This window comes from Paralichthys olivaceus, chromosome 13 (genome assembly GCF_024713975.1).
Source record: "Paralichthys olivaceus isolate ysfri-2021 chromosome 13, ASM2471397v2, whole genome shotgun sequence".
NCBI lineage: Eukaryota > Metazoa > Chordata > Actinopteri > Pleuronectiformes > Paralichthyidae > Paralichthys > Paralichthys olivaceus.
Window position 1 is genome coordinate 6,745,758 of NC_091105.1, and position 1,074,681 is coordinate 7,820,438.

At 42.2% G+C, this 1,074,681-nt stretch overlaps 60 protein-coding genes and 2 long non-coding RNA genes across 135 annotated transcripts; 29 read left to right on the forward strand and 33 right to left on the reverse strand.

Annotated features, from left to right (window-relative positions):
* The first annotated feature begins 17,449 nt into the window (after nt 1–17,449).
* On the forward strand, nt 17,450–18,332 carry LOC138413573 (uncharacterized). Its single transcript, XR_011245947.1, has 2 exons — nt 17,450–17,820; nt 18,174–18,332. It is a non-coding gene; the product is annotated as an uncharacterized lncRNA (long non-coding RNA).
* A 45,858-nt stretch (nt 18,333–64,190) lies between these two features.
* On the forward strand, nt 64,191–78,773 carry LOC109633511 (Scm polycomb group protein homolog 1). 6 transcript variants are annotated; one of them, XM_020093436.2, is made up of 17 exons: nt 64,191–64,328; nt 64,832–65,004; nt 66,446–66,517; nt 66,799–66,876; nt 67,071–67,141; nt 67,275–67,509; nt 67,990–68,078; nt 68,321–68,567; nt 72,724–72,968; nt 73,364–73,567; nt 73,967–74,093; nt 74,453–74,653; nt 75,256–75,426; nt 75,895–76,011; nt 76,657–76,788; nt 77,627–77,754; nt 77,894–78,773. In XM_020093436.2, exons 3-17 carry the CDS (start codon nt 66,493–66,495, stop codon nt 78,011–78,013), a joined length of 2,190 nt encoding a protein of 729 aa, XP_019948995.1. In that variant the 5' UTR covers nt 64,191–64,328; nt 64,832–65,004; nt 66,446–66,492; the 3' UTR covers nt 78,014–78,773. The 6 variants fall into 6 exon arrangements, with proteins under 6 accessions (XP_019948995.1, XP_069393302.1, XP_019948993.1 ...); XM_069537201.1 differs by having other exon boundaries at nt 72,727–72,968; XM_020093434.2 differs by having other exon boundaries at nt 64,209–64,419.
* A 7,148-nt stretch (nt 78,774–85,921) lies between these two features.
* Nucleotides 85,922–88,797, reverse strand: cited4b (Cbp/p300-interacting transactivator, with Glu/Asp-rich carboxy-terminal domain, 4b). The gene is made up of 2 exons (XM_020093447.2): nt 88,505–88,797; nt 85,922–87,641 (listed from the first exon to the last, which is right to left on the reverse strand). Exon 2 carries the CDS (start codon nt 87,630–87,632, stop codon nt 86,781–86,783), a length of 852 nt encoding a protein of 283 aa, XP_019949006.1. The 5' UTR covers nt 87,633–87,641; nt 88,505–88,797; the 3' UTR covers nt 85,922–86,780.
* A 42,920-nt stretch (nt 88,798–131,717) lies between these two features.
* Nucleotides 131,718–141,131, forward strand: LOC109633495 (CTP synthase 1-like). The gene is made up of 18 exons (XM_020093411.2): nt 131,718–131,959; nt 132,763–132,943; nt 133,337–133,507; nt 133,706–133,806; nt 134,455–134,571; nt 134,788–134,871; nt 135,075–135,155; nt 135,381–135,535; nt 135,859–135,991; nt 136,176–136,264; nt 137,300–137,394; nt 138,363–138,425; nt 138,555–138,598; nt 138,687–138,783; nt 138,869–138,924; nt 139,145–139,241; nt 139,418–139,562; nt 139,765–141,131. Exons 2-18 carry the CDS (start codon nt 132,778–132,780, stop codon nt 139,838–139,840), a joined length of 1,770 nt encoding a protein of 589 aa, XP_019948970.1. The 5' UTR covers nt 131,718–131,959; nt 132,763–132,777; the 3' UTR covers nt 139,841–141,131.
* A 738-nt stretch (nt 141,132–141,869) lies between these two features.
* rab42b (RAB42, member RAS oncogene family) lies at nt 141,870–145,328 on the forward strand. The gene is made up of 2 exons (XM_020093354.2): nt 141,870–142,553; nt 143,625–145,328. Exons 1-2 carry the CDS (start codon nt 142,336–142,338, stop codon nt 144,073–144,075), a joined length of 669 nt encoding a protein of 222 aa, XP_019948913.1. The 5' UTR covers nt 141,870–142,335; the 3' UTR covers nt 144,076–145,328.
* Nucleotides 145,329–145,981: 653 nt separating this feature from the next.
* taf12 (TAF12 RNA polymerase II, TATA box binding protein (TBP)-associated factor) lies at nt 145,982–149,076 on the reverse strand. The gene is made up of 6 exons (XM_020093355.2): nt 148,838–149,076; nt 147,983–148,211; nt 147,374–147,451; nt 146,943–147,057; nt 146,480–146,568; nt 145,982–146,317 (listed from the first exon to the last, which is right to left on the reverse strand). The coding sequence occupies exons 2-6, from the start codon at nt 148,061–148,063 to the stop codon at nt 146,282–146,284; spliced, it is 399 nt and encodes a 132-aa protein (XP_019948914.1). The 5' UTR covers nt 148,064–148,211; nt 148,838–149,076; the 3' UTR covers nt 145,982–146,281.
* Nucleotides 149,077–150,264: 1,188 nt separating this feature from the next.
* On the forward strand, nt 150,265–159,541 carry LOC109633471 (carcinoembryonic antigen-related cell adhesion molecule 20). Its single transcript, XM_020093353.2, has 7 exons — nt 150,265–150,661; nt 151,371–151,492; nt 152,270–152,468; nt 153,553–153,698; nt 155,668–155,812; nt 157,603–157,747; nt 158,773–159,541. The coding sequence occupies exons 1-7, from the start codon at nt 150,610–150,612 to the stop codon at nt 158,858–158,860; spliced, it is 897 nt and encodes a 298-aa protein (XP_019948912.1). The 5' UTR covers nt 150,265–150,609; the 3' UTR covers nt 158,861–159,541.
* Nucleotides 159,542–162,480: 2,939 nt separating this feature from the next.
* cadm4 (cell adhesion molecule 4) lies at nt 162,481–302,597 on the forward strand. 6 transcript variants are annotated; one of them, XM_020093466.2, is made up of 10 exons: nt 266,385–266,609; nt 273,797–273,943; nt 280,015–280,302; nt 283,301–283,462; nt 285,168–285,258; nt 289,778–289,950; nt 296,229–296,294; nt 299,308–299,436; nt 300,404–300,482; nt 300,671–302,597. In XM_020093466.2, the coding sequence occupies exons 1-9, from the start codon at nt 266,522–266,524 to the stop codon at nt 300,442–300,444; spliced, it is 1,185 nt and encodes a 394-aa protein (XP_019949025.1). In that variant the 5' UTR covers nt 266,385–266,521; the 3' UTR covers nt 300,445–300,482; nt 300,671–302,597. The 6 variants fall into 6 exon arrangements, with proteins under 6 accessions (XP_019949023.1, XP_069392786.1, XP_019949025.1 ...); XM_020093464.2 differs by lacking the exons at nt 266,385–266,609; nt 300,404–300,482 and adding an exon at nt 162,481–162,900; XM_020093463.2 differs by lacking the exon at nt 300,404–300,482.
* Nucleotides 302,598–304,911: 2,314 nt separating this feature from the next.
* LOC109633188 (adenosine receptor A1-like) lies at nt 304,912–307,663 on the reverse strand. The gene is made up of 2 exons (XM_020092830.2): nt 307,252–307,663; nt 304,912–305,905 (listed from the first exon to the last, which is right to left on the reverse strand). The coding sequence occupies exons 1-2, from the start codon at nt 307,617–307,619 to the stop codon at nt 305,047–305,049; spliced, it is 1,227 nt and encodes a 408-aa protein (XP_019948389.2). The 5' UTR covers nt 307,620–307,663; the 3' UTR covers nt 304,912–305,046.
* Nucleotides 307,664–310,341: 2,678 nt separating this feature from the next.
* Nucleotides 310,342–314,849, forward strand: rps19 (ribosomal protein S19). Of its 2 annotated transcripts, none has more exons than XM_020093529.2 (6): nt 310,342–310,429; nt 311,226–311,296; nt 311,479–311,579; nt 312,293–312,476; nt 313,036–313,090; nt 314,795–314,849. In XM_020093529.2, the coding sequence occupies exons 2-6, from the start codon at nt 311,226–311,228 to the stop codon at nt 314,822–314,824; spliced, it is 441 nt and encodes a 146-aa protein (XP_019949088.1). In that variant the 5' UTR covers nt 310,342–310,429; the 3' UTR covers nt 314,825–314,849. The 2 variants fall into 2 exon arrangements, with proteins under 2 accessions (XP_019949088.1, XP_069393152.1); XM_069537051.1 differs by having other exon boundaries at nt 310,403–311,044.
* Nucleotides 314,850–334,986: 20,137 nt separating this feature from the next.
* Nucleotides 334,987–383,946, forward strand: bcam (basal cell adhesion molecule (Lutheran blood group)). 3 transcript variants are annotated; one of them, XM_020093312.2, is made up of 17 exons: nt 335,017–335,288; nt 368,243–368,370; nt 368,573–368,789; nt 370,565–370,638; nt 370,755–370,851; nt 371,094–371,276; nt 371,791–371,912; nt 372,236–372,377; nt 372,917–373,032; nt 374,264–374,405; nt 375,053–375,177; nt 375,929–376,070; nt 376,910–376,933; nt 377,583–377,615; nt 379,512–379,653; nt 380,790–380,889; nt 382,026–383,946. In XM_020093312.2, the coding sequence occupies exons 1-17, from the start codon at nt 335,228–335,230 to the stop codon at nt 382,029–382,031; spliced, it is 1,854 nt and encodes a 617-aa protein (XP_019948871.1). In that variant the 5' UTR covers nt 335,017–335,227; the 3' UTR covers nt 382,032–383,946. The 3 variants fall into 3 exon arrangements, with proteins under 3 accessions (XP_019948872.1, XP_069393153.1, XP_019948871.1); XM_020093313.2 differs by lacking the exon at nt 377,583–377,615 and having other exon boundaries at nt 334,987–335,288; XM_069537052.1 differs by lacking the exons at nt 376,910–376,933; nt 377,583–377,615 and having other exon boundaries at nt 334,987–335,288.
* A 13,435-nt stretch (nt 383,947–397,381) lies between these two features.
* On the reverse strand, nt 397,382–401,215 carry LOC109633174 (trypsinogen-like protein 3). Its single transcript, XM_020092814.2, has 5 exons — nt 401,036–401,215; nt 400,803–400,944; nt 399,844–400,097; nt 398,568–398,704; nt 397,382–398,417 (listed from the first exon to the last, which is right to left on the reverse strand). Exons 1-5 carry the CDS (start codon nt 401,070–401,072, stop codon nt 398,226–398,228), a joined length of 762 nt encoding a protein of 253 aa, XP_019948373.2. The 5' UTR covers nt 401,073–401,215; the 3' UTR covers nt 397,382–398,225.
* Nucleotides 401,216–402,268: 1,053 nt separating this feature from the next.
* Nucleotides 402,269–403,522, reverse strand: apoc2 (apolipoprotein C-II). Its single transcript, XM_069537130.1, has 4 exons — nt 403,428–403,522; nt 403,096–403,155; nt 402,840–402,996; nt 402,269–402,738 (listed from the first exon to the last, which is right to left on the reverse strand). The coding sequence occupies exons 2-4, from the start codon at nt 403,142–403,144 to the stop codon at nt 402,648–402,650; spliced, it is 297 nt and encodes a 98-aa protein (XP_069393231.1). The 5' UTR covers nt 403,145–403,155; nt 403,428–403,522; the 3' UTR covers nt 402,269–402,647.
* A 2,325-nt stretch (nt 403,523–405,847) lies between these two features.
* Nucleotides 405,848–407,627, reverse strand: apoa2 (apolipoprotein A-II). The gene is made up of 4 exons (XM_020092535.2): nt 407,414–407,627; nt 407,157–407,201; nt 406,531–406,762; nt 405,848–406,283 (listed from the first exon to the last, which is right to left on the reverse strand). The coding sequence occupies exons 2-4, from the start codon at nt 407,197–407,199 to the stop codon at nt 406,127–406,129; spliced, it is 432 nt and encodes a 143-aa protein (XP_019948094.1). The 5' UTR covers nt 407,200–407,201; nt 407,414–407,627; the 3' UTR covers nt 405,848–406,126.
* Nucleotides 407,628–408,505: 878 nt separating this feature from the next.
* Nucleotides 408,506–409,743, reverse strand: apoc4 (apolipoprotein C-IV). Its single transcript, XM_069537129.1, has 4 exons — nt 409,273–409,743; nt 409,057–409,102; nt 408,891–408,975; nt 408,506–408,731 (listed from the first exon to the last, which is right to left on the reverse strand). Exons 2-4 carry the CDS (start codon nt 409,100–409,102, stop codon nt 408,530–408,532), a joined length of 333 nt encoding a protein of 110 aa, XP_069393230.1. The 5' UTR covers nt 409,273–409,743; the 3' UTR covers nt 408,506–408,529.
* Nucleotides 409,744–412,261: 2,518 nt separating this feature from the next.
* apoc1 (apolipoprotein C-I) lies at nt 412,262–413,681 on the reverse strand. The gene is made up of 4 exons (XM_020092792.2): nt 413,420–413,681; nt 413,002–413,071; nt 412,780–412,915; nt 412,262–412,683 (listed from the first exon to the last, which is right to left on the reverse strand). Exons 2-4 carry the CDS (start codon nt 413,054–413,056, stop codon nt 412,635–412,637), a joined length of 240 nt encoding a protein of 79 aa, XP_019948351.2. The 5' UTR covers nt 413,057–413,071; nt 413,420–413,681; the 3' UTR covers nt 412,262–412,634.
* A 3,754-nt stretch (nt 413,682–417,435) lies between these two features.
* On the reverse strand, nt 417,436–419,536 carry apoeb (apolipoprotein Eb). The gene is made up of 4 exons (XM_069537116.1): nt 419,278–419,536; nt 419,033–419,186; nt 418,628–418,915; nt 417,436–418,537 (listed from the first exon to the last, which is right to left on the reverse strand). The coding sequence occupies exons 1-4, from the start codon at nt 419,318–419,320 to the stop codon at nt 418,192–418,194; spliced, it is 831 nt and encodes a 276-aa protein (XP_069393217.1). The 5' UTR covers nt 419,321–419,536; the 3' UTR covers nt 417,436–418,191.
* A 5,704-nt stretch (nt 419,537–425,240) lies between these two features.
* On the reverse strand, nt 425,241–426,686 carry LOC109633073 (apolipoprotein A-I). Its single transcript, XM_020092664.2, has 4 exons — nt 426,580–426,686; nt 426,447–426,497; nt 426,121–426,271; nt 425,241–426,016 (listed from the first exon to the last, which is right to left on the reverse strand). The coding sequence occupies exons 2-4, from the start codon at nt 426,484–426,486 to the stop codon at nt 425,440–425,442; spliced, it is 768 nt and encodes a 255-aa protein (XP_019948223.2). The 5' UTR covers nt 426,487–426,497; nt 426,580–426,686; the 3' UTR covers nt 425,241–425,439.
* Nucleotides 426,687–429,230: 2,544 nt separating this feature from the next.
* On the forward strand, nt 429,231–430,770 carry LOC109633366 (apolipoprotein A-I-like). Its single transcript, XM_020093170.2, has 4 exons — nt 429,231–429,423; nt 429,526–429,577; nt 429,710–429,860; nt 429,958–430,770. The coding sequence occupies exons 2-4, from the start codon at nt 429,538–429,540 to the stop codon at nt 430,532–430,534; spliced, it is 768 nt and encodes a 255-aa protein (XP_019948729.1). The 5' UTR covers nt 429,231–429,423; nt 429,526–429,537; the 3' UTR covers nt 430,535–430,770.
* A 4,670-nt stretch (nt 430,771–435,440) lies between these two features.
* LOC109633167 (meprin A subunit beta-like) lies at nt 435,441–441,351 on the forward strand. 7 transcript variants are annotated; one of them, XM_020092808.2, is made up of 17 exons: nt 435,441–435,568; nt 435,873–435,932; nt 436,019–436,046; nt 436,269–436,316; nt 436,544–436,581; nt 436,681–436,759; nt 436,871–436,988; nt 437,672–437,850; nt 437,945–438,163; nt 438,242–438,394; nt 438,553–438,603; nt 438,745–438,957; nt 439,389–439,841; nt 439,945–440,130; nt 440,443–440,557; nt 440,690–440,746; nt 441,098–441,351. In XM_020092808.2, exons 1-17 carry the CDS (start codon nt 435,449–435,451, stop codon nt 441,165–441,167), a joined length of 2,187 nt encoding a protein of 728 aa, XP_019948367.2. In that variant the 5' UTR covers nt 435,441–435,448; the 3' UTR covers nt 441,168–441,351. The 7 variants fall into 7 exon arrangements, with proteins under 7 accessions (XP_019948367.2, XP_069393156.1, XP_069393157.1 ...); XM_069537055.1 differs by having other exon boundaries at nt 438,317–438,394; XM_069537056.1 differs by having other exon boundaries at nt 435,458–435,568; nt 436,019–436,129.
* A 2,631-nt stretch (nt 441,352–443,982) lies between these two features.
* On the forward strand, nt 443,983–450,908 carry LOC109633072 (meprin A subunit beta-like). The gene is made up of 17 exons (XM_069537060.1): nt 443,983–444,133; nt 444,223–444,363; nt 444,509–444,585; nt 444,796–444,823; nt 444,947–444,985; nt 445,091–445,119; nt 445,204–445,288; nt 445,658–445,775; nt 446,770–446,945; nt 447,186–447,404; nt 447,936–448,103; nt 448,266–448,496; nt 448,591–449,040; nt 449,169–449,342; nt 449,471–449,576; nt 449,681–449,770; nt 450,415–450,908. Exons 1-17 carry the CDS (start codon nt 443,998–444,000, stop codon nt 450,491–450,493), a joined length of 2,346 nt encoding a protein of 781 aa, XP_069393161.1. The 5' UTR covers nt 443,983–443,997; the 3' UTR covers nt 450,494–450,908.
* A 2,341-nt stretch (nt 450,909–453,249) lies between these two features.
* Nucleotides 453,250–459,791, forward strand: LOC138413493 (meprin A subunit beta-like). The gene is made up of 15 exons (XM_069537061.1): nt 453,250–453,323; nt 453,469–453,545; nt 453,756–453,783; nt 453,903–453,941; nt 454,047–454,075; nt 454,160–454,244; nt 454,614–454,731; nt 456,265–456,440; nt 456,681–456,899; nt 457,431–457,598; nt 457,761–457,991; nt 458,086–458,535; nt 458,663–458,836; nt 458,965–459,070; nt 459,213–459,791. Exons 1-15 carry the CDS (start codon nt 453,275–453,277, stop codon nt 459,289–459,291), a joined length of 2,028 nt encoding a protein of 675 aa, XP_069393162.1. The 5' UTR covers nt 453,250–453,274; the 3' UTR covers nt 459,292–459,791.
* A 503-nt stretch (nt 459,792–460,294) lies between these two features.
* Nucleotides 460,295–464,811, reverse strand: tomm40 (translocase of outer mitochondrial membrane 40 homolog (yeast)). Its single transcript, XM_020092551.2, has 9 exons — nt 464,629–464,811; nt 463,337–463,578; nt 462,988–463,148; nt 462,563–462,664; nt 462,333–462,438; nt 461,780–461,902; nt 461,468–461,544; nt 460,885–460,987; nt 460,295–460,799 (listed from the first exon to the last, which is right to left on the reverse strand). The coding sequence occupies exons 2-9, from the start codon at nt 463,557–463,559 to the stop codon at nt 460,660–460,662; spliced, it is 1,035 nt and encodes a 344-aa protein (XP_019948110.1). The 5' UTR covers nt 463,560–463,578; nt 464,629–464,811; the 3' UTR covers nt 460,295–460,659.
* Nucleotides 464,812–466,270: 1,459 nt separating this feature from the next.
* On the reverse strand, nt 466,271–474,371 carry LOC109633415 (probable ATP-dependent RNA helicase DDX6). 2 transcript variants are annotated; one of them, XM_020093259.2, is made up of 13 exons: nt 474,107–474,371; nt 472,449–473,305; nt 472,137–472,200; nt 471,870–471,974; nt 471,304–471,433; nt 470,816–470,962; nt 470,585–470,679; nt 470,346–470,468; nt 470,130–470,258; nt 469,602–469,782; nt 469,234–469,335; nt 468,897–469,112; nt 466,271–468,273 (listed from the first exon to the last, which is right to left on the reverse strand). In XM_020093259.2, exons 2-12 carry the CDS (start codon nt 472,625–472,627, stop codon nt 468,904–468,906), a joined length of 1,464 nt encoding a protein of 487 aa, XP_019948818.1. In that variant the 5' UTR covers nt 472,628–473,305; nt 474,107–474,371; the 3' UTR covers nt 466,271–468,273; nt 468,897–468,903. The 2 variants fall into 2 exon arrangements, with proteins under 2 accessions (XP_019948818.1, XP_019948819.1); XM_020093260.2 differs by having other exon boundaries at nt 473,408–474,285.
* A 959-nt stretch (nt 474,372–475,330) lies between these two features.
* Nucleotides 475,331–492,566, reverse strand: bcl3 (BCL3 transcription coactivator). 3 transcript variants are annotated; one of them, XM_020092539.2, is made up of 9 exons: nt 491,739–492,566; nt 490,881–491,001; nt 483,521–483,629; nt 478,505–478,706; nt 477,317–477,405; nt 477,136–477,213; nt 476,617–476,784; nt 476,056–476,149; nt 475,331–475,963 (listed from the first exon to the last, which is right to left on the reverse strand). In XM_020092539.2, exons 1-9 carry the CDS (start codon nt 492,214–492,216, stop codon nt 475,845–475,847), a joined length of 1,458 nt encoding a protein of 485 aa, XP_019948098.1. In that variant the 5' UTR covers nt 492,217–492,566; the 3' UTR covers nt 475,331–475,844. The 3 variants fall into 3 exon arrangements, with proteins under 3 accessions (XP_019948098.1, XP_069393163.1, XP_069393164.1); XM_069537062.1 differs by having other exon boundaries at nt 476,607–476,784; nt 491,739–492,551; XM_069537063.1 differs by lacking the exon at nt 477,136–477,213 and having other exon boundaries at nt 491,739–492,551.
* Nucleotides 492,567–495,506: 2,940 nt separating this feature from the next.
* On the forward strand, nt 495,507–506,112 carry cblc (Cbl proto-oncogene C, E3 ubiquitin protein ligase). Of its 2 annotated transcripts, none has more exons than XM_020092537.2 (14): nt 495,507–495,739; nt 495,885–496,559; nt 499,316–499,462; nt 499,564–499,720; nt 500,357–500,478; nt 500,870–501,007; nt 501,099–501,186; nt 501,336–501,467; nt 503,343–503,534; nt 503,728–503,850; nt 503,950–504,002; nt 504,548–504,631; nt 504,778–504,830; nt 505,576–506,112. In XM_020092537.2, exons 2-14 carry the CDS (start codon nt 496,207–496,209, stop codon nt 505,686–505,688), a joined length of 1,755 nt encoding a protein of 584 aa, XP_019948096.2. In that variant the 5' UTR covers nt 495,507–495,739; nt 495,885–496,206; the 3' UTR covers nt 505,689–506,112. The 2 variants fall into 2 exon arrangements, with proteins under 2 accessions (XP_019948096.2, XP_019948097.2); XM_020092538.2 differs by having other exon boundaries at nt 495,574–495,739; nt 499,349–499,462.
* A 79-nt stretch (nt 506,113–506,191) lies between these two features.
* Nucleotides 506,192–508,121, reverse strand: LOC109633207 (trypsin-like). The gene is made up of 6 exons (XM_020092857.2): nt 507,982–508,121; nt 507,604–507,760; nt 507,224–507,322; nt 506,973–507,136; nt 506,600–506,739; nt 506,192–506,516 (listed from the first exon to the last, which is right to left on the reverse strand). The coding sequence occupies exons 1-6, from the start codon at nt 508,019–508,021 to the stop codon at nt 506,364–506,366; spliced, it is 753 nt and encodes a 250-aa protein (XP_019948416.1). The 5' UTR covers nt 508,022–508,121; the 3' UTR covers nt 506,192–506,363.
* A 1,040-nt stretch (nt 508,122–509,161) lies between these two features.
* On the forward strand, nt 509,162–510,856 carry LOC109633206 (serine protease 1). The gene is made up of 5 exons (XM_020092855.2): nt 509,162–509,310; nt 509,396–509,549; nt 509,632–509,891; nt 510,258–510,394; nt 510,512–510,856. The coding sequence occupies exons 1-5, from the start codon at nt 509,223–509,225 to the stop codon at nt 510,662–510,664; spliced, it is 792 nt and encodes a 263-aa protein (XP_019948414.1). The 5' UTR covers nt 509,162–509,222; the 3' UTR covers nt 510,665–510,856.
* A 1,563-nt stretch (nt 510,857–512,419) lies between these two features.
* On the reverse strand, nt 512,420–513,857 carry LOC109633071 (trypsin-1). Its single transcript, XM_020092661.2, has 6 exons — nt 513,709–513,857; nt 513,447–513,597; nt 513,086–513,336; nt 512,876–513,012; nt 512,683–512,784; nt 512,420–512,569 (listed from the first exon to the last, which is right to left on the reverse strand). Exons 1-6 carry the CDS (start codon nt 513,842–513,844, stop codon nt 512,522–512,524), a joined length of 825 nt encoding a protein of 274 aa, XP_019948220.2. The 5' UTR covers nt 513,845–513,857; the 3' UTR covers nt 512,420–512,521.
* A 2,594-nt stretch (nt 513,858–516,451) lies between these two features.
* On the reverse strand, nt 516,452–517,976 carry LOC138413494 (trypsin-1-like). Its single transcript, XM_069537064.1, has 6 exons — nt 517,821–517,976; nt 517,472–517,622; nt 517,112–517,362; nt 516,892–517,025; nt 516,686–516,787; nt 516,452–516,602 (listed from the first exon to the last, which is right to left on the reverse strand). The coding sequence occupies exons 1-6, from the start codon at nt 517,954–517,956 to the stop codon at nt 516,555–516,557; spliced, it is 822 nt and encodes a 273-aa protein (XP_069393165.1). The 5' UTR covers nt 517,957–517,976; the 3' UTR covers nt 516,452–516,554.
* Nucleotides 517,977–519,445: 1,469 nt separating this feature from the next.
* On the forward strand, nt 519,446–520,865 carry LOC109633208 (trypsin-1). Its single transcript, XM_069537065.1, has 6 exons — nt 519,446–519,569; nt 519,659–519,809; nt 519,919–520,169; nt 520,256–520,389; nt 520,481–520,582; nt 520,687–520,865. The coding sequence occupies exons 1-6, from the start codon at nt 519,530–519,532 to the stop codon at nt 520,732–520,734; spliced, it is 726 nt and encodes a 241-aa protein (XP_069393166.1). The 5' UTR covers nt 519,446–519,529; the 3' UTR covers nt 520,735–520,865.
* Nucleotides 520,866–522,391: 1,526 nt separating this feature from the next.
* LOC138413496 (trypsin-1-like) lies at nt 522,392–523,846 on the forward strand. The gene is made up of 6 exons (XM_069537067.1): nt 522,392–522,548; nt 522,638–522,788; nt 522,899–523,149; nt 523,236–523,369; nt 523,461–523,562; nt 523,667–523,846. The coding sequence occupies exons 1-6, from the start codon at nt 522,509–522,511 to the stop codon at nt 523,712–523,714; spliced, it is 726 nt and encodes a 241-aa protein (XP_069393168.1). The 5' UTR covers nt 522,392–522,508; the 3' UTR covers nt 523,715–523,846.
* Nucleotides 523,847–525,417: 1,571 nt separating this feature from the next.
* On the forward strand, nt 525,418–526,827 carry LOC138413497 (trypsin-1). The gene is made up of 6 exons (XM_069537068.1): nt 525,418–525,530; nt 525,620–525,770; nt 525,881–526,131; nt 526,218–526,351; nt 526,443–526,544; nt 526,649–526,827. The coding sequence occupies exons 1-6, from the start codon at nt 525,491–525,493 to the stop codon at nt 526,694–526,696; spliced, it is 726 nt and encodes a 241-aa protein (XP_069393169.1). The 5' UTR covers nt 525,418–525,490; the 3' UTR covers nt 526,697–526,827.
* Nucleotides 526,828–528,220: 1,393 nt separating this feature from the next.
* LOC138413498 (trypsin-1-like) lies at nt 528,221–529,676 on the forward strand. Its single transcript, XM_069537069.1, has 6 exons — nt 528,221–528,380; nt 528,470–528,620; nt 528,730–528,980; nt 529,067–529,200; nt 529,292–529,393; nt 529,498–529,676. Exons 1-6 carry the CDS (start codon nt 528,341–528,343, stop codon nt 529,543–529,545), a joined length of 726 nt encoding a protein of 241 aa, XP_069393170.1. The 5' UTR covers nt 528,221–528,340; the 3' UTR covers nt 529,546–529,676.
* Nucleotides 529,677–532,009: 2,333 nt separating this feature from the next.
* On the forward strand, nt 532,010–533,465 carry LOC138413495 (trypsin-1-like). The gene is made up of 6 exons (XM_069537066.1): nt 532,010–532,169; nt 532,259–532,409; nt 532,519–532,769; nt 532,856–532,989; nt 533,081–533,182; nt 533,287–533,465. Exons 1-6 carry the CDS (start codon nt 532,130–532,132, stop codon nt 533,332–533,334), a joined length of 726 nt encoding a protein of 241 aa, XP_069393167.1. The 5' UTR covers nt 532,010–532,129; the 3' UTR covers nt 533,335–533,465.
* Nucleotides 533,466–534,988: 1,523 nt separating this feature from the next.
* On the forward strand, nt 534,989–536,294 carry LOC138413567 (trypsin-1-like). The gene is made up of 6 exons (XM_069537750.1): nt 534,989–535,031; nt 535,121–535,271; nt 535,382–535,632; nt 535,719–535,852; nt 535,944–536,045; nt 536,150–536,294. Exons 1-6 carry the CDS (start codon nt 534,992–534,994, stop codon nt 536,195–536,197), a joined length of 726 nt encoding a protein of 241 aa, XP_069393851.1. The 5' UTR covers nt 534,989–534,991; the 3' UTR covers nt 536,198–536,294.
* Nucleotides 536,295–537,316: 1,022 nt separating this feature from the next.
* mrpl17 (mitochondrial ribosomal protein L17) lies at nt 537,317–538,989 on the forward strand. The gene is made up of 3 exons (XM_020092860.2): nt 537,317–537,715; nt 538,396–538,464; nt 538,562–538,989. Exons 1-3 carry the CDS (start codon nt 537,542–537,544, stop codon nt 538,814–538,816), a joined length of 498 nt encoding a protein of 165 aa, XP_019948419.1. The 5' UTR covers nt 537,317–537,541; the 3' UTR covers nt 538,817–538,989.
* Nucleotides 538,990–540,910: 1,921 nt separating this feature from the next.
* Nucleotides 540,911–574,494, reverse strand: tmem145 (transmembrane protein 145). 2 transcript variants are annotated; one of them, XM_020093520.2, is made up of 15 exons: nt 574,198–574,494; nt 562,961–563,035; nt 562,419–562,496; nt 560,715–560,801; nt 559,637–559,738; nt 553,638–553,722; nt 553,129–553,200; nt 551,285–551,353; nt 550,577–550,657; nt 549,902–549,980; nt 548,334–548,427; nt 547,119–547,291; nt 546,391–546,511; nt 545,853–546,041; nt 540,911–543,377 (listed from the first exon to the last, which is right to left on the reverse strand). In XM_020093520.2, the coding sequence occupies exons 1-15, from the start codon at nt 574,303–574,305 to the stop codon at nt 543,150–543,152; spliced, it is 1,641 nt and encodes a 546-aa protein (XP_019949079.1). In that variant the 5' UTR covers nt 574,306–574,494; the 3' UTR covers nt 540,911–543,149. The 2 variants fall into 2 exon arrangements, with proteins under 2 accessions (XP_019949079.1, XP_019949078.1); XM_020093519.2 differs by having other exon boundaries at nt 560,715–560,804.
* A 1,040-nt stretch (nt 574,495–575,534) lies between these two features.
* On the reverse strand, nt 575,535–602,661 carry lipeb (lipase, hormone-sensitive b). 9 transcript variants are annotated; one of them, XM_069537742.1, is made up of 16 exons: nt 602,490–602,618; nt 601,978–602,008; nt 598,058–598,098; nt 592,950–593,191; nt 591,828–592,112; nt 591,058–591,148; nt 590,650–590,676; nt 589,760–589,905; nt 589,193–589,378; nt 588,155–588,307; nt 585,205–585,349; nt 583,781–584,008; nt 582,616–582,801; nt 581,075–581,256; nt 580,109–580,375; nt 575,535–579,534 (listed from the first exon to the last, which is right to left on the reverse strand). In XM_069537742.1, the coding sequence occupies exons 1-16, from the start codon at nt 602,575–602,577 to the stop codon at nt 579,130–579,132; spliced, it is 2,703 nt and encodes a 900-aa protein (XP_069393843.1). In that variant the 5' UTR covers nt 602,578–602,618; the 3' UTR covers nt 575,535–579,129. The 9 variants fall into 9 exon arrangements, with proteins under 9 accessions (XP_069393843.1, XP_069393844.1, XP_069393850.1 ...); XM_069537743.1 differs by lacking the exon at nt 590,650–590,676 and having other exon boundaries at nt 602,490–602,617; XM_069537749.1 differs by lacking the exon at nt 601,978–602,008 and having other exon boundaries at nt 602,490–602,593.
* Nucleotides 602,662–606,910: 4,249 nt separating this feature from the next.
* arhgef1 (Rho guanine nucleotide exchange factor (GEF) 1) lies at nt 606,911–645,422 on the reverse strand. 20 transcript variants are annotated; one of them, XM_069537728.1, is made up of 33 exons: nt 645,156–645,239; nt 633,122–633,186; nt 629,031–629,114; nt 628,788–628,901; nt 627,378–627,476; nt 626,234–626,276; nt 625,989–626,094; nt 625,372–625,512; nt 623,106–623,135; nt 622,117–622,228; nt 621,854–621,929; nt 621,616–621,645; nt 621,007–621,207; nt 620,292–620,442; nt 619,279–619,290; nt 618,268–618,429; nt 616,789–616,979; nt 616,556–616,702; nt 616,125–616,207; nt 615,684–615,809; nt 615,433–615,547; nt 614,658–614,758; nt 614,409–614,483; nt 614,251–614,326; nt 613,458–613,625; nt 613,287–613,374; nt 613,112–613,195; nt 612,897–612,949; nt 612,646–612,786; nt 612,407–612,526; nt 611,612–611,790; nt 611,083–611,187; nt 606,911–610,135 (listed from the first exon to the last, which is right to left on the reverse strand). In XM_069537728.1, the coding sequence occupies exons 2-32, from the start codon at nt 633,146–633,148 to the stop codon at nt 611,116–611,118; spliced, it is 3,207 nt and encodes a 1,068-aa protein (XP_069393829.1). In that variant the 5' UTR covers nt 633,149–633,186; nt 645,156–645,239; the 3' UTR covers nt 606,911–610,135; nt 611,083–611,115. The 20 variants fall into 20 exon arrangements, with proteins under 20 accessions (XP_069393829.1, XP_069393828.1, XP_019948785.2 ...); XM_069537727.1 differs by having other exon boundaries at nt 611,612–611,793; nt 645,156–645,238; XM_020093226.2 differs by lacking the exon at nt 633,122–633,186 and having other exon boundaries at nt 611,612–611,793; nt 645,156–645,404.
* Nucleotides 645,423–648,042: 2,620 nt separating this feature from the next.
* Nucleotides 648,043–732,516, reverse strand: erfl1 (Ets2 repressor factor like 1). Of its 2 annotated transcripts, XM_020092602.2 has the most exons (9): nt 732,234–732,516; nt 730,545–730,659; nt 730,209–730,300; nt 682,427–682,599; nt 657,079–657,152; nt 656,131–656,365; nt 654,031–654,217; nt 652,361–652,490; nt 648,043–650,606 (listed from the first exon to the last, which is right to left on the reverse strand). In XM_020092602.2, exons 5-9 carry the CDS (start codon nt 657,137–657,139, stop codon nt 649,789–649,791), a joined length of 1,431 nt encoding a protein of 476 aa, XP_019948161.1. In that variant the 5' UTR covers nt 657,140–657,152; nt 682,427–682,599; nt 730,209–730,300; nt 730,545–730,659; nt 732,234–732,516; the 3' UTR covers nt 648,043–649,788. The 2 variants fall into 2 exon arrangements, with proteins under 2 accessions (XP_019948161.1, XP_019948163.1); XM_020092604.2 differs by having other exon boundaries at nt 654,040–654,217; nt 730,209–730,659; nt 732,234–732,514.
* A 529-nt stretch (nt 732,517–733,045) lies between these two features.
* LOC109633262 (zinc finger protein 436) lies at nt 733,046–736,174 on the reverse strand. The gene is made up of 3 exons (XM_020092995.2): nt 736,035–736,174; nt 735,302–735,790; nt 733,046–734,840 (listed from the first exon to the last, which is right to left on the reverse strand). Exons 2-3 carry the CDS (start codon nt 735,747–735,749, stop codon nt 733,456–733,458), a joined length of 1,833 nt encoding a protein of 610 aa, XP_019948554.2. The 5' UTR covers nt 735,750–735,790; nt 736,035–736,174; the 3' UTR covers nt 733,046–733,455.
* A 324-nt stretch (nt 736,175–736,498) lies between these two features.
* Nucleotides 736,499–755,006, reverse strand: megf8 (multiple EGF-like-domains 8). The gene is made up of 44 exons (XM_020092876.2): nt 754,604–755,006; nt 753,724–753,913; nt 753,131–753,294; nt 752,826–753,035; nt 752,512–752,692; nt 752,136–752,224; nt 751,407–751,620; nt 751,128–751,311; nt 750,767–750,912; nt 750,570–750,680; nt 750,298–750,449; nt 750,099–750,200; nt 749,735–749,882; nt 749,193–749,356; nt 748,604–748,807; nt 748,199–748,396; nt 747,750–748,007; nt 747,507–747,625; nt 747,275–747,406; nt 746,898–747,011; nt 746,630–746,713; nt 746,253–746,492; nt 745,970–746,154; nt 745,602–745,815; nt 745,247–745,487; nt 744,997–745,129; nt 744,593–744,843; nt 744,295–744,405; nt 744,094–744,212; nt 743,773–744,010; nt 743,497–743,668; nt 743,187–743,350; nt 742,919–743,054; nt 742,601–742,832; nt 742,374–742,500; nt 742,076–742,286; nt 741,644–741,858; nt 741,363–741,558; nt 741,060–741,228; nt 740,750–740,942; nt 740,484–740,654; nt 740,235–740,365; nt 739,845–739,977; nt 736,499–739,707 (listed from the first exon to the last, which is right to left on the reverse strand). Exons 1-44 carry the CDS (start codon nt 754,625–754,627, stop codon nt 738,208–738,210), a joined length of 8,670 nt encoding a protein of 2,889 aa, XP_019948435.2. The 5' UTR covers nt 754,628–755,006; the 3' UTR covers nt 736,499–738,207.
* A 125-nt stretch (nt 755,007–755,131) lies between these two features.
* Nucleotides 755,132–759,807, reverse strand: trim35-28 (tripartite motif containing 35-28). Of its 2 annotated transcripts, XM_020093037.2 has the most exons (6): nt 759,152–759,807; nt 758,658–758,753; nt 757,731–757,961; nt 757,596–757,618; nt 757,364–757,482; nt 755,132–757,061 (listed from the first exon to the last, which is right to left on the reverse strand). In XM_020093037.2, exons 1-6 carry the CDS (start codon nt 759,560–759,562, stop codon nt 756,526–756,528), a joined length of 1,416 nt encoding a protein of 471 aa, XP_019948596.2. In that variant the 5' UTR covers nt 759,563–759,807; the 3' UTR covers nt 755,132–756,525. The 2 variants fall into 2 exon arrangements, with proteins under 2 accessions (XP_019948596.2, XP_069393428.1); XM_069537327.1 differs by lacking the exon at nt 758,658–758,753 and having other exon boundaries at nt 759,152–759,795.
* Nucleotides 759,808–763,554: 3,747 nt separating this feature from the next.
* Nucleotides 763,555–766,324, forward strand: cxcr3.1 (chemokine (C-X-C motif) receptor 3, tandem duplicate 1). The gene is made up of 3 exons (XM_020093065.2): nt 763,555–763,673; nt 764,693–765,091; nt 765,182–766,324. Exons 1-3 carry the CDS (start codon nt 763,641–763,643, stop codon nt 765,914–765,916), a joined length of 1,167 nt encoding a protein of 388 aa, XP_019948624.2. The 5' UTR covers nt 763,555–763,640; the 3' UTR covers nt 765,917–766,324.
* A 1,277-nt stretch (nt 766,325–767,601) lies between these two features.
* LOC109633303 (C-X-C chemokine receptor type 3-like) lies at nt 767,602–771,375 on the reverse strand. 7 transcript variants are annotated; one of them, XM_020093076.2, is made up of 4 exons: nt 770,766–771,375; nt 770,459–770,573; nt 769,541–769,894; nt 767,602–769,333 (listed from the first exon to the last, which is right to left on the reverse strand). In XM_020093076.2, the coding sequence occupies exons 3-4, from the start codon at nt 769,886–769,888 to the stop codon at nt 768,578–768,580; spliced, it is 1,104 nt and encodes a 367-aa protein (XP_019948635.1). In that variant the 5' UTR covers nt 769,889–769,894; nt 770,459–770,573; nt 770,766–771,375; the 3' UTR covers nt 767,602–768,577. The 7 variants fall into 7 exon arrangements, with proteins under 7 accessions (XP_019948635.1, XP_019948637.1, XP_069393430.1 ...); XM_020093078.2 differs by having other exon boundaries at nt 770,805–771,028; XM_069537329.1 differs by having other exon boundaries at nt 769,541–769,891; nt 770,805–771,027.
* Nucleotides 771,376–772,409: 1,034 nt separating this feature from the next.
* cxcr3.2 (chemokine (C-X-C motif) receptor 3, tandem duplicate 2) lies at nt 772,410–774,639 on the reverse strand. The gene is made up of 2 exons (XM_020093069.2): nt 774,505–774,639; nt 772,410–774,168 (listed from the first exon to the last, which is right to left on the reverse strand). Exons 1-2 carry the CDS (start codon nt 774,538–774,540, stop codon nt 773,068–773,070), a joined length of 1,137 nt encoding a protein of 378 aa, XP_019948628.1. The 5' UTR covers nt 774,541–774,639; the 3' UTR covers nt 772,410–773,067.
* On the forward strand, nt 774,558–778,742 carry cnfn (cornifelin). Its single transcript, XM_020093142.2, has 5 exons — nt 774,558–775,781; nt 777,197–777,381; nt 777,650–777,775; nt 777,853–777,989; nt 778,077–778,742. The coding sequence occupies exons 3-5, from the start codon at nt 777,652–777,654 to the stop codon at nt 778,164–778,166; spliced, it is 351 nt and encodes a 116-aa protein (XP_019948701.1). The 5' UTR covers nt 774,558–775,781; nt 777,197–777,381; nt 777,650–777,651; the 3' UTR covers nt 778,167–778,742.
* A 45-nt stretch (nt 778,743–778,787) lies between these two features.
* tlr21 (toll-like receptor 21) lies at nt 778,788–783,486 on the forward strand. Its single transcript, XM_020092932.2, has 3 exons — nt 778,788–778,876; nt 779,451–779,572; nt 779,988–783,486. Exon 3 carries the CDS (start codon nt 780,107–780,109, stop codon nt 783,026–783,028), a length of 2,922 nt encoding a protein of 973 aa, XP_019948491.2. The 5' UTR covers nt 778,788–778,876; nt 779,451–779,572; nt 779,988–780,106; the 3' UTR covers nt 783,029–783,486.
* prr19 (proline rich 19) lies at nt 783,483–787,587 on the reverse strand. 2 transcript variants are annotated; one of them, XM_020092973.2, is made up of 4 exons: nt 787,506–787,587; nt 785,154–786,393; nt 784,342–784,466; nt 783,483–784,221 (listed from the first exon to the last, which is right to left on the reverse strand). In XM_020092973.2, the coding sequence occupies exons 1-4, from the start codon at nt 787,518–787,520 to the stop codon at nt 783,601–783,603; spliced, it is 2,001 nt and encodes a 666-aa protein (XP_019948532.2). In that variant the 5' UTR covers nt 787,521–787,587; the 3' UTR covers nt 783,483–783,600. The 2 variants fall into 2 exon arrangements, with proteins under 2 accessions (XP_019948532.2, XP_019948534.2); XM_020092975.2 differs by lacking the exon at nt 787,506–787,587 and adding an exon at nt 787,234–787,375.
* A 647-nt stretch (nt 787,588–788,234) lies between these two features.
* Nucleotides 788,235–792,624, forward strand: pafah1b3 (platelet-activating factor acetylhydrolase, isoform Ib, gamma subunit). Of its 4 annotated transcripts, none has more exons than XM_020093118.2 (6): nt 788,236–788,398; nt 788,556–788,678; nt 790,099–790,188; nt 790,304–790,420; nt 790,587–790,709; nt 791,270–792,624. In XM_020093118.2, the coding sequence occupies exons 2-6, from the start codon at nt 788,598–788,600 to the stop codon at nt 791,528–791,530; spliced, it is 672 nt and encodes a 223-aa protein (XP_019948677.1). In that variant the 5' UTR covers nt 788,236–788,398; nt 788,556–788,597; the 3' UTR covers nt 791,531–792,624. The 4 variants fall into 4 exon arrangements, with proteins under 4 accessions (XP_069393434.1, XP_019948677.1, XP_069393433.1 ...); XM_020093119.2 differs by having other exon boundaries at nt 788,244–788,398; nt 788,553–788,678; XM_069537333.1 differs by lacking the exon at nt 788,556–788,678 and having other exon boundaries at nt 788,235–788,398.
* Nucleotides 792,625–793,310: 686 nt separating this feature from the next.
* On the reverse strand, nt 793,311–806,887 carry ceacam1 (CEA cell adhesion molecule 1). The gene is made up of 16 exons (XM_069537621.1): nt 806,811–806,887; nt 803,610–803,918; nt 802,315–802,596; nt 801,944–802,198; nt 801,369–801,449; nt 799,602–799,763; nt 799,098–799,391; nt 797,939–798,217; nt 797,558–797,827; nt 796,677–796,952; nt 796,233–796,484; nt 795,887–796,144; nt 795,505–795,756; nt 794,681–794,950; nt 794,345–794,599; nt 793,311–793,809 (listed from the first exon to the last, which is right to left on the reverse strand). The coding sequence occupies exons 2-16, from the start codon at nt 803,821–803,823 to the stop codon at nt 793,721–793,723; spliced, it is 3,489 nt and encodes a 1,162-aa protein (XP_069393722.1). The 5' UTR covers nt 803,824–803,918; nt 806,811–806,887; the 3' UTR covers nt 793,311–793,720.
* A 1,470-nt stretch (nt 806,888–808,357) lies between these two features.
* LOC109633359 (uncharacterized) lies at nt 808,358–822,437 on the reverse strand. Of its 2 annotated transcripts, none has more exons than XR_011245873.1 (5): nt 822,285–822,437; nt 813,526–813,597; nt 813,230–813,360; nt 809,204–809,344; nt 808,358–808,842 (listed from the first exon to the last, which is right to left on the reverse strand). It is a non-coding gene; the product is annotated as an uncharacterized lncRNA (long non-coding RNA). The 2 variants fall into 2 exon arrangements; XR_002202989.2 differs by having other exon boundaries at nt 808,358–808,964.
* Nucleotides 808,410–810,185, forward strand: LOC138413515 (carcinoembryonic antigen-related cell adhesion molecule 1-like). The gene is made up of 5 exons (XM_069537331.1): nt 808,410–808,528; nt 808,619–808,942; nt 809,131–809,403; nt 809,502–809,747; nt 809,850–810,185. Exons 1-5 carry the CDS (start codon nt 808,480–808,482, stop codon nt 809,927–809,929), a joined length of 972 nt encoding a protein of 323 aa, XP_069393432.1. The 5' UTR covers nt 808,410–808,479; the 3' UTR covers nt 809,930–810,185.
* Nucleotides 812,612–819,744, forward strand: LOC109633356 (carcinoembryonic antigen-related cell adhesion molecule 5-like). Of its 2 annotated transcripts, none has more exons than XR_011245872.1 (14): nt 812,612–812,777; nt 813,249–813,581; nt 814,065–814,346; nt 814,507–814,773; nt 815,008–815,286; nt 815,497–815,766; nt 816,190–816,468; nt 816,814–817,080; nt 817,588–817,872; nt 818,468–818,722; nt 818,804–818,924; nt 819,113–819,142; nt 819,248–819,331; nt 819,419–819,738. XR_011245872.1 is itself a non-coding variant. In XM_069537326.1 (14 exons), exons 1-13 carry the CDS (start codon nt 812,732–812,734, stop codon nt 819,319–819,321), a joined length of 2,781 nt encoding a protein of 926 aa, XP_069393427.1. In that variant the 5' UTR covers nt 812,612–812,731; the 3' UTR covers nt 819,322–819,331; nt 819,419–819,744. The 2 variants fall into 2 exon arrangements, 1 of the variants encoding a protein (XP_069393427.1); XM_069537326.1 differs by having other exon boundaries at nt 819,120–819,142; nt 819,419–819,744.
* A 1,592-nt stretch (nt 822,438–824,029) lies between the features above and the next one.
* Nucleotides 824,030–832,387, forward strand: LOC109633069 (carcinoembryonic antigen-related cell adhesion molecule 1-like). Its single transcript, XM_069537622.1, has 12 exons — nt 824,030–824,158; nt 824,296–824,628; nt 825,345–825,620; nt 825,829–826,077; nt 827,987–828,039; nt 828,241–828,313; nt 829,104–829,442; nt 829,776–829,878; nt 830,175–830,209; nt 830,298–830,353; nt 830,475–830,559; nt 832,109–832,387. Exons 1-12 carry the CDS (start codon nt 824,113–824,115, stop codon nt 832,234–832,236), a joined length of 1,776 nt encoding a protein of 591 aa, XP_069393723.1. The 5' UTR covers nt 824,030–824,112; the 3' UTR covers nt 832,237–832,387.
* An 8,705-nt stretch (nt 832,388–841,092) lies between these two features.
* On the reverse strand, nt 841,093–920,057 carry grik5 (glutamate receptor, ionotropic, kainate 5). Of its 4 annotated transcripts, none has more exons than XM_069537322.1 (22): nt 919,703–920,057; nt 919,260–919,416; nt 914,189–916,155; nt 871,138–871,299; nt 870,116–870,280; nt 867,718–867,815; nt 867,188–867,353; nt 863,229–863,407; nt 862,461–862,514; nt 861,548–861,706; nt 860,993–861,145; nt 859,479–859,583; nt 856,777–856,884; nt 854,494–854,697; nt 853,329–853,442; nt 852,625–852,734; nt 852,214–852,387; nt 850,377–850,542; nt 849,020–849,245; nt 844,983–845,111; nt 843,627–843,793; nt 841,093–842,372 (listed from the first exon to the last, which is right to left on the reverse strand). In XM_069537322.1, the coding sequence occupies exons 4-22, from the start codon at nt 871,247–871,249 to the stop codon at nt 841,737–841,739; spliced, it is 3,225 nt and encodes a 1,074-aa protein (XP_069393423.1). In that variant the 5' UTR covers nt 871,250–871,299; nt 914,189–916,155; nt 919,260–919,416; nt 919,703–920,057; the 3' UTR covers nt 841,093–841,736. The 4 variants fall into 4 exon arrangements, with proteins under 4 accessions (XP_069393423.1, XP_069393424.1, XP_019948469.1 ...); XM_069537325.1 differs by having other exon boundaries at nt 841,566–842,372; nt 843,672–843,793; XM_069537323.1 differs by lacking the exon at nt 919,703–920,057 and having other exon boundaries at nt 914,189–914,682.
* Nucleotides 920,058–929,438: 9,381 nt separating this feature from the next.
* znf574 (zinc finger protein 574) lies at nt 929,439–946,796 on the reverse strand. 2 transcript variants are annotated; one of them, XM_020092915.2, is made up of 10 exons: nt 946,641–946,796; nt 943,427–943,587; nt 937,375–938,545; nt 937,073–937,287; nt 936,577–936,756; nt 936,243–936,337; nt 934,440–934,534; nt 932,338–932,486; nt 931,682–931,969; nt 929,439–930,416 (listed from the first exon to the last, which is right to left on the reverse strand). In XM_020092915.2, the coding sequence occupies exons 1-10, from the start codon at nt 946,765–946,767 to the stop codon at nt 929,820–929,822; spliced, it is 3,078 nt and encodes a 1,025-aa protein (XP_019948474.2). In that variant the 5' UTR covers nt 946,768–946,796; the 3' UTR covers nt 929,439–929,819. The 2 variants fall into 2 exon arrangements, with proteins under 2 accessions (XP_019948474.2, XP_019948476.2); XM_020092917.2 differs by having other exon boundaries at nt 943,427–943,584; nt 946,641–946,793.
* Nucleotides 946,797–951,392: 4,596 nt separating this feature from the next.
* gsk3ab (glycogen synthase kinase 3 alpha b) lies at nt 951,393–965,944 on the reverse strand. Of its 2 annotated transcripts, XM_020093055.2 has the most exons (11): nt 965,875–965,944; nt 965,584–965,769; nt 959,540–959,727; nt 959,279–959,362; nt 958,319–958,429; nt 956,125–956,255; nt 955,626–955,830; nt 955,215–955,310; nt 954,738–954,924; nt 954,528–954,605; nt 951,393–954,183 (listed from the first exon to the last, which is right to left on the reverse strand). In XM_020093055.2, the coding sequence occupies exons 2-11, from the start codon at nt 965,756–965,758 to the stop codon at nt 954,116–954,118; spliced, it is 1,323 nt and encodes a 440-aa protein (XP_019948614.1). In that variant the 5' UTR covers nt 965,759–965,769; nt 965,875–965,944; the 3' UTR covers nt 951,393–954,115. The 2 variants fall into 2 exon arrangements, with proteins under 2 accessions (XP_019948614.1, XP_069393881.1); XM_069537780.1 differs by having other exon boundaries at nt 965,584–965,944.
* Nucleotides 965,945–966,919: 975 nt separating this feature from the next.
* znf526 (zinc finger protein 526) lies at nt 966,920–973,312 on the forward strand. Of its 2 annotated transcripts, none has more exons than XM_020110904.2 (8): nt 966,920–967,121; nt 967,534–967,971; nt 968,434–968,603; nt 969,213–969,308; nt 969,400–970,172; nt 970,266–970,401; nt 970,922–972,523; nt 972,734–973,312. In XM_020110904.2, exons 2-8 carry the CDS (start codon nt 967,695–967,697, stop codon nt 972,905–972,907), a joined length of 3,228 nt encoding a protein of 1,075 aa, XP_019966463.2. In that variant the 5' UTR covers nt 966,920–967,121; nt 967,534–967,694; the 3' UTR covers nt 972,908–973,312. The 2 variants fall into 2 exon arrangements, with proteins under 2 accessions (XP_019966463.2, XP_019966462.2); XM_020110903.2 differs by having other exon boundaries at nt 966,929–967,121; nt 967,534–967,986.
* A 161-nt stretch (nt 973,313–973,473) lies between these two features.
* cicb (capicua transcriptional repressor b) lies at nt 973,474–1,008,419 on the reverse strand. Of its 2 annotated transcripts, none has more exons than XM_069537782.1 (21): nt 1,008,189–1,008,419; nt 998,078–1,002,050; nt 985,948–986,097; nt 985,622–985,796; nt 984,963–985,074; nt 984,677–984,859; nt 984,447–984,579; nt 984,164–984,336; nt 983,626–983,764; nt 983,403–983,500; nt 982,289–983,309; nt 982,023–982,162; nt 981,754–981,914; nt 979,333–979,523; nt 977,889–978,353; nt 977,449–977,795; nt 977,201–977,358; nt 976,943–977,094; nt 976,283–976,417; nt 975,689–975,820; nt 973,474–975,586 (listed from the first exon to the last, which is right to left on the reverse strand). In XM_069537782.1, exons 2-21 carry the CDS (start codon nt 1,001,925–1,001,927, stop codon nt 975,297–975,299), a joined length of 8,205 nt encoding a protein of 2,734 aa, XP_069393883.1. In that variant the 5' UTR covers nt 1,001,928–1,002,050; nt 1,008,189–1,008,419; the 3' UTR covers nt 973,474–975,296. The 2 variants fall into 2 exon arrangements, with proteins under 2 accessions (XP_069393883.1, XP_069393882.1); XM_069537781.1 differs by having other exon boundaries at nt 975,689–975,865.
* Nucleotides 1,008,420–1,014,982: 6,563 nt separating this feature from the next.
* erfl3 (Ets2 repressor factor like 3) lies at nt 1,014,983–1,060,467 on the reverse strand. Of its 2 annotated transcripts, none has more exons than XM_020092965.2 (5): nt 1,059,726–1,060,467; nt 1,030,210–1,030,429; nt 1,020,523–1,020,638; nt 1,019,251–1,020,398; nt 1,014,983–1,019,018 (listed from the first exon to the last, which is right to left on the reverse strand). In XM_020092965.2, the coding sequence occupies exons 1-5, from the start codon at nt 1,059,745–1,059,747 to the stop codon at nt 1,018,356–1,018,358; spliced, it is 2,169 nt and encodes a 722-aa protein (XP_019948524.2). In that variant the 5' UTR covers nt 1,059,748–1,060,467; the 3' UTR covers nt 1,014,983–1,018,355. The 2 variants fall into 2 exon arrangements, with proteins under 2 accessions (XP_019948524.2, XP_019948523.2); XM_020092964.2 differs by having other exon boundaries at nt 1,030,210–1,030,444.
* Between the last annotated feature and the right edge of the window lie 14,214 nt (nt 1,060,468–1,074,681).

Here is a 1,074,681-nt window from a genome sequence, read left to right on the forward strand (position 1 = left end):
AACAAGGGGGCAGCCAGACAGAGTCGGCAGGATTGGAGTAATAGGTGTGTGTGTGTGTGTGTGTGTGTGTGTGTCACAAGGCTTGTTATGGCCCATGAAGCGGTATAGGTTGGCCACAGCTGTCCCGGTCCCATTGGAGGCGTTTTCGCAGGAGGAGTGTGCAACGCTCGGCGCCATACTGCCAAGCCCCAGGGGAGCCCCGCCTCTACACTCGCTCAGACGTTTACACACACATACACAGACTCACACCACACATGCACATTCACACACATACATTTGAAAATACCACAAATTCACACGTTTTGCACAAAAGAAGCACACAGCGCGGTTATGAAACCATGTGCACTGACGCGCACGCTGAAACAGACATTTCTCACTTAGATGTACAGTTTTAATTGACTCCACTTGACAAAGCCTCTCTGCAGGGAAACAAGTGAGAAGTAGAGGGAAAGAGAGAGATATAGGTGTTGGAGGGTGGAAGCCAGGCGGTCTATATTCAAAGCTAAAGATGCTTGACACAAAAGCAAAGGATTAAGAGCTGTTTTTTGTGAACATTTGAGGGGTCTGGCGAGCCAAAACACGGCTCCGTAACTTACAAGATGTTTCATGATTTCACAATCAGACCGAACTGAGTGAGTGGAACTGAGACGGAGAGGCTGGCGTACGGCCAAAGTCTTACTCCTCATCGCCCATCTCCTGAGAGAGATGGAGGTTGAGGTAGACAGGAAGGCAGTCCAGTCCAGGTGCTGTGCCTCGGGGAGGGTCTGCTCTTCTGTTACTCATTATCAGAGAGAGGGAGAGAGAAGCTGTGTTACAGTGTCATTATTCATCCGCTCAAGCATCTGGGAGGAAGTCTTTCCTTACTTGGCCCAGTGATATCGTTGTAGAGACCGCCCTTGGAGCTAAAGGCTGGCTGGGGACACTGCTAACTGCTAACAGACAGACCCACCCAGGCAAGGCTCCAGGGTACAGATGTCCTTGAGTGCTTATGAGGATTCAGCACTTCTCGCTTTCCAGCCGAGCTGCAAAGAGAAAAACTGCTATACCTCCAAAAACTCCATTGTTCATAGAAATGATTAATACTCCAATATGGAAGGGTGGAGTTTGTTGTAAAGCCTCCAGAACAAGTGTCAAGACTTATTCTTACCCACAACAGCCACTGTAGAAATCAATTTTAATAATCACCTCCATGACATGATTTTAAAGATGTCTGAGGGAATAAGAAAAAAGCAAAGACAAAGAATTTATTATAATCATTATAACTGAATTTTGAGATGTAAAAGACTAAAATTAAACTAGTTGCAGAGATTTTAATAATATAATTTTGATTTTTCGATTTAAAGTAATCTAAAAACAGAGAGAGTAAAATATGGATAGTGTTCTGCATAACAGAGGATAAAAAAAGTTTTATTGCAGAAAAAAATCACATCTCTTGGCAGAGAAAAGTCCAACTGTGTAATTATTTCACTGTAACATGTGGTGTTGCCCTGCCAATGCCAAATGATCCTAAAGATTTTCCTTTCAATTGCCTCCATATGGGTAAAGGGCTGAGAGAGGACACCGAGAGACCACCAGGAGAGAGGTTCTGCTGGCTGAGCTGCTGAATTTTTGATTTTTGTTGTATTTTTCAAGCCAAAGCCGATAAGTTGCGCTCCGCCCTGAACTTAACTGAATAATCACGATGATTTATCGCCAAGGCAGCAGAATTTCAAATATTCAAAAAAGAGCATGATTCTTGTATCTAACTAATTTGTGTTCTGTGTTTCTATACGATTATTTTTAAAGTTATACTTTGCTCTTTCAGGAGTGTAAAATCCCTCAGGCACAGTTCACTGGATCAAAGGTTTGAGACTTGTTTCAGTTACAACTCAAAAGATGAGATTTCAAGACAAATGGCAGCATCAGTCATTTCGGTAGATTTTCAAAAAGGACATATCAGAGCTCCTCATCTAGAGAATTCTTCTCAGGGTTTTAAGACATTTATGATGTAAAATGAATTTTTCTGACCATCAGTTTTGGTATGTCTTTCATTTTTTTGCTCTCAAAGCAGCAACAGCATCAAGAATATAGTCAAAGAAGAGGTGTTAAAAATGGCAAACAACCTGCTTGGGGTTGAGCCGACACTTGAGGGTATAGTGTTAGAAGGGGTTGTCAGAAAGGCCTTTGAGAATTTTTGAATGAAAGCAGAGTTAAAAGCTGCAGGTCTGGTGCAAAGACACCAGGACGATGATGAGACAGCGGCTTGTTCAAACCTGACCTCATAGACATATAGAGGACATCTCTGTCAAAGCAAGTTGGTCACTGTGCACTGAATTTAAATATTTTATGTAATTTAACAGTATGAAAATGATGTTTAAATGTAGTTTGTTCAGCTCGATTCAGCTTTAAAGCTTTATATCTTATCACCACAGAGAGATGTTTGCATCGCTACCCGATGCCTTGAATTTCCCTCACATTGGTGTAAACAAACTTTAACAGCATCGGCAAACATTAATAACCTGGATCCAGTTTTCGTTCACTGTTTGTCTCTGTATTAAAACACCCGTCAATCAGTTTGGGTGTGGCAGTTTTTAATCTTGTGTTTTTGGTTGTGAAGATACTCTTTTCTTTATTACTGCACCTTAATCACAAAAAGTGAATTAGCATAGAGCTTGTGAACTTATTTCTTTTAAATGAGCCTCTTTAGTGCTTCTCATAATAGATGCTTTGGGATATCAGTGGATCAACCATGCAATCAACTATTTCTTGTCAGCTCTGGTTAAAAAATAGATTGAATATCTTACTAAGATAAATAGAGGACAATTATCTTTAAACAAGTCGAATAATCTGGTGCATATGGTGCTTGATAACGGTATTTATCTTAAATCAGCAAAAACAGAACTTTGTCTTGATCCTAAATTTGTATTCAAAAGTGCAGCAAACTCTTTAGAGGCATTCATTGTCGATGTTTCAAGGAAAAGAAGAAAGTCAATCTTAGATTCAACCAAACTATATAGCATACAGTCAGGGACTTCTGGTGAAGGTGTAACCTGTAACCTATGGAGAACTGGCAAACTGCAAAAAAAACTCTATCTGTCCCCATTTCCATGAACAAGACAACAAACCCTGAAGACAACAAACCTCAAGGATCCCTGCATCTAACCCCTGCAGTGATGGTGTGGGCGATTGATGGGCTCTATGTTCAGTGATCGATTAAGGATACACTGACATCAGTTACAAGAGATGCAGACGGTCGCTTTCTGCCCGAGATATACTGTAAAGCAATATAACCTAATGAGATCTGACCCAGGATTGGGTTGTATCAGCTATTTGTAAATCCATCACTAACTTTATCTGTAGGTTCCCTCTCAGTAATTACTTGCTACTGTAAAAAAAATAAAAATAAATAGTGATTTGCTAAATCCGGTTCCACCATTAAAACCTAAATATCGCAGCAAAGAAAGACACATGAGAAAAATCTGTTGCTATGACACATCTGCAGAATCCTTGGCTCAAAATAAATCATTTATAGTTTAAAGAGAAAATCACTGTACAACCACGAACATACAATTTAAAGAGCCAAGGAAATAACATTGATTCGGAGTAAGTGGTGTTGTTTTTTGATTTACAGGACGTGTAATCAATGTTAATGTAAGTGGAGGTATATTTAGTACTAAAAAATGTGTATTTCATATCTTAAAGTTGCTATTATGTGATGGTGTCAGATATCACATTACTTAGCCTCAGTCTGACATTAGATGTGTTGTTTAAGTTAGCTACACAGCAGATACACACGGAATATACTGGATGTAAATGTTTAGAAACAGCTAATCTCTAACAACAGTAGTTTCTGTGGATGGATTTAATAATGCTTAAACCTCAAATCTATTAATTCACCAGCCGTCAGTGACATGATATCATTCTGTTGCCTTATAGTCCCATAACGTTTTTTTGCTACATCCACCATTTTGTTCTGATCCGTAATCAAGCAAATATTCCCACGAATCAATGATTCATTGTCTTTAGTCTTTAATTAAAATGCTACATAGCCTACGAGAGGGGACACAACTTTAGAACTGGTGATTTGCTACATTTGAATTTAAGAACAGTGCATGGAACTAAAACTGAGGACAGCTGTAAACTTTGACTCAAAGCTCTAAAGCTCATGTTGTTGGTGATTTCTAAAAACATATTCCTCATAAAATCCTCTCATCTCTCTGAGCTTGTGGAAATAAAACAGATTACATAATCAACTCAAACATCCTTTGGGTGTCCGAGGCTACCGCGTTTTCCTGATTAAAAGAAAATGACCTACCAGGAAAATCCTCCTATATTGCTCTCCTTCGCACATTATTAAACCAATCACTGTCCTTAATGACTCCGAACCCCAACCCTTCCGCCTCTCCCCTCTTGTCCCTGTTTCACCTTCTTCCAGACAGACAAGACAGATGTAATCAGATCTTTTCTCTTCTCCTTCGCCACTGATCCACTCATCAGGAGTTCGAGACAAGGAGAGGTGTGTGTGTGTGTGTGTGTGGGGGGGGGGGGTGACCTAAAGTGATGATGACACAATTAATGTCAAATTAATGCTCCTCCTGAGCGCCGACATCCCCTCACCTCCCCTCGTGTATATCTCCCCGCCCTCACCTTCCCACCTCTGTCTTGCCTCCTTCTCTCTTCTTCCGAAGCACTTCTACCTCACCCATCCCTCCCTCGGCCCTCCCCTCCTCCTATCTAACCACACACAGCCTAATCTCACACATGGGGGAGCTCATCTCTGTGCTGCAACTAGCTTAGCTCGCTTGCACACACAGCGTATACGGTGTGGAGTGCTAATAGGGGCTGGGGGTTGGGTGGAGAGGGGAAACAGAGCGGGAGCCTGATTGGTGTCTCTAATTATGGCTTGATACTAAAGAGTAATTAATGAGTTTGTGGCTGATGGCAGCAGCTTTGGAGCGTCAGACTCGATCGCAGGAGATAAGAGCTGTTTGTGCCGAGGCCATGCGAGATCCCCTGGGACAGATGTATGAGGAGACACACATAAATACACTAAATGTGCTTACTGTTATGAACAGTTTCATGAAGTACTCTGCCGAGGTGAATTCAGGTGAAATTATCTCATGGTTTTCTTTATTAAAACAAAGTGCGCCTTGCAAAGGAGGACAGGAAGATAGTTTGTTTCCATGATGTCTTGTCTGATGGCCCTGGATTCTGCTGCCTTGCAAACTCCCTAGGCTGGCTCTGGAGTCTTTATGTTTTTTTACACTGGTAATATGTAAAATATGAGACCTTTACAGGCACTCTCGCAAAAAAAAATCAGAAATTGGGCCAAAATTTGAACACTATTGCAATATGTTCATGTAAACCTGGGAATAATACAAAAATGTGATGATTCAGAAACGCTTTCAAACTTTCAGAACTAAAACGTAAGCCCCCACAGTAGTTTTAGGACATCAGTCATATTTGGGGAGTTGACCTAACTTAACTCCTGTCCATTGCAGCATGTGGATGTGATGGACTCATCAGATGATCACTCAACTAACTCAACTTACAGTCTTTACCCGTTCTAAATAAATTGGGGCCTCAAGTTTCTAACAAATCTCCCATTGAACTGTAAATCAGAACCAGACCTAATTGAAAGTGTCAGAATCAGATCGTTATTATCAGAAATCAAGGCTGGACAAAGGTTCCTGAGAAGACAGGACTCTGCATTGAACCCTAAAAACCCTTTGCCGTGACTGGATCAGTTGTATCCACAGCACAGTCAGGTGGAACAAAAGTGACCACACCATCAGAAGATGAAAACATCAAGCTTACTTCCATGAGAGATAGAAAGCAACTTCATCACAGATACAGAATTTGCTAAATAAAGAAACTCAGATCAGGAAAAGTATTGTCAAACAAAAACATCTTGCAGTGGTCTCAGAGGACGACCAGCCATTTCTAAACCACTTCTCAGGAGGGGAAACAAGGACTAGCTCGCAGGGTTGGCAAATAATACCAGAATTTCACAGTGGGTGGCTGAAAAAGTCCTATTTATTGATGAATCCAAGATTGAGATTCAGTCAGGGTGTATCTCAGGAGATGAACAGGAAGGAGAATGATACCTCAGAGTTTGGTGAAGTGTGGTGTGGTGAAGAAGAAGAAGAACCATTTTTCAGAGACATGCTACATCCTCTGGTTTGTGTCTGTGTGGGGACGGAATCTTACTGCAGCAGGTTCATGACCTAAATGTCATCTCAAGGCCTTTGCAAAAATGACTTGAAGACCAAAGAAAACCAAGAAGTCTAGACTTTCATCCACTTTCCTCCATGGTCACCTCACCTCAACCTTATAGAACATTTATGTCACATTCTGTGACATCATATAAAGCTGCAGCGTCATCGGGTTTGCATAAACATACGCAGTCCTTTCCACCTCGTGTGCATGATGTCAGTAAAGTAAAGGGGTTATATTAAGATAAACTGAGGTTCATGTAGATTTTTTAAAGCTTTACATTTTTGATTTATTATATTATAGCTAATTTCTTAAAACTCGTTTTATTAGATATTTGATGATCCAAGGAGCTGAAGATATATAAAATAAACTGTGCTGAAGAGTGTCCATGTACTGCAGGAAACAGACTGTGATGATGGTGAGAAAAATCTAAGAATCTCAATCCATCCATTATCCATCTATCTGTAATCACAGGGGGGCTGGAGCCAATCCCAGCTGACACTGCATCAGAGGAGGGATACATCCTGGACAGGCTGCCAGAGCATCAGTATGAGACAAAAAACTATTGACAAGAAACCTAATGCAGAAAACACATGCAAGTCCACACAGACAGACTCCTGCTGAACCAAGATCTGAACCAGGAACTGAACCAGGAACTGAACCAGGAACCTTCTTGCAGTAATGTGAAAATCTTTACAACTGCGTCTATCTGAGATCTAAAACATCTACAAATAAAACAAAAAAGGAACTAAAAAAACCTTAAAACTCCAAAAATCTATGCCAGTAAAACATTTTTGACGCTTGTGATTACGGCCTCCAGCCCATATGGGACACATACAAAGAGAAATAATGATGCTACAACAGAGACGGAGAAGTGGACAGAGAGAAGCCCAAAGCTTGAAGGACAATATGTGTGTGCTTGTGACTGTGTGGCTGTGTGAGACAGAGAGAGAGGAAGCTTGAGAGAGACAGCGTGCTGAGGAGTGTCTCTAAAAGGGGCAGCTGTAGTGTAGTTAATGAGGCCTGCAGTCCAAAGCCCAGTGTGTGAGCACATTGTGTGTGTGTGTGTGTGTGTGTGTGTGTGTGTGTGTGTGTGTGTGTGTGTATTAGCCAGAGATAGGGATACACAGACTGTAAATGTGTGTGTTTTCATGTGGCTGAGGTGAGTTACCCAGTGTGCAGTCTTGCTTGACCCTCAGTAATCCTGTCACCTGGAACCAATGGACCTCAGAGAGGAGAGAGCAGGAGGGAGGGCGTGGGGATGAAACAGAGACAGTGAGGAAGAGTTTTTTTTTAAAAAGGTGCCGCCTCTTACTCAACCGAATAACTGGAGCAGACTTTCAGCATGGCTGCTAACAAGCGCTCTGTCTCTTCCACTCTCTCTCTCTCCCTCTCTCTCTCTTTCTCTCTCTCTCTCTGCTTCCTTTCATTTGTCTCTCTCTCGTTACCCCTCCATTTCTTTGCCCTCTCCAGAGTGGCACTTTAATGAGCAGAATGTGTGCGTGCGGTGGCCAGGTTACCATAAGAGATGCTTCACAAGGGCTTCTGATTATAAAAACCCATGTAAAGAGACAAAGGGAGAGAAAGAAAGAGGCCCCTGGTGAGACAAGCTCCAGCTTTTCACAGCTCACCCCCACAGGGAACTGAGCTGACAGCTGATATGAAGTCCACTACTTTTATGGGAGCATGCGAGGCTGGCCAGAAGAACCACTGTCCCCACAGTAGCTGCATAGAGATGGTCGCTATAATAATAAAGATGCATTGAAAGATACCTTGGCTGAAATTGTGCACTTTAAACTTTTTTTAAATTTCTTAAGAAATTGTCACTCATTAAGTGAAAAAACTTTCAAAATAGCCTGGGTTTCCACTCACATTTTTAATTAGCAAATTTTTTTTATTTTAAAATATCGTAAAAGAAAGTTGGTTGAGGTGAACAAAGGCAAACTTTGGTGCGATAATAAAACTGTGTTCAGATCCTAAAGGTCAAAGCTGGAGTCGATAGCTTAGCATCAATCTTCCCATCTATCAATATCTATATATATAATATTTGTGTCCTTTACACACAATTCAATATATAGTTTTTCCTGTTTTCAAACAATTGAGGATAATATATATACTTCCATAACTTCATTATAGCTTTTATATTCACAACTTCACTATTTTAAATTAAGGCCTCTCTCTGGAAACTCCCTAAAAAAATAATATTGAGTGCTGGATCTGTACGCAACACACATCTTTACTCTGGCACCTAACATGATACATATTCCAGTGAGAGTGAATGTTAGCATTAAAAAAACTAACATTAGCATGCTGCCTGCCTGCTGCATGAGTTAAGAGCACAGATTCACTCACTTGTGTTATATGTGTAACAGTAGCTCTGTCACATGATGTTAACCGATCAGCCACAAACCAAGAAATAACTTAAACAAGAAAATACATTTTACATCACATAAATGATGGTTCAGTTTTTTGAAAACATGCAATATGGAAGTTTACACTGTTCATAACATCCGCAACATTAAAACCACGATTTGATATTGAGGCGGAGGATATGTCACATTAACATGAACTCTCATATTAGAGCTAACTGCAGTTAAAAGAGGCAGAACTCCACTTCTGTCAAACTCTGTCAGTCCATGAGTTAATCAGCATTATTGATCAGCCACAGTGGATCATTAATAGAGACTCTGCGTGCCGATTTATTTTTTCCCCCTGGAGAATTAAAAGCACAACAACATGACACGTTTTTCATCCTAAGCCATTTATCTGCAGCTCTCTCAGGAGTCACTGAGACTATCACCGAAAATCTAAACACGAGTCGAACATGGACCCTGACGAGCGTTTGTTCATTTAACAGCCACCAGTGCACGATAACAGTGTGAGCTGTCTGACCTTAATACGGATATTTATCCCCACAGTCTCAGTGCAAAACCATCCAGTGCCTTCATAAAATCCATGACTCTGACCAGATTGCTGGAGCTAATAGCTCATTCTGCACCGTGAGGTTACAGGGAGGTATCTCCTAAAGAGTGAGACAATATTTTCCCTTTGCAATACGTTTCCAATGAAGTTTCACTTTCAGTCATTTTGAGTAATACAGAGAACTTGATGAAAACGATCAGGGATAACAATACAGACTGATATCTGACTATGTGCTGGGACAGCTTGGTTGAATTTAAGGCTGTTGGGCCTCAGTGGTGGTTTGTGGTCTTCTTAGTGAGTCCATTCCAGTTAATACTTTTTATCTTAATATACAAAAATGGTTTTGCATATTTTCAGTAATTAAGTATCAATTGACTCCATCCTAGTACAGTGACTTGCTTCATTGTTCAAAAATACCGAAAGTGATTCATAGAAAATATTTTTTGTTAAAGAAAATAAGATTTTTGACTCTGTTACGTAGAAATTGATTTGATGAGATGAAGAACATTGATGTACGGAAGGCATCTGTCTCTCTTCTTCTGTGTCTTTGGTTGCAGTATGTTTTTTTATTTGTGAAATATTGAAACAGCCTAGTGGGCAAACAAAGACAAAAGTGGAGATGGATGCTGGGAAACATGTGTAACCGAGTACTTGTGGTGACTTTGCCAGTGGAGAGGTCTCTTCAGAACAACATAGGTCCCCCTGGTGTGGGCAGAGGTCCCCGTGGTAGAGCTCTGCTATGGGCCTGCCTGTCAGGAAATAAAAGGGGGCGTCTGCCAGCTAGAGTGTGTATGATGGTGGGATTTTTTTTTTTTTTGGTCAGTGTGAGTAGAGGCCTAACAGGCAATCACAGTGGAGGAGGGTGTGTGTGAGGGCATCCATCATAATATTGTCTGCCCAAGGGCTCGTTTCTCACACACTCGAATTATAGAGATAGCACTGACAGTAGCACACACTGTCACTCAGAAGTGTCTGTGTGCGATATACACAAACAAACACACACATACACACACAGATATAAACAACACACACAAATATGGCTCGGCCAGTGTACCCCTCAGACACACACACACACACACACACGGCCATGCCGATGCCTTCACATAATGCCTCTACACACACCCTTCAGTCACATGTTCCACACACACACACACACACACACACACACACACACACACACACACACACACACACACACACACACACACACACACACACACACACACACACACACACCTTGCAGCAGCAGTCACAGCAGGCAGGCAGGGTACAGTGTGTGGTGCAGTGTGGTAGTGGTGCTGATTCTTCACTGAGAGGAGCGGTCCAGTCTAGACGGAGGCGATAGACATCTCATTAGGCTCTCACTCGCTCTCCCTCCTCTGCTGCACCCGCCGGCTAGCAGCCTGTCCTTACTCTGAGGGCCGGAGTGGAGCGGAAAAGGGGGGAGATCGAGCGAGATGATGGAGGAAAGGAGAGCTGGAGAGACTGAAATGAGGACAACAAGAAAAACGTGAGAGGGAAAGAAGAGAAAATGAAATGAGAGAGATGGGGGGAGGGAGAGAAAAAGGGAAAATTAGACAATGATAATAGCAATAATAGTCTTGATCCTCCAGGAGGCCCACTCCCACAGGCCCCTTCTCTCTCTCTCTCTCTCAGGCTCCTTCTCTCTGTCAGTCCCTCCACTGCCCTCCCTCCTATCTTCCCTCCTGCTGCTGTTTCACTCTTAATTAATTTCTCACTACTCACCAGAGCCCAGAGCTGCAGCTCTCCTCAGCCGGCCTCCGAGACCATGCTCAGATCAGCGCTCCCGTTGCCTCACAGCTACAGCGGCTTCGCCTCTGCCTGCGCCACATTTGGCTTCAAATCAGCACCGAAGGTAGGCCTGCACCATGACATTGCCACGGGGCACGGATCTACACTTAGATCAGTTTCACTTGCATAAGTCACAGTTAGGCGATCCTCCGCTCTGTCAGTCCATTAGGTTTTATGGGGTCAGCTGATTTGCACCTCGGCGTGCGGCAAAGTCAAGCGGCCTGCACTCAGATCAGATTGTTTTCACAGTGTGACTTTCATAAACTACCCTCGTCATCTGACATCCTCACTGGGTGCTCGTGTAAAATGCAAACAAATCAGACCTAAAAGACAACTTTTGAGATTGAAAATTATCAAAAATAGTAGAAGATATTAAAGAAAAATCTGGTTTATAGAAAGTTCAGACATTTTAAAGAAAATTCCATCCAGACTGGGATTCAAACAGGGAACCTTCTCCTACTCCACCGTGCCGCCCTCCTTGTAGCATATGACTTAAAATGGATAAAGTCTGAGAAAAGCAGCAGCAAAGCTAAATGAGGCATGAAAAGAGGGCTCATACAATCACATATGTTAAGCAAACAGTAAAATAAAAAAAACAGTAGAGTTTCTCTTATCAGTGGAATCCGTAATCACAAAGTATTTCCTTATCACGGACAAAAGATGTTTTATACATGATATCTGGGCTCTGAAGCAGTATCCCACATTTCAAAATAAAATAAAATACTGGATGATGCTGAAGAAGGGTCGAGCACCACAGACCGAGCAAACCCTGAATTGTTTCATATGGCAACAAGTATGAATGAAACAAATTGTGCACCCCTTTGTCCGAGAGGTACATTTTCATTATCATCCCCTTTTATCCTTGATCCCAAACGTCCAGATTAGGAACCTGTACCTGATGTAAGTTTCCATCACAGACCGATGCCGAGTCAACTGTGACGACTGCATTTGCTGTAATTGTGCGCACATCGTTTTCCTGTGCAATTAGGGATGTCTAGTGAAATTCATGGTGCATTTACTTTTAGTTTCACCTACTGTTTTGTTAATCTGGTTTAAGTGTCGGGGCTTCACAACCCGTTTGATCATCTGACTGTTTATTTCCCAGATCCCGGCAGTTACTTGACAAGTACAGAGATGCACTAAACTGAACAGTCCTCTGAGTGATTGCTGGGTAAGTCCAATATTTAAGATCTCATACAGTCTGTGGTTACATAAGCTGCACCTAAACACACAGACACACACACACACACACACACACAAATACACAAATTACACCCAACCCTACGATGACCTTTGCCTCACTCCCTAATTCTCAGCTCCTAGTAATCGTAGCCCAGGGCGTAGCTAAAGTGCTCAGTGAAGCTCTTTCTGCTGGCTACCTCACACATCAAGACAAGAAGACGGGGCCCTGACCTCCAGGTTTACCAATACCCCCATCTCCCTACACACACACACACACACACACACACACACACACACATACTCACACACTGAGAGATGCGCTCACATAGTCTCGTAAACCCCAGAGCACTGGTTCTCCTCCCTTAGCAGAAATTGAGATTCCTTTATTTCTGAAATTGCTATTGCGGTAATTGTTCAGTGAGTTAGAGAAAGGATGGCAGGACAAAAAGAAAAAAAAAGAGAAAACTGCAAGAAATTCAGCAGACGTTCTCAAGGTTGCTGTGCAGTTTGTGTAAAAAAAGAGCCAGAGAAAGGGAGGGAGAGAAAGCAAATGCATAGAGGAGCCCAAGGCCAGATGTGTGCTGTGACCTTCCTCAAGGGAACCAATCACTGTTGGCCTTTAGGTTTGACCTTTAACCCATGTGGCTGCCAAGTGGGCCACAGAGTAATATATAACACTGTATACTTCGCATTGTATTCTCACAGCTCAACTACTCACGATGTTTGTTTCTCTCTGTGGAGACCATTTGGTGTCTCTCGCGCAGTCTGTGCACCTCAGTCACCCGCTACAGCTCGCTACAGTCACCTGACTTTCTCCAACGCCACGTTACAAGAAACCTGGTTATCAAAGTTGAGGTAAAGGATGTAGACAAAGATGGTTAACACTGTGAGATAAATCAGGTTTCTACACCATGAATCCACATATAAATGGATTTTTACAGTTGCTTCATTGTGTGCGTGTGTATGACAAAGTCCTCAGACTGGGAGAATATCCCTGTGCAGCAGGACGGTGGGTTGAAGGGAAATGTTATTACTCACAGTGATGTGTCCTTGGATGCAAAGCAATTTATTGTCTAAACCTGAAAAGTTTAAATATGTTTGTCTCCAATGCTGAAAATTAAACTGTAACACACCAGATTTCACCCAATCAGGTTGCTTTTGTGCACAGAGACGTTGTCATTCAAACCTTTCTCACACTTCTCTGCAAAGACATATCCCACATCCTCTCCTCAACCTCTCCTGTCCTCTCCTGCCCTCTCCTCTCCTCTTCTCTCATCCTCTCCTCTCCTCTCCTCTTCTATCATCCTCTCCTCTCCTCTTCTCTCATCCTCTCCTCATCCTTTCCTCTGTCTGCCTCCTTTCCTCGTTAAATGAGCCACAGGGGAGCATCAGACAAACCATAACCTAGCAGCTGGAGCTTCCAGCTGGGTTAAGAAGGAGAATGTGAGGAAAGAGGAAAAAAAGAGAAACAGTAGCATCTCCTCATGGAGACGGCAAAAAAAACAGAGCTTACAGGGAGAGAGTCTGATGCTTCAAGTCAAATGTGTATTTGCACTTGTGTGAGAACACATTTTACAGTGCATCTCCATAACACAGTTTTATGGGGATTTACACTCACTTCAATCCTTGTTGAGATCCGATTATTAAAGTAAACTGTTTCTGTGCTTGTGGTTTTCATGTTGAGTGAATGTGGTGGAAAATAAGAGAACTGATATGTTGAAGTAACTTTTTCCTTGACAGAAATCTGGGTTATAATAAGCTTTTTACTACTACAGAAAATGTCCGGACAATAGAATCTACACATTATCTGGACTTTCACAAATGAACAACTTTGCAGGAGACATGTTCATAACAGCAGGAAAAGGTCGACTGAATGTTGTTGTCTTTCGGAGTTGACATCTCCTTCAGCGTCTTCTACGTGTACGACACCTGTTTTCATCCTGAGGTGTTAGTATTCTTTTTTTTTCAGTTTCGTGTCTTTCGTGTGTTTGAAATGACGTCAACATGCTCACTGTGAATTCTCCAGACTTGGAGAGAAATAACCCATCAGATCATTTCAGGACAATATCCAGGGTTTGTCTGAAAGCAGCGATATAGTCAGGGGAAACATAACTCTTTGTCTTTCTGTTGATTCATTAGTTTGAGTTCCTGCACCATTCTCTCAATCTTCTCCCATCACTTCTTGTATCTTTGCAAAGTAACTTATCTTTGTTTGCAGTCATTCGTCCTGCCTGGTCACAGTATTAAACCCCTCCTCTCAAAGCAGTCACTTGAGGTGCTGAAATGCTAGAAAAGAGAAATACCCAAACCAGTTGGGGAGTAGAGACCACTGGGACAAATCTGATGATCCTCACTCGAACCTTGGAGCCGTTTCTCCACATTCACGATATGCAAACCGTGATTTACAACGCGGTATAATTTCCCCATTTGCTCACTTTGACACATTTCAATAATCAGAACAAATACCCTCCTTGCCACCAATTCACAAACATAAGACTTGCCAATTTAACTGCAGCGCTTGTGAAAGGGCCTCTGAACCTCACAAACTGCACTGAACTGAAACTTCCTCAACAAAACGTTGAAACTCGACCATTTTCAAGAAAATCTAAGGTAGAATCCAACTACAGCTTCCGGCTCTTCTTCATTCTCACTTTGGTTTTTCTTAACCCAATGGAATCAACTTCTCAGGTCAAGTCACTGTAGTAACCACCTGGGATTAGTAACATGCAATGAAAGTAGCTTCCCATTACCTCTTTAATGTGAAATTTATATATTATATTATAATGTGTCATATTATGTCTGTAATACATATAGAATCAGCATTGCACAAGAATAAGAAGTCACTTTTTGAGTAAACTCCTGGAATGGGTAAAATGTAGCTTTTTATTTGATTAATAAAAAATAACCAACAGATTATTCGACTATTAATTATAATTATTATTCGCATCCCTAGCTGGGATGTCTTAATATATATGTGGCATCGACACTGGATGGATGGATGCGTTTGGAATCACAATATAATAACTGCAGCATGTTTTTTTCCCTTGCACCTGCAGCCAAAGCTAAAGCTTATAATGTATAATTGTAAAAGTCTGTCAGTATAAATAAACAAATATATGTTATTCATGAGTTCTAATAGGATAAAGAAGGATTGAACAAGTCACTGTGAGTGAAATTATGTAAGTATCCTCAGAGTCCTGTATGTGGGCTGGTGACACAGGAGATATACTTAGAAAGGAAGTGGTGGGAGTTGCTAATCCAGATAATTTGGACTATTCTACATCATCCGAAAAATGCAAAGCTTCTCTGAACCCGAACTGTAAATTTACACATTGCTTAAGCCTCAAGATAATGAGATTTGAAATGAATAATGAGATTTGAAAACATACAGAGGTGCTAATCTGGGATCGTTATTTTTGATGCACTTTTTTACACATTTTTTTTGCTACCATTTAATGTTTTATGACAAGTCTACCTTGCCATCTGTGCCTCATGAAAACCATGATAAATGTAGATGTCTGACTTGAACGACGCTCCCTGTGGGATTTTTATTTATCCTGCGTGTTCACACATTTTGAGTAACACCATTCAGGAGATGACTTCAGATGAAACTGCCGTCAGGAATCTCCGACAGCATCTCGTTCATTATGATTTTCAAATCCCCGTAGTGAACCTAAATCTGACCTCTCATGGCGTATGGAGGGAAAAGGTAAGGGGTGTGCTGGTACAGGCCAAGCAAGGGTTGACGAGCAGGCCAAGTAGACAGGGACCGCTCCCCAACCTCCCACCCATGAACTGACACTAATTGAGAGGTCTATGAAATATAGATGATGTCTGTGGTGCCCCCCTCCCGCAATCTCCCCCTGCTCTCTGCTGCTCCTCACGTCCTCTGTCTGTCTGCTTGAGTGACTTGAGATCAAGATTGTATACAGACGCAGAGTTGGCACGAGCATTCCCAGCTGCACGTTAGGTATATCAGGGATGGTCGGGTAGACACGATCGGTCATCCCAGTCGATCAGCGTGTGCTTGTGTGTGTGAGAGGGAGAAAGAGAAAGCACAGAGAGGCAGGAAGTAAGAATGTGAAAATTGGAAAATATAACTATAGCCACTTCAGTCTGCATGCCTGCTTTTTTTACTTTACACTGATGAACAATCAAACACACACACTTCATGTTGTGGCGGGTCAGTGTGTGTATGTGTTTGGCATCACAAAATATCAAGACAGCAACAACAAGAAAAAACGTGGGAAAAACCTTTAAAATCAAAATTCCCCCGAACCTCCCCTAAAGGACTATTTTAGTGATAAGTTGAGGTTATTTTTTTCAGTTTCCTTGTTTAACATTGTCCACATCAGAAGGGCCGTCTGGGTGGTGTGGAGTTATGGTGGGCAAGGATGTGGTGGAAGAAGACGTCGTAAACTGGAAAGATTCTCTCAGAATTCTCCCAATATTGTTTACGGGTTTAGGTGATTCTGTCATGGGTGGTAAACGACCACTTCCGTCTGCAAATGCACCACATTGTTTCGGTTGAAAATCTGCCACTGTGCCCATGCATACCTCCCCAGTGGTAGAAGAGATGTGCAAGTTTTAGCATTGATACAGGAAGTAATGTGTCTGGTATGTGGAGAGAAAAGTTGTGAAGGTCAGGCTGGTGGCTGACAGGCAGCATGTCTGACTTCTGTGGCTTAGATCAGAGTTAGTCTCAAACCTCCACTCTTTTCTCTTAACCTTGTTAATATATTAACTGGGTTGTATTTGCTGTAGATAGATAATGTATGAAGACATGATTCTTAAATCTGTAGTAAATGTTCAAAAGTGTCTTGAACGCTGTTTTTCTAGAATTGTCCAATATCAGTGTTCTCCTTTTTGATAGTAATTGCGTCTGGTGATTAGCCAGCAAGGTTACCACCAACTGCACAGCAGTAATTCTGTTTTTTAGATGATTCAGCTTGAAATGTTTAAAAGTTACTTACAAAAGTTTCCAACCAACTCATGAAAAAAGTATTGGCTTAATTAGCCAACACATTTAATTTCAGGAGACAAAATTGTCAGTAACTGGCCAGAAATGAGAAGCTTCACTGTCTCTCATCAGGATCCACTTTCACTGATGATTTTTAAATGATAAATCTGCCCAATTTATCAATCCACATTGAGAAAACTTTGGGATCTTCTTACGTGTTTGGATCATTTTCTTGACTCTTTGAGGATCTTTTGTAGGACTAATAGGATTTATCAACTTTGACTTAGTTGTTTTATTAGTGTTTGGTTTTTTGGATTTGTATCTCAGAGTTCATTATTTCCTGTTTTATTTTGAAACTTCTTTCCTGTGTGTCTCTCTTCCATCACTTCCTGTCTTTGTCTGATTTCCCTCCTTTAGTGATTACCTGCCTCACCTCAATCACTTCCACATGTGCCAGTTTAACTTTGTGTTTTACTCTGTGTTTCTCTTTGTTCAGATCCAGTTTGTCCTCATGTGTTTTTACAAACTTAAAGTTTTGTGACCTTGACTTTAGTCTTTTTGAGTTTTTGGATTCGACTGCCTCCTTCTCGTGAAACACTACACCATCGTGGCTCCAGACCACGATCTTTACTGTGCAGACTTTAAAAGACATCGGCTCAAGATGGCAGCCTTAGGATCCGGGATATTTTAGCTTCATTTCTGGAAAATGGGAGGAGGTGGAGACATGTCGTCCATCTTCACAGTCTATGGTAAGAACTAACAGCTTTAAATTTGTTGCAACAGCATCAAGGCTTGGTGAACAGTATTGGATATCATTGCATTACTATAGTGCCAGGGCCACAATGAATGACCCATGAAAGATATCAAGTATATTTGACAAAATTAAGATTTTCCAGTCAGCGTCAGCAGCATATGGAGACACAGTGACCCCCTCTCACATGAAGGTGGGCTGCAAAGCTCCGTAATGACTCGGTGTGAAAAATGGTTTGGTGTCAGTCGTCTAGTGCAGTGGGTGGAGGTCAGGGTCAGAGGTCAGTCTGTGAAGGTCTTCACATGTGTAATTATACAAACATGTTGTTCACGTGTGTGTGTTTGTCTTTAGAGGAAGCAGGAGGATGAAGAGGTCACTGACTCGCCCCCGCAGCTGCAGGGGAGATGTTTAAAAGGCCAAAGGTAGAGGATGCATGGAGGTCCGTCGCCACTGTGGTTATATTTAGGTGACAAGACCACATTCACTTGGGAATTACAGTATAACCTCATATCTAAAGGTGTCCTTGCTCAATTCTTCAGTCTCTCATTTCTGTCTTTGCTTTCTACTAAGTTTTGCTCTTTCCCTCGTCTCATTTGCATTATATTTTTATGCCTAATCCCCTTCAGTTAAATTCAGTTAATTTCAAATACAGTTTGCTCAGTTTATTTTATATGAAAATTATAAAATAGCGATGCCAATAAATGTATCTCAAAAAATCACTATTAAAATTACAATAATGAGGCTCTGCCAGAGACTCTGGGACACCACACACACACACACACACACCTACACACACACACACACCCTTGTCCTTTCAATAACTCCAAGAAAATGTTGCTTACCCTCAGCACATTGCTTTGGCTGTCAGTCGTCTTCCTGCTTTCTCCAATGGCTGGCTCTCACACAAGTGGGAAATGGTGCTTCTGTGTGAGTGTGTGCGAGCGCATGTTTCGTGTGTGTGTGTGTGTGTGTGTGTGTGTGTGTGTGTGTGTGTGTGTGTGTGTGTGTGTGTGTGCTCATGTGCAGATGCACTTGACTGTTAGAGTACGCGTGTTTGTGCATGATCAGCTGAAATGCAGAGCATCATTCTGGAACTGTTCAGTGGAACAATGTCGGGTGCAGCTCAGGAGAAAGACCTCATTCTGCCCTGGAGTAAGAGATCTCAGTTTCGATGGAATACCCGCGCTCAGTTTCTGCTTTTTTTCAGATATTAAGTGACATCAGCGACACCGAGGTCAGCCATGCAGTCAGTTGTGGAGCCGTTCTGTCCCACTTCAGCAACGTTAAACCCCTTTAAATCTCATTATTTGTCTCATTGGCCTCTGCAGCACATTTTCCACCAAACCTCAACGTATAATTTGTGCCAATCCAATGCTCCATATTTCTCTCTCCAGGTAAATGGAAGAAAATTAGACTCTCGTGTAAAAATGGGTCTCCAGGTCATTTGTGGAAGCAGCATTTTAGAAACATTTTATTCTTTGGCGACCTTGAGTGGCTGTGGAATGATGATGGGAGCGAAGGAGGAGGTCAGGTGAAGTAGTATGAAGAGCAACAAAGGCCATGTAGACAGGAGAAATATTGCTTTGGATGGATGGGTCGCAAAAACACGACACTTTGGCAACATTCACACTTCTCTGTTTTCCTTTCAGTCTAAAACAGCCTCCGTCCACATGAGCACTTTGGGTCCGTATCATTTGTTTAATCCCACTCAAATGCACTTTTCATGTGACCACGCACGTACACATGGGCATGCATGTGGTTGTTAGTTAGTACTAGAAGCAGCAATGATGAAAAGTAAAATGCAGCTGTTGGCAAAGACAGCAGGGTCAACAACACTTGTAAGTGATGATCCATTACAGCCGGGGTTCATGCCGGTTGTTTACTTCCTGAAGGAGGTCTTGTGTGACGAGCCTGATGAGTCAGAGAAGGTTACGTCTTAACTGAAACGACGTCTGTGCCTACATCATGGTATCCAAAAATGTAGTGTGGATGTAGCCTCTGACACAGGAGACTGAATTTAATTCCACATGTAAAACTCATAGTCTCTGTTGTGTTTTAATATTTGTGCCGGTGACAACAGATGTCCTCCACCCTGAAGGAAGTGTACATTTTCATCCAAACCATGATCTGCTTCTAAACATTGTTGTGCTTAAACGAAACAAAAGCCCAGTACGATTCATTCCGCTACCTTAGCTGCAGAGTTATCATTGTTGCCATGACGATGAGGGCCTGGTTTGCTCCTGGAGCCGAGGTGAGGGACAAATGACCTGTATGGTTGTTCAGGTTTGGAAGGAGCTTGTTGGAGAAAATCAGTGAAGTGAGCAGCAGCAGGGCACAGGAGAGATAGACTGAAAGCAGCACAAGGACAAAGGAGACTTGCTGTGAATGTGCTGTGTCCATTAACCATTATTTCCTCTCCTTTGTCTCCAGGTAGTTTTCTGGTCCTTTTTACTCTTATTATTTCTATTCACGTCCCCACAGCTTCAACAGTAGACATCTATATGTTTATTCTCATATATTTTCTATTTTCTCTGTTCGCTATTACTTTGTTCCCCATTTTCTTATTCCTTCATTGTGGTAATATGCTGTACTAGTTGCATTAAGGTAAATGCATTTTGGCCATTTATTTAGAGCTGGAACAGGCTCATGCTGGAGATCACACTTTTCCAGTTTCCCTGGCTTATCACACTTCTTCTCATTAGGGTGAGAATTACTTTATCATTGTTATTGATTCAATTAGCAGATTAGTTTGGACTGTATCTTTTAAGATGTCACACTTAGCTAGTTTAGTACGTCTTCAACACCTTGGCTAAATTCCAGTTGTTTCATAACCTTTAAGCATTAACTTAACGTTCCCCTCGAGACCTCGAGATCTGTTTGCTTCTGGTGCAGGAGCGTTAGAGTTTGAGTTTGCACGTCGATATTGTTGTTTGTTTTAATTCAAAAGAGCTCTGCTGCTTTCAATCGGATCACAAGTGCGGAATATTGACTAAAGCCTGGACACAAACCAACCAAATGTACTTTCTTTGTATTTCCCCATGTTTTCTTTGGAATTTGGATTCATCAACAGACCCTTATTTGCCATTGATGACTAAACAGGAGAACCGGTTTATTATTGCTCTGTTCAATTTTGGTGTTTGAGTAAAAGCCCTGAGGCCATGCCTCACTAATGCAGCCTTCACACAGGCTCGTCTTTACACGGTTCATGAAAAGAGTCCATTTTGAGGTTTCCCTCTCAAGGTATTCCTCAGTCCTGGAGATTTTCTAAAAAAGCTCAGAGTTCACAGGTTGTGATGTGTTTGCTGTTATTTTCAGAAGCATGTGAGGCCACAGAAGTTTGGGTTGGATGATAAATTAATTTATTGTAATTTCAATCTTAGTTATGTCTTTGTAATTCTATAATTCGTCAGAGTAAAATGTTTAAATTCCCAATGACTTCCTTTTTTGTATTTCCTACGATAGGCTAAGTATTTTCCAAGTTCTCTACCTTCTAGCAGGTCTTTTGTTTTTCTACACTGTGGCTTTTCTGTTGGTTCAGACATTTCTACACACGAGATCTCTCTTCCCCTGCCGGTCAGCAGCTCAGGTGTTACATGCACAGAGGCTCACACCCTCCCCACACATTAACACCATTTCTCTGGCATTTCCACTGTAAACACACGGAACCTCCGAGACATGAACTGTACAAAGCTCCTGGAAAGTGAACCTGGGTCTCTGCTGTGTTGGGTGAGTTCACTACACTGTGAGGTGACACTTCTTGATCCACCAGGACTGACATGCACATACAGAAATGAGTCATATACTACTGCATGTGGTAGTGTCGTATAATTAAAGAAAAATCAAGCCAGTGAATAATATAACAAGAATAATGAATTGGTGAAATAATAAAGGTAAATGTCATTTCTAGTGTTAACATATTTACATCCTTACCGGTGCATAGCTGCAGCCATTTTTTCCCATCACTGAACAATACTTTCAAAAGCATCTCCTCTCCACTTTCCTCCATTTTTCCAACTTCTCCCCTCAACCCCAGATGTCTTTCTTCACCCTTCACCTCCCTCGTGTCTTTTTTCAAATGAGCCACAGTCTCTCCCTCCATCTCTCAAATCATCTATTTCTTTTCTTCAGTCGTCCTCCCTTCTCTCGCCCTCCCCTCTGTGTCCTCCGATTCCCTTCTCCCTGCTCACCCAGGTTTTTGTCGTCTGCCACTGTGGCATGCTAACACTCCGACAACGCAGGGCGCTGAATAATTGATGTGTGGATGTGAAAGTTTGATGCCTGACTCGCGGGCAGATTGAACCTGCAGGCAGCATGCCTTTGCCCATCAGCCGACTCCCTGCTCCCTGCGCCACTCAACTCTCTCTCTCTCTCTCTTTTACCCACACACAAACACACACATTCACACAACTTAGCATACAGTACACATATCTCCCCGTGGACTCCTCCACTTCTCCTCTCAAACTCATTGTAAAACCTCTCAGATATTTGCTGCAAGATTCTGTAACTGTTACACAGAGAAACTGACCTAGAATGTGTTGCACCTTCACCAGAACATGGCCTCTAACCTTCCTGATACTGATGGAATAAACACACACATTTTCTTTGAGAGTAAAGAACATAAGAGGCGGGACACAGGGTAAAAAAAATACATGTGTGACAAACTAAAATCAAATCTAAGAATCACAAAATACCAAAGTGACAGAAAAGTAAAGTCCGAAACACACATGATGCTCATATTTGACCTCTGTCACACACTGGATACACAAACACGTTGGAAACAAAAACAGGACCTAACATCATTTAACACAATGATAAGGAGTGTTGCAGTGGAAGTATCATTATTTGATTAACTACCTGAAAAGCTTCTCTTTTTATTGCTTTTAAAACACGATGACTGTGGTTAGAAGAGCTGTAGATATTCTTAAACCCCATAATACATTTCTATTGACAGCTGCCCCAACCAAACAGATGACGTGCTGTTGGTGCATGGGTCTTTTCTGTCTCAGAGTACGGCTTCTTCCGACAGACATGCACATTAGGGTTTGGGTAATTAGAGAGTAAAGCTGCTGTCAGACGTGCACTGAACTCCGAAGATCCTCCGTATTTTCCCTGGAGGAGGCGCATGTGTGAACGTAAAAGTCAGCATGAGAGGCTCCGCAGTTTCTGTGGACTTTCTCCGCCTGGCCTCCTGGTATAAAGTCCATAAAAATTCAGGAGAAGTCGATGTGTGAACACAGCAGAGGATCCTCTGCTGGATTCATTCTAATGTGTGACAGATGCAAAAATGAAAACCAAAACAAATATCTCCCGGTGAAGAGCGGTGTCTCACACGTAGAAGACACAGACGAAGATGTCAAGAGAGTTTGTGGTGATAAGAGCCGGCACCGGTGTCTGCCTCTGTCTGCTGCACCCGGCTGCTCCACCTCTCGCCTGAATAATTCGGAGGATTAAACTCCGAAGCCAATTCTCCGGATTTTACCTGCAGGTCATGACTGAAATCGGCTTAAACGCACTGTGTGAGGTTGTATGGTCTGTGTGGTGGCCCTATGCTGGGCTGGTGACCTGTCCAGGGTGTACCCCACTTCTCGCCCATTGTCAGCTGGGATTGGCTCCATCTATTAGTACAGAAGCTTTATGTGTGTGGCACTTGAATGCTTCACAAAAGGGTTGGACAAGAATAACACAATTTTAAATGTTATAGTCAGTAGTGGGTCAAGTAATTGTACAGAACAGCTGGTTAAAATTTGCTGTAACCACCTCTTAGGAATACGTATTCTAAGTACTTCTGTCGAAACTGGTTTTGTTAAGACATTAAAATAGAATTTTAGAAAATGCTGAAAAATGCTCTCATTATCCACAGAGCCAACTACAGCAAAACACTGGGTAATAGGCCATATCGTAAACATGAGTGTTGAACTGCATTAAATAAATCTCCAAACCTTTCAGCTGTAATGAGTGAGGACTGCACGTCTGTCTGCATCCCTCATATTCAGCACCTGCAGATATTAAAGATGAAATCAGAACTATATTTAGGAACATGTCATGTTGTCTTTTGCAGCTAAAAATAACTTGCCCACCATTATTTTTTTAATGAAAGTATACTTTAATATTTACATGAATATGCTCACATTCTTAATTTTCTGCAAGTCTCTTGGAAGCTTAATAACCGCAAGTGACCTCAGCACAAATACACATCAAACAATGAAGTCCATTAAATCAAAAATAGAGAAATTATCACCTAAAACCTGAATGTGGTCTCATAAGCTAATATCAGCATGATACCGTGCATGCTTATTTTTTTTAAAGTATTGGGTATGTTTACACGGGGGATGAAATTTATGAGGCCTTGAGTCCTACACAGGTTCGATTCTGACCTCGTCATTTGTTTTGTGTTACCCGTTCTCTGAAATGAAACAATTGATTAGTTTATTTATTACGAGAAATTCCATAAATTAATATTTCAATAATCATTTAATTGTTTATCAAGCAATTTTTCAAAACCTCTCCAGTTAGTGCTTCTCAATTGTGATAATTTGCAGATTTATTTATTTTTTAGACTTTTGACTGAAAGTCTTTGGGTCTTAGACTCTTATTCAGACAAAACAAATCAAATACTTTACTTTAATTATTCGAGAAACTCATTTTCAGATGAACCAACATTGAAAGTAATTGTTAGTCACAACCTCAGTTGTCAGTCTGTGTGTATTTAGTGTGGGACACAGCCGTCGTGATGGCATCTTTGTCCCTGTCCTCTCCTTCTTTTCACTGTCTACTGTATGTGAATGTGTCATGGAGGAGACGTTGGGGCCCTGCCTGCTGATTTATTCATGATATGACTTTTAATATCATTTACTGGGACATGGGAGTCTGCATCTCAAATAGGCCTGCGGGCACCTTTGTGTGCCTGTGTGCTCTTGCATGTGTGGCAGAGAGTGAGAGAAAGAAACAGAATGCACTTGAATATGCACGGGTGTGTGTTTTCGTACGTGTTTGTATTGGTGTGTACATGTAGGTGTGTGTGTGTGTGTGAATTGGCACACGCACCGGCAATTACATTTGTGTGCAAGGGCTTATTTTTGCAGGAGGGATGAAATCGTGACAAATTGTGTTTGTGACGACGTGTGTTGGGGCCAGTGAAGAGGTGGACCTCATGATGAATGCCCATAATAGGGTTGTGATTGACTTATTGGACAACAGTAGGAAGTCATTGTGTAATTGGCAATAGCGAGCAATGGGGGCCGATACCAATCTGTTTCGCAGCATAGGGTGTGGAGAGGAATGTAGAAGGAGGTGTCTGGTTTCTGTGGTGGGTGAGTGTTCTGTTAGCCAACGTGCACGCTGACGTGAGTGTGTGTGTGTGTGTTTTCATCTGATTTATTACTATATATATGTCGGGACATGTTTGACAGTTACAGTAGCAAAACCACGGAACATTACCAAGACAGGCGCGAACCTGCGGCAAATGTAAAATTCGTTTTGCCCACTGTACGCTGAAATCCACTTTCCACGTTTTAGTCTCACTGATGGATGTGTTCAATTAAACGGCCACAAAGACGACACTATATTTTTTGTCAATTAGCTCCATCCGTGTGCAGATATATATTTTTTTGTCTAACCATACCTATTAGCGGCTATAATTAAATGATGGGGAATAGGTGGGTGGATGGAACAGGAGGTAGACAGAGAAGGGGGCGGCTGGAAAGCGTGATTTAATTTGGTTATGATCTAATTTGCTTTGATTAAAAATGTATGCAAATCCCTCTCAGCATAAGGGATCAGTGAGGAGAGGCGACACCTCTCCTGCTCTCTTTCTCTCTCTCTCTTCCTCCCACTGTCAACCCCTCCTCCTCTGCTTTCAGTCCTCCTCCTCCTCCCTCTGTCTTTGGCCACTAAAGTGAGATGTGTGAATTGGAGAGCGCAGTGTGCACACGTGTGTTGCTGGAGCCGTGGCGTGTTCTTTTTTAAAGCGGCGAGAGGAACCCACTCACATCGGGTGTTATTGCACCTCATGTCTATTGGCTGAGTGTCTGAGCGCCGGGTGTGAGGTGGTTCTGTGAGAGGTGTGTGTGTGTGTGTGTGTGTGTGTGTGTGTGTGTGTGTGTGTGTGTGTGTGTGTGTGTGTGTGTGTGTGTGTGTGATCTGAACCCATCGGAGTTCGAGAGCTGTGTAGGAGTGACTTTGCTGAGCTGCCCATGTCTCCCAGAAGTTGATCCTACCCACAGCCCAACACTGAAGGTCACACTGCTGAACACAATCTCCTCTGTTCACTTTCCGCCACCATTCTTCACTTCTTTTTGCTCTTTCCCTCTCTTTTCCTTTCTTTCTCCACTACACAATCAGTCATCACACGTCCATTTACACACACACACACACGTTGCAGTAGTCCAGTCCAGTCTGCCCTCTGTGCTCCCGGCCACTGACAACCTTCAACCCAAGAAACAAGCCACACACACACACACAGAGCAGTGTGTGTGTGCACCTGCGCTCTGTGTGTTTTTGTGTGTTCATCTAGGTCATAAAGATAACTGCATCTATTTGCATGGGGACTCTGAGTATTCATGTCACTCTCAATTTCTCCCCGTCGCCGCGCTCTCCCTCGGCCTGTCACCACTGCCTCTCCAAGTTTACAGTAATGAACTCTGCTTTGCCTCTGTGCTTCTCCCTCTCGTTCCTGTCTCCCTCCCTCTCGTCAGCCTGACTCCAGCCGACCAGGCAGCCCTCATACCTGTCAGTCATCTCGCTCCAGCCAGCTCGCCAGATAGCGAAAGGATGAACTAGTTAGTTGGTCATCTAGTTGAGTCACGTGTCTTGCATTTAGACATTATTACAAGTTATAGGTCCAAGTTAAACCCAGATGTGTCAGTCGTGGTCAGTTGATGGTGACCATAGGGAGATGAATTACAACGTGTGGTTTTTAAAGAATTGTTTCTCATTAAAAGCGCTCGTTAAGTTTATTTTAAACATGTTGAATTTGGAAAACTGGGAAACTGGGACATCACAACAGCGGAAAAAATTATGAAGGAAAACTGTAAAATCATGTCTTTTATGAGGGGCAGGCTTTATTTTAAAATCTGGAGTCACAGCCCGTGTTACCTGCTCTCTGTCCAACTCCCTGCAGATTTAAACTATTTTATCGTTTCTTTGTCGTTCCAGCATAACTTGTTTTTCTAATCAAACAACTCTTTGTTGGTGCCTGTATATGTTGTTGGAACAAGAACATGTGCAAATTAAGTCCCAGAGGTTTTATGGGATTTTCTAGCCATGCAACTCTTTTTTTAACATCATGTTTGCCATTTTATTTAATCGTTAAAGGTCCAATGTGTAAGATTTACAGTTGGTCAGTCAGTCAGTACCTCAGCCATTCATTCATTCATTCAGCCAGTCAGTCAGTCAGTTAACTCAGTCAGCCTGTGTCTGCTCTCTCTTACATAAGCAGGGCGACAGATGCTGAATCATCAGCTGCCCGTTGGAATGCTCTCTCTACCCAGAGGGTGCCAGGAGGGAAGACACACTCTCACACACACTCTCACACACACACACACACACAAACACACACACTCAACTATATGCATTCATGCAAACACTGTGCACCTACACGGCGTGTGCGCGCAGACACACACATACACGCGTTGCATGACACGCACTACTTCACATGAGACTCACTCCTCATGCTTGAACTCCAGAGGGGAGATAGTGGGAGAGCAAGAGGAGAAGAATAAGACAGGGGTGAGAGAGAGACAGACAGACAGAGAGAGAGAGAGACAGAGAGAGAGAGCAAGGTTGATTGTGAGACAAAAAGAGAGAGACAGAGAGAGAGTTCAAGAGGAGAGAAGAAAGAGAAGCGAGATCTTCCCTCAGCTCTCTGCCAAGGTTTTAGTGCTTTAAAAGGTTTTTCATGTTATGCAACTTTGAAGGCAAGCGTTTGATGTTTAGTTTGCTAGTTTGTTAGCTAGTGGATTAATCTCTCTCAACCGTCTACCTCCGTTTCCCTGCAATTTATCTGATTAGCGCTGGGAGCCCGTGTCACTCTCTCCTTGCCTTTGTCTTGAGCGACACTCAGATGGGTGTTTTTCAGCGTCTCTTCAGAAACTTGGCACCTATCATCTATTTATGGTGGAAGCAATTGAAGCTGGAATAACAGTCCTATTTGCCTTCCTGTCTCGCCTTTCAAAAAACACGACTCAAATGCTGATGGAACAATGACAACTATTTCCCCCCCTCCTCCCATCTCACCGTTTCTCTCACTACCTCTTCCAATCTCGCCCCTCCACGTCCCCTCAGCATGGGTGATTCATTTGTCTCCAGCACAATATAGCACAACATGGGCTCGCCACCGTCCATATTGCCACGGTGCTTATTTGTCGAACGCCGGGGATTTCATAAATGTATTTCCACACTCTCCCCCTTTCCTTCCAGCGATTTCCTTCGTCTTTTCCCCTCTTTCACTCATTCCCTTTCCTCTCCAGCAGCAAACGCACTCATTCCCAGTTTCTCCCCCGTCTGTCTCTCTCCCTCTCTCGTTTCCATCCCTCTCCCTTTTCCTCTCTCATCAGACGAATGTAAGAATAGAACAGGGGAAGCCCTCTCACCTCTCCCTGCATGCCGGCTAATTAGCATATTCATGAGAGGTACCATAAATTATACATGAGATCCGGAGGGGAAACAGAGGCAGAAGAATGAGACACACACACACTCTGTCTCACACACACACAAACACATGCATTCATGAACACACTCCCATATGCAGGTACACACACACACAAATAAACGTACACATAGGCAGGTCCACACTTTCTCTTCCCCTCACATCTTCCCTCAATCACACAACACAGACGGAGAGATACAGACAGGTAATTGGTGAGAAAGAGTGTGTGCTGCAGTACAGTGTGCAGAGGAGACGGCGTATTCATAGTATTGAAAGAGAGAAGTTGAAGTCACTCTCAGTCAAACAGAAAATGCAACGCGCACAGTGCACAGCCCGGCTATGTTTTTTCTCCACACTGGAAGGTAAGAGGGTTTAGGCACTAAGTAAGGTTAATGCAGCGAGGGTTAATGCAGGGAGGAAAGTGTACAGAGGAGAGTGTCAGATTAACTGTGTGACATTATCACACAAACTCAAAGGCGAGAAGGTCACTGAGATTATTCCAGAGATGTTCTAGGAATAATCTCAGAAATTAAAACATCAGGAGTTCAGCTCGTCGACGTCTTTACCTTGAGCGAGAGCCCACAACTTAAGTCCCATCCCTCAAACTACACCATATTTGTTTTAAATCCAATTAATGTGTTTTTCTCTCTTACGTGATGGATATCCCAATTTGGAGCCAGCCTCTGACTCAGCGTACCAACGGATGACTCAACATCTTTATCCACATATATCATATTTACATATGGCCCAAAATAAATGCGACGGGATGAAGGCTGACTGGAGACTGGAACCCCCCCAAGATTTGTGCTCTTTAAGAGGATTGTGCTCATTCTGTAGCTTTGACAATAAAAAATGCATCTATGGCACTTTATGGCGGCATCATTTAAAATGGCTTTATATGCCTGAAATGTTTAAGTAAATACGCAAAATACTTGTTATGATATCATGAATATGAATTTGGCAAACAAGGTAATTGTAATCTGACTAATTAAGGTGGATTTTGGTGTTCAACAAAATCTGCTTAAAAATCTAATAACATCTCTATAATTCCTAAACCAAAAAATAAAAATCATAAGATAATCAAGTTTACTTTCATAACAAGAAAGAGAAAATGATCTCATTCCAGAAAACTAGAACACACCTCCGTTTGCCTTTGGGAACCGACTGAAACCAAATAACTAAAGTAGTTTCTTATTATTTTCCTCTCAGTTGACTGACTGATAATACTGAGGAATGATTATCTGTACTTCACAAATTCTTTGTCCATTTTGTATTTGAATTTGGCAGAACAGTCATTAAGAAGAAGCAAAAAATGCTCAAATCTCTGTCAGTGAAAGAGATAATTCTCACACTAAAAAGTTATATTAAAAAAATGCTAATTTCACACCAATGTCAAGACATTATTCCTACAAGAGGAAGTAAAAGAAAAATTCTAGAAAATGTTTGGAGCAACTGACTGACTTTTACATTCGAACTTACTGTCCCTCTGGAAAATTACAGGGAAATGCCTGGAAAATTCACAGCGAGTGAGTGGACGTGTCGATGACGTTTCGTACATGTGATGAATAAAACATGTCAGATAGGAAAAAGAGTCACACTGCTAAATATATCATCTAAATATGGAATTCAAGGGTTTTGGCGACCAAGGGCGACGCCGGTGTCGATGTGCTGGAAACAAAAACTGTGATTTCCACAGTGGAGTTTTTACATCATGCATGTTCTGCCAAGGTGCCCCCCCCCCCCCCCTCCTGCTTGGACATTCCGAACATGTTCGTGTTGTATACTGTATCTCCACATGCACGGTAAGAATAATTGATTTGAAAATGACTGAGATAAAGATGAATAAATTACAGCAGACATAAATTATTTTAAAGTGAGAAATTTTAATTCAAATACACACAAAATAAACAAGAAAACAGAAATCAAGCACAAAATGGCAAGTTGTTCCTCACTCATTAAAAAAAAAGAGGCTGTTACTTGTTTACTATCTGCATTTAAAGACTTAGTGGACTTTTTTCTCAAAACCTTTAACCAAGAAAAACAGATTTAATCTCTGCTGAATCATAATTAAATTGTTTATTTGTCACCTCATTTGCACGCATATGAAAAGCTACAAACAGGTGACGGCGTGTTAAAATAAACACATTGCACATACCTACACACTAAGGTGACAGCCATAATTCCACCTCATTTGAATTAAGAAAAAATGTGCTTTTAATGCTCAGGGAACTGAGCAGATCAGATTAGAGCAAGATGTGCTCTTATTAGATGATGCCGTGCAGTGCGGATCCGTATGGCGCCCTCAACCAGACTGCCAGTCACGACTAGATGATAAAAGTTCCATTGAAAGGATGTGGAGAAGAGTAACCACAGCCTGCAGAGGAAGGGATTTTAGAGAGCTGCTGCCATACATGACAGTATGTTGAAGTATGTGATGTTACAGCTAAAAGGTTCCCCCTCTGGCTTGCATAATGCTCTGTTACGCTCATCGCTGAAACCCGCGTTCTAGCCCGCGGACAGGCAGTAGGTATCCTGCCATACATGCTTAAGTGCTCACTACAATTAGCTGGTTCTGGGTGGTGTGGGTCTAATTGAAACACAAGGGACTGAGAGCGATTGAGAGGTTCGCCTCTCCAGCGTTGATGGAATATTCATGAACATGTTGTGGGGACTTATCGTGTTCAGCCAAGTCCTTCGGTGTTCGCCCCAGAGAATCTGCTTTCCTGCATCCATCAGTTTCCTGGATCCATTAACGTCTCGATGTAGAAACAGAGGCTGAGGATGGGTTTCCTCATCTGTATGTCACAGCAGTGGGTTTGGGAACCAACACGTTACTGTGCATGTTATCCTCCTCATGAATGTGTGGTACGCTGCATGGGTTTGAAGAAATTAAAGAATTCATCAATGTCTGTGTTTGCAGGAGTGTGTGTGTGTGTATGTGTGAATCTGTCTTACTGTGTGCATGTGGTCATGACTTTTGCATATCAAACCAAGTCTCATCTCATACACACCTGTGCATAGAGAAAAAAGCAATCATGTTTGGCAAAATATGATTTTGTTCATGGACCTTCATCCGGCATCATATACACAAAACATCTTTGTGCTGTAACAAGCAACTCAAAAGCAAATCAAAATCTGAAACGACAATTAGCACATCAGTAAGCCCTCAAATATTCCTAATTGTTTGCTTGAATTGCACAAAAATATCAATTAAAATATGTACAATATCATTTTTTCCCTCTTTTTTTACATGTTGGATTCTGATTGGTTGTCACAGCCTGTGGCTATAGAATAAAAATGTGTTGTTCCACTGTATGAATTTTATGGTCAAACAAGGCTCAAGGCTTCTTGACTATTTTATATTCTCAGCAAAACTATTATTAGTATTATTATTATAAAAGCAAAAAGCTATTGGTTGTTGTTAACTGTGCATAATATCACATCAGTGTTTATATCAACTGAGAACAACAAAAGACAATGAAGACAGAAAACTACTTGAAATACTACGATACATAATGGTTTAAGTATTATTGTTAATATACATACGTATACGTTTTACTGTGAAACAATGATAACCTGATAGTTTTGATTTTTTTCGTGTATGTCTTTTGATATATCTGTTTTGTTTGAAGAATATTTCCTATGTCCTCAGTGTCATCACAGTTTTCACCCAAAAGCAGCTCTGCTCTTTTTCATGAATATGAGTATCTAATTTCAAGTGTGTGTGTGTGTGTGTGTGTGTGTGTTCGCTTAGTGCGGGTGGCAGTAGCTAATATCAGATTACGGATGTAAATTGGCAGAGTGGCTCTCTCTCATTATCACTAATAAGACTATGGCCTCGCTCCCTGTGCCCTTTCTCTCTCTCCCTCTCTCTCTCTTTCTCTGGTCGGTTAGATGAGAAAGAGATGAGCTGATAGAGAGAGAGAGAGAGAGAGTCCTGCTACTGAAAGCAAATCGTCTTTGTGTACATGTGATGACACACACTGATATAACACACACACACACACAGAGCATAAAACTCACATCAGAGAAAAGACGACTGAAGGTTGAAGCCTGGAGATCTGTAAATTATTCTATTCTGTATGGGAACTCTTTTTTTCCTGCACATTGAAGCCTCTTTCTTTCCTTCTTTCTTTTCCCCTTCTCTCTCTGTTTAACAATGTGAAGTGTAACATGTGCACACCCACACACTGTCACTGTTTCCTCCGCCGTCTCGTACGCTGTTCCACATGCGTGCACTCCGCCATTCTTTAGATATCCACTCTGCGGACTTTATGCCAAATGAGACAAAGATTTATTTTTAGTTGCAAGAAAAGTTCAAGGGCCGAACAAACGCTTGACATCCAAAGGAATGCTCATTCTTTTTGTCACAGATGCACTGTAATTCATGAGTACTAAATCTGTAGTCTACCAGAGATATTAAATGTGATATCTAGTGTTGAAGTTGCATGTTGCAGCTGAACACCCCTCACCTCACCCTTTCCTTCCAAACATGAAAGAGAACCTGTGGTAGCCTTTAATTGTCATAAAAACTCAAAATGTGTTTCGTCGGTCCAGTCTGGACTAACGTAAAAAACATGGCGGCCTCCGTAGAGAGGGTCCCCTCGATGTAAATATAAAGTATTTAAATATAAAGGGCCTTTTCTGGGGTAAAGAAAACTACAATTCATACAATTTAGATGAAATGAACTAGTGGAAACATCATGAGGATTATTCTACATTAAATTTCTGCCAATAGATCCCTTTCACCTCAATTTTACATACTGGACCTTTAACATTAACAATGCCAGAAAGACATTTTGCCATTGTAAGTCAATCATGTAGCTGATTGGACACAAGGAGTTGAGAGATATTCCTATAATTAATTTGAACGTATGTGTGAATGGTTGTAATTATTCTAGAGAACATGCAAAAAAAAGTGTTTTATCATGTTTCAATAACGTGCGATGAATGGGCTCATTCAGACATTATCCAAGGTCTTTTTTATTGTCTGGCAGTGGAAACTCAGGAGAATGTCCACAGCAACGGACTTGGACATTCTCACATACACCTCCTTAAAAAGTTCAGGAGATTATCCGGAGTTCAGTGCATGTCTGAAAGCAGCTTTAGAAACGTCATCAACATGACCAACCACTCACTGTGAATTTTCCCACTGTATTCTCACATAGACTCCCTCGGGCATTTCCCTGACTTTTTATTTGGGGGCTTGTGGGAAAGTATCCTGAAAATGGGCCGAGCAACTGACTGCATTCTCACTCCTCCGGATGATTTCAGGAAAATGACAGACACAGCAGCAAAATACACAGTGAATGCAATCATATTAGTTCTTTCAGCATCTCTCTCTCTCTCTTTCTGTCTCGCTCTGTCTCTCTCTGGTTTCCTGTACGTCTTACTCTTCTCTTCGCGGACCACATTTGTTCAGTAATTACATTGCAGCCATTATTCCCCGCTGACATTTCTATACAGTGAAACATGCCCATTTTGCCGTCATGAGCAGGTCCAAAGTGTGTGTGAATGAGAACCATGTGTGTGTGTGTCTGTGTGAGAGAGAGACTAAAAGGATGAAATTACATGTGACACATGCTCACCTGCCGTGATGTCTGCGGTGAGCACTCTCTGGATGTGTTTGCATTAGCTGTACTTTTACGAGTTGTGTGATATGTGTTTATCTATGTTGAGTGTAATTAATCTGTGTGTTGCTGCACATGTACACGTGTTTGTTCCGACAGTGTGTCATTGCTCAATGTATACGACCAAGGTAATGATGTGCAAAATGATGAAGTGTAGCCACCTACTCTCATCAGGAAGGTCACAACCCTTGGCCTTGGATGCTCCCTTGCATACGCTCGTCTGTGTGTGTGTCTCTGTGTATGTGTGAGAGAGTGTGTGCTTAAAGCCAATCTGGCTGGCGTCTGCTCACTCCTCGATCCACTGCAGGCCGTCTGCTGTCTTTTATTTCTGCTTTAATGACCTATAAAGGGACTGTTACTTTTTAAATAAACCATAAAGCAAGGGTCATAAAAGGGGAGTGCAATCCTGGGCACAGGCCAAGCTCTGAGAGAAATGCGCGTCTTGTTGTGTATGTCTGCTCAGTTGTGTGGGTTCGTGAGCACATTGTTGAAGCGTGCCACAGCACACAGAGCCGAACCTGCAGCGGAGCAGATATCACAGTCCGAGAGAACTCCGAATCAGCTGTATGTCAAATGTCTGCAAAGCAATAAGCCTACATTAGTGGTGACCTTGCTTCACATGGCGATGAGTGGGTGGGTGAGGAGCAGGTCCAAGGCTAGAGTTTCTTTTTGTTGTTTCCCAAGCCACTGTCTTGGAGCTGCTGTGGTGGGTGTAGAGAGAAGCGAGCCCGCGGCAGCTTCAGTAGCTCTTCGCACAATGAATAAACCCCTTCACAGCAACTTGTATTACGGAGGACTCTTTTATATTCCCACGACCGACATAGGAAGCTTATGAAAGTGCTAAGAGATGCTGAGAAGTGGTTGAGGCAGGTTCAACCAAGCACTACTGACAGTAATATATGGGTCTTAATAGGTGCATGCTGGTGATATCTGCAGGAGGTGTAATTTCAGTAATGCTTGTGACATAAAAAGAGACAAAAAAAGTTTAGGAAACAGTAAAGTGCCTGTCTCGGAAGAAAGGTCTTTGCACCATGCATATTTACGTCTTAGTTAGAGGATTGTGTGGGTGCAAGTCATCCCTCCCCGTCGCTCTCCTCTACCACCTCCTTATGCGCCGCGATTCCAAAGCCGAACATAAAAAACTGGGGGAAAAAAATAATTGCCCGTTTTAGCAGAGTGTAACGCTGAAAATGTGTGTCGCTCATGCAGAGCTTCAAACGGGCTCGGCGAGGAAGAGAGAGCAAATCTTAGCACGCCGCGTTTAGGACATCAAACGGGCCGCAATCAACCGCTTCGCAGAGAGAGGGAGGGGTGACAGGAGGGGCTCTGAGGTGGCGGCGGCAGTGGGAGGCTCATTTCCTTTGACATTCATGCACTTCTTCTTCTCCCATAAGAAGACGTTTAGCGACTTCAAGCATCTACGGAGAGAAACGGAGAAAAAGAGAGAGGCAGTGAATGAGAGACAAGGTGTCGGGTCATACAGACATGGAGGGGGAGCAAAAGGTGCGAGAGGTTATGCAGAAGGTTATGTGGGTTATACCGACGCATTCCGTGCAGGGACAGACAGACGGATGGACAGTGCAGCGTGGCAAACTTTTTAAAAATATTTCCCCAAGATGTCATCATCTGTTTGGAGTCCTCAACGTAATTAAGAGGCAATCTTATTTTCCATGCAACTGACAAAATCGACTGATCTAGGTTTTTTTATGAAGCTGTGCTCCTTCACTGTTGCTCAAGAGGAGCTGTGAAAACTTCTCCTGTTAAATCGAAATTTTGTTCAGACATTCATGGTACCCAGAGGATATATTGTGTAGACTTTGGTGACCTCTTGACATTTAACCTAGCGCCACCAGCTGGTCAAATATTTCACTTATGAAATGTTTCAATAACTAAGTGGCACAAAATTTGGTACCAAAATGTTTGGTTCAGTTGTCCAATAATTTGATTTATGGCCAAATATTAAACCTTCTCAATCCACTATTCTGAAGTGTATTTTGTGTTGAGTACAAATTAACATAGCTTGCTAACACATTGCACTGAACACTTTTCCACATTAAAAGCAACGTGAATAAATGGAAAAAAATTGAAAATCATTTGGAGGAAGATTATTTTCATTAAGTGCAACACGATTTAGCAAATAGATTAGTGAGATAACAAATTGACGACATTAGATCGACATTGTGAACAACACATATTCTGATTGGTTAGATTTGTTAATGTCCAAAGCGAAACCTTGGTAAAATCTCCATCTGAAGACTCTGTTCATGGGCTGTGAGAGCACGCTCAGGGTGCACGGAGACAGACAGGTCAGTTAATGACAGACAGGTACGCCAGCAAATCATTTCATCCCATCTGAATAAAATGATTCATTGGTCGGCAGTTCTTCAGGGAACTTTATTTATTGATGGCTGTCGGGACGTGAAGAGGATTTCAACAAATTAAATAAAACCAACCCGACCTTTAAATAATGAATTGGAACTGTGGAAATGTCTCCTTATTCGACAATGTTTATGTAATTACTGCCACTGCCAGAAGGGGGAGATAAGAGTTCCACACTAGATTAATATACTTTAAGTTACAAATTTAAAATGTAAATGGGGGCATCTTCATCATTATTTGACATTGACATTAGAAATGGCCATTTTTTTTGCCAGCACCTGTCACAGTGTGGAAAAATGTTTCTGCATTTGTCCTTCACAGTCCTGAAAACACACGGGCAGAGCAGGACTTGTTGTGAGGAATGTTAACAACCTGAGCCCTATTTACAGAAACTGCACAACGGAAGGTTTTTTTTTTCCTTCAATGTGACAAATATCTGCTGACAAAAATAACCAAATATATTCAAAATGTCAAGGTATGCCTTTAATTCCTTTGAAATGTACCTTTCTCAAATGCTACAAATTTGCCCTTTTATGGGCACTGCCACGGTGACAAGCTGTTTGTTGCAAGCTGTTCTTTAAAATGCAGACAAAACATGCAGGGAGAAACCTTTCCTCTGGATGCTTACTTCAGGGTAACAGTCTTTTATTTCATAAACCTGCAGTAGATTGACGGGCTGACAAGCTGCAAAGAAGTGCTCTTTGATCCCTTGCGCGCTCGGCTCATTCTCGTCTTCAACTTAACATGTAACTTTTACATTACAAAGATCCTTCCCTTCAATCACCTCTTCAAACACCACCAGTCGCATTGTATTTCTCCTCTCCTTGACTCACCTCTTTCTTTATTTATTCCTCTCTTCCCTTCCTTCTGCCAAGTCGCTTTGTGCGTCTCGTTCTTAATATTAATTCACCTGTGATCTTTCACTGCTCTCTCTCTCTCTTTTCTCCCCCCTTCTTTCCTTGCATCGCTCCTTCACTTCTTTTGTCCTTGATTACCTAGTAGTGAGCTCCTGGCTCTGTCTCCCTGCCACTGGGTAATGGACTATTTGCATGCAAATGGCAGTGCCTGGAAAGATTAGACAGGGTGGAGTGGATGGTGGAGGAAGCAACGGAGGAGGAGGAGGAGGAGAATGAGGAAGGCGAGGAGACAGACAGACTTTATTGAAGGAGGGAAAGGAGGTGGAAAAGAAGCTCAGAACCAGATGAAAGGCAGGGATGAGTGCGTTCTGCTTTTTATCGTTTTGGCTGTCTGGAGGTGTAGATGATTGTCTTCGTTAAGACGCTATTATTGACAGTCACTGCTTTGTGTGTGTGTGTGTGTGTGTATGCATCTCAGTGCTGCTGTGTGTTTGTGTCTGTTAGTGTACGTGATGCTCAAAGACTGAGAGAGAGAAAAAGTTTGAACTCCTGTGCCTCAGTATTTGCATGTTTATGTGTGCCTAACTAGCTTAGCTCCAAACTTGGGGAAGATAGGGCACTGCGGCATCTCTGTTTCTGAAAAATTAAAGCTGGAGACCAAAGGTTTTTTGTCTGGAGAGAGAAGCCCAGGCCTTGCTGCCTCCTCCCCCCGCCGTCGACTCCTCCAAATAAATAAGAATTTTTGATTACAGTAATCAGGGCCATTAATAATGCAGACGCTGTGATGATGCAGAGGAGATGAAAGATGGCTCTGCTCAACCTTTCTGTGTTAGGAGCGAGGGGAGATAGCTGCTAGCTAGCCACACACACACACACACACATATACACACTCACCCACAAATATTCAGCATCAGTGGGGACTTGAGACCCAAAACACAACCTAAAAGAGATACAAAGTTTTAGGGCTATTTTCATCCCACTCCCAATTATATTTGGTACAACAGTCCCGGGTAGTTTTACTGCTCAGAACAAGGCTTTCGTTTAGATCATTTCGAGAGTCGTTGATAGACTTTATAGATGTGAGACACGGCAGTAAGTAGCTCTTTATTTCACACAGACAACTGGAGACTTGTGAATTGGATTTGCAGCATTTGATTTTTCTCTTTAGCGCCTTGTGAATGCTCCCGCTCACACCTAGCTCGCTCACTCTCACACACAAAATCAGAGCATATTACAGAGCTCACCTTCTCTCTCTCTCTCTCCCTCTCTCACACACACACACACTTGTACATCTATCTTAGTGAGGACACTCATTGGCATAGTGCATTCCCTAGCTGTTGCTGTAACCTTGAAGGGATAGTTCAGCCAAAAATGAAAATTCACTCATTATCTACTCACCACTATGCCGATGGAGGGGTGGGTGAAGTGTTTGAGTCCACAAAAAACTTTTGCCTCCATACTGCTCCTGTAGTGTCATCCATAATGAGTGAATTTTTATTTTGGGGTGAACTATCCCTTTAACCCTAAAACCAAGTCTTGACACTGAAACAGCCTCAGTGGGTCAGGAAGTGAGGACCAGCAAAAATGTCCTCACTTTCCCAAAATGTCCTCACAAAGACATCTGTACAAGTACTCACACACACACACACTGTGTATACCTCTCCCTCCCTGAGGGTGAGATGGCAGCGGTCCAGCAGAGGGGAGAGAATGCATAAAGAGTTATTGTGGCTGTTGTCGTTAATCAGGCCCGTATGCTTTCTGACAGCAGCATGCGAGGAAGGATGACTGTCTCCTTTGGCCTCTCCATACACTTGCTCCTCTCCATTAACTGACACCAGCCAGACAGACAGGCTCCTGTTACAAAATGCTGCAGCGTAATGGCACACAATATCGAAAGAGAAAAGGGAGGCAGAGGGAGGGCAAGACACGGGGGAAGAGGTGTGTAGCACCCGGGTGGCAAAATCTGAACGCCCCGGTGCCACGCAAGCATCTGGAGATTCTCAAACTGTGGGTGAACGGTGATGAATGGCGTGTTGAACTGGAGCTGTGTGTGTGTGTGTGAGTCTACATGTTGAAGTGTCTGCTGGCACATCTGCTGGTATATCTGTGAGTATGCACTTCTGCCGGGAACATGGACCAATGTACTCTAGGTCTACGAACATGTGTAGAACATGTGTGTGTGTGTGTGTGTGTGTGTGTTCATCCCAGACCCAAAACACCATGTCAAAGTCTATGTCTCCTACAGGTGTAAGCCCCGAACATCTGGCTGGCACATTTCAAACGCTCAGTAAGACACGAAGGGTGGGGCAAAGCCACAGTGGAGGGCTGCACCACAGTCATTAAACAGCGGAGGGTTGGTGGTGGTGGCGGATAGGGACCAAGGCCACACCACTTCAGCATACACCTGCTCCTTGCATGAAGGTCTCCCCCCAAAAACCAGTATTCTTCCGCTGTGCATTCATGCGGGACAGTGGCCAACCATAGACTCCGAGGCCAAAAAAAGCAGTACATCTGGAGCCAATCGAGACCACAGTGGTTCATCAGCAGTGAAAGGGGAATAACACTTTATGGGTTCAGATGCATTATTTTTATGGCATGGGCCCAATAAGTGGTGATGACACAACTATTTTTAAAGCTGGAAATCAGAAAATCGTCGTGTTGCGACAGCATTGATTCACTCACCCCCGATAAAAAAGTTCAGTACATCATCACCTGATGTGAACTGAACTCATCGGATGATATATCTCTTAAAACATAGATGCTATTTATATGCCTAGTCTGACAAGTCTTTGCATGTAGTTAATTTGACACCCTTAAGGTCTTAACACAGTGGGGGCGTTTTTTTTTTCATGCCATCACTTTGCACCTCGTATATATTTTTCTAGTTCTCATTTTATTACATTGCAAGGAGGTCACATTTCCTGGGTGGAAAATTAATGCAATCAACCAATATTTCTACACTACAGTTATTATAAACAACAACTTACCTCAGACACACAACAGGACTCCAGTAAAGTCCTGACATGTGTGTTTAAACATAGACTATAACAAGATGGACAAGGCATCTCCACTTCTTCCCACTATTCAGAAATGAAGCCAAAATATCCCAAATATGAACGCTGCCATCCTGCACCGATGACACTTGAACATACATCAGTGTGATAAGAATGAATGACAGAAACCATCTTTGAGAATAACAATATTTGACATGTACTGCACCAATAGGACGATGCTAGCTGTCAATCACATATGCCCAATGCAAACCCTGCTTTATCGTCTGTATGAAACTAGCGATTTAGACCATAAACTCTGTATAAAAATCTTTATTGATGTTATAAATCAAGAGAGAAGTAAGGATATCTTCTCAGACTTCTATAGACGCTGACTTGTTTTGGATACCAGTGGAGTCACCCTCTGCTGGTCATTCAAGAGAATACAGGTTTCATGCACAATCTCATTGGCTTCACTTTCCTGACCTGGAGTTTACGTCAATTTGTATTCACAGACTATGGTCACACCCCTGCAGTGTAAAGACCTTTAAAGTTGTTCAAACTGTCTAAAGACAAAGATCTTTTTTAGCTGGTTGGATAATGGTCTCTCTCTTGCTCAGTTTTTGTGACTTTTTAAAGATTTGACAGACACCTCCATTTTCTAGAGCGTTCGCCCAGGTGTGAAAATAGGCAGAAATTCAAGCTCACTCAATGTGCTGGCAGCACAGGAGGCATTTGCACGTCCAGAAAAATGAGAAAGAAAGTGACTGAATACTTAAGTTCTGAGAAATACACACGATTTGATGTCATGTGATCCAGTAACACCCTTAACCTTAAATTGAGTTCTCGTATTTTGTGTTAAAAGATGCAGCTACCTTTTACCTATGAATGTAATATTTCACTTTCTGATTTTTTAAATCTCCGTTTGTCACCAATTTTGTTTTATGTTTAACCTGAAACTCTTATGACCAACTTCATGCTTCACCTTCAAATCACCTCTTTGACACCACTTTTTGAGGATGAGTCATTTTTTCATTTCAATTGCTCTGAATGATGAATGAATGCTCTGATCTTCAACTGTGAAGCTGTACCTTCTCTGTATTTAGGCCCCACAAAGATTGGAGGATGTAACACTAGATGATCTTATAATGGTTTTCATATGAGGCCAATATGAATGGATATATTGTAACAATCTTATTTGTGTAACTGTATCTTAATCCGTGTGTGTGTAATCAGATTTGTGATCAAGAATCTGCAAATGGGTCCAGGAATCTGTATTCAGAATGTGTTGAGTCAGATTTTTGATGTGTGTCATGCGATTTGCAAGTATATTTACATTTTTACATGTTTGGACAAATCTGTAAATATGTACATAGATCTGAGATATATCTTTAAATGCGTACATAGATATTAATGGCTGACCATGTTTAGCTTTTTTCTCCAAGAGCTGGAAATACAGAGAAGTCATCAGCTTCAACTCTTGTGAACAAGATATCTCCAGAACACCTTTAGGGCATATATTTAAATTTGTTACAAACTTTCACTTGGACTTGAGGATGAACTGATTAGATTTTGATGGTAAAAGAACATCAAGGTCATGGTGACCTCACAAAGCCAATTTTTTGCCTTGTGTACTCTGAGGTGTGCTGGGCCAGGTGGCCATTTTTCCTCCCTTTTCGTATGTTTTGTTTAAAAAGAAAATGTTACTCACCCATAGATTGAGTGTCACTGACAGCAGCCATCATGCCCAGGTTTGGTCAGACAGTTTCGGTGCCACCTTTCTTGCCAAATACCTACATACATTTCTTTATTTCTACCATATAGTGCTACAGTGTCTTGGTGTACTCAGTAAGCCCAAGGCGTTTTACAGTGTGTTGATCATTTGAAGACATTATACAGACTCTGTGAAGGTGATGTAACTAACGCATTCATTACATTATGTGGAGGCCAGTGGTTAGCTACAGACAACACTTGACCTCCGTTGAATCCCAGTTACATCATCTGCAGCAGGGATTAATGCACTGTACACACACTCAGCATGGAGTTTACACATGAATGATAGAGGCACAGTGCCGGATTTAACATTCATACTATGGGCACTTACATGTCAGCACACATCAGCTGGAGTCAACTGTGCTCATGGTTTACGTGATTCACATGACAGAGTGGAGAATTAGGCTCAGAGCTAAGATTCTCAATGGTCCGCAGCGTCACTCACGTCAGCTTCGATCGGATCCGGGTGAGTCAGGCTGAGAGAGCGATGCGCGGCCGAACCCTCAATAATTGCTCAGTTCGATCTAGCAACGAGGCCGCGCGGGCTTTGATTCAAAGTCGTTCCCAATTCAGCCCGGCGCCCGCTTGGATTTGGCTCATAGTTGCTTCAGTTGTGATTCAGACTGATTCAGACTGGACGTCCACTCTGTTTATCGTCTGTTCTCATTTGACGGAGAGTCATTTCATCCGACAGCGGAGTGTCTCCAGCACGGCTCAACATGAACACGAGGTCCAGTCTACTTCAGTCACAGCCTGTGAGTCGTGTATCATGTCATCTGATGCATGCTGCTCTTGCAGATGCCAGGGCGGCTCCCTCTGTTGTAGGACAGGGCACAGGTCACCGCCCCTCTGCCGCTTCCCCTCTTTTTTCTCTCTCCTTCAAACTTTCTACCCTCCGTCTCTCCCTCTCTTTCTCCCTCCTCTTCTTTCACTCCTCTGCACTGACACGTTACTCAAATCTGCCCATTATACGCTTCGTTGGCCATGCATGGCTTTTTATATCAGGCATAAAGCAGTCACTGACACTGAAAAGAGAGCGCACGTGAAAAGGAAGGAAAAAAATGCAGTGAAAGGAGCCTCATGGCTTGGTGGCCTTTAATGGGAGCGTCTAAGAGCAGCCGTCACTCACCAGTGTCACTGTTTGTTTTTCTGAATGCAGCCTTTTCATTGGTGTATACACGGTAAGACAGAAGGCGAGTTACAATAATTATACACTCGACAAGTATGGTCTATCATTTGGCACAAAGGACAGGAGCATGTGTCTCAACACAAGCAGCCTGAGCTGTTTTCCATAGAAAGCTGTTGGGGTTGATGATTTTTGTAATCGTGCTCCAGCTATATCAATATATACGCCAACCATATGTACAATATTTACACTTCAATCAATCATTTTCTGGTGGAAGTAGTGATGATATTTTTGAATTTTTTTCTTTTATGTCCCCCACACTGTCGATCACCGACACCTCTCACTTGTCAGACCTCACTCAGGTGAATTAATACATTTATACCATACTATGAAATATATAAGATTTCCCACCAATGCTTTTTTTTTTTCATTTAACAGACTAGTGCAGTGTTTAATCTAAACCTGCCTGTTTGGATTGGACTGTTTGCTTGGCCTGTGGTGATGCTGGTTGCAGCATCATGTGTCCAAATTGCACTAAATTCCTCAGGTCCTTAATGCACACAATGCGCACACATGCAGACCGACAAAGATTTCTGGAATTAGTAGATAGAAGAAGCCAAAATTCTCAATTGTTAAATTTCGTCTAACCACAGACTAAATTAAATACTGTCAAATGTTAAATCTGGATCAGTCAACAAGATTATTAATCCCACTCTATGCTGTGACACATTTGCGTCAGTGCAAAAAAAAGAAAAGGTTCGGGTTCAGCCTTATGTGATTGACATTTTAGACCCTATTGTGAAAAGCATCTCTTTAGAAATTGGTTGTAATTAAATTAGGGATTGAATGATTTATTCTGTGATGCTGCATCCTGTGCACAGCCCTGTCATTACACCCATTTAATCCCTATAGATCCCAATAGGTCTTAATGCTCTGTTTTCATGCCAGGCAGTTTGACGGAGTGGCTTCTAAATCTGGTTCCAGGAAGCCAACGGCCGAACTGGTGGAGGCATAAAAGGAATTCGGGATCGTGCACAGTGTTTCAACTTTTTGAAATATAGGGCTTTGGCTGTGGCTATAGTTGCCTGTGATGGGAGTGAGCTGTGAAGACTATAATCAGTGTCAGCTCACACAGCCAGACCTGACACCACACACTGAGAGACACAATATCTTTCCCCTCTCACACAAACACACATATGCACATCATGCACGCACACTCACTTTTCAATCCGTCTTTCTCTCGCTCTCCATTTCAGTCTCACACCCACATCCTTATTTCGCTTTTTCTCTTTCTCTCTCACACACACACACACACAGGTGAATGCTGAGTACTATTACAGTGAGTGACCAAGCACACAAGCATCAGGGGCAGAATGGACAAAGAGATTGTCACTCTACATTCAGTGTGTGGAGTGTGTGTACCTCTCACCGACACAGGAATGGCAGAACTTGTGTGACAGTGAATGTGATACCGAATGAAGTGTGTGTGTGTGTGTGTGTGTGTGTGTGTGTGTGTGTGTGTGTGTGTGTGTGTGCAAGCGAGCAAGCAAGTGTGTGTGTGCGAGTGTGTGTAGTTGCGAGCCTTCCTTGCTTTTTATCTGGGTATAGCCTCAGAGCAATTCACAGCTTGTCACTCACTCTCTAGGACTGGCAGTAAGAGCGAGAGGGGGAGAGGAGGACGGCGGGGGGAGGAAGAAAGTCGAGAAAGAAGAGACGTAGCAGCAGGAGAGAGAGAGATTAAGAACATTTGGGAGATGGAGAAGGGCAGTGAGAGGCTGAGAGGGAGGACACGAGAAAGAAAGGGAGAGATGGCGATAGAGGGAGCAGGAGCAGTGGAGGCTGTGTGCTCCCCTGAGTGCACGGGTTAGGGCAGCCCGCGGGCGCAGTTGGCATGCAGCTGGGCACGCTGTCGCTCAGTCCCCACGGCGAGCTGTGTGCTCACACTGCCTTCCCTCAGAGAGCAGAGGTCGAAGGCAAAGAGGAGTGTGTGTGTGTGTGTGTGTGTGCGTTTGTGTGTGTGTGGGAGGGGGTGCCTGCTGCCTCATCAAAAATGCCAACACTGCGACACATATCTGTTTATGGGCTCATTGCTCAGTCCTGTTGTTGCTCAGGGGGACCATTTGCAGTTACACTTGCATAATGATAATAATAGGGTGACTTGGAGTGGTTGTGTTATGTTTGTGTGCACTTGTGTGTGTATGGATGCATGTGTTTATGTGCATATAGCAGCACCAGTGTCCAACCTTGCATCTTCAGCCCTCTCACCCACTCTCACACTTACAGTTTAACTCAATCAACCCCCGACCCCCTGTCAGGGGGGCCATCTCCATTCTGTCCCTGCGACCGTCCTGCGCCGCCATAGACCGAGCACCCACACACGTGCCCTGGCATGACCCCAGCCGGCGCACTGCAAACTACCGAGGCACAGCCTTAAACCAAACTCTGGACTAAAGGTGATGATTACATCACATGCATCGCCGGTCGGCCTTGTTCCTTCACTGAAAACCAACACCTCGCCAACCCGTCATTAGTTCCCGAGCCACACTGGGTACCCTCATTTTACTTCCTCCCCCTTTTCTAATTTTACAGGGCTGGGTTCATTTTACACCCAGTGTGCTTTCCCTTTTTTTTTTTTAACCGCAGGGTGGTTTGGGCCGGCAATGTATTTTTCAGAGGGAGAGAAAAGGCAGAAAAAGAGAGAGGGACCTCCTTGTGTAAGTACTCTAATTACTTATAGATTATATATAAAAATTACTTCATGTATAAAATAAAATAAAAAAATAGGAAAAAACCGGCTGCTAACACTAAGATGTCTTTTCTGTGTGTCTTCACACAAGAGGGTGAGTTCAGCTTATCTTATTATACCAGCTGGATGTCTACTCAATCTACAGCAGCTGCCCATAAAATTAGATAAGCACCCTCTCCAGTATTTATTAATTAGGTACTTATTCGCTTATACTCAGAATTACATTTTTGTACATGAAAACACACAGGAAATCAAACTGTAAAACCACCAAAAGACATCATCTAAAGGGTTTTTATAATATGTGAGTGGAAATGAACAGAAAGTTTCGTTTTATGTTTAATTATATGATGGAGAAGAACCAATCCTTTAATTCACATACATGCACATAAGCCTTCGTAAGTTAACTTAACGATTGGAATTGTTTGTCATTAATTACCTCCGCCTAAGATTTTATATTTTCATTGGCGTTTGTTTGTTTTGTTTGAAACTTGGTGGAAGGATGTGGTGTGGATCTCTTTCTTTAACATTACAAGAGAATTGCCTCCGCCAAGGTGGTTATGTTTTCATTGCTGTTAGTCAGTTTTACTGTTTTTACGCAAAACATAATGAACCAATGTTTTGAAACTTTATAAGCGTGCAGGGTATGGGCCAAGAAAACCAATGAAGTTTTGGTGTGGATCCAGAGAAAAGGGGCTGATCCAGGAATTGTTGTTCACTTTCCTTAACGTTGCAATGCAGTCAGGTTTTTTTTTCACATTTTCACCAGGATGAAGGATCAGTTTATTAGACATATTGGTGCAGTTGGTTTGATTGATATTAAAGGTAGGGTTGGTGATAACTTTGGAACACTTTTTATAGTATTTGATGGAATCCTCTGCACATCCCGATCAAAGTGTAGCCTGCTCTTTTCGGCTGTTCCACGATTACCAACCCCAGCTTTAAATGGGCTGTTGGGCCTTGGCAGAGGTAAGAGCTCTTCTGAGTGCCATTCCGTTAATCATTAATTCATTGTTCTGCTCTAGAGTAACCCATAAATGTTTGCAATGTGGCGTAAACTTGGCTGTACACGTGCTGCACAGGTATCGTTTATTCTTGCAAGGGCTGAATTCCTCTGTGGAGAAGTATCCACTTAGTCTCAAGGCCATGTGACCAAATGTCTGCCAGCCTAACAAACACAGTGCTGCTCATCCTGCTCATTCAGACCCTGCTCTTGAACAGACAAAGACAAGAATGTTTAAAAGCACTGTGCGTTTAATCACAACAAACCCCAGCGCAGGAGAGCAGCAACCAATCAGACCACGCACAACTTCTCTCATTACGTTTTTTCTGAAGCGGTGGTTATGGTATGGACGTGCTACCTGTTTCATTTCAGCATCTGTGACCACATACATTCCCGAAAGCCGGAAAAAAATTGAAAAATATCTGCCATGCCACATTCATACCTTCTTACTAACCACATTCCTGCCATAGCCTGGCAATTAAAAGCCTTTACCTCCGAATCCCCATCACACAACAGGCCAGCAGTGAACTGAGAGCACAGAAAGCCCATTAAAATGGGAAGTGCACGCCAGCTTCTTAATCGAAACACATGTAAGCCATTAAGAGTACACTTTGAATTCTTCTCTCTGGGCTGAAGGGGGAAGCGAGACACAGAGGGAGAAACAGCCAGAGACAGACGTCAACTCCCGGTGAAAATTTGGGATTCTCATCTCACTTTAAGCAACTTCAAAGTCGGCAGCAGACGGAAAGAAATGGAGATAATAGAAAAAGAAACACACACAGGGAAAGTAAAGAGAAACTGTGGGAACTTTGATGAGTGGACGGGGGGATAGCAGTCGCAGTTTTTTAGGCAGTGAATCCACACTCTCGCTGGGTCTTCATGTATTCTAACACCCCCCTCCACATCCTTCAGATGGTTTGGCCAGGGTTTCTTTGAATTGGGTCCCTATGGCGACAGCCCGGCTGGCGGCCACAGCAACTCTCTTTCCTGATGCTGTTTGGAAGTGGCAGGGATCAGAGAAGGCCACTTCTGAGCAGAGACGCTCTGAGAGGGCTTTCCTGTCTGTCTGTCTCACTGTCTGTCTCACTGTCTGACTCACTGTTTCTCACTGTCTGTCCTTCTGCCCTTTCATCTGTCTGTCCCACTGTCCTGTCTGCCTCACTGTCTGTTCTTCTGTCCATTCATCTTTCTGTCCTACTCTCCTGTCTCACTGTCTGACTCCCTGTTTCTCACTGTCTGTCCTTCTGTCCATTCATCTGTCTGTCCTAATGTCATGTCTGTCTGATCCAGGAATACCTTATCACTTTCGTAGATAGATTGTGGAGATAGAGTGGCCTTCTGGTGTCTTGTGTATTGTATTGTGAGTTATCAGGATTAAATCTTCATTATCTTTATGGTTAATAAGTATTTTTATTAGGCAACTTAAAAAGAGTAATTAAAAGTTTTCTCTAATTTATGATGTCTCCGTGTATCATGTCCTGTCTGTGGTTCCCTTCTGTCTGTCACCGTCTGTCTTTTATTGTTCCACTCCTCCTTGAATCATCATCCCTAATTCAACCTCTGAGTATCTGTCTTGTGGTCGTGAACCCATCATCACACACATGCAGACTCCAGTACACACAACATCCATTCGTAGAGCACGCCCTCTCTTCTTAGAGACAACAACATGTTATGTATGAAGCTTCTGACATTTTCCTGCGCTAATAATTACTATCTTAAGATACGACCATTTAAATGCAATAACAAATGACAAAGATTTTGAAATAGTAGTTAGACTCTCATTCAGATAAGAACAAGATAATAAAATAAATGCCTTACTACAGAATGGCTGGATGACAGAAATACACTGTCCCCATATCAAGTCTAGGGTGTATTTATGTCGTGAAATCCAATAAAACGCTGAACACATTTAATGACTGCTAAGGGATTTCCATTGAAAGTCAATAAAATATTGATTAACTTTATGTGTATCAATCTGTAATCAAATGTTTTACTATGCTGCGTCTCCTAAAAGAACATGTTTAGCTGAGGTGGTATAAGCCTTAATTAACCTGATGTCATAATCAATACAGTTAATAGATACGACCCCAAACAATAGCTGCGCTCATTAAATATGTTTCCTATATATGAAATGATGCGTCTGCGATTTTTCTCAGAATATCTGAGATGTCTTCCCGTTTTATAAAAGTTATATATTATTTAGTTTGGCCAAAACCTGAATGGCATCACTGTATAAAAAAGAATCAACTTATAATTAAAAAACATATTCTGAGTGTGTGTGTGTGTTTGTGTGTGTGTGTGTGTCTTTTATGAGTGTACTGGTCAAAGAGGGAGGATCACAAGTGGCAGCTGGCTACTAAGAGGGAGTCTCTGTCACACACACACACACACACACACACTTTTTTCTGGGTGATTTCCAAAGTTTTCTTCATCCTCTCTGCTCTGCTCTGCTTTCTCCTCAGTTGTCCCTCTGTCTCTTTTCTTCCTTTTGTTGTTTTGATGCCACTGATGTTTTTATATTCCCTCTTTTTTTCCCTCCTCCATCTTTCTTATTGTCAAATCCCTCATGCGCTCTCTTTGAACGTGTGGACGCACACTCACATTCACAAGCACACATCACGAACACTCATAGAAACACTCCTGTGTCCCCTCCTTTTCCTCCGTGCTTTTTCTCTCCTCTCATCAGGTCTTCTTCTTCTCTTCTGCCCTCCCTCACAACTTGTGTCTCCACTGCTGATAAAAGAAAGAACCCTCAGATGCCCCCCGTTCCTCCCTGCACCAGTTTTTGCCTCCTTTCCCCTCCGTGCGTCCTTCTTCTTTATCCTCCCTCATGTCTTTGCCCCCTGCCGTGCTGACTCCTCCCTCGCTGTCTCTGATGGCGTCGGCCTGGCAGACTGCTGTGGGCTTTTTGACTGGGGTCACAGAGGAATCCCCACTCAGCCCCCCCTCAGTGCAACATGCACACATCTAGAACATGGCCTCAGTCACACCAACCCTGACATACAGGCCTGACTCCCGCTCGCTCTGCAGTCTGTGACCTTCTTACACAGAAATGACAAGATCAAGGAAGTACAAGGATGTCTTTCTGTACTGCATACATATACGTATATACAGTTTCTCTTTGTGTATACGCTGTGTGTATGTATGTGGCACTGTGAGTATGTGCAAGTAAACATGCACTTTAAAGGCTTGTGGACCTAATACGAAACCCTCAACCACCAAAGTATTTTGTTGAACAGATTAATTCACCTCTTTCTTTTTATTTGGTTAAATAAAACTAACCAGTTTAAGGACAATGATATTGCATTATCCTCAAGAGGAGTGAGGCCTCCCCGATTTATTTTATCACGACACATCTCGTATGTATGGACCATTTACCACTGATAATACAAATGAGGAACCATGGAACCAAAGATACAGTTCTATTCTCCAGGCAAAAAAATCAAAACAATACATTTTGTATTTCATATTAAAAAATCTAAAGAAAAGGCCAAGAAACAGAAATCCCCTAATCATTACAAATTTAGAATTACTCATCTATTCAAAATCCACAACTACATTTGCTAATGTGAATGAACATTGCAATTTTATTTTAAACCATCATTCTGTATTTTCTTTTCAGGAACAAATGATTACTGTTACTTAATAAACCAAAAGATAGATAGATTTGAAAAACATATTTGCAACTAAAAAACCTGGATGTCAGAAAACTCTGATAAAAGGATAAAAGATGGAAAATATGATTTATACAATATTCTCATCAAGACTACGAAGAGAGCAATGAAGAATTGTTACAAAACATAAAGAACATAATGAACTCTTTGACATTCAATTCGAAAGTATTGTTGACATCACCCAGATCTAATGTTCATGTTTGAACAGTTGCTGTTCTCCCTGAACAATCCTTGTAGAATCTTTGAGAGCTCCCACAAGGATGAAGCCTTTTTTCCGCCACATCAACTATGTAACCGTTTACTATAAAAAGTCAGTTCTCTGACTGAACCGTTTACCACTTTTCCCACTGTTTTGTCTTGCTGCAATGTCCAATCACATCACAGGCTGCAAGAAAGCAGCTTTGTTTTTTAAAATGTAAGTTAAATTTGTTGTTCTGTGTGTTTCAGCCGCTGACGTGTGGTCAGGTGGACGGTGGAGATAATAAACAGTCTGAGAAGAACAGAAGGAAAGAGGTGGAAAAGAGGAAAAGACAAAAGGGGGAGCAGATGTTAACTGCCCAATGACATAGCAGGAGGGTAATTGTACAGTGACTGGATTCCTCTGTAGTGAGTGGTTCTATATGTGCACACGTAACACACAGTATGTGTACAGTATATGTGTACATGTGTGCGTGTGTGCATGTGTGTACAATGCAGCCACAGGCAGACACATGGGAGCCTGAGGAGCAGTGAATATTACAGAGGAGTGGACCACAGAGGGACCAGGCCCATCGCCAACAGACAGGCCCCACTCATAAATCCTCTCCACACTGACGCCTTTCCCCTCTGTCTCCCTCTTTCTCTGTCAATTTCTCTCTTTTCTTCTTCTTCCACTTTACGTTTTTTGTCTCGCTCACTCACTTTGCGTGTCTGTTTCTCCTTAGCTGGGAACGGGGAGATTTCAGACAGCTCACGTTGAACCGTTTATTGCAGTAGTAGAACATAGTTTGTGTTTGGCGTCTAGGCTCCGACTCAATCACTCCCCCGATATGATTACACAGATATGATGGGAGTGACGAGCAAATACTTGTAACCCCCCCCGGAGCTTACAGGTGGATGCTGGGGTGGTGGAGGGTCTGAAGCAACCGGTAGCGATATTGCAGCAGCAGTGCGAGCAAAGGGGTTGATGGGAAATTACTCTCTGCTTAAAAAGGCTGCCCAATAAGGTGGGTGTGCATGGTAGATGGTTGTGGAGAATGAGGTATGTCACATGTTGTGTGTCACATGATTGGAGCAGCGCAGCTCGAGTTGGCTGCCTGAACTAGCTCGCAGGGTTCGCTCCATTTATCATGAGTCTGTCATACAGACAAATTGTGAGTCTCTGACCAGGGTCTCTGGGGACGACGTCAGGGAGGCGGGGTGAAGAAATTTGCACAACAACACTGTGATGCATGAAAAGTATTATTATGTTTTAACCTCTTTGTGCAGCTTTTACTACAAAATGCCTGCATGTACAGAAGTGATGAGACACAGTACATTTACTTTGTTAAAATACTTAAGTACATATCTGTTCTTTCTTAGATTTATTTTCAGGTTCTCCACCAAATATATCAGCAAATATCTTTACTTTCAACTCCACTACATTTTCATAAAGAATTGTGTTGCATGTTCGCATAGTTTTTGTTGTTGTATTTTTAAGAGCAATCGATAATGAGAGGAGAATGTGTCCACTCATCCAATCGGAGTGACAGGTAACATGAGACCCCACCTCCTCCAATAAGAGCAAAGCATCACTCGCCTAAAGTGGATTCAGAAGAAGCCATTGCAGAGACAAGATGATGACGCAGTTGACTGTTGCTTAAGGGAATAGGATACACTCTGTAAGTACTTCTACATTTAATATTTAAGTATATTTATAAGCAAGTCATTTATTGCTTTTACTCGAGCAGAAACGTAGTAGTACTTTTTAATTTTACTCAAGTACCTTTTTGTATATTTATTTGCAATTTAACTTAAGTTCAATCTTTAAATCAAATAAAATACTTTCTCCACCACTGAAGTACAGGAAATTCTGACATATTCGCTGAAATGTTTCTGTCGTCCTTTCACCTGCAAATCATCAAACTACATCAAAATACACTTTGCTGTTGACAGCGTCAACAAGCTACAACTTTGTGGAAACCAATCGTAAAATCAAAACAAGCTTCTGCTCCATTAAATCTTCATAGGTTTTATGTCGAATCATGAAATTCTCTAAACAACATTAATTCCTTACCCCAAAGAAGATTTCGGAGAATGTCTGCCAAAATGATCACATTAATATTTCTCTTAAATGTTACGTCCCAACCACTTTTGGACTAATGTTTTATGACTGCACCAGACTACCTGTTTAATTTCTAGTAGAGATTTGACTCCATGTGCAGAACTCACCCGACAAACAGTTTAAGTGACACGATGATAGTGCATTGATGGCCACCGCGGTTCATCTTAATTCCTGCCCATCTGTCCACCTCGACTTCCTCCCTCTTGCTCTCACCAGCCGAGGTGTCGGAGCGGCAGAGATCTTTTCAGCAGGCAAAATGTGTCGTGAGTGGCAGAAATGAGATTGATTTTAATCAGAGAGGCTGTAATTACATTGCTGCTGTTGTTGTGATGCTGACAACAGCCAGCCCTCCTATCTGCCTGTCCTTCACTATGACTATATCTCTTTGTCTCGCTGCCCAGAGCCTGTCTCACTGTCAGTCTAGCCGTGTCTCACCCTGCCTCCCCGTGCTCCTCTCTGTGAACCTGCTTCCTGTCTGTCTGTAAGTCTGACTGCGTTTCCTGCCCTGAAGTTTGTTCTTTGGTCTGTTCCTTTAATATTTACTTGTTTATTTACATATCGCTCTAACAGACACATACAAGAAGGGGGCTTTTTTTCTCCAGAAGGGACACACAGCACGTTTCCTTGGGATGGGAGCTCAGAATAATTGACCTTGGTGCGACTGACAACCTTCTATTGGAGTCTGTTTGTCCTCTTTGCCTTCACTCGTTCTGTTTGTGTCCCCGTTTTACCTCGTGTGAATGAATGCACTGTCTGTTGAACGTGCGGCCTTGTGCACCACACGTCTTAATTCTTTTCCAACACCTGTTTGTGAGTCGGATTTTTCACAGTTACATTTGAGAGAAGGCACACACGTCCATTTGGACTTGTTCACCTAAAGTGAGTAGTTACATGCATTTTAGTTTTTTTTTACAAATGTAAGCATGAGATGTCAATCACGGATAAAATGAAAAATTTAGAGAAATTAAATGACACATCAAAAGTGAGAACAATATCTTTTCCTGTTGATTACATCATGGAGAAAATAAAGAGCAAGAAGCTTTTTGAATATTTCATAATTCAAACACAAAAGAAACACAAACACACAAAATTAAATCACACTAATGTTGAACATGATGATTTAAGTTTGCATCATACGCGTCGTCTTATTTATCTGTATTTACATGTTAGTATTGCATGACAAAATTTGGTTGATAGAAGTGTTATGAGTTGGCGGGAGTCACAGCTCAACAGCTGGCAAATCACAGCCGCTGCTGCTGCTGAGCCGGAGAGTTCAAAATAAACCATTAATGTAGATAATGATAAATTAGATGAATGAATACATACAAAATATTCCATTTAAACTGAATGGATAGTTTGGGAAGATTTTTCTCACATTTCGAACTGATAATAATATATTCATGATGCAATTATTTATTTTGTGATATCTTATTTATTTAATACTTTATACTGACATGCTCCCTATTTAACTGGATGACAAAAGTAAAATTTAAACACTTCAATTCGATTTTTTAATTCGATTTTTATTTAACAGTTAACAGTTAAAGACAGAATTAAGAAACTAAACAGATTAATTATACTAATTAAATTTTTAAACAGAAATTTAGTTAATTGATTTATAATTGCTTTTCAGAATTTGTCCACTACAGACTGCCTCACTAATTATATTGAATAAAGGTTGACATTCTAGCTCTTGATATATATAAAATTTTAATTCTCTCTGATTTTTATGAAGATTTCTTAAACTTTTTGTACTTAGTATTTGTAGTTGTTATAATTGTGCAGCAGATGCAAAGAAATGGATTTTGGTCACTTTAAAAAAGTCAGTAAGGTGCAAAACTTTAAATTGAAGTAAAATGACAGCACATCTTGTACCAGGAGTAAGGTCCCGTGTCCCTTCTTGATCAGGACACGTCTCTCCTGCTGTTGGTCCACTCTCATGTCTGACATGGCAGAGAGCAGCGTGGTGAACTCTGCTGCCCGTCGCACAGGCCTCGTGACACGGCTTATCCCCCTCACAGTGAGACGCTGTCGCTGCCAGCATGACAGAGCGGCATAGGTCAACTCCTCTCTTCTCCCTCCGTCACCCTGAGCGCCAGTGGACAGAGCGGACTCCCAATTAAACGACTGTGATTCCCTCATAAACAAGGTCAAAGAGAGAGCTATGAGGTGGGAGGGTCTGAGTGTGGGTTGGCACCAAAGGAGCAAAGAGAGAGAGGACAAGCTGAGGAGATGTAGCAGCAGGGAAAAGGGAGAGATGGAGGCCGGGTGAGTCTGGGTGGAGGGAGGGAGTAACTGGGAGGAAAAAGGAGAAAAAGAAAGAAGGGAAAAGAGAGGGAGATTTGAGAGACAGAAGGAAAAGGCAGTATTAATATTCACAGACTCCCAGCGCTTCCTAAATATTTTATTACTTCCAGCTGTTTGATGTTAAGGAGACTCACCAGAGAGCCCCCCACTCACACACACACACACACACACACAGAGACTAATAAAAATGGATACATGCACACACACCATCACAAAGCCACATTCATGAACCCGCATGCGGGTAAACACAAACACACACACACACACAAACTCACAGTCACATGAACACACACACAAACACATACATGCACACAGCAAAAACTTACTTCCAACACACACTCATGGACTTCTGCAGACGACTATAAACTACACACAGAGCAAGAAACATACAATAAAGACATGCATGTTTACAGCCCCAAACGAGCACACAATGAATCACATGCAGCAGGGTTACACACACGTATAAAACCATAACACACTAAAGTATAAGTGCATTCAGAAAAACGTCCAAGCACAGATGCACGCTGCCTGTGCATCGATCATAATCTGTTTTTCAGGAGTTCCATCACATGTATTCACTTATTTATTTATTGGCTTATTTATTTATTGGCTTATTTATTTATTTGCGTATTCATTATTCCTTGGACTGACTCTCTTTTTATTTGCGAGCGTGGTTCTGAGGGGAGAGCGGGAGAACATTCATCTTCTGATGAGAGCGGTCATTAATTCAGAACAGGCCCATCCCTCGCTCTCTTCTTCTGTCAGTCCATCTCTTTCTCTCTGTCCATCAGACGGGCTCCCTCGCTCTCTGTCTCTGCCCATCAGCCCGACTTTCTGCCACTGCCTCTCCCTCTGTGTCAGCCTGTCTCTCCGTCTCTGTTTTCCAGTCTCCCCCAGTCACAGTCAGTGTCTCTCTCTCTCTCTCTATCCCTGCTTTTTCCAGTTAGACATTCTCCTTCTGAATCGAGGTCCGGAGCAGACTATGAAAATATTGTTTATGTCTGAGATCTGTGTCGAATGCCTCACATCTCCACATTATAGCACAGACACAACAGGAAAATGGCAACAGATCTTCTCCACCTCAGCTGACGTGTGGTGCAGACACAGTGTGGTTGTTCTGCACCTGGATTTATCGTCTCCCACTGATCACCTCCATCAGGTGTTTATACAACCAAACTTGTCTTCTTCAGCAAACTGCCATACAGACCCCAACCAGACTTGTATCACTTCCTTTTTTTTCTGTCCCAATCAAAATGCGAGGCCAGAACTTTTAGGTTCTGGGTCTGAAAAACGTTTATTTCTGCACAAACATTGTCCAGAATTTAACCAGGATTTGATGACTCTAGACGGTAATCCTAAAAATACCATTCAACAAAATAATCTCCCAGGACAGTGTGCTGGGAGTCTAAAGTTTACACACACATAAGTGGATCTAATGGCTCAAAAATATACATAAAGCACAACAAGAATAACAATCACTTCTTTTATTTATTTGGCTGCACATGTCTTTTAGCCTTTTCCCCTCTAATTCAGTTACTTTTGAGATTTACCTGTCCTCTGGAAAGGTATCACATTCTTGTATCCTCAACCCGATAAATGCTTAACATTAGAATGTTCACATTGTAAAGTAATCTAGCAGGAGTTAGGGCTGGGCATTCAAACAATGTATGAAACCACTTAGTTCAGATTTTGATTTGGATCGGCTCCAAATTCAATATCAGTCGTCTAAATATGCTTCTTTTTTCCTTCAAGATCCATGAATTATTCTCTGGGATTTGGTCCAAAAAAAATCATCCGCCCCTTGATCCACATCCACAAACTTATTGAGTTCTCCCCCGACGCATCCTTCAACCAAGTTTCATGGTAATTCATCCTGTAGTTTTTGCATAATCCTGCTAACTAACAGACAAACAAACAAAGGCAGACAACCTTGGCGAAGGTAATTATTGCAATATAATGTCCATCAATAGCAATATAACAAAAGTCCAATATATGTGAATAGAATGCTTATGCATTGTGCAGCAAATATTATTTAAACTGAAATAATAATGTCACATTTATCCTGATAATTATTGATATGAACTGAACATTTTTATCTCAATATATTTTTTAGTGCCCAGCCCTGCCAGCAGTGTGAGCTCATATGTACTGATTTGTTATTATTGTGTTGCTGGGTGACATGTCGCCCACAACCCTCTCTTCACTGTAGCATCACTGCTGTGCCAACCCCCCACTGGTCTCATTGAAATGAATGAGGGGAGCTACATTTTGTCACACACTGGTATGTTGGTCCGGACATAGTGTTACTGACTCTAACTTGCATCTCCCCTCATTCTTTCTCTCTGTCTCTCTCCTCTCTCTATCTCTCCGCCTCTGATCCGTCTACCCCCTGTGTTCCCGAGCCTGTTAATCAGCAGATTGTTAATGAAGGCCCAAGTTCAAAGAGAGACGGGGGGGGGGGGGGGGGGGGGGGGGGGGGGGATAGAGATTGAAGGAGAGGAAGCACAGAGCAGCGAGATACAAGGAGGAGTTTTTGGACCAACTGTCTGTTTGTCAAAACATGTCCACCCGTCTGTCTCTTTGCCGGTTTTCTCCTCTGATGTGAGTCCCTCATTGAGCTCCCCGCGAGGACCACAACACAGGATTTGCTCTTTGGGTTTCTCTTTCATGTTCCATTAAATGTGAGCGAGACGGAGACAGAGAGACAGCTAGAGAGGGTGAGAGAGAGATTAATTACATGTCTCAATAATGGAGATTAATTAGTATTATTTAAACATTGACAGTATCAACTAGTTGTCAAGCGTTTTGTGAGGCGCACACTGCAGTTACAACTTTAATGGGTGAATTCATGTCTCTTCGTGGCAGCCTAAAAGTCATCTCCTCTCATCTTCTCCCTCCTTCCACCACTACTTCAATACTGTACATCAACACACTGGCATCTGAAATTGTTGTTTTCGTGCATATCATTTCATGTTTATTCCTACCTATATTAAGCCTCCCAAGCTTGAAACAATCCTCCTGACATTTATCTGTTTTTTTTCTCTACTTAGACAACCCACAGCTTTTATGGGAGAGAGCGGCATAGAGAGAACTCTCAAAGTGGAAAATGGTCATGTTAGAAGCACTGACGAATCAAAACGCCTCCCACGTGTCCTGGTGGATGTCTGCACAAAAGTGAAAGTATAAAAAGGGGATAATCAGATATGGTGGCCATGAAGAATAACAATGAAAAAAAATACGTCACCGGCCGTGGGCCCCTGTTTGAGCGGGTGACAGGAAACAGTGAGGGGGAGAGGGAGAGAATGCGGAGCTGAGCGTGAGCACTCAAACCACATCCCAACACCACAGGCCGACTTCACCCTTTTTAACAGTGCCATATTCCCCCCCGAAATGTATCAGACGTGGCAAGTGATGCCCAAATGGCGCTGAAATCTCTGATAAATCCAGGGACTGGTTTCACTCAGGGCGGAAAGTGCTGTCTGCTAAAATCATTTATACGAGGGAGTGATGGGAAGATCTATAACTGTGCAAATAACTATAATAAGTATAAATAACTCAAGCGCCCATGGCCTTCGTATCTACTCAACCACATACACAAACATACACATATGGGAAAAATATGGACAAGAAAAGGTGAAATCAGCTGCGATTCCCAACCTTCCGGTCTACACAGCTTATTCTTTGAGGGTCACGGGGGGTAGCTGGAGCCAATCGCAGCTGACATTGGGGGAAAGATGCCAGTGTATCACAGGGCCAACATACAGTTAGATCTTCTCACTGTGAGGTCACAGTGCAAACCAGTGCACCACCATGCCATGATGGGTTAAATGATTATTAACTGATCAAGAAAGAAGGATGCTGGTTGATATCCAAAGGCCCCAAGAGCCAGAAAAGTTGGGAACCAATCAACTAGGCTGCCTGTATCAAGTATGAGATGATTGGGCCCCCGAGAACAAACACTTAAGGAGCAGCGCCACACTCAAGATCATTTTGTGTCTTTCTGAGTGATATTTTCAGCTGGTCTAACAAACTGAAGTGTTGCTAAACAATCTAGACATTCTTACTTTTGGCTGAACTTTTTGACCATCCAGCAAGAAGTCGAGGCCAATGACCCTTGTGCTTCTGGCCCTATGCCTTCTAGAACGCTTTAGGTTTTCATCCAAGAGCAACAATTCACTGTTTTCACTTTAAACTAATAGAAATACTGAACTGAATACGTACACAATTCTCAGTGCAGTGCAATACTTCTGCTGATGTGTGTGGCCTGTGATTGACAGACGTACCGGTCTTCAAATTATCCATTGACTTGTTTTTTTCCATCTGCTGGTCCATGGAGGGCGCTGTATGTTATTTTGAATTAACCCTCTTCATAATTATGGTTTTACATGCCCTCACAAATGTGTAACACTATCGAGCAGTTCTGACACTGAGGAGCAAAAAGAGGCTTTATCCGTCTATGGCGGTGTACGCTAAGGTTGGTGTGAGGGTATGAGATATATACTGAGGTAACAAGATCTCTAGTTGAACTCTCACAAGAAGGGAAGATGAGGGAAGTGAAGAAAAACCAAACAGCGGGCATCCGCCTCATGCACGCTCTGCAGGGTGCATTTGTGTGTGTGCGTGCATGTGCATATGTTTGTGTGTGTGCGTGTGGGTGTTTGTGTATCTTTTCTCCAGCAGGACCCCCAGATCAAAACCGCAACCCACTCTCCCTCCCCATGTCTCTCTCCCTCTCTCTCTTTCTCCATCTCTCCACCCCCTCTCTCATTAAAAACTGCAGGCCCTGGCTTCTAATTAAATCCCACTTGAAAAGTCTTAAAGTCAGCCTCAGATTGATTCAATTTGCATTTCTGAACAGAGAACATTGCCTAAAAGGATTAATAAATTGGACGAAAAAATGCCTTCTTTCTGCGCCACGCCGTCAGAGCTTGTAAGACAACATCCAAAGAGAAATATCCCCCCTCACCAAACGTCTATCCAACATATGCTCTTGCTTTCTCTCTTGCAAGTCCCTCCCAGGATGCCAGCAGAGATGGGAAGTGTGTAACAGGACTCGATGAGTGTGTGAGTGCACGGATGTCCTCGTCTGTGGAACAAGCGCAGAGTCCTCTGAGGCTCTGTTGGGAGGGAACACACGCAACCTGACTCTCGCTGCATGTACATGTGCAAGAATGTGTGTGTATATTTACGACTCTGTGTGTGGGTATTTGTGTATGTGTGAGTAGGGCGACTTTGTTGGAGCGTGCCAGAGTGCTGAAAGTGACAAGGAGGCACAGTGGGAAAAGATCCTTGCTGTACTGTCAGGAACAGACCACGGCGGTGGAGTCATGCCATTGGCTAGTGGACACCTACAGCAACATGTTTGGAAATCCAAAAACACATTGCCAGTGACGAGAGCCAGATTCAATTAGTGTGATAAAAAGAAAAGAGCAAAGCAAGACATTCCAAACAGACCAAAAACTGACGCTGCTGCCAAAAGAAAAGAGAAAACACTAATGTGAGAATTTGCATTTGCATTGACACAATAGGTCTGCCTGAAAAAATATGTTTGTACTATATGTGTTACATGTAACTGTGGAAATTACCTCAATAATTTCTCCTGATTACAGCTAGCGTCAAAAGGAGCAGGTTGTATAAATAATTTGCACGAGCTTTGAATATGTAGAATAGGTGTCTTTCAACCCACTAAGTATTATAAAAACGATTATTCTGATTATCTTCCTTTTGTGGTCTGCGTTGTTATTGAAAACTGGTCTTTATCATGAAGCTAAAACTGTATACGTCTCCTATATTTCTTTAATCTCTGCCATTTTGAAGAGCCTTTCTCTATGATCGTCTTGCAGAACTCACAGAATAGACTAATGGAGCTGTTCTGTATATGTGCAATTGGTTGAACCTTGTGAAAAATGTGATTTATACCAGAGCAGACTTTTTAAATGGGCCACATTGTGCACATTACATTTTTTTGTGCCAGTCAAACTGGCTTGTATAATGGCTGACGGACTTTCATAAGACTACTGGTAGCTCAGTTGTTGAATCCATATAAATAAAATCTAGAAACACATGGTTGTCGTGGTTTCACTAAATGCCACTTGGATTTCATGAAATCACAGCAGAACAGGCAGCTGACGTCAAACATGATCCATTCTTAAACGCCTCTGTTAGAGAACTTCAGGATATAGAAACAAAAAAAACAAAAGTGTATTCTTTGAAAAGTGAAAAAGCCATAATCGGTACGATAATAAAAGTTTGAAGGTTTTAAAAGGACAGCGATTGGTGATGATGGTGATGATGCTCACATACATAATGATAAGGGGACTTTAGGTGGCAGGTTTTAATGGCCCTGCTTTGTATAAAGCAACACTGACCCCTAGTGATATTAGCCAGAATCGTCCAGGAAGCTATTTGCATAATGCTTGTATGCATAGTGTGTCAACACATGATTGCATGAGGACAATGAAGACTTGAGTGTGGTACAATACTTCTTATGATTGTGGTTCTGTAGATATATGTTGTTTTTTTTTGTCTGGGTTTTTTTTGTGTGTGCGTTCAGAGGTGAAGTGTATGTGTGTTTGCTCCTCCACATACATGCAGCCATGAGAGCATTAAGTCGAGCCTGTGTACAGTGCGTGTCCATGAGGTGTGTTTGTGTGTGTGTGTGCTAATAATGGTCCCTGGTGGACTGGGGCTTCCTTTGATGCGATGAAGGCCGACAGGCGTGAAACAGGTCCAATCAGGCGCGTGGGTGCTGCCAATTAACCCTTTTCACCGTGTGAAACCAAACATAATTGCCTGGGGTGCAGGGGGCCACTGGGCCATGGCCTGCCCAGCGTAGGCTGAAATGGGCATTAGCAGTGCTGCCAGGTGACCATTACACACAATTGAACTGCTGTGTGTTTCTTCAAATCACATAGTTACAGTTGCTACACAGACCTAATTGGCATGGCATTACCAAATGGCATCTATTTCTAATTTTCACACCTACACATCTTATCTGGAATATCTTTTGATATATGTGTAGACGTGTGCCATGTTTATTACTCTACTTCAGGCAGGGACTGTCTCACAGTGCATTCTGCTCTGATTTCACTCTGGGAGCATGAATAATGTTTGGTTTTGTTTGAAATATATTTCTGTATTTATTGTGATGTTCAGACTGTTACAGAATCGTAACAAGAACAAATAGTGGTTAATAAGTTAAGCTCTGTGTGCACTGATAATCACATTTTATTCATGTTATGCTCAAGGCAAATACCCCACATTTTTAGTCAAACATCCAAAACTAGAGCACAGTTTAAATGAAAGCAGTGCTCTGTGCAGCAGAAATGCTGCAATAACATTTCTAAAATTTCATTCGTATTTGTCTTCATATTCTTGTGATACATTATTGATCATGCTTATTAACACTGGTTGATAAAAACGACTGTTTATTATTAATAGGAGCCTTTATTTCAAATATAAGAGTTACATAAGAACGGCAAATCTGTTTCTGCAACAAATGGCAATTCGGTAATCCCAGCAGTGTGTGTTCAACTAGAAACAGAGAGAAACAGGATAGAAAAGAACAAAACTACAGTTTGTCATTAGCTTTTTTTCTGATTTATTTTATGTAATAAAGTCAGTTATAGCATAAACTAATCAAATTTATTTATTTATATTTTTACATCTAATTAAGCAGTTGAAAAAGCCACATATGCAACAATACAAAATGTAAAACTCAACAAGTAGATTGTTCACGGTGTGTCTGAGTCTATTTCAGATTCAGATCAGATCCTATTTCTTTTTTATATGAGTGTAAAATATGACCTATGTAAGAAGAGAACACAACAGGGATGTAGCAGAAGAATGAATAGTCGAGGGGGAGAGGAGACATATTTCTAATCTTGTATCGATGATCTAGTACAGAAAAAGAGCAGGACAAGACATGCATGTTGCTTCTTCATGCTTGTTTGCGGACAGAAAATTAAATGTTAATGTATGTTCACTAATGTTTCTGAACATTTATGTTTTTTTCTACGACTTGTATTGTAAGATTAAATATCTATTTCATGTGGGGTTTTTTTCAACAATTATAATTTGTTTTATCAAATCCAAAATAGACAGGCCACACTCTTAAGTGTGTACACTGGCTGCCAGTGAGCCACAGGATTGATTTTAAAGTTTTACTGCTCATTTTAAATCTCTCTTAATGGAGCTGCTCCCAAATAACTACGAGTTAGACCAATATAACCCTGTGAGACCTCTGAGATCACTGGGGAGTGGTCTGCTAGTGGTGGTAAACATGGAGAAGCAGCTTTTCATCACTATGTAGCACAGCACTGCTGCCTGCTGCTCCTCAAAATACTGCAATTTTAAAACCAGGTTGAAATCTTTTTCATTCAGGATCCTGTACTAAGCTATGTTATAAGGGAAAAGCAATTGAAGTTATAAAGAATCATAGACAGAGGTACAATCAAGGTGCTGTACAGTAACATTAAAGAAAAGCAACACAGAGACAATTTAAAATCTGAAAGCACAACAACAATTTAAGTGAGATAGAAAAACATCAAATTTGCACTGTGACAAAAAGCTGCTTCACCACGTTCAGATATTTGTTCAGTTCATACCATCATTGGATTTTATTCTATTCTTTTACCTCTTATACACAACAAAAAGAAAGTGCACAAGGACATATCGTGTAAGACACAGAATAATAATGCAGAATAAAAGTGAGCTGAATAGTGCACCTGCCCTAAACACACTTATTAAGATACTACACTAAAAGGATACAACACATACAGAATTAAAACTTAGCAGCAGTTGTATGATCCTTCAAATGATAAATGGAATAAAAGATATATTTTAGTTTTTTTAATCTTAAAACTGAAAAAGAAATCAAGGATGAAGATTCATCTCTTCTCCGGTATTCGAAGTACCGCGGCTTGTCCTCTAGGGGTCGTCCCCACCCGGGTCTCCCTGTCTGACTGCCCAACAAAAACAATGTTGGCCAAACACCCCCTCCTCGTCGCGTTGGGGGGAAAAATGGCGGACAAGCGCTAAATCCACATCAGAAACAAACACACACGTTGCAAAGCGAGGTAAACAGACACCGGAGCGGCGTCTCCTCTCTGCCCGGGGGGGCTTCAGCGCGGAGCCCGGGTTAGCCCACCGGCTAGCCTCGGTGCGTTGGTACGCTCACGTCTTGCTAATGTTCATATTTACAATGGGGGTCGGCGGGCTAGCTAGCCGCCGAGCATGCTAAGCTAGCAGCATCCCGGGCAGTGGGCATGTGTGTGTGTGTGTGTGTAGCCTAGCCTAGCATGCTGGCTGAGGTGTCTGGGCTGATCTTTTATTCTTCTTCTCGTGTTGTTTACGTCCCCGCTGCTCGTGCTTTAGCTTTAACCCCTGAATCACACACACACACATGTGCATGGCCGCTGTCATGTGTGTAAGCATGTAGCCCGGGGGGGGGGCTCCCATGTGTTGGCTTTGTGTTTTGAATGGAGCTCAGAGGTTTGAGGGCAAATGTGAGGTTCTGGTTTTTGAGACCCGCTGATCTCTGCTAATGCCCCCCCCCCCTTCTCTGTCACCACCTCCACAGACCGAGCAGGAGGAAGGGGAACAGGGAGCGGGTCGCTTTAATTCGGACGCCATCCCCCCCCACCCCTCACCCCCTCGGCGGTGGAAAAAAGGCGCACTTCTATAGAAAAGAGAGAAATCACCCGGAGAGGAAGAAGAAGAAGAAGCGCAGAGAAACGGTGATGAAGGTTTGAGGTAAGACTTGTTGTGGTGGTTTACATGACGAGCATCATGTCAGAGTCTCTGTCTGTGTGAGTGTGTCTGGTTTCTAACTTATTCATGCACTTTACAAAAACAAAACCCCCTTTACATCTGCTGCAGCAGCATTTCACAGACTGTCTCATGCACAGATTTGTACAGCTTCAGTTATTCATCTTTACATGTGTATTTATACTTGGTTACTTGTGTATTTTGTGTCCAGGAGCACATACTTCTTTACAGTGACAGCTTTGTAGTAGCTCTGGTGGCGAGACTTTCATCTCACTGGTGAATTTTGACCTTTGATTTTTCTTATGCTCTTGTGTTTGAATGTTTTGTGTGATACTGGATGGCTGAATTTCCCTCGGCATCAATCAAGTGTATATCTTTCAATCAATCAATTAGTCAAGTCCTGTTCACGATCTAATATTTGGCAGATGGTTAACAAGTGTGTGTCTTGTTGTTTTTCACATTGTTGTTTTTCTATGTGTAGATAAAAGCGTTGTCTGTTTTTCATATTATCTTTATCCAGGGTCAGTTAGTTCACATTGGGACACACACTTGTTTACATCACTCTGACCTGTTGACCTTTGTGTTGTGTCTGAGTTTGTGATGTTGGTGAACCAAACGTCTGGGCTACAGGGGTCACACAAAACATGACACCCTCCTCCAAACCCTACACTCATTGATATCGAGAAAGAAAACAGATGTATTCAGCACATTTATCTCTGATTTATTGCTCAGCCCTGGTTGCCTGTTAGATATAAATGCAGACTATTTCAAAAAACTGTTAAAGTTGTATTTGAGGCTTTTGTTGGAGACGCAGTTGAATTGTTTAGCTTTTTCGTTAAGAAGTGTTGTTAATATCAATTACTGTCACTTGTACAGTCAGACAGAAATTACTTTGATCTTGAAATGAATGTTTTAAGCGTGAAAAAGCACATTAAATCCATATGAAGTGCTTTGTTAGCATGATCTCGGGCCTCTTTGTTGAAAAATGCTCTTGCGTGCCTCCCGTGACGACCCCCTGCCTGTTGTGAGGAAAGAAATCCAGTGAACTACAATAGATAACAGGGGAAGCTCTCTAAGACACATGTAAAATTTACATGTGAATTTTTATCATCAGGTATTGGAGACACGCATGAGTCCACCTAACCCTTTTATGTAAAGGTTTTCTCCTTTCATCCCATTAATTGTTCTAAGATCTGTTTCGGTTTGCTCCAGCTCATTATTTCAAATGAAATGATATTCGTACTGTGTAAAATAATTCATACCTTTATTATTTTTGAATGTCTGCTTTATTCCATCTAAAGGAAACGCCTTATGTCTTTTTACAATAATTTGCAAACTTGTCACAGCAACAAAGAGGAGTCATCAAGTTCTCTGATTTTTCCACTCCACTGTTTCATGCAGCTTCTTTGTGTGTATTTGTTTACAGAGTGGAGGCCACTGTTGCATCGTGAGCTTGGTCAGTATTGTTGGAGCATGAGGAAACCCGTACCACAGAAAGGTACGAATTTATTCTACATCCATGCTATAATGATAAGAAAGTGATTTTTCCGACAAACAAGTATTCACAGTAGCTTCCAGATAAAGTTGGACGTACGACACAAGTATGACTCAGTTTAACTTCACCCATCCAGCCCCCTTTGTTGTTCCTGTGTTGGCAGATTCGTACATTTGCTTGTGATAATCCTGGAATTCCCGACTGTGGCAGGTATTGCAAAGTATTGACTGATGAGAAAATCACCCATAGTTGAGAGCTTATTCTGTCTGTGTTGGCTCCTCCAGCTATAGAGTGGAAAGATGCCAGAAGGATCAAGCATGCCCGGAGTGGGCGGCCCTCCCGGGTGCCTTCACAGTACCAAGGTGAATAACTCACAGCAGCCATTGATTGATGAAGTAACTGTGGGCAACACCATGGATTTGATCAGTGTTTTATTTAACATCCAGCCATATTTGCTATAAATATTAAAGATAGATATAAAGCCTCTCTTCAACCAACTATTGCTCAAACAAGTATGTAATATGAAGTTTTTCAGCCTGTAATTGTTCTTCTACAGGTCATTTCAGCTGGGAGAAATACTTGAAAGAGACCGGCGCTGCTGCTGCACCTGCTTCATGCTTCAAACAGGTGATCCGACTGATATGTCCTCACCAGAATGTCTCCTCTCAACTGTTTAACTGATTTATACAAATGTCTTCCCCCATTGCCGTTAATTTGCTGCCACTTTCCAAACTAACAGTAGTCTATCATCGCTATCTAGAGTCCCACGCCTCCAGTTAACGAGTTCAAAGCCGGGATGAAGCTGGAGGCCCAGGACCCGCGAAACACCACGTCCACCTGCATCGCCACAGTGGTGGGCCTGACGGGCTCGCGGCTGCGGCTGCGTTTGGACGGCTCTGACAACAAGAACGACTTCTGGCGCTTGGTGGACTCTTCAGAGATCCAGCCTATTGGCAGCTGTGAGAAGAATGGAGGCATGCTGCAGCCACCACTTGGTGAGGACATGTGCACAAAATATAGTTTCACACACAGTCATGGAAAACTAGCTCTACTGATTTGACTTCTTTTTTTTCTTATCTTCCATTGTCCACTAGATGTCAGTGAGTGACAGCACAGATTATGAGTGTTTGATGTTAAGGCCTATAAATAACTTCCTCCTGACACAGATTATCAAGCCACCTAGCCAGGACGTCTCTGTACTGAAGAGACAGAAGAGCACTCAGTCTATTATGGTGGTGATAATCTTTAGGGCTGTAAACTTACCATGTTTTTCATTATTGAATCATCAGATAATTATCTTCTTGATTAACCTGTTCAGTCTATAAAATGTAAGATATTTACTTTTCTTGAGAAATGACTGAAACAATGAATCAGATCATCACAGATAATTTGATGATCTGATTCATCATTCATCATTACACAACCCTTGGATGGAAAGCTTGTTCACTTATGACAACTGCTGTCGTCTTCCGCAGGTTTCCGTCTCAACGCTTCCTCCTGGCCCATGTTCCTTCTGAAGACACTAAATGGAGCTGAGATGGCACCTTCTCGCATTTTTCACAAGGTACCTAATCACACTGAAAGACTAGTGTCTGTCATTTTTCCCAAAGAAAACATGCATGTTTATTTTGTGGTCATAGCGACTCATTTGTTGCCTCTTAACCGGGAACTTTTGTGGCTTAATAGTGGATCTTAGAAGATGAACATTGCCTCATAATGTCTGGTAGATGACCAATAGCAAAAGCTGGTACAATTGAAGGCTCACATGCTAACTTCCCTTTCTCGCTCTCTCTCTGTGTTCCCCAGCAGGAGCCCCCTGCCCCGGAGCAAAACTCCTTTCAGGTGGGCATGAAGCTGGAGGCGGTGGACCGGAAGAATCCCCACTTCATCTGTCCAGCCACCGTAGGTGCGCTGCGTGGTGTTGAGGTGCTGGTCACCTTTGATGGCTGGAGGGGAGCCTTTGACTACTACTGCCGTTACGACTCGCGCGACATCTTCCCTGTTGGCTGGTGCGCACTCACCGGAGACAACCTTCAGCCGCCTGGTACCAAAGGTATGAACCAAAACAGTGGGCCAGAGGTTTTATTGAACATGGTGTTATTGTGTCTGTTCAATTAAATTGCGGGGGCCAGTATTCACCCATTCTGTGTCTGAACATTTGTGTAACTTTCCAAGGGTAACAATCTGACATTCACACCCATTTCGTGATCAGCTCAGCAAAGGTGAGAGAGGAGCCAGAGATCCAGCTCTCTCTCAGACTCTTTCTTTCTTTGCATTATTCATTTTTCATGTGATCAATGATGCAACATGATCTGAAGAAACTGTTTGAAAGTTTCCTCAGTATTTAAATATTTCATCTCTCCTTCTCTGTGTCTGGCTTTTCACCACGTCGTGGATTGTGGTCCCTCAGAACGGCTATGAACACTTTTAGTTCCCAATGTGGTTAAACAGCACATCATACAAACTTGTTCTGTTTGAATATAACACAACCCATAGCTGTATCTTGTAAAACCTGTGGCTTCATTTGCCGATGTTTTGTGCTATGGGTCTCTGAGGTCTTGGCCTCCACTGTCATGGAGGTATTTATTTTTGTGGTGGTCACAGCCATGAGAAATGACAATTTACAAGAAATCAACTGCTTAGGTTATGTGGGTTCACACACTGGTTTGCCGAGTATGAAAATGATGCAACCACTATGCTGCGGCCTTCCCAGATCCCAACCTAACATATGATGTGTGTAACTCTGGTGCCATTGTGTTGTTTTAATTCCTTCTATTCCTTTAATATTACTTTTATAGCAACTACATGTTGTGTAGTTTCTTAAATGGAGAGGTTTTGACTCTGCTGCCTGTGAAAGTAGGTGTTAAGTTTAAAAAGGCCTAGTGCGTAATGATCCACATGGCTGTCATAGCACTGCCATACAAGCCAGCAGCCAGTCAGATTTACCTTTAGCCGCTTTTAATGTTATTGCATTAAAAGGCTGAAATGCCCGATGATGCCAAGGTACAACTGAAGATAATTATTTTCACTTACAACTAGTCTGACAGAGCTTAAATAAGATGTTACACAACAGTTCCTGATCTCTCTCTGTGGGACATTTTTGATTTGTGCGTTATACTGCGCTCCCCATCACCTTCACTAATACACCAAATGAGGGAATATCTTTTTAAGAATGCTGTTTCATTCCTCCGGCAGAGCTGTACAGACTTGTAGAATCAATGTCAAGGCCCATTGAAGCTGCTCTGGTGTCGCCTTACAAAGATGGTACATGTTCCATGACTTTGTCTCAGCAGACACTAAACTTAATTACCAGCCAACCTTGACTGTGTATAATTTTTTTATACTACACTGAAATATTTTCTTTTTATGTTTGTCTACACACTTTATTTTCACATTTGTGCAGAATCCAAGAATTTGCTGTGGGTAGATAAAAGTTTTCTGCTTGGACACCCAGCACTTCAGTGATAAACAGAGCAAACACAGAGGGGTATATTCTCTGTGAGCAGATTGCATCAACTTATTCTACTGGAATTAACTACAACTTTTCATGGTATATGTGGGGTTGGTTTGTGCATCATGGTTAACAGTGTGATATGAGTACACGACAGCCTGAAGGCATCATGTGGAACAGTTGATCAAGACATGAGTTAACTATTTACATGTGTCTTTGGTGTGTTGAATCTCTTTCCAAACATCATGTTTTTCTGATTTGTTGAAAGAAAAATTGAAGTATCAAGTACTTTGTCATATGTCGCTGTCAGCAGGCCTGTGGTTTAGTTTGCCTTCGTGCTGTAATCTGACAGAAAAATATACATCAACCACACACTGCGTCTCTGTTTTTTACATTTTGCAAAGAATGTGGTTTTCCTGTCGGTATGTTTTGGTGCAAGACCGAGAGCTCAAACCCGAGCTGTGAACTAAAGGAAGCAATTTGTTGAAAACAGGGACATAAAAGGGAGAAGTAGATACAAGGGTTATCGGGCGCAAGGTCAACGCTACTCATCTGTTACAGTCCACATTGTGTGAGGGAGTGGAAAAAGAAGGAGAGAACCAGGGAGGCAGGACTCTTTTATGAAGGCCTGGCACTCGCCCAGTTGGCAGAGTCGGGCCATGACGTGGTTGAAATGAGCCTCGGTGCCCCCTCAGCAGGCCTCCCACTGGCTCCCTGACTAACAAGGTCTGATTAAACACCTCAGGAGAGAATGGAGCTGTGAGAGAGGATAGAAACAAAGAGAAAAGACAGACATATTGTTGACAGTGAAAGGTGGAGTGTTTACATTGTCAACAGATGGTGGGAGGAGAGAGAGGGAATAGGCAGAAAGGAGGAGCGAATGCAGAGGAAGAGTGGGAGAGGAGGAGAGGGTGAATCTGAGGACAGCTGCGCAGGCAAACCACACACTTTAAACTTTTCTTTGAGCGCAGAGAGGTGAGTAAAGATGAATGAAATAACTAAAACGCAGTCACAGTGATCGGATATAAGCTCTTGAGAAGATACAGTATCTCGCAACGTGAAGCTGACGGTGGTGGCTTTGTGAACTCAGTGAACTCGGTGCACTCAGAGGAGAGGGAGAAAAACAAGGGTTGGCTTGTTAAGTGTTTGTTTGGATGTATTTACAAGTGCCGCCTCTGATCAATGAACGTGTAACCTCGAGCTCTGCAAACCTTTTAAACATATTATCCAGGATTCGTCCAATCTGTGGGAGATCAATCAGACGTCTTGTTTTTTTCCTTGAGCTTCATAGTGGCTCCCTTATGAAAAGTAGCAGCAGCCGGCAGTCTGAGCTTTGCATTGATTACTATGACTGTGTAAAAGTGTTTAATAAATACACCCCCACAGGCCTGGACCTGTGTTAATGAATGTTGCTGCTCGTCAGTTTGTTGCTGGGATGAATCTGTGCACTTAAATTCATACAATGCGTGTTTGTGTGTGAGTGCGTGCGTGCACGCTTGCAGGTGTATGTGAATCCATTTATCCTGGCTTTCTTTTTCCCTGTGCCATTGTTATTGCATTCAAACATTCTTGAATATTTGCCAGCTGCCATGGCTTAAATCAAGCACAAAGCTCGTTTGCTTGTTTTTATGTACGGCGGCCCCGTCTTAATGTTCGCCTGTGGTTTATGTGATTTTTCAAACGCTTCCCATCGAAATAAAAGGAAGAGTGTGTGTTGATGGGTGAGACTTTGAGAGATTAATTTTAAGATCTTCTCACAGCTGTCAGCAGCATGCTTCTTTATTAGGGTTTATTCCTCAAGCTTTTAAGTTTTCTCCTTTTTATTCAAGCCATAAGGGACTTGAGAGCAGGCCAAAAGAAAATCATCTTTGATTGCCTCTGTACCTTCCTCTAAAACGGCTCATTTTTATCCTTCACATCTTGTCTAATATGGTCCCGTCCTTGTTCTTTCTCTGCTTCATCATCCTTTGTTGGTTGCTATGGATTTCAACCCATTCAATGCCTTTTTGTGTGAGTTCACATCACAACACTCCAGCGATATATTCCACCCACAGTAATGAATTTCTCCATTTACATTCAGTGTTATCAGAATGAGTTTAGCCCCAGAGCTCCAGTAATTACCTCCACCAGGGAGGTTATGTTTCCCCTCTGTCTGTTTGTTGATTTTTGTTTTTGTTTGTTTGTAAACAAGACTGCACAAAAACAACTGGACAGATTACAATGGAACTTGGTGGAGGGATGCATTGTGGGTCAGGGAGGAACCTGTTACATTTTGGTGCAGATCCAGATCAGAGGGTGGATCCAGGATTTGTTTGAATTCTTTAACATTGCAAGATAAAGCATTTTGTTGTTATTCTCTCAGTTTTCCCAGGGAAGAATTTGTGGATCTTGATAAATCGGACACCTTCAGTGAACTGATGTCAGTGTGTGACATTTGGTGCAGGACTTGTGGCCCTGGTGGAGGAATGTGCTCGACTGAGAGCCATTCTAGTTTGGAAGTTAAAAGTAAAAAATCTTGGGATGAACATCAGCAGTGTATTGATCGATAGATGGATCATGATTATTACCTCATGTGCTTTTTGTACTTAATCCATGTAGAAAAATCTTATTTCCTTGTAAATGCATAAAAAATTATCACTGGAGGTTAAAATGTTTAAAATGGTCTTATGAAGCAGATGCAATTTAAAAATGTTTCCCTTTATGCCACAGCTTTTATAATCACCCCCCTTTTTCTTGTGCCTCTCTCTTTTCCGTGCAGTAGTGTTGCCTAAGAGTCTTGGGGCGTTAACAGATGGGAGTGTAGAGACTCCAGCCATGCATCCCACCCCAACAGTGGGCAGACCTCCGGGTCAGAGAGGACGTAAGCCAGGCCGGAGGAAAACCAAGGTCACAGGGCCCTGGGGTCAGAAGGCTTCAGTGTTGGGACCCCAGAGCATCCAGCCGAGCAAAGACCTTGAGCCCATCAAGATCCCCAAAAAACGAGGGCCCAAGCCTGGCAATAAGGTAGGCATGAAGTGGTTTGAAGATGCCATCAGGGACAGACCGTTTGCTTAAGTTGTGGGGTGAGTTCACCCAAATTCTAAAGAACACATTTTCTCATCTGATGTTGTTGATCATTGGAGTTTTGTTTAGTAATGAGACATCACATATTTCTGCCTCTTCACACATAGATAAAAAATGAGGCACATTCTGTCCACACTCAGGTTTGAGGATTATCCAGAGTGACTGGGACGTTGTTTCTGTAAAGACATGTTTCTTTTGACTTTTTCCTGTGTGAGCACCACAGTCAAAATACCTCCATTGTATTAGGATGGGAGAAACGTCAGAGGCGAATATCTGAAAATTATCACAGCATTAAGAGTTTGCCCCTCTTGTCTCCTTTGCTCTTTTGTCTGTAGCTGAGCTGGGCAAAGAGAGCTGGCTGGCTGGAAGATGCCATGGCTGGCCCGGGACGGCCGGGGACAGGCCCCGGGCGAACCAGGGGCAGACTGCCGGCCAACTGGACACAGACGATGGCTCTGCAGCAGGCCCAGACTCAGGCCCAGACTCAGGCACAACCCATCAAGATCCCAAAGAAAAGAGGGCCCAAGCCTGGCAGCAAGGTAGATGTGCAGTATATAGAAACACAGGCATCACTGAGCCACTGAGTATTACATTACATTACATCACTGGCAACACAATAAGCAAATTGAAAAATAAATCTGTCAACATGTTGATTTTCTCTTTGATAAGAATATATAAAAGAAAACGCATTCAGATGTTGGCAGCATCTAGAGCTGCAGTCGTCATGTCCCAATGCACTGAAGAGAGATTAATGGAAATACTTGGCAGATATTCATTTTCTGTAAATGTATATTTTATATTAAACCTTGTTACATTTACAGGGTGGTTTATGAGTTCAAATATGAAAATAATAGAGTCAGGGTTGGATGCTTTCTTCCTCTATTAAAATCTCCTCACAAACATCTGTAAAATGTCTGAATGTGTGTGTCTGTATCCAGAGAAAACCACGCGTGGTACCTAATCCAGTCCCCACGTCTCCCACCAGCAGCACCCCAGAGCCCGACACCAGCACTGTGCCTCTGGACAATGCCACCATCCCCAACTCTGCACTACAGGCTCCCACAGGTATGTGATTGTCCACAGACCGGGACATGATTGTTGATGGGTTTTCCTGTCTGGGACGTACAATACGTGTTTGTGACTATGACGCATGCTGTCATGCTCACACACACACACACACATCACTGGCTTTGTGCTGTTTTGGCAGCAGAACAGAAAGATCTTAGAGATATACAGCAGCTTGATTTCACCTGAAACTGGTGGGATAGTAGAGTACATTTATTACCTGTCTGTTGTAGCTGCCAGGGTCTGTGTAGTTGAGAAACTTGGCAAGTACTGAGTGATAAATAGTTGCATAGAAAGTGTCTGCACATACCGGTAATACTTGGAAACAAAGTTTCTCACCTTATTGTTCTGTCCTGTAGTTTGTGTTTACCTAAACAAGTACGGCAAAGTGGGACCCCATTTGGACCAGCGGCGTATCCAGCAGCTCCCAGACCATTTTGGGCCAGGCCGAGCGTCCTCGGTGCTTCAGCAGTGTGTCCAGGCTTGTGTGGACTCTGCTCACAACCAGGGCACCGTCTTCTCTTGCCTTAAATCAGGCCACGGTGGTGAAGTTATTTCAGGTAAAGATCACATGCTCATTTTGTGCTTTCTCGCCTCGCTTCATCTCCTCAACTTGCTCCCCGCAGGTATTTTTACATTAGGAGCAATGAGTCTGGATCTTCAGGATGGACGACTAAAGAGTTGTAATTTAAGATACATTTATTTAACAAAACTGAAAAGGAAATTTAAGTATAGATAAACAAAATACAACACTCTGGAAGCCAGAGGAGAGAAGGAGAGACTGTCTCATTTTTCCTGACCAAGTCCTCCCATCGGGCTCCTTCAGAGAAAAGCCTGTTCAGAGAATCATCATGTTTATAATTACCACGACCGTCACTTACCATTGTATCTCTCTTTTTCTCTTTTCCTTTTTCATTGTTGTGACATCTTTGTTTAATTATATTCCATGAGAGCAGAATGTGTTGTTGTTTGTCAAGGAACTAAAAACCCTTTTATTTCTGGATCCCAAACAAATTCCTTAACAATAATGATCTTGTTGTCATGTGAGAAAGCGTAGAATACGCCAGAAAGCATATTAATAAATAATTCCCACTTTCACATAAATGAACATGTCCTTTTATTCATATTCATATTTGCCTCTGCCTCTCTTTGCCCGATGTAGCGTACTTTGACGAGCAGCAGCACACCCTGACCCTGCCCACAGTCAGCAGTGTCACCTACGTCCTCCGTTTCCTGGAAAAACTTTGCCACAACCTTCACTGCGATGCGCTGTTTGGCAGCCAGCCTGTTGCCAGAGGAGGCCTGCACTGCAACAGTCACACGTACACGACAGGTCAGCGTTGTTTGGTGAATACAAATGCTGACAGCAACGTTTTTAACTGATCCTCATTATGAGAGTGAAATATGATAGCTGGGGGTGTGCCTGTTTCGAAGCATGTTTTCGAAAACCAGCAGGTGATCGTGCAGTTTACAGCTTCCAGATCGCATATGCACATTTGAAAATGAGAAATAAATCAGGCTCACGTGTATTTACGTCTTCATGTCATGATAAACGTTTCTCAAACTTTTTCTGACAAAGTTTACAACCCTGCGCCTCACAATTGTTATCAGTCATTAACAAAAGGGATCCAAATTAAATGCAGTAAATGAAAAGTCAAATACACAAACACCTCTATTCCCTCTGTAGAGCATGAAACCCCCAACTGCATCAGCAGAGTTCTAGATGGTTCACTTTTCTGTGCCTTCACAGCCTCTTATCTGTATCAGTGTTTGTTGTTCCCTCCATGTACGCTGGTTTTAGAGCGGAGGAGTTTTGGTGACAGCCTGGCGACGGGCCCGGGCAACAAGAGGTTCCTCCAGAACTACAACAGTCCGTTACCACAGAAACTCGCCAAAATCTCGCGACACTCCACTGATGGTATGATGGTTCATTTCTAATGAATAAATGAGTTTTGGATGTTTGTTTGTTTGTTTTTTATTAGTGAGTAAAGTATTAATTAGAAAAACACATAAAAACCAAACAATTTCACTGATTAAACAGAACTCCCACGTATGGTGTTTATTTATATAGTCAGAGGCTCTTAACTCTATAGCTGCATCAAATTTTATGCAGGGCATTTTATTCTAATTATCAAGTCCTCTGAGTTGTCCAGTAAAGCTTAATATAATCATATGAAATGTGCTGGTGGAACAGAAGCAGCTCTTGGCTCAGGAGCGACTGTTATTAAGTTGTGGGGCAGGAGGTTAATAATTTAATCATCTTTCAATTTCCTTAGATTTTAATTAAGTTAATGGGATATTTGAAGAGATTTATGTTAAAGGGTAATATCCCCTCCACTCTTTACAGAAGGCCAGAAGACTTAAATCACTGCAGCTTTCTGTGAGAGTTTCAGACTGTGAATTATATCTTAGGATGAAGTCAGTTCGCAGTCAGTATTTTAATCATCCTGTATTTACTGTGTTTGATTTATTGGCTGCTGTTCTCTGTTGTTATATGGAATTGTTTTAGTGTCAGAGTGTGGATTTATCTCACTGAAGAGTTGTGTGTCTGCATTGTTCCCAGGTGAGTCCTTCATGGAGAACAGCGTCGCCACATCAGAGCACTTAAAGAAAAGCCCTCTCTCTCCGAACTCGACGGCTTTGACACCAGGTCTCAGGTCTCCCACCAAACTGCTGCATCACAACAACTTCACAGGTCGGAAGAGACACTGACACAAGAAACACGGTCACATTTCAGTGCTTCAGAATAATAATACTTTGATACAGGATTTTTGCAAAGTCATCACAACCAAAGACTCACAAGATTAACATCAGAAATAGGATCTACTGAGAGTGTTTGATTTAATATATGTGATCGTGTGATGACTGCATGTGTTTTTGCTGGAGCTGTGTGCAGTGATGATAGAGAGCAACGTTCAAATAAATGAGGCTGCTGAATTGTTCCCTCTGAATACTGCAGACTGTCTGAATACCCCTGATACATTAGAAATGACAGTTTTTGAAAGTGATAATGATGCATTTGAGCACTTGTCATTTCTTACAAAGAAATTCTGTTTGTTGCACAAGTTCAATATTTGCAAAATGGATAAAGTTTGCAGATGCGATCGGTTGGAATTTGGGTGAATGGGCGGAAATAGACAAAGATAACGGTTCAGTTTTATTACATTCGGTGTCTGCACATGTAAATGTGTTCCAGTTTTTTATGTATGTATTTTTGCATGTCTGGTCTGTGCAGTTGTAATCTTTAGATAAGAAGATTTAAGTTACGCTTGTTTTGTCAGAATGGATTAAGCAGATTTTACAACTCCATTGTATTAGCTAGCACAGGATGCGTTGACTTTATTTAACAGGCTAATGATGAGCCCATGCACAAGGATGACTCGATCATTATGTAATGGTTTTCTGATATATTGACATTGGATGCTTAAGTGTGTTCGTGCTTGCTCAGTTTGTGTATCCTAATGTAACACTGGATAAAACCAGATGATATAACCAACGGTTATGAATTTGACTTTGTGTTTCCTCGTGTTCAGGCAGTTTACGGGAGAGCCCGAGACCCAGTGGTCAGGACCCCAACCTGTGGACAGTGGAGGACGTTATGAAGTACATCAGAGATATCGACCCTGTTCTGGCTCCACATGCTGACCTTTTTAGAAAACATGTACTTTTTCCCCCTGAAACTTCAAATCAATTTTTTATACCACACAATAAATGAGTTTTTAATGAAAAACTTCTGCTCAATTTAACGCCTGTGCTTAATAACATAACCTTTCTTTGATCCCTCCCTCCCTCTCCTGCAGGAGATTGACGGCAAAGCACTCCTGTTGCTGCGTAGCGACATGATGATGAAATATATGGGCTTGAAGCTCGGTCCCGCCCTCAAACTCACCTTCCACATCGACAAGCTCAAGCGGCCGTGAGGGGGTCGGCGGACCTGCAGCAGCCTTCCAAAGGACTACGCTCCCACCCCACCTCCCCGATCTAAGATCAGTATATTATGCACTACACTTTGGACATATACTGACCATTTACATGTAGCAACGTCCATCAGACCACCATATCTGGTATTACACACCCCTGTCCTGACCTAATCCTATGAGGAATGTTTTATTTTGTGTAGCACAATCCAGCCCTAAGGCAGCATGGGATACGTAGGATCACCCACTTGTCCATCATCTGTTTTGCATTTCAGTATAACTTGAAGAGTCAAAGTGGCCATTTTAACTGTTAAAGGCTTTTTCTGGGCCTGCTTTTATTATGTTACATGTAGTCTGTACAAAGGTCATATTTTGTATTTCATGAATATATGGATGTATTTTTGCCTTGTTGTGTTGGATATGCTCAAAGAAAGAAAACCCTAAAGGAAGAAAAGAAATCACTTCATTCATCCCAATAGTTGGGAACGCTTCTGATTAATGTCTCAGTTTGAGGCACAACTTTGCAACTACATCAATATTAATTATGGGGAGAAAAAAATGGTTTTATGAAAAGAAACTTTTATTCTGAAAATACTGCCATGAGGAAATCTGTTTCTTTTGTCTAATTCTGGATGTTGTTTACAATGCCTTGTCTTGTTTTTGTTATTTGTACTTTTTTAATTTTTTATACTATATTATTAGAGTTCCTACGTGGAGAACCCTATCATAATTAACATTGTTCAATAAATATATAATAATTCAACTGTTCTTCTCGTCCGTGTGTTTAAAGCCACAACTTGTGATTACATCCTGTTGACACATTTAATGTCCCTGACTTTTTCTAATACAATTAGACTAAGAGACTATAAATGTCACATACAAATGACAAATTCTTCTATTTTTTTAAGTTAAAGTCAGCAGGTCGGTTTAAAATTGGACATTCTTGTAAACTAATACACTGTTTATCCATTTATGTTTTCATTTTGGAGCCTTGAGTGAGTCTTGAATTTACAGACGTTGAACAACAGAGGGCAGCACAGCCCTGTTTAGCTTTTCAGACCTGTCTCCTTGCCGTTTCTCCTTGGGACAGTGTCATGTTCTGCCATAGGTGTTCACAGCTCCATCTGCTATCCTCAGCATGATAATATCTGTGATATTTTTAAACCATTCAAAGGTGATTTCTCATGGTTGTTATTCATCGTCAGTATTTCTCCCACATATTGTGTTTTTTCTTATTCTTCAGTATCTAAAGACCCTCTCTCTCTCTCTCTCTCTCTCTCTCTCTCTCTCTCTCTCTCTGTTATTATGTGTCTGTTGTTTTTGGTTCATCTTGCTGTCATTCTTTCTGCTGGTACATGTGTGGGCTATCAGCTTTGTGGGCGAAGAAATAACTTGTGTCTCACTGAAACACAAGGCAGAAAAAAACCCACATCCTCCAAGTCAAAACAGGAAATCACAACATATACAGGCTTGAAAACAAGTGAGCGAACCCCCCCGATTGTAACCGCTGAGGATGCATGTCTGTGTGTGAGCGTGTGACACATATACACTATGGGTGCTGTGCTTTGTGTGTTCTGCTCAGACACATGTGATAAGCTCAGGGCTCATGGCTGATGCCTGTGCTTCTTGATGTGTAATAGTAGCCAAAGTGTTGTGCATGAAGCCGGAGCTATTTATAGAAGTAACAGCTCCTTGTGCCGCATATTGTGTTTGCGAAGGTTGTGAAGCCAGTTTTCACTTCGGCTCCAAACACTGCGGTGGGATTTTGATCAGGTGTCGTTCTTGTTTTGCTGATGGTGCAGCAGGCAGAAAGTATCAAGGTGAATTTACAACAGAACAGTTTTGGCCCATTTGAAAACATCCAGGTAGATTATCTTCACTGCTGTGTCAGTGTGCAGTGGTACTTTGGAAATCCTACCCTTGATATTTTTCAACATATCTCAATGCATAGCCCCTGAGTCATCTGCAGTGTGTGCCCCAACTGTAACAAACAAACACACACACACACACACACACACACACACACTATATAGAGCAGTGAGACAGTTTCAGTGTGCATGAGAGGAAGCTCTGGATCAGTCAGAGCTGTCTCAAGTCTTTGCCTCAGGTGTCATGCTGTAGCACAAACATGCCATTACTGTTTGCAGAAACACCACGTGGACAAAAATAAGGTGCTCGCTCCACCACCTTCTCTCCAGCTGAATTCCCAGCATGCCCTTTGGCAGTCATTACAGGGAAGTTGATTCTGGGAATTCGGTTACAAATTAATTCAGTTGGATTTCTTTGTCAGGTTGATGTTTAGATGTTTAGATGTGCAAAGTCCTGGTTTGCAACGCATGAGCTGAGTTCTCTGGTTATTTCTCTAATTGCTGAAGGAACAGTTCCGCCGTGGAGGTTTTTGTTTGAGTTTGTTGGTAGCAGGATCATGCAAACACTACTGGACGGTTTTCCACAAAACTTAGTGGAAGGATGCAATTTGAGTCAGGGAAGAACCCATTCAATTATGGTGCGGATCCAGATCAGGGTATGGGGGGTAACATTACAAAATTTTGCACCTTTTTCTCAGAAAAATCAGGCATGTTCAGGAGGATGATATTTATGACGAACATCGATCCAGATCGAGTGAATTTAAATGTTGTCTCATAGGGGACTGTTTGGCCTTGGCTGAGGTATGCACCCTTCTAGCTGAATATGTTAACCCTGAAGGATTCAGAGGTAATTATTTTGGAGATATGAAGAGAAAAAGGAATCGCATCCAAGAAGAACTGTGACATCTCTGGGAACAACTGGGCCCCGAAGTGTCCTTTTGTTTCTTTACTTGGAAACGATGTTTATAACACATGACACCTACGGCTATGGATTTGTCTCAAATCAAATTAGATTTCATAACTTTCCATAAACGAGGCCGCAGACCTGCTTCGCTCGCTGGTCTCCAGTGACTCTCAGTTGGGAGATCATATCTGCTGAGAACTCTGTCTCAACCCCCCCCTCACCCCAACACCCTCGGACCCCACGAGCTACAGATGGTGCGAGCCAACTCGTGTCAGGATTGTCTTGCAAGGAATATTGGTCACATGGCAGCGTAGCAGGGTATAATCTAACAATGAAGAGGAAAAGAAATCTCACATCAATGCAAAAACAATTTAGAAAAGCGTGCACATGACTTTTCTTGGCATAAACACGCTGCTTCTTCAGTATATTTAGATTCCACCAACAGGATAACGCTTGTAAAGCCCGACAAGAACTGCTCTCTTGTATGAATTCCACCCGCCTGTTACTCTGTCTTTGGTAGCATGTGCTTGCCACTGTCACCAGATTAGCACTCAGGCTTAAAGCCCTGCACACAAAGACACTGTGTACAGAACATAGCTTGTACTAATTCGGTTTCCCTCTTTTCTGACCTACGAACCTGTAATTCTCCTGCGCTGAGCCGAACTGTTTCCCTGCTCATGGTAACTGTGACTTATCATGTTTGTTGACGCCGTCACATACAAGTCTACATTATGTTGAACAGTGAGGTGCAATAACAGGAACACTGTGGTTGATTTAACACCCTTCCTGACACAGTTTCAGCACAAAGAAAATCACATTTAGAGCTTTAAAAGTACAATATCAGCTTCACAGTTTCTTATTAGATTATTTGACATTGCATCACAGTGTTGCTGTTCCTGTGTCTGCCCCTTGATAAATGTTAGCATTTCTTTATAATCTGCTCAGCAGGGTTTTGACACATTGGAATGCCAAACACTAAAGTCGGTCTGAGATTATATTTGGTGTGAATTACACGATAAAAATCAATTAAATTTGAAAAAACATATCGAATAACGTTTTTATCAACATGCCTGGAGGTCTCTCGATGCTTTGAGCTAACACCAGGGTTTAGTTTCTGCCACTGCTGTGAAAAAACCTCATCCCCGCTCAGTTTGGCTCAACCGTGTAAATCACACAACCCTTAAATATTTACCACCTTTAGACATTGTTGGAACACCTCGATGTGCTTGAGCTGCCTCGACGGAGACGTGTCAGCTGTGCGCTGCAAAATAAATTATTTACAACCCCCCCTACGTTTTTACTTCAAAGAGCTGGCAAACCATTCAACCCCAGATTTGGGGGGTGGCGGCGGTCAGAGGAGGAGCTGCTAGTCACTAAGCAACCTCTGTGTCACCTGCCCTGACATGCCAGGACCAGCCGCTTTCCTCTGGAGGCCGCAGGTATATAACTGCATTTAAAAGCCTCTTCAGCTGGATTCATATGGAAAACAAAACAATTACAGCTAAACTATGCAGCTCCAGGAAAGAAAGTGTTATGTGGTTATATTACTTTTTCCCTCGTGTGGGGAGGAGGAGGGTTTTTTCCTTTTTTGTTGTCGCTTACAAGCTAAGTCGCTGAGCTTTACTTCTACTAAAAAAAGCCCAGAAGCAGAATCTGACAGAATCCAGAGGAGGCCTGTTGCATTGAAACATCTTGTGATGTGTGAGCTGGGGGAAACTTAAAGGAGTGGAGGGCGAGAGCAGCGTCCAATAACATCACAAGTCAAGTGGAGAAGGCCGACTGTTCAGCTAGAAAATCAGGAAGTTCGGCTTGAGCAACATGTCCACTGGATGAACCCTGCCCCCGAGGGATCTGCTGTTTATTTACCCCCTGCCAGCGCACGCACACACATGCACGGCGCCACACACAACATCACCACGAAAACGTGACAAAAACCTCCCAACGCTCTTGTTAAAGCAGACGAGTTCAAACACGCTTTCCTCTCCTCACACAATATTCACAGACAGACAGAAACGTGCCCTTTGTTGTCGATAATAACTCATCCTCTCAACTGGGAAACTCAAGTGCAATTCTCACTTTCACTGTGTATTTCACTCTTTTGCTTTACAGTCATTGGGGAGATTCTTGAAGTGACAATTTCTCAAAATTAAATGAGAGGTAACACCCACATTTAGTCTTTTTGACAAAATCTCCAGGATATAAATTGCATTTTCTTCCAGATCTGTCACTTAAGTCTGCAAACGCACTGTAGGTGCTGGTGTAAGGATCACAGCCACCACAGTTGAGACATAAACCCTTTATCTTCGCCTGGCTCCACACTGATACTGAGGCATCCCTGTCTGCCTGTTTGATCAGCTTGTGTGCTGATGCTGTGCGTGTGCATGTGAAGACCTGGCCATGCGTGACAACAGCAAATGACCACCTATCTGTCGCCGGCACTAGTGGCTGAGATTACCTCGGGCTCAGGCTTGGCACCAGCTGTACCAGAGCCTGGAAAGAGCAGACTATAAAGTAGTAAGTGCACAGAGTAGTACAGCTCATTTACAGATATTGAGCAGAAGAGAGGTATGTGCATAATGTTTATTGAAGGGTTTTCGATGGAGTCATAAAAGCATTATGGGAAAACCCAGCTGAGAAATCCCCGAAGAGTAGAACAAAAAAAAAAACCCTCCACCTAATTTCTAAATGTAACCTGGAGAAATCCTTACATTTCTTATCTTTGGTCTCTTTCACGTTGCCTCTCAGAATGTGGCTTTCGGTCCGTGAGTTATATCGAGAAAAGCTGCCACAGGAAGACGCAGCCTTGTGTTCTAGCAGTTCCTGTGGGTGGGCTGAGAAACGAGAGAAAAAAAAACAGAAGTAACTGTAAATGTCTCGGAGTGTCCCACCCTGCTTAGCCTGCGTCTAGACCGGCCTCAGAGCGACAGTCATAACAAGGGATTGGGAGAGCAAACAGGGGCTGTTTGGCGTGTTTATCCATTCGCCCTATGGAGTCACCATCAGGCAACGAAACCTCTGCATTTAATTGGGGCTAAACAAGGAGCTTGTGGTGTAGCATGCAATTATGAGATATACGAGGAGACAGAGTTCTGACCGTGTGCCAGTGTGCCCCATGTGCCACGCACCAGAAGACCATCTCACCAGATTGGCACCGGGCAAGGGACCCGCAACCGTTACCGAGCGCCGTGCCAAGGCTGTTGGCCTACTTATGAGCCATTCTCTAGATAGTGTCAAGCCAAGAAAATACACACAGGCATTCTTTATATAATTGTGAGGACGCTCTGCAACATAACGCATCGCTAAACCCCAAATGTAACCATCACAACCATTTGCCAAACCCTAACCCCAACCCTTATTCTACAGCCTGAACCCAATTCTCACCCAATAAACCAAGTCTTAACCCTCAAAACGCCTTTTGGAGGACACAGCAAAATGTCCTCGCACCCTTAGAAGGACATGTACACGCACACACCCTTTTTACTATTTGAATCAAGCACATATTTAGGTCATCTTATTTCAGATCAGATCCTCCCTGTTACCTTTTTTAAATTGGCCTTTAACACAATTGGACAATTGAAAAATAGTTTCAGCCGCTATAAGAGCAGAGCTGATTCAGGAATTGTGCAAACGCCATTTCTGGTTTGGAATGACACGCTCTCTTTTCTCCCCCTTGTTACTCATGATGCTGCTGAAGATGCCTTTGTTGACAATGTGAAAAGCTAAATGTGGCGGTGACATTCCCAACATGACCTTAATCAGGCGTTTTCATGGCCCGCAGGCAAAAAACAAACCCTACAAACTCACCCACCGCAGAGAATCTCTTTACCCTCAATTCATAATGAATGCAATTAGATGGGGAAAATTGTTTTGCTCCTGCAACTGCTGTGGTGTGAGGGGGGGTTGTTGTGGATTGGTCATTTGTTCCATGATTTTGTTATTGTTTAATGGCAAAAGCCTTGTTTTATCTGGCCATCTGTTGGGTGACCTGGGAAAAAAGCTGCACGAATCCTCTTTTCTACAGATTCCACTACATCCCAGTAAGAAAGACAACACTTGAAGCTTCCTGTTTGTTTACACTGACACAAACAAGCCACCATATTGCCTCCCCAGTGTGATTTTACATAGCATGCTGGCGTGATGAGCAAAACAACAGCGTCTGTCCCACTTACACAGACATTGATTAGTCTCTGACTACCTCCGCTGTCGGCATTAAGGTGGAACAACTATACCCCTCCACTGTCCCTGTTCCTACTTTTGTATCACAGAGAACGGCGGGACGGAATAATGGCAGAACTTTGCCGCCTTGAGCTGGTCGTAAAAGAGGCTTCTGTCTTTGAGCCAGGGCTTACAAGCTTTAAGTCACTTAACCCCCATCAAGGTACGCATTGTTTGGTCACCCCCCCCCCCCCCCTTTACACACAGCGTAGAAACAATGTTCAGGGCGCCGCAGAGAAACGAGTGTCTTTCAAATTAAACACTGCTTCTGTGAAACCAACAACCTTTACAGGAATGTTTACCACCTTTAATGTCAGTGCACGGCGTCCGCACCCGAAATAAGTCCCATTTGAATATCACCCCGGATGTCATATCAGATGTACACTGACTTAATACGCCTGCTGTTTTTATGTTCTTATCACCACGTGTCAAACACGCTCCTGTAAGCGACACTGTGCCTTTTTAGCGATAGAGATGGAAAATTGAGTAAACAGCACCCGTCAAGCTGAGCATGACCTTTTCATGATATCACCAAATGGTTGGTTACCAGAGAAACACCATGTGTAGCTTAATAGCTGAGGAAGGAGGAATCTATGTCATTTTTTGGTCCAAACACTTGGATGAATGAAACTCTGCATCCAATGACCAAGCTTGTTCGTTAGAGCGGTTTTGGAGAAAATCAAACACAGACAGAGATTCCTCCATTTAAAGACAGGAGATGGGCTAATGAAAACCTGGGAGATTTAGAGCCCAGCAGATATCCCTCCTTCGAAAAGCATTAATATTACATCTGCTTTAACATTTCCATCCCAGACCTGAAAGAAACGGAGGTTTCCCTTCACCCACAGGTTGACCTAAGCACTTAGCTGGCCCTCCACTGCCCAGGGGGAAGAGCTGTGCAATGAATGGAAAAGCAGGCCACACTTCTAACCAGGCCATCTTTATTGATCCTCAAAACCCCTTTCACAAAGACCATCCCCCCATCTTGACCACAAAAAAAGGGGACAATATAAACAACCAATAAATAAGAATCTGCGTGATTAAGGCGGTTCTACAGCTCCAATAGAACACAACAGTGTGGACATGTTGGAGTTTTACAGCTTCATACAGTACAAGCAGTAGATTTTCAAGAACATCACATCTAAAAAGGCAGCACTTTACCGAAAGTGAACCATTTTAAAATCTGAATGAGACTCCCATTCAAATGACATAACATGTACTTGTGTTGTCTGTCTTTACTGAGAGAGGCTTCTTTTAGATTACCATTTCATTTTTAATATTAGGCCAAACAGAATGGGAAATTAAATTAATTTCCTCCCCCATTCACTCTCAGGAAATAAAAATAAAAATCATTAAAGCCACTGGGTTCCCATAATGGAGACCGTGGTTGTTCTTTATATCAGTTTTCTCAGTCAGGAATAAATAAATACGCCTTTTTACTGGTAAACTGTCGTGGAGTCTTGGAAGCTACACAGTGTCAAAGCATTGTTCAAAGTGGCTTTTTAAGAGAATTTCAGCATTTAGTACATTCATGTCCAGGAAATGGGAGAAGTGGAACAACAGGCCTTGACGCCAGCCACCTCCTGGCCACAAGCACGTGTGAGACTGTGCATTCACCACGGATATCCAAAGTTCTCTTCTGTGCATCCTGCGCCTCAACTCACTTTAGCTGTAAAGGGAGGAGCCTCCAAAATTAAAATTGAAGAGACGAGCACCCGTTATCCATCCTGGACGATTCTCACTCTCCTGTGTCCGTTTGTGCCTCTTTGCAAATCAGGTCCTCTCAGCAACTAACGGTGCTGGGCTGCTGTTTGCTGACAAAGTCTGAAATGAAGTCAAACTCATTCTGGCCCAGGAAGAGTTCTGGCAGCTCCTGGACCCGGTCCAGGCCCAGCTCCATGACCAGCGAGGTCAGGACCTCCTCGTCAATCATATCCGCATCCATGCCGTTCAGTGCCAGGGCCGGCCCAGCCATGTGCTGCATGTTAGCCAGCTGAGCAGGGTTCACACGATACTGTGTGGTGGGCCCCATGTGGTTACCACCCATAGGCCCCAATGGGTGTCCGTGGTACTGGGTGTTGAGTTTCTGCAGCTGCATGCTGGCCATGAGCTGTTGGGACGTTAACCCTCCATTCATGAACTGTTGCTGCTGCTGCTGGGGGTGCTGCTGCTGTGGATGCTGCTGCTGTGGATGCTGCTGCTGCGGATGCTGCTGCTGCTGCGGATGCTGCTGCTGCGGATGTGGATGCTGCTGCTGCGGATGCTGGGCTTGTTGCTGGTGCTGCTGTGGGTGCATATGATGCTGCTGCTGCTGGGGATGATGCTGCTGCTGTTGGGGCTGGCCGTTGTACATCATGTTACCAGAGGTCATCTGGTGGTGACCCATCTGGGCCCCGTTCAGCTGTCCGTTCATGGGTCCGCCCACCATGCCCTGGCGCTGCCTCATGGCGGTCTCCATGTTGGCCTGGGCGCCACCGTAGTGCATCATCTGGCCGTTGGGCAGCGCCCGCATGCCCTGCTGGTTGGCATGCTGCTGGTGACCCGCCTGCAGGCCGCCGTTCATGCCCATCCTGTAACCGTGGAGACTGGCGCCCGCTGAGCTGTGATTCATGGGCATCATCAGATGGTCTGCCATGCCTCCTGTCTGAGAGCGGAGGAGACACAGTTATGAGATCAGTAAAAAAACATTGGTTACGGCTGACATGACTACACATATTTACACGTCCATGTGATTCAGTATCAAACTGGTTACAGATCCACAACAATGAGGTTAATGTTGTCACGTGTGTCTGTGCTTCAAACCAGTTCCTTTTCCAGACAAGTGACCTTTTCTGTGGTGACCACAAGCTTCACCTGTAACAAAGGCACATTTTCCCTGTAACGTCACACTCCCACCTCAAGTTAAACCATTTAAAACGCTCCCGGAAAATCAAATATCTGCAGCATTGTTTCGTGCACTGAACCCCCTTTTCCTAAAACAACCTCCTCTCTTTGTGACTGTGGGTTATGGACGCCCCAGGTTTTGACATCACAGGTCCACATACATTGTTTGGGTGCGTGTTAACAGCTGGGATCATTCGTGCACGAACGGGATCGACAAAACAGGAGACAAAAAAACCGCGTGCATGTCGTAATGCTTTAAATCCCAATCTTCTGTGTTGCACGCCAGTTGAGGCAGTGAGGAAATCGGTTATATTTAACGCACGTAAGGTTGCAACAAAGAACACTGACATCATGCAACATCTCCACACAACAGCTGAATCACCACATTTCTAACAAGGCAGAAAATTCAACAAAGGGCTCCAGCTCTCCTGCGATCGCGCACTAACCCCGACTGCTTTAATGGTTTCCCCCGAAAAGCTGCGGACTAACAAGATCCGTTTGTCGAGTTTGAACCAGGGGGGAAATGCAAACAATGGAGCAGCAGCAGCCCCTGAGACCACCGCGGACCAGAAAAAAGAAAAGCCAAATGTCTCCGTTACAAATACACAGAATCCAAACACTCACCCTTTTCCTCTACGTTTCCACAAAGTTGCGCGACTTGGCGTCAGCTCCTGTGCGTAAAAAGGCAGTGTTCCTCTGCAGGGCGAAGCTCCTCTCCGGATTACACTGGGTTATTCCACTGGGTTACGCTTCATGCTCAGGCGGGGACGGTGTGCACAAAGACTGCCGCATCAGATCTTGAAACGACTGCCTATTTTCTGGGTCAACTCAGGGATTATGTACATGTAAAAAGCTCAGAGGAAAGCAGCCGGGGAGAGGTGGAGCCTCGGTCCTGCCTCTCCTTTGTTCCTATTGGCCCTACTTAATATAATTGTGCATGGGCGTAGAAAATAGAGAAAGAGAGCGAGAGGGAGAGAGAGAAGGGGGCTGTTGGAGGGCTGTGACACAGTAGCCAATTTAAATATCCTCCTCCCCTCCGTCTCTTTTTGAAAGAATATTTGGACATCTTGTTTGTCTTCATGAGTAACTGTCGCTGTCTTCACTTCATGCAATACAAGATTTTCCATTCAGACATAGATAGATAGATAGATAGATAGATAGATAGATAGATAGATAGATAGATAGATAGATGTTTGATAGTGTTTGTTTCTATCTCTAGTATACATGTATGTGTGAGTCAGCATACATTTGTGTCTGATAGTAAGAGCCAAACATTCATAACATTAGACTAGAAATTCATGTTCCCAGTTTGACTGCACCAGCTTGTTTGTGTGTGTTACACTGGAGTGTGCCCGTACACTTCATCTCCAGGATGACTGAGATCACTGTTGGTCCATGTGACCCACCAGTCTGCTGTGTTCGCCTCAGCTAGGCAGCAGAGGGAGGGCAGAGGAATGTAGCCTGTGTGCTATTCTAGGCCACACTGGCTGCAGCAGCAGCAGTGTAACTACTGCTGTGCATGTAAGTGTGTGTTTGTACCTCCACTCTGCAGACGCACACGTCTCTTGATTGCCCACTTCAGGACAATGACCTCTTGCCTGCAATTGCAAATGAATGGAACCTCTTTGGGAGAGCGAGCCAATCTATTGTCGGGAGAATTTGTCTATAAATGGGCAACCACTGGCAGGCGCTTGTCATTGTTTGACATTGTCCTGCCACTTTAAGCCAGTGTTAATAAGCCACTCCCAGGTGTTGGGTGCTCTCTGAGAAACTCACCCAGCCAGTCAGTCTTAACAAAACACAGAATCAACATAAGTTTTTGTTTTGCTGTGATGAACTCAACTCACATAGTGGAGCATTTGTGTTGGATAAGATTACTGCAGTCTGTGACCATATGAAAAACTATAGAGTTAAAAGGTCCATCAGAAACATCTTTATTTTATAACCCAGGGCCAAAGCTTCTAATTGTGTCATTTTGCATTACAGAACAAGTAATGGGCCCAAATCTTCTGGAGCTCACCGCTCACATGAATGTGTCTCTTTAAAACTGAGATATTCGAATGGAATTCGTAACAGCCTGTGGTGAAAGTTATGTGATCTGTAATTATATATCCATTGTGTTGTTGTGATTAGATGGTGGATACACTGCAGTCATGCCACCTAAAGGATATTTTTCTAAATATTGTGTACGTTTCATAGATTTATCCACACTGTAATCTATGGTTTAAAGGATGAGCATCCACAAAACTGATGTAAGCCGTCTATTGATTTCTATACTTGGTGTGCATGTGTGCTTGAATTTCAAGGAGAAAGTGCAAGAAACAGAGATCCTGCTACGTTGCCGTTTAGTCATGATGCTGGTTTTACTTGTTTACACGACACCAAGCAAAGTTGTCATGTTGCTGCCACAGTGATTTTAAATAGCATGATGGTAATTTTGGAATCAGAGGCGTGACGTGTAACACAACAACATTGGCATCCTGTCCCACCAGACTGGCTCTCTCCTTAACATACACATCAACTGTGACAACTTCTGCTGGAAAGGTGGAACTTCAATTACCCCCATTCTGTATCCACGCCTTTCATAGAAAACAACAATGCATGATAAAGGCCTAAGATTCCTTCCTTTAACAGGCTTCAGCTACAAACAAACTACTTTAGAGTTTTGAAATGTTTCTCTCTCTCTACATTTGCTTTTGAGCAGAGAGAACAGAGAACGCTGGTGGCACTGTTAAAGTTTGACATCTCCAGGGCTGCGTTGTGGTGTGAAATGGCAGAAACATTTTGAAATGATAGTTTAGTCTCCCTTATTCCTGATCGGTCCCAATCAGTCACAACTCGACTTGCTAGCACTGTGGGTAACAGTTCCATCTCAGGTCCACTGAAAGAAACCTCTTCATAGTATTATCTATAACCAACTGTAGACAATCTGCTTCCTGTTTACACTCGGCATGCACATACCTGCTTCGTGTCACATATTTGTTTTCATGCATCTTCAGCAAATCACTGTGAGCTTGTTCAACTGTGGTGGGTAAAAAGCAGGAGTTGACCAACTTACCGGGTACATACGTCTTCAATACTTTCATTTATTTTCAGCTTTTACCCAGGTCGTTCATGTCAGACTTCAAGAAAGCAGACAAACTCTGTAGAGGCTGATGTTCATTGCCCTTCAACAGTGTCTGGGAAGGTTTGAAGATGCAGTTTAGAGGAAAACTGTTGATACAGAGGGGGGAAGCACCTGCAAGATGACACGTGACAACAAACCACACCCCGGGGTCTGCTAGTTAGTAGAGGAGAGGTTCAAAGAAATGTAACACCAACATCCAAAGAACAAGGAAGTGGAACCAGATATTCCCTTTGGCCACCAAACAAGCCAACTCTGTTTGGTTTTTCCCTCTTGTACATACCAAACACACGTAATGACAGACAAGACATCAGCTGTGGATGAGCATTGTCCGTGTTGTACACAAGATGAGGCGTTGCTTCTGCATCTGGGTCATATCCCTGCAACAGTCATTACCTCTGTCCTGAATCTTTGATTAGGGTTAAGTAACACTCTAGCAAATTATGTTGGTTGCTGGTTTGTATATTTTTATTTCTGTAAGCAAGCTAACACCGAAACTACTGGATGGATTACCATGGAACTTAGGGGAAGGATGCAGAAGGGGTCAGGCAAGAACCCACTTATTTTGGTTCAGATCTGTGTCAGGGGGTGGATCCATTTTCTTTCACTGTCTCTAACATTGCCAGATATGACATTTTCCTTGATTTCTCACATAATAATTCATGGAAATTCGGTACAGATCCAAATAAAAACCGAGAGCAAATCAATGAGAATGTGGTTTCATAAGGAGAAAGTTGGGTCTAGGTCAAAGTATGCACTCTAATGAGGGCAATTCTAGTTTAATTAGTGTTTATTGTGTATTGTTGTGCTTATTAGACACAAATGGAGGCTGAGTAAAGGCTAAGACACACATACCTGTGAAATATAAGCACTGCATGGCATCCTTTATTGTATTTTAACCAGAAACTTTATTGAAGTTGTCCTCATAATATAATTTATATACTTTAATTATAATACAAGCAATCCCTTTAATGCTTTATAGTAAACTCTGTTCAAGCATCATAGTATTTACCCTGTGCTGTCTGAGATTAGTGACAAATGTGAAATCAGATGGACAAAGTTATGGGAAGCTCTTCATACTATGAGCTACAGTAATAATCAACCATAAGATACAGGCCTGATTGCTTGCAAGTCATCTTCAATCTGTGTCACCAACAACTAATAGCCACTGATTTCAGACCAGCTGACTCAATCCTACCCACCTGACTAATCCTGCCAGCACTGTCTCGGCCAGCGATGACTGGCAGTGTCAGCCCTGCATCGAACCTCATGGCTGCTGCAGACGAGTGGCTTTGTAGAGGGTGGAGCCATATGATTGAGAACTGTGAGAAAATGCGGCCACATCCTTGGAATTGGTTTCGATTGTATCAGATTATTGCATGGCATTAATAACCCTTCCTGGAACCCAATATGTTACTTCTCTGATAAAACAAAGCTGCATGTGGTTTAATATCGGGAAATTATTTGGGCTCAAGCAGGCAATAGACTTATTTCTGCTGCTTCTAATTCTGGTGATCTATGAATTCAATACTTTTTACTTGTTGCGTTCACTGGAGTCAACTGGCTCGACATAAAATGCTTATAGCAAGACTTGAATATAAATCGGCAACTTTAAGCAAATCCCATAAATTTGCTCTGGAGATGTTAATTCAACACATGAATGAACAGATTTAAGCCTGTTTTCTTTTATTATTGCCACACGGCATCAACATGAATGGAAAAGCCACATTCCCCCCCTAAGATGTGAAACCAGAAGTCAGTTTGCCTGACTCTCTCTCTCTTTTGGTGTGGGGGAGGGTTGTTATTGTTCTGGTAAATGAGAGACTCTCTATAAATACTCCCAAGGCTTCCTTCTCCATCTCAACCACCAATCAACAGTCACCATTCGGCCGAGCAGCTGAGAGAGAGGGCAACAAGCCTGAGTCAAGGCTAACGGGGAGGGAGGGAAGGAAGGGTGTGGGGGGAGGGTCTGACTCAAACATACCATGGGGGAGAGAGGGGGTGAGGGATGTTGGAAGAAACTGCCACTCATCACAGACTTGAGGCCACAAAGTTGTGGGGGTGAGGCCTGAGAGAAAGTAGTGATTTGATGGGGCGGGGGTGGTCACGACATACCACATGAAAGGAGCTTTCCAACAACTTTTGTGAGTGATGAGCACTTTTCCTCCATAACAGCAGCCATGACTTCTGTCTATCAAGCGATACGCTTAACTGGTTTGTTTTTACATACAATACGTTTGTGCCGCTTGAAAAGTTTCTGTCGGATTTAACTATATTCAACTTTTAACAAGATTCAAATAAAGATGAGTGTAGTTAATAGGAATGGTTTGTCTGTAAGGAGAAAACTAGGTCAGTCACGTTTGGCCGTACAATCTAATTAAAGTCAGTATCGCTATAGTGTAAGAATAAAGCCAATGTACGCAAATTATGACAAAAAAATCAAATCTGCTATTTTTTTGTTTGTTTTGAAACCTGTACTGTAAAGTGTTGTGAGTAGGCATCAAGACTAGAAAAGCTCTATATCAATACAGACCATTTACCTTTTACAATAAAAGAAAGTATAATTTGTACTGGGTTGGAGAAAAATGTTGGTTATTTCTGAAATGCCACATTCGACAGGCGACGTGAAAATCTAGTTGTCGTACAGAGAGGTGAGACAGAGAACAGGTTAATCACAAACATGCTCCTTATACTGACGCCTACAGTGAGCTTCCAAAAACACACATGTCAAATTGCATATATTCAGCACCTGACAGTGTAATAATAGAATTGTTAACACGGGGCCTGTATGGTTGAGCAGAGAGTCTAATTGAGTACTGTCATGATAAATGTTATTATTTTATCAACTTCCAAATTAGGTAATTTGTTACATTTAATTACATTTATTTAAATTGGGAAATACAGTTGAAAGTCTTCAGTTTAACTAGAGTTAATATAGTAATAATTGCATACGGAACCCATAAAGCCACTTTTCCACAGGTCACAAACACCAATACTCAATAAGATCTGGCTTTTGTCTGCAATGGGAGTGAAAACAATTGGAATTCACTCCCAGGTCAAATGACTCTGCAGTAGACACAAGTTATTATTGGCTCTGGCTCTGTTTGGCAGTGATTGGAACATGGCAGCCTGGTGTATGTGTTAATTTCTTCTTCATCTCCATTACTTTGGCAGGGAACAACGAGCAACAGCAATTTTTTGTGGCCCCTCAGAACAGGTACAAACACATGACATCAGACATGGTCGGATCACACGTCATATGACATTGATAACGCTCAAATTGAGTGGTGGAAGCAAACCCGTTGTCATGGTGTCCAAAAGAATGCTAAATACCAGTTAGCCAAGAAACCTGAGACCGTGCAGGGATGTCTGAGGCAGCAGATAACCACTGAAACAACTTTATCATGATAGCAAAGACATGATAAGAGCATTGTGCCTGCAGGGGTTCACTGTCTCCAGTGATGACTTGATGCAAACTATACAAACATGACTGGAACCCTCCTTGGTTTCATGTATCAAGGCTTGGCTCATTACCAAGCAACGTCAATCATTTACAGTCAGCACCACAAGCCCAGTGCCTGCATTTCCAAGCAACACCATTCTTCAGCATTTACTAGCCTGAGGGATCATTGTCGACACAAACACTAATCATGTCCCCTTCACTGCACTTCCTGCCTCACAGCCACTCACCATGTTTCCAGTTACCTCTAGGAACATGCATGCTCCGAGCCAGAGGAGTGGGGGGATGCACACGGCTAAATGGACAACAGGAACTCGCACAACCTGTCAAACAAGTCGCTTTTATGGGAGGAGGGAGCAAGAGAACCCAGTGACGATGGGAAGAATGACCTATTAATCATTCATTATCTCCCCGCACTGTTAATGAGGTGACGACTCTTAAATAATTAGCAATGTGACTGAAGCATATTTCCATAGCGATAGCCTCAGGACATGGAGGGCACTGGGGACGAATGGGGAAGGGAATATGGGATGTACCAGGCACACACAAAAAAAAGAACAGTCCCCTACACCAGCTTAGCAAACAATAACCGTCCTGATGTGGGACTCTGGGAGGCTTGGACACGGAGATAGAGATGGACATTAGAGAAGAGACATAATGAGGCTGTACGCAATATCGGGACAAGAATGAGCCAAGGAGGAAATAACACATTGAAATAGTTATGTCTACAGTATATGTAGTGGGCGTTTAAGTTGTTCACCCAGCAGCATTCATTATCCGTCTGTCTCATTTCAAGAGGGGCCGGCCGAGGCCTTCAGGCTTTTCTGACACACAAATCAATGGGGAGCTGCGGCCGACTAGCACCCCAGCCTACCATGGGCCTATTCATCTTGCACAAAATACACAAAAGAGCAGACCATGAGCCACATTCTTGACATCCAACCTCATCACCCCCACTACCCTCCCACCCCCTGGCCCTGACTCGCGCCCCTCCCCCAACGCCTCACACCAGCCAGCCAGGACAGACAGGAGCTGCTATGCTACACCACCTCACTGGCTGCCTGGCTGGCTGGAGTTGTTTGGTGGAGGAAGGGATGCATGGAGGGAAGGGAGGGTGTGGGAAAGAGGGGGCAGGGATGTTTTCTCTCCAGTCAGCTAATTGACTCACAGATGTCAGGAGGAGTCGGGTTTGTGGCGGGGCTAAAGCACCCTGTGACACGCTTCCCCTCCACAAACAAACACACCCATGCGCACGTATGCAGTCCAAGACCATGCTCACACCCACACACATACATGCACTTCTACCTATGGCCTTCCCCCGTCTGCTTCTCCCACACTCACCTCTTCAGTAAACAGATACGCTTCCGCGTCGGCAGGTTGGACTTCTTTTTCTCTCAACTCGTAAATTTGACAGTGGCAGCTCTGACTCTGTGTTACAAAAACACCAGGAACTGACAGCCTTTTGTGCAACAGTAAGAATCTGGATTGTCCTGGGCATAATTTCATTTTTCTGTTCCCCATCTGCGGAGCCGCTCTGGCTGTCAAGCTAAAGCAGGTCTCATCTACTGATACATTGGTGCAATAACACTTGAGGCAGTTCAAACGCTGCACAACCTATGAAATGACCTATTTTCAAGCTAGGGTTTTGTGTCTCTCCATGTTTGCACACTGTAGTTTCATCCCCTACTTGTGTGCAGTGCAGAATCCAAATGTATTCTCTGAAAGCATTGACAGCTGTGTGTGTGTGTGTGTGTGTATGTGTGTGTGTGTGTTTGTGTGTGCGTGCGTCTGTCAGCGCGTTCACATGTTTGTGTGTTCCAGCTAGACTGTTAAACAGCTGAGTCCAAATTGAAAGTCAGCGCTGTCACTCTCTATATTTACCAAATGACTCACTCGCAGCAGAAATCTGTTTGGACACACAGTTAGTATTCAAGCAGTTGGTTACGGCATCTTTGACAGAGGCAAAACAATTAAGGTGGGTGCAGTGTGAGAGAACGATGAGGAATAACAGTGGTGGTCTGCTCATATGCTAAACAACAGGGTAGAATGGTCAACGTTTGGTCTCCGGGGTGCTGATAAAAGTACAACCACGCTCTAAAAGGAACTATATGTTTGAGGGATCTGTACATTTTCAGAAATATCCATCCTCCAGAGAGACATTCTGGAAAGCAATCATGTTGTACCACCAAGAAAACATAAAATAATGCATTATTGAGTTTCTTCCAAAAGCTTTGTGTCTGGATGAAGTTCCCCTTATGGTCTTAGTCATTTAGACCTCCCATCATGAGCTGTTATTGGTTCATACTGTGAGGTTGGAGTATTTTTTCCACTCTACACATGTTGGATGCAGACTGATGCAGACAGTATTTGTTGTTGCACAGCTCTCAGACCCTGATCGCAGGATAATTATTAATAGATCTTCTTTTTCTTAAGACCGATATTTATGTATTTCAGTTCCCATTTGGTGCAGATCCAAATAAAAATTCAGATCTTGTAAATTTAAATGTGGTTTCATTAGGGGACTGAGGTATGCGCTCTGCTGAGGGCCATTCTAATTTGAGTAGGTGGTCCTTCAGTGTGGCCCAGGAGGCATTTACGTACACACTACTAAAAGAATGTGGCCATGTGCAACCCAGACCACCTCAGAATGTGGTCTGAGTGATCTTGATGCATTCACACCTGCACTTAGAGCTGGCTACTTCTGATCAGATCACCAAAGACCAGTGTGAATAGACGACTGCCTAGTGCCCAAACTCCCAAGCATCCTCTTTGGCATGTGCAGGAAGTGACAAGAGCAACGATTGGTTAAGCAGGAGCAGGTGGGAGACAATACAATCTTTTGTCAGTGTTGTACTTCGAGTACAAGTTCACAGCTACTTCATTGAAGCAGTGTGTACCAGTAAAACTAGCAGAGATAACAATAGACAAGCTTATTTTGTAGTTTCAGTCCAGCTCTATTAATGATATGAAGCTATATCCCACTCCTACACATGTCCCCAACCCATCAGCTATTTTTATCTGTCATTACCATCCCATCTAAATGTCCTGGTGAGCACATGTCACGAGCAGGATTGCACATATGGTGTATTGTATATACGCATGCACAGGCTTCAGCACACAAACACACACTGCCCACTAGAGCTGCCTATGGTCTGCCTGTCCTCCTCCTGTTTTTCCACTCACCCACACTGTTGTCACTATGGCCAGGAAGCTGTGGGAGAGATACGCATGACAAAGTCTTTCTTTATTAAATTGGCAAAGAGTGTGTGCAGTGCTTTTAGAGTCTCTGTATATGTGTGTGTGTGAGTGTCTCTTTGAGAGAGAGAAAAAAACATAGAGTGACTGAGAGAAAGAGAAGAACAAGGAGTGGAGAGGTGGGGGTGGGGACCTAAGCTTAAAGGCTACAGGCTTATCCAAGATCCACTCGAGGCTCATCCCTGGATATTGCTGTTAGAAACCATGAATCAAGAACAGACGATACAGAATGAAAAGCAAAAGGCGGCTGTCGTATATATCCATAACAATATCCACCCATTGCCAGATTTTCAATAACTTGTGTAATAAATACCTGCACTACATGTTTGCAATGTTAATCTGAATATTATCCGGTCAGTATACTGTGGGATACAGTGAAGTTATTATACGTACAGACTCTGGCAGAGAGAAGCACAACAACAAACTGCACAATTTATTGCAGTGGAGTTTCTGTGAGGAGTTGATCTGCAGAGGAAAAGCAAAAGTGAATCGATGCTGAGCTTTTGCAAGTTCAACCTTAGTCTATTTGCACCAATAGACGGTGGTGTTGTGGTTATCACTGTCGCCTCACAGCAACGAGGTTTGCAAGTTCTCCCTGTGCTGACGAAGGTTTTCTCTGTGGACTCCTGCTTCCTCTGGCTTCCTCCCACAGTCTGGAGACATGCAGAATGGTTGTTGGTCCTGCGATACACTGGCGACCTGTCGCGGGTGTACTTTCTGAATCTTGCCCTGGATGTCGAGTCATATCGGTTACATCCACACTATGTTCTACATCACTGTTGCTATGTTTACACCTGCCATCCACAGATTTGCATACGCTGCTGGCTTTAGTTGTAGATGTTTGGAAACATTGATTGACCCACGTTTGCTTCCTGATTGCTTGTTTTTAGTCTCATCTTGACACTTTGCAGTAACAGTTACACCGCATCATTGGTCCAAGAAAATGAATCCCTCATCTACTTTCTCCATTGTTGTTTCTTTTATGCAACTAAGCAACCGGCTGCAGAGAAGACAATCTACTCCCTGTTTACACCAGCATGCACATTCAAAGTGATGTGATATTTTCAGGGGTGTGAGTATGGATGGGGATTATTACGCATAAGAGCTCAAACCCTCATGTAGTCGGACATAGTTGAAAACACTATTTTATTATAATAATTTAAAACGTAGTAGCCACCAACTATTACACGGCACAGTAGAGCTTTCAGGTTTGGATTTCCTCACATGCCCAGTGTGCACATGGGCTCTAACATGTGTGATACTTTATATCTAAAAGTTTGAAGGGTTAAAATATTTACCAATAAAAAAACAAAAACACAAAAATAGAAATGTTATAGACTAATTAAACTGTTTTCCATTTTCTAACTTTGCAAATGGCTTGCTTTTTAGCACAGCATAATTTCCAGTGTGGTAATGGGAAGTACATCAGCTAACTGTAATATCATGGCTTGAAGTTTTAAGTGCCTATAGTGAATGCTCATGCAATGATGTAGAATCTGATTCATTTGTATTAAACAGTGAAGTCTTATTTCAGTTTCAGACAACAGCTGTGTGCAGTCCCTGCATCCATGTGCAGGAGATAACAACAGGGAGGACAAGATAAGACATTGTGCTCTGCGGTCAGGGAGTACGCCCTCCTCTCCCTCGTCTCCTCTGTCCCTCTTATCTGCTGCCTCTGTCTTGACCTCCACCCTGCTCCATGGTGTTTAGTCAGGGGAGAAAATACCCCGGGACTGCAACGAGTACAAGTGAACATTAGTAAATACGTTCCTCTGAGCACTAGTCCTCTCATAGAAAAATAATGTGTGTGATGCTTTTGTTTGGCATTTGTTCAAAAAGAGATGCTAAACTGTTGCATGACAACCTTCTCTCAGCTAAGCCTACAATGCATTGAGAGTAGACGTAAAGCTAAAAGACACAGAAAGACATTGTGTGGACATGCATTGCAAAACCCTCAAAGTATGGTGCCTGTTAGCAAAGGTTTGGCCGTTAATCTTTCATTGTGGCAGTGTTACTGCTGCAATACCCTCCTGAATAAATTTGAGCTGACATGTTTGTACAGGAAGAATGGCTGGTTTATAACCAAAATAACATCTTACTGCACATTTGGGGATTGGGCTCATTTTTTTATTACAGCATTTCTACACTCACTATAATGCATAATTCTCTAATTCAATACCAGACTGGTAATCAGTTGATTGTAGGAGCCTAATTAACATGTTGAGTCACTGCTTTGAAATTACAATTAAGGTATTGTCACAACGATGAAGGCTGACAGGCTGAAAACGTATATAGTGTGTGCTTTGGTAAAGATAATGTGTTGGATGAGTCATTCGGGGTTTTATATCCATAATGTTATTTATCAGTACCTGTATATAAGTGATGGCTTTTTCTTCTCTCCCCAGCTCCTTTACAAAGTCATCGAAATACAAGCTCCTTTATAGCGAGACAAATCATTCAATAGTTAAAACGTGAATCACTTGATAGTGACATAAACATTATTCCCTTACAAGCTGAGGACAAGATTTTGTCCTGAAGGGGCTGATAAAGCAAATGTCAAACTCTGCTGCTCTGAGGCATTTTCTGGAAGTTTTTCTTGCCAGATCCCAAGTACAATGTCTGAAAAATGTCCAACTGAACCCATATGAGCAGGAAAATGTCCAGAAAACCCACAATGAGCAAGTGGGCATGACGTGATGGATGTGAAACAAATGTAGAATATAACTATCGAAGATGTCAACTTGGAAAAAAGAGATTTGAGAGCTTTTGGCGATCAGGCTTTGGTGTACTGGAAAGGAAAACACTGTGCTTTAAGCTGCAGGATTTCTACATTATGTCCTGCCTCCTGCTTCTCTAACACCCCTCACCGGAATGTTGTTATGAACACATCTGACCCGACCAATCCCATTCAGAGCTCACGTCTGAAAACCGCTCTATGCAAAGATCCCACCATATTGCTTCTAAGAAGACCCCTGCGAAAATCTTTGCTTGGTTACACTGAATGGAACATTCGACGTATTGCCGCCCCAGTGTTTGATTTTACAACCAATGCCAACGTTCTAGAAGCGGGACATATAACACAGCTGTGCGGGCAGCCAGTCCCGCCTTGCTGCTTCTCCTTTTTACACAGTCAACAATTCGGTTCCATAACAATCTCCTCTGTCGACAAAGAGTCAGAAGAAGATGGCCCTCCCAAACTGTGTTTTCATACAGACCAGAGAGGCTGAATAAAGATGCTGCCTCCAGTGGGTTTTGTCCAGATGTGACCTTGTGATGCTGACTGACAAAACTGATTTCCAGATATTTTCTAGAGCTAAAATATGTTGATATCTCAACCATGCCTGCAGTGAAGATTTGATGGAAACGGTTATGATTATTAAAATTATATTCTTCATCATCCTAAATAAAATTTTCAGGGGATTGTTAAAAAATTCCTCTCACAGCCGAAAAGTGAATGTTTCTCTCAGTCACTGACGGGCAAAGACTTGACAACTATCTGGTTTTAGTTTGGGTTCCAGCTGGCTCATCAAATACTTAAAGTCAGAGCTGAAATGACTTCACACCTCCTGCTGCATTTCGGGAGGTGTGACGTTTATTCAAACATGGTGACACAAGGTCAGTTTGTCATTTCTGCCAAAGGAGAAGAAAACAAGGAGAAGAAACTCCCAAGTCAGCTTTAGTAACTAAAAGCTGTGATCATTCTGTTGCGATGTGGTGTTTTGCCATGAGGAACTGAAACACCTACACACACCACACAGCACTGCTGATGGGTTGGAGCGATTTCAAACACTTCTGAAAGGTTTCGCAGTGAAGAGAGAAAAAAACACATCTACAATGCTGCTGTTCTCTTCGGGTGTTTCGTAAACACGCTGCCATGACAGATGATAGAAGATGAAAATCAACAATATCTTGGGTGATCCGGGGACAAAGACATCCTTATTTGACTATGACAGCAAGTCACCCATAAGACCAGAGCATAGCTCATTTCCATCCCTTACCGAGGGGACAATGATGGCATTATCACTGAAATGGGATGAGGTTCCACAAGCTGCCTCCTGTGGGGATTTCCTGGCAATGTGGCGATCAGGACACACACTTCCTGACACACACACACGTACAACCACCACCCTGCCTACTCGATGGGCTTTGATGGGCTTATATTCTCGTCAAGCCAGGCTGACAAACACGTCTCCCCCACCACCGTTTATCCAGGCGCGAGCACATGACTGTTTGACTTGTGATGCATGTGAGTCATGAACGTCACAGGACGACAAAGGCAACACAAAGTCAGTCATAATTGTCTCGACTTACTGGGTTCCCACAAGTTATTCTCTTGTTCAGGCATCAGGCTTTATCTGAATGATAAAGTGACAGTTTCTATACTCGGGTGGAGGATGGCAGGAAGGCGGCATTATGCAGAAAACAAAATTAAGCCTGCAACTGCAAAACACTTCTCCTTTATCTAGTTGCCACATTTCTTCTATATGACAAAGAGGAGCGTCTTTCACAATAAGTTTTGTCTCTGAAAACAGCTCAACGACTCGGGTGTTATAAAACATTTTAGTAAGGAGGCAGTGGAGCAGCTACAGTTTAGAGCAGCTTCAGTTCAGTTGAAAACAAATCATCACAGCGTTAGGTGTCTTTGTCAGTTTCTCCTCCTGACTCACCTCTTTTGTCCACTGTCATAATTCAGCCGTACCTGGAGCCATCAAGGCTTTTCATAACCCTCCCCAGCATGTAGCTGCAAAAAATCAATAAGCATCAGGCGCTAAATTGTTTGTTAGCCATCGACTGTGCAGAATCTACATCTCTGTAATTCAATCCCACTAATAACAACCAATTACAGTTTCCCCTGCTTCAAATCCCAGAGTTCACCCCCACCCCCCCTTTTCACCTTGATTTGATTCCAAAGAGACAAATCTATACATCGATGCCTCTTGTTTTTTCTTAGCTGACCTTTACCGGTGTGAGGTTGAATACATAACTCGCTGTGGATCTGTCTGAGTGTTTGTTGTCAGAGACACCTACATGTGAACCACCATCACTGGGCCGTCACAGCCGTGTCTCTGGCTGCCGGCAGTTATAACTGACGGCAGATCTACACCAAGTCAAGTTGAATCAGCGTCCTGGACCAGTGGATGCACTTCATTCTGCCTGGCATGACACGACCTTTAGATACTGTTAATGCATTTATACATGATAAAAACCACTGGGCCATGACTGCTGAAATGCAGCTGGTCATTGAGGACAGATTTTTAGAGCTGTTGTTCCCTTCAGCTGGGAGAGACTAATTGAGAAAAGCTTTGACAGTTATTGATGAGATTTATGAATTCTACACTTCACAATGTAGTAACAGAAGAGAAAATATATTTGTCTTTAGTGATGAGAGCCCCTCACCTCCCCTCATGCAGTGATATAAGCCCATTTAGCCACATTCGAATATTCCCCAATGGGAGAGCAAACAATGCTAGTGCAAGGACAATTAAACATTTGGGAAATGTTCTTATTCGCTCTGTTGCTGAACGTTAGTTGACAAAGATAAAGTACTCTCATGTCTGTAAACTAAACGTGAACAGAGGGGGGGATGATTTTATCTCCCCAGCATAGAGACAGAAGACAGCCCCCAATTTATTAGTTTAATCCACACAAAAATAAAAACAAATGTGCTGAACCATAGACCCACATGTCTTCCTACTGTACAAAAACGAAGCCAAAATATCTCAGATACGAGGGCCGCCATTGTGCTTTTGATGACATTAAGAGCCAGAGTCTGTGCCGTAGTGGTCGTGTTGTTATGCCGTAGTATCGTGGTCCCGCCGATACAGCCAATCACAGTCTCCACTGTCAGTTATGACATAACTAATTAAAAGAACATTAGCTCGTTAAATGAACACTTGGAAATACATCATTGTGATAACTAACTAAAATGATCTCATGTCTCATTTACTAACATGGAGGAGGTGAGGTTTACTGCCCATACTGCAGCCAGCCACTGGGGGCGATCGAGATTATTATAAGAAGCGAAAAATATTATGTTTATTATTGAAATTTAAAGGTGCTGGTGCATTTTGAGATCCAGGTTCGCTGTCTTACCCTGATTTCGTTCCTTGTGCTATGCCAAGCTAATCAGCTACTGGCTCTATTGCTATCTAGCCTGAGGTGAGACTCCTGAGAAGGTCGTTGGATTGGACGTGGCTTAAACTCTATAAAACATTAAAAAAAACAGCAGCGTAAAGGGGTTAACACGTGAAAAAGGGAGGGCATCATGAAAACTTGTTTCCCTGTCTAAGCCTTCACTGAGCTTCATTGATTCATCCACTCTCTGTGACACGGAGGAAACCACCCTGTTTATTTGGGAACACGACCACACATCTTTAGTGGCGTGATGCAACAACTTCACACAGGAGGAAACAAATGATCCATCCAAGGCGTCTTTGTACTTGACAACAAGTATTACAGGAAGAGGTGCAATCCCCTGTGCAACCGGAGCTCGACAATAAGGTGGAGGAAATGTGCCCCCTGCGTGCTGGGGAGAGGTTGATTGCCTTATCAATATTTGAGGGGCGAGGTGAGTAATTTATGGGTTCACTGTGTAGCCAAGTGGTGCCTCACTGCCGTGGTCTCTCCAGACTTCAGGGGCTTCAAGTGGGAATGCTCGTAAATAATAGTGCAGTGTGCATGTGTGTTTTGGGGGAGGGTCAGGGGGCTTGAGGCATTGATCAGCAATTGTGTGCATACTGTGAGACTTTGCATAATACATGCGTGTGTGTGTGATTGTGAACACATGGTATATTGCATTACAGGCCATAGCTTCCAATCTTCTTCCCCTCTCCTCCTCCATCCGGTGAGATCCCCACGCTGTTCTCTCCACCAGGCTTATCTCTCGCCCCGGCCGTTCATTCTTGTGAGGAGCAGCATTTGGCAGAAAGAGACATCTGCTCAGTGAGAGAATGCCCTAATTATTCATGATCATTTAACCATTCAGGATTTGGTCTGCGGGCATATGTGGTGTTTCTCATAAGTGCGCGTCGGCCACACTTGTTAATGGCAGTTTCATTGCTGTTTTGCATTGTGTATCTCCAAATTATCACAACCCAGCACAAGATAATTCTGTTCCCTCGACCTGTTGTTGGTTATTATTCAAGGAAAGAATGGGCCACGTTTGTGTTTGGAGAAAATGCACATTTGTGGAGAAAAATACAAATTGGATGATTTTTGCTTTCCTTTCTCGTGTTTTTTCTTTGTTGTGTTCTTGTAGTTTGGATGACTCTTCCCAAACCAGTGTGACATCACACTGATATCTCTATTGTGAGGCACTGTGTTTTTTCTCCGGTGTGTTCACTGCTCCCTGGAGAGGATTTCAGACGCACACAAACAAATGCTCTTCAAATTTGTGTTTTTTTTCTTTTCATCTGACTTGACTTGTCTTGCTCTCTCTGTCTGCCTTTCTCCTCTCCCTCCCCCCTTCCCTCCCTCCCTCATCTGTTTGTCCTATCACAACAAAACCCTGTCCCCACGGTAGCCGTGGCCACGTAAATCAGCTCGGCCAGCATCATCTGTTCCCAGCTGTTTACCTCCAGCCAAACAAAGGAGGCTGCCTTTTTGTTGTCGCTGGGGTGGAGTGCTGCGTCGGCTGAGGGCTGTTATTCAACAGCGCATGCTGCTATCAGCCCCCCTCTCTGAAAAGGCCAACACAACACAGGGAATCAATGGAATAAGAGAGGAGACAAGGAGGGAGGATGTCAATGTGGGGGTTGTCGGACACTTAGAAACTATAAGCAATCCTTCCCCAAAGGAGCCAAGACAGACGAGGGCACAAAGGAGGCACGTCACAAGCAAACGTGAAAAGCAAATAAATTGTTGCGCATCCCCTCTCTCCTCAGCTCAGGTGTATGCAGGAGCTGTTCTCCGGGGAGGAGGGGATGCAGTTTATATTTCCAGAGGAGGCTTAGCGAGCGTCGGTAGGAGCTGCAAGGTCTCGTTTGCATCTGCAAATGAGACAGAACCAGGCTGGCCTGTGTCACCTTGGCAACAGGCCATCAGCACCTCCCTCTCTGCTATATTAGCATCCATGGTTGTCTGTCTGCTTGTCAGTCTGCACCCTGCCTCCCTCCATCCCTCCATTGCGGGTGTCATCACCAGGACAGTAGCAGTGACAGCAGCCGCCTACCTGACTAGACCCGAAGGATTAAGCGTCTCCCTAAATCTTTCACTGAGAGCATCAAGACAAAAACAGCATTATAAAAGATGAATGCTCACGGCTTTGGTGGGTGTCCCAGTGAATCCGACTCAAAGCGGAGAATTGGCAGCGGCAACATGCTGTGGTCATGAAATTTACATGGTGTGCCTGTGCCAAGTGATGAGAGGCAGGCAGCCCAGGTTCCTTAAAGGTTCTTTGCATAATGTGAGCTGCCGATCGATTACACCCAAGTCAACAAGTTGCACACAGACACCAGGCAGCTCTGAGAAACTTAAGCACTGATAGAAGAAGTAGACAAGACTTTAGTGAACTTGTTTCTTCTGATTATCTTCCCCGGCCACAAACAGTTTTGTTTTCTGTCAGTCACCTTTTCCACCTCAAAACTAATTTTTTCCACTATATTGAATTATTTCTTTCTTTCTGTCTTTATCTCTCTCACCTTCCCTCCCTCCCTCCTTCTGCCTTTCTTCCTTCCTTCCTTTCTCTCTCTCTCTCTCCCTGCCCCCCTTTCTTTCTCTCTCTCTCTCTCTCCTTACAAGCCACGTGCTTCCTGTTTACTCTTGACACAACTGGAAGAGAAGAAGAGGAGACTATTTGATTTGGGCTCGGCCTCTTAAAACCCCCTCGAGCATCAAGCGTAATAAAAATGACGTCTCATCAATTCCACTCCAGTCTTACCACAGTGCTCGATCGCTGGTAAGTCGGGGTCACTTTACCAATTAAGCTGCTATATTCCATTAGATGTGAAGATTTGAGTCAAACGCGGCTCCCAGCTTTGCACACACAGTGTCAGACGGTGCCAGCCCTCCCATTCAAATGATGCAAATCTGATTTCAGTGGATTGGCTCCAAACAGTTCATGCTGAAAGCAATTACACTCAACTGATGCAGCTCTGCTCGACTGGATTCCAGCACATGCTTACATCATCAAATCCAAAGTGACTCTACCCATTAAAGAACAAATGACAGTATGTGAATAGAAAAACACATTGTGTAGAGAAAACTCAGCTCATTAGGATTTTATTCAGCGTCATGTGATCAGATAAAAGACAGTTTTGTTTGTAAGACAGGAGAAGAGAGGACGTTTCCCTTCCAGGGGAAATTATTCCATGTGATATATTTTCTGTAAGTGCTATTAGACGAGAAGTAATGGATTGCTTGGAAACTCAGAGCTAATACATTTTTCACAGCTTGTGGGTTGAAGAACTTTTATGTCACAGTTAATAGTGTGCCATTACAGTGCTCTGTCATTTACTGGGTTCACCTTTTCACACAGACGTGGTCATGACACTTAAATGGTAATTCATCCTTGGTGTATTACAGAGATGTTAATACCCCCTTTCACGCAGAGATCTCACTATATTGCTGTTGATATGACCTTTATTCTGCCTTTGCTTGTCGACACTGAACGCAACAAGCTGGCGCACTGCCACCTCAGGGAGAGATTTGTGATTTGCATGCCAGCGCATCAGAATTAAAGGCATGGTGAAAACAGAATTATCCCACCTGTTGACTCGGGTCCGTCACTACCTCCGCAACATTCCTGCCTTGAACATGTCGTATAAAAGGGGCTAAATTGCTTAGTAAGGGAGTTCAGGTTAAAACAGAGCCCAGCGTCTTATGACCTTTGAGCCCGTGAGTGCAGCTTTCTTATGTTTGCTTTGGCGACCAGTGTAACGCTAACCCCAGCGCTGCGGCCACAGGTTGTGTAACTCAATCACGTCCGGTGTGATTTCCAACACTGATGAATGTCCACTTTGTTCGCACAGCCCCCCGACCCGCCCCCACCCAGCCACCTAAATCTAATTAAACAAGGCCCCCAATGCTCCCTTCCCCCCATTCTCCATCCTATCAGCTGAGAGAGAAAGAGTCGTGGTCCCTGTGTGCGCTGTGGCAAGTATGAATCCTTTTGTTTCCTGTAACTCACACACAAGGATCCGTCCTCCCACACGTGTGCGTGACCCATTTTTCAGACATCCGGCACAGGCTATGAGCCACACCTCCGACTGCCTCGTCTGATTTTTCATCACAGGTCACAGCACTTTTTTTCTTTTTTAATGGCTCCGTGGAGTGAAGCCATTCCAGTGCTCATTGACTCTTTGTCATTGTGGTAAGATCATCTTTATCCATGAAGGTAGATTGGAAAATGGATCAATGCAGAGTGAAGCACTGACGGGGGAAAAAGAAAATGGTCTAGTGTCCTTTTTCTTTGCAATAAAACGTCCTTCGGTCTCTGGAGGCCTTTGTCGGAACCGATCTTTCAGTGCTGCACACGTATCCTGGATTGTGAGACATAATAAAGAATAAATTTGTCATCAGTGTGACATATGAGAAATCCATGGAATGAGGACACAAACACTTGCAAATATGGAAAATATAACTGTGGTGTCCTGATTCTACTACATTAGTAATCATGCAAACAAAATCAATCAAGTCATGAAGCCTGAATAATGCAAACGTTTGGTGACAACAGGGTACATGAAAGCACAGGATAGGTGTTGCACAAGTGGTTTTGATGTCGTAGCATGTGGTTAAGTGATAGTACACATCTGAATACACAGTTACACAGGGGTTAGTTGGTTTACACATAACACCCCATTAAATCAATGTACTGCATGATGGATGGTCAACATGTGCACTGTGGTGTGTGCCACCATTTATTTAACTGTAACCTTTTGAAAACAACTCTCCGACATTCATACCGAGAGAGGAGCGAGGCCTTGTACGCTCTTTTTTTCATTTGTTACACAACAATTTGTGCCACACTGTGAATGTCTTCCTGGGAGACTACCTGACAATTATTTAAAAAAAAATACTACATCTCGTTCCAAAACAGTCAGTCAGAATTTTTTAAGAACTACTTCTCAGAGCTGATAACTGATTGGCTCCAAGGGCTCCTCATTAAAGCTTCAACTTTCTCTGTCAACCGCCCAGCAAAGAGGATGTCAGAGTTTGCCCATGTGTGAATTCAGCTGAAAAATGTCTGGAAAATTCACTGCAAGTGAGTAACCGTGTTGATGACGTGGCAGACGCAAAAGGGGAAGAATCAAAATATCCCCAGATGAAATAGAGCCATACACGTAGAAGGAGCAGATGACAACATGGAAAGACAATGAGTTTCAAGAGCTTCTGCCATTAAGGGTAGATGCAGTGTGCTCTAAATAAAAACATACATCACATCCTGCCTATTGTATGATCTAGCCAGGCTCTTCCCTTGCCTGAATGTTCTGGACATTTTCCTGTTGTTGTGAACGCATCTTTCCTGAATATTCCCCTGCTGCGTCCTTGATACATGAAATGTCCGTACTCAATTTTCTGGAGTTCATGTCCGAAAACAGCTTAAAACTGTGACTTCCTTGTTTCACAAAAAAAGACAGTCGCTTCTCCTAAGAGCAGGTCAGTACATGTTTCTACGTGTTGCTGTGTATACGTGGAGCATACCGGAGATGTATACGGACAGTGGAGTGGTGGTGGCCACCTCTGCACTCTGCTGAGCTGAGGAGACTCCTCTATACAATGGAGCCAGAGGAGGCACATTTAGCAGCGACACAAGCTGGTGAATTGCTCTTGTAGCTCACCCACTTGACCTACATGGCAGTTGGGATTGCTTCACTGTGAGAGCTGAGTGTCTCCACACTCCACTCCAGTGTGGTAGTGAAACGGTCCTGTAAGAAATACTCTGGAGCTGTGAAATCTGCTGTCGTCTCCTTTCTTGTAATGTCACTTAAATCTTGTGCTCTGCTTAATGTCACTGGAGTGGGGTTTTTTTGGGTTTTTTTCTTTAGCACAAGTCTGCTTTAGGTACTTTCCTCACCATACCTCACCGCCTGCCCGCCACACAAACAAACACACGGTAGGGGCATCTGTGCTCTAACCCCCGTGACTTCTGTTAGTTAACGATACTCAACTCCTGTTGCAGCATCCTAGGTGTCAGCAACTACTAACCCTTCTTTTAACTGATTAATCGGTCTCCCTCTCTTTTTGTTTGTTTTTTGTCTGTTCTGTTTGTTTATTTATTTTCTTATTTTCTGTTTTCTTTTCTTTTGATTCTGCTCATTTAATTTCTTTGACATTATTGACTAAGTTAGTTAGTCAGGCATTGACTTCCTATATGCGTACATTTGCACTACGGTTTGAATTGCTATAATGATTGTGCCTTCTGCGATGACTCGCTTTGGGTCATCTCTTACCTCACATTGTACATTTCTGTCGTATTGTCTATCTGGTTACCTTAGGTCCATGGGGGGTGCTGGGGGGTTGGACGGGGGAGATGGGATGGGACTTTGATGGAAGAGACTTGTTCGGGAACTCAGTTCACTACGAAAATGGAAGGTGGAGATATTTATTGTGTTGTATTCTAATACTGCACTGACCATTCTCTTCAATACATTTTATTTATTTTTTTTAATGATTGTGCTCTGCTGCTGAGGTGCAGGCTTGTTTTAAATTTGACATCATCAAGTGGGATTGTGACAGAAGTGCAGTCACAGGAAATTACATCATGTGATGATGGTTTATCTTCAGTGGTGACAAGAACATTCACATCTTTTACTGTAATGGGTAATTTTACGTAATCAAAGGATATTAATACTTGTTTCACCACTGTATAACATTATATGTGACATCATTGCATGATTAATATGTATTAATATATAATTAGAACTGAAGCATGTGTGTGTATGCATGTTGTTGTTGTTGTATAGTAGCTTGTGGTGGAGCCTGTTTGAATTAAAGTACCTCCAAATTGTATTCAAATAAAGTAATTCAAAATGTAACTGGTAGTAAAGTACTTGAGTAAATATACCTACTTACTTTCCACCACTGCATATCTGCATATCATCATCTTCTGTGGTCCTGAGCATCGAACAGGTTGATGTGATAAGTCAACAGCGTGGACTTTGTTTGTGGAGCTAATTATGCAGGAAAAACTTTAGAATAATTCATGATTTCAACCCAAACTGTCCTTAGAAAACCGCATTGAGTCTGGATGACAATAACAGAGTAATGTGATAAGGAGGAGGGAAGAAGTGAAAGCCTGAAGGTCGGTGCTGGTTGTGCTGGTAGTTCCCAGAGCGCCAAGCATTGTGCTGACATCGGCCATCTTTGTTCTGCGTAATTGGCTAAAAGACTGAGCAACTATATTTACACATCCCCTGAAGAACATTAATTACAGACTGAGAGAGGGGAAGAAGAAGCTGCACACATGAATAGTGTTTAAGGAGAGTGGATAAAATACTGAACATTTAAGATCATATATAGGCTTAGATGAGCCAAATTAATATTAATATTCACTGATGCTTATGTGATTGAGAATGATTATTAATTAATTCTGACATAGTGTAAGATCATAGACGACAGCTGATGTCTTCTTTACGTAACGTATCAACCACTTTGACAAATGTGGCTTTAGTCTTCTTGGTCCTATTCCACTGCAGCTGAGGATTGCCTTATTTTCCTGGTTTGCGTCTCTTCCATCTTTTATAAAGAAAAGCTGTGGATTACAGGGATGAAATACAACAGTAGGAGAGAAAAAACCTAGTCAAGCTCCCACTCTAAGACAACACGTCCTCTAGTCACATTGCATCATGGTCGACTGGCGCTATTGCTGTTGGTATCTCTGCCTCCTCGAGAATGGATTATTTCCTCGTGCAACACTATCTCCTCGAAAGTATAAAACTCATTTGCAACAGCAAACACTCTCAGGGGAAAAGCTAAATACTGCCTGAATTACTTTTTTTAATCAACATAATTGGGAAACATTTTTAATAACTGTCTCTGCCAAAAAGTTTGCATTCCCACAATCAACCACCTCCTTATGATTTGGATGCAGTCCATCCACACTGCACTGTACTTGGCACAAAAGCATTTTTTTGTATAAAGGTAATTTATAGGAGACGGTGAAAAGTCACTCTCGCCGAATGGCTCTGGGATGGTAATATCTGTCAATCCAAAACTTTAGTCCAGACTGAAGTATCTCAATAACTATTGGCTGCGTTGCCATAAAAGTTTGTGATGACATTTATGGTTTCCAGAGGATTGATGGCACTAATCTTGATGATCTCCTGTAGTTCTTCACCAGTTTGCCTCATCCTGTGAGAGCTCTGAAAAAGATGCAGAAAAAGGAAATGTGTACCAAAAACAGCCACACTGGGCCACGAGCATGACTGTACACTCATCGGGGGCTTTCACACCCAACTTGTTTGGACCACTGTCCAGACCAACGGGCCGAAATTTGGGCCCCCTAAAAGAGCCGTAGTTCAGATCAAAATCAACATTACGACTTTCAGATCAACTGCAGGAAGTTGATAAAGTATTAAACACAGAAGAAGAAAAAGAAGAGGAAGTGACTCACAGGGATGTTCTTTTTTCTGGTAATAAAACCATAATGATATTAAAGGGAATCAGTTCGTCATAATTCTCCATTAAATGGAAAGGTGACTTTTTTCTTGCACTTTATTCTGAAAGTTAGTGAATACAGGAGCCAAGCTGACAACATGCAGATGTCACTCTGTCGTCAACGTTTCAATCAATGTGAATCAATATCATACAAAACTCTATAGTGCTCTTTCTAAATTACAATGTGAACCCAAAACTAACTGGATCAAATGTGATCAGTGTGACATGAACCATGGTCAGGACGTTCAGGTTTAAAACTCCAAAATCAACCCACTGACATTAAGTACAAATCATTTGAGTAAACAATTAATGTTACACTAACCAACTCAAAAGGCTGTAGACGTCCTCAAAATATTTTTTTAAACAGAATGTGTTGTTTATTTGCAGGAAATGAATCCAGAGAGTCGGGCACAGAATATAAATAAGATCTGCTTCAGTGTGCATTGTTATTGTATGTATTTAAATGTGTGTTCAGCAAATCCCCCATGAACCAATAAGAAGTATTGAGACTTTTACTTTTTTGGGGGGGAGCAGAGAAGGAGAGAGGAAACAGGGTGAGAGAGAGAAGGGGAAAGACACATAGTAAACATGGCGTCCAGTATATCTGATTGTGTTGTATGTGCTCTCACCATTCGGCCCCTTATTCATGACAGAAACTTAAACCGACGGACTCCTTGATATGTGTTTGTACATTAGTCCATCACATGGTTGATTTCGCCAAATCGAGACCCCACCCTTTCCTGCAGCTCTGTGTCCTGTGTTTCTGTGAACAAAACAAATGTGGTAGGTGTGTCCGAACAGTTGTGACTCTCAGTTCCAAACAGTCATGTTGTTGTGGAAGGAATTGCATACATTTCCACTACTGGGGGAGGCCTGTCAGGAACCTTGTTAAGGACTTCCTGTTATTGTCTGTTGCAGGAAGTGGATTTGGCCACTACATTGCAGAACTTCTATGGCAGACTTTCAATTTTCCTGTGTATGTGTGTGTGTGTTCATGTTTTGTAACTGATAGGCGCCGATTACCCAACACGCTCAGGAAACAGGAAATACAAACATAAATGACCAGAAACCAGTCAAGCAAAATGTAACCACTGTCATTGTAAACAGTGTCTGTTTGCAGTCAGTTTGCAGAAACAGTGCTCTCTGTAAAGCATGAGACAAATCATTTGATCATCAAAAGCAGTGCAAAGGGATAATACACTTCACAGCACAGCCCCCTGTAGCTTTAATCATTATCACAGTAATTTTTCTATCACACATTAAGAGAAAGATCCTTCAGAGGTTACTCTGAAAAGGCTGTTCATTAAGTGTGGGTGATACAATGGGAGCACTTGACCGGAGAGCAAGGAGAGAAGTAAAAGGCTACATCCACATCCTTACACTTTCTGTTAAATGCAAATCAACCTTGCCAGGATGGGCCTGTGCAAACAGTCTGTATTTCACAATGATAAAACAATACAACTGCTTACATACGTGGGATACAGGCTATTATTTGAGCATCAATTCCTACACGCTTTCCAAATGTATGTGATCAGGTGATCTGCATTTTAAGGCATGTCAGTATGGACAGGGATTCAAATGAATAAAGGTCCAAAATGCTCATGTGCACAGAGGTCATTGTGGTTTGAAAATGCTGTTTTCAAAGGAAAATGTAGTCGCATGTACGTAGCCTAAAGCAACTGTGAAAAAAGGCAGCAGATAATAATCTAGATCATTGAAAGATACTAAGAAAGACACATAAGATTTAGCAGTGGAGCCGTTTGGGTGATGTGAAGATGCGGTTTGCAGCAGCAAGACATCTGTGACTTATAAACATGACGGAAAAAAGACAATGCTCGAGTAAAACCTTCGCTTCTACGGGAGTTAAGAATGCGATCGGTGAAGGTGATTTATGACGCTCTGAGACCCTAATCCTTCACTTTCATGCCGCAGAGAAAGATACAGCTCAGCAGCTAAAGAATACTGGGGATATTTTGCCGTGGTGTCAGGAATTATTTCTGAAGCTGAGAAAAAGCTTGTGTAATTACAGCAGCATATAACCTCGGACATAAGAGAACAAATGCATAAATCATATTTCATGGGCATTGTTGCATCGCACCTGATGTTTGTCAAATTACATCACGCTCTGCAAATCTTTGCGTTTGTAATTTGTGAGCAGCACGGCTTATTATTTGGAGGAACTGAGAGTGGTGATGCAATTGAATGCAACTGCCCAATCATCTCCCATAGAGCATGTTCACCTACTCCTCTTTTATTGGTCTTGAATTTTTGGTTTTGGTTGTAAACCATCAAACTAACTCTCCTATTGCCACAGGTGCCAATCACAGTGTTCATAGTTATTTTTAGTCCAGATTCGTCTGAATGTGGAGCGTGGGATTACATAAACACAAGGTGGAGGGAGCCGGGAAAAAAAAAAACCTGACAGGCTACAAGCGAAAGGGAAGAAGAAAAACAGTTCTTGCTGAGGAGGATGGGGAGTTGGCTGATGTAATTGAGATAGAATGAGATGGTATCAGCGCTGGGGTTGCCATGAATAAATAGAGGGAGGGCACCGAGGACAGTGTGTGTGAAGGAGAAACAAGCCAATCCTGCGTGTGTGTGTGGAAGCATTCTCCTATATGCCTTTGAGCATATGTTTAGCTTGCATGCATGTCCATGTACATGTGTGTGTGTGTGTGTGAGAGAGGATCAGAGTTGTGATGGGGGGAGGGGAAGCTTTTGCTTTAAGCCCTGGAACTGACTGACTGGTGCTTTCCCCCGTGGAGTGCTGGCTGTGTTTGTGCAGTATGGAATAAAGACCTCTCTCTCAGGGAATACCCAGGGGAGCAGCACCTACACAAAACTGCATCACAACGTCACCCCGCCTTTGTCTCGCCCCCGCACGTCCATCTCCCAAATGCATTTGCTCAAACTCCATGCACTCATGCAAACACTTATCACTGACACATCATCCACATCAACAATCAGCCACAGCGCACCATGTAAAGTGAACGCCATAGGAAGTGATCATGAGATATTTACTTGATACTGAAGAGCAGATGCTCATCATTTGCAAACAGCATTCTCCACAACATGTTTGGAGCAGCAGCTGGGTTTGGTTTACACATATTCTCAATATAAACAGTGTCAGGTAGCTTATCACTGATACGTGCTGTTGACGTTGACATATTTCTTTGCAGCTCAAAGATCACAATGCTCATTAAACAGGTGCATGTGTGACTGTAGAGAAAGGAACATGGAGACATATGGCTTCATCAAACCTGGGATTTCTGGGTCTGGATGGGTGCCAGACACTGACAGTGCAGTTTTAGTTACTTTTTCCTTCCCTCCATAGCTTAAGTTAGAAAAGCAGTCGTTAGCGATCAGATTGTATAACACACTGGAGACCACACAGATGGTATCTAAACAAGCTTTTGCTCAGAATATCTAAAACAACCTCAAGTAATTCCTGTTTAATCATAAAACAAGATATGAGGATACATGCACAGCAGGTTTCTTCTTTGTTTTTAATGGCGGTTGACAACTAGTGTAATAGGCACATTACTTTCACCACTTGTACACATGTCCTCTGATACATTGTAGATGATATGAAAGAATGTTTTTTGTCATAGAAAATTGTCAAAGTATAATTTATTTGGAATTTATTGTAACCCATAAACAGATTTATTGTGTACATTTTAGTTTGGTTAATGCCCCATCAACTAACATGCAGGATTCATGATACACAAACTAACTACTTTTGGGAAGCAGTTATGTCGCCCATCTTTATATTAAATCCATGGGCTTTGGAGTATCAGGCTAGTACCCTAGAAAGTGCACCACAAAACGGATCCAGAAACTAGTTACGTACACCAATACATTTTTAAATGTAAATCGTATATCTGCTGTGCAGAATAATATGCACATATACACTTGATCATGCTTACAGACGTTCACAAACACATTAACAGACACAAACACGCCTGCCTTGAATCATAGCGTGCTCTGGCTCTGGCTAGTTTCCCTGGAAGCAGCATTTGGAGAGCCTGGGGACTGAAAGAGGCCTTTTGAGTCGTGGCTGGTGAGGGGCAGGTCCATTGTTAGGGACAGCTGGGCCTCTTGTCTCTCGCTCTCCCTCTGGGGGCAATGGGCACCCAATACGAGGAGATTGAGTTTCTACCACCCACTCCCTCCCAGCCCCCACACATCTGCAGCAGCATTGACTGTGACGGTCTAACCGTCTGTCTGAGGCCAGTCCTGGACATCACAAAACAACTCCTTGCAATTCACTTAAGCATTAAAACCTGCTTAGTATCGGACAGTAATAAAGAATACACTGTGCAAATTATGTCAAAGTTTAAAAATGCATATGCAACAGCAATATCCCTATTAAATTAAAGCAGGTAATGATTAGGCTAGTCAGCTGTTTCTTGGTATCATTTCTTTGTAGCTTTTCAAACAACAAGCACAGCTCCGAGCTAATTCTTGTGGCCTCATCTTGTCTTTCTGTGTCCATCCCCCATCTCTCCATCCCTCTCCTTTTTCCCACACTCTCCTCCTTCCTTCCCCGCCCGAGGGAGCGCTGTGATTGGGTGAGCAGAGCTGCTCTCTGTGGAGTGTTCTCTCCGTCTGTCACTATCCTTGTGGCAGGAGATTGGAAAGGAATAAAGCTCCAAAACTGGGCTATTAAGGCTATTTTCATCTCTGCACGTCTGTTTCTGTGGGCTCACGCTCCAAATATAGATCTGGAACCAGTGACACTCATGAAACACGTCCCCCTTTTTTGCTGGTTTAAATTTACTTATGTAATCTCTCCCTCGCATCAACAGGAGCCGGCCATACCTTACCATCTGGGCCTCATCCTGAAGTTATCTCCCCCTGTCATTACTCTTTACAAACCCAGGCCTGCAGTGTATCTGCTCATGCGGTACTTGGAGGTCAGGTGCGTGAGGTGGAAAATGGGAGCACGGGGTGAAGGAGCAGTGTGTTTTTCATTTGGATGTGCATCAGAAATCCAAGAAAAACACATTGGGTGTGACCTACAAGTTTCAGCTAGTATCCTGTCATTCCAGTGCACAATACAGGGAGGGAGGTGACAAATCCCTAAGCCACTTTGGGTCAGACGCAGACACAAATAGAGCCGTGCTCCGTGTGACAGATGCTGCACACACGCTGCCACGTCTAAAATCAATATGTGTTTGTTTCACCTGGCATTCCTCACTTTATTTATCCATCGACAAATAAAGTGGTTGAAACAAATTCAAACAGCAATGTTACAAACACACCCTCTGAGGGATTTGTTTGTGTGACCTGATTTTGCAGTTAAATCACTGTGATGAAAAAAGGGATTCAGGAAAAACAAGCTGATTTTATGACGTGTAAGAAAAACTCAGGCTGTAAATGCAAAGAAAATTCCATTACTGTCTAAACGGGGGAGAGACACACAATGCAATAAGGTGAGGGCTTTATATGCCTTAACAGTGGAGCAGTAGTTAATAGTAATGAATGGCTGATGTAAATAGAGTATCATTCTCAGTTTCTCCAAAGCTACACGTGAGTGTGCATGGCAGCATTCTTCTCCCTCTCCTCCCTCTGTCTGCTGAACAGAGGTACTGTGGGTCAGTGGAGCAGCTGGTGACTGGGAGGAAGAACTTAACCAGGCCTCCTTTGTGGATCAGCTGTCTCTGACCGAGCTTTGTCATTCCAAATTGGGTCCCTTACATCCAGAGCCTGGGGAGGTTTTGACATGTAAATGGGAGACTGAGCGCTCCAAAAGCCCGGCGATTACTCACCAAAATGCTACAGGGGCGAAAAATGGTTCCCTGAGTTGCACCGCTGGGGGAGGAGAGGGTGAGACTAACCACAGAGTGAAGTGTGCCTCATAGTCTGGAATTATGTTAATGATTGAGCTTCCGTCTGGACACTGAACAGTTTCCACTATAATAGAATTATTTACGGATGATGTCACATGAAACACGTAAACTCTGTAAGTCCCATTGGGTTTGTGATGCAGGCTCCACTATAAATAGTCTTGGGTCTAATATTGTATTTTATTTATTGGGGCAATACAGACAAAAGTAAAGTAAATTCAACAGATACTGCAGTTCTTCTCTGTGCCAGTTTGCAGCTTGTGTTTATTGCTTCTTGAAATTGGTTTTAGTTGTTTCTCTGATGCTGTTTTCAGACATGAACTCCAGAAAATGTCCATATAATTTGGTCTGAGTCAGAACATGAGTCGAGGGGTGGCGCCTGGGTAGTTGTTGCAGGAAGCAGGTCATGTGGTATAAATTCCACTGTGGGAAGCACAGTGTTTTTGTTTACAGTCGCTTGCGGTCCCTGCAACTTGTTTGAGAATAATTCCTCATCGACACATGCTCTCCAATCTCGTTATATTTCCAAGCTGACCTATATATTGTGGTCTTCTGCGTGTACGGCTCCTCTTTATCATCCTGGGATATTTGTATTCTTCCAGTTTTGTGTCAGTCGCCTGGTGTATCCTTTCATGGGCCCACTACAACAGGAGCCGGCAGGAAAACGTTAAGGGACAGTGAATAATTTACATGATCAAACTGAGTGTTATATGATGGTGATATTTTAAATTTAAAATTAAATGGCTTTTTTGTCTCCAAAAGTATGAGTGACTAGATAGATAGACCTTTAATGTCACTGCATCAAGTACAGGAGAGCTGTGAGCCGCTGCGTCTATGCACGCCGCCATATTGACTGACTGACAATGATTAACAAGTAGGTAGGCTGAAATAAGTGGAAAATGACCCACATGGAAAACCGTCTTACACAAGCCTAACCTTTGATCATTTCAGTAGCTCTATAAAACAAAGCTTAGGGCCAGACAGCAACACCCTAGTGAGCTGCTGTTCACCACGTCTGTGTGCCACATGTGCGCATGGCTGTAAAACTACCAACCAGAACTTCTGTCTCACCCACACGTAGGAGAAGCTGCTCGTATGTAGTTTAATACTTAACGACGCTGCTTTAACCAAGAGAGCAAACAAACAAGAATAACTTGGCACATTTGAAGCGGTGCCAGGGAGCTGCAAACATCACTGCACCAGCGCCAACACAATACTCCACGGCCTCAATAATGCACAGCATCGCACATCTGGATTGGTGCCTGTCTCACATTTCTGTAAGAGAGGAGAAAACCAACAGCGGAGAGCTGCCGAGGAGCAGGAGCAGTAGGCGCACACAGGAAGTGAAATTTGCTCAATATACTGTAGCCCGAGGCGGTTTGAGGGATAATTGCTGACACTCCTATAGCTTTACGAGATAGCCATTCCACGCTGCAGTGTAAGGGAAACCCTCTGTTACTGACAGCTGTCTGAAGCCCGGGACACAGAAAGGACATGACACAAAGCATGTAAACATGGACTTACCCATGTCCTCCATACTGCCCACACAGCTTATTATAGAAGGACTCTGGCAGCGTAATAAACCAGGAATTGCTGCCTGCTGTGGCAGAGTGCCTCTTTCCAGGCTGCCCTACTTTCTGCCTGTAGTTGTTGACTTGGTTTATTTGTTCTGAATGGCCATTTATCGCTGTGTTTCCCCCCTTTATTTCTGCTGTTTATGGGGAAATGGAGTGGCTCTACAAATGGGGGCAGAGAACACTTAGGTCTGCTGCTGTGCCTCTGTAAATACTTTCCAGCTCTGATATCAGGGCTGCGGAGCTGGGATTCTGTAAACAAGGAAACATTTATCACATCAACAGAGCGGACTGTGATAATGAGTTTTAATTGACAGCAGAACAAACAGTTTAAGTTACCTAATGTGTTTGCATGATGTAAAGCTCTTAGATTGTATTTACATTTAATGCCAGTCACACAGTTGGTCGAGCTGATATGTCTTTGCAGTGTGCTGACGCATTAAGGGAGAGGGAGAGAGAGGGCATGGGGGAGTGGGGGGGTAAGGAGATGAACAGCGTAGCAGATAATGACCTCAGCTTCCATCTGCTTGGCACCGTGGGGCGGAGACACCTTCAACCTGCCACCGGTCGGTCGCCACAGCAATCTGCCGCTCCCCGTCGTCCTGGTGACATCTGCTTTTGGTTGACTGAAAGATGAATGCAGCACCAGCCACACGGGCACAGAACAGACGTCACGCAGGCCACTAAACACACACACTAACACTGCGGCACAGATGGCTGCAGACACACCACTATGGAAATTACAATCCAGGCATTCTCCTCTGCCTCTAGCCCCTCAGTAAAGTGGATGTAATATAATCACAGATTTGTAGCTGTGACTATGTTTTGAGTCTCCTCCTAAAGACCTGGCATCAGCTGCCACAGGCTGGCACTCCACAATCCCTTTGCCAAAGTGCATTAATTGAGACCATAATAATCCAGCAACTCACGGCCTTCACCTGTCTGATGTATCAGGCTCATGGCAATGTCCGTTTGAAATCATAATACCAATTAGTCTGGGTTTTTTTGGAGCATGGCGACTGTTGTTGTTTACTTATACTCTGCAATATTGTTTTGCTTGACTAGAGTCCTCGGCTACAGCTGTCACAGTTATTTAGTGCCTCTGCGGTAACCTTGGAAACACCCGCCCAGCATCCCAGTGTTTTTCACAAAGTGAAATCCTGATAAATAGCTGAGGAGCCGCGAATATGGTGATTAGATGTGAGGTGGCTTGAAAAGGTAGCAAAACACCACCTCGAGTTTTGGGTTCAGTTTGAGGAGAAGAGCGGCTGGACAGAAAGAGAGAGAGAGAGAGAGAGAGGAAATGAAGGGGTGGGGTGGCCATGACAGAGGAACTGTGAAGCAGAGGAAAAAGAGGCGGAATTCAGGCCAGTGCTGTGTGGATTAGGCACGCTGGCCCGGGGCAGTTAGAGCCACCTCTGGTTTGGAGAGAGAAGGAAACACTGGGTGAGGGAGGGGAATGGAGAGATAGATAGTTAAAAAGAGCAATGGAGAGAACGGGAGAGGAGCGACAGAGTGAGAGCATGATCAATTGAAATTGACTTTTATTTCTCAGGGACCAGGGGCTGAAACTTGTCACAATCATCTCACGAGACAGCCGGTCAGATTTAAAGAGGGCACTGACCGGTCATGCTGGGTTTGAAGAGGGACGTTCAGTTGGATGAATGTTTATCAAAAGAAGTTTTTTAAATAATGAAAGTAAAAGTTAGAAACTTACATTTGCAAACTAGTACAGAAGGAGAGGAGCACTATTTGTCGGCTAAAACAGACCAAAACTTGACGGGTTGATTTTAGAAAATACCAGGGAAGCTTAGTTTATATAACTCAAATTCCAGGAATGACTCCATGCTTCCTGAACCTCGGCTAAGCAGCATGGTTTAGAGTCCGCAGTAGCCCTTTTATGGGCGATAGAAAAACAGAATATCTCTCATACTAGTGTCAGACTTGTCAAGGTACAAAAGTGTGTCAAACCTCAACGTTTACAGGGTCAAAACTATTTGGGTCAGACTGGGTATACAGATTTTTTATGTTCACCGCAGAAACATTCGTGGAAAAATCGTGAGCACGCTTAAACAATTCACACATGAGAAACCCCACCAGCTGGAATTTAAAGGGCCACCTCATAATTTTTCAGTGCAGCTCTTCTCCTGCAAATGTGGGTGGATATGTGAAAATCCATTATTAACATTCCAATGGAGCTTTGTGCTTTTACATTGTGCCCCCTCATCTTGATGGGATTTGTCTTAGTAAAGAGAGACTGGACTCCAATTGCAGAACACAGAATTCAGAGGCAGGCAAAGGTTCATTTTAAAATATTGATGGCATTTTGGATTAAGTTTGGGACAGGACAGGCAGACGGGGACCAGACTAAATCCGGAGGGGTGCAGGTTAACCAGATGTTTGAGCAGGCAGAAGTTAGAGCAGGTTGTGCAGAAAAGTCCCAAAATGTACATGTAAATGAAGATGAAGTTGGACATGGCAGTGGAGAGGAAATACTACATATCGCAATAATATGATCCCCCCTTTGAGCCGTGACAGACTGGACTTCAAGAGGTGACCCTGAGCTGCAGTTGACATAGTAGTTCTGGATGGGGGTCCTCGAGCTCACTGGGTGTAGGACAGAGTGTTGCAAGTTAACAGCTATGAGTACATTAAGTCACACTTGTCTCCTCAAGCATCTCCAGTGACCACTTGGGATCAGAGCTCACTTCCCTGCTCAATATGCAAATACTCATGTATGTTATTTCTGTTTGGAACGACCAACTGATGTTTGAATCAAGTCTGACTATGACAGATAACTTGTGAATGTGTGTGTGTTAGAGAGAGAGCAGGACCAAGAGGGGCTGAGCAGTGAAATAAGCAAATCAATGTATGGGAAACAGTGAGAAGAGTAAAAATATATTTGGAATTCTTCCGGTTGAGGAATGTTGACAGGTTCATTCCACAAAAATCAGAGAGTGAGATCAGAAATTGGAGATTTAAGTTTTGTGAGCACACACAAGCCCCCTTAGCATGAGTAGAAAGACTCAAACTGAAGTGTGGGACATTTGTGTGGGAACCGTGTATCTGAGTGCAGACAAACAGTTTTGAGCTGGAGCTGAGTAAATTTGCAGATGAGCATATTTGAGAAAGAGAGCAGGGCTTTGTGGGAAGGCATTACAAATCTGAACATGACATGGAAAAATAATGCTCTCAAAATGAAAGACTGCTCTGAATGAAGATTTGAATGAAACTCTATAACACCAGACAGAGAAAATGGAAACCTGAGTTGCATGAATCCAAAGTGACTGAAGTTAGATCTACTGGTTGTATCGCATTTGGAAACAACTGTAAACGTATGCCATAGCAAGGTAAAGCAATATTAACAATGATTATAAATCCAATAAACATTGTTAATAACTTATGAAGCTGCATTAATTTACTGTCTATCTCTGTTTCATCTTGATCAATTATTGTGAAATATATTCATAACTGTAATGGCAATCATCAGAGTGCAAAGACCCAACAGTGTTTTTATTTTCTGAGCAATGTTAAAAACACCTTATCTCGCAATGTTAAAGGAAGTGAAAATACAAATACAGAGATACAGATCTGCACCAGAACTCATTGGGATATTTTCCTGAGCCATACCACATCCTTCTACTGAGTTCCGTTGTAATCCATTTAGTCGTTTTTTTACCTGATCTGGCAAACAAACATACCAACCAACCAACAAACAAACACTCATGGGAAAACACAACCTGCTTGGCAGAGATAATAAAGTAAAACACACATCAGACTGGTTGTAGATCCACATTACGTGTCACACAGACGCATTTTTCAGACATGACCTCCGGGTAAAATGTCTTTTTTTCTTTTTTCGTTTTTTGTGTCTGTTGTGTGTTAGAAGCATCACCCACCCCCCCACTCGCTCTCAGTGAATCCAGCAGAGGATCCCCTGCCGTGTTCACACATCAACTTCTCCTGGATTTCTACAGACTTTATACTAAGAGGCCAGGAGGATAAAGTCCGTAGAAACTGTGAAGCGTTTCATCTGGACATTTTTCGCACATGCACCTCCTGCAGAGAAAATGCAGAGGAACTGCGGAGTCCAGTGCATATCTGAAAGGAGAGATAAAGTAAATAACCTACAGAATGTGACAAGTTTACTACTTTCTGAAGAGTTGAAAAGTGTCAGTTTTGGAAATTGGACTTACTATTTTCAAAAAAAAAATCATTGGTGTTTATGTTCATTAACAATATTTGAGTGTTTTGATCTGCTTAAGACGCCACTAGTGTTTGTAACCTTTACATGGGACTTAAAACTAAAACATGACTTAGAGGAGGCTAAAACAGCCATGCTTCTCATTTTACGTCATTTTAATCTGTTGTAAAAGGCAGTAAAAAGCAAATACTATTCCATTCTGGTGAAGCTATTCACATCCCCACATGGATTGTTTTTGTTCATAGCAACAAAAACATCGTTGTACAGCAACATGAGTTGTGGAAGAATCACCAGCCTGCTTCTGGCTCCACAGACTCTGCAAATTTAACATCACACTCTGAAGATTGCTACCCCCAGCCAAGTGAGGAGGCCCACTACACACACACACACACACACACACATGCACCCACAAAATCACATGTTCCAAAATGCACACACAGGCACATACTCACACATGCATCCATGCTGCTTTTTGTGTGCACACATTTAACACACACAAATCCCCACTGCGTCTGTAAAATCAGCATAGCTCTCAGAAATTCCACTAACACCTCCCACCCCATGTGGACACACACATACAAACGCACACTCCTGTGAACCCACACAATTAATGTGAAATCACATCCATCTTCCACCCCTCTGCCCCACCCCTGTTCTCCATTACAAATAGCTGAGGATTGCTTTTTCTCCCTCTGGCCTCGCCTGATGTTGTTTTTACATGTCTTGTTGTGTGCAATAGTCTCCCTTATGTAAGACAAAATTACCCAACATGAGTGTTATTCTCAGTGGGGGTGATTGCACCGGTGCATTCCAAACTCAATGAGAGATGGAGGGAGATGGAGAGAGGGGTGAGAGGGAGATAATCTCCCCTTAATGGTTATTTTTATGGCAGCCATGCTTCACTAGAAGGACTACAACGAAGATAGAAAGCAAACAAGGGAGAGCGAGGTATGCTGCAAAAGTCATGAGTCAGATTCAAACTCCAGAGTACCTGCTGAGCAACCACGACGCCTCAGAGTCAACAATCCTAAATGGATTATTTCTTTGCAGATTTAACCCCCACCTCGGCATGAGTACTGAGGATTCCTTTATAAACACTGACCAAGAGATAAGGAGGCAGCGCATGCAGTTAAGATCCTGTTTACCCTGTACACAGTCTCACGAGACTGGAATCTAGGACAAATAGGTTGAAAGAGAGTAAAATACAGTGAACGCATATTCTGTGTGAAGGGCTCGCTTCATTTAGGACATAATGTGTTGGGGATGAGGCACAGAGAAACAAGAGAAGGGCAGAAAAACATGTGTTGGCCAATAGGTTTCTTGTCTCTGGTGCTTCATGCGTTATCGACAACAACTGATACATTCAGTGATTTGCCTGGGATGACCCACGCACGTCTTTGAAGCACAGTCTCATGGTGCTTCTCAACAAACCTTTGGTCTCCGCAGCGAGTCAGCATTACATGGCCACACTTGTTACCAAACAGTTTACAATCCATAAGGGTCAAACCAAATTGGTTCTGGCTGGGTCATGTTCCTGCATTCTTCCATACATGTGATCCAAAGTGATACGTCCTCCAATCAAGTCGCCCATTGTCCTTGCGCTCCTTCATGCAGACTTTGCGCAGACGACGCAGGGGGCCGAGATACTGACAGAGACAGATCCTCTATTGATAAGATGACCGAAATAGAACTCTTCATTGTATAACACTGTAGTCCCTTTGTGGGTTTAATGCACTGGCAAGCGCACATGAGATATGGGACATGAATGGAGACAGCCATTTGACTGCTGATGCTGGCAAAACAAATATGTGTTTGGAATTGGGAACAGTACATGCTTATGGAACAGGGTAAGCCAGCTATAAAGAAGTGCTGGTGCTTGAATAAAAGTATTCTGACATTTATACATTTTACACAAATACCTTAAGTTAAATTAAATCTGCTATTAAGGTTCAGTGTATAAGATTTAGGTGAGAGGGATCTATTGACAGATATTTAATTTTAAAAATAATCCTAGTGATGTTTTCACTGGTGTGTTTCATCTAAATTGTTGTTTTCTTTATCCTACATGGGCCCTTTTTATTTAAATACTTTATTTTAGCATCGGGATGGGTCCTCTCTCGGGGCCACCATGTTTTTTACAGTAGCCTAGACTGGACAAACTCAAAACCTTTTGAGTTTTTATGACAACAGGTTCTCTTTCATGTGTGAATGGGGTGGGGTATTCAGCTGCAACATGCAAATTCTACACACTGAACCTTAAATCAATATTTGAATGTAAACAATTGGTCAAATGACAAATACTATGACTGTAGTGAGGAGACAGCAGATAACTATTTGTACTAAAAGTCCCCTGAGCTTTTCAGCACTGACAAAACAGTGAAAAAGATTAAACTAATCCACTGTGTGGAACCTGCCCTGCACCGAACAGCAGGCAGACGAAATTAGCAACTATCTAAATAAGCACAAAGGAGCATTTATTATCTACAGAGTCAGATATTTCCTTCAGGAGTTGGTGGAGAACCAAAAATAGAGAGTGAATATTGCACTTACATTCTTCAGTTCATGAGAAACACTGTTGTAAATGAACGTTAACGTTGTTGTATCTTTGTTGGAAATGGAACTGGGCAACGCTAAACGCTAAAACATGCTCCACAATGAGTTCAGGTGAGGGAAACGCCACCAGACTTTATGGTCATGGAATTTATGGCATCTGCTGTTTGCATCTGAAGCATCAGCAGCCAGTCACACCTCTCCTGTCTGTAAAGGAAGCTGCCACAGCTAAGTGGTGTAAGAAAGCTGAACATTCTGCGATGCATGAAGAGGCTGAAATAATTGAATAACTGAGTTAGTGATAAAAGGAAGGCTTGTTCACTCCGGCCTAGCATCTGACTTGAGAATGACATGTGGTCTGGTAGTGCTCATGCACGTGGTCACAAGGCATCAGGGTGTATCTGTCCCTTATCTTTGGTCTGATCTGATATCAGAACGCCCGGTGTCCAGTTGTTTTGTGAATTCCACTTCGGTTATTTTGGGGAGCGACACTGCTGTTTCTAATCTAAGATGGAAAAGGGAGAAAAAAAATATTGTTGTGTTTTGATTTGAAAAAAAATGTTACAAAACACAACTGAATGGCATCATCTTGTTTTTTTATACAATAAACTAAATTCATTCAAGAGCACATTAGTGTGTCTGTGTGACACGAATGCTGAAATGTTCAATCTGCTTTTAAAGCAACAGAAGACAGAGCTGTGTTTTCATTATAAGGACAACAAAAGAATCGCTGTCCATTTGGCCGAGCTTTAACGTATCAATCTCGTTACCGTTCCATCATCAAAACGTCTTCACAGAACTCACAATAGCAGTCCTGGTAAAAGGCCACAACTCAGGACTTGTTTGCACATCGCACACATTATTTATAATGGAATACATGGCTTGATGAATGAGCTCCCATGGTCCTCCTCTCGATCTCTCTATTGAGCAGACGTGTCCTCTTGAAGGGGGGGCTCAGTGGAGAAAAAAGAGGAGAGCATGCGTTTTAAATTAATCAATCCTTCTCATTTCCCCCTCTCCTCCCAGGCAGACAGACCTCTCCTAGAGGGGGGTCTGCGGCAGAGGGGGGAGAAAAAAACAAAACCAAAACACTGTCGTCTGTTTTCCTGGAGGTGGCAGAGGCCCAGCGTCTAGCTGCGCTTTGGCGAGGAAAAAGAAGAGAGGGGTAGAGAGAGGGAGAGATGAGGGTGAGGAGGAGAAGGTTATGGGAATAGCGGAAGATGGAGGTGCAGGATGAGGGAGGTGGAGGGGAGTGGGAGATCGGCAGGGGGCCACACGCTAGGAGTTTGGTCACGATGATGTCCGAGGGTCACGAGATACACCGACCTCCATGCGTGTAGAAAAGCAGTTCACAGATGACAGTGGTATAGCAGGCACTGATCCAGAGTCTGCTGCCTCATGGGAAGACTCTCTCTTTCACTCTATTGGAGTCTCTCTGTCTCCCTCACACACAAAATCACTCAGTTTCTATTTCTCTCCGTTTTACTCCCTCTCATCTCTGCATTGTCATCGCTGGACCTGTGTTTTACAATAAACTCTCTCCCTCAATGCTTTTCCTTCAATAATGCTCGTAATCAAATTAGATTTGCTCCGAGTAGCAATAGGAAAGTCAGACACTAAACAGACAACGCCCTTCAACTGACATTTGTTTTCTCAATAGCTTAGCTTGGGCAATAAGAGGAGAATGGTAGATGTCACACTCCCACACGAACACGCAAACACACGTGCGCATGTAGCATAAACAGAGTATTAGCAAGGTTTAAGACGATGACAACAGACTCAGAGTGAGGGTTTCCCCCAGACGTCCATGAGCTGAATATCTCAGAGACGCTATTGTTCGCCTTTAGGCTCCTGTTTACAACCGCACCTGACCTTGTTGCCACATGTGTGTCGTCGAGTGTCAGGGTATTTCTGTGTGTGTGTGTGTTTAACTTAAGAACTTTTACATTTCAGTAATGTCTGATATAATATATTGGCAAAAAACGTTTAGAATTTATTTATAGCGTAACAACAGATAAAAGTTGAGTACTTCCATGGCATGTGCTTCAAACCACAAAGTGCTGAAATTATGTGTGAATTAATTCATTCGATGCTTGACAGAGAATTAGTATACAACAATTTTAATAAGCATTTAATTATTAAAGTCATTTAGTGCTTGATAGTGCATCAAAGCCTATTTACTGGCTCTATGTGAAATGTGAGGATACTTTGTTTTCTCTCATTACCTCCAATAAGAAGGTTCTGTTTGTTTGTCAGCAAGTTAATGCAAAAGGTTCTGCATGGATTACTAAGAAACTTGGTGGAAGTATAAGATATGGCTGAGGGAAGGAGCTTTTCAATTTTGGTGCATTTTTTTTACAACTTCAGTTGGGTTTTTCTAATTTTCGCTGATTTCCCATGGATTCATTCCTGGGAAAAATCTGGCATATTTAGAAAATTTATATCAGTGAATTTGGGAAATTTGGTGCAGCTTGATTGAATTTAAGGAAACTGTGGGGCCTTCAACCAATCAATCACATTTTATTTGTATAGCCCATAGTCACAAATTACTATTTGTCTCATAGGGCTTAGCAAGGTGCGACATCCTCTGTTCTTGACCTTTAACAAGAAAAAGGAAATCTACCAAAAGAAAACAGATTAACAAGGGGAAAAATGTAAAAAACCTCAGAGAGAGCCAGGTGTGAGGGATCCACCTCCCAGCACGGAGAGAAGTGCAATAGATGTCGCATGTAGCTGAACACATGAGCACATGAGCAGCCATAATGACACTAATTGCCCAAGAGCTCACTTTTCCTCTGAGTGGTTGTGTGCTGCATTGGGCCTTGAGAGCCATCTGTGTTCCCATCTTAAATAGATCTGTCGTGCACATTGCAAAACTACAAGAGGACGGAGAGAGGCACCACTCCCATTCATAAATAATGGGTATGGGGTGCGGGGGATGTGGGCTACTGTTGCTTTGTGTGCTGGGAGTTGAAGCTCCTTGGCCCAGTGGAGATCTGGGTGAGAGGAGATAAAAACAAACAAAAAAAAGTCAATACAGTCATTGGCTTTATGCCTTTTTTCCTTGACTCTCTAAATTAAATGTTGTAGTTCTACACATAGTTAAACTATTTAACAGCTTGTATTAAACAAATGTTAACAGAATAGTTAAACCTCCCGGGAAATAATCTCATGTGCTCTCACATATAGATTTAGATTAAAAGGTCGATATCTCTCTAATGGAGCTGGATCCAGGAGGCGAGTAGCTTAGTTTAGCATATAGACATGTAGGCAGGGGGCAGCAGATTATTTCGCTCTCTCATAAACTGACTCATATGAACACTGCAACTCATTTCTTTCCACATGAAAAATATAAATGACAAGTTTCTGTTTTCAGGAAGTTATGAGCTGTGACTTTCTGGCAAAACCATTGAGCATATGAATGTATTTCCCACAATATCGTATTTTCATAGCAGCCACCGATACGACAGTCGGTGTTACATGCCTGCAGTGTCATACAGTACAAGATGTTATGTCCTAGTAAAGTCAATCAATTTTGTATGAGCTCCATTATGATTTAGGTGGATAAATCAGGTCTGGTTCATTTCCCTCCTCAAAAAAGACGCATAGCCTGGAGTTATTTTGAGTTAAGTTTCATTCAGTATTCAGATCTCTGCAGACTCACCGGTTTCTCACAGTTTTTGTGGAAGGTAAAAAATAAGAATGTGCTGTCATAGTCAGTCATACACAAATCAGCCACAGCATACAAACCAGTTACCGGTTTTAGTGTTGTGGTGGTGAATGACCAAACACACATTACAAAACATGCATGACACTAACCTGTCATCTGTACCAAAAACCTGCATGTGTCAGTGAGTAATGTCAAAAACTGAGAGAGGTGGAATTACCTTTGTCCTCTCTGTTACTGGACGACGTGCAGAGATGTGGAGGGAAGCAGCACAGCGCCGCTTCATGCTGGAGGTTAATGTGTGTCTGTGTTCACTTGTCAGATGTAATTGAAAGGAACAGCTTATGAAAATGAGGTGGCAGGGATGAGCTCTTTAATTAGATCAAGATCATGGACAGAAATGAATTAGAATCACTACTCCCATTACCCGCAGCAAAAGTGGAGCAGCACGACAGTGACTAGATGGAAACTTTAACATCCCACAGACAGTGTTACTGTATAAATAGAGTTTTTAGGCACTGCTGCTCTATTTTATTGTTCCTCACCTGACTAGGCCCAGAAATACCAGAGTGCCTGTTCACTATTAATCTCCACGTTGTTATAACTGAAGCCTAGTGCCGTAAATTCACTGAGTTCATTATTTGTGAATAATCCTCTGCATGTCAATGCTCAATTTAGCCTAGATTTACAGTGAATGGTGCTTCATGGCACACATACGCCACCTGGTGCTGAGATTAAGCTTCAGATGTTTAATTATGTTACGTTTGTATGTTTGTATCTTCAGTCTTTCTTTAAAAGACCAAATAAAGTCTGAGTATCTTGAAACTATATTATTCGGATTATTATTATTATTATTATCATTATTATTATGTACATTAACTCAGGTCTCACTCTCTGAACAGTGCAATATTCATTTTACATTGGTTCATGTGCAATCTATTTCACCTGACGTGTTCTCACACTGTACATATTATGTTTACACTGTATATATTAGTTTCTATTTCATGTATTATTTCTATATAATCTATATTTCCTTACACATAACACGTATTCTTTTACTACACTTGCTGCTGTAAAATTGCAAATGTGTATCTAAATTATTATTGTTAAAACTATTTTTTTTGTTGTGTAGTAAAATGTATGTCTATACAGTAACAGATGAGACACACATTTTATTTGATTACATAACTAATAATATCTCGACATTCTTATACATATATCTTATATCTAATTCTGCAACCTGCTTTTCTTCTTCCCTCATATTATTGTAACTGTATAGATCAATGTGATGATATTGATTATTGACCTGATCAGAATCATGGCAGAGATACAGAGAGACATGAACTCAACGACAGAGAGAAGTGGTTTTGTTTCGATGAGCGTGAACATTGCTCGTGTTATATTTTGCGTGATTTTCCACATGGACATTCACTGACCTTGAAACACTTGGATCACGCCAGTGTTTGTGACGTCATACGGCGACAACCTTCCTGGAATTGATTATATTTCCCCCCCAGAGTTTGACTTCAAAGGCAAACCTCCCGGCAACCTAACACTGAGTCCATCCACCTGATTGGTCGAGCCGGTGGTGGCGGCGGACCATTGGCTGCCTGACAGGAGAGGAACAGGGAAGAGCTTCTCCAGCGTGGAACGGAAGGAACCAGAGTGTGTTGAGGAGGAGCACACGAGGTGTCAGCGTCCTACACGTGTCCGATGCTTTGTAAAGAGAATAACAACTCGTTCAAGTTACTCACACGAACATCGGCTCACACTCTGACTTCAGCTTGTCTGCGGCCGCTCGGTGAGTTTGTGTTCCTGTTGTAGGATTAAAGTCGTGTTCGTGTTGCTCAGTGCTGCGATGACTGTTCACGGAGACAGATGCTGCAGAGATAGTGGGCTGAGGAAAGATGCTCGTTAACTCAGAACCAGCTACAACACACAAGTCTCGACACAACAACACAATGTTACCGCTCCGGTTGGGAGGACGGGTGATTTGCGGGGCTAACTAAGCTAACTAAGCTAGGCTACACTCTCCAGTGTGGCAGCTTGTTAAACTTGTGTGTTCAGTGTTGAGATAAAGTCAACAAACTCTGGGGTTCAAATGCAAAACGTCGGTGTTTGATAAAAGCTCCGGAGGTTAACACGAGTCGCTTCCTGTTTATTTTCGCGCCCGCTCTCTTTCCCGCCTTTTAGTTTGTGTGACATGAAAACAAAACTACGCAACATTCCTTCGTCATCACTTTACTTCGGATGTGATCGGATTCACTGGGTTCAATGTCATCGTGTTGCATGAGTCGACATCTACTCCACATGTAAACAAACCTGGACCTGCCAGTTTGAAAGCAGAATGTTTATATCTGTCAGATTGACTTAGTTATACATTTAAACACTTTATACTATAGTAATTAAGTGAGAAACACCGGTATGTACATGATATAGTGGTAGTAGTAGTAGTAGTAGTAGGAGTAGTAGTAGTACAGCACCCTGCTCATTGTCTGTATTGCATCACTTCTACCTCTCACATGTGGTTTTGCAGGTTTTGTGGGAAACATGGAGGAGAAGTGCATTTTTAAAAGTATTTTTTTTGTGTGTGTCTGTGTTTAGTCATCACAAACCATCATGAAGTACATCCTTGTTACGGGAGGCGTCATATCTGGTATCGGTAAGGGAATCATTGCCAGCAGCGTGGGAACAATCCTCAAGTCCTGCGGCCTTCATGTGACGGCCATCAAAATCGACCCCTACATCAACATTGATGCCGGCACCTTTTCACCATATGAACACGGTAAGTACCGCAGCGTATTTTACAAGGTTCAATTTTGGTGTAGTTGCTGTCATCTGCAGTTTTTTTTTTATCCTGCGTGTGGTGGCAATTTCTGTTGAATAAAGAGGAAGTCTTCTGCAGATTTAATTTGACGCCTCACAACATCCCGCACATGAGATAATGAGGAAAATTGAAGAAGGAACATTAGTGATGCACTGAGTACAAAAACAACAGAACTTCAGCTCATCATATCTCCTCCTTTCTTTGACATGCTGGTGCTTTGGGGAGCTGTCATTTTATCCATCTTTATATACAGTCTATGGTTGTGTTCACGAGAAAACAACTTTTTTCTCACACTGTGTTTTCAGTTTCACTAACTCTATGATAAATGTCTATATTTCCTGTGTTGTGCAGGTGAAGTATTTGTTCTTGACGATGGTGGGGAGGTGGATCTGGACTTGGGGAACTATGAGCGTTTCCTGGATATTCGTCTCACCAGAGACAACAACCTCACCACAGGAAAGATCTACCAGTCGGTAATCAACAAGGAGAGGAGAGGAGACTACCTCGGCAAGACTGTACAAGGTTAGAGACGACTGTGTTTAGCTTGTTGGTTGAAAAAAGATTTTTTGGTCAACTACACAAATTATTATTCCTTATCTGTTTGAATTAATATATTTGTAATGTATCAGCACATGTAACATAACATTTGTATATTTTGGACAAAGGGTGTCTTTGGTGAGGTGCATTTTTAATATGAGTTATATTTATCTCTTTTCTTAGTGGTACCCCACATCACAGACGCCATCCAGGAGTGGGTAATGAGGCAGGCCAGGATCTCAGTAGATGATGACGGTGTGGAGCCACAAGTTTGTGTTATAGAAGTAAGTTTGTGGTCAAGATGAATTCAGTATTCTGTGATAAACCACACTGAACAACAATGTGTTTGTGAGAAGTGTCATATTTCAACAACCCTCATAGGCCACTCTGAGCTCACATGTGACCAGCGCATTTTGTTTTTGTACATTAACACAGAACAGAGGGTTTTCAATCAGAAATGAAAAAAGTGGGATGCATCAAGCAATACAATTATTGGCACCATTTGGCAAATGAGGATGTGTCAGTGAAGCAAACGTTTTTCAAAATTGTAGGAATTTGAAAATGCATTTGTTGAGGAGAGGAGTCTGACATTGCCCACTTGTGTAAACATGGCTCTGTTTCAATTCTATAAGAATGAAAAAAAAAAACAATCTTGGTAGTGGAATAAATCAAGTGTTTGTTTGACAATATGTGCTGCTATGGCATTTCATCTGGTATTTTAACAGTCAAATCCTCATAAACCAAGTTAAATTATTACTCTGCCTGCAGCAGTTCTTTTTTATATGGCATGCATCAAAAGCAGCTCCGACAGTATTATGGGCTCAGTGCAGCTGATGGCAGTCTGTACTTGCCAAGTCTGTGAGGGTGCTGAGAAGCAAACTGTATCCGTGCGTGCAGTTCTGTGTTCTCAGCTTGTGTTTGTGTGTCAACAGCTGGGAGGCACAGTGGGGGATATCGAGAGCATGCCCTTCATCGAGGCCTTCAGACAGTTCCAGTTCAAGGTGAAGAGAGAAAACTTCTGCAACATCCACGTCAGCTTGGTTCCACAGGTATGGCACACAGACACATACATTATGTATTCATCCCCAAATAACAGACAGCAGGCTGTTAACACAGTTATGTATTTTTGTTCCTGTTTTGGAAGAAAGTCTATAAATAAAAAGTAAAACCAGCACCATCCATTTACTTAGTTTCTAATTTAATTAAAGTAATCCTAATTTGATGTGTGCTAATATGGTTTGCTTGATTTACATTTGTTTCTTTAGCCCAGCACCACAGGAGAACAAAAAACCAAACCAACCCAGAACAGTGTCCGAGAGCTTAGAGGGCTCGGCCTGTCTCCAGACTTGGTGAGTTTGATTTACAATTTGTTCTTAAAGTTGGTCCATCCATATTTCCCTTAATGTGCCGAGGAATCTGTAATTATTAGTTATTATTATGTTTTCATGTCATTGTGTTGACAAGCAAAGATAACGTGTTTGGATAGAAATCTTTCAGACTACCTTGGTTCTGCTGTGAAATCGGTTTAAAAATGAGCCCTCATTTTTGACAGATTATGTGCCGCTGTACATCACCCCTAGAAACTGCTGTCAAGGAGAAGATCTCCATGTTCTGTCATGTAGAGCCCACACAGGTACTGTGACTTATTTATTTTTCTAAACAATAACCCACAACCTCATATGTGTGTAGAGTAAGCTGTCAACATCTGTTATGAATAAGAACTAGTGTATTTCTTGTATTTCCTGGTGGAAATGAAATGAAGGTTGCTTGCCTGAAACATGTTGGAAATTGTGTTTATTTGTTTATCAGCCAACTCTCAAATTCAAACTAATGATACAAGTTCTATCATTGTCTCCAGGTGGTCTGTGTGCAGGATGTGTCCTCAGTCTACAGAGTGCCTCTGCTGCTGGAGGAACAGGGTGTCGTGAGCTACTTCTGTCAGCGGCTGAACCTCCCTGTGGAGATAATGAGGCCCAGAAAGATGCTCACGAAGTGGAAGGAGATGGCCGACAGGTGAGGAAGTTTGTCTCCGTCACTTACTATTTTTCTAGGTTTCAGTCTTGCTCGAAGAAAGTGAGAGTATTGACTCTTGTATTCAGTTTTTCAGTAACGGAAAAGTCAGTTTAACCAAAGAGACGATTTGTTACCTCCAGGAATTGTGTTAGTAAGAAAAGAAAAAGTTGAACTCTGACAGAAAAGTGTTTCTCAGTCACTACAGCACAGAGGAAGTGGTGGTAAAATCCAATGAACATTAAATTGTTCATGAAGTAGCTGTGAGGTAATGTTCAAATAACGCACCAGGTCAGTTCTGAGAATCCTCCTCCTTTTTATTTCAGATCTGACCGTCTCCTGGAGCATGTTTCCATCGCCCTTGTGGGGAAGTATACAAAGTTATCTGACTCCTACACTTCAGTTATCAAGGCCCTTGAGCACTCAGCCCTCGCAATAAATCACAAACTGGAGGTCAAGGTATGAATTTCACGCTTTTAAATTCTGTATATTGATTTCTGGATTCAGTATCTGCTTTGTAGTTGGTCTTCTCTGTTCGAGAACTGGTTTAGTGCCGTACATGTGACTGTATTTGTGTTGTCTTTCTGTCTGTTGGCTGTGATGCTGACTGATCTCCCTCCAAATGCTGTGTTTGTTGTTACAGTACATAGACTCTGCAGACCTGGAGAATACAACTCTGCAAGATGAACCGGTGAAATATCACGAGGCCTGGCAAAAACTCTGCAGCTCTCAGTGAGTAGACTCAACAGGGAGAACCCGGCTGCCAATCAGCTCGGAAGATATGAACAATAACATCTCTTGATATGAAGCTTGACATTGGTGATACAGTGATACTCATACTAAATGACAGTCGAGCGCTGTCATGGCCAGTGCTTCCACACCTCAGTGAAATGTTTGGGAGCTTCATTTTTAACTGAGCGGTAACGTGGGGCTGTTTGTTGGCAAGGCAACAAAAGCATGTTGTGATAATCAGTGTGTCCTTCTATAATTAGATATTCAGCAATCATTTCTTACCCTCAACATCTCAAAGCCTCTTCTGTTGACACCAGTCATGTTGGGTCCATGGATTCAAGATGTCGACACGAAATTCTGACTGTAGCGTCTGAGTGCCTCAGCAGAAATCCAGTTTTATTAGACCACATTACATCAGACTACATTTTCCACCCTTCAGCTGTGGTTTTGTTGATACCACTGCAGCCTTAGATTTCCATTCTTGGCTGACAGGAGTGGGACCATATTTGGTATTCTGTTGTATAATCTGAAGATTTCACATGTTGTGCATTGTGAGATGCTTTTCCTCTGAACACACTGTAAATATGAGTTCTGGTAGCTTTTCTTTCAGCTCCAACCAGAGTCTCTGGCCTCATCACTCGGAGGTTTCATCTGCAGAACTGCCACTCACATGATGTTTTTTTGTTTTTCACATCACTATTATTCACATTACATTATTGATATGAACAGAAACTCAAGCTTCTCACCTGTGTGTGTGTGTGTGTGTGTGTGTGTGTGTGTGTGTGTGTGTGTGTGTGTGTGTGTGTGTGTGTGTGTGTGTGTGTGTGTGTGTGTGTGTGTGTGTGTGTGTGTGTGTGTGTGATTTAATGCATTACGCTGCCGCCACATGGCTATTGGAATTGATAATGAATGAATACACTCAAATGTGCAGGTGTTCCTATTACAATTCTGAGAGGATGTGTTGTGTACTTTTTTCTGGACTGGACTCTATTTATAGGATGAACTCAAGCTGTCAATATTTTCTTCCTCCCACAGTGGTGTGTTGGTACCAGGAGGATTTGGTGTGAGAGGGACGGAAGGAAAGATGCTGGCTATTCGCTGGGCGAGGAAGCAGAATAAGCCATTCCTTGGTAAGAGAAATTCAGAAATACTTTGTCTCATAAATTCTGCCTCCAGTATTTCAAAATGCAGGCTTTTAAATAAGCCAAATACAGACTAGACATAAATCAAACTCTAGCCTGTTTAAGATTCAGCTTCATATTTCCATTGCAGTGTCAATGTTTGTGAATAAAACAACTAACTTAATAGATAAAGTGTCTTTAAAAGTACTTTCTGCTTTAGGCTGTTTATTGTTTAACTCGACTGAATCGCAGTAGATGTTGTTCATTTTCTGACAGAAAAGTCACAACAAGCCTCTCAAATTAATATTAAGTGTAGTTCAAAATCAAATAAAATATATTTGATTATATAAGTAATGAACCACTTTGTCACACTCATCCATCACTGGTGTAGCCCAGAGGATTTAAAAGTTGCATAATAAAAATCAATGCCTGTCAACTGCATGACTGCAACATGCTGTAGGGATATTTTAGTGAACACGCCCCTGGAGGGTTTATGAAGGGTAAAATGACTTCAACTAAATTAAGAGAAATCTTTAAGAAAAATCTGCTTCTGCCAGAGAGCCAAGGCTACAAATAATGAAAAGTGATCGAATCAGTGAACTGTGCACAGCCAAAATCAATTTGTGGCGGTCAATGTTAAAATTGTGGCGCTGTCACAAATAAATCAATGTATGTGAAATACTTGTGGTTTATTGTGAACAGATGAGGACGTCAGCTGAGTAAATGATGTCTCAGTGTGGCCCAGGACACATTTGTATTCACACTGCTAAAAAAAATGTGAACCCCTCCAAATGTGGTCTGGGTGACAGGAGCTCAAGGTGTCTTGAGTTCACACAGTATAATAATATGCAAAGACGGTAACATTAGCCATGTAAGTGGTTTGCACAGTAGGGATCTTGTTAAAGTCTTTCTTTTATTTATGAGTCCTTACATTACCTCTCATTATGCAAGAATCCTGCTGTCCTTGTTTTATGCAGGAGTATGCTTGGGCATGCAGCTGGCAGTGTGCGAGTTTGCCCGTAATGTTCTAGGATGGGAAGGTGAGTAATTGTGCAGTTCATCTCTGCAAACAATCCAGAAACATTTAGTTCCTATGGTTTCTAATTTGATGCTGAAAGAGCTTGAGCCCTAAAGAAGTTCGTCTAAGCTGAGATTAGTTTCTTTTTCAGATGCAAACTCCACAGAATTCAACCCAGACTCCGAACACCCCGTGGTAGGTTCTTTTTCTGGTGCTGTCCTCGTATCACTTGATTTTCAGTCTTTCAACAGAACAGTTTTAATATCCTGTTGGATCTCGGCAGGTGATTGACATGCCGGAGCACAACCCAGGGCAGATGGGTGGGACTATGCGGTTGGGGAAGAGGCGGACGATTTTCAAATCCAACACCAGTGTACTGAGTATGTGTCTACATGGATTTAGTGTCAGGCTGTTGGCTTGTAAAGACGATTGTGTTTCTAACGACTCTTTAATTCATTTTTGCAGAAAAACTGTACGGAGATTTCGAATATGTTGAGGAGAGGCACAGACACAGATTTGAGGTAGAGATGAAAATAAGCTTTTTGACTGGGAAAGCAAACCTTTGAATATTTTATTAATTCAAATTTTGTTTTTAAAGGGAAACAAATGTATATTCTACAACTGATATTCAGCTAATGTATATTTCAGGGAATTGGGTCTCCCTTTTAATCTTTGTTTTGAATTATAAAATGTCTTTTATTAGTCTTAAATCCTATCTTGAATGATCTCCTCTCATTTTAGGTGAATCCTGAGCTGAAGAACCATTTTGAAACAAAGGGTTTCAATTTTGTTGGTCAGGATGTGGAGGGAGAGAGAATGGAGGTCATTGAATTGGAGGGTGAGTGAGAAATATTACAAAACAAGCCTCCACATGCTGTTGATGTTTTCTGTTTAAACTTGCTTTGGTGTTGATGTACAATTATTTCTTCTGCTCTGTCACATACTGACTGTGCGGCATGAGAACTGAAGTGTAAATCAAAAACATTTATTAATCCACCCGTGGGTTTGTCCCAGGACACTGTTACTTCGTTGGAGTGCAGTACCATCCAGAGTTCACCTCCAGACCCATCAAACCGTCTCCTCCATACTTTGGTCTCCTGCTGGCTGCTGCAGGAAAACTCCAGAGCTACATGGCCAAGGGCTGTCGCCTTTCTCCACGGTGAGCTCCCGCACAGCGCAGTGCTCTCGTTCAAAAATACAAATGAAACTGTTCTTTTTTTTTTCCCCTCACTACTGCAAGCATGCAAGTTATTTCAGTGTTTTTTCCTGACACTGTAAATTCACCATTGCACCTACAACCACATCAAAGTCGTCCCTGTCATGTGTAACTGCTATAATAGTCTTTGTGTTTCCTATTACAGGGACACCTACAGCGACCGCAGCGAAAACAGCTCCCCTGAAGTAGAGATGTCAGAGCTGAGGTTCCCCTCTTTGTAGTTGTAGAGTTGTGTTTCTGTCATTGAAGCAGATTAATACAAAGCTGGATAAATAACGTTATAAACCAAAATATGTTTGGTTCATAGTTTTAGATCTGAATCAGCGATTGTGGACAGGTAAAGGGGGGTTATGCTGGTATCTCTGTTGGTGCTTCAAAGTTGCTGTTATGAGCAAAAACTGAAATGAAATGTTTACAGGGATTATAGTAAAAACAAATATGGACATTGGAGAGAAAGTATAAAGACAATGGGGAAATGGTGTGAGAAATATATGGAAAATCAGTTTTATCTGTATGTTTGGTCAAACACATAAGGAAATGGACAATGTATTTTCCAGTTAGGTAATGAAGACTTAGCAACAGTGACAAATGGCTACAGTGGGAGTCAGGGTCTGTGCAATCAGGTTTTTGTTGGAGTTAAAATACTGAAAGGAAACAGACTTAGCTTTATGTGAAATTCATTGTCGATATTTTGCTTGTGTTTTCTGACAAGTGTTTGTATTTATGTGTTTGCCTCTTTATTTAATGTGTCAATGATTTTTTTCCCCCTCTTGCGTATCATAGCCCTCAGGGTTACTACACAATGTGTATAAACTACGTGTCATTCTGGTCTGAGATTATTTTACGTTTTGTTCTAAATACTACAACTTTATATGCTATTCCAAACAAATCTGTTCACAGAACAGGACCACAACGTTGCACTTTTGTGGCTGTGGGATGAATGAATTTCCCTGTTGTAATGAGGTGAATTGTTTTAAGTATGAATATCACAAGGGTGCTGGGATTTCATTTCTGCATGCAAGTTGTTGTAGGCAAACTTGTGTTGTTATTAGTTTTTATTCCCTGAGTCACTGGCTCTGGTTGCATGACTTCCTGCTTTTGTTTTTGAACCTTTGAGCTACTGACATTAACAAATATTGTTTTCCGACTCCGCTGCCTTTTACTGTCTCATGTGACCCTCAGCTTTTTAAAATGAAATCTACCGATCCAGTCATCCCAGAATCCAGCCAACTTCAAATGACCCTTGAGTCAACAGAATTGGCTTGGCATAAGAAAATGGAAATCTGACCTAAATTTGATCTCAAAGCATCAGTAGCAGCCAAATGTAGATGGGAAGCATCAAGCCCCCAAGTTACATTTTGCTGAAGAATCCTCTTAAATTATTGCTGTCATTATGTGTCGGTGACCCAAATGTAAGAAAAGAAAAGCATATTTTTATATTTATGAGGTTCTGATGCATGTGTGATGGAAATATATGCGTTTATCCTCAATAAATAAATGTTTTATTTCTCATGACAGTCTGGCCTTCATTTTAGTCGAGCGGCGAATCTTGGTAAGTTCTGCTTTCTGTCAATACCTGTGACAGGAAAACTATAAATTCATGCATAGATCACACCCACCCCCTTCATTACAGCCTTTACTTTCACTTATGGTCTAGCTTTGTGCATCTTTTCTCTGGTAGTAGAATCACTGAAGGTGTCTGTCTGGTTTGAAATCAGACGTTGAAATCCATTTGAACTCGTTCCGCTCTAGAGGCTGCAATAGTCACTGTATCACGCAATATCACAGTTCCACACTGAAGAAAAGTACCAACCAGTCAGATGCTACGCTGATGATACTGAGCTGAAAGTTCTTTACTTAAACTTAAAACTGTTTTGTGGAAGTGCTGTCATGTGTGGTTTAAATTTCATAATGATCTATTGTTGAATATTGATTTTGAAACTCCCTTCATGTATATATGTGAACCAGAGATTGTGCTTCTAATAATGTATCACAGACATTAAAGCCATAACACTGGATTGTATAACAGAAGTCTTTCCTAGCATTTCCCAGGAGAAGCTGTATTGTTACTGACTTCCCTTTTGTTGTTAATGTTTATGTATGAATTCGTGACAGCAGGACACAGAAAACTTTTGGACATGGTTTAAAATACAACCACTACTTCCTCATAGGCCTCCCTGCTTTTCTTTCCTGCATCTGTCCCTCCCGTTTTCACAACAGCCCTCCCTGTGTCGCTGTGCTCCTGCCCCTCCTTTTGTCAAGTAACAACAGGCAAACCTTTAGAAGTCCCCACCCCTGCACAGCACACTCATGTGCATGCTTACAGTGGCAGTCAAGATCAGCGGCTCTGATCAGAGCTACTGGGAGTCGACTCACCGGGGCAGATTTTTCTACGTGTGCCCGCTTGTGTGCAGGATTTGAGGAGCCACTGAAGCAATGAGAGAGTTGTGGTGCAGCTGTAATGGGAACAGAAGCGTGAGATGACTGGACACAGATTTCTGTTCTGATTGGGAGATTTTAATAAGGAGTGGCTTCTGTGGGTTTTACTCAACTATTGTTGTGTCAAACTTTGGGCACAAGCTGGTGGGAGGCAGGTGTGGACTTCCTAGTCTCTGAACTGCAGGGTTCAAGTTTTCCCAAAACTTGTCCTCAATCCTTTGTTGTGTAGCCAAAATCTGTCCCCTGCTCGTCTTCACTCTCACCAGCACCACCAACAATGGACCTCACTCTGTGGCAGTACCAGTTCCGGATCATCATGCTGGGGGACTCCACGGTGGGCAAGTCCTCCCTGTTGAAGCGCTACACTGAGAACTCGTTCCTGGAGTCCATCAACCAGACAGTGGGTGTGGACTTTTATGTTCACTTCCTGGAGGTGGAGCTCGGGGTCCGTGTCAAGCTGCAGTTCTGGGACACAGCTGGACAGGAGAGGTTCAGGTGAGGACAAACTCATCTGTGTCTGTGCTCCACACTAGTGGTAGTTATAGCCAATGTTGGGATTCTTTCCATGAAGGAATGTCTTAATACATCAGATCTACACAAGACATCTTTATGATCAAGGCCTGGTAATAAAAAAAATTAGATGCACTATCCACGTAAACCAACAGTGCTTATCCTTGTTACGCCAAACCTGTTCATCAGTGTTTGCTTTCAGTTATGACTCTGTATCCACACTCTTACCCACAACACCACTGTGCAGTGTTTACAGGGAACAGTAATTGCAATGCTTAGAATGGAAAAGGCAGATCTTTGAAAAGGCGGTGTTCTCCATGCTAAGCATATTTCATGAAAGGCAGACGAATAACTTGTTTCGTTCGGTCTCTAAATTCATTATTTATCTTCTCCAGTTGAATGATCCGTAGCAAATTGCAACGTTTGCCCGTTTGTGTTTACCTCCTCTCTGCATGGTATCTGTAGCCTGGTACTCACACATGAGTCAGCTAAAAGCTCTGGCAAATCAAAGTATTCTAATGGAGAAGTCATTCTTCAACAAGCGGCGTCTGGGAGGATCCGACACTCAGCCGCTCCTTTGGTTTAAACACCTGATGACTCAACGGGGAACTATGCTGCTTGACAGTTTTGTGATTAGGATGAAAAAGTCAGCGGTTATCAAGTTCTTACACAAGCAGAATCTTGCTCGATGTGCTTATCTAAAAGATCTCAGCTCAGTGTGGAGAATCAGGTGAGTATTTGCTCACTGGAACAGGAGTTGGTGCCAAAGACGGAACTCTGCACTGCCTTGTGAGGGTTTCTCTCAAATATTCTTTTGGCTGTGACTCAGGAGGTAGAGAGGGTCGTCCACTAACCAGAAGGTCTGTGGTTTGATCTCTGGCACTTCCAGTCTGTATTATGAAGTGTCCTTCCAAGACACTGAAATTGCTCCTGATGGCTGTGTGGATGGTGTGCGATAGAAAAGCACTGCATATAGAAGTGTTGTTTCAATGTCTGTGTAAATGGGTGAATGTGAAAGCGCTAACATTTACTTTCTTCCATCTGTGTTTTTCTTAGGTCAGTGACCCGCTCTTACTACCGCAACTCAGTCGGAGGCCTGCTGGTGTTTGACATGACCAACCGCGCCTCCTTTGACCATATCAAGGATTGGCACGCCGAGGTGTGCGAACGAGTGCAGCCGCACAAGGTTATGTTCGTCCTGGTGGGACATAAGAGCGACCACGACGCTGTGGGAGAGAGGGCGGTGAGTCGAGAAGAGGCCCAGAAACTGGCCGGGCAGCTGGGGATGCCGTACCTAGAGGCCTCAGCCAAGACGGGCCACAATGTGAAGGAGTCTTTCGAACTCCTCGCCCGTCGTGTCTATCAGGGTCTTTTGAGCGGGGAGGTGGAGCTTCAGGAGGGCTGGGACGGAGTCAAGTGTGCTGCCCCGCAGGAGCTGCAGCTGCAAAGAGCCAGTCAGGCTCCGGCCAGCACACCCTCCAACAGCAATAAGAAGTGTTGTGGTTGAACTGTGGACTGACTCTGGCATTTTAGTGGTGACCATCAGCAAACTCACCCATATGAAACCCATTAGCACCTTTTGTTGTGAGGATACAAACTTCAATACGTTAACAAGGGACTGATTTGTTGAAACTTTTTGTGATCTTAAAAAAACAAAGGTTTAGTGGAGCTAGTTGCATGGCTCTGTGTCCACCACTTATTGGTCCTAGAAATATAAAACTGAATCTAAGCCTCATTTGCACTATTTAGTACTAGTCTAGCATATTGATATATGCGTTTAAATATCAATATAAATATGTTAGTATTGTCTCTGTGAGCAAAGTGTGATAATAGCATTTTGGCCCAAAGTGTACCCTGGCAACAGTCAGCAGAAAGATTAGTGTTCTGTTATGTGAGCTCCATGGGCCACAGGTGATCGGACTGACAGGTCACACCTTGACCGTGCTTGAGTAAAAAGACGGACTTGATGACTTCCTGAGGCTGGAGCTGTTCCCTCGTTCAGATCAGATGTTTGTTTCCACCACATTCTGTCTTCATCTTCCCTTCCTCTGAGTCTACGACCTTTTGAGACCCGTGAGAAAAGTGGTAGTAGTTTCAACCCAGAAGGTCTGGGCTGTCCCAGGGTCCTTATGATATATGAGTAGGGCCATTTTATGCATCGCTTTTAGAAATCCCAAATTACGAATGGTTCAAAATATAACAGGGGGTGTAAGTAAACATTTTGAGGACACGCAACCCAAAAAGGTTTTGGAACTGCTGCACAAGGAAATTCAGTTTTTACCTCCAACCTTACATAAATCTGTGAAACTTGTATTGTTTGTTCTGTCAATAAATGGCAGCAGTTAAGTTATTGGGTCCCCTCGTTGATTATAAACATCCCCTCAGGCCTTTATGTGAACTAATCATCTGGACCTGGGTTGTTGTGTGGAAAGGGCTTTTGTTGTCACCTATAACTGCACAGCATCCTGCGTGTGACTGATCGTTTTTAGGTGCCTTTGTTGAAATTAATTAAAAGAAAACTCTGGGGTGCCTTTGGATATTGTTCTTTTGAAATGTTGTAAGGTTTCCATAGCAACTAATGTTCATCTGGCTGATGAGCAACCTCCTGTGTTTCTGCAGAGGTTTATTTAGTTAAAGACACTGATCTGTGTCCTTGGTTGACAGCAAATATACAGCAAGTACCATGACTCTATTTCAACTGTTTTTTAATGTTTTGCTTTCATTTGACCCTTTCAAATTAAATGTTTTTCATGGACAGTACATTAGTGCAGTATTTCTTTAACTTTACTGATTGTCAATCACAAATATGGAGAATCTCATTGAAATAAATGCAAATAACTTGCATTAGGTTAGTTATTCAAATGCTTTCCCCTTGAAGTTAACCCTTTCGTAAGTATGTCCTAGCTAACTTCAGTGTGGCAACAGAGGCTATACTCCAAAGCGTCTCCTTTTCTGATATCAGTAATTTATTTATAATTGTTTTTTTAATCAGACGTTGTGAAAAGTCAAAATCTGGGGATCTATTCTTTTACCATAGTTTTAAACCAATTTGGTAAATTAGGCAAACTTCAATGCAGAATTTACAACTGTTGAATTAAGTGTAATAAAACCTACAACACTAAGAACCAATACAGAAAATACATGTTAACAACAAAGGAAAATAACTTACTGTATGTGTGGCCACTATTTGCCGTACAGGAATTTCTTATCATTAAAACTATGATAAACAGCATTATAAGACTAGATAAACAGCGATGACCAGATATTTTACATACTCAAAATTTACGATGATCTATTATTGTCAAGATAACACCAAAGATCGTTTTAAGGAGGCAGAAGAATCTGTAACATTTGCATACAAATGCTCATAGTATCAAAAGGCACACTGGATACAGCAGTGGTCACAATCCAAGGATTATTCCAGTAAATGTTTATTCACAAAAATGCAACAAACAGCGTTCTGCCAGGATTAGCTTGATGGAAACAAAACAGAATCAGAGACAATAATTACATAATTGTGTGATGGTCCTGGCAAAACACTCAAATGTTAGAGACATAGCAATGAATCACGAATGTCATAAGAAACAAATACCCCCCTTTTCTTACCCTTACTCCAAAAGATTCCATTTAAAAAGGGAAAAAAATCAAATAAAAACTATCCAAAAAGAAAAGACATTAGACAGAGAGGGTCAGAATTTGAGTTTACAGTCTTGTTATTTTTTGGTTGTCTTACGGATCAGCGCCATTCTCTGAAATGAAACAAAGGAGAAAAATGTCAGGTCAATAATTTATGTTCATTCCAATACAAAACAGGTTGATATTACAGACGCATGCAAGGTAAAAAATGAACAGTTTCTCTACCTGTACACACTTTAACACATCCAACACAAAAAAAACTTTCTATCACTCACCTGTTTGTGAGCCTCTGTGGTGCAAGCCTTCTTGAACGGCCGGATTTCATCTGAGCCATAACCAGGAATCCACATGTTCCACTGGCGTTCTGGGGGAAATTAAATTATAAAAAATGATTGCACACCATCAAAACTACACGAGCTGTTGAAGACTTCAGACCAGACACCAATATACCTGTGAGTAAACTCTTTCTATCACTCTGCCACAATCTACTTCCAACGTCCAACAATTGTTTAAAAGTTTTCGTAAAATTTTAAAAAGGATAAAAGATTTAAAAATCAATGATCCCCACGTCAAATTGGAATGAAACAGGGGGCATAAATTCATACACGTCCTGATACAACCATTTTTTAAGAAGACATCATGCAGGATATATTTGTGTGACCTAAAGAGACAAACTTAATCCAACTCTGTGAAAATATTCAGTGGAACAACCTTGCATAAAAGCCACTGGCAACTTACCAAGATGTAACTGAACATCCTTCACCTCCAAGGTGTTGGACTTGCGATGACGAGCCAGTTGACAGGCTGCTGTCACTACACTCTCTATAAAGTCGTCTGCAATTTGTAACAGCATCTGAGGAAAAACAGAAGTTTTGAAAACCATCAATCATGGTCAGTAAAGGAAAGCAACACTCCACAACAGCTGGAAAGTCCCTTGTGTTTTTTGGCTGCTCGCACCATTTATCATGCAGCTTAGCTTTCAACAGAATTAAGTTTCAAAATGATGGATGTGCAGTAGAATGGGGACGCTTTGGGGCAGCAAGAACACGCAAGTGGTTTTCATTTCACAGAGAAAAATGCACTGCTGCTTACATTTACTCGGTGCTTATACAAAAAAAACAACTAAATACAATAGTAATTTCCAACTGCAGTTAAAAACACAGACAGACCTCCTCTACATCTTCATCCAGCTGCTCATTTGGATCAATCTCTCTCACCAGGTCCTGAAGCTTCTTCTTACTAAGAACCTAAACAGGAAACAGAAGAATACATTCACTTCGTTAAAGAGTGTGTGCTGTGTGCTCTCTCTAAAGTAGTCTAGTGATGGCCTGATTCTAAAATTCACAGGAGACACATTTTAAAATTCAATCCAATTTTTAAAAAAATAACCAAAAACATATATGTCACACTGGTCATTTGAGCCTGACTCCTCTTTTGGCAACTCTAATACTAAGAAGGATTAGCTCTTGATAATGGAGTAATAGTTAAAGCCACAAACACTGAAGACAGTAGACTGTCTAGCAGAGAACTGAATAACTTGAGCTATGGTCAAAATCATATGATAATTCAACATACACATCAGGTAAATGTAGCTCCACTAGGATGGTTATTCTTTTTTACCAAACAATTGTGTAGCCCTTATTTGCCATGGAAATGTTAGACCTGTGTGTGTGTGTGTGTGCGTGCAGTTTTAACTGGTTGGTTGAACTCTATACAGACACAAGTGTAAGCAGTCAAGCAGTAATGTCCTTAAATGTAGTGACTGAAAGTAGACTGACCTGAGATCCTTCTGGACTACTTCTGCCAGCAGGGCCAGGGGCCCCCATAACCTTAACAGCCGCTGTGGTGCTGTTAGCCATGCTGGTGGCTTCAGGGAGCGTGGAGGGACTCTGGAGTTCCTCGGGAAGTTAAGTTATTGTGTCTCGTCTGTGTCTGAGTCCAGAGTTTGAGTCCAAGATCAGCACAGGTAAGATGTGTTGTCTTCTGACAGGGACCACGTCTGTAAACCTGCAGTACAATCAGAAATACTATGCATCTCTAGGTAACAGGGATACTTTGACTGCTTCAACCACACGGTAGAATCTTTATAAATACATCTATCAATGTTTTATTTTATCTACTCAATTTGCTCATTTCTCGATCTTATTAATTAATTGACAGGGAACTGAAGTAAAATCACGATTTAATTTAATCGCATTACTTAAGTTTTAATCTTCCTCCTGTTGTGCATTTTATACATTTGTTTCCAACAGTGCTGTGCAGACTGTTTTTAAAATCTTTACGACTTTCACCACTTTCCTACAGACACGCTTGCTAACTGTTTAGCTTCGAGACCCATGTAGCGGTTTAGCCGTTAAACAACGTTATCGATGTTTTAACGATATTTCAGAAATAGCAAACCAACACCACGTTTATAAAACACGGGCGTAACAAAGGAAAGCATTCGGTTGTTGTGCATCTTAATTAAATGAAGCAAACAGGTAAAAACCGAAGCTAACGTAACATTATGTGCTAAAAACAATAGCCGCTACCGAGATGTGACGTTAGCCGCACAGGCTAATCTGGCAGCTAATCCAGCACCGCTGTCTTGTGTTCGCTGTATCTTGAATTCAGACGTTAAATGACAAACTCACCCGATGAAACAAACACTATCTGTCCATGTCCACTCCACCGTTGTCAGAAATATGGAGATTTGACTCAGAATACCCGCCTCGGATGTGTCCGCGCGGCTAGCAAATATGATCGGTGATATTTTTCACTACTTCCGCCTTGTTCTTAACTGTTTCCGGTGGCAACGCTTCCCCCTCCACACTGCTTCCTGCTGGGGATGTTGTGGAACTACACCACTACACCAGGATGGGTCATTAAGTCATATTTAAAATAAAATCTTAACTTAAGAGAAACAAATGATCTCAGAGCATTTCAGAGATTTCACCTCAGAAAGTCAGAAACTATAAATCAGTACTGTTAAATAACAAGTGTGCATGAAAACAGTACAGAGAACTTAATGTAAGCGAGTAAAACACACTACGCTGTAACAGTGCTGACAAAAATATAAAAAAATATATAAAAATAAATTATCATAATACACTCACACATTTAAACAATAACGTTCTGGACTTAATGAAATAAAATACATTATGTGAAAATGATACTAAAAGGATACAATGTTTTTAGCCCCACATGATAGTAAAGCTTTATTATTATTATTGTTGTTATTGTTATTATTATTAGTGTTATTATTGTTATTGTTATTATTATTATTAGTGTTATTATTGTTATTATTATTGTTATTAGTAGAAGTAGTGACATAAATATATTGATCAATATCAATACAACAAAAATGAGCCAGAGTTCTTACAAGTCAACCTGAAATAAAATAAATAAAGAGTCACCTATCTTATATAATTAAAACTCCCAGTGGATAATTGATATTGATTATGGATACCATCCAAACAAGAAGCCCATAATCCAAACACTACGGCCAATAAAGATGAGTAACTAACCCATGAACAGAACACCGCACTCTGTATAACCACAAGGAATCAGGTGCAGATGCCTTCACCATAACAAACGGCTGTTAACCAGCCTCAGAGCTCCTGTAGATAAAGGGTATTTGGTCAGGTTTCTAAGAAGTATTTTTATATTTAACAGTAATATGCTTTAAGTACAGAGGTTTGCGGTAGATGCAGCAAAGCTTAATATCTGACTGCGATGGAAAATATAATACTTCAGAGTCGCTCAGTCTACAGATGTCCAGTGCAAGTGTGCGTAGGCGCAAAGTATCTGTGAGAGCTTGACAGACCGAGTCTCTTTCGATTCTGTCTCCTGCTCAGCTCTGGTTAACAGCTAATGAATCAAAGGTCACAGAAAATGAAGCGTAAAATGTTTGCTTGTCCGGCATCAGATATCACACCAGCGATTTTCAAAGCTCTGTGGTAACGTGTCGGAACTTCTTTCCAATTCCAGTGAAAGTCATTAGAGACACACCAGCCGAGAGGCTCAGCCTGAAAACATGATGGCTCTCATTCCCCTCAGAGACAAGTGACGTGCTGCGAGTGGATTTGATTATTGGAGCAGCAGCAGGTTTCTGTTTCCCCATTTGCAGTTCACTTACATAATATTTCAAGCGTGAATTCTCATCAGCAAACATAAGTCAAGACCACAGACATATAATACGGCTTATTGAGCCACTTATAATTATTTATTCTCGGCTGTGTAAGGATTTGCATGGATTGTTTTTTTCTTTTGCTTCCAGAATGTGAACCTACTTCCTGCAAAACAAAGAAATGAAAGCCACTCCTCCACTGCCTCATAGATAAATAGTGAGAACTTTTATTTTCTGATCATATGCTACGCAGCACTGCTCACTGTTCGTCTGATACTGGAGAACTTTTTCACAGCCATGAAAGTACTTCTAGTTGTGGCTGTGGTCGTCCTGATTCATGGCAGTTATGGTAAATATGCTTTTATTCCCTCATGTGCCTTTTACAAGTCTCATCTAAGAGTGGAGTTTTATTGTAATGGGCAATTGGTTAAGTCTTCTAGTCGGCTTCTTCTTATTTTCAAAATGATATTCATACAATTGCTATTCCATGGTTTTATTTTGATATATATAAGTGTGTGTTTGTGTGTCTGTGAGTACGAGTGTCTGAACTTGTTTGTCCTCTAGAGGAAACACAAACTCTTCTGTAACACTTCTTGGTTTCCCCTGGTTGTTTGTTAGTCTCTACCCAAGAGGATGTTGTGGTGGAATTATCTTGAGACTGCCAAGAAGAACAATTTAAGGTTTTTTTATATATTGTCCAACCCCATGTTCCGTTATTGTTAGTGTAAACATTGTGTTAAACGTTTTCGTTGTGCAATAAATCCTTCCTGAGGTGAAAGGCAGGTTGGCTCTGCCTTCACTTGTGTGCTCATAGTGGAGGAACCTGCTCCTGCTGGTCATGTGACCATGGTGACATTGAGAATACATTGGCTGTTTTCCAGCAGGAGCCTGAAACAAACGAAAGGAAGAGGGAGAGGTTGTTTTTCAAAGTTTTACCCAGAGCAGCCGTTAGATCCCCCAGCGCTGGTCAACACGCCCGAGCCCACCCCTGGGCCCAACTCCCCTCAAATCTATTCATGTTGTGATCAATAACTTCTGTCATCTCTGTCCACACGCAGCCACTTTGATCATTAAAGGGCCGACCAAAGCTGTTCTGGAGGGAGACAGGGTCACACTGGAGTGTCGGTACTCAGACTCTGAACTCAACATCAGCCATGTCCACTTTGAGGTCTTCTCCAAGGTGAGTGAAGACAATGGATCCCTCCCAGTTAACATGTACCAGCCAGTAACACTTACACACAGGGAAATACAGAACTCGATATTAAATAGTTGCAGTATCAGTAACACCCTTTTTTCCATGTAGCATAGAATTTCGGAGCACACTCACATGTAGCGTATCAGATTTTCCCCAGTGTGGAATGATGTATAACAGCTTTTATCCATATTCAAAAGGCTGGTGGTAAACGTATCCTTCTACTTAAGCAGTTTAAGTCGTCCCACTAAAAGAGAAGCAAAATCATATTTCTTGCCTGACAAGTTTATTGTTATTGTTTGAGGAATTATGAGGGTATAGATTAATCATTTTATTATGCTGTTTTTTAAATGCATTGTGATACTTTACCTAACCTTTACAGCCTAAACTAATTTGCATTGCCTGCTCCTGGATGGCGAGGCTGCTTTATGTAAATATTCCATCATGCAGCTGTCTGCTGTGTGGTTTAACCCAGTGGGGAATTTATGAAAACTGCAATAGAGGAAATGTAAACCATGAAAATACTTGTTGCCATAATATGATGTGATTATGTCACTTTTGAAGAACAACTGAATCTCAGAAACTGCAGTTAAACAGACCAACAAGCATCATCCACAACATTGCTCAATGTTATTTTTGTCCTTGTGTTGTGACTTTCTTATCATCACAGTGAAACGACCAAAGAAATATGACAAGATAAATGAAATTTTCTCCTTTCTCTGTGTCCCTTTGTCCTCTTTCTTTCCATTTCTTTCTCTCCACCAGTATATGCAGAGCTGGCATCAAGTCTACGAGCGCTCGTGGTGCTTCTACTCGATGGTAACTGTGCAGACAGCTGACAGCCTGGTCCTGACTATCCCCCGCGTAGGGAGTTACTTTGAGGGGCCTTATCGCTGCGTGTCTGACGCTGAAAATGTGACCGCGCCAGACAACTCCTCCCAGCCGCTGGCCTTCAAAGTGCATTGTGAGTGCCTCGGGCCGGGGTTGATACGAGTGTGAGCCGTGTGTGGGAGCTGTCTGCAGAAACTCTGTGAAACAATGACTCTGTGACTCTGTATTTCCCTGTTGCCGAATTGAGAAACACTTGGATTTTTTTCATGTCTGTGTTCTGCAAAGGTCGAAGAGATTTCTGCAGAAATATGATAATAACTTGCATAAATACAGTGTGCAGCGAGCAAATAAGATACAGTTTCACTTTCCGATAAGGCATAGCTGAGAATACAGACATAGAGGGGACCTGAATATACACTGGTAAACACAGAGAGAAACTCTGAATCCTTATTTCCAACCAGCAGGAAGTAAAGATCAATCTTTCAAACACCGTGGACACAACTTTCCTCACAGTGCGAGACAGAAAAACACATTAATAATTAATAACATGAGAAATATCAATGCAATGCAGCCGCGCAACAAAACAGTGGCGCAGATCCAAAGCAAACGCTGCCTTAGTTATGAAAGCTTGACTACAGTCTCCTAACAAGCAAAGATGCACCGACCCGGCAGGATACCCGATTGCGCGAAATGGCATACGTGGCATAGCTAGTCATATTATCAGCGTCCTCTATCTTCTCGGTGGTCATCAAATCGACAAATCGTAATGCTGTTTGATAGGCTCCTCGGACTCATGGGGGGAATCAATAAGAGGCAAAGATTAGAACGGACAAAAGGCCTGAAGGAGACGGTGGAGGAGAGAAGCCAGGAGCTGGATGGACGTGGGCCATTTATTGAGATGGAAGAGAAAATGAGCCATTATTCACAACACTGCCTCTCTAAAGACTTCGATAAGATGAAGCCTATTATCATTATTATTGATTGCCTGGAACACTCTGCACCACTTGGGGGGGGGGGGGGGGGCGCGTTCATACTTGAGCCTGTTTGCTCAAATATGGTTAAATGATGTAAGCCTTTACTAGCTGCTAGCGCAGCAAATAGTGCACACCCCAGACATAGCTTCAGCTGACTTTCTTGCTTCATTGATGCCTGATCATGCCTCCTTCTCCTCCTTCTCCTCCTCCTCCTCCTCCTCCTCCTCCTCCTCTTCGTTTCAGACATGGGGCAGCTGTCACTGACCAGGGAAGGCTACACCAGGTACATGAGTGTCCCGCAGGATCTGAAGGTGCAACTCAGGGATGACGTGGTGCTCAAGTGCTCTGCCAGCTCGTCGGAGGAGCTAAGCTACTTCTGGCACAAGAAGGTGAGGAAGCCTCAGCAATGTGCTCAGTGGCAGTGTCCTCATTATGCTTTTGGATACATGTCATTCTGTCTCCCGTCCCCATCTTCGATGTGACCTCTTTATTTCCTCCTCCAGTCTCTCCAGGTCTCAGGCTTTCTCTCCTCCACTAAACACACAAGCCACTTGTTTGCCCTGGTCTCTCTATCCCCATCCAAAGTGCTCCGTATTTAAGTGACCGCTTGGCTTATACACCCTACCTCTCGCCGGGGGGATTGCAACTCGCCCACTTACAGAGGATTAATAGTTTAATGAGGTCTAGACAAGAGCCAGTCAACCTGAAAACAATTATGTGGAGAGATTCCTAATGATTTTTTTAGTGTTTGGTTTACCGACATTGAATTATTCAACTGGGCTCTATACGCTGAGCGGAGAAACCTCTCGCCCGAGGGAAATTAAGACATCTCAGTGTAAAATGCTATTGTGACAACAGGCATGTAGAACATGAGCTAAGTTGAAATGAGTAGGGAGATGCGCTGTGCCCTGGTGATGACAAAGTGGTATTACACTTTCAAAGTGTCATCCACATCATCACTGTCAGGTAACAGGTGTAATGAAGCTGTGAAGATATCTTGGGAACAGGAAAAAATAATGACTCAGTTTCCGCTTCTGTTATTCTTCTTGATTGATTCTTGGTTCAGGGTTAATATACTTGTTAAAGGGTCACAGCTAATCCTGGTTTTAATGCAAATCCAAGACAAGTGGATATTTCATACGGCTAATTCCGTTCGTCCTCCACATGATTGCGTGTTGCTGTGTTTTTGACATTTGATGAATATACAGCGTGGACATTTTGATGAAGAATAACACGCATGAGTGACAGGTCCGTCAGCTGGTATCATTTACTGCACTGCAGCTCGTGATCCACCTGTTGTTTTTTTCCTGCTGTATTTACGTAAGTCACATGACCTTTGGAAAAGAGGAATGACACGTTCACGGAAATGATGAGATGAGATGGAACGTTTGATGGGAAGTGTGTGCGTGTGTGTGTTTGACAGGGATGGATATGGCTGCAGGAAGTGGCATCAGAATGCCCACTTTGACAGACAGTCACCATGGACACATTGGCCCCTGGTAATGACAGCAGGACAGAGGCAGAAACGGGCCACTGCTTTGGGAGCCAGTTGATTTGCATACAAAATGCTGCTTTGGCCAGACCTGGCCTTTATGGGAAATCCTCTTAATTCAGATCCATTCAAATTGAAATAGACTTTCTTGGCAGGAGCTGCAGCTCTCAGGAGCCAAATCATTTGCATGGTGTAATGTCTTTTTTTTTTTTTTCACCCCCCCCCTCTCCACGTTCGTTTGTTTTCCAATCCTTGTGTTTGGCCCATTATTTGTTTCCTCCCATGTTGGGCTCTGCCTCATAATAGTGCTGCTATTTTCGTGTCAACAATTCCTCCTGCTCCCTCGCCATCTCATTACGCGTTGTGTTAACAGTGTGTTGTTGTGGCATCATTCTTTGCGGATGACGGTGTTATCTGGGTTATTGACTTCTGTTGATGTGTGATTCATTGGGATTACAGCCCAGGTAGATACACTTCCCTCAGGACTTTGCAGTCTGTTGTCGGACGGCCACACACAGGAAGATGTTTCTGCCCTTCTGACTCTGAACTATGACCATTGACATTCTTGAAGTCCATGTCTCCATATCTTCTTCTGATTTCTTTCTTGTCCATCTTTCTACAAATTCAAAATAACACCCTCACTCTCCTTTTTCTGCCATTGCCGTTTACGACTGATGTGTTCCTTTCACTTTCTCTTTTATCAAAGAGCTTTGTTTAGTCTCTCCTGTGCTCTCTTTCACTTCCTACTTCTTTGTTACAACGGTCTCAAAACAATCCTGCCAATAGAATATCACTTCTCCTTTCTGCCCTCATTATTTTTTGTATCTTTCACCCTCTTACACACTCTCCATGTCTTTTCATCTCAGGGTAGTGACTGGATCTTGCCATCCTCAACGCTGACACTGAGGAAGGTGAGTGCAGAGGATGAAGGAGAGTACACTTGCATGGCTGAAAATCGTGCTGTGGAATCACTCAACAAGAAACGCACAGTCAGAATCACCGTTCTTCCAGGTAAGAAACACTTCATCTACCTGGACGAGGACTTTCTGAGTCCACAGCTTTTTTTGTTCTCACTTCCCTGTTCTACAAACAGGTTTGTTATTTCCTTGTAACTGTTGGGAAATTTACCTGTAAGCATCACTTAAATCCACTTCTCAAATGTGACCAGAGAGGTCAGGTGTTTTGGTGCAGTCACGTCATCAGGATGTTGTAATTTGTCTTTAATGCCTCAAATCTTTTAAGGAAGTAGTGCAGGGTTGAGGTTCAATCTATCTTCCACAGAAATTATAAAAAAGTAGGAAGAGGAGCGTAATGCTCAGACAAAGAGAGGTGACGACATTTAAGAAAACACCTCACACTGAAAAGGTGACGGAAAGTCCCGAATGAAATTACCTCTAAAATGTCAAAGGACAGCGGCAGTAACTTTAAAGGATGAGAGGATGAAGCAAACACACACAAAATATTTTATCTGACCTTTTTTTCTCTCTTCCTAAAAACATACAGAAGTGCCCAATATAGCAAAGAGTGAAGAGACACAGACTTGAGAGGAATCACAAAGTGAATTTTGTGAGCAACTGTGTTTTATTTTTTCATTTTATTTTATTTTATCCCATTTATTTCATTATATTTGTTCTTAAATGATTCAGATGCTCCACAGGGCATCGGCTGACTGTGGCTCAGGGTCGTTCAATAACGAGTAGGTCGGTGGTTTGATGCCTGGTTCCTCCAGTATACATAGTAAAGTGTCCTTGGGCAAAATATTTAACCTAAAATTGCCAATAATGGCTGTGCTGACAGTATGTGTTCGAAAAAACGTATTGAAAGAGTGTATATAAAAGGTGCGTAAATGTGTAAATGCGACTTGTAGTTTATTGTATTTATATAGCACTTTGAGTGGTATATATACTCCATTTATCATTTACCATGAGATTTTATAAAATGATCAGAGCGTGTACAGTACTTTGCAGTACATGATAATTGTAGGTGACAGACGATGGACAGTTGATTAGAAGTCTGGTTGTCTGTCAGCGTCTACAGATGGATAATCTGCAGAGCGACACTTTGTCTTTGTCTGAATCTGTACGACGGACACATCGCTCTCATTTCTCCTGAAACATGAATATTGTGTTCAAGTGGAGGACTAATTTCATTACAACATTGTAACTAATCCAATTTATAGCACATCATCCATCTTCATCATCTTTATCACTGACCTGCGAGATGACTGCACTGTGTTAATGCACTGCAGTTTTTAAACATCCTCCTCTCACCCTGCAGGATTCATAAGCCTCGTGATTCCAATCATTGAAATTACACAACCTCTAAAAATGCAATTAAGCCAATGCACGTTATTTATTATGTTAGAGTTATCTTGTTACGGCAGCAATTGACTCATTGGTCACTGTGCTCCTTGGTGTCTTCAGCATCTTCTCTAAAGCACATGTACTAATTAAGAAGCTAATAATTTCTCGAAGCTGGAACATTTTTTTGCTCAACCTCGGAGGTACATTGAGCAAAAGGCGCACGTCACCGCTGGGGCTTTTGAAGTTGCTCTACAACAGCGTCGCAAAGATTCCTGGTGCAAACCCACATGACTCCAGCTGCCGAGAAATCCTCTTAACATAAGATTACGTGAACAGACACTGCATTGTGTGTGTGTGATGCTGCTTCAGATTGTCATAACCTCAAATTTTCAATGTTTACTCTTTCAAGCAAGTAGAGTCCACGTGATTAACTTTTTAAATATTTGAGATTCCATGTGATGCATGTTTCCCTTCATGTTTGACTGATCCGTCCCACAGAGGATGCCTCCTGGTACGAGTCTAGTAATGGCCGTCTGATTCTGATGACCTCTGCGGCGGCTGTGGCTCTCTTGGTGTTCGTCCTCTCTGTGAGCGTGTTCCTGTGCCGCAGGGCCAAGCAAACCAAGACCAGCAAGGGACCGATGTAAGCAACGACTGTCTGTGTGTTTGTGTCTGCTCCTCTGTCATCATAAACAATCCCTCTGCTCTTTGCTGGTGATGCTCGTCTTAAATCATGTTCAAAATCTGATGGATTACGTGGCGCTGAATGCAAGTAAATGTGTGTGTGCCTGTGTGTTTGTTTGATTTCTCTACAATGCTTTATCCATTTCACTATTTCCCTAACTCAGCCTCGATCTCTCCTGCTGAAGTTAGATTTATTTAACAGATATGAATAATTCTGCATTTTGTCTTAGGATATAACCACGGCCAATTCAGATACTGTGTGTGTACTTTGTACCACAGCATGCACTTTGGTGTATTCCTTACATTGTGTGCTATGCCAAATGTTATTCTGAAAGACCTTTCTGCAAATGTGCACACTTGTGCCTGTGTGCTTTTCATGTATTTTAAAAAGTGCTATTCACCCTGTATCTGAGTTTTCCTCTGCAGCTCTGACCTACTTGACCCAGTCCTTGATCTCTCTCATGCTCCCTCCTCTACCTTGTGTTTCCACACACTTTTTTGCTTAAGAAAAGCCTGAGCTAATATCACGGCTTTACCTCTGTGAACCACAGCAATGATAGGAACATTAGTGAAAGTCCCATTAAACCTGCATGTTGACAGCATGTTAATTTACACCTGACCCTGCTTCTTTCCACAGGGGCTGAAAAAGCATTTTAAAAAGACTGCATTTCCATAAGTCCCATATTAGAACATGCTTCATTTGTGATTGCTGTGTCTTTGTGGTGGCGTAGCGAGAAAAAGGTTTAATCCTCACAAACGTGGCTAAGCATGTGCCGCCATGACTTTATGAGCATGTGTGTCCAAAGAGAGACAGAGAGCGAAAGAGAGACAAATGGACTTTCAATATCAATGGCCAGGTGTGGCTCCATCGCTCAGTTCTAGTCTATAATTTCCTCACTTATACTTTTCGAGTGCCTACTGGGAGGTCGATATACTGGTAATCATGCTCCTCTTTCTTTCCTTCTTCTCTCCCGCTCTCTTCAGCGACGACCACTCCCAGAAGAAGCCCATCTACAAAGGCAGCTCGGAGTCCCTGCCCTCTGCCTGCGGAGACAAACAGCCCCTGGTGTGACTGCACAGGCAGGTGGAAGGATGGGGAGTTCGGGGAGGAAGATAGAACGAGAGACAGGCAAGATGGAGTGGGTGACCAAGAAATGAGGGATGGCATAGAAGAGATACTGAAAGAAGGAGGAAATGGTATAGGATTGTGGATGGTCACATTGGGGGAGGAGAGAGGGAGGAAACAGAGGAAGGTGGTGGTGGGGTGGGGGGAATCAAAACAAACAGCAAGCTGGGTGCAAAGAACCTGAAGGGCAAATGGATGCTTTAGAGAAGCTGCTTTGCTTGTGGGTGGGTGCAGTTATACATCAGGAACACAAAGGTGGGCAATTTTCTCTTCACTTATTCTGCAGCGTGGAAAATGGTGAGCTACGTTCTTAACAAAAACCAAGGCGGCAGGAGGGGGGGGGTCTTGTGTACTGTAAGAGCTGAAAAGACTTGACGTACAATCCTCTCCTTTCTGTTGCAAACATAATTGCTGAGCTGTGTATTACCAATAAACCAATACGTTGATGGGGCAAGGTTTTATTTTGTTGATTTGTTTCCCTTTCAACCTTTTTTTTTCAACCAGCTCAAAGAATCTGTGAAAATGTTATGATCTCTGGGCCGTTACAGCTTTCAAGCACATTGCACTTCACTGTTTAATTTACAGTACTTTGGATTTCTTCTAATATTAATGGCTTTTTTTACTGTCCCTCCTCTGCGTGCCATCGATTTTGTTCCACTTTAGAGATAAAAAGAGATTGCGGAGTATTGACGACATGGTGAGAGCCGGACACGCATTGCTTGCTTGGCCGCACATCTTCTTGTATATCTCCTTCTTGCATCAGCTTGTTTACCAACCTTCCCCCCCTCAGTATGTAAGACCATACACCGAAGCGATGTCTTTAACTCTAACGGTTTTTTTCCCCTCCCATTCGCCTGTAAGAACATTCTCAGTCAGTTCAGCTCACAAAGAAAAGCACATGACCTAAAGTCTCACACGTTTATACAAAGCAGGAATAATTGCAAAGTCAGGTAACCTTGAAGCCTTGTCCATTCATTGTGAGACAGGGTTAGCTCCGGCTTGCTCTTTTGTTACCGGACTAGATTGAGTCTGTTCCGATCCCCCCCCAAAATAATCATCATAGCCTACAACTTCATCTTTTTAATTTTCTCCTCTGTTGCCTTGTAACCCTCAACGCTAGCGCCACAGCACCATCACTTATTACCATAACTGTGCTCATAATGCCGAGGATTTCATTATGCGTGTCTGTTGAAGTTATGTTGGGTTTTATGTGGTTTTATTATCGGTGTGTGGTTGACCGTAGGCCATCGTTAATAATGGGCGAAGTGGCAGTTCAACACTGACACTCCATTAACGGGTGCATGCGCCACGGAGCGCAGCCAGGATAATGTTATTAAACTGATTATTCAAGCCCCCTGTACGGCTCGCCTCTGCTGCAGCCATCCTTTGTCGAGCATTTTACAGACTCCTCGAATTTCTTATGCAACTCTACAAACTTTTGCTTGCTTTGTATCCTCAGGTCAATCCCAGGAAGACAGCAAATAGGGAGGGAGACTATGACCAAAATAGGCTAAGAATAAAACACAGTCACGCTCTGAAGGAAAAAATACAGTGTTGTAAATTTTAAAAAATGCCCTCCTGCATGTGAAATGCCAGCGAGCACCATTTTGTTTTGGCCTTTAAGTCAGTCATGAGTGAAAAGCGGCATGCTCCCCAGTGGGGTTTGGTCCAGGGGCTTCATTCGGTTGGGCTGAAAAGACAAGATAATGTATCAGGAATTTCACACAGCGGAGCTGTCCCTGAGGTACGAGACTCTGGTTGAGAGGGGGAGAGGTGTAGTTTACAGTGACATCTTGACCTTGACAGTGTCACGCGGATAAACCACCAGGCAACAGCTCAGGGCGATGCAGGAGCTGTGATCAGAATACAGAACAGCCGCAACGCTTTGACGGGTCCAGTCGGGGTCCTGAGTCGACCCCTCAGTGCACAAAACCAACATGTAAAGGTGACTTATACAAACATGACACCTCATTGACTAGTACCCTCGAGTGCCAGACGTTTGCAACCGTTCGCTGTTGTTCTCGTCATGGTTACTTGCCTCTGTATGTTCATCTTGCATATGTTGTGTCAGACGTCTGGAAATGAAGGAGTGGAGTTTGCTGGTGAAGCAGGTGTTTCCCCTCATTACTTCCTGACAATGCCACATCTGGTGCGAGGGGCAGGGGGGCTCCCTGCCAAGTAGGGAACAAACACTGGCAGAGAGGCTGACGGGTAATAATGGGATGGGATGGGAATTGGGGGAATGAGAGGGGAACATATTACCCTCGCCAGAACAACAAGGTCAAAACACGTGTCAGGAAAGAGACTCGTTTAGCGGCAGCCTGCAGACGTTCAGATTTCCCACAGATCCACGAGGCGAGGTCAGACACGAGGCAAGTGCTCAACAGCAACTTTGTGGAAGTGAAGCGTTGAAATATGAATATTGATGCCAACAGACTTCTTTGATGCCGTGCTGCCTGTTTGAACTTCTCTGACTGTTTGAACCAAACTGACCAAAGTGTCTGGAGGATTTGTGACAGATGAGAGAGTCGCCAAAGCAGATTTGAGACCCATGACATGCTACGCTTAATGTTACCTGAAGGGGGCGCCAAAGACACAGTTACAAAAACATGCTTTTGAGCCTTGGAGGTTTAGAGGCCCATGGTAAAACACTGGATTAGGGAGGCAGGGAAAAAAAGAGATGTGGAAAGAGAAACAATTTTCATAATGGAGCACCGCTCTATGACTAGAAAACGCAATTATGGGCAAACTATGGCCACAGCATTTAAAGGTAAATTTAAAGAGCCCCTTTAGCAGGACCTAATAGGCCCTGACTACAGATGAGCAGAAACACTGGCTCATCCGGAGCACAAGTTTTTGTTGCGGGCCATTACCATCATTGTGAACGGTGAATTAGCTGGATACATTCAGGTCTTTTTGCACCCCTCCTTGATGAGGCCTATGTGCACATTGTTGTAGACAAAGCAGCGTCTGCAACTGAATGTCTCTTCACCTCCAAACACACTGAGGATGCTGCTGCACAGAGGAGATGATCTGACACCTAATTTTCTGCATTAATCACCAACTAGGCCCCAAAAAAAGTGATAAAGTAAAAAAAAATGAAGGATTAAACAACTCCTGCCATCAGGTCAGCCTTGGAATATGGAAAAGGTGAGTGCACTTGACATGCAAATGAATCAGCAGCACACACAATAAAAGCACTGATTAATCTGCATAATCTGTTTCCAATTGACTCCAGCATACAATAAATGACTGCAACATTGTTGTCTCATCCAACAATAAACATCTGCTTCATTTTCCTCATCTTAATCATTGTGCCACACATTCTTTTCGCTCCGTGGAGCTGAATTTGAAATAAATTGGTTATTTGCGTCGGAAAATTAATGTTGGTTATCAATCACGTTTACCGCGAATTGAGTGCAATTAATTGGAAGATGCGGGCCCCGTCTCTCTTTGCTCTTCAGCTCCTCTGCTCCTGTGAAGTCCAGCCCCTCTTCTCCTCCGCACACCCCTCCACCTGCTCCTGCTCTCTGCAATTGGTCGGAATGACGCACGGGGCCCGCCTCGTTGGCAAGCTTTTAAATACACTTACAATGTAAAGGAACCAAGAAAAACCGGCCAAGCCGTCACATCCAGGCTTCCTCAGGAACAGAAAGTGTTTGCGTGTGAAGGGGAACATTACTATGTAAACCTCTGCTCTTGCGCACCGAGCGCTTTGATAAAACACACACTCGTCCAAGTGCGGTGGCACGCGTGCGCACACACCAATAAGCCAAACGCACACACACACGAGGAGACGCTGACGGCGCTGTTGGAGAGTGAACCTGCGGGTTCATGTCACTCTGATTTCTCCAAAGGAAGAGGAATACCGAGCAAGACATCCGGCAGAGAGAGGGGAATATCAGCGACGGCGATGGCTCTAGCAACCGTGTGGAACTACTGCGTCCCTCTCACCATCATCACTGTCGCCTGCCTGGTGCGCACCGGTAAGACTCGGGTGAATGTGTGGTGTGAATGGGAAGAGTGTTGAGACGTTGTCGGTGTGTTATTTTGTCTGTGTAAGTTGACCGAAGTCCTCCAAGAAGACGCAGAATGACGCGTAAAAATGCGCCGATTTGGAGAGTGAGAGGAGGAAGCAGGCGCGCGGCGCGGGACAAAAACACGTGCAGATATTTCAGTTTACAAACCGTCCTGAATGCGGACCCGCACCATTGGTATTCACCATTAGAGTCAAAGCCCCTTGCGCAAGCCTACATCCGTTTACCGACTTGGATATGAGTCATTGTGTTGAGCACTTTTCCTGTGATCAGCTGGAAAGACCCTAAAAAAACAAAAAACACTATAGAAACAGAAGTGAAAGGAGCAGGCTCGCTTTCACTTTTCACCCACGCAGAAATATTCCAGAAATCTGCTCCTGCTCTCTTGACCCTTGTGCGTCACAGATTTGTTAATATCGTCTCCCGCACAAACCGTGATATTGTGTGTGAGTGAACGTCCACGCATGTACACGAACAATCTGACAGCCCCATGAGAGCACATAACAAATACCCGCAGTGGCTCAGCCGGTGCTGTGTGTCACTGCTTTTATATTCTACAGTGGTGCGAGGGACTGAAAGGACCTCTGAGACCTCACCTTATCAGATACAATAACACCAGGCAATCTCATACACAGCCCTCATAACAGCACCTGCAGTGCCTTTGTTGCTCTGCTGCTCTTCCCCCCCACTGGAGCATCTCCGCTTGGGACAGCTCTGCATCGCTCTGTTACACTGTTTCCTGCATATTCCTTGTGTAGGGCATCATTCTGCAAAAAAAAGAAGAGAGATTTTGTTCAGGCTCAATTATAACTCTGAACGACCTTTATAGCCTCAGTGCAGTATGCCTGTGTGTGGATTGCAATGCAGACTCATAACAAAGCTTATTAAATTCCACCCAAAGCTCCAGTGATTCTGACTGAGCAGGAATGGTAACGAGGAGGTGCACACAGCTCCAGTGGTTGCGCTGTTGCTGGGCTCCATTGGGGGCTTTGTTTACCTTGTCCTGAGGCAGTGAAAGGGTTAAATGCGAGGTCAGACACCGTCACATGAAGCCTCTGCTGTGCTGTCTTGATGTCTTTTGCAGCTTATATACAGGGAAGGCTACTTTGCTCCTGTATACATTCTCCTGGCTGCACTGATTCCAACCTCACTGTGGCCTGTGTATTGATTTCTCCTCTTGTGTGTGTATGTATTTGTATGTCTGCCCAAGAAACAGTGTAAGGTTCATTTATATGCATGGCTGTGTGGGCGTTTGTATGTTAGTTTAACTGAAGTATACATGTTAAGCTGTTTTCCTGTGTGTCTCCCTGCCCGTTTACGAAGCTTGTGTGTTGTATGTAAATGAGCGTGATGCCGGTGTTCATCGCCTTGTGTGCTGCTCACAGTGCCGGGTTTTGCTTGAGCTGCAGGCAACCTCAGCTGGGGGCTGCTCACTGATCACTGCCATTAATCTAGCCACTGACAGGGGCCTGGAGAGACAGGCGGCCAGGGGGTGGAGGGGTGTTGCAGCTCGGGAGTGGATGGAGGAAAAGAGGAATGAGTGCTAAGATGGTCTGTTTGTAAACACGTAGCACATATGTGTTTTAAAAAATGATAACAAATCACAATGTCAATGTCAAAATCAATTAAGAGGAAAGAAGAAGCCAGAGAATTAGTGGGAGGATGTGGGGGATGGTGGTTGTTATTATTCTAGGATAGAGATGGACAGATTGATTGGGTGGATTGACGGATGAGTGGACAGATAGATTGAGAGGGTGCTGTGATGATGGCAGAGCTGTAAGACGTGGGTCTTCTTTGTCAAACGAAAGACAGTAGAGATGGAGAGGACAGAAAAGAGCAAGGGAGGGAAGAAGAGTGGGAGAAGAAAAGCAGAGAGACTTCACAGTGTGTCTGACGGGCAGGCCTGAGGGATGGACACACACACACACACACACACACACACACATAGAATGTGTTTGTGCGCTGAGTGCATGGCTTTGTGTGGGTGGCTGATCCACAGCAGCTGTGGGCCAAACTTGCACCATCCCCATACTGTAACAAATGTTGTTAACTCCATCTCTGCTGACCAACCTTAATGGCTACCACGCCCCCCCTCATCACTTCTCTTCCTTCACCTCCTCCCCAGCCTTCTCATGCCTCCATTACCACCTGCCTTATCGCCGTGTGCATTAAATCACCTCCATTTGTTTATTTGAATGTGTGCAATGAGAGTCATCCGTTTGAGCTTGTTCCCCATCCGGCTGTTTGGACCTTGGCTGGGGCTCCGGCGGTTGAAAAACGGCAGCAGTTGGACGTACTTGTGGGAGGAGATTTGAATACCAATTATAGCTGGTATATGTGTGCAGGCACACACAGCCACACACACACACATACACGAGGCCATGCATAAATCAATGTCGCTGTGAGTCACAGAAGGGAGGCCTGGCGTGTAAACACAAACATCAAGGAAAATGCTGTATACACAAAAGCAAAAAGTATGGATGCACATGAGCACGCTGAGGCTACATAGGTGCACAAACACATACGCTTTGCCTGTGGACAGCTTACGTAGTGCATAAGAGTTTCTCTGGAAAAAAACGAATAGGACTGTTTATGCAAGAGTTTTTCTGTCTCCAATTGCAGTTTTTGATGCTTGTCAGGTACAGTTTGCATCATGCCACAGCAAAGATTGCCTTTTTCACTTTCTTCCCCATTGCACTGGCCTCGCTCTTTCAATGTCTTTGTTCTCTAATGCGAAGGAAATGTCTTCACCGTAAGACAAGGTTTATCGTGGGTGGATGGGTTACCCCAAAATAAAATAAACGCGTTGACAATTTAATTAAAAAGAGCGAGACCCTCAATCCTTGCTCTCTGGCCTGCCATCTCCTGGTTCATGGTGTAAATATTGACCCGAGCACACAATCAGAGCTCAGTGTTACATTATCATATATTTTTAGTCTTTTGCAGGTCTAAATAATTGGACAACTTGAACTTGGCAGACAGTTCTGGCGTGCCCATCATGCTTCCTGCTGCTGTGGTGCGAAGCCCTGTTTGATCAACTGATGCAGTCATAAAGGGTCCTGACAGGGCGGCCCACTATCTCAGCTGAGCAACTGCCTCGGCATAAGCTCCATAAACAAATTGGACTGTGTCGCTTCTTGGGCAAGTCACGACTGAAAGAGTTACAGAGCTAAAAGTGGGCTGGCTTTCTTCTCCCCTGAGCTTTTATTGGTCCATTACTCAGAAGCAGAAGAGGTAGGCTCAGGTACAGTTGATGTATTTTACTGTAATTATCTCCTCATCTGCTCAGAGTCTTGAGTGCAATCCATAAGTCTTTGTTTTGAATTGCTTTGTTTCATACAGTGATTACATCTCAATATCCCCCTCCAGCATTATAGACCAGGCCCACAGAGGGTTTTATTTTACACCAACTTGAATAGAAATGGAGCAAAATAAGAAAAGTTTCCAGTGAAAGGATGCATCATTAAACCATCACATATCCCTTGTCAGTTACTGTTTACTGTGTTTCTGTCTGTGTTGTCCTCACTGAGAGGTTCATTTAGAAACAAAATACATGAGACACAATGCTTGAAAGGTTCTTACAAAGACGCCAATCGGCAATTGAAGCTTTATATCGCATTTGACCATTTGTTTAATTGTCCATTAGTGAAACTTTCTGTCAGTCTAATCAGGCCAGTGCTAATGTAGAAACACTCTTTATGACTGCCACCTCATCTCCCTCCCATTACTATTCCCCAGACAGAGCCACTTGCGATTATCATAATGGTGATCTATGTCGTCCTTACGTGTCTCTCTCTGAGAACAACTGGCGTTTCACCAACTTTGCTGCTGAAGTTTTTTTTCTTATGCTGAGCAGGATGCCAAGGACATCGCCGCCATTTGCTGGCATACGAAGCCTGCCAATCAATCAAGCGTTCTCTAACTGCATCTGATCCGATTGGCTTGGTACAGAAGCAAAACGCCCCCCTCGGGTGCAGCTTCCCATACTGCGACCTGATGTCCCCTGAGCCAGCAGCTTTTCTCCAGCCACTGACCCCGCTCACATTTGTCTTTGCCATTGGAGTGTGAAATCACAAAACGGTGATTCCCAACGCATCACTTCTCGGCAATACACACAAAGGTGGTTGCTGTGTATTCTTTTTACTGGGGTTTAATGTGTACTTGTGTTTAAAACTAGTCAATGTTGAGTTTTAGTCAGGGAACATATGCGCAGAGGAAAAGATGTCATCCTGAGTCTGAAAAAAACATTTAAATACTGGTGCCATGGGGTGAGCATTCCTCACTACTGGTGACACAGTTCCCATGACTAAGAGTAAATGTTTATACCCCCTGCTCATCCCTGGGCTTGTTTAACACAATTCCTTGCTGCTGTGATACCTGTCTCCACAACTCCTGCAGGGTGTAATGCTAACATGGCCAGACAGCGACCTCCAGTAACACTGGCAACCAAGGTGATTATCCCCATTTAGGCACTGCGACGGAGCCTTCACCAGCCATGATTGGATGAGAGAGGCTGATTGAACTGAAAAGGGCAACTGCCTAAAATTGAAAAGCTTGAATGTTCGTATTCAGTCAGCTCGCATGCTAACACACATCTCATTTGGAAGATGATGATGTTGATGTAGAGACAAGAAGAAGTGTAACTGTTGATAAGGTGCTCTTCCAGGGGTGAGGAGGATTAGCTTTACCTAAACTCAGGTGGAACTGTCAAGCCTGGGCTCGGAGGTTGCCAACAAGACCCCATTTCCCCTTACCCTTGGGAGGTCTGTGTGTCCAGTGGGGGCCAGCTGATGAAGAGTGACCAGGCTTAGCGGGGGGCAACGAGGGACTGATGAGGTCAGAGAGGAAGGAGTGAAAGAGAGAGGGGTAGAGATGGCTGGCTGCACAGTGTATAAAGGAGTGAAGGAAGAGAGCGAGGAGGGGAGGGAAAGTGCCAGGGGCATGCGTCACAGACCATTGGAGCAGGGAAGAGCAGAGCAGACAAGAAAGTCAGGCAGAGAGGACTCCAACAAACGAGTGAATGATTGCAGGATTTCAACTCTAAAATGGGGGGTTGTACATGTAAAAAAAAAAAAAAGATAGAGAGGGAGAGATGGCAACCCCTGCTGCACCTACTGTCAGATTAAGAGTGCCCAAAAAATGCAGAGTGGGTGAGATTTAGAAGGAGGGACGAGAGCAGAACAGTACAGGGTGCTGCTGTAAGATATGTATGGGTGTGAGACTGAGAGATAGATTGCGATACATAGAGATAAAGAGGGAGAGAGGGCAAACGCTGTGTAGGTGACCACTCCAGAGAGACGAGGCGCCATGATCGATGAGGTCACAGTATGCACACACGCTGACACACACTTGCAGACACGAGCAAGTATTGAATTGTTTTTCTAGCGAGCACATGGCGAGTCCTCCCACTCTCAGCGATGCTTCATGGCGCTTCGGTCCAGAGACTTGTACAGAATCCCTCTTTGTATCATCGCCATTGATAGATTCGCTTTGATGAGATTGTTGGATGCTAAAATTACCAGGAAAAGCAGTGCACTTATCTACTGGGAAATCAGATGGAAATTATGAGAAGGCGGACACAACAATGCTGGAGAGGTCTCAGGTGAGTTTTCTATCTTAGAAAACTCTCAAAATGTCTCGAGTGGCGAATTCATCTCGACTAAGACCATGTCTGGCATGCACAATGCATCAGTCGCAGTGGTTACAGAAAACTCAATGACATGTTTTCAAAAGTGCAATCATTACCTCCATCATATTGATGAATGTCTAAAAAGCATTTGAGGTTGCGTGGAGGAGGATGTCGAGACATTAAGTCAGTAACAGATTATCACGTCTTTGTTTGATGACACATATTTGCAAATGTTAGAGAAAACCACACATTCAGGGATCCTGTATGAATAGAACAGAATCCTATCTCTCAACGAGAAACGAGTGATAACAGCAGCTGCCAATAGATCAAACTCCAGCTCCATTCTCGACAGATGCCAAGTAATTGTTGACACAGCGACTGAAGAAAACTCAAGTGCATTCTCTATACTTCCCTGATGCACTCCGCCACTCCCTGCAGCTTGTCTCTATCTTTCTATTCCCCTCTTTATCTTCAGCGGTCTTGACACAAGAGCCTCAACATCAGGAGTAGTAAGCTTTCATCCACTTCATTAGCAAACCGTAAACAACCATTCATTAGAGGCAATTAATTAGCAGCACATGAAAACAATACTTGAAAAGTTGGCTGCTCTCAAAGACGACCAAACACTTGTAGGCAGGAATGACTGAGAGAGAGAGATAGACAAAGCAAGAAGAAAGAAAAGGGGAAAAATTGAGGGGAAAAGGCCTGCGGTCATGCTTAATGTTCTGGGACGAGATTTACCGCAATGATTTGCTGGGTTCTTTTGAGATTCATAAGGTCATCAATTCATGCTCTGCTTTCAGCAGGGCAAAACAAAAGTGAGGCTATGCAGCCGTCTGCACTGAAGTAAAGAGGAAAGAAGGCAGGCCAAATTGGATTGGTGCTGTGATTGTTTCTGCAGAGATTGTTACAGTTGGCAAGGCCACTTAAAAAGTGGCCATGCACCAACGACCTTGAAGGAAAGCTGTGGATGATTCTCTCCCAGGATTCATTTTCCCCTGAGCGGCTGGAGGGGGCATTTAAGTGCATAACTGCTGATTCACCTTATGGCCATTAGCAGGTACACCCCCTTCTCCCCTCATTTCCCGTTAAGTGCACCGGCAGATTGAAGCAGTGCTTTAACTCATGTTCACAGACATGTTCCTATCTCTGTGTCCATCTGTTGGGTGAATAATGTTATCGTGGACCACAGAAGGACTCCCTCTTTCCTTACTGGCTGTTGCAGTAGAGTGGAGTGGAACAGCAGTGTAGTCTGTGATACCGCATGAGTTTCACACAGGCCTTGGGCACTGCGCACAGTTGCGGAGAAATGGTGGTTCATAGCAACTGCCCCCTGCTAGTGAGTTGAACTGCATAGCAGCTTGCAGAGGCCGGCGGGGTCCAGTGGTAGCTACCAAAGTAATTTTAGCTTTTGTGGATCATGTTGCCCTGGACGACAAGTGTTTTTTCTGTCTACGATGTAGATCCTACATTCTGGAGAGCAACACAGTACAAACAGCATGGCACTGCCTCTGCTTGACTGCATATACAGTAACATACTTTATTGCAAGAGAAACTAATAAAAGAAAGCTGTGGGGGAATGTGCTTTCATTCTTGATTATTTTTCACATCCCAAGGGCCAAGATGGCTGCCATCTGTCGTCCTCGTATCAGAGCTCTTCTGTCTACTGTTTCACTCATCTAGTTTCCAGTTGAACGGCTGATCCATCTTGATTTGTTAAGGGATGAAGTATATATTCTTTTATTCAGTGTGAAAAATGAATGCCAAACGTGATAGGTACCACAGGTTAGTTTAAACTTAAACAGCACAAAATCTGGGGCTGTATCAAACCAAAACTTGTTGACGTTATCTTTGAATGGCAGGAACTTGTCAAAAGTGCAGAAAACCAAACTTTTCGAATGGCAAACTTCTTCCTTCTATAAATGTTTTTTATTTAACTGAACCGTACTTAATTTTTACACATCAAACTTCCGAGTGCAATAAATTGAGGGGGGTCATATTTAGTTTTGTGACACCACTAGTTGTATATGCAGTCATAGCTGATGCTTATTTACCATGGAAATGGATTTGAGTTGTACTGTGGGGACAGCGATTTATGAGCTTATGGGGTAAATTAAAAACAAACATAAACCATTGGTAATTATAAAGCAGGTTGATCCCAAATGATGACTAAATCACTGGCCGTGGTCCAGAAATGTGCACAAACATGTGCAAAGGAGGCAGATCAGCCTGTGCGCATGCACTCAAACACACATTTGCATATGCATCAACATTACAGCGCACCCCAGAGACTGTGGAGACCTTTTGGAGTTTCCAAACTTATTTGCTGCAGCGTCTCGGTTGCTGATGCTCTGTGCTTTTTAAATGCCATGTTCTCTCTATGGCCTCCTTTTTTATGAGCTTCTCTCGTACATAGTAGACAAGCAGACAAACACACCTGGTGATTTTGTTCCGAGCATACAAAAATATTCACAAATGCATGCAGGCAGTGTTTTAATTTAACTGTCATGCAGCACCCTCTGTTTCTGCCTTTTTATTCTCATATCAGACGTGCTTTTGTAAACTCTTGATTGCTGTACTGGTTCTCCTCTTGCTGCTTTTTTATTCCTTATTCTTTTTACCCCCCCATCTGTCTTTCTTTCACTCAATGGTTTCTCACTCCAAATTCTCCCGCAGTGTTAAGCTGGTTCAAGGGTCTCAGCAGTGATGTATTGTCTTTTTGTTTGTACTCTCCATGATCCAGAGGGGTAGTGCTGTTCGTTTGAGTACCACAGTGCACCTACGACACGAGTGCATTGGGATAATTTTTAAGGATATGTAATAATGTTGATAGAAAGGTTTCCATACATTATTCAACTGTATTGATCATCAAATGTTGGACTGACTTAATGTTTAATTCAATGTTAAGCACACAGCAGGCAGCGAAACCTCTAGCAAAGGGGTATTATTTAACAGCATGGATGTGGCATGTTTTAATTAGCGTGGCATTAAGCAAGATAGGTGAATGAACACATACATTCAGTGTTTTGAATCATTCCATTTTCGTTTGCCGAGCAAATGAAGCTGCCTTCCAAAACATCCATTCTGAGGAAATGTGGCAGTGCAGGCAGAGGTCAAGCTCGTCTAATAGGCTACTCTATGAAAGTGTAGCTAAGGAAGCTTTTATTTCCAGCATGGCTGTCTGTGTTTAATAGGCTGGCTGTGTAATGTTTCTCTGCACAATGCAAACAAAGGAATAACCCAGCAGAAGAGGGGAATGAATGGATGTTTTGCAGTCTTTTCATCCTAACTAGATAATACCATTAGAAATAAAACATAATTAATTCCATGTGGCCTCCAAGGGTTCAGGTAGCTTTTAGCAACTTTAAGGAGGAAGTTGTTTTGACTCAATCAATAGAGTTTGAATGTCAACATGACAACATTGACCGTAACGTTTGTTTTTGTTGGTTTCCTGCATGACGTCTGTGATGTTTGGATCTTCAAGCACTTAGAAAATATAAATAGATTTAAACTGGATAATGCAAAATATTCTATTTTCCCTCACTTGAAGAAAAATAGTGTCTCATTGTGGCACTTTTATTTTTATCCCTCCCTGTGATCCCTGTTGATCCTTAAATATCAATGTCTATGCTCGTTCACAGCCTCCAGGTGCAGGCGTCCACGTCTTCTCCAGCTGTTAGCGGTTTAGTTTACAATGGGTGGTATAATTACTGACAAAAGTCATATTTTGGTCCAGGGCAGGGAGACTTTTCACTGCCAGGATCGCTTGCTGGTGGATCTTTTGGCAAACTCTCCTTGCTCCCCTCTGTCTGCTGTCTTCTCTTCCCATCCACGTCCCTCACACTGTAGCCACAGGCTATACGGATGCCAGGAGCAGGTATGGAGAGGTAGACGGAGAAGGGAAGGAGAGGAGGAGAAAAGATTTACAGGACCCAGGTGGCCTGCTTGGGCGCCTGTGCCTCTGCTTTCCTCCTCTCATTTGCATAGACAAAATGGTTTTCTCCCACTGTCTGACTCTTTACTTCCCTCCCTCTCTCCCTCCATTTGCACAAGCTACATCGATTCATTTTCAATATTATTTTTTTATTTCCTGCCAGCTGCTGTGGCTTTTTCTTTGAATAAGTTAAACTTCCTCTTCCTTCCTTTTTCTTTTAACTTTGTTTTATTTTTTATAGTCAATAGCTTTATTTATTTTCTTACTATACCTCCAGATTTACGTTCTCTCCCCACCTCTCTCACTCTGGGCTTGCTGAACTCTGCATTTTACATATATGCTGCACTGCAATATTCTGAAGGTGGATGTGTATTTTCACCATATGTGAACTTCAGAGATTCATCTTCATTCACCCCCTCCCACGGCTTTCTTAACTCACCCTACACCCCCCCTCCCCCCAGCATCCTCTCTGACTTCTTTCATGTCTCCTAAGTCTGTGCATAACTTTGTTTCTTGTTATTTACAGCAAAGGAGAGTTTTGCTCCTTCATATTGAACTCCCTTGTCTACTTCCTTCCCATCTCTTTTCCTCAGGCCATCATTCACACGAACACAAGCACGCACACATGCATGCACACACACACACTCTTTATCACTCCATTTCCATCTTTCTTCCTTGACCTTCATGACACTGTACCTCACTTCTTCATTACATCATGTCTCACCTCTTTTTCTTGGCCTAGTCATGGCACATTAGGCCATTTTACAGTTGTGTGCACGTGTGTTTGTGTGTTTGAAAGAGCCTCAGTAGTATTCTGCTCACACATGCAGGCACATACACATGCATCATTGTCCTTGTGTTTTTGTCATGCCAAACACACTCCTGACTGGCTGAGCCCGACGCATGATAAATTTTACATATCCAGGGATTGTGCTCGTGAGATACATTTTGAAATAGGTGGTGACTTTTTTGGTAAATTCAACACACACACACACACACACACACACACACACTGTTTAGAGATATGCCAAGTTGTCGTCTGTAAAATTTAACAGGACTATAGCAGCACACATGCATGCAGTTGACACTGTCTGTCACATAGCTGCACACGGAGACGCACACAGACACACACCAAAACAGCCATCAGGTTCCCTCAAAATTGATAAAATTGAGTTATGTTGCCTGTCAGTCAACTCCCAGCTCCCACACATGCACACATCCCTGACAAGTTTCTTCCTCACACACACGCCTGTCTGACGGTGCATATTTCGTATGGGGAAGGGACTCAATTACCGCGAAGGTGAAAGAAGCAATAAACACAGCACAGATACAGTGGCGCTCACTCAGCAGCCCTGCAGTCAATCACGGAGCCAGGCAGGTAGCCACCGTCGCTTTGCTCATCCGGTTGTGAAGTGGCAGGGATGGCCAGGGTGGAGTATGTAGAGGTGATCGGGAGGGGGGAGGGGTGGTGGTGGAGGTGTGAAACGCTGCCCTTCCAAAAATGATGTATCTGTGGACTTACATGGACACTGAGAGGACAGAGGTGAGATGATGGAGGGAAGGGGAGAGTGAGTGATAACAGCCCACCTTCATTTCAGCCTTAGGCATATGCTCATAGTTACAGTGCATATAAACACTGCACACACACACTTGATCGTCACTGTAACACCGCTACATGATGAGGTCGCCCACTCACACTGACGGCCAACAGCACAATCACAAAAAAACTAAAACTGATATGTTTGCCCAGAATGCATCTGTTGTCCTTTTTCCCTTTGTGAGTGTGGGTTTATGTGTGAAGCTGATGTAACAAACACTTTGCCTGATACAACTGTTGTTGCTGCCTTTGTCAGCGCAGGAGAGGGTGAGAATATTCCGAGCACTAAGCACATGTGACTGTTCACCACTTTACAATCAGCCATTGAATAAGAGAAGTCCACAAATTGGTTGAGGACAAGTTCAAATCTTAGAGAAGGATCCTGCTGTTGGTGGATGATGCTTTTTTTTCTCAAACTAAAAGATAATTCTGTTTTATCACAGCCGAGGTCATGTGTTTGTGGACTTGATAAGTTTTTCTATATTTTGCTGAAATATGGTAACGCATGCAGCGGCCTCGCTGAAAAGGCAGATAGGGTAAATGCAAGAGCCAGATGTAAATTAAATCTCTAGTTTTCCAAACTGAAATGGAAGACAGACTCAAATTCTTAATTATCATCAGCTCTTTTATATAAACATCCACACTGATTTCCGGCAGCAGTTTTGTCTTTACCACCTACTGCAGTTGTTCCTTTGCCATAGGTTTACCTGAGGCTTGGTCATATGTGCAACAAATAGACCCAGATAAAAATGTTCTCATCAGTCGACGATAATCATCTCGACAAATGTCACACTATTCTTTCTTTTAAGTTTAAAGATTGATTTTTGCTCCTGAGTGAATGTTGTGGTTTTAAACGGATAATATGAAACACTTGATAAAAAGCAAAGCATTTTTCAAATCTGAGGTCGATCAATGTGACAAACCTCCTCACTGTGATTGCACAATGCCAAATAATTCTGTTGATATTCATTGGCCCTTTTATTGCCCAGGCCCAGCTGGTTGTAAATCAAATCTCCAAGTTTGTCAAACTTAATTGGAAAAGACTGAAATTATTACTGTTTATTGTAAACAACCATCACAGTTTCCAAAATGAATTCCTGCAGCAATTTTAACCTTCTCTACTTTACCTTCTCTCTAGTTTTTTGGTTTTACTTCTAAAAATGATTTGACTAAAGTCTTGACTTGTTTACAACACATCCGACCATATGTCAGCAAGTTTAACCAACAAAATTACAGCTGAATATATAAAATAAATAGTTGTATTAAACAGAAAGGATCTTTTTAAGTGCTAGTACCTGGTTGCAGGTATCCCTGGGGGGGAACACGGTGTGCGTTAGTGGGTTTGATGTTCGGTAGCTCTGGGCATGTTCACTAACTGACAGTCAGTAGGTTACACTTGGCAGACAAGACAATAAATAAATAAATAAATAATAATAAAAAGAACGAGCTAGACAGCTGACAAGATCCTGCTCTAACACCAAGTCTGTCTGTGTAGCATATTTTTACCAAGTGTTGACGAGAGTTCATAACCTCTGTCAATATACAAATATAAATCCTGCAGGCACAGATTTATCTGCAGTATTTTATTTTTCCAAGTAAAGCAGTTAAACACGTTCTGTTGGTTGTAAATGGATATATCCAAGTACACACACACACACACACACACACACACACACAGTTCAAACCAAGATGAAGTCTGTATATTGTTGATGCAAAGCAGACAGAAGAGCGAGTCCTTGAGCTCACACGCGTCACACAGTGTCAGTTTAGTAGTTGCATTAGCAGCGTTGCATGAAGCAGGACTTGATAACTACAGCGGAGGTAGAGAGGAGGTGGGGGCGACAGCCTGCTGAGAATCTAATAGTTCCAGCAGCTCTCTCACTCACCTCAGCTACTTTTCGATCCTATCTGTCTCCCTCCATCTTTTATTCATTTCTGCTCCCCTCAGCACATCCGTATTTCTTTCTGCCTCCTCCTCCGTCTCCCTCGCTCTCCACCTTGTCTGCCTCTGAATTTACCACCAAGGCTCACCTTTTGGCAGTTCCCCCTCCGTTTCTCACCACCCAGCTCTTCGCTCGCACTTGTGTCTTTTTCTTCTCATTCCTCTTGGCCTCCATTTCTTTCTGTCATAGTCTCTTTTTGCTCCGTTTCGGTATCACATCCCTCTCTTTTGTGCTTGGCCCAAACCTCTGCCTCTCGTTCTGCACCGTCTTTCAGAAGTTTTAAGTTGGCAGAGAGCTACGTGTAGGGAAAGCCTGGAGGCGAGAGGGAAAAGAAAAAAGTGACGGGGGTGTAATAAGGTCAGACGTGCAGTCAGAGAGAGACCTGCGCTGTAAAGAACATTGCAAACACGCATCTGCCAGCTTTAGATTAATCTAATTGCTCGTGCAAAACACGGGGTTGTGACACTCTTGTTATTAATAAAAAGATTTACACAATGCTGGGGCTGGAATCAATGAGCTGGTTTAAGGGTAAATTAAACAAGGAGAGAAGGGGACGTGGCATAGGGACAAGTTAACTGCAGCCCGAGCATCCTTATGAGATGCTGCTGCTCTTTAATGAGGGTTATTTAACTGGCCAGAAACCAGCGTGCACATCTAACGCTGGTTTGAAAATGCAACAACAACTGAAAAAGTGAGAGTGAGACGGGGGAGAGAAATATGAAGGTGCCTGAAAAGAGCAAAGAAGTTAGTCACAACCCTCCAGCCGGCTGACCCTTAAATCCCCCACACTCCCTCTTGCTTGTGTTTGTCGTTTGTTCCACTACTGTCGACATTTACCTCTCTCCGCTCTGGGTCTGTCTTTATCGCTCCCCTTTCCCCGCAGCTCCCTTCTTTTATGGGAAACGTATTCATTACGTGACAATAAAGGTCTGATTGGAAGGACTGGACCATCTTGAGAGCGGCGTGTTTTTAAAAGCGAGCCAAGAGGCAGCGAGGGTATGTGATGACATTACACACCTGATGTCTTCACTCAAGTGGTTACACTGATTTTCTCTGTGCCACCGCTCACTCCTCAACTTCGAATGAGAGCTCAGCGAAAGAACATTGTTTTTTACGCCATTAAAGCTGAAGTGGGTTCAAGGAAATCCGGTGTGCTTTACCGCTCCGCCCGGCCTGCAGCGCAAATACAGAGCTATTCATAGACTAGTGTGACTGCAGCATGGTTTTCACAGCCACTCTGGCAGAGCAATATTTACATCTAACAATTGTGTGGATCCGCATGACACTCGTTCAATTATGTGATGTGTCTCTCCTGTGTAAACAGCATCGTGGTGTAATGTGATTCTCTGTAATAAAGACATCTCGAGGGAGGGAGACAGAGATGGATAGAGCACAGCAGCCACACACTCATCTGCATGGTCTTAGTTCTGTTGCGTTATCGCTCCCAAATTATTTTCTTTCTCCTGTCACTTCCTCCTCTACACATAAAACAACGAGGTAGTCAAGGATTATAAATTTAGACTACAGTATTTGTGAAGTAATGCTAATGATGTGAAGTCATTACTTAACGGTTGTACACACCGGCTATGGTACCAAGTCTGCTCAGAAAATTTTGCTTTTATCAGAGACTGTATATAAACATGATAAAAGCGAAGAAAAAAAAGTCTTGATCGCCCCCTGGTGAGTGGCTGCAGTACTTGTCATAAATCCCGCCGCCTCGATGTTAATGGATGGGAAACAGACCAAACAAAAAAATACATGTCAAGTATTGTTTAGAATAGTAGAATATAAGTTGCATACACTTACAAATTAAGATGCATATCTAAATAAAAGGCTGTGCAGATGGGACAAAAACACATCTCCACTGGAAGAAACATAATAATTTTTATTTAGCTTTTCTTTTTTTATAAGATGCCAAATGTTGACATCATTCTTGGCTTCCTACAACTGCCATCAAAGATTTCTCAAACACTATATAACCAGCAGACAGTTTTATTACTTTCTGGCTCAGACAAATCTGTGGCATTTGATTGGAAAACAGTTCACTGACTGAAACAAAACAAAGTCTACACTGGACTTTACTACACCCCCACAGAATATAGCTCTTATAGAAACCACTGCAACAATTAAACAGAATAATATAATTAGAATAAAGTAATGGAAGGAAATGGTTCTATTATGTGTGAAAGCTTTCCAACAAGAGATTCCTAACCAACAACAGAAAGATCTGCTGTTAAGTATAAATGCCTCTCATGAAGAATAGTTGCCTCAAGCTTAATAGCAGAATTTGTCAAGTACACCTGAGAGCAGTTCCCCCATCAGCTCCTTAAATGTGAGCTCAGGCTGCTAATTTACAAACTCACATAGTCTTTTTAGCAAAAAGAACGAAAAGTGCTCTGGTTGTGCGAAAAAATGTTATCACAAAAATTATCCAGATACATTTTTCTGAAGTTTAAATTTCGGGATTTTGCTTCTGAGTAAAAGGTTTTGTAAAAGGAATCAGACATTTAATTATAGTTTTAGAAAATAACAAAAACACTAATTATTTCATAAGCCTAAGGTTGAATATCGAAAACAATTAAAAACATCCTCACTATGCTTGCACAATGCAAAACATCATATTTATATACTTTTATAATATTGCTATTGAAGAAAATGATATCACAATAAATACGGTGCAGTCCTGGAGCTCCAGTGACTGAATGATTCAAAACTGAAGGTCTGTGATTCACAAAAGCACAAACAAGGTAATCCAAACCTCCAAACTTTATTTGTATAGCAAATTCACAAAGTGCTTCACAAAATCCGTGGCAAAAAAATTAATTAACTAAAATAAAAGATGTTAAATACAGTTTAATTTGAACTTCTAAATCACAACATATTGAGGTGGAGACCTTAATATAATTAAAATAACCCCTGGTCAGGATGAAATTTGGTACAAGAGTAAACACAGGATGCTGGTTTGAATGAATATCAAAATAACGAATGCCAAAAAATCCATGATTCACTTTATTTGGGCATAACCCATTTTTTTCATCCTGTCACAGGACAGATTTTTTTTTATGCATTCTGCAGTGATGTGTTGTCTGTAATTTTCACAGCACTGATGTCAAACATGTTATTCCCATTTTGCAGCATTATGAATGTTAACACTTCCACCCGCTAAAGAATAAAATGATCATGAAGACAGTAGGATATTAATGCAGTCATCTATTGACATTATGTGAAACTGTGTTGAGAATGAATGAATAAATCTGTCAGATTTTATTTGGACAGCGCTTTTCATATAACCACAATGTAAAAGTACTTTATAAAATAAAAATACCCACTCATACTCTGAACAAAGCAATAAATGACTGTGTTATAAAGAAAAGACTCAATAAATACAGGGACTGAGGAACGAAGGAAACGCCGTCATGAATCTCATGAAATTGCAATGAGGACTCGAGGTTGTATTAAAGAAAATAAAAAACGGGTAGCAATTTAAAAATTGTAAAAATGACGTGTGGGGAATAAATGAAAGTAAAATATTAAACAGTGAAGTGAATAAAACTAGAAATAAAATAAAGTCTATTAAAGGAAAATTAATCTAGAAAATAAAAAATATATATAAGCAGTAAAAAGGAATAAAATGTGTAAATAAACAGACAAATAGGTTTACTTTTAAAAATATCAACATTCTCTGCCGCCCTCAGGAAGGCTGTTCCACTGATGTGGACCGTAGTAATTAAAGGATTCTCACTGTGGAATTTTCCTTCTATAATTAAAAAGGCCATTACCAGAAGACCTGAGGTTTGTAGGGTAAAAGAAAGTCTGATAAATGAGTAAGACCACGACCATTAAGAGCTTTATAAACCAATAACAGGATCTGAATATCAATTCTGAAACCCAGTGCACAGACTTTTAAACGAGTGTAATGTTTAATCTGTTTCTGGTCTTGTCCAACACCCTGCTGAGATTTGAGGGAATTGTAATTGAGATATTGTCTTCTTATAGGGAGAGCAGAAACCAGAGCAGTACAATAGTCAGTCCTGCAGGTAAAGAGAAGCGTGCAGGAGTGTCTGTGTTTTGCCTTAAGAGGTGTAATCTGTCAATGTTCTTCAGATGATTATGTTTCTAGTGTGAGGGTCCAAACAGGCATCAGTCAAAGGCCCAGTTCAGACTTGGTATTAACATCCATCTCCACATGCATCTCCTGTGACCACTTGTGATCCGCTCTCACTTCCCCCCCCCCCCGCTCTGTATGCAAATAAACGCATACATCTTTTATGTTCACAAAAGACGGAATGATGTTGTTTGTCCGTCTATACAAATTGGTTTGTTGACAGTGTGCTTTGTGTCGGCGTTAGAGAGAGAGAGATGTGGAGCTCAGTGTTCTTATTGTGTCAGTGTCCACAAATAATTCCATTTAGCGGAAACACTAAGAAATGTAAATATTATGAAACAGCAGCCGGCCAGAGGACGTCATCTGAGCAGGTTGTCCACTAACCAGAAGGTCAGTGGTTCGATGCCCCGCTTATCCGTTCTGCGCCCAAGTGTCCTTTGGCAAGAGGCCACAAATTTCCCCCTGACGGCTGTGCCTGCAGTGTGTGGATGATGTGTGATGGCTAAGTGCTGCATTGTATGAATATGTGTGTGAATGGATAAATAGCAAAATTGTACTGTAAAGCACTTTGTGTTCATCAAGACCAGAAAAGTGCGATATAAATATATAAGACCATTTACATGTATTCAAGACCATGTCTGAATGGGAGTTGACTGATGGGCTCTTAGATGTGTTCTCAAAACGTCCTGTACTTACAGCCGTCCATTTGTGATCATATCACCAAGATAGATATTTATTCCAGGTCTGAACAGGGCTAATGATGATAGCTAGTTTTCTCACTTGCTGACAGAGCTGCAATTCCACTGCTTGCAATTTCACAAGAACTCCGTCTCTGAGCATCCGTACCACTGACCAAGGCTTCACTTTTGTTTTCACTGAGGTGGAAAAATTCTTTGTCATCCATTGATTAGTCTAAATAACGTGGCATTAATAGTGCATGGGTCATCAGGAGACAAAGCCATGTAAAGCTTTGCGTATGGATGTGGCAGCATGTAAAGGTTGAATGCTGTAGGTCCTAAAATGGAACCCTGAGGAACATCACAGTTTTCAGATGAGCATTCATTCATGCTAACACAAAGTTCTTAATCTGTAATAGGATATTTGAACCGCACCACAGAGCTCAATCAAACCATGTCTACAAGAATCAAGTAGTCTATCATCAGCGCCAAAGTCCGGTAGTACTTTTTTTTGTTCCTGAGAATTTGTCAAAACAGGATGTGCTGCAAAGTTTAAGGAACCAAATAAAACTTCACCCAAATTCTCTCTTTACTCTTGTCTTTCTCTTTCCCTCATTGCCATATGCACTCAACTCAAGAAGGTGTTGGGAAGTGTGATGTGAAGCATGCAGGGAAGTTAGTGCTGAAAGTATTATTAATTAAGTGGATAGAAAATTAATCAGCATTTATTTTAGTAATTAATTTTAAAGGGCTACGCCTGTGATTTCATATTATACTTCTGTACTGTTGCAAAGAGGTGTTTCGTCTGAATGGCTCTCCGTGGTGCTTTTGTCACTGAAGACAGGCTACAAATCGGCCACGAACAAATCAACACAATTGTAAAACGAGGTGTTAGGTGTGAGTTTAAATGCACCAATACATGAGAGGTGCATATTTACACATTTATTGACATACAGACACATGTACACACCCATTACAACTTCCTTTTCTTGGTAAAGTAGAGACTAATCAGTATGTATCTCAGGCTGCAAAGATTTAGCTTGCCCATTTAGAAATAACCCACTTTATTTGAAGTTAAAATGCATCAGTTACCACCCAAAACTGTTAATACATGAGCATTATGCTCCACCTGGAATACACAACACAAAGGGAGAAAGCGTGTACGTTTATCGCTCTGAATCAGATGAGATATTTTTGCCTGTGCATCTTCACTTTCGCTTTTTCAGCTGAGTGTGTTAATGTGTTTCAAGTGTGCGTGTTGTGTGTGAGTGCGTGGGTATTATCTGCGCGTGCATGTTCAGACTTGTGTTTGTTGCCGTTTCTGTTTTGAAAGAGTACAAAGAGCCCGCAGTGGGAGTGAAAGCTCAGCCTCTGGTGCTCTAGGCCTCCGATGGAGAGATTAGCAGGGAGAGCTGTGAAATAAAGAGTGTTAATTAAAAGCAGAGAGTGGGGTGTGAGAAAATCAGGTAAGAGAGATAACATGAAGTCAGAGCGCTGAATAAAAAAATATTTTCCTGCCCACACACACAGAGAAAAAACCCAATTTTAACCAGAGAAGATAGGGGTTGCGGAATGAAATGAGCAAGTTGGTGATGTGGAAAGTGTGTAAGAAAGGCAGCATCTCTGAGTAGGAGGCAGTGGGAATAAAGGATTAATTGAATCTGATTTTAATCCTGTTGTTTGTGTCTGCTTGTTTTATATGTGCTTTTACTGAAATTTTAAAAGGTGGGCTGCTGCATGGGTTCTTGTTGTTGAACGATTCCCCAAATGCAAAGTTTCGTTCAGATCTAAGTAAGATTTAAGTTTTCCAGCAGCTCCCAACTTTATGTAGTGTTATTTGTGATTTACATATGTTATAGCGTTGATTGTGAAAATTAAAATTAGTTACATCAGTGAAGTACCTGTTTTTAACCTGTCTGTTTGAAATGGGCTGTGTGTTCGGTCTGTGGTGATGCTGGTTGCAGTTTTCATTCTGAAACTGTGAAAGTGACCTGCAGTATTTGATCTGATGCTGCACCACCACTGCTGCATGTGTAGCTGTTCACCTGTTCATTCAAAGTTCGGCAAAGCTCGGCACATTATGCAGAATCCCGGAGAAGCAGTTTTCTTTGCGGCGAACTGGCCGGCGTTGTGATCAACAACGTCACTTACGCTGATGAGTTCCATCCATTGCTACTACAGAGCTGCCGGTTTATTCAAGATTTATTAATATTGAGTGTGTCCAAATTGTACAAAAACCAACACTTCACTTCCTTTGTCCCTTAACAGTACACATGCCAAGTGTGCAGGCGATAAGATGAACGGTTCTCAAAATATGTGAGTTACATACAGACAGAGATTTCTGGAAATATTAGTACGATGAGAACAGGCTGCGACTGCAGCGATGGCAGCAGGTTGTAGTCAGGGTGTCATGGTTCTGTCATCCTGTGTGACGATACAAGAATGTATCGTGGTTCAGCTTCGGTTTTGTTACATCCCCAATTCTTGCACTTCTGCCAATAGGACAAATATAGCAAAGAAAAAAAAGCAGTGAAAAGTATAGGGGGTATATGTGGAGATTTAAGAAGAGGAAGAGGAATATGTGCCTCGCTCCCTTTGTTACATTTTGAAACACAGAGTAAATGAAAGTAGATAACATTTGAGCCCGGCTTCCTAAACGACGACAGTTTGTAACTGTAATATAATTACAGAGGGGAAGAATGTTTACGTGTCTGAAAGGGTGAAAGAGAGACGGGGCAAAGGTGAGGACAAAAGGAAGGGAAGAACAGAAGCGGCGACAGGATGTCGGCTCATAAAATAAAACTGTTTAACCTGAAAAGTTGGGAATTATTGGGGCGGGTCGGGGGTGAAGCTGAAGAAAGTTGCTGAGGTGGAAAGGTCGGTGAGGGAGAAAGCATGAAAAGAGAGAAGCAGGGAGCAGAGGGGATTAATCGAAGCGGATTTTAATCCCTGCGGCGATATTAGGGTGAGTAATATTTGGGGGGGTGCCGGAGGGGACTCGGAGAGCGAGAGAGTGTGGGGGGGCAACAAGCAAAAGTGGAGGATGGGGGGGATTACATCTGTAAATCTTTTTAATGACGCCTCTCCTCTGCATTAGAGGGCAGCCAGGAGGCCAAACAAACAGTGTGTAATTAGAGCAGGGGAATGGGAAATAGAGATGGCGAGAGTGCCGGGGCAAGGGAAAGTCATTTGGTAAAGTAAAGGATTGGAACAGGAGACCTTTGGACAATAATGGTTATGGCTCTCATTATATGCTGCCGCTGTTAAGAAATGAGCCTCGACAAGGTCTGCGAAACCGCCGAAGAGGAGGAGGATGATGAAGCTGCAGGCGGCCACAGCGGTGACGTCGGGCCCGGGCTGTGCTGATGACGATGTTGAAGGTGATAATGTAAGACGCAGTCCTTCTGGGCGGGTGATGAAGGTGCCGGAGTAATGACGATTACGATCACGACGGTTGGAGTGATGATTACAGTAATGGAGATGATGATAAATGCGGTGACAGTGTCATGGCTGCCATTGCTGTCAGTTCTGCTAATTATCCATCCATCCAATTTCTATGCATGCTTATCCGGTGCAGGGTCACGGGAGGTTTGAGGCCTATCCCAGCATGCATGAAATGGCAGATGAGAAGCTCCCATACACTCACATCAACTACTTTTCACAAATCATCTGAACTGCATGCCTCCAAACTGTGGTAGAGATTTGGGGCCCCGTGCTGCCCGCTAAGCTAATTATCGTAAGGTAAAAATGAAAAATGTTTTCAGCTGATCCACATAATTATTTGAGAAGTCAGCAGGATCTTTAGGTTCAAACTGTGCAAAAGCCTGACGTGCAGTGTCCGAGAATTTTTAGTACTTTACCTGCACAAAATCAAGGAAAGAAACAAAAGGTTACAGGTTTCCTTCCTCTGCAGGGAGGTTATTCTTCTCCTACAGCAAAACTAAAACTTATTGTACAAATAGGGTGGATTTCATGTGGAACTACAACTCATGTGGATTTATTATTGATAAATGTCTGGATTATTTTCTCATTATTTGATTGAACTGCAAAATAGGCACAATTTTCCAAAATCTAAGATGCCATGTTCAAATTAATTGTTTTGTTCATACAAAGACAGAAACAAGTGCAGAGAGACAATGAGTAATAAAAGACTTCATAATACTTTGTCATATGCAGCATTTTACTGGCTGCAAGTAGTTTGCAGGTGATTTGTTCAACTCGTTGATTTGTTATCTTTAAGTTTTCTTTGGCGAATCTGTTACTCAGCGTTTTTTTTGGTCATCTTCACAAATTTGCAAACATTGATGAAACTTGTAACTTTCGTCTCATGTCATTGGTTCAGTGTCAGTGATGGTAACGTTACTGTGAAGCCTAGTTTATGCTGTTTCACTGTCCCTGTCCTTGTGTTGCGGCGCATCTTGCGGAACATGGACTGGTCAGGTCAAGCAACTTTATTAATGAGGCAGCATAGAAAGACCTCATCCCAGATGGTTCCTGGAGGGAGACTGAAGACACGGTTGGTAAAGACGAGGTATTCTGCAGGAAACTATGGAAAAATCATTGCAACCAGTTTGTCGGGGGATAGAAGTGAACCCAAATCCAAGTGCTGCTCCTGCAGGAAGAAGACCAGAGTCATCACACCTCAAGCTTAACTTATCTTTAGTGTCCTTGTCTTAGAATAACAAAAAATAATTTGTGTACGTATTATGATTATTGATGAAAGATTTTGATTATAATATCCCACTTGTCAAATTCTGATTTGGGCATATCTTACCATGGCAACTGTCAATGCTTGGAAGCATTTGTGTCAGCCCTAAATCAAAGCATCTGCACATCCTTTCATTCCATCTGCAGAGGTCAGAGGTCAACGCCCAGATATGAAGGTACCACGTTGACAGTGGTACTGTAAGTGTTACCACAGAGCTAACGCTGATAATGATGAAAATGAAGTGGCACATTCGCTCTCATCAGTCACCTAACAGGGATCGCCCTTTGTCATTGCTGCACGACCTCCTCCTCACACCCAGACCCATCCATAATTCATGCAGTGTGTGTAGTGGCCGCTGTGCAGCGATACTGAGATACTATCTGCTGTACACGGACGGGTGTTTGTTTTGCTGAAGAGCTGCATATAGATGAACACAGGCAGGAAGGGAAAACCATATAGGCTTATCTAAGGTGCAGCGGATGCTGGCTCGGCAGTGAATGAAGGGAGGGGGGGTGAACAGAAGGATGAAGAAGGAGCCAGGTGGAGAAGTGCAGCACTGTGCACTCAGCTGATGCATAGTGTATGTGCTCTGCGAGTGTGTGATTGTAGATGTGTTTAGCAGAGTGGAGAGGACAGGTGGAAATGTGCAGCAGAGAAAATGGAAGAGGAGCGGGGAGCTGATGAAGTTGCGTGAGCGTTTCTGTGTCCTTGTGACTAAAGGCATGTCTGAGAGTGATTAGTCTCTGACCTGTCGCCTCTGGCTATGTGTCTACATAGACCCTCTCATTTGCACCACACACAGACACACACAGACACACACAGACACACACACACACACACACACACACACACACACACACACACACACACACACACACACACACACTCTCTTCTAAATCCAGTGCATAAATCCAGCCAAGGGCCACAGGGCAGCAGGAGAAGCACCTCAGAGACACAGAATCTCTCTCTTGCTCCCACTTTTTCACTCTCTGATATTTTCCTCCTTCTGTCCCCCTCCTCTTGTTTCTCATCTCCCTCTCCCCTAAATCCTCATCTCCATATTCATAGACAGAGGGGCTCTTTAAGAGGGCTGCTATCTGAAATGGGCCGGCAGCACCTCTTGTTTGTGGCTCTCCAAATGGAGAAAAGCCATTTCCTGTTCCTGTCAAGCATGGAGGTATACTAGTTTGGGCATTTATGTGTCTGTGCATGCACGTCTGTGGAGTGTGCCTACGCTTGGATGGAGAGTTGCGTTGTCAGGCAGTTTCACAGTCTTATAGGCTGAGAGCGGGCCAACTGTTGGAAGCTAAACCTCACTTCCACTTTCACAATCACACTTCTGGTAAAAGCCCTTCAACTGCAGCAGTATCGGGAGAAGTTGGTAAAATAAAGAGAGAGGAGAATTTTTTGTCAGAGTTTCGGGCTTTGCAAATATTTGCAGATTTGTCTTTTAGAGATAGCATGAACGCTCGCATTAATATGAAGCTCTTAAGTGGTTTTTCTTTGAAATTGCGAAAGTTCAAAACCTTGTATTTCACACAGCTCTGCAAAGCGTGATTGATGGCCTCTTGTTCTGTGATGGGTTATTTGTGCCGGTTGATGTTTCCCGAGCGGATTTCTGTGGTGTTTGGAGAATGAATGGGAGTGAGCAGCATTGCCTTGAATAGATTTAACAAAATGTCATAAAATGAGCAAAAACTAAAAAAATACATCTTTGTGACCTTTTTAAAAACCCAAACAACAAAACGAAGCCATTTGAATATATTAGACTTGTGAACTGTATTAATGTGTTGTGAAAATGTGTTGCTCCAGTGAACAGCACAATATAAATGTATTAAATGCTGGAATCATTTCATAATGAAAAGCCCATAAATAAAACTTGATTACCAGTCTGCATAATTGCACCAGTGGAATAAATCCAGTTCATGTAGCACTGCCACCGCAGCACGTTCTCTCTGCAGCATAATGACGCAACACCATTGCATTTTCTAATTTAGAATGAATGAACATGTGAACACTAGAGAGCAATTGAACTCAGTTTTACAGCCTGAGGGGAGGAGGAGAAGTGAGAGAGAGAGAATGTGACTAAAACAACGGGTGGAGGGTGGCGGTGCTGAGGGGAGGGATGAGGATGAAACTGCAAGTTGATGAGTGGTGAGGAGTCAAGAGTTTTCTTTTCCCTTCGCTCACCTTCCCCCCTGTGATTTCTTTCTTTCTCATCTTTGCTGTATCCATGATGCAACGGAGGGCAACGGCGGCTTTACTTGGAGATTCGTTGACTCATCAGCAGGGAAAGAAAAATAGCGGCTGATGAAGGAGGTGACGAAGGATGGTTTCTTTATTCCCCGTTCCTGCTTTTCCTCCCCGTCTTTACCTCCTACTTTGTGCGGATTAAGTCCACCTCTGCGAGATCAAAGGCGTGATGTTGCATTAATGGTACGTCACTCGTTGACTCATGTCTAGCGGTCCCAGAAACACTTGCATGTCGGGCTCAGAGTCAAGCTGCTGCTTCACAGAGTCAAATGTTCGAAGCTTTTGTTTCTCAGACCCTAAATCCTGCAGAGCTTTTAGTAGAATTTGGGTGGCTGTGCAGGCTGCTGTAGAATTTGGATGGTGCATTCAAGTGCAGAGACAAAGAGATAAATAGCTGGATAGAATGGATAAAAAACGAACAAAATTGTGTACGTGTAAGTAATTTGCATGAGCAATGATAAATGAACTACAGTTTAAAGTCATATAAAAATAAAACTTTTACTTCAAACAAATCACAATTACGGAAAGATAATATGCTCAAATTACACTGGCAACATAGTTTTACTGGTTTTAAAGTTTGTATAAAAGATTTAAATTTAGTCCTGATGATGAAATTCCAATTCATCCTGGATAGGAGTTTGACATCTAGTGGACTGACCAAGCGATGGACAGTTTGATATATCCAACTCTTGAACATCAAAACTTGTGACTAAAAGGAAATCAATGCATCAGATGGCATTTAGATTTTAACACATTTAACCAAAATAACAATATTTAAGTGTTAAGCTTTATCCGATAACAGCTTGTGACGCAAGCCCCCCGACCTCCTCCTCACCATAACCTCTGTGCTGTCACACTTCTGGAAGTAAAAAAAAAAAAAAAAAAGAAGTAGTGAAATATAAATAAAAGCTGTGAGAATTGTTTTTCATGTGTCAGTCATCATAGATGTTAAGTTCTTACTTTAGTAACTCACTCGTGCCTGTGTGACTGGTTGATTGGCAAACACAAAGCCACTGATATTAACCTTTGATAGATGTATTGGTATCAGTGTATAATGCAGAATTAGATACTTGAGGCAATCTAGAAATGATATCATCACATTGTCATCACACACTGCAGAACGTGTTCTGACTACATTGCTACAATATAATATTCTCTGAAATGTCGGCACGTGACGGAGTGCACATCACAGCTGAGCAGACGGAGCGGTGGTGCGGAGTCATGTGGCCTCTTTGGTGGAAAAATACATTGCTGGAAGGTTAATGAACAATAACCCCATCATTTTCCCTTCTCCCTGTAACTCGTTTTATATTTGTCTGTGTACATACATTTTATAATTATATGAATAGGTACTTATATTTGCCCCAAAAATCCAATATTGGTGAAGTTCTAACACCCGTTTGTGAATGATGAATCATTTGGTTCTGTTTTATGTGTCTGTGTGTTTGCGTGTCTTTGTGTGTGTGTGTGTTCTAAGTTGACTGTGGCACCTCCACAGAAGGTAAGTACATCTTGCCAGTCCTATAAAACCAGTCCTGTGTGTCATTAAGACTTATTCTGCAACATCATAAAACACAAAAGAGGATGTGTGACAACTCGCCTTGGTGCTTAAAAACAGAAACATAAATTCATGAGTACAAGTGTCGGCACCACACACACAACCACAAACAAACACACACACACACACACACACACACACACACACACACACACACACACAGGTACACACAAACACTTAACTGTACATTTATCCTCATTTACTCCTCCTGCCTCCCCCTCCTTCTCTCCCTCTCCCCTCACTAATCCTTTTTTTCTCAGCACTCTCTGTGGGCCGCTCTCCCTCCTTTTCTCTCCTTTCTCCCCATTCTTTCCATTTTTCACTTCTCTCTCGTTTATTCCCCCTGCCTTGTTCCCTTTTCTTCCCAATCCCTCCCTGCCTGCCTCCTGTCCTTTCTCCTTCCACCTGCTCTCATTTCTCTCCTTGGCTCATTTTCTCCCTCTGCCTCTGTCTCCCAGTGTATCACTGCAGACTCTTGTAGTCAATTATCCCTTCTGTTAATGAGCAGATAAATCTAATTGCTCTCTCCTTCAGTGCCTGACAGCGCCTCTCTTCTCTGCCTTTCTAAGCCCGTAGGACGCGCATCTCTCACCCAGTCATTTTTCAACCCTTCCTAAATACAGCGTCACTTTTCCTCTTTTTTCATCCTTTCTCGTTAGTCCCTGCATTTCACAAAGATTTGAATTAGTCTACTTATTGGTTTACTATCTGATAGGTCGTCTTGGGTTGATTACTGTGGTTTGTTTTTTTCCTAGAATGGAAATAGCCAATCAGTATTTTCCCTCCAGTTAATGTATTAAAAGAGTCTGCTATTCGGAGGGGAATAAAGCGCTCGTTCTCACTTTAATGACCCTCATGAGGATCATTTTGTTGCTTTATTTCCTCTCTGTGCGGTAAGCAGCAGTTCCCGTCGTGCTGGAGTTTCAGTGGTCTGAAAACCCATGGATCACCACTCTGCTGTGTCTGTAAGACCCTGGCATCACAGTCACTGTAATAACAGATATTACACAGAGGTTGCAAACAGCATGGAGGTATCCGTGAATAAGTTCACCGTGCCAGGTGGGGGTCAGGATGAATTATTGGTTTGCATCACGTTTGAAACAAAGAAGTCCAGGTAGGCAGGTGTGTTAATGTAGAGGAATGCTCATGCCACGATTCTAACCAGCTCCTTCAACCAAAACATGGATGGATGGTCAGACTGCAGGACTTATTAATATGCAGCTGCACAGGCCAAGTCAAAGAAGTATAACGGCGGCACAGTTGGTATTTAATTTGTCTGTGTTGATTCTAAGAATAAAATTATTAACAAGCTACATAACAAGCTTACTTTAATTTAGTCAGCATGACAAAATTCAACTTGAGATTTAGAGAACTCAGCCCACACAGATGCACAGACCAACAGTGTCAAGAAAACGTCTTCCCAAGTCCCAAAAAATTAGTCGCTATCCAAAAATATAAAGTTGAGAAATTTTACACTTGAAGCTGAAACTTGAAAAAAATAGGAAAATATACATTTTTAAATTGTTCAAATCTAATTGTTGTTGGGCAGGCTCCGATACTTTCCTTTAGAAATCTCACAAATGCCATTTCTATGTATAGTTATATACATTGTATGTTTGTGTTACTGCAGATAGATACCTAGCTGCAAGGATTTCCTATTAAATAATTCTGGCACTGGAGTTACCATGAAATGAGGCATAACAAAAACCCACCTGTAGACATTTATACCTTGGGACAAAAACATATCTCTGATTAATGATTGCACAACGTATGAAAGGCAGAGTAAAGCAAGTGTATAACTCACACACTGGCTCTATGTTAATCATCATTTTAAGAAAAGGGCTGACATATTCTTCTAGCTTATTGTGTCATAACCACACTGTCAAAGCAATGTATGTTTCGTTATGCGTTGGGAAGTTTTGCTTTGTGTAGACACACAACAATAGTGCTGGCAAGGTACCTAGATTCATTTTATCCTGGCAGGAATTTTGTCTTGGCGATGTAAGTGATATACGTCTCGGTATATTCAGAAAGCCAAAGGCTGCTAAAAATAATCCTTCGTACCCGTGTAAACCTGTGAGGGGTTCTGAAACACACAAGGGAGAAAAAAACATAGCAGCACGCAGGAACATAGGTAGAAATTGTGTTTCACATAATTCATATCATAGATAAACATCAAAGCTTTTCTCTATCTGCAGCCAAACACTGATGAGTAAAAAATGGACACGAGCACGGCAGGACATGGAAAAACAACATCCCTCACCCACAGAAATTTGAACCTGCTGTACATGTGCACAGAGAGATGTGGGAAATTAAGAAAATAATGTAAGGACATCACAGGAAAATGTACACACATGCATCAAGTCCGGGGGGAATGCAAACAAGAAAGCAATGAGCCATCGTGTGGTGCAGTCAAGCTGTGGGATACATCTACTACATGTTCAGATGAAGTGTCTCTGTGCATTTAATTTAAGTGTAAATTAAATCATATCCAAGATGCTTTTATCTGTACACATGTTGTACACTGTCAGTGTCAGTGCTTGTGTGTATGAAAAAACACAAGTGGCGTGAACTCGTGCATCGGGTCAGGCTCAGTTCATTTTCACCTCATCTACCTCGAACACGCCGTCCCCCTGCTGCGCCAATCAGTGTCCTCCGAGAAAAACCTACGTCTCCAGCGGTGCGCCGAGAGCCGAGCTCGGTGATGAACGGAAGCCCTGGTCTGTGCACACCTGCATGCATTCAAACATACAAATGCAGACACTCAAACTGGCAGGTCGAAATGCACACTTCAGACATGCTCGAGTCTCTCGGTTGGCAAGGCTCTTCCCTCATCATCTCGGTGCCCTGTGGGAAGTGAGGAGAGGGGGATAAGGATGGTTGGGTAATGATAAAAGAGGTAGTTAAGGCATAATTTGGAGCCGCACCCATTTAATAGTGCTGCTGTCATGAAACGAAGCTCCCGTCAAGAGCCAGCCAATCTTGGCCTCCTCCACCCACGCCACAGGTCAGCGGCAGTGCCTCTGACTGCCTACATCAAAGATGGTCATTCTCTCAGAGTGGGTGGCCATGCTGGTGGAGCTGCCATCCCAGGCTTTCAAACTCATTTGCCACCTGCTGGCACATTCACTGCCAAATTAGGAAGCCTGTTGTTTCATCAGAAGCCTGCAAGTGTGATGTTTGTTCAGTGTGGAGGAAAACTTGGGGCTGATTACAGGCAGCAATCAAAGCGTGTTCCATTTCAGGGCAGGAGTGAAGCATTAACATCTTAAATGGTGCTTTCTGGTTTTAACCGTATGATAAAAATAATGTTCTTTGGCCTCGGGGGGGAAGTTAGATAAAAACGCATAGTGCAGTTGTGAGCGAGAGAAAGATTCATGAAAATATAATCACTGTTTCGTCTCTGGAAGATTTAAACAATGTGTAAATGGAGCAAATGAGGTGAGTAAAAAGAGTTCAGTTTGTGGTCTGTAATCACACCTATAATCACCGTGGTTACAGTCTATACCTCTGACCTGGCACAGCCACATTAGTGACCACTCTGATCCCCATCACTTCCTCACTGCAGACAGGCACATTTCATTTCTGCCCTTCTATTGGAAAGCCGTCAGGGGTGATTGATTCCATTGGAAGATACACCTTGATAATATTGATCACCTGCCGTGCCTTGGGCAACATTTCCTCCACTAACAGTGAGATGAAATCTGCTGCAAACAGCTGAAAGCCAATTTTTATCCGAGCCAAGTCCTGTTTGTCTCCCGAGGAACAAGAGGCAACAGATTTGACCACAGGTCGAGGGTCTCACCGGAGACAGGGGCCTTTATAGATTCTTTAGATTTTAATATTGATTACCAAAAAGTTCAGTAAAAATGGAATCCAGGTGTTTTCACTTATTGATATATATATATTTTGGGTACAGATATTGTAGATTGTTCAGTCTTCATTGCTCCTGTTGGTGAGAAGCTATCATAGGTGAGAATGGAGGAGCCTATTCATTATGCATAGGATGAAGGTACTGGACATTCATGCAAATGTGCTCTATAAATAGCAGCTGTTGGCAAAAAGATGATGTTCAGTTGAAAGTCGGCCATCTCTGCTATATTCGCTGCAGTGAGTGGTACTTGAGTTAACTGTCTCTGACCGCCGCCACGTGTACGTATATATTCTCAAGGATAATTTTGATTCTGAATTCCTGGTGCAGCACCAGCAGCAGCACAGAGACAACAATACATTATGTATTGTTGTTTTTTATTGCTGCTTTCACTTTTGTGATGAACTGTACTGTCAGAAATCATGAAATAAAAATGAAAAGGCTTGATCTGTGAAAACCCGAAAAGCACTGTGCAGCTTTGAAATTTAAGAGGGGCGGGAATGAGGCACTTGAGGAGTGGAGAGTAACTGATTAATGGAAGGGAACAAGTGTGATTGATTATACGATGAAGTTAATCTTTTATTTCCCTCCCACCACCTCCCTTTTCATATTAAAGCCCCCTTCACTGACCTCAACACTCCTGTGCGACTGTTTAAAGTTTTTTTTTCCTCACTTAACTTTGCTGACGACGTGCTATTATCTTGCAGTTTAGCACGTAAGCTGATGGATCAGCAAAACCCTGCCCAGATGCTCACAGCTGGTCCTCAAAGTAGAGAATCCGTGTGCAAATCGAGGATGAGCTGGAAAAAAGTGCCTGACAAATCTCAGAAGAGCCGTGTTTAAAAAAAATGACGGTTTGAAAATGCCTGAGTAGCGTCTTTAAATTACAAACTCAAACGGAAAAAATGAAAAACCACACACATCCCGTTCTCTGGCAGAGTAGCTGTTGAGACATTCGCATCGATCAGAAACCCTATTAAACCTCTGCAGAAGAACATGTTGATTTTAATTTATTGATCCGCAAAAGTGTTACTTATTCCATCTTCTAAACTACAACATCACCTATCGAGCAGTTTCACCGAGAGGAGAAGCAGGACGATAGGATGTCAGATTTTAGGTCCTATAATGAAATTCCAACCTCTCTGGAGAAGCGATTCTTCAGGCTGAGTTTAAGATTGCTTTAAATTTGTTGTCGTGATGAAAAAGTACACGTCACACACACATACTTTTTCATCACCACCACCAAATCTAATTCCATGATATTGTAGTTGTCTAATTCATTATTATATCTTTGATGAAGACTTACAGCTTTTACCAGAAAACAGAACATGACTTGCACATGCTGAACACGGTTATGCATTAATTCATCACTAACACAGAGGGAACAAATCAATCAACATTATTACTGAATGCCTGCAATATGGATCAAGGTGTGTTCGCTGCGGGTCCAGCTTTTATTTAAGAGACAACCCACCTTGTTACCGATCTTGTAATAACCTGAGGCGAGAATAACAAAACAGAGGTGCAAGAGGTGTGTTTGCGCAACGTGTGCATATTGCATCAATGGTAATCATTCTTGCATTCAAACAGTTATTTCAAATGAATACAGAACATTTTCTTGTGTTTGCAAAAAAAAAAAAAAAAGTGCCGCCGACTTGCCTGGGGAATGGAAGTAGGGTTTGTCATAGAGAATGATAAAGTGTTACTCTACAGGCAGAGAAAACCCTGATTGGTCGTGGTGGAGGAGGAGGGTATTGGTTGGTTAGTCGGTCTGGAGAATCCCCAGACAGCTCCCGAGCCCTGACTGCAGACGGAGCTTGCACTCGTCTGACTCTGCCTTGGTGATCTCTTGTGGGCCTAACATCAGTTTCCTCCTCCAGCTCTGATTGATCATGACAGTGTGTTGTCTCCTGCACATCCCCTCTGTGCGGTAACATTGTGCTTTATGGCAGCTGCAGTCGGAGTCAGGCGGTGCAGGCTTGCGCCACGGCAGAGCAGCTCTCGGCTTGTAAAAACCCAGAATTCCTGGAAACAGCCTCAGCGAGGTAGGGTTTATTTTGGCAAATAAATATGACAAAACACAGAGGACAAAGAGCGAGAGGGATTGTGGAGGTAACAGTAATAGAATAAGAAAATAATAAAAGGCAAGGGGCTTATAAAACATCACACTTCAAAAGTAATGGACCAAAAAAAAAGCCATGACAAAAGCAGGACTGGGCCGAGGGAACTAAATGACAACAGCACCTAGCCAAGAGGAAATTGCAGGATATTTACATGATAAAAGTATTTCAACAAATGAAACAACAGCAGTAAAAATAGGGTGCCCTGTTCATTTTGAGCATCACAATTCTATTTCATGTGTACAGCACTTCATTTTTCATGCATTAACCATGAGTAGATTAAAGTGAGTGAGTTGGATCCTTGCTAGAGAAACACATCAATAGGACACATGGCAGCTGATCGACACCTAAGATGTTGTGGCGACTGAACCTGTGGACGTTTCTGCTGAAAGAATCGGTCTCTCTGAGACAAACCCTGTTTCACTGTTAAAACAAAGATAGAAACAACATCTTATGTTAACTTGGCTTGTTGCTTAAACAAGGAACAAAAAAATGAGGGCCCTTATGTGATAAGGGCAAAAAATCCTGACAGTTGTATGTCTGAGCAAACATAAATTGTGTAGGTATCCTGCTGAGCATGTTGTTTCAAACATTACTTATCTGGAAACCTGCTGCCAGTTATCAAAGTCATTGCCTGAAATGAACAATTGGGGGGGGGAGCTTTTTCTTTGCAATAAAATGAACACACTGCATTTACATTGATGGATTGCACCAGCAAATTGACAAGATTGTCTGTCATCGGGATGTGTGATGGAGTTCTGCATTCGGCGTATTCCTCGGAGGCCTTCAGTCGCGCGCAGACACACGGCTACTCACAAACACACGGCTACTCACAAACACCTCAGAAATAAGAAGTGTGTAGACGTGCAGCTCAGGTGAATCAAAAGTGGCGCGAAAAATGACAGATACACAAAAAAAAAAAGGAAATGCAATAATCCCAATGTTTTCCTTCAGGTTAATTTTTTTGGGGCGTGCTCGTATTTTGGAGTTTAACTTCTCAACGACACCAGAGTTGTCTTTGGGCGTTTTGAAGCTGCGGAGAGAGCGACACGAGAACCTGTGCTGAATTACAGGGGCTGTTAAGAGTGTTAGTCATTTCAACGACGACGATGGATGCCTCGGTGCTGCGTATAAGCTGAGCGGCGCTATGACAGGTAATCACTATTATGCCTGTGTTTCCATTTGGGTTACTGATCACAGCATAAAAGCCCACAGCCCCTGATTTGTGTGCGCTATAAAGCCCGAGGAGCGAATTGAGAGAAAAAGTGAAGTGGAATGTGGGGAAGGAGGGAGAGACAGAGAGACATAAGTGTTAGAGGAGGTGTGATAATGAAAGGAGGGAGGCAGGGATATATGGGGTCTGAAAAGTCTTCTCATATGGAGATGTAGGGATTGGACAGGAGGGCGAGAGACTGGAAGAATGACAAGTGTGCGGGCCAATCAATAAGCTCCTGTCAGACAGATGGCAAATTGGAGAGTGGCGTGACACTGAGACAAATTGACACAATCAGATCTACGAAGATGAACATTCGTTGAAGAGTGTGTGTGCGTGTGCGTGTGTGTGAGACGTGCAGAAGACAAATAGCCAAATCACCACACACACACATGCATAGGGGAAACGAGAGTGACGAGGGAAGAGGATGTGAGAAATGAGGGGGGTGGTGTAAAAAGGAGTGGGGAGAGGAAATGAGAAGAGGAGTGTGTGTGTGGGGGCTGTGTGTGTGTGTGTTTGGGGGCTGTGTTTGTGTGTGTGTGTGTGGCTGAAGAGTGCATCGACCATAACCTTAAATCTGTCAGCGTTGGGACCAATATTCTCCTTCTTCATCCTTATGTCACTCACACATTCTCTTTCCATCTCAGTCTCACACGCATTCCTCTTTGCAATTGCACATTAATTTTTCAGTGTCAATCTGGCTTGTGCCCTTAGCCCTACTATCTTCTACGCTCTCAGCTTCTCATTTCTTTGCCACTTTTCTCCGTTCCCCACTTTTTTTTTCCCTCTCTCACTCTCTCCCACTATTTCTTCCCCTTGGATTTGTTCTGTTGTTGTTGTTGTTGTTGCTGCAGCAGCATGTCTTTTGGTTAGTGTGTGTGTGTGTGTGTTCCTGTGCGTTTGAGAGCCTGTTAGAGCCCATTCACTTTTGGTTTAGTCGCTCGGCACCATTTGTCTCTTTTGTTTGTTTGTGAGCAAGCGATAGATAAATATAATTAGACAAATGAAATAGCGCCTTCCCTGGTTTTATCTCCCTCTGCTCTCCCTCTGTTGGGCATGATTCATCTCGGTGCTCCTTCTCTCCTTTGCCCCTTTTACCCTTCTCTGTCGTCTCCCCCTTGTTCTCTCTCCCCCCCCTGCCACTCTGCCTCCTGCTCCCTCCCTCCGTCTCTTGCTCCAACGTATTTTCATTTGGGCTGTGAAAGTTGCTGTTTGAATAGGCATATTTGTCCTGCTTAATAGCATACCTCCTCGCTCACTATGTGATTTAGCTCCTTGGCCTTATCTCGTGCAAACACAACCACTTCTCTATATCTGGGGGCTTCTCACACGCGCTCCCTCTCTTTCTCTCCCTGTTTTTTTTTTCCTTCTTCTCTCCCCTCCTGCGTGTCTCTCTCTCTCTCTCTCTTTCCGCCCACACCTCTGGCCGTCGCAGTTCCCCACAGCTTTATCGAAATAACGTAAAAAGGTGACAACTGTGCATTTTGTGTGACTAGATATGATAATTGTAGAATTTTGCCATTACACCGAGGTTGCCCGCTGTTAACCCTTTATCTATAGAACAGCAGGTCGCTGAATGCAAAGATTCATAAATCTTATAGTGTGGAAAAACCCTGCAGCTCGAGTATATGATTCCCACCAGCGAGACAAAGACAGCGTCCTTGTTCTTCAAACATTTATTAGAAAGACATCTGAACCTATGCTATTAAAAAAAAAAAAAAAAAAAAAAAGCAGTTTTCCACTAGCTGGTTGAGCCACAAGTGGTTTGAGGATCTGAAACAATTACTTCACCAGCTCTGACTTAATATGTCTTCATTTGGGATTCTCCCGACTAATTTGAGCTTGTGCTACAATTACAAGTTATCTGACAATATGACGTGTTTCAGTCTGACCTTTTGAGAACAAAAAAAATCAGGTTGGAAGAAATGAGAGATGCTGTGGTTATGTCTTAAAAATCATCACCAAGGTTACATTCTTTCAGCTGCTCCAGTGGAGCCTGGTGTTCGGCACCAGAAGACTGCAGTTGTACTGGGGGGGCTCCCCGGTGTAGCTGTGTGCAACTGTGAATGTGAATGAATGCAATGAACAGCTTTACAGAGAGAGAATGTCCGTGGCTCCATGGGGGGAATTTGAAACCTGAGCAGCTATGGCAGTATGTGGTGTCTCTGTTATAATAAAAACAATAATTCATTTAAACTATGACATACTATGAGTTTTAGGGCCACTTAAAGGGATTTTTTCTGGGGATAAAGTCCTAATTTAAGGCTGTGTGTCACGTTAGAAGAGAAATTTTAATGTGGGGCATCTTATAAATGTATTCTTTAGTATTGGTTTTCACATACAACGACATAAGTATCAGGTTTTAGTGGAGTAGAGGAGGAAATGTTTGGTACTGGTCGACAGTTATCGTTACGCGTGTGATATTCAAAGATAAGAAAGAATGGATATGATTATGCTATTTTTCTTATAAATCACAGCTTTATTCTCGAAATGTTTTTGCGTTAAAATTACATCTTTGAGTTACGACTTTATTTTCACAACATTAGGACATTATTCCCATTTTTTAATACTTCATTTTATAAAAATAAACACTTTACAAGTAACTAATAATTTCATTTTTTCTTATATAATAGCGAATGCCAATCTTCTGATCGTGTCATTTCTTTATTCATTTTTATCGGCCACAGTGCTGAATAGTGTTTGACAGTCTGTGTTGTTGTTCTCTTTTTAAATGTCAGTGGATGTGCAACAGGAAACTCTTCCTGCGTCACAAATATCTCTCAGGCAAACATGGAGTCATCCCCAAGGAGAAAGAGATGCTTCCAAAACCCAATTACATTGTCCCCCAAAACCATCAGTCAACCATTGCCTGAATCTGCCTGTACTCAGGGAACAAGTCAGACTGTTGTTCTGTAGCATGAAAGAACATTCTGTATTTCTTTTCTTTTTCTTCACCTCAGGGGGGTTCCACAACTAGAAAGAAGGAAAATTCATCTGGAGATTATTGTATTGTTTGTTGTTCAACATTTTCCAAACATATCTGAGTGACCTTCGCCACTCGTCCTGCTCCAGCGTCTCCGCTCATGTCGTTTATTGGATTGACATTTGAGGCACCACTATCTGTGAATGGGGATTTACACCGAACGCATTCAGACACAAATGTTGGAACTGGCATGAAGTAGATAAACAACTGACGCATCTTCACATATGGACTTCCGCACATTATGTGACAGCTCACGCATGTACACAGACATACGCTGTTTGGGGCAACACACAAATAAGCACTTATCCTTGTAGATTTGTTGTGTAAGGACATTTACGTAATCAATGTCTGAGACTGTGATGTACTGTCAGTCTTTGTCTGGCCTGTAGATGGGGAGTTCTGGGAACTATAGTGGCATTGTAGCCCTCAAAAGGCAGGGAGAAGTGGGACCTGACCCCGTTTAGCCTAATTAGTCTGATCTTGGCTGTGTGTGTGTGTGTGTGTGTGTGTGTGTTTATGTGTCTGTGGATGTTTGTACATATTTTTTGTCTTTTAAAAATGGAGCTCGTGGAATCCAGGTTACATTTCATTTTCCTCCCACCTTTGTTTTCTTTTGAACCGTAGACTGTTTTTTTTCTCTTCCTGTCCTTTCATGTCCTTTATCTTTTTCAAAAGAAATATCTGGAGAAAACAACCGTCTATAATGCAGCACTCTTTGTGAAGGAAGGCGGCAGGTCGGAGCCCCGACTGTAAAATCAAACATCAGTTTTGCTCAGTCTTATAGAAGTAGCAGGTGAAGATGGCTTTCTTTTGTCTGCTGACTTACAGGTTGTGAGTGACAGGAGGCAGCCTCTAACAGGTAGGCCTATAGTAACACTGACCATGTTCCTTTATACTGAAAACATTGACACTGTTTGTATTTCGTACATTTAAAATAACCAGATTAAAAGTCCTGCTGTAGAAACAATGGAAATACGACCTTTTAAAATAATGTTTTGATTGGTATTAATTTCTTTCCCAAACAAATATTGAACTATATGGCACTCCCTTCTTCTGCCAAAGGCCACTGAATCTGTCATTCAAGATATTTTGTAAGAATTGACTTGTTCATTATCTCAGCTGCAAAGTGGTGGTGGTTACAGGTATCACATGTTTTGTAGCTGTATAGCAGATGAAAAAAGCCAACCCTCCCATGACACTACATTTGATTAAAGCTAAATTTGGATTTATATTTTGAGTGTACTCACTCATACACATCATCATTCATACTCATCATTTCCTGGGAAATCTGTGCAAATGTAAAAAGTGAAAAAATCCTGGACCCCCCCCCCCTGTTCTCCTCATCCATACAAAAATTTGATTTGTCCTTTCTTGACCAATGTTCCATCCTTCCTCTAAGTTTTGTGGAAATCCTTCGAATCGTTTTTGCGTCATCCTGCTGACAAACCAACAAACAAGCAGAGAGGGTGATAAACATTTCCTCCCTGGCAGATAAATAAAATATGGAGGATTTTTCTTGTGGGTCATTTTACTATCGTGGTCTCTCCAAGTTGGGAACTCGCTATTAAACACCAGCGTTTCTCTTCATATGACCATAAAACCATCCAAGGGTAATTTATTAGAGCCGTTTCAGACACTGCTGCTCATTTGGATGAATACTGAGGGCTGCATTTGCAGGTGCTCTCAGTTCAGTGGCACAATGTTAAATAGGCTTTGTTGTCACCTTCACAAATGGATTAAAGCAAAGGAGTTATGTTGCAGAGCATGAATAAACCTGCAGCATGTGGACAAGCCCTGAGTGAAAGTGCTTGGTGAAGGCATTCGCAGGTCAGGGATTTTGCCTCAGGGTTGAAAAGTGGATCAAAAGGTTGCTGTGGCACATACCGCAATAAAAACCTGTTTAGGATCTCCGTCAGCGACTTAATATTGTGTGTCTGGGTGTTTATGTGAACTCCCGTAGTGTTGGTATGGGTGTGAACTGTACATGTGTGCAGAGGAGTGTCACCCCAGGCAAAAGTCCAGATTTCACTCCTGCAAATCTCAGCTCTGAACTGTAAAGCACATCCAGTGTTCTCCATTTCCCAGCACCTGCTATCTGCATATTTGTGTCACTATGCTGCAGGTAGAACGTGGGGGTGTCCACGTTTGGCACAGAGCTGTTTCGCTGCGTGCCAGCTCACCAGCGTGATTTTTCTCGGGGACAAGGCTAGGTCATGTTTGTACTTGTTAGTTTCGGGAAAGCTGTGTGTGGGTGCCAAGGTGTGACTCTGGGTAATTTAGCATGTAAGCCTGTCTCTCTTATTGACAACGTGTGTCTGTGTGTGTCGTCGTCTCCAGTACATCTGTCTCTGTCACCTCATGAAATTATTTTTACCAGTACTGCCGCTTGTATGTGGATTTATTAAGCCACAGCACCGAATGAGAATAAGGCTCTACTGCTAAATTTAAAAAACAAAAACAGTTGTCTATTCATACATCCAGAACACACAGGGAACTCTTTAGCTGCAAAACACAAGTTACTAGGTTTGTCTTGCATACAGTTGTTTATCAGATGGGTTAGGGTTAGTTTTGCATACAAATAAAAAAAATTGAAAAAAGAAAGGGCTAAGATAAAACGAAATCCCACCCACCTTATCCTCCGGATCCAGGCCATCGACCGTTACAGATAAAACTGACTGTTGTGACTCTAATGTAGAAATGAGGTTGAGCAAAACAACCAGAATTTTCCACAATATCAGTTTCCAGATTCTCCAATGACAGGATTTATACTTCTCTTAATAGATAATAATCTCAATAGGATTTTTTTGCACAATATTTTGACATTTCACCGCCCAAATATTATAGCGAATAAATGAACCGATAAAATCTCCAAATGAATCCATCATGAAAGTAATCAGTAGTTACTCTCATTAAATGAATGAGAAACATTTTAAATATCATTATGTTTCCAAACAAGCAGTAAAGGCTAAATGTGAGTGAACCTCATGACATGTGAACTGTTGAATTTGTGTGTATTATAGTGTGTGTGTGTGTGTGTGTGTGTGTGTGTGTGTGTGTGCGTGTGTGCGTGTGTCAGACTGTCTGCTCGTATCAGTGCCAGAGGTGTTGGGTGTGAGATGTGTTGGTGTTGTGGACATATGTTTATTTATATCGCTCTGCATTCGTGTCAAAACGTCAGCCAGGATTAACATCAGAGAGTTAGCGGGTGCTTAAGCACACTCGGGGTGAGTGTGTGTTCGCTGAGTTGGCCTTGACTGTCACTGAACTCTCATGTCAAAATGCCTGTTTGGATGAATGTCTTTATTTGTAAACGATGTCGTCTGCATTTATTTTGCATGTGTGCGTGTACATGTGTGTGCTTCTTTGTGTGTTTGTTGTTACATACTTGTCCACTGGTAGATCATGAGGCTGTTAGCGGGCTCAGAGCCATGTGTCTCCCTGCTGTTGTAGACTGTCTCTCCATCTGGGTATATGTGTTGGTTAATAGACTTTATGGCTTGTTGGCTCTCTGGGTCGGACTCCGCGGGTGATTGAAATCCTAGAAATGTTGTAAATTGTCTAAATGAATATTTAGATAAGGTTTACAGACCCTATTTGTCCACATGCAGTTTCATTATCCTGAAGGAGTAACGGAGAAAAGAGCTTGTTTCCAATAAACATCTTTTAAATCGGATCTGCATTATTAAAAGGCATTTGCAGTTAATGTCCCTTTACAATTCCCTGGTGTCCCTTTGTTTATAGTGCTAATGTATATTTTTCAAATTTTGATGTAGCTGTTTTAGTAACTATATAATCAATAGAAAGTACTACATTACACCAAAGCTTGTCGATTCTGAGGAATGCCCACCTTTATTATTTAGTGTCTCTTTCACCCTGTTCAGACCATCTATCTTTTGTGGTCCGATCAGAAGTGGTCAGCACTGAGTTCAGGTCTGAACACAACCAAATGTGTCCTCTATGTGTCCTGAGACCTGGCGACTCAGACCACATCAGAGGTGGACTGGGACGCATGTTGCCTCATTTGTTTTGCTGTGTGTCCTTGAAAGACCACATACTCAGCTTATGTCCTCTGACCTGCTGCAGCTTCACTCTGAATCAAACACATTTTGTCTTTGTCTCTCAGTTCTCATATGTTTGATCCCATAGATTTTGTGGCCTCCACCGTCATATCAACACTTATCACCATGTAATGACTGATACATATTGTTTATATTGGGAACTCCTCTCTCGCTCTCTCTGGCTTCTGTCAGGCATTTACTCCCAGGTCAAATGAAACTGCAGTAGCTATGGGTTTTTATTGGTATAGATTAGCTGTGATGGAAACATGACACCTATAGTGAATGCGCTAATTTCCTTCTCTACTTTATTTTGCCAATATAAACACTGACATTTCCACCGCAACGTTACGCTGCACATTGAACTTGTAGGCGTTGGCAGATAAATAACAGTTTTTCACTTCTTCTGGAACAACAAGCAAAAAGAGCAAATGATGTGAAACGAGTCCAACGCCTTTTATGCAAGTTTACAAACCCTGTGTATACTGGCTAATATTGGTGTAAAAGAGGCGTCTCTCTCTCTCTCCGGCTCGTGCTGACACACACACAAACACATTGACGGACACATCTGTAAACTCACAGCAGCTACAAACATCATCATTTGTTCAACGTGACTTGTTTATTTGGGATTCGAACACAGGGGACGTACATTTGAACTCCAGGTGTGAACAAACTTCACGCTGTTCTCTTGTGATCAGATTTATCACGACAGATGTTAGTATCAGGTCTGAACAGATCCATTGTTCTGCTGCAGTGGTCTGGATGGAAGGATGGATAAATGTATGTGTGGATGGATGGATGGGTGGGTGGATGGGTGGATAGAGGAACACCAAGCCTCTTCCTTTTTTGCCGTCCATCTGTCCCAATAGTCTGCTGGGCCGTCTGACAGGCTGTCTGTCTCACACTTGCCCAGAACCATTACTCCTCAGTCCCCAGCTTCCTGTGTGAATATTTAATGAGGGCTGCTTGCATGCTAATAGGCTGCTGTAATTACCCCTTCCTCCTCTCTCTCTCTCTCTTTCTCTTTCTCTCTGTCTTTCTCTCTCTCTCTCTCTCTATCTATGTCTGTCTCTCTCTCTCTCTCTCCCATTCCTCACACCACAGCCGCCCAATGCCAATGTTATTTTTAGATGGCAGTAATGATAACTTTCCAACATCACAAACTCCCCCCACGCCGCCCATTAGCAGAATCAAACTCACCCCTGTCTGTCTCTCTCTCTCTCTCCATCTCGATTATCATTCCTGCATTTCCGCTCGAACCTTCACTTCACTCGTTCTCCCGTTTGGTCTCTTTCTTTTTCTACGCCTCTCCCCCACTCTTTTTCCATACCACCAGCTCATTCCTTGTCTCTGCCCACTCTTTTCTAATCCCCTCTTTCTCTCTTTCATCTCCTCTGCGGAAAATGGGATATCAACAAACATTCATTCTGCCTCTGTCCCGCTTCTCTATTTGATTCCACCCCCCACCCCTCTCTCTATCTCTTCCTACCTTTATCCTCCTCTTCCTGCAACTCTCTTTCCTCTTGTGCACTTTTTTCTCCGCTCTTCATTCCTCTCACCTCCTTTATCCCTCCGTGCGCCCCTTTGTCTCTCTTCTCCACCTCCTTTGTAACAGCGTGTTGCTTCTTTTTCCCTGAGAAAGTTTCGGCGGCTGTGGGAACGTGTCAGGATGAGTGATAAAGACATTTTTTTTTCTCTTCTACCACTGCCTCCATCTCTCTTGCAACCCTTTATTCTTTTTTCTGTGTCCCTTATCTCTCCTTCCTCCAGTCTTCCTTCCCTCCTGTCATTCCTCACCTCACAGGCTGAACCTCAATATCTGACTGGGCTTTATTAGTATGACATTCATGGCTGCAAAGCCCTTTATCCCAGTCTGCCCACCACCCTCACCTCTCACTTCCTCTCTCTCTCGCTGTCCTCTCACCAAACACACACACCCACAAACCTCCACCACACACACTGACAGAGTGATAGGCAGTCAAACACCTACACACACACACACACACACACACACCTCTTTTTCCAATCTCACTGTTGATTTTTGGAACCTCTGATCTACTTTTTTTTTCTCCATCCACCAACTTTTCACTGAACTCACCTCCTATTTCACTCTCTGCCCTTTCCGCCCCTCCTCTTTGGTCATACAGTCATTCATCCCACTTTTAAATCCGTCTGTCTCTCTCTCTATCATACCCCCCCTCTCTCTTTTTCTCTCAGCAAGAGCTCAAGTTAAATTAGGGTTCTAGTCAAAATGAAGACAGCTCTGTGTAATTCAACTGAGGAAGAATAGGAAAAAACTAAATAAAGGCTGATTGAAAGAATGGAGGGCGAAAAAAGGTTACCAGAAACTGGAGTAGGGCAAAGTATCTTGTTCTTTATTATCTCTTGTATTCTCCTTTTCTTTCTGTTTCTCAGTTTCCTCTCTTGTCGCTGTCTCCCTCCCTCTGTTTCTCTCACATTATCCAGGCCTCCAGAGGGATCTGGTTTAGAGCTGCATGAAAATCACCCCTCTTTCATCTTGTTGTGACATGTTTTTTGGAGTGTGTGTGTGTGTGTGTGTGTGGAGGGGGGTCTTTCAGCGTTTAGTCATCCGTGCCCTCCCCTGTTCTTTTTGGGAGGCTCAGTTCCATCCACTTTAAAAACAAATCCCTTGGTGTTTGTTAAAGGTGGAGTGGTGAGGGGGAGCTGAAACAAAGCAAGCCCAGTTTGGCGTCATCTTGGCTCCATGATCTGCATAGTGATTAGAGTGCGGTGGGGGGGGGGGGGGGGTCTCATTTAGGATGTACGTGTTTTTGAGGTGTGTCCTTTCTAATTCTAAAAGTGGCCGCCCGTTCTGCCAGGCCGCTAATCCAATCGGTTGTCCTGTTTAAAAGACTAAATTAACCCCTGTCTAACCTCCAGCCGTCCACTCTGTCTCAGTCCGTCTCATTCCCTCGGGCAGCGGAGGGGAGGGAGAGACAGCAGAGGATAAGACGGAGAAGGAGACGGACACACCAAGGATTTCAAACCATGTTATTTTGTTGCACAAGAGATGAACTGAAGTGTGTGTGTGTGTGTGTGTGTGTGTGTGTGTCAGTCAGAACCAGTCCAAGCACTAAACAGTGTTAGTGTTTCAGTTCTCTGTATTTATCTTCACAGAGGATGACGTGCTTTAACCCCTGTTTGTTTGTCAGCAGGATTCCACAAAAAAACATTGAACACATTTCCATGAACCTTGGTGGAAGGATGGGAAATGAGCCAAGAAAAAAGCCCAGTAATTTTTGTTTCACTTTCTTTAACATTTTATGACCAACTTCCCAGAGAATAAGGCACAATAAAAATCAGGCATATTTAGGGAACTGATTTCTCTGTGTGGAGGTATGTGCTTCACTGAGTGACATTCTGGTTCCACACTGTTTTAACACTGTGCCACTGTTGGAGAATCAACTATAATCTCCAAGCTCAAGTACAGTTTCTAGTCAAACTTAAACAGTTTGACTTAGGTTAACTCATCTTGATGCCGGTCAATCACATTTAGTCACTGTTTTGGCTGATACCTCAAATTGGTTGCTCCCGATTGAGCCGATTAGCATCCAACTGTGACTTCACCCGTTTTTTTGTGCATTGTTATTTTTAAGCCTTGATTTTTGCATTTTGTCCAGCACCATCTTGTTTTTAAGTACAACTGAACATGATGCTGTATTGAAGAAGAATTGAAACTAGTGTTTGAGATCAGAAAACATTGTATGGAAGTATTTACACATGGTATAAATCAAGTGTCATTAAACAAGAGAAACTTTTTACAACCAGTTCGGTCATTCGAGACTATACAGGTTTCAAACATTTCCAGTCTGGCTTCACTTTCTGGATCTGGATCCATTCTGATCTACAGTCTGTGGTTTGAGCAGAAAGAGAATTTGAGGATTCTGATTCTGCAGTTCTTTTATTAGCCACTGGTGTCATGAATAACAAGATTAACTTTTTTTAAGATGCTTTCAGACATGCACTGAACGCTGGAGAACCTTCGTAGTTTCTCCACTGGGGCTCTCTGTGAGTGTCTGGAGACTTTCTCTGTCTGGCCTCCTAGTATAAAGTCTGCAGAAACATAGCAGGAGATCCTCCGCAAGTTTCCCCACGAGCGAGTCGGGGGGGTTGATGAGACGCCGAAATGAAAAAAATTTACAAAAATAAAAATATCTGTGAATGAAAAAGTGGTGCTGTACACGTAGAAGATACCCCGATGAATATGTCAAGAGAATTTGTGGTGATAAGGGTCGATCCCTGCAGGAGATAAAGAAAGTCTGGACCCAATTCTCCAGAGTTCCTCTGTGGGTCATGTTTGAAAACAGCAGGTAGCAACTTTAAGAATGAGGCCTGTGAGGCGAGGTTGAGAGTATAATGCAACCAATAGAGAGCTGTCATAGGATTATAAATAAGACGACAAGATGTGTTTGTCCATCACTATGTCCCCCAAAAAGGACACAAACAAATTCACACAGGGACACGACAAAAACGACTTTTTTCCCTCCCCCTTTTGAAAATGAAAGTGGAGGCGAAACAGAAAAGCTATACACTACCATAAATGCTCGAGGCGATGGAAGATTTATTTGTAATACAGAGTGCCAACCCCCTGGAGCATTCATCATATTAAAATTCCATAATATGTTTTGTTGTATTTGCCAATCCCTCTCCGACACAAACACACATACACACACACACACGCACCTTGCATTTCCAGCACTGCTCAATTTGTCATTCTAAAATTGCAACCAAATATCTGCTCTTTTTTATTTGCAGCTTTTTCTTTCCCCTCAACTATTTACATTCTCTCCCTCCCTCTCTTTCTCCACCTCCTCCTCGTTCCCTCGTCCCTCTCAGCCCTCAGACTTTTCTCCCCGTCAGACCCCAGGAGTCATATCTAAAGTGTCCAGTGGGGATTCAGTGCTTTCATTAAAGTCATTACGCAATCGCCCATGCTCCCGCCGTACCTCCGTCATTTTCTCTTCCCCCTCTCGTTCTCTCTCTCGCTGTACTCTCTCGCCCACCGCTGTCTGTCACACACTGTAAGAAAAACACGGGAGATTAATATATTTATTCCCTCCTCTGTTTTTGCCTCAGTCTTTCTAGTTTTCTCTCTCTCCCTCGCTCGAGTTTCCCCCTCTCATCTCGCCTCATGCTCTCGTTTCAATCTGTTTCCATCACTCTCATCTGTCTCGCAGCCACTTTCACTTGCTTTTTCTCTGATGCTCCTGTCTCCTTCTTCTTTTTCTCTCTACCCCCCCCTTCGCCTCACATCATAATCTCTCCATCTCCTCTCCCCTTCCTTCTTACCTCTCCCTCCTGGTAACACAGCTTGCCTCCCTAACACGGGATGTAGCAACATGTAAATCCTTTACTATTCTCCACAGATTAAAACCGCCACGCATGCTCCCCACATCTGTTTTCTATCTGTTATCCACACCTCTTTTGATCTCACTATGAATTACCTCTCTCTCTCTCTCTTGCTGTCTTTCTTACCATTTTCATATCCCATACTTACCACTTTGTTTTTTTTTCTGCCAGCTCTTTTGCCGTGTTGTGCTTCGCCGCATCCCTCATCTGCACTTCCTTTTCCTCTCTTTCAACTAACTTTGTGTCTTTAATCCTCCTCATCTCCCCCTCAGTTTATTTTCCTCGTTTAATCCCTCACTCTCCTCTCTGTCATTCTTTCAATTTCTCCAGGCTTCCTCCACTCATCTTTCTACTAACCAACCCCTCTCCTTAATATCTATAAAAAGCCATCTGAGGCTTGTTAGAACAAGCTCAGTTTTTGCTTCTCTCTTCTTTTTGCTTTCTCTTAACCCAAATACCCCGACATTAATACAGTATGTGTACTATAAAATGTATGTACTCATTTTCAACACCTCTTTAGGACCTTTTACGGCATAAACACTGACATTGTTTGGACCAGTAGATGTAGATGAAGATGTCTTGTCTTATGGGGACCCGAGTCGGTCATCTCTGAGCTCCTGGTTAGTTTTAGGTTTAGTTAGGTACGGGTCATGGTTGAGGATTGGGATTAGGTTTGGCTCTCGACAATGAATGGAAATCCTAATGAGGATAACTGCGCAAACCAACTGTGTGTGTTTGTGTTTGTATCATCATTCCCTTGGTTGTTGTTCCAGATCTGATTGGGGCCCCTGGGGGGCCACACCTCCTCACAGTCTAATGAATTCAGGGTCCATCATGAATATTTCAAACTCTGCCTTGTTCCTGTTTACTTAATGACAGAGCTAATTCAGATTGCTCCATTGATTAAAAATGTATTTTTATTTGTTGGATGCTTGCGTTTTATTCAGTCCTACCACTGCATACATAAACTAGCAGCATGCGAATGCGTGTGTGTATGTATGTGTGTGTGTGTGTGTGTGTGAGGCTGTTGGGGAGGAGAGATACTTGCCGACAAGTGCAGGCTTGCTTTGTTGCTTCCTTGCGATCGGCTCTGGAGTAGGTGTTTTGTGCGGAGCAAAAGAGCACACGGGCATGTGTTTGTGCGTGTTTGTGCGTGTGTGTGTCTGTGAGTGTTTGCATGGCCTAATTTCCACATTGTTTAGATTTTCCCGTCTTTCCTCTAGAGGCCTCACTATCACAGCAGAACATCTTCCTTTATCACAGAGAGAGAACACAGAAACCACGCCGCTCTAATGAATTCAGACCTCCTTTATTCCATCTTTTTCGCCTTCTCATTTATTCAAATGATTGCTGCTGTTCTATCTTTTCACCCGGCTGTATCCCTCGCTCTTTCCCTTTTGGTCTTTTCTCCCATTTCCTTTTTTGTATTCTGGTAAAACAACGAGTGGTTTGTACCTTGTGTCTATTTTGGTGTGTTTGTCTTTTTGGTCAGCGCCAGTCTGCAACCCTGTGCTTATACTCGAAAGGTGCAGGTCATGATGGGAATGATTAACACCTCACTTCATGTGGGTGCGTGTTGGCTCTATTTTAGTTCGTATTTTTTGGATCCAGGACGATGAGCACGTAGGCAGGTGCGTGCGCACGCTCGGCCCACGGATCCCAAGCGACAGCTGATCACAAGCCTTCTGCATCGATGCATGTCTTCCTTTAATTGCTATGTTCTTCATCTCTCCACTGATCCCCCCCTTTCCCACTCTCCACATGTACCTGCTCTCTGATCCTCCTCTTTGTGTCGTTTACACTCTCCATCTCGTTTGCGTCTCTCGATTCTCTCTCCCTTTCTACCTCTTCCAGATGTCGGGAGAAAAAAAATCTCTCTTTCATTGGATTTTTTTTATTTTTTATTACACCCCCCTCCTCCCTCATCTAATCTTGTCACAAGGCCCTGGGAAGTGAGGTAGAAAAAAGGAACGTGTGGATAATGGAAAATGGGGTCTTTATTCATGTTCTCCCTTTTCTTTTCTCATATGCCAGTTTTTTCGCCAGAAGGGCGAGTTTGTCGCACATATCTTAGAGGACAAAAGCAGGAGAAAATGCTGCGGAGGAGCGAGAGATGGTACAGAACAGCGGGGAAAGAGCAGAAGAGAGAGTCAGAAAGTGATTTTTTTTGAAGAGTTGTCAGGCCATGTCGAGTCAGAAAAAAGAAAGGGACAAGAGGAGAGGGGAAGAATGCAGAGGTGTCAAATCTGTTTATCTCCCTAAAGAAAGTGACAGTCGTTTACCAGCTAACAATCCATTCTGGCTGCCGCACTCCTCTCTCTGACTCCCTAGCCTCTTTCACTCAATTTCTCTCCCTCGCTCCCTCCTCCCTAGAGTGTGCTTTCAGAGGCGGCCCTGCCAATTTACTGTAACTCTCCATCATCTTTTCTCTCTTTTCCTCATTTTCCTTTTTCATCTGCTTGCATTTCCTCTCTCAATCAAACATACGTGGACTTCTTCAGGCCCTCCCCTCTCTTTCTCTCTTTTCTTTTCTCTGAAACATCCGCTCATGTTTTCTTTCACCACTGTCGCAGCATTTTATCTTGACATTTCAAAACTGAGGCACTCTCTCTCTCTCCAGGAAATAATTTCTCAATTGTGCACGTCCTGTTGGGCTCGCAAATTTGCGTTTGGGTGTGTGTGTGTCACTGCCATTATTCAAAGTTGTGCGCAGGTCCTCCATTTCATGAAGTATTCTGATGCCCTGAGGCGTCGCTCAGAATCACACCATTCATATTGTCTACACGCTTTTGTCAACTTCGACAACAATCGCTCAGTCTGTGTGTGCTTCTGTATTTTTGTGTGTTTACATGTGGACACGCTATTTTGAGATTGCTGATGTGTGGACAAGGATAAATAATTGATTGTGCTGGAAGTACAGCCGCCATTGTCTACATGACATGTGATGGATGCTTTGCTGGGGGGCATGTGTGTGTGTATGTGTGTGTGTGTGTGTGTGAGAGAGAGAGTGTGAGTGAATGTTCTCTCAAAGACTAATTATCACTGGAAGGTTGCTGCCCTATTGGCGAATGCCAAATGTTTTGTTCTGCTCTGCTCCAGGTTAATTGGCTGATTGAAGTACAAGACTCCTACTAATGCTTTATTGTGCTGTAATGTGTGTGTGGGTGTTTGCAGGGGCGACTCTTCTCCTGTGGTTGAAGCATGCTTGAAAAAGATATGATGCTAAAACCAGGAAACGCAGTTAGGTGATAATGAATGAAAATCCTGTTACGTGTGTGAAGACGCAGTGAATTTTCTTGAAGTGTAGTTCACTATACAACACTGGGAGATGTTGTTAGAAACATATCCTTTCAGAGCACAATCCGAAATCTCTAGGCTCCTTTGCTAAAGAGCAACACGGTGACCTGATCATTGGAAACACTGCAGGCACCACTGCTTTGGGGCTAAAATGTCACTTACTAATGCAAAGAATGCATGTAAACTCTAGGCGTGTGTGTGCACGCACATTGTGTACACATCTGAGTGCTCAAGAGTGAAATGGAGACAAAGTGTGCCCTTTCAAGCGTGAGCGTGCATGTGTGCGTGTAAGCTCGTGGATCAGCGCTAGTTAAATGAAAGGGGTAATGCTGTAGCTTTGTCAGAGCGACGAGGGGCCTAAGTCAGCATTAGTCCGACTGATCTCCATTTGTTCCACCCTTGTAGAGAAAGTCAGACGGAGAGCAAGAGAAAGAAAGGGAGGCAAGTGTGATGAATTACATCAGCATTGGGGAGTTCGGATGGGGCAGAAAGGTTGAGACAATGGAGGGAGGCCAACAGAGGAAAAAAAAGGAAATGGACAAACTGTGACAACTCAACTGGACAAAATGTGAAAATACTGTTCATCTGTGAAAACAATGTGTCCATGAATATTCGTTAGATTTTCTGAATATCTCCATCAACAGTGAAAGCAGTAAAAGCTCTGTCATGCCTGTCCACATGAGGCTGGAATTACTGTTGCACGCGAACATCACTATGGGTACACGCAGGGGGGGATGTTATGGACGAGTGCACCGGCTCACAGCGGAGCCGACGTGGACTCTCGCCAAATATGAAGTGAAGCACCTGAGCATCACGCAAGCTGGTTGGTTGAGCTAAGTCCCGTCAGGTGGTGGACAAATATCCTCTGTTTGTATCAACCAAAGACTTGATGGACGACATGACTGCGCCCTAAAAGTGAAACCAAGGTGTCTTGATGCCACCTGGTGACTGGCTGCAGTATAAATCCCAACTCCTCCATGATAGTGGATGGGACATGGACCAAACTAAAAAGTAGTTAAGTAGTTCTTATCACGCTAGTGTATGTTCAAATGCTCATCTGCCTGGTAAGTTTGGTTTTAATTGCTTATTAACATAAAAACCCGGGGATGCTTGACAACTGAGACTGAATCACGATTGGTCGTCCTTGACCCCACAGCTCTATCCCCACATTGCTACTGGCAGACTCTGGCTCAGAATACGCATGATGGCGACGTTCGTATCTTGCACAGTAATTTGTGAGTTCTGAAAATCTTTTGTTGGTTTGGACAGCAAAATCGAAGAGAAAAGTTTTGTTTTGAAATTAGCTGGTTTTGAAGGAGCGAAAAATGATTGTAAAGAGAGGATGGAGAGGGGAAGATGTGTTGCTCGGGTATCATTCCCCCTCTTCTCTCTCTCTCTCCACCATCGCAGCTCTTTGATCTGAACTCATGCCAAATTTAGAGATGTGGTTCGGCCGTAACCTTTCGTCATCTCCCCCACTCTCTCTCACATATACAGCACAGATCCATGCATCCGTGCACATGGCTTCATGCCGTTGTAATTTGGGTTCTGCGTGAGTGGGTGCATGACGATGACAGCTAGAGGACGGCATGAAAGAGCTGCCATCCAGTCCCCGGGTTGAGACGAGCTCATAGACCCACACCCCGTCTATGCTGACTAACCAGCACCACATTATATTATAACCAAGCCACAACAGTCAGAACACTGACGCCCTGGGCTCTTTTCCAGAGGTAATTATCACACATTGGAAATCTCACTCCTGCATTCACGTGTCACTGAAATGAATTCTTTGAAAAATGACCCATTTACTTTTTCTTTTCAACAGTCGCTAGGCTCAAAGACTGTAATCTGTTTTCTGGAATGAAGCGATGTTATGCATAGTAGAAAACCAAGAATGCATGAAAGGTAGTAATTACGAAATGAAAAAAGACTTTTAGTGTTATCAACAAGCAAAGGTTATCACCGTAATGGAAAATTAAAAAAAACACCCCATCAAAAGGCAACTGCACAAACAGAAAAAGAGAGACGGTTCTTGAGCTTCAAGAAAGAAGGAGTTTGCAAGAGAAAGCTTCTAAGAGGCTTACTGTGACTGGTGCCAAATGATAAACCAGTTGGCACTGCTCAACCCGTATACCTCCAACACCCGTTTTCTTTTTCAACCAAATTAGATCCAGTTCTTTAACCAGTTCTATTCAGGATTCTTGGAGCTGCTGTCCAGTGAACCGGGCCACATGTAATCAAGGATGCGTTATTAATGGAGGACATTTGTACAATACACAATGAAAGTAAACGCTAGTAGCAAGATGACAGATCGCATTGATTACCTTCAAGTGTTTGCACACTTGTTTGTTTCTATATGGAATTCCTGTCATATTCTGTCAACCTGTCCAGGGCTTCTTCACCCAATGTCAGGTGGGATTAGCTCTTGCCCCCTTGTGCCCCTTAAAGATAAGCGGTATAAATGATGGATGGATGGGTGGATAAATGAGTTTTCAGCAGATCACTGCATGTTCTTTTTCTGACAGCTTTTCTCATCCCTTTCCTTGGTGCCTTCTCCGTTTTCTCTTTTCCAACTTTTACATTCCCATCATTGTTGGAGCTCTGAGGACCCAGCTTTATGGGTTTTGGACCAATTTACTTTTGGCTGAAATGCCCCGGTTCAGAATGAGGTGCACAAACCAGAATACCTTCCCATGTTCATTATAAACGGTACCTGTGAAATTAACCCAATCACCTGTGGCCCAGTGTGTGGTCCAATGGAGTCCCTGGGTGAGATACTATCACCCAATGACTGCACCTTTAGTTTGTGAATGGCACGATTGTGTAGAGAAGTGCTATATATAGAGGAACTGTATGAACATGTGTGTGAATGGATGAACGTCTTGTGTAAATCACTCTGGGTGGTCATTAAGACTAGAAAACCCAGATTTAAATACAGTGAGTATACCATTTGCCATTTCATAGTTGAAGGAAATTCACTGGGTGAAAACATTCTCTGAACATTGCTGAGGTTATGAGGTTACTATAACGTTCACTGAAAATTGTATCACACGCAATACTACAGTTGAGTGCTTGCTCATGAAGACCATGGGAGTAATACAAGTATGAGAGCTCTTAACTTTGACTCCTTTCCGTGTTTTCCTTCCGTTTTTAACCAAGTAAAAGTCTCTATGAGATTAAAATCTCCTTTTCTAAGCGAAATCTGGCAAAGCAAATGTTGTAAACATGAGTGAATGCAGGTCAAGACGTCTGTTAAATATTAAAAAAAAATGTGGAAGATCCAGTTAAGATGAGCTTCCAAAATAAAGCAAAAACCATCAATGTTGACGCCTCTAACAATTTCAAATATGTTTAAAAATGTTCCAAGAGAGGTGTTTACAACATTTTTTTGCCTAACTGAAGGAGATATAGACGTTTGCCGGATCCGGGGAATCAAACCATCGACCTTCCGTTCACTAGGCAGCATCTCAAGAAACGATCTCACAGCTTCAGAACCACAGGCGAGTGGATACTAATCCTGTCCTAATCCTACTGTGACCTTTAAAATCTTTACAGTGAAGTAGACAAGGGTGCATTTAAGGAACCCAGAGAAGCTCAGGGTAAAAAGAAAAAAACTGATAAGGGTTGGCTGGCTGTAATGGGCCGATACGGTGTGTTTATGTTGTGCCTGTGTAACCGTGTTACACCCACCCTGACCTTCCTGCTGGCAGACTTCCAATTTGAGTCGGTGGCCCACAGTGAGAGCGTGTGAGGAGAGAGAGACGCAGGGGCGCTGAGTCTGAGACTAGTTTTCAGGATGAGGTTGTTGTCGGTGCACTGCTTGAGCCTGAGGGGTCGAGCATTAGCTGTGGTCACAGGGTGTGTATGGAGAGATTGTGTGCATGTACACATATCTTGGATGTGAGGTCAGTCCATGTTCAAATTCCTGTGTGTGTGTGTGTGTGTGTGTGTGTGTGTGTGTGTGTGTGTGTGTGTGTTATCCCAACCTGAGGGTTCAAGCAGCCGTTTTAGATGAGTTACGAGTAGGTTTTGTGTGTTTGGGACCGTGCTGTACACTTTTGTACACGGGTATCGGTGCATCTGCGGGGCTTGTGGGGAATGTAGTGCTCGCCGCCTGCGCTGTGTTTTCTCTGGCCGTGACAGGTGAGAGGTCAGGATATGAAACAACTAGGGAGAGGGAGAAAGCAGGCGGTGAGAAGGTTGTGTCGTCCAACGCTTTCTAATGAGACCTGGCACCTGCCCGGGAGCAGGAAGGGAGGGAGGGAGGGAGGGAGAGGAGGGAGGTGACAAGGGAAGAAAGGGAGGGAGAGAGCGATGACTCCAGATGGATGCAGTAACGGGGGGCTGGAGGGCTGTGATGTGCTCTGTTTGAGTGCACTTTGGAGAATACTTGACTTGTCTGTTTCGAGTTATCATAACTTTGCTTTTCTTTATTATCTGAATTTTACTACAATTTACAAATTATTCGGTTACTTTCCTTTGAGAATCATTTATGATTTAAATACCATCGAGGGGCATTGTAGGAGAGAAGGAGAGAGGGAGGCAGTGATGCAGTTGTAGAAGTTTTTCTTTGCCTAAATTTTACCTAAAATAAAAAGATGTTTTGTTTTTTTTTTTTTTAATTTCTTTAAGAATCAGCATCATTGTCATCAGAGAGGAGGGGCAGTGAAGAAGGGACAGCAAAAGTTTTTCTTTATTGTCTGAATCTTCCTTTAATTCAGCTTAGTTAATTTACTTTTAATTTGTTCTTTCAGAATCATTCAAGTTTTAAATGCCATCATCATCATCATCATCATCAGAGAGGAAGGGCCGTGTAGGAGAGAAGAATGGAAAGGAGTGAGGGAGTCGGTGCTGCAGTTGCAGATGGGGAAAGAATGGCTCAAGGCTAGAAGTTAATTGAGAAAGAGGGAGAAAATGAAATGATGAGAGCAAGGGAGAAAAAGATTGATTGATGGCAGAATGAGACAGAAAGATGAAAATAAAATGAGGAGCTGTGTCAACGACTGATCTTTGTGAGGTACGAAAGGGACAAAAGCAAATGAGGTAACCCAAGGAGCAGAAGCAGAGATGGGGAAAGGAAGAGAAGGAGTGGCATTACGTGACAAAAGTGAGTCGAGTGCCACCAGAGGTGGAGGAGAGCGTGAGACGGGCGGGAGGAGAGGGAGAGTTGGAAGACAGGAGGGTGATGAAAGAGTAAGGTCAGAGTCTCAGTATCAAAATGTCTCCTTTCGCCTGATACATCCTCACCGGGTCTATTTAGCCCGTCCGTCCATGTGGGTCAAGTGATGTTGACCTGAATCCTACGTACCTTGTAGCAACTCTTTACCCGTCTCACAAAGTAATTCATTAAGAAGCACATCGAGAGCTCAGGGTGACTGACAGCGACTCGACGGCTACGTTTTCACATTCGATCTTTAAAGCTGTAGCTGCAAGTTATTCAGAAAAAAAATCATAAGTTGCTCGTGGAAAGATGCTTCAGTTTGCAGAGTTCCTGAAGAGTGAGCTCTTCCAAGCCTGCAGGGTCAAACATCAGTTTGGACATTGATTGTTGGTACAATTGTGTGTTTGTTTGTTTTTTAAGCTGCTGAGTGAGCACTTCTGAGGCAGCACAGTCAGCCAGAAGCTGCACAGAGATTCATGATGTTGATGCTCAGAAAACGTCTTGTGCAGTCCTGTGGGCTGACGCACAGGTAGGTGTAAGTTTGTGCTGACTGGGGAGCAGATGAAGGGTGTTTGTCAAGTTCTTAGGTAACACTGAAAACTCTGTTTGTGCAGGATTGTTCGAAAAATCTGCAAAATTTGATGGATCATGAAAACCAGCGCGGTTTAAGTTATATTCAACCAGATTGCTGTGTATTTAAACAGCTCGACTCAGATCTGACATAAGGAGGTGTTAAGCTGCATTACATCCTGTGTAGCGCAATTAGTGTATCACTTTGTTTCCCCTCTATTACGCAAAGCCCAAATAAATGTAAAACTCTGGATCAGAGGACTGCGAGCATGAATGAGGGGCCAGCCATTAACAGGTGCTTATTCAAATAAGCTGCAGAGAGAAATGTACACAGGGTCTACAAAGAAAGCGAGTTGAATAATATCACGGCATAATGAAGGGGATAATTGTAGTAATGATATGGTGTGTTTGTGCCCATGAAACTTTTTACCTGACTGCATAGGAACACTTTCATCCAGACAGAATTACAGTGAAAACCCAAAGTGCCGTGCAAATGAGGATAATTTGTAACCACTTACGACACGATGATGTAAATACAAGCAACACATGCAGGTTGTATTTAGTATAATTGGATTGTGGTGGTATTATTTTAAAATGCGAGTGTACAGCATCAGACGCAAAATCCAATGAGATTGTGTGAAGTTTTGTTCACTTTCGTTTTTGTTCACAATTTTTTTTAGCAGCAAAAACGCCCTCAACCCATGTTCTCCCCCTTCCACGTCTCCTACTTTAATTGCAGTCTGTCCACCCCGCTCATCACTCCATCACATCGTGACGACCCCTTCACACCTTCATCCCCTCTTTTAACAGTATCCCTCATCCTTACGTCTCGCCTCGTTTCCTCCACTCACATCCGCCCTCCTCCCTTTACACCTATTTCTTTACCGCAAATATCTTTCTATCTATCTACCCCTTCAAAATAGCTGTCTCTCCATCTTTTTCCTCTCTGTTACTCTATTGGGTTTTTTTTACCTCCCAGCTCCCCTTATGTCTTTTTCTCATATCTCTTATTTTTTCCTGAAGCGCAGCCTGCTCTTTCTCTTTCTGTCAGTAGAAAGAAAGATAAAGATCTTTAATTAATCAATCCACATACTGTTGCAGACATTGTCTCCCTGTCTTCTGTCTCCGGCTCTGCTGCCGAAAAAAATGACCTTTCCCACCTTTTCTATAATTCATCTTCGCTCTAAGAATGCAAGACTATTATTTTCCCATAATTTGCGAGGTCAGTGTGACCGTGCATTAACACAGAACTCGGGGGTGAAAGTTGACTCATATATTGAATCTCAAATAATAAAGAAGTTGATGTCTTTATTGCTTAAAAGTCTTTTTTTTTATTTTCAGTTTTATTTGTGTTAGGCCGTCAAAGCAATTTTGTTTTTAAATCAGCTTTTAATTTGACGTCTTAATGATGAAATTTACATGGACCCTCACGGCTGTGTGGACATGGAAAATATAATTTGGGGCCTGTGTCACCTCTGGGAGTTTTGGACCCGAAGCAGCCGAACAAATCAATAATCCACCCAAGAGGAGCAGCAGTGTTCTTCACACCTACTTCATTCTTATTATATGGCAGCGTTTTTCAGCATCAATCCCTGTGGGTCCCTTTCAAATAAAACTTGCACCCCTCCTGGCACTTTTAAAAAGGAGCTGAATTACCTATTAGTGGTTCTTGTTTGCAGTACATCAATAAATGTTCAGACGACTTTCACTGGACTACTTTAATAGTGAGGCAAACCTTAAAAAATGTGATTATACTCAGGCAAATTCTGACGAGGCAATTTTTTCATATTATTGAGATTCATTCTAAATTGACATTAACCCAAAGCCTTTTTGATCATGTGTGATGTGTGAGTCTCTGAAACCTCTTATCTCTTCAACATGATCAATGCTTCCCTGAAAATCCTGTTGTACACAATCTGACACATGTCCTCTGCCTTCTGGTGGATTATCTGTTCACTGCAAGCGCTTGGCGGATCTTTAACACCAAATCAGTGGGCTACACCATAATAACTATCCCCCTGCTGTTTTCAGAATACCACCATGCATGTGCATTTTGGCGCCAAACCTTAAACTTCTACAGCCGTTAAATGCAAAATAGCCCACATATTATTGCTGCAGTAATGTTATACTGAAAACACAATTTATTAATATAGTAAAACACTCTCCGGATCTGTTTTTACTACATGATTACATTTATTTTTGATACTTTAAGTTGATTTTGCTTGTACTAGTTAATCAATATTTCCATCGCTGTTTATTTGACAGCTTTAGTTACTAGTTACTCTTAAGATAAGGGTTTTACACAAGCTTATAAAATCAAACACACTATTGAAACTGTGAATCAGAGCTGTAGTTTGTTCCTCTCTCCCATTAAGAACGCCTTGACTTTATCTGTGTCCCTCTAAAACTTTATAAGAAGTAGTTAAAACCAGCTCCACCTCCACCTCCTCCATGATGCTATTTAGGCTTGTGATAATTTATCAGTCTGATGGACCAGAGCAGGATGTTTAGTTACCTCTGCCATGGGGGTTAGGTTTTCACATCTGCAGTTTGCTGATTGATTTCGTTTGTTTGTGAGCAAGATAACTGAAAACAACTCAAAGCGTTTCCATAAAACTTGGTGCAAGGATTTGGCAGAGTTTAGGGAAGAAGCCATTACATTTTAGTGTGGAATCAGATCAGGGGGCTGATTCAGGATTTTTCTGTCCTCCCTTTTCGTTAACATTGCATTCAACATCCCAGTAAATAATACATGGATCTGGATGAATATGGAAAATTTAAGGGATCTATGCGTCCGTAAAATTGGGAGCAGCTCGATTGAATCTAAATGGACTGTTGGTGAAGGTACTGAGCACCATTCTAGATGAAGTACATCATACTTCTGTACATTACATTTTCATCCAGGACTTTTTCTCCATACAGACTTTTCTTACGTTACTGAAGCAATACTGGAAAGTTTTGTTCTCCTCTTTCACCGTCTTTCACTTTGATTCACCAGATGAAACAAAAATCCTGCTTAAGTGTCTCCTATTTTCACCATATTTGTGGCAAACAATGCATCTGTACTGCTCTGCTGGCCTCCTTCCATCAGATTATACTCTGGTGTTTTGAATCTGGGGAACGTAGGTGCACTCACCGAGCCTTGATCAGATGCCCAAAATGTAAATGTGTCTTTCTGATCTACAGCTGATACACACACACATCATATTGTTCCTTCCTTTGCCTGTTGGCATCGTGGTTCTTTGCCACAATCCCTTTCTTGCTGTTCCGTGTCTTGAGGACGGAGCTGTCGGCACACACACGCACACATACATTAACACAGATGTTTGCACATTACACATGCAGACTTGGTGTTAGCCAGAATTGTCTTGTGGAGACAATAAGAGCAAAGTGTGACCTCTTACAGCGTCTGACAGTGTCTCTCTGTAATACCTCATCTCTCCCTCTCCTCATCTACACCTGCTTCTCCTCGCACTTCTACTGTTTCTGTCTTGTTCTGCTTCTTACAGCTGATTTCTTTGTCTGTACTCCTCTCTCTGTTTATCTGTTTGTGTCTTGGTCCCTCCCCCTCCCTATTTCTTCTTCGCATTTTTCTCTCTCTCTCACTTGCTCTTTTTGTCATTCTTATTCTCTTGTTTTATCTTTTCAACTCAAACATGTTTTCTCTCCCTAGCCTCCATCCCTCTCGACTTGTTAGCGAGATCACTAATTACCACTGCCCCGTCCCTCTTTCACTCCCTTTTCTACTCTTCTTTAATTTCATCTCATGATGCCTTTTTACGAGATCTACACTTGGCTGTGTTTACCTCTCCAATTAAAGTCAATGAATCAAAATTAGCGTTAATAACTTTGCCTTTACTGGCAAGCATGGAAAATGACTTCATGTTACAAGGGCATATTTCACTGGTGCAACAAAAGCTAAGACACTTGAGCTATATGTCTAAATGGATAAACACTAATTAAATAGTGTAATTAAGACACACTGCAGAGTAGGAAGATGGTCATGCACAATTTAGCACAGCTCAGCATGCTACAAAACCCAGTTTCACAGATTTGTTCTTAGTTTCTGTAAATGACATTGGTATGAATCATTTCATCTAATTTCACTGACAGTTTTAAATTAGTGCAAACTGTTGCAAGTTCCAGAGACGCTAATTACTCACTAAAAGTATCTTTGTGTTTGCTTAAATGTGTTGCTAATTTATATTGTATTATACAGTAGAACATAATTTTTTACCTCATTACTTTTCTTTAAAAGCTGAGATATAAACTCGTCTTCTGGTGAAGCTCCAGAATAGCTTCTAAATTGGTCTTGTGACAGGTCCACACTGAGGCGACATACTAATATATATACTATATTAGTATACTAATACGTTTTCATTTTAAAGCTAAAACGATCTCCATCCACACAAGCGTTTAAACTCTGTATCAGTAATAACTCTGGTCCATACGAAGACATGTGTACATCAGGAAGCAGATTGTCTCCTCTGCAGCCCCGTTGCATGCTTGTAGCAAATACTACAAATGAGAAACAGCAGGAGAGATTTCTTTTCTGCGATAAGACGACAAGGTGGAACTGTTCCGACAGTGTGACTGATAAGAACCATTCAGGAAGCGAATGCAGGTGACAGTGTCTCCGTTTTTGCTCGTCCACACAGAAGTTTGAAAAACTCAAATGGTGCCAGCAGTGTTTCAAAAGTTCTCAGTTTTAGCCCCTTGGAAACTCCTGAGAACTGTGGACGGCAGGCGTAAACTTAACAGTGTTTTAAAACCATAATGTACTGCTGTGGATGCAGCATAAGTGGGACTGACAACGTTGAAAGTGTTCGGGTCCATTTAGTTGAAATGAATCAGAAAGAAGTAGTCCACAGGAGCTGTGAGCTAACACGTCAATTACTTTCACTTTCTGTAGAATTGTACGACTCAAGAGTAACTAAGAGTAACCTTCAATCATTTTACCTCCGTCTCTAAGTCCACTTACCCTAAAATTTTTCTGAACAACCATCTGATCCATGAATAAAAGATGATAAAGAATTTCCCACAATGCTATGAAAGAGAGACAGCCACAGCAGAGGACAGCTTCTGTTCCCGCAGACCTTGAGTCATGAGTGTCTCAGACGCAGGAAACGTCTTTTCACATGTAAGCATTTTTGAATGTCTTATTTCACCAACAGCTCAACTAAATATATCGGCTGCCACTGTATTTTAACAATGAACGTCAAAATGGAGGCGTAGTGTATATTAAAAAATGTGGACTTCATGTTTTATGCATCAATCTCTGATTAATTATCCCTTCTGAGACTGTGAAGTGTTGAAACAGATTTGGCAGACTGCAGCTACACCACCCCCAGTCCTCCTCAATGAGCCCCGCTCGACGTTTCTTAATAATATTGGAAGAGAACAAAATAAATGGGCTTACATTTACACAAGTGCAGCAAGTTTATTTTTCCATCATATTTATAAGAATAGAAGTTGGCTGTCTCCAGTGTCTCCTTTTGTTTTGCGGTCTATCTCACAGGCTGATTTCCATACCCCCATCCTTCAGCTCTTTCTTCCACCGTCCCCACGCGTGTGTGTCCACGGCTTGTGGCAAGAGAGAGAATTATTCGAAAGATTAATTGCTGCTTACTGTACTGTGGTTACTGTCAGCGGCCCCGCCAGACCGTACAGAAACTGAGAGAACGCGACGGGGAGCAAATTCAACGAGGGAGCTGTTAACAGACTGAGATTGAGAGCGAAAGAAGAAAATAAGAGATGGCCTACGGGACGGGGCGAGACAGGGAATGCGGAGGCTGAGAAAGGTAGAGAGGGAAAGAGAAAATGAGTGAGAGATGGGGGTGCCAAGGAAGGGAGGGGGACGGCCAAGAGTCCGTGCAAAAAATGGAATTGCAGGCTACTGTAGCGTTACTCTATCTAGATGGAAAAATAAGGATATATATGGATTCAACGCTGTGTGAGAGAGAGGGGCTTATAGGCAGTGAGTCATATGCTAAGATGAGTTTGTGGGCCCCTGTGTGTGCACGCTTGCGTGTTCCCCTTACATGTGTGTGTCCCGGTGTGAATAAGTGACTGCATTACCTGAGCGGAGGCGGCACTGTGCAGCTCGCAGATTTGGATGAAGTCACATTCTGAGAATCTCAGCGTGGACGGCGAGAGTGTGTGAGCACCTCATGTACCTCTCATTACATAGACTAAGCCAATTTGTCTTTATCTCGGACTTAAGATAGTGGCAAATGAAAAAAAAGGCACCAATATCCACGTCCTCTGCAGAATTTAAAGACGGCTTAACCTGAGGTACTTGGTGCAGGCTCCCAGTGTAATTAGATTACTTAGTGTTGATAGTCACTCCATGGCTGCTTTTAGAGTATTTTCACTAAAGCCTACTTAGCTCTTTTTCTTAATGTTTTCCACTTCTATCCTGCACTTCGACTCCGTTCAATAAAAGCAAAAATTATGGAGCCAGTAATGTTCACAGTCATAGCAGTGGTACTAAAATATATGGCGTTGCAATTTGCATTCTGTTTAACACAGGGCACAACTGTAGCTGTCAGTGTCCTCAAGGATCCTCCCAGCTCTGCCTCATCAATTACTCTGCTACTCAATAACCACTGGCAGACTCAAGTACAACAGTAAATGAGATTCTTACATAATATGACATGGACCAATAATGACTTTGGAATCTCACTGCATTGCATTAGGTCTTGGTGGCCAGGTACTGCAGCTGCGCAGTTAAAATCCAATACTTATGTGCATATCGACAAATCCTTCCATCAACACAGCACTAATAACGTTATGCAATGCGATTCGTACCATATGTCTCAGTTTTGGCCCACTGATATCACGTTAAGCATCATCAGCATCATCATCTAACATCGTCCTGCTGCCAGCTCATGAGCGCACGGCACGTTGTGATCAGTTTTCCATTTTTCTTCTCGGCGTTTAGTCGTTAAGTGACCGATAACACTGAAGAACAAAGCGGTGCGTTTTCAGCAGGGAGCAACCCCAGCTCTCTTTGTCCCGGGGTATTGATTTCTTTTATGGTCAGATATTGGGAATGTGGGTATAAACAGGGAGTGAAAAAAGCCACATAACACCTGTAAAAAGAGTCTTACTACCAATTTGTTTTTACAAGTGTTGTGGTGCATCAACAACAAAGGCCTCCACATACATTTTTACTGAGCTGTGACATCGATGTAACATACACATTTGCTCCTGTGAGATAACTGTTATGTACAAATACAGACCAAACGCACAGAGCAGCTGTGTGATCAGAACCGACCCTGACTTCTCTTGTGGGGTCTAATCCTTTTGAGCCCTCCCCTTTCCCCCATGCCAAACTAAAGCCTGTTTTCCAGTGGTCAACACCCCCACTAACATCTGGCTTTTGTCTGTAGTAAGAACTGATCAAATTGGCATTCACTCCCAGGTCAAATCACTCTGCAGTAGACACTGTTTTTATCGACTCCGGCTCCGATCGGCAGTGATGGAAACATGACAACTGAGTGAACGTACTAATTTGGCAAGACAGCGAGGTGAGAGAGGGCCTCAGTGTGAGGTGCGCTTGTGACGCTGAACATGACATACCGGGGGGAAAATAAACAGAAATGCAAACTCCTCTATTGGCAACGAGAAAGGAGTCAATCACCTATTTTTAGTGCCTTTACCAGCTTTTAAAAAACCCATACTTGCTTATTTTGACGAGACAAACTGCTCAACAACATAGTTCCTTAGTTTTGCTTTTCGCCTCCACCTCAGAAAACAGGACCGATGTTACAACATATGAACAACAATGCATTTGTATTATTGTCTGTCCTTTGTTGTGGCAACGCAGCACACCCAGTTCCTGACGAAAAGTGACTTTAATGTATCTGACATTATATTTAGTGAAAACTTCTGGTGACACGAGCTAACCTTAACCATCGGCAACACTTTATTAAAATGAATGTTTTGTGTGGTTGTGCAGCACATGGTGGAAGCGTTCTGTTTGTACCAAAAGTGACATTCGCTTACCAAGGAAAATGCACAAGGCAGAACAATGAGGGAAACAGCAGGACTCCTGCTTTGACAATTTGAGTGACGGCTGGCGAATAGTGATGCATAAAGCAATATTATGGGCCGTGGACTGCTGTGCTGTTGAAAATTCAGGTGTAGCGGGCCGCTGCAACTGAATGAATGTAGCGGAAACATTGACATATAAGCAATGCAGTGCAATGACCATGAAATAAATACCTTTCTGAAGTCTGTAGACTTCGATCTTTATTAAGTCTGTGTCAGCAGCAATCACTCAACTCCATGGTCACTTTTCTTGTGCCCTCCAATGTTGCTGCTACAGTGATACTTACACGTACATGTTCGCTCACAAACGTAGCAGCAATTATTGCATTTCCATTATATGAAATATCTGTGTCCCATCAGCAGACTGTCACCAGTTAGTTAGCGAGTCATGTTGGTCAGTTTAAAGCTGTTATATTCTGAAGCTCCTGCCAGCCCACACATTGGGCCCCGACACACTGAGCCACCTGTGGCTCATGGGATGTAGTGGGTCGTCCAACAGTCAGAGGGTGAGTGGTTCAATCCCCAGCTCATCCAGCCCACGAGCTGAAACGCCCTCGGGCAAGATAATGAACACAAATTGCTCCCGATGGCTGAGCCAACATGGTGTGAATGTGCGAATGGTATTTGAATGTTTCTCTGGGTGAATTTGGTTTGTAGTGTCGGGCGCTGATGAGACCAGAAAAATGCTATACACAGTCCATTATATATTGACAATTGAGCTATAGGCATCAGACATTTTTACTATGTAATATTGATAATGCTATCTGCGCCTATAAATTCATATTGGTCGGGATCTACTCATTTGTCTCTGCCTGTATGTGTGTATGCATCTACTGTCGTGTGTGTTTTGCCATCTGTGTGTGGCCTTTGAAATGTGCAGAGGGGGTTGTCTGTCATTGTGCATCAGTCAGTCTTCCTGTCATGGATGTCAAACAGCGAAGCAAAAGGAGGGAGGAATCGAGGAAGAGATGGAGAATAGGACGGATGAGAGCAGGAGGAGAGGGAGAGACAGCGAGGCAGTTGTAGGAGCTTGAATAAGACAATTGTTTCAGGGACACCGTGTGTGTGTGCGCGCGCGCTTTAAGTTGAACCGTGGCAGCTAACACACTCTCTTTAGCTGGTAGAAGAAGAGACATTCACACACTGGGACAAAAGTCCAGACCGAGATAAAATCCTAAACACCAAAAAGATCTATTGAACACACCTGCACAACTAAAGTGAGATGGGAGCTCAAGTGAGGGGAAAGAATGTGTCTGTTCATAAATAATGGATCACACACACACACACACACACACACACACACACACCCACACACACACACACACACACACACACACACACACACTCACACACAGACACACACAAAGACACCCAGCTGGACAGGAGTCAAACATCCTTTTAGAGATAGTCGGATTCACACAAATGCAGTAATGAGCTCTTCAAGCCTTTCCTACACACAGGCTAGTTCTCCCATGAGTATTCACCCAAGTCAAACATTAACAGGCTAAAAGATTAAGTGCACACACACACACACACACACATGCATAAACCCCTGTACACTGCCTTTCTTTCAAGCTCGCTCTCTCTGTCACCCACACACAATGAGACACACAAACACACACACACACACACACACACACACACACACACACACACACTAGGGCTGCGCTAAGCATACCAATGTATCACCCATGAAGTGTCAACTGTTCTTTAATTAGACTTGAATGTCATGGCTGGGAGTGGTGTTGTGTACGTGTGCACATGTTCCTCGTGCCAAGACATGTCCGTTAATGTGTGTGTGTGTGTGTGTGTGTGTGTGTGTGTGTGTGTGAGAGACCACTGTAGATGGATGGGCTCTCTCAGTGCCTCTGTCTTATTCTCTGTGGGACTTCAGAGCACAGCAAATTCTCACCCAGACACCGACCTGCAGGCCAGAGGGAAAAAACTGAGTAAACCGGGTCTACACTTATCCAGCAAAATCCTTTTCTCTTCATTTTTGCCTTGTGTCCTCCATGAGCTTCTCTTTTCACTATACCACAAAAAAGAGGTTTTTTAAAAAAAAAAAAGGAAGGTCAGCTTGGCTTTTTGCTTCATCTGGGAAAATTCAGCTCGATGTAAGCCTTCTCGGACATGTTAAAATAAGGACATGACTTTATATTGCCTTCAACATTCACTGCAACCACCTACTTTAAAATTCAACATATACCCTATTCCACAATTAAGTATTTATTCCCTCTTTATGTGTTTAGCCTCGTCTTCTCCAGTACACTGTGAAATAATCATTTGAAGGATGTCTCAGTGCAGCAGACCAGGAACTACATTCATGGGCATTGATCAAATCATCATTTTTTGGCTTGTTCAGTTGTTTGACAACAGATACAGGAAATTAAGATGTGAATGGAGGCAGTTTAACTGCGGTTCAAAACACAGTGGGTGGTTTTAAGGGTCAATGAAGATGCTCATGACCTGAAAATATTAATATGTGAACACACTCATGCACATATAAACAGCTTTTTCACATTTAGCTGGTTTAGAGTGGATCTAGTCTAGAGACCAAAAAGAAGAAAAAAAGCTAAATTGTGCCAATAGTTTTGTCGACGTAAATATATTTAAGCCTGCAAGATGCTTGTTTGGGTGCTTATGTGTGCATTTGAACCTTTGCACCTGATTGTTTGTGTCCTTATCTACATATAACCAATCCTGGTGATGGGAAGCAATCAATTGTCCAACTACCCCATTAGAGACAGAGCAGTATAGACAAAGGGTGTGTGTGTGTGTGTGTGTGTGTGTGTGTATGTATGTGTGTTTGGTTGTGGTGGAGGGGTCCTCTCTGTTAATTTGTGTCAGGCGATTTGCATTCACAACACAGCCAGAAAAGAGCCAGAGAGAGAAAGAGAGGAGACAAACAGGAGAGGCGACCGAAATGGACAGAAAACAAATGGAGTGGAAGAAAAAACAAGACCCGTGGCACAGAGACAGAGGGACAGATTAGATGAGAGGGGGGTTAGACAGAGTGAGAAAATGGGATGAGCGAAGTGTGAGAAAAGGCCAAGGAGTCAAAGTCAGCATTTAATCCGCGAGACGACGGCTCCCAGTCGGACCAGAAAACCGTTTCACAACATGTTACTAACCACATAAGCGCACACACGTGATATTATGCATGTCACTTGTTGAGGTGTGACCTCATATCCCCTCAGTGCTATTGATCTCAAACACGCACATCTGTGTACTTCCACACATTTTACCAATAAAGACACAGGGATCCTGGATTTTAGAAATACTAAAATCTTATTTTCCTCAAAGTCTGCTACATAATAGCAAAAAATCTGGATACTGTCAGAAATCCGACAGTACCACCGCTTATCGTCTTGAGGGTATTGGTTGACGAGAGGTGGGATACTGCCTGGACAGGTCCCCAACGCATCGCAGGGCAGAGACAGACTTTCACACTCATGTTCACACCTCCAGGCAATTTAGAGTCTCCAATTAAAACTACCCAGAGAAAACCCACAGAAACAGTGGAAGAACATGCAAACACCACACAGGAAAAACCCCGACCCAACCTGGATTTGAACTGATCTTCTGTGAAGCAAAAGTTCAAATATATATATATGTTTACTGCACATGTGTTGATGCATGCCTACAGTATGTGTTCTTAAGTGTTTTCCAGGTGGCTGTACTGCGTCACCAAGACACGGACATTAATCACTCCAGAGCAAATTACTTAATTCACAAGCCATTTAGCACCGATCTCTTCCAGTGTAGTAACCAGAAACCTCTGTCTGCAGCACTTCCACTAACATTAGCTCAGGCATTCGTTTCGTCATCACGTTTAGCATCGGCTCCGGCTGCAGGTAGTCAATCGCTCTTTTAATTATGTCTGTTTTGAGCGCAGAGCATTTCAGATCACGTCAGCGCTCTAACCGAAGCAGGACCGCTCTGTCTTGCCTTGTTGCCTCCCTCATCTCATGCCTGTTTCTCTTCTCAGCCTTTACTTCTTTGTCTCCCTGCCTTCCCTGCTCTCATTTTCTCCCGGGGTCACTGGCCAACCTTAACAGATAGAAACTGTCAGTGTTTGTGTGGGCTTCTTCTGTCCCTGTGAGGACATTTTATTGCGATTTACACCGTGTGTTTGGGTTGTGCTCAAGAGGCTCAGGCAGAAGTTAAGGTAGAGATGAGTCATGTAAGAGTGAAAGGTTAATAATAAGGGTAAGACCTGGGAGACTAATGTCCTGCTCTGTGAAACTGTTTATCCTCCCCTGTGTGTGTGTGCGTGCCCGTGCGTGCGTGTACTGATATCTCTGCGAGGACCATTGAGCGTAACAAATGGAAACATTGAAGTCAAGTGTAGAACATCTGTCCAGCAGAGAAGGGAGATGGGAGGCTGCGCTGAAAAGGTGAATACCGAGTAGGAGGAGGCAAACAAGTGCACGTGCATTTTATGACATTTCTAGAGGCAGCTGAAGATATATGATCCCAGAGGTTTTAACTTCCCTTTAAAAATATGATGACGATGAAATAACAAACTTCTGAGATTACAAGCACAACCACACAAAGAGGAACACATTTTAATCTAAACAACATTTTCATTTATTTTATTCTTTTTGTTCCACTTCCCCTACATTTCAGCTTTTTATTCCACCACAATAACTAACCACTGATCAGTCAGGGTGGGGGTCAACACCCCTGCAGTAGAGAACTGTTTAGTATCTAAGCAAAGGTCGTATTTACCGAGTCTATGCTGAATGATGCCTGCCTGCTGAAGATGCTAAAATCTTTATGGATGACCACCGGCCCCCGACATGAGTAGGACTTTTTTGCGGTGTCGCTGATGGACATGAGTGAGGCAAAGAGCGCTGCGTTCTTCTTTTTCAACTTTTTAAAATGAACAGCAGATCCTGTGATTTAGTTAGCAGACAAGTTCTTGATCTGCACACGCAGCACTCTCTCTCATAGGGGATGGGGAAAGAATTGGCAGGCTGTAAGGTGGATGGTTTTTTTGTTTAATTTGGTGTAAAGTAAATGTCTTCCCCTCACAAATCGCCTACTGAGTACATTTACATCAGAGTTATAGTTTGTATAAGACAGTAATAATGTATTGCTGTGGTTCGAATTGTCTAGTATATGAACAAATAATCTGTATCATTAAATTCCAACAACAATCCAACAATTAGATATATCGATAACGTAACTCTCTTTATAATGAGCATTTTTTAGTATTGATACGTAAATTAATTATACTACAAATAATGTGCTTTTTAATTTGGTTAATTTAATACATGACTTATATTTTCATTTTTGAACAGCATGTGGCAGGACAGCTTTAACTAAATTAAAACATCAGAATGCACAGATGTTTTCCAGCGTTACTCCCCGTCATTAATCTTCCACGAATTCAGCTGCTATCACATGAAGCATCTTTCCAGCCTATGAAGAACGAGTGATGTAAACATTGTCATATTTGCATGTGTTTGCATAATTATATTGTTTTTTTTGCAATTCGCGACATATGGACTTGTCTTTTTTAATCTAAATGGAGATGCATATAGGCAGTGTGTTTGCATTGTTTTATGTAAAAGATAATGTTAATAGGCCATTAAAGCTGCCTGAGATGAACTGGGCTGATGAAAGAAGTAAAGAAGGGGGCAGAAGCGATTTAGCAGAAGAGAGATAGAAGAAGACAGAAAGACAGATTGAGGGAGCGAAACAAAAAGAGAGCAAAAGCCACTGAATGAGAAGCAGAGAGAGAGAGAGAGATGAACAAAGAGGACACAGAAACACCTCTAATGAAGACGAACAACGGAGAGAATGTGTCACTGAGGAGCAATGTCTGATAGATGCAGCGATGAAGGAGAAGACGAGTGCTCCCCTCTCACGACGCTCATCATCATCGGGGCCTCCCTGCGATGGTCTGCCCAGCCTGGCCACCCGGTGACATCACTGCTCTTTACCGAGAGGGACTCCGGGTGTTAGTATTGCTGCGGCAACTAGCTCTTCTCCAGCTGTTGCCAGGAGGCAGTCTCCATGGAGATGTATATGGTCGAGGGTGGGAGAGGGGGAGAATAAATAATGGGCTGAAGGGCTAATTTGTGTGTGCATGTGTGTGTGTGTGTGTGTGTGGGGGGGGGGGTATAAACAGCCGTTATTAAATGTCCTTAAGTATATCAGCATTATATTTAGTAGCGTTAAATTTAATTATGTTAAATATGAAGATGCTGTTGATGGATTTTCCTGTGTGTGTGTGTGTGTGTGTGTGTGTGTGTGTGTGTGTGTGTGTGTGACGACAGTGGTAAGTCAGGATCTCTGTCTCTAATGAAGCTGAGGCGGAACACACGTGCACACTGCCTCGTTTTTTCTTCATATTCTTTTACATTCCTTCTCTCCCGCTTCACTTCACCCCTTCATCTCGGTAACTGCCACCTCGCCGTCTGTCCAGTAATCAGATGTGAGTAATACACATTGCCGTCGCTGAGCAAGGCCACTGCTCTACTCTTTTTCTGAGTCACTGAACACATGCAGCACATGCACACATCAAGCGTACTTTGCTATAGGGAACATGTTTAGCTCTCTGCTTCAATAAACCTTATGTTGGCTGCAAGACCCAACGCAGCAGTAGATACTGTATCAGCCTGTTATTGAGCCCCATGCTGCTCAGCACACACATAAGAAGAGAAACGAGCTGACGTGATTAACTGGGATCCACTGTGCTCTGGGTTTTACAGTGTTTCTGTAGGTTTGCTCTCAGTACATTACATCAAGTCAGTGTGGGAATCTGTTAATATGATGGACACTTCCCCCACAGGCCTGCAGTGCTGTTACAGTCCAAGTAAATAACTGCATTTAGGACTTCTGCTGATTTAAATATTGTATTTGTAGTCATGAGCCCCATTGTGTACCTTTAAACATCACTCTAACTTTGTGCGGGTGTCCATGAGGGCTGCTTGTGTTTGTGTTGCGATAACTCATTCGTCACACATCCCCACTTGATTGTGATTGATTGAGCTATTTACCTCGACATCATCTGTCTGGAGAGAAACAAAAATCTTGTTTTTCTATTTCTGCTGCTTTGGTAAGAACGTGGAAAGCATGTGTGTGTTAATGTCCAAGCCTGATCAATCACCGTCATCTGCTAATGGCACCTCATCAGCAGTGATCAATTCGGTTACCAGAGGAAGTCGAAACAATGGTCTCACTTATTAAATTTATCGCCTCTTCTGTTAGAAGTATTATCTCTGTATTTTACTCCCCTGCAGGTTCAGGTTTTATTTAAAAAGAGAGATTGATTTCCCTGCTTCCTCCACTAACAGCTACAGGAAAGTCTGGACAGCAACAATTAGTGAAGTGGGCATTTCTGAGTCTAATTCCTTTTTTAGTATCAACACGTTTTATATGTTATCGCACTATTTATATTCAATACTGCTTTACTTGTAGCATAACACACATAAGACCTATTTCTGCAAACACTTATCCTCAGGGCCTTGAAACAAAATAAAGCCACTTTATTTTCTCTTGCATATCATTGACTTCAGGTGCTTTTTAACTCCCCTACTATAGGCCCGGGCGTCCTCAGCTCTGCATTTCCACATGTTTATAATGGTTTAATCTGCAATTGTGTCCTGTGAATTTAATTTGCAGGCAGAGAAGGATTCGCCTCAGGTGTGCAAGTTGTATTGGAGTTCCTCCAGCGTTGAGCCTTTGATGAGGACGGCCAGCTACTTTAACAACCATTTTCCACATTTTGTGAAATGGGTTAATCATTCAAATTACTCCAGAACTGTTGAAGGTAAAATGTTATTTTAGAGCCTCTGCGGAAGCTCGGGCTGTTTAGAGACACCATTATTGCCTGCAGGGATTAGTGTTGTTGCTCTGCGAACTGAGACACCCTTGCTATAGCCATGATCTACTAGTTGCAGCTCTGCCAGTTTTTCTGCCAGGCACTTTAATCAGTACCTCTTTGCTGCATGAATTCCCTGTGTAGCCCTGGCCTCCCTACCCTTGTGCCTGGCAGCCTGTTATTTTTCCCTGCCACATCCACAGCACATCAACCTGTAAGTGTCATTTAGCTATCAACACACACGGCTCCCCAGAGCTTTTTTGTTATTAAAAAATTGGGACACGCTCCCCCCCGCCACCAGGGTGCCACGTGTTTTTGTGCGTATGTGTGTGTTGATGTTCATTTTGGATACCGACAGACAGTGCTATTACTAAGAGTAACCCCCCGTTCCCCTGGAGGAATCAATAAATCAAGAATTATTTGAGCGTCTCTCTGTATGCCCGAGTGTGAGCACATCTTTTATAGCTCCAAGTAATAAGCAAGCTCATGTGCGTTACTCTGTATGTGTGTGGTTCATGTTTTTGTTTTGTGTGGGCTGCAAAAAAGCTCAAACTGCAACAGAAGTATAACCCTGGAAATCTACTTTTCCATCATTACTGTATATCAGGTCTCAAGTTCACAATTTTACGATGTTTTTTTGCTCGTGAATGTTTTGTACATTAACCCAGATAAGTAGGGTGATCACCTACTTAGATGGATTTGATTTACTGGATTGTATACGAAGGCTCTGTGGATGATCATTTAGCCTTGTTTTTCAAGAGGCCAACCTGCACTGGAGTTTCTGTGTCGCTGTTTGCAATTTGCCATTTTCATATCAGTGTATTTTATTATTTATCTTGAGTGTGGATGGAAAGGAGGAGTGTTTATATCACTGAATCATTAAAAATGACAAGTAGAAATGTCTCTGCGACACAGCCGCCTGCCATTACTGGCTTTGTATCTCACCAGTTCTGCAACTGGAGCAAAATGAGCTGTCAGATGCCATATATAGGGTGTGTGTCTGTCTCTGTGTGTACACGTTTTATATTTGATTAAAATTAGGCTGTCAGAGATGTGTGTCTTTGGTGTGCATACCTTTGATACTTTTGTGTGTGTGCGCGTGCACACAGTGCTTCAGTCATATTTCTCAGGATACACACTGGAACAGGCTTTAGCCTCTCCTAAATCGGTGCCATATTAGTATTTATTTATTCAACTTCATTTTCCACTCGTTTACACACAAGCGCAAACACATAGATGCACACGAATAGTGTACACACACACACACACACACACCAAATGCTTTATTTATTTGTGGTTTTTTTTAAGCTAATTAGTTTGAGTCCAGGGGAAAACAGTAATTGCCTCCCAGGAGTAAAGAGGGATGACAAAGAGAAAGAGAGAGGAGGAAGGCCTGGAGGGAGAAACATAAACTGCAAAAGAGTGAGAGAAAAACAGAAAGTTGTGAAGCAAGAGGAGTTTTGCCAGATGTTTAAAAAGCAACATTTTGATACATACCGCGCCCGTGCATGTGTCTGAACACGTATCAAGAGAGTTTGACATGATCACCCTCGATGGCGATTGAAACAGCGTGCCCTCCGAGACATCACCTTCATGCACACGTGTTCGCATACGTGCAATTAGCTTATAAGTCAGTCTGCGCTCGCATCCCTGACTGACACAGACAATATCATTTGAGTGACAGAGAGACTTAGAGGGCTGTGGCGTGAGAGAGACGTGGAGAGGAAGGAGCCGGCATGAATACTGGAAGGGATGTGATGTTTAAACAGAGTGAGGCAGGAAGAGACACAGAGCAGAGTTAAGACAAAGAACAGCAAGGACGAGAAAGCCCACTGGCAAAATGAGTGAAAGAGTGGAGGATGAATGAAAGTCGATGAGAGAAAAGATGAAGAAAAACACACATCTCTCTCTGCTTGCCTCTGCTCGATTAGCGGAGAAAAATGTAATCAATAATGTATTACTCATTGAGAGAAAATGACTACTTGCTAAACAACAGAAGTACATTACTTGGAACATTACTTGCCACTGTGTTCATAGCAGTAAAGTTAAAACATTTTCAAAATCAGACCTGGTGATTTTGAGATAAATGTTTGAAGCAGATATTTTGTTGAAGTGATGCATGTCGAAGCTTTAAACGAGGGTTAAAAGAAATATTTCTCCTCATTTTTCTCCTGCAGTGTGGCGGGAATAGAGAAGTTGAACCTGCAGTATTTTCATCTCCTTCATCCATCTAATTCTAGTATCTCCCCTTGTTCTCTTTCAGAGCAGCATTTGTTTTATATGCAGCATGTTGGACAGTTTATATACAGCCTATATGAAGTATAGAATAGATGGAGTAGAGTATATGATTTGTTTTCTGTTTTCTGTCAGTGGTCGCTCTCCCGGTCAAGGTCATTAGTCACATTGTCACGGGGTCATGACGTGTCACCACAGAGTGCAGCCTGGGCGTGTTTACTCCTCGCTGCTCCGGGCTCATCCTTTCATCTCTGTCTGTTTTTCTTTTCTATTTTTCTCTTTCGCTTCTTTTCTCTTTCTCTCTTCCCACTTACAGTAGCTGCCTCCTCATTTCCTCCTCTTTTTGTTTCAGTGCCTGATTATCTATCTCGGTCTCTTTACTGTATCTAGACATTTGTGATTATACATCTTTTGATACCTTTAATATTGTGCATGAGAAACCTTACAGAGTTGGAATGCTTTAGATTCAAATGTTTAATTGGGATAATATGTTCAATTATTAAGAGAATAATAACAATATTGACATTGAGTCACCCCGACTTCATATCTGCTCCCTCATAGGCTACAGTACTGAGAAGTTTGGACCAAGAATCTTCTCTGTCTATGTTATAATAAACTCATTTATTTAGGTATCGTAATAGTATTTGTATTTTTAGCTGCAAGGAAATGGACAATATTGCCAAAGCAATAGAAGACATGCTGATCAATGTAAGAATTAAATAGTGACATGTTTGTCATCCTTGAGTTTTCTCTTTATTCAATTTCTCTGTCTAACCTCTTACCGTTCCCTTCCCTCTGACTCTGCTTCACCTAAGTTCAAATCAATTCAAGATGCTTTATTGGCATTAACCATATCCAAAGCACTGTAGTACAAATCACATTACCTGTATATCTTAAATTAGATTAACACAAATAAGGACATGCATCTATACAAATCAATGTAAATACACTGTAAGAGACCATGTCTGCCTCATGGTTTTTAGTCATACCTCTTTAAATTCATGTCACAAACATAGGCTGTATTTCAGTTGTGCTTATCACACATGTGATGCCCCAGAGTGTGTCTACAGCAGCAGTGTGAGGCTGACAAAAGAAATACACTATTGCTCACCTTCATGGTAACAAAGGAAGATGTCACTCAATACAGCGGTGGCTCCTTGACGTGTTTTTAATGGTTTCTGACACGCATAGGAATAAACCATATCAGGATTCAGCTACGGTGGAGATAATTAGAAGCACGTACGATACGTTTATTTCTGCTTTAGAACATTTCCTGCACTTTATTAAGATTGAGAAAAATATAGAACTTCAACAATCTCATACTTTGTTTTACTTTGTTTTAATCACTTCTCTCTTTCCACCTCTCCTCTCATTCTTGTCAAAGTCAGTTCAAGAGTTCAAATCAGTTCAAAATTTACAACAATAACAACAAAGCTAAAATTCTTCATCTTTCTCAGATTCACTGATCTTAAGTGAGAAGCGTGAAAGTTTATTGATGCCAATGAATGCGTTGATGACAATTATGACAGTAAAGAGACAACATGAGTAGGAGGTATGAAATTTTAGAAACAATTTTAGAATGTTAATTAATGATTAAAGCTGTTTACAGGAATGTGGAAAAAAGTACAAACACTCTCCGTGCGTTTCGCCTGTTTGTGCCTCTCATTGACATCTCTGCCGTCACATTTCACCCCTCTTTCTGTCAGACTCTGTGTCTTCTGTGCTGCTCTTTAACTGTATTAAAAAGCCATTTTCCTACAGTAGCCGCTCTGTCTCTGAGCCTCTCCCCCCCTGTACCCGCTCTCCCCTCCCACTGGTTGAAATCAATGAAACTGCACAGGCCCTTCCTCTCCACCCGACTCTCTGAATACAGTTCTCTCTTGCTCTCTGAATACTTTTCCCCCCCTGCTGAGTTTTCTCCCTCTCTGTCTCTTTCTTTGAATGCTCTCGCCCCCGTCTCCCTGTCAGTCAGTCAGTCGGTCTGTCTGTCTCTAGCTGTCTCTATGTCTGTCATCTCTGCTGGACAGTTGGTCTGTTTTCATAAAACTTTCTCTGTCGTCTGCTGGCTGGATTTTTAAAATGTCAGATGAGAGCCAGATAGCTGCGTTTTTAGTTTTTTTCTTCCTCATCATACACAATGTCCCCCTCTCTGTCTCTCACAAACACACAAATACAAGTATGTGCAGTCACACGCACACTCTGGCTAAAACATTAATAAAAAGCCTCCTCTACTCCTCCGCACACACACACATCCTTGCTTTCTCCCTCGCTAACACGCATACGTGAGTCAGACTAACAGGTAAAGCACATTCTTTTGTGATTTCGCAGCTCTCATAAAGACAGTAAAACACTCACAGACGCAGTGTCTGGTGATGGCATCTAATTGTTCACCTTGTTGACACGCATCACGTTGGTTCACTAGTAATGAAGCCTGTGAGCAGTTCTACTCTTCAACAGTGCAGCCAATTACAGCAGGCATCCAGAGCACGGATTTAAAAGTCTCCACGGTGGTCAACGTGAGTCGTACGACAGCGATGTTCTGTCACACTCTGCCATCGTGTCATATTTTCCCCCGCAGAACGTCGGGAAGGGGGAGGTGACATATTGTCGATGCTGGCGTGTAATTTGTTGTGGAGTGGAGAAAGCAAATTAGTGATGCTAATCTCTGTTGTGGGGAATTTGTTTAACTGGAAATAAACGGCAAGTGCTTTTGTGTCTGGTTAACCACCTAGAAGATTTTTCACCATGTCGAACTGGAAAAGAAAGTTTATTTAACAGCTACTTGGGAACGTTTCTGCGAATGTGGATGTGTGTAGCAGGGTAATTTAGTTGTGTGTGTGTCCGTTGCTGTTTCTGTTTGTTTACTGCTGCTGATAATGTGTGTTTGTGTTGGATGTGTCTCTGGATTCTTCGCAGGGCTGTGATCATGCATGTGTCTGTTTTGCACATATTTTATTTGTGCCGGTACAGAATGTATCTTGTCAGAGATGTCAGTAAGTCAATGTCAATAAGTGTGTGCATGATGTTTAATGCCATGCAGTGTCAATAGCGACGTGTGTGCAGCCATGTTTAGCAGCAGCTGTGTTTGTCTGCAAAGGAAATGGATGGAAAAGCTCTTTGTCCAATCACAAACAGCCTGCAAGTGTGAGTCTCATTCAGAGAGGGACTGAAAGACATACAGTTGCATCTTCTTTCACATGGTTGTAAGAGATGGAGAGGGGCGGGAAACGATGGAGGAAAAATGTTTACAAATGAGAGGAACAGAAAAGCAGGAGGTAAATGCGCAATCTGACAAAGTGAAAGAAAACACAACGGCTGAGGCTGAAGATGGATGAGGAGACTGGAAAAGAGAATGCCACTCTGACTGACACCATTATGGGAGTAGACAGCAGGATGAAAAAGAAAAGTGGGTGATGAGGAGACATTTAGTGAAGAGGTTAAATGACAAAAACGTTGGCAAGAGAGAAACACACAGTGAGACAGAGACCGAGACGGAGGGAGAGCGAAAAACAGACAGGGTCATGCCAGAGTTTCGCCGCCACTGTCAAAGTCAAATGCCGTCGGTCGCTCAGGAAACATGCAAATGAAATGCAAATGAGCGGAACCTCGGGAGGAGGGACGGTCTTCATGTTGATGTTGTCATGGAAATGCCCGGCGATTCACAAGTGCACGTGTGTGTGTTTGTGTGCGGGCATGTGGCTGGATGGAAGGACTGGTCAAAGGGGTGAAAGAGGGATATAAAAGAGGGGTGGACGGGCAGTTAATGAAGATGAAAGAGTGAGAGACTGTGAGAGGAGGAGGGAGAGGAGGGAGAACTGCATCTGGCCATTAATGCAAAACACCAGCAAGTACAGATTTAACAGGGGTGAGCTGAGTAATAGGCGAGAGTAAACACTGGATGTTATTGGTGGAAAATGAGACAAGTGGAGACGACAGCGTTACGAAGCAGACAAGGCTGAGACAAGAGTTCCTGTCTGTGTCACCTGTTCATCACTCTCCTCCCCTCTGTCCTTCAGGTTATTCTTCCCTTCTCCATTTATGGATCACTCACTATCCTCCATTGTCTTTTCGTCACTTTCCAGCAACCCTCAGCCATCCCTCATTCAATTTTCAAGGCTCAGTCTGCGACAGCCACTGTGTCTGACTCTGCTGAAGCGCCATTAAAAAAAGAGGTAACACATGCATGAGCGCTGGTGCCCACTCCAGCCATGTATAAATCGTCCGTCATGGATTTTTTTCCCTCTCCTGGGTCGGACTTACAGTGACACTGCCGGCCGTATTTTTCCCAGAGCACTCCCTTTAAATAAGGCCAACGTATTATACTGACAACAACTCAAGCAACCAGTCTGCTGGTCGCCCTGTGCCACTCTGAGTGACAGCGACAGCAGTGTGAAACTTTGATTGTTCCCAAACACTTCCTCTAGGGAGCGGAGCAAGAGTGAGCAGCAGTTCAAAACATATCCTATGCAGTTTAAAGTGGAGGTTCCACAGCGGCTGCGTGTTTATGTGCATATCAATACGATCGCGCGTGCAGAGAAACAAACTAATCACGTTATTCATTAGAAGCCAATTCAGATCCTGAAGGGCTGCAGCACACCAGAGGTTTTTCCAAGTATTGACTGATTTTAAAAAACATAGGAAACCAAAGACCTGATGAGAGTTTTAACCAATTTTTAATTGTCTGGACGCACACACTGGATGATTTGGCCAGAACACACTTGCCGTTTGTAGGCAACGATTTCAAAGTGGAGATTCCAGAGACTTGAAATCTCTCAGCAGAAAAACAAACATGGAGGAGGGCCGACATCGTGTGTTCTGTTCTTCAGCAAAAAATTAAATTAAATTTACGATTCGATATAGCATTGAGATTATTTTGTAAACCCCCCCACACCTCAGGATTATTTGGGCAGATAATCGGCACGCCCCTGTGATTGTCGGAAGGGGCCAATCGGGTCTAAAATTGGCCCGATTATCCTCCGTGTGCAGCAGCCTTAAACCACATAATGAAAGAAGTACAAGAGGGTGAGATGGAGGAGTAAAGAGAGTGCAGCAGCCTAGGTGGACAGAGAAGAAAAAGGTGAATATAACAAAGAAGGAAAACACGGACGAGGAAGGGAAAATGAGAGAGAAAATGACGGAACTACAGAGAGACCAACAACCACAGAAAGAGGGTGCTGAGTGCACAGCAGGTATGGAAATGAGAGGAGAGAGGGGAAAGTGAGAGAAGGAAGCAAAACGAATGATTCGAAGACGAGGGGGCACAATGAGGGAGGGGAGCAGTTGTGCAGGGAAGGGCTGCGAGGCGAGGGAGAGGGCTAACAGAGGGCCGTGTTTTACAAATTGCCATTTTGGAGGAGCCAGCGGAGGGATGAGGGGAAAGAATACAACTACAGACTGGCTCCAGATTGCGCACAGCAAGAGATGTACTCAGGCACCTCCAAACACTGCATCATGCACACATGGCTGAACATACACACTCAAATGATTCACATGCAGGTAGAAGGAGAGAGCGGATGCATACAAGCATGATTTGATGTGTGGATTGGAGAAGTGCACCCATCATTTTATCTTTCAACTCATTCTCACCTCTCCCTGATTGCCCTTATTCAACCACTCATCCGATTGACTTCAGAAGTAGTCGGGCTTGTTGCCGGGGACCCAGAGAAGCGTATCGTGTCAACTGGGAAATTCTTTGGATGAGTGGTTGTCGAGACCCCAACGATGACCCTCACCCCTCCATTTATTTTATACTGCGCTTGTGTCTCTTTTATCTTCTCCCTTCTGTCTATAGCTGCAGTAATGCTGCCGCCAAGTTTGAAGGCGATTGGATGAGCAGATGTCAAGGAAATTAAAGGATGGACCTAAAGAAAAACATAGATTCCTGTATTTATTATTGATTTATTTCTATTCTCATCCATGAGTTAATTGTCAGTGGCCTCTCCAGTGTGAGGAGGAGGAAGAGGAGGAGGAGGTGGTGACTAATATCCTCACTCTTCGTTTCTCTAAACGCAGGATGAAACCGGGTGTAACCATATACTGTGAATGAATCTGACCTGTATTTTGACTTTGACATTTGGTCCATGTCCCAATTGCTAACATGTAGAAGATGGGGTTTCTAACGGAGTGATCAAGATGATTCACTTTTGGAGTTGCCGTTTCGTGTATCTTTATGTACAGGCTACACAACATACATTTTGTCGAGACACAGCTGGTGGTGGTGACAACAGTGTGGAGTCACGATTCCAATTCTTACAAATACACACATCTGTGGCTTAAATTCATTTATTTTAATGTGAGAGTTTTTTGTTCTGTGCTCTCTTCTGCCTGATGTTCAGCCCAAACATCTGTTTGAGCAAGAGCTGGTGGTGAATTCATTAAAACACAACTCTGTCCATGACTAACCTGGCCTCTCTCGCCTTAAGTTTAAACCCAAAAGAAACTTTTGTACAAATCCTTTTGCAAAAAGTTCGACTCTGCATCTCCAAGAAATTTAAGGTTCGGCTAGAACCACACGTACACACTCGTACACACAGTTAGAGACAGTCTCACTGTCTTTGTCCCTCCCTGTTAATCCCTCCAAACCCACCAGGCGCTCACTCTGGAGCGTATCCTTCCAGAGGCCCTGCTGACTCTCCTCTTTCTTGGTCCCCCCCCCCCTTGCAGCTCTATGCTCCAGCAACACAGGACATCATAAAAGTCCCATCAGCACAGCACCACCTTCTTCTCCCCACCCACTGTCCCTCCAACCTCCCACCTCCCATCTCACTGCTCCCCTTCACTTCACTCAGGCCGTCAGCAGCAAACGCAGACAGACTGAAATCATAACTGGGAAAACTGTCCTTCCAAGCAGCTTTACTCCAGTAGAACCTTACAGATTGAGAAAGGGGTAAATGAGATACAGTTTATTTGTGAGGTTACATTACATTAAATAGTAGAAGTGGTAATACCTAAATGTATTATTCATGGATTTATTGATTTTTTTGACACACAATATTTGGCCCCCCTGTACTACATTTGAGAAGTACAATATGAAAACTAACAATAGAACAATGTGTGCCCTTCTCATTTCTCGACACATTAACGCCCCCAAACTGTGGAACAGTGTGAAACCACGAGTGTACATATCAGTGGAATCTTTTCTTTTTTATTTTATGGTTTTAATTTTATTTGTTAAGCCAAAGGAATTAGTCCCTCTGCAAAAGTTTTTACACGGATGAAATGCATGTGAGGCTGAACATAAATTACTGTGTGATCATTTAGGTTTCTTTCTTTCTTTCTTTCTGTCTTTCTTTATTAGGGTCCCCATTAGCACCACAATAAGGATAAGCTATTTTTCCTGGGGTCCACCACACACACACACACACAGTCTTACACATTACATAAACTATGCAACCACTTAAACAAACAAAAACAGCTCCTCTCATTAAATCGTTCAAGTTCATACAGAAGAGAAACTAAATAGTCCTTGCTTTGACAGATATAAGGCAAAATACAAGATTTAGATTATTTATAATTCTTTTAAAAATTCATAACAGATTTGCCCTTTTCCTTCACACCGTTAAGTAATAATTCTTAACAAAAATAGGTATATCTTATCTTTTGATTTTACCAATGCTGCACTATTCCTACATTAGATTAAATTCCAAGGAAACAACGCAGGGTTAAGAGTTCATACAGCAAAACGACTGTGGCCACGTGCGTCACAGTGAATATAGACTCCTCCTGCCTTTCCCAGTTCCACCATCACTATTCACATTTTTGCTCAAACCATATCTATATTTCAGACTTGGCTTTAATCCCCACAATCACAACCGATTTCTTCACCTTTAGAGACTTTTTAAGTGAGCTTTGTTGGGAATTTGAAATTTGTTTGTTTTTGGCAGCTAAGGTTTACAATGAAAAAAAAAAAAAAACATTAAAAAAACTTCAACAGCAGTGCGTCTTTCCAGAAAGAGTCTCTCTGCTGCTCTAAGTACCTGCAGAGAGTCGCCACATTCGAGTGGGATTTTAAAGAAAGGGCCTTGGAGCTGTGTTAGTTGGTGTGTCATTCAGGTAGTGTGAGAACTGTGTCACACTGTTCTGTCTCATCCTTTGACAAGGCCCTTCACCATTCTGCTCCGTCAATATAGGCCACATCCACTGGGGGACTGAGCTGAATGCATGAGCCATTTGGAGCAGAGCCTTTTCATGCACTGTTTGTCTCTGGGGTTTTTCTGATTCTGTTTGTGTCACTGAGACATGCGGTGTGTGTTTGTGCATGTGTGTGTGTGTGTGTGTGTGTGTGTGGTCTAGGTATTACTCATGTTGCAGGGACCCAAATTTGATAACACCAACATTATGGAGGCTTCATTATCAGGAATAAAAACCAAGACCCCATATGTCATGATGTTCAGGTGTGCAGTGTGTGTCAAGTGTCCTCAGAAGTGTGTGAGAGCGTGCATGTGTGTGTGTAAGGGTCAACAAAGGCTGATGATAGGCTGATGTAACAAGGCCCAAGGATGAGAATAAACGGTTTGGTCCAACTGTTGAATCAGCTTTGATTAATGGACAGAAGCTCCATTGATGTTGTTGTGTGGGTTGTGGTTGCAGTATGCGCATGTGTATCTGAATAATTCTTCACAGTCAGTTTTTATACTTTCTCTCTCTTTTGCGCCTTTTCTTTTCCTCCATCTCCTCCAGTTTTACTGTGACATCTAATTGAATAACAAATAATATAAAATAATTCTGTTCAAATCCAGATAATTAAGCCACTTGCTGCTCTGGTTTTTATTTGTCTATCATTCTTTTTAACTTATCCCGACCATGGATAGACGATCAGTGGGGCTGAGTGGACACAGGCCCAGGGGCCCACAGGGGCAGGGGACCCGTTATGGCAGAGCTGTGAAGTAACATAAAGATTTCACATGGCAGAATGAAATAGTAAAGCTCTCTTTGACAAACTGAAGAAATGGGCCAAATATTCTCTTTGAAGTTGTCAAAAGAAAGACACAATAGTGACACCTTCAAAGGGTTTGTACGCGTTTGTCCCTGCAGGTTATTTCTGTCAGATTCTTAGGTCCTATGCTCGGCAGTGATACCAATGCATTATGGGTGCTACAAGTGTGCAAGCCTACACCTATGCACTCACTGGACCACTAAAGTTACACATTCAAACCTTAGGGAGCATCATCTCCAAGGGACTCTGGTGCATAGTCTCCATCTGTTCCTTCGTTTTACCACAACATTATTTGAGGTGTCTCTATAAGGAATTGAATATGCTGTCAACAGAGAGTTTTCTTTCTTCAGGACCTTCAACAATTTTTGTGGATGTGTGGTAAAATCGGTGTAAACTAGTACACTTCCTTGATTCGTAGGCGCAGGTTTGGCCAGGGGTATTCTCCAGGTAGTCCCACACAAGGGTGAGCCCGGCTTCTCTCCTAATGTGAGAATTGGCTCCAGCACCCAAAGGATTAGCGGTATAGATAATGAATGAATGGATGCATAGTCAGACTCCAGAGGTGATAAACTGTTTGACTTAACAGCTCCTCCAAGTGTTAATACAGACAAATGACTCCGCGGAGTGTTTACCGTGCTGTTTATTGGTCACTGCATTAGCCGTGTGCTGCTACTTCAGCCTGTGGGGTCAGCAGGGCAGAAAAGAGGTGATTATGGCGCTTGTTTTGCCTCCATTGTCCCGCAGTAGGTTTTGAATTTAGTAGATAAATATGGGAGCAGGACAGAGGGAAACAATAGAGGAGAGGAACGATTAAGGAAAAAAGAGGGAATGCTTTTGTACAGCTCACAATGACCTCAGTGTTAGACAAGCAAGATGGGAGGGAGGGAAAGAGAGATGAGCAGGCGACACGCTGAAAGTGACGAGACGACGCAGCGGCGAACTGTAAAAGGCAAATAATCCCAGCAGAGGGAGATGAGCGAGGGAATGGGGGAGTGGGTGGTCTACGGGGAATAATGTAAGGGATGCAGACGAGGGGAGGAGAGAGGAGGCGTGGACGGTCGACAGCGTGAGGAATGGGATATGTGAAAAATGTGAGGCCTCCGAAAAATGTAGCACAGTTGCCCACATTTGACATTTCAGCAGGGTGTTCCAGGGAATGAATTGAATACACTTATCTATATTTTGCATCTCCATTAATCCCAGTGAATTCTCCCTCCACTTGTTTGATTCTTACACACGCATGAATATATCCTTACATCTCCGACATACTTGCGAGCTTGCACACACACACACACACACACACACACACACACAAACACACTCAAAGGCGCCCTTTTCCTCCATTCCTCTCTTTGTGTCTGTCCTGCTGAATAAACAATCACTCATCTTTGTGACAATAAAAGTTGACACCCCATCCTTCCCATGAGCATCTATTCACGATGAATGGCCCTCAACACAATGAAGAAGCACTACACACTCCTCTTCCCCTAACTGTATCTCTGCCACCTCTTGCCCCCCCCCCCCCACCCCCATGCACAACCCCTTTTTCTCCATTCCGTCTCTCTTCCTGGAGTTAAATTCAAATCGTACTCGCTGCTTGATGAATCCATTGTTGCCAAACCACTTCACACAGAGAGCTAAATGCGGACTGAATTAATGGGGGGCTCAGGACCAAATAGCTTTGAAAAGGCAGCTCCTCTCACTGCTCATGTTCATCCCTTGCTCCCTCTTTTTCGCTTTCTTTCTTGTATACTCTGTCTCCCCGTCGCTCTGTATTTTTCTCCTCCCCTCAGGGCTTAGATAAATACTCTTTCTTCCTCTTCCTCCTCTCAGATGAAGATTCTCCCTCCATCCCTTTCTCTCTGACGCCTTTCATCTTTTTCGTGTTTCTGTGTTTTTATCTATCACGTTGCATATCTCTCCTGCTTCCCCCTTTGCTCTGTCTCTTGCTACATCTTTGTTTTCCCTTTTTCATTCTGTCATCACAAATTGCCTCCCTTCTCTCTCTCCATTCATATGTCTCTCTCGTCGGCCTCCACCTCCCATTCACATATTCCTTTTTTCTTTCCCTCTTCATCTGTCCCTGCATCCCTCTGTCGTCCCTCTCCATGAGCAGCTGGGTGTCTACAGCTCTCCAGGGTGTGTTTGGTGTCATGGTAAGATTTGTCTTGTCGCCGTGGGCAGCGCTCATCACCATCAGACTTAAAGGAGCCCACATACTTGTACACACACACACACACACACACACACACACACACACACACACACACACACACACACACACACTGTTGCATGCAAGCACACAGATTTTAAGATGCTGAGTCGAAGCAGCCAGGGGTCGATCCCTTAGGGACAGTTTTGGCCTAAGGGTGGTGACATTATCAAAGCGCTATCTTTATGTGTGTGTGTATGTGCGTGTGTGCGTGAGGAAGTGACTCTATGCAGGGATATTAGATATTTTAGTTTGCCTTTGCTCTCTGTATGTGCATGACTGTGTGTCCCCCGTGTCACCATCCATTAGCCTCCACTTCACATTTTATCTGGGTGTGTCTCCGTACTCCAATATTGTACAGGAGACATCACTCTGAATTGACGTTTTTATTGTGTGAGTGTGTGTGTGTGTGTGTGTGTGTGTGTGTGTGTGTGTGTGTGTGTGTGTGTGTGTAACCTATTTAGCCCCCCCCCCTCCTGTCCTCTCTTTGAACTCTGCTCCAGTGTTCACCGCAATAACTGCCGGACACAAGGACCATAACAATCAGATTCTGGGATCACACTCACACACTCACAGACATACACAGGAACCTTGTTAGATGATTTTCACCGAACCAAAAATAGACGGCTTTATTAAAACGAAATCACAGCGATAATACATTTTCTCCAAGTTTTACGCGTGAGAAGGTCGTCCTGTGCGAAAGTAAACTCAGATTTGACTTCTGCTAATAAACGAGTGAAAACAGAAGAACATGCAGAAGAGAGTGATTTCACTGCAGCTCCTGGAATTAATAAACAACAATATGATGAAAAGATTTGAATACCATTTTTATCATGTAGAGTAAAAAATTGTTTTGCGTTGTTGATATTGTCTCTTTTTTTAAATATGAATGTGGATAATAATTGTCTCCGAAAAATGAATATGTCAAATAATGAGCCCTCAACAATTACACACAGACACATGTTCTTTGTGAACACTGTAGTACACATGAAAACACACTGAAATGTCGACACACATGAGACGGAGAGAAAGACACAGATGAAAGCTGGATAATTGCATCATGTAGAGAAGATGAAACACAGAAAGATTGTGAGACAGAGATAGTGAAACGGATTATGAAGAAACAAGCAAGAAGGCGAATGTGACAAACGGATAAGAGATGATGTGGCAGCGGGATGAGGTAGCATGTTGGAGGTGGGAGGGGGGAGGCAGGAATGGCATGTGGGATATTGAACAACAGAGCCGTGGAGGGGAGGGGGTGGTGGTGAAGCGATCAGGCGAAAAAGGACAGCACACCAGGGAGAGATAGAAATGATGGAAGGAACACAGCTGAGGCCCGGGGAGGGACGGATAGAGACACTGAGAGAGGGGAGGGAGGGATGGAGTTAAAGGAATAAAAAAAGCAGGCGGTTCTCAGTGTGTCCTGCCCACTGTTTGACAAACGTTGGTGGCCAGAGTTCGTCACACTTGTGCACATACATTTTTATTAGCACGAGGGTCAGCCGTGGAGACGGAGCTGCTAAACTCTGAAGTGACAGAAGCTGCAAGCTCCTGAAATATTTTTTTCCAACATTACGTCGATGTTGCGATGTCGTCACTGTTCCTAGACATAGACTCACTGGTTTTCTTTATATACAGTCTATGGTTTTCCTAGGTAAAATTAAAGTGACAGGATATTTTTTTTTTAATCTATGATAGCTTTAAGTTCTGGTACAATAAATAAACATCCAGTCTCAGAGCTGTAGTAATTAAACAGGACTTTGTAACTGGGGGGGAAAAAACGTGCTGTAATTGCTGAAATTATCAAAAATTACTGTTCTTCTAAAACAGACCAGACATAAACTACAGAACATTGTATTAAATTGCTATTTACCAAATGATGTTGTGTTTGGTGTTTTAGTGCAACTGTTATTATATTTTTATATTGTATGATATGATAACAAATTTTGGTCCAGATCCTGGAATGTTTTGTTAAGTTGCAAAATTTTCAACATCACTGTTCATTTCTCAGAGAATGTGTTGATCTTGATGAAAAAATATTGAGGTGGTGACTATCTAATATATATAATGATATAATGTCTACTTTTGTGCATAAACAAATACAAATCTGGAGTTAGAATTATTTCACAAGAGAGAATAGAGTGAATGTTTGTTCACCCGCTGCATGGTAATACATAGGGTTAGAAACCTGTGACTACAATCATTGTGTCGCTGAGAAACGTAAAAGAGTCTTAGCTAAAAGGTTCATTCAGGTATGAGGTCTATTCAGTGCAATTCCAGTATATTATATCCTATTTTATATACTGGCTTCCATTTTTTCCTTTTTTCACAAGAAACTTGAATGTAGCATTATCCAAATGCTCATGTTCTTAACCGATGATTCACCGATGCTGGGTAATGCCCATCTAATCTTCGGAAGTGCTACAGCTGCCAGTCACCTGCCATCATCTGTGCAGAAATGCAGTATGAATGGGACAAAGCCCCGGACACCTGAAATGAGTCTTTATTGCTCGACCCAAGAGCAGACGAAGAGAAATAGGAGCTGAGTGTAATGAGGGAGAGAGAGAGAGAGAGAGGGAGGCAGAAAAGGTGTGAGACAGAGATGGAGTGAGTCTGGTCGTACGCCAGAGGATTATCAGGCTGATTTACAGCTGCTTTGCTCACCCGGAAAATTGGATCAAAGGCTTGATCAGGACCAGTGGTCAACCTAAATTCTATCTGCTACTTTTAAGATTCAATTCCTGCCAAGGCTTGCAGGTTGATCACCCCACCGCCCCCCCCCCCCCACACACTTTAATGTCAAACATGTCTGATAGTCCGATAGTTACCAAACATCTGTCGGGATCCTGACCAATCCCGCTCTGCACAGGAATCACAGACTGAGTCCAGCAGCAGATCTGACAGTAACCAGTGAGAGCGGTTTATTAAAGTGTGAGACCGAGCCCGTCTGATCCTCTGTTGTTGTTTTGATTGAGGTTTCATTAGATCGAGTGAGTTCTTGTTAGATTGGAGGTCTTTAAAGTCAGTGTCGGGTAAGAAAGCAGCAATCGCCTTAGTTTTATCATCACTTCTTAATATTTGTTATTATACGTTTTTCTCTCTCTTCTTTCTATTGTTCCCTGTGGTGCTTTAACAGAGCTGCAGACAAAACAGTTCATTTTTCCTCCATCAGAAGAAACTATTTTTCCTGCCATTTAAATCCAGCTTGAAAAAACAACTTGCACACAGCTGAAAATTGCCTAAGACAGAAAATCCATCACAGCACGAAACAAAAATGAAGCCTTGATTTGGTCTTGTTAGAGTTTCTGTTTTATCATTATCTCATTGTGCCAGAGAGTCCCCAGGTTGAGTGCTTTCATATCACCGCATTACATAGTGCTCCGCTTACTGTCAATCACCTGACAGCTACGAGAAGAAATGAAAATCTCTGGCGGGACGTAATCCCTCTCGAAACATGTTGCATTACAAACACTGTCACTGTCTGAAATATCATCACAGCCATGTCTTGTTATTTGAGGCATCATAGTTATGGTGGTAGTGAATTTCAAAATACATTTAGTAGAAATAGACGAAATGCCAAATGTCTGGTGAAACATCATCCAGATCTGGCTCTGACTGTCTATGACTGATAGAAAACCCAGTCCGCAAATACTCTTGGTATCTGCAGTGTACTTAAAAATGGGTTTGTGTTCTGAAGTCATAGAGAGATGCCCACGCGGAGACAGAGGGCAAGAGGGAAGAGTGGAGCTGACTAGAATGAGGTTCGAGTGCTCTGACATCAATAACTGTGTTAAAAGAACAAGAAAACAGTGAAGAGTGAAAAGCCTGACAGAGAGAGAAGAGGGAGGTTTGTGGCGGTGACTCTGAAGCCTTATTGACCCACCTCCACACTTCCTGCTCCCCACCTCTCCTCTCCATCAGAGTGGTTTGTCCCAGGGGAGCAGCTCACCTGATTGGCTGCCGTTTAGGGGCAGGCGACTCGGGTCCAGAGGTGAGCGTGTTTCCTGATAGGCGGTTGCTAGGCGATGGATGTTAGTGTGAGGAGCTGGGTGTGGAGGCAGGACCAGCTGCAATATATATGTGTGTGTGTGTGTGTGTGTGTGTGTGTGTGTGTGTGTGTAACTATGTAGATTTGTGCATGTGATGCCATGGGGGTGGCCGGGTGTGTTTTTGCGTGAGTGCATTTGCTTGTTTACTGTGTTGGTTTCCTCCAGAGTGCCTCCATAGCTGAACTGTACATTTGCACATGTATCAATTACGTGCTCTGTGTGTGTGTGTGTGTGTGTGTGTGTGTGTCTCAGTGTGATAGCCTCCTGCAGGCAGAGCGAAGTAATAACTATCATTACCAAACCATGGGCTGGAGCTCTCATTTAAGACTAAAAGGAAATTAAAGGAGGGCCTCTGTCAGAGCCACAGCAATCATACAAGTCGGTGTGTGTGTGTGTGTGTGTGTGTGTGTGTGTGTGTGTGTGTGTGTGTGATAGGTACAGATGAATGGATATGGAATACTGATGCAAAAATGCTTTAAGATATAAGAGCTTTTTAAATAGAGTTAAACTGGAACTTCTCAATCTATTGCTCTATTCATCTATTCTTACTCTTACTTACACACACACACACACACCTTGGAATCTATATGCATTCTTATGCAGACCCCACGTCGTGCCTTATTAGGCCTGTTTGTGACTGCTGCAGTTTAATGAGGTCCCCTGCTGGGGGTGTTATTCTTTTCATTAGAATTATCAACAGGTGTACTGGGGCCTCACAGATAAAACACTGGCTGATAGCAGCAGTGTTACAAGTGTTAGTCATGCTGGTTAGGGTCCTACTCTTCTTCTTGTGCTTCCCCTCCGAAGGGTTCTCAGATCCCCCATGATCCCTAAAGCCAGTTAACCTACCGTGCTGTTGATCAAGTCAAATTAAATGTGAAACGTGTTATTTTTTAAAAGAGGCAGGAGGTATATAAAATTTAGGCTGACTAATTGCTGTGTGCTACTTCAACTCATTTGATGCCTCCCTCTGCTGAGGCTTGGCAGCCTCTCCGTCCACGCCGAGTCGTCCAGGAGTAAATAGAGGGAGGGGGAGATGGGCGTGTGTGTATGTATGTGTGTGTTTTTGTGTTAAATTCGCTGTGCACAGTGTGCTGTCTGCTTGTTAAAGTGGTTTGAACAACCATATGCTTGTTAAAGGCAAAGTAGCCACTGGACAATAAGAGAAGAAAAAAAACTCTTAGATGAATTGATACTTTTTTTTCATTCACTTAGCACAAGAGGGATATAGGCTGCTGAACTAGCCGCTGTTCATTCTGGCTGCTGGCTGTGAAGCATTTTGCGTGAGTGTGCGTGTGTCTGACAGCGCTAATAAAAGATAGGGTGAGGTTGAATTTGACAGATTTTCCTTTTCTAAACCCAAACTCATAATAATCAATCATTAGTGTAGCTGAAAAACAATTAGGAGACTGGAGACAGGAAGCCTTTGTTAAGGTCTGCCAGTGTCTCTGTATAGATGTGGCTTCTCTGCAAATTAAAAGCATGATTAATGTAGTGTGGACATGTCAACATAATTTTTCCTACACAGTAGTGATGAATTGGTGTTTGTGTGTGTGCGCACACAGCCATATGGCCATTGCTTAGTCCAGTGCGAGAGCAATAATCCTTACTGCAGAGATAAAAACAGTGGTGGCACATTATAAATTAATAAAAAAGAGCCTGAGGGTAGTTAGAGCTGCAGGATGAGAACAAGAGAGAAAAGCTGAAGAGGAGGAAAGGGCACATGAATAAAAAACAGTGCTGTGTCAGGTCACTGGTGTGGAGGCAGTGAGAGGTACCTTGAACATGCCAACAGGCTGTTTAGTACAATGCTGATGAATGTAGGCAGTGTGTGGAGTGTTAGCGAGGGCGGGACAGAGGGAGAAAATCTGCTTTTGATTCCTTTATCTCTCTGGTGTCAGTAATAGAAACAAACTTTGAACAGGAGGAATATCACCATGGTTCAAGCTCATTTCAGGGTGTGTCCCATAATAGAAAAACAAACAAAACAAGTCTTTAAAAGCAACAAAACACAACAAAGGAGAGAAATAAATAAAATCAAAAGCCATAAGATGCTTCACGCTGCTGAAGAGACAGACGGTGAGAAGTTATAGCCTGAAGTAAAGTGAAAAAAACGTGTTCTAATCCAATAAATCATACTCGCTTTATCTATCAGTATAATCTATTTATCAACCATTGTTTTTCAAAACACAAAATTAGAAGCCGTATCCTGTCACAGCAAAAGCAATTCATCCTGATTGATCGTCACTCAATTGTGATTATTTAATGTGATGCACGAAGTTAAAATGTATACTATTTCATTTTTACAGTCACAGTCTCATAAAAAGCACATAAAAGTTATGGATTTAGTAATAACACAACAGAAAATATGTATATTTCAAATACAACACACATTCACCCACAGTAGTTATGTTATTGTTTTGTATTTATTTGTGTTTTTATTCTTTCCCAGCATATAACCATTGAACATCGATATAAAACCTATTATTTTACATGTATAATTACTGAGATCATACATACAACTACAAAGATGACAGTGCTCTCGTCTGCACATAAAAACTTCACAATAAAGTAATTTTTACTTTGCTGACATTCCACTAAGAGAGAGATTGAAATTGAAAAAGAGACAGCAGTCAGAAGAGAGAGAAGAACTCAAAAGAACAGAACTCAAAAGAAGGGAAAACAGGAGGACTGCTGTCAGAGTCACCTTGTAGGAACAGGAAGTGAGTGTCCCAGTGAGGGATGTTTGCGAGTATGACTAAAGTGAGGAGAAGGCAGAAGAGAGAAAAGACAGATGGATGAAAGAGGAGGAGCGGAGAGAGAGTTCTGACAGATTGTCATAAAGACGGACAGCTGCCTTGTTCCATGTCGACTCTTATGATCCGCAATACACACACATACACACATACACACACACACACACAAAGATGGACGACGTGTCTCCACTTCCTTCAACTACTAACAAATGAAGCCAAGCTATCCCGCATTGAATGGGGATATCAGGGGATGTAGCCGCGGCCGCACGGTCCCTCAGATACACATGCTCGAGCAATTGTGAGTCTGTGTCAATCATGAGATTTAACTTATCAATAGCATCGAATAACAAACTTACAGAAAAATCAACCCTTGATGCTAAGTTCCAAAACTGACAGAAACCATCTTTGAGACATGTTTATTTGATGTGTTCTTTGACTTTTTTGTTAAGTCCATGTCCCATCTGATAACATGGAGGAGGTGGGGTTTATGGTTTTTTCTAGTCTTGATGATGTATTGCATTCACTCATTCACACACACATCCATACAGTATGGGCAGCACTTTTTCTATGAGGAGATATTCGGGTTTCAGTATCTTGTCCGAGGACACTTCAGCATATGTTGGTAAGAGTGGGATCAAACTGCTGACCTTATGGTACGAGGACAGACACTGTATATAGCCACAGCCACAGACAGACTGCAGACAGCCACCAGTTGGCGATCGTGATGCTTTACTTTTGTGGAGCAATCACGTCGTCCATCTTTATGTTTAAAGACTTAACTGTCAAACAGCTCTTTGAAGTTGTGAGGACTTGCTAAAATGTCCTCACTCCATAAAGTTTCTTACTCAAACTAGTCAAAATAAAAGAAGAAGTCGGCACACACACACTTCTGGACACGTGGGGCAGTATCCTTGTATGCATAAAACATGGCTAGAGAGCAGGAGCAGGGGGCGTGAGGGAGATTGGGAGAACAAGTGTGAATGGACAAAAAGCGTATGGTAATGACCCACATAACGAAAGGCGGCTGCGAGCGGCGGAGAGACGGTGAGAGAGGGGCCAGTGTGAATGTGATAAAGTAATGGTGAGGAGGGAGAGAGAGAAACTTTCCTCACGGCCTGCTGCCTCTGGATTGAACAGCATGCAAATGAAAAATGGAGATGAAATAATTAGACAGGCTGACTAGAAGCGCTCATCTAAATATGTAAATGCACTTAATTTTACTTTGATTTGCTCCAGTGCTTCCCTATCACTCTCCCACTTCTATCTCTCCCACTTTCTTCGTTCCATTCTTTCCCTCGCATCTCTTCCCGTTCTGGGCTTTCTTCATGTTTTTCATATTTTCTCCCTCTCTTCCTATCACGTGCTTTCTTATCCTCTTTGTCCTTCTTTCTCTGTTTTCACTCTCTGCATATTAAAGCTACAGTATGTTAATACACCGTCGGTGCTTTAGCTCAGTTATTCACTCTTTTATGGACTTGGTGCAGTGTGTATGTCAGAGAAATAGAGTGTGTGTTTTTAATTAGCTCACTCATGCCTGTCGGACTCTGTGATGGGGTGTGCATGCTTTCACACACAGCAGCGTGCATGTGCACAGGTTTGTAGTAAAGAATAAGCTTGGATGTTTTCATGTCCGTCTTAATGCAATACTCACATGTCATATGTACAGTAGTCTCTCAAAAGCATTAGTCCGACCAGTACCTCCTGTCCATACCGAAATATGCCTCTGGATTTAGACAAGTGAGTTAGCCAAATACAGTCGGTTTCAAGGGACCCGGTTGGCCCCACATCGAACCAAACAGGAGCGCCCACCAAACATCCACCACAGTGCAAAACACCCACCGCCATCATGGGAACATACTCCCACTTAGGCATTTTGGGCCCCAGGCAGAAGGGACCTGGTTGACCCGACATCAAACCGACAACCAACAACACTGCCTTGTTGCAGTCTCCCATATGAAGCCGACCAAAGATTTCAAAGGGGTTTTCACAAAATTGTTGTTGCTGTGGACTTACGTAATCAGCCGTCTCTCAGCTTTGGGGCCCCAGGCCATTGCCTGCTTTACCCACCCTGTTGCGACGCCCCTGGCCAAAAGATACACACTTTGAAGTAAAAAATTCCCTCTTTGTGCTTAACAGTAGAAACTGTTTCCCTGCTGAGACACAACAGAGGGATTAATCCGGTCATCTGGGCTTGTTGCTGGACAATATGAACAATAAACCTACTCTTGGAATGGGCTGTTTGCTTGGTCTGTGTAATGCTGGTTGCAGCTTTGTGTCTGAGAAGCGCTGCGGCAAGTAAAGACCAGCAGCAGGACTTAGAGCACAGAACCCTGAAGCTGCTGTTGGTACACAAAGAGCTGTCCACCTGATTATTCAAGTTTTTCAAGACTGACCCAGAACAGAACAGAATCATTTGTTGTTCTCATGAAGACACACCTCCTCGACAACATCATTTGCAACGGTGAGTCTCAGCTGCTGCTGCTACAGAACACCATTGCCTGGTAATTCATATTTTAATATCAAATGTATTGACAGAAGTTGTTCGTAGGCAACCGGACTTGCTTGTATTTTTTGAAAGATGGTTCACCTCTCATCCAAGAGGCTTCTTCAGAACTGAACAATCAAATTCAGCACAGACCTTCTCCCTCTGTCTCACCCTCACCAACACTCCACCTGTTTTTGAAACATCTTCAAAAAACACAAGCAAGTCATACAACTTGATCTTGATCCTCACAGATCGAATGTCTTACATGTCCAAATCGCACTAAAATTGACTCTGCACTTACTTGTGCCAATCAATAAACTCGCCAAGTGTGAGGCTGATAAGATGGATAGTTCTAGAGATATGCATTGCACAGACAGACAGAGACTTCTGGAACTGTCAGCTGAGTGAAAACAACTATTTGACACGAATAACTCAAACTTCTTAAACCTCATAATAAAAAGTAAAGTGCTGGTTCGCCTCACTGCATTCACCCACTTTGACCCGCAGCAAGAAGATGGGTCCCAATTCATTTCATCTTGTTTTTGAACTTTTCTTTTGAAGTTGCCGGTGCAGCTCACATCTCTGCTACGTCCAGTAGCTTCGGAAACAGTTTACAGATCCAGTTATAATTTACTACATTGTACATATATTCAAGACATGACTGGATTCTGCACCTTCTAAACAAAACAGACTGCGAAGCGCTGTGAAATTAAAATCTCCCACCCACTCGTTTTTCCAGGTATTTTAATTACTGTTTCAAGTTTAGGTTGACCGAACATTAAACTGTGTATACTTACTGTCACATGCATCTGCAGAGGTTTCTATTAAAAAAGATCACAATGAGGGCGCAGCACCTGAAGGCATAAATGAAAAGTCACAAATGTATGCGCGTCTCGGTGGTCTTTGTCAGTGCATGTGTGTGCCCCTGTGTGTGTGTATGTGTGTGTGAGTGTGAGCGTGTCAGCCCATTAACCTACCTGCTATTAAACCCTTCAAATTAGCATGAACCATGTCGAGAGCAGCCAAGCCACATTAACCTTCTATCACTGATTTTCCCCTTTTCTTTATGCCTTTCTTCACATCCCATAAATCTGTCTTTCACCTTGCTCTCACAATCTTTCCTTCCCTCCCTCTCTCCTCCTCTTTCACTCCTTCTTCCTTTCTACCTCAGTGCTCATCACTTTGTTTACATCCCCCTTTCCCTCTATATTACTTCCCCTGCTCCTATAAATGCACCCCCATTTCTACACCCACACTCATCAACACAATTTATCAGTGTATGTGTGTTTGTGTGTGTGTGCATATGTGTGTGATAGCGCATCTTTGCTTTGAGGCCTGTTTGTGTGTTTCTGTTTATGTGAGTGTCTTTGCGAGGATGAGGAGGTGTGTTTAGGCTGAATTTCTGTTTGGCAGCTCCTGCGTGTGTATGTGCACAGTAGTGTGGATGTGCATAGCGTGTGTGTGTGTGTGTGTGTGTGTGTGTACAAGGGAGAGAGTGTGCGTGCAAGTGTGTCTGCTGGCATAAAAGGTTGTTATGTGCTTTAGGTGTTAATTGGCTGAGGAGCTTCGTTAATATTCTCCTTGCGAGCCTGCTCATCGGGAACAGAGCCGGCAAACTGATGAGTGTGTGATTTTCCTCTAGAGAGCACGAGAAAGAGAGGGGGAAAGTGTGAGAGAGAGAGAGAAAGGGTAGCAAGAGTGACTTCAGTGCACAGACCTTCTGTAAGGTCAGAGTGAGAGACGAGTTGAGCAAGAAAAGGAGTGGAAAAAAGAAATGGTGGCAGAGGGCAAGCAGGGAGAGAAGCGGGCGGGGAGGGGTCGAGAAAGCAACAGACAGAGTGAGAACGACAGAGATGGAGGGAGGGAGCGAAGGAGAGATGTGATAAAAAGCCATAAAGGGTTCCATTGAAGCAATGGGTGAAAGGAAAGATTATATCATGCAAGGGAGAAATTATCCCTTTGTTAGGCGTTCGTGAAGTGGCAGAATTGGGGCAAGGCGGTTGGCGGCGTACCCCCTGGCAAGGTGGCATATAGCTTCTCGATTTCAATTGCCCGTGCTATGCCCCAGCAGTGCTTAGCCATCAGACCCTGCTTTAAGCTACACATGCACACACAGCGGAATACACGTAAACTAGTATCATCCTGCACAGTGCACAAAAATTAAACATCATAAGCTGCGGCCTCGACAGGATGATTTGCACATCAATAACACATCACACACATATACCTGGAAAGTACAGAGCAAGATGGTGAACTCAGGCGTGCACATATAGGCACAGTGACAACCCATCTGTCACACGTACACACTTCAGGGAACAAAGGAGAATTTTCACACACGCCGCTACATGCAAATGTTAGCGCACACACTGGGAACAAAAAGGAGAAGAGACTGACACATGCACTGCAGCGGGGAAAACAGTGAGCAGAGAGTTGAAGCCTGTCACTGGGAGGTATGATGCCACATGGATAATGAGTGTTACTCCCAGCAGGTAGCTGTGTAGCATGTGGCTTACAGCGCACACAGAAACACTTGTTAGGAAGCCCCGGCAGTACGTTCTCGATTTGGCAGGTAACGCTGTTTGCATTTATCTTACTGAATAAGGGATGACTGAGCTTAGTGTTCTGTTGCATCCCAATGGGGGGGCCTTCATGGTTATGCATAAAATATGTCACTAATACCTTCTCATACTTTAACTGTGTGTGTTTTCTGAGAAGAGTGTGTATTCTCTTAATGCATGCATGGATACAACACGGGCCGGGATGCCTTTGTTAAAAAAGCCTCTCGCCTTGCTGGCCTGTATCCTCTAACACAGGGGTGGGTAACCTCTGGCCTCATACAGCCAACAGACAAAAAAATTATCTCATTATTGCAATTAATCTTTCAGCAAATATAAAACAGTAAACCAACATGCCTTTCAGGGAGATCCCTTCTGGCTGTATGCCTGTTAGTTCAAGATCAGGGTGAACGAATCAGACTTTGCAGTTACGTGTCATGGCTGACAAGAATCAAGAAAATGAAAGCAGATGTGGAATGTTGAGAGAAATGGAAAAGTAAGTGTTTTTGTTGAAGTAAAAGGCCAGACAGTGTTTGTGGTTTGCAGAGACAGACTCGTGGTGTTGAAAACAGACAATCTCCAGCATCATTACAGCTAGAAAAATGCAGCTGAAGTTGCTGAGACAACTTTGCCAGGATAAAGTAAACGCTCTAGCGCAGAGTTTTTGGTCCCCAACAAGCAGCTTTCACAGTTTTCTGACAGATACGATTTTTATGCCTCAGTGCTGACGACAGCCAGTGGCCTGAAGAATTATGTGTTCCGCTGTCCGTCGGTTCTATGCTCTTGAATACATTATCTCAGGAATGCCTCAAGGGAATTTCTTCAAATTTGGGACAAACACTCACTTGGACTCAAGGGTGACCTGATTTGAATTTGGTGGTTAAAAGTCAAAGGTCAAGACATAACAAACACAACCCAACTTGCCATTTCCATGCGTTGGATTAGTGCAGAGTTTGGTACAAGGGACAAATTGTTTTCTCTCCCTAAGGTTAGGGACTGTTTGAGCTACTAATTTTGGCTAAAACAGCGAAAACAAGCATCTCTCAGTGATATATGTGTTCAATAATTTCATTTTTTGGCCTGCGAATAAAAATATTAAATATTAAAAATGAAATGGTTCCCTAACAGCTCGTATCCACCAGTTCTCTTCAACCCAGAAAACTTTTGGCTACATTGAATCATACAGTTATTAACAATTGAAAAGCAGTTGCCTCCTCTGAAGCAGCTTTTCATTCACCATTTAAACAATTGTTGCGTTAACTTTTTGTGAGTTAGTGCATCTCACCTCATGCTTCAAGTTGCCATTGACCTTTTCACTGTTAAACCAACACCACAACATTATTAATAATAGTCTTAACTTGCCTGAAGTTCATCATGAATTATTAATCCCACTTGAGGGAGTGGATTTTATCAGGAAAACAAAAGAAATGCAATGACGGTGAAAGCTGTATTTGTACGGGGAGACGTTGCATTTGTAGTGATTACTTTGCAGCAGTTTCCTTGTTTTATTGATAGAATATTATATATTTTTTTATTGATAGAATATATTAATAAATAAGGCATCAGTGTGTTCCAAAATGCACAATTTCACTTGAACTGTAGTCAAGGTTTAAGGATGTCAGGCCTCCTTATTCATATATCACAGTACGAGAATATAATCTAAGAGTATAAATATGATCTTGCACTTGGATAGCAAGATGCTTACTTGTGCCAATTTGGCTTCTCTTTGTGCAAGAAAGTTGTAAAAAAAAATCTCTTTTCAATATTTTTGACCTGAGAGTCTTTGAGCTTTTGTGCGCATTGGCATTGAAGAGCGAGATTCCCTAGAATTCATCACGGGGATAAATTGCAAAATCTGGCACACACTGATGTACAGCCCCAAGTCAGGAAAGTTTCTCGTCTTCAGGATGAAAGCATGTGAGAAAGGTTCTGATCCACCTGATTAAGTGAATTCAACGCATGTGAATGAAACGAGAGGAGAGTACTGACGCAGCGACTTTCGGTAGATGCAGCCATCAATAGCATTTTCCATCCTCAGTTCTTGCAGTTTGTCACTTGAGAGTGTTTTGTTCTAAAGTGCACGCTCAGTTCTTTGCCAGACTCAAAAAGAAACAGCTAAAATTGTCCCCTTTAATGCGCAGTTGATGCATGGTAAATGCATGATGAGATAAGACTAATAATAGGATGACTACAATAGTTACCACAGCGCCTTTGTGTCCTCCCTTCCCCTCTGTAAAACCAGTGCCAAGTCTGTTGTTTGCCAGAAAAGGAGTTTAATCTCCTCGTTTGTTGTAGATATATAAAAGAAAGGTGAGGCAAAGTAGCAGCACATAAAAACAAAGCACTCAAACCATGTAATTTCAAACAGTGATTCATATCCTAATATGTGCTTTGTATTCTTGTTAGTCTGTCGTGATGGGAAACATATTGCTTTTATTTATTTGCCAGGCTCCTCTATCAGCCGATGGTGAAAAAATAAAGAATCTATGTAATCCTAAATTGTGTGAAGTTAGACGCCGGTGTGGCTTGAAATGCACCCAAATGATTGGGCCGCATTGATCCCTTCGCCCCAGGAGCGTGAGGTGAGCAGGAAGTAGCCTGAGCCGTGCCTCCAGAAACTGCAGTCACTGATAGTGTCCATAGATCGAGGAGCTGCGACTATTTTTTAATTAGAGACTTCAGAGCAAACCCAGTTGGATTAGCTGGTGCATGGCTCTAGGCCGGCTATTAACACCGAGTCAGTCAGACGAACAAGAAATCTGAAAAACGAGAGGATTGGAGGGGCAGGGAGGGGCTGAACACGACCCTGAGGTGAATGTTCTCAGACCCGGGTCAATATACGCCTTTTAGTTTATGAGAAAATGACTGATAATTTGGTATATCTGGTTTTCCCCTCACAGGAGTTAAACATTTAAAGAGGCATGTGGTTTTGCAGTATCTTAAACTGTAGTTGTAAATAATATTGTTTACTCCCAGAGGAGAATTCTCAATCAGGGCTGCTCAGATAATACTTTCCTGTTAGTGATAAGCGTCTCTACTCATGTAGGCCTCTGTGGCAACTCCGTTAAAACAAACATTACAATAAAAAGAACAGAAAACTTAAGAATGCTCTTTGAAATATGTACAGTATACACACAATCTATATTCATGAATATCTATATGTATGAGGTTGCGTGCATGCTAATACTCACTTGTGTTGAAACCCCCATGGGGAGACATTCATTTGGTTTATGTTTACCTTTGAGGAACAGATGCCCTCCTTCACACTATCCGACTATTAAACCCTAAAGATTCACACCTACACAGATGCTTATACATGTAACACGCACACAAACACACATGGGCTGATGTACATGCTCCCAAACCCACTCTACCGCTCAACCTCGAGGGAGACGTGAAATAAATTCGACACTTCCGCTCACCCAAGAAGCGCCTTAAGGACAAAGAGAAATTTAATCTTGGATAAGCCTCCCGATAGAATCTCTGCATTAGCCTTCTGATGCTGGTTCACAGCCATCCCATCAACCCTTACCTCCCACACCTTGGCCTGATTCCCTCACATCTCTCCTCCTCTACACTGCTTTTTTTTATCTCCTCCTCTCTCCTCCTTTACCTCTCTCCAACTTTCTCCCTACTTCTTTTCACTTTCCTTCCTCGTCTTTCTACAGTATTTCCTTCCTTTCTCCACCTCACTATTACTCTTCCCCCTTTTGTCCCTCCATCAAGTCTTGCTTACCCCCACCAGCGCTTCTTCCTGCCAACATCTATCTGTCCATCTATCCCCGGTTGCAGTGCATACTGTATATATCTATATTTCTGTTCCCCTCTCTTGTCGGGGTGCTTTAATACCATTGGTATTAAATGCTGGCACGACCTCCTCGGCATACTTAAGCAGGCAGGGATCCTTGTAAGGCTGTTTGAGTGCTTAATATTTTCAGCACGCCGCTGACTTAAGCCCCTTAAGTGCTTTGGCAACACTTATTCCACGGTGGCACCAATGAAGCCCATTAAAAATTTGATTTGGACGAGAGAGGGAGAGGGAGAGAAAAAAAAGAGGATGGGGGGATAGGGGACACAATTTACCATTACCTCTCTTTCTTCCGCACACACTGCGACAAAAACAAATACACCCATCGGGGTTTGCCCACACGGGGACTTTGCAAACTCAGAGAAACACACACTGTAGGATGTCGTGCGGTGAATTGCAATGTTTTCTTTTTGTCTGTAATTACGTCCTTTTTTTTTCTCCATGAAGCACTTTGTGATGACCCTATTTTGTTAAAAGCGGTTCATAAATAAATTTGATTTTATTTGACTTGATAATAGGGAACAGCGTGTTTCAAATTGAATGCGTAAAGATGTTTGTAAATACACCCTGTGGCAGATTAGAGCTGATACTTTACGATCAGTTAATTAAGGACAAGTAGAGGTGCTATTATAATGTCGAAACTCTGTTGCCTTTCACGTTTTACAGGACAATGAAAGTCACAGACAAGGAGTCGAGTGTAGTTAGCGCCAACCATTGGTTTTGTTTTGCCAGTTTTATTGCCAATAACATTAATGATACATGTTGCAGTGAGCGTGAACAAAGGAGCTGCATTATTCATGTGTTGATGGTAAATACGCTGACAGGTCGGACTCTCTGTTAGCAGTGATACTGTATAAAAATATTGAGCAGATGCCTCCTTCCTGAGCCAGGTTCACATCAGCATAACTCACAGTCACATTTATTTCTGCTTTATCTGCATCCGCTTCGGATTACAAATGCCACACACAAACATGTGCACAGAGCTTGTCAGCAGACAGCCGCGCACATCCCTGCAGCCTTAAAAATGTCCATTTAACATAAAGAGACACTATGATGCCTGTGTGTGCGCCTGCATGGATAAAGCAATGGCTCGTAGATAGTGAAAGGGCCAAACAGACAGACAAATGTACACCCTGCTTCGGTCAACACTGGACAGTCGAGCACATTCACACACACACGCTGCCACTGTTTGTTGACCTGAAAGGCGACCATTGTCAATGCTTCCATCCACACACACACACATCTGTAACCTTCACAAAATAGTATGCAAAATATGCAGACACTGATCCCACACTGACACACACACAGTCTAAGCGAGGGGAGGGAGGCCAGGGTTATATAAATGGAAGACAGAAAGCAGATAGACAGATGGATGTAATCAACAGTGATACCACATTGGGATTATAGCAATTTTCATAGATCAACAGGAAAGACGTGAAGCAAGAGGACGACAAATTTGTGGGAACTAACTAGCTGCTGTGGATTGACTGGAGGATTGAAAGAGGATGAGAGAGACAAAGAAGGCAGAGCGGATAAACTAAACACAATTTGAGGAGATCAGTTGGAACGTGTAAAAAAAAAAAAAGACACTTTGTTTTCCGTCCGTCTGCTGCCAGGCCCCAGACCTGCCAGACCTGAGCTGCTGGTGCACACCAACACAGAGTAATTTTCTCAGCGTCAGCCAGTTGACGGGTGAAGTCAGAGCCGTGGGGAAGATTGGGCTTGATCTGCTTTCGGCTTTGCCAGAAGTGTCAGGGCCGTCGCCGCTGGAGCTCATTGTTTCTGCAGAGGCACGGAGAGTGAGAGCGCGGGCAGTGTGTAGTAATCTAAGGATGACACCCACACTTTATTCCATCAGATAGCATTCAGTGAGGTGTGGCGCGTCACACTTAATCTCGGCGTTACAGAGCACACATATAACACGTGTACTCGCACACACAAACACACTGGAGATTTAACTCTAAGAGGCGGATGACGCATTAGGTCCCGACAATCAGCGGAACCTTAAAGGTAGCAGGCTCTTGGATCAGTGTGTATCGCTGAGTGTGTGTCGGGAGTGCAACCAGGCGCTGACTGTGCCCAGTGGAGCATGTTGGAAAGGAAGCGTTAGGCAGGTTGATGCCGCACGATTATTCCGTCTGATAGCCTGTGATTATTCTGAGAAGTCTAAAATTACCATGTAAAATCACTGTCCACTTACGCTGCAGTGTATACATGATAGCATATCGGAAGAGTTCTGGCATTCAAGCGAATAATGGTGGATACCTTGTGAGGATAGTGTTCACGTCTCTGGGGTAAAATAGCCGAGCAAAAAGTGTAATATCACAAAACTGAAGCGCATCGCTGCAGTGTGCTCAAAGCTTTTCACGTTGGTTACACTACACAGAGCAAGCGCTTCCACTCTGTGTCTCTATAGAGCGGCACTTAGGCTCAATGGATTTTATTTAACCTCAGCTATCTGCAGATGAGTTGCAGTGAGATGGTGTCTCTGTCTCTCCTGAGGCCTGCCCTGTTTGGTCATAGCTCAAAGGCACATTGACTTCCACCTGCCTGTGAGTCGATGTGAGAAGTGCTGGAAACCTCGCTTGGTCTCATTAAAATACAATCTGTTGAAGATGAACATCGTTGCCCTAGATTCCTCCATCCTCAAGGGCACGGCAATGTAGGTAGCTGGATTTCAAAAGTTAGCATTTCAGTCAACATCAGTAGATTTAAACTTGCCTTACTTGATAAGTCTGTTTCCCAGCCTTTCTGAAGGAAATATAGTTTAATTGATCGCTCCTGTTCCTTTGAGCAGTGTGGTTTGACCTGCAGGAGACAAGCAGTCTATATGTTGTGGTTAGTTTGTGAGGATGACTGGAGCTGGGAGCTGGTTTAAACACTGTGGGTGATCAGCTAATTAACTTGTCCCTCATTTGGTTGATTTCATGGCCACCATAATTGAAAACCCTCGCTGTTAAAGAACATGGAATTGCAGGTATGCTTTGGTTAAACTTGGTATTGGTTTTTCTGGTTTATTGATCCTGAGGTCTCTGGCTTTGTTCCTCTGAGGCTTACAGGGCTGAGGTAGAAAATATCTCGCCTTGCAGTGTTTGCCTCCCTGTCATTTTGCTTTGATGGGACTGAGCTCCCGCACTGCTTTGTAGCTGCAAAACTCCGGCGCCGTATAGATTTAAGACGCTGCACCGTGTCGTAAGTTCTTTCTAAACAAGGTGCCAAAGTCAAGTTTGGAACTTTCTGTCGCTCTGAGCTCATTTCTGGGTGCATTGTGATGTGGCGTCTAAATCAGCAGCTCGGTGAGCAATCCAGCGTGCAAGCCTTGGCTGAAGCAGTTTGTTTGCATGTGCTGTGATGCAATGCAGCACATAAGAGTCCTTTCATAAAGTGTCGTCCTCAAACAACAACTTCTGTCTGATTGCACTGAAGTAAAGCGCAGCGGTTAGCGCGCACACGTGCCTGCAGCTTTGCAAAAAAACTAATTGCAGAGTGTGTGTGGACTTGTTTATCTATAGCAGTGCAGGCAGGGTCACAGAGGAACCATTGATCAAGCGTGCACATCCACACACACGTTCACACATACACATAGAGCTTCTCAATACACAATGAAGCCTGTCCGAAGCTCTGACCCCCTCCCGGCTCCTTTCTCTCTGGCCCTGCGCTGCCTGGTCCTGATCCTGCTCTGTATCACTCGTAAGTCCTGCACACATGCACGCTCATACACATACATACAGAATAAATGAGACATAAAGACTAAATGAGGTGCATACTACTGGTCTACAGGAAAACTCACACGCAGATAATGGTCACATGCACACACTAATTTCAAATTGTATCCTTGGATGTGGCAATTTAGTGTTGTTCTTCTTTAAATTCCCTGCAGATTTGACCCCTAAACCCTGTAGTGTGATGCTTCTATTACAGGAAAAAAAGAGTCACAATTGTGAATGTGATACTAATTGATGTAACCTGATACAGGGAGAGATTCAATGCAGTGGCCAGTGAACGACAAAAGGACGAATCGAGAAATGAGAGCTTCAGATGAATTGCTCAAAATGCCGGTAATTATGTTAGAATGGGTAATTAAGATTAAGAATAGGGAGAATATGAACACTGGAGTGTATACCCACGAGGTGAAAAGACCGGGGAATGAGGAACCAAGCAGAGGAAGAGAAGAGACGGTCGGACCAAAGGACTTAAAGGGAAACAGTCTCGACTGGAAAGAGAAAGAAAGAAAAGATAGATAGAGGACTGGCTGAAGCCTTTTTTTTCCTCGGTTTTCTGAAGAGCCTAATAAAAAGTTGGACCCCAGAGTGGGAGAGATATAGTGAGTCGAATGGAGAGGATGTTGAATGAAAAGAGAATGTCTGGGGAGAGAGCAGAGTGAGAGACCAATATGCTGCATGTAGAGAGAGAGAGAGAAGGACTAAACCAGATAGGAACTAGTACTGAGAGAGTTAGGCAGCAGAAGAGGGGGAGACACAGCGAGACGGAGAACAACAACTCTGTGTGTGTGTGCATATCTGTGTGTGTGTGTGTGTGTGTGTGTGTGTTGTGTGTGTGCAAGAAAGGCAGGCAGTTGCAGGAGAGCGGTACAAAGATTAAACGAGAGACAAGGCCTGGAAAAGAGCTGCACAAGGTCGAGATTTGAAAGACAGTCACCAGAGATGTTGAGAAAAAGTAGTGCATGAAGTGGAGCGGGATCACTGGCAGACTTGCTAGTTGCTATTAATACCTCCTGTCGTTATTATTATGTATCTAATGCAGGGAGATGCTATTTCCCTGCTGCTCATTGGTAAACAAGCGTAGTACCACTGCGCACAGTACCTTCTCCTCTGTGTCAGCCAAAATCTCAATTCAGTGGTGTTGTGTTTTTCTCTGTTTTTCTTTTTTGCATATTAGATCAACAGAAGGACATTGTGTTTTGTCGGATGTTGTGGGGGGACTTGGGATGGGGGTGACATTAAGGGGAGTAGGGGATGCAGAGAACAAATGGGTTTGTGACTTGGCACAGTGTTGTCATGTAATTAATGCCAGTTGGGCAGTTTTGTGTTGCATGGGCCTTGAATGCACACACACACACACACACACACACACACACTCTCTTGTGCACGTTTAACACTATTTCACAAAAACACACACTTGATTTTAAATGCATGCATACACACATGTGTATTTCCTCACACTTTTGTCAGCGTCTCACACACTTGCTGCGTGCACAGCAGCAGATACACACCAAAGGGACGGCTGCCATATGGTGGATTTTGAAGGGGTTTTAAGACCAGTGCTTTTGGCTGTGGTGAATCTCTAGTGTGGTAGCCGTTGCGTAATAGCCCTGTAAATTTCCTTTAAGCCGCTGTTGGGTTGTGTGTGGTGGCCATTGTTGCAGGGTTGTTGAGGCTGTGACAGACCCAGGCCATAAAACGCTGCACAGTAGATAGAGCTAACCAGCTTTGGCTGTCAGAGAACAGGAAAAAAGAGAAAAAGAAGGAAAGAGCGAGGGAGATGGTGGCTGACGAAGGGTAAGAAGAGGTGAGTAAGAGAGCAGAAAGAGTAATAGGATGGGTGGACAAGAAAGAGGAAAGGAGAGCGCTCAGGGAGATGCAGTGCAGCACGGGGGGGAAAAAAGAGGGGATGGGGCAAGAGAGGGATAAGGTGATTTAAATACGCCGATGGGCTGGAGAGACATAAAAGATACGAAGGTCAAAATGAGCGATGCAAGAGAGCAGAGAGGAGGGGAGGGAAAGAACGGAGGAGGTGATGGGAGGAAGAAGACAACAGATTCTTATGCGGAGGATGGAGAAGGCATGACTGGGGTGCAAAGTCAGCGAGTTAAAAACAGGATGAGAAATATGTAAATAGACAAAAGTAAGTGTTTCTAATGAGAGGTTGAGAGTGAAAAGAAATGTTTTTTATGCTGATTTTGCTGATTAGCAGTGCTCACAGTACACAGCAGTGGGTGATGGAGGTTGGAAGTTCCTGCCAAAGAGAGAGAGATTGAGATGGACAGAAAGAGAGAGAGAGAGAGAAAGAGAGGGATAGAAAGTGGGCTGAACTATATGACAGGCAATTAAAAGAAGCGAAAGTAGAGGAGAAGATGAAAGAGGGACGAAAAAAAGGAGATTCTGAGTCCTCCACTCCGCTCGTTTGTTTTGTCCTCTTTTTCTCATTCGCCCCACTCACTTTTTTCCTTGTGTCTCCCTTGCTCCCTCTCTTCCACTCTGCCAGCGCTCTATAAAAACAGCGTGATTATGCCGCAGACTTGAGCTGCAGAACAAATCACATTTAGCGAAGGAGAGTGTGGAGATAGAAGTGGCTGAGAGGCAGGAAAAGATTCCCACTGAGTCACAAAAAAAGAGGAAGAATGAGAGTGAGATTGCAAGGGGAATGAAAGAGTATTGCGGCTTGGAAGGAAGCTGTTGCAAGGGAGGGGGGTAAGAAAGGAAAAGATGGAAGGACAGGAGTGAGGAGAGGGCAGCTAACAGGGGATAGAGACGGAGAGATGTAAGAGTTCTCCTGAGGCCTCTGAAAGAAGAGGAGAGGAGAAGGGATCTTTAGGACGTCTCTGATGAGGAAGATGCATGATGAACGATGCAATAAAAGATAAGAGCAAAAAGAGGGAGGAAAAAAAGGAGAGGGGACCGATGAAAGGAGGAGGCATCGAGGATAAGATCAGACGGAAGGTGGGGTGGAGAGGGATGGAGGGACTGTGGGTTTGAATAAGAAGAGTAAGAGGGAGATGGCGAGAATGAGATTACACCAAGGCTGCAGGAGAACAGAATCCTGAGTTGTGGACTTAGTGAAAACGAGAGAAAGAAAATGAGAGGGAAGGAGGAGAGGGAAGAAAAGGAGGACTGGAGAAAGTGACAGAACGAAGGTAATGAGAGAGACGAGAGCGAGATTTGTAAAGGATTATGTATTATTTATAGAGGGAGCAAATTTTTTTTTCTTTGCACTGGATTTGATTGGCAGTGTTCTGGCTCCCGGAGAGAGATGGAGTGATAATTTTTAGACAGGGAAGAAAAGAAAAAAAAAGGGAGTTGTGGGTCTGCACGGGGAGGTATAGAGGAGAACAACCTCAAAGTCGGGTATTTCATGGAGTCAGTAAAACTGCAAAAGTGTGATTAACCTGGAGCAAGACAGTGCACACACACGTGCACGCTCACACACACACAAACTTCATTTGCATACATAGCATGGAAACCGGCCCGTCTCACAGGCTCCGGAGGGGATAGTGGGAAAATTGTACACCCAGATGGGAGGAGATGGAGAAGTTGCCAGTGGATGACCCCAGAAGAGTGTGAGCTATATGAGCTCTTGTTATTGTTCCAATTAAAGCAGCAATAACATAAGGGCTTGTGCATTGTAGTCCCCAGCATCGATCCCCTTGTACAAACGTGGCCGGCGTGCAAAAGAAAACACAATCTCCTGGCCCGCGTCCAACTGAAAGATAATGAGAGATAATGAATCGGGGGACAGTGATGGTACGGCGTCAAGGATACATGGGGGCTTGTTTGGGGGCAAATGGAGACAGCTCATCTCTTATGTGACTCGTCTTTATCCCATCGCTTCCTCTCTACGCCCGGGGAGGGAGGAAGAGAGGCAGGCGCAGTGTGGCGGTAATTCAGCCCGCTAACCCTGCACCTCTGAGGCACTTTCTAGAATTTACCGTGACCAAGGGTGAGCCAGCGGTCCACCTGGCTGCCTCCCAAACCCAGCCTCTTTTAACTCCCTCCCTTCATTGCCTCTCGCCTCCCTCGATTATAAGTCATCCCCATTGTGGGACCATTAGGACGGGCCCCCTGAACAGCCTTGTCTTATGAATTTGCACGGCTATTATTAATTTATTTGTTTATGTATTTTGAAATGATGGCCCTGCTTGGATCTCTATTGGCACAGTAAATAAAGGCTTTTCTCGGGGCCTGACCGGGGGGGGGGGTCTCAAGAAGGAGCCACTAATTCACTGCTATGAAATACTGCCCCCGCTTGGTTGAAGAGGGAAGTGGTTGTTTTCGTTGCCCCCTCCTGTTTTATTTATGTTTTGATCATAACTGTCAGGGCACTGCCACGGTATCGATTGGTCTCAGCATTCTCTCTTAATATAATTCCGCGTTTGTGGAGTATTTTATTATGGGCCCAGATTTTAATGGGGCCCAGATTAATACCTCTGTCACAGGGGTTGATTTCCTCCCCCTCCCTCTCAGCCCCTCTCTGCACTGTACGGAGCTGGTGATCAGAGGCACACGGCCTTGATGTGAACGGCAGCCTATAAAACCCACAGCCAAACTAAAGTGCCGTACCCAGCTGTGTTATGAGCGGGAGTAGAAGAATATGCGTCATATTTCGTCCAGCCCCCGCCAGCTGCATTATTATACCCAAACCATCACTTCCTAACTCCCTGCTATCGCTGTTTGCTTCGCCCAGATTGATCATCCACCCGCAGCCAGCAGGTGTTTCTTGGTGGCGTCTCTCAGCAGGCGACAGCGGATGCCACTTGTCCCGCTTGCGAGCAATTTCTTTATTTTTATTTTTTTCTCTGTTGCTTTTCTTTGCACTTTTACTATGATGCCTTTGCAGCTAATCTCCCTCAAAGGGGGACCACTGTCTTTGGAAGTGTTTGTGCAAATGGACAGAGAAGTGCAAAGTAGTTTTTCCCGGGGACAAATGTTTGACCACTTACTCTGACTGGAGTCGTGCTCTCTCCCTCGAAGGACACTTCCTGTGGGATGTGACTGATGGGTCACTAATCACACCCACAGATGCCACCATGACTTTGTCAGGATGCACGGCAGAACTGTTACAATTAACTCTGTTTAAAACAATGGCGGCCTTGCCCAGTTGCCAGGGTGATGAGTAATAACAGCCATTAGAAAAATAATTGGGATGGCGGTGGCATGCCCTGATGCCCCCCGATATGAATCACAATATTGATGCAGAGAATGGGAGCAATAATGACTGCAATTAGTGGTAATTGTCAAGATTTTTTTCTCAGTTCCACAGAGTATTTGAGTCCCCTTTTGTCTTAATCCCATCTTGGTTGCTTTCTGTCTTCAGTTCAATATCCACTGTGTCTTTCTGTTTCCCCTGGTGTGATGAATATGTAGACTTTGAGTATTTCATTAAAAGAGATTAAAATCGAGGGTAGAATTAAATTTGGATGAAGTTGGTGGGATCAGATGATGTCAAAGTAGCTTAATTGCAATATGCCAACCCTGGCATATGCAAACCCAGTGCCCAGCTATTGTACGTGTACACACACACACACACACACACACACACACACACACACACTATAATCTTATGACATGCTCAGTTGCAGATAAAGACATTTATTTTGGCCCAAAGCCGTCAAGTCAGCAACTCCTGTTATGGCAGCCGCCATCTGTTTGTCTCACAAAATTTTCTGCCTTCTGAAGGTGTTTTCCTGAGCTCAGAGACACTGCGATACCCTGCAGTTAATTATATATTAATTCACATATAGCCCCACCATCTTTATCGGCACTCATTGCCTGCTCCGTTATTATGTGTCAATATTGATGTCATATTTTTCTCTAAATCCTCCCAATGGCCGACACTTTGCTAGGGAGAGAGAAAATGCAAATACTGATGCAAATTGGTAAATACTAGTTTGGGAAGCCCAGCAAGCTGGTACTCTCTTCAAGGCAATCACATTCCACTCCTTGCTTCGCCATATGACTAATTGCTCCGCAAATCATTTATATTCAAACGATGGAGCTCCGTGTCCATTGTGCTCAGTGGGAGGTTTGACTCAGCCGAGCCGTGTCAACAGTCTGACCCACAAACACTATAGGGCCGCTCCAATCAGAGCTTAATCAACCTCCTCATTACTCACTCTTGGGCTTGGGCTGGATGAGAAACATCAAAGATGCTCCCTGCTGCGTCCCAGCCCCCTTGTCTAAAAATATTGGGTCTGAGGGCCAGACAAGTTTGTTGGAAAGATTATGTGCCAAAGTTTCCGCGCCTGTCACTCAGGCATATTTCTGCATGCATCTGCATCCTCATCTGTGAGCTAGTGCTTGTTGGAGCACATGGAAGGTGATCGTGTGGATGAGTTTATTCATTCGCGGGAGCTGAAGTTTGCAACATTACACAAATGTAATAAGAGGCATTACATTGGGAGTGAAATCAGTTTGTTTCGCTTGCACCTGGATGAAATGAGTCTGAAGCCGCCGCCGTGATCTCACTGCTCTGCACTTTGGACAGAGTTTTCACTCTGAGTCAATCACAGATTTATGTGATAAAACTGCTCTTTTAACTATAAATAAACACCAAGTGGTGGCAGGGCCGCAGTCCAAGTTGTGTTGTATTTTTTTGCGCTTGTGTGAGTGTGTGAATATGTGTCTATGTGTGTTTATTTATGCATGTGTGCTGGTGTGTGTCTAAATTCAAGACCAGCCGCCACTTAGAGATTTAATAAGGCTTCATGTATTGAAATGTGTGTGTTGATGCATTCAGACTAGCCAGAGGCAATATCGGGCTGTTTTTGTGTTTTTGTGTGTGTGTGTGTGTGTGTGTGTGTGTGTGAGTGTGAGAAGATGAATGCCAATAATTTTAAATATTCTTTGTGTAATCACTAGAACACATTGCTCATGAGGACCCTCTTTAACTTGAGTCTTTCACTCTCAACCTCCTTATTGCTCAGTGTACCCCCCCGCCCCTCTTGTTGTGGTTGTATGCTGAATAGGGAGTAAATGAATGATGCTTTCAGTACTTTATTTTGAAAGGTTCTGTCTCATGTCAGGTGGATATCGGAGATTTCTATTTCTCAGCATCTCTTCCTCCTGTTTGTTGCTTCTCTCTGTCGCCCACCATCCATATCACTTTATTAACATCCATCTCCCTCTCTCTCTCTCCTGCAGCTCATTGTCAGGCGGTGCAGGCGGAGAATGTTACAGTCTTGGAGGGAGGTACGGCCCAGATCTCCTGCCGTCTGCAAAACTACGATGGATCAATCGTGGTCATTCAGAATCCCCGCCGACAGACTCTCTTCTTCAACGGCACGCGAGGTGGGTATCTGAGAGCACATTTGTCTCTGCAGACAAACTTAATCTATTTGAGTCTAAGCACTGGCCCTCCGTTGACATTTGATGCCATCCAGAAACCAGCCAGCGCTCACGCTTTATATTCTTCTTAGTGCAAATGTCCTCGCTTTGCCTTTGAAGCGATTCCACATTAAAAAGTCAGATAACGGCAGAGTTAATTTAGGGGATGGTTTTACTCTTTGCCCTAACAGTGTGACTGCTTTAACTCTTTTAAAAGCCTAGTTTGAAGCTCTCTGCATAATCCACTGTTAACCCCGGTGATGAGATCACAGCTTTTTGCAGCTTCTCATTAGAGCGCGGCCTTGGCAATCACATTCTTTTCTTTAGAGTCGGCATTATGGATAATTATCATTATAACCAATATTATAATGAAGGCAGATTTCATTGAGGGCCTGGAGGTGGACAAACACTCCATGTTGTCTCTTAACTAATTAAGAGCAAAAGTTGCCAACTTATCCAGATTTTTTTTATCTGTTAGTGCTACAGAAAAACCTCTCAGCAACAGAACAATGATCAAGGATATTTAACATGCCTTTGAAATGTATGTGGGGCGGCTTAATTGAGGCAAAATTTTGTCTTATGTTTCGTGGTGTTGCAATAGTTATTTGCTCTCTGCGTAATCTGTGATAAACTATTTAAGACGTTAGCTCCTGCTTAAACACTAAAACAGTGGTTTGTTACAGTTTAGACTTTAGGGCAAGAGAGTGAATCTGAATGTATGCATAACTTGAAGTGGAGTGCATACCTCTGCCAAGGCCCAACAGTCCCCTTGAATTAATTCAAGCCCTTAAGCCACATTAAGGTTTTCCGCTGTGTGGAATTTGCAGGTTTTTAGCTCTGTTTGTTACCATCCAGCAGCTGAAAAAAGCCTACACCCCCCATCAAGCCCCATTTCCATCCACTAGATCCAGATTTTTGTTTGGAGCTGCACAAAATGGACTTCACTCATCCAGGGATGCTTAAGGTAAGTCATTTCTGAGGACTTTCTCCGCCTGGCCCCATAGTATAAAGTCTGCAGAAAGTGTTTAAGAGCCAATGTGAGCGCACAGCAGGAGATCCCCCGCTGGATTCACAGCGAGCAAATCGGTGTGTTGATGACACTTCTAACAAAACATAAACAAAAACAAAACTAGAATGTCAGCGGCACCATACGGGAGACACAACAGAGTTTGTGGTCATAAGAGCCGTTGTTGATCTGAAATCACGTGATCTCTGCAGCACAATGAATCTGCCTGCTGCACCACCCCTTACCTGAATCCTGCAGAGAATGTGTTGCTGTTGTTCGAACAACCAACCTTCTGTTCAGCTGACGACCCACTCTACCTCCTGAGACACAGCCACTCCGCCAAAAAAAGTCACTGACCATCCGAATAGGCACAAATTTTGCAATCAAACTAAATCCAATCGACTAACAAATCAACTGTATGTAGATTTGTGTTCATTGGGTAAAAAGCACAAACAGGTGCAGGATGTTTTGGCACGCCTTGTATGGTAATTGTGCTCCACTGCACAGCGGTTTTTATTCCAAAATCATAACCCAACACAGTCCGCTGCCATCCAACATAGAAATCTTCTCTAACAGGTATCGGCAGACCAGCCAGTCGGAAAACCCAAATCCCCTTGAAAGAGCACACGCTCAGCATTCATTCAAGAGGCTTGGCACCGTGCAAACTCCTCCATTGTGCCTTTTAACATCTACATCCCAAATGTGATCCTCCCCCTTGACTGAACCGTTCAGCGCCTATAGTTTGTGACTGGTTATGATTTGGAAAACCATTGTTCTACTGTTTTTGTAATTGTGCGACAGGTGTTAATTTTCCCAGTTTGAGCTCACTGCACTCACGCTGCTCTCGCTGAACGTTGATGATCGTCAAGGTACCATATGGGATACTCACATTACATTGATGTAAACTCAGCTGCTGTCGCTCAGGTGATAGTTTAGAAGCGTCATTCATTCAGTTGAAGTGCACAGCCAAAGTTATACTTCTTATTTGTGTCACGGCTGTGAGCTTGTGGAAGATGACGAATGCCTCAGCTGCACCGTTCAAGTGCCTGTTTCACACATTTCAAATATGTAAAGTGAAATTACATCAAATGCAAGTGTATAATTTTCCGCAGCTACACTACTGTGCTTAAGGAAAAGACTGAAAATGAATGACTGTCACAGCCGGAGGTTTTCTGACCTTGCAGTTAAAACTCTACTTCATGAGGATTTTTTTAAAGGAATTTATCAGGCATTCTTGGGCTGAATGAAGGTTATCTTTGCTCAAACTGCTTGAACTGACTTGAAACTGCACTTTTAAACACAGAAAATAAATGCAAACACATTAATAAAATTATATTTTATTTTATATTTGTGTTCTTGTTATTCAGTGATATATTTGCACTTCAACACAATTTCACATTTAATCTCTAATTCAACAATCACGACTCTTCCGCTCTCCTTGGGAGCAGTCACTGTCAAGGTTGCAGTCACTGAGGAGCAACATGCCAAGATTAGACAAAACTCCTGAAGACAGAAGAGCTGCTCTCACTGTTCACTGATGCAACATTCAAATGCTTTTGTTCCACACATGTTTACTTCACTTGTTAGTCGCCTCGTTCACGGAGTGGCCCTAATTGGGTGCTTCAGGTTTCTGCTTTGGGATACCGTACTTTCAACTTTCCTCCCCGGTTCTATCACATCAGCAGCGCCGCTAAGATCCATCAAGTATCTAAACAACGCCGCCGCGTCCGCTTGCCCACGAGACGGGGGACTTGAACAATTTCGGAAAGCGCGATGAAGCCTAATCAAGGCGAGGAGGAGGGAATGGGTACGAGAATGAAAGAGAGAAATGAAGAAAAGATTGGGGGGAGAATGAAACGAAATTGCGGAGGGTCGAGAAAGACACAGCATCAGAGGGAACGAAGAAAGGGAGCACCAGGTGTTGGAGAGAGAGACCAGAGCCGAGGGAAATAATCCAAAGGGTTAGACATGGAATAAAGTATAGATGTTTTTCCATAACTAATCTCACTCCCGTAAACACCAAAAAGCCTTGTTGGGGACATTTTGCGGGAGCATAAATTACTCTCTACCTCCACGTTTGCTCCATCTCTCGCTGTAGGGCCTTTCCATTTCTGCCTATTGCCCATCTGCCGCCCAGACATTAGGCTCACAAACTAAGGCCTTTCTGTGCCGAGCCATTCCGCGCTAACTGCCCAAATAGGGTCGCGGCTGTAAGTGCTGCGAATTAGACTGCCTGTTTTGCAAGCGAGCAACCAGTCAGGGGTGTGTTTTATGAGATTGCTGGGACTGATAGCTATAATAGAGCTGTGGAACTAACCAAATGGACCATTTCTCCTCAGTGGTCCATATCTCTCTCTCTCTCTCTCTCTCTCTCCCCCCCCCATTGCCAGCAATCCTCGGCATGCAAATGAGACAGGGCAATAAAGGTGAACTTGGACATGAACAGAAGTCTGACATTTCGATGCCATTTAGTGCAGAGAGGGGGAAAAAGATTTACCTATCTGTGGGGAATAGCTCTATAACAATGCTTTTGCTGCCGTCCGGTGGAGGGGGTAATTCTGTGGGTGGGGTAGGGGGAGATTAGTGCGGCGTACTTGCAGGAGGAGTGGACTAACGCCATCGCTCTGGGCCACTCGCTCAGTCCCCTGTGGATTTCTATCTCTATCTATATCATTTTTTCCCCCGCCTGCCGCATTATGTAGCTATATTAGTCTATTTCTCCTGCACACACACACTCACATGCACACACACACTCACACAAAGCCAATATCTGTACTGTAGTGTCTGTGTTGTGATGAATTATCCTGCGAGATGACCGGGTGTTACATCAGGGAAGTGTCTACTGTTCCCTCTGTGAGCCAAAGCCAACACAAAGGAGTGAGGAGAGGGACGGAGTAAAATAAAGATGGGAGAGCGGGGGAGAGGTTTCACAGTCAAGTCAATACAAAGTGAGTCTCAAGGTATTTATGGGAATCTATGGGCATCGAGCCACTGTCACCCACAGGCTGTTATTAGCGTTATTTGTTATTATCAGCATTTTTCTCACTATTGAGTCCACTCTTTCTTCGGCAACAAAAGGAAAATTGTTGCATGTTCTCCTCGTCCAATCCTCCCTGTCAACGTCCCTTCTTTTCCTTTCTGTCTCGTTCGTATAAGGATGAGCTGCAGAATGAAAGCTGATGTGTTTTTTCTTCTTGTTTTCAATCTTTTCTTTCCCCCCAGTGTTTACCCTGTGTATGATTGTAGTATTTACCCTGTCTCTCTTTGACTCACAGGGCAGCACCACTCACTTTAACAGCTTTCCTCAAATAATTTCTGGATGTGCAATGAGCTTTATTTGCATGGCATCTTTTAGTTAGCGAGTGCTTCACGGAAAGTAAAACAATAATGATTAAAACATAATAAGATGAACAATAAAATGCCAGACACTAATTAGAAAAGGGCTTACAGAGGAATAAAGCAGGCGGTTAGAAAGAGAATAAATTAGTAAATTATAGTTTAGGATGGTCCAATCAGTGCTTGGGAAAATGAGCAACATTCTCCCTCAAAGCTGGAAATGAAAGAGCTACGACATCTGTTATGTTGTATCAATGCACAGCCCGGAGCGGCTCCATCAAGACTGACTTTGCAAACTCTCTCTGAACTTTTCGTATCAAACCGAGCTTTAGATTTAGCAGTGCTATCAATTCCAGAGCAGAAAATCGTCCCGGGTGCTGTCACAGCCACTATTTCTCCCATGTTTTGCAATTTTTTTTCTTCCTCCTCTGCAGAGTCTGGGAGTGACATCACAAATTACAAGGTGGTGAAAATGCTGCTCTCAGTCCAGACCGTGGTAGAACTTAGCAGTGCCGCTAACGCAGAGCAAAACTATCTCGAGGCAAAGAAATAAGTGATTCCAAAGCTGAAAATGTCAAAGCATTTAATTAAAGCAGCGGTTGTTTCTCATGCTGTTTAGTGTACTTCTCAGTTACTGGTAAATATTCAGGTTTTTTTTAAAAGGATTTATGCTTTTGGTATTGATTTGAAATGCCTGCAACCTTTTCCAACCAATGCAGTTCACTATGCAGAGCCGCAACCCGAGCACTTGCACAGACCTGCAATCCTGGACTTCTGTAGTATATAACTTGGACCCTTATCAGCAATAAAAGTTCAGGCAATTGCAGGAACTGTCACTTTCTTGGCCTGCAAGTGGCAACATCAGTGTACCTATATCTGCAGGTCTAAAATGCTATTTCCCCTCAAGTGGTGCTGGTTTGCTTTATCCAGGTTCCGATAAAATATTTATTATTATGGTCATTGATTGCTGCTGCCCTGGTTTGAAAGAGAACCAGGCCAATTAGAGCCTTTCTGTCTCCTCTGGGGTTTCTGCAGTTGGTTATTGTGGTAGCAAATCCAACAAAACATAATATCTACGACCAGATTGATTGGGAAATACCAAACCCCTCAGAAAGAGACATGATATCAGAAACCATAACAAGTTACAAAAGTTAAATAAAGACAGGAAGTGGATTTGTGTAAAATGTGCAAGTGAAGTACAAACCAGTTCCCTGAGGTGCCTCTCATCTACAAACAAATTCCAAATAAAAGCCAGCAAAGGCCTGCCAGTTAAACGTCTTGAAACAAGCTCTTTATACATATCACTTTGGCAGTCTGAGATGTGTGTGTGTGTGTGTTAAGGGGATGGGTGGGGGGGGGCATTTAAAGCAACCAAAGTAAAAACAAAAACAACTCTCAGTGCTCTGTCTGTCTGTAAAGAATAAAAAAAAAAAAAAAAAAGAATCAATCTGACCTGGAGAGAAAATATGTTTCTTGTTTTTCCCTTTGTTTGTAACTATTCTTGTTTTGACATGAAAACAGTGTTTAGCAGCTTTTTAAATTCAGTCCCTCACGTATGATAATGATATTTTTCCACCAGTCACTAATCAGCTCACCTTCCTTCTCCTTGTTCTTCCTTCTACTTCCCTCCATCCTCCCTCTACCCCTGTCTCCCTTGACAACCCCGACCGTGCCTCCCCATCATCTTCCCCAGCACTGAAGGATGACCGTTTCCAGATGGTGCTCTTCACGCCGCGGCTGGTGCGCATCACGTTGACCAACGTCAGCGTGCTGGACGAGGGCGGCTACTTCTGCCAGCTCTACACGGACGCCACGCACCACCAGGTGGCCACGCTATCCGTGTCTGTGCCGCCGGAGACGCCCACGGTGGACGTGAAGCAGGAGGCCGTGGAGGGCGGAGAGGTGGAGCTCACCTGCGTAACACCGCGCAGCAAGCCGGCCGCCACCCTGCGCTGGATCCGTAACGGCCGGGAGATACCAGGTATATCAGGATTTGGCTGACAGATGGATTGATGGATGGTTGGATGATTACGATAAATGAAACCAAATTAATGAAGGGATAGAGGGGAGGTGAGGTGCTGAATATAAGAATGATGGATGGATGGGTGATTGATGGGTTGATGAAGTGAATGGCAGATGGATCACTTAATGGGAGCAGGTTCTGATGGATGGTTAAATGGAGGCAGAGGAGGAAGGTTTTGGAAGCCCTGGGGTACCTTCCTTCCTTCCTTACCTCCCTCCCATCCTCCTTCCTTCTCTCCTTCACAAGCAAGTACAAATCCTTTAGTCAAACTCTCTTCCCTACAATAACAACACATTTCCTCCTTCATGTTTACCAGCGTCTGTTCTAAACCTGGCTGTTTGGAATGGGCTGTTTGTTTGGCCTGTGGTGATGCTGCTTGCAGTTTTCCTTCTGAAACTGTAAAAGTGACCTGCAGTAAATTAAACTCCACAGAAACCCGAAGCTGCATCACCGCTGCACAAAGAGCTGTTTGTCTGTTTATTCAAAGTTCGGTGAATGTCGTACTTGAAGCATCTACAAAACCCTGAACTGGAGAATCGGTCGTCGTGACCACGCTTTTGTCATGATGCACAGCGTCACTTTCGTTGATGAGCGCTGCTCGCCTGTTTATTCAAACTTTAATAATATTGAACATATCCTGTGTCCGAATGGCATCAAATTCAGCACCACACTTCTTTTGGCCCGTAACGATACACATGCCTGGTGTGAAGCCAATAAAATGAAAGGTTCACGAGATATGAGAGCCACAGAAAGACAGACAGAGATTCCTGGAATTATTAGATAGAAGATATATATCCTTATGCTCTCTTGGAAATAAAATAAAATAAGCTTGGTCTTGCACATAATCCGCCGAATGCACCATTGAAATGAAAATAAAATGAAAGCACAAACACACACCCTTCAGATCTTCTGCTTTTCTCACTCTGCCTCTCTTCGCATAAAAACACACTTTTTTTTATTCGCCATCCACTATCTCTTCTGATACATCTATGAACCATCCATCAGTCTGTTACCCTGAGCCGTCCTTCCTTACAATGCTGTCTCCCTCGGCTTTTCGCAGTTCAAGGTGAATTTGACTTGTGTGACTTATCTTTCCGCTGCCTTCAGTCTATTTAACCTCAGCCACTAAATCAGCGTTTGTGTGTTTGGTTGAATTTCCTCCAAAACTTGTGCTCGGTTGACTGAGTACAAACAAAAGAAAACTTGCTAAGTTATGCAAAGCGTCTCTCGCGAAGGCTCATGGCTATTATTTTAATTTAATTTATCTCTGCTTTTTAATAAATATTGTTACGCATTCCTTCATGCTTGATGCTTTCACCTATAACTCACACAGACCAGAGGGAATAAAGTGATATTCTTTCGGGGACATTGTGCAACGTTTTTCCCTCTCCAACAACATGTCAACCAGCGTCTGTCTTAGTTTCTATTTTCGTCTGACACTCAACGTCTCTTTCATCCAGTCTCTTTGCCCCTTTTCTAGATCAGAACACACCTGTCACCGCCATTCTGTCTCCCCTCTCTCTGTTTTTCTCTTTAATCTGCCTTTTCCTTTCATTCTTCCCTCCTTTTTTCTTTGAATTTCACTGGGGACAGAGATGCGATATTCCTCCGCAAGGTTATTGGTTGATTTAAGAGTCAAAAAGCAGATAGAGGTTGAACTTCGGTCTTTCTCCCTGTTTCCTTACACTTGTCTTGTTTCCTCTCCGTTTCCTTCCCTCTTGTCTTGTCTCTCCGAAGCTCTCCACTCCACTTGTCTCCTCTTCACTCGTTTCCTCTCATCTTTGTTGGTCTCCTCTCCTCTTCGCTTGTCTTCTCCTCTTCTAATCACTTGTCTCCTCTCCATTCCTCTTTGTTAGTCTCCTCTCCTCTTCACTCGTCTCCTCTCCTGTTTCTTGGTCTTCTCTCCTCTCCTTTCCTCTAATCCTTCCTCCTCTCTTCTCTCCTCACCTCCTCCCCTATCCTCTCCTCTCTGCCCTGAGTTAAATGAACTGTGACACTAAAGGTAAGCGGCAGATCCCAGCAGATATGTGGGAGCATTCTTTAATTAAGACACTATCTTTTCCACTGCTCCCTCGCTCCTGTTCATCTGCACCCATGCTGTCCTCTCTCTCGATCTTCGATTGGGGCTTACTTTCATTTGATCGCTGGCAATAATTGAAAACTCAGTGCGATATAAGTAATATTGTTGTATTCTGCCTCAACGGGCACAAACTCCACAGTACGTGACCGCGTCGAACCCCGTTAGTTTGTCCCTTGTTGTTCCTCCGCCCTCCTTCTGTCTCTCCTCCTCCTCTCTTCTGCCATCTTTATTCCTCTCCGCATCTGCCACGGCACCCTGATCATCCTCTTTCATGTCTCGCCTCGTCTCGCCATCATGTCCATTTTGCTGCCCTCTCTTTTTGTCTGAGTCCTTTACTTTCGTCTCTCACCCTTTGACGCCCCTCTCTCTCTTTCTCTCTCTCTCTCTCTCTCTCTGTCTGGCTCAGTTAAAATCTCAATTCGTTTATGCATATTCTCTCTTTTATCCTTCTCTCTCTCTCCTCCAACCCTTTGTTGCAGTCTTCCTTTAATTCTCACACACACACACATTCAGTTGATTTACCATCCACAACAAACTGTTCTGCTGTTTATAATTGCCATGAAATGTAGATGCAAATTGCTTCCACTTCTCTCTCTCTCTCACCACTCATCCCCCGCCCCCCCCCAGGTGGGGTACCTGCTGCTCCTCTAAGAATCTCATTCATCACTCACTAACTTCATCTTCCTCTCTCTGCTCACTTCTTCATGTTCTCCTCTCAAAGTCTGTCTCCACCTCTCTCTCCATGGGTGTGATGTCTCAGCAGGGAAAAAAAGAAGAGCAGGCATGTTTTGGCTGCTAACTTGTTTCTCTGCCACCCAACCTGTCTACTCTCCTCTCCATCATCTCATCCCCTCTGTTCTCCCTGTCTCTCTCCAGGTGTGGTGTCCCAGCAGGACAACGGGAAGACGTTCAGTGTGTCCAGCACCATCCGGATCCCCGTAGAAAGGAAAGACAACGGGGCGGCTCTGAGCTGCGAGGCTTTCCACCCGGCGCTGAGTGGACAGAAGAGGATCCGCCACTACCGCCTGGATGTGTATTGTAAGTCTGTCTTTCAGGTGTATGTGTGTGTACATTTTATATCCAAGAGCTGTCAACCCATCTTAGAAAGAACTTGAATAACAAATTGTTCATCTCAAACATTTAAAAAACACTGATTATTCCATCTGGTGAGTCACTTGAGTCGCTATACTGTTCATTATAGTGTCTCACTTTAATGTCAACCATCAATTTGCAGCAGCCTCATTTTTCAAATGGTGGATATCTTTTTTTTTTTGAATGAAACTCATTTATACACAGTCCAGGATTTTAACAGAGTGGATCCAGAGCCGCCCTGCAGGAGACCTGCTCTCATTAAAACCTAATACATACAAATCTTGTCATGCAGCGAGCTGGCAGAAACAGGCCTGTGGCCAGTTTAGGGTCTTGGCCTGTGGTTTAAGGAGCAAACCATCATCAGCTGATAAAACCTGAGTCACATTAGTATGTGCAGTGATTCCAGTTCTGCTCTGGGATTGATTGATCTTTGCTGGCTTATTTGCGCTCTTTAGTCTGCTCTGAAGTCTGTGCACATACCTCTGTGCATTCGGGGGAGGTGAAAGCAAAGAGTAAAAATACAGTGACACACATAAATTTATAAATTTATATTCAGTTCGAACCGTGTTTTTGTTTTAATCTGAATTCTCAATATTTTCCCAAATCTGTGAATGGTTCAGTGGGATAATGGTTAAAATCTTCAATCTTTAATTGAGAAGTCTGAAACTCATTATTAAATCTGTTCAATGTTCATGTCATTTCGTTGGCTCCTAATCCTATAAAACAGGTTTGCTGCTATCACTGCTGTTTTGTCATTTCTGTCTTTTGTTTTTTGATGTGAGAAGAACTGTTAGCTGTTTATAATCCAGCAGGATTTGTATCTAATAATGCTGTTTGTAAATGTGGCTGAAAATCTTTAATTCAATACAGAAAAACAAAGTAATATCAGAAACACGTCAACAAGTCCAGATTTCAGAGGATAAATTGTCATTTTCTATGAAAAGTGCATAATATAATTGTTTTTGTCCGACTTTACTGTGTCGACATTCAACAAGTCGGCCAATATCCAATTACTCCAGTTGTGCTCTCATATCAGTATTGCAGACAATTTTCACTTCTTATCTGATTATACATCAATAATCTTGAAGACTCAAACATTCCACAAGCTTGTGAAGATATTTTCATAAACTACTTCTGGTACAATTCATTCATCACGTGTACATTAATGGTTGTTGATGGATAATAATGTGTAATATTCAATAGTCCTGTCAGTCTGGGTGTTGCTGGCTGCTCCAGCCGGAGAACTGGCAGTAATGACCAACTGTCAGTAAGGATTTGGCTTCCCATCGCTCTGCTACTGAAGTAAGAGCAGTACGGCAGCTGCTCGAGCGGTGGGCTGCTTATGATAACAGGTGTCTCAGCCGTTGGATTGTCGGCTGGTTGCCTTGGAAACAGATGTTAAAGACCCTACCTCCTGCCACTCACTCACTTTTCACTTGTTCCTTCTTATTGTTCCCTCTCTTGTCTCTGATTTCCTGTATCTTGATTTGTATTTTTCATTCCTGTGATCGCCACTCAATTTTAATAATTCTGATCCATTTTGTTGTCTATTGTGCTTTTCCTGTTTTCTCTCTCACTCGTACAGATGCTTCTCATTTATCTTCCCTCGTCCTATCTGTCGCTCTCACTCTCTCTCTCTCTCTCTCCGCAGTTGCACCCACAGTGAGAATCGTTCCTCCTACTGGCATTTTGCGAGAGGGTGACTCGCTTACCCTCAGCTGCTCCGTCAATGGGAACCCACTGTAAGTCTGTGTGTCTGTGAGTGTGTGTGTACCATAGAATGTATATAAAGATGGACAACGCTTCTCCACTTCCTCCTGAAGCAAAATTTTCCTGGATACGAACGCTGCCATCTTGCACCTTTGCTGCATTTGGAGCCAGAGTCAGAGCTGTAGTGATCCTGGTGTTGAGCCGCTGTGTTGAGTTCCAAGTGATAGATACACTTGATACATACTCAAGTCAGTCTGAGCTGCCAATTATTCAATTCAGAATACTTCATTCCTCCCTCAAGGGGCAGCTCCAGGCAAGAGGGAGAGTGAACAGACAATTCACCCACACACTTAAAAGACAAGAGTAAAACCTGAGAAATTTAAAAATACATTTAGAAATTACAAAAAAAAAATACAAACATGTTGTGATTTTTTTATAGCATCAAATAAGTAATTGAAACAAACATTTGATAAAAACTACCGAAATGACAGAATGCAATTATTTAATATGAACTTTTATGTACTTATGTAGATTTTTGTTAAAGTTTGGTCCATGTCTCATCCACTAACATGGAAAATGTTAGTTCTTATTGCAAGTTCATTTACATTGGTAATAATTAATAATACAAAGCCAGAGAGAACTACTACAGTTGGTTAATGACCTTTAATGTCCTGTTTTACTGTTTGAGAGAATGATGCTCATTGTTCATTGTTAAAGCAGGTTTGATGACTTCTTGCATTCATCACTTTTCAAAAACTTATTTCCTTGAAGATTGGAATCATAGACACATTTACCTTTCACCTCCACAGGATGGTAAAACTGGCACATTTACCAGCTGGCACCAGACCCTTTTTTTTGGTTTGTCATTGCAGTGTTTGGACGTTTTTCTCTCTTTCTGTAATGAATTCATGAGAAAATGATCACAAAGTATAAAAGGTTTGTCTCAGCACAGTGTCTGTGCTGACAAATTGGCTTAAGGATGCACTGAGAGCTTTTGATTGATGAGGACATGCAGGACGTTGCCAAGTGTAATGTCAGCCCTTACAAGCACAAAATTTCACAAAATTATATTAAGGGCCAGTAAATGCTCATATTGAAACAGTCTGGGGCAATTGTTTGGAGCCACTATGAGGATGACATTTAGGCCCGACCATAAATTATCAGTAGGTAGCTACAAGCCTACAGGGCTCGACTTTCATTCTGGCTCTCTGTTTGGAGGGAAACATTTTCACTGTCCTCAGTCTTTACTTATCCAGGACACCTTTTCTGCAGAAAAAGCTTGAACAGGGAGCATAGCAGTTAGACTTAAGGTTAACATGTATATGGTAACGTTTCACTGGATTATCTTGGTGGAATAAAAACAAAGAAAATGTATGAATAATAATAATAAATGCTAATTTGGAAGATTTCAAATGTTTTATTTAGATTTAATATATGGTCAAGATGTGAGGGTCAAGTACTCCCCCCCCCAACTTCAATACATTCCCAGTGTCATTACTATGAAGGCTGCCTTTATGCATAAAAAGAGATGCGTCCATTTCGAACAATGTAACCCTCACATACTTCCATGCATCCTTTACGTTGGCATGGTTGCTAAGCAATACATCCACTAGAGGACAGCGAAGAGACGACATGGTGATGAGGAGGTTGTGATAATGAATTGTGGCTGTTTGTCCCTGTGTCCAGGTGAAGAAACATCACATAGAGACTTGTAGTTTCTTACCCAAGTCGTGAATTATATATATCTATCCGTCTCCATGTATGTGTGATCGTTAGGACATCGTCAAGATTAAATTAAGCAAACGGAGGCAATGGTCATTTTCATTTCACAGACGAGCAGATCATCGTGTAAAAGCAGAGCATACTCACTTGCCTCAAGATAGCAAAGCCATTTTTCCTGACCACACCTCATTTCAAGATCATGGGCGCTCAGGAGGTTGCAAGTACATTTGCTGCTCAGGCTGGGAGCTGATTTGTGCCGGGTGTAAGATGGGATCCTCAATGATTGATGGATAACAGATAAAAACCACCTGATCCATATTTTATTACATCGAGAACAAAGACGATAAAAGCCTTGAGAGAGAGAAGCTACCTAGGGTGTATAAGGACACTAGAAAATGAGTGTGAATAAGGACGTATTATAATCGTGTATGTGTTTGAGGGCCGAGCTACCAAAGCCAATCAGCAGTCGACACTTTAAGAGCCAAAGACGTTTTTCTAGTGTGTTCACGGCCCTTTGTGCACTCTCCAGAAGGGTATTGGGTCCTAAGCTCTTAAACCCTCCCCGAGATGGTCCATCTGTCTGTGGGCACCAAGTCCACTAAAGCTCCCCAGTACAGCAGCCAACATGTGTGCATGCGTGTTGGTGTGTGTGTGATGACTTTAGTAAAATCCCACAGTGAAGACTGACTGAGATGCGTATTGGCTACAGCTGCGCTACAGCTTTGGAGCGGCTGGTTGGAGATGCTGTGCGTGTGTGTGTCTATTTGTGTAATGCATGAATGTGACGGTGAGGGACAGGACAGCAGCCCACTCTGGACTTTGACCCTCATCTCATGCTGGACTGCACATACACACTCACAAACACACAACAGTCCCTCGTCGCCCCCGTGCCGGCTCCCTGGCCCGTGTTAACGGCCTGTCAAGCATTAAGACTAATTATGTGCCACTTCCTTTCAGTGAAGGGGGACAATCATTGTTTGTCTAATATTATAAGACACTGAGACAGTATCTTGTCATTGTGCTTGATCGTCGTGCTTATTTGCTTGTAAGCATTTGATGGATTTACTGTGTGTGAGATTACATGTTTGCACGTATGTGTGTGATAGAGAGAGAGGGAGAGAGGCAGATCTTGTTTGTGCACATTGAGTGTGAGTAAGAGGAGAGTGTGTTTGTGTTTGTGTGTGTGTGTGTTGTGTGTGTGACCAGGCAAGCAATGGGTTTAATTAGACTTCCTGAGGGATTAAAACCCAGATGAGTCAGAATTGTAATCTGGCCAGGGTGGCATGAGCCATGACACCCAGCCAGACACACACACACAGACACACACACAGCCTTGTTCACCATGGTGTCTCTGTAATCCGTGCACTTCTTCTGCCAGCCCATCTTTCATGACCAATTTATTTTGTCTGTCTGCTCCTACCTTTCATCTCCCATCACACCATCACCTCTCCCCTCAGTCCTTCCTCCACCTGTAGTAACACTTTTTCTTTCTTCCTGCTTTAGTTTTCTCCACCAGTCTACAAATCTGATCTCTGTTTCACTATCATCTGCCTCTTCTTCTTCCTGTCAGCCACTTCACAGCTTCACTGCCCTCTGACTCCTCATTATTCGTCAGGACGCAGCCCTCTGTTGCCATTGGCTCCTTCTGCAAACCCCTTTTACTCTTTCTTCTTAAGTCATCCTTCCCCCCTGGGCTCCTTTACCCTCATTTCTCACCTGTCCTGTTGATGCTTTAAACCTTTGACTTGAAAAAACTTTATCAATTAGACCCTGATAGACACAGTAGAATTTTTGTTACACAGTTTTTGTCACTTTGTGAGTTTTAGTAAATCCGAAACCTCCCCTCATCTGTATTTAACAGATGTAAACACAGAAAAGAAGATATTTTGTGTTAACAAGCAAACAGCTTACATTTCACAGGCATTCACTAACAACATCTAGTGTAACTCAGGGGACCACATGCAGTCCTCACTGTAAAGCTGGAGGCTCACTCACCCTCCAATTTTAAACAAAACAACTACATTCCTGAATATAGGCTTGAAGACTACCAATTCATGTAATGTGTGTATATTTAAGAAGAAAAATAGGATAGTTTTGTTTTTACCAGGAGTTATATTTCCCCTCTTGTCTTTAAATAATCTCTCTTGCACTCCGCTATAGCGTCAATAGTGTGCAATCCAAGATAAAGTTAGCTTAGACACAGAGTCCAGTCACATCAACAAATGATAAGCTCCCAATACCAGACAAGAGTCTTACGACCCTGTTACTTTACAGATTTGATGTGATTATGTACAGTTTCTATATCACCCATCCCATTCTTATCAACTGTTTATAACCAATGTTAATTTAGTATTGTTGTCTCAACCCACTGTCAGACCACTGCATGACATTACTGACAATATAATGAGACTAAGCTGAAACATGAACCCATCGATGAGGCAAAATGAGAGTTGTGATTTAAATGATTGACTTGGATAATGAAGCCCGACAATGGGGAATGGGTTAGTTTAACATCTCGAGCCTATAGTGCTACTTAGCATCGGAAAAAGATATAACGCTTAACATTAGTTTCACCAGACCTATCTAGTGCTGGGGAGTCAAATATATTCTATAGTCTCAAATACAGTTTATAGTCAAACTATTAACCTCAGTTTCCTCATAAATCAACATGATTCCAGTCAATCAAATTCTGTGTGTGGGCAACTGCACACTGACTCCAGTTCACTTAACAGCCACCGGTGTCATTAATAACAAGTGTTTTCTGAATGTCACAAATCTCCAGCCAATCCAGATTTATACATTGTATTTCTCTCGTTTTCCGTCAACCAGGCCCAGGAACATTCAGTGGTCCAAGATTAATGACACTTTACCTGAGAGGGCAGAGATTTCTGGCCCCACCTTCCAGATTTCCCGTCTCAGCCAATCACACAACGGGACATACCTGTGCCAGGCTCAGAACAACTACGGACGTGCCGCCGATCATTACACCCTACTGGTGTATGGTGAGTAACCATGACTACCGGTTAATTATTTGCTGAAGGTTCTAAGTCAAGTAATTTTTTCTGATTGATCTTTTTCCTTAATAATTTTATGCTCAATGGATCTTTTGTATGTTACTTTTCTCGTCCTTGTGTTTTGATGATGTTTGTTATTTCTTTTTTTAATCTTCTGAATTCTATTGATCCTTTTTTATCTTCCCAGTGTCTTTGGAGTCTAGCTATTCTGGCACTGGGCAACAAATCCATTAAATCTTGATGCTTGTCTCATTTGTCTTTCAGCTTTTGTTATTTTCCTGATTTGGTAAACAGCAGGAAACCTCTGCTGAACCTCCTGTGCAATTGAGTCAGCAGAGGTATTGATCCCACAGAAAGTTGTTGGCCACGGTGCTCTAATACTAGTCACCAACATCATTATTCAGGCTACCTCTCGTAAAGAACCAATTTATCATCTCCCCTGTGACCCACTCCTCTATTTCACAATACAAGCTGACACACAAGAGCAAAAAGAAAACATGTTAACACACACTTCTGAATCTGCCTGAATTTGGCTATAAACAACACATGTGATTTGATTTGAGCGAAGGCATCAGAGCAGGAGGAAGATGTGGGCAACAGGCTTTTTGTTGTCAGGATTTACAAGTTTTACAAGATGTTGCACCTAGATTCAGCGTTGAGGCTAAATTCTTAATCAAGGTTGACCCAGATAGGCTGCACCCCGTGGCTCAAAGAGGGTGACAGCGGAGCTCGCAACATCACACAAGAGTCTCGTATCTTCATATTGTTCGGTAAATGTGACAAACTTCAGCTCCACGTTTGAAGCGTGTTTGAGGATCCGGTTTAGTTAATGTTGTCTAATCTACAAGTGAAACAACTGAGTGAAGCTGAAGTCGAATAAGAACAAAATAGGAACAGTGAGATTTTAATGAAACAGCAGCAAAGCTAAATTGCAACGCTAGCTCGTCATTAGAGGCTTCTACAACATCCAATACATTTGTGGTTTGCCCTAATTGCATGTACACCACTGCCACTCAGCAGGTTTGCCCTTTTGATCTACACCCCCCTGCTGGTAGCCCGTGTCATTGCACCGTTGTGCCTGATTTGCAGATCAGAAGGGAATGGGTGGATGGAGGGAATAAAGACATGAAATCTTATGTAACATTTTTAGACTGCTTTTGGTAGCGCCCCCTCATCTATCCATCACACTACTCCCATTCTCTCTCATGCACGCACACACCATCAACAATCGCACTCATGTACAAGCGCGCCGAGCATCAAACAGCACACATAATGGCAGCTTTCCACAGGCATCAAGGGTGGCAACAGTGGCACGATGAAAGGTGACATACCCACCCACTCCCCCATCTCTCTCCCCTCCTCTGTCTCTCGTTCTCCTTCTCTATCCTAGAAGGTTCGATACGTTGGAGCTTTGATGTGCGTTGCCACCTCTGTAGAAAAATGTTCTCTCTTTCCCACTTTTTAGCTTTCTCCCTTGCCATTATTTAGCTGTCTCCTTCATTTGTTTTTCTCTGTGCCTTTTCTTCCTCCCCACATTTCACCATTTATCTTCTTTATGTCGCTCTGTGCTGGCCATTAATTTGATATATCACACTTTTTACTTCTAATCCTCTCTTTTTTGGGGGTTTGCGTTTAAAGTAAAGAATTTAGCTTGACCAAAATCCATAAAAGACCAGAAATCCACATAACCAGCATAAGCCGGGCGCAGCCCTTCTGCTCTGCACCATGGATTTCCAGCAATCAGCTTTTAAATCCTCCTCTTGTAGTCCCATATCAGTGGTGGTTTGCTGTATTAAAAAAAAAGTACTCTCCCACTGGGCAGTTTGTTTCGCACCTTATCTCAAAGAGCTCAGAGTTGTTGATTCAGCCATCATATTAATCTCTAGACGACTGAAAGTCACTCTTAATTTTCACGTATGTCGCAACTAATGATGTTGATTTATTCTCAAGAAATGTCAAATGGACTCTTTGCATTCAGGCTATAATGTTCCCAGTGATATGCTTGTCCATGTAAATGTTGCACAACTGCAAACTGTGTGCTACATCACTGTCAATGTAAATAAACCACCATGGATGAATTAATTCAGTGTTACTGAAGTGCTAGTTTGTGATGATCAAATACGTTAAATAGGTTCATTAGTCAATACTGAAAATAAACATGATTCCAAGCTGTAAAATATATTAAGATGACTCATCGCTCTAACACACAGCAGTGTGCTTTCTTTCATTCCAGCAGACACATTATTACAGTAGGTGTCTTATGATAATTCCCAAATAGAGAATATCTCATTTTGTAACAAAGTTCTTCACTTATTCATAAAGATTTAGTGATAGAAAGGTAAAGCCTCATTCTTCTCTTGCTTCACTTTTTAAACCATTTTATTCCCTGTGTTCTCCATCCATCTTTTCCTTTCTATCCTTTTTACTGTCCTTCCCCCATTCCCTTCCTTCTATTCTTTTACTCTGCCAGCTGGTCTCTCCTCTTTTACACCTCTTGTCCTCTTCGCCTCTTCACTCCTCCCACACCCTTTCAACTTTTTCTCACCTTGCCACCATGTTTGCCGTTCATGCTCGGTTCAGCTGCAGTTCAGTCTTTTTACTCATGGAGGGCCTTGCTTTCTGGGAAAAGGGCAGAGGGAGAAATCAGTCGGACTGAGTCGGGGGGTTTGGAATGGATGGATAGAAGGGTGGAGTGAGCGAGGGAGGGAGGTATGAAAAGACAGATAGAAGGACGATGGAGGTCGAACGCAGGTTAACGTTCAGTTCCACTGTCTGTCACTTTAGTTGGCTCCCACTCTTTTACCAGAGGGAATACCAAGGTACACTGGGGGAGTGGAAGCGAGGGGGTAAAGAGAGAGCGCTGGAGGAGTGTGTCGTAAAGGATGAGTCAGCAGAAAATAAACCACTTTATTGCAGGAGCAGAAAAACCTCCGGCGCACTCTCATCGCTCTCCCTCACTCGTTTCGTTTCAGCCTTCCCTCTGTGAGAGTTATCAGCCATCAGGGTCTGCACCGAGCACAAATGTGCAAAAGTGGCTGCCAATTTGTTGCAGGTGTTTTTTTTGGCTTTGTCACTGGGTTAGTTCTGGCGAAGGAGAACGGAGGTAGAAAAGTCAGCAGGGAGCCCGCGCTGAGGCAAAGATGTGATAGATTAAAGCTGAGGTTTATTTAACTGGTCACACTTGTGTGTACATGTAACTGTGTGTGTGTGTGTGTGTGTGCGTGCATGCGTGTGAGAGAGAGAGTGTGTTGTACATGCAGTTTAATGAGTTTATGATTTAGTGAAAGATTGTGAGACCTTTCTCGTTCGCGTGCGAGTACGTGGTGCACGAGTTAGTAGAATGAAATTAACTTTCTGCAACTTTCAGAAAGTTACTAATGATGTGAAGTGGAGGAATTGTTTTGAATAAGTCACATGGACACACACATATTACACACACACACACACACACACATACACACACACACATACACACAACAATCTGCACAATTCTAAATTAATGTGCCCTCTGTTGGTTGTTTCATCTCTGCCACCATTGTTTAGGAGAAATTGGATTTTTTTATATTTGTGTATACGTGAAGTTGCACATAAATGCATGTGACTGGGAGGAGAATGCTGCTGATTGTCTGCTGAAAGCCCGGAGGGCTCCCTTATGTAATTGAACTGAGCCGCTGCACTCAGATGAGTCGCCAAACCAATAAAACCCATTAGAATTGAATTGCATGAGAGAGTATAGGAGATGGAGGGAGGGAAAGAGAAAGGTAGAAATGGACAGGATAAGACCTGACAGTGTTTGCATATATGTAATAAACTTTTGCATGTGTATGTGACTGTGCGTGTATATTTCAGGAAGTTTGCAAAGAGATAATAGAAAGTAAAGGAGAGTGATAGAGGGATGAAAGGATGGATACATGGTGAGATGAAGAAGGATATTAGGTGACCAGGGATTACTCTCGGCCTCCTCCACTGTTGTAATGAGCTGTCAGGGTAATTGGAATGAAAAACACAGACCTCCATTTAATGAAGTGAGACTTTCAAAAACAGAATGAAAATGGAAAAAAGGTGTCAGATGAAGCCAGACACAGATAAAGCAGAGTCAATTTTGTTTGAGGAGAAAAAGTCTTCACTTCTCTTTTCCTCAACACATGACACTGCGCCTCTGTCGGTGTCTGAGACAATCAGCGCTGGCCTTTACAGCCTCGGCGGTGAACCTCTGACCAAACATCTAACGCTGACGCACACTGATTGACAACTGGAGTCACCGCCGCTCTGGGCAAGGCCTTTATAATTAGAGACACAGAACATGAAAGCGTAACGGGGCTCATCCAAAATGGTGGCACAGTATCCTCAGGCGCACTTCTGCAAGAATTAGATACAAGGAGAAATGTCATTATTGCAAGAACCGCCACATCCATCCCTGGAAATAACATGGGCTGTGTGGCTGATTGGCAGCCATATAGTGTTAATGAATAACAATATGATGTGGGGCGAAAAAGAACGCTATCGGCCAAGAGAACGACCGCTGTATAGCATTCCCCTTAATTAAGTTGAAGAGAGGCAGTGGGGGGAATATAGTCACTGAGGAATAAAACTCGAGAGGCAGTCGAATGAAGGCGAGTGAAAGAGGGGAGGGAAGGGGGGTGCAAGTGAGGGAAGAGCGTTTGGTTTGAGAAAAGCGAGAGATGGTGGTAGAAAGATAAGAAAAAGTTGGAATTACTGGGGAAAGAACTATTTTAGGTCGTCCGTGATAGTCAAGAGAAATTCATCAGCGTCCACTTAATTAGTGCACGACCCCAGCCATTAATCCTCAGCCCTCAGGCTCAGTTGGCAGCCACATACACACACATGCAACATACTGTACAAGAGAGCATCAGCACACACACACACACACACACACATCTAGGTAATTGCAGGGTAAGTTCTCTTTTCTCTCCGACGGGTGCGATTTACCTTCTCCTCTCCCTCTCACATTTTCTCCACCAAAAAACTCCCTTTTTCTACAATATACATCATGTACATTTCTTTACAGAGGGAAGAAAACCAAGGCAGAACTTGAAGAAAGGGAGAAAAAGGAGGGAGAGGGGAGGTATAGTGCTGACACAAGAAGAGTGCAAAAACAGATTGATGATCTCAGGGCCAGTGGGAGAAAGGGAGAGAGGGAGAGAAGGGACGGAGGAATACTTACCAATAAATTACTCCTGAGCAGAAAGGGCAGTGTGTGTGTGTGTGTGTGTGTGTATATGCTTTTGTGAGTGTATTATACAGTACATTTGTGCGTGGGCAATTATTAATTATTATGCGTGTGTATGTGTGCGCACACGCTTTCATATATCTAAAAGAAGAAGCTGTGTGTATGTTAACGTGTGTGTGTCCTGAGATGAGTACGTAGATGATGTTGTACATTGTGGTTTTTGATAGATTGTTTCAAGTGCTATGTTACAAACACACACACACACACACACACACATCGACTCAGCCATTATTTTTGTCTTTAGCTGCAATAGGAACTTGTCTCTTTCTACCTCTCTACCTACCATTGTGCCTCAGCCATTGATTTGGAGAATGTGTCAAGATCCAAGCTATTGTTCAGCACTGAATGAGACAGTCCCTGCATGGCGCCGTTCCACTGGGAATGCATCTGTCACAGGCAATGTCTTTGTCTCTCCTGCCATTGTACCACAGAAAGTGTGTCAGTGATGGAGAGCGTGCTCCTATATATTCCATTTGCCTCGTAGATGAATGTCAGTCTGCCAGGTGTAATTCTCCTCAGACGTTGTTTTAAAGCATGTCTCTCCCATAGTAAACATTTTTTAACCCCCACAGCCGGTATATAGAGATCCACCGGAGAGCGTCTTGCGTCCACCGTCTTTATCGCCTGTCAGGGGTCAAGATCGATTCCATTTCGCACATTCAATTTGGGGAAATAATTAGGAACATCTGTCTCTGGTAGTGAAATGGCATCAGCCTCAACTGCTGAAGAGCTTGTTTGAAATAAGTCTTTCTTCCATTGATTGTGTTTTACATGTGTGCCTGCTTATCTGAACTCACTGGAAGAGACGAGTCGTCCGGTGATTATCAGGCAGGATCCTGAACCAGAGCCTCTTTAATGTTCAGCTCTAATAAAGCTCGCTTCCTGTTTTATGTGCAGTGGTAGCTTTGCTATAAAACCCTGCAATAATGCCTGTGTAGAAATGTCAATGCATGCTGTAGATAATAGCATTTGTGTATGTGTGTTGTGTGTTATCCCATTCCCTGTCTGTCTGTAGATAATGTCACCTCCCATTCCGTCACCCCAACCCTCCTAACATCCAGCTGGGCCTTGGACCCGAAAGGTAACGCACATGCACATATTTTTATTCCGCCTCCACTACACTCCATCTCTCTCCTCGTCCTTTCCTGCTCTCCTTCAGTGTCTCCTACTCCCCAACTCATTTGATGGTTCTCAGGTGGCCTGTGCACACCCTGTTTCTGCTGCAACCTTCCTTTGCCCTGCATCATGAGTGTTCGTGCGTCTGTAGACACTTGGGTATGCATCATGCACAACCGCCCACTCTCCCTCTCTTTCTTATCACTGCCTGTTTGATGCACCCCACACACACATTGCCCAGTCAGCATTTGTGTGTGTGTGTGTGTTGGTGTGTGTGCGTGCACGTGCGTGTGCGCGTGCATGCATGTGTGTGTTTTGGGGTGGGTCCCTTGGTGCTTGGTGGGTACTATTAATGAATCTGTGTTAAGAGTTTAAGGAACTGGCAGCGTATTCAACCTCTAACTGACTGACACCAGCCTCTGGAGGACTGAGAAGATGCTACACAAACATATTTATCTGCACACACACACACACACACACACACACACACACACACACGTAGAAAAAGGGGAAAGGAGAGAAGGAAAGAAAGACAGACAGAAAAACAGACTGAAGGAAAGGTGGACGAGGGGACCAAGGGTCTGGGTGGTTGTCTAATGATGGGAGTGTTACGCAGCATGCGTCCGTTTGTGTGCGTGTGTGTTTACATGCGTACGTCCATGTGTACTTTTACTTATACCTTTGTGAGGACCATTTTAAGCATAGACTTTACAGAGTGAGGACATTTTTGGTAATTGAAATCCTCATGTTTTCAATGGACTGTTTGAGGGTTAAGACTTGGTTTTAGGGTTAGAATTAAGTTAAGATTAGGTTCAGGCATCTGGTTGGATGTTTAGGGTAAGCAGCTAGGGAATGTAGTGTGTGCGCGTACATGCATGTAAAACACACTTTGCCCTTTTTTTTATCCATTTATCTCATACACACACTCACACAAACCCAGTGATGGCATTTCTTCTTTCTCTCCACACCTTCAGCTGCTTTTTCTTTGAAGAAGGGATGAAGCAAAGGGAGCGACAGCATCCCTCTTGTTCTTCTGCTACCACCTTTGCTGCCGTCTGTGGCGGGTAGAGCTTGTTCACCTGCTGGGCTTGTGCACAGATGTCATCGAGAGTCATGAAAGCTGCGGCTTGAACTGTTTGGGGAACATTTGGTCGATGGTGATGTGTCATTCGAGGGGCTCCTGAGAGAAACAACACACTTTTTGATAAGGCCAGTCATTTTGTGTGGAGCTTTGGGCGGCAGTGGATTAAGAACAGGGCGGCTTGAGGTAACGGTAGAGCTCTTGAGTTCTTGCTTTTTCATTTCCCTCTGAAATATTGCTTGAGCTTACTGCTTGATCCTATCAGTGTTTCTGCAGATGCACAGGTTTAAACTTTATCACACACAAACACACACACGCCCACAGTCGATCTTGTGGATCAGCAGTGGTGGAGCAAGAACTCAAACATTTTACTTAACTAAAAGAACAAATAAATCATCAAAAATATAGAAGTAAAAGTACCACTTGATGTTTCTAATAAAAGTAGAAAAAGTAAGTCAAATTTAGAGAGTGCTGTTTCAACTTCAGACCTGCCACCCTCCGCAATACAAGTTTGTGTATCATCAAAATGATTTGGAAGCTTTTATCTTAAGGTATAAAAACTAATAGTATTGCTTTGAATAAATTTTAAAGTATTTAAAGTTGAGTTCAATAGTGATGCTGCTGCTGCAGGAGGTGTGGTCTATGTTGGCTGTTCACTCTAATTGGATCAATTCCCATTTCATTGATTACTTAAAAAAAGTTTTTTTAAACAATATGATCATGCAATGCAATACTCAATACGCAATACTTAGAGTAAAAGGAAAATGTAGATCTACTTAATAAAACTACAGATACATGAAAAATGTACCGAAGGAAATATATGTGAGCAGTTTGTCACAGAGTTCAGTCTCTTCCTTTCCTTCATCTCCTCCATCGGCCTCTCCTGATCTTATATGTTAGCACTGTATTAATGATGCGTGTTTTAAATCCGCTCTGTCACGCTCCAGGAGCTGCATCAATAACGCTGTGTTCTTGCCTTCTATTGGCCTCACCAGCTCTTACACTACACCCCACCAGCACCATCAAAAAAAGACGCTTTTTATCATCGTCAGCAACTTGGACGGCGTCTCAGTATTTAAGTGCAGACTCAAAGAGTGGCACAGATTATCTTAATTTGCACTTTACTAAACGTTTTTGTCTCTTTCTCTATATCCCTGAACTCAATCGCCTGCTTTGTCAGATAATATTTCCTGGTAAAACTGCACTGTCAGTTGATTAACTGCTTCATCAACTAATCATTTCATCACTAACCTACAGTTTTTTTCTTTTTGCTCTGTTTTATGTTTCTGTATTTTTTCTTTTCTACTTTAAATCAGTCTGCAAAGTTGGTTAAAAAGAAAAGCTGAGGTAGACACAAATAACTTCTACATAACCACTGCTGCAATTTCATATTACAAAAATGTCACAGAATTTAATTTGTCTGTCTTATCTTTGTATTTCTCTGGACTCGTCTTTTGCTAAAGGGTTTGATTTCATTTCCCAGCGCTGTGCTACCTGCCGTGTAAACACGCTGAAAGTTCCCTCATTCAAAATGCATTGTTCTTTTGACAGGTGCTTGGCTGGAGTGGGGGTTTTATAGGCTGATATTCTTATTTCTTTATTCTCTCTCCTCACTTCCACCTTTTTCTCACCCACTATGATTGTCTGGCATTCTGTGCAGTGGGGGGGGGTGATGAAAGGTGATAATGAAAGTTGGGTGGAAGGTATCGACTTCTCTTCTTGCTCCCATGTCCTCTCTCCCACATTGGTGTTTTTAATGCACTCTCTGTCTCTTACTTTTATTTATTTCATTTTTGATCTTTGACTCCATTTTCTCTCTCTTTATCTCCATAGTTTCCCTTTTGCACCACTCGCTCCAGCCGCACACAAGTTTTAATCGCCTCTCTCTTTCTCGCAGATCCCGGTGCAGTGGTGGAGACTCACAGCGCCGTGCCATACGCAGTGATAGGTGGTGTTCTGGCACTGCTGGTTTTCACTGTCATCTGTGTCCTCATCGTCACCATCTGGTGCTCTGTCCGGCAGAAAGGTAACACACACTCTCACACACACACACACATTAAGTGACACAAACATTTCTCTCTCAAGCAGGAGGCATATCTTGGCATTTTATCACATTTTTCACAGGCATGCTTTCTCATTTCTGCCGTGAAAAAAAAAATCATTGGAGGCCAGTTATTGCCAGATTCTTCGAAGTAATCTTTTAAACTGAGGTGAAAATTGTCAGCTCAAAGCAGATCAGGATGGGATGCTCCTCCCCGGTCGGGCACGGCCCATGATGGACGACCTTGGCCAGGATAGTGGCAGAGATAGGGTGGGGTGGGAAATATAGGAGTGGTCCTATGTTTTATGATTATATGTTAGTGTATCAAGGTTCATCTATTAAAAGCAGCCTTCCTGCATTCCCTATCTTTCTAAGTGCCCTCATTTTGGCAGCCTTTTGACTGTGCAGCACAGCTGCCAAGAAATGATCCTGGATCAGTGTAGCCGGCTGCAAACAGCCATTACTTACCCTATGGCTAGACAGGCCGTCAGTTAACATTCTGCATGGCTTGACCGCCAATCAGCGCAGAGACAGGGCCATTACAACCAATCAGTGTTGAGACAGGGCCATTAGGGCTTTGTCCCGGGCCTGCCGTGACTGTCAGCACGCCAGTCCACCTCTGCGGTAAAGAGAATGAGAGTGTCACTCACCCTCTGGAGTGAAGGGACACTCCGGCAGGAAGATGACTTGCGAGGTTCCCGCCCTCTGTAACCTGCACGGCACTGAATCATTAATCATACGAACATACGGATGTTCCAATGTATTTGATGGGTTTTCTGAGTGCACATGCTGTTATTCTCTCGCACCTAACCTTCCCTCCACCCTTTTCTGCCAATCTCTCCTCCCTCCCTGTCTGGTGCTCTCTGTTATCTTCTCCACCTCCACTCTCCTCTTCTGTCTCTCCTATTCACACATCCCACCCCACTACCTTTTTTTTAATATCCACTGGTAGGCTCGTACCGTACCCGAGAGCCTATTCTTGCTTGGTATTGACCTAACAATCAGTTAACTAATGAATTAATCATTCACAGGTATGGTACTCAATAATATATATTGTGCTGATTGTTTTGATAATGCTGCATGGCACTGGAGTGATCATGACGCTTTGCCACCTAACCTTCCCCCTCCAATCTCCCTCTTCGTCTCTCTCTCTCTCTCTCTCTCTCTCTCTCTCTCTCTCTCTCTCTCTCTCTCTCTCCTCTCTTTCTTTTTTATCCAGGTTCCTATCTTACCCATGAGGCCAGTGGGTTGGATGAACATGGTGAGGTGCAGGAAGCCTTCCTCAATGGGAATGACGCCAGCCAGGGCAAGAAGGAGTACCTACTGTAGCCCTTCCCCATCCCCTTCTCTTCTGACCTCAGCCCTCCATCCCTCCCCCTCCCCGTCTCCCTCCTTATATACAGTATACACACACACACACGTACACTTCTACACAATGCGCCATAACAGGCAGCCTTCTGAAAAACGACTGTATACAGATACCGCACACAGCCAGTCCATCCTGCTCCATTCCACCCCATATCCTCCACACACACTCACACACAAACCCAGAGACAGACTGAGAAAGCGAGAGCCTATAGACCCACCAGCCATTAACGAATGTGCCATATACTGTAAGCAGGAGAAACCGACGGGAAATGGAGAGAGTGAGCGAGCGGGGGGGAGACGGTAGAGAGGGCGAGGTGCATGTAGGCAATAACGAAATTATGCCATAATTATTTTTGATCGAGAGGAAAGCAGGGAGCACAAAGAAAACTGGCATTCCGCCCGTGTGGCCACCAAAGTGGAAGCGGAATTAGAGGCAGATGACTGCTATTATTCCATGCCTGGAGAAAACCATTTCACAAAGCTCAATCTTTAACCTGCGGAGACAGAGGCAGCCAGTGTGCGAGGAGGGATGAGGGGGAACCAGGGAGAGTTGACCGGGAGCTATTGAGCAGCCGGTGCTAGAAAATTGAAATTTTTTTGAAATTGCAAGAGCATCTTGCCTACAGAGCGTTGCTCATATATAATTCCATAACAACACTGGAGTGTGTAAGCCCAGAGTCCCGAGAAGGATCCATACTTTATGAACAAGCTAACTGTCCTCTTTTGCTTTCCCTGTTGGGTGATCTGCCAATAACTTGTATTTTTCCTCTTGCTGCAGTTGTGAGGAAAATTAATTTACTCCCCCTTCCTCTACACTCACCTGTTACCATCCTCTTCCCTCTGCCTTATATCTCTCTTTCTCTCCGTCCGCCGCTCCCTCAATCGCTCCTCCTTTGTTGGCTCCGAATAATGAAAGGATTAGTGTTGGGCTGTGTTCCCGACAAAGAAGAAAGGAATATGACTTGCTAAGGCATTAAAGAAAAGCTTAATTATTTTAGAATGTCATTAAGAGGATAAAAAGGTTTAAAAGTCTTATTAAGAAGGGCAATGGGAGCAATAGAAAAAGGAATGAATGGGAATAGGAAATGGATGGATGTTTTTTTCCTGAATGCTACCACACATATGCAGATACATGCACACATTCATACGTACAGTAAACACGTCGACAGAACAAGTATACATATCTCTGAATTCCTTATTTGTATAAAAAAATGAACAGTAACATAAATTAAAACATAAAATGAAACTTTTAAGAAATAAGAAAACAGTTTACTATTGAAACTCATTATGAAGCAACTATACTAACACAGAATATTAGCCTATAGAGGTGCAAAGCCGAACAAACTACTGTCAAGTGATCTTTAAAGAAAAAAAAAAGAAAAGAATAAAAAAAGTTTGTCTTTATGAGAAACCAGAGGTCTTATTGATTTTTTATTAATTATTATTATTATTATTTGAACAATTATGATTGTTGTTATTGTTATTATTATTGCTGTTGTTATTATTATAATTGTAAATGTTAAAGTAATGTACACTTCCCATGATTTTTATTTTTGGTTCTACTGTAGAGAAATTGCTGTCTTTTTTCACTATTACCTTTCCTCTCTCTCCCAGTCTTTCTCTCTCTCTTCGTCTCCTGTGCCTAGTCGTCTCTTCTCCTGTCTTTCGCTCTTGTTTATTTTAGAGTCCATGTGTCATTGTTGATATATAGCTAACTATTTCTTTATAGGGGAAAGATACAAAGCACGACAAAATAAAAAAAAAGATTCCAAAAATGATCTTTGGTATCAGGCTGTTTTTTTTATTCTTGGGTGTATTTTACTGTATAATTAAAAGATGCCGTTTTTGAAATTGCGTGAAAAGAGAACAGGCCCTATGATTAGATCAATGGGGAATGGTGGAGTTATAGGTGGGGAGATAAAGATGAAGGCGGAGGAGCCGGTTGTAACTGACAGCTCGTTCAGAATAAATAAAATAAACAAAGCAGAAGGTTCTGTGGTGCTGCTAATGAATCATCAGATCAGATAGCGAGGAAGAAATGCAGGCAGGAGGGTTGAGTCAGATGCACACAGAAAAATATGGTGCTGCCATTAACTTCCATGCAATCAATACCCGATTCTGTCGAGAAGCACTCAACATGTCCATCTGTGCACAGGGCTAGATTTGAAAGCCGCCGGAGGTCACAGTGTGATAGATCGATGTGTTTCTCTTCCATCGATGGCAAGGCTCCACCGTCGCCTGTCATAAAGACAGATTGTCAAACGGCAATCAAAGTAATGGACTTGCCAGGTGCTACCAGCATGAGTTGACACTGTGGCCGGCAAACAATTCACGCACAAGTCAACACGAGACATATCTTCAGTTTATGGTGACGCAAACGTGGCACAGGTTGTCCCCGCTATCAGATCCTCTGTGGTCGATGGGTAATAAAACTGGGAATATTGTCCCTTTATATGTCTTCAAAACAGAAGTGTGTGTCCTTAAAAAGGTTTGTTTTCCTGTGGGAGTCACAGCACTCAGGCTGCTAGTGTTGGTTGAAGTTATTTCTGTTTCTCCTCAAAGGAAAAAAAACCCTAAGCACCAAAGTAAACTTTAGTTCAAGAGTTGTTTTGTTTGTTTACCATAGAAAAAGATTTTGATCATTTTGAAATTCACTGTGTTTACTGCTGGTTGGTTAATGATCCTGTAACCGCTTACACTGGTGCATCCTGGGAAACTGGCCATTATCCGACCATAACAATGATACAGTTCAGCTGCTGGACCTGATGACAATCAGACCACCACTGCGATCATAGAGGGTGATTATCAAATCAATGGACATGAGCAAAAATGAGACAGGGACAAGCCATACAACAGTCAGCTGTATTCCTCCCAAACTTTACGACGTGCAGTGAATGCACCATAATCCGACCAATAATGAGAAGAAGAAGTCTATGAATAACTTACGCTCTTCTCCCTGGTTCTAGTTTCACAGATTAACGTCCTGGAACGGGTTCACATCAGAGAGTTCCCCATTTACGACTCATTTATGACAATCGTATTTCATTTCTACGAGTTGCAGTAAATATCACAGTGCATCCAAACACAAACTCTATATTTCTGGTGGCTACATGGGGCATTATACACAGTTTTGTCCATTTTTTTTTTGTCGACCATAGTGACCCTAGAGGATGGTGGTTTGCACAGAGCGGCAGTGTAGCATGAGGCATTGATTGAGGTGGCTGAGTGTGCAGAGGCCTAGCGTAATCAGGAAGCTTTCAGGCAGACAGAATAATTGAATGGGCTGTCACACTATAGGGAAGCTGAGGAAATTTTTCACCCTTTCACCAGATTCATGTTTCAGTTATGTTTCCTACTCAGGGATTTTTTTGTAGTGACAGAAGACACACTGTGCTCATATGCTGGGCTACATAAGGAGGAAAGACAGGGAAAGACATGACATGAAGATCTGAAAAAAGAACTGGGAAAGAGCTCTGCAAGCAATAATTCTAAGCTCTGAGCAGAGGGGAGGGAAACGGAGCAAAACAGTCTACGATCAATGGAAACAAAAGAAGACAGACAAAAACTTGTTGACTGTCATGGCCATGTTCCACGCAGAAATAGATAGATTACTCCTTTTTTCTCCATCAGTGATTTCTAACACCAACGGTTCAAGATGAACAATCCAATTAGTGTGAGCAAGGCCCTTTTATTACAAGAGAGCTTCACATTGTATTCACACGTTTAATCAAAACAGCCATGAAGATTGTGTCATAACCAGGTTAATTATGTTTTCCGTACAATGCAGTGTCCTCCCCGGACCACCATGTTATTACTGAATGTTTAATTAAACGCTGTCACTTACATATCTACATTACTGGTGGTTGGCTTAGCAGAGTCTTAAAATAGGCTTAGAATGAGTCCCACAGGAAGAGCAGTCAAAGAAAACAGACATCTGTGATCAGGATAGCAGTCGTCATCTGGAGACTTAATTTTCTCACTGACATTTGGTGTGGGACCTGATAATTAACTGGCCTTTTCATTTGCGAGTTATGCATAATGTTTGTGCATGAGCTTGCTGATTAGTTCAAAAGCCAACAACAAACACGAATATGCTATATGTATTCTTCCTCAGTTCACAAGTCATTTCATCTGAACACTTAAGCAACCAAATCACCAAGGACACATTGCGGTAGGGAGATTAAATCGCTGCTCTTAACCTCCCACATCTTCCACTGTGCCAAGATCTCAGACATCTGGGCACACTTTGGCTTTCAGGGAGTCTTTGGCTGAAAACCACGGCGCCGCCTGCATTGCTTCGCACAGGGCCATTCGGACAGATTTGCGTCTGGACTGAGCCACTACAGGTGGAAGGCTGGGAACAGAAAGAGGGAAAGTTGCTCGTTCCTCCACGACTTGTTTCCTTGGAGGAGTAAAGAGGATCTGGGGCACAAGGTTATACAGCTGGAAGAGGAAGAGGGCAACTGCATGAGCCCAGGCAGGAAGATTGATGCTGGGGGTGAAAAGCAAGAGAGCATGGATAATGTGGATAGGCAGGCACAGTAGAACTAAAAGGGAGAGAGACAGAGCCAGGGAGCGGACCTGGCGGGAGTCATGCTTTGGAGGGTCTGCATGACTAAAAGGGGTCTTTCTGGGCTTCATACATAGCAGATCAAGGTAAATGACCAGCAGGCACAGCAAGGGCAGCGTAAACACTGTCATCCCATGAACATAGACCAGGAATTGCGGACTGAGAATAGTGTCAGGAGCACACACTCCCCAGTGGCTGCTGTGAATCTCAGCATAGGTGAAGTTTCGCATGTCCTCCACATAAAACTTGGACAGGAAGCCCCCGTATGGAAGGTACTTCCCAATGATCTTGCGTTCGTGGTCGTACTTAGGGGGTGGGGAAGTGGTAAGATGGGGTAAAGAGGTCGTCCAGTTGCCATCCAGCTCAAGGCCAGTTGTGTCCGGACCAGTGACGCCCCTTCTCCAGGTGTCGAGGATGTTTGAGCCGATGAACTGTGCGAAGGAAGACAGAACAGAGCCCACCCAGCACAGCAGAACCACACACAAAGCTCGCCGACGGGTCACCACCTTGGAGTACCTGTCACCCAAAGACATGAGGATGTGGACATGATTGAAACAAATGATATTAATGAAAATAATTAACATGTTTGTACTATACCTGGACCCTCATCTCACACTAATGAAAATATAGAATGGCTAAACCATAGACTGTATTTACAGATGGACAACATGACGGCTCCCCAATAGTGAAGCTAAAGTGTTTTGATCGCCACCCGATGGCTGGCTGCAGTATAGGTCATACAGCCTGCCTCCTCCATATTAATGGATGGGACATAGACCAAACCAAAAAGTCAAAGACTGACTTGGCATTCATATCCGCTATATTTTGGCTTCATTTCAGGACAGTGAAAGGAAATATGCGTCATCCATTTTTACTTTTTTTAAGTCTAAGTCTAAATGTTTGGAAAAGATCTGCTCTGAAACCTGTACAATCTTCTAGACGTAAGCATTAACTGACTGCAGGTAACTGTTTTTGAAAAAATTTCTGAAGGAAATACAGACAAATACAATCTTTCTAACATTGGCAGGCTAACTGATTGTTACATAGCAACAGAAGACCATCATATAGTGCTGCTAATAGATGCACTGTATGTGTGTGAATGGGTGAATGGCAAACTGTACTGTAAAGTGCTTCGAGTGGTCATCAAGACTAGAAAAGCGCTATATAAATGCAAAGGTAGATAGATACAGACTCAACATAGAAATGCAGTATAGGTCAATCAAACTTCTAAGAGCTTCAAGACCAATCGTTATGAGCACTGAACAATCTGTTTGAATGGATCATACAATGGACACATCTTAACATGTTCACTGTTTTTTTTCCTTTTACCCTGATATAGATTGTTTTCATCATTGCTAGAAGCACACTTGAGTGTTGGTTGACTCTTGCCCCCTACATATTCACACTCTTTCACGCATACAAGAAAGTATTACAGTACTGGAAGTAATTTTAAACTGCAGCATGAGTGATGCTTTATCACATTTCTGAGAAAACATCTTACCTATGCACCCATCTTAAGTGACTACGTGATGGGTTTTATTTGTCCAAGGTTAAAGGGATAGTTCACCAAAAAATGAAAATTCACTAATAATCTACTAATTATCTGCAGTATGGAGGCTTGTCGTGCTTTTATCTGTTGTTTTATTGCATCTGAAGAAGCGGTCACACACTGTTTACCCTTAAATTTCCTAAAGTGGACTCAAACACTTCACTCACCCCTCGGTCGGCATAGTGGTGAGTAGAAAATGGGTCAATTAAAATTTTTCGGTGAACTATCCCTTTTATGTCTGAAATGAACTTTTCCACTTCAACGCACGCATTCTTCTGCAGCTTAAACCAACTCAACCATCTGCTACACTCACCTGTCTGTCAAGTGATGCTGCAGGTGGGTGTCCAGTGTGAGCAGCATTAGCAGAAACATGGTGAACTGCCTGACCAGCAGAGGGAAACACACCATGGTTATGCAGGTGTACAGACACTGGGGGGTTCGCAGGTTGAGTAACACGGTGGCAGGTACTTCCACTGCGCCCCCTACAGCCCCCACCCAGCCTAGGCAGAGTCGAAGACAGCACGAGACGCTCCCGGGTTGAGGTCCAGCACCCTGGGTTCCCTCTTGGGCGTCAGCCACGGTACTGCTGCCGCTGAGCGCCATGCACAACCTCACACTGACCACTATTACGGATACAGATAGGATGCACTGGCACAGGGAGTAAAGCCACATGAATTCCATATCTAGGGGAGATTAAAGAGAGAGAGACACAGAGGATGATAAAAGCACAGAATATATTTGACTACAGTTTAAAAAGCCATTAATGGAGAGAGTAAAATAAAGAGAAATGCATTGATGCTTATGAGAATAAAATGTCTTTCACTCCTACTCTAGTTAGCAACCATTCCCTATGTTCCCACGTCTCTTTCAATGCACTTTGCCCCTGCAGTGTTCAGCCACATCATCAAAAGAATGGTGGATCATACGAATGAGAATGGAGTGATAAAAGGGGGGGGGGGGGTTTGAGGTTAAGCATAAGGGCATCGGTCAGAATAATAAAAAAATAGTCAGCAAGAGAGGCAGGAAGCACAGATGTGGAGAGGGAGAGAGAATATATGATGCAGGTTTGTGCTGGGGGCACAGAGATGGGCAGAGGGAAACTAGATTATTTTTGATAGCTATTGGAGAGCTGTAAACGTGCCTGGAGAGTGAAAAGGTCAGCCCGAGACCAGACTTGACAGAACTTCTCCACTGAGAATGTGAGCACCATGCAAACACACAGCAACAAGCAGCAAGCTGGGTGGCAACACACTGTTATCACACTCTCTTCTTTTTTCTCGCCTCTCGTCGCCCGTTTGCCCACGGTACATCATTCACACGCTCACACTCCGAAACACAAATAGACCTGGAAGTCTATGTGTAAATACACGAACACAGGCACTCAATCTCCTGAGCGCACTCCCCCAATGACTTTTTTTCCAGCAAAAGTATTCAAAAATGATTGGCAGCTAATTTTAGTGAATTTTTCAAACAATAGTCTCACATAAAGTGGAATGGATGAATTTTGAAATAGAACATTTGCCACCTGTCCATTCCACGTAATGAGTTTGACCTTTTCAGAACATTTGGTCTTAGTCGTCACTTTTCCATAATAATCACGACTACACGGAATAAGCTCTTTATACCGCTTCATAATCACTCAACACAGTTGTCTCGTGTCTCAGCACTTGAAGGGCCTCGGCAAAATTGATTTACTGAAGTAATTAATGGAGTTTAATCCACCTTGTGTGAGATTTCAATTCATATTGGCGGCTGGTCACTCTCAGTTTAATTAATTGCTTTAATTAATCAATTAAGCTCTTTGAAGCAACATTCGAGCGACAGGGGCCAAACGTTTCAGCTCGGTCACTGGCATTTGGAGAAAAGTCAGTGAGCGCCATTATGTTGGTATTACATCAAAGAAGTAAATTAGGATAAAAAGACACAGTTACCTGTTGTGAAGCCCTGCGATGACGCGGATAGTTTATACAAAGCTCCAGAAACGTCTGTCTCTTTATTTCCCTTCAGGGTCTCTCGCTCTCTCACAGCTCTCACTCTTAACTGTCTCCCCCCCACTGATAGAGTAAACCTGATTCATAGACCTCTACTTATCCACCTGCCATCTACCTCCCTCTCCTGTCTCAGCAAACATATCAATTGTGTCAATGTTGGAGCATGGTTGCCCTTTCCATCTGAGATGTGCAAAGGGCAACACTCGGCCGGCCAGGGAAATATGTAAATAAGGTACACACACATGCATGCACATACATGAGCGTGGACTCACACACACACACTAACACACATTTTTTTCTCTTTCATTTTTTATAGCAAAAACGCTTTTTCATTCAGATTTTCTTTGATTCCTCCAATTTTCCCTTAATATGAGAGAGATAAAAGAAAATAAGAAGGAGCTCTTAACTGTGAAGGCAGTGTGCTTTTTGATGGAGTGGGTATGAGTTCGAGGTAATAAAGATGAATAGAGCTATCAAATACATTTACATTCTTATCTAAAAAGAATTGTGCCATGAGACAAAACATACACTCATTTTATATAATAACTTAATAACATATTGAATTATACTGCTGAAAAATGTGCACAGAGGGAATCTATAACCTCGCCTTTAGTCTTATGCTTTAAATTATCCATATAGCTCCTGTGATCTTAGGCAGTTCACTCAATAGTACATGATACTTTCCAGCAATATGAGCTCTAATGAGAACCACAACACACAGGGTGGTGCTTCTCCTGAAAATGTACTGATAACTGAATCGTGTGCTACTTTTGTTTTCCATGCAAAGTAGATCCATTGAATTGTAGGACTGACTGTGATGTCCCCCAAAATATGTCTGTGTTTCCAAAAATAAAAGAATTCAATAACTCAGTCAAGCATATTATTGTGTCTACAAATCATTTTCTCACTCTCTGCCAAAGGGCCAAGCTCCCTGCTCCAGGCAGGGTCGTACAGAGCCAAGCTGAAATTGACAGAATTACTTCTTTGTCTGATTTTATAATCCTCAAGTCACAGCAGAAAAGTAAGTTCAGATAAAGTTTATTTTTTATTTGTGCCTATTCACTGGCTCCCTGCCATTTATTTATTTTTGCTGTATTTTAAAATTGTATTGCTCATTTTTAAGGCCTTAAATTACCTCACACTTAAATACCTTTGGCTCAATCCAGAACTTAATTATCCATAGCTTCTTTTAAATATCCTCCTATGATTGACATTGGTTCTTATTCACACTGACTAATCCTATTTATTTCTGTTCTATTCATTTTCTGTATATAATTCTATCTTTTAGCTGTTTTGTAACATTGATAAGAAAAGTACTATATAAATTAAGTTCATAATCGCAATAATAATAATGATAATAATAATGATAATCATCATCGTCAGTATTATTATTATTTAAAAAACTGCGCTCAGTTCTCGCGTGACTAAACGAGATCTGTCCGTTTAAACAGGGGCTGGAAACCCCGTTCCACCCTCTTCCCTTCGCTGTCCACACGCAAGGTAAAGCGCTGTTATTCCTTTCCCGGTCATTTCACGTTAAAATACGTGAAAACTGCAGTATTTAGCCTCTAAACGCGGTCAGACTGGATATAAAGTGTAGTTTAATAAACCCGTCGAGCTGTTGTGGGGACATCAGATGCGTTTATTAGTTTAATAACGAGGATTTTACTTGAGTGCTGCGCTTCTACCATCGGTCTCAGTCATGGCTGCCCCCATGCTGCCGCGTTGAGGCCTGCTAGCTTGTAGCTAACGAGCGATGTAGCCCGGCGTTTGTTGCGGAAATTTAAAAAAAACTAAGCATTTAGAAGTAGCAGATATTGATTCTTTACATTATACACTGCTGCAGTAGCCATGAATTGACTGTGTGTACGGGTTCACGACTCGAATGGGTTTTCTAAAGACAGCTACGATAGCTAGCATTCAACTGCTAGCTGCTGGCTTAGCTAGTGCCGGGTGAAAGCGTGCAGTCGAGTGTCTCTACATTTATACCTGACATAAATGTTGCTTTCTGTTTATATTCTGAATTTGTGAGCAACTATACATCACCTGAAGCTAACTGGAGCCAATCACTCATGCTCTCACACCAAAGAAGCAACAGTTGACTTCATCAGTGGTGTAAGAGCACGTTGTTCTACCGGACACTGCACAGCTCCGGGCTGGAATATACTGTTACACTAATACTTGTCTGGAATATACTGTTACACTAGTACATGTTGGGGTGTTTGATATCTCAACCTATCTGTCATGTATCTCAGAGGAAGTGTTGAGAGTAACGACAGCGTGCTTTCTTATTCAGATGCCAGGTGTCACAGTGAAAGACGTCAACCAGCAGGAGTTTGTCAGAGCCCTGGCAGCATTCCTGAAGAAGTGAGTATTTTGTATTTACTCTGGTAAAACTATGAATAATCCACTGTTTTCTTAAACGTTTAGTTTTGAATGCCGTGCCATTACAGTGTATAATACTGATAATGTAAATGGCTCCTTCCAACTAAATATCTGAGTAGAAGCTAGTTGTGGTTTACATCACCCTGACTCTGCTCCTACCCCAGGTCAGGAAAGCTGAAGGTGCCAGACTGGGTGGACCTCGTCAAGCTGGGCAAGCACAAGGAGCTGGCCCCCAGTGATGAGAACTGGTTCTACATCAGAGCCGGTAAGAGTTTTTGGATTCCTCCTTTTTCTGAAATGGTTCAGCGGTGCATTGGCTAAATGCAGTGTGTCAGACAGCATGATCCCTGGGTCACAATTCAATGTTTGCTGATCTTGTGCTCAGGGATTGAAGCACCACAGAATGAACCAGTGTCTGCCATAAATCTGTGAATGTAAATTAACAGCAAGAAATAAAAGCAATGATGTCGACAATTGATTCACTGTCTCAATTCTTGGTGCCCATGTGTGATCATATTTTCTTATACCACCACGAAAGTGTTTTTAATTGTTGACATGTGTTTTGGTATTGTTGCTGCTGTCCCCCTGAAGGATGCACTGTATTTATTATAGGGTTGTATTCATGTTTCAAGACTGTCGTATTGTAGTGGTTACTGTTATAATTGCTGTGTGGGTTACACTTGAAAACCAAAACCCCAGTTATATCTAGTCGTACATGTGTGTTTAGTTTTTATTAAATGTTCTAGGTCCTACTATTGAAACGTGTGGATGCAGATTATACCAAATGCTTAATGACGATGTACAACTTATTCACTCTTGCCTAAGTGCTTTGCTCATTAAATATTAAACTGCACTAATTGTATTGATGTTTCACTGAGACCACAAACAACACAACCAATCATTTGCATTTTATATTGAGAGTGAAGCACCAAGGTAAAGAACTAAGTGATACTGACACCTTTTCCTCTGCTCCTTCAGCTTCCACAGTCCGCCACCTGTACCTCCGTGGAGGTGCTGGTGTTGGCTCCATGACCAAGATCTATGGAGGTCGCAAGAGGAACGGTGTGTGCCCTTCCCATTACAGTGTTGGATCTAAGAACGTGGCTCGTAAGGTGCTGCAGGCTCTGGAGCTGCTCAAGATGATCGAGAAGGATCCCAACGGGTACGCATATCCTAGGTCTTTAAAGCTGGAATATTTAATTAAGGGCCTGTTTCATTATGTACTCAAAATTCAAGTTCAATATGACGAGGTTTGTGTTGTACAAGTTGGCCTATGCTTGAGAATTTCCTAGTTATCTCACTGTTTCATGCAATACTCAGTCATAGCTCTCCCCCCCCCCCCCCCCCCCACCTGCATTTCATCTATGCAGAGGCATGAGAAACAGACCATCGCTGCTGGATAACAATGACCCCTCTGAATACGCATGATAGAATTTTGCTTTGTGCAATAATAATGCAGTGAGTCTGTAACAAAGATGTTATCGATTAGATTTAGTCAGAACAAGTGGGCAGGAGCATGACATTTCATTCTGAATTAGTTTTTGTTAAGTGGTTGAATGATTTTTGGTCAACATGTATGGATGGAGAATTAAGTCTGTAATACTGTGCTCAATGTGGTGTAAAGAGGAAGTTATTGAATGATTAGGCTTTTTGAGAATTGATTTTTGGTCCAGTCGTGTGGTTGTCTTTCCTGTTTTAATTTTTGTTCTCTATTTTCTCAGTGGTCGCAGACTAACCTCCCAGGGAACCAGAGACCTGGACAGAATTGCCGGCCAGGTGAGAAACTAATCTCTCTCATAGTTTGATGACTTGGATTTGGGCAAAACTCAGAGCATACTTATCCTTGCTATAGTAACTAATCCAATATTTTTTTTAATAGTACTGTTGCACGTTTCTTGAGTGCACATTTACTTTATCAGGCACATGAAGCCTGTTAACAGAACTTCAGGGTAACTGATGCTATTGTCTGTTCACCGAAAAAATGGATATGGTGATAATTAATTTGTCACCATATCTATTTTATATTTAAGTATACATAACATATCTTACCTTCATAACATAGTGTACTGCATGCCCTGTGTATGGAAGAGTCCAATAAACTATTTTTTTGACAATAAACGATGGGAGGGTCAGAAAAATCAGGATGTGACAGATTTTGTACCTCTGCGAAAGATGTTCATTACAAAAGGACTCATTCACAGTATTGCATTTAAAAAGACAAATCAATATATTGCTGTTATTAATGATCACTTATGGGTGATACTAGCACTGTTGGCTATGTTTGCCTATAATTCTTTTAATAACTTGACCCGTGCTTGTCAATATCAAGTGTAATGAATCTGGTTTGCTATCCCCTGTTGATTACCTTCACTGTGACTCATCACTTCACCAACACCCTGTGGTTGTAATTGTCGGTGGTATATAATGCAGGGGAGATAGTAATGTCTGCCTGTCCTCAATCTGTAATTAAAGCAAAACTTAGAAAACCATTGAGAAAAATTTCATGAATCTTCACAATTATGTAAATCATGTAGTGATAAGTGTCTTTGATATTTTGGGTTTGCTGCAGGATATGTCATCTCATGATGAATTGTAGTTTTTTTAACTCACTGCTTTGTGTTGTGTTCAGTTCCTCTGTGTGACTCATGTAGAGAATCAGCATTTGTGGTTGTCTGCATTAGAGATTTGCTCTGTGCTGTGTAGTGACAATGTCCTTGATTAATATATAGATATTATGTCATTTGAAATAAGAACATTTCCTAAACAGAACTGATTATCTGTTATATTATGTTTGCCCTCTGTCCACAAACCTGCTGGTTGTGTACTGAATCCAACCAAACCTCCTCTCACCTCTACGTTTATAGAAGGAATAAAATAGTCAAAGGGGCGTGATCATCCCAACACTTTAGCAGCTAACTACTGCAGTGGCAGACGCTCCTGGGGTGATGCCTTAACCACATCTGACAGCACAAATATCAACCCTTTGCTTTGATGCGACACCTTTTCTTTTGCGGGACTACACGGCCCTGGTGTCACGTCAGCACGCGATGCTTTTTAAAGCACGTGTCCTCGGGCAAATCTTTGCCAGTAAAGTGAGTTACATTGTATGGCAGAATACTAGAATTAGTTTGCGCGACGTGAAAAGACGCATATGGGTCTAGCCATGTCAAAAACCCGGAGCGAGGCAGCAGCGTATGTGATAATCCAAGGGTAAAGGGGGAAACATGAGGAGGGAATTTCATGCTTGGCAAGTTCTGCCGTATGGCACCAGTTTTCTCCTTGTTTACCCATGCTAATGAGCAGTATGCAGATGAGCAGACCTGGGCCCTGCCCCGCCTGTCTGCTGCACAGAACTGGCAGGATGCATGTTGGTGTGTCTCCACCCCCCTATACCAACCTCCCCTGTGTGTAGTTTCAGATGACTTTTTCATCTTATGAATATGCTTAATGTTGTGTTTTCGTTTCTTTTGTTTCCCACAGGTTTCAGCAGCAAACAAGAAAACTGTTTAATAAATCTTTTTTGGAGAAAGTCGAACACTCTGTTTCTGTCTGTTTTTTAACTATGTGAATGATCCAAGATCAGTCTGAGAGCATGTTCTCCTCAGAACTCTGCAACTTATCTGACTTTTATAGTGTCATGTTTGCCTTAATCAGATTTTTCGGACATTCTGTTGAAGATAAACTGGATAAATGTACCCGATGTACAATGTCTCGGTTAAACAAAAAGCGGCTCCATTAAATTATCCCAAGCTGATTTGTGGCCTCCGGTTTAAATGTCATTTCGCCTTATGGGGCAGAGAATGACCATGAAGCTTTCAGATCCTCATCCTGTAATGAGTGAATGCTCTCGTCAGGGTGCCGCTTCAACACGCAGCTTGAAAATGCTTCCTGGGAGCAGTTTCATCAGTGGCCAAAAGCTCCCCACTGTCATTGTTCCATTTTGTGCTTCCATATCACTCCTGTTTCTTGCCACTGTATTCATGTATCAGATTGATTCATGATACCATGACAACAGTAAAATTAACAGAAGCTGATGATTGAACTTCAAACAGGCGACACTGTTAGTTCAGTAGCTGGTGAGGAATGATGTCATTATTTAGCAGATTGGTTCATGGCCACAGTGCCACCTAGAGATCCAAACGGCCAAAAACAGGGTCTTGAGCTGATGTGTTGGTATGAAATGCATGTACGCTCTACTTGACACATCACTGCCTCGTTAACAGGACTGTTTGCAAAACTACGATCTCCAGAACCTCTAGTTACTGAACGTGTGGATGAATAGTGGTTGATTTAAAACTGGCCTCAGTGCCTCTCAAGCTGTAACAAGCTGAGGTGGACTCTGCTAAAGTTATCAGTGAGAAGAATGTGCCAGAATAAAATCATGTGGGTTGGGTCTTTTTGGTGCCCAGTTGGAATCAGTGGACAAAATATTGACTCTTGAAATGCATGTAGACAATGAAAGCTTCACTCAATGACGTTTCGACTGTTTTAATTTGACCGTGCTCCTGAAATCCTGCAGAGGGTGCCAAAGCCTCTAGAATACATATATCATGGCTATATGTGCACTGGGGGGTTGTGTAATTTAAGATGAAGGGTTTAGTTTTTTTTAATCTGAATTATATTTTTAAAAAAAAGTATAACCATAACTTTATTTATTATGCATAACCCTCCCTAGAATGTGTTTATTGAAAATGCTGCAGGAGCTTTTCCACAGAGAAATGTAATGTGCTGGTCCAACTGGCTGTAAAATATCCAATCTCTATTTTAATTGTCATCTTCACTTTGGGCCAGTGGAGCCTCATGTGTCCGTTCTTTTATTTATTTTTTTTGGTTTCTCAGCGAGCCTAGAGGCAAGAGAACTATAAAAACAACCAAATGAGAAAGGCGGCTTGTGCAGCAACAGTGTTCATGTATCTTATGTTCCCTCTGAGAGAATACAGATTGCTTTTATATTGTTAACTCAATTCATGTCCAGATTTGCAGATCAACAACCAGAAGGCATTGTTTGCTTTCGGAGCAGAGCTGTTGTTTGTGTGTGTGTGTGTGTGTGTGTGTGTGTTTGTAAGATATCGTGTGTCGTGGATCCCAGGACATCGAGCCCCCTCTGTATCTGTGTGTGCACAGTACACACCGCACATCTGCCTTTTTTTATACTGTCAATCATCATTAACAATTATTCTGCACGTCTCTCAGGAAATATTAATCTCTAGTCTCTTCATACACCCACTCATTTTCATTCACTCATCCCCTCCACCTCTGTCCTCTCTCCACCCACTCCTTTATTTTTTTCATTTGGAGACAGCTGTTCCTAAACACCTGAACCCTCCCTCCCCTGGCCCATCCCTTACTCCCCTCCCCCCTTCATGATCCCTCTTCTTTTTCTCACCCTGTAATTTGGGGAGAGAGGAGGATAAACACGTCCTTGAGTTAAGCAGAAATGTGTGGAATCCACCAGATGAGGTTGTGCCACGTTTCTTCACCTACTGCAATTCAGCTGCATGTACATACATGCTCACATATGTAACCAGTGTGTGCCGTGTGCAGCCATATTCGGTGAAAAGTTTGTTTCATAGCGATTTAAAGTCCCGTCAACTTGTTCATCAATTTGTCATTTTGTTCAGTGCAATTATTACTAAGTAAGAATTACCTCATAAATTCACTGTGTGTGTGTGTGTCATTCTCTCCATTCTTTTGCAGCTCGGTTTGATCACACTGAGAATTGATGCAGACCTCTCAAGTCCTCAGGGCTGGAGGCAGCAGATAACTAAGAAATGTCCCTCCTGCATGAGGCTCCAAAATAGAACCACTATCAGGTGGGCCTCAGAGAGACAGACAGACTCACTGTGTTGAAACTGCTGATTAAACACAGCAGATGTGGTGTAGAGGCCACGTTTGATGTTGTGAGGCTAAGATCCGATGTCTGCGAGTGTGTTTTTAGAAATTACAACTAAGGGCGGTGGTGTTTTAATTGTGTGCAGGGTTGCTGCCCTCTGCTCTACAGAAGTGTGGCACAGAACACTCCGCAGTTACAATGCGTCTGGTTTATGCACCAGTCTCTCCCAGCGGGTGTGTAAAAGCTGATTGATGGTTGGTGTTTATAGAAGAGAGAAGAAGTTTGACCTGGACAGTTTGCATTTTATATACATCTGCATGGTGTGTGTGTGTTGTTGCTCGTCTGTGAGCCATCAGCTCTAATCCTTCATTGTGTGTTTGGCCTTAGAGCAGGTGGTGTAAACATGTAACATGCCGCTCAGCCTGCCTGGCACCACAGGGCACTGCCCCACAGCAGGTGTATATATATCTGAGTGTGTGTGTGTGTGTCTGTGTGTGCAGGCGAAACACCAACCATGTGTCACTGACTTCTGGGTCTCTGTGAAGTTTGTGTGTGCGTCTCCTTCCTTGTGAGTGTGAATCCCCTCCACCTGTCACAGAGGGTGGGGAGCAAAGGCAAGATGATGGGTCGCAGAACAGATGCTGTCTACAAAGCCAGCCCAACTGACTGGATTGCACAGTGTGTCTTCTTCACTGTGTGTGTGTGTGTGTGTGTGTGCATATCATTTCTGTGTTGTGCCCCTGCCTGTGTACGTCCAGATCAGAGCCTTCCAGTCACTCATACTTTGATGCTGCAGCCCTGCACTTTCTTCAGCACAGAACAGAAAGGCTGACAGAGGGAGACAGCCAGACACCAGTGTGACAACCAATGGCTGTGGAGATAGTGACTGACACAGAGATAGGAGGAAGTGTTCATGTTTGTAGCTCTGTGCTTCATCATTTCTTTATCTCCCTCACTGTCTCCCCTATCTCCCCATATGTCTGCGGGAGGTAAAGAAATCTCAAAAGAAACGTCGGGCAGAAGTGTCAGAAAGTGACCAAATCATGTAACAGAGCTTCGGACTCTGCCTCTAATAGGATTTCTGCCAGATTTCTCGCCGCCCTCTGCTCTGTGTGTCTTTACTGTGGTAACCTGCAGAAATATTTTCAAGGTTTAAATGCGTGCATGAGATAATAGTTGGGATCCTCTCAGGTACAATTCATTTAACATGATTGGTTGAACTATCCTGACACCCGTGGCCTTCTGCTTGGTTTTATGTAGTGACAATTAATTGTAGATTTGGTTAAAAAAAAACAGAACACTTAATAATTAAATATACAAACTATATAATACAGCTGCAATTAAGATGTTTATAGTTAAAAAAAACATTACAAGATTGATTTCATTATAGTTTCCAATGAGATAAAAGACTAAAAGCTTCCGAAATGTAGCGATGACACGTTCTTCAAATATGAAAAGTAGAATTTCTTCACTGAACTTGCTCCAGTTTTTGAGACTTGAGAGATGCTTCGGTTAAACAAGAATTTCTCCTGACTTCTCACCCTCATTCCTTCCTCTGTTTTCTCTCAGTCCAAGTCCCTGTCTCCTTCAACTCTCTCCTCCAGCTCTCTAAACAATCCTTCAAATTCCTCCACTTTCTCCTTCAACCTTTCTATTTTAAGTCTGTTCCTCCTCCTGCATGTCCACTTTCCCCTATTCCCCTTTATACTTTATCCCCTAGTACCATGGCTTCTTTTTCCAATTTCCTGATGTTCACTGTGTCTTATCAGGGCTAAAAGCCATCAACCTCTTGGATTCTCTTTGCTTAAATGTTTTATGCTTTCCACAAGCCCCTGCACCTCCTTAATCACCAATAATGGAATCTATATTTACAATTATTGTCGAATTATTATTATAATTATTAGGGAAACTTCATTTATATTTGCGCAAATATATATATTTTTTTAATTAAATGGATGCAGGCTGTATTTTGATTTTGGGGTTTCTATGAATACAGTATTACTACACAGGGTTCAATCAAAAATTAATAATTACATATTTGTTAGAAAGGTAAATCTGCTGTACTGAAGTAGTAGGTGATCAGAAATGCTCCCAGTAAACTGTTAAAAGTTGATTCTGAACTTTAATCTCTTTGGGGATAAAGAAAGGAAACACATTGACTCTGAATCCTATAGACACTGAAGAAATATGAGCAGGACTCACATCTGAATCACTTCCTACTATAAAGAACATTTGAGTAATAATAAAAACTGTTTTCATACATCAGATTAAAATTCTGCCAGTCACTTAAAAATTGCATGTGCGACACTGGATCCTTCACTTAATGCACGCGCATTCAATCAGCTTCTTTCCTCTGTTCCAATTTAAATCCTAACAGTGAACACATGACTTGTAATTCCACTTCCACGTCAGTTATTTTTACTGTCATACAATAACTCCTATTGATGTCTCTGAGTTTCTCTGAGTTAATGGGATTGAAGCTAATTCATTAAATCAGCATCTCACATTCTTATGACTAATCTGTTAAATCTGTGTATATGTGAGACACCAGTTTTTTGGAAAACTGCAGGTATTATTATTTGATTTCGATTATCTCTTGCATTGTCGATGTGTTTTTCAATTATCAAAAAATATATGAATATTTAATTTGCCAAAATGCCACAACAAATTAAAATTTTAAGATAAGGCTGCAACATAACAAACACTAGAACAGCACGCCTCTGCCACAGCCCAACAGTTCCCTTAAATTGGATTAAGTCGCTCCAAATGGCAAACACTCGTAGATGTCAGTCCCCTTAATATGGCGGATTTTCAACATCCATGAATTATTTCCTGGAAATTTGGGGGGCTTTAAACTGATGCTTTGAATAGAGATGCTTTAGTATAACTTTCTTAAATTGTGGCTTAACTGTAGTGTTTTCCTGTTGGACTTTTTCAAAGCAAATTTCAACATCACACGATCCAGATGATTAAAACTCAAACCAGCTCCTCAAAAACAGCTCGTGTCACTTCAGTGTGATTGTCTTGTGACTTTGTGACATGTTTCTCAATTGAATTCTGGGCAGAGAACTCGATCACGCTGCCGCAGACTCATCGTACGAGACTGGCTGTAGTTGCTGTACATGTGCTGTTTGATAGACTTTCCTTCAGGAAGCCCCGGCCATGGTGTGCTGTTTGTATGTGTGCACGTATACGAGTGTGTCATTGCGTTATTGGTGCAGGGTTGCAGAGGTTAGGGAACTCATTTCATACTGCTGTTGTGCTCTTGTGCTATACTTGTTTCTCTGCACACCTCCTCTTCTCTCCCCATGGGCCAATTCCAACATGTCCTTATTTTCTCTCAACCTCCTTGCAGCTAATTTTCTCTCCTCCTTTCTCCTTGTTTTCATTTCCACGCTACCCTGCTGCACCCCTCCTGTATTCATTCTTCATACTTTTGTGTTATTCTTCAGATTTGTCTGTTTTAACTGAACTATTGCACGTCTCTCCTTCTGTTTTTTTCATTTTAAACCCTTTGCCACTTATTTCAAGCCTTTGAATCCTTGGACTTGGACAACCCTGAGCCGGTCAATGGGCTTTTGTTTGAGCATCTTACCTCCCTGAAGAGAGAGATAAACTCTGCTATCCTTCAACCCTATCAATAGACTACTGTCGTCCTTGTGCACGTGCGTGTCAGAAGGATGGACGGGGAAAGTGTGTGAGAGAGAAACTCCTAGACACTGCCGATGTGTGCGTGCAAAAACAGTGTGACAGAGAGGTGAAGTTGTGTTTGTGGAAATCGTATTAAGTGCTGAGCTGCTTTCAGAGCCTCCTCGTCGCTCTGCCCACAACACTGTCAAAACATCTCCTGAGAAACTTGGCTGTGTCTTACCTTTACTAGTATATTGTGCATTTTGCAAAAACAAATAGACATTTTCTAACTTTAACAAAAAGGCTCTGGCTCCAGTATTTCTGATTATTTGTCATTGGGGACCTGTTGGATCCAGGACTTTAGGGTGAAAGAGAATCTGAGACCAAATGCTGCATTTGTCCACCGACAACAGTCGCACAAATCGCACTGTACCATAAAAGTGCAAGCACACCAGAGGGACCCATATTCATCGATAGCATTTAATTTGATGGCCGGGTCCTTCTGTGGCAGAGGGTCGCTACGACATTAGTCTAACAATATGCACTACCCTCCGGGCCTGCCGTAAATGTGCAGGTGGCAAAGCAGCAGGGTCACGCTGCTCTGGGTCCTGATAGAGAAATTGTTCTCCTGATTTCTCTCTGTCTCATTTTCTGTTTCCATTACAGTTTTTTTTTTCTCTCTCACCCCTCTTCCCCCTTTTTCTCCCATCTGGCTTTTCCAGCTGAGGTCAATACCCACCACTCTGCTGTGGCACCGGGACACAGGAATCTCATGAATAGCAATGCACCAGCAGGCCCCCTGACATTTGGAAAGTAGGCGTTAAAACTAAAGTTCATTTCAATATTTTGATTGTACCAGGAATCCAGTATGTGAATGTTTTTTATGTTTACACTTTATTTTAAAAAAATCATAACATCTGGCACCTCACAATACCTTTCTGAACTGGTAGATTGAATTTTACAGATGTTTTTTCTTTGTGATGATTTCTCTCCAACACAGTTCTCTTTCTGAAATAACACAATGCAGCTAGTGTCCTCAGAGACAAACCTGGTATCAGAGGCGTGCTGTATCTCTGCTATGTGTAGCACAGTGTATAATGTTGCACATAGTTAATCATCTCTTTCTCCCGTGTGTCAGTCTCCAGGCCAGCTGCTCCAGTTCAAGGTCTGACCACAGGCCTTTATTCACATGAGCTTGTGTGTGTGTGTGTCAGTGCAAAAACACTTTCAAACAGTCTTGATGTTGTTTTACAGCATTTTGCAGCCGCTGGGTCTGTTGTTTCTTATTTTTTCCCCAAAAATCACTTCACTGACCTCACTCCTCTCACTTTGCTGCCGTCTGTTACTTCCTACATTTTTTGCCTTTGCACCCCCATCATCCACTCACCCACCCCTGTTCCTTTTCCCCTCTCTCTCTCTCTCTCCCTCTCTCTCTCTCTCTCTCTCTACTCAGCTGGTGGTCCTGCCAGGAGGCAGTGCAGGCGTTTGAGCAGCGTAATCTGCTCTTTCCCTCCTTCCCATTTCCATTTCAATCCTCCCCCTCACAGCTGGACCCATGGTGCCATAAAAGAAAAGGAAACCTGTCAGGAATAAGAAAATAAATGTGGAAATATAAAGTAGGTTAAATAAACATTGAAATGTAAAGATGAATAACCAAATATAAAAGAATAATAAGGAAGTTCACATTTGTCTTTCCAAATTATTTCTGTGTATACATATTTTTAATTTTCTATGTATTTTCTCTATATATAAGAATTTATTTAAGTTGCTCCATTTATTTTACTTCATTCCTTAACCTATTGCTTTTCATTTTCTTAACAGGAAGTGTGAATGTGGTCGCAGTTTGAACTGGGGAGGGAATGAAAGGATTTGCTTCCTCTGTGTGTCTCTGCTATTATCTGGTCATATGCATTGAGACATCAATTTCAAAGTTACTACGGAGAAGTGGTGTTCAGAGGGAACTTCAGAAGGGCTTCCCAAGTTCAGCTCAGCCTCCATGTGACCGAGTGAACCCGTTGATAATCGGTTATTGCTTCTTAGGTGGAGTTGGGTGCACGGTGTGGTTGACCATACTTGGCTGTCATTAGCTGCAGTTTTCATAGTAAGCCAAGATGGAGACTCTGATGGTGCTGGTTTTTTGCCTCCTAAAAACTGCTTGTACAACAAACACAACCTCAGAGTACAGACTACCACACACCTTTGTGTGTGCGTCACCTCCAGCACTGCTCACATTCAGCAAGCGATGATACATAATTAAGTCTTGGCAGGTGATTATCATTCATTCCTACGTTCTGTAATCATTATTCTGAATCTTTAGCAAAAGATGCTTTAGCAGATTACTCCTTAGATGAATACTTGTCATACTTTTAGTAAATGCCTGAAAGTAAAATGGTGAAATTCCTTATAGTGACACAGAGACTGTCTGAGCTCACAATGTACAGTTATTGTTCTCAAGATATTTTAATTACAAATCAACAACTTGTGAAGGACGTTAAGCTGCATTGAATATAAATTGTCCACAGTTCATTTTCTCCTTCTGCTTCTCGCCCACTTTACTTTTTCAGTTGCTACAGCGGAGGTCGTCCAGGCCATTGACCCCCATCAGACCCAAGGCTCGCACAAGTAACCCTGAGCTCAGAGGAGTCTCACGTCTTTTTGGAGCAACAAATACAGTGACTGGTTACTTCCTCTCACATACTCCTCTTCTGCTGTTGTATTAAATTAATCACCCACATGCTGTCAGAAGTGGCAGACGCTGCGAACACCAAAACGCCTTTTTCCTGGTAAGCTTACATTCAAAGTCAGAGCACCTCACAAATACACACATCATAAATCTTCAGCGTCATATTCTTTATCACAAATACAGCACATGATGACATTCATGTGACACTCGGTGCTGATGGTTCTCAAAAGACAACAAGCAGCTGTCAGGGATTTGCATTTATATTCAAATCCATTTCACAGTCTTAGGCTGAAACAAAGACGTGCACACTCTCAGCCCACTGTGCCGTTATTAATCCAAGTGTCAATCACTGTCCTCAGCAATGCCGGTTTCCCCCTGTACCCGCTGTTAACTGCATTAACCTGGTTGAATCACTGGTTAAATCTATTCAGTATGATTTAGCATAAACTAACAGTTATTTCAAGACACTTAATATTATGAACTCTGGAAGTTTGAACACCAAGTGAAAGAAAACTAGTAGAAATGGAAAATCAACCATGCTCCGGCCTCAGGCTCTGACCTCAGGATACAATCTGTTATTATTGAGGTTATATTTTGCACAATTGAGTCCAAAAGTCTTGACACCACTTTCCTATAAAAGAATACTATTTACTTTTGGGCAAATGTGTGCGCTTTACCACCTCTGCCAAGGAGGTTATGTTCTCACCCCGGCCAGTTGGTTTGTTTGTTTGTCAGCAGGGAAACACAAAAACTACTAAATGGATTTTCACACAAATTTGTGGAAGGACCATATGGACCCATTAAAGTTTGGCAAGGATCTCGACAAAGGGACGGATCCAGGAGTTTTTTCACCACCTTCCTTTACAATGCAAGGTAGGGCGTTTTTTCTTTTTTACATTTTCACTATTTTCCAAGGAAATATTTCATGAATCTTTGTGAAAATATTCAAGCATGTTTAGGGACTGAGTAGCTTTTACACATCAGTCTATAAGTATTATTTATTCAAAACAAGGAAATAAGTGTACTAAATTAAACTGCTTGTAATTTAGTTTAGATTAAAACAAAACAATAAGACATGGAGGATATTCCTCAGTGGCTGAACAACTTCATGATTTCATGTGGACAATAGTTTCTGCACAGTCTCACACAGAGCTGAGTCACTTTGCCCAAAACTGAGTCAATAAAGCAGGATTCAGTTTCATGTGCTTCCTGCTCGCGTGCTTTATGACACATTACGATCAGGGACAATATCTGTTCAGCTCTGCCCGTGGTCAAGTGCTGCGTCACCGTCCCTGACAGAGATGACAAATGACCTCGGGGTCAGCAGTGCGTTTGTGCTTTAACAGCCCGGCCTGTGTTGATGACATCAGACCTCTGTTTAGTGGTGCAAGTGGAGTGAAAGTGGACTTGTGATCGGTGAATATGGACAATTGTTTTTGGATTGATGGAACACAGGAGGCTTTGAGCAGTCATCTTCCAGGAGAATTCATTGTAAGGGGTCTAAGTGTAAACTTACCCTCCAACAAACACACAGAATGATGTTAGTGTTGTGGGATGGGGCCCCTGATGCACTCCTCTTAAGTGCTGCACTGCCGTGCACTCCTGTTTCAGTCGAATCCCATTTATGCCGAAACCATCTGCTGCCATTTGATTACAATAACAGATATTGATTTGAACAGGCAAGCTCAGCAGCAGAAGTAATTCACTCACAAGGGGGTAATGAGCTGCGACAAAATATGGTGACCACTTAATCTGGCCATTTAATCTTTAATGCCACGGACATTGTACACTACTTAAATCAGAAAGTGTTTCTGATTATTCTTTTTAGACAAATAATTAAAAAGTTATGTTCCATGTCTGTTTAGGTGAATCGGTTGAAAAAGTTCTCTGCACTGCCAGAGCAGTGAGGGGAACAGCCTCTTTCACCCATTTCATTTCCATTGGCAGCCCACCACAGAGCCGCAGTAAATCTTATGACGAGTGGTCTGCTTAGCTCGCCAAGATAGAGGAACTGCTCAGCCAGTCGGAGACAGCCCACCAGCCTGCAAATGCTTACTGTTGCTTTTATTGAAAGACACCTTCTCCTCCTTCTCTCTCCTCATCACCTTCCCCGAGGCAGCCCATCCCAGTCTGAAACACATCCCTCTCTCTTTCCCTTAATCACTTTCCCTTAATCTTGGCTGTACTCACCCTCTCTTCTGTCTTTCACTCCCTCTCCAACCCACATCTCCTCCCTTGTTCATCTTCCTCCTTTTGTACTAATTGACTCTCCACACCTCTGTCAGCCACATACTGCTCTCTCTCATTCCCATCTTTCTTTTTTTGCCCCTTCATCCCTTATGTTCCCTTCATCTTTTCTCCCCCTCTCTCTCTCTTCCCAATGCCCTCCTGTGGAGTCACAGAAGCCTGTATTGATGGCAACACTTGGCCATGGCGCATGAGCGTGTGTCACGGTTACTCAACCCCCTCTGCACAGTCATTGTGTCTGTAATGCTGTAATTACCCCCCATCATGGGCAAGACGAGGAGAAAGAGAGGTGGTTTCAAAGGGAGGCAGACGAAGAAGGAGGGAGGGGAGCGGATGAGAAAAGCGATGGATATGGTGGATGAAACGGTTGGATGGAGAGATGAGTGTGGAAGAAGATACTGGAATCTGACAAAAACAACGAGAGGAGATTGTTTGGGGTGTTTGTTGGTCAGTAGCTCAGTTGGAGCGATGTTCATGTGTCTGTGAGTGAGACAGAATGAGACAATCTGGGACTGTGCATCCCAGGGGACACGCTGCCCCTGGCCCCTGTCGTGGGGGGCCACATCAGTAGAGATGTAATGGTTCAGGCTTCATTGGACACACACAGATGGGTCCCTGACTTGGGTTACAGCAGATGCACACATGCACACACAGGTGGAAAAACAGATCAGGCAGCAGCGTGACGACAAATTTGGTTAAATCTCAAGACATTCACATAAAGAGCCGTTCATTTGATTGTGATCAGAATTCTCTGCAAATGTAATTTCTGGGTTAAAAAGCTGTGACACTTCATCTACTTACAATTTACAGAATGCCAAATCATAAATAATTTGATCTCTCTCTGCCTTTGATCTATTTAATATTACATCTCTTGGAAGGAGAGGGTGAGGTGAGGGGTGTTCAGCTGCAACATGCAACACTAGATATCACAAAATTCTACACACTGTACCTTTAAGGTGAAATCAGGAAGCCCACCAGGATTGCGTAAACATGCGAATAAGAATGTGCTCACGCATTGTGAGCTGCTGCAGTTAAGTTTGACAGAGGTGCTAACAATTTTATATTCCTATCATAACCCTGGGGCAGACAGAGAGAAAATGCAGCTGCCTGCAATTCATTCAGGGGCGAAGGATGATTAATATTCTATAATATGGTTTATGTATTCATATTCCTGGCCTGAGGGTCTGAACGCAGAGATGACGCCAAACGTTGAGTTGGTGTAGGCACGATAAAGTACTCACAGCCCAGCAGGCACGGAGGATTGTGTGTGTGTGTTTGTAAGCAACAGAAAGTGCAGTGCAGAGATGTTGGAGACTTTGAAGGCAAAGAGCTGAATCCTAATTAATTTCCCTCCTGAAAGCTGCATTTACATCCATTACAGGGAAAAAAAGACGTCTGAAGAAAAGCCAACTGTGGTTCACGAGCTTAAAACAGGAAGATGCATAAAGAGAGAACCAGTGGAGGAATATATTAATTTAGAGTTTTGTAGGGAAGTCGGATTTGTTCGGTTTTGCTCCTGAATTTATACTGTTCACCCACTTCCTTTGATAGCCTGAGGTCATTTCTTAAAGGAAAAACATTTTTATCGGTTATTTGATTGTGACAGGTAAAATATAACTTTCAAAAAAGAAAAGCTTCAGATCATGGCTGGCAAAATATACAGTTTGAATTTGAGAACTCTATAATGGGATCTAAGTGCTAAGAAGATCAGATTTTATTTCTACACCTGATACAGGCCATGAAAATTAAATAATAATAAACTGGGGATTTGGATTAAATTTTAATTAATCACAGACACTCAATTAAAAATCGAGCTTGATGTCAGTCTGCCTGTTTATGAAAAAGGAGTCGGGTGATGTTTGACAGCAAGTCGTCATACTTCAGATAAACTGTTTCTTCAGGCCGGAACTCACAACATCACTTTTATTTAAGATGAACATTTAGTTTTTGCGTATAAAGAGCCTGTACCCAAAGAAATGAGCATAAATCATTTGAAGCCATTTTTTTATATAAGAAACTAATGGTCACTTGAAGCGCCCAAAAATGTACCTTCTGCCGTTCAAGTAAACCCTCGACTTTATTATCTGCTCTGTGGATTGTGCTTCCTACACAGGCCGCCTACCCTGAGTCTCTTCTGTTCAAGGTTGCTTTCACCACCTCTGTTCTCATGGGGGAATCTCTATAAATAAAATTATGAGGAGGACGGTGTGAACATGCTCTATATAAAAAGTGCCCTGAGATAACTTGTGTTATAGAAATTCAAAGCATTACAGAATCAGAATAATTCTGAAATTTACCAATCGTGAGCTGACAGAAACTCCATGAGCTATGATGTAATGACTGAAAAGATGAATGTCTCAGTCAGTGCTGAGGCAGGTCATTCCATGTTTTCAGAGTTCTAAGTAATATTAGCAAATGAGACAGATGTTTTGAATAAAGAACAGTGAGTGTTTCTTCTCGGTTAGGTTAAAGCTTCTTTGACCTTCCCCAGTCACACACCGCTTTAACTGCACTTCTCAGCACCATTCTCAATCACTACAAATGTATGGACAGGGATACAATGGGACTGCAAGTATGTCCGGCTATTTATTTGGACTTGCAGCAGGTTTTAATGGGGACAAGCTTTTTACCATGAAATATAGACGACTCACTGGCACATGACACATGACAGAAGGACCAACCTGACGAAGTGCACGCAGGAACCTGGCGAAAACAATACATAGAAAAGTGCTAACCACTGCATCACTGTGATACCGATCAAGAACCACACAAACTGTTCATGTGTCATTGCGTGGTGGAGCTGTAGCTTTGAGTAAAGGCTTTATTGAAAGAAAAAAGGTTCTTCTGAGTTCTATAAGAAAGAGGAAAAGGACCTGAAAGACCTCAGAGATGAACCCTGTGTTGCCAAGGCAACACACATTCAGGGACTAATGGCCTGATTGATCAACCAACTGAACATAGCTGTGGTCCATGTTTACTATGACAAAACTTTAAATTGGATTTATTCACAGTTGGGAATCGAGGGGGATGTAAAGTACTTTTGCAAATTGATTCACAGCGTATTCAGATGGGTGGAAAAGAGGTGTAAATGATCTAAAAGGTGAGCTATATGTGGGTGGAAATATGCAAAACACCGGTTTAGAAAATAGGAAAAGCAAAAGTAATCTTCATTGCTGTTTCCCTCATGGGCTTTTCAGTACAAATAATATCAAACACAGAAAATAGAATTATAAAACGCATCATTCACACCGGAAATGATATCTGGAGAAGCTCTGTGATATAGAGTCTGACCTTGGGGGATTTTATTTGCGATATAACATGAATTGTATTTGAATGCAGGACTTGCTGTTGTGCATCACAAATGTTTTTATATCCCAGTATCATCACCGTGGCTTTTACTATAGTGTAGTGGATGTGGGTTTGAATGTAGATTGATCTGAGCATATTGTTTGATGAGCTGAATGTCCTCTTTTAACTGAGGTGGATGCATGACAGTTGTTTACTGTTATGTATGACCTGGATCTTTTCACAGAGCAGCCACCACATCTGACCTTTATCCTGCAGTGACCCACTCCAGGTACAGAAAGGGGGTGAGGGCTCATATTGCGCAGCACTATTTCCTGTCTCCTGGCTCACGTCATCAGTGAGCAGGACTGATCTCTCTTTCTCTGAGTTACTATCATAGTACCTGGAATCTAGCCAGGTACAATCCACAAACAATTTGCTACAAGTTATTTGATCCCCAACACAACAAATACACAATGCATGAAGAGCACAAAGTTTTGTGAAGACTGTTGCTAGAGTCCAATCTGTTAAATCTGTCACATCTAAGGCAGGTGAAGCCAACTGGACAGAAAACAGAGAGAGACTTAAGGATGCGTCATGATGATTAGTTCATTTCAGTGACTCTGCTGTTGGGTCTATTGATCATCAGAGCCAACTGGCAGCTATTGCAAGTGAGTCACATTCCATGAAGTAGCGTTGCATTCCCAGAGAATAGCTTCATCACAGCACCGTGACTCACGCGCCGCTATGTATCAATGCCTGGAAAACAGCTGTGTGATCATCTGTAGTCCGGCCAAGGAAGAGAGGAGGAGAGAGTCAGAGCTGGGGAGGAGTGGAACGGGAGGAGAGGGTGATCGATTTATGGAGGGATTGGAGTGGACAGAGATGGAGGGCAAAAACAGAAAGAGAGACAAAGAGAGTGCAACAAAGACATAGATCAAAGAGTCATGGGGGAAGGATGTAGCTTCGGCACATCTTTCATTCATTCTCCCTGCCATGCTGAAACCAGACATGAGAATTTATACAAGATTACAGCTACTCTCACTTTCTATCGCTCCCCCTCTTTTTTCTTTCTGACTCTACTTTACTATTATTCCCTGAGGCTACATGTTACCCATCCCCTGACTTTGGAATTAAAGTTCTCCCCTCCTCCTCTTCTAATCTGTTCTCTTCATTATTCTTTCATTACACATCGCAGTTCCCTTTGTAGTGTCTCCATGCTTCTGTTTCCCTTTATCCCTTTGCTTTAGGCTGATGTGTCAAATATTCTCCCTGTCAGGTAGCTTCATTTTTGACACGGGGTGGGGGTGGAAAATCACATAAAACAAGGGTCTATTAAACTGGCTGTCTGTTTTGCAAGGTGTGACAATTTCCCTGCAAATAGTGTCATACAACTACAACTGGTTTCATTTCTCTTGAAGTCTCAAAATGCTGACAAGTCATGACCTTTAGATAATTCCAACAGCCATGGAGGTGGTTGACAGCCATGAAATGTCTGTATAGAAAAAAACATGGCTCCAGGGTTTGCATTGTCCAGCTTCCTCTTAGGTCCTGACTGAAATAGCTCAACCAGTATTGAAATGTTCCCCAGAGGTGGAATCCAAACTGACCTTTTTTTCCCTGAACACAATGGGCAGATCATACTTTTCATTGAAATGTCACATCGTGGACTGGAAGGATGGGCACACCATTTTTGGATCGATACTATTTCCAGACAGTGTATCAGGAAAAACTTTGTTAAATCTGGTGATCCCTTAAAGGAGAACTCTGCTGGTTTTACACATCAAAGTCTGTTTATAGGTCTTGGGGAGTGTTGCTGCATATGTGGAGAAAAAGTTGTATTTGGTTTTGTAGCTCCGGAGGGAGCTGTGCAAAGTCTGATAAATTGCTTCAAGTGAAATGTGAGAATATTATGGTTTGATCCTAAGTTTAATAATGTGAAAATCTGGGGATGTGCGGTTAGATATAAGCTCGTAAGACCTCTATAGTCCGCTCAAGGCATCATTAGCTACTTATGCCATAATGCACCCAAATCTCAAATACTTTTTTCTCTTCAACTGTGCATAATGAGTTATAGGAGTGCAATGCTAAGAAGGTGTTATACTTTTTCATCTAGTGCCATCATCAGGTCACAATTTTTATTTGATCAAATCTGATGCAATTCTCACTAGCCTCAGCTGTTTTTTTAAGCAAATGCTAGCATGACAAGATATTAAAATGGTGAAGACCTAGCTAATGAGCTGTGTATGAACCCTTTGCAAATAAACAGGAGGCACTGCAGCTTGTTGCACTGGTTGTAAAAGCAATACAGAACTTTTGGGTGGTTTTAAAGAATCCTCATCTACCAGATTAGGTAGTACACGTATGGAATGTGTGTAGGAATTGACATGTGGGGGTTGCAGTTACAGATGAGGACATTCATTATCAGAGTAAAGCTGTGTGATGCAGTTGTGCATTCTGTCCAGGGTGGGAGTTTTCCCATGTGAAGGGTTTTCATCCATGGGTCTTATACTCAAGTGAGGCAAAGATGTAGTTTGACATCAACAAGAATCAGTGATGTGGCATCAGCAGGGATACAGACATTCCAACAGACTGCGTATGTAAAGATACATATGATCCTAAAGGCAATGCCCGTGATTAATTCATCTTCATCTCAGCACTGGTATATGAGATGAGTTTTCTTTGCAGAGCGTATGGACACTCCATTAGGATACGGATGGAGTTAGTGACTGTGTTTCAGGTATATCTGCAGAATGCCTCCTGCATATCTCCCTGTGGAGGAATTCTAGGAAGGTTTTGGTAGAAGATCCTGGAGCAGACCCAGAACACATGGGAGGGATTATATTCCACCTGGCCTGGGAACATATCAGTGTCCTTGTGGGAATCAAGAGGGCATGTGGTGAAGGACATGTGGTTTATCTAGATTAGTCTGCCATGACTGCAACCTGTCACCACAACCTGGTAAGATGCAGAAAATGGGTTGATCTGTGAGTGGATTCAAATGTTTTCATCAACTGTTAAAAGACAAAACAGCGCATTGCAAATCTTAAAGGCAAGTGGCTGTGGTGTTTATTAAAGACTTGGAATTCAGCAATGTCCTCTTCATGAGGAAAGTGCAGCATCTTAGTATAGGACTTTGCATAATATCCACCATAACACAAGAACAGTACAATTACACTTGCTTACTCCTAGCTTAAGATAATATGTGTATCTAACACTTGTATAAACTTGAGCACCTATAATCTCTATGCCAAGTATGGGGGACACAGTTTTGAAATTTGAACAGTGCTTTGCACTTGAAGGATTATGTCAAAGTACACAAAAGACAGTGTGTCTGAAGGATTACTACCCTATTATTTCAAAATGTGTCTTGTCTGACACAGCGTTAACAAATCAAAAACAAGGCTGCCTCCTTGTGATGTTCATGCCCATCTTTGCTCAACCTTTCTCACCTTTAGTAACAAAATAACCTGAACTGTGAGATGCTGCAGAGACCTTATACTTTCCGTCTCTGGGAGTGAGGGTGTGTTAAGCTCTGTTAGACATTAATTTCATCATCAGAGAGTACGAAAGGTTGTGTGTGGTCCTGCATACAACTGCCAATTTGTTGTGAAAACACGGCATGAGCTGGAAAACAAAAATAGGCACTGAATTTAAAAAGACTGCATGAGGAGACTACGACCCCAACTGTGTTTAGTTGCTCTTCTTCTTGTATGGATGTCACTGTTTTGATTTGATTTGTTTCACACATGCTCTGAATATATAGACACAGATCTGCTGTTAATGTCTGGTATGCGTCCACCAAATAGAGTCTAATACAAACAACTCTGAGTCCGTGGTATCTGCTGCTGTCTGTGTACATGCCCGACATGGGGAATAACTACCTTCATCCCCTTCCTCAATCCATCTTTCTCTTTATTCTTCACTTCTTCCTGCTGCCCCCCTACCCCTTATTAATCACTCTTTTCCTTTCTATGTCCCCCCCTTCCCCTTTATATGACTTACAATGTCCTCTTCTGTGTCAGGAGGACAAATGCTTTCCCATCCTTATTTCTCCTCTCCTCTCCCACAGCTCCATTAGGTAATGAGCCCATACAGTAAATCACACCCTCAGCTACTGTGTGTACGACTAACGGCCTTATGTAAGAATACCCTGTGCTTGGCTAAATCAGCATTTACCACAGCAATGCAGCATGATATACAGTGGGTATTATGTAAAGGCTCACTACGCTAAGTCTTTCACCACAGGACAGAGAACTTGTAAGTGGATCTCATGTCTCTGCAGCATGGAGAGGTGATTATTACTGGGTCAATAAAAGGGATAAGTAGCTGTATTGATGTTAGTCTGTATTTCCCTCCTGCCGTCATTGCTTGGAATAAACCAAGACAATGACAGGAGTGAGAAGTTTAACTAGCTACCTAGGTCCCATTAAACTCTCAGTAGCAAACACAAACTGCTGTGATGTCTCAATGTGTTTAGACCAGCTCTGTGTGTATTCCAGCCATCAGTGCCCATCCAACACAGGGGTGACTGTTTTGTATGCTGCTGTAGAACAGTTTGCAAGTATTACTTCTCGTCTTGAAACGGGCCTGAGAAAATATTAACCAGCTGTTTTAGACCAGCTATGTTTGGAATGTAGGTCTTTGAATGCAACTGCTCTGCAAGGGTCTATTATTACCTGCAGGGTGTGCCGATTATCTGCGTAGCTCCTGAGTCAACCTGTCTCCAATAGAAAGAAAAATGGATGTTCTCGTTGAGGATTTGGATGGTCAGTGGTGCCATTAAACCATCTTACGCAGGACTAACATCTGTTTTTGCTTTCCAAGTCTCAGTTTATGGGATTTGGCTTAAATCAACTTCATGGGTCACACAATACCCACTCCAAGCATTCAGACTGGAATTATAGCATTGTGAATAAGCCACTTAGCCCCCCATGATAACTGTATATCTGAATTGTAAATACCCACATGGGTTGTCCCATATACCCTGTAAATACCCAAACAGATTCTGGAGGGATTACATGTCTAGGAATGAATGGTATGTCTTTCAATGACAGACAGCTTAACCCAGTCCCATGAAATGGCCTCTGGTTGCTTTGAAAATGAAAATCATTATTTGAGACATAATGCTAGTTGAGGACGTAAAAGGTCTAAACCAGGGCCGGAAATTTGTCTACAAAAAGCTGAAGAAGGCTGATTGTTTTTCTCCAACCATTTAGTTTGGGGGAGAAATCTAGACTTCTGAATTATGATGACTACCTAGTAGCCTTGAGCTATAAAGGGTGAAAACAATTCCTCATGTCTGTATTTGCAATTTCCCACTTAATCAAATGTTAATTGTTCTACAGACAATTTTTAATGGCTAATTCCCCAAAACTGTGTCATTAACTCCATAATTTTCAAGCAATAAAAGAAATTAAACTTAGAGCCTGACCGACAGAGTATTGGGGCCAATGCCAACACCGATATTAGGGAGTAAAACATTTCTGATACCGATATGACGGCTGATTATATATATATTTGAAAAAAAAATGTAATGATTGCAAAGATGTTATCAAACCAATGACAAACAAATGTAATAGAGGCTTGATATTGAACAGTTTAAAAAGAAGGTTTATTATAGACAACTATACATAAAAATGCATTTATAAATATATACTTGATTTGTGTATTTCTGTTGTATTTTTTGCTTTGAAACTTTTACATTGTGCTGATAGAACTTAGGTTTTTTTTTTTTTTTTAATCTTTAATTATTTATTTTGCAGTGAGCTGGAGCGTCGTGATAAAAATCACTTTTAAGTTTCTTGAAAGAAATCCTGCGGGCCCCAGTGGACCCGGGCTACTACACGATTAGTCAAGCAGGTCTTTTCACTGCAAGTGAGGTGGGGAGAGGGAGAGAGAGAGAGGGAGAGGGAGGGAAGGGGGTTGTATTGGGAGAAGGAGGAGGAGGAGGAGGAGGAGTGGGGGGGGGGTCACCTTTTGTGCAAATATATCAACCAAGTGAACTGCCACCACCAGCATCAGATTTCTGCGTGTGTGTGTTAGAGAGAGAGAGAGAGAGAGAGGCAGGCAGTCCTTCAGCAGAGAAAGAGAGAGAGAGGTGTCCAGAAAGCTTTGGAGCAGTGGAAGAAGGAAGAAGACTGTAACTGCTGCCGGGTTTCCACTCTGCACAAAGACTCAAGAACAACAACAACAACGTGAATACTTTTCCTTGAAAAAGTTGAGAGAAGCGGACATGGACGGGACAATGTTCGGACGCGTGTCGCTCATGTGCACCTTGCTCTGGGCACTGCTGGGTACGTCTCTTTCATACTTTCCGCGACATGTTTTCTAAAATGATTTTCTCCCTCCACTAACTTCACCTCGTCTCTGACGCGGAGCAGGTTTTTCATGGCTTCAGGCTGCAGGTTTTCACTTTTCCTCTCCCGCAGACGAAAACGTGTCCGTCCCCCGCCGCAGTGAGCGCGTCAGGAGCGGCTCATTAAGTTCAATCAGACACTTTGTAGTTTGTTGGCTGCGTGTTGTCGGCTGAACAACCTGTAACGTGTGCTGTGGTTCAGTTCCTGTAACGACACTGTTCGGTGGAGTAAGTGGGTTTAAAAACAGACTGTGCAGCAGGTTTACGCAGCCCAGACGTTGCCAGTGATGGTTTATGGGTTAGTGGTGGCTCCGCTACTTTTTACGCACGTCTTTGCGCACAGTACTGCGGTGGCACAGGGTTCTTTCTTCGGACACACCTCATGTTAAACCAATGAGCTTCAGTTCAGTAACAAGCACTTCACTTCAATCAGGATAAAACATGTTGACTTTTCAAATTAAAACTCATCGAAGAACACAATGTCCACCCGTGGATAATGTGTCCTTTAAGAGAAAAACATGTCTAAACTCTTAATGTCCACATTACAATGTCAACCTGCTATTGTTTATTCATTGGTTTCCCCTGAAGAGTAGACTGCATGGTTTTATTCTGAAGGCGCTGCCCCATGCTTCCATGTCTGGTTGCTGTGCTGCAGTTTCCATCGCTTTGATGTCTGATCTGCGGGATTTGCGTCTCACCCGCCTCACCCTCCTCACCCATCAGGGCTGCCAGGGGAGCTGGTCTAAATGCAACTTGACTTTGGCCTTATGTGATCAGTGAAGGAAGGTTTGCGGTTATTGACTGAAAGCCCACTGTGTATTGATCGCAGGAGTTGCTGTGGTTGTCCATAAGTTTATTACTGACCTCAGTGTACTTTGTACGTGGATCTCCAGTGGTTAACGGCCTCTATAGGGAATTAACATGCTGCTGGTGAGCTTGTGTTGTTCTGGTTATTATTCTCCTTTAGAGTAAAAATCTCTTGTCCTGTCACAGTGATATTAAATTGCTTGTGTAATAGGTTACTTGTTTGATGTTTGTGTTTATCTGGAGAAATGTAGTGTAGCGTCAGTGTGGCTATTTGTGTTTGTCGAAAATCAAATTAGTGAGAATGCTTTGTGGTAATATAAATGAAGTAGTTTCATATTCCCAGCCAGAGCAGCAGCCTCTGGTGGTTTGAAACAGGATGCAGGGCGGGGCTGAAGTGATGTCCGACACTACCCTCCCTCCAGCTTTCATTTCCCCTCTGACTGTCCTGTACTCAGTGCATCATGGTGTATTTCTCACTTTCACTCTCTCATGTTCCTCTCCTCGCACCACTTTGTTTTCTACATCTTCTTTTTTTTTTAACCACCGGCCTCTCCCTCCTCTGGTCTCACAGACAGTTGTACTTTGCTGTCTGTCTGCCCTTCATGGAGCCTTTTAACAAGTGTCTAAAAAGGTGCCCTGTAATTGATGGACAGCTGTGGTGCACTGATTTAAAGGCTTGGTTCCAGGTGCTGCGCTCTTCCCACCTGTGTCGTCCTAAAGTCTGAGGGAATGAAAGTATTTGTTCTACTTTGGTGCAACATGGGTTTCGTCAGGGAAAAACTTGGCCAGGTCTCTTTCTCTCACAAACACACACAGCATACTTGTGTCTAATAATAGCAGCTCTTGTTGAGTCTCAGTGGGATTCTGTCACACAGACCCACATATTCAAAATTAATGGTCACACACTTGCAACTTCCAACTATGTCAGTGTTGCACATGGAGGTGCACTAAATAAAACCATGGCACACCAAACACCTGGGTGTGTCCTCTCCTGCAAGTGTGTCTCCACGTTTCTTAGCCTGTATGTATATGTTCATATTTCTGACACACGGATATGCGATGCATGGCAACGCAATGCAGGACACCCCAAGGTGCTCAGCATGCCTGTGCCCAGGATTGTGCTGACCCTTTGACCCACCCACCCAGACATGTTGGTAAATGGCTCCTGCTCTGCGTTTCTGAGATGCCACTGCTGTTTGGTTTGCAGCTAAGGCCTCAACAGAGGAAACAGACAGAACTTCATTTCAGGTGTCTAAAAACTGTGATTGCACATGAAATTAGAAACAATCACCAAGGAAATGATGAAGAAAACATTGTTTTTTAAATAAATGTGTCCAAACTGTTTTCGTAAGTACCTTAGATCGGCCTTAGTTGCTCTCTTAACTTTTTTGGGGGGATAAAAAAGTACAAAGTCACATAAAGGTAAAGAGACCAAACGAGAGTCAAATGATTAGATGAGTGCAAGCTAAGCTGTAGCAACTCCAAAGTCTTCAGAGAACGGTGGAAAGAATCATCGTGACAAGCATCAGCTGAGTTCAAGGTGTTCACCACTAACGCGCAGCGTCAGCCTCTTTGTCTATCGCTGCCTTAATTCCCCACAGTCATTTCCTCACTTTTAATTTCTATCCCCCCTGCCGGCGCAGCATCAAACGTGCACCCCTGCAGCCATGTGTAATTATTATGGTATTAGGCTAGAAAAAGAGCCATTTAGCCATGAGGAGGAGATAAAAACCAGGGGGCAGGTTTTTCACCTTTGTCCTGAGGCACTTGGGTTTTGACTTCTGTTTCTGTGAGCACACACGTGCATCCTGGAATGTATGACTACAAAAACACCAAGCATTCACTGGTAAAATGCATTCACACACACAACTGCAAAGTAATGTACAGATACATACATATTTGCTGTAAGAACACACACACACACACACACACACACACACACACACAGAGCCCCCCAGTTGCAACATTCTAGTGTTATGCAACACTGGAAACCTTAGCTCGTACAGCAGTGAGTGACAGATTAATAGTTGCTGCTTTGGGAGAGCAAGTCCATGTTTGCCCCCTTGTCATTTAGGCCTCGGGGGGGAGTGGGTCTTGGAATGGTTGGGTCGTTATTATTGAGGTGATTCATTCCCCCCGTGTGTGTTTGTGACTATGTGAGACATTGATGGAGGAGAGCACTCAGATGGAATGAGTGGCATTCCTCTGGACACGCTCGAGCTTGCGCTGTAATGTGTGTGTTTGTGTGTCACTTCAAATTCTGTGGAAAAAGGGGGCCACCCTTTCTTGTTTTTAAAGCTCCCTCTCACCACAAGTCACAGGCCGTAATCCACATGCAAACAAGTAGCCTCAATGTGGCCTGCGTCTCACCACGTAGTCAGTGTTACAGGTGTAAGGATGGAATCTGTTCACAGCCACGGTGCATTCTTGTGGTTTGACAGGACGTCACTCAGCAGGATATCCAGGGGTCCCCAGGTAAACATTAGTCAGCCACAATAAAAGGCACATTCACGCTGACTTGTGCAGGAAGTTCATTAAGTAAACACTGAACTCCGAGACAGCCTTTCACCTATATAACCACTTGTGTTTATTATTGAATGGCACATTAAACTTAATTACAGAAGTTTAATAAGACGCTGATGTTTCCTAGTGAGGATCGGTGGGAAAACGAGCATCAGAAGATGATGGGCTCTACACATGTGGTTCATCCTGGTTTGAAGTTACTAAGACAGGATGAGACAGAAAAGTTTAACCACAGGAGCTTCAAAAGAGTTGAAGTCACACACTTCCATAGATCAACACACAAACAAAAGCACCAGCTATGTCTACGTCCCTCTCTCATTCTCTCTTATCTCTGTCTGTCTGTCTCGGCCTGTCTCTCTATTACCCAACATTCTTTCTGTTTTGTTCTTTACAACGACACTTGAGAGTAGCTCATTGGATGTCCAGTCCTGTGTGTGAGTGTGTGTGTTTGCTTGCTGTGATTTACCATGTTGCCTTTTGCCCGTTCCGTCCACTGTGCTTTTGTGCGTGGGTCAAAGTTAATGACCCTTCATAGCATCAGTAAGATTGCCTGCTGTGTTTTAGTGCCAGAGGACTCTGTTTGCTTTCACACCCATCCCAAGAGCCCCATTCCTCAGCAGATTTATGGCCACTATTAATGATTTTGAAATAAGAATGACCATCCTCCCCCTGCCTGGCACGTTCATTGGTTTTCACTTTCCAAAGCACAAATGAAGTACGGTGTCAGTCTCTGCCATCTTCAAAGCAGGTTTAAAGGTCTGAAAACTGTAAATATATGATGCCACGAATATTAAAAAAAGAAGATGAGAAAGTTGGAGGGAAAAAAGAGAAGAGGAAGGGAAGGATGGGATAAATCAGAGACGGAGGGATAAACACAGATCTTGGGATTGGATAAGAGATGATTACAGCTCCTTTCTTTTGTTGCTACTGTGCACTCCTGTTCTCCTCAGGGGAGGAAGGATGGGTGATTTCAAATGCAGCCTTGAAATGAGGCTGCACGTCTGTGTGCGTCCTTGTCTCTACATATGATGGTTGTTTTAGTCGCAGGGTGGGGGGGGGTTGCGCTGAAATTCAGGGTTGGAGCAAAATTGAAAATTCACAAAGCTCTATTGGCAGACGAGGTTAAGTGCTGCCAATCCATTTATCAGCAGAGTGCCGCGGCAAGATGAGGATAATTTCTTTTCTGTGCTTTAGTAATGTACAGTTCCGCAGCGGCGTGAGCACTTTTAGAAGTGCGCAGGAAAAATCTGCACCAGCAAGGAAATACAACGACCTACATATTTTATATCTGCCACAAAAAATTGTCTTGTCTCGTGTCCTGTCCAGCTGTTTTGATCAATCAAATAGCACGAACGTGGGGATCAAGCGAACAAAAGTGATAAAGGCACAGATAGGAGCAGTGCGGATCAGACAGGCGGACTATGTCAGGATTGAGGAATACCAATTAGGGATGGGGAATGCCATGGAAAAGCCTGGATCTGTGGCCAAGGAGATCATTTTCCTGGCAGAGGAGAAGAAATCCTAACCCCTGCGCCCCTCCAACCCTAAACCCACCATCTGACTGCTGGCTGGCAGGGCGTCCTCTGGGAGCCCCGCAAGCTGTTGCTTTTCAGACATCAACAGTTGCCTCAGCAGCAGTTGTTGAATGTACCCCTCCAAAAAAGCCCTTCCACCCTCCCCCTCTTCCGACTTCAACACACACACACCCACTTGGGTTCCATTACCACCTTGTGTCTTTCTACACCACCAGTTTTTGCCTGGCGCGGGGGAAGGAGAGAGGGAGTGAAACTGTTTGCGGTGCATGCACCCTGCATCTAACTCGTTTGCCCCTTAGTTATTTGACATTTCAGAAAAAGCTCCCGGAAATCAATTGCACATGATTTTGAACACTTCCCACATAACCGAGGCGAAAGATGAAGCCTGTGGACAAATATTTAAATTCACCTCTGACCCAGTAATTCTAGTTTCCCAGGGAGTGGTTTCAGAAATATGATGGTAGAGGAGCCCCAGAGGATTCTTCTCCTCCCTTATCTATATTGCATGACGATAATCAGGAGGGTGACTTAAAGTTCACTGGGCTACAGAAGTTTCTGTGTTTACATATGTTATGTGTACACACTGTACACACATAGCTCACATTGTCCAATCTTCCGTCTCCATCTGTTAGAGAACATTCTTGTGCGTCCCCTCACACCCCACCCGACTTTAATCTGGTTAATGGTTAAGCAGCGGTGGTTAACCTCTCCGGTGAGGCTGGTCACTGTTTGACAATGAGATCCTATTCCTTTAACTGGGTGGGGGGGATCTGGGAGACAGGAGTGGGAACGTTAATCCTTCATGGTGGGAAGGAAGAGGAGGAGCAGTATGTGGAGGAGGGGAAAAGTGGGTTGGTGTGTGTGTGTGAGACCCAGAGGTGGTAATAGTGTTACAACACAAGTGTTTGGTGCTGTGCGTTGGATGTTTGGTATGACTTCACGTCTGTGTGTGAGAAATGGGGGCTCCCCACGTTACCTGAGAGCCAGGCCAGGGTGTCATCACTGAAACAGATCCAGTGTCAGTTTTCAGGGCTTCTTGAGTCAGGCAACTTGCCTAAGGACATAACCCGCCTTTGTTTTATTGAGGTTTCACTTACCAGAGCCCCTCTGAAACAACTACCACAGCACAAAAGTTCCCTTTGCACCTCTCCGCCTGTGTGAACTTGACTTTGAAGAGAGCAGTAGAGGGGTAAAGTTACCATGCTCTGACTGTTAATGTTCTCATCAAGTCAGTTTCTCTTCCTAACTTTAGTTTGAGTTATTTTAGTTTCCTCTTAGTTATATTTCTCCCTGGAATTCGTTTTTCAGTCTCTTTACTACACCCTGCTTTTGCCCAGCTCTGTAAGTCATCACCTCCATCGCTGTATTTTTTCCATCTCTCCATTTCTCACACCCATCTGTCTCTCTACTCGTCTAACCCGGTTTCACCCTCCACCCGTCATAAGTCTCTCATCCCTGCCAAGAGCCATAGAAAATACATGTATCATCTTGACCATGTGTTGTTTCATCATCACAAAAGCCTGAAAAGTGGGAGCCAAGACAAGCAGGGCATTTCAAATTGGTGGTTATCTTTAGAGGTGGCAGAAGGAATCTTTATTTTTCAACTGAAAGTTCAGCTAATGGCATTAATCAAAAGCCAGAAGGGCTTTGTCTACCTCTCACTTCCCACTCATGTACACGTATTTGCAAAGTTGCATCACTTCTGTGCTGTAGTGGTGGAAACTCCTCCATTAAGCGAAGTGCATTTTTCAAAGCTGTTCATCAGTTGGGGCCATTTTCCAGTAAAACCAGCAGAGTCATGTTTCACAGCATTGTGTTTTGATCCGGTCTACCAGGAAAATCTGTACCGGCTTTAGTCCTGCTCCATATGAATATTTAATCCAAAATCAATCGCATTCAATTTGGTTATGGCTCCATCAGGCTAAATGATTCCCAATTACATGTCTGTGCAATCTGCAGAACAACAAACGTGATGGATAGTTATTGTGGGGATAATGTTGGACTTACAGAGTGGCTAACTGATTTAGCCTCTTGTTATTAAGGGATAAAGTAATTATAACTCCAGTGTTTTGCCTCGAGAGCATCTTGCATTTTGCCCTGATGGACATGTTGCAGCAGTAAGTCTACATTTAGTTAATTATTTGTTCTGAACGATTATCAAGCTGGAGTCAGCGGAACGCACTGTACAATTACGCGGTGCTTTACTTGTGAATGATGAGTACGGTAGATGCTTGGCCATTGCTGGCTGCCGCATGGAGTGTTGAGAGGGGCTGAGAGCTTTTGGACAGGCAGCATGGAGGACCCTCTTTGATCCCCATTCTCCACTCACATCACACACACACACACACGTCCGAGATCCGTCTCCCTGGAGAATGATGGAAGAAGCACCAACTCCCCATGTCAATTAGCAATTTTGGAGTGTGCGCTCCACTTTGTATGTGTGTGTGTGCATTGAAGGCAGTGTGTGAGGGTGGGGTTGGTTAATGGTCGGGGCAGAGGGGACACATGTTCAATAATAAGGCCTGACAAAGGGGGACAGGCAGAGGGAGGGATGGGAGGAGGATGGGTGGATGATGGAGCCTTCAGTATGTCAGTGCTTTTCATTTTCTCCAGCTTCTACTTTAGCCGGGAAATCAATATCAGTATTTTAATAAGACTAATTTCCCACATTGAAATGCATCACATCACACTACGGCCCACCACATATGAAATAATAAAAAATGTTATTTTCAGTGGAACAAAATGTCTCATTTTGGGTGCAATTACCTTGGAATAATTAGTCTGGACTAAAGCAGAAACCAATTATAATTTCCATTATCTGTTAAATCTGCCAATTATTTTCTCCTTTTTAAAATTATTTATTTGTTTGGTCTATAAAGTGCCAAAACACGAAAACCCCAGCTGACATTTTTAAATGTCTTCTTTTGTTTGATTAAGAGTTGGATATATTTGTTTTTCTTAAAAAATACTTTACTAGCAAACAAATTAATTTCTAAGAGAAGTTGCTGATTATTATCTACTGAGTGTTTGACTGTTTGACTACTCGCCCCAGCTCTAATTCACATGCCATTGCAACATGATATAATCTGTCATTACAATATGATACATGAAATCACTGAAGCTGAACTAGAATAGTGATGAAGCAGCACAGCTCAGCTGCACGAGTATCTGCCCCGTGCATTCTCAGCTTGTACTCTGCGGCTAAAAGAGTGTTATCAAGTGCTATACAGTACTTTGATATACTATGTATGCATGAGTTTGAATATTGGCCTCGAGTGCTGGAGGCAGCATGAGAGCCAAGTGTTTTCCACTCGACGGTGTTCGTCTCAAATCATAACGCGCCTCAGTTCTCTCGTGCTGCAGCCCTGGGACTCCTCACTGCTGCACTCATAGCACACAGTGTTTTAGGGAGGTCTCTTTGTCTCTCTGCACCTGAACAAGGCTACATTGTTAAGACATTCCTGTAGGCTGTTGGAATGCAGGTATTAATACTGGCCTGATTACACACACACACACACACACACACACACAAAGCAAAGAGGGAGAGAGAAGGAAGGAGAAAGGAATGGAGAGGAGGTGTAGAGTGAAGGGAGTGAAGGGAGTTGGGGCACAGTGAAAGCGAGAGCCTGACGACCGGTGGTACTTGTTGATGTTTAAACCATGTGTGATTGTACACACATGGATGACTACATGCATGTGCAGGTATTCACGTGTGTATATCTACATTTTCGTGATTAGAGGTGTCTGGGTTTTTAAAAGTTTGTACAGAGCGTGTGTGTCTGGAATGCAAACCCCATTAACTGAAGAAACATGGCAGAGTGTGCGCGTGCGTGTGTGTTTGTGCACGTGTGACAAAGGGGAGAGTAAGCGCTGGGTGTATGACAGGGCTTTGCTGTGTGTGTGGGCACCCGTCACTTGGAGCAGACGGGGCTGTTTGGAGCATGTGAATGTTTCTGCAACCCCAACGTGAACTGGAATCCGGACTTAACAGAGGTTATAAATAGGTGTGTGTGTGTGCGTGAGCGTGCGTGTGTGTGCGTCCAGACCCACATCGATGGCAGTACCAGCTGGTAACGGGACAGCGGTGGATTTAAGAGGAGGAGAGCCCACCAGTGCACTAAAGGGCCTCACGTGGCTCGAACCGCTTCTCTTTCTCGATTAGAGGAATAATTACATTTATAATATATTCCACCAAAAATGGGGAAATCAAGATTTAATTTAAAAGGAACAATACTTTAATTGTTTCCTTTATTTCTCTAATTATTTTCATCATGCCTCTTTTTCTCTGTCGAAAGTTGTTGCTTTTCCCGATGTGCCGTGTGTCACATTGTGGCACCATGGTTGTGGCTCCCAGCTGGTGGCACATGATCCAGGCTGTCAGAGTCGGAGCCTGTTCTCCTTGGCAAGGAAGTAAGCAAGGTACAGCTCGCCAAAAAATCTACCATCCACCACCCTGCACCCTTTTCTGTAGCCCCTCACCCACACACATGCACACACACCCTGCCTCGCTCCATCTGTTTGTGTGTGTCTGTGTGTGCGTCCATTTGGCGTCAGTTGGTGTAACGGCTCAGGAGAGCATCAAAGCCAGGCCCACCATTGGCATGACAGGTCAATCAAAGTCAAAGCACAGTATCCCACACTAACACCAAGGTAATGCTAACCCTCAACTCACATAAGCTGCTTTCAGACATGCATTGTAGTCTGCACATTTTCCTGAAGTTTTCTGGAGCGACTGAATGTGAGAACATAAACATCTGAGTCATTTGCTTTTTACATTCTTCAGAACTTTTCATTCCAGCCCCCTTGTGAAATGTCCAGAGAAAGTCTAAGCGAGTCCATGTGAGAATAGAGCAGGAAAATGTCTTGAAATCTAGCAGCAAGTGAAGGGGTGTGTTGATGACGTTTCCAACACATGACAAACACAAAAGTGAAAAAAAACTTAATTGAGATTCGAGAGATTTTGGCAATTAGAGCTAATGCTGGTGTTGGTGATTTTTAACAAAAAACTCTCATGTTCAGTCCTGCCTGCTGTCACTCGACCCAGGATCCACCCCTCGCCGGAATGTTTTGTGAACACAGACCTGACCTTGACAAACTCAGGAAAGTGTCCAGACCCAATTTTTTGGTAAATTTTCCAGAGTTGGTGTCTGAAAATGGCCATAAACTGGAGGAGCATTCTGAGGAGACATGGAACTAATGGTTACAGAGATACCACCCAACACAATGGCATACTTGTCTTCATGTGGCTGCCCACCTGTTCTCCCACACTTCAGCTGTATCCAAGTATCAGAACAGGAACTCCTGTCCTACATCGACAACTTTCTCTTTCCCCCTGCCAACTCTGTGCTTTTTTCTTTCTTTCTCTTTCTTTGCCGTCTCCCATGGGCAGGCGTAGCATACTTAGCCAGACAAAGGAAACGGTGGCAGGGACTGAGAAAGAGGAGAGACAGCTGGACGGTCATAGGCCCCAGATCATGTTGCATGTGTTAACTTACCACACCGTCGGCACCTCTTTCTTTCTGTGTCCTCACACCCGTCTTTTGACATTTTCACTTTCTTCCAGTTCCTCTTTTTTCTCGGACTCTTCTCACTACTGCAATTACTGCCTCTACCAAATAATGTTTTTGCTCAGCCGATTTCTCATGACACATCTCGTTCTCTCTACTTCTTGTTTGTCTCGGACTGTTCCCTCTCTACTTTGTGGTCAGAGCCCCTGCAGTGGATTATCAGTCAGTTGACTCACAGAGGGCAGCCAAAGCCTCCAGTGCAAACATGAGACAATGTCCAAATGATTGGCCGGTTGGCTTTGGACCGTGGAAACAAGCGCCCAAATCAGCCTGAGCCAGGCTCGGTTCACAGGTCTGCCCGTAAACCACATTAGCCAGTAATACTGACACACAGCAGCGCTTCTGTTTGTTTGAAGCAGCTGGCTCTTTGGGGCCGCACCGTCCAAAATGGAAAGAATTATCAGATGAATTTATGCAGAACTGTTATCATTTGTTTTCACACAAGGTTATTATGCATGTGGGTGGGAAGTGGAGTTTGTATTGCAGAAATCATGTAAAAGCTAATAACGGTGTGTAACTGAAACCCCCAGTTCGGATAGTTTTCTCAGTGGCTATTGAGGTCATGTCGAGCTGTCATCTGTCTACCGAGTGTTGTTATCGCTCAACTTCTCACTTCCTGCAACTACTCAACTGAAAATGTCACTCAAGACACTTCCCTGCTGTAGCCCTGTGCTCTGTCTGCATAAAATGGTTGTATTTGTATATATGGGATCTCGCTTCATGCACCTTTTGTGGCATAGTTGACATTTTGTATGTGGCTAATGATTGGTCCCCAAATATTGTGGATGAACCAGTTGTGATTTATGTCACCAGAGGGTGGTGAGCATCTGGGTGCTCGTATGCTAAATGTATATAATGCCTTTTCAATCTAGGGAACACACTGTACTCAATCTGCCTTAATTTGTGCACGACTGGAACCTAAAGCAAGAGTGTTACCTCCGAGTGTTGCCACCTCAGCCTGCGGTTCACAGCTCATTATGGAGATACGACGCTGGCTTCCCTGCCTCCCAGCTACCTCTCTGCTCGGGAGATGGAGGGTTGAAGTCATGGAAAATTCTGTGGCACCGTGGGTGATAGACAGCTTCCACATCGTCTTGTCCATCAGTTTTCCATAACTTCTCTTCCACATTCCTCAGCTCACACTTCTTTAGTCCTTTTCACCTCTTCCAGAGTTTGACAGATCACCCCCCCCCCCCCCCCCCCCCCCCCCTCCTCCTCCTTCCTGAGCCCTCCCGTCTTCCCCCACTCTACCCCTTCCTGCCATATACCTGCATGGACAAGCTTCTGCCTGCCTCTGCAAACCCTTCTTAAACATCGTCTTAAACCTTCCCCACCATAAATGTCAAAACTTGCCTAAGGGTCCTTAACCCAACTGCAGCACGTGTAATTTTAACCTCAGCATTACAAAAGCACATTTTTCTAAAGTGACATTTGGTGACATACAGAGACAGAGGACATTATCTGAGTTAAACTCACATTTTATGTTTGGAAGTGTAAAGTGAATCTCTTACTCAAGCGCCAAGTTATCTGTGACCTTAATTAAAAAACATGTTCTTACGAATGGACTGCATTTTTCCTGGTTATCCCGTCTTATACTAAATAAAGCGTTTCTCTATCAGTATTGGGTTCAACGTCTTGCCCATTGACACCTCAAAAAGCGGAAGACTGGTGGAAGCCAGGGCTCAAACCACCGACGTTTTGCTTGGCAATCAACCTGCTCTACCTCCTGAGCCACAGCTGCCCACAGGCCTGTGATTTCATGTCAGGGAAATAATGAATGAATGATGCTGATGGGTGGTGCAGCTACACAGCAAAGCCGCTGCTGCCTTTGAGTTCATCTGATTGAAATAAGTTCAATAGTGTTGCGTGTGCTTTCATCTGGATCTTTCTACATCCCCCACTCTGAGAATGAAACGCACAGGCAGACGTGATCACAGATGTCCGGTAATATATGTGCTGCATTTCATTTAACTTCTTGAATTTATTTTTCTTCATTTCATTTTTTAGCAGCTTTTAAAATTTCAATGACATTTCCCCCACATTTTTATGTTACTGGCAATACAGCTACAAATGAGAAGAGCACGTTTGTAGTTTAATCATTTTATCCTGGTCTCCAGCTCTCGACTCTCTGGCTGACCCCACCCTTCTGTCCTCACCTCTATGGCCGCCCCCCCCCCCCATATCTTACATATTTTAACGTTTCTACATTATCACCAGATGCTTGGAGATGGAGGAGGTGGATGCAATTGTTTCAGGGTAGCGGAGGTGATGATATATCAGCTTCAACACCCCACAGACTTCCAGGAGCTTCCTCCTCTCTCTCTCTCTCACACACCCCACACACACACAAACACACACACACACACACACACACACTGAGAGATATGCAATCAGCCAGCTCGGCCTTCCACCACATGATGTTTTATTTTCTCCATTATCCTAAACAACCAGCACTTCCAACGCCTACCAGCACCATCTGCTCCGGTAAACACCAACAACAAGATTCATCTACTTGAACAGAAAGCAGGGATTCCTTTCAGGCTAAACGCTTCGTGAACAATGCATAACTGCATTTTAACTATTATCATTATTGTTGTGAAAACTGGGGATACTAACCCTAATTTAATTTAAAGGTGCTGGTGTTTACTCTTGCACATGTTATGTTTAAAGTATGTAATTCTATTTAATTACATTGATTTAATTGATTTCTAGAATAGTACACTGCACAGGAGTCTTAGTGCTCAAGTCAACCACTGTTGTTACTGATGTTACTGGTTCTCTATTTTAGGAAAGTAATGATTCTGTAGTAAAAACATTTAAAGAATCACTTTTCATCGAGGCCCATCCAAAGTAGTCGACCCAAGTTCGGTACGTGTCACAAGCAGGATTCCAACAACAATTCCAACTACAAAAGCTCTTAGAGGACACGCAGAGAATGTGAGGTATGCTACGGTCCACGTGACACACATGTTACCATCAGAGGGTGTGTGTGGCGCCATGTGGACATCAGATTCCCCACAGAAATCATAAATGTGCAAACACTAGTCGACCAATGGCTTGAAGTAACTAGTAATCGTGCAGGACAATCTTTAGTCAAGGGCACCCCCACTCTCCATCCTGTCTGCCTCTGTGGTATGCAGCAGCAGTAGCTTTGATTAAAATGATACAAGGACATCCTGTCACACTCCTTTCTTATGATTTATTTTCTCTTTGATCTTTTTATGCTAACGATCAGCTGTACCTCTTCATGCTGGTGTTGCCACACTGGCTTGGTGTGTGCCCCCCCCCCCCCTCTCTTTTTATCAGTGTCCATCAGCCATGTAATCTCTGCTTGTCAGGTTCCATCTTCATGTCATCACTTGAGTTATTCTGACTTCATAAATCTATTGTTTCCTTGATACGGTGTCTTGACTCGACATGTGATTTGTGTATTTGCATAAGAATGGAGGTAGATAGTGGCAGGGCGAGTTTGTCCAAGGGGTAGCTCAAACAGACAAAAAAAACTTCACAGATTGTTATTATATATTACCACTTTTATAATAGGCGATATGAAAACATATAAACTGTAGTATTTAGAGCTAAATGTGACATCAGCCTTGTTCGGTCCAACCCCAAAATATTGGAAAAGCTGGAAACAGATTTTTGTTAACTATTACATTTATTTTAGTTGTCTTTTCCTTTTAACATTAAAATGAATAACTGCTCCAGACAGCTTTAACCTCCTCTGAACTTGTTATTCTCATTGAGATGACTCGATTGTTCCCAATGGCGAACTCTAGTTAACCAGTCGTACCCTTTGTTATCAGTGGAACTTACAATGGAGGGGCCGTGATATTGATGAAATGTCATTGGGAAACACAGACAATCCAAAAGTGTAAATTTTCTGTATTCACATGAGGGTGAGTGATTTGTCTGTCTATGTCTGAGTGTGTGGGTGCGATACGAAGCATAAGCTGTCGGGGTCACAGGCCCATCTGGAGTGAGATGTCAGGCCATTAGCATTTCCCTTCAGCGTGCGACCTTGGAAATGTAAGAAAGGAGAAAAAGAGTTGATGGTACTTCAGTTTTCTAATGAAAAGCAGGACATGGGCACTTTGTGAGCAGAGGAATATGGATGAATGTGCTTTTGAGTCCACAGTTAGAGAAGGAGAGTAGCGGTTGTGTTTAATGAAAACCTTTCTAGAGGATGTTACTCTGCCCAACCCCCTACCACACTACTTGTCTTTGTCTCTTTCTCAACCCATGACAACTTCCCACTGTTTGTGTCTGTTTTTCTTTCTACTCACCTGAATCCCCCCCCCCCCCCCCACTCATCCTCCTCAGCTCCTCAGTGTCTCCTCAGGACTGCGCAGGTCGAGACTTGCGCGTTGTTTTGTCTCTCTCTCTCTCCAGTTTCACACATTCCAGATATTATCACCAGGCTCCGGCTAGCTTAGCTGATAGCCATCTCCACAGGGCGGTCAATCATTTAGCAGACAATGACGGATGGTGCCCTCTGTGTCAGGTCTGATGCCCACAGATGAAAGCTTTGACCCAACAGGCGTGACCCTTGCTGGATAATGTGTGGGTGTTGGACGCTCATGCAATCGTCTTCTCACACAACTCTGTTCCCTTGTCAGTTACATTTTTGGTTTTGCTTTGCAGAGTCACAAGACAAGTGTATCTGGAATCAGTTTAAAATGAGATTGAATGTTGAATATTAAAATCTGTGCTTCATTTCCCTAATTATTTCATCTGTTATCTCCCACTTCTTTTCTAATCACATCATCAGCCAAGCTATGAATAATGATTTAATGAAACATTAATAAATGTAAAACTGTACTAGGTAGCTAATTGGAAATTATATTAGCACCGGAATAAAGCACCTCTGGTGAGGCTTGATGTGTAAATGAGACATTTTTCGTGTCTTAGTCGGAAAGATTTTGAGAAGCGGCTTCGTTAAAAAAAAGAAAAAACCAGGGCTTGGAAATGAAAACGATTGAAAGTTGACATTTCCTCCTGTTTCATTCTGCCATTTTCATTTCTGAGCTCTTTCCCAACCACATGCATGTCATCAGGTAACCAGTGAATAGCGGCTCTCGTTGTTTATTTCTGTGTATGTGCGTGTCTGTGAGTATCCATCCACCTCTAATCCAGCCTTGGGCAGCCTCTGTCCCCCGCAGGCTCAATGTCAGCTGCCTGACTTTGATGTCAAGCCACAATTTATTCCTCTGTCTCTTTGGACTCCCCCTGTCGTCCACATAATGTCAGGCAATCAATAATAATGTGACCTACCTATCTACCCCGCCTGCCCACTGCTTTAGTTATTCACCCCCTGGCCTGCACTGTTCCAATCTCTGACCTGCCCTCTGAAAAACCCCTCTCATGCCCCATCCTTCCCACTTTCACCAATAATGCCTGTCTAGCTATGACAATAACCTCTATGTCTGTTACCGTGGTTACATACACCCCCCTGTCTAAAGTAAAGACAAGCCACATACTCCCCTTCTTTAAAAAGTAGACTGTTCATGGTTGAAGATGGATAGAGAGATGGATAAAGGTAGAGAAAATGAAGAGAGAGGATGGATCAGCTATTTGTTCATGAATATGTTTAGCGTTCCCTCCTCCTCGCTCCCTCCATTAAACCCCCCCACTGTATTTTTGTGGAGGTAATAGGGAGTGGGAGAAGACAGGTGTGCCATTATGGTGCAGATTAGTGAGGAATGCTGAAGGCTAACCCAGATGGGAGTTGGCTAACTGGAATGTGTGTTTGTGCGCTCATATTCCCCCGAGTTTACGTTAATATATGAACGCATAAGACGTGATCTGCATACCGGAGTGTGATATGTGTGCTCCTTCTGCCCATATGCTGAATGATATTTGAAATATGCAGTCTGGGCGTGTAAATATGTGTGTGTGTGTTTTTGTGTGTGCGTGCAGGCCTCAGCATTTTTTCTGTCTCCTTGCCCCATACCCATGTATGGCCCAGCCTTGGGCCCCTCGCTATCTCCTTGTCTCCAGCTTATCTGCCGGCCTGTCTTGAAGTGTTGGTGCAGAAAATAGAAACCACTTTGGGGTATTGCATTCTCTTTTTTTTTTTCTTGTATGTAAAATATGCACCTCACATGCAACAAAATACCACGAGACACACAGGATAATGCAGTGTGACATGGGCAATGATGTAGGAAGCTATTAGGTCTATACCACGCGAGCATTTTATCTTTTTATTAAAGTGTTATCTGCATGAGAATGTTAGCTTGAGACTAAGAGATATTTGAGGAAGCTGTCTGCATAAAAATGAGTGTGCAGCTACTGTATCCATATAGCTATAAATACATTGCAGTTAGCTGTGTTTGCACGCGGATGTATATTCTTCTTTCAGCCTGCTTCTACGGTGAGCTTGTTAGTGTGTCTCTGCAGCCTCTCAGCAAGTCGTACACCAACCAGACATTCGGCCATGTGGTCCCTCTTCACTCTAATTAAACTCACAGTGGCTCCAAACTCCAGAAACACACGCTCTCAATGCCAGAGTCTGTGTCAGCTGCTGCTAAGACCTGTACATTTGTCAGTGTTTGTGTCAGAGAGTGGGAGAGAGGAAAACCGAGGAGTAGAGAAGAGCTCATAACCACATTTACCTCTAATTTCATCTCTGTCAAGACAACGTGTAGGAAAGTGTGCCAAAGCAGCAGATGAATGGCGAGGGGAAACAAATAGAAATGTGGAAGAGGAGACAAAGACGGATGTAGAGAGCATGTTAAAACAGCTGCCTGATTGAGGGAAAAGGGGGAGTTTAGTGGATTTAAAAATCAAGGAGACGAAAGAGGGGAATGCAGGAGAATAGTAATTAACTCAGAATTATTCTATCTCTGAGGGATCAGGGGGATTAATACGGGTTTAGGTTTGGATTCTGCACCTTTCGCTCACTCAGTTTCGGCATGGGAGTCTGGTTCGTGTGTGTGTGTGTGTGTGTGTGTGTGTGTGTGTGTGTGTGTGTGTGTGTGTGTGTGTGTGTGTCTGTGTGTGTGTGTGTGTGTGTGTGTGTGTGTGTGTGTGTGTGTGTGTGTGTTTCTTGCTGACGTCCAGAAGGCTCTGTGTGTCTGTGCCAGTGGGCTTGTGACCATATCTGCCAGCCAGCCAGCGATTGTGTGTGTATTGATGTGTGACTTTATAACACCCCTCCTCCTCACACGCACACACACACTTAAATTCATTCAAGCATTATAAGTTAATCCGCCATAATAGGCAAAAAGAAGAAGAGGGGGAGAGCAGTAGGTAGAGGAGAAGGAACAGGAGGTGGGAGGTAGAGCTAGTAGGTAGTGTGTGTGTGTGTGTGTGTGTGTGTGTGTGTGTGTGTGTGTGTGTGTGTGTGTGTGTGTGTGTGCGTGTGCGTGTGCGTGTGTGCGCGCGCGCGCGCCATGGCAGGCAGGAGCCTACAGATTTAGACAGACGCTCTAAATCTCTGGCTTATACTCTGTTTTGGGACATCGAGTGTTGATAGCCCAAGCAGGGGCGTACAGCTCATGTCGCTCTAATGAAATCCAACTTCGACTATAAATGACCAAAATACAGTAATCATACCACAGAGGCAATTACTTAACCAATATACAATGAGAAGACACAGATTGAAGAGCGAGACAGAAAACAAATGTGTTTTTATTCAGTGAATGAATCATTGTTGGAGTGTGAGGAGGTGAGAAAGGTAAGTTGGAATCAGGTGGTGTAGCTGAGGTCAAAGAGCAAAAAGTCATGAGTGGGGGCTTTTGTTTTGAGGTAGTTTGCTTGGCTAATAGTCAAATATCCCGAGCACACATTAACCTCAGCTTTTAGTCAGGATTTCCCGTGTCTTGCTACCACCCACTGAGTGTTGTCACTGTCAACACTGTGTGAGTCGGTTTGTCCAAGACGGGAGGGGAGTAGGAGTAGAGGGCAGGTGCAGGGGTAATTTTTTGGTGGCTGAGGAGTGGAGGTAGGCTTTACCCAGCGTGTCTGGAGGCAGTGACACGTGCTGTATACTCCCTGTCTCTCTATCTCCAGATTACTCCCTCTCTGCTATCTCCAAGATTTCCACGCTCCTGTTAACCTACGCTTGAACATGTTTTCAGAAGCACACCTACAAAAAGACGTGCTCCTTTCCCAGCTTTCAATTCCACACTCTCGTGCCCTTTCCGTTCTCCTTCGCTCTATCTGTATCTCTGCCAGTGTGTTTACCCCTTCCTCTCGATCCCTCTATCTGTCCCTCACACACAGGGCTTTACCAGGCTGCTGAACACGATGGCCTGCTTTAAAAAATGGAGCAATGGATGGATATGGGATAATGGATGTAGAGCGAGGAAAGAAAGGAGGAATGAATCAACGCGTACTCCAGTGGCCTGTTATCTCATTACAGCGGTACCGGCTTGTCACGCCCGGCTGACTGGCCCCCTAAGGAGTGCCCTCGCCCCCTTATAAGACCCCCTTTATACAGCCAGCGCTCTCGTATTTCAGCTCGGGCACAAAGAAGGGCAATTCTCTCTGGTTTCCGAGCTGTCCACACCAGATTTGTGTATCCTAGCTCAGCCAAGGCACACATTCAGAGATACAACGGGGGCACAGGCGCAGACACAGAAGCCTTGTTAGACGCTAGTTATGAAATGATGCTTTCGGATAATGGAGGCTAATAGGGAGAGTGGCTATCCATTTGTTCCACGATTTTCCCCCTATATCAGCCCTCTTGTCTCGTCCCATGTGGATAATAGAAGAGGGCTTCGAGAGGGAGCCGCTGTCAGCTCAAGTAGTGGAAATGGTGTTCCTCTCACTGGCTTTTCTCCCTCTTCTGCCAAAATGAAGCTCATTAGAAGTGCAGGGAGGGCTTTTTCCAAATGAGATGGGCCGAGTGCTACTTTGCACTTCTTCGAACTGAGAGAGTGAGAGACAAGAAAGAGCAGGAGGAAGGCTGTAAAAGAGGATGCATCAGAGTAATAATGCTGAGAGTGATTCTGCTAAAGTGAAGCAAAGAAAAAAGCAAGAACGTTGTTGCCACTTTTATCAATGCATCCGTGTGGAGAAGGCAGAGTGTGTCCAGGCTTGGCTGGCTCAATCTAAAATCCAATTTTGTTTGGAAATGAGCATCCGTGCCAACATTTACTGGTCCCCATCCATATAAAAACCTCAAATCCAGAGCAAAGTGGCCAAATCTCTGGAGGTACTTTACTGTGATTGTAGCCAACATCTCGTAGGACTGAGAAAGTCTGAATCTCAGCAGGGTAAACCTTTGTTCTGTCCTCTGGTGACCTCCATGATCAACGATTTTGCAGTCAAACTCAAAAATTGATGCTGAAAGGATTCTGACAAAATTTAAGAGAGGGTAGAGCGTCCTTCTGTGGATCGAAGACCAAATCACAGAAAAGGATGCATTTTTTCAGTTAAGGTGGTTTTGGATGCAAGTAGTATTCACCAGGGCAACAATGCGGAGCAGAACTACAGTAGCATCTTGGTGTTATTTACCCACATTGCCTTGTGGTCCCTCCCTTTGTTTACCTCACTCTGTGTGTCTAACCCGTCCACCCAGGAAGAGGCGGCCCTTTCCTCTGGCCAACAAAACACCTGGGTGCCACAAATCAGCACGACACGATTGTACAGGTGACAGAGGGAACCAGCGTGTTTGAGGAATCATGCTGTTGAGATATGAAGGCCAGACAGGTGTGTTTGTGAATGTAACAGTAAACACACACTGTAAATAGGCGACTGTAAATAGAACATGAGACATTCATCCCGAGGCTCATCAGTATTAAAATACACGTGTTAGCGGGAAGACCTATCAAGACCTACAGCCATGCTCGCTCTCTCACTCTCTCTGTGTGTGTATGTGTGTGTGTGTCTTTGGTAGTAGTGTCCAGAGCAGAAACCCGAGACCCCACATGTTGGCCTCCTTTCACCTTTTCCTCACCTTATAACTTATCTTAAATCTGATTTCCCCTCCGGAACAAGAGTGTCTGAGTTTTTTATCTTAATCAAACACACCTTAAGTCAGAGTATTCTTAGGGACATGCACAAACACATACAAAACACTGTAATGGACACAGGCCAGTGGGGTTTTTGTATTTACAGTAAATGGACATAAGCGCTACCTTGTGCTGAGGTTTTATCAGACCAGGAGGAAATGACTTGCAGGATAAATTGATTCAAGGATGGAGGGAGAGGGGAAGTGAGAGAGACAACAGAGGCAGCAGCACTTTGTCCCAACCCTTTTAGTGAGATTAGCTGCAGTCTTAATGTCTCTCCCCTTATTTATACTCTGAGTCAGCATTTCTCCTCGTCTTCCCTCTCTCTGACAATCTGTCTTGACTGGAAAGGCAGCAGTGTGGATACGTTTTCATTTTGAAACACAAAATAATCAGTGGTAGAGAGCATGCACTGCTCGCAGTCGAGACAGTTTGCTAGTATTTCCTATTTCCTCAAGTCCAATGTGACAAAAATGGATAGCGCCAGCTCTTGCCATAAGTCACCTCTGTTAAAGGATATCCATTGACACAACAGCAGTGACCTTCATTTGCACTGCTTCGGTTTCTCTAATCCCTAACAACATGGAGCCATGTGAGTTTTGCCTTAGATAAAAAAACAGGACATTGAATCCTGAGCACAATCTCCCCCGGGCAACCTTTTCTTTTTATTTGTCTTTCTTTGTGTCACTCTCGATATCAAATCCTGTTCACACTGGAAAGTGATGGACCGTGGGTCCTTTAAAGAAAATCCTTGAGGCGCTACCACTGTAAGAGCAATGGAGCAATGCTCAACTTCTGCAATATATATAATATTGTTTCATCGTCCACATTAAGCCTTTAGGAAAGCATTGAAGGATCTAGAGTTATCAGTAAGACAATAACTTCAACAAGTCACCAGAATATTTCCATGAAATGCTGCAGCTCTTTATCATGCATTATCTGAAATTGTACCGCCCAGGCACAAGTGGTGCCTTCAAAGGGAAGCTCCATTGACTTTACAGATGTGTGAAAACAGTAATATGGTGTCTGCTGTGGCTCTGCAGGGAGCTTTGTCAATTCTGAGATCTGCTTCGCCTGAACAAAACATATCTGTTACAAAAAGCCTCTTACATATTGGAGGAATAGAAATGTGTTGGGTTACGTTGTAGTTTGGGGCGATACCAGGGGAGATATCTCACTCACTCACTGTTCAATGACCACAAGTTACTAATACAGCATTATCACTTCATGCTGTATAGCAAGATGGAAAAAACTCACTGAAGCTGCACTGTAAATATTTACATGAAAACTGGAAACACATCAGAGGTAAACAGAGCCAATGATTAATCCTATTTCTTGTGGAATTCATTTTCTATTTTAGTTGCCACCATCACTTTATAACGTTGGCCTATGGTCTTACCTGAAAGTCTTTATGCATAAAGTCATCATCGTATAAATGGAGATAAAAGGTGCTCGTGGTCACTTATGTGTGAGCTGACATTTATACAGCTTCACAAGAATTGGAAGTTAAGACATGTTGGACATTTCTTTAAAAATCAAAATACTAAATATCCTTATATCAAAATCTAGTTCAACATAAACACATCCATCCATCATCTCTCCAGGGCTGCCCCTTCCTTTATTGGGCTCTGATAGGAATTTACCGTCTTTACTGCCTCACTCATCATTGAATGCACCTCATTAGGATTCCCCATTATGGAGCGCCAGCAACATTAGCGGCAACACATGCAAGCAGATTGCCTCTGCCAAACACTGCATATCTTTCTGGCCCATTAAAGCAAGTCATTTACCTTGATAAATAGGTAGAGACTGTGGGGAATAGAAAATATATATGGCAGACCCTCTCCTCCTCATCTTTCTCATTTTCCTTTGCTCCAGTTTTCATGGAGCTTCTGTTCTGTGCAAACTTTATTTTCTCCGGTTTAATGCCGCGCTCACGCTTGCATTTGCATCAGTCCTCTCCTGTGTCTGCTCGTTCTCCTTCTCAACTTGTTCTCGTCCAAACTTTGCTTCGTGCTGCCTAACAGTATCCCAGGCAAACTCTCTCATTCTTTTTGCCTTCCTGTCTCCTCCATTGCTGCATACCCTTGCCTCCCGTTTTTAAATTTTATATTTCGCCAGGGGCTGTTTCAAGGAAGGAGGGAACAGCGAGAGAAAACTGGGAGAGAGGGGGAAGCAAAGGACAGGGTGTGTTAATTGGAGTGCCTGAGGGGAGAGGGATGGAAGGAAGAGGGAAAGGAGGCCCAGGTTCGGGGGGGCCCAAAACATTAAATATTAACACCTTTTCTCATCTCTGCCCCTTTAGTGACATCCACTGATTGGGTTTTCTCTCTTTCGTGGAGGACACACTCACCCCCCCGCCCCCCCCTTGCCCTTCTCTCTCTTGACCAAATTGAGTTCCTCCTGAAAATGAAGGGCTGCCAGGAGGAAACATACAGCAGTAATTGGTGGAGCCTCTCTGTTTTGTGCCCTTTGATTCAAAAAGTAATGAAATTCTACTTGATATTTTTATCAGATCTTTCATGTCATTCACTGCCTTGGCCTTGGCTTTTTTTCCCCTTTGTTGCCACCTCTGTATTGAGACCCAGATGTGAGCTCTAGTAGGAGCGCGACATGTCTATTGTCATCCTTTCACACTGTTAGTGCAGCCACATATAATGGCACCAGATTGTGTCAGCTAAAAGATATTAGTTTTACAAATGGCCCAGATATTCTGTGTGTGAGAGGAGTGCAATTCAACTCTAATGGGGTAGGACACTCAGAGGATCCTTAGGTTTATCAGTAAGACAATATATCAAAGCTACTTTTGCAGAAATACTTGCACAGCACTAAAACTCGGCCGCCTCATGTATTCATAGCTCTATTTATAATCTGTTTACGCAACGTCTGAGCTTTATTTTATTTATTTATTTTTCAAACTTGCTTTTTGCGGAATGGTTTGTGAGACTGCAATGTCAGCTGCAGGGATTTATATTCTGCTCATGTCCTCTGTCTCGCTTTTCCTTTGTTTTCTTTTTTTGTTTGTTGTCCTTGTTCCAATCATCCATCCTTGTCCTCTTTTTCTCCTCTTGACTCACTGGCTCATGTTAGAAGAGGACAAACACACCCACTCCCGACGCAGCAACACCCACCCACCCACACAAACACACTCGGTGACCACACAGCTCCGAGCTCCCCTGTTTGAATGAGGTTGACTTCTCACCCCGTTGCCGGGACTACTGCGCCGGCGAGGGGGAATCTCCCAGCACACAAAAGAGTGTGTGAGGGGCCGACCTTGTATCCCACTTCACACTGTTTGTCTTGAGCCCTTAAACTGCCATGAGATGACACAACACACACACCAGTACATCTGTGATTTATCCGTCGCAACTGCACACACTGTGATGTTACCCCTCTGCCCTCTACCCTAACACGACACACTCTTTCAAACACAAAAAAGCGCGCACACACACTCGCAGCCTGGCCGGCAGACATCATTTGCAGAGTCACTGAAGTCGTCGAGTTGCATGCACAGATGCTAATATTACTGGGTTCATGGCAGTGCAGAAGACTGATGCGTACCCAGACTAATTGCTAACAGCCTTATGTTTTACTCAGCTCTATTACATCAACGTTAAGTCCCTGGGAACATCAGAACTCGGCTAAACTCTTGTCCTTGTTCCCTCCGACCGACAACTGTCCTCTGTCTCTCCTTGCTCATTTCAAACAAAGTTCTACTTATGAATCCAAATTAGGTTAAACACGCTTTAAGTGCTAATCACATCAGCTTCCTTCAAGGCTGTAGCTCTTGTAGCACACAGGCAAAATAGAAGGATCCAATTTCAAGCGAGAAGGTTGATATCAGAACCATAAAACTGGAGCCTGACGGAAAAATTAAGGTAGTGCTGAGAACTCAGAGGCCTGAGAACACAATAACAGGTTACACGATTCTTATCTAACATCTAATAAAATCTATTTGCCATCACAGTCTCTCTTTGGCTGCATGTCCTCTCTCTCGTCCATAACAGACACACAGTAGCTGGTTGTTTTAGTGTCCATAAATAAACAAAGTGGTCTTGTCTGCTCAGTTTCAGATGACCTCTACAACCAGTAGCAACCTGAACGGGTGAGTGTGTGTGTGAGTGTATGTAATGTTGCCGCAGGGTCCCAGGTGTGTATTCTACCTCCACTCAGGTGGTACATCTGTACAAGCCCAGACAGGAAGATAGACAGGCCTCTCCATATCCTGTAATTGTGGTGCGAGAGCTTTGCATGTGGCATCTGCACATCCGGGATCGAGCCTATCTTTACCGTTAATCAAAGACAACCCCCCCCCCCCCCCCCACACACACTGCCCTGCTGACAGATATCACACATAACCCTCATAACACACACCAGCATTAAACACAGCACAGGCGCCATGTTTCACCAGACAATGAAACATGAGCACCGAAGATGTTTTTGTGTTTGACTCCAATCAGTGACCAGATACCATCTTTAAAGTACAATAGAGCTCGGCTTGGAATTAAAGCTGCAGAAGCTTTTGACTGGAGATTTACAGGCATCTTCCCTGAATCTTTTATTGCTTTAATTGGTATTTTAGAGTGACGTCCTCTTTTTTTTTTTTTTTTTTACATTAAACCTTGTGTTCTTTACTGTTTGTTCATTAAAAGTTGGTGAAAACGTTTAATCCCCCCCCCCAAATCGTCTGGTGAATGGCTCATCAGGGGACACGTGTGACAGCAATATGAAGGCACTTGAAATACTTTACGTCCCTTGTCATGGAACATAAGCAAAATATGTCGCAATAGCAAATACAAAAGGGCCATACACAGAGCAAACAGCAGCCAGTGTTCATGCACAACCACGCATGTGTGTGGGAAGGTCAACCAGGAATCTTACTATGATTATTCACACTGGTTTGGACATTTTGTGAAGAATGAGTCAGAACTGAATCAGCTTCTGTAATGGTAATTAGTGGATTTTGCATTGTTCAGAATATATTGAATGAATATTTGTATTAGCGTAGTGTATATGTACAGAGGCTCTTCATATATGATACAGGATCAGACATAATAGTGAAGCATTCCAGGACAGTTTTCAGTATTAAATCAGTTTTCAAACCAATTGTAAGATGAGATTTACATTTCCTTTTTCTTTCTTTTCCTTATTTTAATCCAAGTCTTCTCTTTCTGGCCATATGAAATCCAACTTTAGGAATATAGCAGTAAATTACAGTGGTTGCTAAACAGCATCATGCTTCCCTCACAAAGGTCAAACCTTAGCAGGACACTTGGCACTGACGGACATTGCAGAACTTATTCTGCTATGCACGGCTCTAAGGATTGATTTCAAATTAGTAGAAGTTTCCATCGAGACAGTGAGTCTGTTCCTGTTTCTTACTTTGTGTCTAAGTGGTCGGTCTCCTTGGTTGCCACCGGTTTTACTTCTACAACTGTTTGGTTGTTCTGCTCGGTTGGGAAACTTCCTCTCTTTGGCCTTGTCTGCCATCTGTGTCGTTCTGTGTGTCTGTCTCACTCTCTCCCTTGCCCTCTCTAAGTGGCAATCGTTATTGGCGTGTGTGAGTGTGAGTGAGTTGCAGCAGCTGCTCTTTCTGCACTGCACCTGTTCTTGTCTCATCAGTCAGGCACTGACGGATTTCAGGCCTTACATGGACCCACCCTGACACTGGCGTTCTGACCTAGCCCGCCAATGCCCACCCCCTCACACCCCAGGACACACACACACATATTTTCAAACGAGTGAGTGGGAACAGATGACACATCCTCTTGCCATACCAGAATTTTACAGACTAACTTTATTATATCCAGTGGTATTATTCACGAAAAACAACCCTATTTTTTCTGAGCATTTTTTGTGTTTATATTTCCACCTGACATCTGGTCCTGCTGGGTAATTTTCTCAGATGCAACAAGTGCAGGCAGACAAACGTGAGCACTGAGCAAATAAATGGACGACCTGTGAATCAGAGATTTGAGACAGATCCAGTCTGGAACATTAGTGAGTGTTAATACGTGTTAGGGGGCTGAGGGCACTCGGCCACACCTCGCTGCCACAACTGTACTCACATGTGCACAGACCCTCTGGCTCAGGATTACAAGAAGACATTGTGATGAGATTGAAGCCCCAGTTGTACATGAACTATAGATACCTCTGTCATTGGAGTTGATTCATCTATTGACACCACTACTGTGACATACTTTAATACTGTGTCATGCTTTTGTCTACGCTTTAGATTCATGTGTTCCCCTTGTGGTAGAATGTGAGAATGGCTGTGAGCAGAGGATTCACAAATAATGTGCATAATCATATATACTGTGTGAAACTATTCATTTAAGTCCACATTCAGTTCTAAATGGAGGAAGAATTCAGCTTCAGATGCTGCCATTGTAGAAGAAAACAGAAGAAGCCACAATCAGAACATTGAGAAATAATAGTGAACATTTTATAAAAGACTCTAATCACTGGAAAGTGATGAATAAAAACGTGGAAGTTAATCTTCCATGCTGTTTTTGAAATGACCGCAGTCCTCGTGACATTGAGGCTGTGTCTTCTGCTGCAGGACACTGTTTGCTTTGCCAACAGTCAAACACACTAATCCTGTTAGAGGCCAGGGATGTGTTTGGACCACACACACACACATACACAGGTACACACACACACACACACACACACACACAGTCCTCATCCAGCAGGTACCGCATTGCACTTCTCTTTGAGCTTCACCTGCTCCATGGAGCAAGTCGTCCGTACGCTCCTCGTCACAGTCTTGGCACTGGTGCGGATCCGGTGCTCTGTGTCTTTGACTCTTTCCCGACTGTAATCTAACACTGTTTGGGTAAGCAGGAAGACGTGCAGGTAGCAGTGTCAGGAGGCCCATGGTGGCTTCATAAAGAAGCTCTAGTTGGATGACACGGAGGTGGAGGTGGATGTGCACATCAACACATCATCTTTTGTTCCCTTTCTTCCTCTTCCTCCCCCTTTGTTGCTTTCTTTAGTGCCATTCTCCCACCATCTTTTTCTGCCTTTCAAACATGAGTGTGCAGACGAGACACACAAGCTGGTTTCAGTGCCGGGTATTTAAAGACGCTCTTTGAGAATAGGGAATAAAAAGAGGGGCGTTGGAGGCAGAAAGAGAGAGAGAGAGAGGGGCTCTGGTTTTGATGTCCAGAATACGACAGTAGGTGAGTGGAGAACAAGAGAGGGAAGGAAAAGAGGACAGGAGAGAGAGAGGGTTGGAGGATCCAGCTGGTTCCTTTCATAATGAGGGGCACCTGCTTGTGTGTGTCTTTTATGTGAAAGACAAGCAGGCAGAGACGAGTCAAAGAAAACGGCCGGAGCAGATGCACACAGAGAGTATTAAAGATGGTTTCACATTAACTTTTCAGTAGATGTGGGTGTCTTGCTCCACCACGCTGCTTTGACTGCACTTGGATCTTTTTCCTTCTTTCTTTTTTTGCACACTCTGTACTTAACTGTAGCTTTGTGGGGTGGTTCACTCATAAATATCACATGCATTATAGATATACTGTATGTGTGTCTGTGTGAGTGAGCGTGTGTGTATATACAGGTCACAGTCAGACCGTCTCGTTCCCATCTGTCTTTCCCAGTCACGCACCCCATCACACTCCACCTCACACACACTTTCCCTCTCTTTGGCTAAATCCGATTAGCCAGCCTGCGTCAGCTAACGAGACCCCCATGTAGCTGCCCCCACCACTCTCTTTCTTTGTCTGTCTGTCTGTCACACACACACACACGTGCACGCACTGAAAGCAGAACAGACTGTGCCTCTAAATGCACAAACACTCTTGCACTCACACACACACTCACTGCTCTAGGCTTGGATTGGACAGAAGACTCCTTAATTATGTTTTAATTGCCTGTCTCTGTCCGTCCAGCTGCCGTGTGTGTGTAAAACACAGAGCCGAGGCCTGATTGATCACTCGGGTCCAAAACATATTGTGAAGGACACCAAGAAGATGTGTGTGAAGGAGAGAAAAGGGATGGGAGAGGGGAGGAGAGGGGAGACAGGCAGAAAAATCAAATGAGGGATGAGGAGGAGGAGGAGGAGGAGGCAACAAGCAGAGAGAGAAAGATGTATTTCAGACTATCATTGCCTTAACCTCCTCTCAGTGTTGCACATGCATTTACACCGAACACCAGACAGAAGACTAAAAAACAAGTGCTGGTTAGATTCAAAACCTCTCACACATCCTCTGTGATTTATTTTACCACTTTCACACAGATCATCATGACTGATAAGCATGTGACCACTACACCTCAGGAAAGATTCATGTCTAAGAAAATGTTCAGCATTATGTCAAAACATGACTCAAGAATAACACACAGATGTTTCTATTTTTTCACAGGAAGTGAATGTGTTTGACTTGCGTAGCTAAAAAGTCACCAGACAGCCGATGAAGCAGTTGTTGACCTGACATATGAATAAATATGGCTTCATCAGCTGCAGTTTATTAATATTTCAATTTAACATGTGACAAGACCAAGGTTCCCTCATTCACCCCTCCCAGTTCAAGAGAGAGTTGTATACTCGCGCCTGTCACATGCCCACAGTTCTATTCATACTACAATGAGTATGCATATGTAGAAGTATGCAAGTATACAATCTTTATAGTGAGCTCATCTACAAAATTAAAAGAAAAACACTAATCAGGTCATTTTTTCTTGGTCAGCAAGTTTGTCATTGTCGGAGAGTTTATACCAAGTCTTTTCTGTTTGCTGTCGGTTGAGTCACATCTGATGCTTTTTATATATTTTATTTTTTCATTTTATTCCAACATTACACAAATTTGTTTTCACATCATACTCTCGTCTTTCGGCTGTTTTTCTTTCATTCAGTGCGAGCGCTGTGTGTGATGGTGTATATTGCTCAGCCAGTGGCCATTCATGATGCATGGTGGGTATAAAAAAATCAGTAAACATTCGGACTGCACTACAAAATGGCGAACTCTCTATTTAGTAGGTAGTGAGTGGTTTCGGACTAAGCCCAAGAGTCTAAAGCCGCTCTAGTGTTACTGTGTGTCTGACCATTTCAACTAGTTAGCGTGCTTATTTTCTAATTAGCACTAAACTCAACTGAGACTTGTATGTCCTCGTTTTCCTGACACTTTTTCTGAGGCAATTGTAAAAGCCACTTTTTTTTATTCATGTGGAAATCCCTTGACAAGTAAATTAACCAAAAGAACAATACCCCCCCTAAAACATGTTCTTTCATGTCTGATCATTTTTTTATTAGACTTGTTTGCACCATTAATACCATATGATATTGCAATTGGTAAACTGAGGAGCAGCATAAAGTAGATGAGTATATAATGGGGTGATTTAAAAGAAAACAGTGGGAGCAGCAGTTACTTGATTCAATTTAGAATAGAAAGTCTGGCTCATTAAAAACTGCACTGATACACAAGTTCCCTCAGAATCTATTAACATGGCCATAATAACCACTCATGTATTAGTTTCTCTGATTAGATTCCACCACAACCAGTTTACTCTGAAGATTTTAGTTTTTGTGTGTTTTTTAAAAAGCCTAAATAACTTAAGTAACCAAGTTAAGAGTCAGGGTCCACATGTGCCAGTGAATCACTTGATTTAATGTGGTATGTGTGGGTGTGTGAGTGTGTATTTTTCCCATGCACCACTTAACAGGACCCTTAAATCCTGAGTGCTGCCTAAAAGCACTGCGCTCGGTTTACTCACACATTCTTGTGCGTTTGCTCGTGTGGCTTCGCTGTTTGTGTTGGCGCAGAAACAGAGGAGGATTTTCTCCTGGGCTACATCCCTCTTACAAACTCGGAACATGAGACTCGGTTTGTAAAACTAATGTTGGTTCACTCCAGAGCTTCTGAGCAGGAAGGACATAATATTTGATGAGGGCGGGATCCTGGGTAAGGATGGAGAAAAAAAAATAGAGTACAGAGAGGCAGGATAAAAATAGAGTGTAGGGAAGTGGAAAAAGTGGGTGATGAGGAAGTGAAAGAATAAAAGAGCGGACAGACACATGAGATCTTTTTCATCAAATGTCAACGCTTGACTGACCCCTGACCTCCATGTGGTTCGTGGTGAATCACCGCATCCGCCCCTGATGGAGTGTCTCTCACTAACACACACACACGCACACACGCGCTAAACGAAGTAACCACAGTTTGTGTTTTTGACAGCTCTTCCCACTACCTCTTCTCGACGCCTGCTCTCTCTCTCCATCCTCTGCTCCCTCTCTTCCTCAGCAGGGTGATAACAAGGTTGCAGTCCCTCAACTCCTCTCATCTCGCTTTCGACATTTCGAGCAAACACACTTTCATCTCTCCCTGTTATTAAAAAAACCAGCCTTCCAAACAACTGTGATTCCCAGAAGTCGGCCCTCTTCTGCTCTTGGCAGTTTCTCGCAAGGAATAAATTATTCACGTGTAGATTTTGTTGTCCAGAAATTGATGATTAATTTATGTAACCATACAGGATACAGAGCTGCAGCTCGCTCCTTCGCAACTTGGATTTGATCTTGATAGTATGAATATTAATTTGAGGTTAAATTTAACCATATTTGATTTAGTTTGTCGAGCTTCCTGTATTAAAGTATTTTGGCTGTTTACTCTCAAGCTTCACTTATTTACTCTGTATGAACCCATATTTTTATTGTGTTTTCTATGTTAAAGTTCTGAATTGAACAGTAAATATGGCTCCACTCCTTCATTCATCTTTTCTTTAAAGCACATCATGGGTGTACGTGTCTATATGAGGGTGGATAGACGATGATTGATGCCTTCCATGTTGATGACTTGATTTAGTTGATCTGTCAGTTTAACCTTAAATAACATCGTCCTTCCTTTGCTGTTGTCCTTCGTTTCCATATATCAGAGCCTCACACTCACAACAGTGAACTCCCTTGTTTTCATAACTTACTGTACCTTACACGATTTATGACGCTGTATGTGCTACAGTGATTTCATTAGCAGAAATGGAGCTCCATCACTTCATCCAGCTCTCCATCCTTCCCCTCCCTCTCTTCCCTCCTCTCTCCCCTCCTCTCCTCATAATGCAATAACCTACTCGTCACATTTTTTCTCGATAGCAAGTCGTACAGAGAGTTTAGGGAGCAACTCCTCTAACCGCAGAAACCAGTTTGAACTCATCCTGTGCTCTCACTCTCTTCTCTCCCATTGAGATCCAGGACACCGCGTGCATCCTAATGTCTCTATTCAATGGAGAACACTGACAGTGCCAGTCACGACGGCCTTTTAGCTTCCCAGGATCTATTTAGCTTTTTTTACTGCACTTCATGCACCTTTGAGGGAATATCGGTGGTTGTAACCAGCTGGAGTCTGTTTGTTTCACAGCGATCACAAATATTCACATCAAATCCAAGAGCATCGACAAAAGCACCACGTGAAGACGTCTGTCGAAACTACACACACTGCTCCTGCAGCAGAATCCACTCGTCATTGATCTAAATGTCACTTATATGTTCAAAAACAAACCTTGTTCAGCAAAAACATCTTTAAAAATGCTTCAGTCAGCAAAGAAATGCATTGACAGTAGCAAAACCTGTAAGTAAAGTATTCTGATCTCTTCTGACTAACAAAATGCTGCAGGACTGGAAGTTGTGGAGGTTTTGGTGCAGTTATTCCTCTGCCTTGACTTTCTGTTGACATTGGAAATCCTGTAATTGCTGTAAATCCAATCTGATAAATTTCAAGCGGAAGATGTTGTTAATATTCTGGGATTATGCACACTTTCCAGTAAAGATAATATTCATTTTCCTGTGAAGGATTTGTGTTTTTCTGTGTCAAGGGCAAGGTGCAGTAAAAAGCCTGTGTATGTGTGGTCAGTCCCTCTGGCATCACCCTGCAGTTGTTATCTCTGGAGCCTCACAACATGCATACTGTATTACACGTATGTGTGTGTACATGTGTTTCCAACACTCTGCCTAAAAGCGTGGGGTAATCACAGACCCCAGCCTCTTGCTGCTAGTGTGTGTGATGAGTGTTTACGACAAGTGATGAGTGCAGACTGCCCAAGGCGCTGCAGGGAAAGGCGTGTGCCAGTGCTGATAAAGTCCCTCATGGTCACTGTGCGGCTGTTCCCGCTTCCCGTAACAGTGTTTGAACGCCCCGGCGCCCTGAGGTATTAAACATGCACGCTGGCGTTCAGTGGAGACAGGGTGTAGACATTGTGACTTTATTATTTGTCTTTCCTTCCTGTCTCTGTCTTCTCATTTCCTCCTGACATCGTGAAATTGAACATCACCGTGTGTGTCATGCCGGACTTGTGTAATAAATGTCAACTCGAAGATGCCATCAAAAGTTTTTACTCGTCAGAATGGAGGAATTAATAATTGCATATTCCCAATGCTTGAATAAATTTGTGTTTGTGGACTAAAAACGTTACCTAGAAGTTAAAAATATATATTATTTACTAAAATATTGTCATTCTGACAAATCCCTCTGGTCCTTAATCCCATTTTTTCTGTGTTTTTCTCTCCAGTTTGCTGCGCAGCTCTGAATGTGAAGGTTGCTCCTAAGGTGGAAGTGTTGAAAGGAGAAACTGCCAAACTGCCCTGCACGTTCACTGAAGCACCATTATCTGGCAACACTCTCATCGAATGGTACATTGTAAGTAACGTCTGAGTATTAGTTTTACTCCAAAGCTGAGCAAAAAGGATTTCAAGTCAAGAAAAATGGAAGGCACTTTCAAAAGTATTTTTTTATCACTTATTTCAGGTTCCCTGTCTTTTTTCTCCAAAATTATTAATTCTCATCTTCCTCTTTTCTTTCTCTTCTTCCTACACCTTTTTCACTCCGTCTGTCCTTTCAGGAGGAGCAGGGAACCAGGAAGCGCGTGGCGTTCCGCCCCCAGGGTGGCAGTGGAAAAAGTGACGAGGGAACCCCTCTGACCGGCCGCGTCACCATCGGAGAGGACTTCACCTTGACCATCTCCTCCTCTCAGCCCTCTGATGAGCTCGTCTTCTACTGCCAGGTCAACGCTGGCCCTGACGGGGTCGCAGATGCCGCCACTATGCTGAAAGTCTTCTGTGAGTCGGCCAGTGCACTTTGACCTTTTAAAGCTCAGCGCAACCCTGACACACACATACACACTTTCCCACACACTTGTTGATGTGTGGAGTAACTTGTCACCGTCACTAGGTTTAATGCTTTAATCAGATCTGCGCGTGTGTTCATGCATACTCTGATTTTAAAGTGGCTTAATCGCCCCTAATGCGTGTCATTTATTTTGCTTATTGCATTTCACAACTACTCAATTTAACACCATGCAAAACCTCCATATAGAAATATACTATCAATAAATGTGATCTGTCACATTTATTGATCGTCGTCAAAATCTGCAGATCTTTTTTTTTTTTATCATATGTTGGACTGTGTGGAGCTTTTTCCAATCGGGGGTTACCACTTTCCTTTGATAAGTCCCCGAGAGGTCAATTAACCACAATCTAATCACTTCTGACACAATTGATGAATCGTTCAATCCCACCTGTCATGTCTCATATATCTCACCTTAATAACTGTCCAGATTTATCACCCAGGTGCCGAGGGCTGACCCTGGTGCAGCCGCACCGTGTCCTTGCACCTCCCACTGCAGTCCCTTAACTCACATCAATCATACTTTTTTGCATTTAGCAGCTGCACCGAGATGAATAGGAGTCATTTGCATTTTGGATTGGACTGATCAATCACACTAAATGGGGGGGGGGCATCACTTTGGTTAAGCTGCTCCTCGAAAATGAGCTTACAAGTTTACCATTAATTCATTCAGAGGCGCCGAAGTTTAAAGCATTCTCGTAAAATAAGCTGTTGGATGTGAGTGGGCCAGTCAGTGTTTGACAATACCTCAATAAAGAGCTGTTTGACAATCGGGCCTTTTTTTAGATGCACTTAATGCCCAAAGTTGTAAAAACAAACAAAAAGAACAGGCTGTCTCACAGACCAGCAATTTTCCTCTGTGCACACTTGAACACTTGAGTCATTGGGGGATGAATTATAGTGTGTCAGTGCTGCCTTCACTTAATAGGACTGAGTTATGAGGTCCCCTGAGGGGTTGAGCCATAGCAGTGATAGCCTGGTTTCTCTCTCTCTCCCTCTCTTGAGGCTTTACAGTACAGAGGAAACAGTTTGTGTACTGAGCCGAAGCACACTTCAACGGAATAAAACCAATCTTGCTTCTCCGTGTGTCCTCTCCTGCTCTAACCCTCCGAACATTCACAATTCTCGAATAACTTATTTAGAGTCTGAAAAATATATGTTTTTGTCATGGTCAGTGTCAGGATGAAGAAACCTGCTTTTCAATGGTAACATTTTCTCACTGTGTGTCTCAATGCTTACATATGTCTGGTGTGTGAAGAGGGAATCGTTTTAAGCAGCGGTTTTTCTCTGCAGCGTAACAAAAAAATGCGAAGAAAGAAATGATCGAGTGTGACAGAGAGACAAATACCCATCTACTGTTTATTTTTACAGGAAGTCGACAGCTGCAGGCAGAGATAAGATGACCTTGCGTGTGTGTGTGTGTGTGTGTGTGTGTGTGTGTGTGTGTGTGTGTGTGTGTGTGTGTTCAGATGGGAGTGTTTTTGTGATCTGACCCTTATCAGCCCGTGTGAAACAGGTCACAGTGGAATGATGTGTGGCAGGATATTTACTGCTCGACTTAATTAACAAGGTCAGCAGGCATGTGGGTTGCGCTGCATATATGGAAGTTCAGTGCGTGGTTATGTGTGTATCTCAGGTTTAACAATTAAAGTGTCCTTCTTGTAAATAATAATGATCTTCGCACCCCCCCCCCCGTTGTCTGTTTTAGTTGCTCCTGAGAAGCCAGTGCTCACAAGACCGTCGAGTCAGGCCATTACTGTGGGAGAGACCACCAGCTCTGAGGTGTGTGGGTACTTTGTGTGTGTTTCTTTGTTCTCTAAATATGTACAGAGATTGAAGATACACATTATCTGCCACTTATCTGTTGTTCTTCCTGCATTTTGTCTACGTTGCGTCAGATTGGTACATGTGTGACAATGAATGGACATCCCCAGCCAAGAATTATCTGGTTTAAAGATGGCCAGCCCCTACCTGAATACAAGGACAGGAAAGAGAGTAAGTGTTCTTTGGCAAAAATATAAAACATGTCTGACATCACTCACTAACTCCTACTTCTCTTCGCCGCGAGTGCGATGCATGATGGTATATATTGCTTGGTTAGTGACCACCGGTTGTACACTAGTTTTCATGATGCATTGTGGGAAACAATGATTATGTACAGTGTAATGGAATCAATCAGTTATTTTCCCCTTCAACTGATTAGTTGATCATATGATGTCGTCTCCTCTCTCTGTCAGAGACCTACATGATCCCCTCGGTGGTGAAGGAGGCCTCGGGTCTCTACACCATGCAGAGCACCTTGTACATGCAGCCCACCAAGGCCGACAAGGACTCAGTGTTCCAGTGCACCGTGGAGTACAGCATGCCAGGGGACCAGATCAAACAGAAGAAGTCCGACACCATCACCATCAACCTCAACTGTGAGTGGAGAGCAAGGGCGACAGCAGAATTGAGGCAGAGGTTAAAGAAAGGCCTTCAATGGTCCTGTGCAATTCCTCCGTAGTGTTTTGTGGTGAATTAGTTAATATGAATTACGAAGATACGAAGCATACAAAGTAATTTTTTTAAGCAAAACAGACAAAACGATAGATCAGATAATAAAATAATATGAGGATCATCCCAATGATGAATAATGAAAACAATAGGTAGCTGCAGCCCTATAAAAACTGATAGATGATCTTTTGTATTTGCTTTCTGGGTTTAAATCATTGGGTGTGTATCTCTCATTTTGCTTAACAATTCAGTTTAAAGCAGCCACAGTTGAATTTGATTGTTAGCTGAAGAAGAATGATGAGGAAAAGAAAGGGGAGGGAAAGTAAAACATCCCTCCAGGAATGCACCACACATCTCTGATTGATGATGTACAGTCTAACAGTGTAAATGTATCCAAAGGAGGAATTTCCACCTGTTCCATGTCTGTTCTTGTCCGTCTAGATCCATCAGAGAAAGCGACCTTTTCCCTTGTCAACACCGACGCAGTCAAAGAAGGCGACACTGTCACCATGAAGTGTGAGACTGACGGAAACCCTCAGCCTGAGTTCGACTTCACTAAAAACGTACGTGTGTGTTTCATGTGCACCGAGTTTTCATACAATAAAGAAACGTAAAAGAAGTCTCAGCTGTCAATTGTAATGTTTCAGCCCTTTTTTAAAGTATTTAATAACTTATTGAAACCAAAGTTAAAAAACATCAACACAGTTTGGTCCATCTGCAAACAAAGATAGTAGATGGTTTATCATCCATACTACAGCCAGCCAGCAGGGGGCGATCCAGATGTTTTGCTTTCAGTTTTGGGGGCTGTCATGTCGTCCATCTTTATTTACGCTCATTGGTCTTTATTCATGTCTTTTTCTACCAATACCTGTGATTCCACCTGCAGGGGGAAGTCATCACCGGTCAGGGCGGACTCCTGACGCTGAAATCCGTCAAGCGCACAGACGGCGGTGTGTACAGGTGCTCGGCCTTGGATTATGACAACTTGGACGCTGACCTGAGCGGAACAATCAACCTCAATGTCCACTGTGAGTGAGCCAAAGACACACACACACACACACACAAAGAGCTGCTGTCTGTACAAACAGATAAAGAACTGTTTACCTCCTGTTTGTACCGTTTAGCCGCTGCAGTGAGGCCATTCTGTTCCATCAGGAAATCACAGAATTAAAAGGGTTAGAGGAGAATGAGCTTTAATGGAATCCTTTCAGCCGACCGATATCCAATTCAATTTTTCACAGTTCATCTGCTACTTTAATGTTATCCCAACTACACTACCTAATTTGATCTTATCGCACACATTAAGTGCAGATAGCCCAGAAATAGCATGGAAGAGGCTTAACTTAGGCTTCGAAATGGGCTTAACTCCAGAGTAAGTGCATTAGCTTTGTAAAAATCAAATATTCTGCTTAGTATGGCCATACTAAGAACCTTATTACATGGTCCTTAAAATGATGTGAAGCTTGTTCATTTCAAGTCGCACTTCTTTAACTGTTTAATTTATATAGATGATTTTTGTGTGTCCACGTCCCCGTCTCTCATTTGCTTTTCATTTTGTCCGTGTCAGACATTGACCCCGTGAACGTGACCCCTGTCGAGCCTCAAGTCGTCATGCTCGGAGACAAGGTCGAATGGCAGTGTAAGACCAAGGCGTCCGCTTCGCACACCGTTCAATGGAAAAAGGTGTGTTCTTTTTTCTATCAGCTTCATGGAAATGTATACTTATGCAGAATTTTCCTCTTTTTTCCTAATCAGGTCATAGACGTTGTTCTGAACAAATATAGATAACGTTTATTCCGACATATTGCTAGATTCTTCCTTGGGCTCTATATTTTAACAGTTATAGGACGGTTATAATTTTTCAACAACCATGATTACAGTGCCCTTCTTCAGTGGTTAAATACAACATTTCATACTGTGATACAGAGCGTCACTGTATATGCAGCTGCTACTCAACACTGGAGCCTGCAGGTCTGAAGCAGGGCTCCCTTTACAGACACTTGTGGCCCCTCTACACTGGCTGTATTGTATCGGATCTAGTTGCAACAACTGGAGAGGAGACACTGGAGTTTGGTCAATGTTGTGAATGAGGAAAAAAAAAACCCACACGGTGCGTGTCAGTGTAACTGTGAACCCAAACCCTGTGGGAGACATGTGCTCTTTATATTTTAACTTCTTACAGTAACCTCATCTCTTTTTACTCAACACATTAAAACTGTTCATGTGTTGGGGGAACGATGGCCGGCATCAAACACTATTTGGATTTTGCATATTCTCTGTGCAGCCGTCGATGGCAACAACCCACACGTCTCTTTTCAGTGACAAACAATGCACATGTCATATCCTAAATTCATTTTTTGAACATATCAAGAAGCAGAAGATTTATTGACTCTTTCAGTCTATTTGAAGCCACTCTGTACATTCTGTAAAACCACAAATCAGTTTGATACCGTTGGTATTTTTTGATTTTCATCCCTGCTCCTCCATCTGTTATCTGCACAGTGTTCCTGCAGTGTCAGGCTTGTTGCTGTTACCTGTCTATCTATTGTTGTGTCTCCGGGGTGCCATGAAAAACACACAGTAACTTCTGGGTTTGTGGGTAAAAAAGGTGTTTGTTCTTCGAAAGAAAGATTCCTGTGGGAAGAATTGTAAGAGACAGGTTCATTATATGGAGGACTCAACTTTGATCTGTTATCAGCACATTGTGGAGTGTGAAGGTTTTTCTCTGCTTTCCCAGCATCGCAGCGTGCCCACAAACTTCACAATGCTGATCTGCTCTCATCTTCACACACACACACACACACACACACACACACACACACACACAGACACACACACACACACCCACAGACACAGGATATAGAGGAGTGTGAAGTCCAGCTGGTTTTATTGCTTGATGTTTGTGTTCCTCCAGGGCTCTGATGTGCTCTCTCAGGATGGCACTCTGTCAATACAAGATGTTTCCTATGATAAAGCTGGAGAGTACATGTGTGTTGGAGCTGTGCCCTCTGTGCCAGGACTGACAGCGGAGTATAGTGTCAACCTCACTGTCAAAGGTAACAAACACACACACGCAAACTAAGTAAAACAGCGTTTTTGCAAGGTCACATAAAGATTTTAATCAGATCAATGCTCTAAGTCACCTGCATAAACACACATACACAACTTAGCAAAAGAGTGAGGATACCCAACCCGAGGGGTTCGGGTTTTTTCAGGGAAAACAAGTGTCACACAAACTCGGTGCAGCTTACTTTATCTGCATTGGGCTCAGGTCGGGTTCAGACACAAAAAATCAGAATATCTGTCAGGTTCAGGTCAGTTGGTTTTCTCTTGGACTCTGAGGGGTATGTACTGTAAACAGGAATGCAGCCTGAGCCACACTCTGCTCAGCTAGGTACTGTAAGTAGTGCAAACCTTTTTTTTTTTCTCACCCACAACTACACATAATATAATCACAACGATCAGTGTAAGGGCGTGCAGAGTATTGTTTTAGGCAGAGGAAGGAGGTTGTATAGTGGGTGGAAGCAGCTGAGGGTCACTTCCTTGATTGTTGATTATGAATCTCTGTGTGTGTGTGTGTGTGTGTGTGTGTGTGTGTGTGTGTGTGTGTGTGTGTGTGTGTGTGTGTGTGTGTGTGTCTAGAGGTTTGGCTGCACTGTTTACAATTATTTTTCCCCCCTCCGCTACCTCCCTCCCTCCCCAGGAAAGCCGATGATCGAGACTCCCGCTGCAGGAGAGGTGGCGAAGGAAGGAGACATGGTGTCTCTGAAGTGCTCGGCCTACGGCTACCCCGCCCCTCAGTTCACCTGGAAGCCGTCAGGGAAAGAGGTACGAGTTTGAAAATAAAGGCGAGGCCAGCAGAGACAAAGATACCTCTTTCCTCTTGTGCAGTTTATAAAAAGCACTTAGTAAATAAGAGCCATTGATGCTTTCCTGGAGGGAAATGAACAGCCTGTGGAGGTGAAGATGTGTGTCAAACAAACAGAGCTATTACTAGTGGTGCTTCCATTTTGGTCAAGATGTGAAGTTTGAAGCATGATTCATTTTTCATAGAATCTTAAGATCTTCTTCTTGGGAAACTGGCATGTTAAACTTCAAACCCAATGGGGGGGGTGAGAGAGAGCTTGTGGGGCTGTAATATTTTATACTAATATTTTATATTGATGGGATATAGTTGAAAAGAAAATGTCATAGTAAGCGGCTTTTAAGAAATTTACAGAGGGAATATGGTTTCATAATTGAAGTCTTATATCAAATAAACTGAAAAAATTAGATAAAAAATGAATGATCCTGAAAGATTGGATGGTTTCAGACGAACATGTGGATATCCATTAAGAAAGATGAAGTTAAACTTGTGTGAATGAGAATAATGGGATGAAGAACTGAACAAAGTGTGTGCACAATGGAAGGGACGGGACTTATCCACCAAAGAATGAACAAGTTCAAAGTGCAACAGGAAAATAAGCCACAAAATTAAAATGTATTTGCTGAGACATGATGGAGGAACATGTCAAAAATGTCTTCTCTTTGTCCTCTCTCCTCTATCACTCCTCCCTCCTCCCTCTTCTCCCCCTGCCAGTCTGTGTCAGTGGAAGGTAACAAGGTGGTGAGCACCGTGACCCTGCAAACCACAGCCGAGATCATGAAGGCCGGGGTGACCTGCGAGGTCACCAACAAGCACGGAACTGATAGCAAGACCTTCCCAGTATCTCTTAAACGAGGTCAGTGTCAGGACACGACGGCAACGATGATGCCGCTGCGTCTCCGTCCTCTTCAAAGGAATTCATGATTACCTCCGCCAAGGAGGTTATGTTTTCATCCACGTTTGTTTGCCTGTTAATTAGTGGCATTACTCAAAAACTACTTGATGAATAACTATGAGACTAGATTGAAGAATGTGTTATGGGTCAAGGAAGAAGCCATTACATTTTGGTGCAGATCAAGAAATGTTTTTCATTTTCTTTTAATGCTAAATGGTCTGGATTTATATAACACTTCTCTAGTCTTGATGACCACACTTTACAATACAGTTTTTTTTGCTATTCACCCATTCACACATTCATACAGTACATCTATGGGCAGCACTCTTTCTGTGAGAAGGACCATCAGCGCTGCCATCAGGGGCAATACTGGGTTTCAGTATCTTGCCCAAGGATCCTCTGGCATACAGATCTCTCCCCTTGATTGAAACCCCTCTCAAATTGTATGGGTTCTTCTTTGGCCCATGTCTCACCCTTCCAACAAGTTTCAAGAAGATTGGATGTGTAGTTTTTGCGTGATCCTGCTGACAGACACACAAACGGCAATGAAAAAATAACCTCCTTGGCGGAGGTAATTATCACACAATGTCATCTTGCTCAGCATAATCTGATCTTCCTTTTTGCAACTTTCACATTTGAATGGTGCATTAATGTGTTTAGCAAATCTCTTTTTAAACTAGATAACTTGATATAACAGAAGGTTTTGAATTTCATGTCACTGCTGCTTTCTTTTGCTCTTTTACCAGCTCCATTGCCTGCAACCTGAAACCTTCCTTCTTTTTCTTGTCTCCTTTTTGCAGCAATTGACAACTCAGCCGACAGAGGTAGCGCCTTTTCCCTCCTCCTCCTCTCCTCCCTCCTTCTCTCAGGACTCTTTGTTGTACAGACCCTGTAATTTAGAAATACCCCCCCTCCACCCATCTTCTCTTGCCCCTTCCCTTCCATCTCACACACACGTACACACACACACACACACACACACACACACACACACACGTACACACACGTACACACACGTACACACACATGTACTCTCACACACACACACATACACACACACACACCTTCCTCCTCTGTACTGTAATCTTGTATATTTGCCCTCTTGCTACCGAACACTGTGGATATTGTATATTGTTATTCTTCTTCTCTCGTCACCTTTGTATGATGTCTGTCCTATATTTTGTGGATGCTACTACACTTTGTGTGGCCCCTAGGGGACAATAAAGGATTCTATTCTATTCTATTTCTTCCTTTCCTCTCTTTGTTCCTTCACTGTGTCTCCTTCGTGGTCTTCTTTCCGACTTTGTCCTCCTGTTTCTGGCTTTCCTTCTCTTCGTCGTTGTTCCACTACTCTGGGTGCTGTGTGTAGGACCGTGTTATAACCTAAGCTTCTGTGTGCGTTTGCCCTGTGGTGTGTTGTGTGTTTGTTGCTTTGCTATGCTACACAACTGAGAAACTTTCTTTCTCTCAAAGTGCTGCTTTCTGGAAACCCTGTGCTTACGTCAGGTCTGTATCGCTAACCCTACTGACATGTATATGGTGTACGTCTACAACTCTTAAGTCACCGTGTGTGTATTGATGCCTGTGTGCACACACACACAGGTTAGTGTCTTTGTGTTTACAAGAGCTGATGTGTTTGTGTATCCAAACTTGTATTACTGTAGTTGTGAGGGCCGACTTTAAACTAGGACGGTGAAGGAAGGTTCTGGTGTCAGAAAGGTTGTTGTGCATCTCAACTTGTAGTTTGACAATCATTTTTTGCTTTTTGATTATTCAGCTTATCAAGTCATTTTCTCAAATTACTTCAATAAATTAAAAAATGGTGCCTGACTGATTCATAAAAAAATATATAATAGTCATTATTTAGCTCAACAGGCGTCTTCTGTACTATGAATATGGTAGTTACTATACGCCTTATCTACAGATACATGTAGTTCTGTAATTGACCCAAATTTTCTTTTTATACTTTACTTATTGTGGCCTTGAACTAAATATGTCTTATGGATCAAATCTGTCCCACAATTATTTGCTAAAACTACAGGAATTTTGATTCAGAGATGAGTTAATGGGCCCATAAATAGGCGACCAGATTCTTATTTCCAAAGAACAATCTTTGAAAATCTTTGTCCTGTTATGAAAGTGGAGGCAAAGAATCTTTCCTCAACTTGACCTAATGATTTTTATTGTGTTTATACCACAGCCAAATGAACATCCATTGTTTGCCTTTTTTTCCCTTCGACTTAAGTCATGGTTAAGTTGGCATAACGACCAGGAGAGCCAGAAGTACTGTTGCTGTGGTTACTGTTACTTGAGCTCACCTTGTACCCTGATTATAAATAGTTTAGCATCATTTTTTCACTGATAACGTCTGAAGTACGTAGAAGATATTAGAGCAGTGACGTTTCCCTGGGGTCGCCTGGCAACCAGCTGAGACTCCAGGAAGTCTCCTCCTCCGAACAGATAAATAGTCCGTCACATAAACCTTGTGACGCCACTTAACAAATGATTTATAGTGTGTGAATGAACTTTTGAGGTGATGGTGTAGTTTTTACCTCGGATGTACTCTGACTGTCAAGATAATCCAACCGCCCCCAGGCTCCAGCCCAATAAATATATTGTATGTATTAAAATTATAATTTATTGCATCCTTGTCTTAGAAAGAAAGCAACTTGGCATATTTTCCCAAATGTCAAACCATTATTTTAAGGACACTATCCAGGCAGAAACACTTAGTGTTCTTAATGGCCATAGTATAAATCTGTATTAATGGATAAAGGCCTTTAAAAGTTATATTTTATGCAGCAACAGTTTTGAGGGGAGAGTCATGTCCTCACAAGTGTAGTAATACAAGTATATGTGGATGGGTGAGTATGTTCAGTGTTTTCTGGCTCTGGTCAGCTGTCTAGTTTTACCTGTGAGTGTACTGACCCTTGTATTGGGGTCCCATCACATTTCAGTCAGCGCATTCAAAAGTTAAACTAACCCCACATCCCACTTCCCCTTCCCCACTTCTTTTCCTCTCCACCCAATCAATCCCCCCCACCCATCCATCCATCACCTTGACCCCACCCGTCCCCATCCTCCCATCACCTCTTCTCTCCTCCCCATGGTAACCCCACTGAAATCATTACCCTCCTTCTCTCTACCTCTTTTCTACCCCACAAATCAAAACACCCCATTTCCCTCCACCCGCCATGATGCCGCTCTCCCCACCACTGCCCCTTCAAAATCAAACACTCCCTCCACCCTCCTCCCACCCTCCTCCCACCCTCCTCCACTGCGATTGATCCCTCACTTCCCCCTCCGTGCCTCCTCTGTCCTCCCTCAACTATCCCACCAACCCTCCACTCCTTCCATCTTCCCCTCCATCCCTCCCTCCATGCCTCCCTTGCGGCACTGTAGCTGACAAGCAGCAGGGAGGCTCCAGCGGGGTGGTGATAGCCGTGGTGGTGTGTGTTCTGCTGCTCCTGCTGCTGGTGGCCCTCATCTACTTCCTGAACAAGAAGAGCAAGTTGCCCTGCAGCAAGAAGGATAAGAAAGAAGTGTGAGTACAGAGCGGTGGAGAAGTTAAGATGGGTAGAGTGGAGTAATGGTGGCTGGGATTGCAAATGTAATAAAACTGATTTATATTTTGCTTTTTTTTTTGTGGTCCACTCAAAGTTCTTTACAGGACAAGTCACATTCAACCATTCAAGCTTAGAAAGAGCCAGGGATTGAACCACCATCCTTTTGGTTAGTGGTGCGAGCTGAGCTGCCTCCTGAGCCACAGTCACCAATTTAATTAAAATTCATCTCTGCTCTTAGAATTGGTTAAAGAATGATAAGAAAAACTCTGGCGCTGCCTTTAGCACAGTTAATGTACCAATGTAATAAAAAGCTAAATATCACATAAAATAAAACAGTGATCTGTTAAATATAAAGATAAGTAAATCTAATGCAGTGAGAAGTAAAGATTTGCTGTCTGACAAATGAAGATACTCTTGCATGAAGCTTCAAATCTGAATCAGAGTTAAATCTTTTTAACTTTATCTCAATCGTGTCAATTTTTTTTATTATGCCAACAAAAAAACTGGGTTTTCAAATTTGTCAAAAAGCCTTATTTTAGCCTTTAAAGTATTATTGTACAAGTATGTGTGTACACTTATAAGATCAGCATATTAATGCATTGTTAAAAATGCACAAAAATGTTTTTTTGTTTTGCTAGAGTATCCTCTAAATCAGTTTGAGTTTGATCTAATCATGAAAAAACTAAATGTGTGTTTTCAGATCAGTATGCAGGGTGACAGAGTGAGAAGTTGAGAGGCTCCATCAGTAAATCCTCAAAGAGATATCACTTCAGACGTTTGTCCTCACATCTGTCTTTCAGTCAGATAAATAGCTGGAAAAGCAGTTTGATCACATCTTTGATTTTAATTAAGTCTGTGTTTAATCTAAAAGACAAAGCAAAAGAAAATCTTTTTTTAAACTAAGTAATGGTGCAGTCCAGACATTGGGTGTAGAGCGTAAACAAGGTTTTGAAGTGCATGCTGTCTAAAGCATCCCAGTATTATTTATGTCAACAACGCTGTGCAGAGGTCAAACCAGGGGTCGCCAACCTTCCGTCACGTCTACATCCATTAGTTGTACAAACTATAGTTCAACAAAGCTCACTGTCTTTTTTGTCTATTCCTTTCTCTGCAGGGCCAGCGGAGAGGTGAACAACGACATCGTAGTGGAGATGAAGACGGACAAGGCCAATGAAGAGGCCGGTCTCCTCAACAAGAGACCGTCTGCAGAACAGGTCAGTTAAAAGGACACAGGATGAGATTAAGGGCTGGTGGGTCATGAGCCGGAACTTGTGGTCTCACAATGTTTAACCGTGGGGCAGCGTGGTGCAGTGGTCAACGTTGATGTCTCACAGCAAGAAGGTTGTGCAGGCTGGAATGTGCGGGTTGGAATGGCCTGACCGGTAGCTGGGGCCTCTATGTACAGAGTTAAACCTGTAGTTGGATTTAATCTTATGGGGGAATGAGGTCAACATGGCTCCTTAATGTAGCTGGATTACATTTTATTTATCTGGAGAAAATTCAGCTGAGTATGTCAACATAAACTTTCCCACTAAGACTTCATAGCAGTATCAGTTTGAACACCAGCTTTACAGTAAGTAAATATCTTCAGACACATCAGTCACGCTGACTGAGAGTCGACAGTTGTAGTTCAAAGACAGCGGTTTTTTAAAAATCTCTCAGATGATGGAGGCTGACAGCTGTACGCAGTCATCTGAAAACGCCGTCACGAATGTAATTCACTTCATCCTCAAATTTATGGTAGTGGCATATTTGACGTGCATGTGAGAGCCGTTTTAAGCGAGCTTTGTTTTATGGGATATTTTAAAGTGCTGACAGCAAACTGTGCAATGTTGCAGCACTGCAAGAAGATGGCAGACACACTTTGCTGTGCATTTAAAATGGAAGCAACAAGAGGAAGCAAAAGTCTGTTCAAATGCTATCATGTGATGTTTATTTGTAGAGACGACAAATAAGAACGTTAGTCTGTGAGCTGTCTCCTGAAAACCAGGCCACAGACAGATTCAGTTTTAGTCTGAAATAACATTAAACTCAATAACTTAACATAAGCAAATACAGATCATTTCACAAAAATCTTCTGTTCTCTGTCAACTTCCAAAGTCATATAAAATACCCAGAAATAGTTATCTATCTATCTATCTGGCTGTCTGGCTGTCTGGCTGGCTGCAGTCATCTAAATGCAAAAAAGTTAAGCTACATTAAATTAGCTTAACTTAATTATCTTTTAAATAAGCTGTTAATTGATTGGGCCACATTGTTGTTATACCAGTAAGTCATAAATACAGTGTTTCTTATCATTAGGAATTAAAGTTTGTACATTGGTGGTAATTGTTGTTTTTCTCTCTGACAGTGTTGAACCGAGTGGAGGAAAACAACCGACAGAGGGATGAAGGGAAGGAGGACAAGTGTCATGAAGACAACAGGGCTCATTTTTTTATTCACTATACTGAGAGGAGGGGACACGAGGTGGTGCGTGGACGTGGGTGTGTTCTTGGGACATCGGGAGGTTTAGCATGTCTGGCATCAGTCATGCTTGTTTTATAACCTGGGGTAGACCTGCTGGATGGAGTAACAACCCCCATTCCTTTTTTTTTTTTTTTTAAGATTGACTTTCTTCTGCTCCACCCTTCTGAGCTACCACAGGTTAAAGACTGTGCAAAAATCATAATGTGACTCATAATCACTGGATGACATAACTATCATAGCTTTTTTTCTTTTACTCCCTCAATCACGTCTTTGACTCCCCTGCAGAGTAGAGCTCAACAGTCCAAACACGGTGGCACAATTGTTCTTATCTACCCCAAATTAAACAGAAAATGCCATTAAGCCATCGTGTGTGTGTTTTTATCGGAAGTGTGTGTTTGCTAGTTTGCAACACAGAGCGTCTACTCTGCCTTGGAGTCTGCACTTAAATGATCTGCTCTCTGCTGGGTGTATCGGGCAAAATTATCACGGGCTGTCACTCTGTTTTAACCACCTCAGTTAACAAGTGACGATTTATGCTCACGACATTTAATCCCTAAGCACACAGCTTGGCACACACACGCCTGTAGCCATTACCGCTCAAAGAAGCTCCGCGTTTGCTTCAGTGTTGTTTGTTTAATTGCATTTTTGCCACCTGCAAATGTTTATGTATATTTTTTCCCCCAATCTCCCTAATTATCTTCCACTAGAAGCAGCTCAGGCATTTGATAACGTCAATCCTTGCTCTAGAATTGCTTGTTTTTTCTAAATCCAACTAAAAAGCCACTGAAAACAAGCAAGTTATTAGGTTGTACAAATTTGTTCTTCCCATTTCCAGTGTGCTTGTACATTATGTTAGTGCACCAATTGTTTGCTTGTTTTTTTACTTTGCTCTCCTGTTTTCTTTGTGGATTCAAACACCGAGGTGTACTGTGCATGATGTGGAGCTCAAAAAGCATCTGTAGTTAGTAAGCTGCCCGCAATGGGATCGTAATTGCTGTCATGTCTTCACAGTCACAGATTCACCTGTTTGGAGAAATCACCGGCATACGTTCACTCTGGTTTGATATAAGCTGGGAGGGGAGGGAGCGGGGAGGTGAGGGAGGGATGGGGTTTCAGCTATTTGCTGGAATATGTGGTGTACCTTTTTATTTTTTACCAAATGAAAGAGTTTTTCAGTGTCACAGCAGGTGTTTCTGTGTTTAGGTTTGAAATTCTGGCGTTTCTGTTCCTCCTCTACACTGTTCACAGGCCAGAAAGGTCTGATAGCGGGTTGATGTGCCCTTATACTTTGTTGTACACTGGAACCAATGGCCTTGATTTTTTACTTTAAAAAAAAAAAAAGGTCACCTCAAACCACTATCTGTGCCCACAAGGCCTTTTTTTAATGAATGTCTGTCTACTGATCTTGCCATATTGACTAATAGCAAACCTGTGATGGCAGACGAGATAGATACGTGAGCGTACAGCATCCTTTTTTTGATTTTAATGTTTTATATAAAAATAATATTGTGGTATGCAAGCTGGTTTTTTTTTTAGGGGATTGTTCATTTTGCAACTACTGAGCTTTCATTTTCCCACGATTTCCCGCTCACTGAGAGAAGAGACATGTTTTTTTTGTTTGTTTTTTCAATATTTAGGATTCTTTATGAGATATTCTCAGTGCTTTACTTCTCTCGCTGTACTGTATACTGTATATTTTGTGGTACACTGTTGTGACCTCTGTGGTGTGTTGATGTATCTTTTTGTTTTATTCCAGCTGTGTAGAATTTATAATGAAAAAAAAAACTCAAAGAAAACCAATCACACCCCTGATGTCATGTGTGTTTTTTATTACGTCTCTGCGACAGGTGATAAAGGAGAAAAACACTATGGATAGTTATTTTAACGATTTCACTGTTATTACCTCAGCCAAGGAGATTATTTGTTTGTTTGTTTGTTTGTAAGCAGGATAACATTAAAACTACTGAAAAAACAAACATCCCTTTCCGTTATATTGCAAAATAGGATGTTTTTAGACTTTTCCAACAACTTCCCAGGGAATAATTATTGGAAAACATTTAGGAAACTGATGTTTTGATGACTCTTAAACTTGATGCATTTTCAAATGAAAACCGGACAGTGTGGATGTAGCCTGAGAGGACTGTTGGTGGAGTTATGCACTTTACTGAGTACCATTCCAGTTTTTAATGTCTTCCATGTACTTTTTAAGATAAACAAAGTAAAGTGGGATTGTGTTTGTCCATACGATAAGGCAGCTGAAACACTCACCAATGAGCATCACTTCTAAAATCATCACATCACCCGACCAGAAGTCTTATCAGAAATCAGATTGCTTCTGATGTAATTCGTCTTGTGAATGTTTTTTCTTTCACTTCCAAGAAGATGACATCTAAATTGAGTGCCGGCTTGCACAAAGTTTAATCTCTTTGATATAAACAACTTTATGCAAATTCCCTCACGTTGATTGGTGCCATGATTTGTTGTGACAGAACAGAGACATTGAGGAAGCTCATGTTTTGCATCGATAACTGCTTCAAGGATGGGCTCGCTGCCGACTCCATGATGCAGCGATCTCTCTGCTCGCTTTCATGTTTAGAAATGAGCTGAAATGAAGCCATCAGTCATGAAGCCATTGTGCATAGATCAGTAACAGTTAGCAGGACGGCTTTTATCAATAGCTGCCATAATCATAATTCGCCATTTGAAAATTCATATATCAAAACCCAACATGAATGAGGAAATGGGATGAAAGAAAAAATGGGAAATATGATGTTCTATTTTCCGCATCCCCTCCCTCTGAACTCAGGCTTAAAAAACAGGGTGCTCTGACCTTGTACCACTTTGTGACAGCATAGTCCAACACCAGGCATCCAGACACAGCTCACCGGTTATAGGCCTACCAGGGTGTCCTCACACACACACACACGCACACATCGTGCTCTGCTGGTTTTCCATTAGGAAATTAGAAGTCTCTCATCAATGTGACCTGGAGAAATCGATCTGTGCTCTGAATACAAAACAGGCAGGGAGCGGTGTAAGAGTGTGGGTGGATGGAGGGAATTTATGGAGAAGATAAATAACAGTGTCAGTGTTCTGCTGAAGTGATGGAGCCGAGGAGACACGTCAGCATCCACGCTGGAAAACCTGAGAAGAAACCGTCAAAAAAGAAGAAACCTTTTTTTTTCACTTTAAGAAAGTAAGAATTTTTATAAGAAGAATGTCTCAATTATTAATATGATTTTAAAATGACAGAAAAACATAAAATATCAGCACCAGTAAGACACAGAGGAAAATACAGATTTCAGCTTTTTTTAAATCCATACCAATCAATACATACTTGTGCGTTCAAACATTGCTGAAAGGTTTATTTTTGATCCCTTATGTAACAGAGGAGCATAGTTATTTACTGAACAGGGGCGACTGTGTCTTGAAGATGAACAAATAAAGGGCAGCAGAAACAGCCCGACCTGTTGTACAAACGTAAATATGAGCAGAGCAGATTTATTCCTACATTTAAAGATGGTCCGTCAATATGTTATTCTAACCTTAAAATATCAATACTAAGTGTAAAATATATATTTAAAGTTTAGTGTGATGTTATTACATCATTACGCAGAGAAGATGTGCTGAGTAGTGTCTTAAAGCATATTTTTTCGATGAGTTCACTATATGCTCTGTATACAAAGAAGTCACTTTATAGTGAAGTAGGAAATAGTAAGTGGGTGATTTCGGACTCTGATCAGATTGCATAGCCCCTATTCTGTCTGTAAAGCTGCAAGGTGGACATAGAAGACTTAAGCTAAGAACACATAATTAAAAGATACAACAACCTTTAAGTATCCCGGAGTCACACTTCTCCTCCTCCGGTTGAGAATATAGCTGCCACCCTGCACCTCCACTACCTGCAGACCAGACTGTCCATGCACTGGCCTTTATCTGAAAGCAATAAATCCTCCAGCACATAGTTAGACTGCAAGAGCAACTGCAGTAGAAGTGGAGCAGATTCATTAAGTCAGTGAACTGAGTGATGTTACAGCCTATACTCAGATACTAAAGTTCTCCAACAATAGCCACAGCTCAAGCAACAAAACCCCAGAGTGTGTTAACCGGAGGAAAGACGACTTTTATTGCTTCCGACTTCAGTTTTTTCATTTGAAAAAGTTTTGGAGGATTGTGTCGTTTCCTCTTTTCAAAGTTAGAGAGTCTCACTTCAAGGACGCTGCTGCGGTGATGAATAAATGTATGAAAAGTAATCACAAACACAGTAAGAGTGGGTATGATATGGATGAGGAGTATTTCTAGCGTGTTTGTGTGAGAGATCTGCTCTTCTTTTTTTTTGTTTTACAAAGAAAGAGAGGATCAGTGTGTTTGAGTCTCACTAACAATGAAGGGGATTACTGTCATTCCTCCCAGTGTCCTTCCCTCCCTTCCTTCCTCCCTCCTCCTCCTCTTCTGCCCTGCCCGCTGTGAGTTTTCCTGCTGCTTCCGCTGGGTGTAGTTACAGTAGCTTTAAACTGATTTAGCCATTTAATGTCAGTCCATTGAGGGATGTCAGCCACCGTCTGCCCCCCCCCCCCCCCCCCCCAACTTGCTCCGGCCACATCTGATGGTTGTGTAACACTTGGTTCAGCTCGATACACACACACACACAGAAAAAGATGCGTTACTTTTTATGTAGTGCTGTTGAGCTGGATCCAGGTTGAACAAGGCCCCGGTGACTGCCTCGCTGACAATATGTGCTCTGTCATCCAGCGCAATCAGCAGCACACACGTACAGTTTGCACACATGACCCTGAGAGCAATGAGGCAGGAGGGAGATCAGCGTTAGCATTGGAGATTTATAGACCAGTACGTGTGCCAAGAAGGGAGAGAACGAGTTTTAAAAGGCAGAGAAGAAAAAGTGGAAAAAGCTACATGGAGTGAAAATGGATTCAAAGGCAGGATGGGGGGGGCAGCAGAGGGAGGAGATGATGTAGAGGGAGGAGGAGGACTGTCAGGCTTAGCGGATATGGCGGATGTGATTGGTGATGAAGGACGAAACTGAAGATGCTTTGTTAAGATGTCATAAATCTGCATTGGTTCTGGGAGTTACACAAACAATGGGCTCGAAAGAAATAAAACAGGAGATGGAGCAAGGGAGGGAGGAAGGAAAGGAGGAGACGCAGCGAAGGTGCATTGCAGAGAGGTGGATGGAGATAAAGCATGAAAGAGCGCTTGTGTGATAAATGTGTTTATCTTCCCCCGTCCTAAGGTTTAATATCCTGTGTGGCCTGAACGTGTTCACTGTGTGAGTGTGATTGTGAGAGACAGAACAGAGCAGTGGTACCTGTGTAGTCCGAGTGTGCGTGTGCATGTGTGCGTTACCTTTGTGAGCTTGCATTTATTGGCTGTATTTCTGATATCCATCTCACAGCATGGAAGATTTGTTCCATTGATTGTATCTGTGAGCTCGCAATTATATCGAGTGGCGGCCGGACCCCCGCTGGCCGAGCCTCAGCATGTGTGAGCGTGTGTCGCTCGGGAAGGCCGGGCCACCTGTGGGATGTTCGGCTTTCAAAGCCCAGCTGGGTGTGTTATCATTTTAATCGGTGCAGCTACTTTATGTCGTGTGCGAGGGAATTAGAGAAAAATGCGATGGAATTTCCTGGAGCGTTCACGAGCTGGAGATGTTTGAAACAAAAACAACAAAAACATAACACTGGTGTGTAGAATGTTAGTGGGAGTCACTCCCTCTGCGACGCTAACAGAATGAGAGGCCGAGGTCAACTTCAAGACACGACGTTGGCACTATTTTAAGAACAATTTCAACAACTGGTCCAATGGGAGATTTATGCATTTATGCTAAAAGGGTCTAAAGATGAGGTGTATTTTTCATCGTGGGAAGCAAACTGTAGAACACATCAAGTGATAAACTGCAAAAAGGATGCTGGATAATGATAAAATATTGTATGGTGTGTGCTCGTGCTCGTGCTCGAACATTTGTTTTTTATTTTGCTCACGACACAACGTGTAACGCCGGAGTTAAAGAACGGCTGAAGGCAGAAAGAAGGAGAAGGGCCCAGAGGAGCTGAAGAGCAGCTGTTGTGTTCTGCTCCTCTGAGAACCTCTGTGCTGCAGGCTCCTCCTATTGGCTAACATTACAGCACAGCAGCTGCACACACACACGTGCACACACACACACACACACACACACACACACACACACACACACACACACACACACACACACACACGCACACACACCTTTGTTTTTGGTGATGATTTACACTCAGAAGCACAGTGTCTCCACATCGACACAAGCTAAAGTTACACACACTTGTTTCTCCTCTCTTGCATGAGCAGTCAGTGTGTGTGTGTGTGTGTGTGTGTGTGTGTGTGTGTGTGTGTGTGAGAGAGAAGATATGTTTTATGGTTAGGTTAAGTTTGGGTTAAGGTTAAGGTTAGGTAAGTAGTAATGATGGTTAAAGTTAGAATAAAACTCTAGGAAATCAACTTAAGTCGATGTAATGTCCTCTGAAGTCATGGAGACACAACTCTGTGTGTGTGTGTGTGTGTGTGTGTGTGTGTGTGTGTGTGTGTGTGTGTGTCAAACCAACATGGCTTACAGACATAGAAGCAAGTTGAGTTTTGTAGCATAATGAAAGGGTTTCACATTCTTTGCACTTGACCTTGTTGCACAACTCTCACTATAGAAAATACACCTTCAACACACACACACACACACACACATACACAAACACAAACACAAACACACACATACATACACACATCATATCACACCTGCCTGAGGCCAAACACACACACATCACACAGCCTAGAAAAACAGTGGCAGCATTTACATCATCCAGTTTATATCGCTCCTTCACTCTCTTCTCCCTCCCTTCTTCTTTTGATTTCCATTACACACACACACACACACACACACACACACACACACATACACACACACACACACACACACACACACACACACACACACAACACTGTGAACAGTATCTGTTTCCCTTGTGTGTTGTAACAGCACTGGCAGTGACAGTGAGAGCAACTTAGGGCATCCCAAGAGTACACCGGATAATTACTATCATATGCTCCATTGCTTTACTAATGGAGCTTTGCCATTGTATCCCATTCTGTCCTCCTTTTTTTCCTTCCCTCGCTTCCCTCCGTCTGTCGGAAATAAACACAATCTCGTGTGTATCCCTTGTTCGGTTCAAAGAGGGCGGGAGTGTTTACGGCATTTATTCCCTCTTTTCCATTTTCAATCTCCCCTTTTCACCTCGTCTTCTATTTTATACCACTCATTCACTCCTGCGACCTTCCCCACTTCCTGTGCCTTAATGGAAAAATGCAATGAGCGACCCAGTGATGAGCGAGCGCTGTTTATTACAGAGCCAGAGGGGCCTCATCTAGCTGCTCTGTTTAGTAATAGAAAGCACGACAAGGCGTTTAGTTGCTGACAGCTGCTGTGGCGGCGAGTCTACCTGTGTCAAGGTTTCCCATCTCCTGTGTGTATCCCCTCTTGTGTGTGTGTGTGTGTGTGTGTGTGTGTGTGTGTGTGTGTGTGTGTGTGGAAGTGTGGAAGTACGTAGGTAAGAAGCCCTGGTGTTTCTCTCCGCTGCATCCTTATCTGCTTATCAGACCTGTCCACTTTATTCGATGCAGGATAACAGGACATAGCTCTGCACACAGCATTTTTTTAAGGTTTATGTGTGTATATATATATATAAATATATACACACATAAATACTCTATATATTTTTTTCTCTTTCTTTAACATTGTGTGATCGGGCATCTTGCAACATTTCTATTGATTTCACTTGATGAACCAATAGTCCGGCATGTTTAAGACACATATCTATGAGTGTGTGCATTTTTGGTCCGGATCCAAATTAAATAAGGGTCTATATGGGAATTTAAAAGTGGTTTCATCAAGGGAACTGTTGAGCCTTTTGGCGGAGGTATGCACTCTACTCAAACCAAATCCAATCAAATTTCATCCTTTGTCTTTAACCCTTGACAAATGTGAGGGAATATTTCCAAAACAAATCCCTTAAATAGAGTTTTAAAAAAATGCAGAAACCTCCGGGAGAGTCACAAGTGCAAGGGATCCCTCCCCCAGGACGGACTGGGATCTGCTGAGTGCCATTCTTGTGTTTTAGACATTTTACAGATGCTCTACTACTGTAACTGTGCATGTCAGTGTAAATTATTTACTTCCAGATACCCCAGCCTCTCCTCCATCCTCCTTGCACCACCTGGTTGTGTCTGTCTGTCTTTTACCAAACTGCTATTTCCATTTATCAAGCTTAGTATAAAGAATAAATGTGCTGTGTATTTCTCCTGTACCCATTGACCACAACTCCCAGATCCTTTACTCTACCTCCCTCCACCTTAATGTTCTCAGAGAACTGATCTGGTGCTCTGGTCACGACCTGTCCTGTATGAAAAAGCTGTGTGAGCTTCTTTTCTGAGCCAAAGGCTGCAGGGTAAGGGGCAGCACGGGTGGAGCTGGAGGGGCTTACATTCCTTACTAATTGTACATGTTCTCCACCCCTCCCTCCCAGCAGTGTGTGTGTGTGTGTGTGTGTGTGTGTGTGTGTGTGTGTTGTTATGCTTCATGGTGCAGAATAGTTTGGAAAATTGTTGCCAAGACGTTAGTTTGTGAAGTCGACCTTTGCCACAGAGGGTCAGCACCGGGGTCAGGTTTTATGTTTCAAAGGTTTGCTGTTCTGCTACAGTGAAGGAACGAGAGTCAGGGGTTATATGGGGCGATGATTGTCCAGCTGTGACTCTATTCCAATGTGCTTTTCCTCCACAAACATACATTATATCAAAAATACAAGCTATGACATATATAAGTTCAGTTTTTTCTACATTTTCTCTATTGGCAAAAGTTGTAGTGTATATCGAATGAATCTATGCCCAGCTCATTTTTGATTCAGCCCTCAGAGGAACTGGTCTCTCCAAATAGAAACTTTGGATAAACTTTGGCTAAAAAAGAAAAAGAAGCAGCCGTTTGTTTAAGATAGGAGGAAGAGTTGTAATCATGGCTCCACAGACGTACCGGCAGAAAATAGACAGAGAAACTAATCTGACCTACAAAATTAAATGTAAAACTCAAACAAAAAAGGTTCATTTAAAGGCCATTCAGCCTCAGATGTTAAAAATAAACGTTTTAAAGCTGGATCCATCTGAAATATCTGGAAAAAAATTGCTCAAATGTTTGATTTGCTTTGTCTCCACTTTGTCAGACATGGTTTCATTTTTTTAAGTTTCTTTCCAACAGTAAGAAGCAGCTGCCAAATCCACATGATGCAGCTCAGGATCTGCATGTTTGTTTATAATAACTCAAGTGTGGTTTTCCTCCAGTGAGGCAGAGGAGTGGATTTATTTTTGGAAGAACTAAGTATTAACAAAACAGAACATCAATCCAAAATGAAGCTTTGGTGAAACCTGCTCATATATCGTGTTATATGTGAGATGTTTTGACACTGCTAAAACTCTACAATTATAAGTTACTGTAAACTATTTACTCCCCGAACACTCAACTCCCTCGATGCGTAATTATTTCGGAGAAACCATGTGTCAATTTACAGGTTCCTGTGCAGAGAAGATGTTTCATTTAACAGTTTTTCCTTTTAAAGATAACAATCTTACTGTGGCTCCTGGATGTGAAAGGAGAATCTTGCCAAATGATTTATTATTTACGTCTCTCAGGCCCGAAGCGGGAAAACTCAGCTGCGACAGGACAGGAGAGATGAAATAAAGTGACCGGCCAGCCGCTCACCTTTTGTTAACTCTCCGAAGAGTATCACTGTCTGAGGCATTTTCAGTATTCTGTGGATGACTCTTTTTTTCTCTGCAGGCGGGGGGTTTCCAGGTTCACGGTGATATATGAGTCGACTTCTCTCCTCGGTGTGACAGACCTATCAGCGAGGCTCGGCTTATGCTCAGGGGAGTTTGTCAGGCTTACCTGGTGTTAGCAGTGGGACATCTCTTTCTGCTTGGGGTCGTGTCTGTGGCACAGTGTGTGTGTGTGTGTCTGAGTGAACATACGTTGTTCCATATTGCCTGTTCATTGGTGAGCAGCTGTTAGCGGTACTTCCCTCTGTAGTATCTGTGTGTGCAGGATCACTGGATGTACTGTACTTGCAGGAAACAGCACGTTCTGGTATGCTGCAGCAGGGATTACAGGTCGTTCAGAAAAAGAACGATACTTTGGGGAAAAATATGACATCGGAAAGAGGCAGGGTTGAAGCAGTGCGTATCCATGGCAACGGCAGCAGTCCACAGTGTATTTTTTTTAGAGAAGAGTGTGATGATTGCAAGGAAAGGCAAATGGATTCCCTGTGGGGTTTACCTCTTTGTAGATTTGCCCCCTTTTTGAGAAAACCATTACTGAAAATGGATGTGTGTGTTTGCTAGAGTGAGTGTGTGTATGTTTGTGAGTGTGTGTGGTGGGGGGGTACGTTAAGAGTGTGTGTGTGTGTGTCTGTGTGTGTTTGATCTAGCTCAACACAAAGCCATCAATACTAATGCATTATCAGAGCACACGTGTGTTATCTCCTCCTTTCACGTTTGATACATCCAAACATTTGAGATCACTTGATGTGGTTCCATTACACACACACACACACACACACACACACACACACACACACACACACACACACACACACTTATTGCTTTTACTTTGTTTGCTCTCTTTCTCTTTGTTCTTCACTTCAATGATTTGCTCCTGGATCATAAAAGAGAGGCCGTGGACCAAAAAGGTAAACTTAAGGTTTAAAATAATTTTTAGATTTTTTTTAGATTTTCGTTGGTCACCCTGTATCAGGTTTTAAATTTAGGATTGTTTTGATCATTTCAAGAAAAGTTAGCAATTCATTATTTTCCATACCAATATTAATAATCCACCAGAAGAATGGTAGAAGGAGTGGAGTTGGGCAGGGTGGACTTTGTTGTTCCTTTTAATACAAAAATGTACTTGATAAATGTCATTTAGGATTTCTGGTATTTGCTTGTACTCAGCTCTATTGCACTGGTTTTACCTTGTAAATCATTTATAATAAAATAAAAATAAAAAGTTATTAACTATGTAATTTCCACGCTGGTTTGAGTCTCTAGATTGACCAATCACAATTTGTTGCCCGAAGGTAAACAGACTGTGTGGAGATTGAGAGAGGAAGAAAACATGACTGAATCGTTTTTTAATTGATCTGCATTCATATGCAAGTAGCCTTTCATATAGATTCACCATCACTGTTTGTATTTTGTGTGGAGAATCGTTTAACTGTGATAAAGGAAACTAGTCGGACGGAAACATTTCCCAAGTATCTGTTGTCTAAGCCGAAGCCCCAAAATATTGCCCCAGAGGCTAACTTGTCATTTTGTCATCAGACGATAACCAATGGGCTACGAGATAGTTACATCTGTGAACATACAAGTATCATATTTGATTTTGATAATGGTATATATAGTGCATACAATGTTCACACACCTGTGTCCACAATCTTTGTGCATCACGAGCTGCAATACACTTTATAGCAGCATTTACTAAGCAGCTTGTCCACCAAAGTGCACATGCTCATTGAAATTCACAGCAATTTCCAGCATGAATGCATAATGTAGCCCCCACCTCGATCTCTTTTAGTCTCTCAAACAAACACACACACACACACACACACACACACACACACACACACACACTACACACTACACACATACACCTGACACACAGTTTTGTGTGTCAGGTTTGCATTGTGCAGCAGGCTAGAGCGAATTCACTGCTCCACTATTACAACAACAGTGCAGGGTGTGGGAGAGAAGCAGAGTAAAACAAAATGAGGGATGGTGTGTGTGTGTGTGTGTGTGTGTGTTGCTGTGTGTGTGTTGCTGTGGGTTGGACTCACATAGCCACCATATTCATTATCCCATCACCATCCACACACACTTATCTTAACACACGTGTAAACAAAACAGGATTTTAATAACTTATTCGTTTACTCACCACCTCTTAGACACAACCCACACCTTTACAAGCTCCGCATCCCACACATTCATCCACACACACACACAGACACACACACACACACATATGGCTGCCTCTCACTGTGCTCTTGTAGCTATTAGGTTAGTATCATTAAAGCTGTTTAGGCTAATTATCCCCCCTGATGAGCTACAGGTCTCTATGGGGGAGATCCAGCGTGATTGACTTGGCCTGCTCTATTCTCAATGAGCCATTAGCCTAAACAGAAATACACACACGTACAATACTGTACACACACACACACACACACACACACACACACACACACACACACACACACACACACACACACACACTGGCTTGTGCTAATGTAAGCCAGCTCCCCATATTCATTTACATCCTCGTGAAAAGACCTGTCAGCTATTAGGGGGAAAAAGTGTATGATGGAGGCGTGAGTGTGAGCGCGTGCGTGTTTGTCACTTTTCCTTTCTCATGAGCCAGGTGCCACAGGGGAATGCTGGGAATGTAAGCTGCTGATGAGTGATGGCGACAGTTTGCCCAAGAAACGGAGCGATGGAGTGAGATAGAAGGGGGGGGGGGGGGGGGGGGGGGTGATGCCTTGTGTTTACTCTTCAGATATTGCACCAACCGCTGATAAGCACTGTCACACCCCAGGAGAAAGATTTCCTCCTGTGGATCATCACTCATTTTAATTCCCTCATTAATCAGTTCATGCCGCGGCGTTTGGGCAATTGAGGGCGATACTTGTTTTTGGTGTGGGCTGAGCAACGCATGCCTGATTTATGAAAACCAGAAGAGACAGAAAGGAAGGGAGGGACGTTTAGAAATTGAGAAAAATTATTTACAGGGTCTTAAATACAGGGGGCGAAGTTGGAAGAGGAGGAGTAAGGGTTAACTATTAACAAATGTAAGCATATCATAGCTGACTGAGAAGTCTGCCACTCGGAGATATCTGGAATATGTGTGCGTGTTTATCTGAAGGGTAGAAACAACAGAGATGGAAGCAGGGCAGCTCTGTTGAATGTGTTCATGGCAGACGAATTCCTCTCACCAACAAGGTCGTCTTATCTCTACAGCTTCTGGTTGTGTTGGTCCATTCAAATCTTAGTAGGAGCTGAGGAGGGTGCATCTGACGTCAGCCAGCCAAAGCACATTGTGGTAGTTTCAATACAATCTGTGTTTCTAGAGAGAGACATTCCAATACATTCTTGTATATAAAACTGAGTGATAGCCAACAGCATGCCGCTGGGGAGGACTTGGTCATTATGTCTATGTTCATTCAATCATTTGACCTTTTTGGTCCAGGCCCACATATCACAACAGCTATTGGATGGATTGCGTTGAAACTTTGTACGGACTTTTATGGTCCTCAGACACTAACGCCTACTGAGGCTGAGGATCTCGTGACTTTTCCTCGGGCACCGTCGTGGCGCTGACATTTACATTTTTTAGTGAAATGTCCCGACAGTTGTTGGATGTGCTGCCGTGACATTTGGTTCTGATGTCCAAGAGAGGAGGAACTTTAATCACTTTGCTGATCCATCATGAGGTTCACTGCGTCCAGGACTTTGTTTCATGAACAAATAACTGCAAAACTGATGATAACAGTCTGATCAACAGTTGGCAAACACTATAACTGAATACATCCACATGTTAGCACTTTCACTGTGAGCATGTTGGCATTCATTTGTCTCTGTATGTTGGTCCTATGATACACATGGTGACCCCTTCAGGGTGTGTTGGCTGAGATAGGTTCTAGCTTACCCCACGACCCTCGAAGGATGAGCGGTACAGATGGATGGATGGATGGATAAATAAATTGATGATATATTAGCATTGAGCTGAAAGCACCTTTGTGCCACAGTACTGCCTCATAGAACTGGTAATGAGGCCTTGAACACCGTTATCAAATAAGTTAAAACTTTAAAGCAGGTGTTGGTCCATCACCTCCCGACTGTTTATTTCTGTTTAACTTCTTAAAATGACTTGCACTTGTTTTAGCTGCAGGGGAAATAAATAAAATGAAATAAGAAATGGGGTGTGATGTCTGCGGAAGCTCATAATATAACTCTTTTTAACTCCCAGAGAGCCGGTGGAAATTATTAGGGAGATGCTTCATATGTCTTAAGCAGACTGATAAATCAGGAGAGACATCACACCAGGAGGTAGACCACATTCAACTAACCACAGCAAACTGCATATTATTTAGGATTAAATCCACAAAGAGACAGATACATACTCCCACAGGATTTCAGGCTTGTTGTATTTGGTATGTCGCCTCGGGGAATAAGTGAAGTATCTATTGTATCTGTTGAAAAAACCAACAATTACAGACACAATAGCTGTTAAATAGATATCAGCCAAATCCCCCAGAATTGTAAACAATGACTCCAAATTGAAAAAAACAACAACACAAACAGCAGCTCCGAAAACCCACAGCAATTAATATCACACTGTGGCATCACAGTTACCAGAGTCGGCCCCTCAGTTTGTCCTCTGTCTCCCGCTGAGGTGGGAGAGGGAGCAGGGGAGAGGGGGTGAGGAATGGGAGAGAAATGCTGAGAACAGATGGCAGGGTCGCTCCTATATCTGCAACTGCACGGGTGATTATGGACACAGCTGTCAGTCACTTTGCATGGAAGTGTGTCTGTGTGTGCACATGTGATTTTGGGAGTATGTGTGTGTGTGTGTATGTGTGTGTGTGTGTGTGTGTGTGTGTGTGTGCAACCAACTCCTCTGTTCCACTGTTCCTTTGTGTCTCTGTGTTATTACGTTTGATCCATGTGTTTATTGCCTGAACAAATTTTTGCAGACATATTGATGAGTTCACATAAAACCCTGGAAAACACTTTGGGATTGACATCACCTGTCCACACAGTCATGAGCAGAGCTTTTCTTTCTCTCCTCTCACACAGGGATGTCTGCTCCGTGTGTTTATTTATGACTGGGCTTTAGCTCCATCTAGTGGTGATCTACATTATAGCTGCATGACTTTAATCAGGGCAATATTTGCATGGTGCTAAATTCCAAGCTAGGCTCATTCTGTTGATTTCTTTGTTACGACTGAAATCAAATATTTCAATCCTGAATAACATTTATATTACTTGCAAAATGGCAACCCATCCTTTTGATAGCTAACATTATTATCCCTCTTAACTGAGTGTAATACCCAAATGATCAAACTTGAATGGATTCATCTCTTCGGCCAGTCAGAGGAAGATGTGAACATAACAATGACAGACAGTTTTATTAGCTTATAAAGTTTACATGGTGTCGACGTGTTGGCAAACAAGAATGAAACAACATTGCATTCATTTGGAGTCAAGTTCTGATCATGTGACAAATATAACTCCAGTATTTACTCTCCTTGACCTCTGAGTGTGACTTCAGGCTCTTTTGCTGCTGTGCGCTCCTCTCTGCTCACCAGATGATAACTTGCACTGTCCACTGTTGTGAAAGCATTTGTTGGGGCCTTTTGCTCAAAACATTAAAGTCAAAACCAAAACAATGGGCTAAAAGACGCTAAAAGCCTCTATAGATTTGATGTGTACTTCAGAACTGGATGATGATTCTCATTTATCATTCATCACGAGTCATTAATCCATTTTATTATTACAAAACAGTCGATCGGAGGATGTTGTCCTCCAGGAGGAGGCAGCCACAAGATTTAGAGGTTTTGGTGTTCAACATGTGGAACAAACAAATGTCCCCTGTCACGTCTAATTCACTCCCAGTGTCACACACACAGCAGCGTGTGTGGAGTTATGATGTAGAGTGAAAGAATCAGAGCCAATTAGCAGCAGCTATTAGCCAGCTGTGGAATGGGTTTACTGAGGCAAATGAGGAAAAAGGAGCAATCAGAGTAAAGGGTGCAGTAAATACCATGAATAAAACATAAAGTGTTACATTTTATTTTAATTTGTTATATTCTTTTTTTTTGAGTGTAGGATATATATTATATTCCAATCTGGATTTTGGGATTTTCTTACTTGTCTGGAAGGGTAACCTCTAAAAGTGTTGCAATAATTAGAATAAAGACTTAATCTAATTTGAGATGAATTAGTGTCTGAGGCCTCATGTCATTATCCTTGGAGTGGTCGCACTTGGCACAGTCGGTGTATTGTGGTCCATCACATTGTTGATCCAGTCGTTGTACTTGCACAGCTTGGTGTAGACACTCGGGTGAGATGGGTCTCTGCAGCCATGTCTGAACCACTGCACACCCTGCAGCTGGCCTCCGCACACCATCACACTGCCACCATTATCCTGGAGGGACAAGGGGGGGAGGGAGAATGAGCTACTCTGTTGTGACGGTTTATGGAAAATGCATTTAAAGAAGTGAGTTAAAATGAAAAGAAAATGCAGTGATACATGGGGGAAGACTGGGGAAAGAGAGACAGATTATTTGAAACTCACCAGGCAGTTATCTGTGTCCGCTTGACCAGCGCAGACCATGCCCAGGCTCCAGTACAGGTACTCCGGGAATGTATTAATACACGTCTGATCCTCCACAATCGGCACAGTTATACACTTCAGACGCTGATGAGGCTCGACTGTTTTGGAGAAGGATGAAGGTGAGTCATTGCCCTGATTCTTTCAAACTAAGTACTTCAAATCATGCTGGTACGTCATCCGAATTTATAACATAAATACAATTTAGTCGTCAGGATATATCCACCACCATTACTCATCAACCTGCCTCTCCTCCTCTCACAAAGGCTCCCTTTCCCCTGCCTACAGCAGGTCTGCGGATTAGTTTCCATTTTTATGCAGTGCCACTACTGGCACCGGTGCATAAGGTCTAAACCTTAAATAAATACCATTTTCAAGGTCTTCCGCTTTTAATTAGTCTCAATCACTGTCTGGGCATTTTGGCAGGCAATTAGAAACTCCTCTGATTAAAGAAACCCATTTTTACTCATTATTAAAATAGAGCGTTCATGCCTCGACAGGGCTGCGGTGACCAGAATATTGATGAGCCGCTGATCAGAATCCAACGTTTCCCAGAATCATGATGAAAATAAAAAAGTGACAGAGCTTCTTTTTTGTATCTTTCCAGTTTATGATAAATGCTCTAAAGAGGTCGATGCTACTTGTTCCAAGGACGTCAATCAGTGTAAGTGTTTTGAAGAGGACATAGGAGTCATGTGTAACCAATGACAGCAAGCATTTAAACAGGGTAGGTTTCATGTATGAAGAATTCTGTTGTCATTTCTAATATTTCAGTAGCAAAGACGTTAAGGTTATTCTAAATTAAGTTCCACAAAGACTCCAGAAGGTCGTATGCCAGTCCAAGGAATGGTCCTGTAAAGAAACCCCCTGACAAAACTACCAATAGGATTTTTTAAATGTAGTATTTTTGTGCTGATTAGGTAAACGTGATATAACATGTTATTTGTAATAATAAGAAATGCTGGAAGTAATTTATTTTTTCAACTGGACAGAGCCATGCTTGCTCTCAACTATTGCTTTAAAAGCTGTTCTCAAGGGAAAAGGTTTGTTTGCAATAGAAACCAGGAGCCTTTAGCTGAGATCTCACAGGGAAGCCGTAGTTTAAATCTTTGTAGGACAGGTAATATTTGAGGACTGGATTAGGGAACGCAGGTTTATCTTGTAATTACACTGAAGTCTAATGTGGATTCAAGGTAATGAGGTGTAAAAGCCACAGTATAGCACTTTTAAATTGACTTACAATGATTGGGCGTGGTGGAGCCCCAGCCACTGACAGAGCAGATCTCCCCAGGCTGCGGGCAGCGGCTGGGCAGAGGGATGGGCTGGACGTGCTGGTTGAAGCGAGCTGGCCTGGCCAGACGCACCATCGCGAGGCCGTGGAGGGGCGAGCGGTAGGGGCTGTGACGGATCACCTCGGCAACGTGGATGTGCTGCTCGGTTCCTTCCTCCACTGCCACATTGTGGTCTCCCAAGGATACAATGGTGCTGTGGGGTCTGGGATGAGAGGAGGAGGTTTATAAAGATCTTTGAGGCCTCAGGCAGAAACAGGCCCACGACTAAGGAACTGTAAACCTTAATCAGACAAGAACAACAAGCTAATTGATGTTATTTATTAAGCAGGAATACAAGTTGAATTTGCAGTTGTTTTATTAACAGTTTCCAGTCTTATTAACACTAAGAACCAAATAATTAAATATCTAAATACAAAGACTCATCTCATGACTCTCTGTCTGACTCCTCTGCTGACACCAGGCAGATTATAATGTTATATTCTGCAGTTATTTATTAAAATGAGTGGGAAAATAAAAACACAAAACGTTCAGCTTTGTAATCTCGTCACGAGAACTGTGCGAGACACGACCGGAGCTGCAGGCTGAAGGTCACGCCAAAAACACTGCAGCGATTGAATTAAACGTTTCGAAAAAAATATGCTCGATTTAAATAATACATGGTTGAATTTTAGCAAAGAGGAATATATCAAGCACTTCAGCCAGGTTTTAAATTAGCCCGAATGTGATGTAACTGCTGATTTTGGGAGGAAATTGGATTTAAACCAAAGCACGGCTATTAAGGAGAAAACCTTAATAACTGTTTCTGAAAACTGACAAATCAAATCAAGTTTAGTTATAAGACTATAAAACAAGAAAATACAAATTCATTCAAAGTTGTTATTTGGCATTAACAGCCACTAGTACCTACACGGGTGCACACAGAAGGGTGGTTACTATCCACCACTGGTCAACGAGAGCTCCGCTGCAGGACGCTCCTCCACCGTGCATGTACACCTGCCAGGGTCTGGAGTGAGGCTGGCACTCCTTGTTATCCCCCAGGGGAGACGCTCCTGCAAAAACAACGAGAACAAACTGAAACTAAAAGACTTTTCTAATATTCCTTCTTGTTCATTTTCGACACAATGTGGTGAGAATATCTACCTGCCAGTCCCAAAGCGAGCACCAGGATAAGATTCATTCTGTGCTTTGTTTTTGTTGTTGTGCTGTTTTTCTGTAGCTGAATGAGACACTGAACGATGACTTGTTTGATCGGCCGCTTCTTTATACCTGCAAACCTTCAACAGGTGAGTGGGAGGAACTCGCCGCTTTATTACCAGTCAGCTTCATTTCCTGTTCGGCTTGAGATAAACTTTGGAATTTCAACACGTCCATGATCGGTTATCGAGACGCACCCTGTTTCCTGTAGCTTTTTATTATTTTCCTGGCATTTGATGGAACATTAATGAGGATTATGAGAGCTCAGTGTTTATGGTCAGTCTGTGTGAATCGCACTCTACAATAGACAATTATGTCAGGGATGAATACACACTACAGCTTTTGCAGCAATACGAGAACTAATAATGAAAAAGATAAAGAGTGGAGATATGATTCACTCTCCCGGGAAGTTCACATCAAGTTAATATTTTACAACAGTGTTACTACATTTGTTAATGTTTCCCCATGACGCAGTTTTAGAAAGGGCTGTTTTAAAATATCACAGATTACACAACTCTGAATACTCCTGGCTTCTTCACCAGTGATGTTGCTGCTGCAGGAGGCCGAGTCGATTATTACCTACCTGCTCTGATTGGATCCTTACCTTTAAAAATATTAAAGGTACTGCACAAATTAATTTGTCTTTATTGTAGATGTACACATAGACACAGTGGTCCAGTAGTATTCTTTTAGAAGTATTGGAATATTGTGATGCTTAAAATGCATGCAAATGTGAGTTTGTCCTATGGCTCTCTGTTACGATACAAATCTTTTGTACAACTATACACACAATGATGCTTGAAAGCAAATCTGTTGTTTGTGTCGGCTGCAGCTTTAGAAGAGGGCACATGTTGTAGATGTATGCATTAATTAAAAATCAGAGCTTGTTGATATTACACAAAACAAACTTCACACGCTCTTTGTTTTTGTGATTCATCTCTGGTCGGTTTCTCTACAGTTTACATCTTTTCATCCATTATTAATTGCGACATGGGCCTGCGTCCGGGGTGCTGCCTCAGCCCATGAAAGTCTGACGCCTCATCGCAGATTCACACAGATGTTAACACGTGATCCTTTGCATCAGGGAGATAAAAGAAAACATGACACAAACAGAACAGACATGAACAAATGACTCCATCAGTCTCATTATTAAAAGTATAATTCATCCACCAGACACAGTTTGTTTGTATAAATATTTTTATTTCAAGATAAGATACAAATATTTTTAATAGGTGGAACAGTGAGGAGACAAATTGACCAGTAGGTGGCGATAGATCATTACATTATTTGCATTTTGCTCATTCTGACACCCTGAAAAATTCATGAGAAGATGCTGCTTCTTTTCTTCTGCTCGCAAAGTTGTTCTCTCCATTTTCCTCAGGGCGAGCTTTGAGATGTTTATTTATCACACAGTCGGGTGCGTTGTTTCTGAAGATGCCATCTGAGTTATTGATGTTCGGGTGAGGTCAGATAAAGCCAGAGGTCAGATTGTCAAATGACGCTGTAGCCTTTCTCGTGGAGCTTTTAAAGTTTCAGTCACTGGAAATCATTTGTTTTTTTACTGATGGGAGTAGAAGAAGTGGTAAATCTGGTCACGAGCTATGTCGCTGTAGGTGGTCAAAACTAGGGAAGTATCCTTGTAAAGATTCCTGCAAGTTGCACACATAGAAGAAGAGTTCACAACGTAGATCTACACTTTAATTTTCATATTCTGCATTAATCAATCCGCCATTTTTTGCAATTCTCTTACTTTGCCTTCTCCTCCAGCTTCAGGCCCCTGATGCTGTCCAAGTATCCGCTGGCCGTGTCGACGGTGCCTTGATAGAGGGACTTGACTTTGTCTGTGATTTTGGTCAGAGTCCCCTGCTCCTCCTCGGCCTGCCTCACCACACGGAAGCTTTCAGCACCTGAGAAAGAGAAAAAAACAGACAATAGGTAAGTGAAAGAAACCAAAGCAATTTCTTTATCTGTTCAAACATCTATTTCAAACTCAGAAAAACACTTGCTGAGAGCGAGGAGCGCGACAAGGACGGCAACGACCAGCAGCTTCATCATGTCACTTGTGTCTGTGAGGACAGAAAACAGTAACATTTAGTGCTCAACTCTTTTTATCCACTAGGGTGAGATGTTGTCATATGGTTTGATATATTTGGGTTGATATTCCCTGGTTTGATCTTTTCACTCCTCTAGCATGAAAACAAAACCTCTTCTGACCTCAAACATGCAGCTAATGTCAAAAATGTCAATCCTCTTAGTGCTCTATCTTGACTTTTGCACTGTATTCAAGCATTTTAAGACGTTTACACCCAGAGAATGAAGTTAAAGTGTCCGTACTCACTCTATTGCTTTCCAGAGACGAAGCTGAGGCCCTGTTTGCCCGACCCATTTATATAGGAGAGTAAACGTGTTGACTTGTCGCTCCCAGAGCCAAAGTGCACACTGTGGGAGATAAACCCGCACTGTTGTTGGGTTTGTGTTTGTGTCACATTGTGTCTTGATAAAAAACAGCATCAAATGGGAATTTAAACATTGTCAGGAATCGGTCAGAAGTTTAATCTCATTTGATTTGTATGAGGAGAGGGGCGGGTGGGGGTTATTCTCAATACACCTTAATCAGTGTTGTTTCTCCACTGATTACGTCAGTAGTTCATTAATGTAGCACATTCATTAACCTTTTCCAGTTCACAACCTTAGAGAAGGAGGTACTTGCATAACAGACGGCGATGCGTTTGTCTTACAGTGCAGCAGCTCTAAGATGGTTCCAAGTCTAGAGTGTGTTGAACACGTCATCCAGGCTAATTCAGGTTATGAAATGTTCAGGCCAGTTAGATAAGATTTATCGTGCCACAGTTGGAAGACAGCTCCGTCTTTATGACTTTTTCTTGTTCACTTCCAGCCCTCCTGTGAAATATAGGATCACCTGAACTCATTTAACACAGAATTTACTGGCAAAGGTCCTGGTGAAATATAAAATGTTTTTCCAATTGATTTGTTTTTGAAGATGTTTCCAGTGTTTGCGATTTGCACAATTACTAACAATAATGGTATTGGAGGTCCCACTCACAGATTCAGTACCTTTCTTTAAATCCCTTTATGTGATGTTACCTTCTTCTTTCTGGTTTTCGTATTATTTTAATTAAAACTACTGTTTTAATGTGATGCTTCTGGGCACGTGTCTTATGTGTAATTCCTGAACAGATCATGGCTCGACGTTTTCACCGGGCTTTACCTGTTGTGTCAAATACAGGAAGAATCAGTTTATAATACGTTTGTAATAAAACTGAAATGCTTTTATTTATGTATCGTTTTGTATCAGTGTGAAAGCATTCATGCAATTACCTCTGATTATCCTGTATCTGCTTAGTTTGACAGTACTTTAAAGGTGTTATATAAATAAAGTTACTGTTAGTAGTAGTAGTAGAAGTATTTATTGTTGTTGTTGCAATTAGTAGTTTTGTGTTTTATATCCCATCCAAAGGAATACTTTATTTTTTTATTTCTGGTAAAACAGTTTGTTCCCTGTTTGTTTGTTCAGCCCTGAGGTTTTATTTGTATATTGATGATAAATATTTGTCTCTATAGTTAATAAGTAAAACTGTTGTTGTTCTTTCCAAGGCTGAATAAAGATAATCACGTTTGTTTTCAGCCAAAGTAAAAGAATCACTTTTATCTAACCCATTACAGCAGACATCACATTCAAATCCCAACATTATTATGATGCGTTTGTGAAAAGTTTACATCTTTTCAATGACATAAGGACGTTCTTTTTATCTACTCAGCAGAAGTCTATGAACTTCACAGCTCGCTGCATAGGTGACGGTTCAGTCTGAAGTCTTCTTGTTGAGTAATTTTCTGTGGCATGGCGACATGTTCACCCAGAGTCCTGAGTAAACATCCACGCATCCTCACGTGGCGTGTTGTGACCCAAGAACTTGGGTCGGTCTGAGGACAGCTGTGGGCAGCGGCAGGAATCAAACAGTCAGAGCTCGCAGTCTTGATTAAATCCAGATGATTCAGTGGCGTGATGAAAGTTTTTGTAAAGGTGATGATTAAACCGGGTAAAGCCGTCAGTGCTTATACAGTATGATACATTATCCCATCAGCTCCATGTTCTTTGTGTCATGGACACTGTCACCACACAGTCAGGATATTTCCATCGTGTATCTAATTGAAGCGATATAATCACTAGAATGCATCAAATGAGGCAGAAATTAAAAAGAAGTGGTGCTCTTGCAACATGCCACCATTTAAGATGATCTGCCAACAGGCAAATAAATCTATTACCACTCAACATAAGAAATGCTTCAGTGAGTTTTATTCAAATGAAATCACTGCAGCAGCACTGAGAAGTTATTAAACTTTCTGCAGCACCTTCTTTCCAAATAAATAACACTTCTGGAAGAGTAGTTGTGTTCTTTAACACATTAGTGAGCTTAGGATTTAATATAGTAACATTCTATACGATATCTATATAACATTCGTTAAAAATATGAGTCAGCTTCATGTGTTTCCATCTGTAATTGAATGTTTTTGTCACTGACAGTGTCCAGCACTCATTTAAAGTTATAATTATATTTGTATCTGATCTTATATACAGTTGTTGGCATTTCTGTTGCTTCATTGAAATGTATGTATATAACCATATACCATTATACAATGTAGCGCCATTGTGGATCCTTGAACAACACGAGTTCCAGCTTCCAGATATTAAGAGTGTGAGCAAACCTTCAGCCTCATGATGAAGAAACACATTTCAAATAGTTTCCAGTTCTTTTTATTGACCTCATTCACACATATACATACACACAGACCTTTGGTTAGTGTATCAAACACAAAATACTGTACATGCACAATTTGCAAAGGTGTTGTTTGCCCTGTTTTAGCCTCTGCGCGATTTGGCACAGATATTGATTTGTAGAAAGAGGCAAGTTATTGTATTTGCATTGTGCATTGCTCTTCTCAGCCTAAACTGGTGAAGTTTCTATATTCGCTATCATCTACTACAGGACGCTGACAGGTTGTTCAAGTTGGTCGTCTTTACTCAGCGGGCATGACCATGTCCAGGTAGACCTTGATCTGCTCGATGATGTCGTTGAAGTAGTTGCCGTATGCGGGACGCAGGTGTTCCTCGTATGCGCCCAGCACTGATGAACGGGCCTTGTCTACCAGGGGTCCTACCTCCTCAGCGAAGCCACTGCACAAAACAGGGATGACACATGATAAAAGAAATCTCTTTACATCTCAGTGCCTGGAGAAGCTTTATGGGTTTTCTTTAACTTTTGTGTTATATTTTCAGAAGAAATTGTGAATTTACATCAACAACATTTCAAAGCAAATTTGAAGTTTAAATTGATACATTCCATAAACTTGGCAGTTTGCGAATAATTCCCTGAAACTTCTAAAATGTCCTCACAGGGAGGGTGTTCTCAGTGAAGACTCACCTGGCAATCTTAGCCATGGCCTGGAACTCGGGCTTGGTCTGCACACCTTCCACGTAGGTCTTGGCCTCCTTTCCGTGTTCGCTTTCACCGAATTTCTCCACTAAAGGAGCAGCAGCCTCCTGGAGCTTTTGATAACTGTTCATCAGCCTCTTATAGAACATTGTTTTCATTGCAGTGTACTTGTCAACCAGCTCCTGCGATGGGGTGGGGACCTCACACAGGCTCATGGAGACTTGAATGAAAAAGAATGATAAGATTGACATGTTAAAACCCAAAAAACTGATTAGAATGTGTGATTTCAAAAGAGCAAATTGTTAATTGCAACTGTTTTGGGGGGGTTGTGTGATTGTGCCTTTGAGGCCAAAAAAGCTGCTTTGAATTTTTTGGGTTTTTGAAAATTGTGTCCAAAAATCTGATTCATTTAAACAATTGTGTGAAATGTTTTAGCTTCAGCAGCTCAGTGTCTTTATCTTGCAGGTCAACCACAGTGCAGGAGAGCCGTGCAACAGTAGTAGGTTATTGCAACAAATAAAAACATGAGCTGCAAAGCATCTACATTCAGTCATTTGCCTCAAAAGTAAAAATCCAATTCCTTAACTTCAGTTTTTGTAATTGCATTGTCTTACCCTGCAGAGCCAGGATCAGTGCCAAGGTATATTTTGCATTCATCTCTGAAACAAACGAAAAAAAGAAACGTTCACAATCAAACTCTTTTTGAATCAATATTCTTTTCCATATTTTACATTTTAACCTTAAATAAATGATAAAAAAGTTGATGAAGCTGCAGAATGCAAAAACTATGAACTTTAAATATTATTAAAAAATAGATGTTTCAGTGAAATGTGTTGAGAAGAGAAGCTGCTGCAGTAAAAAGAGAGGTTACCTGCTGCTGTGTTGGACGTACAGATCCAAGATGTGACAGTCTTCTCTGAAAGCGAGTTGTCTGTAACTCGGAACTCACATCTGGACAGGATGATATAGGGGGGGACCGCAAACAAACGTCATCTGATGAGTAGACACACACCTACACACACACACACACACACACACACACACACACATGAGCATGCACATGAGCACACACACACCCACACACACACTTTCACCTAAACAAAGTCCAGTGTACATGATATTCACTTTAAATACTGTATGTGGAAATATGACTCAGAGTTATGCAATGTTCCTCAAATGTAGGTTTATCTGTTTCTATATGGCAGTGCACTTGGATGCTGGAAAGATGTCCCAGTGCATGCATGAAATCCTAGTCATGTCTCTAAGGGCATGAGAAAAAGTAAAAAGAATAAACTTTTTAGTGCTACTTGTGTGTTACCTGCTGATAATGTTGATTAGGTTAACTCTTGCTTGTTAGCAAGTCACTGCATAACGTTGACTGCGATCGGAGTCAAATGGTCTGCAGGTCAATCAACTAGGATCTGTCTAGACACATAGCGCTGAACCCTGAGTAATGCATGCTGAGACTCATTCCTAACCTTTCACCCTCATACCCTGAGACTGACCGACAGTAATAAATGATCCATTAATATTCTTTTGTTTCTCTCTCTTTCTTTTTACCACTATGTCTCACTCTCCCTTCACTGTAATTCTGCATATAAGTTAGCAGAGCTAAAACTTAGCAGCCATAGCTTCAAGAGAAGGAATAAATAAATCACCAAAACCAAGACCAAAGGTGACGGAAACGTCACCCTGCAAAATGTCTCATTTCAAATGGAATCTGCAAACAATGCTTTTACATTATTCCATTTACATTGGTGAATCTACTGTCTGGTTTTAATTGTATTCCCGAAATGTATTTTCCCTCTTATGAACTTTGCCTGTCTCTGATTTGCTTGCAGGACAAACTGCTCGCATGTAAAGTTTTATTACAAACTGATTCTTCCTGTATTTGACACAACAGGTAAAGCCCGGTGAAAACGTCGAGCCATGATCTGTTCAGGAATTACACATAAGACACGTGCCCAGAACAATACTTTATTGTGCTTTAGTATGAATCAGTTGCATTAGTTGCTTCAGATGGCATGTAGCTGTCAATGCTTGTCTGGATCTTGTCCCACATGGAGCTTCTGACATTAGAGGCCCACTCAGCATAGCTGTTGGTCACAGGCTGGATGTGGTCTTCATAGTAAGCACCAAAGAAGCCCACTGCTGTCTTCCCAAAATCCTGGACTTTAGCTTTTGCTTCCCTGGGACAACCACAAGTACACAGTTGAGTAAAAAGATACATCTGTGCACACAATCACAGTAATGTGTGCACAAATTACATTTTCTGGTGGTTCTGATAACTAGCAATCATTTACAGAGAGTTTCAGCTTGCTCACAGATAGTGAGCTGTCACAAAGTACCTGGCCTTCTGCACCAGGCTCCGCAGTATTCCCGGAGAGTCTGGTTGATCTGGGGCGAGTGTTTGGGCCGACAGTGGCACGCACACTGCAGAGGAGGACGCAAAGATGAAGCTGGAAGCAAACTCGTAAAGGAACTGAGACTGAAGACAATTTGTAAAAGCCTCACCTTGCATTAGCAACACCAGACCAAACACAAGCACTTTTGTATGCATCTGCCACAGAGATGAGATGTAACCATTGTAAACTCATTTTACTGCACAAATGTATCCGTTAGCTCGTTCAACAAGACAATCACAACAAAATCATAGATTTCAAAGTAAACTGTAACCACAGATTAACAACACAGCAAACATAGGTAAAGAAGTGACAATGGCGATTGTACCTTTTCCTCTGACTCTGGTCAACACCAGGTTTAAAGAAAGAACGTGTTATCAAGCCACTTTATTTGTATTAGGTGACCGCAACAGAGTGCACATTGGTCCCAGTCAGATGACCATTCAAAGCTGTTGTCTTTGTTTCCTCACATTAGAGATATCAGTGATATCAGTGCAACAGCTCTTTGGATGTGACAAACTATCGCAAAGTTTCTGACTTATTTCTTATTTTGTCTCCAACTGTCAACTCATAAATAAAAAGAAACAGAAAATGCTAGTAAAGATTGGCTAATACACCTTTGAAGAGAACGGGTTTACGTTTTACTTAAAACCTGGACATTTTAGGCAACTTGTCATCCTATGGGCAAAATTCTTCAGGTTTTTAAAATGGAATTCAATTAGCATTCACATCACATCGGAGCTACAGGTCATTGGTTTAAACCATTGCCGATTATTATATGATTTATTTTCACTTGTGAATATTTGCTGTCTTACAATGTTGGAAACCAAGCAAAGACATGTTGCTTTTTAAATCTGCAGATCCTAAAATCTTGAAATCTTTTCAAGATCAACATTAGCTGAGTTCAAACACTGTCCTGATGCCCATTGGTTCGGATACCTCAGCCCATTTGGCAGATGCTGATATGTATCCAGGCCAGTCAAAGTCTCTGTTCCTGCAGGAGAGATATCAGATTTAGTGAAGACTGGAGGGAGGAGGGGGTCACATAGATAAACAGTTTCAGCCAAGCGAAGCAGTTCTGTGACCAGAGTCCACCACAGAATCAATTGAAACTTTTCACAACTCAGGCTCTGTGCCGGCTGCATGTTCTAAATGAGCGACTCGACGCTGATGTGGAGACGAGAGTTCATAACTTCGTTGCCGTCCCCACAAACCTGATCTCACAGCTGTCTAAACACGCAGGATCAACATTTTCCTTGTTTTCAAAATGTGTGAACATCTGATCAGAGCGTGTGTGCGTGTGTGAGTCCCAGCCTCCTTCATCAAAAAAGTCACATTTGTTATAATACACCTTCAGGAACCACTTTATTCGGTACATCCAGCCAAAACTAATGCAATTGAGTCCTGCAATAAATTCTACCTTCTGATATTCAGCTTGATTGACCTTTATGTTCACTGTAGGTGGTTTGAGTTATATTGTATTGTAGGGGCCTTTCTGATATAAATTATATAAGAAACAAATGTACGCAAAAATCAATCCCCGAGGGGAAATTTGTTTTGCAGCCAGGCAGAAAAACAAGAACTCACAGGAAACACAGACACACAGACTTGGGCACAAGAAAGAAAAACATCAAAACACATAAATACATCAAATAACTACTGAAAATCAAAAGCTTGCAAAACCATCAATAAAACCATAATTAAACCAAAAATACTCTGTATACTTTACTGTAGAAATCTTGAAAATACTGATGCAAGTTTTCAATATCAAAGTTTTGATTTAGGCGCTCAGTGAAAGCTTAAAGCAGGAGTCACTGCAGACAAACATTTTCGATCTCTGGGTCAATTTGTTTCCAGTCCGCTTCATGAGGAGGTGGATTTTCCTCCACATCCAGCAGCTGAAGCTCAAACTTTTCTCAACATGTTCAGTGAACATCTGCATCAATGAAACAACTGAATGGACAATGGAGACATTGCGCTTTGCTTTTCTGTGACATCTTACTGTGATCAAAGTGAAAGTGATCTTTAGCTGATTTCAGCCCAGACAGTTGAAGCAGTGTGGCGGTAACGTGTGCAGCCTGTGACCTCCGTGCACTAGCTTCTGACCTCCACTGCTCTGTCCTCTTCACAGGAGTGGATTTCAGTGAATTGGGACTGCTGATTGATTATTAACTCAGCATAAACAGTGACTTTAGCCTGGGAGTTGTGAAATGCCTGAAAAGCAGCCATGTTGGCACTTGCCCTTTGCTACCAGGTATTGAAACAAATGAACCGTTATCTTATTATTATCTTTTAGACGCTGCTGGCAATTCTTCAATTAGGTGATCAGCTTCAGTGGCCATTCAAGAGTCATAGAGCCTGGGATTAAACAAATTATTTGAAATACTTCTGATCACAGGTTGATGAGTTGGTGTCTAAAACAGACAAAAGTGTTTGACGTGTTTATCTTCACAGTTGTGCTACGTTTTAGAACGATCCAGTAAAGTTATATTCTTACTTCTCTCCTCTCAAACACTGTTTTCAATAAAAATGTAAAGAGGGGGTCAGGTTTATTTCTCATTAGTATGGAAATGAACACAACTGGATTATCTACAGACACAACATGAAGCACAATTAGATACATGTGAGTTTAAATTGAAGACTGATATGGTATGAAGAGGAGATGAAGCACATTGAAATGATCACACAGATAGGACGTCACTGTTCAGGACATTTCACGTGTCATCTAATGAAATTTTAGTTTTACACTTTGGGTTTAATGATGCTGTGTGAAGTGATACGTGAAAGGACTTCAGAAATGTGTCTGTTATTCATTTTCCATTTGGTGATTCCAGACTAAGAATACAAGCATGGAAGCTATAATTATGAGTGAAGCTATAATTGTATTTATTATGTTGTTAATTAATGTTAACAAACCTTTAATATTGTAGCTAAAGCTACATAGGTAGAGATCTTGTCAATATCGATCCATTACTTATGAGAAAATATGTGTTCAATGTGGGAAAATCAAGTCTTGATTTAATTTTCGGCTCTTCAAAACTAATATATTAAAAATAACTGAATACATTATTGAGTTACCCACACACACATGATACATAAGAAGAAAAATAATGTTTCTTTTAACTAAAAAGAAGAAATGCATGTGACTTGATTTGAAAATAAGAGACACCGAAGAACACCAGGCAATATATCGCACATGAATAATTAAAGTGTGGCCTACTCCTACATGTTTTAATTACAGAAAACAATGGGTGTGTGTATTTCAGAATTGATTTTAAATTTCAGAGCTCTGTAATATATTTAAATATGGTCGTGTGGATTGTTAACAGGCAGTGGTTTTATTAAAAAAAAGAGGACATACTGTTTATAGACCAGAAACATTTTTATATCAAACATAAGACTCATCCAATCATTACATTACAAATGTCTTGTTTTCTTTACATGATATATATTGATGATGATATCACAGGATATATATATATATATATTAATATATATATACACACCTTTTATTTTTATTTGTGGTACTTTTCATGTTGCAGCAATGTTACCATGAAGTCTGGTCAGGAGGGTGATGTGAGTGATATTTGTGTGTCCATCGTGAGGAGGTGTGTGTTTATGTGTGCATGTGTGTATGTGTGGGGGGGTGTTGGTTGGTTGTAGACTGCAGACACCATCTCTTCATCTACTTCACTGAAACCGATTCTTTATCCCCTCAAACGTCTCCGTGAACCAGTTTCTGAGGACAGCAAGAAAAAAACACACAGGTCAAAGTGTGCATGCGGACATTTCTGCACATGTGCGTTTTTTCCTGCGGGTGTACCCGCGCACATACTTGGTTTTGACTGCCGCTTCGCTGCTGCTGATCTCTTCAAAGGTGGTCTTGGCCCTGTCAGCCAGGTCCCTGCCCATCTCTTGCATCTTATCTCCGAATCTGGTAAATGTATCCCCGATGCTGTCATCCTGAGCCTCTGCAGGTGACCGACACAAGTTCAGGTTATACACAGAAAACTCGTATCAGTGAAACGTTTGTGTTTACGGCAGACGTATATCTTACCTGTGTATGCGACCAAAGCCAGCATCAGCACGGCAACTGCGAGGAACAGTTTCATCTTGGCTGCGAGTGTCTGAGGAGCAAGGGACAGAGACAGGTTGTTGTTGAAAAGACGTTTTCATGGGACAAGAGCAATCACATATAAATAAAGTGACTTTAAAAGCAGCGTCCTGGTACGTCAGGGCCACGGAGGGTGGACGGCTCCATTTACGCACATTCCTCTGTTCCTTAAAACGCATCAATTCAAAACCTCGATCCACAAATAATTCTGTGCTTGACTTTGATGAATTACATGAAGAACATAAATCAGACTCTAATTACTGAGGATGATCTGATGTGATCTGATGCTTGATAAAAGAAACAGACAGTCGAAACGTATCCAGCCCTGGTAGTGATTTCAGATTTCAAATGTGGAACATACCTTTTTTTCCGTCTCAGCAGAGGAATAAATCGGGAATGTTTGTGCGCCTTTCTGAGTCCCTTTATATATTCCTGCTCGGGTCCCGTCAGGATGACGCAAAAACTGTTGTTATTAAGTCAACGCATACATGTGATCACCTTGACGAGCCATTGCCCCCTGTATTGATCAGTTCCAACCGTTAACTGCATCAAAAGATGGTGTTCATGATAAAGACGCCAGCGAAACCGCAACTCTGAACAATAAGTCCTGTGCTGCAGACAATAAATCAATTTATTATCTATCTCTGAACAGATCCCAGCTCTGTGGTTACGTCAGGCGTTAAATAATGGTGTCAATAGATAAGGCGAGACGTGCTGACTATTACCAGTGTAGACCTCAGCTGTCATTTGAAACATGGACAAGCATAGAGTCATGGGTCAAACAATCATTTATTTATTGATAATAGGCCATCAAGGGTTTAAAGTTAAGAAGTTGGACTTAAGTTGGGAATCATTCTGAAACAGGATCAATATTTCATTTCCAAAAGACTGACTTTACATTAAAACTCTCATCAGTGATTTTCATACAATTTTTTTTCTTTTTTTTTACATTTATACCGATATTTTATTTTTGCAAGCTCAAAGCGTTTATTGTCATATGTGCAGTCCCTGTGCAATGAAATTCTTTCTTTGCTTTCCACTATGAACATTATGTTTTTAAACAAAACTAAAATCAAAGTAAAAAATATAGAAAAAGGATCAGTGCAATGTAGTGCAATGCTATTGCCTTATGTTCAGTGGATGGAGATGTATTATAATCCCATGACTGAGTAAAAAATTAAGATACCAGTCTTTTAAAAAAGTCCTGATTTCCAAATGTGGGGTATAATAAGAAAAACTACAGAAATATTTAGGTCAAAATTTAAGTAACTAATAATCAAGAATGGCCAGAGTCAGTTTTTTCTTCAATCATTATTATAGATGCATTGAAATGAAAGTAAATGTTGATTTTGGTAAAGGTGGAGAAAATGTGAGGGCTTTAGAAGAAGAGTTACTTTATTGATCCCTCAAGGGGTTTACATGCATTTTTTTTAACCCTGAAACACAATCCCACACACACCGGGCTCATAGACATGCAAATGTGGCGAGAGATGGTGGAGTGATGTTGATGATGATAGTTTATGTAGTCGTGCATATTTTGTGTGTACAATTTTTCAAATAGAAAAATACAAGTTACCCTAAAATAATTCCTTATAATATAAGAAACCGTTTGAATTGTTGTTGAGTACGAGGACACATTTGCATTAAATGGGACTGTAAAGCACAAGTACCTCAGAATTTTACAGCACAATACTTCTAATTGTTTAATTTCTGATTCTTTTTCACAATCTCTGCTAACTCTTGCATATGCATTTTGTGTTATGGGGCAGAAGTCATATCCTGCAGACTGAAGAAGACTTCTTCCAAATAAGGTCCCTTTCTTTTGTCTTTTTTTTAATTAAATGCTCGACTTAGAATTCCATTGCCTCATTTATGTCTCTCTTCCCTTTCTTAATGGGGAAGTAAATCAGACAAATCCAAATGTGACCCATGGTGTAAGTTAGCATGCAAGAGAAAACAGTAAAGTGCATGAACTGAAGTAACCCCCTCATTAAAAACTGTAACCTGAGTAAGAGCCAGGAAGTCTGTCTCTATAGTTTAAAGGCTTCACCACCACTTAACACATCTACTTTCACATCAGGCAGTCTTCAAAAGACCAAATGCACATTTGTTGCTAATGATTTGAGCTAAAAGGTGCTAATGCTACATTGAATGGCCTCCGCCTGCCGCAAATCAGCTTTCACATGCCTCCACTCTCACACAATACCTCCTAGAGACTAAATCTCCATTACTTTTGTGATGAAGTGGCCAGTGGGTTTATGTATGAGCTTGTGCTTGCGTGCATTTAATCTGCTCTTGAATAATTGAAGGAGGCACAGGGCGTGAAAGTGCATGTCTTGCGTGCTCCCAATTTGCAATAACAAGCTTACAAAAAGGCTGTTTTTGTGTTTGGCTGAAGGCCCCTGCAGAGCCTGGTGTTGTGTGCCAGCTCTGAATGGGAGGGAGAGGAAGGAGAAAAGAGCGGGGGCTGTAATGGGGGGTAAAATCTCTGCAGGGGTGTTATCAGAGGGGTTACTAGCAGTCATGGGCTTGCTAGCACCTGATAAATTGCTGGGACTTCATTTTTTTGTTGTTGCAGGGCAGTGCTCAGGTTTCAGACACCCTATAGGAACAGAAGGAGCAGAAGTGCTGAACCTGCAGGATGCTTGTGGTTTTCCTGTTTTTACCGTTCATGTCTGGTCCTTGCAACAACGGACAGTCGAGCGAAGAAGTTTTACTTGACTGAGTTTCAAAACAAACACCGGTTTCTGACAGAAGTGATATCATAGGGCACAAACACCTCTGTCATCATGTTAGTCATCGTTTCACTTTACATGCCCTTTAACACAGAGAGAAATGGTAAACATGTTTTGTTGCAAGACCAAAAGGTTGTTTTGTACAGATATATAATTGCACAACTTTGAAAGACATGCAAACTATGGTAAGTCATCTGTATTTATATAGGGTTCTACTGGTCTGTCACTCAAGGCACTTTTTTTGCCATTAATACATTCATACAGTGCATGCGCGGCACTTTTTTGGACAGCTGTCAAGCAATGTGTTCAGTATCTTGCCTGAGGACAGTTTGGCATACTATATGTAATTTAAAGTCACTCAAATTTTACTTTTTGAGAATATTGTCTTGATTTCTAAGAGCCTACGGTGAAAAGTGCAACATCAAATGTGAAAAATACCCAATTTTACCCAATTAGATCAGCCAATTCCCTCATACTCTCTCAGTTGTACTCGTCCCTCTACATTTCTTCTACTCATTAAATGTAATACTTTCCTCAGCTTTTTGTCGTTCACAGAGGCTGTGCATCTTTATTTTCTGACACAGTTTGCTCAATCTCCTATAAATGAAAACACAGCTGCAGCGTCGTGCAGCACGGATTCAAGTGGAGGGGTCAGAGAAGAGAAGCAGAGATGAACGAGGGACAAATGGTGTCCTCTGCTGGCCTCGGCTTCGCACTTCAAAGTAAAAATCCTGCTGAGTTTGATCAGTGGAGCTTTGAATGCAAGAGTTACTAGTTCAGGACAGTGGGGACCATATTTATCCCCTGAGGCAGGTCCAGCTGCCTAGTCTTCTTTTGCATTTGAAGGCACAGAAATAAGATAGGGATCATGTTTTTGCTGGTTCTGGCATGTTTGTAGATAACCATAAGAAGAAGAAAAAGAAAATCATCAGAAATACACATACACACACACCCATAATTTTACAGAAACAAACAATGCAGTTTCATATGCATCTTTACCACCGGGTGACGTGTGTGCGCGTTCTTGCTAACACGCTGGTTCTACAAACAATATCTGTGTATGATGGCAGGCCAAGATAAAGGTAAATCAGTGTCACCAACACGTATTCTGTCTGGTGCACGCTGTGTTCCCAAATGCCTGCTGGGATCAATAGAAAGGAATCTGTGAGCAGATCTTCACAAGTCTGGACCAGAAAATGGTCGGGCGGGTGGGTGTTGCAAAGGGTGTTGGCTTTATGAGAAGAGCAAATGGGGAGCGGGAGATGTTTGCGGCGGAGAACAGGTACAAGGAGCAGGTGAAGAATGCAGTTTTGTTATTGTACGTCTATATGAATCATGTGTGTGTGAAGTGAGTTTGACAAAGAGATGTCCTGAGCCTCTGTGTTGATGTGTGTCAGGAGGTATATGAAAAGTGGCAGATTGCTTCAGATAAATTCCCTTATATCAGCTCATGTAGCATTATGCAACTGCTACTAACTATAAGGACAAGAGGTGTAAGTGGCAGCTTTGCATCATTAAGGCAGTTTAAGTTTAGAAAAATTGCTCAGTTTTGTGGCATCGCTGCACATAACATATGTGATTCTCATCTTACAAAATATACTGTGGATTAATGATCGTTTTCAGAGACAAGGTGGAGACAGAGTATGTTTTCTAGGTTCTTTATTCACTCAGCACTGTTCAGCACAGTCCAGCCATAGGCCGTGTGCAGTTAGTGAGCAGCATGGAGGACATGTGAAACATTAGGGACACTGAGGAAACAGACAGGCAGCATTACACTTAAACTCAGTGTGAGCGACAACAGTATAAACAGCTCGGACAGAAGGGCACTTTAGTGGTTCCGTATCAGCTCCAGGATAATTACACATTTCCGCCTGTTCCGATTATTTTCACTTTCACATTTCAGTGCATTTAACGGAATGAAAGACACTTGTGCATGTTCGGTTCATTCAGAAATGATACAGGTTGGAGTTTCCTGCCTACGAGGCTCAAACTCAGTGGTTATTTTTTTTGCATCCAAATGAAATCTTTGAAACAGATTGTAAAATTTAAGGAGATGGGGTTTGGCAGCTAGTACAGTTAGAGTAAAGTAGAAAAAGCAAAGCATATTACAAATAATTGTCTTGTTTGTGCATGAAAGGCTGCTATTAACTGTGCTGCTCGTGTTCATGGAGAAAGGGGGTTGATAAGAGAAGAAGTGAGGGTGAGGATGCAGAGGAGAGAATGTTCATCTGATGACCTCCTCATCCTCTCTCCTTCCTCTCATCAGCCTTCTAACCCTGAACACCAGAGCTCCATAAATGAAGAAATCATCAGTGTCTTTCAACTGACCCCTTTCTGTGCTTTAAACATTTTCTCCTTCTACTAACCCAACCACCTAAAAAACCCTCAGAGTCTTTCTTTAAGCAGAGGCAGATTCCTTGACCTTGTCCATGATGTTCTCAATCTGTTCACGGATCTTGGTGGCGTAGGGGGCGAACAGCTCGGTCAGCTCATCGATCTTGCCCTCCAGGGAGGTGCGCAGCTCCTCGGCAGTGGCCTCCAGCTGAGTCTTGAGGCCCCCGGCCTGGCTCTCAAGTTGCATGCCCAGACCATCAGCCTGGCTCTGCAGCATGGAGGAAATGTCGCTCAGCCTCTTGGCGGCGGTGTCGCTGACCTGCTGCACGTAGGGCTGGACCTGCTCCTTCACTGTGTCGAGGTTCTGGGAAGTGCGGGACTGGAGCTCACCCAGGTAAGTGGCCACGGTGCTGGTGGTGGAGAAGGAGAAGATAATTAGTTTCTGATGAAGGACAAGAAAATAAAAAAAGATAATGTGAGGAAGACTCCACAACACTTACTTGCGGATCTCCTCTGTGTCCTTGTTCAGGCGCTTCTTCAGCTTGTTGGAGTAGATGCCGATACGGTGACGGACATCTTCGGTGTTCTGCTCCATCATGGTCTTGAGCTCACCCAGATACTCAGTGCTGCGATCCTTGGCGTCCAACATGTCCTTCTGCAGTTTGTTGGCCAGAAGCTGCAGGTCCTGAGACAGTTGGCCGGTAGACATGTCAGCATAGGGGCTCAGCTTGGTCTGGATGTCATCTGTGTAGGTTGAGAGCTCTGCCATGGTGTCGGTGATCAGAGTACTAGAAAAAAGAAGAACAGGGTGGTCATGAATGATAAGATGAAGACGGAGATCTGGAAAACAGTATATCAAGGTAAAACCACCTCCAGAAAATGATTAACTTTTCAAATGAACTTACTCTAGCTCCCTGCTGAGCTGAGAGGCCTTAAGGTTCTGCACGACTCCATCAGTGTTGGTGTTCAGCTCATGGATGGACTGCCAGAAACGCTCCACAGTATCCTCCCAGCGGTTTGGGGTGGCATCAGCCTGGCGCACAACACGGGCGTTGCAGCCTATTGTGGACACACATAAGATAACACACATAAATAAACCAGAACAGAAAAAATAACAGGCTGCTGATGCATTAACTATCAAAACACTTACCAGTGATGACTGCCAGAGCAAGGATCAGAGCTACAGACTTCATGGTTGCTGGACAGATTCACTCCTGTGGGATTAAGAGGTAAAATAAGAAGGAGAAGGAGAGAAAACTTGACCGTGATGAAAATGTAAAAACAAATACAGTCACATCCAATAACTGACAATGCAATCAATTTCATTCAGAAGTTCAGGTTTCGTCCTGGAAAAGGAATCGTGGTGTGTCTGCTCTTACTCACCTGAGGGGTTGAGCTTCTCAGTACTCTCTGAGTAGAGACTGAGGGTTTTTATACAGTCCCAGGGGATGGGGGGGGGGGGGAGGGGGGGAGGGAGGGATGGGGGAGTGAATGCTGGCGTTCGTTCACGTGGAGATGATGATTTGTGTGCTGAGTATAATCCTGTTTCCTTGCACATGTCGTGCCACCAACACTGCGACCGAAGTTTGAAGGGTTGATTGAGCAACAGTGCTGCCACAAGAATAAACAGGGTCAAAGTTTCATGTCCAGTCACAGAGCGATGATGAACGTTTCCATGTTTATTTGGTTGTTTTGCCTTATTTTTCCTCACAGATATTGATTATTCAGCATAAATGAACCTTTATTCACATTCCACATGTTAATTTCAGAGGTTTGGCTGAGAAGTTTTCTCAAGACAGCTCTGTTCATCATATTGTATTTCTTGTATCAGTAGTCAGACCTTCCAAGAGAACAAAAAAAGTCATCCCTCAGTATATACTGTTAGATGTCTTTTTTGACTTTTTACCAGATTTTAACCTTGGTTTTGCTTTTTAAACATTCTTGTGTTGCATGTGTTGTATTATAAGGTGTTTGTGTCTGTTTACTCTTGGTTTTACTTTAATTATTCATGTATTTATTTATGATATATGGTGTCCTTGGATGTCGACATATAAAATTATCATTAAAAAAACTCCATAGCATGTAAGTAAAGTCATGCATTAAAATTAACTTTTAATTAAGTATGATGATTACAGATTTGGCAATTTTAACAATTTAAATTGAACAAGTTTGTGTTTTTTGGATATATGTACATGCTTTCCATCAATTTTCGTCTTGTTACTCAAATTGTCTTTTTCTTTTTTCATGGTAGTAACAGACATTTGAATTCCTCCTCTGCCTCTTGTTTTCGCAGGTTTTGTTTAAAGCGACCAAAGCTTCTCAGGCTTTTTCTCAGATCGTTATCAGCAGTGATCTAATCTGAATATAAATTCCCCCGGCACCAGGAAGTCATTTAAGGTGCTTCACATGCATTTCAGACCATCACATTTGCATTTCAGTGTGAATGCTCTGTGTCCCCACCTAATCACCCCCGACAGACACACAACCCCCAACACATGGGGCATCTTTGCATCTCAATCCCATTCCCCTATAGTCCACATGGTGAATGTAGCACATGCTTTTCTGTATTCCATTTGTTTACCGCTCACTTGAGACACATAATGTCGCAGGAAGAAGAGCTTTAAATCACTACTCGGTACATGAAGTACAAATAATACGTCAGCAGTACAAGTGGGACATGTTCGGGCATGGGAATACTCTCAGGCCCAGCAAGCCCACTGTTAAAAGAAGATTTATGAGATAAAAAAATAAAAGCACATAAACTATTGCATAACCATAAAAAACAGCACAAGGACCCTGAACAAAAGGAAAAGTAAATTACCAAGGAAACACACAGAAAAACACACAATACATTTGTTTTTATGTTGTAAAAGAAATCCAAGAAATCTCCAGGATTTTGAAATTGGCACAGGAAAGGGGAAGTTTGACACAGAATGAAATAGAAAACTGCGGTTGATCGGACAAATATTTGCTTAATGTCAGAGCACTGCTGTCATGAGCACTGGTGGATATTTAGATGGGACCAGCATCTCCATCACATACCTGTGATAATGGAGGTTTTAATACATTGACAAAAGTCAATAAAACCTTCACAGAAGATGTTCACTCTGATTCCTGAGTAAATGCTACTTTGAATGTAATTTATTTATAAGAGCCTGTCATTGATAAGTGAATTTGAAGATGTGGCATGTTTTGTTTTTGCACCACCCTTTTGTAATATTTTAATGGAAGCAGCAAAGATCTTAGTTGGTGTTTTATTGCCCTTATTACTTTAAATTCACTCAGAGCTAGAGTCTTAGCCTCTTGGAAAGTAGGGCAGATTATTAATGACTCAAACACTGTGTCATATTTAACCTGATATGTTTTGTAATTTTCTCCAGTAACTGAAAACTTTCTCACCTAAATTAAACTCCATAATTTTACCCATCACAGATTAAGGTTTAGGTTGTACCCCACCATCCTAACATCTTTAAATATGTTGTTTTCTTTTTCTATTGCTTATGATTAAATCCTTTTTTTCAACTTCAACTCTGATTCCTTCGCTGACCATGTGTAACGACCTTTGTTCTTTAGCACCGGGCCAACAGTTTTCTGTGTTCTGTCATTTTTTTCACAGAAACGCAACTTTACACAAGAACAAAGTGTGAACGGGCTTGGGCGGATAATTAGTGTGAGGACGTGATAACATGAGTGTGTGATAACTCTGAGAGGTCAGCACACAGATGAGATTAGGACACAGGGCCAGATTGTCCAGCTGTTTTGTAATTGTGAGACAAGATGTTCTTTGGTGTCTTTAACAGTGAGATGAAACAGTTTAAAAATGTTGAAGTGTAACTTTTCTGTTGAGAACAAAAGACCTTTGATCTTGGTATTCCTAATGCTGACGCCATTATCCCATACATCCTATTTCATTTGGTTTTTGTTTATTATGTTGACAGAAACATTAACTTGCACTACAACTAATAAGATTAATTTTCAATATCTGTAAATTGCTGGACCAGAGTAAAGAACCAGCAACACATGTGAGGACAGAGATCACAAGGTCGACCTCATAAACCCACACTGTGACCAGGACAGAGAGACAGGAGGCAGGGAAGGGAAACAGAGTGAATCGAGAATTGTGAGGTAATACAGTAAAATATCTGACACAGCCATAAACTACAGCTGCTTCTCCTTTTGCACCACAACAACAGAGGCAATGTCCAACGTCTATCAGGACAGACTGTGTGAGAGGGCATCTTTCCATGGTTTGAACCACAGTAACCTAGACATGATTATGTTCTCTGGGAGCTGGTGTGAAGAGTTAGTTTGAATCTGCATGATCTCATCCCTCAGACCATTAAAACATTTGTGTGGATGATTCAGCAGGGTTACTGCCGTTAACGGCTGTGGGTTCAGAGCTGTTTGAACTGGCTGTTCAACTTTAGAGATGACTGTTTTCCCTGGAGCGTATCCTCCATCATCCAGGCTTGAGTCAGAGTCAGCTGATGGAGATGTGTGTTTACAGAGCCCAAATGTGTGAGCGAGCCATGGTTCTGCTGAGCCTGTGGCACCATGTCTCTGTGATGAAGGGGTCAGGAGTCTGATTCATGTAGCAGTGACATGCTCAGGGTGAAGTGACGAGCTATTAGTGCACTTATCCTTGCTGGCGAAAGGAGATAAGCCTGGTGTTTAAAGATGTTAAAGCTGTGCAGAAACTTGCTCACTTGATCTACTCATTCCAGAAATCTCTGTCTGTGTGTGAGTCACATATCTTGAGAATCTTCATCTCATCAGCTGCAAGAAAGTGCAGTGTTGAATTTGGTGAATTTTCTCCAACATTATCAACTTTAAATAACGAGGTGACCAGTGCTCTGTAGCACTGGCAGCAGGGACCCCTCAAGAGACATTGTTCTGTTTAGTGGCGAGTGGCAACAAACGTCAAGGTGCATTACAGAGGTAGCGACATCAATGATCTTGACAACAGCATGTTCACGACAATGGGTTCATTTAAGGCAAACACTTATTCTCCAGTTCTGGGTTCTGAGACGAGCTTCATTTCCCTCCCGAATAAACAAGTGAATTCTCTTTTACAGTTTCTGAAAGAAAAACTGCAACTACAGGCCAAGCAAACAGTCCATTCCCCACAGGCATGGTTAGAACTGCACTGGTTTTATGTCTAATTCTCAATGTTTTTGTAAAATCAGTGTAAATTGCATGAAATTAAAGAACATTCATTGTCCAGAGGTAGATGAGCAACTTAGGCCGAATGTAATATCAAATGCCTACCAGCACTTCTAAAACTATACCTCCTGCTAAACAGCATAGAGGCTTTACACTATAATATGCTAATATCTGAGCTCCAGAGGTCCTGGCAGCTGTCTCCATGTATTTTAATTCATCAAACTGACATGAGAGTGGTGTCAATCATATCATGTATTTCTAAGGAAAGCCTGCAGCCGTTTCCCAAAATGTTGAAGTATTCCTTTACTTACTCTGATGGCTCTGACTACTAAAGGAAACAGGCAATTATGATTGTTACATAACACATCTAAGTTTTAAATCCAGAATCTTGATCTTGACAATCTGCTCAATCAATTACATGCTTTAATAAATCAAAGATGTCATGAGAAGTTACACATGGATTTCAGTGTCATTCATTGTCTGAGCCTTTTACATTTTACCTGTTCGCTATCTGATTTTGCTCATGAACGTTCCTGTGTGTAGGATTTAGCAGATCGACTGGCAGAAATGGAAAAGTATTTATTTCTTGAGACTTCATCTTGACTAATAGTTGTTAATTTTAAAATGAAAATGACCTATCCGTAGAAATACAACTGAAAACATGACGTGTGCATGCTGATGTAAACATGTAGCAGATTGTCCTCTCTGCAGGTTGAAGAAAACAGTACAAAGAGGAACAACAAGTGCGAAAAGTTCATTTCTTGAGCCAATGACAGGGTGGAAGTGTTACTGACAATAAGGGTTAGAAACACTTGTTGCATTCAATATGGTAGTCAAGTTGTGCCTTAAAAAAACCCAAATCAGGAAGTGAAAGTGGGTGTTTGCGTCACTGAATCCAGACTGTCCAGACTAACACAGTCATTTAAACTGGGCCAGAAGCTTTTCTCTGTTTTAAAGTAAGTCTGGAGTAAACACCAGATGTAAAAGTTGCAAAAGTAATGCATGGGTAGAAATGAGCCCTTCATATACATCTCTTCCACCATGTTGCACCGCCATTGCATTTCACTTTTCTCATGTTACCTGAAGGTTACTGTATGTTCTCCTAAGCTGCGTTTAAACATGCAGTGAACTCCGCAGATCCCCCGTTTTTTCTCCGGAGGAGGTGCATGTGTGAACACAAATGTTTGACTGTGAGCCTCCGGATTACCTGCGGACTTTCTCCTCCCAAAGCCAGCGCTTTCAAACCACTAGTCCAAAATGTTTCAGAGAAAGCCACACATCATAACCAGAGAAGAAGAACACAACCCAGTGTAACACGCCAAGAAATCATTTACAGTATATTTACACATGTGAAATGGTATTAAAATGTCGAACTAAAAATTACTTCAAAATATAACTAAACACCTTCATTTATTCAGATAAAAGATGAAATGGGAGCTGTGTGTGTGTGTGTTTGGAGGGTTAATGGTGTGCAAAGCCTGTGGCAGCTGGGGGCAGAACAGAGGAATGTTGTTTGCCACTGGATAAGGAAGCGTGGGAGCGATCTGAATGCAGGTATGGAGGAACAAAAGGAAAACTTAAAAACAAGATATGTTTATGAACCTTCAGACTTGCAGAGACAGACCTGGACATGCCCTGTTTGATACCAACAACTGAATCTTAACAGCACCACAGGAGGAAGAAGATTTTGCAACCAGACACAGAACGAACAAGAAAAGATGAATTCCTCATGTTTTTGGGAAGTTTATATAGAAAGTTGGTTTTTTTTGCCTTTTATATAAATGTGGAAATTTAAATCAATGCATTTAAACTGACTGGATCCTGTAGCAGATATAAGCACATGAATCTTACAATGGAGTGACTCTACTTGTTCACCAGAGGGCACTCATTCTTTTCAAAGAGTATATTTGTCCAGTAAATTGTCACAAGTAACACAGCAGACATGCAGTCTTATGTTTGGCTTTCACTTTATTTGCATCATATAGGGATAGAACACTGTGTAGTCACAGACCAACACTCAATATTTACAATTTATCTACTTGTTATACTGTAAAAGCACCTTTAGTCTTCCTCAGATTTCAAAATCAGTGAGTGTATGTTATCATATTTCTAGACAAAGTGACTGTTCTGGATGCTGTTTCTGACTGACTTAGTTAGCTTTGACAAAGGAGTTGTACAGGGAGGAGAGACGAGTCTGGAGGTCCTGTGCGTAGGGGTCCAGTCTCTGTCTCAGCTCATCAACGTAGGGGGTGGCCATGTCTTTCACCTGCTGGGCTCTCTGAGTCAACTCGCTCTGCACCTTCTCGGTCATTGGGGCCACGCGCTCCTTGAAGTCCTGCAGGTGCAGGTCAACCTTCTGCTTCAGGTCGTCAGTGTAGGGCCCCAGCTGAGTCTGCAGGTCCTTCACGCTCTGCTCCAGGCTGGTCTTCAGCTCCTCGCTCTTCTGCATCAGGGTGGCCCTCAGGGCCTCGGAGTCCACGGAGTCTGCGTAGGGGGCCAGCTCCTGTTTGAGCTGCTCCACCCTCTGCTGGATCTGGGCCTTCATGTCCTCAGTGTAGGGCTCCAGCTTCCCCCTGACAGTGCCCAGCTCTGTGATCACACGCTCCTTTAGCACTTCAGCCTCTGCAGTGACTTTGGCAATCACGTCCTGGGCTGAAGGGGGAAGCTGCTCCTGGAGGCTCACAGCGTATGTGCTGGCGAGGTCGGAACTTTCTGTGAGACGGGCACTAGACAGGAAAATGAGATTGAGATTAAGTTAAATTCATAGAAGGATTGTATCTCAGTTGCCAGCATCCAGTTTATTTCATGTCACACATTTTGTATGGCATACCTGACTTCCTGTCCAAACTGAGACTTCCTGATCATCTGCAGGGTGTCGTCAGCTGTCTGGGTGACTTTGGCAACATAGTCCCAGAAAGCATCAGTCATCACCTCCATCTGTGGCTTGGGTGCATCAGCGTAGAACAGGTTGGCTTGACAGCCTGTTCAAAGAAGAGATTGGTTTTAGTGTGACTGTTCAGCCATCAGACAGCCTGGTCTGAGGTTTGACAGTTGCATATTTACTCTTCACCAAACCTTGCAGTTCTTTATCGTACAGTTGGTATTTTTAAAAATCTAAAAGTCACTATAAGTATAATATATTTCCATCAAACTCACCGCTGAAGACAGCAAGGACGAGCACAACAAGGACCTTCATGGCTCTTAGACCTTGTGACAAAAAAAAAGAACAGAGAGTTAAGTCACCAAGCGGTGAGGCAGCAAGACAGCCTCAGTGATTTCTCCAGCTCACCTGAGTTTGCGAGTGTATCTGCAAATCCACCTGTCAATGCTTGTGTTCAACTTGTGAAGTCCAGCAGCTTTTATAGCAAGCCAGGAAGGAATGATCACAAAGTCCAGGTGCTAGTGCCTTGCTGTCACCCTGCCTCACCCTGTCCTCACCGAGACCTTGTGCCAGAGACTCCATACTGTTAATACACACAGAAGCACACACGTGCGCACTCACACACACACACACACATATATCAGTGATTGTCTGGCATATACAATTATTTTATTTTAAATTATGACTATCCATGCATCCCTTTATGGCCTTACATGAACACCTGAATGTGTGATTCATCAGTGTTAGAGTGACAAAATCCAAAAGTTTCACCTCAAACAAACCCTCTCCTCACTGGATAGTTCACAGTGGTAATCACTGAGCTGTTAGCTTTTCTCTGCCACAGATACATCTCTGCAGAGACATACAAAATCTCTTTCTTTCATTTCTTTGATGCCCAGCTTTGATTAGATGTAAGAGAGGTGTTTTATTGTCTCTAATAGCTTGAGATTTTGCCAGTTGATGTCACATTGATTTATGGCTCTTGCCTCTGTGTCATGCCAACGTTTCAGTAATCTCTGTATATCACACTGAGCAAAGGTCAGCAGAGTCCACACCGTCATCTTTTGAATGACAAAGAAGCCACAGTTTAACAGCGAACACAGCGCAATTCAGTTCGGAACTACTTTTAAAAAGCAGCATTTTTTTCCTTTGAGACTTGAAACTGTAGCATTTGATTGAGAAGTTTTATTCTGAGGTTCCTTCAAAACTTACATACAAGTGTGCTCAATTGTATATGAATTTATCTCCTGCTTCTCTTTATATAAAGAAAAGGTTTGGTAAATTTACTATGAACTACAGTAAGTGTCTCAGTGATAAGTAGTGTTTGTTAGTAGTTTGAAGAGTCAAGTGGTTTTCAGAATACTACTATACTAACATGAAACTACTAATGACATTGTTAATAAAAAGTGATATTACCAGAACTATGTATACAGTGAGCTAAACACACTTGCAGTTAAAGCTGATGACGTTTAGCCATTATTGGAACAATTGTAAAACTGTATAACGTGCGTTATAATAAACTTTTTACTTTATGTAAATAAACAGGATACACAAATAATAACAATAAAGGGGGATCCCACCCACCCATCCCTCAGGTCCAGTCCACTGGATTAGTTAGTACACAGAAGAAGAATATTAATGACAATAATACACAAAGTAACAGCTATTGATTGATTTAACACGTATAAGACTTTACACTGTATAAGAGTGAAAGGAAAAAGAGTTGAATATACTCCACTGCTTTCTTAATAATAAATGAGTAGCTCGGAAGCTGTACAATACATGAAATTGTTCCAATCTGTACAAACAGGAGAAATAAAAAAACATTCATGTCATTCTCAGATTTTGGAAGTTTGTCAGCAAAAGAACTCCCACTTTACAAAGTAAATAAAATCTAACTTAAATTACACAAAAAATAAAAAAATCAATGCCCACAGAGAGGCTGTCAAAAAGAGAGGACAGGGAGTTTTCCAGCAAGGCCACATGGGGATTTAATAAACGATGCCTGTCACTATTATCTTTAACAAACTGGTCGATGTAACAGTTTCACTTGTGCAGCAACAGCTATAAAAAAGAAGTTCCACTGAAAGAAGCTGCTGGTGACTAAATAGATCAATGTCCACATAGGTCATTCTGACTTTTCACATTTCTGTTAAGAATAAAACTAAAACCAACAAAATGTGTCAAAAAACGTTTTCAGCAAAACTTTATCTCAACCTCCAGCTGAAGACTGTGAACTTGAACACAGGGTATTTTTTATTTGTTGAATATTGTAATAGATGAAACCTTTATTTCCTCTGACATTACCTTTGTGTGGTCAGTGAGTGAGTGAGTGAATTAGTTAGGTAGTTAGTTAGTTATCTTAGTCATTTAGTTAAAGGCTGTCGTATGGCTGAACGAATAATTCATGGACCATGATGAAAACAATCCGACATGTTTAGGAGACTGGTGTTTATGAGGAAGAACAATTTTGTGCGAGTCCAAATTAAAATCTGAATCAAGTTTATCTAAATTTGGTGTCATGAGGGTTCTGTTGAGGTTTACACTTTATTGAGTCTTCTCAGGCCTTCTCTGTCTTTTTAATACATCATCCTCAAACATCTCTCCATCTCACTGTTCGAATATTAAGGCCTGAAGTGTCAACAGTGTCAGAGAAATACAATTTGACAGTGAACTGGAAAATATTGTAGTTCTGACTGTGACTTCATTACTTATTGACCCTTGGCACAAATTCAACCTTCTAGATAAAGTAAAGTTGATCATCTGTGTGATAATATTTATTTTCAATACAAAAATCTTTTGAGAGCCTCGTGCTCGTTTATTCACGTCACCTGACCCTAAAACAAAGTCCAGCAGTGAAAGAAAACCAAGGTTATCTGGAGTTATCTCCCGGCTGTTAGCAATGAACTACGTGGATAGTTTCATGCTTTCTAGAAAGGGGGTCAGAGGAGAACATTGGCAACATTCCTTTTGGGTGTGAGTTTTGTTGTTATGAAATATCTACAATGCACATAACTTCTGTGTGGTGTAAAGATTGTGTCTGTGGGTCGTAGCTCATTGCTCATGTGATAGTAGACATGCGGGAGAGGCAGCAGACACAGGAAGAGAGCCATCGTGACAACATGGCAGGAACTCCTGGACTTTGGGCCCTTGACTACAACTGTCACCTGGCTTCAGTATATATACAGGGAAGCTCCCTGACACACTCGCAAAAACACGCTTAACCCTGAGAGACACACAAGCCAAAAGCAGGTGAGAGTTAGACAACATTTCAAAACAAAACTTCAAGAGGGAAATTTGAAAGATTTGACTTTTGTTAATGAGGCTTAAAACAACATTATTATTGTTTTTCAGGAAGACACAGTCATGAAGGTGTTTGTGGTATTAGCCATTGCTGTGCTGTCTGGTAAGTTTAGCTTTTACCTTATCAGAAATCAGTAATGATCAGTCAATAAAGCCAAATCAAGGCTAATGTTGTATTTTTATGTTGAGAAAACAGAATAATGGTTCAAAATGTTGCACTATCTCCTCTGAACAGGCTGTCATGCCAACCTCTTCTATGCTGATGAGCCCAAGCCACAGATGGAAGTGCTGATTGATTCTTTCTGGGACTACATTGCGAAGGCCACCCAGACAGCTGACGACACCCTGCAGATGATCAGGAAGTCTGAGTTTGGACAGGAAGTCAAGTAAGTTGTACGAGATACTGGACCCTGATGACTGAGTTGACACATGTTGGTAATACACAAGCATTGTATTGGTCTCACCTTTACTTCTGTCACCTAGTGGCCGCCTGGCAGATAGTGCCGACCTCGCCAGCACCTATGCAGTCACCCTCCAGGAGCAGCTTCCCCCTGCAGCCCAGAACCTCATGACCAAGATCACCAGAGAGGCTGACGTGCTGAGAAACGTGCTGACCAAGGAGCTGGGCACTGTCAGGGAGAAGCTGGAGCCCTACACTGAGGACATGAAGGCCCAGATCCAGCAGAGAGTGGAGCAGCTTAAACAGGAGCTGGCTCCCTACGCAGACTCCCTGGACTCCGACACCCTGAGGGCCACCCTGATGCAGAGGAGTGAGGAGCTGAAGACCGGCCTGGAGCAGAGCGTGAAGGACCTGCAGGCTCAGCTGGGGCCCTACACCGACGACCTAAGGCAGAAGGTGGATCAGCACCTGCAGGACTTCCAAGATAGTGTGGCCCCGATGACCGAGAAGGTGCAGGTTGAGCTGAGTCAAAGAGCCAACTTGGTGAAAACAATGGTGGCCCCCTATGCTGAGGACCTGAGAGGAAAGCTTGACCCCTACGCTCAGGACCTCCAAGCCCAGCTCATGTCCTTCTACCAGTCCTTTGTCAATGCCAACTGAGTCATCCTCTACAACAAGATGCCGGCCTTGTTTGGTCTACCTCTGTTTGAACCATGTAATAATTTAAATATCTGAACTGTACTGTAAAACAAATTAAACATAATATTTATTGCTAATTGCAATATTTGCAAAGCAGACATCTGTATATACTTAGTTTTTATTGTGGATTGATAGTTGGAAACTGTAATTCTTTTCTGTAAGATATGAAAGAATAAATAGATGAATCCAAAAAAAAAGGTCATTATTTTATGAAGTAGTCTTTTACAGAATAGGTGTCTAATCCATACATCCAATCATAAATATTCATGAATGTCTTTCTGTTACTGTCACTTCACAAACACACGGGGGGATTACTTTGGTCGCAATCAATTGTGGCACACGTGCTGTTATTCTCTCTGTTCCCAGAAAGCAGCTTGGTATTTTGGTATAATCTTCCATGTCTCAACATGTCATGGCTCCTGTTACACTTTTGATTCCCCAAGTTTTTTTTTCCCCAAGAGGCAGACTACTTTTCTTATTCTTGTACTTGTCATCACTTGCCAGGAAACTACGCCTTCCTGGTGTCAAAGCTGAACATGCAGGGAGAAACGTGGATGACCAACGTGATGTGAGAGAGAGGCCTTCACATTTCATTCATGGGGTTTATCCTATTTGATCTCAAAAAACAAAACAAAAGTATGTGTATTAAGAACCTCAGAACTTTCTCTACAATGAAAAACAAAAATTGTGCAACATCTAACCATTGCACAACACAAAGCCTTATCCTTCCCCTATATTGAGAGCGCCAGCATCCAACGTGGAGGGTCAGAGTCTACTGACACACACACACACACACACACACACACACACACACACAGACTTCTTTGCATTGATTCATTGTGGACCAGCTAACCACAACCTTATTCCTCACCTTAACCCACATCTATACCCCTAACCATAACCAGGACCTAAGAAATGTAGTTTTGATTAATTTCATTTAGACTGGGCTTTAGCCCCATGAGGTCCAAGGTTGTAAAGATTTTACAAAAACGAGTAGACACATTAACACACAATTTATAACAGACGATTGCAAAAATTGGAAAAAGGATTACTCTTAATAGAGCTCATACCTCTGCCAAGTCAAATTTTCTACAGACATAGATAAAATTTCCCTTAATACTGTATGCCTGATTTTATTTTCTATAGGATGCCAAAAACCTTGCAATTTTAAAGAAAGAAAGAAAAACCCGGATCCCTTGCTTTATCCAGATCTATGCCAAATGTCATGGTTTATTTCTTGGCCCATTTCCCATCATCCCACCAAGTTTAGTGGAAATCAGTACAGTGTTTTTTGTGTAATCCTGCTGAAAAACATAACCTCCTTAATGAAAGTAACAATATGTTTAGGTCATTCTTGAGATATCCTACAAGTGAAAGCATTAAATATAAACAGTACTTTGGGGGTTTGGGAGTGTGTTTTGACAGGAATACATTTTTTAAGTTTTGGACAGATTGTCCTCATCAGTTACTGATGATTTGTTGTGCAAGTTTGTACTTTTTCGTCTTTTTACTCAATAGAATAGAATCTGGCTTTGATTTAATGACAGTAGTGCTACATCCACTGAGGAGCAAACAGCTGAAAATCTTTGACTTTACAAATGCAAATCTGATGTGAGATTTTCATGTGTCAGCCTGTTTAGCACTTGAGTGGCCACTCGTCAAGTCACATTATCAGTCAACAGAGCCAGAAGGCGTTGTTAAGGCCTTGATCCCAATGGCCATGTACCAAACTAAAGGCTAGACGAATGTCTGCCCCTTTCACACTCCGTACACTTAGAGGGAGCTTTTGTTTCAGCCAAGTTGCTTTGAACAAGACACATCTTGCCATATTTACCACAGTGATAAATAGTGATTTAGTGTTGTTTTGATGTAGATAGGAGGTTGTTACTGCTGTTGCTGCTGGTTAGATAAGCAGATCAGAGCCTGTTGGCATCAGAAGATAACTGTCTCCGTCTGTCACTGGGTCATTGTGATGCTCTCAGGCAGTGAGCTTTGTCCCACCTTTTTGTCCTCTGTGGACTGTGGGAGGATTCACCTAAGACATAGTTGAAATGTCCTATGATCAACAACTCGAGTCAATAAAGAAATCTGATTATAAGGTGTTGTCTGTAGGAGACTGATTGCGTGGGACTGCCAAGGGAAACTGTTCCATTCTGACCAAGGTTGAGACTAGTGGTGGGTAATGAGAGGATCAGGACCGGAGGTTACAGGGCTTTTTCTGTCAGGGCTCCCACTCTTTGGAACAATCTCCCTGAGGAGCTGTGTCTGCAAACTCATTATCTGCTATCAGAATAATTTTATGATATTTTATAAGTTCTTGTATTCTCACCTGTAACATTTTTTTATTTCTCTATTGCTGTGTGATATTTCAAATTCTGAACACTCACACTATTTACTGTACATCTTTGACGTACTTGAATTTGATTCAAGCGCTATGCTACTTTGTTCTTCTTCTCATCTACATTTGAGAGGAACGTTTTTTACTTTTCACTTTCAACATTTAAGAAACATTTAAGGTACTGGTTACTTTTACACACTAAATATATCATCAGTTCCCAAAATAAAGTTAATCAGAACTTACAGCACATCTGCACATGTTAATGCATCAATACTACTAATAATAATAATACAAATAATAAGTAATAATAACAATTTTATTTTATTATTGTGCATATGTGGCTTTGCAGCTTTAACAAGCATAAATGGAAAATGTTGTGAGAACAAAAGTCATTGTTCCATGAGCCAATAGAAGAGGCAACACTGCCCCCCAGTGACAGAGCAGTGTAAGTGCTTCAGTGTGAAAGAAACGTCTCAGTGTTACAATGAGGAGTTAAAGGTTCGGTGTGTAAGATTTAGGTGAAAAATATTCCTGGTGGGGTTGTGCCGTGCCATCCCAATACGATTTAACACAAACTGCAGGATACCAGTTCTTTGTGGAATAGTAGTTATTATTTAATCAATAAACAATAATAAATATGTCAGTCATTTTTACACAAAAACAGATAGCTAACAGTAAACTGCATACTGCACAAACAAACTGAAGAAAATAAATCAAAATAATATATACAAAAATAATAATAATTATCAGCCGATTGATAAATAATGTAAATTATTAATAGTTGTTGCCCTTGTGCATCATTAGACTACAGACTGAGTCTAATTAGTGTTTACTAAGTACACATTCCTGAAACATATACAGTGCTATTAACAAACACTATTATATGTTTATATAACAGACAAAATAAAAGGAGGTGCCATATACTGCTGGATATCTTATGACTCATACTCTATAGTTCCTGCTAGCCACACCTTTCTGCTGTACCAGTTACGGGAAAATTCTTGGGTGTACATTTGACGTTTTTTTTGCTGGCTTGTTGGCTGATTTTAATATCAGGTTAATCTGGTCCAAATTCTTTTATTCACAGTTTTTCAACCAAAGTTCTCTTCTCGAATGGAGGTTGGAGAAGAGATTGTACCAAATTTTGACTGCTGCGATGCTGTTTTGTGCGTACCTGTGGCCGTCATTGTTGCTAGAACCATCTGATTTCCTCCACCACTGCCACTGAGGGACCGGGCTTGGGGCACTATCAGAATCACCCTTCGGCCATTATTTTTGACGATGTTGATTGGCCAAATTTACTTTGCCGTATGTGTATCTTACCCAGTCCCTTACTCATCTCTGCTTTTTTATGTTTTTATGACAACTGAAGGCTACCACATGTTTAGAAGGGGAGGGTGAGAGTTCCCATGCTGAGCAAACACTCGTACAGAAAGAAAAATCTGGCAAAACCAGACTCAGGGGTGAGATTGAGAAGGAGGAGAGAAACAGGAGGAGGAGGGGGAGAAAGAAGTCAAAAGACAGTAATTATCACACTTTTAAATTAATTTAAAATTATATCATTATTATTATTAATTAGATAAGATAAAACAGTATCACTGGGGAAATTCACCATCAGAGGGGGAAAAACAAGGTAGAAGAGAGAAAGTGAGCAAGTGAAAGTGCAAAATAAACAAAAAATAAAATATAAAAAAATAGAGATAAAGAAATTGAGAGAAAATAGAGAAATATATATACTTTTCTGTACAGTATATTATGGGTACAGATACAAGTTCTTGAACAAAGTGCATTGGAGCGGTATGAAATAAGCAGCATAATTCACTATAGACACTCCTGTTCAGAACTCAGAGCTCATTTTAGGATTATATAATCACCATTTATTTTGAGTTCTCAGCTGGAGTAACTGGAATGTCTTAACAAGCAGTGGTCCAGCCTTAAGGTAAATTCCTCTGACAAGTTAAAGGTACAAAACATCAATCAGCTTCAAACCTGATATGGTCTCACATGAAGAAAACTTGTTCTTTTGAGTTTGTATCCATGGAGGTTAGAGGCGGGCAGGGCTCAGACAAAATATGATGACAGATGTGGGGTTTTTTGCACAAGGAAAGAAAAGAAATGTACATTTATCAATGTATCATGAATTCATTCCTAGAGTCTGGGAAAATGTGGAAGAGCATATTCAAGCTAAAAGTTGCTGAAAGGAACAGATCAGGAAACAGGTCCAGGTTTATAGATTCATGATTCAGGTTGTGGCTGTAACAACGCCAGTGGGAATAAGCTGACCTAGGCAGGAGTGAGAAACATATGGGTGAGGCTGAAGGAGGGAGACTGGATAAGGTTGATTTTATCTTTAATTATGATGTTTTACACACTGGCCTGCAGCAGTGTCCTCTGTGAGAGCACAAACAACAAGGAAGAAAAGCCAAAGTCAACAACAAGTCTCGTCCAACACAACATTTAGTAAAAGGTTAGCCCTGCAAGTCTATTAAATTCTAACTTCTCTGTCAATCTATAGTCAGCTGCAGGATGACGGTTCAATGTCCACAGATCAGCAGAGCTGTAGCTTTGTTCACTTTAACACATGGCTTTGTAGTCTTGGATCCATCTCGTGGTATTTCAGTCAGAGAGGAATGCATGAACTTTACCTTTCCACTGATGTAAGTGTGCGTGTGTTCTTGGTATGGACGCAGCTTGTATTTCATTTCTCTTTGACAGTTTCACACATGACTTAGATGACAGGTTGCAGTCTTTTGTCTGCTGTGAAGTGTTGTAACGTCTGGTATTAGATTTTTTTCGACCAGACACCTGTGCATAGTGCACAATATTGCTTACACTCTTTTTGCTCTCTATATTAAAGTAATTTAACAAAGCAAGATATTAAAAAGACTAATAGCAAATTATCTTTAACAACTCTAACTTTGATAAATTTATAATTTTGCTGTTTTTTTTTCTTCCAAACAGAAAATGTACATTTTCAGCACTCTACTGGTGAGTTTGGTTTTGCAGCAGGCGTCCACCTTGGTAGGTTTGCACATTTTAAGCATGTCGCTAACATCTTATTTATCAACAATATGATCAATCTCACATTTGTGTGCATGCATCCACAGCCCATTTCATCTGCAGGAGTGACCGGAGGTGATGTAATGACAGCAGCTTTGTTGCTCAAAGGAGCTGATGACTTCAAACAACTATTTATTTGAAGTCAATTGATTTAATGAGTAATCTTATTTTTTATTCAGCTCATAATGACTAATCCAGCTGAGATCATGTGGAGTGACATAATCATTTTTGGAATCATACATTTCAGTCATAATAAAAAGTTTTTCTTTTATCTGATGTTATCTTGTTTTTTAACAGATTGCTATGGAATTGAAGATGAACCAGATATTGTTGAGATAAATAAAGGTGTGTTAAAGAAAAAACATGTAGCAATCATTCATTACACAAATGTATAAAATGACTAGATCTATGTTATATATTTTGTTGACGTGTACTTACATTACCTAAATGTTTCCAACAAAAAATCCTGAGTAATCCCAAATGTTATTCAAGGTAGTTTGAAGTTTCATTTTGGTCGCTTTTTAATGGATCATAAGTAATATTTTCGATTGAAAGATAAACTTACCTTTCAGATCTGAATCTACATGATGGAGACATACAAGTGATAACAGTGAGAATCTTTACTGTCGTACTGTTAAAGAAATACAGTCAAACAATACTTGCAATACTCTGGTGTGATTACTCATTTTCTTCCTCTTGTATCACAAAGGGCCGTGACAGGAACATTGTTCTGGAAGACCAGATGAGATGGGAGATACCGGTCCCATATGTGCTGGATGAGAGCCTCGGTGCGACAGAGGAATCTTCATTGTTTTCATTCAGCTGCGAAGAGAACAAACTGATTTATGTGCTGATAAATAACACTGTATCTCTATTTGTTTGCTCTCACTGCAACACAGACTTGAATGCCAAAGGGGTTGTTCTACAGGCTTTTGACCAAATACGGCTGAAAACATGCATCGACTTCAAACCCTGGGAAGACGAACCAAACTACATCGTGGTCGTCAAAGACGATGGGTGCTTAATTATATCTTTGTATATAATGACATAGAAGGCTCAGTCTGAAGTCTTGGCTTTGTCCACATTCAGATTTTTTTTTTTCATGTTAGTCGATGAGGATATTACATGTCTACATGTCAAGATTTATGATATTTTGTCTCACCAAATGTGAAGCCAAAGCATCTCATTCGCCCCCTAGTGGCTGGCTACAGTAAAGGTTATAAACCCTGCCTCCTCTATGTAAGTGGATGGGATACTGACCAACCTAAAAGACCACATCAAACACCTTTTTCTCAAAGATAGTTTCTGTATAAGGCAAGTGTGAATTTTTCCATTAAGTCTAGTTTTAATTAATTTGATGCTGTACAAATGGGGTGAAACGTCATAATTTACAGCTAAGATTGATTACAGCATGTGTCGGCAAGACCCCAATACTGTGGCTCCATCTCCCAACACTGGCACCAAGTGACATCATCTCCGTAAGATGGCAGCGATACTATCTGGGATATTTTGGCTTAATTTCTGGATAGTGGGAGGAGGTGGAGATGTGTCGCTCATCTTTACATATCGTGAACCCAGTTCTCTCATTTACTGATTTCTTTAGACATTTGGCAAGAAAGGGGTTAATTCCCCAAATGTCAAACTATAAGCGTAACTGCATTATTTGCCTTTTTGCCCTTTTGCCTATGTTCTGTCCATAGATGTTGGTCATATGTCGGGAATCAACGTCAAGGAAACCAAAGTCTCTCTATTGAAGAATGGTGTGATCACCTCGCAATTGTGGAGCATGAGTTTCTTCATGCATTGGGCTTCTGGCATGAACAGTCAAGATATGACAGAGATGAGTACATCACCATAGTCTGGGAAAACGTAGAAGAAGGTTTGTTTAACTTTTAGCTGAATGTATCATTCTGATTGCAAACATGTTTGTATGCCAAAGGAAAAAAACATATATATCATCATGTTTTGCTCAGGAAAGGAACACAATTTCTTGAAACATAGTGAAAATTATACAACCACATTTGGAACGATGTATGATTACGCATCTGTGATGCACTATGGAAAAGATGCCTTCTCGAATGGCAATGGGTCCACAATCATCACTAATCAACTGGAGTACCAAGACTTAATTGGTCAGCGTCTAGAAATGAGCTCTAATGATGTACGGAAACTCCAACAGCTTTATAACTGCAGTAAGTATTTCACCAAACAATGTTATCTATCTGTGTTTTTTGTTACGCAGATGATGACGACTGTTTTTGGGTTCACAGCCTCTGCCGTCACCTTTCTGATGTCATGCAGCTTTGAGGACGAGAGAGTGTGTGATGTGAGTCTTTGTGCTGCAGGAAACACCAGCTGGGAGAGAGTCAGCAGCACAAACGCTGGGCCGTTCTCCGACCACACCAGCCTGAGTGCACAGGGAGGTATGAACCTGAAAGTACTTAAGTTCCTTTTCATTCGTTCATTTTTAATAAAGTGATCTTCATATCATTGTGATAGATAGGAAAGAGGCAGTGAAAATGTTATATCAGCAATGGCACCTTCTAAATAAACAACACTTGCATTTTCATTATGTTTACAGGCAACCAAACAATCTCTTCTCATGAAAATGGCACAACAACAAGTCAAAATGGTGAGTTGTCTGTTAATGCTACTACAATATCCAGTTTTGAGTTATGAGTCAGAATTTCCAACATTATTTTTGCACACAAATGTTTTTCTCTACATTGCTGCCAACTGCATGAGGATCACTTCAGTGCCTAATTGTGTGTAGGTGGAGGCTCCTTCATGCACTGCAGCACGTCTTATGGAAAAGAGGGGGATGGTGCCAAAATGCAGAGCAGGAGAATGAATCCAAAGAGGCAACTTCAGTGTCTCCAGTTTTTCTATTTTCGCAGTGGCAGTGACAAAGACCAGCTCAACCTCTGGATCAGAGAGTATAACAGGGATGCTGAGGAAACCACCTATTTAATGGGACAGATCACAGGTCAAATTACACTTCATGCTGTATTCAAAAAACGAAGAAGAAGTCTATCTAATATGGATGTAGTGTAGAGAGACTAATGTCAACCCCAATAATATATTCTACTTATAATCTTGTAATCCTGTCCTGCACTCAAGCTTTATTTGTCGCCAGATTGTCTGTGACCATGTTGGTGACCCCCTCAAGCAACATCTTTGAAAAGTTCAAACATAGCGATTGGCGACTGCCAATCAAACGCTGATTTGCCTCTCATTTGAGGCTATGGTCGGTAACTTCCAAACCACGTTAGCAACTATAAAATCTGGCTTACAATTGTGCATGCATAATTGTCATGTACTTTAACTAATGTGTTTCCAAGCCTTTAAGTTGGAGCATGTGCTCTTACTGCATTCCAGTTATATAAGTCATTCTGTATGTCCATCATCATTTGCCAGGTCCACCAACATCCCACTGGCAGCTCCATCACATTCCTCTCAATGCCACCAGGCCCTTCCAGGTGGAGTTTGAGGTTCGAAAAGGAGCAGGAAACTCCTCTGGGGGATTTTCAGTCGATGACGTCAACCTGTTTGAAGCTAAGTGTCCACATCACGTCTGGCACATTCCCAATTTTGACCACTTTCTGATAAACAGCAGCATCGGTACAAGCTTACTGAGCCCACGTTTCCTAACCAGACAGGGCTATGGCCTGCAGCTCCTGCTGTACCTCTACCCCGACCACTTCGGTGTTTTCTTTCGGCTGGTGTCCACAGATTACAACGAGCAGCTCCAGTGGCCATGTGCGAGGAGACAGATGACTGTCTCATTGCTGGACCAGAGTCACCATGTCCAGCAGCGGATGTCAAAGCAAATAAGCATCACAACCAATTCAGAGAGAACGTTCAGTGGAGGTGAGCAGGAGGCACTGATATTAGACAAACTAAAATATTATGAAGAATTGTACTATATGTGTGTGTATATTGAGAGTGTGCAATATGTGTTTTTCACATCAAGAAAATGGTGAGACATTTCAATACTGGGATAACCCCAGGAAGGTGGGGCATCTCATCAATGAAACCAATGGAGAGTCGTACTATGCTGGTCCGAACCTCGGCTATAGGACTTTCCTGTCTTTCGATGCATTTTGGTCAGGGAACTTTATAAAAGGAGGCAGTGTCTTCATTCTCCTCAACTTTGATGGTACGTGATATCACCAACCCTTCCAACTGAAATTTACCATTGAGCAATTTTGACATTGATAAAGTTCCTATTTTATGCATCATCTTGTTCACTGAACCTTAAGTACATGGTGCTGATGTTTTTAAGACTGCTCCATTAAATTAGATTGATGCTTACCTGGAGTCATTTAACTCTAGCTGGGTTACTGTTCAATCTTCTTGTGTCAGGGAATCTGGATGAGTTCCAGTAAAGTTAAACCACCACTTTATGTCAGTTTACAGATATTCTGTCAATCAGCAACATACTTTATACATTAAACACTTTTGTTTACAGATTTATCAAATCTACAGCTGAATGGCCCAGATCTCCCTGAGCCTCAGAAATGGTCAAACGTGAGCCTCATGACCCTGATGCAGACAGATGATAAGGGAGGCTGCCTAAACCAACTGTAAGAGATGCAGCTGACAGATAAATATCAAGGAACAGAAAAAATACAGTGTGTGTTGAAAGATACAGTCTCTAGTGACACATACTGTGTCAAATGCCTGTACCAGTGATAACCCCCTACCTCTTCTGACAGGATGGAAAACAGTACAACAATTCTCATTCCTTCGTATGTGTCATCCTCTGCAGTCAGGTACACTGATCTTTGTGTCAATGGCAGCTTCTTTACAGTCTTTACTTACATCTTGTAATAATAAAACGTCATTAAGATATTATGGAAAACAATGTGTCACAGCCAAAAACACAAACATTAAATTTGATAAAATATAAAAGCAGCAGATCATGACAATTCATGATATTATTCTGTCTGTCAACAGACTAGTCGATCAACTTGTTGTTGCAGCCATGTATATGAAAATTAAACAATGTTCTAAAATGCATTTGACACATTAATAGCACTGCACTTCTGATTTGCACTTAAATCAATACAATTATAGCTTTACTTAAACAATTCTCTGTTGTAACCACCCTGTTGTCTCACCAGTCTTCCCACAGGAACCATGATGACAGCCTCACTGGTCCTGATGGCAGGAAGCCTCCACTTGACACCCTGAAAATGTCAGCTTTTTATTTGACAGAAAGTGGGACATAATTGGTATATAACAAGATTTTACCCTGCAGTACTGGAGTGTGTACGTAACATTAATCAAGAATCAAGATTTTTGTTAATCATTCATCACAATCTCATGAGTTTTAATTTCATAACAGAAATCTGCCAATAAACCACTTTTACAGGAATACGCTCAGATTTTTTTCCAACATGTAGAATTGGAGGACCTTTTTGTGTTGAGGTGTTTCAAAAGAGCTTTTACTATTTGATGATTTTGTAGTGTAAGAACAATGATTTTAATCTTGTTTAATTTACCTTTTAAGTAATAAAATTAGGCATTTTCTAATAATAATGATTTCACTGCAATAGGTTTATCACCATGCTGGACGCTGAAGAACAACTTTATAAAAGATGTACGTCTTGAAATAACTTTGCTCTCACTAACAAGTTGAGGGTCATGTTTACTTAACACATTACTTAACAAATTATTAACTTTCCTAACCCCAAGGTCTTGAAGCTCTTGACTGTCGCCAACTACACATTCCTCCAGAGTAAGGTTTTTACAGCGTTCATCATTTAAGTTCATCGTGTTAGCATGTAAACTTTCAATAATTAGCACTGAACAAATGGTCGATGGTTTTGCAGGTATTTTGACCAGAATAGAGAATGGGGTAAGATAAGTCACTTTTACATTTGATAGTTTTACTGTAAAACAGGAGTTACTATATATACCTCAGGTTGTTGTTGTGTACCCATGGAAATTAAAACAAGTTATCTAATTATTTTGGTTTCAGAACAATGACCCATCAAAAAAAGTTGGTCCTTTGGCACAACTTACTCCAAGCTGAGGGTAAAATGATCTTAGCGATGGGGTAAATTGAACCCTCTAAGGGTAAATAGTAGCACCATTAAAAACTGATGTGCTATAGTCAAGCATCAAAGATGGAATGAATAATGTCCACTACACTTCCTTAATTTGTGCTCACGTAACGACATTGTCTAATGACACTGAGAGACAGGGAGTGGCTCATCTTAACAACTCACTTGACTAGATTTGTCCTCAGGGAGACATGAATGCATACACTGAAATCCACATTGGCTAGTTGTGTAGATTTGGTCATTGAAAATTAGATTCAACCCGATGATGGTGGTAGCAGAGAACTCTGAGATGTCTAAAGTAATTCTAGGACATCATCTGGGTACCATGATCATCTGCACCAAGATTAACGCAAGTCCATTCATTAGTTAGGCCTTTTAAGACATTTCAGCATGAACCAGAAGTGGTGTGACAACTGACGTATCCCTGAGTGCGCAGCTATGCTGCGAAAATAGTTGAGAATGTCACAAGAGACTTAAGAAGATTAGATGTTCTTTTGAAAACCATGACATCTGTCAAGACTCTTTCACAGTCCTTGAATGTGGCTGGTTTGGTTTGACAGGGTCACACCTTTTTAAAGTGGTCCACTGTCTCAACCACTTTTTACCTGCCTCGATATACTGATATTTACAGTCTTATATCACCTATCACAGCCTCTCATTCTGGCAATCTATCAAATTAATCCTGGGTCAATAATTCTGCTTCCCACATTTGTTTAGCAACAGAATAATTTGTAGTTGAGCAGAAGATACTGATACATACAAAACAAGGTCAAATGGTCGAGGGACTTGTAACAAAAGTCTGCCAACACTGAACTCTAGGTTTAATTTTAGTTTAGTTTTGGTTTGGGTATGCATGAAAGACAAATGTCCCCTATAATGCTGGGACTGGGACAGCTGTTTATTTTGCTTGGGTCTTCGAAAGAATTTGTTCAACAATACTATGCTGGGTAGGTCTAGAGGGAGGGAAAATGCAACATGTGAGATTGATGTTGGAGGACAGACTTGTTGAACTTGTCCAGTTACAACAGTTTAAGGTGTAAAATATGCAGTTAAAAGTTAATAATATGAGAAATGTGTTAATCAATGAAGACATTTGGAGAATCAGCTAACAAGAATCATTACTTGAAAGAGACAGAGATCCAGTGCAAAGCAACACAAAAGTGAGAATTGCAACAAAATATTTTAGAACTGATGGTTTTTATGTTTGAGGATTAAGCTATGTCCCTACATCAAATTTATTTCTATTGCAATCCTCTCCATTTTGGGGAGATTTGTTTGGGATCATGTATATCAGTATTATTGTTGTGCTGAGCATATTTCATCTTTCCATGGTAAAAACATTTATATTTATTTGATATTTGTCTATGAATTGATTTCAGTTTGAGTCTTTAGACCCATGCTTGATGTTGTTAGTGGTACATGTTGGCCCCTATTTGGCTAATGAGCAAAAATTTAATTCTGCTAATGAACAAACAAACAAGGTCCTTGACAAAGATGATGCATTTCAACCTGGTTGCTCTTAAGGAAAAATTACAGGAGCACTAAAGCCAGTAGGATCCTCTGAAAATCTTGGTCCTAAATATAACTGCAACACTTACACCAGTTGCTGAATTATTTCAGTCTGTGTTATGGTGGTGGAAAGATTGACAATTTACATTATTATCTATAGAGCCTTACAGCCTGGGTAGCTACAGAAAATCTGAATGCTGCCAAGTCTTTCCAGGTTGTGTTTGAGGTCCGTAAAGGATATGTTGATTCTTCCAGAGGCTTTTCCATTGATGACATCAACCCATCAGACTCTGTCTGCCAAATTAAGTACTTTGAGAGTCTTTTGACAACCTCTGCCAACAACAGTTACCTGCTCAGTCCTTAAATGTATTCTACAGAGGGATGGCTATGCATACCAGGTGTCAATTGTCTTTCGAGAAACTTTTTTTGGAGTTCATTATCAATTGATGTCAGGGGACTATTATCCAGCACTGCAATGGCCTTGCCCATGGAGGCAGGTGACCGTCATCATACTCGATGAAGACTCTAAAATCCAAGAACAGATGTCCAAGCAAATCACTCTAACTACTGATACATCATCTAGTGAGTCTAAATTCATAAATAAGACATATCTCTATGGTCTAGTATGATCGCTGACCTATCACTACAGCCAACATGATCTCTGTGTACAGAAAATATTCAACAAACAATGAAGCTGCATGCAGAAAATTCCACAAAAACCTGTTTTGCAAGTGGGACGTCGTCCGTGCTTAAAAGCCAGCTCTTGCAAAGCTTCTGTGCAGCTGAGGAATTGACGGTCAGACTGGCAGAAGGTAAACATGAGTGGCCTTTTCTATCCTATTTCAAATTAAATTAAACTTACAATTAACTTACACAAATTGTAGCTTTATTGCATTACCTTTCAATATGTTGGATTTCTTTTCATGGTTCACCATATTCTCTGTTGTTTGAATTAAGTTGGTCGAAGACAAACTACAAGGATGAAAGTCTTCATTTTCCTTGTGGTAAACTTGGCAGTTTCTTCTGCAGGCAAAGTAAGAGGTTATTTATTGTATAAATGCTTTACTTTATCATGTATTTCATGGTATACTTGGGGTTTACTACCAGCAACAAGTGTTGAGTTAGTAACTTAATAATTTAATGTTTTTGGACATTTAATAATTGAAATACAACTGAAACTTTTCATGTTGACCAGTTTTTATGATGTTGTATTTACATACAAACTGTTGATGCATTGTTTTCAGGATGAACCAGATCTAGGAGACTTTGAAGGTCAATTACATTATTTGTACTTAATCTTTTTATTTCTTAGAATTAATTGAGATTTAATAAGTAACTCATTTTACTTTACAAGGCAGCATCTCACATTTCTCTCCGCCCCCTCTCTTATTGTAGACATTGGTGAACCGAAGGACATTACACAAATAAACATGGGTAAAGTTAAACATCTTCATGTCATTAAATGAACACTGTTGGGATGTTTGTCGACTTGACTTCCTGGGGGACTGTGAGGCTGATTTTTCTCCTGCTTCTTCTTAGAATCACATTTAAATGATGATATTCTGGAGGTGAGTTGAGCATTTTTAACAAAATTATTCTAAAAACAATATATGTGTATGTATTCATCTTGTGTGTCACCCAAAATATTTCAGGCACCGGACAGGCAAAGGAGCTCTGTTGTTTATGATGAAATTCTTTGGACATCCCCAGTCTCGTATGTTCTGGAAAATGACCTTGGTAAAAATAAAATAATCTTGCATGATAACCCTGAATTTTATGTGATATAGGACTTCACCTACGATGTGTTCTCCAGATTGAGGCTATGAAATATATAACATGATTGTACTTGTACAGCAGCCAGCCAGCAGTTTAGTAAGCATCAATTAGTAGGAGGCTGTTGCCTCCTACTAATAAACACATTTGTCGTAAACATATTTCATTGGAAAGAAAACCAGAAAGACACTGAGGTGATCGAAGCTACTTGATTGACATCCAGAAGTAATTTGTCTTTCAGAGTAATGCACTTAGGCAAGCTGACTTCAGTCTGAATTAATTTCATCATGTCTTTGATTTGACCTGTAACATCATTCCCTTGAACAATGGAAGACATCAATGCCAGAGGAGTGATCCTGAAGGCCTTCGACGAGTACAGGTTGAAGTCATGCATTGACTTCAAACCAAGGGACTCTGAATACTATTACATCTCTGTCAAACAATTAAACGGGTATGTATTGTTGTATTTTTTTTTCAATAACATCATTTATCATGCAAACATGTTATATAATAGAAGAATTCTCTGCTTTTCTCTGTCATATATCTACACTGGAATCTTTGGGGTGTTAACCAAAACAATAGATATGAAAAGTCAAGTGGAGTTTTCTTATAAACAAAGTTTGTGTTCACTGTTATTTGGCAAGGGCCCTTTACCAGATGCAAATTAAAAGGAAACCCCTCATAAAGTGTCTTTGCTAGTTTCAGAGTGATGCAGTTGTCATTTTCTCATTCTGTATCTTCATTGCTTGAATGGCAAATGCACTGGTGCCTATCTAAGCACCCATCGCCGTACTGGTCTGAGGTGTGGTCACGGGCAATTCTGGCACATTTTTTTCTTGAGCCAGGGGAAAACGATCTTTGAATAACAAAAAATGGATCTGAAGTAAATTACATGGAATTGTAATGGCTATCTGCCTTGGCCTTTAAAACCATGCACCTGGGGCATCAGCCTATCTTAATGCACCGTGGCTCTTCTTACGTCGGCACATATTGGTGATGTGTTTTCCCTTGCCTCAAAACAAGACACGTTAACAATGCCCCTTTCCACAACAAAATTGTAAACCTTTGCCGCTTGAATCTTGAGGCTCATGAAGTAAAAAATCTATTCTTATCCATTTTTACTTCTTCACTGTCTTGTTTTGGCACATTAGGGTATTCATAGACATGGTACCATCACCTGTCCAGTGGAATAGTGTGAACATTTTTCATTGGCCTACTTTTAGTGGTGGTCAGAAACTCTACAGGAACCTTTGGGCTTGTGGAATCACAATGACTTTTTCTCTCTTGCTGACTTTTAATAAATAAATGATTCATAGAAAATATCAACAACAGATTAATATGATATTAATTGAATTAAAAACATGACGGTAGTGTAGTAGTCAATGTATTTGTTTAATTATACGATCTCTGACCTACCCAGACTGACAAGTCTTTCTGTCTTTTAGATGCTACTCATATGTTGGGAAGTTTTTTAGTGGACAGGATCTCTCCATCGGCAGATTTTGTGATGACATCGCCATTGTGGAACATGAGTTTCTCCACGCTCTTGGCTTCCACCACGAACAAAGCCGTTATGACAGAGATGATCATGTAACCATTGTTTTTGAGAACATCATAAAAGGTTATATTTCTTGCATTCCTGCTCTTTATATTCAGTGATTTATCTTTAATATATTACAGGTGTTAAGGTGCACAAGGGTCTTAGAGTATTACAAATTTACCAATGTATCAATGAATGAATTGATCCATGGATCATATTGTTCTCTAATTAATATTCAGTGAGTTAATCTTAACCATCTTTAGGTTTTCAATGTAGTATTTTGTAATTAACATTAATTTTGCTTTTATGTATGTCATCTAGGTTTTGAGAATAACTTTAATAAAGTTGAACAGAGCCAGAGCACGATATCAGGACTCCCATATGACTACACCTCAGTGATGCACTACGGCCCAGATTCATTCACCAATGGAAACGGGTCTACAATTGTCACCAAAGACCCAAAGTTCCAGAGTGTGATCGGTCAAAGAGAGCAAATGAGTCCAATCGATGTTAAGGAGCTGAACCGCCGCTACAAATGCAGTAAGATCTTGGTGTGAAAGTAACTACTATATGTTTGGGTGTTTCAATAACTAAAATCTGTGTAATAATAAACATATGCCTACAATACAAAATACTCTTTCATCCTCAAAACAGTACTTGTTGACAGTGTTGTAGTGGTATCTTACTTTTACTTCTATCTGAAAATGTAATTATTCTATTTTTTTCCCCCACATTATCGTCTCCCTGGTTAAAGTTGGAAGCACTTCGCCCACCCCTCTATCAGCATAGTGGATGAGTGGATTTTTCAGTACACTATTCCTTTAATTCTGACGTTACTGTCATGCTGTACACCTGCATGAATATGCAATTACTTGTCAGCTTATAGCCATGTACAGTACATAGCTGTATAGAATAGTTGTGTAACCATCACATTAAAGCTTTGCATTTCAGACTGGTTGTAATGATGATTCTGGAGACATACCTGCAGAATGAGAGAGAGTAGACTTACACCAATTCCCCCTAAAGTCAGAACATAGTCTTATATACTGTGTTCTTTGTTCACCTCTACAGATTCAACCATTGCATTTAAAATGTCATGCAGCTTCTCTAATGGGAGCATGTGTGGGATGAACAACTGCTCAAAGAGTGGTGAAGGCAGTGGCTGGGAAATGGTAAAACAAGCACAAGGGGGTCCTAAAACTGACCACACCACTCTACCCAATGCAAGCAGTGAGAAAGGTGAGAGTTCAAATTTTCAAAATCGACATGTTTTTCTATTCTCTTCTTTTAAGTAGGACAAATGGCTTTCAGGAAAGTATTATAACGTGATATATAATCACATATATGATTTACTTAAATTGTACATGAGTATCACATTATATTTTAATTCATTCTTTCTAGGTGAAGGAGTAGGTTATTTCATGCATGCTAGCACAGCAAGCATTCAGGAAGGACACACCTCATGGCTGGAGACCAAGACGATGAAGCCAACTAGGGAGTGTCATGTCCAGTGCCTCCGGTTCTACTATTACCACAGTGGGGACAAATCAGATATACTGAACATCTGGATCAGAGAGTTTGAAGATGAAGATGACTCTGAAGGAACCCACCGCCTCATGGCACAGATCACTGGTAATGACAGACTGTGTTATTATTACCCTCATCAACTCTAAATGATAGGAAAGACTCTGATGGACCATGAATGTGTGACATTTCCTTCCTCCAGGTCCTCAAACATCTCACTGGCGCATCCATCATGTTTCCCTAAATGCCACCAAGCACTTCCAGGTGGAGTTTGAGGCTCGTAAAGGAGCAGGGAACTCTTCAGGCGGTTTCTCAATTGATGACATCAATCTATCTGAGATTGAGTGTCCACATGGAACCTTGCAGATTGATAATTATATGGAGGTTACAAACTCTACTAAGGCAACCAATGTGTACACCCCACGGCAGTACACCATAGACGGCTATGCCTACCGGTTACACGCAGTGTTGTACAGGAGCTTCTTCTCACTGGGTATCCAAATGTTGTCAGGCGAAAATGATGACAAGCTGAAGTGGCCTTGCGCACAAAGGCAAGTGACTCTACGAATGCTGGACCAGACACCAAACTTCCAGATGCACATGTCAAGGGATCGATTTTTCACCACTGACCCAAATACAGTCAACTCTAGAGGTAAAGTTAAGAAAACATGAACAAATCCTTCTTTAAAAAAAATGTGCAGTTTATCATTGTAGCATGCAATATGACAGTGTTTTCTCTCTGGCCATGTTTATTTACTGTTCTATCCTTTTTGGAAACAGGCATCAGTCCGTGGGACAATCCTCGTAAGAATGGAACTGAATTCATTGATGAGAATAATCAGACTGCCTATCACGGATCTTCGTATGGCCTCAGAACTTTTGCACGTTCTGAAGTAATTAACTCCAGAAACTACCTCAAGGGAAACAGTTTAATTTTAACCTTCAGCTTCCAAGGTAAGTTGATTGAAATAGCTTTCTCTGCTTGGAATTTTATAACAAACATGTTTGAAGCATTTAAACCGATTTAACACTGAGTGTAAATTTTGTTGTGTGCCGTTACTAAAAATATTTTATTTTTCTAGATCTCAATCCCTTGATAAATAAAAGTGCTTTGCCATGTCCTGAGCTGGCACCAGTGAAGATTGCACAGCCCTCCGTAGATCTGGATAATGGCCCATGTGTACCACGGTAGGACATTGAGTACATTTTAGCACCGAATTAACTCCTCATTTAAACGTTGTTAAGAAAGCTGTTTGCAATATGCCTTTCCAATCATGCACTGTCTTTTACAGGATCACCCCCACCCAACCACCTCCTAAAACAATGCCTCCTAAAACAACGCATCCTAAAACAATGCCTCCTAAAACAACCGATGACAAAAGGTATTCATATATACTCACAAATGTTACACTTGTTGAACAGTGAAGCTTCTTTGATACTTCTCAAAAACTTACATAAATGGGTCTCTCGGGGTCAGTTAAAGGTTCAGTGAGCAGAATTTAGTGATATCTAGTGGTGACGTGTCATGTTGCAGCTGAATACTCCTCACCTTACCTCACCCTCCCCTTCCAATTATTGAGGAGAACTTGTGGAAGCCTTCAGTTGTCATAAAAACTCAAAAGGTGTTTAGTTTGTCCAGTTTGGGCTATTGTAAAAAAACATGGCAGCCTCCTGGAGAGATGACAGTCCAGATGTTAATACAAAGTATTTAAATATAAAGGGCCCATTCTAGGGTAAATAAAACAACAATTTGTTCAATATAGATGAAACACACTAGTGAAAACATCACTAAGATTATTTTAATTCAATATCTGCCAGTAGATCCCTCTTACCTAAATCTGACACACTGGACCTTTAAGCAAGGAAATTAAATAAACAGTTTAAAAAAAAAAGGATATAAGGGAGGAGTCTACCCCAGAACAAGAGTATTCAGGGGGAGTTGAAATTTTTCATATCCTTGCTTCAACAGTGAATTAATTACAATACATATCATTTTATTTAATTAATTATCTTCTTTCTGTTAAAGCATTTTTGGCTTCTCTCCTGCAATGGTGGCTTCTCCTGTCCTCACCCTCCTGCTCGCACTGATGCTGTCAATTCCATGATGGACAGGACCAGCAATTTGCCTTGGTGGTTTTTTATATTAAAAAAAGCTGTACTGGGAGACACTGATCAGGGATACATAGTTTAACCATAAGAAAATTCAGACCAGTCTTTTGCTCTTGTGTCATCAACAAGTGAGAATTGAAGAAATGCCTATTAAACAATTGTTTGCATTGGGTGGTGGGATCGTATACATTGGTTAGCTTGGCATGTCGATGATCATTTATAGATTATTCTTGAAGATGTGTTGAGTGGTTTGTGGGATATCATGTAATACTATCTTACTTTAAGGATACAAATTAAAACATACATATACAATAAGCCTATTATTAAAATACTTATAAACATGTTATAGATTAAAGATACTAATTGTGTTAAGAATTTTAAAACTTTAATAAAGATTTGTGGTTATGGATACTTTCTGCCTCTTGACTCTTAGGAGCAATCCACCTCTAATTCTGAGTTTGATGTTATTATAATTAAGGAACAACAAATGAATAGAAATTATACTGGCATAAGGAAACATAAGGAAAGTCATCTGCTGTACGCATGGGTCATGTAGACAAACACAATCTATGAGAGTAATGGCACTCAGTGAAACGCATATCTCTGCAAAGGCCCAACAGTTCCCTTAAATTCAATCAAGCCACACCAAATTTCACACAATCATAGACATCAACCTTTTTCATCAAGATCCATGAATTATTCATTGGGAAATGAATGAAAATGTGTAAAAGCATCCTATCTCACAACATACCAAACTTGAATGGGTTCTTCCTTGAGCCATACTTGCATCCTTTCACCAAGTTTCATGGAAAACCTTTTTCTAGTTTTTTGTAATCTTGCTTAAAAACAAACCCACAATGGGACTGGGGTGAAAACATAACCTCCTTGTTGGAGGTAATGAAAAGTATTCTAGCACGTTTTTGTTGTTGTTGTCCTTATTTATTTTGCAATAATGCCATGTATTAATGATGATTCATGATTTAAAAAATCTGTAGATTGTGCCTCAAAACCCATTGGTTGCAAAAGTTTATGCATTCCCATACAATAGGCTTGTGGGGGAAATAATGAATTCACCCTTCAATTGACAGAAATCTTTTAAACTGAGTTTTTATGACAACTAAAGGCTGCCACAGGTTCTCTGTCAAGTTTGGAAGTGGAGGGTGAAGTGAGGGGCATTCAGCTGCAACATGCAATTTCACCACTAGATGTCACTAAATTCTACACACTGAACCTTTAAAGTACTTAAGTACTCTAGAAGTACCTCTAAAAACAGCTTTGCTCTCACAGAAGCCAGACAAACAAGTTGAGGGTCATGTTTACTTAACACATTACTTAACAAGTTATTAACTTTCCTAACCCCAAGGTCTTGAAGCTCTTGACTGTCGCCAACTACACATTCCTCCAGAGTAAGGTTTTTACAGCGTTCATCATTTAAGTTCATCGTGTTAGCATGTAAACTTTTAATAATTAGCACTGAACAAATGGTCAATGGTTTTGCAGGTATTTTGACCAGAATAGAGAATGGGGTAAGATAAGTCACTTTTACATTTGATGGTTTTACTGTAAAACAGGAGTTACTATATATACCTCAGGTTGTTGTTGTGTACCCATGGAAATTAAAACAAGTTATCTAATTATTTTGGTTTCAGAACAATGACCCATCAAAAAAAGTTGGTCCTTTGGCACAACTTACTCCAAGCTGAGGGTAAAATGATCTTAGCGATGGGGTAAATTGAACCCTCTAAATAGTAACACCATGAGTAATGTCGACTACACTTCCTTAATTTGTGGTCACGTAATGACATTTTTTTATAGTTACTGAGAGACAGGGAGTGGCTCATCTTACAAACTAGCTCGACTGGATTTGTCCTTCCTCATTGGCTAGTTGTTTAAATTTGGTCACTGAAAATCAGAAACTTCAACCTCACGATGGTGGTAGCAGAGAACTCAGGGGTGTCTAAAGTCATTCGAAGATGTCATCTAGGTACAATGAAAGATTTATGCAAATCCATTCATTAGTTAGGCCCTTTAAGACATTTCAGCATGAACCAGAAGTGGTGTGAAGACTGATATTAGATGATCCTTCGAAAACCACATCTGTTGCTAAGATTCTATCACAGTCAAACTTGAGCTGTTGAATGTGGCTGGTTTTGTTTGACAGGGCCTAAAACCTTTACTGTGCTCAAGTGTCTAAACCACTTATTACCTGCCTAACCAGCTGCTAACATGCGTGTTATATATGTTAATCTTGATTTAATCTGCTCCGGTCCCCAAATAAAACATACTTCACCCAGGCATTCTCTCAGTAAATTCGATAAACCACACAACTTAAAATTGGTTTGTAGTAAGAAGGGTACAGAACTCTTAACTTGGATTAACTTGTCAAGTGTGTAACAAGCCCATTTACACACCAATCACAAAGCAAGATTCAACAATTAAGAGGCAGCAAATGTTCTTCTGCTATTGGAATTATTAAAAAGAGACAATAGATCAAACCGAAAGATCCAAAACTAAGAGTGTAAGAAACGGTTGAGTGTTTATTATAACTTTCAATGTAATTTAGAAAAACTGAATTATAGTCTGGTGGTTGTATAAAGACATTTCTCAACTTCCTCTTCATGCATCTCAGAAAAAAACAAGCTAAAAACCTGACCTGGAATTTAGTCTTCATAACATTAATGCCCAATCAAAGACGTTCACGTACGTGAAAAATTCTTTTGGAATACTAAAAAACCTGTTTTGCAAGTGGGACGTCGTCTGTGTTTTAAAGCCAGCTCATGCAAAGCTTCTGTGCAGCTGAGGAATTGACGGTCAGACTGGCAGAAGGTAAACATGAGTGGCCTTTTCTATCCTATTTCAAATTAAATTAAACTTACAATTAACTTACACAAATTGTAGCTTTATTGCATTACCTTTCAATATGTTTGATTTCTTTTCATGGTTCACCATATTCTCTGTTGTTTGAATTAAGTTGGTCGAAGACAAACTACAAGGATGAAAGTCTTCATTTTCCTTGTGGTAAACTTGGCAGTTTCTTCTGCAGGCAAAGTAAGAGGTTATTTATTATATAAATGCTTTACTTTATCATGTATTTCATGGTATACTTGGGGTTTACTACCAGCAACAAGTGTTGAGTTAGTAACTTGATAATTTAATGTTTTTGGACATTTAATAATTGAAATACAACTGAAACTTTTCATGTTGACCAGTTTTTATGATGTTGTATTTACATACAAACTGTTGATGCATTGTTTTCAGGATGAACCAGATCTAGGAGACTTTGAAGGTCAATTACATTATTTGTACTTAATCTTTTTCTTAGAATTAATTGAGATTTAATAAGTAACTCATTTTACTTTACAAGGCAGCATCTCACATTTCTCTCCGCCCCCTCTCTTTTTGTAGACATTGGTGAACCGAAGGACATTACACAAATAAACATGGGTAAAGTTAAACATCTTCATGTCATTAAATGAACACTGTTGGGATGTTTGTCGACTTGACTTCCTGGGGGACTGTGAGGCTGATTTTTCTCCTGCTTCTTCTTAGAATCACATTTAAATGATGATATTCTGGAGGTGAGTTGAGCATTTTTAACAAAATTATTCTAAAAACAATATATGTGTATGTATTCATCTTGTGTGTCACCCAAAATATTTCAGGCACCGGACAGGCAAAGGAGCTCTGTTGTTTATGATGAAATTCTTTGGACATCCCCAGTCTCGTATGTTTTGGAAAATGACCTTGGTAAAAATAAAATAATCTTGCATGATAACCCTGAATTTTATGTGATATAGGACTTCACCTACGATGTGTTCTCCAGATTGAGGCTATGAAATATATAACATGATTGTACTTGTACAGCAGCCAGCCAGCAGTTTAGTAAGCATCAATTAGTAGGAGGCTGTTGCCTCCTACTAATAAACACATTTGTCGTAAACATATTTCATTGGAAAGAAAACCAGAAAGACACTGAGGTGATCGAAGCTACTTGATTGACATCCAGAAGGAATTTGTCTTTCAGAGTAATGCACTTAGGCAAGTTGACTTCAATCTGAATTAATTTCATCATGTCTTTGATTTGACCTGTAACATCATTCCCTTGAACAATGGAAGACATCAATGCCAGAGGAGTGATCCTGAAGGCCTTCGACGAGTACAGGTTGAAGTCATGCATTGACTTCAAACCAAGGGACTCTGAATACTATTACATCTCTGTCAAACAATTAAACGGGTATGTATTGTTGTATTTTTCCTTACACTTTTGATAATCAATAACATCATTTATCATGCAAACATGTTATATAATAGAAGAATTATCTGCTTTTCTCTGTCATATATCTACACTGGAATCTTTGGGGTGTTAACCAAAACAATAGATATGAAAAGTCAAGTGGAGTTTTCTTATAAACAAAGTTTGTGTTCACTGTTATTTGCCAAGGGCCCTTTACCAGATGCAAATTAAAAGGAAACCCCTCACAAAGTGTCTTTGCTAGATTTAGGTGAAAGTGATCTTTTGGCAGGAATTTAATGTAGAATCATCCTCATGATGTTTTCACTAGTTTGTTTCATCTTAATTGTGTGAAATGTAGTTTTCTTTTCCCCAGAAAAGGCCCTTTATATTTAGATACTTTATATTTACATCGAGGGGACCCTCTCTACAGAGGCCACCATGTTTTTTACATTAGTCCAGACTGGACAAACTGAACACCTTTTGAGTTTTTATGACAACTGAAGGTTCTCTTTCACGTTTGGAAGGGGAGGGTGTACTGCCCTTGCAGCACGAAATCTTGAGCAAAGCTAGACAGCCAGATGACATCCAAATCTTCCAATAAACACACAAGGCTTGACTTTTCTTGTTATTTACTGGATTTGATTTGTGTTGTAAAACTGAAACATTACAGAGAAAAGAAGAAAAGAACATAGTTAAGTTCATATAAAACATGGCCACATTTGCATTACAGGTAAGTACTATACACATACTGTCACTACAAAAATATAAAAGTGTCCTTTTCTGTATAAAAACACAGCCTAACTGTCAAAAACTGCAGAGTCACAATGAATTAGCAAAAAGAGCTAGCTACTATGCTAATATTGTGCTAATTGCTAACAGAGCAATGCTGATGGCCAGCTCAATCAGAAAGTTAACATAAGATTGCTTATACACACTACTTACAGACAAATAGTCTCCAAGGCAGAAGCTTAGCAGAACACATTTCAGGAACACCATGAATTATTGCCGATTATTTCCTCCTAGCTTAACTTGAAGAAGTACGGAGCTAAAGGAGAAGATGCGCACAGGGATAGAGCGGTGAGAGCGATCACTCTGATGCTATTTCTGAAGACTGAAAAGAATAAAGAGTACTCACTCGGATGCGATTTTCATGCTCAAACCGAAAACAGAACACTGACTTTTCTTTCAACTTAACACACTTTTCAAATAACTTATTGGTTTAATTTGACCACAATCAGTAGTCAGCACAGAGGGTGAGGTGAGGGGTGTTCAGCTGCAACATGCAATTTCAACACTAGATATCACAAAATTCTACACACTGTACCTTTAAGTCACCTTTGGGCTTGTGGAAATCACAATGACTTTTTCTCTCTTGCTGACTTTTAATAAATAAATGATTCATAGAAAATATCAACAACAGATTAATATGATATTAATTGAATTAAAAACATGACGGTAGTGTAGTAGTCAATGTATTTGTTTAATTATACGATCTCTGACCTACCCAGACTGACAAGTCTTTCTGTCTTTTAGATGCTACTCATATGTTGGGAAGTTTTTTAGTGGACAGGATCTCTCCATCGGCAGATTTTGTGATGACATCGCCATTGTGGAACATGAGTTTCTCCACGCTCTTGGCTTCCACCACGAACAAAGCCGTTATGACAGAGATGATCATGTAACCATTGTTTTCGAGAACATCATAAAAGGTTATATTTCTTGCATTCCTGCTCTTTATATTCAGTGATTTATCTTTAATATATTACAGGTGTTAAGGTGCACAAGGGTCTTAGAGTATTACAAATGTACCAATGTATCAATGAATGAATTGATCCATGGATCATATTGTTCTCTAATTAACATTTAGTGAGTTAATCTTAACCATCTTTAGGTTTTCAATGTAGTATTTTGTAATTAACATTAATTTTGCTTTTATGTATGTCATCTAGGTTTTGAGAATAACTTTAATAAAGTTAATCAGAGCCAGAGCACGATATCAGGACTCCCATATGACTACACCTCAGTGATGCACTACGGCCCAGATTCATTCACCAATGGAAACGGGTCTACAATTGTCACCAAAGACCCAAAGTTCCAGAGTGTGATCGGTCAAAGAGAGCAAATGAGTCCAATCGATGTTAAGGAGCTGAACCGCCGCTACAAATGCAGTAAGATCTTGGTGTGAAAGTAACTACTATATGTTTGGGTGTTTCAATAACTAAAATCTGTGTAATAATAAACATATGCCTACAATACAAAATACTCTTTCATCCTCAAAACAGTACTTGTTGACAGTGTTGTAGTGGTATCTTACTTTTACTTCTATCTGAAAATGTAATTATTCTATTTTTTTCCCCCACATTATCGTCTCCCTGGTTAAAGTTGGAAGCACTTCGCCCACCCCTCTATCAGCATAGTGGATGAGTGGATTTTTCAGTACACTATTCCTTTAATTCTGACGTTACTGTCATGCTGTACACCTGCATGAATATGCAATTACTTGTCAGCTTATAGCCATGTACAGTACATAGCTGTATAGAATAGTTGTGTAACCATCACATTAAAGCTTTGCATTTCAGACTGGTTGTAATGATGATTCTGGAGACATACCTGCAGAATGAGAGAGAGAAGACTTACACCAATTCCCCCTAAAGTCAGAACATAGTCTTATATACTGTGTTCTTTGTTCACCTCTACAGATTCAACCATTGCATTTAAAATGTCATGCAGCTTCTCTAATGGGAGCATGTGTGGGATGAACAACTGCTCAAAGAGTGGTGAAGGCAGTGGCTGGGAAATGGTAAAACAAGCACAAGGGGGTCCTAAAACTGACCACACCACTCTACCCAATGCAAGCAGTGAGAAAGGTGAGAGTTCAAATTTTCAAAATCGACATGTTTTTCTATTCTCTTCTTTTAAGTAGGACAAATGGCTTTCAGGAAAGTATTATAACGTGATATATAATCACATATATGATTTACTTAAATTGTACATGAGTATCACATTATATTTTAATTCATTCTTTCTAGGTGAAGGAGTAGGTTATTTCATGCATGCTAGCACAGCAAGCATTCAGGAAGGAAACACCTCATGGCTGGAGACCAAGACGATGAAGCCAACTAGGGAGTGTCATGTCCAGTGCCTCCGGTTCTACTATTACCACAGTGGGGACGAATCAGATATACTGAACATCTGGATCAGAGAGTTTGAAGATGAAGATGACTCTGAAGGAACCCACCGCCTCATGGCACAGATCACTGGTAATGACAGACTGTGTTATTATTACCCTCATCAACTCTAAATGATAGGAAAGACTCTGATGGACCATGAATGTGTGACATTTCCTTCCTCCAGGTCCTCAAACATCTCACTGGCGCATCCATCATGTTTCCCTAAATGCCTCCAAGCACTTCCAGTTGGAGTTTGAGGCTCGTAAAGGAGCAGGGAACTCTTCAGGCGGTTTCTCAATTGATGACATCAATCTATCTGAGATTGAGTGTCCACATGGAACCTTGCAGATTGATAATTATATGGAGGTTACAAACTCTACTAATGCAACCAATGTGTACACCCCACGGCAGTACACCATAGACGGCTATGCCTACCGGTTACACGCAGTGTTGTACAGGAGCTTCTTCTCACTGGGTATCCAAATGTTGTCAGGCGAAAATGATGACAAGCTGAAGTGGCCTTGCGCACAAAGGCAAGTGACTCTACGAATGCTGGACCAGACACCAAACTTCCAGATGCACATGTCAAGGGATCGATTTTTCACCACTGACCCAAATACAGTCAACTCTAGAGGTAAAGTTAAGAAAACATGAACAAATCCTTCTTTAAAAAAATGTGCAGTTTATCACTGTAGCATGCAATATGACAGTGTTTTCTCTCTGGCCATGTTTATTTACTGTTCTATCCTTTTTGGAAACAGGCATCAGTCCGTGGGACAATCCTCGTAAGAATGGAACTGAATTCATTGATGAGAATAATCAGACTGCCTATCACGGATATTCATATGGCTTCAGAACTTTTGCACGTTCTGAAGTAATTAACTCCAGAAACTACCTCAAGGGAAACAGTTTGATTTTAACCTTCAGCTTCCAAGGTAAGATGATTGAAATAGCTTTCTCTGCTTGGAATTTTATAACAAACATGTTTGAAGCATTTAAACCGATTTAACACTGAGTGTAAATTTTGTTGTGTGCTGTTACTAAAAATATTTTATTTTTCTAGATCTCAATCCCTTGATAAATAAAAGTGCTTTGCCATGTCCTGAGCTGGCACCAGTGAAGATTGCACAGCCCTCCGTAGATCTGGATGATGGCCCATGTGTACCACGGTAGGACATTGAGTACATTTTAGCACCGAATTAACTCCTCAGTTAAACGTTGTTAGGAAAGCTGTTGCATTAGGCCTTTCAAATCATGCACTGTCTTTTACATTATCATTTTATTTAATGAATTATTTTCTTTCTGTTAAAGCATTGTTGGCTTCTCTCCTGCAATGGTGGCTCCTCCTGTCCTCACCCTCCTGCTCGCACTGATGCTGTCAATTCCATGATGGACAGGACCAGCAATTTGCCTTGGTGGTTTTTTATATTAAAAAAAGCTGTACTGGGAGACAATGATCAGGGATACATAGTTTAACCATAAGAAAATTCAGACCAGTCTTTTGCTCTTGTGTCATCAACAAGTGAGAATTGAAGAAATGCCTATTAAACAATTGTTTGCATTTGGTGGTGGAATCGTATACATTGGTTAGCTTGGCATGTCGATGATCATTTATAGATTATTCTTGAAAATATGTTAAGTGGTTTGTGGGATATCATGTAATACTATCTTTAATTTAAGGATACAAATTAAAACATACATATACAATAAGCCTATTATTGAAATACTGATAATCATGTTATAAATTTAAGATACAAATTCTGTTGTTTAAGAATATTTAAACTTTAATAAAGATTTGTGGTAATGGATACTTTCTGCCACTCTTAGGAGCAATCCACCTCTAATTCTGAGTTTGATGTTATAATTAAAGCTGGCACAGGATATCTCTCACTAATGATTTCTGATTTCTATTTTTTCCACTTGGAGGCAGCAAAAACAAGCTATAAAAAAATCTATTATTGCTATAAGGAGCTGATATGATGAACATGTGAAGAACAGTGGTTTTGTTGTACATTCAGGAGAAAAGTGGAGATCAACATTAATTTAGAGATATGGTAGAATCTGTCTGATGAATAGAGGTCCTACTCTATTGACATTTAGATTTTGGTCTCTGGCTGTTTGAAATGGCTGCCAACAGGTGTAATGTCTTCAGTTCACTACTTCCAGTGTACCTCCACACTAAAAGTGAAAAATCCATTATTAATAAAATATTGATTATATCTTTAGTAATTTTAGGCTGCAGCTTTTGTTATTTGCTACACTGCAAAATACTGTGTATTGAGTAGAAAGAAATTACTTTTTAATCTCTCTGATAGTCATTGCTGCTTAAGTTGATACTGGACAACATTTTTTTGCTTTGCAGCCAGTACTTATGTAAGAAATAACAACATCTATTTTTACAAAAAGTAATCACATTTATTTCAATCCATCATAATTATGACCATATATTATAGCTAACCACTTACTTTGATTTTCACATCACATGTTCTCATGCATCACCTGATGTCCTCTGATGTACATCTCTCTAGCCTCTGGGTATATCCAATACACCATAAAAGAAAGACATTTGTGCTACAGTATGTAGGCATGGCTTGGTCAGTCCTGGCTCCTTGATAGTTGTCTTTGTCTCTCTGTCCACCCCAGAAATCAGTTGTAAGAGAGTCTCTGAATCCAATTTCTAAAACAGTGCAGGTTCCTGTGTGTCTCTGTGCCGGTCCAAGCTGTGGCCCGCGGGATGCTCCAGACAGACCCTGCACCATTAGCCAATGGTGACACCAAAACCACACTGAAACTTGTTCTTGCGATGGTTAAGGAAAGCCCCTAGGGCCAGGGTGAGAGGCAGTGGCACCAGTTTCTTTTCAAGGGTTGCCCCTACCACCCAATTACTGTCAACTGTACCTGTGGGAAAAAATGGAAAAGTATAAAAATCTAAAATGTTTAGAGTCACTTATATGACTATTGAAAGTAGATAAACTGTATCTACCTTTAAAGAGGAGGTTAGCTTTGGGAACGTCCAGCTGATAGCCGAAGGATGTTGTGGTGTCTTGCATCCTTGTGCTGGCTTCAAATTCAACTCCTATCTGCAGCTGTGTTGGGACACAGAAGTTAAAAGCTAAGTTCACTATCCACATCGAAAGAATTCTTGGTCCATATAATTATTTATCCCGTCCTTGTCTTAAGGAGATGACAGTTAAGAGAAGTAGGACAAAATGCACAAGTACAACATTTGTTGTCTTTCAATGGAGTGAAACTGAGCAGCGCACAGAGGGGATTTAGTACTACAATGAGTATAAATGAAGCTGCTTAAGCCACAACATGACCTCCAGCTGAACTTTAGATTTTTGCACATAAACAGGATCACATCATCTCTTACAATGAAAGCAATACAGGAAAGGACTTCATCGCAGCCAGTTCCAATAGGCAGATTAATTACACACAAAAAACTGCTAGTGTATACATGGGCATGTACGTATTCTTCTTAAAACCTATTGAAATCCACAAGCACACCCTTTTTATATGCAAACGCCAGAAATACAACCACCAACACTTTGCCTGATATTAGGTACCTGATCATTGGCTTTGTGATAGTATGTAGCATGAGCACCTGCACCTCCAAGGGTCAAAGTAGCAATGAAGTTGTCACCTGAGGATAGGAAAAAAAGACCTGAACATCTACCACACAGACAACAAGATGCTATCAGGCACCATTTTACTTATCCAACTCCTGATCTCATTACAGAACTTCCAACAGTGATTATTTTGGAAATGAGAAGGTAAACATTAAATTAAAACACCAAAAAATAAAGATAGCAAAAGATCTATTTGAGCATCAAGTACTCCTACAGTGCTTGGTTAAATAAGTTAAGGGTAGATTTTACCTGTGTATCTACCCAATAGGGACGTGACGGTCCCCTCTTCCCCTGGTCGTCTGTGGTACACGAGCTCACCACCCAGAGCTAGCGCTGGTGTGATTGACTGGAGATAGTGTGCCACCAAAATGCCTGAAGGAAAAAGGAGCTTCCATTATATTTACACATAATATATTATTTGTTTCATTGATATTTTCAGTATGGAGCAAGTTTTTCCTCTCTTACATGTTTTCTAGCACTTGTTTACACTCTTTACAACATTAAATAGCAATTTTGCTTATGGGCAAATATGGTTTTTTTCGTTATTTAACCACGAAATAATAACCATTACAACAGTAATCAACTCATCATCTCAGCTCTCTAACTGCGTTGAACAAACATTTGAAGGTTTCATCTTATCTGACATTTATATTGCACACACATACAAACACACACATGCAGGAACACAGAAGATAAAATCCACAACTGTCCTCTGTCTTAACAAAGCCATCTATTAGTTGTTGTTATGAATTAGTAATATATGACACAAAACCTCCAATACTGTTGTAAAAAACAATCATACCAGATCCAACAAGTACATCTGGATTTCCAAGTGTCACAGCAGAAGTGAAGTCTTCACCACGATACTCCATGTCACATTGCCAATTCACAAACTTATGCTGCTGAGTCTACAACAAATGAAAAGGAAAAGAATTCAGAGATCAATATGACAATGTTAGGAAACTTAACATGCTGAAAATAGACGGGAGATGACCACATCTGTATTGCTGTTACCTCTACGAGTCTACGTACCTGGATGGCTATTTTGGAGCGCACAGCATTTGTGAGCTGGTGGATGACCTGGGCATTAAGACTGCCAGTATTGTCCATGTCTCCAACCATAACAGGGAATGACTAGAAGGAAAAAAAAAACACACCATTGTGAGCTTTATAGTGATGTGGATGCCATTTGAAACATTGACAGAGTTTGGAGCCTTAGTCTGTAAAGCTTTCTGAATATCAGTGTAAATGTTGTTTAGTTTTAAAATCCAGATGAAGACATATAAGGTCAAGAAATCATGTTGATTAACTGACTAACCAAAAAGGGCTTCCAATTATAGAATTATTTTTTTCTAATTTATGGGATGAATAATCAACATAAAACATACATTAGACAATATACTGAAAACTCGACTAGGAAGATTGAAAACCAAAATTTCCAAATGAATAATGATTACCTCTGCTGGTCCCATCTGTTTACTGCCTACATAGGTGGAACCAAATCGATATCCAGAATCACCCTGGGTGCTGAGGGTAATAGTGTGGCTGACCTGGAAGTGGTTACTCAGGCCCTTGTTGACCAATAATCGCACCCCTTCCATCTGCAGTGGAAATACCTCTAAAACAGAAGAGCAACAAAGGCAATCAGATATCAGATCATTTTAATCCCACATGAACATGACAATAATGACACTTTTATAACACCACCATGGTCTTTACCTAAACGCTGAAATAATATGAAGAAAAACTACATCGGTCACACATTACTTGATGCACATGTTACAATTCATAAGCTGATTTTCGAACCTTTACATTTGCGGTGGCACTCCTCATATGTGCCTGGGTTTGGGAGTGTGGAATCTGAATCCGATGTCTGCTGGCCAGATCCAGATGTTGGAGGGACGGAAGACACTGAGGGCATGGTAAACCCTGGGGGGACCGACACCAATCCAGGGACCCCCTGACCAGCTCCAGCTGCAGCTGCAACTGGAGCGGGACTGGGGGAGGCAGCAGCTAACACACTGCCCATACTCTGATGCTATTACAGACTAAACCAGAGAGAGACAGGGGATAAATGACATATTTAATTCACTGATTATGTGTCAGGGAATTTGTGAATAATGCATCTTTAATTATGTCGTACTAAAAGACTGTCCTTGACAGCTCATATAATCTCAGCTGGAACTCTTTAGATTATTTTTATGTTTGGTGTTAGGAGTTGCAATCCTTTAAGAATTTTAAGCAATTATCTCCACTCACACCAGGATAATGACGAACCTGACATGAGTTGTAGTGACCTGAGCTTGTCATACTAATACTGAGATACTTACGTTATAGTTAAAGCTTTAGGTATGGCTGTCTGCATGTAAGCTACTGTATGTTAAGAGTTTTACTCTGTAAACAGATCTGTGTTAGAACAAACTCACAGTCATGTAAGAATAACCGGGGCTCGAAACTGTGACCTGTGTAATCACAACTGGAAATAGATCATTCTCATCACACAACCAAGAACCATGCTTGTCTTGATAAATATCAGTGTAGGTGAACCACAGCTCGTGGTTGTGGTTATTAAGATAATCACTGTGAGCAAAGATAAACTACTACTAGAAACACAACTTAAGTAGAATTTAACAACAGGGACATTACACTGTCCTCACACCCTCAATGCAGCTGGACACACTTGACTCTGCAGCTATCATTAACCCGGCTAGGCTAACGACAGAGACCTGCCCTCCAGTACATAAGACTGGCTGTAGCTAAGGCCTAAATAACTCAAGACTGTCAACACACAGAATAATGTTGAATTAAAAAACATCATGGGAGCTACAAATACAAATCCGCGTGCAACCTCTAGTTTGAAGCATACACCACATTTGGGGATAATTAAAAACTATCCGGTGGCCACATTTATCCTGTGGAGGCTAATGCAGGCTAGCGTGATTGGTTGGCTAAGCTAGCTGGCTCGGTAGCCATGTGGAGGCGACCACTGGAGCTGTTCTTCTAAATATGGAGGACGCGGTGATTCGGAGAAGAACCGACACCACGGACAACCCGGTTCTTATAAAGGTACCGGTGCGGTTCGGTTTTTCCCTACTCACGCGAACGGTCTGCGGTCCAGCGGGGAGTTCAACACCGGTAAAGTTCACGGCAACGTCCGTGACTGTAGCTGACAAGTTCACGCCCATTTCCTGCGACTCGCGCATTGATTGGTGGATCCCCACAGCGCTCCAGCTGCCATTGGCTGAAAAACGCAGCTGGGAACGCCCTCCTCCTGGTGACGTGCGACGCGTCTCATTCGCTCGGCGTTCTGCTTCATTCAACCTCCAACTGAATGACATTCCAAGGGTAATAATAAAAACTTTATTTACACAGCGAACTTACTCGTTTTATTTACAAAGACACAAAGTGCTTAACAAGGGCGGCACAGGAAAACAGACAGGTCTTAAAACCATGAGCACAGCAAAAAAATAATTAGGGAATCACAAATATTAAGAGACAATATTCCTTTTAAAGAACTCCAAAAGACAGTTTTCTTTTCACATCAGCTGGTGGTCACTAACAACCCTAACTTCAACTGGTGGTTGGCATTAATTAGTGCGGTAGAACATACAAGGGATAGTCTCCATCTTGTCCTATGTTCTAAAAGGGGACAGTATTTGGTTTAAAGTAGGCATAGAGGTAATGATGTCTGATCTACTGAGCAAGCCACATGGTCTTTCATACAAGGCAGTAGCCTAAGAAAACCACAATTCATTCAATTTAGATGAAACACTAGGGAAAACATCACTTGGATAATTTTGTATAAAATTTCTGCCAATTGGATCCAGTTCACCTAAATCTTACACACTGGACCTTTAACAAGGGATTTAAAATAGATCTCTGACTCAGCTGACCCAATTTTCTTGGGCAGATAGTTCCAGAGTTTTGGGGCCCTCACAGCAAACGCTCTGTCCCCTTTAGTTTTTAATCTGGAATTTGGAACATATAAAAGTCCCCCACACAAGGATCATACCAGCTTTGTTCTGTGCGGTTCAAAAGTTTCATAATGGCACACCATTTATATATATATATATATATGTTAAGATTGTTACTTTAAAACAATATCCAGTTTTAGGAAGCAGTGACATGAAGTTAGCGGGATAAGAATCGACCTCAAACTTGAGTAGTGAGTAAGAACAGACAGGGATTTTATACTGACTGGTGCTCTAGTTTGTGCTTCATGTTCTCTGCTTCTTCAGGAAAAAGAGCCATGCACAAGTTTGTCTCTTTTTAGGTTTGGATTCATATCCGCCTGGGAGGCAAAACTCCCTTTGGAGCATCGATGGCCCCACAAATAATCCCTTGTGCTCATGAGTCTTGAGACAGATGGTATAGAGTCAGTCAGGGATTATATGGAGGGACAGAAACAACAAAATCCAAACTGTTGCAAGTTCTGCAAAATGCATTGAGAAACTACTTTTCAATAACCTTGAAAAACAGCGAACACTACGGGAGCGTGCAGTTTTCAAAGCAACAGGCGATCAACCCAAAAAACATTTGATTGAATTGATGATCTTAGTTTTTTTCTTCCCTTTACATTTTTTCATTGATACAAATAAATCTAAACAGTTTTGAAGAATTCAGTTTACCTTTATTGCCTAAAATGTCCTAATTCAGACCAATTCAATCACCATTTTCAAAGACTACGACAAACCAAGTGTAGACAAATAAAAAAATAATAAAAATGATAGAAACAGGAAATGTCAGTCAGTCAGACTTTATTTCATTTGAGGAGATGGCGCTGACATTAATCTCTTGTCGCTGCACAACAAAACATCTGGTCATCAAGTCATGAAAAGTATTCAATTCTCCACAATGCAGTGATGGGACAAAATGGTCATAACCTTGAAACCACTCCAAATCAAATTGTCTAATTTTTTTTTTCTATGACATGTATAGATTTAAGCGTAGCCTGCCCATTGGCTTAATAACTGAGGGAAAAATCTATCAACAGCACTGCCAGACATGAAGAAAGTTAAAACCAATTGCTACTTGGAAAATGTGTCGCTCCTTCCCCTGCTGATGCTTGGTACTACAATGGCCAGCCAAAGATGCAACATGCACGGCCGCTGGAAATTATGAGATGATGCTATAAATCAAAGTCAAAGGTTGTAATATTTCAAACAAGAGCAGCCCTAGTTTGTCTTATCTGATATAAATCCGTTCAAATCCTACTTTTAAAAAAGGTGATAAACTAGCAAGGAACTGTTTTATCGACAATAAAAAGCTGAGGACATGAGAAGGGACAGGGTAGAAGTTTGACATTGGACTAAGGCACTTTGTATGGGAGAGTGGACAAAAGAAGATTCAAAATGTTTACTAAGGCGCATCATCTTGTCATGTTTATTACCGATAACCTCAAGTCCTAAAAATAAGCTTCCGTGCTATGGCTTCTAAAAAGAAAGGGAGATTATTCACAATTACGCACTGACTAATTGTCACTATTGGGTCTGTGCTTTTACAAAATGCTTTACAATGTCACAGACAATACAAAGTTATCTCTGAATACCTTAAGTCAGCAGTAAACGTCTGAATATAAAAGCAAGAGCACCACAGTTGCCCTCTTTGAAACATCCTTTTCAACAAAGTGGTCATTTTGGCTTCTGAAGCTGTTGATATTCAAACTTAAGTAATTGTTAATCTCTTCTTCCATCTTTGGTTCCATTCTAAAGGATGTGATCCTAGTTAAACCAAGGATGTGTGTTCAATCTGTTTTATTTTACAGCTGCTTTCTCAAGTCTCAAAAAATGTATTTGATAAAAACGAATAAGCAATAGGAATGATCACCATAGCTACAAAAATGACAACATTCAATGGCCACCTTATAAGATTTTACTGCTTTTAATGCAAATGTCCTTTCAGGCATTCACATGACAGCAACTCAATGCTTAAAAGCATGTAGACATTGTGACAGTTTGACAGACAGTTTGAAATGTTTACAGGTTCCGACTAAACTTCACAATGGGGAAGAAACTTAATCCAGGTGACTGTGGAATGATTGTTGGTGCTGTTCTGCTGTGATTTGCCAACATGTGCATCCCTACATGGCCAGTCTACCCATCCTCTGATTGCTATTTCCATCAGGACAACATCCTGCTGATAAGTCTTCTCCAAAGGCCTATACAGTCTAAAAAGCTAACTATCTGTATAGAAGGACCTTTGAGATGAGCTGACCAATCTGCAGCAACTGCGTGATGCCATCATGTCACCATGAGGTAGTCTCTTTTAGGAATGTTTCCAGCACCTGGTCGAAATGACGCGAAAAAGGAATTCTGTCTGCTGTGGTACAGAGGATCTGATTAAATGGCTTTACGTGCAGTTTTTCTTTAAACCATATGCTCAAAAGGCACATCATAGCAATGTGTAGTTAAACTGTACAGAGGGGATATCGCCTGAGTACTAGACTTTCAGATCACCTTTGGTTTCATATTCAGTCTTAAAGAAAAGCACAAAAAGAATTAGTTTATAAGAGTATATAAGAGTGTCTGTACAGTGACTGTCTTTGGCAGTGTGGCAGAAAGTTAAAGTGGCAGTTTTCAAAGGGGGAGGGAGCAATTCACCTGCATGCGCACTGACAAGACCGGAGTTTTCTATGAACTCAAATTAGAAATGAAAAGAAGTATTGACTAGACCATTTTGATTGCAAAGTGGGGAATAGAAACCTTCACTTGGGAGTCTTGTGAATGCCAGGTGTCTCGTTTCTCCTGAAAAACAAAACCACAGCAGCCAAGTTAGAATTTCTGATGGAAACAACGTGAACAAGTCACTACTTCAGCAAACCCTGCAGAGCTGACAGCTGGCTGTGTGTGTTGATCAGCTCTGTACAAATCTATGTTGACTGCGGCTGTGCAGCCTGAGGAGGACAACGCTTAAGCCTTCCACCTTTAAATCCTGTAAAACTTCAGTTAATCTGCTTGTTGGAAGAGGATACTGTCCAGTAGTAAGGTGGCTAGAATTTGCTCCTCTTCAAGCTAGACAGTTCAAATGTTTTCAGTGTTATGAATACAGTGTGTTCTACTGCAATCACCAACTGTGGAATTCAAAGGTTGTACTTCTATCTGTGTGATAACTCAACTATTTAAACATAGAATATGCTTTCACCTACATTTTGCTAGACTGTAAGTTGACTAAACCAATACATCAACTGACAACATAACGCTGGGCAGTGAATAAACAACAAGACAGTGTCCCCTCCTGATTGGCCACACCTTAACACCCAGGGCTTAGCATTAGGAGGACAAATGCAAATGCATCTGTAGTGTGACCTGTGTTGAAAAGTGTGAAGACGATCAATAAAGCATGTTTCTCTTTGTTTATAAAAACTGACCTTTCATTCAGGCTTCTCCAAGTTCATTGTTTTTGGCTTTCCCATCGCCTTCATCATCTGGGTCAACAGAGTGAAACTCTGCCACATACAGGCTCTTATCAATGCAGCTGGGGATGGGCTTGATGTCAGTAACTAGTTGATCCTCTATTGTTTTCAGGTTGTTGCGGTCATCTATAGTTATGAGATTGATGGCCAGACCCAAGTGACCAAAACGCCCTGAGAGCAAAAACACAGTACATGCATTACATTGTGTTACTTACTGAATCAGCACGTTTAGTAAATATAAACAAAATCTATTGTTAAGATTGTGACAATCTATAAATAGGTTCATGTTCACCTGATCTGCCGATGCGATGCAGGTAGGTTTCTGCATTTTTGGGGAAGTCGAAGTTGATGACCACGTTTACTGCCTGGATGTCAATTCCCCGAGTGAAAAGGTCTACAAGGACAGAAGTGTTTTGGTCATCCAGCTAACTATTACAACCAAAATCAGAACCAGGGTTTATTGGAAAGGAGGTTTACATGTACAATACATTTGCTGTGGTGTTCTGGGCAGGCATAAATATAAACATAGGAAACTATTTCAAATATATAAACATTAAACACTAGAAAAAGAATTGTGCCATGTGGTGTAAACACTAGGAAAGGACTGTGCAATATGAGCAGTATGGTATTTACAATTAATGTAAAACTCTTTTCACTTACCTGTGCAGACCAAGTTTCTGCACAATCCATTCCTGAAGTCATGGAACACACGGTTCCTGTACTCCTGCATCATCTTTGCATGAATGTAGAAGCATGAATAGCCCAGCTGGGTGATTTTCTTTGCCAGAAGTTCAACCCTTTGGACGGAGTTACAGAAGATGATCGACTGATTGATCTGAAGCTGAAATAGAACAAACATATACATTAATTAGTGAAGAAATAAACTGTTTTAATTGTATTTTTTTAATTTGTATCTATTTAGTCTCAGATATCCTGTGGCCCAACCTAAGCTACGGTTTCTAAAATGGATGGCCACCCAGCAGGTTGTACTAACCATGCAGTTCATTACCTTATTGTATAAGACTTTTCACATATCCTGTTTTATTTAATTTTGAATTAAAAAAAATCTGTATCATTGCTGTAGTTTCTATTAAAAAAAAGCACAATATACCAGTGCCTTAATAAACTACACTGAAAATGAGGATTTTTTTTCTAAACCTCTTGGTATGGTCTGCACTGAACACTCACCTTAGAGAAAAGCGTGTTGAGACAGTGAACCTTTTGTCTTTCAGTCACATAGGCATAGTACTGGGTGATGCCCTTCAAGGTGAGCTCTTCCATCAGGTTGATCTCGTAAGGCTTCTGCAGGTGTTTGTTCTGGACAAGAAATGTACAGTGTACTGTGAAAAGTAAACAAGATATTTGAATTGTACCTTTTAGGAGATGTGTTGTTTAAGTTCTCACCATGAATGTTTGCACACTGACGGGGAAAGTGGCAGAGTAAAGCAGGATCTGACGGTTCTTTGGCAAGAAGCTGATAATATCTTCAATCAGGACAACAAAGTCCTGGGACAGCAACTTATCAGCCTGAATGAAACCATATTTTAAGAAAGAGAGTCAAAAAGGGGTGGGGTGCTGACCAACTTCAGGAACATAGTCAACAACACTGAGAAGTGAATTCAGGAATAGAGAGCCAGACTCACCTCGTCCATCACCATCATTTGAGTCTTATCCACAATGGCCACACCCTTCTTGATCAGGTCTAGGATCCTGCCTGGTGTAGCGATCACTACGTGCACTATTATGATTGGAGGAGACTCAAAGTCATCATGTGAATGTGACAAGATAAAACCAAACCAAGTGCGTAATATTACAAAAATTCTAAATTGATTTTTTTTATTTATCCTATTGAATATTAATGGTAGGACAACTACCTGTCTCCTCAAGACGCATGATGTCATCCCTCAAGTTGGTGCCACCCGTGGTAGCCATAACCTTGACCCCTCCCAGGTGCTTGCTGAGCTGAATGCTGATCTGGCTCATCTGCAGGGCCAACTCTCTTGTCGGCACCATTACCATGGCTGGATTGAGACAAAAATGGCAAGGGCTGATGAAATGCAAGGGCGGATGAGATGCATGGAGAAATTGAAATGAAGTGATGGTCATAAAAGATAAAAATGTCTTCATAGATTTAGACCAAACACCCCAAATAAATATGTCAGACTAGAGCAGTGATCATGGTGTTGCAAAGATTATTTGTGGAGAGCAACAGAATCGAACACTGACCTAAGGCTTTCCTTCCAATACTTTTTAGAAGTAATACTGTTTTTTTGGTTAATCAATATAATATTTTTTTTTAAGTACAGCCACCAAAGTCGAGATCACATCTGAGCACCATCAGACAGGGTCAGCAGGAACTCACCCTGGATGTGATCCTTCCTCAGGTCTATCCTCTCCAGCATTGGGATAAGGTAGGCTCCGCTTTTTCCTGTGCCATTCTTGGCCCGAGCCAAAATGTCTCTGCCTGACAAAGCGATGGGGATGCTTTCCTCCTATTTGCAGAAAGACAAAACTCAATCAGTACGACTGGTAGGGTTCACAGGATGTGACGAGAGGGAAAAAAGGCAAATAATTGTTAATGATAAACATGCAAAAGACTCCTGATCCTTGAGAATTCAAAATAGGGCTGCAAGTGACACTAAATATCACAATTTGTGCAACAGGTGAGGACATCTCTTACAGCTCTTAAATATTTCTCGATGTGTCAGTTCTTCTGGATTATAACTATAACATCTGATGTAAAAACTCTGGATTAATTTGAGTAAACATGCACCAATCCAAGTTACAAGGTGAACTGGATAATCTAAAGTTTCAAACATGAGCTAAACATACAAAGCATTGTTTCTTGGGTTTTAGTGAGCAGAATCAAAATCAAGCTCAGTTTACATTAAAAAGAGGTTGAGAGTTAGTTCAAATGGCTTAATTTACCTGGATAGGGGAGGGTTTCTCCCATCCCATCTCAAAGATTCCCATTAGAAGTTCACGCTTTAGGCAGTAGTCTTCAAATTCATTTCCCTTAGTTGATGTCACATCCTGGGAGAAACAGAGCAGTTTAACAGGGTGCAGAGGCTGATGTGGCAGCATACATTCACTGAGTCTAAAACATTTGGTATTCCAAAAAAAGTGCTGCAGAGTTATGAACAGTGAATCTGAATAATTATGTCCATTTGATATCTATGATCTTTTACACCTTACCGAAGTTCTCAACCTGGTGTCTTTGGGGGGAAGCTCCAGGCACCTCTTCCAGTCATCCCCAAACCTAATTGTAAGAATTTGCAGTCAAATGTAAGAAAACAAAATAACAGGCAGACTACAGAGGGCTCTGAAATAGAATAACAGAGGATTTTGTCAGGATTTTGTCATTATTTATATATATATAGATATAGATATATATCTAGATATATATATCTATATATATATATATATTCCCAAATCAAAAGCTACAAAAGTGATCAGCATATTTCTTCCAATATGAAATTAAGAGTGTATGTAGATACAGTATCTTACTTGATGCCCCCACTGCTCTGAGGAAAGCTGCTCCTTTTCATGGGGTCGCTGGACTGTTGGGCAGCTGCAAGCAGTCCTGATTGTTGTCCAGCTGGCCTTGTCTGTCCTCTGAACTGCCCATTGGCTGCTTTGTTCAATCCAATCATTGTTCCAGGGTTTGCTGTTCTTGCTGTAGCCATGGTTTTGATTTTCCTCACAGTTTGTAAAATGTATATTTGTCTCTATTTCACTTGTGTGTTGCTTAATGCACCCGTGTGTAAAAAAAAAAAGAAGTAAAAGCTGAAAAAAATTAAAAAGATTTTCTCGTATCTTTTCGATTCAAAAGAATGTTCCGTGTACACAATCTGACATTCAGACCTCTTGTAAAGAAGTCTGCGTAAGAATTCTGTCTATTTACAAGACAACTCTCCAAAAAAGGGAGAAATTAACATTCATAAGAATAAATAAATCAAATACGTGACCAAAACATAAACCCTATTTTTCTTTCGAAATGTTTTTTTTTTCTCTGAGTACTTTTATCCCTGCTGTAATGAAAATGGTGAACTCTATGTATCATTCATGTATCTTGGCATTTTAAGTCCAAGTGCTGTGTTTATACATTCACAATGGTCAAAATGAACGTTGTTTGTCACGTCTTAAACTTATATGATTTGCCCCTTTGACATCAAGAGGTCTTCACAAGTGTTCGCTGGAGCTTAATACTGGCTCAAAAAGTCACTCCAGGCACTCTTTTCTTGAACATCGAGAGTCTGCTGTGGTTTTCTTGTCCTCGTTTCCTTTACTTCTGCAGAAACAGCGGAGGTGGCAATCTGCAAAGTGCTGTGAGAATTGCCGATCAACAAGAAAATCCAGGTTACCTGTCAAGACAACAAACAATGGCGGGTGGTCAACTTTGAACTTTGAAAGTGAGCAACAATAGCTTCTGTTATGTAAAACGTATTGGAAGATCAATTACATACGTTTCAGGAGCGAGCACTTTGCAGTTTTACACACAGAGAGAACACGTATGATAAATCCAGAACAACTGAACACGACCTTAAATAGATAACAGCTGATAACCTCACTATGTAATCCAAGCTAAAAACAAACCACGTGGTGGAAATGATGCGGCCAGTAGCCTGATTTTAACATTAAATCTCAGGTTAACGACTTTGCCACTGCGGCTTTGTTGTGATGCTAAGGACGTGAGCTAAACCAAAGCTAACTTGAACTGCCGAGCTAACAATCAACTGACGAAACGAGTTTGAAATGAAATTGAGTTTGCAACTGGGCTTGAAATTGCGAAACGTAAACGTAAACCACCAGGATATTGTACCGTGCAGCTCTTATTCCACGCACACTTCACCGATCGTGGCAGATTTAACTTGTAAGAAGTTAAGTAACAGCGTTAAAACTTTAAGAATAGCAACGTGGCTTTAACCGTGCAGCTAACATGCTAACGTTGTGTCTTCCTGTTTCTGTTTGAGAGAGCGGCTGCCATTTAACGTGCCCACAGAGAACAGGGGAGACGCGTGTGTGGAGTAAACCCGCATTTGCGACAACTTCTCAGCTCCCACATGTTGCTTCAAAACTTTTATTCAACCGGACACAAACTAAGTTACCGTAGCTAAGTTAGCTTAGCCGCTGCTAATCGATGCGCTCGAGAAATGAGACTTTACCCCGTCGGAGAACGATGCACGCTTCACTTTGCCGCAGTCACCCGAGGTCTCCTCTGCGGTGTCGGTGATCAGCGATGTATCGGCGTTTTAGTTAAGTTTCATAAACAACTCGTAGTTTGGCGAAATCCAGTCTTTTGTCTCGTCTTTCAGGATATCGACAATTCAACATGGCCGCGCTCGATTTGTGGGCGGGTTGTTTGCCTCAAATGAAACTGCGGCGGACCAATCACAGGCCCGCTTTCAACCCGCACAAAACAGGGTCAATGAGGGACAAGATGACAAAAACAATAAATCCATCCAGAGGAAGAACAACTTCAGTGATTATCACAACACTTTATATTTCTGTATTCGTGTCCCAATGCTTTGTGATACGAAACTTGATTCTAAGTGTTTCCTAATATTTGCTTTTTTAAACTTGTTTCCTAGTGTTTGCTTTTTGTGTAAACCACCTTGTAACCATGTTTTCTTTACAGCCTTCTGGTGGCCAGACTTCCATCTCACGGCAGTTTACTTCTTCTTGACCTATTTTGACTTTTTATTATTCCTTTGCTCTTGTGTTTGACTGTTTTGTGAACTACTGGATGCCTTAATTTCCCTCAGGATCAATAAACTATCTATCTATCTATCTATCTATCTATCTATCTATCTATCTATCTATCTATCTATGTAACTACTGTACCACCAATAAGAGCATATCAAAGGCTACACAATATATCTCCAACTAATCTATGTCGGATATTGAAAACAAATGTTAATTCTGCAACAATAAACAAAAATCTTTGACACTTATTTTTACAATTCAATGTGGCATTTTAAAGATGAGAATAACAACATTGGCTTCATTGTAAACTCAATCATTCCTGAGAGTAAATTTTACATACACAAATGTAGAATATAAATACACCTGATTTCACAGGATTTCTCGAAGAAATATTTGAAATAATATTAAGTTATAAAGTTACAAAAAGTGTCTAAATGTACGATGAGCGATAAGAATCCGTTTTCCCCCTTTTTCTTTCTCTTTGTAATACTATTGAATATAATCTTTAGCCATAATGTATGTATGTACTGTTTTATTTTTATATGCTATAATTATATAAAATGTGTGTATTTATTCCTCCACATAATTTAACTGTAACTTCACTTTAAATGTTTTTTCTGTGCTGCGCACATATCAGCAATGTCTGTTTATATATAAATTAATTTGTTAAAAAAGACAAAAAGTGAATCTCATAGAAACTTTTATATAAAAAAATATCTACAGCTTTTCTCACTGATAAACAACACACACACACCTAGAGGCACATACGCACACAGACATAAAAAGTTCAGGGGGCATAAGATTTTAAACATGACAGAAAGAAAAGATTGACTGTGCAATATTTGTCAACTAACATTGTTGAGCCTAACAATAAGACTTAAAATACCAAATGAAAAATCTGCAGCAGTTTGTAAGTGACCAGTTCTCTCACTGTCAATAGGAGAGTGTCCACTACAGCAGCTGGATGAGATGTCCACACATCAAGGCTGAAGAAGAGCATCGACCTAAGATCATCTCTTGTCATGAAGTCCAGGAAAAGAAGGCCAGTTTGTGGAGAAGTCTCATTTCACGTGCCGATCAGTCTTCTCATTTGGCTGCACTTTCCCCTGCTCTGTCCTCTCGGGCACTGAAGTCTGATTGCGTATTTGATTGTCTGCGTAGAGGTAGTTGCAAGTTGCAGTGGGCCATAACTTTGAGCTAGTAAAATGGAAATACAGGCATAGATGGAGTCTTTGGTGAGTGGGATGTGCTACGATGAGGCGTGTGTGGCATACTCGAAGGTGAACACCCGCGACTCTGGCAGGGAGAGGGGGACCCTTAAAGGAGAGGCAGAGAAAACATATTAAATACTTCTATTTCACTGATTTATGAAGGTCCTCATGCGAGTTACTGCGTGGATGCCCCTCACCGTTTTCCGACAAGTTGCTCCCATGTGGCGACACCGACACATAGTGCGGTTCTCTTATGAGCTTGGAGCCTCTCCCTCGTAACACATCTGCAATCTGGAAAATATTTGAAGTCTGTTACACCCTTGTGTGCATGACCTAAGGTGAGGGTCTCAGCGATCTACTAAAATAAGTTAACAGCAATATAACACTGGTAGGAAAGATAAACAGTGCACCATTCAGGTCTTGCCTCTAGAGGGAAGAATACACACATTTACTTGACATTTTTGGCTGCTCTCTTCCTGTGCCCTCCAGACCAGAGCTGAGTCAACCAGACTTTGAAATTGATTACTTTTGTTGTTGAGATAACTAAAGTAAACACAAAATGAATGGGATTTTCCCGTCATGAGGAAACAGTGTGTGATTGAAAGTTTGGACATTTACAAGTTAACCACCAATCTGGTAACCTCATTCGGGGATTCACTGCTCTCTGAATTGTCCTGAAGCAGCAACTCGCAATCATAAAAAAGCTGAAAACAAATAATACAGTAGGAATGGATCATTAGTGTGTTACCCTCACTCACTTTCTTGTTCTTGGCCACCATCACCGCTGTGTCGTTGTGGTAGTTCTTGAGGCTGCTGTCGGCTCCACTCTTCAGCAGCAGCCGAACCGTGTCCACCTGACCTCGGCCACAGGCGCCGTGCAAGGCCGTGTTCCCACTGTATGACTGGCTGTTGACATCACAGCCATTCTGCCACAGAAAAACAAAAGAGGGTTACAGGGATGTTATTAACAAAGAAAACCACCGACAGATACTGCTGTGCAAAGAAAGTGGAAAAAAAAGATAAAGCCATGCAGAAAAGATTATTATGTCCATACAATACAACTTTAAACTCTGTTCTATCTATCTATTCTGTCCACGTACGTTACATCTTGAAGCTCTGTGAATAAACCCATATCCAATGAGACATTTTTGAAGGTCTTATATGACAGCTAGAAAAAATGATTAATGCTAAAGTGTGTATGCAGCTGACGAGCTGGAACCTGACTGATCAAATACAGCCGAGTCACAACCCTTTGTCTCCCCACACACCCTCATTACCTCAATGAGGAAGTGGACCATGTCTACGTTATTGTTCTCAACTGCATGCATGAGAGGACTCTGGCCACTTTTGATGTCCTGATAAAAAAGAAAACCACCACAGGGAAAAAAAATCAGTGAACACCAAGACGCTAAATCTGATATTTGTGATGTTGTGAGACTAAGTCATTGCTGAACTAACCATTGCATTGATGTCACCTCCTGCGTCCAGCAGCATTCTGGCTAAATCTTTGTGGCCCTGCAGCACAGCCAGATGGAGGGGGCTCAAACCTGGGAACAAAACAGTAACTGAGTTTAACACTGAGCAAATATGTTCACACACTTTGACATTAACCTCTATACATGTTTCCTGTACTCTCAGTATGACCCCAAATAGGTAAAAGGGTTTACAGCATTTTTTGTAAAATACAAAAATTGGGGGATTTCTGTGGGTTTGAACATTGTTGGAAACATTTTGAATAATGTAAAGTCGACAAAATATATGTAACTGTAACTTTCATAGGTCTGGTTTAAATGAAGATTTGTGACATATATCTTTAAATGATAGTAACACGATTGGAGAGGTTTTGTCGATAAGCAGAAGACTCAGTTCTTACCATTTTACTTCATTATTCTTTGGACTTAAACCAACTGCCCAAGAGCAGTTTTGGAGAGACATAAGAAAATACTAGTACAAATCTTATTATTATCAAAACTGCTGGACATAAAAGCTAAATAAAGTCTTGCCTGGGCATGAGCTCTCGGATCTTTTATGGCAGAGGGGAGAGTTTGCTGTTCACTTGACGTAGTTTTGTGTTATGAGCTCTGATCCCTACCTACAAACTCCTGGAAATTACAGATAATAGTAAGAAGAGCCTGTGTATCTTAGGGGCTTTACGCCATCATCAAGACGTGGATGTTCTGTTTTCTGTGCCGGCAGATGTTACTGTTGCGACCTGACATGATGACACTAAACTGACACCAAACCACAGAGGCCCTCACCCAAAACATCCAACCTCACCCCCTGAACAAGGGTACATACATATCCCTCAGTGAACTCTCCTGTACTGACACCAGAGGTAGTCTATGTGTTAAACAGATATGATATCATTAGATAGGGATGTTAATATCTTAGCTACTACTTTTGTCATAGCACTCTGGTTATTAAGTTGATTAATGAACTGATGATGATTTATTTAACACACAATTCTTCTATTTCTTTAATCTAAATGTATTAAATTTGCTTTATTTAATAATGGTTTTGGCATTTATTCATCCAATTAGTCATAGGAAAATCACTGAAGAGGAAATGGTGTCAAACAAACTTGAGCATTAATCAGGTTAAATGGTTTAATGAGAGGAGCTAAGAGCCGATCTTACCACAACTCACCTTCATAATTTCTGATCTCCAAACACATGGGGGACGAGGAGTGAGAGAGCACGACAGAGAGACATTCACGCTGCTTGTATTCACAGCAGAGGTGGATTGCTGTTTGGCCGTTACGGTCCAAGGCCGCGGGGTCGGCTCCCGCTTTCAACAAAACATCCACCATCTCTACCTGCTGGGTGATCACTGCCAGGTGAAGAGGAGTCTGGAACAAGAGCGAAAGGACACTTTAGACAAACCAGAGTATTTCAGCTCCATGACCATAAAAAGCAATACACAGCCTCTCAAAGGAGCTTTATTTTTCACACTGCAGCGCACACTAGATGGCATTCAGAGAGTGTGAACCCCCAACTGATGCTGAACAATACGCCCTCTCTCTGCGGTCTTCAAAGAAATCATTCCTCTCTTGCAATTTGATATTAATAGATTTTATCTCTGTGTAGATGCCACTGTTTTTTGAAACAGTATTAGTGTCATTGTTAATAACTATAAACTCTCACAGTGGAAATCCCAGATCCTCACTAATACCAAACGTAATAATTTGCTGTTTTTTTTGTTGACAATCTCCAAGTTGTAACTCAATCAAAGGAATGCACTTAGATTTCAGGAAATAAATGTATTTGCTCTCTGGTGAGTATGAGGCTATAAGGAGACAATTAGCTTAGCTTAAAAGTTTTCCTGTAAAAAAAAAACAGGAAGAGTTTTATTTATTTGTTACATATTTGATAATTATTTATTTTTCAAACGATTTTTCAAACGATCCAACAGGTTGAACACATTGGAATAATCACACTATATATGATTAAAGCAAATTTTGTTGAGAAAAGGCTATATTAAACCTTGATGGCTTTTAAAACTAAATGTTCTTTGTGAGGGAAGAAAAGAGTGGGAAAAAAATGAGAAACATATTTTCACAACTTATTGCATGTTACTCTTCATTTTGAAAATGGGAATTGCATGCAGAAGTACTGCATGTTAAACTAGTTCTAATAAACACCTGAGACAAACTATATGTCAACATAAGGATGTGCCTACCAGAGCCTCTTAAACTAACAAATTAACACAGCATTTCTTTAATTCGTCCATAAACTAAAGTGTAAAAATAACACGCACCATTTTGCACGATTTCATAGGGGAAGTGCAAAATACCAGTAAGTATAGATGGGGAAGAGTGAGATTAATTCTGGTAAAGGCCTCCTTTCTTCTCAACCTGTTGTACAGGTTAAAGGTCAGAGACTCAATAAAACAAAGCCTGAAAGAACAGCCAACGCCTCAAATGAATAAACAAGAAACCACTTCCGTTAAGATTATTATTATTACACATCAGAAGGCAATGAGACACAGGTTCACTCATGTTATTGGCCTTTTCCCACATGTATACAATCACGCCTAATCCTTACAAGCTGATCATAGTTGTCAACAATTAAGACAATGCACATAAAGTCTGTGTCACAGATGAAACCTTTGCATCATATATCAAAGAACAGCAGCAGCCCCATGAGACTGTGGTTCATTTAAAATGAGGACAAACCTGTTCTGAGACACAAACAGTAAAATGAAAGGAAATGCAAATGTTTCCTGGGTGCTTGCCTGGATGAATGATGAAGCACTGATTTAAATCACTTGAGCAATCTAGGATGTTCCTTTGGGTGAGGTCAGCGTGTATCATCCTGTTGATAATTGAATCAGGTTGGGGGCAGCGCTGCAGCAGCTCGCTGTTCATTTCAGAAATACATTTGTTGGGTCATAAATGAAGTTTCCTGTAACCTGAAATGTTTAGTTGCTATTCAAGTTGGACAATAAAATCAGGAATAAGGAACAGATTGCTGTTCTAGGTTTCATTTTTACTGTTTCTGTGTGTGTGTGTGTGTGTGTGTGTGTGTGTGTGTGTATGCAGGAGGTTTGTTCCAGTAAAGACTATTAAGCCTAGTCAGGCAGTGGAATTCCTTCAGTGTGTCAATGACAGTCTACCTCCCTTCAGCTCCTGTTTCCCTGAATCCTGTGAGTCACATACATGTTTACCGATTAGACAACACACACACGCACGCACACACTCCCCTGTGAAATTTGCATTTATCAAACTCCCTTTCACTGTTAAACAAACATTTCTGAAAGCAGCCATAACACTATTTTATCCCCATACAGCATGAAGAAACTCTTGTGATTTTATCCTCTTGAATCATTCCCAGAACTACCTTCCACACTAATGCCTTTTAAGGCCTTTTAAAACAGACCTCTCAGCGTTGGCAAGGTCTAGCAGTGGCTTCCTGTAAAGGATTTCAAAGTGACTAAAACAAAAATCCAGCAAAGATAAGAGGAAGGGCGGGAAAAGAGCAGAGCGGGTGGCAGGGTGGAGAAATGGAGGAATGAGGAAGAAGCAGAAGCGTCAGAGGGGAGTATATTGGGGAAAGACAGGATAATAAGGGAAAATCCCTTCTCTTTCCCTCATGTCTGTCCTCACACACATGCATTCCTGCAAAATGAGTAGAGCAACATGAATATGGAGAGATGAGAGGAGAAGAAAAGAGAAGAGACGAGAGGAGGTTTCTGGGTAGCTCCGGGCTGCAGCCAGTGACAAACACAAAGGAAGGTGGACGGCTGCAGCGTGAAGAGACAAAGATTTTTCTTTTGCATTGAACCCTTGGGGATAAAGACACTCCTGTTGCACAAATAAATATCACACGCTCTTACGTCAGCAGTGTTGACTGTTGCTCTGATAACATCAGTCGGTTGATCTGTAACGATTAAAAACCCAGAATTCTCTTGAGACATACGCAGTGACGGATATGAAAAGAAAAAAAAAGTATGGTAGTGACGGATAGAGAGACAACGAGAGAGAGAGAGAGAGAGAGAGAGAGAGAGAGAGAGAGAGAGAGAGATGTGAAGGAAGGGAAAGTCCCTAGAAATTACCCTCAGAACCTCAGCTCAAGGTATGTTGAGAAACAGCACAGAGCGAGGGGAAGGGGGGGGGGTGTCATGTGACTTCTCAGAATAAGGATAGAAGCACAAACATGCGCAGATGTGTCACTCATGAATAGACACTCCTTCAAAGGCAAACATAGTAAAAAAATAAATGTAATTGCATCCCATCAACATGCACATAAACAAACAGAGAGAATGAATATGAATGTCAATGACTCTATATTGAATTTGGACATGTATAGCAATGTCAGTGAAGAAGACACAGATCATCTCCTGCATTGTAAAAGCACTTCAGTGGATGTGTTTAATCTAAAGCACATGATCATCGGCACATGATAAAGTGTGGGTGGCCCCAGGGGACTCAGTTCCAAAACCCCACTGATGTCACTGCCACACACTCTACCATCAGCTGTGCAGCAAGAAATTGACAACTAGCGTATTTTTGTGTTGCTGAACCAACTGCATGACCAGTTTGGGAGTATCAAACAGCTGAGCTCATACCGTCATCGTACTTCAAATCAAGCGCTGCACTATTGTTCACTTACGGTACTGATAGTAACACTCTGTCAAAAAGTTCCATATGCAAACCACAGAAACTCAGGACTTGTCATTGATATTGGAAAAGTGGTATTTTAATTTTGCTTTATGTTTTGGGAAGTTAGCTGGTGCCAGAAAATGCACCCGGGGCCATGTGAAGAAAAAAAAAAAAAAGTTTTGCAAAATAGAGTTCCCTGCATGGCCTCGTTTTAATAAGTGCATTCTTTATGCCTCTTCGTGTTCACTTCGAAACCACACAATCTGGTAGGCAAATTATTCTGATAGGACCTCTGCCTGAAAATCTCCCTTTTTGGTTCTAACTGCATATAGCTGTTATGTGTGAAAAGAGTTTGTGTGCGCGTGTGTATGTGTGTGTGTGTGTGTGTGTGTGTGTGTGTGTGTGCGTGTGTGAGATACAGGATATCGCAAAACCCATACCGACAGGCCTCATGCTATGAGGAAAGACAACAACTGATGATACTACCAGCATTATTTCTGGTAAGCGGGCCCGTGGTGTCCTGTGTGGTGTGAAACCCCAGCCTTGAGAAATAACTTCTACGCGACTCAGGTGCTTTTCTCTGCTGAAGGATGAAAGAGAGAAACGCTGGCAGCCTGCAGAGGAAGAGTGTGAGGAGGTGGAGACAACAGAGGGGAGGAGAATATGGAAGCGTTGGCTTAAGGCCAGTGGCTGGGACAGCCCTGGATTGGGAAACGCTTGAGACAATTCTTTGTACACACACTACAGTAAAGTACGCTGCAGCTAATCCCTCATATCAAGGTTAGTTTGTATATAAGGGCACAGTCTGGTATTTTATAATCACCTCAGTGAAAGTTCATTGGGTCAATAAATGTCATGTTAAATAGCCAGCGACAAATAATTGTCAGAAAATAAAGAACAAATAACAACGGGGAATCCTATTCAAGTCTTTTAATTTTCTTCAGTTCATATGTTTTCAGTTAAGGTCAAGCTACAGGTTATGAGTGAGGAGTCACACTTTGCACAGCTTGATCTGGGCTCTCTTGCTTAACAATGGTGAATTCTATTTGCACAAACCCTGAAAAATCCCTGTAGAGAAAATGAGCACTAGAAAACCATGTACACAATAAAAGAGAACCCTGGAAATCACTTGCGGTCCTTCCCAGCATGGGCATGGCAGTGGCTATTAGCAAGCACAGGTGGAGAAACCAGGAAGGGTGAATTCCACCACGTAACCATAAACCGTCCATGACTGGAAGAGTATGCAATAATCATGCAAGGCAAGGAGGAAATCAAGACACTTCCTCTTTCACTCTTTTCCATATCACTGCTATCAGAGGGGTGAGGCAGGGGATTGTGACCCACATCACACCTGACTCTCTCATCATGTTACACTGACTGATGCTGAGACCTCTGTTGTATGTGTTATAAAACAGAAATGAAACATCTGAAAACATCAGACACAAATCTTTATGTGTGTCTGATTGTTTCCACATGGGAAAGGAAGACGGAAGATTGCATGAAATGTCAATGCATGTTTTCATACATATGAAATGTGGTGCATGTCACACTGTTTGTTTTACCTGACGGAGGTTGTTGTAGATATCGAGGCCTCTGCGAGCCCACAACAGGAGATGGATGAGTGTACAGACGATGGCCAGCTCCCCCTGCACCACAGCTATATGGAGAGCTCTGTGACGAATACAAAAAACAACACATGAAGAACTTTACACTAAAAGCTGGAACATGAATGATTTCAAAACAAATGAATAATGAGAACTTCAGAAGTTACGCTGAAATAATCTCTACACTAATACAACATTTTAGTTCAGTGCTATTTTGTGATGTGAGTGTAAATGTGTTTTTTCATCAGAGTTATAGTTCAAGCAAGTCAATCAAGTCTCAATCTGTGAACTGTTCAAGCAAGTGAACTGCATCATGACTGCAGGGTTGGTCAAATATTCAGCTTAAAGCAATAGTTTGACCTTTTGGGAAATATTTCATAGTCGTAGTAATAAAAATAAACTTGATTCCTATTGCACATTTCAATACCAGACTTACAAGGTGCTTCACAAGATGAATTATAAGTAAAAAAGATGGCGAATCCTGGAAAAGCCCGATGAATCAATCCATTAAACATAAGAGTACATCTCGCAGCCAGTTTGCATTAAGACTAGAAACAGCTAACCAGGCTATTTTGAAGGTAATAAAAGCAACCTATAAGATTGTGTTTACATTAGACTATTTCTCATTGATGAAAGACCTTGTGGTTATACAGAGGTTATGTGCCAGACTATTTCTACAACTTGTACCTGTACCTTTTTTAAAAAATATATTTTTGGGCTTTTGTGCCTTTAATGACAGTATAGTGAAGGAGAGACAGGAAGCAGGGAGCAGAGAGAGGGGAATGACATGCAGTAAGGGGCCGCCCGATGTGGATTCGAACCGGGGCCCACTGCAGCGAGGACTGTAGCCTCTGCACATGGGGTGCCGGCACAACCCACTACGTAAAATTATCTGATGTGTTGTCTGATGTTGTGAATGCACTTACATGATTGCTTCAATTTTTGTGCAATGACAATAAGACTAGTTCAGTTCTAGTTTTGAGATGCCACTAGTAAGGGGGTTTGTCACCTTTGGACAGAGCGAGCCAGTCTGGCTATCCCCTTCTTCTAATTCTTTATGCAAAGCTAAACTAACTGACGATGAAACTATAACTATTAACTACAGATGTTATCCTTAAAATGGGCTGAAAATGGGCTGAAAATGAAACCTGTGAAGGACTTAAAATGTCTTTGTAATCAGAGCAGCAAATTCCACTTCATCGAAATGACCTGACGGTTGTACCGAGGAGCTCCACAGATGTCAGACATGACTCACATGTATTCTTATCACACCCTTATCAAGACTAAAGGGGAAACCACTATCTGTGGTCTCTCAGTGAAGCGAAAGAACAAAGTTAGGCCAAAGTGTAGGACAGGGAAGAGCAGGAAACTGCAGCGGTCTATGCTGTAGAAGACACCATAGCAGTTCTCACATGTTTTTTTTGGTTTTTCTCATGCTGTCAGGAGAAGCAGCTTCCAGTAACAGCCAGACTGGTTTATGTCACTTCCTGTTGCTGGTAACAATGGCAGCACTCTTTCTCCTCTATCTGTGCTGTGAAATCCAGCCATTAAGCTGTATGGGTTTTTGACAGGGGGCTTTCTGTAGGTTTACTAATTCAGCTTCATCCTTTGGACGAGGCATTATCAGACAAAGTGTATAACCGTGCAACAGGAAACACGGAACACTTCTTAAGAATGAATTGAAAGTTACCCGGCATAGAATCTGAGTTCTCACAATGACAAAAACACTTGCACCACTTCCCTTCAGCTCGGTCTCCTACTGACACAGAGTCATTAAGAAATAATGATTTCCTGCAAAAAAACATTTCAATTAAAAACCTCAGAGACACGTAAACATATGACACTAATGTACATATGAAAACTTAACATCTCATCAGAAATGCTGTGTTCAATGTACCCAGCTTCATACCTTATTAGTGTTTTACTGCAGGCTGTTACAGTATCAAATTACTCTAATAATATCTTCCTACCACATAATAGCATCTCACTTAATCTATGTATTCCTTACGAAACATCTTTGACAACTTACAGGTGGCGTGTGTGAACAGAATATGACCTGTGGTATCTTAAACTGAAGGATCAAGCAGGTGCAAACACACTCTCAGTGGTGGCAGGAAAAAAAGAACCCTATGTATGTTTTTGTATATAATTAAACAGTAACACAACATGCTAAAAAAAGAAATGCACTTTTAAAGTTGTCTGTGCGTATATACCTGCATAATGCATGAGCGAGCATGGAGATCAGCTCTACAGTAGAAAGCTTAAATGTGGCAGTGCAAGAGGTTAGGACCTGCGACTGCAATAAGCAATCAGATGATTTGCTCCTGACATCAGAACAAAAAGCAGAACGGATTGTCTCTGTTCCTGTAACTGAGCTCACAGTGAGTAAATGGGTATCGAGAGAGATCCCATCCTCCTATTTACTGTACATACTATCAGCTACCAGCCAAGAAAAGTGTTTTTAGAGGTGATATTTAAATGCTCTGATGAACAGAAGCCAAACGCCTGCTGCAGTTTGACACTGTGAATAACAACTGAATCAGAGCTCATGAACTCTCGAAGCATTGAAGTTTGTGATCAACGTATGACTTTATATATCGCCATTAAGTTGTTCTGCATCTCCATCTCTTGTACTCTTTTTTATCTGCATCCATCTCTCTCTTTTTCTCTTCACATGAAACTGTACTTTTTCTAGTTCCTGGAAGTGGGGCAGACCACAGCCCCAGATAACCTCAGGCATAGAGGCACTGACGCAGGCAGGAGTCCCGAGCTTGCCACATTAACACAGTCAGTCTCAGTGTGAGCGTATGTTTGTGTGTGAGAGTGAACACAGACTGAAAAGAAAGAAAAGAGAGAAGGCATAGAGATAAGGCAGTGTGCGTGTGGTATCCTGTTTGGTATGGAGGGTGAGGGCACAGCCAAACTGTATGATGGGACTGAAGCCTACATATCATGTGGTCTGCGGACCAGCTGCGACGGGATGATGTGTGTGTGTGTGTGTGTGTGTGTGTGTGTGAATAGTAAACAAAAGAGAAGCAGACACGCACCACAGTCCACTTCACAGCTGACGTCCCATTGTGAATTCTCGAAGAACAATGGGACTTCCAAACTTTCCTGAGGTGGCATTTTTTATCGATACTCTCAGTCAAAAGGTTTATAACTGAGTGTGTGTGTATAGTCCATATGAAGACTATGTATGGAGACGCCTCCCATTGTGGCAAACTGAAGCCAAAATATACCGGCTACAGTTGCAGCCATTTTGTGCTTTTTACATAATTTAGAGCTTGAGTTTGTGAAGTAGTGATCGTGAGGTGGAGCCGGGGTATCGAGGTTCCACCAATATGCAGGTTTGACCAATAGCTAGTCAGTCTCAGCTGTCAATTATGACAATCATGCCATTTTTGTGGCATCAAATAATAATAATTAGAATCAAATTTACCACAAAAGTTTATTAAACGTGTGCTTTGATATTTTGTTTTGGTCTGTGCTCCATCCACTAACATGGAGGAAGCAGGGTTTATGATCTATCCTGCAGTCAGCCACAGGGGGGTGATCAAGATTATTTGGTTTTACTTTTGGGGTGCTGGCATGTCGTCCATCTTTATTTATAGACTATGGTGTAAGCCCCTATGATGCTCTTATAGTTTTTTATATTAATGTTTGTATTGGAGTTGATGATAAACAGAAAACATCACATCAGCATTGTCCACATGTGACTCAGGCTCATAAATCCAGCCACAAATCTCATTATTAGTTTTAACTTGCATTAATGTTGGTACAATCTGAAATGTCACAAGAAACTGATGTAGAGAATGAATCCTTATGAAATCGGTGATCACTTAACTTTTCATTTATTATACACATTTATGTCCCGATAATGAGGAATTTTATTTTATTAATTTTTCTATTCCGTCAACCTCAGCTGAACTTTCTGTTTAGTTCCCATTAGCAGATGCTAATATACTATTCTAAGATGGTGTACATGGTAAAAAAAAACATCTAAACTCAGCATTATGGCACAACTCTTAGCCTGTTGCCACACAGACGTTAGTATTTAGTTCAAAGCATGTGCTGTGCCTAAGAATACAGTGTGTGTGTGTGTGTGTGTGTGTGTGTGTGTGTGTGTGTGTGTGTGTGTGTGTGTGTGTGTGTGTGGTTGTACCCTTTATTGTTATTTTAGTTTCCTCTCACAAACACAAGCACTGGCTCAGTGCAGAATCCAAATACTGTAAAAGTATTTTGTGCATGTCAGTTGTAACATTATCTTGGTCTGCAAGGCGTTGTATTAAGTATTTGCAAACTCTACATAAAATCCTATGACTTCAGGTAAATCCACTGACTGACGGGAAACGTGTGCATTTGTTTGTAGGAGCTTTAAGGTAAAAAAAAAAGTCTGTACATGAGGCGTTTAAATGAAATATTGGGAGAACCAAGTGGCACGACATAGAAAAGCAGAGCGAGAGCGAGATGAAGTTGATAGAAAGAAAGCGGTAAATGAGGAAGTAAGAAGCGGATGTTTGGGTTTTTTGAGCCCATTCATTTAAAAACACAGAGAAGAAAAGAGACAGACACCTGAGAAAAACCACAGTCATTTTTTTAAAAAGTTAGCATTCACTGGTTTTCCCGAAACTAACGTGCTCAGAGGCGCTGAGAACAGACGATGCACTGACATTGACGTAAGAGCTCGACATCACTCATTAGACATACAAACACACACACACACACACACACTCATATACATACAGTGTGAGAGAGTACGGGGGGCTGAGAGTGTTTCTTTCTGCAGAATTCACACAACGAAAACCACAATCAGCAAGGTACCACACAACCGAACAAGGTCTCAGCTTCATTACACAGCAGCAACATTTTTGAGAAGTCTCTCCTGCGCAGGTTTGTTGCATTGTGTGAATGTGAAGATAATAATAATGATAATAAACATTATTTCTATAGCACCTTACAAGGAGTTAAAGGTGCTTTCCAGCATAAAATACAGGGGAGAAGTTGACATATCATAGAAAAATGTAGACAATACTCAGTAATGCAACAAAACAAAAACAGACAACAAACAATAAAACAATGAACAAAATTATAAAAATGCCAGAGTGACGTTGAGCCAAAACTATAAAAGTGTGATCTCCCATTAGATCGTGGGACTTCAACAGTGTTTGATTATCCAAGAGGTCAAAACTTCTAGAATATAAAAGGGAGCCGAACCATGAAGTGCCAGTGTGATCAGCTGGGACTGGAAAGATGTTTTCTCTACGTCAAGTGTCAGTAAGAAGTGTGCCGTCTGTAGACTGCATCATTTAGGCAGGTGAATAACGAACTGCAGTCGTCCTGTGTCAGCTTGAATTTGAGAATAATATTCATTGCAGGTTTTGTGCCCGCCATGCAAATGTATGTTACATATCTGCAAGAGTGTCAGCAATTTATTATGCAGGTAAACATGAAAAATAAAATCAAGGTTGGCTGCACTGTTATACCAGCCATAGAAATACACACCTATATTGGTGCACATTTAAAAATAATTTCCTTTGTGTCAGTGGCAGACATGTCGCAGTGATTCCCTGAAGTAAATATAATAATAAGCTGTTGTGATATATCATAGGACTTATGTCTCTGCTTAATGTTGTTCATCACGAGTTTGTTTTCAATGGATGAAAATTATTTATTTTTTAAACCGAATCCATTTGATTCGTGGACATGCAACGATTTCAGTCACTTGACTGTGTGTAGTCACATGACTGTGTGTGTGTGTGTGTGTGTGTGTGTGTGTGTGTCCTTGTGTCAGTTTGTCGTTACTGCGTGGGCGGGTGTTGAACCTTTAGACAAAGTAAAGTAACCATGCATTAAAGTTTAATATTTGCATTCATGTGGTCTCAACACCTTAAGAGACAAGTCAACTGAAAATTATAAATTGCACGTGCATGCAACAGATTTTATCTGACAGCTCAGATGCAACTGTCGCCGCTTCCAGGTTAATATGTTACATTACATTCTCCATCGCCACTTTGTGAATCATTCCTGATCTACACTACACCAGTTTCCCAATAGAAAAGAAATGTGTTGCGAACGAGAAGGTTCAGTGACTGTACCTGTTCAATATCATGACAGTGAAGCTGAGCTATCATCACAGACGTCTCATAAACCGCAACCAGGTTGTGTAAAGTCAGATTGTTTATGTATTTATGAGGTCAAGCCGGTGTTGTTTCAGTCCAGCCCAGTGAGTCACATGTTGTGACTTGTTATTTTATGTGACCATTCCACTTTCACTTTGGTTTCCCCTTGTGCAGGGAGCCAATATGATGAAATGTCTGACACTGGCTGGTAAGGAGCTATGAAATCTCAGAGGTCTTCTGCTAGCAGTTTTTAACAACTTCAGGAGGAAGAGGTGTAACTGTTAAAATGACCAGTGGAGATATTCTCTTTAACTGCCTCAGTTTCAGTGTCTCCACATGCTGACCCTTGAATATCTTAATCATTAATCAAACTCTATGCTGCAGAAAAGGCTGATTAGTTTATACAAAGATACATGAGATAAATCAGCAAACACACATAAACTATGTGTGGAAACTTTATGATTGAAAATTTGACAGAACCCTTCAGGATAGAGTATTGTTACGTTTTCACCCCTGTCCGTTTGGTTAGTATATGCAAAAACTAATGGATCGATTACCATGAAACTTTTTGGAACGATGCAGTATAGGTTCAGGGAAGAACCAAAGATATTTTGGTGTGGATCTGGATCAGCGAGGGTGTTTTCAGCCTTTCATCTTCTTTTCATAGAGAGTGATTCATCTTGATGAAAGAAAATCAATCATGTTTCTGCAATTGTAGATTCAAAATAAAAAATTGAATCTGGTGAATTCCAATGTGGACATAAGGGGACTGTCGGGCAGTGTAATAAACCTTATATCTATCAATTCTGCACCTTAACATTGTCCTTTCCTTCTAACATTAAACTTGAATTGAGTGTAACTTTTATGCTCAGCAAGATAAGAACTGATGAGTCATCATTTCCAAGAAGTTAGGAATATTTTGGATATCAAACTTTAAATCATTGTTTTCTGCCTCATCATGAATAGTTCATCACAAGTTTAAGGTCTTGGTCTGTACAGGGGGACATAAGATGTCTGTCTGCTCTCAACACAATGAATCAACACAATGAATCACAATGACTCTTCTCAATCTGATAGAAAGCTCATCTGATGGATGGATGGATGGATGGATGAATGATTCACTTAGAACATGACACATACATGATGGACTGAATGACCAAATTTTCAACCTAAGCCACTTTTGAAAAATATGAACATACGTGTCTCCATCTTCATCTTGATGTGTAGCCAGAGCGATGCTAGCCAGCAGGTTGTCTCTTTGGTGAGCCAGCGGGTGGTCGGGCTCCAGTACTGTGGGTAAGTAGTACACTGGGTAATGACCTGAGCATGAAAGGAAACAGAGAGACAGACATGTAAGGTTGAGAACAGAGGAAACAGAAACAGAAAAAGCAGCATTTGCTGATGCATAGAAAATGAATAAGACTGATGTCGTATACAAGTTATTTTTTCTAATAATGAAGTGTGCAACTCTTAATGTTGGTTTTTGTATGCATACTATTCACTGGGTTAACTGGATAAGTAACTTTCAGCCTACTCCTCTTCACAGGGCCTGAGTGAAGAGGAGTAGGCTGGAGAAGATGCTGACTGGACACTTTGCCATTGATTCAGCTGTGGCTGCTGGATCAGCTGAGATTGTGACGCCTTTGTCTTCCACTTTTCGACATCATAGTGGCCAAAAAAATGTGGAGGGGGGGGGTGCTGTGTGCTGTTATTGCATGAGTCAACACATCAGCAGCATTAGGGTAGAACCACTAATCCATTTTTTAGAGTCCCACAGGTTGTTGAAACCTAAACTGTCTCTCTAATGTATGTGAATTTACCGCACATCATAATTTTGGCCATGCAAAGTAATTGTTTCTTAAAACAACAGGAATGTCAACTTCAAATTATCCCAGAAATCACTGCAAATAATTCACGTGTGCGTTTTGGTACAACTTTACGCATGGAATAAAAAACATTACTTGGTGGTTGACAAGTTTTAAATAAACTTTAAAGGCTAACAATAAGAAACAGTTCAAAGATATTGTGTCTAAAAGCTTGGATGTAGAAATACTCACTGTAATTAATCGGATGCAAAAGGCGCATGTGGCATTTCTCTGCACTCTGCCTCGTTTCTTCACTTGCTGCTGCAGCGACTCTGTGTTCATCCAAACGACCGGGCAAACTCTCCCGAAAAACCGAGTCCGTTTCCACCACAGGGGAGACGCGCCCTCCGCTCTCTGCAGGAGCCGCTGACTGAGTCTGGGTCTCCGGCTCCACTAGAATCGGCCGTTTCCGAAAAGGAAGTTTTAGGGAGGAATTGTCTGCTGGTCGTTTGCGAGCAGCTGCGATGTCCACGCTCCTGACGGTGGTAGAGCAGCGTGTTTCCAAGCTGCTCGTCCCCGTGCACGCAGGGGGAGCGGGCGAGCGTCCCTGCAGTCCGCAATCCGGAGTCCGGGACCCGGCGCCCCCGCGCTCTCTGTTGGTGGTGCGCAGATCCAGCGGCGCTGTGGCAACCGATTGGTGGTGACCGTTCATGGTCATGATCCTCGGCATCAACCGGTGGTGAAGCACTCAAGGTGCGAAGAGGTCTCAGGTGAGCGCGACTGAAGAGACGCCCAGTGACAGTTATGGGATCAGTCCATCCAGAGTGGCACAACCGTGCGCAATTCCCTGCTCCATTAAACCAAATGGTCAAAGCATCACCCTGTTTCCTTTTGTGTCACTGGTGTGTTCACATCCACTGATTCACTATGCTTCAGTTTTATTTTCGAAGAAGAGCCAATGGCAGTTTGGTGCAGATTGCGCGTGTCCTGTAACGCACCTATGGTAACATCTGCAGGTAGAGATCTGCAGCTGCGCTCATCACTGTGACGCTTTGACTTTAAACCGAAACAAAGTCACTGTCGCACTCTAATTATGCTGAGTGAGGCAGGAAAAGAGAAAGCACCGATTTGAATTCATCATAATATCTGCGTTTCCGATTTATCTGACATTTTACTGTTTTTCAAAAAGACGTGCTGAATTTCTCAAGAAACTTTAGGAGGGAAGATGCAGCTGAAGTGCAAATCAACAGAATATGTTTTAAAAATAGCTTTAAATGTGGGTCACTGTTTTTTTTTTTTTTTAGCTGCTACACCAACTGCGTTTTTATGCACGATTAACTTCTTAACATCTACATATGAATTCACAGTGGATTTGTTCAGATGTTTTTTTTATTTCAACAGGTGCTTAGCTTTTAACAGTTATTAGATTTGGTGCCAATTCAAACTTTTATTCTCAAACTTAAAGACAACTAAGATTATACAGCAGGAACACAAAGGCAAAAGATCAGATTCACTTTAAAGTGACAATATGACAACTTTAATGTCTTTCGCAGGTAAAACATGACTCCACTAATCAAAGTTGCCGCTTAATGTGAAGTGTAGTCTTTGCAAAATACAACATGACAGTTGCCATTAAGTAAAAGTGACTTTTCCAACACGAAATGTGTAGAACTGTATTGTGCCATGGAAACATGCATTTTACGTGATTAATATAACACAACTATTTAAAAAGTGTAAAAGGGATTTCAGTGTTATTCTGACTGAAGGTTTTAGTGCCTCAAGTGGACACAGTTTTCACACCTGAGTCCAAAAACAAAAAATCAAAACAAGAATCCACTTTTTCTGATCCCATTAGAAATCATTTTGTCCCAGTTGTGGTTCAGCTGATTGTGGCAGCTTTCTAGTAAAAACCCATTGTTCCCACAAAGTTTCCGACTCTTTTTTAAATTTCTGCTAAACACTATGAAGCTCAAGTAAGACTGAAGTTTACATCCAGGATGTTTATAAGTCTGTAGTTCGGAGGAAGAAGATTTTGCAAGTTGCACTAGGTCAGATGCACACGTCTCGATTAGATTAGTGTGAGTTCCTCTGTTTTCTCAGGTTAATGATTTGCTGCTGCAGATTAAAGGGAAAATTCAGAGAAGATCAAAACTGAGCCACTCATCAGTTGATGCCATGTCACAATCCAGCATGTGGCAATCTAACCTGATCACAATCATACAAAAGATAAATGGGCATGCACAAACTTGCATTATGCACACACACAAATCACACCTCCTCTCCATGCCTTGAATCATATCCTTCTTCGTCCTCAGACCAGGCTCTTATTACCTGGGTCAATTTGGGACTTTCCTGTTTCCACTGAAGTGTGGAGCAGGCAACGGAAAGTCAGGCTCGGTGTCTAAAGTCCCCAAAACACCCTGACACTACACAAACATACTGTGCAGCTGTCAGGGCACTCAACCATCATTGTCTCCTCTGGCGATAAAGTATCATTGTGTGTGAATAACACAGGCCACATCCTGAACATTGGACACAGCTGACTGCTGAATGAATGAGACACCGACTGAGGTTTAATGATCTATGAGACAATATATGTACACAGAAAGAGAGACCACATTGACCTTTAATATTTAGAGGCAGTGCTGGATAACGAAAGTCATCAGTGGCACAAATGAGGTCTGTCTGCATACAAAACAATGAACTGAGGCCCCCTTGTGCCAAAAGAGCACAGGTGCAAGTAGACTCTCAAAGAAAGAATCAATTTGAACTCATTACTTTTAGACACAAATCAATATTAGTAAACGTACATTTGAACATCTACTCCTGTTTCACCTGAGTCGGTGGCAGGGCTGCTACATCAGAATGCACCAAATCTAACAAGAGGCCTTGCTGAGGAATTTCATCGTATTTTCAATCCATGCTTGATGTTTGGTAAATTTAAATGCACCAATGATGATCATCAGATTGGAGTGACAACTCTAATGTGGGTAAAAAGTGTCTTTCTCTCCTCATAAATGCAACTCATTTATTTCGAGTGCAGCAGTTTACAATGCTAATATGATCCAAGTCCAAGTGAAGTAAATACAATGTCAGTACTTTTGCATTTAAAGTCATCAACAAAAATATTAGGGTTGTAAAAAGTTTCACTTTTTGATGCCAAAAGAAAAATGTTGAAATCTTTGACTACATCCAACATTTTAGTCCGGAGTCTTCGTGCACCTAAAAGAGAGAAGTCTGGAAAAGCAGCTGGCCGATAAGTGAAAGCTCATGTCAGAATATCTACTAATGAGTTATTTCAGAAAGGTAAAACATCGTGTTGAACAGTTTTGCTCATTTAATATTTGATTTGCTTGTTTGACCATAAATTCTGAAAGTTGCTGGTTTCCCCTTCTAAAATTCACCTTCTAAGATTTTGCTACTTGTCTGTGTTTTGTTTCACCATGACAAATGTTGCATTTGTCCTGATGATGGCGCTAAAGGAAAAGTGCAAGAAGCACAGAAGTGAGGACATTTGCATGCTGAGGGGACATCAATGTGTGTATTTACCCAATAATCCTCCCCACAGTTTTTACTGAAAACCACAAGCATCATCCTCATGGGAGCTGTGGAGAAAAGTCAGGGGATCAACAGTGTAATTACTGGGAATCATTAATTCAATGCAATAAAACTACTTCAGTATGGACAAGTTGACAGGTTGACATTAATGCCGCCGGCTGAAAATAACATGCAACATTTCATGTCAGCTTCAGATGAAAAGCCAACTCAATCCATTTAATTACCCAGCAAACACTGCTCCCTGCTGACAGTTGGTTAGAGATGAGGAGTCTTTTTATAGAAGCTCTTTCAGTTGCTGAACTTTGACCTTTGTCTTTTATTTCCCTGTCTGTTAAAACGTAGTGTACCTGTCTGTTACTCCAGCCTGGCAGCTTTTTACTTTCATTCTCAGCAGATGTTTAGTTTATAGTCCACACCTCTGTGTCTTCCCCCTCCTCTCTCTCTCTCTTTCTCTCTCTCTCTGTTTGCCTGTCTGTGAAGTGGAGCAAAGCAGCAAACCTGTTTATCTGCCTGAAACCAGGAAACCAATCAAGCGCTGCTGCGAAAGGAGAGAGGGTGTGACATCAAGACTGAGAGAGGGAGAACAAACAGCAGCGTTTGAGGACATGACAGAGATCATGTTTCCGTTGCTTCGCGAGTAGATGACCCTGAGAATGTGGGGCTGCTGTGACATATGCATGGATCTTAGTGAGGAGGTTAGTGCTGTGTTATTATGGGCAAGAGAGGCTGAATATGTGGAGTTAGGAGGGTGGAGCGAGTGAGAAGGATAAAAGTGGAAACTGTTTCAAGGGTTCTTTGTTGTCATCCATTCCTTTGTTGTTTGTTCACTCTCTCTCATAGTTGCACTGTGACAGAGCTTGAGGAGTGTGAAGAGACACGCAGTGGACGTCCTCATCTTTGAATGCTGCACATGTCCACCGCTGCTGGATGTAGAGTCGTTGGGTTATCATGATATGGATGAAGGATGGCTGCTTTCTGAGGAGGCTTAGATATGGGCTTTTCAAATGAAGCAGAGAACTGATAGAAATCATTTTAAGGACCAAAAACATTCAGTCTCTGAGACATTGAACTCCTCTTAGCGCAGTAGTCCATTCATGCACAAGGACAGATTGACATTTAAAGTAGTGTAAGGTTCACATCCCTCACACCCAACAGAGACGTGATGGCGGCAGCAGCAGGTTCAAGCTCCCAGCTCCCTACAAGCGAGGACCGGTGGCTGGTGGACAAGACCCTCAAAAGATTGGAGAAACTCCACGAGCTGAGCACGAACCCCCGCCTGGGCCTAAAGAACAGTCCACCGTACCTGCCCGAGCTGGTATCTGAGACGACAGCGCTGCTCACGCAGGTTTGGGAGCCCTACATTGGGTTTAAGGCCACAGACAGACAAGTGCCCAGGGGAGACGAGGCCAGCTACCTGAGGGTCCATGTCAGAAACCTGCTGGATAAGACAGACAGGGCCGTGCTGCTGTTCAAAGAAGGACGGGAGAAGATATTTGAGGAGACATCCAGTCACAGGTAAAAGGGCTCCTGGCTGATGCCTACACATCCAGACACATACAGTACAAGGAAGCCAAAACATCCACTTTAGAGAGAGTTTGCTTTTGAAATATTTGGTTCTTTATTTCCTTTCTGAAAATGCTTTTTTCCAAAATGCAAAACATTTACATTTACATTTAGGGCATTTAGCAGACGCTTTTGTCCAAAGCGACTTACAATAAGTCAATATTTAACTCTTTGATACAAATAATTTGCTTCATTCATTCATTCATTCATGATCGTGGTCCACTCTCATTTTTTAAACTCGTTTAGTTGAAACAATGAATTGATAGAACAAAATTAAATTAAATTTAAAAAATAAATATATATAATAACAATTTTTAAAAAGTTAGTTTTTTGCTAAATGTTTAAGATATGATCACGGACAACGGAGAGCCTGAAAGGAATTGTATATGTGAGGCTCACAGCATTAAAAAACTAAATTGTGTGTCACTCTGGATTTTCTACAGATCACACAGACCTGATAAAAACTGCTCCTATGGATAATCCATCATGCTTTTGAAAGTTTTCTAAATTAATTTTTTTAATCCTGTGTGCTTCATCACTGAAATTTCATTCAAACAAATCAAATATCTAAGACCTCACAACCTGAGCAGATGTGTGTTTGGCCAAATATCAGTGTCATCGATCTAAAAGAGGCGCTTGTGCTATAGTCCCCGTTTTCTTTCATCATCTTCTCAGATCATAAATATCATCTTTTCCTGCTCAAATTCCTCTCTGTATGCAAACTTTCTGAAAGACAAATAAGCAGATTATCGGTTCTAACGGAGGACACACAGCCCTTTAATCTTCATGTAGACCGGTAGGACCAGGGCCTTTCAACATGTTCTTAACAAAGTATGAGAAACTACGCAGCTGTTATGTTCAAGGTTTTTAACTCCCCCAGAGGATAAACAATAATTATGAGCACATTCTTTAGCTAAAGTGGATGTTTTGGAGAAGCTGTATAGAGTCACCTATTAGTTTTAGTGTTCGGGCCGTGATCCTGTTGGGACTAATAATGGAGGTGGAACTGGAGCCAAACCCCCGTCTTTGTGATGCTAATGTGAGCAAAGTAGAAACAACAGCAGCAGTATTTCATCTGAATGTGAGCAGCTCAGGAGAAATTGTCTAGTATCTGTTTATCAATCCATCCATCCATATATCGCTTTTATCACATATTTTCTTCCAATCAGAAAGCCAATTTTAAAAGATTTATTTATCATCTTGAAGAATTCTCTGCACACATAAGGGAACAGATGGCCTCCTCACTGCAGCCATGTCTGCATGGGCAGTCATGTGGCAAATTCACAATGTGTTATGTAAAATGTGGAGTAGACGTCAAGGCAAATTGTGTACATATTCTATTTTTAAATTCTAAATGTCCTGTTTGTTGCGTTGAAATGTTTTTATTTTTGTGGCTCGGCTGCAGGAGCTCGGCTTGTTGTGTAAAACCCTGACTGTTAAATAGTAGAAACAATAATCGTTCTTAAATAAGTGGAATTTTTGCTCGGCTGTGATGTAAGGCTAAAAACAGAAGTGAGACCCGACTGATGGCAGAGACGTCACACTTGACAGTGGGAGGTTTAGCAGCTGGGAGAGTTTTGCCTCTGACTGGAATTTAAGAAATGTTCATGCAAATGTGCAAACTCTTTTACGTGTGCAAAGATACTTGTGTGCTGAACAATACATAAAAAAACACAATTGTCAATGCAATCAATCAATAACATTCTTCATTGTGGAGGAAGTGTCCACACAAATAAAAGTAGTAATACCGCACTCTAAAAATACTGTAATAATTAAAAGTATAAAACATGAGGGCCCACCTGAGAGACATATTAATATACAGAACACATGTAATTCTGTATATCCACAGTTTAATTAATGACATAAGGATGGAGTAAAAAGTACAATATTGTCTCTCTAAAATGTAAGTAGAAGCATTAAGTGGCACTAAATATCTTTAAAATACTTGAGCTACCTCAAATGTAAGTACAATACTTCCATAGATAAATTCATTTCACCACAGCATTTCTCGGCTCTGCAGCCTAAAATTGCGATTCAACTTTTGTCATTGACAGATATTTAATAAGTGAATATCTGAAACTTCTCTAGTACAATTCCACCGTTCAAGCAAATACGCAGTGAGATCTCGGACACAGAAGAGAACAGAAACATAGTGTTGTCTGTGCAGATTACTCGACTCTAGATACCATCAAACAAGAGTTAGAAAAAGAGCCTTGAAAGAGAACTGAGGCTTAAGAATAAATACTGGTCTGAGGGGACACACTGGCCTCTGGAACATTTTGTGGTGACAAGCAGAGTGTGCGGCACAGAGCATCCTGTTTGTGAGTGTGTGTGTGGAAAGTATTGTCATCGCTTTCTCAAATGAAACAATATAATATTCAATCTTCAAGTATTCTGTCTCCTCTAAAACACACACACACACACAAACTGATTAATTTGTCACAGAAATATATTGAAACATCTGTTTTCTTTTATTTTAAAATATTAGTGCAGATACAATGTGAATTGGGGGATAAATAGAGCACAAGGACATAGCATTACATTATCATTTACATTTAAAAACATATGTAACGTGACATGAATGGATTTTACATGGACTTTATGTCATAGGGAAGTGAGTGGGATGTGGGTTATTTCTGTCATTTTCATGCCCACTATCTATTTCTATTTAGAAACACAACTGAAAGTCTGCTGCGTTTCATTCCTAGGAGAAACTTGACCAAACTGTCTCTGCTGTTCAGTCACATGCTGTGGGAGATGAGGGCCATGTTTCCAGATGGATCTTTTCAGGGTGACACCTACAAGGTGACTAAGACAGAGGCCGAGAAGTTTTGGTGGCATTCGTTTGGCAACAAGTGAGTGTGTAGAATTTCCAACACAACGCAAAATGCTGTGACTTTTTTTCCCCACATTTAGTTTTTTGGATTTTCTGTGTCCACTCGGTGTATTGTGGCAGGTGTGTAGTTCAGTGGAACAGCTTTAAAGAGCAGCTGCGGAGTGTGCATACGTTTAAGGAAGGGATGGAGTCCATGGCGCTCAAATCAACCATTGATCTCACCTGTAATGACTACATCTCTGTGTTTGAGTTTGACATCTTCACCAGACTGTTTCAGGTGAGGTCAACAATTCCTATTTTACAAAGGTATAAATTAATTATTTAAATATTGGAAACGTGATAATCTGCTTAGTGAGAGTTAGTTGAGAAGACTCTTTCCCAAACAATACAGTAAATATGAATCTACCACACAGCAGGTCAGCTTAGCTTAGCATAAATACTGGAAACAACAGGAAACTGCCAGCCTCTTTCTGGCCAAAGGTAACAAAATCAACATACCAGCTCCCTGAAAGCTCACATTGCTCATCATTTTCTTGATCCAAACCCTAGTGTGTCATTTCCTCCTTTATGGATGTTAAATGTCAGACTATGACTTGGTTGCTACCAGAGCAGAGACCAGTCTCCATTTCCTCCAGATATCGAGAAATGAAACTGCCATCTTGCACCAAAACGTCCTGCCCATACACCGACTAATCCAATGGGGAGTCAGTCTCAGTCGTCAATCATGACCATTGACCCCATTTTTTATAGCATCAAATAACCAACAGACCAAACATCTGAAAATACCTACCTACCTACCTAAAATAAATATAAAACTAAAATTTTGCCAAATAGTGAAAACAAGAGCAAAAGAAATAAATATATTTGGGGCAAAAACGATTCTCTCATCCTTAGTATTTTTCTCCACTCGCAGCCCTGGAAGTCACTTTTAAGGAACTGGAACCAACTAGCAGTGACTCATCCAGGCTACATGGCTTTCCTCACCTACGACCAGGTTGTAGCTCGTCTGGAGCGCTACCTGCACAGGCCTGGAAGGTACCGACGTGCACCGCAAACAACTCAAATGCACGGCTCAGAAAAGCGTGTTGCTCTACATCAGTATCTCATTTAGCACTGTTGAGGTTTGATGGATACTTGAGTTACATCAAATCTGGAAACTGATCCCAGTCGTAAAAAATTAGGTCCTTGAAGTAAAAGAACCACTCGAGCAACGTTAAGTACAGTAATTCAAAAAGTGGATCATTCATTTATTAAATGTATCTACTTCAAATGGTTTAAGCAGATTTTTTGAGTTAATCGATCAAATGAATACACAATAATAATAAATACTGAGAGTATTTGTTAAGTGATATTCAAGCAACTTATCTGTAAACTGGAACTTCTAAATGTTTATGCCACCTGATTAACGAGGACCTTTCTCTCTCAGCTACATCTTCCGACTAAGCTGCACAAGAATGGGCCAGTGGGCTATTGGTCACGTGACCGCTGACGGCAACATCATCCAGACCATCCCAGAGAATACACCTCTCTATCTGGCGCTCATTGAAGGCTTCAGTGAGGGCTGGTCAGAAACATGCGCACACTGATCTCTGAATTATTGTCCATTTGTTTGAGTGTTTCCTCTCAGTGCTGTGTGTGTGTGTGTGTGCCTGCAGCTACCTGTACCCTGATGGCCGTGAAGTGAACCCCGACCTGACGAGCTTGTGTGAACCATCCCAGAGGAGCAAAGTCAGAGTCACAGAAGTAAGCGGATGCACTTTGGACCTCTTTATCAGCGTCACAGTGGAGTGCCAGCAGCATCTTGAAGCTGCACCAAGACAAGACATAGATCATTTCCTGAGATAATGTTTTGGTCCTCATCTCTGACTAACCACCACTGCAACAACCAACAGGAGCAGTACGAGCTTTATTGTGAGATGGGCAGCACCTTCCAGTTGTGTAAGATCTGTGCAGAGAAGGATAAGGACACTCGCATTCAACCCTGTGGGCATCTCCTGTGCCAACCCTGCCTCACAGGCTGGCAGGTATGAAACCCACCATCACTACTAACTCATGCTGTTTTTCAGCTACTGTTACAACACAGATTTGAGTTTAGATTAGTGAAACAGTTTGTATGGGAAAACACTGTAAAACAACATTTCTGTTCATGCACATTGTTGTGTTAAAATGTAGTTGAGAAAGCTCTTTTGTCTGAGCAGAATGTTCATAAAAGTGCAAAAATCACTTCAAATTGATTAATTCAAAGTGATAGTGGAACTGCTACACTGCTTTTGTTAGACCATGGGAACAGATTCATTTCCCACAGTTTTTTTCCATGAATTCATTTGCATTAGTCGTCAGTGGAAAAACACATTTAAGAAATATCCAATACATAAAAAGACCTCTTGACTCCAGTACACTTTTATGTTTTTTTGGATGATCAGTATTATGCATGATCAGACTAGCTGCTATCAGACTGACAATGGGTAGATAAATATAAGCAGTATTTTAATGAAACCAGTTACATTAGATAAAGTACAAATCTCAATTGACTCACATTCTGCAATGGGTTCTTCCCAACTTCCTGCTTCCTCTTTTGGTGACATTTAAGACATGCCCTCGGAAAGCTACCGGCACATTACAGCATTGTGGTCAACTACAATCCAGTGGCCTCTGTTTTATTCAGGAGGTGTTCATGTCTCTGCAAAGGTGCAGAGCAGAGTGTCCTGACATTTGGCTGAGGACTTCCTGCGTGAGCTGCAGGCTCACATCCTCTTTTAACTGTCAGCACCTTCACTCTGATAAAAAAAAAAGTGTGTGGGAGGCATAAAGAGGAAATCAGATGCTTTGCTGACATCTGTCTGCAATGGAAAAGCCAAGAAAAGTTCACATGGTTAAAATATAATGACCTGTTAACCTCTGTTATAGGATTTAACACAAATGCGGGTGAACTTCGATGAGGAAGCCAACAGTGAGTGTGGGTCAAAACGCCAGTCAAGCTGTGTCATTAAATAATCAGGGTCAATAACATCAACTGAAACCAATGCAACATAAAACAAGCTAAACAATAATCAGCACTTTGCCTGTGAATCAAAAACATGTTGGTCTTCGTTAGGTAAAAACACTTCAAATAGGGAACCACTTACTGCTAGGCTGTTAGGACCCTTACAAAAGGAACAAATTGCTGGCAGATCCACATTTTGTTATTCGAATGTCATATAAACTCAACAGTGTCACTATTTACACAAAACAACCAGATTATAACAGAATCACAAATGACCAAAGCCTTTGTTTGGTGATCACAGGAATGAAAGAGACTCACCTGTGCTCCATGTGGTGGTTTATAGCTGCCCTCACCTTGCCTGAGCAAATTGCATCTGGGTCCTAATGTCCCCCTCTTGAAAGGAGAGATAACCGTGACTCTGATGTGAAAGTAATGTAATTATGATTTCAAAGGCACTTGCAGCTGAGTAACAGAATGCATCCACTTAAATAAATGTTGTATTACAGGATTTTAAAAGCAATTTGGTAAACACAGGTGAAAATGTTTGAATCGGGCCATATAACAGTCGTCCAAACTGCAGCTTTATCAGTGCTAAAGTGTAAAATAAGGAATTGATGTGGGAAGTGGGGAGCATTCTGGAAAAACAACATAGACAAACTGCATTTGAAAAGTGAATAACAAAAAAATGCAATAATATTCAGCAACATTAAGCACAAAGAATTCATGAAAAGAAAGAAAAATAAATTGCTCAATTCACTTTTATCTGGTTTTGATTTATGCAAAATTTATGCAAATAAATTTATGCATCGACTCAAACGTGATATTTTCCACCTTCTTCATCTTTCAGAAAACTGGCTGCTCTTTTTTTGGGTGTTTCCGTGACTCTGCCGGTGTCCTGTCTTTCATAACTATCTAGAAAAAGTCAGCGGGCAACACCTGTCCATACTGTCGCTGCGACATCAGAGGGACTGAATCCATTCTCATCGAGCCCTACCTGCCAAGCAGTTGTCACCGCGAGGAGGAGAGTGAGGATGATGCTGAGGAGGAGGAAGAGGAGGACCATGAGGACATTGAACTTGTGGTAAAAGAAATGGCTGCCTTGAGGAAGGTTTGTGAATAGGTTTCTGTTTGTTTGTTCAGTGTAGCTGAATTTTAGCTTCAAATTAAAATTGCATCTTCATCCAACCTCCTAGTTTCCTTCTGTCTCTTCTAAGTCATGTCCTACAATGAAGAAGAAACTAAAGTTAGAGCAGTAACACTCACTGACTGCCTACTTCACTTTGTCTCCCTCATACCAACAGCTCTCAAGTTTTGATTACCAGGTGCCCAGCTCCCACCTCTGCGCTCCATCTCTGCCTCCCAAAAACATCAAGACCCCACGCTCTTCAAATCCCACCAGTCAGCCCCAGACACCAAAAACCAAGGTGATGACCAAACACCCCCCACACATTCATTCATGCACAGACTGGCCAACTGTGTGTAGTGGTGGCTGGTGCCTGACGTGTTTCCTCTCTCTTGTTCAGGCTCACGATGTCAGTGAAGCACAGAGGAGACGCAAACAACAAGCAACAAGCAGGTGACACGTTGATCTTTTGTCCACATGTGCACAAGAAGGAGTTTCAATTTTGACATGATGCTGAGACTTTACAAATGATGATCATGACATGTTACTTTTATTTATAGTCAACATGTGAATTTTTATATTGTCTATGAGGTAAAGTTTCAGTGGAGTGCTTGTTAAGGCATATGGGTGTGTTGATGAATTGCATCTTAATTTATTGATTTGTTTACATACTAAGGAAATAATAAAAGTTACTTGTTTTAAAAAAGTAACCTGGCATCAAATTCTGGACTGTGCCACTAACTTTCCTGTTAATTCCTATTATACTCAGAAATTCAGAAATATCAGTGCTACAGCTAATAGTGAGGCAGAGAGGTCATTCCTAAGAATCCAGGTGTTATTGCTGATTTATGTTCAGTTCATTTCCTAATTTTCTTATTCTGTTTTTGCACTGCTAAGAGGACGTGGAGACATGCTGTTAGATAAATAAAGACTAACAAACATAAGAGGAGTATGAAATGTGAAATAAAATTAAAATTTGTTGCATACTTTCCATGAAGGAGTCAGGAGGAGTCACACAGCAGAGAGCACGATGACGACTCTGGCGGCCTGAGGTTGCCTATACCACAATCACTCTCCCACAGGTAATTGACAGCAGTCTCCATGGAGACTGGCTGCATTAAACCAGTATTTTCCACCTGAGCCTGTTTCTTTTAAAACTCATCAGTAAACTCGATCAAGCTGATTCCGTTGCTCATAATTCACCATGTTGGCTTATGTTGCTTTTCAGCGCTGAGCACCTTACAGAGGGGACGGCGTCTTCGTACCGGGGAGGTAGCAACAGTAAGTTAGGACTGAATCCTGACCGGTGCACATGATGCAAAATTTAGGTGACGTTATTCCACAAAGGGCAGAAGATCTGATCACAGATATCATACCTCTAAATGTGCCCAATAGTTCACTCCTTTGTCTGGATCCACCCCAAAAAGTGGTTTCTTCCTTGGCCCATGTCTTACTCTTCCACAGAGTTTTCTGCAAATCCATTTTAGAGGTTTTTGCCTGGTCCAGCTGACAAACAAACAAATGGACAGGGAACAAAACAACCTTGGTGGTGGGAAAACACACCCAACAATGTAAGCGATGACTTTTCTGTCATGCGTCTCGTTGGAATCCAATGAAAAGAATTCAGCTTACGCCACAGAAATGTATTTGATTGCAGCGTTAGCTTCATGTGTAGTGGTCTACTCATCTTATACCCCCACTGTAATTATGCTTCTGGAATGTATCTTGCTGACCAGGATCCTAATAGCCTCACATGTATCTTGGTACTAATGGCTTCATTCTTGCCATTATTGCAGTGCAGTGTGACAGGTACTAATGTTGTTTGTGACACCTCCAAACTTACTACTTTGACAAGTTATAATGAAATGCAATGAGTAGTTGCTTTTTTAAATGTATTCTCATTAAAAAATGAAATGTGAGGATTTTTACAGTAGAGCCGGAGAATCTGAAGATTGTTGAATACAACTATATGAATATTTCTTTTTGGCTTTGTGTGAATTGTAAAAACATCTTTGTTTGTGTGTAGGTGCTGCCGCATGGTTCGGACCCTCCAACCAAGTCAAAGAGAGAAGAAGGAGAATTGGTCCCAGAAAAGATCAACTTGGCCTCGGTGATATGACGAGAACAATGTCATCCTGACAAAGACTCTAAATAAAATGAGAGCAACATGGAGACGAGGAAACAAGAGTGTGTGTGTTGCACGGGTACGACTGAAACCTTGTCCACTGAGGCCTCCTGCTGTTTAATAATCTCACTGCCATTATCTCCAGAGTAGGTTCAGCACCGATTCATAAATAAAGTCACACACTTCTCTTGTCGTCATAATTAAAGTATTTTTAGAGATAAAATCCAATTATCAAAACTAATGAAAGGCTTGATATTTGAAAATGTAAATATCTGGACACAAAAAGGAAACAAGAGTCAACATGTGAAACATTAGAAATATACTACCTCATCTTTTGAACTGTAAAATGATTGTGTTCTTATAATTTATGTAAGTAAATCAATCAAAAAACCATATATGGTACTAAAACCAAACAAATAAACTTGCAACTGATACATACTTCGTTTCTGTGCGGTTTCATTTTTTCCTCTCTTACTTTGACATGTAAATATGAACAGAAATGACAGTGAACACCAAGTGGTTTTATTGTGTTTTTTATGTTCCGGCACATGTGTGCTGAGTCTCGATCTGGGGGAGGAGACAAGTCACCAGAGAAAGAGAAGTAAAATAAAAGTGAGGGCTGAAAATAGGAATGGGTGAGGAACAGAGGAAAGGAAATGGAAGAAGCAAGGAGGGAAAACTTTCTTTCTTCAGGGGTTGGCTGCCAGCGTGTCTTCAATCCAGGACAGGAACTCGCACAACTTGACGTAGACGCCGGGGTAGTTAGCATTGGCACATCCCCGACCCCATGACACCAGGCCTTGGACTTCTCCATCACACACCAGAGGGCTGCCGGAGTCGCCCTGACAAACGGTGTAGATACAAAATGATGAATTCTCCTGCACATACAGAGATTTGAGTCCAGTACAACCTTGGTGAAACTCACGTTGCACACATCTCTGCCTCCATCCATGTATCCGGCACACATCATCCTCTGTGTGATCATTCCAGGATAGGAGTTCTTACATTGCGCGTCATCAACTATGGGCACGTCCAAACACTGCAGACGGATGGGCAGGTTCACTGCTACTCGCAGAACACAGAGACATTTTACAGGATATATATTAGTCAACAAATCACACACAAAAACACCGAAAACCAATAAGCACCACAATATTGTACTTCCTTACTTGATTAAATTACTTTCCTCTACAACAAATTGAACCGTTGACTGAATTAATCTCTTAAAAGCAACACATAGACGACATTATTTTTCAGTCAGATTGTATTCCATGATAAAATGACTATTGGAAACGTACGATCTCCATCCAGGGCAGTGTTTCCCCAGCCAGACACAGAGCAGGGGAGCCCCCCCATTGGACAGCCTGCAGGCAGAGAGATGGGTGCGACCGCCCCGGTCACCTCCACAGGGTGGAAGAGCTTGATCAGCATGATGTCATAATCCAGAGTCTGGTAGTCATAACTGCAGATGGAGAGAAATGTATAAAAGGGATCATTAAATCAGGCAAAATGAAAAAGAAAAGGCCGGGTGGTTAAGTTCTTCACTCACTTAGGATGCCAGACGATAGTGTTGGTCTTCATGAGCTGCTCAGTGCCCTCAAACACTCGCAAGTCATGTTCTCCCAGCATGACCTGCATGTAATAGGGACTGAAACAAGAGGTCAAATATGTGGGAGCAGGAAACACTTTTGTGCATAATGTATCTACATCAATTAAATTTTTTCTTTTGCTAATACTATTCCGCACATGCTCTCCTGAACTGATAAATCATTGATTTTACACCTATGGAGGTTTTTGGTTCTACCTCAAAGGGAAAAATACATAAAAATCAAGCAAAGCGAGCGTGAGAGTGATTTTGAAAAAGAACTTGGCAACAAGAGAAAATAATGTAATGATATGTGATGTAATTCTCCAGCCATGTGTGCTTACTTGTACCAACAGTGGGCAACCGACAGCACCCACTGCTTGTTGATGAGCACCCCGCCACAGAAGTGGTAGCCATAGTTGAGGGAGGCCATGTAAGGGCGAGAGTGAGGCTCACACTCCTGTCCACCAACGATGCGTCCATCCTCACGGGGAACTGCCACTGTAACACACACACACAGACACACACAGACACATACACAGTGGATGAAAACGAAGATCGACATGACAAAGATTCATGTTTCAAATTCATTGTCCGCAACTTACCAACATATATTCAGAATGTTTCACGAGTAAAGAAATATACAGCTGTGCATGTGTGTGTGTTCTCCTATGTGTTTATTTGCGTGAATGCGTTTTAGTGAATGTGTGTGTTTGTGTTACCAGCAGCCCCGACCATCAGCAGCAGAGCCAGCAGTCTCATGGTGTCTGGTGAATGATCAGAAGACACTCAGACACACCCCAGCTCACATTTATATCCCATCAGCCCCAACGCACTCAACCTCACCCACTCCACTGCTGACCCCCCCCCCCCACACCCGCCACCTCCCTCTTTCCGTCGACCACATCTGTGTCCTCACACTCCCCTGTTCTTATCGCCCGGCACTGGGCATCAAACCAAATCTGCTCTCTTACCAAGCTCCTGTATTATCTTGTTTGCCCAATTCTGCCATGTGGCAGTACACCCCCTGCGGTTGTGTCATCTGTGACCCTCATTAAGAAATGTGGCAATACATACATATACAAAGTGAGAAAACAATTGTACGAGCTTGTGCCACCTTTTTATTGTAACAGCAATAATTGTGTGGTGAATCATCATTTTGGTTGAAGCACGGTGGTTGATATAAAACAAGATAAGTACATGTGCTGTTATTTGACTACACTTTTGGCTGCCCTTGGGCATGGGCATGTGATAAGGGAGGTGAGAAAGAGCTCATCTGGTGTCTCAGAGGCAGAAAAATAACAAGCTGTTTTTTCATAGACAAGTTTAACATCTTTAGAGCAGATGAAGTCATTCTGCTGTACACAGTGACACACGAGTTGCAATAATTTACTGTGGCATTTGATTAAAAAAAAAAAAGATGGACCTAAATCTGTCAGATAAATAAAAAATAAGGATGCTGAAGAAAAGGTGTTCTCAAATAATTCAAATAAGAATAATAATATAGAGTTCCTGGTGTTTCTTTTACTTATATGGAAACTAAATACTGATATCCCTTACCTGCATTTACATTTACTGCATGGGTCATGTCATTATCACTGTTCATCAAAAATCCTATATGTTTTTTTAATTCATAGGCCAAGTGTACAATCGACACTTCCTTGTTCAAAGCTTATTATATGACTTTTTCTTGCAATTATGAGCCTCTCCTGTCCCATTGTATATACAGAGTCACATTTATAAAAGGTGACAAACGGCAAAAATCTCAAGGCCAAAAACATTTCAGCTCTTACATCAGCAGGATTAACATGGCACATACAAAGACAAGGTTAATTCACGGGGCAGGAACGGAGGCAGGAGAGAAAAGAGATTTGAAGGTGGGTGGAGGAAAAAAGGTGAGAGGAGTTTGGGGGGGGGCATGAAAGTCACAGATGGGTTAAAGTATAAATGCAGTGAGTAACAAATGATTCACGTCCAGTCTGATCGTAGGAAGGCTCGAGGCAGCCACAAGATGATTGGCCTGATTGTTCTCGCACTCTTGGGAGCTGCAGGTAAAGCTCAGCTGAAGTTTTTAGAATAAAAATGAATTTGAAATCTGTGAAACATGAAGTATTTTACATTTTCTTAACACCACAGCTGCAGCCCCCACGGATGACAGGATTGTAGGCGGCTACGAGTGTGCACAACACTCCCAACCCTGGCAGGTGTCTCTCAATCTCGGCTACCATTTTTGTGGCGGCTCCCTCATCAACGACCAGTGGATCATCTCTGCTGCGCACTGCTGGCAAAAGTTTGTGTCACACTGATGTGACCATAATGTTCAGGAGAATTTTACTACCTACGTGATTCTGATCATTTATTGTCTATTTCAGCCCCTATGCTCAGATTGCAGTCGTGGGTGACCACCACATCTGGATGTACGAGGGCACGGAGCAGTACATGTCAGTGGAAGCCATCTACTGGCACCAGAGTTACGACTACACCACCCTGGACTACGACATCATGCTGATGAAGTTGGCTCACCCCGTCACCGTGAATGAATACGTCAGGCCTGTTGCCCTGCCCAAAGCCTGTCCGGTGGCCGGGGACATGTGCACAGTGTCCGGGTGGGGCAACATCTACACTGATCAAGGTGAGTTGTAGCTGATGTTGACAGTCGTGAAAACTTTTTGCTCATGATAATGACACTCGTCTGAGATTCTTACACAAGGAACAGAGATGTGACGTTTTGTTTTTTTGTTTGTTTTTTTAATCAATACTTAGTTTTTAATTAAAAGGTCGTCCTCTGGCAGTTGTCAGTCAGTGCATGTCCTTGTGTTTTGGGGGCGTAGCTTTGACAAGAGCACTGATGGGAGGGGGTGGGATGTATCAGTTGCACTGTGGCCTGCTCTCTTCCAGGATTACCAAGCCTAGCTTTAAGGGTAAAATGGCTAAAGGTAAGAATAATTGATTAATCTATTCTCCAACATTTGTCTTTCTTTTTTGCTCTTACCTGCAGTGTTCAACCCATTCAACCTCCAGTGTGTGAAAGTCCCCATTCTGTCCAACGTGGAATGTGAAGGCTCCTACCCCGGCATGATTACCGACCGCATGGTGTGCGCTGGATACCTGGAGGGAGGCAAAGATGCTTGTCAGGTATTTTTCACACAATTACACAGCACATTAAATGAGGCTGTGAATGTGTAGAGTGAAAAACAATTGAGCATGATGATGGGAGAAATAACCTAAATTTTTTCTCTCCCCCCTGCTCAGGGGGACTCTGGTGGTCCTCTGGTGTGTAATGGAGAGCTGCATGGTATCGTCTCTTGGGGCCAGGGCTGCGCTCAGCCTAACTACCCGGGCGTTTACACCAAAGTCTGCTCTCTGATTCCCTGGATCGACAGCATTCTCTCCATCAACGGCTAGGCTGTGATCTCTCATTGCGGAACTACATGAGAGAGGGGAGACCAGAGAGAGAGAGAGAGATCGAAGGAGACAGGAGGTGGTGGTGGGTGGTGTCAGAGGGGAGAGCAGCAGAGAGAGGAAACAGTGGGAGAAAGAGAAGGAGAGAGAGAGATGTGTTCCGTCAGTGCACAGTCAATAAAATCTTCCATTATATGATGCATCAGTGTGTTTATTTTTGTTGACAATACTGTTACTGCTTCTAATACACATGCTCCCAGGCAACTTTATTACTGTATAAGACATTTCTGAATACTTTATTTCAAATGAAGTGTAAAACTGTACAAATAAATATACACCACACTCAGATAATATGAGCAAATGTCCATCTGTCCATCCATTATCTAAAATACTTGGAGCTGGAGCCAATCCAAGCTGACATTGGGCAAAGATGTATGTCAGACAAACTTGAGAAATAAGTTATTAATTCCTGCTGGAGGAAAACTGATTGGCTGAAGTCATCACTTATAAACCAACTTACATAATTTTGCTGTCCAATGTTACACTTTTACACAACGCGTGTCTCACCTAACACCACTTTTTTAACAAATACAGACCTTTTCATTTTTTATGCCTAATTCAAAGTTCAGGATCAAGAGCAAGTTTAGTACGCAAAATCTGTTTAATCTCTTTCTGAACGTTCTTCCAGCTTTGAGCAGTCCCAGAATATATGTGTAAAGTCCCCAAACAATGTTTTTATGATTAACATTCATAAGTTCACCTGAAACTTTTTCTGTGCTCTCAAATATTGTAATGAAGTGTTGTTTAAATGCTGTAAACACACAAATAATGGATTGATAATTCATTTTGTTTACAGCATTCATGTTTTTCCAGATTCAGACTTCAAACCACTCAGAATAATGACTTCACAACTCAGGCAGTTAAATGCACAGTTTTCTACTTTGTCTGATTTACGAGCTTTGAACCAAGTGAATACAATATTCAGTAAACAAGAGCTACTCTATCAAACTCAAATCAAAGCACAATTTTAGGATTAAACAAAGAAAAGTGAGTAACTGTAACAAATATGAAAACCTTACTTAAATAATATATGAGATCCACCATCTGGAAACATCAGAAGCAGGTGGACATGTTTCAGCAAACACTTAACAGGCCCTGATCCCTCACAGGCCTCTTATCAGTTCAGGTGAGGTCCAATTGGTTCAAAGGCACTGAAGCCCCTCCCTCCTGGGAACTTGACAGGAAGTACGTTTTTTAGCAAATAGCATTGAATGGAGGCATCAAATCACAATATTATATTTTAGATCAATTGTAAATTCTTGAAGAATATATTTTGAATCCAGGTTTGCAACATCAGCTGTTATGAGAGGTCGTTACAGGTGTTTGCTCAAACACTTGGTGTTTGTGACTTCACTTATATCTTTGTCCTTTTCATCATTCAATCCAGTTTATTGGCTTATAACGAATATTTTAAATGTATGAAACTGTTTCTGGGTTTGGTTTTTAATTGTTATATTTACTTTGCTGTTGAGTTGTGTGATGTTTGTCAATAATTCTTATGAAATATAAAAAAGGAAAAAGATTTCTTGGACTTTGCCAATGATACTAAGTCTTGAGTTTTTTTCAAATGAACCAGACATTCATCTCTAACTTGCACTTGACTCTCCTGTAATTGCAATGAACTATAATACAATTTTAACAAGGACGAGTTCGACAACTATTTCCTCTGTGATATTAATGCACAAAACAAAGTCAATATTCTGCTTTGAATAGTTTTATTTGTCATAGTGTCCAGTGCAAAAGATGGAGCATGAACAGCAATTGATGTTGAGCTGATCGACTGAACTTTGCTTTCGTTACTTAGTAGCTGGCCATGGTTGTCTCCAGCCAGTCGATGAAGATGCAGACCTGAAAATAAAGAATCAGAGTTAGATCAGTTCATCAGTGTCTCACTGAAGTTCAGAGTGAAGCTGAACTGGACGCAGTGCGTGAATTAAGTATAGTTCTCTTTGGACAGTTACCCTGGCGTAGACACCAGGATGATCCCTCTCAGCACATCCGTAGCCCCAGGACACGACACCCTGCAGCTCACCATTGCACACGACGGGGCCACCGGAGTCACCCTGACACAAGTAGAAGATCAGGAAGATTAAATTTAATGAGTCATTTCAAGTATTTCATATAGTCCTACTGTCTGACCATTCAGGTTCATACCTGGCAAGAGTCCTTTCCTCCCTCCAGGTATCCAGCGCAGAACATGGCTGGGGTGATCATGCCAGGGTAGGAGTTCTCACAGTCCCTGTCAGACAGGATGGGGAGATCCAGGCACTGCAGCATGTCCCTGTTAGCGGCTGGAGAACAAGACAGATTTAGAGAGAGTTGCTCTGCAGACATTGAGAGAAAAATGCAGGAGTTATTACTCACTGGAGCTCATGGTGTTGCCCCAACCAGAGACTGTGCACATGGTGCCAGCGGGGGCACAGCTGGTGGGCAGAGCCACAGGCTGCACGTACTGGTTGAGGGTGGCGGGCTCCCTCAGCTTGATCAGCATGATGTCGTTGTTGATGTTGTAGGAGCTGTAGTTGGGGTGGCGGATGACGCGCTCGGAGCTGATGAACTGCTCGGTTCCCTCATTGATCTTGATGTGGTGCTCGCCCATACGCACCTCCACACGGCTGCATGGGAGAGAGAGGGTTGTTTAGTATGTGACTTTCATGATGCTGTTTAAAACACATTGATTCTTGCATGAAAAACTTTGTCTTCATAACATCAAGGAGTGACGTACGACTTGTAGCAGTGAGCAGCAGACACAACCCAGTTCTCGTTGACCAGGGAGCCTCCACAGAAGTGGTAGCCAGAGTTCAGAGACACCTGATGGGGCTGGGAGTAGGGCGTGCACTCATACCCTCCGACGATCTTGTCGTCCTCCGTGGCAACTGAAAACACATGTTGGCAACGAAAAACTGTTTTCTTCTGTTCTTTCTATAATAATAATATCTATAAGAATAGTTGGTTTCTATTAGAAAGCAAGACAATCGGACACTTACAAGCAGCTCCAATGAGCAGAACGAAGACCAGAGACCTCATGGTTGCTGTGTGATCGTGTCGATGACAAAACTTCATCAAGATCCTGGGTTTATATCCACAGGCAGATGAGCTGCCCTGCTCTCTGGCAATCCTCATTGGTCGATGAGAAGCCAATCCCTGCAGCGGGATGTCGGGTAAATTATTTGCAGAATTACGTGGAAATAAAACACCACATTAAAAAAGTACAGTTTTCTTGTCAGGCATATATATGTGATTTTATTCTTAACCATGCAGTAGTTCAATTATTACATGATATCGAAAAATAATCATCATATGATACATGTTTTCTAAACAGTGTTTTAGTTTGAACCTGTTTTCGGTTGGTTTTCGCCGTTTTTTTTTTTTTGTCAAAGCACCATTTAATATTCTCTAATACCTTAAAACTTTCTTTTTTTCGTTTCTTTTGGACCACGTGTGATTTGTTTCATTCAGTCACAGCTAATTTATTCTCATTGACAAAGGAATTGATCTTTCCTCTGCGCTGGAAGTAAACTCATAATCATACTGAAGAAAAAGTGCGTCATGCTCATGTGCTGCTTTGGGTTTCAGGCCCTGAGCTGAACTAGTCATTAAGTTGTTCTACTTTTTTTACATCTCAAAGGATAATGTTTGTTTGTTAGTCCGCTTCATTTTTCTATCAGCTGCTATCACTCTACCTCTCTTGCTTTGGTAAAAGTTTTTAATCCACCACCTGCTGTTTGGAGTATCCAGTGGTCAGATTGTGCGGGTTATTTGGGGACACTTCTAAATTTAGATGTGTATGGACACAGTATTTCACAGCTGTATGCTTCTCAGGACCGATTATCTGGAAACTAAAATCAGGTACAAGGGCACAGGCTGCTGTGCGAGAGGAAACACATTTTCAAGGCATCTTACAAGGTAGAGAGCAAAGGGGAGGGAAAAATAGCAATAACATGGTTTGAAATATATAATGTTACAAGCAACATACTTAAAGGTAAAAGTATTCAACTTCACTTTAAAGCTGTGATGGTCTTAATGGTTTTGTTGTGGGACAATTTACAACATCATCATTCTTATTAGCTCCTGGTAATTTGATGTCAATCCCAGCACAGCTTTGCACAACTCCAACTAATGAGCCAAATAACTGATAAATCAAAAAGTAAATCTGACTGAAAAGAGCCGTGACTCTAATTCACAACTTAAGTTCACAACTAACAATTGCATTCATATAAACACTGTGGTAATGTTTGTATTATTTATTATTTATCATACTTATCATTACCAGTTACCTTACTGCTGTCGTATGCACTCTAGTTACCTCAAAGAATGTTTACTTGGGTTTTATTGAAGAACTTTATTTCAAACTTTTTGTCCCTGTAACTTTATTTTATTATATTATGGTTTATTTTTAGATTTACACATTTCCTTTGTAGATCTTTGTAACAGGCACAATTTGATTTGAGCATAACTCAAATTTCGTTGTGTTTGCACAATGATAATAAAGGCCTCAGATTTTGAATATTGAATGTGTGGACACCTTGTTCACATCATCGTGAAACTGTTTTACAGCTCGAGGACTCTGTGTGGAAGTTAGTTCATCAGACATTAAATCTGTTTCATTTCAGGTCTAATGTGTGTAAAATAAGACACGTCAAACAAATGCAGTTAAAGATTCAGTGTTTACAATCGTGTCATGTTGCAGCTGAACACCCCTCGCCTCACCCTCCCCTTCCAAACATGAAAGAGAACCTGTGGAAGCCTTCAGTTGTCATAAAAACTCAAAAGATGTTTAGTTTATCCAGGTTGGGCTACTGTAAAAACCATGGCGGTCTCTGTAGAGAGGACCCACTCCATATGTAGATGTAAAGTCTAAATATAAAGGATTCATTCCAAGGTGAAGAAAACAACAATTTGTACAATTTAGGTGAAACGCACCAGTGAAAACATTCATTAAGAATATTTCATATTTAATTTCTGCCAGTGGATCCCTCTCACCTATATACCTATATCATATCTTTATATGCTGATACCAGAGATTGTGTGGCGAAGATTCATTTAGGAGGTTTACTGGAAATACATGAAAGTCTATGTCCATTGAAATGAACAGCCTGCAACTTGCTTTAAAAACACAAGAAAATGGTCCAACACAAGTAAACTATGTTCCTCTATTAATTAAATTATTTCAACAGAGAGAAATTAACTTCACAGACTATAATATGTTTATAATACTGCTTATACAGTTTATATAGTTTAGTCTGGACCACAACAAACAAGAGTAATTTAAATATTACATTTTTCAATAAATTAAAATGTATTTAGAACCCATTATAATGACTGTGACTTAATCTGTGTGTTGGATATGTTACATTCAGAGATCATATTTCCTTTCTGCAGCTCTGGATTATCAATACATTACAGTATTACATTGCCTTTTTATACCATGGTATGAGAATGTAACTGATTGGTTTTATATCTGACATTTAACACATCGAATAAGTTTGCTATTAAAATGTCATTCATAAAAGAGATGAAAAGTCAAATTTAAATTCCATCTGTAAAAACCACACTGCATGGAGTGGAATCGAAAAAAGGATTTTTTAATCTCCAGACTGAGATTTCTTATATCTAAGTCACTCTAAGTCAAATGTAAAATCAAAAATGCTTCTGGTTAGGTGATAAACAAGCATCTTCTGAAGGATATTTAAGAATCTCTTTTGTGAAAAGATTGAAAACACAGATAGATTTAATATTTTTGCTTAAAATCGTTTATTTGTCATAGTGTCTAGTTCAAAAGATGGAGCGTAAACAGATGTTGAGCTGCTTGGCTACATTTTGCTTAGATCACTTAGTAGCTGCTCATTGTCCTCTCCAGCCAATCGATGAAGATGCAGACCTGAAAATGAGGAAGAATCAGAGTTAGTCCAGTTCATCAGTGTTTCACTGTGGATTAAATAGTTTTTGTCTATTGAAAGTTACCTTGGCGTAGACACCAGGATGATCCCTCTGGGCACATCCGTAGCCCCAGGACACAACACCCTGCAGCTGACCGTTACACACGACGGGGCCACCGGAGTCACCCTGGGACAGAGAAAATGAAAACAGTTTTAAGATGATTTCAATGAATTATGCAACTGACATGATGTAGGAAAAACATGTCTGGAGATTTGATTCTTGTTTCATACCTGGCAAGAGTCCTTTCCTCCCTCCAGGTATCCAGCGCAGAACATGGCATTGGTGATCATGCCAGGGTAGGAGTTCTCACAGTCCCTCTCAGACAGGATGGGGAGATCCAGGCACTGCAGCCTGCTACTGTCAGCTGCATGATGGGAAACAAAGTACAAGGTAAGTAATAAAAGTTATAAATCTGGACCTGTGATCAGTTCAAATGCAGATGTTACTCACTGGAGCTCATGGTGTCGCCCCATCCAGAGACTGTGCACATGGTGCCAGCGGGGGCACAGCTGGTGGGCAGAGCCACAGGCTGCACGTACTGGTTGAGGGTGGCGGGCTCGCTCAGCTTGATCAGCATGATGTCGTTGTTGATGTTGTAGGAGCTGTAGTTGGGGTGGCGGATCACACGAGATGAACTGATGAACTGCTCGGTTTCCTCATAGACTCTGAGGTTGTGCTCGCCTATACGCACCTCCACACGGCTGCACGGGAGAGAGAGGATGGTTTTACATGTGAATTTCATGAGGCTGTGTGAACACAATGATTCTTGCATGAAAAACTTTGTCTTCATAACATCAAGGAGTGACGTACGACTTGTAGCAGTGAGCAGCAGACACAACCCAGTTCTCGTTGACCAGGGAGCCTCCACAGAAGTGGTAGCCAGAGTTCAGAGACACCTGATGGGGCTGGGAGTAGGGCGTGCACTCATACCCTCCGACGATCTTGTCGTCCTCCGTGGCAACTGAAAACACATGTTGGCAAACAGTTTTCCGTTAACTCCTATTCTTTTTATTGATTTCTAGTCAAACTAATTGTGTATCATGCATCTGAGCGCCTAAACATCTATGTTGCTGCCAGGAGATGTTAATGAAAAGCTCTCGTCGCAAAGAACAGTGCACTCATAGCAGAAAGGAAAGCTCAAGCAAAAGTTGACACTTACAAGCAGCTCCGATGAGCAGAATGAAGACCAGAGACCTCATGGTTGCTGTATTATCGTGTCGATGACAAAACTTCACCAAGATCCTGGGTTTATATCCACAGGCAGGTGAGCTGCCCTGCTCTCTGGCAATCCTCATTGGTCAGCGAGGAGCCAATTCCTGCAGCGGGATGTTTGGGGTTGAGTGAATGATTTCCAGAATTAAAAAAAACATTACTTTATTTAAAGAAAGATTTCTTTCTTGTCAGCAAAAAAAATCACATGGAAACGCTCCTTTCGTATGCGTCATCAGATGAATAGGTGATGTCTAGAGAGCGGTGAGCAGCAGACACAAGCCAGCTCTCATTGATCATGGGGCCTCTACAGAAGTTCAGAGACGCCTGATGGGGCAAAGAACGAGGCGTGTGCTCATACCCTCCGATGATCTCCTCTGCAACTGAAAACAGAAAACAAAATAGTTTGCTGTAGTATTGTATGAACACAAATGTATATGAGAATAAAGTCTGATCTTCTTTACAAGTTCTGCTCCACACTCACAGGCAGCTTCAGTGAGCAGAAGAAGAGTGATCCAAAAAAATCACCCACCAAAATAAAAGCATAAAACTTCACAACGAGATGACTGACTCCAGATGTTGCGTTACAAGAGTCACAGGCTGATATTCCGCCATTAAACATCTGGATTATTCACTACAGACAGAGTCACTGAGCGAGTTAAATCACATACTGTAGATAAAAGATTGAATTTTGGAGTTCATGAGACTTTATCTGGAACAACTCTAACGTCATATGATGGGGGTGTAAAGGTTCTATCAGAATAACTCTGAACATTCACTCTGATGTAGTTCATTGCATTTTCTAACATGATGTGACGTTATATTTGACTCGTTTTATAGCTGATATTTTAACAGTCACATCCAGAAATTATGCAATTAAAAGACCAGTGCAAAAGGTCTTTCATATATAAAAGATTGATCTAAAAATGCTCCGGGTTTACTCGAACATGACCTACAGATGTTCTCTGTATTTTAGTACATTCAGATCAACCGATTTTTGCATGCCTTTATTTTTTTCATAAATTATTTGAACCTTTCCAAACCAATTTCACTGTAACACTAAATTACAATGGCTGACTCTAAATGCTCTCTTTAAAATTATATATTTAGTAGGACAGTAAGTTTGTATTGGTATTTGTTGTGGTTGCATCACTGTATTAATGTTTTGTGTTTTTTCTGTACTCATCGCTCTCACTTTGTGCGACTCTTGTCTTATATGGTATCTTATAAGTTGTTTTTGTCTTGGCTACTTATATTTCATGACAGAAAAGCATCAGGCCATATAGGACCTGCTAATTATCACAACTGAGAAGTCCTATCACAAGTTCAGGAATACTCATAGAATTGAAAAACTATTCACTGCTCATTCAGAGAGGTAAGAGTAAGAGAGAGAAGAATTGTTTCAACTTTTTAAAACACATTCAAAAGCTTGTTTCGTTAAGGTTTTGACACAATCTAATGTATAGAGTGTGTCAGAACAGACCATCCCACACTTTACATAATATTTGTTTTTCCAACACGCAGAATTATCAGTCCAGGACCCTGATTGGTGGAGAATAATGGTGGGAGGTGTGTCCAGCAGGTAAAGGGCAGGGCTACCTTTCTATTTAAACCAGGTTCCAGGTGAAGTTCTCTCATCAACAGGATCACACAGCAACCATGAGGTCTCTGGTCTTCGTTCTGCTCATCGGAGCTGCTTGTGAGTTGTGTCTTTCTGCTTTGTATTAGTTTAAAATAATTTCTAAAAAGAAACTTTCTCTGACCTTTTGGTCTCTTGGGTGTTTTCAGTTGCCACGGAGGACGACAAGATCGTCGGAGGGTATGAGTGCAAACCCTACTCCCAGCCCCATCAGGTGTCTCTGAACTCTGGCTACCACTTCTGTGGAGGCTCCCTGGTCAACGAGAACTGGGTTGTGTCTGCTGCTCACTGCTACAAGTCGTACGTCACTCCTTGATGTTATGAAGACAAAGTTTTTCATGCAAGAATCAATGTGTTCACACAGCCTCATGAAATTCACATGTAAAACCATCCTCTCTCTCCTGTGCAGCCGTGTGGAGGTGCGTATGGGCGAGCACAACCTCAGAGTCAATGAGGGAACCGAGCAGTTCATCAGATCTGCTCGTGTGATCCGCCACCCCAACTACAGCTCCTACAACATCAACAACGACATCATGCTGATCAAGCTGAGCGAGCCTGCCACCCTCAACCAGTACGTGCAGCCTGTGGCCCTGCCCACCAGCTGTGCCCCCGCTGGCACCATGTGCACAGTCTCTGGATGGGGCGACACCATGAGCTCCAGTGAGTAACATCTGCATTTGAACTGCTCAGAGGTCCAGATTTATAACTTTTATTACTTACCTTGTACTTTGTTTCCCATCATGCAGCTGACAGTAACAGGCTGCAGTGCCTGGATCTCCCCATCCTGTCTGAGAGGGACTGTGACAACTCCTACCCTGGCATGATCACCAATGCCATGTTCTGCGCTGGATACCTGGAGGGAGGAAAGGACTCTTGCCAGGTATGAACCTGAATGGTCAGACAGAAGGACTATATGAAATACTTGAAATTACTTATTAAATTTAATCTTCCTGATCTTCCACTTGTGTCAGGGTGACTCCGGTGGCCCCGTCGTGTGCAACGGTGAGCTGCAGGGTGTCGTGTCCTGGGGCTACGGATGTGCTGAGAGGGATCATCCTGGTGTCTACGCCAAGGTATAACTTTATTTCCACTTCTAATAATAATTTGAACTTGCAGTTATTTTGTGCTTGACCAGTCCTTAGACTCTCTGTGCTGACATGTCTCTCTCCATCCACAGGTCTGCCTCTTCAACGACTGGCTGACAAACACCATGAGCAGCTATTAAATCTGATCCTGTGATCGTTCTCCGCTGCCTTTCTTCCATCGTTCTAACTCCAACATGATGTCAACTTTTGAACAATGTGCAGCCTTTTAGTATCTTTATCAATAAAGTCTGAAACATCTACTTTCAAATAATGTTCCTTTTCATTTCTTTCCACATGGTACACACTATTTTAAAATATTCTTGGATCTTTCACCAAGATCTTAAACTGTTTCCTTCTCGATAAACGCTATGTGACAAAAAGTCTTATAACACCACAGTGTTGTCTGGTTTAAATGCTTCTTTCTATACATTTTTATCTGAATTACATGAAATATCGTCAAACACAATCAATTTTTGCAAACAACCCATTACCTAGAGAGACTCAAATCAAGTCAATTGATATGGAGCAAACAACTCCACAGCAGGAAGTTAAAAAGATAAATACATCAATAAGAACACAGACAATATAAAATAAAAGCACTGTTATGTTAATAATGATGGGGGACTTAAAAGTGTCAGCATTTTCACATTATATATATATATGTGTATATGTAGGCCTGTATATTTTCATTCACAACACCAGAGCCAGTGAGGCCATCTGTGAGAAAGTGTCCAACTGGCATTTCATTGCAGGACTGAGTCAAGGTCATGATGACTGGATGATTACAGTCTGTACAAAAACATATAGTACTGCACTCAAACGCAGCAACGATCAAACTACAATAACACACACAGTTTTAAGCTGTATCACAAAACTGAGCAGAATACTTCAAAAAGAGCCTCATTCAAACTCTGCAAAATATTCTTTGGTAAATGTTTTTTATTAAGATGATAAGAGTGAATGTCCCCCCCATGAGCACTTTTTGAGGGTTTTGATTGGTCAGCAACAACAGGGGCGGGGCTCAATTGATGGCTTTAGGTTAAGCACTCAATAAAAAGCAAGTATGAAGCAATCTTAGTCCTTTTATCCACCATCATTTAAACATGAGTGCTCTGGTGTTTGTGCTGCTCATAGGAGCTGAGTGTGTCAGTATGGACCACTCAACGTTTAGAGGTGATGTCAGAATATATTCTCTTTGGGATAGATTATGCCTAGGAACAAATCTAATCCATTTTATATGGCCTCTGTTGTTAAGTCTTTGCTATTTATATTTCATGACAGAAATGGTTCTGAAAAGCATCAGGCCATATAGGACCAGCTAGATATCAAAACTGAGAAGTCCTATCACAAATCATATCTTGCATAGAACATGTGTCATTTCATAGTTTGATTTTGTTTGTCTCTGGAGTCAGCATTTTTGAAGACACGTGGCTTCGTCGTTCTGTAAAATCCATATTCAGCAACTGTGGTTGTGAACTGGACCATCTGCAGAGCTGCAGCCATGTCTTCACATGTCGGGGTCAAAGATTACTGAATACAAACTGCGCTAAACATAGATGTACAGAGTGCGGCCTGAAACAACATCACGTGGAATATGAAGTTCAGGAATACTCAGAGAATTGAAAAACTATTCACTAGTAAGAGAATTGTTTCAACTTTTTAAAACACATTCAAAAGCTTGTTTCGTTAAGGTTTCGTAGACGACACAATCTAATGTATAGAGTGTGTCAGAACAGACCATCCCACACTTTACACAATATTTGTTTTTCCAACATGACGAATTATCAGTCCAGGACCCTGATTGGTGGAGAATAATGGTGGGAGGCGTGTCCAGCAGGTAAAGGGCAGAGCTACCTTTCTATTTAAACCAGGTTCCAGGTGAAGTTCTCTCATCAACAGGATCACACAGCAACCATGAGGTCTCTGGTCTTCGTTCTGCTCATCGGAGCTGCTTGTGAGTTGTGTCTTTCTGCTTCGTATTAGTTTAAAATAATTTCTAAAAAGAAACTTTCTCTGACCTTTTGGTCTCTTGGGTGTTTTCAGTTGCCACGGAGGACGACAAGATCGTCGGAGGGTATGAGTGCAAACCCTACTCCCAGCCCCATCAGGTGTCTCTGAACTCTGGCTACCACTTCTGTGGAGGCTCCCTGGTCAACGAGAACTGGGTTGTGTCTGCTGCTCACTGCTACAAGTCGTACGTCACTCCTTGATGTTATGAAGACAAAGTTTTTCATGCAAGAATCAATGTGTTTTAAACAGCCTCATGAAATTCACATGTAAAACCATCCTCTCTCTCCCATGCAGCCGTGTGGAGGTGCGTATGGGCGAGCACAACCTCAGAGTCAATGAGGGAACCGAGCAGTTCATCAGATCATCTCGTGTGATCCGCCACCCCAACTACAGCTCCTACAACATCAACAACGACATCATGCTGATCAAGCTGAGCGAGCCTGCCACCCTCAACCAGTATGTGAAGCCTGTGGCCCTGCCCACCAGCTGTGCCCCCGCTGGCACCATGTGCACAGTCTCTGGATGGGGCGACACCATGAGCTCCAGTGAGTAACATCTGCATTTGAACTGCTCAGAGGTCCAGATTTATAACTTTTATTACTTACCTTGTACTTTGTTTCCCATCATGCAGCTGACAGTAACAGGCTGCAGTGCCTGGATCTCCCCATCCTGTCTGAGAGGGACTGTGACAACTCCTACCCTGGCATGATCACCAATGCCATGTTCTGCGCTGGATACCTGGAGGGAGGAAAGGACTCTTGCCAGGTATGAACCTGAATGGTCAGACAGTAGGACTATATGAAATACTTGAAATTACTCATTAAATTTAATCTTCCTGATCTTCCACTTGTGTCAGGGTGACTCCGGTGGCCCCGTCGTGTGCAACGGTGAGCTGCAGGGTGTCGTGTCCTGGGGCTACGGATGTGCTGAGAGGGATCATCCTGGTGTCTACGCCAAGGTATAACTTTATTTCCACTTGTAACAATAATTTGAACTTGAAGTTATTTTGTGCTTGACCAGTCCTTGGACTCTCTGTGCTGACATGTCTGTCTCCATCCACAGGTCTGCCTCTTCAACGACTGGCTGACAAACACCATGAGCAGCTATTAAATCTGATCCTGTGATCGTTCTCCGCTGCCTTTCTTCCATCGTTCTAACTCCAACATGATGTCAACTTTTGAACAATGTGCAGCCTTTTAGTATCTATATCAATAAAGTCTGAAAACATCTACTTTCAAATAATGTTCCTTTTCATTTCTTTCCACATCATGGTACACACTATTTTAAAATATGCTTGGATCTTTCACCAAGATCTTAAACTGTTTCCTTCTCGATAAACGCTATGTGACAAAAAGTCTTACAACACCACAGTGTTGTCTGGTTTAAATGCTGCTTTCTATACATTTTTATCTGAATTACATGAAATATCGTTAAAAACAATCAATTTTTGCAAACAACCCATTACCTAGAGAGACTCAAATCAAGTCAATTGATATGGAGCAAACAACTCCACAGCAGGAAGTTAAAAAGATAAATACATCAACAAGAACACAGACAATATAAAATAAAAGCACTGTTATGTTAATAATGATGGGGGAGTTAAAAGTGTCAGCATTTTCACATTATATATATATATATATATATATATATGTAGGCCTGTATATTTTCATTCACAATACCAGAGCCAGTGAGACTGTCCAAATGGCATTGCATTTTATTATAGGTCTGAGTCAAGGTCATGATGACTGGATGATTACAGTCTGTACAAAAACATATAGTACTGCACTCAAACGCAGCAACGATCAAACTACAATAACATACACAGTTTTAAGCTGTATCACAAAACTGAGCAGAATACTTCAAAAAGAGCCTCATTCAAACTCTGCAAAATATTCTTTGGTAAATGTTTTTTATTAAGATGATAAGAGTGAATGCCCCCCCCATGAGCACTTTTTGAGGGTTTTGATTGGTCAGCAACAACAGGGGCGGGGCTCAATTGATGGCTTTAGGTTAAGCACTCAATAAAAAGCAAGTATGAAGCAATCTTAGTCCTTTTATCCACCATCATTTAAACATGAGCGCTCTGGTGTTTGTGCTGCTCATAGGAGCTGAGTGTGTCAGTATGGACCACTCAACGTTCAGAGGTGATGTCAGAATATATTCTCTTTGGGATAGATTATGCCTAGGAACAAATCTAATCCATTTTATATGGCCTCTGTTGTTAAGTCTTTGTTATTTTGTATTTCATGACAGAAATGGTTCTGAAAAGCATCAGGCCATATAGGACCAGCTAGTTATCAAAACTGAGAAGTCCTATCACAAATCATATCTCGCATAGAACATGTGTCATTTCATAGTTTGATTTAGTTTGTCTCTGGAGTCAGCATTTTTGAAGACACGTGGCTTCATCGTTCTGTAAAATCCATATTCAGCAACTGTGGTTGTGAACTGGACCATCTGCAGAGCTGCAGCCATGTCTTCACATGTCGGGGTCAAAGATTACTGAATACAAACTGCGCTAAACATAGATGTACAGAGTGCGGCCTGAAACAACATCACGTGGAATATGAAGTTCAGGAATACTCAGAGAATTGAAAAACTATTCACTAGTAAGAGAATTGTTTCAACTTTTTAAAACACATTCAAAAGCTTGTTTCGTTAAGGTTTCGTAGACGACACAATCTAATGTATAAAGCGTGTCAGAACAGACCATCCCACACTTTACACAATATTTGTTTTTCCAACATGAAGAATTATCAGTCCAAGACCCTGATTGGTGGAGAATAATGGTGGGAGGTGTGTCCAGCAGGTAAAGGGCAGAGCTACCTTTCTATTTAAACCAGGTTCCAGGTGAAGTTCTCTCATCAACAGGATCACACAGCAACCATGAGGTCTCTGGTCTTCGTTCTGCTCATCGGAGCTGCTTGTGAGTTGTGTCTTTCTGCTTTGTATTAGTTTAAAATAATTTCTAAAAAGAAACTTTCTCTGACCTTTTGGTCTCTTGGGTGTTTTCAGTTGCCACGGAGGACGACAAGATCGTCGGAGGGTATGAGTGCAAACCCTACTCCCAGCCCCATCAGGTGTCTCTGAACTCTGGCTACCACTTCTGTGGAGGCTCCCTGGTCAACGAGAACTGGGTTGTGTCTGCTGCTCACTGCTACAAGTCGTACGTCACTCCTTGATGTTATGAAGACAAAGTTTTTCATGCAAGAATCAATTTGTTTTAAACAGCCTCATGAAATTCACATGTAAAACCATCCTCTCTCTCCTGTGCAGCCGTGTGGAGGTGCGTATGGGCGAGCACAACCTCAGAGTCAATGAGGGAACCGAGCAGTTCATCAGATCTGCTCGTGTGATCCGCCACCCCAACTACAGCTCCTACAACATCAACAACGACATCATGCTGATCAAGCTGAGCAAGCCTGCCACCCTCAACCAGTATGTGAAGCCTGTGGCTCTGCCCACCAGCTGTGCCCCCGCTGGCACCATGTGCACAGTCTCTGGATGGGGCGACACCATGAGCTCCAGTGAGTAACATCTGCATTTGAACTGCTCAGAGGTCCAGATTTATAACTTTTATTACTTACCTTGTACTTTGTTTCCCATCATGCAGCTGACAGTAACAGGCTGCAGTGCCTGGATCTCCCCATCCTGTCTGAGAGGGACTGTGACAACTCCTACCCTGGCATGATCACCAATGCCATGTTCTGCGCTGGATACCTGGAGGGAGGAAAGGACTCTTGCCAGGTATGAACCTGAATGGTCAGACAGAAGGACTATATGAAATACTTGAAATTACTTATTAAATTTAATCTTCCTAATCTTCCACTTGTGTCAGGGTGACTCCGGTGGCCCCGTCGTGTGCAACGGTGAGCTGCAGGGTGTTGTGTCCTGGGGCTACGGATGTGCTGAGAGGGATCATCCTGGTGTCTACGCCAAGGTATAACTTTATTTCCACTTCTAACAATAATTTGAACTTGGAGTTATTTTGTGCTTGACCAGTCCTTAGACTCTCTGTGCTGACATGTCTCTCTCCATCCACAGGTCTGCCTCTTCAACGATTGGCTGACAAACACCATGAGCAGCTATTAAATCTGATCCTGTGATCGTTCTCCGCTGCCTTTCTTCCATCGTTCTAACTCCAACATGATGTCAACTTTTGAACAATGTGCAGCCTTTTAGTATCTATATCAATAAAGTCTGAAACATCTACTTTCAAACAATGTTCCTTTTCATTTCTTTCCACATCATGGTATACACTATTTTAAAATATGCTTGGATCCTTCACCAAGATCTTAAACTGTTTCCTTCTCGATAAACGCTATGTGACAAAAAGTCTTATAACACCACAGTGTTGTCTGGTTTAAATGCTGCTTTCTATACATTTTTATCTGAATTACATGAAATATCGTCAAACACAATCAATTTTTGCAAACAACCCATTACCTAGAGAGACTCAAATCAAGTCAATTGATATGGATCAAACAACACCACAGCAGGAAGTTAAAAAGATAAATACATCAATAAGAACATACACAATATAAAATAAAAGCACTGTTATGTTAATAATGATGGGGGAGTTAAAGTGTCAGCATTTTCACATTATATATATATATGTGTATATGTAGGCCTGTATATTTTCATTCACAATATCAGAGCCAGTGAGGCCATCTGTGAGAAAGTGTCCAACTGGCATTTCATTGCAGGACTGAGTCAAGGTCATGATGACTGGATGATTACAGTCTGTACAAAAACATATAGTACTGCACTCAAACGCAGCAACGATCAAACTACAATAACACACACAGTTTTAAGCTGTATCACAAAACTGAGCAGAATACTTCAAAAAGAGCCTCATTCAAACTCTGCAAAATATTCTTTGGTAAATGTTTTTTATTAAGATGATAAGAGTGAATGCCCCCCCCATGAGCACTTTTTGAGGGTTTTGATTGGTCAGCAACAACAGGGGAGGGGCTCAATCGATGGCTTTAGGTTAAGCACTCGATAAAAAGCAAGTATGAAGCAATCTTAGTCCTTTTATCCACCATCATTTAAACATGAGCGCTCTGGTGTTTGTGCTGCTCATAGGAGCTGAGTGTGTCAGTATGGACCACTCAACGTTTAGGCCATATAGGACCAGCTAGCTATAAAAACTGAGAAGTCCTATCACAAATCATATCTCGCATAGAACATGTGTCATTTCATAGTTTGATTTTGTTTGTCTCTGGAGTCAGCATTTTTGAAGACACATGGCTTCGTCATTCTGTAAAATCCATATTCAGCAACTGTGGTTGTGAACTGGACCATCTGCAGAGCTGCAGCCATGTCTTCACATGTCGGGGTCAAAGATTACTGAATACAAACTGCGCTAAACATAGATGTACAGAGTGCAGCCTGAAACAACATCACGTGGAATATGAAGTTCAGGAATACTCAGAGAATTGAAAAACTATTCACTATTAAGAGAATAGTTTCAACTTTTTAAAACACATTCAAAAGCTTGTTTTGTTAAGGTTTCGTAGACGACACAATCTAATGTATAAAGCGTGTCAGAACAGACCATCCCACACTTTACACAATATTTGTTTTTCCAACATGAAGAATTATCAGTCCAGGACCCTGATTGGTGGAGAATAATGGTGGGAGGTGTGTCCAGCAGGTAAAGGGCAGAGCTACCTTTCTATTTAAACCAGGTTCCAGGTGAAGTTCTCTCATCAACAGGATCACACAGCAACCATGAGGTCTCTGGTCTTCGTTCTGCTCATCGGAGCTGCTTGTGAGTTGTGTCTTTCTGCTTCGTATTAGTTTAAAATAATTTCTAAAAAGAAACTTTCTCTGACCTTTTGGTCTCTTGGGTGTTTTCAGTTGCCACGGAGGACGACAAGATCGTCGGAGGGTATGAGTGCAAACCCTACTCCCAGCCCCATCAGGTGTCTCTGAACTCTGGCTACCACTTCTGTGGAGGCTCCCTGGTCAACGAGAACTGGGTTGTGTCTGCTGCTCACTGCTACAAGTCGTACGTCACTCCTTGATGTTATGAAGACAAAGTTTTTCATGCAAGAATCATTGTGTTTAAACAGCCTCATGAAATTCACATGTAAAACCATCCTCTCTCTCCCATGCAGCCGTGTGGAGGTGCGTATGGGCGAGCACAACCTCAGATTCAATGAGGGAACCGAGCAGTTCATCAGATCTGCTCGTGTGATCCGCCACCCCAACTACAGCTCCTACAACATCAACAACGACATCATGCTGATCAAGCTGAGCGAGCCCGCCACCCTCAACCAGTACGTGAAGCCTGTAGCTCTGCCCACCAGCTGTGCCCCCGCTGGCACCATGTGCACAGTCTCTGGATGGGGCGACACCATGAGCTCCAGTGAGTAAAATCTGCATTTGAACTGCTCAGAGGTCCAGATTTATAACTTTTATTACTTACCTTGTACTTTGTTTCCCATCATGCAGCTGACAGTAACAGGCTGCAGTGCCTGGATCTCCCCATCCTGTCTGAGAGGGACTGTGACAACTCCTACCCTGGCATGATCACCAATGCCATGTTCTGCGCTGGATACCTGGAGGGAGGAAAGGACTCTTGCCAGGTATGAACCTGAATGGTCAGACAGTAGGACTATATGAAATCCTTGAAATTACTTATTAAATTTAATCTTCCTGATCTTCCACTTGTGTCAGGGTGACTCCGGTGGCCCCGTCGTGTGCAACGGTGAGCTGCAGGGTGTTGTGTCCTGGGGCTACGGATGTGCTGAGAGGGATCATCCTGGTGTCTACGCCAAGGTATAACTTTATTTCCACTTCTAATAATAATTTGAAGTTGAAGTTATATTGTGATGGACCAGTCCTTAGACTCTCTGTGCTGACATGTCTGTCTCCATCCACAGGTCTGCCTCTTCAACGATTGGCTGACAAACACCATGAGCAGCTATTAAATCTGATCCTGTGATCGTTCTCCGCTGCCTTTCTTCCATCGTTCTAACTCCAACATGATGTCAACTTTTGAACAATGTGCAGCCTTTTAGTATCTATATCAATAAAGTCTTAAACATCTACTTTCAAATAATGTTCCTTTTCATTTCTTTCCACATCATGGTACACACTATTTTAAAATATGCTTGGATCTTTCACCAAGATCTTAAACTGTTTACTACTCTTCAAATACAGTAAAAACACGGTTTATCTTGGATCTAACACAACTGTGTGAGTTGACAAATTAAATGTTCAAGTCACAAACTATCTGGGACAATTTATTCATGCAACAGTTTAGAATGATGGTTAAATAAATAAGTTGATAATGAGTCTGAAGGATTTTCCTTTTAGATTTAAAGTATGTGACAAAAAGTCTTATAACACCACAGTATTGTCTGGTTTAAATGCTGCTTTCTATACATTTTTATCTGAATTACATGAAATATCGTTAAAAACAATCAATTTTTGCAAACAACCCATTACCTAGAGAGACTCAAATCAAGTCAATTGATATGGAGCAAACAACACCACAGCAGGAAGTTAAAAAGATAAATACATCAACAAGAACACAGACAATATAAAATAAAAGCACTGTTATGTTAATAATGATGGGGGAGTTAAAAGTGTCAGCATTTTCACATTATATATATATATGTGTATATGTAGGCCTGTATATTTTCATTCACAATACCAGAGCCAGTGAGACTGTCCAAATGACATTGCATTTTATTATAGGTCTGAGTCAAGGTCATGATGACTGGATGATTACAGTCTGTACAAAAACATATAGTACTGCACTCAAACGCAGCAACGATCAAACTACAATAACATACACAGTTTTAAGCTGTATCACAAAACTGAGCAGAATACTTCAAAAAGAGCCTCATTCAAACTCTGCAAAATATTCTTTGGTAAATGTTTTTTATTAAGATGATAAGAGTGAATGCCCCCCCCCATGAGCACTTTTTGAGGGTTTTGATTGGTCAGCAACAACAGGGGCGGGGCTCAATCGATGGCTTTAGGTTAAGCACTCAATAAAAAGCAAGTATGAAGCAATCTTAGTCCTTTTATCCACCATCATTTAAACATGAGTGCTCTGGTGTTTGTGCTGCTCATAGGAGCTGAGTGTGTCAGTATGGACCACTCAACGTTTAGGGGTGATGTCAGAATATATAATCTTTGGGATAGATTATGCCTAGGAACAAATCTAATCCATTTTATATGGCCTCTGATGTTAAGTCTTTGTTATTTTGTATTTCATGACAGAAATGGTTCTGAAAAGCATCAGGCCATATAGGACCAGCTAGATATCAAAACTGAGAAGTCCTATCACTGTCAGGATTCGAATGGGGGGGTGACGTGAGAAGGGGAGGACCAAAACGCAGAAACTAAATAAGGTTTAACAAAAAGTGTATTTTATTTAACAGGGGGTAAACGTAACACAAGAAATCTTCAGGAAAACAAAAGTCGCACTCAAAAAGCCGAGTGGAACACAGAACAGGGCAGGATACAAACTTACGGGGTAACGTGACGAGAGCTGACGGGACACAAGAACAGACAGAACCAGAATCTCGATGACAGACAGGACCAGACCAGAAATGACGATGACGAACCAACAACCACATGGGGGAAACACAAAGACTTATATACAGAGTGGAACTAATGAGTAACTGGGGACAGGTGGCACAAGACAAACAGGTGAACCTGATGAGGACAGGAAGTAAATGGGTGAAAACACACAGGGAGCAAGGACTACAAAATAAAACAGGAAGCACTGAACAAACTTATCTACGAGAACAAAATACAATAACCAAGACAGGGATGAACACAGGAGAGGCACAGGGTGAAACATAGCGAGGGACAAGGAGGGGAACACAGGAGAGGGACACAGAGAACAACACAGGAGAATCACAGGGTGGAGCACAGAGGAAGGCAGAAGGGAACATGAGAGGAACACTGAAAATACAAAACTGTGACAATCACAAATCATATCTCGCATAGAACGTGTCATTTCATAGTTTGATTTTGTTTGTCTCTGGAGTCAGCATTTTTGAAGACACGTGGCTTCGTCGTTCTGTAAAATCCATATTCAGCAACTGTGGTTGTGAACTGGACCATCTGCAGAGCTGCAGCCATGTCTTCACATGTCGGGGTCAAAGATTACTGAATACAAACTGCGCTAAACATAGATGTACAGAGTGCGGCCTGAAACAACATCACGTGGAATATGAAGTTCAGGAATACTCAGAGAATTGAAAAACTATTCACTAGTAAGAGAATTGTTTCAACTTTTTAAAACACATTCAAAAGCTTGTTTCGTTAAGGTTTTGTAGACGACACAATCTAATGTATAGAGTGTGTCAGAACAGACCATCCCACACTTTACACAATATTTGTTTTTCCAACATGAAGAATTATCAGTCCAGGACCCTGATTGGTGGAGAATAATGGTGGGAGGCGTGTCCAGCAGGTAAAGGGCAGAGCTACCTTTCTATTTAAACCAGGTTCCAGCTGAAGTTCTCTCATCAACAGGATCACACAGCAACCATGAGGTCTCTGGTCTTCGTTCTGCTCATCGGAGCTGCTTGTGAGTTGTGTCTTTCTGCTTCGTATTAGTTTAAAATAATTTCTAAAAAGAAACTTTCTCTGACCTTTTGGTCTCTTGGGTGTTTTCAGTTGCCACGGAGGACGACAAGATCGTCGGAGGGTATGAGTGCAAACCCTACTCCCAGCCCCATCAGGTGTCTCTGAACTCTGGCTACCACTTCTGTGGAGGCTCCCTGGTCAACGAGAACTGGGTTGTGTCTGCTGCTCACTGCTACAAGTCGTACGTCACTCCTTGATGTTATGAAGACAAAGTTTTTCATGCAAGAATCATTGTGTTCACACAGCCTCATGAAATTCACATGTAAAACCATCCTCTCTCTCCCGTCCAGCCGTGTGGAGGTGCGTATGGGCGAGCACAACCTCAGAGTCAATGAGGGAACCGAGCAGTTCATCAGATCATCTCGTGTGATCCGCCACCCCAACTACAGCTCCTACAACATCAACAACGACATCATGCTGATCAAGCTGAGTGAGCCCGCCACCCTCAACCAGTACGTGAAGCCTGTGGCTCTGCCCACCAGCTGTGCCCCCGCTGGCACCATGTGCACAGTCTCTGGATGGGGCGACACCATGAGCTCCAGTGAGTAACATCTGCATTTGAACTGCTCAGAGGTCCAGATTTATAACTTTTATTACTTACCTTGTACTTTGTTTCCCATCATGCAGCTGACAGTAACAGGCTGCAGTGCCTGGATCTCCCCATCCTGTCTGAGAGGGACTGTGACAACTCCTACCCTGGCATGATCACCAATGCCATGTTCTGCGCTGGATACCTGGAGGGAGGAAAGGACTCTTGCCAGGTATGAACCTGAATGGTCAGACAGTAGGACTATATGAAATACTTGAAATTACTTATTAAATTTAATCTTCCTAATCTTCCACTTGTGTCAGGGTGACTCCGGTGGCCCCGTCGTGTGCAACGGTGAGCTGCAGGGTGTCGTGTCCTGGGGCTACGGATGTGCTGAGAGGGATCATCCTGGTGTCTACGCCAAGGTATAACTTTATTTCCACTTCTAACAATAATTTGAACTTGAAGTTATTTTGTGCTTGACCAGTCCTTAGACTCTCTGTGCTGACATGTCTGTCTCCATCCACAGGTCTGCCTCTTCAACGACTGGCTGACAAACACCATGAGCAGCTATTAAATCTGATCCTGTGATCGTTCTCCGCTGCCTTTCTTCCATCGTTCTAACTCCAACATGATGTCAACTTTTGAACAATGTGCAGCCTTTTAGTATCTATATCAATAAAGTCTGAAACATCTACTTTCAAATAATGTTCCTTTTCATTTCTTTCCACATCATGGTACACACTATTTTAAAATATGCTTGGATCTTTCACCAAGATCTTAAACTGTTTCCTTCTCGATAAACGCAATGTGACAAAAAGTCTTATAACACCACAGTGTTGTCTGGTTTAAATGCTGCTTTCTATACATTTTTATCTGAATTACATGAAATATCATCAAACACAATCAATTTTTGCAAACAACCCATTACCTAGAGAGACTCAAATCAAGTCAATTGATATGGATCAAACAACACCACAGCAGGAAGTTAAAAAGATAAATACATCAATAAGAACATACACAATATAAAATAAAAGCACTGTTATGTTAATAATGATGGGGGAGTTAAAGTGTCAGCATTTTCACATTATATATATATATATGTGTATATGTAGGCCTGTATATTTTCATTCACAATATCAGAGCCAGTGAGGCCATCTGTGAGAAAGTGTCCAACTGGCATTTCATTGCAGGACTGAGTCAAGGTCATGATGACTGGATGATTACAGTCTGTACAAAAACATATAGTACTGCACTCAAACGCAGCAACGATCAAACTACAATAACACACACAGTTTTAAGCTGTATCACAAAACTGAGCAGAATACTTCAAAAAAAGCCTCATTCAAACTCTGCAAAATATTCTTTGGTAAATGTTTTTTATTAAGATGATAAGAGTGAATGCCCCCCCCCCCCCCCCCCCATGAGCACTTTTTGAGGGTTTTGATTGGTCAGCAACAACAGGGGCGGGGCTCAATCGATGGCTTTAGGTTAAGCACTCAATAAAAAGCAAGTATGAAGCAATCTTAGTCCTTTTATCCACCATCATTTAAACATGAGCGCTCTGGTGTTTGTGCTGCTCATAGGAGCTGAGTGTGTCATTATGGACCACTCAACGTTTAGGCCATATAGGACCAGCTAGATATCAAAACTGAGAAGTCCTATCACAAATCATATCTCGCATAGAACATGTGTCATTTCATAGTTTGATTTTGTTTGTCTCTGGAGTCAGCATTTTTGAAGACACGTGGCTTCGTCATTCTGTAAAATCCATATTCAGCAACTGTGGTTGTGAACTGGACCATCTGCAGAGCTGCAGCCATGTCTTCACATGTCGGGGTCAAAGATTACTGAATACAAACTGCGCTAAACATAGATGTACAGAGTGCGGCCTGAAACAACATCACGTGGAATATGAAGTTCAGGAATACTCAGAGAATTGAAAAACTATTCACTAGTAAGAGAATTGTTTCAACTTTTTAAAACACATTCAAAAGTTTGTTTCGTTAAGGTTTCGTAGACGACACAATCTAATGTATAGAGTGTGTCAGAACAGACCATCCCACACTTTACACAATATTTGTTTTTCCAACATGCAGAATTATCAGTCCAGGACCCTGATTGGTGGAGAATAATGGTGGGAGGCGTGTCCAGCAGGTAAAGGGCAGAGCTACCTTTCTATTTAAACCAGGTTCCAGGTGAAGTTCTCTCATCAACAGGATCACACAGCAACCATGAGGTCTCTGGTCTTCGTTCTGCTCATCGGAGCTGCTTGTGAGTTGTGTCTTTCTGCTTCGTATTAGTTTAAAATAATTTCTAAAAAGAAACTTTCTCTGACCTTTTGGTCTCTTGGGTGTTTTCAGTTGCCACGGAGGACGACAAGATCGTCGGAGGGTATGAGTGCAAACCCTACTCCCAGCCCCATCAGGTGTCTCTGAACTCTGGCTACCACTTCTGTGGAGGCTCCCTGGTCAACGAGAACTGGGTTGTGTCTGCTGCTCACTGCTACAAGTCGTACGTCACTCCTTGATGTTATGAAGACAAAGTTTTTCATGCAAGAATCAATGTGTTTTAAACAGCCTCATGAAATTCACATGTAAAACCATCCTCTCTCTCCCATGCAGCCGTGTGGAGGTGCGTATGGGCGAGCACAACCTCAGAGTCAATGAGGGAACCGAGCAGTTCATCAGATCTGCTCGTGTGATCCGCCACCCCAACTACAGCTCCTACAACATCAACAACGACATCATGCTGATCAAGCTGAGCGAGCCCGCCACCCTCAACCAGTATGTGAAGCCTGTGGCTCTGCCCACCAGCTGTGCCCCCGCTGGCACCATGTGCACAGTCTCTGGATGGGGCGACACCATGAGCTCCAGTGAGTAACATCTGCATTTGAACTGATCACAGGTCCAGATTTATAACTTTTATTACTTACCTTGTACTTTGTTTCCCATCATGCAGCTGACAGTAACAGGCTGCAGTGCCTGGATCTCCCCATCCTGTCTGAGAGGGACTGTGACAACTCCTACCCTGGCATGATCACCAATGCCATGTTCTGCGCTGGATACCTGGAGGGAGGAAAGGACTCTTGCCAGGTATGAACCTGAATGGTCAGACAGTAGGACTATATGAAATACTTGAAATTACTTATTAAATTTAATCTTTCTGATCTTCCACTTGTGTCAGGGTGACTCCGGTGGCCCCGTCGTGTGCAACGGTGAGCTGCAGGGTGTCGTGTCCTGGGGCTACGGATGTGCTGAGAGGGATCATCCTGGTGTCTACGCCAAGGTATAACTTTATTTCCACTTCTAACAATAATTTGAACTTGAAGTTATTTTGTGCTTGACCAGTCCTTAGACTCTCTGTGCTGACATGTCTCTCTCCATCCACAGGTCTGCCTCTTCAACGATTGGCTGACAAACACCATGAGCAGCTATTAAATCTGATCCTGTGATCGTTCTCCGCTGACTTTCTTCCATCGTGCTAACTCCAACATGATGTCAACTTTTGAACAATGTGCAGCCTTTTAGTATCTATATCAATAAAGTCTTAAACATCTACTTTCAAATAATGTTCCTTTTCATTTCTTTCCACATCATGGTACACACTATTTTAAAATATGCTTGGATCTTTCACCAAGATCTTAAACTGTTTCCTTCTCGATAAACGCTATGTGACAAAAAGTCTTATAACACCACAGTGTTGTCTGGTTTAAATGCTGCTTTCTATACATTTTTATCTGAATTACATGAAATATCGTTAAAAACAATCAATTTTTGCAAACAACCCATTACCTAGAGAGACTCAAATCAAGTCAATTGATATGGAGCAAACAACTCCACAGCAGGAAGTTAAAAAGATAAATACATCAACAAGAACACAGACAATATAAAATAAAAGCACTGTTATGTTAATAATGATGGGGGAGTTAAAAGTGTCAGCATTTTCACATTATATATATATATATATATATATATGTAGGCCTGTATATTTTCATTCACAATACCAGAGCCAGTGAGGCCATCTGTGAGAAAGTGTCCAACTGGCATTTCATTGCAGGACTGAGTCAAGGTCATGATGACTGGATGATTACAGTCTGAACAAAAACATATAGTACTGCACTCAAACGCAGCAACGATCAAACTACAATAACACACACAGTTTTAAGCTGTATCACAAAACTGAGCAGAATACTTCAAAAAGAGCCTCATTCAAACTCTGCAAAATATTCTTTGGTTATTGTTTTAATTGGATCATTTAGCATTTAAGTTATTTTAGACAAACAACAAATAAAACAGAAAACAATATGAACAATTAGTTTTAAAATAAACATGTTAACAGTTCTGAGCAAAGTTTCGTGTTTGTAAACAACACATTTGTATTTAATAACCAAATAAAGTCAAAAAGTTAAAAAAATACCCTATTATCATTCATCACTCATTGTCATTAATCCTAATAACAATCATAATTATAGTATTTTATATTAATTATAATAATTTTAGCTTTTGGTTCTCGTCTCCTCTGCAGTGAGTCAAGCGGAACTGTTGCGCTCCCGTTCCAGGACCAAGTCGGACACTTATACCGACGCACCACCAATGTCAGACAGCGTTGACACATCTGACCTGAAGGATTCGTTCTTAACTATCGAGTCCACATCATAGACCGCATATCAAGGTTTGATTCTAAAGGGCACCCGCCTCCTTCAGAACCCGGTCCCCGCTGTGTGTTGTCGGCTCCTCCGTGTCTGTGTCTCGGACTCTCGCAGGAAACTCTCCCCGGACAAGATGCGCCTCACGCTGCGGATGCTGATCTCGCACGGCCGGGTGGCCCGCAGGATCGGTCTGGGGCCGGAGTCCCGCATCAACATGCTGCGGAACATTCTGACGGGACTGGTCCGACACGAGAGGATCGAAACCACGCGGGCCAGAGCCGATGAGGTCCGCTTCTACGCCGAGAAGGTACCGAACTGTCTGGGGAAGCTAATGCTAATGCTAGCACGTCTGAGTCGATAAGATAAAAACAGAAAACAAACATTTAGTTTTTTAAATGTATTTGTTGTGAAGCCTCAGTATCATCCACTAGAAGAAGAAATCATAATTCTGAATTCATATATTATTATTATTACGTTATAACAGAATGAAAGGCTAAGCAGTTCAATACCGAAGCTAAAGTAGGGGTTTTACATTCTCATTCACTTTAACATATATGTATATAAAGAAATATTATCTAGCTGCTATCTATAAAACAGGTTGAGGTCGATATCTTGAGCTTGGGCCTGTTTTACAAGCTTTTATTGAAGTGTGACAGAACAACCATATCTTCATCAGGCAAAAGCACAACACTTAAATGTCCTCACTTCATGGTCTGGTGAGTAAAGTAGCAATAAAAAATAATCTTAAACAACTTTAACATGTTCTTGTAGAGACGCATATCAGAAGTTAACATTGTTGAAAGATAGAACCGCAGCTAATAGAGCGTTTACCTCCACCGAGGCCCAAGAGTCACTTTAAATAAAAAAGCTGCACTGAATTTTTCAACAAACACTCTCCAACATGGAACATTATCAGATTTGAATTCCTCTTTCTTCCACATATGAGGATTTTGACTTGATGTGTTTTCCTGTCTTGTTTTTTTCCAGCTGGTTGACTATGCCAAGAAGGGAGACACCGATGAGAAGGCAATGAAAATGGCCAGTTTTTGGCTGACGGTGCGTGTCTGCATCTTCTCGACTCTGTGAAGTTTACAAGCTGCGTCATTCTGAATGTGAAACAGTCGTTTATTCTGAGCGTGTTCTCTCTCTGCAGGAGAAGGATCTGGTCCCAAAGCTCTTCAAGGTCCTGGCCCCACGGTTTGAGACTCAGTCGAAAGGTTACACACGGATGGCGCAAATCCCCAACAGACAGAACCTGGACAGAGCTAAGATGGCCGTCCTGGAGTACAAGGGCAACCCCTTCCCTCCTCTCTTCCCCGCGAAAAAGGAGAATGAACTGACGCTCATCAACCAGCTGCTCAAAGGCTACAGAGAAGAGAGGGCCCAACAGTTAGCTGCAAAATCATAACCCGCAGGTCGCTGAGGAGACATCTGCAGTTTGTGGCCTAAAGAGACTGATGCATTTCATTCAGCTAAAGAGCAGATCGGAAGTTAAACCTTCAACTGAAGCAGAGGACGTTTCTGTACGGGAACATTTCTGATTGATAATGTATTGTAAAATAAATTTCCTATCAAGAGTAAGAGGTTTTTTTACTTTGTCTTTGAGCACTAAACTATCGACCATGTGAGGTTTCGCTCCCAAACAATGCTGTTCTTCTTCCCATTTTTGTGTTTGGTAGCACTTTTCAACAATATCAGTAAATAACAGGACATGTTTATATATCTTATGTCGTCTAATACATCAACAGTGGATGAATTGCTCCAAGATTTCTTTATCTAATGTGTTTGTTCAGTTCAGAGATAATTGAAGTGAACAGTCCTCCATAGCAAACATTTTGACTTGTCATCGTCTGAAAAGCACAAATGTTACAGCTTTTTTTTACACGTGTGCTTTTACTGCTGTGAGGAGTCAGAATGTTTTCTGTGGAGGAAGCTGCTTGTTCACAACCCACCTCGTCAATCAGCTATTTTTAGTGAATGTGCCCATAAAACGTTCACTGGCCATGTTGAAAAACAATTTCTACCTCAAGAAAAACAGATATAAGTAGAACTACTTGTGAAGTTTACAAGCGTCGTATAAAACTCGTAAAATATCTTTCCCAGACCATAGTTTATGGTTTGGTTTGTACAAAGGATGAAGAAGAAATAACAACACAAACACCTTGGGGAGCTGAGGCCAATCCCTGCTGACATTGGACCAGAGGTGAAGTACACCCTGAACAGGTTGCCATTGTATCACAGGTCTAACGTGTACATTCACACCTATGGGCAATTTAGAGTCTCAATCTACACGTCTCTGGACTGTGGGAGGAAACCTGAGTACCCAGACAAAACCCACACAAACAGGGAGAACACCGATTCGATCACACAGGTTAGAATCCAGAACCCTCTGCTGTGAGGTGCGTGCTAACCACTGCATCATCATGTCACACAGAAAAACTACAAGCAGCTCCACTGCAGCACGTATATATAAATATATACCAAATGTTACTAACTATCCTTATTACCTGATACAAATACTGTCACACTGCAGGACTCTTTAAAATAAGGACTTTAACTTAATATATTTCTAATAAGTTAATCAATCTATACATTTTCCATTGTCCGTCCAGGTCATGTTAATAGATTATTATAAACCAGGAATTATTGTTAAATACAGTTGGGAAGGTGTTTGACATTAGCAATAATGTATTTGATTAATTACTAATTAATTATAATCTGGTTCTTGTTGTTATTCTATGGCCTTATAACAGTGACGAGCTGTTAAACGTTGTTCTTTGTGTTGTTGAAAAGGTCTTAAAACATCTTGACATTTAATTTAGTGAAGACTGTGGAAATCCTTTATGACGAGTCAGTGTCAGCAGTGAGGATCATCCATCAAGCTGCAGCATATTGCACAATGTTTTCATTATTTGTTTTGTCATGGTGAACAAATAATAGAGCTCCAAACTATATAATGCATTATAACACAAACCCACAAGTCAAGTCTCATTTAAACTGAAGTGGAATAGATGAACCGAGGGCGTATTTACAGTATATATTGTATTGGACTGTCATATTGGATCAGATTTGATGGAAAAGGACTTTGTGGAGAAAATAACTGAATTGAACATCACACTTTTTTTTTTTTACCCAACAGTGAAATAAGTTTGATTAGATTGTGGCAAGATTCGTCTGAGAGCCATTAGACCCTTCCTGGAAAGAACAGGGACAAACAGTTTGTTGTGACCGCGCACTTCCACAGTCACAGAGCGGGAAACTGGCGGTGACTGAGAAATAATTAGGCTATAGCCTACATCAGCCTGTGACCAGCCTGGAGTCTGTCCCTGTGGTGTTTTACTTTAATGGACTCTTGTAATGAGAACAGATTCTAAATATGATTTACAGATATTAAATTTACCCCTTTGGACACATGCCCTTGTCGTAACTAGAACACAAACACCCTCACTTGTTAACGCAGGAGCCAAACAACACACGCACACACACACAAATGCAACCAATCTTTCTAATAAAACCATATTTTTTTTATTATTTTGGCAAAAGGTGTTTATGTACAGCGTATATAGAATCATCATTTGACACCATTAAAATGCATCTGAACAGTGCTTCAGTGATGTGCTCTTAACCAGATCGCTCTGAGTAGCCAGTAAGCTGTGCTGTTTTCTGTCATGCATACATAATCTCTTTTCTTCAACGTCTCACCCCCGTGTGCGTCTGAGAGTGTGTGTGTGTGTGTGTGCGTCTGTGTGTGTGTCAGTCCTGTCATTTAAATGTCAACATCTGTAAGATCGAAGCAGTGATGCAACAGTAGAGTCGTCCAGTCGAGTCATGGCAACCGTAGCATCAGGCAACAGCAGACAAAATGGCAGACGTGCCAAATATAAACCAGACACAATCAGAAATAACGTCTAGTATTCAAGTATCAAGTTACACCTCTTGACTACACTCTGACAAGTTACACACCACGGTCCTAACATCCTACAATGCTCCATTACAGCAAGACGGCCACTGATACATCTGCGGGCTGTGCAGCAGAGTCCCACTGATTTTAAGAATCAGAATTGTCAAGATAATGCTGTTGGATTTGTTGGTTCCCCTGTCGCTGATTTTTGCCAGAAGCTGGTTGTAAACTCAGATACGTTCTCTAAAGAATCCGGACAGTCGATGACGCTCAGACTGTATTTACAGGCGTATGCACGTGGAATACTACACGATGTGGTGTGGGTACAGGTTTCAAAGCAGTCGTATTAAGGTGACATCATCACGAATAATAAACAGACTAAGACCAGGAACATTAAAGTGCTCCATGCAGGACAGACAAAATGTACAGTTGTGTTTTCACAGTTCATCAACAAGGCTTTTTTTCATCATCGCTCAATGTTAGGAGATATAAAACTAAAATATTTGCTCAGCTTTTCGTATGGTTTGAACATTCAAGGCCGAAAAGCTGACAAATAGTTATATATTTATATATATTCATATATTTATTCATGATCCGGGTACTAGACAGGAGTGAGGATGAAGTTACTTGTATTTTTTAAAAAAAAGAAAAAAAGCCTCCTGTTTAATCAGGGACGTGTCGCGGATGTAAGCTGAGCAGACAGTTCAAAGGTGAACTACAGTGTTCCAGTAACTTGAAAATCATCCCTGTCCTTGTGCCGTATTGCATCAGTACATTCACCAACGTCTACATACACAGAGATGACATTTTTGATCAGGCATGTTCTGCACTCCCTACGAAAACCAAGACAGCATCGTAATAATCTGTATTTCTTTCGACAGCACATGAAGGTTTCGCTTGGAATAACATCAGAATTTCACCTGTCAAAAATATACTATAGCCTATTGTATGTATTTACAAAAGTATAGATTTCAATACACACAATTAGCAAATATTGTATGATCACGGGGGGGAATACATGTATCAGCTTTTTGGACAGGAAATACAATACAAACATGCTTTTTTTTTTTACGAGTACCTAGAAGTGCCCACAGTAAACATTACGCTTTACATTTACACATCAGCATATCAAACCAGAATAACCAGCTGCTATATTAAAGGCATATTAGAATATAAATTAACCCGACAAACTCCATTGAGAGTAAATATCTATGTTTTATCAAAATATGCCAAACATAAAAAAGGCTCTTTTTCTTTTACATGATCATTTGAATGGAATGAGAGTTTTCAATGGTCACAGCACCAACTGGAATTTAATGATGTGGAAAAAACCCATGAAAACAAATTTCCCTTTTTTTTTTTTTTCCAATAAAACTCGATATAGTGGGAGCTCTCTCCGGTTTTAGCTATTTACAAACTCTTCCAGGCACACCATCACCGCCTCATGAATTTTTGAATAAAAGTATTTCAAGAACTTTGTTCATTTCCGCATCTTGCACAGCTATCATTCTATTGCTCTGGCTACATCCACTTTGTCATCTTTCTCCCTGTGTGCCTTTTACTGGTCAGCATCAAATATTTATTGCTTCTTTATTCTTTAACAAGCTCAGCTATCTCACAGCCTTTACTCCTCCAGCAGGTTATTTCCATTCACAGGTGGAAAGGTACCGTTTAGGGATTCACTGCTCTGATGATTTCTCTTCTTCATCCTTCCAATCTCCAACTTTTTCTTGGCTGTCCCTTTTGTCTGATTTCCACTTTTCCTTTTTTTTAAATTGTCATTCTGTCCGTTCCCTCCATGCCTCCCCTCGTCCCCCTCTCTCCTGACCTTTTCTCCTTCTCACGCCTTGGTTCCGAACCCCCCTCCCCCCTGCATGCTGAAATATTCGGTGAACGAGGGGAGCCGGGGCGGGAGCGGGGGTGAGCGTGCGGCCAGGCGGGGGGGTATCGGAGGCGGGGGCAATATCGACATCAGGTCAGCGGCAGTGGTGATGATCTTCTGCTCGCTGTTCCTCGGCACCTCCGGTCCTTTACAGGCCACCGTCTCCTCCACCGTCTTCACTGGATCCTGGAGGGAGGAACATGATAGTTTGGCTCTTTTGAACTTGATCCTCAGAATATATGTTACAGAAACTAGGACCTTTGAGAAACCTGGTCAGTAACAGCACACAATACATCACAAGCTGTCAGGGTTTTATGGGTCAGGGTAAATTGCACATGACCTGGGTTTGCTGACCTCTTACTCTCCACACACTACAGCTCATCAAACCAGAACTTACTGCCGACCTTCACTTAGGCCTGGAGGACGTGGTTGAAAGATATAAGACAGTTTTTACATCATCTATCTATCTATCCATCCATCCATCCATCTATCTATCATCCATCTATCTATATCCATCAAATCATTCCAGAAATCTCTAACTGTTCATGTTATCGGCTTCACACTTGGAATGTAAAAATAATAATCAATTCAATATTCACAAACACTGAATAAACAATCAACCAGCACTCTGTAGCAGTGGTGGAGCTTCAGGGTTTTGTGGACTGAGTCCTGCAGACGGTCTTTATTTGCCGCAGCTCTTTTACTGCAGGTCCCTTTTACAGTTTCAGATAATAACCTGCAACCGGCATCAACACAGGACAAGGAAATCAGCTCATTCCAAACCGGCAGGTTTAGAACGGGCACTGCATTAGTGTATGTAATGCATGACAAGAAAAATCCGTGAATTCTCACATGATGAAGCATTTCGTCTTGCAGATTAATTGAAAATTACCCAACCATTGAAAATCAAAGCAATATAATGTGCCTCACTGTTATGAATTACAGTAAAGGGTTAGGGTTATTCCTTTTTAATTGCATCTTGTTTTGAATCATTAAATTGACAAACGATAATTGCTAAAAAAGACATCATGATGACATCACCTGATGGCAGAATAATTCAGCTGAAATGTGATGATTGAATTAGCCCCTAACCTCAAAGTGCTAAACACATTCGTCCTAATGATTAGAACTGCAACATCTGTATATCAGTTATAAGGACTTGTTTTGACTGTCGTTTAATTTCAAATCCCTTAGCATGAGACATGGTGAATTTCAAAAAGAACCTAACAGTATTTTATTCTTTTAAAATTTTACCCATTTTGGAAAACAAATGATACATTTCTTTTATTTGACGTTTTTCAATTTGGCTCGGGACAACAAAGCACAAACCTGCTGTGATAACCTCAGAATTTGCCCTCCTGGCCAATTTCTGCAAAACAATAGAACTAGAGATTTACTGTGTTCCTTCACCAAACAACCCCCGGTGTAATAGACTCACTGCGACAATGCAAGTAGTCAACTGCAACTACATTTCCTTCACTTAAAGAAGGACGAGATGCAGAGCTATCTGTTCGACAACAAAGAGTAGAGTCTGTTATCTCCCACCTTGATTTCAAGGCTATAAAGACTAAAGGCCAAGTTTTAAACGATAGTGTTTTATTAGACTTTCTTAAGCAGCCGCACTCAAGCCTGGTCCTGCCAGTGTCTTCCAATTAGACGTCTGCAGCAAATGCATCAATTATGCTGCCAGATTTCTAGCAAGAACCAAGAGAGGAGGGCCCATAACTACTGTTTACACTGGCACTCATTTAGAAAATCGATTTTGAGCGCCAGGTTATAAAACACATAATGGCTTAGGAACAGCAGAGGGAACTGCTTTTATTCTGAGCCACGTTCAAATATAAATTAAAAACGTGTTGTTTTTTCCACCGCACTTTTATATTTTACTTTTATATTATATTTTGTGTCTATTGACTGCTGCCATGTAACTTCATACAAGTTTGAACACTTTCTTATCCGATAAATGCTTTTAGTTGCATTGCATTGATAGATGATGCATTTTGTCAACTTTGTGCAAAGTACAGTGGCCGAGACGTCTCACGTGAGCGCGCATGTTGCGTGCATGTTTATCGCTCCTGCTGCTCTCTGCATGTTCTACCAGTATCTCTGCAAATTCAGAGCTCTTCTTCTGTCACTCATCCCTGTTCAGTGTGAAAAAGCTATATGCACAGATATAAAAGTTCCCCAAGCTCGATGATTCATCACAGCAAACATGACGTCTTAATTTGGTCTTGTCAGAATTTCTGTTTAATCATTATTTCCTTGTTGCTTAGTGTTTTTGTATCAGCGCACGTGCTATGTCAGGCTGTGCTAACTGTCATTCACCTGACGCCCACAGGAGGAGATGAAAGTTGCCGCCAAGAAACAATCCCTGCACGCATGTCTCCTTACGAACTGTATTTTTACACTGACTCCTTCAAATACAAGGCTTTGTTGATGAGACAGTTAATTTCAAGCTGGGTTAAACACAAGCATTTTTGCAGTTTTCACAACAAAATATGCACAACTGAGATTAATCTAATTACATTGAGAGAGAGAATTAAAAAACGATTAGGAGAAAGCATAAACAGAATATTAACTCATATACAGAACATGAGCTATAACTCCTACTTAAATCCAGGATGTCCAACATGCCTCCAAAAATGCTATGATTCAACTCACTGATTGGATGGAGAATAGCTCAGTGAAGTTTGGTTGAGAATCTCCCAGGAAGGAGCTGTTTCCGTAAGCATGATGGGGGAAACTCTCTCCCCCCTCGCCCCCCTTTGGACTGGACAGCAGGATCCCAATCTGGGATGTCCGAACATGATAGGGGAAGTTCTTATTGGCTGCTGAGGGCCGTGTGATAACCTGAGAGGGAAAGGATAAAATAAAAAGATCTAACACATAACCAGAGCACCTGAGGTCCAAGTGAGAGGTGGAATTGACATGCATGCACTGAGCAGGAATATAAAAAGGAAATTTGCGTGAGCAGTACGGCCCATTAATTAAGCCCAATGTGTCGAAGGTGAAGACGAGCTAGATAATGATGTGTGGAGGAGACAATCAGCATGAGGCGTTTATGACTCAAAGTTGGTGAATAATGTATGAATGACGGTGGCAATAATGACTTGAGTGATGTGAACTATGTGGAAGAGGAAGGGCGTGCATGAGTGCGTGTGCCTGCGTGTGTGAGAGAGAGAGAGAGAGAGATACGAACGAGAAACACGATGTGAGCGTAGAGGTGGATGCCGAGCTGAATCCCGTTGACGATCTTCTCCCGGGCCCAGCGAGGAATCCCGTAGTTGGCGATCAGAGCCATGACGGGCACTGCGAAAAACCTGAGGGAGGCAAGCGAGTACATTTATAATAAACATGTTTTTTTTTAAAAGATGCAAGGATGGTTTGATGATGAGAAGAAAAAGGAGATGGGGATGCAACGCACACGGGGAGAGATAAAGACAAGAGGATGTGAGAGGCAGGATAATGAGGCGGGAGATAGTTGCGGCAATGAGAGAAATACAGAGATAATATTAGTCTTTGTAATCTACCCTTCATTTACCCTCATGGTATTATACACAAAGAGCGAAAGGCAGAGAGGCTGAGCAGTATATGTTCTTTCTAGTACAAAGCTTTAACTATTCTGCACACACATATATGGCAGCATAAATTATTTTAATAAGGGAGAGTAAAAAAATATATTTTCTTCTCGCAATCACTCATTGACGTATAATCATCTGTGCGACTGGAGCTCAGAGGTTGGGCACTCAATGCTGCAGAAGGGAGGTGTAACGTTAAACAACTTTTCACTGCGGTGCCGTGATCTCGTGCGCATAAAATATTCAAATTGAAGGAACCTCACACGGCTAAATGTTTTATTTTCTCTACACCTGCAGCCTCTGGTTCAGATGATATTAGAGAGTAGAGGGGAAGCTGTGGGAGTCTCACCATAGTGTGTACGTGGTGAAGAAGGGGACGTAGAAGGGCTGTTTCTCTGGGTAGTGTTTCAGGGAGACCAGCACGGCGTAGCAGAACCACACGTAGGCCAGCAGCTGGAGGCCCATCAGCCCGTAACCTGCGGGGCTGTCGTAGGCGTACAGCACTTCACCTGGGTCAAAGAACTGGCACAGGAACACGAGAAGTTATACCAAAATGAACACACACATTTATAAATGAGCTAAACTTTTACACAAAGTATAAGTGTCTGTTTTCTTGGCTTCACATTTAGCCTGTGCCCTAATTACTAAGATGGATTGCTCATGGTTCAGCTGATGCACTGCAATGTCCGAGCCAAAACCCAGCTTGTAGTGTTCTGTGAGAGTGTTTGACATTGACACTTCTCCACAAGTAGGTCATTGGTCTGTGTATGAGTGTGTGTGTGTGTGTGTGTGTGTGTGTGTGTGTGTGTGTGTGTGTGTGTGTGTGTGTGTGTATGCGGCACATGCACCTACTGCTGCAGATGCTGGATTGCATTTCACAGTCCAGTGACAGGGTAGCATTAGCCATACAGGGTTACTCTTGCTACATAATGCATAGGTCTGACTGCTCCGTGTGGAGCTTCTTGGGATCCAACATGGCAACCAGAGCCCGGCCCCAGGAACACGCTTCAGGTCTACATTTCAGTTCCAATTGTAACCTAGTTTAGCGTATTTTTAGCCGGAGCTCCCCAGTGTTTTGAGCTCTTTAATAGCGGGGAACATGCAAGAGGGCAGGCAGCAGATAAATGACACTGCTTCAGATCCACATATTGCAGTGTGAGAGATGGCTATAGGCTCCTGCATTAAATATAGCACAGATACTTCCCATTGCACTATTCCCACTGGGTCATTACCATGCTGAATTCAAAGACTGTAATCCACTGTCCCCAAATGTACCATCATTACATCTGACTGCTGCCGTTGGAGCCTCGGCAGAAACACGCAGAGTAACTGTAACTCTCCGAGTGTGTTATTAATTCATAGGCTCATATGCATCAACACGGAGAATTCAGTTTCACATACAGAACATGAAGACACAAGTATAATTAATGAGAAAGTACATCTATGGAACTTTAAAGAAACCTTCACTGATCTATGATTTGTTATCTTCTCAGGTACAGTTGTTAAATAATGCAGTGTGTGTGTGTGTGTGTGTGTGTGTGTGTGTGTGTGTGTGTGTGTGTACCTCTGCCTCGTAGATGAAGAGAATGACGTAGGTGATTGTGTAGACTGTCATGTAAATGCTCAACTTCACCGACCCACTGTGACTGATCCTCGCCCTGACACAGATGGATAAAACCAAAAGGGTCAGAGGTGACACACGAGTTAGAGGAAGATAAGAAACAAAGAACCACGGAAAGAAACACACATGGGAGGGAGAGAGGGAACAAACACACAAAAACATCCATTTGGTCCTTTATACTCAGGCAAAGAAAGCTGCGTCTCAAACGCAACTTTGCAAAACCACACAGCATAAAGCACAGAGCTCTTCAAGTGTAGGATAAATCTGTGCGGGATAAGATTCATGGACACGACAGGCTGTGAAAAGACTGTGTTGTTTTGCATCACAAAAGCAAAAAACTAATGCTTCATTATTTGCAGTTGACAAAAAGAAGCATTTCAGCAAAACGTACTTTAGCTCAGAGTAAATTAGCACCGCACACACCAGAGAAACGTATCAGAGTTGACTGGTAATTATCACCAAACTGTCGACTCCATCAGTCGCAGCAGATAAACAGCCGTGTTTTTAACTCAATGGTAAATTTAAGATTTTTCACAGGGCTTTCATGAAGGTTGAGAGAAGTCTAAGAGAAAGGTCTAAGCGATCACAGCATCTCCTGAACCCAGGAGGATGTAATCCTGGAGTGGAAAACGCCAGCTTCAATTTTGCAAGTTCAGTTTTCACTTTATAAAGTTCAGTGTGGAAAAACCTCTGCGGAGATCAATTGAACCTGAAGCAGGGCCAACCTTCAAACTATGAGCAGGGGTTCAGATGATGACTCATCGCCACTCAAACTCAAAAACCTGTTGAAATGCAATTTAACTAGCTTTTGATTGTGCAGTGCACAGCCCTCACATAAAACCTACCAAGAGAGCAGCTTGTTGGAATATATCGGCAGAAATGTAACAACATTTCAAGAGCAGCTGGCATGATGGTTTTTTTCAGACTGACAACTAGAGTTTGAAACTGGAAATGGACAATGAGAAAGAGCAACGACAGCCAGGTGAGTGTGGATCTAATGTAACCGGCCCGCTCTGATTGGATTAATGGATCCTTATCGATTACTTTTAAAAATATTTAAAACAACATGTAACACAGTGCTTTGTAAAAATATAGTGAAGTAGAAAGTACAGATATTTGCTGATATGTGTAGTGGAGTAAAAGTGAAAAATGTGTCGACTGAGAAGGAGCAAACCACAAAATGTGTCAGTCGGGTTTTTGGGGTAAAGGTCGTCCTTCGACTGGCGTAAAAACACAAAGGTTCCCATCGGAGCAGCATCAGGTGTTCATCCACACCATCAGCTCCAGAGTACTAACTGACTTTTTGAGTGACACCTAACACTGGCACGTCAGGAGATAGTGTTATGACTGTGACAGCGCGGCCTGACAGTGAGAGACAGAGGAAGCATAAACACAGCTGCAGACGGCTGACAGGGCTCGAGTAAACACAGATACATCAAGGCTCAAACAAAATACACACCCACACACACACACACACAGAAGGTACGAAAAAACAACAGCACACCCCCTACCTGGTGACAGTGAAACCTTTGCCCAACAATATGAGCATCAGCAGGAACACCAGGAAACTGACGGAGAACAGTAATTTCCCTGGAGACGGGCGGAGATGAAGAGAGAGAGAGAAACGGAGAAGAAGACAGAGGGGTAATTAGGTCGTGGTTTCCCAATCCGTGATATCAGAGTGGAAAGATGATAACACACACACACACACACACACACACACACACACACGTGCTCGGTGTGATTTTCAAGCACGGAGGCAGTGTCAGTCAGTCAGACAAACAGACAGTCCTTCAGACAGACAGACAGAAAGACAAACAGACAGACAGACAGTCCATCAGATAGACAGACAGTCCTTCAGACAGACAGACAGACAGTCCATCAGACAGACAGAAAGACAAACAGACAGTCCTTCAGACAGACAGACAGACAGTCCATCAGACAGACAGAAAGACAAACAGACAGTCCTTCAGACAGACAGACAGTCCATCAGAAAGACAGACAGAAAGACAAACCGACAGTCCACCAGACAGACAGATAGAAAGACAGACAGACAGTCCACCAGACAGTCCATGAGACAGACAGACAGACAGACAGACAGACAGTCCATGAGACAGACAGACAGACAGTCCATGAGACAGACAGACAGACAGACAGTCAGTGGCTAATGCAAGAGAATAACTCACCGAGTATTTTCAGGCTCCCGTTGCCAACTCCATCTCTCGCATACAGGCCCCAGTAGACACAATGAAACAACAGGCTGAGCACTGCCAAATGGAAAAGATGTAGGGAGGACAGAAATGTGAAAACAAGAGAAGGGAGGGAAAATACATGGGAGAAGAAGAAGAGAAGGCGATGAAAGAGAGAGGATGTAAAGAAAGAGATAAAGAACAGAGGAAAGATAAAGTGGAAAGTGAAAGGGCAGAGGGTGGTGGGTTGGAGAGAGATGGGTGGAAGGAGTGTGATACAGAAAAGCAGAGGAATTGATAAAAGGAGATGAAAAGGGAGCATAGGGCTTGAGAGAAGTGGGAGGAAGGGAATTCAGGGGTGGCAGAAGAATCGAGAGCAGATTTGCAGGGGGGTGACGAGATAGCGAGGACGAAGAGGGAGCGAGATAAGTGGGAAGGAGAGAAAAAACGAGAGGACGGGGTGACAAGAGAAAAAAAGAGGGGTGTTCGTCAGCGACAGCACGCTCCACTGAACACTGTGGCACAGCACGGCTGTTTGCAATACTTTCTATTCAGAGGCTAATAACGGTGATATTATCGCAGCTCTTGAAGTGGGGATTAAGGTATGAGATGCTGCAGCCACGCAAGAGGCTCATTGTCATCTTGAGTGTGTGTGTGTGTGTGTGTGTGTGTGTGTGTGTGTGTGCGCAGGACAGAAACTCTCACCCTCCACACCTGCCGCCGTCATAAACATTTTGTAGGTTGTGTGAAGAAGCTGTCTTCCCTTCAGATTGTCTGCAGGGGAAAAAAACAGAATGAGATAGAGGTGATGAAGGGGTGTGTGGGTGTGGGTGTGTGTGTGTGTGTGTGTGTGTGTGTGTGTGTGTGTTGTTTGGGATGGAGATAAAAAGGATGGAGATATGCTAGCAGATGGCGGCGGAGAGCGAGAGAGGTACAGAGAGTGAGAGAGGCAAAAGAGAAGAAAGAACAAGGGACTGGGCCAGATAAACAGAGCAGGAGCGACCATTAATATGCATCCATCTCCTGATCTGGAACACAGACATGAAGACTTATGGGACACTCGATCCTACAATCCCGGGACAACTCTGTCTGCAGAGGAACACGGTGTGATACAAGCTTAGGATCTTGAACAGCTACTAAACCTTTTTTGAGATACGAGTGAGACGAAAGAAATGCAGATAGTTTTGTTCCTACAAGCTCAGATTTTGAGATATCAAAACTCTGAGGCTCCAAAACAATCAAGGTTTTTTTGTTTTATTTTGGTTAAAACTACATTAAAATGAATTCAAAAACATCATCACCATCCAGAAGCAGTAACTGCTTTACTATTCATTATACATAGCTTTAATTTGAACTACTGAAGAAATAGTGAATGCACAGTGTGAATGCTGCTGTTGAATTGAATCTCTGTTGACTCCAATTCTATTCCAGCGGCTGCAGAAATCTCTTTAAAAAAATTGTGCATGGCTGAATCATAGAGTGGTTATAAAAATGGACGTTCATTTTTCCATCAGGTTTGGTTTTAATTAGGTATTTGTTGCCATAGAACTGTGAGAAAGGTCATAATTGACAGCTGAGACTGATTCATGATTGGTCGAGCGCATGCATCGGTGGGATCTCGCTAACTAATGAAAACAAAACCTGCCGGAAAAATTTACACTCGAACAAAAATCTGTGTGATAAAAACTACCTAAAATGACATGAACCATCTTTCTATATATTTGACTGCCTATGTCCCATCCCCTAACATGGAGGAGGTGGGATTTGATCTGACCTACACTGCAGCTAGCCACTAGGAGGCGATCAAGACAGTTTGGCTTTGGGAAGGTGTCATGTCATCCATCTTTACATACAGTCTATGAACTTAATCAGAAAAGCGATGAATTATTCTACACAACCCTCACATTAAGGCCATACCTTGTGATGTGGGGTCACAAAGACGTTGTGGTTTAATTTTGAGGGGTTAGAAATCAAGAAAACAGGGAACCACATGAATACAGATAAGTAAGAAAATATATTATGTGTATTTTGTAATTTAAGTGAACCAAACCTTAAACAGTTGGGAAAACAGAAGATAAACAAGATGGCTAGGTGGTAAAACTTTACATGAAGGATGTTTGGAATAAGTTTTGGTTCTTCCTTGGGGCTCTTCTTCTCAGTTGCTGCAGGTTATTTGCACCGTGACCTTCATGTGACAAATTCGCTTTCTTGATGGTAACGCCACCGCTACCATCTCAACTCAACCGTTCGCCTTTACACGGAAACACCAGCCCTGCTCTCACCGTCCTCTCACTCCTGCATCTTTGTAGCTCACGCTCTGTTCTGACAAACTCCCGGCTCCCGGGAGAGAATGGGCACATGCTCCACCTTTACTTATCTGAGGAAACATGAGAACTTACTCCTATCCCATCAAGAGAACATGTAGACTTTATAGAGAGATCTCAAGAATAGGGCACTTAACGGCTGCCGCAGGCTTTGAAAGTCAGAATCAGCGGCTCAATCATTGATGGAGAAAGAGAGATACAGTAAGTGTACAAGACGGTACTTACAGGCAAAGTAGCACGAGAGGAGGAACACCATGAAGAATATTATCAGGAACGTGATGTCCGTCTCCAAGATTCCTGAAGAGGATGAAGAATAATTCATGAGAGAAGAAAGACCGAAAAACACAGAGGAAGGTGAAAAACAAAAGGCGCAAGAGAGATGGAGAAATCAAAAGTAAAGGAATCAATATCAAGGTGAAGAAGAGAGGAGGTAATTAAGGAAGATGGAAAAAACAGAGCGGCAGGTACGTGATGAGGATATTGGATTAGATAAGAAGCAGAGAGAGGTACACTAAAAGAGAGAGAGGAATAATTCATTTAGAAGCTACTTGGGTCTCCTCTTCTTTTCATTCCTTCTTTTCAGTTCATCTATCATCATTAATTCATTCAGCCGTCCCGTCATTATTGTAATTTGTTCAGTTCAGTGTGCTTTATTGGCCGTGCTAAGTGGCGTTGGCTTGTGCCATCAGCAATTCGTTCCATAATCTCTCTGTTTTCTGACTGATCACTCTCACCAAACTCATCTGCGGAGAAATGCTGCGTCCAGAATGACTGGCCATTGGTCAGTTTCATCTCGTACTCCAGCCGCAAGCCGGCGCCCTGCGACAGAGGAGGGAGGGGAGGGGAGAAAGAGTAGAGAGGGAGAGAGAGAAAGAGAAGGATGTCAGATGAGATTAATAATCCACGGTTGAAAAAAGGTTACAGGCTTTGTGATCTGGACAAAAATACACATTAATGCTTAAAAGCTGCACTGGACAACTCTGCAGGTTGATGGTCCTGAACAGCAAAGAACAGTAACAACGCTTTCAGACTTTTTTATGATATTCGTATCTTTTCAGTATGAAGCTGACAGAGCTTTTTGTAGACGAAAAAAAGAGGAAAGGTGGATTTAACTTTATTATTAAAGTCTATGATCCTCAAAGTGTTGCATAGACAGCCGAAGTATTAAGAACTAAAAGGAATTTAACCGGTGATACACAGTGATACTGAATAAAATGGTATTTATAGATAATGATTCATATATTATGATAATATTCTGAGTATGCACATAGGGCTGGGCGATAAAACCATAGCAATACTTATTCCAATATAATTTTCATCAATAGCAATATAACAAAGGTTCAATAAATATTATATATATTTCTAATACATTTTGCAGTAGAGTGAGGAGGTTTGTGTTTTTGTTTAGAGATGTCACATGACCTTTGACACAGAATTCTAATCTGGTCATCTTTGAGTCCAAGTGAATGTTTGTGCACTTAATGGCGTTCCAGAGATATCACATTCACAAGGCAAAACATGTGCTTGTGAGGAGCCTGTGAGCTTTGACCAGCAAAATCGATTCAGTTTATTAAGTTCATGTTTGCCACAATAAAAATAAAATGTCGTAACAGCCAAACAAGAACACTAAAAAAAGAAAAGAGGCAAAACAGTATTTTGTATATGGATCTATTTCAAAGAATAGGTAGAAAACTAGGAAAAGTACAACAATATTATAAAATTTAAAAAGACGTGTGAGGTCAGCTTTTGATATTTGAGAGTTACTGATACTTGCTGCGACTTTGTTGGCATCGCAAAATTGAGATTCAGTTCTCTGTCCGATTAATGTGGATAGGGCGAAGAAGTCGAAGCCCTACTGTGAATCCCATACAATAAATATCACAGAGAAGAAAACAAACATCTAGGCTGCACCATTAATTTAGGACAATAAAACGTCATATTATCAATATATCGACACCCATAAACCATAAGGCATCTCTGTGTTGTTGTGAAATGAATTATGTTATAACAAAAAGAAACTAGAATGGCACTCAGCGCGCACACCTCCACCCAACAGTCTTCTCGTGAAACCACATTTAAAGTCACTAATTGCAGATTTTTATTTGGATCTGCACCAAATTGTACGAACTCTAAATATCACATTAACCTAAACGTTCCTGATTTTCATTAAGAGCCAGGAATTATTCTGACAAATCAACAACAATGTTTATAGACTCCTTGCTTGGTGCAAGTTGGCAGAGGTCAAATCCAGCATGGTACAGCTTTCAGTTTAAATAACTTAGTCCAGTGTCTTCCAGCCTTTCTTGTTCCAGGAGGAGATGAAATCCAAATCCCCATCGGGCTCGGACACTCTGTTAATTCAGCTCCTCAGTGTAATTGTGCTATATCATCACTGTGCTTGCAAACTGGCCTGGAGGTGCCTCAGTATCCCCCCAGTGTGTGGAGGACGTTAGAGGAGAAACAAGAAGGGAATGTAGCTCTGCCTCCCGTGCTACCAATGTGAAGATGGCCCAGATTAACACAAGAGATAAATGAGATATCCATGGCAACTGTTTTCTCTGATTTAATGAAGAGTATTCTCCTTTTCCATTATTTATTCTTACTGCCACACACATATCAATTATTTGTTAGGGTGTATTAGAAATATGTAGCGTTCCACATCGCAATGTTTTGAAAGAGAACGCACAGAGAGAATAGTTGGGTATGTAAACACGCAGGAAAGGAGGAATGCCGTGGAGAAAATGAAGGTACAATGTGTGGAAAACCACCGCTGGAATCGTGTTCACTTTTAGCTGTCACACCAATAAAGAAGCAGAGAGAATTTGGGAGGTGAGAAGGGAAAAAAGAGAGGGATGGGGAGCAGAGAACAAGAGAGAGGGGACAGAAATGGGTTGACAATCGGAGCACAGAGAGCTCATTTCACACACACAAGTTCAAAGTCAATGGAGTTTGCGCTTGTTGCCGAGGAGCGAGGGAAAAGAGAGACTAAGGGAAAAAAAGAACTTTGATTTCGTTTGGCAGCCTGAGACTCCGTCTCACTCCCTCCATCAAGGAGGGCGAAAAGCATGGATCGTTCACTGCTGCAAAAATCAATACAGACACAAAGAGCAGGGAGACAGAGATAAAGAAAGTGATAGATGTAGAGAGGGAGAAAGTTGAAGAAGAAAAAAGAAAAAGCAGGTAGAGAGTGAAGAGAAAAGGAGCAAAATGCAAAGAGAGAGAGACAAAGATGCAGGGAAGACGTGGCGCTTCACAGCAGGGCGTGCTCCTCTCTGTGTGACAGACAGTGACTGGATGGTTGTTTGTTGCAGATGTAAAACGCCTCCACACTGAAGGTGTTCTCACAAAAACATCTGTGCAGTCTTGTACATCATGTGTTCCCCTGTGCTTCTGATAACAGCGTTTAAAAAGGTCTTTTCAAGAGTCCCTGGTAAATAAGCGCTCAGAGTTGGCTTACATTTGAGTGTCGTACCACCAGCAGCCGTAATCCTGTACCCACCATGCCAACACTTTCTTCATAATCTTGTCTTTTTTTAAAACATTTTATCAAGTCTTCAAATTGTATTCTATTGAACAATGTGCTTGAGAATGAGATGTATATGTACCTGCAACAAGGAGCCACATAAGACTTGATATTAATGTTTTTTAAGGGCTGTTTAATGCAAACCATCTAAGTGTCTCTTTAACATGCTGCCCAAACAGCTTCTACTCCTCTGGGAGCGTAACAGGGATTTGATCCAAGCCACAGAAGTTTATATTGGTGGGTTCCGGCACTGATGTTGGGTGAGAGGCCCGGCTCAAAGCTGGAAGCCCAGTTTATTCTAAACGTCTGTGCAGCTGAGTCTTTAAAGTCAAGCTCAGAAAACATAAATGCAAATACCTTTATGTCTGTGAAAGGTTCATATCGGCCAGTTCTTATGGACCAAGCGATAAGTCGGTCAGGCTCTAATATAAAAACATGAGGATCAATTTCCTGTATGTGACTGTGTTTTAAATCTTCACCAAAGATACAGATTACAATTTTCTGAATCGGACAACGTACAGTGGATGTGTTGTGTGTGTTTGCTACAGATGAATAATCTGGCCGAGCCGTTCCCATTAACATCCAGCCTCATTTCTGCTCTTTCCTCGGTTCCCTACTGCGGTGGGTTTGTTTTATTAGCTGCAGATTCTGTCCGGCATAATAAACAGTTGTTGATTACAGCCATTCAAAGATCTCAATTTCTCCACTTCTGTTTGAAAGACCACAAGGATAAACGGCTCATAAACTGAAGCTCCGACAACAGTTGCTGCGTTTGATTGCAACAAGGCCACATTATTGAGTTGCTCTGTTTTCTGTTTATTTTCAATTAATGGGACCTAATTAGTTCCAGACCTCTAAATATCAAAACTGTTTTATGAAAGACAATAACAGAGCAGTATGAGCTATTCATCTGTCCAAAAGTTTGTAGCTCTAAACCGACACACAGATAGAATTAAAGCTGGGCTGTACAGTATGGCTTATGTACACTATATAAATATATATGAAGTGAAATATGTGCATGAAGATCCATAGAAATTTCAGTGACCTTCATTTACATGTCAATAAACCTTCATCCTGATTGGCAGAGGTCCTCCTCTCCGTTATTTGCAATGAACTCAATTATATTTCTAATGATAAATATTGATTTTTTTGCGGCCGATATTTTCCTGCTATAATTAATCAAGTTGCCTGGAAATGTTAAATAACAAAATCAGCCTCATATTTGACCATTTCATGCAGGCAAGTCTACATCTGGTATCGAGAGTAAACACTGTGTGGTGTTAAGGGCTCATGAGATGATGCAGACTTTGAAATCCACTTCAGCTCAGGTAAAGACTGAGATGCCAGGTACATGAAAGAGCCGGATGAGAGAGAAACAGGAACAAAGAGAGGGAAATATGTGAGAGCGGATGCCAGGAAAAACTGCACCAAATGAGGAGAAGGCAAAGAAAATGAGACCGACGAGACAGCGAGGAAAAACACAATTAGAGACGGGCTGACAGAGCGGAGCAGGAGACACAGAAGTAAATAGATATGAGATGGTGTGGAGCTCGTCACAGCTTGGTGACAGGGCGCTGAAAGAGAGGGTAGCAAAAGATTGTGAGCGACGGAGGTAGGAGAGACGGACAGGTGTGAAACCAAAAGGGATGCGAGGAGGCGAGCAACGAGGGGTGGAAATTGGCTTCAGGGCGCAGCATGCATAAGTCCCTGGGAGTGGAGACGAGCTTTTATACTCGAGTCCAACAGCATTAGGCTGCGTGTCCATCAGTGGACGCTGGAGTGACACCAAACAACACTCCGCAGGAAGCATCCGCTCTAATCATATCCCTCTCCAGCCGGCACATTCATGATGCGACAGCACAAAAACAAACCTACAAAAAGAAACCGCACACAAGGGCATGAGTGCTAACACACACACACAAATCTGAATCATGACCAGAGGCGTGACACTGACAGGCAGGGAGGGAGAGGTGCAGTGATTCACATTCAGAGCACCCTTTTCCTCACTTACTTTCGAAAACATAAAAACGCACAAACACCCCTATGAGACGCACATCAACAAACAACACACCGCAGCCACCTCTTTGCTCATTCTCTGCCAGTGCATTATTCGCACAACACTGGGTCCCATTATAAAACAACACAATTCTTAAAAGTCCCTGAAGCTGGCTAATCAATAGGCTGCAGCTGAGCACTTACAAAAGCATAGTTAGCACAGTTTAAAGCAGAGAGTCTCTGGGAGAGATAAAATGCTTCAGTGTCCAGAGGCAAATCACAGACAGATGTGCAAATACAAGATCAGCTGTAACATCTAATGAGTTTGGAGCACGAGTGGCTCAGTGGTATTTAACATAAGTTGTTTGGAATCAGTTCTGGTGGTCTGCAACAGCATTTGATAATCATAAGTTGAATATAAATTACGCTTTTGACAAAGTATTAAGGCCACTAAAAGAAAAGAAAACATCTCGATTAAGTTGTAATTTCATGACACTGAAGTCTTAATTTTTTGCTTTGTCAAGATCAGTTTTCACTTCTTCAGTGGCCCACCTACCTGCTGTAAATCCCAGGGTTAAAATGTAAATGCAGTTTTTTTATTAAGCCTTTTCAGATCACTTCTGGAATGTTAAATGCTGCCTGGTGTAAAATGCTCAAATGGGAAAGCGCATGCTGAGACAAAAATTATGCTCAGGTTGATTTAAAATGTATCAGGAGCCAGCACAAATAGTAGCCTTAAAACATCCAGCAATCCACTGAGCCTTCTTCGGGGGGGGGCTGGATATATTTTTGCCTGAGTTTTCCAATTTGAATATCTGATGCCACTGCTTGCACCTGAAATCGTTATTTGCTTGACTGCAAAACCGTGACTCCATTATTTATATATTTTAAGTGTGAAAATAGCAGGTTTTTTTGACATTTTTTACTTAATTTCATCGCGAGTTTTCGACGTCTACGACGTGCACGAAACTCTTTCTCATCACTAATCCCCCATCGTTAATCTATCTTCACTTTTGATGGACGGTTGACGTGGATGATGACGCTTGTTTATCTGGAGCGAGGCAGAACACAGACGCAGTGACTACACGGCCGCATTTAAACCCTCCTGAGTCGGTCTGTGCGATAAGAGTGGTGCATCGCCATGGTAACCACCCGGTAGTGCACCTGCCCTTGTAGCGAGGGAGAGCCAGTTTGGGTCAGAGGGTCAGTGCTTACCCCACATTTGCTGAGAGCGATGTACCACCATCTCTCCCTCACCGAGCGGAAGCTACGGCCGCCCACGCAGCTCAGAACCTCCTCGTCCCCGTCTCCCTCCACCTGAGAGAGAGAGGAAACGAAAGGGAAGTGATGCACAAAGGATGTTGCGATCTAAAAAGGTGACATTTGTTTACCTCAGGGAAGCACTGAATTATCACAATAGAGTGGGAGCCTGATATATCGAGATATGAACATATTCATGTCCCAATATAGTCTGAAATATGGCAACAAGATCCACAAATTGCTGCGACAACAGAGCGATGCTGGCAATCACACTTCCCTAATGTGATAAACAAACACATTGTGCTGCTTATTGAAAAGGAGATAAGAGGAATATTTAAAAATAATAAATAAAGAAAGGTGTGAAAGGAGAGAGAAGATCTTTCAAAGCCTTTCTGGTTGACTGGGCTGCATCATCAGCAGTGGAAAAGTGTGCGTCAGTGCAACGTTAGGAAAACACATTACAGCCCATTATCTCTTGCTATCTTTGTTTTCCTCTTTAAAATCTCTCTTGAACTGAGCCCCTGAAGTCCCAAAAAATGATATTTGTACCATAGCATGGAGAAAACTCAGCTAATCATGAAATTCGTGTTGCTCTTGCAGAGACACAGGATTTTCAGAAATCATTTGCTGCACACACTGAAGGAAAACAGGCTCAGGCGACTGTGTTTCAATTATAATACTTGAGAAATTAACAAACTCTTGAAAGCTATAAACTAAGTGTTGTCTTCAAAGCATCGGCCAGGCATGACTTAACTAAATTGTCTGTGTGAGCACAAGAATAAAAAATATCATTTGCTGGGACTCCTCGGACTCGATACTCTTGGCATTTTGGCATTACAAAAGAAAAATCAGCAGAGGACATAAAGATTACCCCGACACAGAGAGGTCATGGTTAATTAATAATACATTCAGTATATAACAACAGATTACAGTGGGTGTCTTGCTCAGGGGCCCTCTCGCAGGATGGACGCTTGCCGACATGAGAGATGCTGCTCTGTTTACGTGCGTGTGCATAATGCATGTGCATTCTTACCACACAGCCGGACCAGGTGTAGCTGGTGGTGAGGTTGATGACCTGGTTGTTCTCGGGCCTCAGCACTGCCTCCTTCTGGTAGCAGTTCTGCTGCGGAGTGAACACACTAAAGTCAAAACGTGAACAAGAATATTTAATCTCAATAGAACTGGAAGTGTGTGTGTGATGGATTTCTCCTTGTGTGACAGGCAGCTAAATATTTGTGTAGAGTGAAGGCCACTTGCTTCTTGATTCTAGGAAACTGACACCAAAATCTGAGAAGCTTTGCAGGAAGTAGCTCAGTGTGATGTCACCTCTGTGTGTCAGAGACGTCAGCAAATTGTACCAAGAAAACATGCGATAAATGTTTCGTTTCTATTAATTCCTCTTCATCTCCGTCTGTCTGTGTAACACACAGATATTGGCTTCACACTTGTCATGTGTGTTGTTAAGGTCAAGTTTCGAGTTTGGTGCGATTTGAAAACATGTGATACATTCAATATTAATAAACTTTGAAAAAAAACAGGCAACCAGCTTTCACAACAATGGTACGAACAACCAATACTCCAGTTCTGGGTTCTGCATACAGAGTCGAGCTTCATTGAACTTGAACACCTGAACAAACAGGTGAACAGCTCTTAGTGCAGCAGTGGTGGAGCAGCTTCGGGGTTCTGTGGCCCGAGTCCTGCAGCCGCAGCTTAATTGCCACAGGTCACTTTTACAGCTTCAGAAAGAAGCAGATGCACATTGTAGATGCACGTGGTACTAAAACATGATTGATTGATTGATTGCTGCCATGAAAATATTTCTCACACACAGATCCATCACCACCACCTGTCTGAACATGGATTAATGGTGTTGATGTGAAATTCTTACCCTATTGCCTGTGTGACTCAATAGCAATCAAGATTTTCGATGCTCCAGTTTTGGGGAATCTGTGACAACTGCAGCCTCAGATTTTAGATCTTGGCTGACATCTGCTTTAAAGATTGATGCGTTGTGCAGCTCCAACAAGTCAGGCAATTTTGCTCTGACCTCTCTCATCAACAGGGAGTTTTCTTCTCCAGAGCTGCTGCTCACCAGCACATTATTCTGAGTAAAATCTAGAAACCATTTAGGTGAAAATCCCAGTAGATGAACCAGTTAAACCAGCACATTAAGAAACAAACAATCGAGCCACAGTTACATTTCATCCCCATTCTGATGTTTGATGTGAAGCTCCTGACCTGGATCTGCATGATTGGATGCTTTGCACTATTGCCTGGCTGAATGGCTGACAGAATAAATAAGAAGATATACAAGTGTTTCTAATAAAGAGCTTGGAGAGTGTACAAGCGAAGACAAGACAAATTAAGTTTATTGAAGCATACTACTCAGCTCATAGCTCAGGAATGGGCCAATATTACATGAATATCTCTCTTTAAAATTCAAAGATCTGAGACCTGATATGGATCGCACCACCGATCACTACATGGATAATCAATAATACATCATGTGAGTGAAAACACCATTTCTGATATTTTTTCCGGGTGTTAAGAAAATCAGTTTATTTTATTCTGAGCAGCATGAGCCGCGAGCGATCCTTTCAAAATTTGAAAATTAACAAAATTGGATTCACAGGGGTTTTTGATTACCACGGTGACATGCAAATTAGAAAATGGGTCCGTATTTCTCTTTAATAATAGCTTGTCAAAAGACGTGATGCAGAGCGTGTCAGTATCTCACCTTTTCAGGCCTCTTGTACACAGCTGGCCACTGAGAACTGTCATCAAAGTAAAGCAATATATTCTGACAGCAGCGAGACTGCACAGAGAGAGAGAGGAAAAGATTAGGAGAAAAGCTTGGGTGGGATGTGCATAGATCAGTGAGGAGGCAGCGAGACGGTTTGAGATTTGAGATTTAGACGGCAAATACTGTTTCCAAAGTCTGCAGGCTATAACAAGGCATGGGTAAACAAAAAGGAAAAAAAACTGAAAATATAGAAAGATAAAGTGGAAAAGAGGAAAAAGGATGAGGAGGAGGAAATAAGAAAAGAGGACGAAGTGGGTGCAGCAGGAACAGCCAGAGGAAGAGAGAACAAGCGATGGCGTTGGTTTAGATGAGGTAAGAGGCAGGAAAGAAGAGAGACAACTTAGTTGAAAGGAAGACAGTCAAGTGAGGTGATGAAAAGAAATATGAAAGACTTGAAAGAGGAAAGTGTGGGCATGCTGCAGCAACTTGCAAAGCATAATAAAGACACGCACAAACATACAAAATAATGGTCCTACCTTTGGATAGCGGAACCGGAAATCTAGACGTCCAAAGTCGGTGAGAAAGCAGAAGCGAGTGAGGAAAACCCAGTCCTGTCGTCAAGAAAGAGAAGAAAGTGAAACAAACAATTCAAATGCATAAAGCAAAATAAAAACTATATCAAAGGCTCTAACTCTAAGTCTATACCAGCCGAAGCACAGAGCAATGCCAAGCGTAAAGCATGTTATCACCAGTGCAATATACATGTACACACATTTTCTTCCAGACTCATATCACTGATCAGTTCATCCTCGAGTCCAACTGAGCATTTGTATCAAATATGAAGAAGTTCCCTCGAGATATTATGTTCACATGAATGGATAAGACAGATGGATGGACAACCCGAAAACATAACGACCCCTGTCACTGACTATCACCAGCACGCAGGGATGAAAATATCACCTTTCAGGGTGTCAGGGGCTTCATAAGTTTCAGACACACGCAGCTGTCAGTCAGTCTGATGAGAAGTCACGCGATGACAGATGTTTCACCCTGACAGAAAAATACTGACTGTCTGGATCATATTTCACAGCAATTAATCCAATAACTGTTGAGGCGTTTCTCTCAAAACCACAAATGTCAGTGCCTGTAGGAAAAGTCGGGGATCACCAAAGTCAATGGCATCCATTGTCTGAGAACCGTGAATGTCAGCGAAAACCTTAGTGCCAATCCATCAGTTAGACATTGAGATATCACCCAGCATAAATTCAAATTTAATTCGTTTATATTATAATTATTCTCTCGGGACCATGGCTATATCTCTACTGAGATTTAATGACTGACACAACAACAACAGACAGACACCGACATCTCCAGAGCCATGATCCTATCGCATGGCAAGACAAGAGAGATAATACAAGTGGAGAAAGGAGATAATCAGGCCAATCGGGGGGGGGGGGTGAAGAAGATGAGAGGAGTTTCAGAAGAGTTGAAGAGGAGGTAGAGAACCCTTAAGAAAAGAGGAGATAGATGAGAGAAGAAGTAAGAAACGATTTATTCTTAAGTAACATTATTCAGCCATAAGCTTGGCAGCATGAGACTAGATAATAGTGCTGATGGTGTACTTCACTGAGCTTATATAAGTCACTGCAGCAGCATCAGGCTGGTAGTGTGTGTGTGTGTGTGTGTGTGTGTGTGTGTGTGTGTGTGTTCTACATGGATCATACTCAGTCATATTAGTGCACACAGCACTAACACCACATCACTTATATGAGACCCCCAGAGGCAGCAAGAGCAGAAGAGTTTCACACCATGAATGAGAGATCAGCTGAACGCACTAGTGGGTTCAGTAAGTGGCTACTCGCCCATGTACGCACACGTGTGTCGATGATGCCCATTCAACAGCCCGATAGTCGGGTGAAGAAGTAACCATTACCGAAATGAAATTACTTAAATGAATAGATAGATTAAAGAGAAACGAGATTTCCATGAAGCTTGGTGGAAGGATGCTATATGTGTCAAGAAAGAACCCACCATATATTTGTGTGGATCCGGATCAGATCGAGTAATTCTTTTCCCCACATTCTTTAATTGTGAGATAGGGAGTTTGTGACATTCTCACCAATTTTCCAGGTAATAACTCGTGAAAAAAAAAATCAGGGACATTCAGAGGACTGATTTCTTTGAGTGTGTGCAATTTAGTGCAGCTTAATTGAATTTAAAGGGACTGTTGGACCTTGGCAGAGATATGTGCTCTCCTGAATGCTGTTCTAGTATTTTACTTTGACAGCAATTCCATTTTAGAGATGGACATGGTGGAAATATCACATCATTCATGACTCATTAACAGGATGGTTATTATTTAAAAAATCATATGCAGATACTAATATATGTTTTGGTACCAGTACCAATAATGTGCTTTTATATAATGGAAAAATTCAAGATATGAGTTTTTCATTTTATAGAATATACCAAACAACATCATAAAATATGTCTTTAGTGCAACAACAGGTTTTTGAGAGCCAGTTTCATTCAAATAAACCAAAATCTTATTCAATGTCAACTTTTCTTTTTAAGGAATAGTTTTCAATTCAGGTGCCAGTATAAAACCTTTTGAAAACAGGATCTTAAACAGGATGTATTTTACAAGCGCTACCTCTGGTAATAAAATTCAATTCTTCTCTTCAAGGAGATCTGAAACCGAAGCACAGATGAATTCAGGCCGTTTTGACTTATCCAGCCACCACACACACACAAATCTGTTGCACATTTCTGCCTCTTGAAGAACTGGAGTGCAGTTCTTATTAAAACCAACCTTAAGGTTGGTTGTTATGAACTCCTGATCTCCATCCAACCAGCAAAACTCCTCATGCCCCATTATACTGTAATTACCTCTGCCCTGCATTCTTTCTCCGTAAACAAGCACAGTAATTTCTGTGCTGAGAAATAAAGTGCAACCGGAGCAGCACAGTGTGGCCAGCGCCGCCGCCGCCTTCATATATCACAGCAAACAAAACCGCAGCCATATTTCAGCGGCTGCCAGCCGGCTACAGCCCCTAGAGATTCTGGGTTATAATTCATGGCCAAATCCAAAAGTCACTGAAGCCTGAGACTCACTCCCACCGCTGTGCGTCGTCCCGGGTGACGCTTAAGGCTGTAACCATGACAACTGGGGCAACAGAGGGAAGCACTGACCCAGAGATGAAACCCTGAGGAGAGGAGAGAGAGAGGGTGGTCTGGTTGGGATTGGGGAGGGTCATTTAACTCACCACAGGCTAGGACTGTGAAAGGCCCCCTTGTTGAACAAACACACATACACACACATAGACTTACCATAGAGCATATGTGTCACACTATTACAGCATGCAGTGGCTGGTTTGAAACGCACAAACAAACGCACACATATCAAATCAAATGTCCTGCACCAATGGTCAGAGAAACCACAGCAGGCCGTAGCTCACTGCTACTAATAAACATTTAAACACACAAACACTAACTGTGTCTTTAGTCACTTATATTATCTTGTCACAAACGCTCGCCCACAAATGATCCTCTCGATAATCCAGCAGTAGTGTGCAGCTCTGACTGAATACTGGTGTCCAACGCAGATAATGCTCCCTTGCTAGATGAGCAAATTCCTCACACACAAACACATCAAAGAACCAATGACATCTAATCAGAGGTTCAACCAATGAGCCCACAGACGTTAAATGGTCAAACTGTGCTGTGACTACACATGAAACTGGACCAACGTGTTAGAGCCAGAATGAATTATGATTACTGTGGTGTGGCTGTGTGCCTCCACCATCCAGTGCAGTTTCAGTCCACATTAAAAAAAATTCCAGACTCGTATGAGGTCACTGTGACCTTAAGCCAACAAATTCTTATCAGTTCATCTGTGAGTGTTTGCACCAAATTGCTGCTGAGATGTAGTGGTCACCAGACTGAACATCGGTACTAAATTTGAAGGAATTCCCTAGAGGCATGCTTGAGATATCTTCTCTTCAATAATGGGATGGACAATCCAAAAACTGTCATAGGCATAAAAAGGAAATGCACCACATGCTTAAATAGAATATACAGAAAATCTATTTGCGTAGTAATTCCTGGTCTGAATTCATTAATACTGTGTGCTGCTAGAACAGCCTCCACTCGTCTAGGAAGGCTTTCCACAAGACTTCAGAGTCTGGTTCTGAGGATTTTCTCCCGGTCAGTAGCAGGAGCATTAGTGAGGTCAGTAACTGATGTTGGATGATAAACCTTGGCTCACAGTTGGTGGTTCAGTTTGCCCCAAAAGGTGTTTGATGGGATTGAGGTCAAGGCTTTATCAAGAAAATCCTCAAGAAAAAAAAAATTTCATCTTGAAATTTGATTCTTCTCAGAACTGTTGACAAAGTTGGAGGCACGATTGATTGTAAACTATAAGTTTGTGCTGGAACAATTTCTGAGTAGATTTACACTAGAACTGAAAACTGGTATCTTCACCTCGAAAGATTGATGATGAAAATAATCCATACTTGCAGCCCCACAGAATTAAACCCACGTTTTTGCGAAAACAGATACTTGAAGTCAGAAGTATAATTAGGTTGAAAGTAAAATCACGATGCTATGTCAAACACATATCCATATTGTTGCACAGACATTTACTTAAGTATGCTAACAAGCTATCTCCAGCCTGTCCCATTAAGACCACAAGAGGCAACAAGAGGTCACTGTCGCGTCCAGCCTGAGAGGAAGGAGAACTAGTCGCCTTTCTCTCCCAAAGAATTTCCTCAACCTCAGCTACTTATGCTACTGCTCGCGCTCATGTTCCTTGACCTGTTGTGGCTCATCCTCTACTCCTCTGACTGGGCAGACATTGGGAAAACATCAACGACCTTTCAGTTATGAAGTGAGATTTCAAGTTAAGCCTGTGTGGAAAACTTTACTGTATTTCTGAATGAATGCAGGTTTGGCAGCGAGTGAACAACTGCCCTTTTCTGGAGTGAGGGTTGAAACTTGGTTGTGGGTGTCCATTGAGCCCGGCACAGTAACCAACACACAGGCAGAATGAAAAGTAAAGTAAAGGGGCAGTAAAGAGATGGTTGTTAAAGACATCCCCTGTTAGGTTTGGCATAGCCATGTACCCACACTGTAAACTCATGCCATATGCACCTCCTTGGAAATCTAACTACATGTTGTTGAAACTAATAACACAACAACCGATTGTGCTACTTGACATCATGTCTCTTCATTGTCTCTTGGCGGTCGAACAAGAACAAAAAGCTCATTGACCTTCGTCCTCAGACAGTTCTCCTCCTCTGATGTCTTCATATTTCTGCATTGCTACAATTTCCATAAAAGTAACTGCTGTTCAACATTCATTAGAATCAACGCCGACATGATCCTCAGTTTTAAATGTTTGAAGTACAGTGACATAGAAACTCCTCCGCCACATTAGGCTGTGCACAAGTATGCATGCTCAAAACGGCGTAGGCCACGCTGCATCGATCCTACGCGGAAGTATAATCCAGGCTTTAGGCCAGTGTGTGTGTGCGTTTGTGCGCCTCAGTATAGAGCAGAAAAAGACTAAGCCCTGGAGAACAGCAACAGTGGATGAGATGTCTATTTTAATTCCCTTTTAGTCTTCTTATTTCCCTGTGGCCACTGCATTGTGATGCAGAGTCACTCCACTACCTCCCAAAGGGTGTGTGCACACTTGCATGTGAGTGTGTACACAATACACACCATTAATCAAGTGTTATGCCTTCATGCAGTATTTGATCAATTTAGCATCTCTTTCTTTTTCCCCTCCCTCTCAGTTTCTGTCCTTTCTTCTCTGAAGCTTTCTGTCTTTTTTCTCCAGATCCCTGTTTGCTTGCTAAGCCTCATTAACAATTAATTACCAATCAGCTAGTCAAGTCACCCCTGGACCGCTGGGCTTCTCAATGATTCATTAGTCAGGGTTACACAACGCTGCAAAGCATAAACACACTCACGCACCAGCACGCACACAAACACACTCAAGCTCGGTCCCACTGTGTGTCCCTCTGGGTGATCCACATGAGCACACACAGACTTTGTAGGGAATGCACACGCACACACACACGCACACGCACACACACATTACAGGAGACATATGGACACATGAAAACACTCGTGTTTAAGTACCTGCACACGCACATGGTGGCTGCATCTAATCAAAAAGTCCTCATTAAAAAGAGATGTAGGAAAACTGATTGAGTTGGAAATTCCACGAATAGAAGGCTCCCGACATTTACTGCAATGTCAACTTGAGGTTTACATGACTTTGAAAGTCTTGTTTGGTGAAATCCAACATTTCAGATCCGGTGTATTTCTGTGGCATTAATTAACATAACACGTCACATGCTCTTTACTTCATGATCCTTTCAAGTCCAGCAATCCTGGTGAAATCCTTCATTTCAAAACTGGCGTTATATCAACCCCGACAGTCATCAGTGTGTTTTCATCTGGTGTGTTGATATAAGGCCCTGAGAGCTCGAGCATGATGATGAATATGGGTGCTGGATTTTTAAATTAGAAAGTAGGACTTTCAAGGGCATCTGTTCATTTTCATTAATTTTCAAAAGACAAAAAAAGTTTAAAAGAAGTTTAAAGACCTTTCAGGTCTAATCCACAAAGTTTCATTAACTCAAAGACCAATGACATTTTAACCTGTCTACAGTCGTTTTTTATGAGAGAAAGTGGAAAACTAGAGCTGGATGACTCAATCTTTCATATTCAAAATCATATTTTGACAGTAAATGACAAAAAGACTTAAAAGTCTAACTTTGGCCACTACCTCAAAACAATAACAAAAGACCTAATTAGATGAAGTCATCTAACAGCGCAGCATCATGGGAGTTGACGTTGGCCACCATTTATCGTCCCATTATCTTCATTGGTCGCTTGGTTCCCGTTTGTGCTTTACAGGGAGAACTTTGGCAAATGAACGTGCAGCAAACTGCAAATCATGATCCAATAGAAGTGACCAATATAAACAGTGGAAGAAAAAAACTGATGCTAACTGGCAAACAGCTAGTTTGTCCATCATACACAAGTTGCTGTGGAAACATAAGGCAATCAGGCAAAGCCACGAGTAAAGTTGGTTTTATTCAAGATAACGTCCTGTTACCTTAAATAAAATTGGGGGATTTCTGTATCCTGTCCCTAAAAGTTCATTCACAAACTGAAGCAAATCAGTTTAAGCCCGCAACTGCTGTGTTCATTGATTTAGCTATAAAGACAACTGTTGATTCTGTCCGACGTCATCACAAAGAAAACCTGGTTAATACATCCTCTGCACACTGGTGTCATTTACACTGTGGCTAAATGTGACCAACTATTTGATGTTCTCCCAGATGGATTCAAAACGATGACCTTCTCCTGACCTCAAGGCTCTGACACTACTGCCCCTCACAGGGACGCTTTTAACAGCGCCTCCACACACCATGAGCCACTTAGGCTTATGTACACATCACCCTGCCCAACTGAAGCCGCTGACCAGTTGGGCGGACCATTGTCTTTGTTGGATTCTGTCTCTCTTTCACTGTGGTAGACTTGATTTGTGCATTTACAGCTTTGCACAAACTCAGCCTTCACCTCTGACCGTTGAGACAGCTACAGCATCATGGGACTGAGTGTCTTTGTGTCAGCAGGGATGGGGAACACTTAGGGGCTTCTATGCCAAAAATATTAGCATTTTAAAAGTTACTAAATCGCTTCCACAATTATTTACTTCTCATTTTGTTATTACTCTTTTCTAATTCTAGGTTTAGTCTAATTTTCTGTTAAGTTGCATAAAAAGGTTGCTAAGAGAGTCGTCTTATCACTGGACTCTAACTAGGGCTTAATCACGAGGAAATTATGCATGAAGTGTCAAGTGAATTAACCAATCGCATTTTGATTTATAGCAGGTGGAACCAAAAAAATCATTACCCTCAGCCTTCCTGAGGGCTCAAGGCTAAAGCCATCTCATGGGGTTTACCTTTTTTCTGTGCAGGGGTTTGAGCTACAGAGCAGATCTAAGACTTCAGTCAGTCAGACAGCACAGACGGCTAAGCGATAGGACGGAGGGAGGGGCAAGGGGGAGGGGGGGGGGGGGGGGGGGGGTTGCAAAAACTGGTCAGAGACATGACTAACGGGTTTAATAACAGAATGCAAATTGCTGTGATATTCTGCTTAAATGAGATTTCAGTTCTGTGAAATTATATTACAAAATCAAATGCAGATTTGCAGAAGGTGGCATCTAATCTTTGGGTTAGCTGTGATTCCTTCCAGATTAATGATGATTAAAGTTTTAATGTTAAAAGAAGTCAAGAGGCGGTCGACAGCCTGCAATTAATATCAGTTTTTATTAAAAACATTTTGATTCGCCAAGAGACTAAAGGAATATGAATAATTGCAGAATTGACGGATGAGCAAAGGTAAGGAGTCTTCACCGTCTGGCTGGTTTTACGATTCCGGTATATCTGAAAAAATATATTTTATCTCCACAAGGTGCCAACATTTCATCCCTGTCCATCTGTTTGTTTGTTAGTAATTTCGTTTGTTTGTCAGCAGGCCAGGATTACACAAAAACTACAAAACTTGGAAGGATGGGATATCAGCCAAGAAAGAACCCATTCAATTTCGTGAGACCGAACGAAGAGGCTGGTTAATGTTGTTTTTTTTTAAATCACTTTTTTCCCCCACTAAATTTCAAGATAGGGGAAATAAAATCAGGCATACTTAGGGGACTGTTACCTATGAGTGTGTGTAATTTGTTGCAGATCAAAATGAAAATCTGGATCTAGTGGATTTAAATGTGGTTTTATTGGAGGGTAGGCTTTTGTTTGCTTTGTCTTTTTATCTACCCATCATTCTTCCTCAGTGGACATTATGATTTCATGATCTGTTTTGTTGGCTTGGCTATAAAGCTTGATTGAATTTAAGGGGACTGTTGGGTCTTGGCAGAGGTATGAGCTCTACTGGGTGCCATTCTGGTTGCACTCGTGGTTTCGGAAAAATAAACTGAAAGGTTTCATTGTGGATCCGAGCTAATCAGTAAGTGTAGCATGTCAATAGACATAAGTTAAAGCTTTTAAACATTGAGCCTTTTTGCTCTGCTGCTTTGTAAAAGCTTTGAACTGGTCAACTGCGTCCAGTGGGTTTTTAGTGGGCTTAGCTGTCGTGGCCCCTTTGTTTAAGCTTCATATAGAAAACAGCAAAAGCTATAAAGTTTTTTGTTTGACGCTGCAGGTGAGTGGTCACAGGGTTCACCACTGGTTTGTGTGTGTGAATTGGAGAAGAGGAGAGTTTATGGGTGACATTGAAGGAAGGAATGCTGATGTGTTAAACTGTACAAAATACACACACACACACACACACACTATAAATCTGTCAAGCCTGGTGATGCTTGATGTCATTCAAAGTGCCCCGATGTTTTGCATAAACTGCCAAATGACAGCATAAGAGGAAGGAGAGATAATCAACAGAGCTAAAGAAAGAGGAGTATTTTTAGAGAGTGCAGGTATAAATTTGTATTAATGACTTTCTCCTTTATTTAAAAAGCAACTCAAATTCATCTTCTAGACAATGTAATGGACATTTTTCTGTTTTGGGGGCAGAGTAAACATGTTTTTGAAAATAACCAACAAGATAGAATTAGATTTTTTAGAAAGTAATGTTTACTTTCTAAAAAATCCAATTCTAACACATATCTTTTCAGCATTGTTTATTCTAACTCCTTTCTATGTGAAACATAAATGCAGATACCGATAGGTCTCAGTAGCAGAGGATCTTTATTGGAAATCTGATAAATCATTCAGGTTCTATCATTTCCTGACATTTTAGAGAAATAACTCATGGATTGTATCAAGAAAATAATCAGCAGACTAAGCGATGATGAACAGAACCGCTGCAGCCGCACCGTTCGATATGAAACGTATTTGTTTTGCACTTTTAATTTTAAAACCTCACGTAACAAGACAGATTGACAGTTGTTGGTGACAGTTGGGACCCTTTTCTTATTATTATTATAATACACACTCACACTTGGAGGATGCCCAGTGAAACCATTCGGCCACTGAGCAGCTCCACCGGAGCAGGTGCACATTCACTGCTGCGTTCAAGGGCATCTCCGCAGCCGCGATGGATGGATGATTGCCTCTTGTTCAATTTATCTATTCTGATCCCCCATCGTCATCCCAGGGATTCAAACTGGTGACTTCAATCTCTCAGTTCAAGACACATTTGAAATTTACTATAGCTCGAGGAATGTGAGCAGAAGAGGTCCGCGAGCTCCAGAGTGAGAATTAAAGCTTGTTGCCTTAAACTGCCTCAGTGTCTTTGTTTCTTGGAGGAGCCAGAGGAGGTGATACACAAGGTGCTACATGGGGCTCCATTACAAAATGTGGTTTTGCTGCCAAATCACATTCAAACAGGACGTGAAAATCTGTGATACACGAAACACCTGGATGCACAAGGCAGAATACAAATACTGATTAATTGCAGGGACATTTCTGTACGTGCATGTGTTTTTAACTACAACACCACCGGCCCCACTGTGACCTGAGCTGCACAGTGCAACAAAGTAGTCCCCTGCTGTGAGGTCCACCGAAGCAACTGGACATGTCAACTGTCTGAGGTTAGAGCTAAAATAGTTCCGTTGAATAATTTAAATTAATCAACTTCAGACAGCATCTGTCAAGCAAAGATGGTGCAAATCTGTTGCTTTCAAATTCTCACATTTGAGATCTGACTGTCACGACAAAACAACAAATCTGCACATCTTGGGCTCTGGGAAGTTTTTTTGTTGTTATTTGGTGGATATGATTTATGACCAACGATAATGTTCTTTATCTCTGGTTAGAAGCTGCACCTGACCTCAGACTGAAGGGTCAAGTGTTTCCTCTGTTGTTTCAGACATGTTAATAGTTCCACCTCCACAGCTCAGCTTCTGCAGAAATCCCAACAGAATTATAAACATTTTCTAAAAGACCATAAACACTTGGATCAACGCCTATTTTTATCTGAGTGTTTGTACTTTGTCTGCACAGTGGCCAGAACAAAATGGTAGCCACCCCTCCTGTGCAACTGGTCCGTCAAACTCCAGGAACTCGTGAGACTACAGAGCAGAGGTGTGGAACAGCAGGCGGCTGCAGCTTCTCCTGAATTACAAGAAGAGCAGCGCACATTTTAAACTCAGATCTTCAGAGAACAGGTCGATGCTGATGATCGGTCTGAAACACAACAAACCCAGGAAGGGGGGAAGGAGGGAAGGAAGGAATGAGGCTGGACTGAGCTTCTCCAGGACTGATCCACCTGTAACGACTCCTCTGATAATGAACAGAAACTGATCATTTCATCAACAGGAGCGTGCACGTCTAAGATGAGTGATCGATACCCGGACGCGGGATCGATAATAATCGGGGACTCGTGGGATGAAGAGGAAGAAGAGGAAGAAGAGGAAGATGCCAAAGACCCATGAGGATGAAATATGCGCCACAGATGACACACACACACACACGCAGACAGATGGAGCGCGACTGCGAGGCAAGAGCTGAGAGGTGTGTGTGTGTGTGTGTGTGTGTGTGTGTGTGTGTGTGTGTGTGTCATGCATATCCGAGGGGACTTGAAGGTGCAGTGGTCGCAGCTTCTTCATCCGCCGCGGAGGCAACTAGGACCGGTTACGCAGTCCGGTCCGTCCCCCCCCCCTCTCCCATCAGTCAGCGGTGAAGCCATTGAGTGGCAAAGAAAACACGCACACGCGTACACACACGCACGCAGCGCTCACCTCTTTCGTGTTGACGATTCCCTTCACGTATTTCCCGAGGACCGAGTCCACGCACAGGAGGCTGCACAGCACCAGCCACGCGAGTCTCTCCCCTGCCCTCACCTCCATCTTTCTCTCTCCCCCGCCGTCGCTTGTCTGAGATCCCGGGCTCCCCGAAGCCCGTCTCTGAGAGGCGGGAGCGCGCACGGAGGCACGACTCCAAAAGGAGCGCGCCCGCAAGAGAGAGAGAGAGAGAGAGAGAGAGATGGGGTGGGTGAGAGAGTGGAGGGGAGGGGGGAGTGAGAGAGGAGAAGAGAGGGAAATGAGAGGTGAGCATTGGGGGTGAGAGAGAGATGGGGTGAGGGAGAGAGGGGGGGTAAGAGAGGGGAGGAGAGGGAAATGATGAGGGTGAGAGGGGGGGAGAGAGAGAGGGGAAGCGAGACAGATAGTGTGAGTGAGAGAGGGAAGGAGCGATAGGGGAGGAGAAAGGGGGGTGTGAGTGAGAGAGAGGAGGAGTGGGAGTGGGGGGTGAGTAAGTGAGAGAGAGAAAGAGAGGCCGGCCGCGTGCACGATGTGCATGTGGCCCCTCCAGGAGCTGGTGCTGGTGTGCGCGCGTCCGGTTCCGCTCGTACTTTGGGTTTGCGACACACGCACGCGCATTAAAAATGCCACTGCTGATTGCAATCATGTTTTCATTAGAGGTCACGCGCGCGCACACACGTAGATATAGAAGAGAAAGAAGCTTTTATAATTTCCTTGTTCCTGCCTACGATGACAGATCTTTGAATCTTTGATAAGATTCATTTTCATTCAGCAGCAACAAGGGAATAATGAAATACACACCGAGTAAAGGAAAGAAGTGAAAATACAATATAAACATGAGAAACTATTAAAACTAGAATTGTGTTAATGTACAGTCCAACATAATTGAATGAACAATTTATGATGTACCCAAAGTGACGTGTTGCTCATTTATACTGTCCGGTGGTTTTACCCATCACATTCTATAAGCTTATGTTTTTTTCATATATAGCCGTCAGATGATGAACGCAGTACTTGACAGTGATGTTTAGAGAGGAGTAACATCAAATAGTAATACTCTTGTAAAACGCAAGTACCTCACTGTTGTACTTCCAGAACTACATGTGTTCTTCCCCCTTCTGTGAAGACAAAATAAATGATTGTGACAGAGAGCTCTCTGTATTGCGCATGTAAGCATTTGATGTGATATTTTATATTTTTAAGAAAAGGTCGTCTTTTTTATTGACTGAAACTAGTCTCAGTATCACGGGAAATTCGTTCATTTTTTGTGACCAATTTAAATAAGTTTAATTCATGAGTTTGGACACAACAGCACATTCATGGGAGAATATATTTATTTAGATAAAAATCAACAGAAGAAGAATCCAGCCTAATTGTGGCATATCAGACAAACACTGGTATGAAATCTGCAAATGCAGTCCAAGAAAAAAAAGGAAATCATTAAATCTGATCAACAAATCTGAAAGTAAAAATATCTACATGGATCATATAATACACATTCTTTTTTTTTTTTAATTCACAGGTTTGCACTTGTGGTGTTTTCAATAAAACAAAATAAAAAGGTAAAAAATAAACTTTAAAACAACTTATGTTCCAGTCTATGGCTTGTTTTTTGAAAGGATATTCTTCTTCTAAATCAGCATTGCATTTTACAGTGCGGAGCAATTTGCATATAGGCTGCAGGACGACTGGCATCGACTATCACCTGCATTTTCAAGGATACCAGTGAACAGCAAGGACAGAACATTACACGTTACAAGATTCCTCCTGCAGTATTTGGTTCTGTCTGAAATTAACTTTAAATGAAACTTATCCGACTGAAATGAACATTCACTCCAACAAAAATAATCAAGCTTCAAGGGGTGTAGTTAAATCTACTACAGGACATGATATGTAAGTTGCTAAATATGAAGTCCAACCTTGAGGTGATTCAAACACATTGTATAACAAGAAACAACCAATTAACATGAAAAATAGTGTGATGCTGGTGTGCAGCTGTGAATATTGACCTAAAGGTTGAACCAACTAGCTCACTTTTGCAGCAGCGTTGCATTTTTCATTGCACTTCATTGAAATCAACTCAGGGCAAAGAAAATCTCCAGTGAGAGCAGCTTTCCAAGAGTAAAACAAACAACAGTCGAGGTATACAGTACAAAAATTGAACCACTGAAACTAGTTTGTACTCACAGGGAGGATTTGGAATCGTAAAGATGCCCTGTGGATTGTTTTCACACAGACTGTGAAGCAGCAACACTGATTGAAACAGTACTGAATCAGACATTTCAGCTGGTAGTCACTGGCAGCACGTGGGCATCAGCGGAGCCATAATAATGTCCGGAATGGGAGAACTAAATGAAACACTGAGATACTCTTCAGTTCATAAACGCCTCGCAGGCTCCGGTCTGTCAGCAGCAGGCAGCTTAGCCTGACACACCTTGAGGGGAAGAGTCACATGAAGGTCAAAACACAGACAGGGAATTCATTTGACACAATTTTCTTTTCCTCGTATAAAAAAAGTGCTGATGGCCGATCAAACCTGCTCGTCTGTGCTGGATCTTTCACAAATAAACCTGCTGTGCCAGAGGTCCGACTTCTCCAGACAACAACAGATGATTTATGTAGCTAATAGTCTCGTCTGTAAGGTGCCATTCCCAAACGACACAAACAAAGCAGACGTGAGCTCACGTTTCTACAAAGACTAATGTGCACGTGCAGACTCCACTTGAGCCGCACTCACAGGCACCAAGCAAAGGAGGAAAAATACAATAATAAAAGCGACGTGTATAAGTTTAAGCTTAAATACACATCGTGGATTGTCATACCCAAACCACTGCGAAAGTGCAGAGTCAGCATTAGCAGTGAAGCAAACTTCAACCCAGCGCATCTGAGAGAATGAGTGTATTACTCTCTTCCTCTTCACGGCCCTGGTTCTCTCCATCAATCTGACTAAACATATTGCGGTAAGTACTCGGAGCTGACAGAACTGAGCATGGCCTAATCCTGTAGCATGACTTTGCTGCTGAAAATCCTGCTCTTCTACAGGAGGGAGGATTTTGCACTCGAGAGCTTCGGATAAATCCTATTCATCACACAGCATCTCTCTCTACAGACCTGGCAACCTCAGCCCCGTCACCAGGCAAGGGCAGGACAGTGCCAGCATTGTTGGCATCTATATTTAGTTGGACCTGATAGAGAGACTGACCCTGCGAAGGACATTTTAGTACACTTCAGACTGCTTGAGTGGCATCTCGCTCAGAGGAGTGTCCTTGGGTTATTGAAAACAAAGTCAACCCCAAATGTGATGGTGGGAAGCAGAGAAGAAAATCTGGACCTCCACTGCCAGCCCCTTCAGCTGGCCAAACACAACATATGTGGCATTTACACAGCACGCTAACAATCTCTTTCCTCGGTCAGTGCCCTCGAGTGTTCCCTAAAAGCGTCTGATCTGTGGAAAACGGTTGTTGGGCAGGAAATCCCCTGGCCCAACAGAAGTGGTACTTTGCCACAGTGCATACGGTGCAGGAAAGTAGTGAGCAAGAACACCTGCCGAGGAATGGGAGCAACCCTCGGAGAAAAGTCAGTGCAGTGAAGTTTAAAATATGTATTGATAGCTGAGGGCTGAGCTCTTCGCTGCCCACCTCCCTCTCTAACATCAGTTCTGCAGAGTAAGAAGGTCAAGCAGCCTTTTTCAAAACTTAAAATAAAAACATTTTGCCTGTTTCAGGCAACTCACAGCACTGATTGAGGATGAGTTTTCAAGCACGTACTTGTGTTCCAAAAATGATGCGTCTCAGTGCATCTCCACAAATCCCACTGTAGCATCAATAAAATGCAATATTTGCATTAATAACTTCAGCACAACAAAAAGCACCAGGCAGCATCTCGATAAGAGACTAAGTCGCTGTGGAATATTCCACATGTGCTCTATCCCATCAGTATGCATTAGTGAGAACAGGGCACGAGTTTAATTGGACAGTCCCGGGATGTCAGAGCAGCAGTGGCTAAAGAGGCAGAGGTAAATATTAAACACATTCAAAAATGTGGAATTAACAGCATAAGATTATATTAAACAAACAATATAACGCACAAATCAACATGGGAACCCGTCAAGATTCAGATTATACTCCAATACAAAAACCAAAAAATATAAATAACAAAAGTAAAACTACTGCATAGGGTTAATAATATGATTAAAAACTGCATCAGAATCTCAAGATGCAAGTAAATCAATTCCTCCAGTTTGGAGCTTTTGTTGTTGAATTTTACCTTTTAAATTCTATTTTAGAGAGAGTCCACAGAGTTATCATCCACAACGTGAACTGCATCGACTGCCAAGCCACCATAATGAAGAACACAGTGCAGAGTTATTAAGTGTGATTCAGAGTGGCGCCCTAAAGGACAAGTGGCCATTTTGACAGGGATGTCTCTATACAGAAACATATCGTGTGCCCACCACCGTCTGATTAGGGCCTGAAATGACTGCGTCGGCCTGGATGATTCACCCGTTCAGGCTTCGTCTCAAGAATCTTCTGCGCTGCTTTTAGCCTGAGCTGCCAAACAGCAACTCTGTTAATTATGTGTGCTACACGTGTGGGTGAGCGCTGCTCTTTGATCTAAGTAGCTTTTAAATAACCATTCGATTCTTTAACATTAGTGTCTTTAGTGGGCGTGTTCATTTTTTTGTCTGCCAAATTTGCGTTTGTGCACAAACAAGTGGCAGAGGAAGATTCTGTGTTAAAAAGGGACATTCTCCTCTACTACCCCTGTCCCCTCTTTTCTTGTTCATAGGATCATTTCTCTCTCGTCCTTTTAGACACTGCACTGCCTACATCGGTCTGACTTTCATTTATTCTTTCTTCCTTCCTTCCCTCGGGGGAACATCAGTCCTTGTTTTTTTTAATCTATCCTTACTTAAGCTCCAATACCGCCAGCATCAGTGCTATTCTGAGCTGCCACAGTAACTAAGTCCTCCCCATCAGCAATTTTGACCCCACGCCCGACATCTTGCTCCTCTTCCTCGATAGGACCAGTAAAGAGGGAGGCACCCTCCCCAGAAGAGGCTGACACACCCCTATCGGTCCGTTCCAGCTTTCGGTGCTTGCGCGGCTCTGGGGGGGTGTCCTTCTGGGTGAAGACAGCGCGGATACGCTCCACGCAGACGTTGGCAGCCTCTCTCGTCTCCTTGGAGAGCTGCGATAGGCTGAGGAAGCCGTGGGGGAGGTCGTCCACCACACACAGAGTGACAGGCTGGTCCAAGTTCCTCAAACGCTTGGCAAACATCACAGAGTCATCCAGCATGGGGTCTAATGCACAAGCCTGAGAGGGGCAGAGAGAGAGGAAGAGGAGGCGAGCGGGAGGGAAGGGGCATAAATGCTTAAAATCAAATTAGGATTCACTTCAGACATGTCAAGAATCTTAATGAAGGGATGAAGAAAAGGAAGCCAAGCGTCCCACTCTCTTTTGTCCCCACTGTTGCTGACTCACTCTAGCCACTTTAAAATCAGAACCTCATTTTCATATTAACTCAACCTAATCCATCTCGCACATCACACTCCATCTCGCTGTCACAATGTTGGCAGTGTGCAGTCGTGAGTGCTCTGTCTGTATCTCTAAACATCTTGAAGTTGCCTCATTTTCCCTCTTAAACACCTTCTCATCCTCACTTTTCTTCACCGTGATAGACAAACGGTCCTGTTCTTGCTCTGCTTCTGTATCGTATCTACAAAGTTTAAAACCTGTTTCAGTGACCAAAAAACCCCAAAACAATCATTCTCACTGAAGGAAAAACAAGTTGCAGGGACCAAAAAGATTGTCGGTCATCTTTAACTGGTGGAATAACGTGCATCTCTTTATCATTCTGTTGATCATTCAAATGGTTTGTTCTTCTTACCACTATATGTACAGGTGGCAGGCCTGTCAACATGCTATCAGGGGCCAGAAGAGGTGAGCAGAAAGGATCCTTGACCACTGGAGAGCTATTCAACTTCATCTCAGCCAGCTGCTCTGAACGCAGAGGTTCAAACCCAAGGGGGAACTCCCTGCAGTGCCCCAGCTCTGATCCCTCCTCTCCAGCAGGTGGTGGTATGGCCACTGAAGACAGGTCACTGGACATGGAGGGATCTGCATCCTTGCAGAAGAAGAAATTCACATCCTCTGGCTACATGACAGAGGGAAGGAGGAATTAATCAAGTTGGGTTGGACAGCAGTAAGTGGTCAAGGTAGAATGGAATGTCAGGGAAATAAGAAATAAGAGGAAATAAAGCATAAAATATTTGACAGGCAAACTTGGTTATATATATATACACACACACACTCACAACACTTTGTCCTTGTGAAAATCTAATAACCTTGGCTCTGTGCCTGACAGTCTTGGCTGAACAATCCCCATTTCAAGGAGGAAAAGCATATTTAAAATCTTACGTCACCTCTGCTTGCTATTTATCCCAAGCCAGCCACTAATCTAGTCTGCCTGTATAAAAATACATGCAGGGATAATCTGCAATGCCTTGCCAGTACCTGCACAACCAAAAACTGCAGGGTAAAAAACATTGTTCCATACAGGGCCAAAATATTTGTGCTGACAAAATATTTGACCTCTTTAATACTTAATGTGAAACCATTTTAAGGCCAGATGTATGAAAGCAGACATGATCTGATTATAGATAAGAGGCTGGTGTGAGTTTACACAGCAATGGAGCTTCATCATCAAATTCCAGACCAAGATCAATTTAATCACAGGTTAAATTCCGACTAACAACTCAGTGTCCCTTTGAGTTAGCAACTTAACTTCCTCTGGATAAGAGCATCAACTGAGAGCACGCTAATCTCACTGTAAACAAGTTTAGGAGAAACGTACAGTGCGCTCAGACAGCAGTGGTGTGCTGTGCAAAGTGGAGCTGCTGTGAGATCCCAAGTCCTGGCAAGTCTGGCTCTTCACAGATAATTTCCTGGTGGGGAACTCTGAGAGTTCGGAGGGCACAGGGGGATCAGCGTGAGGAGAAGAGATGGACGCCTCTGATATGCTCTTCCTCACTGCATCTGTGACACAGAGAGAGGGGAGATAAAGGGAGGGTTAAGTGTCTAAGAGAAAAACAATGAGAATGTTTATTAAAAAAAATGAACAACAGCCATCTAAATTATAAAATGTACGAGGGATTGAAAGGTCACTCTAATTCACTTGGGGCCAATAGCAGTTGGAGGACACAGGAAATTAAATACACAGTAGTACACAATCACTTTTACTTCTTCTAGTGTTTCCACTTATAGTATGTCCTCTGGTTGAAAGCCAACAGTTAAAAGCCTAAAATGCAAATTGTAATATCAGGAAGAAGAGCAGAGAAGTGGGTGGAGGAAATTCAAATAATGCTGTCATGGTGATATCATCTGCCTGCCCTGAGCCTTCAAAACACAGCTGTAAGAGTCGTCATGGCTGGTCTCCTCACAAAGAGCTTCCAATCTCCAATCCCTTCAATAATGAACCATCTCAGCACCCTGATGGCCGTTTAATAATGTACACCCACCAATGACATTCTCATCAGTTTTGGACTTGCAGCTGTGGAGGTGTCACCTGGCAAGGCGGACACCAGGGAAATTACAATCTGCAACCAGATTTAAGGTGCCGACAGTTAACAATGACTGTCAAAGCCCTGCTGCTCCAAACAGGTGAAATGATATGAATGGGACAGCCGGAGTGTTATGCAACTCGGAGGGATAAAGTGATAAATGTTGAGCTGAACACTGAACAAAGGGGATTGGCCTCCTCCATATGGGGTTTATATGAAGTTTGGAGGGAGCTGAAGTTGTTGAAGTCATATTATTTAAATAAATGAACACACTGAAAACTGGAGCCCAACAGATGTATCGGTTGGCCCATAAAAATCTGCTGAAATGAGCCTTTCAGAATAAACAATGCAGAAAAGATGAGGATTATATTCATATTTTCTGTTAAAAAATTATTTTCTCGATTCAAGTTCTATGTTTTGTTGCGTTTTCTTTTTGTTTATAATTATTTATAATAGTTTATTGTTAAACTGTAAAATATCAAGTATTAATTACAGTTGCTTGTCATAAAAGTTTGACAATAACATCTTTGGAATAATTGCCTATGTTTATATGTATGTAAATCTCCTTTTTTTTTACCCCGAAATATTGGTAGCGTCCCCTAAACTTCATATTTTTAGAGCTTTTCTGAAAACATGGGCGGAACACACTCCCTCTCACTGAGATCTGATCTCTGTGTCTAGATATGATCAAAGACATAAGCAGATAGCATCTATAGACAACTTTGAACACCAAAGCTCTCTGTCAAAACACATTGATACCACCCACACATCATTTAAAGTTCTTGGCTGGGTGCATATGAAAGCAAAAAACACCCATGCACAGAAGGTGGTTTACCAGTGGCTCCTGGTGGCACCTCTGCAGCTGCGCCAGAAGAAGCTGGAGCTCTGTTGTGATCCAGCAGAGAGTGGATCCAGTTGGAGGCTCCCTGTCGGAAATCTCGCAGCATCAGCGCCGTGTCTCTTCTCACCAGGCTCAGTGTGCTCACTTTCTCTACCTGCTTCTCAGTCTGTGGCTCATTGCCTGGAGGAGGAAGAGTTAGGGGGGGAAAGAGAGATGTGAAAAGTGTGATAGCAGTGTAAAGATACTGCTGTGGGGGGCGGCTTCAATGCTGCAACCCAGGAATTTGTATAAGACATAGCAATACAAATAATGACAGTGAATATTATAAGTCTTCCAGTTTGCTTGTTGAAAGGAGACTTAGGAAAGACGATATCTCTGTGTAAGAATTGGAAGAGTTGGCATATTCCTGTCGTCCTCTTCAGTTCTCCTTTATGAGACAAAGTTAGTCAAGTGACTAGCAACAGTTTATTCTGCAGATTACACGCATCAACGGCAGCAACAGAAAAAACAAACAATAACAGAATAAAGTGCTGAATTGTTTTTGTAAGGGAAGGTTTTTCAGACACAACTATACTTTCTTCTGAAGGAATTTTACTGTCCTAAAGTTTGATTTGTCAAATAAATATGAATGAAATCATTTTTATATTATATAAGTATTGGATTACAAAATGATTGAAACAGATAGATTCAAGAGGGCAGAACAGTTTTATGAGTAATACTTGTTTAGTCCTGTACTAAAAGTGAATTAATGGGCAGTGGAGTTCAACAACAAAAACCTACTCTATCTTAATTTTTCCAAACAATTTAGTGATTTGGTCATGAATTGATTAAAAGTATTAAAATGAGCTTGACAGCTATAAAATGCCAATTATTGCTCGGCTTTTACAGCACTACAAATTGAATATTATATATATATATAATATATTTTAGAAAAGATATTGCTAACTTTTAATGCTACAAAAATATTTAGCATCATTATAAACAAGCCATCAATTAGTCTGAATTATCATGCTGGGAGCATCTTTGATGCAAACAGCAGAGACAAGCATAAGTGCTGGGAAGTAAGAAAATGGAGGAAAATCTAAAACTGAATTCTCAACTTCATTAGATAAAAAAGAAACCTGGCTTGATTTGTTTAAAAGCACGCACACACACACACCTGCGTAGGCACTGAGACACCTAGAGAGCACACTGAGCGGAAGCAGGGGATCCATAAGTGAAAGCAGACGGGAGGGAGATGCGTAGGCAGTCAGCAGGGTAGCCGGGTAGGCTGCCACGATGCCATCTGGCATTCGAACACCAAAGGCAGCCGCTCGCATCGATGTCGTCAGACACAAATTGCCTCCCGCACTATCCCCAGCCAGACATACTTTCTCTCCGGTCCATCCTGCAGAGATAAAAATGGGATGCTGAGTAAAGAAGTGAAGAGAAAAACTGGAAGAAACAAAAGTGAATTCATGCGGAAAAAATTAGATATTGAGCATGAAATAAATGTGAAATCCAGAGAATCAAGAAACAAGAAACAGGATCTCTTTTCTCCACCATAACACTGCTGAATATGTGGCTGTTGCTGAGGGGGTGTTGTCTCACTGACTGCCTTATGACCGTGATATTGTTGTACTTCAACATTAATATATTGCAGTACAGTCACTGTTAATTTGACACAGTGTGCTTCAGCGATCAGATTTACCCGAAACCGACCAGATGTCTTTAGTTTTCTGCCTGAATATTGAGCATCGCAGCAATTTGTACCAGACTACAGAGCGACGCGTACAGAACAAGACATTGCACTGAAGCGTGATTACTTTCAAAGTGATGAATGAATAAGGGAATTGGAAACTGGAATAGGTTCGTTTTTTACTCCACTATTGTGACTAATAAACAACTTGATTTCCTTTCATGTGCACAAGGCAGCAGTATTCAATTACAATTCAAAGTCCACTTAGCCAAAATGTTCTCAAGTAAAGGTTCAAGCTGAGGAGACTGTGAGGTTTACAAATAATCCCTGTACTCTAGTAGTAAAGAGATGTAATGTTAAAATATTAAGAAAAAAATACAGAACAGACATCAGAATAAAGAGTGTAGTTCGAGTTTTTTTTTACAATACATATCACGAGACGATTTATGATGAATGCATATGGTGTGCGTGTGTTCGAGAACCCTATACAAGCAAAATATAGAAATTGATAAAATAGAAACACTCCATCCTCGATTATTCATTAATATTGGTCTAAGGGGAGATAAAAGCCAGCATATGAACAATGTATGGTAACACTTTATATTAGAGAGCACACAAAGTGAACATTTCCAAGCACTTGATTGTAATCCATGTACAACAACTTCCTTACGTACCATCAATAAGCAGTAATTAGGAGGCTATTAAGGGAAAACTGTTAATCGATGGAGTAGGTGCAGAATAAGGTAATTAAGAATAAGGCATTAATAAGTGCTTTATAATGACTAATAAAGAGCCAATATACCTCTAATATCCATGCTAATAAGCGACTAGTTAATGGTTGATATGTGTTCCCTAATATAAAGTGTTACCCAATGTATAAACAAGGCTGTGAGATGTGTCGGTACCCAGTAGGTGGTGGTTTCTCAGAGCCCAGCAGTAGGAATAGAAGCACTCCTCCAAGGCCCTCGGAAAGGGGGCTTCAGGGGCCAGGGAGTAGTCAATTGACAAGACGGGGACACCAAGGTCCTGGGACCAACTCTTCAGATAGGGCTGCACAAGACAAAGGTATGGAGGGGTGAATTAATAGATTGAAAAACAGTCAAGTTTCAAAATGAATATGTTGTTAAGTTTATGAGAAACAAAAAGCAGCAACAATAAAACACAGAGACAGGGAGACAAAGAGAAAGTGTTGTGGTAAAGAGATGCATTGTTAAGAAACAAGGATAAAAAGATACAAAGATTATATGTCCCTCTGATGTCATCTGTCTGCTTTCTAGTTTATTGTCTAGACAGAAGGGAGAATCAGGGCTGCACTCACAGTCATCACTGTTTCATTTCTCCTCATTTGGTAATAACAAAAGTGTCTACATGTCCAGGTTTGCAGAGTATAAAAGTAAAAGACTGACAAGGGGATAGTGTGGATTAACAGTGATAGTCAACAAAAACAAAAGTGGTCTCTGTCAGAATACTGAGTGCGACTTTCTCTCCAAGTTGCTACAGTCACGTTACGTTTTTACTATTCTTACACCAAACTAAGGAAAGTACTTTACTTCAGAACTGCAATGCAGTGACCTTGAAATGCGAGAAAGGCATCAAAACTTATATCAAAATAAACTTTCCTTCCCCTCTCTTCTGTCTCTTCCAATACCTATTTTGACAAGTTATGACAAGGCTGACAGTGGAGGCGACAGCTCTCCATTCACAATGCCGGGAAAAGCAAGTTCATGCATGACGCATCACCAACCAGTGATTCGTTGTGAAAAATAAAATAAAAAAACAACAGCTTCAGCAGTCAGCTGTGCTGTCTTAAAGAACCACCTGTCACAATCAATCTTATCGTGCGACTTGCTGACAAGCGAGTGTGTGCATACAGTCCAAGCACTGTTAAGGTCAGGCAGTGTGGGTTTGTGCGAAATAGCAAAGGTAATTTTAAGGTGTGTGTGTGTGTGTGTGTGTCACCTGAGTGTAAACAACAGCCATTCTTAAAGAGACGAAAATGAGTGTCAACATGCGGCTCCATGAGCAGACCAGACAGTTTATCATCAGTCTACATAAAAATAGCAAAGCACTCACAACAAACACACAAGGGGCACGTGTGTGTGTTTGCTGGGCTGGGACCAAGGCTGGTTAATTTTGTATGACGCACACTCACATCCGATTCACCAAGTAAAGCACACACGCACTGTTCAAAGGGTTGTGGATCTGTTCTCCAAGCAGGAATTAATGGGAGCTGCAGTCACTAGACTGACTCTAAGACAGTCAGGAAGAACAGTTAATCAGCGACTTTTACCTCCTCTGTCCAAACAGTGTGTGTGTGTGTGGGTGTGTGCCAGTGCGTGTGCATATGTGTGTGTGTGTGTGTGTGTGTCCACGCTGCTAAATTCAGAGATGCCAGGACATTCATTCCTAAGATCTCAGTATTTTTGGGCAGCAAGAGCACAAAAGGTTCCTGAAACTGAAGTCGAGCTCTCAATCTCGCCCAGAGGACAGGAGAGATAGGATCAAGGAAGGGATAAGGGATATGAGAAGTACAGAAGACAACATTGGGTTCTGCCCTCGGAGAAACTTTCTCTTTGTCTGTCCTCTCTTCCTTGGCCTTGCCTGAGGGATTAAGCGAGCAGAAGGCACCCAGTAAAATCAGGAAGCAGGAAAGTACATGTCGCCCAAATAAGACAGGAGAAAGATGTGGAGAAGAACACTTAGAGAACAAAAGGGATTTTGTTAGATATTAGAAAGAGTGAGACTGAGGATGTAAGAAAAAAAGAGAGCCTAGAAGAAGAAGGGACAGGGATAGTCTGACAAGTTTTGCATTAGTGCCCAGGGTAATCTTTCTCTGTAGGGTTGAACAGGTCTCCGCTAATTCGACATGACAGCCTGCTCACCCCCCTCTCTGATTGCTCCCTCACATCCTTTGGTTGCTATGCAGCCGCAGATCAAGGATGCGCATGTCCTTGGTGATTTCAGAGAGGCCTGTCTTGAAGTGGCTATAAGTAGCCTGGGGCCACATAAAGATTGCACATAGCCACAGATGACCACACCAGTGTAGGTAAATAGGTGGGGCATCAAAATAGACAGGTTAGACACTTCCTGAGGCTACTACTTTATAGTCATTGATATAAACTATTGATTAAAGTGGTTTACAGAACATTTGTTTTACAAAGTAATTACAAGAAAGTGTTCAATCACAGTGATCTATAAATTAGTTTCGCTTTTAAAAAGTAAAAAGAGGAGTGAGGATAAAGTGAGTGACAGGAAGCAACAATTTATGTGAAAGAGAAGAGCCAACTTTTTGTGCACTTCACCGACGAAGAGGGCATGGAAGGAGGTTAAAGTGTCTGTATTCATTTTTCAGAGATTAATTACAATATAATTAGCTTAAAGGCTCATTACGTACCACACTACTGACAGAGGAGGAGACTCAAAATGGAACCCCCCCTGTTCCTCCACTGTCAACTAATGTATGTCTCCTCGTCACTTTAATTAGCTGAGGTTCAATTACGATTTGCCTGAGACAGTCAGAATGTGAAGTATGGAAGGGATGAGGTGGGGAAGTGGATGGCGGCTGTGGAGATCCAGACTTAAATTTGCACAGGTGTATTATAACAAAGGTGCAGTGATGTCGGTATGTGGCTACGAGGTTTCCAATTACAAATTATACCTCTGCTTCCTGCATTTTGATCAAATAATCCATTGTGAATATCGCAAATAAGTAAAAAAACATGCATATACAAACATGTGAATAGAGTTTTTAGAGTTAAACTTTCCTGCAAAATAATAATACACTGAATTTCTAGTCCAAGCTGAAGAAACTCCAAGAGAAACTGAGTTAGATCCAGTTGGAGAGCACCAATTTACCTCATGGGACTTGGACGTCTGGGCCACAAAGCCCCCTCCATGGAAGTGGATCAGCAAGCAAGGAGAAGAGGGGAGTCGCTTGGCCTTCAACCCCAGCGACAGAGAGATGGATCCTCCCTCAGAGCGGGAGAGAGATAGCAGGGTTTCACTGTCCTGGAAAGAGTGAGACAGAAAGGTATTAGTCTAAAAAGGTCAACTAACAGACAAACAACCATGGCCTATTGTTTAGATCTAATATTTCAAAAAACATCACATGATGACAAATCATGACGTTTGCCTCATTCTCAGGTATTTTCTGCAAACAAAAGCTTTTTTCATTCATAGTATATTTTATTGACAGGGGTCCTTTGGGAGAGTGATTAAATGGCTGTTCTGCAGTAGCTTGCTGTCATCCCTTCCTGCTCCTGCATGAATGCAAGCTAATTCCCATTCATCAACAGAAACAAGGAGGGAGGGAGGCTGTGGGTAAGAGAGAGGGTTTCTGCTGATGCAGGCTTGTAGTTTGCAACATTAAAAAGGACACTGTTGTTTTTCTGGAGCAAGATCAATGGCTGAAAGCGTTTGCTGATAACACGTCTGGTTAAGCACCAGTCTACAAGGGAAGGAGAACGAGCTCAGAAGGAGAAAGGGAGTCTCTAAAGAGAATTAGGGTTGGAGTAGGAAATCTGAGAGTGATACCTATGAAGGAGGAATAGGCTGAAAGATAATGAAGAGGATTAAATCCAAGGGGACACTTCAAAGCTGTCGTTTACTTGGGCAGCTCAGAAAAATACGGGACATACGAAATTTACTGTTAAATAATTTAAATAATTTGTTTTACTGGAATAGGCAAGGTCGTTTATAAAGACCCAGTGGAGGAAATTTGTCACAAACTAGGTCACACAACAAATACTTAACAGTGGCAACAAGGATGTAGCTTGAGACACATAAGCAGCAAAGCTAGTAGAGTTTTGCATTAAGTTTGAGAGTGTGAAACTTTTTTTTTATTGCATTTTCCTCAACAACCCTGGAGCATAAACTGAATGATGATTTAAGTACCTGTCCTTCACGCAAGTCATAAGAGATGAGCCTCATCTGAACTGGAGCAGTGCCAATGTGCGCAGACGGTGGAGAAATGGTTACAGATACTCTGTGGTTGGCCGCCAAGGGAAGGTCAAAGGGCACAGGGGGCACAGAGAGAGGCCGGTTCACCTTAACCTGAGTGGATGTCATACTGGCCAGACTCTGGTGGGAGAACGGTGATGGAGAAAAAGAGAGCGAAAGAGATGGAGAAAGAGAGAGAAAGACACAGAGATTACAAGTTACAGAGAGAGTCAGGTCATTGGAGAGAAAGAGAAACCAGATGAATAAATCATGAACCCTATTGAATAAATTGAATTTCACTCTATTATAACTAACAGCCTGTAGGCCAAAATGCATAATGATAGAAAGGTACATCCTACCAAAGGGAAGTAAAACATCCCTGATACCGTTTTAAAATTAAAAACGGGGCAAGGCACTTATCTGTGCGCATGGGTTAGCAATGACAACATGGTTATATTACAGATGTTTTAGGAGCGTATTTGTTTGTATATGTGTTGAAGGAAGCATTAACAGTCCACTCACCGACGGGAGTTCAGTCTCAGTAATGTTCCAGAAGGTCTTCCAAAAATGGACGTCCAGGTTCTGGGTGATGCGTTCAAATTCCGCCCCTCTCAACTCAGGGTCAATGGCGTACTTCCCTGAGGTAAAGAGCGAGCTGGCTGCCACCCCTGGTGGATGGAGGAAGGAACAGAAAATGAGGAGGGTGTATAATGTGTAGGAGACACCAGAGACAGGGTGAGACAGGAAAAGATATGAGAGTAGAGTTCAGAGAAAAGAACAAGTGTATGATTGAGGAGGTGGAAAATGGGAATGAAAAGTGGTTTGCGAAGACAAAGACAGGAGCTCAGAACAATGGGTATGAGAACAAAGACAGAAACTGTAGGACGGAGGGCAGGAATGATGGAAAATCAGAATTGCTAGTACATTTTAAGGGAAGGAAGGTGAAAGGTTGGAGGAAAAGAAAAGCTTGTCAAAAGAGGAGTGTGACAGTGCTAAAACACAGCAAACGTCAGAGATGTGGTTTCAATTGAGACAGTCCAACTCGACAGGGTACATTTGCTTTTATGTCGTCACAGCTCTAACATTTTTGCCACAGGATGGTTCCAGTCTACTGTGCAACAGTCATGTTTGACCAGAGGCACTTCATGGAATTAAAACCAATTCGACCCTACTTTTAATGCAAGGTGTCAGGGATGGGCACAAAGGCAAATGGAAGAATGTGAACTTTTATGTATCTCAGGCTTTAATCTATTGAATGAAATACAAAATAGCGAACAAAGCATACAGATCACTGTACAAGACTATCACGGACAACAAGAGTTGTGGAATAAAAGCAGCTCATATCATCATGTAGCCTCTCAGTTCACTACAGAGGACTACGAAGAAGGGGCACGGGGTTCCAGTACACTCACCATATGGTGCAATACCTCCTGCCTCCACTTTGAAGCAGCAGAGAGCACAAAAAATCCATAAGAGATGAACGATTCCTTTTTCAATGTTAAATAATTACGTGTGTGTGTGTCTGTGTATGTGGTGCAAATGTGTATATGATTGCGAATGTTCTTATTTCTCTGCCTCGGCGCATAACTGTGCGCGTGTTCAAAGCATTTTGAAATATAGACGAAACACACCAGCTAGCCTTCAAGATTCTAAAGGATGAAAGAGAATCTAAAATCCAAACACACAACATCAAAAAGGTACACAGTCGGGGGCCAAGGAGCAATGTAAGAGAGGCGTGGGGATGGATGAGTACGATCTATGAATGACAACGAAGTAGCTGGATGATGAGAGAGTGCAGCTGCAGACAAGATTATGCTGACCTATTCCTGACTGATGGCGCTTGTAGTTCTCTCCAAAGGCCACAAGGCCGATAGCAATGGTCTGGAGACAGGGTCGGATAGATGGAGTAAACTGGTGGAATGGACAGAAAAAACAAAGACAGACTTTGAATTCTAATCAATCAACCAAATTCCAGTTATTCAAGACATATGGTAAATAAAACAGCAATCATTCAATCAGAGAAAGGTTAAACATCAATAATAAGAATATCAGATGAATCTTAGACATTATGAATTAATGGAGACAGAAGACAGGTTTCATCTTTTATTCCCCTGTAGGCTGATCCTCACTTCTGTCCACTGAGGGTTGAGCCTCTCTAGTTAAGATGAATGAAGAACAGAGGCCACGGCTGTAAAGAGGAGCATGTCCTCCACCATCCTTTTTTACTTACTCCATTTTACTTGCCGATTTAAGCAGCAGGAGTCTTTTTTAAGCCCTCTATTCTTTTCCTGGCTTTGACAAATTTAGACTTCTGCCACTACTGCTCTCTGCTCAGGGTCAATCGCTATTATTCTAAGAAGTCAGCGGAGCAATGTATTAGTACTACCTCTAATGTCAACAGGTCACTTGACATCATGTAAGGAAATGAACATCCTTCTGACTCTTTACCTACAGTGGCTTCTTTTATTTCCACAGGCCCACATTTGCATCACATGAAGCCACTAAGCATGCAAGGGTACGACTTCTGACCTCCCTATCCTTTATTTCTTCTATCTGACTACCAGCTGCTGTGCAACGCAGCTCTTCTCACCTGAAAGCCCAGGCAACGGCCATAGAAGCATCCCTTGTGCATAGATGAGTACTCGCGGACAAAGCTCTCGCTGAGGCCACTTTCGTCCTGGAAAAACAAGTTGCCAGAGCTGTTGTCATGTAGCATGCGCTGAGCCAAGTAGAGCAGGGCACGCAGCTGACACAGGGCGCTGCAGTATGCCTCCATCTCCCCTGCATTGTGCGCTACTCTAAAAAAGATGCTGCGGCGATTGGCGCTTATGTAGCGCCCCTTGTGGATGATGTGGAGAATGCAGCAACGCACCACCTAGAAAAAAATGGAGAATTTTGAGAATTAGTTTTTGCAAAATTTAAAATCAACACTTTCAAGACATGCTACCATCTTAATTTTAAAATACTGACAAGCAAAGCCAGTCCGATTAAATTACAAGCAAATTGAGTAAAATGAGTTATAAACAAGCCATATAATATTTACAAAATACTATCTGTAACGATATGCATCTTTGACATATGCATAGTGCACTTATGGTCATTACTTCTTTTAGAAAAATGGATATGTATCATTAACAAGTGTAATCTTGTTCTTTAATTGTGCAATCATTAAAGAGGCATGTCCTCTGGGTCTACTTACATTATAATTAAGATTAGGGTGGTAAGCTTGAAGGGGGAAAAAAACATGTGCTCGCCTGAGAGCGAGCATGTGAAAAGCTCGCTGCTTCACTCGGGTGTTACGGATTACACAGAGTAGCACTATGAGGGTGAGATGGATTAAGAATGTGGAAATCGAGATGCTAGAAAACAGAGCAGGATTCATTTGCTGCTCTGTGAGACCCATTCAGTTGTGGTGGGCTCCAGCCACTGAAGGTCATGAAGTTTCATCAATAAGAGTAGAAGATAAGTACAGTAGGTACAGTAGTGGTAGATATTCTGTTGCTGGAGGACTTTATGTAACCTGATTTGCAACATAAAATCAATCTGTGAAATAAATGGACTGACCTTGAAACAAAGCGTTTTCAAGGCAAAGAGATGCTGGAGAGTAGTTTCTCACAGTGTGGGGAGATATTGATAAGAATGTATTGCGCAATAGAGCTTCACACATCATGACTCATACACACAAACAGAGCTCAAACACCCCACAGCCTACCTTGACCAGCGAACGATAGCCATTAGCAGGTATGTGTGGGTCAAAGTCAAAATGATGGTAAACTGAAGCGAAGCCAGAGATGACCGGCTCCAGACTGCGAGCGTGCTCCTGGATCAAGTTCATTGTATCCACCAGCCGCCGCGCCGCGTCACCCTGTGTTCCTTTGGCTCCTCCTGAGAAGAAAGTGGCATTTTCTTCGCACACGCTGTACAGGGCCGCAAACACTGCCTTGGTGTCCATCACTAGGAGCAGCGAGGGAGCAAAGAAGGTGAAACGGAAAAACACATTAGCTTTATATGAGTGGGATGCATTTACAAAATACGTTGATTCATATGATTATGTATTCCATTAGAGAAACACTTTTCACCAGGGCAAATGATAGCTGAGAGGGGCATGTATGCCCAAAACTGCTGCTCATCTTGGTCCTAATTACACCGCCCTTCTCACCCTGAGTGTATGCATTTGTCAAATCAAAGACACTGTATCATGCTGCACTTTATAGAACTGGATTGTCAAAATGGTATCCCGTTCTGCAGACAATGAAAGGAGCAGTCTGATTTCTATTCAGCATCACACCCGTAACTGTAATCAGCATGTAGACATTGTAGCGGGCAGGATATCAATGGATATGGCCAACACAATGTTCTCTTACTCCTATTAACTAATCCCCCATAGCCTGGCATATGAAAGCTCACTGGCTGAAACGTGTTAAGCAAGCCTTGAAATTAAATGATGTAAATCCAAGCTAAGCAGCAAGAATCCACAGACATCTAGGCAGACATGCATGGAACACGAGGAGAAAGGCAGGGCCCTTTGCTGACGTCATGCTGCTGGGAACAAACGCAGATTAGTCATGCACTGAAAAAAACATATTCACACTCACGTAAGAGTCCCAAAGGGAGGTATACAACTGACAACACACAACTGAGTGGGTTTATCGAGTGTGCTCATATCTTTGCCCTAACATAGCATAACAAGGATCCAGCACCATGACCCTGCTGGATTCCCACTGGTGGACCGAGCTCATCTGTCGAGTCACCTGAGACCTCATTTTCCACAACACCTCCCTCTGGGAGACTAGCTGGTACTAAATGTACAGGGTTACTGGCACAGTGAGACACAGAGGGAAGAGCAGAAGGGACAACAGACACACAGAGAATAACACAAAGTGACAGAGAACAACAGTGCCTTCCAACTAGACTTTTTTAACCTTAGTGAAGGAAACCACACAGTTGACTGTTGGTTCCTCTCTGACCCAAACAGCATCTTGTGTGTGGAACTCTGTCCAGTGGCTTTTGTGTAATCCTGCCTGGAATAAACAAACAGGCAGAGAGACAACATAACCTCTCGGCTGAAATAAACCTCTCTTAAGAATTACATTTATATATATTGAAGTTTTGCTATAATTATTATTTTATGGCACGACCAATTGAAAATGACACTTAAAGAAAGTCTCTGCTGTAATGTGATAAAAAGCTAAAATGACATCAGCCATCCTTGCAATTAGCTCACATCCATCCTCAAACTTTTGTTTTTAAAACTTCAGCGCAGACTACAGCAACAAGGGAGTATTGGGGGGGGGGGGGGGGGATGGGAAGGGAAGCAAGGCAATTATTTTATACATCCCTAAAGCAACATCTCAGGATGTGGTGCTGATGTTGCCCAAGCATACTGCAAAGAGAACAGATTCTTCCCAAGTGAAATATTGTTTTGAGGGTTAAAGAAATAATGGAGCCCTAATCGCACAATTATTCTGCTACAGCCTGCCATTCAGGAAGAGTAATAGGAGAAGCAATTTCAGTTTGCTGGGAGGAATCACAACCCCCGACATCTGAGAGGAGACATTTATCAGCCAGATGACTTCTAGCAAACATACGTACACGCACGCACACACACACACATTTGCACTTATACCATCCTGTGGACTCTCATACACATAATGCATTAATTAGCCCCTTATTCTTAACTTAACCATCACAACTGATTACCTGAACCGAACCTCTGCCCAAACCTAATGTAACACAAAACCTAAAACCAATAGTTAACCCTCATACAGACCTTTAAAGTTGGGAGGTCTGAGCAAAATGTCTTCAATAATATCTATGCCTTAAACCGGTCCTCGCAAAGATAGAAGTACACACGCACACACACATAGAAAGAGTGAGGGAGAAAATAAAAAATGTCTTCAGTCATTGCTCATTTACTAATTTTTCTGTCTTGTTATCCGCTCTCAGTCCTTCTCTATCAGGCACAATTTTCCATTTAGAAAGCTAGTTTGTCTCAATTTAAAAACTTAGCTGAAAATGTTACAAAAGTTTCCTGCAGAATAAACTCCACACTGTTCCTTTGGCACTACTCCTGCCTTAGATTACGCAATCAAACAATTCTGAACACAACTAGAGATGGTCTGATACTGATACAAGCATCGGTAAAGCATCATATACTACTGAAAATGCCAGGACAGGCATCAGTGAGTTTAAATTATATTAGTTTCACATATCACTTATTTTCCAAATACAATAATTTCTGTGTTTATTTTTTGTTAGACTTATCTCCACACACTGAAACTATTGTGTGTATGAAATTTGTGGTTGAGATAGCCTATTGAATTTAGGGGGCATTCCTATTTAGGGGGAAGACAGACTGAAAAACATCTGTGGAGCTAATTGAGCACACTACATAAAGCAGCAATACATAGTGTGGCGAGCCGCCGCTGTCTAATTTGTCCTGTCACAGTTACATTATGGGCCAAAATGTTTGACACTTGAGAATCTATTTCTTCATTACAAGTCAGTGTCTATCCAAATGCTGTGAAGTTCATGCAGCAGCTTAAGGCAAAATTTCACATCAGTTGAACCATGTGAAAGGAATACACTATCAGATAAGAACGTCCCATGACTTCAAGAAAAAGTCAAACATGTTTACATTAAACTCTTCAAATTGTATTGAGGTTATAATCTATAGATGTAGGCACTCTATCTCACATACCTGAGAGCATGGAGGCGTGAATATGGGATCTCTGGTGATATTATTTGAGTTTGGTTCATGGGAAAACAGCGGTCTTTTCCATATTGATCATCCATGCAAAAAGCTTTAGAATGTGTCTATAAATGACATCTCTACAGTTCCAAACAAAAATCAAGCTGTGCAGGGTTGTGAAAAATAATGTTTGTGAATTTGATTGGATGGTTAGCAAGGTGTCTACAGCAATAAACAAGTTCACTTTAAGACTTTTTAATACCACTTGATATACAATTTATTAGTAAACCAGCCAATTTGAATTAAGAAAGTTTGATAATTTTAAAAGTAAAATGTAATAACAAATACAAATACAGCTATCTTTAAACTACACACACAGCATGTATAATAAGCTTTGTGGATTTCATTAAAAAGATCTAAGAGCATTCACAATGACAATAAGTTAAGATCTGACATAAATTCCACCATAGTGACTAGCTCTGTCAATTTAAGATCCTTCTATAGACTACTCCAGATAGAAGGGGCATCATATTTAAAATCTTTTCTTGCATGGTTTGATTTGAATCTGGGGACCGACATGTGTAGAATATTAGGTTTAACAGAGTCTTAAGGAAGGCAGAGGTGAAGGATCAGGGAGAAAGAAGAAATCATACTGAACAACGCAGAAAACATAAGGCACTGAAAATAATTTCATCTAATGACAAAACACAAACAATGCTGGGATTGTTGCCACATCTCGGACCTTGTCCAAGAACACACATGTAAATGTTCTGAACTGGACAACACATTAGGCATTTATTTATTGTTGACGCATTACATCAGCATAAAACTGGAAACACCACAGGACACACACAAAGAAAATCTTATATTCAACTGTTTGCATAACCACTCTCACAGCAGTGTGGCCTCTGGGTCCACAGTGGTCAAGCAGTTACACAAATGCCCTGCTGCAAGAGCAGCTATAGCAGTCAAATCAGATTGGGCGAGCCGCCAGAATTAAAATTACATTGCTTAATTAGAGCAGGGGGAACAACTCTATGAGCTCAGCAAGCCAATAGGAGTTATGTTGACAGAGTAAGCTAGGTGCGAACTTTATGAACTCACAGATCAGCGTAAACTTGTCTAAAACTAGTTTAATGACAATGAAGCAATAACACATTACACATTCTAACTGCAGGGAGCAAATCATATGCAAATATAATGCTAATGAACACCATTGTGCGAGCCGTCCTCTGAGTTTAAACATGCAAGACTTCACCACTGTTTGACGTGAGAAAACAGATCAGCCTCAAACAGAGAAACATTAAAGCCGCCACTGCATCTAAAGCAGAATATGTTAATGAACCACTATGGGATTCACTGAAAGCAAAATGTAAGCCACATACTTATTTATCACCCACGCCTTTTGTGCATTAGCAAGTGTTGTTCATATTCCCAGGCAAATTACATACATATAATTTAAGGTAGGCCAGGGCATCTCTGTAGAACTGCAATATGACATTTTTTTTATTATGTTATGTTTTGACGCTTTTTACTTTTACAAAACAATTGCAGCTCCTCCAATTTGGATATTGAATTTGGCCATATAGTGATGTCAATAAAATTTTGATTTATGTTCATCCCTATTAATCACTAACTTAATAGGAGGGTGGCAAACTTTTGAACATACCTCTTTTTTTCTTTAAATTATTTTCACTGTTTGAGTTTATAAAATAAAAAAAGTCTTTGCCTGTTTGCAAGTTTGAATTGCTTTTAAATTTTCATTTAAAAAGATGAATGAAATATGTTTTTTGCCTCATTGTACATTTGTGTACAACTGTAACAAGCTTCAGCATCATCCATTCTGCCTTACAGGAAAAAGTGGTAACTGTAAGCCGACTGCAACCATTAAGCTGCACCTGGTCTCTCCACATTAAAGATGGATGAGAGGGAGTATTAATAAGTCATGTACAACAACCAACACCAGCGACAGTACACACATAACGACTCCTACGGGGCCCACAAACTGGGTGAATTAAGTGTTTGTATCAAACTACCTTCAGGCTGCTTCTGGCATATAGCATGCAATTGATGGCATACAGAGTAACTACTAAAAAGCTAGAAGATGAAAAAAAAGAAAAAGTGTTTACCAGCTTCTGAGTTCAAGTCTCTGTCCTTGTCTGTCTCCTCTCTTCCACGAAAACAATGAGAGCATGGAGAAAAAGAGACAGAATGAGAGAAAGGGAGGGAGGGATGACAGCGATAATGCTTTCCAATTGGTTTTGTTCTGCCCCTCGCTGTCCGTACGATGTAGATCTTCCCCTCTGTATGTCAGCCTCTGTATGTCAGCCTCTGTATGTCAGCCTTGTCATCACCGATTCTACTCAGAGATGTAATGTGTCTATCCTCTCCCTCTCATCCCTCCCGTGCCTCTTTTAAAAGAGCTGTGCGGCAATGGACAACCTGAGCCGGGTTGACTTTCTCCCTGTGACCATGTACTATTTTGCTATTGGCTGTTCAGCTGCAACTCCCTGTGACTTTCGCCCTAATGGGAAGATTACAGCAGAGACATAAACATGACATAATGAGATGATAACAGGGTCACCATCGTAGGGGTTTTCCCTTTCACCGCTTAAATCTATATATTTAATTTTCACTGAAAATAGCAGTAGAGTCATTATCCATCATTATCATTGTAATTATCAATCAGTTTAATGATGAAAAGTTAATAAAATTAAGAAACCAATAATAGATTATCCTCAAATACTGCTTAATTCAACAAATAATTTTAGACAACCAATTGTCACAATCAACTGATCAGTAATTACTATGATAACATGAATCGATCCAGTCCTGACCCTGTAACTACAGCTGCTTTCAGACAAGCACTGGACTCCACAGATCTTCCATATTTGTGAACACAAATGTCAAACTGAGAGGCTCCTGAGTTTCTGCGGACTTTATCCCCCTTGCCCCCCAAGTATAAAGTCCATTGATATTCCGGGGAAATCTATGTGTGAACACAGCAGGGGCTCCTCTGCTGGATTCATCGTGAGCGAGTGGGGGGGTTACGCTTATAACACGAGACATACACAAAAATGAGAGTTTGTGGTGATAAGAGATTACGATGGTGTCGGGGTGCTGTAAACATGATCTTGTCAGCAATATGTCACTTCCTTCCTCTGCGGCACCCGGCTGCTCCACCTCTCACCTGAATGAGGCAGAGGATTTGATGCTGTTGTGAATGCATCCCTGCAGAGAACCTCCTGCTACGTTGTGCCTGTGTGAAAGGTAAACTCTGTGTAAACTCCGTAGACAATTCTCTGGACTTTACCCCCAGGTCATGTCTGAAAACATCTTAAGTAGTGCCTGTGTTGGACTTTTTATTGTTTAATTGAATTCATGCAAAACCTCCTTTTGTTTGTTTATGCAGCAGAAATGTACCATGTGTGCCAACTCTTGAGAAATATCAATTTTTGACAATGATTGCAGAACATGGACAACATGTTCACACCCTAAATATAGAACAAAATATGCTCTTGGTTCAGACTTCTTGGCTGATATCACAGATAGCCCCATTACTCCAGGGACAACAGTATTCACAAAAGTACAGAGTAAGTTACAGACACATAACTAGGAGACACAAAGAGTAACACCACTATGGCCCTGATTAGATGTTGGGTCGTTTCTTTGGTTTAGTTTTGGTGTAGTTATTAACAAACCAAAAATGTTTTATTATACAACATGTTGCTATTTTCAGAAAGTTTGGTCTTTGGTTTGGATGCCACCTCAAGTCATCATGGCTCAGCCACAACTCAAAAACCAAAGACCAAACTTTCTTGAGGTATAGATGACATTATTAACTAACTGGTGAATCTTCATCAGCCCATATCTTCCTTAATTAGGATCCAAGCCACATAAAAATTGGGCTGCATAGGTTTCTCATATGACCAAACTAGCACACCTAACCCTAAGTGTGATGACTTGATACAGAGTGGCCCGGCAGCTTTTATTCCATGAAAGATATCTTGACAAGTCACAACAGGAAAGGCACAGGATCGCTGTCTCACTGTCATATTGATCAGAACTGCAACCAAACATAACATTATTAGTAACACCTCTGCTTTTCCTGCAATGACAAATCACTATAACATCGGAATGATTAACTGTGCTATTTTCAATGACAAACAATGGCTTGTTTTTTGTTTTTTTTTAATCAAGTCCACACCCATTCTGAGAAAGTCAGTGTTGATCTAAGACTACAGACTTGAAAACACACTGGCTGTCACACCTTGAAGTTGAATGCACCATCCCAGCACCACACAACTATCTGCAATATGCATCTGCAATTTTAAAGTATCAACATTCATCATATGCTTGAACCTGTTTCAAGGCAAAATTCCATCAATTGATCTTTCACATGTTTTTCTTTTACAAGATATGGTTTCTGTTCTTTGCCAGATATCTGACACTCTACAAACACCATGTCCATAGGAAGCAGGCTTTAATAGCAAATAGTGAGCAGTGAGAAGTGCACAAGAGAGAGGAAGTGGCAGCAGCAGGGGCTCTGTCATGTTGTGCTTTGACCCTTCTCCCAGTCTGAGCACAACAAGGCCAACCTGAACAACAGGAAACTAGCAACAATGAGCCACTGCTCTCATCACCAGGACACATATGGCTTCCCTTCAGTTTAAAAATGCCACATGTTTAATGGAAAAGAAATCTAAAGTCTTGGTTCTTGGATCTGACTCTTACTGAGCATATTAGGGACCTCACACAACCATTTGGATTATATAAAATATATGCCAATCTCATTATACAGGCCTAAGGCTATTGTAAACACACCATTCACAAATGGGATGCTAAAAATGTTTTAATTAGTGCAGCAAACACACAATGTATGGTATGTTCTTAGTGTTCTGCAGAGCAAGAGGAAGCCTTTTGAAAGTAGTGGTGCTTGGGGACTGGTTGGATTGTTCCAGATTACAGTGTGACAGCGGCCTAGTTTACAGGAGAATAGAGCCACAGAGGGAGTTCTTTTAGTCTCGACAGCAGATCCACACGGTGCCTGCAGGCAGCGTCCTGCTGGGTCTGATACCTTCTTTTACAAAGTGCCCATTCGTCATAACCAGCATTAAAGAGTTGTACATATGTGCATAGGCAACAGGATTTGGTTGGTTCTTCAGGACATCTCTTATCCAAACGTCTTTTTTTAGATCTAACCTATATTAGATTGTGTGTATTTAACCTCATGTATAACTCCTGAAGATACCTTGACCTGGGTGAGAGTCTTCTCCGATATCTCAGCCTGCTCGGCTTAACACTGTCAAACATTGACACAGACCTACAGACAGACTCATTTCAGCAACAGCAATCACTTTTACACACATTTATCTTTTTTCATATAATCACCACTGGTGCTCTCACCTCTCACATGTGCACTAAATCAGCTCAAATTGTCTTGTGTCTTTATCTTATATGTTGTTAGTTATCATACTTATATGTACTTTAATTAGTACAGTTTATACTCTGATTGTTGTCTGTTATGTGAGTGCACCTGTGGAATACTGTTGTACTCTGTAATCTCCATACTGAGTATGTAGAGTTACTATCTATCACCAAGAGGACGGGAAATCGGAATCTATCGATATAGAAAAGCAGGAATCAATCAACCTATCTATCTCTCTATCTATCTATTGGAAGATAAAGGCACAATATGAATCTATCAATCTATCAACCCACACATCTATATCGAGATATAATCAATTTACCTATATAATGGCACCTTCCCCCAACAAAAAAAGAAACTACAAAACACACACACACTTTCTATAGTTGTGAGGACACTCATTGGCACAATGCATCCTCTAGTCCCTGACCCTAAAGCACCCTTTGACTTTGTGAGGACCAGTCAAAATGTCCTCTCAGTGGTTTTGAACCTAAATTGGCCTCATAACTATAGTAACACACACACACACACACACACACACACACACACACACACACACACACACACACACACACACACACACACAGGTTGATCTAGCTGCACCCCCCCCCACTCTCGTACCTGTTCAGGTGGCTCCTGTCACTGTCAGCAGCTGAGAGCAGAGACACGGGGCGGGACAAGTCAACACCAGAAATAATAGCGTGTGTGTGTGTGACAGACTACATCACTCTACAGCTACACAAAACGGGACACACACACACACACACACACACACACACACACACACACACACACACACACACACACACACACATACATACATACATACATACATACATAACTACACACACTGGAGCTGTGAGCGGCGGAAGCTCGTCACTGCCGGGGGGGTCGACTTCTTTCGGGTCCATTCTCGGTTCATCGTCGCTCTGAACCCTGACAACCATGTGACCCAGCGGCTGACACGCACCCAGCGGCTCAAATCCAGCCGCTCCACTTCGGCTACAGATGCTAACGTAGCTGCTAACGGTTCGTGTTGAGATGGGGGTGGGGTGAGGTTGGGTGGTGGGGGGAGGTTAGCTTCAAAATGGAGACGTTTAAAGCGACAGAGGGACAACACGAGTCACACTCACCCACTGGACCCTCTCTGTGTTTGGACGAGCGTCTTCCATTCACTCCCTTCTCCAGCCTGCTCCCGCCGCCCTTCTTGTTCGACGCCATCTTCGCCCAGTGCTCCGGACAGAGGAGCTCGCGCCGCCTCTCAACTTCCCACCGACATACCTGCCTGGGAGCGCTCAGGCCCCGCCCCGCGCCGGACACCGCAGCCAATGAGGGGCTGCGTCGCGGACCGGCAGCCAATGAGCGACGCTCGAAACGTCAGCGAGCGCCCGCCCTTGTTGCCCGTGGTTCCAGCTTGAGTCCAGTCAGCTGATCGACTTCTCATGAGTTCTCATGAGTTCTCGTGGTTGAACTGGAGCTTCTCGGCTCTTTGGGTTTTCACTGGCAAGAAAACATGTAAATCGACGACGGTGTGATGTGTGTGTGATGTGTGTGTGAGTGTGTGATGTGTGTGTGACGTGTGTGTGATGTGTGTGTGAGTGTGTGATGTGTGTGTGATGTGTGTGTGGAGTGTGTGATGTGTGTGTGATGTGTGTGTGAGTGATGTGTGTGTGATGTGTGTGTGAGCCTGTCCTCTCAGGTGTGGAGATGATTCGTTGTCGCAGCTCCTCTGTGGCTCCATGCTGCTTCATTTATAATATGTGATTTGTGCCAAACCTTTGCACGTGCCAGTTCTGTCATTTTCTCTTTGTTTCTTTTCAGTTGTTTTGAGTGAAAGAACAAAGATGAAAACAAGAAAAAAGATTTCCTTTTATTTGTGTATTTGACACAGTTTTATTGTTTGAGCACTCTCAGCGATGGCAAAAGGCAAATGAACTGTGAGACACAATGAAGGCATGCGTAAAATGTATGGAATAAGCTACACACAAAACAATATTTATATTTATTACAATATTTCATCGATTGCGACACAAGAAAAGTCCACTGGAGATGGATATATTGTTTATACGTTATGCGAAAACTTGAGGTTTGACACAAAATTGATCTGCTTCAGATTTGTAAAAATGTTTTGCTGTTGTCAGGTGTTTGTCTTTCTAAGATCTTAAAACTCACAAGAAATAATAACATATAATAATTGTTATAATTATCGATATCGACTGACATAAAAACTTTTATCTGGATCAATATTGGCCATATCGCTCAACACTAATTATCTGTATGTTATTTTCATGTATACTGTAACTAAAGACTTTAGTGTGTCTACATGTCTGTAGGTTTCTAACTGTATCCTTGTACACTGTGCGATGCCAAATAAGGCGTTGAATTAAATGAAGATAGACTTTATATAAAGTCTAGTATTTCTTTAATGAACTTGATAAAGCTGTTGTGATGAAACTGTCGCTCTTAAAACTTTAAGTACTTTTGGTACATCTTGGTTTTACAGTTGAGTAATAACCTAATTCCCTGAGGCAGACCATGTGCCACATGAAAAGCTCAGATTAGCAACATTTATTTCTGAGGTCAAAAGCTGATTAAATAATATGTTGTTTAAAGTTTAGCTGCAGGCTATATGTTTAAAAAAGCTCTGAAAATAGATTCCACACTTTTTTTCTTCCTTCCCCTCCTCTGTCTCTCCCTTTTCTTCCCTCAGGGTTTCTCCAGCTGGATCTCCTCCTCTTCCTCCATAAAGTTGCACACGTCCTGGTATGGGCCGTGTGCCTGGGACCGCTCGATCTGATCGTATGTGGAGCAACAGTCTTCCAGATTGAGCCCCTGGTGTGTGAGATAATGAAAATCAAGTAAACACAGAAAAACAAAACAATGAAACCTACTCATATTAATAAGATGAGATAAATTGTGGCTTCAAATCTTTGGTTCTATTTGTAGTTGAATTACTTATTTACTGGTATTTCTCGCAGCTGCCAGAACATGACTCAGAGAGGATGTGAAACATTTAAAAGTTCACCTGATATATGTTTTCCTCTTCCCTCATCGCTTTCTTCTTCTCTAGTTTATGTAAGTTATTTGACTGTGGAGAGGGGGTAGAAACAGAAGTTGGTAAATCTGTGTAATGGTGCAACGTCCGAGAGAGGAAAGGCAGGAAACAAATATAAGAAATATCAGTTTGAGAAAAGTCTTCTGTGGGAGCGGTCAAAGTAGAGCTGTGTCACTGATTGTCATCACTTCTGGTGTCATGAGTGATAAGAGAACACCACGATAGGGAAATGTTGGAACTTTTATGACGTCACGTGTGCCACAGGTCGGGATGTAGCTGACACATGGCATCATTTTGAAATGTGATCTTCTGACCTTGAAGAGAAGGCTGGCCGACGGCAACAGCACACACAGGAACAGCAAGATTCCCTCAGCCATCAGGATCTTGTTTTTGCTGCTTTCGCTGATATTCAGTGTCTTCTGCAGTGGTTCTGGGGATAAAGGCAGGGTATAGAAGTCAAACATGTGAGCAACAGTTGTGTCTGTAGGTTTTCTATTAATTATAATATAACATAATATGATAAAATAAATACTAGAATGTAGAATGTAGAGCATTGGACACCCAAACTCCCTCTATTTAACCATGATATGTCATAAGATACAGATTTTTATTTGGATCCACACCTAATTGCACACACTCATAAATGTCAGTCCCCTAAACATATTTTATTCATCAAGAGCCATAAAATATTCCCTGAGAAATCAATGAAGATGTTGGAAAACTTTCTGTCTCATAATGTTAAAGAAATTGAAAAATAAAACTCCTGAATCCGCCCACTGATCCAGATCCACACCAATATGTAATTGGTTCTTAACTTGTGTCATGACCCAACCCTCCATAAAACTTCATGGAAGTCAGTTATGTAATTATTGCGAAATCCTGCTAAATGACAAACAAAGATGAAACGTAACCCTTCTTGGTGGAGGAAATATAAGAAGAACATAAAAAACTAAATAAATTCTAAACAGACTTGGAGGTTTATTACAAGACTGATTGTTGTTCTTATATAATTGTACTATTTAGTATAAAGTATATAAACCAGATAAATTAACAGTTAATAGTTTTGTTGGGCTAATGGTGGAGCTGTGAACTAATGCAGATTATTTCACACATAATCCTTTCGACACATTTCCACCTCTGCCGTCTGTGTTTAATGAGATTACAATGTGAAGTGTCTGTGATGAATGTCTCTGCACATTAGCCTGATCGCAACTTGATCTAATCTTGGTGCAATTTGAAATAAATGACCAGGCAGCAGGATATGGAAGCCTGCAGCCATATCATACACTTCATTAATTTAGAGATATGGTTTATTTGGTGTTAGCAGTGATAAGGGCTCACTTGACTCCATGTTTCCTATTTGTGTAAAATAAGACCCCTCCCATCACTCACTGTAGACAATCAGGTAGGTGCCACGAGAGAAGACCTTGACCTGACTGTTGCTCAGCAAACACTGGTACAGGCCGGTGTCACTCAGCCGGACTGATTTAAGGGTTAGGGTGCTACAGCGCATCCCATCTTTAGTCGTGTCCCATGCAGTCACATTGTCTGAAAGACCCACATCTTGTGGGCCTCTGTTTTTATTGGCACCTTGAAAACTTTTGACCCAGTAGGATTTCAGTGACTTCTCAGGGGCGGCATAGCAGCACTCCAGGTCAGCTTTGCTAGAGAGGGGCACACTCTGGAAGGGGTTGTCCGCATTTAGAGTGACCTGACTCTGAGTTATACCCACTGTGGAGGAAAGTAGTCATCATGTGAATCTGACCCAAAATGTATTTGTACGTTACAGCGCAACCTGTTTTTCTTTGTTTACAATCGACACATAAAGTCTCTAATGTTGAATAACACACATAGGTGAAAAGTATAATAAAGCAAAATGAATTGAAAAACAAAAACAGAACATGATAGCAGCCATCTGCTCTGGCTGGAGATGAGGTTCATTGGAGCAGAACTCAAATAAGCAAAATGTAAAAAACATTAAGTTATTTAGAACATATATACTTAAAGAAATGACTGAGTGTAGAAATGTCCATTTTTCCCCAAAACATAATTGCATCTATTAAAATATTAACACTTTCACCCAAATACAGTACATTTAGATATTTTAGTGTCATAATAAAATTAATCAAACTTACCTGCAAAGCTGCAGAGAACAACGATTGCTGCAATCCCCATTTTATTTAACAAATATTTAATCTGAGAATACAAATTTAACCAAGGTAAAAAATGTTCAGACAATGTTCATGTCACTGTGGCTGTTATGAGACTCTGGTGTCCTGCTGTTTTTGACTCAGTCAGGATTTACACATGAATGAATTTGGACCGTCTCACATTTACATAAAAGTTATATTTGTGTCTAAAAAAATAGAGGAAGTACACACATTTTTGTTCATTCATGTACACACATTAATTAAAATCAAACGATTCTTGATCATCCAGTCATCTCAGGACTTTATAAGATGAAAACTGACTCATAACTACATAAAAATACAGAACAGGTTTTTATTTCCCCAATTTATTTAAAAACATTAAGAATTAAAAAAAAGCAAACGTACCACAATTTTCCTTAAGTATACATCATTAAAGAGCCTCTTGCACAATAAAAATCAAAACCCAAATACACAGTATAGTTCTTGCATATTCTTTGTATATAGATAGGCGAGCGGGCAGATGCCTGCATGATAGGAAGCAGTGTCTTTTCTGTACAAGGCAACACTGGAGGGCTCAAATCTCATCGCTCTTATTGAGATGGACACAAACACAGCGTGTTGTGTAGGCCGAGCTCCAAACCCTGCAACCGACCAATCAGAATCCTGGGATGATCCCTCAATGCTAATTGGTCATTCATCGTCAAGACAGTTCACCAGAGCGACAGTGAGTTTATGGACTCGAGAGCCCTCGAGAACAGTTTGATGGTCAGAACAAGGCACCACTCTATAAATACATTTTCTATACATTTAGGTATTTGTATATAGAATACGTGAGGAAATCATCTGGAGGAGAGAGAGCGAGAAGTGCCTGTAGTAGTCGTTCGACCGGTGAAGAGCGAAGGCTTTCCACCTGCCGACTGCTGCAGTTTAACGGTTCAGAAAACATCCCTGGTTGAGATCATCTCTTTACATGTGTCCCACTCATAACTGAAGGCCATGGTTACAACATTTGCATCATAGTTGAATTTGCTCATGTACAGTCGCGTTACAGACAGATCCTGTCTCTCTCACCATTACAGCCAAATGCATAGTACATATAATTACAACAGCTGCTTTGAAAAACAATGGAAACAAAAAAAACCAGTAACAAAAACCTCCCCGACCCGTTTAAGTACATCAAATGAAATACACATCGTATGGAAAAACTGTGCGGCAGCAACAGGTGACCATGCTATCAAAACAGGTGAGCGTGTTATCAAGAGGTGTATGTCGCTAATAAGCTTAATAAACACAATGAGGAGGAGGAGGGAGGGAGGGAGGGGGAGTATCTAATTTATACTTTCTCTACATTTTTCTCCTTCAAAACATAATTTATATACAATCTCTAAGAGGAAGGCACAGGGACAGATGGCAGTAATGTTCAAACCCAAACTTGTGATGCTCAGGTGACTAATGGCACCAGCATCTGCACAATTTCATACTGAGGTCACAGAGGAGGATTTGTTGCTGTGGCAACAACGAGGCTGCGATTCAGGATGTTATCACAGTACTGGAAAGAAAAGACGATGTTGGAATAAAACATATCGTCCTCCTTCCTCCAAACTCTCAACGTTTCCTTTGTCTTCATCTGGCTTCACCGTCTCGTCTTTCTGCTCAAGTCCCATGTGTTCAATTTAGCACCAGAGGTGTCGACGGGGTTTTCGTATACAGGACAGAAACAGAACAAGCTGGTGACAGTTACACACTGACAGACACACACACACAGACACTGAAGTGAAGAAATTCACTGAAGCAAGAATTCAGGGATCTACAGATTCAGTCTGGGTTTGGTCATGAAGCGAGAGCAACATTTATCATTATTCTCATACAAACATTAAAGAACGGAAAACCAGTTGTTGTTTGTTTAAACAGACGACAAATCCTTTGTTCATCTTTGTGCTTTTGAAATCCCGTCACCTCAGTTGCCACCTGCTGAAGTTCGGGGAGAAGAAAAGCAGCTACAGCTCCACCGCTCCTGCGTCAGCATGGAGTGACATGCTAATATACAGATCAAACATGTCATTAAGAAGATTACAGCTTGTGTGAGGCTCAACGGTGCTTTGTCACGTCTTTGGTCCTGTGTGCATGGCCAATGTTCTGCCACTGCTTAGAAATTATATCATCATGATCATATTTACAATCATCTGGTGGATAAAATTCAAAGACTGAGCTCAATTTGGATACAAATATTGCTACCAGGGAAGAATGTTGTTGTTTTTTTATGAATAACATGTAATTTTTATGTTATGTTATAAAATGTTTAACCACATCTGGAGTTTTGATGCAACAGAAATGGTGCAGAACGACCTTTGTCAACACTTGACTCTCCGTGTCCGTAGGTTTATGTGCGCGTGTGTGTGTGTGTGGACTTGTGTGTCAGCATTTTCCTTCAGTACAGTAAGTGCAAATCCTAATCTCATGTTTTCTACACGTCTTCTCCTGACCGTCTAAACTGGTTTCAAATAAACCAAAGCAACAACCACCTCTGAAATCTTCTTCTCTCTCCACCTCGATCTTTGTTACACATTCTCAGTTTGCTTTCCTATGTTTCGTTTCGTCTCTGACACATTGCTACGTCTTTTTAGCCCAGTGCTGTAACAGCTTTACCTGGGCAAGGCGACTCACTGACCTACCAGGACTCAGAAGAATAAATAAAAAAGAAAAAGCGATACATACATAGAAACAACTCCTCATTATTAACAGCATGATTACCGATAATGACACTATTTATAAATGTTTGTTTGTGACCTAATTACAGTAAGAACCCTCCAGAAATAGCACTTCCTTAATTAAAAGACTCTAACACACATACACACACGTCCTAGCATGCCTGAGGGCCCCAAATATGAAGCCGAACTGCAAAAAACAATGTGTCAAATTGATTTGATCAGAGGAAAAAGTGCATCTTTGTGGTACTTTGGCATAGACTAGAAATAACACTATATATCAGCAGTAGTATTTCAATACATCTTCAAACGCTACATTGGCCCATGAGGCTTCCAACTTGGTGCAGCTAAATTGGCAAGGAAACATCTCAATTACCTTACATCTGCTTTTGGCATCAGTGTGAATTGTTTTGGAGCGTGCATGTCTTTGGTGTGCGTATGTGTGTTACAGCAAAATGTGATCTCAACATTTTGTTCGGGAGCGTCTCTCTCTCTCTCTCTCTGCACAGTATTGCTTCTGTTTTGGCACCCCTCTGCAAATGCAGCTACCCACTCAAAAGTAGGATGTCCTGTTTTTTTTTTCTCTTTGTTTACCTCTCTACCAAGCATGCACGCAAACACAAAGACACACATACACATGCACACACCTCCCATGGTCTGCCATTGAACCACTGCACAGAACACAGAGCACGAAGCCCCAACCCCCCCACCCCCTCTCTTCAGGCAGCAAACATCCTGCTCAGCTGTAAACAGCTGCGACACAAACAAATAAGGCAGCGTGGGTCCAGGCATGACTTATGAAAGTTTTGGAATTTCCAGGGAAGCCTTTGAAAGTCACTCTTGCACTCCAAACCAGCACCAGTAAAAATCTAGAGAGAAGAAAAGACGAGGGAAAAGATGAACTGTGATGCAATTACATGTAAAGCTAAAAAAGAGTGACAATGACAAGGCTTTAATTTCCACAGGGATTGTGGAGGCATGTCCTCCTCACATCTCAAAATCTGATTTTCCTATTCTTTTCTTTCCCTTTTTGATTTTGATTTGATTTATTCACTAAAATCTCTCCAAGCAGTCTCATCAGAGGGAGTTAGGAGGAGAGAAGAGTTGATAAAAAGGTTGATTTGTTCATGTAGGCGACCTACAATCGTTACCATGAGCTCAAAGCAATTAAGCTTTATCAGTAGCAAGTGAGTTCCAAGACTTTTCTGGCTGTGCTTTGCCTCCCAAGATACATTCAAGCTGCCTTATCTTATTTATGGAGGTTGTTTGGGCCAAATGCAGCCTGATAGGAAGTCTGCCGATAATACTTAGTGCTAAAAAAACCTCCTTCCAACTCCTGTGCAATCTTTTAGGTAAACAATGTATTTAAAATAACTGTTAAATCCAGATTATATCTCAAAAAGATGCAAAAAGTCTCTTAAGTAAATGAAACCTGATTTTGGAAAATGGTTGATTGTGTTTCTATGTTTTAGTTAAAATAAATTATATTTGTTATATTTGTTTATTTCATCATTTATCTTATTTTATTGTTATTTATTTCTCTGCTTAGTTTGTGTAAATGTGTTCAGATTTTATTTAACTTTATTTGCTGATTTGTGTCAAGCATAATAATCAAATTTAGAGATTATTGACCAGTGTCATCGTAATTTTGTTTTGCTACACTGATTCAAGAAAATAGCTTCAAATTAAATAATCATTTATTATTTTGTTGAAAAAACATCTTGTGTCTTCGCACTTCTAAAATGAATCCTACGCACTTGAGAGTGAAATACTGAAATCACAAGCCTCAAATTCAACAGCTGTTGAGGGGTCTCACCTAGTGACCAGCAGGTGGCGTGATGGTGTCTCACTAGAAGTTACCTCCCTCCAGTGAGAACTTGGAAAGAGCCTCCTGCAAGCGGTGGTGCTCCTCCTCTACAGTCTGTAACACACAAAATCAATATCATCAAGGACTCAGACGCGCGCAGACACACACACATACATACACACGCGCACAATCCTCTTAACATCCTCTCTTTGTCGACCTTGCTGTCTCTGTGACACATCCCATTGCAAGCGCTGGACATAATAGCCATTTCAGAGAAGTCCAATTTCACAATGCAATTTTCGCCCAAGCAATAACAGCAGTGGTTAAATGGTTTTCTACTCCCTAGTTTCTCTTTGCTGCCATTTTGGCCCCATTTGTCTCGAGTATATCACAGCTTGCTCCTTACTCAAGTTATCTTCAGTGAAATCCTCCATCACCAACTCTGTCTTTTTGCAGCTTCCATCTTTTGTTATGCATCTTATCTTTATCTGCCCCTGTCGTACCTCTATATTCTCTCCCTCTGTTCAACTCCGCTCACCTGTAATCTCTTTATATGTTCCTCCAGACTGTGGAGCCTCCTGCACACTTCCTCCATCCTCTCCTGGGACAACACCAGCGGCGCGCTTATGCTCCTCTCGTCCTCTCCTTTCGTCTCCGCATTTTCTTTTTCATGATTCTCACCGTTCTCTTCTGCTCCTCTCTCTGTTGTCTGGTTTTCTTCTGTGGACAGAAACACTTGATTAAAATGTATCTGGCATCTGTCTCAGTTACAGTAAATTCTGAGCAAGACGAGTAATATTCAGACCTTGCAGATTCTTGATTTGTAAAGCTTTCTTGTCACAAGTTAACTCGATCGATTTAAATCAAGATTGATGAATTTGTCTGAACAGCCATTTTAGAAATAGGTCTTAAAATCCTACATAAAGATTAAACAAGAAGAAAATGGATTCTGTTGTTACACTAATTAATTGACCTGGGGTTTTCCAATCATGAAGCAGTGGAGCAATCATAAAGACAATCAAAACTATTTGGACTTCAAGGCCGAGAAGTTACACAGCTGAAGGTGCTGCCAAAGAAAAACATGACTTTTAAAGGAAGAGTTCAACATTTTGGGAAATTTCTCTGTGTTTGAACGTTGTTGAAAATATTTTGGATAATGTAAGTTCCAATTTAACAAAATGTGACAGATCTACTTGTGTTAATTTTGAAGTATTGTCACATAATATATCTTTAAGAGGTCGAGCATGAGAGCATGTCGATCTTCTCATCGATCTCTCAGCAACAAAGCAAACAACACAATGTCAAACGTTCCTTTAAAAGCACAGTGGCCCACCTGTTGATTGACAGCTATCCACTTCTGGACTGGGTGAAGGCTCCTCTCCATTTTCTTCATCAGACTGCGAGTCCTCTGACAGACTGATGCTGCCGACCAGTAGCCTTTTCAGCGACATGACTAACAGATGAGACAGATGCAGTGGTGTCATTAGGACAGATAAGCTAAATGGAACGAATGAAAAGATAAGAGTTATAAAAAGATAATATTGTATAAGTGTGAGGAAGACTCTCATTCACCTTCATCCAAAGCACTGTTGGCAACCCTCTCCTGGTCGCTGTTGGAGTGGCCTATCACGTCAAAGCCTTGTGACAGGAAATCAATCAGCCTGTGCCTGGGGTCTGAGGACTTGTCATCCGTCAGGCTGTCCTTATCTCGATCTGCAGACAGACACGAGGCTTAACTTTGCCGACAGCTATCAGAAATGTGTTAGAATAACAAATTTGTGCTGTTTATTAAGTGTTCAGCTGATAAAGCTCTACGGTCTCACCACTGCTGCTTTTCAAACCTCCATTCTCCGTCGGGCTCAGAGGGGCAGTCAGCCTGACCGAGAGAAAATGAGAAAAGAAATGAGATATTCTGAGATGGGGGAACTTTGGCGGCCGATGAAAAATTCTTGCGAGACGAGTAAATACGCGGGCACGCACGCACGCACACGCACGCACACACACAGACACACACACACACACACACAAAGATACATACGCGGAAGGAGATCCTCCAGGAGGCTGATTCAACCTCATGGGCTTTTTCAGATCATCCACTGTTGACTTTATCACTTCAGTCCAGCTAAAAAAAAACACACAAATAAAATGGATTCTGTGATTTCCCGGCAGAAACAAGTGATTAGTGTGTGTGTGTTTCTCTCTTTCACACTCACGTTCTCCTCTCTCCGACAGACTGAGCCACCAGTTCGTAGATCTGAGCACCGCTGTCCCAGGTAAATATCACATAGAAGGCCTTTCGATCTGTCAGAACAAAACGAGGCTGACTTACACTGATCCCACAAAGGAAGTGACCTGTGTATTATTTACTGCTGTGTGCCGCTAACCTGTGGCCACCTCACGGAGAAAGACTGAGTCGAGCTTGATGATGGGGCTCAGCATCTGCTTGCCCTCCTGCACAGCGATGTTGCTCTTGCTCTGGCATTTGAGGACCATCTTGTCGTCCTGCCTCTGGAGGAGCACCAGCAGGTCGCCGAGCAGCACACACTGCACATCTGAGAGACGCAGATGAAAAAAGAGCCAGGCAGTGGAAAGAGAAAGACGACAGACGACAGGAAGGAAAAGATGTGAAAAGAGTGAGATAGACAGGTTCGCTGGTATTGATTTTTTCAAGTCCTTATAGATATTTTATCTTCTGGCTTCATTACTCTCTCTCTCTTTATATATATATATTTTTTTATTAGAATTTATATTTATGACTTATTTATTACAAATTTCAAATGTAATTTATAGTTTACGCGTAGTCTTACATTCTTTCTTACATTCTCCCTGATCTGTTTATCTGAGCTTCGAGCTGCTGCATTTAATTGTCCGTCCAAGGAAAAATAAAATTGTATTGAATTGCAAATTATTCTCTTTTCCAGAAGTTTTTATAATAATTTTCTTAAAATCCCAAAGGTAAACCCTTTTTGAAACAGATAGCGTTTCTTATTTTATATATATATATATATATTACTTCATTTAATATTAAAGTAGGCTTGACATAATACATTTTTAAGGCTGTGAAATGTTTGTTGTCTTTGTTTCTGCAGTATTGCCGACAAAGCATAGCAGGAATAATACCATGCTGTTGGCATACAAGTATTACAGACACACGCATGCACTTAAATATGTATTTACCAATTCCTTTCTCTTTTGTGACTTTCCAGGTCAGAGGACCCTCATAAAGCATCTTCTTCTGAGTCAGGTCAATGTTCTAGAGACGACAGAGGAGCTCAATGAAACAAACCCAACCAAACTGTAATATAAAAACTAAACTTTTGCTGAAAGACCCACACCTTATATTCTGTGTAAAGCTCGTTACTTGGTTTGAGCCCTGACGTATCCAATCTGCGCTGATAGTCCTTCAGAGTCTGAGAACAGAGACAAAGATGAGGGGTCAGAAAGAGGACGGACAGCACAGCTCTGAAGGAGAAGTTGTCTTAACAACCAGAGACCTTCAGGCCTCAAAATGAATTTACTGGACTCCAATTGGTGCTCAATCACTGCCTAACAGTGTGTTGAGTGATGGATTGTGTGTTTCTCACCAATAGGTTCTCCATCACTTTGACCTCCTCATTGACATGGTTGAGGATCTTTCTGCAGCACTCTGCGCTCTGCTGGATCCTCTCCTTCTCCATCAGGTCCTCTGTGGAGAGACAGAAAACAGAGTTGAGGAAAACACAGGCGTTCACGGCAGAGCCCAAACAAAAGCAATAAATCACGACTGTACACGAGAATCTGGGACAGGCAGGAATCGATTGTTCAAATGTTCTGCTTGTGAGTTCACGTAAGTGCTGCAAATACTGTTCACATTTATCCTGCGTTGTGATTTAGACTGGCATATAGGATTTAAAAGAATGATCATCAAAATATTTTGTATTTTGTCCTACGAATATGTCGTGTACTCTTCAGAAGGACCCTCAACAGAGAGGCTGTCTTTTTGACACAGACTTAGAAGAAATATGAGATTTTCACATTCAGTGTTTGGAAATTAGATTATACATACATGTGTGTGCCATAAAGTCATGAAAAGATTAGATATTTTTCAATGCTTTTTACAATTTAAAATCTGCGGACATATGATACAGCTTCAAATAATTAAACATTGTTGAGAAAGACTGGTTTAAGGTAGTGTCATTTAAATTGCTGAAATAACAGAAACATTATACCTTTCCCAATGATATAAAATATGTGATGAGGGGATTTTGTCAATTGTCCATCACTTCACACATTTTAATGATTAGCATAATTTAAATCACTTGTCGACACTGAAAACACAACATGTATACTGACTTAAGACACACACACACACACACACACCTGTGTTCTTGGCAATATTCTCGAGCAGTAATGGGTACTTGGTCAGTCGCTGCATCTCTATAGGAATGATGTCCTTGAGTTGCAGCCTGCGGCACTGAGGCTTACTCTCTGCATCCTGGGATTAAAAGACACACACACACACACAGACAGTCAGAATGAGAACGTGTCTCACTCACTTCCTCCATGTTCCTGCATCCATGTGTTTTAAGTGTTTATAAATTAACGTCTGAGTCAGTCAGTGTGTGTGTTACCTGTATGAAGGAGTTGAAGCGCGCCTCTTTTTTCTGCCTGCTCTTAATCTGGTCCAAGGCCCACGACTGGTGACTGCAGAACCGAGCTGTCAATTTCTGGAACCACTCCCCTTCTGTACCACCAAACTGGCACATTCACAAACACATACACACAAAACACTACAGTCAGTCACCGTATTGTGCCAGAAGTAAAGAATGAGCAGAATAGAGATGTAGAAAAGAATGAGATTAAACACTGACAACTAACATAATTGTATCACTGTTACAGCCAATAATTTACTTACATAGAAAAATAGCTTCTAGTATTTGGCACAATTACTGTCAAATCAAGTTGTGAATTAAACTGTCAGCACAGATCACTTGGAGTCTTCCCAAAAACTAACACAAACACAGAGACAGAAGAGTAAAGACGACATAAACAGACAGATTATGATGACTCACCCTGTTGAGCACTGTGGTGCTGATGGATTTGACTATGAAGTTGTCGTCCAAACGCAGTTTTTTCAGGTTCTCATAGAAGTTATCTGGATTCACAGCCAAAGATGAGACAAACAAATACACAATTAAATCATAAAATACAGCAACAACAACTCATATATAGGGTCTATTACTGAAACACTGAGCTCTCTCTGTGGCCAGTGACTTGTCAATAATGTAATGAATATATATAATTTTCTGTCCGATTCTTCACTGAACCCAGTTACAGTGTGTTCAAACAAGACTGGTATAAGCATTTATCTTTATCGCAGCAGCCTGTACACATTTCAAGGGTTTGCTTGTGTGGAGTGTGAGCGCAACCTTCATGTGTCTGACTCTGGGAGGAAACATAACACTAGTCAGAATAGAAAGGGCCTCTTTGCAGAGCCACTCACAGTGCATATCAATGATCTCGTCCAAGTTGGGGAAGATGGCAGCCAGCTCAGTGGAGGTCAGGATCTCCTCTTTCTCCAGAGGCTTCGAGAAAACCATCTGAAGAACGCTTAGCATTCGCACATGGGCGTGCTCCGTCGCAAACAACTCTGAGAGTGGGGAGAGAGGGAGGAGGTACAGAATGAGCAATGTTATAAAGATCCTCATTTTGCTGCCTCATCTCTCCCCTCCTCACCGTTGATGACCTCCTGCCTCTTGGTCTCCTTCTTACTGAGGCTGGACAGACCTTCGGAGGAAGCCAGGTCCCTCCAGTTGGGTGGGTCATGCTCAAATTCCAGGAGGCGCGGCTCTATCTCCTCGAGCTGCGGGGAGGGGCTGGTCGGGGAGTGGCCGGGGCCTTCAGGAACTAAAAGTGGTCCCTCCAAACTGAAGAAAGAAGGAAGCGAAATTATAATTATTTTAGATTGGTAATTACAACTTTAGCCAGTATTGATCCAGGTGGAGAACACTGGCTGTACTTCTAAATGTACCCTAGAGATGTCTTAAAGCAACACTATGTCATTTTTTACTGATCAACAGCGCCCTCTGCAGCCACATGTGGTGATTAAGTGGTTTTCAGTAAAGAATACCTGATGATCGAAGCTCTGACTGTGAACTACCACTCACTGAACTGAATCAAAACTGTGGATATTACCAATGATCCCTGTAACAAAAACACTGTATAGAATTCTTGATATTTTGAGTTTCCTCTATAAATATGAAAGATGAACGCTGGTTTTTAATGACTTAACTGATCTACAGTTCAGTAGTACTCGAGCTTGCTGGGCTTGATTGTGGGGATTTAAGCTGTGATTATTCTTGCAGGAGATCATACCCACGTACCTAGAGCAGGAACAGACATTCAGGGTGAGGACCGAGAATGCAAGAGGCTCCATTCTCATGTCAGTGTATATGTCAAACTAATTTAGAAGAGGCTATTTTCAGGTAAAAATGTTCCATAGTGTTGCTTTAACATTGGAAATTCTACTAATATCATGGACTTGTATGGACTTATTTTGTAGCTTAGAACCTTATATACTGGTTGCTATTAATCTTCTAGCAACTGAAAGCTTACAAGGACAAATAACAAGCAATGATTAAGGTTCAATTGAAGTGAAACTTGTGCTAAACTAGGATTGAATTGAAAAGTAGAAAAGGCAATTAACATTAAACCTCACGATAGAACTGAAAAAATAAAAAGAGATCAAAGTAATTAAAGATCTGAATGAACTGAAGATTACTCTGAATCCTTTACTGTTTAAAATATGTTTCCCTTGAAGTCTTGAAATTTACAGTGAACTAACAGTCAGTAAAACCTGGTAATAGGCTGCACTTTGTGTTTACCAACATTCCCCCAAAGAGGCAAGTCTCTGACCCCGCACTGAGAATGAGAGTGTTGTTTGACTATTACTCACACCCTGTCGGTCACAGCAGCCGATAGTGAGTTAGTGAATCTGTCGGCCAGATTAATTCATTTCACAGGAGACAACAGACGTGTTCCCTTGAGAAATAACTAATCCACATTAACTGATAATATTCTCATCCAGTCATTTTGTATTGAATGCTTTTAGGTTATTTCAGGATTGAGATGGCTTTCATGTTTTGGCATCCTGTCTGTCCCTGTTGTGCACCTCTCCAGCCAAAGGCTTTAAGAGGGGCAGTTTGTCCATCTTACGGATGGAGGTGCTGGGGAGAGAACGAAGTAGGTGTTGTTGTGGAGAAGGGCGGCTGGAGGTCCACATCACTACGGGAACGGGACTGTTTGGCCCGGGAAGAGCCACGGCGACGAGATGAGTGCCGGTCCACACGAGCACTTTCGCTACGAGTCACTTTCCTACTGAAGGGAGGGAAGGTGGGAGAGGATGGTGGGGGGGTGGACGAGAAAACGATAGGGACAGAATGGAGGGACGGAGGAATTGAGATAGAAAACGAAGGAGGGGAAAAAGTCCAAAAAAATGTACAGACGGATTCGAAAAAAGAAAAAGGGGACAAAGACGAAATAGGAAAATGAGTATAGAAGGAATATTAATCACGAGGGTGAAGAAGAGGAAAAATAAGTTAAGGTACATTAGTAGAGGATTTAACCCCCAAAAGGGTAGAAAGAAAAATCACATGAACAAAAGATAAAAAGAGACATGAGTGGCAGGCAAAATATGCATGGAATCTGACATGCATATATTAGTTAGACAGTGAAACATATAGAGCATGATACAGAGTATGCTTCATATGCTGTAGATATGGTAGCTACTTGAATACCAACATTCCTGAGGAGTTAACTGGGAGCCAGTCTACAACAGTATGTTAAGAAAGTAGCCCTGTATTGATTCTACGCTGCATTCTGCATGGAACCATAAGGAACTTGAATATTTAATCAAAAATCAAAAATCTCAATCTCAACACAACATGCATCCACATCCACTAGAAAAATAGTACAACTAAACTCAACACATCAACTTCTAATTCCTTAACAAGCGTGTTAAAATACTTAGCCATGCAGTGGGTTTGTGTCATGTATGTATATCCATGTGTAGTCTGTATACAGATGATGGAGTGTGTGTGTGTGTGTGTGTGTGTGTGTGTGTGTGTGTGTGTGTGTGTGTGTGTGTGTGTGTGTGTGTGTGTGTGTGTGTGTGTCAGTCTAAGGCCTGAAGCATGTCCATGACCTTGTCAAGGCGCTGACACCCACCTTGTCTTCCGTCTGCAAAAACATGGGGACACCACATAGTTACACACCCACCTTTACGCAACTATTGTAAAGCCAGAGAAACAACCACAACAATGCAAATGCACCCCCCCCCACCTAATATTCTAAAACACTGTCTGAGTAAATATGATGCCAAAGCACCTGACACAACATGTAACCGCACACACACTGTGGAGACAAGCGGGACAAAGGACGGGCCCTGGCCAAAACAGATGCAGACACCTTGAAAAGCACACGGGACGAAGAACAAACACTATCTATATGTAATGGAATAAACTATTAATGAACTAAATAACTGAATTAGTCAAACAGATACAACTTCTACTAATTTTCAATATTTTAAAAGCACTAGACAAAATGTTTGTCATCTATAGTCAGTGCTGTATAACCGCAACATCTCCAAATGCCTCTGCTTCCAAGAAATCACCAGTGTGTTCCCACAATCCCATACAAAACACACAAGAATTGCACAGATAACATCTAAATGCAACAGACACTGAAACGAAGCTCTGTAGTCAACATAAGGAGATGCACAACAGGACACATAAAAGAAGACAAGTTGGACAGAATGGTATTAGGAGAAGAGTGCATGTGCCTTTGTGAGGGAGAAAGAGGGGAAAGGGCATGAGGGAGAGGGAAGGCAAAGGGCTGGAGGGGAAGACCGGCTCCGAGTTCTCCTGGTGAGAGTCCTCCTCAAAACTGCAGGCTCTGTTAGCTAGCGAGCAACGGGCAGCAAGACAAAAGCACAAGGCAGGGACAGACCGCTGGGGAAGCTTTACCATGCTCCCTCAGCCTGAGCACTTCACACACGTTAAGCTTCCCTCTATTCCCCCTCAGTTGTTGGCTCTGTACACTGAACACCTCCCATTCAATCTAATAATGATCTGATTACAACCTCTAATCCTGTAATTGCTTATAATCTCTTATTGAGTCACTGCACTGTGATTATAATATGACACACTAGATGCTGCTCTCTTTATTACCATCCTCCTCACCTGTCTTTCTCCACATTCTCCTCTGTGGGAGTGTCGCAGGGGGAGACAGGCTCCCCAATTGTCAACGCACTCCCGAGTCCGATGGGGGACAGCTCCGACCCCGTAGGGGGACACATCCCAGTAAGAGGCTCTAAGCGATTGCTTGAGGGGCCTGAAGGATTAGAAAAGAATAAAGGAGAACAGATGAGGGGTTATGTACTGCAATTATATGGTGCTTTCATCCAGTAAATTAGCAATTATACAGTATATCTCTTCAACAATAACGTATTGATTAAGTTAATCTATTTTTAAAAGATATTTACACGAGGGGGGGATAATTTATATCATTTTACACAAGAAAATAATTAACCTTCTCATTGCAAATGCTTATACCACATTTTTAGTTTGCAGGTTATAAACAAATACATTTTGAACAAGCAGCCATTATCCACGTCTCCTGCTTTTACATTTACACTTTGTATATTGTTCATTAATCACTTTATTTTTCATTTCAATTGAATTGAAAGACTATTCTTTCATTTTAATACAGACACTTTAATTTATTAAATGTCATTTTAAACACAAAATTAAACAAAGTTCAACTCACAGCAAAGTAGCATGAACTCAAAATATAACAGTCAGTTTAGCAATAAAAGTATAAAATAATTCATCACTGATGATGATACAGAAACACTCCAGTTACACACTCCACAGTAAAGTCAACGAGCAGACTTGCCATCACTGTGTGAAGACTCTGGGGTGTTGGTGATGCTAACGTTGTTGCCTGAGCCGTCACAGACTTCGATCCCAGGTACAGACGCAGTGTTTCCACTAGAACCCGACTTCCTGCTGGGGAGGGAAAGGACTGCAGGTTCAGTCACGGAGCCTCTGCCAGGAGCTGGACCCTTGCGCTCCTGATTCGCTTTATCCTTTTCCGCTGAAGAAGATGAAGAATACGAAATTTAGAAGAACAACAGACAATGCAGATGCAGAAAAAAAAACAATTCAGTATGTGAAAAAACAGAGATTGTGTGAGACGGACAAACAGACGAGATGAGTGTGATGCAATCAGGGCCTCTGCAGTAAACATGAGGGTTAGTTTGGTACAAGGGAACAATCACAACCACATTAATTTAATGTGCAATGAGTGGGATTTACTGCTGATTATAAACTGCAATTAATTCTTCAAAGAACCACCATGAAACTTAGAATCAACTTAACAGTGCCCCACCCACATCCCCTCCCAGTTTGAGTTGGGACATGCAGACATGCTTATGGGTTGATTAGTAAGGATGGGACCATTCTACAGGTGAAAGAGAAGGTGGGAACTCTGGGCGATTTGTACCTTCAGCCTCCATTTTAGGTTTGACCTCAGCTGTAACAGGAAAAGAGTGCAGGACACAATGTTCTCATATCCAGATCTTTATAGACATCAATATGTAAAGATACTTCACAATAATACATTATTACAAATATTTGGGGAATAGCCTACATGCATTTTGAGATCGTAATTAATTTTAAAAATTGGTCAGAAATGAAAACTAGATGGGAAAATGGGGCTAATGTGTGAAGCAAATACATACTGTTGCCTGCAATCCAGCTGGGGATGCCAGGAAACCCCCCCCTCGGCTTGCCCTTTGTGGACTCATCCTTCTTATTCTGCAAAATAACACAGTAAGAAGCGAATGAGACAGAAGGTCAAATTAAAAAGACGTGTATGGGCTGCAAAAATACAACTACTACTCCAAAAACATTTAATGAGGGCATAGTGCAAAGCGTTAATTGACCTGTCTGATCACTGTTTTATTCATTAATTTGCTTAAACAAACAGGAAGGGGGTGTTTACCTTTACCAGCTGTCTCCTGAAGAAGCCTCCTCTGGACTTCTTACTGTCGACGGCTCTGGTTTTAACCCCGAGGTGCTTCATGTAGAAGGCGACCGCTGAGAAGATGGATTGGCTGCAGCAGAAGTTAGAGTAATGTGTTCATTAACGATATCTGATAGTGTTTGTTGTGCTAGTAGCTATTTGTTTAGCATGGTCTTTCAGGAATACGTCAATGCTTACACATTCCTGGTGATGCTAAAGCAAAATGAATCTTTTTTTCATGTTCAGTAGAGTGTTGTATTCTCTAATGTCACAGGTGCTGATGCTGAGACAAAGTGAATATGTGAGGATAAAAAGGAGGATGGACAGATGCAGGGAAGGAGGGGTTAAGGGAGGAGGATCATTGAAGATGTCCAGAAAGAAAGGAGGAGTTTGAAAATTGGGGTGGGGGGGGGGACTATGACACAAAAATGATAAAGGCGGAGTTGAGGAGAAAAATGAGAAGTTAGGAGGAGCCTCTGGGGATGTGTATTGCAACAGAAGTCTCTTATCACCAGTCACTGCACAGTTACACAAAGCACGCTGTCTGAATACACTAAAAATTCAACTGAAAGAAGTTGAAACAAAGAACTCTTGAGAGAAAAGCATAAAAAAACCCAAGGCATACGTGACAGCGTTTCATAATTCATGTGCAAAGAATAAATCAAGAAATAGAAAACTTCAGAATGCATCTCAGTCACTTTAAGAGATACTGCTCTGGAATGTAGTGGCATTTTTTTTAAAAGGTGCAAAAGCAAATCATTTCAGACACTATCCATACATATAACTGAAAGAAATGTTATGGTGATGGTTTGATGCACTGAAGACAGTATGCAAAAAAAATGTTGTGGTCTGACCACACCCAAGCTAAGAGAAAGCATGCAGAGACCAAATGAGCTAATGTGCACACACCCGTTTAAAAAGAACACTAATGCAAATATTGTAAACTTCATGAAAAATACTGCACTCACCATTTTTCCTCGTCCGAGACGATTGTTGGTCTGAAAGAGAAGAGACAGATGTGAGTGATGTTGCTCCTGCAGACATTTTAAAGCAGCAGCGTTATCGTGCAGCATCAAGCTCACCTCTTCCTCTTAAGTAGCATGTTTCCTTTCTCTTGCTCGACTGATTGTTAGCTGTGTTTTGGGCCGGTGGAATCTGTAGCGGCTAAGCCTTTTCTGATCCAACTCAAAGCTGACTGTAATGTTGTTGTGTTCAGAGCAGATGCTATTGAACATATTCTACAAAAAAGTGCAAAAAAGAATAAAAACAAAAAAAGAAAAGATCAAAAAAGTGTGAGATGCATGAAAAGCTGCACCTCTGCTCCCTCTTTAAAATAGAAAAAAAACTTGCACTTTTGAAGATCTGCAAATAATTCAAACTATAGTCTCCAGACTGTCTAAAGGGGCGATCTGCTCTGGCTGCTCTGGTACATTGTCTGCAAAGGGAATCCAAAAATGCTCCAACGCAGCGGATGTGTCTATTTAACCATGTTTTTGTCTGATGCAACATGCAGGCAAGACTGTAGAAATTGGATACTCATGTTTTGTTATGAACATAAAGGGTGGGAGGGGTTTTCCCAAGGATTTCCCAGCATTATCCAATCAAATGGTGCGATGGCCTTGTTCTCATCTGCAGAGAGACCAATGAGGGACAGACAGGGGCGAGGTCACTGTGTTGTGGTCTAGTAAGAAAGGGGGTGCTTTGGGGGTGACCGAGTGCAAGAGTGTGGGAGTATGTTAGAGAGAGGGGAATAGAGAGATGATTGTCAGGGTGAATGAATGGAGCGAACTGAATGGAACGTTTGTGCAACGGTGATAAAGATCTTTCTGTGTGATAGTCAAAAAGAGTCAAAAGCTGAATTATAGTGTCTTTAATAAAGTCGGCCTTGTGGACTTTTTGTGTCTTTTACAACTGACAGCCTGATTATCTCCAGAGGACGAGTGTTGCTTGAGCAAAACGCACCTCCTTTCGTTTCTGTTCACTTTTTTCCCCTCTTCTGACAAGATGAAGTTAGACAGTGTTGTGCCCTCTCCCTGGCCTCCTCTCCCTCTCTGTCTCACTCGCTTCTTGTTGAGGATAACACATTGCAGTTGGCCACAGGGTCAAGGATAGATTAACTTTCCCCTAGATCTCTCGCTTTCTTTCTTTAACCGTGTCCAGGGCAGGAACTACCCAGCCTCGATAACCCTCTGGCCCTTTCTCTCCCCTTCTCTCTTCCGATGTGTCTCCCCTCCACCCTTCCCTCCTCCCGCTGGTTGGCAGAATGTCAGGGGAGAGCCTTCCTGCCAGCGTGGCACTACTGACTCCATCTTTTCCTTTCAGCCTCTTCATTTCCTTCGTGCTCCATTCTGCTCTCTTCCAATCATTCTGGCTCTGTAGTCCACTGAGCTTGATTTTCTCCATCTCCTGCTGTATTTGTCTCCGTGTGTTATACATTGGTTATGTGCATGGCTGATATTGACTGTGCCGACCGTGGAGCCTTGTAGGAAACCAAGTGCCAACTTTAGAGGGAAGAGATCAGATTTTAAACTAATTTGACAAACCAGTCATGGTCCAATTTAAAACATACATCAGCAGGTTTGGGGAAAAGACTATTTTCAGTGTGCAATCACTGTTTAAAAGTTAAATACTTTTAATAATGTTGTCATGACAGCTGTGTTGTTGTTTTCTTGTGTGTGAAAATTGCATTTTATTAAATTTTGCATTCACAGATTTTAGGAAACGCAAAGAGGAATGTACAAATCGGATTTCTAGCTCCGAGTTTAGCTCCTCTTGTTCTAAAGCTCTAAAATCTTTCTTGTAGAAAAGGAATAAATGTTGCTTAATTTTGAGGGAGTCTTGGATTTCTTCATTATGTCAAACAAGTTTTAACTCTATCAACTTCATGTCTAGGAATTTTATTCCTGTTGGTTAGATTATACTTCAAAGTCTATACCAGGGAGCGTCAGTTGCTATATGGTTTTCAGTTCCAGGCACAGACACCAATCAGGCACATAACATTTAACATTCTGTGAAAACACTGAGAAAACGTCAAAACTTAAATTCTACTGATTTATGCTGCTGTTTGGAATATTGCGTTTTCCCAAACATAAAATGTCTCCTCTTTTAGCAGTGTATGTGATTTTTAAGCTAGTTACCTGTTTTTTGTACCAATTATTAAACACAGTGTTCATCTAAACTCCTTAACATGAACTCTTTCTGATACTGTTGTGAAAAGTAGAGACGAACACTCACTGTGTCTCAGACATCTTGTCCAGCAGGTTCTCGGCCACAGACTTCTCCTTCATCTCCATCGGGACGCGGTCGGTGGGATAGTGGCTCTCCACATCGATCAGCTCTGCCTCGTTGGGGGTCATACCCATCATCCTCTTCTGCCTGTGCAGCACAAAGCAGAAAGAGGCAAAAGTTGGACACGGTAATGAAAAATAATATCTATCCAGCATCCAATCAAGTGAGCAGACACATGTGCTGCAGGCTGCCACAGCTAAAACATAGGTATTCCTAACAGTTGTTTAAATCTTTCTCTCTATTCAGATTTCCTGTAAACTACAATTACAAGGCTGATTTTAACACTGTGGTGTTAATGTTAAGTCAGACTGCTTGCTAGCTGACTCACACATTTTAACATTAACACTCAAAAACAATCACAATGAAGAGCATGGAAGATAACTACAACTTCTTTAGGTTCACATACAGTAGACACAGCAGTGAGTATATTACACTTTAATGCATCCCAAAGCAGACGGCTGTCAGCATTGCATGAGACAGAATTTGTGGATCCACAAAATAAATATTTGGGGCATAATAAAGATGATGCTACACTGGCCGAGTAGAGTTCAGGAGCTTCCCACCTGAAGTCTTCCAGCTGTTTGGCCACTTCAGCCGCCTGTGCGCTCTGAACCTCCTGAGCATAGCGTTTTTGGATGTCCTCGGAGAACAGATCTGGACGAGTCCGGTCTGAGAAGAAGCAAACAGGGAGTAAGTGGGAAGACTGATACCGGCGGGAGACACTTAGTTGAGTTGTGCACATATGGCAGAGAATATATAACACATTTTTAACAGCTTTAAATAAATATACAACAGAAAAATAACTTACCCAACTCATAGGATATATGATGGGGGACTGACACTCTAAGAATCTGTAATGTAGAGTAGATACAGAATTAGGAACATTATATATATTTATAGAAACTATTAGGCATGAAGTTTTTCATAACTTGTTTTGCTATGTGTGTATTTTTTCTTTGTTTTGTGCAGAATGAAGAAATAGATCAGTGTTGTCTCAGCTAATAAGGAGCCATGGAAATGGATGCAGTAGCTAAATATCTCCACAAGGGGTCATTTGAACACTAGAAATAAATTTTAAGAGAAAAAAAATAACAGAAAAAACAGATATTCCAAATGGGAGATGCAGAGTTCTGTCACTGACATGAAAATAACCACATGGGCCGACTTTAAGTCAATGGGTTTACAAAAGAGACGGTCTTTAAAAAAAAAAAGACAGAGGCCAAGTGAGGATGATTCCTCCTGAAGGGCTTTCCCACGATCCTGACAGGAAGCTGTGGGGTCGGACCGAGACAGACAGGGAGAGAGAGCTGCACAAGCCGGCTGACAGACGTGCACAAGCTCTAATGAGGACATATAACAAAAATGGCCAGGTGTGCAACGGGCAGGGATGAAAAAAGGCAGACTCTGTAACGTTCTGCACAAACACAGACCATGTGCACACAGTGTACTCGTCTCCCCCAAGTCCAACTTCTAAACTGATTAGATCTGATTCCTAAGGATACAACAACGTAAGAGAAAAGTATAATATCAATATCACCAAGGCTGCTATATTTAGATTTTTTATATGGTGCATATCAAAAAAGAGTCAGCTAAATTAAATGTAATGTAATATCACCAAAATAGTAAGATCAATTCTCTCCAAAGCTGAAACATGACATAAAAATTTAATTGCATCTCAATAAGTTACGGCGCTACTTAAAAGAAAAGTGGTTATCAAACATGACCTCCTCCTTGAGTGCTTAGATAAAACAAACTTGATAAGGAGCATGAGAATAGACTTCAAGTGTCTCTCTAACATCCCTCCCTCTCTGCCCTCTCTCTATTGTTTCACACACTCCAGACAAACATAACTATCTCTATTATATCTCATATTTAAAACACTAATCCAAGTCCCCAACTTTTTAGATGTTTTAGACAGTCTTACAGATAAAGCAGTGTAGTGTGATACTTACTGCACCCTTGTCCAAGAAGGTGTTGTAGAACTCCACAAATTGCTTCTTGGTCTCTTTGGCACTGAAGGTCTTGAAGAGTTCGGCATGGAGGTAACAGAGCTGAGAGAAGAGACACGGACAGAAATCCAGTGACTGCTGATGAATGAGGGAAGTGTGTTTCTCGTTTAGCCTACACACACTGAATTGAATGAAGTTGACAAAACTATAGGATGAGCTGTCAACAAAATTTTAGTTTATAAAAAAAACTATTCACCAGATGCATTTAAAAGTCAACATGCTGACATAAATAAAACCCTTACAAAACATACAGAAAATATATGATTCAATAATTGAATGTTGTTTTAGCCGTAACTTTTCTATGTGGGATCTAAAACTGAAAGCAGCAGACAGAACAAGCAGCCACTGACTTTAGTGTAACCCCTTCACTAAACACTGACGAGGGGATGGAAAAGGAGGTTAACGGAAAAGAAGGATCAGAGTGAAGGAGGGCGTCGACTCGTGGCTATGGGAGGTGTAACAGTACCTGGGGTAGGTCACCAAGTCTGCATGCGGAACAAAGGGGAAAGGACAGGCATGCTTTATATCAGCACTGATACACATGTATACACACACACGCACGCACACACACGAAGTGTACACTCTTGTCTAAACTCATAGGGAATATTAGTGTCATGTGTCCTTTACAAACTAAGCTGCAAGTCAGGATGAAACTAAACTCTAATGCAATCTAATGTAATGTTATCATGATTTGGCTTTAATAACTAATCAGGTGAATTACTGAAGTTAATCACTTCATATTCAGAGGTAAATTACCTGACTGGTCACGAGTAGATGTTTTGAGGACGCTGTGATTAGTCCCTGCACAGAAAACCTCCTGCAGTGTAATGAAACAACTTGCTCTAAAGTTAGCTGCTGTTTACACTGGGACTTCTCCAGAACCTGTCCGACTGCTTATCTCTCCCTAATGGCTTTTTGTTGACCAGCACAGCTGCGTATGGCGGGGATGACTAATATTATGAAAACAAGATGCAAGTTGTAATGAAGAAATACATTTTCCTTTAAAATGTTGAAAATTGTATTTTATTGGATAACATATCAATTAGCAAATCACAGCTATGAGTCACTGGAGTAGTAGCAGCACCTGTACTGTCCTTAACTGGCCACATTAAACAGTGTGGTCCTCTTTCTGTAGAGCTGCAACTGATGATTATATTTGATTAATCAATTAATCATTAGTATTTAATTTCATATTCCCACAACCTGAAGTCTAATATTGCCATATCGCTGAATTACAGGCAAATGCAGAGTAAACGTCATATTGAGAGTCCAGCCAACTTGACTGAACCGTAACGACGCTCTACTACACACACTCACACACAGATAAAAACACACAGGAGGTGTAATTCTCACCACGGGAGCAGGGTCAAACTGTAGAAACACATGTTGCATGAAGACCAGCAGGTGTGTCGGCCGATCCTTCAACTGCTCTACATGGTTAAAGTGTGTACACTGATCATCCCCCGCCTGAGAGAGGCAGACAGACAGAGGAGGAGACGGAGAGAGAAAATGGGGGACGTGGGGCAAAACAATGATAATGAGAGATGATAATAAAATGACATTCAGCTGCCGTGAGTCAGGTTTTAATTCACTCACTTCATTCAGATCATTCTCAAAATCCTCATCTTCAGCCCCGATGATGCTCATGGCTGGGTTAGAGCACTGAGCCCCAAACACACCCTGCCATGGAGGAGGAGAAAGAGAGAGAGAGAAAGAGAGAAAGAAAGAGAAATGGAGAGAGGGAGGAAGAAAACAGGACAATTAGCAAACATTATGTGCTTCACTTTGTACTGGCAGCCTATCTCTCTTTGACATCCTGAGCCCCTGCTGATTAAAGTTTGGACAAAGTGAACTTTCCAAGAGAAAAATAACTTCAAGCAGGGAAAGAGGGAAAATGTCCCAGCATTCAGTGTGGCCTCGTGGAGAGAGAGATGTTTCATATCGCTTATATCCCATTCATATGAGCCAACAGAGGCAAAGGGAATATAAAGCTTCGACTAAAAGTTAAAACGTGTCTTTTTTCATTGACAACTGACTTTTCTATGTTTTATTAAAAATTCTATTTTAACTGTGATTAGAGAATCCACTGGCAAAGCTTAACCTCTTTTCAATAAACCTGATTCTCTCTAAGAATAAATTATGAGGCTACTGGGACACTGATATTTAAGCAATTAGAAAAGATAGTTCATAATCCTGTGAATGTCATTAGATGTCCTCTGTGTATTGCTGAAGTCCTCTTCCCTGAGGCCAGACTAAAACATTCAGTTCAGGTGTTGAATGATTTAATGAGTTACATGCTGTGGAAATTCTCTCTGAAGTTTGTCCAAACTTTCACTCTTGAAATTATTTGTCAGACAAGTGTTTGGTTCAGAGGAAAACTCTCCTCAAGCCCCCCCACCCCCCCAGGTCTAATGGATCTGAAATGAAAAAGGTTTTTGCCTTTGAAATCCATGAATGGGAAGAAAATGCATCGGAACGGGTGACCAACTCATCCCCACCCTTCACACCCCTCGCACCACTTCCTCTGCACGCAAACACACCCAAAAAACACAAACACATTGCCCCTGTAAGGAGTCCGCTGAAGGCCGCAGACCCAGAGCCGCCACCGGGGAACACCCAAACACACACATACCCAAGCACATACATCAAAAAAACCCAACAGCTAGACTGTACAACATTTACCATTGTCCACAACTGTGTGTGTGCAGAGGGCAAAGAGCCAATGAGGTGTGAGGTGACTGAAAGTACTGAGGAAAAACTGTCACTGTGGAAAAAAAGCCCTGACAAACAGTTATTAAAGAATCCTTGAGCTGTGTGCTCTTACTGTAGTTGTAGAGTCAAGGCAAAACACAACAAGTGAGGTGATTTCAGGCCCAGAAAAACAGGAACAACCTGTCTCAGAATATCTGCTCAGCTGAGAATATTTGATCTGATCGTACAGTTTACCTGATTTTAGTTCATTCTTATTCTATCCAGACATTTTCATCATATTTGAAACCAGTCTTGATTTATTTTGTATTGGACTGTTGTTGTCATCTCACATTTTACATATAGGCTGTAAAGCACTTTAAGAACACAGCTCTAGAAATAAAATATCGTTTACTTATAAGACATGAGAATAATAATATATCAATCATCAGATATAATTAAGTTCAGATTGGATATGTAGACTTAATAATTGGTTAAGAATTGCTATTATATTTTAACAATCTGTAGATAAGACAATTAAAACATGTTTTTGTTAATTTTTGCAAGGTTACACAGCAAGCCCAATTATGGTGAATATGTGCGGTGTGTGTGCAGGCCACATATTCACATTCACAAATCAGTTGGTGGTTAGAGTTTATGACAAAATGTGACTAAAGTGACTGTGTCCACAACCACAATCGATTCACACACAAGCTGAGAACAGTGTGTGTGTGGTGTGTGGTGTGTGTGTGTGTGTGTGTGTGTGTGTGTGTGTGTGCGTGTGTGCGTGTGTGCGTGTGTGCGTGTGTGCGTGTGTGTGCGTACAGTGGTAAGCAGGAATGCTTTGAGGTCAAGGTAAGTTTTTGTACAGAGACCAGAGCTGTTAGTCAGAGAAAGGAGAGAGAGACAGAGAGAATGAGTTCATTCATGGATTCATGGTCATATCCAGTGGGCTGCAGGGTTGAGAAAGGCCAGTGATAGAGCAACATGCGTAGGAGGGGTTAGCTAAACAGAGAGACACAGCACTGTCAGGGCTGTGAACACACATCTGTATGGACACAAACACACAAACACAGCCACCCAACACTTTAACAAAGTGTCCAACACCACCAAGATCATGAAAAAGTTATTTTACCATGACAACCACAGCTATGACTGGCTACTGCTGCCAAAGCAAATATGGCTAAGTGCTGGTGGAAAGATAAAATGCTTTCACTGTTACAACTCAGGTTTTAATGATGTGAACCAGTCGTCCTGTACAACCCTGATCACTTGTATTCACTCATTACAGCAGTTGGTCTGTAGAAACTCATAGACTGTATGCAACAATATGATGTGACGGCTCCCCAAAAGTGTCTTGATTGTATAGGTCAGTATAGGTCATAAACTCAACTTCATGTTAGTGGATGGGACATGGACCAACCAAAAATAAAATGTTCTTATATATCTCCTGTTATTTTAGGTGGTTCTTCTCAGATTGATGTAGGTTCAGTTAAGTTTTCTCTGGTTTGTTATTTGATGCATTAAAAATGGGGAAAATTGTCATGAATGACAGTTGAGACTGACTCGTGATCGATTGAGTGCATGCATCAGCGGGACCTCGCTACCATTATTTATAGTTTGGCCTTTCAGATTATCCTGGACCACCAGCTGATCTCATTCAAAGTCTTGTTTTGTCCAACTTACAGCACAAAGTCCAAATTGTTCAATTTACTATGAGGCAACACCAAGGAAATCAGTGAGGAACCACATTTTAAGACCTGGAAGAAGCGAATAATTGGCATTTTGGATCAATTATTGCTTAGCTGTGAAATAGTGTTTTCTGAATAACTATGTCAACAGTGGAAGATTTCTCTCAGTTAGCTGACTTCAGTTGTGATGTGAAGCAGAACAAGCTTCTAAAACCTTGAGGAAAGCAGAGTCCTTTTCAAAACACTGCTGCTCCTCCTGCACCACGTCGCAGCCTCCTCGTTACAGGAGATGCTGAAGCCAATCCCCTGTTATTGTTATGACTCGGCTGATATTCGAGAAACTGTAACACACGTTCAGACTCTGAGATATAAATTGAAGCAGGCAGGGGGAAGCTAATTGCGGTACGGAGGCACAGAAGGTCAGCGCCATTCTGAAATTTAAAGAGCACAGGATTGTGGAGGGCGGCAGCAACAGTGGGAGCCTCCTCTGCCCAGGAGGAGCCGAGCGGTGCATTCCAGCATATGGCACGGTGCAGACAACAGATGGAGACAGTCTGTGAGTTTCAGCAGTAACCAGACTCTCTTCCTTTCACCTTAATTAGCGCATGATCGCTGGCTTAAGCTCCAAACTATCAGGGTCCATCCGGGCTGATTCAGACGTGGTTGAGGGGGGAAGAAAAGACCACAAGTATATAGTGTTTGAACAGAAAGTCGCATAAGTGCCGAGATCAGCTCCTGAGAGTAGGCAGCTGCCCCCCACCCACAACCCACCAACGCCCGTCCCACCAACACCGCACCCTCCCATCACATTCCAGGACTAACTAAGTGTCAGGTGGCATCAATCTGATGATAGCCATCAAGCGTACGTGCCTTTGTGTGTGTGTGGGTTAAGACTGAGCACGTAAGTGGGAGGGGGCCATTCCTATGTGATTGTGGGGAGCTGCCGGTGAACGTATGTGTGTAATGTGTGTGTGTGTGTGTGTGTGTGTGTGTGTGTGTGTGTGTTCTATGACAACTGGTCATTACAACAGCATTCCTCTTCATCCCTGACCAGGCCTGAGGTCTAATACTACGCAACTGAAAAAACCCAGACACCTGTTTCCTCATTCAAACGCAGTAGCAGCACAGTTTAGCATTTCATATTTCCACCAGGTTACACACAGCAGCCTAATAACAACTTAGTAACTGTTACATCAGCTCCTGCGCAGAGCCCATGTCCTTTGTGAAACAGTTAAATCATTGTTTAGTATGTAGCTGTTGCAATGAAACCCCTCCGGCCAAGAAGAGACGAGGAGTCTGTGACCTCACCCCCAAGTGGGCATCTTCAGGGTCCATGCCACAATTGGAGGAGACTGCACGTGTCACTCAAGCTCCTGTAAAAATGATATGATGGTGACTGTTAGACGAGAACATGGTTAGTTTAGTGGTGTTGGATCAGGTGACCCAGGGCGTATTCATGCACGTGCTTCTCTGTGATAGACACCACAACATGTTCATCATCAACAGTGAGGAGTCCTCCAGCTTAATAGCTCACATCAAGAGATGTACTATCTTTAGGAAAAAGGGTTATTCTGTCGATACTGATGCACTTCTAGTATTACACCTGCACACATGTAAATCCCAGGAGAGTAAACAGTGACAAACAATATAAGATTTGACTCAGCAGTTTTCCAGACAACAAACAAGTCGACACGTGATCACATGGTCTGAGCTGCACTCACCTCTACTGCCAGGAGACCAGCTCAGAGTTAATACCAGAGTGACACAATCCTGGTCATTTAGATACAACGCAGTTTCAATCCCAAGGGAAATTTGGACTTCAATATTTCCTGAACATCTTGTTTTGTACAGGAGTTCTCTGTACAAGGTGACATCACTGTTGGGTGTGGTTACAGGTGCAACCGAGCACAGTTCAAATGTCAACTGTCAGCAATTGTTGGTTTGGTTGGAGGTGAAACAGGCCTAAAATAATTCACTCTTTCAATTTAAAATGTTTAAATGCATCTTGAGGGGAAATATTATTCTTAAATAATAATAAAAAAACATAGGCTACAATCTAAAAGATGCAATATATGTGCATATATTGCACAAGAAAATTAATAACAATAAATATTCCTCTATTTGTCCCACTATGGTGAAATTTGCATGTTAAGATATAACATAATTGCATAATAACAGTCCTGCAGTGAGTCTGCTATGGTTGTTACTAGTTATTGAAGCTGTTTTAGGGAAGTGTTGATTTAATATGATTATTCTTGAAGATGGTTTGTGATGCTGTTGAACAGTACTGTATTACAAAGGGAGGTGCCTGTCTAACTTGCACTTATTGCTATAATAGAAACAAGTGAACATTATAAGCTCCACAAAGGCTGGATTTATTGTATGACTGATGCATTAGACTGCACCAGTGGATATGTGTACCTAGTAAACCACCAACTGACGGAGTTGTATATCTTCCTACACACAACACACACAAATTTGAGCGTCTTTCATTCACAATAACTCGATGCACCTGGCCACAGAATCCATTGTGTGAGCTTTCTTCTGACACTCAGTCACAATAGGCCGTGTCCTGTCCTCTATAATCTATGAGGGCAGCACCCAAAAATAGCCCAGCAGCTAATGGCTGTTGCTTGCTGTGTTTGCACTGCTGTTTATATGGCGACTCATGAGGACTCAGCCTCATTAGCAGTGACTGGGGGGATTCCTACCAGCACCACTGCTCCTACAGCTGCTGCTCCCTGAGGTGCCTGAGCAAAGAAGAAGAAGAAGAAGAAGAAACGACTGGTGGAGCGGAAGGTGGCAAATGGGGACAGACACACACAGACAGGAAGTGGGTGTAATTTCCTCAGGAAGCTATCAGAGCCATTTCCTGTATATGACCTATCAGATCAGAAGAGGGAGAGGGAAAGAGAAAGTGAGGCAAAAAAAGAAGGAGGGAATAGCACAGGAGTCAGTAAATGTAAAAGAGTAAGAGCACCCAAGTGTTTCTTGAGAAACCTGACGGAAAATAATGGAGATCAAACACACCTCCCGTGCCACTTATCTACACGTTTGCATCGGAACCAGAGAAGGAAGTTGCTTCATGTCCTCATGTCTTAGTTCATGACAGAAGAGTGTGAGCCGGAGAGGATGGCTTGTGACTGCAGATTTGCAGATATCTGCATTTTGATGACATGTTTGATTGCTCAATAATTTGCTCGAACAACGGATTAAAAACTGACCTTAAACTACATGAATTGCACAGATATAAATATATTTATATGAAAAACTATTTTTTTCCAATATTCTCACAAAATTTCCAAATGTTTCATCATCCTGTTGATTTTCTGTGTCTGACTTTTCCATGAGCTACACTACGATCAGAAACTTGGACTGGTAAAAATGACTGTGGCTGCAAGCACTGGCCTATATGAACCCTATAGACTAAACAGAGGGGGGGGGGGGGAACCAAGGCGCTTAGTGAAGGAGGAGGGGAAAAATTAAAAGAGTGGGCTCACTGCAGCAGGAAATGAAGAACAAGGCAGCAACAGTGGAAAGAAAGAAGAAAAAACAGGCCATGGAAAAAGAGTGAGAGACTCTGCAAAGTCTAACAAGCACATAAGCATCCAAAGTGTGTCCGAGCACTGAGCTTCACCTGAGAGCTTACGTCTATCTTAAAAATACAACACACACCAACAGGCTGATGCAGAATCAATGCTCTCAACCTTGACCAAATGGTTTGGGCTGCAGCAGGAAGGTTTAACAGTGAGCTAGCACCTCAGTGAAAACCCACGCAGAGGAATCGACTGAGGAGTGTGTACGTGAGTGGATGGTGTTACTGGGCTCATGTTGGATTCAGCTTGAGACTAATCTTCAGACAAAAAGCCTGGATTTCAAACTGGGAATAAAGAGTTAATAGTATACCACATGGGCATGTAACAGAGAAAGAAAGATGCCATGGAGTTGCAGTTTGGGAAGTGATGTAATCTAGTGTTTTGGCACTTGACCCATCGTAGTGACAGAAAGCCAGGACACGTCAACCTCTCCCGCTTCACTTTTGGCCATGTTTTAAAATCTGTCTCTTCCTGGTGCAGCAGTTTATTCAACAGTACACCAAAGCTACTTCCAGACTACAATGTTTTAGTTGCTACGTTTAAGTCTGACATCCAAACTAGACTGTGGGTAGGTCTGCAATGTTCTGTCTGAACCTGACAGAGAGAAAACTAACCGATTCTGACCTGAACTCAACAAATATTCTGGTTTTTGTATCTGAACCAAACCGTAAAACAATGTTTTCTGCAATTACAGGCACTCGCAGTGAAAAAAAAAAAAAAAGACAGCCCAGCCAATGTGACCGAAAACAACACGAACCCGGATATCATTTCAACATTTATCAGCACAGCCAAATACCCGACAGTCTAACAGTCAGGTATGCACACACAAGTCCACACTACTCCAGAGTTTTCAAGTGGCTAAAACTGAGAACTTTGGAAATGCTGCTTGCCTCGTTTTTATTTGAAAACTGCTGCGTTGAAGCATCGACGGCCAAAACAGCTGAAACGCTTGGAAACGATGACGCAGTTGCCCACATCCGTTTCCTGATTCAGTCTCAGCAGCCACGACTTGACTACCAGTGTTTGAATCCAAAACACTGCTAACACTTCACGAATTACCCTTTTAAAAAGTTTAAGATCAAACGGAAAAGAACAAGCATCTTGGATTAACAGACACCAGCTGGATTGTAAATAAGACTTTTATCAACTCAACAGGGATATGAAGTCTTTACGTAACAATGTGACTGATTGTCTGCATGATAATTCAATAAGACCAAAGGACAGCAGAACAGTCAGTGCTTCTTTTACAAAGGACAAATACTCCCAGTAATCTTGTCACTGTACTGACAGTAAGAAAACAATACAGGCCGCTGTTGGATGATGATAGCGCACCACAGCAAAGTATACAAAGGAAGTAACATCAGTGCAATTGGCTGATCTGTAGTTTAGGTATAAAATGATGCCCTCCTCCTCTTTTCCACCACTATATCCCCCCTTCTTTCTGTATGTTGTATCCCTCTATATCCAGTTTTTCTTTCTCTCCTTGTGTCTCTTAACCTCCATTCTTCTTCTCCTCCACCTTCAGCCTAAAATAAAGCAGTCCGTTGTACAATCGCTCTAAGACAGCCGGTGCATTCATGGCCGGCAGACAAGGGACAATTATGTAATTTAACGACCATTACGTAGCGGCTAAAAAAGGATTATGGCCAACACGGCCGGGAAAACAGAGGCCGGCCTTTTCATTGCTACACAGGATCCGACATTACATGTTGGGGTTTTACTTCTACAAGTTTAAAAAGAACCACACTGTTAAATCCTTCTGGATTTCCTGATTTCAAAAGGGTTTGACTTGCACCATTGTTGCATCTCCTGAGAGTTTCACTGTAATAACCTTTTCTTGAAATTATTTTATTTGGAAACAAGAATCGTTGACCTTCTCTTGATGTGATTTAGGTTGAGCAGACGTTGCTTCCAGAGGTTTTTAATGATGCTGAGCAGCCCCATCCCCTGAAAAATTTAAGTGTAAGACTCCCCGAGCATCTGTTAAGATTTTGATGGTGATGTTAAACAAGGTATCCCAAGCTACTGCTCAGCCTCCTCCCTTCTTCATGTACACAGCCATGCATAGTCACAGAGGAGTAACACACCTTCTCTTCATTTTCTCGCTTTCTCTTGGAGCCAAAGTACACTTCACTCTCCTGCTCTGACAAACCCACCCCCCACCATCCTCTCACTCTCCTCATGTCCCCATATAGAGGTCACTGGCTTCATGGAAACATTTGATAGGCTGGGGCCAATCGACTGGCATGGATTGGCAGTTCAGAGTAAACCTCTAGCTTGGCCTGACTGCTTCCATATGTGTGTGTGTGTGTGTGTGTGTGTGTGTGTGTGTGTGTGTGTGTGTGTGTGTGTGTGTATGTGTAGTGCAGTATTTGCTAAGGCCAAACACAGAAACCTCTGACCAGCATTGTGAAAAACTGCTGCTCATTCATTCCTAATTATGTTTGCGTGTCCCGCGTTCATTTGCATCTTAAATTCAAAGCGAGACAAAATAGAAGCAGCAATACCCAGACACATGCTGGAATATTTCTGGAGGGAATTGAGACTGGCCAGAATCAAAGCCGAGGCTAACTTTGCCAAAAATGCCTTTGTACTTGCACACAAGAACACCTTGGTTCATGATGCTAACTTCATGCCAATGCTGTGCGATCCAGATATGCAACATTCTCTCTTTTTCTTTCTCAGGACAGATTAATAAGGCTTAAAGGGATAAGTCAATATTTATTCAAGACTTTTCTCTGTAATGACCATAATGAGCACAATGTTTGGAATCCAATTTAAATGCATGTGGACAATGAAATGACTGATGAATATGAAAGATATGCCAAAAAAACAGATGACTCTTAAGTCTGTAGTTAAAAGATTAAAGGTTAAAGAAGAACTTGATTTGACCTCATACTTCTATAATATTGTGGAACTCACTAAAGATGGATTTTAACCAAGCAGAACCAGAGATATTGTGTTGTGTAATTCAAAGCTAGTGCTGACAGTCAGACCAACATAACACGTCAACATGCAGCTGATTCAAAACTTTGATCAGGATCTCACGACTTAAACATGTCTGACATTTTTTATTTTTTTTCAAACTTAATGTGTACAATTGAGCAAGAATTATATTAAGGGGGAATAGCACTCAGAAGAGAGCACACCTCCGCCACAGCCCAACATACAACACACTGCTCTTTCTTGTCGAAGACTGTTGTTTACATCACCCACATTGCAACTGGATTGTTCCATTGAATTAATAATTGTTTATGAAATTATAAAGAAATTAATGAAATTAAAAACTTCAAAATGACAAAGATGTTGCCAACCAAGTTTGGAAACAAAAACCATTGGAGTAATTAAAAGATTATCAATAAAAAATCAAATACACTTCAGAGAAACAGTAAATCTGGTCAGATTCTAATGATTCTACATCTGCACCAAGCATCACAAACATCTCCTGAATTTCTACAAACTGTACACCGGAGGCCAGGCGGAGAAAGTCCACAGTAACTGTGGATCTCTCACTGGGACATTTGCATTCACACATGCTCCTCCTCTGGAGAAAACATGGAGTATCTGCGGAGTTCAGTGCATGTCTGAAAGCAGTTATACAGTCAGCACACTGTCTGACTGGAGGACCTTTCGCCCCACAACACCCACAATCTTTCACTCCTCAAAAGTAAACATCTATGAAGTCTTGTCTTGCTTTTTCCACTCTGACCCTCAAATGAAAGAGCTCATTCTCTGTTTTCTGCCTCGCTCACACACATCAGCTTGCCAGTCGTCCCTCTGACTCACACTTGGACAGATGGATGCAACTCTTTCCACTTTCTAGCTTTTTTCAGAGTGTGCTGCAGCACATGTATATACAGCACTGGAGCAGAATCCTCTTATCGAGGCCCGATCCAGAGCTGGTATTAACATTAATCTTGGGGGATCTGATCTCAAGTAGACCACAGGTGTGAAGATAAACTATAGGTGTGAAAGTACTACTGATGACTCATTTGCGATCCCATCACTCAGACTACTTTCAGAGGTGGTCTGGGGACACAAGTGGTCACATTTGTTGACCAGTGGGAACATGAATGCATCCTAGACCACATTGAAGGCCCAGCTACTGACAGCTGATGTCCTCTGGCTCCCTACAAGTTCATAAAGAACTGACAAACACTCCACCACTGAACAAGGATGTGAAAATGTCTTTGCATATACAACAGGGAAATGAGATCTCATGTCATCTCAAGTGTTCACTCAGATGAATCCTTATGCCAAGTGTGAACTGTCACACACAAGTGATCATGATGCACAATAATGCCAGGTACGCACAGAGCCAAAGTGAGAGTGGGTGCATAAACAGATTGACAACAAGCATTTTGGTCCCAAAGGGATCGTGATGTTCTGGGGGAATGTCCCCACTTCACACGCATGACTCACATCACTCACGCACACACTTTAACCATTCTGTGAGAAGGATGCTTGGTCTAGATTGACTCCAGAGTACGAAGCAGATGTGACTGACAGCAGAGAGCTGACAGATTGGCAGGTGAAAGCACCGAGCTCTTTGTGTTAAGACATAATGCCTGTGAGCTAGTGCCTGGCAGTATACCAGTTCATCCAGTATACTGGTATAAAGCTCTTGCACGGTATATATATTTTTACATACTGCTGGACAGTAGCATATATGTCAACAACTCTAATGTTTCATTAGGCATCAAATAATGGCATTGATATACATCCTTATCCCATACCCAGCCCACAGGTGTGCCGCAAGGCTTGGGCTGGGCCCCTTCTCTTACTTATGTAAACCACATCCCTGAGTCCAATTACCCTCTGTCATTGCTTGTCATATCACTGCTATGCTGATGACACCAAACTATGCCTGCCATTCCCACCAGATTATCCCACGGTCTCAGTGTGAATCTGAATCTCTCTGACATGTGCATGGATGAGGAAACACCACCTTCAACTGAACCTTTCTACAACTAAACACTTTTCATTCCGACAAACCAGTCTCTCCATCATGACATCAACCACAACAGTCACTCTTCATCCCTAATTCAAGTCAGCTATGCTTTCCTACAGAGCGACTTGTGGGTCTCCACCTGTGCAATTGAATAATTAAAACACTTTCAGTATTTAACTTAAGTTTAGTTCAAATATTTAATTTGGAAAATGCAGCAATGTTCATTCTGTTGGCATATCTATTTATTTTGAAGTTCTGTTTCCACTATGTTGCAGTTTAAAAAATTGTTTAGCATAGCGTACCACACAGATTCCTTCAAATTGTCTGTTACAGCCTGCATTATATAGAGTGCTCAAAAAATGATAATGTTGTACCCCAGACGGACGAACAAACCACTACAATTCTACCTAAATGGAAAAACTTGATATATGCCAGAAGCTTAAAAAAAACTTTGATATAAATTTGTATTCATACCATCCAGCATTTCTGAGCTGCAAGAGTAACTTTAAAATCTCTTTCATGTGAACGGGCTGATAACAAATGAAAGATGAAGAGTTAATGGTTTGCATGTACAACGAATGGACGGAAATTAACTCATGAGAACAATAATCAATGTTTTGTCTAAAGCTGTCGCTTCATTCAAGGGCAGAACAAGTCGGTACAAATCAGGGCTGTGGGAGTCCGCTTCATTCTTAAAGGGGTACTCCACTAATTCTACACAGATAGGTCAGTCTACTCCTGATGGAAAACACTTTTATAATGTCTTCTGTGGCTCTGGAGGAAACATCTCGCAGGCCTGAGAAAACACTGATGATGTCCTGGTGATGTCATCAGGGTTATCTCTCGTCTTGGGCTCAGAGACACATTTAAAACAGGAAACCTGTGTGTGGGGGGGAATTTAAAGATGTGGTCATTTACCAGGACAGGAGAATTATTATTTTATTACCATATAGTGCATACTATGTACTGTACTCACAAGTACTCCTCGATGGAACAAATATGTTTTGGTCGCTGCGTTCTGATGCAAGTCATCACATCTTGTTGATGCAACAATTACAGTCATGAGACATTACATCAAAATGACAATAATCCATATCTGTGTTCCAAGCCTAAATTTAGAGCCAGCTGCAGAGTGAGTGATGAGGGAGCTATTACAGTCTTAGCATTGTTAAGTCATGACAGAGAAATAGTGATCATTCTTCCTCCTTTGCATTTCCTTCAGTGACATTTCAAACTGAAAATGGCCGACTCTAGTGTGTTTTGGAATTGTAATGTCTGTTTATTCGGTTGTCTGTTGTGCAAAACGGGTTTCTGACCTCAGTGTGACTTATATAAACTGCTGCAATGCAAAAGCGTTTTAGAGATAAAACAACCAGAAGGAAATGTCTGTTTGAGGTGAAAGTGGTTGACGATCCAGTAAATACTGAACAAATCAAGGTTCTTCATCACAATGATGCAAAAATCCTGCTCACTGATTTCCAACAGAATCAGCAAGTTACTAATAACAACCACAGGTACAAGAGGAATATCTAGTTTAGAGCTGCAGTTTAGAATATAGGACAAAGGGTGACTATCGCTTATACGTCTTCTGCACAAATTAAGTTACCAACTACCAGTAGATGTTAGCAGGTGTTAGCGGACACCAGCGGGTGTTAGGGACAATTCTTCAGTTGTGCAACTTTGAATCGTCAAGTGTTTTGGCCTTGTCATCATGATACAGGTTGAACTTGAGGGATTTCTGATTAATCTGCAGGTTGTTTTGGCAATATGCTTATTCACAGTTCAGAAAATAGAGGAAGTCAAAACCCCATCATACTAAGTTCCCCGGGGGAAGTGTCTATATGTATGAAACCCAAAATATTCAGTTATTCAGTTACAGATGTAAATGTCACACGTTGCTGCATCTTCACGAGTGATGCAAAGTCACCGCTGTCATCCTTTCAAACAAATGCTACAACCTTACACTTTGTCACATCTCACACTTCTGAGATCACCTGTTGTTGGACGTATTGTTGCATCATCACCTTTCTATGCACTCTCTCTCACACACACGCACTCAGACACGCACTCAGACACGCACACAGACACGCACAGACTGAGCTCATTCTGCAGGAATCAGTAAATTTCCCTGTAAACCGCTGGAGAGACAGTCCAGTCTGTCTCTCATTATCTGCTGTCAATCTAACTGCACCCACAGAAGAATACCTGTGCTTCTTTTAAAGTTCAATCCTGACTATAGTAAATTATTAGCTTGCCTTTAACCCAGCTCCAGGACCTTAGGATACCCCCTGGCTGTTCCACTGTGGGTGACATTATCTGTCAGTCCAGTTGTTTGGTATCTCTCGCAAGAGGCTATTAACGACTGTTACACCTCGCTGTGGCACTAACCGAGTTTATCAGCCCACCCTCTGAGGGACAGTGGACGCGGGTGAGTTTTTGTAGGCCTGTGACAACGGAGAGGGTGAGAGACAGTGAGGGAGAGAGCGGCACAGCAGCTCAAATTAAATAGCCAACATTCCTTTAAAAGGAAGAGAAGTTAGCCTTTGGGCTCGAGACAAGCCTGCACTTGCAAAATGTGGGGAGAGAGAGAGAGAGAGATGACAAGTGCAGTGCTCGCTAGTCTAGCAGAGCTTAACAGGAAGTGGCAGGGCTGCTTCACATGGGGCCTCTGGGGTGCAGCAGCTGGCTGCGACAGCGTCACACTCCCCAAAAAAAAAAAAAAACACCACTTGCAATGCCTTTCACAACACCCCCCCACACACAGCACTGTCTAACAATAGGTAACTTTAACCATTATTATTATCCACTGTCGGTCATGAGGCAAAACTTTCAACCTGGATAAAGATAATGTTGTTCTTTAAGGAGTAATTAATAAAAACATGGCCGCACTGTCCCAGCCTCCCGTGTTCGGTTAATGAGATACTGAGGCTGAACTCGTTGCACAGCCCCTCACTCATGCTGCACAGGCAGTGTCCTCTATTTCACAAGGCAAAAATCATCATCATGGATAATCAATGATAATGCAGACACTAATTAGTGAACGCTGTCTACACTGATCCCCCCCCCGCTCTATATTTCCTATATGGGATGATGTGATGAGAGAGAGTGGCAGGGGCGGATCCAGGGGGTGGGGCCGGCTGAAATCTGACTGGCCCTTGAAGTGCCCCTTGTCCTGTCACTAGGGTGTTTTGCAAAATGAACTGGTCACTTACTAACAATAAAATGACACGATATGAAAATCTGTGAAGAATTATTATTTTCCAAGATGAGCAAGGAACATTTTTCACAATATATTCAATGATCTGTGGCTTTGCTCAAAGCTATAGAGCATTAGCAACAGTTAACAAGGAGTCACTTAAATGTAAACATTACTGAAATGTGCACGCACATACATATATTTGGCTCCTTGGTGTAAATTGTGGTTTAAACAAATCCTTGATCCACCACTGGAGAATAGTACAGGGAGAGAGAGGAGGGATTGCAGGAGGATGGTTGTATGGCTGAGCAATAAAACAATATGGATAATATAAATAAAGTTATGTATATATCAAGATAATGCTTGTGCATCATGCAAACACAGTGATGAGATACAACATAAAGTTGATCTATATTTGGATTTGTAAATATTTTGCTTAAGGGTTCAGTGAGTAGTATTTGGTGATATTGAGAGGTGAAGTTTCATGTTGCAGCTGAACACCCCTCACCTCACCCTCTCCTTCCAAACATGGAAAAGAACCTGTGGTAGCTTCAGTTGTCATAAAAACTCAAAAGGTGTTTAGTTTGTTCAGTCCGGACTAATGTAAAAAACATGGTGGCCTCCGTAGAGAGGGTCCCCTCGGTGTAAATATAAAGTATTTAAATATAAAGGATCAACAATTCATACAATTTAGATGAAACAAACTAGTGAAAACATCATGAGGATTATTCTACATTAAATTTCTGCCAATAGATCCCTTTCACCTCAATCTTACACACTGGACCTTTAACTCTTTTAACAGTGCAATATTCTGTCTGTGCAATTCAATGGCTCACGTACAGTTGTTCTGCCTTCATCTGTTGTGTTTACACTGTATATTACTTCTATTGCATCTCTATTTTTTATATTTCCTTGCGTTTACATTGCAATCTCGATATAATTGGAGCCGTAAACTGTGGCCTTCTTTCACGTGGTGCAAAAACAATGCAGTGAGAGGGAGACAGAGGAGTGGGTCACCTGTTAGAAGATGAAAAGCAACAACAACAAAAAGAGATAATTAAAGAATAAACTATATTATTAGCAGCCTCATCCTCTATATCTGTGTTTCCCTCATGAGAAACTCTCCTCACTCAGAGACAAAAGATAAGATAACAAACTAACTCACAAGGTCACCGACACATTCTGACTGACAACTCTGCGTAAACTGCGTAAAAAAAAAAAGAAAGGAAGAAAATACGCACGGAGCAAACGTGTTGGATACCTGAGGTTGTTCTACCCGCAGAACCGCTCCCGACTCCGGGTCCAAGCCTCCACACGGAGCTCACGGTTAATTAGCCCCAAAAAAATGCTAAACGTAGAAGTGGAGGGTTTTTAGTTTCTTATTCGAGGAGGCCGAGTTCGGTCGAGTGCGCAGCCGGAGCGCAGCCCTCCTATCGGCGGACTCCCCCCCCCCCCTTGTCTGCTGCTCGGGGGCTGGATGGAGCGACTTCTCTCGGTTCAAACAAACAACCACGACGACTTTACGCAGGTCGAACGAAGCCGGAGAAGTTCAGACTCTCGGGGAAGTTGTTGCGAAGACGAGTTGAAACTCGTACTCACCGTGAAACGAAGAGAAAAGCACCGGGCGGCGGAGGGCTGTTTGGTTTCCTGTCCCGAGAGCTGCCGTGTGTCAGCGGAGCGGGGGGGTGGGGGGGCATTGTACGCGGAAGTACACAGAGAAAAGGAGACGCAGGGTGAACAGGAGAGTGAAACATGAAGGAAACTGCAGGTTTAAGGTTTAGAAATGATCCATGCAGTGTGTGCGAACAACCATCAGACACTTTAAATCATAGAAGTTGTTGTTTGTGTGTTTTTCAGCTTGATTGTGAGTTTGTGAGGGGGTTGTTTCCGCACTGTGTCACACACTAACCCGTCCCCCACTTTAAGTATTTTGTGTGACTTATGTTTAGTACGTGAGTTTTGATTTTGTTGATGAGCACTTGAACACTGCTCACCTGGAATATTAGACATCTTTTAAATACGTCTATTGTTTTTCCTACATGATTTCCACAGTTTCGTTTTATTTCAGTTTCAGTGACCAAACCTGCACATGAATTATTTTATAATTATTTAATCCTACACAAACATGCCGCACATAATTTCAGTTTTCTGTTCCTCCTGGTCTGTAGCCTCAATCTGCTCATAAATATCTTTCACCGTGTTATGTTTAATGGTTTTATTGTCTGTAATTGTATTATTATTACTATTATTATAATTGTTGTTGTTGTTATTATTATTGTTGTTGTTGTTTGTACGTTTCATCTTGTTTGTTTTAATCACTTTTACCAGAAAAGTTATAAATGCATTTCCCACACAGTGTCGTGGAGACAGTGTGTAGAGGTGACAGCTGTTTAAACAACATAAAGAACATGTGTTCTGAAATCAAGGCTTGTGTTTGCAGAGTGAATTTCTCAAACCAGACTTTAATCCTTGTCTGGTCTCTCACTGCTTCTACTCCGGGTTTCATGCTCCACCCTGTGGAGAAACACTGACAAGACCCAGGCCCTTTCCAGTCCGTCATCTAATTTGACCTGTGGTATCAAACATGACCCCAAGAGAAAAACTGGTCCATTAAAAGCTTTATATCGTCATGGCTGGAGAATTAACTCAACTTTGGCTCAACTTTGAGTTTCAAATTTCATTCTTGACCTTGGAAAAAAGAGCTCAAGTCGATTTAGTCTTAACTTTCTACTTTGGATGTTGCAAGAATAAAACTCTATTCTACTTTCTACTTTGTTATCACCTTTAAATCCACATGTGTAGCAGACCTTATAAACCCCTAATGATAATAAACTAACAATCAAGTATAAGACACATGTGGCTAAGTTAAAAAAGTACTGTTCTGTGTTTGAATTGTCATATTCAGTGTTCAAACTGCCACTTCTATGATCTTAACCTGGAAGGCAGGTTGATTATAAACACAGATAGAAAATCAGAGTCCAACCGAGTTTGTATCTCGTCAGTATTCAGGCATTGAAATCCATTTGTGTTTCTGTGGCTGTATCATTTAGACACTAACTGCAGTATGAGGTGGACCCCAAAGAGCCCCAACCGCCCACCATGATCCACATGACGTAAAAAAAGAAAACGTGACTCATCAGAGCAGGCCGCCTGCTTCCATCGCTCACGTCATGTTACAGGGGTCAGCATGAGCATGCAGCGTCACACACAGGAAGCAGCTATGCACTCTTGGTTCTGACTGTTTTCCATCATGGACAGCTTCAAGGGTTTCAGGTGTTTTTGGCCTCAGCAGTTCTCCAGTGGGACCAGACCTCACTCTCCACATGTATTTATGAGCCTTGTGTACCCATGACATGTCATTGTCCCTCCTCTACTTACCGCTGAACACCAGGAACACCACACCATGCCGACTGTTCAGTTATAATCTGACCCAGTCGTCTATCCGTCACAATCTGACCCTCGTCAGAGTCGCTCGGTTCCAAGAACTGAACTAACCCAATGTTTAATATATTGACTTCACCTTTAAGTGGTTTTAATGTTGTGGCTGATCAGTGTATATGTAGGAGCTGCAAAAAGTGACACCTCACACCAGTGTACGACATGTCTCATTGTAGAGTTTACCCTCTCTCCGATGTTCTGATTATTGGATTAAAAACACATGAGTGTTTGCAGAATAGTTATAATAATTTAATCAATACATTCAATTTATTCTCATTATTATCCAAACGTTTCTGTATCTGTTCAACTGCTGAGAACAGATATAAACCTTAAACCTAGAAAACAGTCAGTGATACTCAGCATATAAGAAACAAAATGAGGGATTATTATTATTTTATCATTTCTAAATGTAATGATAACATATATTTGTTTTACTGGTGAAGATTTTTTCATATGGCATCATGTGTGAAACTTATTTTATGTGTGTTTCTAACCTACATATACACATACTTATCAAGATCAGCAAGAAAATAGATAATTATGTTTTTGGTCTGAATTAATTTAATTAATATTTTCGTTGATCTGATTAAGTGGAAACAATTTATGGTAACAGAAATCCATATGAATTTGCTATAATTAGATTAAACGTCTCAGTTTTAATTTGACTAATTATTCACAGTGTATTTACATCTTCAGCTAATGCTACATTTTTTCAGTATTTTAAATATATTATAAAAAAATTATCTCAGCAGGTACACCTGGATTAAATATATATTATATTTTACTAACTAAGTGATAAAATGAATTGACTTTAATTCAAACTATCCAAAATATACTGTGGTGTCCAAGAGAATATTAGCAGGCTCTGTTCTCTGGTATGAAAAGCTTGGTATCTGACAGCGTGATGAAAACGCTGCGGTGAAGTTTATAGATGATGACAGAGATTTGATGGAAGAGTCACGGCACCGTTCATTTCTCGCCGTGACACAGTGAATCAGTTCAACAAGCTCACGGCCAACAACAGTCCACTATCCAGAATAATGTTTATTGCTTTTGAAGATATGAATCTTTTTCTTCTTTTTTGCACTTTCAATTTTTCCTCTTTACAGTAAAACAAAGAGAGATGACAGGTCAAACCACTGCATTGTCATTGTCGGATGTGTACACAGACATACACACACAAAGGAAACAGTATTTACAGCTGTTGGTCAGTGTCGTCCACGTGGAGGGGACACGAGGTCTTTCCTGTAACAACTCAAAACATAGAGCTTTACATTAACTTTACAATAGAGCTTTCACAACTAATCATATACTGCCACTGTTTGACAAACCATAGGCTATAAAGTCTACGAAGCTGTACAATATGGTTTATTGATCACTCTGTGCTGAGAAACTGGGCCGGAGAAAGGATGTTGGACGAAAACAGATGAACAGTTTTTGAATATTTTTCTTTTTTCTTGTGTCGTCAACCTAACTGGATTGCCCTGCTGCTGGCATGGACAAAAAGCATTGATTGAAAAATAATCAAAACAGATTTTCAAGAAAATGCAAAGCCCAGTATTATTCACATTTGACTAATTACAGTACAGTTACACTGGGTGAATGCTAACTATAAAAATAAGTCTACCGGCATATATTTGAACCCAAAGGGTTTGTACATTGGGCATCTGGCAAAAATGACCAAAGGGCACAATTAACTGGGGTTGAGAAAATCAGAGAAAATTCCCAGTGTGACCTCTGTCTTCATCATAGAAAAACATCTTCAGAGTGCAGATCGTCTGCCATTAATAATTTAAACTTTGATACACCTAAGCTTATAATTTTTCCAAACATGTTTAAATACGGAATTAAATCACAACAATACAGCTAAATCTTATCATAGTGAATAATAATTAAATGTAATGTACACCATATTAAAATATATACACAGAAATATTCATACAAATATCTAGATTGGCCCAGCTCCCTCTGCTCTCTTTTTCTTCCCTTTTGGAGAATGTGCAGGAAATACTTGAACCACAGGACAAAATAAATATTCACAGACTATCACAGTTAGCACTATTAGAAATATGGATTTAAAAAAACAAACAACATTTGAACTGACCAGCAAGAAACTATATCATATATAAGTAAGTGCAAAATTAACTTTGGGGTGAGAGTAAGATCATGGAGAGGAGATGATCCCTCTGAAGAGATGTTGACTAAACAGAACACTAGGTGGCAGTATTTGACTATGTCTCAAAATAATTTTCTCTATGTAATATATATATACACACATATATATTACATATATTTATTTAGTACAATTCTGTCAAATTGGGTGGATCTGAGCATCATTTCTTGTTTTGTTTCGTTAGTATAGGGATGCTGTTGTATTAATAACTCAGTGCCTTCTGTCATAGCTTGTCTGTGGACAGCAAATTGCAGAGTACTGCTCGTGATGCGTAAACAAGTGTATTGACCATGGAGCGATCATTTAGTGTGAGCGGTCAAAGCAGAAAAGACAAGACGGTGTTACAGACTGCTGATGCCCTAAAAAGCATAAGCCCTGTATGTTCTGAGATGGAGAAGTCAGTGGTGTAATGGAGTGTAGGCAAGTAAAAACTTAGACAGCAAACAGGGAAACAGTAATTTTAGGAGAGAAGAACTCTACAGCCTTCCCTGGAAAAAGTATTTATCAAGACTGATCGCAGTGTTGGTCATTTAAAGCAGAAAAAGGCTCTCAGAGAAACGAAAGGAGAGAAGAAGAGAGTTATCAGGGCATAGACTGGCAAGATGGTGGACACAGGATGTATTAGCTGTGTATCATTTTGAGAGTCTCTGTCTCCCTGTGTCTTTCATGACGAGCCAAGGAAGGGGAGAGTGACGGAGCCAGGGACGGCGGAGGGGGACTGACAGGAATCAGGCTCTTCAGAGGATGTGGTGACACTGGCGGGGGGAGAGAGGTGATCGGCGGCAGGGCGCTCCCTTTCTTTCCATCCAACAGGATCTGTGGCCGGTTCGCCAGGCGGGATTCTTTCCCCAAGCCAAACTCATGGTCGTTTTCGTTGTCCGAGCTGCAGTCGCTCAGGTCTGTGATCTCCAGGTCTGAGTCCGACTCCGGGTCCTGCTTCACCCCTCCTCTCCTCTCCGTGGGGCTCTGCTGGTCCGCCCCAGTTCCGGCTCCCAACCCGACTGCTCCGAGCCCCAGACTCAGACTCAGCCCAGAAACTGGAGGACTGGCCACCACCCGTTCACCAAGTGTCGCCCCGTTGCCAATGTCCGTCCGACCCATCGTCAGGCTCCCTGGGTAGGGTGGCAGGCATAGTCTGGCTGGCTGACCACCCGCTGTGCCGTTTGTCCCCCCGGTTTGCCCTGCCACTCCCCTTTCACCCCCACCTGCCTCCCCAGGGGGGAGCAGGGAGGAGAAGGGGTGAGGCAGCTGGGATAGGCTGCTCTGCAAAGGGTTGGGGTAAAACTGGGAGGGGTAGAGGGAGCCAGGGGGCAGTTTGGGGCAGTTATTGAGAGAGAAGGCCCCTGGGAGGTAGGGGTTGAAGCCCCAGGGGTAGTCAAAGGGTGGGTTGCGAGGGTACGGGCCCAGCAGGGACGGGGGTTTGGAGTAGCATGGGGCACCTAGGACAGAGAGAATCCAGAGATGGAGGTTAGAACTCAGAGGGGCCAAAGGTTTCTTGACATACAACATCCAAGAATGTTCACTAATTATGCTCGGTGGTATTAGCAATTCTAATCAGAAGCCACAGGGGCCAATTCTGGTATGGTTGCTTTCAACAAAAACCTGATGGTTCATTTATGCATGCCATTACTGAGGAGCACCCCCCCTTCAGACCGCTGCTGAACTAAAAAGATTCTGCACTGCAGCTGAAAAAGAAAAATGTCAAACCACTAATCAAGTCTGCATTTTTAAAATGTTGTTGTTATTATTTCTGTCTGTTAAGAAGGAATTATTTGGTGCCACTGTTTCGGCTGCACATCGTCACAGCGGGGCCACTCAATCTATCGGAGAAACAATAAAGAATGCAACAGCAGACTAGTCTGTGCACTTCCAGAGGTTAAATGACTGACAGAGAGAAAACTTGTCGATCTAATGCCCCCCCCCACCACCACCATTGTACTGACTGAATGTGATCGCATCGTTGTAAATTACGCAAAAAATCCTGGAGGTGGTGCAAATTAAATATTGTACAATATTTGAACTCAGCTCCTTGTAAGCGTCGCTTGTTAAAAAAAAAAAAAGAGGGTAAATTTGAGGTGATGCTGGAATTCAATTTTAATGAACAACACTAGCATTGGCTCTCAAGCCACCGTACTTCCTTCCAACTGACAACCAACTCAAAGATTCTATCGCTCTCTCTGTTGCACCCTCTGTCTCACCCAGTCTTCCTCCCTCTCTCTCTCTCTCTCTCTCTCTCTGCTTCTTTCTTTTCACTCTGTTATTTACTATGCAGGGCTAATTTGACAGTGGTGAAGTCTCTGCGTGCTGGGCCAGGAGTAGCTGGCAGACACATGAATATTGAATCAGTCAGGCAGGCCTCACTTGCTTATGAAAACACAGTAATGGGCGCCCACAGGCCACAAACTGAAGCCTGCACCCTCAATTAGGGCCTTCCTGCCTGGGAAGGGATTAGGACAGCGGGGACACATGGGAGGGAGAGGAGGGTGAGAAGGGAAGAAGGGGGGAATAGGACCTGAGGACAAACAAGAGTGGGGAGGGATGGGGTTTGTAGGGGGGCAGGTTGTGTGATGAAGACTGCATGTGTGTGTGTGTGTGTGTGTGTGAGACTACATCTGTTTACCTCTCTCGCTCTATACGTACACACATTCTGATGCTCATACAGCGAGTGCAATAAAGCAAAGAAAGGCTGCTGCATTAACATACGAGCGTAACGTTACTCACGCAAACATCCACAAATCCAAACCGCGCTTGTTGACAATCAGACGCTGGGAAAGAGGAGGATGAATGTGAACGTTCGTGCTGGAAGTGTGGAGGACCTCTCCAGCCTTCTCCTTGCTTCTTACACCACTGCTCATGTGCATAATTCACAAGCTAACCTGGCCTGTCTCACCTGGAGCGCAGCCTCACTCGTGCGGTGCTCTGGGAAAAACCATCTCTCTTATTTCCTTTAACAATAAATGCTCATGCCTCCCTATATCCTCATTCCTACTCTACCCTCTCCTCCTGCTCCCTTTGTTTTTTCGGAGGGTCTACCTTCTGTGTATATATACACTGCCCACACACACCTTGCACACACCCTCTGCACGAGCTGTCCTCTTGAAGTTGGCCTTGTCTCTGGGATACTAAAAGATTCCTATTTTTGCACTGGCACTTAAAAGTTTCTGACCAAGTTTTCTCCTCCTGTCAAGCTCACCTGAACCGAGGAAAGGGAATGCGTCCAGTCGTAGCTTGTCTCCCTCAGGCCCTGGTGCTGTGGTCCCTCGATCAAACAGGGATGTTCCTCTGCCGGAGTCTGGCAAACGGGGAAACAGGGACTGTATGGCCTGAGCAACAGAGAGGAAGAGAGAGAGGGAACATATTTTAAAAAAACAAGTTAGGGCCATGAAAATAACTTCCTAAATAAATCAAACAAATCCAGCCTTATGGTGCTGCTGTGTTACTGCGGCACAAAGTCAGCGAGTTGACAGCAGCACCCAGCAGAGTGTGATGCAAACAGTGACACAGTCGCAGCAAGGACAGGATAAAAAAGGGGTGCCATGGGAGTTGGGGTAAAAAGGGAGGAAGGAGGACACAGAGGCTCAGAGACTCAAAGACAGGAAGAGCACAGAGTTAAATGGAGACCAGCGATTAAGATTGTGGGCAGAGAGGGATTGTGGGCCAGCTTGTGCGAAGGGACACAGGACGAGTAGGACTGAGATCTGAGAAAATGACATCCATTCAGGATGTAGGGCAGCTGTGTATGTGAGTGTTAATGTGTAAAATACGTGAAGGAGACGAGGTAAAAAAAAAAAAAAAAACTGGAATCAAGGGGACAAAGGGGGATTTTTTTTCCCCACCTAGAAGGACTGTGGATCAATAGTATCTGTCACCCCACAGCTCCAGGTTTGAAAGGCGAGACTGTACTCCCAAGCTGCGAGATCTGCGTTGCTTAACAAACCGCATTAATGACCCGCCATTGATCTGATCTGACGCGACCCCGTTGCTTTCCATTTCTTTCATTTTCAATCGATGACAGATGGATACGCCATCGGAGACGGGGATGAGAGAGGGAGCGGATAACGTCTTCTTTTGTTTTAAGGACAAGTTAAAACCGTCTCCCGCCGCTGTCGTCTTCAGAGTCTCTCTCCTTATCCCATCTTAAGGACGGCGCAGACAAATGATGGAGGATTCGCTCTTACTGTACTTTCAAGTTACGTGCACTTTCTAGGACATCGAAATAAAATTGTCTGTACACTTGCACTCACATCTTAGTTAAAAAAATCATCTGAAAACAATCTGTGTCCATAATTCAGCGTAGGAGAATTTAAATGAATTTCTTCATTGTTTTACTTGCTCTTAATATCACATCACATCAATGGGCCTGCAAGTAAAATCATAACATTGTTTTCAGACTTAATTAGAACATTTCTGTTCATGTTTCACTCTTTGTGTGTTCTGTCATAATTGTAAAAATTTTACAACCTCACAGGGCAAATAATGACTCGTATTTGATTACGCCATCAGAGGCAGTGAATAAAAGTTAGATACGACAAATTGGACCCTTTTTCTTGTTAAAAAAAAAAAATTCAAAAGACAGCAGGGACTTTTTAAAGATATTTCAATTACCTGAAATAAATTATTATAAAAAAAAGTAAAGCTCTATCTTCCAAATTTCTCTTCTTTTTATTCCCTGAGTATTTAAATATCATTCTCGTACTATCACTTTTCATACATACAGAAATATGGATGTATCATAATTTAGATTTCAATCAATATGAGTATATTTCCTAGATGTGTCAGATTTAAATAAATGAATATTGAAAAATTTGAAGCAAAATATGTCACACTCTTTCCCCCCACCCTCTCCCAGTTCCTCCATCCTACCCGTTGTACCTCTGGGGTGCAGTCGGGTGCGGTGGAGCCCCCATTGAAGTGATTCTGGGCCAGAAAGAAGGGAGAGTTGGCCATGTCCAGGATGGGGTAGTTCACCAGCACGACCTTACTGAAGTTAAACTTGTAGGTGAAACGTTTCCCTTTGGTTTTGTGCAAAATGCGCTTGTTGTAATAATACCTGTGAAAGAGAGTGAGAGAGAGAGGAGAGGATATTGAAAAAGGGATGGAGTGAGGGGGATAAGGGATAAAGGAAAAGGGAAGAGGAAAAGGGAAAATGAAAAGAGGAGGGGAGGATTAAATATAATGCTCACATCAAGGTTTTGTATTTCAACACTAACAGAAAAGAAGAAGTAAACAAGTTCAGCGCTGCGGGGCGAGAGCTATGCTGATTTCCCACTGTTTTTATTCATCTCCTCTTTCCTCAGATCAATTCATGTCTCACTGCCTCCATTCAATACAGTATAGTCCTTTAAAGGGAAATTTTATTCCGCTGTTAACAAATAAAAAGTCAAAAAGCTGAATCCCTTTAAGTGTCTGTCGACCTTCACATACAGTGAACAAACAATGATAACGAAAAAATGACTCCTTTAAAATGATTTCTATCAATCTAAATATCATGAGTTTTACATAATTCTATAGTATAATATGGATAACAGCATCAAAGTGAATGAAAATATATTGTGAGCCAAAAAGTGAGAAATAAAATTCCACTCTTTAAAAGGAAAATAAATGTATTTCATTCAGATGAACACATATTTGTCACTGAAAATAATTGATTCTACGAGAAGTATAAGAGGAAGAATTGTTTTCATCCTTGTATTTAATTTGAATCATCAGAAGCAGTTGCACTCCCAAATCCGAAACGCGCAAGTGTACACGACAACGAGAAACTGCCACAACCGCAAAGTGCGTTTATAAGGAGGTGGGACAGTGAGAGAGGTCTCCATGGTAACGACCTCAGGTGTCTGCCACTGGGCATGTCGAGCCGTCGTCAAGTCAGTTTCCTGTGCCACCCACTGAGGTGTCACAGCGTACAGTCTGCCAGGATGCCAGGTTGATCAGCGGCAGAGGCAAAACATGGAGCCATCTGGCTCAGGTAAGAGGAGTGAAGCGCTCAGGTGGGGGTGAAGGGGAGCGCACAAGTGTGTGTGTGTGTGTGTGTGTGTGTGTGTGTGTGTGTGTGTGTGTGTGTGTGTGTGTGTTTGTGTGTGTGTGTGCGTGTGTGTGTGCGGGAGCGGTATGATGCAAACTGAAAAACCTGCCGACGAGTTATCTCAAATGACATTTCTTGGATTGGCTTGGATTTCTTTGTTTTAAAGTGACCCCAGTAAATGCGCCGCACTCAGGAGGCATTTAACAACCTCAGCATTAAATACTGGTGAGCAGAGCCTCATTATGCAGACGCACTATATCAACAAACACAGCAGCATGTACATATCAGCATGTATCCACAGTGGCTGCACTCGGTGCAATGATGTGTACGTGTTTTGCTTTGCGTGGCAATTGTGCCGTGGCCCTTAATTGAGCAATTAAGTGAGGCTAATTAAGGAGGCTAATTGTGGCCCCAGCCAATTCATAACAATTAGACTCTGACGACAGCCCCAATTAAAAAGAGGCCAAAGGAAAGCAGAAGGAAGGGGGGTGCGAGAACAAGTTGGGGTAGCGGATATTTGCATAAGAAAACTGAGTGCGGCCGGGGGTGTAAAATGCTAAAGGTATGGAGTGTGCACAATATTGTTTTAATCGCCTTCGGCAAGTTCTGCAGCGCCAAGCACTTTACCAGTTCTGAAGAACAAGTCCAAGCAATTTCAGAACGTTGCTTGATTTTAAAATCCCTATTGATATTTTCTATTTGGCAGCTCAATGGTGAACTTTTCCATTAGGGTGTTCACAGATAAGGAGAAATTGAGGGTATTGACATGAGGTAAAGTTCCACTTTTATCTCTCCATTTTTTTACCGACATGGAAAATAAGTGAGGCTTCTGTCAGAGAAGAGTAAACAATCTACGTAAACCGAGGTAAATGTGATAAACATCTTTATCTGATACAAACAGTGTAATTGCTTGACATTCAACACATCAGGTTCAATACCTCAGTGCCCTGCTCAGCTTGTCATAGTTCATGTGGGGTTTGCATTTTCTTAACCCCCACAGCCGGGCCACCTCGTCTGGGTCCTTGATGACGAACTCGCCGTAGTCCCCCTGCCAGGCGATCACCCCCTGATACTCCTCCTTCTGCAGCAGCTCCAGGATGAAGTGCCACAGCTGGATCTGTCTGGAGCCGGGACTTGACTCGGGCTTGTAGGCCCAGTCTGGGAAAGCAAACCCTGGGCAGAGGGAAGCAGGAAAGAGCGGAGGATGAGGCTGGGGGCCTATCATTTGTCCCGATGCTCACAGGGAGTGGGTGCGTGGGGAGGGGTTTGCTGCTGTCTGAATGACTGATGAGTGATGGAGGTGAGGGATTATGTGTTTAATATCACAGCATGTGCCTTGAGCAATGTTAGTCTGCGCTAATGCCCTCTAGCCTGAACAGATTGGTCAGTGCGATGATGACAGCTCGCTGAGAGAGATCTGATTGATGCTGCTCGAGTCTGAATTCTAGAAACCGAAGACTGCATCCACATCACTGATGGAGTTAAGTAGCTTTCTGACTCATCCCAAAAGTGAATCAGGCAAAAACTAACCTTGTAAAAACATTAGGAACATACAACCAATTATCACCAGAGACTCAATTTGTTTGGCAATGCGTCTATGGGTAATCTTTTGATATGAATTTTAAAATGAAATATTGACGAAGATGAGGATGGCCATGTTTTTGAAGATTCAACAAAACTGGATTTGCTTGTTTTGGTTTTTTCTGGTTTTATCCAATTTACAAAATTGACCCCAGTCAAAATGTTTAAAGATTTGTGCTCATGAATGGGCACATTTGAAAACAATTTTAACCTTAAGCAGTACCTGACCCAAATACAAGAGAGAGGTTTAAATTACCCAATCTCCTATTTTTCTTTCGTCTGAGCATGGAGGTGGTGGGACTAACCTGGTGTCCAGAGTGCGGGCACCGGGGGGAGCAGCAGATCACTGACGCAGTTACAGTCCATGCCTCCACAACACCTGTAACAAAACAAAGAAAAGGTGCAGACGGGGAAGAAAAGACACAAAACCACAATTAGTTGACTTCTGCATACGGAACATGAAATGACATGTCATAGAAAAAGACTTGCTCGAGTCAAAGAGAACCATCCCAGGATGGTTTATTTTCCTGACTCGAAGTTGAAGTTAAAAATGTATAACTGTGTTGAAAATGGAGGTATTGCATAAGTGTCTAAAGGCGCAGTATGAGTTCAGAAACATACCTTAAATCGATCATGAAATATGACGAGGTTATGTTTCATATGTTTTTGGTTGAGATTAGCTGTTTGATGGATGTTATCTTATATGGTCACCTGAGGCTGTGTCTGATGCAACAGGGTGGACATTGCTACACTGCATTTATGAACAGGAGGAATTAAACTTCTGAAAACCAAGTCAAAGTTGAGTCATATTATACATTAAAAACAGAGTTTTTAAAATATATAATACAACTTGGTTATTCCAGAGTGGAGTGAGAACTATGTTTTAAGTATATATCTGCAAAGGTTAAGTTCAAGTACACTACGAGTAACGGTTAAGTTTAGTGTCTGCCTGAAGAGAAAAGGGTTCACTTGTTCAGTGAATAAAATGAGACAAATGGAGTTTTTCAGATTTGTTTTCTCATTTTACTGTGAATTAAGGGCTACACCTTTAGTAAATTGTCTTAAATCTGCTCACCTATTCTGGTTGCATGATTTGAGTTGTATTCAGACGTATCCTTTGTTGTACAAATATAACAAACAAATATCAAATATATGCACTTAAAGTATTGTTGAGACAAAATGGAATGGAATATATATTATTGATTATTGCTACTGATGCATCAATGAGTTTATTGTTGTATTTGTTCAAGATGAAGCTAAAAGCCGTTGGACAGATTATATTTTACAAGCTCTTTATTTTATTTGAATGTAAAATCTTGAACTGCAGAGTAACTAGTGACTCTGTCAGGTAAATGTAAATACCTGACAGTTATGTAAATCTTAATATTTCCATATGTACAAGACAGCATAAAGTAGAAATAGTTTACTTCGATTTCTTGTAGTTTTTAAACAACATTTTAAGAAAAAAAAAAAGAAATCAGTGTCAGGTTATATAAAATATGATACAATCATTTAGAAGTTAAAGTAAAAAGGTGGAAACTGAAGTCCAGCAAATGCACAGTGCACGTCTGTAGTTTGTCTTTTTGCTTCGACAACACCGACAGGGCACCACAAGTCTGCACGACAGCTTAAGGCAGTCTGCTGATTCCTTCTCCATCACACTGCTTCATTCGTCTTACACACTAACAAGTGATATGAACGCAACGTAAACCACAGTGTGTTCAGCGTGATCGAGGGAGGCGTCGGCTGTTTTTATTAAAAGCTAATAAACAGTAACGTCTCCTAAATCAACTCAAGTCTGCTGACGAGAGAAGGTGAAAGCGGATTCCTGACGAGTGCAGGGACTGTGAGACGGGGTCTGGTTTGGACATCACAGTTTCATCAGGGTTGTTTTACAAAGCTCAGATGGAAGAGATGCCCCGCTGCTACATTGGTATCTTTAATGCTGGCCTCTCTATCTCTCTCTTCACTCTCTGCCTCTATTTAATTATGCTCTGTGAATTTTGGATTTTCCCTCCAGCATTGAAATGGAACGTGAATTATTAAGGTGTGTTTGTATAAATTATTATTGCTAACTCCAGGCATTTCTCACTCTCTCCCTCTCTCACTCACTCTCTGGCCGACCCTCTCTTTCTATCCATCTCTCGCTCGCTCTCACCCCGCTTCTAGCCTTTGGATTGTGGCCCCTCTCGCTCTCTCTCCTCCCTCTCTTCATCTTTCTTGTTCTCAAGCCGCTCCCTCTGTCTTCAAATATAGAGTTGGCATTCATCCTATCTCACATATTTTTTCCCTGTATCATTCATGTTATCACTGCTCTTTTTTTCATTTTCATCTTCTCCTATATTTCGCGTCTCTGCCTGCGCCGCACTTTCACATAATGAGAGAAAGTTATTGTGAGGGTTCAAATAACAACCATAACTCATGTCTTCACACAAAGCTGCTCACTTTCACGTGGGATTTTTTACACAAAACAATCCTACACTTATAGCCTGTAACCGAGTTGGACATCAAATCACACATTGGCCTTCATTCAATTAGAAGTGGCTCCATTTCAAAACACACCTCCTCCCATTAAAATGCTGATATCTGGCTTGTTCATCCGACTGAAGGCCTCAGCAGGGATCAGTGTGAGTCTTTAAAAAATAAGATATTCTTTGTGTTTGAGGTAGTAATCTATAAGTTTCCTCTTCCCTGTGGGCTACAGGCCATCAGTGCTGCATCATCCCTTTCATTTTCCATATTCTCGCGGTCCGCAGCATGTATAAGCTCGTCTCCTCTGAGGATGATATATATGTGCGCTCCCATCTGTCAGGGTCTCCCCGGCTATCTCTCGTACCACCTACGCATGCACTGCATCAAATCTATACTCATCCTCCCTTTTCCGATCCAACAGCGTATCTATACAGGTGAATCCTCCTTTCCTCTTTCCCACCTCCTTCCTATTCTCACACACACACACACACACACACACACTATCCACTGTCTTCTATCCCTCCCTCACGCCCCACCCATCTCCTTCTCTCGCTCCCTCGCTCCTGCTCTGTGTTTTGCTTCGGCGTAGTAATTTTCCGTTTGATTTCGGAGGTAATGCATTTTTTACAAATCAAAGAGGAAGCCAGGCTGCCCCCCCTCTCCTCCTCCTCGTCCTCCTTCCCTCCCTCCTCCTCCTCCACTTCTCTCCCTCCCTCCCCAGTCTCCCGTTCTCGCCCCCCTCGGCCCCCCAGGCCAGAGAGGAGATAAAGGAGCCCCCATCATTTCCTTGTTAGTTTTGATTTGGGCAGCACAGGGCTTTCAAGTTCCCCCCATCACCCCCAGAAACATTATAACTAGCAGCCCAGGGAATACTCTTCCTCACACACACACATACATGCACAGACTGTCAGATACAGACGCTCACAGATTGTAATGGATTGTACATGCACAGTAAACACAGTCTCCAGCAGATATGGCACAAATACACAGGTATTCAGGTAGCCGAGACACACACACACACAATCACAACAAATACACACAAAATAAGACATGGAGCCCATAGATATTGACTGAATCAATATAGACACACTAACACACATCTCAGAGAGCAGAGCAGAAAAAGAGAATGCACTTTGTTTACTAAAGATGCTGGTGGACTGATAGAGCACAGAGACGTGTGAGGACAAAAACACAACGTGTGCATTTTACTTGGCACAGGGCGACGTGTGGACACAACAGTCCAGACAAAGGAGCTCTCTCCCCACAAAAGGCCACCAATAAAACCCAGTGCAGATGATGGATCACATAGTTATCAGTGACAATGGGAAACACACACAATAGAGGTGCAGAGTTACTGTACACAATCCCATCTTGATGAGAGCGCACTCACCGCTCAGAGGAAACCACAGTTCCACGTGTTGTGAAGTGTCGGGCCTGCTCTAGTTTTAGCAAACAAACCGTTGCTGTTGAAAAACCCTCTGGTGTGTCGATGAGTCACAGGCTTTTTGAAAATTCAGTCAACTGCTGAAAGAATGCGTTGGGTGGTAGGGACAAGTTTTTCGACAGAGATGAAACGATCCACACACTCGTGCGAGGTCAAGGACTGTGAAGGCCGAAAGGTGATCGTGCTGTTGCTGTTTTGCTGCATCTTTCAAACAGCCTCCCGCAAACTCCCAGAGAGGTCGGATCAGTGCTCAATCTTAAAAAAAACATCTTTAAACCTGCTATAACTGATTTTTTTTTAACCACTTGGGAACAGCGTAAACAAGCTGCAAATACAATATTGACATATTATCACCATGAAGTTGATATGGTAAACTTGTTCGCTCACAGTTGCTTATTTACACATCCAGCAGACACGGAGCAACATTATCATTCATTTGGAGTCGTCTTTCAGACCAATATTCACTCTCATTTTAGCTGTTTTTTTCTCCACCGACTCCTGTGCAGAATATGTTGTTTCTTTTTTTTTTAAATCTGCTAAATGCTCCACAGGGAACAATTTTTGGGTGAAACAAGCTACCTGCTGTGGCTGGAATTGACGCTGATGAACCAAAGCAGTGCTGAAAGCGGGTAAAACACTTATAATTTTCTGTGACCCCTTAGACATTATACTCAATCATCTGATCTATTGTTAATATGAAAATATTGATCAAAGAAGCTTTTACTTGCTTATTTTTTTTGTCCTTTTCTAAACTTGTCTCTATAGCTGCACTCAACTCCCAACAGTTTCTTGATTTTTTGCAGTCGATCTGTATGTGAGAAGGTAAATGTCAAAATCAGTTGCTCTGGAACTTTTCCCGCATGAGAGTAAAAACTCAGGAGATTGTCTGAGGGAGCACACGTGAGAATACAGCAGGAAAACAACTGGTAAATTCACAGCGAGCGAGTGGGCGGGTTTAAACGCGTGACGGCCGCAAAAGTGAAAAAATCCAAAAGAACCCAAATATTTCAGGATGAAAAAGACAACGAGATCTGAGAGATTTTGACGTGCGTGTTGTATTACACCCAAGTGTACTGGTCTCATTACAGTCACATGACCTCACCTGCTAATATAATAGACAGAATGATAAAGAGACAAGAGTTGGGGGGGTTGGAAAAATGAAAATGATTAAATTAGAGTCTAATGAAGGCCAGACTTTGATGGGTTTCCTGTGTTTGGTAGAGACAAACATAACATAACATCTTTCTCTCCACTGGTACACGTTTGCATCAAGGCTGGTGATGTATGGGAGCGGGGCTGTCAGTAGAAGTGGTGGAGCTGCGGTTAGTAGGCCAACGACAGCAGTAAAAAGGAAACAGTGTGAGGAATACGCTGTTGTACCAACTCTGTTTTGAAATTCTGCAGAGTGACTGGGGTAGAGGGAGGAAGGGGGGGGCCGCCTGACATTCAGGCAACATTATGTCTCCAGTGCTGTCTAAAGAAGGAAAGCGTGATGGGTCATGATATAAAAAGATAGAAAAAACTGAGAGGCATGAAGAGTCTGGCCTCTCCCGCTTTCTTTTTCCACTAGATGAAACGAGCTCTGTACATCTGTCTCATCTTCCTCTTTTTGGTTGCCCCTGAAAAAGGGCCAACTGAACCCTCTCTCTCTCTCTCTGGCTCTCTCCCTGGTTAGCTCTGACACACTGGTCAGCCTCAGGGTGGAAGAACAGAGGGACTCTGCTATGGGTTTGTTAGAGGAGATGGAGAGAAGGAGAGAGGAGAAACAAGGAAGGAGAGGAAGGAGAGGAGAGAAGGAGGGGAGGAATTGGGAGGGGTGGGGTGGTCAGGGAGAGAAAACGAACCTGTATGTCCAAATGAAAAGTCGATGCTGAATTTAGACGACAGTGGCCTATGATTTAGCTACATTTCTTTTCTTAATAAGGAAATAACAATCCTGCAAGGTCATGTGTGATAACCACTGAATGATTTATGTTTGGTTTAAATCTAAAGGTTAAAGAAAAGTTTTCATATATATACTGTTTACTGAGAGTACCAAAGGCTACTTTGTCTTAATTATTCTTTAAACAAAAAAAGTAGGAATTTTCTCAAGGGAGATGCAGGTTCGATAAATGTTCATACCTTCAAAAACAAGTGTATTATTCAATATGATTTAAAAAACCTGGATATTAAAACAATCAAAGCCTGTAGGTAGTTGTTCTTGAAGTTATGTGAAGTTAAGTGAAGTGTACAATTTAATTTTTTTTTAATCCATTAATAAATCACATCAATAACAGTGGATTAAAAGGATAGTTGTGACAAAAAACTATTGTAAAATCATAAAAACTGTTTAACTCGCGTTTCATATTTGTCCCTTGTCTCCCATTTGTGTTTGCGACCCCTCGAAAACAAGATCTCATGGGGTTTACTCCCAGAAGAATACATTTTTTAAATTTCCTTCTCAAACTAAGAAATATAAACAGTTAAACCATCTTTAGTCTTCTTTTTGATTCTTCTTGTTTGCTCTATTACTATTTCCTATTGTTTGCCTTCATTTTAATTTGTCAAGCACATGGTTACTGTGTCTATTATAAGTCTCTTAGTATTATTATTAGTTAGCAGTAGTAGTAGTAGGTAGCAGTTTCATGGATGGAGAGAAGTTGTGGAGCTTCAGGTGAACTTCACTCTCCTGCTCGGGTCATAAATAAGCTACTGCAGCTTCTGATAAACGAGGAAACCTGATTTCTTTAGACTTTCGTGGAAGGTGAACAACTCCAACAAGTTCGAGACAGAGGAGGTGAAGTGAAGACGAGGACGTGAGCGCGTGATAACGATATTAGTATGGCATGGAACGGCAGCCTTAAGAAAATAAGGAAAAGAAGGGGGGGGGGCGAAAAAAAGTATCAATCGATAGGGTTAAATTATTCATCGTCATTAATTATCGATCGCTCTCCGCTGCCGGCTCGTCCGCCTCGCGCCAGAGTTGAAAGGAGGGAAAGCGCGCTTTATTAAAACCGGCTCGAGCCTCATTGTTTCATGTCCCGCGGCAAAGAAAAAGCTCGAGTTTGGCGCCAGTAGAAAAACACTCACACACACTCACACGCGCGCGATCACGTACACACACATACGATCGCGCACATACACATTGCTCCACCTCCCTCCTGTGCGTGCTCCCTCTCTCCCGCTCGCTCTCGCTCTCCCGACGCGCGGGAGGAGCTTTGGGGAGCCTCGCGCGGTGTTCGCGGGGCGGCTGTGTCTCGCGCGGATCGATGCGGGATCAATGGCTCGCGCTGACTAATAGCCAGAGAGCGCCTTTGATCTCGCGGCTGAGAGATCAAAACCTGCGCGAGAGGGAAGAGGAATAGGAAAAGAAACCGCGCTGGCGAGCTGACCTTCACACACACACACACACGCGCACACACTCACCATTTACGCAAAACACACTCATAGACCACGCGCACGGATTGGACTGTGGGATATCCTACCTGCAAACAGAGTCACACTGATAACCTGCAAATATCCATTAGACATGTTTGGAATAATGATCAATCTATCTATCTATACGCAATAATCGGGCCCCTCCACACACACCTCATACCACACACACACACACACACACTTGCTCAGGTTCTTGATTTTGACTTCCTCAGACAAGGCGATGCAGTGAGAACAAGGGAACCATCTGTTGTTCCCAGGGAGCAGATGAGTGTCCTATGGGCTTAACTTCACGCCTGTAGAGGAGGAAGAGGTGCGTGTGAGCGGGTGTGTGTGTGTTCATGTCTGCTCTGAACTTTGTAGTGAAATTGAAAAGGAAACTGTACATCATGCAGGTAAGAATAGGAACATTCTAATAATAATCAAGGGGCTGTAAGTTCATTTTACTATATTTTTCAATATGTCAGCAGTGCTGTTGTGTCCTGTTCTGTTTTATCCCATGCCCTCTTTAAAACATACTTAAAATTGTTTTGTTACCTACTTAATGACTTTAAACATTTTTTTTACAGGAACAGAAAATGACAAATTAGTTTTGTTTGGTGTCTCAGAAGCTCCATGGATTATCATATGCTTTATTGTTTGTGATAGCACATTTAATTCCTCCTAAATTCCAAGTCTGGGATCTGTGTTGTCGACGTTTTATTAAAGTTTGCTCAAAAGAAGCTTAATAATAAGTTTGACCTATACACACTCTATTGTTTGACCCCTGAAACAGTGTGTGCAAGGACGACATCAGAATCGAAGTATGTGTACATATATCAGGAATTTGGATGTGTTGCTCTCAGTGTAGCCAACTAACACAGACATACAGCTATGTGGACAAGGAAAACCAAAACTGTACAAATAGGCCAAAGAAATAAATACTGGGTAAATACAAATAACTACAGTTACATGCTTAACACACGTATCAAAAATAAATAGTAACATATTTCCTGAGTAGAAATAATTTCATGGTCACTTTGGTCAAAGTGTGCAAGAAGAGTATTTTCTGTCATAGACGAAAGATACTGGACCTTAAACAACGATGAAGACAATTTTAACCATATACAAAGGTTAACAATGTCTTTATTAGTTACTAAGAAGAAACATGACAAAATAGTACAATATTTTCCAGACTTTTACTGAAGGAAATGCACCTCTTTCTCTCTTCCTCACTCTATCCATCCTAATCACACCCTCTCTATCTCTCTCTTTATCCCCCCCTCCCCACTCCCTCCCTCCCCTCTCTGGTCAGTGAGTTACTCTCTCTATCGCTCTCACTTCCCGAATTAACCACTCAAGAAGTCACCACCGACTCAATCAATAGCTCATACATAAACCCTGCTATAATCGCTCCCCCGCATGTCTGTCTGCCCCCCTCCCTCACCATCTTTCTTCTCCTCTCCCCTCTCCTCACCCCCTTTCTAACTGGCACTCCTCTTCCTCTGCGCCCATGTCCAACTGTTTGTCTTTTTAGGCATGTCTTCATCCTGTCCTTTTAGGAGAGGCTCTCCTCTCACAACCCTCGAACCTCTGTCACAAACACAAAGGAAGGGTGATGAAGATTCTTATCTTTAAATATAAAAGTCCAAAAAGACATGTTTTCTAAAAGACTTATCACCAACCTCAACCTTACAACTCAGTTGAATGGAAAATGGCTCTGCAAATGATGTTCTGACAAATGTTACAAATAAAAAATTGGAATCTCAGCAATGTATATGTTTCTCAGCGTGAACTGTCATAGGCTGAAGAGTTATCATAGGCCTTTGGTTTTTTATTAGAGTTGGATGTTCGACAGTCATAAGATAAAATACAACATATGAATCTTTATCGGGGATCGAGTGATAAAGTCTTGGGCTCATTTCCATTGTTGTACCTCGGATATACACAGTCCATCAACCTTTATCAAGACAGTGACAGACATCCAATGTCAGACGTGAGGAAATATTTTTTTAACAATTCCTAAAAAGCAAGAAAATGTTAAGATTAGAGCGAACACAGACTCTGGCTCACTGAAAAAATGATGCAGTCCCCTTGATCTGTGAGGCCACAAGTAGTTCCAAGGCGTTCACTGATTCTGAGGCCAGAAAACCCATCTTCAATCTGTCTTTCGAAAAACCAAAATGCATTGAGAAGCAACTCACACTATAACAAAAATTCTATCACAGTCCAGTCTGCACTTGATGTCCGTCTTGGGCTGAATACTTAGTCTGAAAGGTGACCCGATGCTTTGGGAGTATTTTCAACTCCTATATGATTCCACTAACTCTGCTATATTCCTTTAGGGACTTGATATTTGTGTAGCGTCCCTCTAAAATTCATTACAGGATCACAGTAATTCTTTTAAGTGCGAGGGCACTATCGGCCCATGTTAGTGTGTCCAGCCAGAATGGGCCCAGTATTGCGTTATAGCGAAGACAAGGAGACATCAATATTGCATTATCTCATGTTTAACTGTGAGACACAGATAGTTGTTTTGGGGGCCTTAAAGATATTGTATTACCACAGGAGATACAGGCAGACGTCCACACACTCACACAAGAGGAGAAGAAAAAAAAGAGAGGAGAATAACACACAGAGAATTTTAAAATTATAAGGCCTCCGCACACCCTCTGCTCGCTCTCTCTCCCTCTCTTCCCTCGCTTCTTCTCTGCCTCTCTCTCCTCTCTGCAAAGTCTTTGATTCGTCCGTACGGTTTGATCTGCGAGAGAGCGAGTTTTGTAAACACATTTTTCACGATCATATAGCCATGGGCAAGGGGAGCGTGAGGCGCGGAGGAAGAAGAAGAAGGAGAGGGAGAGACTCAGAGAGAAAGAGACGGAGAGAGAGAGGGTGTGTGTGCATGTGTGTGTGAGAGGGACGTTTAATGAGCGTGCAAGATGGACAGACAGACTGACAGAAAATGCAAGGATGGAGGCTCAAATATGGCCTGCACTGCACAGCAACAAAGACACACACTAAAACATGCACGCACACACACACACACACACACACCAGGGAGCCCAGACTGATGGTTTTGGCACAAGTAAAGCATCACAGGGGTTGATGAAATGTGAAGCAACAACGAGAAGAGGCAAGTTATTCAGTTTTCCTCATCATGCAGAGGAGGGTGACACTCCAGCACTGTATTTCCCGATATGACACTTCCTGACTGGTGAGCCCATGTAGAGTGACACACACACACACACACACACACACACACACACACACACAGATGCATCTCGTTTGGGATGATGAACAGAAAACACAGCGTCTGAAAAACAGATTACAGGTCGAGCCAATAAAACTCGCAGCACAGACGGTAAACACATCGTGGTGTAAAGCTGCTCTAATAAAAGTGCGAGGCTCTCGTTCCCTACATTTATTTCGTCTTTTTTCACTCGGTTGAAACACTTTCTTTTTTTCATCTGGCAGCTGCTAATCCGGTAAGGTTCGATCGGCTCCGGTAATGGTGCTAAAGCCTTCGCTTCTACACCGGCTCCTCTCCACGGGACGCGGCGGAGAGGAGGCGACTCCGGCTCGGGCTGACTGTCACGACGCGGTCCGGGGAGAAGCGGAGGAAGATGATAATAATGATGATGATGAAGATTTAAAAAAAAAAAAAAAAAAGTGTGGCAAAGTCAAGTGTGAGATTTTTTACACCAGAAATATTGTTGTGGTATTTTAAAGCACGAATTGCAAATGAATAAAGATACAATACATATTATTATAGGCTCATGGTGAAGTTTATATCATTAATTATATATACACAAATGCAAAAGGAAATGTGGAGTGATTTATAAAGTTATATATAAATTTATTTGATCTAACTTTCTGATTGGCTTCTTCCACTTCTGGCAGAGCACGGGCTGGGGTGAGATGCAGGCCATCACATTTAAAGTGCTTTTCCACTTCGAGATCTGTTTGTTTTCCTAAAAGACGAGGGTGAGGGGGGGTTAGGGGGGACTCAACAATTCTGCACAAATCCCTCGTGTCAGTCGTTAAAAAAGTGATTTTCTTTTCATTTTCCTCTCCTTGCATTCTTTCCTCTTTTCTTCCCCTCCCTTTACTTTGCCTTGCTGCTTTTTTGGAGAGAGGAGAATAGCTGCGAGCAGTGAAGTCTGAATATGCGTGTGTGTTTGAGTGTGTGTGTGTGTGTGTGTGTGTGTGTGTGTGTGTGCTATATAGTGCAGTGTAGCGTTTCCTCTTCCTCTCTCCCTCTCTCTTTCTTCTCTTACTCTTTTTTTCTGTCCGGGGAATTGTTCTCAACGTCCACAAACACATTGCAAATACCCGCCGGCCCAGCGCCATTGATTTCTAATTAGACGCCAGGATAATCGTTGGAGAGAGATGAAAAAAGGAGAGAGTGATAGCGGGACGGAGTAAATAAATATATAAACGAATTAGAGCTCAGATTAATTGAATGAATATGAGCGTTTAAAAAAAGAAAAGAAACAAAGGTGATCTTGGCGGGGGAACCTTGCGTGGACAGAAATAAAGCTTGTGTACACAGGCGGAGGAACACTGGCTGGAACATATAACAAGCAGGCGTGCACAGACGGGGGGGGGGGGGGGTGTGTGTGTGTGTGTGTGTGTGTATTAGGGCCTATTTCTTTCTGTCAAAATTTGTATTGCAATCTGTGCATGCAAAAGTATGATGAGTGGATTTTAAAAAATAGTGGTTTTTTAGATGTGCAACTCAATGCAACAGCTTTCACCTTGCAAGAAACCAACGACTCTGCAGCAAAGTGCAATTTAAAATAGAGAATCACAGCGCAAACTTCAACAAATATAATATTTGAATGTAAACAGGTTGACCTGTTAATAATAGCTGCATGGAGACATTGTGCAGACGCACGACACCTGTGCCTGAAACAGTGACAGCAGGAATCAACCTTGAACTTAAGCCACAGCTGGATTATCCAACTTCTCCCCCTCTTCAGTCAAATTTCCTCCCTCCCTCCCTCCTCACCCTTTTCACCCTCCCTCCTGACAGAGTGTGACAGGGGGGTTAGCCGGGGAGGCTCAGGTAGCTCGTTTACTTTAATTAACGTTTCATCATCCTCGGAGCGGCACCGTGCGCCACATATATTCTTTCATGCTGCTCCGTCTCTCATCCCTGCTCTCCACACATTCATCATCAGCCCTCCCCATCTCTCACCCCCTCCAAATAAAAAAAAGACAACTTGCCATATCGCCCTCTGCTCTCTGTCTCACGTCCACTCATGCACGTAGAGGATAATAATTCAAACACTTTCCTTCCTTCACTCCTTCCTCACCTCTTCCTCTTCCAACTTTGTTACTTCTTATTTCCTCCCCCCTCCTCTTGCTCACCGCTCTATAGCAGAAGAACTACTACAGGATGCAATCAGCTGATCCAGACCTTTGTAAATCATTTATTATCATGCAGCAATTTATAGAATCGATATGCGCATATGGCATTTAAATACAGCCTACAGAATAAGCGATAACTTAATGTGCATAAACTGACCTCTGAGTGCAGCTACACTGTTGTAAGTCCCAAAAGGAATATTTCCATCATTACTGCGGTGCAGGATGATATTAGGCCCAGTGGTTGTTCGTTAGACACGGACACGTCGTGCGTGTGTCTCTGGGGGAGATGAGGAGGGTTATTGAGCGCTATCGACCGCCTCTGATCATATAATGGAAAATAAGTCGATGATTAGCATCAGGCAAGCAAACGCGATCAATCTTAGGTCTCTGTCATATACAGGCTAAAGAATCAATTAGTGGGATTTTTTTAAAATCTCCATCAGTAGAACATCTAGTTATGTTTTTCATGTCTGTGCCTTATAAAGCAACAGATCTGCAGGTTAAAGTGTGACTCACCCATGTTTCTGGTATGGTCTTGAGTTTAAGAAGTAGAGATATTTATAAGTAAGGCTCCAAATATGAAGGTGCACAATCAACATTTAAACCATAAGCTTGTAAGTTTGGGGGCAACGTTTATGCAGGAAGGGAGTAAGGTGTATGTCCTTTGTTATTTGTCTTGTCTGAATAAAATGAAGGCTCCTCTCATTAAATAATTTATCCATCTTTCTTAATTGCCTCATTTCTCTCATCTGAACTGGGAAACATTATCCTGAGGAGATAAAACAACCGTCGCGTTAAGTTAAGTAACTAAACATCTATTTAACTTTTATTCTCCTGTGAACAATTTCATGTTTTATAAAACTGGACTAATTTCTCTTACATAGGCCTAAATGGTCCATTGTGTTAATTTAATGATACAATTACGAATATGACAGAATTAAAGCCTACAAGTTTGAGCTTTAGCCCTATATATATATATATATATATATATATATATATATGTACTTATTATTAATGACATTACAACAATCTTAAAACACATCAAACGTACTTCAATGTACCCCAAAGCGATACAAAATCTGAAATCCAAAGATAAAAAGTTGGAGGATAGATAACATAAGAAAAGTCTGAGACATTGTTAATGAAAAAGGCAAAATGATGAAAATGAATCAATAAAAGCAACAGGGAAAACTTGAGACCATCACAAACCAATAGTGCTGAATTCCCCTTGGAGTTTGCTAAGAGCTAGAGTTTGATAAAGTGGTGGAAATGGCAGGTGTTATATGAAGCAAAAAAAAAAGGTGAGAGGAAAAACGTAAATGCAGTTAGAGTCGTATGGTTCAGTGTGGTCTGGGTGTGACTTGAACACGGCTCGGGACTCAGCATGGACCAAACTGTTTAAAACACTTACAGTGGTAACCGGATTTGTAGCCTTGTGGGGTTAAGAACTTGATGAAATCCTCCTTGCCCGCTGGGACCACAGAGGTGAGCACTCACATACAAATTGCCATTGATAAAGAGAGAAGAGGAAGCTCCACCATCACAAACCTTAAACCCCCATCCCTTTCACTCTTAAAAAAGAAAAAACTCTCTTACCCAGTGTGCAGTGCAGCTGATGCCCACTGAGACCCCAGGGATTGGCGTTATTGTATAAAAAATAATTTTTTATTTGCAATTATGCTCAACTGATTTATTTTTGAGTGGAAATCACCCTACCACAATGTATGCAATCAATATTGTGTGATGTGGGACAATTGTAGCTTTGCTGAATTTCAAACCTGCTTGACCTTTGAGAGCAGAGTGCGGCCGGTGACAGCTGTTGCTCAGAGGTTCCATCAATAACGGAGGAAAATCTCCAAGCCTGTTTGTCTGAGTTTCCAGAAATGCATCGAGAGTAATTAGTGTCATACTGCAAATAACAAAAAACCTTAATGTGACAAAATGTTACCCTTCGAATGGGAAAGGATTAATGGTGTCCCAGAGACAGGTAATTAGGACTCAATACAAACCACTCAATAAGAATGATAAGATTAACCTGATAAATATTTGAAATAAGAGAAAATAACAACTTCATAATGCACTACTTCATAATATAATAGTCATTCATATCATTTCAAGAGAACCGAATAAAAGTCTTAAACCACATTCAATTTGGACTGATATAGTTTATAGCCTGGTTTTTAGACAGCTTTATTTGCCTTGCTGGTTGTTGACTGGGATTCATGGAGCTATGGGTCATGAAGTATGTTCAACACATAGACAAAAGCATAAAGTATGAAGTCAAGAAAAATATATCAAACACAAACAAGACAAACATAGATTCTAAATGATTGAATATACAGACGCCGTGATTCACTTTTCAGAACACGTTTTTCTAAAATGACTCTGTCTTCTGTTAGGACTGCTTCCATATCTGCTACCATTTCAAATGTCTGTTCTGTCTGTATCCACAGACATGTTGGACTGCTGCTTTTCTATTGAAACCACAGAACAAGCTCATATATCCATGCGACACACAAACGTGCACACGCCGAAATTCAATCTCTCCCTATTTCTATCTGTGTTTCCTTCCTTCCACTCTCTGTTATACAGGCACACACACACTCAGCGCCCGTCCGCCCTGGCCCCCGTTGGCCCTCTCGCCTGTGTGTGCGTGTCAAATCGAATCTCCACCTCAGTGAGTAGTACACCTGCTGTGCTGGCGTATAATGCGCTGCATACAGTGAGTGCACGATGACGGATTACTGAATTAGACCAATAATGACAAGTGACACTTCTGTTACCGCTCCCTGAGCCACTGCAGAGAGCAGGGGAGAGGTGTAAATAAAGAACAGACACAGCGACGGGAGGGGAGGAGGGTAAGAAACAATAGAAGAGAGACAGAGGGAGACGTGGAGGTGGATTTGAAATTTTTGGCTTGTTCTGTAAAAAATAAATAAGTTCAGTTTCAGGCGGGCGCATCTCCTCTGTCCTGTGTCTCTTTTCCTCTCTCCGTTTCCACAGTGACACTCTGTTGTCACGGACTCTGCAGATCTGTATCATAATCTGTGGTGAAGTAGCAGTGTTTTTATATCCTCTCATGAGATGTTTGTCAGCCAAAATTGATTCCTCTCGCTCTCAATACAAATTTCAAGACAGCCCCCTCCCAGGAATCAAACTGGGGGTATGTGGCTTAAAACTTACATGCGGTCTATAGACATCAGTCAAAACTAAATCTAGGCAGAAGGTAGAAGCCAACAGAACTCTTCAGAGAAGTTTTGCTGTGTTTTCTTAATGAATAAACATGAAATGTAGAGCAGGGTAATTTGTGTGTCCACCAGTTGTACACCGGGGCAGTCTGTCTGCAGGATGTCTGGGCCCCCCGTGGACCTGGGTCTCTGCAGGGCTGTGTTCAGGATACTAAACCATGCCAAATGAGGAAGAGGAGGTGCACTACCTCCCTGGGACCACATGAATAAATCAGCCTACCACCCGGCGCTTCTGCACTTCATTCATACATGCACTCATGTAGAAGAGAGAGTGAAAAAAAGCAACTGAAGTTGTACTACATGCAAAACACCACTGGCTGTCTCCCCTCTTTTTTGTGGGGGCTGGAGACAGACTTGGACATTACAACTTGGACCTCAGTGAGAATATTGGTGCTGGCGCTTTGTCAGTGATATCAATTTGACTGCAGGGCTCTGTGTCCTGCAGGTATCATAGCGAATCATTGGGGGATTCGAGCCTGCCAAGTCCTCAAGTCTTTGTGCCACGCTCATGTTTGGCTCATGAGCCAAATGCTCAAAGGTGCGGGGGACTTCTACAACTTATACTTTGTTTGTATCGGCATCCACTTCATAGAGAAAACAGGAACAGAGGCAAACAAAGCTCCCGTGAGGAAGAAGTGAGCGATTCAAATCACAGTGGAAGGATGATTGGAGTAGGAAAAATAGTGTAGGAGAGCGAGGGAGCAATAGGGGGAGCACAGAGGAAGGAAGACAGAAAGAAATATTGACAAAGCCTAGATATACACATAAGTCACCCGACACGACCCGTCTGCTCCCTGTATTTTATAGAGCCGCTCTGTGCTGGCGGAACAGCATGACAGGCCAGTTCCTTCAACGGAAAATATGGTCCCTCTCTACGCTACCGCCTCTCGCTCTGCTATCACTCCTGTTTTCTGTCTATCCCACCTGATATCATTCTGTCACCCCTGCGCCAGGCTCTTTTTTCCATCATCCCCCCTATTTCTTCCCTCCCCGTTCTCGCCTTTTTATTGGTGCTCTACATTCCACCCGTCATGTTTCACTCCCCCGTTTCTATCCATCTTCCGCCGCTCTCTTAATCCCCTCTCATTTGCTCTCCTCGGCCCTCATCCCACCACCACCCGCCACCATCCGTTTCTCCTCCTGCTCTCCTAGAGCCGTTTCCACGTGCTGTCCCATTTCCACCTACTCTTCGCCGTTTCCCTCATTCTTCCTGATACATTTCCTCTCCACTATCTGTTCCATTCATCCCTCTCCCCCCTTCTATTTGTGCTACCTACAATGCTATATCCCTCTCCATCTCTGGCTCTCCTATCACCATCTCACAATTTCCCCATCTATATCTCATATGACCTCCCTGATTTTCCTCCCAAGGTTTTTTGTTCATCCGTCACAACCAACAGAGAACATGGCAAGTCTTCAGTATGGTTTTATATTCTACGTTTGCCTTGTTATAGCTGATGTAAGCTATTCCACAAAAAAGTCAAATGTTACCCGTGTCAATCGCAAGTGGGCTTTCCATTGATTGACATCATAACCGTTCTAAGGTTGACCAAAAAGAGTGTGCTCGATCTCGATCCTACATCGCAACAATAGAAATCATGAAGGCAACGAAAGTTTGTCCTCTGTTGATAACTTCTGCGACTCTTTGTAACCTCTTCCACGAATTCCATCTGTCTCCACTCGAGTGAGGCAATCTAAAAATCATTCAGTCATTGTTGAGTTTGAAAGACTGACGTAAAAAACACAAAAGTATAACAACTGTAATATTGTCACAGGTCTTTGTGGTGCTTTCTTCTATTGACTGTTATGTTTCCTGCTTCCGACACGTTAATCTACGATGGCTTGGTTTCTGGCAACTCGGTTTCCTGCGCATTTGTGACATCAAAATTCACAGAGAGGCTAACTCCTCTAGCCTTTTGAACAGCTTTACCCACAATTTAAAAAACCTGCAAATACTTGCTTATTTTGGTGTAGAGATATCTGTCTCTCCATCACCCAGGTACATTTCATGCATCCACTTCTTAAAACTGAATATTTCATCTATCTCAGCTTTTTCCCTCCTTCCTGCAGCATCTTTCTTCTAATTGATGCATCTTGTCTGCCTTCCTCCAAATAAGCAGAAGCATTCATCACATTTCCACTATTTTGCCATTATTTGATTCCTATGATGCCTGTATGTTCGTCTTTGTTTATTTCCCATTCTTTTTTGCCCTCTTTCTATCTTTCTGTCCTCTCCATTTCTTTCTTCCTCATGTCTCCCTCTGCATTCCAGCCTGCCCTCCCTCTCTCTCTCATCCGCAGCCTGAGCACAGAGCTCCATGTGTCGGAATCAATTAGGGCTGAGAGCCGTCGCGGCCGCTCTTTCACGGAGGTAAATATTAAACTGCACCAAGCACCGAGGAGGAAGAGAGGGGAAGAGAGGAGGGGAGAGAGGGAGCCCTCCGTCCCTAATCCACCGCATCGATCAGGCGGGGATGAGGGTAATATATTATTTTGACAAGATACGATCCTCCGACGCGCACCGCTATCCCCGGCGATCGATTTCTTTTTTCTCTTCTTTTTTTCTTCCCCTCTCTCCCCCTCAGCGAGTGGGACAGAGTTTGTGTGTTACTGTGTGTGTGTGTGTGTCGTATAGAGAGTGCGTGCACGTCTGCCGCGCGCATTCGTGTGATGTTGTCGTGCGTCTCGCAGCGTGTGCATGTGCACTGGAGTGTGGATGGGTGACAATAGGAACAGCATTAGGAAATGTGTGGAAGAGACGAGGATGGCGCAGCTAGTAGGTGTGCTATTTTACAAACAAGCTGCTGTCTGAACAGCTAAATCACTGCTCATAGATGGATCGTTGAGGAGAATGTGAGAGCTGCATCTTGTGTTGATTTTCTGGGGTGTGTTTGTGTATATGTACATATGTGTGTGTGCATACATGCAGAGGCAGGACTGTCAGGGTTACAGTTAGTCAAATGGGCAGAGCTGACCTATTGTAAAGTTAAGTGTCCTTCCCCCCACACGGCCCCCTCTGCTGTCGTGCCTCCCCTCTATATCGCTTTGTAAACTGTGTCTAAATGCTAAATTCCCCAGATCAATTTTTTTTATTCAACCTCTCCCCCCCATCAACGCACTCCCTCTGCCCCCCTGTACCTCTGTCAAGCAGCTTCACGTCCTGCTGTCCTCCAGTGATGGAGTGTGTCCTTACACCTGCACGTCTGCTGTGTCTGCGTGCAACTTGGACTCGCATGTCAAATTCTACAGAAAGCTTTTCACATCACATCCTATATGGAAAATGATGTACACAGTTGTTGCAGTGCTGATTTTTTTGTTTCATCATAAAGCTGCAAAACAGCTCAAGAAAAGTGACAGTTAATATTTACTTCTGTTAAGTTTGTATCTCTGATCCACGAGTAGATGGTTGAATATCCCAGCATTCAGAAATCCCTGTATACAATCATATGCAAAAATATGAATCTAATAAACTGGAAGACATGAATGCATGCCAGCAGCTGACAATGACGACGAACAACTGAGCTCTAAAGTTGGTAGAGGCCAGATGTAGTGAAAATTAGACTTGTAACAAATTCTACCATGATGCTTGAGCTTCTCTTGTGTCTAACTTTGCGAACAGGTGACAATAACCGGTTCCAATTTATCGACAATCCAGATCTAACCAGGAAAGAACGTCGATGTTGGAGGATTTGGCAAAACCTCAGACAGCTTTCTGAAGCCATCATCTTTAAAATTATTGCTTTGTACAATGCGTTGGCATGGAAACTGCGTAATGACTCCTTTTAGTGAAAGGTCCCATTTACAGTAACTACATAAACCAAGGGACTCACTGCTACTTCACCAACCCAAAGGGTGCAGAGCCCCTACCTTCTGCCTTTGTACTTAAAATGACCTGGACATTGTTACATGCTGAATGGAAATAGATTGGGTATAGCTGGGCTGATATATCAATGATACAGTGGTCAGAACTTAGTGCAGCTTTATGGCCTTGTCTACACTACTGTGGATATGTAAAAAATAAAAAATCCATCCGGACTAAAACACAAAAGCGACTAAAAACACTCAAACAAGCCAGCCAGTAGGTGGTGATAAAGTCAAGTACCAGAGATCAACACTGTGATCATGCTCATCGGTATATAGCCAGGATATAGTTTTTGAAAATCTACACTTTGTGTGTGTGTGGGCAAGAGGCCAAAAACATATGTATTCATGGGTTTAGATTATTACGGGTAGGGTATGGGTAACACATACAGCACGTAAAGGCCCAAATTTGTTTTTAAATATAATAGTAAAATAGAAATACGATGAGATCTGACTTATGTTTGTGCACGTGTGTGTGTTTAATTGTGTGTATAAGCATTTCCATATGCAAAGACAATGGCCCCCAGCAGATAGCAGAAATACAACCAATAGGACGCTGTGTTTTTCCAATACAGATTATTGCAGATACAAAGTCCCTGTGACTATATCAAGAGATTGCACCGAGAGACAGGTTCCATTTTCTATGAGTGTGTTTGTACTTTGTATGGATCTTTATCTTTTGTGTCGGCTATCGCTTGTCCTCGTGTGGGTCTAGAGATTCAAACACTCACACGTCCGCTTACGCACACCAGCACCCAACCAGTTTCCTCTGAGACAAAGCTCTGTCCAAACAAGTATGTCAACACCTGCTGGTGTCTCCTCGGGCTCACTCCTGCTCTCTGTTACTCCTCGTCTCCCACTTACTCTGTTTCTGCGCACCGCGACTTAGTTTTTCCTCTTTCTTTCTGTCCGCTCTTGCTTTTATTGTGCCATTTTCTGCCACTTTGGTCTGAGAAAGGGAGGCCATAATGCAATCTCTTCCCCCTCTCCGTCCCCTGCTGTGAGGGAGAGTAGCTTGGCCTGTGTGCTGGGCCGGGGAGAAGGGGGAGAGACGGGGTCAAGGTGAGCTCTAATACACTATTGATCTGCCCCAATTGAAAACCTGATGGAAATTTTACCCCCCTCCCCTCCCTTCCTCCTCGTAGTTCTCCCACACCCCTCTCTCTCGCTCTCTCTGCCCCCACTTTCATCGACCCCCCTCTCCCTTCCTATCTTCTACTTCTCTCTTCCCTTATGTCTTTTTTCCTTTCCTGTGTGTATCCTCCCTAGTGTCTAGAGTCTTCCTCTTCTTCAGTGTCTATCCCCGTTCACTCCAATCTGTTTTCTCTCCCAGCTGAATGTCTCTTTCAACCACTGACCACTTTCTCTCCTTGCGATCTATCTCCGCGCTGGGCAGCACTCTGCCTCCACCTCTTTCTTTTTAAATGTGCCTCTAATCATTTCCTCTCTTCTCCTCACCTCCTTTTGGTCTCTCCATCTCCCCGTTTTTCAAGCTTGTTCCCCCCATTTTCCCTTTAAATCGCCTGCTACCCAACCACACCCCTCCCCACTGTTTCTGTCTCTCTCACTCTTTTTCCCTCATCCCCCTCTCTGAGTGTGCATCAGATGGTCCATTTCTCTCTAACCCAGTGCATATTGATCCCTATGGCAGTAGCATGCAGGGTGAGGGCTGCAAGGACCACTGCTACAGTATATTAAACGCCACAAACGCTTTGGACGTGGGACCCGAGACACGCCTCCCCGGCAGGGCCCTGTCAATAGCTGCTCCCTCCTGTCAACAGCAGCCAAATGGCCTCTCAATCTGGGACTTGTGATTGGGCTACAGATTGGTAGAAACTGCAATGGATGCGCCACAGAAAAATAGAGAGAACCTTGATGGGAGAAAAGCCAGGATGAGAAAATGAAAGAAGATAAGGAGATGTGCATAAGCTACTTTTCCCTATGATGGAGATATGTGAGTCAATGAAATCATGTAAAACCATTTCCATTCAGCTGTCTGAAATGTTGCAAAACAAAATCTATGACCTCAGTGTTCAATTTGCTCCATTCTTTGCCTTAACAGGTTTCATAATAACACACTGTTGTCCTGTAGTTATGTGGAACAGCAATTATGGACGCAGTCGAGTGTGCTATACACTGTTCAAGCACATCAAACAAAAGAGGCACAAACATTGGAAAAGGCCTGAACAATAGAGATGGCAGCGGCAGAAGTAAACCTTTTTACGGCTACCCATTACTTTCCCACTTAACAAGACAGACCACAACCTCTCCCTCGCTCTGACTCTATGCAGAGTTGGCTGCTATCACCGCACTGCTTGAGTGGGAGATAAATGGAGTGAGTGCGTGTATGTGTGCGTTTGATTTATGTACTGTTGTGTACGTGTCAGGCGGCCTGGGCTATCAGGACCACCATCTCCCAATAGACATAGAAATGCTACAGCAGTGGAGGGACCTCTCTGTCGACCCCGAGACCTCTGATACACATCTGGAACAACAGAGCACACACCGAGCAGGGATTGGAGGGGTTTCGTTGGAGTAGGAGGAGGAAGAAGAAGAGGAAGAAGAAGAGGAGGGTGGTGGTGGTGGGGGTTTACCTTCACCACTCCTGCTTTTTTTTTCATTTTCATTCAAAGAAGATTCATCCACTTTGTCCCTCACTCTCTTCATCTCTCCTCTCTGCCCTTTCCTGCCTCATGTCGACGAGCGGCCACCGTACTTCCACAGTAAACTCGTCTTACAACTTCTGTCCGCTCTCGGAGAGATAATCTCACTGGTTGCGAAGCTCCATCATGCAAACTGAAGGTCACGTTTGGTCGTGTTCACATTAAGCTTCTGTCAGCAGGAGCCACAGCTGTACGATCCTGATCTCATGGGATATCCATGAAAGAAGTGTCCGTTGTTCAAAAGATAGCAAGAGAACTATGACCAAAACCTCATGCACACTTCTTTTAAAACACACATGTAGGTTGCTCTAACTTTAAGTGATATTGTGTGTATGAAGTAGAATGTGTGAAATATGTGCGAGTTTAGTGCACAGATGTTTTCTGTTTGTATTCCTTTATTTCATTGCCTCTAATTCGTCCACTAACTGTCAAGAGTTCAGACACCTGTTTTATTTTGCCCTCTTCTCTCAATCACTCTTTTCTTCTTTCCCTCACTGTCTCCTCTTTTTCTCCCCCTCCTCTCTTCACCCTCTCCATCTATTTCTTTCTCTCTAGGAAGGAATCAGTCTCACCTTAATTGCTCTTAAATCGGATTAATGACTGACCGGGGACAACTTGACTTAATCTCTCTTCTAGTAAATCTCTTCCTCTCCTCTCTTCTCGTACATCACTCCTCTACATTTTATCCGCTCTTGCCTTCCCTCCTTCTCTTACTTTTTCTCTTGTCTTTTCTTATTCTTTCTGTCCCCAGCCCTTTCTTCCCTGCTCGTTCAATCTCTGTTCGTCCTCTTCTCTCTGCCCCTTTACCTCTTTCTGCTTTGCTCTCTGTCACCTTCTCTACCTCCTTTTTTCTCAATTCCTCCTCCCTTCTTCTTCTCTACTCTTTCACCATCACTCTCTCTGTGAGTCAATCATCCTTTCATCTTTATGGACGTGCATGTCACACTTCAGCTCTGGCCGTCATCCGAGTCCCCTCATAATTTCTCTCTTCTTCTTTCACGCTCTTTCGACAACTTTCTATTTTCCTTTAACTTCATCATCCTGAGACTTTGCTCAAACCCCTTTGACTCGGCTGTCACTCTCTCTCTGCCTCCCTCCATTCTCCACTTCGTCCTTCCATCATGTGTGTGTGTGTTTGTGTGTGTGTCTTAGTCTTCAAGGTTGGCCAGTCGCAGGTTCTTGTTGTGTATGTGTTTGCGCATGTCGATGTGCTCCTGTCATTGCCTCCTAAGTGCTTTGGCAATACTAGGCTTCTGCTGTCATGCCAGTGCAACTAATCTCAATCGAATAACATTGAACTTGTATTGAGATGGAGATAAAGGACATGAGCGGCTGTCTGTGTGATTACTCAAGCAGCTCCCTCGCACCCATGTGAAAAGAGCATGTGGATGAAAAGTGCACTCCCAACACACATACATTCAAGAAATCCAGTTTTATGACAGTGACAAAATTTAGATCTTTACCCTTAAAGGAATTAACACCAAATCCAAAGCAAGAAATAAAAAAGTTCATTACAGTTCAGTAAAAAAAACAAGTGACACGGTGTCATACTGAGGTGATACTGAGGCAATGACATCGTACCACCTTCCAAACCCCTGCAGTTCAAAAAACTGAGGGGAAAAAAAGGCCAGCCTTGTGGACAAAAGCTCATTTTCCTCTTGGTTGCACACTGCTGCAGGCGGGCTAACATGCCACAGGAGAATTCAACCACTCATACACCTTTGTTTTCCTCAGGTTTTTCTCAACTTTACACACAGCAGCAGAGCCATAACCGAGAGTGAACCAGGATTTCTGTCAGCCCAGAAGGTGTATGTGCCTGGCCTGTCTGGCCTGAGGCGAATTCAATGATCTGACAGCCGACGAGTCGCCGCTCTTTGGGTTTGGGACTGAGAAAAGAAGAATCTGTCATTTCCAAACATGGTGCACATTTGTTCCCCTTCCAGTTTCGCTTTGACCACTTCCACATCTCCTACTTTCTCTCCTCTCCACTCCTCAACTCTTCCAGTGCACCCCCACCTACCCACCTCCCAAACTGTCTGCGTGCCCATCTGCTTCACAGCGCTCCTGTGCTTGTCCTCCCTCTGTCTCACTCTCTCTCTCACAGTGCAGTCAGGATTAAGCATTTATCTCGGTGGTCCTCCTTTCTGCCCTAAACGCCCGTGAGGATGATAAGAGTCGCTGGGATTTGTCAAATTGTGCGCCATTGATTAACTGACCTTTCACGCCTGCAAGTCTCTCAGCCACTCCACTAACTGCCAACAGGCTAGATAGAGAGATAGATGGATACATCTGGCTGTTATTGTTGTGTACAAGTTTGTAGTTACCAGGTGTGGCGGCGAGAGACGACACGGGGTACGAGGGCCACAGGAGAGAGAGGTGTGGGGGGTGAGGGAGGGAAGGAGGGAGGAAGGGCCAAGGCTTGGAGATGGTGGGAAAGATACAGGGGGAGTCCTTCAATTGCCCTATAGGCTCGGAGTGTAACAGGCAGAAAGGTCTACTAGCAAACATTAATGAGTCCTGAATAATGAATAATGAAACACAAATTTTAAGGTGTGCCAAGGGGCTAATATCAGACAGGAAGAATTAGGGGGAACAGAGGAGCCAGAGGAAGAGTTCAGACATTGGCTGACTGGAGGTGAAGCTTGCATGTGATCGGTAATGGCCGAGGGCTATAGCATGGCGAATTGGACACTTTTGATTATTCACAGACAGGTTTGCAGGGCTTCACCGCCAACACATGTTCAACCAAGAATCAAATATCCCAAAAAATAAAATAAAAATAAAAACTGAAAAAGCCTCCAAAGCCAAACACATGAGCAAGACTTTTTTTTTTTAATATATGAAAATGTCTGTATTTTTAAATGTTCACTGTTTGCTGCCCTGTGAGTCACTGAGTAACAGACATAGAGATGAAATATTTTATATGAAGGTTTCAAATTGAAATTTTTCTGTTAGAAAATGAATAAAAATACGGCACAAACTTTAAGTGTCACACTTTTATGTCCTAATGGACAAATTCACTGGGGTTTTCAATGTTCAATAAAACTTCTGTCAGAATACATCTTGACCTTGGTTAAGCTCCTCAAAATATGAAAAATATACGATGGATTTTTTGGTGAAGAAGAGTTTTGTGTTTCACTCATGTAAAAAGAAACAGGCAAATGGAGACTGAGACATTTGGAGGAGGAAGTTCACCCACCTGGACCTCCGCGTCGCCCCGCCTCAGAGATGCACCTGAGGCCGAAGCCCGATCACTGTGTCTCGGACTGGACTCGGAGTTCGGTCGCTGCTGCGCTTGTTCCGACCCGGGAGGGAGGGAGGGAGGGAAGGGGGGAGGTGGAAGTGCCTGTGTCGCACTGTACGGAGGCGTCACTAAAAAAACACAACAGGTAATAGAGTTAATTATATTTATGACGGAACAAACATCCTCCTTCTACAGGACAAGAGCTTTTTAACATTTCTCGAATAAAATATTATAATATAATAAACCAGGGGAAAGGAGACGCTTTGTGTCCCGCAGGATGGAGCAGATCCTGGGGCTCGTGTTGCGCTGTTTTCCCGCAGGACCACTTCTGCCCCATAGACCACAGATCAATCATCTTATTTACTCTTTACTGCCGTATACAGCCAGATAGACAGAGAGAGGCGGGAAGAGATGCTTGCATGAGAAAAAAAATCATTATAATATAACCTATACTCATGCACTCACTTAAATTGTGCGTCTTTGGCACATCTTTGCGAATGACCTCATCGCAATTGATGATATTTATTCCTCTTTTCGAGTTGGTGTCTCTATTATTTTCCAACAAAATCCCCCCAGTGACAAATATTTTTGTTGTATTGATATTGGATCCTCCTGTAATGTTTATGGGTATTAGCGCCTTTTACGCACGGAATGTATCCCGGTGTGTGAGCACACAGAGCGGACAGAGGCCCTGAGTGCAGCTCGGTGAGGGGCTCCGGCTCCGCTGCCTTGTTATCGATATATGAGAAGCTTGCTGGAAAGGATATTGACCGCACTAACTAGCCGCACTTTGATCATACGAAATTGCTTTCCAGATGACAACACATTAAGGATGAGAGCGTTTTAAAGAAAAGAAAAATCAAACCCGCCTCTCGCACCTGTCAGAAGTTTCTTTTCCGAATGAGGTGGAGGTGAGAGCCCCCAACAGATCGACTGACCTCATGGATAAAGGAAAGAGAAATTGACTATTTCCAAAAAAGACGAAAAGATAAAAAAGTTGAGGACAAAACAAAGACAAGGAGGTGAAATCCAAAATTTGAAATGCATCAAATAATCCGAAAAATTATAATCTGCGCAAAGAAAAACTCAAGTAACCTCAAACTAATTGGGAATTTTTGACCAGGTAATAAAAACACTAAAATGATCATGAAAGAATAGAGGCACAGGTTAATAAATAACATTAAAAAGAAGCAGCAAGACAAATATTATTTTTGGAAAGTACACGACGTGTTGGTTGTGCCCAGTTGTTTAGCAGTTTATAGGCGAGTGTTTTTCTTCTAAATGTATTTATTTAAACAAAAGTAAATCAGAGCTTGAATCGTAGCAAATTTAATTTTAAAACAAATATGAACAGTGTGATAATGTAATTTAATAGTGGGGTGCAGTTTAAAATCAGGAGGCTTTGATATATAAACTTAAAGGCAGATTATTCGTTCACATTATAATATTATTATTATTGTTAATATGATTATTAGATAATAACAATTATAATTAATAGAATAGTAATTATTATAACAACAAATAATAACACCAATAATAATAAAACAAATAATGTAAGAACAGGCCTATTGGCTGAATTGAAAATACGTTTCGTATTGTTTGTTTTTTAAGGTGCAATTAAATAGATTATTATTAATATAAATATTCAAATTATTGTTATAGCTGTAATTATTATCACTCCTGTAGATAAATGGGAGTTTTATCAGAGACATATTTATCATTTCTACCTCCTTCTACTTTGCAGAGTGCACAAACAGCAGCGTGCAGCGTTAAAGAGCTGATTTTATAACAAATGTAATTGGACGGGTTAACGAGTTCAAAGCGTCCGAGCAGAGGGGAGGCATGGCGGAGGGGAGGGTGAGTGACGTGCGGTGGGGGAGAAAATTTCCCCGAATGCCATTTAATGTCGGAAATATTTCCAGCCAGGTATTGACAGCACAGAGACGGATGAGGCGGCCGACGAGAAGCGGCGCAAAACCAGGGAGGTAATCCAATTAAACGGGGGGGACTTGGAGAGGAGAGAGGTTCAACACGTTGGCCTGAAAGTTCACACACACGCACGCAGAGGGAGAGAGGACACCGGCATGGACGAGCTGTGGCCCAGAGACTGGAGCCGGGAGGAGCGAAGCTGGCTGCTCGCTGTGGAGCCAAAGTGACTTCAGATGGAACTGGAACAAAAAAATTCACCTTGAAATGTAGTATTTTATTCATTCAGGCTGTTCACCCTTTTAAAACAGCCACATCACCATCATCACTATATCGTTATTATTACAATTATTTTGATCACTCATTAAGTTTGGGTGAATTAATTTGTTGTCAACTGTGAATTAAATAATTTTACCTAAACCTTCCTCACTTGTCAGGCCTCTATATTTCACACGCACATCCTCACACTACACGCACGCCGTTTAAACTTTATTGAGGACGGCTGGGGTTGGGGAAAGTTAGATGTGAATAATTGAAGCCAGAAAACAACAACACTGGCCGGGGTTAGGGTGGATCCATTGATCGATCTCTTAATCTGCAATAGTTACATGCATGTATTGATTTACAGACACTGTTTATCTGGAAATATACAGGCACAAATAATTGATGGAGTTCACCCACGGCACACATAAATATGCATCAAAGTTGTAAGAGGGTAAACACCTAAAAAAAAGGAGAAGAGAGAAAAATCTGAGGGAGAGAGCAGCGAATCCACACAGAGATTATTCCAAATATGTGTTTTTTCAAGTTTGACTCACTGTATCGATGCGCCCACTACTTCTGAAAGTAACTCCCATGCGAGTCTGAACACACACACACAAACACACACACACACACACACACACACACACAGAGTAAACTTCAGCATTTTGTTTGGGTGAACATATTGACGCATGGCCACAGACAGTAGCTGTTTTTAGAGAGGAGTGTTTCTGTGGAGAAAATACTTAAGTATTTGAAAAATAATTTTGGTGAAACATAAATGAAGAAGAATAAATCAATTATAGTATTTGCACGTGCAATTACATCCCGGAGGAGCCAACAGAGAACGAGCAGCAAGACACGAGAACATTACGCACGTACACGCACACACACACACCAACAATCCTTGTAAATTAGACGTGGGTCATTCACACACGCGCGTAGAGAAATGGACGAGGGAGGGAGGGTGTGTGTGTGTGCACGGCTGGAGTCTCGTGCAGCCCGCTGTGTGTGTGAGCGGTTGTTTAATTGACTGATTGATACGGCGGTGCGGAGGTGAGGGCTGGACGCCTTAACAAATAGAGACACTTAAAGGCTAATCCGGGCCAACGCCGGCAGCTGAACGCTTCAAAGTGCTGCCGTACACAGTCGAGACTTCCAGACCTGCTCACATACGCGCCAAAAAACAGAAATTGGTAATAGCGTAACATCTAAACTTCCACAATGTTTACAAAAAGAGGAGCCAAAAATGAGGAAATTACATTCAAGTTTCCAAATAACGGCCATGCGAAAATTACGCACGGTCCAACTTTTTGGTACAAGGCTGCACCGCAAACTGATCGCAATATAGACAAAACAACCGTTCCAATAAAAGCACAATTATGGCAACAATCAATAATAATATCGCCACCGAACATCGATCACAATATACATTATAAACCCACTCACAAAAATAGCAACTTTTATGGAGTTGTTGTTGCTTCTAGAGAAAAATGAAACAAATCCATCACCATTTGAAAAAAAATGATAATTTTACAGGCCTGTGTAATTAAAATGTGCAAAAAGAGGACAACATACCTCCAGCTACTATTTTCAGGAAGCGGTGTTAAAGCTCTCACCGGCTCAAGTGCGACCAGTCTATCCACACGCGTTCACCCTGACGGCGCAGCGAGCCAGCGACCGGAGAGGCAGCATCACTACCAACCTGAACCCGGAGAGGAGAGCACAGGGAGGGAGGGAGGGAGGGAGGGAGGGAGGAGAAAGAGGGGAAAGCAGGAGGAGGTGTGCATCCCTCCCTCCCTCTCTCAAACACACACACTCTCTCTCTTTCTCTCACCCAGTGTGTGTGTGTGTGTGTCTGTGTAAGTAGTTAATTAGTAAATCCCCATTCGCTGTGCCTCGGGTCGGTTTGTTTTCCCCGGTCGACAAGCCGAGAGGAAAGAGAATTTGAAGTAGGATTCGACCCGTTTCCGCTCCTGTGTCTCATATATGAGGTTAGTGTGTGTGTGAAAGAGACAGACTGTAGTGTAATGTAGAGTTTTTTTAATCTTTGGGGCTCTATTTGGCATCACAAGAGGACCCCCCTCATGTGTCACCTCCTCACTCAGGTGTGACTGTGTTCACCAACATTTTGACCCCAGAATGCTCAACTTGAATCCCCACAGAAGACGCAGTGAGACCGGCCACTTCGAGGAGCTTCAAGTGCAAACGAAACAAGTGATTCATATAGTGCCCAAATCTAAAGCTGGAATCACTCCTGCTTCCTATCTTCATGGTGGAGTAAACTACGAGAACAATATTTTCTTTTTTCTCAAGGAAGCGTATAAAACACCACTCACCAGAGGTCGAGCCCCACCTGTCAGTCTGGCTTTAGCAGATCACCAAGAAGAAATTCAATGCTGTTGTCAACGTTTTATAACCCTGCAGCGAGATCCACATGACGATGGAAGCTCATTATCTTTCTTCAACTCAGTGCATGACTTCTATCAACTGTCTGCATGAAAAACACACACACACACACACACACACACACACTGTGGGGGAGAATAGGTCCCTGCTCTCATGCCAGGAAATTGACGCTGCCTTTAACAAACTTTAATTATTTAATTGATCCCCAATCAGCAACTTAATAATCAATTAGGTAAACCAATGGAACTCACTTGAGTGCAGAGAACCGGAGTCTATATGACAAGGGAATCAGGAGAGGAGAGGAGAGGAGAGGAGAGGAGAGGAGAGGAGAGGAGAAGAGAGGAGAGGAGAAGAGAGGAGAGGAGAGGAGAAGAGAGAGGGATGGGGAAAAAAGCAGCTGAACATTGAAGGAGGAATAGAAAGCTCTGTTCAGTCTCTCTCTCTCTCTCCGCTGGGTATCTTAATTGTTGTCTAGTTGAGTCTGACAGTAGAATAAGGTCAGTTTGTTGTGCTCCCAACATGACATGAGTATCACTAAATTAAAATGTTTGACTGTATGAAGTTATAGTAGTAAAACATGTCCATGGTCATGACCAAAGCAACACACTCATCATCACCACACACTCAGACAACCCAAGCACCTCTTTATCGCCCTCTAGTGTCGACTGCTAATGTGAGCCTTCCATCGCTGCTTGTTAACCCCTCCAGCTGACACTTTCTCAACTCCTTGCTCTGATTTTTGGGGTTCACATGGTGTACACACTCCAGCATGTATCTCATTGTGTGTATGACCGTTTTCTTTTCTTACTGTATGCAAGGCGTGTGTGTGTGTGTGTGTGTGTGTGTGTGTGTGTGTGTGTGTGTGTGTAAATAGCAGGGAACATCAGACACTCTTACACACTCTGCAGATGAAAGCTTTGCCAATACTCAGAGTCCCCAGAGGGTCGTGGCAATATTGATGTGACCACTGGTGTGTTTGTGTGTGCATGCTGCTGGTGCATGACAGCATGCGTACATGCATGCGATATGCGTGTGTGTTGCAATGGTGTATGTCACCTCTAAAATCCAAAAGGGCATAAGCTGATGCAGACACACTGAAACATGTCAGTAACCTCTAACCACCGATCTCAGACCAGCTCATTCTAGCATCCACCATCGGCAGTGGGTTATTTTCCTCTCCCCTCCCTCCCGCTGAGCTCTGTTCAGCAGATGGAGCATCTGAACCTCTGACACCTGGGAGGTATATGTGACAGAGTGGGGAGGTGCTGGAAGAGGATGAATAACTGACCTATCACATCCCCATTGACTGAGTTAATTAATATAAGTAGAGCAGAGGATTCTTAGCTCACTTTTCACTGTATGGATTTGCTGTCTCCTGACATTTGGTATGTTTTATATCTATTCGATGCAAATCCAATGTGTTCCGTCCCGCGGCCCGATCATGACAGCTAATTTTGGTGCGGGGGCTATTTTGATAGGGTGGATTTTAATTGTGGCACAACACAGGGCCTCAATGTGATTGATTGATATAAAATCTCATGTGAATGGATGTCAGATTGAAGCTGACTGAACTGGTAAAGGGTTGTCCTTTACACTACAATCGTCTCAACTCTATACTTATCCTCTATGCATCCTTTAAGCTACAAAGTGATGTTTTTTATTTGTTCAGAGAGGTTACAGGAGATTCTTGTCGATGCATTGGCAGAGGGGGGTAGCGAGAGCAAGAAAGGAGGAAGAGAGGAAGGACAAGGAAATCCTCCTAGACTCTTTACACACTCTTCTACATGCAAAGACTCTTTCTTCCTCTTTGTGGCTGTGAAAGACAAGAGCTAAGGAGAGAGAAACACAGGGGGAATGTGTGTGTGTGTGTGTGTGTGTGTGTGTTGGGTGGGGGGGGTGACACAAGCAGGACAGACAGGAAGACAGGCAGAAGAAGGTGGGAAATGGAGAGAAAAGGAGGGGAAAGAGAGCAAGAAAGAGCTCCACTGCCTAGTCTTAATCTGAGCTGTTCTGATCAATAGCCCATTTCCCATTGTTGCCAGAGCTGTTCGATCGCTACACCACGGAATTAACACACCCACTTTAATCTAGGGGGAGAGGAGCGAGGGGAGGGAGAGGAGGAGGGGGGGGGGGGGGGGGGGAGAGAAAGGGGAAGAAGGGGGTTAAGGGGGTGAGAGGGGAGCAGCTGTGGAGGCATTCTCAAATGAAATCAAATCTAATTGTTATCACTGTAGCCGCTGCACTTATTACTACCACTGTTACAATTATCCACCCACCATATAGCTCTTTTCTTCTCATACCTCGCGTCATGTGGTGTAAACTGGACGTAAATAATCCAAATTAGTGTTTATTTGTTTCATTTTGCTGGCTGTAGATTGGATTGGGTTGGGGGGTTGGAGGGGTGGGGGGGGGCGGTGGAAGCCTTGCTGGCTTATTCCTCGGTGACAGGGAATGGGGTTTGTGGTCAGGTATATATATAGTGTGCCGGATACACTGAGACACATCTGGTTGTCTCAATTCAGCTCGGCTGCTGTGAGGCTGTTTGAACAGGGTTTCAGGAGAAAATGTTGTTTTGATATAAGAATGTGTTCATGAGCACAGCGCTAACTTATTAAATGTAAGTAGGTCTGATGAAGTTGCACCAATCAATTACACAAGCCAAAATTGACCACAGAATTTTGTACAGCTATAGTACCAAGGAAGAAGAAAGTTGTTAAATACATTCCAATCTTCGTCATTGTTTTCTTTGTGAATGTTTACAGACATTTCATCTGGTCAAATTTATTTTTTAATCTGTAAGAACAAGAATTTAAATATCATTCAACTCCATTGTACTGGGGCAGATGCAGAAATGCCAGAGACAAATCTGTGTAAATGAATTTTTTTTTCTCCATTGGTAGAGATAAGAGAGAAATTGTTTTCTTTTTTCACATTTAGGTGAATTTACACTTTTAAATCTTGCACAAAAAGTAAAAGTAAATCTGAACAAAAAACAAAACATGTTTTTTGTTTTAGGTCACTTGAACCTGAAATTCATCATGGTTACAATATTGCACATGCTGCAGGGCTGATATGTCTGTTATTATTCATGGACTTCAAAAGACCATGGCATGTACTGTACAGCTATTACAGGTTGCCACTTTCAATAGAGCAAATGTAATAAGCATCAGCTTAGACAACGACCGTAATGTCATTTCATACAGAGTGCAGGCAATCTATTTGAAATCCATTGGTCACACGTGCTACATCAGCGTTATCGCCATGTATATGAAACATGATGTGATGTATATTTCTTTATGTGAGAGACAAGATACGCGAGACACATTTTGAACAGTTGTGATTAAAGAAACCAAACTGGAAACCAAAGTCTTCTCCTCTTTTAAAACTAAGCTTTCACACATTTTCTCATCTCCATTATACTGATGCGAATACTTTTCCAGTGCCAACACTTGAGTTTAGCTGTTGGATATTATAGTCTACAGCTCTGGGTGCTGCCGGTGGAGTCTTTGCTTACTGCCTTCTACTGAGACAGCTTGAGGGGGAAAACACAGCAGAGAAGCTCTCCCCTGCCACCCGAGGCTACCACCCAACTTTTCCTCCAATCCATTCTACTTACTCTAGTCCTTTTGAAGTCATTTCATAACAGAGCAATTTTCTCGTTAGCGTTGGCTTTAATTGTGGGTAATTAAGCGTGCTCCAGCAGTATAGAGAGCGCTGTTCGGAGGACTGGGGGGAAATTAGCTGTAGTTCAGCTGTGAAATACGGGGTTAAGTGGGAGACGGGGTAGCGAGAGGAGAGAACCGAGGGGGGTCAGTGACTCCAAAACAGGGGGTATTGCTGTCTAAAAGGAAAGCTGCTTTGGGTGGACGATGGGGAAGGTTGGAGAAGAAAGTCGGGAACACAAATGGGTAGTTTAAGCGACAGACACAATTCAAATAGAGACTCAAAAGGGAACGAAGGAGACGAGCTCCAAACGCTTGATTTTGAACCAACAGACTAGAAAAGGAATGGACAGCAGGACAAAGAGCGAGAAAGAGGAGGCTATTCAGCATCACTTGAATGTGATCATACAAAAGTAATGTAGGTGCCGTATAGTGCCATAACAGTGCATGTAGTGACTTGATATTGTTTGCTGATTTGGGAAGTTTGATCGTAAACTTGATACAATCTGTAAAACAATCAGCATCAAGAAACAACCTGGGTAACACATCAGTGTCGGAAGGTTTTGTGAATATTTATTCTGATTATTATTATGTACAGAAACAGTGACACATTTCACTGAACCTTACAACAAATTGCTCTTGCACATAAGAAAGTCTTATTTCAGCTGTGCATCCAGTCAAAAGACTTTGCATATCCACACTTCTTGTCTTTATGCTTTTTCACAATGAAGATCTTAGGACCAAACTGTTTTCAATAAATTATGTTTGTGTGATCGATAGTTTGCAAGATCTTTGTCCCATTTGAGTAAATAAAATTGCAAAAGTGCATTTCATTCATCACCTTCCTTGAAGCAACAGTGTGTATATACAAGGTAACCCTGAGATTGCATTTATTGCCACCAAGTGGATTATGGACTTTACACAGAGTAACCCTTGATTAAATGTAGCATCGTGTTCAATAGAGCCCCTGCCCTTCACGTCCGTTAATGCTTTTATTTTAAACCCATAACAGCGATAAACGTCAGTGCGACCATAAAGCAGATGAGGAATGATTGGAGCCATTGACTGTACTGTCAAATGCTCAGTGGATGGGGACTAACTCCACGGGGCCCTTTATGAGGGCTCCATCCCCCCGGTGGAACCATCCCCACTGACGATAATGAACCTGTTAAAGCCTCTATAAATATTGGCTCCCGTGCTTAGTGGTCGTTTGAATACCTCCGAAATAGAGCACGGTTTGCAAACAAGTGGCTGGGCGTTGGAGGTGGTGCAGCTAATACCTAATCAATGGAGGGATGCTCCCTTGCAGTGGGTCCACACAAACACCCTGATTCATGCAGAGAGTGCGGATATAATGTGGTTTAGAATAAGCCCAAAACTCCGGTATTGATTAACAAATTCTCAGTGTCTATTGGAGGTTCTTTCAGGGGGGCTTGAAGACTGCAGGGACATAGGGCTATCTAAGAAAAAAGAATCAAGACTGCAGTGGAGAGTAAACATCTTCCTACCAGCTTTAGTGAGGAATTCACACTTAATAACTTTGACGGCAGGATCACTGTCACCATGTTGAGCGCTGGTGTTACAGATTAGATGTGAGTCTAGGTTCTTCCAGGAAATCCAAACTCCAAATCCATCCTGTCCACGATGAAGGGGGAATTTAGGTTTACGGAGTGTTGAGCAAAGCTATTCTGCTGCAGTTCAATAGCTTTAAATTCAACAACAAAGAATTCACATACTGAACTGTGTTGTTAGAAAATTTAGACCTATACAGTGTATTCACAGACATAGCCTGTGCTGCCAGGACACTCCAAGGATGGGTCCACGTGATTTGTGACAGAAAAATTCTCTACATATTTCGTTATGAAAACAAGGGAAAAGTCCTAACAGGCCGCTCATCAGTTACATTTGAGATAATTTGTAAGTATTTAAGAAATAAATATAAATTTTGTTTCACTGTGGCTTTTTAAGGAATAATGTATCAACTGAGGCTGCTAAAAACAATGTATTTCCACACTCAAACATTTTTTTAAATAGAAATGTAAACTAGCTCATGCGACGCAAGACTATCTTTGTGGTCAGTCACATTTATCATCCAGTTGTTTTGGACCTGTATAGTTAAAACCTGCATGTATACATTTTGTCACATGTCAGTTAATTTTGATTTAGCTCTCATTTTAGATTTGCCAGAACTTTGCAAACCATTTGTTCTAATAATTTGTTTTACTGTATATAAGCTGTAGAATTGTAATATTAATATACTGTCAGCAGCAGTGTTATGCTGCACCGTCACCGGCTGACATTTTTCATGTGTATCCGCTTGGCTAGAACAGACACAGATGACATGAAGACTTGTATAAATTCACGCTTCACATTGGATTGTGATTTATAAATGAGGGAAAACAGCTGGCGCCATCTCAGTTTAACAAGGGATGTTTTTTATCGTGCACGACATGAACTTGAAATCAATGAAAAGGTCACGCTGACAGTATCCAGGCAAGGTTTTGGACACGTTGTGTAGAGGGAAGATGATTCTTGAATTGGGGAGCGTGGGTGAAGCAGTTTTATAGTTTTTACAATTTCAGGGTGAGCATCAGTGAAGGATTTAATTCGTTTTGACAAGTCGATATCTGAGAATATAAAAGGATCAACCTGAATTCAAATATTGGTATAGTAGTGATCTTAGAAAGTCGTCATTATAAAACTGCATGAGTCACGGTGTAAAATAATTATAGACAGCAAACTGCTAAAGGATGTTATTGTGAGAGAACCAATCTGACCTTGACCTCTCGGGTACACTCCCTGGTTTTGTTAGTGACATGAATGCAACATGAAGCTTGCAAAGCTTGCTCAACCAAACATTGTGTGAGTTCACAAAGTCCGTCTCCCTTTCTGTTTCAAAGCAGCAGCTCCAAGTGTATTTCAGCCGGACTTCAAAGATCTGTGTCTCCCTTCTATGCTCTCTGTGATGGGATGGAGTCCTTCTCTATCACAAAGACCGAGTGGACCACCCCGGGCCACAAAAGATATGATGCTGGGTGAAATTCCCTTTCATCACATCAACCAAAAGTTAAATTTGCCCATATCTGATATGATCGATGGGTAATAAAGAAGGTGTTTGTGCACCGTGATGCACAGCGGATATTCTGTATGTCTTCAATTAAAGCAGCTAACATTGTTCTACTGAAATCAGATTTACTGAAAATAATTAAGAAGGTGGGAGCTTACCTACATGTTTAACTGACAACATGACACTATCACTGCATGGATGATCTTAATTCATGCAGACAAATCACATCACAGCATAAATAGGCAATAAGTTATAAAATACTGACATATGTCCCTGCGCACGCATGTGTAGGTGCAACGCCACCTGTGACGTTTAGAGTTTTAAACTTTCTGAAGTGAATAACCTCAGTCCCCCAAGTTCTCATCAGCCCTTCTCCTTTTCTCGTCTGCGTCCTTGAGGCTGCAGCAGGACATAAATCGCAGATGCAAAGCACAACCACGTATTCACACTATCAGACGGAAACCTGTTAGGAATTGTTGGCGATCTATTTGCAGGGAGACGCACTGCGTATTGCATGCGCGCTGCTCGACAACTCTCCAGCGCACCAGCGCGCACACACACCGCCTGTACATCAATCAGTTTCTGCAGGAGGCGCACACGGTTCCATCTCTCCAAAGTGCATTAAAACCTATTTCTTGCGAGGATCTTAATCCGGATTCATTTCTTAATTATTAATGCCACGTGTCGGTAACAGAATAGGCAAGTAGGATGCTTACCTTCAACGATGCATTGACCTGACCAGTAGCTCCCACTTGGGTCGCTGGGAATCCTGTGGACGTGCGCAGAGGACTGAAGGTAACCGGGGCAATTTACCAAGTCGGACTGCGCATCCTTCCTCCTGCACGAAACTGGTGAAACTGGTGAAGACACTGGTTGGATCTCAGAGCGGCGATGTGAGTGAATGTATCGCCCGCAGAGAGACAGAAGGACGATCAAGACGAGAGAGACGGAGAAGCGCAGCGCACAGGACAAAAGTTGTCCACGGACCAACAAAAAAAAAAGTTGTCAGAAAAAAGAGAGACTCCGCTGCAACGTGCAACCGTCCGAAAGTGGAGTGATGTAGTTTACATTAGCAAAGAAAGCAAAGTCTAAAACAGACAAACACAGGCAGGTGTGAGCACGCAGGGGAGAGATCCGGGCGAGGGAGGGATGAGAGGAGGAAGAGTGCTCACAGAGAGGGAGAGAGAGGGAGAGAAGGGGGAGGTAAAACAGAAGGTGCTGAGCCTGAACCTCCACCTCACATCAGCTTGACTTCAAGTTTTCTATCAGCTGCAGGACTTGTGTTTACGAGACAGCAAAATTGACCTGCACAGTGAGGAGAGCGCACAAAGCAAAAGAAATATATGTAGACGGCTGGTGGCCAGAAAGCGGATCGATCTGGTTATAATTTTGTCCAAAGTCGGGGGGGAAGAATAAAGTTCACGGAGGAATGAAATTTGAAAACAGATGGTGAATCCCGTCGCCTCTAAATAAGATTCGATCTTTGGGAATGGAGTGTAGATAATATTTGGTTGGACGTTTGATGAAAATGACGGATTTTTCATTTTGGACAGGTGGGGGTACGGAGGGAGTGAGGGGAGGAGGGGTGTGTGGAGGTGGTGGAGGGATATGATGTGTCGAGGGACAGAAACTAAACTTGGGGGAGAGTGCGAGAGGAGGACGCAGTGTTTTTACCCCCCCACCCTTTCAGATTTCATCCAAAAAGGACCTCATCCCCATCCAAGGACCTCATCCCCGTTCTCCATTTGCGCCCAGTGCGCACACGAGTCACACACACACACACACACACACACAGACACACACCTCCCCTCACTTTCCTCCAGCTCACCCCGCAAAGGGGGGGCAGTAGGTGGAGGGTGGGGGAGGGGTGAGGAGAGAAAACAAGAATACCAAATAAATGAGAAATTTTCGTACAGGCCCCGCTTCCGTGCGTTCCATGCTAGCAATAACAATTAAATATCGACCGCTTTCCCGGCCAGAGAGAACCTGAGATACCCAGAGACTGCCAAGTACCGAAACCCCCCCTCACCACCCACCCCACCTTACCCCTCCCCTCCCTCCCTCCCTCCCCACCTTCCACATATGCACTCACTCACTCACTCACTCACTCTCTGCTCCTTTTCTCGTCATCCCCTCCCTATATACCTCTTTTCCTTCTAATCCAAGTCCATCAGGCCAATCTCTTCTAATTTGGTGTATCTCATTTCTCTTGATTCCATCCCACAGCCCATTTCGGCTCCACTTTTATCATTGCTGATTTGGGGTTGGGGTGGGTGGGTGGGGGTGTGGCCTCGCCGACGCACTCCCATTTTCTCTTGGCACAAAGAGGACTTCCTCACACCATGCATGTTAGTTTATCAAAATCAATTATGGGATTGAGATTCACGTCGCCATTCCCCCTGGATGTTAAAACACACCCTCATTGGAGCTTTATTGGCACAGTCTACTTCAGCCCTCAATTTGAGGATGGACGTGTACTATTTAGCACATGCATGTGTGTGTGTGTGGTTTGCAGCACTACATGCCCACTAAGACATTTATTTGACCCAGCGTTGTTTTATTAAATATGCTGCGTCTAAAAAAGGAGCACAAACACGGGTATAAATGTGACGGAAATTATCACAAATGTTATACAGATAAGTGTCAACCATTCTTATTCAAGATTTTCATTGGCAGGACAGTAGAACTGTTCTAAGATCCAGTTACAACCTCTTGCTCTGAACTATTAGGGCAGTATTTTCGTTTCTGATGAATGAAATTTGGGTACTTTTCTGAGTTATCAGAAAATCATTGTAAACGTTCCAGGGGTCACAACCAACCAAGCTAAAGAAGTTAATATGACGAATGGCATGCTTGTGGCTACGAGTTGCTATATAATGACAAATGGGTTGAGCTGCTAAGATTCAGTGAATCTGTGAGAACCATTTACTGGATTGCATTGTTTTCCTTCATGGCCAGATTTTCCTTTTTATCATGGATGAATCAATGTTTGGCATTTTATCTACAAAACATTTAAGGCTCTTTGTAAAACTATGGTGGGTGAGTTATAGTTTGGAGGAGAAAAAATAGATGTTTCAGAGGCTGATCACAACTATGTAAACTAAAGAAATGAACATGATTGATTGAGCTGTAATAAAATGTCTGGTTCACATGACCCTGAGAGAAAGTCTCTGACTGGACTGTATGGTTTCTTTCATGACCGTCCTTGCTGGATGTGTTGATTCTTTGCATTTTATCTGTGAAAACCTTCAGGATGATTGTAGAGAATGATGAGCTGTAATACGGTGAAACCACTTTCACTTTTTTGATATTTCAGACTTTCAAACCAATTGCAGGAAGTTGAAAGAGCAAGAAACAATAGAAGAAGAATGCTCGCAGTGACAACAAAATTAACAAAGTGAACCGGTTCATTCATTTTCTCCATTCATACAGAAAAACTACTTTTTTTCTTTGCATTTTATTTGAAAAAGTTAGGAATGCAAATGCCTATTGACAATACGTCCAAGTCAGACGCAAACCCATATACAATCCAATAGAAGTAGATGCAGCTCACGTAGGTGATGATGACACAACGTTGTTAGTCAGCTCCCTAAATTATAATGGGAAACCCAAACTAACCGGATCATATGCAATTACGTAACAAAGACATGAACAGTGTTGCCAGATGTACGATAATTATCGTATTTGTACGATAATTTTGGCCTCTGTATGATGTACAATCAATAATGCATGATGTACGATAATTTGATCATTTGGTGACACTTAGTATCAGTTGTAATCTGGACAGTAAAAATGGATCGTGTCTGTGTCCACGCATCTCTTCTCACGTGACGTCTGTCCAGCAAATCATGCAGGTCATGAAGAAGAAGGTGAATATGGACCCTATTACGTTTGTATTTACGCATCTCTTCTCATGCGAGACTTTTCAGCCAATCATGCTTGGGATGACGAACGTGACCATCAAGTGTTGAACTTAACACAAGTCTTTCCTGTCTCATGTTTCAAAATAAGAGCCTGCTATCTGGAAAAGGATCACTTTCGACACAGCTTGGAAACGTCTGTATTGAGCACCCTATCCCTACTCTGGATGCGTGCACTAATTTCCCTCAAGTTACAATCATTTTAAGCTTCTGGTATGATATTTAAATATTTCCCATCTGGCAACATGGGACATGAACTTTGGTTTGGACCATGGTTTAGACTTTTAGGTGTGAGAATGCCCTAAATGTTCATGAGCATTTAGAAACGATGGTGAGCGGATGCACCTTTAAAAATATGTGCAAGTCCTTGAGCAATATGCTGACCTATGAGGCGTGTTCTATATCCAGCAGGTAACAATGGGCCTGGGGGTTTGAGACCACAAGACAAACAGGTGAGCTCCATTCCTCTCCAACAACCTCCTTTTGTTGATTGACGGGGCCCCTGGATTTGTGCAGCTCGTGACAGGACTGCCAGAGGAGTGGCATCATCATGGACTTACAAGTCCTGTGCACGCTGGTGCCAACTTTCCAAACGAATTGCACAACTATCAAAAGTTTCTCCATCATTGTCGTTGTGTCTTCTCTCTCACTCTCTCTTTATATTTTTTTCCGCCTCAGAACTTCTCCCTGCTCGCACCCAAGCCATTCAATTTCTATTTATTTCACCCCCCCACCTCCTCCACTCCTGGAGCTCTCCAGCCCCCGCCGCCACCAACACCTCCTCCCGGTCTCCCCCATCCTCCCTCTCATCTCTCCCCCTTTCACACCTCCTCGCATCGCTATTAAAACCCATTCTCCCCCTGTTGTCGCCCTAATTCTCCTCTCTCCATCCCGCCGTCTTTTCCCTTTCTCCCCCTTATACTTCCCTCCACCTCGTTATCTCCCCCGTTTGACTTTAATTAGTTAATGCATTAATTATCTACGCCCCAATACCTGCACCATTAACATACCCTCTCCTCCCCGCGGCTCCCCTCTCTGCCTCACCCCGAGGCCTCTGGGCTGGAGATGCTTTATGGACACAGGGCGCACAGACGCACACGCACAGACACACACAACCGCTCTCTCCCCTTTCCTCCCTTTTTTTTTTTTACCCCATGCCTCTTTTTCACTCTATTTCTCGCTCTTCCACTCTTTGCCCCCTACCTATTTCCCCCCAAGTCATCTCTCTCCCCCCGTCTATCTTTCTTCTGCCCCCCTATACTCTCCTCTTTTTCTCTCCGTGCCTTGCAGTCGCCTCTGCCGGCTGCTCTCTCTCCCCGGCGACGGAATTATGAAAAATGCGCCCATCGACAGAGCGCCTCAGCTTCGATTAGCCGAGATGGGACATGACAGGCCGCGATCAATACTTATACCGTCCTATAACGTGTCAACTAATGAATCAATCTCGGCTAAATTTTCCATTTTTCAAAAGCCGACGCGAGAGACTGGAATATCCTCTTTTGTAAAGATATTATTATCGATTTCGTCGGCAATTTGACATCGGGGGTAGTTAATTCCACTCTAGAATAAAATTGAAAACACTTGAGATTGAAGTGAGAGAGGGAGAGAGGGAGTGGGAGAGAGAGGGAGAGGGAGGGGAGAGGAGGGAGGCAAGGGCAGGCAGGAGGGGAGGGGGAGACGGCTGTTGACTTGATAAAAGAGAATGGGAAGATGGAAGGAAGGGGAAAACGGGGTAGGAGGAAGAGATACTAGTGGTGGTGCTGCAGAGACAGCAGCAGTATATCTATCTATCTATCTATCTATCTATATGAGATAGACAATACTAAACAACCTAAACACATGCAATAAAATATATCCCTGCAATAATAGGGCTGCAAAATTGTAGTTAAAAGTCATATAGGAATTGTTGTGTACAATAATACGATATAATAAACAAATAGTATTTTGAGTATGAATGCTTGGATTTTAAAGAAAATGCACAGATTAGTGACAAATGTTTAAATTAGTACAGAATGTCTGTTCATTAACAGTGAAGTATTGAGCTTCAAAATGTTTGCAGAATGAGCTGTGAGGACCCCCAACAATTATTATTTTCCTTAAATTTTTGAAGTGATATAATTGCACAGGCTTATATCGCAATTGTGATTTGATGAATCATGCAGCACTCACACCTACTACACATGCAATAGTGTTTTTTTGTTTCACAGGTGCTGAATGAACTCTGGTAATTTTTAATGGTGTAGTTCCTGACTCCTGTTCTTGTTTCCACCCCCTGGATTTAGACACATAAAGAAATCATGCTGCTCTGGCTGTTGTGTTCAGATAATTTCTTCCTGAGACAAGAGTCGTACATGTTCAGTCCAATGAAAAGAAAGTTGATGAACTAGTCATCATTTGAGAAAACATCAAATATCATCACAAACATATGCACTTCTTTCCATCGGCATGTGAACAAAAACACAAGTTGTGATAGCAGCACCATCTGTGAGGTATCCGTGCATGTACATGCTCATGCATGGATGTGTGTGTGTGTGTGTGTGTGTGTGTGTGCCAGCCGACACAACAGAGAGGCAAAGAGTCAGCACGTGTGTCAGAGTGAAATATAGATGGAGGAGGCCGGTGTGTGTGGGGGTCAGCGAGGTGCAGTGTAACTGTCGACAATCACAGCCTTATTTACCTGTCAAAAACACTATCATCCCACACAGCCCCAGCCAAGCAATTTCTCCTGTCTCTTCCTCCCTCCTCTCCTCTCCCTCACTCTCTTTCTCTCCCTCTCTCTCTACCTCCAATTACAACCTAGAGGGCTATTTCTCTCCAGGACAAAAACACTACCCACAAGCCCTCCCTCTTCTTTCCGATAGCCCCTTCTCTCTCTCTCCCTCATCGTTTCTACCCTTCTCTCTTGCTCTCTCCCTTTTTTTTCTCCATTCCCTCCTTTCTTTTCCTCTGCTGAGAGTTGGAGAGTGGAAATGAACAAGCTGTAAACACACACCACTTATCCCAGTGTATGCTGTTGTGTGTTTGTTGGCGAAGTGAAGGCTGATGTATATGAGGCCGGAGGTTTGGGGCTACCTTACCAGACAGACAGACGTGAAATAAAGATGCACCGCAGGTTGAAAAGCAGTTTGATCAATGCACCGCTGGTCACTCATTATAGCCTCCTGCACTAAAACTGCTGAAATGTGCACAGTTACAGTTGAGTTTTTATACAGACTGGAGAATAACTCTTGTTATGTCTGCTTTCTAATACTGTTTACAAGGCCCTGCTAGCCTTAAATGACACTGCTGTAAATATGAGCTTTTCTTATTGATGACAGATGCCAAATAAAAGACCTAAACCTTAACTGAAAGTTCCGAACAAACATTGCTTTTAGCCAAAGTCTGATTTAGCTTTTCTCTTTGTGCAACACTTTCCTTGCAGTCTGAACACTATAAAAAGCCTCTAAATATATATAAATCCATCACTCGAAATAGTCCACAAAAAACTTTTTACTTCAGTTTGACTTGCATTTGCTAAAATCTAATAAAGTTATAACGAGTTCTAATGACTGGGATTTGCGCTAAGTACACATCTAAAGAAGGGAAGGCTATAATACATTATGTAATGGTATGGTTATGTTGGCATTGAGAAAAAATATAGTATTATTAGGTTTCTTAAAGAGCACATGCCACAGGCTAATGCCCCACACACTGTGTGTGTGTGTACAATTTCAAGGCAACTGTCATTTCATACAGTAACATATCAGACTGATTAACTATGTCAATGGGCTGAATAACAGACAGTGACAGACAGGAGCGACTGTTCTGCTGCCAGATTGAAAAGCCACTATAGGAGGAATTTTGCTGATACATGACTCTGGTGGATACCTGGGTGGCCTTTTATTTCCTGAAACAAGTCTTGATGCATGTGACTGAAACACACACACGCGCAAACACACACACACAGACTGGTCGCGGTCCCCTGTCTGTCTTCCTGACTGGCTCTGTGAAAAGGCCATCTGACAAAGCCATTAACAGGGCGGTGTAATACCTGTGTCTGCAGTGAGCTGCGTGACACAAAAAGACATTTATGGGCACTGCCATGACAGGAGAAGCACTGCGACATCTGACTGACCGGATTGCGAGCTGGCTGACAGATAACGGCAGACAGAGACAATGACACCACTGAGACAGTGATGGAGACGAGAGACAGGACCTGAATCATGTCAGAGGGAGTGAAGGAGGATTCACATGTGCGACACGACTGCTGGATGGCTACACAGGGGAAGATGTCAGCTGAAAGCCACAAGCTGTATTGACACCTCAGTGCCAAAGTTTTTCAAATCTATCAAAACGGGACGAGATTATTACACAGCTTGGGTCAACTTTGATCAAACGAGGGTTACGGCTAACAGATCACTGAGTGTTGTACTTTGGACTTTCACCAAAAAAGAAAGAATTTTCATTATCAATAAATGTAGCACTCTGCTGTAAATTATGGGGAATTTAGATGTCATTTTATGATTCAGGCAGAAAATGGAAACATCACTATAAAGAGTAAAAGAGCGACGGCGAGAGTAAGACAAAAAGAAAGTCTGAGCAGAAATGTAAAGAGGGAGACAAAGCATGAGAGGAAGAGAAAGAAAAGAATGATGCTGAAATGAGAGAGTGTGTGCACGTGTGTGTGTGATGGTGTGTGCAGCCAGGGCAGCAGGCAGAGGCAGCTAAGCAGAACCAGCCAGCCCTCACAAACCAATCAGGCCTTCATTAGGCTGGGCGGGAGGGATCGATGGCCAGCCCGCATCAATTAAACAGCACCCATACCACACTATACACACACATACACCTATTATATACACAACCATCATCACCATGTACACACACTCACTCACAATTTATACACACACCTTTTCTGCAACCCACATTAAAACTATAAAAAAGATAAGTCTGAATCATATTATATTTTTCAGACCTATTATTCACACTGTTGTAACATTACACACTATGTTCATACACATGATCTTCTTGTTCGACAAATCCTCACTGTGCTAATACATGCTACTGTGAGGAATATTCATTGATGTCTCAAGCTATTTAAACCTTTTCTCTTGCGCCATATTTAAACACAAAATGAGCAAAAAAATAAAAGCTATTGATGTTATGTAGATTTTCTTCTAATCCTTTAAATAAACCACCTTGGAATCAAAAAGGGATTAAAATCGCCTCTGCCTTGAAGACACTGAAAAACACTGAAAAAAAGAATGTACTTTTAAGAGCACTTTCCAAACTGCGATCACACTGTATCCTGTCCATTCGCTCCTTCACCCTTGACATACACTCCCAACATCGATAACACCCAATTACACACACGCTCACACACGGTGGGTCCTGAAAACACACAATTACACAAGCTCCGGACACACTTTTTATCAACACTCAATTACACACACGCATAAATCACTGACGCGCCGCACATCCACGAGAGCGTAACCGGAGACTGCCGAGTGAGGGATGATCATTTTCTTTAGTCATTGCTTTCACAATTAAGCCAAAATAATAAGCAGGTATACCAACAGGACAGGCTACAGATCTTTTATAGTGGAAAGACACTGTTTTGTCATTTTTGTCATGGTATGGTTTTGGTTTTCAGAAGAAAATGAAGCAGCACTATGGTGTCCCAGTACCAAAGTTCTAGTGAAATTGATAAACAACCATTAGGTTTTAAAAGTGATTTTCCTTGACGTTGAATTTGATGCTCATCAGTAAAAAAAAAACCTGGGTTTATTATGTAATCTACATTTATAATCAAGTTTAACACCACCCAGGTATAGATCAGATATATTGCCCCTTACTTGACCAATGGACTGAAGTTTCTCCCCTTAAATACCCGCTGTGCTGCGGCAAAAATCGCTGTGGTAAAAATATTCAACCCCAAAATAAATGTGTCTGTATTGGGCGATTACCGGGCCAGGCTTCCTGAGCCCCACACGTCACCTGCTCGCCGTGGCATTGACACGTCAGTCTCCCGCGGCTAACGCAATGTGACAGTGTTGAGATTATAATATCTGGCCCGTATTACCGGGCATTAACGCCATTACCGCGCCCCACCCGCTCAGGTGGGCCACTCCGGGACTGAGGGATAGAGACAGAGAGATCAGGAAATTGAGGGAAGGCACTGTGGAAAAGCAGGGAGGAGGACAGTGAGATAGATGAATGAATTTGAGAAAATGAAAGAAGCTGTTTGGCTCCAGTAAAAAGGCCTGTACAGTCGTGCAGAGATGGTTTAAACATCTGACAATCAAATGGGAGAGATGGGGTGTTTCTGTCTGATTTTATGGCATTTCAGGAGGATGCGTTTAAAGAATAAATGGGGCTATTACGAGCTGTGTGTGCGTGTTTCTGTGTGTGTACATATCATATCTCTCTGTGGTTGTCAGGACATTTTGGCCAGTCCTCACACCACTTGGTGTTAGGGTTCGGAATTAAAATAAGGGCTGGGGTTAGACATTTGGTTGTGATGGTGAATGTTTAGGGTCTGGGTCATGTCAAATAGAATAGCAGTCAGAAGAGCACATAACTCTATCAGGGCCCCACAGTCCCCTTTAATTAATCAAGCTGTGCCCAATTGCACGATCAGTCCCCTAAACATTATGAATTTTTCCACGGGAAATCTTCAAAAGATGCCCAATCATGCAATGCTAAAGAGAATGATTGATTTGAACACTTTGGCAGGTGTTTATATGTCTGTCTAGATTTTGTCATGCACCATATGACAAAATACGACACATACGATTGTGTCGCAACTGTGCAAGACACAGTCACCAAACTTCACACCTGTGTAGTTGAGATCAAAATGAATTAAAACATGAATATAAAAATGGATGACATGACTTGAAATTAATGCAATAAAAAAAAAGTGGTGATACATCATGATTGACAGCTGAGACTATCTTACGATCGATTTAACACATGTATCGTGTGGACACTGACACCACTCCTCGATCCTCTGATGACTATTGTGCTGACTCTAGCTCAAAATGCGCATTTCTGGGATACTTTGGCTTCATTTTTGGAAAAGCGTGATGAAGTGGAGATGCATCGTCCATCTTTATCCAAAGTCTATTGGTCTGACCTACGAGTACTCAGTGCGCATGAAAACATGAGTCAGAACATCAACATGTTGACGGGCGGGCATCTTATCTGATCCTATCACACGATTATCTCATGTTGTGATCCAGCCTGTGGCAAGTAAACTATTCACTAAATAATGATGAAATCTGCCATCCACATCACCAGAGCACAAATGTCTCAGTGTGTGTGTGTGTGTGTGTAAGTGTGTGTGAGAGAGAGAGAGAGAGAGAGAGGGGTGTGTGTGTGTGTGTGTGTGTGTGTGTGTGTGTGTGTGTGTGTGTGTGTGTGTGTGTGTGTGTGTGTGCTGGTGTGATATAACAACAAAGAGAAGGGGTAAGAGCGAGGGCAGCCCAAATGGATAAAGCTATTCTAATAATGAACAGCTGAACAAGCACCATCACTTCACATGATTTATTGTTTACACCATTCCACGCCCGGTTTCATATCGCTTTTCCAGGGCCTTCATTTGTTTCACCCAAAGAAAACACTTCTATTCCACAGCCGTGTTGTTTTAATTAGGGAAATTAATAAATAAGAATAAATTAATGTAGCCTCCACGCCCCTCCAGAGCGGTGGCAGGCACCATCGCCTGCCTCCCTGCCTGAATGGGATGTATTTGCGTGCCATAATTAACGCTTAATAAGTAAGTGATTCATTATGATTAGCATGCGGATTCACCATAATGGCTCCCTCTCTGTGCTAGCAATCAACCTCACTGTTTATCCACACATAACCCCCTGATCCATCTCTGTCTGTGATCCCCAATCTACATCCACCACTGTACTCCATATCTCTGGTCCTGATGCCGGGCCATTTGTTGGGCGGCTGGTGGAGGCCTCTATCAATCTGAGGGTCATTAGTCAAGCTGAGGGGGGAGGAAGGGGCCTCATTGTCATCAAAAGAAAAAAAAAAGGGGGGGCGGGGGGGTGTCATAAGATGCGAGGATCACTCATTTTGGTGATTGGGTAGAGATGTAGAAATGAAAATTCGTTTATCCAAGAGAAGATAAATATGTTTGCCAAGTACATGCAAGTCAGTGGGAAGAAAGCTTCATGTGTCAAAGGATCACTCATTAGCACCCATCAAGTGAAGGATGTTGATGGGGGCTTAGCACAAACCCCAAAGAGTAAAGGAGATGGATTCATTATTGTTTTAAGTTTGGGGGGCGGGGTCTGGCGGGGAAGTGCTAAAACACTATGACTCTTGTGTCAGAGGAATTCATTTAGTGAAAGTCTCATGGGGGCAGTTTGTTTATTGTTTGCATTCACTTATGGCCCCATGGGTTCATGGTTAATGCACAAGAGGCCTTTGTGACAGGAGCCATTCATGACAGAAGGATTATAATAACTAAAAATCATTGGTTTGGTAAATACCAATAAACAATAAGTCAATAATAATACAGTACTCACAAGACATGCATGTTTTCAAATAATTATTTCTCACTGAAGTCATCCCCCTCTAAGTTTTAAGTTTGCGCTGTCTGACCCATGTGAAGGAAACATTTTTTATAACTGCCCTGAGCAGTTTGAGATCTGCTTGAAAAGCGAAATGCAATAATTTTGTGACAGTCTCTCTATAGAGGGATCAACAAGTGTTGCATTCAATAGAACCACAAACTGTATATAAAGATGGACAATGCATCTCTTCTTCCTCCCACTTCCCAGAAATGAAGTCAAAACATCCAAAACAAACACCGCCATCTTTGCTCAGAGTCTTAGCAGTAGTGTTCAGGGATAACTAATTTAAACTAAACTTACTGGAAAAATTAACACTTGAACAAATAGCAGTGTGATAAGAACTACTTAAAATGATACAAATCATCTCTGAGAGAAATGCAATTGATGTGTACTTTGACTTTTTAGTTTGGTCCATGTTCCATTAACATACAGGAGGCAGGATTTATGACCTATACTCAAGCCAGCCACACTGTGGGGATCAAGACACTTTGGCTTCACTTTGGGGGAGCAATGATGTCATTCATCGTTTTGTACGGTCTATGATTTTTATGTATAAAAAGTGATCGTAATAATAATGATCGCCCAGTGAAGTGCACCCGATTGTCAAATTAACCGCAAACCACAGTCATTCCTAAAACACACACATATATACATATATATGTATATATATATGTATATATGTGTATATATATACACATATATATATGTATATATATAAGGACGTTTGTGCCTAAGTAACCATAGCATTGTCATATAACATTTTATTTGTTGAAGTTATGGAAAAAGCTGAGAAATGAGAAAACACTTTCACATAACTTCCAGGATGCCACTTGGTGTATTTTGGTGCTTAGATTTGGATAATCAATTCTTTAATTCGAGATTAATTTGAGATTAATCTGAGAAATTTCTAGGCCTCACACCCTATTGTGTGCATGTTCAGACATCCAAACATGCAGGAATGAACCACACAAATACACGCAGACAATAACCGCTCAGCTGGCTCAGTGGGGATCTACCTGCAGATGCACTTAACAGCAGCTTGCTCAAGCTATTTTGTACCCTTTGAGAAAGGTTTGCACTTTCCATCTGCTCCCTCTCCTTCCCCCCATACCTCCTAGAATGTTCATTGCCCAGAAAATAATTTCTCTAGTCATTTCAGCGCCTTTGTGAGTGGCAATCAATTTCTCTTCTCTTCATGATGGTCCCGCGTGTGGGCACAGAAGTTTGACCTTCTCTAAAAGATCTATCAATTTATCCGTCCATCCTGCAACCTATCCATTAATGTTTTCATCTTCCAGTTTTTTCCCCCTTCTCTCTGGCTGCTGACTGTTGGTTGCCGAAGTGGCTTTGAGCTCATGTACTCATCAAGACCTAGTTGGTGTCTGTTTGTGCAATTATACCTCAGAGTCTTAGAGCTGGACCAAAATCAGCCAGTGGAGAAAATGATGGTCATTTGAGGAGAATATGCACTTGAGACAATGGGAAGGGAAGCCCATTTAGAGCATGGTGATGATGGTGAACCCGGGGAGGGGACGGGGTCGGGCTAAGGGTAAATGACATATCACATTACCAGCTAGGGGTCACCCAATTTCTTCTTCTGCTGCCAGCATTTCTGATGCAACAGAACTGTGATAAAATAACCTATAGTTTATCTCTCAGTCTGTTAAAATCGGTCTCTTTCTCTATTTCTGCTAAAAGAAAAATGTTATTCGTCAGATACATTAAAATAAATTCATATTATTTCAGCACTGAACATCCATGAACAAATTAACTGTTGACCAAACAGTACAATATGTAACTTTGGTCACAAGGGGTCTCTCAATGAAAACAACAACAAAATACTTAAATTGATGACACCGTTAAGAAGCATGGAATCATGGGAGTTGTTGTTTTCAAAGCCATTGCCACTGAAAATCTCCTGGATGCCACTCAGGCGCAAACTGTGTTCACGGGTGAGGTAATGCATTAAAGTTTTAGTCACGTTACGCAGTAAAGAATAAACGTGAATCATTACATGTGATTGATTGGATAAACAGACAACTAGCTCCCTAGCTAACTGCCTAGCAGTGTGTTTTTGCTTTGTCATACTTTGATTGTCTCGGAAGTTATGGCAGCGATGGACAAAGCCATGGGTAAAGCAGATATGACGCAATTAAAAAGAAACCAAAATGAAATGTCTCGTAACCTTGAGTAAAATTGTAGATTTCTGGGTTTGAACATTGTTGGAAACATTTTGGAAATATAAGTACACAAGTCAATAAAATATACCATATAGGTGTCGTCATTTTTGTACTATTTTAATAAAGAACTGCTCCATTACATTTTAAAGAGTATTACAATCAAATCTTGGTGTGTAACTATTGTAACTACCTGCATCTCTTCTTCTACTCTTCCTGAAGACATATTTTTTTACAAAGAAACGATGAATGAGTAGATGCAGGTCATCTATGAGCACATAATGATGATGCCTGAAAGGGTGCACCTTGCTTTCTATGGCAGTCCCACTGGGAGAGGGCTGGTTCCAGGATGCCTGAGAGGGGTCATGACCCCAGGAAGTAAAATAGGTTGTGAAATAGTGACAACTGCCTCCTCTCCTCCTGTCTGGACCATTAACCAGACAACAAGGCTCTTTGAGATGAATGATTTAGAGCTGCACAAAAGAAGAAGACGTTTGTTTTTGAATCTGTGTTCAAAAGTGAAAAATCACATTACTTGTTTAAGTGTTTCTCTATTCCTTTTATTCTGATGCTGTTTAATGTCTTTTGTCTCCTTTGGATTATCAGATAAGGGGAAATTTGGCTCTGCAGAGCTTCTCTCTGTGGGCCTATTCAGCTGCATCCTCTCCGTCTCAATGATCCCTTTCTTTCTTTTCCTCTCTCCCCCACAAACCCTTCTCTCCTCTCATCCCCACCACCTACCCTGAACCTTTCCATTCTCATCTCTCTCCCTCACTACTTTTCTCTTTCCCCTCATTCACACTGCTCTCTCTGTCCCTTCCAATCTCTCTCCTCCTCTTGCCCCCCCTCTCTCTGGCTCACAGGACAGTATTATATATTCCAGTCTCATGCTTTGCATGATTTGGGCAATAGATGAAGCCATATCCCTCTGTCCTCTTTGGGCTCTCCCCTCCCTCTCTCTCTCGCCTTGTTGTTTAATGTTTCAATTTGGAGGAAGCAAACATTCAATCAGACAGATTAACTGTTTAATGCATGTCATCAGTCAAACTGTCTACGAGAGGGGGGCCCCTCGGCCTGGCGCTGCCTCTCCCCCCCTAACTGCCGCTACGTCCTTCTCACTCCCCTGCTCTCCACACGCACACTGTCTACTCTCATATAGACGGGCCCATCCAAGCTCGAGCCCAGACGCAGAGGCGTCTGTGTGCACACACACATGCACACAAGTACAAAAACACATATATTTACTCATGCACACACTCACACACATCCACAGACAGATATACGTGACTGGCAACTACACATGCATGGACACACACTCATATGCATGATCATATATTCAGACAACCATATATGAATGCAAGAAAAAGCTAATATCCATATAAATATAGTTTAAACAAAGCAGGGAATAAGATGGGACACCCGCAGCCAAAATACAAAATGTGTGTGTGCGTGTGTTTCTGAGGTACTTGGATTACATGAGACATTCTATTCCAATGCCACATATACTGATGTGCTAAAGGACACATCCACTGATTCACTTACGATTGTGAAGCTGCTTTACACAATTAAGTCATGCTCTCTTAACAGACAACAGACACACACGCACACACGCACGCACGCACACACTCATATATATATATATATATATATATATATATACACACACACATCCCACAGGCCAGTGGATAGGGAAATCAAAGTGACACGGAGGTAGAGCAAGGGGGAGTGAGAGATTAGAGGAAATGAAAAGAGTAAAGAGGAAAGAGGGAAAGAGGGAATGGGAGGCCGAGCGTGCTGCAGATGGAGTAGACTGTAAAATAGGGAGTGACGCTCACGTTGAGTTTATAAATGATACTGTATGAATTCTAGATGAGGATGTACACGATGACAACCTACTTAATGACAACCCAAAATATGACTGGAGATGTCACGTTACCTGAGTGCGCAGTATGAAATGTAGATGATGTCTATATCTTTATCAATATGCATCATTGTAATTCTAAAACATGCTCTTTGGCTTCCTCTTGTTCTCAGTAACGTCTTCCTTAGAAATGACCTTTTCTCTTTGGTAGAACATTATCACCTTTTGTCTCTCCAGCATATTTTTTTCTCTTTATTAAATTGATGATGATTAAATTTGATTTTTTTCAACTGGCAGTTCATCAGGTAACCTAGCGAAAACTAATTCAATCAGTATTTCAGGTGTGAAATAAAACCTGACTTCATGATGCATTTGTTGAAACTGTTCTAGAGGTGTTGATTCAACTGTATGATGATGTTGAAGAAAATAATTTGTGGTGAGGTTGAAGTGTATTCGCTAATCCATGATATTTAATGGAAAAACAGATAAAATAATAATATTTGTATGTATAGAAATGATTGAGAAGTCTGAAACCTTAAAAAAGACCTTTTGTCATTCATATTTATTCAGTCAGTAAATTTAATTTACTCCATTTCATAGTTTCAGAGGTCACAGTAAACCAAACCTCAGGTATACAGTAATGCACAATAGTTTGATCATTTAAACAATCGGTTTAAGTTGATATCATCAATAAATTGAAACAATATGGAGCTACAGGTCAGTTGATTAGTAAAAAATAAGTTTAAAAACAAAGACATATATGCAGATTAACTACTTATTATATTTATTAATTGTGAAATTTAATTTCTTAACAATTCCATCATGTCATAATCCTTTCTTTTATTTTCTAAGGTGAAGACCAAATATATCAAAATATCACTTTTTCATTCTTTAGAAGTACTTGTTTAAGTGGTTATGGTGACAAACATATGCCCAACATAATTGCTGATTTTGCAGTTATTGCTGTCACTACCACATCTTACGTTGCTGTGATGTTATATTTGTAACTGTATTGATTTTTACTTTTACATTTTATTAGTATTTAGAGCAACTTGCCAAAAGACTGCACTTGAAATTAGCTGGCTGGCTAACACCGGCGCTTTGACAGAAATGTTGATTAATGTGTTGTCCACACATACACACTCACTACCCATAAGGCCAAACATCAAAATACTGTGCTTCACGTAACCTCTAGATTGGAGTTATGAGAGAGATTAGCTAAATCTTCCAGTTAAGTTTGATGAAGTTTGTAAAAGCAGTGAATACCAGCAACCACCATTTTCATTTTATCTATAGTGAGCTATCTATGACTAAAAAAGGGTAATTCTAATTATATATATATTTTTAGTTTTTTAATTAAAGCTTTACATTACATAAAGTGAGACGCTGTACCAAAGAGCAACAACCTTATACAGGGTTTCTACTGGACTGCTGACCAGCTGTTTTGCGACGCTACCTTCCTCCATCATTTTCTTCTCCATCCCTCTTTGTTTTACTCTCCCTCTCATTCATTTTTATTTTATCTCCCTGTGCTGTGGAGCATCTCGTGTGTCTCCCTCTCTCCCCCACTCTCTGACCACAGCGCAGAGGGTGGCCAAACCTGGTAAGTATTGACAGGGAGCTCCAGTGACACGGAGAGAGCCAGTCAATGCCCAGACACCCAGGGCAGGGGGTCAATGACAAAAAGGTAGGCCGCCTAGAAAGAGGGAGCTCGGCTAGGAGGGATAGAGAGGAAGATAGAGACGGAGGGAAGAGGGTGATAGATGGGGAGGTGCGAGAGATATGCGGCGAGATAATACAACTTTGAAACAAGACAAATACAAGGTGAAAGAAAAATATACACAGGGGGACATGCCAGACAGAGGAACAAAGAGAAAAATGACAAAATAAATGATGAAATGGTAGTTTATGTTTTACAGATGACAAGATCCAAAGGACCAGATAAGACAATATTTAATGGTAGGTGTAATGTAAAAGATATCAGAGACTACTAATGAAAGTACATAAAAAATAGATAATCAGTTCAGTTGCAACTGTGACTGGACACTGGAGAAGGCAACATGAAGTTCAAGACGAACTGTGATGCCGTGAGAACAAGTGCCGATTGACATGAACGTTCCTCAGAGACCTTGGATGGGACAAGTGAGATAGGAGACTGGACTAGGATTAACAGACCTGTACTTGTAAGGACACACACACACACACACACACACACACAACACACACACACACACACACACACACACACACACACACACACACACACACACACACACACACACACACACACACACACACACACACACACACACACACACACACAACACACACACACACACAACACACACACACACACAGTGTTTGTGTATTGACACAGAGAGTGTCAGTATGTATTGAACGGCGGGCAGTAAGTGAGCCCTCCTCTGCCGCCCATCCCCTCCTCCAGCTCTCCTTTTCTCTATCGGATATCAGTCCCTTCTCTTCTAATCATTTCCTTCCTTTTGGCCCTCTCTTCTTTCTAATGCAATTATCCCTCGTTCCTCCTTTCCTTCGCTCTCTGCACTTCTGTTTGAAGCACTTCCAGCCTTCTCCTCCTGGTGGTACATTTATATTTTACCTTATACCTTATCCTCCCATCTCTCTTCTCTTTTTCCTTTATCGCTCTCGTCATGTTCTGGCTAACAACATCGTGTCTACCATTGTCAGTTGTACCTATTGTTCCTTCTTGTTTGCACTTACCTGACGCTCTCCTTTGTTTTGATCTCTGGTGATCAGTCTCCCGTATCCTCAGTGTGTGACAAAAAGGTTCTCATTAATCAATATCACTCTGCAAATGTGATAACATTCTTCTCCGAGCCTCTGCAATATGCCGAAAAGGAAACATATACAACTTGTGAACACGGGTGCTTGGAAAAATAACCACCATGTTGTAATCAAAGATTTTACAGAGGAAAGGTAAGTGTTTATAAAGAAGTTTTCAGGATATTTCCTCCATGGTGACTTTTTCCATTTCATTTTGCATTTTTATTGGATGATACACCTGCATTTCTTCCACAAATAACTTGCCCTCTTTTGAGCTCTGTTAGTTGCCTCATGTCAATGAAATTTCACAGATCAAAGCGATAATTGCCAGACACAGTTTTCTAGCTGCTAATTGGCACTATTCACCTCTATAATAGTGTTTGTAATTGTGAATTTTTTATTTAAAGGCCAATTTCTGTTTGAATAAATAGTTCACATAATTTTGTCTAAACTCATTTTAAAAGCTCAGAGAAAAGTCAAACATGCAGGAAACGCAACCATAAACAATCCAAATTTAGCTTTCATTTGTATTATTAAATTCAGATGGTGTTTTAAGTTTTCAATCTCTGTGTATGGATTTTTATTTGTGGAAATGTATATACAGTATACAGCATTTCCTACAATAGTAATATCCATTCATTTTATATTCTAAAGTCATGTTCACACATGAGAAGAGACCTTTCTTTCCTTGGCCTCAGGCTACAATCGTGTTAACATGTTTCATTCACTGTGAAGTGTCTGCAGGTTCCTTTGGTCTCAGGTGATGGATCTCCAGGCCCCATCGTCTCACCTTTGCAGGTGTATGAGAGAACACCCCCCCCCCCCCCCCCCAAAGTGAGAGCAAGTGGAGATCTCATCATTTATCTGGTTCGGCCTCAGATCCACCAACAGAATCACCATGATAGACACTGAGATCTAGCTTTAAACCACAGAGCTCCACATTTCTCCTTAAATGAATTTGTTTAAAATAGAATTAGTAACAGGCCACTTGGAGGAGTTGATCTGATTTAAATGAGATTAGAACTATATAGGTTGAAAAGATGGGAGGATCATATCTTCTGCACAGGTTGGTATTACACCATTTTGCTACAGATGCTCGGGGCAGTTCTCATCAGAGAGGTGGAGATTGGTTTGTCTCTCTGCCAGTTTACCTTGACACTAACTCCCTTCTTCCCTTTGTCTCTCTATCTTTCACACACACTCTCACACACACCACGGGAACTGTACTACAACCATTTTCCCTGTGCCTTCATCAGTGATATATCTCTACAAAGTGAACTAATTCGACACTCTCTCCTCGAGTTATTAGGCTGGTCTTCCTTTCTGTTCTGAAACACTTCATTTCTCCTGCTAGGCGTACAACACGACAGATAGGAATGCAGGCAGAGGGAGGGGGAGGGCCATATTTCACAACAAGCGTGTTGGCAGACAACCACCTTTCCTCCCAAATTTGTGAGCCTTGCATCCTGCGTGCCCTGCGCCCGGCACTCTGCCGGAAACAGATGGTTCCCGGAATGTCCTCGAGCAGCGTTCTGAAGAGCTGCTACTACCCCGTGAGGCGCGTGAAGGAGGGAGGAGCGCACGCTGTCTTCCCGAGAAACTTAACTTAATCTGCCTCTCTCTGGTTTTCCTGCTTGATAAGGATACTTAATAATAATAATTCTGCATAATTATATTGTCAAGCAGTGGAGCTTGTCTTGCTATCAAAGTGAAAAGGAACTACAGCACAATGTAATTATGCCATTTTACTGAGAGGTTTGGAGGTTTTAATCACTGATATCTGTAGTAAGGCATGAACTGGCATAAAAAATACTCTGAGACTGAATCTGTGAGACAAACTTGTTGTTAGGGGAGGTAGGCTTGTTTTACGGGTTGTTGATATGACAAAGCCTGGTAATCGCCAAGCTAAAACCTTGGTTGCTAGGCGACCCCCCCCCCCCCCCCATCAGCAGGGGTTGTGGTTTTCTGTTAGCCGGTTACAAACGGACGTTTATCAGGTCCCTTATTGACTCAACAAATCTAAAAATTGCTAGATTAGTGATACTTAAAGCCTACGGAGCCAAGGGAGGCCTATAAAGAAGGTCGAAGGTCATCAGAGAGCTTTTTGATTGACTAAACACAGACAGGCTGATGGGACACCGTGGTTTCAGCACCACAGACAGCGAGTATGTGAATCCACAATGACCCATCAAGTTCAGCACCGTGGACAGCGACAGCAGCAAACACACGATGGGACATTGAATTGGAGAAAACTCAGAGACGACAGCAGCAAGAAGCATCATTCCACAAACATACGTGTGTGATGCACATATAACCCAGCTCATCATGTGGGACTGCTTTAGAAATGTTTCACCTAAACTGCTATAAAGTAACAGGGTTGCTTTTATTTGTGTATTTTGCAATTTTGAGGAACTGAGATATTTAAATTTAAGATTCACTTTCAGTCAAACATTTCCACTTTTTACTCCATATGCCTTTACTAACTGTTTTTCATATAGTAAAACAAATCATTATTGTTTTAATAAAAAAAGAATAAACAGTATATTATATATTTGAATAAAAGATTATGAAAACATTAAAATACAATGACAGTTATCCTCTTATATAATAATATAACACTCTAAGGGGTGGGGGGGTGTTCTAGATAATACTTTCCATTGGCGAAGTGTATTTTCTTTATAATACTCTTTGGGTGAAAGACCCAATTTACATCTTGGTATGACTGTTAAAGTAAAGAGTGCCAATAACGGATTTCTTTCACTACTATTACCATAAATTATATATTTGGATATGAACGAGGTAGTAAACTACAACCTGCAAATACAAATATAAATGTTGATCTTAAGTCGTTACAGGGAAAAAGGCACTGGGCTTCATTTAAACACCCATTAACGGACTGAAAGCATCATTTCCAATTAGCCACTGTAATCCGCAGCTCATCCCTGTCTTTACGGCCCACTTGTCCTACACCCGATACTTTGATGCAGACTTGTCGGCACCTGACGATCTGGCCCTTTGTTACAGAGCAGTCCGGGGCTAATCTCACTGACCCGGCGCAACCTTGACCACCCACTCCCTCGGCCTTGCAGGGGTGGTTCATTGCCGCCCCGGACACACAGCGCTTCCCGGGAGAGGGGGAGAGAGAGAGAGAGAGAAGGGGGGAGAGGGAGAGAGAGAGAGAGAGAGAGAGAGAGAGAGAGATATCCTGATCGTTTCATCAAACCCGTCCCCGCTGCGAGAGCAAGTGCGTGCCGCCGACCTCCCACTCGTCCCAGCAGCGGGGATAACAGGGGGAAGTCGATGCAACAGCGCCGGCACAGTCGATGATCCATAAACGGTAGCCAATGCGCAAGTGTGGGGAAGTGAGGGACTTCATTTGAACTTTATGTAAACGATAAGAAGCAATACCCCCCGGCCTGATGAGGAGGAGGGGGACACATCTGGATGTGGATGTAGATGGATGGACAGCTAAAGTGTGAAATAAACTGATCTGGGGTCTGCTGAGAGATGCAGATTATAGTGATGTTGTTGTGCAAAAACTGCAAATATAAAAATACACATTCAGAGTCCAAAGCAATGCACAATAAAACACACACACACACTTAAACTCAAGCAGAGAAAGAGAGTGAGAGAAAGAAGGAGAGAGGTACCTTTCACCACCCCCACCGTCCCCCCTCTATCTCTCGTTTTCACACACCCCCCCGTCTATCCTCCAACATCCCCCCTCCTCCCCTTCTCTGAAAAAAACGGCAAGGAGGCGCGACTCGCAGGGCCGCACATAGCTGATCAATATTCGATTTAGTTGCTAATTTAGGGCCTTTCTATAGCTGTCATCCCGTGATGTATGAGTCCTAACCCGAGGTCGCCGCGGAAAAAGAAGAAGAAGAAAAAAAATACGAAAAAAAAAATCAAACACCAGTCAACTTTTCACTTAACAATAGAGCGACTTGAATATTATTTATGGGCGAAAGACCCACTTTATGGGTGAATTGCTCCCATCGCTGGTGGGATGATGAAGCGCCTTGTAAGTACATGCCACACACGCGCTCTGACACCGGCGTTAACAGACATGCAGGCGCGCGGGGAGAGAAACATGGAAACACCGCCTTTTAAAAACCGGCGCGAGGCCGTGAAAAGAGGGGAAATATTCATATCAGCGTGCGTCAATATCCCGGAGTTCAACATGCAATCTGAACGTACATGTTGATTAATGGTCTGTGTGGTAGAGAGACCCCCCCCCCACACACACACACACACGCGTGCACACAAATAAACACCTCCTCCACCATCACCCTTGCACACTAGCACGCGCCACGGACGTTCTCGTGCACAACACACAAGTTAGGAATGACACAAAAGAAGATATCTAATGTTATTTAGTGTGCAACCAATTGTTTTTGCTCATTACTTTACGCACACGCGCACGCAAATACACAAGTCCTCCACTGTCACCACACTTGCACACGCAAGAGCAACGGACGTTCACGTGCACTCAGGCAACTTTGGAAAGATATCCGGTTTGTCATGTGAACTAATATTACGTATGGTGTGCACCTAGGTTTTTGCACACTGCTTTACGCGCACGCACGTACACACGCCTCCCCCGGCATCACCACTCCTTGCACACGCACGCGCACAAACAGGCGAGTTTGGAATGGCACAAAAGATTTTATTATTATGTTTTGTGTATCTAAGTTTTGCACATTGCCTTACGCACACGCGCGCGCGTGCACACGCTTACACATCTCCACCATCACACTTGCACACCCACGAGCCACGCACGTTCAACGTGCACACGGGCAAGTTTGGAATGACACAAAATAAGATATCCCATGTGTCATGCGGACTAATGTGTACTGTGCACTGCACACTGCTTTACGCACACGCACGCGCACACACACAAACACACCCATCAAATCCGAACGCGGCTGCTTTATTTTGCCACTTAATGTCTTCCCGATCGATCACTGTTCTAAGGATGTTATCAATAATTTGAGAGCTTGATTAACTTCAACGTTTCCATAACAATCGTACACCGCGCTCATCCTCTCTCGAATTTTTAATTAACGCTTGCTTAATTAGTTCGAGATCGTTTAGGAGTGAGATACTTTGTTTTAGACGGAGGGGGCAGGAAATTAACATAAAAATCTCTGCTGATAAATTGATATATTATCAGGAAAGAAATGTTGTAGGGATTTCTAGGCGGAACGAGTCATAAACACACATCCATCAAAATAAGACAGCTTGAGACAATGTATAATTCTTTGGCAGGATTATTTAATTATTTAATGACTCCACTGTTGTAATTTCTTCAAATAATGAGCGCGCACATTCTCTCTGCTTGAATCATTCATAGACAAAGAGACAGATTTATTACATGCAGCATAAACAGGAAACCAATTTCCTCAGGTGACAAAGTATTGTAAGCCTCATAGTGGCATGTACTGGGAGCAGGCCTTGACCAGAGCCAGCACCATCATGCTCAATTAAAGTGCTCTTAAGATAAAAGTAAGAGGAGAATGAATATCTTAGTCCACAACAGTAAGAAATCTGCTGAAATTGTTGAGAGAATTTTCTGTGCACTTGTGCGACAATTGATCGCTGAATACAAGTGGTAGACTGCCATGTAAACCACTGAATGAATAAAAGGCATTTTAATTAGAGTGATTAGTTAAGGAATCAATGAGCTGGCACTAGCAGAGCTTAAAGGGAGACCTGAGATCAGCTAATGGAGCAGTACGACACTAAAGTAAGCTTTTACAACCCCTGCTTTGACTAGAAACTCCTTTTGTTATTGGCTGGTTCCTGCAAGTTCCAATTCTGGAAGTTAGGGATGTTGTAAAAAAGTTGTTTAAGTGCCCAACAAAACTACATTATTGATAAAATGATAAAAACCTTGGATTCCTTTCACTAAGTAGTTTGACAAACAGATCGTGTGGTTGCTATATAGGAGCTTGATGCGTGATTCTCACTGAATTCTGAATTTTTACGCAGGCCACACATCGCAGATCCAGTGTGTTTAGGAGTCTCTTTGCATATAAACTAGGATATGGAGAGTGGGAGGGTGTGTATTGGCTGCTGCCAGCTGCTATGCTGCCTCCAGGTTGTTGTGTGAAAGTGAGAGTGTGATTTCCCCAGACCCTACTCTCTGGGGACGCCTGGCTCCCCTCTGCCATCTCCCCAGAATCCCACCGGTTAAACGGACAGGTCATTGACGCACAAACACACACACACTCTTTCAATCTCCTCTCTGTAGATGGGCCCCCACTGCCATATGAAGGCCACATTTCCCTGGTCATTACTGGCAAGTCACAGAGAATCTCCCACATCACTGTATACACAATAATCAGATCAAACCTGGAATTACCGTCATTAGAAATATAGCAGGAGGCGAATCATAAGGAAACGACCTCGTGAATAATTGTCTTCTCTGCCACTGAGAGTTGTAATTGTAAATCTGATTCTACCCCTTAACCACATGCTGTAATGAGCACCCGGCATTGTTTAAATGACTCAAATGAAATTGATGCCGATTCACCGAACACGAATGACAGCTCATATGAAGATGTGTGCCGGGAATGAGATATGATGGGGGGCTGAGAATTTATGTATGCACATTTCAGATGCGTGTGTCTATGGATGGTGGCGGCCCTTGAATGGGGTGTTTAACAGTGGTATTAATAATCTCCATGATCTATGAGCTCGTCTGTTGTCACTCAGCCATTAGAGAGACAGTCTCTCTGTGTTCTCCACACCTCGTTTCCTCCCCCGCGCCCGTGTCAGCCCCCAAAATAATTGTGTGTTAATGGTTGAGGAGGAGGGGTGCGTGTGAGGGGGGGATTAGAGCCCAGGGAGGGAGGGATAGAGGGATTATCGGAGAGATGGGTCACTGTTAACAGAAGAGATGATTAGGTCTGATGCTCGACCCTTCCTTGTCACAGAGACAGTGGAGGAGAAATGTGACAATAATTAGGAGGAAAACTGCAAAGGAATGGAGAGAAAATATGTTTTAAAAAAATGGGGTGGGGGCTTTTAAGACAAGACAGATCTGAATGTGTGATAATGAAAGAGTGAAAGCTAATGCTTTGCTCGTATTCCTGTGAGATGTAGAGATCCATAGCCAGGTGAAGTAGCCTAAAGCCATTTACAGGTCCTAATCTGGGTGGAATGAGCCGTGAGAGGAAGAAGGAACTAAAGTACACTGACTAACAGGTCTCCCCTGACCCTTCTCCAACTCCCACTCTCCCACCTCTACTTTTCCTCTTCCTCATTTCCTCTGTCCTTCCAACCCCAGCTTTCCACCACTTCCATCTACAAAACAAAGTTGCCTGGCATTGACGGGACCCAAGAGGCTGTCAGCCAGGAAAGGGAGTCACCGTCGGCCGCGAGAAAGAGGTAAGAAAGTGAATGAGGTAAAGAAAGAGAGAGGAAAGAGGGGGAGTGAGGAGATTGAAGCGTTTCTAATTTAAATAAACCCTTTGGCAGACTGAAACTGGCAGCGAGCTTCCCCTTTGCTCACAAGGAAAAGAGGGAGAAGAAAGGGAAAGGGGAAAGGACGGGAGGAGGGGGAGGTGGAAAAAGGAAAGGAGATAGATAGATGGATATAGAGATGTCTCCATGCTGGTTTGGTTATCCGCATGGGAGAGTTAGAGGCCGGAGGATGGGGAATGAGGGAAATATAGAGACTGAAGTGGAATAGGATAGTGGGCCAGAAGGAGAGGGGACACAAACAATGGAGAAAAAACACTGACAAGATACAGGGGATAAAGGAGAGGAGAAAAGGAAAGTGCTTTGAAAGTTAAGTAATAGAGAGCTGTGTGTGTGCATGTGAAAAGATGGAGGTGTAATCAATCTATTGGGAAGAATTCATCCACCCTGCCTCTACCAAGAAAACAAAGAGAGAGTGAGAAAGAAAGTAAAGTGGGGGTCTCTCTGCAGTGGGTCCGATCAGTCTCATCTTATCAAAACTTGGCAGAAGTTTTTTGGACGGATCCCAGCTCCAATCTACTTGAGCCGCCGCACTCTTCTCCGTCACACTGTCTCCCCCTGTCTGTCCTTTCAGCTCGTCACAGCAGTGGCCTGCTCGCCGGGCCATTCAGTCCTAATGGGCTGCCGTGGAGAGAGGAGCCGCAGCAATACGGGCTGTAATCTAAACTCTCACCACTGAACGCCAGAGGATGCCCATTTTGTTTGTCTGCTGTTTGTTATGTTGGATGGCTAAGAGGTGACAACAGGCAAACCACACAGGGAGGAGATTCAGAGAGGACACGCTGCTCAGGACAGATGACTCAAAAAACACAAGAAAACAACACATCAAAACATCAAATCAGGGCTGTGTGGACAGCACACCCACAGAGCTGCCACAAGGTCTTTTTTTACCTGTAGATGAGTCGATTGACATTTAAAATCTATGATTCATCAAATTGATAAAAAAAATTAAATCCTGCAGGCTACAACCCAGAACATTTAAAGGAGAAACTATCCGGCGTTTCTAAATGTTTGGCTTTCTTGTTTATGGTTTATTCCTTGTGGCATCTGAAGGTCAGAGAGCCCTTTGTAGCCCTGTCCCACATTACTTAACATAATGTTTGATTAAGTGCCATGCTCATAGTCATATAAACTGGCTTTTACAGATATATTACCGAGTCAACAGAAGATTCAGGGCTTCATACGCCTGTTGACAAAAAAAAATAAAATAAATGACAACATGCGATTACAGTCTCTGGATTAAAGGTGCATGTGTGTGCTTAAAGGCGTGACACGCATGATATGTATAGGCCCACAGGTAGGGGCAAAGTCCATAGGAGGGAGAGGGAGAGGGAGAGAGAGAGGGAGAGAGAGAGGGAGAGGGAGAGAGAGAGGGAGAGAGAGAGGGAGAGGGAGAGAGAGAGAGAGAGAGAGAGAGGGGGGAGAGGGAGGGAGAGAGGGAGAGAGAGAGGGAGAGAGAGAGGGGGGAGAGGGAGGGAGAGAGAGACTACCGACCCCCTCCTTCAAACATACACAGCGAGAACTGGCTCCGGCTCCGGCTTCGCTGGAGTGGAGAACCATAAATCTTCATATAGCGGCTGTTTTGATTAATGCAGCCGAGTCGAGCTAGGGGGCTGGACCTATCCCATTACGGCCTAATGGAAGATGGAGCGGCGCTGTCTCCACCACTAGGCCCCTGTCATTTGTTCCACTTTGCAGTCCATTTGGCCGAGAGACTACAAGCCACTCCATCAAAAATATTTTCAGAGTTAATTTCCGCCCGCTTAATTCGCCTTGATTCGGATTGCGTATCGAATGGCAGGATCGATTTTCGCCTGGCGTCTAAATTAAATAAAAGAGAGGGGGTATACTTTAAGTCTGCGTTTTCTTTCTTTTCTGTTCTCCATTCCATTCTTCCACCTCTTTTCCAGCCATCCTTTAACGTGAGCCCGCTCATTCTTTTTTACGATGCATCTCATTTCCTCCTTTCTCTTAGATTTTGATAGTACCATGTTTGCAGAGCAGGAGGAGGAGGAGGAGAAGGAGGAGGTGGTTTAGATCTGATTGTAGTTACAGATGAAGGAAAACCTTTTGAAGGATGAGCTCAGGTGCATGGATTTATGGATTTATCATAAATTACAAATAGAAACATAAAGAGCTGGGCGTTGAGGAAACACCTTTTCATGGCAGGTGGATTAGAAAGAGAAAAAGAGAGAAAGAGTAAAGAAATAAAAAACTTAAATCCTCACATGACAACAACAGGATGCCACCACAATGTTTAGATCTTGAAGAATAGATTTGAAACACATGGAGTGAAGAAGAATTGGACAGGCCTACAAGGGAAAAGTGGGGTAAATTAGGGGCATCGGGGTATTGAAGGGGTGAAAAATAATAGGGGGAAAGAAGCAAAAAAAGAAATGAAAAGAGGCAAAAAGCACAGTGACAAATTGGTCGAGTGTGTCGCGAATTCCCTTTTAGATTTAAAGCCGCGTGTAGCCTATCGTCATATCTTTCCAGAGTAATTTATTTTCTCATTTCTCTCTCTCTCCCCTCACTACCCTTCTCCCTCTCTCTGTGTGAATTTATCTGGTAGTCACGTGGAGAGAGAAGGAGGGGGGGGGGGGAAGTCAATAAAAGTCTCTGGCGACAACTGTTTCCCCCATCGGTCTCTTGTCTCCTTCGAACATTATCTCTCCTGCTTTGCTTTCTATTTGTTTATTCGCTGAAGCTGCTTTGCTCCGCCGCATTTCCTCCTCCTTTGGCTGCGTTTCCTGTTTTGGATCCTCACTCATATCACAGGACTACAAGCCTATACCTGCTCCTCTCCACAGAGACCTATTGATTTTATTCTCCCACCAACAGCAAGCCTCACGCTTTGAAATTACAAAATCAGGAAGCTGTAGGATCCATCTCTCGCATCCACCGCAGAAATGTTTCGATAAGCACCAGAAAGTTCTCAGAGGCTTACAAGTTGGAGATGAAGGCCAGTGAGCTTTGGCCCGCAGACACAGAGCCACTTGTAGATTTTTTCAAATCAACAAAAGGAATTAAAAATGAATCAATTTGATTTTATTACACTCTGCCGAGTCAATGAGTCAGTCTGCAGTTCTATTACAGGCATGGAGAGACAATGAAGGGTGGAAGGGATGAAGGAAGAGAGGATCATACAATATAGGAGGATTTAGGATGATCTGACTGAGGGATAGATCCAAATAACCAGGGCTACGAGGCACTCAGCAAAACCAGTTACTTCTCCAACTCCAAACCACACATAACGTACCCTTCACAATCTGGGCTGAGCATATTTAAAAAAAAAACATGGTTATATTTTTGATATTTGGCTCACTCACTTACAATTTTAGATGATTGAATTAGTTAAGTACAATGCAAGATTTAAGACCGAAATCATTATTAAGAAACTCTTAGTGAAAGGAGAATTATTCAGCTTTTTAGGGGAAAAAAAGCACAGCCACTTTGTACAAATAGCAAACTTTTACTTGAATGAGTATCAGAAGTAAAAGCACTCTCTATGCAGGCAGAATGGCTCCTGTCATTGTTATAATCTGATATGTCTGTACTTTTACTAATATGCATTGATCTGTTTGCTTTAGCTGTTGGAATAACTGATCCTGCAATTGTACAAATCTGAGAAGAACAATAAAGGTTCACTTTTTTAAATTGATCAGTTTAATTTAACTCAAGAAACACCGACATTTACAGAGCTGCCACTGATTGTACATAAAACCTTTGTTTTAATAATTGCAAAATTCAACTTTTCTTTAAAATAAGATCTTCTTTCAGAATGATGTCTCAGATGAAATACTGTGGTCCATATCAAGTAACTACACAAATATCAGAGGAAAATCTTTTTTATGACATTTTCTGATTTATTATAGCTACCGATATAATTTTAGTGTATTGTAAATCTGGATCTGTGTGTATGTTTAATGCCCACACATTGCACGAGAAATACCTTTAAGGCCATTTTTAAACTGATGCTATTACATAGTTTGTACACCAGAGAGCACTAACAACGTTATTTTTCCGAAGAAGGTAACATCTTCATCTGTTTGTTTGTTAGCAAAATTATGCAAAAACTACTCAACTGATTTCTAGGCAATTGTGGACCGGATGAGGCATGAACCGAGGTAGAACCCGTTAGATTTTGAGTTGGACCCAGACATGTTTTTTTCTCTTTCTTTAACATTGCGAGATGCTGTTTTTTTAAACTTTCTAAGGGAGTAATTCACGGCTCTTGATGACAAAAAAAATCAGGCACATGAAGGGGACTGATATTCTTTAGTGCGCATCCAAATTAAAATCCAGATCTACTGAAGGTAAATGGGATTTCACTGTAGGACCTTGGCAGAGGTATGTGATCACCATGTATAAAGCAATGTTTATATCTATCAAATAAATGTACTAAAGTTTGAAGTGCAATATTTTCCCTTAAAATGCATTGAAGTATAACTGGATTTTTAAAAATTTCCCTAGAATTTTACTTGAGTAAATGTACTTCCCCTTATACTCAGCTCAAACAACATATTTCAACACACATATTTCTGGCTACAGCTGCGACACTTATGTACAGCAGCTCGCGGGCCTTGCTACTGTCGAGCTGATAGGGTTGATAAAATTGAAGGGTCTCTGTGCTATGTATCCTTGGGGGGTTTTACAGTTCCACAGGACTGATGGTCGACCCGCTCGGCAATATGACTTGTTCACTCAGCCCCTCCGATACCACAGTCTCCATTTCAGTCGCCACATCTGTTATTGTCTGATTCTTACGAAAAAAGTGGCTGAGCAGAGGATAATGAAATCAAAGCCCAACACACACAGTCAACAAGCCCCTGGTAAGAAACACAGTGTCAATATTAATCTCCCTGACAGAAGGTCGAAATATGGCATCTGTCACACATCATCTTCCCTCTCTCCTGTCTTTCTGCAGAGTGGAAAAAGATGGAGAGGAGGTGGATTTTGGTCGGAGTGAAGAGGGGGAAGTTGTTGGAAATTGAGGACATGGACTGGAAAGGGCACCGGAATCTGCTATGAAGAGTATTTGGAAGTTCAGTAAAATAGAAGTTCATTTTAAAATGACGAACACTGTCTACAGAATGACAGCTGGAAGAATTTATGTTGCTGCTCTGGTGTGATTAGGAAGAATAATCAATGCACAATAAATACTGCATGTCTCTCAGTAAGCAAATACATCTTGTGTATTGCACTCCGCTGCAGCTTCAGTACTAATTGTTAGAAATCTGTAAAAAACTAATAATACTAGCTCTATAGGATAAAGGATACAGGTTCAATACAATTGGTTTATTTTATTGCAAATATCTTGTATACTTGAAATTACAAGATACTTTGTTTTATTCTCTCAAATATAATTCAACCTGAGAAAACTGTTTTCTCACCTCATGCACGTGGCATTTTAACTCTAATGTGCATGAGAAAAATGAGTTCACAATGAAAGAGCATGACCTCCAGATGCGAGTGCAGATCCTCGAGAGCATAATCAAGGTCGCAATCTGAAAAGCAACAAGTCTGAGTGGGACATGACCTTCCTGACCAGGGGGCTGCAAAACTAATGCTACTCCTATAACAAGATGCTTAAAGGCAGAGAACGCAACACAAGATCTCTTGGTGATGAGATATAAAATGTCTTCCTGTATTTCATCACTTGTGCTCATGCTTGAGGTTTCTCCTCCCCATGCACATCTGCTATCCTTTATTTATCCTTCAATCATCCAGGACTCTCTCCCCCTTCTCGGCCTGTTATCTCTTTCTCCCACTCGCTTCACCCAGAACACTTTCCTTTCTTTCATCTTCTTTCCATCTACTTCCTATTCCTCCCACCTCTCTTCTTCCTCCTCTTCCTCCCTCCCATCTCTCTCCGTCTTTTGGACATTTCTCTTAGTCCTTTCTGTATCCCTGCACCTTGCCTCCAGACACCCCCCTCTCTTCCCCCTCTTTCCCCTGTGATGAATGAGTCTGTCTGCTGGGTGCAGTTCATATTTACTGAGCAGGGGAGCGCACACTGTCAGTCTCTCTCGCCCTCCACATCTCTATCCCTCCACTAAAGAGACAGAGAGAGCAAGAGGTTACAGAGTGAGGAGGAGGAGGGAGGCCGTGGTCACAGAGATCTACTCCGGCAGTCACCACGATAGCAGCTGGCTGTGTGGGGAACGTGTTAGTGTGGCCCCGCATTGTTTCTCAGTGCTAGCATTAGATGTGGTTGAGGGAGAGAGAAGCCTTCCTTACCTCTTGGCCAAGCTGTCAACGTGGTGATACTAATAGGGAATAAACGGTGTCTTTCCATCCCTTTATGTGCAACTCGGCATCCCACTCTCAGCATTCAATGCAACACAATTTAACAGTATTTTCTCCCTTCTGCCTTTGTGTGAGCCATGCTTTTAGGCACATTTGGACTTGAGAGGGAGAAGTAAGAGCCGCTACCAGCTGCAGTTTACCAAAGGCCCACAAAATACCCGGTTTCATCTACGCCCACACGCACCAGAGTGTTGCGGGGAGTCAAACGGTGTGTTTTGACCCGTGTGTTGACCCCTTCATGAATGAGAGGAGTGGATGTGGGCCTGTCGGAGCCCAAAGGGACAGGCCAAGAGCTGCCGCAAAGCCCTGCAGAGCCACCATCTCTTCCCACACACTGACCTCCGAGGCCAGCCAACACCAAAACCACTGTAGCGTGACGACACTAGTGACACCCAGCGCCAACGCACACAATATGTTCCTCCACCAAATTGACAAAAATATAGACAGTAAATACAAGGAAAATTGGATAGCTCAAAGTACATTACAAAAAGAAAATCCTCTCAACTGGACTTTGATAACATTCAATATGGGGGTAATTTAATTCTCAGACTGCAACGTAAAAACACTATGACCTGTCTGTCAGAGGGGGCAGATTGAAAATATTTTTCAGCCATTTGGAATTGGGATAGGAGAAGCTAAGTAAGTGTAAGATTTTATGTTTTCATTTGTGGATGATTTGCAGTGGAATCTCAGCCACTGTTTCAGCGCGGATTAACCATAATGTCACTGAAAACATTCGTATCATGGAGCCATATGTCAGGATCTAAGGAGGAAAGAGAATCAGGGGAAAAATAGGAGAGGGAGAGAAAAAGAGCAGAATGCTGAAAGGAGGGAAGGAAAACATCACGCCATAATCATCTGAATATTAGGGAAAATTGGACACGGGAAAGGTAAAAAATTGGATATGGGAAAGATTTCTGAGCAGCAGAGAAAAGCCTGAATGCATCAAATGTGAAAACAATGACCAATATCAAAACGGATGGAAACAAATGTAGGCCCCTGTGGATAAATCACTGCTGTAAAAGATCCTTTAGGAGGTTCTAAAAGCCATCTTCAGCAGACAAATGACAGGGTCAGAGGTCTAACACGGGGAGCACTATCAGATGAAACAACACAGTTTATGATGGAGGAGGAGGTATGATGCAGCTTTACAATGGGACATAAAAAAATATTTTCTATATGCAATTCTGACCACAGGCTTATTCCATATAGTTCTAACAAATGGCCCAAACTTCTCGCCAGCTTGTCTATTCCCTGAAGCATCCTTTCCACAGCTATCCATTTCCCCCTGGTGCCTCAAGAGAGGAACTACTGTTGTTTCACTGCTGCCTCTCACAGAGAATTCATCAGCCGTCTCATCCGCTCTAAAGCTCATGCAGGCCTCAAACTGTGATCTATCCGGCTATCACCCGCCAGACCGTGAGATATAAACGGGTAAACAGTAACGCCTTTATTTGTCAGGATGTATTCTGTGCTGCCGTGTGCTGCAGCCTCCACCACCACCCCCTCCGCAATCCCTCCCCAACCTCCTCATCCCTGGATCACATTTGTCCATCTGCCTGCCACGCCGATGGAACGTTCCAAAAACGGCTGCTGTGCAATCTATCTCAATTTTACAAATCTATTAACTTTCTTTGTGTGGCCTCCCTCTCCTCGAACCAGATCTTTAAAAACCGTGGCTGTTCAACAATTATGATAACTGCAACAGGGGGAATTAGAGGATCCACCCATTCATCTCTCTGCCCCTCCTCCGCACAGACATGACGCGGCTAAATGAAAAATGGACACGCTTTAAGAAGTATTGATTCCAGCTTTAAACAAAGGTACAGTCAATATTATTTACTCCTAAATATATCTTTGTTATCTGTGCCGGAGTCGTAGTTACGGCTCTGTCCTCGTAATTGCGGACATAAAAATAATAGACCAATTCCCACTGAATTGACTGAGACAGGTTTGAATGTGGCCCTTGTCCTAGTGATGCATATCCTGGGTGTAAATTAAAGTGTGAGCAAGGTCTTCCTCTGATGGCTGCCCTGCAAGTGGCAGAAATATATTTCAATCCAAACAGGAAATAAAACGCTAGCGACACAGTGAGATAACAAAATATATTCAACGCTTTTCAAATGTAATCTACAACACTAAAAGAGCAATTTATCCTCCCTCCAATATTGTTTTTCATGCATATAATTTAAAAATATTTCTGCTTTTCTCCTCTTTGTCATGTACTTAGTCCCCTACTGTTTCTTTTATCATGCGTATAATCCAACTTTGTTTTGTTTTTCTAATAGTGATCTATTTTTTTGGACTATTTAACCATGCCACACTTCTCACTGGCAGTAAAAGTCTTCGGTTATCGTATGCTACATATATTATCAATCTTTTTACCCACATATATACAAATTTAACAAATACATAAAGTATAATTTATAGGTAATTTTCAGAAAAAAAGGATCATGTAAAAATGCTGGAAGTAAACTTTTTTTACATTTACATCTGTCAAACGTGTTAAAAAACAATTTCAACAAATCTAAAAGTACAGTTTCTCATTGTGTGTAGTGAATCATGCTGTGTAAAAGGAGCAGCAAAAAAGAAAAAGAACAAACTGCAACTACCATCAACATTTCTTCCTTTTTGCTTTGCAACGTAGGCAGCAAGGGTTGCATAAATAATAAATGTATTTATTACTCACCCTCTTTAACTATTAGTGAACCATATTAACTGTGTGGGGAAGTGCTCTGCAAGTATTTGAACTCAGTGGGTATTTGTGTAAATTCAGGATGAAAAAATTGTATAAATTACTACGTCTGCCAAGGAGGTTATGTTTTCATCTGCGCTTGTTTGTCAGTCTATATGTTAGCAGCATAACACAAAAACTACTGGATGGATAACCACAAAACTTAGTCGTAAAACGAACTAATTCAATGCAATATTTCAGTTTTTCCTTTTGAATACATTTCCCAAAAATAAACAAAATTTGTTTGATTTTGCTTTGTCGTTGTGTGTTAACAAGTAACAAGTTTAGATTGATTAGGGGTAAACCACATGAGAGTAATTTATTTTAACAACAACAACCAAAGGATTTAGTTTCCAGCATTAAAATATTTGTTATATATAAGTTCCACATAAAATGGAAATTGTTACCAAAACTGAATCCTTAAAATAAATCTGTACTGGTCTGAGCAAGAAATTAATATTCTAATGAATAAAAACAAGCTTAAAAAACTCTTCAATGATGCATCTAGTTGCACTGAGCAGGATTAGTGAAAGATTAGATGTGAGGTGGCTTACTTGTGTCGCATTCGACTCCTCAGCTTGTGATGTTGCCTCATAGTGCCCAGTTAAGCGTGGCTCAGTCGCTCTTTTGACAAATGCCTCCAGGCCTGCAAATTTGCAATTCCAAAACTTTGTTACACAGCAGATTTTTTGCATCTGAGGGTCTTCTGTTCCAATGTGACTTTTTAACAGTCAGCATCATTGCAGCTTTTCAATGTGTCCTCGTCCTCTCTTGCAGACCTGATCATAATATTAATAAGGTTGTGTGTATCACTAACTGTGAGGTGTTGTTTTTGCTTCACCCAGGTTCCCTTTTGGTATAATTCATTGTCTTTATTTCAGGGAATATACCTCCACAAAAAGCAAGGCTGAACATCCTATCCACCCTCTTCTCCTTGGTGTGTGTAGTTATTTCACGATCCTGGGTCATAACTCCTGCCTTCCTCGTCAGTGCAGAGGAGATCATCTACAGTGAGGGAAGCCAGAAATCAGTGCAAGTTCATCAAAACACTTGCTACTATGCCAGCAAACAACACAGTTGGTGATCTTTTTTACATGTGCACTCCATTTCACAACATTTGATTAGAATACCAGTAGAGTGAGCCGGACTTCATATTACCTGTTTTTTGCAAACATACAGAGACTTGTCGCATTGTTATTACCTTAAAGGCTATTGAAGACATTTATACCAAATGCTTGGGAATAAAAATCATGCAGTCTCTTAAGCAGAACTGCTGTGTTCTCAGAGGCTGCAATTTAACTGCCATATCATCCTTGGTGTGTCTTGGAGAAATTACCAAGATGTAACTCATAGTCTCTAAATATCAGATTTTATCTTTATCCTGCTGTAAGTCTGCTTTAAAAAGGATACATAACATTGTGATCCGTTACTATCACTCGAATCACTTTAATGCTTTTACAAAATAATGTTTTACATCATGCACGCAGCTACGGAGGCCACTCGGATGCGAGTGTGAACCAACTGCTTTTCTGTGTAAATGTGTCACATCCGCTCAATTCATTTTAAATACAGAAATAAGCTTATTGATTATGTGACAAACTGAGGAGGCCAATTCACAGTCTAGGACTGAAATCTTAGACTTGTGTGTCGATAAAGATGGTGAATTATATGAATGTATAGATATGTTTCCCCTTAATTTGTAAGAGCAGACTGTGAGACAGAATATAGTGAATGTACATGATATATACACAGCTTCACTTTCAGAATGAGGATTATTCAATGCAAAATATAATAAATGTAATACCTGTTTCACAATCATACAAAATACAGAGTGTGATGGAAATCTAGCTGGGCTGATATTCCTAATTCTGTTCCTAATGTATTACTATAATTACATGTATTCAGTGCTTCTCAGCTGTATAATATTCTAATTTCTAATGGTTTTATGAATTCAATCATTATGACTTGGACCCAGACAAACTGCAATAAATGGATGGAGGAAATAATCATCAAATTAGAGGATGTATTTAATTGAATTCGCTCACGTTGCCCGTAAACACTTTCTCATTATAAGATTATAACGCCAAAGCTTCTGTAGCACGTAATGTTCCTGACAACCCACATTCAAAGACAACACATCACCACCTACAGCTGGTCAAATTAATTAAGACCTTTGCAAGTGAACTTTTTACTCCCTTTACATTCATTTAATGTTTATTAAGAGTTTTACAGATGTGCACCACTTTAGCAATGAAAATCTCTATTTAAAAAAACACGTATTTATTGTATAATTATCATTACGATTGAACCCGTTGAGTTTTTGCGGTAATTTCAGCAAACCTAACCTTTCAGTCGAACTTCAAACTTGTCCCTAAAGGGCGCCATCTTCGCTAATCCTCTCAAAAAGCTAACAGCTCAATGTAGCAGTAAACCCAGTGTGTTGGTCGCTAGCTTGTCGGCGCAGTCACGTTAATTGACCGCAGCCACAGGTGTTAGCATCATTAGCATGTGTTACTGAGTCTCCATTAGAAGGCCCCTGAAGGTGTTTGAGGTTATTTATCACTTTCCACTGCTCTCACCGTGTTTTCAGGTCCCACGAAGACTCTTCTCGGCACTTCGGTACAATGTCCACGTCGGGAAATGAAAAAGTAATCCTGTTTCTCGGCTGTTGACTCCTGCCTACTTCCGGGGGGCGGCCATCTTTGTTTTGATTTCGACCCAGGAGGTTGTGACCTTGTGACCCAGGAAATAGTTTGAATGGGCCCAGAGCATTAACCCACCGAGGGGGTCATGTGTTCACTCTTTATATACAGTCTATGGTTTTCACCCCTGTCCGCTTGTTTGTGTGTTGGTTGGTTGGTTGATTTGCTGATTAGTTTGTTTGTTGGTTAGTTATTTACTTTCTTTGTTTGCAAGATTACTATGTTAGATTATTATCCTTAATTGCTCTCGTGACTATGATAATTTTTGAAATGTATTATTTATAATTTAGGTCATCAGACCACTTCATTTTTTTTTCTATTTCTACTATAATAAGAACAAGACAATTATGTGTAGGATTGTTCTGCCTGCCAGCGGTATGGTCTTTACTGAGAGCCTAGTTTCATTTCATCCAGAGGGTCTTTAGGAAATCTGGAAATACCTTCAGAACAAAGCTAAGTATTTTTGAATAACTTGTAATTAATCACAGAAAATGAGTTGTAAACTATCATGAGAATCACTTAATCATTTCAATTATTTTCAAAGAAAATCCCACCTATTCATGAAGATCAACAAACGTCAATTTTTTAAATCCAAAGTTTATGTTCATCCTTATTGTGGACATTTCAAATATGCACAAATGCTTAAAATAATTTGATCTCTCCTGTGTGTAAACACATTACACACAGTGTTCATGCTTTCATCCAATAATTTATTATTTTTTACAGATAGTACAGCATTCATCAACAACCCCTTGTATGCATGTCCCACTGAGCTCTGCCGCATACTTCTTCAAGCCTCCATTATAATAGTGTTTTGCACAACCAGTCTAAAGCTACTCTAGCAAAAAAAAAATTCAAACAAGAGCTGGGATAGTACTATAATAAGTTCCATGCAATAACAGACTGATTCATGTGTTTTAATAAGTTACAAAAGTCATCTTAGTCGAAGGTTACAGAAACGTCATTTAAATAATAATCTACAAATATGAGTTTTTACTTTAACACATTCATAAACATAAAGTAGTAGTAGAATCTCTACAGCTCCCGTTATTACAAGATTAAATCAGGACTAGACTATTTACAGGCTTCTCAAACACAATCAGCGACATTTAGCCACATGTCCAGAAAGATGGTGAGAGCGAGCAAACCTGCGGAGACAGTTGGGGCAGGAATACGGTTTCTCCCCCGTGTGCGTTAACATGTGAGTTTTCAAATGCCCTGACAAACGAAAGCTTTTCCCGCATTCTTGACACGTGTAGGGACGCAGGTTAGAATGACTCCTCCTGTGCTTGCCCAGATCGCCAGAGGTAGTGTATCGGCGGTGGCATTCTGGGCATTCGAAGGGCTTTTCCCCAGAGTGTATCCGTTTATGCTTCACCAGGTCGCCGGACTGAGTGAAACTCTTGTCGCATTCGGTGCATTTGTAGGGTCTTTCACCAGTGTGGGTGCGTTGGTGATTTCGCAAATGTGCAAGGCGAATAAACCTATTTCCACAGACTGTGCAGTGGTAAGGCCTTTCTCCAGTGTGTGTCCGCAGGTGTATTTTCAATGCCCCGAGATCTACAGTCTTCAGCCCACAGTCGCCGCACTGGTGAGCTTTCTCATTGGTGTGGAGTTTGGTGTGAACCCTCAGATTTCTCGGGGTGTTAAAGTTCTTCCCGCACACATTGCAGTGGAAGGGTCTCTCAGTGGAATGTGTCCTGAGATGGAGAACCAGACTTGACTTGAATCCAAACTCCTTTCCACATTCAGAGCAAGAATATTCCTTCTTGCCAGAGTGTGTCGTTAAGTGGGACTTGAGGTGATGCGATCTTGAAAAGGTTTTCCCACACACCTGACATTTGAATGACTTCTCCCCGGTGTGTATTTTCATGTGTTGCCGCCAACCGCTGTGCTCTACAAACCTCCTGCCACAATCTTTACAGACAAATGGCCGGTCACCTGTGTGGGTGCGCATGTGATCCTCCAGACTTTGAGGTGTGCGCACCTTCTTGCCACATTTGGGACACTGCACACCAGTGTCCAGACAGATTGGCTTGTCCTCAGGTTCTGTGTTAACTGGTTCATGACACAAATGAGGCCCTTGGCCCCAGGTAGCTTTGAAACTCTTCCCACAGTCAGCGCAGCTCAGATGCCCCCCTCGGGTAACCACAGACATGTTGTGCCAGCGCTGACAGTGATTCTTCAGATTCTTCAGGTACTGGAAGCTACGTGCACAGGTTGGGCAGGGATGGAGCCTGCGCGGAGGGGCAGAAGGATGGACTTCACTTACATGTAGTCTAAGTTTTACTTTAGAGTTAAAGGTGCTGCTGCAAACAGTGCACCTGTGTTTGGGAATGAGGTTTATCGTGCGGCTTGAGAGGCATTTTTTCAGTTTGTCGAGATACTCTTTCTGATGGACCCACTTGACGTGCTTTTCCAGGAAGTCCAAGTCAGTAAAGGAGATGGTGCAGTGAGGACAGGGAAAGAAGTCAGACGATGACTCTAAGAAGGAGAGAAATACACATAAACACAGAGAGGAGAGATGATTAAAGAAAGGAAGAATTTATGGTTATACACTTCCCTGTTCTGTGGTTGATTATTGTTTTTTTGTAGAACAAACACTAGTTTTATGATAAGTTGTCAACCACCAGCAGATGTCAGGGATCACCTGATGTTAGGGCCATATAATCAGTTGTTTACCTTAGTGTCATTGAGAAGTTGTTTAGGCTTAAATGTCTGAACTCCATAAAAACAACCTGAGATGCATTTATGCAGAACTGCAAATTGTTAGGACATGCCTCTCTTAAAGTAAAATATGTAGATTATCTCTAAGTTGTTTCTGACTATAATGTTATTAGAGATGCAACTGTGAATCTCTTTTACACTTGCAACTCATGTCTCTCATTCATTCATGCGACCAAAAACATCCAGGTTGTGTGTGCTTGTCATGAACTGACTCCCACCTGTGGAGACCTCCTCTTTCTCCTCATAATCCTCCTGGATGTTGCCTGCCTCCTCCTCCTTGCTGTCGCTGTCCTCTTTAATCCACGACTCTGCCTCCTGCTTGACGGCAGCTCCGGTGGGTTCACACCCTGGCTGATGGTCAGGAGAGTCGCACTCGTCCTTCACGTGTCCCTGCAGATGTTGAACATCTGAGCAGGATGTCACAGAGTCAGGTCTGATGCCTGGACAGCTCGACGTGTCGCCTCCTGCCTCCTCGCAGATCTCCTGCGCATGTGGCTCCTCCTTGATTCGGATGTTGAGACCATCTCCGTTCGTGTAAACCTCCTCGCCTGCCTCCAGCTCACCCCCCAGCCCTGGCTCTGTCTCAGATTTCACAATGACCTCATAGTGTTGCGTCTCCTCTTTCTTTGCTTTGTTGAGCCGAGATTTCTTTTTGACAGATTTCATCTTTCGTGTTGTCACTCTCAGGATTCCGCCTCGTTAGTTTGCTGTGGAACAAAATCAGTCGGGAGGACCACGTTAGGAGGCAAATGCAGCTGAACCGTGTGTGTAGCAGCGGGACAAACACTTCCATTGGCCATTTTATCCAACGTTAGCATCGTTGCTAAACTGCACTAACGCCACATTAGCCTCTAGCAGCAATGCTAGCACTGTGGCTCTTTTACTGCACTTTCCCTGCAGCTGAGCGGCTGTCAGTGTCATCATCTGCTTTAAAGAAATAACACAACTTACCGTGTTTTAATTGACAGCAATCAGCAAAGGCTTCTTCTGCACATTGACGCTAACGTTAAATGGCTAAATTATTGTGCAGTGATAATAAGCACAGATAATAACACAGGAAGAGCACCGCACTTCCTGGTGTTCTGGCCAATCAGCTCCAGCCAGTAGTGTTCAGGTTACCGCCCACTGTAAAATTAAAGTGACAGCAAAACAAATATATATTTAATTCTATCGAAATATATTTTATTTACAGCTGATTTCTTTTACTGGAAATTATTATTAATCCGTTCAGACAACCCTCTAGATTTTAGTTTCTATTAATCAGTGAAAATGTTATAGATATATAATATGGCAGCTTTGACATCCCAGTTGTAAACATTTATTTTTTAGGTCTCATGTCTGATTTTATAAGCGTCCTATAATGGCATCAGTCTGACTTCTTGTTTTCTCCTTTGTAAAAAGACACACACACACAATCTTGTTCCACAGACTTTATTTCAGCCGACTCAGGACAGAGAAACACTGCACAGCCTTTAGTACAACACTGTTCCCTTCTTTGAAAAACAAAAAACACAACAAAAAGTTATGTACAAAAATAAAGTATATTAAAAAAATACACGAGACGAAAACACAACAGAATTAATGCTTATTTGTGGAGGGCTGCTATAAATAGTGACAATACTTTTTTGAGCTTCAGTTTGCGTAACAATGCGGTGAGTATTCAGTTCATGGTAAAACCTCCCATGAGATTAGTCTTTTCTTCCATTCTATAGAAAGCCAGTAGCACCACTCTGAGGTCATCCATGACACTGTGCCATCGGAGGCTGGACGACATTCACTCTTAGTGTTTCACATGAATAATGGGGCTCATTGCCTCCATGCAGTGCAAAAAGGAAAAACAAAAAGAAAACAAAAAAAATACCAACACCAGTTAGTGAAAAAGTAATTCGGTCTCATTTCAAATAAAAATGATTTCCATCATCTCTCACCAGGAGAACTTTCTAACACAACTCTTCCCATAACCATTTCAATAGAGCAACATTTATTAACAATATTTTTTCCGTTTACCACATCCAAATGTTTTGATCTATATGTAGCTATGATTGGCTGATACAATCATCTACACAGGCACGTTGCCTGAAGGAAAAGAAAGTCCAGTAAAACTAGCCAAACACCAACATACATTTCATTTTAACAAAATGTAATCTAATTTATCCAAAGGACACAAATTTGTGGACGTGTTCTGTTATTAAAATATTATATAGTGTCAGGAGCCCAGGACTCCGATTGAAAACATTATCCTTCATTTTTCTTTGCAAAAACAAGTCATGGAACAATATGTCATTGTTATTACGCCATCCTGGATCTGCACCACACCTTTCCATTAACACAAGTAACAAGTGTTAGCCAGTTGACTCATAGACAAGGCAAGAAGTGAAGGCAAATGAGCAGAAAAACAAATAATTAATGCAACATAGCAGGTGAATGAATATGCAAGAACATACTCAGGAGTCTGTTTAACAAACATATTACCTAATAAGCCTGCCATGTAGTGAGATACAGTTAGAAATCACTCATATCAACTATTATATAAAAACCATCTTGCAAGCAACTTTGCCTTTTTTTCCTGACAATCAAAACTTTGCACATTATGCAGAAGCAATTTAAATAGTCTTTTGTTCTCAATGGCAATTTTGATTGTCACTTTTTTGGGGATATAAAGCACATGTTGGTTCCAAAGTGAGCAGATGTCTTTCTTAACATCTCTGTTGGTCAATGAGAAGAATTTTTAACATCAGTCCAGCTTCAGTCTTTGTATGAGACTGACTGTCGAGTGCGCTCATACCTCTAGTGATCACAGACAGGATGCAACACGGTTTCGTTGATACGTATAGCAGTTATAGTGCATTCCAAAGACAGCTGGCTTGGTCATGTGAAGCACTGTAATACAGTATAGCAATACATAACACAATAAAAGACACTTAACAATTCATTATACAGTGTATGTACAACTCTGTTCAAAATGCTCATGTTAACTGACTCTGACTAAACTCTTTTTTGGACTTTGTCTTTGCCTTGCAGCCACATTTCTTTCAAAAAAATTAATTTATTATATAATATCAAAACATTTACAGACTTATCCCATCTCTTTTATTCCTGTCGTATTTCATTTATATCTTTTTCTCTACATAGCCATAGTGGTCAGGTGCTGATGCCCTAGAAGCCCCTTGCGCCCTGCTCCCGCCCCTGGGTGGCCCCCTCCACTGCCGTGACCACAGTACTCCTGCAAGTTCTGACGCAAAGTAACCAGTGCAGAGCCCAGACAGGCACGATTTGGAGCCAAGACACCCCCGGGCAGCTGGAACAGGACAGTGGCCACCCCAGCCATGCCGTCATCTGTGGGCTCAAGCGTGATGGGTCCCACCTTAAAGGTGGAGTAGGAAAAGCCCATGAGCTGAGAGAGGAAGGGGTCGGAGCGGCAAAAATGCTGGTAGCCACTGTACGTGGATGGATGATGATGATGTGAGGCAGGGGTGCCAGTGGTGGTGCTGGCATAGTGGTGGGTATTCAGGTAGTGCAGCGGCAAGTGCTGGCCGCTGTTGCCTCCTCCACCCAGGGTAAGGTGATGGTGGTGGTGGGCTGTGGGTCCGGAGCCCGGGTCATGTTTGTAGGAGACAGCTCCTGCCCTGCCCCTCTGGCCCACCACCACTCCTCCCAACTTGCCTGTGCGGGCATGAGCAAGTGATACAGTGCTACCCCCAACCCCTCCTCCAGATGAAGGCAGATAGATAAGCTGAGGCTCCTCTGGTTCAAGGTATATAGTGAGTTTAGCAAAGGGTCTTGATGCCATCTTGGTCATCTCTTGAATGTGGCGACGCTGCTCGCGACGGAAGTCCAGGAACTGCTTGACCTTCCACAGGAGGACGCAGACAGACAGGAAGAGGAAAAAACAGGAGAAGAAAACAGAGAAGAAGACAAAAAGATCGATGTGGGCTTGGTCCTGTCGTAGAAAGAGCAGACCCTGGGACTCTCCCTGCTTGTTGTCAGTTCCCAGACCTCTTAAAGCAATGTAGAAGCGGCTGGATTTCAGGGAGTGCACCTCGTGGGGGAAAGTGATCACCACTCGATCTCGAACACCACGTACGATTAGCACCGTCTGTGGTTTCCCAACAGTGATGTAGGTGATAAGTCCTTCAGCCCGCTCCTCCGTGATTTCTCTGTCAGCCCCTGGAGGTTTTGCTTGCAGCTGCAGTGGGTTGTGGGAAAGCACGGGACCTCCGAGACTGGAAGAAGCATTGGCAAACACCTTAATAGGGGACGGAGGTGAATCCTTATCTATCCCGGCTGTTGTTCCCCGAGTTGCTGATTCCTCCTCGATCTTGATGGTGTGAATCCCTGAATACCTGTCCACATCTACTATGAAAGTGTCATGAGAGTTGGACACATACACCTCCACCTCACCGAAGGTGACATCAATGGTAACCCGAATGTCTACATTGGTGAACTTTGGCTGGGCTGCGAAAAACACTGTCCGCCCCCTGGGCAGGTTGCGAATGGCGGGATCATGGAAGCAGTTGGTCTGGGACGTGGGGTCAAAGCAGCACTCGGTGTCCACGTTGAACTGACGGTAGCACTGACGCCCATTCACCGGTGTTCCATTGAAGGAGTCTTTGCACTTGGCACACTAAATGTAAGAGGAACAATTTGAACAAAAAGGTTTTAAATTTTGATTTAATTACCAAATAGTAGGGAAATTAAAGAAGACATCAAACGAGACACCCGCATATTTTATATTTGATATTATTTATAGCGTCAGCGTACCTGTTGCCTGTAGCAGTCTTTCCGGTCACTCTGAGGGCTACTCAGACACGAGGAGGTCTCTGTGTTGTTTTGACAGGGGCAACCAGTGCCATCATGTTCATTACATGTGTCTGCATGGCCATTACACTGACACCTGCAAAGAGGAGAAAATCCAAACACTTGAGAGGAGAAAATCAGATCCTGCGAATGACTTACATATGTCTAAGAAAAAGCCAAATAGTTAAAAAGTCTGTTTCTTCTGGAAATATTTGTACCCATTTTCTTTTTGTCTCAATTAATCTATTATTTTTATAGGTTTAGACAAAAAAACTTTGATGGGATGGTAAATAAAAAGTTGTTTTGTTGCTTTGTAATGTCGCTTTAGGAAAGTACTCAGAAAATGTTGCTCACTTCTCACACTTTCCCTGCAGCAGGAAGTAGCCACTGAGGCAGCTCTCACACTTGTCCCCAACACTGTTGTTCTGGCAGTTCACACACACAGCATTCTCTTCTGTTGGACCCTCAGACACCCGGTTCTGAATCTGATGAAGAGAAAGATGGAGATTGATGTCTGACACTTACAGGGAGTTGGAATAAAGACAATATCCATGATAAAATAGTAAGCATTTACGTGACCCATGAGGCCCAAAGGACACTTACACTGTTGGGGTCCAGAGGATAGAGCCGTGGGTTTTCAAGGGCCTTCTTATGTTCGTCCCGGGACAGACACACAGCACTGTTCCCCCTGCAAAACTCTCGACATGGACGACAAGTTCCTCCCCCCTTGGCAGAGCCCACAAACAGTGGCTTACACTTCTCACAGTGCTTACCCTGGAATTAGGGGAAGCAGAAATCAATAAATAAAAATGAATGTGGAAAAGAAACAAGTATTTAGTTTGTGGATGTATACTTCTAGAAGCACTTACTATGGTGTTATTGTGGCACTCGAGACAAACATCTGGCTTGTTAACACCAGCACAGTTGCTGTGTTTGTTGCAGCTGCACTGAGAGGAGCAGTTATCTCCCACAAAACCAAAGTGACACCGGCAAACTCCCGGGGACTCACACGTCCCATTCACACAGCCTTGTGCACACACTGGCTCACACTGACCAGAAATACTGAACAAAAGAAAACCACAGAGAGATGATAAACCTGTCAAATTACTATGGAAAACACTGAAGAAGTATATGTCATCCTGGTGTATTCAGTGCCTGAGGCAATAAACGTTAAGTCACCTGCTGAGAATGTAACCCTGCTTGCAGGTGCAGTGATACCCCTGGGGTAGATTGTGGCAGTCCTGGGTGCTGTTGCAGTGGTGATGGCTGTTTGCACACTCATCCTCCTCTGGACAGTGGAGGAAAGACCAGCTGCTGTTTCTCAGGGGGCAAACACCCTCACTAACCCCTAGGAATAAAGAAGAGTAGAAAGTGAGTGGAATCAGGGGTTAAAAACAGAAACATTAAGAAAGTAAGAAGATGTCGTAACATCTACCATCATCAGCTGCCTTTGAGTGAATCAATCGAAAACATATTTCTCACCATCAAGTCCTCCTTGCAGACAACGTCCAGCCCCGTTGCCCCCACGACTAGCACACCAGCCACACTGAGGCCTGGCAATGCAGTGGGAGCACTGGGTGAGCTGGGAGCACTGAGGAGAGCAAGAGTCCCCCCCAGAGAGCAGACGACCACACTGACCGGCCTCACATCGCAGGGGCACAAAAGATGGACTCATGCACTGGAAGAAGAGGAGAGAGGTTGATTGCCATGGAACATGTTGATAAAAAAAATAAAAAAGTAAAGCTCTTGCAGGGCAGTCATACCTGCTGCAGTGCCATGCTCCACACACAGTGCTGCCAGCCCCCATCAGAGCCTCTCGAGCCCAGACAGAGGCTGCAGTTATGAAGTGTGTGACAAGGGGGGGGGCATGGCAGAGGGGGAGAAGACTCCACCTGCATGGGTGAGACGTTGAGCAAGGCGTAGCTGAAACACGTCCAGTCATAGGTGGGGTTCACACTCAGGATGCGCCTGGTCTCACCTGGAGATATCACAACACAGTCTTCTGTTTTAGTTAAAGCTCTAAATCTAGATTTACAGAACTCAAATGGAACTTAGAGGGCTATTTTATTTGAGGGGCATTATTATCTCCAAAGTAATAATTTATCCATTTGGTACAAGATGAGATTAAGGAATCGACTTATTTATCAGCTCTGAAATTAAAGGAATTCAGGGCTTGACAACACCACTCCCTGTACCTGTACGTTTGAATTGGCGGGTCCACATGCATTTTCCTGAAGCAGTACACTTGGGGCAGTCAGAAGCCTCGCAGCTGGTCTCAGTGCAGTTGCTGGACAGAAAGATCTCCCTCTGGTTGATCCGACAGTCGTGTTCAGACGTACAGCTAACAGAGCTGCTGATACAGGCCCCCTCCGGGCAGTTTGTGCACCACTTACACTGTAGAGCAGCCTGGAAAATTTAACAAAGAACAGATTTTAGTTGACAGGCAGTCACAGTGCCAATTCAAGCGAGTGAGGAGAGCACGTTGAATGTTACCTGTGATTGACTAGAGAACGTCTTGGGGTGACGAGCCAGGCATTCACTGCAGGTTTTCAGTCTTCGACACTGGTCTGGCTGACGGGGGGTTGGGGAACAGGGAGACTGGCCAGTGAAACAGCCCATTCTGATAGAGAGCAGAAGTGATAGATTTTTGTTAGGTGCACATAACTTCTGTCTCAAGAACAGAGTACAATTTATTCACTGGCTTTAGCCAAATATGGTACCTCTCAGCAGTATCAGAAGCAGCACAGCTTCCCCTACACCAAACACAGCTGCCTGTGGTGCTGTTGCAGGCCTCTGGTGTTGGCAGCAGCCCACAGGGGTCAGAGGGCACAGTCAGGGTTAGAAGTCTGCCCAGTGTGACGCCATTGAAACCTCCTGACAGGAAGAGACAGCCATCCCAGCTTGTCATAGCAAGAGACACTGAACGATTTACTGGATCTCCTATAGCTGAGACTGAGGGAAAGAGATGAAATGTGAGTGGGCAATGGTAAGGAAAATTATGATTGACTGAAGATGCAGGATGACACTGAGATGGTCACCTGGTTGTATCCAAGTGTTACAGTTGATCTGATACAGAGACACCGAGTTGCTGTAGTCTTCTGCTTCTGTCCTTCCTCCAACGATGACCATGGTGTCTTTGATCAGGGCTGCAGTGTGGAAGAAACGGGACAGTGGCTGCAAAATAATGACATGATACAGAAAGAATAGGTAAGTTATCTGTATGCATGGTACAGATAGAGGACAGCTGCCTGGCTTGTCTATAAAACTGACCTGGAAGAGGTGACAGAGGGGAGGTCAGCTTCTTACCTTGTTACCCTGCGAGGGGACCAGCAGAGACCAGGTGAGGTTGGGGTAGTACAGACTATAGAGCTCGCCTGAGGGCTCTACTGTCTCCACATGAAAGCGGTAGCCTCCAAATACATAGATGGCATCGGTCTGCTCATGATAGACTGCTGAATGGCCATATAAACCTGAATGAACAGCAAAAAGAAACAAAAAGGTTATTTGTTACATTTATTTAAATGTCCTGAATTTGTCTGTGGTCGATTTATGAATGACTAAATAAAAATCAATAAACAACAATATTACAAAACATAGAAAATAGAGTCTATAAAACCTGTAGGTGGTGTGCCAGTGTGTAGGGCAATGGTCCAGTTCCCAGAATGAGGGCTGAACTCCAGTAGATGGTGGTTGAAGCCGTTCTCTGGAGAGTAACCTCCAATCAAAAGCACTGAGGAGTCTCGGCGTACAGTCAGCGTGTGACCTGCCACCGGGGGCAGCACAGAGTTCTGTCAAAGGTTAAAGAGGAAATTAATTAATGAATTAATTTGTTAGGTAGACAAAAAAGACTCATTGGATTTTTCAGATATTCTATGTTTAATCTAATCCGAACCTTGTGTTCCCTCCACACTAAACTACTGAGGTTGAGACTCCAAGTATCCATGGCAACGCCATTTTGAGTGACACCACCGACCACCAACATGAAACTGTGACTGGCTCCGTGGCTTCCAGAACCCAAGTCATGACTGGTCAGCAGTGCAGAGGAGTGGTGATAGCGAGGGCTGGGAGTCGAGCCCTCTTCGGCAGAGCTTGTCAACATTTGGGTCCAACGACGCTCCAACACAGAATATCTTCAATGACCAGAGACAAAATGTGTAAGACAGTACATGTGTAGTATGCATAGAGTACAATAACACCTTCAATGTGTCCCTACCTGTAGACATTTCCCAGGATGCCCTCTGACAGAGAGAGCCCTCCATACATCCAGAGATTGCCCTGTGGTTCAGACAGCAGAGAGTGGCCCATCCTGTGGAGGAACCTGTGGGCCTGATTCTGCGGAGCGACAGTGCACATGAGAGAGTGTTTCTGTGTAAAATTCTTCAACTCTATACACTATATTGGGTTGTGCCCTTACCACTGTCAGTTGTGTGTCCAGCAGTGTTTCCCAGACTAGGCTGTTGGAGTCTCGAGGAACAGAGCAGTCTGAGCCAGCCCAGCCGTCTGAGCACACACACACTCCCAGAGACTGACACAAACAACATATGTTGGTTAGTGATGCAGAAAAACATAATCATTTAAAATTCCTAAAGCTTAACCTGGCACTCAAACAAAATGTGTATTTTATTCATTGCCGAACACTTCTAGTCTCTGATATAAATTGTCAATCTGCGATATTTTAAACAACATGGAACATAAATCATCACAACTCTTACCGTATTACAAGCTCCTCTTCCCTCTGCTATTCCACAATCCTGAGAGCAAATGGGCCGATCACAGTGGGGTCCCCCGTATCCCTTCGGGCACTGGCAGAGTCCACTTTGGCACTGTGCTCCACCGGGACACACAAGCGACCCCTCATCACCTTCGTCAGAGCTTTGGTGACAGCGCCGCACCCAGAAAGATGCATTGAAGCCTTGAGGTTTGTTCGACGAGACGTTGGCCTCAAAGTAGACTGAAATCACACCTGGTGGTGAAAGAGAAAGTACAATAATGTGAAAGTAACTTTAAGTTAAGGGGAACTACCAACATTGGGGTTACACTGAGAATAGTGTGCTTGATAGTGAATAAGTAGGTTAAGCCAATGCCATAAATGAAAGTGATTAGGTTTGAATGATACCTGAGGTTGCCTCCACTGTGATAGGCTGGGTCCTTGTCGTGCCACAAAATGCTCCAATCAGGTTGTGGTCTGAATGTACAACTCCATTGGCCAGAAACCGAGGAAGGCCATCAAACACATAGACATATGAGCTCTGCAAGATAAAGTAAAGGGAATACAATGGAGACAGTTAAGGGAATGAAAACCATTTTTGATGCAACAGCACAGCTAACATGTTAAATTTGTATGATCCAGGAATGTTTGTACTCACTTTACAAAATGTGTGGGAGTCTGGATGTAGCGTGAGTGCTACAGGGGGACACAGCTGTCTGGGCATACAAGGTGCCAGGTTCTCAGTCACAGACAGAACCCACAGACAATGAGAAAGTCCTCCTTTCCCTTCTGTGCCACTTCGCCATCCCAGCGACGAGGAGAGAGGCATGGTGGACGACGAGGTGGGGGAGAGCAGTACAGAACGGCCCTGGCACTGGCGGTAGCATGTGCCGTTGTTCCTATTGGAAGGAGAAAGTCATGATGAAAAAAAATCAACCAGAACATTTTCCCTCTGTTTTAGACACAAAGAAATTAAGACTTAAACTTCAATTATATGGTGAATATCTCCTTACCTGGGGTCTCCATAGTAACCAGGCAGACATGACTCGCAGTGTGGTCCCTGAGTGTTGTGGGTGCAGTAGCATTGGCCTGTCTGGTTGTGACAGTAGCCCTGGACTGGGTCGCCATGGCCATTGCACTCACAAGGAACACAGCCGCTGCCACCAGCCAGGGCTGAACCAAAGCTTCCTGGACGGCAGTGCTCACAGTGAGGCCCTGTCGTCCAATCTGAGAGACAGAGGAAGTTGTCAACACAGCGCATTTCAAACTACCAATGGAGTTTATGTTTTACTCGATAATTTAAGTAAGGAGGACATTTATCTTGCCCTGGTTTAGCATTACTTAAAAACACGTGACTGAAATCCTTCTATTAATGTCTCACCCTGACATTCGTCACAGATACCCGGAGCAGTAATACAGGTGGAGTGGAAGTTGCAGCCACAATCCACATCACATTCAACACCACTCAGAACCAGGGTGGCGGGGTCAGACGTCCAGCCCAGGGAACACTCGCACTCAAATCGTGGACTCCCACTGCATTGACCCTCGCGACATTCATTGTAGCACCTGTAAGAGGGAGTAAATTAGAGAGAGGGATGTTTTTAAATATCCTGACAGTGGAAGCATGATCCCAAAAGTAACACACTTTAGGTGAAGACTCTTACGTCTGGTTGCAGTGCAATGTGCCATCCCCTGTGTATCCTCTCTCACAGTGGCACTCGTAGGAGGTGGGAGTGTTAATGCAAGTGGCGAAAAGGTGACAGTTGTGGAGACCCAGTCTACATTCCTCAACATCTGGGCAGGTGGGGTAGGACCAGATTGCATCTTGCTCTTCGTCTTCCAAGAGCTCCAGCTCCATCTCCATTTCCAGGGGTCGAGGCGGGGCTGAGGTCTGGGGCTCAGGGCTGAAAGAGCAGGATAAGGACACGAGTTTGGACAGGTCTACTATATCCATCTATCCATTTAGCTACAACTTCATGAAGAAGTTGTAGTAGAAGAGAGAGATTCTTGCTTTACATCAGTGAAACAAGAGATAACGTACTTGGCAGCCCGTGCTTCAGCCACAGCCACACTGCAGTTATACACAGAGGGATCGTCCATTCCAGCCCAGTCTCCTCTCAAACATCTGAAGATGAACATAAAGCACAGAATAAATACATGGAAATCACAGTCAAAACAACAACTAGTAACATGTCTGCAATGTGATAATAAAAAAAAGATTGATGTTATTGACAAGTGATTAAATCAGTGATATGCTGGCACTCCATGTATTTTCTGTGGACAGGCTACTCGTCTATGTATTTACTTACTTTCCAATTGTGGGATTGTTGTAGTCACCACACCAGCCACACTGGAATATTCGCAGACAGTCCGTGCATGTGTTCAAAGCTGAACACTGTTTACACTGGGGAACCGAATGAACGCTGAGAGGTAAGAAAAGAAAGAATGATACAATTATTATTATGATTTATCTAAGGTTCATTTCAATTCAATGACTGAAAAAATGTGTCAAATATCTCTCAGAAAACTCTAACTCTATCTTATTTTATTAAGTACTAGGAGTGTACTGCTGTATATGTTCTTAAAGAACAGGAAACTAAAGTGTAACAGCAAGTAACTATTATCTGCATTAACTCTCAGCTAAAAATACAACAAGAAGATATTTTAAAAAATGTCCTCTTTTTACCTGTCGTACCAGTCTCTGCACTCTCCATAGGGGTATTTTGTGAGGTAGGCAGCAAAATAGAAGCAGGCCTGGGCTGACTCACACCATGCACACTGGCTGGAGTTAGAGAGGCACTCACCACACGTCTTTCTCCTTAACATGACAAAGATTTAACCAGAGAGGGGAGGAAATAAGGGTGAATAGGAGGTTCTTGTGGAGATAATGTATGATATGAAAAATCTTTGTCACTCACTGGTTGCAGACTCGAGGACACCCTCTTGGGTCACGTATGGATCCATCCAGTCTTCCCCGTCGACTGCACTGGTAGTCTCCTTTCTTGCTGGAGTTTATCTGCCACTCACAATAAGGATCCTGTCGACCAAAGTTGGCTTTGCATGAGTCGGGAATAGTGCAGCCCCTTAATTATGCTAAACAATATGAGCACCATGGAGAACCTCTATGTGAAAACTTTGATGTGTCATTATCAGTGTTGTACCTGAGTACAAGCAGAGCAGTCTCTGTACTCTTCACACAAGGTGCACTGCTGGGGTGACAACAGCAGATGGCGTTGATCTTCATTTTCCTCACCCATCTCTCTCTCGGGGCAGGATTCAAGGTCTGGGCCGTCCCGCAGCAGGCACCGGGACAAAGACGGACACCAGCCACAAGACTGGTCGGACAGACACGCCAGACAGGACATGTACACTGAGCAGGAACCTGAGCGGTACGGCTCCAAGAACAGGAAGGAGATTTCCTAGAGGGAGAGCAAGTTATCGGGAAAAGCATATCATTTAGCTTTTGTTGGAATCTCTTTGCACAGAAAAATAACTGAAATGTAAATGGGGCAGAAAAAGCTTAAACAACTTAAAGTTTTATTTTTATTTGTCGATTTTCATAACTTAGCATACTTGTTGCTATAAAAAAAAAAACTGTGTCAGTACTCACACTCCCTCCAGGCAATGTTCTGTTCCAGATCAGAGCCATCTCACTGGTTTGTCCCGAACCCGAGTTATTAAGGTAACCCTCAGCCTGAACAAGGTAATGGTTGCCCCTGGTCAGGTTAGAGAACAGTTTACTGCCATCTGTGCGACTCAGAGGCTTCAAGTCCTTCTCCTGCTGGGCTGCCCAACGACCCACCACCTCCTAATTAGGAATCAGGAAGAAAGAAAGAGAGCAGATGTCTTAAGTAAAAATGCTGCTATTTAAATGCATATTTGTTATTTCATTTTAAATTTTGCCCATATCTTTTAAATTAATTTAGCATTCCAAAAATGTCATAATCTTTCATAAATAGGAAAATAATTCAACTGAAAAACGATTAAAGAAGAACAATTTTCAACTTTCCCTCACCAGCTGGCTGGAGTTGGGACCTGATGCCATTTGAGCCTCAAAATGGAGCCTCTGGATGCGAGCCCACATGGAGACAGTATCGGTGGGAGGGGTTGCAGGTGGAGGAGCACCCCACAATGGGTGGATGAAGCCCCTGAACTGTAGGGCTACGTTCATTTCTGTGGTGGGGCTAAGGGTGATGGTGGTGCTGCGGAGGATGGAAACCTGGCGAAGGGGTGAGGAGGATGAAGGAAGGTAGAGGATGGATGGAAGTGGAAAAACATCAACAAAAGCACTATTCTCTACAAACTGCTCCACAAGTTTGACATACTAATTAAAAAGGGAATCTTCTCTATGAGAGCATTGCAGATAAGCACAGACAAAAAAACAGAGAAGTAAACGCTTGAGTCAAGAGGTTAAAAAAGCCAAGAGCACAAAGGAGAAATGAACAATAAATGAGAAAGAATCAAAATGTAAGCGTGGATCACTGCAGTGGGGTCAAAGTGTCAAAGTAATTTTGGAGGAAGGAAGGAGGGATAAGTATAAGCAGAGAGGGAAGTAGTTACAACCACAACTAGTACAGTTAGCACTTGAGATTTGGCCTCCGTACCTTGTCAGGCTGGGAGTCGTTGCGGGGGTGCTGGAAGGTGAGCAGGTGCAGTCCCGGGACAAAGTTCTCGGTGCGACAGGAGTGGAGGGAGGTTAGGAAAAGGGTACGCTCCCCCCACCAGCCGTACGCCCCTGAGATCTGGTCCACACGGCACGCACTTCGCTCTGTGAGACCGAGAGGGAGAGGTCAGCAAACAAAAAACACATCTGACCTCATGATAGCTCATAATACAGCAGTTTCCTAAAGTGTACTACTGTAGTGAAACAGATGTGATCTGTGACTTTTGTGTGACGTGTGTTCAAAAGGAGTAACAACACATGACTGCACTGCACCAAAAAACTGTGATTGGACAGCCAAATCAAATTATCATCTGAGCAGCCTGTCCAGTCTTCGCTGGTTGCAGTCAAGTCATTGTGCTCCATCTCTGAAACACGCCCAACAAGGGTCTAGTCCCTCCCATGTCAACTCCCAACATCATTTTTTTTCTCCGTAGAGGCTTAGCCCTTCTCTTCTGCCCTCCTTCCTCCCTCCCTGCATCTCACCTGACACTGGTAGACAGGACTCATTCTGAACACACCAGCCAAATTCACCAGGGGCACGGGCCAGAAAGGCTGGGGTGCCACTGAACACGAGACAGGACTGGCAATCAGACAGGAAGCGCGCCAAGCCCAGGCAACCAGTACTGCCACACTGTAAACAAAAACCAAGGTTATAAATTGCAGCGGGAATCCTGGCGCACATTCATACAGACACATTACGGTGATAAAAATAATTTGGGAGTCTGATAGTGTCTGAATGGATACAAGAAAACATTCAGTATTATACAATTCATTTGAATTCATCAGTTAAAACCAGAAGGGATCTGACAGAGATGTAAGTTTCAAGGTGGTGTTGAGGATGTGTTACCGGATTAGTGGGTTGGTACTCTCGACAGCGGCCTTCACACCAGCTGCACTCTGGGTTCTTGAGGCACATGCTTTCATCTAGAGCCTCAGCACAAACAGCATCCTGGGAAGGCAACACACACACAAACAATAATTTTAGTATCTAACAATTCATATTTGTCTTTTCAGTGATATGATTGTTTAATGACATTATTACTCACCCTGTCACCTTGATCACTACTGACGAACAGCGGAACTTTGTAAGCCACCAGGTCTGCACGGGCAACACTACTGTAACCCCCAGCAACCAGCAGCACTCGTCCTTCCATCACAGCAGCAACATGCGAGTAACGCCCCCGCACTGCATCCCCACCTTTGAATACATTACATTTTTGTAACTGTGCATTGGTATGCAAGTAAAAATTGGTTATAAATGAAAGTTGTGTCTCAGTGTGTGAGTTGTGACAGAAGATAAACGCCTGATAAAACTCACGGAGTGACCATCTCTCCCCAGTAGACACCCACTGATGACAACCCAGATGGTAGAAGAAGATCTCCTCATCATAGCACTTCTCCTCATGGTAGTGAATATGTACATTACCCCCTGGAGAGAGAGGCAGGAAGAAAGGAGGATAAATATACACAAGATTTCCCTGAATGAACTGTGTCTGTAATTCTGTCGCTGCTCACCATAGACCACCATGTAATTTCCAATGACAGTGGCTGAGTGGAAAGCTCTCTCTCTGGGGCCTGTTGCTGGGAAACGGGAACGGAAGGATGTCCAAAACCGTCTGTCCACGTGGAACACATCAGTGTTGTTCACCCTCACACTAAACCTGAGGAAAAACACACAGCAACGACACATCAAGTATTTATAAAGATTCTCAATAGTTTGGGATTTACTTGTGGAATTATTCTCAAAAAGCTCATTGGGTAACAACTTGTTTTACTATGGCTTGGATTAATACTTGATTGATTACAAATAGGATGCATCCATTACAGTCATAGATGTCATATATCCATCGTACTCATATATGAAAAAGGTGTCTACCTGGCGGTCGTGGGGCGGTGGCCTCCATAGACCAGCAATGTCCTGGAGGGGCTGTGGAACACCATGGAGTGACCAGCGGTGGCTGGGGGTTTCCCACCAGTGGGCTGAACCGTCTCCCACCGCCCAGAACCACGCAGGCCGAACCGATACAGAGAAGAGGAAAACATATCCTCCTCAGTGCGACCTGGGAAATAAGTTAAGATATGATTGTTTTTAAAGGTATATATGAATGCCAATCCAAACACAGACTGCAAAGTGACAACAAAATGTGAAACCTACCTCCAAAAATGTAAAGATAATCTTCTACTACAGCTGCAGCGTGATTAGCGAGTCTAGGAGCCCCACGTGTACTTGAAAAGCCGAGCTGTTGCCAGTCATCTTGAAGTGGGCGATACATCCAGACATCACTGGCCAGGGAGCCGTTGGCGAGCTCTCCACCAAAGATGACCATGTTACCCATCCATTCCACTGCTGTGTGGGAATGACGAGCAACCTGAAAACACAGGAGAGCCAAAGAGTGCAAGAAGAAAGGGAATGATTAGGAGGTGAAAAATAATACATGGGATCACTTTATCAAAGTTTATGTTTATATTTATGTTTACATGTGTGCAAATAATACAGATGTCTGGGGAAAATCAAGAAACCTTCATTTGCACACTTGGTCAATAATCAGATTCATACTCTACTTTAAATCACTGCTGTGCTTTAACTGCCGTCATCATATGATGGCGTGGAGTTTTGTCGCCATGTTATCTTGAATGAAAGCACAACAAGGAGACAGGCTCTGTGGTGACAATAATGTACAAGTGTATCTGAGTTTCCAGTGGTGGAATCCAACTTTTGTGAGATCTGTATATTTCAGCTTAAGTTCATTACCACACTTGCTACGACCGTTTTGTTTCCTTTTAATATTCTGACAAGAGATTATTCCTTAGCAAAATGCTAGCTGTGGTGGTGGACAGTGTTTAAGGAAACCAGGTTTCTTGTGTATATTCAAAAACCACTTACAGGATAGTGACCGTAAGACCTGCTTTCCCATTGGTTGGACGTGAAATTGTATTTGATCAGGTCACCGAGAGCTCTGTTCAGATCAAACCCTGCAGGAAAAAGAAGGAATAATCAAACATACACTATTGACATTAAAGATCCCAAACACTGACACTGGAGAACAGCAGTATTAAAGTTCTTTAAACATAAAATAAAATTATTCTAAAGCATTCAACAGTTTTACCAGTTAAAATGTAATAAATGTTCCACGTCATGGAGGAATTAACTGACAAGTGTGATTGAAAGGTGTGGGGGGGGGGGTTATCACTACATATTAGCTGTTTACAACCATTTATTTAAAAAACATAAAAGGAAATTGGAAGTGTGTCGCTCTCACCTCCAAACAAGTACATGGCGGCAGTGGAGGATAGATACACGCCAGCAGAACCTGTCCTGGGTGGCGTGTAGGGGTTTCCTTCACTCACACGCCACCACTGCCCCACCCCGTTGTCATCATGGAGATCAAGCTGGCAGCTATGACCAAGGAAGCCTGCATTGCACAGGCAGCGCTCTCCTTTCTGAGATAACACACAAAGAAATAGAACAGTTGAAGACCAGAAATAAATGTTTCAATAAGCTGCACAAGGTCATAATCAAGGTGTACTTGATTTAAGACTATTTGCTTTGTGTGTTCATTAAATCTACTCTTACCTTGTCACACTGGCCATTCACAGAACAGTCTTTGGAGCACAGAGGGGTTGTACACGCTGCTCCTCCCCAATCCTGATGGCATTGGCACTTTGATGTCGAGGAATCACAGCGGCCATGACCACCACACGCTCCAGGGCACAAAGAGAAGGTGTACGTTGCATTGAAACCAAGGAGGTTGTAATTAGCATCACTGAAGAGATGAAGCAGCATCTGGAAAAAGGAGATTAAATAACGGGTACAAAGTTACGTTATTTTCCTCAGTTACAAATCTTCAGCGTCATATTAAACAAGTCTTAGTAAGTTACCTTGCCAGACTTGGCTTCAATGGGTTGAGGCAGAGTGTTGCCACTCAGACTGGCTAGGAGAGGGCTCTGGTAGGAGTCACCATCATACACAAAGAGGTAATCATAGGTACACTCTGTGTCCATGAAGGTGAAATTCAAGACGATGCGGTGACTGTTGCTGGGAGCTGAAAGATATAAAACAGGTGGTAAATATCTGAGTCAGTTATTTCAAACTAACATTCACCTCTGGCTGTAGAGCTATTTTCAGACATGAACTCCAGAAAATGTCAGGAACATTGGGAGTTTGACTTTCACATATGAGGAATGTAGCAGGAGGTTGTCTGGGTTGAATGTATTTACAACAGGGAAAGGTCTAGAACATTTAAGCCTGTGGTGGCGTCTGGGAAGTGCACGAAGGAGATGATGTGTAAATTATGAACACCAGCATTTGCCTTGGCAGGAAAAAAAATCCAGAAACTTTCTGCAGCAACTGGCTCAGACATTTGCTGTCTAACATACACCCCCTCTGGAAAATGTCTGAAAACAGCTTAAGTCAGTTCTCAATAAATCAAATTTCTCATGACCAAGACAACATCTTATCTCGCTAACCATACCTTTGATTAGCCACTCGCAGTTCCCATTGACAGAGTAGTTTCCTGGGCCATCAGTGACATATCCTGGTGTTCCCCTCAGCACCTGACGATGGCCCTTGCAGTCCCCTGCCTGGCACAAGGGCGACTTTGCCAGCAGCAGGAACCCCAGGATGAACGAGACAGGGAGGGGAGAGGCCATCACTGGCACCGCCTGCAGGATGGGAGGCAAAATGTGGGGGAGAGAATACTTGGGTGTGTGTCCTTGCAGACGCATTTGCACCAGAACATGCAGAAAATAACGGGATCTACTACATACGACAAAGAGGCTACGCTGGCAGAACATGGAGGCTTGTTTCTAATGGAAATATAACAGCCTAGTGATCCCACAAACAAACCTCATGTGGCCCGTTTACATGGTTCTCGTTTGCTGACTTTATCATCATCCCACGAATACAGCTCAAACCTGCGTAAACCCTCCACTAACAGCGACGCCCTTCACGCAGCACAATAGAGAAGACACGATGGCTGCCAGATCACAGCTGTTACAAAGCTTAATCACATTATGCACATTCTGAGACTCTGAGGTAGCCTCTGAAAACCGATTCTGATGGAGCTAACAACAGTTAGCACCATGTACAGTAGCGTTAGCTCAGTGCACCAGTCTCACTAACAGTGGCGTTAAACTATCACACACTTAGCGTCAGGGTATTAAACACAAAATGTCCAACGCGAGCATGACGTTACTTGTTGCATTTCCTTCACCCAGTTCGTAGGAGGATAAATCAGCTGGTTGCAGCAACAAGCGCTCCTCCGCAGGCTATCATAACAAAGCTAACGTGACGGGTGGCTAAGCTAGCTAGCCGAGTACCGTTAGTCGGTTAGTTTGCATGATCACACTCACCAGTTCCCGTCTCTTCGGCCCCATTGTAATTTACATTTTTGTCCACTCCTCCGGCGCCAGCCACCACACGAGCCTGCTGGTCGTTAGCTGAGACTGACAGCGACGTTTAGCTGAGAGCGACCGAGTCGGATGAACCGCAGCGGAGGGGGAGGAGGAGGGGGGGGGGGACAACACTGGTTAGCTTGTATGCTAGCTAGCGGAGGCTGCTCAGCCAAATCCAGATGCGCGATCGTCAGTGGCCACAGCGAGTCACGCCAGAGGAATCAGCCACCGTGTGATTACAACGCGTCACTCAAGAAGGAAAACCTGCTGATAACGAAACCACAGCACCGACGCGATGCTGCGCTGCTCCCCCCCGGACAGATGCCCGTTGTTTGGGTGTTTATGGCTGGAGACCAGCGAGCGCTGTTAGCAACACAAAAGACCAGGTCCCGATGCTGCCCCCAGCGGCGGCGACAGACACACATCTGGATCGCAGTCATTCAAATAATAGGAAACAAGTAAAATCAAAATACGATTCTCTCAAAGTACCTGGCAACTTTTTATTTACTTTGTTTCATCTGTGCAGTGACGATCGTGTCTTTCTTCTTTCACATGCATGCACACTATATATAATACAAAGGGCACAATATAAAGCAAAGAAAAAACAAACGTGTGACAGTTGTAAATAATGTCCATCATGATGCACCTATGAATGTTCTAATTCATTATTCTCTACAAATAATAGAGAATATATATTATTGAACACATTCTCTGTATGTCTATTTAATTTGCCTGTTTTGTACATTCACATGTTCTCTTGTCTACTTCATTCTGACTATCTGCTGCTTTATCAAGCAAATTTCCCCTTTGTGGGATCAAAAGACTTATCTTATCTCTTATCTTATCTTACAGAAACTGAGGAAACACTGGCACAAATTTCACTAATTGGAAATGAGGAAGCACCAATGGCAAGTTAATCCCATGTCATCAATATTGATGTGCACAAATCAAATTAGATTTTAATTATTTTTTATTGAATGTCAATATGGAGACAGAATGTTCTGTTTTCTGCACGTGCAGATTCAGAGCAGTCAAAGCAGTTTGTCATCCTTCAGTACTGTCACCGCTGTGACAACTCTCTGGCCTCACTGTGGTGAGTGATGACCAGAAACTCAATATAATTATTGAAAAATCAACAAGCCAGGCAAGATTCTTGCAATATTGAGGCTATATAATATATATATATGTATTGCTTAATTCTCAAAGACAAGCGTAGCTATGGAGAAAGTCATTTGAATAGTTAATTTCACAAATTTTTGTTGATATTGAGAGCTGGTATCTGATCTGGTCAGCAGCATCCAACATCACTTTTTATATCGCTCAAGCTCTCTAGAGTAAAGTGACAAAAGATTATTTAATGCTGTTTCTTTCAGTTACAGCAGATTTTTTTTCTATAAATGGGCTTAATCCTCCTCTTTACTGACCTACATGATTTTATCACATCTTAGTTTTTGTGCACTGTCATTATCGAGAAAGCCATTTCTCAAATGTAACTGATGAGTCATGCAGCTGCAACGCTTTTAGAAGGTTTATTATCAAAGACTTTCTTCACTTGCTGCCTATGTTTTTCCATATTATCCTTTAAGCTACATTCCTGACATAGTTCTGAGATGTTTATTTCGGACTTTAGCCCCCGTTGCCAAATCTGAATGGTCAGCGTCATCTCTTCATCATTGCTTTCTTGTGAATATTTAATTAATGTACTGTTTTCTCTATTAATTACAAATTAGTGCATATTACATCACGTAAAACATCTATATTCATCATATACTCAGTCTTCCCCAATTTTATTATATTTCATCTCTTTCAACTTTCTAATTAGTTTTTATTAGAAACATCTTATTAGATCTAATAACATCCCTCTGCAGTATCATAGCCCATTATGAAGTGTGCACGGCAATTTTCCCTTGAACCAGAGTCATAGATGCACTATGGAGCCCTGGGCCAAATATAGGAAACATCCTCTCGTTAAAGTTGTGTGTAAAACTGATGAGATGCTTTTCTGTCTCCCCATCCCAAAATGACACATCCCCCTTATCCATGTTTAGCTTGATGCGAATCCTCTTTGGACGCTGCTGCACCTGCAGCTCTGTACGCTCAGGTGTAAGGACATTGTACACCCCTTTGCTGAGGCCTATGGACCACACCCCGCGGTTCGTAGACACCGTGAACTTCTTTTTGCGGACCACCGACTCTTTGCATACTCCAACAATCCATTTAGCGCTGTCACCAACCACAACATCCCATCTGTGTTTCCCGGAGGTGTAACCTTCAGCACCCAGGACAAAGATACAGGGATCGAAGCGCTCCGGGTTTTCCGGGATGGTCAGTCGCTCTGAGCTTTCCTTCATACTGGTCAGGTCAGCGCTAACAGTCAGCCATGGAGAAGCTGTGTTAGGGTTCAGCACCACTGGATCTGCACACACAGGAAGAGACGCAGTAATTGTCATATTGCTTCTTCAAGTCCTATTGTGAATACTGTATGTTATAACCTTGCCTCTGCCCTATGTCTCCCCCACCTGCGCTCACTTGCAGTGCACACACAAATGATGTGGGTGGCCCCAGCTAACGAGTCCCACCCGAATGTTTGCAGGATTGGTATCTTGGCTGTTTGTATAATTTTTCATACTGGCAATGGTTTACTGCAGTGTTGGAGCACAGTGACACATATGTGAAGGCGAAGAGAATATCGTGGGTCACCCTGAGAAATGTACTCACAGTGTTTGACATGAGTTTGCATATTCTTCCAGATTTTGAAGCTCAAATCCCCAACATGATTGCCCATGTTCAAAAGAGAGTCATCAGGGATGCAAGGGTCTTCATGAGGCCAGTGGGCTCTAGAGCAATATGTGAAGTTAATGAGAGACATTCGACATGAACAAAAAGCAGTGGAAACCTGGATAAATAACAGTATATATGACTTGCAACATTGTATTTTGCAGTTACTTACTTCTTTTTCAAACTCTTGAAATTCTAAAACAAAAAAAAAGAGTGACTGAGACAAGTTACACAATTTTTTTAATCCATGTAAAACACTAAAAGATCGTAGACAAAACAAAAGTCTCATGACTATGGAGTCTTTTACCTGCACGAGGTTAAGATCCTCGTTGCCCATCTCCATCTTCAGAGTGTCGATGAGCTTTTTCAGAACGACGATGTTGTTGTTTGTCTTGGTAATCAGCTCCTCTATGGCAGCAATCTTCTGCTCCTCCTCAGTAGCGAGGACTTGAAGACGCCGGGCTTCCTCCGTGACAAGCGCTTCGCGGAGCCTCTCAAACTCTGCCCTGATGTGTTTCTCCGCCTGCCCAGCTTGATCCTGCATTAAACCAGAGGAGAACATTTACATCAATAACTTTGCAGTTGATTTGTAGTGTGTGAGTCACTCAGAACGCTCTCGTCTGTAGATGTCAGGTACAGAGCAGCTGTGGTGGAGACTTTGCAATGATTTCCATTCACTGTGGACGGTCTAATCAAAACCTCATCTCTAACCTTAACCATGAACAATTCATGCCAAACACACACACACACACACACACACACACACACACACACACACACACACACACACACACATTGTTCTTATCAAGTCTGATATATATTCCAAGATGGTGGCGCGTATGGACGCAGCGGCTCTTGACTCCCTGATTCTGTGCTTTTTTATCCTTATCGTTTTTGAGGTAATGTATAAATGTCATCCTACACCCTAACGTCCTGTCAACATGTTTATTTTTATTAGTATATCTGCTGTAATTTCGCCATGCTTCATTGTGTGATGACATTAAAGGCTTTCTATTCTATTCTAAGAAGTATTAGTTTATTATTATATATTCATTTAGTAAAAACACATTTTATTCTATTACTTCATCTTGTTTTGTCTTTTAAACACTTTACTTTAGCTACTTAACTTTGTCTTCATCATGGAGATTCCCTGCAAAGATTTTCTTGTATAACCTGTGTGACAATAAAGACCTTGAATAATGTCGACACCATCAGACATAACAGAAACTTTCACCTTGATGTGCTTCACTGTGTTGCTGAATATGTGTTTCATCTTCCTGTGCGAATCCACTTTCTTTTCAAAGATGTCCACTCTGTATTTGAGCTCATTCTGTACGAGTAAGAGAGCAGAGTATTAATTAACCAAAGGCAAACAGCAGTACGATATTTCAGGCTTGTAACTGGTGTTCACCCACCCCTCCATCGACATGGTGGGGAGTAGATAATGAGTGAATTTTCATTTTTCAGTGAACTATCCCTTTTATATCAGGCTTAAAAGATGAGAAGCAAAATATAACTTTAGAAAATGTGTCAGGTTGTGTTAAGACATCAGGGAATAATCATCGCTGCCAGGCTGCTGCTCCTCACTCCAGTCAAGAAGAAAGGAGGGAGGAGGAAAAAGAAGAAGAGGAGGAGGGAGGAGGAAAAAGAAAAGAAGAAGAAGTGGAAGAAGAAAGAGAAGGGGGGGAAAAAGACAGAAGTGGCTGAACCCTGCAGGGGGCACTGTACCTTGCACAGCGGTGCTCCCTCTTTCAGCGGCCACAGCCTGTGCGTGTTGTGCAGGGAGACACAGTCCACGCACACCGGCTCCTCGTCCTTCTCGCAGTACAGCTCCAGCGGCTTCAGGTGTATCCCGCAGATGTCATCTCCGGGCCGCCTCTGGCCGCGCAGCCAGTCGGCCTCCCGCAGGAACACCTCGCAGGCGCTGCTCAGCCCCCGGTTGGAGATGGCCTGTCCCTCCTTCAGCTCGGCGCGGCACAGCGGGCAGCTCCGTCTCACCTGCAGGCTGCACTGCAGACACTCCCGGCAGAGGCTGTGGGTGCAGGGCAGCAGAACAGGGTCCCGGAAGATATCCTGACACACGGGGCAGGTCAGCTCCTGCCTCATGGGTAAAGGCTCCTCCGGCATGTCCTCGTCCATCCTGTCAGTCCTCAGCACTTTACTTTCGTTTTAGAGAAAAGCCCGAACCGACGAATACTGACTTATAATCACTCCGTGTTATACGTCGAGGCTTTGCTTGTTCGTTTAGCTCACAGAAGATGAATACAAACTAGTTTCAGGAAAAGTAGAACACTCACGAACTTCTCTGCTCTTTTCGTAAACACAGCGCCGAAGTTCGTGGTCCCTCTTTCCGGGTTTTGCTCGGATGACGTAAACATGTGCCGGGCTCAAAAAACACTGCCCTCTAGTGGAAGTACAGGATGCAACAGAGATTCTAATGGGCGGTGGAGCAGATGTTTTCCTGCAGCTGTCAGAGACACACTCCCTGTTGTTCTCACACCTGTAGATACAGATAGATACAGAGAGTGACTGGGATGCTAGATGGGGGATTGCGGGAGCAGCTGATCATGGGGTAAGAACAGAGGATGTCGCACCTTGTTAGAGCGCTATGAGACAAACTGCGATTTGTGAATATGGGCAATACAAATAAAACGTTATTGATTGAGATAGAATATCAATCAAACATAAATACACAATTTACTCTCCTCTAAATAACATTGTTCAACATCCCATATACTACACCACTGTGGCACATACACACAGATCAGAAATTGATCTGATGATTAATAATGATAATAATGATAAAATGTATTTATAAAGCACATTTTAAAACATGGTTACAAGGTACCTTACAAGTCAAAAATTGAGGGTAAATAAAATGAAACAATAAGAAACAATCATTCGAACACAGATATGGGAATAAAAATGTTACCGATGGGAATAGAGTAAAAACAAGACAAAATAAAACTATTTAAATAGATGGTAAGATCAGAACTAGGAGGAAGCAAACCAATAAAACAAGTCTTTAAGAGAGATTTAAAAGAGGAGAAGGAGTTTGCCAGGCGGAGCTCCTCAGGGAAATTGTTCCAAACAATGTGAGCCGCAACAGAAAAGGTATTTTATTCAAAGCATCACTCTGAAAGCTCATATTTCCAACAGATGGAGCTACCGCACCAATCTGAGTGTGATCATGCTGCATGTGTAGAGAAACACTGCTAAACCACATTCAAGAAAACCACAGTTTCAGGTGTTGTTAGAATCTTTGAAAACAGATTTGCAAGCTTTGCTTTTCTTTGCTTTTCCATGACATACAAACGTGATGGCTACAATAAGTCATTCAAACTTAGTCACCCTAAACTAAAATATTTTCTCTTTCACTTCCCCTCATTGCCCACGTGTTATGTGAATTTCTTTTTGAGTGAACTATTTCCAGCACTTTTTCCAATTTTCCAACATTTAACAGTGTATGTAGGACTCCGATATGCTAGATGCTAAAGTTAAATTTAGAATTAAATTTTCCTGATATATTCCTGTTTAAGGTCCAGTGTGTAAGAATTTGGTGAAAGTGAACAATTGGCAGAAATTTAATGTAGAATAATCCTCATGATGTTTTCACTAGTTCATTTCATCTAAATTGTATGAATTGTAGTTTTCTTTACCCCAGAAAAGGCCCTTTATATTTAAATACTTTATATTTACATCGAGGGGGTCCACTCTGCGGAGGCTGACATGTTTTTTACATTAGTCCAGACTGGACAAACTAAACACCTTTTGAGTTTTTATGACAACTGAAGCTACCACAGGTTCTTCTTCATGTTTGGATGGAGAGGGTGAGGTGAGGGGTGTTCAGCTGCAACATGCAATTAAACACACACTGTACCTTTAAGTGGATACATTTTATGCTCTATAAAAAAAAAGAGTGCAAGAAAAATAAGTAAAAAAAAATATATGTATAAAGAAGTAGTGAGAGGGATGAATAAAGTCTATCTTAACTTATCTTAACCGACTATTTTTGCTCATTGTTGTTTCAGCTGAACTGGACATAAAAAAAAGGTTATGACAGGTATGGTTGCAAATGTTTCACAGGAAACTGTGGGTTCTGTCTTTTTTTTCTTTTTGTCTGTGAGTCTCTTGAGGGTTTCCAGCTAATATGGAGTTCTTGATGTGGGTGTAAAATGTCAGGAGTTTGACAAAAACCAAACTGATTCTGATGATGTAACACGAAGAGTCAAATGTTTCCAGTATTAAAATGAATGACAGTATTTCCCCCAAAAATATATAGTACAAAGAGAACATTTTACTAAATTCAAGAAAACAAAATGGAGAAAGACTGAAAAAGTACAAGAAGTTATTTAATGTTACGGCCGATTCTGCTTTACCAGTCCCGGAGGGGAGCCTTTTTAATCAACTTTCCACACTGAGCCACTTAGGCCTTAGTATTTACAAAAGGTTGAGTGCATGTTAAACACTACACCTCCCAACAGCCCCTGACACAGAGAATCCTCCATCTTCGTCTATTGTGCTGGAAGAAGCACCTTCTAAGACCAGTGAGGGAGACAAGATTATCATGGGTGAGCAAGAGCAAAAAGGCAGAATTACACCCGGTGTTTGTAATCCTCTGCCAACCAGGTGTCATACATTTTTTTACAGACTGCTATGAGGTCCATGACCTTTAAACTGTGACCACTGAAATCTAATCAGCTATTATTTGGGTTAACTGGTTAAAGACATTTCCTACAGGCAGACTAGAGATTTCATGTTCAAGAGGCCAAAAGATAATTGGTAATTTGAGCCCTGTCCTCTTTTCCTTTTATTAATCCTTAAGGTCTTTTGACAACCAGACGTCCATGTGACTTCTGACGGCTCAGGTTTTCGAGTTAGTGGCCTCTTTGTGACAATGCCAACTACTTTCAGTCAAAAAAGTTCAAGGGAGGAATAATCTCTGCATAAAAACTATATGACAACTAAGAAACCTGACAACCAAACATGTAGATCCAGGAATCAAAAGTAACATTTGGAAATTTCAGTTCCTCTAGTGACTCATTGCCATGGTTTCACAGTGAACTTAAAAACATTATCATGATCTAACACACTTTATAAGACACACTGTAAAATTTAAATAAGGCAGAACATGACATATCTTCCATATCTGAGGCTTCAGGCATCGATATATTTCCCATAATCCCTCCTTTATGCTTTTAAATAATGAAAAATCCTCAAAATCACTGCAAATTGAATGTCATGGCATTTTAAGGTTTCAGTTTTGAGTCCTACATTAAACGTAAAGTATGATCGCTGCTCCTATGGGTTAGCATTATCTCATTTGTGCTCCAACAAATGTTGCTCTTTTATTCTGGGGTAAAACACTCATAAGTCTGACATTTGTAATGAGATGTTTGCACTTCCGTAACTTCCACACTGCATCTATTAGAGTCCTCAAGGTGTGAAAACAACAGGAACTTCTGCAAAGCTGTGCTATCACAGATGCTGTGTTTGCATACTGGTTCACCGGTGCCACAGACAAGAACAATACTGAGAAATAAATGGAGATACACATCTTGAGGTTGTGCAGAATGAAATTACTTACATGAATACAGATTAAATCATTTACGAGAGATTTACAACCGATATTCAATACCACAGAGAGGAACACATGACTTGATGATTTAAAACAGAGAAGCTTTTCATTGATATTGCTTCAGTAAATCTGCGTAGTTCCTGCATTACTAATGCAGCATTAGATAATAGATAATAATAATAACTGCATTTGTATAGCACTTATCCAAACAAAGTTACAAAGTGATGGACACTCATTTCCCTGTTCAGTCAATCAGTTGTACAGTTTGTCTTATCACAGGAGAGGTTACAGAAAATAAAATTTTATTTTATTATTATTGAAAGTCTTGTCCATCAGAAATATGTATTAACTTTGTATTATAGCCTTTATGCTTATCTGACATATTGCAATATCATTTGGGAGCCACTCAACATGGTTACCAGTGGCTGCCTCCATCTGTTTCAACACTAGCACTTGTGTAGCGTGCTGTGAACTGAACTATTGCTCAGTAACTTTATGGCCTCTTGCAGGCCTCTTGAAGGCCCCCCCCCCCCCCCCCCCCCCCCCCCCCCCCCCCCCCCCATCTGTGCTTACTTCCTCTGTGAGCTTTAGAGCTATCTCTATTACACCGGATCACATTGCCTCGTGCACCTGCTCACTATGGACAATACAATGTCAGACGAAAATGATTGGGTAATTCATTGCTTTTTTTATTTATTATCTATGAGATAATCTACATATGTTACCAGGATGTAGAGGAATGATAGTAAGATTCAATTTTATATAGATTTATGATATCGTATATTATCTTATACTGTATAATATTATTTGAAAAATTCACTTCACATCTGTGTTTCAGCTTCCCTGGACACCTGTTTTGCATATATTTGATCTTACCTTACTAATTACTGATGAACATGACTTGAATTTTGGAGCGACACATTTGATTTCTCGTTGTCGCACTTGAGGTGCCACAGCTGTAAGCACTGTGATGTGGTTTGTATTTGACATACATTTCTCTCTCATTCACTAAAACTTGCAGAAGTTTGCGAAGGATCCAGCATCGTGACAGATTGTTGCTGAATGTGCTAAATATGCGTTTCCTCTTGTGAATGTGAATCAATTTCTCTTTCCCATCTGACAGCACAGAGCTAATTTAAACAGTATCATCAGTCCTTAGAAAACTCTGTTACTCTTTGCATTTCCTTTTTATCCCCGTGAAAGGCATTGGCATAGAGACAACCTATTCAGAATATTTAAGATTTACATATTGAATTGTTTTTTTAATTTGGATCCCACAAAAATGTATTAAATTAATGTTATGCATTGTTGGTCAAATAAAGAAATGCATTTAACATTTAAAAAGTAATTTCGATTTTTTTCAAATAAAATTAATTGAAAAATAAAGAAACAAATTTAAAAAAAAGATTCCATGGTGGAAATCTTACATGCAGTTAAAATACATACATTAAAATATTTTAAGTTTAGCTTTTTTTTTGATAATGCTGGTATAGATAGATAGATAGATAGATAGACAGATAGAGAGAGAGAGAGAGAGAGAGAGAGGGAGAGAGAGAGAGAGAGAGGGAGAGAGAGAGAGAGAGAGAGGGAGAGAGATAGAAATAGAGAGAAAGAGAGAGAGATAGACAGCACCACCATGTGGTTGTACAGCTCCAATGCTCAAACCAAACTAATTTCTTCTTTTTCTGCAGAATTCACTTCTGGAGACAGGTGGCTCAATAACACTGGACGAAGAATGGTTTCTTGATGGCATTGATTTTTTATACAACGACTCCTCCAGCAATGTGAGCGATTGTTGTTATGGGGGCGACGTGTGCAACTTGGCTGACGACACGAATTTCGAGGCGGTGTTCATCCCAGTTCTATACTCTGTGGCGTTTCTTGTGGGCATCCTGGGAAATGGAGTGCTGCTGGGGGTTCTGGTTCAGAGCAGGAAGAGCTGGAGCGTGACAGACACCTTTATCCTCCACCTGGGTGTGGCTGACATCCTGCTGCTGGTGACGCTGCCCTTCTGGGCCGCAGAGGCTGCTCAAGTTGATGGCTGGACCTTTGGTACTCCTCTCTGTAAGATCACTGGGGCTCTTTTCACGGTAAGAGGTTTGCAACAGGAAAGATGCACTAAAACTACCTGTATTATGGAAAAGCTTTTAATTGATACTGGCTAATTTCTCTTCCCTCAGCTCAACTTCTACTGTGGCATCTTCCTGCTGGCCTGCATCAGTATGGACCGCTACCTGTCCATCGTGCATGCCACCCACATGTACTCCCGTAAAAAGCCTTGGGTTGTTAATGCCAGCTGCTTTGCCGTGTGGACTTTCTCCTTGCTCCTCTCTATCCCTGATTGGGTCTTCTTGGAGGCTGTGAAGGATGATAGACGAAACAAAATAGAGTGCGTTCGCAATTACTACAAGTTTGCCTCTCAATCAGTAGGCGACTGGCGACAGGCATCTCGCCTGCTCTACCACATTGTGGGCTTCCTGCTCCCCTCAGCGGTCCTGATCTTCTGCTACTCCTGCATCCTGCGGCAGCTGCGTTGCGGCTCCCAGGGCCTCCAAAAGCAGAAGGCCTTCAGGGTCATCGTGTCTGTGGTGGTGGTTTTCTTTCTCTGCTGGACGCCATTCAACATCACGCTCATGGTGGACACACTTCATTCTGTCAACAGCAGCGATACCTGCAGCATCAGATCATCTCTTGAGAAAGCAAAGACCATCACCTCCTCCGTGGGTTACCTCCACTGCAGCCTCAATCCCGTCCTGTACGCCTTTGTGGGCGTGAAGTTCCGGCGTCAGCTCATAGACATCCTGAGGTCTCTGGGCTGCAGGATGAAGACAAGTGCCAAATTCCAGTCTGTCCTCAGCAGGAGAAGCTCTGTTTGGTCGGAGTCTGCCGACACCTCCAACTCCATCGCTATCTGAGTCACACACACATCAACAGTAATGTTAATAAACCTCAGGAGTTGACAGACTCTTCAACGACACAGACGTGAGCAATACAGCATGTCCCTGCATATTTCCCATGATGCATTACATGTATCAAGCCGTGCTTCCTTTCAACTTTCTGTTGTTCATATTGCATTAAAAGCAAACATTAACCACATGACCGCTATTCTGCGAATCCAGGTATTTTCATAACATTTCCCTTTGCTGATTACCTCGCACTATTTTACGATATATTATTCAGCATAAGATGTTTAACTGTGTAGAGTACTAATACTGTATTTTACTTATATTTTATACATATCTATTTTTTTTACAGAATGTTTTACCATGTTTTTGTACAAAGAATATTCAAATAAAGAATAAAGTTTTATGAATCACGAAAAAGTGTTTTTCCAATATTAAAATACAGCAACAGGGAACAAGAGGACAATTCAATATATTTCACAAGGCGGGTCAACAGCAAAACAGGTTTCTGGCTGAATCCAGATGGTGGCACTATAATACCAGGATTTGTTGAGCTGTACATTCTGCAAAAACACACCTATTATACATTAGAAGTTTTATATCTTTCAGACTGAACATCAAAAGGTATGGAGAAGGCTATAGGTATGATTTAATTTACAGAAATAAACTGACATGAACACACAAAATGAGACTTTAGAATGAAAAAAAAATGTAACAGTTTAGTTACATGGTCTGAAAGGGTCATTCCAGGGCAATCTGAGTGAGTTAAATGATATATTACTGATGGGAACCTTCCTGTTAACAGAGACTTCAGTCTAACCATATTTAGACAGTTGGTGTTCTGAGCACATATTCGAGAATTGTAACATCCAGATTTCAGAGAAGGTATCTTTCACTTCACTGACAGGAAATTGAACCAGACAAATGAGGCAGTCCCACATCCTCAAACGTGTGGTTTCATAAGAAATGTAACGAGAAATAAATCAAGAGTTAGGAGCAAATATCCTGACTTGAGGCGAGTGTTTCCAATTCAACCAAAAAGCTAATGAATAAAAGCAAACCTCTGTGCAACCTCTGCTTTCCCTCACAATATGTATAATTTGCATGAGAGGCAAATATTCTGACGAGCAGCCTGCTACTAGCAGGATGTTGGTGTTGAAACAAGGTTAAACACTAAATGATGAAGCTGAAACACTACCGGTCCTCTCACTTAAGAAGATAAAGAGTTTGGCTTCAAGCCCAGTCAGACACTTCCAGCTTTGTGTGGTGTCAACAAGTTGTGATCTTAACTTCTGTATGTTGAGCAATGTACCAGGATTTTTTAAGGGGGGGAGGGAGAATCTATTCTGAACAAAAGGTTTTTGTTTAAATGCTGATAACAAGTGTATTAATTATTAACAAAAGGCCCCGATGAGCCACTCCCCTCTTATACAGTTAAGAGATCAGCTTAAAGTGAAACAGAAAATAACACATCTGATGCAATGCTGGCGGCTATTGAACTATAAATGTGACACGTTGCTGCTGCTACAGTCGAGCAGCATTTCTCAGGTCAGACTACATTTTTCATATAGGGTGTTGGCTCGAGATGAAGTTCCACACCGTTCAAGTTACAGCAGAAAGAAGAAGAACTAGAGGAAAACTGTGGGAAAGGAAACGACTTCTTCCAAAATGAAATCAAAGTACAGTAGAAAAAAACACCCAATTGAACTTTTATTTCATGTAACATTTACATGTGTTCATATATTATTATCATACCTTGGGCCCAGACATAAGGCCGACCCTGCATGCTATAACCTGCAAAGAAAAATCAAATGTGCTGGGATCTTCAAGATAAGAGTTTATCTCGCCTAACTTCCCTCTGTTTACCCACTCAAAGAAAGAGCAGGCCACAGTTCTCTCTGCACCCAACACACAAGTCTCCAAGTGAGTGTAAACAAAGAGCTGTGAAAAGGCTGCAGCCCAAACCTTTTTTTTTTTTCTTTCTCTCTTCCTCCTCCTCTGTCTCGCTCTGTCACCTGACCAATGACATCAGCACAAGTTCATGTCATCCTGTTTCCCACGAATCACATGCATCCATGTCGCAACTGTGAAGCTGAAAAAACAAAGGTTGATGGAAACCACTGAGGGAAAAATCCCTTGCTGCATCATGACCAAAACCGGGCATCCACACACTTAATGCGCAATTGTGGAATCCACACAGTCTTTACTGCTTTACATAGATGATAACATGTAAAATGAAACAGTTTATGACATGTTATCAGAAATAAAGTTATAAACTCTGTCAGACTGTTTTAAACAGTAACACTGGCAAGAATAAGAGTTTATATTTATATTTGGCATTAGCTGTATGATTGTTTTACATCTGAGAAATGTTCACTGACATAATATATAAAAAAATCTGATCTATAATAATAATAATGATACACAATTAAAAAATATATATACCTACATTTGAATAAAAAACTAATGATTCATGGTGACAAGCTACAGTTGTGTAACAGTGATTATAAAAATAAAAGTTCAACACCATGATGTGGCTCTGAAACCTTCACAGTAAAGTGCAACATGAGTCTTTTTCTAAATAAATACTATTTCTCAACATTACACACAATATAGTTCTCGAACCACTTGGTGCCAAAACATGACAGCGGTGAAAAATTATTCGTCTCTTAGTCACACAGTGCTTTTATTTGTCTGTTGGTCAGCACTGAGTGACTGCACCTGAAGCTCTTCACTTGTCATCTGTTTCAGCCCCTCCGCCTCATGACTCTGGTCAGGCAGAGCTTCCTCACCCACACCCAGCTCCCACAGTGACCTTCTGGATTCATCTTTAGCACATGTCAGTAAGGCAATAGTCCGTTTCCTAAAGTTTCCACACAGGCAGAAATAGAGCAGAGGCCTAAGGCAGGCGTGAACGTAGCCCAGAGCAGCTGTGACCATCAGAGCTGTTGTCAGGGAATAGTTCCTGAAGGTGCCCACAATGAGCGTGATGATGTATGGTACCCAGAAGACAAAGAAGACCGACACCAGGGGCAGGAGGACCATGATGGCAGTCTGCTTGTGGAGGCTTTTCGATCTCTGCCGCAGCTGTAGCAGGATACGGGCGCAGCAGAAGATCACGATGACTGCAGGCAGCAGGAAGCCCAGTGTGTGGCACAGGTGTGAAAACAGGCGCAAGTCAATTACTGACTGAGAGTAGTCGTTCACACAAACTGTTTTTTCATTTTTAATTTGTGCGTCATCTTTTGCAGCCGTTAGAAAAATCCAGTCGGGTATGGTGAGGATCAGGGAGATGAACCAGGCGGAAAGGCAGCTGAGATGAACCAACACACATTTCTTGTGGGAGAACAGCTGTGTGTTGTGGACGATGGACAGGCAGCGATCTACACTGATGCAGGCCAGCAGAAGGATCCCACAGTAGAAGTTGAACTAAGAAAAATATATAGAAAAAAATGTGATCTTATGTAACACAGAAACCTCCAGCCATAACCTTTCACTTCTCTCCTACTCTTCTCCCTCCCTCTTGCCAGAAACAAGAGGAGGAATTTGGATGTCACTTGGAGAGGACAAAACAGCTTCACTAAAAAGGATTTCACTTTCAGTACATGCCTAATCTACACACCACTCTGTACTTACATTAAAAACAGCTCCACTGATCTTGCACAGCGCAGCCCCAAAGCGCCATCCGTGTTCAGCGGCCTGTATCGCCCTGAGGGGCAGCGTCGCCAGCAGCAGGATATCTGCGACTCCAAAGTGGAGGATGAATGTGTCTGATATACTCCAAGATCTTCTCTTCTGTGCCAGAATAACCAGGAGCAGCAGGTTCCCCAGCAGACCAACAACCAACATGGCGGAGTACAAGAGCGGGATCAACACGGCCTTTCTGCCCTCGGATTCCTCGTCCCCTTTATACTCATAGTCCTCATTATAATCATAGGTCGAGTTCTGGCTCAGAAATCCACCAAGTTCCACTTCCATGTTCATCTTCTGCTGTGGAGGGAAAGAGGTCAAACACAGAGAGAAATCAAAAAATACTGCAGCGCTTCAGAGGCTATAGATGTAAGAATTATCAGCTCATTCACTGCTCTCTCTCTGGGTGTTTGTGTGTGTATCATCAGCTTAAGGTAACATTTCTCCTCTTGAAGCCCGGGTGACGCTCACATAAGTCACATGGTGAGACACTGGATGAGGTAACTGTGGACCAAAAAACTTACAGCAAAGTACCCTATCGTCACTCACTCACACACACACACACACACACACACACACACTAAACTAATTGGAACTATACAGAAGTCATACAGAAGTCACACCCCCCCCCCCCCCAGAAGTCCCCCCCACACACACACAAACACACACACACACACACACACACTCCAAAAAGCTATTTAATGCAGAGTGCCGTTGAGTTTCTTCCTTGAGGTAGAATTAGATAAGCAGATATGCTCATGACAGCTGAAGCGCTGTCAGACGAGATAAGTTTCAAATGTGGAACCAGAGACAGCGAAAACCGAAAGAGAAAGAGAAAAGACTTGAACAAGTAAAATGTCAAACCGTGTGACTGGAGCTGCAGAGTGAACGATGAGAAGTGATCAGAGGACAAAGGGGGTCAAGACTCCGTCGCTGTTTTCGGACCCAACTCCTGCAACTGTCGCGAGTCTGTCAAGTCCTGCAGCCGGAAAATGCATTTAAGCTTCGTGTTCGTGTTTACGCACAAACTTTAGGAACCAACACATTTCTCCTGAAGGTGTGATCGTGTTTTTAAACGAGCTGAGGGTGGATGAGCACAAACACACACACACAAGAAAAACAACGCTCAAGGGAAAACGGAGAAGTGGATGATATAAAATACTGCGCTCACCACCGGCTGGAGGTTTTAACCACACGGACGCGTACTGACCGTGCAACAGCCTTACGTTTAGCCGAAGACGTGCCAGCGAACACTTCAGGTCTGTGGTTCGGCCAATCTGCTCACAAGCTGCCAGCTCTGCACAAAACAGAATCATCTTGCTTTTCAGAATAAAAAACTTCATCAAATCCACTCAGGTGAAAAATGGTAATCTTGAAAAAAAAAGATGCCAAAATTCTTTGGTTTTCATTAAAACGCGAAGAAAATGATGAAATGGGACAGTCCCCATTGTCTAGGCTTGTAGGGTAGTACACAGGTGCTTTATTTTGAAGGCTATATTACTCTATTTCCGCTTTTCCACGTTTTCTGACTTGACGCAACTGGACAAAGTCAACGATGAACCGCACCGAGAGCCGCTCTCCACTAGGTGGCGATGTTGTGCTGGTGTTACAATAGAGTGATCATTATAGGCGTTAAGATCATTCATCATTATTAGTACTTGGCTTTGACTTCCCTACATTGTGGACACTCTTTATTAATCTGAAAGTTTTAAGAGACTCATAAAATACTTGACTGATGCATTGATAAATAGACACTGAAAAAAAAAGAAAAGAAAAAGAAGTCGTGTGAACCTATTTGCGGCCTCTTATCATGTGTCATATGTCAATGTGTTTAGTTGTGTGGTTTCCTTCAAAGAGATATTTCTTTTTTCACTATTGTTTCTTTGTTTGTAAGCAAGATCGCACAGATTGCCACAGAACTTGCTGGAAGGATGAGGTCAGGGAGAACCCATTAAATGTTGGTGTGGGTTTGGATCGGGGAGCAGATCTAGGATTATTGATTTATTTTTATTTTCTTTATCATTAGAGCGTTTTTCAACATTCTAAGCATTTTCCCACAGATTATAATAATTTATGGATCTTTATAGGGAACTGATGAGTGTGTGAAACTCAGTGCAGCCTGACAGAATTTAAGGGAACTGTGGGGCCCCGGTGCACAGATCCACTCTACTGAGGCCCAAAGATGTCCGATTTTACAATATACTGCTTTCCCAATACAGGCTAGATACGTGAGACAGAAAAGAAAAGTTACCACAACATTTGTGAGTCACTTACAACCGTACACACAGTAATACAATTATATCCTATTGTAGATGTTCTAAGTAGTGAGTTCTTACTTTAATGCTTTGGGTATAATTTGTTGACAATATGTATGTATAATTACTAATGGGGTATTTTTATATTGCTTTCTCACAACTTTTACTTAAGTATGTTATATATTGATCTGTATTATGTTTATTTTAATATAAATATAATGTTTAGAATGTATGTTTTATAGAATGTATGTTTTAATGCTCTCAGACTGAACTTCACATGCTGCCTTTCTAATCTAACATTTGTTGCTGTTCTGAGAGCAAACAACACAACTTTACTTTTCTGGATCTGCATTTTTAATTCCGTCCCAGCGGCTCAGAACCAGGTGAGCCTCTCTGTCTGATCATTACTTCCAGTTCACTATAGCTCCAAATGTTTACTCCTCGTTATTTGCAAGAACCATGAGATGTCAGTGCAGTTTTGCAGCTACATGTTTCGCTGAATGAAAATAGCTGTAAACCTGCAGAGAAACTACCATAAAATGTTGATGCATACAGTCACCTGACGCTTTGTTACAAAATATTTATTATACAAATATTCCTCACAAAGGGATTGGGTTTGTAATGTGACACATACAAAATATTTTTCGAAAGTTATTCCCTCTTTGAAGCAAAGTGTAAGATCTTGACACACTTGGCTGCAAGAAACAGAATTTCAACACGTAAAATTTACACAACAATTTTCACTATTTTATCAGCTGCAAACGAGAGCAGAGAGTGATGAGAACACAGTCTGCTGAGTGTGGAGGATGTGACATATGAGTCTGACGACAGAAGCCACAGGCGGCATCTTAAATGCTGAACAAGCTTTTGTGTGAATATGAAGAAATCAGGATGTTTCCCTGAATTTCAGGGAGATCTCACAACCTGTTACGATGACAGCATCAGCATGTGGGAGATGTCAGTCTGCTCTCTGTGTACCACTCTTACTTCATGATTTTACAACAGTATTCTTGGAACAAAAAAGTACAAATAAACAATATGTTGTAGCTGCACTTAACCACCAGCCACGTGGTAAAGAAATATCACAGAAATGAAGATGGTAGAAATGGGTAGAAACTTTTACCCCCTGAGAACATTTTTGTTTTTCATTTAGTCCCTCTCTCCTTTCATCAAATCCGTCACATATCTTCCTCTTTCTTCTTGTCTCTCTAACCAGTGTCACACCATGACAGAGAAGGAGGTGTTTTCACTGTCCGCTGAGCTGAATGAGCCCGTCGGCTTCCTGGGCTTTCTCTGCCTCCATCCCTCCATCCCCAGCCAGCCTCTCTGTCCCAGCAGCCCCTTGCACATATTCACCAGCTCCCTCCTGAACTTCACCCCCACAAAGCCGTACAGCAGAGGGTTGAGGGCGCAGTGCGACAGACCCAGACTCTCAGTGATCAAAGTCCCAATGTCCACCACGCGGCCAAAGTGGCACCCTCCGGCCACCGCCCCCAACCTGTGCAGACTGTCTGCCAGCTGGAAACAGTTGTATGGTGCCCAGCAAACGACAAACACAGACACCAGGGAGACGATGAGACGGAGGGACTTGCGCCTCTGGCGGCGAGTGGCATTGCACAGGGACCTGAAGATGCGGATGTAGCAGTAGAGCATGATCAACAGAGGGAGCCCGAAACCTAGAACCACACTGAGCAGCTGCAGCCCCACCTGCCACTCTGTGGAGTTATCAACAAACCACACCTGACACAGGAGGGCCTTCTGCTGGCCCACGGTGTTCACATTCACTACCTGTTTAAAAACAATGTCCACCCCACTCAGGCCCAGGCAGACCACCCAGATGAGGGCGCATGCAATTTGGGCATGGCAGGTGTTGCGTTTCCAGCCAGAGCTGACAGCGTGAACGATGGCTAGGTAGCGGTCAAAGCTGATGCAGGCGAGGAAGAGGATGCCGCTGTATCGGTTCAGGGAGAAGAGGGCACCAGAGATCTTGCAAGCTGCTAAACCAAACACCCACTGGTGGGCCCACTGCACAGCGAACAGGGGCAGGGTGAAGGTCAGCAGGAGGTCAGAGATGGCCAGGTGAAGGAGGAAGGTGTCGGTCAGAGAGAAGGCACAGGCGCCGCCGTTATGAGAGTTTCGGTAGCGTCGGATCACACACAGCACCAGCACATTGCCTACAACAGCCAGGAGGAACACCAGGGTGTAAACGATGGGGGAGTAGCTCTGTGCAAATCCGTAGATGTCCCCCTGCAAGCATGGCGCTGCACCGGTTCTGCTCGTTTCAGGGGACAAGGTGTAATTATCTTCATAGTTAAAGTCCTGCAGGAGAGAGAAACTGTCACATACTTGGAGGAGATAGTTCAAGATAAAGCTCAGCTCACAGTTTGTTTAGTTCATTTACTTGAGCCTCAATGAGGGCACCTTTAACACGAAGGTCCTGTAGAACAACTCAAAAAGCAACATGAAGATAATCCATGTATAGATATCAATTGATGAACTATCATCTTAACACATCTGGTAAAGGACAGACTCTACAATCAATCAATCACCTTGCCCTTCTCTCAATTAGAGTGAGAAGAAACTACCTGAAAAATCCTTTTAACAGAGGGAAAAAAAGGTAGACACCTCTGATGATGCACATATTGTTGTACTCACCCAGTAATCTTCTGTGGTTGTTGTGACCTGATCCATATCTGCAGCAGAACACTTGACACCCTCTGAGAGTCAAGACAGCACCCTCTGCTCATACACACATTAGTAAAACGTCCCTTTTTTTTGTCTATCTCTCTGTCTTCACTTGTCTGGATGAGGGCAGGATCAGAAAGAAGAAGTCAACATTTCAGGAACCGAATCTTCGCACATTTTAGGCAGATGTAGCCATATAGTAGGAATGGGTGACTGTCTCAGGGGAGTTATGATAAATATTTTTAAAATGGCACTACAGCCAGCTCCAACAGACAGACAGTACGTGACTGGTGACTTCAGGCTGGAAAAAATCTATTTTCTGCAATGTGAACCCACATGCAGCTCATGATGCTTTGACAAATACAGTTAAATGTTCACATACAGTGAAGGAAATAATTATTTGATCCGTTGCCTATTTAGTAAATTTGCCCTGCAAATACATTTATAACTTTTATATGATGCGATTTTCTGAATTTTTTTTTTTTAATTCTGTCTCTCAATGTTACAATAAACCTACCATTACAATTATAGACCATTCATATCTTTGTCAGTGGGCAAACTTACAAAATCGGCAAGGGGTCAAATAATTATTTACTTGACTGTAAAGGCAACAAAGAGGCTTAAATTGATTTGACAAAATAATCACAAAAGGAGAAGTGAAAGTGCCATGGTGAGCAGAAATACCACAGTTCCCACCATGCTCTCTTTTTTGTTTTGATGTTACGCACTGCATAACTATTGCTGGTGGTAACTTATCAGGAGCAGTCGATTTTGTTGAGAATGACATTTGACAGTGTAGGATCATAAAAATACTAAGATTAGATTTGATTAGAAAGGACACAGGAGGAAAACATCATCATAGATACATTAACATTATGTGAATGATTACAAAATGCCTGATATGCAGAAAAGTCAGTGTGCTAGAGTCCAGAACTGCATTCATTTGCCCACACTACTAATATTGTAGTAGTGTGTGCAATATTCACTTTGAAAGTTTAAAAAGATTTAGGGGAAGATTTTATGGAAGTAAAATGAAAAAGAGATGTTAAAATGAACTCTTTAGGTTTTACAAAAGTTCCTCTAAAATGTCAGAGGAACTGAACACAATTGTGGTTTTATCTTTCTTGACCGAGCGTCTTCTGGTAAATTATATTATTGTGCAACAGTTGTTTTTCTTCCTTCTGACATGGTCTGACTTGTTGAAGGATCGCCTGTTGGACAGACACATTTAATGAATACTGCGACAGGTTAATGATATTATCTTTATTCTTTAGATCTTCTAGTTGGCATAACTATTCCTCAAAAGAATAGAATGAAGAGCATTTATTGTCATTAAGAAAGCAGTACAACGAAACTAGAGGTGCTACTTCAGAAGAACAGTGCAAATTTATAAGAAAAACAAGTTTAGACACGAGCAAATTAATACACAGTCAATACCTATGATTATTAAATAAAAGATGAAAAGAAATAATTATTACACCATATAAGGAAATACTTTGATATCTGATTTATTATATGGGCTATAAATAAACAAATACATTTGCTTTGCTTCTAAAAAAAGTCACTCACAGGCTACAAGTCTCTGAAACCCATAAAAGGTACATGGCATAATTTCTAAGAAGTTTTCAGGAGTAGAAGATTATCATACTGTTATTTTGAGGCCCCCGAGTTCTGCAGGAAACGTGTGAGCAGCATGAAATGTTGAAACTAAGTAGCTAAATATTTACAGATGTATGATTGCACAGTGAGCAGCACAGGTTTAATAGTCAAGATTTAAAGATAGAGCTTGTTTCAGTCGAGCCTATAAAAGCAGCGAGCCTGGACGGGGCCAGGACCTTTATGGAAATACATTGTTAACTTTTGTGCAATTGTGCAAATGGTTGTGTTTCTTTAACTTCTGTACACCTACTGAAACTGTGCTCTTTTTCCTTGAGTATCTGTGTTTTAATTTTGTGTACAGTACCATGTTTATATTGTTTTGACAGAATAAAACTAATGTACTGCTGTTATCTCTGATTGGTACTTTACTTTTGTTTTGATTTAACTTGAATTATGTCTTTTTATTACCTCCAACAAGGAGGTTATGTTTTCATCAACTCATGGCTCTTGATGACAGAAATCAGGCATGTTTAGGGGACAGATATTTATGAGTGTGTGTGATTTGATCCAGCTGAATCTTTAAATGTGGTTTCATAAGCAGTCTGTTGGGCCCTGAATGAGTGCCATTCTAGTTTTATTTAAACCACTGTTGTACATTTTGAACTTGTTTTTGCTGTTATGTTAAACTCCATTGTGATAATTAATGGGAGTACAGATAATGTTGAGTCTCTCATTTACGTAACCCCAGCACGCACGTGTTGGGTGCTGCTCAGTGATTTCTGTTGACCCGTGTGTTCATCCGGACAAACCACACAAATACACACAAGAACAAAGACAGATGTATTGTAGTGCAAACCTTGTCCCCAGTCAAGTCAGTTCTGTGCAGCTCCACACCTGCACTGAAGGCAAACCCTAGTTTATAAATTGCTTAAATACAAACAGTGTGTACATGCCTGCTTTGTCTTCAATAACTGTGTGCTGATAAAAACACGCCACATTAGGTGGAACCTTTTTAAAGTTGTAATACGCCCCAAAACCAAACATTTAACTTTTTTATTCACAGAGTGTTTGCACCAACCTAAATGGTCATTGTGTGTTGAGTCATATCAGTAGAAACCGAACTCTGATATATGACTGATGTCACAATGGGTATAAGAGCTGTGGCCAGGTCCTCGCCCACCTGTTTGAGGGTTTAGCCTGTGACCGTTGACACTGTCAGACCACAGCAACCTCAGGAGGAGAGATCAGGTGAGGTTTTGTGAAGCAATGTTAGCTCCATGCTAAGGTCGTTCAGTCCTGCTAAACAGTAGACGCTTCAGGTTGTTATTACAATCATTTATCCTTAAAAATTCTACTAATTTATTACTATAAGTGAAGTAAACTTCAATTATTTTTTGACTGGAATGAAAACCAGCTGAGGCTTTGACGGCACAGAACTGGACATCTTCTTATTTGAGGGGAAACATGGCTGCAAATAGGGTTTAGAAAATGCCTAACATCCCTTTTCTTCTTGCAGCGATGGCGTTCCAGTCGAATGTGATCAGCTCGCAGCCTCAGGTCTCAGTCACACAGTACACTGTGTCCTCTGGATTGTCAGATTGGAGCTCAAACGTGTGCGACTGCTGTGAAGACTGTGGAATCTGTACGTGAGTTTACGTAGACGAGCAGAAATCAGTCAACACTGAATTCCAGTACGACACTGCTGTCTTTCACCTGCAGGTCTTTGTGCTACATTTGTCCCGTGTATTCTGGGCTGTAAGGTGGCTCAGGACAATGGGGACAGCTGCTGCATCCCCTTCCTTCCTGGTGCCATGATTGCTCTAAGGACAAGCATCCGCGGGAGATACCACATTCAAGTAAGTGTGCTTTACCCTCATCGATCCTTTTTTAACACGAGATAACGATAATCGTAACGAGTTTATTCTGCCTGTGCTTTTTCCCAGGGCTCAGTGTGTGATGACTGGGTTGTCATGGCCTGCCTGCCTCTGTGTGGACTGTGTCAGATGGCACGGGAGCAGAAGATGAGAGGATAAAAAGATTAGATGTAACATCTAATTTACAAATGAGTCACTTGTGCAAAACGTACATTTCTTGGTCTGGACACCATTTCATATTCCAGTTTGCTTTATTAGTACAAGTTTATAATGTAAGAATAATAGCTGTATGATCAGACTGAACTGCCATTTTATTTTGTACTAATATACGATATACATACATCTAACATACATATTTATACAGATCAGAGGTGTGAGCAGGTTTTCAGGGAGTTGGAAGAAAAGGACAACAGAAATATTTCATTAGGCTTAAACTTTTACACCAAACCCCCGTCTTTCATGTTCAGTTAAACAGCGACTCACTGTGTTCAAATTGTCTTCATGCAATAAACCAGCGAACAAAGGAAGAAGGAAATGCTGACCTTGCCTTTTCAGTGTGAGTTTATAGTGGTGAATTTACAAGATTTCATATTTTTGAATCTATTAGTATCAGAATATTGTTTTCCTTGCCTATTCGTAACATATTCGTCTATTAATTTAGAAAAAAAACAACTATGTATTTAATAGCTTATGCATTCTAAAAACAGTGTTTCAATAAAACTCTTGGAATTCTCATGTTGGGACTTTTCATGTGTGGCTTTTTTTGTTGCTGTGACTGAATATGAAAAAAGAAGGAGGAGTTGCACCCGCCTTCCTCATTCTGACTTCATGCAATTCTAAAATGGTCATAGTGGAATGAAGCTGAACAGGTAAGACGCAAAACACTACGTTCAAGTGTATTATTTTTGGTACATATTCTTTGTATTTTAATTTAATTTCAATGTTTTTATTTTCTATTTCCAATTTTAACGCCTATTTTATCTCTTTCTCATTCAGACCTAATCTGCTGCTGTAAGAGTATAATTTGTCCAGTGTGAGATCAATAGTTATTTTATTAATTTTGAATACAGTAAGATATTTGGTGATTATTTTTCTCATCAAGCCAAAGTGATACAATTATGTCAAAGATTTTATGAGGATGACTTGATGTTGTTTCTTTAACAACTGCTAGCTTTTGGACAAAACACACATAATTTAAAAAGGTTACATTTTAAATGTAGGGGAGAATGTTTAGGACAGAAATTGTTTATTATAATGTTTATCCAACTATCAACCATTTCACAGCATGTTTTTAACAGTGTGACATGTGAAATCGAATTGTGGTGAGATACATGTCTGGAGGAGTAGAGGGAACTCGAGAGCAGAGAGAAAAGGGATATGAAAATGCTAAAGAAGAACTGAGTTAACTTTTGTACTGTCGATTTCTCTGGAAACATCCCCCAGTTGGTGTGATCCCAGGCGAGGACTGCAGCTGATTTAAGAAACCTGGTGACAGCGGAGTTCGGTTCTGGTGAGATGCAGTAACATCACTAATTGGACGTGCAGTGCAGACCATCATAAAAAGGGTATTTGCATTTTACTTTTTCTTCTATCAGATTTATAATGTTTTCAGACTTTAAATTATTTTCTTCTTTCAAATAATTGTTTGAGATACAAACAGCATGAAATGCATGAAATGATATATCGTCAGCATTAGGAGCACTTTACAATTCTAACACCAACCTATTAAGACCTATAACATTTTAGAGAAGATATCCATCTCCTGTAAAAGGTACAGGACAACAAGATTAACATGTGCAGTATGAATGGTGATATATACATGACATATAAGATTGTGGTAGCAGGTCTGTATAAGGATTTTCCTGCTTAGAAAGCAAGAATGTTTGTGTAAAGGTCGCTTAAATTTGCCTGGTTTGAAAATGTAATCTTAATTCCCTTATACAACAGGACATGATGTGTTGTTTCGTCCTCTATCCTCAGATTCCTGTGCCACGATCAACGAATGAACGACCCAGAGGTCTTTTCCACATATTCAAACAAACCAAATCTAAAGAGACCAGCGATTTGAAAGGCCTTTCTCTGGACTGCAACAAGAAAAAATGTCCCGTCTAACTTATCAGTTCTTGTCAGTTGCCCTTATTCTTGGTGCTGCTCAACTCATCAGAAGTTACAGCTATGACAACTGCATTGAAAAACCGTACTCAAAGGGAAAAATCTTCAACTGCATCCATCGAAAGGGAAACCTATCTGCTATTATAAGTGATCTGCCGTCATCTGTCACCAATCTCACCATCTCACTTGATCCAGTAGTGCACATTCTCAACTACAGCTTTGATCATCTAACTGAACTTCAGAACCTCAGATTAGATCATAACCTCTTGAGGAGCATCGATCAATTTGCTTTCCATAACTTGCATCAACTTCACTCCCTAAATTTGTCTTTTAACAACATATCCCAGCTGAACCCTAGAGCGTTTCGGGGGCTTCACAACCTCACCTTTCTCTCTCTGACCCACAATAAATTAAAGCAGCTTCCTGAGAGAATTTTCTCTACCAATCTCAATCTAACCAAGTTAATCATGAGGGACAACCTTCTGACAAATTTCTCTGGGATTGTCGAGTCTGTGTCACATCTGACGAATCTAAAGACACTAGACCTTTGCATTAACAGTTTGACCTCCCTTAGCCACTCAAATGTGTCACTACCCACATCCCTCACTGTTTTGTATTTGTGTAGAAATAATTTGTCCACGTTAGGATGTGAGAGTTCATTTCTCAGGTTCATTAACGTTCTAGACTTGTCGAACAATTCTATGCTCCAAACGATGGCTTTTCAAGGAGTGAATTTGAAACGTGTGAACTATTTGCGTTTGCGTTCAACGAGTGTCAAGGTAGTGGAGTTTTTAAACATCAGTAACATTGATGCAAGACGGGTTGATTTCTCTGGCACAGGTCTACAAAATGACAGCCTGCTCACAGAGCTATGCAGATTGTTAAAAAGAAAAGTGGAACAGATAAAAGATTTGCAGCTGGGTTTTAATGGGATTACGACTCTTACCAGCTACACACTGTACTATTGTCCTCAGATCACAAGGTCTCTGGATCTATCCCGCAATCGCCTGCACAAAAGCACAAATTGCCTTACATTCCTCCATAGACATACACAGATAAAGAGCCTAACTATGGAGCATAACCTTCTCACCTCCCTCCAATCCTGTAACAATACAAACAATGTACATTTCAAAGATCTAGAATCACTGAGCTATCGTTACAACCGCATCCTCTCAGTGAATGCTTTAGCTTTCTATCATTTACCAAATATCAAGACGCTACTCCTTAACATAAACACAATTGCTTTTCTCCATCAGAAGGCTCTCACAGGGCTGAGAAGGCTTGAGGAACTCCGCTTGGACAACAACCTCTTAACGGATTTGTTCAAGGATAACTTTAAAGATAATGTCAATCTGAAAATCCTTAACCTACGCAACAATCGTATTTCTGTCATCTTCAAAGAGACCTTCTGTACGCTCAGCAACCTGACTACATTGGACCTTGGAGGTAATAAGATCGCTGATATACGGCCGTCAGGTTTTGATGGACTAATAAGTCTGTCCAAACTCTATCTAGATGGAAACAACCTCAAACACATTGACACGTCCCTGTATCATATATTTCAAGATACACTCACAGTGCTGGATCTACAAAATAATCAGTTTAGTTTTCTCACTGAAACTACGGAGTCACCATTTAAGAATCTCATCAAACTCAGTGATCTGAAGTTGGACAGGCAGCGGCCTTATGGCATGACTATTTTACCCCATGCTTATTTCCGTGGCCTCCACTCATTGAGATCACTGTATCTCACCAACAATAATCTCAATAATCTTGCCCCTGATGCGTTTGATGATCTGAAAGGCTTGCGTTTCCTCAACCTGGAGAGCTGCTGCGTCGGGGTGGTAAAACTGCAACCAGGAATCTTCAAAAATCTGAGAAATTTGACCAAATTGATTGTAGAAAATATGGGCATTCAGAACTTCTCAAAGGAGGTTTTTGGGAATCTTACACAGTTACACGTGTTGCAGATGAACCGCAATGTGATGCAGAGTATTCCTGTTGATGCACTTCAAAGTCTACCTAAACTCAACTACCTTGACATACGTAGTATTCCTTTAAGCTGCACCTGCAAGAACAGCTTGCTGCAAAACTGGCTACAAAATAACTCAAATGTCCAGATAGTCTATCTCCACAGTCTGAAATGCCAGAATGAACCATCAATTAAATTCTACAACTTTGATACTAAAGTTTGCTACATAGATCTAGGTGAGTACCTGTTCTTGAGCACAGCAGCTGTGGTCTTCCTGTTAACAGTCTCTCCTTTACTTTATGTAAAACTCTATTGGAAATTTAAGTACAGCTACTATGTTTTCCGTTCCTGGTTTAGTGAGCAGTGGCGCAGACTCAGGGAGAAGGAGGAAAACTGCAAATATGATGCATTTATTTCCTACAATTCCTCTGATGAACAGTGGGTCATGGATCAGTTAGTGCCTAACCTGGAGGGAAATGGATCATCTTTTAAACTTTGCCTACATCACAGGGACTTTGAACTGGGCCGTGACATCGTGGACAACATTGTCTCTGCTGTTTACAGCAGCCGGAAAACTATTTGTGTGGTGAGCAGGAATTTCCTACAAAGTGAGTGGTGTTCTCTGGAAATCCAGCTCGCCAGCTACCGACTCTTCGATGAGCACCGAGATGTTCTTCTGCTCGTGTTTCTGGAGCCGATCTCTGAGAGGCAGTTGTCGTCCTATCACCGCATGAGGAAAGTCATGCTAAAAAAGACTTATCTGCAGTGGCCGGGCTCAAACTGCACTGATCCAATGCAGGCCCAAGAACTGTTCTGGAACCAGCTACGTAGGGGGATGAGAATGGAGAGCAGGCTCGAAACAGAAGACAGCACCAGAAGTGATGATGAAATGGATCATTTAGAGACATCTGATGAGAACTATTACTTGCTACCTTAAAAAAAAAAAAATTAAGTGATAAACCCTTCAGCATTTTAAACGAATAATTAAACTGCTGTAGGGAAAGGGTCATGTAAATATCTGAATGTACAGTGTGATGCATTGTATGATCAACAAAAACATAATTTATATGAAAATGAATCAGCATTCATTTAATATCTGGTGATCAGAATTTTTATTTTATTTTGTATATTTGATGTTTGGCATTCCTCTATTGTACAATTGCACAATGTGTTTCTTGCATCTTAATGCAGCCCACACACAAAAAGAATAACTGACTAACTATTATAATAGCACAGCCTTTGCAAAACATATTCCTCTGTACAGAATTTCCCATTATAGCACGTGTTAATTAAAGTGTGTTCTGTAAATTAAAACAATGCTCTAGAGATACAGACTCCTAATTGTGTTTTTCTTTATCTGTTAAACAAGACAAATTAATAAAAGAGGAAACTTGACATATCAGCTATTGTTTTTACTTTTTATGCTAAAAATGCCACCACACAAACAAACAAATATTTTCAACATCTGTGAAAAAGACAAACTTTTTTTTAGATGCATTTGACGACACATCAGTACAGTTTCATAGGTGGGAAGGACCAGTGCTCAGGGCTTGGTAAAGAAGAAAGGTGAGGTGCTGGGCCTCTTTCAAGCATGTGAGATGGGGGGTAGTGGATCATGTCTGTGTGGTAGGAGCTGAGGGGGGGGCAAGTTAAAGCGGGACTGAAAGTCTGGAAACGGCTGCTCGGATTAGGATGGTGAATTTGGGAGGAGAAGGAAGAAGTGAAACAAAATCTGTCCGTTTTAAACGGGTCTTGGGGAAAGCGCATTGGCTCAGCTGAGTGTCTATCTGCCAGCTGTGTTTGACAATGAAAGAGGGGCTGAGTGTCGTTATACTGAGGCCCACAGCTCTTCTCTCTAAATGCTCCTGTGTGGTTACTTAAGCTGTTGTCAAAGGAATCAAAAATTATGGACTCTTTGCATCTAGTCCTGTTGAGACTGACATCCCATTGCTGAGATGCTGAGGCTTTGTCTCCCCAGCATGAGGTGGGAGAGGATGTGAACAAATAATCACCTACTGCAGTTCCAGAGGACTCAACGTTCATGCGGAACTGAGGACAGGAACCAAGTCTGACGATATCACCCAAAAGCCTGGAGGAAGTATCCACAGGCCTCGTCAATGAGACAGCAGTCTAGAAATAACACCAGAGAGCATTTTATTCCAAACAATGTCTGATAATTATAAAATACAGGATAACAGCTGGGGCATATGTGAATTGAATTTAAATTCGAGAGGGGCAGTGTAGACATACCGATTTCAGGCTCTGCTGTGGCTGCAGACTGGACTTCATTTTAAAATGCTTGCTTCTCATTTCTCTCAAAGCTGTGGTGTCAGAACATGTCGGACCAACAGCATCGGCTTGAAATGCTGATACATCTAAACAGAAAAGATGGCACAACTGAAAAACTTGTACGCAGTGCCCAACAGTGCTTTAAGAAATTGACTCACTGAACTCTGAACTGAACTGAACGTCTTAAAACTTAAACTCAGATGATTCAGTACATGTCACTGCAATGTGAAGAAAATGTAAAGAAAAGGCTTCAAGCTAGTTAACATGATCATTAATGTTAAAAATTAAAAAAATGCTTTGGCTTTAAGGGAAAAAATCATGTTTGTCAGACCTAAAACGAAGCAGATAAACAGCAAAACCGGTAGAATATGTATATGTATACCTCCTCACTGTGCTTGCACAATGCATAATGAATGTATTGATGTATATTTAACTTTAGTAATATTGCTATCAATTAAAATTGTATTGCAATAATAGGTATTGTTTTATTACCCAGTCCTCTGCAATATGGACATTTATGACAGTACAATCTCTAAATCAATATTGAGGTAAAAAGATGCAATCCATATTCTAACAGCACAGAGTAAGTTTGTTCAGTAATGTTGGGAAAATGTATCTGGTTTCTGTTGACGAGAACTGGGAACCACAATATCTCAACATAAGAATTTTGTGAGTGGATGATATTATATGATAAAGTTATCACATTAAAAAAACAATCTTAACAAATCACAATATTTGAGAAATCTAAAGCCGTTTAGTATTTCACTGCTTACCTGTAGACGAGAGCTCATTTTCATAAGTCATGGTTGGCTCCAGGTCATGATCCTGCACTCTGCTTGTGAGATCAGTGCCAAAGTGGAGGCGTCGCTGCTGAAAGAGAAGGTTCTCCTGAAGCTGGGGTCCATGCCTCTCCCTCAGAGCCTTCAGCAGCACCTCCCTGCTCTCTGCGAGCAGGTTTCTGCTCCTCAGACGTGGAAACTGCAGACAGTCACACAAACGTGCTCCTATTGCGGAGACAGACTTTGATATAAAGTCAGGATCTCGTCTTCTGTGCTCTGTGTGAAAGCTGTCAGTCGTGGGTGAGCTGAAGAGCTGAGGTGGACTTGGGCTGAGATGACGAGCGTGTTGAGAAGGAGGCTCCTGGTTTTTTGGAGTAGAAATCACTTTCTTCTTTACCGTCTCATATGATGTCTTCACAATGTCTCTGTCAACAGTGGGAGTTAGACGAAACTCTTGGTCCTTCTCATGTATGACAGGGTTGACCTTCTTTATAACATCAGAGGAGCTGTTCTTGGATGAGAAGATGCTTCTACAGCTTTCAGATGAAAGATCAAGTTGTTGCTGTGGTCTCTGCCCAGGTGTAATATCTGATTCATGAAGGATTTGCTTCTCTTTTTCCTGGCAATCAACACGTGTCTTTGCAGCACGGTCTTCTTTCTTCTCAGATGGCACAACCTCATCAGTGCCGGCTTCTGACAAACCATTACTGGAGAATGGAGAGGGAATGAGAGGTGTCAAAGATGGATGGTTTTCTTGTGCTTTCTGTCCACCTCTCTCCAACCTCTCCTGTTGGCTTAACAAGCGTTGAATGTCAATAGACTTCACTTCGTGGTTGAAGAGGCCGTGGTGTCCTATCAGGCGGCTGTTCGTGATGATGCTGGGTTCCTGTGTGGTGGAAACGACCTTTGAAAATGGCCCATCTCTTCTTGAGTTACAGCTACCATGACAAAAGTTTGGGAAATGTGCCGTGCCATTACTGCTGTGGCGATGGCAGTGATGGGGATGTGATTTCGTCTTTGAGGCCTCTGTCCCCGCACCTCTCATCTGACTCCGCTCCTTGCGAGTTTTCAGTCGTTTCGTTTTCGGCTGCCCATCGGTCCTGCAACGGTTTAAACATTTGCAGTCTGCAGGGAATCTGTTCACTGAGCAACAGCTTTTATATGTTGTCTCTGATGACTTCTTTTCTTTGGTTGATGAATCCCTGACACACATATGGCTCATGTTCACTTGATTCTGTGAAAACATAAAGGCAATTAGTAATTTGTAAGGAAATACGATGCAGAGATAAGAGAGAGCTGATTCAATTCTACAAGACGGTGGGTGTGAGCCATAGACTGTATATAAACATTGGACACTAACTATCCAGAGTCTGCTCAGTAGCAATCAGGGGATTAGCCAAGTCCCACTGATACATGCACTCAACCAATTTTGAGTCAGCCTCAGTTGTCAATCATGATGTTTCACCCCATTTTTATACCATCATGTAATACATACACTTGAAGATACAGTGTGAAGATACAGTGTGCTAGCAACTACTGAAAATGACAGAAACCATCTTTGAGAAAAAACTTTTTAGTTTGGCCCATGTCCCATCCACTCACATGCAGTAGGTAGGATTTATGATTGCAATGCTCTGGCTTCACTTACTGGGGGCAATCAGGCATCCATCTTTACATCAACTATAATCTGAGCCGGTCTCTCCCCTCTCCATTGACACACAGTTTATCTACTTGCCAAAGGAGCAGCTAAAACCACAATAGTATTTCAAATGCAAGATGTTGATCTGGACAATATTTAAAAATTAAAGTGGAAGATATTCTTTTTTTTAGCCATTAATCAACAATTTTAAGGCATCTGAAATTTCAATAAACTAACGTCATAAATAAAAAAACTGTTAACTACGAGAATGGTGATATAGTTGGATGATAGCACAACACATCAGAAGATTCACGGACACGTCTCCAGGTTTCATCTTACTGACCCAGAGTTTTTACATTATAACTTAACTGAGAATCATCCGGTGTCTACTTAGGCGAAGCACTTGTAAACAAACACGTACAAGTCAAGTCTCACCTTGTTTACAGGTCAAGTTAAATCAGTATCCATCGACCCAGTGGGAAAACTGTGTCTGCAGCTCCAGACGTTAGGTTTCAGGTCATGTGTTAGCCAATTAGCTCGTTAGCTCGTTAGCCAACAGGTGGCGATAACCTCAACCAGCAGGTGCATTTGAACGTGGAGCTCACGCCTGTGTGAAGTCACAGTAGACAGAGTAACTTCACCGGCTCCAGACACGTGGGATATCAGACAGAATCACTAGTATACAAATATTTGTACACGCTACTTACTGAAATTACCCGCATTCTCTCTTAGGCGTAAATGTGTCGTTACTTGGCAACATGCAGCGGACAGCGTTGCCAGATTGGGCCGACAGGGGGCAGCACGATCTGTCATAGATATATATCTATATATATATTTTTTTTAATCAATTATTATTATTATGTCAATTATTTTCTATATTGTGGGGACTTTAAGCACAATGTGCGTACTTAAACCTTTTTTTTAAATATTTGTATTCTTTGTCTACCTCATTCTGAATTCCCTGTTACTGTAACAACTGAATTTCCCAGGTGTGTGGATCAATAAAGTTTGATAATATAATATAATAATATAAACACATGCTGTGTCTTAATACATTTACAGAAGTGGGTTAAAACAAATGTAAGCAAAAAAAAAGGGTAAAGTGTTAAACAATAAATCACAACTGGCAGGCCAATTAAAAGTAGTTGCCAAATTATGCGGAAAAAACATCCAACCTGGCAACACGGGCCGCGGACGTCTCTGCGCAGCACCGTCTCCCACCAACCAGAGGGACGAGTCCACTTTCACAGGCGAGGGGGTGAGATCGTCTCATTCTTTATCTCCTCTTTCACTCCAGTAACTCTTGACTCATCATTTATTCGCCTCATATGTAATGAAAGTCATTTTAAAACTCGAAATGATAATCAAATGCCGCATAGCAGTAAAGTACACGAATACATATTTAATGCTGACAATACGCGACCATTGGTACACGCAGCTGTAGTAAAGATTACTTCCTGAAACTGAACTTGGGGTTGACGCGGATATTTTTGATTTAATGGCAGCAGATTTCCATTGATATCTCTGAAAGCAGCCGCTGTGTGAAGCTGTGTTTTGCACCATTGGGAATTGAACATCTGTATCAGCCAGTGTTTGACGGGTAATTTTCTGTCACACCTCATCTGTCTTGTGTTTCTGCGAGGAGGAGGCTAGCTGGCTAACCGCGGCTAACCACCCTCCATAGATTCAGCTGCACAGGATATTTGATTCATCGGTTGTGTTTCCGTTCCCCCCCCCCCCAAAAAAAAACCAAGTAGCACAACCCCACCGTGACCGCTGAGCAAGTGTAGCGTCCAGTCATGAGTGCAGAAGACCCAAACCCAGCCGCCACACCCACTCCCTGTGAGGACATCCAGGGAGATGGACGATGGATGTCTCTGGTGTGTGAACTCCTCCTTGTTATCCTGAAGGTTTCTGGGACTTGTCCCCCCTGGTTTTACTCCGCTAGTTTACACCTTGATGACTGAATATTTGAGTTTTAAGAAAGGTGTCATAGCTGATAATGATCCGAGGCAGACACATTGTGCTGCATGTTGCTCAGGGCAATAAAACAATATCAGTAATGATCACATTATAAATATCATCAATAGCGTGTTTAACGAAGGTTCAGTATATCTATGTATTGCTTATGCATTGTGCAAGTACAGTGAGGAGGTAGAAGACACAATTGATTAACCTCATATTTGTTAAATGTTTTGCTTAATTGTTTGAAGAGTGTAAAACCACAACCATCACTCAGGAGGAAAAAAAACAGTCTGTAACTGATTTAACTTTAAATAAATACGTGGAATTTATTTTGATAGGTATTGACTGATGTGAAAAGTTTAATCTTGATCACACATCGTCCAGCTCTTAACGTTGCTTTCATAATAACAGCCAGCATATCCTTAAGTTGTTCAAATCAGGCCATAAAACAAAGCAGATTAATAATTCATTGGTTGCCATTTTATTTTATATGTGAAATAACTGTATTGTAGAGCTGCAACAGTATCTTTGGCTTTTAAACTGTTGGTCAGTTAAGATTTTTACAAACATTATTTTCTGCTCTGTGAAACTGTTTGGGGGGATTTCTTAAATTTGTTCCCCTAGTTCAATCAATTCATCAAAACAATCAGCATATGAATTAGTAATGAAACTAATTGTTAGCTCCAGCCCTTCTGTATAGTTAAAGTTTGTATTTTGTAATTTGTCACATTGAAAAATACCTCAGTACTAATAGAATGTATAATATGCAGTATAATATGCTTTAATATTTAATCCTCCCATAAAATATCTTATCCTTTATTCAGGCAAATACTTTCAGATTTTCCTCTCTAAGTAATGTACAGCATTATGTTTCGGATTTTTGTCTCTATATTTCATATGAAAATGGTTTAAAATGTTATTTTTAAAACTACAAACAAATATTTATTTTTTCATTATGGATTCATCTGTATATAATTTATAATATGTAAGCAAATGGTTCTAAATGAATATTAGACTCTCCTATAGGCCAAATGAGATGCAGTCAGTTTGCTTGTTCAACCATCAGTTCAATACCCAGAGTGAGTTTCTTATGTAATATGACACGTTGAAGCTGGAAAAGGCATCATTGTAATTTTTGCATAAAGAAAAGGCTAAACTATTAATCTATTTCCATAATAGTTGCTGCTTACTTTTTTATTGATTTACTTATTGATTAATCATTGGCGCTCTGTCAACTGTAATAATACCTTTAAAAGTAGCCTCTGATTTTGCATTTATTGGGTCATTAGAAGAAGAAAAGTCTTAATATATGTTTTTCCCTTTTTCTCTTTGCAGCACAACCGCTTTGTGAGCGACAGTAAAGACAAAGAACCTGATGTCCTGTTTGTTGGAGACTCTCTTGTCCAGCTCATGCACCAGTTTGGGGTAAAACATAAACCACATTTGTATACGTGTCTTTTCAGTATGCTGTTTGACACCTTGTGATGTTCTCATAAACACATATGCACACTGTCTAATTGTGGACATGGTTTGCCTGCAGATATGGAGGCAGCTGTTCTCTCCTCTCCATGCCCTAAATTTCGGGGTGGGTGGTGATGCAACACAACATGTGCTCTGGAGACTGAGCAATGGCGAACTGGATAACATCAGCCCAAAGGTCCAAAACACTGCAAAAAAATAGAAAGCATGATCACGCTTATTTATTCACACAATAGGCACATTGTGCTCAAGTTTGTGCTGAGATTCTAATTCCAGGTACACTGACCCCAAGCTATCAATGACATCTGCTTAGTCACACAATCTTTCCTCTTTTGTTGTTGCAGGTTGTAGTGCTGTGGGTAGGCACCAACAACCATGGTCACACCCCTGAACAGATCTGTGAAGGCATCATGGCTATCATCCAAGTCATCAAGAACAAGCTCCCCCATGCCCACACGCTTGTGCTTGTAAGTTTTCTCTGATACCAAAAGTGTTAATCTACTTATCTGCATGTCTGTTGATGATAACTAAAGTTCATGTAACCGTCCAACTGCACAGTTTTACTCTCATCTCTGTTGTCTGAGTTGAAGTAAACTGGCTTGGATGCATTGCAGTTTTCTGTCTTCAAGCCATACCCACATGGCCATGTATAACTTAGAACTTAAGAGCTCTTTTACAGCTCTATACTTATCCAAACAGTGTGATATACTCAATATAACAAATAACAGGAACCAAGACACATACATTTTCAGTTCCGTAGTTCTTCCCATCTGACCAAATTAGCAGGTGTGATGATTAGACACAGAGTGACCCAGATGCGTTTTTTTCAAGGTATTTCTTCATTTTGTAGCACTATAGACACAATCTAAAGTTTATATACACCAAAAACAAAGATTTCTTCATCATTTTTACAAAATTTACATTCCGTTGGAAACAGTTTGATATTGGGACTTTTTATTGTAAAAAATATTACAAAAAAGGTCAGGGAGCATTGCATTTACAATACATACCTACTTTTGTTTTCCAGGGATTGCTGCCCAGGGGTAAATTGCCAAACCCCCTGCGGGAGCGAAATGCCAAAGTGAACATGCTGGTGCAGGAGGCCGTATCGACCCTCCCCCACGCCTCTTTCCTCGACGTCAACCCCGGCTTTGTCCACTCCAATGGTAGCATTTCCCACCAGGACATGTACGACTACCTTCACTTGACTCCCCAGGGCTACCAGGCCGTGTGTCAACCCCTGCACGCTCATATTAAATCCATGCTAGATAAACCTGCTGAGAATTGAGCCGCCAGTGCACCTGCTTACACTACCACAGTGGTCCTCCTCCCTGTTCCCAGAGAGCATCGCAACCATCAGTCAGTTATTAAGGGCTAAGAGCTGCACACACTATTTGTGTAAGTCCTCTCCAAGGCCAGGGTTGGTGACCACTGTTAGAGGTAATGGGACCATTAAGTTTTTGGTGTCTGTGATACAGTCAAAAATTAAATGTACTGTGCTATAGAGAGAAAAAGTCCTGCCTCTATTCCCGGTAAGCATCTGTTCCACTAGCTTTTTGTTTCAAAAGTGTTTTTCATCAAAAAGTTTATTTAATTTCTTTGCCACATGACACAAGGGGAACTTTTTGCATTAACCATAGAGATCAGAGTGTTTATGAATAAAGGCTTTAAAAAGATGCAGCAACTTAAACATGCTGTCGGTCAAAAATTAATTCTGCACCTTTTTAACTTTTATTTGTAACTTCATGCTCTCTCCAGCTACAGCTGTCCTCTATCAAAGCAGCTTGATGTACCTGGACTTTTTAGAAGAAATCTTCTATTGCAAAATATACTGTCAGAGTGAGGTTACTGGCACATTATTTGAGAAAGGCTGTGAGACTGTAGCACTTGAGGTTCCATGAAATCTGATAAACAAATTGACATGATACAAGAAATGCCCTGTTTAAGAAATCACATTAATTTGTCTTTTGGTATTCTCAGTTTCACTAAGTTTAATGAATTCAGTTTACTTGTCAATAGCTTTATTTGCTCTTGTTGTGATGCCTTATGTCTTTTTGTACATGTTAAGTTGAATGACCAAATGTTTTTCACTGCCCGTTACTGCCTATTTGCGTTTCACGTCACGTTATTTCATTATTGTACCTTTGCTTTACCCGTTGTGATAGTGACAGATTTTGTTGTGAAAGGCTGTTTGAGTAGCTTGTGAAGTCACATTTATACACCTATAGTTGCTTGTGCTTCAGGTGCAGTCCTCTCTGAAATGTAATGTCCCATTAGGTAATCTGAAAGGCTTTACTTCACACTACAATGCTTCTGAATTATGCCCCAGGGTGGCTGATTGTGTAAGTGATAGAAAATGCATTAAACATGAAGACCAAATGATTTAAGTTTCCCTTGACTGATTGATCAGATCTGCGTTTTGATGTTGATTCATCATCACCGAAGCGCTGCTGCTTTTTTAGACCACTAGATTCATCTGTAGTACATATACACACAAGAGATTTACTGTTTTTGGTTGATATCATACTTAATATTCAGTTTGTATTTAGTATCATCAGTTTATATGTAATCATAATAATGATTATTTATCCCGTCCTGCTCCTGTGTATCTGGGTCACTTAGGAAAGGAAAGAGAGATCCTGCCTTTATTTCCAGTTTGCAAGACGCAGTGACAAACATGGAAAATGTGAGTTACCTATAGTCCTTTAATTTAAGAAAGTATATGAACCAGTCACAAGCAATATCACTGATAAAAAGTCTTGCATCCAGTGCATTCTCCTTATTTAAACTGAAAGCAGATATAAATCATGGATTTTTACATGTTTTAGACAGAAAACTAATCGTATTTTTTTTATTGTGCCAGATGAAAACGTTTAAGAATCTGAGAAAGTGCTGCTTGTTTACCAAATGAAGGACGGTGAAAAGAGCATGAAGATGAGTCTCTGTGTCCCCATATGAACAACACTATGAAGCCCTTCCTATAAACTGTATACCCTTATACATGTGTATCATATTTATTTATACTGTATACAAATTCTCCCACAAATTCTCTCGACAAAACGGATTGTGTTGATTTTTATTGATTAAAAAATAAGTACAGTTAATCAAAGTATGATCAAATATACATTTACTTACAGTTTTAATATTATTACACACAACAGAAAATAATTTCAAGTAGAACCAAAACAGAGGAAACTATGTAAGTGTATAGATATTATTTTTATGAAACTGGCTCCAGGAAAGTCACAGCAGCTACCACAACATTAACCCTACAAGTTTAACTCACCAATTAAGTTAACAGTTAACATAAAAAAACACAAAGCAAGCACTGCAAAAATAAGACAATTTGAATCTTGGACATCAGCATGAAAATTATATGATTAATGTTGAATATGTTCCCTGCAGTATGTTTGTTAAATAGACTGTAGAGGGAGAAAGAGCTCTTCACACCGGCTATAGATTTGTCAGTGTCGAGCACTCAGGTGAACAGGACAGGGACGAACACAGCAAACAGACCCATCATCAAGAGACCACCTCCGGATGAGAAGTGGACGCCTGGGGCGCGACCTGAGAGAGAGATAGAGGGACGTAGATAATGAGGAATAAAGTGACGTGTATGTTGTAGTTGTATTTCTGTAAAGATTTACAAAATGACTCGGGTGTACGTGATCGTCTTTTAATTATCCAAAAGATTGAGCACATAAGATTTCACAAATCCACTTTTGTTCAAGTTGTTATTAAGACAATAAATGTATTTTGAAACCACATTAAAAACCTAGACTGGCACTGAGTAGAGCACGTTCCTCCAGTCTCCTTCAATTCAATCAAGCTCCTAGAAATCAGTCTCTGAAAATGTGCCTATTTTTTCCATAAATTAATAATTTGGTAAAAATATTATTATTATTACACAATGTTAAGGGAAGTGAAAATCTTCTCCCTGAGCTGGATCCACACCAAAAGTTAATGAGCTCCTCCCATTCATATGGGAATATCCTTCCACCTCCTTGTCTTTGTGAATTCTTGCTTACAAACAAACAAACTAACAAACAAACAGACATGGGCGAAGAGGTAATGAGGCAGAGGAGATGTGAGGCTTACTGACCCGTCACAGTGAAGGATTTCGACTTGTACATGGTGATCTTGGTCACTGGATTTCTTGCAACACATATGTAGTTCCCAAAATGTGCTGGAGCTACAGGGAAAGTGATAACGTAGCCAGTCTGTATCACTGCTGTTGAGTTGCTGTTTAGATACCAGGTAAAGTCACAGTCAGGCTGACAATCAGCAGAGCATATCAGTGACACAATGAGATCCAGTCCTACGAATGGACCACTGATCTCCATACTCAGAGGGCCATCTGCAAAGAGACAGAGAGTTGGTCAGATTGATGTATTGTAACATGATTCATCTTGGTTCTTCTTTTTCCTATGATACTCACAATTCACCAGTAGTGTGTATTTGGGGCTTATGTGCTTAGCAGCCTTATTGGTAGCGACACACTGATATGTCCCATCATTGTCTGTTGTCACTGGGGTGAAGTGCAGCATGTTGTTTTCCATGTGGTAATGTGTGGCGTTCATATTGAGAACTGTGTTGTTCTTCATCCAGTAGATGGCGTCGTAGGGCCCAGTGACTTCACAAGTCAGAGTGAAGGTTTCTAAGTAAATTGGAACAGTGCTGGCGTTGATCATCACTGACTCTATGGCCTCTGTAGACACAAAGCACAAGGAGTTAAAACAGTGAGACATCGTGGTAACGCTTCATTAAATTAAAGTGGACATATCATGCTCGTATTCAGGTTCACAATTTGAATCTGTGTTGTTACTTAAAAAGGTTTAATGCTCTAATGCTCATACTGCCCATCGGTACAGTGTCTCTGAAATGCTTGGATTTAGTTCCTGTCTCTTTAAGGCCCCCTCCCGATGAGACCCAGTCGGCTCTGATTGGCCGGCTGTCCCATTTTGTTGTGATTGGTCAACCATTTCCAGTGAGTATAGAAAATGTCGGCCTCCCCTTTGTTGAGGGATGTGCCAAATGAGGCACCATCATGTACCTCATGATGGTGTGGACTTAACGGCGAGACTATTGACACACAAACAACCCAAAACACCCTTGAAGAAAGGGAAAACTAAAAAGTCTCCTTTAAAACTTTCCTCACTCTCTAATAAATCAACATTTGACCTGTTGCAGAGTCACACAAGTTAAAAAGTCCACATTTCCTGATATCTCATCTAACCCCTCCCCATACTCTAGTTATCTTACCAATGACAGTGACCATAATGGAAATGCTGCTGTTCTCTCTCGTCACACGATTGTACGCCATGCAGGTGTATTCTCCGCTCATGTTAAAAGACAAAGGCTCGGTCGTAAACACTGACGTATTGGCCACTTCGGTGCCATTGAACCACCAGCTGAACTGACTGGACGGCACTGACATGGCGGAACATTTGAAGGTTGCGACCTCTCCTGTCTCAGCAAACCTTGGCCCAGATATGACGGCTGGTTCTGGTCCGACTGCAACAGCAAAGAAAATAGCAGGTACTCTATGCATTTAGATATCTCAGCATGTTGCCCTACACTAAAACTATCAGTTATAATAACATGTCGTCTCCAGTAACATAAATCTTTTTAATGCTATACTCACAATTGACGAGGAGCTCATGAAGAGGGCTAGACATATTTCCAACAGCGTTCATAGCTATACATTTGTAATATCCAGTATCATTGCGGTGTAGTGGGTTGAAGCTGAGTGTCTTGTTATTTCCAAGGAAACCATGTCGGCTGTCATTTTTCTTCCAATAGACATGATCAGCAGGTCCGGTCACATTGCATGTTAGCATGTAGGGATAATCTTCTTTGGGGGGATACATTGGGGTTTCTACACGGACGTCTGTTATTGGGTCTGAAACAAATCAAAGGTAATTTATTCATTTATTCTTCAAGTAGGAAACATATGCAGAAAGATAAAATGTTCCACCAACAAGACTCACCAACAACAGTAAGCATCTTGTGTGCGGTCTTGTTTTGGCAGGTGATGTTGTTGTAGGCTTTGCAAGTGTAGATCCCGCTCATATCCTCAGTTAGACGAGGTGTTACATACTCAGCTGTATCAGCCACGAGAGATTCATTGAAATACCATCTGTAGTAGGCGGGAGGGTTTGATGATGCATTGCAGGTGAGTGTGATGTTATATCCTGCCTTCACCAAGGAAGGTCCCATGATAGTTGGCATTTCCGGCCCATCTAAACACATAGATATTAACTTGAATCATCTCCATTGAAAACATATGTCATAAATTCAATGCAGAATTGTGCATGGAGAGAGAATTTCCCAATAGAGTTTCCACTTACACCAACAATCAGCAAGTATTTTGTGATTAATTGACAACATGTGACCACATTCACAACAGTGATGACAGAAAATGGAATACTCACAATTCACTTCCACTCTGTAAGGGCTGCTGGTCATGTTGCTCACAGCGTTAAAAGCCTGACACTTGTAATCTCCATTATCTGAATGTTGGATTGGGTTTAGAGTCAGCGTCTTGTTGTTCATATCAATGATCGTTGTGTTGTCAGGAACAATAAGCTGCCAGTTCCTCCACCACTGGATTCTGTTTACAGTTCCAGTCACCTCACAATGCAGAGTGAATGACTTATTAAGTATCGCCGGTCCGCCAATACGATTCACTGTGACGGCTTCTAGTGGATCTAATAGAGGAGAAAGGTATAGAGAAATTTTAATCCACACATGTATGAAGTTTCACAAATATCTGAGGAAACAGTTTGGGGGTTATTCTTATTTCCTGTGTTGCAGAGACCACCACCACTCTCATAGCCATATGAGATCATCTTATGTTTTCTAATTAACAAATTATATTTAATTATACAAGTAAAAATGTTCCAATATTCCAATTGTCTTCGTTATTGGAGACATTTTCGATGCTGATATCTGTAAATGAACATCCCCACAAACAAGTCTCTGTTTCCTGGCCACATGATGGTGTCTTCGTGTACAGTAGTCTACAACATAAACAACTTTTCATTGTTTTTCTCTGTTTTTTTTCTGGATCAAATCAAATCCAAATATGACATGTTCACTGGTAAGCTTGAGAGTTGTTGGTAGTAGTTTTATTTTCTTCAGAAAAAGCTTTCGCCAAATTCTCTCAGTCTCAATGCAAAGCTAATCATGCTCCATATTGAAAAAAAAGCCCTAACAACTATCTAATCCAATTTTTTATATAAAAAACACTTAATGTTAAGCAATTTCTTTAAAATAAAGAGAACACCTCTAATGTACAACAGGTGTATCTTACCTAAAATCTGGATCATTGTACTTGCGCTGCTGAACCTGGATGTGACAGGGTTGTGAAATACACATTTGTAATTTCCTGAGTTGCTCTCTGCAGCGTTGTGGAGGTGGATCCACCTGCCAGATTTATTCAGAGCCACCCCATTAACCATCCACTCAACCGTTGCTGTAGGACTGGAGAGCGTCGAGCACGACAATGTGAGATTAGATCCTGTTCTGTAAATGTGGTCTGACTTCATGGGCGTGATCATCATCGATGTGTTGCTTGGGCCATCTGAAGACACGGCAAGAGGGAGATTGTTTTCAGAGTTAATGTGAGGAGTTGACTCATTTATATCCTATTTGTCCTATTATCTTGTTTTATTTGACTTTTTTTAAAACTCACAGCTGATGTTCAGAAATACAGGGGGACTGGTTGCATTGCTGATGCCATTAATCGCCATGCACGCAAATGCCCCGTCGTCATGGCGGGTCACGCCGACTATGGTGAGGGTGGCGTTTCCGTTACTGAGCTGTACATTTCCACCACTGAACACAGTGTTGTTCATCAGCCAAACATAAGACAGGGACGTGCCGTGGGACACAGAGCACATGAGGACGGCTGTGTCATTGAACTCCACCAGATTGGTTGCTTTTGCCATCAGGGTCACATTTGAAATTGGCACTGTAGAGAGAGAAATAACAAACTATTTGTTAGCTTGTATGGACATGCTGAGGTTATACTGAATTGTAACCCTTCTGATTAAATAATCATTTTTTCCAGTGCCCACGGATATCATCGTTGTTCAAATACTATGTCATCGGAGACAATATAGTCAGAAGCAAAGACTGCAAGCAAACCTGTGAGCCTTGGCAACTTGGTTGTTTGAAAAACAGTAAGCCTTCTGCTTCCTTTTCTTCCTCTATTGTTAATGCTGTGTCAACTTTCTGCAATTCGTCAGAAAGTCTGAACCATCTATAATTTAATTGTGTTTTCTAACTGCAAAAGAGCCAACCGAGACCACTTCTCTTGGCTCTCTTGAAATAGATTTTGATCCTCTGTCCGGTCTGTGGACTGAACACAAGACCAACTTGAGATAAATGGCATGACAGTCCCCAACAGTGAAGCCAAAATATCTGTATTGCCCCCTGGTGGCTGGCTGCTCTATAAGATATATACGCTGCGTCCTCCATGTTAGCAGAGAGGACATGGGCCAAATAAAAAAGTAAACTTTTCACAAAGATTGTGTCTGTCATTTAAGGCTTTTTTTGTAAATCACCTTGTTTGTTCAAGTCTTATTTTTGGTTTTGGACACACGCTGTAAAAGTGGGGTGAAGACTTCTGATTGGTCAAGTGCACATCGTGGGACCTTGACACTGTGGCTCAACGGCACTACTGTGCAGATCCCTACACGATATTTTGTCGTCAGTTTTGTTCAACAGAAGGAAGTTGAAATTCATCCTTTATTTTCATATTCAGTCTACAACTTGAACATTTAATCTGCATTTGTTGGATATGAGTAAGTATTCAAGAGAGTGAGTAAACATGAGAAAATGGTCCTTACCTTGAACGGAGAGAGTTAACTCGGCACGAAAAACATTCAGTTCCTGTAACGTGTACACTCCAGAGTCTGCCAGCTGCACTGACCTTATGCTCAACGATGAATTGGTTGCATTAAATGTAACTCTATTACGCCAAAGCACATTTATGAAAGGATCTCCCCCAAAGATCATCAAAATCATGCTGTTGTTCAACAGCCATACCCCTTGAGTGACATTTGTCTGGCTGCTAAGTGTCACATTGCTGCCCACAGGTAAGGGGTTCTCAGAGGCAATGATTGTCTGGCAGGACCCGCAGTCTAGACACAGAAAGCAAGGAACAGACAATGTATTCAGTCACCCTGAACTGCAGTCATCATCTGCACACAATTATTGGCAAGATAAATTATAAAACACAAATATTCACCGAAGTGGTGCATTTAAAAAGACACATTGAATTTCTGAAATGAGAATCAAGGCAATACAATATGTAAAATGAATTCAAGTTTAAAAATATAATTCAGTCTTACCTGTTGAAAAGGTTATTGTGACCAGGATTAGGAGAAACACAACTGAAGACTCCATTCTCCTCAGTTTCGCTTCAGGTCTTGACAATGTCTGTGATGAATTCAGATCTGGCGATATTGTGTGGTCACAGTCGCTTTCTGATCTGCAAATATTTGCTCTGCATCACTCCAGTGTTCTGTTCACTTGGTGCAAATGCTTACCCCCAGTGTAACATCACCGTGCCACCTCTCACACACCTTTCCCTGGCCACACCTTGTTTTGCCCTGTCCACTCCGAGGTTTTACTGGTACACTCCAAGGAGTGTCCATTTACTGTAAACCTTTGTGGTTTGGCAACTTTCATCTAACCAGACTGAGGCGTCATGAGGATATTTTGTAAGTGTACTGCATGACTTGGAAGAATAAGTGCATCAAAACCCTCATACTGTGGAATCACATACTCTTTAACAAATGGTGCTGAGCAGTGTCCTCTGATGCACTGTGAACTACAACATTTTTTAGATATAAACCTTGGAAAATTTGAAAAAAATAAAAGTAGATCACCTCCTCATCAGTCAATCTGATCTTTCTATCTGATCTTGCTGTTATGGGTTATTTGGTAATTATTATTATTATTATTATTTGGCTGTAGCATTATGATTACACTGACATGTTTTAATAGGGGACAGAAGACTGCCTGTCCTTTTACACAACCTTTAACTTTCTTTCTCTCTGTTTATTGTAACCAAAGATAAAAATGTGTTGTTTTGTTTGTGAACAAAGGAGATAAGAAGGTTTTTCCATAAGAGGAACACAAAACCCTGAAATATTCTAAATAGCCCTTAAAAATATAAAAATATCTTGGGGGCATTATAAAATGTTTGACATGTTTCTTCTGAGCTCTGTCACAAGACTGTTCTTTGTGGTTAAACGCATAAGAACCTGTTCTGAAACTTATCTTATTCAAACAGTGAAAGCAGTCAGAGATGATATCATGAGTGCTCAGCACGACAGGACCAACACAGACCTGAAGGTACAAAGACTGTACAAAGAATAATTGCAGTGGCATTTTATTAAAATTTATGTCGTTATCAACCACAGGGGTTTGCGAACAATACATCATGGGGGAATTTTATGTAATGATTAGTACATTAACTTAAAATGCTGTATGAACAGAACGTATGAAACTTAATCAGGCAAGCTAAAGGTCATTACATAGACTTGCAATAATTTCGTTGAGCCTATCACCAAACCATAACCATCTCTTGTGTGACCCCAAACTATTAACCTTTTCCACTGACCCCAAAATATTTTTCCAAAAGAGGACACAGGCTATCGCCAATTAACATGTCCGTGCACACGCGCACAGACACACACGCACATGCAGACACACACATTTTTACATAAAAGTTTACTTTGTCAAATTTATTTCACTGCATCAAAGTCATCCATGGACTGAAGGAACAGCAACATCTGTGAAGGAATGCAGATCATATTGATCAAGAATGAAGTGATCATAACATCACCTGTTATGCTTATTTCATATTTGGGCACAACAGGAAGCAATTTAGCCTCAATGTCGCCTTCCTGCAAATATAATTTATTCATTTTATTCATCATATCATGCTAAAGACAAGAATTAAAAAACATCACTGTTTCAAAGGGATAAAAACACTTTTTTCTTTTATGAGACTACAAGAATTGAACATCAATCCATTCTTTAAGATGTTTTTGATGAGTATAAATAATAATATGTTTTTATGTATTACATGAAATTATTCTACAACTTGCCTTGAACTGAGAAGAGGAATCCCGCCCACAACAGGAGCAAGAGGAGCCACACATTGACGGCCTGTTGGTTAGATCCTGACTCTGTAGAGACAAACCAAAGGAAGAGTGAAGCTGGGAACAAATTCAAATATTTATTTATGCTTGAATTTTTAGGGACTGATACAATTTACACAGACAAACATCCCTAAAAGACAAAGGGCCTGAGACCATGCAGTTAAACAACAGGACGTACAGTATGTAAAAACATCACTGAGTTTAGAAAAAGCAGATGTCAAGCAGCATCATCTTGAAACAGCTAAGTCTTATGTCTTTATAAAATGTAAGCGAGAATCTAGAATTATTCCGAAATACCAATGAGCCAACCTTTAATTGTAGCATTTACAGATTCTGTTGCACGTAACGTTTTGATGGACAACAACAGATAGACTTTGTTATCTTGTCAAACTGGAGGCATCACAGGTTTTTACAGCAGCTGTTTCGTTGGTGTACATTGGAAGACTGATAGAAGAAGAAGAAAATATATGAAAGCTGATGAAGAAATCTAGAAGTCGATGTCACGATACCAACAAACTCACTTGTTATTGTGATGTTTGAGCTGATGCTGCTGTTCATGTTGGTCTGATTGTTAAAGGCCACACAGGAATAGGGACCACTGTGATCCTCTGTGATGCCGTACAGCTCCAACAGTGGACCGGTCGTGTTCAGAAAAGCTCCTCTGAAAGCCCACTGGAGCTGAGCTGGAGGGTTGGACTGAGCGGAACAGAGCATGGTCAGATTGGATCCAACTAAAAAGGATCCATTCACTGTGAGAGCCATGTTGTCTGGTCCGTCTGAAGGAGAGAGGCGGAAAGAAGTATAGAGGCATACAGCACATTAAAGCTCTGCTGTAGAGCTGCATGATTACATGTGGCAATCGTTATCATTACGATTAAATCATCCTACTCACAGATGATGGTAAACTTTACTGGATCACTGGTGCCGTTACTGACAGGATTGGACACACGACAACGGAATGGTCCGGGGTCATAGCGGCTCACGTTGACGACAGTGAGGGAGGAGTTTCCATCAGTGAGCTGAACTCTGTCGCTGGCCGTGACCTCGGAGCTGCCGTTCATCCAGAGGAAGGAGAGAGAGGATCCAGAGGAGACGGAGCACAAAGCGACTGCTGAAGCGTTGAACTCAATGAAGTCGGTTTGATTTGCCTTCAGTGTTACATTGGAAATGGGTTCTGTAGAAGACGTGATGATAAAATAATGGGATTGTGACCTTCTGTTAGTAAAGTGATATAGTTATTATAGTTGCACTGTATAAGAACATAGTGATTCACTCAGTTACGTCCACTTTAAGACGATTTCATACAACTTAACTGTAAATTAATAAAATGATTAATGTAACTTTACGTTTAATTAAAAAAATGAGAAAACCCTGATAAAAAAAGTCACCATGTTAAAAAGTAAGACATCATGATTAAAGATTATGATTTATAATTATGCATTTTCTCTGGAGGATAACCACAATGCCAAAAAAAACTTTTATAAACCATTAATTGTGTGCTTTTTAGTTTTGCATGGATAGACAGGGATGTGTTGTGGGCTACTGACAGAGCAGAAACAGTTTCTGTGAAAATGAAGGAACATGAGCTCACAGGATAGAGGCGAGTGTTGACGGACACAGACGAACCAGAGGACAACGTCATATGAGCAAAAGGACACCCAAGTCAAAACACATGCAGGCTGTCTCAGTCAGTACTGGGCTGTGTAAATCTGCCGCCTGTCATTCCAACTGTGACGAAGCAGGAACTTTCTGAACCTTGTTTTGGAATCCATGTTTTTCTTTGGTAAACCAGTTTTAGTAATGAAAGCACCGTAAACATCTTCAGCTTCAGCGCATTTTTGAACTGTGATCCAAATGAATAATGGTTCAGATGTTTGTGATACAAGGCGTTCACCTGCTCAACCGTCCTTGAGAAAGATAGAATAAATAAGATAGTGAAGAAATGATAAAATTGTGTTTGTTACAGGTATTCATTATCACTAAACCTTGTTGATTGGATTTAACATGGACTCAATCTTTTTCAGGAAGTTCAATTATGCACAGACAATGGTGTTCTAAAAACTATTGACAAATCAAACCCATATTTCAGTTCTTGGTTTGAATTCAATGTTTGGGAGCAGCTGTAATGATTCTTTTGGCTGAGCTACTACTCTGACCCTTAAATCAACCATCGGTGTGTTGTCTCACCATGAACGGAGATGGAAGTGGTGGCCTGAAGCTGCGGGTCAGTGCTCTGCACCACGTAGACTCCTGAGTCAGCCACCGTGACTGAGCTCAGAGTCAGAGCTCCGGTGAGGACGTTGACTGTGGCCCTGCCGCTGTAGCTGGGGACCACCGCCTCCTGGGCCGCCTCCCAGTTGAGGATGAGGGAGCTTCCCACTGTCCAGCTCCCCCTCTTCATGGATGGTGGAGGAGACAGAGACAATGTCAACGTGGCCCCGACCACAGCAGGGTTGGTGGAGGCCTGGATCTCCACAGCAGCAGAGGCCAGAAAACCTGAGGAGGAGAGCAATGTTAGTTAGTTACTATAAAACAAGTCACACCAAAAACTTAAAAACCACGGTTAAATTCTCATCAGAAATCCAGCAGCTGTAACAGAGCTCACATTGCATAAAAGCCAGCAATATAACAACTAGTGCTCCTTCTCGCTCCTTCTTCATTTTGGTGGTCTGAGAATATCCCCACTTTCTCTGCCTATTATACACATCCAGCCCCCTACCCATAAATACTTGCAGTGGCAACCCAAGTCTTTATCTGTGTTTCTGTTTATTGAGCGTCCACTCTTTTCAAACGTACAAAAGGTGCCTTACATTTCATGTTTACTGGGTGAAGTTTCTGTAGATGGCCAATCAGTGAAATGACAAATTATGACAGAAGGTATTTGAGGCACCACTGGGGAGTGGGGGCTGTGGGAGAGGTTTTTATTCTTCTGCCTTTTGGTTTCATGGAGCTGTTCCACCCCCCCACACAATATCGCTCAGTAAACACCTGTGTCATTGTTTGAACTGCGGTGGTGCAAAGTTCAGTATTTGAGTACACCTGTGTCACACAGCAGGTGAGACAGATATTGTTATTCATTTACATATTAGTATTTATTATAATACTTACTTAGAATAGATGTCACATTTTCCACTTGGTAGTGCACAAATAAAATATCTAGCTATAGCATTATAAAAATAATTACAAGGAAATAATTAAAGTCCTGCATCACATTATACCTGAACCAAAATACTTCCGAATGATAGATATAATATTACCGGACTAAAATCACTTTAACGTTGACGCAGGTAAAAGTGAGGCTGTTTTCTTTTACTTTAAACATTACTGGGTATCCTAAACTATTTTACTACACAATCATTTATTTTATTATTTTCTTGTGTATGTAATCTGAATATTTCAAAAACGTTATACAAAATGTGTGGTTGTCTCTTTTTCAGCCCTGTGATACTCTGGCCACGGGCAGCACCCAGCCTCTCGCCGGCACCAAATGTTAATCTCACACATTTAATGTCATGTCATTATCACACAATGTGGTCAACATTAGGAAACTTTCACTGAGTAACAGCTGCATGTATGGATTTATTCTGTTAACTGGAGCTCTGACTGCAAAGTCCCAGAACTGAACCACAGTGGATATTACAAGAGGTGCTGCTGCTGTGACCAACCCTAACCCACCAAATCTGTTCACAATTCTTATTATTAAAGTTTACTGGCTGAATACTGGAGATAAACGCCAAAGTTACATAAAGCAAGATCAGACGCTCACGGTGAGGAGTGGGAACGAAAGAGGAAACGTTCTCCCTATCAACATTCACTGAACCAGTGAAGCGTGTTCTGAATACACACACACACACACACACACAGTACAATATCTCATTCATTGTATTCCCCTCTTTTGTATCTGAGATCACAGCACCTCCCTCTGGACATCAAACATACACAAAACCAAAAAAAGCAATGAAAATAAAATCAGAAAACAAAAAGACAACACCAAGGCTTTGAAGCAGTTCAGGGTTTGAGGGGAGTTAAAGTGAACTTGAATGTCATAGAAGTTGTAGATTCTGCCATTATACAGCTGCTGTCCCTTTTTGTTATATCTATTTCACCACCATACATTTTTACAACAAAAACAGCACATTTGTTTCACACACTTTGCGTTGGGTGAATTGAATACAGCCCAGATGTTTAACTCTGACGTGTAACTCAAAAAGGATAATATTGTTGGCAGCCTCTGTGTCCCTCGTCTGTTTGTTCTGTGTTCCTCTTTGTCCAGAACAGTAAGAGAGTGATCGATGTGTCGGACGACAAGAGCTTTAAAAAACACATCAATGTTCACGAGTCAGGCCTCACACAATTTATTTTCTAGATAGAAGCTGACTTCATGAAAACCTCTATTCAGCTTGGAGGTGAATCAGTAACCATTAAGGTCAGAGGTCAACCTCAAGCAAATGATAAATCCAGTCAGTGAGGAGGCGACACCACATGGCATCACTGTCAGACTGATCGGAGTCAACATCATTACAGACAATTATACTTTAATGAAACAGAATAACAGCAAAATACTTTAACACTTTACGCTGAATGCTGGAAAACTAGAACACCGGAGTCTCAATAAAAATGTCAAAATGTTTATTAGAAAACCACAAAAAATTATATATTCTATCAATATATCAATAGCAGCTTTCAAACAAATCAAATGAAATTCAATGTGCTTTACAGGCGATTGATAAAGGATGTTGAATTAGAAATTATTAAAAACATTGAGATTTAGAGATTAATGAAGCCATCAGTATACAAAAGACAATACATAAAGTTAAGACATTAAAATATGTATAGAATCTGCACTAACATGTTTGTATTTAACATTTTAGAATAGGGTAAATAATGATAAAAAAATAAATACAAATAACAGGACCAGACAATTAGACAATGAAATAAAATATATTCCAGGGAAGAGTTTTTCATGTGTCAAAGCCATTCTAAACTTAAATCCATAGTAAAAACAATGATCACAAAGGGTTATTTAATTAAGCCTTTAAACCATCTAACTGTTTTTAAATCAGTCTCTGGAATAACAGTCAGTAAATTTGGTGTTTTCAGTATCACCAGTTAAAACAGTACATATCATGGTCAATCATCTCATGTTGGACTCCACTGTGTGTTTAAACCAGATTTACTGTAAACCTGCTGAAACAAAGTTTATCTCAGTCACTCCTAAATCACGCTGTCTATGATGAGGACAAATAACCCAACAAAAGAAATCCAATCATGGGGTGATGTTAGAGGTCATTATGAAGTAGTAAACATCGAACACACACATTGACATTGAATTAGAATCATCACTAAATGACCTCAAACAACTGGCACAATAAACAGAAACAAACTTACTGGTGGCCGCATGGTCTCATTAATCATTCTTCTTCTTCTTCTTCTTCTCCTCCCTCTTCTTCTTTTGGGTGTTATTGGTGGTTGGCAAATTTGGTGCATTGCTGCCACCTGCTGGTATAAAGTGTGAATCGGGATGTCTTATAATCATATTAGTTTTAGAGTTTTAGAGTTTTAGAAATAAATAAATAAATAATTTAAAAATCTCAATCATAAGGGACTCAGTTGGACACACCAAGACTTTATATAACCTCCCCTTCAGAACTCCTCCCCTGTGCACAGACAGGTAAACCCCTCCATCACCCTGACCTCACACACTGGGCCTCATTCTGTCTTCAGATTCTTTAACACTCTTTTATCTGTGCAATAACTAGACTGACTTTTCTGAAAATGTTGATAATACCTGACATGTCCAGCAAATCCCAGCTGACATTGGGTGAGAGGTGGGGTACAACCTCAACAGGTCACCAGCCCATCACACAGCCAACATACAAGCATCCTTTGGTCATCTACGAAGACTGCCTCCTTTGTGGCAGCAGTGAATCCTGGGATAGGTTGGGCCGGTAAGGATCCACTCACTGGAGCCTTCATTTCTCAGAGATGTAACGTCACATTTGTCAAAGACCTTTAGGACAGCCCAGTCACTCATGGTTTCAGGCCATACTCATATTTTAACCAAATGCACCAATTCAATCATGATAAAGCAGATGAGCTGAAATGTTGACTGGCAAAGAAAACTATAAATAACAATAACAATACTACCCAAAACTTTTCGACTCTGACTGTTGCACATCTCATAATGAATATGTGATGTTAAACTGTGCAGAATTGAGAAACATGCATGTGTATGAATGGGTAAAAGTGTGTGGTTCATTTATGTGCAGTGTTTGAAGAGATGTAGGTTTCTGCACAAACATCTCTTTGTTTGTTTCCTTCCTTTTTCCAAAGTTGGGTTAGTCTGGGATCTTTATCTTGGAATTAAAACCCAGGATTGTATCTGCAAACATACCACACATCAGCATCAGTTAAACACAGCAAATCCTCAACTAGTAAAGTTGAAATGCCAGAATAAATATCTTTAAAAAGGCTGAGCTTACAGTTTACACAGTCATGGATCAACGTGTGTGCACAGCACTGCTGGTAGGTAAAACTATTTTATATAAATAGTAAATAATACATATTTTATTCCATTTCACTTTAGTCTTATTTTAATAATCTGATTTTATTTTTGGTCTTGAAATTTTTAAATCTTGATCCAACCATGGAAAACCCAAAACAGTACTGTGTAAATGAACATTATTATTGTTTTATTATTACAAATATATTTCTTTGAGTGTGTTTGCATTTAGCTCAAAGAACGTCATACAGTCAAACTGAGAGAGCTGTAGTCTCTCGGTCTAAAACTTCTGACATTATGAGCTGATGAAAGATCGTTATCATAATATCTTATATTAAAAAATTAAAGTTGTGTTTTATTAGCTTATGTAAGTCTGTGTGGCAACAATAACCAAAGGTTAGTGTAGGTAATAATTAAACATGGAAGGCCTGTGGACATCTTGATGACAGTTCATTTATTACAGATATTCTCCAGGACAGTTGTTCCATTGTTGCACTAACACAGGAGCCAGAGGGTCACACAACATCAGAAGAGGACCAAACTGAGTAATACACCATGAAATACTCATTGCTCTGGTCAGCCATACTTGTGCTTCTCTCCTCAGGTAAGGAAGACATTGGGAATACTGATCAGATGTCTCATCAGTAGAACTAAAAGCTGTGACATGTTGGTTGATACGTGCATGTTTCAGCAGGTGTCTGCCATGGAGCCGGTGTCATCACTGTTGACGTCCTTCGCGGGACAGCAGGGGGGAGCGTGACCTTCACGACATCTGTAAAACCGACCGCAGAGCCGTTCCTGGCACTGACCTGGAGCTTCAACGGCACCATCAATGTGATCACTTCGGCCGGTGTGGACATCGTGGGACAAGGCTACGAGAACCGGATTGAAGTGGATAAATCTACTGGATCTCTGGTGCTAAAAAATGTGACAGAGAAAGACGCAGGAGAATACGAGTTGATCATAATCCCAAATGGAGGAGAGCAGATTCAAGGAACTGCCCAGCTGGAAGTAGTGAGTAAGTGAGATGAATCCAACACCTGTTTAAAAGGTAAAATAATGCTTGTGTTTTATCCATGTGCTTGGAATGAGAAATCTGAAAAACAATAGTCGTGAATCTGCTTTAAGGACACTTGAAGTCATGCTGCCTGGTATGTGGAGTCTTACAGTCTCTTATTGTCATTTGATTTCTTTCTTTGTGTGCAGCCGAAATGTCAAAACCCACCATGGCCTGTCCGTCAGGGAACTTAATAGAGGGTAAAACCTCTGTGAAACTAACCTGTGATGCCGACGGCTTTGTGACCAGAGAGTGGATGAAAGATGGAAGACCTGTTGCTCCTGGAGGCAGATTCAGCTTTCACGAGGGCAACAGAGTGTTGTCTATCAGCCCAGTGAACAGGACGGATACTGGAGAGTTTCACTGTAAAGTCAGCAATAATATCAGTTTTGAAACAGCCAATTGCAGTCTCAAAGTCTTCTGTAAGTACTTTCATTTTTTCTTTATTAACATTTAACTGCTGAAGCCCGTTTTTCAGTCTTCTTAAAGTTCTCCTTCCTCCTCTTCCTCATCCGTGCAGATGGACCTGACAGGCCGATAATCGTTCAGACGCCAATCGGAGCAGAACTGGAGGAGAGTGTCACTCTGAGCTGCTCTGCTGACTCGCTGCCAAGGGCGACTTACTTCTGGAGATTCAGACACATGCTGATCTACGGGCCGTTGCACTACATCCACGAGATGGAAGAGAGGCACCTAGGGATGTACACATGCACCGCCCGTAACTCTGTCACCGGTCTGGAGGCCTCTGAGGTCCACATACTACGTGGTATTTGAGCTCTCTTTCTCTCTTTCACATGCCTTGCATCTCTTTGTGCTGATGTGTGTAAAGCGGAGAAGACAGAGTAATGTCTTTCTTTTTCTGATCCAGACTCATCCACTACCATCAGTGGGTCTATGTCCACAATGGTTTGCACTGTCCTGAGCTTGATGGGACTCATGTTGATCTAAAGGCTGCAGTTTGTCAGTGGAAATAGACCGAACAGTTGCATCTGTAGAATATTACTGCTCTGCTCCATCGCATTTCGCATGTGGATGTAATGTAAAATAATAAATGACAACTCAATAATCTTTTGTATTTTTTCCAGTTATTTTGTTATTCAAAACTGTGGCAGTCATCATTTGTTTTAATATATTTATTGATTAACAGTCACAATGTCTTTTTATTCTATAATCAAACAAATAAACGATCCCTTATTGCTTTAAATCCAGCTGTTGTCAAATCCAGTTTTTATAAATAAATCTTCACACTACTTGACTCACAGGTGTTTTGCAACAGAACTGACATAATTTGTTCTTGTATCATCTAACCATCATCAACATGATAAAGTGTTTCATGTTCTTTTACAGCAGCAGCCTGATAACATCTTATCATGTTTCCACTGTTGTAAACCTTTATTAAAACTGTTGTGTGCTTATAAACACTATCAGGCAACATCCCGTTCTGCTCTAACATTCCACGAGGACGCGCCCTTGAGCTGCTGTAGAGCATCAGCCAACATTTCTAGGAAATCTTTGACAGCAGAAATATTGACAGCAAACAGGAACTCAAACTAAATTTCAAAGAGAATCCCTGTTCACAAGAAGAGAATAGAAACTGGAATACTGATAAGCAGAGTATAATAGCAGTAGGTATTAATTTCAACCATTATCTATGCTGCTCAATATTCGAAGGTTTTTGTGGAGGAACCTTTGTTGAGATGTCCGGATGAAAACTGATTGGTTCAGAGTCAGCTGATTCATTATGTTGTTTTTGGTCACAGCTGGCAACTACATGTTCAGCTCAGTACCAAACATCAGACAAGAATAAGTTGAGGAGTATTTAACAGAGGTTACTAAATCCAAACCATATAATGAATACATCACATAAACCAAACATATAATAAACTCACTGTAAATTCCTTTCATGGTGATTTTTGACTAGTTATTGTTCTGCTGGTGAAAATAGTAGATATGTTTTTTTAGGGTCAGAACAGCAGTGTAATTTCCTGATGGACCTGTTTTCTTGATTTAAACCTAATACTTTCCTCATGCTTGAATCAAGTCATCCGAGGCAGCAACACCAGACTCCACTGTTGTAGTTTATATTTCTGTTATCTATGCAGCCATGCCACTGCCAGGTAAGTTACAAGAAGTGCAACTGAAAGCTCCTGAAAACTTTCTCCATCGCCGGTGCCACATGACCTTATCACTAGCAGTTAAAGTTAAGATCTCAATAAACAAATATCTTAATTATTATCTATTAATTGAGTTGATAAGAAAAAAACATAACTGTGTGGATGTGGTTTGATCAGAACTCTTTCCAGCAACATGAGCAAACAACCCAATGACTCTCATCAGGTTTTGATACTAACAAATGGAAAATAACCAGATTATGCAGGATATGAGAGTTTAAAGTAAATGTTGTTTTTTACATGGCAGAATGGATGGATGGTAGAATAGATGGATGGATGGATGAATGGATGCATATGATCTATATTCTCTCCCAGTGGGTTATTTACCCTACAGTGGTTTAAAGCCAATGCACATTTCAGAAAATAAACAAGATACAATTATACAAATACATAGACATGCATTAAGAGCCATTTATTTGAAATGACAATGAAATATGAAAACATTAAGAGACAGTTTTTCAGTTAAATTTGAATACCCTGCTCAGATATAGTTAGTTACAGCCAACAGCTCATGGGATGAATGAACTGAAGACTCTGTCAGATTTCTTCACCTCCTCCCTGATGGCAGGAAACAAAACTCTGGGTGAAGAGGGGGTTGAGTTTCCGCCAAAAGGGCCTTTGCCCCTTGAGTGGCTCTGACTTCACCAACGTGGCCAAGGTATTCAAGTCAGTGCCGATGGTGTTCTGGCAAAGTTCAACAATCTTCCCTAAAGCCTGTTCTTGATGCCCGAGGCTCTCAAACCAGCAGATCATTGAGAGAACATAACAATTTTCTCATAATCTCCCAAATTGTGCTGTGAGAAATGAATAATCGTCTTTCTGGATAAAAATGTTCATACTTTTCACTGATGAAAACCCACAAGATCAGCACATGATGTACAGCATGTGCTGTCATTACTTTATTACCAGAAAGAACACAGGATTATAAATTAATCAAACCAGTGTAATCAGCAATGTGGAGGCTGCAACACTCGGAGCAAACACTTTGTGGCATGTGAAAATGTCAGAGAACAGGAACTACCTGTTGCATTTCTAGTAATATGTGAGACTATAATTAATAAAATAAAAAGTTCAATGTTTTTAAGGCAACCAAAATTATAAATCAAAATACTGAGAGTACTTATTGATACTGCATATTGATACTAATATGGTGACACTAACATTATAATAAACAAAATATTTTGAGGCCCAAAGACAACCGGCTGCAGACACAGCTTTTTTCTACTCTAAAATCCATATTGAGAAAATAAAACAAGAATTATTACTTTTTTGCATCTGTTTTAAGTGATTTCATGAGCTGCTGTTATTTTGTGCTTTAATCAACAACGATTCCCAATGTCGGATTTTGTTGTTGATTGATGAAACCAGTTAGGTTTGTGTACAGATCTGATTCAAAACCCACCCAACCCACATTATTGGCAGAGCTGTATTGCTTATTGGTTTTCACTGCTGTCATTCGATCACAGAGTTCAGGGTTAATCACCACAAAAGAAGTGCACGGTTCCTCCTCCTCACAAACATGTATTAACAGCACCTCCTCTCAGAAAACACTGTCTATGTGCCGGAGGCTGTGATAGATATGGAGACATCTGTGATACTGCTGATCTTCCTGGGCGCCATCTCAGGTGAGCTTTTACCATTTCAGCATTTAAGAAGGTTTTATCTTTTGCTTGTGAGACATATAGAGAGCATAATAATAATGCTTCTTACATATTTTATTTCTTATAATCTTAAAGATAAAAAAAACACATAAGCATTCAGACCTGCTGCTTTTAAATTTTAGTTTGTTCTCAAACAAATTGATTTTGTATATAAATGTATCTTGATAACATGATATTGATCATGAAAACATGCAGGAGAACAGGGTTAGAGTTCTCATGTGTTTATGTAATCATATCTTGTTAGTATGAGATCTGAGATAAGCTTCAATAATCTTCGCTGTGTGTGTGTGTTTACATTTATTACAGATGAAGCGGTTGCACCTGACTTAGATTTTCTTGCACTTTTTCAAGTAGTTTACAAGTTCATGCTTTTACATATTACAAGTTATTAGAATTGTTTCAGTGACCCACCGTACCTGTATCTGTCTCCTCCAGGTATAATCCATGGAGCTGGCGTGCTACCAGACAGTCTGACTGCTATTGTCGGAGAGACGGTGACGTTCACCACAACCGTGCCTGCACCTGAGAAACCATTCGTGGTTGTAACCTGGAGTTTTGAGAAAAGCCAAGGTTCTAGTGTGAATATAATAACCTCAACTAACACAGATGCAATTGGACCAGCGTATACAGGCCGGGTGAAACTCCTCAGGTCTACTGGATCTCTGGAGCTTAGTAATGTGACTATTAACGACAGCGGCGAATACAAACTCACCATTATTCCATATGGTGACGCGCAGAAGAAAGGAAGCTGCCAACTGCTGTTAGATGGTAAGTTGATGCATCACTGTCACAATGAAGAACATAGAGACAACACTATAAACTCTAATAGCATTCAGAAGAGTGCAAACCTCCACTAATATGTGAGATTTCTTCTCCACCTATGGTGAAAACATAAAAACAAAACCCTATTGTGCAATGTCATGGGTCCTTCCATGACATTATATCATGAATATTGTAATTGCATATATGACAGGGAACAAGTAGGTAATAATAATAATCATAATACATTTGTATACATTTATAGGCACCTCAGCAGGCACAGATAAAAATGCATCAAAAAGATTAATAAAATGAATAGGGAGTAAATATGATGGCTGTGGGTATTATCCCATCCTGCAAATGTATAGAATCTTATTTTGTGATTGTACCCTGGACTGAATACAATACATTTCCATCAGTGGTTGTCCTGCTACAAATTCCCCCAATTATGATTCACTCATTCATGATTTTTGTTGTGTTTTTAATCCACAGTGCCGGTCTCCAGTGTAACAGTGACACCGAGCAGCAGCACAGACCTGGTGGAGTTCAACAGCTCCATCCGTCTGTCCTGCTCCGCCTCTGGATCCTCCCTCTCGTTCCTCTGGCTGAACGGCAGCTCTACAATCACAGCTGGCGACAGAGTCCATGTCACCCATGGAGGCTCCGTTCTCACTATAGTCAATGTGACCCGTTATGATCAGGGACCATTCAGGTGTCACGTGTCCAATTCTGTCAGTAACAGCTCCAGTGACCCAGTCAACCTCTCCGTCAGCTGTGAGTCTTGCTGCATGTTCGCTAAGACCCCAGAGCTGAAGTAAATTAGTGCAATATTTCAAAAGGAAGCAGCTCTGTCCAAAATTGTTTCATCATTAATACATTTTTCAATCATTTTCTACTATTTTGATTGGTGCACATTCATTCTTCTTCTCTGCAGATGGCCCAGAAAACCTCAATGTAACACTTAATCCGCCACAAGAATACCACGAGGCAGGGTCAAACATAAGCCTGTCCTGCTCAGCTGTCTCCAGACCCGCTGCCCTGTATCACTGGTTCCTGAATGGAGACAAACTGTCTGACACTGACCCGGAGCTCAGACTGATCAACGTCCAGGAGAGTCAGAGTGGAAACTACAGCTGTCAGGCCTTTAACAACAAAACTCAGAGATCTCAAACAGCTCACGGGACAGCTGTAACTGTACTGGGTGAGTTGGAATTAAGGTTTGTTTTACTGATGTGACACATTAAACAAGATGGTGTTTTAGTGTCAGCTGGTGGCAGGAGTGTTTCAAGGGACTTTGGGGGAGCCAGGTGAAAGGGAATCTATGTTTAACCAAACCAGCCCCCCAACACACACACACACACACACATACACACACATAGTCCTTGTTGTCATTATTTAAAATGTATAAAATGAGAATGTGTCTGTTCTCGCACAGTTCCAGTGTCTAATATAGAGGTGAACGCCAGCAGCACCGTCATGTTTGAGTTCAACAGCTCCGTCCGTCTGTCCTGCTCCTCCTCTGGATCCTCCCTCTCCTTCCTCTGGATGAACGGCAGCTCGGAGGTCACGGCCAGCGACAGAGTTCAGCTCACAGATGGAAACTCCTCTCTCCTCATATATAATGTGACCCGTTATGACCAGGGACCCTTCAGGTGTCGCGTGTTTAATCCTGTCAGTAATGGCACCACTGATCCAGTCAACCTCCTCATCATCTGTGAGTTACAAAGTGACATGTTCCTGATGTTCCTTCAAATATGTCTGAGTAACTTTTTTTTATTGTCCTGGTTATTTCTGCATTTGACTGATATAAAGCACAAGTTGCAAATCACATAAACCCTTTTCCTCAAGCCATTTGGAAGCCTCTTTGTTGTTACTTCCCTTGTTTTACTGGTGGCCATATCTTTTTTATGTTTTCTCGCCACAGTGGGCCCAGAAAACATTAATCTGACAGTATCTCCATCACAAGAATACCACAACGAGGGGTCGGACGTCGGCCTGACGTGCTCAGCTGTCTCCAGACCAGCAGCCCTGTATCACTGGCTCCTGAATGGAAACAGACTGCCTGATACTGGACCAGAGCTCAAATTGATCAACATCCATTTGAGTCAGAGTGGAAACTACAGCTGTCAGGCCTTTAACAACAAAACCATGAGAAGTCAAACATCTCAGCCTGTTGTTTTAACTGTACTGACATGTAAGTGGGAGTCAATACCTAAAATATAGCACTGAATTACTTTTGAAATGAGTCTTTAGAAACAGTTTAGATGTGTTGGCAGTTAATTGGTGCCCAACTTAAAATGCTGGAGTAAATACAACCGTAGAATGGCACTCAACAGGGCACATACTGTTCCACTGCCCAGGTTTAACAGTTCCCTTAAATTCAATCAACCTACACCAAATTTCACATACAACCTACCAAAAATCCAAAGGGCCTCTGATTACCCATTCCTCCAACAAGTTTTGTTGGTTGCTTGTGAATTCTCGCTTGAAACTATACTGTACTCTGTTGGCAGAGGTAATTCATTGTTGAAGCATTGTTTATAATGTGTCCCTGCTTCAGAAACGAAAAAGTGATTTGTGCTTTCTGTTTATCGAACATTTTTATCTCCTCTCCCAGCTAACGTCTCCGATGTGGTGATAACTCCCAACACCACAGACTTGATTGAGTTCAACAGCTCCATCCGTCTGTCCTGCTCCTCCTCTGGATCCTCCCTCTCTTTCCTCTGGCTCAACGGCAGCTCGGAGGTCACGGCCAGCGACAGAGTTCAGCTAACAGACGACGGCGCCGCTCTCACTATAGTGAACGTGTCCCGCTACGACCAGGGACCGTTCAGGTGTCACGTGTTCAACAGTTTCAGTAATTCCACAAGTGATCCGGTGAAACTCTCCATCAGCTGTGAGTTACTACCCTGAAGTACTCGCTCAGTCTTACGTTGCAGCATTTGCATTCAAATATCATTTAGAGCTTTAAATTTGCAGCTTGTCACATAATTATTGCATTCATCATGAAAAGGGTGGTTTTGCCGTGATTGCTTTTTATTGTCCTTCTTGCTGTTTCATTGTTGCAGTGCTTGGCTCGTACTGACGCTTGTATGAATGAAGCTTAATGATACAGTTCTGCGTTTGAACGACATAATGGCCTCTTCCCACTGAGCCCGGCTAAATGCTTTTTTTTCATCTTTCCTCAAATTACATTTATTTTATGGGTGATCGAACCGTTTTATGTCTTTTCTCTCCACAGTCGGCCCAGAAAATATTAATCTGAAGCTGTTTCCATCACAACAATACTATGAAGAAGGATCAGATTTAAAGCTGCTCTGCTCAGCTGTGTCCAGACCTGCAGCCACGTATTACTGGTTTCTGAATGGAGAGAGGCTGTCAGCCACTGGACCAGAGCTCCAACTGGTTAAGATTGAGCAGAGTCACAGTGGAAAATACAGCTGTCAGGCCTTTAACAGCAAAACTCTGAGATATAAATCATCTGACCCTGCAGTTGTGTCGATACTGGGCAAGTTATTTCAGCATCTTTTCCACTGGTCACCCACTAAGACCTGCTCACGTCTGCAAATAAGAAAAGATACAGTCCACATTCACTCCTTTTCACGCTTTATTTTAGCAGTCTAGACACCAACACTGTAATTCTGTCGTCACTACGTTACAATGCGCATTAACTCTCAAGCGTTGGCGTGTAAATAACCATGAACATTTGTACCCTATGCTGTAACTCTGGCAGAACAGTGAGTTTAGAGTTTCTTGCCCGCACACACATTTGATGTTTATACACATGTTAATAGAGTATGTACAGTAGAAAATTAAACATTTCATTTCTTAGTTTACTGCAAACCCTGTTTTTACTCTTTTAATGTGATTTTTTAATTTTTAATAAAGTTATCAAAACTAGTCATCTTATCTATCAACTATCCGCGACCACATGTTGAATAAACATTGCAGTGTTTCTTTCCTCTGCAGTGCCACTTTCTCAGTTAATGATTTTTGTTGTGACTTTAACCCACAGTGCCGGTCTCCAACATCACAGTAACACAGAGCAGCAGCAGCACAGATTTGTTGGAGTTCCACAGCTCGGCCAGTCTGTCCTGCTCCTCCTCTGGAACCTCCCTCTCCTTCCTCTGGCTGAACGGCAGCTCGGAGGTCACAGCCAGCGACAGAGTTCAGCTCACTGATGCAAACTCCACTCTCACTATTTTCAATGTGACCCGCTACGACCAGGGACCATTCAGGTGCAACGTGTCCAACGGCGTCACTAGTGAAATCAGCCAGTCAGTGAAACTTATCATCCAATGTGAGTTTTTGATTTTTAAGTTTAGTTTGGATGTGTTTTCTGTCCCAATTTTCATTAAGATCCATTCATTATTTTCAGAAATCACTGAAAATGTTTTAAAAAAAACATCCTATTCATCTAATCAAATTGAATGCTAGTGAAACCTTTTCTGGGACAGTCATGCTGTTTTTAAGCAAATCAACATCATTTTACCTACTGAGACCAAAAAATGAGATGGTTGCAGCCTTTCTCTAACTTAAAGAAGAGTTTCCATGTGATCCCTTCCCCATTTCAGAGCAGGATAGTGTTGAGCCCACACAGATTTAAATGCACAAACTGAATGAGTCTGCAAGGTTGGATGTTGGGCCAGGTTTAATTCATAACTTAACCATTAGAGTTAAGTTAAAATTTGATCTACATTTCCTAATGCACACAGTACTAACTGTTTTGGTAATGTCCACAAAGTCTGACTCTTATGACTCACAACCGAGTTTAAAACATACTATTATGTTAAATCTTTCAAAACAAGAATTGAGAACTAATCATAGAAGTATCAACAGAACCGAAGGCTTCAACAAAAACACCATGCGATCCGAGTGATCTGCTTGTGTTGCAGATGGACCTGACAACGTGAACATTGTTGGACCCACATCTACACACGCTGGAGTTATTACGATGCTCTACTGCTCCACTGTATCTGTTCCACCAGCAAAGTTCACCTGGCTGTTTCACGGAAAACCAACAGCTGTACAAGAGGCTGTGTACGTCATACAATCAAGCCAAATATCAGACGGTGGGACGTACACCTGCACGGCTGAGAATACTGTGACAGGGCAGAGTCAGACAGTGCACCACGATTTAACTGTCACCGGTATGTGAAAAGAAAAATGACGGACAACGAGACATTTTCAAGCTTTTGAATATTTTCTGAGTGAGTTTTGTTGTTTTTCAGATGTCACAGACTGTGACTGCTCAGCTGCTGCTGCTAAAGTTGCCATCTTAACAGCTGGGTGTTCTCTCATAATTATGGTTATGAGCGGAATAATCGTGTTCTGTCTGGTGAAGAGGAGAAGGTAAGCACAAGACAGGTTCAGTCCCAAATATCAATCCCATAAGAAATACACAAGGTGACATGAATGTTCTTAAATATCTAGTTTATATATAATTTTCTAAATAACTCTAAACATTAATTACTGAGCATTGAATGTTCCTATTGCCTTTACTGCTAATATTAAATAATAACTGTCTTTATTTTTGTGAGTCAACAGCAATTATCCAGCACACCAAAAACGTAAGTTCTTGTCTTATCTAAACAGTGACAGCATAAAGATTTATATCTGAATCCGGAAAATTGATCTAATGAAGTGTACGATAAACCTCTGTTTTAACCCTTTAGATAAATTAAGTATGAAGGTGAAGCATTCAGACGTGTACAAGATCACAGGAACAATGAAAGAAAGCAATTCATAGTCCTTCAACGGTGAGTTTAAGATCTTTTATTGTCGACATACTGTTGATTGAAACACTCCTCGTTCTAATCATCTGCAAACTTTCTCTCCTTCCGCAGAATTTAAATCTGAAAACAGCTGATGATTTCTACAAGTTTCTTTATCAACAATGTTAAAGAAAAACTCAGTGTTATTTAATTCCTTTTTAAAAATTATTTATTTATTGAACCCAACCATTTTCCGCCTCCTTCACTTTACTTAGTTGAATTATAATTGGGATAACTTCCATGTGACTTGATGATTAATGATGGTTTGAATGAATGTAATCAAAGTCAAAGCTGTAAATAATTTCAATAATAATTGTTTCAAGGGATTTCAAAATAAAAAGGACATTTCTTTTATATGATATGTATATAAGTATATATTCAATAAACATTTTAAAAATAGACCATGGATACTCAGTATCTTCTGTATCACTAAGATGAGCAACTTATAACCATGAAAATGAGCCATCCACTGTGAGGCAACAGTGTTAATGCCCCCCTAAAAACATCACAACTCCATTAAATACACAGGGTTAGGGTCATTACCTTTTCAGGTGAGACAAACCACTGTTTCCCTTCAGCACAACACAAGTCATCTCAAGCACATCTGTCGAGTCAGGTGGAGAAGTCACTGCACCATCAGCCCCGTTAATTAATAATTTGTAATGGACTTCACAGAACATTGTCTCAGAGTTCATATTTTATGTCTGTGATAAATATTTTATGCCACCTGCATAAAGATAAATGAACGTTGTCAGGTATTTATTGCGGACAGTATCAAGTTATGAATTTGACCTTCAAACAGATGTGTATGGTGCAGTTTTGGCAGAACCCGACAGTTAGACGTGTAGTAGTTACTCTGACCTGCAGCGATGTGAGATGTTATCATCTGCATTATTATCATTTGGCCATTACTCATACACAGTTAAACGACTCATACACAAGGTCTGTCAGAGCAGGACAAGGACAAGGATCAATTCAGGTCATCTTCTCTTGGTGAATTTAAAAAATGGTTAATTAACAATTAACACAATCACAGGTACAATTAATGAAAGCACATAATCCTCCACCAACGGTGAATGTAAGAGTTTTTATTTTCAAACTTTTCTTCCTGCAGCAGAATTAAAATGTGAAGCACAAAGAAGAAGATGTTGTAAATACTATTTTGTTGACATGCTCAGCTGGTTCCTTACGGCTAAATGTATTAACATTTTGTTCACTCTTAACTTTATGCATCTTGGTTATTTTACCAGCAGTTAAACTACTGCACACCTTTTATCTCTTCAGACACATTTCCATGTTCACTGAACAAAGAAAAATAATTCGATTCAAACACTTAACAACGTCCATCTTGTCTCATTCACTTTTCCAGTTACCTTGTGGTCATATTTGCATCACAAACGCACACTCATAGACACTGTATTGTATAGAACATATTCAACATGTACAATAACACACAGAGTCAGCCTTCTCATACAAATATTCAAAATAAAGGTCACATTCTAGCGCTAGCATGTTTGCTCACAGCGTGCACGTCACCGCCATTCCCGCTCCTCTCAGTGAGCACTCGCTCCTGTCAGCACAAAACAAACTCCTCCACTGCTCATCTCACTCTCAAACACCGACTGCAGTTGTCTCTAGCATCAACTGACACACAAACATGCTCACTTGTTTTTTTTTATTTTTACTTATTACCAACCTGAAATACAAGAGAGAATAATGAGACACGGACACGTTGAGTTCTAGCAGACTAGCAGTCCCTTGGACCAGCCATGCTCTCACACTGCCCCCTACCAACCGAGAGTTGCCGCAATAACTCATTCATCTTGGTTTGAAATGACTTTACTTTCCAAAAAAATAATACAAAAGACAATGATTCTAAAATGTGAAAGTTTTTTAAATAACTACTCACAGTAGATTTCAATAAAATATGACATAAATGTGATCACACTTTTGTGGGCATCACAGGTGACACAGATATTTCACCTCACTCTTGTTCATGGTGACCCCCACTGTCTGTACGTCAAGTTTCAGAAGGTTTTACTGGAGAAGGTCTGACAATTTATAGTCGCGTATATTTAGTGTAAGTACCAGTACAGAGCAAAATGAAACTTCTATTTAGAGTATTGGTATGAAATCTGTGTGTGACTTAAATACTTTGGTTTGGTTCATGTCAGCCTGCAGGTGATTCTACTACGTCAACACTGACGTCTCTCTGAGATATAAATCTGTGCCTTTCTCAGCTGTAAAATATTAACCCTTTTAACAGGTACGAGACGTTCTAAATGAAAATTATTTCAACAAAAATGAAGACTTCTTTTTTTTCTTGTAGATAAAATTCTTCTTTCAAAGTTGAGCTAGTACATTTCATTGAGGTTCTTCTGGTCAGAAAAAAACAAGACATCTCCAGATTAAATATTAGAAAATAAATTGTATCACATAACATTAGACAACAAACATAAAATACACATTTTTCTTTAGATCAATTTAAAACTCTTGTGAGTTAATGATTTGCAAATAACAAACCCGAACACTGGTGACGCACACACGATGGCTTCGTCACTATATTGAAAGAGGGGGTTTGGTTTTGAATGTAAACTGTGTCTGTCTCCTTCATTTACGTTACAGTGGCTTTACAATGGGTTACAGTGATTTATAGACTTGGAAAATAGCCCGAGAATCCATTCAGAGCTCATAAAAACTTACAGAGATGGAGCATGACTCCACATGTGGAGAATGCATTTGGTTTCACAATCAAACTTCAGTTTCAGTATATTTACTTCTTCTCTTGAATAAAACAGAAAATCCATGTAACTGTGCACAATCAAAAATAGAAAACAAACCTGATTAATACTCGTAATCAATGTGAGTCAACTCAGTAACTTAAATTACTTCACCAACACATTTACAAATTAAATCAGTGTCTTTTCTTTTTCCATACCAGTAGTGTCTTTGGTTGAGCAGCCAGGTGAAGGCTGTCTTCTGCTTTGTCTTCCTGCTGAGACGCCAAATGTCCCCACATGTCTTTTCACTTTTCTTAATGATCCGGTGATTTGTTGTTGTTTATTTCCTTCTCCTCAGCGGTGCGCCGATGAAATAGCTCCGCCAGGAACCGCAACCAAAAGTGAAACTTAAGTTCCAGGCGGCTCCTTTGCGCTCATAGACTGTGTTTGTGTTAATCTGGTTTAAAGATGATGTTTGATTCGTATTTCCGTCTCCTGCTTTGAGTTTTAACTCAACAGTTCAGTTTGACTCAAAGATGAACTGAATACATTTTGCTGGTCAAAGGTTAGAGGTCAAAGGTCACGGTGGCTTCAGGAGTCTGTAGACTGAAACTGCAAGAGTTGGTGGAGGCATGCAGGACAGTGTTTTATATTCATTCTAATAAAATACTTTGTAATCTATCACATTCACGTTTAAAAACTGTCCAAATGGCAAAGATCATAACTGAGTGGAAGTTGGGGTCCCGAACATTGCTTCATTTTACGGAATCAGAATCCAGAAACGTTGAGGACCCCATCAGAACCACATCGTCTCTTATCATTCCCTGAATACTGAGCGCACAGTGGGACAACAGAGACTGACTGACATCATATTTACACTCTGAGCGCCACTTACAAAACCACATTCTCACTGAGTCAACATGTTATGAAACACATCGTACAAATCGGTGACACATCCCCCAGCGACGTTTCCTCCCCCATATTGTATGTTCGCATGTCAGGAATCATAGGCACATGTGACACACTGTCTATGCCTCATCGTTTCTGCTGATTATTTGGTTGTTGAGCCGCAGTATTCGGACGGGCAGGTCTCCATGTTGATGTAGATTTATTAAAAAATTGGACTCATAACAAATACTAATGTAGACACTTCAATATATTTTTTCCAATTTAAAATTCAGACGATGAAGGCCGCTACCTGTTTGTGAAGGAGACTAATTGTCTCCAGGAGCACTTTGATCCTCCTCCTCATGGAATGCTACGGCTCGCTGCTGCTTCTCAAATACAAGCCTGTTAAAACCAAAACCACTCACTGAAGAGCTCATAAAACCCACGTACAACTCTCCACCACCGAGAACGCCACCAGCACCATGACTCAGACCTCAGCTGCACTGAGACATGTATTTGCGAGTCTTTTAATAATTAGCCTCGGTTGATCATGAAGTTGATGATCTACTGAAGCTTCTTCATCTCATTTAATTCTTATTTTAGGCCTGAGATTGAACATCTCACATCTGAGGCTAAACATCTGCTGTTCAATTTTTGTATAATCCACAATAAACAAAAAAAAATGACTTTCTCAGTTATAACACAAAAAAAAAGGGAGGGCTTAATAAATCTTGTAAGGCAATATTAAGAAATAACGTCATCACGACTGGACTGTACTTGACAAAAGCTTCTCAGCCCAGTGCTCAGCATCTCCAACAACCAAACAGAACACATCATATAAATGTTTCTTTTATGAGCTTTCTACACAAGCTGATCGCTGAGATGTAAAGCAGCATCATGGCCTGTTTCATTCACTGTTTACCATCTGTCTTATCACGGCTCATGTCTACGAACACACACAAGTCAAAGTAACTCCTGGCCCAACATATTACCTGCAGGCATTTTGGTGTATGTACACAGTGGCGTCGTAAACACTGTTTGTGCCTTTCATTGCCGAGTGGGGGGCTGGAGTCGATCCTGCTCTGTGGGTGTGGGACAATAAAAAGAGCAGGAGAACCTGTGACTCTTCTGAGGCAACAGCAAAAGTCATTGTACACAATGGACAAGAAGATGCTCTGGGCGGCCGTGAAGCTTGTTTTGACAGGTAAAGTTAAATTAAAACGATTTTATAAAGAGAAATGTTTGTTTCTCAGTTTCACGCTGATTGAATGAGCCACATAACATCATACATCACATTCTGAGGTTTGTTTTTCGTTTTTCTGCTCTCGATCTCCTCTTCAGGTTACTTTGGAATGGGTTTGGGTGAAAGTATTTTACCCCTGGGACCCCTGAGTGGAGCTGTGGCTGACTCTGTGAAATTCACCACAAACGTCCAGCCTCCGGAGAATCCATTCATCTCCGTCAGCTGGAGTTTCAAAGGGGTCAACATCATCACCTCCACGAGTGCCTCAAACACCACGAGGCCAGAGTACACCAACAGAATCTCACTGGACCGAGCCACGGGAGGCCTGGAGCTCAGAAACCTGGTGCTGGAGGACGGTGGGGAGTACACCGTCACCATCGTACCACTGGAAGGGCCACAGAAGCAGGGGGAGACCACCCTGAATGTGTATAGTGAGTCCTCTCTTGTTAAATAGATTGTTTGTCATTAGAAAAATAAAAAAAGATCCTCTATAAAATGAGTGGAGGGTCTTTCTCCAAAGCACAGTGTAGGTAATAAATAGAAAAGTCGTGGCAGATAAAGTTATGTTGAATTTAAATAATCTCTTGAAAATATCTGAACATTAACTTCAATATTTTAATAAGAAAAGAAAACAACTCCTCATCTCCTGATAATAAATTGTTATAATATAATACCATTCACCCAAACCTTCTGAATCTATTATGAATTTCTAATTTTTCAATATTTAGTTCAACTTTTAATTGTATTTTTGAGGCGATGGTTTGTGATATCATCTGATTGCATTGGATTGGTCAAAAATCAACCAGATTTCTCTTTCTTTTTTTATCAGTTAAAATTGCAGAAAAATTCCATCCAGAAAGTTGAAATATATCTGGCATTGTAGATGTCAACATAATAATAATCTTAACGATCACATCTGTAATTATAATAAAATGATGAATAAAAGATGGTGCTATTTGTCCAGTTGATTATCACGTTGTCAAGTTACTGTCACATCTAAATCTATTTAAAGACTAATGGAAATATTCGTTATATGTGGCATATTTAAAATCCAACTTAGTCAGAAGGATAATAATTTTTTATATTTCTAAACAATCAAATCTTCTGTCCATTTCTGTTGGGTTGACCTTCTCCATGTTATATCCAGCAACAATAACAGCAGCCACCATCCGCAGCCCCACAGCCATCCTGATAGAAGATGCAAGCTCCACCAATCTCACCTGTGAGGCCTCTGGCTCCATCAGCAGCAGAGTCTGGATGAAGGATGAGCGGCCTCTCCGTCCCAGCAGCAGACTTAGCTTCTCCGCAGACAACCGGACAGTGTTCATTCAACCTGTGGACTTCTCCAGCCATGGCACGTACCAGTGTCGAGTCAGCAACCCAGTCAGCAGCATGACTGTGGCTCATAACCTAACTGTCAACTGTGAGTACTGTTCGCTGCAGGCCTCCTGTGAAGTAATATTTCTAGCAATGATATTTGAGAGCTTTTGTTTTAAAAGGGAAATTGAATGTGCAGAATTTGTTGAAATGTCTTGGTATTGGCTCTTGAGTTTTTGCACTTGTTTAAAGGCCTTTAGGTGCAGGTCTGAACTCTTGAGTCCAAACACTGAATGTTCATTTTCTCTGTCTAGTTGGGCCACATAACATTTCCATCACTGGACCATCGGCAGCTCCGCCCGGCCAGCGGGTGACACTGCAGTGCACGGCCGATTCTGTCCCACCGGCAAACTTCAGCTGGATGTTCAATGGCAACGAGACTCATGTTGACAACTCCGTGTTTATTATAGAAAGGCTGGAGGCAGAAAACACAGGGAATTACACCTGCAGTGCCCGAAATATGGTGACCATGCAGGAAAACTCCACTGTGCTGAATCTGAGAGGTAAGACACTGGAGAATCATGCATGGTTATCATTTTATCAGTGATATGTACTGTACATTTAAATTCAGGTGATGGTTAACTGTTGCCTTCTTTACTCTGTGGAGCATCCTGTGCTGCTCCCTGCTGGTCATTTTCAGCATTGGCGATCAGTGGACTGACTCTGAGAGCGTTGACATAAGAGCAGTGGAAGGTGGGATATGTTATTTTTAAAATTATATATCTGCATTAATCTTCATTCTATCTACTTTCTTCTTATTTACATAGATTTTTGTCTTTTTTTCCCACAGATTCTTCCTTATGTATATTTTGCTTATAATCAAGGACCCTGATAAAAAATCAATCAGAATCTACTACATGGAATATTATTGTGAACCAAGAGAAGTCAATAATGCAGCTCATCGTTCCTGAACCAAAGCAGAACGTCTTGCATTGAAAAAATAACGACTTATCAAGATATTTAAATACAGTAATTGAAAAATACATGAAAAATAAAACGTTTACTGCCACTGTCCCTTTGGTAAGCATGTTTATTGCCTTATTGTAGATATCAGCACCAGATGGATTTATTATGTCTGACATTCCTTGTGTGTTTTATTATATGTCGATGTAATAGTACAAATAAAAGTCTGCGTGGTTAACACACAACCATCAATGCTTTTTCCATATTAGCTAATACAGGCGCGATAATGAAGAGAGCTGCTACGAACCAAAGGTTGTGGTGATTTATAGAAAGAGAAAAGTTCACTGTAGATGTGAAACACCACAGGCTCATTTAAATCACCGTTTTAACAACACACATCATCAGTCATGACAAAAACCTGAATTATGTCTAAGTTCTGCCAAAGGTCTAATTAAATGTGCAGATATCTTCAATGTTTTCATTTAAAGGTTCAGTGTGTAGAATTTAGTGACATCTAGTGGTAAAGCTGTATGCTGCAGCTGAATACCCTTCGCCTCACCCTCTCCTTCCAAACATGAGAGTGAACCTGTGTTAAGCTTCAGTTGTCATAAAAACTCAAAAGGTGTTTAGTTTGTCCAGGTTGGGCTTCTGTAAAAACACGACAGCCTCCGTAGGAAGGACCCACTCCTGATGTGAATATAAATCATTTAAAAACAAAGGGCTAATTTAAGTGTAAACTAGAAAACAACAATTTGTACAATTTAGGTGATCACACACTAGTGAAAACATCAAAAGTATTATTTTATATTCAATTTCTGCCAGTAGATCCTTTTCACCTAAATCTTACACACTGATATTTATGAAAAGTTGTATGAATTGAAAATACATATTGAAGTAAGTGAGGGAGGAAGCATACCTCAAAACTGTGCTGAAGTGTCATGCAAAACATCACTCTGAAAGTCACAAGTTTTACATGTGCAAACATTATTTAACTTTGTCAGGCTAGTTTGGACTGATTTGCAGCATTTCTAATTTCATCTGTAGAAATCTTTTACAATACAATAATAACAATAGAGTAAGTCCTGTTAGTTCATGTTAATTTGCAATCACACAAAAGTATGTTGCTGAAATAACACAAAATGGGATTGTTGTGTCTTGGTTGATGGCTCACGGTGGAAAAACCTTTTTAAACTTCTCTTCAGTTTCTATGGGTCATTACTGTTACTTACAATTTTGGACGCATCACTTTAGCATTATCATGCACAACCTCCCATCACTGTATCTTTGTTGAAATCATCTGAGAATGTGAACGATCAGAATCAGCAATGTCTCACATTTTCTATCGTCTCTGTGTTTGTGTGGAAGACAGTAGCACCATGTCACCACATGGGGACAGTGTTTTACTGGTGTGTGTGCAGGCAGCATGATAAACATCAGAAATAAAGCTGAGTGATATTTGCAGAAGACTGTTGTTCCTTTTTTCTTTTTTACTGCACAACCTCCTCTAATGTTGGAAACCTTCCTCCTGTTGCTACGCTGCAGGTTTTCTCTGCGTTTATGAGGTGAGACACTTTTAACTCTGTTGGTCTGAATGTTGACATGAGCTGAAAATGTTTTTCTGCAGCTGAACTTGATGCCATTCACCATTTTAACTCACTATCAAACAGTTATTTACCATAGAAACCCACTGAACTGCGTTAATTCATGTGTTTGGACAAACAGCTGTATGAAGGTGTTTCTGTTATTGTGTCCACCACCTGTAGTTGTTAACAATGAAAACTGGCAGCACATCAACTCTCATACTGCTGGAGATGATCTACATCACATTAATCCCAGGTGAGAGACAATGTTTTAAACTTTGGTCATTTTTACGAGACAGATTGTATTTTATTGTAAAGTGTAAGGAACAAAATAAGATGATGAATATTGATTGAACTCATTACTGTAATACTATATATATATATATATATATATATATATATATACTATAATAATAATACTATATAAAAGGGTTGTAGTGACTCCTTTATGCTTTAACAGAACAGTGTACAGCCATTTCTATTTACACCTAGTTCCTCAATGACTGTAATGAATATATATATTTCAAGCTGAAGCCCCTTAGGTAAAGCAACATAGGGAACAGTTGAAAGCAAATTTAAGATCATACAGATAAAATCAGAACCAAGGTTATTATAGTTTTGAAATTTTCATTAGTTTTTATTTTTATTTAGTTTTTCACTTTGCTTTTTTATTTCAGTTTAGTTTTAGTTAGTTCACCAAGTGATTTTGTAGTTTCAGTTTAGTTTTTATTTAGTTTCAGTCTTAGTTTTAGTTTTCCCAGGTATTAAGAGAAAGCCTTGACTTGTAGAAGCTGAAAAAGGATGAAACAATGTGTGACACCAAATATGGTTTATCAAGTCCTTTAATTTCATTCTTTAACCATCACCTGTTTTTTTTGTAATTGTCGTTTTTATTTTTATTTCAGTTAACTAAATTATTTTTTCATTGCTAGTTTTAGTTTTAGTGTTAGTTTTCGTTAACTATAATAACCCTGAGAACTGGATTTAACGTAAATAAATAAATACTTCCATCTGCCACCACATCACCTTCTTTTTTCTTTTGGCAGCTCTGAAGGCACAAAAATTCAGCGTCCTGCCCGAGGTGACTGGATATCTCGGGCATGATGTCACCCTGCCATGCCAGTTCATCAAAGGAACAACCAACACTATCACCCAGGTTCAGTGGGATCTGCTGGGACCAGAGGGAAACAACACACGCCTCCTAGTTTTTAACAGCCAGTTTGGGCTGCAGATTTTCGATTCTTCTCTGAAGAAGAAAGTGAAACTCGCAGAACAATCGCTGATAATTGAAGATGTTGAGATGAAGGATGAAGGGTCGTACATGTGCTCCATTTCAACCTTCCCCAGTGGTTCATTTGAAGGAACAACCAAGCTCATTGTACGAGGTGAGTGTGTAAAGTAACGTGAAGACTCCTAAACCAACAGATAATGATAAAGATCATTTTTACAATTAATTGGCTTTGGTGTAATTATATGTTTGATTATTGCTCAGTGGAGAATAACATGAGTCTGATTGTCTTAGTAAATAAGTGGAACCATTACAGATGTCCTGAACCTCGAATATATCAATCATCATAATTCATTTCATCCTTTACTGTACCAAATCAAAGTGTTACTGATCTTAAATAACCAGGTTTCTTTATAGTCAGGCACCATGATCTTTAAAAATAATTTGACTTGATGGTCCCACACAGGGCTAATCCAGTCATGTCTTCCAGAAAAGATGCTGTTATCATCAGGGGTGGTGTCTGCTGTAGTGATTGCTGTCATACTGCTGGTGGGGATCATGGCAGCCATAACGTACTCCATCTTCATCATAAGGTGTGTGTGTGTGTGTGTGTGTGTAGGAGAGTACAGTAGAAAATACCCATGAGCAATAGTCACTGCAGATGGTGGACTTTGATTATTTTTACACTGATGGATTTGCTGTACATACTGTATATAATAAATAAATACATATAAAAAGTATTTCACGGATAAACTATTGATGATTTAATCAAAATAATCAGCTGATTCATTGACAATATAAATAATCATTATGTGCAGCCCTAATATCTCAGATTTGAAACAACTCCCATCATGAATCTAATCACAGCACTTTTGATTCCTTTACTCAGGTGTAACTCTTCAGTCAGCCACAATGTCTTCACTGGTGAGAACACAAACATTTCCTCTATTATATCATTTCATATCTTTCTGTTGTTTCCAGTCGCCTTGCATAAAACTGCTCTGTCTCTCAGACACAGGTGGGACAGTGATGGATGTGTCCAGGTCATCTGGTATTGAAAGAGCTGAGGTGAGCTCCTAGTTGGTTTGCAGCTGCATCTCTGAATTTAATAAGTCGATGTCGGATAAAGTTTGTAGAAAAAAAAAGATATATGATAAAAATTAGCATTTTCTCTCCATCTTACTCGTAGGACGTGGTCTACTCTGATGTCAAGTTCAAACCACCCTGCTATGAGACGACCTCGAACAATGACGAACACAGGAAGTCCTTGAATGGTGATGTCACATACGCAAGTGTAATGGTTTTGGGTCGGAGGCCTAAATAAGCTCTCACATGCAGTCGTTTCCAGAATAGTTTTCAGTAGTTTTTCTTCCATAGCAAGCTGTGACAACATTTCTTACAGTTATCATTATCTGTGCAAACCTTACATAAGACCTGTAGTGTTTCACCACTGCTTAATCTCAGCTCAACTCAACGACAGCCATTGTCACTGCACTGGGATGCTACGATTTTCACCTTTGTAGCATGCAAACATTTGATAACTGGCACCAGACAAACTACAGCTGAGGCTGATGAGACTATAACTCCAACTAGAACGACACATCACTTCACTAGATTTCCAAAAAATCTCTGGGGTAGTTTTTGCAAAATCCCTCTGAATAACAAACTCTTCCCTCCTTGGTGAAGGTAATAACACTTTGTCCTGATGAGGTAGCTCAATGAAAAATCCGTTATAGAGGTTATTACAATACATCCTCCTTGAATGTGTGTAGTAGATTTAATCACCTGTAGCTGCTGCTGAATTTCAATGAAGAACTAAAATTGACATCATAGTGACACAAGAGGAAAGAAATCAAGGTTCATCAAAGTAATTAGTCTTGTTTCATTGGATACGTGTCTGCACCAAACGTTACACCAATCCATCTCTTGTCAAGATATTTCAGTCGGACTCAAAGAGGTGAATTAACCAACACCACCATTTCTACAGTCAGGCCACTCACATGGCCACAAATAGACCAACGAGAGTTTGACACATTAGTTGAGTGGATCAGATTCGTACATCGCAGTGAGGAATAGTACGAGCAGACACAGACTGTTTTCTGCAAATCTCCAACATGTCGTGAACATCACACCAGAGTAGATCTCACCACACAGAGTTCCTGTTCCTCCCTCAGTCACCTTTCAAGGGTAAAGATAGATAGACAAGGAGGGGGGAAGTTAAACTAACGGAGAAATAACTTAGTAACACAAAAACCACCGAACCATGTCAGTGTTTGCAAGAGCCAGGTGTTTTGTAACAAGGTCACTCTTTAACTAACATTCAACTTTAGACCAACATCGAAAAAATGCATTTCACGATACCATACTGTTTTTATTCCAATAACAAAGATGCAGTTTCTTTAATTTCACTAGTCTGTGTGTCATGTCTGCTTTAAATCATTTGTGCAGAAACTGCTTCACAATAGTGTCATAATATTTTCTGTTACTGTTTTCCATTGCTCTTTTCAACATTGACACTGAACATCACTATGTCTCATCTGATGGTTTTGACATTTCCTAAAAGCCTCATTTTGTGGGTGTGAGATAATGTCTGCTTTAAGCTCAGTGTAATGAGACCAATCTGTTCTTTGTCAACATTAAGTTTTTAGTTTAAAGCTTAAGAAATGTCATTTCAGATCATAGAATACTGTTGTGCTTTTTAAAAGAGAGACACAGCTAATGGCGGGGACATTTTATAATTGTATTTATGGTAAAAAGTGTTTCACAAAGACTGAATTGTTTGTCACCTGTTTCCTCTCTGCTGCACGTGTCCTCCTCTGTTAGACCCGGGACTGCAGAAGCAGTGCTGGAGGGTACCATCGGATTATGAACAGGGGTTCCAGGCGGAAGGCACCAAGTATAGAGGGGGGTTGAGTGTGTCATTGGATAAATGCTGTTTTAATTGTTTTTAAGATCTAATATGGACCCACAGGTGTATGTTTGTTATCCAGCAGCGATATGTTAAGTGTAATCTCTCTTTTTGAAAATTGATTTTCCTTAAAGGTCCAGTGTGTAACATTTTGGTGAAAGGGAACTATTGGCAGAAATTGAATGAAGAATAATATACCTTCCGGCACGAGCAGGACGCCTATCCAGTAGCTCCATACGTGTTGGGTCATTTTTAGCTTTTACAGTATGTTTTTTTTATATAGTTTTTGTATCGACAGTTAGCACGGGTTAACTTGACACAGTTCTATATTTATTTTCTATGCACATTTTCTGCACATTTTTTAACTTTAATATTTTAACTCCTGCACATTTATAATTCCTCTGTATATATTTAAATCCTATGCAAATGTTTAATTTCCCTGTACAAGTTTAATTGTACTACAAATGTTTAATTTAATTTAATTTTCCTTAATTTCTCTTTTCACATTTAAATTCACATTCATCTCAGGCCAATTTCAATGTATGGTTACTGTGTTAAGTTAACTCTAATGTATAAGTCAATTCTAATGTATGTTCGATGTATGTTACTGCCACTGGATGCTTGAATTTCCTTCGGGATCAATAAAGTATCTATCTATCTATGATGTTTTCACTAGTTCATTTCATCTAAACTGTGAACCGTAGTTTTCTTTACCCCAGAAAAGGCCCTTTATATTTAAATACTTTATATTTACATGATTTGTGCCAAAACTGCTTGTGCCAAACTTACACAGACATAAAGAACAGTGCACATTTACCTCTTAAGTTGTTTGTTAGGGACTGTTGCTCAAGAAAGTTTATTATTTTCAGAGACCACAGCAAACCAGGTGTTTCTCTTATCTTTTGTAAGAAGTCAGACAAAACAGGAAATAGATGAGAAAGATATGATTTTGCAGGACATTGTGACAGAATCTGCATTTCCTCACATTCAAAGAAGAAGAAAATAAAATAGAATACAGAAACTACTTATGTAACCTGATGAAAAACAAGAAGCAAGAATGGACAATGAAGAAGTGATAATGGTAAAATAAAAAAATCAGCAGAAATGTCTAACGTGGTAAAAATACCCACAAATGTGTTGCACATAGAAAATAAATATATTCATATGGTATAAAGAAACTACTGCTTTATGTAACTCTACATACACATTATCCACTAACCAGAGGGTCGGTGGTTTGAACCCCAGCTTCAGTCTGCATTCTGATTCATTGTGATCCAGGTTATTCTAAATCCTAAATTGCCCCTGACATGTGTGAATGTAGCTCTGCACGAAGCAGCGATGTATGACAGCCAATAAAACTGGAAAGTGCAATAGGGTTAAACTGATTTGGTTCTCATGTAAATCTGTTGCATCTTGCACATGTGACATTTCATGACAGTTTGTGGAGGCCTCTGTGTGTCATGGTGACAGAAAACACGTCTTCACTCCAACATCACTAGATTCATGAGCCTCTTCTTTCCTCTGTAATAAACGCGGAAGGTACTTCACACCTGAATCATGAGTTCTGCTGTATCACAGCATTTCTATAAAAGCTCGAGGAAATGAACTCCACCCACAATTGAGAGGAAACAGCATTCTGATGAAGGCAAGATAACTGTGTTTATTCGGAGAAGTGTTTAAAGTTGATGAACATCATTAGTCTGCACCTCATTTCCAACATGAGATGTGAACAACAGAATATTGAGGCTCTATGAGAATGAATTTAGTATAATAGAGTTAGAATATTTTTCAGTCGTGTTTAATGCACTTATAGTAGTTTTAGTCTTTACAGGAGTTTCAGTTTTGACAGAGGAATTCACATCCAGAAATGACTTCAAATCTGTTTCTCATGTTTTTAATAACTCAAAGGGAAAGTCTCCTTCAGTTTGTTGACACCAAACGTCGCTCTTCATGACCAGACTCAAGTGATTCTCTATATTTCCATCATTTGATCACATGAGGTCGCTGTTCTGTTGGGAGTTACATTATTACTGGAGATTAAATACAAAAGAACTTAACTCAACACACTTGTCTTCTTGATTTCTAAACAGCACCATATTAGTTTATATCCATTGTTTGTTTCACTTCATTATACTAAATCTATTCTCTCTACAAGATACAGGAGATGGTGTTCTGTATTTTTTTCTTTCTTCAAAAGGTCAATTTGTTTTTGACTGCAGCTTATTCCTATTTTAAATCTTTATGTTTTACATCAAGCACATCTAATTTACAGGAGGTGTATCTATTATTCTGACCACCCCCTGTAAAACGGAGGCTGACGTAGATTTATTTCACTGAACCAGTTAAGACCAAACGTTTTATTCTCTACTGCAATGATTTTGAAAAGCATTAAAAGCACGTATGTAGCATGCGTGCTGAACAAAAGATGGCCATATGCTCTTTTTCAGAAATAATCAGTGTAATTTGTGTTCATATTTTCTTGAACACAAAGAACAATTTCACAATGATTTCCCACCTCATGAACCGGTTAACAAAGCTGCTTCACAAAAGTAAATAAAAAGGTAAAAAGTAAATTCTATCATGAGAGGTGTTTGCTTTGTTCCTCTGTCGACTTTGAACTTGAAATAAAGTAATTGCAGTAAATCCTAATAGACCTAATTAGAATAATCCTTAAGGTAGCCTTTGTGTTTGTTGAACGATAAACTACAAATCAGATAAAGCTGCAGGAATTTTTACATTTATTTTCCATTTCTTTCTGGCTTCTGCCACAATTTCACCTTATTTACCTTTTGACAGCTCTGGAGGCAGAAAAAGTCAGTGTCTGGCCTGAAGTGACTGGATACCTGGGGCCTGATGTCGCTCTGTCATGCCAGTTCATCCAAAGACCAGAAAGCTGCATTATAAATCAGGTTCATTGTTGTATGCTGCAACTAGAAGGAAAGAAAATCCCCATTACTGCTTCTCATAGTCTGTGTGTTCTGAATATTCCCTACAAAGAGCAATCTTTAATCATTCACGATGGGAAATTAGAAATGTGTGGGTCAAATGTGCCTCATCCTCGTTGTTCAAGATGAGAATGTAAAGCATTTTTAATGAAGTGCAGAGAATCTTTGAAATGAGCATGATCGTTATCGTCTATCACATGAGTGGTAAATAACCTGACTCTGTTGTTCTTAAACAGCAGCAGAGTCTTAAAGTACACTTAACTCTTTATTTTGCCATTTTCACGACCATAACAAATTTTCTGCATTAATTGCACCTTCATAAATCAGCGACAGCAAGTGTCTGAATTTCTCATCAAATCATTAGGGTGTATACTGACACTGACGTTATGTTTGAATTCATTTCAAATAACATCATCGAGGATAGTGCCCACCATCATGGTGTTTGTTCTATTAGGAGTTACATCATTACTGGAGGAACCATTGAACAATTCTCTCCAGTTAAACCATTCAGAGATTAAACACAAAAGAACTTAACTCAACACACTTGTCTTTACTCAGATGTGACGCTTCAGTGACCATGTTTGAACAAATGTGGGAAAAAATCATCAGTTCCTCCTCTTGATTTCTAAAAAGCTCCATATTAGTTTATATCCATAGTTTGTTTCACTTCCTCTGTATTGTAAGATGGAGGTAATGGTGTTTTTTCTCACAGTCAGCAAATAGAAACAAGCAGCATCAACAAAGCATTAGTCAAACTCTCAGAGCTCTCTGACTTCCCTGCTCTGTCCGTGGCTCTCAGCCAAAGTCCTAGATCTATAAAAACTAGTAACAAGCAGTTTGACGTTATTCATTTCAGCCCGCGTGTGCCAGTGTTTCATTCTAATGAAGGAATGTGTCAGCCGGTTCAGCAGCGGCTCATTAATGTGTTTGTGGACAATGGAGGATCAATGTTAGTTTTGGTAACAGGACATGCACTGTTTGCAAAGTACCATCCACCATCATCATGCTTTCATTTTGCAGGTTCATTTTATTTTTACTTTCATTTTATATTGAAATTGAGCAAAAAAGTTGATTAGATGTGACAAAATGATTCTTGTTGTTGCTTAAGTATAATTAAGATTTGTATTGTTATTAGTATTATTATTTGTGGTGGTGTGGAGGTTTCCTGAAAGATGTTACTTGTGTTCATGCTTCTGAGCAGGGAGACGGACACAGTACTTTTTGTTGCTGTAGATAGCAAACCTTTGGTTTCTTATTCTCAGGCAGGATATTGTTTTTGACCCTGTGTGTGTGTGTGTGTGTGTGTGTGTGTGTGTGTGTGTGTGTGTGTGTCTGCGCTAGGTCCATGTGTATAAAATAACTCAATGCATGGGCATATTTTCACCAAACTTGGCGGGACTATTGCTGTGGAAGGTATCCCCAGATGACCATGATGTTTCGGAGCTGATTGGTCAAAGGTCAAAGGTGAAGGTCGACAAAAATATGGTCAGAAAAACACATTTTCCAGGATATCTCCACAACTTACAGGGCTAGAGAGACAATCTGAAGATTATATTAAACAGAAAATGATACCTTATCATACAATATCACATGATAAGTGAAATCAGGAAGTCACGATGAAGTCAGAAAATGAGGTCATGCATAGTAAATAAATCATTTTTCAAGGTATATCTGCATCCTTCAGGACTTTAGACATGACCTGAAGCTTTTATGTTATCAAAAGATGATTGATAATTGCATGGTGAGAATGATATCATCATGATTTCACTATAAAGTCAGATTATTACATCATATAGAGTGGTAATGCTTTTAAAACATGATCTACAGCTTATTTAAATCAACTAATCATTCTTATCCTTTCATCTCAATGCATCAACTATATTTACCAGTTACTTTTCAGGCCCACTTTTTGTAATAAACATGAAGAACTTAATAAAATACACTGCTTCGCATCTGGCTTTTGACTCCTAGGGTGTAGTTTTTCCACATTTTGAGTGTTTGAGTTGTGAGCAGTACCACAACAAAGACATGTCACAAAACCACAACAGACTGGAGAAATGGCCAAAATCTGATATGAGTGTATCACAACTTCTTTTATTTTTCTTTCCTACCCCATTAATCATCTCAAGACCCCTCTGATTTATCTTTTGACCCTTAGAAGGAGCCTGATCCTTAGGTTGGGAAACGACTTGACTAAACTCCCAAACAGGTGGTTTTATATGAAGCATTTGAAAGTCGCTTCACCTCCACCAACTTCAACAGTGAACCACCATCAGTACCGAACAAATGAATGATGTTAAATACGTCAGTCATGAGGGACTTTCCACTTGCAAAGCAAAGACACGTGTCACTGTGCGACTGTTTGTATAATTTTATTCCAAAAGAAGTTTGTGTGTCTATAGGTTTGAACAACTGGGCGATCGCTCTGCAGAACATCATTGCACCTTCAGCCCGATGCCTCCCACCACCAACCTGCACCCACAAGCACACGATTGAACCTCCTGCTCCTCAGTAGGAATAATAACAACAATTTAATCATAATATTCATCGTCAGTTTTAATAATCCATTTAGCACTAGTATAGAAATATGAAAAAATATCAAAGAAAAGAACATAAAAGTAAACGAAAAGGTTTGTTTTGCTGAGTGACCGTTCAGACACCCCATCGGATTTGTTTTGTGACCCTCCCTGCCCTTCGCTATTCGTACTGGGGTTATGGTTTGTACCGCTTGCCTCTTCACAGTAATGCATTGCAGCAAAAAATGCTTTAAAGCTGTAGATGACCACCTAATAGCTATATGGTGCCGTTTCTAGGGGGGTTTGCCCATTTGTTTACAGAGCATGACAAAGACGATGAAGAAAAGAGATTGCGAAGACAAATTTGAAAACAATAACATTTAGATAACAACAAATCATGATGTGGTTGATGAGTGTGATTCTGTGTTTGTGTGTGTGTATACACTGTGACGTCTTGTGGAGACAGCTCGCCTCATGTGATCGTCAGAATTCCAGACGCAGGCAGAGGTAAACAGAGATAGAGATGTTTCTGCTGACAGCCATCATTCAGAGAAACAGCAGAACGTGTGCAGAGCAAACAATGTTATCATTCATTATCAGCAACACAACAGTGCGGAGAAATCTGTTGCACCGAACAAAATGATTATTTTATACAGCGATGCAATTTTAGCCCCGACAACAATGTTTGCATTTTTCAAGGGATTTCTAAAGGGATGTATTGATGGATTTGCATGTTACCTCAGACACGAACTGCTGAATATATATGGGAGAGCAGCCAGCGAGGGATCATGTACGATAGCAGTTTGATGCTATCAGTGATGAAAGCATGAAACCTCCTCAGTTACAGGTGAAAGAGGCAGCTGGTAACTCTCGACAGAAACTGAGGAGACTCATGGAAGCTGGGAATTTATAAGACACGAGGATCTGGGCACAGACGGGGAAACTGTCATTTTAAATTAGGGGAGAAAAAAAGAGGAAAAGGAAAGAAAAAAATATTGATGCATTCAGGGAACATTGACTTCTGAGAAGTGATAATCAGCGGCTGAAAAATTACATTCATGATCTCTTCTGTCAAGAAATCAAACTATTAAAGAATTGGCAAATATGAACAGCATAATGTGTATTTGGCAATTACATGCTTTGGAAATGTTGCATCAGCCAAATCTCAAATCTTGAATATCTGTATTTCCTTGAACACACCAACCAGAGAGGCTTTTCATAACTACTGTATCAAACAGTATCTATTAAACTGGGGTGTATTTATCAAATGGTTCAGTCCAGTGAATCACTCAACAGGAAATATTTTGGGAATTGATTGGGGAACAGATTAAACAAACACTGACGTACTGATGAGACCTGCAGAACATGCTAACACAGCACAATGTCATTTAATTCTGAGACAGACATGATGTCTGAAGTAATTATGTGTTAAGGAATAAAAAAGTACAGACAGTAAATACTGTATAAAGCAGACACCAAGTATGCGGTTGTGTTTTCTTTTGCGATCTCCGTGAAAATGTGTGGACTGCAGTGGCATGACCCAAGGAACAACCAATACCATTTTGATACGGATCTGGATTGGGGGACAGATCCAGTTTAGCTCTTTTTTCACTTAGTTGTGAACATTTTCACCAATTTCATTGATTTCTCCGAATATGGATCTTAATCATGTGAATTTAGATTTTAGTTTTAGGAGGGGTGTGTATGCGCTCTCCGAGTGCCCTTCTAGTTTTGTTACTGTCGACAAATCTTATGTAAAGACCAAAACTAACAATGCATAGGGCCAACCCTCAATACTTTCACAGCCATTTGTTTCCAGTGAACATGCAACAAATATGACATATGTAGAGTTTCATTGAAAAAAAAAAAGGCACAGTAAATTCCTAAAGGAGCTGGGCACTGAGGCTTTAAGCAAATGTTAGTCAAGCAGAATAGTGTTTGTGGGGGAATATTTTCAGCTGTAGATTCATATGCTTTAGAGTATTGGAAGTAAAGGATGTACAGGACGCATTAGGAGGCTTGAGCTCTCCTATGGCGACCACAGGTACGGCTCTGACCCGGGCCTTTGCTGTGTGTCTCCTCGGCTCTCTCACTTAATCACACTTAATGTCATATTAATAAAGACAGAATGCCCCATAAAAAATCTTACAAAATGCTATTTAACCGAGGTGTTTACGTACATGGAGGTGAATGGTGTCAATGGAGCTCTATGTCACAGTGGATTCTTTGTTGTTTTGGTCTTTTCATGAGATTTCTTGAAAATGAAAAAAAAAAAATTTAAAGAAATATTGCCAGACATATTATTTAACATTCATTGTGATGGATCAGCTATTAAGCATTAACATAATTTGCTATGAAAGCAGTGGCTACTTGCAAGATAAGGAATCTAAATCTAAGGGTTTGAATAATCGTCTGCAATTATATGAAGTGTACGCACATTCAAAGTTAAAGGGCTAAAACATGCAAATCCTCCAGTGTGTTCCTTTAAGTGCTGCAGCGGATGTACTGTAGAGTTCAGATTGTTAGTGTTGGACAGAGTAGGGCTGTGACATTAACAACACAATTAAGAGAGACCGGATTCTCTAACCGCAGTGAAAAACATGTATTTCCTCTAAATCTATTCATCAGCATGTTTTCCTGTGCACAACCCTCTCCTGAATGAGTCCCCAGCCACCGAGGGGAGTAATTAGGCAATCAAAAGCTTGAGACAGTATTGACGAGACTGTGTTGAGTCTATCACTCTGGCAGGAGTCTGTGCTGTGGACGGCCAAGTCTGTCTGTTAAACAGAGAGAAGGGAGGAAGCTGCAGCTACAGCCTGCTGGCGCATTAACAAGCCCCTTAAAAGATGCCCAGAATTAACAGATCAGGACAGATCTAATAATGGAAGTAGTTCAGTTCGGGATTTCTCATTCAAATTCAGTGGTGTACTTCCCCTCTCTGCCTCTCTCTATCTCCTCTCTCTCTCTGTTCTTCTCTATCTTGTCCTCTCTGGCTCCAGCTCACCCGGTCTCTCTATCTCTTCTTCACTGTGTGAACAGAGGTGAAAAAAAAAAAAGTCTTGGCAAGCATACCCAGGATAACGAGGGACATTAATTTCACATTTCAAAGCCCTTGCTCTCTCTCTCTTTCTCTCCTTTTTCTTCCTCCATCTATCCCTTTCTCTGGCCGTCTGATTAGCTAACATTAGTAGAAGGGTGCTGGGTACATGGTTCTCCTCAGTGTGAGTAGTTACAGACAGACTTAACAGGAAGCACAAATTTTTACAGACACACATACGCACAGTGTAAAGAAAGGCAAGCCAACAGTTTCATCTGCTAGTGTTTGTATGATGTTGTTTTGAAGTCAGTTTTATCCACCTTCCCTGACACCAGCCAAAAAAAAAGCAGCCATGGGGCACAGGGAGGGACACAAAACATCATGAACACAATTAACCATAGTCAAGTTTCTTAGTATGTAATAATCCACCATATTGTCACGCACAGTCTGTATTTAATTCCCACTTAGAACAATGGTAACAAAACAATAAAGACAACAAAAGAAAAAAACAGGAAATAATTCTCTGAAAGTCTTTTAGTTGCTGTTTTTAAATCACATACAGATACAGTATGTCCTCCAACAAGGCTTCATTTTACTAGAGGGGTGGTTAACTTCCAGGGAAGTGTCTGTGGAAGAAAACCAATGCCCTCACATCTAAAGGTTAAGTGACAAGGGAGCGCGGAGAGAGAAAGGAAGCCAATGAAGACCGTCGTCTGTGCGTCTCAGCTCAGATTTCTCCAAACTGAACTGTTCGTCAGAGTCGATTTCAGCCACTGTAACCGACAACTATCTCACTGTGTGTTTGGAGGCAGTTCTGTGTGTGTAGGCCTCAAGCTCACCTGGAGAACAGGTTATAGTTTTCCTTGTTTATTCGGTTGCCTCGCTCTCTACAGGATGACCTTGCCGAGTTCAGTTTTTCCCTCTTTTGTTCTCTGATGAATTTCACCTGTGGAGACGAGCGGCGTTTTACTGAGCGGCACAAATGTCCCTCAGTCACGTCATTGGCTACCTGCAGCCCTCCGCCCCCGCCCACACGCCTCTGGTCTCAGTCCTGGTTCACCAGTAGGTCTGTGGTGTTGCTGCTCTGTGGAGGTGGAAGGGGTCGGGCGGTATGAGGTGGGGGGCTGTGATGTAGCCTCCTCGGGCTGGGCCCCCCTCCGCCCTCACTGTCTGTGTTGGATGAGGATGGAGGCGGGGGAGGTGGTAACCTGGGCAGGGGTGCTGATGAAGGTGGTATTCTTGTCGAGGTTGATCCTATACTGCTGCCTGACCTCAGGCTCTGGATCCTCCGGCACTCCTGGCAGATCCTCACGTGGGTGCAGCTGCGGGCGGGCAGCATCACAGGGGTGGGGGCCGGTGGAGGAGGGGTGGTGTTGGCGCCCAGGGGATCATCTAGGAGTCGCTGCGGTCCAGGGCCCAGGTCTGAAAGCCCTGTCCCTCCTGCTCCACCTCCTCCACCTCCAGCACCACCTGTCAGGGGGCCAGCTCCACTGTAGAGCTTTCCGTTGCTGAGGCGCATCTCCCGCACGAGGCGCAGGGGCCGAGGGGCCCCCAGAGCTATGCGTGTGGGGTGGCGCAGGGCTGCTGAGCTGCTGAGGGGCCGACGGCGGCGCATACGGGAGCTCTTCTTACAGGAGACGGCGTTTCGGAACTCTGTGATCATCTCCTGACAGACAGACACCTAGAGAGGAAAGGGAAGGGAGGAGGGAGGACAGTAGGAAAGACGGAAGGGAGGAAAAGGGAAGGAAGGGAGGCAAAGGTAGGAGGGGCGTAACAGACACAAAGTAGGCAGGCAGCAGAACAAGACAGTGGTAAGGCAGTACGTAAATAAGACAGCGGAGGGAAAACACAAAAGAATTGAAAGGAAAACCAAAAAAAAAGGGACAAGGCAGAGAAAATAGGCATGGTAAGGCATGATAAACAAAAAGGTTGCAGGAGAAGCGAGGGCACAGAGATCAACAAATTAATTTTGAAAACAGAAATGAGGAGGTGATGGGGAAGGTTGTGGAGATGGGTAGAGATGGGAGAATAACCAAGGAGCAGAGAGAGTTATTACAATCCAAACACACAAAACACCAAAATGTTGTTTAGTTTATGGGCACTTCATCATGACACTGTGCACTATGAACGGACAGGCAGGCCTAAAGGTGCACTAACACAAACACAGTCACACAAACGGCACAACCCCACACACACGTCCCCAAATCTTTCGAAATAATTCCAAAAGCACGACTACTGTGATTTCCCCACACGACGAACAAAATGCATCAGCATGTCAACGACTCACACAAACACCATTCTCACTGAAATCATAATAGAAAGTCATGTGCTCACATAAACAGAAACAGTACTCATAATCAGAGAACAGACACTGATGGCCGAATGACGGGATGTGTGTGTATTTGTGTGTGTGTGTGTGTGTTTGTTTGAGAGAGAGGGTGAGAGAGGGAGACGCACAGTGAAATGGGTAGAGGTAATCCAAGAATGGAAACGAAGAATACCAGCGTACATGTGAGGCATGTAAAAGAAGATACATCATGACATTTAATGCCAGGGAAAAAGATCACACTAGTTCTTTATGCAAGCAAATATTGGCATCTCTCAATATTGCTTATTCGTTCCATCAAGTTTAGCTCACAGACACTTAAAACTGCCACACTGTTTAACACCAAACACTAAAAAAGGCACAGTGACTTCAAAACAGGCACGGCATGCAAAGTGAAATCCAAGTCTTTATTTGTGTTATCGTCTTTTGACGCCACAGCATTTCAGTGCCACATTCCTCTCATCTCAACATGCACATAACCTCAAACGTTACAACACGCACAAACAAACAAACATATCAGTGGAGGCAAAAGAAAAAAAATCTATCCACACTCACACACCCACAAAACAACATAATCAAAAGGGTTGGCGGGGTGCCATGGGAACCTACTGGGGTGTGTCTGTGGTGTCGGCGAGGGCAGGTATGGGGGCATACCTCATCGGTCTCTGTCGAGCGGCGCGTCGACCACACAAACTCCATAATGGCCACAAACACGGCAATGATGAGGCCACAGATCAGCACCACGAAGATGCCCCCAATGTTCTCCATCCCCAGACCTGAGAGCAAGCCACGAGAGAAAACAACATGAGCACACACATGCAACACTTTACGAGACACAGGGAGTATTGCACAGCCAGTTAAAACTGTTGCCATATATTTCTGTGCCATCAGAGGAACTCTGTTAAAAGAATAGGCTTATTTCATTTTCTTTTTCCAACTTCTTGCCAAGAGTTAGATGAAATCAATAAATATGAAGTCATAGACAGTAGCTGCTTAAATACTGGAGACAGACTCTGTCCAAATGTTCAAGCTTCGTCCCAATGTCACACTATCAGCTTCCCATTTCGTTAGATGCTGCTTATCCTTGGAGGATCGCGGAGGGAGCTGGAGCCAATCCCAGCTGACTTTGGGCAAGAGGCGCAGTACATCCTGGTGTCGCAGGAGCCACATACAGAGACAAACAACCATTCACCCTCTGTCACTTTAGACACATAAACTGAATCTGCATGTCTGTGGAAAGTGGGAAGAAGCTGCAGAACATGCTGCAAACACGAAAAAATTCCTTGATTGGCCACTGGGTTGACAGCCTGTGTTAAAAGGTAGATGGAGTCTGAAAGGCCTCTCTCAGTATTCATAGACCTTGTCTCGTACTGAGGAATAAAACATTTCTCAGCCTCAAATTTGACCCTTCTTTTTAAATGTGTTCAAACCTTAAGAAAGTGCAAAACCAAATTGCTGGAGTGCTTCTCCGATTGAGTTAAAAAAAAGAATAAATGACCCGCGATGAAGTGACTGAGTGAACTAGAATTATGGAGCCCTGAAACGCTCAAGTGTTCAGATGAAGCTCAATGATGCTGAAACATCAAGCACACAATATTTTGTTCTAAGTTATTGAAACCATTTTTAAAAGAGGTTTTCCTCTGACAGCAGCGGCACTAATGCAGAGACATTTTCATTGTCTTTGTCATGTACGCAGACACAGACCTTTAACTCTCTCACTCACACACACACACACCTTTGCCTTGCACACCTAAACAGACACACTCGCTCTAATATAATTTCCATTACACACCACCTGAGACAAACAGGAGACATTTGGGAAAGTAGATTGTGCTAAGCACCCTTCACAAGGACTTTAGGTTAGGCATTAGCCATTAGTGGGACTGTAGCGGAGAGTGAGGAGACTATTACTGGGGACATTAGAGAGAAGAAGGGAGTGGAGACAGACAGCTGCGGTCAACTGACCCTTGGCACGGTGGTCCTCCTCTTTGGGACATTGGCCCCCCTCCCACCATCTCCTCTTCAGTATCTCCAGCCTGTTATTCTCCTGCAGCTGGAGGATGGCCAGTGTGATCTCATCTCTGAACGGAGACCCTGGCAAACGACAGGAAGGCAAGGATAAGAGCGAGCGTTGGAGGACGGGAAAAGGTGCAGAGAAAAAAAAAAAGAAACACAGCCCAGACAAGAGAAGGATTATTTCAGAAGAGGAGGAAAAAACGTGGAATGGGAAAAATGTGAAAGAAAAAGGACGAATCGCAGAGTATGAATTGCTGTTGCAGCCGAGAGATGGCTACGAGTGATCTCATGGTGAGAATAAAGAGAGGATTAGTGAGAGATAAAGAGCGAGAATACATCTCGACTGAGCCCAGTGGAACAGCTGCTGGTCAGAAGGAATAACAAGCATGTCATGAACTAGATACAGTAGAACAGGCCGAGAGGATCTAAAGGGGCTGTTCACTAAAAACTCAGTACATTATATATGCATTGCATGTTTTTATCTATCAAGGAGGTATTGTTTTCATTCGCGTCTGTTTATATTTCTGTTAGTGTTTCTTGACATTTCAATTCATTGATCTTGATGGAAAAAATCTGGCATTTTCAGGATCTGATATCTATGAGTGTGTGCAATTTGGTGCAGCTTGATTGACTTGAGGGGGACAGATGGGCCTTGGCAGAAGTATGAGCTCTTCTAAGCTTCTTCTAGTTTCATAATAAATCACAACCCTAAAAATCAAAAATGTTACAAGAGCAAAAACAAGAAGATGTCCCCAACCCCAGTGTCCTGGATAACCACTTGTTCAAGCTGTTATTCTCTATAAGACGCTGTAAATCACCTCCCACCTTGACAAACAATTTCAAAAATACAATATTTTTTCCCCCACCTCAATACAGATCCTGAAACCCTCTCTCCATAAAAATCCACTGCCCTCTGACTGAATTACATTACAGCTGCTGTGAACTGACACAGGGGAAGCAGCTCATCTGGCTCTGTGTCCACAGCACGTGCATATTTAGCGTAATACAGCTCATACTGATGTTTCCTCTCCCAGGTAATGAGTTATTATCCCTTTTCTTGATGAGGTTTAGGGTTTTGGATCCAAGATAAATCCTCATCATTCATGTTGAGCCACCCTCCTCTGTGTGGAACATGCTCACTCACACCTTGTCTATTTCTCTGCCAGAAAGTATGCAGACTCAATACACAGTCTTTTCCTCTACAGGTCACTGGGGCTATAGGTGACCTACTACTTCACTCTGTAAATAGCTCTGAGAATAAAGACCCTGTGTCCTTTTGGACTGTTTTTGGAGTCCACTCTCTGTGAAGAAACTCAGCCTTGAGCTTAAAGGTCATATATAAACGATTTTAAACAGTATGGCCCCAAACAACTATTTTCTATGGAAATATATTTGTTGATTTTCAGCATCCTGCACAGAGAAAGAAGCTCTTCTGTTTGTGATGTGATTCTTTGTTTTTGGTTTACAGTCTGTGTGTAAGTGCATGGGCACAAAACCCTTTCGGTGAAAGCATTGGCCCTCTAAGAATTTATAAAGTGTAATGACAAGGCCAGTACAAAGTGCTCAGATGAAATCAACCTTCCACGATTCCCTCCACTGAGGAAACCATGTTCTTAGCTAAGAAAGAGGTTGAAAGAAACGAAGGCTCTGACTTGAAAAAGAAGGGACTTTTCTTCTCTTCAGTATCTTGAAAGAAACATAAAGTTGGTTTTCATTAGCGGCTGGCTGGAGCATTAGCACTATGTAACAAATTTGTTTTGCAAATGTTGGTAGTTGGATTACGATAATGTTAGCGTGGGCTAATGGCTTTTGGGTGGATTGTTTTTTTTGTTTGCTTTTTGGTTGTTGTGTATACAGGGAAGGTCTATTTGTGTGTTATCAGGTCAATATAGTCACTTATGGCATTTGTTATGGTTTTATATATGTATACATAAGCATAGAAACAGACTTTTAAGAGCAGCGTTTTTAAATAATGTAAGTTCTACATGTCATCTATAGACTTTAAACCACAGTAGATCTGACAACTAGAGGCTGAGAAGGTTTAAATCCCCAACACTGCACTGGAGTTCTTCTTCTCTTTTTATTTTATAAATCTGGTGATTATGTTCCTTCTATCTCTTCAATTACATGCAGTAAAATTTCATGTCCTATAATTTGGACACTCCTTGTCTACCGCAGTGTCACTGTTGTCCTCTGAGCCCTCTGATATTAGTAAGTAAGCTGAGTCTGCTGATGTTCGGGGCAGGATGTCTGACATGTTTCTGGAAATGAACAAAGCTCCAGTCTGGGGGTCGGAACCTCTGAAAGGGTTTGCAAAATGAGTTTAAAGTGCTGAGAGATGAGTACCAGAGAGGGAAATAAGAAAATCAAAATTCAACTACATCATTTTACATCTATTTTTCTCCAAACTTTGCTTTTATTCTTTTAATTTGTATTTTCTAGAAAAACGACACAGTATCCAGCCTGGGATTGGTGGCTGCAGCACATGTTGCTTTGTGTTAAGACATTAAACGGCTTGGGGTCGGTGTGTTAACACGCTTTGTGATAATATTTCTTTTCTTTGTTAAAAGCCTGATCTCACAACTATTGTTCTGTCAATGTTTTCTTTAACTACTGGATGTAGAACTCAGAAAACCATACATATTTAATAGGTTCCTGCTTTAATTAGTTCCTGAAATTCCTTTGCCTTAATCTACAAGCTACGGCACAGTTACAGTAAAATACTGCAGGAGTGTTTGGAACAGAAAACGGGTCATTGTTTTAATCCTCGTGGTTTCGTATATATAATACTAGATGTCTTTGGTCTATTTCACATTTGGTCTCTGGCCTTTATTGATAAATTATAGGTGGGATGACATGACAGCTATATTTGTGACCTTCTGTGACCTTTAAATGCTTGACGAGGCCAATCCCAGCCTTGAATCTTCTGGCAAGTGAGTGGAGAATAAAAAGGCTAAAAGGTGATCGAGTGTTTGCCACAGGGGCTCGTATGCTTTAAAACATACAGCTTGAAAGACATGACCTTGAATAAATCAATACTGATGGATAAATCCCCTTTCAAAACATTTTGATAGGCCCTCTGGAAGACTCATACATTCACTATCATATTTTAAACTGTGTTTAATCGCATCTTCTCCATTGAAGGTGTTTTTTGTTTAAGTTGTTAACTTGTTTGTTTAACAGCAACTCAAACTGTTGTAAGTCTTCAAATGTAAGAGCACACTGTATATACATGGATGTGTGTATATATTGTATATCTCTAAATATGAATTAAAAAGTAACAATTCAGCAGATAGCTTTACACAATGATTATCTCTAGTGATCTAGTGCTCTAGTGATTATTATTGTGATGCACTTTATTTCAAGCAATTTAACACATGTGTGATTATATTTTATATTTGTCTTATTTGAAGTTAATACCTTGTCAGTCAGGTTGTGAAATGGAGATGCTAATAAATTTCACTGCTGCACTACTGCAATTCGCTTTTCACCCGTCTTACTAAATCATCACAATGTTGACAAGCCATTCAACATGCTGCTGCTATAGGCTCCTAACGCAATACAACACAAGGTCACATAATACACTTATTTTACTTCTTCTCTGCCCTGGCTCTATGTCAATCACAGGATTCATTTCAAAATTCAAAAGCGGATCACTTATAGAGCCCGAGCTCTAACCTGCATTTTCAAAGCGTGATTTCCAGTCAGTAGCACCTAAACTTTGGAATATTTTCCCAAAATATTAAAGTATTTAGATTCTGTAGACTCTTTTAAAATCCTCTAAAAACTCTTCAGACAGGCCTTTTGATAACATGTAGTTTTTATGTCATATATCTGCTCCCCTTGTTTTATTTTATATTTTATTTGGTGTCTTATGTGTTTTAGTTTGTAATTTTGATTTTTGATTGTATCACTTTGCTTTGCTGGTTATCACATTATCAGGTCCAACAAGGAGAAATGTAAAAAGACTAAATTAGCGTTGTTACCCAGTGGCATGCCAATGCCGTAGCCCTTGGTGTCCAGCAGGCCTCCGATCTTTGTGAGATTACAGTTGAGGCCGCGATGGTATTCATTCATGGTGCTCTCCATCAGGAAGGCATACTTTGAGTTGAGCACACGGGCAATGCCCTCCTCTGTGCTTTTCACAAATACACTGGGCTGCTTGGAGTTCATGTAGTTCCACATGCGCTGATAGGTCTGGTAACGTGAGTTCTGCAGAGGAACGAAAAGACATCAATGCAGATTCAACACTGACTACACACATCAATATCTTATCATTGCTGTTTAAAGCACAAATCAAAAAGAGAGATTGAGAAAAACATAGGAGGGAAATACACATAGATCAGAAACTCCAGTGTGAATAACGACAAATAGAGTAAAACATCAACAGCAAATAGAGGGTAAAGGAGAGAGGAGAGGAGAGTGAGATGAATTAAGGCAACAGATTATTTGCTCATGGTGCAGCTGATACAACATCTTTTATACAGATGGAGGTAAATCAGCACACAGGAGGTGGTGCAGCACTCAGCAAAATGAGGCACGCTCCAAACTGAGGATTGAGTGTTTAATGTGTACAATTACATGTTGTATTGAGTGTAGAGAAGGTGTGTGTGTATGTGTGTGTGTGTGTGTGTGTGTGTGTGTGTGTGTGTGTGTGTGTGTGTGTGTGTGTGTGTGTGTGTGTATGTGTATGTGTGTGTGTGTGTATGTGTGTGTGTGTATGTGTGTGTATTTGGCAATGAGTGTGGTAATGTATACCACATGTATACCACATAAATGCAATATGGATAAACACCATGAGAATGAAAAACACAGACACACACACACACACACAAAATACACACGCACATTGGCATTTTGCCATTTCCCATACATGCACACAAATAAACAAGTAGATTTTTTTCAAACATTCACCTACACAAACCCCCACATGTTAACACACCTACACACAAACACAAAATACACACATACACATGCTCTATGACAAACACAGATGCCGACACAGATGCCGGAAGCACTTTCATAAGCAAACACAGGCAGTCAGCCACTTAACACAAACAGCCATAAAGAAAACAATAGAGGAACTCAGGGATAAAGTAGCAAAGATGAGGACAAGCATTCACTCCAGGCTCGACAATAAAACACAAAAACACAAAAACTTCATGAAAAATGGTTGTAATAAAGGAGATTCAGGGAACTGTCAGATTGAGTAAATCCAGCTGCCATCACAAAGAGCACACTTTAACATCTATACACACACACACACACACACACACACACACACACACACACACAGTCCCAAACACAGAGACAAATCATATATTTATCTGCAGTGAGACGTACCATGAAGAAGGTCATGGTGCTCCCTCCATGGATGGTGCCGTACTCAATGTTGGTCTGGTCGGCCAAGTCATCGGGGGACTCGATGGGGACCTCCATCCTCTGGACAGTGAGGAATGCTGCCAGGTTGGCTGTGTAGGAGGAGATGATGATCAGGGTGAACGCCCACCTATGAGGAGGACACAGAAGGAGAAGGAAAGTGAAAAAGGGTTAGTGTGGGGATGGGTGATGTGGACAGAGTGGACATTTTTAAACAGAATATCAAGAAACAGCTTTGGGGACTTAAAATAAATCTGTCCCAAAATTATTTTACAGCACAACAACTAACCTAAACACACAGTCACAGAGAGCTATGTTCAGTGACAAGAGGAACAATGAACAGATGGTGTGGCCTGCACAGAGCCCTGATCTCAACATCACTGAGTCACTCTGGGATTACATGAAGAGACACAGGAGAACTGAGGCAACTTCTCAAAGATGCCTGGAACAACCCTCCTGCCAAAACAAAAAGTGTGTGTAGCGAGTAGAGGTGGTGCTGGTGGTGCAAAATGCAAACACAAATGAAATACGAGAAAAATCGAGTTACTTTATCACACTGATGTTGAAAGGATGCATATCCACTATTTCCATTAATCAGCCCTTTATTAATATACATTATTAATATACTCTACAATTATAAACTGGAACATGGGAGTCGGTTGTGACCTTTACTACACGTCTAAAAACTTTCTTCAAGAAGAATAGCATGTACTCACTATATTTAATAATCACTACTATTCCATATCTCGCTCAACCTCAGTATAATTTTCCCTTCCTGTCTTCCTCTACCCTTTATCTCCTTAGCTCTTAGCGATTATTATTTCTTTCTCAGCACAGCTCTCTTTTTACACTCACTCTTGTTGCCACAGGAAAATGATTGGGCCAGTATTTCTGTGAGCTTAGCGTTTTCTGTTTGCATGAATAGCTAGCGCTTGAAGACTGAAACTTATAAGCTACGTGTCAGCTATATGACGGAAATCACAAAAAGTCATTATCTTACACAGCAGATGTGCAAAAAAAAAAACCATTAAGGAAAAATGCAGGTTTTTGATTAAGGAATGAGGTAGCCAGGACCTGATTTTATTTTAATAATATAACATATTAATAAACTTTATTTATGTAGCACTTTTTAATACTAATTGCAAATACATTTAAATGTCCAACCATCATAAAAAGATGCAAAATAAAAGAGACAAATTTATAAAGTAAAAGAATCTAAAATAATTTGAGCACAATCAAATAAAATAGAGGTTTCAAGAATACCCACTGTATAGAATCTGTGCAGTAAAGTGACAAAATAAAAGTGAGACCAAAAACCAAGTAAAAAGCAGTTTTATAAGAGCAATTTATTAGAGTATACGGAGTCAGCCTCAGATCTCCTCTGGGAGTTTGTTCCATAACAGAAAAGGCCTTGGTCCTCAACCTACTTTGTGGAACGGCGAGTAAATCCTTGAATGAGGACCTCAAATGTTTGTTACATATTCAGTCTACATCCTCACTGAGTGTCCTTCAAATTTCCATATTACATCGTAGAAGTTGCACATAGGAAAAAGATTTGCTTCCAAAGTAGCTGTAATGTCCCGAATCAGACCTGTACAAGTCTTGAGCTCAGATTTAAGCTGAGCACTGGGACTTGTTCCCCCTTTAGCACATGAAAACAGCCTTCAATGTCAAACTCTGAGCGTACACCGTTGTGCACAGTGAGGGTGAAACATTCAAGAGTAGCAACAATAAGTCACACACGTATTTTTGAGTGGAGGTGGGCACACAAACAAACACACACAGCTATTCTGTAACTTACCACACCCCACTAACACATCTGGTCGACAGGGCTCTGGGCATTATCTCTGATCCCTGCTGCATGAAGCCTCCAACAGGGAACCACAGGCTGTTTCCCAGTGTGTACTGGTTCTCCAGCATGTCCCTGCGCTCTCGCAGACACGGGTGTGGGTTGTACCACTCGTAGGGGCTCAGCCTGTCAGGGAAACAAGGGTCCAGTGGAAGGAGGTCAAACTACAGAACAGTAATGCACTTCTGCCATTTCATTCATCGATCAGTCATTCGATCCTTGTCAAACTGTCTGCAGGAGGTTGTGTTAGGTAAAAAACATCCCGATATGTGACAGGCAACCCGTGTTCGACAAGATAAATGGTGATAGAGCGCAGATGTGAGCTGCAGATTATCAGTACAGTGTGTGATGTAATGTATTGACCTTGCAGCCAGGAAGAGCACGCAGCTGACAGCCAGGTAGGCGAGCAGCATAAAGAGCCAGACAGCAGGAGAGAAGGGATCGAGGAAGGAGAAGTAACCCGGCTTCCGACCCTGATGCGGTGAAAAAGAAGAAGAGGTTAGGAAGGACAATAAAGAAACAGAAAGGCGCAGACAGACAGACAAACAGACAGGAAGGCACACTGTGATAGAAAAGAAGGTGTCATGTCCCAGTAGTCAGTAATTGTCCCTGCTGCACCACAGGAGGGCAGTGTCCTTCACTGCACTCCCACTGCAAGTCTGCAGTGCTGTGATACGCTAATGCTACAATCCATAAATGCTCTGTTTCACAATGCCTACTGCCGAAGCATACTTGGCTTCGCCCCAAAACCTCATTAGCGATGTACAGCTGCCACAGCCACCGAGTTACAGAGCACTGACTTACTGAGCAATTTAAACTACACAAATACATTTCACTGTGGACACAGTGGCTGCAGCATCCTGCATTTTATATAAAAAAACAATCCTTAGCTCCGGAAGGTGAGATCAACTGCCTGATTTCTTGTGTCATCTAACAACTGTCATCGTCTCCTGTGTGACCTTCGCTCACTTGAGAGCAGTGCACATGGAAAAAAAAAGAAATCCAGTCCAATATCCAGTGTAAGTATCACCCAGTGGTCGCCCCACAGCCCCGGATAACACCCTCACCAGCTGAACTCTGTACAAGATGCTGATCCCCAGGGTCATGAACGGCTTAGAGAAGTCGATAACTTTCTCTCTCTCTGACGTGATGGTGAAGCCCGCCACGGCCAGGTCTGCTTTCTGTAGGATCGAAAGGGAAAGACAGAAGGGCAGATGGATAGATCATGGTGGGGAGGGGGGGGCAAGAGAAAGACAGAGGTGGTAGACAAAAAAACGAGAAGTGGTCAGGTAACTGCAAAAACACTGGATGTTGCATGAGAACATTAGGGTACAAATAAGAGCTCTGTTTCAAAATTCTGTCCTCTTAAAAACACTGTTGAAAAAACATCAAGACATGAACTCTGTCCCCTTCCCTATGGAACACACACACACACACACAGACACACACACACAGACACACACACACACACACACACACACACACACACACACACACACACACACATTATCCACGTCCAAATGAGGCTAATTGCAAGTAAGCACTGGGTGTATGGTCTCTCCACCTGTATAAAACCTCGCAGGTCTCTGGCCGCTCTGCCTCCCCTCCATCTCTTCCATTAAAAGCTAATTGATGAACATGGGCAGCTAATTAGAGCTGAGTGATCAGGCAGTGGGGAGGGCAGGGAGGGAGAAGAAGCGTGGAGAGCTGGGGGAGCACCAGTGTGGCAGGCCCCACACAGGGACCACAGTCTGGTAATTGAAGTATACTGTATGGTAATTAAGCAGAGAGGGGCTCTCATTAGCCTGCTTCAACCAGAGTGTCTGTCAGAGGCGCACTAGGCCTGGACGGGGGGGTGGGGGGAGGCAGGCTGGGTTACGGGAGGGTTACTGTGAGGAAAGATGGCGCAGACAATTTTAGGCAATGCTACCACTCTCTTTTGGGGAATTATCAAGTCAGCTTTTGTCCTAGATAAGAGCCTTACTCCCCTCTGAGGGCAATTTGAGACATGGGAAGTTACAGCAGAGTTGTGGTTTGGGGCTACAGCACGAGTGTGTGCGTGGGGGAGTTTGTGTGTGTGTGTGTGTGTGTGTGTTTATGTGTGTGTGTGTGTGTGTGTGTGTGTGTGTCTGTCTGTAGAGACACTTGTTTGAACATTTGAGCATTTTTCAGTGTTTGTGCTTTGTGTATGAGAGTCAGGAAAAGAGGCAGAGGGAGAGGGGGAGTACTCACCCTGTTGATTAGCTCTCCAACCATGCCAGTCCAAGAGCCGTTGGGCTCTGGAGCCCCGTACAGCCCATCATCCACCAGCTTGATCTTGAAAGAGAATTTCAAGATGTTCGCCAGCTCCCTCAGCATGTCGACGCAGAAGCCCTCGTATTGGTCGTTACCCTGGAACTCCTGGTAGTTGTCCTTACGCATCACATATGGGTTTTCCTGAACATGGGGGGGCGGGCAGGGAGGCTCAATCCAAAACAATGAATATGCTGTTTGAGCAGAGATTTTAAGGCTCAAATTTTTAAAAAATTTAAAGGAATAGTTCTACACTGAAATATGCTGATTTGCTTTCTTAAGTCTCTCTAAAGCATTTTGAATCTCTAGTCAAAATAAATAATAATAATAATTAACCATTCACACAAGAAATGCAGCTCAAAGTGCTTTACATACAATATAGATAAAAATAAGAACATGTTAAAATGGAATACATATAAGATTTTACATATACATACAGATTTTAAGTAACATAAGAACATATTAAAATTTAATTTAAAAGAAAAGGAAATAAAATAAAATAAAATAAAAAATGCATAAAAACAGGAAATAAAGAAAGTGATGCAAATTATAAAACTGCAGGAGTGCAGGCAAGTGAAAGATCTATTTATAGGCTGAAGTAAAGAGAGGTGTTTTAACTTTTCCTTTTAAAGACGTTTACTGAACTAGCTTCTCTGATATCTGGCAGCAGTCTATTCCACAACGTTGGAGCGCGTTTACAAAAGGTGCATCTCCAATTTACTTTGGGCTGTTGAGAGAGAACCTCTAATAGACTTGCTGCAGATGATCTCGGTTTTCTAGAGGGAACATAGTTAACTAGGGAGTCAGCAGATGTAACTCGGTCCTCATCCATTCAGAGCCTTGTGTGTAAAGAGGAGAAATCCTGTGTGTAACAGTCAGAACCACTAAAGCTGGACTAATGTGTTTTTTCCTCCTGGTTCTGGTTAACAGCCGAGGTGATATATTTAAATGGCAATTCCACATAAAAATTATTTTACTAGTCACGGAGTGTTTACGGCTCAGCCTGTAAAACAGTTGCTCTAGAAAGCCTGTGAAGAAACAATATGTAACTTTGGCCGCTACAGGGGTCTCTCAATCAAAACAATAAAAGATCTAGTTTGATGACATCGGGAAAAAGCATGGAATCATGGGAGTTGTCTTTACTACCATTACCAATGAAAATGTTGTTGGATGAGATAATGTATTCAAATTGTATTCATGCTACACAGCAAACTGAAATTAAAAAGGCGACCAAAATAAAACGTCCAGTCACCTTGAATAAAATTGGTGATTACTCTGGATTTGAACATTGTTGGAAAAAAAGATTTTTTTAAATACATAATGCAGGTCAATTCATTTTTAAAGATTTTAATGAAGAGTTGTTAAATATTAATGTTTTTATGTGCATCACAGGATTCAGATTTTCATATTGTAAAGAACATCTAGTCCATTTTTTTATCAGTTTCTTGTGAGACACCCGTGGTGTTATGGAGGTCCAGTCCTTATAGCACAAGTTCTTTGTTAAAAGTCATAAAATGACTGGTGCAAAATGCTGGAGTGGATGGGATCAAAGACAAAACAGACAGAAACAGTGACAGTTGAAATAGACCTGGGTACAAAGAGAAGACAGACTGCCGTCTTCTACACTGAGAGTGAAGCCAAATGAAGAAATCCTTCACAAAGCTTGAGTCATATGTCCAGAAATCCCTCACCACATAATCAAGGGTAAACTTATCCTGGGAGAAGGAAGCAAAACAGCTTGTTTGGCTGGGAAATATCTATGTATAAGCTTGCCACAACAAAACCATATGAGACTCCTCTTTTGTTCTACTATTTTAAATTCTAATAGGATTATCCTCTTTTACTGTTGTTAAAGCACACAGTGTCGTGCAGGAGATTTCCTGTATTAGGTTGTTTTTACACATCTATTCCAACCTGATGATGATATAGCAGCATCATGCGAGAGCTTTATTGATTTTCTGATGTTACATTACTCATGAGGAAACCAGCGGGAGACAAATCATAGTATTTAAATTGAAGCAGGGGACTGTGATTTTGCCAGTTTGAGTTCAGTAACACATCTCTCTCTGTGCTGTGTCAGTTTCTATGACAGCTACAGTGACAGCAGAATTAGCAGAAACAGACCAGAGCACAGCACGAGCTGTGGCACAGCTTGCACGGCAAAACACGAGAACAACTATGACCTCACCAGCGTGGCAGTCCAGAAAGTAGGCGCGACCTTACCAGTATGGTGGTGACAACGAGGGTCTTGTTTGCCAGCGTCTCCGAGACATTGATATCCAGACTGGTGGAATTCATCGCCAGGGTGTTGTTGGAGTACCAGATCCCAATCTAACACAGAAGGGAGAGTGAGTGGAAATCAATGGCTATTGTGGGATAAATAATGTGCTAAATAATCTCTAACTTTGCTACAACCGATACGCTGTCTGGTCGGGCTACAAATAACCTGCAGCCAATAAGTATTTCAGAGAGTACATTAACCCTATTGGTCTGTTTTATAGTACCTTTGCATGTTGAATATTTTATGCCTTGCTTTGTTATCCATATTGTTACATGCTGCATACACACATTGGTTTAATTGTTCCCACTGGAGCTATATAGGAACCTGCAGTATATGCACTCCAGAAAAAGAAAAAAAAAAACGATGTTTATAGGCAGAGCACTGAGCTGAGACAAGATGGCAGGGATGGTAATGAAAAGCATTCATGATCAGGAGCTTCACTACCATGTGTATTTTCCTTTACTTACACCTTCTTTAAATTGCATAAATAACAACATATTTCCATTTTATGGACACAGTAAAGTCACTTAGGTACATAAATGTGTGATTAAGACCGAGGCAGCGTGCACTGAGGAAACCACACATCACAGAAGAATTTCTTTGGAAAATATTCATGTACATACTTCAGTAGGTCAAAAGAAAGGTAACGATTCCTCAGACAGAATTACAGTTTCTCTATGACACCTTTTCCAGCTCTGACATTTAAGGGTACTCGTTTTCATTTCTTTCTGTGAACTAGCACCACCGGTCTACAGAACAGGTGCAGCTGTGCTAAAAGAGGTGAGTTAAAATGTTAATTATCACAATGCTAGTCTCCCACCGAGATGGAGTCCTGATTTAACCACGACTATCAGTTGGCATTTAGTGTTTACACAGAATGCAGATGGCTCCGTGGTCGAGCCCAAGAAAAAACATATAAATGGAAGGTGACGAGAGAGTGTTTCCTAGAGTCAATGAACCGCAGCACAATTCGCTCAGTCTGGCTCAGCAGTGATGGGTGTATTTATGCTTCATTTAATCTTGACTTTGAAACACAGGGGGAAATGGATTTTGATTTCTTGCTCCCCTCACTTTCCATCTAATGTCCATTGGAGGAGTCTTCATTGACAGAATAAGGCACTAAAACGGTGCTTAACACCTCGTTAGCTCGGACCGCCGACGTTTTACTTTGGTTCCACAAATTGTCCAACTACCCCTCAACAAATGCGTTGCGGCTTGTTACTGATAGATCAAAAACATAAACACCCTAACCAAGAGGACAGATCTGGTCCAGGAAGATGAATGAAAGGGAATATATGCATAGAATGATAACTTAAAAGCAGGACGGTAAAAATTTAAAAAGAAAAAACACGATTCCTCCCAAAAAGTATTTTCCGCACTGAAACACACCCTAGCACAATTTAATAAACTGATGCTGGAGATCGAATTGGTCCGGATTATGGTGATTTATGTTAAGAAAAAGATATTGCTGATATTACTGTGTTAAAGACTTGAATTGCTTTTGTTATACTGCACTCACCCAGTTTATGAGAAACACCTGAAAATCCTCTATTTTACCAGCAGTAGCACTTCTCCTCATAACAATCTCCAGAGTTTTCTCACAATGGTGCAAAGAACAAAAAACATCCTTTGAGCAGCTCTTTGATGAGAGAGGTCAGAGGAGACTGGCCTGACATGTTGGAGCTGACAGAATAACCGGATAACCACTCTTTACAACTGTGGCGAGCTGAGGAGCATCTCAGAGCGCACAACATGTCGAACATCGAAGCGGATGCCAGCCAAGAACAGAAATGACGGCCTGCGGTGGGCTCACCAAACCGGACATTGGAAGAGCTGGAAAAATATAGCCTGCACTGATGAACCTGGATTTCTGCTGGGGGATGGGGATGGAATCAACTGCATCAATCCACACACCCAACCTGCCTCGTGTCAACAGTTCAGACTGGAGGTGGTGGTGGCGTAATGGTGTGGAGAATGTTTTCTTGGCACAGTTCGAGCCCCTGAATACCAATCAATTTGAACGCCACAGCCTATGTGAGTGTTGTTGCTGACCATGTGCATCGCTTTATGGCCACAATTTACCATCGCCTAATGGCTACTTCCAGAATGATAATGCTCCATGTCTGTGTGCTCTGAACTGTGCCAGTTACAAACACTGATTTCCACAAATTAATGTCATTATTTATGGCCATGGGGATAAAATAAACCAAACATCAACGAAATATCATTCATCAGATGAGAAGACATCAGGTCAACCTGCAGCTGTGGCCGAGGGAGGAGAGATGCACAATACTACACTCACCACCACAGACCTGCTAGTTATTTTGCATCTGAAATTCAATTGATGAAGTATGCAGGGAGCTAATGTATTCTAGCCTTCAGATAAAACAAATGTTTACACACATTTGCAGATAGCATGAGCCACTTCAGATCGCAGGTTATGGTTCTGTGCCACCACGTGAAATCAATCCCAAACTATACCAAGTAAAGATATTTGGCTGCTATCAGGGGAGCCTGTGACGAGGCTGACCTCAGAGTCAAACAAAGCTCTCAGCTATGTTTAATCAGACAGTTGACGTATACCTAACCCAAAGCCTAAGGGCTGTGTGACCTGGCTGCTACATAATAACCGGTGACTCCTGACCTCTTTGTGGCCTCCTCTGTGTTTCTCCAGGATCCTCAGGGTGTAGTTGGTCCTCTGACCTTTGCTGTTGAACTCCACGCGCCCCGTCAGACCATCGTACTCCACCTGGAGGGGGCAGAGGTGGAGAGTGATACGTGAGGAAATAGGAAGGAGGCAGGGCAAAGGAAAGTCGATGAGAGGAGATTAGGTAGTAAAAATGAGGATAGATTAAGGAATAAATAAATACAGGCAATCTGCTCTGTGAGACAAAACATTCTTCTTCTCACTATCCATCATGATTAGACAAACAGATCATATCAAGAGTGATTAGGAAGGAAGAGTGAGTAAGAGACAAAGAGAAAGAAAGAGCAGTAGAGACAGAGAATGTGTCTGAGCCTGGACCAGACAGGGATAATCAGTTTCGGATCAACTAGGAGAAAGTGACTGAGTGAGAGGCTCAGACACAGAAGCAGAGAGAGTCAACAGCTCCCTAATAAGACCTGCACCTCGCAGCTCAGCTCTGCCTCTCCAAAACCCAGGTGCTGGCACAGTTAGCAAGATCTATGATGAATGGCACGCTGCTGAAGATGGAGCACACCATGATGTTGACTAACAAAGACAGATGTCAGGCCGGTGGGGCGGAGGCAATGAGAGATGAGGCTCGGGCTGCCTTGACAACAGGTTGTCAATGAGACTAACACACACACACGCAAACACACACACACACACACACACACGACCAGAGATGGGAGATGACAAAGAACAACAGGAGACAGAGGTTACATTTGACACGAGGCGAGGATGATACAGAATGTGGTTGTATTGTCAGCAATCATCAATAAATCAATCATGAGCAAAATTAATCACCTATTCTGATTCATTCATTTTAGAGGCTGGAACCAGAAAATGTTTCACATTTTTAAATGAGGGAAACAATTGATATTTACCAAAACAAGTGTCAATTGATATTCTGTTAATCTGATCCATGAATTGAGTGAGTCATTTAAAAACAAAAATGCCAAAGATTTGCTGGTTCCAGTCTATAAACCTTAAATAAGACAGATCATTTGAAGTCAGGCTGCAGATACAGTTTGTGTTGTCTGTGGTTGAAACCAACACATGTTGGGCATTTCTGCTTTTTACATACATGACTGATCATTGATATGATAACGATTAATCGATTATTAAAATAGTCAGATCATATTAATACATTAATCTACTGATTGTCTCTGCCTCGATTTGAAGACGTCGTCTCAGGCGTTTTGGAAATGGCAAATGTATTTGTCACTATTTTCAGACATTGATTATCTAAAAAATAAACAGCAACATATTTCACTAGAGTTGATATTGTCACTGTGCATATTATGGCTGTGTCTAAAGAAATCAGAAAGAAACACATCCGGCTCATATTTCAACCACACTTCCTATAATGTATGAATGTGCATGTGCATGCGAATGAAAATTACCATAGGCTACATATGAGGGGGTGATTGCACATCACGTATTGCTCACAGGCCGACTGATCAAACGTTTACCATGCGCAGGTAGTTCATGAGACTGGTCCCGTGTTGCCAGATTTGAGGTGAAGTGCAGCTGAGCGGCTTCACACCGATTTCCTGACTGCGGTTCAATTCCCTCACCGCCCCCACCACCACATGCACCGCGTCAAACATCAGCGCTGACGAGAGCTGTGGAAGAGGAGGGGGTAAATGGAGAAAAACAGGGGGGGATGGAAACAGGGAGGGAGGAAGGACAAGGAGTCAAGAGGAAAAAAATGCAATGAGGAAAGAGGAGAGAGGTGCAGGCACAGATGATTGAGTGGTTAACAGAAATGGAGGGGGTGGCGGGTAAAATAAGAGGGGAGAGAGAGAATAGATGTGAGGTATGAGTAAACCAGTGGGGAGGAAACACAGATGGATACATCAATACCCATTAAATACAAGCAAAAGACTAGCTGAATCTCTTTAACTGCTCCATGAATCAGTATGAGAAATAAAGTGGCTTAATTTTTCCTGGCATGCAAAACAAAGCTGTAAAAATTACTGGTGGATGTGTGCATGCATGAGTACACCTGTGTTCAAGAGACTGACCGCGGGGCCGGGATATGTTAGGTCACAGCCCTCCCTCCAAGAGAGGTTGAGGCTCCTGATGAACTCCAAATAGAAGGGGTGTGTGGTGTTGAACATGGAGAAGCCCACAATATTGGAGTGCTCATCCACTATATCATCCAGTCTTAGGAGGGGGAAGTCCTAGAGAAGGAGAGGACGAGTGGGGGGGTGTTTGCAGAGAGAGAGAGGGAGACAGAAAATTCAGGTGAGTGACAATGTTGACAGTGCATCAAACCTTAGCTCAGAAGAAAAATGCGGTGCAAACAAGAGTGTGATAAAGAAAAAGAGAGACTGCGGGGAGTGACAACATCTAATCTCTGAAGGAGAGAGAAAAAAGGATAAGGACAACTAGGGAAAAGGGGAAAATGGTGATAGGTTGATGAATCCAGTATCGTTTCACAGAGATACACACACACACAAGACGCTGCATCTGAGGCACAAGAGTACATCACACAGAGAGGGCCAAGAGGGGAGAAAAAAATAAATCAGGTATGCAGTATAAAGTGACACATTAATTCAAATGGCAGGAGGGGAGGGGAGTATATCAAAGAGGCAGATGAAAACACTGGAAGAGTAAAGAAGGTGGCGGGTGGCAGAAGAAGAAGGCCACTTCCCGTCTGTCATCATCTTCACCTCAGACCCCTTTTTACTTCTGCTTTTTCCCCCATCCTCCTCTGCACTTCCACATCTTTGTACAGTATGTTCATTTCTAAGATCTCCCCATCCTTCATCTCCTCTCCCTGTCACCTCTCTCTTTGCCCTTAATCGAATACTTTCTCCGCCTTAGCACCTTCGGTGGCTCATAAAGAGACAGAAAAGGAGGAGCAGCGGGGGAAAGGAAGAAATGAGCGGGGGGGAAAGACGACAGAAAGAGAGGAAGGGGAAGAACTCTTACCATGGTGGTGAGGATGTACTTATAAAATGCTGATGTCATCCCCAGCTCGGATGCCTGTCGAATAGAAAGAGAAAGCATAAGATGAAAAAGTAAGTCTGGGGGGGATACAGGATGTGGAAGCAGAGAACGAGGGAAGCTGGAGGGAGATTGGTGGAGGGAGAGATGGCGAGGGCAAAGGAGCGGAGTTATTGAGAAGCAGAGAGCAAAGGAGACGGTTGGGGGACAGAGTGGGAGAGAATGTGGGGGAGGAGACGGGGAACATACGTTAATCACAGTTTTACATCATCAGGCTAACACTAGGATATTTCGCTGAGGGGCGACATCCGCTCCAATGTGCCCAGTGAAAACAGCCCATACACATTCAAACTGTGAGTCACTGGGCTGGCTATCGGCATCACAGGCCACACTATGAATCAGAACAAGCCTGGGTAACATCTGCACCGCATCTCAGCAAAAGATGCTCTTTTGTCAAATACTTTCTTAAGAGAGTAAGTGATTGTTGCTGGCAGATATGCATAAATATTGTTCGCTCTGCTGCTCCAGGGGCAGAGAAGGTAAAAATAGATGTTAATTCTATTATAACAACAACTGCAGCCTGTGGAACTTTGAGCGAGACGTGACTGTAACCTGAATTTTCCAAACGGATGTACAAAAGAGAAAAACACAAATCCCTTTGAGCTATACTGCGCGTACTGTACTCTAGAGTAACTTCAAATCCTGCACATGTGTGGGCGGCTCAGAAAAATAGATTGATCCTTGAGATCTGACCTTCTTCAGGATGAGATAGGAGACAGAAGCATTGGCGTCAATGATGATGGTGGCCACTTTGTCATCACGAATCTCCTTCAGCAGCGGAGTAGGGTCCAGGTTGTCATCGAGCATTCTGACTGACAGCGTCTCCCGGGAGATGAGGAAGCGGCGGACCAGCTCCTCCAATCTCAGCAGGCCTGAGGCAGAGCCGAAGCAGAGCCGGGTTGCATATCAGTGTCTGTATCAATAGACATAACTCATATTTCCAAAAAAGTAAGCTTTGCAGGACCTCTGAAAATCTTATCCTCGCATGGCTTTATATTGGTGTCATTTTTGCAAAGCATGATTGATGGTTTGTCTAAATCTTCAGGAAATGAAACATAATTTAATGTGGAGGCTACATTATGTCTTCACTCAGTGGGACTTATTTATTTATCTATCTGCCAGGTAGAGAGTCAAGTTGTTGGTGCTGCTGCAGACTTCCATGTTGCGTGACACAGAGAGCACCCACAAGAAAGTGAACATTCTTTCTTTACAGCAGCAGAGCAGCAGATCACAATCACTGTCACATGTTGCAATAGTCATTTATGATGAATGCACAATGGCCATGTTTGATGTGGAACACACTGTGTACAGAATGTACAGAATGTACAGAATGTACAGAATGTACTGCACATACATGCACTGACTGAAGTTGTTTGTTTGAGACACAGCAACAATATTTTTCCCAGTGATTCTTTAACCCCCACCTTCAGGCTATTTGATTTTCTTATGAAACATGTTTTTGAACATTACAGTCACCCGGAGGAAAGCAAGAGTACAGACATATTTTTTATAAGTTAAGCATAAATGGATTTCTGGCCAGCCGCCTGAACGTCTGTCATTACATTTAATATCTCACATCATATGCATGCATCTTCACTTACCTTTCCTCTTTAATGTCACTCCTAAAGATTTCATCTCATCTTAATTTGGTTCATAAAATACTTGTATGAGCCAAAAAAACATAAATATACTCTGGCACAACATTTACTTGAGAAAAAATAACTCAATCAACTGAGCCTGTGACTCTGAATCATTCGAAATTCATCTTTGTACAAGACCTTAATATTCTCAGACAGGGTTTATGTATCCTACAAAATGCATGGCTGCCATCAGCCAATCATCGTGACAAATTTCTAAACATCTGCTATTAATAGAATAATACATTTTGAGGGTTGTGCAGCCTTGACGGAGGTATGCACTCTTTGAGTGTTTTGTAATTCACTCTGTGTCCTATCCCTAAATAATTGCTTTTCAGTGGTTTGAGCGACGTATGCTGTGAATGACACAAGTGTGTGTTCAAAAAAATTAAAAACCATAAAATTAAATAACACAACAGGGAATGCAGGAATATTTGCTAACCTCTAGCAAAATATAAAGATGGATGGAGAGAGGGGCACAGCTGCAGGAGCAGAAAGTCTGGAATACAGTACTTGAGACAATTTGCCCACTTCAAGCAAGTTCCTCTTGAAAATGAGTATAACCAATGGCTGTCAAGACTCACTTGACATTGTGTGCAGGATGAGTCTTTACTAGAAAGTCTACCCTGCTGCTTCCTAATTGTAATTCTATAGTAAAGCTCCCCTAGCTATGTAAATAAGTGGTGGGGCAGGCATCCGGGGGATGGGGGTGTGCGGAGAGAGTGAGGAGTGGAGAAAGAGAGAGGTAGCACACAGAGCCCTTCAGCAGGAGAAAGCCTCTGTAAGCAGTGGGGTAATCACTGAACCAGGCCAAAACTTTAATTAGTTTGAGGAAGGAGGGGAAAAAAATCAATGCACTTTACAGCTTCCACTCCTCCCCTCCCTCACTCTCCTTCTTTCACATATTCCCTCTCTCACACGACTCTAACCTCTCTATCTCTTGTCTTAGTGCTGTGCTCTAGTTAGTTCTGTCTGTCTTTATCCATCTCGCTCCTGTGGCACCACCGTCTCCTCCTCCTTGTGCTCAGTCGCTCCCTCTTGCTGTCCTTAACCTCATCCATCTCATGAAAACTGCATAATGGAATTAGGCTCAGATAGCACGTAGTGACCCAGGCATAGCGAGAGAAGCATACGTCGAAAGTGACCCAAAATCTCGGACTCGCTCTCATTTAACAGAATATTTTAGGATTGCTGCACTTGCACAGGCTGAAGAGACGAAACCTTAGATTAATCCCATTAACAGGCGGTTGCAGAAATAATCAGTTGCTGAATATGTTACTTAATTAGGATGCATGCATGGTGGTGATGTGAATGAAATGTGTGACTTCACACATCACTCGCCTCACTGATGAAAATGTAAGAATGTCTACTTCTTTTGAACGCATCACTTTACACGGGGGGGGGACAAGATGAATAAAACAAGTGATCTGGTGGTAAACATTGTCTGATGTTAAACCCCAGCAGAGCCACACACAAACACACACACACAATCATAGACATACCAAAACCTGCTCATGTGTGTAGACACACAGTACAATCAGGGACAGCAGACGAACACACACACACACACACACACACACACACACACACACACACACACACACACACACACACACACACACACACACACAAACTGCTACATGCATTAACTAACACTCAAGCAAACACAAATGTACAGGCAAGCAGACAAAAACTAAAATATTGAATGTACACATTTTGTGCCTCACAAACACACTGTCATTCAGCGGGTGAAACAAGCCTTTTGAGTGGCAGTTAGCACCTATTCTGCAGCCATGGCAACCAGCTCCATGGCGATAGATAGCGCAGCCAAGTGGGTCAGAGTCTGTGAGTGTGATAACCTTGTAAAGATCACCTTCAAGCCAAATATATTACACACACACCCTCTCTGTCTCTCCAGCAGTAAAAAACGGCATCATTTGGCCCGGGTGGTAACCATCAGACTATCTGTTGCCTCTAATTCTTCTGAGAGAAAAGCCTGTTGAAAGACGAGGCTCTTATCTTCCCATTCAACCGATGATCAAAACTGGGAAAATATGTCTGATGCCATTTCAAAGCTCTTGTAGTTCAATGAAATGACGAGTCCGCAAGGAATTCAGCTTACTTTCAGGAAACCGTGGGATGGCTGGCAAACTGCTGGTGAGATAATGAAAGCATCTCAGTTTTTAAATCATGTTTTCATAATGCCACAGCATTTGTTTGTCGTAATCTGCCCTATTCACACTGCGATGAGAAGTGTTCAGTCTTAAATGGTTGCACTTATTCTTTATGTAATTGTCATTCACTTGTACGGTTCAATGTGGCTGGTGAGAGCAAGAGCTGCGCAACAACTCATCTCAGCTCAGTTTCCTTCAGGGCTGCACAAAAAAGTCCTGGACTATTCAGGGGGAAAAAATTTGATTTTTGCAACCTCCTGCAGCACGTAATGTGCTCTGTCATTTTTTTAAGAAGCCCTGTTTGAATACTACAGCCACCATTCGACCAAGCCCTTTAATTCCTGCCACTCTTGATAGAGGAGTGCATTATAAATCAATAATGTACTCTTTCAAAATGAAAATAAAGAGAGCTAGTGACTAAGCCCCAAATCCCCTGTAATGTTAAATCTCTCTGAGTGCCTGGCAAGTTAAATCAAACGTCCCTTAAGTTCCTCCAAAACTAGAAAGCATTTCACACACGAATATTTATTAAATTGGTTTGGCGTCCTCTGAGGTGGATGAGAGATAGTGTGTGAGGGCATGAGTAATAAATAGGAAAGCTGAACTCTAACAGCAGACAGAACTTTATGACCAGACTGTCAAAATGAGTGTCCAGCAGCACAACGGTCATATCCGCCCATACAGCGTGAATGTGCCAACACTCCCACAGAGGCATTTGCACACAAACATACACATACAGTAGGTAATAAGCTCGGAAGAACACAACCGATGCATTTACACCCACTGAAACACAAACATAATGCACTGTAACATCCATACAACAGACAGCATGTGTACTCACACTCAGCCTTGGCACAGACCAGGCTGGCTGAAGGGTAACTGAACGAGCGCAAGATGGCTCCGATGGCCAGGCTCAGGTCCTCGTTGCTAGGGTACAGAGTGACAGAGGCGAAGCGCAGGTACGGCAAGCGTGGAGTTTCCTCAGGTCCAATCTTTACGTGAGGGATCTGTGAGAAGGAGAGAGGAAGGTAAGCAAATGCTAATGTGTCATGATTAGGTTCCCTCCAAACACAAACAACAGGGGGGAAAACAACACAGTGAATGAGGAAGATCCATTAGAAATGCTTGAGGGTGAAAAGGCAGATAAGAGAGCTGACAGAGAACAGAGAGACCTGGGGATAAAAGGCTACAGGAAGAAAGGAGAAAACTGTTGGGAGAAGAGGAAGATGGTGAATTATATGAGAAAAGGCACCGAAAACTGACTGTTTAGAGGCATTCATCATGACGTCTGTGTGGGTAGGAGGTGCAGTATGTCAGAGAGAAAGAGCTACTAGATGTGTACAAATGTATGTGTTTATCCTCCACACTCACCTCCTTCTCTCCACATATGTGACTGACAGTGGAGCCAGAGGCGGGGCTGGAAGCGGGACCTATCACAGACACGACGCCTTTGGGTAGAATCTGACACACTGAAAGGTAAAAAAAAATTTTTTTTAAAAAGAGATATAAACACACCTGCCCTCTGCATCATTTCGATGGCAGCACTGAGCTGCAGTGAGGGGAGAAGAGTGGAAATATAAAATTCAACCAAATTGCATGACGATTTCAGTTAAACCACTGATTCAAGTGTAACGGCACAAGCTGTCTCATTCTAATCTGATTTGTTTTGTGATAAATACTCTGAGAACCACAGCAGGGCAGCCCACGGGTGGCCTTCTGCTATTATTCACTTGTTTACACAGAGATTTTTAAGACACTTCGTTCTGATTTTATCTGTGGCATCAGAACAGTGCTGGTAAATTGGTGGTCACCTTCAATTAACAGAGGCTGTTTTACTCTTTCTGCTGCAGGACAATGTTTGAGAATATTGAGACATATTTGTCTGAAACATTATTAAATGATACGATTATTAACTCAGTAAATATCATTGTTAAGCTTCCAAATTGACAGCAATTATGCTCATTTAGGCCTAACTGACTAATTTCACAGCTTTTTTGTCAAACGTTTTTGTGCAGTTACCAATTTCAGTCAATTATCACATTTAACTGTTTATTTTATCATTAGTATTTATTTCTTTATTGTATTCCTGTAAACGTCTACATGTTATGTAGCCCTCTTGTTTAAATCATGCAAAACCAGAACTGGTGACAGAAGAAATAGTCCTGCACACAAACACTATTGTCTGATTTTGTATATGTTTTTTTTTTTTTAAAGGCCCAAGTAAGTGCAGTGTTTGATTTGGACACATGATATGTTCAATATTAATAAACTTTGAATGAACATGTGACCAGCGCTCTGAGGCTGGGACTCATCAACGTTAGTGACTTTGTTTATCACGACAACAGAGTCAGACTTCACTGAACTTTGAATAAACAGTGAACAGCTCTTTGTGCAGCAGCGGTGGTGCAGCTTCAGTGGAGAGAAATCTGCCACCAGCATCACCACAGGCCAAGAAAACCACCCATTCCAACCTGCCAGTTTGAGAACGGGGCACTGCACTGGTTCCTTCAAAATCAAACAGTATCCATCACTGACAAAACTTAAGTGAGTTAAGTAAATCAGTTTGAACCGTATATTTTTTATTAAGCACAGTTATCAACACTTCTAAAAAACTATTTCATATATACAAGAGAAAATAGTCTGGTGCGTTAACTGTGTTATTCTGAGAGTCATAAAGTTCTCCTCTTGTTGGAATTTTAATTCATCCCAATTAGTCCTCAGTTCCTGTCATTGTTGGTGTGTGTGCGTGCCTGTGTGTATGTGTGTGTGTGAGTGTTTATATGCCCACACTGTGTCTGTGTGAGTGTGTATATGCCCACACTGTGTCTGTGTGTGTGTGAGTGTGTATATACCCACACTGTGCCGTGTGTGTATGCATGTTGGAGTGTGTGCATGTGTGTGATTGTGCATGCGCCTGTCTCAGACAGCCGTAGCTGTAAGATGATGAGTTCTCTGATCCAGAGACCAAAAAAAGGCTGCTAGCAAACAAGCCTGTCAGGGTCTCCTGCCCATCGGTCAAGGACACACACACACACGCACACACGCCTGTAACTCAAGCATGCACATATGAACATAGCCTTTCTCAAGCACATGCAGATATTTGCCAGTAGCTGTGTCAGGGACTATTGGTACGGGGGGGGGTCTCTATCTCTGCTGTGGTTGAATTCAGCGGAGCGTCTTCTGTCAATTCCAAACATTCTGTTTTAAGTCTGTGTATCAATACAAATTTAATGGAGTGTCCTCTGTGGTGTGCTGCTGCGGTCTGCTGGCCTGCTCTGCCGATCTGTGTTAGTATTTGATGATTTGTTTTCGTCTTCACAGTAGCCTGTGCCAGCTGTTACTGGAGGGCACTGGTCTCCTCTGAGAGGCTTAGTGGTCCATTACTGGTCTCCAGTGACATGTAAACTAATCAGTGTGAGCTCTTACTGGTTCCTAATCACACGTAAGTGGTGGTGTTTTATCATTCTTGTCATTTGAGGCATTTGCTTTTTAGAAAATGTAATTATATCAGAACCATTCTTAAGTGTTTTGGGATAAAACCTGCAGTAGACACGAGGCTATATCTTTTTTTAATTCTCTGTACTAGTTACTATTTAATATTAATATTTTATATTACTAATAATATCAACTGGTAATTTCAGTGGTCACTTTTTGACAGAGCTAATTAGACACCATGCCATGTAATGGATTTAGCTGGATTTCATCACTCATGAGGGGTTGTGTGAATCTGCTGTACTGGTCTTCTCTGACGTGCATCGGCTCCACTCACTGGTGTCAGTAGTGTCGTACTGGGAGTCTTTCTGCAGCTCATATATGTCCACCTCCACTCGGGCACGGGCCGGGCCCTCCATGACGCTGTTGATGTTCTCCCTCGCCAGGGCCAGAGCCAGCCGCTCCCCACGCCCACACACAGACTGGTCATCCAGGATTGCAGCTGGAGAGGCAGGGGGTGAAGGAGAGATGGTTAAAGCAGGGGAGAGAAGAAGGAGGGCACCGGGAAGACAAACAGGAGAGTAGTAATATGAGCTAAATTATTAGCCTAGCTAAACTAACTGGCTTCTGGCATTGGCGTCATCTATACACACCGTAGACTATATCTAATGATCAACGACAGCTCCCCAATAATAAGGCCAAATAATCTTGATCGCCCCCTGGTGGCTGGCTGCATTGGAAATAAACCAAACCACATTGATGTTTGTTCAAGTACTCATTTTAGTTTAATTTGATTACAGTGTTTTAATCAGTTATTTAGTTGATTGATCGTGGGATCTCAATACCAAGGCTCCACCCAACAGCGCTGAATCTGATGCGCAGAATCTCGCATCAGATGACGTCAAAAGTGCAAGATGGTGGCACCTGTATTGAGGATATTGTAGCTGAGCGTACAGACATGAGAGCTATTTCAACTTGCGCCTGTATCTGGCATCTCTGTCTGCTCCTACTGAAGATTTCATGGTTCAAACTGGAATCTTGATACCGCAACAGAGCCTCTGAGAGAAACTTGTATATGCCAATCACTCTTTGGCTTGTGATTGAGAGAGAGAGAGAGAGAAAGATTGGGAAACTTTTCCTGCAAGTTTCCACTAAAAGGTTTTACTGCATTAGCTCAGTTTGGACATTATAAGTGCTAATTTGGCTTTGAAATGCTTTCCTGTCGACCTGGCTCGACTGTACAGCTCAATGTGGCAAAAAACACTTTGAGGCACTGACGCAGGCTGAAAACCAACCATGAGAAGTATATGATGAGCCAGGTGAGGGGGTGGGGGGATGGAGGAACAGCTGACCACTCACCCATTCGGACGGAGGAGAGCAGGGGGGCCTGACTGAGGGAGCGTGGCGGCATGGTGACTAGCAGGAAGGAGAGGATGTGTATTGACAGCAGCAGTGCTGGCAGAGCCGGCATCTTCTACTGCTCCTCATGGAGAATGGTCTGCTGGCTGCCTGTACCACCACCTGCAGAAATGGAGGACAGAGTGCTTGTTACCGAACACCATTCTCATCTTCCTTTAAATTCTCATCCTGCAGCTTATCTTCAGCTTCCTCTGCCATTTCCATGTAGTGGGTGTACCTTTAATTTGACAGCACATAGAATAGTAGAATAATAGACTTTCATCCTCAGCTATGAAGATGTTCACTGTCACATCACAAAGGCGGTCCGGCTCCATTCACACACACACAGCCCATTTCATTATAAAATACAGTGCGCGCACGCACACGCACACAGTTATGTTATGTCTCATGTAGAAAGTCGGCCGTTTAGCAGTGACAGGATTCAGCCCTGAAGAGATCTCCAGAGGCAGCTCAAAGACAGCATCACAATAACTGGTGCACATTCACTCATCTACACTGCACTTACACTTGCATACATTCATATAAACAAATGCAAACAGCCACAAAGGAACACTCACTGCATCACACACACAGACTCACACACACAGACTCACAAGCACAAAGACAACTGCCTTGAACACGGATAAAAAAACATACTCTACACTCCCACACATTTCTATAACTCCCACCGTCACCACTAAACACACACAGGAGAGATAAAAAAGCACACAAAGGGCGCTCAGCTGTGTGCCAGCAGCGCCCAGCAGCCCTCTCCACGGTGACACAGCCGTGCACTGACTGGCAACATTACACGGCAGTGTGAAAGGACGGAGAATGTGTGTTTTGTGACAGGCAGGCGGGGGACTGTTGAGGGAGGGGCGGGCTGTTGACCTGGGAATGTTTCAAACGTCTGGTTCACCGGTCCGAGCTTTAGACAGGCCTGACAGACGGCTGAGATGCTCAGTTCAAGACCTCTATGTGACCCTCGCGGGGGAGGGGGGGTGATTGGCAGAGGGTTCACCTTTGACCCTGACAAGTGCATGCAAGGGGCAAATGAGTAAACATGTACATCAAAGAGGAAGACGCAGTGGACTGTCTGCCACTGTTGTGTTGTAATGAAACTCATTATACAGAACACGTTTAACCAGGTGAGCTACGAGTGCACCCCCCCCCCATCACTGTGTTCATCATCTCACAACATGCAGCCTGTTTCACTTTGAAATCATCTGCTTTTCTTCTTTCTTCCACGCTCACCTTTCCAACACTTGTCTCACTTTGATGTTTAAAGCACATCAAAAAGAAAAATCAGCAACTCAGTGCTTTGAATTCTTCTTCACCTCTCATCAATGACGTCTTTGTCCTTTTTTAATTTTTTTCGTGCAATTAACTGCTCTTCCTTTCCTCCGTGTCTGACTTCACGTACGTCTTGTTTTGGGGTTTGTTGTGTCAGAGGGTGGGCCAATGTGTGCACAAACACGTTTGTACTACTTATAGCATGCGACACACTGTGCAAATAGACGCGTTGCTCTCATTATGGTTACCGCAGCTCAAAGTGAACGGAGGCCGGGCTTATGTAAGGCCATCTCTACATGTGACACAAAATAAAATAACAGCCACACAGTGGGAGTAGCCTCGTTTTTTTCCCCGCACATTGTTTCCAATACATCACTCTTGTTCTAACACAGTATGTTACATTAAAGGTGCCGGGGAATAATTACTCCATCAAAAATGGATACAAAAAAGTTTCATGCTGTTAATATATTTGTGTAAATGTGTATAATGGTGCACGTGTAGACCTACGACACAGACAGTTATTACAGAGCTGATTATTCTGACCACGCAGCGAGGTGCAGCTAATGACTGTCACAGCTGCGTGTTGTGTTGCACAGTCTACTCCATTGTGTTGCCTATTACTACTGTATTCTGTTTGCCTCCCACACCAGTGGTCTCCTTCTCAATTTACTCTTCACCAAAGTGTGTATTTGGTGTCTGGACCTATGTGTTTATTCCAGGGCATATATGAACGAGAGTATGTGAGTGTGAGTGTGATGGCATATTGATCGAGCCCAGCTGAAGTGGCGGGCCCTCAGGTGCAGTCAATCAAAACAATGGGGAACCTATCATGGGACCACTGCATTTCACAGGAGCCATCTGATTGGCTATTACCAGGAAGCAGATTGCCATGATGACGAATAAGATCCTCGCTGAGGCTTTGCCTTCATCAATGATGGGATGGAACCGGTGCTATTTCATTGTTATTGAGAGCTATTGACAGCATTAGACAGAGAAGATTACAGCATCTATACTCTGAGGAGAAGAAGAAGAAGGAGGAGAAGAAGAAGAAGAAGAAGCGGGCGGGGGGAGGAGATGGAATGATGTGATAGAAGTAAAGGGAATGAGAGAGAGAGAAAAAAAAGACGAAACAGAGAGGAATAGGCTGAGGACGATGAGGGAATAAGAGAAGAAAATTGAATGCAGAGAGAAGAGATTGGAAAATGTTTCTGCAGAAAGAGAGACGCTGAGTACGGATAGAGATGGAAATACAGAAGTGCAGCGGTGGAAAGTACATTTGCTCAAGTGCTGTACTCAGGTTTATATTAGCTTTTACTTTTCATTCAATGCTTTTTAGAGGGAAATATTCAAAGTCCACCCCATAATTTGATGGCCACTAATTGTAGCTAAGATTATATTGCGCAGTATATACTCATAAAATGTGATTCGTGGTGATGAATGAAGCTCCGAACATTAGACTGAGTGGTTAAAATTAGCTCCACATCACCAGCCTACAACAGTAAAATAGTGATTATATTATAGTAATTCATCAATAACAATAATCCAATATATATAATACATTGCAGATATTCTGTTTTGTTGTGTTGCTCCATCATTACTCCAGCATTAAACCCTGTTTATCACAGCGCTGGATGTTTTATCACTAATGAGTCGTCAGTGTTCTCTGCTCTTACTTACTGACAGGAATGGATAATCATGACATCCGTCTCTGAAGCTCTGCTGCCAAACCTTCCAGACACTCACATTTAAATCCTGTTGAGCACAATCCAACAATAACATTACCTTAAATATTCTAGGCTTTAATCAAATCTTTACGCAAAGTATATGTTCCTTTTACTTTCTGAGAGTTTCAAACTTTACTTCTCGATATTCATCATCACTCATTTCAGTAATTCTTTTTGTTGCTTGATTATCTTCTTGCATGCAGGTTGACTGTTTATCCATGTTAATTTGAATAAAAAACCCTGATCTATGTGAAACTTCATGATTAAAAACACATTGTGACATTAGTAGTTTAATGAAGCCAAGGATCTGCCCGCAGCACTGCAGGAGAGTGAAGGGAAATAAGTTGATGTAGTCGAATGAGGCGGAGGGGAAGCAAATATAGTCAGAGAGAAAGACAGAGAAAAGAGAGACCGTATTGCCCAGTTTAATATGCAACACTGTGAGTCTGGGTGCTGTACGTGCTGTGTTGTGGTTGCAGTACGAGGCTGAGTCCCTGTAGCAGTCGGGTGTCAGTCTGTGGGGAGCTGGAGCAGCGAGAGGGCCGAGCAGAGCCAGACTAGTCTGAGCCGTACAGAAAAAAAACACTGCCTCTAGCCCCCCTCGCTCGCTTTCATTCTGCACCCTGCTGTAAGTCACCCCGCATGCTGGCACCACTGAGAAATACACAAAAGCAAAAAAACATAAATATCCTAACTTGCTCTGTGCGTGTATATGTGTGTGAGTAGAAGAGAGAGAGAGGCAGGGAGGGAACAGAGCTAGAGAGAGAGAGAGAGAGAGAGAGAGAGAGGCAGGGAGGGAACAGAGCTAGAGAGAGAGAGAGAGAGAGAGGGGACGTTCATCCCGGTTGGAGATTTAGCTGCTTGCTGCATGCATTCATCTCAGTGTGTGTATGAAGCCAAATGCATCTTTGTGTGTTTGCTGTTTTCCTTTGTGCGTGTGTGCCGGAGACTTGGCGGCTTGCTTATAGTGTCTGCAGAGCCTATTATAAAAGAGAAAACCGTAAAATCAGAGATCTTAATTATCTGGAGGGAGGGAGGGGGGTTAGGGAAGTAGGGGGTAGGTGAGGGGAGAGAGGCAAAGGGAGGGCCAGAGTGGGATGGAAAAAGGGAGGGAGGGAAAGGGGGAGATATAGAGACAATCTGAAAATGAGGGAGCGCTATCTCGGCGTACACCCCCGGGCAGATGAGGGGAGGATGAACAGAGACTAAAGCAGTGGAAGCAGGATGAGCGATTGCAGGGGAGGAGTGAAGGGAAAGAGGGATGCCAAGAAAGACAACGGCTGGAGAAAAGCAGTCGTTGTTGGGGGATTGAGGGGGGGGGGGGGGCTGGCAAATCATTTGTTTTTCCCCTTCTGCCATATTGTCTGACACAAGAAAATCTGACAGTTATCATAATGGAGGAATGAATCATTCCCATAATTGAATTTGCGAGTGGAACGGCTTCAGTGGCTGTGGATTTAAGAAGACTGCACTGCCAGTCATTATGTTATTTTGCTCGCTCCTCTCACAGTTTGGAGTCATTGTGACTAAAGGCTGCTTGGCCACTGTCGCTGAGTGAACACAGCCAGCCAGGAGAATTTGTTTACCCTGAGACAACACAGGGGAGTCTGGTGTGTGGATAAGGAGGGTCTCACCCCTTTTGGCCTTCTGCATCATCAAGAGTTGACTGCTTTCTAATATCAAAGCAGCATCACGTATTCTTCATCGTACTGACTCGGCACTTTCTCCCTCTCCGTCCTCCAAACTCACCCCTCTGCCTTTCTCCTCTGTCTTCCCTTTGCCCTTTTCCCCATACCCCCATCTCTCTCTGTTCCTCCCTTTCTCTTCTGTGTCTGAATTTCCTTTGGAGAAGTTGGATTTCAGACATGCCAGGTTTAACATTTTAAGAAAATATGATTTATTCATGTAATGTTGTTCTGCCAGGAGGCTGGTCTGTACATCTGAAATTAGATTGTTGAACATATTTCATATAGCCTGGTCAAATGTAATAAGAAAACGTAAATGCAGTAAACTATTCTAAATGCAAACCAAATCTTATAAAGGAGGTGGACAACATAACATGAACAGTAAATACAGAAGTGCAGCATGAGTACTAGGGTGCATTCAGTCTCCTTCAATTCAGAGATCTGGATTTTTTGGGGGGATCTGGACCAAATTACACATTCATAAATATCGATCCATGAATTACTCTCTGAGAGACATCAAGGAAGATGTTGAAAAAAGTGAAAAAAGAAATTCATGGATCTGCACCAGTCATGGAAAATGGTTGAGCAGTTTCTGCATAATAAGACTTACTAACAAACATATGCAGACGAAAACATGATCGTCTTGTCTGAGGCAATAAAGCAAAGCTCACACTGTTCAATGTTTAGTAACGAAAAAAGAAAACACCTGATAATGTCTGACACAGGAACATCACAAACTGCAACTTCAAAACGGTGCGGAATCTACATCAAACAGAAGTTATTAGCAGACAGAACATTGATACTCAAGATTCTGTAAAACCCCAGAAAACATACAGTCTTCTCTTCACGGTTAAAATGAGGGATTGGAGTTTTGGTATATTAACTTGCACTAAACACTGTCATGCATATGTTCAATATGAACGTGTAACTTTATAAGAATGACGAACAATTAATCAACAATTAGACAAGATTTCAATTATTTATGAAGTAAATGGTCAAATGCCGAACTAGTGGCTTTTCATTGTTTTACTTTATAACTTGAATCTCTTTGGGTTTTTGTTAATGGTGGAATAAAAACAATTTGACAATGTCACCTTGGACCTCAGGAGAGTGTGATTTAAGTGCATGAGAGTTTGTAGAGCAGGTGGAAAAAGTCAGACAAAAGATCACAAGTCTTCTCACTCTACTTAAATTAATAAATACTTTTTGGTTTGACGTCAGTGCCCAGATGTTTCATTTATGCAGCAAAGTGATTTGCACGTATGCTCTTTGTAAATTGTCGGAGAAAACGGTCAAAATAATAAAACACAGAGGAATAAAAAGAGAAAATAATCATCAGGTGCAGCTTTAATTAGAAGCTTTGAGGGCTTTTCTTAGATCGTACAGGTGTTTACGTTCTTGAGTCCACACCTTGTCCTCCTCTCAGCAGGTGTGCAGACGCCCCATCCCTCATTTCCATCTCTCTGCCCCCCACCCCCCCACACCGTATCTCCTCTCACTCAGCCACCATCTATTTTGTGTCTTTGCCTCAGGAACACTCCATACCCCTGTCTCCTCACTGACCTCTCTCTTCTCTCTCCCTATCTTAGCTCCCGCCCGTCTCCTCAATCTCAACAGTACACTTTCTCTGTTACAGTCCTACCCTCCACCACCTCCACCCCACACACCCCCGTGCGCAGACACACGCACGCACGCACGTATATATACACACACACACACTCTCTCTCTCTCTCTCTCTCTCTCCCCCCTCTTCTTCTCTTCATTGGACGTGGATAAATTCTTCCCAGAGTTCTCCTTGACAAAGAGGCCCTCAGTCAGTGACACCGCCTGCTTGGGGAACCACTGTGCTCCTGAGACACTGTCACATCCGAGTATGTCACGCCTAAACATACACCGAAAAACACACAGGCGGGCAGTGGGGGCACACACGCACACACACACGCACACACACACGCACACACAAACACACACACATACACACACACACACACACACACACATACACTCTTGAGGAAGGTTCAAGGAACATTGGTTGTGTGTGTAGGTTTGTGCATGCTTGGTTCTACGTGAGAGTCTTTTTTGTTTTCTCGACACCAGAGCACGTCTGTGCACTGTTTGTTTGTACATGCCAGCAGTGAGTTTGCATCTCAGCCCTTCATACCACCCGCTGATCAGATCAGAGTGTGTGTGTGTGTGTGTGTGTGTGTGTGTGTGTGTGTGTGTGTGTGTGTGTGTGTGTGTGTGGATGAGAAGGAGGGGGTGAAGCTCAGAGCACCGCTCTCTCCAGGAGTTGTTTAAAAAAGATGTGCTGTTCAGTGTTACTAGCTGTCGACGCAGGTCCCACTTGTTGCAGCTGTGGCTTATATAAGCGCAGCAGTTTAATCACAATTAGGAAGCTCTCCTTGAACTCTCTCGCCCCCTGGCTTGTTTGGAGAGCTCAAATTTGCATTCCGAACAAAGCCTTGGAAAGAGTGATATTATTACACATGGCGCTGCAAAGAGATCAATGTCTGGGTGAGAATAGAGCGCTGTCAGTTGAAATCAGTGTTAACTATCAGATGGACGTCACAGTGGATTTTCACTTTCATCTCAAATGGCTGGTTTGGGTTTTGTTGTAGGATTCTATATAACGACATCGGTACATACTTAAGTGTTTGACTTATTATAATCCCATTGTTGGACTGTAAATCTCTTGTGTTTTGAATTTTTACAAACTGTTCTGCTCATTCTTAGTAGTTCTCCTCATTCAACCACTTTTGCTGCTGCAGAGCCAGCCAGCCGAGGAGGAGGGGTGTCTTTTTTCGAATTGCCTCTCCTGAGACTTCTTACTCTTTTTTGCATATGTGCTTCAGGGTTTTGAGAGTGTGTGTGAATAGTATTTTTCTTGTCTTCTTAGACAGTTTATACCAGTGGTGTGAGCCTGTTAAGCCCATTGAGATGAACTGAGACGTTTGTATGCCGCGCTGGTCTTCGCAAATAACCCTGACTTGATTTGACGAGGCATCAGGACGTCACATTACCACAGAAACCTCCGATACGTTTCAGCTGACTACTGACGCAGAGGAACTATGTTGCATGATGAAAGCATTTCAGAGTCAGAAGTTTTATCAATCAGTCGGAGCACAAAGGCTGAACAACGCAGACAGTTTGTGAATCTCTACAGCTGCTGAGGACACAGCACTTTAAAGTAACTGGATATCTACAGTGAAAACGGAAACAACACTGCTGTGTACAGCTGGACAGACAGAGGTAGAATTTGTGCACTGCCATAGCTCCGCGATGAACCGATGAACCGACTCCACACAGCTCTCCCACTTAAACACCCACACGCCACACACACATCAGATATTCACACACACTACAGATACATAGAGATCCACGCAAACATGCCCAATATATTCACCCTCATGTCCGCACACACATACACACATACAAGGGTTGTGGATTAAATGACTCAGATGGCATTTGTTCTCTCTCTCTCTCTCTCTCACCTCTCTCTCACTCTCCCTCTCTCATTGTCAGGTTTTGCTGCCGTGGCAACAGAGTCGGAGATGAGAGGAGGAGGGAGTGGGAAGTGGGGAGTGTGAGGGAGATGGAGAGAGAGAGAGAGAGAGTGAGAGAGAGAGAGAGAGAGGAGAGAGGGAGCTGGTGATGGAACAGGTAAATGAGAGATCGGGGAGTCAGAGCCCACTGGTCATGTGAGGCGGGGCTCCGTTGCTGCTGCAGTGTGTTTTTCAGACTGAGCTTCAGCAGAAACGGAAAGAATGTGTTTTTTGCTACGTGACTGGGAACGAGCGTGCACGCTGCGCCGGACTCGGCTGTGTGTGTGTGTGTGTGCACTGTATGCCTCGGACATGTGTCCACTCATGTTGTATAATTCTGTCACCCACGACTACGTCTAAAATTGGTCATCTGAAATCAGGGCGAGCCATCACACTATCAGAGAGGATAGAGTAGGAGAGGAGAGAAGCCACAAAAAAAAAACAAATAAAGGGGCACTGGAGTGCTGTGAGAGGGCTCTTGTGTTTCAAGTTTAACCCACATGTAGGATTTCTGGCTCGTGTTTTCGTCTGTACTAATTTGCTCTGCAGAAAGCAGCCTGCTCAAATTTGTTTCTTTTTTGTTGTTGCTGTTGTTTTGTTTTTTCAGTTGCCCGGGGCAAGAGACAAATTCTCTCTGACTGCACTTCTCAGATTCACTTCAACATCTGAGATGGATTCATTTGCAACTATGCAAAGTAACTATGCAAAGACCAAAATATGTAGGGCAAGCTACTGCTCTCATTCAGGAGATGGATGATGGTAACTCTCCTGCAGAGGTAAACCGTTGAGTATTAATGTAGAAAACCAGGGTTAAAATCTCTTCATCTTTTCAGAGGATTTCACAATGAGATCTGCTAAACTTTTTTTTCTTCTCCTCGAGGAACATGTGCATGGATGTGTTATAAATGACACAAGAGTTAAATCATCTTCAACTGCAGGTATTATGAAAAGCTTTCAGACAAAGTTTTTCCAGTCTCTCAGTGAACAGACATGTAACTCAACCGTTTTAATATCCAACCATCTATCCATTATCAATACCGCTTATCATTTCACACCCTGGACAAGTCGCCATCGTCCCAAAGGGCCAAACAACCACTCACATTCACACAACAACATAGAGCCTGTGTTTCAATAGTAAAATGATGATGAGGTGCCCAGTTCCACCTCCTGCCTGAATCCAACCACCTTCCCACTTCTTTCTTCATCTGTTCCTGAAACAGATTTACATTTTAGGCAATAAATTAAAAAAATAACAAAATTTAATGAATACAAATGCAGTAATTATCTTGTTTACTTCATGTTTCTTCATCTGACATAGTTTTCTGGTAGCGTTAAGGGGATTGTGCCTCGGGATAAACGCATGAAAAATACAATTTACTATTGAAGCAGCTGCTAAAATAGATGAGAACTTTGCATTAGTGCCAGATGGTAAATATAAGCCATGAATAATACCATGCGACTCCAGACTCCAGCGCCAATCTGTGTTGACTCAGTGACAATCTGAAGTCTGTGTCTTCGTAGATAATACTGACTTTGGCCTTCGTATTACTATAATGGGAAAATCCGACTGTCAGGGCTAAACTAATTTTCAATCCACAAGTATATAAATAAAAAAAACCTGAAATAACACAAACAATTGGAGGTAAGTTAATTTCTTCTCCCTGAACACACAAAGGAACACAGGCCTTCCTGGTGGCTGTATGGGTCTAAATGACTGACCAAATTATTTATGAGCAATTCCATTAAAACAGAAACAAACCAGCATCATCCATATTGAAAAGGTCATAAAAGGGATCGGCTAACGATTAAACCCTGAGGGATGTTTTTTCATCTCACGTCGACAACAACACGGATACGAATGCAGCTCGTGACCTTGGTCGATGTCACTCCCTCTCTGCCGTGCTGTCTTTCATTCTGCTGTATCCAGCACACTGGAAATATAAATATTTTTTAATAATCATAATGTCCTTTTCCAGATTGTGGAGTTGCTCAAATGTACAGAAAATGCCACATAGCTGGAGGACGCAGATAAATAATGACTTTGCAGTATACGGTTTGCATTATGTCATAAATTATAATTTTAATCAAATATTTCGATCAGTTTTACTCGGTTTCAATATTAATTTCTAAGTGTACAGATGATATTGATTTCAATACATTTATTTAAATTAAATACTGTCCAGGAAAGACTGCTCTCATCTCATCTAAGCACACCATATTTTTTTGTACATTTATCCTATCATGGCTTTATTTTATTATTATGAATTTATACTATTTCTAATTTGATTTTAATACTATAATTGTCCATAAATGTATTGGTATTTATGTCATGAAAACTGTCTACAGACAGTTTGTCCAATCCTGACTGGCCTTTTCAACCTATTCAACCAACCATGATACATATTAATCACATCAAATTAGTCACATAATTACTTTATTAGATTTGTGGTATAACCAGGGGCTAATGGTCAATCTTTATCATATATTATTTCACAGTCTGCCAAAATATGTTGTGCGTCTCCTGAAGAAGTTGAATAATTCTGTTACACATGACTGAGTCTAAAATTGGTCATCTCCGCTCAAGTCAAGGCATCACCCTATTAGACCTGATAGGCAGTGACTGGAGAGGGGACAGTGGAGGGGCAGCGGGATTCAGCAAAATACAAAAATGTGGAGCGATGGGCCACTTCCAAAACACTGCCCTGCATTAGTTTTGCATTAAAAGCTTTTTATTTGCGGATCCATCTGTGTTAAATGATTTGCCTACAACAGCATTCTGAAATCGTCTCTAGATGCCCCAGACATGCATCATTTTCTCCTTTTCTTTTGCCTCTCAGGCACAGTTAAAAAGCAAAAACAGGATCTGAAGCTACACTGTGGACTTTTGGAGGATTCAACCACTTAATATGATTAATGAAGACAAGTTTTGCTGCAGTGTTTTGGGGATACGGATGCTTTTGACTATAGTTGATGAGCACATCACTTTCCTTCAGTGTGATGCGACAAATGTGCAAACCTCACGCTGTCCAAAATATGGAAATTTGATGGTTTTCTTTTTAACAACCCACCGCACATTGCTGCACTTTATATTACTCGCAATTTTATTAGATATAAAAGGGAGGAATTAAAGGAATATAAAATGATAAAGTCTTATTTCAAGACTTTGCTCCAACAGTAATTACAAAAGTAGGATTTAAACATAAAAAGCATTAAGCAAATACAACTGCCTTCTGTCAACAGTTAAGAATAAAGTATGTTTTGTTATGAGTGGATCTAAAATATATTCTCCAGACATACCAGATGAGTGTATAATCAGTGCTTCAGCTGCTCAGATTGCGTTTTTAAGAAGAAAGCTGTTAACTTCAATATATATTTCATCTTCACATGGGTATGATGGGATTCAGTCCATGGTCAGCAGCGGAGCACTGGAGGCCAGAGGTCTGAAGCAATAACAAGGACTCGGATGATCAAAAAACATCGCGTCTGACAAATGATGAATAATTTCATGCCGTTTGGGCCTTGATTCTATCTGTAAGTCAATATTTAATGTCCCTCACCAGCAGAACAGATTGGCTCTTCAACCCGTCTCAACGAAGCACATTTCAGCCGAGCACGAGAGCCGCCTCGCTGCAGAGGAGCCATTGAAATGTAAGAATAAAAATAAAGTGCCTATTTGTGAGGAAATGGCACTTTCAGGCCTGCGTGTGCACATGTTTCTGCATGTGGAGTCTACATGAGCTGAAGGTAACCTTCACAAGGTCAATTAAATGATTCACTTTGTCGCTCAGTGGTCAAACCCTGCTGCACAACATCCAGTCCTTCTTATGCTAAACTGCTGGTTATCCCCTCTGTCGGCTCTATGCTAATAGATGGTAGCATATGCTAAGAGCGATGTCTGTTAGAATATTTATGCAACAGCACCATGTTTAATACTGGATTAGCATTTGTTTGCGCCATTGTTCAGTAAATCAGAACCAAGCACTGGTGAATAAATGCATAATGCATCTAGTTAGCCCATTGGTACATTAGCATTAGAAGTTCCACAACTTACTACAGAATTATGAATACCCACATTTATTTTTCATACTGCTTACTGCTGGCATCTCAAATTAGAATCCCTCATTCATGATACTTGATCTAGGTCAGGTTTAACTTAATTATGGATGAGAAATGTGTGTTTGTTCAATTGCTTATTTGTTTGAATTACTATTTGTAGGGTACTATCGTTGTTTTCATGCCCAGGGGCTTTATTATTCAACTTGTGTACACAGTATGAATGCACTACAATATGTATTCACACAAAGGAATTTCATGCGTACAGGCGTGTATTGATGTTCTGTACGTGCCACTCATTATGACAGCAGGAAGGATGATAACATTTGCGTGTGCTTTGTTAGTCTTACACTGCAGTCTACTGGTGGTGGGTATGGAGATTACATAATTAGGCTGCTGGCATGCAGCAGATGTACTGGAATTAGCTTTATATACGTACAGTGTTTGTAATGCAGCCGACCTGAACCCAGATGTCAAAGGCTCAGTCTATTAGATTAGCACCATGAAACAAAAGCTGTTGTGCTGTCAAAAGAAGCTGCTGCATCAAGCTCAGCAATCATCATGTCCAAAAACTGCCTGAGAGAAGAGAAACCAACTCTCTAATCCATAAAAGAGTGGACAAAAAAAAAAACACAAACCAGTGTTATGGTCGATGGTAAAGTCATAGATTTAATTGAATTGCCGGTATTAGCATTTTAACTGCAATGTATTTCTTACAGTGTGCTGCTGTCCATGCTGCAGTGGCGATTATTGAGGAGCGCGGCTCAGGATTTGGCAGCGGCAAACCCCGAAAAATAGCGCTTTTGATTTCCTGCATGTCTGAGATAAATGTAAAACAATGTAATATGACGGCGAGGGAGACCAGCAACTGCAGCTGCTGAATTTACTCGTCCGTTTTGTTGCCACTGTTTTCACATGGTGTGGCCGGTCAAAAATGACTTCCCCCGGGGATGAAATGGGGTGTGATTTGAAAGTTGCCCTACATTTGGCTCTGCCGCTTTCAAATGCAGCCTGTCAACTTGCGCCTCTCTCTCGCTCTCCGCCCGCCTGCCCGGTGGCCGTATGCTTGGTCAGGTGAGTTATTGCCAAGACTGTTGCTTAAACACTCAACCCACCCCCACCCCTGCACCACACATATGCACAGATACACACAAACATGCACACACACTCAAAGTCGTCCATTACTGTGCCTGTCAACCAAGCGTGCAATCAATACTCCCCCACTCTGACGATGTGTGCACATGTGATGGAAGGCAAAGAAGGGTGGAGAGGGGGAGGACAGCAAGGGTAAAGAGGGGATGTTGCAGGGTGAAAGGGGGGAGAAGAGGTGCAGAACGGCTGGGGAGGCGGGAAGTGTTAGAGATGGGGAGTGGAAGGCTCGGGGGCAGCGGGTGATGGAACAGGGGAAAAAAGAGAGATGACAAGAAAAATGTCCAGAGATCGGAGACAAACAACAGAGAGCAGTAATATATAACAAAACACAGAGATGGAGTGAGTGTGGGAGTGGGAGATGGAGTACAGAGATGAGGAGTGGCAGAGGCAGAGGAGAGATGGAAAATAAAGGGAGGAAAAAAAGAGAAAATGTGTGAGAGAGAGCAAAATGGAGTGAGGTTGTGGGTGGATGAGGAGAATGCTATATATAATGGCATGAGGTTCAGGAATAGACCAGAGTGATTGTGTTTTGTGATTACCTAACGCACACATCTTCAAACCAGCAGCAGCCACCAGCTGACATCAAAGACCACACAAACACACACACACTTTGACACACACACACGCAGGGATGCTCTCAACAAAGTAATGCTGGCACACGCAGGCCAGCAAACCTCATCTTCATGCTAAACTGAACTAACTCTCCACTAAAGGGCTTCTGTCGTCTGGCCTGGATTGATAACAGAAGCAAACACTGCCCACTCACAAACACACAAACTCACATACAAACACACTCCCTACAACCACGTCTCATATACATAAAAAAAACAACCCATACTCACATAGAAACACATGCGTATAGCTGTATCGTAAACACTCGTTCAAGTAGCCGTGGTGCTGTCCTGCCACACACGTGCAGACACAAAACACACACCGCTATGGTAAAGGTCTTCATTCATCTTTTTCTTCCTGTGCAAGAACTCTTTTCTACTCTGGTTTCAGAGGACGGATAAGAAGTAGGGTTGAATACTGATAATCTACATCCCTGTATGACCTGGTAATCTGCAGAAGCACGACTTTCATTGCATGTGCACAACTGTGTATCCACAACACTCATCTTTCTAATAATCTGTCTACTAATTCAAGAAATCTGTCTTTATGAAATCTGTCTGCAGAATTTGATCTGCTACACACTTGGCATGTGTATTGTTAAGGGCCCAGTTTAGAATTTGGTGCAGTTTGGTTCATTATTCATAAGCTTTGAATCAACAGCCGACCAGCGACTGTAGCAGACGGCTGTGACTCTGCAACGCAAGTGACGTTGTCGATCACAACAACAGCAAGTTCATGACAACAGCAACAACAACTGATTCTCCACTTCAGGGTTCTGCGTACTGAGTTAAGTTTCACTGAACTTTGAATAAATGGCTCTTTGTGCAGCTTCATGGTTCCACACCCGGTCTTTACTTTTCTCACCAGCTCAATTTTTTTAGGTCACTTCCACAGTTTCAGAAAGAGCCAGCATAACCACAGGCCAAGCAAATAGCCCATTCCAAACAAACAGAGCAATGTTACCAGACAAAGCCAAACCTTGAGATGGTGTTATTATGGAAAACAAGATCGATTCCTGCAGCAGCTTTGTTCCATTTATTTTTCGAAATGGCAGATTACAGTTTAGCTGCGTGGCAAAATACTTTTTATAAAACAAGTGCAAAGGAATGAGGGAACAAAATGTGTATTACAAGGGGCGTAATGAGACGTGCCAGTCTCGATGCTTAAATCAGAGTGAAACATATTCAGCCAGTGGAGCGTTGAGTGCAGAGCACAGTGAAAATGTTACAACTAAATGTCCATGAACAATGCTCCTATGTCTCAAACAACTAAAACTACATTCCAGAATGACTGCACTGCACAAAGTAAAAGCCACAGGTCAGCACACACCCCCACAGTCCCATACTCTAACGTGTTTAAACAGGAGGCTAAAACAGCAGAATCATGATTCTGTATAGTTTTCCACCTCAAACACAGTGTGATTTTCATTCAATTAGAAAATAATAGAATAGATAACATTTGATCAATTATTATTTGAAGTGCTGTGGTTAAAATTGCACTTAAATCAGTGAAGTGATATAATAGAGAGAAATTACTTTAAAAACAATGGAAATATGCAACACTAGAATGTGTGCATATATGAGTCTAGGCATTTGTGTGTCTTGATGTGAGCTACTCCTTTTACATTTATTCCCTTTGATTAAGAAAATAAAATTTCTGCATGTGTGTTTACAGTTTTTTTCAGTCGCTAACAAGCGTTTGTCCAACCAGTGGTCACATTTTCCAAACTCTAAACACAATTAGCAATGCATCGGTCTTTTGTGGCCATACCATTCACACATTTCATGTCAATTTCACACAATATGCAGTCAGTGAACACATTTCCACAATGCTTACATTTTCTTAACAGACAAGCTATACCTGCCAACAAAATTATTGATTGTTTTTGTATTATTTACGAATGTTAACACACAACATGCCACAATGGCAAAAACAAATTTCCAAACCTTATACAGTCTAAAAACCTCTTCTGCAATGATATCAGTTCTAAAACGATATATCTCAGCTGATAATAAACAAACAATTGAATAATTGACACACAGCTGATTTATGTTGGGTAAATTGGGCAAACCACAGCCGATTCCAGGTGCATCGCCTTGGATAATATCAGATGCGATGTTGATGAAAACATGTGGCCTAACCCTGAAGATCGCAGAGATTAGATAAAGGAATTTTATGCTTTTTTTAGTTCCCCTCCTTTTTATCTGGGCTTTTTGCCGTTGTTTTTTTGTTCAGAATGCTCTTGTGTGTTTCATGGATATTTTGTTCACTGTAAGCAATACTGTAAAACCTTTTCTGTTCTATCATACTGTAAACAGTATTTCTACAGTAAAGGGAAAATCAACTGATTTGCTTTTTACTGGAATGCTTTGAATGTGAACATTAAATGTTTAGAAATTTAGTGTAAAAACAGTGGATTGCATGTTTTGCATGCAAATACCTGTAAAACTGAAACATAAAGGTCTATGCAGTTTTTGTAATGTCAGCCATAGCCAGTATTTTGAAACCTGGTGTACTTTGATTGACTGCATGTACCTTGTGAAGTGAAAACAAGAGTTATTCTTTGACAGAATAATTTAATTTTGAGTCAGATTTCCAGTGTTTTGGTAAAGATGTGTTCTATTTTGAAAGAGAAGAGTTAGTATATATTTAACAAAATGTGTTTTTGAGAAGAAAATTATCCATTTGGCCAATTGTGGTTTGTAGGTGTGAGTCTGTGTTAAGAGTTTAGAAAAAGTATCTGAAGTATGGGTAAGCGCTTGTTAGCGATTGAAAAAAACTGTAAGCTTGTTTGTGTGTATGAGCGCTTTAACTCTATGTTGATGGTTGTGCGAGCTTATACATTGGTGTGTGTACGCTGTAGAAAGCTCAACACAGCATTGCCTGGTGTGTTTTCTCTCCAGTCGGAGGTAGCAAGAGGAAATGCTGAGGGCTCACAGGGAATGCTACAGCCAGGACGCAGGAGGAGCCTCTCTCTTCTCTACTTTGACACCAAATTCCTAACAAAAGGCAACCAACACTGTGTGTCTCCTTACCAAGCTGTGGAGTCCAGGAATGGCTGAGGGGGGAGATAGGTAATGCAGGTTCTCCAGTTTCATGGCTGCGTAGAGCGGTCAGTGAGCTGCACACAGCCAAGGTGATCCCTGCCAGCCATTTTACCCCGCATTTAGTATTAATTTTCCAGGCGATCAAACCTGCTGCCAGGAGGTGGAGGGTGTGAGTGTGCGTGTGTTATTGGGTGAGCATTAACGTGCTGCCACAAATTGGGTGTGCAGATGTAGACTCCACCAGCCTCACAACCATTTTGTCCCAAAAAAATGTTCAATAAACTGCACTTTTCTCATCTTATCAACCACCGTGAAGTGATCTTCACACTACAGGTCACATTCACCCATTCAAACTGCACTAATGCAATTCCAATTAGTGGACAGTCTGCTCTACCTGCTGAGCCACAATCACACCCCCACACAACTGTGTGCGCACATATGTGAGAATTTATGTTAGTTAATGAATTTGCAAACCCGTGTGAATCGTGCACAGGGCTGATTAAGAACACAGGGATGGAGCCAGAATAGGCCAGGGGCCAGCAGACCTGGGTCCCAGTGCGCAGTTGGTGAAGTAAACCTGAATGCGCACAGCTTCCTGCTGGGGAAGGATAAGGGAGAAAGGGGGGAACACAGGAAGTAAAGAGAAGGGAAAGAACAAAGGAAGCGGTTAAGATGGGTGAACCGAGGAAAAGGAGGATGAGCAGAGGAAGCACGTTTTGGGGAGAATAGACAAAACAGTGCAGTAACAGGATGAGAAGAAGAGAGGACGAGGGGAAAGAAGTGATAAGGGGCAATGAGAGCAGAGAGAGAAACCAAGGGGGGGATAAAACGTGTTGTGTTGTGATGGTAGAGGAGGAGGAGAAGGAGGGGAGAAAACAGAAGACGGGGGGTACACAACAAGAGGAGAGGAGCAGCAGTGCCCTGGCAGCATGCAGCCATCTTGCCTGCAGGGGACAGAGCACCCGGCCAAATATGGTCATCAGGACCCAGCTCTGTCCTACTTTCTCTAATGGGCTAAACCAGAGCCTGGATGATGCAGGAGAAACCATATATGGTCAGTGGGCAGCAGTGTTGGGATCCTGTCTCTCTGATGTGTTGTGCTAGCATGAGTGATCCAGGACTTGGGCCTAACATGCAAACACAGCCCTATAGCATGCTGCTAACACACTCATTCCTCTACAGCCTTTATTCAACAGCGAGCGGGTTGACACGCCGACCCGTCCAGAAAACGCCAATGGGCGATGCTTCTGGACTGTGTGAGGGTGACTGAACAGGCTGTGAACACATTGCACCTGTCCATCTGTGTTTGTGTGTGAATGTGCGACCTCTTATCACGCAAGTGTGCCTGCTTGCTTAAAGGCGTCTGTGTCACACCATCCGGGGGCTCCAGTGAGTTTTTGTGAACTCTCATCAATCTATGAAGACTAACCTCTGGTTTCACTTCGGGCTGTGGTGTAATAGACCGGAGACGAGCACCATACGCACACCATGTGGCCAGGTCAACAACCTTCAGCTGCAACATCTGTGCTCATGGCCAGCGTTCAGGAATGTACATTATACGGCTCAATCAAGGGCATCGCTGCAATTCAACTCTTGTTGTATCACTGCGCCCTCTCTACTTTGTTAACAGCTTCAGATGTGAAGGCCGTGCTCCCAGACAAAGGAAGAAAAAAAACAATATATCTATGTACTGTAGCAGATATATTTTTCATTTCAATTATTCCAACTCCTAATTAGATTCTTTTGTCCACGGTGTTTTTTCTTGGCAATGTCCTCCGCCCTAGGATGCTGGGACGAACTGACAAACGCTGATCACGGAGCCGTTGTCATGGCCAGGAGATGAAGTGAGCCAACAGTAAAACACTGCTACTCATCTCATCTGTTTCAGTTGTCCTATATGCAGGTCTTGTTGCTAGGCGAGTTGCTATGATTGACCCAGGGCTCTCACATCCATACACGCAGCACATTCTATTCCTGCCTGAATTAAGCCATTATATGAGAGGCAGTGCTTCCAACAGGCGTCCTCTTCCTCACGGCTTCATAGTCAGGACTGCAGAAACAATAGAATTCATGCAGCTGTGCAAACTACTTAAACAACTCATCTAACTCTACGGCAAGATCAGTCATGCAGCAAGACGTGCCTTCAAACAACGGGTCTGCTGGGTGAGATGGCTCTAAATGTGACAAAGTGAAGTCCCTGTTCACTGCTCCATATACAGACACATAAAGGGAGGTGTCACTCTCACTATCAGTGAAGCAAATAAGTCTTAAATGATCCAAACACAAGGGCCTGCAGAATAAAACAACAGCAGCTGACTAACTATATACAAGCAGTTGGTGCAGCAAAGAAAGTAGCATAAGGATTTAAAGGATTGTGACTATTAGTCAGATTCATAGGAGTGAATATATGGAGAGACTTAAACATACGCCTACGTGAAGGAAGAGATGTTGTGTATGCAAACCAACACTTTATCATCTAAACATATGCACAGTAAGTCCACAGTTGCAAAATGCTTTCCCTCCACACAAGGAATATTTTTAACAACAAATCTGGAATTTGCCCAAAATGTTCAAATGTCACTTGTGACCTTCTGCAAGGCACCATTATTTTCATCACCCACTGATCTGGAGTGTGTTTAAAACAGGCCCCAGTGTGGAGCTTAGTTTCTGTTCATCCTGACAGTTACACTGACAATGAGGCCTGTTGGCATTAAAGTATTGGTTAACATTCAGCTACAATGCTTCTTAACAACTCCACTGTGGCTGCTAAGCCCCGTATTAAAGCACAGATAGCACGCCAAAATGGTTCTCTGCATGCACCTTAGACAGGCATGCTTTCATTTAGAGTCCCACTGAGCAGGGAAAATTTCAGACTTCCTGAAAACACAAAACACTAATTTCAAGCAAGCAATTATGTGTCCGGTGTATCCTGGCAACTGTCTTATAAATCTGCACCAAAAAAACCACAAAAAAAAACGTCCATTAAAAATTCAACAGTGGTCAGGTGTAACAGAAGAACTAGATAAGGAGGAGAGACAGAAACAAGTAATGTGTCAATGTTAAGTGGGTATACGTCAACTTCAGATGAGTTTAAGTGCTGTGCTAAAGACTCTGCCTCAGGATGGATGGGGTTAGAGAGGGAGAGAAGCTGGGATAGTGAGGGAGGAAAGACGGCCCTCTGTTCCTGTCAGGTGAGCTGACACACACTCACAGTTTCTGACAGTGTTTTATTATGAGTTCGCAAAATGTGGACACTCACCGAAGGCCGGTGGGAGAACTGACAGAGCAGGAAGAGCTTGTGTGTGCACGTGAGAGAATGTAGAGTACGTGTCCTGTATTTGTCTGTGCATTTGTGCACATTTAAATATATGAGTTTTGGCGAAGGTATGTCCGTGGCTGTCAGTGTGCAGGACGCAGGCAGCAGTGTGCTGACGGCTGTGGATGACACTTCCCGTTGACAGTGGGCTCAGAGTGGGGATGCTAGTCATAACATAACAGCAGGAAGGTGGGAGGACATTACCTCCAAGTACACACACACACATACAGTGACACACTATGACACAGTGTTAAAGTCATATCAAGGTCCTTATTTAGATTGGCTATCATCTCTGACCTCCCTCTCTATCCTCATTAGTCGGACTAGACAGCCTCTGCAGGCCCGAAGCTGCCGCAGGCCCACACACAAGATGTCACATTGCTTCATCAGTGGTACAGTAACTAATGCACACAGCACGTAGGTTCCATGCTGCTCGCGGATGACTTGCTGTGCCATAACTGACTGTTTGATTGACATTCTCATGATAGCCTTTTTGCTAATCTGGAACCAGGTTCCAAATAAGCTCATCAGCTTCGCTCTCAAAGAATCTCGTTATCTCAGAATGTTGGTGAGCAGGTTGTGTAAGATCTCTGTAACAGATTTGAAACAGACAACAGTGAGTGTAATACTGCACCAAGGCTGGGAAATGACTGCGGAGACTTCCGTTGTCATTGGAGAAATAGTTAGAGGTGCAGGATGACTGGAGAGGAGGACATAGCATGAAGTCTGGCAAAGCTCCAGCACTGACACAGGGGCCAGAAATGGGTTCAAATCAGGCCTTTGTCACATTTCTCTCTCTTCACATGTTAGCCTTAATGTACTATCCCCCCCCCAAAAAAACTAATAAAATGCCAAAGTGAAGTCTACTGGCCACTCTTTTAAATGTCAGATGTGAAGATGTCAAATGCCCCTCGAGTACGACCTTAAAACCAAACTGAAGGTTGAGGCGAGCATCCTCTGAGGACGTCATCTGACTTTATCTTGAGGCCCCATCCGGCCTGCCTGGACTTTAATTATTAATGTTAGCATGGGCGACCGAAAAAAGGGGCAGAACTCAAAGATCTGTACCTCGGTAAGTCTTTACCTGGAGGACAAAAACCTTTCATTATCTCTGCCTTTCCTTCTTCCTCTTAGTCTTTGTTCCTAATTCCATTTCTCTCTCTGTTTTTTACTTCTCCTCCTCCTTCCTCTGCATGTCTCAAGTCAATTCAGTTCAGTTCAAAGGGTCTTTATTAGCGTGACCGGCCCTGTGGCGAAGAGCCAGCGCAGTGAGAGGGAACGCTGTAATGGAACATCAGTGAAGCTCCGAGATCTCAGCGCTGCTACACAAACACTCAACAGGTGAAGGAACATGGAAGTGAGAGAGCGGACGCCATTGCATGCGAGTGCGTGTGTGCGTGTGTGTGTGTGTGTGTGCGTGTGTGTGTGTGTGTGTGTGTGTGTGTGTGTGTGTGTGTGTGTGTGTGTGTGTGTGTGCGTGCGTGTGTGCTTAATCTTGTATCAAATGACTGGTTTATGTGTATTTAGCAGATTAAATCGTTGTATTAAATACAAAGGTAAATATGAAGAACGCTGACGCCCACACACGTCTAGCTCACTTTGAATGACAGTTCCATTGTGTGTTCCGTGCGTTAGTCATGTCTGCAAGGAGGACATGTCCACGGCATCCCAAGTAGCTACTATCAGGGAGAGAGACAAAGAGAGAGTGAGTGAGAGAGAGAGAGAGATTTTTCTCTGCAGCCTCATAAAACGGTCTCTGATTTTAAACCCTGTGGTTTTATCGTTTGCTGCCATCAGATACCAAAGACAGAAATTAAATATTTTGGCATTGGCGCAGCACCAGGAGGTTTGGAGGTGAGATAGTTCAATCAAGCAACAACCTCCACAGTTGAGAGCAGTTGCTTAATAAAAGAGACCTGCTTCAATTTATAAAAAAATAATTACAATCATCTCAACAAGAATTTTCTAAAACCCCCACAGAGAAACACTGAAAAAGACAAAGTCATAATAACCTGGAGACTTTAACATGTGCTTTACTGACTTATTATTTATAAAGCAGAAGAAGTCGAAGGTTTTCCTGTTGAGTTCAATAAAGAGTTGAAGTGCTGATGTGAAATAAAGGTTCACTTATGTTCTTCTAACCTCAATGAATCAATGCAATCCATCATTGAAAGTCTCAGTCTTTGGAAAACAGTAAAACATGCTCTTTACGTTCACTGCACACAAGCAAAGATAAATGAGAATCTGTTAGAGCACTTGTTCCTAGAATTACAAGCTTTCACGTTAAAGTCAAACATTTTTTTCATTGTCATAATTCTTTCTTCCTCATCCTTTCTTATTGTTGGATTGTGCACGGTGCAGTTATTACATCTCTGGATGGAAGATTGAAAAGTCTATTAGTTCACTCAACCAGCCTCAGATTGAAAAGCTGGTAAGCTTTAAATTAATAGTTTTGGTAAACGACGTAGAATCTATACATAGTGAATGTATGATTTTATCAAATAGGATACAAAATGTTAAATTCAAAGCTTAAAAGTGTGTTTAGCAGAGCTAAAGTGTATATATATATATATATATCATAGAAAATATCCGGAACATTCAGGCGAGGTGCAGGACATGACGTATGAATTCATCAGCGGAAATCACGCATTTTTGCCAACATAAGCATCCGCCCTTTTCACCAAAAGCTCTCAGATCTTGTCTTTCCAAATTGATATCTTCCTCATTGCCGTTTTCTACGTGTACAATATGGTACCTCTTTATCATCCGGAGACATTTTATTCGTCCAGTCTTACGGTCTCACAAAAAGCCCCTCAGGGAAATTTCAGGAAAATGTCCAGGACTCAGTGCCTCAATGTCTATGAGAGTATTTTCTTAAAAATCGAAACTATTCCTTCTGGATGGTGGGAATCAGAATGATGATCATTTAAGGACCATAAAAGCAGGTTGTTGTTTTTTTTAATCACCACCATGTCTTTAGAAACCGAGCGAACTGCACGACTAAAGCAGGGTTGAATTACGATAGGGCTCGATTTTTAATGATGTTGCAAAGGTCACTGAGAATTTTCAAAGTATAGTTAGAACTTCTCGCGATACAATTTCTCAGGAGCTGGCGTGAAATATTATGTTTCTGCACAGGCTTCAGTTGCAGCTTATTTAAATAATTTTATCCTAAATAGTCTTTAACTCGACAAACATTTGATGGACAACGATGTGCTGCACAGTCTTTGTTCTCTTCATCAGTGACATTCTGTTCAATACTATGACGGCTCTTTCTATGATGAGCACATCCTCATAACAGCCAAATGAACACAATGTCACTCACACACACACACACACACACATACACACACATACACACACACACACACACACACACACACACTGCTGTCAAATACGCCACGAAGCACATGTGCACACACACCTACCCAGGTGGTCCCATACCCCCATGTGTCTCAAGCCAGCTTACCTATTAGAAAACCAATCATGTTCTGCACCTGGGCCTATCAACGGCAGAACATTTAGAGCAACTCAGAAATCTGATTTGTTTTCCTGCAATCTGCTTTTATGTTGTTCTACAAAAATCATGAACGAAGCTAAATTATCTGTATGCACGAGTAAATAGTTTGCATCAGGTAGATACGTGTCTGTGTATTGTATGTTTGAGAGCTAGTTATAGAGCAAGTGGGAGAGCTAAACAGGGCGGAGAGTGAGTACACACTGTTATGTGCTTTCAAAGCACAAACACTGATCCAGAATCAAACTCGTGAATGATAAGAAAAGAAGAAGGTCAGAGAAGGTCGGAGTGGTCAGCGTTCTCACGGTGTTATATTTTTATAAAAATAGATAGAACGAGAACAGGAGATAAGTCAGAGAAATACAGGGGTCAATACAACAACTTCACAGTATTATGTAACCCAGTGCAACAGCTCTGCAACAACTACATCCTGTGAATGAATACTTCCTTGGCATTGAGACGACAGAACAGTGTGAACTTACAAAGATAGTTACTGCAGATTTGGAGGTATTAGTATGATATGCTATGTGCCGGCAAGCTAAAGTTTCAGGTAACAATAACTGAATCTTCCAGAAAGCCATTGCTTAGCATTCAGTCTGAGAACAGACCTGCATTAAAATCTGCAGGGGGCTGCGAGCAGTTTACAACACTGTGAGCCAGGATTTCTCTGCTCTGGAAAGTTATCACTGCAGCAGTCTTTATATCTTTGACTGCAATGATTGCATCCAAGAAATATGATGTTCATAGAGCAAAGTAATTCATCAGGAATGTGCGCTTGAATGTATGTGATTGGCCAACACAACACCTTGCAGTATGACGTTGGACTGCAGCAAAAACAGTTGAGTCAAGTAAACACAACAGACTCATTCAGATAGATTAGGGGGTTGTGTGTTTTCAACCAGTGCTGCAATTTCACAAAGTTGAGTGTGAAATATCCCAAAATAGCCTCTGAAATAAAGATAAACTGCTTATGTAACGATACGACCTTTCCTGTGATGCCGGCACTAGGCCAGATTAAAACTTTGTGGTTGGAATATATAAGGAAAGAAATGTTGCCGTGTTGCAATGTGAGTAATGAGCATCACAGACTTTAATACTATATATCAAGGATTTGTCATTTTTTTAAACTTCAAATTTCAAATCGCAATTTAAATGAGAGAAAATATCAAACGCTGCATTTTCATATTCAGGGTACAGTAACAGGCCGTGCCCTTTACTCACACATTTATAAAGTGTTCCGTCGGTACATTGAGCGAATGTTTATTAACGCAGAAGTGGCATCACGAGCAGCGTTGGATAATCGTGACAGTAAATCGTCCCGGTGTTAAATGTGCTGAAGCAGTTTGAATTCAATTCCACCGCAAGACTTTTTACAGACCTAATAAAAATCCAGCAGCTTCACAGAAACGTTAGCATGTCTCTGTGGTGCGGCAGCAGAGGAACCACGATCAAACACTCATGTCATTTGTTAAAATTAATTAAAACAAATTTTGCGCTTGTTCTCATTTGTTCAAGCTTTTCTCTTTAACAATAAACCTTTAACATACTAATTAGACTCTGCATGTTCTGGCCGTCATAGTACATTGGTTTCATAGTTAGAGTACAAGCACTCACTTTACTTTTTCTTCCTAAAAGGTTGTGGATATGATGCAATATGTGAGCAACACCTCCATTTCCTTTGTGCGTTGCATTGTCGGACAACAGCACACTCTTCAGTATGCATGATGAATTTTTGAAATATACCTAATTTTCTCAATTTTATCTTAGTAGTTATATGAATTATAGGCAACAGCTTTTTTATACTGGCAAATTTTTACATTTACTGGTAAAACAGAATTGACAACCTCATTTAGTCAAGTCTGGATAAATCCAAACACGCGACATGTAATTAAGACTGTCCGTGTCCTCTGTGACACTGTGATAGCTGGCTGCCGTCCTCTAATTATCCTGGACTGTAAATATTGTATAATTCCACATTGAGCAGAAAATTACACAGGGGTAACACATCCGGCACTAAATACCGCTGATAAAAGATGACACACACTGACGGCTTTGACTGAAGCCTCACCTTTCACCTGGCTCGCAACGTGCCATCATCAGCACCCACACACACACACACACACACACACACACACCACACACACACACACACACACACACACACACACACACACACACACACACACACACACACACACACACACACACACACACACACACACACACACGATGCATAATCACTTTCACACCACAGAGGGACAGAGAGGGAAGAGAGAAACAAGGCAGAGTGATTAGCTCGACATCACAGAAAATCATGGTGTGAGCGAGCAAAAGAGAGAAATGAAGAACAGGTGAGAGACGGGGAACGAGAACAAAGCTAATAAGACAGTGAGATACAGCCAGTCACAGAAGAGAAGCATCGAAAGGCGAGAGGAAGAAAAGAGACGGGCAGTCGGCGCAGAAGGAAAAAAAAAAACTCCTCACAGAGATGGGATGTGGAAACGTGGTGAAGGCAGACAATGAAAATCAACACCATTTCATTTTTATTTAAAAGACAGAGGCGAAAGAGAGAAGAATTCCTTCATGGCTGAGGAAATAAGAGCGATAGAGAGAACATGCCTGGAGGATATCACTATATTTATAGTCTACTATGCCATTATTTATTTCTTTCTCTCCCTCTCCCCTGCTCCCTTGCTGCCTTTGATGGGCCCAATTTTTAATAACATGCATATCTTTGTTCCCCTTCTTGATTAAGAGATGGAGATTGGGAGGACAGTGCCGCAGGGGCCAGTGAAGACCACACTCCTGCTGGATGGAGGACAAATCCCCCTCGTTTCCTACCTTCCAACAATCCCTCCAGCCATTTCCCTACTCCTTCACAACACGCCTCCAACGCCCACACACACACAATCACCCCCCCGCCCAGTGTATCTTCATCCTATCATCAACATCCCATCCTACATTTTCAGTCTTGACTTCTGTCCCCTCCCTCATCCTGTGTGTAGCCTCCCTCCACCCATCCTCCGACTCCCTGTCTCCCTCGTTCCCCCGTCCACACACCCCTCACCTCCATCTCATCAACCACTCTCTGCAGCACGTACATACAAGGGCCTCCACTCCACGCCACTGTTCATTCAGTCTACAGGAACACATCATGACCTGACGCTCCATATTAGGGCTGCAGAAATGTATTTTCAGATATTGATGGACATTTTGATGAAAACAAAAATCACATAGAATAGTCGTAATGATGTTGTTACATCTGTCCAGCGTTCTGTTCTCACACAGCATATATACATTTGATGAAGACAAATTGATCAGTCAGAATACAGTAAAGGTGGAAACTACGGACTCTTGAAGCAGGCCTCTCATTTCTATGTTTTTCTATATTGTCATTCTTGCAGCAAAAATCCAACTGTGCCTACACCACTAAGGTTAAATCAAGGTTGATCTCTATAAACAGATTCTTCATGTGAATTTTACAGAACCTTTTGGCAAAGGACATGATTTTTTGGGGCTGGAAGCCTCCTGGTTTCCATTTCTAGTTTGACCACGTTGAGCAGGCTTTGGTTGCCGGAAGCTAAACAGTCCATGTGGAGCGAAATAGAGGTGGAACACATTCACTGAAATACATCTGCTATCAGCTTTTTAATTTACCTGCATTTATATGCAGATAGCTTTTAATAGAGCTTAGCCAAAATGTCATCTGGACAAAAAACACAAAGCCCCAAAATGTCGGCCATTGCCCCCTGGGGCTAATTTGCCGTCACACGATGGCACATTATCATGTTAACATGCAACATTTCATTAAAACAGTCCCTTCCCATCCTTTTCCTCTGACACATCTTTTGAGCATCAAACATGTAATTGTTGGACTCAAACAACCAATGCAGTTATTTTTAATGACAGGAACAAGAGGTCTGAAATATGATCTTGATGGTTGCGTGCAGTCTGGTTTCTCACTGTTGTTCAGAGTTTTTCTCTTGAGTTTTGCTGTTGTGCTTTTGCTTTGAAAAGGCGATAAAAGAGATTCAACCCTCCAAACTCTTCAGCTGCAGAGTGCACCACAACGTGAAAGCTGATAAACAACAATATTGAATCATTCCTCTGCCCTGTGTAGTATTTATCCTGTAACTGTATGATGATTTACTCTGCCTGAAATACTTTACGAAGACAAATCCAAGGCTTTCCATGCACTTAATCATTATGCGGGAGTAGATGTCACTTGTTGAAAAAAAGATCTGTATAAATGATTTAAGAATAAGCGTTTTCTGTTTCCCCCTCAAACACACACACACACACACACACACACACACACACACACACACACACACACACACACTACCTCCGTCCTCTCTGCTCCTCCAACTAACGCTGCTGGTAAGAACCCAATCCTCCAGCCGCCCTGGCATATTAACATGACAGCCGTCAGCACCTCTACGCAGCGCGGCCTTTGCGCTGGGAGTCTGCAGACGTGTGGATGGGTGTGTATATGTCAAAATGTGTCACGGCATGCATGGTTCATTTAAGTGTGCGGAAGTTGTGAGTGTGAGTATAAACTACATGCATGAATACTTTGTGTGTGTGTGTAATTTCGAGGGAGTTGCCTTTCCTCTGCTGTTTGTTGATTTGTTTGGTTTTTGGTTGATTTTTTAATTATTAAATTGAAATAACTTATTATTCAGATTAAAATTTCAATCTAAAACCTGTCGTCGGTTTATAAACGTTCATTCTTATATAACTATCCAACATTATATAATGTATTTAGCTCCAAGATTAAGCTGCTATTTTCTTATTAAAGTTAATTGTTGAAGAATATAATAATGTATTATTACGATCTGAAAGGGGCCATTCTGCATATAGAGAGCAATTACTTTTTTTAAAGGTACATTTTAATAATGATAAAACAGTTCATGCAAATAAATACAAAAACTATAACCACAAAAATGAACATCTTAGTTCTTATGGTATACACATTATTTTTTTTGTTTATTTGGAATGTATTATCCACAGATTTTAACGGGTCTAATTTTTGGGTAGAAAGTAAAGTTTATTTGGATCTGCACCAAACTGCACACACTCATAAATATCAGTCCCCGGATTTATTTCACTCAGATCCATGAAAGTGATTTTTTTAACCAACAAATCCTCGTCTACATAGGTTGGTGCACAATGTGTGTACACTGCTTATTAAAATCACATAGGTCTGATCCAACATGCAGTGAATCTGTTTATCCTGCAGAGAAGCACTCTCTCTTTTACCTGCATAATCTGCCCTTATAATGGAAAAAGCCAAGGTGGCTTTTATAGAGAATGGGAGATTGTGATTGGTTTATTGTCCGAACACATCCATGATGAGTGTACATTTTTTGAACCAAGAGCCTGTTGATGCAACCTTTTTACTCACTGTTAAACAAGTAAAATTGGATTTCAAACACTTTTCCCCCCATGTGCCTTAGACTATTAGCTTATAGATTGTTACAATCGAGCTGTCGACAACAGCCACGTCTGTGGTCATATCACATTTAATGCACTGCTTCACTCACCACCCAGTGTTGCATATTTCTTGCCACCATCATGCACTCTGCCTCCGTCTATCTCAGACTATCACGCCTTTCGTTTTGCCATTTCGTCCTATCTGTTTCACTGTGACGCATTTTTCTCTTGTCTCTCTTCAGCCTTTAATACATGCCCCCCCACACACACACACACACACATACACACACACACATACACACACACACAGACACACACACACACACACACACACACACACACACACACACACACACACACACACACACACACACACGGATTGCAGATATGCTGACACAAAGATATTTTTCCTTCCGCATGAGCCTTCTCCTCTAAGCTTCGGGTCAGGACAGAGCACATATCATCGACATACCAGTAGCAGCTTAAAGATTGGATCTCATTCTCTGCATTTGACAAAAACAAAAACACATGTGCAAGGAATCACATACACACATGCACAATAACGAATGTATTGTATTTATTTTTCATTATCCTTCACCTTCCCTAGAAACCTCGGTTTTCCCCCACAGCTCTTTGCTAGTAGTCATCTTTCCCTCCCTCGATCCCTCCTGGAACAAAGGTGAAGGGCACAGAAAAGAGCAGATGCAGGAGGTAAAGAGAAGGAGACTCTAATGGTGATGTTTTTCAATTGGGTTGATTTATGGCTGGCTGTTACCATTATTTTGCCATTTACTCCGGCAGACTGGAGGAACCATGGCTGGACAGCTCAACCCGGAGGGAGGGAGGGGAAGAGAGTGATGGCAAACACCAGAGCAACAGGAAAGGTATGGCAGGTATAGGGAGCAGCGGAGAAAGATGCAGCCATGCTTTCAAATTGAAGACAACCAGGGCAGAGAAAGACGGCAGAGAATAAAGGAATAAAAGGTGTGAGTGTGAGAGAGATAACGAGAGGAAGAGGAGAGAGCAGAAGGGGCTTAATGAATGTAAGGCAATAACAATGAGGTGAGGTAAATTGTCCATTAACTCAAGGGTTTCTCATGCGTGTGTGTTGCCTGACCATAACATTCCAATTTAGCAGGTTACACTCGGATGCTTCCTGACCGGAGACATGCAAAAACGTCTTTAGGGCGCAGAGTTAGTCTGAAGTGAGACAGAAGAGGGGCGATTGAGATGGACCGATAAGACGCAAAAGTAAACTGTGACAGAGGAAAGAATGGAGGAGGCAGGAGAGTAAGACAGAGTGAGCGAGATGGAGGAAATGTAGTGGTGAAGGAGAGTTAAGGGGGGAGATAGGGAACTGTAGGGAGGAAATAGTGAAAGTTGAGAAAGCGAGCAAGAGGAGGAGAATGGATAATTCAACTGGAGAGGAGGAAATTCACTGGGGGATGGAGATACCATCAGTTCCTCAGATGCGGAGGGAGATGGCCACAGCACAGGGACAGGATCGAGATTTCAATACAGCCCCGAAAAGAACAGAGAGCGCCACATTATCACACAGCAAGAAACACAATTATTACTTTCGACAGCCCCTGAGAGAGTGGAAGGGAAAACAAAGAGTGAGCCCGGGCAGCCGCAAATGACACAACAATTTGGTGGCAGAAGAGGGGCTGCGCTGGATGGGAGGTTAATCCATTTTAATTGGCCGGTGCAATCACAGGGTGCGATGAGGGAGATAATGATAGAAAGGACAAAACGACTTCCAACTCCGACGCAGCCTAACCAGCCAAATTGAGTCTGTCACATCAACGTCATTGGAGTGATTCAACGATGGATACCAAATGTCACATATCAATTAATTTTTAATGAGCTGAACAAGTGCACAGCAGGAGATAAGGCACCTCGTCCTATGCAGAATATTTGATGATGGCGGTGTGAGAGGATAGTGACGGCAGACATTTGGCGACATTTTCCGTACAGCAAACCAAACACGATGGGACACCTGTCATTAGCACTTATAATGAGTCCGTTTTGCTTTCTAACTAGCTTGTGGTGCCGTGACAGGAAGAGCCACACACTCTGCTTCTGCACCTTTAGCCAATAGCATGACGTATAGAATTATACTTCCTGCCCAATGTCTTGGCAGAGGGGATAACATTTATTTGGCTTCGATGGTCTGAGCAGTTTTGACAGATGTCAAGTTGAAATGATGAAACATGTCAAGAAATTATCAACAGTTCAAAGACTCTACATGAGTTCAGCCAAAAAAAAAGAAATACAAGGATGAGTGTTTACATACAGTCTGGTTTATGCTTTGAGTGTTTATGAATGTGTGTGTGCCCATGAGTGTGTGCAAACTGTGCATGTACGCATGTGTGTGTGTGTGTGTGTGCGCACCTGTGTGTATGCAGTCTGTTTGTTTGCATGTTGCCAATGTGTGTAGAAAAGGAAGAGACACATACACACACACATAAAAAGGATTAGCTCACTATTATGGAGGAGCTGTCAGATGCCTATAAGACCAAAACACATTTTCCCTCCCATCTCCCTTTAACCGATGTTGTTTAATCTCCAACCCAATCCGCCTCAGAAAGACTTAGAGGCTGTTACTGATTCCTCTAATGCTTTCAGATCAACCTTATGCTCTGACATGTATTCACTGCACTGGAAAAAAAATATTCTGAAAGTGCAACCCCCCCCCCACAAACAAAACACATATTGAAAGGCAGTGGAAACTGTGTATTTCACCCTGATTGATGCAGGCTATGCAGAAGGTTATTCATAACCAGCAGCCTGCCTCACTGGAGGCAATCAAACTCCTGCAAGTACATTAACAGTTCACCAGGCACGCTTTCTAATCACACCACCGCTGCACCGGACTGCAGTGGCTTATACGGTGCTGGTTCATGTTCTCAGCCTTGGGGGGGGAGTACTGGGTTGATTTCTGAGTGCCTATAGATGAGTTATGATTCGAGAAGGAAGAGCTCAGAGAGTTACATAATTTGCACTATCGTTATCAGCAGTAATAAGACATTATCACCAGTTTGTTTCCGGCATCTGACAGAATGTGAGACCTATCCCTTCAAAATGGCATCGCACTCTGGAGATAATGGGGGTTTTTTTCCTCAGAAATGCGCTGACAACATAGTGTCATTAGGTAGCTGACAAGACAATTGGTAGGCAATTTTGAAATACTGAGCATTGGTTGCATAATAAAGTAAAGCACATGACCTCAGATGTTTTTCGTGTCTATGTGGTGCTCTTCAGCTCTGTGGAATTTTCCTGTATAATAACTCTCCTCGTTCTTCCTCTTTGGCATGAACAGACGAACATAAGGGTTAAAATGATAAATACCACCAGATGAACTCACAGGAAAAGATCGCGGCCATGGTTGTTTTATCAACATCGCCTCTCAGTCTCTAATGAGCCTCACACCTTCAGCCTCGCTTTGCTTGAAAGCGAATATTTCTCATGTTTATTCAACATATGCCAATACAGGCCACTTCAAAAGATTGACCGGTTGGCACTTTCAAGACAGTTGCTCTCCTCCTCGCTCTCTCTCCCTCTTCCTGAGTTACAGTAGCTCTCCTTCGGGCCAGCCTGCTGCACCTGTCTCCCTGCCAAGACTCGAGCTTTATTTACCGTAAAGCTTTCATACAGATAAACACAGCAACTCAGCAGCTGTAGTGCACGTACGCTCGTACACACGCACACACGCTTGTGCACTCTCACACTCAGATTTTGGCTTATGATCAGAGCAAAACAAAACACGCTCGCCTGCTGTGGGCTCGCCTGTTTGTTTGATTCCCGTCTTTCTTTTTTCGTCGATTGCTCTCGCTCTACACCTTCGCCCGTCTTCTCACCTCGTTCTCGTCTGCTCAACGTCCAACCTCCATCTTCCTACTCGCCGGGCCCCTGCATTCCCGTGAGAAAGCAGCGGCCTGCGCTCGAGGAGGTGGTCTGAGGAGGTGGAGGCTGAGGGGAAGGATACAGCACCTCACCCCCTCCCCTCTTGACGGCTAATCGATGTGTTTGGGTTTCCCCCTGTGGCTGTGGCCCAGGAGGCCTGAAAGCTGAGCCCCGAAAGAGCTTCACCACTTCCTCCACGGGGGCACAGAGAAAACCAGCCACCCTAAGCCTGGTAGATTAGCAAACCACCCGAGGATTTTACACCTTTCTGCTGAGCTATCGCTTCCTATCTCCTCTCCCCCCCAGCCCCCTGCCGCCAACATCCCCTCACAAGAAAAGCCTTGGAGGATGTGGTAATACACACAGCCTTTTCTCTTTATTAGCATATTTCTGAATTTGGGTTTTCTTATTAAAGTGGATTATTGTACAACAGTGTTTTAATATCAAAGCCATTGAGAGAGAGTAAATCAGGTTCCTGTTTTAATGGAGCAGCCGCCCTTGAAAAAAGGAGCCCTGTGCATTCTCTGCTTCCCAGCAACACTGAGTGAGACGGATACATGGAGGCAGCAAAGATGATGGCCCACAGGTAAGCATTTAGATGAATTAAACACACACACACACACACACACACACACACACACACACACACACACACACACACACACACACACACACACACACACAGACACAGACACACACAAAGACAATTACACACATTGCAACCGTCCAAACGATACTATTGATCTCTGCGGCAGCATGGCCCGACAGCCCTTATTGCCAAATGAAAACAAAGGCTGCATGTACAGTGCTGACACACACCATCAGTCACACACAGCCTGCAGTCACAATGATTACATGCTGTATGTAAATCCATTGAGCAATAAGGCAGGTTATCCCCTTTTGAGGCCCCGTTGTTATTAACATAGACAGGATATGTGCCACGGGCCAACTGCTCACGACTGATTATGTCCCATTGAGAGAAGATGGCGAAATTGGAAAATGGTGATATCAGGAGGTGGGGCGACGTAAAACTTCAGGCAGTGCAAACGACGGCTGTGCTCCTGTTTGTTTAGGCCTCATTAGCTGCTGCGGCCAAAGGTCTGACATTGTCAGGTAAACAATGAATCTTCACTGGGGAAACAACATATATCTGTTAATTAGCTCCCAGGTTTGGATTTGGATTTCCAACAAAATGTGGTCAGATTACGAGGCCAAAATCTTATTTTCTGATGCATTGTTCAGATTGTTCTCATCTTTATTGTTACAGCTGCAGTGTCTAATGTGACGGGGTTCGTTTGTGGTTCTGACACTGAGAATGAACTCCCAACTGCAGATCCCCGTAGCACAAAACAGTGCTTTCCCATCTTTCAGCTCATTGTCTTGGCTTTACTGTTGATTCACTCCCATCGCTTTCAGCACACAGCTGTTTACAACTAAAAAGCATTAAAACCCCAGTGCACACTACCTGCCTGGCATTAAACAGACAAAGTTAGTGACAAGCTGGTGAACACAGCGGACCATTTAGCAGCTAAAAGGCTGGATACTTCCCCCAGGAGCTGGTGTAGAAAAAAAACAGGTCTAAAAGAGAGTGAACGTAGGTCTTTTATTCATCATTTGGCCAGATGGCTCTGACTGAATGATACAGTTCCTCTGTTGCTATACTGTGTAATGAAATATGTAACTGTTTGATGACATGTTCACCATATAAACTTGGTGAAGCGATGATGTGGCAGTGTTGTATTTAGAGCTTCGCCGCCCCACGTCGCAAGAAAGTCTGTCAGTTGAGGTTTAAATGCTATTCAATAAAATAAAAGTCAACATAACACCTCTGTTACATTACACCAACAATATATTCCTAATCCCATCCCACTAATACCCAGTGCTTCACAGCTTGAATCCAGCAGTTGAGACACACTATGTGTTGTGTCCCAAGTTACCCTGCTGACTTTCTTATATTATTATCAGCCGGTGACTTCTATCATCTCATTCAGCCTCGGCAGACAGCGGAGCTGAGGCTGGCTGCAGGTGCTAATAGACTGGCATTGCCTGTGTGAATCAGAGGAGTTTGTTCTCTCGGCCTGGATCAAAGACTGTTTCATGAGCAGCCTGAAATCCTCCGTGCCTCTCAGCATGACCACAGCTCCACTTGTGTGAAATACATTGATTCTGGCAACCGCCACACACCAACCTACACGCCTCTATCCATGACATCGAAGGAATGCGTAGATGAAACCAATCACCCCCCACCCCCCACCCCACACCCAGCTGTACCCCGGGGGATTCATCTCAGGTATAACTCACATATGTGCAGCACAACACGGCTCTCATCTTGACAGATCTCGCCCACACAACATTTATATCACACGTAACAAGCGCTGTATGTGCATCAGCATGGCACACGCATGCACATAAATACACACATGCTGCGTCAGATGTTCATGTATCAACAGCAGACACACACAATAAGCTCACATATGCTAACAGCTTGTCAATATTTTGAGTCTGAATGCGGTTCGTCACGTGCCCATGTGGCATATGGTGCTTTGTGTTTGAGGAAAAGTCACTGTAGCACAAGTAGATTCATCGAAAGGCACGAGTGGAATGACTGAGCAAGTGAATGTAGCTCAGGAGGAGCTGAAATAAACACTGGTCAAACAGCTCTGTGGAATAAATCAAGTATCACAGAACCAGAAACAAAAAAAAATGTTTTTCATTTCAACTGAGCCTCTTGGATGATGTGCTGCTTGTTCAGCTTAAGTGGAGAAGAAAACTAACGCCCCCAGGAAGGTGTTAAACCATTTAAAGAGTTACTTTTCTTTGGTGAAGAATTTTTACTTTATGTCACGCTCACCTCCATATGAGCTTAAGTGCAGTCAACACTCCCTTCCCTGGGCGTCTGCTATTGTTGGAAATCTGAGCTGATCTGAAAGTTAAACCTCAAAAAAAGGCGACGAAGCGGATAATATGCTTCTATTTCATGACACGTCTGTGAATGCGGGTGCAGCAGGGGGCAGTGGAGGGGGTTGACATCGCAGCCAAGTTTTGTCTAAGCAGAAGAAAAAAATGCTGCCATATTTTCCATATACCCAGCGCACATTTGTGAAATTCTAAAGTCCATAAAGCCACAAATGAGTTCATTAATCACATCTGCTATTTTTTTTTAAAATTTGGTTATAATGACATGATATGAGGCCATTTGGAGTATTGAGTTTCATTGAGTCAATTAAATATTCAGCAGTGGAAAATCAGGCTGTAGCCCATAATCAACGGCTGCATCACCGTTTGAACCGAGCCAGCTGAGCCAGAAAGGACTTGCATGTTAATACAAACCCCGATTGGCGGACTCACAATCCCAAAATAACAACACACAAGACTCTCAGTGCAAAATATATATATCATGACTAAACGTGACCTTAGACTCCATTATACTGCATCATAATTCAATGTCCAGTATCAGTGGACCACAGTTCAAGATGTTTGCAATTGTTAATGACTGATGGAAAAACTTGAGGCGGAAAAAGTGCAAGAGAAAGATTAATAATCCGTTGAAAGGTAACAGGCTTCTACCTGTTTTAAAGATTCTTAAAGAGGGCTTGATGTATCTGCTAGTGACTTGACAAAGTTTAATTTAATTGGGACATTTTGTACCGACATTTCAGAATCTTTATTTTCTATGAATAATTCATTTTCTATTTTAAAGAATAAATTGCGGTGTAATAATCATAACTCTTAGCACTAATGTTTCCTTCTGTGTAAGGGAAGACGAGTCTATTGGCAACTGGCAAGAACCTTAATTATGAACAAAATGTCGAATGAAAAATGACCACACTTGTGTAAAGAGGAATTTCACCAAAAGTGAAAGAGCCCAGTTATCTTAAGGTAGATTTTCATTAGCTGCAGATGAGAGCAAGTTTCATCATGTTCTACATGAGGAAGAGATCTATTTTTTATAGGATTCAAGTGGAGTGGCACGGTGGTGCAGTGGTTAGAACTGTGGCCTCACAATCAGAAGGTGTCCAGTTTGAATTCCTGCTCATGTCCAAAGACATAGGGATTGGGGTTAGGTTAATCGGAGACTCTAAATTAACCGTGTATGTGAATGTTGGATAATTGATGAATAGATGACAATCCTGGAGATTTTGAAGACAAAGTACATTTTGGAAAAAGTTTCAGAAGATTATATTTTGTGATGGATTATATCTGTAGATACTGGGAGATGAGACTGTTCTTTGTTTGTATTGTAATGTTTTGTTTTTCGGACAAATCTTGCTTCAACTATTGCGACAGTATATTTGTTGAAGGTCCATGTGGACCCCGCACTGTATGGATATATCACACAATAAACAATGTATTACACTGGTGGAATCAGAATCCACTTTATTGGCCAGGTATCGTTGTGCATACAAGGATTTCGACTCCTGTTTCCATTGGCTCTCAATCTGGTTACAGTCCAGTGAGAAGCACAAGGCAGCCGAGCATGAAAAGTCAAAGTTAGTGCTGTTGATGAGCTAAAGTTCTTCCATTTTGTGAACCATTTTGGTCGAGAGCTGTGTTCGAACCCTCAGCTCTCTCTTTCAAACCTGATGCTCCACCAACCAAAATCTAAAACAGTGCATTGAGCAGACTGTTGGATGTTCAGCGTTCCTTCACTAATGAAAGTTATCATGTTGGAGTTGCAAAATGTGGAACAAATTTAAGAAAACAGCAAAAGCATGAGAGAGTGAAGAGCAGAGGCAGCCGCCAGCCATCATGCGGAACAAAGAAAGAGTGCATTCAAGTTGAAATGATATCTGAGCTCATTTTCAAAGAAAAGACCGAGTCCACTGTCTTTTAATGACCTCAACAGACAGCAGCGATACCTGTAGAAATCATGACAAGTACCATTAGTATAGTGTGATTTTAAATGCTGCTCAGGAGGAGCAGCGGTGAAACATTGAAATGTAAAACAGACTCACCAGACCAAGGCTGACAAAGCTGTTACCTGAACCACTTGTGATCAATTTCTCATACTGAAGCACATATGTAGAATTGTAACAGAGTGGTTGAACAATGCGAGTCGGCTTCCAGACTTTAACCTGATACTGTCGTCAAACTGTTCCTCTGGGTTTTAAAACATCTCCACCAAAGGTGCTCCCCAGACAGATACACGTATCATTTCAATATACTGTAGTATATAATTTATACCAGGATGACCGACAATAATTGAATTTCTGATCAGCACAGTCACCCCTGAAATATGTCCTCGCCATTCTATATCGCAAGTAAAATAAATTAAACCAGAGGCCATTTTCAAGGCCAGCGACGATTTTCTCAGACAGTGCAAACTTGCCATTTTTGATTACCTGAAACAGAAATACCAGAAAAGTTATTAACTTCAATCTTTCTGCATAAGCACTGCAAGCTACACATGCATGTGATAAGAGCAGTATAATTCACTCTTTCTAACTCTTTCTATATTATCATATAAATTCTATAATATACATATCAATCAATCCGCGTATTGAAAACAGGATAGTGAAATACACCTCTGTTTGCAAAGTTGAGGAAACAGATGTGAATATGTAAAGTTTAGCAGTCAGACTGTATTTGGCCTAATTAGAAAGTGTTTTCTATTCTGTTTTAATAACATGTGATTTGATGTTAATTCTGCCCACAGGAGTCGGCTTTGTGTGTACACGCGTTTCACTGAATACAACAAGTGAACGAGGCGAGCTGTGACGACCGCAGCTGAAGCTTAAAACATGATGAGCACAGTGACATAAGCAAACCCTCTGGTAAGAATCAAGAAATTGACAGGCTTAATGAGCAGTCATTCCACCATGAAAACAACACGCAACACTACCCAGAATGCCTTTCGCCCAGCCTTGCCATATTCTCTTGGGGAAAAGTCCTGAAGTGACCTGGGATCAGGCTTATCAGCCTTTGTCACTTACACACTGACACAAGGCCACAGCGATCCAGCAGCGAAGCATTATAGCCATGACTCTCTGAGCCTCTGCCAGCCGGCTGATTAGGACGAGCCAGGTCTGATCACCTGAGCCTCCGACCGTATTACAATTACACTGACGGAGTGGAGACCTTTTCTACTAATGCTAACGCAGAAGAGTGTCACTGCCGTCCTTCGTGCTATCCTGGGTCTAACTCCAAATACACAAAAACTGTTTAAGTAACTGTACGTGTATACAAACAATCACACTTCCACCCGATTCACACACATTATACACATTGCTTTTATCTTCTTGCAATCCGATCTTAATGACTCCATTAACTGGGAGGCCATTAGCAGCATTCACTTTATGGCCAGCCAAACAGCCCAGCCGGGAACACATTACGGAAAGGGCATGTGTGTCCTAATGTCCACTTCTTGTCACCGTCCTCACACACGCGCGCGCACACACGCTCATACTCTCACTCAATCTTTTCCCCAAGGCCAGCTAGCCTGGAGCAAGCAGGAGTGGACAAACGACTAAGCAAACAGGGAGATTTTTTGTGCTCCATTAGGCAATGAGGAGCAAAGGTTTAGTGCAGCAGCAGAGTCTCGAGCTGGTGGTCAAGCGGCTGAGGGTTGAAGGCAGATGAAACTGAAGTGCTGCTCGGTGTTAGAAGAGATCTCGTATCCCAAATTAGCCCGGCTCGCTTTGGAGCAGTCGCTGTCTGAAACACTTGAGGGATGAACTGTCATGCGAGAGGCATTGGGGGGGAGAATAGCGGCAGCCAGTCACAGCAATGATGCGACAAGAAAATGATGGATTCAGCGTTGATAACGATTATCTGCTGTAACTGTACATGATGATCTTTTCAGGAGGGTTAAACATTTCCCGCTACATTAAAGCACAGCTTATATAAAACAGCTGCTGACCACCTCTGACGATAGAACAGATGCTCGCACCAAAGAACTGTAAAATGATTAATGATGCAAAACGGTGTGACATTGTGCATTTGTCCAAACAATAACATGAGAGGGAAATGATTATGGAACAATAATGTCAGGCACGAGAGAAAAAAAAAGGGGGAAATAAAAATCTGAACCAGCAATTAGTAAATCTAACCCTGAGGGGAGATGCGATCACTGATCTGAAAGAACCTAACCGGTACAAACAGGGGCAACGGGAAGCTCAACATGAAAGATCGTCTTATGAGCCATATGCATTTCTGCCACAGTTTAGACCGAGTGGAGTGAAATGATTGGAGTGTATTGTACCAGCACAGCATACTGCCGCTGTGAAAAGATTTTTAAAGAGTCACACAAACGTGAAACTGATAATTTGGCACATCTTCTCCATATCGCCTCTGTGTTTCTGCATGTCTGGACTCACTGAGCGGAGTGCATGCCTTTCAACATGGATGCTTTTTGACTGGAGCTGTACGGGTTCTTCACTGTGACTCACACAGTTACTTTGTGACCATGGGGGCTCGGCTGGGAGCGCCTGGGATCAGAGTTCATTCGATGTCACCGAAGCAAATGCTCTTCATGACATGTACATGGAACCTCCAGTAGATGACAAATGTGCTGCACAGGAACAGAAACCGAAATGAATGGATGCCAACCCTGAGTGGTTTCGGGCTGTTTGACGTTTTGTGCTGTGTGTCATAATTCATTGATTTCGTTTTTGTGCCCTCAGCTCTGGTTTGTTATTTGTTACTCTTACACTACACTATCATGCTAAATGCATCTTTTCTGTTCCCTGCTCCAAGCTAATCTTTAGCTCGACGGGCAAATGGTTGCTCCTGCTGAGAGGAAAATGGAGATACTTCATATCTAATGGTTTGAACCAAGCCCAACCCTGATATTACTGCAGTTGGTTTCAGACGGTTGTTCTTTACTTCCGCTGAGCAGCACTGGACAGTTGCTGCCGCTGCCTGCTTGTTTTGCCCTCTCTCTCTCTCTCTCTCTCTCTCCCTCTCTCTCTCTCGAGGGGAGGAAGACCATTTATCAACGACCAGAAGAACACGTATCGATGTGTTACATAGCCTGGGAATTCAGCTTTTATTACACTTTAAACTGCAAGGTCAACTTGGCAGGAATCTGTGTCAAAGCTGTCAAGCGCAAAAACATGAAACAAATAGCCCACCCAGAGGACACGGAGTAAAACATTGAGATAAGGGGCGTACATCTCACCAAGAGACCCTTGGTTTATGTTTACACATGTGATATCGAGTAATATACAGAGAGGTGTCCCTGTTCACTTGCCCCTTTGGAGCTGACGGTGCAAAAGATAAGACAAGAAAATGTATAGCATGTTACTGATCATCCATAGGAGAAGAAAAAATCTGGACCAGAGTTATTTTTCCACCAATATTGTTTATGGCCACTTGTCCCCATCTCTTTCTTTTACTCAGCGACGAGCAGGGAAACCATGTTGTGAAGCGCGGCCTCTCGTGACGCTGTAATGTAGTCAGTGCTGTTGAGCCTTTGATGCCATCATATGCCACTGCTCCTCCTCCCTTCTCTGGGCTCTCTGACAGTGACAAAGGGGATCGGCAGCAGTGTGTTATCAGTGTGCAGCTGCAGTAATCGTATTATTTAGTAATCTTAATTCTGAGTGGCTGACCAACAGTGTGAACAAAGCAGGGCCTTGCTAAGCCCATCAGAGTGCTCCCATGGAGCAGAGGTCTTTTCCTGCTCCACGGCCCCTCTAGACCCACAAGCTCCCTTTCCCCTCTCTGTTTCTCACCCTCCCTCCTCTATATGTCCTCCTCTCTGTTGCTTTTCTGTCTCACACTCACTCACCCCCCGCTTCTCCTCTTCTTCTTCTATCTCCAGAATGTCAGTCTCTCTCCCTCGCTTTCCCTCTTTCCTTCCTTTTTTTTTTTCTCCACCCTCCCCATCTTTCCGTCTCCGTAACGCCCTGAGCTGGGAGTTTGTGTAATGGCGTTATTCACAGTTCATTGGTCTGTTTGAAGGGACTATCTTGATTGAGCGTCTCCCGGTGCAGGGGCCTGGTGACTGTGGGAGTCTATAAAGATGTGGATGTGTCCGTGGAGATAGATGGCCTTAGCAATATGCAGGACATTGCAGAGGCTAGCTCGCCATATAGACTTGTATTCAAGGAAACACATAGGGAGATAAAAAGAGGCTGAAAGAATATGCAGCTGGGGCATAATGCTCAGGGCATTAGATGTGAAATGGAGTCAACAAAGAACTAGTCAGAGAATCAGAGTCTCATTCTCATTAGCTGGTTCACCCTCTTCAGTTTCAGACCCCCATCCCCTCTCCATCTCACCCTAATGAATGCAAGTACACTGACACAGAACCAAAAACTGCTCTGAGAAGCAAAAATACTCACCACTAATTAGTTCAAATTAACCTCAGGACCAATATGAAGGCTTGTGCACACAGACATACACAGAGAGAAAGGCACCTCCCTTTCCTCTTTCTGACACCACTCTGATGCTGTTGTAAGCTTGGCTGTAAGATCAAAATCTCTTTCTTTGGCGGAAATACACACATACACACACACAGACAGACAGACACAGACACACACAGACACACACACACACACACACACACACACACACACACACACACACACACTCACAAATTGCCTGGAGCAGAGGAAAGCAAATCCGCTGCGAAAACCAATACTTCAAAAAAACGGACAACGTCTGTGTTCCCGCATGAGGTGAATGCAGGGTAATGACATGCAGTGAACATGTGAACACACAAACACATACACACACACACACACACACACACTTGCAGAAAAAAGGAGAGAGAGTCCTACTTACGGAATGAATCAGATGGTATCAGAAGCTCTGTGCCATATTATTGCTGTAGTGGTGAGTCAACACAGGCGTTGAGATCTGAGGCCACAGGGTTTCAGCACTTTTAGCCGAGCAGGGGCTGCTGCTGGGGGGGGGAGTCAGTGGGGTTCACACTGTATAGCTAGAGGAAACCTAGGGGATTCCAGTGTGTATGTTCAGATGGAGGAAATTAATCCCTTTAAGATCAAGGCAGGAAAATCAACAATTGAGAAAAAAGAGAGGTTCAATTCTTTGTACAATGAGGGATTGAATGGGCCAGTGTTTTTCTTCCCTCTGTCTGTTTTAAAGCCCCAAAAAAAATAAAAAATAAAAATAGCAAGAGTCCGACTTGACAGAAAAGAAAGGAAGAGGTGAAAAATTAGTCAATCAAAGTAGGTGTCCATCTTTCCTTTTACGCTGTCTCTTTCTGCTTTCCTCTTTCTGCCCACCTCTTGTTTTCCTCAGGATTGCGCAGGGGCCTACGAGCAGAGGAACACCGGCATCAGAAAAACCAATCACCTCGCCAGACGACGAGAGAACATAAAGGAGTAAATGACAAGCAGATGAGGGGGAGGATTTTCAACACCTGCTCTCTCTCTCTGTTTCTCCCTCTCTCTCTCCAACCTGTATTTCCTCTCTAGTAACAGCCCCCTCCCTCCCCACCTGATTTTTTAGAGCATGGGGTTGCCACAGTAGAAAGTGGATGCAGAGGAAGTGAGATTCTCCAGCAAGTACAAACACGGGGACGCTCCTCTTCTTCCTTTCTGTCTTTCTCGCCTTCTCTCTGTCTTTTCCTCACACACTGCATGGAATGACAATGAATCTCATGCTGTCGACTGTGCCGGCACTGGATGTCTGCCTGGCTCTCTGCCTGACACTTGGAATCGGCTGCGTCTTCCTGTCTGTCTGTCGAACTGGCCTCAGCGCTTGTCTGTCATTCAGTATAGCTGTCTGTTTACCAGGCCATCCCTCAGTCTGTCTCCCTGCCAAACACTAAGATGCAGACCAGGCAGGTGCAGGGGGTCATAACCCAACTGTGCTGCTCAAGTGCCCCCCCTGGTGTAAATCCTGACCCCTCCCCTACACATTACGCTAACTAGCCTCCGACACGACGCAGACGAATTAGAAAGAGAATCGAAGTCTCGGGGAAGGTTTCCAACAATCCCAGTAATTCTCAATCTTTCTTTTCTTGTCTTTGCTTCTTTCTCTCTACCTGTATCACTCTATTCTTCTGCTCTTTCTTTCTCCTCGATGCCAGTCTCCTTGCTCGTTATCTATTCTGGACAGTCTGTCCCTCTTCACTCTCCGTCAGAGAGGGATGAAGGAGAAGAATGGAGCTGCTTTATAATGTATTTTTCCACAATGCGTGAGAAAGATGGTAAAAAAAATATGGGATGATGAAGAGAAGTTGTTGTTTTTTTAATTGTTCGTTTGAAAAAAAAAAAAAAAAAAGTACAAGCCTTCCTCTCTGACAATTTAGAACAGAAAGCCTCTGGAGAGGGGATTTTTCAATTACTCGCTTTTGCCCACAAGCCAATCTGGCAAAGTTGCCCAGCTCTGAGGAGTGCACAAAAGTGTGGTGATCTCAAAAGGATATCCGGTCGATAAATCCGGACATGTCCAAAAGCTCCATACCATTGCTCAAGCATCACTGCAGTCCTATTTTCATTTCTTGCGAAGACGCTCAGTTGTGCGCTCAACAGGTTGATTTGTTTGTAGTGGATTCCTCTAAGACTTGTCACCGTCTGCTTTTCTCCACTTCCTGTATGCAGCCTCTGGTGTCACTGAATGGCCTGTTCAACCTCAACTCTGCAGGCTGAGCCCTCGCTGGGATGGTTCAAGCTGATGTTTGGAGTCGGCGGAGGCAGTTAGGTGTGGAAAGCTAGTCGCTGGAGGGTGCATGTTGGCTTCCATGTTGCCCATTTGGTGTCCATCTCTGCAAGTCCTCAGATCTGGAAGGAGAGGTAGAGCAGAGGCAAAGTAGAGGGGAGAGAGAGGGGAGAGTGCGTGAAAGGTTAGCATGGTGACATTTGTGTCACTCTGCCTTATCGCATACGTCATTCTCCTCCTTGTCACTCTCCGCCCTGCCTGTCGTCCCGCTGTCTATTCCGTCCTTGTCACTCTTCCTCCCGACTTTGCTGCTTGTTTGCTCCTTCCTCCTCTCGCTCGCTCTATCATTTGATCCTTTCTCACTCTCCCAACAAGCTCATCTCCAAACACTGCACCACCCCTCCCCATCGTCACATCTCTCTTCTGTTCCCTCCATCCAATTTTACATCTGCACCTTTCATCCAATCATTTTCTTTCAAGTCTTTTTTCCTTCGATTCCAAAGTTAGCCGTCCATCACACAGCACAGTATCCAAGACGTGATGCATGTGAGGGAGCACAGTGAAGCAGCAAGAGACCTCTCACTGGTAAATGTGCCTGAGGCCGGTGGAGGACTGCAGTCCAGGTTCATAGGTACAAGACACACATGACTGATGTCCACCAGGGCTGTCACTTTAATTCCAGATTCAAATTTGTATTTGAATGTGGAAGAAAGTTTAATATTCATGATCTGATCTAATTCAAACTGACGAGAGTAGAAATAGGTGTCTGTCTGAACTATTGCATGGTCTACTGCCCTCAGTTGTTGTTTTCTTTACTGGAGCAAAGAGGAGAAAACTCGTGAGCCATGCTGACTGGATAATTAGGACACCAAAACATGAGACGCACAGGGAGTAGGTTACCTTACTCTAATATTCAAGTGAGGCAGCACAAATGAACAGAACAGAGTAAATTCTGACTAATTTCAACATTAGACTATATAGGCTGTGCTCAAATTACAGTAGTTACAACAAATGCTGCTTGTTAAACTTTTTGAATGGACAGGATTGACTTTGTCTTAGATGGATTGAGAAAACGCACAACACAAGGATTATAGTTACAGTTTTAATTAAATTAGAATAATAATAAACTTACTGCTCGAGATGTCTTATTTAAAAGAAGCATGCGTGTCTTTATTAATTAATTAACTTAATTCCTTATTTATGTGTCCATTGTTCCAGGGATACTGCAACAAATTCAATCTTTTAATGAAAGAATAAGCTGCTTTATTTAAAAAAATCATAACATAAATACAAAATAAATAGTAGAATTTAGAAAAGCATTGACGAAAACATACTAGAGAGGTCTCTTAACTTTTTAATATTGCAATGCATTACAAACTGATTTTGGATAAGCTAAGTTTTCTCATGTGTTTCAGACAGTATTTGAGATGGGATGTTATTGTGCTCTCGTGTATTTAATCTATGTTTAAAAATTTACCTTTTAGGAGTCGGAACTGATCTGATTAAGTTCTTACTTTGATCAAATTTTTAGCTCCGCAACACATTTAGTCACAATTATGTATCCTTCTATTTTGTGCCAAGACATCCCTTCAAACGAACAACGTTCCAGACAGACAGTGATGCCTGCAGATGACAGATGGCAAAACCAATTTTTACCTGAGCTAAGACAGATTCCTGTTGAGTTTCCTCTTTTTTCTTCTTCATTTCTTAATATCTCACGCCTACTTTACTCAAAAAGCTCTCCTCAATCTAAAGATAGCAGCAAGAAGTCAAATCTCAGCAATCCAACAGGTAGTCTCACCTCTGTTACTATGCAACAGTTTGCACCTGTTGAATATGAAAGAGTCATTATTTCTGAATTCTTGATCACAGCTCGCCACTGAGTGATGAATGCCTTCTTAATTTAGAAGAGAGAGGAGAAAGCATGGGTTTCTCTAAAAGTAGATGTCATTATTATCTCTTTTAAGAGAACAGAACAAAATCATTAAATCGGTTTGGTGACTCGTTCCTGTTTCCCAGAGTCCACTGAGATGATGTTCCATTTAAAATGAAACATTAGAGGCCATTCAGTGTATCAGCTCCAATCAATGGCTGTGTGGATAGATATGACCTTCCTGTGACACCCATATCCTCCTGGGACCAGTTAGGAAGAGACCATGTGTGTATTTGGCTCAATAGTTAGGTTAGTGCTCAGCATCCGCCAGTGTGTGAGAGTGTGTGTGAGTGTGTGTGCATGTACGGGCATAGCCTTTGTTGGCACCATTAGCACACTATTGTGTCGCAGGTGTGAAAAGACGTAGGTGGGTGTGAATTAGTGTGCAGAAGGTATGTCAGCGAGCAATGGAGAGACGGAGGTGCGTTCAAAATGAATAGTGTGTGTGTGTGTGTGTGTGTGTGTGTGTGTGTGTGTGTGTGTGTGTGTGCATATATGTATGTGTCACAGCTGTCACGCCTGAAGCAATTAAACACACTGATCTACAACACAACCTTAGGTTCCACCAATCCGACACACCGAGGCTGAACACATACCTCTGCCCTCCCTGCATTGTGTCATAGTCGTGCACACATAAAATGCTATAAAAGAGAGAATGATTGACACGGACACAGTCAACCTCACACATACACACACATGCACAGCATCTCCAGTCATTGCCCTTGTCAGGCAAGAGACTCAGAACATCTTCGGTGTGTCTGAATTCAAACAGAATATAGAGAGGAGATCGAAGAGACCAATAGCAGGATGGAGGCGAGAAAGGGGGGGGGGGGTGACACAGCCAAAGTGGGCAAGGGAGAGAGGGAGCCAAAGAGGGAGAGGGGGGAGAAGGGGAGAAGGGGGGGAGAGACGCAACAAATTGAAGTGAGGCATTCAGATTCCATCCAAATCCATCAAAGCGGACAGGCCTGTTTATGTCTGGATGTGGTGGTGGGGTGGTGGTGGTGGTGGTGGTGGTGTGTGGGGGGGATGCTGCATGAAAAGAGGAAGGAAGGAGGGATGGAGGGAAACAGGTGGAGGAGTGGTGGGGAAGGTGGGCTGGACAGAATGAATGGGTGAAAGACACAAGGAAACGAAGGGAGAGTCCATCAGAGGTGAAAATGCTGCGAACGCCACTGCGGGTTGTTGAAGAAAGGGAGGCAGACAAAAAGACAGGAGGAACAAGAAAAGGAAAGATGAAAGAGAATGGAGAGAGGCAAAAAGCGAGAAGGAAGGAGAAGGAAGGACACTCACCCATTTCAGCGGGCTCTCCACAGGCAAGCACAATCCCTGCTCTGTGATCCCATCCTGGGGAAAGGCGCAGCGAGATCCTGGAGCTCCCTCCACTGAATACCAATGGGGCTGCTATTATCAGCTCACACACACACACACACACACACACACACCGGCACTGAGGAGGAAAGAGGCACAAACACACAGAGTCAAGTCTGAGGTTAGTTGTTTTAATAAGAAAAGAAAAAAAAGCTGTCCAGTGATGCAGATAGCAAATCACAATAGAAGACACATTGCAGCACAAGTGAATTTGCATTCCCCTCTTCCATTTTCTCCCTTTTCTCTTTCTCCATGAAAAAACCATCAGAGGCTGTGCACAAGCCAGAGGCATCAATCCACACACACACACACACACACACACGCACACACACACACTGGCATTTGCAGCCTATGTAAATACTTACTGAGCATATATTCAATCCCAGCGAGTCCCACAGTCGACTCTATTCTGACTCACAGCTCCTCGGCTTTGCGAGGGTGTTGGAGAGAAATGAGTTGTCCGCTATTTTCCCTTCAGTCCCAGTGGGCTCCTCACAGCGGTGTGTGATGCAGAGATGAAAGGATGTGAAGGCAGACTCCTGGTCCTCCCTGATGCTCCTCACATGCGGTGTACATCCAGTTCTCCTGTATCCATTTGTTGATTCAGGTCCAATCCGTGCATGCGCCTCTGCCCGTGGACTTCACTGTGATTCACCGACACGCGACGAACAGCGTTCACTTAGTCCCCCTCCCCTCTGTGTCTCTCCGGCTCTGTCTCCCCCCCCGCCTTGCTCACTGGTACACCCATACATCTCCTTGGCTTTCTCCAATCTAATCAGTGCTCTCTCTCTCTCTCTCTCTCTCTCTCTCACACTGCACCCTCCCTTCCTCCTCCTTCCCAACACCCACTCCCTTACTCTCTCTCTCTCTCTGTCTCTCTCTCTCTCTCTCTCTTCCTCCTAGGTATTTTTCTCAAAGATGAATATCAACCCACACCCCCTCACACCCCCCTTTCTCTCTGTCATTCTTTGCGATAAGCATTTGAAATAAGGGGAAAGGCAAAAAAAAGAAAAAACTGGCCATGAAGAAAACACACACACACACACACACACACACACACACACACACACACACACACACACACACACTATCTGAAACTGAAAGAGGGTGAGAGAGGGAGAGAGAGTAATCATAGGGATGTGTTACAGTCCAGGCCAAGCTGAACCACCCTGACAGAATTTGACATGGCTACATGCTCAGGGTGACAAACACTATCACACCACCACACAAATCGCCCCATACCCTGATGACACACATCACGCACTGTCACACACGTAAACATATATACATATCAACACACACACGGACACACACAGAGCAGAATCAGATGTAAACACATTGGGGCTGGCACTATGAGGCACACATTGTCTCATACACAAAAAGGGGAAGGACAGGTTAACACACACATAAAGGTGTGTGTAGTTAGATCATATGCTGCAAACAGTTCTGCATTGTTATTCTGTATTTTTATACCTGAGATATTCTCGGGTATTTGTACTTTACCTGAGTATTTGCAGACGCCTCGCACACCGAGCACTCCGACGGCTTCTGTCTATCAGTACCGTCCCTCTGCAACAGCTGGTTTTCTCAACGAGGTCAGAGCCCCCCACTGACACCGACCCCGCTCATGAACATTATGCATCACATGAATGCACACACTCCCACTTGCGCATCTTCCTCCACACAATCTGTCACATTTCCTAAATTTTCATTTTGAACATATATTTACTATATAGTTTTCTCACTTATAGATGCTTATAGTCTTTATCTTTCTCCATATACATGTTTTCTATTTTGTTGAATATTCTTCTTGTTTGTTAAATTCCCTGTATGTGTGTCTACTTGGGAATATATACAATTCTGATTCTAGTCTATGCTATGTGATTCTTCAATGCTACATCGTTTCAAAGGGAACTGTACATTTTACACCAGTACATTTATTTGGCAGCGATAATTACTGGTTAATTTGCAGATTTTAGACACTCATTTTATGGCTTTGCTGGACAGACGACCACAGATAACAGGAAATTAGGTGAGGCCCGTGCCTGGCTGGGAGCCAGACACAGTTGCAGTTTATGGTCATCACCCAACCAGCAAAGTGCTCAACTGTGTGATCTCCCTAAAAGCCATTATGGATTTTTAAGATTTACTACCCAACAATATTTAAAAATTTATCTCTACCTTCATGCAAATTGGAAAACAAAAAGCCGATCTGCATTTAATAAGCAGCTACCTAACTGAATAAAATACTGGATTTAAACATTTAGATTTTACATTTTGATATTTCTATGTTTACCGATACTTCTTCCACGACTGGGTGAACAAATGCACACATACTGTACACTCACACATTCCTGAAAATCTTCTTACCAGAGCACCCTGACACTTCATGTGGGACTCCCTTGAATGGAGCTGACATCCTCCTCACTATTTATAATGTTCACTCATATAAGGCACAGCTCCACAGCAGCATGAGCCCACTGCAAGCAGACAGCCATCTCCAGAGGAAGCCGCTCGCACTATATGATGTCACCGCCTAACTCCCATATCCTACTTCTATCACGCTACGCTGTCTCATCCTCCCCCCTAACGAGACTGGGACGCTGACCTTATGATGCCTTTGTTCCTCCCTGGTGCTCCGGTCAGTCCGAGCAGCCTTTTCAATATAGATCACCTTTTTCTTCATCTTAACCTTGCAGCCCTAATGCTCCCTTAGCATTTCATGTCCTCCAAGGATATTAAACTCAGCACAGTGTGTTGAATCATTGATTTTGTCACTCTGCATATGAGGTGGCTCTTTAATTGCTAGTGACAACACTGTGCTGCCTTGCAGTGATATCTGAAAATTACGCTTTAAAACATTTTTAAACAGGTGCAAGATTGGTGTTGGATTTTTAATGAAGCAGAATTACAACTAAATCTGCCAAGTGCTTATTACTAATGAATCCACACTGCTCTGGTTCACGCAGAAATGATGTATACGCAGCAGCATAATGTAAATGAAGGGTCGATTTGTGTCTCCCATACTAATACCCTCTGTTATAGAGCCTTTGGATACATCAACTCTGGTTTGTCCACTAAGTTGTCCCCTAATCAAGCAGGGAAGCAAATATAGTATGTGACACTGCTGAGCTGTCTCCTCCGCTCTGGTCTCAAACACCCCCCCACACCCAATGCTTCATCATGTTTTCACCTATTCACTTTGCATCTCATAAAATTATGTGCATCTCAAGATGTCTTTGTCCAGTGGGCGGACAGTGCTGGAACACCTATTACTCACTCATGCTTGAGCCTATTAGACTGCAGCCATGTCACGCCAGAGGTTCCCTTAGGCCATGTGTTTTAAAGTGTGTGTGTGTGCAGACATTGAGATATGACTGTGTCTGCATCCAACCAACTTGCAAATCTCAAATTCTTTATTTAGTCTGTGCGCACGTGGCGAGTGTGTATGTGTGTGTGTGTGTGTGTGTGTGTGTGTGTGAGTGTGTGTGTGTGTGTGTGTGTGTGTGTGTGTGTGTGTGTGTGTGTGTGTGTGTGTGTGTGTGTGTGTGTGACTTGAAGGGCCGAGCGGGCTGCGTACACAGCGTTACCCCTAGCTGTGACCCACAGCTGCAGTTTTCAGGAAGTCAGGAGGAGTCTCCGTGTGCTGTCTCTCCCATTCAATCACACACACTGACACATGCCCGCAGTGCAGTGTGTGTGTGTGTGTGTTGTCTAATTTACCTCTGGTCTAATTTACCCCTCTTCTGGTTTTCAGCACCACAGGGTGACACTGAGTCTCCTCTGCGAGAGTGACTGTCTGCCTGCATACCTCAGTCTTTTTATGTTTATACCATATACTGTATCGTGATAACCCAATGTGCAGAAATGCATTAAGGCAATTGAAATGATTACTGGTGATTAAGGCCTCACCGTGTCCACTGAAAATCTGCTGTCACTCTCTGTTTCTGTCTCACTCCTCTCTCTAAATATGCATTCAGCAGCTGTCTCTCCCTCAGCTCCATCCCACACCACTTTGCTCTTGACAAATTGATATGGAGTGCTTTTACATAACAACTACGTATCGCGCACATACACCCCAAATAACACAGCACAAATGTAAACCTTACTCAACCATCACATGCTCACTTCTCTGCAGGTGTTTAAAGCTCTTGCAATGGCGAATGCGCATTTTGGTTCCTTTACTTTTTCTCTTTGTAAAACACGAATGTGGCTTCCATGTTAACTATTGATTGGAAAGCATGCAAAAAAAGGTGAGGGAGAAGAAGACAGAGGGAGGAGGGAGAATTGACATTCTGCCTGAGCACTGCTCTCCGCTCGTGGAATAATGATTAGCTCCTCAGTATTCTAGTCACATATGCTTCACTATCAATGAGAGAGGAGGAAGGAGGAACATGAGGGAGGGGAGAGAGTGGGAGGAGGCAGGCAGGGGGAGGTGGGGGAGCGGGGTGCAGGAGAAGAGGAGCACATGGAGAGAAACAAGGTGAAAAAGAGAGCAGGGGATAAAAAAAATGAGGGGTAATGGAGGACAAAACAGAGGAGTATAGTATGACATAAGCAGCAGACGTAGGTGCTAGTATACTGCAGTATGCACACACACACACACACACACACACACACACACAGAGAGACACACACACACACACAAAGATCCACCCAGCATGTGTTCAATGTGCACATTATTCAGACTAATTTGCAAAGTAAAAAAGAAACTAATGCAGGCAGTGCATGCATGCACACAAACAGTCCTGTGCACCTTTGCATCCTCTCACACACACAAAAATACTACACACGTGGACACTATACTTTGTCAAAGTCACAGCAGGTATAGCCACCTCAGCAAAGAGAGAGACAGAGGCTTTGTCGCAGGGGGAAGAGAGGGAGAGAGAGAATGAGAGAGTAATGATGAAAAAAGAGAGGAAGGAGAAAAATAAAATAAAATAAAATAAAATAAAAGGACAGGACGTGGAGGGGAAGCATGTGCAAGCGATAAACAAGGTAATTACAAGGCATAACAAAAAGATAAATGTATACCATTACTTAAATAGGTCAATCAAACGTTCATAACCAGGATGAGATAATAGAGTTGAGAAGTCAGCTGTGGCGACTGAGCAAGTTTGCATCGCACACACACACAAGAAGACATCATGTTTTAGCACTAAACTACATTGGTGCATATACTTTAATCTGTAACTTAATTGTGTATCAACGAGTAGAAGTTGATTCTTTGATTTTAGACAAATAGAAAGAAAATACATCATTTACACCAGATCAAATACATCTACTATTTCATCATGTTGCAGTTTTAGTTACCTGATCTTGAAGAAACCTATAAAAACAAAGGATGGTTAGTAGTATAATAAAATGGAGATGCATCATTTAACACACAACAAGCAGAGGTCATTTAAGTCAGCTTACACGTCTACAGTATTGCATAAATAATCTATCTTTATATATATATATATATATATATATATATATATACCCTCCTCCCTGGCGCGATTTCCTTTTCCCCCCACAAACTTATTATATTTTTCAATTTTCAAACAAGGTATGAACTCATACATGTTTCTCGGCACACACAGGACTTGGACCACAAAATGATTTATGATGTTTTCCTTCTCCTGTTTAATTCCTCCTATATGTGAAATACGCTGGTAAGGTTTTCTGACCTTTAATGGCTGCCTGATGGTTTTCCAATTTTGTGATATTTATTTAACAACCCCTCCATTAATACATGCTGCAGTATCACCTTCACTCTTTAAGGGCTGAATGAAGTCAGTGGCTTCTCTGTCACATCTAATTGAAACATGAAATGCTTGAGGCAAAATGAATCAGTGTAGAATATAAGTACAGCAATTAATCCACAGAGAACACTCATATCCAACGCAAAGACATGTCACTGTAAGGCAGGGGTGGAAGTAAGTACATTTACTCAAGTGTTATACATTTGTGAGGTACTTGTACTTGATAATTTTATGCTATTGTCTATACTTTCTTTTTCACTACATGCATGACAGCTTAAGTTAGTATTTCCTTTTGAGGAAAAGATTTTATTTCACTTTCCTCGAATTAAAATGTTGTATTATATCATTTGCTGTCTTTGATTTTAAATGTATATTGCTGTGCATGTTGCCTTAGATGATTTGTCTTCTTGCTCTTATTTGTAAATCACTTTTTACGGCTGATTTACAAGTGCGATACAAATATTTATTGCATTATTTACACTTGCATATCATTATTTACACAATGGATAATATAAGCTATCCGTTTTAAAACAACACATACTATTAAACCCGTTATATTTAACTTGTTTTGGCTTCTGTCTAAAATATATTTTTCCCTCTCAACTTGTCACAGTCTGGTTCTAATTCAATAAATGTTCAACGAATCTAAAATCACACCAGAAATCTAAGTTCATAGAAAAAGTCCAAAAACTGAAACAGATTCGTGCATCAGAACTTTTCTTTTTCTTCTCTCCCATTAATCATCTCATGACACCTCAGATTTCTCTGGTGTTTCAGTTTATAAAATGGTTTTAACTCGCTCCTCTTCCAGCTGCTGCAACAGCTGCTTACACACGATTCTTCAGTAATAATCGAATAATGTCATACGCTATATCTGTCAGAGCAACCAAAGCAGGAATGTGGCATTTTGCTGTTGAGACTCACAGGATGTTCTTTTACTGAAGAAGAATTTTTCATGCAGGACACTGTCGGCTGGAATTGGCTCCAGCTGCCCCCACAGCTCTCAGGAGGATAAACGGATATAATGAAGGGCTGGATAATGGACTTTTACTTCTAATCATTTTTACAGTGCTGTATTGATATTTTTAGTTAAAAGTTCAGTGTGCAAAATTTAGTGACATCTAGAGGTGAAGTTGCAGGTTGCAGCTGAATACTCCTCATCTCACCCTTCATGAAGGAGAACAGGTGGTGAACTTCAGTTGTCATGAAAACTCAAATGGTTTTAGTTTGTCCAGTTTGGATGACAGCCACAAAAAAAAAGGCAGCCTCCACAGAGAGGACCCCCCTCCATGAAAAATGAAGTATTTAAATAAAAAAAGGGCCAATTCTAGGGTAAAGAAAACAATTCATACCATTTAGATGATTACACACCAGTGAAAACATCACTAGGATTATTTTATATTCAATTTCTGCCAAAATTCCCCTTCACCTAAATCGTACACTCAACCTTTAAATGAGAGGTCTGAATTATTCTAATACACCAATACTGCAAAGCATTTTTTACCACAGTGCTAATATTTGTCAGCAAATTTCTATCATGTTTCCCTGGAAACAAAGCTTTACCCAGCATCTTCAACTTGGAAAAATGCCAAGAAAAATGCCATCAACTAACCATGACTGGAACACTTCTCTGGGGACTCAGTGGTTACTGGGTTTACAATGATTGTATAGAGGTTTACAATGGGTCTATATATATTTTTTATTTCTAGAGATATAGCCCACTATAATTTATCTCCAAGATATTACGGCCTCGATTTGAACTAGCTGTTAAAAGACCGATGCAGCTCAAAGTAATGGGGGCAGTGTTGACATGGCTTTGGTGGTTAAAGTAAATGGTTGAAATTATTAAAAAAAGCTAAAAAAAAAACTAAAAAAACAATGGATAACAAGTTCATAGAAAAATTGCAAAAACAGATATGGTATTTAAGTAGCAAAGTCAAGCTAAACGAAATGGATGCAAAAATAAATAAATAAATAAATAAAGTGAATATAATAGGACAAATATATAGTAAAAAATAAAAACCTAACAGTTTAAATAGCTTCAGATTATGTAGATATTAATGTTAAAAATGCATAAATTTATGCATTTAAATAAATTGCTAATGGATATCTTTTTGAACTGTAACATGTTCTTATACAATTGAATCTGACCAAATAAAATACTACAAATATTACTGGTGATCATTTAAACGCCACACACTCGAAGGGACCGCTTGAATTGTTCTAAACCTGTGTGCATCTCAGAGCTGCTCTGACTATTCTTACCTGGAGGTGTAAGCCAAAAACAGAGCTGCTGGTGTCCTCCACCTGCACGGGACACTGTTATGTCAGCGAGTTTACTGCTGTGAGAGCTGAATATGCACATTTTCTCCTAAGGGTCACTTGGGTATTTTTAGTGTTTATGATATAAAAAGAGGTGAGAATCAAAAGGGATGCCCAGGGTGAGAGCAGCTACTGCCTGTGCTTGTTTCTCTTTTTTTCTTTTCATTGGTAGCAAGGACATTCCTAATTCGGGTGGTTATTTTAGGTCCCTTGCATCTGCATAATAGTCCTTTCCCCCATATTAAAAGATAAAGACCTACTTCTATAAACCTACAAATTCAATGAATAATTCAAATACATAATTGCAAACACCATGACGTGTGCAAGCATATGAAGTAGTATGTTAATCTCAGCTATGTCCATGCATAACTATAAATCATTTAACATAGAATAGTTTGTGAATTCTCATCAATAAGGTGCAAAACACAAAAGCGATTCAGCTCAAGCAAGTAGAGTAAAAATGTTTTCAGTGAAACTAAAAGTGAAATATGTGAACTGGGTTTTAAAAAGGTAACAGGTCCCAAGGTCATTGCCACAGTGATTTAACAGCTCACCGTTTTCATTTTCGGGTTCTATCGTCAGCTTCATTCATTTCTATACTAACGCTTTTTTAAATATGAGACACTTTTTCCACTGTTGCCTTGAGAACCATATTCAGGATTATACTGCAGTGTAGATGGGATCACATTTCAAAATACAAGTAGCTGGAATCAACTGTATTTATTTGTCAAAAGCAATTGCATTCTCTCTCCCAAACCTTATGGTTGTATGGATTGCACAAGATTAAAGCCCATTTTAACAATGAGCTAACATCTTGGCATCATAATATGACATTAGAATACATCTTACAGTCATAACTCAAACAATAGGTTCAGTAATGTTGAAGTTATAGTCAAATCTGGTTTTCAGCCCCATTGCTGTGGAACATGTTTTTGTTTATCTGTCACAAACCTTGAACAGTGAACATACAGCAGAAGCTCAAGGTTAAGTCTGAGCTACGGAACGAACACAGGGAGACAATATAATGTCTTCTATACGGCAAAAAGACCATTATATTGCAGTTAGGCTGCGTCCCTGGAGCATATGAGTCTCATGATTTCAACACCAGCATCAATCTCATTACACGTGTGTGTTTGTTTGTTGGGAGCATTTTTACTGTCAGGCTGCAGGTATGATAAAAGGCACTCTACCAGAATATCAAGATTCGCTAGGAAGGAAGAAAAATAACATGTTTTTATTGACTGGTTGCCTGTTGACTCAGTAAAGCAATGAAGAGCAGCTAAATTCTTGGCAGCAGCTTCTTTTTGCACCTCCAGAGGCCTCAATTTCCTGATACGCTTCTCATTCGGCAGAAATGCTGCCATTTTCCCATTTCACTTCCCCGCACAATCATCAGCATTTCTTCCTCCATGACATGAAAACAAACTACTGAGTGCATCCGTGCATTCGTGTGTGTGTGGTTTCAAACACCCTGTCAGCAATCACTGGGTGGGAGACAGCCATAAACTGTGCTTTAAGCCTATAATGGGCTACTGCAGCGCCGGCAAAACTTAGATCATATTAGGCCTCTTCTCTTCCAGACACAAATAGGATCATTATTTTTGATAACTATACAGCAAGTGGTGGATAATTTCATTACACTACTTGCCACTGCATAATGCTACACTTCAGCTAAAACATCATAAATCTTCCCGTGTCCACGTTATTACCTTATTTAATTAATGCATAAACCAATCAATATCATAATGTCTTACAAATTATTGGAACATTACGGTTGATCTATACACAGAATTGCGCTTCATCCTGCCTTCCACCAACATTAGTTTGTACGTGACAGCGAAAAACAAAGCGGTCTGAGAGGCTGCACGGTGACTGGCGCTGAGTGGTCGGTATATTTCTCAGAACTCTTATTGTTTGTCAAAAGGCAGAAGTGGCAATTTACAGCAGGACCAATAAAGTCCATCTCATCTGATGGGACGGGGCCAATGCCCTTGTGTCACCCACCTTGTTAAATGATGGACGCACACAGATGTGAAAGCTGAGGCGTTTTATTATAAAGAAAGCAGAAGACGATTCACAGGCCACCACTGGTCTCCCCCTAATAAATAGAGGCTGTAAATACACTTCTATATACAATGCAGGAACAATTTCACAACTTATTTTCAAATCGGTTTGAAGGAACACAGTTTCAACAAGGATATTAAATGAATTCTATGCTCAAGAAAAGCTGTAAATCAGTTTGACTTCACAAGATGGGACTTATTTAAACTGGCTTAGAATCTATCAAACTATGAACACAACTTAGTGAATGCATAACCTACAACTATCACACTTTTTACTCCACCTACAATCTATGTTCTCAACTAATCTTTCAGTCTGTCTTCTCCTGTCCATGATAGTCTCTAATCAGTCTTCATACAGTTTCCTCCACAATGAACTCAATGGTGTGCTGCGGCGACTGGCTCGTCTCCACCATGGTGATTTCATTTCCATCCATGGTGATAGTGGGCACTGTAATGGTCTGAGTTCCGAGGACAGAGGAAGGCAAGATGACAACCTGTGAACCTCCTTCCATGCCGAGCTGATCAGACGGGATCATGACCGTCTCGGTTCCTCCTTCGCCCCCTTGCAGCACATAGATGGTTTGCACTGAACCAGAATCAACCTCCCCTGTGGTGGCCAGAGAAGACAGAACCTTGGCCCCCTCCAGCACCTTCTGGACCTGGGCGGCCTCGGCGGCTTGCGCTGCCTCCTCCACGGTTTCCAAAGGCATGTCTCCGTGTTGCCGCATGTGTTTATCCAGGTTTGAGCGAGAGCGGAAGGCAGCGACGCAATGGGGACAGGAATAGGGCTTTTCACCACTGTGGGTGCGGGCGTGCTCAGTGAGACGCGCAGCCACGCTGAAACTCTTACCACAAATCCAGCAGCAGAAAGGCCGCAGGCCACTGTGGATGCGCTCATGGTCCCGCAGATGGGGTAGCTGGCGGAAACGCTTGCCACATGTGGTGCACTGGTGGAGGGACGGGAGAGAATTGGGATGTGGGAAAAGGGGAAAGTGCAAAAAAATATGAGAACGTTAAAAGGTTGGCAGGAAAGTGCAGTTTTGTTCACAACAGTGCCAGTGTATGAACTCGACTGCAATTAATATTTTCTGAGACCTCTCTTTATGTTTATCTGCAGATGCAGCACTTTTGGCGGGGATAGAGGAAGAGCAGCAGAGAGAAGAGGGTATGGGGAAGACAGAGAGGGGAAAAGATACAGTGCAATAAACATCAATTTGTAAATTGTCCATAAATCTGCAGATGAATTTCTGAAATAAAAAAACGATTGCTTGTCAAGAAAGCATCAGAAAATAGTTTAAATAACGTCCTTGAGATTAAGTTAATTTCTTCAGGCATCATGGCAGCTATCATTTAAGAAGCTGCAACCAAATTTTTTTTGCTTGATAGATCACAAATGATATTTTATACTATTATGTTGATCGACTAATAAATCAACAAACAAATGAGCTAAGAGCTAAACCATTTCTAAATAAAGTGATTTCAATCTATTCCCTGCAGCTCTGTTTAGTTGTAGTTCATATCTGACCTCAGATCAGAACGAACAAAGCAGACACTTGATTAAACCCGGCACATAACAAAATACTCTGCTGTGCTTTACTTTGACTCCCAACAGAGATACTCAGATTGAAACTGTAATCCCTTTGGTAATTTCTGCACTAACTCTGTGAAATATAGTTTAATCATATTTAACTTTCTTGCTGAGACTGAACTGACTGCATTTATGATTTAAATTAAAATGCATCCCTATCACTGCCTCAGATTTTGAGGACCTTTGCTCCTTGAACCTCAATCTTTAGCATGCCTGGCAGATATAGCTCAAAGCAAAGCCACAAACATTAAATCAATTTCTGCAGCCCGACGTGCTGTGATGGGCTTGGGTGGGTCTATAGTTGATGTCCTGCCTCGTCACCAGAGCAGCAGAGAGAGGGAGAGAGTCCGAGAATAGTAACAGGCACAGAGGGGAGCTGACAGGCCCTAACTCAGCCCTGCCATTAATCACAGGTACACAGGGAGGAAAGAAACACCCATAGGACACACACTGCACAAATGGCCATGGTCTGGAACCAGAGACATGGCCACAGCTATGAACGGGTGTGATCATGGGGGTGTGAGAAAATACAGGTGTTTGCTTTGTGTAAAAAGGACAAAATATAATTCTGAGGAGTGAGAAAAACTCTCTTCATGCAAGCACACACACAATCCTGTTCCTTACCTCAAATGGCCTTTCATCAGTGTGTGTCCTCATGTGAACAGTGAAGGTGGAATTGTAGGCAAATACTTTTTGGCAAATCTGACAGAGGAAGCGGGGTCGGTTTTTGGACTTGCTGAGTGTTCCCTGGAAATGCGCCAGCACATGCTCCTCCAGGGCACTGTTGGAGGTAAATCGGCGGCGGCAAGGCCTCACTGGGCATTTGAGAGGTGTCTGGCCCGTGTGGGACAATCGATGGAGGTCAAGGCCCTCTTGGGTCATGCAACGGTGGCCACATAGGTCACACTCGAGCTGAGGGAGAAATAAAGACAGTTAGAGTGGAATAGGGGAGTTAATGAAAGGAGAAAAGGTTGGTGTCTTTGTGGTCTAATTTTGACGTAACCACAAGGTTGCTGTTGGACTGGAGACGTACATTCAACTGGCCACTATCAGTCCAACAACCGGCAATTGCTGACGTATTAGATCAATAGCCAACTAAAGATGGCTTAATTCTAATTTATTCACTGCCCTGGTTTGAGAAAGATCAAAATCAGTCACATCACTCTCCATCACTCAACTCTACTTGCTTTATTCTCAATAAAACATACATGACTTCATATTCTTCTATCTTATCTTAACTCTCTAAATTTAGAAATGAAATGGATAAAAGTGTTGCTGACCTGTCCAGTGCAGCGTCCACGGCCCTGACCCCGTCCGCGGCCAGCATTCCTCTCCTCCTCTGTGGTGGGACAACGCTGCAGGTGGATCTCCAGAACTGACTGGTTCACAAACTGGGACAAGCAGTGAGGACACGACGCTGGCTTCTTGTCTGTAATGGAGCAGAGACAGAATCGAGACAGATGGTTCTATTATCTCCTTGGAAAAATGAAACAAAATGTCTGTAAAATGAATACAATATCCAACATCACAATACTGAGTGGAGTTCAGAGAGAAACAGTCATTCATCACGCCTAAGCCCTGTCCTTCCTCTGCTGCTGATCGGGTTCAATACCTGCAGTTACCGCTGGTAGAGGGAGGTTTTTCTCTGCAGCAGCTAGGTTTACAAGAACTGGTCACATTTTAAGATAAACAGTTCAACTACATACAGACAGCCTTTAATTTCATATTGTTTATAACAATTTGCAGAGGTCTGATTGCTTTACCAGATGTTCATGCTTGTTGAGCAAACACACAAAATCATTTGGCTAAATCTATTGGAAGCGTAAAACGAATTGGAAAGACAACATGACTGAACAAATTGTTAATATTTGTTAACTTTGACATCTGTGTTCATCCAATTTGATGTGATTATTAGATTTTCTCTTTTTCCATCATAAGACAGATGAGTAGCACTGTTTGACCAGGCAGCGTCTGAGTTTTTGTTTTTTAGAACCAACTTAACCTTAAAAAACATATATAAATATAAATATCTGCTGACATAGGTCTTAAATTGTTGTTGCATTGATTAGTCTATCAAGAGAAAATTAAACAAAAATGATATAATAATATTTGTAATTATTCATCAAGCAAAAGTGTGAATGATTTGCTGGTTGTGGGTTTTCAAGAGACATGATTTGCTGTTTTTGTAAAATAATGAATAACATTTTTTTTCACTGGTTAGAAAAAACATGAGTTCTGAAGAAGTGGCCTTGGGCTTGGAGCAATTTTATGTTTTTTCACATTTCATAGACAAATGCATTTGTCAATATAATCATTGACAGATAAATGAATTATCTATAGAGCTGTTATTTTCATTATCCAGACCAGATGCAGGACACGTTGGTCGTTTTTATTTTAAGTGATTTAAACTATAAATTGATTGTCAAAATTGTTGTCCACTCATTTTCTGTCAAACTAATCAGTTCATCCATTCATTTTTTCAGCTCTGATCAGCTGGTGGATTAGTTGTATTTTGGCAAAGCCAACTTGGGTCAATCTTGAAAACCTGGCTAGGAAATTGCTGACATTGATGGTTCATATGTCCATAGGTCGTCATGCCAACATCTTGCAATCTGCTAACCATCTGTGCCGTCTATCCCAGTGGGGGCGATCCACTCTACTCCCCATTGGGACCCTCTAATTAAACCTTTAATAAAGACAATCTCAGCCTATGGCCCTGGACTGATCAATGGATCAATCTCTTCAGTCATTTCTGTCAGAGGAGCCACGTACCTCTGACCCCTGACGCACGCTGACTCTTCAGGCTTAACTAATGCGGTACGCCCCCCACTGATTAAGATGAAGTGTCAACATGTTGACCTAATTCATTTACCTCCACCTTCCTCTTCCATTCCACATGGGAGGCAGATCAATGGAAAGTCATTGACCTAATGCATCAGAGGAATAGTGTACACATAACTTGGAAGTATGTTGGTAAATAAGAGAGGTAGGCCACCCAGACGAGCTGATGATGGCTTTTATCGCCAACTTTGCATCAATCCATAGTAGTTCACGGCAGGTTGTTCTGATATGAGCACCATATCTAATTAGTTTCCGTAACAATGAGGCAAATGGGATTGCATCAGATTCCTTGATATGTTCATCACAATCTGGAACCTTGAACGTATTCATACTTTCCTCAGAGAGAAGCAGATAAAAGACACAAGACAAGAAATAGTCACACAGCCAAAAAATGGGACTTAAAAACAGGAGTAAAAACATTTAATGACCAAAAAAACATCACTCATCCCACATGATTATTCTTTACAAGTTAAGTTGCCCCTGCTGAACATAAAAGTACGGAGATGAAAGATGTGTGCCGGGCTCAGCCCTGAAATCTCACCTTGATGAGTGAGAGAGTGCAGATCTAGATCTTTCCTGCGTGTGAAGGCCTGTCCACATACTGGGCAAGGGAACGGGTGGCTGGTGTGGAACAGTCTATTTAAAACATATAAAAAAAACATTTATACACAAACACAAGTAAGATTATTTAACCATACAACTCTACAAACAACAATACATTTATATCTGAAACATGAAATTATTATGAAAACAGGTCTAGATGGGAGAGAAGCAAAAAGCATGCCTCAGAAGTACTCAGAGATTACTGTGGGCAATTTACAATAGACATACATATTTCATTAAATGAGAATTATACCTAAACCCCAATTTGCCAAAAAAATGCCCTGAATTAAAGACATATAATAAACCTCAATAACCAGGTGGAAAAAGTCATGTTTTGGTTTTAAGCAGCTGCCCTGAATTTGACTTGTAGGAGGATTTCTAAAGAATATGTGCTTAGCTGTGCTTCAGGTTAAATAAGGGGTATTAACTGAGTGTATAAGGGCGGGAGATAAAAGAACAGCAGTAAACTGGGAGGAGTCAGAGTTGAGACTATATTTATCCATTGCATAACGTTACGCTGAATAAAGCCTTAGGGGAGGAGAGAAGTGTTATGGTGTATTCACCTAATGCTGCATTAGGTCTGCTTTCACTGCATGGCGAAAAAAAGAAAACACTGGTTCTTTGGCAGCTTCACATAATCGGAACAAACACAAATTATGTAGAACCCTTGAATCCATTGAATTGTATTGTATAGTGTATATCATAATACTACAGGCAGTGTTGTAGCAAAATACCTCATAACACAAGTCACTTAAAGTAAAGCAGGAGGCTAGAGATGATGTGCAAGGACATCTCAAGGCCCGCGTGTGAGTCCAGGCTATTTCTATTCCCTGTTAAATAGACAATTGAAATCAATATTTCAGGGACAGTTGACCCTGAGACAACTGGGAGAATTAAAATTTCTGTCAGGGTTACCTCTACTTCCAGCCAGATGTTCTATTATGCTGTACGTACAGTATTAGTAGGTAGGTGGGTGGGAGACCCTGTACGGTATCAGTACTACACATCGCCTGACACTGACTGGAGCTTAAACAAGTTGTTCATTTGTAGTTGCAGCTTCTCAAATTGAAAAGATGCTGCTTTTGCAGGAAGCCAAACATACTGGTTTAGCATTTCTTGACCTTCTTAATAAACATGGATTTGGACGTTTTCAAAAGAGAAATTCTGAGGATGTCTTTTGTGATGAACATTTCCCTCTATTTTCTGATGTTTTATAGATAATAAAAAATATAATGGGCAGAATGAACCATAATGTTTTAATGATTCCTGCTATATTTCTTCTACATCAGAAATAGTCTAACCAGTTAAAGCTTGACCCGGATCCTGATTATTAAAACACATTACAGCTTCGAACTTATATTTTATTTCACACCCTTTGTGTAACCCTTGGTGAACCAGGTAAGACACGACCAAGCTCTTCCAACATCCTGTGTTGTGATTGTTATCTTAATTTCCTGGACCTCTGTCTGTCAATCATATGTACCTGAGGCTCAAGGGCACCCAGACATCTCAGTTAGTGTGTTTGCTATGCAGCTTAAAGCTCTTGCTCAGTAGTCTGACACGGCTCAGCTACCACAGCTCCTAACAAAGGTGGGTTATCTAAATCCTGCCCTGAGATCTGTTTGGGTTCTGTTATTCTTTTGTATTTACACAACAAAAAGGGCTTGAAATTAAACACTGACAATTGTCTGACATGTTTATGTCATTTCGAAACAAACAAGCTTAAAACTTATGTTATTACTTGTGATCGTTGAGCTGATCATCCGTGTTGAACCGTGAGGGGCAGTGAGGACACGAGAAGAGACGAGGAGTTCCCTCGTTGTCCACAGTACACATCTGCATTGAAGGACACAGTCAAGGTCAATAAAACATTCACAGCAGATTATAAATATTTGTACATAAAATTCAGTGTTGTTAATAAGTTATCTTTATCACACTTATTTCAGAAGAGCAATGCCAACCATCAAAATGACTGCTGACATCCAAATAAATATATTTCATTTAAATTTCATGGTTTATTTTTCCATCCAATTTTCATTACAATTCTGGCAAGTACAAAATGGTAGGAAGTGTACCGGTTTTCGTCCACGCCTGCGCCGAGGCTGCGTTGATGTGTGAATACGTCGGTGTCTCTTCAGTGTGGCTGCCTGGGAGAAGTTTTTGCCACAGATGTCGCAGCTGTAGGGCTTGTGGCCCGTGTGGCTCATGCTGTGGCGCAGCAGGCTCTGGGAGTTAGTGAAGGCCTTCGAGCACAACTTCACAACAATAATAATCAGAATTAGTGCAATGGATACACTTGTATTAAGCAACTCTTGTAAGAGAATAAGTAAATTTGTATATGATTACATTTGATAAAATTGTAACTTTTCAAAGCAATTTCCACTGGGTGCAGAGACACTAGAGAACCTGTCAGATATAATGAGGTTGGAGGCTGAAACTGTGTCTGCCTCCTCTTCAAAGCATTACATCATCTTGTCAATGTCATCTGCACAACATAAATGACTTTTACCTCAAAGCAAATTATCTCTCAGTCTCAAGAAAGGACACATTTTGATTAAATTCGATTGGCACCTTGCACGTGAAGAGCTTTTCTCCGGTGTGGCTGTACACATGTGTGCGCAGGAAGACACGCCGGGTGAAAGTTTTGCCACAGTAGGGGCAAACATGGGGTAATGGTGTCCGGGACCAATCCTGCAGCAGCTTTGCAGGTGGAGGCTGGTTGGTTTTGTCCGAGTCTTCTGCAATGTTGTCCTCGTTTTCCTCTTTCACACCTGAAACCTTGTTGACTAACAACAAAAAAAGTGCATCAAGATCAAAGCACCTCACCATGAATGCAGATTTTTTTCAAAATGGGCAAAAGACATCCCACTTACCTCTGACTGTATGACCAGCCCTGAGGACGTTGATGATGGGCCTACGTCTCTTAGGACTGGGTGAAACAGAATCACCAACAGAGGCAGACGGGGAAAGCAGCCGCTTTGAGGTCTGTGGGGTATCCTGAGTATTAGTTGTGGCTGCTTCATCGCCGGTTTCCGCTCCATCTGCCACCTCTGTCCCTGATGTAATGCGATGCTCTCTGCGATGATACAGGTACTTGGTGGTGTTCATGAAGGTAATGCCACAATGGGTGCAACAGTGTAGTGGCCCCTTCAGGTTGTGCTTCTGCTTTCGATGGCCAGCCAGTCCTCCCTCATCGCTGAAGCTCTGCCCACACTCAGTGCACAGAAACAACTCAGGCTGAGAGAAAGGGGAGGAGACGCTGGTGGAGGGTAAAGTGGCACCTTGCCCCTGCTCATCTGTCCCATTGCTCTGGGTACAATCTTCTTGTGTTGGTGTCGCTTCAGGAATTACTGTTATCTCTTCCTCGCCTTTCTGTCTGTGTTGCTTGCGGTGGTAAAGAAAGAGTGTAGTGTTGAGAAAGCTTTCCCCACACACAGAGCAGCGGTGGAGAGCTTCCTCAAAGCCGTGTTGGGTCCTGCGGTGGGCCACTAGTTCAGACACCAGGCCAAAGCATGAGCCGCAGTCAACACACAGGAGAACTGGTTCAGGTTTAGGCTTTTTGTTTGCGCCTCTCCTCTTGGGAGACCAATCCTCTATATTAGAGGTCGAAGAAGCCGCTTCAGAAGCAGGAGGATCAGAGCTATAAGCGGTTGTCTCTGTAGAGGCAGATGTAGAGGTCTCTGTGACCTGCTCGATCTCTTCCTGTAGTTCTGGTTTTAGGTTGAGAAGAGAACCATCTAGATCTAAATTTGAAGCAGTGCTCTGATCTAAGGAGGTCTCTGCCTCAGGTTGTGAATCCGGTCTTGACTCGGAGGCAGGCTGCTGACATGTCCCTTCTTTACGATGTTGTTGCCAAAATTCCAGGCTATTGAAAAGCTCATCACAGTCCCCACATTGGTAGAGGATCCTAGGCTGGTCTGCTGTCACTGTTGCATCAGCTGCAGTCTGCTTGAGTTCACTTTTATCAATTTGCACAGAGGAGGGTCCTGCTTGGACTTGAATCTGTTGAACTGCAACTGTCCTTGATTCATTTATTAGCTTTTGCTGCAAAGAAAAGGTAGGAAAGAGGAGAAACAGGGTTTAACTTCAATATCTCTTTGCAAAATTAAAACAACTCTGTAATATTAATCAAATACCTGTTAAGTCACTTCCACCTGCTGTATTTTTCTTTAATTTTATCCTATCTGGCAGATGGGGAATGAGAATTGAGAGCCGGGATACTGAGGTCAATTAGAGCAGCGTGTGTTTAGAGCCAAGGTTCCTCTGAGAGCTCCCGACTGCCAAGATAAGGCCTCAGACTGGACGATAACTATCAAAGGTTGAATGGGGTTTTACATTTGCTTCTTTTATCCATTGGTATGATAAAACAGGACGTCAAGGTCATGGTTTAAGACAACTGAAACTGCATCAGACAACTCTTCAATGAGGTCAAATTCTTAACTTCCTTTTTTGCTGTTGCTTTGCAAGCTGTGTTGGAAGGAAATCAAGAGTGGGGGTAGCAACCAAAACAGTTCAACCCAAAAAACTAAAGACATTTGAAGGTCAGTCACATAAAGGAATATGATTTGTTTTCAAACGTAGCTAGCACTACGGAAGAGAGAGAGTTGGACCATTTAGCAAATCAATCGCTTCACACTCAGCTATCAATAACGGAGAAACGGCAACCACAGACATCCCACAGCAGGGAGTGTGGGAGACAAAAGATTCAAATATTCAAGTCATACTTGGATCCATGCTACACTCTACCACAGCATAAACAACCAGTGATGTAAGCCTGTCGCAATTATATCAAACAATGTAGAAACATGTCGACAGCCTTAAATATAAATTCTGATTTCAATGGAGCAACTGCAATGTGAGTCAATTTCCCCTTGAGGCTCAATTAAGTATTTCTGGTTTCTGGAAATAAAATCTGTGATCCATATCAGCCGTTACTCCGCCTAGCCCCATAAATCCTGATCGGAGCACACTTACACACGACAGTGAAAGTTAAAGAGTGTGGTATTGTCCCGTTTAAGGAAAGGGATTTTTGACATATGTGATGAGTGCACACGCTTTGCGTTTTTACTGACTTGACAGCTTTTGTGCGAAGCTCAGACAAAATCTGGCTTCCTGTCTACCCGACACTATCATGACCTCTCTCAGCATTGTTGAGGCTTGAGTGGTAGATAATACCCTACACAACCACACACAATGAATAGTTTACACAAGTGAGGGAAAAGGCCCCTTCTCTGTCCAGACAGCTTTCTCTATTCTTCCCATTCCCCAATTTTGCATACAAATTGAAATCATGCATAAAAAATATGATTTGCTAAAAAAAAAAAAAATTAAAAAAATTAAACAGACAACTAAAGGATTTAAGCTTTTATACTGAATCATTCATGAAGAGCTTCTAATGGTGCCATATGTGAAGTGCATACTTTTAGTATGCTGATAAGGAAGTCTGGAGATGTAGCAGCATTGGTCCAAAGAGGAAACGAAGGAGTGAATTTGTGTAGTCAAAGCAGGGGGGCTTTCTGATGAAGCAAATCCCAAAAAGGCTCACTTTAACATTTTACTTTAATGTTTGATCTCTTCACTTTCAGATAAATTACACTCAATGAATTCAATCACTGATCTGGAATATGAGTAGAGACGTAAGAAGAGAGCACTCTATTTGAGACATAACCAGCCATTGTTTTCTATCAGTGCCACATAATGTACATAGAAATCATAATACACTGGCTAATGAAATGAGGATGTTTGCAATAAACCAGCTTTGTGCAAAGTAATGGCCCAGAAGCCATCTGGTACATACGTATAATGTTTACCAAGTTGATTCATATGGGAAAGGCCAATGAGCAATATATCAGAAAAAAAGATGTCACTGACTGATGCAAGTCTCATGTTTCTCTTCTGGCTTGCGACTCAAGATGCAATCAGTCTGTCGTGAGTGTCACGGTGCTTTATGGACGCGTGTTGAAGACTGAGAGGGATGATGTCTAGGCACAAGCTCAGACCGCCGTGCCCTACCAACTGACAGGGGGCAATGACTGCTTTTAACCCAATGGTCTTTCAGAAGTGGTCATGAGAGAGGCAAGAGAAAATATGTCAAAGTTAAACAGAGTTAGTCACCACATTATTCAACTTTCAAACTCTGCAATTCAGATAGCATCTTCACAGAGCTCTGAATTAATAGAGCCCAGCATTTCGATGAAATACATCCCACAGTAATATATTCCAAAACAGGACACACTTTGTAAGAAAAACACTGAACAGAATGCATTATGGAAACATCCACAGGCTTCTCAAATGCACTATGAGTCAAACAATACAAATGCAAATAGATTAACATACTGAAGTATACATTCAGTAGACAGAGGGAATACGCAGACAAATGACAAGTGGTAGACTGTACCCAAGAAGGGCAACCGGGTAACCCCATCACAAAGAGACAAAACATTTTTTCCATCCTTATGAAAACAAACTGTTACTGAAGCATGAGGAACAATCTGGCGATTCAGCTGGATAACATGTAAATGTGGTGTCCTGCACGTATGTTTGCCCGTGGACCTTAATCTGAAGTGTTTCCTGACATTAATAAAAGTACTGCAGTGTATTCCCATTAATTCTCTAGACTGTGGCAGCCAGCCATATTCCTTTTTTTTTTCTTCCTCAGTTTCATAAAGAACAGGAAAAAAAATTCACACTTCTCATAATAACATAAAAGATCTCCAACTTGACTTCTTTTTTGTTCTGTTGCTGCATCACATAGCAGCGCTATTTGCCTCATGATTGCTTACACAATGGTCCATAATGTTTTTACCACCCATGCAGTCAGACCACATAGTTTCAGCTGAAGTTAGGCACATACCTGTAAGTGGCATTCAATACGGTTTGTTGGGCTCGAGAGTGACCTTTATGAGCAAGTACATACAGCCGTAGATTGAATTAATTCTGTGGGAAACACTTATACTGGCTTTAGTAAAGGACTTTTTCCCAGATACTTCTGTAAAATAAACTGGGCAACAATTCCACAGGACTAAAGAATTACATGTTGAACCATTTCATTTATTATTTCTTTCTGAATAGATCCTATTAAAGTGTTGCATTATGGGTTATGTTGCTAGGCTACTGAGTTTTTTTCAGGTCCATTTAGTGTGTCTGTCAAAGCGAATCAGCCTTAAAAGTGTTTGAATAGTCCAGTTTAATGCGCAGGAGTTTCTGAAGGCGGCTGCAACATGTTCTACTGCCATAGATCAGATAAATGAATGACGAGTGAACACAAGTTCTTAGGGTCTTCCAATGTCTTTTCTGCAGAAATGAACCAATGAGAAAATCTGAGAAAACAGCCAGGAATTACACATGTGACGGATGATGATATCAAAAAGACCTAAATGTGACTGGAGGTCAGTGAGCAGTAAAGACAGTGAGCTGTCTACAGACAACTGAACAAAGATTTTGGAAAGTAGCCAAACACTGCTACGTTGGCAGATGGTTATGTGAAGATTAGACAATTGCGGTCTTTTTTTACTAATGTTATTTTGTTTGGCATACAGTGCATTCACTCACAAAAATGTAGTTCAGGACACAGCACCCACTCCGACATGGGAATCTGTTTAGGACTTTGTTCACTTAATCAGTAAAGTGAAGTACATTTTATTTATTGCTGATGTCCGAGTGTAGAGTGACAACAACTAACTCTGTTGTGATTTTACAAGAAATATAATGACAATGCATATTTTCACAATGACCCCAAAACAAAATCTTGTAACCTGTACATTCATAGCAGAGTTCAATCACGTTCTATTTTCCTGTGACGGAGATGCCAGTTACACACACTGTGCTCTGCGCCAGAGGAGTTTTGTTAATCTGTTTTTGATAATTAGAAAGTCTGGCTACTATTTGCCATTTAATCAACGTTCACAGCAGCCCCACAGGTGTGTGATGATGTGTGAATCCTCATGTTCTATTGTTTATTTTCACATGTAAAAATAAACCCCTTGTTATAAAAACTGTTTTGTTGGTGATTTTTAATCTGTCACAGACACAGTTCATGGTCAGTAAACAAGCATCAGCTATCAGTAGGAAAAGAAATTCAGAGTCAACATTCAAACAGTGTATATGATACATGCCAGTTGAGAGCTTAATCAAAATATAAAATACACTGTCGCATATTCTGAAACATAAAGCCTGATTAAAACAGTGTATGTTCCACAATCAATCTACTTGTAGCACTGCCACAGTTTTGCCCGTTCCACCTGTTTGCCTCATAAGTGACTCATTACTGATAAGTACAGTGTTGCTGTGTTATTTTGTCACTAGGCTAGACACAAAATAAGATGACTTAGTTATCAATATTTGTCTGTATAGGTTTTAGTGCAAATAGGAAAAGGGGAACCAAGCAGAAAAAGATTATAGGTGATGTAAAGATCTCCACATCTTAATTAGATACAGTCAATTTGTTTCCATTGTTTATATTGTCTTTTTAACAATGTATTAGTTTGGGTTCCTTACCGGGTTAAATAAGAATAAAACAGAAAAACTTTAAGTGATTAATGTCAACATAAAAAGTCAGTAACGATCAGTCTGATCCAAAAGAGACTAACTATATATTCTGTGGTCAGTGTTAACATAAATCAAATATAAATACACAACGCATCAGTAAGCTAAGTAAACTATTACAACTGAATGCTATCCTGAGTGCTCTGATGAAAATCACTATTACTATGATGAGCAAATTAAAATTGTCAATTTATGACTTATAAATTGTCATCTCTATTTCATTTTCCATGTATAATTCAGAGGCTTTTATGCAATCACACAGCTGACCATTTCAGGCCCGACCATCATAATATTGATTTTTTTTTTCCAGTTCTATTTTTGGATTCAAAACACACAGTCATGAGGTAAAAATAAAAAATAGTTGACTGTGCCAGTATTTACCTGAGCCTGTATCATTGGGATGGTGATAGGGGTGGCTCCAGATGTGTTTGCCTGTTCATCTTCAGCGGTACATGTCAACTGGTGCTTGAGAACCTCTTCCAGAGTGTCGAACTCCTGGTAGCAGGGGAAGCACATGTACACTGACGAAGTCTCCATGGCTGCTGGGGGGGGGTTAGAAATCAAAAACATTTCATTAGAGACGCAGCAATGCAAATGTGTTGTGGATAAAAAGGTGCAACAGTTCACAAAACTAAGCATGCTTTGAATATGAAAGTATGACCACAACGTGAGTCTTATACAGATGTCTTGCCCATCAGTGCATTAGATTTGAAGTTAGGTTGTGAACATTGCCCTCTCCTGATGAAAAGAAGTGCCTGCATATATTAAGAAGACAACAGCTTGGACTCAAGTGCCAGGAGGCTAACTTAGGGGTTGCCAAGAGGACTTACTAGCTCTGAGCCCGGACTAATTGTAATTTTTGAGCTCATGCTTCTGCTAAAAGTTTTCAACAATCCATCCTAGTCACTTGATAAGAATCAACAATCAGACTGCATCATTCACCAGCAAAGCTCTATTATGACGTAGGAACATTATGAATCAAAGGGACTCGCATCAGCATATTTGAAAAATATCATTGTAATTACAATTTTTGTTGGCAGCAAAGAATTTAACTTACAGAATTAAGGAGGCGATATTCTATATGTTGCTTACTGTTGATAAAACTAACAATGCAATGTGTATTAGGTTGTGGAAGGTGACTTTCTAAGAGAGTCTGTAGCACTCTGCAACAGGCTAATTTATTCCTACTTAAGATATAAATGGGTCACATAATTTTTAAAACTGATATCCTATATTAACTGATAATGTGTTCCCAAAAGTGGAGTGAACTGTTTATTTAATGCCTCTTTGCTGCAGACGTGATTTAGAGAGTATTTACCGCAGCAGGACAATTATTGTTGGATCAACCTGAAAAACTACAGTAACCCCATTTGTTGTAATGTATTAACATCTCACTCAGTGCAACTGTGTGGCCCCCTGATGTGCTTAAGCTGTTTTTGTAGAACAATGAAGGTCTATGCGACACAAAGGAATACACTTTACAAGGCTGTTACTTCACAGACGTTACCCCTTTGTCAAATCAACTCATTGTAGGGCTGCAACTACCAATTGCTTTCATTATTGATTGATATGCAGATTACTTATTTGGGTTAATTGTTTTATCCAACATGCTGAAAAATAGGGTAATAATTATCCACAGAACCAGGTGACATCAAAATTCCAATCCAGAGTGCAAAAATACAATCATTACAATCACTATCTTCTTATTTATAAAACAGAAACAGCAATTTTCTGTTTTGTTAAATATTCAGTGATGAAAATTGTTTCTGGGTTGAGGGTTATAGAGGTTTTGACTCAACTGATGATCATTCTGGAGGATATAACTGTGCTGTGGAACAGTATTATATTATGCAAAGAGATGTTTCTGTAATTTAGCCATCCCTTGTTGACATGATTGGGTTATTATAAATAGAGAGGCCTGTCCATTTAAGCACTAAACAATTCAACAGCTGCACAAGCTTAAATGTTAAAATTCAAACTCTGTTGAATAAATGCATTTTGAGAATGTAATCTAAAAACAGGTGGATTCCAAAAACGTATCATCTATTAATGAAATTCAAATCTGCCAAATAATTCAACGTGGTGCAGTGGACTACCCTGAATAACAAACAAGTGTTAAATTCCTCTTATCACCACTCTGAGGCCACACTAAGCCAGATAAATTCACAGATGCATTTTTTGTTTTCACTATGGGTCTGAATCCAGACTGTGATTCTTTTTTTTTCCTCCCCTAAAAAAAACAGCCTCCAAAGAGTGAATATCTGAAAACACCAGCTTGGCATTTTCGTGTGTGCAGGGAAAACGTTGCTTTGGAGGAGCTCCATTACATTGAACACCAAACAGATGGTGTTACGCATTTCAATGCTTTATTAATATAAATCTGGAAATAAAAAGTATTCTCATTATTATCCCATTCCTAGTCAAGAGAATTACCCATTTTGGTATTTTCAGTGAACAGAGGCAAACCTGAACCTCCTGGTGTGGACGCATGTCGTTTTAGCACTAGGGCAGCATTAGTGAGTTTAGCTGGATTAATGTGGATGTAGCCTCAGGCCATTTCACTGCTGCTGCTGTGTTTTACAAGATGAATGTTCACTGTCACACATTAATCTTTCTGGCTCCACTGGATTAATATGGAGGCTCTGCTCTTTATTTAACCATCGCCATAATGAATGGATGTCCATTGACAATAGCTTTTTAAAATGCACATTCAATCACACGATTCTGACAGAGCTGATTGTCACATGCTCATCTTCCACCTCTGGAGGTGGTATGTTGTAGTGTGTTGACCCTGCTTTGTCAAATGGCTGTCAGGTGCAATGATGACAATGCAGAGTGTCGAGGGGTCAGATGAGGCCGAATTACAAACATTCAACCCCGCTGTCAAGATCTGCTTCTACCTGCGGGCACCAGCGCAAGTGACTCCCCTCAAAACAACGTGATTTTATTATTAATATGTGTGCACGCCATGAATGTTAATCCATGACATGCAAAATGGAGGATGACCTGAAGCTAGCCAGCACAATGTGTTTAGTGCAGGGAGGCGATGTGACTCATAGGTGGACCAGTGCCATGTTAGTCAGCATCATCTTGAGCCTCCTCGTCTTTAGCCCAAGGTCTGACCCGCACTGGAATGAACGACAGCTCCTCTGTTAGCCGTTAGCAGCCAGCTAGCTAGCTATTATCTCTGACCATCACAGCCTTGCTAACATGGCCGTTTTTCCCCCCCTAGCGACAAAGCTAACTTGTCCGCGGCGTGGTAGCTTAGCTCCGTCGCTAGCTCGAAAGCTAACACAACGAGCGTCCGAACATCCCTCGAAAAAAGCCGTCTCCTCCAGGTTAGCTGGTGTCTACACCCGGTTTGCCACTTGGGCCAGTCGTGCTTACTTTCTTCTACCGAGGAGAAGAAGAAGAAAAGAGCCAAGAAGGAGGGCGGGATACGCTTCTTCGGTGGTATAATGGCGGCGACAGACTTAAGTTCACATTAGCTGTCTCCCCCCGTTGAAATACTCCGTACATTGATGTCAGCGTCTCACATCTGACGGGAAACGAAGCGTTTGTGTAAAATAAGTGAAGTAAAATCAGGAAAACTCACCTCGCGCGGACGTTTGTCGGTTTGAGGAAACAGCAGAACAACTTCTGGGTTTCCCTGCATGTTTGGAAGAGCCGCTCTGATTGGCTGCACCGGTCAGTTCGTAGACCAATGGGATTCGATTACACATTCCACTGGAGGAGTTTGTACCGGAGAAACGCGCGAGAGCTGCAGCAGTGACATCAGAAAATAAAACTGTAGTACTGGTGTGTTTTTATACTTTGATGTAGTAATAATAAACTGCAGCAGTGACATCAGAAAATAAAACTGTAGTACTGGTGTGTTTTTATACTTTGATGTAGTAATAATAAACTGCAGCAGTGACATCAGATCAGGAAATCAAATTCTAATACTGACAACATTATTATTATACTATGCTAATCATTTGCAGAGTGTCTCCAACCATCAAGATCCTCCGACTTGGTGATTCGCTCTAATCACGTATAATTGCCTGTTGATCTTCCACCCTGGAGATTGACCTTCACAAAGTTCCTCGGGCCTGTCGTTTGGCCCACCAGCTCACGAGGTCCACCGGGGTTTGGCCTTTCGAGCTGGACGTGAGGAGAACTTTGGGAGGTAGAAACTAGCAGAGATGAGGACCAGCACCTTTAAACCACACAAAAACTGTTGTGGTTGGATTGTTGATGTCAAATTTGTGAGAGGATTACATCATCATTACATCACTACATATTGGCATATTTGAATCAGATGGACCACTGCACAGATATTTAATTCCAAATAAAACCAGACAGTGTTGAAGCCTTCAGTGTCACTGGTAACAAACAACATCTGCTTGTGGTATTGATGTATTTGTTTGCACATTTGTAAAGCTAGAGAAAGAATGTTACAAGAAATAGAGTTTATTAGGCCTATTTGTACTATTTTTGAAGCATTATTCTTCTCAGCCACATTTTATGCCACAAAAACCTTTTCACTCAACACTCCCAGCTTGACTTCTGAATGGACTTTCAGTTTTTTATATACAACACATTTACTGACTTTCTTTTGAAGGTTTTTCAAACTGTTGCTGCATCAAATGTCCCATATGACTTCCCTTGAATACCCATCTGCAAAATATAACTCTTATCAGATGTCTGAGAATAGGCAGCCGAATGGTGCTTCTCCATTCTGCCACCACCAACTATTATATTCAGAGGTCAGTGGAAGTATAGACTTGCCCACCCCACTCATTTCTGAGAATTACAAAGTGCCCCAATGTGGCCCACTGACTCATTGGAAAGATGAGCGGCTCCTCCAGACTGCTTAACGTGACTCCAAATGGTATTAAAGAGCCGGCCGGGCGTTCAGCCAGAGGGGCCGCAGCCACTCAAGCTCCACAGAAAGTGTACTATCTGAAAACACAGCGGAATAACATTACTCAACCTTGACATATCATATCGCCATGATGAAGTCCTCGCAGACATGTTCTTCATTGAAGGTTGCGGTTCAGAGACTGCAGGTCCCCAGAGAGGACGCCTGTGTTGTTATGCAGCATTGATTGCTCTGGATCTCTACGTGCACCTTCTTCCTCTTTTTCTTTTCTCTTCCTCTCATCTACTTCCTCTGCTGCTGTGACATTTTCTCTCGTTCTTCAAACTGGCAGTTGTTGTGAGCAGATGGAAAAAAGATTATTAATAATCATAAATTAAAAAAAAAGAATCTCACTGTAAGGTCCATTTAGCAGCTGATTTTTATTTTGGGTCTATAGGAGATTATGAGGCTACACTTCAGGCTTCTTATGAATTCGATTTTTTCACCACCTTCACTCGATTTTCATCTTTGCTATAATTCCCCTCTAAAGTACAAAAAGGACATTATGAAACTCTAACATCTATTTATCCCCCTGGGGTTTGGTTACCTCAGTCAGTTTTTACCCCTGTCCACTGGTTTGTTTGAAAGCAGAACTACTGAACTACATCTTCTCTGATTTTCCAGGGAATAATTATATATCCATATGAATATCTATAGGTGTGTGCATTTTGGTGCAGCTTTATTGGATTTAAGAGGGCTAGTAGGCCCTGGCTGTTCCGACTGCCATTCTAGATACAAAATATATTCAGTTACGTAACAGAACATTTCTGGACCACATTATATTATTTTGAAGATTAATAATGTCCAATTTCTCACATCCTATTCTTTTTAGACAATCATCCATGTAATACGTCTGCTTAGATTTAAACGGTTGTAATGATTCAATTATTTCTAAAATCATAACAGTTTTGCAAACCTGTGCTACACTTACCTCGGTGCTTTTGTCTTCTTCTGTGTCTTGCAAAATTTTATGTAAAATGTTTCCCTGAGGCAAATTACATATTTTAAGTAAAAAAAGGACAACAGTCCAGCAGAGTAGAATTTCACAATCCACAATGAACTAGTTCACGAAACACAAACTGAAGCTTTTTATCATGACTGAAAATGTGTGGGTGGATTTTAAATGTGGTGTTCATACAGGCCAGCCTAAAACACCTAAGAATTTATAGAAGTAGAAGTGATTTGATTTCATAAAATTGATATTTTTATCCCCCCCCCACCACTAAAATCACAAAGCTTTTGGCAGAGAATGTGGTATGGGGGGCCTCGTCAAGCAGTTTCAAACCATGTTGTCATTGCAGACTCGTAGCCGATCATGAAATTTAAGGGAGTTCTCATAAAATTGTCATTGCTATGGTGTAATGTAATCTCAGCAAATCCTCTGGGGCCCCCCCTTCAGCTTCGGGGCCTCGGGCAATTTCCTGCTTTGCTTACCCTGTTGCAATACCCTTGTTTACTTTCACTGTGTTTATCAATAAAACATGTAATTTGCCCTGGGCTGCTCAATGTGAAATGAAAAGAAGCCAAAGCAGGATCTGGACTCACTGTGCAGTTGCACTTTGGGATAGTTATCAGGGAGCTGTAGGACTCTTCATCACAGTTCCTTCATTCTCTATAGGCAGCACTATATCAAGTGAAAGTTAGCTCTAGGTAAAGCTATTGTTAGTTATTGATCTGTAAAGGACGTAAACTGACATTTTGGTAACTCAGATTATTTCAAGAAAATGAGACATGTCAGCAGCTGGAGCAGTTCCTGTAGGAGGAAAATAAAAGCTATTGCTAAAAGTAGCTGGAAAGGGGAGAATTGATAATATTGGACTGGACCAGGTTATACGAGGATAAAGCTGAGCTGAACCTGAGGGGCAGGCTTCAGGTAACCAACAAGTTTTAGTTGAAGTGCCAGGCAGCAAAGGTTCGGCCAGAGCCTATAAATATTTTCTACTGAACCCAGAGAAAGACGAAAGACGAAAGTTCATGAACACCCTGAGACTTCATTAAATCCTGCTCTTCTTCTGCAGCAGAGAACTGCAGCTTCTCCTCTGAATGAAAAATCACAGGCGCTCTGAGACAGTTTGTGTGGGTGAAACTTTCTTGGTCCTTGTTAGGGCAGCCACAAAGAAGCTTGGCCATGTTTGAGATGTGTGAGCTGAAAGTCACGGAGCCAAATGAGACATGAATTCAATCTAATGCTCAGATACTTTGAGATAGAGAGAGCGAGACATGAGGAAGAGTGCTACTGAACAAAACAGTACGAATGCAAACACACAGCAAACTGTGGAAGATTTCATTACTCAAGGTCAAAAACATTTTTCACTGACATTTGCGATGGCGCGGTTCCCATAACAACCGTTCTGATTTCATCATCCTCCAACTGGTCCTTCCCAGAGTTCACCACTCCAGCCGAGCGCCTTGTTTCAGCCACTCCTTCATTAAAAGGCTTCATACAAACCTGAAGCTGACCCCAGGACTCGTGCCTGATATGCAAGTTTATAATGTTTAGCACATTTAAAATTTCACATTCCAGTCTGGACATTTTTTTGGTGGAAGAAACTGCTTGAAGGTAAATTACAACAACACAGGGTAGAAAGAAACGGCTCCTCTTCAAGAAAAGATAAATGCCTCTGCACCCACTGGCTGAACACAAACATTTGTTCTTAGCGTCATCACACCTCTGTTTATGGTGATATATGACTGAAAACAGATCGCATCCTGCCAGCAAGAGAGTTGCCAGCATGAGGAGAAAACAGCAGGAAGCATCAGTCATTTTCCCTCCACCTTCTGAAGCACGGCTCAGGTGTTTTCAGTCAGAATCACACAACAATATCTCAAGGCCCCTTTGTCCCAACTCACAACAACTGGCCCACTAGGCTTCATCAGTTAATTAGCATAATTCATTAGCACAGGATGAAGTAGTCAAATGCTTTACCTGTGTAAAAGTCCCAATACCATCATGTGAATCTTCTGTTTAATTAATGAATCTCTACTGGATTTCTACCTGGACTAATGCTGGACATGCTGTGTGGTTATTTGACTGAAGCATCAATGTGGGAAATCGCAGCAGACTGTACACACACAAAAAGTAAATAACAGTGACTCTCTACAAAGTCTCAAGTTGAGTTGATAAGGTTAGACCCTCATCATGTATCCTGATATTGTACTTAGTATCCTCAAACAAAAAATCTATTTAATTAGGACAACCCTGCATTTTTGGGAGCATTTGCCAATTTTATCTGATTGTTAATGCTTGTTTTTATCATTATAACCTGTAGCAGTATTTGGTTAATTGGACTGGACATTCCTGATGTTATTTCTTTGTAAGCACAGGATAAGTGAAATATGATTAAACAAGCTGTTAGTCAATAATTTTGTCTTGTGAACGTTGCTGTGATCATGTAAATGCAGCTCAATTACTCCGGTATGATTCAATCATGAATGTAACACAGGGACAGTTTCATCACTTTATTAATGAGTTTAATTATTTATACCAACAAACAAAAACTGTCTCTCTCCCTTCATCCCTCACTGTTCATCATCTCCTTTATCCAACCACTCTGTTCCCAACAATGACATTTCCCCCCTCAGACGATAAAAGAGCAGGGTCACAGCAAATTAAAAACTAAGTGTGACAGACCAGACAATGGAGACAAAACAAAATAGCTCATTGAGTCAGCGCTTCATTTAGGAAAATATAGAGAACAATGTTCATGGTTTTTACACACACGCGCACGCACACACAATCTGTGAAACATACATACGGTCAACAGGACGAACCTGTTGCATTTGTGCGACACAGTGAGGGAGAACAAGACCGTCTGAGACAGGAGATGATACATGTCACTGGACGATTCATTTTTCTCCTCTCCTCCACACACACACACACGCGCACACACACGCGCACACACACACACTCGCACATGGTGATCGACGCTCCCCCCTAACACCAACCCCTTTCCGTTTAGAGGTTTGTAACATTCCCTTCACATTGAAGTTAAGTGAAAACTTCCAAGTTCCATCTGTTGACTAACATGTGCAGCTAAATACACACTGATTGAACACCTCACTCCAACATCTGGATCTGTGTACAGTATCTTGGATCTCAAATTGTTTTGCATGTGACATTGCCGGACTAAAAATTGGATAAAAACAAAAAAAAAAAGAATATATAAAAAAAAAAACAAATCCCGAAATTTTTACCACCTCAGAGGAAAAGAAAAGATTCCCCCACTCCCACCCCCTCAAAAAACACAATACAATAAATAAAACACTTATGACAACATTAATGGGGGTAAAAGGGGAAATTATGATGAGAGAAATGGAGGGAGAGAGAATAAAAATGAAACATTTTGTTCTGTTTTTCCCCTCGTGAACCAGGGACTGAAATGAAATCGTATTTACAGACTGCGACTGAGGATAAACAGTCCGGCTGCGGCTGCGCCGGTCTACTAGAGAAAAAAAATTACAAGAACAATATAATAACAATAATAACAAAAATAATAAAATAAAAGGTACTTGATATTTACAGTTTAGCAGTGAAAAAAGGAGGAGGAAAGTGGGAAGCAGAAGGCAAAGGGATGAGGGTGAGGAGGAATCAGGGGGAGGCTCCAAAAGCTGTTGGGTTTCTGGGGTTTGAGCATAATTTCTGGTCAGATTCTTACTGAGATTAGTGGAAGTAATATAATGTGGTGAACATGGGCTGAACATGCACATTTGAGTGGCAGAAGAAAGAAAGTATTCCGTGTCAACTGTGGTCCGTTCGGCTGTGTGGATGAGAACGGTTCCTTTCATCAGTACAGGACAAGAAGAAAATGATATGAGCGTCGCAGGTAGGCTGTTTGGGAAGGGACGAAGAGGGTGTCAACGAATCTCTCACACACAGCAAAACAACAAAATCCTCCTCATGCTCACAAAGTAATTGTCTCCACAAGCTGAAATAACAATGAAAAACCAGGTGAGCAGTGAACTCGGACAGTATTCTCCCTGTACCTTCCTCACCTGGCGCCTTTCTTCAATGTAATCAAGCTGATATGAAACTTAACACCGTGAGAGTGACATAATTAATTTGGTGACTATTCACACAACAGTGCTAGGCGACATTTAAAACATTGAGACTTCTGTTTTAGATGAAAGTGGAGCCCCAAACCAACTCCCTCTGTGTGACGTAATGCTCACTGCTGGACAGTACACATTACTCACCCCTTTGCTTCCCGTCTGCTCCCTATGGAGATGTGCAATACTCACTTGAGAGTCAATATGAAACGCATGGTTTCCATCTTAACCAATGACAACATGAGCTTATACAAAAGAAACTGAAGATGTGCACTCTGCTCGCATAAAGCTCCCACTCATTCACATAAAAAAGGCAGTTGAGGAGCCAATCTTCAAAAAGAAACGGTAAGATGGGCTGCAGTGCCCTGCTTTATAATAAAATTTAAAACCACCTCTCATCTAAAATGACATGGACAAAAATCAGCCAATATGTTCCGTCTGGTATCAAACTGGGAGATTAAAAATAAATTCTTCACATTTGTTCACCGCTGGGCTGAGTGAACTGACAATAATTGAGAAAAGTTCAGGGTGGAAAATGACAGAAAAGCTACTCGTCTACAAGTCTGACATTTTTCAACCCTACAAAGATGATTGTCACTATCAGTCCGGCCTTACACATGGCCCTCATTCTCCACTCCAAAGCCAGTCAAGACCCCATCCAGTGGCACCACGGCCACACATAAAATTACAAATAAAAAAGAGCAAAAAAAGGGATAAAAGTCAACTGTCAATTATAATACAGTAAATCCACACAACATGTACAACCTCCCTCCTCATCTCCCAAACATCCTACCCAACCAATGTAATGTGTGTTTATTCTAATAGGCCGGACAAGGACTGAGAACAGCAGCTTATATTAAGCCAACACGTGGCTACTTAGCTGTCCTTAAAACAACCCACATCGTCCTAAAGCTCGCAGCAGCCACGGAAATCGCCTTCTATTGGAAATGGTTAACATTCAGGGTAAATAGCAACGCTGGGTGTTGATGTGGGTGTGTATAGTTTTTTTTTGTATTTGAAGGGTTTGGAGCCAGGACGAAGGTTGAGAGGGAGAGGAGCAGAGATGAGAAAAGGAAAATGGGGGAAGACAAAAAAAGAAAGGATGACAGAGGGATGGATGCTCAGGTGCTGTTGTTGATGGATCCAGGTGCTGAGCTGGGCTGGGCGGTACTGTCTGGGACACTGCCCTCTGCAGGGAGAGAGAAGGAATAACAATTGTCACAGTTGCAGTCACAGGAAGAGTTCAGTCAAGTATTTTGATAGATAATTAAGTTTCCATTGTTTGTAACTATCCTTTGACATTATATCCTTTAACAATGTGTTTCTGAAGGTTTTTTTAACTGGGCTAAATTTAAGATATGTATAATATAGGACATATAGGTTGAATATTAGGTTGTTCAGGGTTAAACTGGCAATAAGGTTTATTCAGCTCAGCAACAAAAATGACATTGCATTTTAAAATCTAAATTTCAGTATCAATGAAAACTGTAGCATTAAAAAGAATGCTGATTCATTTTTTACAGCCAAACATACCATGTGAGGCAGGCGATGTCTGTGCACGAGCGTGAGGAGGAATGAGTGTGGAGTTCAACTGGGGCTGAATAGACAGCTCTGAGAGAGCAGAAAAGCAAATGTTTAATTACACATAAAACACTACAGGTGAAATGGCATGACATGTGAAGGGAATCAAAGTTAAAAAGGAGAAATTATGAATGAAGTTAAATGAAATGGAGGCAAACTGACCAACAGGACTGAAGTTGAAGAGGAGCGGCAGTTCTCGTCCACTGGGCAGACGGGTGTTGGGCTGGCGCAGCTCGTCAAAGAAGGCGTGTGCACATGCCTCCAGAGGAGAGAGTCTAGTCACTGGCGTGTATTCCAGCAGTCGAGAGCAGAGGGCAATGGCCTCTGGTGGAGTACGAGGCTTAAACACCTGAAGGGAGTGTAAGACAGACATTTAGGGTTCTCTACTGATAACTGGAGAAAAGTTAGTCCTACCAGAAAGATTTTATAGAAACATTTCTTTATGGAAAAAGCTCTATTCCTGCAAAAATGTGAGAAGTTTGTACAACCTAAGTTATATTATATTTTCCTGTGGCATATTTCCTATTCATTGAAGAACAAAAAAGCTGTTTCAGAGACATAAAAATACTGAAATCTCACACAAAGAGAATGTGGTTAACTGATGTCCAGCATTAATGTATTCCAGAAGTAGAAACCTACCTTTGTCCAAGGGTGTGCTTTGATTTGTGGGAATTTGAACTCTGTGTAGTTCGGGTTCATCTCCCGGATTTGCTCCCTTGTCGGTGTCCCCAGAACCTGACAAACGAGGGTAAAAATCAATGTCCATTAATATTAATCACAAGTAGTGGAATGTCCTGTGCGTAGAAGGGATAGTCAGTGTAGCTGCTAACCAAAATATCATGTTGTCCTAATGTCTCTAATTAAAAACACTAGTCTTTAAATTTCAGAATACATGTTAAGTTGTCAGGGAGGAATTTGCTAAACTAAGCTTCTGAAAGCATTAAATTTAAATTTTATGGTCAAACTGTTCTAAAACTAACTCCAAACTTCAGACCACGTCCTGTGCCATCATATGGCTTTCCTCCACAGTTTGCAGCATCCTCACTGTACCTTGATGATCTCTACTAGCTGGTCCACACCACTATCCCCGGGGAAGATGGGCTGGCCCAGCAGCAGCTCGGCCAGCACGCAGCCCGCCGACCAGATGTCAATGTTGGACGTGTAGTCAGTGGCACCAAAGATGAGCTCTGGGGCACGATAGTACCGTGAGCAGATATAGGACACATTCGGCTCCCCGCGAACTAGCTGCTTAGCACTAGAATGTGGTGGGTGGGAGATGAAGCAGACAAAAAAGGAGTGTCAGTCAATATGAACCTTTCATTTCTCCATGTGTTTGTTTCACAAAACTGCAGCATGTGAGTGAACAAGACAGGGAGGGAGGGAGGGAGGGAGGTAAAACTGTTTGACAGATACAAGTCAAGACTCAGAAACAGATGGCTACACAAATAGACAGCAAAATACACATGCATGCTGATAGACAGACAGTTACCACAATGCAAAGAGTGATTGAGACAGACAGACATGTCCAGAGGCAGCGTCTGCTACTGACCTGCCAAAGTCACAGAGTTTGAGGATGGCCGTCTCCGGGTCCACCAGAAGGTTCTGGGGCTTGATGTCTCTGTGACACACGCCCTGGGAATGGATATAAGCCAGACTGCGGAACAGCTGGTACATGTACACCTGAGGGGGGACAGGGAGGTTTGGCATGATGCCCGTCAGTGTTTAACAACAGAATCATACACATATTCTGTACATAAGATGATGCCTCACTATTGTCCTTCTCCCTGATCTTCCTGCTTACTCAGGTGTCCTATCTCCAATGCGGGATTAGGATTTGTGCATAGTTTATTTTCTATTTCAAATATGTAATTTCAACATAATACAGGTCAAATTAAAAGGATGACGGAACATCATTAGGGAAATGTCTAATCGCTCTAGAAGTATCGAATATTTCCAGTACTGTCCAGCTGTATGATACAATACTGTGATTCCTGATTAAATGAACAGTTAAATGAATTCAGCCTGGGCACAAATTGGATAGATGGTTTAACTAATTAATAGTGACAGTGTTGACGATGTGAAACTCCACAGAAATGACTGATCAGCCTCCTGCATCGCAATCCAATGTCACAACACTTTTAGTTTATAGATGTAAATCTCTTGACAGCCTGCAATCACACACAATAACACCTTAACTTACTGCATACAGAAGGCAATAGAAAATACTGAAGAGTATTGAAGCTGATGGTGATTTAATTTAATATTTTCTACGACTAATAGTGCTACCTTCTTTTTTGGTAATACAATGTTTAACTTGTAGTTACCCTGTCGAATAACTGCACAGTATAACTCCTGGTAGTTTTTTGTGACCTTAAATGACCTGGTAAGTTTGAGGCAAATAAAGCTGTTTTCAGACAATTTGGTTTGAACATTCTCCAGACTTTTCCTTTCACAAGAGTGAAAAATGATCCCTGCAGGCGCGTTACCATCCTTATCCAACCCCTGTTTGACATTTGTCTACACATTCTACTCTGCAGCCATTTGATGTGTCTGTGGAATGCAGATGGTAAGCGTCTTCATATAAAATCACTGTCATCATCACCATTATTACCCACAGGATGCAGTGACAGCAGGACGGTCACAGATTACAAAATGATTAAAGACAAGATGGCTGAGGGAGGATGGTTAAAAAGGGGGGCAGAGAGAGAGAGAGAGAAATAAGAGGAGGAGAGGGGTGAGAAAGAGTGAGACAATGGTGATAACTTGAGACCCAGACATTCTGTGGTGAAAGTGTGTCGCTGGAGGAAGGAGAGATGACAGAGGAGAAAGAAAATGGGAGAAATCAGTCTGCATCTCAAAGCCACAGGGGAGCAGCAGGATGAGGAGGGGAAATGGGCCATGAGACAGCTATAATGTCCTCTGTGCTGCTACAGACACAGTAAACAAACAAACACTCTCCTTAAAATGAGCACCCTTTTAGACAGGGAACCAAGTGTATTACAAACACAGTAATTCCCATGGGGCTATCTTTTCCTTTCTGCTTTTGTAATCCTTAAACAGTGAATTGTCTGTGAAATACAAATGGGAAAATACTTGGTTGTTCATAACATCTAGATGATTACTTACTATATCCACCATAGACTTAGATTAGACTAAATCCAAAAGATTGAAATTAAATATTTAAAGATAACCCATTTTAATATCTGACACATGAGAGAGAAAAGAAGCAGTTAGTCATGAAAATCAGTAACCAAGTACAAATGAGGCTCATTAGTGTATATAAAAATATGTGATGTCGGAGCTGCAGATTATGACTTTAAGTCTATTTGTTTATCTTCAGAATGTTGTTACAAATACAGCACATGATGCTGTTTGGCAGAGTGGAGACCAGGGCTTCCCAAAAAACAAACTAATTCGGCATTTAAAGTTACAGCTAAAGATACATTAATCCCTCATAATTGCCTGAATGAACTCAGAAAATGTCAACTAAATTTGCATTTGCAGCTTTGAGATAAACAGACAGGGATGAAACATGATTTTCACAAAATTGTGATCATAAAAAGTAGAATTTAGGCTGACCACACAGTAATTGCTTCAAGGACTATAAGTATAGTTTTAACCTCTTGATATAGACAGAAATGAAGAGTGTGATGCCTGAATAACTGGACTTGAATCAACATTTCTTCAGTAGTGTGGTGAAAACAGTGAAGAGAAAACATCCAGCTGTATGTGTATGTGTTTACCTTAACATAGATGATGGGGATGGTTGTCTTGGCCTTGTTGAAGTGCCGAGCTACCCTGTACACGGTCTCTGGGACGTAATCCAGCACCAGATTCAAATACACTTCATCTTTCTGGAGAGGACGACAAAAGGAAGAAAAGGGAGCGTATGGTTAGAAGTGGAAAGTGGCATCTAAATCCAATCCAGATAAAAAAAATATCACAAAAAATCCACTTCTATGAGCATAACCTGCTCAACAAACCAGTCTGGAAGCTATGTTGGATTGAATATGCGATAAGCGAGTAAACAAAAAATAATTACTATAGCCATAAGCAGCAATTAAGTATAATAAGAATAAGAAATTAAATATTTAGTTTAGGCTTTGAACAAATTATCTTAACTAAATATTTGTTACAAACAATGACTAACTAAACTGTTGCATGATATTAAACTTGAGTCTTATAAGAAATGAAACGCATCCATCATTAAGAATGTCAACATGATTGATAAGCCTCCTATTGCTAAGGGGAGAATATTTAGGCTGGCTGACACCAACGCAGTATTTTACTCATAAACCATAACATTTTCCATTATAAAATATGATACAAGGATTTCTACCCTTGAAATAGGTGAATTTGGAATGAATTTGTCATCCTGGGATTCTATGGCTATGAAAATTCCATGCTATGCCTGCTATGTCAGATAAGATTTAGTGCATGTCACGGTGCATAATTTGCATATAAAAGACCCATCTTGTTCGGAGGAACTCAAGGACATGAATATTTTGTTTCTAAAGCAAACAGATCAGAATTTAAGGACCAAAAGGCAATATTGCTCGTCAGTGTTTCACAAATCCATCAGCTGTAGTATTCCATTTATGTAGTACACGCATGTTCTGGACAAGTAGAACTTGGTGGAGCATGGGGGCTATGTTTCTTCTGGGAACTTGATTCCTACAGGACAAAAGTCAGAGCATACATACCTTCTCACCACTGGAGTAGAAGAAGTAACGTAGCCTCACAATATTGCAGTGGTCCAATTTCCTCATAATTTGCAGTTCCCTATTCTACAATGAAGAAAGGTAAAATGGAAGTACAATACAGAATGTCAATTGTGAAAAATATATAAATGATACAGTTAATCCAGGACAGTTACTAGAGTTCTTCATATTGTAATCCAGGCAGAGAAAAAGCAGTGCTTATAATAAAATAGCACTGTGATTATCAACAGTCTTTGAACAAACCTTAAACCTCTTGTCTTGGAGAACTTTCTTAATTGCCACCATCTCCTGGCTGTCAATGAGGCGAGCTTGGTAGACCACACCAAAGGAGCCATTTCCTATAACCTTTATGTCTGTGTAGGACACTTCCTGAGGGCGATCGGGGCCCTGGCCCGGTGTAGCTACCACCGTCGTCACTTTGCCACTGTCTCCTATGGATAAAAGCACAAATACACCTTGTTAGAAAGATATAGAATCATCATCACCTGCACCAGTTTTCACTTTAAACCAACATTATTCACAGAGAGAAGTTACATATCAACAAGCTCTCCCTTATTTGAATGGTTGTGACCAATGTGGTGCCTCCCTAGACAGTAGACACACTACACAGGCTAATGAGCTCCTGAAACCTTTCACAACACTTTCCCTTGCTCCCACGGGCAAAACTACAATGAAACCAGGGTTTTTCCTGGCAGAAAATTAGGTGGGGGTGTAACAGGCCTGGGGCAGACAGAGCTCCACTGCCTCAGGCAGAGTGCACGACGCCGGGGCACAGACCCAGGGACCCCGGGCTGTGTGCGAACAGCCACATGGCCACAGAAACCCAGGGAGCCTTGCACAGCTCCACTAAGTACACTTACAGTGTTCTTTTTATACATGTTTTGACCACAAAAAAGTTATGTTTTACCAGCTGAAGCTGTAATTCTGTCAGATTCTGGTGCAAATTATAGAATGTCTCTATCATTCACGCTACGCACTGTCAACCGAATTGAGAGACAGAGAGGAGAGAGAGAAGCAGCAGGGTCAGTGCATGTGCGCCATTAGCTTTCCCTCAAGTTCTGGTACTATCTATAGTAATCAACTCATAGTGATTCATTTGTCCTGGGACAAACGTGATCCCTGTAACAGTTTTTTAATGTACTAGAATTTTGTCAGGAGGTGGAGGTGGCACGGAAATAGATGGAGTTGGCCGACTCGCAATTGTCCATGAACGAAACACCCTGGAAACCCTATAATACTGGAGGTATGCATATGATGCAGATCAATTTGGGTTTAACTAGAGCTTGACCCATACTGTCTTAAAATTAATAAACTGTTAACAGTCTACAACAATATTCCAAACATATCACAACTAAACTACAATATCACTCATGTAATTACAGAATAAATGAACCAATAAAAATGATTTTAGTTCCCCCACAAGCAAACTTCTATGCTTCACTTACTTTAATCTCAATTAGCTCAATGTCCCAATTCCAATAATACACATAAACCCCCCAGGACGAGTTGATACAGCCCCTGTTTGAGAATCAACAAAGCAAATTATTTTATTTGGTGCATTTATTTAATTTTTACATAATAGTTTAACAGTTTATTTGTATATTGTGGATAGGATTTTGTAAAAGGTTTATATTTGCTGTTGTGCATTTATGTATTTATGACAGGTGCCTGTGTGTTTTAACAGCTTGGGTAAATGGTGCCGGAAAAACATACAAAACGTTTGGGTAAGAATCACCTGTTGTGATGTTGTGATCCAAACCTAAACTTGTCCAACAGTGTCACTATCAGACCAATGTCTGACCTTGGAAATCAAGCAGGGAGACGCACGAGATCTAGTAGTCAATGACAGCTCGAGTTAGGGTCAAGTAACTGCTCAGTGTTTTCTGTCACGTGTTGGGTCATTTGACAAATCGGCACCAGAAGCAATGACACTGGGATGAGAAGAACATCAGAGAGGAGGCCTGTTGCCAAAAGGCTTGTCAGAGCCTGTGTAAAAAAATTGCGTGGACAATAGCACACCCAGAAGTGCTACCATTTCCTGGGCTTGCTCACTTCGCCTGTCTCAACAGGACCCCTCCTGATCTCTAGTTGGTCTCTGGGTCTCAAAATGGAGTCAGACAATTAAGCATTTTCTATTCTCTCAAAAACTAAGGCAGAAATTTGGCTTCATTACCCACTATTTCAGTCTGTATAATTATCTGCAGAAACATTTTGTTATTCAATAAATTCAAAATTAGATTAGTATCTCCAATTTATTCTCAATATTAAATGAAAACTATAATTTTCTGTTTTGGCTTTTTTCCACCAATAATTTTGTCAAGGTTAAAAGTAAACAGCAGCCGGCAGCATATCCACATGATTGACCTAGATCTGATCTCTACCCTGAGGTCAACAGGGAATATTTAGCCATTGAGATGAGCCACAGTGTTGTTCCTTTAAATTCATGTATTGTAATACATTGCTCCTCTGTTCCCTTTTAGCATCACTTTCACACTCTTTTTAAACAACTTAGGACAGAGGGGAGCAAATTAAATATGAAGCAGCTGTGGCATGATAGTCCCCTGAATAATGAATGCACAGATGAGCACTCTGCCCAGCTGTCAGTGAATGGCTTTGGTTTCCGATACATCAGCACATGATGACTAAGAGGAAAAGGATGAGCAAATTGACTTTCCTCGTACCCACACTCACAAGTAATTAGCTTTGAGCTTGTTTGCAAGTGTAAAGTCTAAGTGCACTTTTAACTTGATACAATGATCAGCAATTGCTACTGGTTTACCTTTAAAGGCCTGTGGGAATTAAAAAAACATATTTACAATTAATGTTTCAAACAGACTCAAGATGGCGCTCCTGCAATGCATACATTTTCTCTCCTGTCACATTTGAAGATACCTCGAATCAGGATACTGATTGATCACACTATATTAATTGATTAGGATCATTTCTATGTAGGGTAAAAAAGAAAGCAAGAGATTGTTGTGCCACTTAATCAGTCAGAACCCTAATGAAACACTTTTTTAAGAAGATTGGATGCCTCTGAAGTGGTTGACGCTGGATTATTATTGGTGCACCCCTGACTTGACCATTTAGTATGCTTCTAATAATACAGATGTGTGTGTCTGTGTGTGTGTGTGTGTGTGTGGGGGGGGGGGGGGGGGGGGGGGGTACAACAGGATATAAGACGTGTTATAAACCACACGTTTAAAAGGCCATTTTGAAATTAACATGGGCAAGAGGTAAAAGGTCAAACCAGTGACTTAAACATGTTCTCTCCTGTACTGGAACAAAAACTAACAGGCAATAGCACCAAGTGTTGAAAACTGAAGTAATGAAAGATGCTTGCTCAGACTTGTACACCTCTTATTGTTTGATCAGACCGTTTCAGATTTCATAAATTATTTTGGTTAACGGTACAGTGTGTAGAATTTTGTGATATCTAGTGATGAAATTGCATGTTGCAGCTGAACACCCCTCACCTCACCTTCCAAACATGAAAAAGAACCTGTGGTATCCTTCAGTTGTCATAAAAACTCAAAAGGTTTTTAGTTTGTTCAGTCTGGAAAATGTAAAATAAAACATGGCAGCCTCCGTAAAGACAACCCCCTCGATGTAAATATTAAGTATTTAAATATAAAGGACCTTTTCTGGGGTAAAGAAAACTACAATTCATACAATTTAGATGAAACGAACTCGTAAAAACATCATGAGAATTATTTTACATTAAATTTCTGCCAATAGTTCCCTATCACCTAAATCTTACACACTGGACCTTTAAGAGTTGTTTTAGACTACATTTAAAATTTGAGAGGTAGGAAAGAATGTGCGTCTGCCAAATGTAATCACTTTACGTCTGTCATGACGCCATCCTTAAGCTTGTGATCAGCCAAAATGAATAGATATTTTATCCTTCCCCCCTCTTACGGTCACTCTCAGCACGTCTGTCAACTCCTCTTTTCAGTGATTACATACCATTATTCAGTACTGCTGAAGATGCCATTTAGTTGTTCTCACTGAGATGTTTTGTTTACAGTGTCAAACAACTGAATGGGCATAAAATACTAGTGATTTAATCCAGGCTTGTAATGCTACCTGTTAAAGAAGAACATTTATTCCTTCACTGCTGCACTAAAGCCATTGATCAAATCACCATCAAATGCTGACAAGTTGTTTAACAACCATGAGAGGAGGTTAATGGCCACATTTGTATTGTGTGACTGGTAGTGTAGATTTAGCAGATAGCAGCCTTCAAAGCAGGAGTTTTTAGAGAGCTTATTTTTGGGTGTGAAACAGTTTGGTTAATTTGGACAAAGGGTACAGATGGAGAGACAATTTCTATTTTAATGAGTTTATGCATACAGATTCAAAAGGCTGGGGCTGGTGGCTGTTGTTCACTGTAAATGGGACCTGGTTTTGCAGCCTTTTGAGCTTGACGGACTCAAAGCAGCCAGCTTCACAACAAGGGAAATTGGAGAAAGGGCGACTTTTTCTCATTGAAATTTGTCTGTCAATTATTTATGATGCTCCTTTAAAGAATAACTGAAACATAAAAGAGGTAAAAGACATGTCGAAAGAAAACCATGGACCTTGTTGATGCGTCATTTAGCAGCAGATGCGTAAAAAATCTATTATTCAGTTACAGTAGAGTATGTGTATATATATAGTATTTGCACAAAACAACACAGCCCCAAGGCTACAGATTCATGAAAGGCCAGATTTCATGTACTGCCACCTTCTTTGAATCCATGTATACATGCACGGTCACGCAGTGTCTATTTTGTCTGAAAGAGCAGGTTTGTTTGGGTTCCTGTTGAGTCCCTGCACCTATGTCACAAAAACAATGCTGTCAGTGAATTCAGCAGAAAGTGAAGACTCTGAGCACGTCAAGCATATGCAAATGTAGCAGTGACGATTCTGACAAACCTTCCTTCATGATCACTTTGAATCATGAGGGAAGGAGAAATGAGAGTGAGGAGGCGGATAAAGTATTTGCTTCCTGTGGCAAGGCAAATCTCAGCACGGCTTGGCATCACGTTTACTTTGGTAAACTTTGAGACCTTCGATATATTCGCTTCACATATGTGTGACTTTGTCCTCAGACGGAAACGCTCTAAAAACTGAGCAGGAGGGAAATCCATTCTGCATGTAAAAGCAGCAAATGTGAATGAACCAAATCACTTGGTGAAGATCTGCCGATCAGCTGCCGTACTAACTTCAGTGAAGACTTAAAAAGCAGCAGCTTAGTTCAGCTTTAATCTTCATTTTCTTTCAGTGAACTCAGTATTGACTTCTTATTCTGAAACAACTCAGGTTATTGTTTCTTGTTATGAGGATGTTCTGTGACACAGGAGCCATTTCCTGCAGTGTCTTGCAGCCTGTCGCTCTGCACACCTCTGCTAGACCATTCAGATCTTCAGCCAGCTGCTACTGCTGCATAGCTGGATGCATGGCGACACGACCCTGAGCATTCTGCAAGTTCTTGTCATCACACCACCAAAACTAGAGAGGCTTTACAATTGCCGCCACAACACTCAGCTAAAATCTTCTCCCTTTCCTAATATCTAAATTCCCTACGATGAACTCAGGGGTAAGATCAGCTGTCAGTGGTGACCTTATGTATGCATGAGTGTTTGCGTCCAGGAAAGCAGTTAGATAACATAAATGTGGGGTCAACACTTGCTGGTTAATAAGCAGCTTGAACTTGGACATTTGGGGATTTCTCATTGTTGGTGAATATCCACGTATTCAGTCCACATCTTTACCCAACTGTGGCAAAAAACTACAAGTGCAGGATCAGACTGGACAGAGGACGACGCCTAAAAACTTAAAACTGATCATTGTCAGCCTACTCTTTACAAGCGTTAGCAAGCTAGTTAGCTCTCACATTTGATATTAATGACGGGTACATTAGAGCGCCGGCTAACACTAGCCCTCTCCTTGGGTTACAGACCAGTTATAGTGGTTAGGTGATGACGGAAAAAAAAATGGCACATCGTTCTTTAACTATCGTCAACACTTCAACGGTGTGAATCTCGGTTTGCCACCGGCAGCTAACGATAGCGTTAGCTGTACGATAAAAGCCGTTGATCCCAGTGGCTCCTCAATGAAAAAAACACAGCTAGCGTTAGCCGGGCTAGCTTAAGTAAGCTAACCAGCTAAGGTTAGCACCGCGACAAAGATCGACATTAAAACACAGTCCGACACATTTCTTCCAGAATAGCGCACGGGCCGAACCCTGTTAACAACACTGAACACTAGGCTTATCGTAGAAATGCCAAATGAATACTCACTGGGCAGTTTCAAATTGCCAAAGCTCGTCGAGCTGCTCCCAGTGGCTTGTGGAGCCCCAGTTTTTCCTGTCGAGCTTCCGCCGGCCACTGCTGATCCGGCGCCGGCTGCAGCGGATCCGGGAGCTCCGGGAGGCTCAGCGAATGAGCTGGCCCTGGCCCGCCCGCTGCCGCTCATATTTGTGACAACTAAAGCCGGGGCAAGGTTGAGCGTTAGTAGCGACCAGGCCCACACAGACTGGAGCTCTGTCCGTGTGTCTTTTAATGCTTCATTCAGATAAAAACTACACTTACAGCGTTCTGTACGGGCTGCCCGTCTCCCCCTTTCTTCCTCTGTACAGCGATGATGGTGGGGAGGGGGGGGGGGGGGGGGACTGGGGAGTTGACGCACGACGACGTAGCGCTCGCAAGGGTTGACGGGAAACTGAGTTGTTGAGAATCCCCATCACAGCACTAAAATAACACTGTTTATTGTGCTTAAAGGGATGGTTCACCCAAAAACGAAACTTCACTCATTATCTCCTCACCACTATGTCGATGGATGACACTTCAGGAGTTTCAGGGGCAAACAGCCAAGTCCAATACAACTGAAGTAACCGGTGAGCACTGCTTCAAACGTAACGAAAAAAACAATAGATGAATACTGTTCCTGTTCAAATTCAACTCAAAACAGCCTCATTTACACCATGTTTTTATCCTAAATGTTAGATCCATGCTCAAACATGGCTCAGAGGAGGATATCAGCTCTGAAATGTTCTCCACAAATATATGATCAGTAATAAAATCAAAGAAAAAAATCCAAATCATTGATACTTCTTGTGTATTCATTGTAAACGGTCTCTCACTCGGTCACTCTATTTGTATTTCATACAGTATGGATAGAAAATATGTCAAAATGTGTAATAATTGTACTGTGTGTGTTTCACACTATATATTTTAACACAGACAGACAGAAAGACAGACAGAAAGATAGATAGATAGATAGATAGATAGATAGATAGATCATGGAAAGGTTAAAATAATAATGACAAAATATCATGAACAATAATAATACTAATAATAAACTAAAGAAACAACATACAAAACAATTTTCCTCATTATTATTCCTTATGTTTCTACACCAACAGATAGATATACATTGGAAAGGTACCCGAGTATAATGACATAATAATAATAATAATAATAATAATAAGAAGAAGAAGAAGAAGAAGAAGAAGAAGAAGCAAAACTTGGCTGCGCTTTAATAACAGAAAATAAACTACAATTCCCATCAGTAAAGCGAAGTCTATGATTGACAGCCAGCCTGTCCAATCACCGCATCTGAAATGTTGAAACTACCGCATTGGGCGGGTCTTCGCAGCACAAGAATGGAGGCAATCGGCGGGCAAACGCTTCTCTACACGTTTTGAAATGTGATCGTCCACAGACTGTGTTCGCTTTTTTAATTTCCATGTGACGGAGGGTGACGGGGGACCGAGAGAAGACCCAGGCCCGTGGGAGGCGACCACACGAGGGGCTGGAACAACGACAGCGGCCGAGAGGTAAGGGGAAAGAAGGGCCCGCTGTCGTAGCCGGAGAGCTACGGGGAAAAGTGTGTAGCGCCGCCTGACGGACCGCCCGACGAACCGGGCAGCCGCTGTCAGGAAACCGCGGTGTCTAGAAAAGGTCTTCAGTATCTGAGGGAGCGCCGCCAACAGCTCTCCATACGCCATCACACTGGACTACGATGTGGATCACATCTGCGAGGACAACTCACACTCATGTAGTCTGTGTGGGGCAGTGGTCGCATCGTTAGCAGGGGAGGGCCCTCATCAAGCTAACGCCTGAAAATGACGTTTGTCCCGGGGCTTGTTCAGTGAATTATCTGTGTCACCACTGACATGTTTGAATCCTGTTCTTTCCACCACACGATGTGCTGACGCTGCTCTGTGTCACATGCTGTCTCTTCCACAGGTGTGACCTCACGCTGGACCTCTGGATGAAAACAAGCAGATCAGTCTCTGGGACACAACAGTGGAGTTTCACTTCAGCTCTCACCAACCTCATCACCTGTCACAGATCCCCTCCATGATACACCTGCAGTCTCCATAAGACTCCACACACACACACACAGCATGGAGGAGCAGCAGGAGGAGTCTGAAGGCGTTTACGTGGAGCACCAGTACATGTGCAGCGAGTGCCACGAGCTCTTCAACACCCTCGAGGATGTGCTGATCCACCAGCAGATCCACACTGGCGCAGAGGGGGAAGGGGAGTTGAGTGAGGCCACGATGGGGCAAACCCAGCATTACCAGTGTCTGGAGTGTGGGAGCCTCCTGGTGAACCCAGAGGAGCTGCTGCAGCACCAGGAGATGCACATGAGGGAGGCTGGGTTGGAGATGGAGCACCAAGGTGACATTGGTTTACGTGAGTTTGGAGCTTAAGAAATTGGAAGTGGGAGAGGTATTGATGTGTACATGTACTACTCTGTGGAAGTGAAGTGATCCATGAATTCAACTAAAATGTTTAAAAACACTAGATCACAATGTTTAAGAAACTGTTCCGGGATCTGCTGCATCATTCCATCACGTTTCGTATGAATCGCTCCAACAGTTTTTGTGCACTCGTGCTTAAAACCAAAAACAAACCAACCAATGAACAAACAGACGGGGGTGAAAACATAACCTCCTCGGTGGAGGTAATAATACAGTCGTGTCAAAAGAAGCAAACAGTTCTCAGTGAAACTGACTCCAGACTCCTCATACTATTTTACTTTATAGTCAGGTTGTTGGTTCAGATTAAATCATTGGACATTTTGCCCCTGGTCATTTTAAGCGTAAGAACAAACTAACTCTGTGTGTTTGTGTCCGTCAGAGCTGTGTGAGGTCATGGAGACGGAGGAAGGCGGGTCAGAGGCTCAGGTGTCGGGGCCAGTTCAGTACCAGTGTCTCGACTGTCTGGCTCTGTTTGAATCACCTGAGACCTGGTTGGAGCACCGGCGGACCCACAGCAGGAGCAGCACACACAGCAACGCAGAGCCCACGGTAAGCAGACAGACATATGCTCAACAATCTGTATTTTAGTTGTTTCAATTATCAAGTGACGAGTCAGAATTAATAATTATTAATAAATGATTAATTGTAGTTCTCATTCAGTCGAGGCAGCTAAACATAATAATACTTGTAGTGTCTGTAAATGAAGTTGCCCCTTGAAATGGATGTTCTTGCTCTTACACCGTGTCACTATGCTCAGTGATGGATGAAGCAGAAAAGTTGAGCAGCAGATCACATCCTCTCAATACGATGTTTTGTGTCCAGTGTGCTGACTCATTCATGCGTACTCAGCTTCTGGTGAATATTTGTCTATAAATCCAAAGCGAGCACTTGGGGAAATCTCTGCTTGATGGTGTCGCTGTTAAAAAACATTCCTAATATAAGAAATTATGCTCTTAAAACTGTTTCTGAATTCATGAATGCTGTGATTATACTTTAATGTATGTGTCACGACCAAACAGACATCCATTCTTCAAAGCGCCTGATAATCTACTAGAATAAATTAGTTCTAAAATGTTTGTCGTTCTAAAACTGCAATTATAAGACATCACTTATTCATTTTGTAAAATTGCATCAACATTTTTTTGCCCTTGTAAACAGGAGTATGTGCTGCAGCCCGATGGCACCGTTACTCCACTGACCAGTATGCAGAATTATGTGCTGAGTGAGCAGCAGGCGGGGGAGATCTTGGCCCAGGTACTTTGGTTTGTAAACATTTCACAACAGATGCATGGATACTTTCACAGTCTTGACTTGTTCTCTGTATGTTGTTCTGTGTATTTACCAGGTACTCGCTCAGCAGCAGCAGCAGCAGCAACAAAGGAAACGTCAGTCTGTATCTAAATCTGCTACACCCTCCCGCTTCGCCCTGCTCCCCCCTGTGACGCCGACCCCCGGTTCCGCCACCATGCATCTGCAGATTCTCACCGCTCAAGTCCTGGCAGACAACTCCACTGCTCCCAGCCAGCGCCGCTCCAAGCTGCCTCCTCTGCTGCCTGCTGTCGGCCGTGGCACCTCCGCAAAGCTGGGAGTCCTGGAGAACGGCGTCCAGAGACTTGAGTTGAGGTTGGCCCCTGCTGTGCAGGAGCTGCAACAGCAAGCTGAGGTGTTAGTCATCCACCCTTACGAGTGCTCAGAGTGCTCCCTTCTGTTCCAAACTCCAGAGGATTTCCTCCAGCACCAGGGGGAGCACTTCCTGGGCCAGGATAAAGAGAGTGGAGAGTCAGGGGTCATGAGTGGCTTCGAGGAGGTGCGAGGGAGAGAGGAGGCTACGGAGAAGGCGGAGGACATGAGGATCAGAGTGGCAGAGAAGAGAGAAGCGTGCTGGGCCAAACCTCAACAGTGTGAGCTCTGCCACCGCACCTTCACCTCAATCAACCGGCTGGCTGCTCACAAACGTGTGCATGAGCAGGGCACGCACGAGTGCCCAGAGTGTGGGAAAGTGTTCAAGAAGGTGACATCGCTGCAGACGCACATGCGAACACACTCTGGTGTGGCCAGGTACTTATGTGTAGACTGTGGCAATGGCTACACCACTGAGATGACGCTCATCATGCACAGGTAAGTGGCTCAGACAGCATCACATCCCAGATAATGATGAGCGGCTGACTAACACAACCTTTTGACTTTTTTCTGTTGCACCTTTTCTAACAGGAAGTCCCACACTGCAGACCCACTGCACAAGTGTCAGTTCTGCAACAAAACCTTCACCAACATGACCAAATACCTCTACCACCGTCGAACCCACCTCAGCCGGGAAACTTCTGGCTCACCCGCGTCTGCCTCTATGGTAGGACAATAACACCTAGGCCACACTGGGTGCAGCGTGTGACGGCTGCGTCGCCCATCTGCTGCATCTCGTGCGCGTCTGTTTTAACGGGGAGTGTGTCTGCTGCGGCGCCGCGATGTGAGGTTTCTGGTATGACGACTGAATTCCCTCGAATAAAACAAGTCCTATGAACTCAACTAAATTCCAGGACTCAACGGTATGAAGCCGCGCATCTTCCGGCATTTATTTTGAAATGTGTACAGGCAGTGATTCAAATATTTGCGACATATTCAACAGATAGACATCAAAACTGTGGTGGAAGCTCGTTTTCACTTTCACAAAGTAGTTAAGACCCCGACTCACTAGAAGAGCAGTGCGGGCCCTCGCAGCCAATCTGGCCGCTCTAGCCTGAAAACATGTTCGCCAAAACATTCCGTGATGCACGTTACTCACGCACCCAGTGTGGCCCCGGTGTACGAATATCCACAACCTCATGTTACGATTACATATTGATGTAACATATGATTGTTGTCGTATTTAGCTCTCAGCTCCAAGAAGAGCATCTCGTTCTGCCCTTGCCATCCTAGAGCGAGCAAGAGAAAAGAGAATTTCTCACACTACAAAAACCAGCCTGCTGACCCCTCTCACAGAAGAAGAGATGGAAAAACTGGAAGAAAATCCAGAGGAAAGTTCTCAGACAGAAGTGGAAGTGGAGAAAAAGGCAGAGGACAACAACATGGAGGTGTCCCCCCCACTTGAAGGTAACATCGATGTGCACGAGCGGGTGGAGGATGCCACCAAGGCTGGTTTAGCCACAGACACCGTTTCTCTGGATGACACCGATGCCGGCGTCACGTCGAGCTCCACTGGCTCAACAGAAGCTGCTTTACCTGAGTCACTGGAGAAAGGGCCTTTTTCTTGTCGTTCCTGCAGTAAGACCTTTCCCTCTCAGCTGCAGTTAGTTCAGCACCGACAAAAGTCCCACGTCACCGAGCGCAGCTTTGTCTGTGGAATCTGTGGCAAGTCCTTTAAGAAGCAGATCCACGTACGCAACCACATACGGACACACACTGGTGAGAAGCCCTTTCAGTGCTCCGACTGCGGCAAAACCTTCTCATCTCTAGCTAATCTAATGAGGCACAACCTCATCCACTCTGGTGTGCGCCCGTACCGCTGTGATGTGTGCCACCGCTCCTTCTCACAGTCCTCCAACCTCCGTCAGCACAGCCTGCTGCACTCCAACGCTGCAACGCTGTGCTGCCCTGACTGCCCCGCCACCTTTCGCTGGCCCACCAAGTTAGCAGCGCATCGCTACGCCCAGCACCCCGGGTCTCCGGCCCCCTTCTCCTGTTCTCACTGTGGGGCTGGCTTCCTGAGCAGGAGGCAACGAGACAGCCACTGTCTGGAGCAGCACCCCACCCTGGTGCAGGCTGCTGCAGGGAGAGAAGTGGACAAAGATACGCACAACCAATCACAGCTGGGCAGAGACCTGAGCTCAGAGCCCTCCACCTCAGCAGAATCTGGGGATTCAACCAGTCATGTGCGGGGGGGTCTAGATTGCAACTTTTGTGGGAAGAAGCTCAACTCTCCTGCCAATCTGCGACTTCACAAACTGAGCCACCTTGCCTTAGGCCCCGGGCGACCGCGGTCCACCACAGGGAAGCGGCCTAAAGCTCACCAGTGTCCTGTCTGCGGTAAACAGTTTGTGTCTTCGTCCGGAGTCGCACTTCACCAGAGGGTCCACACCGGTGAGCGCCCGTTTCCCTGCCAAGTGTGTGGCAAGCGCTTCCGTCAGAACACGCACCTGCGAGAGCACCTGCGCACACACTCGGGTGAACGTCCATTCCGCTGCGAGGTGTGCGGAAAGGGTTTCATCCAGAGTATGCACCTGGCTGAGCACCGGCGAACCCACACGGGCGAGCGGCCGCATGTTTGTGCGCTGTGTGGCAAAGCCTTCAAGACCTTCTCCAACTTGAGGAACCACAAAAAGACGCACGCCAGGCAGCAGAGGCTGGACGAGGAGGCTGCTGCTCAAGTTGCCATGGAGACCAGCTCCGCTGTGACAGTGGTGGACTCTTCAGCAGTGGAGCTCACCAACAGGCAGCCTCAGCTCATCCAGATCCAAGCCTCAGATCTTCAGCAGGTCGGAACAGATTTTAACTCATTACAGAAAATACACAAAACTGTTTTTACAAACTGTCATACACACTAAGTTAATCAGAGTGAAACATTTTAATAAACTATAGCTGAAAGAGCAAGACGATGACATTTAATCATCACATGTAAATTTGATTGTGTGCCTGTTCTTTGCGGTTAGTTGGAACTTATTCTGAGTTGTGTTTCCCCCTCTAAGACACAAGGAACCCCTACCATCATGTGTAACGAGTTTGGGGAGACCATCGCCATCATTGAGACGAGCGAGGGTGGAGCGCTGCCTCTCGAGCAGGCGTTGGAGATCTATCACACAGCTCTGGAGAACGGCCTCGCCATGGACACAGTAGCTGTGGACGGACTTCAGCTCATCTGAGGACTTGTAGCAGCCAGACAAACTCAACTTTATCCTTTAGAGCTTTTGCTGAACTGATGAGAAAAATACTTGTCTGAATACCAACTTAAACAACGGCTGACTGAGTACTGTGAGGTTGAGTGTTCAGTTCTGAGTGAAAGCAGAATGCTGAGATGGCAAAATGCATGTTACGTTCAGCAAAAACACCAAAGTTTGTCTACTCCCCTCAAGCAGTGAGGGATCAGTACTGACATTATGTAAATTTAAGAATATGGAATTCATTATGAAGAAGTACCACAGGTTTGTGCCTCACGAAATTTGTATGATTTTATCATTTATAAGATGTGACTTTTCTTTTGTTTAAGATTTTGGTCAAAGTATTCTGTTGTAAATAAGTGAAATCAATAAATGTTTTTTCAAGATCAACATTTCCAACCTTTAGTCTCTTTACATTCATTTTAACACACCCAGAGTCAACACTGTAGAAATTAGGCTCCGTTAAATACACAGGACCGAGACAAATAGATAAAATCCTTGAACCACTCTGTCCTCCGCCCAATTTTTCACATTTCCAGCAATAAAATCACTTTAATCCAACACCTATTTTTATTTGCATACTGAAAGATACATATACAAACCTTAAATTATTCATATAAATTCCTCTCCTGCATACTGGAACAGCAAACCAAGGAGTATAACACAAAAACATTAATAGTCATATTTATTGTTTTTTCCATGTCATGTGTTTTTACCGTCTGTAATGTGTCTTAGAAGTCAACATAAGTTCCTTATCAATAATATAATGAGTCTATTGACTCTACAGTAATTATTTACAGCACAACCAAGTCTTGCACAGACACAACCAGTATTACGTCCTACCAGTTCTCTTTTTGATTCGTTACCCTCCTCTCACTTACCACAGTTTATTCTCTCCACCTGTCTATGACGGAGGTCTGGAGAGAGAAATAAAGTGACAAAGGGAAGGAAGGAGGTGGAAGCATGTGTACAAATGTTGAGGCTATAAAGCGTGGGACAGAGAGGCATACAAGGCTGTCTAAAACATACTGCTTATTACTGTTGAACGAATTTAAAGGTCTGCATCGAGTTTGTCTTCCTCTTTGAAATGAACCATAAAAAATAACTGCACCACAGGTCCTTGCTGAGGCGAGAGGCCAGTCAAGGGAAGACTACAACGGAGGAACTCTGCAGGCATCGGATAAGCTTCCTTCACCTGTTTCCAGAATTATTACAAGAAAACTAGTACAAGAAATCAAGAACTGGCAGAAATGAGGGAAATGTCTGCCAGCAATGAGAATAGAACCAGGTCCAGGATCCACTATAATGATAGAAGGAGGAATTACAATAACCATAGGAATAGTACGACAACAAACTGAATATGACCATGTTAAATACAAATCATTAAAAAAATTCATAAAACTGCTTGGCAATAGAGGATTAAGGCTGTAGCAGCCTGACCTCTACAACAAAGAGCCAAGATGTGCCTGTTGATTCTAACCCACCTCCTTCCTTCATGGTTCACAAATGAGAGGCACAGGAATGCTCGATTCCTTCCCACTAGCATGTGCTCGAGGGTCAGTTGAGAGAAGGGAGGACTTGGCCAGACAGGTAATTGCAGGAATGATGGCACTGCCAGAAGTTCACTTAACGTTTGAGTCCATGTATCAGTCTGTCCTGTGTAGACCTCCCCTGAAGGTCCACGTATGAACAGTAAAATGGGGGAAAAGATCTTTCCAGGTCCGTAGCAACGAGTGCTTTTTGTCAAATCAAATGGTTTCAAGCTGTTGGAGGCCCAGCCCCCGAAAATCAGCAGAAACAAGACACAGGCTTACAACTGTTAAGTCTACATACAGGTGGAACAGATACTGCACTGTTTATACTCTTCTGACCCTATTAAAACAAATAAAACATAAAATGTCCTATTTTTTTTTTTTAAACCACTGACTTTTCACTGCCTCTGAAAGGCCTAAGCAGATCTCCGTCCAAAACAAGAACCCTTTCTTCCTTCGAGGCAAATGAGCGCAGCTGTACACAATGGTCCTTCGTTCACTGGCATCAATGGGAGCTTCCTCCAAGGTGGTTAATACAGAGTGCTAATTCAAGTGTGGGATATAAGAGTTTGCCATGTGTGTGTGTGTGTATGTTTTTGTGCCACTAGGTTTTTTCACATGTCCTTTTTTTGGTACAAGGGTCACACATAAAAAAAAATGTCCCAATGTTGCATAAAACACCTCTCACTCAAAGGTCGTCTGAAGAGAATAGAAAGAAAAAAATGATCTCATCAGAGGAGAGCAAAAAGTGGATTAAAAAAAAATGGTGTGAAAGCGCGTAGGGGTGGAAACATGTGACAGCAACAGTCACTGATTGGTCAATCTCAATTAGTCAACTTCGCTCATCTACAAGAGTCCTGCGAGTCACGAGGATCCTCTGGGCTCGCCTCTGTCCCTTGCTCCACTTCTCCGTCCTGCAGGTCGCCTCCTCCTCTCGCAGAACCTTCTCCTGACTGAGAGCCGGAGGGCCCAGGGAGGGAGCCGGCTGCGTCAGAGAAGCCCAAACCAGAGGCATCGGAGGGGGCAGCCGTCTGCATGATCTTCTGCCGGACCTCCCTGATCTTCAGCTGTAGACATACCTTGGTGGGAAAGATGTCCGAGTATCTTGTCTGGAAGGCTGCAGTGGCCTGAGCTGGAAGCAATACAACAGAATGAATAAAAAACTTGTTTCTGAAAGTGGAAACTCACTCTGATCAATTGTGTTTATAGTACAGAGTGTGTTTTTTTGTTTTACCTGAGGGGAAGAAGCCCTGCTCCTGGAACAGCTGCATGACCAGCGCTCTCCTCTGGTCCAGCGTCCGACGCAGAGATGAGTACGGCACTTTGTCAAACTCCAGTTCTGTCAAGATGTCTTCTCCATCTGTGGCTGGGAGTGGGGACAAATAGGTGGAGTGGTTGAGACTCCGGGAATCTGGTTACAATGATGAACATGTTTGTTTAGGTCTCAACAAATATGGGACATGTGTGATATTCAGTTGAGAGCAAAATACTTTGCTACACTAGGGACTCCAACATCACCAATTTTCCAAGTTTCTATATTTGTTCTAGCAAAACGTATTATTTTTACTTATTGAAATGATCACTTTTGAAATCACATGTCAAAGTAATTAAGAAAATCAATAAAGCGTCTGTAAGACATCAATAGTTAAAGTTAAAACAAAGTGAAAAAATGTCAAAAAACAATACAATAACAAACAAGTTAATGTTCTCCACCAACCCAGACCCATTATTTTATATTACTGCGACAAATCCTGCCCAGAACCAAGAAATAAACAGACCATAGAGATTTGAGGGATATCTAAAAAGACATCTTTCTTTGGTGTGTTACCTGCTCTGTCAAAGGTGAAGATGTCTCCCTCACACTTGGCGGCACTTTTAGGAGTGTTGGGCTCGGAGCTGCAGCTGGAGCGCCGCCGGCTCTTTCTTTTAGGAGAGACTTGATCGTCAGTGGCTGAGTCCAAATCTAGGAGCACAAATAGGAAGCAATCTTTAAAAACCAGCACATAAATAATATATCTAAAAAATATCTAAAAACCACTATACACAATGTGCAGCCTTCATCAAAGAGGAAACAAGAAATTCAACTGAGAGGAATTACACTAATATCACACATACAATGAAACAACAGTAAATATCAGCAGAATATAAATTCAGGATCCATATCACATCAGTGTATCATTGATCTAAAATCAATAAGCACTGAACAAATAGTTCTACCTCTGCATTTATAAACACAGTGAAGATCTGCTTTTTTATACACTTATGAAATGACCCAAAGGATCAGGGCTGGAACTAACAGTTATTTTCATTATGAATTCATCTGCTGATCTTTGTCTCAATTATTGGATTTATCTTGTATTATATGAAACAACATAAAACACAGACAAATCATAAAACATTACATGTTGTCGATCAACTTATTCATATATAAGTTTAAAGCAGTCAATAGACTTTTCACACTATCATAAAATGCTCTTGAGAGTGAGACCTGTAGAGTTCTTTCTCTTGCGGCGGTAGCTGCCCAGAATGGCGCGTGGTGACGTGGCCAGACTCTGCAGGGTGGGTGAAGGCAGAACCTCTTCAGGTCGAAACTCTGGGAGCTCGGCAAAGCGCTCCTCAAAATATACCTCTGACAGCACCCTGCCAGACCAACAAAGACACACACACAAAACGAACAGTATATATACACTCTCCAACAATCATTTCTGCAACAATACGTAAAAGATTCTCAAAGGTGTTAACTCACTTGTCCACAGAGTCAAAAGTCTTTTTCAGAGGAGGTGGACGGGCTTTGACCTTTTTAGGTGTAGGGCCATCTTTGTCAGTCTGTGGGGGTGGTAGTACAGGTTCAGTGGCTGATGGAGGAGGGAGAGGAGAGGAGGAGTGGGACTCCTTCCATCCAGTCTGCACAGAAAGAAATATTTCATAGAAAAATCACATAGATGTTAAGTGATTGTGTTTGAGCTAAAGGTCAGTGTGTGATGCTCCTCTCACCTCTTTGGCGGTTGTGCTTTCCCTGGTCCGTGTGTCAGACGGGTCCGCTGCACTGGAGCCGTCCAGGCCTCTGTCGGAGGACGGTGGCTCTTCGGCAGGATGTGTTGATTGAGGACCCGTCTGCCCCACCGGCTCAAGATCAAATGAGAAGTGACTGTTGGCTGCATCTTCCCGCTCCCTCTCTCTCTCTTTTTCCCGCTCTCGCTCCCTGTCCTTCTCCCGTTCTCGCTCTTTTCCTCTCCCTCCTCCTTCATAGCTGCCCACAGGAATGTTTGCCACGGTCGCCTTCACTTTCTGAGGGGCCCTGACTGGAAGCTGGGTTAGTTTGGATGTACCTGGTATGTTGCCTGCAAAGCAGAAAGAAAAAATAAATAAATTCACTCCAAATTACAATCTTTCCAGAATTACTCTTGGATAAAAATATATATATGCAGCGGTACCAGGTGTTTGGATTTGAAGTGAAGGACTGCAGGGCCTTATGGACACAGCTGAGCCACTGGGAGGTGCCACTGAGCTGCTATTGCTTGAGGTCTGCATCTGCCTCTCCAGCTGTCTGTCCGCATGTGTCAGCAGCTCACTATGTCTCTCAGCCTGCCGGTCAGCTTGTCGATCTGCAGGTCTGTCTGGAGGCAGGTGCCGGTCTGCCTGTCTGTCTGGATGCGGGTGTGTAATTGTGGCGGGTGAGGCTATGTGCTTGGGCAGGATGTGAGGGGACGCGCTGGAAGGGCTGGAGACAGAGTAGACCACACTGGGGGGCACTGCTGTCATGGAGACCACCCCCGTTGCCATGGTGACGCTAGGTGACTGAGGGTAGATTGCGGTGACTATCTGCCCCCCGGAGCCCGAAGCAGGGACTGACAAGGGGGGCTGTGGAGATTGAGCTGCGGCGACAAGCGGTGGCTGACCTGGATGAAGAACATAATTCAAATATTCTTTTATTTTCTTTTACACTTAAGTGATAAGACATGAATAAATATCTTCTTCATTATTAATAACATAACAAATGTGCTCCTGTGATTGAGGTTTCAACAAGGAGTCAGGTGTGTGACTAGTCTTACTGTTACAGTGGCGGTCTACTGAAAGGGATAAACACATCAACTACTGATTACCTAAGATTTTAGATTTAGATTTTTTTTAATTTAATCAACCCCCACAATAAACAGGCCAGCTTCATTTATGGTTGAATAAATCTGTTTTGGTCAAAAAGGCTGAAGTTGTGTTTGACTGCACTGTATTTGATGCATTTAAATGAAGTGGATTTTATTTTATCTGTGTTCATCGATGAAAAAACATTTCAGCTCACTGCACAGTTTCACCTTCACCCCTCTATTTTATTTATTGCTGAATCATGTATAATTTTTATTGTTCTCCATTTTAACTATAATGTTTAACGTGTTACTTATTATTATTCAACTTATTTATTTACAATTCACTTAACTAATATTTATAATTTTTATATATTCAAATAGCCTCTTATTTTATATATTTATACCTCACAAGTTCAGTTCTGTCATGTATTTGTTATGTATCTGCCTATTATCTTGAAGCACATCAAGTCTATAGTTGTCTATATAAATAAACTTGACTTGACTATATACACTATATAACTAGTATCAACTATGTAAATAAAAATCAGGATGTTGGTGCTATATAATGATTTTAATTGGCCTTGTATTTACATTGATATCGAAATAACTACCGTAAATATCAAATGTATTATCGAAATAACTACCGTCAACATTTGACAGAAGGCCAAATATTTTTGTTGGAGAGCCAGATTTGTCCCAAAGGCCTTTCATTAGGAAACTTCATACGATACCTTAAAAGCACAAAATTCATATATAAAGAACAGAATCTATGAAATCATGATTCAGAGGCACTGACCTGCAATCAGTGGCTGAACCAATGTCTGTCCAGGTGGTGCAATGGCTGTAAACCCAAGTGTTGCTAAGGACGAGGGAACATATGCAGACCCAGGCACTGGTAAAGCTTGCTGGGTGGGAGAGGAGCCTGTTGTTGTGGAGACCAGAGGAAGAGTGGATGGGACCCCTGGAGTAGACTGGACATAGGTGATCCTGAAATAAAGCAGGAGAGGTGATTAATGGAAAGAAAAAATTGAAGGCAACAAAGAGAGATGGAGGAGAGAGAAGATGACATGAAAATGTCGAGAGGTGTAGAAGCAGTGACAAAAGGTGTTTGAGTAAAATAACGAGGCAGAATAGAGAGGACGGGAACAGAGACATGATTAGAAAGACAGAGGAGGACAAAAATAAAAGTGCTGTAGTGGGGTCGGTGGGTGAGTGTACATCACAGCGAGCAGCTCCGAATAACTAGTGCTATAGGTTTGTTCTCTCTGTCTGTCTGTCTCTGCGTGTGTGTTTGTTAGAAGTTGAGAGGTAGTGTGGGGGTGGCAGGCAGAGGCAACTTGGGCCACCAGCGGCATGACTAACACATCCAGAATAGAGCTGCACCGCTAGAGCTGCACCCCTGCTGGAGTTTTTGTTTCTCACATTGTCTGCTCGCTATGCTTTAAGAAGTCCGGACCACCGTCGTGACAACTTCATGCTGTTTGGTTTCATTTATGCCAACTAAACTCAGTCAAGTAGTAGAATGTGGCTGGACTTAATCCATGAACTACAAGGAGCAGGCAACTGAGAGCGAATCCTGTTTAACAGTAATCAGCAAAAGCTTCTATCATCTGTTTAAATTTGTGTTTTTATTCCATTTAAAAAACCTCAGGAAGAATGAAGTGGCCCAGTTAAAAAAGATTTGAAATGACTGATTAAACATTTTATCAAGCGTCTAATGGGTGAAAATTGTCCTGTACACACTCCTAATGGCTGCTTTCTATTTTTGTAGTAAGGACACACTTCATTAAAGATTGTTGCAAGGGAATTGTCAATATTTAAGTGATATTTACTACTATTTACTGTTTTGGGGATAATCATTCTATTCTCTTATCCAATGACTGCACTAGTATATTGAAACTACAATTACACCTCACGGTTGTATTCCGCAGCCAGGCTGCAGTTAACATCCATGTCTGCCCAGACTCATATGTAACAAAGGCTTTAAAAGAATTCAAAAAAGGTAGTTAGAGAATTTAGTCACGATAAATGGATACATTTTTCACTTATGGCCATTTACAAATGAGTTGTGAGGGATTGATCAACTTTGAGTCTAAGTGAATGTTTGTGCCAAATTTGAAGAATTTCAATCAAAGCAATCTTGATAATTCACATCAAAAATATTTTGTGAAATCACAGCAACCCTAAACTTTAAACCTAGAATGTAATGACAGACAGATGCATGGACAATCTGAAAACATAATACCCGCAGCTACAGCTGTTACCATTGCAGAGACATGAACTAACTATGTGGCTCGCTGCAGATCCAACATTATAAATGTTTGCCCATGAGTTGAAATACTTTTTCTAAATACAGAAGGGATTATGGAACATGTTCACAGGATAAGACGAACGCTATGGCATAACTGTTTTATTCTGAAGTGTTAGGTACTTGTGAGCCTGTTAGTCATGGCTGAGTCAACCTTTACTGGCACGCAGTCATTTGTTTACAGCCCTGTTCAGACATCGAAGCTGTAACAGTGGGTTCATCTATCCTTTCCTCTGTCTGCCTAACAGAGATAGCTTTTAGGCTTTTAAACATTGGTCTCCATTATAGGATGTAATGTGTGGACTAAAACATGAGTGTTACAAAGAGCTCCAGTGTCCAGAAGTGAATGGAACTTGAAAACTCTTTTTTCCTGCTCCTCGTCAGAACATAGCACTACTGGAAAACCGAGGTCAGTAGGTAAATTTAGCTATTGAGAAGGAAGAGCCAAAATACACACTGACTCATTAAACTCATTTTACCATTGACAGTTTATTCTCACAAGAGTAACTTTTATCTATTTCATTAGTCAGGATTGCACACATGTAATAGACATATTGAAAGCATCAAAGCTGTTACAGTGAGGTTTGTAAAAAGGAAAACAGATCTAGTTCTGGCTTTCAACTAATTCATCATACTCAGCCAATTTTGATTCATTTTTTTATGATTGAAAAATTACCCGTACTGTTTCATTTATTAAGGAGTACCAAAGTAGTGATATTTACCACATAGCACACACTAGGCCCATAGGTGCTTGAAATTGCCATTTGGCAAAGTACTACTGTTGATAGCTATCATATTTTCAAATTAGAACCAGATATCCAAGTGCAAAATGAGAATCCCACAGTGGTGGTGTTGTAGGTTAAAGAGTTAAAGGATCCCTATTCATTCTCTCAGTACGGTGTTTCCTACCTGGTAGGTGCTGGTGGCAGCAGTACAGTCTGGGAGGGAGCTGATCCTTGAGCCATCACAGCAGCTGTGCCCACTGTTACAGGGAAGGGGCTGGCAGGGTGCACTGCCCCCCCCTGTGGGAGCTGGGACTGGACCAGTGGCATGGGAGCAATCTGAATGATCTGCAGAGGCATGGAGAGACAAAGCCATGAAGACAGGACAAATACAAACGTGTGAATTGGCAGTTCTAAAGTTCTCATGCCAGTGTTTCCAGTGAAGTGTTCACTGACCTTGCTTCCTGTCTGAGCGCCGTTCTGGACAGGAAGAGGCGGAGCAACAATAGGAAACTGTTGGGCAGGGGCTGGTGCAGTCCGTACTGTTGCCATGGGAACTAGCATTTTACCCTGGAGCACCGGAGACTGTGTTTGCACTGAGGCAAGTACAGGGAAAGAGAAAGGGGATGAGCATTTTATTAGCAGTCACCACAATTACCTTTATAATTGATTACCTATGTGCGCCAGAGGCATCGTCATGAATGCTAATGTAAGGCTCTCACCTCTGGTTCCCTGGCTGACCATTCCCACTGCAGGGCTGGACGTATATCCTGTCAGTGAACCTGTACCCTGCTGCTTTCCATTGGCCAGGGACATGTGTGTGGGTGGAGCTGTGGGCAGGTTGAAGATACTGGTTGGCTGGCTGAGCTGCTGAGGTGGACTCTTGGGGTTGGTGTTTGCAGGTAGAGTGGGCAGGATGTACTGAACTTGTGTGATGGCCTTACCCCCAGGGGGTGCCAGGGAGGAGGCAGGAAGGAACTGGGGCTGAAGCAGGGGCACAGACAGGGGCCCATTGGTTTGGTTATGCAGAGCTGAAACAGCAGCGGAGGTATGGGCCTGATGATGCAGGGGCTGCGGCTGGGGGGAGGGGGTGATGAGCTGGACAGCTGGTTGAGCAGACAAAGCCCCTCCTAACACCAAATTAGTCACTACACCACCTGGGCCTATGCCTCCACCTACAGGATTAGGTGATGAAGAAGAGTAGTACCCACCCCCTGTGGCTGCAGCCCCGCCTCCTGGCCCTGAGCCAATCAGGAGGTGCGGCTGCTGATGGGGAGTCAGCGACTTCCTCTCCGCCAGATGAGGGCTGGAGGAAGATCCCCCATCTCTGGGTTTGCTGGCGATGGGGAGCGGTGTGCTGATAACAGGACGCATTACATTGGTCACCACCGTAGACGCCATCCTCACAGCGCCAATGCCCAGTAGTGGGTTTCCACCCAGTGAACTAACTGACGAGGACGGAGGCCCTCCAGCTGGAGAAGTGGAAATGACTGACTGGCCAGAAGAGAGGGACAGAGAGGAGGCTTGTATTCCTCTTCCTCCTCCCTCTCCCCCAAATGTGTCTTTACCCTCTCCTTCTCCTCTTTCCTTCCTCCTGTGATCTGAAAACCCACCCCCACCTGATCTCCCCTCATCATAACGCTTGCTGGTGGGGTAAGAGGACAGTGAGACACTCCTGCCATGAGGTGTGTGGTGTGAGGAGGAGGATGACGCAGTGGAGCAGATGACTGGGGCAAAAATTCTCTGAGAAGAAAGGAGAATGGACAGAAAAATATTTAGAGCAAAGAAAGACACCACAGAAGGCAACTACTTTTGAATGACAAATAGTAATGTTACCTTTCGATCATTTTCGTCTGCAGAACAATTATCACTATCGCTGTCAGTCACCCGCTCCTTACACTTGAGGTCTATGGAAGTGCTAGGATAGGGGTCCTCTGTGAAAAATAAAAATGTACACTAATGCTGCATTCATGCAATTTCAACAGACTGAGAAGAACAGGAGAAAATACTGTATATCTCCAATAAAACAAATTATTGTTGAGTAGGTCTGATTTCTCACCAATGACATCATCATCTCCTTCCTCCTCACAGATGACCATACGCTCCTCGTCACTAGTCATGTCCTCACTGACCCCCCGCTGGGACTGTGATAGGGGTGTGGCATGACTGGAAAACTGGCTGCCACCATCCCCACACATCTAAAATCATTAAATAAAATATATGATCAGATTCCTTCCAACAGATTTAAGAGACTAGGACTTACTTTTTATGTGTATTTTCTTATTTATATGAAGCAGATTGTTTGTGTGTTTTCTATATTTTTCTATAAAATATCAAATGTATTAATTTAATATTATTGTCACTGCCACACTGTGTCCATAGAAGCAAATCTCTCTCTCTAAAAAAAAAAAGATTTATTATGCTATAACTGCAGTTTTTTTTTTCTATTTTAAATCGCATCCTGTTCACAAAACCAGCCCTGAAAGGCTGTCTTCTCCAGCAGGAAGACTGACACGATTGTGTTGTTTGCAAAATGGCAGATTGCATGTTACACAATCAACTTTCTAGGTCCACATGCTGTTCTAGTGTCTTCTTACCTGTGCCAGTTCTGCCAGAGCCTGTGTATTGCCCCTGTCACTCCGCTCAAGGCTGTGCATGGCACTTTGAGAGAAGGCTCGGGGTCGGGTTAGTTGGCCCACATGACCTTCTCCTGTACTCCTCTCAGAAACCAGACCTGGACCAACTCCCTTCAGCTCCACAGAATGAGGCTCTATTAGGAGGTGAGAGGAGGACTGTTAAAGGGCTGGAGATAATATTACTGTAAAAGTATACTGTACGTGTGTATTAGTGTAATCATGAAAGATGATTGAAACTACCAACCTGTGGACTCAGACATGCTCCTCTCTCTGATATCTTTGCCCCCTGGGACTCCCCTGCCTTCAGAGCTGGACTTCTTCCTGTCTTTGTTGCACCACTTCCAGTCTGGGTGCGCCTTAAAGTGGGCCTCTTTAACCTGGGCAAAGAAGAGGGGACAAAAAAGGAGGGAGTAAGTGGAAGTAGAGGGCAAAATATAGGACTTGAATTATTGGTGAATTCAGAGGCATTTGTACCTGGAAAGCCAAATCATGGTACTTCTGTTTCTCCTTGGGTCCTAGAGCATACCACCATTCCCCAAGAATCTTGCTGACTGTCCTGTTGTCCTGGTTTGGGTGCCGCTGATGCACCAATGCTCGATGACGCTTACTGAAAATCATGAATGCATTCATCGGTCTTCGGATGTGGTCCTTCTCCCTCTGAACAAGTGAACAATAAAGACAGGCAGATATTACATTACATATTTTACTCAAAAGAACACAGAGAATTTTGATTTTCTGGTAAAAGCTGTGGAAGAGCTACCTTTCCAGGGCTGCTCTTGTCTCCATCTTTGGGCAGCGCACTAAGGGACTGAGTGCGCCTCTTTACTGGTGATGTAGAGAGAGGCTGCTCCGGTACAACTCCTGGAAGGAAGCTGAAAAGAGACAAGAAACAACCTGTGTTTATAACCTCCACTAAATATCAATAAAAACATGTAACCTTCCACGTAAGAATAGGTTTCTCTCTTTTACTCTTTAATATTAATAACTAAGCAATTTTCTACTTCAAATCAGGTTTTACATACTGTCTATTGGATGTAGACACAGAGCACAAATAGTTCATCTCCCATGAGATACATCAGCACATTCAGCAGATAGCTCGTCCATTTCAATGGCTGACAGCCTGGCCACTTCCTTTCATATAGTGATAGAGCACAGAGATGGAATGCTTTTGTTCCCATCTGCTTTGTTCTGGCACTGAGCTCTTCTGCCCAAATTAGTGCGAGGATAGAGAAAATATCACACTCCCTAACTGTATGTGTGGGTACACAGTGCCACACAGAAAATTATAATGATGGCTGCTTTGGACAAATACGGAACTGCTCTTATATACTGAAAACACTATGTGCAGTGACTTTATATGTCCATGTAACCTCATAGCTTTTCAAACAAAAACAATATATTACAATAAAATGCACTAACAGATCATCAACATCACTCTCTGTCTCGCTGTCAGGCCTCTCCCTCTCTGCCTCTCCTTTCTCCTTCTCTGGAGGCGGCTCATCAGAAGGGGGGGGGGGCCGGGACGGGGGACCTCTTTCGACAGTGGGAGGTACCTCTGCAGGCTCCTGTGACAGCGCTGCCACCCCCTGACATTCTGAGGAAAAACAACAAAGAGACGCATACTTGTTTATGGGAATAGTGAGCAATATATTTTATTTTAAAAACAGTATTAAAACAGAAAGATTACATAAAACTGATGGTAAGACATGTTCTACTGTCAGTAGGTCAGCAAAGATGTTCAGTACCTGACTTCAGACTGGCTGCTTGGGGGTGGTTAACTGGATGCTGGCCCTCCCCTGGCAGAGAAGGAGCATCTGATTGGGTTGGCGCCAGGAAAGGGACCAATGAATGCCAGGGGAAGACTGGAACTGACCGGGGCTCTACATTGGTCCACACTGCAGAAGAAAACAGTATTATTTATTATTAAATACTGACATCTGAGGTCTATAACTTCATGATATCTTGCCCTGCTCAGATATCACATTCAAGAGAACCAGGTCTATTTCTTTTAAAGAATCAGAGCCCACAATGCATCACTCCAGCAGAAATTATTATTTACTCCAATTACAAGCTCTAATAATTAAAACATTTAAAAAAAGTGTTATCATGCATTCTTTTATTATCTCAAATTGATGGAACCACAAATAAACAAATGAAAATTAAGACATAGGCTAGAGCCAGGCAGTATAGATTATACCAACCAGGGGCTGTAACATCAGATATACAAAGTAAATATAATAAATCACCAGCTTTTTTGCGATCTACTGATAATTTCAGCACAACCACCGTAGGACACCTCCATCTACTTCAGTGGTTAAATAACAACAGCCGCAGATGTACCAAAGGACTCTTTGTTCTCAAAACAAACTGGACAGAGAACAGAAGATGGTACATTTTGAAACCTCATAAATGAATGAGGTCTGTCTAAGTTATATTATCTTTATTTCCATTATATAAAACTTTCAAGCAATAATATCGATCCTCTTTAGGTCCTCAAAAGCCATAAGTTGCTTCAACACTCAGAGATTGCATTGTGATATGAGTAAACAATAAAAACAGTACAGTTTTGACAAAAAGGACAGTGTAGGTAAGGGACACGGACTAACCAAACATGCTTAATCCTTGGCGGAGATACTGAGGATTCTCTGATGAGAACATGGTGCAATGAAATCCTTGATGTTTCTCCAAAAAAAAAAAGATGCAGTGATATGTCCTTTAAAAAAATCTTTCTTCTACAACACACAGGGATCCAGGTAAGGCAACATGTTTAATCCAAAACCTCGAGCTGATATAAACCCACAGACAAGTGCTCAGTGGTTTCTGTATCCGTCTCATCCCTACAGGTTGCAGTCATCATTCACGATTATTACTGCATCACCCCGATGCACCATGAGGGTTTTAAAATGTGGCATAAAGACGCGTCCTTGCTTTATTCCAATGCGAATAAAAAATGTAATGTGTGTCAGGTAGACTCCGTATGGCAGAATGCCGCAATCTTACATCGCACTCGTTACAAAACACCAGACACCGGACAAAATGTACAACAAACGATCCCAATAACACAGAAATCTCATTTGTAATAATGAAAATGTTAAGGCGACGCACTGAAAAGATGACTATGATCGAAGGCAATGTTCCTCCTCCCTTTGGTCTAATTACCCCCGATGCCCTCTCTCCCTGTTTGTTTACATTACTACAGCAGCATGGCAATGAGGGGGTTAACAAGGCCTCGAGCCCATCCACGGCCTGGATTAACACACGCGACCGGTAACTGCGCAGTGTTCCCGGGCCATGTCAAACCTTGATCTGTGGTGAAAAGGGAGCTGCAGACAGGTGGGCTGGCCAGGTATCGAGAAGCACATGAAGCGTCCGAGATAACAGCTGAAGGGCAGCGGCAGGACGGCACCGTATCGATCAGGCTGGACCGCACTGCAACAAGCAAAATTGGGGCGATCACAGCCAAAGTGGTGCATCTAACTTGGTGGCGTGGTGGGGAGGGGGGGCTGGTTATTACATTACAGTGTACACTGGTTGGTTATGAAAGAGACCACTTTAACACAAGCTGAATCACACAATAAAGCACATTGGGTCTGATTTAACCGTATCTTGCTACAACCGGAGCCTCAAGTGCACCGCTCCAAATTGGACCAACCTCTCGGGAACGCCCCTGGTCGTGCACCATCCGCAAAAGAAACGCAATTGTTCTCATGTCTCAACTACAAAAGCGTATTCACACGCACTGGCTGCCAAAATAATCCGACCAGGACTGTTTGACAAGTGCATTACACCAAATGCTAACTTGTTTTTCCCTTTACTGAAAGCGGAATTGGAACCATGCACCTGCCAAGACGCAAAATCACCAATTAAAGCAGATCGATCAACTTAGGTTTGTCCCTGTTTACTACGCATACGCATGATGTCGATGACTGTAAATCTGGTGCATTCATCCATCACCCAGTGCTTATACACCAGCCTGTTTATCGAGGGAGCAAACACACACACACACACGCTATCGTCCCTCTTACTAGCTTAAAGGGCTTTAGCTCATCTCGGTACAAAATAAAATAAAATCACCAGCTCCCTTTTCCTACCTGGCCGATCTGACCACCAACCTGACGTTTAGCTAGCGACCGAGACGAGACTACAGCGCGGCGCCGATGAACGCGAGCACGGTGCGGAGGACTCGTAGCTCCGATCGGCGGTGGAGGAGAAAATGGGGATGGATCGCAGTTCGCTTTTCTCCTCCTCCTCCTCGGTCAAGCTCGTGAGGAGGTGGACTGGGTGAAGAAGATGCCCGAACACAGCACCCGACGCGGGGGTAGGAGGGTTAAATCCGTCGGTGAGGTCCGCAGCAGCGGGTTAGCTAGCCGCCACTCGGTGCGGAATACATCGGCGCGCTCACACCGTCCAGCCGCGGTGTCACACCCGGAGTTACGCGCGTTGTTTGGGTCCTAAAAAGTCCTCGCAGCGCATCTCCACAACTCCCGCTACCAAGTGTACTCCGGTGTTTTGGCCCGGTGGTCCCTCGCTGAGCCTCGGCCCTTTTCTTTCTCTTTCCCTCCCTCTTCCTCTTGTTGTAAACTGGGCTGCTGCTGCCGCCCCCCACCCCCCTTCCCCCTCTACTCTGCGCCCCCCCCTCCTCCTCCTCCTCGTCCTGTCAACCTCGCCCAGCCTCGTCCCGCCCTCCCTCCGCGCCTGCGGCTCGACGATTGGCCAGCGCCGCCTCCCGTCACGAACCCGCCGCAGACGCTCATTGGTCGGCGTGTGCACTGGAATGCCAGTCATATGCAAATGTTCATCGGGGGCGGCGCGAGCAGCTCCTCCTGTCAACTCAAAAAACTGAAGTTCTCGCAAATAGAACAGCTGATCGATACAGACAACACGTGACTTCACCGCGAATACACGAAAAAACACAAGTTGGCGTTAAAGTACCACCTGAAAAGTGTGTATTTTCGTGTTTCTTCTACTTAATCCCACCCCGGTTTTATGCCATAGGTGCACGGCTCGTAGTAAACCTTGAATGACACATTGAAAGGACCAATGGAAAACAGACACTCAGATGTAGGCCAACCAATGGCTTAACAGAAGTCAGACAAAATCCCTCCCCCTTACAAATGCTCAATGTTCAATACCCGCAAAGACCATCCGATGCGGAGTGGCGCTAGTGAGCTACCTGCAGTTTCCCTGCCACGCTGCTTTTGGTGTCTGTGCAGTCTGGATGTTGATGAGGCCCTGAGGTCAAGATGACAGCGCACATCCACACCCATTAAACCCATAAGAGTCTGCAGTGTCATCCTGTCTGCTACGTGAGTGTTTTTACAAAGTCGTTCCAAGCAAAAGCAAACATTAGCTGGATTATATATCAGCAATATTTCCACTTCTGAGAGGGATTATAAACCTTTTCTCTGGTAATGCGTTATATATTTGCCTTCAGGGAGCGATGCTGACAGTAAGGAGGCAAAGTGATCTAATTTTACCACCACAAAAAGACCATTCAATCCACAACTTTTTTTTTTTCATCTCTCCGTCATGCAAATGCCTCCTTCAGACAGAAGTTCAAATGTTCTGATGCAACACGGGTGTGGAGAGGAGAGCGGGAGAGAGGCAGAACAGAAGAGAAGTTCACAACAGGAGAGTAGGGGTAGTCAGAAAAGAGAGGGAAATGGGTGGAACAGGCAAAGAGTGGAGAGAGAGGGTAAAAATAGACAGAGTCATTTTCAGCAGAAGAGGCAGGCCAGCAGGGAGGGAGGGATGTATGGAGGAGGGTAGGTAGGTGGGTGGGTGGGTGGACGGGTGGAGAGAAAGCAACTTGTGAAAACAGAACTTCTCTTAAAGGGAGGAAGGGTGCGGGGGGCCAGAGATGGGGGGGACAGAGGGAGAGACAAAGGGAAAACATTTAAAGATACTTATGTTGCGTAAGTATAACACAACAAAGACTGAAAGAGGGAGGACTTGCACATATGATGTGGTTTCTCCTCATGCTGTAAGAGTCAAGAAGACGTTCTCACCCAAAGTCATGAGACAAACACAATACTCTCTGACTTAATTACTACTACAAGCCAGTAGTAAAAAAGTTAACCCATTCATTCCGAGATTACAAAACCTTAAAAGAACACTTTTAAATTTAGATCAGTGAAATCATACACGCACATTACAAGTGAGTCAATAAAGAAGTGATCTGACATCTCAAACAAAAAGATTTCTTTGGTATGTGCCTGAACTCCACCTCAATACGCCATTTAACTCTCACATGCCTTTTCTCAGTCCACTGGCATTAGTGAAGCAACTTGGGTAATGTCAAAATATGGTGTGACTCTTTGTTCCTGTTTTAAAACCAGAGGGTTTTTAGGAAAGGGTTAAACTCTTAGACATTAGTGACAAGGAGAGAGAGAGAGAGTAAGAGATTAAGGCAACTGCACTGAGCTCTCAACAAGTCAATCCAGCAAACAGCTTGTTGAGGGGAGGGAGCTGAACAGCTTGGCAGAGAGGAAAAGAGGTTAAAAGAGGGCAGGGGTGGAGATGAGGGATTACTGCGGCTGCTCAGTGGTTTCAACCATAGATAAACATTACAACCCCTTAGTAATGAACTACTTCTGACCAATTATTCAGAGCAGAGTAATGAGCTTTCCATTTAGCTGTTTGACTACACCCAAATTCTTGATTGATTGATTGCAAACAAAATACCTTGTTTGTGTAAAATGCTTATTGTCAGTTCAGTATGGTGGACCTGAACACATCAACACAATGGAAAAGGTGAGTATTGACAAGGCTCTTCACTGATTGGATGGACGTACTGTGCACATGTTTTAAGATTTGTTGTTGTACTGGCTTTTTTGCCATGGTGTTGTTTTTATTTTCTGTTGTGTTTCCTCATTTGCACTTCAGGGCCACCGTGCTTTAGATGCAATGTGAATTGCCACACATCAGCTATTTCAGTGTAAAAGAATGTACAGTTGAGATAAGAGCATCTGTCAGATTGTCGACTTCATGCATGTAATGTTGCAGAGGAGGTAGGTCAGGATGATGGTGGGAAACCACAGATTTATAGCGCTTAGTCAGATAAAATAGAGATGAGTGGTGAAAACTGCCAAGAGTAAGAGAAAATGTGTGAAAAAAAAACAGTAAAAAAGACATCCCTCCCCTAGCTGAGCTTAACTATCTCTCCCTGCTGCCTTGCTGGCAGTGCAGTATCTGTGTAGGTGTTCAGCAGCTTTCATTGGCTGCCTCCTCTTACAGGTTACATGCTTTTAATGTGCGTATGTATGCACGTCTCTACCTCCCAATTAAATCTGTCCAATGCCACGTGACCTCACTCAAGAAACTTTTTCTTCTCCTACTCCTCTGTTACCTATGCCAGCACAATGCAGAGCAGAGCACCGCCTTCACTCACACTCATATCCGATCTCTCTCATCCCGTAATTCATCTTCCACCCCTGTGCTCCGTGTCTCTCCCTCCCACAACCCACCATTTGCTCCGTCCAATTATAACTCGATCCACAGTTCCTTTGCCGTTACCATAGCAACAGCTGTGTTGGGCACAGGTCCCTGTGTCGCTCATGGTCACCAGTCTGCCACTGACCATCACTATCTTTAAGCTTAACCAATCATTTTTACACAGCTTGACACCCAGAGGAAGCACTTTGTGGGACTTATTATGCATTCATCTTCAGTTGAATTAAACTGGTTCTTTTTAATTCGTTCAATGTTGCAAAAAAATACATCGTGATTACTGAGTACTAGGAATGAAACAGCAGTTAATGGGTATCAGTCATCGCCCTGATGCAAAACACAGTTTAAAATCTGTGGATTCGTGAGCAGATTCATTAACTCTCTCTTCCCAGCAGTGAATAATTACCATCCAGCAGAATACATCAAACACAAACTTAAGAGATTAGTGTATAAAGATCCACATCCCTCCACCCACTGTGGAGGAACTTGTAATGCATATGTTTGGCCATCTGGGGGCACTACTACTCTGCAGATAAATGGCTGAGAAACAGGCAGCTCCAGTAAACCAGTGCAAAAACTAAGGGACTAGAGATGAAGAGAAAGTAAAGGAGAGTGGGATGAAGGAGAGAAAAATAAATTCCTAGGCATAATTCACTCCAAACTTTGGTATGTGAGGAATACGTGACAACTGTGATCTTCAGAACAATGAATGTGTGTCGACGGTGACTCAGAAGAAGCTCAATCTTGTTCTAACTTCACATACATGCAGTCAAAGTCTTGGAGCCTCCTAAAGACTAAGGAGTCCCACTGCACCAGTGCATTTTGAGAATCTCCCTAAAGTACGCTCTGCCCAATAGGAAACAGGATTATTGTTGCACATGACTTTTGTGGTAAGTCTTGAGGGCTTCACGTGCGCTTCGGTGCCAGTCTAGATGGCTGTGTGATCCAGATGTGGTTGTTGCCATGGCCAGGGAGGATATGCAGCGCTTTAAGCATTACGTAAAGCAGGGGCGGGAGGGAGTGGGGATGTTATTCCCGGGTATCCGTATCCGGGTAGACCAGGATGAAGAGAGGAGGGGAAGCAAAGCCACTGCAATGCGATGGAGCGAAGGGTTAAAACAAATCTGTCATAATGTTTTAGAAAGAAAATTTCAAAAAGGAGATGGAGGCAGACGAAAAAGCGGGGAGCAAAAAAACGTATTCAAGTGCGAAACAAAAGTGTATTCACGTGTACTTAAGAGAGTGTGACATGTTTACTCAGTGTTGCAAAAACTGCATGTCTGTGTGGGTGAGCGACAGAGAAAAAGAATTGATCAAACTTAATCTTATGCAATGGCTAAATTTGCAACTTTGCTTTCAATCATTTCTAACTGTGCAGCATCAACATAAGAGATTTATTGAGACATATTCTGTCTTTGAATGTTGACTGAAGGTGGAAAAAAATGGCATATTAATTTCTGATGATATACGTGTAAGATTAGATGCTCTGTTCAAAAAATAATCTCGTGCTCACGGGCATGATCCTGCAGAACAGAACGAGATGCTGAGCGTGTATCACTATATACTCAAACAGAGAACGCACAAGTTTCTACTGAAACCAGTCAAACAAATACACAGGATTCATTAAGGACTTTCACAACGACAAAGTCATCAGAGTCCTCTCTATGAAAAGGACACAGTATGCACTTTCCTCACTAACTTCAGAGCCAGAGTGATGACAATGAAGAGTCTTATCTTACTGTAAAAAGGAAAATATGTTCTTAAAAAATGCTTGTGATGGGAGTCACAAAATGACAGTGTGGAAATGGCCATAAATATGTGTAATTGATATTTGACCTGAAAACACTTGCTGTGTAAATAATTCAGAGGAAATCCCCAGATTATAAAGTAACGATGAGTGAAACACCCAGGTTGGAATAAGAAAGAGCTACCAGTGGTGTGTCGGGGTGAAAACACGCACGCACGCACGCACACAAGCATGCAAGCACAGACACATACACACACACAGGGGGGGTTGCCATTTCTATTTGTGAATATTCTATGATACATACAGGCTCCACCGGTGTGATGTTTGCTGTGTTGCCATGGCAACAGACGTTTGGTGCTCACACATCATATCCGGTAGTCAATGATTGACGCTTGGTTACTCCGTCTCTCTCTCTCACACTCACACACGCACACGCACGCACGCACACACGCACACATGCACACTGCATGCAACATACACGTGACAACATGAAAACAGTCTTATCCTTCACCATGTTGCCACATGATCTCTTCAACAGTTTTATTTTAATGAAGTTGCAGTGAGAGATTAAAAAAAGATGTTTCATTTACTTTCCCATCAGCACATCTCAGGTGGGGAAGCACATGCAGAAAGAGCACATATATGCAGGTCTGTCTGTAAAGTGTGCGGCTGTCAGCTGCGGCACTGAACTGAGCCAGGGGGAATGTTTTTTCTAATTGAATAAATGAAAAAGAAAACCGCATATTAGTGTGTATGTGTTGAATTATACTGTGTAACAAGAGCAGAGGAACTCATCAACTACATTTACCTGAACTTTATGAAATTTGATTTAACCTGTTCCACATAATACAGTCTCTATTTTCTTTCAATCAGCAAGTTACTATATGATCTATAAGGTGTCTAATTTCTCAGTTTAAAAATAATTATTACATTTTAAAGCCTGATATTTCACAGAGATCTTTGAAAAGGTGCAATGTGTCATCACAAGAGCTGGTAAAATAATTCTGAGATTGAGTGAAATCTTTTTGTGTTTCCACCCCCATCAAATGCTTTTGGCATAAACATGATCAAATTTAAACTGATAATGAATGTGTACACTAAATATTTTATTTAAATTTATTACAAAGATGCACATATTTACCAAGAAGCATCAACAATATTTCAACTTTATTCCCACTGACCAGGGAGAATAAAATGTATTGAACTATAATTTTAGAATAAAATATTCAGATGCAAATATTTAAAGTCATTTTAACAACAGCAATTCACCTTTAAATCTTTTCAGTTAAACCGTGTGTTCATTTCTCAAAAGCTGACAAGAAAACACCAACACCCACACAAACTTACAAATCACAAACATAGCAAATGTGTGATTGCACACATGCACACCCACACACACACACTGTTTCTTACTTTCCCTTGTATTTCACACTCTCCTACGTCCATATGCAAGATCTCACACACACATGCTTTTCCTACCAGCACAGAAAACACCCACATGTGCTCCTAACTCAAAGATCTTCAGAATAAATGTGCACAGGCAAGTGTGCATGCTCTCACACAAAAAGATGCTATTCATTCATTCATTCAGCGTCTTTTCAGCTGCAAAAAAAGGGGGGGGGGGGGGGGGGGGGGGGTCTGAGGAGGGACCGTACACTCAAAACGACAGCACTCCCTTTCTTGTCCACTTCTCTGTCACACTCATGAAAGTCCAAAGTACAAACACACTGAGAGCTGGTGAATATTACTAATATTATATGTTCATATTATGTATTACAAAGTGAAAAGTGGGCCCTGATTTTCAGCTGATTATGAATTTTGTCTCTCACACCCGGACACATGATAGTACAATATATTCCCATACAGGAGCTTGAGAAACAAATACTTCACACACCCACATAATACACTAACACAATATATAGCTAAGACACACATTTTAAATCAACCCACCTATACTGGCCAAGAGTGCTGCTCACAGCTTGTTTCAATATATCTTTATTTTTCCTACCAACACCTGTAGTGTCTTTAACCATGCTGAGGTCAGGAAGTCACAAATGTCGGTCAGAGTTTTTCAAGAGATACATTTAAGAAATTCACACAAAACCTGCTTTTGAATTTTCCTTTTTCCATTCTTATTCTGTCTTTTTTTTAATCATCCTGCCTAAATTCTGATCCCAATTTTTTTTCTATCTCTTTATCACACAAAAATAAACACAACTTGGTGGAAACAGTCCATGCTTGGCCTTCATATTGTAAATCTAGCCCACACATTACATTCCCACTTTGGCTTTTCGTTTTTAAGTGTTCATTTCTCTCGTAGCACCAGAGGCGATATAAGGGTGTCTATAAGGAACTTCTTTGGTATCACCAATTTCAAGCATCTCCTTTGTGTTCTTTTTCTCTTATTGAACTTCCCTTTCCTTTCTATGATAATTCCATGTTTCGTGTCTATGTAGTTTTGGACTGATTGCTGCCACTCAGCCACAAAGTTTATGTCTATAAGAACTGGGAATATAAGAGGTAGTCTCCGACATCGACAAAGCTAATCCTGCGTAACATACAGTCTAATCCCTATAGAAAATACAAAACACAAAAGCATGCATGCCCATGCATAAATTTTCTCCTATTGCACTTTCTCTCTCTCTAACACACTCTAAGATGCAAACACACACATACACCATAATATTTTTGCATCCATCTCATGTGTCCCTTTTCCTTTCCAAATGAAATCCAAACCAACAAAGAATGAATTAATGCTTTGGTAATTCAGTCCTTCTAATAATAGAATTTGGCTCTTAAATAGTGTATGATTCATGACAAAAAATTCCCCTTCCACAAATCATCAGATAAACCAAACTCCCTTTCCTCTGAGTTACCGACATGAACGGCAGGGCTTATTCTCACTTTAATGTGAGCTGACTCGTGAATTTACTGATAGTTTTGTCATCAGCAGTGATTTCAATAAGAGCAGACCTGACATGGTCAATCACAGGAGCCCAGTCCAGAGCTTATGTGGGTCACGTGACGAGCTTTAGCTTTCAGTTGACAAGCGGACATGAGGATGGTGGACAGACGATTAGAGGAGGCCATATGGGACAACAGCATGTTGGCTAACATGCGCTTCTTTCACTGGGCATCAACTCTTTCTCACTCTCACACACACACACACACACACACACACACACACACACACACACACACACACACACACACACACACACACACACACACACACACACACACACACACACACACACACACACACACACACACACACACGAATCTAACCCTCTATCACTTTGAGTGTTATTTGTTCTTGGACAAGTGTTCTGTTAAAGGTTTTTTTTTTTTTTTTTTCCTTACTCTTGTTGAGGGTTAAGGGCAGAGAATGTCCCACTTTGTTAAAGCCAGAGACAAATTGTGATTTGTGAATATGGGCTATACAAATAAAATTGGATAGATTGATTGATTGACAAGTTATACAGAACATTTAAAAACAATATACAGCAGTTTAATATGAATGATTGATTGTTAAGTTTGATTCGATTTTTTTATTTGATGAATAAAATACAACAGATTTTATTAATGTTTGGTTGGTTGATTTGATAATTTAAAAAAAAATTTGAGTGAAACAAATCACTTTGTATTTACTATTAAAAGGAAATTCTTGATTTAAAATTAAAACTTCTCTGTATTTTTCTCGATCTTTCTCGATCTGGGCATGTTTATGCGTGTGTGTGTGTGTGTGTGTGTGTGTGTGTGTGTGTGTATAAAATACAAATTTGTAAAACTTGTAAAGCTACATTTCTGTCCTTCTCATTTTCTATTATTAATGCCTTTTGCAGTAGCTTCAACTAAAGTCACTTTAATGAACATAATTTTTTTTCTCTCTCTCCAATGATATTTGCTGTCAATACGTAGCTGCACTATCTTTGCATTTCTCTGTGGATTCTCAGTGTCTGAGGAAAATAATTGTCTATATTATATCCTTAACAAATGCAAATTAAGCTACGAGATCAAGGCCTCTACACAGAGTTTCCTCTGTCCATGCTACCTTCCTCTGTCCATGCTACCTTGCTACTACAAGTCAAAGAGATAACAAAAATATAGCAGATATAAAGTTATTCTAATTAAAGTGAGAATATACTCTGTGGAATACATGTAATTAAACTGCAGAAATAACCTAAAAGATATTTAATACACAGAAAAGGAGAAAAAAGTGTGACTTCATGTGATTCCATGCCACACCAATAGAACTATTTAGTGTGGCACTACTTTTAACATTTGTAAATATCATGCTGGATTATATTAAAAGTCCAAAGAATACTATACAGAGAGTGTCAATACTATACAGAGTGTCAAATCATTTTGTGTTATTCTTCAATTTTTTATACATTTTCAACATATTGTCTCTGAATGATAACCCATTACAATCTATATTTTTTTTAATTGAAAAAGTGAATTTCCTTTTTGGATTTTTGCTTTATTTCATTATTTTGTTTTGGTTTAGTGATTGGAGAACAAACCACTTTTACATTTAATAATGCAATTGAATTGTCCTGTTTTGTGCTAATCTTGAAATAACCGCAGTCCAATTCATACATTTCCAAGTGTCACCTCATTCCTTCAAAGTCACTGGTATCATGTACATAAATAGACCCATATGGAGCAATCCTCACCTGTGCCAGGACGTCCCATGATGATGTCCTTTCGTGGGATGGGGTGAAGGCTTTGCGCTGGGAGGATCAAGGGCAGCAGTGCAGTGGGAGATGGGTGACAGGGAACTGGCTGCTGGACCTCACCCCCAAACACCGTCCCCCTGTTTTCCTCTCGCTCCCCGGAGCTGTCTGTGCTACTCGGAGCAGGAGCTGTGGCTGTTGTGCTAACAGTAACTGACAGAGCCTGCAGGGGGGTGGTCGGGGTGTCAGTGGTGGGCAGCGAGGAAGGTGTTGGGGACACAAGCACCAGAGTTTGGGCTGGGCTTCGCAAAAGGACGGTGCCATTGGGTACTGTGGCTGTAGCAGCATTAATTGGGACGGGGATCTGGAGTCCAGAAATTGGCTGAGGTGTAAGGGGTGTTGGGTTAATGTCTTTAGATGAAGTGTGATCTGTCCCTCCCTCGTTTCCACTTCCTCCTCCTCTTCCTATGGGACATTCTGTAAATTTTGCCAGTGGGACTTCAGGATTCCTTACGATGACAGGGGAGTCCCGCAAGGCCTGTTGGGATACAGGGACCAAGCGACGAGGCCCCCCGTCAGGAGTGAGAGGAGAAGGAGGAGTTGGAGACACCAACAGAGGAGGAGGGGAGACAGCAGTGGAGGGCCTACTAGAGGAGGGGGTGCTCACGCCCCTTGGTCGGGAGAAGGTGGGTGTGTGTGTGTGGGAATGTGAAGCTGGTGTCTGGGGGGACAACACCCTGAAAGAGTTTAGGTCCCCCTGGTCAAACTCTGTCTTGGGTGTGTAATCGTGGTGGTGTGAGGGAACGGGCGGAGGAGGATGTGCATCTGGCTTTCGTTTGCTGGGGCTCATGGGGACCGTAAACGTCAGGTTACTGTGGAAGGAAGGCTGGATGCCTGAAGTGTGTCTCTCCCTTTCTGCTCCTCCAGCTGAAGTTGCTGCTTTGCTGCCCCCTCCCCCTCCTGCCCCTGTACCGCTGGGTTGCCTGTGCCTCCGATGTTGCAGAACCGGGGAGGCGGTAATCGGGGAGAAGTTGGCCGGCCTGAAGCCAAAAAGTGGGGAGGGTGAGGGAGAGAGGGCAGGGGAGAAGGGTGACTGGTTGGAGATGGGAGAAAAGGAAGGGGTGCCAGAGCGGGAGCTCCCTAACGATACAAGCATGGTGGCAGCCTCACACTCATCAAAATCAAAGCGTGAGGACAGTTCATGGGGGAGTAGGGAGGGTAGGACCAGACGGGGTCTGGAGTCTCCTCTGCTACTGGTCTCACTACTTTCTCTTGATGTGTCATCCCACTCAAACTCACTACTGGCTCTGCCTCTCAGGTCAGAGGGGGTGATGGTCCCTGAGCTGCTGCCTCCCCCCCTCTCTCCCCCTGCTGCCTCCATCTCTTTGGTCCTCATGGATAAGTGTCTGGAGCAGTATCCTCGACGCTGAGACTCTTTCATACATCCCTCTCTGGAGCACAGCCTTCTCCACTGCTTACCATTGAACTTTTTACGGATACCATTTGGGGTACACACCACATCGCCCTTCTTGTATTTTTGCTGTGCCAATGAGAGGGGAGTCCTGGAGCGAGAGGAGGTAGAGGAAGACCCCCCACCAGTAGTGGGAGTAGGGGTCTGGGTGGGAGTGGTCTTGGATGGAGGTAGGTTTGGAGTGCTGTTGTTCATTTCTGACCCCAGGAGAGCAGGGGAAGGGGGTGGCTGAGGACCAGCGAGGGGGGAGAGGTGTGGGGGTCCCAGACCCCGTACAACAGACAGGTGGGGGGAGGAGGGAGGGTAGCCACTGGACTTGGAGATAATGTTTCTCTGCTGAGACGTCCCAGCATGTGGCTTGGGACCAGCTGTGAGACCCATGTTAAAATGAGAAACCTCAACATCTTCTTCTGGAGTGTTGGGCTGTTTTTGTCTCTCTCTGTCGGAGGAGTTACCTCCAGAATCATGAGGTGTGCTGGCTCCTGCACCAGAGGTCACAGTGGAAGAGTGGGGGGATGGATGTACGTTTACATAGGGATGCCCTCCTGCAACCCCTTCATGCGCATAGCCATGGCCTAATCTTACTCCCCCTCCCAACACCCCCATTCCAATACTCAACTGGCACACCTCCCTCTCTACCTCCATCTCCTCCATCCGCTCCCTCTCTTCCCTTTCCCTCTCCAGTTCTCTCTCCCTCACTTTCCCACCATCCAAATGTGGGACCTCCCAGGGAGTGGTGAGGAGTCTCAGGCTCTGTCGGGACACCCACACAGCTTTCCTTTTCTCTTTCTCCTCTGCCACGCCATCATTAACAAGAGTTTCTCTGTCCTCACTCAGAAGCACCTGGTAAGGAAATGAGACTCCGGGGTGGGGGTCCACCTGAGTGACAATCCCTTGTCTGTACAGGAGAGGACCCCCATCCTCTCCAGCAAAGGGCACACACACTCGGGTCCCGACAGCCACAGGTGCCATGCCAGGCGGTGGGGCATCCAAAATGAAGTCCACAGTGGTGTCGGCCCCCGATAATGATGATGATATCATCATGGATCCACCATGGAAAGGGTATTTAACAAAGGTCTCCTCTCCTTGGAGCTGGACTTCGACAGTACCTCCACTCACCCGACGCACCACCCCTGGCCTGAACAAAGGTGACGGGGAGCATGAGTCTCTCTCCTTGAGCCTTCTGTCCATTGCAGCCCCCACCCCACTCTCCATGGCCCTCTTTATCTGACGAGCCAGGACTCTCTGGTTCTTCATGCCTTTGGCCAGAGCCTCAGCCAGCCCCTCTGTAAGGCCAGCCTCCTCAGGGTGTGAGTTATGGCGAGGAGCTGGGATGTGGGAGGTTTTTTGAAGAGGGCCGGATCCTGTTGCTTCCATCGCATCCACATCAGCTGAGTACTCGCTGGCTGTATCAGTGGACGAGGAGCGCACTGAGTTAGGGGCCCCCTCTGACTCATTTTCACCAGCTTGGTGCTCTTTTTCCTGGGAATCTGCTGTCCTGAGGGCCCTATCCTCCATGGGGACAAAATGGTTTTCTTCTGTAGCTTTACTATCCACAGTTAGCACTGATGGCTGATTACCTGAGCAATTATTACTTCTATTATTACTGCTATTAATAAAAGTATTATGGCTCCCAGCACTACTATTACTGCTTATCATGTTGTTAATACTACTTGTAGAATTACTGATAGTACAACTATTGATACCAACACTAATGCTCCTATTAATGCTATTATTACTAATATTGTTACAACTCTTGGAGTTATTGTTGTGCATATTCACATTATCATTAATTTTGCTGTTGATATTGCAGTAACTGTTGTGTATGAGTGCAGGGCTGGAGGTAGGAATGGTAGTCAGGGCATTTGCATTGTTAGCAAAGTGCTCATATGTGTATTTCTTCTTCGGAACACGAGCCTTAAATGTAGCTGTTTTCCTACTCGAGACGGAGCCTAAACTAGGGCTGTGGTTAGTGATCGGAGGGGAAGTGGCTGTGGACAGTGGCGTTAGGGCAGAGGTAGGAAACGCTAAAGTATCAGTGGACATGGTGCTATTCGTGCCCACTATCTTGTCTTTTTCTGTCTTTTCTACCGCTTTCTTTTCATCCTTCTCGGCTGATTCCACAGGTTTCCTCGGCTCAGTCAACTCCTCCCTCTTGCTGTTTGTGACTGGTTCTAGGTTTGACTTGATGGCTGTGGGCAGACTCTGTTTGCGTACGGAGGGAGTGTTGGGCGTGTGCTGTGCGGTTTTGACGAGTGTCTCCCTCTTAACTCTTTTGGGGTCTTTCTCTTGGAGGGGCTGAGAGCCTCCCCTCCTTCTCCCCCCTCTGCCCCGAGTTAACGGCGGGGATCGTCCTCTGTGCTTCTTCGTTGGTCTCATCTCTTCTTCACTGTTCACAAAGTGCAGTAGATTGTGTGTTGCTCCTCTTTTTCCCCACTTCTAAGGCACTCCTTTTATTTTGTTTTGGCTCTCTCTCTCTTTTTCCGTTCTCTGTGCTGCAGTCTGAAAATGAAGAGGGAGACGCAGAAGACAGGTGGTCATTTATTATCTTCATAATCAAAAATTGCTGAGAACAAGAATGACGTCATACCTAGAAGCGTGTATCTCTGCACTGGCTATCACACTGGCTCAATAAATGACATATGGTCTCATTCATGCTGCCATGTCTGCCTGCACGGTCCACTACAGTGTGCATGTCTGTAAATATTCAAAAAATTAAATATTAATTGAACAATAGTTGGCCACCATTTTAAAACCTGACAGCAACATTTTTTAAATCTACTGCTTCATGAAAAAGAAAGACATAATTCATATTCTTTGAAGAAAATCAGTATTCTTATCAATATTAAAATTCCCAAAAATATGAATAAACAGCAGCTTAATGTTTTGGTTATCATGAAATATTGATCAACTGAGACTGATGTTTAAGAAGGAAAGAAAGACAGCAAGAAAGAAAGACAGATAGAAATTTAAAAAAGGAAAAAGAAAGAAAGACAAATAGAAAGAAAGAAAAAAGACTGATAGAAAAAGAGATTCAAGGTCACTCACTACAATTTGTCTCAATCTGCCCTTAATGAGGCCTCCATCTCTTTAAATGCATACAGAGAAAAACATGCTTTCCCCTTGTCTCTCTATGTAACACACACACACACACACACACACACACACACACACACACACACACACACACACACACACACACACACACACACACACACACACACACACTAAGGTCGCCTGATCTCTCAACTGTACTCCCTCCAGCTACTTCGACATGCGTCAGGGTAGCTTTCTCATTCCTATGCATAATAGCCCTGATACTCCGTGTTCAACGTGGGTTTGCAACAACACGGCATTTATTTTGACTTCCATTGGGAGGAGAAGGGCTGGCAGTGGTGCGGGTGAGGTCAGCCTCCAACATAAGTGTAAAAGAGAGTGAGACAGAGAGGGAGAGGGTGAGAGAGGTAGGGGTATGCGGCTGTTTGGCTGTTTGTTCAAATAGGCTGTTCTTGTGTAGTCACTGGGAATTTCCACAGTCATTCTAGCACTCGCTGGCCCTCTCTCACTCTGTCTTTCCCAGCCGTCTCTTGTTTTTGTTTCTCACACTGACACACACTCGCTCACACACACAAACACACGCATTCATGGAAAAAAAAAGAAAAAAAGAAAAGACAATATAACTGGAATAATCTGCCTTGGTAAAATACGCCCAAAATGAGCGAAATTAAAAGGCTGGCACGGAATCAGGCACACTCACTGATGCAAGATTACAGGCTAAATACAATCACACACACGTACACACACACTTGTAAACGTGTATGTGCACAAGTGTGCGGTTAAGCTCAGCAACTCACCAACACATGCAAATGCCTTCATTCCTACCAATGCAGACAAGAAAATACACTCAAACTAATACGACACACATACTCTCAGGTCTTGGCCTGCAGTCCCTGGAAAAGTTCATCTCACACACACACACACACACACACACACACACACACACACACACACACACACACACACACACACACACACACACACACACACACACACACACACACACACACACACACATGACTGCCTTTCCATCTTGACCTCTGACCTCAAACTAAATTACTGTATAAACACACAAACAGGCTTTTGTTTTCATTAGTGAATCATCATTTTCGTCACTCCTGATTTTCGGTAGTTTGTTGTTCCTGATGGTCAAAGCACAATAGTCATTTTCTGATCTCATCTATTGTAAATTCTGCCCACACCCATACCTACTGTGATATTGATGTTTTAAATTTCATTGCATTGACACCATGTGTGTAGATTCACATCTGGAGTTTACCCACTGTGTTGTAACTGCGATGCTTCTTACAGATTCAGACATTTGACAAACTGGAATGGCAGTCATGGCCCCACCAAGGCCCAACAGTCTCATTTTAGTCAATCAAGCTGCACCAGATTTTACACACTCATAGAAATCAGTCCTCTAATTATGCCAGATTGTTTTCATCAAGATTCATGAATTATTTCATAAATTGTTCCCTGGTGAAAATGTGAAAAAACACCCAATCTCACAATGTTAAAGAAAGTGAAAGAAAATTCCTGGATCCTCCCCTTTTTCCAGATCCACTCCAAAATTGAATAGATTCTTTCTTGGCCCATGTTCCATGCTTCCACCTAATTTCATGAAAATCTCTTCAGTTTGTTTTTGCATAACTTTGCTTACAAACAAACCAAACAGTATCAAGGCCCTCTTGGTATCTGTGCTGTGCTTATTTATCATTAACAGTCCGCTGTTGAAGACCATTTACTTCATCCTAAATCTATGCGGATAAAAGATACAAATACACAATGCAAATGTTTTCTGATCTTTTCCAAGCAGTTTGACCTTTGAAGGCTTCACTGTGAAACAAGTCACAAAATCAATCCAAAATATCAGCTACACTTTTTACATTGATCCTAATAACAAACTACATTTTGAAACAAATATTGCTTGGTAACCAATGAGCAAATAAATAAAATTAAACTCCACATATAGTAGCCTACAGTACTCACTCTGATTCCAGAAAAAGTGTAAATTATTTGTTCCAGCCAAAGCCAAAAAAGAAAGAAAACTCTGACTCCAAGAATGTGCACTCAGTACCAGGCCGAGTACCCCTTCATTAGAGAAGACACCGAGGCCTCGGCTTGAATCGCTGGTCCTGTGGAGCCGCTGGGAAAGACAGGAAGGAGTCAGGGCCACTTGGCCGACTGACTGGTTGGCTGAATGACTCGCGAGGATCTGATCTTAGCAAAGAAAAATGCATTGGTCATGCTCACAGCCTCCCAAAATGCTCTAGGCTTCGGCTGATAAGCCAGCGGCAGCAGGCATGTGTGTATTCATGTTCTGTAACTTTCAATGAACGGAACAGCACAACACACTGTGAACCACATGCAGATAACAGAGGAGGCTCAGGATTAGACACTGACCTGCCTTTATTCTCAGAACTGAGTGGAGATTTATAACCAAATTAAACAAATCTATTCGTCAAATAAATTCAATGGTTTAAAAACAATTTAATTACTGAACCACATGTGCTCATTTGTGAGTCCCTAGAAACATGTTATATGGACAAGCAATAATCATACTAATACCAAGATATGTTCAACTAAATTACAGGGATAAGTATATGAATTCATGCATGAAGCATCTATAATTGTGCTGTCAGTGCTGTCATATAATAAATGGCATAGGATTTTATCATTGCACATATTAGTCCTAATGTGAGTCCGTACTTTTTCCATAAAAATATCACAAGCATTACAGTGTGTGCTCAACAAAATAGCTGTAATATGAATTTAACTGCAGACCTATGACTCTCAGTATATTGTTAGCCGCAATCCAGGATGTCGAGAGCTGGTATAAATCATGTTAATCAAAAATGGGTAAAAAAGTTGTTGAAAATTATTATTTTGCTCTGGGGTGAATCCAAAGCAGAGAGGAACACAGTCATAATTTTGGTAATTCAGACGTCTATACATTTGAGCATAAGTGTTTGTTAAGAACCAGACATTTGCTTTTCTGGTCAAAAGCTACAGTAAATCCTGAAGAGACAGAAAATCGACGGCTAACGTCTCCATGGTGTTTGGACTGTACTCCTCCTTAAAAAAGCAAAAAGATGCCATTTCGCCCAATAAACACACAGCAGCACACAATGTGTCCCTTCACCACAGCATAGCAACATCAAACTTTACACACACACTAAAGGCACGAGTCGGAATTTACAGTGTATTCATGCATACACTGTTAAAACACACTCACACACACACACACGCACACAGTCATTGTGCCACAAACACTTCTCCACACATACGCACAAGCTACTGTGACCAGTATTAGTTTTGCATCAGTGCAAAAAGAAGCATAAAAATTACTTTTATCATTCCTGTATTTTGGATTCAAAAATATAATTTTCATGCAAAATGCATCTTGCTGTTGATTTCTTAGCAAGGGTGCACGTATGTGCCAAAAACCCACCCACACATACATGAGCACAAAACGGTCATTCATGAGGAAATCTCATCTCAACGTCAACATTACAACAAGTTGTACAGTATTTTATTACTGGGCTGTACAACCTGTCTAATCCTCCACCTTGATGCCAGTTTATTCAGTCAGTCGTAGACAATTTGGCCTATGCCCCACCGCAACATGGCACAGGATGCGTGTGAGTGTGTGTGGGGGAGACGTGGAGGTATTTGAGCTGCCAATAGTGCACAAGGTATATGAGTGTATACGACTGTCTTTAGGTCGTACATTGCTCTACACTGCATTTGCCCAAATGTCAATGTGAGTGTGTACGTAGTTACCAGGCACACTGCAGCTCATCCCTCTCCTAAAAGCATTTTATGGGTGTCTGTATGGGCGCAGGGCTGCAGTGATGAGGACAGGGATGGAGGGAGAAGAACGTGCGATGGCACAACAGGGGTAGACAGACAGTAGTACGGCAGTGATAGTGAAGTCTGCTGTGGCCCTCGTACACTCCAGCATGGCAGGGCAGCTTTGCCCTTAACTGGGTCACCAGGGAGCATGCTCATACATGAAACAGCTAAAAAATAAAAAACAGAACATGCTCTCTATTACACACGTACACTCTTTGATTTGTGTTCTTGTGAGTGAGATATGATGATCGTACAGGCAACGTAACACAAGTGAAGGAAAATATTTTGTTAGGGTATTTTAGGTGCAGCAAGAGGGCGAGCTGAAGTGTGTATGTCTGAGCAATGAAGAGTGTGCGCACTTTTATGAAGAGCAGCCATTGTGAGTTGGTATGAATACTGGCAGCTGCTTAGTGGATGGAATATTATTATATCAATAAAAAGAAAAACATTGTGGCCAGGAATTGTGCATTCTGGCCCATATTGATCAGGAGGCTGGGGCATAGATCAGAGGTGGCTGCTCCTGTTTGGGACCAAATGGCAGAACTGCCAATGCCACATCAATGGCCAACAAGCTATGCAAAGATGCCTCCAACACCAGGGGTTTGTCCTCTGCGTAAACAAGTGCAACAAACGAGGACAGGAGGCAAATCTGCATGACAGCTGGGAGACAATTTCCAGATGTCACAAAAAGAAGCATTCACTTAAAAATGCACACAAGGAGAGGTATGACAGGAGTGTTTTCAAACTGCCCAGTCAGAGATGTCACTGATTGCAGTGCAGAAAAGTGTGTGTGTGTGTTGGTGTGTGTGTGTTGGTGTGTTGGTGATGGGAACAGCCGAGAAAACACCGAATGCATCCCCGGCTCCTCTGCGCCGATCTGTGCGAGTACTACGAGAGGCGCTGCACAATGTCAGAGGAGTATTATGACTGGAGGCGAACAGCCGGTCTGCTCCTCTGCACGGTAACAAACAAAAACAACCAAGTGACGTTTTTATCATCTTCCACTTCCACTACACGGGCCTATTTTTTTTCATTCAGCGATGTTTGGCATTCAAACATCCACAGGAGTCCGGAGAAGCTTCTATGACCGAGGCTGAACGGTGACACTCCGCCTGTAGGATTTTTTTTTTAAACTTGGGGGAAAAGCAGAAGGATATTCAGGGATTCGCTCTAGTAAGCAGCTCAGTAACGTTAGTAGTAGTAGTGGTGGTTGTAGTAGTCGTAGTACGCAACGGTAGCAGAGTACTAGTCCCCACATAATGACACCGTCCGCCACACCACAAGGAAACAAGCTGTCCTGATGTTTTCCTCCATTTTCCTTTTATAAACACAAACTAACCTTGCGTAGCTTGTTCGTAAACATGTTGAAGCTGCGATGCTGCAAATGGGTCGATAGTTTTCCTCGTTTTTACTACGCTAGCGTAAAAAAAAAAAACTCCACGGCGAAGGAAAAAGTGCTCAACAGTAACTGCGTGTTGGTGATTTCAGGACGAAACGTTCCTCCGTCGCGTGCGGAGACTGCGGGGAAACATTTGGGAAAGTTTTGCGGTTGTTACCTCCGCACCCCTCCCCTCTCTCTCCCTCGGTTCTTCCTCGGCTCCTCGGCCGCGTCGCTCCGCTTCTTCGGACGGTGTCGGAACCAAGCGAAACGACAGTTGGCAGCTCGTCCTGGTCTCGTGCTAACGTTGGAAATAGCTCCTCTGCTAACTTTAAGTTTCAACTCACCCGAAACAAGAGCGTCTCCTTTCTCCACGGGAGGATTTACACTCTCATTCTGCCGCCGAGGAGGCTCGCACAACTCTCCGTAACATCCCCGGGCTGTCGGCGTTGACGTCCGTGCGGTGCGCCCTCACTCTTCACTTTTCCTCCGCAAAACATGTCTCTCCCCCCGCAGCAGAAAGTCAAACACGGCTGTAGAAAACTATCGCTCTTCTTTTTCCCACTACAGTCACAAAATGGTGAATGAACCACTTACAGCTGGGCGAGCCGACCAATCAGAGGTTGCTGACAGGTACAGTAGCCAATGGGCGGCGGCGCCACGGACCGAGGGGCGTGGCGGGCTGTCAAAGTGCGGCTGACGGACGTGCGCGCGCAGCCAATGGCGGCGCGGATGCGGTGTCCTGTCCCAAAGTTTACAGTAGCCAATGAGAGCGCTGGGAACCATAGGAACAGCACGGGGGAGGGCCGAGAGGAGGGAGCGAAGCGCCAGGAGCCAATAGAAGGGCACACATGCTGAGGAGGAGGGTGTTTACGATGATTGACAGCTGCGGTGTCGCTGAGCGTGATGAAGCTTCAGCTGCAGCTCGGTGGATTAAAACACATTATGAGGACTGTGTAGACTCAGCCGGCTAACAGCTGTTAGCATGCAGCTCAGTAACACGGGAGAGGCACAGCCGCCGCGAGTCACACGTTCGATCCCGGAGCCGGAGCACGACTCCTCTGCGCCGCAGCCGGACACGCGCGGCCCCTCCGCGCAGTCTCTATTTCCCTTTTTCTCTCAGCAACAGACGCTCGCTTTCACCGCCCTCAGCCAATGGCGGCTCAGCGCTCCCCGCTCGCTCTGACGTCGCCGGCGTCTCCGCCCCGCCCACTCCGCTGCGAGTGAACGGGACCGGTCTCCGCTGACGTCACCGCAGCGGCGAGCGATTGGGCAGGAGAGAGACGTCCCGCAACCAATGGGCGCGCGCGGCGATGATGTCATCACGAGTGTTGCCACCAGCTGGACCGAGGGGGCGTGGTCTGGCGAACTCGGCTAACCCCGCGTTTGTAAGCAGCAGCGGTGATGGAGGAGGTGATGCAGGAGGTGATGGAGGAGGTGATGGAGGCTGAGTCCTGAAAGATGGAGGAGATGTGCAGGTGCATGCGGGGCGCGTGACAGGGCCACATGCACGCGTGATTACACACGCACACATATGTGCACCGTGACCTTTAACCTCTGCTCAGAAGAAGTGGAGCCACAGCACCGTGCTCACCATGAAGAGCCATAATAGTAAACATTACATAATCTCGTGTGTTCACCACACTCACGCTGAGACAGACGGCCACGCGGGGATCTGATGGCAGCAGCGACCCCTGTCGGTGTGATCTGATGCACGCACGCTGAGCTCGATGGAAGAGAGGAGGAGTTGATCTAAAAACAGAAGGAAACCGTGATTGGTTGAAATGAGCTGTAGATTTTTGTGTGCTTGTGCATGTGTGTGTGTGTGTGTGTGTGCGCGCGCGCACGCGCGCGTGTAGGGAAAGAGGGAGGAAGGCATAGACAACGCTGGTTGATCAAATGTTGATGTAGGGTGACATCTAGTGGTCAGCCTTCACCACTGCAGCTTAGAATTGCCAAAACATTGTGAGAACTGGGACATTACTGCTGTGTTCAGTGTGTTGAATTAATTTTGAGGTCGACATCAAAACATTTCTACATAGGCTTTAAAAAATGGATGAAACACATTGGCAGCTATTCATATTTAAAAAGTACATACGACAAAACCATTTAGATAAGAACAATTGAAATGTGGTTGTTAAAGAATTGAGGCCAGGACACATTTCACAGATTAAAAACATGTGTTGGACATATGTGTTTAAAAAAAAAAAAGTTTGGCATTATATACTTACCTCTCCAGGAACCCAGAAACCTACCATTGCTGAAATGATCAGCTGATTAATGGATTCCTCAATTTACAGGAACTTAATGGGCGACAGTTTCAATGACTGATCAACTATTATAGTGCCAGCAATTCACTGGAAAGATTGGAATGGAAATGTAAAGCATTTGGAAGTTTTCCAGGATTTCCACCCCTGTCAATTTATATCATGACATAGTACAAACAGAAGTTGTTTTTTTTCCTGTGTGTGGTGTTTCTGTGTCGGCAGTGTGATAGTTATATTATGGAAAGAAATGTGTCTTCTGTGTCTTCTCATATCCTAAATATTCTTCACATTTTGGTTTATCCTGCCTTGGTTATCACACATGGCTATTTACACGTTTGACAAAACAGGGTGAAGGTCGACTCACTGGTTGTTTTTCCAGATGTTTTAACCTTCGCCCTCTCTTCCTCAGCACATATAGTTTGCTTCTAATGTCCTCACATGACTTGTAAGGGTTTACTTGCAAGGTATTTCAGGTTTTCCGCTCTTCTCCTGTCAGGCGTCCACACCGACCACCCCACATTGTTAGCAGAGCCCCCCCGCCCCCGTCTGTTTCCCCAGCTCTTCTCTCCCCCACTCCATGGGATCCCGACCTCTGACCTCCACCCCTCACCCCCTCTGTGTGCGCTCGTCACTGGCCTGTCAGTCAAACACCCGAGACCCTCCTCTCCTGCTGGGCTCAGCCGTCGGCCCCCGGCCTCAGGTACAGACAGCAGCCGAGGAAAACTGAGCGGCGGGAGAGGTGGAAGAAGAAATGCTGTGAAAGGGGAGAGTGTTCATGTTTATACTTTGGCAAAAACAGTAAATGAGTTTGGATTAAGGAGTCAGACGCTCAGCAGCGGTCTCATCTTTGTTGATCCACTGTCCACTTGACTGTAAACTAACCATAACTCCGCTCAAAGCCAGTGCTTTCAGACACTTTCAGAGTCTCTTAAAGCTCACAGTAGCATGACCTCTGACCTCCGACCCTCACCTCGGCCTCTCACCCAGCCCAGTCAGACCTCGTCAAACCCCATCAGAGAAATATAAAAGGTCCGTCACACAGCCACGTTCATCAGAGAGTTTAACTGTGCAAACGTAAAGATTCCTGTTACCTGGTGGGTTTTAAACACACTCCAGTTTAAGACAATATATATTTACTCGCCACACCAACAGCATGGTGCAACACTTTGGTCCAGACTGATGCATCTCAACCACAGTCATAAAAGATTTACTCAACAACCACGGTTCCCACAGAATGAATCCCACTGACTTCTGTGACCTCTGATTTTTCCTCTTGTGCCATCGCGATATTGAAATTTCTCTATTTGGGTAAAATGTCTCAAATTCTGGATGATTGCATTTAAATTTGCTGCAGATCCTGTGCACTGAAGGAGGTTGTGTTTTCATTGCTGTTTGTCTGTCAGCAGGATTATGCAAAAATGATGGAACAGAGTTTCTTGAAACTTGGTGGTAAGACGGGACATGGGACAAAAAAGAAGTAATTGAATTTTAGAATGGATCTGCACCCAGGGGCTTATCAAGAAATGTCTATATCACTTTCTTGTGATGAAGTGTGAGATAAGGCTTTTAGGTGCAGCTTGTTTCAAAGTAAACTGTCTGATGTTACCTGGCCACTCTGATTGGATCAATTCCTCTTCCTATTAATTACTTGAAAATGTATTTTTTAAAAACAAAGTAAATATATATGACAATGCTTTGTAAAAATGTATTAGAGTAGAAAGTACAGATATCTGCTGATATATGTTGTGGATTTAAAGGAAAAAGGACCAGAAAAGAATTCTACGTGAGTAAAGTACACATATATGAAATTGTACTGAACATACTTTGTTACACCCCACCCCTGAGTGTAATAAACATGCTAAGATGCTAAGATGCTAAACTGAGACAGTTAATAGTTTATCTGCTGAACTTCTCTGATTCATGACGTCTGCTTCTTCTTCTCATTTGGTTTCTTCTTCAGCCGGCAGCTGAGGCAAACTCTACAATAGCAACCTTACATAAGACTCTAGATTTGTACTTTCCCTCCACTGAACTTGTGCTCTCTTTACCTTGGGCTTTTAGGGATGGAGTGAGTCTGAAGGAGTGGAAGGGTTTGCGTAACTCAGGCCCTGCGAGGTTGAGGATTTAGGGGAGATCATCGTGCCAGGAAACAGTGCTATTAAACCTGGAGATAAAGCATGTTTGACTAAAAGAAACATAAAAGAAAGAAGGTCAATAAATGTTTCTCTCATTCACAGTCTTATTCTGAGGCATGCACAGCTGCAGTATTCTAAGGAGGTTTGGTTCATGTCCCTGATAAGCGGCTGAATAACATCGTAGCATCTTTACAGCCTAACAGAGGTGGTGCAGGACGCTGGCATCCTCACAGGCTGCGATACAGAGAACAGTAGGCCCTTGTACTCACTGCATTCTTGTTCACAGTAACTTTACACCACTCAGCTGTTCCTCAGGGTCCACGTCATGTCCCTGAGCTGAAGACACGACGCTCATGGACGGACGTCCTTGGACAGAGATTCTTGTCTGTGATAGAGAGGAGATGAAGAGCAAAGAGGCTATTATATAGAGCTTTTTCAAATCAGCTTCAGTAGTGTCATCCTCTTTTCAGTATGTAATATTTCATTGTATAACACAGGCTATAGTTTCATAACTGTTCATAAACAGTATATAACTGTACTGTAGTACACAACAACAGCAAACTATATGTCATGTCTAAACACTGTACACTCAAACTGTCGGAAAAAGAATAAAATATAAACTGTGATAGTTCAAAAGGATTTAAAAAAGCATAATAATAATACTTATATGCTTTATATTAAATTAAGCCTCTAGGTGCAATTTAAAGTTCTTATGGAGTTTCAATGAAGCCAGTAGACGTGGTTACGAATCATAAAATAAAGCAGCAATTCCACTGATGAAAGAATCATCTCCACACTGTTAACAGCACTGAGAGATCCAGTTGTTAAAATCAGCTCCCAATATGCAGTGAGGTGTTCCAACAACAGGGGGAGACAGTCAATGGGAAATGATGCAACAGAGGCAGCAAAGTAAACTGTTGTTTCAGTTGTCTTTTAAAAAAGTCAAGTTGGGCCCATTTCACTCGAGTGTTTTTTGCCCGTTTCACATCAGGTCAGTGAGTGAGGTCTCCGTGATGAAAATCAATATGACATTTCTTTTGGGCTCATGTTGGTGGAACAGAAAGAGAGATTGACGGGGGGGAAGCAGAAAAAGGAAACACGAGTGCAAAAGTTTCAAACAAACCACATCAATGCATGCGCACACAAGTCTGCTCGCGTTGTGACAGTGCAGTCGCTATGAAAGTGGCTCAGTCCTGTGTGGTGCAGCATTTCTCTGTATGGTGGAGGATGTGGTGAACGTACTCACAGCGAGGCCTCCTGTATTTCACCATACCAGAACTCTGACAGAGGATGCAACAGACCTTTTGTGTGTGTTTGTTTGTACGTGTGTGAAATTCACAAAGGCCTCTTGACGTGCAGCTTGTGCATAATGCATGTGTGCAGGTTTCCGCGAAAGCAGGCGCTCAGAGGAAGCGAGGGGAGAGGGATGTGGCTCAGGTGAGACAGCGCAGTGGTTCCTGTGGTCTCTTTCTCTTTCAATCTCTTCTGAGTGAATGGAGCATCTGGATGACTGATGAATCATTAGTGGGGGTCCATGAATGTCAAACACACACACACATATTTGTATGGTGACCCTCACCCAAGTCAGCGCAGATACAGTATGTACCTCCGCCAAGGCCCAACAGTCCCCAAAGAAGAAAATGAAAATGTTGATTACCTACTGAACCCACATTATCTCAGCGACACATTGGTGGTAGTTACAGGATTGGGGCCTTATTTGTTCCTATAGTGGCTGAAGAAAGCGTACCCCTCCCCCTCCCCAATGAAACCACATTTAAAGCTGCTAGATTCGAATTTTGAGTTTTTTTGCCAACAATTTCCACACACTCATGCTATAAGTCCTCTTAATGTCAGATTTATTTCATTAAGATCCATTAATTATTCTGTGGGAAAGAAAGTGATACATGGAATTCAGTAACGCTCAAATCTCTGCCAAGGCCTAATAGTCTCCTAATTCAGGAGTAAATATTATAAGTGAGTGGGAGCAGTATAGACTGTATATAAACAGTCCACTGAAGTGAGTCTGTCATTGTGGGTTTTATCTCTGAAGTTTGTCAGAATGTTTATTTCTCTGGTAAGTTTGGTGTTTATTAGTTATTTGATGCTATGAAAGGGGTGGGACATCATGAGTGACAGCTGAGACTCATTTGTGATTGGTCCAGCGTGTGAATCGGCAGGACCACGACTCCATCCCCCGATTGCTCCCTCCACTCCGAATGTGCAAGATGGCAGCGTTTGTATTGGTTTCATTTCAGGATAGTGGGAGGAAGTGGAGACACGTTGTCCATCTTTGTATACCGTCTATAGTTACTAGATATTTGGTCATTTCCTAGTTTTATATAATTGAACTAAAAACTCCTGCTACAGTTGGTGACTGCTAAACCGATCCTGTCCGTGGCTTGTTCGCCAAACTCTCGGCCATTAAGATGATTTCCTAAAATGTTGAACTTCTCCTTTAAGATGATTTAGCTCAGTCCTGGAGACAATGTTTCAAAAAGCTCAAAGTAAAGTAAAGCTCTCGTTTAAGGTTGTTTTATTTTCATTGTAATTAATCGTAATCATTGAAATACACAAGGACTCAGAACTGTCGGCTTGATGTTGACAAGACAAAGAGTCAGAGGTTAATCTCCTTGTTTACTCATAACCCGGTTATAAATCTCTGCCGTCTGATTATATGTCATTTATAAATATGGATGTGTGAGAGAGAGACGGACATAAACAAACACAGCAAGGTTCATATTGGGTTTTAACTGGTTTTAATTAACCCTGATTACAGCTTAATTACAAGTTTGGAAAAAAAACACGAAAGAAGTGGAGATATTCAATGTTACATCATGGTATTAACTCTCATCTCTCCATCTGAGTGTTACGTAACTGCTCGGGGGAGACGAGGTGAAAGAAGAGACTGAAAGAGGGAGAAGATTTGACGTTTACACAGTAAAACAATACACATCTTTTTTCTTCTTTTAAAATGATAAAACCCCACCCCCCTCCCCCAAAAATTTAAAAAATATACAAGAGATAGAGAGAGACAGAGAGAGAGAGATAGAGAGAAGCAACATTATAAAATAAAAATTACAATACATGACAAAAATGATAAAATCACTTCCCCCTCTGCCCCTGAATAAAATCCTCCGGCGCTGCTCGTCCCTCTCAGTCCCCCGATGTTATTTCTCTGTCAGCATCAAAATTCATATTACACATTTTAGTTATATTACATTTGTAAAAATTAAAGACAGGAAAAAAAGATTTCTGCTTCAGGGGAGTGAAGGTTTGAAACAGGGAATGGAGTTTGGGAGGATGGGAGTGGGTCTCCACGTCATCTGACATGATGTACACAACATAAAAACAACAGCTAACAGAACCATGGAATAATAATAATAACGCAAGGTGGAGGTAAATAACCAGATGAGGACAAAAATAACGACAATAATCAAGAGCAATATTGACATCAGGAAAATAAAACAGGAGCGACCTTTATCATTTTTGATGGAGAGTTGTCACCATTGTGCTGTTCGTCTGTGGAGGTTGATTGTGTTAAAATCAGACTCCAGTCAGTCGTTTCACCACGCTGCATCACGACGGAGTCACATCACGCCACAGTTAGCAGGAAGTCAGACAATGGCGGGAACGGGCAGAGGAGAAAAAAAACCCAAAACAGAAAGAAGGAGAGAAAGAGCGCAGAGCAGGTAGACTGATGCCTCATCCGTTGCTGAGATATGAAACGTAGTAATAAGGCAACTGTCAGTTCCAATACAGACACAGGACTTAGTGAGTGAGAGAGAGAGTGTGTGTGTGTGTGTGTCTGTGTGTGTGTGTGTGTCTGTCTGTGTGTGTGTGTGTGCGTTGTGACATGCTCCAGTCCAGACCACAGGGGTCTGATGAGGAAATTTGATCAGCTCAGCTACACAGACCGCCTGGAGGCCATCTATCTCACAGCTCGCTGCTATAGATCCGTCTTGTCGCTGGCCAGACAGGGACAGGCCTCTCTCTGGTCAACACAGCTCAGATAACCAATCAGACGCCTGGATGACCTGGTCGCAGAGATGAAAAGCTCCAGGATGATAGAACGATCACAAGCGTGCGTGCGTGTGCGTGAGTGCATAGATTTGGGTGGAGGGTGTTTCAGGTCAGGGTTTCACGTGTCAGACTTTTTTACGGCTATCTTACAGTAATAATCAACACCCCCCCGTCCCAATGCACAGCTGCTGTGAACTTACGGTAACTGGCCTTAACGAAAAGACAGGATTACTGCTTCAATAATAACCCATGAGCTATATCTATCTCTCTCTTTCTCACACGCACGGAGGCCTGGAGAGGCGGTCTGGGGCCAGGGCAGCTCAGGATGCTGAACTCGACTGTACAGACAGGAAAGAGAAGGGTGATGTGCGCTGAAAGGGAACAAGTCCTGTTTTTTATTTCCTAGCTGGTGCGTCGGCCAGTGTGATTTTTATTTCTCTGGCGTATATGAAACAATTGTACAAGAAAACCCAGGACCCCCAACCCCCTCTTGATTCGGCCCACCCACCCTCCATACTACATAACTGAATGAGTGGGATGACACTGACACTTCTGACCACTCGAAATGATCCACTTTAAAAATGTCATTAAAACGCTATGGTTCTTTTAAAATCTCACTTTTCTTTAATAGTCTCATTCATAATATATAAAGATATAGTCTGCATGTGTGTTATTACAGCTCAGTTTGCACTTCTGTACACGCTATAAAAACAAGGCATAGAGAGGCAGTGTGTACGTGTGTGTGTGTGTGTGTGTGTGTGTGTGTGTGTGTGTGTGTGTGTGTGTGTGTGTGTGTGTGTGTGTGTGTGTGTGTGTGTGGACCTGAGGATGGCACCACTACAAGGAGGTGCTGGAGGCCCAGAAACAGAGAGAGGGAGCATATTTAAGAGCTAAAGGCAGTGCAGGGCATGTGTGTGTTTGCTGGTTTCATTTAACACTATGATTGTTAGAGGAGCTTCAGCTGGTGACTGAGGGAAACTGTTTTCAGTGTACACGCAATGTTAGGTGAGGTGAAGAAGGTTAGTTCAAAGTTATTGGGGCCCCCTCGCAAATCCCTCCTCCACACGGCTGTCCTTCTTCCCCCTTGTGGTCCCCCTCAGCGTCTCGTCTCTTTTTCCATCTTCTGTCATTTCTGTGAGTGGAGTCATGATCTATCAGCAGGTGGTCCGCAAGAGAAAGAGGGGCAGGACGGGAGAGAGACAGAAGGAAGGTTGTACAAAAGTCATAATCTCTGAGAGAGCAGTGTGCCAGAGATTCAAAGTGTGTGTGTCTGTGAGTTTGAATGGTCTTGCGTTGATGGGAACACTGTTTAGTGTCCTTAGCCCCCAAGTCCCATTAACTGTTGGCTGTTTTTTTTTTTTTCCAAGTGTGTGCATGAATCAAATAAACATACAGCAATATGCTTCCCTGAGTGGAGTGGGTCGGGTTTAAGAGTCAGTCAGACACCAACAGCCCCGCTCTTCAGTCATACACGTTCACACTTTTCCTTTTGTGTCCTTGTGATCTGGCAGACTCAAAGCCGTCCTCCTCCGTCCCACTCTCCCATCTTTGCTCTCTTCCGTGTCATTCCTGGGCTGTGGGTTTTGGATACAGGCACTTGACAGAGTCCTGTTGTCTTGAAATAAAAGTATCACGGGAGGAGCGTGTGTGTGTTTGTGTTGCTGGGCTGTAAGGGAGTGTGTGTGTGTCCCCTGAGGAAAGTCTTGACTGGCTGCTGAACCTACCAGTCGGGGTCTGAAGGCAGGAGCCGTGCTACTGGGACAGGGCATCTGGAGCTTCATTGGCCAGGTGGGAGGTGAACTAGAGGCCAGGTTTCGTGAGGCAGCATCCGTCTGATTTCAGCCCTGTTACAGTCACCGTGCCTGGGATGGCTGAGTATGAGTGTGTCCCTCCTCCCAAAGGATGTGTCCCAGAGGGGACAGTACACAGCTGCGGGACCTGACTGGCTGCCGTTGAGGAGTTGATTTTGAATGTGTGTGTCTGTCAAACGCTGCTCAGGAATCTAGTTTGTCAGTATGGGAGAGGGATTACAGAGGAACCATTTACATACTCCTGTGCTACTGGGACAGTAGTGTTAATGCTGTGATTCTCATCAGCAGTCTTTGTTCTCCAGCGACAGCTGTGCAGTGGCACGATGCAGCTCTGCGCTCACCCTCCTATGTGAGGCCAACGGTGTGGCTAAAGAGCCCTCGTACGCCAATGGGGGAGGACTGTCCCCTTCTCCACTCCCTGTCCCATCCTCCTCCATCTCCATCCGTCCATTGCTTTGCCTCCCTCTTTCCCTCTCCTCCTCTGGTCGTACTTTCTTATCGTCCGACTCCTCCTGTGAGGCTTCCATACGCTGGTCTTCGCTCCAGCGCCTTTTGAAGCGCAGCTTCAGGGGGATGCACTTGGTCTGGGGAGATGAGCCCATCTGAGGTGGAGGCGTGCTGCTCTCCCCTGGCTCAATGGGTTCAATCTTGAGGGTGGGCACCCCACGATGTACGGAGTGTGTGTGCTGCGAGGTGAAAAAGGGCATCAGGCCAGGTGGAGGCGGAGCAGGGGCTTTGAAGACATCCTCGTCCAGGTCCTCATCATGGTGGTGTTGATGTTGGGGTGCGGCTGTGCCGTTAGCAAAGTGGTGGTGGTTGCGGTGGTCAGAGGCTCTTGAGTGGCGAGTGGAGAAGAACTCTTCATCTCTTTCATCTGGGTCCTCATCACTAATGTCGGTCACCTCCACCTCTTCCTCTGACTCTATGTCAGAGATTGGCTCCACCTGGACAGTCAGGAAAGAAGCGATTAAGACAATGAACACAAGATGAAAACAGAAAATGGAAAGAACTGATTGATAGTGAATCAGTGAATCACCAGCAATGTTTGAGATATAGTGAATACCACTGAAGCTGTGTTGATGATATATGTGTTTTAAAAACATTTTCAAGATCTTGTGGTGACTCATATCTCAAATTTTCCTTGCATGGATTTACACAGACCAGAGTGTGTCTCACCTTTATCTTGGGAAGTCCTGCACTGTTTAGAGACTGCGTTGAAGAGGAGGCAGAGATGAGGCCTGAGCCACTGGCTGAGCTCAGATCACTGCCAAACGACAGCGAGGACCCCAGACCCGAAGTAGACGACATAGACCCAGATCCTGAGCCTGAGGACAGCGAGCTCTGCCTGTGTTTGCTCTGGATTTGAGTATCCCTCTGCTTCCTGCCCAGTGGCGGTGGCTGCAACTTGAATTTGAAGGGAGACATGTGTGGAGGCTCCTCGCCCAAATGGAGCGGGTGATGCATTGGATGGGAATGGGGGTGAGGGTGAGGGTGGGCAGAGTGAGGTGGATGCGGATGGTGGTGGGCGGAGTGAGCCAGAGGTGGATGGTGGTGCCGCTCTCCTCCCCTCTCTCCTCCGCCTGCCGCTGCTCTTTCTACTCTCTCTGCCGCTCCTCTTTCTCCACTCAGACCAGACTTGTCGGCCATGGGTCGGTGGGGCTGCGGGATAATGATGTTGGGGTACTGGAGGAAAGCTCTAGGGCTGAGGCCGTAGTTGTACACTGACTGGGTGTGGGCCTGCAAGTAGCGCTTCATGTCCTCTGGATTGAAGGAGAAATGGGAGCCTAACATGGGGGACAAGGTGGGTGAAGGAGTGTAGTTTAGGTGAGATGTGGGGGTCATGGAGAGTGCAGGGGACAGAGGAGGGGCCAGGAGGCCAGCTCCTCCTGGCCCTGGCAGAGGGGATACAGGGAAGGGGGACAGGGGCTCTGGGTGGATACGGTGCCCTGCGGGGCCACGGGAGCCTGGGTGGCCGGCCGGGTTGCCTCCTCCGTACATGCGGAAGAGGGTCTCATGAGACAGACGAGGATGGATGATACTCCGGTAGCCTCCTCCACCACCAGGTCCTCCTCCGCTCACACCCCTCTCTCCTCTCTCCTCTCCCGCTCCTGTGTTGCCCTCCTCAATCTCAGAGTTGACAGAGGTGCCGTCGCTGCAGTCGCTGACTGAGCCTCGTGCCATTCGTCGGGCCACAGAGCTGAACATGCCGGGGCTGCGCAAGTCCTCATTGGGGGAGAGAACTTCAGAAGGTGTTGAAGGAGGAAAGCGGAAGTGGGACCCTGCACCTGTGGGGACAGGAGGGGCGCTCTGAGGAACGCTGCTTCCTGGAAATTTTGAGAAAAAAAAAAAAATGAGGGGAGAATACTGAGAAATAATATATAATATGTTTGCTGGTATAATCCTACATAATACTGTTCTCAGATACAGCTTTAGACTACTCAGGCTTACCTGTGGAGCCCATGTCGATGAAGGGGTAGTTGACTAAAACCAGTTTATTGAAGTTGAACTTATAGGTGAACCTCTTGCCTTTAGTCTTATGAAGGATTCTCTTGTTGTAGTAATATCTGGAAAGGAGAATTTAACAAACACAATTATTAAGAAAATATACTTATTCATAAGAAAAATGTAAACACACCTCAAGGCTAAGTAACTGGCTGCAAGTAATCTTGTGACAAGATTTTCAGTTCAATTAAATTGTATTTGTATAGTGTTATTTCACAACATACATTATCAAAAGGCACATTTACAGTACAAATATATAGAGAAGCCCAACAGTTCCCACAAGGAGCAAGCACTTGGGGACTGAGTACCACAGAAACATATAAACACTGACATTTTAGCAACCCTGAAACTTAAATTGTTAGAATGTCACTGAGTAGAGGACATAACTCTGCCAAGGCCCGACAGTCCTCTTATGAAGTTAAATCTGCCAGTTCCCAATTTTTAGTTGGTTCTGCACCAAATTGCAACCACTCATATCAGCCCTCTTAAAAATGCCCCATTTTCATATAGATCCAAGAATTGGAAGAAGTCACGGTGCATCCATCCATCGTCTTCCACTTATCCAGGCCCGGGTCACTGAGGTAGTGGGCAAAGTAAGGTATCTCAGACATCTCTCTCCCTAGCCAAGCTTTCCAACCCTTCCTGAGGGATTCCTATGCATTTCCAGGTCACATTGGATATGTAATCCCTCCAGCGAGCTCTGGTCTACCTGGTTGTCTCCTCCTGCTTGGCAGTGGTAAGCCTCCAAAGGAAGGTGCCCAGGAGGCCTCCTAACTAGATGTGAAAACCACATCAACTGTTCCCCTTTGTCACGAAGGAGCAGGGTCTTATGTCTGAACCCCTCACCCTATGTATAAGGATGAACTCAGCCACCCTTGGAGAAAACTCACCAACTTTGGCCGTTATTTGTGACCTCATTCTTTCAGTTGCTACAAAATCAGATAAAAAAAGTTTCAAAACCCACATCTCGCAAAGTTTAAGAAATGTCCTTTCTTTGTCTGGATTCACACCAAAAGGGAATGTGTTCTCTAAAGGCTCATGTCCCATTCTTCCATTAAGTTTGGTGGAAATCTGTTAATTAAGTCTTCAAGCTAACAAACTAACCAATGGACAACTGGAAATTGGGCTAAAACATTACCCTCCTTGGCAGTGCTAAAAATGTGAACTTCATTTTAAAGTATTATTCGGCTCCTGCGTTCTTTGGGGACTATGACAGATGAACTCCTACACTCAAGCACGCGCTTTAATAAGCACAAGTCTTTCATCTGCAACCCCCCCCCCCCCTCCTTAGTAGTAGATATTGCAGAGTGTTGTATGACATTTGCACAAAGCAGACCCAGAAAGGGGGGGGGGCTTAGAGATAGCAACAGACAGATAGATGAAAAGCAGTGGACGGACTGAGCTGTGGAGTAGCAGAGGGATGTTGTGTTGGGATAAACAAACAATTAAGAGATCAGGGGGGTCAACGTATGCAGTGTTACCAACAAGGCCAAATGTTCGGCTATTTTGAGCAGTTGTATGCATGTTTGACAGGTGTGTGTTGCTGTGTGTGGATTGTGTATGTGCATGTACCTTCACTCATCTGTATCTGTTAAAAACGTGGTCAGGAATTAGTCTTTTATAGTCTTTTCAGTTCAGATTTTATCAGGTAAGTGTCCTGCACAATCACACATCCTGTCTTTCATTTTGCTAGATGGACGCATCTTCTTATGTAACGCCAAAGCAAAGCCGCCAATAATTCACCCCATCTTTATCTGTTTATGTAATGACCATTCTCTCTCTTTTTTTCAAGCTTTCTCTCGCTCTCTCTCTCGCTCTCTCGTGGCTACTGCCTACAGTACAAGGCTCCATTTTTATTAACCTTTGTCCAGCTTCAGCTCTTTATGTAACATCTCTCTGCTTTCTTCCCCTGATCCAACATCCAATTTATGTAACCTCTAGATCCCTGGCTGAACAACCGTCACACAATAAGGGAGATGGAGCGAAGCCGGGAGGAGGAGATAAAGGGTAAGAAACAAACAGAAACACCAGTGTTTGTCCATCAGGGGGGAGAGAACGAGGCTTGAGTGCCAGCCTCACCAAAACCGCTGTCTATCATTTCAACGCTACCCCCCCCCTGGCTATTAAACAGGAGATTTAACCAGACTGCACTTTGCTCATCATGTCTGCATGCCTACCTGCTTTTAGAGCTGCAGACTGGGCTTCCTCTTCCTTCAGCATGTGTCTGCTGGCACAAGTTAAGTGAAGTGTGCTGGCAAAGATAGGGGCTTCAGGGTATGTAGGTAATTCCGAGTTAATCAGAGCCCATTGACTATCATTACACTGAATGGTAGTTATCCAGACAGCCATATGTGTGTATGTGTGTATGTGTGTGTGTGTGTGTGTGTGTGTGTGTGAGCGCGTTTGTCTGTTAGGCGGCGGGGAGGTGTCGCCCTTCACCCCCTCTTATTATGCTTATTACACAGACTTGTTGGGCCATTTTTGCTCTGGGAACAGACTGTTGCTCTTTTTCACTTGTTCTCTTCAACCCTCCCCCTCTCCTCCCTTTATCCTACTGATACCTCTCCCTCTCTTCTCTCTCATCAATCCACCTCCCCCCTCTTTATATCCACTCACTCGTCCCCTCAGGCAATGGGAGAGGGTGAGAGACGAGGAGAGACAGAGGGAGACAGGACAGGCCCGCACTGTTGAAAACATTGTTTACGCCAGGCACAAAGCAGCATGTAATTTCTGCTCTAGGGGAGACACTCACAAGGGTTGGGGAAGGAGGGGGGAGGAGCAGTTGAGATTGAGGGACGGATGGACAGAGAGGAAGTAGCAGAGTAAAAACCACAACAGAACTGTGATTGAATTAGCTGATGATTGAAAAGTCAATCGGCCGGGCTGTGGCCCACATGAGGGTCCGATATACTGTAAATAAAGAAGGGTAGAAAATAAACAAAATCCCATGTATCCAACAGTAATGTATGTTGATTATCACAAACCATCGTTGTAATCTCACTGGAGGAATATGAATTTACTTTGCATATGCAACATATGTTACCTAAACTAATGCAGTCCAACTATGATGCCAACTTTAACATTGCCGTCGTCGCTTATCGCTTATTCGCAAGCACCGTAAATAAACAATAAGGTACTTCTACCTGAACATATGCAACTGTGCCAAGCAGCCCATGTTTGTTTCTTATCTGGAATCATGTTTGCAAGTTGAAAAGAGAGATCCCAAACACTTAAAGCATCACTACGTAACTTTCACTGAACAACAGCGAACAACGCTCTAACAGATTCTTCATATTTTAAAAGTTTCTTCACTGAATGTGGGAGATAACGGCTGGTTTTTAATGATTTTACATCTTTTTAACTGATCTACAGTTCGGCATCAGTATTCAATTTGCTGGATCTTATTCAGGCAATTGAAGTTGCAAATATCAGTCAGTTACACACTTCTCAGAGGAGTTGTGCACATTCACCAAGGTTGCATAAAGAAAGAACAGACCTTCAGAGTGACTAACGAAGGTGGTGCCATTCTCCCTATTCACTGAGCCATCAAACTAGTGGAGGTGCTATTTTAAAGTAGAAAAGATGCACAGTGTTCCTGAGGTGTTGCATTAGAGTGCGTTAGTTTTGGATACGTCGACTTAATAAACTGGAAACTCAGTGTATAAATACAAACACTAATAATATCACTGTGCTGACACATCTGTCCGACCCTGGCTTGTGGCAGCCAACTCGTAGGGAGAGAAGCCAACCAAAATTCTGTGTGCGCTTGGCTTCACACACACACATGCTGTTAATACACTGAACGCTGAAACGCATAGTTGGAAGCAGACAACAACTTTGCGTAATCCAAGCCACAGCATCTGAGGCTGTGTTTAGAGCACATGGTCACCCATTCTTTCTGCGTGCCCCCACCTCCTGCGCCGTCATACAGGCAGACAGTCTTTGAAGAGCATTTGAACTCACTTCAAAAGAGAAGAAAGAGATTCTTTGAGTGCCTGTGTTTAGCTGCCCACCACACTCAATTTACACACACTCACACTCACACACACACACACCTCTCATATCCTGACTCAACAACTGCCATATCCCATTCAGGCATATTGCAACACATGTGTGCTACCACACACTCGCAGAACGAATCCTCCCATAAGATGCGGCTTTATCCAGCTCTGTTTAACCAAAAGAGTAGATTGAACAATCAATGGAAGCATGGATTTAGGCAAAGCCTTCAGGGAAACAGAGGGGAGGCTTTCTATCAACTCACTTGTAACCGTGTGTGATTCTAGGCCAGGAATTAAGGCTGCGATTACACAGACCTGCTGTGATCCAAAACATTATGATCAAAGCGGAGAGACGCAGCAGGAGCTCAATGGCAGCGAATGAACATACAGTCGACATTTCAAAACAGCCCTCCAGCCATATTTGTGCGCATTTACAGAAAAATATCACAATATTTCTACAGTGTGTTATTTGACATTCTGTATGCTGGTGTCAGGACAATACCTAATGTCTTTTCCTCAAATAAACTCTTCTATTTGTTTATTTGACAAAACCAGTTAATATAACTCAAAGTAAAAACACTGTTTATTACATATATAATTTAAAGATGTTTATTTTGTAATCATTGCTCGCATTGTCAAATAAGTTTCACTTTCATGGGGGTTTGTGTATAACCTGGACGATCATCTCTGTTGCCCCATGTTACTTGTTTTTTCAACCCAATGCTGCATTCTAATATCTGAGCCTTTATGTTGTGGAGTAAAAGTTTAACGCAACTTCTATGAAGATTTTACCCAAAGTCTGAAACAGGAAAAATCTAAATTTCATAAAGCATTTGATTCAAATTGGATATCAAAAGATCATCTTTACCAAAAACAATTAGTTGTAGGAAGTAAGCAGAAGATTTGATTAGCGACTAAATTCAGTAGGAGTTAAAAAGTGAGCTTCAGCTCTCTGTACAATTCAACCTATAATATATCTGTGCTAGGTCACCAATCTATTTCAGTAACACTACACAAGTACAGCACACACAAACATCAAAAATGATCCAACCAACCCACTTGTGTGTGCGTGCAATGACTGTGCCTAGTCCATTGTTGGGCTGTAAATAGGCGCTGACTGTGACAGGAAGTCGGGATTACAATACTCCCCATGAGCCCCGTGTTTATTTTCTACCTCTTTCGTCAGCACTGACTGTTACACACACACATCCCAGCCAGATCTTTGTCTACACACATACACCAGCTGCTCACACTCAGGTGTGTGTGTGTAAATGTGTAAAAGTTGGGCATGTAACAGTGCTTTGTGAAGAAGCCGAATTTAATGAGCGTTTACTGTCTCAAACAGGAAATACAAAGTGTTTTGGATGTGATGTGGGCTCTGCTTATGTTTAGGAAAGTTGTCACATGCTCCGTATGAGTGTGTATGTGTGGTGGGGTGGGGTAGGGGTGGTATGTATGTGTGTTTGTGTGTGAAGAAGAGGATCTGGTCAGGGTCCGATTAGGCTGGTCACATGCTGTGTGGGTGCGAATATGTACTCGAACACAATCTGGTGTGTGTTTGTGTATGTGAGTGTGTGTGTCTATGTGTGCAAAGCTTGTGTGCGTCCCTCACTCACAGAAAATAAAGGCCTCATTCAGTCAGGGACAATGACGTACACACAAGGCTCGTGTACACTGAACACATACATGCTGCAGATAGAGACAAAGGAAAGTCAATGCACACGAGCATACGGTGAAAACACAAAGTCATACAGTGGTACTGTCCCTGGCTGCTCCCTCTGCACTTTCTCTTGAGCGCTGGGTGCTTCCACACAAAGCGTTGCTACAGAGAGAGGCCTTCTGACCTACAAACAGGCCCGGCCAGCGAGGTGAGTAACACTGCGTGCACAAGCAGTATTTCCTGCTGCATGTTGTGTGGATGTGGTCAATGAGGTCACTTCTAAAATTACAGTATTGGTGCAGCAATATCAAAATGGCTGCAGAATGGAGCCATACACATTATGGTACATAATTAGCGTACATAATGTGTTTTTATTTTAATTTATAGAATCACCATTCCTGAACATTTTCTAGAGCCTTTCATTCTTTTTATGTGTTTTTCTGTGGTGGCAATATTCCAGCTGTGGCAGCCCATCACGGCTAAATAAAAGTTGGAAATGGAGCACTCCAAACATGTGTGCAAGCAAGCATGCACGGGCCAGAGTCTGTGTACAATGGTGCATTTGTGTATGTGAATGTGCACATGTGCTATGTTTCTAATCTTTGCCAGCTGTGCGTGGCAGTCCCCCCTGACCTCTGACTGCCGCGCTGGAGCCAAGGTGGGCTGCAGACTGTGAGGACCTGGGGGGGCCCTGGAGGTCCCCAGGAGCTGGGACCTCTTAGCGTGATTACACTCATTAAGCCAGCTCTCTGCAATGACTGATTGGCAACAGGCTTCATTTCCCCTACTTTGTCGATCGGCACAGGTCTCGTTTATGAGGGCAGGCTGCTGGTGAAGGGAATCAGAGGAGCGGCTTTGCTTCCTTGTCCTACAACATGATCCCTCATTATGGAAATACAGCAGAGTTTAAGAATTTGTCCTTCCTATTATTCATTGCTCGCATTAAATATGTCAGACACCTCTGAATATCCATGAAGGTGAATACATAGTTGAAAAGAGCTGAATTCATTAGGGATCTAACACAATCCTGTCAAAAGCAAAAGACTATCATTTTTCTTTTCATTTTATTATTTGCAATAAAACAGAACAACAAAACCTAACACATGTACGGAGACACACTTGCACATAAACACACAATGAAAAAGTGAGCGTGTAATCCTCTCGACAGGGGTGGGAATGTCACAGCGGCCGTGGGAGCGGGAGGCCGAGATGACGCATGGACAAGGCTGTGCCCCTTTAACGGAAAGCCAATGCGTATGCACATGTCTGCACACACAATGCAGAGGTCTTCAAGGGAATTTCCACCATGTGCATGTCAGACAGGAAATAAGATCATGGAGGTAAAAATAATAGTCAATCAACGTCTAAGTGATAAAAAAAACACTTCAAAACAGGCATGCCTTTTCAAGTGTGTGAGCATGTGTGTGTATGCTCAGACTCCAGGTTTTCTCCACATGAGGGGCGCGAGGAGGCCTGAAATCCAACAGTTTGCTCCATATGGGGATTGTTAATCATGCACATGTGTGTTTGTGTGGCGCTTTGATAACTTCATTAATCTTTAGTGTCATTAATCCTCTGGCCTCATTACTATTCATGTGTGTCCTGAGTAGCTGCAGTGAAGGTGCTGACGACAGCTCTGGTGTCAAATCAGGTGACAACGCAGTCGCGGGTACCTGCACGTGCGTTCTTGACCATCCTGCTCGCTTTAAGTCTGAAGTCACTCTGGCCAATTTGTAGGCACAGAGGGAGACGATCTGCCTGCAGGAGGATGGATGAGGACACAAGAGTTCCAGAGGGGAAACTCCTGTGTAGAAAACCTGTTGATAATCAGGCCCTAAAGCCGACCCATCAGAGGGCACTAAGACCCGCTATATATAAGCACTTAGTGCAGCCTAAGCTCCAAATCTGTAATAGCTCAAGAGGATGGACATGCTATAAATAACAGCCTGACCACAAGTATCCCCATCCACATTCTTTTTCTCTGTAATTCAGAAATTCTAAATCCGGACTCCAAGTCCAAATGTGTGTGTGTACATCACATGGAGGCACACATTAGTAGTCCATGTTAATTCCATCTGTTCCTAGGATCCCATCTGTAACAGACGTTATCTTAATCTCACCAGTGTAAATGAGCAAACATAAGCCTTTCCGCTCCTAAATTAAGCAATTCAATGTATCTGTTGATGGCCTATGCGACTTTCTATAAAGTGCTTAGTCTGATCTTGGACCTGTTTAATGTGTAAATAGAATCCGTGGCTACAAGACAGAGTGAATGAGAGGCTGTGCTGAAAGAGTTCCCCAGGGATATTGTGATGTCCCTAATATTGAACTTTAATGTGCTGAGGGCCTTGGTGGAGGTTATGTTTTCATCCCTCTCTCTTTGTTGTTGGTTTTTAGAGATTACGCAAAAACTATTTGACTTATTTCCACCAAACTTGGTGAGAGGATGGAAAATAGGCCAAGACAGAACCCATTAAATTTTGCAGACACGGGGGCTTATACAGGAATTATTTTTATCACATTGTGGAACATTGAAATGTTTTTACATTTTCACCGATTTCCCAGGAAACAATGCAAAGATCTTGGTGGAGGTATGCGCTCTGCTGAGAGCCATTATAGTTGTTATAGATACCGATTGTGTTAATCAGATACCATGGTCCTATCCACCCACACAACAGAAAGCCTAACCATGATATTGCATAAGTCGTGTTTTCCCATGACATTAATGCCTGAACTTGAATCTAGGGTTTCTTCTAAATGTGTGCCAAATCACTGCCGTAACACGCTAATGAGCTTGGCTGTGCTCGCCAAATGTGTCAGTGTTGTAACTCCATTTAGAGCGTAAAAGTGGCTAAACTTGTCCAGGTAAATACCATGTGAAGGCATGTGTCCAGGGGTTAGTCTTGCAACAGTATTATAGATTTGGTTAAGTGCTATTAGTGCCCAGAAAGGCATGACTAATGGAATGCCTGGGTGAACCAGAGCCAGGGAGTCAAAGCTCTGGGGTCTGTGGGTCTGAATGAAATGCTTCCAGCGAGTCAGTGCCGTAACTAGAATCAGCTGCCAGGGTCACAGGTGGTATTCTCAGTTTGGATTACAGAACATTTCTTTACAATGACCGTCACCTCAGGGGGCGTCTGTGCAGAGTTGTAACCTCATTTACTAAACGTTTTCCCCAGCACTAGTTTGACTACACAAAAAAGATCAATCAACATGTGCATACAACCTCGATGCAGATGTTACTAGAGAGGAGATTGGAGTGTGTTTGGCGTGATGGCAAATTATTGTAGAGTGACACTCGAGAAGTCTCTAAACTGTCGAACATCATATAAAAGGCATAAAATATAAGAGAGTCTAGTCTTTTGTCTGCCTCGTTCACAGCCTGGCTCGGAGGCACCTCAAACATTGCTGCCAAAACCCTAGATATTTTGTCAATCTTTATTTAAGCCTCGTTGAGATTAAGATTTATTTTCCAAGAAAAAATCGACTCGAGCACAATCAGAATAACAGAAATCATACAACTACAAAATTAGAGGAACTAAAAACAACAACAGATTAAGAGAAACAGTTAAAGAATCATAAAAATCAAACAAAGTGTAACATTGAAGTCCCCTCACTCTCTCTCTCTTTCGGGGATTAAGGGGTAAAAATGGTATTCTGAGGTCAGACGACCAGCTCCAATAGATTACTGCAAGCTCACTTATCATGCCTGGTTTCAGAGGGGACCTGACCTATTTTCCTAAACCATGGCATCTTCCTAAAGAAACAGATTCACAAATATCTTTGAATCAGCTCTTAGTCTGGCCCTGAATCACTCAGTCATTTGTTTTATGTCGTAGTTTTTATTCCTTCTACTTCACAAGACCCTCAGTTCAAAGTGCACTGTAAATTTATATTTGTACCGTGGCTCTGCTAAACAGAAAGAGTAAAAGATTTGAAATATTCTCAAATACAGTTCATCTGTGGTCATACCTCAGTGCCCTGCTCAGTTTATCGTAGTTCATTTGGGGTTTACACTTCCTGGCCCCCCACAGTCGGGCCACTTCATCCGGGTCCTTGATGACAAACTCGCCGTAGTCCCCCTGCCAGGCGATGACATCGTGATACTCCTCCTTCCGGAGTAGCTCCAGGATGAAGTGCCACAGCTGGATCTGCCGGGACCCAGGGCTTGACTCTGGCTTGTAGGCCCATTCTGGAAAGGCGATCCCTGAAACAGGGAGTGGGAGGTTAGTGTGATGGCAGGCAAACAAATCCAAGAACGGTGAACGGTGATGATGACAGCAAATTAATTTCATTAATTTGAAAACTCAGCTTTTTGAAAGATATTTGAACCGATGTGAGTCACTATGGAAAACTGCAGTTCAGCAAAGAAATACAAGAGACTGAGATACAGTTACAATCAGTGGATACAGTGGAGTCTATTCTGTGAGAGCATCGAGGATGATGGGTGTCTTGTCAAGTATAGAACACATATTGCTGTGCAGCTCAATCAAGCACAGGCTTGAGTGTCCTCAATCATATGTGTCACATTGCACATACAGTTGCTGTCTTCATTTCTCCTGATTTTTCTTTTGTAAATGAAAGGTACCAACATGTAAACCACATTCCCCCCTCATTGGATCACCACCTAGAGTATTCACAGGAAACACACATGTACACTGCAACACTAAAAGCTGTAGTGTTCGTGGGCTTTGTGGAACAGTTAGGCACACGCAAACCCTTTCCACCTCTCCTCCACCTCTTTCCTCTAATGCAGTCACTCTTTCCTCCGACCAGAGGAAAACAGCACAGCCAGTCATCTCTCGAGTCTGTCCCTCCATCTCCCTCCACCCGCTGCTTGTAGGAAACGCAGAGTAAGCGCCTCAGAATGAGACCGTGGGCGTGGGTATATGACTGCTTGTGGGAGCATGTGTGCACCCAAATGTACAAGTTTGAGAGCGTTTATGTGTCAGTGCGCATGTTTGAAAATGTTTGTGCGAGTCTCCCACCAACATTCTGTTGCCTGGGTGGTCAAGAAAATTTGACACGACCGAGCAAAATAGAATATTACAGTGTAATGTTCATCCTCAGAGCATTTATACACACAGAAGGGAGGATGTTGAGTCTCCAAAGTGTCATTGTACAGGCTATTTAATGGCTAACAGTTCTGCTGATATTACTTTCAAATGTCAGGTGCAAATAATGTAAAGCTTCAGATTGAATGCAGGAAATTATAAATAACCTGTCTGATGCAATCATGTTCAATAACTTGTAGGGTGTTTTCACAACTGAAAATATGGACCATGGTTCAAACAGAGGTTCATGTCATTGCTATATGGTTTACATTTACATTTTGGGAGCACACTAATGACTTTTATATGACATACGTTCGTCCTGTCGTCCTCACCTACGTGGGCTGCGTCTACCTGCATTTGACATTGATTGACTGTTAGTGATTGTGTCTTTCACGCCAATTATTTCATTCATTTTAAAGTCTCAGATCAAACGAGGTAGCTGTGAGAAGCTCCAAAAAGCTGCCTGTTGCCTTGTTGTGCACGTTGATTCAATTTAATACCTTCTTTACGGCTGGAGCGATGTTATTTTGGATTCACATTTGTGCATCTGACTGAAACACTACACTTCAGATAAATAATATATTACTGGGCTATTGTTTAACAATGAGCAGGGGTTAGTAATTGTCTATTTACTTGGATAATTTAGCCGTTACATCCTATTTTGAGTGGACATAGAAAGGCTAGCACGAGGGCCTGTGTGTTCCTGTGTGTAACTGCACAGCATACAAACAACAACAGAGGAAATGAGTTGGCTGGAGATTGGGAAACAAACAGGCCCAAATCATCAGATTATAGATGTGCAGGCCTGTCAATGGATTTGCTGGATGACAGCCTGAGGCGGAGATAGATAGCCCTGATAATCTCTGCTGCACTAACCGGCTCTTACCATTTAGTCACTGTTGCGTAACACTAAATAATGTTGATAGCACATCTGCCAGATTCTGTATCTATGAATCTGTACACATCTGTTTACTACAATCATTTATCAACATGTGTTAACTTCTCTTTTTGTCTTTTACACGATATAAGGACAGAGCAGGGGCAGGTTTAGGCCTATTTAGGTTTCCGGTTCTTAGGTAAGAATAGGCTGAGAGGAAAGATATCATCATATGTGTCTTCTTACTAATTAAATGTGGGCTACATCCTATTCTTAACCACTGTTTCCTGATGGTTTTCCTCCACACTCATGTATTTGCGAGGCACGGTCAATGATTCACTCAGTTGTCCAACCTACTCAGGAGGATTCAAAATGAAGATTTCTGAATATTATTCAAACTATGTGGAAGATGCCTACACATTTTCCATCTCCAAAATCCAGACAGGATTTTATCTGTGAATATTATGCATATAGCAGGTGGCCAACAACAGTCCCAAACAGGCTGTGCAGGCAACTTTATAGAAACTGCAGATTATTGTTCCTTTTAACAAACATCACAATGTGTGAAATGACCATGGGTGTAAAAACTGCGTAAACTGTGTTGTCTTCATTTTGCAAAGCCTCTTTCCAGACGTGCATGTGTAGGTAGCGAGTTAGCACGCAAATGAAACAACACTCACAATCATTTTATGTCCTTTTTTCCCTTCCCGCCCTCCACCTCCTGTTTCTCTTTCGAACATTCAAACAAACACTTGATGCGTGATCAAACCCTGAGTGAACTACACAGCAACAGAGGAGCACACCAGGGGCTATCATCAACATACTGGCCTGGCTGAGCACGATCCTCCAACAATAACACATCACCGCCTACACAAACACACTCCCACTGCAGAGGACAACACAATGTTTCCAGACATGGTGAACTGATGGTGACTGTGTCAAGGCAAATGATGCGTTTCAGCTCAAGTCAAGAGGTGGTTGACCAAATCCCCAATCTGAGACGAATAAATGAGTAGTCTTGACCCCTGACACTGCGGTGCTGCCATCGCGCTCAGTGGTCGACAGTAGATGATTGTTTTTTATTGGGAGTGTTTTACAAGTGTGTAACTGTCTGTATGTAAATGACAGTCAAATCTGATTTTAAGTAGAGCCCCACTGATTTATTGTATGTAAAATAATGTATGTTTATTTTCTTTATTTAAATTATATATTTTGTTCAATTTGTTTTTTCTGTTTATAGTTATTCATAAAAAAGTTTATGGTTAAACTGTAAAATATCAAGCCTCCGTTACATTTCTTTATCAAATGGGTTTGATAACGACATCTTTAGAATCACTGAGAATTTCAAAAATATACATATTATTATATTAGTATAAATAGGTATTGGAAATATCCCCCCTGCTATCTGTATCAACCAACAAAAATCCATATCGGCCCATCTCTAATTTCAAGCCTTCACTGAACCATAAAGGGCCGGTGGATATCACCAACAACAACATCAAAATAAAAATTGCGCCAAAACTGATTCTTAAAATTTTCATTGTTGGATTTTTGCTCCTGAAAGTTGTGCTTTTAAACAGCACATTTTACAAAACTGACATAGATCAATTAATTACGTGTTAAACTTCCTCACTGCGCTTATACAATGTACAGGTTTTATATCGATATATATTAAAATTTGTTGTATCGATGAAAGTTATACTGCGATAATTGCTGATATTGTTTTATTAGCCAACATAACTTCTATTGTTTGAAGAGACAGTAAAATTGTGTGTGTGTGTCTGCAGAGGTGCATCTGTAATGATCTTTTTGACTTTGGCGTGGACCACAGAGGTCATTATACACAAACATCATATTTCAGGTCACTGAGTGAAACTGATACTTGGAGGACCAGCAGCAGTGGTGCTTGTGTGTGTGTGTGTGTGTGTGTGTGTGTGTGTGTGTGTGTGTGTGTGTGTGTGTGTGTGTGTGTGTGTGTGTGTGTGTGTGTGTGTGTGAATAAAGTCAAGAGGACATGCTCTACCTGAAAATGACGCACGATTCACTGTCATCAGCATCACTTTATATCAACGTGACTGTGATGATAAATAGGCAGAAGCATGGTGCACATGTGTGTGCATGAACAGTACAGTACATGTCAGGGTGTTGAGTGCTTTTTATTACTCATCAATCAAAACCTTAACATCAAAGAGACCAAGTTGCATAGTTGACACGACAGCAACTTTTGTGGCCGTGTGTGTGTGTGTGTGTGTGTGTGTGTGTGTGTGTGTGTGTGTGTGTGTGTGTGTGTGTGTGTGAGATAGCTGATCCAGTGTGAGTCAGTGCAGCTTCGGCCTGGGTAGGACTATGGGTGGAGAGGACAAAGACACCTGTTCTTGTTCTCAGCATTCCTCTAAACATAATCCCCACCCTCACTCAAACTCACACACACACACACACACACACACACACACACACACACACACACACACACACACACACACACACACTCACACACACACACACACACACACACACACACACACACACACACACACACACACACACACACACAAAGAGACACACTAATACATACTTCTGAAGAGTTGTTGGGGGAATTTTAGCAATGAATATTTTTGGAATGTCTGTGTGTGTGTGTGTGTGTGTGTGTGTGTGTGTGTGTGTTTGTGTGTGTTTGTGTGTGTGTGAGCATACGAGCTGTGTGAAACTGTGCATTTGGATACAGATGAGAGTGGGGGACAGAAAGAGCGAGGATGAGCCTGCAGAGCAAGACCTAACCCCCACCACCACACTTAACCTCTCTGACCTCGACTCTCCCTCTCTTTGGCTCCTTTCCTCCCTCACCCCCTTCTGTCCCAAGGGAGACACCAGATAGCCATTACAGCATGCATGTGCCGGCCTCACAATCTCGCACACACACTCTTACGCACACACACACAGCATCAATAATGTAGAGACTGGTGTGGAGGGTTGACGATAGGGGTGCGCCTAATCTCTGCCCTGGGACACTAAAGAGAGTGCAAGTGCGTCAAGAACTCTCTCTCTCCCTCTCTGAGAGTGTGTGTGTTTCGAGTTGGACAAGTGAGGGGCAGGTGGTAGAAAGTGATGCAAAGGGGAAGGGGGGAGGGGGGGGGGGGGCAAAGAGGGAGAAGACGAAGAGAGGGAGGGAGTGAAAGAGAAGAAGGCAAGATGAGATGGGGTGAGCATTAGGACAAGTGAAGAACAGAGAGAAGAAAGTAGGAGAAAAGGAGACAGGGAGGGACATCGGGGAAACAAGAGTGGGAAGAGAAAGAAAGACGGACAATGGCAAGAGTGGGAGAGGAGAAAGGGGGTAGATGGATGGATGGATGGAAGGAGGGAGGGAGGGAGGGAGGGAGGGAGGGAGGGAGGGAAGGAAGGAGGAGGAGGCGGGGTGGGATTAAGGGGGCGATGAGATCATAGCTCGTCTGGTAGTCTGTTGTCATCCAGTTCAGATTGCTTACTCCCCCTCCCTCCTCATCCTTCCTTCCCTCCATCCCTCCCCCTCTCCTCTTCTCTCTAGGAGTGCGGATGCCTCTTTTCCTCTGTGTGATCTTGGTGGCAGGCCCCAAGCAGACTTCTACCACTGCTGCTATTCCAGCTATGTGCCAGACCAACAATAACCTCCACTCTCTCTCACACCGCGAGAGGAGAAGGGCGGGGGTGTCCGTGGAGATGAAAGCAACTGTGTGAGAAAAGAGAGAAAGGGAAAAGAAAGAAAGAGGAGAAGGACAATAGACTTGAGAAGATACAGAGAGATGAAGCTATGCAGTGAGGAGGTGGCCGAGTAAAGCGTCTTCGTCAACAGATAAAGTTTCCTGTGGATTCCTGCTGCACTCTGCCACAGTTGTTGTCCTCCTTCTTAACGCTAATAACTCTTTTAATCTGTTTATTTTTCTATCATCCTTAATTCTTTCCTGTCTTCCAACAATGACTTCCACTTAAACGTGAGATATGGTGAAGTAGCCTAATAAGAGAAAAGCCGTCAGTACCTTGTAAACTATACGGAGAGACAGTATCCACCATCAAGCCGAGTGAACAATAAATTCTGACTGGGTGTTTGTGGACATAGTTATCAGTTCAAGGTTGGTGTTAACATAATTAGGACCTTCTTGAACATACTTAATCCCTACTATGTAATATTCTAAAGTATTTAAGACTTTTCAAGGCCTAAAATTCACATTATTGAATTTTATACTTGTTTAGACTTTTAAACTACCTGTGGAAACCCAGTAATATATTTTTTAACCTGCTGTTCTTAACAAGCAAAAATATTCTCCAGTTTCAACTCTACTTTTCTTTTACATACATGTGATGTACATGTATACATGAAGATGCACATGAACACAGACAACAGTGAATTCATGGAACTCTTCAGTTGCAGCTGGATCATCAACCTGGGACTGATGGGAAGAGGGCAGAGACAGACGGGCAGCCAGACAAAGTACTTGAGTGAGAAAAGAGATTCCCAGAGCTGTGAGTCCTACTCAGCGGCAAATCAACTGACAGGCCTGTGCCAAACTAACAGCAGAGTTGCAGACTCAGGGCTTTTACACGGGGGCAGGGCCTCTGAACAGCTATTAGCTTCAGTTGGCTGGCACTGCGCTACTTTAACTCAACTCAGCTTTAGCGTGGATGTGGGAAACGACCGGTGCAAGTGGCAGCGTGGGTGAGGGTGAGGTCACGGCAACCTCAGAGGGTCTACAAACGCACTAAATATTGAGAGCCAGCCTGTATTTGCCTGTATTTCATGCACAAGTATACACAGCTTCGTCTTTGTCACAGCCGCCTGGATGAGTGAAACTGCCCGAAGCGCCGCGGGAGCAGAGCACAGAAGACAGAAACACAAGACCAGGAGTCGGAGGGGAGGGATGAGGGGATAATAACAGAAAGAGTGAGAGGAGGGAGTGAAAGAAGGGGTCTGCAGGAGGAGGAGGTGGGTAATTAGAGCCCATATGTATGACTCCCAAAATGTCAGTACTCTTCCCACCATGTCCATTAAAAATTCATTAGGCCAGTAGAGGTAGACTAGAGAGTGAGAGACAGAGACACAAGACAGTGACAGAAAAAAGTTGAGGACGAAGGACATTGAGAGTCAGGAAAATCAATCATTTCGGAGGTGACCTTTAACTCAAAATGGTTTAGGTATTGGCTGCAAGCTAAAAATATCCCAATCAGCTTAATGTCTAATATGTAAGAGATCTAGAAGAAGAGATGGAACTATCAATGATTTTCATGATCTATGAATGAAAATTCTCAATTAATCATTTGGTCTAAGAGGTCAGAAATCCATCTATCCATCTGAAGACAATAGTTAAATAGCTTGTTTTGTTTTTTTAAACAAACATGAATAAACCAGCACATGCTGACATCTGACGGGTTTGAAGCCGTGAATTTGAAATTGGATTTTATTTTTCTGGTAAGGATTTATGAACTTGTGCTGGGAACTGTTTGACTAAAAACTGAATTTTCTACCTAAAAATCTAAAAGTGAGGAAAATGTTTTAGCGTGTTGCAGCATGTTTCACTACAGCTCATGTCTGTCAACATGTCTGCTCAAAAACAAAGGGTGGAATCAGCTGTTCAAAGCCGTCACCAGAGAAAATGGTCTGGAGGAGATGCGAATTAGAAGAAATGTAGACTGTTGGGCTAAGAAGTTTCCATTTAGATTTTACATGTCACGTCAGATTCTGTAGAACTTGAGTTGACTGGTTTGGCAAAAATCTGCCCAAAGAAATGTGTGTTAATGTGAATAATCCAGCTGGAGACCAATTTCTTTTGGAGGAACTGTTCTTATTGGAGGTCGTCATGACCCCGGCCTCACCTGTGTGTCAGGAGGAGTAAACGCACATCACATACAATAACATGTATAAGCCTTGCAAGCTGCTAAACTATTCTGAGATGTCACCACATGCGGTCTACATTTTCTATAGGCTCTTACTCAGTGCCATATAGCTGCAGAAGAGAGAACTAGAGAAAGAGCAGGAGAGAAGAGAGTACTTTGTGGCCTTGGATGGGCCAAAAATAGTAACACACACACACTCGCGCACACACACACTGGGGTAATTGTTCCACAGTAGGAGTGCAAGCGAGAGAGTGAGCGAGAGCACACAACATGGATGGGGAAAAGAGGGAAAGTACAAAAGTACTGAAGGAGTAAGAGGAGAGGGAGATGAGAGCACAAGTGGGACAAAGAAGAAGGACATGATGTAAGATGAACGATTCAGTCTCTCGACTCAGTGCTGTATAGCTTGCCTTCCAGTGAACAGACGCACGTCTTTTCCAGGAAATTGTAGGGGAGGAGCAAGAGAGGGAGAAAAAAAACAGAAAGGCCAGAGTGTCCGTAGGGATCCTCCGCTGCAGAACTCCACATCTACTCCACTGTGAGACTGTAAAACACTTGTAATGTCCTAAATATCCATTCTATGTGTTTAACGGTGGATTTTGAAAAAAGAAATGCTAAACTTACAGATGGTTTACCAACTTACATAACATGGTATAAAACTAATCTATATCTCTAAATTATATTTTCATATTCATTCCATGAAACTCGATGAAAGGTTTCGTTGTGTCAGGAAAGAACAGAATTTGGTGCAATTCAGTTTAAGGGGCTCGATGCGCTTTCCACTTTTTTTGAAATGGATTTCCCACTCATCTTGATCTTGATTAAAAAAAAAGATAATTTAGGGATGTTTGGTGCAGTTTGATTTAATTTAAGGGGACTGTTGGTCCTTGGTGGAGGTATACGCTCTACAGTTTAGTTCTAAAAAGATCTAAAACATATTGTATGCTTGAAATGATGGCAAATGTTAATGTATAACTGCCCAAATCAACCAGGGTGTATTTGATAAAAATACTAGATAAACCTTTGGCGAGGACCCCGTACTTGACCATGTCGGACATCTGCACTCACTATACAGCCATGTAACTAGCAGCATGTACACACACACACACACACACACACTCACACACACACACACACACACACACACACACACACACACACACACACACACACACACACACACACACACACACACACACACCTATCCAGGAACCGGAAGAGTAGAAGAGCAAATGTCAGCAGCAGCCACAAATACATGTAGGACGAGCAGCACCCTGTGAACTAAAATACTGAGCTCTGTTCACACTACACACACAAAGCCTCAGGGCACTGCACCTGATCTGCTCTGTTGGGCTGGACAACTGAAGCTCTCTCTGTGTAATCACACTCATAAACACGCCTGATGGGAGTGTGTGTCCCTGTGTGTGTGTGTGTGTGTGTGTGTGTGTGTTCCCCAGAGTGTGTAAAGAACAGCAAAATAATATTGTGTCTGAGAGACAGGTCCTGTTGCTCTCGGGGCACTGTTAGGTATATTTAATCTCACCAAAGTGACAAACTGTTCCCAGGACATTAACATCTCTCTTTAGAAGTACACACACAAACACACACCTTCTACATGCTGCACACATCACACAACGCAAATTGCAAAGGACCAAGGTCGAAGAGGTACAGCTATAATTTTAGACATTGGAACTAAGCAGAATACTTGATTAGCTAAAACTATTTGCCAGATTCTAAGAATTTAAGATTTCAATGCAGTCTCATACCCAGTTTGATTATCGATGCAAACGTCTCTGTATTTAGAAATCCCCTGTGTATGGACCAATGCTGAGTACTGATACTAAACCACTGCCTTTTTATTTCCAAATTTTAAATCTGTATCACATGTATGTAACTGCATGGAACCCAGTGGGATCATGTCTGAGCCAACATCCACACCACTACATTTTGTATTTAAAACACATCACTGTGGGTACGTTTACATCTGCCATCAACACCACAGAAGAAGTTTGGAAACGCTGGATGATGTTTGAAAACAGTGTTGACGTATGCACGGTGTGAAACAGAGTCATTTGATCATTTGATCTGTGAGATCAAAGCATCCCTGGCTAATCATAAGTTGCAAACAGTTTTGTCCTTTTCATGTCTTATGCCATAACGGAAGTCAAATATCTCTAGTATGGAGCTGAATCAACTATCAATTCACTGTTTTGTGGGCTGAAATACAACTATTCCGCTCAATGAAGACGGAATATCTTTACATTTTGGAGTCCTGCCAAAAAAAACCAAACTGAAGTGAATATAAAATTTGTGTCTGTGTGTTTGTTTAAATTTAATGGTAGTTTTCCCTTGTTATAGACTAATAATTAATGTCATTCAAAGTTACTTTTAGGGATAAGCTGTTAAGGCCTGACACAGCCATGTTACAGGCCACAGGCGCCTCTCTTCTCCTGCACTCTGTCTCCCCACCTCACAGTCTGGTGTTAATGTACTTCTCCAGCCAACAGCTTGGCAGAGAGCTGCCAGTTGACACTTCACCTTTGGTTCAACAACACACTGCCCACACTCACTACTGCCTGAAAGAGTGTGTCGACTGTGTGAGCGAATGGGGACAGAAATATAGACATTAACCCTGAAGATACATTCAACTACTGTAAATAATGTGTATTTACTCTTTTTTGAGGCTGTAACAAATTATTATTTTCATTATCCAGGTATTGTCACATTTTTGAGAAGGTGTGTGTGTGTGTGTGTGTGTGTGTGTGTTTCTCTGAGCGACAGGTGGCTTTTTTGGGAGGTGGTTTCCTGGAATGTGCCACTAGAGCGGGACAGGATGTTAGCAACTGTTGTACACCACAGCAACAGATCTGCTTCCTGTGTGTGTGACAATTATGTACGCTAAAATCTGGCTAGAATCAAAACCAAATCAGGCAATACTCAGAAACAACAATTACTTCTACTGAGAAATGTTTACGTTCTTGGAAAAGTATACACACATATACTGGAGGTGATGAAAGGAGTGCTGATGTAAAGAGGGGGGGGATTGATAAGGTAGGTATAAGGAGATTAGTTAAACAGCTTCCGTTGCTTGCATGTGTAGCTCTACACACACACACACACACACACACACACACACACACACACACACACACACACACACACACACACACACACACACACACACACACACACACAGAGAGAGACAGACAGACAGACAGACAGACAGGCACACAGTCCACATTAACAGTTACAGACTAAAACATCAAGCATGTGTGTGTGTGTATATTTATGTGTGCGAGTGTGCGTCAGTGCTGACTAAGTGCGTGAATGTGTTTGTAATTCAGCATTCACAACGCAAACTCTCCTCCATTCTCCTGCCTCTCTCTTCCTAACACTGTCTCCTAGCAACCAGACACTTAAGGCCTAAAAATAACCCCCCCAGAAACGAACAGAACAAAAAAATAAAGCATAAATGGCAATTAATGCTTTCAAGCATGGAACACGGACTCAAACAAACCAGGTATTAGAAAGGGAAGAGCTGGGAAGGAGCAAGCGAGGAGTGGGAGGCTGAATCGGCCAGCAACAGGTAGTCGTCAGGAGACAGAGTTCTGTGCTACATGGCACCGTGTGCGTGTGTTCATTAAAAGTGTGTATATGTGTGTGTGTGCCCGCAAGCCTTGGCTGGGAAAAAGACAACTTTTCCACCATCTCCAAGAGCAGGGGGCTACTCAAGGCAAAAAAGCCTCTAGTCCAAACCCGACGCAGTGTACTGGCAGCACGTCCTGTGTTTAGGAGCTTTCGAAGACAAAAATATTCTGCGTGTCAAAGGACTCAGCAAGGCCTGACGCTGTTTAGCAGCCAGCACTTAGGTTGTATTGTGGTTTTTTTCCCTCCTCTTCCTACAATGTTATGAAATAAACAAAAAGTAGAAGACAAATGAGTCATGAACACGTACACGCAGACCTGCTGTCTCGCATCTGATGCCAACACATTCCACAGTGGATTACCATTTTGGATGCGTGATGGCAAGTGAGCGACACCTGATCTTTACACCAGACGTCTCCCAGTTTAGAAGGAGCTGTTGTTGTTCTTTTAAAAATCAGATTAACACTCTGCTACATTGGCATAAGTGTGTTTTTGAATCACTTATAATCTGAAGTGTATTTAAGTCTTTTCCGAAAACTTTGAGAGCATTTAGCAGAATAATTGAAAAGTTTGTCTCTACACCACTCGTCCAATTCTGAGCCTGTAACTGAAAACTTTTTTATTTTTTAATCACTAATGATAAATTGATTATCTTATATGCTGCAGATTGTTTTTCTCTAGATATATTCATTGACTCATCAGTTCAGCACTAGTTACAACTTGATGTGGTCCCTCTGGCAGAACACATTAACTTTACCTTTATTGCTCTCTCCTTGACTGAGTCAGGACTTTTTAAAAGATTTGATGAAACAATGTCTTACACATATGGAGCCTGTTAAATTGAGATGCAAAGGACATAATGTATATTTAGATATGATGGGAGGAAGCTGAGGAAACCTTGGTAGTGCTTCTTTTTGAAAGCGCAGTCTTCAAACATTTTGAGTCTCTTGGACATAAGAACATGAGAACTGTGTCGACAGTGTTTAAGATCTGTCACTTCTTCATTTGACCAATGATTTAAGCCATTCTCTGTTCATTGAGAGCGATATACATATTTCTTCTCATTTCCAGAAATAGCCTATTTCTCATCATATTACGTGTATGCCTTGATTGTCCTCTTGATAATAATTAGAGGTTGTTGCTCTACAACAGCAACAATGAAGTGACATTTTGTCGAACATTCCCATGCTCTTAAGGCAGCAAACAATGTAATTACTATATGTACTTTTTAAATATTGTAGGGTTGTGTTGGTAGTAGGTGTTATGGTGTTACACAATGTTCAGACACACAGATTACTTAACTTGCCTACCAGCCCAACCTTGAATCTATTTTTTAAAATATATATATAAGTGGTGAGCTGACATTGTGCACCTAAAAGGCATTTTTATAGTTGACTGAACAAATCAATACATTCATTGCAATGACACAAAAAGTGGCTCCGACTTGGGCTCAGCAAGATCTACGTTTGGGACCCTGACACGATGGACAAACACAAAAAACATAATCACGCTTGTCTTCAAAAATTCAAAGCTCTAATGGGAAGCCTGTGTGTGTGTGTGTGTGTGTGTGTGTGTGTGTGTGTGTCTTGTTATGAGCTACATGCTGTTGTTCAGACTGGAGGTGGAATAGGTGACTGACCCTGGGGAATCATGTTTTTCTCATAGCTCCATTGCTGCAAACTGTGTCGGTGATGCCCTGCAAGGTATCCGACGTGGAGAGAAAGGTAGAAAGACACACACTTACCTAGTGTTTTATGAAAGACAAACACAGTTATAGCATAAAAAGTAAGGAGTTTATCTACTTAACAAAAATGCACACTGACAGTGCTCGTATTTGGAAAATAGCTAAGTAACACTTGTTGACTCCCTTGTAGACAATATAATCATCAGGGGACAGATAAATCTAACTTGAGGGTGAAGCAGAGGGACGGTGGCCTGGTATTCTAAACAGGCCCTTGGGTGCTGAGTGAACAGGGGACGCTGGCAGCTTACCAACCAGTGCTGTTGTCCTTAACACCTTTATGCTGATTGGGAGAACAGCAGCTTTGGAAGTGTGTGCAACATCCAGCTTTCACGTGCTAATAGATGGGTAATTACAAAAATTAGGGCTGGGAAGGTTCACAGCAGCATTGCATCATTATGATGGCGACACTAATAGGTCTGCGTTGCTGCTTATAACTTTAGAGATTTGATTGAAAGTGTTTTCAAACAGACTCATATAACCTTCAAAGATAACGGCTCTCACTTCACAAATACACCGGGACTCAAGACTATTTCTAACTTCACCAAGAAGAGGTTTTCTCCTGCGTCTGTTTGTTGTCAGAATTACACAAGAACTACTCAACTAATTTCCATGAAAGGCGCGGGGATCAGGGGGCGGATCCAGGAATTCTCTTTTACTTTATTTAAAATTGCGTTTCGTGACTTTTTTGCTGATCTCTCAGAGAAGACGACCGATATTTTTTTTAATCCAGATCTGGTGAAATTAAATGTGTTTGCAGATGGGGACTGTTGGGCCTTGGCGGAGGTATGCACTCGACTGAGAGCCAATCTAGTTTCCTTCAGTTGGTAAGATGTTTAATCATCTGTGTGTCGTGCACATGTACAGCAAAAGAATGTGAAGACATGGACAGTACATGAGAGGAGACCAAGTGAGCCAGTATAAAAACTATCTACTTTCATCCTCATTGGCTAACTCAGTATCCATACAAGGGAGGCAGCAAAACGGCTTGCACACCATGCACTCACATGAACACAACCACGTGAAAGTCTAACTCATAAATGCTGAATATAGAATGTAATAATTGGCATAATAATCGAAAGAAAAGGGCCAACAATGAAGTGTCCTGAAGCAAACACCATCTCCGCTGCTTCTTTGCTGCATTGAATATATTTCAAATAGGCTCAAACACCAGGAACAACACAAACCACAGTGTAGTACATAGCAGTACATGCACATTTAAAGTCGGAGGTGTCGCTAGACAGTGCCCTCAGAGGTTCCTGTGCGTCAGCAGTGTGTGTGAACAGTACCAAAAATACACACTACTTCACTAAGTCCCATCAGGCTATTCCTTCCTCCACTTCTAGTGTATTGCTCCATCAATCCCCCATCGCCAACCCCCCCCCCAACCCACCCCTACCATTTGTGCGTCCAGCCCTGTGCGCTTTCCTGCCATTCTTCTATCACAGCTAATTTTAGATGAAGGAAAAAGCTCTGTCCACATCTGCTAGTGATTCTTTAAGAGGTGTGTGTGTGTTTGGGAAAGAGGGAAAGGAAACTGGGAAAAGGTCAACGGGAGAGAAAAGTATAAAAGGAGAAAAAGTTCTGGAGACGAAATAAAAGGAACGACATAAAACAAACAGGGTAACGAAACAGTCACTGTCAAAACCAGAGCAAATGTGTTAATCATTACTGAAATACACTCATTCAGATTGACTGTTGTCCTCTACAGTTACTTAGTGGTGGTGAACCACAAGATGAATAAACTGCCATCACAAGTGAAGAGACATGAAACAAACTAAACATTATAATTTAGGTCAATCTGAGAAGAAAAGACAAATGTAGAGTGGATGCTCTCTTTAACAATGAAAAGAATCTATTGGCAGAAGTTTAATATAAAATAATCCTTCTGGTGTTTCCACTAGTGTGTTTCATCTAAAATGTAGGAATTGTAGTTTTCTTTACCCTAGAATGGGCCCTTTATATTTAAATACTTTATATTACAGGGAGCCTCTGGTCTTCTCTAGGGAGGCTGCCATGTTTTTTTTACAGTAGCCCCGACTGGACAATCTGAACACTTTTTGAGTTTTTATGACAACTGAAGGCTTCCACAGGTTCCCTTTAATTGTTGGTAGGGGAGGGTGAGGGGAGGGGTATTCAGCTGCAGCATGCAACTTCACCACTAGATGTCCCTAAATTCTACTCACTGAACCTTTAAATTGTAATCTGGAAACCAAGAAAGAGGGATGACTACAACAAATACTGGCTAATTCAGTATCAGTATCATGTTTTCACGTTGAACACAAGATTGTAAAAATTGAATCAGATTTGCAGAGGAAGGACTGAAGTGTCTCTGACAATGACTGTGTTGACCACTGTGAGGTGGCTTGTTCCTCTTTCACCTTGTCTGAACAGAGACACGCTCTAACATGGAAAATGTGATTGAAATGCCCTGACAAATGCACAAATGCGCACGCACGCACGCACACACACACACCTGGCAATCATGACTGTGCATCCCAGTGGTCTGTGAGGGGGACACAGAGGGCAGAGCACAGCGTGTTTGTGTGTCTGTTTATCTTGTCGTAAACAGGACAAAAGACACATGCCGTGTCACCGCCTGTCACCGCTTTCTCTTCTCCCCTGACTGCTCTCATCCTTCGCTCAGTTTTTCCTGGTTTCCCATCATTCCCCCCTGCTCCCGCGCCCTTGCCCTTGTCTTGCGCCCCTTTGACTCCTCGTTGCCTCTTTCTCCTCACTAAACCCCCCACCCCTCCTGGTCAGCTTGTTAAACATGTCTCCTAAAGCTGATTAAGTAGTGTTGATCAGCCTTATGTAACACTCACCTCGCACAGACGTCGCTGCCAGCCAGCCGGCTTACTGTGTCTTTCTTTGTGCCCCTGTTTATGTGTGATTGTGTGTGTGTGTGTGAGAGAGAGAGAGATTCGGGGAAATCAGAGAGGGAGATTTTGCTTCAATGAGCACTGCACTGCACGGCATATTTGCTGTTGGAACACACACAAACTTTTGAATACGATAATATACCATGTCCTTTTGAGTTGGAGCTATACAGTTCATCTTCTTTATGACCTGAGCACATTTGGTCACAATGGTGGAATGTGCTTTGTCATGTAGCGTCAGGGTCTCCCAAGGTGTATTTGTGTATGTGTCTGTGTGTGTGTTCCTAATGATGGCTGTGTAGATAATCAGTACTTATCCCCCAGTTAGCATGAGGCTGCCAAGTGAGACCACGCAACTACAACACTGCAACAGGGGGTGGGACACACACTGCTGCAGACACCAGCACCCACAGATACACACACACACATGAAATGACAGACTAAAGGCATAAATTATGAAAACCATTTATAAAAGCATACAAACACATGGAGTTTGACACTGTGCCAGTAAACAAAGCCCTGCTCCAGATCTCATTAATGGACGGAGTGACTGAGTTAACGAGGCAGTGCACACGGGCAGGTTAGAAAGGTCAGCACGCCCAGCTCCCATTCTCCACTCTCCTGGTTTGCTCTTGCGCTGTGCTTTGTGGGAAAGATTAGAATCCTCAGCTGGAGCAAATAAAGCTGGGCGTTATGCAAGAGCCCGGGAGAGGGAGGAAGACAGAAGAGAGAAAGGCTGATGATGATGTAACTTGAGAGAAGAGCAAAAATACAGAAATGAAGAGTAAGAGAGAAAAGGATGCAGAGGCAGAGCTACAGAGGTTTTTGATGGAAGGTCTTGATGCAGCTTGCCTTACGAGACGGCCAGGCTCCAGCATGAACCTGTACTACATGGTACCAGCCACCCATCTAAACAAAAGCAGTCAATCAGCTCTACTGAGCAATGAGCTCAACAGTAAACACTGCACTACCCTACACTGCAACAGACTCATGTCCTTGGCCCAACAACAAAACCAGACAACATAATCTAAGGTTAATAGCAGTGTTATACTTGGTTCCATTCTGGCCTCCCTGAGTGGGAGTAGGAGAGCGTTCTTGAGTCATCCAACAACGTGGCTCTGACTGGTCTGTCAGACCCAAAGAGGAAGGCAAGGGTAACAATCTCGCGTAATCTTTATTCTGTGTTCTCAATGAAGTGCTGCATATGTGAGGAAGTAGATGCAGTATCCTCAGTGTGATTTGTAAGGGCCAACTGAGTTTATGCTTTGTCAGAACCAGTAAATAAGATGTGCTGTCTCAAAAGCAGAGAGAAACACCAGCTGTCACAGAGAAGCAGTATCATTTAAAAATTGTGATTATATTGACAGTCAAGTTTGTCTTTAAAGTGCCTTTAGATAGTGTGTGTTGTGAATTGGATCTTTAAAACTGAAACCAGAATCAAAAGTTCAAACTAATGAACGTTCAGTAAACCAGACATAGCAGTGTTGGTGATGTGGGGCGAGCCCAAAGATGTGAAAGTGAAAGTGTGTTTTGAAAAGTTATTTTTCATTTCCTCCACATTTTGTCGGAGGTGAGCTCATCAACCAACTAACCGAGAAGAAACAATGTACGTGTTCATTTGCATAAAGAGCATCCGATGACATGTGGAGATGCAGGAGTGAGCTGACCAACTTAGAGCTCTCCACCACTTGGGATTGGATAACTAAAGATGCATGTGGGCCTGAGTTTAGGGCCAGGAATGAAAAATACAGGATGATGAATATATATATCTTAAACTACTCTCAGAAATCTCCTACTACTGCCTTCATAAAATCCGATATAAATCTTTACAACCTTCTACTGCACAAGTTTCAGTGCTACACAGAACTGCCCTCCTCTGACCCAACTTACTTATTGGACTGGCTACAATTTTAGGTACGCTACTGAATAATATTTATTTTATCTTTTCATCATATCTAATACTATATTATGTTGAGAAGGCATATGCACTGTAGAAACAGGTGTCAGAAGAAACAGATGAGGACAAGAGGAAGGAAGTGAAAAAAGAGAAATGAATGAGCAAAGGGGAAGGAAGTAAGTTCACAGAGATAAAACACTGACTGGCAGAGAAAGAGAGAGAGCAATGAACCTTCTCTTCTCCGTCCGTACACTGCTCGACCGGCGTTATGTAAGAGCCGAGTGTAAACACACCAATTACCTCTGCTTGGTGGAACTCATAACATGAGGCGCTACCTCACTGTTTGTGCTTGTGTGTTTTGGAGAGTGGTCTCAGACTATTGCACCACATTGTACATGTGTGCGTGAACATACAATAGCGATACCTCTCGGCTATGTGTCACACACAAAGGCACGTATTAACAAGATGGCATTCACACAATCTATTGTCCAGATCGCTGTTTCAAAAGTGCTCGGATCATCCATCCAAGGTGTAAGGTAGCAAGGGGGTTCCCTATGAAATGATAGCTCCACTGGCTTTTAGTTTCACCTCCACAATAACAGTTTGATGACACATACACTCGAGACAAGTCATCAGGATCAAGGCATTCATATGCTGTTTCATCAGATTTGGAAAATATTTCATTTTGATTTAAAATAAGATATCATCATTTGCATGTGTGTGTGTAGCAATAAATATCTAATTTTGAATCACAAACCTTGCAATATATATTAAATCCATATCCAAATATTGTGTCAGTATAAATACAAATAGGGAGATAGGCATTTTGCCCCAGCCCTTGAAGATGTACCTTTGAACAGAACCTGGGTAATACCTGAGCCAGACAAACACAATAAACTTAATAACAAAACGCCCACTTACACACAGGGAGTACACTATAGCTGGGGGCTATGCTGTTTATGAGATTGGGCAAGACCCTGGTGTACATGTTAATGTGTGTGTGGGCAAAAGCAATTCACTAAAACTATGATGAAAGATGCAGCATTTATGACTTGTTTCTACGGTAACATGTATACATGTCGAGCACGGATGAACATGCTGGCAGCTGAAATCCAGGCACGCCATGATGAAGAGAATATGCTGATAAAATCTGTTTGAAAATTCATCACTTGTCAGTTTCTTGCTCAGTATTTATGTCTCTTTCAATAGTGTTTGAAACAGACCCGGAATGAACTGTATCTATTAAACTGCAGAACCCTCATCTTAAATTAGAGACCAGAGTTTTGAGCCATCTCACCCTTCTCTTATTCATCTCTTGATACCCAGGCACCTTCCCACCACCTTGTCCATTTTCTCTTCCTCCATCATGCTCTCTGGTTCTCCCCATTTAGCTCGTCGTCTCCCCCCCCCTCGTTCCCTCATGCTTCTGTAAATCCCTCTGCTGCTTTTGATCTATTATTCCCTACTTTCCTTTTCTGTCTCACCCTGTGACTGGTCAGGGGCTCCAGCTCACTGTTCACTTCATCAAAAGCTTTAATCCCCAAAAACAACAATCACTGTGTGTGTGTATGTACAGTAGGCCTATATGTGTGTGTGCGCCCACCCGCATGCAACTGCTTGCACGTTACGTAATTTCACTGGGCCACATCTGATGCTAAAAATGGACATGGATAAAACTATTGTGACCGTGGGCAGGGCTACTGTACAGAGGCAGTGGCGCGCACACTCATGACACATGTACACACGGACAGCAAGGGCTGGGCAAGCTGCTTAACCTTGATGTCATGGACCAGAGATGCAAGTTTAAGCTTTTTCTTGAACTGATCACCAGCCATGTTAGTGATTAAGTTTCAAAATGGCACATTGTCTACAGTGAAAACTTTAAACAAGTGTTTTTAATCTGATTTTATTATGAATTTGACACCAAAAACTGCAAGTAAATGATCATATCATTTAATAGATTAAATATTATCATATTGAGTAACTGAAATAATCAGAGGACTGCTAAGGAATCCAAACTAAATTTAAACACAGGACCTTCATTTTATTTCCTGGGATTTTGTGAAAGAAAGCATTTAGACAAGATTAAATATGCAGGACACTTAAAAACAAACCAAACTCAGTTTGCATCAAGTGAGGTTCTGGAGTTTTTTGTGGCTGGTTTTAATTTTAGAGTATGAGTGTGTCTGTGTGGTCGGGGGAGAGTCATAAGAAAAGTCTGTTCACTCTGCAAGCCGTGCAACTCACACACTGATGACGCTGTTGTAAGGGAGAGTGTTTCAAAGGAGCATTCGTAGAAGTGGAAGCAGCTGCAGTGAACTGTGTGAAAACGGAGGTGCAGACTACAGGTGTTTGCCCAAAACACTGTCTGTGCTGTCTTTAACTACGTATGAGCAACATCAATAATTGAGTCAGTCTTCAGCAAATGACCAAATGGCTCAAAAACACTCGAGGATGTGTTCAGGTCAAGGCACTAAAAGAGCGGAGAGTGGTAAAGCATGTGAGACTGGCGGGCACACTTATGGACAAATATGTGATAAGATGAGTCTGTTTCCAACTCTCTCAGTTGTTTTCTCTCTCTCTTCTTGTGTGCGTGTGTGCGTGTGTGTGCGTGTAGCAGGACGATACGCTATATGATGTGCAGCACTGATGGCCGCCTTCGTCATTAAACTTTAATCACTCTGCTTTCCTATAAATACCTTTCCAATGATCCAATGCATTATTCAGTTTCTCTCAGGCCAGCACACACACTAATACACAAGCAGGAGAAACAAACACTCGCGCACACACATACACCTGGAGAGCCGAGAAAAAGCCAGTGTCCTGGAGGAAGGAAGTCTTAAGAACATTTAAGAGGACGATGGCCAGTGGGCAAAAATAGTCAGACTTTTGTCCCGCTGCGAGTGAAATCCACCACAATTTATTCTGCCCATGACCACACATCTTAGACGAAGCCCATGGGCTGTGTGTGTCTGTATGGACATACAGTATGTATACACTACAAATGCACTGCATCAGTACTACATGAGAACTTACACTTGATCTCAGCGTGTGGTCTAGTCTGACTTTAAGCTCATATTTACACCACCCTCTGACGATTGCTGATACATTTTGATAGTAACTGACAGCTTTCTATAATATTTGAGCTGGTTAACAGATATCCATGTTGCATTTGGCCATAAAGTCAAGTTGGCTGATAAATCAGGGTGTCCGGTGAAATGGCGACATAGTAGGGTGACATGGAGCAGAGGGCATGAAGGGAGCGAGGAGGAAAGAGGAGGAGGAGGCTAATGGAAGAGGAGCTGCCACTGGGGTATTAGTCCATGGATTGGTGACACAGAAATGTTAGTGAGAGGGAGGAGAGGATGGTGGGATGGGTGGGTCAATCGATGCTTAAAAAGGTTTCACCCCCCTACAGGGAAATGTCCGTGTGTGTGTGTGTGTATGTGCGCGCTCATAAACACACAACAGTCGATTGTAAATGCAAACACTATCTCCCTCCTACACACGCGCACACACACACTTCATGGGATGGCTTCATCTGTCTCAGAAATAAGAAGTCTAGCTAGAGAGCAGCATTCAGCAACTGGCCTGTGACTCCAACAAGAGGATTAACAATCACTCAGTGTAATTTAGGCTGAAACAATGGGTTTGTGTTTCTAAATCTCAAGTATAAAACACAGTGCTTGTATATGGGTTTGTCCACATGGAGGACATTAGCTCAAGCAGCTGATAAAAGGCAAAGGATGTCATCTTTCCTCTTATTTCCTTCCCTCACACACGACCACAGTTTGTTACTGCTGGCTCTACTGGACAGTGTCCTTTTGCTAATTATGTAGCAGCTGTATGTACACACCATAGACTGAACATAAAGATGGAAAGCTCTCAAAAAGCGAAGCCAAAGCGTCTCGATCGCCACCTGGTGGCTGGCTACAGTATAGTTCAAAAATCCTACATCCCCCATGTTAATAGATGAGATGGATAGATGGACAAAATGTTTCTCAAAGATGGTTTCTGTCTTTTTAGGTAGTTTTTTTTCTGGTTTGGTTTTTAATTAGTTATTTGATGTGATGCTATAAAAACGAGGTGAAACGTCATGATTGACAGCTTAGATTGCCTTGTGATTGGTTGAGCATGTTTATCAGCAGGTCCTTATAACCACGGCTCCATCCCCCAATCACTACTGCCCTGGCTCTGGTTCCAAATTTGAAAGATGGCGGCGTTTGTATCCGGCATATTTGTAAAATACATTACTGGAAAGTTAATAAACAACAAGCTCATCCTTTTTTCCTGTTGATATACCTCTACACATAAAGAATAACGGCTGATATATCAATAGACTCCCTATCAGTGTTGCATTGGCCCCAAAAGTGCAATACCAGCAAATAGTCCAGCTGTTACGTTGCACTAAATGCCTGTGCTCAGATGCAAATTAAAAAGTTTACCACACCAGTTTCCATCTTTTTTATTAACAACAGTTTGGGACAGTTTGTTCCCACGAAGACACACTTTTTACAACTGCCGTGGCATTCCCAACTAAGCCCTGCCTTTCAAATGCACATAACTTTCTCATTTGAACACGATCTGCGGTGAGTTGGCTCAAAGTTCAAAATGTGCCCTGACATACAAAAGAGAACAGGTCTGAACATGCAGGGAGAGAAAGAGAGAGAGAGAGAGTGAAACGAGGTTAAGACTGCGAGGGAACAAGCAAAGTGAAAGGCTGACAGGCAGAGGAAGAGGAAGGACTGGTTGAAAAGAAAACTGCAAACGTGATCTTGCATTCCTCACATGGGGTGGAGGGTGGAAGAGAGAGAAAGTGAGGAAAAGAAGAGGGAGGAATGGGGGAAGGGAGAGAGGGGTGGGGGGATGTGACAAGGGAAGAAGTTTAACTTGGCGCCAGACAGCATTTCAATACCCGACAGCACACAGACGCACACACACACACAGAGAGAAAATATCGACACAATGCAAGTGGCACAGAAGTCCTTTTGGTGACTTCCCATCGTCCGAAATTAGATTAGATATTTGCCCTCCACCCGAGCTCCCTGGGTCCAGCACAGAGGCAGATTCCCAGATAAAAATAGCCAGAGGAACTATTCAAACACTGCTGCTTTTCTGCAGGGAGTGTCTGCTGACTGCCCTGGACTTAAGGGGTTAGAGAGGGGTTAGGAGCTCCACTCACCACCTCCCTCAATCAAAGAGCCTGGGACAGCGGGGCAGCCCAATCCCTATCACACTTAAAACACACAACGAAGAAGTTCAAATCAGTATGTATATAAATTGTAATTTAAAAATTAAAAAAAAAAGTTTAAAACTTTTGATCTGCTGTTGAAGTTTCCAGGCAAAATACACTAAAATAGCAAACGTTCAAGTAGAACTAAAAAGCATCTTTAAAATAAAAAACAGACCAACTGCCATTATTTCACTAATAATGGATTGTAATGCAACCCATGTGCAGACTAACACACACACGGACCTCCTGATTGTGAGTTTAAATAAAGACACTCGCCTTATATACAGTAGTTAGTGGTTAATTCATATTAATTTACAGGACAAAGAAGATCTTGTTGTTTGAATCCTTTCTGCTATGTATGTATATTAGCGGACAAACTGTGTCCGGATTCCTTACAATATACTTTAGATACCCTCAGCATGCTCAGTATTATTGGGGTTAATCTAAGAAGATTAGGAGTATACATTACAACACCACTCAGGCCGAGCCTTAGCATGGGTAAAAAAAAGCCATGGGTGCAGTGGCATCAGTAGAGGATTAGGAGAAACTGCCACGTGCGTGCGTGTGTGTGTGCACAGGAAGCAAGGACAGGTGTTAGTGATGTGGTTAGAGTTGGTGCACAGGCCCACTTTCAGGGATAGAGGTGAATAAAACGTTGGCTTCATGACTGACTGCCTGAGTGAGTGGGTGCTGTCATGGTCTTGATAGCTTACACCCCCGATTATACACCGACCAGCAGAGAGGTGACACTCCAGACTCTAACCTACAGGACAGGTCATTGTGTTGTGAGGTTCCAAAATAAAACCTCTCATCTGGAGGGATCAGAGGCATAGAGTTACCTGATCGTCACGTGTGTGTGTGTGCGCGTGTGCATGTCATCAGACTCAGATCAGTTTCAATGGCGCCGTAGTCACCGAGAAGCTTTTATGCCTCCACCCACAAGCACTGACGAACACACTTTGTTCACAAGCTATACCTTCACACAGCTGCTCTTCTACAAAACCTTATCTCATATATTCTTTTACAATAAAATGCCATTCTGCACCTCACTCTGAGTCACCTCTACAACAATGTAGCTCTGTAAAATCCCCATATTACATTACAATACACATGCATGCACAAACAAACAGCTGCTGAACAGCGCAGGTCAATCCAAGCACACCAACACACCCCAGCGCATTCTCGACATGAATTTTGATACCCCCCTGAAAAAAGAGCCTTGGTGTTAAGTTTGTGTGCATTTTGAGGTTGCCAGCTTTAATTAACAATATTAAAATAATAAAAACATGTTTTAATTGCATTCTTACAATGTATTTTGTACTTAGGATGCATTAAAATGTATGAGTGCATGCATGCATTTGCAAGTCACTGGGTGAGTGTGTTCAGGAAAGGCATGCAGAGATAGTGACTGTTGTGTTTTCCCCTCATGTGTAATGCAACACAGCCGGCAACTATTAACCTTCTAAGCAGGAATGTGGGAGGTCCAAGAATTCCAATAAAAAGCAGCAGTGAGAGTGTGAGTGAGCGTGGTGTGTACTCACAAATATGTTCCTCAAAGTGTTACAATTATCCATCAACAGCCCGTTCCATCCAGGCACGCAGAACCACTCTATTACCATCACTGACCAATAACCAATAGAGTAAATGTGGGGTAGCATGCGGTGACATACAACCAATGGAATTGCAGTAAAACTAGGTTCAACTCACACCGCAGACATACACACGGCCTGAGGACACATTTACATAGGCAACTGTTTTCTCTGCATTTAAATGTGAACTTTAAATGGAGCTCTTTAGTGCTGAACCCAAGAGTCATGCAGCTGATCACATAGGTCAGAGAGACCAATAATCTATAGGACTCTACTGTCAGATGTGAGGTTAATGTGTGGGTCTCTGTGGGCGTGAGTGGGCCATAGGCAGCGAGGGACAGCGGTCAGAAGCGCCCGGGCCTTCAAGGGTAACGCTGCCTTGTTGGCTGGGGTCTCCCTGGTCAAGGGCGGCACAGGACTAATGGTGGGGAGGTCTATTAGTGTCGACTGGCTGAGCACATTGTTCCCTTTGGTCACATTCCTGGCTAAATACAGACATTTCCACAACTGAGGGCCCCCTCTACCAGAAGTCATTTGTCAACTTGGCTTCACAGACGACCATATCGAAACTTTTTTGAAGAGCTGTGGTGACAAGGAAACCTGGGTCATGTTGCCTGTATATTTTGAACGCTCAGTCTGTCTCATAATAAGCATGAAATGTACTGTATTGTGATATAAATACTTTGCATTCATAACAACATGCAAATTATCCCACTGTTTCATTAGTAATGGTGTTGTGGCTAAAAAGATTTAGCAGCACCTAACAGAATTTGCTTTTTCAAAAAGAAAAGATTAGCAGTTTTGTTATGGAACATCACCTGTTTCGAGCTTTACGCGTGTTGGCTGAACCTGATCGCAGCAGGGCACTGTCCCATAAAGCAGGCTATAAAACTGTATTGGGATAATGGGAGGCAGCGGTTTTGCTGTGGTCAGCACTGCAAGGGAGTTTTCACAGATAAGGCTAATCGCTGCACTTATCATCACAGTGGTTGTGTGTTGAGATTGAAAAGCATATGCTCGCAATCGCACACATACACCCGCACAGGGAAAAGGTGAAATGTTTCCTTCCAGTCTCTGTGCTCGCAAGCTACCCTTTTGTCTCTTGCCCTGCCACATCATAAGGCAGGACTTTGTGTGTGTCTGTGTGTACATGTGTGTGCGTCTGTGGAGAATAAGTGGTAAAACAGCCCTAAAGCATGTCAATCACTCTGGGGGAGCAGCAAGCAGCACAAAGAGGGAAAAACAACCATCATTAAACTTCGTTGTTGAGTGACTGATGAAAAATAGACTGGGATGCCCAAATTACCTCGCTTTTTCTCAAACACTCTCTCACACTTACACACTCACACACACACTGCAGTCTCTTCACTTGTCAAAAGCACCACCAAACTATGAGCTACTCCGCACCATTATGAGTACAATGAGAGGTCCCTGGCCCCACAAGTCCACACACAATCAGCTCCAGGGCCTGCCCCACTCCCACCATTGTCCCATACTCCACACACACACACGCACAATGGCCACTCCTGAGCCAGGGGTCCCACTATGCAATTCCATCACACAAAGACACACACCAGTCCTTATCCAGTCAGAGTGAGAAACAAGGATGACAGAGATGGTGGAAGAAAAATTGTGACCCTTGGGGAGGGATGGAAGAAAACTGGTGAAACAGAAAAAGGCAGAGTACAGCATATGTGTGTCGGTGTGGCAGGGGAGTAGATAGCATATTAGGGAGGGAAAGGCATACAGTGATACAGTTAATTATTTGTGTATGTCTTTATTACCAGAGCATAATCAATCATTAGCACGACCTTTGAGGGTCACACAAAGGTGGATATAAATGTGTAAGGACAGACGAGAAACTACACATCAGTTCCCTGTTTGATGACTAACACAACCTGTAGAATTCTTTGCTGCAATATAATCTTCCAGACTCATCAAACACTAAAAACACCAGGTAAACAGCTGCGATTTGATATGAACGCATATTAAATTGGATCCTTTCCAACGCTACAACGCCAACAGAGAACCACCAATGACAATAGAAGCTGCTACAGCCACATCATTTCCTGCCATATCACATCAGTTCTCCATCTCAGCAGAAATCTTATCATCTATTCAGGCTAATGAAGTGACTGTGGAAAACAGGAGCGCAAAGGAAGAGTCCAGTGATTGAGAGAAACGAGGTAAACTCGGAGAGGCAGCAGCTTACCGTACGGGACATAATCCTACATCACCAAACATCCTGGTGAGGGATGATTACATTTTTTATCCTACACACATCCGACACAAATGTGTTCACTCTAAACAACGGGATCTATAGGTTAAGGGTTAAAACTTGAGTTCTGATTGGAAACACAGCAACAGCAGGAGATCAGACAGATCAGGAGAGCGCCACAGATTACCCAGTTCAATAATTCACCTATTTAAATGTGCTGTTATAAGATCATGCCTCTGAGACATTCTGTGTTTACCAACTACAGCTAAAATGATTAATCAATTAATGAATATACTGAGTATAACTCAAATTTGATTTTGGTGACTTTCGAATAACTTGAATAAACATTTTTTCTACTTTTTCTAAACCAAATGATTAATCGATTAATCAAGAAAGAAATCAACAATTGGTTGTTGAAACCATAAGTATTATAAACCAATAAAATTAAGAGTTTGAGACTGTTAGATTAAGTCAGTGGTGTCAAGACTTTACTAAAAACACATATTCAACTTAAATGGCAACAGAGTGTATGCCTTAACCAAGGCCCATTAGTCCACACAAATTCAATTAAACTGAACCTGAGAAATCCCCAAATTTTCAAAAACACAGTATCACCCAGTCACTTAAATAAAAACAGGATCTGCACCAAAATGAAATGGCTTCTTTCCTGATTTAAACCGCATCCTTCCACCTAGTTTCATGAAAACATGTTCATTGGTTTTGGTGTAATCTTTCTTGCAAACAAAGAAACATATAAACCAACAAACTAACTAACTAACGGGTTAAACATAACCTCATCGGCTGAGGTAATTATGCAAGAAAAATGTAGATGCAGCCCCACAATTAAATGGTGAGTAAGAGATTCAAGTCAGATTCATGGTAAAGTAGGACACGTTTATGTTCTTCACCTTTACTGAACAGAGAACAAACTCAATCAACCTGCTACGCAAACACAAACCCACACCTACTGCATACATCAAACTCATAACCTAAGCACAATCAATTTTTGCAACCTTTCCCTGCAGAGCTGAAGCTTTCTGCTGCAGCACCAACACAGAGTTCAGAGTAATAAAAGGGCTACTTGTGGTGGGATGTGGTGTGATGTCATAGTAGCCTCCTCGGGGCTGCTGCAGAGAGTGGGTGTGTGTGCAGGAATGTGGAGGGCTGAGGGGCTGAAGACTGGGTGCAGCAGGAGTCAGGAGGGGACAGGGTGGGGGAAGGGAGGGGAACATCCCGAGTGGAAAAGTTTGTCCCACACAGTTTGTCCGTCACTCACACACTCTCACACACACCGCCCTGTGCCAAATGCTCACCAGTAGCTACTTAGAAAGTCATCACATTGTTCCCGCAGGAACCACAACTTATTAAATATGTTTTACACAGAGGGCCACAGACAATAAATGACTGTAGTAAACTCTCCAATGTTATCCACCAGGTCTCTTGTGCCATAAGTTAGTTTTAGGGCTGCAGCTAACAATGACTTTAATAATTAATCTTCCACTTTTTGTTTGAGTAATCATTTAGTCTAAGACATATTCAGATGTCCTGCTTTTTTGACAGAAATTCAAAACACCTACAAAGATTCAAAATATTCAAATTGCAATTGTTTTAAGAGGTCGAATATTGGAATTGTTTCACATTTTTTTACTTGGAAAATGAAAACAAGCACAATAGGATAATCACTAACAGTTCCAGCTCTTGTCTGTTGAGTTGTGTCAACTGGAGCAAAACAAACAGATGTAATTTTAGCGACTAAAAGAAAACGATACAGTTGATTACTGATGTTTAGAAGTAATAAAATGCAATGCTGGCACAAATGGTAGCACTTCCCCTTCCTCATTTCTTCTGAAAAATGGCTTTCGCAGAGAAGAGCAAGAACAAACTTATGCAAGCATTTCAGGAATTAGACAAACACACACACCTCAGCTGACTACTGGAAACCCCCTCCCCTCTCTCTCTCTCTCACTTCAACATGCTGACAGGCCAAGAACCTGACAATCGTATGTGCTCAATTACTGAGGTAACTTCAGATTACTCTCTGTGTATAAAGCTGATCAGATCCAATCATCTCACGTCCACCACAAACAGGAGAGAACTTATCAGCACGTCCACATCCCCCCCTCTCTCTCTTTCACACACACACTCACACAGTCAGCACACACACACACACACAGTACTTCTAGGATTCTCAGTCACTCGTCTGAAAGGTGTTGGATGGTGAAATGAGGTTGTCAGGGTGACACGGAGGATGTCGCTGTAACAACTGTACAGTAGTTCAACCACTTCCTCTTGTACAGCACTGAAGCTTCAGCAGATTTAAACAATGGACCGATCCACGAGAACATCCAACACTTCTGTCTAAACTACAGGTGGCTGCTGGTCGCTGTGTGCTGTTACTAATCAACAATCACTGTGGTTGTGTGGTGCTGTTAGCTCAAGTACACAAAGACAACGGTGGGGAGCGTTTCCCAGAAGGATTCACTCAGAACTTACCGGAGTCTCCGGGTGTTTTCATTCTCTCCGCTTCGGCTAACTTAGCAGGACGGTGGCTAAAGTTCACCAAACCCGGCTGGGTGCCTCACTAAGTCGCTCGTGGGAATAAAAAAAGTCAAGTCTCTCGGCCTCTTCTTCCGCCGCTAGTTCCCGGTGAAGGAAAACTAGGTGAAACTTTTCTGACCGCACTGCCTCAGCGGCTGTGTCCGCGAACCACGGCGCTCTCTCGGTCCGTCTCTCTCCCTCTTTTCCTCCGGGCTCCAGCCGCGCTGAAGGGCCCGCTCGAGCGCTTTCCACAGCGGGCACAGACCTCGCGGTGCGGTCCTGTGTCGCCTCTCGTCCGGTCACCACCAGCACCGCAGCAGCGTAGAAACCTGCTCTCAAGTTGCGGCGGAAAGACGAAGCTCCCGTCCCGACTTCAGGAAAAACCTTCTTCTTCTTCTTCTCTCTCTCTCTCACTCTCTCTCTCTCTCTCTCTCTCTCTCTCTCTCTTCCTCCAACAAGTTCTAAGTGTCCGGTTCACTCCGTCTCCACCGCCGCATCCTGGCCGCTGGTTGACATCTCTCCGCCGCGAAGCTTCGGTACTTGTTTGACAGAAATTAGCGTCGGAGTGAGGAGCCTCTCTTTCTTTACGGACTTTTTTTTTCTTCCAGTCCTCCACACTCTCTCTCTCTCTCTCTCTCCCCCTCTCTCCTCAGGGTGTCGTGTTTCGCTGGCTCTCTCTCTCTCTCTCTCTCTCTCTGGCCCGCCCACACTGACAGGGAGGGAGAGAAAGAGCGAGGAGGAGGAGGGGGGGGGGGCTAACGTGGCGGGTCACGCCCCCTCACCACGAGCCTGGGGCCCGCGCTGGCGTCAACGCAGCACGCGGCGTTGCCCCGGAGACCGCCACCGCGCGCTGCCGTGCTGACGTCACATCCGAGTCCCTTACGAGTGGAGAGAGGCGCGAGAGTTTTTTTTGTTGTTGCGTCAATCAGTAGTTATGGCGCTGATCGGGAGAGTCTTTCATATCTGGATGATTACACTTATTAAACTGGCGAACTGAACATGACGGTGTCAGTAACAGGAAATTCAAAGTCACTATTAGACATCAGTGTGAAAATCACATTATTCTGGAGGGATGGAGGACAGAGTTTGTTCTGTATAAATCATCAGTAGAGTTGAGCACATTATAACACAGAACAAGGTCCTAATCCTCATGAGTATGGATACTGCAATAGCCAATATGAACAGAAGAAATGATCCCTTTGCTAAAAGGGAAAGAATTTCATTTGACTAAAAATGTATTCTACATTTTGACTTATTATTCATCTACAGACACATTGTGTATGCTGGTACCATATAAATCTATCCTTAGTAGATTTATACATTCCTAAAAAACTCTTATCTTGAAATGTAAGTTTATTCTTGACAATTCCAGCCACTTCTTTAAACTGAAAAAAAAACACAGGACAAAAAATATAAAATGCCTCCTCACTAATCCTGTGGTTTCATCCAAGTGTCAGTGAGCCCGACATTCAAATTCTACCTGAAACGTAGGCCGGAGCCACGATCCCGCACACACCGCAGAGGCTTGTGCCTGTATACTCTTGCCCAAGGTGCATGTGGTGACATCATAGAGAACTATTGCAAGCATAGTTTACACGGGCCTTACAGACACGTGGATGACACCACAGGAGCAGAATGGAGGCTTTTTTTTCTGTTCCATTTGAAAAATGTATCACCATTTACTTCTTTTTCACCCCTGAAACCTCAAACACTTCATCCACCCCTCCATTGGCATAGTGGTAGATAATGAGTGAATTTTCATTTTTGGGTGAACTGTCCCTTTTAAGCATCATGTACTTCACCGGTGTTTTTGATGTTTGTAGCCAGCTGCATTTGAATTTCCTGTAAAATATCTGTTTTTCAGATGATGGCAATGTAGATGAGAACTTAACGTAAAAAAAAAAAGAAGAAAAACCTCTTGTGGTTTATTTGAATATGAACCTGCATCCTGTTCTGCAGCCACTAGGTCATGTTGCACTAACTCCCCTTTCCTCTTTTTTTAAGGCAAAGTCAACCAACTGTATCTGACTTACAATCAAACACACACACATAAGCACGATGACCCACAGCATGTGTTAGCATCTATGGTTAGCATACAGTCTATTTATGCAAGTACCTCAGAGTTCATCCGGTCATGTCACATCGTGTCATGCCCAGACTAGTTTCCTGTCACCTCAAACACTGAACTCCTGCTTCCTCATGTGCCTCTGATATGAAGCTGTCATGTGTTATCAACGTGCATGTGTGTGGGGTGAGGCGTCGTGCATGGGAGGTGAAGTGCATCTCCTCTTTTTTTGCCTTCTTGTCCGCTGGCACCTGCTGCGAGCAACGGAGGCTTTATCTGTGTTTTTGTGCATTTTTGCCCGCGTTGCTACGTCAGCAATATGCCCGGCTGCCCGGCCTTGTCAACAGGATAAGACAGTGGTAGTAAAACAAAGTAAACAAAGTCCCCTGTCAGCAGCAGCGTCCATGTGGTGTGATTTACAAACAGGATTTCTCCTCCCTTCACAGGCCATTCTCCGACGGGCTCAGGAAACCCACTCTGCTCGGCCTGATAAGAAGCTGGACCAAAAGAAGAAGAAGAAAATGGCCCGTTAAATTGGATGCTCTCGGACTCAGGAAACTGCTGTCCTGTCTTCTTCAGGGCAGTAAAACCACCGGAGAGACCTGCGTGTTTGTTTGTTTTTCTCACATAAAGGACGACAATAGGGCTCAATCAGCTGAGAACAAGAGTTCCACTATCCCCCACGTGTTTGTCATTGTCTCTGGTGTGTTTTTGTCTGGTTTTGGCATGAACCTGATATCTGTCATTTCTCCATTTTCCAATGTCTGTGTTTCTGGTTGAGATGGAAGAGCTCTTCAGCGTCCCCCAAAGCTCTTCACACACAAACACACACACAGACAGACCTGACAGAGAGGAAATCAAAGAGAGGACAAGAGGAAAAAGCTCCACTGGGAGAGGAGGAGGAGGAGGAGAGGAAGAAGAACCTGACAGAAAAATAAGAGTGATTTAGGGATTAAGTGCAGGGTGGACCAAATGATTTCTCCTATTTACCTGCATGTGTGTGTGTGTGTGTGTGTGTGTGTGTGCTCTATTGTAAGTCAAGCACAGGAGATGACATTTACAGACAAATCTACAGCACAGTACATTCTGAGCACTGATAAACACAGTGCTTCACTCAACACCCTCCCTCTTGCACCCAATGTCCTCCTCCTCCTCCTCCTCCTCCCTTGTTCTTGCTGTTCATCTACCTCTCAATCTCTCTCTCTCCCCCCATCCAATCTTTGCTTCCCTTCCACTCTGTCCTTTGCAACCCCGTCGTCTTTTACCACCTATCTGCCCGTCCGTCCGCCCTCACTCTCACACCTCTTCTGTTCCTCCTCCTGCTCCGTCCTCTGCCACCTCTCCGTGCCTGCACCTCTTTCCCTCCCTCACACTCTCCAGTTGCATCAAGGTAGAGGGAGTCATGAGCAGAATCAATCATAAAAGAGTAAGACTAGTTTTGTCGCTGATATTTGTTTGACATACAAGCTCATGTCCAATGACAGTACTTTATTTTGACATTTTCAGTTGAATACGTGCAATTTGTCAATATTGTTTAATGGAAAATGAGAGTGAAGAGTCTGTATTCTCATTAAAAATACTTTTGTAAATTTAAGATCTTGTCATTTTGTGTATAGTTATGTATATAAAGCAGACAATACACAATATATCTATCCTCCACGTATTACTAGCGCTGTTGTTTATCTTTTAACAGATGGTGACCTTTACAGAGCGCTTATCTTAAAGCAATGTTAGAATCAAGAGTCTTATTAGTATGCAAGGGTTTGCCCATTAATAGATCTTTTGAGAGTTTAAGTGCCGAGCAAATATCATAACAGAAAGGGAAATATTGCATAGGTGTGGCGAACATGTAAATATCTTTGAGCGCTGTGGCTGACGCTATCAAAATGTATAATAAAACTAAAATACAAGTGGCCTTGTTACTGTCATATTTCTATATTTCTCTTTAATACAAAAATAATACCCCCCTTTTACAACTTTTTTTGTCATTTGTGTGTAAGAACTGTCAGAATTCATTTAAATCTTGACGTCCGAATATCCCAATAGATCTTAATGTAAATTTAAAATTGAGTCACTGTGCACGTGGCAAAATGTAAAATATCGACATTGCAAAGAAGTTGTTTCACAGTGTGTGGAGATGTGGACGCCCAAATCTGCACCAAAACGTTTCCCATTATTATTTATTTAAATCATCACATGCATTTTTTTCCATTGTTTGTGAGGAGAACTTGATGATGTGCTTGACAAAAGGGGCAAAGTATCACAGAGCAGCCTTGTCCTATTGGTTCCACATCATCCGTACGCCCTCTATCTCCCATCCCGCCCTTTTTCAATCCACCCTGCTCTTTATGTGACTCTGTCCGTTCCTAATCAGAGTGACAGACAGACGCTCCGGAGAGAAAGACGGAGAGAAAGGGCGAGCGGAGATTTTTTTTAGTGTTTGTGTGTATGTGAATGCTCGCATGCAGTCGAGTGGGTGCGGGTGTGAGCATCCCCAGATAACTTTCCTATAGATGCAAACCATTATCCAGCCCCCCCCCCCCCCATCTTCCCCTTACTTCATCTTTCATCTGTAAAGTGAAACAACTGTAAAACAACTTAGTGTACATGAGCTCAAGAGGGTCAGCAAACCTGACATGGTGCCACTGCATAGCATGTTGTCGTCAGCACTAATACACACACCGCTCTCTATAACACAGATGGCTCGACTCAGTGTAATTACCATGGACAATGGGTGTGGTAGGCCACAAACCAGTGCCACCACAGGCAGACAAACACACACACACACAGATAGACACACACATCCAATTCATGTACATGCAAAACCTGATTTCAGCAATCAGTGGAAGCCAGGCAAGATTATAATTCCTGGACAGGGCGTAAAACAACCAACAGAGGTGTAATATGTACATAGGGGAAGTGATGATTCATCCCACTGGTGATGCGAACAAATGTACCAACGTGCACATAGGCATGCACGTGCATACAATCAGTCTCTCCCCACATCACCCGTTCCTAGGCTTTCTTTTTTTCCATATCTAAGTGCTACAATTATCTCTGACTTGAGTTCCAGTGAATGATCTTACATAACCAACTTCAGACAGTGTTTTACAAAACGCCTGCAAAGTGAAACCTTTGTTCTTTTTCAATCCTCCGTGGACCTGGACCTGGACTGAAAAGGAAGAGGTTTCAACTTCTGGTGTGACGTGAGAGACGAAGGGAAGATGGGTCTGCAGACAGAAAGGCACTGAGGGTGAGAGCAAACCGGATGAAAGAAAAAAAGCCGGCAGCTGAGGAGGACAACAAGTGCAGCAGGGTGGCGGTTAATGCCTCCCCCATCCCGCACTCACACACACCACATTCACATTCACCCTCCAACCTCACCCCTTAGAAATGGCAAGAGTGAAAAAGGACGGACAGAGAGGGAAAGAGAGCAAAGCTGTGGAGAATAAGGAGTGGGAGAGAGGGAGAGAGAGGGAATAAGAGAGTCAATGGGCTCTTTGTCATCAAAGACCTTGTTTATTTTCGAGCTTGCCGGTCCAACCGTCAAGAGACACAGCCAGATATCCCTCCCTCCATCTCTGTGTCTGTCTGTCTCCCTCCTTACCCCTCATTGGATCATTAGGGGTCTGACTTTAAACACATTTCGAGACAATTTGTAATGTCAGTCAACATTTTCTTCTCTTTTCTCGACACTGCTTTGAGTAAACGTCTATGATGCCCAACCGTCTAGTTGAGACCCGAGACAGTTATCCTCTGTCCACATTCTCCCTCCCTCCCTTCCTCCTTCCCTTCCCCAGCTGGTATTCGCACATGAGTAATGGGATTACCACAGCGAGCGGTGATGTGGTGGAGGAGGGAAGGAAAGGGGTGGTGAGGGTGACGTTGGAGGACAAGTGAGACAGAGGAAGAGGGGGATCAACGGAAAGGTCCACCTGGAAGACGGAGATGTAGACAAATATGGGAAACGTGTTAATGACAACAAGCTCACATTTATTCACACAACAATCGCACACAAGCTTCCAATTTCTTCACGACAACTACAAGTTTTCCGCAGACTGATTTCTTACTCTCAAGGCCACTCAAAGAAACCGTCGTGACTTACTATTTTCATCCACAAGGCCCTAGACAGAGAAACCACACTCTCTTTCTGTTGGATTACCATGGCAATGAGGGAGCTATTCAAGAACAAAAAGCTCCTTTTGCGGTGGGTAAAGTATGGAAAAAGCAAGCGGCCAGTGCCCATATGAAAGCTGGGTGGTGGGAGTTGGAAAGAGAGGGTAATGTGAGAGCGGGTGGAAGGCACGGAGAATGTGTGTTATATTAAACCAGTATCTGGCAGGGTGTCAAGCCTGTAATATATACAGAGAGCGAGGGGAGAGGATAGAGGAGAAAGAGCAAAGGAAGCGAGATCAGTTAATTTAGCTCCGGGTACATGACATTGATGGACGGGGGCCATGGAGGACGACAACTGAGGGGAGGGAGTGGAAGAATGTAACCTGTTTGCAAGTTTTGCGAGGACTTGGGGGGGTGGAAGAACGTGAGCGAGGCAGGAGCAGTGTTAAGTAAAGGTGCAGGTGTCAGGCTGGAGAGGAGGGAGAAGTACGCCTGGATGTGTGACAGTAGCTATATTGAGCACAGCGTGTGTTGACACTGTCTCCTGTATCTCTCTGAGGAAGAAACTTCCTATTGGCACCGTGCAGAGCTTCCTCTTCCTGTCTTCTCCTACTCTCTCTACCCTTCAGTGGCCAAAGTGCACGTCCCCCCCTCCCATCCCTCAGGTCTGTGTTCTTTCATCATCTCGGATTTAAATAAATTCTCAGTCTCGCACTGCCACACCTGTGTCACTGTCCCCTCTGCACAATTTGTTCCCACTGTACATTTCTCTCTCCATTCCCTTTCAGTGTCAGTTGAATTCAGTTATATTTGCATGAATGAGGTGCAGCCATTCTTGCAAGAACAACAATTAAGCACACAGTGGAGGACGGACCTTTGCCAAGGCCTGTTATTCCAGTCAGTTGTTGCTTTCACAGTCACAGTCGGAGGGAAAAACAACAGAAAACAATTAATCAGAAGATAATGACCCGACCTAAATGACTGAACAATAGTTTGAACAATATCTAAAGAGAATCACATGTCTTCTTGAGTGTGTGACAGCACATCCACAGAGAATTCTTACCAAGTTCAACAGCTCTCCTTGGCAGTGCAGAGCCTTTCAGAAACTTTCAGCTCCTTGATTTACTTTTTTCTAAACACAACTTGATTGTCTTGGTTCGTGCTCTGCACCCTCATAAACATTGTTTTTAGCTGCAGGAGTCGACACGCCACCTGTACAGCAACAAAAAGCCACCAGACAGCATTAGCTAGAAAAAACATTTATGGAGCATTTAGCGGCCAAAAAGCGAAATAGTTCTCTCAGGAGTTGGTGGAGACCAAAAACAGAGTTAAAAAGGAGATCGAATATTGGTCAACTCCACATGTGCGCTAATGTTGCTCTGTATGTGTAATGTGTTCACCAAACCAAGTGATATATCAAATAGAGGGGTTTCTTTCACTGTCAATCTTTAGTTTCCTCACCAAGTGGCCAAAATTTGGAGGATGGAAGATGTTACAAACAGGCATTAAGGAATGTGTCAAGACAACATTTTATTTGCTATTAAAAAACACAACACATGATTTAAACATGCAAACTGTGGTTTAACACTGGTGTTGGGACTCCTGTTTAACTATGAGAGTTCTGAGTGTTTGACCAAATGTTGGCACGAGAGGAAAATTGATAGGATCACCTTTAGAGCTCAGACTATACGTATAAAATATTTTTGATTTTATGGTCAACCTGTCAGGATATTTGCATCGTAGTAAAATTGTTTGGGAAAGGAAAAAGGTCTGAAAGTCAAAGGTTTCATTTTTAATTTCTTCTTTTGGTTGATGATACAGTACAAACAGATGGAGGCAGATGGTCACAACAGCCTTCACTGTTTTGTGGAGATAATTAAACGATAAATTGCAACAATAACAACAACATTTCAGCAAAAGATGAGAGCACGGACAAATTAATGAAAAATAAATAATACGAATAAAATTGTCTCAAAACTCCTAACCTATCTTCCCTGCACAGTTTAAATATCCCTGACTCTCCTCCCCTCTCTACTCCGTATAAATCCTGAATTGGATTAGGTTTCTGGATCACCCGTGTGTGCATGTGTATGTATGTGTGTGTGTGTGTGTGTGTGTGTGTATGTCGTCAGTGAGAGTGTGTGAAGCATGTACAGTATGTGCAGAAGAGGTCAGATCCAGTAACAGCCTACATTTCTCCCCCTTCCTCCACACACCGGGCTCACTCACTGCCGCTCGATCCCCCTCCTCAGATTGGATTGCCCAGAGGTGCTTGGCCAGCAGCCACCAAACAACCCACCCACCCAACAATCCAATGCCATACGCTCTTCACATACAGTGACTATCCCTGAGCCCGGGCCAGATATCCCTGCAGCCACATTAAACCACGAGGCTCATATCAAACATGAGTTCATGTTTGGCTGGGAGTGGGACGCAGCAGCAGATGACATTTGGCAGCACATTCCTGGACTGTACTCCGAATGACGTTTGGGGATATTTTTGAAGAGATTACTCAATTAACCTAGAATGAGTAATCGATCCCGCAGAAACCGGTAGTATCCAGCTCCTTCGCCCCAGTAACCCCATCGCTATCCCCACCACCCCATCATCCTCAGCTGGGCATGGAGACAGCAGGCCTGTAGGTGGTTCAGCTATGTGTCATACATTACATGCCAGTGCAGGGGAGGAGGACTGACACAGAGCATGTGTTACACTTGCTCAGTTTGATGTGTTCTGCCCTCGCACAGGCACAACTGTGGGTGGCATAGCTATGTGTCATAATCACCATCATCCTTTGCTTTGTCGGATCTCTCATATGTGCGTGCCTGTATGTCTGTGTGTGTGTGTGTGTGTGTGATTGTTTTATGCGTTGCTGTTGTGTAGGTCCCTATGTGGAGGTGCCACGCAGTGGGCTCATTCACAGTGTGGGAGCTGCTGCTGTACAGTAGCGCTGATTCATTTTTTTCTGACCCGTGCGTGCCATTGTCGTGGTTTGACGGCTCATGTTTTTACATGATGCAAGTCCTCAACTAATTATCTGCACTTCGCCTGCTACTGGGATTCAGTGCGTTGTTTTTACAGTGTACGTGCAACACGGCCACTGAACCAGAGGAGTCTATTTGCTGGAGAAGGACAGAATACAGCTGAACTCTGTCTTTGTAGTTTACGTTTAATGATGAGCCAAAACATTACGAGCAGCATGTGAGCTCAGCAGGGTGTGATGCTCTGTGCTGTTACACATTCCTCCCGTTAACACAATTTCGATTTTTGCAACTTTTGCCTCATATCCCGTCTGTCAATGCCTTTGCGATCGCAGATCCCCCCCATCAAATGATGTGGCTGTAATGATCTGGCCCTCATCAAAGACACACAGATCTTCAGAGTCATTTATCTAAAAACACATTGACCGTCTATTCACTTATCATCTAACATATGCCAGACCTCAACATGCACCTTTACATACTTTCTTTCCTTCCATCCTTCCTTCTTTTGGTTCTTCCCAGTTCAATGTTACTGTGAGGAGTTTCAAGTTCTTCCCACATTTATATTTATGTTCTTCTGGTACTCCAGCTTTTCCCACAGTCCACAGATGTGCAGATTAGAATTAGGCTAATTGGAGACCTCATTGACTGCAGGTGTGAATGGTTGTTCGTCTTTGTATGATGGCCCTGCGATACGCTGGGGTGACCCTTAAAGGTACAGTATGTAGAATTTTGTGACATCTAGTGTTGATGTTTCATGTTGCAGCTGAATACCCCTCACCCCACCCTCCCCTTCCAAACATGAATAAGAACCTGTGGTAACCTTCAGTAAACTAAAAAGGTGTTTAGTTTGTCCAGTCTGGTCTAATGTAATAAACATGTCGGCCTCCGTAGAGAGGACCCCCTCGATGTAAATATAAAGTATTTAAATATAAAGAAAACTATAATTCATACAATTTAGATGAAACGAACTAGTGAAAACATCATGAGGATTATACTACATTTATACATTTCTGCCAATAGTTCCCTTTCACTTAAATCTCACACACTGGGCCTTTAAAGGATAAGCAGTATAGACGATGCAGGGATGGATGGATGAATGTATGGGTCACCTGAATTTTCCTGTTGCAAAACCAGCTGATAAATCTGACTGTGTTCATTGGATTATGAATAAATCCCAGAAATTCTCTTTCTCCTCAAACTCTGCTGTTCTTTTTGTTTAGTGCTAATTAGCAAATGTTGGCTGACAGATTAAACTGAGTGAAGGAATTCAGTCAACGTTGCAGCTGCTAAACATCATTATGGAGATGCTGGCATACTGATGTTAACACTGTAAAATTTCACAAGTGCATTTTCGCTAATATGGCTATGGACAGTGTTGTTTTCACACAGCATAATATGATGGACATTAACAAAACTGTCATTGTCACATTAAGTCGTACCCAAAATGTCCTGCAGCTGCACTCACAGTTGGGCATCCTGAATAAATATAGAAATATAACTCATTCAATCATGTGAAAATGTGTATATTTCTTACTAGTAGTAATCATTAATATTTCACATTGCTGAGTGTGAAAGCCCAAACAGAACTCTGTTTTTCAGCAGATAGATATTTTATCTTTCTTTGGTCAAACTTGATTTATTGTCAGCTCTGGATGACAGAGCGATTTTTTCGGAGATCGACCTGACCGTCGTGAATTTGTTTAAGATCATCGGAGAACATTCAAGTGTTTGACTGTAGGGGGCTGCAGGGAGAGGGGGTGTGAGTGGAGGGTTTCTCTGGGCAGTGCATGGGGTCTCTGGGTGATGTGTCATTCAGGGGGCGGTCGGCCCCCCTGCTGTGCCCAGTGGTGGTCTGTGTGTGACGTGTGTGTGTGCGCAATTCTGATGCTCAGTTCCCATAAAACTGTTGCAATCAGGGAATGAAGGCGGCACTTACAATGAATGACTGTCACATCCTTATCTCTCCCAATAGGTGCTCTGATGTTAATTTCCACCGAGTGTCGACATCCTGCCTTCAGTCGAGCTTTTGGAATTTTATTAACAAGGTGAAGGCAAAGTGGAGGACGGAGACAATAAGCCCACAGACACATCTACATACACATCTTACTTAGTGTGGCGTATTTATGTGAGGCTGATTACAGCATTGTTCTACATCTACCCCAAAGAACATCATCGCAAACACTTCACTGAAACTATAGAGATGACAGGAAACCAAGGAAAGCAGTAAAATAAACTAAAAGCAAAAACAGAATAAAACAAGTGCAAATCAGACGTACATGGAACGCCTGCTTTAGACACTCACTTCATTTCTCTGCATGTACTTTGAAGTGGCTGTGTAACAATGCCACTGGCAGGCGAGGACAAACCTATCTTCAGTCTATTCAAATGAAGCTGTTGAATGAATGAGAGAAGTTTTTTCTTTCATTTTGTGTTTTTAAAAGCAATTTCTGTGGAAATATGAAGAGCTTCCATATTATTTAGGAAAGGAGATACAAGGATCATCCAGAGCTCTTGCAGAAGTAAGCAAAACAAAACTTCAGTCAAAGGATGGAGGACAACGAAGGAGCTGTCGTTTTTGTCTTAGTCTCTCTAAAGTCGGACAGAATGTTTATCTATTTGTGCTACACATACACGTACTGACTATACAGCAAAACTACAGAGGCAAAGTATGAGGCATATATCGTGCTTGAGTTCAAGGGAGGAGTTATACAATCAAATAAGCAATTATATGGTGTGCAATTATATAGACCATCAGGACACATCAACCATATCAATAATCTGACCATCATTTATCACTCATTCTGATATCTTGAATATCTTCCTCTTATTTTTTGGAGTTGTGTAATTGTAAATTGAAGAAATGAGGATTTTTTTGACTGGTTGCCAAACAGAAAAAGGGCCTTGAGGTGAGAGAAATTGTAATAATGATTTTTTAAGAATAATCTGCTTGAACTATTTTTGCTATTTGCTCATATTTTGAAGGAAAAGAAAATAACTGTTCGCTCCATCATTGAACTATGTTAAAATGACAAGAAACATTTCTGATATTTCTGATATTTATCTTAAATTGACTAACACGCATACTTAAGTCCTACATGTACATGTGCCAGAAATCGCCATACAACCTTGTTTCCATGTTCACACATACAGAGACATTTTATGTGACGAGAGAAAATTTATCTGACAAATCTGGGCCTGAGAATCGCAAAAGGAATTCGTTTTTGTATTTTTTACATTATCTTACTTCTACGTGAATGATGACTGATGAAGCACTTTGACATACTGTATATGCACTACACTGTTTCCCTGTGTGGCTCAGAGGGCAGGAGTTCGATGGGTGAAGCTATGGTGGCTTACACAACAAAACATACACACCGTGCTCAGGGAAGGAAACCAGATCTGTCTAATGGCACTTTACCACTGACACTGTCTCACTGGCACCAAACACACACACACACGTTGGCAGTGCTCCTGGTTAAACGGACAGCTGGCGTTCTGTCTCCTCGTACCCACCGACACGGCAGCGAGGCCTAATTCGTACCCAGTTCCACCTTTGCTGGGATTCTTCCAAACCCAGTCCTGTTGCTGCTGTGTTAACCGACTCCTCACCTCACCAGATACGTTGCTCTCCAGTTACCCGCGTCATGCCACAGTCTGGTTTTACAGTCACGGAGCGTAACATTGTGATATCAAACATTTAGTGCTCCAACAATGGCACACAGAAAGTTATGGTGCTTCTCGATGCCAAAGTGAATAATTTGTTTCCTCATATAATGATTATCTAGATCTGCCATGATGTTATATCTCCCTGCTGTTGCATAACAACATTATTTTATTGAAGAAAGGTGCTAATGATCCTTTAATTGTTTAACATCTATTTCTATTAACATCTCTCCAAACCCGTCTGACCCAGTCTCGTTGGGTGTTCTGTTGTTTTTTTGTGTTTTACCTTCTCCCTCACACACGTGGTTATTGCCTGTTTTACCTGATTACAGACATGTGCAGTGAAATGGGGTCATTTGGGCTCTAACCTCAGTATTTTGAAAATCCTGACTACGGCCCTGCTCAGATCTTCTACTTACTTACTTACTGAGATAGAACTAATTATAATTATCTTGAAAAGTAATGATGGTAATTTTTTTTTATCAAACCAAAATCACAAGTTGGATATTAGAGATTTTAACATATTATATTAGTCATTATAACTTTCAGATACTGAATCTCCAGAATGGCCTCGTTCGGTAGAGAAACAAATATTATATATATGGATGTGACATCACAGCAACACAGATCTACCCGAGTCACCCTGGTGATAGGATCACATGCTCACCACCGCCGTCCGTGACTCAACCCGGAGGTGGGTGTCTGAAAGCTGTCACACTCACACACTCCAGCTTCCTACCTAATCATCCACCTACTGTGCCACACAGCAGGGGGGAGCAGGAGAGAGGGAGACAGACAGAAGGAGAGGCAGTTAACAAGAGAGGGTTGAGAGAGAGAGAGAGAGAGAGAGAGATGAGCTGGAAGGAGGAGGAGGAGGAAGAGGAGGAGGAGGAATGTAGGAGTCAGACGAGGAGACAACACACTGTGCACTTCTGGAGGAGGAAGAACGATGGGTGAAGGCTAAATGTTGGCAGTGTTGTTGGTTAGTTAGCAGATGTTCCCTGACTCAATTGAAAGAAAAAAATATTGATTAATGATAAACTGACATAAAGCCATGGTGTGATCTGTATTTTTTATGTTATCTGATTAAATAAGGATCGATTAATCAAAAAAAGAAGTAAACTGCAGCCATAAAATACAATTATTATCATAATCAATTATTATTCGTGACACAAGCTTGAGTTTGATCTTAAAACTGTCTCATATTTATCATTAGTTGAACAAAATGACGTCCATACGACAAAATGATAAGAGGCACCTCCTCTTAACAATCTTAAATAGTGAGAGCTACAGCAGAGTAACCCAGCTATCATTAATTATTATTGATTCATCTGCTGATTCCCTACATATAAATAACATTAAGACTTCAGTGTCAGCTCACACAGTTTTGGTAAATGAGCCAAACATCCCATCATCTTGGGTTTAATGACCTTAGTGACCTTATAGTTTTCTACTGATGGATTCTGGGTAAATATAAACCAGTATCGACCTTGTGCTATATGAGCCACACTGGGTCAGTTTTCACTGTTCTCACTGGTTCTCTCAGTTACTTCCACCAGAGCTTTTCAGACACTGATGTTAATAATGGATTTAAAGAACCGTAAAGTGCCATATAGCAGGATGGACAATCAAGGTGAAGGTTAATACAAAATCCAACTAATGAGTTGATTATTACAAAAAAAAATGGTTGTATTTAACATGCTCAATACAAACTTTATCATATCAATAATGTATCAATATTATATCAATACATCCATCAAAACAGGAAGTGCACTTTCTAATGTCTGAATTGTTTACATTTTATATTATTTATTTATATAATTAAAATAGTATTTTCATAAAGAACATTTACATTATTTATTATTAAGTATTCATTAATATATTTGATATTTATTAGCTGTTAAATGTACTTTAACAAAGCCACTTTAATTTGACCTATTGAGGGTTTAATATAAATAAAAAATGTCAATTATTTTCATCGTTTGTATTCCATTTAAATATCAATTGATGCTACACTTTTGAAGTTTATTCCTTCACAGGGGGTGTGTGTCTCAAACTTAATCTCCCTTGGGATCAATAAAGT

Coding starts and splice junctions, on each gene's coding strand:
- cadm4 (XM_020093463.2), top strand. CDS start 266,522: ATGAAGCCTGTCCGAAGCTCTGACCCCCTCCCGGCTCCTTTCTCTCTG. Junction 280,303..283,300: donor TAACGGCCGGGAGATACCAG/GTATATCAGGAT, acceptor GTCTCTCTCCAG/GTGTGGTGTCCCAGCAGGAC. Junction 285,259..289,777: donor TCCGTCAATGGGAACCCACT/GTAAGTCTGTGT, acceptor TCCGTCAACCAG/GCCCAGGAACATTCAGTGGT.
- cnfn (XM_020093142.2), top strand. CDS start 777,652: ATGGCGTTCCAGTCGAATGTGATCAGCTCGCAGCCTCAGGTCTCAGTC. Junction 777,776..777,852: donor CTGTGAAGACTGTGGAATCT/GTACGTGAGTTT, acceptor TTTCACCTGCAG/GTCTTTGTGCTACATTTGTC. Junction 777,990..778,076: donor GCGGGAGATACCACATTCAA/GTAAGTGTGCTT, acceptor GCTTTTTCCCAG/GGCTCAGTGTGTGATGACTG.
- prr19 (XM_020092973.2), bottom strand. Junction 784,467..785,153: donor AAATGAGCTCTCGTCTACAG/GTAAGCAGTGAA, acceptor TTTTCTGTTTAG/ATGTATCAGCATTTCAAGCC. Junction 784,222..784,341: donor CACAGCAGAGCCTGAAATCG/GTATGTCTACAC, acceptor TGTTATTTCTAG/ACTGCTGTCTCATTGACGAG.
- grik5 (XM_069537322.1), bottom strand. CDS start 871,249: ATGCCGGCTCTGCCAGCACTGCTGCTGTCAATACACATCCTCTCCTTC. Junction 861,707..862,460: donor AGTACATCCTCACCACCATG/GTAAGAGTTCTT, acceptor CTCCTTCTCTAG/GACTTCCCCCTCCTAAGACT. Junction 856,885..859,478: donor ACAGAGGAGGCCACAAAGAG/GTCAGGAGTCAC, acceptor CTTCTGTGTTAG/ATTGGGATCTGGTACTCCAA.
- LOC109633071 (XM_020092661.2), bottom strand. CDS start 513,844: ATGAGGATTGCCAGAGAGCAGGGCAGCTCATCTGCCTGTGGATATAAA. Junction 513,598..513,708: donor TCTGCTCATTGGAGCTGCTT/GTAAGTGTCCGA, acceptor ATGTGTTTTCAG/TTGCCACGGAGGACGACAAG. Junction 513,337..513,446: donor GCTGCTCACTGCTACAAGTC/GTACGTCACTCC, acceptor TCTCCCATGCAG/CCGTGTGGAGGTGCGTATGG.
- tlr21 (XM_020092932.2), top strand. CDS start 780,107: ATGTCCCGTCTAACTTATCAGTTCTTGTCAGTTGCCCTTATTCTTGGT.
- apoc1 (XM_020092792.2), bottom strand. CDS start 413,056: ATGAAACTGTTCCTCGCAGTTGCCGTGCTGATGCTGGCTTTGGTCGCA. Junction 412,916..413,001: donor GGCTTTGGTCGCATACACAG/GTAAGATATACG, acceptor GGTCACCTGCAG/AGGCTCAGGATGACAGCATC. Junction 412,684..412,779: donor GAAGCGGCAGTCAAAACCAA/GTATGTGCGCGG, acceptor TGCTGTCCTCAG/AAACTGGTTCACGGAGACGT.
- cblc (XM_020092537.2), top strand. CDS start 496,207: ATGGCGGCAGCAGCAGGTTCAAGCTCCCAGCTCCCTACAAGCGAGGAC. Junction 499,463..499,563: donor TGGCATTCGTTTGGCAACAA/GTGAGTGTGTAG, acceptor GTATTGTGGCAG/GTGTGTAGTTCAGTGGAACA. Junction 501,468..503,342: donor CCTGCCTCACAGGCTGGCAG/GTATGAAACCCA, acceptor ATAACTATCTAG/AAAAAGTCAGCGGGCAACAC.
- megf8 (XM_020092876.2), bottom strand. CDS start 754,627: ATGGGGCCGAAGAGACGGGAACTG. Junction 748,397..748,603: donor GTCCCAACTCCAGCCAGCTG/GTGAGGGAAAGT, acceptor ATTCCTAATTAG/GAGGTGGTGGGTCGTTGGGC. Junction 740,366..740,483: donor ATCCTCTGGACCCCAACAGT/GTAAGTGTCCTT, acceptor TCTCTTCATCAG/ATTCAGAACCGGGTGTCTGA.
- LOC138413495 (XM_069537066.1), top strand. CDS start 532,130: ATGAGGTCTCTGGTCTTCGTTCTGCTCATCGGAGCTGCTT. Junction 532,170..532,258: donor TCTGCTCATCGGAGCTGCTT/GTGAGTTGTGTC, acceptor GGGTGTTTTCAG/TTGCCACGGAGGACGACAAG. Junction 533,183..533,286: donor ATCCTGGTGTCTACGCCAAG/GTATAACTTTAT, acceptor CTCCATCCACAG/GTCTGCCTCTTCAACGACTG.
- apoeb (XM_069537116.1), bottom strand. CDS start 419,320: ATGAAGTCTGTAGCTCTGATCCTTGCTCTGGCAGTCATCACTG. Junction 418,916..419,032: donor CAGCTCAGCAGGGAGCTAGA/GTAAGTTCATTT, acceptor TCTTTTTTCTAG/TACTCTGATCACCGACACCA. Junction 418,538..418,627: donor GACACAGAGGAGATCCGCAA/GTAAGTGTTGTG, acceptor CTCCACCACCAG/CACCGTGGCCACTTACCTGG.
- LOC138413567 (XM_069537750.1), top strand. CDS start 534,992: ATGAGGTCTCTGGTCTTCGTTCTGCTCATCGGAGCTGCTT. Junction 535,853..535,943: donor GAGGAAAGGACTCTTGCCAG/GTATGAACCTGA, acceptor CACTTGTGTCAG/GGTGACTCCGGTGGCCCCGT. Junction 536,046..536,149: donor ATCCTGGTGTCTACGCCAAG/GTATAACTTTAT, acceptor CTCCATCCACAG/GTCTGCCTCTTCAACGATTG.
- arhgef1 (XM_069537727.1), bottom strand. CDS start 633,148: ATGGACCCTGAAGATGCCCACTTGGGG. Junction 626,095..626,233: donor TCATATATCCTATGAGTTGG/GTAAGTTATTTT, acceptor GCTTCTTCTCAG/ACCGGACTCGTCCAGATCTG. Junction 621,930..622,116: donor TCAGGAGACAGCTGGTAAAG/GTAAACACCCCC, acceptor GTTATTTTGCAG/AATAAGAAGGATGAGTCCAC.
- rab42b (XM_020093354.2), top strand. CDS start 142,336: ATGGACCTCACTCTGTGGCAGTACCAGTTCCGGATCATCATGCTGGGG. Junction 142,554..143,624: donor GCTGGACAGGAGAGGTTCAG/GTGAGGACAAAC, acceptor TGTTTTTCTTAG/GTCAGTGACCCGCTCTTACT.
- LOC138413496 (XM_069537067.1), top strand. CDS start 522,509: ATGAGGTCTCTGGTCTTCGTTCTGCTCATCGGAGCTGCTT. Junction 522,789..522,898: donor GCTGCTCACTGCTACAAGTC/GTACGTCACTCC, acceptor TCTCCCATGCAG/CCGTGTGGAGGTGCGTATGG. Junction 523,370..523,460: donor GAGGAAAGGACTCTTGCCAG/GTATGAACCTGA, acceptor CACTTGTGTCAG/GGTGACTCCGGTGGCCCCGT.
- LOC109633495 (XM_020093411.2), top strand. CDS start 132,778: ATGAAGTACATCCTTGTTACGGGAGGCGTCATATCTGGTATCGGTAAG. Junction 138,925..139,144: donor GGCACAGACACAGATTTGAG/GTAGAGATGAAA, acceptor CTCTCATTTTAG/GTGAATCCTGAGCTGAAGAA. Junction 139,242..139,417: donor GGAGGTCATTGAATTGGAGG/GTGAGTGAGAAA, acceptor GGTTTGTCCCAG/GACACTGTTACTTCGTTGGA.
- znf574 (XM_020092915.2), bottom strand. CDS start 946,767: ATGTGTAATCGAATCCCATTGGTCTACGAACTGACCGGTGCAGCCAAT. Junction 936,338..936,576: donor GCAGGCGTGGACGAAAACCG/GTACACTTCCTA, acceptor CCTTCAATGCAG/ATGTGTACTGTGGACAACGA. Junction 932,487..934,439: donor GCACTCTCTCACTCATCAAG/GTGAGATTTCAG, acceptor GCTCCATTACAG/ACAAGAAGCCAGCGTCGTGT.
- lipeb (XM_069537742.1), bottom strand. CDS start 602,577: ATGGCGTCGAACAAGAAGGGCGGCGGGAGCAGGCTGGAGAAGGGAGTG. Junction 585,350..588,154: donor AGACGTCCAAGTCCCATGAG/GTAAATTGGTGC, acceptor TGTCTTGTGCAG/CCCTATCTGAAGAGTTGGTC. Junction 579,535..580,108: donor TGCCACCTGTACATATAGTG/GTAAGAAGAACA, acceptor TGCCCCTCTCAG/GCTTGTGCATTAGACCCCAT.
- LOC109633174 (XM_020092814.2), bottom strand. CDS start 401,072: ATGAATCTTATCCTGGTGCTCGCTTTGGGACTGGCAG. Junction 400,098..400,802: donor ACCCTTCTGTGTGCACCCGT/GTAGGTACTAGT, acceptor CTCTCATCCCAG/ACCCCACAGCACCATTGTAT. Junction 398,705..399,843: donor CTCCACCACGCCCAATCATT/GTAAGTCAATTT, acceptor TCTCCAAAACAG/TCGAGCCTCATCAGCGTCTG.
- apoc4 (XM_069537129.1), bottom strand. CDS start 409,102: ATGCATACAAAAGTGCTTGTGTTTGGTCTGGTGTTGCTAATGCAAG. Junction 408,976..409,056: donor TCTGGTGTTGCTAATGCAAG/GTGAGGCTTTTA, acceptor CCTCCTCTGCAG/TGTGCGTGCCACTGTCGGCC. Junction 408,732..408,890: donor AGCCTGGTGCAGAAGGCCAG/GTACTTTGTGAC, acceptor TGGTTGTCCCAG/GGAAGCAAAAGCTAAAGTCC.
- znf526 (XM_020110903.2), top strand. CDS start 967,695: ATGGAGGAGCAGCAGGAGGAGTCTGAAGGCGTTTACGTGGAGCACCAG. Junction 969,309..969,399: donor CGGGGGAGATCTTGGCCCAG/GTACTTTGGTTT, acceptor TGTATTTACCAG/GTACTCGCTCAGCAGCAGCA. Junction 970,402..970,921: donor CACCCGCGTCTGCCTCTATG/GTAGGACAATAA, acceptor TGTCGTATTTAG/CTCTCAGCTCCAAGAAGAGC.
- erfl1 (XM_020092602.2), bottom strand. CDS start 657,139: ATGGACTGTAACTGCGTCAGTGATCTGCTGCTCCCCCCGGTGCCCGCA. Junction 656,366..657,078: donor GCCCGCACTCTGGACACCAG/GTTAGTCCCACC, acceptor CCCTCTGCCCAG/GGTTTGCTTTCCCAGACTGG. Junction 654,218..656,130: donor AAGCTGAGCAGGGCACTGAG/GTATTGAACCTG, acceptor TCTCTTTCACAG/GTATTATTACAACAAGCGCA.
- bcl3 (XM_020092539.2), bottom strand. CDS start 492,216: ATGCCGAGGATCATGACCATGAACGGTCACCACCAATCGGTTGCCACA. Junction 477,406..478,504: donor GGAGATCAGAAATTATGAAG/GTGAGTTGTGGT, acceptor TTTTGTTCCCAG/GTTTGAGCCCCCTCCATCTG. Junction 477,214..477,316: donor GAGGTGACATCAATGCAATG/GTTAGTTCAGCA, acceptor CTTTTTTATCAG/GACATCAAAAGTGGCCAGAG.
- taf12 (XM_020093355.2), bottom strand. CDS start 148,063: ATGGCTAACAGCACCACAGCGGCTGTTAAGGTTATGGGGGCCCCTGGC. Junction 147,452..147,982: donor GTAGTCCAGAAGGATCTCAG/GTCAGTCTACTT, acceptor TTTCCTGTTTAG/GTTCTTAGTAAGAAGAAGCT. Junction 146,318..146,479: donor CCACAGAGGCTCACAAACAG/GTGAGTGATAGA, acceptor GTTTCATTTCAG/AGAATGGCGCTGATCCGTAA.
- apoa2 (XM_020092535.2), bottom strand. CDS start 407,199: ATGAATGCAAAATATACCTTGGCACTGATCCTGGCTCTGCAGG. Junction 406,763..407,156: donor ACTGATCCTGGCTCTGCAGG/GTAAGACAATGC, acceptor TTTTCATTCAAG/TCTCCATGAGCCTGTGTGAG. Junction 406,284..406,530: donor GCCATGGCTAAGATTGCCAG/GTGAGTCTTCAC, acceptor TGTTTTGTGCAG/TGGCTTCGCTGAGGAGGTAG.
- tomm40 (XM_020092551.2), bottom strand. CDS start 463,559: ATGGGCAGTGTGTTAGCTGCTGCCTCCCCCAGTCCCGCTCCAGTTGCA. Junction 461,545..461,779: donor CCTATTGGGTAGATACACAG/GTAAAATCTACC, acceptor TCCTATCCTCAG/GTGACAACTTCATTGCTACT. Junction 460,988..461,467: donor ATCACAAAGCCAATGATCAG/GTACCTAATATC, acceptor GTCCCAACACAG/CTGCAGATAGGAGTTGAATT.
- LOC138413494 (XM_069537064.1), bottom strand. CDS start 517,956: ATGAGGATTGCCAGAGAGCAGGGCAGCTCACCTGCCTGTGGATATAAA. Junction 517,623..517,820: donor TCTGCTCATCGGAGCTGCTT/GTAAGTGTCAAC, acceptor ATGTGTTTTCAG/TTGCCACGGAGGACGACAAG. Junction 516,603..516,685: donor ATCCTGGTGTCTACGCCAAG/GTAACTTTCAAT, acceptor CCTCATTTTCAG/GTCTGCATCTTCATCGATTG.
- cxcr3.1 (XM_020093065.2), top strand. CDS start 763,641: ATGGACAATACAATGTCAGACGAAAATGATTGG. Junction 763,674..764,692: donor TGTCAGACGAAAATGATTGG/GTAATTCATTGC, acceptor CTTTTTCTGCAG/AATTCACTTCTGGAGACAGG. Junction 765,092..765,181: donor TCACTGGGGCTCTTTTCACG/GTAAGAGGTTTG, acceptor CTCTTCCCTCAG/CTCAACTTCTACTGTGGCAT.
- mrpl17 (XM_020092860.2), top strand. CDS start 537,542: ATGCGCCTCACGCTGCGGATGCTGATCTCGCACGGCCGGGTGGCCCGC. Junction 537,716..538,395: donor TCCGCTTCTACGCCGAGAAG/GTACCGAACTGT, acceptor GTTTTTTTCCAG/CTGGTTGACTATGCCAAGAA. Junction 538,465..538,561: donor TGGCCAGTTTTTGGCTGACG/GTGCGTGTCTGC, acceptor CTCTCTCTGCAG/GAGAAGGATCTGGTCCCAAA.
- LOC109633356 (XM_069537326.1), top strand. CDS start 812,732: ATGGAGACATCTGTGATACTGCTGATCTTCCTGGGCGCCATCTCAG. Junction 815,767..816,189: donor TGTTTTAACTGTACTGACAT/GTAAGTGGGAGT, acceptor CTCCTCTCCCAG/CTAACGTCTCCGATGTGGTG. Junction 818,723..818,803: donor CCACGATTTAACTGTCACCG/GTATGTGAAAAG, acceptor GTTGTTTTTCAG/ATGTCACAGACTGTGACTGC.
- LOC109633208 (XM_069537065.1), top strand. CDS start 519,530: ATGAGGTCTCTGGTCTTCGTTCTGCTCATCGGAGCTGCTT. Junction 520,170..520,255: donor GGGCGACACCATGAGCTCCA/GTGAGTAACATC, acceptor CCCATCATGCAG/CTGACAGTAACAGGCTGCAG. Junction 520,583..520,686: donor ATCCTGGTGTCTACGCCAAG/GTATAACTTTAT, acceptor CTCCATCCACAG/GTCTGCCTCTTCAACGACTG.
- LOC109633167 (XM_020092808.2), top strand. CDS start 435,449: ATGTCCACAGATCAGCAGAGCTGTAGCTTTGTTCACTTTAACACATGG. Junction 436,317..436,543: donor TATTGTTGAGATAAATAAAG/GTGTGTTAAAGA, acceptor CTTACCTTTCAG/ATCTGAATCTACATGATGGA. Junction 436,582..436,680: donor GAGACATACAAGTGATAACA/GTGAGAATCTTT, acceptor TGTATCACAAAG/GGCCGTGACAGGAACATTGT.
- cxcr3.2 (XM_020093069.2), bottom strand. CDS start 774,540: ATGGATCAGGTCACAACAACCACAGAAGATTACTGG. Junction 774,169..774,504: donor CAACCACAGAAGATTACTGG/GTGAGTACAACA, acceptor TCTCTCCTGCAG/GACTTTAACTATGAAGATAA.
- bcam (XM_020093312.2), top strand. CDS start 335,228: ATGGACGGGACAATGTTCGGACGCGTGTCGCTCATGTGCACCTTGCTC. Junction 376,071..376,909: donor CCCAGTATCTCTTAAACGAG/GTCAGTGTCAGG, acceptor TCCTTTTTGCAG/CAATTGACAACTCAGCCGAC. Junction 379,654..380,789: donor AAGAAGGATAAGAAAGAAGT/GTGAGTACAGAG, acceptor CTTTCTCTGCAG/GGCCAGCGGAGAGGTGAACA.
- LOC138413498 (XM_069537069.1), top strand. CDS start 528,341: ATGAGGTCTCTGGTCTTCGTTCTGCTCATCGGAGCTGCTT. Junction 528,381..528,469: donor TCTGCTCATCGGAGCTGCTT/GTGAGTTGTGTC, acceptor GGGTGTTTTCAG/TTGCCACGGAGGACGACAAG. Junction 528,621..528,729: donor GCTGCTCACTGCTACAAGTC/GTACGTCACTCC, acceptor TCTCCCATGCAG/CCGTGTGGAGGTGCGTATGG.
- LOC138413493 (XM_069537061.1), top strand. CDS start 453,275: ATGCAAAGCTTCTGTGCAGCTGAGGAATTGACGGTCAGACTGGCAGAA. Junction 454,732..456,264: donor TCTGTCAAACAATTAAACGG/GTATGTATTGTT, acceptor TCTGTCTTTTAG/ATGCTACTCATATGTTGGGA. Junction 457,599..457,760: donor CAATGCAAGCAGTGAGAAAG/GTGAGAGTTCAA, acceptor CATTCTTTCTAG/GTGAAGGAGTAGGTTATTTC.
- LOC109633188 (XM_020092830.2), bottom strand. CDS start 307,619: ATGGAATTCATGTGGCTTTACTCCCTGTGCCAGTGCATCCTATCTGTA. Junction 305,906..307,251: donor CAGCATCACTTGACAGACAG/GTGAGTGTAGCA, acceptor TTTGGGTGACAG/GTACTCCAAGGTGGTGACCC.
- tmem145 (XM_020093519.2), bottom strand. CDS start 574,305: ATGGAGGTGAGGGCAGGGGAGAGACTCGCGTGGCTGGTGCTGTGCAGC. Junction 563,036..574,197: donor GAATCGTCAACACGAAAGAG/GTGAGCGCTGCG, acceptor TCTTGACGACAG/GACTGGGTTTTCCTCACTCG. Junction 543,378..545,852: donor AGCTATTCTCCATCCAATCA/GTGAGTTGAATC, acceptor TCCTCCCTCCAG/GATCCAGTGAAGACGGTGGA.
- gsk3ab (XM_020093055.2), bottom strand. CDS start 965,758: ATGAGCGGCAGCGGGCGGGCCAGGGCCAGCTCATTCGCTGAGCCTCCC. Junction 956,256..958,318: donor TCCCCATCATCTATGTTAAG/GTAAACACATAC, acceptor GTCCCCCCTCAG/GTGTACATGTACCAGCTGTT. Junction 954,184..954,527: donor GACATCGCCTGCCTCACATG/GTATGTTTGGCT, acceptor CTCTCCCTGCAG/AGGGCAGTGTCCCAGACAGT.
- LOC109633415 (XM_020093259.2), bottom strand. CDS start 472,627: ATGGCTACAGCAAGAACAGCAAACCCTGGAACAATGATTGGATTGAAC. Junction 471,434..471,869: donor AGAAACCCTCCCCTATCCAG/GTAAATTAAGCC, acceptor TTCTGCAAATAG/GAGGAAAGCATCCCCATCGC. Junction 470,680..470,815: donor CATGCGTCTTGAGGAGACAG/GTAGTTGTCCTA, acceptor CAATCATAATAG/TGCACGTAGTGATCGCTACA.
- LOC138413515 (XM_069537331.1), top strand. CDS start 808,480: ATGAAATACTCATTGCTCTGGTCAGCCATACTTGTGCTTCTCTCCTCA. Junction 808,529..808,618: donor ACTTGTGCTTCTCTCCTCAG/GTAAGGAAGACA, acceptor ATGTTTCAGCAG/GTGTCTGCCATGGAGCCGGT. Junction 809,748..809,849: donor TGAGGTCCACATACTACGTG/GTATTTGAGCTC, acceptor TTTCTGATCCAG/ACTCATCCACTACCATCAGT.
- LOC109633303 (XM_020093076.2), bottom strand. CDS start 769,888: ATGAACATGGAAGTGGAACTTGGTGGATTTCTGAGCCAGAACTCGACC. Junction 769,334..769,540: donor TCAGTGGAGCTGTTTTTAAT/GTAAGTACAGAG, acceptor TATTTTTCTTAG/TTCAACTTCTACTGTGGGAT.
- pafah1b3 (XM_069537332.1), top strand. CDS start 788,598: ATGAGTGCAGAAGACCCAAACCCAGCCGCCACACCCACTCCCTGTGAG. Junction 790,189..790,303: donor AGCTCATGCACCAGTTTGGG/GTAAAACATAAA, acceptor GTTTGCCTGCAG/ATATGGAGGCAGCTGTTCTC. Junction 790,710..791,269: donor ATGCCCACACGCTTGTGCTT/GTAAGTTTTCTC, acceptor TTTGTTTTCCAG/GGATTGCTGCCCAGGGGTAA.
- LOC138413497 (XM_069537068.1), top strand. CDS start 525,491: ATGAGGTCTCTGGTCTTCGTTCTGCTCATCGGAGCTGCTT. Junction 525,531..525,619: donor TCTGCTCATCGGAGCTGCTT/GTGAGTTGTGTC, acceptor GGGTGTTTTCAG/TTGCCACGGAGGACGACAAG. Junction 526,132..526,217: donor GGGCGACACCATGAGCTCCA/GTGAGTAACATC, acceptor CCCATCATGCAG/CTGACAGTAACAGGCTGCAG.
- LOC109633073 (XM_020092664.2), bottom strand. CDS start 426,486: ATGAAGGTCCTTGTTGTGCTCGTCCTTGCTGTCTTCAGCG. Junction 426,272..426,446: donor CGTCCTTGCTGTCTTCAGCG/GTGAGTTTGATG, acceptor TTCTTTGAACAG/GCTGTCAAGCCAACCTGTTC. Junction 426,017..426,120: donor CAGTTTGGACAGGAAGTCAG/GTATGCCATACA, acceptor TTTCCTGTCTAG/TGCCCGTCTCACAGAAAGTT.
- cited4b (XM_020093447.2), bottom strand. CDS start 87,632: ATGGCAGACCATCTGATGATGCCCATGAATCACAGCTCAGCGGGCGCC.
- trim35-28 (XM_020093037.2), bottom strand. CDS start 759,562: ATGGACGAGGACATGCCGGAGGAGCCTTTACCCATGAGGCAGGAGCTG. Junction 758,754..759,151: donor AGGGAGCACCGCTGTGCAAG/GTACAGTGCCCC, acceptor TTACTCGTACAG/AATGAGCTCAAATACAGAGT. Junction 757,062..757,363: donor GCAAACTCATGTCAAACACT/GTGAGTACATTT, acceptor CTGTGTGTGCAG/ATCCAGTGGTGCTGAACCCT.
- LOC109633206 (XM_020092855.2), top strand. CDS start 509,223: ATGATTCACGTCCAGTCTGATCGTAGGAAGGCTCGAGGCAGCCACAAG. Junction 509,550..509,631: donor GCTGCGCACTGCTGGCAAAA/GTTTGTGTCACA, acceptor TGTCTATTTCAG/CCCCTATGCTCAGATTGCAG. Junction 509,892..510,257: donor CAACATCTACACTGATCAAG/GTGAGTTGTAGC, acceptor TCTTACCTGCAG/TGTTCAACCCATTCAACCTC.
- LOC109633511 (XM_020093436.2), top strand. CDS start 66,493: ATGAGGAAACCCGTACCACAGAAAG. Junction 75,427..75,894: donor CAGTCACACGTACACGACAG/GTCAGCGTTGTT, acceptor CGCTGGTTTTAG/AGCGGAGGAGTTTTGGTGAC. Junction 76,012..76,656: donor CTCGCGACACTCCACTGATG/GTATGATGGTTC, acceptor CATTGTTCCCAG/GTGAGTCCTTCATGGAGAAC.
- LOC109633069 (XM_069537622.1), top strand. CDS start 824,113: ATGGACAAGAAGATGCTCTGGGCGGCCGTGAAGCTTGTTTTGACAG. Junction 828,314..829,103: donor CTACATCACATTAATCCCAG/GTGAGAGACAAT, acceptor TTCTTTTGGCAG/CTCTGAAGGCACAAAAATTC. Junction 829,443..829,775: donor AACCAAGCTCATTGTACGAG/GTGAGTGTGTAA, acceptor CATGTCTTCCAG/AAAAGATGCTGTTATCATCA.
- ceacam1 (XM_069537621.1), bottom strand. CDS start 803,823: ATGAAGAGGGGGAGCTGGACAGTGGGAAGCTCCCTCATCCTCAACTGG. Junction 801,450..801,943: donor CTCAAACATCACAATAACAA/GTGAGTTTGTTG, acceptor TTGTCTCTACAG/AGTCAGGATCTAACCAACAG. Junction 794,951..795,504: donor CATTATGGTCACTGTCATTG/GTAAGATAACTA, acceptor TTGTGTCTACAG/AGGCCATAGAGTCAGTGATG.
- LOC109633471 (XM_020093353.2), top strand. CDS start 150,610: ATGAAAGTACTTCTAGTTGTGGCTGTGGTCGTCCTGATTCATGGCAGT. Junction 150,662..151,370: donor CCTGATTCATGGCAGTTATG/GTAAATATGCTT, acceptor GTCCACACGCAG/CCACTTTGATCATTAAAGGG. Junction 152,469..153,552: donor GCTGGCCTTCAAAGTGCATT/GTGAGTGCCTCG, acceptor TCTTCGTTTCAG/ACATGGGGCAGCTGTCACTG.
- cicb (XM_069537781.1), bottom strand. CDS start 1,001,927: ATGAGACCAACGAAGAAGCACAGAGGACGATCCCCGCCGTTAACTCGG. Junction 985,075..985,621: donor GAGAGTGATGTTGATGATCT/GTTAGTGCATTT, acceptor GTCTCTTTTCAG/CTTCCTTCCAGGAGTTGTAC. Junction 982,163..982,288: donor GGTCAGCCAGGGAACCAGAG/GTGAGAGCCTTA, acceptor TACTTGCCTCAG/TGCAAACACAGTCTCCGGTG.
- LOC109633366 (XM_020093170.2), top strand. CDS start 429,538: ATGAAGGTGTTTGTGGTATTAGCCATTGCTGTGCTGTCTG. Junction 429,578..429,709: donor AGCCATTGCTGTGCTGTCTG/GTAAGTTTAGCT, acceptor TCCTCTGAACAG/GCTGTCATGCCAACCTCTTC. Junction 429,861..429,957: donor GAGTTTGGACAGGAAGTCAA/GTAAGTTGTACG, acceptor TCTGTCACCTAG/TGGCCGCCTGGCAGATAGTG.
- erfl3 (XM_020092964.2), bottom strand. CDS start 1,059,747: ATGAAAACACCCGGAGACTCCG. Junction 1,030,445..1,059,725: donor GAAAACACCCGGAGACTCCG/GTAAGTTCTGAG, acceptor TCCCTGTTTCAG/GGATCGCCTTTCCAGAATGG. Junction 1,019,019..1,019,250: donor CAGGACTTCCCAAGATAAAG/GTGAGACACACT, acceptor CTGACTGTCCAG/GTGGAGCCAATCTCTGACAT.
- LOC109633207 (XM_020092857.2), bottom strand. CDS start 508,021: ATGAGACTGCTGGCTCTGCTGCTGATGGTCGGGGCTGCTG. Junction 507,137..507,223: donor ACTATCGTCTGGCATCCTAA/GTGAGTGAAGAA, acceptor CTCCATCTGCAG/TTATGACTACCAGACTCTGG. Junction 506,517..506,599: donor GAGGCAGAGATGTGTGCAAC/GTGAGTTTCACC, acceptor ACCGTTTGTCAG/GGCGACTCCGGCAGCCCTCT.
- LOC109633072 (XM_069537060.1), top strand. CDS start 443,998: ATGTCAGGGGACTATTATCCAGCACTGCAATGGCCTTGCCCATGGAGG. Junction 445,120..445,203: donor TAAATGATGATATTCTGGAG/GTGAGTTGAGCA, acceptor AAAATATTTCAG/GCACCGGACAGGCAAAGGAG. Junction 449,041..449,168: donor AAATACAGTCAACTCTAGAG/GTAAAGTTAAGA, acceptor TTTTGGAAACAG/GCATCAGTCCGTGGGACAAT.
- rps19 (XM_020093529.2), top strand. CDS start 311,226: ATGCCAGGTGTCACAGTGAAAGACGTCAACCAGCAGGAGTTTGTCAGA. Junction 312,477..313,035: donor ATCGAGAAGGATCCCAACGG/GTACGCATATCC, acceptor CTATTTTCTCAG/TGGTCGCAGACTAACCTCCC. Junction 313,091..314,794: donor TGGACAGAATTGCCGGCCAG/GTGAGAAACTAA, acceptor TGTTTCCCACAG/GTTTCAGCAGCAAACAAGAA.
- LOC109633262 (XM_020092995.2), bottom strand. CDS start 735,749: ATGAAATCTGTCAAAAAGAAATCTCGGCTCAACAAAGCAAAGAAAGAG. Junction 734,841..735,301: donor GAAAGAGGAGGTCTCCACAG/GTGGGAGTCAGT, acceptor TCTCCTTCTTAG/AGTCATCGTCTGACTTCTTT.
- apoc2 (XM_069537130.1), bottom strand. CDS start 403,144: ATGATGAAGCTGCTGGTCGTTGCCGTCCTTGTCGCGCTCCTCGCTCTC. Junction 402,997..403,095: donor TGTCGCGCTCCTCGCTCTCA/GCAAGTGTTTTT, acceptor TCTCTTTCTCAG/GTGCTGAAAGCTTCCGTGTG. Junction 402,739..402,839: donor AAGCTGGAGGAGAAGGCAAA/GTAAGAGAATTG, acceptor TGCAACTTGCAG/GAATCTTTACAAGGATACTT.